Source organism: Mus caroli, unplaced genomic scaffold (genome assembly GCF_978045245.1).
Source record: "Mus caroli unplaced genomic scaffold, Mus_caroli_1 scaffold_5, whole genome shotgun sequence".
Taxonomy (NCBI): domain Eukaryota; kingdom Metazoa; phylum Chordata; class Mammalia; order Rodentia; family Muridae; genus Mus; species Mus caroli.
The window spans coordinates 2500160-3653592 of record NW_028227260.1 but is presented as its reverse complement, the minus strand read 5'-3'; the positions used below and the strand labels follow the sequence as shown (position 1 = coordinate 3653592).

Genomic DNA, 1153433 nt, shown 5'->3' with positions numbered 1-1153433 from the left:
GACATTTATGAATATGTCTAGGGCATTTCCAGAGACCTTAACTGAGAATAAAAGACCCATGTTGGAAGGTAGGAAGCACTATGCCATGGACTGAAGTAGTGAACTGAATAAAAAAGGGTAAAGTAGCAAGGCAGCGGAGCAGCAGGACTAAATGCTTTCTGCTTCCTGATTAATGGTACATTGTAACCAGTTGCGTCAAACTCCTGCTGTCCTTACCCCATGATGATCTCTATCCCTTATTAAACCTTGAGTCAAAATAACCCCTTCCTTCCTTCCTTAAATTGTTCTACGTAGGTATTTTTTCACAGTAACAAGAAAAAAATAATTAATACCTTGCACAAGAGTGTGGACTTCATTTGAAGTGCAACTGGAAAAGCCATACCCAAGCGTACTGTTAGGAGAAGTGGCAAATTCAGTAAGAAGCATACTAGGGATCCACAGCTTTGCTACCTTGAACTTCCAGGACCAATGAGAAGCCATGCAGAAATTTCAAAAAGGAGATAGTACTGGAAATGAGATCTCCTAAATTCAGAGCTCACTAATTATAGACTTAATGTGTAGGGTTGAATATGACTGGTCCCTATAGATTCATGGTTAGTGGCACTATTAGGAGGTGTAACCTTATTGGAGGAGGTGTGACCTTGTTGAAGGAACTGTATTACTGGGAGAATGTATTATGCTCAAGATACCACCCAGTATGGAATTCCAGGCTCCTCTTAGCTGCCTTCAAATCAAGAAGTAGAATGTTTGCTCCTCCAATACCTGCCTGCATGCTGCCATGCTTCCTGCCAAAATGATAATGGACTATACTTCTAAATGTATAAGTCATTCCCAATTAAATATATACCTTTAAAGAGTTGTTTTTCTCATGTTGTCTCTTCACAGCAATAAAATCCTAACACAGAAGTTGGTTCCAGGAGTGGAGTAATGTTATGAGAGGCCTGACCATGCTTCTCTATGGAGTAATGTGGATTTGGGGACTTTGGATTAAGACTGCAGTGAAATGCTTTAAGTGGGGCTTAATGGATCATAATAGTAGAAGCATGGACAAGAGTAGTGCTGGTGGTGATTTGAACTGTGAGGGTTTGGCTCAAGAGGTTTTAGAGGAGATTTAGAGGAGAAAATCTTAGTATGTTACCTTGAGATCGTTCTTGTAGTATTTTGGTGAAGAATGTGGCTGATTTTTGCTTTTGTCTGAGAGTCTGCCTGTAGCTAAGGTGAAGAGATTTAGATTAATTGCATTGGAAAAGAAAATCTCAAAATAGCCTAATATAGACAATGTCTCGTGGTTCACTCTTCTGAAGAGCATTTTGATTAAACATAGCAAGATGGAAAGGGAAAAATAGAATATGTATGGTTCAGGGATTAAAGGGGCATCACAAAGTGGAATGGAGGTAAATCCTGTGTTCAAGGAGATAAACAGATTAAAGATTTCAAATGGAACTAAGGGAGTAGTGACCTCAGGGGAAGATTCCACCCAGCTAAGGTTAGATCCTGCGAAAATGAATTAAAGAAAAGCTTTTTTTCTAGGAATGGTGGCACACACCTTTAATCATAGTGGATGGAGTCTTTAATCCTAGCACTCAGGAGACAGAGGCATGCAGTTCAATGTCAGAGTACAGAATATGTTCTAGGACAGCCAAACTTAGGTAGTGAAAACAACCATCAAAATCAGAAAGCTGGTCAAGATGTAACTGAACAAGGGGCCATTTTCCAGCCTCAGAAAACACCAGAAGTTGACAGTTTTTGTCTACGTGGCTCTGTTTTTAGAGACAAGTATAGAAGAGGTTATGAAATCTCTCTCTTTGATGAAAGGAAAGTCACTGAGTCCAGGGATGTGCAGCAGGGGTGTCCCTTCATGTAGGTACATGAGACCATTGTGTGAAGCTCTGTTAGATTGACTTGGAGAATCCAAGATTTTGGAGATGCCAGACTGAAATAATACTTGTCAAAGAAAGATGCTAACTGGGAGCAGAACCAACTCAAATGAAAGAAGTGTATTGCAGTCAACAAAGCTGAAAGGAGTTGGAGATCTAAATAGAATTTTGACATGAGACATGAAGATGCCAATTTGATGATATGCCCACCAGTAGGTATAGGGATCTTATAGAGCCCACCTCCAGCAGAAAAACAGGACATGAAGTGAGGGATGGGGTTGCCATCCCACAGTCACACCTCTGACCCATAATTGTTTCTTTCTGAAAGAATTACAGGGATGGAAATGTAGAGGAGCCTGAGGAAAAGAAGATCCAGTGACAGGCCCAAAGTGGGATCCAGCTCAAAAGGAGGTCCCAAGGCCTGACACTATTACTGAGACTATGGAACGCTCACAAAAATGAATCTATCATGACTGCCCTCTGGAAGCCCAACAAGCAGCTGAAATAGTCAGATGCACATATTTGCCCCCAACCAATGGACAGAAGCAGCTGACCCCTGTTGTTGAATTAGGGAAGGCTGAAAGAAGCTGGGGAGAAAGGTGATTCTGTAGGAGGACCAGCAGGCTTAATTAATCTGGTTCCCTGAGATCATTCAAACACTGGACCACAAAACAGACAGCATACACCAGCTGATATGAGGCCCCCAACACACATACAGTAGAGGGGTTCTGGGCCTGTGTTCATTCAGAGATGATGCACCTAACCGTCAAGAGACTGGAGGCCCCAGGGAGTTTAGAGGTCAGGTGGGGAAGGGGTGGGTGGAGAGGAGATGTGGGATGTGGAGCAGTCAGAAGGTGAATGGGGATAGGTAAGAATGGAATATGGAATGTAAAAAAAGAATTACAAATAAAATTAAATTTAAAAAAATGAATGGCTAAGATTAAAACCTCAACTGACAGCACATACTGGCAAGGATGCAGAGCAAGGGGAACACTCCTCCATTGCTGGTGGGAGTGCAAACTTGTACAATCAATTTGGAAATCCATTTGGTGGTTTCTCAGAAAATTGAGAATCAATCTACTCCGAGACCCAGCTATATCACCCTTGTGCATATACCCAAAAGATGCTCCACTATACAACAGGGATACTTGTTCATCTATGTTCATAGCAGCTTTATTGATAATAGCCAGAAACTTAAAACAACCAAGATGTCCCTCAACCAAAGAGTGGATAACAAAAATGTGGTATATTTACATAAAGGAATACTATTCAGCTATTAAAAACAAAGACATCATGACATTTTCAGGTAAATGGATGCAACTAAAAAAGATCATCATGACTGAGGTAACCCAGACCCAGATAGACACACATGATATGTACTAACTTATAAGTGGATATTAGTCATAATGTATAGAATAAACATGCTACAATCCACACACCCAAAGAAACTATGTATTAAGGAGAACCCAAGGGAGGATTCATGAATCTCACTTGGAAGTGGAAATAAAATAGAAATCAGAAGTGGAGGGAGGGAGGGAATGGGGCTGGAGATGGAGTGAGAAGGGAACAGTGATGGTAATCAGATGTGGGGAAAAGAAGGGTGGAAGAGAGTTGGGAGAGAGAATGGAAATAGGTTGGGGACACCTCTGGGACTAACTGGAGATCTATGATGGGGGAGGCTATGGAGGTGATCCTATCTGAGACTCCTAGTAGCTGGAGATATGAAGACTAGAGTGGCCACACCGTATATCCAAGTAGTACTTCCAGTGGAGGGATGGGGATATCAACATCCCCACAAAACCTTGGACCAAAAATTGTCCTGCCTATAAGATGCCAAGGGGTAAAGATGTAACAAAGATTGGGGGAAGGGACAACCAATGATAGGCCAATTTGAGCCCCATACCATGGGAGAGGCACATCCCTTGACACTATTAATGATACCCTTTTATTCTTGAAGACAGGAGCATAACTGTCTCCTGAGAGGCCTCATCCACCAGCTGATGGAAACAGAGACCCAAAGCCAAACATCAGGTAGAGCTTAGAGAGTCTTATGGAAGAGTCAGGGATAGGATTTAGGGAGCCGAAGGTGCCAAGGACGCCAGAAGAAAACAGAGTCAACTAACCTGGGACCAAGGGGGGTCACAGAGTCTGAACCACCAACCAAAGAGCATGCAGGGGCTGGAACTAGGCCACCTACACATTTGTAACTGATGCGCAACTTGGTGCTCATATGGATCTCCTAAGAATTGAAGTGGGGGCTGTCTCTGACTCTGTTGCCTGCCATTAGATTTGCTTATTCTTGCTGGACTGCCTTCCTGGGTTTCAGTGCAAGAGGATGTGCCTAGTCTTGCTACAGCTTAATGTCCCAGGGCAGGTGGTACCCAAGGGGGATTCCTTCTCTAAGGAGAGATATCATTAACTTGATTCCAGAAGTTCCCTTGACCTGTGATTAATCTGATTTTTGTTTGGTTAGGTTTGATTTTTGAGACACGGTCATATCAAATCCAGGTTGGCCTCTAAATGTTATATATTGAGGATGATTTTGAAATCCTACTATACCTTACCAATGCTGGGTTAATGTTTGATATTTCTTACTTTTTTACTTTTTTTGTTTTTTGTTTTTCAAGACAGGGTTTCTCTGTGTAGCCCTGGCTGTCCTGGAACTCATGATATTTCTTAAGATCACAATTTAGTGTTGGGGCAGGTATACAATGGACATGCCACTGTATTCTTCAAGGTATATTACACTAGAAGGCCATATGTTCTGTAACTAGAGAGTAACAGAGCATTTTTTTTTATATCTGAGCTTCAATGAAGCTTAGATCTTCTTCAAGGGAGTGGTAACTGATGATGTACAAAAACAGACTATCCTATAAGTTATTGTGATCCTCCACAGCACTCTGTAGAGGTAATAGCTTAATTACTCTGAGGGGGTAATGGCGGTGGGGATTGTGAGCGTGCGACTAGGAGGAGGGAGCTGCAATTGAGATGTAAAGTGAATAAATAATAAAATAAATTCATGAAAATAATGTAGTACTCTTGGATTCTCCAGCATCATGTCTGTTTGGCACATTGTCATGCTTCCTGCCTCGATGATAATAGACTACTCTCTGAAACTGTAAGCCTGTCCCAATTAAATATTTGCTTTTTTATGAGCATTGCCATGGTCATGATGTCCTTCCATGGCAGTAAAGTCCCTGAGACAGCCAGCAAGTCTCAGGGACCCTTGAATCTCTCCCTCCCAATGCTAAAATCACCAGATGATTTTCTACATGTACAGATGATTTAAACTCACACTTTTATGGCAGGCATCTTATCCACAGAGCCAACTTCCATGCCTTGCTCTGTGTCTTGGTTACAATGATGGTTGCACAGCTGTCTACAGTCATTGAATAGCACTGGAACTAAATAAATGAACAAGTAACTACATAGAGGGAAAGCAACTTAGAATTGCAATGCTTATGAAAAAAAAAAAAAAACACCACTGGTAGAGGAGATCCTCATATATATGTCTGAGCTGAGAACACTGGAAAACTACCTGGAAATTCCATGAGTGAGTGCTTTGCCTCTGTGAGATGAAGGCACATATATTTTTAGTAGAGTTTCAGTGGTCAGCTGAGGGCCATAATCTGTAGCTGCTCACTAAATGTTTATATTACCCAATAGACAGAAAAATGGACTCTAACAAAGGTACTTAGTCAAGCTCAGATCTTCTTCAGTGGAGTAATAACTGGTGGTGCATGAAAACAGAGAATCTTTAAGTTAACGTGACTCTCCACATGATTCTGTCAGTGGTGACCAGATGATTGTCAGAGACTCATACAGCAGAACTGCAAAATCAATAAACAAATAAGCATCCTTTAAAATAATCAGATATAAAGGAGAAAGGGCCTCTTAAGGATTAAAACAGCTAGATAAAAACCACAAAAAGTCTACCCAAATGTTAACTATTTTTCCTAAGTAGAGAAAACAACTCTGAGGTTAGACAGTGACTGTGCTGAACCAAGGTTTGTAATAAACTTCTTTCATTTTACACAGGCAGCATGTATTATTTTAGTGACATTTTAAAATAATGAAGCAAACTCAAAAGGTTCCTGCAATTTTTTCTTGACTCAGATCTAGATTATTAAGAAAATAACTTCTGAATCTGTTCATATTATCTCTTTTTTAAAATGCCAAATTCTCAAATTTTTGCACAGATGTTGACTTATTTCAATTTTCAATTTTTCATTTTGCAAATTTTCCCATTAATATTCATTAGGGGAGATAGAGGTGAGATGAGTGGAGAGAAGGGAAACTGTGGTCAGGATACACTGTATGAGAAAAGAATATTAAAAATTATCCATTAAGATTGTTTTCTTTCTCTGATTCATATATAATACATGCATTTACTTGTCTACTCTCTTCAAATCCTGTTCATTTGCCACAGGTCCTCTCACTTTCTGTCTTTTGTGACCTGCTTATTAAGGGTGTCATTGATTTGTTTGGTTGCAGAAGGTCCTTAAGCCTGGAGTTTATCTACTTTTGTTTTGGTTTGGTTTTTTTGAGACAGGGTCCCTTAAAATCCAGGTTAGCCTCTAAGATGCTAGGTGTTGAGGATGTCTTTGAACTCCTAATCTTCCTAAACTCCCTAAACTTCCTAAACTTACTAAACTACCACCTTACTGATGCTGAGTTGATATGTGATGTTTCTTAAGATCATGATTTTGTGTTGGGGCAGCTATACTACAGACATGCCACTCTATTCTTCAAGATACATAACTTCAGAAGCCCATGTATTCAGTTACTATAAGATCGAACCTGGATTATTTGGTTTTTAACTTTTTTCTGTATGAGTGTTTTGTCTACATATATATTTGTATAACATGTGAGTGACTAGTACTGGTGACGGCCAGAAGAATATATAAGATTCCCCTGAAATTGACCTTTCAGATAGTTGAGAGTTGCCATGTAGGTGTTGGGTATTAATTAAACCTGGGTCTTCTAGAAGAGCAACAATTGCTCTTAAGTAGTGAGCTAACTCTTCAGCCCCTTTTCAGATTTTTTTTATAGTAAAGAAGATTTTTATTTATTTATTTGGAGATAGCATTTCATATATCGCAGACTGACCTCAAACTTATTATATAACCAACGGTGATATCCACTACTGCTTCTATGTCTTGAGTCCTGGGATTCCTTGCATGCACTATCATGCCCAATTGATGTTGTACACAATATCCAAATCAGAGATTCCTGAAATGCTTAACAACTGAGCTACTTTGTCAGCAGCTACAGGAAAACTCTCACTTTTTGTAATCAATAAATAACCCATAAAATATTTTGATAGCTCTTAATTTTACTCTGCTATACAACCTAATATTAAAACATTATCACATTGTGGAATAGTGTATCTTTGAAAATGAACACACTTAATCATTAATACTTCATTAGAAATAGTTTAGGGATAGAGAGATATATGTAATTACTCTGCAGGCTTTCATAGAGTATAGCATTATGAGAGTGTTTCTTTTTTAAGACAGACTCTTGCTGTCCCTAGCTTCCATGGAACTGACTATTTAGACCAGACTGGCTTTAAACTGGCAGGGCTCTGTGTGCCTCAGCCTTTTGAGTGCTGGATTACAGATGGATGCTACCACACCCAGCCCTAATGCCAGTAAGTTTAAGAAATAGCTTTAAGTGGAAGTCAATAGAGGGGCTCTTCAGAAATTGCCCATTTTTTTCTGTGCCAACATGAGGCTCTGTGCCCAGGAGTGCTGTTGAACCATTTCTTGTTTAAAATTCAAGAGCAGTGCTCTTCACTCTAGACGAAACAGAATGCTTTTCCAACAAATGCCCCATCTCACCAAATATCAAGAAACCCAAGAGGCCAGACTAGATCAATAAATAAATGTCTAACTTCTGGCCTGAGCACCAATGATTTAGTTCCATTTCTAAAGCGTTAACCTTGAAATACAGCCTGAGATCAAGTTGAACACACTTTATTATGGCACAAAGTGGAAGTGCACAGGAAACTTCATTTGCTCGGGGTTAGCATGTTATGACAGAAGGATCCCTCGAGTTTCAGACAACCAGTGATTTTAGCTTAACTTTATCACTTAAACTGGCCATTCTGAAAATCCCTTTATTCACCTTTAAGTCGAGTCTCAGAGAATAAACTCTGTGGGGTAGTAGGAACAACAAATCATATTATACATGAAAGAGTTCTGGAAACCATAAAACACTTACAAATGTCATCCAAACATGGGGAACAGCATTCTCGAACCCAATTGTGCTAGTATTTCATACATGAATGACCATTCAGCTTGGGACTGACTGCAAATAAAAAATCCTGTTGTTAAAGACACATCAACATTTTGGGTGTCTGAAAATGGAGCATTTGGGTTGCATGAATGAAGAGAACACAATTTAAATGATGCTGAAGACCAGATACAGTGCTTCTTCCTGTGCTTTGACTTCACAAAGCAAGGTATCATTTGAAGAGAGTAGCTGTCATTTTGCATGTGATGTCACTACATCCTTCTCCAGTGGGTTTAGAGTTGCTTCCACACAAGGCTGTGGGAAAAACTCAAATTTTTGCTGCTCTGATTAGTTCCATGTAAATATACACACTATCATTCAGGCAAAGAAACCAATCCATTTACCTGAGTGCTACACCCACCAAGTAAGGCCTTGGTGCTGCTTAATGAGTTCACTGAGTCAAATTAATGAATGATGAGATGACAGGGAGGATGGCTGAATGTGCTTTCCCAGTGTTAGAATCAAATGCACTGGAGACAAATAATCTGTCTGTACTGTTATGGCTATGGGACTCTCAAGAGCTGAAATAAGTTATGGGAAAGCCAGAGATTTCCCCTGAAAGCTTCTTGTAAAACAAGAGTTATGCTCCAGATGAAAATCTTTTCAGCTACATTGACTCCCAGCTGAAGGGAAGCTGCAGGAAGCAAGAACAAGACAGATTAGGGCTCAGCTCAGAAGGATGGATCAGCAGGAAGAATTCTGCCAAAATCGGCGGATTCAGGTGATTATGGCAAAGTATCAGCAACTGGAGCCAGAGAAAAGGTAATCCAGTCACCATCTGCATGTTCTTCTGGCTTCTATCCAGCTTCCTCTCCATCCTGACAATCATAGTTCTCAACCAACGATTGCATTCCTTTGCATCAGAGCTGTCACCCAACTCAGACCAATTCTTTGCCCATCTGCAGTACAATCTTCTTAAATGTTTTGGCTGCGGTTACTCAGGATTCTGAAATCATGGCTCATTTCTCTCCTCTCCCACGCACTCTCCTAAGTCCTCTTGGGTGAAGTTTGCTGTCTCTTTATTTTATATATTAAGACTGGATGACAGAGTCTCCTCTCTTTACAAAGCTCCTTGTGCAGGTCTTCATTCTCAAGCCTTGGTTCAAAATACCATTACTACTTGGAGCAGATTTAATTTCAGCATTACTACAGGGTTGAACCCAGGTTCTCAGATATGGTATGAAAGTACTTTACCAGTAAGTTAACATCCTAAGCTACACTTCCTTTCCATTGTTTCCCAAATGGATTGGATTGTTTGACAAGGGCACACTTTAATGGATCTTAGGATTCTTTTGATAAATTACTCTCATTTCAAAAAATATTCATTTTTATTTGTAAAAGTCTTTTTGCCTACATAAATGTATATGGTGTGTGTGTGTGTGTGCCTGGTGCCTGTAGAAAGAAACCACAAGATGTGATCAGATCCTCTGGGACTAGAGTCACAAACTGTTACAAGCTACTACATTGAGACTGGAAACTGAACCTGTGTCCTCTGCAAGAACAGCAAGTGCTCTTAACCACAGAGTCAGCTCTGCACAATGAAATTGCCCTCTTTATGACTTTAATAATACTTCTTTTCCAATTTCATACAATAGGATTTAAAGCTTGCCTTAAATTCCTCAAAATTCTTACATTAACCCCACATTTCTAGGTAAACTTGTCTTCAGTTTCCTAGAGAGAAACTCTCCTGAACTTGTCTACTTGCCACTAAGAAAGTCCTAGACTCACTAACAACCTCCATCATGCCTTCAGTGACACTACTCGCTCTTGCTTCTTTCATTTGGGCTTTAGAAATGGCTTCCTCCTCTTCATCCTGGACTTCCAAACTTTCAACTAGTACCAACATTTGACACTCTAATACACTGTATTTCTTAATATCTACTGAAAAAATTTCAAGAGGATATAACACTACAGATCTGGTATGCTAGTATTTAAGAGGTACCATAACAATAACAAGGAATGTGTATTTGAAGCTAGCCTGAACTAAATACTCAAACACTGGCTCCAAAAAGGCAACCAAACAAACATTTGCTTCGGCACTGGGAGCCCTGAACCAGTGTATTTCATTATTAACATTATAGGCAACCATGCATGGTGGTACACACCATAAATCCCCCAGCACAGGGGAGGCAGAGGTAGGTGGATCTTGACATGTACCAGTTGAATAATGGTCTCCAACAGGCCCCACCCCTCACAGTTCCATCATCAACTATTGCCATTCTTAGGATCATCTTTCACTATATGAACCCCTGAAGGAAAAAAAAAATACATGCAAGCCTATAATACATGAAGTCTCTCTAGTTTTTGTTTCTATTGTTCTCTCTTTTAATGTTAAATCAGTCATTGGAATTATTGCATCTGTTAGCATGAATGAAAATCTTATTTCTAAGTCATTGAATATATCCAGCTAGATATCAATTACTGGCATTGACTCCTACCTTTGAAACATAGTCATAGAAGCATATTATGTAATATTTTAGTACACATGCAGGAACTCCCTTATTCTTTTTGGATGTTTCTCTGGTCTACTCATCTTTGGCTTTAGTTGCTGTATGATGGATGTAACTCCTAAGTACATGCCCTTTCATAGGTTCATGTAGTTGAACACCTTGTACACAGTTGGTGGCACAGTTTTCAGGGGTTATAGAACCCTTAGAATGTATAGTCTCACTAGAGGAATTACATCACTGTGGGCAGACTTTAAGGGCTCATCCTCTCACTGTTCTTCCTGTTCTCTTGTTTCTCGTCCTATATGTGGTTGATATGTGATTGCTTAGCTTCCTGCTACTTGCTCCTATGCCTCCCTACCAGATGGACACTTCTCCCTTTGGAACCATAAGCTAAAATAAACTCTTTTGTTCTGTAAGTTGCTGTGGGTCAGTGGATTTCACAAGGGAAAAATACTAATAAGACTAGTCAATATTTCAGACCTACTTGGCTACCATGTTCTCCATGATAATACTCCTGAACTACTAGGCTTGTGTCATTACATCTTTGAGGATACAGAGAATATAGGACCTGGGGAATATATGTATCTCAATTTGGAAAAAAAAAGACTATGTTAATATTTTTTTCAGTAGAATCTCTAGAAATCACTGCTGTGTCTGACACACCAAACATAAATGTAATGCAAAAGCACATGGATATATATCATCAAGAATGATCATCCCACAGTATATGTAAAAGGAATCCATATCACTTACATTAAGAATGATTAAAACCTTTCTTTGATTGCCTATAAGAAAGTCCTATCTGACAAAATAGTCCTGTAAAATGAAAATTATAAACAAAGGAAACAAAGATTTAACACTTAGGGCTATTATGTTAAAATGTTCAAAAATGATGACTGAGTTCCCAAATGTCACCTCAAATTTCCTGTCTGCTTCGAGGATAAAAGGGGAAAAAGGACTATTATTATTGATTTTACAGAATATGTACTGAAAATCTTGAGCTAAGTGAGAAAATGATGGTTAACTACGTCACAAGGGTGTGCATATTTTCATTATGACACTAGTGCTGCCTCTTGACAAAAGGAAAAGGAAAACACTGTGTAGTAACTTTGGGACTCTCCCTAGCAGTAATCAACAGACAGCATGGATGAGTCATATGCTATACACCAGCTCCATCTTCATCCACTCATAGACCAGAAATGTCCAGAGCAGGGAGGGATTCACAGCCTTGGCATTATGATATTTGGGGTCAGATAATTCTTTGCCAATGGGCTGTCATGTTCATTATAGGATGCATTACAGTTCAGTGGTCCCTGTGTAACAGATACACATAGCACTGCCTCTCCTTCCCCAAGTTGTGATAACAGAAAATGCCTGTAAAAACTTATAAATGTCCCTTAAGGAGCAATTTCACTCCTGGTTGTAAACCACTGACCTCTCAAGTGATAAAAAGCAAACCACCGCTCTCAGCATTCCATCAATCTGATTATGGCTAGCTTACATTGGAAAAGGAAAAAAAAAAAACACTAAAAGAAGCACAGCTGCAGACATCATCCCGTCCCACACCCTGACCTTTGGCATTCCTCTAACTCTCCAAATTTCACATGCCCCAGACTGCAAACAGATTTACTTTTTTTCTATTTTTTTATTGGAAATTTTCTTTATTTACATTTCAAATGTTATCCCCTGTGCCTGTTTCCCCCTTGGAAATCCCCTATCCAATCCTTGTCCTCGTGCTTCTATGAGGGTGTTCCCTTACCCACCCACCCATGCCTGCTTCGTGGCCCCAACATTCCCCTACACTGAGGCATTAAGCCTTCACAGGAACAAGGACCTCTCCTCCCATTGATGCCAGACAAGGACACCCTCTGCTACATATGTGGCTGGAGCTATGGGGCTCTCCATGTGTACTCTTTGGTTGGTGGTTTAGTCCCTGGGAGCTCTAGGGGGTCTGGTTGGTTGACATTGTTGTTCTTCCTATGGGGTTGCAAACCCCTTCAGTTCCTTCAGTCCTTTCTCTTAAATCCTCCACTGGGGACCTCAAGCTCAGTCCAATGTTTGGCTGCAAGCATCCTCCTCTGTATTTGTCAGGCTCTGGAAGAGTCTCTCAGGAGACAGCTATATCAGGCTCCTCTCAGAATGTACTTCTTAGCATCCACAATAATGTCTGGGTTTGGTGACTGTATATGGGATGGATCCCCAGGTGGGGCTGTCTCTGGATGGCCTTTTCTTCAGTCTCTGCTCCACATTTTGTCTCCATATTTGCTCCCATGAGTATTTTGTTCCCCTTTTTCAAGGAGGACCAGAGCACCCATACTTTGGTCTTCCTTCTTCTTGAGCTTCATGTGTTCTGTGAATTGTATCTTGGGTATTCTGAGCTTTTGGGCTAATATTCACTTATCAGTGAGTGCATACTATGTATGTTTTTTGTTTTGTTTTTTTTTGTTTTGTTTTGTTTTTTTGTTTTTGTAATTGGGTTACCTCATTCAGGACGATATTTTCTAGTTCCATTCATCTGCCTAAGAATTTAATGAATTCATTGTTTTTAATAGCTGAGTAGTTCTCCATTGTGTGAATTTACCACATTTTCTGTATTCTTTTAATCTGTTGAAGGACATTGGGTTTCTTTCCAGCTTTTGGCTATTATAAATAAGGCTGCTATGGGCATAGTGGAGTATGTGTTCTTGTTACATGTTGGAACATATTTTGTGTATATGCTCAGGACTGGTATAGCTGAGTCCTCAGGTAATACTATGTTTAATTTTCTGAGGAACTGCCATACTGATTTCCAGAGTGGTTGTACCAGCTTGCAATCCCACCATCAATGGTAGAGTGTTCCTCTATCTCCATATCCTCACCAGTATCTGCTGTAACCAGAGTTTTTTTTTTTATTTCTAAATTTTTTAATTAGGTATTTTCTTCATTTACATTTCAAATGCTATCCCAAAAGTCCCCCATACCCTCTTCCCCAACTCCACTACCCACCCACTCCCACTTCTTGACCTTGATGTTCCCCTGTACTGAGGCATATAAAGTTTGCAAGATCTAGGGGCCTCTCTTCCCAATGATGGCCGACTAGGCCATCTTCTGCTACATATGCAGCTAGAGACATGAGCTCCGGGGGTACTGGTTACTTCATATTGTTGTTCCACCTATAAGGTTGCAGACCCCTTTAGCTCCTTGGGTACTTTCTCTAGCTCCTCCATTGGGGGCCCTGTGTTCCATCCAATAGCTGACTGTGATCTTAGCATTCTGGCTGGTATGAAGTGGAATCTCAGAGTTGTTTTGATTTGCATTTCCCAGATGACTAAGAATGTTGAACATTTCTTTAGGTGTTTCCCAGCCATTTAAGTTTCCTCAGTTAAGAATTCTCTGTTCAGCTTTGATCCCCATTTATAACAGGGTTTTTGTGATCTCTGGAGTTTAACTTTTTGAGTTCTTGGCATATATTGGATATTAGCCCACTATTGGATGTAGGATTGGTAAAGATCTTTTCCCAATCTGTTGGTTGCCATTTTGTACTACTGACAGTGTTCTTGGCAATTTTATGAGGTCCCATTTGTCAATTCTTGATCTTACAGCATAAGCTATTAGTGTTCTGTTCAGGAAATTTTTCCCTGTGCTCATGTATTCAAGGTTCTTCCCCAATTTCTCTTCTATTAGTTTCAGTGTATCTGGTTTTATGTTGAGGTACTTGATCCACTTAAACTTGAGCTTTGTACAAGGAAATAAGAATGGATCTATTTGCATTCATCTACATGCTGACCTCCATTTGAACCAGCACCATTTGTTGAAAATGCTGTCTTTTTTTTCCCCCCCACTGGATGGTTTTAGCTACTTTGTCGAAGATCAAGTGACCATAGGTGTGTGGGTTCATTTCTGGATCTTCAATTCTATTCCATTGATCTTCCTGCCTGTCTCTATACCAATACCATAAAGATTTTATCACTATTGCTCTGTAATACGGCTTGAGATCAGGGATGGTGATTCCACCAGAAGTTCTTCTATTGTTGAGAATAGTTTTTGCTATCCTGGGCTTTTTGTTATTCTAAATGAATTTGCAATTTTCTCCTTCTATCTCTATGAAGAATTGAGTTGGAATCTTGATGGGGATTGCACTGAATCTGTAGATTGATTTCAGCAAGATGGCCATTATTACTATATTAATCTTTCAAATCAATGAGTATGGGAGGTCTTTTGATCTTCTGAGATCTTTGATTTCTTTCTTCAGAAACTTGAAGTTCTTGACATAAAGATCTTTCACTTGCCTGAGTAGAGTTACACCAAGGTATTTTATATTATGTGTGACTATTGTGAAGGGTGTTGTTTCCCTAATTTCTTTCTCTGCCTGTTTATCCTTTGAGTAGAGGAAGGCTACTGATTTGTTGGTAGATACTGCTGAGAATAGATATGTATCATTGGTGGTGTGTGATGAGTGCTGCTGACAACAAACAGTAGTTTTTTAGATGGCTGGACCTGATGGTACATGTTTATAACCTCAGCTATTTGGGAGCTGCAGCAGGAGGACTTGAGGTACAAATGTAGCTTGGGCAATGTGGTATGAGATACTGTAGTGAAATAAATGTAGAAAAGGTGCAACAAGTCTTGACAAGGAGGTATAGGAACTCTCATTCTGTGATTGGCATTTCCTTAATGCTATGCAGACCTTTCCTAAATTGCACTGATAACTCACTAAGGAGTAAAAAGAGGCTTCCTCTTGAGTTAATTTGACCAAGGGTGGGCCCAAGTTTGAATTATTCACTTCTATCCCTGTGTCTACTGTCTGGCTCTAAGAAAGCGCTTTGGTCTGTATTATTATCCTAAAAACATGATATGGGAAAGAATAAGGGAGACCTTATAGAAATCTTTAACAAAAACTTTCATAGATTTATTTAGATTGTTTCAATTGACCCAGAATGGTACACAATACTGTAAACAGATGTTATTGAGTTATGCCTGTATATTGCTTCCAAGAGTTATGGGATATTTGGTGTCATTGTTTGCAACTTGTTAGCCGCTTTTAGCAAATGTTTACCACAACACATATTAATGACAATCTGGATAAGGAGCATGGAAGAGTATATAAGCGTGAAGTTATGCATTTAGCTTGGTTTATAAAAGTCAAGTTTATGGTAAATACAAGGCACAGTAAAATTTGTTATGTTGTTCTCTTAAAGGTAGGTTAACGAGCCAGAGAGGGTGGAGGACACCAAAGGAAGGAGGCCCTCTAAACCAACATGATTAAGGTGCATATGAACTCAGAGTCTGAGGCAGCATGCCTATGTCTTTCATGGGTCTCTATCAGATCTTCTGTGCATATATTATAACTTGTAAATTTTTGTGGAACTGCTCAGTGTGTGAATGAGTGGGTTTTTCATTTTTGAGCCTTCTCAAGGGATCTTTTCCTTCTGTTTGTTCATCTTTTTTGTACTCCTGTTTGTACTCTGATGTGACAGTTCTTGTTTTATTTATCTTATTTTATTTTGTTATGTTTTATTTTATCTGTTAGATCATTGGTTCTCAACCTTCATTATACTGTGATACTTTAATACAATTTGTCATGTTGTAGTGACCCTCAAACATAAATTTATTTTCACTATACCATAACCATAATTTTATTACTGTCATTAATTGAAATATAAATATCTGCTATGTAACCCCTGTACAAGGGTCATTCAACTCTAAAAGGAGTCACAACCTATAGTATAGATTGACAACCACTACCTTAGAAGCTTGTTTGTTTTCTAATGAGAGACAAAAAGAAAGTGGATCCAAGTGGGATGGGAGGTGGGAAGACTTGGAGAAATGGAGGAAAGAGAAACTGCACTCAGGATGAAATATATGAGAAAAAAAAAGTATTTCTCCAATTGAAAAAAAAGGGGGGGGGAGAAAGATTTGTAGTGTAGGGCTGGAGAGGTGGCTGAATCTCTATCACTGTACTTTATATAAATGGAAATAACTGACTTGTAGTCTTGGGTTGGAGAGGGTTTCAGTGTTTCAGTTCCTAGCTCCCACATCAGGTAACTCAGATCCACATGCTCTTCTTGCCTCTGTGGCCACCCATACAGACCTGGCATACATTCACACGGACAAGGACATAATACAAACACACCCACATAAAAGAAAATCTTTTTTGAAATCATTGTAGCATATGAGAGATTACACCCTGTTAGAAGAGATGCATCAACAGTTGCAAATGAACCACTATAATAAGAGATGTTGGTTTGAGGAGTTGCTGTGTGAGGGGTAAGTATAAAAATTTATGGAAAATTTTTCCTGGTTTTGTTATGAACCTTAGATAGTAGCACAGTCATGTTTATTGCTGCTGTTTTCACAACATCAAGGAAATAGAATCAGCCTAGTTGTCCATCAAGTGATGAAAAGATAATTAAAATGTGGCACATGTACACAAAGGAATTTTATTCAGCCATAAACAAAATTAAGTTATGAAAGTTGCAAGAATATTGATAACCCGGACTCAGAATGACAAACATTGCACATTCTTTCTCATATGCAGATTCAAGATTTTAATATATGTGCATGTATGTGGGGGTGAGTGTGGGCATAAATGAGAAATTAAATGGGAGCTCATGAAAGAGGAAAAAGAGGAGGGAAATAAGTCTTGAAGAAGGAAAGTTGAAAGAGTAATACAGAAGAATACTGGGGGTGGAAGAGTAAAACAGGGTGGGGTGTGTGTACGGTGGAATGAGGGTGTGGAGCAGGGGAAGAAGAGCAACCAAAGAGAATATGTATGAAAACACAATACAGAAGCTTGATGTGTTTGTAGGCTGATTAGAAATCAAATATAATAATAAAGATAAATTAAATAAACAGAAAAAACATAGTAAGGAAAACACAAACATACACACACACACACACACAGAGAGAGAGAGAGAGAGAGAGAGAGAGAGAGAGAGAGAGAGAGAGAGAGAGGATCCTTTCACATTGTTTTTCAGAACGGTCTAGCTTTCAGTGTGATTCTCCTGCTGGCTCTGAAGCAATCATCTGCTGTGTCCTGAGAAGGTCAAGAGGTACAGAACTACAGAGCAGGTAGGAGCTGAAAGCAGCTCTCTGCTGACATCCAATAGGAAAGCTATCCTCTCAATCTCACAACTGCAAAGGAATTCTGAAATCTGCTAATAACCATATCACATCCACTTGCTTAAACGACACTCAGCCTAGCTGACATCTTGTTTTGCAGCTTCTACAACTCTGAGCACAGAAGCCAACTAAGCTATGTATATATTCCTGCCCCGTGTAAACTGTATATGTTTACATCAGTCTATGATGTAAAAACCCATCAGTCTATGGTGATTGATTTTGAAACAAATAAAAACTCACATACCCTGAATGTTGATACATAATGTCCAGGGGTTGACAACAGAATGAGGCTAATTACCTACTTAATGTATGTGTTTCTTTCATTATGAAGGAACCTCAAAGACGTGGGCACAATTTAAACACCAGCAAGAGGATTTTCAATGGCTCATAAGCAAGTAAGCTCTTTATATTCAATACTTCATTGGCCATTTATCAGGAACAATTTTATTGGCACAGATATTAATATTCTTAGTATTTATTTTTTAAGAAGACATGGATTAGGTCAGAATAGTTCATTTGATAGCAATACATACATAATGAATCTGGGCATGGTGACACACACACCTGTAATCCCAGCATTCAAAAAGCTGAGGCGTGAGGATCACTGCAAATTGAAGGAGAGTTTGGGCTACCTACTCATTTCCATTTTTTGAAAAAGAAGAAGAAGACACCAGATGCCAGCTTCTGGTCTCACATAGGAACACATACCACACACACACACACACACACACACACACATTACACACATGCACATATATCACACATATTTCATACATGCACATATCACACACACACTAAGATGGGAAAGCAGAGGTGGTGGCACAATTTCGCATTTGAGCAGTGGAAGAAGGAATAAGGAAGATCAAGAGCTAATTAAGAATCTGTCTCAAAGAAAGAAAGAGGGAGAGAGAGAGAGAGAGAGAGAGAGAGAGAGAGAGAGAGAGAGAGAGAGAGATCCATTTCCAGGTGGATCTAGGATACAGGCAGGCATGATGACACCCTTTCATTCTTTAAAAAATAATCTAAGACCAACTGTATTTATTTGTCACTTTTTTCTTTTCTTTTACATTTTTAAATTTTACTTTGAGTGTATTGAGTTTTGTGTTTTGCCTACATGAATGGATATGCACCATTGGCATGCAGTGTCTGAGGAGGCCAGAAGAGGGCATCACATTTCCTAGAATTGGGATTATGGATTGTTGTAGGCACTACATGGATGCTGGGAATGGAACTGGGGTCCTCTGTAAAATAAGCAAGTATTGTTGACTGCAGAGCAAACTTTCTAGCCTCTTGTTGCCTATTTTTCTATATATACTCAGCAACTTGGTCTTGTTAAAACAAAGACCAATGATGAGGGTTGAGTATGTGACCAGTTTGGGCTAGTTATTTGGTTATATTCCATGGAGCAGGAATTCAAGCTGATTCCAGATTTCCTCACTTATGTTGATCATTCACATCACACGATTGCACCAATTATTTATGTGCTAAGGAAATTGCCACTTTTCATAATTCAAGAATTGAAGGCTGTTTCTTGCCAGAAAGAATCTACTAGACTCAAGTATAAACAAATTAGGTTAACTTTAAACATCAAAGTACAACAAAAATTCTAAAAAGCCTACATCCTAAGTCTTTTATCTCCATATAAATTCACAAAGGAAATGAAATATTGGTTACTATTACCCAGATTTGACAGGGTAATAGACAGGCTCCATAGACAGAAGTCAAAAGGAAGCAGAGGACTCCAGTGAGAAAAGCCAGTTCCCACAAAAGTCTGGTGACCCACATTCAAGACCCATCACCCATGAAAGATGAGCTGAGAGAACCTACTCTACAAAGTTGCCCTCTCACCTCAGCATGTATACATGGAATATAATCACACATACACAAACACAAACACACACACACCAAACAACAATCATTGTTATTATTATTTTAAAAATCAGAATTCCAGAAAGTCACAGCAACTTTACCCTTGTAACAGTTCCATGAGCTTCCTTGTGAGTCTGTAGATTGACAGTTGCTCAGAATGACTCTGCAGAGGTTCTAGGATCACTAGCTTTGAAATTTGTAGAGCAAATTCTACACACTTCAGGGACAATGAACCCAAAGAAAGAGAAGTCTTTAGTTTAGTTCTAAAAGTCAAAAACTAAAATGTGAGGTTACAGAACCTCTTACAACATCATTTGCTTGTAGGAGAGCAGAATTTATGATATATATATATATATATATATATATATATATATATATATACACATATATTACATTATTATATATACCATTATATTTTTGAAATATACAATTAAATATACTATATATAATTATATGTTTATAACTTATCTGGAGGATATCATCCTTAGTGAGGTAACCCAATCACAAAAGAAGTCATTAGATATGCACTCACTGATAAGTGGATACTAGCCCAGAAACATAGAACACCCAAGACACAATTTGCAAAACACAAGAAAATCAAGAAGAGGGAAGACCAATGGTTGGATACTTCATTCCTCCTTAGAATAAGGAACAAAATACCCATGAAAGGAGTTACAGAGACAAAGTTTGGAGCTAAGACAAAAGGATGGACCATCCAGAGACTACCCCACCCAGGGATCCATCCCATAGTCAGCCACCAAACACAGACACTATTGCATATGCCAGCAAGATTTTGCTGAAGGGACCCTGGTATAGCTGTCTCGTATGAGGCTATGCCAGTGCCTGGCAAATACAGAAGTGGATGCTCACAGTCATCTATAAGATGGAACACAGGGCCCCCAGTGGAGAAGCTGGAGAAAGCACCCAAGGAGCTGAAGGGATCTGCAACCCTATAGGTGGAACAACAATATGAACTAACCAGTACGCCCAGAGCTCATATCTCTAGCTGCACATGTAGCAGAAGATGGTCTAGTCGGCCATTACTGGGAAGAGAGGCCCCTTTGTACTGCAAACTTTATATTCCCCAGTACAGGGGAATGCCAGGGCCAAGAAGTGGGAGTGAGTGGGTAGGGGATCAGGGCAGAGGGAGGGTATAGGGAACTTTTGGAATAGCATTTCAAATGTATATAAAAAATCTAATAAAAAAATATATAATTAAATATATTATATATAATTATATGTTTATAACTTATAAACATATAATACAAATTATTGTTGATTAAAATTAATTATTAATAATTAATGGTTGATAATAATTAAATTAGTGATTAGCAATTATTTAGAAATTATGTTAGCGAATAATAGCAAATATATAAATATATAATATTTAAACATAATACATAATTATGTATTATATTAAATTAATAGATTATATTATAGCTTCTTATTATATACAATTCACCCATTTTCTGAGGGGAAAAATTACTTATCTCCTTATGTATAATACAGTCTTTCTGGTGGAGAAGCTGAATACCCCGACAATGTTTTCGGTATTAGAGACAGCAGTCTCAACCATTCACACATGAGAAGGTAAGAAAAGAGATGATGATGATGATGGAATGGAATGTTATTTTGAACAACTTCCACAGCATAGCTTTCTGAACGTTTGTATTAGATAGCAATGGATAGCAATGTAGTCCACCACAGTAAGGAAGTCATGGCAGTTGGCCTGCGCTATAGCTGGTCACATTGCCTCTCAAGGAAGTAGAAATCTATGAAAGCTGGTTTTCAGTTCACTTTTTCCTTTCCATACTTCCTAGGAACCTAACCAATGGAATCATGTCACCCACATTTAGAGTGAGCCTTTGCACTATAATTAACCTAATATAGATAATTTCTTACAAACATGTCCTGAGGCTTATCTCTTTGCTGATACTACTTAGGTCCTATCAAATTGATAATAAATTTTAACCTTCACATATATGTATTTGTTTAATGTTTCACTTTGACACACTAGAGGATAACAAGCTAGTTTAGGACTAAGTCAAAGATTTACTTAATTTCTTATAAAAGTAGTTATCAATTGAGCCTTTTCTTACATATTAATTATATAAGACATATATATATATATATATATTAAGTAAGAGTTCAGACTTCTAAAATTCTCAGGTTTTTTTAGAGATAGAAGAAAAACTACCACCATTTTCAATAGGCCATTTGAACATTATGGTAACAAATCTCATTTAAGAAAGGAAAAGAAATAGGTTAAAATGATAAATCAATTATTATGTCCAGTTCACTAGTTATTGGACAGGTTTGAGACTAGGAAAATAAAAAGACTCACCCAAATAGCTTCCCACTGCATAAACCAATCAAGGAGAAGGGCAATTTAAGTAAACAGATGCATTGACTCATGAGTGTGTGATTATTTTTAAATGGACGAAATCTCTTAGTGTCAGCCATGAAAAGGCTAATGAGATCAAAGCATTCCTGAATGGCACATGTCCCTAGGAGCTGCCTCTCTGTAAACCTCCTTATGTCAATACTGATTCTAACACTGATTAAATACAGTACATATTTGTAGGTAAACAAGAGAAATACACGGTGTGACCTGATTTTACTGGGATTTTTAACACAAATTTTCCCAGTGTCCTGAAGCCAAGGTAGAGGGCATGGTTTGTTCAGTAAGAGAGTAGCCTCCAGTGGGTTGATAAAGTAAGGGCAATGCCACTGTGATGGCTACAGGACTGGGGCATGGTGAGCTCCAATGGATCCATTGTCTGTGTCTACTTATCCTCCCTGATACATACACACTCAACTCTTCGATATTTCTCCACAGCACTTGCAGCACAATGTGGACCAATGGCTCTACTCTGATATGTGAAAAAAAAAAAAAAAGGTTCTCATTTCCAAGCCTAGCCCACAAAAACCCTTCATCCCCACTTTTTTATAAGTGCCTTAATTTCCAAAAAGCTAGAAGAAAGACAACCCTGGGAAATAGAACAAAGACCATGAATTGGGGGTTGCAATATAGGTATCAGGTAGGAGAGTGCTTTTCCAGCGTGCACAAAGGCCTGGGTTTGATTCCCAGCATTGCATAAAAAGAGGCACAGTGGCACATGCTTGTAATGCCAGTACTTGAGAAGTAGAAGCTACAGAAGTCAAGGGTCTTTGTAGACAGTCCAAGTTACATGGGCCCACTCTCTAGGGGGGAAAAACAAAAGGAAAGAAATAAGAAAGGGAACAAAGAGTGATGGAGGAGAGAGAGAGAGAGGGAGAGAGAGAGAGAGAGAGAGAGAGAGAGAGAGAGAGAGAGAGAGAGAGAGAGAGAGAGAGAGAGAGAGAGAGAGAGAGAGACACCCTGGGAGATGACTCATCTGGGTAAAACTACCTACAGTGACTGTATTATCAAGAAACAAACTTTACTGTTGCAAACTACTATAATTTCAGGGTTGATTTGTTACCATAGATTGCATCACCTGTCACAGTAAGGAAATTCTTGCTATGAACTAAGCATAATGTTAAGTATTATTATGGTAGGTTCAAAGAAAAACACCCAGAAATTTTAAAGATTTAGATAGGGAGATATGTTTTAAGATCTATAACTCAAGAGACAATGAAACACTAATACAGTAATACAATAAAACTGCAATGATATAGTAACAGAAATATTAGCAGGGTCCTGAAGTTAAGTGCCATGTGTTCGAATTACAGATCTACCTATAACCATGTTGCAAGATTTTGAGAAAGTTGTTTATCTTTTCTCACCCTCAGTCTCTTCATGTGGAAAATGGAGCTGCATCTATGACTCCCTTTCCAGACCACAGACATGACAAAGCCAGCAATTACAAAGTGCTGTACACAATGCCTTATAGGTGACTAAGTGCTTGAAAGATTTTCTTCCTTGTTGTCATGATGTGAAAAGATAAAATGATGTTCGATCCCATGGATCAAATAGGACTCTCTGAGGATGTGATCTGAACTTGGCCTTAGTAAGTAGAACCAGGATTTAGAAACCATGGCTTCTATTATACTGTGAGTGCACATGCATAGCAAGATCACCATGGAATCAAACTAATGAACAGTGGGGTTGGATTCTATAGAGAAGACGGTGGCCTATATGACAGAAGCACTGAGAGGTCTCCAGTGGACTTGATTCTGTAGGCAATGAGGAATGTCTCAGGGAATAGCTTTGTCCAGCTACAGAAGAGGAAGTTGGTGCAGAGCACTGGGTAAGCACTGTTTAAAGATGACTGGGGAAACCACTGGACAGGCTAGGAAGTTATACATGTTAAAATAGACAACTTAGCACCTAGGAATTAGGTGGAATTAGGGCAGAATTACTAGAAAGAGTTTCAGAAGTATGAAATTCATATATTGGATAATAGTGCATAATCCATTATGCAGTATTCTAATATGGGGATAAAAAGTCACTAAACTGAAAGTCATAATTCCCGTGGCAGTAAAGTGTGACTTGATGTGATGAGGTTGTATCAGTGGTCTTTGCCTCACTTAGTGTGAATCTAGTTGATATTTCTGTAACTAAAATGTAGTATTTGTATCCCTGGGACTGCTTGAAGTGTAACATAACAGATGGTACATGCCTTGTGCTACTTTTCTACAATCTGAACAGCTCTGGGTGAACTGCCCAAAGTGACTCCATTTTTGTCCTCATTTTAGCTAACTTATCTCCTACTTCACCCGACTGTTCCCCCCTGCTAACCATATCCTGCTGAGCAGAATATTCTCACATACTCATGCAGCAGCACCTGCAGCTTCGGGGGTCCATTGTTTTACAGCATAAAACAAATGGTTTTAATCAACAGAACTGAAACTTTCAGAACTTCTGTGATTTTACCTTATTCTGGTATGATGTAAACTGGGAGTTTAGTCTATAAAGCCTTCTCTGGCTCACCACTTTAAGGTCAACAGTTCTTTCTGAAGGTGACCCTGCTCTTGTTCACCAGCAAAGGACTCTTAATCCGACTTTCATTAAGTGGCATTCTTAGGTTTACTGGATTGTAAAATTTCTCTGGTCAAAGGATTTTAGATTAGAGATTGATGCGTATTCTGGGGTTGAATTATTTTTCTGAACAGATATGTTGAAGTCAACTCCACTCACTCTACCCCCACAATACCTGTGATAGGGACTTTGTTTGGAAATGGTGTCTTTTGCAGATATGATCATTAGGATGAACGACTAGGGTAGGCTATCATCTAGTATGACAAGAGCATTAGTTCTTGTCAAGAACATTACTGAAAAGGGGACATCTGAGTTTTTGCCTCCTCATAAAATCAAATTCCAGGAGCATTTCTGTTCCTGTCTTGCTGAGAGACAGATGCTACAAACATAGCATAGGCAGGACCTTCTGTTGTATGGTTGAGAAACACAAGAGTTACATACAGGCTTCTAAAAACTCTCTGCCATACAGCCCTGGTTCTGCCTGCTTCTCTAGTTTTAACTCTATAGAAGAACCCAATACACTGCAAGGGATGAGCACAGAAATCCAAGAAGCAGCAGTGGGAAAATCAGTTGTTGACAGAGGATGCTCTAGAGGAGAGAACAGGAATGGATGAGAGGGAGTGGATGGGAATCATCAAGACAAACCTGTAAAGAAGCAAGTACAACTACCAAAGATCAGGGCAAGTAAGGATTCCTAAGCTAGGTCAATCAGAAAGAAGCAGGAGGATATAAATAGTCGTGGTATATGGGGCAAGCACTATTCTAGGGCCAACAATAGCCTAGTGAATGGAGAAAATAGAGGAATAGTGTAAAAGCTCAGGAGGTCAGACGCCAGCCTTGGAGAAGAGAGATCAAAGTTGGCTGTGGCCTGCTCTGTGGGAAGGCTGTGTACAGTAAAGGATCTGAGGCCAGACCTGAAATCCTTAAAAGAAAAATTCCCTTGAGGAAGGCATAGAGTGGAGAGTGCAAAGAAAGTTGCTCCCTTTGTTTGGCACTTGAGCAGTTATTTGACCTACAAACCTCACCCTCCAAAAACAGAACTCCCCTTTATCAGCATGGAAAACAAAATCAATGAGCCTAAGTACTGGATTTCAGAAGAACATTGTACACTATTAGTACTCTTCTTTTGCTACTGTTTCCTTCCTTCTTAGGCAGATGGTCAGTTCTCAAGGTCAAGTGAGCATGCTACATAATCTATACCACGGATGAGAAGGGATTAGGTCAAATAACTCTTCCCCAACACAACAGCCCTTCCGGAGAAGCACATTTGCAGACATGCATTAGTCATGATTTTCCAAAAGGATGGCAGCAGACAGTTGCATAAAATCAATTCACTCTGTATTTAATGCACTCTGGTCTGCTTAATGCACATAATGAGTATACTAACCACATTGAGCCTCTCTCCTCCAACTCAACCGCATTTAATACAAGAGCATTAGACAGCCCACCAACTCTCATCATTTCCCTCCCATTTCCTGCAGCTTCATTCCCTCAATATGCAACATTCCCATTACTCTCTAGTCATCTCCTGACCTCTGGCTCAACTTTCTTCTTTCCCTCTGACTTCTTCACTCCTACAGTCTCAGGAAGGAGGACAAAACTCTCTGACATCACTCCAGAGAGTAATATTATACAGTCTAATGACATAATTCTCTTCTTCAGGTAAAACACTTATAACCCCATTCTTCCTTTGTTTATTATTCTTGCCACTGCAAGTAAGAAGCCTGAGTGCGAAAACAGCAATGAAGATCAGCTAGGTTTGGGGAGTTGTTTTATTTGTTTCTTTGAGGCAGGGTCTCCCTATGTATCCTTGGTTTGCCTGGAACTCACTCTACAGACCAAGCTGATCTCAAACTCATAGAAATCTGCCTCCCTGCTTCCCAAGTGCTGGGATTAAGGGCTGGTGCTACAATAACAGACTATTTATTTTTCTTAATGTTAACATTAAGTCCCAAGAAGCATGTGGTTCTGTGTACTGCTGAAGAACTCATTTGTTGCCTGTTTACTCAGCCTTAATGTAGAGTGAGGTTCTTGCCTTATACTTGTTACCATCTCATGTGGATGCTTCTCTTTAATATCGTGACTGTGGCCAAGCAGAAAAGGAATAAGGCCTATAGGGAAAAGATGCAAACCAACTACGTTCTGTGTTATTTCAAAGAGCATGCCCTAAAGCTTTATCATATTGCTATTCACTGTCTCTCCTATACCACCCTCTCTCTCTTCCCATTTTCTTTATTTCTCCCTCCTCTCTCCCTCCCTCCCTTCCTCCATCCTGTCTCACCTCCTTATCTCTCAACAGGCCTTGAACCCTAAGTACACAAAAATTACCCGGATTTATGATGTCCCTGCCTCTATCTCACATATGTTGTGATTATAGGAATATAACATGATGCCTACTTTATGGATGCTATGAACTGAATCTAGGAGTTCTTGGTCTACAGGATTCTAGAGATGGATCCCAGAAGTTTAAATATACTAGACAAACAATTGACCACTGAGCTATATGCCCTGCGATTTTCATGTTCATATTAATTGTCAGAATTGTGTCCTGTGGCCCACTAAACATGTATAGGAGTCCAGGAAATGTAGAATTTAGGTAAGTATATCTCTAACACAAACAAAATCAGGGTTACTTTAGGTAAAATAAAAGGGCCATAAATATCAGCCATCTAATAGTGGATATGAAAAGATATTTATAAAAGTATACAATGGCAAGACTTGGTCTATGGCAAAATGAAACAGTATAGGCTGATACAATATTGAAGCATACAGGGAGGCAATGTGATGTGAAGAAGGGAAGAGGAGGTGATCTTGAATTTCCTTTCTGGTAATGGAACTAGATAAATACATAAGAACTAATTCATGAAGGTGTGACCTGTTCTATACTTTTCAACTGGGGAAATGGCCACCAAGACTGATGGAGAAACCAACCTTGTAAAATATGCTAAGAAAGAAACTATAATATAGGTCAGAGAGAAGTATATTATTAAAATTCTTGAACTTATGGAAGTCTCTCTCTCTCTCTCTCTCTCTCTCTCTCTCTCTCTCTTTCTCTCTCTCTCTCTCCCTTTCTCTGTCTGTCACTCTGTTTCTTTCTGTTTCTCTCTTTCTGTGTGTGTGTGTGTTTGTGTGTGTGTGTGTGTATGTTGTGTGGTGTGTGTTGCTAGGAACAAAACTCAGGGCAAAGGCAAGTAAGTGCTCTGGCATTATCCTATAGCTCAATAATCATATGAAAACCAAGCTACCTAAATAGAAATTATTTTCAATTTTGAAAAACAAAGGTATTTTTTTCTTTTGCTCAAGCGTCAACTACAGTGCTGCCATATGGGAAAAATGAACAAACAAACAAATACAACCAAACCTTGCTCACTCTTGCTGCTTCTTACACCTTTGAGCCCAATCACAGAGTCTTTCACTAAGCTAGCTAATGTATAATTTACTATCTAGAATCTCACTTTATGTTGTTAGCCATTGGAAAATGGAGGATCATGTAGAGTCCACAAGAAGGTGTCAGATCTACTTGAGAACTGAGTTATGGGTGGTTTTGTGCTCCCTGTGCAAGGGTGTGAGGAACTGAACTTGTATCCTTGAGCAAAGCAGTGGGAAGTCTTAGATACTGAGCCATCTCACTAGTCTGCAATACTGCAAAATTTATTAGTTTGCTTCATTTTGATGCTGTGAATAAAACCCAGAACCTTACACATGCTTATACATCCATGTATGGCTTACACATAGAACATCCCCAAAGGGCTGAGCACAGTAGCACTTACTTTTTTTCCCCAGTACTCAGAAGGCAGAGCAGGTGGATACATAAATAAATAAATAAATAAATAAATAAATAAATAAATAAATTCTCCATATTCTCCTGTTTAGGGGTTTAATGCACAGCTGGAGTTGCTACTGAGAGATGACTGGATCATAAGCTTGCAGTACATCTATTAATGACAATAACAGTTATTAGGAATTAGTTGGAAGAACAACATCATGGGGAGCATGACTTTGGGAGTGATTCATTATCTTGTCCTGGCTCCTTCTCTTCCCATATCCTTTCCTAGTTATCATTAAGTGAGAGGCTTACCATTCTCTTCCATCACGATTCTTCTGTCTTGCCAAAGGACAAACAGCAGTGGAACCAGCTGATGATTGACAAACAGCCCTGAAACTATGAGCTGAAATAAAGTTTTCTCCCTTTGCATTATTTTCCTCATGTATTATATCACATTAACATATCTAACACACTACTGAAATGAAGGAAAAAAGATGGAGAAATGGCACAGTGGGTATGAGCACTTGTAGCTATAGCAGAGGACCTGGGTTCAGTTCCTAGAACCTACACAGCAGCTACCTGGGAGTTCAAAACCAGCTTGGTCATAAGGAGTTTCAGGATAGCCAGAGCCACTTGGGAAGACTCTGTCACAATAAACAATGGAAGGAGGCAAACAAAAGGAGGAAGCAATGAAGACTTGTGGAGAGAGCTATAAAATGCTAAATGTCTCAGAAAGAAGAAATTGGCAATGAATCAAAGCTCCTTGCCAGCCTCAGGCACAGGGTTTAAGTGGTTGGGATCAGCATTACCAGAGTTTAAGAAAATTATCTGATCCAGCAAATTGACATGCCAGCTAACTCAAAGTAAGCATGAAGCTCCCTAGGTACAGAGAGCCATAATATATACAGGCTCTGTGGAGAAGGTTACTACGTATTCTGCAAGAATAAATAGAATCTCTAGCAGACACTTAAGTTTGTCCTTGGCCTTAGATGGCAAGAGATTGATGTTTTCTCAGATTAATAAGCAGAAAGTGATGTGAGGCTGTAAATACAACAGGGGACTGCACTGGATTGCACACTCAACTGTAGCTTTTGAAGGAACAGAGAGTAAAATTTTGGTTGTGTCCATGGACAGTTTCATTAGAATGGAGCAGACTATTTAATGTCCCCTTCTTAACCACAAGGCAACTCTGAACAATGAGATTACATGTCTTGGTTCAGTAACTCTTGTAACCACTGGAAGTGCTAATGGAAGATTGCTACGAGCTATGCACTTCTCCAGCTAGAAAAGATGCTATACTCATTTGTATATACCAACTCAAGTCACTATTCACTAGTTGATAGTCAATGATTTCATGATCATTTCTACTGCTGTGTCTTTGTTCATACTATTTCCTAAGGTAGAAACCCTACCTTTTCTGTTCTTCACCTTCTCTTCTTCCTTCTGGTCTTTCTGTCTTCCTCCATATAGCAGGCTACTACATCATTTTAAAACTATGTATTCTCTGAACCCTGGAGAGAGAGATGGCTCAACAATTATGAACTCATATTGTTCTTTAGAAGTACCTGAATTCAATTTCAGTCCCTACAATAGGCAGCTCATATCTACCTAGAATGCTAATACCCTTCTGACCTCCTCATCCACAGTCATGTATACATAAGTAAATAATAATTCAAATATTAAAAATTCCATATAGTCCTATGTCAAAGTAATGTTATGAAGACCAATGGATATAAGGTCTTTCCCCCAAGAAATAACATGATTATCTGCAATAATATGTGAGTTTTGCATTGCTTCTTTAGTAGTAGCTTTAATGTGGATATCATAATGGCTGTGTCACATATATAAAGTACTGTGTCTGACCTTTCTGACTGCCAGGTAATGGCGGGTACTGCTGTGTTTTATAAAAAGAGAAAAGGAAGCCAAGGTTATGTTTGGTAGAGTAAGGTATGATGAAGTAGAAGGGGGTGCCTCTGTGGACCCCTGTTGAGGCATCTGTTCCTGAGGTACCAGCCATAGGACAGGTAGGGTACTGAATAGAGTATATTTAGGGCATGTGGAGGGGAGTTGTGGGAGTAGAGACAGAGAAAGGCAGAGAGAGAGAGAGAGAGAGAGAGAGAGAGAGAGAGAGAGAGAGAGAGAGAGAGAGAGAGAGAGAAGAGGCTGACCATGAACACTTGAAGAGAGAAGCAGGGAAGGGAATGGGGAGAGAGAGGTCAGAGAGGGAAACAGCAGATAAGAGAGTAAGAGAGCAAGAGAGAGGAGGGGGCTAGCAGCCCTTTCATACTGAGTCAGGCATACCTGGCTGTTGCCAGGTAACTGTGGGTCAGAGCCTAGAAGAAATGCTAACAGGTACAACCAATAGCATAGCTTGTTTTCAACAAAATAAGAAGGTTAGAGTCAAATAAATACATAAGAAAAAGTGATTACAAAACTTAACAAAGCAAGGAGAAAGAGAGTATACTTCCATGGCTAAGCAGTCACATCAACATATTCCATACAGAGCAACACCTGTCCACAAACTAATAAAAGGCAGTGAGGACCTGCAGCTACTACTAGAATTAATAGTGAAAGACTGACAGCTTTCCACACCAGACCAGAAGCAAAACAGTTTTTGGCTTCAACATATGTATTCACCACTGTACCAGAAGTACTAGGCAGGGCTATTTGGCAAGAAAATAAGATAAAGGACATTCTGATGGGAAAAAATGGTGCAAAATGATTGCCATTTGCAACTGGTGGGATTTTGTGCATGGAAGTAAGCATGGAAAATGCCCCAAGGCCCAGAATGGTACCAATAAAATGAAAGCAATGTTTTATCTCTATGTGTTGCTCTCCAGCTTCCCCCAGAACAATGCATCACTTTATCCTTATGACCACCTGCTGGATGTGTCCTGCTTTTCAGCACATTACAGATGACAAAAGCAATACTTCAACAGTAAAGCACATATTACTGGATGCATGGTTAGTAAATATCTCAACTGTTTCCCAAATCTCCAGCCCCAGACTTGGAGCTAGTGCTTTCAGATTCTGTGCCTTCTTATCTCATAAGAGCACCATAGTCCAAGAGAACATTGTGTGTGTGTGTGTGAAAACTGAAAGTTTCTGTGTTTGTACTGCTCAGTACCCACTGAAACTGGAGAAGTGGTTAGTGCGTCATCAAAATCTGTGATGCAGTAAATGTGATTTAAGTGTACATTGTCACAAGAGGATATTGACGACAGGGGTTGAATAGTGTAGTTTCAGAGCATCTGCTCCCTATTGGATCAGACATATCTCCTCAAGGTTCTATAGGTTGAGTATTCCACTAATGTGCTCTTCATTCTTTGGTAAGTTATCATCTGCTGTATCACAAAGGAAAACAAAACAACCTTGAGAAGCCTATAACACAGAAAGATGTTCCAACCAACCTACAAAAAAAAAAAAAATGCTTTCCTGGCAATTTCAGCTTAGTGCTCAGTATGAGGGTGGGCAAGAACAGAGGAAATGTTGAAATGACCATATATTGTTTTCCTTGCTTCTGACTCTTTCCTCACATTTTCCCAACTAATTGTTCTTCCTTCAAACTGCTTGTCCTTATTTCCATCTCGGTACCTGTTCATGTTAGATTGGAAAATAGTCATGTCCATAATTTTAAATATTGTCATAGTAGCTGCTTTTATTTTACAGTGTCAGTGCTGAATGGAAGCAATGGACACAAACTGATCCTCAAAGTTAATATATTTCTTAGCTATGTCTGCATAGAAAATATTTGTTGAGCCTGTATTACCATGAGCTTCCGGAATATGTTATAAAAACTGTATCTGATTTATTTATTCATTTACTTTGCTTTTCTGGGGATGAAAGCCAGGAGCTTGCACATGCTAAGCAAGAACTCCACCACTCAGCCACATGCATTTCCCTGATTTATTCTTTTAAATCTTCAGAAAAGCCTAGAATATTGCCCTACATATGACAGTAGCATCATAAATATTTTAATTGGATCTTACACTTATTGAGACTTAATCTTAATATCTGCCCATGCTTGTCAGTTTTCTGTCTGTAAATAGAATTACAACCAATGTCTTATTTATTTATCAAGTTAATTCCTAACAGAATTATCAGGTACTTCCATCCACATCTTTTACCCTTAGAAACTATAATGAATGTGACAGCTTCTTGGGCAAAGAATTATCTGACCCCAAATATCATAATGCCAATGCTGTGAATCCCTCTCTGCTCTGGACATTTCTGGTCTGTGAGTGGATGAAGATGGAGCTGGTGTATAACATATGATTCATCCATACTGTCTGTTGATTACTGCCAGAGAGAGTTCCAAAGTCACTACACAGTGTTTCCCTTTTCCTTTTATTAAAAGACAGCACTAGTGTCATAATGAAAATATGCACATCTTTGTGAGGTAGTTAACCATCACTTCCTCACTGGCAAAAGAGTATACACTTAGCTCAAGATTTTTAGTGCATGTTCTGTAAAATCCATAATAGTAGATTTTTTTTTTCTCTTCTGCCTGAAGCAGACAGAAAAGTTGGGGTGACATTTGGAAGCTCAGTCATCATTTTTGAGCATTTTAACATAATAGCTCCAAGTTTTAAATCTTTGTTTCCTTTGGTCATACTACTAATAAGAAGGTACAAAATTGTGTCATCAATCTTCTGGTTTCCAGCCAGTGCTTCCTCACTCTGCCTCTCCATGAGGGTAAGGAAAGGACAGAAGAAGTGTTTACATGGCCATTTATTGTTTTCCTTGCTTCGGTCCACTGCAGAAAATCCTTGTTTCCAAGTCTGTCCTTACATTTGCCCAACTAATTATTCTTCCTTCAACACCTTGCCTATTTTTCCACTGCTGTACCTTTTGTTGTTTAACTGGAAAATAGTCATGTACATAATTTTACATATTGTCATATTGGCTGCTTTTATTTTACAGTGGCAGAACTATGTTATATTATTTCACTTGAGCTAAGATATCAATGATATATATCTGTAAATGGTAAATTAGTATTCATTACCCAGACAGGAGACGTTAAATGGCAATCCAACTATTTTTATAAGAATCAGGCACTAAATACACTTTTAACTTGGGTCTAGCAAAATGATTATTTGGCAAATAAAAATACTTACTACACCTATAGAGGGCCATGGTTGGGTTGTCCGAATCTACACGTGGCTTACAATGGTCTATAACTCCAGTTTCAGAGGAATTTGCTACCATATTCTGGCCTCAGTGGTCACTATACTCATGTGCACTTACCCATACACACACAAACACACACACACACACACACACACACATATGTGCACGCACATGCACAGGCACACACAAATGCCTAAAACTTCAAATAATATGTCTTTTTTAAAAGATAAAAAATATATCTCTAAATTAAAAAAGGATGCAAGAATCATTTTCAAATTTAACTAAGAATTACAAAGATTTATCAAAAACATCCCTCTACTAAATTGGAAGGACTTTATTGAAACATACCCCAACTTCAAGTAATAGCTACAAGGTAAATTGCTCACATTTCTCATACCAATTGGCTTGTGTTTATTTTTCCTACAAAGAGAGGTCTTTTCTCCTTTGTTTAAAAGTGTTGCCTTTCAGATAAGAGCCATCAGATTAAATCATAAGAAACAATAGCATGCCTCAATATTGAATTCAGTCTATTCAGAACAACTTAATCTAACCGAAGTCTGCTTAGGGACATCCCTTTACTAGTCTTTATTGATTGTTTACACAGCTGATATAAAATACTGGGGAAAGACAGACTAAGAGAATATAGACACCTGTTTAATGAAGTACAAGATATCTGACTTTGATCTGAATATATTAAATACTATGCTCATAAATTTTTAAACAATACTTGAAATATTTTTGCATTAATATTTTGTAACTACATGTTCTTGACACACAAATGAGATTTTACTCAAAATACTGTTTCTCTGAAATGGGTTAGATTTGTTTTATTTGTTTTGGGGGTGTTTGGTTTTGGTTTTCTGTTATTGATTTTTTTTGGGGGGGGGTTACTGAACAGTGAATGACAAGTAAAAAGTAGTCTATATTTAAGGCATAAAACTTGATGTTTGCACTGTGAAATAATCACCATAAGCAAACTAATTAGCACAGCCATCCCCTCGCCTGGTTACTATTTTCATTTCTGTGTATGTGAGAACACTTAAGATCTACTGAAATGGGTCACATCCTTTACAATTACAGAGGGGCTACTTATTTCTGCCCAGTGAGAAGGAATAGATTCATTTTCAAGGCTCTTTAAGGTGTTACAGTCAGTTTAAATTATGCATGCAATTTAAAGCAAATGAGAAGTTTCCGCAGAAGCAGGTGCTTCTCTGAGCTGGAGGCTAGTCTATTGGCCAAGCAAATCCCATGAAGTATGCATCCCGCTCACTGTAGGAACCCAGGAAATGTTTATGAGAAAAAACTGCATCTAAGTATTTTAAAGCAAAAATTTAGTGTCTTTTCAAGCTAGGAAAGGGCTATTAGAATTTCAGTAGTGTAACACATATCTAATATAGATGTGACCTAATTTCCTGCCTCATCACAATAAATTGGATATTAACTACAATCATCTACTTTGCCATGCAAGGCTCTGGATTTCTGTTGAGGACAAGGTACTGAAAATGAGTAATACCTTAAATCAATCTTCCCTCTCTCCTGTATTACTTCCTTCTATCCTTCCTTTTTTTCTGTGTTCAGATCGCTGCATTATTTGCTGCCAGACCACTTTACATGCATCTTATCTATAGAACAATACATTGCCCTAGACTTTCTTTTGCAGTTTAACTTTTGTGTTCGTTTGGCAATGCTGTATATTATTCTGAGAACTTTGAGCAGTCTGCAAAAGCACATGTGATCTATTGAAGATGACATTGTACTTAAAATAGGACAAACACACCATTTCGTAGTGCAATCCCTCTGATGCTTGAAGTGTGACAAAGATTAAAAGTATGTTGGGGGCTGGAGATACTGCTCAAGTTGGGAGAGTGTTTGGCTATCATGGGCTAAGCTCTGAGTTCAATACTGAGCACCACATGAACTAAGCATAATACCTCACAGCTGTAATCTTAGCGTTCAGAAGATGAAGGCAGAAAGATCCAAAGATGTTTAAGACAATTCTTCACTGCACAGTGAGCTCAGTGCCAGCCTGGGGTAGAGGAGATTTTGTCTAAAAAAAAAAAAAAAAAAAAAAAAAAAAAACAAGAAAAGAAACAAGAAAAGAAACAAGTCTGCTGTGAAATCAAACTGGACTCCCTGAGGCTTTGTGCCTAGAGTCTTGACATCAGCCAAAGCTGGGTCAAACAATGCAGGCAGCATCCCTGGTTTGAATCCCACTTCTTAGTTCTGTTAACATCATAACTTGAACAATGTTCCTTTCTTCTCTATGCCATCAGTTTTTTAAGGTATAAGTTGGTATATGAATATATATTAATAACAAACATTCACCTTAAAAAATATTCACCTTAATTCATAGACAGTACCACAACCCTACATAATAAAGGCCCACTGTATCAGCAAATAGAAGGAATGTCATGGCTACTAGCTGTAGCCATGATTCAGCATTATCCCAGCCAGTTAAAGATAAACCATCTAAATGTATTTCTGATATCCTCCTCGTTTCCTGTTTCCCTCTGCATAGCAGTTTCTTTTTCCCTCCAAGAATTCCTGTAGGTAGAGTTTCGATCCTTTGGTCACTGACAGGTCAATCCTTACTCAGAATTTAACAATAGCATAGGCCAGGCATGGTAGCACAAGCTAGTCCCTCACTAGGGCAGCAACGACAAAAGGATCAAGACCAAGGTTGGCCTGAGCTACATAATAAGTCCTAGAGACATTCAGCCAGACCTTAATGGAAGCAAATACTATCACAGATTATAGCTGTATCTTCAAAATATACTTATGTCTCTTAAAGGAAAAATTAAAGTGAAAGACCCCCAGAGGGCAGACCCTCACTCAAGCCTCGGGACAGCCGCGTACCCAAGAAGACACTGAGACCGAACTTAAGATGTAGAGAGTAAGATTTACTAAAGCAACAACAAGAAAGCACATAAAAAGCACATAAACCAGAGCTCTGGGGTCGAAACTCATACACCAGGCATGGTGTAGAGGAGAATCGACCACGACCCAAATTTTTCACAGGCTTATATAGGAAAAAGCCAAGTGGAGGAGTGGGGCAGGGAAAAGTACAAGTTTGCTTAACTGAGGGGTTTTGCCAAGGGTTTTACGTAACCAAGGGGTTGTGTCTTATATTTTGGCAATGTACCCGATCTATTGGAACATTCTGGGGTTGTTCCAGGAGGCCCTTATCTCAAAAATGTTCTTGGAACAGTCCTCAGTTAGGAGGGGTAGGACTCTGGGGCGAAGAGTTCAGGTCTTCAGTTGGGAGGGGTTGGACTCTGGGGTGAAGAGTTCAGGTGGCCAGTAATTTTCCTCCTTCAAAAGTACTAAGCTTTTAGTACTGATGAACACACTTGCTGTTTACATGATGACTGAATAGCACAGTAGAATTCCCAAGCTATCTACTGCTTTTGACTTAAAACATACCATCTGGTTAATCAGTGAGATCTGAGGCATGAGTGTATTGGCATTGCCCTATAATCCAAAGGATGAGGCAAGATGATTCTTATAAATTTGATACAGGAACAAGCTGGGCTGTATAGTAAGTTCTAAGCCAGCCAGAACAAGACTCTGTCTTAATGAAAATGATGAATGAAATAAGAGCTATAGTGGAAGGCAAGGACTGGGGGAGTTTGGATGATGCTTTCTGTGAAGGCAAAGTACTGACAGTCACATCCAAAGTCATTCTGGCTGGGGAAATTCTGCCAGGTCATTGTCTGCAAGGCTATGGCAGTGGAGTTCCCACCTAGGCCTAGTCCATCTAGTATGGACTAGAAACAGTGGGGTGTTAATTCTCCATATTCTTGCCACATGAAGATTGACTTCCAACTTTAAATGAGCAGTCATCATTAGTGTTTCTTCTCCAACTGCAAGGTGGACAGGGCCAGTGTCAACAGGATACGAATTTCCTACACAGCTTATTCCCAGGCTGTCAGGTTGGTGCTACTTGTTATCTGACTTCCGTTTGTCCTGATATGGGTCTTCTCAGATAGCTGCCGAGGCTTCCTCACAACATGGAGTTTAGGTGCAAAGAATGAGTGCTCCTAGGAACAGGAGTTTCTAAAGCAGGGTTCTCTGACCTTTTAAAGTCTACAAAATCAATGTATTCTTAGTTTTGTTTGATTGTTTGTTTATTGTTGTTGTTGGTTTTTTTGTTGTTGTTGGTGGTGGTGGTGGTGGAGGTGGTGGTAGAGTATGTGTATATGTGTGTGTGTGTGTGTGTGTGTGTGTGTGTGTATGTGTGTGTGTGTGATGAGCTTCAAACTGCAATTGTCCTGCTCCAGACTACCAAATAACCAGGATTGCAGGTGTCCATTTCCCTTGACTCAATATCTTTTGTCATTTCTAACATGTGTGCCATTCCAAACAAAACTCAGATTCAATGAAAGAATACAAGGACATTCATTTCCTTCTAATGAGAGGTATGAACAAAGGTCTTCGTTTGTATCATTTTAACACTGATATATGCATTATATACAGTCTTTTCTCTGTCTCCTTGGTCACCTCATTGCAGCAGAGATAGTGTACTGTCTTAGATTCAAGACCACTGAAAAACCTTTTAGACTACAGGTGGGCTATATTTTAGAATTTCTTCCCTTTGGCTTTATTGTATACTTTCCTAAAAATCTAACTTCTGCTTCTTCCTGAGGTTGATGATCTCAGTCTCCAGGGTTCAATTATAAAATTATAAGGCTACAGATGGGGCAGGGTGGATGGATGTAGTGAAATGTGCTGTCTGTCCCAGGGGATGGCTGTGCCTTCTCAGCCACCAGGTGATGATGAATTTTTGATGAGCTTCTAAATAATGACATTTCCCACCACACATTTACAAATACAATTTAATTAAAGGCAAAATTTGGCAACTTTTGGTGGCTTGTCTAGCCATGAAACCATTTACTACCCCATGTATTTAGCTCAAGGTGATACAAGCATCTTTAAAAACAAAACAAAACAAACAAAATCTCTTATAACTTGGGGTTTAAAGATATCAGAGAAATCTTGTTTTCTGGTATTTCTTTAGTATCAAATGTCACATACACACACACACACACACACACACACACACCCATATATATATATATATATATATATATACATACATACATACATAATATACTATTTTTCTATACCTAAGCTAGAGGGCTGTTTTGCTAAGAGTCAATTTCCAGTATAAGATTTTTGTAATCAGCTTAAAGGGCAAATGTTTAGTGTATTATAAAATTAGGTTTTGAATTCTAAGTTTGAGGAAGCCAGAAAAAAAAAATAAAAGGAATCAGAGAATTCTCTAATAAGCTGTGAAAGATAAAGTTAATTTAGATGTGAGGACCAGGAGCTTGAGGTAAGTATTACTATGGAAAATTTGCCTTTGTCTGTAAAGGAGGCTTCATTGTACAAAGGCTATAATCATTTTACCATTTATTCTAACAGCCTGAAATTTTTCTTATAAAGAATCAGGTTCTTAAATTTTACCCAAGGGGTGGGGGAAAGAAGCTTGGGGGAGACTAATGACTAATGATTTCTTCTCTAAAAATAAATCATTACTTTTGTATGTGGCAGCCTGAGAGGAGACAGGATCACAGGCCCACCTTTCCAGTAGTCGGCACCAGGGACAGGGTTTTCTGTCACATTCCTGGAAACCCTCCCAAGTCAGAGTCACTGCATGAGGGACACATGGAGCCATCAGCTCTTGTGGGATCCAAAGGCATATCAGTTGTCTCCACAAAGCTCAGAGGGATGACATAATGCATTTGCTAAAGGCTCACATGTCTGTGGAGAGATGATTCATCAGGGTAAAAACTAGGGCAATAGAATTCTACAGAGTGCCTGCCATCTCCAGGTTTTTAGGGATTAAAGGCAACATTGAAAATGAAATGGACTTGGTCTAGACTGGAGAGAAAAAAGTCAAATGGATATAAGCAAATGATGCTTCCCTCTCAGTTCCCGGTCACAGAGTCATTATGATGGAGTTCCTAAGTAATGGTAAAGCTGATGTTCAAAGGGAACCATGCAGCCAAAATAAAATATCTGCAATTACGCTACCACTATTGCAAGGTATGGCCTATGGATTGGGAGCATCAGCATGTGTGGGAAGAACATATGAAATGGTTCTTGGGTACCATCTCAAAACTACTAAATCTGAATGAGGGGTCAAAATTGTGAAGTTTTGAGTGTTGTTAACTTATGTAAATGGGTGTTTGACCTCAATGTATCCCTGTGTTCCATGTTCATGTAGTACTCACAGAGGCTGAAAAAAGGCATCAGATCCCCTGGACATGGAGTTACAAAAGGTTATGAACTGCCATGTGGGTACTGGAAACTGAACCTGGGTCCTCTGCAAGAACATCCAGTGCTTTTAACCACTGAGATTTGAAGAGTGTGAGTATTGTGTGAATGTGTGTGTGTGTGTGTGTTGTCTTCTGATTACTTTTTCCCTACTCTTTTGTATCTCCTTCCCATCCCTATCATAACCCTACACACACAAACATACACCTCATTCCTATCAGTTTCATTCCCAGGTTCATGACTTTTGGTTTTGTTCTACAAACCATTTATTTCATTTAACTTAACCACTAGGAGATTGATGTGGTTATTGGTGGGTACATAGCTGAAGGCAATGTGTTTCCCAGCTTGGTGAATCTATAAGTAACAAATAGTTCAGCAGTGAGGGGTAGAGTCCTCTGAGTCCCTCCTCCATTCACACCTGAATGTTGATGGGTTCAGTGTCTTGAAGACCCACTGCATGCATCCAAAGATGCTAGGATACTGGTCCTCAACCCTCCTAATGTAGTGACTTTAATACAGTACTTCAAGTTGTGGTGAAACCTAACCATAAAATTATTTGTGTTGTTATATCATAACTGTAATTTGGAACTGTTATGAATCATAATGTAAATAACTGTTTTGCCATGGTCTTAGGTAACTCATAAAAAGGGGGTTTTGATTCCAAAATGGTCACAAATTCACAGGTTAAGAACAATTGCACTAGCACAAGATTTTTTGGTAATATCTGCCTAGAAGATTACATTTCTAGCCATTCTATGTACTGGTTCTTATATTCTTTCTGCCCTTGTTCTCCCCTGTATTCTGAACCTTATAGAGTAAGGGTTTTACCAGCTATACGGATGATTACTGAATACACTAGATTGAGAAAAGCCCCCAGTTAGAGTGGATCGAAGACAATGAGCAAAGTAGGAAGAGATTTATTTTCCTCCATACTGACTTTGAAAATAAAAATGAACTGGGTGTGGTGAAAATGATCAAGTGACTGTACTTGGAAGGCTGATGCAGGAAGATCTCTGTGAATTTGAGAACATGTTGGTCAACATAATATGTTTCAGTCCAGCTAGAGCTATATGACGAGAAAATTAAATGTAAATAAATAAATAAATAAAATGGGGGAGATTTCATGTATCATTTAGGTATTTATACAATTGTCCAGTGCCAAATTCTAATCATGAAAACTTGATTAGTTAACAGATTTGTTACAAAATTCACTCTTGCCCAAGTAGTTGATGGTATATTTCAGATTTCAGAAAGTGGTCATAATCTGGGTATGGTGGTATATACCTGAAGTTCCAGATACTCAGAACTCTGAGACAGGAGGATGAGATCAGCTCAGGCAACATAGTAAGATCCACTTTCATCACCCAACCTATCTGCCAACCAAATAAGGAAAATAGTAAAGATTATATGTGATATAATAAAAATCCAAACCAGCCAGTGGAGGTAACCCATAAGTTCAGAGTGCATACATACTCCTCTTAGAGAGGACCAAGGTCAGTTTTCAGCATCCATGTTGAGTGGCTGACAACTGCCTGTAACTCAAGCTTCAAAGGAATCCATCTCCCCGAGGTGAACACTGCAGTCATTCATACACACATAGAGAGACACAAATAGACATACAAAATGTAAACAAAATCTACTCTATTCCTGCTTGTTCCATTTGTTATAGACCAATATCAAGCAGATAACCACTATAAGGATTGGAGGGACCTAACTTCATTAGGTGTTAAACACTTGTGCTTGAGATAGATTAAGTCTAAAGGTTAATATAGCCACACAAGTGCTATGTAGGCTGCATGGAGATTAATGCAGCATTGTTATTCAGAAGCCATGTTATAAATTGTTATGTATACTATATTTGTCTATTCTACAACAATAATTGATCAAGCCCCAAACACCAACTCAATCAGACTAATCAGAATTCTTTTTGTTGTTGCTGTTTTATTTTTTTGGTTTTGTTTGTTTGTTTGTTTGTTTTCTGACATGGTTTCTCGGAGTAACTGCCCTGAATGTCCTGGAACTCCCTCTGTAGAAAAGGCTGGTCTTGAATTTAGAGAACTACCTGCCTCTGCATCTTGAGTACTGGGATTAAAGGTGTGCACCACCATTCCCAGTTTCAATCAGAATTCTAGAGCTAAAGGTGAGCAGTAATATGTACTTGAAATAGATGGATGAACACTAACTCAAAGTTGGCTGACACCTAAATATAATGCTGTTTTAGAACAAGAGTGTTTCAATCTCTGGAATCTCTTTAAAATATTTTTATTATTTCTTTGAGAATTTCATAAATGCTCTTCCTTGTCTTTTGACTATTTCCAGATTTCCTTCCCTAATTTGTGTCCTTCTTTTTTCTTTTTAAAACGTTTAAGACCAATTTCTGCTTTCAAGTGTTCTTGAAGGTGAGGTCTTCCACTAGAATGTAGTCAGCTTGACCATGGGCTAAGTTTACTTAGAGAAAATTGGCTCCCTCTACAAGCAGTTAACAATTGCTAATACCCACAGCCAGAGGTGCTGTTGAATTTTAACTCCCCTTTGAGAAAGGGTCTCCTGATATACTCAAGGCTTACCTGGAATTCATGGTCTTCTTGTTCTAGCCTTCCATGTGCTGTGATTGCAACACCACACACAGCAATCAAAATGCATGGAGAATATTCTCAGACCATGCAGCAAGTGATCATATGATACAATCTGTATTACAAATGAAGATCAGGTGAAGGAAGGATAGAGAAAGTCTTTCCTGGCTTGGCTTGCCCTTGAGAAGTTAGCGACAAGGGAGGAGGGGGCAGATTCATGACTGAAAGCTCCACTGAGCTAATTATGTTAGGAACCTGTGTGGCTGCAATACCCCCACTCACCTACCCCATGCAATCAGTTGTCTGCAACCTGAGATAAAGTGCAATGAAAAAAAAGGATGGTGCATTTCACATTAATGATGTCCATTTGGGTGAATGATGTGTAGATTTTTTAAAGGTACAATGAAAGAGCTAGTGAAAGAAACTGGGTGACAAATGGGAATGGAAAATAGCAGATTTCCTACAGAACCCTAATATATACTTACCAAAGCGAATTAAATTAATGGGTGCTTCCAAGCAAGGAGCATAGTAAGGTGTAATGCGTCACTCTGCCTAGTCCTGTAATTGTCCCTATTAATCCTATTACATCCTATTTTACAGATAAAGAGATCAAGATGTAACACAGATAAAGAGCTTCACAGTGATAGTGCTTCAAGCCCATCCTCTGGAGTCTCCCACTGTTCCATTACTCGAGACTGTGACAGCAGGAGGAGCATGGTTGTCTCCATGCTCTGCTGCTTCTGGACTGTTAAAGTTTGGGTGGAGACTAAGTTTCTGGAGTGGGCAGTGCTGATTGCCAAAGCAGCTTCTAGAACATTTGGGGACCACTTCCTCTGTGTCTTCTCATTTGACCGAAGCCCCACTTGATAGTTTCCCAAGGCCCAGGGCTATGAAGAAGAAATCCCACCGTGAGTGCAATGCAGGTCTACTAAAACAGATCTGGTAAATGTGTATTAATGGGTCTCCAAGCTTACCAAACCCCAGCTCCCAGGGTTGGACAAATTTAGGAAGGGAGGACTTAATTTCATCCTCTCCATTCCCTCTATTATGAGGCATTTAATCACTACTTAACAATGGCCTGATATATGAATGAGCAGTGACAGGGAAGGGCATGCACAACCCCTTCCCCAATTTCCACAGGGCAGGCACATCTTGTTTCACATTGAGTATCTAAAGGGAGTCATGACCCTTCTGGGAAATGGGACAATGAACATAAGTTCAGATGAAAAAGTTATCAACTCCACTCTAGTAAGATTTAAAGGCTTAAATATTAGGCAAAAGATACAGCAAACAAAGAAAAAGCGTAGCTGCACTTGACTTGGCTTCTCCTTCATATACTTGTTTTAAACTCCTCCCTGGCATCACCCTGTGGTTAGAAACACATCTCTAGGAATAATGCCCCCTCATTTCTTGGAGTTGCTGACCTGACATGCAATCAAAATTGCCTGCCTCTGAACATGCCTTGGAAAATAACTGATTCCCCATAGCTCTGCAAGCAGAAGCCAACAGACTATTGTTCCTGTAGATCATCCTAGCTGTATGAACGGAAGTGAAGGGTCCAAGAACTCACTGGAGAGACAGAAAGTTAATTAAAACGCATCTTTCATTGTCTCAAGTTTGGATAATAAATGCTCAACGGAGCACAGTGAAAAGGAAGTCCAATGCTCTGCAGTCACATTTCGTGCCTTCCTTTTTGGCCATATGAGAATGAACCTCGGACAAAACATCCATTTCTGTGTTTAAGACAAAGCTTTGCTCATGGGAACACTGTAGGCAGACCCTCCGGAAGAGGAAGAGCCACAGTTATTATTAGTTGCTTCTTAGACTGGTTACATAGAGATTTCATTACATTCATGCCCCACCTGAACTCATCCTTTCTGAAAGCCCGGGCCTGGGTTGTAGTTTATGAATGATGGCAAGTCAATCTTTATTTAAAACCAATAATCTGAGAAAAAAAATGATGAGCTTAATAATTCAATGACCATTCTAACGATTTCATTTACAGGGACACATTCCAAAAGTTTCATTCCATTACAACAATTAAAAACCTGTCAGTATTGTGAATCAAGTAATTCTAGCAAACCTCTTAAGAGTCAAAAAAATTCCAAATAGAAAAATGTACCAAGAACAAAGACTTTAGTAGCTCAAGAGTCTTGGACTTTGATTTGCCACCCCTCCCCCCATTGCCTGTTTGTTTCAGGTACTCTGGTTGGTAGACGTATCTTTGTTTTCCTAAATCAATATTGATCAATTCTCATAAAGTATCTAAGCAGTATATGGTCATTTATATAGTCTCTTCTTTCACTACTAGACTTCTACCTTAATTTAAACTATCTACCATCTATCACTTTTCTGTATTTCCAATTAATCTTCTGTGTGACTGTCAAGTAAATCATCAGAAAAGGCAGAAACTCCATAACTCACAACTCATCCCACCTCTAAAAGGATGCTAGGGAGCAAATGATTGTAATGATTCAGGCTTTGTCAGAGCTGCTAGCACTCCAACCTTAGCTAATATAAATACCTGCTTACCCAGTGCTAAGTACTGTGCCCAGGAGTGTGGTGGATACAATGAGATCCATCTACCTGCCTGTTCTTGGGAATGGAACTCGTTTTTTCTTTCCTGCTTTCAGACAGGTGAAATGTGCATTCACTACGTATTACATGATCAATTGGCAAAGACACAAATAGCTCCTTCTAATCAGGCACACTGATATCTCTAAAGGTAGTTGTATGAATATTCATACACACTGGACAGAATAAAGACTATAAATAGATTCCCATCAACTGTTAAAATGTACCCAATGAGTAGACAGATTATATCTATCTAAGGGTAGATCTATTGGTATAAGTCAGTCTATAGATTTTATATTGCTTCTAATCCCATTTCTGGGAAGGCTGACATGGGAAGGAGCTCACAGGTGAGTCGCATAGAGTGACAGGATAGAGGAACCAGCCAGAGAGTGCCATAGTCACATTGGAAAAAAAAAGATGCAGAATTTTGTATGAGGAATTTAGAAGCTTGTCTGTGAAAAGGTGATACTTTAATTGCATTCTCAATAGCAGAAACCAATTTCTGAAGAGGAGGAAGAATGTCTGGGCAAGGACAACATAGTTTAGGCAGCTACTGTGATCAGGAGGGATGGGCAGGGATGGTTCAGCATGCAAAGCACTAATTTCCATTCTATTATCATATTGGCATGCCTCTGTTAAGCACGGCTGCAAGCTCATATGCAAGCTGACTTTTATTAGACTCACACTAGACATTATCTTCATTTCTCTTACATAAATCTAGTCACTAGTCTAATCTAAAAGTGACCATTGGGATCCAGATCCACTTCTTTGCCTTTTGTACTGCCTCATCTTATAACTCTTTTTGCAGCCCTATAATCTCTGCCAAAATAAATAAGGGAAACATAATCCAAATGTGTACCAAAATCTAAAGTAAAGGCTTCATGTGTAGGATCAGAGCGAGGAGTAATAGAGACAGCAAAATGCATTCAGTAGATATGAATCCAATAATATATGTTGGTTTATTTATCACTAGAATGCCTGATGGGCAGAACTTGTAGCTCAGTTGTAGAGTGCTTACTTAGCTTTCATGAAAGCAGGGATTTCATCTCCAGCATCACACAAACTGGGAGTGGTAGTACCTGTCTGTAATCTCAGCACTCAGAAGGTTAGAAGCAGGAAGATGAGAAATTCAGGGACATCCTCAACTACATATTGAGCTTGAAATCAGACTAGGCCTTTCTGAAGAACAAAATAAAATAAAAACAAAAACTGAGCCAAAAAAAAAAAAAAAAAGCACAGCAAGAAAAGTGCTTGCCTGGCAGGCCTGACAATCTGACCTTGATCTCTGGAACCCATGGTTAAAAGAAAACAACTACAATGACTTCTGCAAGTTGTTCTCTGCCTTCCTCAGGTGATGTGTGCACCATCCTCTGCCCCTTTCTCACACACATAATAAGTTAATTAAAGGTTTAAAGATCTGAATGTAATTTAAAAAATGAATCACAGGTAGTATGTTAGCTTATCCCTGAGAACTCGTTTCTAAAGCGTGAGCCTGTTAAATGTCAAGTTGAGTTCTTTTTTTGTCAGAGGAGAGTGCAAAGCATGGAAACACTCTCTGTTTCTCTCTGTCTGTCTGTCTGTCTGTCTCTGTCTCTCTGTCTCTGTCTGTCTCTGTCTGTCTCTGTCTGTCTGTCTCTGTCTGTCTCTGTCTGTCTCTGTCTCTGTCTCTGTCTCTGTCTCTGTCTGTCTCTGTCTCTGTCTCTGTCTCTCTGTCTCTCTGTCTCTCTCTCTCTCTCTCCCCCTTTGTGTGTGTTTTGAGAAAGGAAAGTTCATCTTTGTCATTCTGAATAAAGCTGATGTGCTCCTAAATTCAGACCCACTGAGCCCCAGCCTGTACAGATGGCCTCATCGTTGCATGAAGAGGTGTTCATTGGGAAGCTGGTGTGCTCCACTTGCAAATTGCTTCCTGTGCCTATTTCTCTGTAATCTCCCATTCAGTCTTGCCTTCTGCCTTACAGGAAGCTCTAATGTGATCAGAATTAGGAGAAGCAAATCCAGCCTTGGTGAGATTCTTACAGGTGCAGGCAATGCTTTTCGGTGCTAACTTTCTAGCCCTGGTGAAATTGTCAAGAAGTGCTGTAACTTCCTCAACTAACTTCCAAACCTCCTTAAAGTCTTTGTATGAAAAGCTGTAGCCCACCCAGTGGTATTCTAGTATTCATCCTCAAAACTGCACTTTTGACATAGTTGCTAAAAATCCATGTATTCAACTTGCAACTTTTTCTGATCCAGGATGCTTAGCATTCCTATTTCATTATTAAAACTATATTAATCTGGAGCATATGGGATTGAAGATGTAGTCCAGGCAGCAGAGTGCTCAATAGGCATGCTAGATAGAGCCTAGGCTTCATCCCCAGCACCACGTAAATCATGAGTCAGTGCCTTGGGCTATTAAACCCTGTAATTAGGAGGTGGAGGCAGAAAATTGGTCTTAAAGGATTGTTTAAAAGACACCAAGTTCCATGGGTAGGGGCAAGTGGCATGGGTTTTGGAAGAGTTAGGAGAGAGAGATAAATATGATCAAAATGCACTGTGTGAAACACTCAAAGAATTAATTTTTAAATAGTTAAAATTATTCCTATTGATTAGTACACCACCCCTCAGCAGAGAAGCTTCGTAGTGATGTGGATAGCAGTCAACATAAAGAGTCACACCGAGTCAAAGAGCAGAGAATGAGTGCCAGTGGTGTGCTAAGCTCCAAGTGGAACATCTCTCTCAGTGTCTCCTCCCCAAAGCTCAGGGAACATGGAGGTAGAGGGGATTAAAGATTGTGTGATACAGAGGTAGGGAAAACTGTTGGGAAGTGGTATCTTCTGGCTGTGAAAGAGTTGTTCTGCTCATGAAGTTACAGCAGTTGTAACTGCCTGCACAAGACCCACAAAAGATCAAGCCAATGAGCTTTCCAACAAAGAAGCAGGAGGGGCTCTGGAAACTTCAGCCCTAGCTGAATGCTATTAGTAATTAATGGATTCTAAGGCAGAGAGAGCTAGCTTAATTGGGTGTATGGTTTCTTTATACATTGCCAATCCTCCAGTGGATGGTCCTACAGCCTTGTCACATGGACAGTACCAATTGGAGGAAGAGGAGGGGGGAGGTAATTATCACTAAGTTGAGAAGGAGATGTAGAGGGTCAGGGCTGGGAACAGTTGGAAGAGGAAGGTGTATTGTAAATGATCAAAGTATATTGTATGCATATATGAAATTCTCAAAGACTAAAATATATAAATATAATAAATTAATATACTTGGAGGATCACATGTTGGATTTCTTTGAAACTGAAATATTTCATTTGGGTGGCATAGTGCTTACAATGCTTTTGTTCCTTCTAGATTAAGTGGTATGTACTATACAAATATGACAATTGTCAAGGGAGTACAGTAGATGTGAGCAGAGTCAGAAAATGCATTTCTGGGATAAAGTCAGATGGTAGAGGAAGCAGCCTCTCTGGGAGGTAGCATGTGAAAGAGCTTTCTGACATCTGGATCTGACAGTAGTCAGATGAACAACTATGGTTTGCTGTGTGCCACAGAGACGTATGAAATCCTCCAAAAGCCAAATAGCTCATTCAGAAAGGGCTCCTGAGCAATTCCTGCAGACGTCATCTTTCTTATTAAGTGAAGGAAAAACATCTTCCCATTCAAACTGAAAAGCACTTAGTCAACTTGTTTACGTGACTTTGCAGCTGTTCCTGATGTAAGCTATTAGGAAAGACAAGTTGTTTTCTAAGACAGCATTCAAAGTTTTTCTAACTTTTTTCAACATTAAGAAATGAAACTTTTGATGCTGGGTTGCATAAAGTGATGGAACAATGATTTCTCTTTGAATATGATCAATGGCACATTTCTTATATTTCATATGTGACTTGTAAATTGAATAGAAAAAGAGTACTTAATGCCCCACCCTTACTGTTTTTGTTCATTTTAGAGATAGGGTCTCAACTGTGTAGCCCAGTTTGTCCTTGAATTCACAGAGATCCGAATTCTGCCTCCTGAGTGCTAGGATTAAAGAACATGTGCCACGCAGGGTCAGCTGACACCCGCCAGCTACCCACGACACCCACCACAGGATCTTGAGACTTCTGGTGAGTGGAACACAGCTTCTGCTCCAGTCCAATCATGCGGGACATGAGACTGCTTTGGTTGGGGAGGCAGGAAACCGGCCTGAGTAGGGCCACAAGCCTCTTCCTGTCTGACCAGCACCGGGGTAGCTAGGGCACAGGGTCAGCTGACAACCGCCAGCTACCCACGACACCCGCCACAGGATCTTAAGACTTCTGGTGAGTAGAACACAGCGTCTGCTCAAATCTTTAAACAGAGACAATGATAACAACTAACCCCTGAGATTACCAGATGGCGAAAGGTAAACGTAATAATCTTACTAACAGAAACCAAGACCACTCACCATCATCAGAACCCAGCACTCCCACTTCGCCCAGTCCAGGGCACCCCAACACACCAGAGAAGCTAGACCCGGATCTAAAAGCATATCTCATGATGATGGTAGAGGACATCAAGAAGGACTTTAATAACACACTAAAAGAAATACAGGAGAACACTGCTAAACGGGTAGAAGACATTAAAGAGGAAGCACAAAAATCCCTTAAAGAATTGCAGGAAAACCAGACCAAACAGGTGATGGAATTGAATAAAACCATCCAAGACCTAAAAAGGGAAGTAGAGACAATGAAGAAAACCCAAATTGAGGCAACTCTGGAGATAGAAACCCTAGGAAAGAAACCTGGAACCATAGATGCGAGCATCAGCAACAGAATACAAGAGATGGAAGAGGGAATCTCAGGTGCAGAAGACTCCATAGAGAACATCGGCACGACAATCAAAGAAAATACAAAATCCAAAAAGATCCTAACTCAAAACATCAAGGAAATCCAGGACAAAATGAGAAGACCAAACCTATGGATAATAGGAGTAGATGAGAATGAAGATTTTCAACTCAAAGGACCAGCAAATATCTTCAACAAAATTATAGAAGAAAACTTCCCAAACTTAAAGAAAGAGATGCCCATGAACATACAAGAAGCTTACAGAACTCCAAATAGACTGGACCAGAAAAGAAATTCCTTCCGACACATAATAATCAGAACAACAAATGCACTAAATAAAGATAGAATAATAAAAGCAGTAAGGAAAAAAGGTCAAGTAACATATAAAGGCAAGCCTATCAGAATTACACCAGATTTTTCACCAGAGACTATGAAATCCAGAAGGGTCTGGACAGATGTTATATAGAAACTAAGAGAATACAATTTCCAGCCCAGGCTACTATACCCAGCCAAACTCTCAGTTACCATAGATGGAGAAACCAAAGTATTCCATGACAAAACCAAATTCACACATTATCTTTCCACGAATCCAGCCCTTCAAAGGATAATAACAGAAAAAACCAATACAAGGACAGAAACCACGTCCTAGAAAAAGCAAGAAGGTAATCCCTCAACAAACCTAAAAGAAGGCAGCCACAAGAACAGAACACCAACTCTAACAACACAAATAAAAGGAAGCAACAATTACTTCTCTCTAATATCTCTCAATATCAATGGACTCAACTCCCCAATAAAAAGACATAGATTAACAGACTGGCTACAGAAACAGGACCCATCATTTTGCTGCTTAAAGGAAAATCATTTCAGAAAAAAAGATAGACACTACCTCAGAATGAAAGGCTGGAAAACAATTTTCCAAGCAAATGGTAGGAAGAAACAAGCTGGAGTAGCCATTATAATATCTGATAAGATTGACTTCCAACCCAAAGTCATCAAAAAAGACAAGGAAGGGCACTTCATTCTCATCAAAGGTAAAATCCTCCAAGAGGAACTATCAATTCTGAATATCTATGCTCCAAATACAAGGGCAGCCACATTCATTAAAGATACTTTAGTAAAGCTAAAATCACACATTGCACCTCACACAATAATAGTGGGAGACTTCAACACACCACTTTCACCAATGGACAGATCATGGAAGCAGAAAATAAACAGGGACACAGTGAAACTAACAGAGGTTATGAAACAAATGGATCTGACAGATATCTACAGAACATTTTTTCCTAAAACAAAAGGATATACCTTCTTCTCAGCACCTCATGGTACCTTCTCCAAAATTGACCACATAATTGGTCACAAAACAAGCCTCAACATATACAAAAATATTGAAATTGTCCCATGCATCCTATCAGATCACCATGGACTAAGACTGATCTTCAATAACAAAATAAATAATAGAAAGCCAACACACACGTGGAAACTAAACAACACTCTTCTCAATGATACCTTGGTCAAGGAAGGAATAAAGAAAGAAATTAAGGACTTTCTGGAGTTTAATGAAAATGAAGCCACAACATACCCAAACTTATGGGACACATTGAAAGCATTTCTAAGAGGAAAACTCATAGCTCTGAGTGCCTCCAAAAAGAACCTAGAGAGAGCAAACATTAGCAGCTTGACAACACACCTAAAAGCTCTAGAACGAAAGGAAGCAAATTCACCCAAGAGGAGTAGACTGCAAGAAATAACCAAACTCAGGGGTGAAATCAACCAAGCGGAAACAAGAAGAACAATTCAAAGAATCAACCAATCGAGGAGCTGGTTCTTTGAGAAAATCAACAAGATAGATAAACCCTTAGCCAGACTCACTAGAGGGCATAGGGAAAGTATTCTAATTAACAAAATCAGAAATGAAAAGGGAGACATAACAACAGACCCTGAAGAAATCCAAAACACCATCAGATCCTTCTACCAAAGGCTATACTCAACAAAACTGGAGAACCTGGATGAAATGGAGAAGTTCCTAGACAGATACCAGGTACCAAAGTTAAATCAAGATCAGGTTAATGATCTAAAAAGTCCCATATCCCCTAAAGAAATAGAAGCAGTCATTAATAGTCTCCCAACCAAAAAAAGCCCAGGACCAGATGGGTTTAGTGCAGAGTTCTATCAAACCTTCAAAGAAGATCTAATCCCAGTTCTTCACAAACTATTCCACAAAATAGAATCAGAAGGTACTCTACCCAACTCATTCTATGAAGCCACAATTACTCTGATACCTAAACCACATAAAGACCCAACAAAGATAGAGAACTTCAGACCAATTTCCCTTATGAATATTGATGCAAAAATCCTCAATAAAGTTCTCGATAACCGAATTCAAGAACACATCAAAACAATCATCCATCCTGACCAAGTAGGTTTCATCCCAGGGATGCAAGGATGGTTCAATATACGAAAATCCATCAATGTAATCCATTATATAAACAAACTCAAAGACAAAAACCACATGATCATCTCGTTAGATGCTGAAAATGCATTTGACAAAATCCAACACCCATTCATGATAAAAGTCTTGGAAAGATCAGGAATTCAAGGCCCATACCTAACCATGATAAAAGCAATATACAGCGAACCAGTAGCCAACATCAAAGTAAATGGTGAGAAGCTGTAAGAAATCCCACTAAAATCAGGGACTAGACAAGGCTGTCCACTCTCTCCCTACCTATTCAACATTGTACTTGAAGTCCTCGCCAGAGCAATTAGACAACAAAAGGAGATCAAGGGGATACAAATTGGAAAAGAAGAAGTCAAAATATCACTTTTTGCAGATGATATGATAGTATACATAAGTGACCCTAAAAATTCCACCAGAGAACTCCTAAGCCTGATAAATAGCTTCGGTGAAGTAGCTGGATATAAAATTAACTCAAGCAAGTCAATGGCCTTTCTGTACACAAAGGATAAACAGGCAGAGAAGGAAATTAGGCAAACAACACCCTTCTCAATAGTCACAAACAATATAAAATACTTTGGCATGACTCTAACTAAGGAAGTGAAAGATCTGTATGACAAGAACTTCAAGTCCCTGAAGAAAGAAATTAAAGAAGATCTCAGAAGATGGAAAGACCTCCCATGCTCATGGATTGGCAGGATCAACATTGTAAAAATGGCTATCTTACCAAAAGCAATCTACAGATTCAATGCAATCCCCATCAAAATTCCAACTCAATTCTTCAACGAATTAGAAAGGGAAATCTGCAAACTCATCTGGAACAACAAAAAACCTAGGATAGCAAAAACTCTTCTCAAGGATAAAAGAACCTCTGGTGGAATCACCATGCCTGACCTAAAGCTGTACTACAGAGCAATTGTGATAAAAACTGCATGGTACTGGTATAACGACAGACAAGTAGACCAATGGAACAGAATTGAAGACCCTGAGAACCCACATACCTATGGTCACTTGATCTTTGACAAGGGAGCAAAAACCATCCAGTGGAAAAAATACAGCATTTTCAACAAATGGTCCTGGCACAACTGGCAGTTATCATGTAGAAGAATGTGAATTGATCCATTCCTATCTCCTTGTACTAAGGTCAAATCTAAGTGGATTAAGGAACTCCACATAAAACCAGAGACACTGAAACTTATAGAGGAGAAAGTAGGGAAAAGCCTCGAAGATATGGGTACAGGGGAAAAATTCCTGTATAGAACAGCAAAGGCTTTTGCTGTAAGATCGAGAATCCATAAATGGGACCTCATAAAGTTGCAAAGTTTCTGCAAGGCAAAAGACACCGTCAATAAGACAAAAAGACCACCAACAGATTGGAAAAGGATCTTTACCTATCCTAAATCAGATAGGGGACTAATATCCAATATATATATAAAGAACTCAAGAAGGTGGACTCCAGAAAATCAAATAACCCCGTTAAAAAATGGGGCTCAGAACTGAAGAAAGAATTCTCACCTGAGGAATACCGAATGGCAGAGAAGCACCTGAAAAAATGTTCAACATCCTTAATCATCAGGGAAATGCAACTCAAAACAACCCTGAGATTCCACCTCACACCAGTCAGAATGGCTAAGATCAAAAATTCAGGTGACAGCAGATGCTGGCAAGGATGTGGAGAAAGAGGAACACTCCTTCATTGTTGGTGGGATTGCAAGCTGGTACAACCACTCTGGAAATCAGTTTGGCGGTTCCTCAGAAAATTGGACATAATACTACCAGAGGATCCAGCAATACCTCTCCTGGGCATATATCCAGAAGATGTTCCAACCGGTAAGAAGGACACATGCTCCACTATGTTCATAGCAGCCTTATTTATAATAGCCAGAAGCTGGAACAAACCCAGATGCCCCTCAACAGAGAAATGGATACAGAAAATGTGGTACATTTACACAATGGAGTACTACTCAGCTATTAAAAGGAATGAATTTATGAAATTCCTAGGCAAATGGATGGATCTGGAGGGCATCATCCTGAGTGAGATAACATATTCACAAAGTAACTCACACAATATGTACTCACTGATAAGTGGATATTAGCCCAAAAACTTAGGATACCCAAGATATAAGATACAATTTGTTAAATGCATGAAACTGAAGAAGAACAAAGACCAAAGTGTGGACACTGTGCCCCTTCTTGGAATTGGGAACAAAACACCCATGGAAAGAGTTACAGAGATATAGTTTGGAGCTGTGAAGAAAGGATGGACCATCTAAAGACTGCCATATCCAGGGATCCACCCCATAATCAGCTTCCAAACGCTGACACCATTCCATACACTAGCAAGATTTTGCTGAAAGGACCCTGATATAGCTGTCTCTTATGAGACAATGCCGGGGCCTAGCAAACACAGAAGTGGATGCTCACAGTCAGCTATTGGATGGATCACAGGGCCCCCAATGGAGGAGCTAGAGAAAGTACCCAAGGAGCTAAAGGGAACTGCAACCCCATAGGTGGAACATTATTATGAACTAACCAGTACCCCAGAGCTCTTGACTCTAGCTGCATTTGTATCAAAAGATGGCCATAGTCGGCCATCACTGGAAAGAGAGGCCCATTGGACTTGCCAACTTTATATGCCCCAGTACAGGGGAACGCCAGGGCCAAAAAGTGGGAGTGAGTGGGTAGGGGACTGGGGGGGGAGTGTATTGGGGACTTTTTGGTTAGCATTGGAAATGTAATTGAGGAAAATACCTAATAAAAAAATTAAAAAAAAAAAAAAAGAACATGTGCCACAATCCCTTTGTGTCAGGTAACTTGTCTTTTTGCTGCAACAGAATATCTGACAAAACAACTTAGAAGGAAGAAAGAGTTTATTCTGGTTTACCAAGCTAGGAGGAGCATGGCAGGAAAGCATGGTGATGGGAACAGAAGACTAGTTAGTCATATTTCAACTGCATACAAGAAATAGAGAGAGAACAGGAAGTGGCACTGGGCCCTTCCTCCAGTGACTCACTTTCTCCAGCAAAGCTCCACCCTCCTAAAGGTTCCATGGCCTTCCCAATCAGTACCACAAGCTAGGGCTCAAGTGTTAAATCATTTGAGCCTATGGGAGGGCATAGCACATTCAAACTACACATGTAGTACATTCAAAGAACCCCTTGTACGGTAAAATTCTCAAAAGCAATATTTTAAACAGCCACAAGACAGGAAAGATGATTATAGCCATGGTCAAGATTTCAATATGGGTTTAATACAGATGGTTTTATAAGACTGGACTTTCTGGCCCAGAACTCTGAGAAGTCTTAAGGTAGATGATCTGTGCAGGTGCACTTCAAGAAAAAAAAAACGTCATACCAGTTATTTGTACATGGATGTTTGCTCCAAAAATCTTCGCCTAATTTCTCCTCTTGAAATAAACTAATTTCCCTGTCCAATTAAGCCAGGCTTTGCTGTAATAACTTATGCTGACTAAAGAAACAGAATTTACTTGTGCAAATTGACTTGGCCTTTGACCCACTCACTATAACAAAGAGAATAACAATCTTAGTTAACCCTCATCCCTTCAGCCTAGGCCCTATAAATGAGATATAGGTTAATGGGAAACATGGAGTTTAACACCTAGAACCAAGCCTTGCCATGTCATAGAGAGGATTGGAGCCACTCCATATAATCAATGGCTTATGAACAATGAAAGAAAATGCTTTGTTTTATAAACCATTGGGCATAAAGGCAATCTGCCCCAAAGCCTTACAATAGCAATAACAGACTAAAGCATAAATGTTAGGAAATATGACAATTCCTGGCTCTTCTGCTTTCAAAATCAAGCTATCCAAAGGGATCTTTTTTCAGTCCTTTATTGGAGTTCGATTGATGGAACAGATTTCTAACCAGTACTCCCAAGCCAGCTTTTGCTCAGCTCCCTTCCACCATGGAGTATATGTAGGTTCCTCTTAAATACTATGTTCAGACCCTATGTCACCCCACATTCCCATGTGCCATTTCTGATTCAAATGGCCTTGTTTCCAAACAATATAGTTTCATCACTTCACTGTACCCCTAATTTCTCACACCATACACTCTGTTCAGGCAGAACACCCTCCTCCAACATGTCTGGAATTTCTTCTCTTGTTGCTATGAAAGATAAAAATAACTTAACAAAAGCCATTCAAGGTATAAAGGATTTGTTCCATCTCATCATGGTGGAGAAGTTGGGGCTCTAGCACCTTGAGACAGCTGGTTACATCATATCCACATCAGGAAGAAGAGCTTGGATAAATACTATGCTGGTACTCAACTTGCTTCTTCCATTTTGCACAGTTCAGGATCCCAGTCAGAGAATGGTGTCACCCACAGTGAGTGGGTCTTCTTACCCCGCACTTACCTTAACATTAATGATGAGGAACTTAATTCCCCAGGAACATGCCCTGAAGCTAACTTAACTTGTACCAGTTTTTGATGGAATGCCCAAGCTTGTCTCTTAGATAATTCTAGATCTTGGCTGATTCATAGCACTAACCATCAGAAAGCTTCAATGATAATATTCACTCTCTTCTTCAGGCCTTCTATAAGATTTCATTGTGAGTCATCTTTCACATAGTAATTACTGTTCTCAGATTTCTTAGAGCTCAAAGCCAAATATTTCTAAGATATTTTCGGTCTACATCCTAAGGATATCTGATTAACCATTAAAGGCTTATATATACAGGTCTATATATCTTTCCAACGCATTTATAATTTCTTTGGCAGACCATAGTATATCAACCTGTATTATATTCTCTCACCCCTCCTTGAAGTTCATAGCAGAATGACTTCCCATGATAAATAATGGATATTTACTTGATAGCTTAAATGGGCTTTCCTCAGTGTATACAGATGGGATACCCACTGCATGCCATATTTATACTAAGATGGGAAAAAGTGGTCTTTAAGCGTGTCTTAGTTAGGATTTCCATTGCTATGAAGAGACACCATAACCAAGGCACCTCTAATAAAGGACATTTAATTGGGGTTGGTTTACAGGTTCTGAGGTTCAGTCTGTTATCATCATGGTGGGAAGCATGGCAGCATTCAGGTAGGCATGGCACTGGATAAGCTGAGAGTTCTACATCTTGTTTCAAAGGCAAACAGGAGAAGGCTGTTTTCAGGCAGCTAGGAGTAAGGTATCCAAGCCTAAACCTGCAGTGACACACTCCCTCCAAGAAGGCCACAATTCGTAATAGTGCCATCCCCTGGGCTAAGTATATTCAAACCACCATAAAGCATATTTCACTTTGGCAGGGGGTGAGGGTCTTTGTGTGATATTTTTGTGTATTATAGAGATGTGGTTATGTGTATATGCATGTAATATGTGGCAGTGTATGTAGATGTGGAGGCCAGAGATCAAAACATTGGGAGTCTTCATCTATCATTCTTCACCTTAGTTATTTGAGGAAAGGTTTCTCACTAAACTTGGAGTTTCAGAGCAGAGAGACTGGCTGAGCCCTGCAATAAGACCCTGGGGTTTGAGGTTACTGATATTCCCAAACATGCCAAGCTTTTGCCCACCTATCTGCCGAAATTACCTCCCTAGCACAGATTTTATAGATCCACACTGCCACACCCAAACTTTAAAGAGGTACTGGGTATCCAAACACAAAGTCCCCATGCTCGAACAGCAATCAATCCACTCCCTAGCCATCTCCCTAGATCCAATTTCATGTTTTTACATTTTTCTTGAAGTGGACTCGTAGCCACATTTCAGACTCATTTGGCAATGCTAATGTAAAATTCTGTTCATGTGTTCTGTTTCATTACATCTTGTGATATATATTAGCTTTTAAAAAAAATCAAAGAAAGAAGAGAGAAAAACAAAAGGAAATGAACTACTGCCTATTTCCTAAACGGGCTTGACAATTAATAGCAACAACAACTGAATATACAAACGGAAGCGAGGGCTTTTGGGAGAAGGAATTTCATTTCTTTTGTTGCATGTGTTTTCAATGTTTATTTGACGGGCAGACTTAAGAGCCACAAGGCAAGCATGAGAAATGCAGTTTCTACCATCACAATCATATCTTATACAGTGAATTTTCTTAACCTAATTGCTGCTGCTCTGGGAACACAACTGCCATTACTCATTTATTTATTTTCTCTGCAGAGGCAGTGAAGAGGGGCCAAAGGGCTCCTGGAAAAGCAATGCTCTGCTAAAGCACACCAATTTTATTTTTCATACTTTACCAAAAGTGGATATTTAAATGTATTTTCTTGATTTCACCCTTGTCTTAGGTTAGACATGTAGTTCAAGTAGCATATGCATGTAGACACATATGTAGCAAAGTGTATCATGTATCAATATGTTATAAAGCCTCAGGATCCAGATTCTTATTTCTAAGTGCAGTGCCTCCTGATTTTTCTATCTTTTCTATGCAAAATCATTTTTTATTTTATCTTTCTTTTTTTTTAATTTGAGGAAAGGGTATTGGATGCTTAGCACAGGGCCTTACACATGCTGGGCATGCACTCTATCACTGAGCTGCATCCACAGGCTCAAATATTTTTGGACCTTTCTTATACCTCTCTGTCTCTGTCTCTCTGTCTCTGTGTCTCTGTCTCTCTCTCTGTGTGGGAAGGTGCACATGTGTATGTAGGTGGGTGTATATGTGTGTTCATGCATGCAGAGGCAAATGGACAACTTTAGGCATCAGTCTCAGAAATACCATCATCCACTTGCTGTGAAACAGTGTCTGTCAGTGAGCCTGAGTCTCGCTAGTTCAGCCACTGCTAGGGGTCCTTCTGCCTCTGTGTCATCCAGTGCTGGGATTACCAGTGTGTTCCACCACACGCAGAATTTTGACTTGGGTTCTTGGAATTGAAGTCCTCACATTTGTGTGGCAATCACTTTTACTGACTGAGCCACAGTCCTGACCCCAGCCCTCAAGACCTGTTCTTAATTAGGAAACAGAAGGCACTAACAGAATTTTACAATTCCATTGCCAGAAGAGTCTGCAAAGCAGGCCTGGTACATGTAAGGCAATGTGAAATGCACTTGAAGACTACATTCCCCTCCAAGAATGTTTATTTTAAGTACACATAAAGCTGGAGTTATGGAAATTTCTAATGCAATGTCATACTCAGTATGGCACTGGACATTCATTCACATACAGAAATCCTGTTCGCCAGACTAAAATCTAAGGCAAAGATGGTACAAAAGAAAGAGTGATGCCTGATGAGAAGTGCATATTCCTACTGGATCAAGTCTTTCATTGACCAGGATACTAAGGTAATGGTTAATATTGATAGATATATTGATATTTTGGCAATTTCAATGAGTTTAATGTTAACACTGTGACCATGTGTTTAAAGATTTAACAACTGTGAGCTGAGGATGTAGCTTGCTTGGTAGAATGCTTGCCTGGCATGTTTGGGGGCTCATATTAATAAATCCTCAGTTCTGAAAAATGAAATAATTAATGATCTAACTAATGAAAGTCTATTAAAATATATTGATCATTGGATATTACACAGTGGTTAAAGCTCTCACCTTGCAAACATTAGGTCGTGAGTTCAGTGCTCCAGAATCCACATATAATTCTGGGTGGTCTTGGTGGTGCATCTTTAATTGTAGCTATTTAAGGTGGGAGATAGCAGATCCTCAGAGAAGATTGTCAAGTGAGACTAGACATATCTATGACCTCTGGGTTTAACTGAGAGGGCCTGCCTAAGTGAGTAGGTCAAAGAGCAATGGATGATGATTCCAGACATCAACCCTCGGGTCTTCAAATGCACATGCATATATGTGAAAACATCCATATATGTACATGCTACACAGATATGAAAAAGAAAGAAAGAAAGAAAAGAAAAAGAAACCTTACCATATTTGATTTTAGTTTTCAATTTGAAATGGTATCTTTCAGACAGAGTAAACCCTTTGCTGTGTGTGTTATTAAGGAAGAGAAACCTGAAATGTGGAGAATTCAAGAATATTCACAGTTTAGTTGCAACCAAAATGGGAACTACTAAGAAAATAAAGATAGCAGGGCCCAACCAAGAGTTGGGAAAGATTGGGATGACAAAATTACATTTCTCTGGGACTTTTTCCAGACTGATCTGTGACTGGAAGGAGAAAAAAAAAGTTACAGTATGCCACTGTGAAGGAACAGATGTCAGGAAACCCCAATTTTAGGGGTTGCTGTGCCTGGAAGAACATTCTGGGTGGCATTCTCAGGAATTGACTGTGTTCTTCAGTTCACTTTGCAAAGTTTCTGCTAAACTTTAAACCTGGCTTTCACTATGATGAACTACAATTAAGAATTAAGAAACATACAAGAACACAGGCAAAATATGTATTCTGGAAAATGGAAAGATCCAAAGTCCACATGTTTTAGCTGTTCTGGGAGGGGGGGGAGATAAGTAACAGGATGCTCTATAATACTTGGGAGTCTTCAGTGAAAATGTGAGGAGGAAAGAATAGAGAACAAAATACCCATGGAAGGAGTTACAGAGACAAAGTTTGGAGATGAGACAGAAGGATGGACCATCCCATAATCAGCCACCAAATGCAGACACTAATATGCCAGCAAGATTTTGCTGACAGGTCCCTGATATAGCTTTCTCTTGTGAGGCTATGCCAGTGTCTAGCAAATACAGAAGTGGATGCTCATAGTCATCTATTGGATGGAACACAGGGCCCCTAATGAAGGAGCTAGAGAAAGTACCCAAGGAGCTGAAGGGGTCTGCATCCTATAGGAAGAACAACAATATGAACTAAGCAGTACCCTCAGAGCTTGTGTCTCTAGCTGTATATATAGCAGAAGATGGCCTAGTTGGCCATTATTGGGAAAAGAGGCCCCTTGGTCTTGCAAACTTTATATGCCCCAGTACAGGGAAACACCAGGGCCAAGAGGAGGGAGGGTGTGGGTTGGGGAGCAAGGCAGGGGGAGGGTATAGGGGACTTTCATGATAGCATTTGAAATGTAAATGAAGAAAATATCTAATAAAAATTGTTTAAAAATATGTAATAGTATTCCACAAGGTACTGAACTGACTTTAGCACAGCCCTGATAGCCAGTAAGCAAAGATAAAAGGAAAATCACGGATGGAGCTAAAGTGATGGCTCAGCCATTTAAAGCCTTGTGTCTGTCCAGAGGACCCATACTCAATACCTAGCACCCACAGCTCATGACAGGTCATGACTATCTATAGCTCCAATTCTAGAGAACTGAACACCTTTTCTGGCCTTTACAGGCACCAAGCATAGATGTGATATACAGGCATACATGTAGACAAATAGTGATGCACATATATTTTTAAAAGAAAAACCAGTAAAGGAAAAACACAGAAACAGAACTAGAATGAAAGACATATGACTTCCTACAAAACTATTTGTTTTCTAGAAGTCCATGTATTAACTCCAAACCATGGGCTGCTTCACTTACTGTCTCCCCTTCTTCCTCTCTCTCTCAAACACACATGCACTCATGCACATAGACATGCACACATACAGGCACGCATATATTCTCCCATGCCTACCATAGTTTGCCATCTTGTGTGTATGTAAGCCTTAGAGAGATACTGAAAGCACCAAACATGAGGAAGAGAAGCAAACAGTAGATTACATTGCCCCACAACCCCATTTTAGCAAATTCTTCTTTAACTCAAAAGAGTAATTTTTAAAAGTTAAGGTGCCACATATTTAAGGGTAGCTGCTAAACAACTATGTACTTGAAGAGGACCCTGAACTTCTAATCTTTCTGCATTTACCTCCTCAATATTGGGATTGCATGTGTATACCTACCATACTAGGTTTAATATGGTGCTAAAGATTAGACTCAGGGCTTCCTGCATGCTAAGAATTCTACCAACTGAGCTATAGCCCCAGCACATGCAAATAGTCTTCTTTCACCCTCCAATATGCCCCAAAGTTGCTCTGTTCTAGAATCTTTTCATAAGAGCTAATGCTCTGGAAGGTCCTGACTATCTGTTATCTAAGTCCAATTTTTACCTACACCATCCTGCTTTTTAAAAGAATGGAATGAATGATCTGTGCTAGACCCAGAGAAACTTCCATGAGCCAGTAGAAGAGTAATATTTTTTCTTGCCAAAAATAATTTTCCTCTGACTCCAGATCTTTTTATGTAAAGGCCTAATTCCTCCTTTCTCACACATCTCTGTTAGGGGGTTTCACCTTTGATGTCTGGGGACAGATGATTTTTTTTTCCTATTAGGGACAGTCCCATGTGTTGTGGCATATCCAGCAGTTCACCAGGTAAAAATGAAGCCCCTCACCCAGTTTTGATAATCAAAATTGTACAGACATTGCCAAATGTCTACTGGTCAGCAAAATCAGCAAGCCAAGACCCACTGGACTATGGGAAGACAAGTCTTATTGCAAGCACCAACTACTCTTAAATGCCTGGTCTCTTATTTTGTTTTTACTATTTTTCAGTTGTTATTAGTACAGAAGTCTCTCTTCAGGTGTGGACAGAAAACCTGTTCACCACAAAATAATTAGCAGAATTGGACTTTTGTCAAGAGCTTTTGTCATTGTTTCATGAAATAAAATGTTACACATAAATAATATTCTGAAGAAAAAAACTCAGGCACCTTCATATTCTCTGCCCTCTGCCTTATTTATAACTCTTAGAGATGTACTAATGAAACCACTTAATGCATTCCTTCAAATTCACTGTATCCATTGGGATTAATGTCTAAGGACACCCAATGAAGAAGGTAAATGGAAGCAAAGCTTTCTTTCACACATCATAATATTGGATGCTTGTTTTTTGAAATACAGGTCTTAGTCTCAGGAAAAATGTAGTACTCTGTGCAAAATATTGATCTGAAATCCCTCCTCCTCTTCTTTGTATTTCCCAATCCCTGTGCCTGCACGCATTGTTCTATGAAAAATCTAATTTGGGGAGGAACAAACTTTCTCTTTGCTTAAATTTTTTGCAGAAATAAAAATTTTAATAAAGTCTTTTAAAAAATAGATGAATTATATTATTTGCAAGAATAAAGATCAAAACCAAACCCCCAAACAATTACTACTACAAGGATCAGGAAATCCAGACCCTGGACAGCAGTATTGTTCTGTAAGCATTTGAGCCTGTAGGGGGAGCCCAAGCCCCTCCTCCTCAGGAACTTTCCCTCTCCTTTCATCTTCCACCAAGAAGGTAAGCTGAGGAGGAATAACCTAAGAGCCTAGGCAAGTCACCAGGAACTGACTATTGCTACCAGATAGAAGTTGTAGGCTTTAAGCAGAAATGGCAGCTGTGAAGGGGAACTTGAATTTTCATCTCCCTTTAAGCCAATGTTCGAACTATGCTACCTCTTTTCTCTTTTGTTTTTCTTTTCTGGACTAGCTAACTAAAGTTTCTAGCTGAAAATTCAGCCTAGAGAGTTTTCAGGATCTACATAATCATGTGACTTTGCCCTAAGTTCAAATAGATATAATGAAAAATGGCTAGACAGACAAAATATTAAAGGTTCAAGTTGTGGGTCCTGGTGAAGTAGCCAAGGGAATGCAGATATCTACCTCTTGAAGTACCAAATGAGGTACACTATATTCCTTTCCCAAGTCAGTAAAATAGTCACAAATAACATGTGAGTTTTCTTAATAGTCTTAGAAAATGTATAAATAAACCAAATTGCTGTAAATAGAAATCTTATGAGATCTTCTTGTGATTAAGAATTTAAAGCAATCTTCTCTTGGGCTTGAAGACTTCAAGAACAAAAAGTTTTAAATGGAACTGGAAAACGGTTAGACATTACCAATGCGCCCATATTGCTCATGGAATATTTATGAGTCATGGAATGATCACTCTGATTATTCCCAGCTGATTTTAACAAGGGATTTTTTTCCCTCTCTTAATTACGTGCCCGCGTGCAAACAAAAACCTATTATAGGACTCAGAAAGAACACGCTGAATAAAATTAGAGCAAATCCATCTTTGAAATCTTTGGATAGGAGTCGAGATATAAAAATACAATAGTCCCCTTTGATCTGGATATAGTCACGCTTGTAATAAAATTTCAATACAAGCCAAAACTCAACTCTTCTGTGTTCTTGTAATGCTTCTCAATGAAAACAAAGGTTTCATTGCCATCAGAGGCATTTCTATCTCCTGCTTTACTTAAGAAAGGAGATAATTTTATATGTTCTTATGGGAATATAAAGTCAATAACTCCGATTTACAGGTAATTACTTTTTGTCATTGCCCAAGAACAAAAGAAAAATTAAGTGTCATGAAAGAAAGGAAAGAAAGGAAAGAAAGAAAGAAGGGTGGGGCTTTTAGATAGACTTAATGTCCTTGAGCTTGATGTTAAATGTCTGTTTGATGGGTCTGGGACTACAGGTCACTGGACCAGGAAGTTTTAGTGAAGGTTGCCTACCATATGTTCCATCCCTAGCACCATATAAACCTAGGCAATGGTTTACACCTGTAGTACCAGCCCTTGACAGGTGGAGACAGGTGGATCAATAGGTCACGGTCACCTTTGACTACATAGTAAGTTTAAAGCCAAGCTGGGCTACAGAAGACTCTGCCACTTTAATTTAGTTTTATGTTTTAAAAGTCTATCAACTGCCATCAGGATCTAAATTTAAAATCTCTGCTATTGGAACAGAAGCAGAGGACTAGAATTCTGTGGTACTATACATGTGAGGCATCTGCTCACCAAATTTTGTGTTTCAAAAATATCAAAAATGGAATATATTTAGAGGTATGTCTCCTCTGTGGGCAATAATGTGGGATAGGTTCTTTGTTTCACATGATAAGTAGTCTATGGAATCATAACTGAAAATCTATTATATCAGAAACAGTGAAGGATTGGACCCTGCAGCAAACATTCTCTACAGTGATTCATCCTGATGATTCCTACCTCTTGGCATATTCAGGCAAATCAGTATGAACAGAAATAAGGAGTTGCCATTGAAAACGAGAAGTGGGCTGGGAGAAAGCTCAGTGCATGTAGCATTTGCCTGTTAAGTTTAAGGACTTGAGTTGCAAACACACAAAAATTCAGTCAAGGTAGCACACATTTGTAGTCCAATCCCTCAAAGGGGGAACAGAAACTGGAGAAGGGGAACAGAAAGCTCACATACTAGTTAGTTTGGTTCATCTACTAGTAAACTGGAGACCACAAAGTAGAGAGGCCTAACACCTGATATTGTACTTTTACTCCACATGTGCCATAGCATCATGTGCCTATATGGAAGTGAACACACACACAAAAAAAATAAAGGTCACTTCCAAGATTGCCATTTTATATAGGTTTCCATCACAACAACTAGAGTGAGGCTCTCTCCTCATGAGATTAACTTATTCCCATTAGGTGTGACAGGAGACACCCCATATAGCAAGATAGAAGATAGCCACCAGGGCACCAAGCCAGTGTCTTGTTGAGTGTGTCTTCTATCCAATAGCAAACACAAAACCAGGACCCACCGACCTGCAGTCTTAAGGAAGTAAATTCAGCCCATAAAGGCAGTTCTTCACTAGGCATGCTTTCAGATGAGAATCCACACAGCTAGTACATTTGCTACAATCTGCAAAGGTGGGGGAAGTGAGGATGTCAAGCCTTCAATCTCAGACAATAGGCCCATGGAAACTGGAGTTAGACATATATCCTGTGTTAAGCAACTCAGTGGCAGTTGTTTTACTCCACGAGAGGAAATTAATACAGACACCCAGATCATCATGAAATAGGATAGTCATATTCTATGGGCCAAGATTTAAAATTTAGGTTTGTAGTTTCCTAAATGTGTACATGCGGAAAGATAATAAAGAAATGAAGAGGAGGACGAATGAGCCTATGCTTCTTTTTTTTTTTTTTTTTTTTTGTAGATTTATTGATTCATTTGGGGTGGGTGGGTAGGTACACAGGCCACCATATATGTGTCGACATCAGAGGATAACATGTAATCCTCAGTTCTCATTTTCAACCTTGTGGATTCTGGGGATCAAATTCAGGTCATCAAGTTTGGCAACAATCCCCCTTAGCTACTCTGCAATCCCACGAGTCTCTGGTTTTCTAGTATGGTGCAAATGTTTAGGCAATTGGGAAGGTTCCACATTTTAAGGATATTTCATTAGTTTTTTTTTTTTTAAGTTCTTTAAAATTTGCCCAAGATATAAGATACAATTTGCTAAACGCATGAAACTCAAGAAGAATGAAGACCAAAGTGTGGACAATATGCCCCTTCTTAGAATTGGGAACAAAACACCCATGGAAGGAGTTACAGAGACAAAGTTTCGAGCTGTGATGAAAGGATGGACCATCTAGAGACTGCCATATCCAGGGATCCATCCCATAATCAGGTTCCAAACGCTGACACCATTGCATACACTAGCAAGATTTTGCTGAAAGGACCCAAAGATAGCTGTCTCTTGTGAGACTATGCCGGGGCCTAGCAAACACAGGAGTGGATGCTCACAGTCAGCTATTGGATGTATCACAGGGCTCCCAATGGAGAAGCTAGAGAAAGTACCCAAGGAGCTAAAGGGGTCTGCAACCCTATAGGTGGAACAACAATATGAACTAACCAGTACCCCGGAGCTCTTGTCTCTAGCTGCATATGTATCGAAAGATGGCCTAGTCGGCCATCACTGGAAAGAGAGGCCCATTGGACTTGCAAACTTTATATGCCCCAATATAGGGGAATGCCAAGGCCAAAAGAATGGGAATGGGTGGGTAGGGAAGTGGGGGGCGGTATGGGGGACTTTTGGGATAGCATTGGAAATGTAATTGAGGAAAATATGTAATAAAAAATATTAAAAAAAAGAACATTTCACCCTAAAAAAAAATTTGAGGTGTGGTTCACATACATTAATCATTTTAAAGTAACCAATTCAGTAGTATTCATTACATTTGCAATATTGCACATCCAGAACCTCTAACTAGCTCCAAAAGATTCTCATCATTCTCAAAAGGAATCTGTACCCACAGAACAACCAATTCTCATTTCCTACCCCAGAGCTCCTGAAAATTACTAATCTACACTATCTCTGCGAACCTACTCATTCTTAATATTTCACAATGTCTCTTGTGAGACTATGCTGGTCCCTGGCAAACACAGAAGTGGATGCTCACAGTCAGATATTGGATGGATCACAGGGCCCCCAATGGAGGAGCTAGAGAAAATACCCAAGGAGCTAAAGGGATCTGCAACCATATGGGTGGAACAACATTATGAACTAACCAGTACCCCCTGGAGCTTGTCTCTCTAGCTGCATATGTGTCAGAAGATGGCCTAGTCGGCCATCATTGGAAAGAGAGGCCCATTGGTCTTGCAAACTTTATATGCCCCAGTACAGGGGAACGCCAGGGCCAAAAAAATGGGAATGGGTGGGTAGGGAAGTGGGGGAGAGGGTATGGGAGACTTTGGGATAGCACTGGAAATGTAATTGAGGAAAATATGTAATAAAAAATATTTAAAAAAAAAGAAATTAAGTCATGTAATCCAATGTGATTTTGTGTGTGTGTGTGTCTGGCTGGCTGGCTTCTTTCACTTATTAAGATTGGCTTTTGGGTTGGTTTGGTGTTTGAGACAGGGTTTTTCTGTATACTCCTGGCTGCCCTGGAACTAACTATGTATCAGGCTGTCCTCAAACTTATAGATTCATCTACTCTACTTCCCGAGTGCTGGGAGTACAGGCATGTGCCACCACCACCTGGCTAATTAGAAATGATTATACTGGTCTATTTATTGTGGTATCCAGGTGCTCTTGTCTTTGGTGACTGAGTAACAATCCACTTTATTGGTAATCACCAGTATTTAGCAAATGTCAATATTTCCTTAACTAGTCATCCTCTGATCCATCCATCCTCTGTCTGCCCTGATGCACATTTGATATACTTTCTACCTTTTGGGGCTATTACATATACTGTTACTTTGAACATGTTTACACATATTTGAGTATGTTTCCACAGTACACACTTAGGAATTATTGCATAATTTTATAATTCTTAGTTTTTAAAGAACCCCTGCCGTCTTTTCTATGGTGATGAAATATATTTCTACTATCAACAGACAATATTTTATTTTTCTGTATATCTTCACCAAATTTATTATTTGTTTTCATAAATTATACAGTAGCCATGCTAATATGAATAGGTGCCTCTATTTAATTTTTTAGAGTATATGTGTGTTTGTGTATGTATACATGTGTATGTGTAGTGTGGTGTATATATAGGACAGGGCACTCTTGTAGAAGTCTTAGGGGGATGTTGGTTGATCTTTTGCACTATAGCTCTCCATCTTATTTCCTTTGGGCAGGGTCTCTCACTGAGCCTGAAACTTAGCTGGCATCTGGCAAAGATCCAGGAATGCTCCTGCCTGTACTTCTTCCCTCCACAGCTCTAAAGTTATAGGCAAAGCCATAACTAATAATTTGTGTGTTTTCATGGGACTGTTGGCCAGTTGTATATCTTTGGGAGATTGTACATTCAAGGTTGTCATTTTTATTGCTGAGTTGTAAGAGTTCTTTTCATAAGTTATTTTGTATTATAAGGTTATTAGACTCTTAACATATCTGTGATTTATAAATGTCTTCTCTTATTATGTAGACTCTGTTCTTACTTTCTTGATAACAACCTGTGATCCAGAATATTTTAATTGTGATGAAGTATAATTTCCATATTCTTGTTCTTTCTGCATGTAATTTAGGTTTCATATCTAAGAATCCATTGGCAAGTCCAAGGTCATGAGGATTAATATTCATCGATTTAGCTCCTTTATGGCTTTTGCTCCTGTGTCTTTGTGATTAATTAAACGTGAACCAAGGTTTGCCAGTGGTATTTAGCAAGACTTTAAGAAACTTGTAGTAGAAACTGAGATATCATCAACTTATTTTAAGTTTTGTAGACACAAACTTTCCCCTAGGTTAACTATTTCCATAGAGACTTGGAAGACAACAGATATGTGGAACAAACTTAATTTTTTAAATTTATATGTTTATGTAAGTATGTCTATATATGGTATATACATGTGTGTTTAAGCATCTGTTTAAATGCCCATGCCCACCCAAAAATGTAGAGGCCAGATCTCTTATCTCCACTCACACATCCACAAAGCTGGAATTACAAGCATACATGGTCACACTCAGCTTTTTATGTTGCTTCTAGGGACCCAATCTCCTGTCCCTAGTCTACTGAGTCATGTTCTTAATCCTGATTACACACAAATATAATTCTTAGAGATTTTTCCCCATAAAACTATATTTTGTTGTATTCCTATTTTAAGGTTTCATCACTGACATTCAATGTTTGGTTTTTCTCCTCTCTCTCTCTCTCTCTCTGTCTCTCTCTCTCTCTGTCTCTTTGTCTCTTCAAACTTCGCCTTATATCTTTAAAGTAAATCCAAATCAAAGAAAAGTCAAGGGACTGATCCAACAGACTTGGTCTTATCACAGGTCCAAAAAAAAAAAACAAAAAACAAAAAAAAACAGATGAATCTTGTGACTGCAGGGGGTCGGGCCTGCAGATTGGAAGGGTTGGGCTTCTTCAATGGTTTGCCCACAATACTTCTTTTTTTTAAAAGATTTATTTATTTATTATATGTAAGTACACTGTAGCTGTCTTCAGACACTCCAGAAGAGGGCGCCAGATCTCGTTACGGATGGTTGTGAGCCACCATGTAGTTGCTGGGATTTGAACTCTGGACCTTCCAAAGAGCAGTCGGGTGCTCTTACCCACTGAGCCATCTCACCAGCCCCCACAATACTTCTTACCAAGCTTTATTATTCAGCAAACATGGCAGGAACTGGTTAAATGTTTCTTGCACAGATACCTGAGTTAAAAATAACTTTCCTTTTGATTACATCTAGAACACAGGTAATGAAGATTCTGTTATACCAAGAAAATTATCCACATGCTTGCTTGTGATTCATCCCAAGGATTTTCCTGAGACTGGCAGTGGAAAAGTTAGAGCTGGCCCTGTCCTTACCTAGCTAAAAATGCAGAGTAGTAAGGGAAGAATTAAAAGTATGCAGCTTTATCCTCAGGAGTCTTTGCTGGGAAAAAAAGGATTCTGAGATCCCACCAAAGTACAGTAAAAACAAAGATAAGAGCCCTTCAGAAATTGACAATACACAGAGTAGACAGGCCATTATTACCCTAAGTGGCTAACTCATTGTATATATTGGTGGTTGTCAACCTGTGGGTTGCGACCCCTTCAGGCATCAGCTGATCTTTCCACAGAGGTTAGCTAAGCCCATTAAAAACCACAGATATTTACTTTATGATTCATAATAGTAGCAAAATTGCAGTTATGGAGTTGCAGCAAAAAAAAAATGTTTATGGTTGTGTGTCACCACAACATGAGGAATTGCATTAATGGGTCACAGCATTAGAAAAGTTGAGAACTACTAGTGCATATGAATATAGATAACTCAGTTCATGAAGTGTTTGCTGCATAATCATGGAGATCAGAGTTTGATCTTCAGCGCACACACACACAGAAAAAGCAAAGCATGGTGGAACAGGTTTGTATTCGCAGAGTCAATGAGGTGGAGACAGGCAGATTCTTAATCTAGCTGACAAGCTAGTCTATCTACTTGATGAGCCTGAAGTCAATGAAGGAGACTGTCTCAAATGTGTGGACAGTGCAAAGAACTGATACCTGAGATTTTCCTGTGACTAACATATGTGGAAACACACACACACACACACACACACACACACACACACACACACTTCTATCATAAAAAGTCATTAAATAAGTGTTTTGACTTCAGTGTTAGATAAAAAACAATTCCCCTGAGCGTGTTCCATACAGTTGGCAAACACCACCTGAGGTGAAAGAATTAGGTTGGAAATTGAATTAAGAATGACCCTGGGTTGGTGGTATTGCTAGGTGACTGACAAGAGCAAACACAGATATTTTCTGAAGGACCTTCACTCACCCAGATATCAAAGAATAAGCACAAATAAACTTCCGAAGAACATAAGCTCTAGTGAAAACAATAAAATTGACAAAACATGAGCCAGAGTCCACAACAGGCTCAGGCTCACAAATACATCAGATGGGAGAATTAGTATACCCAAAATAAAAAGTAACACATTTTTATTTTACACACACACACACACACACCCCAGGATCTCATGCAGCCCAGGTTAACTCCCAACTTACTAAGGATGGCCTTGAACTCCTGAGCCTCCTGCTTTTACTACTCAAGTGCTAAGGAGGAGTCTTTCCTCATTCAGAAGGCTCTTTTTTTTTTTCAGAAGGCTCTTTGGAATGGATTAAAATTACCCACTACATAAAATAGCTAATTTGGGATGGTCAGTAACTACTTATCTAGAAGATATTGGAGAAATTGTGCAGAAAACAAGGAGCTGAAAAAGTGAAAGTGACAGGATAGAATTAAGATGTTTCATTCATCTGATTGAGTTAAATAGAAATAACCTGGAAGAAATTGGTGGAGATGACTAAGGGCTGGGAATTTCATAGAACTGTTTAAAGACATCACAATCTTGAGGCTGTTGAGATGTCTCAGCAAATAAAGGTGCTGACCATCAAGCCTGATGACCTGAGCACAGGCCTGTGAACTCAGCAATCATATGAGAGAAGGAGAAAAGAGACTCCTGCAAGTTGTTCTCTGAGCTCCACACATGTGCCATGGCAAATGAGGTCCCTTCCAACAAACAGATACGTGCATACAGAAACAAACAAAAATGCAAAAGGAGATCTCAATTGTAAAGTGCAGTAATTAGAATGAATTCCAAGGAGAATAAATAAAAGGGAATGCATTACAATAAAACCATTGTAGAAATGTATAATAGCAAATAAAGAACAGCTAAAAGAAAACAGAAAACATAGCTCACTTACTAATAACTGCAGTTTGACTGATGGATGTTTCATCAACTACAACAGAATCCAAATGAAGCTAAGAAAACAATGTTTGCACTTAGAATGTATACTTAGCAAAACTTCTTTTCAGCAATACTGTAAAATACATGTACATGCATGCAAACAAAAAATAAAGAGGATATGCTCACATCAAATATTCCCCCAAAGATTCTATAAAGCAGAGATACTATGGAAAAAGGAAGGGGTGGAAAGTTTGAACCACAGAAATAAGTAGTATGAAGAAATTTAATGAAACATTGAATATATTGAAAAGTAACTTCTACTCTGGAGAGTTTAGAAGACAGATTAAAATGCTGCACACTGTGACATAGAAGATGCATGAAACGATTGAAAAATAAGATTTCTAAATTCCATTGTTTTCAACACTTTTCCAAGACATTGATAAACTTTGCAGTGTTAACATGGCTAAGGCATTGGAATCAGCAATAAAAATAGAAAAACATAGAACTTCAAATTTCAAGGAATGGAAAAAATATTTAAAACTGAAAGAACAAAAGATCTTTCTTTTTCCACTCTAGGAGAAGAAAATGTGTGGCAAGGTGGGGAAACACACTCCAGAACAAATGCATGCATTTAAAGAAGGGTCCAAATAGAGCAGTGATTCAAATACACATAAAGGAAGTATAGGCTTGTTTGCTAAGAAGCGAACTATGTCGGGATGCATCCAAATCAATCTCATGCATTTTTAAAAGCACATCTAATGGGGTAGAGCATGGCAGATGACACCTATCCACAGACCAGTAAACTAGCCAGAGAATAAATAAATAGAGGTTAGGGGAAGAAGAGCCATTCCAGGGCTGACTGTGAAAAAAATAATCGTTTCACTAACAAACAAAGGAAACTTGGAAAGCAGAGTCAGTTCTAGAGTGTCGAAACCTCATTATGGACGGTTGTGTTCTTGGAGTTAAGTGCAACTGCAAAGGATTAGCTCCAAGGAGCAAAACAAAGATATCAGAGAGGAAAGGAGGTGTTGCTATAAATCTGCAACCCAAATATGCCCCAGCAATGAAAGTACAACTCAATTAATATGAATACATGCTGTGCTCCTAGATTGGGCAGATCTACTGCTACACTACCGGTCTTCCACATCTATGAAACCCCTTAGAACTGGAGGTTTCTCCAGGCCATTCTGCTCCACTTTTCTTCTTCTTCCTCCTCTTCTGCTGTTCTCTCCCTCTTCCATTTTCTCCTTCTCTCTCTCCACCTTCCCTTTTATCTGCCCAATTATCAGCTCTCTTTTATTTCACAAATTAAGGTGGGGAGCAGGTTTACAGGAAATCACCTGAGTGCTGACTCATTCCTTGTTCACAGCCACACATAGCAGAACAGAATTAATATCAAATATAATTAGCCCCAGGGCTATCCACAACAAGGAAGTAATAAGGAGAGAGGTGGAAAGAGGGAGGGGAGGGGAGGAGGGAGAGAAGACAGGAAAGAGGAAGGAAGGAAGGAAGGAAGGAAGGAAGGAAGGAAGGAAGGAAGGAAGAATAAAAGTGTGCACTGTGACATGTAATGGCAGAGGGATGTGGATACATACAGCTACTAGGGAGGGAGAAACAGGAGGCTATCTTGATGTAGGAGTTTGAGGCTAGCCAGAGCATCAAAACACGGAAAGCAAATTTGGCAAAAAGTTAAGGAGATTGTATTATATTGAGAGATACTCATCTCTTAATTACAGATCAAGCAGACAGAAGAATCAGCATTACAAGTCATTTGAATACCATTATTAGTAATGTTATTTAAAAAGGAATATGTAATGGATCACAGGGCCTCCAATGGAGGAGCTAGAGAAAGTACCCAAGGAGCTAAAGGGAACTGCAACCCCATAGGTGGAACATTATCATGAACTAACCAGTACCCCAGAGCTCTTGACTCTAGCTGCATTTGTATCAAAAGATGGCCTAGTCGGCCATCACTGGAAAGAGAGGCCCATTGGACTTGCCAACTTTATATGCCCCAGTACAGGGGAATGCCAGGGCCAAGGGGTGGGGGTGGGTGGGTGGGTGGGGGACTGGGGGGGGAGTGTATTGGGGACTTTTTGGATAGCATTGGAAATGTAATTGAGGAAAATACCTAATTAAAAAAAAAAAGAAAGAATCATCATACATGTAGAACATTTGCAAGTAATGTAAAAGCCCTAAGTTTAACACCCAGCAGCAAAAGAACAATGAATAAATAAATATTATTATAATTGAAAAAAATAAAATAAATAAAATAAAATGAAAAAAGGAATATGTAGATGAATTAACTTAAAATAAAATTTGTAAAAATTTTAAAAGTTTCATTAAAAAATCAAAATATTTCAAATGGTATGAAAATGTCAATCCTACAAAATAAAATTTTGAGATGGATTTTGGATGATACTGAAATGGGTGCGTTCAGCTATGAAATAATTCATAACAGTATGAGGCCTTCATCATCTTATGTGTATGTGTCAATAAAAATAATTATTCAGCATATTTAGCAAATACACAGTAAAATTTTAAAGGAAGAAATAATGATTTTATGAAATAGAAAATAAACCAAAAATAATACCAACAGTGCTTTAAGTTAGTTCCTTAGTGGGACTGTAAAATTGACAAGATGAATGAAGAATCCTCATGGTCCAAATCTATAAAAGAAGTAAGATCTCCTCACATGGTCCAGGCTGACCTTGAGCTATCAATCATTCTTCTTCAACCTCCAGACTTCTGGAAGTCTGGTATTATGCTCATCAAGATTTCACACATAAAATCTAAAACTACAAAGGAATATTTGTATGTATTTAGATGAATTCACTTGTATTAAAGACATTATGAATTCTAATTTGCCAATCACTGGAAGGACAGTGAAAATACATATTATAAGACAGACTGGAGATGTGTAATATATAGAAGACACAGGTTTGTTATCTAGAATAAGATCCCAAAAATCAGTAACACAATTGATACCTACATAGAAAAATATAAAAGACATATGAAGAGGCTTTTCTAAAAGAAGCAAGTTGTACTGAAAAATGAACTCTAGAAGATGGTTACCTCAACAGCCATCATTGGGGGTCGGGGCGCAAATCATCTTGAAATAGTCTGTGCTCTCAGACTAGCAAAACCAAAAATGGCATATGTATGGGATTTAAGTAAGGCCATTACAAAGAAGAAAGGCTTAGGAAACAGTGTGGAAAGTAATTAGCATTGATACTTTGTAATATATTCTGGCCTTAGGTTGTATATGTACCCACTCTATGAACTAGCAAGTCCAACACTGGAGTATATAAGCTAGAAAAGTTTGCAACTGTACTCTAGAAGATGAACAGAAGTGCTCAGAGACATGTTATTAGTTTAAAAAAATTAAAACAAGGGACAAATGCATATCTACTGGGGCTGAAGAGAGGGCTCAGTGTCTGTTCTCAGTAGCCACATGAGCTGGCTCACAAATGCTTGTAACAACCATCCAATAAAATCAAACACTCTTTTGTGGAACACACACACACACACACACTACACATCAACTTTTTAAAAGTGTGTCAACTTTAGAGTGGACAAATGTGCCCCATATTTTACATTATTCTGTTCATTCTTTTTAACATTTGGCTTACTATACCATAATTAATTTAAAAAGACAAAAGACAATAATGACAAGAAACATATTGCTACAAAAAAATGGTGTTGAGTACTATGGATGTAAAAATGGACAATGCTAAGAAGAGTTGTTGCTGGGAACAGTGGTTAGAAAGGAAAAACAGACTGTTCCATTTCTACATAAAATGAATCGTGAGTACTTACATACACGCACGCACACACACACACACACACACACACGCACACGCACACGCACATGCACAGTGACCCTAATGTGAATTACGATCTTAAAGATGCTCTTTTCTTCTATCCTCTAATTTCCTAATTGCTTGAAAATAAAATGTTGTGTTTGTAAGGTGTGATTTATTTTGTACCAAGTGTCTACTCATTAAAATTCCATTTTCTTAGCAGCCCTGACTTATAGTGCTCATAATAACCATTTCATTACTTTAGTGATTCAGTTTAGACTTCTCCTTCAGTAATTACCAGAAGGATTTCTTTTTATTCTTCACCCCAAGTCAACAAGGAGCATATATTCTTTGAATTGGTTTCCAAATGTAGTTTTCTTTGTTTCTTTTGTTTTTCTTTAAACAGGCTGAATGCACTAACAGTTTCAACCTTGCCAAAGCAGATATACTGCGATATTCTTGGCTTTGGTTCTCTTCTCACATTTCCAGTTCAGAGTCTGAAAAGAAGTAGCTAATTCCTTCAGAATCCCAGGGAAAGACAGCTACTTTGGGACTTTTGAGGATACACAACCAATGTGAAGGCCCAGTCAATCAAGTCTTTTCAAGTGTGCATGGGAGCATTAGAGTATCAAAACATGTCCCCTGATGGATGTCATTCAGGAATGTTGCACACATTCTGTTTCCAAGACCCAGAACCACAACAGATTCATTGTAAAAAGAAAATGTACACAAATACAGATATTTGCTCTGAGTCTGTGTGCAATAGTTCCAGCTATTATTTCTTAATAAGAAACAGCAAGCAACTCACATGAACCAGAATGCGTTTACAAGAGTTTTTCATTTTACATGAGAAAAAGCACCCCTTTGGCACCATTTCCATGAAGCAAATGTCATACTCTTTGTTTTGATTCTCACAAGAAAAGCTTTTTTGCAATAAATATTATCTGGTACAAGGGGAAGATTAAAATAAAACAACTAATGCAATTTTTTTTCAAAGGGCAAAAAGTGAAAGTGATCACATACCTGGGTGCATCAAAGCTGATGAAGACCTGATATGGCAGGAAAGGATGAAGGATCAGGTCTAATGAAGACCTGAATCACAGCCATGCCAAGCAAAGTTCCTCTCTTCAATTGGCCAGTCACCAAGAATTTGTAAAGCATTAACTTCCTATAAAGCCATAGCCTAAATAAGAGTGAGTTTGTTAGTTATAAAACAAAACTGTGTGATCTGTAGAATGGTATTATGACGGATCAACTAATGTATTATTAAAATCATGGCTTCCTGTTTATTTGGCAGTTGGCACTATCATGTTGAATGGTCCAATCAGATGAATGCCCTTGTAGGAAAATGGAGTCTTTCCCATTTAAATAAAAATCAGTCTATTGCCTAAAGCCCACAGGTTACCTGAAAATAGATGTGCAGTCAAGAATGCTATATTTAAAAGGGGGAGGGGTTGGACAATAGAAGATACTGCCAGAACATCAAAGCTGCATTACTTTTTTTTTTTTTTTTTTTTTGTATTTTAAAGAAAAAGAAAAGCTTTTAGCAAAGCACTTTTATCTATTGTAGCATTTGCTCTCAAAGGGACAGTGGAGCCTTCTCATCCTTTTATGAGAATTTTGTCTTTCACTTGTGTGTGTGTGTGTGAAAGAGAGAGAGAGAGAGAGAGAGAGAGAGAGAGAGAGAGAGAGAGAGCGAGAGAGCAGACCAATCCCCTTTCCAGACTCTATAGCTGAAAAGGACAGGAGTAACTAGGTAGAAAGGGGCCAGAGCATGACTGTCAAGTGCCTAGAAAGATTATTATGAAAAGATATTATAAAACCTCCCTATCCCCAAACTGCCCTACCATGGACCTACCACAGCATCATATAATGCTATTAAAGGAGAATCACAGTTTTCAAACAATAGTCCTTTTCTCTGAAGAGTCCAGTTAAAATGCTAACATCTTCTCTGGATCAGGTTGGCTACTAACCTTGTCCCCACCCATTATCTTTGATAGCAACCGGCCTTGTATATAATTTACTGAATAAGTAACAGGTCTTTGATTTCAGCTGAGATGTTTGTCCTCACTTGGAAGACAGATTTCTCAGGGCCACAGTGAAAAAAGTTGTGCTTATTGGTGGCATGAGGTCTTTCCACTAACAGGGACGTGAACAGGAAAAGAGCTCTTCTAGTGCATATGCTGTGTGTGTGGAGCTTCTATAGAGGGTTTCTCTTCAGAAATGATGTGCTTAACAAACGAAAGAATCTATCCTTCTTTGTTACTCATTATAGAGTGAGGATCTTCATACAATAAATGGAAAAGGAATTTCCATAATGAGCCCATCATAAGGAAAATGAGGGATTGGGCAGTAAGTATGATTTGTTTGTTTTTTTTTTCTCTCTCTCTTTATTTACTTAGTTGTATCTCACCAACTCCCTGTTATGTGCTTGGAGCTACTATGATAAATTTTCTACACGTTTTAAACCTTGCCAACAACAGTTTTCTGGAAACCGTGAAGTGAGCAGAGGACGCCTTGAATGAGTGAAGTCCTGAGCAAGTGTGTGCTGTTAATATGGCACTTCTACCGAGATTAGCTAAACCCATCTCTTGATCTAGCTGTACACCATAAACCCTGCCTGCTTATCTCTATGTAATACCTCTGCCTCTCCTTGTTCAGATGTATGCAGTAATCCTCCTTCTCTGTTCAACTCTATTTAATAAACATGCCGAGCTTCCAGAATACTGAGATTTCTCCCTCAGACAGACCCATCTGCCTGAATACAAGATTTCTGTGTCCATGAGTCTCTCTGTTTATTTCTTCATTTCCTGGCCATAACCACTTGGATCCAAGTCCATGAAGCTGTGCATCTAGCTCACTGACCTTGCTATAGTATAGAAGTCAAGGCACTCTATCATGAACTCTTCTCACTCTAGTTTCTCTAAGATGTTTTTTCTGAGTCAACAGCTCCTGACAGTCATTTCATAATTTCTTCAGATTCTCAATGAACCACATGCAAGGCACTCACTAAAAGAACATCACTGACTGAGAAAGGAGACATTCTCGTCAGCAAGGATGGTCTGGGAATGATGACCTGTGTGTCTCCCTTTTCTTCGGAATGTTCTCTTTCTCATAATTGTTTTGGACTTTTACTAACCTTTTGAAAGCTCTTCTTGACTTTGGCCTTTTCTTTGCAAATTCCAAACCTCAGTGCTAAGTAGTGAGCTGCATACAGCTCTGTAGCTCAAGCTTGACTTGCAGGTTTAGCCCTTCCTAGGAGCCACTCTGCCAAGTCCTGAGCTTTGCCCTGCATCTGTCATCCTTGGCTCTATTTCATCCCAGAGCCCAGGGGAGTCTTTGATCACTGGCAGTAGCAGCTGAATCTAATCCTGGTTCTCCTCAAGATCGAAAAGAATTAATCACCTGCCATCTATACAGCCGTTGAGCTTCTGTGGCAGAAGCTATCTTTTCCTACCTGTTCCTAGAGTTGCAATCCCTTATCAGTGTTGGCTCTCTTTCTACTTTTTCTCTTAATAAATGGTTGCTTTGTCTCCCAGTGACTAAAGGAATACAAAAGATAGACAAAAGGAGAATGAACACTTATCAGCCTAAAATCAAAGTCAGAAGAAGAGCTTTACAGTTACTTCTTCACCTTTGTCCAAATGAGGGACAGGCTTATGCAACTTGTACAGCTATTCAAATGGCCTGGTAAAATCATATCTGGCTTCCATAGATGAAGGAGAAAGCTGATGAGATTTTGCATTCCCAGCATACTTTGCAATATCAGTGAGATCTATTGTATCAGTTAACTTTATTTTGCTGTGATAAAACACGATGTTTAAAGCAACTTACAGAAGGAAGGGGATTTGGGGCTTATAGTCCTAGAGGGATGAATACATCTCTCTTGTGGTAGGGAGGCAAGGTAGCAGGTAGGCTTGGTGGCTAGAGGAACAATCTGAGAGCTCACATCTCAAACAGCAAGCATGAGGTATAGATAACAGACATGGAATGGTGTAAAGCTTTGAAAACTCCAAGCCAACCTCCAGTGACATACTTACGTGGACAAGACCAAACCTCTTAAACCTAACCCAATAGCACCACAAACTGAGGACCAAGTATTAAAATATTTAAGCACATTAAAATCACCATATCTATGCAGGGTATGGTGGCATATGCCTTTAATCCCAGAACTTTGGAGGCAGAGGCAGGGGGATTCTATGGGTCTAAGGACAACCTTATCTACATGGTGAGTTCAGGACATCCAAAGCTATATAGTGAGACTGTGTCTCAAAATAATAAAAGAATATCAAAACAAAACAAACAAATAACACCTCAATATATGCAAACTAAGTAAAAAAAAGTCCTAGATCTGGGGCAACCTAGACATAAATTTATACATGGTGTGGTGGCTTAAATGAGAATGGCCTCATAGGCTCATAAATTTGAATTCTTCATCACCAGTTGGTGAAACGGTTTGGGAAGAATTAGGAGTTGTCTCCTTACTAGAGGAGGTTTGTCACTGTGATGGGCTTTAAGGTTTCAAAAGACTCAAACTGTTTCCAGTATGTCTCACTCTTTGCCTCTTGATTATAGATTAGGATGTGAGATCTCAACTGTTCTTGCTGCAATGTTTTTACTTTACCATCATGGACTCTAACCCTCTGAAACCATAAGCCCAAATTAAACACTTTCTTGGTCATGATATCTTACCCAAAACAGTAGAAATTTATTTAAATGTTTCTTCCACCCCAGGATGTATGTGTGTGTCTGTGTGTGTGTGTGTGTGTGTGTGTGTGTTCATGAGAAAGAGAGAGAGAAGAGAGAACACATGCAGAGGCCAGAAATTTACATTAGATAACTTCCTAAATTACTCTTCACCTTGTAGTTTAAAACAAGTCTCTCATCTTCCTGATGTAGAGCTCACTAAGTAGGATAAAACTGACTGGCCAGCAAACCTGTTATTGCCTTTTCTGTACTGAGATTACAGAAGTGCATCACCACATTGAACTTTTTACCTAGATGCTGAAGATCTGAACTCATGTTTGTGTGACTAGTATTTTACTAAACTGAGCCATCTCATCGACCCTCCTAGCTTCTGTCTCAAGCAAACCAACCAAGATTAGATAGCCTTGGTCTCTATTCAGTATAGAACCATTTTTTGGAATCAATTCATTTTATAGTACTTTAAAGCAAAACCAAATGTTGTGAACATAACAATGAGTTATTTATTCCTAGCTCTGGAAGAGAGCCCAAATTAATAGAAGCAAGTTGCTTCTATTAGCTAAAGAAAGAGAAAGGACACAGTGTGGGTTAGAAAGAAGTGCTAATATAGAGGTTACTGGGCAACCAGCCCCCCCCCCCCAAAAAAAAGCAGTTACTTAATTCTGCTGCTAAAGAACAGAAGAGCTTGCTGGAGAGGGAGGCAAAGACAAGACTTCAATTTCAGAATGATGGCCTGAACAAACTCTCAACTCTAGAAGTAATTTTAAACCACCTGGACAATAGAATCTGACTGGTCTACTATCTTCTTTTCTAGCTCCTTCTGTTGATAGTGGAGGCTTTCTTCTCATTAACCTCCATAACTGAGACTTTGCACAACTGATCTTTTTCTCTGTGCTGGCATGACTAAGGTCACCTAATGACTTATCTTCTAGGTATGGCGTACACTTGAAAAGGAATTCAAAATCCTCCCAGTACTGTGAACATTTATAAGACATTCACCATGTGTTTTGCATATTTTGAGCTCATTTAACTGTCTGAACAAGGCAAAGGTCAGATACTCTGTGAGACTCATGGGACAGAAGAAGAAAAAGGTGCGTCAGGTAACTGAGGTGTTAGTATCAGAGGCAAGGAGGAACTCAGGCATCTGACTTCAGACATGAGATCTTCAAACACTCTACTATATACAGTCTCAACATTTTTGGTTTGTGTCTAAACTGAACAATTCTAATTTATCTTCTTGTAAAGTTTTGTAGATGACTCCTCTATGATTCTAATGCAAATTCCAAATAAACTAAGAAATGAGAATGAGCAAATGTCTTTGAATCTAGCCAGAGAGAACAATGAAAAAGGTATGTTTTCCACTTACCTGCAAAGCTTCCACTTTGGGTCTATACTAGATGATGATTTGGATCCTGCCACAATTATTTCTCCTGCTCAGTAGACTGCCTATCTTTACTGAGATCAGTATCCAATATGAAGTCATATTTGAATAACCTGGGCAAGGTGACTTACTCCCGTAGTCCCATTTTTTGGGGGATGTAGAGGCAGGAGGATGATAGTAAGTTCCAGGTCAACCTGGTCCACATAGCAAGTTCCAGGACAGACAGAGCTACATAAAGAGACTCCAGATCAAAAATATTTTTAATAGTCATATTTGAGTCACTATGCTTTAGACACCAAATCTTAAAATAAACTGGTCTGAAGGAAAAAGTAAACATATTAACTCACATACCTAGAGAAATCTATACTGTGTTGAGAAACTAATTCCTTTTTGACATTTTTCATTGTGCTGAAAGTCTTGACCACATGACCAGCCTGGCTCAGAGTTGGAGGGGTTTGACAGCCAGGGATTCTTGGAGCTAGGAGCTTCCTTGGTACTGCCTAAGAATAGAAGTATCTCTACTTATCCCAACTTATTTAAACCAAAGTCCTAAGTTCACTATTATTGAATCTGCTCTCCATTTCCTATCCATTGTAAAATGCTACTTTTCACAATAATGATAGCTGTGGAGGTTGTTTGTTTGAACTTATTGTGTAACTCCAGACCAGCCTCGAATGTGTACCACATCTCCTGTATCAGTTTCCAAAGCACTTCAATAACAGGAGCAACCAATTACATACAACTTTCATTGTTACTGTTCTTTCTTCTTTTTCTTTCTTCCTTTTCTGGTTCCTTTGTACTTGTTTAGTTTTGAGGCACTATGTAATGCTGTCTGGTTTCAAACTCATGGCAATCCACCTGCTCACTTCACCCTTCCCATGTGCTGGGGTTTACAAACCTGAGACACTGTGTCAAGATTGGATTTTCCTCACTTATTCTTACTGCACAAAGAGTATGGTGTCCCCTTTGTGATATCTCCTCATAGGATCACTAACTTAAACCAGTCAGGAACTCTCTCAAGAGCTGGAGTGACCCCAATTCTGGTACCAAATGACATATTGTTATTTCCCACAGAGGAGGTTAGACATTAGGAAAACAGTAGAGTTGTTCTTTACATTATTGACTATAGACCAACGGGGGGAGATCTAATAGTAAAAAGCCATTCTTTTATTCATTCACTAAAATGAAAGCAGTTGAGGGTTGGCAGCTGTGAGCACTTTTCAAGGCCCTATAACATAAATGATTGATGAGACACAACTCCCAATTTTCAATGGCTCATATGGTCCTTATATTTAAATTGGTAAATTTCTATAAACACATGCTTTGATATAGGTAAATATATATATATATATATATATATATATATATATATATATAAATGTTGGTGTTCTTCTGAGTAATGTTCTACAAATAATATTCAAATGATAATCAAACCAGGTCATGGCAAGGCCATACAAAATACATAGAGGTAACCTTTAAAAAGCCTTGTTTCTCTGACACTGACAAAATCTGGTGCATATAAGGCAGAGAGCAAGCCCTCAACTACAGAATAAGGCTAGCAGGCCAGCCTACAACTTGGAAACACTCAATGACTAACAGATCCCAAGAAGACAGGAAATAGAGGAAGCCTGGAGATCAGATCATGACCCACAGAAATCTGAAACATCCAATAGAAAAACTCACATCGAATGGGGATACCTTACAGCAGGTGACACTCAAAAATGATCTGAAGAGAGGAAAATCGACTCCCCAACTTCATAGTTCACCCACCGTACTAATACTTTATTTCTCTGGAGGTGGCTTAAAGTGGGGAACAACCTAATAAAACTGGGTTGCCATTAAAAGGCAATTGACTTCTGTGAGATTTTTGGGTGTGAAACATGTCTCTATCTCAGCTGTGTGTTGTAGCAGCTAAAGGACAGGCATTTGTATCAGAACCTGAGGTCAAACTAACTCCATTAGTAAAACCAGTAAGTGCTACAGGCAATCACTGAAAGCTTCCAGGAAAATTCATTGCACATAGTGGAAGGGATTTGTCAAGATTCCTAGTCAGCACATGTGTGATACCTGACCTGGCTTCACCACCTACTTTTCAGCAAGTGGCGCCTCTTCCTCTTCTTTCTCCTCTTTCTTCCTCTACCTTGGGTATGGGTACATGTGTGAAGTGTACCCATATGCATGCCATGGGGGTGTAAGGGGATTTCTTCAGGTATCAGCTCTGACCTTTTACTTTGTTGGAAGCAGGATCTCTTGTTATTTGTCAATTGGGCTAAAAGGCCCAAGAGATTCCAGAAAATCTCCTGTCCCTGCCTCTCATCTCACTATCAGAGCACTTGGAGTACAGGCATGCTCTACTTTGCCCAGTTTTACAAGAGTTCAGGGGTTCTGAACTCTGATACTCACATTGTACAGAGAATAATTTATCCACTCTGCAAATTTGCCAGCTCCTCTGGAGCTTCTTACATAACATATATCTATGAAAGACACTGATGACCTTAATTTCATTTGGTCATGAAGCATTGTGAGTTGATTTATGTGGTTCAGACATAAGTTTGCTAGTGATAGGAACAAATCGTTCCATCTGTTTCTCTAGTTAGAGTCAGTTCGACACGTTAGGCCAACCATGATGCATAGATGCTGGACAATAGAGAAGGGAAAGTGTAACCCAAAAGTTTGCCAAAAGCATGACAACTCACTGATTCCATTTGGGAATATAGTTAATGGCTACCATCATCTATTGCAAAATTCAAAGTGCTACGAGATGGTCACAGTATGGGCCCCACAAAGAGAAGCATGTGTTACTACTAAAAAATTCCCCATTGGTCTCTCTGGACAACTACTGATTGTTGTTGGATGGAGATTGTTGTAGTGGCAAGGAAATATGCAAGTTTCTAGGTTCAAGAGGAAATGTCTGAGAGGCTTAATAGTATACACCTCAGCAAAGTGTGTTTCTTTGACCTGGGCAGGAGACACAAACTGCCACTAAATTAGCAGCTTCCAAACAGAAAGTACACTGTCTCTGTTTCTGATAGTATCCTAGTACCCACCCACCCCCCAAAAATCACATCTACTCAAGCTGAGGAGTCACAAAGTGTTGGAGAGGGTAGGGGTGGGGGTTATAAGGGAGTGGGGAGAAGCAAGCTAAAGGTGTTCATCATAGTCTAAGAAGCAAATTATTTTGCATAATATAAAGTGAATTAACAGCCTGGGGCTGTAGCTCAGGTTTAAAGTCCTATCTCCCATGTGAACGGCACTGAGTTCAATCCCTAACATCACAAATAAAAGACAACTTTGTAACACTTTTTAAAGATTTTACTTATTTTAGTTTGTGTGTATGAGAGTTTGCCTCCATGTATGCATGCATGTGCTTATCTTATGTGCCCAGCCCCAAATGGAGGACAGAAGAGTGTGTCAGATACCATGAAACTGGAATTTGGAATGGTTGCTAGTTACCATGTCTGGGCTGGGAACTGAACCTGGGTCATGTGGAAGAGTAACCTGTGCTCTTAAAGACTAAACCCATCTCTCCATCCCCAACATAACATATTTAAAAAAAACCCACAAAAACAAAGGCAACTTGTAAGGTTATAGGGATCTCAGCTTTCCTGTGTTCCTAGACTCACCAACCCTGTCACACATCTCATTATTCAAATGGGAATTTCTTAGTGGGCCAAGAGTAGGATGACATGCTCCTAAGTGATCTTGTTGCCTGCTGCAATTTGTCAGGGCAAATTTAGATCTGAACTGTGTCCATGCCATAGGACAACACCAACCCATTGACTTAGAGGCTGTTAGAAATGGTAATACCTGGTCCCTTCATTCTGTTACCAGTGTCGATGAGGAAACTCTATTTTCAAATCTCAGACCATACCCCATGGAAAGTTACTGATGACTTCATACACAACACAGCTTTGTCCTGTCAGCTATGTGCTTGTAATATATATCTCCAGGGTGGAACTCACAAAAATTAACTAGAATATTCAGAAACGTGGCCTGATTTCAGGGCAGGGATTAAAGGCTTTCCTAGGGGTTACCCAAGAAGAATTTTTCAAGGCATACAGCCATAAAAAGAGAGGTGAGAAGGGACTCTGCTTAGTGAGACTGTTTCAGAGAGAACAGCAAGCATGATCAGCCTCTGTACTCTATCAAGGTGCCAGGGACAGTGGACAAGAGGAGATAAAAATACATCACCTAGACTGTTAAGGCCAAAGCCTTAACACCCAATGGCTTGCCTAGGATGGAGCATGGTCTATTTGTCAGACTTCATCTGGGTCCAAGTAGTACGAATAGACAGCTTTACTACTTCCTCTCACTGGGAAGGATGGATGGCATAGGTGTATAGCATAGTTGAGTAACCCTATAGCTTATTAGATAAGAACACAGGTGCTAGAGCCAGGGTAAGTGTCCTAGAATTATCTCTTAGACAACTATAACCCATGTTTAATTTGAAACAATGCATTTAACTTGTCAGTGCCTGGGCTGCCTTATCTTAGAGAAAAGGGAAGAGGGGAAAACACTAGCGTCCTCCCAGTGGGCAGCTCAGAGCCTGAAACAGCCAGTGGTGGAGGAAGCATGTACTTCATCCCTTGACATTTCCATATCTTTTGCTTCATTTTCTCCTTCTACAAACAGGTTCTATCTAGGCTTCAGCCTCCACCCTTCTCTGAGTCCCAGTTGCTATTTGTTCCTGCTGTTAGAAGTGAAATATTTCCCCAACTGGTCATAGAAAGGAGTGTAAGTCCAAGTGATGATAGAATGGAAAGGATGGGTGGGCCTCTAGGGTCAAATCATTAAGTTGCTAGTTAGATAACAGCAAGCCTGGATGCCATAGGGGATGGATTCTTCTATAATCAACAGCTTGTAAAAGAGAATGGTGCCTCCCAGACTCTAATTACAGGTCAAAGAATGGGATCCAAGTACTATCTCTGGTCATGGATAGAGACTTGCCATATTATACTGCCTGTAAGTCTATTAATAGATAATTATCTAAGCCTTATAGAGGGAGACATCATGATAAAGAAAAAAAAGACACATCATAAAAGTAAATTCAAATGGACTGGTCAGTCACCTGGCACTAAAATATAGATGGGCACAATGATCTCTCTGGTGATTGTCCACTGTCACCTTTTAAAGAACTATACATTACTCTGTAATGAACTCTACCTACTTCTTTACTGTGCTGAGTATGACATCTGATTGTTTTCCACAGAGAGCATAAAGGAACAAAGAGTCAAAGTGAATCCAGAATGAGATCCCAGTGTCAAATATTGCTCATCACCCTATCAGACCTTCCTAGCAGTCTCCCATTTGAAATTGCTCAAAGCATCTGGAAGGAACAAACATCCACTTACCTCTGCTTAACTTCCTTTTAAAATTTCATCCTTTGTACCTCTCCACTGTACATTTCTTGGTGTTTCCAAGATCCCATTTAAGTGTAGTTCTGCAAGCTGAAGGAAGCTGCTGAGATTCTCCTCTGCTCTAGAGTCAGGGCAGGATCCTCCAAGAGGAATGTGAGCTCAGATAATCATTGTAAAATGTGAATGATCAGGCCCCTGAAGTAAGGGCTCCCAGCAGCAAATATTTACAAATTCAAAAGCACAGTGTGCTGAATGCATTGTGCAAATCAAAGCAATTCAGGGATACCAGAGGCACATTTTCTAATTGAAGGCAATACATGGTAACTCTGATACTTAACAATATTAATTTTTAAAGCATTGGTCACGACCTCACACCGTGTATTACCTTAGAACCATTTTATCCATTCAGAAGAGTTCAGCATAGTCTATACTCTCAGTAATAACATGTGGAGGAGCTAGTTTGAGACCTAAATTCCAGCATGCCTAGTATATATTTACATCTAAAGTATATGTACAATCCAATCTCAGAGATTTTTTCCAGTTACTTGTTGCCAGGAGTTTGATCAAAATTCAGAAGGATTAAAAATCATATCCAAACCACTCAATTGCTCATGAATTGAGGGTGGGGTGGGGTGAAATCCAAAATCAGCACATTTCAAAGAATATGTTCCAATTTTATCTACATATATATGACCAAAATACTTTAAAAAGTCAGTTGCATTCATACAGAATAGTTTCTTAAAAATAAAAGAAACTGTATATTTAAGGGAAGAAGCATTCAGGAGAATTTGGGATCAAAGCAAGAATCTGTATGAATGGAAAAACAAAAGCAAAAACAAAACCCTGAAACTGGGCATGGTGGCTCAAACTGGGCATGGTGTCTCAAGCCTTTACTTCCAGTACTTGGGAGGCAGCTGCGGGTTTACCTCTGTGAATATGAATCTAGTCTGATCTACAGAGTGACCTGCACTACACAAAGAAACCCTGTCTCAGGAAAAAGAAGAAAGAAAGAGAGAGAGAGAGAGAGAGAGAGAGAGAGAGAGAGAGAGAGAGAGAGAGAGAGAAGAAAGAAAGAAAGAAAGAAAGAAAGAAAGAAAGAAAGAAAGAAAGAAAGAAAGAAAGAAAGAAAGAAAGAAAGAAAGATCCTGTTAATTGGCATTAGCAGAAAGCTTAAATAGAGGTGGGGAGTGATTGTCAATGAAACTGAACTTACTTATAGATTTGCATTAAAATTTGTTATACTGGAAAGAAATTTTATTTATTTATTTATTTATTTATTTATTTATTTATTTATTTTTATTAGATATTTTCTTTGTATACATTTCAAGTGCTATCCTTTGGATAAAAAGCCATTTTGAAATCCCTGATGAGTTTTACATGACTGTGCCCCCTCTTCAAACATTGTTGTCACAAGTTATAGATCATAACCAAGGTTATATAACATTATTACATTTAGCTTATAAATATGTCTCTCCAAAAACATATGGCTGGAAACGTAATCCTTTGCAGGAGTGTTGGAAGGTGGAGCCTAACAGGAAGTGCTCAGGTCTTGAGACTGAGTTCTGTCTCTTGCTCCTTCACATGTGCCTAGACTTTTGTTTGCTTGTTTGCTTGCTTGCTTGTTTTTGCCTTTCATGTGGAATGATGGGCACCTAGACTTTAGACTTCCTAGCATCCATAATTATGGGAAATAAATCTGTTTTTCATATATCACCTGGTCCAGGTAGTCCATTATAGTGATACAAAATGGATCTTGACAATATCTCAATCCTCTGGGCTCTTACAACAGAGTACCTGAGAGAGCAGCTTACGTAGAAGTGTCAGAGATTTAGTATTTATAGTTGTGAATACTATGAAGTCCAGGATCAAGGCACCAGCTGATTCAGTGTCTACTGAGGGCTCCTTCTTTGCTTCGAAGATTTTTTTTTTTTGCTTTGTTCCGCTGTTTCCTCAGGATTTTATTATAAGAACGCTAATACTGTTCATAAGGTCAGAGCCCTCCCCGACCTAATCCTTGACCAAAGGCTGTACTTCTTAACATCACCACAATGGATATTGAATATTAACATATGAATAAGGGGATGGAAATATTCCAACTACAGTATATTGTTAGTTGAAAGTGGTTTCTATGGCACAGAGAAAGCCCAATCAATTCTACACTTTGTATACTTGTCCTTGCATTCCAATATCTCTGGAGAACAGCTTAACATGACTGAATCCCAGTTGTACATATATTTGCATATTTTTTAAGATTTTAAGCCTTATCTAGGCAAGGCTTATTTTTTAGATGCCTTTTTATCAAGTCTAGTGCTTAATAAATACGCTCTGACTGAGTCACTAGTAGAGTTCAGCAAGCATTTGTAACGCTGGGAGAAATGCAGGAAAGCCATTATGTCCTCCATTATGGAGGGAAAAGAAGTTCTCGCCTCACAAGATTCTGGAATATAGTCTTGAGAGCAATCAAATCAAGATACTATTCAAATCTCATACTTGGATAGAAATAACTGATGCCAGTTTCTTTTGCATCCATGTGTTGTTTTGCTTTTCTTCTTTTTTTTCTATTTAAGGGGCAAAGTCAATGGAATGCAGCAAGCAGGAAACACATCCTACTGACAAAAGAATGCTGATGTCTATTCCCAGGAAGAGTGATGAAGTGAAATAGGAAGATGATCATCCTGGATTCTATTCTGTAAGAAATTGCAGGGACTGTGGGAGTAGTGACTCATTTACAAACAAGGCAACAAACACTGCAATGGCTATGACTGTGAGCATGGATCTAAATAAACAGAAAGAATGGCTTTTTATACACTAAGATAATTGAAAGCCAATTTGTGTGTCAACCTTATAATTAAAATGACTTTGAAGTATGAAGCAAGTAAAATGCAGGAGTCTTTGTAGAAAGCTATGAAATCAAGGTGTTTTCAATTTCATCCAGCATTTTGCCCAGAGTCACTCATTTGACAGTTCAATTCAGCAATTAATTATTGAATGATTGGTACAATCAACCACATTTTTAGTCAAGAGAGAGAGAGAGAGAGAGAGAGAGAGAGAGAGAGAGAGAGAGAGAGAAAGGAAGGAAGGAAGGAAGGAAGGAAGGAAGGAAGGAAGGAAGAAAGAAAGAAAGAAAGAAAGAAAGAAAGAAAGAAAGAAAGAAAGAAAGAAAGAAAGAAAGAAAGAAAGAATAAAACACAAACAAACAAACAAACAAACAAACAAAACACCCAGGCTGTTCTGTCATCATCCATCATCGTGGAAATCAAAATTTGGAAAACAGGTCATACAGTATATCTACTGATGGCATGATCTCCTGAATCTGTGATGAATGTGTTACAACAAAGCATGGGAGAGATAAAGATGTTCACAGTTTAAACTTGCTAATCGTCCCATACAACAGGAAGGTTATTACCAGTTATATGAGTGGGCCCAGTATATTGTAACATTCCCAGGAAGCAAAAGTGAGAGACAGAAAAGAGTCAAAGAAATACTAATAGGAGAGGGGCTGATCTTCCTGTTGATAGATCCAAGCCTGAAAAAGGAAGCCCAAACTGAGGAATGTGGGCTATTCAGAAGAAGATGAAAAGAACAGGAAAGAGAGCTCTTCTTCCTGACCTACAGGAATAATGAAAGTTGAGAATCCTAGAGAGTGGCTACATTTCTCACCTTTTGGTCTGCAAGAATCCCACTAAACTTCTAGTAGCTTGCTGCAACATCACTAGAAAAGAAACGCATGCACGAGTCCTTAGCTTGGTAACTGTCTAGAGTCAGGTAGATAGGACCATCCATTTCATAGCCCATTAGAATTGAATGAAATGCCTCATTTCCTTTAAGGTCTTGGGGATGGTGTGGGAATCCTACTGTATTTGTTGTGCAGTAAGGGCTACATGTTGTACAGTAAGGGCTACAAATCCACCAAGATTATTGAACATCCTTGGGGAGCATGTTAATACTGAATGCCAATTCCACAGCCAAATTATGGACATATGCATCAATCCTATCCAAGAGGGAATATGAAGAGGCAAGTAGATGTCATCAGAGAGAAGCTGGGAGCATTTCTACATCCCTTGGGTCCCAAGAAGAACGAAATGGCCAACAGAAATAAGTGAAAATGCTAGTGTGCTATAGGATCACTTTTTGTTCTTGCCAAGTGAAAACACTTGGCCTAACCCACAGCACCCATACTACTCAAGGAAGTTTTCTCCTCTGTATACTCAACCCTTTAAACACTTGGTCCCTAGCTGGTGTCACTGTTTTAAAAGTTGTGGAAACATTAGGAACTTCACTAGAGTAAATAGATTACTAGAGGTAGGGCTTCTGTTTTTATGGTATGGCCCCACTGCCTCTACTCTCTGTTCCTGCTCTGCCATGGTATGAAAAGGTGAGAGGTCTCAGCTGCCACCAGGGAGCTGCCTATTACCTTGTCTTCTCCTCCATGATAGACGTCTTTTTTAGGATTTTACTTCTGTGAACAGATACTATGACCAAGGCAACTCTTAAAGGACAACAATTAATTGGGGCTGGCTTACGGGTTCAAAGGTTCAGTCCATTATCATCAAGGTGAGAAAATGGCAGCGTTCAGGCAGGCATGGTTCAGGCAGAGCTGAGAGTTTTACATCTTCATCTGAAGGCTGCTATGAAAAGACTGATTTTTCAGCATTGGGCAGAGCTTCAATGTCCACCACAGTGAAATCCTCCAAAAAGGCCACATCTACTCCAACAAGGCCGAACCTCCCAGGCCAAGCATATTCAAACCACCATAATAGAATAATGCACCACCCCCCCATACACACACAGACACACATACAGAGAGACATACACTGAGCCAGAGTAAATTCTTCCTCTCTTAAAGTGTTCCTTGTCAGGTATTTTGTCACACCAATGAGAAAAGTAACTCACATAGAAGAAGCTCCATAAGAGAAAAGGAAAGAAAAGCTATTCAGTTATTGCATTAGGTACTTGCCTGTTGCTATGATAAAATTGCATGACCATGGCAACTTACAGAAAGAATAGTTTATCTGGGCTTACAGTTCCAGAGAGATAAGAATCCATCACCATCAATGCAGGGAGGCATGGCAGCAAACAGCAGACATCACATCAGGAGCAGGAAGTTGAGGTCACATCTTCAACCACAAGCACAAACTGAGAGAGTGAACTGGAAGTAGAGGGAGGCTATAAACTCTCAAAGCCCATCTCTATGATGCACTTCCTCTAGTGGACACACATTACCTCCCCAAACAGCATGACAGACTGGGGACCAAGTATTCAAATATGTAACCCTATGGAGGATATTTCTCATTTAAACCACCACAGGCACTCCTACTCTGCCTTCACTGTCCCCCCGCCCCCCTATCATCAGCATAGGCTTTTGCAACATAACACCTAACAATTAACTCAGTTCAGTTAGTTACTGAACTGAGACTGTATGATGAGTCTGGACTCTTCCATTAGGGAGAAAGGAGTGAATCCAATCTAAGTGAAGTATGTACCAAGGCTTGTGCAAGGGAGTGAAGATATCAAAATAAAAAGAATGCAGTGGTAGGAAGGAGGCAGCAGAGCCATACAGAGTTGAAGTCACCACACTGTGATGAGTGTGAAGATCAAGATGTACACTGAGTGCTGAGCTGACAGTATGCACCAGACAGGGTTCAGAGAGAGAAAACTGGGCTAGCATTCAGTTGCTAGAGGTTTCACCTAGCATGGAAAATCCTGGGTTGCTTCCCAGCACTGTGTACATGAGGTATTGTGGTATATGTCTATGATCTCAGAATTTAGAAGACAGAAGCAAATGGATTCAAAGGTCGAGGTCATCCTTGGTTATATACCAAGTCTGAAGCAAGCCTGGGCTACATAAAACCTGTCTCAAAAGAGAATAAAATAAAGTTACAAGTATAAAATAAATTAAAACAAACTGCAGGGTTAAAATAGAGAATAAAGGCATGTAAATCCAGGAGAGATATCACATCTCTCTTTATATTAGAATTATTTTACATTATAATTTAGAGCTTCAGATAGATAGATAGATAGATAGATAGATAGATAGATAGATATAGATATAGATATTGAACTTCTTAATTTCACTTTAAGCAAAGGAGTGTCTAGAAAGTTGTTCCAGGAAAGGGGACAACTGACAATCATCTTAAAATATCAGACTCTGATATGAATCCAGTGCCTCTGGGCTTCAGGCTGCTTCTCAGGCTCTTTTTGGCAGCAATGCCTGACCTTCCCAAGGACAGACAGACTGCAAGGACACCCAGAAGAAAGAAGCAGCTGGCAACTGAACAACAGCAGGTGAGAGAGACTTATTTTTCAGCCTTTAAAAGCCAAACAGTCCCTGACAACCCACATGCTCGTGTGCACATGCATGCACACACAAACACACACACACACACACACACACACACACACACACACACACACACACACACACACACACACACAGGTAAGGGAAGCCAGAGGAAAAATGGGAAGGAAGCCAGAGGAAAAAAATGGAAGGGAAACCCAGGAAAGCCTGAATGCTTTGCATGAGCAAAGCTCACTATTGACATATAAGTCCCTAACTGTGTAGTCATTAGCACAGTAATCTGCTAGGCCTATTCTGGGATACACACCCCAGCTGCTGGAAAGGCTAACACACCTGCTGCTCACTGGACATGCTGTTACTTGTCAGTTCTTATGGATGAGAAGATCCTGAATTCATCTACTGATGTCCTATCATCTAAGACACTTGAACCACCAGTAGGGCTCACTTTGGCATCATTGATTACTGTTTGCTGCCTTTGTATTTTGTTTTCACTTTTGAGAAACCTTATGCCAAATACAGGCTTTTATAACCTTTGTAGAAAGCAGTAGTGTTGGGAACATGGCACATCAGCTTCATTTATAAAATAGTTTTAAGAAATATAAACCTCAATAATATATGGCTTGGGCTTTCCTTTAAATATTTCTGCCTAGGAAAAAACAGGATTGTGACATGGGGATTTTATAGGAGTTTTTCATTGTTCCTTAGATTTTAGTATTATTTGTTGTCGTAATTGTTGTTGCTGTTGTTTTGAAACCGTCTCCTGAGGCTCCACCTGACCTCCAATTCACCATGAAGACAAGGATATACTTGACTTCCAGGCCTCCTGTCTCTGCTTCTGCTGGAACTACAGCTGTGTACCACCACATATTTATACTGAACTGCATTTTTAAAAATCTTCCATTAATTTCCTTAATGGAATCCAAACCTAACTATCACACATAATCCTACATTTGCATATTGGATTTTACTACAAAGCAAACTGTGATCCTCTATGTACCAGTCACTCTTTTCTTGCTATGATGAAATATTATGACCAAAGGCAATTCAAGAAACAAACTTAAGATTCCAGAGGGTTAGAGCTCATGAGGGTGGGAAAGGTGTAACATGTCACCAGGCATGGCAGTAGGAGTAGGAAGCTGGATGACCACCTTTGAAATGTCACAAATAAAACCCAAAGTATTCTTCCAGATTTTAATAAATACCTTTTAACACTCTCATGTCTGGAAGTCATCTTCAAAGTGTGAGAATATATTTGGCCCCACAATACTCAGTTTGTTACCGAGTCACGACACTTTCTGCCTCGATGTCTCCTACAGCCTGACTTTCCACTCCATCCAATTTGCCATTTTCTCCCTCCATGCCCCTTTGTCTTGACCTGAAGTGTTCCTTCTTGGAAGAGGCTCTGACCCTCCTGCTTCCAGTTCCCAGATGCTGAGATTATAGTCATGCCTAACAAGTCTGATCTTAGGTGCTACTGGTACTCAAACCCAGGGCTTCATGTATGTGAACAAGCTATTGGAGTATATATCCACAGATCAAACTTGGGAGTATGTTCTGTTAGAATTCAGGCCTGGCCCCATTTAATCCATGTAATTTCTCTCTCCCATCACTGGTCCTTTGAAGAGCTAACCTTTGACACCAAGTTCCTAAAGTCTTTTGCCTTATGCAACTCTTAGGAAGACCCAAGTCCTCCCACCCACACTGACTGAATGAGAAGCAGCCTGACTTTGGTAACACAGAACAGGTCACATATTAGTAAAGATTATCCCTCCAGAGGCTAGTAAAGTGTGTGTGTGTGTGTGTGTGTGTGTGTGTGTGTGTGTGTGTGTGTGTTTTAAATGTTTTCCAGAGGGAGCCATCTTGGGTCCAGGGGACCTCAGAAACCAGTCTGCTCAGGTCAGCTCACAGACTGTGAAGAGTGAGCGAGCAGACTGCAGAAGCAACACAGCTTCTGGGACAGACCCCATTTCGGGCTCCAGATATCCAGGCACCTTCCCCGCCAGAGGAAAGGTGTCCACCTGGGAGGGCTGGGCCAGAGCAGGTAAGGTAGCCATCTAGGTTCCCAGATCCCTCAGAGACTAGTCTGCTCAGGTGAGAGTGCTGACTACAGAAGCAACACAACTTCTGGGACAGACCCCATTTCTGCCTTCAGACATCTGGGCACCTTCACCACCAGAGGAGAAGTATCTGCCCGAGAGGGCTCTGACCACCAGAGCAGGTGAGAGAGCCATCTTGTGTCCTGTGTCACTCGGAGACCAGTCCGGGAAGTTGAGCATGCAGACTGAAAAGGCAACACATCTTTCAGGACAGGCCCTGTTTCAGGCCTTCATCTTCAGCCAGGAGACAGGTCTGAATGCCAGATATCTGTGCACCTTTCCTGCAAGAGAAGAGCTTGCCTACAGAGGGTACTCTTGACCACTCAGAATCAGGAGAGAGCTAGACTCCCAGGTCTGCTGACAGAGGCTAACAAAATCATAGGAGGAACAAGCTCCAACCAGAGACAACTATAACAACTAACTCCAGAGATTATTAGATGGTAAAAGGCAAACTTAAGAATCTTACTAACAGAAACCATGACCACTCACCATCATCAGAACCCAGCACTCAGACCTCAGCCAGTCCTGGATACCAAAACATACCAGAAAATCAGGACTCTGATTTAAAATCATATCTCATGATGCTGGTAGAGGACATCAAGAAGGGCTTTAATAACTCAATTAAAGAAATACAGGCGAACACTGCTAAAGAGGTAGAAGTACTTAAAGAATTACAGGAAAACACAACTAAACTGGTGATGGAATTGAACAAAACCATCCAAGATCTAAAAAGGGAAGAAGAAACAATAAAGAAAACCCAAAGTGAGAGAACACTGGAGATGGAAAACCTAGGAAAGAGATCTGGAAACATAGATGTGAGCATCAGCAATAGAATATAAGAGATGGAAGAGAGAATCTCAGGTGCAGAAGATTCCATAGAGAACATGGGAACAACAATCAAAGAAAATGAAAAATGCAAAAAGATCCTAACTCAAAACATCCAGAAAATCCAGGACACAATGAGAAGACCAAACCTACGGATCATAGGAGTAGATGAGAATGAAGATTTTCTTTTTTTTTTTTTTTCTGTTGACTATGTTTATTTTTTTTTGAATTTTTTTATTACGTATTTTCCTCAATTACATTTCCAGTACTATCCCAAAAGTCCCCCATACGCTCCCCCCAACTTCCCTACCCACCCATTCCCACTTTTTGGCCCTGGCGTTCCCCTGTACTGGGGCATATAAAGTTTGCATGTCCAATGGGCCTCTCTTTCCAGTGATGGCCTACTAGGCCATCTTTTGATACATATGCAGCTAGAGTCAAGAGCTCCGGGGTACTGGTTAGTTCATAATGTTGTTGCACCTACAGGGTTGCAGATCTCTATAGTTCCTTGGATACTTTCTCTAGCTCCTCCATTGGGGCCCCTGTGATCCATCCAATAGCTGACTGTGAGCATCCACTTCTGTGTTTGCTAGGCCCCGGCCTAGTCTCACAAGAGACAGCTATATCAGGGTCCTTTCAGCAAAATCTTGCTAGTGTATGCAATGGTATCATTGTTTGGAGGCTAATTATGGGATGGATCCCTGGATATGGCAGTCTCTAGATGTTCCATCCTTTTGTCTCAGTTCCAAACTTTGTCTCTGTAACTCCTTCCATGGGTGATTGTTTCCAATTATAAGAAGGGGCAAAGTGTCCACAGTTTGGCCTTTGTTCTTCTTCAGTTTCATGTGGTTTACAAATTGTCTCTTATATCTCGGGTATACTAAGTTTCTGGGCTAATATCCACTTATTAGTAAGTACATATCATTTGAGTTCTTTTGTGATTGTGTTACCTCACTCAGGATGATGCCCTCCATGGAGAAAGAAGATTTTCAATTTAAAGGGCCAGCAAATATCTTCAACAAAATTATAGAAGAAAACTTCCCAAACCTAAAGAAAGAGATGCTCATGAACGTACAAGAAGCCTACAGAACTCCAAATAGACTGGACCAGAAAAGAAATTCCTCCTGACACATAATAATCAGAACAACAAATGCACTAAATAAAGACAGAATATTAAAAGCAGTAAGGGGAAAATGTCAAGTAATATATAAAGGTGGGCCTATTAGAGTTACTCCAGATTTCTCACCAGAGACTATGAGCCAGAAAAAGATCCTGGACCATTGTTATGCAGACCCTAAGAAAACACCAATGCCAGCACAGGCCACTATACACAGCAAAACTCTCAATTACCATTGATGGAGAAACCAAAGTATTCCATGATAAAACCAAATTCACACAATATATTTCCACAAATCCAGCCCTTCGAAGGATAGTAAAGGGAAAACACCAACACAAGGAGAGAAACTACACCCTAGAAAAGGCAAGAAAGTAATCCTTCAACAAACCTAAAAGAAGATAGCCACAAGAACAGAATTCCAACTTTAACATCAAAAATGACAGTAAGCAACAATTAATTTTCTTTAATTTCTCTTAACAACAATGGACTCAATTCCCCAATTAAAAGACATAGAATAATAGATAGACTGGCTACACAAACAGGACCCAACATTTTGTTGCTTACAGGAAACCCACCTCAGGGAAAAGGACAGACACTACCTCAGAGTGAAAGGCTAGAAAGCAAATTTCCAAACAAATGGTCCGAAGAAACAAGCTGGAGTATCCATTCTAATATCGAATAAAATTGATTTCCAACCCAAAGTTATAAAAAAGACAAGGAGGGGCACTTCATACTCATTACAGGTAAAATCTACCAAGATGAACTCTCAATTCTGAATATCTATGCTCCAAATATAACACAGCCACATTCATTAAAGAAACTTTAGTAAAGCTCAAAGCACACATTGCAACTCACACAATAATAGTGGGAGACTTTAACACCCCACTCTCAAGAATGGACAGATCCTGGAAACAGAAATTAAACAGAGACACATGGACAATAACAGAAGTTATGAAAAAATGAATTTAATAGATATCTACAGAATATTTTATCCTAAAACAAAAGGAAATACCTTCTTCTCAGTGCCACATGGTATACCTCCTCCAAAATTAACCATATAATTGGTCACAAAACAGGACTCAACAGATACAAAAATATTGAAATTGTCCTATGCATCCTATCTGATCACCATGGACTGAGGCTGATCTTCAATAACAACATAAATAATAGAAAGCCAACATTCACGTGGAAACAGAACAACACTCTACTCAATGATTCCTTGGTCAAGGATGAAACAAAGAAAGAAATTAAAGACTTTTTATAGTTTAATGAAAATGAAGCCACAACATACCCAAACTTATGGGACACAATGAAGGCAGTCCTAAGAGGAAAACTCATAGTTCTGAGTGCCTCCAAAAAGAAACTAGAGAGACTAGAGAGACAGCACACCTAGAAGCTCTAGAACCAAAGGAAGCAAATTTACCCAAGAGGAGAAGATGGCAAGAAATAATCAAAGTCAGGGCTGAAATCAACCAAGTGGAAACAAAAAGATCTATTCAAAGAATCAACCAAACCAGGAGCTGGTTCTTTGAGGAACTCAACAAGATAGATAAACCCTTAGCCAGACTATCTGGAGTGCACAGAGCCATTATCCTAATTAACAAAGAATGAAAAAGGAAACATAACAACAGAACCTGAGGAAATCCAAAACATCATCAGATCCTACTTCAGAAGGCTATACTCAACAAAACTAGAACACCTGAATAAAATGGACAACTTTGTAGGCAGATACCAGGTACCAAAACTAAATCAGGATCAGATTAACAATTTAAGCTATCCCATTTCCCCTAAAGAAATTGAAGCACTCATGAATAGTCTCCCAACAACAACAACAACAAAAAGCCCAGGACCATATAAGTTTAATGCAGAGTTCTATCAGACCTTCAAAGAATACCTAATTCCAACTCTCCCCAAACTATTCCACAAAATAGAAACAGAAGGTTACTCTACCCAATTCATTCTATGAAGCCACAAATACTGTGATACCTAAACCACACAAAGAACCAACAAAGAAAGAGAACTTCAGACCAATTTCACTTATGAGTATCAATGCAAAAATATTCAATAAAATCCTCACATACCAAGTCCAAGAACACATCAAAATGATCATCCGTCATGACCAAGTAGGCTTCATCCCAAGGATGCAGGGATGGTTTAATATATGGAAATGCATCAACATAATCCACTATATAAACAAAGTCAAAAATAAAAAACACATGATCATCTAGTTAGATGCTGAGAAAGCATTTGAAAAAAAATCCAGCACCCCTTCATGATAAAAGTCTTGGAAAGATCAGGAATTTAAGGCCCATACCTAAACATAATAAAAGCAATGTACAGCAAACCAGTAGCCAACAAACAACAAACTAAATGGAGAGAAACTCAAAGCAATCCCAATAAAATCAGGGACTAGACAAGACTGCCCACTTTCTCCCTACATATTCAATATAGTACTTGAAGATCTGGACAGATAAACTCAACAACAAAAGGACATCAAGGGGATACAATTTGGAAAGGAAGAATTCAAAATATCACTATTTGCAGATGATATGATACTATATATAAGTGACCCCAAAATTCCACCAGAGGACTCCTAAATCTGATAAACAACTTCAGTACAGTAGCTGGATGTGAAATTAACTCAAACAAATCAATGGCCTTTGTCTACACAAAGGGATAAATGGACTGACAAAGAAATTAGGAAAACAACACCCTTCAAAATAGTCACAAATAATATAAAATACCATGGTGTGACTCTAACTAAGGAAGTGAAAGATCTGTATGATAAGAACTTCAAGTCTCTGAAGAAAGAAATTGAAGATCTCAGAAGATGGAAAGATCTCACATGCTCATGGATTGGCAGGATTAATATAGTAAAAATGGCTATCGACAGATTTAATGCAATACCCATCAAATTTCCAACTCAATTCATCACTGAGATAGAAAGGACAGTTTGCAAATTCATCTGGAATAATAAAAAACCTAGGATAGCAAAAACTATTCTCAACAATAAAAGAACCTCTGGTGGAATCACAATGCTTGACATTAAGCTGTACTACAGAGTAATTTTGATAAAAACTGCATAGTATTGGTAGAGTGACAGACAGGTACATCAATGGAATAGAATTGGAGACCCAGAAATGAATCCACACACCTATGGTCACTTGATCTTTAACAAGGGGGCTAAAACCATCCAGTGGAAAACAGACAACATTTTCAACAAATGGTGCTGGCACAAATGGTGGTTATCCTACAAAAGAATGTGAATTAATCCATTCTTATCTCCTTGTACAAAGCTCAAGTCTAAGTGGATCAAAGACCTCCACATAAAACCAGACACACTGAGTTTAATAGATGAGAATGTGGGGGAAAGCCTTGAAGATATGGCACAGGGGAAAATTTCCTAATCAGAAGAGCAATGGCTTGTGCTGTAAGATCAAGAATTGACAAATGGGACCTCATAGAAAAGCTTCTGTAAGGCAAAAGACACTGTCAATAAGACAAAAAGGCCACCAAAAGATTGTGAAAGGATTTTTACCAATCCTAAATCTGATAGGGGACTAATATCCAAAGAGCTCAAGAAGCTCTATTCTAGAGATTCAAATAACCCCATTAAAAATGGGGTACAGAGCTAAACAAAGAATTCTCACCTGAGGAATACCCAATGACTGAGAAGCACCTGAAAAAATGTTCAACATCCTTAATCATCAGGGAAATAAAAATCAAAATAACCTTTATATTCTACCTCACACCAGTCAGAATGGCTAAGATAAAAAATTCAGGTGACAGCAGATGCTGGTGAGGATGTGGAGAAAGAGGAACACTTCTCCACTGCTGGTGGGACTGCAAGCTTGTGCAACCACTCTGGAAGTCAGTCTGGAGATTCCTCAGAAAATTGTACATAATATTACCAGAAGATCCAGTAATACCTCTCCTGGGCATATACCCAGAAGAAATTCCAACTGGTAATAAGAACATATGCTCCACTATGTTCATAGCAACCTTATTTATAATGGCCAGAAGCTGGAAAGAGCACAGAAGAAAGGATACAGAAAATGTGGTACATTTACACAATGGAGTACTACTCAGCTATTAAAAACAATGAATTTATGAAATTCTTGGGCAAGTGGATGTATCTGGAGGATATCATCCTTAGTGAGGTAACCCAATCACAAAAGAAGTCATTAGATATGCACTCACTGATAAGTGGATATTAGCCCAGAAATATAGAACACCCAAGATACAATTTGCAAAACACAAGAAAATCAAGAAGAGGGAAGACCAATGGGTGGATACTTCATTCCTCCTTAGAATCGGGAACAAAATACCCATGAAAGGAGTTACAGAAACAAAGTTTGGAGCTAAAATGCAAGAATGGACTATCTAGAGACTATCCCACCCAGGTATCCATCCCATAATCAGCCTCCAGACCCAGACACTATTGCATATGCCAGCAATTTTTTGATGATGGGACCCTTCATTTGTCTCGTATGAGGCTATGCCAGTGCCTGGCAAATACAGAAGTGGATGCTCACAGTCATCTATAATATGGAACACAGGTACTCCAATGGAGAATCTAGAGAAAGCACCCAAGGAGCTGAAGGGGTCTGCAATGCTATATGTGGAACAACAATATGAACTAAACACTACCCTCACCACTCGTATCTCTAGATGCATATGTAGCAGAAGATGGCCTAGTTGGCCATCACTGGGAAGAGAGGCCCGGTGGTATTGCAAACTTTATATGCCCCAGTACAGGGGAACGCCAGGGCCAAGAAGCAGGAATGGGTGGGTAGAGTAGCAGATCAGGGTGTGGGTATAGGCAACATTTGGGATAGCATTTGATATGTATATATAGAAAACGTCTAAGAAAAGAAATGTTTCTCAAAGATAGGAGAAATCAGTTTAGTAATGTCTTTTAAGAGAATTACTGCCAATTACAAAAGGATACCTTGCCAACCAGGGTGGCACACTCTAATCCCAGCACTTAGGAGACAGAGGCAGATAATCTCTGACTAGGAGGCCAGCCTGGTCTACTTAGCATGTTCCAGACCTGCCAGAATGACATAGTGAGACCCTGTTTAAAAACAGAGTGGGAAAGAGAAAATACCTTATATAACCTGTACCTCTGCTGATAGGGTAGGAATAGTGAGTCAATATGTGTTTATTTCTAATTAATTTGGCTGGGATGTTATATTCAAACATGGCCTTCCTTGTTCTAATAAATATTGACTTTGTTTTTTTTTAAATAAATTATTCCTAAACATAAAGGCATTCTTCATATTGTCACCATTTCTTGTTAACTACAAAAGGCTCTCTCACTCAATAATGTAAAACTACCTGAATAAATAACATCAGCATATTTGGTGAACATAAGACATGATTTATAATGTCAATTATAAGGACTGTATGGCAATAGGCCTATGCCTAGACTATTATGTGTCCATTAAATCACATCGGCATGAATGGGGGGTGCTCAGACAAGTTTGTATAAAAATCTGGAGGAAGCAAAAATGACTATTAAGTATCTAGAATGGGAAGAGCATACACTGGGAAGGACATGACATTCGGGGTCCTTTGGTGCCACTCCTCATTTTGTCTGTACTGTTACACCTCTCTAATTTGCCATAGCTCACAATGGTATAGAATAAGTTTTCCTTATAGATAACTAACTACGACTATAACAGGCACATAGAAGCTGACTTTGCTTAAACAAACAAACAAACAAACAAACCAATGAACAAACATTCACCACTTACTTCACCTGTGCCCACAGCGTAATAAAAGCTGGATGGAAAGCCAGAACCTCTGCATTCATTTAGGGTCTATCTCCTTTACTCTGTGTCACATTCCTGCTGACTGCTGCAGACATAATAAGAACTCAAAGACAGTCTTCTGTCTATTCCATCTCATCAAAAATAAGACATGGTCATAAACCTGTAGCACCTGAGATGCCAAGAACAATGAGAACCTGGCAGGCAGGACCACACTCCCACACAAGGGCAATTATCTATGATGGGAGGTTGCACCCTGGAGCAGGAGTTGATCATCTCATAAGAACCAGATCAATCCCCTGCAGCTATGACTGTGATAATGTCTTAGATCACCTTGCAGAACGAGTGCTAACACAATGATTAACCAGACCACACTTTGAGCAAGGCGGCTTAATTATGCAGTCAGTCCTCTTGTTTCTTGCATCAGTTCTTCTATTTAAACCTAAAGCTCTGTCAGTACCCTGAAGACAGACTTGGGAATCATTGAACCCCTTTATTTGTTCTCCCTTACTGTGGCCACATTGAATAAATCTCCACTCTGCTTTTTGCCATTACTCATCTCTTTTAACTGGCAGATTGAGACCCTTGGCTGAGCCTCCCTTGTTGGGAACAGAAGAAACTGGGGCTTTTACATTCTACCTCTGTCTACAAAATCTGCCCCGTAGCATTTCAATTGATCTTTCAACCATACCTCTGTGGAGCAGGGGCATATCCAGTTTATGTCCACTTGTAAATTCACCTCAATAATCTTTACTCCACAAAAGTCAATGGTTCATTAACTCTACTTAAACTGGCTGGAGTATGGTTTGATTAATGAGTTGCATCAAATATTTTATGGGCTCATTTTAGGTTTGCATCAGGTGCATGGATTTAGCCTTTGTTCAAAGTTTTCTTTTAGGGGTGGAAATACAGTTCAGTCAGCAGACTGCTTGCCCAGCTTACACAAATCCTTCAGTTCAATCTTGTGCACTACATAAACGGATGCGATGAAGCACCCTTGTAATCTCAGCATGAGAGGGGTAGAGGAAGGAGGCTTAGGGGCTCAAGATCACCCTTGGCTCCATATTGAGTCCAAAACCAGCCTGGACTACATGATACCCAGGGGACAGGAGTGGTGAGGGAGACAAAGAAGAGAAGAAACTTTAAGTTCTACCCAGGATGCTGTGAATATTCAAGATATCCACAGGCAGAAGACCAGAAACACAGGATTCACCTAGATCTTTCCTGTGACTCACCAAATCTCGAAATCCGAAAGCTTTTCTAGAAGGAAGGATGTGCTATGCCATTAAAGCAAGTATTCAAGTGTTCTTGAAAGTCAAATGTGTCAGTGTAAACAAACAAACTGCTGCTGTGTTCATAGAGCACCCTCTTGGGAGTGGGATCAGGCTTCTCATATGGGCTGACTGGCACAGAACACCACACAGTCAGGATTTCTGACACTACAAACCTGTGGATGAGATCCTGCAGCATATGTTAGAAGCTAGCTTGCTTCCTTCTGTGAAATTCTATCTCGGTTCTAACTTTAAGGTGAAAAAAAAATCCTAATTCTCTGAAAATGTTCTAAGTTTATTTAGTGAAAGGCCAAGGATGAAAATGAGAAAGAATAAAGATGCTATTTAAAACCAGTGCAGAGGCATGTTGCAAAGAATTCTCCAAGCCAGGGGAAATAAGAAGGCATGTGAATTTCCCACAAACATAAAATATTAGGCAGTTCTAAACGCTTGTTTTAGTTATCCATTCATGCACTCATTTATTCACTTTTTCTCAAGGCTAGCCATCAACCCCAGGTCCTCCTTTCTCCCTTCCCTTGTACTGGGAATACAGGCATATGCTACCATGCCTGTTTTTTGCTGTGTGCTTGTAAAGGAACCCAGGGCCTCATTCATGCTAGGTAAGCACTCTGCCAACTGAGGTACACCTTCAGTTCTAGAGGCTATTTTTTAAAGGGCATAAGTTTATCATGGACTTATAGCACCCAAAATCCCACGAAGGGGTAACCTAGTTATACGATGATTGTGGTTAGCGCTTTCATTATTGTACTGGTGTCCTTTATGTCTGGATTCATGTTCTGTAAAGAAGTTGTCTCTTTGCCAATCCTCAGCCACATTGGTAATTGAATTGATCATGATGCTTCCTCTTTCTTTCTTTCTTTCTTTCTTTCTTTCTTTCTTTCTTTCTTTCTTCCTTTCTTCTTTCTTTCTTTCTTTCTCTCTCTCTTTCTTTCTTTTTTCTTTATTAAAAATTTTTATTTTTTATTTGATGTTTTCTTTATTTACATTTCAAATTTTATCCCCTTTCCTTATTTCCCCTCTGACAACCCATCCCCTACCCCCTACCCCTGCTTACTAACCCCCCCCACTCCCACTTCCCTGTACTGGCATTCCCCTACACTGGGGCATTGAGCCATCACAAGACCAAGGGCCTCTCCTCTCATTGATATCCAACAAAGGCATCCTATCCTCCATATTCTTAGAAGGGGGATCAAAATATCCACGGGAGGAGATACAGAGACAAAGTTTGTAGCAGAAACTGAAGGAAAGACCATCCAGTGACTGTCCCACCTGGGGATCCATCCCATATACAATTACCAAACCCAGACACTATTGTGGATGCCACAAGTGCTTGCTGACAGAAGCCTGATATAATTGTCTCCTGAGAAGTTCTGCCTTTTGGAAAGCAAGAACACAGTAGAGAGAATCATGGTAACTTCCAGTCAGGCCCAAGAAAATAGAGGCCTGCAATGGGGAAAGAGAAGATACAAACACCCAGTCAGACCCATGTGGATATCTGGGGCTTATGAACAGCTCCATTGTAATGGACATACGTGCCAGAAATCAATCACATGGGAGTGAGAAATTTAGACCTGTATCCAAGGACTGTTCTGCCTCCCTGCCTGCCTATGCCAGATCTGACTCTACAACTTCACAGAGATGAGCCATTCCCAAGAGATGCTGGAATAAGGAAATTTGTCTGTGCAAGAAGGAACTCCATTGTTCACTGTGCTTTTTAGACATTTCCTAAAATGATTGGATTTAACCTTAAATAAAGTCGTCTTAATAAAGTGCCTAGGAACTAGAGAGATGGCTCAGTGGGTAAGATTGCTTGCTACACAGACATTAGTACCTGAGTTCAAAGCCTCAACACCTGCATAAAATCTGGGCACAGCAACACATGCCTGTAATACAAGCATTGGATGGGTGAAGACAGGTAGGTCCTGAGAACATGATTGCTAGCTTGCATTGTTTAACTGATGAACTTCAGGTTCAGTGAGAGACCTTATCTCAAAGCAATAAGGCAAGACCAACAGAGAAGGACTCTCAATGTCTTCCTCATATGTGGGGCTGGGGATGTAGGGGAAGAGCAGGGAGGGAGATAGCCTGAGTCCAGCCAGAGTTCCTGTGCTCTGGGCAGGCAGATGTGGGAGGACTGCCAGATGCTTTCCACTCTGCCCCAGATGGGCATCTGGCTGTGTGAAGCCACTGACCTCATACATCAGGGGGGGGACAAGGGGCAGCCCCCCCATACAGGGGCCATGGGGCAGCTCTCTTGGTCCCGGAGTTATGGGAGAGAGGGCAGAGGAAGAGAGGTTCCCACGCAGGTGAGAGTCCTTAGTCCGGGCTATGGCTGGAGCACAGGAAGGCCTTCTGATGGAAGATTAGGCATGGCTCATTAGGAGAAAGCCTATCCCATTGCCAAGCACAGCAGGCCTTGATGAACAGAGATAGTCTATGGTTTTAAAGCTTTATTGTAGAAAGGCAGGGAGAAAGGAGAGAAGGTAAAAAGAGAGAGAGAGAAAGACTGGCCATGGCCAAGAGGACGGTAGGGGGAAAGAGAGAGAAGGAGGAAAGGCTAGAGAGTAAGAGGTTAGAGAGAAAGAGCAAGGAGTGAGGTAGGGCCAAGCAGCCTCTTTTATAGTGGGCTTGTTACCTTGTTGTTGCTAGGTAACTGGGGAGGAGTTTAGCCTGAGGGTCAGAAGGTTGGGACATTGTGGACATGACTACTAGCCACAGCTTCTCTTGTGGGGGCTGTGGGTGCAGTAACTTCGACAGGATCCAGGGGCCCAGGAGAAATGAGGGAACGCCTTCTGTCCCATGTAGGTGGGAATTATCATCCATGGGTTTCACCATAGTTCACACCTCAGCTCAACTGGACACCAAGCTGTCTGTGCATAGCCCATTGTCCAACACTCGTATACACACAGGTACACAAATCTGCACACACACACACATACACAAGGAGACATGCATATAACATACACACACACACACACACACACACACACACAAAGTACTCAAGGCAGTGCCTGGGTAATGTTTTGCTTACTTTTAAAGATTTTTATAATTTTTAATTATTCATTTTTATTTTTAATTTATTATTTTAATATCTATTTTAGTCTATGTTTGTGGCCCTGAATATGTGTATATGCATCATGTGCATGTGTGAGTCTAAGGGGGTCAGGAGAGGGATTGGATTGCCTGGAACTTGTGTTACAGATGGTTATGAGCCACCATGTAGGTGCTGGGAACCGAACTCTTCAAGACTTAAAAAAAAAAAAAAAAAGCTGAGTCATCTCTCCAGTTCTGTCTTTTCTGGATAAATCTTAATAGTCTTCTATCCCATAGTTTAAATTATTGTGTCCTCACAAAATTCCTATGTTGAAATTCTAACCCCATGCCCCCCCCCACACACACACAGTAATAGTACTAAGAGGAAGTGATGAAGACAAAGGCCTCATGAATGCTAAGTAACTGAGTAGCACTGGTGACTGGACCTTCATGTAATAGACCCAAGGGAACTTGTTCCTGTCACCATGAGAGGACACAGCAAAAAGGTTCAATCTATCCATGGTCCCTCACTAAAATTTAAGTCTGCCATGCCCTTTGAACTTTTAGCTTTTAGTATTCAAAGTAATAAACACATGTTCTTTATAAGCTACTTCTTTTATGGTAACTTACTACAGCAGCTTAAACAGCCTAAGATACCTATTCTTGTTTGTTTGTTTGTTGTTTCTCAAGACATGGTTTCTCTGTATAGCAGACCTAGCTAGTCTGGAATGAACTCTGTAAACCAGGCTCGCCTCAAACTCAGAGATCCATCCACCTGCCTGTTTCCCAAGTTTTAGGCAAGCACTATCAGCACCCAACAAGATTCCTATTCTTATTGGGGTCTTTTTGGAAGGGTTTTGAAAATAATTTAATATTATTATTAGTGTGAGTGCATGAAGACCCACGTGTGCCATGGCACTCGAGTGGAGGTTGAAGGAAAATTTTGGGAAGTTGGTTCTCTCCTGCACCATTCACTCTAGGGATTGAACTCTGGTCAGCAAGGTTTTGAAGCCAGATGGGCTATTTCATCAGTTCAATTTGGAAGGGTTTTACAGTTATACATGCCAATAAGATGTTCCAGTTCTTCCAAATAGTTCCCAACATCATACATACCAAGATCAGAAACAATTCTCAAAGAAGAATTTGCAGTTTGTATAACCAAGTTATGGTCCTATAATATAGGACACAATGATATTGAATAACAATGCAAATATATATAATGCTATAGCAAGAGCTCAGGATAATATTAGGATACATTTATTTGTTATGTGTGGGGGTATTTTGCCTGCATGTATGTATGCACACTACATGTATAGCTGGTATCCAAAGAAGCCAAAAGAGGACATTGCATCTCCTAGAACTGGTATTAGTGGTGGTGCCAAGCTGCAAAGTGGATGCTGGAGATCAAACCTTGGTCCAGTAGAATAGCCAGTGCTCTTAATCTCAGAGCATCTCCCCAGCCCCTAGCAAACATTTATATTACTATATAGATATATAGTCTTCTGTTGTTCACAGAGGACCACCGCACTAAACATTTTTATATTTAAAAAAGAAAATTGAGGCAAGGAAATTGACTTAGCAGTAAAGAGCACTTACAGAGGACACAGGTTCAGTTCTCATCACACACACACACACACACACACGGTAGCTTAAAAGCATCTTTAACTCTGAATAAGTCAGGGTTCTCTAGACTTACAGAGCTTATGTAACGAATCCCTCTAAAGGGAATTTATTGGGATGACTTAGAGGCTGCAGTTCAACTAATCCAACAGTGGCTACCTGTTAATGGAAAGTACAAGAGTCTACCAATTGCTCAGTCCCACAAGGCTGGGTATCTGATCTCCTTTATATGCTGGTAATCTGAAGAAGTGGGCTCCTATGTCAGTGAAGGCAAGGCAAGGGCAAGCAGGCTGAGAGCAAAATTTGCCTCATTCCATGTCCTTAAAATAGGCTTTCACAGCTAGGTGTGGTCCAGATTGAAGGTGTGTCTTCCTGCCTCAAGATTCAGATCAGTGGTGTGTCGTTCTACCTTAAATGTTTAGACTAGAAGTGAATTCACCCTCTTCAAATCAAGCAGAAAGTCTCTCCAGAAATGGTGTCCCCTCCAATTCTGAATTTTAGTTCACTACTGATACAATCTAGTTAACAACAAAGAATAGCTATCACACTCCCCTCTTCCAGAGGACAAGACACCCTCTTCTGACCTCTACAAACACCAGGCATGCACATGGTGCACATACATACATGGATGCAAAACACTTGCTCACATAAAATAAAATAGTTCTATAAAGAATTAATTAAACTTATTGCTCCCTATCCTCTACATAGTTTCCCTACCCATAGTAGCTTTTTTTCCCACTATATTTTCAATACAGGAAAGTAGAAAATATTATAGCCATGGTGAATCTCTATAGAATGTGCTAACATTACTGTATGTAAGGGGATGCAGTAAAGAAACATGACCACTCCATAATAAGGTTAGGAATTTTATTGTACATAAGACAGAACACAGAGAAAAGGCAGCATACTGGACATGGCCAACAGAGTGGACATGACCAGGGCTATCTGTGAGAGAAAGGAGAGCGAGTAAGAGATAGAAAGTAGAGAAAGTATGGTAAGGAAGAGTAAGGGAATAACAAAGGAAGTAAGAGAGAGTAAGAGCAGGGATAGTAGAGAATAGTGGGTTATATGTAGGATGAGTAGCTGGGGGAAGGGAAGGGGCAGGAGACTGGTGTGGGGGGCATTGCAATGTCTAATAAGTACTTGCGAATAGAGACTGAGGGAGCCTGGGGTCTGTCAGGGGCTTTGACATACAGAATGACTCAATAGAGCTATGTATATGTTCATTCTGCCAGAAGGTAAGGAAATGACTTCTTTCAGCAGATGGGAAAGAGTTTCACCAGTTCCTGAGGAATACTGGCTTTCACCTAAGCACCAGAAAAACTCCTATAGTCCAGTTTTAGCTTATTTCTGGGTATTTAGACAGTGTGATGCCTAACAATAACAATTTATTCCCTTATTAGTTCAACATATTGTGTATACCAGATTTACAATCACAGGGAAAACAAAATACTTATCTGTCTCAGGTGGAACTCCTGTACTCAGTTTTAATCAGTTTTCCTATTTCAATCCTCAAAGTATATTTATAATAATAATACTAATAATAACAGTAGTAGTAGTTGTAGTAGTAGTAGTAGTAGTAGTAACAATTTTTAAAGATCTGGGGGCTCAAGTAATAGCTCAGAGTACCTGTTGCACAATCATGATTTCAAATTCCAGCACCCACATAACAAGTCATATATCTTGCAAACATCTATTAAGTTCAGCTATGAAGTATCCAATACTCTTTTCTGGTCTCTGCACATGCACAGATATGTGTACCTGGACACATGGATGCACATATGTACACAAATTAATAAGTAATTTTCTTTTAAAATCTGTTACACATTTGTATGTGCTTAATGCTAAGCATGGCCATGATTTACCTAAATGAGAGGTTTAGCAATTATCTAATGAAGCCAATTCTCTTTAATTACACAACAGATAGGATAATCAAATTAAAGTCAACAACTATGTTTTGTAATTATAGAGAATTGCTTTAATAGAGAAATGCTGAGAAATTTGTGTTTGAAAACTGACTATGGCCTGGAGTAATTCACACCTATTTTGAAGGTTCTGCAGAATAACTGATGAAGTAGGACTTCCTGATTGTGGACTGTTAGAATGTTTCTGAATGACAGCTAACTTATCTTGTGCTATCTTTATTTCCCTTAGGAATCATTTAGACTGCACCTTTGTGTCTTACATAACAAAACCTTTTTACCTGTCAGGTGAAATTTTTGGAATGTATTAACCTAGCAGATTGTTAACTCAAAAGATAATGTCATTAGATAGCATATGCATTCATGCATGTAAACACACACACACACACACACACACACACACACACACAGAGCCCTTGTTCACGTAGGTCAAGGCCAGATACAGAATTTTCCAATTTTCATTTGTGATTTCATTTGCAAGATGTTTGTGATTTTAAATGCTGAACTGAAATGTCAGTCCATCATCACTGACCAATTTGAACATATGGACAAATATCTATTAACACCACCAAAGTACCTAGCAAGCAACTCCTTGGGTGGCCATCTGAAGAACTATCAATCAATCATCTATCATGTATCAATAAGCAAGGCCATTTCCTTTTCACCCTGCCCTGCAGAATCTTTTCTTTCTTTCTACTCTTGGTAACTCAAACAAAATTCCTACAAAGGAGCTAAATCTGGAATGAATATTCTTCAAAGGATGATTGACTGATTAGAACTTCAGTGATTATCCAGTCTTGGTGATGCATGCTTTTGATCCAAGCACTTGGGGAGCAGAGGCAGACAGATCTCTGAGTTTGAAGCCAGCCTGGTCTACAAAGCAAGTACCAGTACAGCCAGGGCTACACAGAGAAACCTTGTCTCAAAACAAAACAAAACAAAAAGAGCAAAACAACAACAACAAAAACCAAACCAAAGCAAACCATAACTTCAATTGAGAGGTTAAAATGCTGCAGATCTGAGCCTGAGTTGTTTTGGGATATCTTTAGCCCCATAAATAGTCATTCATTACCTACCTCTGCAACTGACCTAACATGATGACTAGTCCATGAACTCTTTTGGGATATCAATCTAACAGATGCTTAGCAACCACCAATCTCAAAGCAAAGAATGTCATCAGATAACATCTGAGGCCCATAGCAGAGATTGTCCTGACTTCCTGTAACTTTACTAACTTATACTTTTACCAATATCTTGGAAAAACTTGCTGATTTCTGACATTATCTGTTCTGTTACAAAGAAGAAAAACTTCATAAAACTGCTACCATGTTACAACATGGAATTTGGGGTAACCTAAACCTGTATTCCCAGGCCATAGTCATGCATATTTGGTTCAAGAACAAATTCTTATTTCCTTTGGAGGTGAAAGCTGTGTTTTGCTACATGGTCACTAACTTCTTACAAAAGAAACTTTCCATCTGCTTGTGGCTCATATGGTCTGACTTGTCTCACTATCATAAACTTCCCTCCTTCACCGCAGTTGCCTCCCCCTTACTACATTAAGCCTTTGAAGAAAGGTTTCTTTGCCTTTTTTTTCTAACCCTGGTTTTGCTTTCTTATTCCACAGTAGGAATCTGTGCCAGAGTTTCAAATAACACTATAATCAGGAATGCTAACCTTCTCTGCTCCATTGTCAGAAAATCCCACCCCTGATGTGGAACATATTTAATGAGATTTTTCATCAAATTAGAGTTGTACCTCTAGGTCAACTTGCAGGGTTAAAGATATTCTCTTCACTCTCTCCCCGATAGTTCTTTTAATCTTTTCTTCATTGAATATATTTGCAGTGAAATATACACAGAATTTCTTAAAGGGAGGGGGATATTATCCAAACATAAAACAGCTGCAGGTTCTTGAATACAGGAGGCAGTCATTTGAGTCTTGATGAGGGTGGCACAGGGTAGAATCTCAGGCCAGATGAGCTTCAGGGGTTCTGTTTGTTCTGATTACCTTTCTCTGTTGGCTCATCACTAGAACTCAGAGGTCTCATTACAGCAACCTAACTACTCTAGGTAGGAAGAAATGTATTCTACAGAGACACTTGCCCCTAATGGACCTCACGAAAGTGGCATTTTCCCAAGAACTTCATGCTGAAAAGTGTAGAAGGCAGGAAGCTTGGTATCAGAGTAAAAATGCCTCTCCTAAAGAGAGATAAGACACAGTGATACAATATGTCAGACCATCTTGCTATAGGGAGTGAAGACCACTCAATGATGGATCAGAGATGAATGGGACCACACCCAGACCATGAATGCTTAGTTTATACAAACTTTTTGCACTCTGTTTAAACCCAAACCTCTTGTCAGGACCCCAACAATGGACTTGGACATTTACTCACCAGACTTCTTTTGTTTCTCATGTGGTCATATTGAATAAATCTCCTCTCTCTGCTCTTTGCTATTCCTTGTCTCTGTTATAGGTCTGTTGAGGGTGGGTTGAGAAGCCTAGCTTATTAGGATTCACAGGACTCAGGCTCTGACTCTAACCTCTGCAGTATCAGCCCTACTTGATCAGGAATCTTCTCAAATCATAACCACAGTCACATACCCTGGAGTACCTTTCAAACTCCTGGGTTCTCCTGATTTGGGTGATAGCTGGTGGGTGCATTTCTAACAAGATACTAGGTGAGCTAGGTGTTGCTGAACATCTGAGCTGGAAATGTCTGCTCATTATCCAGCCATAGCTGGCCAGGGCAAGACAATCCCCCAAGGAGATGTTTGAAGAGATATATAAGAAGGGGATGAGTGATTGCTGAAAATGCATCCCCAGGGTGACCTTTGTCATTTCTATCATCTCTAAGAAAGGAAGAAATCTTTTAAGACAAATAATGGAATTTACTGTTCCCAGTCTCAAACATGCACTTGCTGAGAGGGGAGGGAATGAGAGGCACTGGCTGCCAGCTGCCAGGTCCCACCATCTCTCACTACTACAACTGGGCTCTGAGGAAGACAGAATTGATTCTGTTCCCCTGAGATGTAAACTGCAGCATTGTAGATAAACTGAATGAAGAGGTTACCCTGATATTCATGACAACCTGAGACAACTGCAGAGATTCCAGATTCCTCACTTTGCCATGTCAAGAAATGAAAGTGTGGGTCTTGTCTGGGACTCACTTTGTAACCCTGTACTAAGCAATTGCATGCTATTAAAGTGGATGGATTTTATGCTCTTTGAATCACACCTTGGAATTTTGTTGGTATTTCTTCTGTTTACTGGCAACAGGGTCTTCCTGTCTCTGCTTCTTGAGAACTGGAATTACAAGCATATACCACTACATCCAGCATTCTTAAAACAAGAACCAGGAGAGACCAGTCTGCACAAATCAGCTCACAGACTGTGAAGGGTGAGTGAGCAGACTGCAGAAGCAAAACAGCTTATGGGACAGGCAGAAGCAACACAGCTTCTGGGACAGACACCGTTTTGGGCTCCAGACATCTGGGCATTGTCCCTGCCAGAGAAGAGGTGTCCACACAGGAGGGGTCAGCCATAGCAGGTGAGGGAGCCATCTTGGGTCCTGGCTCACTCAGAGTCTAGTCAGCCCAGGTAAGAGTGCAGTCTACAGAAGCTACACAGCTTCTGGGACAGGCAGATGCAACATAGCTACTGGAACAGACCCCGTTTCGGACTCCAGACATCCAGGCACTTTCTCTGCCAGTGGAGAGGTGTATGCCCAGAAGGGCCCTGATCACCGGAGCAGGTGAGAGAGCCATCTTGTGTCCCATGTCCCTCAGAGAAAAGTCTGTGGAGGTGAACTTGCAGATGGCAGAGGCAACACATCTTCTGGAACAGGCCCTGTTATGGGCCTTCATCTTCAGCCAGGAGGCAGGTCTGAATGCCAGATATCTGTGAACTTTCCCTGCAAGAGGAGAGCTTGCCTGAAGACTACTCTGACCACTAAGACTCAGGAGAGAGCTAGTCTCCCAGGTCTGCTGATAGAGGCTAACAGAATCACAGGAGGAACAAGCTCCAACCAGAGACAACTATAACAAATAACTCTAGAGATTACCAGATGGCAAAAGGCAAACGTAAAAATCTTACTAACAGAAACCAAGACCACTCACCATCATCAGAACCCAGCACTCTGACCTCAGCCAGTCCTGGATACCCCAACACACCTGAAAATCAGGACTCTGATTTAAAATCATATTTCATAATGCTGGTAGAGGACATCAAGAAGGGCTTTAATAACTCACTTAAAGAAATACAGGAGAACACTGCAAAAGAGATAGAAGTCCTTAAAGAATTATTGGAAAACACAACCAAACTGGTGATAGAATTGAACAAAACCATCCAAGACCTAAAAAGGGAAGTAGAAACAATAAAGAAAACCCAAAGTGAGACAACACTGGAGAAAGAAATCCTAGGAAAGAAATCTGGAACCATAGATGCGAGCATCAGCAACAGAATACAAGAGATGGAAGAGAGAATCTCAGGTGCAGAAGATTCCATAGAGAACATGGGAACAACAATCAAAGGAAATGCAAAATGCAAAAAGATCCTAACTCAAAACATCCAGGATATCCAGGACACAATGAGAAGACCAAACCTATGGATAATAGGAGTAGATAAGAATGAAGATTTTCAACTTCAAGGACCAGCAAATATATTCAACAAAATTATAGAAGAAAACTTCCCAAACCTAAAGAAAGAGATGCCCATGAACATACAAGAAGCATATAGAACTCCAAATAGACTAGACCAGAAAATAAATTCTTCTGTACACATATTAATCAAAACAAGAAATGCACTAAATAAAGACAGAATATTAAAAGCAGAAAGGGGAAAAGGTCTAGTACTATATAAAGGCAGGCCTATTAGAGTTATTCCAGACTTCTCACCAGAGAATATGAAAGCCAGAAGATCCTGGACCGATGCTATGCAGACCCTAAGAAAACACAAATGCCAGCACAGGCCACTATACACAGCAAAACTCTCATTTACCATTGATGGAGAAAGCAAAGTATTCCATGATAAAACCAAATTCACACAATATATTTCCACAAATCCAGCCCTTCAAAAGATTATAAAGGGAAAACACCAACACAAGGACAGAAACTACACCCTAGAAAAAGCAAGAAAGTAATCCTTCAACAAATCTAAATGAAGACAGCCACAAGAACAGAATGCCCACATTAAAAACAAAAATGACAGGAAGCAACAATTACTTTTCTTAATTTCTCTTAACATCAATGGACTCAATTCCCCAATCAAAAAACATAGACCAGTAGAATGGCTACAAAAACAGAACCCATCATTTTGTTGCTTACAGGAAACCCACCTCAGGGGAAAGGACAGACACTACCTCAGAGTGAAAGGCAGGAAAACAAATTTCCAAGCAAATGGTCTGAAGAAACAAGCTGGAGTGGCCATTCTAATATTGAATAAAATTGATTTCCAACCCAAAGTTATCAAAAAAGATAAGGAGGGGCACTTCATACTCATCAAAGATAAAATCTACCAAGATGAACTCTCAATTCTGAATATGTATGCTCCAAATATAACACAGCCACATTCATTAAGGAAACTTTAGTAAAGCTCAAAGCACACATTGCACCTCACACAATAATAGTGGGAGACTTCAATACCCCACTCTCACCAATTGACAAATTGTAGAAACAGAAATTAAACAGAGACACATGGACACTAACAGAAGTTATGAAATAAATGGATTTAATAGATATCTACAGAACATTTTATCCTAAAACAGAAGGATATACCTTTTTCTCAGCACCTCATGGTACCTTCTCAAAAATTGACCATATAATTGGTCACAAAACAGGCCTACTCTGATACAAAAATATTGAAATTATCCAATGCATTCTATCTGATCGCAACAGACTATGGCTGATCTTCAATAATAACATAAATAATAAAAACTCAATATTCACGTGGAAACTGAACAACCCTCTATTCTATGATTCCTTGGTCAAGTATGAAATAAAGAAAGAAATTAAAGACTTTTTATAGTTTAATGAAAATTAAGCCAAAACATACCCAAAGTTATGGGACACGATGAAGGCAGTACTCAGAGAAAAACTCATAGCCCTGAGTTCCTCCAAAAAGAAACTAGAGAGAACTTACACTAGCAGCCTGACAGCACACCTAGAAGCTCTAGATGTAAAGGAGGCAAATTCATCCAAGACGAGTAGATGTCAGGAAATAATCAAACTCAGGGCTGAAATCAACCAAGTAGAAACAAACAAACAAACAAACAAACAAAATTAAAAGAATCAACCAAACCAGTAGCTGGTTCTTTGAGAAAATCAACAAGATAGATAAAGTCTTAGCCAGACTAACTAGAGGGAATAGGGACATTATCCTAATTAACAAAATAAAAAATGAAAAAGGAGACATAACAACAGAACCTGAGAAAATCCAAAACATCATCAGATCTGACTACAAAAGGCTATACTCAATAAAACTAGAAAACCTGGATGAAATGGACTACTTCCTAGACAGATACAAGGGAACCAAAATTAAATCAGGATCAGATTAAAGATCTAAACAGTCCCATTTCCTCTAAAGAAATAGAATCAGTCATCAATATTCTCCCAACCTAAAAAAGCCCCGGACCAGATAGGTTTAGTGCAGAGTTCTATCAGACCTTCAAAGAAGACCTAATTCCAACTCTTCTCAACCTATTCCACAAAATAGAAACAGAAGGTACTCTACCCAATTCATTCTATAAAGCCACAATTACTCTGATACCTAAACCACACAAAGATCCAACAAAGAAAGAGAACTTCAGAATAATTTCCGTTATGAATATCAGTGAAAAAATACTAAATAAAATCCTCACAAAACAAATCCAAGAACACATCAAAACGATCATCCATCATGAACAAGTAGGCTTAATCTCAGGGATGCAAAGATGGTTTAATATATGGAAATCCATCAACGTAATCCACTATATAAACACACTCAAAGACAAAAATCACATGATCATCTCATTAGATGCTGAGAAATTGTTTGACAAAATCCAACACCCCTTCATGGTAAAAGTCTTGGAAAGGTCAAGAATTCAAGGCTGGTCCATACCTAAACATAATAAAAGCAATATACATCAAACCTGTAGCCAACAACCAACAAACTAAATGGAGAGAAAATCGAAGCAATCCCACTAAAATCAGGGAATAGACAAGGATTCCCACTTTCTCCCTACCTATTCAATATAGTAATTGAAGTTCTAGCCAGAGCAATTTGATAACAAATAGAGATCAGGGGGATACAAATTGGAAAGGAAGAAGTCAAAATATCACTATTTGCAGATGATATGATACTATATATAAGTGACCCCAAAATTCCACCAGAGGACTCCTAAACCTGATAAATAGCTTCAGTGCAGTAGCGGGATAAAAAATTAAACAAATCAATGGTCTTTCTCTACACACAGGAAAAATGGGCTGAGAAAGAAATTAGGGAAACAACACCTTTCACAATAGTCACAAATAATATAAAATACCTTGGTGTGACTCTAACTAAGGAAGTGAAATATCTGTATGATGAGAACTTCAAGTCTCTGAAGAAGGAAATCAAAGAAGATCTCAGAAGATGGAAAGATCTCCCATGCTCATGGATTGGCAGGATTAATATAGTAAAAATGGCTATCCTGCCGAAAGCAATCGACAGATTTAATGCAATACCCATCAAAATTCCAACTCAATTCTTCACTGAGATAGAAAGGGCAATTTGCAACTTCATCTGGAATAATAAAAAACCTAGGATAGCAAAAACTATTGTCAACAATAAAAGAACCTCTGGTGGAATCACCATGCCTGACATTAAGCTGTACTACAGAGTAATTTTTATTGGTACTGAATGGTACTGGTACAATGACAGACAGATACATCAATGGCATAGAATTGAAGACCCAAAAATGAATCCATACACCTATGGTCACTTGATCTTTGACAAGGGGGCTAAAACTATCCGGTGGAAAAAAGACAGCATTTTCAATAAATGGTGCTAGCACAAATGGTGGTTATCATGTAAAAAAATGTGAACTGATCCATTCTTATCTCCTTGTACAAATCTCAAGTCTAAGTGGATCAAAGACCTCCACATAAAACCAAAGACACTTAATTTAATAGATGAGAAAGTGGGGGAAAGCCTCTAGGATATATATGCGCACAGGGGAAAAATTCCTAATCAGAACAGCAATGGTTTGTGCTGTAAGATCAAGAATTGACAAATGGGACCTCATAAAACTGAAAAGCTTCTGTAAGGCAAAAGACACTGTCAATAAGACAAAAAGGCCACCAACAGATTGGGAAAGGATTTTTACCAATCCTAAATCTGATAGGGGACTAATATCCAATATGTACAAAGAGCTCAAGAAGCTGGATTCTAGAGATTCAAATAACCCCATTAAAAATGGGGTACAGAGCTAAACAAAGAATTCTCACCTGAGGAATACCCAATGACTGAGAAGCACCTGAAAAAATGTTCAACATCCTTAATTATCAGGGAAATGCAAATCAAAATAACCTTTAGATTCCACCTCACACTAGTCAGAATGGCTAAGATAAAAATTCAGGAAACAGAAGATGCTGGCGAGGATGTGGAGAAAGAGGAACACTCCTCCACTGCTGGTGGGATTGCAAGCTTGTGCAACCACTCTGGAAATCAGTCTGGAGGTTCCTCAGAAAATTGGACATAATACTACCAGAAGATCCAGCATTACATCTCCTGAGCATATACCCAGAAGAAATTCCAACTGGCAATAAGAACATATGCTCCACTATGTTCATAGCAACCTTATTTATAATGGCCAGAAGCTGGAAAGAGCACAGATGTCCCTTAACAGAAGAAAGGATACAGAAAATGTGGTACATTTACACAATGGAGTACTACTCAGCTATTAAAAACAATGAATTTATGAAATTCTTGAGCAAATGGGTGTATCTGGAGGATATCATCCTTAGTGAGGTAACCCAATCACAAAAGAAGTCATTAGATATGCACTCGATAAGTGGATATTAGTCCGGAAACATAGAACACCCAAGATACAATTTGCAAAACACAAGAAAATCAAGAAGAGGGAAGAACAATGGATGGATACTTTATTCCTCCTTAGAATAAGGAACAAAATACCCATGAAAGGAGTTACAGAGAAACTCCTGTAGTTTGGAGCTAAAAAGAAAAGATGGACTCTCTAGAGGCTACCCCACCCAGGGATCCATCCCGTAATCACCCTCCAAACCCAGACACTATTGAATATGCCAGCAAGATTTTGATGATGAGACCCTTCATCTGTCTCGTATGAGGCTATGCCAGTGCCTGGCAAATACAGAAGTGGATGCTCACAGTCATCTATAATATGGAACACAGGGACCCAAATGGAGAATCTAGAGAAAACACCCAAGTTGCTGAAGGGGTCTGCAACCCTATAAGGTGGAACAACAATATGAACTAACCAGTACCCCCTGAGCTCATATCTGTAGCTGCATATGTAGCAGAAGATGGCCTAGTTGGCTATCACTGGGAAGAGGGGCCCCTCGGTATATTAAACTTTATATGTCCCAGTACAGGGGAATCCCAGGGGCAAGAATTGGGAGTGTGTGGCTAGGGAAGCAGGGTGGGGGCAGGGTGTAGGGAACTTTGGGGATAGCATTTGAATAGGAATCTGTTAAGGTGGTTGACCCCAAGTTTCTGAGGAACATGTGCTTTGTCAAGAAGCACAACAAGAAAGGCCTGAAGAAGATGCAGGTCAACAATGCAAAGGCAGTGTATGTGTGCGCTGAGGCCATCAAGGCACTGGTGAAGCCTCAGGCCATCAAGCCCAAGATGCCAAAAGGCCCCAAACTCAAGAGACTGGCTTTCATAGCTCACCCTAAGCTTGGGAAGTAGATTTGAAGCTACATGGTCAAGGGTCAGAGGCTCTGCCAACTGAAGCCTAAGGTTCAAACCAAGGCAGGGGCCAAAGCTCCAGCTAAGGCCCAGGCTTCAGCTCCAGCCCAGGCTCCCAAAGGTGCTCAGGCCCCCAAAGGTGCCCATGCCCCTGTGAAGGCCCCATAGAAAAGGCTCCTACCAGTGTGAAGACAGACAGACTGCTGTGACAGACCTCCCCACACACTATTTGTAGATGACCAGTGTCCTATGCTGTTCTTACAAATAAACTCAGGCAAGATCTGTTTAAAAATAAAAGAAAAAAGAAACATATATGAAGAAAATATCTAAAAAAAAAAAAAAAGAAATAACACTCTCTTGTTGCCTTTACAAATGAAAATTTAAAAATGATATTTACAAATAAATTAAAAAAAACAAGAAACAGTCCATAGTAATTAAAAGAAGAAAAGAAAATCAAGGCTGAGATGGCTCAGTGGTTAAAGGCACTTATTGTTCTTGTGGAAAACCCAGGTTCAGTTTCCAGATCCCACATGGCAGCTCACAATGATCTGTAACTCCAGTTCCAGGAGATCCAGTGTCCTCTTCTTTTTTCTTCTTGCACAGGCACACATATGGTACTCAGACCACACTTACGCTGACTAGTTTTATGTTAATTTGATACAAGCTAGTCCCATCAGAGAAAAGGGAGACTCAGTTGAGAAAAAAAAATCTCCATAAGATCAGCTCTAAGTAATCCTATGTGACATTTTCTTAATTAATGATTGATGAGAGAGGGTACCCTACTTTGGGTAGGACCATGCCTGGGCTGGTAATCTTGAGTTCTACATGAAAGCAGGCTGAGTAAACCAAAGAGAGCAAGCAAGTAAGTAGCACCCCTCCACAGCCTCTGCATCAGCTTCTGTCTCAGGTTGGTGCCATATTTGAATTCTTATCCTGACTTCCTTCAATGATGGAGTAACAAGTGGAAGCACAAAGGAAATATACCAATTGTGTTTTTGGTGACTGTAGAGGATAGAAAAAGCACTGTATGTGTCATCACCAGAGTGAATAGTATTGAGTGGGTGAATGTTTTCATTTGTGCTTGATCAAGCAAATGTTTTCTATCATGGTTTAAGGAAAAGATATCTGCTAACCTGACCTCTGATATTTTGAATTTATTTTATTACTACCACCAGCACCACCACCAACCATCATCATCTTGTGTGTCCACTCTCCTGGCTTGGCATGTGGAGGTCAGAGGATAAGTTTTGGGAGTCAGTACTCTCCCATTTTGTGGGTTCTGAAGCTCAACCTCTGATCATCAGGCTTGATGACCCATTGCTTGCCCAGCATATCTTGATTTTTAGCTCTTGGTGCTGAGAGTCTCTCTACAATATATTATTCCAGTGCCTTTCAATGTTTTTGTTGTTTTTATCAAAAGAACCCTTTCCTCAAACCAAATCCTAAATGGAAAGTTTCAAGTTACATCAGGTAACGATGATACAGGCTTTGCAATTGACATTTTATTTTCAAAAGCTCTGACCTCTACCCAAAGAATTCTACAGAGGTACTTTAGAATCCATGGTTGTTGGTCAGTCAGGACTGTAATAACTGCTAGATAGCAATACAGACATTAGCCAGAGTGGAGTTCACTGAGGATAGACCTCTGCTTCAAATGTACTTTGGACCCCACTTCCCATTTCCCTGGTAACACTAAAGAGGAAAGTGTGACCATGGCTTCTCCTTAAGACAAAAAAGGCCAGATGAAAAGGTGGAAGTTTCAGAACTTTGCTGAGGCCCATTAATGAAGAGTTACTTGTTCCTGGTCAAAAGAACAGAATCCAAGTTCTACCTCTGGCCCTGGAAGAAGATATGGCATTCTGATTTGCTGCAACGATTAGAATATTACATACAATTGTCCTCTACCTTCAGAGCTAATCCAACTGAGACTGTCAATCACCTAGTCAAGAGACAACTCTTCAGGAAGGGATTTCCTTGTACACTTATTAAGTAGATGAGAGGAATTATTCCCTTGAGGAAATAATGAACATGCTCCCCAGAATCTTCAGTGATAAGCCTACCTGGTTTCTTAAGTTCTAACACAAAAAACATAGCTTTTCTTTTCTCTTTCTCATCTTTTCATTGATTACCAGCCAAAAATCCTAAGATGATTGCCCTTGTGCTTTCTCATTGTTCTTCTAAAGATATCCCCACCTCCCTTTCCATATAGCTACAAGCTAGCCAAAAGCAGAGATCTCAAGACTAGAAACATGGCTCTGTGACTAAGAGCATGTGTTGCTCTTGGAGAGGATCAGAGTTTCTTACCCATCTCAGAGAGCCCACAACTACCTGTAAGAACAGTTCCAGGGCATCTGAAATCTTCAATATGCACGTGCACTAACTAACATACACATTCATTCATTCTCTCGCTCTGTTTCTCTCTCTGTTTCTTTCTGTTTCTCTCTCTGTCTGTCTCTCTCTCTCTCTGTCTGTCTCTTTCTCCCTGTCTCTGTCTCTCTCTGTCTCTGTCTCCCCCCACACACACACATAAACGCTTTAAGGTAAAAAAATATATATATATATATATTTTTAAACATGACTTTCTCTTCTTTTCTCTATCACCCTTACCCCCTGCTGGGATTAAGAGTTTGCCTGCCTTGTATATTTTCTTTCAAGTTCTGATGATGAAATGTTCCTTGAGGTTTTTCTTTCTCAGTTCATTTTTAAATTCTTTTATCAACAAGACTAAAACTCCCAAAAGGGAAACCCAGTTACCAGGTAACATAACAATATGCAGTTGACAGCATGGCTACAAAACCACCGCTATTTATTTATTTACTTATCCTTTTCATTCAGCTACTGAGTTCAAGTGTTGCTCTCTTCTGGAAACACCCTTGTAGACACACTCAGAGATGCTTTGCCAGCTAGTAGGACATCCATGCCATGTTGACACATAAAATTAGCCATCACACAAAACAAGCACCATCAGGGGCATTTCAAGCCAACATTCAAGGGGGAAAGAGACCTCAAGTTAATTGCAAACATTAACAAATGATTTAAAATAATATGGATCATATGTGCTGACATTAGACAAATCAGTTATTGCATGATCATTTGTAACTTCAAAGGAGAAGTGAAATGTAACCTGACAAGACAGAAATATTTTATGTACAGCCCTTCAGATGTCCACAGCCCCCTGTCTTAAACACAGTAAGTTAATTTTTATAATCTAAGAGAAAAGACAATTGCAGTGGCCATACTTTGGTTCCATTTACGTTTTGTGGTTCAATGAATTTAGAGACCAAGTTTATAAGGGTGTTTCTTTCAAGCCCGTTTAGTTTGTATGCATGTTTGTTGAAACAGTGTCTCACTCTGTAACCCAGGCTAGCCTAGAACTTCCTATATAGCCAATACTGGTTTATATTCAAAAACCTCTTAGCTCACCTTCCTTGATTGTAGATAGATACCATTATTCCTGGCTGGGTTTGAGATTCTAGAATTGCAGGGAAAGATCATATGCTTGAGGTGTGTTCAGAGACTTACGTTTTTTACTCTATATTTTATTGAAATTTAATTCTTTTCTACTAAGTCACCAGCCATCTGCAAAATTAAATGAAGAAGCAATATAGCCATGACTTGAACCCCTGGGGATGAATGGTCTGCTGACTCTGCAACTTAGTTCCTTTTTCCCATTTTAGAAATTAATTTCTTAGGGGCTAGAGAGATACCTCTGCTCTTCCAGAGGACCCAGGTCCAATTCCCAACAGCCATATGGGAGCTCACAACTGTCTATAACTCTGGTTCCAGAGATCTGGCTTCCTCACACACCCATGTGTGTGCAAAAAAAAACCCCAGCAATGCACAAATAAAAAATTAAAAAAGAACAAAAAATTAACCTCCTCATACCTTTCAGTTTTAGTAAAAATATTTAAAAAATTAAAAAATAATACTTCCCTTATAAGGACTGGTTATCAGGATTAAATGAGATAATATATGAAAATATATAAAATATTTTCTGAATTGGAGCTATTAAATGATATAATTCTCATATGATTGTATTTTTACCTCTAATGTTCTAGAACCATATTTATACTTTATGATTTTCAAAGTTTCTCTCTCAAGTGAAGATATACTTGTTAGTGGCTATAGCTTGGCATCAATCACTATTTCTAAGGAAAGTAATCTGTCAACAGAAAATCAGCCTAAGGCTTTGCTTCCAAATGGGAAGGGTCATCTTGATCATATATGCAAATAAATCACTTGGTAGTTCAATAATGCTGCCTGGGCAATGTGTTGGCATAGTCCTTTGTCCACGGACTAAATTATGGCCTGGACACCCAGAATTTTCAAACCTTCAGGTCCTCTCAGAAAGATATGGCATTTCTTTCAGTATCAGAACCACTTTTGCTAGTTGAAAACAAATGAAATAAAGCTGCCTTGTCAGTTGTTTATCTGTTGCTTTGATAAAAATATCACAAAGAAACTTATAGGAGAAAAAGTGTTTGTGGGACTGCAGTCTCAAAGGGTTAGCTTTCATTGTGGTATGAGAATTACTACAGGGGCAGCCATCATGATGGCAGGAATGGCTAAGAATTCATATCTTGAGCCACTAGTAAAGAAAGCACTTGGGGAGTGGTTGTAGCTTTGAAACTTCAAATCCATCCCCCCAATGACATAGTTCTTCCAACTAGGTCATACCTACTAAGCTACCTGAAACAATGTTGCCTCCTGGAGCATTCAAATACCAGAGCCTATGGGGAACATTGTCATTCAAACCATCACACAGGGCTTTATATCCCAGCCATTATGCACCAAGCCAGGAAGGGAGGGAGGTTGGGAGCACATCATATTTTAGAATGGTACATGCTACTGCCAGTGTGCTAAATGTCCAGGATGTGAGGATTAGCAATTGCTCTTGAGGACCTCAGTTCCTGTTGTGTGTCAGCAAAACAGCATTTCTAGATGATCAAAACTGCAAACCTCTGATGGTCAGACTGCTTTTCTTCCCAGCCTCTTCCAAGTTAGAATAAAAATCTGATCACATGGTCTAAAATATGTGCCTTGTTAATTTGACATGGCATCACTACTAGTAACTCCCAGGAAAAAGCTCCTCTTGTCTTAGATATTCTACATGCATGCTGGGTGTGGTGCTACACACCTCTAATCCTAATATGAATGACAGAAGCAGATGGACCTTTGTGTGTCCAAGGGAAGCCTGGTCTATATTATAAATTCTGAGTCAAATGGGTCCACATAGTGAGACTCTGTTTAAAACACACACACACATACACACACACACATACACACACACGGTTTTACAAGGTTGACTGATTAATTTTATTTATTGATTTATTATTTATTATTCTTTATTTATGGTAGAGGCACATGTGTTACATAATGCATGTATGGAAGTCTGAGGATAATATAAAAATTGGCTCTTTCCCTCCACCATTGGGGTCCTATGGACAGAACTCAGGTTAACAGGCTTGATGGCCAATGCCTTTACCTACTGAGCCATCTTGCCAGCCCCAGGGTGTTTAAAACTTCTGTGATTATGGAAAATGGAAATTTATAGGTTTAGAGTAAATTATTATGGGATAATTTTGCTCCCCTTAACAGCCATTTACTGCCCATCTTTGTATATGACCTAATATCCTTGCGATTATCATATGAAACTGTTGAACTATACAAACATAATCCCAGCTTCTATCAACACAAAGGCTAGGAATGTCATCAGAGAACATCTAAAACTTCTGCTGGTTTGAAGAGTAAAAGGTTACTCTTCAAAACAAGTTTACAACGAGAGGGATTAGTACGTATTTTATATTCATCAAATAACAACCTAGCTGAGTGTGGTGACTACATTCTTCTGGTCATAGCACTGGGCTGCTGAAGCAGAAGACTGATAAAAGGGTTGGAGAGACAACTCAGTGCTTAAGAGCACTTGTTGCTCTTCCACAGGACCTGGATTGGGTTTCCATTACCCACATGGCAGCTCACAACCATCCATCCCATTCATCACTTCAGCTCCAGGGGATCCAATGATCCTGACCTTTGTAGGCATCAGGCATAAATGTGATGTATACATATATGTGCAGGCAAAACACTCATACACATTAAAGAAATCCTTTTTACAATGTTTTAAAAGAAGATTATTGCTGAAGCGTCAAGGCCAACCTGAATGGCATAGCAAGATTCCATCTCAACAAACACAGAACAGATAAAACTGAATTCAATTTGCAGTCACATTCAAACATTGCTCATCTTCAAAGCAGTAAAATTCAAATGCATATGGTTAGTTAAGTCTCTTCCTGTCTCCATGGCACAGGCCCTACCTGGAAGCCCCTGGTCACATCTGATGAATAACAATGGATAAGATTTCTACTAGGGTCCCAACCCCTGGCTTAGATAGCTATGACAATTTAGGAAAAAAATGAAAATGACCTGCTGTTTTGTTGTTGTTATTGTTGTATTTTGTTGTTGTTGTTTGTTTGTTTTTTGTTTTGTTTGTTTGTTGTTTGTTTGTTTTGTTTTGCTGTTTTAAGCACCACAGAAAAAGCTTTTCCACTTATGGATCAAGAAAACATGCCCCTCCATGATTTCAGAAACACACAAAAAATTATTTCCATGCTTTGGTCTCCCTTGTCTAAATCTCTTAAACTACAAGATAAATCTACATGCTTGCTTGAAGCCAAACGGATTTCTTCAAACCTTGAACAAGGGATTTAGCACAGCAAAACCACTGCTTTCCCTAAGCTTTTAAATTCTTTAGAAGGAAATACTTTTTTTTTAAACAAATGAAACTTTATCCATGCCACCCCATTTTAGAATGAGCCATTATATATGAGAGCTGGTTTCCTTCTCCAAGGCAAAGTGATTTGTAAGAAGCCTGCAGGTATTAAATGACATATGGCTAACTGTGGGGAATAAGGGACAGAATGGAACCATAGTCCACCAAACACTGGCTGCAAATAGCACAATGACCTACAGATAAAGGTATGTCATTTCTTAAAAGCCCTCAATAGTATTATGAGAAAAAAAAATCACCAATAGTTTATGGTATTGGTAGAAATTCAGTGTCTACAATAGCCAAGTTAATAGACAAACGACTATACAGCATTAAATCTCTATATATTATTGGATATGATGCATTTATCCATCATTCGATCTCTATACTATTTGATATCCTTTACTTGTTAGCATTTAATCTACATTTATTATTGAAGGTCTCAGAGATACAACCATGGGAGAGATAGACACTGATCATCACAGGGTTTCTAATCTCAACTCAACAGGGACAGCTAAGTAATTACAAGCAGGTGATTGTTTTAAAAAGAGACAGGGATTCCTGATCAAAGAATCATCTCAAAAGATAAAGCTCCTCCCAACTGTCATCAGTAAAAACAAAGGTCACTCTTTGTAAGGACAGAGTACACTGCCCCATGTGCTATCTTTATATTTAGCAAGGAATTACATGTTCATGAATGAGTTCAGTAGAGTGCCCTCACCAGAGAGACATTCCAGGCAATAGCATATGCTAGGACTTACTGCCCAAAGCTGCCAATAGAAAGTCCTCTGTTTTCTTTTTTTTTTTAATTAGATATTTTCTTTATTTACATTTCAAATTTTATCCCTTTCTGCTTTTCCCCTCCAACCCCCCAATCCCATCCCCTCTCCCCCTGCTCACTGAACCACCCACTCCCCCTTCCTTCACAGGGCCAAGGGCCTCTCCTCTCACTGATGTTCAACCCTGCCATCCTCTGCTACATAGGCGGTTCAAGTCTTGAGTCCCTACTTGTATACTCTTTGGTTGGTGGTTTAGTCCCTGAGCACTCTGGGGGTATTGGTTGGTTTATATTGTTGATCCTCCTATGGAGCTGCAAAACCCTTCAGCTATTTGAGTCTTTTCTCTAGCTCCTCCATTGGGGATCCTGTGCTCAGTCCAATGGATGGCTGTGAGCCTCCACTTCTGTATTTGTCAGGCACTGGCAGAGCCTCTCAGGAACCATCTATATCAGGCTCCTTTCAGCAAGTACTTGCTGGCATCCACAATAGTCACCGGGTTTGGTAACTATATATGGGATGGATCCCCAGGTGGGACAGTCACTAGATGACCTTTCTTCATTTTCTGCTCCACACTTTGTCTCTGTATCTCCTCCCATGGGTATTTTGATCCCCATTCTAAGAAGGACCGAAGTATCCACACTGTGGTCTTCCTTCTTCCTGAGATGGTGTAGAAGGCAGGAAATAATCAAACTTAGGGCTGAAATCAACCAAGTAGAAACAAAAAGAACTATATAAAGAATCAACCAAACCAGGAGTTGGTTCTTTGAGAAAATCAACAAGATAGATAAACCCTTAACCAAACTAACTAGAGGGCACAGAGACGGTATCCAAATCAACAAAATCAGAAGTGAAAAGGGAGAGAAAACAACAGAAACTGAGGAAATTCAAAACATCATCAGATCCTGCTACAAAAGCCTATACTCAACAAAACTGGAAAATCTGAATGAAATGGACAATTTTCTAGACAGATACCACGTACCAAAGTTAAGTCAGGATCAGATAAATGATGTAAACAGTCCCATTTCTCCTAAAGAAATAGAAGCAGTCATTAATAGTCTCCCAACCAAAAAAAGCCCAGGACCAGATGGTTTTAGTGCAGAGTTCTATCAGACCTTCATAGAAGACTTAATACTAATACTCTTCAAATTTTTCCACAAAATAGAAACAGAAGGAACACTACCCAATTCATTCTATGAAGTCACAATTACTCTGATAACTAAATCACACAAAGACCCAACAAAGAAAGAAAACCAGACCAATTTCCCTTATGAATATGTATGCAAAAATATTCAATAAAATTCTTGCAAACTGAATCCAGGAAGACATCAAAACAATCATCCATCATGATCAAGTAGAAATGCAGGGATGGTTAAATATTTGGAAATCCATCAATGTAATCTACTATATAAACAAACTCAAAGAAAAAAATCACATGATCATTTCATTAGATGCTGAGAAAGCATTTGACAAAATCTGATACCCCTTCATGATAAAAGTCTTGGAAAGATCAAGAATTCAAGGTGTATACCTAAATATAGTAAAAGCAATATACAGCACATCAGTAGCCAACATCAAACTAAATAGAGATAAACTTGAAGCAATCCCAGTAAAATCAGGGACTAGACAAGTCTGTCCACTCTTTACCTACCTGTTCGATATAGTATTCAAAGTCCTAACCAGAGCAATTAGATAAGAAAAGGAGGTCAAAGGGATACAAATTGGAAAGGAACATGTCCTCTGTTTTCTAATGTCCTCCACATTCATGCTCTACTTGGGGAAAATAGAAGCCAAATGCCCCTTCCAACCCTCACATTCTATTTTGATTTCTGGGGAGAGAAACTATTTGTGAAAGAGCTGCTTATACAAGGGACTCAAGCACATTTCCAGCTTTAGGTAAGAAAGGACCCAGGTATGATAAAAATGGTGATAAATTATTAATAGCTTTGAGACTTGGCACCCAGTGGGTTGACCTAAAAGGCACAGAGGGTTCCTCTCATCTACCTACCCAGAACAGTAGACCCACACTCCTCACTAGAAAGTCTTTCAACCTGAGATTATGGGGTAGTAGCCTGGTAGCCTGGTCCTCACTATCAAACCTTCTTGATAAATACATCAAATCTTTAAGAATGAAGAGACAGAAAAGCCTGAGCCAGGAGAGCTGGGCCAAATCCCATGAAGGAGTGAAGATTGCTTAACTGAAGTCAAAATTCCACACCTTCAGCTCTTATCTGAAGAGTTTAATTTAGAAAGGAAATTAGCACAGAGGCAAACATAAATGAAGGGGTAAGGTTATTGCATACCCATACAAGATTTATCAACTGAGTCATAATTAGCAGCCCCACCACTGAAATAATGGAATTTGATGCTACATTTACTCCAGTGAGAAGTTAGTTGTCCCCCCCCCCAAAAAAAAGGTATCTTGAAAAATACCACCAGCCCATAAAGTTATCACTGACTCTTTTTATTCTTTTTCTAAGGATTTTCTTATATGTAAGTACACTGTAGCTGTCTTCAGACACATGTCAGATCCCATTACGGATGGTTGTGAGCCGCAGTGTGGTTGCTGGGATTTGAACTCAGGACCTTCAGTGCTCTCTCTTAACCACTGAGCCATTTGTCCAGACCCTAAATACTCAATTTCTAAATGGTATCTTAAGTTAGAAGTTTGTAAATTTCAGAGTTGCTATCATAAGACAGACAGAAGAACAAATGTGAGGAAGTATTAAGCAAAGAAAATAAGATAATGTATGAGTAAAGAACTCTCCACTAAAATGGACTGAAAATATTGATTTAAAACCTTTTAACTGAAGGGGATTTGTTCATGCTTATCTCATCTTCATTTATGCCCACTTTACCTGTTTTGTTATAACTCATAAGAACAAAACAGGAGGATTCAGAGGTGTAAATAGGGCTCAGCAGGTAAAGATAAATGTCCCCAAACTTAAGGACCTAAGTTTGATCTGATCACTGGGACCCACATGGTAGAAGAGAATGGAATCTGTCTTCTAATTTCCACATGTACACCGTGGTGCACATGCATGCACACACACATATACACACACACACATATGCACACACACACACACACACACACACACACACACATACATACACCCCATGGATACAGATATACAAAATAATTTTCCAACAGAAAATATAGTGGCCACATATTTTGCTTACTACAAACATATTCTCTTTGTAAAGGGTCTTAGCAGTTCGAAAACATGAACATCTCTTGATCATATTGGCCTGCCTGCATTCATTCAATCCATTCATCAAATGTTTATTGAATTCCTGTAATGTTTTCTCTCCTTAAAGAACAATGTCAGAAATGCAGCTTTTCAAAAACTAGTCTCAAAATGGAGTAAATATGGATGTTAAGTCTTTGTCCTTCCCATTCAGAAACTGAAGAGATTTCTTCTACCCCAAGTTTGTTTGGTTTGACTTCTTTACCCAATGGAATGCAGCAATGGAAGGCTGTCCTCCCACTGATGAAGTTTTTAAGAATACTAGCTGATTTGCCTTGTTTTCTTGTGTGTTGCTCACATTTAAGGCTCAAGTAAAGAGTTCTACTGCCTTCTTTAGTGACAGCATGAAAAATACCCAGGGAGAGGGGGAAAACTGGGACTACATGGAAAAGGGGAGAGCCATCCTCACCCCGTTGTCCCAAGGAGCTTCTAAAATATGCTGGAACCATTTATTATCAGACTACAACTATGCAAAACTCCCAAGAAGGCCAACTGAGCAGAGTAGCCTTGCTAAAGTACAAAACAAGCCATATCAATTCCATGTGTGTGGTGTGTGTGCATGGTTATTGTATGCAGGTACAATTATGACTAGTGTGAGGTCAGAGAATGCGATGAAATACAATGGATACCACACCTAAGCAGAATAGAAGCTTTAGAAGCCTTCAGTCAGCTCAGCCACATCCTGACTTACACCCTAATCCCCAAGCACGGCTATTTTCTATAGATCTCATTTATTTATTCTTTCTTTCTTTAACTTTGTAATCTGCTTTGTTCCATGATTTTTGGTTACAAGAATTGTATCTGAGTCTGTATCTCTTGCCCTGGGTGATGACATGACCTTCTGACCTGCCAGGAAATTATACAATTACTATCTAGAAGAAAAGTATATTGCAAAGGACAAAAACATAGTACTGTCCCCTCCCCTAAGAGTCCATTCAAATGGCCTTATCAATCGATCACCTGGGCAGGAAAACTCCCCTCGAGAAATCTGTTTCTGTTGGACAACTTTTTTCATTTACATTTAATTAATTATTTAGTGTGTGTGTGTGTGTGTGTGTGTGTGTGTGTGTGTGTGTGCTTTTGGAAGTAAGAGGACAACTTGTGGGAGTAGGTTCTTTCCTTCTGCTGTGGGATTCCTGCAGAGAATTCTGATCCTCAGGCTCTGCAGTAAGTGGCATCATGCTGACCCTGTTCTTGAGACTTTTAAAAATAATCTAAAGCTTACTGAACTGTCTGTCTAGTTCAGGGTTATGTTTTGGGGGAAGGAAGAAAAGAAGAGAGCAAAGAAAAACTTGAAGACTGATGTTCTTTATCAGACAAAATATCCTTAATAATGCCAGCTGCCCAGAAAGTCTCTGCACCAGAGTTTTAGGCCTACAAAACAAAGCAACTCTCTTAACCTCAACGTTTTCACCTGAAGACAATGTCCTGTCTTACAAGAAAGCAGGCTTGGCTAAGACATGCTAGCTGACAAAGTGCTGTGGGAATATTAGGCAATTTTTGAGAATGAATGTCTTTGAGAATGACTGCTTTTCAAGTTCTTGTCTCTCAAATTTGATTCACAGATGACAGAAGGTGAGTTTTGGAGAAGTATACTACAGACTGGGAGGTGGGAGCTTAAGGTCATGCTGTTTGAGTTAGGCACATAGATCAACCACATGGCAGATAAGTAGCCACACAGTCAGGAAGAGAGCTGCAGATAAAGAGCAAAATTCCCCAAACTATCATAGAAAGTATATGTAAGCTTTGATCACCATCCAAAACACAAGACAGAAGAGATGGAAAAGAAAAAGTTCACCTGTCTCAGAAAAGCTGCTAGACCTACCAGAATCCTGTGATAGCTCACAGGGACTGCACTGGAGGGGCTGACAATTCTGGGAAGAAAAAGTATTTTTTTTTTTAAGATTTCACTAATTTTTTTATTGGTAATACTTGTTGAACTGCCTAGCATGATATCTAATCTGAAAATACACAATGTATATTGAACAAGAATTGTGATTCCACCAGAGGTTCTTTTATTATTGAGAATAGTTTTTGTTATCCTAGTTTTTTTTGTTTGTTTGTTTTTTATCTTGAGATGTGAGCTTTCTCTTTTTCTTTCTTTTTTTTTGACATTTTTTAATTAGGTATTTTCCTCATTTACATTTCCAATGCTATCCCAAAAGTCCCCCCTACCCCCCCACTCCCCTACCCCCCACTCCCACTTTTTGGCCCTAGCGTTCCTCTGTACTGGGGCATATAAAGTTTGCAAGTCCATTGGGCCTCTCTTTCCAGTGATGGCCAACTAGGCCATCTTTTGATACATATGCAGCTAGAGTCAAGAGCTCCGGGGTACTGGCTAGTTCATAATGTTGTTCCACCTATAGGGTTGCAGATCCCTTTAGCTCTATCAGTGAAATGGTAAGGGATAAATATTCCTCCTACCCTTTTAACATACCATAAGGTGAATCTACATTCTTAGGGGTGGTTCCGTGCCCTCCAATCTGGATTAACTCATGAGAGAGGAAACAATGGAATATCTCTACCTAGAGCTACATTCCTTTCTTTACTACAATAAAACCAACAGGGTATTAGGTTACAGAGACATTAAATAGACTTGGTTAATGTCTGACCACAGTCAAGCTTCCCAGCATGCCCATAGCCCTATCTGCTTAGTGCCTGGTTACCTGGAAGGCATCAGTGCTTTAACATCTGGCACAAAGGTGTCTCTAGCTATTGTCCATTCTCTGTACTAGTGGTTCTCAACCTTCCTAATGCTGTGACCCTTTAATACAGGTCCCCATGCTATGGTGACCCTCTTCCATAAAAGTATTTTATTGCTACTTCATAACTGGAATTTTGCTACTATCATGAATCATAATGTAAATATATGACCTGCAGAATATCTGATAGGTGACACCTCTGAAAGCATTGTTCAATCCTCCACCCCTGAAAAGGGGTCTTGCACCACAGGTTGAGAACCTCTGCTCTATAAGAACATTTTTCTACACTATGGCTTCTCTTAGCATTGAATATTCTCACCCTATGGGAATGCTGTCCTCAGCTGAATATGGTGTCACACACCTTTAACACTTGCCTTCTAAAAGCAGAGGAATGCAGTGCCAGCAACGGGTCACCTTCGGCGCAGAGTCAGCAGACAACCCCAAGGTCCCTAGAGGACTCTCCACGTGATCATAGGACCACTGACCATACAGCTTCACACTCCTCAAAAGATACAACACTTCCAGGCACTGTAGCATGCCCAAGATCCTTAAAAACAGGATCCCAGGATAAAAGGAGCTTGGTCACACCAGTATTTCAGGGTCTCAGAAGAACTTGACTGCCAAAAACTCTGACACACCCAGAATCTCAGGTTCACAGGAGCCCAAAAGCAAAGGATCACAGAGAAAGCTGGACTCTGAGGAGCCCTGAATCAACTGGGATTATAGGTAGAACAGGCTCCAATCAGATATATTGAGATCAGCAAATACTTAAGATAATCAGATGGAAGGAGGCAAGCATAAGAACAGAAGCAACAGAAACCAAGGTTACTTGGAATCATCAGAACCAAACTCTCCCACCATAACAAGGCATGGATACACCATCACACCAGAAAAGCAAGACATGGATCTAAATTCACTTCTAATGATGATGATGGAGGACCTTAAGAAGGAAATACAGTAAAACACAGGTAAACTGCTAGAAGCCCTTAAAGAGGAAACACAAAACTGATTTAGAGAGTTACAGGAAAACAGTGCCAAACCGGAGATGGAAGTGAACAAAACCATGCAGGACCTAAAAAGGGAAATAAAAACAATAAATAAAACCCAAAGGGAGACAATTCTGGAGATAGAAACCCTAGAAAAGAAATCAGGAACCATAGATGCGAGTATCAGTAACAAAATACAAGAGATGGAAGAGAGAATCTCTGGTGCAGAAGATTCTATAGGGAACATGTATATAATAATCAAAGAAAATGCAAAATGCAAAAAGATCCTAACTAAAAACATCCAGGAAATCCAGGACACAATGAGAAGTCCAAACCTGACAAATAATAATCAGAACAACAAATGCACTAAATAAACACAAAATATTAAAAGCAGCAAGGGAAAAAGGTCAAGTAACATATAAAGGCAGGCCTATAAGAATTATTCCAGACTTCTCACCAGAGACTATGAAAGCCAGAAGATCCTGACAGATGTTATATAGACACTAAGAGAACACAAATGCCAGCCCAAGCTATTACACCCAACCAAATTCTCAATTACCATAGATGGAGAAACCAAAGTATTCCATGACAAAACCAAATTTATACAATATCTTTCCACAAATCCAGCCATTCAAAGGATAATAACAGAAAAAAAAAACAATACAAGGATGGAAACTACACCCTAGAAAAAGCAAGAAAATAATCCTTCAACAAACCAAAAATAAGATAGCCACAAGAACAGAATGCCAACTCTAACAACAAAAATTACAGGAAGCAACAATTACTTTTCTATAATATCTCTTAATATCAATGGACTCAATTCCCCAATAAAAAGACATAGACTAACAGACTGACTACACAAACAGGACCCAACATTTTGCTGCTTACAGGAAACTCATCTCAGGGAAAAAGACAGACACTACCTCAGAGTGAAAGGCTGGAAACAAGAACTATTCAAAGAATCAACAAAGGAGCTGGATCTTTGAGAAAATCAAAAAGATAGATAAACCCTTAGCCAGATTCACTAGAGGGCACAGGGACAGCATCCTAATTAACAAAATCAGAAATGAAAAGGGAGACATAACAACAGATCCTGAAGAAATTCAAAACACCATCAGATCCTTCTACAAAAGGCTATACTCAACAAAACAGGAAAACCTGGATGAAATGGACAACTTCCTAGACAGATACCATGTACCAAAGTTAAATCAGGATCAGATTAATGACCTAAACAGTCCTATATCCTCTAAAGAAATAGAAGCAGTCATTAAGAGTCTCCCAACCAAAAAAAGCCCAGGACCAGATGGGTTTAGTGCAGAGTTCTATCAGACCTTCAAAGAAGATCTAATTCCAGTTCTTCACAAACTATTCCACAAAATAGAAACAGAAGGTACTCTACCCAATTCATTCTATGAAGCCACAATTACTTTGATACCTAAACCACAGAAAGACCCAACAAAGATAGAGAACTTCAGACCAATTTGCCTTATGAATTTTGATGCAAAAATAATCAATACAATTCTCACTAATCGAATCCAAGAACACATCAAAACAATCATCCATCCTGACCAAGTAGGTAACATTCCAGGGATGGAGGGATGGTTTAATATACAGAAATCCATCAAGGTAATCCACTATATAAACAAATTCAAAGACAAAAAACACATGATAATCTCATTAGATGCGGAGAAAGCATTTGATAAAATCCAACACCCATTCGCGATAAAAGTCTTGGAAAAATCAGGAAATAAAGGCCTATACCTAAACATGATAAAATGCAATCTAAAGCAAACCAGTAGCCAACATCAAAGTAAATAGTGAGAAGCTGGAAGCAATCCCACTAAAATCAGGGACTAGACAAGGCTGCCCACTTTCTCCCTACCTATTCAACATAGTACTTGAAGTCCTAGCCAGAGCAATTCGACAATAAAAGGAGATCAAGGGGATGCAAATTGGAAAGGAAGAAGTCAAAATATCACTTTTTGCAGATTATATGATATATAAATGACCCTAAAAATTCCACAAGAGAACTCTTGATAAACAGCTTCAGTGCAGTAACTGGATATAAAATTAACTCAAACAAATCAATGGCCTTTCTCTACACAAATGATAAACAGGCTGAGAAAGAAATTAGGGAAACAAAATATACCTTGGTGTAACTCTAACTAAGGAAGTGAAAGATCTGTATGATAAGAACTTCAAGTCTCTGAAGAAAGAAATCAAAGGAGATTGAAGAAAATGGAAAGATCTCCCATGCTCATGGACTGGCAGGATCAATATAGTAAAAATGGCTATCTTGCCAAAAGCAATCTACAGATTCAGTACAATTCCCATCAAAATTCCAACTCAATTCTTCAACGAATTAGAAAGGGCAATTTGCAAATTCATCTGGAATAACAAAAAACTTAGGCTAGCAAAAACTCTTCTCAAGGATAAAAGAACCTCTGGTGGAATCACCATGCCTGACCTAAAGCTGTACTACAGAGCAATTGTGATAAAAACTGCATGGTATGGCAATCTCTAGATTGTCCATCCTTTTGTCTCAGCTCCAAACTTTGTCTCTGTAACTCATTCCATGGATGTTTGTTCCCAGTTCTAAAAAGGGGCAAAGTGTCCACACTTTGCTCGTTGTTGTTCTTAAGTTTCATGTGTTTTGTACCCCCCGGAGCTGGTGTCTCTAGCTGCATATGTATCAGAAGATGGCCTAGTTGGCCATCAGCGGAAAGATAGGCCCATTGGTCTTGCAAACTTTATGTGCCTTAGTACAGGGGAATGCTAAGGTCAAGAAGTGGATGTGGGTGGGTAAGGGAGTGAGGGGGAGGGCATGGGGGACTTTTGGGATAGCATTGCAAATGTGAATGAAGAAAATACCTAATTTTAAAAAAATGAAAAAAAAATCCTGCATGTTACTGATATAGCAACAGACAAGTAGACCAATGGAAAAAATTGAAAACCCAGAAATGAACCCACATACATATGGTCACTTGATCTTTGACAAGGGAGCTAAAACCATCCAGTGGAAAAAAGACAGCATTTTCAACAAATGGTGCTGGCACAACTGGTTGTTAACATGTAGAAGAATGCGAATTGATCCATTCCTATCTCCTTGTACTAAGGTCAAGTCTAAGTGGATCAAGGAACTTCACATAAAACCAGAGACACTGAAACTTATAGAGGAGAAAGTGGGGAAAAGCCTTGAAGATATGGGCACAGGGGAAAAATTCCTGAATAGAACAGTAATGGCTTGTGCTCTAAGATCGAGAATTGACAAGTGGGACCTCATGAAACTACAAAGCTTCTGCAAGGCTAAAGACACCATCAATAAGACAAAAAAACCACCAACAGATTGGGAAAGGATCTTCACCTATCCTAAATCAGATAAGGGACTAATATCCAATATATATAAAGAACTCAAGAAGGTGGATTCCAGAAAGTCAAATAACCCCATTAAAAAATGGGGCTCAGAACTGAACAAAGAATTCTCACCTGAGGAATACCGAATGGCAGAGAAACACCTGAAAAAATGTTCAACATCCTTAATCATCAGGGAAATGCAAATCAAAACAACCCTGAGATTCCACCTCACACCAGTCAGAATGGCTAAGATCAAAAATTCAGGTGACAGCAGATGCTGGCGAGGATGTGGAGAAAGAGGAACACTCCTCCATTGTTGGTGGGATTGCAAGCTTGTACAACCACTCTGGAAATCAGTCTGGCGGTTCCTCAGAAAATTGGACATAGTACTACCGGAGGATCCAGCAATACCTCTCCTGGGCATATATCCAGAAGATGTCCCAACCGGTAAAAAGGACACATGCTCCACTATGTTCATAGCAGCCCTATTTATAATAGCCAGAAGCTGGAAAGAACCCAGATGTCCCTCAACAGAGGAATGGATACAGAAATTATGGTACATTTACACAATGGAGTACTACTCAGCTATTAAAAAGAATGAATTTATGAAATTCCTAGCCAAATGGATGGACCTGGAGGGCATCATCTTGAGTGAAGTAACACAATCACAAAAGAACTCACACAATATGTATTCACTGATAAGTGGATATTAGCCCAAAACTTAGGATACCCAAGATATAAGATACAATTTGCTAAACGCTTGAAACTCAAGAAGAATGAAGACCAAAGTGTGGACACTGTGCACCTTCTTAGAATTGGGAACAAAACACCCAGGGAAGGAGTTACAGAGACAAAGTTCATAGCTGTGATGAAAGGATGGACCATTTAGAGACTGCCGTATCCAGGGATCCATCCCATAATCAGCTTCTAAATGCTGACACCATTGCACACACTAGCAAGATTTTGCTGAAAGGACCCAAATATAGCTGTCTCTTGTGAGACGATGCCGGGGCCTAGCAAACACAGGAGTGGATGTTCACAGTCAGCTATTGGATGTATCACAGGGCTCCCAATGGAGAAACTAGAGAAAGTACCCAAGGAGCTAAAGGGATCTGCAACCCTATTGTTGGAACAACATGATGTACTAACCAGAACCCCGGAGCTCTTGTCTCTAGCTGCATATGTATCGAAAGATGGCCTAGTCGGCCATCAATGGAAAGAGAGGCCCATTGGACTTGCAAACTTTATATGCCCCAATATAGGGGAATGCCAGGGCCAAAAGAATGGGAATGGGTGGGTAGGGAAGAGGGGCGCGCTATGGGGGACTTTTGGGATAGCATTGGAAATGTAATTGAGGAAAATATGTAATAAAAATATTAAAAATCAAAAAAAAAAGAAAATTGCACATAGTACTACTGGAGAATCCCACAATACCTCTCCTGGGCATATATCCGGAAGATGTTCCAACTGGTAATAAGAACACATGCTCCACTATATTCATAGCAGCCTTATTTATAATAGCCAGAAGCTGGAAAGAACCCAGATGTCCCTCAACAGAAGAATGGATACAGAAAATGTGGGACATTTACACAATGGAGTACTACTCAGCTATTAAAAACAATGAATTTATGAAATTCCTAGGCAAATGGATGGACCTAGAGGGCATCATCCTGAGTGAGGTAACCCAATCAGAAAAGAACTCACATGATATATACTCACTAATAAGTGGATATTAATCCCAAAACTTAGAATACCCAAGTTACAAGTTTTAAAACACATGAAATTCAAGAAGAACGAAGACCAAAGTGTGGCCACTTTGCCCTTTCTTAGAACTGGGAACAAAACACCCATGGAAGGAGTTACAGAGACAAAGTTTGCAGTTGAGACAAAAGGATGGACCATCTAGAGACTACCCCACTCAGGGATCCATCCCATAATCAGCCTCCAAACACAGACAGCAACGCACATGCCAGCAAGATTTTGCTGAAAGGACCCTGATATAGCTGTCTCTTGTGAGCCAATGCCAGTGCCTGGTAAACACAGAAGTGGATGCTCACAGTCAGTTATTGGATGGAATACAGGGCCGCCAATGGAGGAGCTAGAGAAAGTACTCAAGGAGCTAAAGTGGTCTGCAACCCTATAGGTGAAACAACAATATGAACTAACCAGTACCCCCAGAGCTCATGTCTCTAGCTCCATATGTTGGAGAAGATGGCCTAGTCAGCCATCATTGGGAAGAGAGGCCCCTTGGTATTGCAAACCCACCCACTCCCACTTCTTGGCCCTGGCATTCCCCTGTACTGAAGCATATAAAGTTTGCAAGACCAATGAGCCTCTCTTTCCAATGATGGCCGACTAGGCCATCTTCTGATACATATGCAGCTAGAGACACGAGCTCTGGGGGTACTGGTTAGTTCATATTGTTGTTCCACATATAGGGTTGCGGATCCCTTCAGCTCCTTGGGTACTTTCTCTAAATCCTCCATTAGGGGCCCTGTGATCCATCCAATAGCTGACTGTGAGCATCCACTTCTGTGTTTTCTAGGCTCTGGCATAGCCTCCCAAGAGACAGCTATATCAGGGTCCTTTCAGCAAAATCTTATTTACCTCTGAGAGTCTCCAGCAGATGACTCAGACAGATGCAGAGACCTACATGCCAAACATTGGATAGAGCTTGAAGACTCTTATGGAAGAGTTGGAGGAAATATTGAGGGCTCCAAAGGGGATAGAAACTCCATAGGAAGACAAACAGAGTCAACTAACATGTACTTTTAGGGGCTTCCAGAGACTGAACCACCAAACAAAGATCATACATAGGCTGGACCTACCTACCCTCTCCACTGTGCCTCCACACATGTGTAGCAGATGTGCAGCTCATCCTTCATGTGATTTCTGAGCAATTGGAGCAGATGTTATCCCTAAAGATGTAGCCTGTCTATGGAATCCATTCTCATAACTCAGTTGTCTTGTCTGGCTTCAGTGGGAGAAGCATCTGGCCCTGTAGAGACTTGATATGCCAGGGTATAGGGATACCAGGAGGGGGGTCCCATTCTCTCAGAGGAGAAGGAGAGGGGGAGGTGAACCAGGATGGGGGAGAACAATGTGGATGTAAAGTGCATGAATGAATGAATGAATGAATGAATAAATAAACAGACAATAAAAACTTGGCATTTAAACAAAGATATTAGTGCTAATTGTCCACAGTTCCTGTAAAAGCTAAAGATATACTGAACATATTTTTCCTTCTCTTTCTCCTATTTCCCACTGTCCTTAGTATTATAGAATCTCTTTTACTAATTTTCAAATAAATTTTTACTTTTCACAATTATTACTTTGTACAAAGGGGGGGGGGAGATGTGGGCAGGGATTAGAACATGTATACCACAGAAGGTCTGATGTGGAGGTTAGAAAACAACTTTTGGGAGTCAGTTTGCTCCTTCTAAAATGGCACTCAGAGATTGAACCCCAGTTGTCAGGCTTGAGGAGCAAGCGCCATTACCCACTGAGCCATTTCACTGGCCCTACGATTTTGGGGGTTCAGAATAAAAAATGTCTGTGTTTACTAGAAACAAAAGGCAGGTAGATCAATCTTGGAACTTATTTCAAGAATTTAGAGAGTTGTAGGGAAGAAAATTTAGTGTCCTTGTCTAGTGTTTCATAAAAGGATACCAGCTGTGTCATTTTTTATTCAGGAATTGTAGGGCTAAAAAGAGATTTACTCACTAATAAATATCCATTCCCTTATTCTTTGATGCTATATTGTCCTTCAGCAATTCATTACTAATTCCAGAATAGTTTAATACATAGCCAGCAGACAGCAAGCCATGCTGCCCCAGATTCTGTGCTCTTTGCCATATGTAAACTGACACTTTGAAGAACAAGGAGGGGAGGAGGGGGAGGAGGTTTTGTAGACTCTAATATGAAAGGAAAAATGGATTTCTTGATATGATTACTGCACATTGATCAATAAATGAACAGAGATTGCCATTGGACCTGCAAAGCTAATCACCAAATGTGACTTCTGTTCCCTGCACTCCTGGTGAAAGTTTCTGGGAGTAGTTTCACAAGATTAGTCCTCTTCCACATCCTTCATGACCCTTGTATGCATGATCATCTCCCACACAACCAGTCCTCCATCCATCCAGTCTGTAAGGCTACAGTTGAGATTCCAAAAGACTTGATCACTAATGAGTCCTAGCAGATATTTTTATGATGTACGTAATTTATGAAAAAGCCTTCTCTAAAAATATTGTTGTTTGTTTTGTCTCTTTGTTTAGAAATAGGGTCTTCTACAACCAAGAGGTGGCTTCAAACTCACTATGTGGACTCACTATGCTTCCATTCTTCCTGTCTCCACATTCTAAGAACTAGGATTATAGATATGTACCATGACAGACAATATAAACAGTGCTGGGAATGAAACTTTGGACTTATTGCGTACAAGGACTCTACTAATTGAGTTATAGCCCCAGACCCAAAACATTGTTCTTAACTGAGGGAGCTTTACCTCCTTGGTAGTATTAAGCAATGTCTACATATATTTGGGGTTGTAAAATATCTGGATGCAGGCATGAATGCAGCTAAGCACTCCACCATGCACAAAGTGTCTAAAATGCCAACAATACCTATCCTGGGAAACCCTGTTGATGATGGCTAGTAGGGTCTCATAGCAGATAACAGAAATATTGTTTCCTACTAAACCAGCTTTGTAAAAAAGGAACAGAAGTTCAAGAAGAAAAAAAGGTCACTGGGAAAGAATCACTAGGAAAACATCCATGGTCACTATGTGGAAGGGGAGGAATCCTTCTAGGTTTTACACATCACCCTCCCATTCTGCAAATATCATCTTCCCAGCAGCTCCCATCTTTTTCAGAGTGATTCGCTCATGACTAATGTCATATTGATTTTAATACTATCTGCCTTCACTCTTTTGTAAAAATACAAACTCTATGACCAATCTCTTTAAAATCTGCATGACTATGTACTACATAGATCACTTTATTTGCATCCCCTCATACTGCGATGTTGATTTGCATATATTGTGGGAGTGTCTAGAACATGCAAAGTTGTAAATTCAGTTGCTTTTTCTTTAAAGTCACATTGAATTCATTTATGTGTCACAGACATAATGAACCAGTCAAAACAAAGCCTTTTACTCCAAGCACACAGAGCTTCTAATTAATAACCCTATTTTTACAAGTGAAGTTGGATAAGCATCTCAAATCAAGAGAATATGATTGCAGAGGTGCAAGCCCTATATACATGATCCTTTTCATTTGTTAAGGTGACCTTAACTGAGGTAAGAGAACACAGAGCTAAGGGGTGGGGTGGGGTGCCTAGTGAAGGAGGAGACATATGAGACAAAGGACGGATCCTCTTTTGGTCCTGAGCCTCAAGAGCATCAGAACTGAATCACCTTCCTGGACTTCATCAGTTTGCTTCATTAGTCACAAGATGGCATCCACCTCTCAACTGACACATTCTCCCAGAACAGTCTCTTAAGGCAGAAAGGGTAGGAAGCTTCCTTTTACTGCTCTTCATCTGTGAGGGAATTAGGTCTATGCCCAGCTCTGGCCCCACTAGTTCCTCAGTTCACATAAGCCAAGAAGACCCATGTGTCCATTCTGCACATGAAAGGAAGGCTGGAAATACAGGTGCTTGCATTTTGATGCCAGCAGAGGACTGTTTACAAGAAAGAGAATATGATGATGGCATTGTCCTGTTTCCTGCCATTTGTGTTTACACTAACAGACAATGTTACTTTTAGCCTTAATCATAAAATCTTTGTCTTTGCATTCCATGATGATGAATGCAGAGACCTGTGGCTGTGGAGACCAAAGGATGATTGGGTGCTCATCCTAGGAAGGACAATTACTACTAAACTCAACTGCCAAGCAAGATGTGGCAGAAAGAATGTAAGAACCAGAAGTTAGGGAGAAAGGCTGTGAAATACTATCTACTGGGCAAGACAGTGACATTGAATGCACAGTAGCTACATTTGGCTGTACATGACTTATCACAGACAGTCATGAATGGCTTGCTCATGGATCTCTCCTCCTCTCTGCTAAATGACTGGCTACTGACAGATTTAATTAACAGATAGAAAATAAAAGAGAAAGATGGCAGAGGGGAGAGAAGGAGGGGGAAAAGGAGCTGGAGAGGTTGATTGGTTAAGAGTACTGTTTGCTCTTTCAGAAGACCTGGGTTTGGTTATCAGCACCTGCATGGCTACATGTGTTACATGTAAACTCGCATAGGCACACATACACATAAATTTAAAAACAATAAATTGTTTTTTGTTAAAGAAATGAATGTGAACAGGGCTATAAGAAGTCACATGAATGTGTTGCCATGGCATAGTCTGTTCTTCATAGTATACAGACTGTCAGGTCCTCTCCTCATGGAACCTACAGCATACCAGAGAGACTCACATTAGTATTAAAGGTTGGTAGCCATTTCCATATGGAGCTATGGGGTAAGACAAGGATCTATCAACAATGTATAGTGATGTCAAGGAGCCTTCTTAAGTCTTCACCAAGTAAAGCCCAAGGTTTTGTTTTCAAAATCCCTCTTTCCACCCCCTCATATGTAATCCGTGCATCTTCATATCTTACTAATACTCCTCTCTTCTCCCACCTCCTTGTGAATGCTTGACACCACTTTAGTCCATCTTCCACCATACCACCATGGCTCTCCTTCTGAAACTTGCGGAAACTTTTACTAGGTCTTTGTATTTATAAAAACAAAAACAAACAATGAGCAAAAACCAAAACCATCCTCCCTAGGCTGGCACACAAGATACTACATGCTTTTTCTTAAGCTGCCTTTTTAAATCTCCTCTCCTGCAGTTTCCCTTAACACAGACCAATCAAGTGACTTGGCATTTCCTAGATGTGCCCCATAATTTCCTATCTCTATGTTTGTGCTCAGGCCATGCTCCATATCTGAAATACCTTCTCTCCTGCATCCATATTCCTTCTTATTAAAATTCGTCAGGCTATGCCCACCATTTCTATGAATCTTACTTTACCTCATGGGGTCAGAGGTAATCTGAGTGTTCAAGTTCTACAGAACAACAATTCCACTGAACCTATTGTATCTTTACTATGGGCCAGGCATTTTCAAAAATGCATCATGTAGGGGCAGGAGAAATAGCACAATGGTTAACAGTACTCGCTGCTCTTGTAGAAGGCTGAAGTTCAATTCCTAGCACCCAGGTCAAACAGGTCACAACTGTATATAACTCCAGCTTCAGAGAACCCAACCCACTTGACTAGCCCATTAGACCAATGTGACTAAGAAACAAGAATTGTATTTTCTATTATGATTGGTTTTGTTTGTGTGGGTGGTAGTAGTGAGTTGGCTTGTTTTCGAGATAAGCTCAGGCTGCTCTCAAAAGCCTATACAATGTTCAAACCAGTGCAGGAATTATAATCCTGAACCACCATACCCAGGTAAAAACTGGATTTTAAACCCTACTTCACTGATTTTTAATCTAACCCATTAATTAAAATTTAATCTAATTGACCACATGTGGCTTGTAACTATCACACTTGGCAAATGTATTTCAATGCAATACAATTCTGTGTGTGTGGACAGTAACTTCTTTGACAACCAATTATCTCCAGGACACAGGCTACATGTTGGTTCAATTAAAATAGCCAGTTTTATTTACTTTCCAACCACTTTAACAGAGGGAAAACATTATTTTGCTGAATCATCACTTTGTTGCACATGCTGAACCATAGTTATTTTTAGAAATTTGGCTTAAAAACACTCTACTTGAAAATGCTTTTCAAAAATAAAAATTACTCATCAGTAAGATAGGGGAATGTCTGAAGAGAACTGGGGAAAAGGAAAGAAAATGATCAAAATATACTGTATGAAATGTTTCCCCACACCAGATAGAACCGGTTTCTGTGTATAGTATTATCTGTCCTCAAACTAGCTCTGTAAGCCAGGTTGGCCTCAAACTCACATAGATCTGCCTGCCTCTTCCTACCAAGTGCTGGGATTAGTGGTGTGTACCACCACTGCCCAGCTTGAAAATCTTAAAGAATAAATACAAACATTGCTTTTTAATTTTTTATGTTACTAAGACAATTCACCACATTCTGAAGCACAATTTCACTTACTGATGATTACTCTTCATAGTCACAGGATTAACATCCAGCAATCTTTCCAAGGTTAGAGGATTTAGCAAAGGGATAGGGAAAAAAGGCAACTCCAGTCAAGGGAAGCACATCTACAAAGTTCTTTGCTTCCTTTTAGGTTACTAGAAAATTTTCTTTTTTCTTTTAACTGTAAAGAGTATACTTCCTATGGAGATTTATCCCTAGAAACTTTGGCAGATATCTGTATCAAAAAGTTACATTAATTTAAATTTCTGAACTGGATTCAAAACTCAATACAAAAATGTAGAAGTGACAAAGACAGCATATGTTGTGTCTACAGCATGTTATTTAATGTATACATGAAAAAAAATGTTTCTTTTCTTCCCACCCGGGATAGTACACAGAGAATGGTAATGGCCATAGAAATAATTTTCCCCATATGTTCAGCTACAGCTGTGACAGTTTAAAGGGCTGTTTGTTTGTTTTCTTTCTCAGGGGGCAAAATGAGCCTGGGAACAAAGCAGCATTAAAGAAAAAGCAATGAAGAATTACCAAATAATTCAATGGTCTGTAGCCTTAAAGTTAAATAATACAGGCATACAACAGGATGCCAGAAGATCTTAGTGGCCCTTGAATGTGTTTTTTATTCCTGAACAGCACTTTTTTAAAGATATAGGTGTGAGGCCTGGTTGTAATTCAGTGGTAGAGTGCTTGACTAGCATTCAAAAGGCCCTGGGTTCAATACCCAGTACCAGAGAAAAATAAAACCAATAAAATAAAATGTATGTTTCAATAGTTTCTAACAAGGCTCTCTCATGCCAAGAATTTTCATAGAGCAGAAACAACAGTAAATAGCTTTGTAACTTGTTCATTTTAAGAGGGGAAAGAGAGAGATCTGTGTTAGAATGAGCTAGGATTCATTGCTAAGTTCTGATTGGGTATTTTAATTAAGAGGATCCAAATAACAAATTGTCATTGCTAGAACTTAATGTTTTGATAGTTGGATGTTGGTGACCAGCCTCAGGAATGAATCAGGTATAACAAAGTAGCCAAATTAGGGCATAGAACTTGGTGGCTGGCTTTAGGAATGTAATCTAAAAGTTTAGCAAGGGAGACAGAAGGGGAATAGGCAAAATCTGCAGGTGCCATGTTTGTGACGGTCAGGCCTGCTAGAGCCCTTAAGTAACCATTCAAACGATATATTTGTTTAAGGACACTGTGCTAATACTAATCAGATGGATGCAACCAACATGCCTTGTGCTTTCCATTGAGTCTTTGCATAAGAAAGACACATTTATTCCCCACCTCTATCATGCTTCCATTCATCTGGAATTAATTCATCCACGAGGTATTTGTGGAATACAGGCTTATAAGCTCTAGACGATGTACATTCTTCAAGTTACAGAATTCTCACTACATGACAATTCTGGGACATACTTGGCAACCTTCACTGTCTATCTTTGTTCAAATGACTACTATAACCATTATATATAAAACCACAAATATTCTCTTTCTGGTATGTAACTGAAACAGAAAGCTTGAGGAGGGGCAGAATCCATTCCTCAAGGCACCCTGCCTCCCTTACCTCATGCTTTTTCCCTATTTGCCCTCCTAGTTTCAAGAAAAATCATTGTTTGGTTGTTTTGTTTTTGTGATGGAAGAGATGGCATCCAAAGCTTCACACCTGCTAAGCAGGTACATCACTGCCAAACTACACACTCGACCCAGCTTCAGAGACATTCTGAATCACTTTAAAGTAAACACTAAAGCAAACTCAGATTCTATGAATGTTGCATTGTTTCATTGCTACTTGCCAAAGAGACAATGGTATTTCAAATTCCAATTCTAGAGGGGAACAGGTGACCATCCTATCACTCAGTAATGACATGAAAACTAAAACCAGTGGGGCCAGAGACTCACAGCATCCACTGTCCATCATCAGACTGACTGTGATAGAGGAGACAAGATTTCAGATTTAAATACTGGTGCCCGAGCTCCACTGCACAAAATCTGGGGCCAAGAGATCAAATATTAGAAATGGGCAACCTTGTAGGTGAGATGCAGTGTAGATACCTTTAAGTTCAGACTAGCACTCCTGTGCAAGAGAAGGCATCAAACCCAGAAAGTATGCCTGAAACACTGGGAATTAATCACCTAGCTCACTTAAAAGCAGCTGCAATAGGTTTTTAAGGATTTGAGGCCTATATATTACTCAGCCCTCTCGTAAATCAGTGAGTGCTCTAAACACTACCATGCATTAGATAGAGAAAAGGCAGATGTCTTTGAAGTGAGATGAGCATGGGAATCTCAATCAGGCCACTTGGAAACTGTAGAATCCTTTTAAAAGTCACTTTTCTGGGTGGAGCTGGTAAAAGGGCTCAGAGGTAAAAACTATTTACTGTGAAATCTAGAGGACTCAAGTTTGGATCCTAGTACCCACAAAATCAGCTAGGTGTCCCATGAATGACTATAGCCCTAGCTCTGATGGAGTGAAAACAAGAGGATCCCTGGGTTTGTAGAATTGCAGCATAGCTTAAAGGAAAAAACAAACCAAACAAGCCAAACAACTGTGAGTTCCAAGTTCAGGGAGAGACCTTGCCTCAAATAAATCGGTGGAGAGTGAGAGGAGGACAGCCTACAACACCCACCTATACATGTGCACGCGTGCACACACTTACACATACACACACACACACACCAGGAAAGCTCGTTTTAAGCCAATATATTCATTTCCTTTCATCTGCCTTCCTTTTCTTCAATCCTTTCTTCTCTTACTCTCCCTTGCCTTCCTCATCTCTCTCACCATCTTTACTCATTTATTTTTCTAAAAGACTTATTTGTGTTTAACTATATTGGTGTTTGGCCTGCATGTATGCCTACGAAGCCTGTGTATACAATACCCACAGAAACAAAAAGTGGGCATCAGATTCCTTGGACCTGAAACTCCTCCAGCTCCTCCAGCTCCTCCAGCTCCTCCAGCTCCTCCAGCTCCTCCAGCTCCTCCAGCTCCTCCAGCTCCTCCTCCTCCTCCTCCTTTTGTAAGAATTTTTTTTTTCCAGGAAGAGCTCTTGGTGGCCTGGAACTCACTATGTATGCTTCCGACTCACTGTATCCTGCCTCTGCTGCCCCTATACTAGGGTTAGAGGAGTCTGCCACCACACCCAGATTAAGTTTTAAAATAATCCTGGGGAGACAGACCTCATCATAATAAAGACAACTTACAGGAAGCCCACAGTCAACATCAACCTAAATGGAGAAGAAAAGCATTTCTGCTAAAATTAGGAAGAAGACAAAGATGTCTATTATTTCCACACTGTCTTAGTGAGAGTTTCTATTCCTGCACAAACATCGTGACCAAGAAGCAAGTTGGGGAGGAAAGGGTTTATTCGGCTTACACTTCCATACTGCTGTTCATCACCAAGGAAGTCAGGACTGGAACTCAAGCAGGTCAGAAAGCAGGAGCTGATGCAGAGGCCATGGAGGGGTGTTCCTTACTGGCTTGCTTCCCCTGGCTTGCTCAGCCTGCTCTCTTATAGAACAAAGACTACCAGCCCAGAGATGGTCCCACCCACAAGGGGCCTTTCCCCCTTGATCACTAATTGAGAAAATGCCTTACAGCTGGATCTCATGGAGGCATTTCCTCAACTGAAGCTCCTTTCTCTGTGATAACTCCAGCTGTGTCAAGTTGACACAAAACTAGCCAGTGCATATACCTAGTCAAAATAGCCCTTGACCTCTTAGCTAGAGCAATAAGCAAGTGAAGGAGATAAACAGTGTACAAATTGGATAGAAAGAAGTAAAAGTAGCTTTACTTGCAGATGATATAATACCTAAGTGATAAGATGGCGTACATGTGAGACGATAGTATACATAAACACAAAAAATAGTTTACAGGTGATAAACACTTTCAGAAAAGTAGCTGGGTACAAAATGAACACACAAATACTCAGTAGCTTTCTAATATACAAATGACAAACGGACTGAGAAAGAAATCAAGGAAACAACACCTTTCACAGTAGCCTCAAAGAAGGAGGCAGAGAAAAATATAATAATATCTTGGGATAATTCTACCCAAGCAAGTGAAATATTTATATAACAAAAACTTTAAAACATTGGAAAATAAAATTGAAGAAGGCATCAGAAGATGGAAAAATCTGCCATGTTCATGGATGGGAGGATTAATATAGTGAACATGCCCATCTTACCAAAGCTATCTACAAATACAAGGCAATCCTGAATAAATTGAATTTTTCACAGAAATTCAAAGAGAAATTTTAAAGTTTATATGGAAGCAGAGTAAGAGAGAGGGGAAGGGAGAATAGGTAAAACAATACTAGCAGTGATGGTACATATCTTTAATTTCAGCACTTGAGATGCAGAGGCAGATGGATCTCTGTGAGTCTGAGGCCAGCCTGGTATACAGTGAGTTCAAGGACATCTAAGGCCACGTAGAGAAACCCTGGCTCAAAAAGACAAAAAAAAAATGTGAATAATAAAAGAAAAGCTGGAGGTATCGCCATCTCTGATCTCAAATTGTACTACAGAGCTACCATAGTAAAAAACAGTATGTTATTGGCATGAAAACAGACAAATTGAATAGAAAACCCAGAAACAAATCCATAAATGTCTGGATACCTGATTTTTAAAAGAAAACAGAAATACACAGTAGAAAAAAAGACATCTTCAACAAATGGTGCTGGTCAAACTGGATGGCTGCACATAGGAGAATCCAAATAGATCTATAATTATCTCTCTGTACAAAACTCAACTCCAAAAGATCTCAATGTAAGGCCAAACATACTGAATCTGATAGAAGAGAAGGTGGGGAATAGCTTTGATCTCATTGGCACAGGAGAAGACTTTCTGAACAGAACAGATCTTAGTACAGGCACTAAGATCAACAATTAATAAATGGGACCTCATGAATCTGAAATTCTTCTTTAAGGCAAAGGCCACTGTCAATCAGAGAAAACAGCAGCCTAGAGAATGGCTACATATCAAATAGAGGACTAATATTAAAAATATATTAAGAATTCAAGAAACTAGATATCAACTCCCCAAATAACTCAATTGAAAATGGAGTATATAACTAAAGAGAATTCTCCATAGATGAAACAAAAATGGCTAATTAACATTTAAGAAATGCTCAACACTTGAGAATAGGACCCATGCCCAGCAGTAGACTGTCAACACAAAATTAACTCAGAAGTATTTTTGTCTACTCTTTGTCTCATATTGCTTTGCTTGGGCATTTTCCATCTTCTTGGGGTTATTTTTTTATTTGTTTTTGGTTTTATTTTGGCTTGTGTATTATTATTTATAACTTCTGTTTCTATGGGGTTTTGTGTGTATTTGTGTGTGCCTGTGTATGAGTGTGTGCAGTTCTTCTTTTTTTCCCTGTTCTTTTTTTTTCAAAAAGAAATTAAGGGCATTGTGTAGTTGGATGTTGGTTGGGTGGAGATGATCTGGAAAGAAGTGGAGGAGGGGAAACTATGATCAGAATATATCATATGAAAAAAATTGTTAATTGAAACATTTTTAACTTTAGTTAAACAGTTAACTTAAGGGTGAGTGCATGAGTATGTGTGGGTGTATGTATGGCTGCATGATGTAAGTGTAAACATATACATGCCACAGTGCATATGGAGGTCAGAGGGCAACTTTGGAGGTGGTGTTCTATCCTTCTACCTTTATTTGAGTTCAGATTATTGAATTAAGGTCCTTAAGCTTGTGCAAAAAGCTTCTTAACTCAGTAAGCCATTTTGCCACCCCTTTTGTTTAGATATTTATTTTATTATTATATGTGTGCATACAAACACACACATACGCACACACACACACACACAAAAAAAAAAAAAACATTTTTTGACACAGTGTCTCCTGTACACCAAGGTGGCATCAAAAGTACTATGTAGGTTGACCCTGAAGGCTGGACTTTTAGTACTCACACACACACACACACACACACACACTGGATGCCCCTGGCAGGGTTATGGTAGTTCATGACCATGCCCAGTTTAATTGTACCTCCTTGGTGTCTATACTGGGAATAGTCAGCATTGCTCTCAGAATTAAAAGAAATAAATTTATAAAACTGTAACTCTCTATTCCATTCTGTGGTGAAGAACTGTCAATCTATACATTCCGGTTCATATTTGCTATTGTCTGTAAAAAGCTACCACTGCATTCCCCACCATAATCTTATTTATTCTTCTATAAATATCAAAGGTAGCCATTAGTTCTCATGTCCTACAATTGTGGTCAGACAGCAAAGTGCTTCTGCATATTTTTAAAAATTGAAAGTATTGATGGGACTTCTAAAAGTTGTCTGTTTTAAGAAAAAGGTCACCCACAGGCAAATCTCCGAATCTTGTTTTGTCACCATGTACAAGTAGGATATTTTTTTCTCCCCAGGATGAGAGAAGTTCAGTAGCTTTTGAGACCAGCAGACTCATCTGTCAGAGGCATTTTTGTCCAGGGAGAGATTTGAGCCTCTATGTTTCTTTTATGTGTTTATTATTCCAACAAACTATTTGCTAGCTAACTTATGAAAGCAGTAGTGTGCTAAAACTGTCTGTTCATTGTGTTGATCACTTAGATAGAAGCCAGGGAGCTAAATATATTTCCTGTAAATGATCTCATTTTGATCACTAAGGAGGATAAAAGCATCAGTTGCTATTTTGAAGGGTCACTTCCCAAAGCTGAGCGACAGATAAAGCAGAGAGACTAACCCAACATCACTAAAACTTTCAAAGTAAAGGCCAAAAGAAATATAAGAATATTTAAAATTTTTTATTATGTTTATGTGTATGGGTATCTTGACTGCATAAATGCCTGTGTACCACATCCATACCTAATAATCACCAAAAGGCTAAAGAGGGGGTCAGATTCCCTTTAACCTGAGCCATCAGACAACCCCAGAAATAATGTTTCTTAAAATTACAACCCATAGGCCAAAATAGAGCCACCATCTGTTTTCATAAAGTTTTATTGACACAAAGTTGTATTTATTGTATCACATACTGTCTATGGTTGCTTTTGCAGTACAATAGTTGAAATACAGACTGCATGTTCGACCTTATTGATCATTTATCTCTGCATAGAAAGTGCTTGATGACCTCTGGACTAGACTAACAAAGAGCCCAAAATAAGCTGTCAGGACTCTTAAGCATAATAGACAATCTCTCTGTTGGGGACTCTGGTAACAAAGTAATAAGACAAATTATATACAAAGTTTTCCAGAAAACCTAAGAGCCAATTAATTTTATTAAATAAGCACTACTCAGATATCAAAACAAAAATGTGGGAAAACTCTGCTAATTAAGGTCGAAGATCACCTTGACCAAATAACCTCTGGAATAGGTGAAATATGGGAGATTCCCTTCATATCAGGGCTTCTCCCTCTTTGACCTTGTCTGGGGAATTTTAAGCCCCCACGGTTGCCTCTACCTGAGTGAGGCATGTCAAATAGCCTTAGTTAGATTACAGGTTCAATTTCTTTTCTCCTGATAAAACCTGTTCAGCAAGCACCTGAGATTCCCGAAATGATTCCCCAGGCTAATGAGGCATTTCAGGTACCCTAGGCCCCCAGCCAATGACCTTTGCCCATCTTGGATATTACTACCCTCAGTCCCCCAATAATTTATAAGCCTTCAATCACCCTAAGTAAAGTTGATCTGCCTCCTGATAGCTAGTTCCAGTTTGGTTATTTGCATACATACTCATAGAGCTTCCAACCCCTACATTTGACATCTCTGCTCCTATTGCCCTTGTGGACCAAATTGGCCAATGATCCATGAGAGAAGGGAGACCAACTCAAAGATATACGAAAATAAAACTACAATACAGTACCATGTATGGACACATACAGGGAAATCCTTGTTGAAACATCACAAGATGAAGTAGGAAAATATACTGGCTGTGATGGAACATGACTGTAATCCCAGTACTGGGATGATGTAGTAATCTTTCAATTACTTCAAGTTTAGTTACGCTTCCTGGTCTACCCAGTGAGGTCAAGGCTAGCAAACCAGGATCTCATAGGATGACATTGTCAGTAAAGAAATCAATTAATCAGTGAAGTTATAATGCTGTGATTTAGTGGTATAGGTCTGTACGTTATACTACTTAGGAAGTAGAAATGTAAAGGTCGGGTATTCCAGGGCAGCATGGTCTAGGTAGGTGTTCCATACTGACCTTTACTTCTTGAGACCTTGCCTCAAAAAATAAAATAAAATAAAAATAATTAATTTAATTAAACATGGCAATTTATAAAAGGACTATGTGTCATAACCAAGCAGAATTATTCTAGTAATGAAGTATTTAATAGCAAAAGATAGTATTAGCTGTAAAATTAAGACTGTCAAAAACAACAGAATAAAGCAGTCAGGAAATCCCTTCCCCCCAAAATTATAAAAACTAGACAAAATTTCCAATAATAGTCATTTTAAGACTCGCAAAACAAAGTAGGGATAGACAACTTTAGATATACTTACTCATGAAGAACTAGTAAACCTGAGTGAAATAGTGATGTTAGGGGCCTTATTGAAACACAGACACACAGAGAGACACACAGAAACACACACACACACACACACACACACACACACACACACACACACAGAGAGAGAGAGAGAGAGAGAGAGAGAGAGAGAGAGAGAGAGTCCTATCCACCCACCTGGCTTATCAGGAAAGTGGTACTGCTTTTTAGTCTAGTGAGCTAACAGTGTAAAATCAAATTTGCCGCTAGATGGAGCTATATTGATTAGGAGCAGAGGCAAAAGGCCTCTGTGAGACTTGTGCTGCCAGTAAAAATAACAGATTCCACCGGAAGCAAAAGGGGACTACCCTCAGCTCTGTAGTGCACTTGGATTTGTATACCAGCTGGAAAACCAGAAAAGTAACGGGAAGAATTTGGAATTGGAGATCCGGGGAAGTGGGAGCCCTAAGGAGACTTGCAAATGGGAAGATAACCTATGAGAAATAATTCAATACTGACAACTGCTCCAAAGTAGAGGGTAAGCCTATGCTCACACCCTAATCTGTCAGCAGAGGGTAAAAGCCTTCTGAAAGAGCAGAGAGCAAAGGTTAATTAAGTCGAAGGAACTCAAGTTAACGACAAAACAAGAAGATAAACAAAAATGAAACAGCAGTTATCCCAGTCCACAACCTGGGGACTGAAGCAAGAGTAGAACTAATTATATATGGATGGAGAGCAGGTCAAAAAACAAAACCAAAAGAAAAAAAAATCATCACATACAACCTTTATGGAGAATTGCTCAGAGTCCACAGTTTGTACAATATTTTACAATGGACAAAATGTTTGTATCCCCCCACCAAATCCGTATGTTCAAATCCAAACTGCCAATATATTCGTATTTGGAGGTAGATTGGGGCTTTCAGCAGATAATTATAACTTGGAGGTAATGTTCTCATGAATAGAACAAAGCCCTTATAAAACAGGCTTCAGAAAGTTCTTTCATGAAGTTACTCTCCCCTCTCCTCCCTCTCCTTCTCCCTCTCCCTCTTCCTCTCCTTTCCCTCCTTCCTCCCATAAAGACTGGAAAGTCATTAGTCTATAGCCCTCACCAGTACCCACTTGTACTAGAACACCCATCCAGCAGAAAACCCAAAATGAAAATATTCACCTTTCAAAGTCGATTTTAACAAGAAAATAGCAGGACAGTGTAATTCTTAGTCAACAGAACAAAGGGGGTTTTAAGATCACCAAATTAGTGGCCCTGAACAGATCTAATACCTGGATTCAGCAGCTTTCAAGACAGTTATTTTCAAGGTGTTTTAAAATTCAAAGGGAAAGCTGGAGAGAAGGGTTCAGTGGTCAAGAGCCTTCTCTTGCACAGAACTCCCTTTCAATTTCCGGTACCCATATAGTTCCAGGGAATCCAACACCCTCTTCTGGCCTCCTCAGGCACCAGACATGCTGGTGTTGCTCAGACATACATGCAAGCAAAACACTCACAAATGGAAAATAAAATAACCAATCAATAAATAAAAATTAAGAGAAGCTAGGTTTCTCTGAGACTTTTTAACTATAATGACTATCAGTGATTGAGCACTATGAATATAATAACAGAAATGGTACTAAAAATGAGCAAATGAAAATGATGTTGAAAAGTGCAAAAGCAAAAACTCACTGGTTCTCAACCTGTGCATTGTGATCCCTTTGGCAAACCTCTATCTCTAAAAATATTTACACTGTGACCCATAACAGGAGCAAAATTACAGCTATGAAGTCGAAACAAAAACTCATTTTATAGTCAGCTCACCACAACATGAAGAACTATATTAAAGGGCTGAAGCATTAGGAAGGCTGAGAATGACTGGTAGCAGAATTGGTACAGGAAATAAGTCTGCAAACTTGAACTAGATAACTGAATTATACAATCTGAACAAATGGAAAAAAATACCAGAAACTGGGATACCTAAGGCAGACCAAAAGTAAATAAATGCATTTCCAGGCTGTTCTGTCAAAGTCCTACCCTCTCGTTGGTCAAGAATCATGAGGCTACCTACTTTGTAAGAAGGGCTAAAAAAGGAACCTATTTGTCAAAGGAAATGGAATTGTCACACATTGACTTAATATATCAGTTTAGAGCATTGATTTAGACTCATACCCTGGGGATGCACATATTACTGCCTAGATAAAATTGAGCTTTGTCTGGTGCCAAAAGAGAATCAGAAATGTTACCCTGGATTCAACCAAGTAAGCCTACTATAGAAAGTAATACAAAGGCATAACCTTGTTATTTGAAGAGTGATTTCTGTTATCACCAAAATAATATTTATTTTCTACAAGACAATGATACTATTGTCTCATTAAAAAGGAAACCCAGCCAGGCCTGGACATCTGCCAGCACTTGGGAAACAGAGATCGGTGGATCTCTGTGAATTTAAGGCCAGCCTGATCTGTGCAATGAGTTCGAGGTTATCTAGGGCTATATAGCGAGACTGTGTCTCAAAAATATAATTAATTAATTGAATGAGAAAATAAAATGTAAATGCAAGGTGGACGGTCAACATGTCCAAGTCCTAACATAAAAATGAGAAAAGCTATCCAAAGATCAGTAATGACTTTGTCCTTGGATTGTCTCTGTTGATCCTGAAGGATAGCTGATGAATATTGGCCTCCCATGGGATGCTGAGGTCCAGGCTGATGCACAATCAATTCTGGTTTGCTTCCTGAGAACGGTGAAAGACATGAAACTCGATATTTTTCAGAGTTAATTGTGTAAAACCACTTGACTCCATGGAGGCAGGACAAGATAGAATGACAACTTAAAACCCACGTCAGGCTCTTGTCTACTTATGGCTAAGCTCCTAATAATATTCCTTGCCCTTCAAGCCAACTTGGATCAAGATCAAATGGGCAGTTGCAATGAAAGAGATAGTGATCCTCCCAGTAAGGCGGCACTTAATGAAGTTTACCTTCACCAGGGAAGGCTCTTGACATAGACACTGGTCCTGGAAAGATGGATCAGTGTGTAGAGTGTTTCCCATGTCAGCATGGGAACCTCAGTTCAGATCCTTCAGCATCCATATAATAGTTGAGTGTAGTAACCCCAACAACTGGAGAGGTCAAGACAAGTAGATCTCTGGAACTCACTACCCAGCCAGTATATGTAAATTGATAAGCTCTGCATTCAGTGAGAGACCCCTCCTCAAAAATATTAAGGTGATACCTAGTGGCTCCCGCCTTTAATTCCAAAACTTAGGCGATGAATCTCTGTGAGTTCAAGGCCAGCCTGTTCTACAGAGCATGTTACAGAACAACCAGAGATACACAGAGAGACCTTGTCTTGAAAAACAAACAAACATATAAGTAAGGTATAGAGTAATAGAGGAAGATGCCTAGGATCAACCTATGCTTTTACCCTCACATACATGGGTGAGTGCACTTATACACATACATATCGAGAGAGAGAGACAGAGAGACAGAGAGACAGACAGAGAGACAGAGAGACAGACAGAGAGCAAAAAAGTAAAAATGGAAATGCTTTCACTAGATGGGAAGCACTTGCATTGTCTGTTGAAAGCAAAGGATGCAAAAGGTGGGGGGTCTTTCATAGTAAATTGGAAATCCTTTCATAATATCCTGAAATTTTACACAATATTCTCAAAATCAGACATGGACTGTGTTAAAATGCAGTAGCACAGATTTTAAAATAACAGTCACTAAAGAAGAGAGGGAGAGGAGAGGAGATAAAGGAGGAGATAGAGCCATTTTATAGCTAAAGAGTAAGGTTTGGATTGTAGGTGTAAATTTTGATTATACATTACATTTGTAATAACTCAGTGACTTTAATTTTTTAATTAAATGCCTTGACTGCAAACAAGAGAGGATGGAATTTAAAAGACAGAATTTGAGAGAACTAGATTTGTTATTTTGGCTTAAATTGGGAAAGAGAAAACGGGGCTAGAAAGAGCTGAAAATGGGATTCCTTGTACTTCATTAGTATTGCACAGCTGCAATGGCTATTTTGATCATCTGGCTCAAGAACTTTGCATTGTATGCAAATTCAAGCTGCTTTAATTCACTTTGAAACCAAAATTTTACTCAATTTTATCTTCACTAAAGGTATATTAGCATACATATTGAACTGAAAATACTATCATTTAAGAAAGTTCAACAGCATAGTCTGAGTGGTAGTTATAATCTATGTTTGATACGGACACATAAACACATGTGGCTTCATCTTTCCAGCATTTCTCATTTAATAGAAAGATGTAGAAAGTGTTCAGTAGTCATTGCTGGTGGCCAGTTTCTTCTGCCATGCTTTCTTCCAATGTTTTACAAAAAAAAACCCAAAAATCCTTTCAGTTACCTGTGATCTATATCATACAGTTATTAAACTAGTTACATTTCTAGTTGATGTGAGAACATACATAACAATTTCAACTTGAGCTAGAAAGGGTTTATTCTGGCTCATTGTGTGAGGAAAGATATACTCTGCTATGATAGGAAAGTCATGACCAGAAAGCCATGAGTGGAAATAGAGAAAAATGAATGCTCATCTGATTTTCTCCTTTTGCTCTTTTTATTTACTCAAGAATCCAACCAGGAAGGTTCTTCTCTCCTGGATAGACTGCCTCTGGAAATACACACCTAGACATATGTGTCCTATGTGATTTCAAGTCCAGCCAAGTTGACAGTGAAGATTAAGATATCATAGTTATTCAGCAGTGCTGTGGTTTGAATGTGAAAGATCTTCCATAAGCTGCGGTGTTTGAAAACTAGGTCCCCAGCTGGATAATGATGGTATTTTCAAAGTCTATGAAAGTTTTAGGAGGAAGAGTGTTATCTGAGGATACGAGCTCCTGGGATCAGCTCTCATCTTCCTAATTGCAGATATAGTATGAGCACCTACCCTTTCTCTCCATGATAGATTGGGATGACAAACTTCCTTCCTTCAGGTTTTGTTTTATTGTTATTGGTTTTGTTGGTTGTTTGTTTGTTAGAGGTGGGTCACAAATTTTGTTGCAGAAACAAGAAAAGTCACTCATAAAATCCACCAATTGTATGAGGACTCTATTTAAAACAGATCCAGAATCCTCATACTTCCTAAAACCCACAGGCAGCTCAAATGTCTCAGCCTCCGTTTTCAGTCTTCTGGCTTCTTGTCTTCTAGGTCTTCTATCTCATGGTGAATGAGAAGACAATAAGAAGCCATTGCTATTGAAATTCTAATTTAATCCTAAGAGAGTGATTCCTGTTCCTAATGACAATAGCCACAAAGGAGATTTTTAAATGAGAATTATGTAACAAAGATCACTGAAATATGATTGTTAATGGCTGAATAACAATCTTCCCAAGCCATGGGACAGTGTTCTTTTTTTCCCTTTTCTTCTTTTTAGTCATATTTGATGGGACAGTGTTCTTATGATGGAGTTGGCCACATGATGCTTTAGTGAGTAGGTGGCTGTCTGAGATTCAGGACAGATGTTCTCAATGTTAACCAAATATGTTGTTATATTGACCCATTGACTTACAAACTTTAGAACTGTGAGAAATGCATGCCATTTAAGCCACACAGTCTATGATCTTTTATTATACTGGTCCAAGATGAATAAAATAGCAACTTAATGTCTGTCAAATTCATATCTTTCATATAGAATTACTTATAATTGGATGAAAACACAAAAGAGGAACAAAGAACTCACCTCCTGATAGACCCAAAAGAAACTACAGAAAATTGTTTAGAAGCCTGGACCTCTGAATCACTAATACAGTATTTTTTTTTCAAAGACATTTGGATAATTTGTTAATACCCAATACTTTTGTATTGCTGTGGGGCTGTGATAATAGCAGAAAATGACTGAAAGAAGTATAATGGGACAGTGATAGTGAATAATAAAATTATTGAAAAAATGAACTACTGATTATTTGAAATTATTCTCTATGCTGTTGGCACAAAATAACCTGGTAGATGACCACAGAAACTATTACACACTGATAGCCAAAGTAACTGAACACGTACTTTTATTCAGAACTTTTATAAATATCAAAGTATTTTTGGATAACTCAGTGGCTACATCATTATCATACATCTTTCATTTAAATCACAACCCTTATTTCTCATGAGAAGATGGGGAGAAAGAAGCCAATGAAATGACAGTGAAAGAGAAAAGCAAATAAATAAGATTCGAACCTGGTGGTGCAAAGTGTCAGCTAGGAAGAAAGTCAACATCACTCCTAAGTCACGGCAAGAGAAAATTAGATTAGGATGGATGCCAGAGTTTGGGTCACAATAAACTCTTCTGCCATTTTATGCTAAAATAACAAATTACACTGCAATACCCCCCTTGCTACAGCCACCAGCCATGACAGGAAAAGAACCAAATCCATTCTAAGTCACCCAGGCATGAAAGATTAGGATGCCATGGAGAAGAACAGGTAGCATATTGCCATTACCTGCTAACATTGTACAAAAATGCCCTAAAAAATTTACAGGTGTGACTTCCTATCCTCCTCAATACCTTTTCAAATTTGATCTGATGGAAAAGCCATTTTGTGTTTTTTTTAGAAAGCTATGGTATAGTCATAATGCCCAGATTTAAGGACGTCGATGTTATTATTCACCGCAACATGATTTATGAACTAGGCTTTAAATTCCAGCCTGGGTACCCTTAGCTGTCTTTCCATGTCAAAAGCAACTCTGACTTTCCATTTCCTAAGGCCCAAAGTTTTGGATCGCCAAGTCTTAGTCACTTCCTTAGCCTACATTCAATTAGACAGAAATCCTTCTAATTAGACTTTCAAAATGATTAGACTTGTCGCCCTACCTCTACAAATTCTACATGTTTTCGCACAGTCTCACATTAACTTTTCTTTTAGTTAATACATTTTTAGTTGACAAATAATAATTATGTATATTCATGGGATGCTATTAGGTGAGTATGGTGGTATACACCTTTAAGCCCAGCCCTCAGGAGGCAGAAACAGGTGGGTCTCTGGGAAAGTTCCAGACTAGCCTGGTCCACATAGTGAGATGTTGTTTCTAAACAAATAAACATGAAAGAAAGAAAGAAAGAAAGAAAGAAAGAAAGAAAGAAAGAAAGAAAGAAAGAAAGAGATACAGCAAGTTATTGAGCTCATCCATTACCTACCTTACCTACTTTACCTGCCATTTCTTAAAAGCTAGCATGGATAGTGATGGAGAAGACCTGAGGTTCCTCCCAGTTGACAATGATGATGTCTATAGTTACTATTGCTGTAATGAAACACAGTAATCAAAAGCAACATTGAGAGGAAGGAGTTCGTTTAGCTTACATATCCAGAGTCACTGTCCATTGAGGAAAGGCAAGAGAGAAAGTCAAGCAGTAGGAACCTGGAGGCAGGCTCTGATGCAGAGGCCATGGAAGAGTGATGGTTATTCCTTTCCTTACAGTTTCAAAGGCTTAGTCTATGAACATCATGGTAAGGAGCATGATAGCAGGCAGTCAGGCAGGTCACTGGAACAGTGCCTGAGAGCGCATGTCTGATCCACAAGTTGCAGGCAGAGAGTAAGCAAGCCAGGGCCTGGTGTGTCCTTTTATAACCTCAAAGCCCTCCAGCAGTGACACACCTCCTCTAACAAGGCCATGCCACCTAATCCTTTCTACACAGTACATTACCTAGGAGTCAAACATTCAAATATATGAGTCTATGAGGACAACTCTTATTCAAACTACCACATGGTCCAAGAACTGCACTTGGGTGGCAGGACTTTAAACTGTATTTCAAAGTGAAGATGTTTTGAGAGGAGGAGGGGAAGCTAGAAATGAGGAGGGGATCTCTGACTACCAAGAAAAGGGCATTGTGTAATGCATATGTATCACATGAGAGGAAAACACAAGGGGCTGGTGAAATGAACACAGTAATCAGTCCACATGTTCCCCTTCCCTCTAACCCCACCCTCCAGAGTCTGTTTTCAGCCAATAGGAAGGCTACACCACACCGATCAATATAAATGCCAAAGTCATTGCAGTAGCAAAGACTGCAGTTTACTTTTTTGCTCATTCTCCCCAACTACCACGTGTACAGCACTACCTCACAGAGAACAATACCTTCTCCCCTCTGGTTGGAACTTTGGATTGCTGCTTTTTAACTTTTTATTTTATTTATTTATTTTTTTTTTTGGTCTAAAATGCTATAATGCTATAAGCTTGACAGGATTTAGAATCATGTATGAGACACATTTTGTGCATGTCTGTGATGGCATTTCCAGATAGGAAATGAAGAGGAAAGACCCCCTCCCCAAATGTTAGTGGCCCCATCCCATTAGCAGGAGTCTAGACTGAATAAAAGGAGAAAGTGAGCTGGGCAGCATCATTCATCTTTCTCACTACTATTCATCCACAGACACAATGTGAGCAGCCACCTTCTATGTCTATCCCTATGCCTTTCCCATCAGGATGGGTTGAAGTCTGTAGAACAGTATGCCAAAATAAACGCTTCCTACATTCAGTTTCTTTTCACCCGGTATGATGGTTTGTGCTTAGCCCAGGGAGTGGCACTATTAGGAGACATGGCCTTGTTGGAGTAGGTGTGTCACTGTGATCCTAGTCCTAGCTGCCTGGAAGCCAGTCTTCTCCTAGCTGCCTTCAGATGAAGAGGTAGAACTCTCATCTCCTCCTGAAGCATGCCTGCCTGGATGCTGCCATGCTCCCACTTTGATGATAATGGACTGAACCTTTTAACCTGAAAGTCAGCCCCAATTAAATATTCTCCTTATAAGAGTTGCCTTGGTCAGAGTGTCTGTTCACAGCAATGGACACCCTAAGATACCAGGTATGTGGTCATTGAGACAAGTAACTAATACAAATGTTCAGTGCCAGTTAACTATCTGCAGTAAGGACATCCTTCACTTTTCTTGGGAGCAGGAAGAAGCTGGTCCCATTGTTTCTGGAATAAAGAATTACACAGAAAATGTATGTCAGTGCTCAGCCATCTTTCTACATGTATTCAGTCTAGAAACCCAGAGAATGGATGGTGTTGCTCACATTCGGACTTTTCATCTCAACTAAACCAATATGGAAACTTGCTCAAAGTCCTGCCCAGAAGTATGTCTTCTATGTGATTCTAGGTCACATTAAGTTGGCAGTCAATCTTAATTTTCACTAAGATCCACTTAAAGTCCTCCAGTCCTCTAGAAGCTTCCCTGAATCTTAACTCCGCCACTGCCAATTCCCTTTGGCATTTCTGTCAAATACTGCATGGTATATTGACTTGTTATGGTAATCTGTCTTCTAACCTTACAAAGCAAGTATCATAACTATAGGGCTGTTTGTAACCTTTATTCCTTGTTGCATAACCATTATGAAAAATTAATCTATATTATGTTAATGAAAGAAAGAGTCTTTGATCACGCTAGCTCCTCTGACACCCACTTAAACCTTTTACAAGAATCATTAATGTGAACTTTCTCTCTTATTGATTTCCTTGCAGTTTGGGCCAAGAATTATTCATTCATATGCAGAAGTGAAGAATGGCATGTTTAGGCCACACAGTCAGTATCCAGCTTCAATAATCACTAATTTACAGTTTTGTTTAGGTATATTCACATCTCCTTGGAGATTTTTTTTGAAGTGAGTTACAAGATTCAAGTCAATTACTTGTAAATTTATCCACACTAAATCTAAGCAAAAAGGACCATTATCACTCCTAACAAGTTTGGACATCTCCATAATAACATAAACCCCAACCCAAGTCACCCACTGATCTGACTTCTATAACTCTATTTCTAGCCAATTTTAGCATTTTACAAACTAAGGCTAAGGACATGGACCAGTTCGTAATGTTCTTGCCTTAGAATTACAATAACCCGAGTTCAATTGCCAGAACCCACATAAACACAAAAAACAAACAGCAGCAGCAGTAACAACAACTAAATAGACACAGTATGAATGTTTTTAATCTAGTCCTGTAGGGGCAGAGACATGCAAAATTCCAGAGGTTGCTAGGAGCCAGCCTCCAGATCTTACTACCCAGCCAGTCTAGCCTACTTGGCAAGTTCCAGGTGAGAGATTTTGTATCAAAAGGCATGATGAATGGTTCCTAAGGATTAATATCTCAGGTTGACCTAGACATTAACAAACACATGCATGTACTCTAGAAGACATATATGAACCCTCCCCCCCACACACACACAGGGAGAGAGGGAGAAGAGGGAGGGACAAAAATTTAACATAAATAGAATCATTCAATATATATATATTTGTGTGTGTGCTTAGCTTCTCTAGCTCAGCATAATGTTTTTTGCAATTAACCTATGCTTCTGGCCAGAATTGAGAAGTAGAAAAGTTGAACAGTAATTATCCAGGTTTTCCAGGAAAGCAGGGTATGCTGGTTTGAATCAGAAAGGCTCTTGTGTGGTTCATGTGTTTGAATACTTGGTTCCCAGTTGGTGGAACTGTTTGGAAAGGATTAGGATGTGTGGCTTCGTTGGAGGAGGTATGTCACTGGAGGCAAGCATTGAAGTTTTAAAAGCTCACACTATTCCCACTTAGCTCTTCCTGTCTCCTACTTGAAGATCAAGATGTAAGCTCTCAGCACACTTTATTAGAGCCATGCCTGCCTGTCTGTTGCCATACTCCCTGCCATGCTAATCATGGATTCTGCATATCTAAATAACAGAAATTCATGTTTCAGAGTTTTGGAGTCTTGGGAATTCTAAGATAAAGATAAGGGTCCCACTTCCTGGCTCAGCCTGTGCTCTCACCTGATAAATAGCACAAGGCAGGTCTCTGAGATTCCTTTTCTAAGGGCTCTAGTCCCATGCACAGGAACCAAACCTCAAGCCCACATCACCTGTACAAACCTCACCTTCTCATGCCAGCGGTGAATAGGTTTTCAATGCCTGGATTTGGAGGGATACAAACATTCAGAGCATGGAAGCTTGATACCTTTGTAAATACTGGAGTTTGGCCTACAGGCAAAAACAACAGGGAACCCCAAGGAGGAAGCTACTAACGGGGTCATGTTTGAATTCCCTTCTTTAAAATACTTCACTATGCCTCTCAGATTGAGGAAAGCTAATTGGATTTCCTGAAACTACAACAGCCTGAAGAGCTTAAGGGTGTCTGTGCAATTACACAGGGGAAATCACTCAGAACTCATAGCTGGAAGCCTGAAATGGAGATGCCTCATGCAATACATCAGTATCGGTATTGGATAGTTCTTTTAAAGCAAAGAATCCTTGAGCTCGCCTGTATTCATCAAAATCCAAAAGTGCAACCTGATTAGAGAGGATTAAAAGTACAGTACAAAAGATTTGGTGTGTGTGCGTGTGTGTGGGGGGACCAGAAACTGCTAAAATGACTCCTCTCAGAGGTGTAAGCACTAACCCAGCTGCTGGAGGAAAACAACTTCTATGAGGTGGGGCTCTGCCTATTACATGGTTGACAGGTTTCTAGAACAAGGCACATAGGCCCTGGGTAGGCAGCTAATGGAAGACTAAAGGCAGGGGGCTCCCTGGGTCTTAACCCAATGTAAAGTGAATATACACACTGAAAGTCAGGCTTCCTACCCCTCTCAGTGAGGCTACCATCTCAGCAGAACAGGCCTGCTTCATCTCCTTCCGCAGAAAATGGAGGGAGCTTTTGGCTGACTTAGAAGCTTGTTAAATTTGGATGAACCCAAGGCCTATTCTCATTTCCTTTCCTACTTTTAAAATTTTTAAGTCTATCTGTGTTTTGCCTACATGTATGTATGCAAACCATGCATGTGTATCTTGTGCCTGAGGAAGTCATAACAGGGTCACTACCATGTTGGTGCTAGGAAGTAAACCTAGGTCAGGTCATCTGCAAGAGGATCCAGTTCCACAAATGCTGAGCCAAAGTCTCCACCTCCAATTGCTCTCATGTCATTCTGCCTGTTAAGCATGTGCTACTGTTCTGCAGTATAGGGACTACATCTGTTATTCACTCTACCAACTGTCTGCATGAACGCTTTGTCTAGAACTCAGCACAACAGCCCCATGTTAACATGAAGCTTCCTTCCTTTAGACATTCTCAAGTGGAGGCAGTTTTGCCCCACCCAGGCACTGCACGTGCTAAGCAAGTGCTCTACACCCAGGAAATACAGCAGAACAATACAGTGATATGCAGCCCCGCGACAATGGAAATGAACCTATTAACAAATAAAAATAACCCTCTTCTCTCTCTCTGTCTTTCTGTCTCTCTATATCTCTGTCTCTCTCTGTCTCTCTCTGTGTCTCTCTCTGTGTCTCTCTCTCTGTCTCTCCCTCGGTCTCTGTCTCTCTCTGTCTCTCTCTCTCTCTGTGTCTCTCTGTCTCTCTCTCAGTCTCTCTCTGTCTCTCTGTCTCTCTCTGTCGCTGTCTCTCTGTCTCTGTCTCTCTGTCTCTCTCTGTCTCTCAAAAGAAAGCAAGCCCCAAGCTCACCTCATCAAGCCCTTGGTTATTTTTTAGATACTCTTGCTGTGTAGCTCAGGTTCAATCCTGCCTCTCAAATGCATCTTTGTTTTCTTTAACTGTGAAAAATCCGATGCCACCATTTCAAAACTTGGTAACAAAGCAAAATTAAATCCACTGCCATTCACTAGATTTTTATATATGGATTCTCAAGTCTTGCTGCTCAGCCCGTCTTCCCACAACACACGAAAGCAAAGGCTCTCATGGCTATCAGACATCAAGGTCTTGATAGAACTGAGATGAGAAAGGATAATGCATACCTTTAACCCAGCACTTGGTAGGTCGGTGCAGGAAGATCTGAGTTTGAAGCCAGCCTGGTCTTAACACATCCAGTTCCAGAACAGCTAGGACTACAAAGAGAGAGCGTCTCTCAAAAATTTAAATAAATTTAAATTTAAAATCATTAAAAAGGAATACTGCTCTTTCACCCAGTGAAGACTGTGGCACAATTGCCCTGGTACTCAATCTATACACAAATGCTCGTAATAACTGCATCCATAGAACAAGCCTAGAGATAAAGAGATGGTCCAGAGTTTAAGAGTAATTGTTGTTCTTGCAAATGACTCAGGTTCAGTTCCCAGCACCCACATGGTGGACTGCAATCATCCGTAAATCTGGTGGGATCTGAATCCTTCTTGTGAACTCCACATGAATACATGTGGTCTACAACAAACATGCAAGCAATACACAAATAAACATAAAATAAAATCAATACATTTTAATTACAAAAAGACCATTCTACTCTGAGTCAGGAAAGGATCTATTTAGATAAACTTTGAAACACAATCTTGAAAAGGAATACAAGATAAGAAACTAGAAAAAAAAGAGAGGGTCTAGAGGAAAATGATTTATCATTTGTGACTAGCTAAGCGATGCTGAACAAATTTTTATTTTTGTCTTTTTTTAAAGATTTATTTTTATTTGTATTTGTCTGTGGTATGCCTACATGAATATATGTGCACATCTAGCTCTCTTTTCTCTCTCATCTCCTCTCTCTCTTTCTCTCTTTCTCTCTCTTCCTCATATATATATATATATATATATATATATATAATGTGTGTGTGTGTGTGTGTATGTGTATCTGTGTGCATGTCAAGCCTGAAGAGGATATCTGAGTCTCTGAAACTGCACTTACAGGCACTCAAGAATTGCTTGATGTGGGTTCTAGGAACAGAACCCATGTCCTCTGCAAGACCAGTAAGCACTCCTAACTGCTAATCTCTTCACCCTTTGAACCAATCTTTCTAGGCCCCTCCCCACATACACGTTCTATTTATACTTAAACATTTGTACAAATTACCTACATGCTCAGCTCTTCCTCCATCAATTCTCAGGAGAAGATCAAGAATAACTATTATAGAACTTGTTCACTGATTTCCTCACTCATTCATTCATTCGCAAAACACTTGGGTCTTAGGAACTGGTTTTCGAGAGGACAAGACAAAGTTGCTGCCCTCACAAAAGCTTTAACATCAGTAGCTAACATTTGATCAAATATATACTGAATGCCAGCACTAGGCTAGGTAATCCTTTTACATATATTATTCCATTTATTCCTCATAGCAGCCCTATAAGGAGATAAACGTACTTTCATTTTCCAGATGAAAACCCTAGGGCTTAGCAAGCTCAAGTCACTTACCAAAGGAAGTGATAAACAAGGTTTTAATCCAGAGAGAGTAACAATAGTACCTGAGCTGCTGTTACTGCATATTCAGTGCAAGATGTCAACTGTCCATGGTTACTGTGCTGGCTGGATGTGCGGATTGGACAGAAACAAACATAAACACTGCTTTATTTCTTTCCAATGCAAAAGAATTCTTTCTTGCTGGGCCCTCTCTACGAATAGCGTCTGGGTCTGGGAAGACAAATGTCCTTGCCTTATTCTTGGTCCTCATTCCTCATTTATTCTTCTGTCATCCCTGGACAGTGAACAGCAAGGAGGAAATTGCCTTTCCAGCCCCCGCACAGCTGGTCAGAAGGAAATCCTCGTGGATGTTCCCATGCTCCTTCCTTTGGCTCCCTCATTTTTTCAAAGTGCTGCATGCACATCACACCTGTTATGAGCAATTCAAGGTTTGGCATTGGCTTCCTGTCATAGTGAAAACAGGGCTCTCTGGCCCAGGTGAAGACCTGGGAAGCTGAGTGAAGATTTTTGTCAAAGGGGAAGCAGGGAAAATGTTGGACTGAATTCTCTGAGCAATGGCCTTTGGAGACACCCCAAAAGGCAGCTGCCCAATTGGCAAGGACTGTGTCAGGCAGCTGTGCACCCAGGAACAGGGAGCGGCGTGCATACGGCAGAGTAGGGCTGTGCCATCTGTCGCACACTCTTGCCAACCTCTTCACTTGAGGCAAGTTGGGAGTGGGAGGCTTCAGGCAGGTAGTGACAGCTCACCAAGGCAGCCACATGCCACAGCTTCCCACTGATGGTCTCTTCCTCCAAACATTCAGACTCTTTGGCCAGTGGCAGTTGCCAATGGCTACCATAGAGTAACTATGAACAGAGTTTGGAATTAGAAACTCCAGGTTCTGAGTCTCTGTGCAAGTTTTGGTGACCACAGTAAAGAACTTGACCTGTATCTGAGAAACAGTTACCTGTTTTGGAAAATGAAAGGCATGGTGGCTCATGCATGTAATCTCAGCATTCAGGAGACCAAAGTAGGAAGACTGTGAGAAATTCAAGACCAGACTGGGCTACCTACTGAGTTCCCAGAAAATCAGATGTGTACTATTGAAATTACTATCCATAAATAAAGGGAAGGAAGGAAGGAAGGAAGGAAGGAAGGAAGGAAGGAAGGAAGGAAGGAAGGAAGGAAAGAAGGAAGGAAGGAAAGAAGGAAGGAAAATGAAGAGTCAAAAAAGTCCAGGACAGGTGATGTGGCTCCGTTGGAGTGCTTACCCAACATGCAAATGGTTTTGTGTTGGATTCCCAACACTGCACATACTGGGACCATGTTGGTACACATTTATCTATAATCACAGCAAATGGGAGATGGAGGCACAAGCATCAGTAAATTAATATCATCCATAGCTATGTAACAAGTATCAGGTGACCTAAGCTACATCAAGCCTTATCTCCAAGAACAAAAATACACAAATAAAGAAGAAAAGCAAAGAGAATTGTTAAATAATGACTATTCACAGTTGTTATGAAGATTATATTCCATAGCATTTGTAAATTAAGATTAGGTCTTTTAAAAACTGCAATAAGCCATAAGGAAAGTAAAGCCCTTTTCTTGTTAACTTGAGTCTCTAGCTGCAGCATGACCTCTTTTGGTTGGCAGTAGGGTTTCTCCCATAGTTTCGGGAGTAAGATTAGCAGTGGAGTTTCCATCACACCTTAATGTGCATTCCTGAGTCCTTGGGGCTGTCAAGTTGGGCAGATTCTGATTCAGGGGCTCTTGTAATTGAGCTCTCACTGGTGTGGATCTTGCTGGTCTGGGGACTGTGTAAACATGTTAGGAAACCAGCTATGACATACTGAGAAAGCCATTTCACATTTCTAAGTTTCTGTTTTCTCTAAAGCAAGTTTTTTTCAATTCACCTAAATCATTTCACATCCTCTTCGTGCTTTCATGTTGTGATAGATTATCTGACAAATATAATGGCTGCCAATCCCTCCATTCCAATGTCCTTGTTCAAAGTAAAGCTATAGTTTCTCCAGCAGAGAGAGGACAGCTCTCTAGTTGTCCTATGGCTTGTTTCGATCAGGAGGCTATGGCAGACATCCAGCTGTATGGCTTCCAGGTTCAGTACTTAGGAAACCTGGCAGCTTTTCCGTAATCTTTTCCCTTCTTGGGATTCAGCTACCCTAGTCTACTTAAAGGAATAAAGAGAGTGAGTGATCCAGTCAGGCCACAGCTCTGCCAGACACTAAAACTTAGGTGCCAGATGTGTAAGCATAGCTATCATAGACACTGCAAATCAAAGGAGCACCTAGCTTCATGTAGCGATACACAAGAATTCAGCTAGGATCCCGTGAAATCGATGAGCCATTCTGCTGAGTCCAATCCACAGATTTATGAGAAGAAATAAATCACTTTTTTTTAAGTTATGGTGTTTGGGAGTAGTTTTTAACATAGTAATGGATAGCTAGTATGCATACAATGAGGGAGTGGACATGATCAATTTATATAAGGATGAAACATTACAATGAAAATCACTATGTCAAATAATGCTAATATAAAATATAAAAATTAATATAAAATAGTAAAGCCAGAATATGTAGAGGACCCATTAAGAAATGTATCTACAGGATGGAGACAAGAGAGATAAACCAGCAGATAATAGCACTGACTGCTTTTCCAGAGGACCCTGCTTTGATTCCTAGCACCAACTTGGCAGTTCACAATCATCTCTAATTCCAGTCTAAATGGTACCAATGCCCTCTTCTGGTCTCTGCAGGCATTGCACCCATGTGGTGTATATATAAACCCTACATGTAGGCAAGTCACCCATACACAAAGAATAAAATAAAATAAAATAAAATAAAATAAAATAAATAATTTTAAAAATATACCTATCAACTGGAGAGCTGACTTTTCTATCTATAGAAATCTTTATTGAAGAATTTCCTTTTTTACTCAGTTCAACTTGATAAAAGTTCATTTAAGATTAATGTGAATGTTTATAAGATGGGGGCACAATTCTAAGAAACTTGGAGTATATTTTAGAATATTAGTTTGCTACTAAGAAAGCAGAAAGACAATACAATGCATTCATTTATACTAGTGCATTAAATATATATTTGAGCCTTAAAATATTTTAGCATCAACAATGAAATTCTCTAGACACCTAGCAGGAGAACAGTAAGGTTTGTTTGTGTTATTAGAGGATATTTCAGTATAGCAGGTACAACTTCAATATACATTTGTGGAGTGATATAAAGAAGCATGCATTGGTTGAGTAATGGTGTTATAATTTTCTATGCAAAAAAAAAGAAAAAAGAAAGAAAGCCCAATTGGCATATATATTCTAAAATGTCTAATGATGCAGAGAGACTTTTAAAATTCTTATTTACTGTGGCACATGTTAATTGTGGGAATGGAAAGACACTGTGAAATATACGCAATAAAAAAGTAGAATTTCAGAAACAATACAGGTAACACTTGTGTAGTATCAAAGCAAAACATACAGAGTGGAAAGATAAATATACACATCATTGAATTAGAAGATAAATGTAAAGGACTTGATATAGGCAGTGATCATCTTTAGCCATCTCACATACATTTCAACTTTAAAGTTCTTCATTTGGAAAAAATATCTACTTACTGATTGTTCTTGGTAATATGAAATCTTAGAATTAATCATTTCCATCAGTACCTCAATAAAATATCACAATGGTTAAGAATGGGTTATAAAATATAAACAAAGTTAGACTTGTTTTATGGCATTTTCTTGAAGCATGTTGTAAAAAGGAAACTATGTACTTACAAACCATGTTTGAACTATCCTTTCTCAAAGGGTACCCTCAGTATAGAAAATCAGAATGTTCAGCCTTCTCTAGTTTCTTATAGTTAAATCTTCCTTCGAACATCCTTTCATTCATTTATATAACAACAAAGCTACAACACCTTCAATTTTGAGTAAAAGAATATTCCTAGAGAAAAGCAGACAATAAACAAATGTATGCCTAAGGACACTGGTGGTGTGTGAGTCTTTTGAGAACAATAGAGCCTTACTAGGCTTATCCACAAATGCCAGAGGATCAACAGTCTCTAAAGCCATGCCAATCTTGTGGTTTCCAGAATTTTGTCTCCTGATGAAGAATAAGGAACATAGACAAGACATAAGCAAGTGAAAATAGATTTTATTAAGGAAAAAGGTGAGAAGCACTTACTTGTACAGGGAAACTTCTCAAAGAGCCCTTTTAGGAATTTATGATGGAAACTAGATAGAGACTGAGGTCATCTTTTTATTGAGATTATTTGTTCTTCAAGCATATTCTATGGCAAAGCAGTGAAGGACCTAAACACAGTCTCCACATGCCCCTCAACCAAGCACCGGAACCAATCACAATTTGTTTCTCCCATTGTAGGAGTGCTCATATTGTAGTCAACTTTGTAGGCCATTTCTCTTAACTTATTTTACTCATGCTGAAGGTTACTTTTGTACTCATTAGTAATTTTTGTTCTCTGGATATGGAGCTGGCCTACAATTTACCAAGGATCCTTGCCCTAACTTCTAGAAGGAGTGAACTCCTGTCTCACTAGGTGATTAGAAGGCTGAAGAGACATACCTGCCTCAGAAGGGCAGTAATCACACCAGATATCAGTGTGATCAAGAAAATTCCCTCCTAGAAAAAGACATTGCAGCAGATACTGAGTGAGGGAACATTCCAGGGGAAGGTTACTAAGATGTAATTACCAGATAAATCAGTTACCCAATAAAGGAAAAAGTGGAGCATGAAATATAGTTAAGTGAAAAATTAGAGCTGAGCTTATAGCTCAGTTGGCAGATTGTTTGCCTAGCACACAGGAAGCCCTGAGTTCAATTCCAAAAACCACATAAGTGAGGAATGATGACCCATTACTGTAATCTCAGCACCTGAAAGGTGAAGACAATATTGGAAGTTTAAATCGTCTGTAGATAGGGAGTGTGAGGCCAGGCTGTGCCCCAAAAGGTTCTTAAACTTTAAATTTATTTACCATTGTGATACCTGGGATGGTTTTGTGTATATGAATATGTGTGCATATTCCTTGCACTGGGGGTTTGAACTCCAAAGTGGGGAAGGGAAGATGGTACTCCACAGCAATATATTAAAACAAAGACTTTCTAATCCATTCATTTCTATCCCCTACGAGGATTGTGTTCAGTCCCATCAGCAATTATCTACAACATAAGGTGTCACTCTGTAGCTGGGAATGGGTTAGAGTCAAAGGAGTGACTTGAGTTGCTATCAAATTACCTAGGGAAAGACTTCATGCCATATAGGTTTAGTCTGTCAAAGAACCACATTTGTTTGGGCTTTAAAACATGAGAAAAGCATCTGTCTATATGGATCTCAATGTCTTCTCCAAAATGCCATTATATTTCCTAGTTATTTCCCACAAAATATACTGTTTTTATTTTAGATTTTACTTGTGTGTGTGTGTGTGAGTGTGCATGCACACACGTGTGTGTACCCACACATGAGCAGCAACAAAATGGGTACTGGGAACCAAACACTAGTACTCTACTCCTCAGAATACAGACCAAGAATGGAGTCATGCAAAGGAAATTCTGAGTGCAGTGAGAAAACTCCAAGAAAATAAGACAAGACTTTTGTGATCTCAGTTCCTCCAAAACCACAAAACTTTTTCTTAGAATGTGCTTCTGTGCCCATGCTGGGCGTAGTGAATTGGAGTAATTTTATTTTAGATTACTCATTACAACTGGACATTATCATTTGTTTATGTGTCTCTATGAACAAAAACCATATTTTTGTCACAGCTTGAACTCTTAAGTCTTTACTTTCTTCACTCTCAGGGTATAAATGTCTGATGCTCCAAAACAGTTGTCTGTGCCCTGAGACCTTAGTCTGAACCATGCTGGGATTCTGTTCTCAAAAGTTCCAAACACCTTTATAGCAGTAAGTACTCTACAAATGTAGCAAGTACTCTTAACAACCGAGCCATCTTTCCAGCATCTAAAGTTATTTATTATACCACCAGAAACTTCCTCAATCACTACTATGGTAGTTTGAATAAGAATGGCCTCCAAGGGACAATATATTTAAATGCTTAGTCAGCAGAGAGTAGCATCATTTGAAAAAATTAGAAGTATTAGGAGTTGTGGCCTTGACGGAGTGGGTGTGGCTTTATTGGAGAAAGCATGTCACTGTGGGTGGGCTTTGAGGTTTTTAAAGACCATGACAGGCCCAGACTCACTCTCTGTGCATGGGGAACAGGATGTAGCTCTCAGCTACTTCTCTAACACCCTATGGCCATGTTCCCTGCCAAAAATGATTGTAGACTGAGTCTATTCAAGTATAAGAACCCCCCTTATTTCTTCTATAAGAGTTGCTGGAGTTATGGTGTGTCTTCATAGCAGTAAAACAGTAACTAAGATAACTACCTGAAAAGTCTCCTGAAAACTGTGGTACTTATCGTGGAAAACTGATGAGTAATAGTGGCAGGTTGGTTTGAGGTATCAATTACCATTGGTACAGCTTCTTAGTTTGTGTGGGAAAAGCTGAGAAACTAATAAATAGTGTTACTCTGGGGTATGCACAGCCCTGCAGGATTAAGGCATAATCTAACATGGGTATCTCCCAAAGCTGCCTTGCTTTTGAAAGGATTTTCCCATGAAATAATAACCACTTCTGAAAATACAGATGGGATAATAGATATCATTAATGAGCCTTAATAAGATTTTTCTTTATTTGGTTATGCCTTCAGCTCAAACCTTGGAAATAATAGCTTTTATGTGCATTTAATTTAATAAGGTCTATATGCACATTTAACTTAATATGGTCTATTGAATAGAAAGAATCTATTAGGCAATGCTTCTAAGCCTATTTTTATGGCGTCAGGCAAGAGGGATCACATGGTTCTTTGAGAAACTGAAGTGGTACTGAAGTGATGAGCTTTCCACCAGAAAAAGAAAAAAATGCTTAAGCAGATAAGAATTTGTATTAAGGAGGCTAAAGGGATGACCCAAAGGTGAAGAACACTGATTGCTTTTGCAGAGGACCCAGAGTTCTATACCCAGCACTCACCTGGCACCTCATAACCATCTTTAAGTCCAATTTCAAGGGTTCTAATGCCCTCTTCTGGCCTCAGTGGGCATGGTATGCACATCATTCTCAGAAATACATGTAGGCAAAACACCCACACTCATGAAAAAAAAAACTAATAGGAAAAAATTTTTCCTTTAAAGAATTTGCATTTCATTTTGTCCCAGTTAGCATTAAATGGCTGTGAAGAAACACTATGACTGTGGCAACTTGCATAAAAGAAAACATTAAATTGGAGCTGGCTCACAATTTCAAAGGTTGAGATTGAGATAGGGGAGCATGATATGGCATGCAGGTAGACATGGTGCTGGGAAGTAGTTGAGAGTTCTACATCTGGATCTGCAGGCAGCAGGAATACAGAGAATCTGGGCTTGGAATAAACTTTTTAAAACCTCAAAGGCCACCAACAGTGTCATACTTTCTCAAAGAAGGTCATACTTCCTAATCCTCTCAAATAGTGCCATTCCCTGGTGACAAAGCCTATGGGATGTACATTCTTATTCAAGGATTTCACGTATACCTTCAATCTACTGTTGAACTCCCTGATTTAGAGAATGCAAAGAATATGACAATAGCAACACCTCCAGTCTTTATATACAAGCAGGACAAGTTAGTACATTGGCTTTCTCTGAAAACATTTAAAATATATATTGTGGTAGAGGCTTAAGATAATGTTCAACGACTAAGAGCACTTACTGCTGTTGAAGAGGATCAGAGTTAGGTTCCCAACAGCCACACAACAGTTTACAACTGCCTGTAATTCCAGATTCAGGAGATCTGATGCCCTCTTCTGGCTCCCAAGACACCAGGCACATATATGGTGCAAATACATACATGCAAGCAAATATACATGCATGCAAGCAAAATACACAGAATAAAATAAAGATAAATTAAGACATTATAAAAGTAAGTGTATTGTGTATATATTTATCACAAAATAGGTCTTAGCCATTTTTATAGTGAGAAGTTCAGTACTGTTAAGTATATTCACATTGTTGTGAAACTAATTTCAATAACACTTTTATTAATCAAAATTGAAACACTACATTGAAATGAAAATTACAGTAAGTAATTTCCTACTTCCCTTTCCACAGCCTCTGGCAAACACTATTTTCCTTCTATTAAACTAACTGCATTAAATACCTCATATAAGTAGAGTTGTACAGCAGTTGGCTTCTTGTGATTGGCCTCTTTCACTTAACTTAATGCCCACAAGATTGATACATTGTGTGTGTGTTTTGTCATGTTTCATTATCGATCTGTTGATGGACACTTAGGTTGCTTTCACCTTTTGGCTGCTTTTGAATAATGCTGCTAAGAATATTCATGTCTAAGTATCATTTGAGACTCCCTTATCCATGATCTCTTTCAAGTTTCAGCTACTTAACAATTCTGAGTTACGTCCCTAGTCAAAGAGCCTCACAAAAAATGTGAAATTGGTATCTCACAGTCAAGCTGTGTATACAAAAGCTACCCTTGATCTTTATTCTATACTCAACTTCTCAATTACACAGATTTTACTTTCTCCTTTAGTCACTACAGCATTTTTTTGAATTTTTTACAAGTATGAATTAATTTTATAATAAAAGGCAGTAAAGATTTTTTAATGTCTATTATAACTAAACTTCAAAGTGTATCTCAGCTATCTCTTAAAACCACCAATGCAAAGCAATTTCCAATACGAATATTGTTGAATGAATATTTTCTAGTAAGGAAGTGATAAGAGAATTATCTGAAGAACAGTATTCCTATGCAGTGTGAATCTGAAAATGAGGACAAAAAAGCTCCGGAGTCTCGTGTAAGGCTGACCAATGAGAGTGAGTGTAACTAAGAAGCCTTGAAAACAGCAGAAAGAGCTGTAACTTCCATTGTTGCATGCAATGGAGCTATTGGTGTTACTCTCTAACTCTGCCTAATTCACAATTATACATTACTCTAAAAGACATACACATTGTCAATGCACAAATAAAGATCTTACATCCATGGAAATGATAAATAGTTGATTCTGGAGCCAAATATGAGTAAAAATGGCTGAAAACATATATTCAGGTTTCCCAAAATACTTTGTCCCACCATGGAAGTAGTTACGTGAGGTTTCATTAGTGACAGGATGCACAACTTCATGGATAAAATTATTTATAAAATACATTGCTGATGGCAATGGCTAGTTGGCTCATAGCAAAACAGAAACAGCTCTGCTATAAGTTTTGGATAGTATCTGATGGCAGTTTTAAGTCTTGGGTGGATGAAAGCTATTGATCTATTAAGGTAACATTGTAAGATTTTGATAGCAGATGGTAGGGCAGACACAGATGTGGGCAATAGATGGCTTTTAAAGAGAGTAAAATTAGATAAGACAATTTGGTTGTGGTCTGCAACATTATAACCCTCCACAATGTTGAAATTCAATCACTTGGACTTATAGATTTTTTAACACAGATGCATTCCCTCCCTCTCTTCCTCTCTTCCTCCTTTTGGGAACTTCAGTTATAGCAGATATTTATAAGTGTATACATATGCACACAGACATATACATGGTACTTTTGATACTATCTGAGGACTTGAGCATTAAATATTTAAGTGATATTTAAGTAATTGTTTACTGAATATAAACAAGTAGATCTGTGGTAATTTTAAAGGTAAAATTAATCAACATGATGTATAAACTATTCATTTAAGATGTCTGTGACTTTGTAAAGGATAAACAATTACTCAGCTTAGAATAACTCTTTATGGGTGGAACGTAACGGTTAGCATGTTACTGCCATGGCATGCATGCTACTACAGTTAGTAGTTGGCTTAGCAGCTGCTTCCTGGATTGTATTCTGTATCAGCACTTCTCAATTTCATCTTGTTCCCATCCCATTATGAAGTCCATGAGGTCTTGGGTTGTAGAAAACACACTAAATTTAGATTTTCTTATTATCAGAAAAATTGGAATGTATTTTAAAATTTTTTATTGTGTATACACGTACATGCTATATGTATGTGTCAAGGTATGTGGCAGCAAAGGTGCCAGTTCTTCAGGTGTCAGTTCTCCTTTCACCTTGTTGAGGTAGGGATTCTCTTGTTGTGAATGCTAACCATGTACTCCAGGCTATATGACCCCATGGCTTCCAGGTGATCCTCCTAAATCTGCTTCCCCTCTCCCTGTAAGAATGCTATGGTTGTCTAACCACAGTCACATATGATTTCAATCCCAGCACTTCAGAAATAGAGGCAAATGAGGTTGAGGCAACCTAGTCTGCATACCAAGTTCCAGGCCAGAGGTGGCTACATAGTAAGACCCTATCTCAAACAAACAAACAAACAACAACAAAAAGAATGCTGGGATAATAAATGTATGCCACTACAGCTAGATTTTACTGATGTCTTAACATACATTCCAGGGATTGAACTTAATATGTTAGGCTTAAACGGCAAGTGCTTTTACCCAGTGGGCCATTTTGCTGACCATGTTTTTTTGATAGCTTGCTTGCTTGCTTGCTTGCTTGCTTGCTTGCTTGCTTGCTTGTAGTGCTGAAGATTAAACACAGGGCAAGTGCTCTATCACTGAGTTACACCTCCAATCCGAAAGGCAGAATTTTAATTATTTCTGTTTTGGGTTACCTCAAAATGGTGCTAACAATAGTTACTTAATGATAGCTGAGTCTAAGCCTTAAACAAGATATATATGTTATCCCCTCACAGAAGAGTGAGTTGGAAAGAATGTGAAAGTCAGATTCTAGGAGGAAAGCTGACAAAATGTCATGTTCTGGCAATACAGGGCCATTGTAATTATGAATTCACAGTTGCTAGGGTTACCTGCAGTGTGCATGCACAAGAATACCTAGATAACCATCAGTCATGGATGGTGGAGGATCTTAGGAGAGGGGGCCCTACCACTTCCTGCTGAACTACTGGGTACTAGAAAAGGAAGAATTTTCAGTTGTGTACTCTCTAATGAGCCCAACAGGCTCCATTGCAAACTTCTAAACCCATGATCACACAAACAACCTTGGTTGAATTCAATAGGTCACAAAACAAAACAAAAATAAATGAATGTGGAAAAGAGATGGGGGTGAGAGAAGATTGATAGGGGTAGTAAGGAAATAAGAGTAATTAGGATGCATTATATACATGTGTGAATGGTCAAAGAACAAATTTAATTAATAAAAATAATATTTAAGTCACAGTATATCTAACAACCCAGTAGTTCAAAATTTTTCATTGAAAAAAAATATATCTTCAAAACAGCAAAGGTTCATCTCTATTGGTCAAAGTCAAACTCAAAGTTTTCATGTCGGTGGTAGTGGTTGTGGAATCCCATTACCTAGAACTGGGTCAGAACATGCTCCTTTGGATAGTGTCCCTGTCCATTGTTTTACAGCACTGTCTATGCATGCATGCTGCAAGGTGGTGTTTTCTAAAATCCTAGAATTTCTGATAGTTTCCTTTTGGTTATTCTCAAGCACCAAGGGCATTCATAAAATATTTATACTTATCTTTTCTTGTAGATTCTTTACATGTTTTTAGAATAGGGACCAAGTCTACCATATATTTCTCACTTGCATTAAAGCTTAGAAAATGGTCTGCACGTCGGAGACATTTGTTAATTTGAGACAATCTCTGTTAAAAAGAGAAAGATGATCATTAACATCATGTCATTTTTAAAAGGAGAAGGGTCTGAAGAAATGTTTCAGAGATTAAGAATGCTTACTTCTTTTGCTTAAGACCTGGCTTTCATTTCCAGCACCTATATCAGGATCACAAACAGCTGTAAATTCAGTTCTGGCAGGTCCAATACCTTTTTTGACTTCTATGGTGTTCATAAACTCATGTAGGTACACATAAATATTCACATGGACACATGGATACAAACACCCCCCACACACACACACAAAGAGTAAATAAATAATGAATGAATCTTTAAGAGAAAAAACAGAAGGTGGATAGATGAACTCCCCTGACATGGCATAAATTTGATCCATCTCTTCTCTCACACAAGGACCAGCTCAGTTGACAAATTCTTTTCTGGAGACAGGATCGACATTAACTTATTTAATCAAGTTCTAAGGCTTAGATTTCTAACCCTGAGCCAGTCTCTCTTAATCTGTATTTTCAGCACAGACTGCCGAGTTTCACAGCTGCCATCTACCAAGTGCTGTTAACATGGATGTTTCTGAGGCTGTTCACACTCTAAATTTCCCCAAAGCTAAATTTCTCACTTAGCCCTGAAAATATCAGCTCTGTAAGGCTCTGTATTGGGTTCCTGGGTCAAGAGAATAGTGATCTTTTCAATGAACAATAACGGATAAATGAAGAAAGACGGGCAAAGTCTTTAATTTGTGTCATACAAGTTGCAAAAGAGTTCTGTAGCATTTGCCATGTGTGGCAGTTTGAATAATGATGGCCCCATAGGCATATATATATATATATATATTTGAGATCAGGGAGTGGCACTACTTGAAAAGGATTAGGAGGTGTGTCCTTGTTAAAGCAGATTTGGCCTGTTGGAGAAAGTGTGTCACTGAGTGCTAGGGTTTCTCTCCTCCTCTCTCCTCCTCTCTCCTCCTCTCCTCTCTCTCTCTCTCTCTCTCTCTCTCTCTCTCTCTCTCTCTCTCTCTCTCTCTCTCTCTCCCTCCCTACTGCTTGTGAATTCAGATGTAGAACCATCAACTACTTCTCTAGCACCATGCCTGCCTGCATGCTGCTGAGCTTCCCAACAAGAGAATAATGGACTAAACCTCTAAACTGTAAACCAGCCCCAATTAAATGCTTTGTTTTATAAGAATACTCATGGCTACAGTGCCTCTTCACAGCAATAGAACACTGACTAAGATGCCAGGTAAGACCAAATCCCATTATCTCTTCCTTCCAACATCCTCTCTCTTTGGTCAAATGTCTGTCTCTGGTGCCTCATCTCCACTCCTCTATTTGCTTGGAATCAATGATCACACAGTAAGATGTTCCTAGATGTACCTTCATCTGGAAGTCTGTCCACAATTTCACTTTGTACTCTTGTATTTTTGTTGTTGTTGTTGTTTTACAGATTCATTTAGAGTGAAAAAAAGTGATAGAAAGAAATAGATATAGAGATGGAGATAGACAGAGACAAAGACAGGGAGTGAAGGAGAATAGAGCAAGGAGGTTCTTGCTGTGCTGAACTGTGGAGGGCTGAGGTCAGTTTCTAGAGAGTCAGTTCTCTCCATCCACTAGGATCGCTCTCTCTCTCTCTCTCTCTCTCTCTCTCTCTCTCTCTCTCTCTCTCTCTCTCTCTCTCTCTTGTGCTTTATGTCTTGTGCTGAGGATGAGCTTCCAGTGGACTCTCCTGTCTCCAATTTCTATCTTGCTATGATTACAAATATGGAGATACCATATCACACCTTTTTATGTGGGTTCCAAGTCTCTAAATGAGGTCATCAGTACTATCCTGCAAATGTATTTACCTACTGAACTATTTCACAGGAGTGTTTCGGGTTATTTTGATTTTGTTTCATCTTTTGTGTGGTAGGATTTCATATGTTCCATACTTGTCTTGAAATCTGCTATATAGCTGAGGCAGCACTGGATTATTCATCCTTCTGCATCCACTTACAAGTTTCTGTGACCTTGAATAACCTCTAGTTCCAACTTACATACCACCCTTTTTCTCCTCTGTGCCTTTCTCATAAGATAAGTTACTGAAATATGTTCCCTGGAGACTTTTTATGTTTATTTATTTATCACACACCTATGTACTTATTTGGTGTAAGCCAAGGAAATCACTTAGAAGAATACTTACTGCTAGGATCTTGAATGGTGGTGCACCCCTTTAATCCCAGCTCTTGGGAGGCAGAGGCAGGTAGATTGCTATGAGTTAAAGTCCAGCCAGGTCTACATAGCTTATTCCAAGACAGCCAGGGCTACACTGTTATAATTTGTCTCAAAAAAGGACACAGATTTGTTACTAATACCTGTGCAATAACAATAACTCACACCTATCTATATCTCCAGTTCCAGGGTTTCCAATGCCCCCCTCTTTTGGCCTCTGCTTGTATTTCATTAACACACACACACACATGAAGGCAAAACATTCATTCACATCTAAATAAATAAATAAATAAATAAATAAATAAAATATATATTTACTTTATTTTATGTGTAGAAGTGTTTTGCCTGCACATATATGTATGTAAGGCATGTGCATGACTAGTAACTGTGAATATCAAAAGAGGATGTCAGATCCCCTGGAGCTAGAATTGTAAATGTTTGTGAGCTACTATGTGGGTTCTGTGATCCTCTGCAAGAGCAACAAGTCAAGCTTTCTTTACTATAGCTCCCTTCTTCTCTTCCTTATCCTTTAACTTCTAAGACATGTGTTGCCTCCACAATGAAGTCTTTCCTCCATACCCTGGACAACCATGTATGCATCTCCTCTCAAATGAAAACATGCTGAATGAATGAAGAAAGTGCTTAAATGATGTCATTTAAGTCAGCTTTTCCCAAACAATTCAGGTCTTAGAAAACAGACAAAAGTGTAGTCAAATTTAGTAAGTGTTGTCACATCATTCTTGACAGAGTTTTGTTATGCTTCATATTGTCACCTTGATAGGATCTTGAATCACCCAGGGATAAGTATATGGGTATTTCTATTAGTAATGATCTAGATTGGTGACATTGGGGTGACACCATTTCATGGGGTGAGATAATAAAGTGAAGAAAAGGGAGCAGAGCCAAGCACCAGTATTCCTTTCTGTGCTTCCTGACTATGGATACAATGTGAGCAGTCGCCTCAAGCTCCTGCTGGTGCTCCTCCATGCTGGGATACTGTGAGCCTTTCTTGCTTTAATTTGCATTAGTCTCTTATCAGATATTTTGTCACAGTAGCAGGAAAAGTAACCAATGTTATATTTGATGGTTACTCCAGTAGATTTACATAAGAAAAAAAACATGCTATGTTGGGGTTTTTTTTTATGTTTTTGTTTTGTTTTGTTTTGTTTTTTCTTTCTTTTTTTTAATTGGGTATTTTCTTCAATTACATTTCCAATGCTATCTCAAAAGTCCCCCATACCCTCCTCCCCCCACTCTGCTACCCACCCACTCCCACTTCTTGGCCCTGGCATTCCCCTGTTGAGACACCATCTCACTGTGTAGCCAGGATGATCTGAAACTTAACCATATAAACCAGGTTGACCTAGAATTCACTGTGTAGCCCACAAAGATCCACCTGCTTCTGTATTCCTGGTGCAGAGAATATAGATGTGAGTGAGCTAACACATCCAACAAGAGACCATTTGGACCATCCAGAAAATGTATGTTTAACATTATGAGAAACTGCTAGCCCCCAAAGTGGCTACACTACTTACCCAGCAAATTATACTGGCACTCTATGAAAGTTCCAATATAACCAGAACTCCCAGAATTCCCTGGGACTAAACCACCAGTCAAAGAGTACACATGGTGGGACTCATGTCTCTAGCTACATATGTAGCAGAGGATAGCCTAGTTGGTCATCATTGGGAAGAGAGGCCCCTTGGTCTTGCAAACTTTATATGACACCAGTACAGGGGAATGCCGAGGCCAGGAAGCAGAAGTGAGTGGGTTGGGGAGCAGGGAGAGAGGGAAGGGGATGGGAGGGTTTTCGGAGGGGAAACTGGGAAGGGGGATAACATTTGAAATGTAAATAAAGAAAATATCTAATTTTAAAAGTTAAACATAAAAAAAAGAAAGTTCCAATCCTTGTCAGCAGTCAACAACGGTATATTTTTAATTTAGCCATCCAAATAGGTATGGTCTATACCACAGTACCATGGTACAGTCTAACTGAATATTTGCTAAGCTGAAATAAACTCATCCCATTTTTATTTCTGTTCTCTTTTTATTTTTTATTCATGGTAGCAGTATTGAGAATTGAAATTAGGTCTTTGCACATGTTAGTCAGACACTCTACCATTGTATGCATCCCTGGCACCTACTTCTACTTCAAAATCCACTGTAATGGGATAAGTTATTATTCTTTCAGTAAGGTTTGCATGTAAGAAAAAAACAACACAAAGAACCCACAAAGCACAGAAGTGTTTAAGTCCCTCTTATGCTCTGGTTCTAAATGAAATCAGTCACCCTATTAGAATAGCATTATAGCAATATAACCTCTAAGTTTCATGCCAACAAATTGAATGAACTTGAAGACTGTCAAAAAATACCCTACTCTTAATGTTACTGAAAGTACCAAGAATCGTTATCAGTAGTCACAACATTGAGTAAACTAAGCTCTGTGTCAGGAACTGTGCCTATAGCTCACTCATCCCTCCAAACTCACTGCAAATGCAAGCCTGACATTTAATGATGCTGGCAATTTTACCCAAAGCCATACAGCCAATATGTGAAGGCCAGTCAGGGTGATACTGGGAACCTAGCTCCTATCCATTCCATGTATCTTATTGACTGGGTAAAGGGGCTAGCTGCTTTCTTTAATCAATACCAACACCGTGAATCATTTTAATTCTGGAGAGGTATAAAGTTTCAGGAAATCTAGCCATGCCCCTCTCCTCAGTGCTGGGGCTGCTTCTTCAAATGAGCCAAGAGGAATGTGGATGGAGGAGGGTGAGGACATTTGGTCTAAGAAACTTGAAGTGCCTGACGGGAAAACTTCAGGTTTTAGTTCAGGTCTTAGTCTCAAGAAGCCAGAAGCACAAATGACACTCAAATGAGCAATCTGACAGTCCTTAAGAACATCTTCCCCTGAAGCCTGAGCTACAGTTATGTTACCAGGAACTTTCTGTGTCACTTCATAACATTTTACATGCGAAAGACAAAACAAAGCACAGTGATGTGTTTTGCATACCTATAATCTTAATATGCAGGAGATAGAGCTAGGAAGATCAGCTGATCAAAGTCACCCTTCCCCACTATATAAAGTTCAAGGTTAGCCTGGGCTACATGGGACCCTGGAAGCAAAAATATATAACCTGCATCATCTAATGACTCCGGAGTGGTAAGACACATCCAGGGTTAACAAAAAACTGAGTCTTAAGAGACAAATCTAGTTCTAACACAATACAAAGAAATAAGATATTTCAGTAGATACATGTTACCTATGTTCTTCCAAAAGTATTAAAACTACACTTTGGTAAGCCTACAGCTTGATCTTTATTATTATTATTATTATTATTAGGTGAGCAAGATAAGTATACATGCCAAGCTCCCATGTTTTAAGTGTTTATTTTCCATAGCCCATATATCGAATTATTTTACCCTTCAACTCTGAAATTAGTAAGAAATAGGGTGCACTAGAAAGAAAAGTTAGCCAATAAAAATATGTTAACAGCAAACAATCATTTCAGGGGATCCCCCAAACAAGTTTCAAAATGTCAAGTTCACATGTTTTATTCTCACAGAAAGACACCATCTGTTTCTAAATTTTCTATACAAGAAACCACATAGCAGAAAGAGGCTTCACTTCCTCACATCTTAAAACCATTCTAAACAAATATTACTACCACGTAATGATTGTCATAAAAAATTATGGCAACTTTGAAGGACATTTGGCTCAAGCTGGCAAGTATGAAAAGTGAAGAGAAATTATTTTTATGAACATGGAAAGCTTCTCTTAGGCTGGGCAAGTCTGGGTGCCCTTGGACCTGCACACAATGTTCTTAGTATAACGTTTAACAACTCAGTAGTCATAGAACACACTGACGGATTCTCACTTAAATTCATAACTGACTTACAATGCACAGTGCCGGTGATTAATGAGAAAACATTAAGTAGCAGAGTGACTGGCAACCTTGCAGTCAGCATCCCCAAGTGGGCACATTACTGATGAGTGTCTCTCACACTTGAAATTTATACAACTCTAAGGAGGAAAATAAAGCCACATTTTTAAAAATCAGAAGCTGCTGAACAATCATCTGGACTTTCTACACAGATTTCTATTTTCTCCTTCCAAAGAGAAAACGTACTTAACAAGCCCACCAAACAGAAAGAAGCAATTAAATACAAATGAGAGTTTCCATAGCCAGAACCTTACTGCTTGTTCAAAGATCAAAACTTTTCATCCTGACAGGTACATTTGTCCTTGAGAAGACACCATTTTTAAACCAAAATAAAGAGAGCAAGCCAATTTCCCCAGTAAAAAGTGCTGTCAAAAGTTTACTGTGAATTATACCCTATTAGTATACCATATATAAGAACAAGCAGCTAAATTTCTCTTCTCCCAAAAGTGCCTCTAGATATTTATTTTTATGGAAATAAAACAGTCAGAACAGTTTTGAGGTTTGTCTTTTTGTTTTGCTTGCTATTTCCGGCCACACCGCCAATTTTTTCTCTTTGTGAGCCAAATTCTGAAGGACCCCAGCCTATTTCTATCCAAGGCATCATTCACATAGAATTTAGAGACATGGCTTTTAAGTCTTTTTCATATAAACTCATCGTAGAAAAACATTATCAGAAGACAGAGACAAGATCTCAGATAGTCCCACCTTAACACCATTACTCACCGGCAAACATGTTCTCTGTTATCCTCTGCTGCCTTGCCAAAACCCCAAGGAATGGAGAAGGTCGACCAATTTTCTCCTTCAAGATCCTCCTCCATGGTAGAAAGCCAAAACAGCCCACTTTTCCTGAGGATGGAAAGAAAGAGTCCTCTTCTTTATTCTTTCATAAGAAGAATGAGTGTTTCATAAGAAACAATTGCTATGAGAGAGAGAGAGAGAGAGAGAGAGAGAGAGAGAGAGAGAGAGAAGCAATCAATACTAGCTGGCCAATCATATTTCATCACTTGGCTACTTGGAAACTAGATATGCATAAACAATCACATGTTCCAGGAGGGTTGAGGATACAAAAAAGGAACAGCTCTCTGCCTTTTGTAAATTATTAACAGGAATTTTTCCCCCTCTGATCATGATCAAAGATGCAGAGGCCACTCCTTTCAGAAAGAAGCCATCAGGGTTGGCAATGGACAAGCTCAAGAAAAACGCTCTCTGATGGTTGCTCTGCCGCTGACCTCCCTGAATCAGGACAACTCCATGTAGTTGAAATCAAAGTGATATAACACTCAGAGTGAAATGGCAGCTTCTGGAGGTCTGAAGAGGCCAATCTGCAATTTCAGCATTTGCCTCAGATGAAAATGAATACTTGCTCTTTCCCATGGGAGAATTCACTATGGGGTATTTGGCACTCCACGATGGAATGAAGCCACCTGCACACACTTCTCACATCCTTCCTCGATTTCCAAGTGATGCTGCACATCTCTGCTGGCATTCTTGAGCATCATCCAAATTTGAGATTTAACACATCTACCTTGGAGCAATTTGAAAGCTGCCAATTTTAATACTAGACCCTTCTCAGTAATTTCAATTCTGTAGGAAAGTGCTGATCCATAAAGTATTTAGAAAGTACCAGCTTCCCATAAGAGGAAACATTTGGGTAATGCTCTGATGGGTGACAGGCAATGGTTCCTTTCCTCCAGACCTAGAACTCTTACCCTTTGTGACATTAACAGTGTAGGCTGGAGACTTGATTTTACATAGAGAGGCTGTCCTATGCATTGGCTGTTCAGCAGCATTCCTGGACACTTTTCATGGCATGAACATAGCATTTCTTCTCTTGTGAAACCAAAATTATTGTAGTCATTGTCAAGCTACTCTTCTGACCCCTGAGAAGCAAAATTAACTCCAAATGAAGCCACTGGGCCAGACTGCTTTCTGTCCTGCAGTTTATTCCAAGGAGGAAGAATGTCCCTGTGAGAGCTAGAGGCTGGGATAGCGTTGTGTCTAAGGCAGATGGTAGGCAAACAGTCGAAGCTCGGGGTGAAACACGCACCTCATCTGTCCAAGTGCAGGTGGCTAATTAGACTTGTCAAAATAGAGACACATTTAACATGAGGGGGAAAATTCCATTCTCCAATGACATTTGCCAACTTTCTTGCTATCACAGTGTACTAAAACAGATCTGGAATATGCTCATTTCTCCTTGGTTCTCCAGTCATTATTTTACCTTGGTTGCATTCATTTCACTGAAAAGCTGGCTTGTTCCAGAGAACTCTTTCTAGCTGATCTTTGACAGCAAAGCAAATGAAGGCACAGATAATGAGGAAGTAAATCCTTGGATTAGTTATGTAACCCTTAACCAACCCTAGTTGGAATGTTTCCTTGAGAACCTTATATTTCTGCACAAAAGGATTTGGGGGAAATTTTTTTTTCAGTTAAATACACTATCAGCAGTCTATCTCCACTGGGAAAATGAAGTGGATGGTGTCACAAGCAAAAGCACATTTCAGAGAACACACACAGTGATAGCACCTCATTAAAAAGAACGGTATGCCTGAGGGAGAACCACAGCAGAGGGGAAGTTTTCTTGAGACTGGGGGTGATCAAATTAAAGACAAGTTCCTCAGATGGTCAGCTGTGTCAGCACAGCTCTCTGCTCACTTTGGAGGTCACTGTGGAACTCAGTCAAGGCTTTCTTTCTACTCTAAATGTTTGTAAGTTTTCCTCCCTTTGCCCAATAGACCTACATTTTCCTTCTGCCTGATTGAGAGTTCACTTCCTATGTCATCTTCCACTTCCTCTAAATGAACAAAGCATCCTTTCTCAGTGCCCCTGAAAGACTTTGAGACCTCAGTAAAAGCCTCCATCCATAGCTACCTGCACTCCCTGTTTCTGAGAGAGGACAAGCCTGATGGGAATAACAAGTTTTAGTTGTTAGGTTTTGTTTTGTGTGTGTGTGTGTGTTTTTCTTTTAAGGGGTCAAGTTGTTGATGTTCTTATCCATATACGAAGTATTGGGTTTCATTATGGCATTGTTCAAAATATTTCTTTTTGATGATTCTCCTCCCTGTCTCTTCTCCTCCCATGCCCCTGCCACTTCTACCAGCAATAGCCTCCTTCCTATTTTCAGGTCACATGTGTCCTTTTGTCTCCCCCTTCACAGCCTATTCCCAACTTCACACCAACTTATATATATATATAAACATGAAAATTTAAGACCGAAAAATAAGAGATGTGTAATTTTTCTTGTTCTGAGTCTGGCTCACTTTGCTTATTAAAATTCTCTTTAAGTATGTCCCACAAATTATATAATTTCATTTGTCTTAACTGCTGAGTAAAATTTCATCTGTTATCTGTATTGTATTTCTTTATACCAGTAGTTCTTAACCTGTGAGTTGCTATGTCTTTGAGTGTTGAATGACTGTTTCATGGGGTGTTATCAAAGACCATGAGAAAACATAGATATCTATATAATGATTCATAGCAGTAGCAAAAATTACACTTGTGAAGTAGCAAAAAACAAATAATTTTATGGTTGAAGTTCACCAAAACATGAGGAACTCTATATTAAAGGATTGCAACATTAGGAAGTTTGTTAACCACTGTGTTATACAATCGTCTGTTCGTGAATACACTAACTTGTTGCATTACCCTAATGGTTCTTGTTTTTCCTTTAGTTTTGGGGGCTGTTATTTTGTTTATTTTTTGGTTTGGGTAAGTGTGAGTACGCTCATGCATGCACATATGTGTATTTATGTTATGCACACACGTGCACATGGAGACCAGAGTTTCTCTACCACTTTCCACCTTTGAAAGAGTCTCTCACTGAACTTGAGACTCATCATTTTGTCTAGATGTGATGGCCAGAAAATCTCCAGGATCCTCCTATCTGTGCTACCCCATTACTAAGATTATAAGCATGTACCAACATATCCAGCTGTTTCCACCCTGCTAAGGGTTCAATCTCAGATTCCAGTGACTATATGACAAGCACTTTACCAACTGAGCCATCTCTCTGGACCATCCTTGATATTATTGTGAATACTGCAACAATAAGTAAGCATGAACATGAAACTATCTCCATAGTAGGGTATACAATCTTTGGAGTATGTGCCCAGGGAGGGTACCACATTTTGTCTACTTTGTTCATGAAGTCCTGAACAGTGAACTTCCCCATAGCAAGCTTTCAGTTATAAAATCCAAAGTAAGTAAATTGTTATCTTCCTTGTTAGAGTATGGAGTTTTGAATGCCAAAAGAAACGAAACAACAAAATCATAAAGCATGGGACGTATCTCAACCCTTGAAGACATGAACTTGAGTCAAATAACCCATGTAAAAGTCAGGTGGTTTGCTTGTAACCTGATGCTTTTAGTTTATGCAGTACTAGAGATCTAAGCTAGAGCTTCCGAAACTCTGGGCAATGACTCTAACTGAGCTGCATCCCCAGGCCCACTGATGGTTATTTGTCCCTCAACTTTGACCAAAAGTAGTAGTTACTTTTTTCTAACAGAGAAAGCAATGAAAGTGCATTTCAGAAAAAGCAAGAGCCATAGTCTACAGGCTCACTGGCTCTATGGCCAAATGTCATTAAACTGGGAAGCATCCTTCTTTACCTCAAAGGACAATTATGGAGTGTTATGTCCCTCAGGTAAGTTTACCATACCACTTGGGTTTTAATCAAATTATTATAGGCATTGTCTTAACTCACGAAACCTTCCTAATGCTTTGACACTTTAATAAAGATTCTCAGAGCTGATCCTGTGCTACAGCTCTCCATACACAAATACCACCAGGAGAGAGCTTGTCACCCAGGAGTGCTCACATGCCTGTGAGTACAGGTAAGACCACCACTTCTGCTCAAATTCTTGGCCCAAGAGGGACCCACAAAGAGCCATCAGGACACAGGAACCAAGGAACTGCTGGGGACAGGATCCTTCCAGTTTCTGTCTGCACCCCTGAGCTGACCATGTGCCACACCTCTCCATATCCAAATTCCTCCCAGAGAGAGATTTGGTCTCCCAGGACTACTGACACACAGACTTGCAGTAGGGATAAGATGAAGTCAGAGGCATCAAGACCAGCTAACACCAGGGATAACCAGATGGCAAGAGGCAAGGGCAAGAACATAAGAATCAGTTCAACAATCACAGTGAGCCCTGGATACTCCAACACTCCAGAAAAGTAAGACTATGATTTAAAATCATATATCATGATGATGAGAGAAGATTTTAAGAAAGACATAAATAACTCCCATAAAGGAATACAGGAGAACACAGGTAAACAGGTAGAATCCCTTTAAGATGAAACACAAAAATCCCTTAAAGAATTACAGGAAAACACAAACAAACAGGTGAAGGAATTAACAAAACATCTAAGATCTAAAAGTGGAAAAAGAAACAATAAGGAACTCACAAAGGGAGACAACCCTGAAGATATAAAACCTAGGAAAGAGATCGGGAGTTATAGATGCAAGCATCACCAACAGAATACAAGAGATATAAGAGAGAATCTCAGGTGCAGAAGATACCATAGAAAACATGGACACAACAGTCAAAGAAATGGAAAATGTGAAAAGGTCCTAACCCAGAACATCCAGGAAATCCAGGACAAAATGAGAAGGCCAAACCTAAGGATAATATGTATAGAAGAAAGTGAAGATTCCCAACCCAAAGGGCCAGTAAATGTCTTCAACAAAATTATAGAATAAAACTTCTCTAAACCTAAAAGAAAGAGATGCTCATAAACATACAAGAAGCCTACAGAACTCTCAATAGTTTGGACTAGAAAATAAATTCCTCCCATCACGTAATAATCAAAACACCAAGGGTACAAAACAAAGAAAGAATATTAAAAGCAGTAAGGGCAAAGGGTCAAGTAACATATAAAGGCAGGCCTATCAGAATTACACCAGACTTCTCACCAGAGACTATGAAAGCCAGAAGATCCTGGGCAGATGTCATACAGACCCTAAGAAAATACAAATGCTAGCCCAGGCTACTATAGCCAACAAAACTCTCAATTACCATAGATGGAGAAACCAAGATATTCCAGGACAAAACCAAATTTACACAATACCTTTCCTCAAATCTAGTTATACAAAGGATAATAGAAAACTCCAACACAAGGAGGGAAACTACACTCTAGAAAAAGCAAGAAAATAATCTCCTTTCAACAAACCCAAAAGAAGATAGCCATGCAAACATAATTCCACCTCTAACAACAAAAATAACAGGAAGCAACAATCACTATTCCTTAATATCTCTTATCATTAATGGACTCAATTCCCCAATAAAAAGACATAGCCTAACAGACTGGATTTGCAAATATGACCCAGTATTTTGCTGCAAACAGAAAATGCACCTCAGTGTCAAATATAGACACCACCTCAGAGTAAAGGACTGAAAAACAATTTTCCAGGCAAATGGTGCAAGAAGCAAGCTGGAGTAGTCATTCTAATATCGAATAAAATTGACTTTCAACCAAAGTTATCAAAAAATATAACCAACCATTGGACTGAGTGTGTGGGTCCCTGATGGAGGAGTTGGCGAATGGACTGAAGGAGCTGAGGGGGTTTGTAGCCCCATGGGGGTAGCAATAGTTTCAACTGGCCAGAATCCCTGGAACTCCCGGGAACTGGACCACCAACCAAAAAGTACATATGGAGGGACCCATGTCTCTGGCAGAATATGTGGCAGAGGATGGCCTTGTTGGACATCAGTGGGAGGAGTGGCCCTTGGGCCTGAGGACCTTCAATGCCCCAGTGTAAAGGAATGCCAGGGCTAGAAGGCAGGAGTGGGTGCATGGGGGAGCATCCTCATAGAGGCAGGGGCAGGGGGATGGGATAGGGGGTTTCCGGAGGGAAGATCTGGAAACAGGATAACATTTGAAATGCAAATATAGAAAATATCCAATAAAAAAAAAGAAAAAAAAGTTCCTCATGTTGGGATGTACCACAACCATAAAATTGTTTTCATTGCTGTGTTGTAACTGTAATTTTGCTCCTATTATGAATCATAACATAAATATCTTTTAAGACAGAGGTTTGCAAAAGGAGTCATGACCCACAGGTTGAAAACCACTGCTTTGGAGCATCCTTGTAATTTGTTCTTGTCCCTTGTACAACTGAATCCTCTGTTCTGTTTATCTTACTACTTCTTTTATTCTTCGTGGATGTATTTGCCCTCCATAGATTTTTTGTTCACAAAGCATATTTTTTCCATTGCATCATGCTCATGTCAACTGAATTACAAAAATCCTTTATATAATCAAGATCCAATTCTTTTGTTGAGTACATGTTTTGCAAATATTATCCTCCCATCTTTTGAAGCACCTCAATGGAACTGTTGATCAAAACTGATTTTACCTGGTTTTCCTCTTCAATAATTTCTTAGTAGCAACAACCAAACAAAACCAGAAAGAAAAAAACAAGTACCAAATCCAAGTCCATGAGAGTTTCTGTTATGTTTGCTTCTTTTCTTCCTTCTCTTCTTCCTTTTGGTGTATGTGTGTGTGTGTGTGGGGGGGGATATAGAGAAGTAGATAGGAACTTTCTATGCAGACCTAGCTGACATGAACTTGTTGTATAAACCAAAACAGTCCTCAAAATTTCAGAAATCTTGTAGTTATAAGACCTACATTTCAGCCTATGTTTCTTTTTGTGTTTTGTTTTGTTTTGTTTTAGTTTTTCGCTTTCCATCCCCCCTCTCTCTCTCTGTGTGTGTGTGTGTGTGTGTGTGTGTGTGTGTGTGTGTGTGTGTATGTATGTATGTGTGTTTGGTATTTGGTGCATGTTCATACATACATTCATGAAAATCCATTTTCTCCAATATGGCTATCCAGTTGTATCAGCCTCATTTACAAAGAGATTGTCTTCCTCACATTGAATTTCCCTGGCCATTTTTGTGCATCAAAAATTAATTAAGCATGTATATGTGAGTTTATATTGCCACTTTATTTCATTCTATTAACCCAATATGCCTACCTTTCCACCAGTTACCCTATTATAGGGAAACTGGGGTCTTTTCTTTGGATTCTTGACATTGTTGATAAAAGAATTTAAGATTGAAGTTATTTTGCTAAAATTTAAAAGAAAAAAAAAAGAACACTGGGCAGACAAGCTGCCAGGAGAAGAGACATAAAGAGGAAGCAGTGTGTGTGTGTGTGTGTGTGTGTGTGTGTTGGGGGACGTGATGGGGGTCAGGCTAGTCACATTTTTTTGTTTTGTTTTGTTTTGTTTTGTTTTGTTTTGTTTTGTTTTGTTTTGTTTTGTTTTGTGACAGGACTTCACTATGTAGCCCTAGCTGTCCTGGAACTCACCATGTAGATCATACTAGCCTTGAACTCACAGAGAACTGTATCCCTCTCTCTCTTGACTCCTGAGTGCTGAGATTAAAGGCATATTGCAATTTAAGGAACATGATAGTTTTAAGTTTGGCAAGCAGCAGCATAGCAAACAGGAGGCATTCAGAGAAAGACTGAAGAGGGGGCCAGATTACCAGAGGAAGCACACTTAGACTCTTCCTTACTTCCAAAAGAAATAAAATGAAAAGAAGAAAATGAGAAGGTTATGCCTTTGAGTCTCAGAAAGCCGGGCTAACTTAACAAAAACCACCTCATGGTAACTCCATAGCACCTGCACACAGAGCAGGGATTCTAGGAAGTTAAAGTACACTATTCCATTAAGGAGATAATTAATTCTTCCCATCTCATTAGCATGGCATTAGGTCAATCTGCTTTTTTGAAGAGTGATCCTTTAGCCAGGATAAGAGACTGGTATAACTTATGAATTCTTATAATTGGGATAGTTTGGAATGTTAGGTCTCTACACAGGTCAAAGGCAACAGCTTTCCCTCAATGGTCCCCAATAGTGCCACATGGAAGCTACTGTAAATAATACAATATCTTAGTAACTATAGTACAGAAATCCATTTTGTTCTCTTAAAATTGTTTTGACTCTTACACATCCTTCATAGTTGCATATGAAATTTACAACTAACTTCTGTAAAATAGCCTGATGGATTATAGCTGGGATTGTGCCGAGTCTATAACTAGTTAAGGGTAATTGACATCCAAACAATAAAGCCTTCTGATTCATGGGTATAGTATATCTGCTTGAATATGCAGGTCTTTAGTTTCCCTCCATAATATTTTATAGGGTTCAATGTAGAGATGTGGTACACTTTTATTAAATTGATCCTCAGTGTTTCATATTTCATTATGATACTGTCACACGTAATTCTTTTAATTTGATTTTTGACTGCTCATCACTATAGTAACTGTAATTTTGAGAAGCTCATTTTTCTTCTACAGAAGTCATCCAGTCAAGTCTAAATGAAATCTACATTGCTTTATTTTATTCCAGTCCATTTCTTTTCTTGCCTTAGATACAAGGGTCAGAACTAACAAGAGAATGATACCCAGAAGCCTTATAGAAAGGCTACAAAATTAGCATTTGAATGCATATCACCTCCACCCTACCCCATGTAACACATAAAGTGACCACATTCCAAAATGCTTTACTTCTGAACAATTGGCGTCCTCATTTAAAACGTAGCTTTTTCTAACAAGCTGCCCCCTGTTTCTACTACCATACATATGTCTGCCTACTTCTTTGTTTGGGAACACAAGAACCTATCCATCTTGGTGGGTTTCCACTGAACCCCACTAAGGGTACAAGTCCCAAAATCCTAAATCCATCAACTTAAAGGAGAAGCATTCTTAAATAAACCAGAGTCGTGTTAAGCTGAATTTAAAGGAAAAAATTTTAAAATGTGTGGCATTGAGGCTGTTTTAAAGCATATACCTACATGCACAGATACTCTTTCAGGAAATATTTTTATTAGATATTTTCTCATTTACATTTCAAATGCTATCTGCTTTCCTAGTTTCCTCACCAAAAATCCCCTATACCCTCCCATATTCCCCTGCTCAACAAACCCACCCACTCTTGCTTCCTGGCCCTGGCATTCCCCTATATTGGGGGCATATAATCTTCACAAGACCAAGGGCCTCTCCTCCCATTGATGGCTAACCAGTCCATCTTCTGCTACATATGCAGCTAGATATATGAGCTCTGGGTGTACTGGTTAGTTCATATTGTTGTTCCTCCTATAGGGTTGCAGACTCCTTCACCTCCTTGGGTATTTTCTCTAGCTCCTTTATTGGGAATCCTGCATTTCATCCAATAGATGACTGAGCATCAATTTCTGTATTTGCCAGGCACTGGCATAGCCTCACAGAAGACAGCTATATCAGGGTCCTGTCAGCAAAATTTTGTTGGCATATGCAATAGTGTCTGGGTTTAGGTGGTTGTTTATGGAATGGATCCTCAGGTGGTGCAATCTCTGGATGGTCCTTTCTTCAGGCTCAGCTCAAAACTTTGTCTCAACTCCTTCTCAAAAGGATCAAGTATCTACAGTTTGGGCTTTCTTCTTCTTGAGTTTCATGTGTTTCTTGGCTAATATCCACTTATCAGTGAGTGCATATCTAATGACTTCTTTTGTGATTGGGTTACCTCACTCGGGATGATATCCTCCAGATCCACCTATTTGCCTAAGAATTTCATAAATTCATCATTTTTAATAGTTGAGTAGTACTCCATTGGGTAAATGTACCACATTTTCTTTATCCACTCTTCTGTTGAGAGACATCTGGGTTCTTTCCAGCTTCTGGCTATTATAAATAATGCTGCTATGAACATAGTGGAGCATGTGTCCTTATTACAATTTGGGAAATCTTCTGGGTATATGCCCAGGAGTGGTACTGCTGGATCTTCTGGTAGTATTATGTTCAATTTTCTGAGGAACTTCCAAACTGATTTCCAGAGTGGTTATACCAGCTTACAATCCCACCAGCAATGGAGCAGTGTTCCTCTTTCTCCACATCCTCGCCAGCATCTGCTGTCACCTGAAGTTTTGATCTTAGCCATTCTGACTGGTGTGAGATGGAATCTCAGGGTTGTTTTGATTTGCATTTCTCTGATGATTAAGGATGTTGAACATTTTTCAGCTGCTTCTCAGCCATTCGGTATTCCTCAGTTGATAATTCTTTGTTTAGCTCTGTACCCCATTTTTAAATAGGGTTATTTCATTTTCTGGAGTCCAACTTCTTGATATATATATATATATATATATATATATATATATCTCAAGATATATTTTTGTTTTGTTTTTCAATATATATATATTGGATATTAGTCCCTTACTAGATTTAGGATTGGTAAACATCTTTTCCCAAACTGCTGGTGTCCTTTTTGTCTTATTGACAGTGTCTTTTGCCTTACAGAAGCTTTACAATTTTATGAGGTCCCATTTGTCGATTTCTTGATCTTACAGCACAAGCCATTGCTCTTCTGTTCAGGAATTTTTCTCCATTTTAGGAAATTTTAATTGTTGATATTTTGAAGAATCATCAAACTGCTCATTGCTATGGTTGCACATTTCTCCACAGCCTCACCAAGCCATATTGTTTTACTTTTTTGTGCACTTTGGTGTTTTATTCAGTCATCACATATTTACTAAAGAACTGAATAAAGTATATATGTATGTGTATATCTCACAAGATTTGGACTTAATAACAAGACCCTGCCCTGATGCAGATTGTTGCCCTTGTCTTTTCTTTTTCTTTTTGTTTTGTTTTGTTTGTTTGGTTGGGTTTTGTTTTGTTTTGTTTTTTGTTTTTCAAGACAACAGGCTTTCTCTGAGCAGCTCTGGCTGTCCTGGAACTGACTCTGTACACCAGGCTGGCCTCAAGCTCAGAAATCAGCCTGCCTCTGCCTCCCAAGTGCTAGGATTAAAGGCATGCACCATCACTGCCTGGCTCAATTGTTGCCCTTTTCAAGGGCTAACATATGGCACTGATCCAGGTAAATGTGTGAACTTTACCATCATCCATAGAATAAATCATCCTACACTATCTTTGGGGTAACAGTAGTCTTGTTTTAGCAAAAGTCATGGAATGTGAACACTGTGGTTGTGTTATCTACCTACTGTCATCTACTTTTCAATGTCCCTTAGTTTTTACTCTAAAAGGGTAAGGAAAATATCATATAACTTGCTGAGAATAAAACCAATCTTTGTTACTTTGAACTTACAGTTAGAATTAATGGACATAAGATAAGACGTTATCCCTCTTGCCCTTCTGGAAGAGAGAAAAGGGCATGCCATTAAAAATATAAAGTTGATTACAGTCTTCTGAAATTGAACTAAACTGATTCTCTCTAAGTGCTTCAGAATTTTTTGTTCAAAGTTCAGATAAGTTGGCTATTAAATAAATTAGCTTTGAACATACAAGTGGCATTCAAAAACCAAAATTCTTAAATCAAAAGATTTAAATTTTATTTTACCTGCAATGAAAAATGAGGAAAGTATTAGTAAAGTTTATTGCTTAAAATTCATATACCAATTCCCACCTTTCTATGTGTCTATAATCAGATGCTAGTTGTTCAGAAAGGCCCTGTGAATTTCCAAGGAGCGCCATTTTCCATAAAACCCAAATGGCATAGTTTGTATCTCAATCAATCTTCCCTTCCTGTGGTTCACTTGGTGTTTATTGGAAACCAAAATTACATCAGGCACTGTGATTGACAGTATGGTTAGGGAAGTGAATGATAGCTGTTCAAGGTTTATGACTGTAGCATCTCCATCCTAACATGCTGCACATAGCTGCTTATAGCTTGGTTTCCTCCCTAACTGATCTCTTTAAATTGATGTAGCTGGACAGTGAGGTCAAATTAGCATAGAGAAGGAACAAGTATGGAAACTCTTACCCACCATGGTGGACATGTAACAAACATCAAGTACAGAAGGATCCACTGTACAAATGTCTCTATCTGATGGACACAAACTCCACTGAGTGATCTTTCCCTGCTTCTGACCCACACCAACACCCTATAAATACCTATCTTCTTTAATAAATTCTATCTATTTGCATGCTTCTGTTGAAACCTTGGTCAGAGATTCAATAACCTAGAAATCACAGTGGGTATCCACTGAAGTGCAATGTCTACATGAATACTTCCTTATCTTCCAACATATCTGTTTGTTCCCTTTGTTTTTGTAAAGGGTTACATGAAGCTCAGGCATGTCTTTAATTTGCTGTGCATATAGGATGACCTCAAACTTCTTATACTCCTGCCTCTACTTAGAGGAAGTTGTAGGATCCACTGAAACTGGACTTGCCATCTGTGGTGAGCCACCATGTAAGGTCTAGAACCTGGGCACTCTGCATTTAACCATTTGGCAATTTCTCTTGTCCCTACAATTTGGTTCGTGATGTAGCTCTATCCTGGGACTTTGTCATTTAGAAATGATTCGCTTGGCCCACACTACACCTTCTAACTCAGACCCAGATCATCCTTCCTCCCCCCAATTGTGGGATTCAGCCACACTACAAGACCCACTGCTCTCAAAAGCAATTGGGACTAAAAAAACAACAACAAACTAAATGCAGGACTATCAACATATTTTGTTTTGCTTTAGTATTTCTTATTTTATCATGAGACAGGGCTTCACAATATAGCCTAGGTCAATCTCTCAATCCTCCTGCCTCAGTCTATAGTATTAGGAAAACATGAGGGTGCCATTATGTCCTTTCTATTACATTTAAAATTTCAAGTAATGATTTTTTTTTCTTTTTAGGATTTCTCATACAATAAGAGTGATAGGGCATGTTGAGTAGCAAGCTAGAAATTAGCAGCTACAAGATCATTGATGTACTCCTCCCTCACAGGCAGATTCAGGCCCCCACTTTCAGTGTCCATAATAATGTACTCCTTGCAAGGAAGAAGGAAAATGTCACAACTACCCCTCCTTACAACTAGAAATGCAAAGTAGAAAGGCAGACATGATCTCAATTACTTCTCCTTAGATTTGAAAACATTAGGGCTTGGGACATCACTCAGTTGATAGAGTATTTGCATAGCACAATGAAAGTCTTGAGATCATGGAATGACCCCAGGTGTGTCTGTATGACAGGTAGACTAGAAGCAGGAGGATCAACAGTTCAAAGCTATTCTTGGCTAGCTCCAAGCCAGCCTGGCACACAGGACATTTGGGGAGCAGGATTTGGGGTTGGGATGGGGATGTGTGTGTAAGTCTACCTGAAAAAAATAGCTACAGATCACAACAAAGGGTGTGGCAGGGCTTGTTGTCATATGTCAGAGCTTTGTTGAGACTTATATTAAGGGAAGACAATTTCTGCCTCCTAATATATGACTATGACTATTTAATAGAATTATTTTCATTTTTTAATTCTGCTTTTTATCTTGTCTGTGTGTGCATTCAGTGTGTGTGTGTGTGTGTGTGTGTGTGTAAGTTTGTATGCTCTTGTGTGTGAGTGTAAATACATGAGTACCACAGAATAAATATGGAGGTCAGAGAACAACTGTCTTAGTTACTGTTCTAGTGCTAGCAATGGGAACTATGCCCAAGGTGACACTTATAAGAAAAATCATTTAATTGGAGACTTGCCTAGAATTTTAGAGGTTTAGTCCATGATTACCAAAGCAAGAAACAGACAGGCATGGTGTTGACACAATAGAAAGCATTATATCCTGATCCACTGGCAGCAGGCAGAGACTTGATTTGGCATGAGCTTTTAAAACCCCAGAGGCTTCCTACACAAACACACTTCCTCCAACAAGGCCATATCTCCTAATCCTTCTCCAACAGTTCCACTAGCAAGAGTCCAAGCATTCAGACATATGAACCTATGCAGTCCATTCTCACTCAAACCACTATAATATCCATGTGTGGCTATCCTCACCTTGCACATCATTTGGAAGAGTCTCTTGCTTTGCTCCTATCTAAACCAAACTACCTGGCTCACAAAGCTTACAGGGACTTTTTCTGTTACTGCCTCCGACCCCGTGGTAAGAAGATGGAATTACAAATATGTGAGACCATTCTCAAACAGATGAGATATGGAATGTTGAAATCTAAACCTCATGCTTTCACAACAAGAGATTGGCCCACGAGTCACCTCTCCAGACCTTTAACACATCCCTGGATATTAGTGGGTTCTAAGGATTTGAACTGAGGTCTTTTACTTGCACTTTACCCACTGAGACACCATTTTAACCCATTATTTCTTTTTAATCTACTCTATTACCTGATCTTTTTCTCCTCACTTAAGAGGTAATACAAATGGAGTCCAGAGATATGGCTCAGTGATTGCTCTTCCAGAGGACCACAATTCAATTTCCAGCATCAATCTAGTGGCTCACAGTTGTTTATAACTCCAGTTCTGGAAATAAGATGCCATATTCTAACCTTCATGAACACTGTGTACACATGGTACACACACATATGAAGACAACACACACACACACGCACACACACACACAGGAGGGGAAAATTAATCCAACTCTGTTTAGTCACCTAAACATGAAGGAAACAATCATCTGGAAAGCTGTTTCTTCTAAAGATTTTAAGGAAGAAAAAACCATAAAGCCTAATTTAAAATGTAGGTTGGAACAATGGTCCCTCTGGACACTGTCCTTTCTTACTCGCCCTTGAGAGTGTTTTCTCCACAAAACTCTCTTGTACCACTTCTCACCCTCTTGCCTCAAGAGTGTGCCCTATAGATAGTCTTTCTGGCCATTGTTTATTAATTCCCCAGGAAAGTGTTTTCCCCTGCAGTGGTTCCAGTGCCCACTCTCTTTTTTTTTAATTTATTTATTTTTTATTAGATATTTTCTTTATATACATTTCAAATGCTATCCCAAAAGTTCCCTATACCCTCCCTCCACCCTGCTCCCCTACGAACCCACTCCCACTTCTTGGCCCTGACATTCCCCTGTATTGGGGCATATAAAGTTTGCAAGACCAAGGGGCCAGTGCCCACTCTTAACACTTTGCTCTAGAATAAACTCTGCACTATGCCTGCATACCTGTGTGACTCATCTGAGACCATGCAGACAGGATACATCCATGGGTGCTTCACAAAGTTATAAATAGGGGAACCCAAAGCAAGATCTCAGTACCAGGACATACACCTAATGAGGAAGGAATTAGGTAGAGTGCTTTCATTCTTGTTATTGCTAAATCTGGAAACACTCCTAAGGACATGCAAAACAAGTTCCTAAGAAACTGGCTCCTGGGGATTAATGCAAACTCTACTAAATGAATCTGAATAGAATTTGCTTGGGCCTGGTCTTCTATTGAATTCCCTGTTTGTAAGCCTGAGAAAAAGATGTGAGTGCAAATGGGTGATTTATAAGCTGACATGAGGGGAGGAAGGAAAGAGAGCCAACAAGCGGCAGAAACAAACAAGTTATTGCTGTGGGTGGGTGAGAAGAAGCTAGAGAAGTGTGTCTCCCAAAGGACAGCATGCTGTGTTTCTTCCTTCAACTCACGTTGTGTTATTATTTAAAGATTGCTCTCAGGGATTTGGGCTCCTGCATTTCCAGCCAAGCATGGTTTGGAAACAGATGAAGGCCCCTGGCCCAGTCATACATCCTTGCAGTGAGCCAGAAGAGATGATGAGTGCCAGGATGACAGGAGAAGGTACTGCCGTGACAGCATCTGCAACCAAGAAATCTCTAGAGCATGAGCCTTGTATAAACTGATATCATCTGGGAGTCACAAAGAAGTCTAAAAATATGACAAGGGATAACTGTGTACAACTTCTAAGATACGGGGCTAGAGAGTAGTCTCAGCAGCTAAGAGCACTGGCTGCTCTTCCTGAGGACAGGGTCTGACTCTTAGCATCCACATTATGCACACAACTGAAACTCTACTTACAGGGGAGCCAGTGCTTTCTTCTGGCCTCCGTGGACATCAGGCAAGCAAGTGCTTCACCGACATATATGCAGACGGGAACACCTATGCACAGAATATAAAAATAAATCTATCTTAACAACAGAAGCCTTCAAAGATAATTTGATCCAGTTCCCTCATATCATACATCAGAACCTTAGAGATCAGGAGAATTTCTGTTGTAATGACAAATATTCACCTACTGCAAATCAAAGATTCTATTTTTGCTTCTTTCAGGATACCAGGAAACAATGATAGTTAATTGTACTTGAAAATTTGATTCCATATGGTATCAACTACTGGGCAGGTCTGCAGGGGTATGTCCTAGATGAACTAACTAGGGTTAAAGAGAAGATAGTACCTTAGAGATGAGATTTATTTTTTTTAAATTATTTTTAATAGGTCTGTTTTGTATTTTAATATTTTTTACATAATTTTGGTGGGTGGTGGGCTAGAAGGGAGGTTAAAATGTTTAAGAACCATTATTAAAAGTAGGGTTCTGGTAGGCCAGATATAAGGAAGTTCAAGGGAAATTCTATTACTTTCTGCCTGCCTTCTTTCTCTCTCTGCTGGTGACTACATCTACCTTATTGCTGCTACTGCTACCATCCAGCCTTTACTAACAAGAGAACCCAGATTCTTTGAGCTTCCAAAGTGAACTGAAGATTTACAGCTCTCCATTAATGCTCAGGCCTCCATCACCAGACTGGGACTGCTGAAGTACCCAACCTTGTAGAGTGAGCAGCTACAATACTCACAGTTCCTCCCAGGTAGAGATGGCCACTGATGCACTCCATAGCCCAGATCATTTAAGTCCCTCTAATAAATTCCCTTTGTAAGATATTTTTATTCCATCATTTCTCTTTCTCTGGCACACTCTGTATGAATATTTACATTTCACAGGTCCCTGGTCTTTCTACCATTCCACATTCTCAAGGTGACATATGTGTGAGTTTGGTTGTGAGTAGGGTATTGAACTAGCGATAGGTCAAACTGGCACTGTCTATGTCCACAGGAACCTCTTTGACTGTGGGAAGAAAACCTAATATCCTGCATGCATCTGTGATGGTCAGAGCAGTGTTGGTACTGGGAATCCAGCCTCTAGCATTCAGAGGCTATTTTGTCACAATGCCTTATCAGTCTCATTCCCACTCTCTCTGTCTTTCTGTCTCTCTGTCTGTGTGTGTGTGTGTCTATCTGTCTCCATCCATCTCTCCATGTCTCTCCCATCTCTCCCTGTCTCTCCCCATCTCTCTGTCTCTCTGTAATTGTCTCTCTATGCCTCTGTGTCTGTCTGTCTATGTCTCTGTCTGTCTCTCTTCTTCTCGCTCCCTCCAACTTGTGGAACAAGATGTGAGCTTTCAGCTCTTTGCACAGCCTTGCCTTTGTTCCACCATCGTGTATGTACTCTAACAATCTGACACCATAAACCCAGTTAAATACATCTTTTTTAAGTTGCCTTGGTTATGGTATTTTGTGACAGTAATAGAGAACTAAGTAAGACAACAAAGTATGTGACTTCTTATTTTTTTAATTAGGTATTATCTTCATTTACATTTCCAATGCTACCCCAAAAGTCCCCCAAACCCTCCCCCCCCACTCCCCTACCCCCCTACTCCCACTTCTTGGCTCTGGCGTTCCCCTGTACTGAGGCATAGAAAGTTTGCAATACCAATGGGCCTCTCTTTCCACTGATGACCGACTAGGCCATCTTCTGATACATATGCAGCTAGAGACACAAGCTCCGGGGTACTGGTGAGTTCATATTGTTGTTCCAGCTATAGGGTTGCAGACCCCTTTAGCTCCTTGGGTACTTCCTCTAGCTCCTCCATTGGGGACCCTGTGATCCATCCTATAGATAACTTTGAGCATCCACTTCTGTGTTTGGCAGGCCCCAGCATAGTCTCACAAGAGACAGCTATATCTGGGTCCTTTCAGCAAAATCTTGCTAGTGTATGCAATGGTATCAGCGTTTGGAGGCTGATTATGGGAGGAATCCCCGGATATGACAGTCTCTAGATGGTCCATCCTTTCATCTCAGCTCCATTGTCTCTGTAACTCCCTCCATGGGAGATTTGTTCCCATTTCTAAGAAGGAGCACAGTGTCCACATTTTCGTCTTCGTTCTTCTTGAGTTTCATGTGTTTTGCAAATTGTATCTTGTATCTTGGGTATTCTAAGTTTCTGGGCTAATATCCACTTATCAGTGAGTACATATCATGGGAGTTCTCTTGCGATTAAGTTACCTCACTCAGGATGATGCCCTCCAGGTCCATCCATTAGCCTAGGAATTTCATAAATTTATTCTTTTTTTTAATTTTTAATATTTTTATTACATATTTTCCTCAATTACATTTCCAATGCTATCCCAAAAGTCCCCCATAGCGCCCCCCACTTCCCTACCCACCCATTCCCATTCTTTTGGCCCTGGCATTCCCCTATATTGGGGCATATAAAGATTGCAAGTCCAATGGGCCTCTCTTTCCAGTGATGGCCGACTAGGCCATCTTTCGATACATATGCAGCTAGAGACAAGAGCTCCGGGGTTCTGGTTAGTACATCATGTTGTTCCAACAATAGGGTTGCAGATCCCTTTAGCTCCTTGGGTACTTTCTCTAGCTTCTCCATTGGGAGCCCTGTGATACATCCAATAGCTGACTGTGAACATCCACTCCTGTGTTTGCTAGGCCCCGGCATCGTCTCACAAGAGACAGCTATATTTGGGTCCTTTCAGCAAAATCTTGCTAGTGTATGCAATGGTGTCAGCGTTTAGAAGCTGATTATGGGATGGATCCCTGGATACGGCAGTCTCTAAATGGTCCATCCTTTCATCACAGCTACGAACTTTGTCTCTGTAACTCCTTCCCTGGGTGTTTTGTTCCCAATTCTAAGAAGGTGCACAGTGTCCACACTTTGGTCTTCATTCTTCTTGAGTTTCATGCGTTTAGCAAATTGTATCTTATATCTTGGGTATCCTAAGTTTTGGGCTAATATCCACTTATCAGTGAATACATATTGTGTGAGTTCTTTTGTGATTGTGTTACTTCACTCAAGATGATGCCCTCCAGGTCCATCCATTTGGCTAGGAATTTCATAAATTCATTCTTTTTAATAGCTGAGTGGTACTCCATTGTGTAAATGTACCACATTTTCTGTATCCATTCCTCTGTTGAGGGACATCTGGGTTCTTCCAGCTTCTAGCTATTACAAATAAGGCTGCTATGAACATAGTTGAGCATGTGTCTTTCTTACTGGTTGGAACATCTTCTGGATATATGCCCAGGAGAGGTATTGCAGGATTCTACAGTAGTACTATGTCCAATTTTCTGAGGAACCGCCAAACTGACTTCCAGAGTGGTTGTACAAGTTTACAATTCCACCAACAATGGAGGAGTCTTCTTCTTTCTCCACATCCTCACCAGCATCTGCTGTCACCTGAATTTTTGATCTTAGCCATTCTGACTGGTGTGAGGTGGAATCTCAGGGATGTTTTGATTTGCATTTCTCTGATGATTAAGGATGCTGGACATTTTTTCAGGTGTTTCTCAGCCATTCCGTATTCCTCAGCTGAGAATTCTTTGTTTAGCTCTGAGCCCCATTTTTTAATTGGGTTATTTGATTTTCTGGAGTCCACCTTCTTGAGTTCTTTATATATATTGGATATTAGTCCCCTATCTGATTTAGGATAGGTAAAAATCCTTTCCCAGTCTGTTGGTGGCCTTTTTGTCTTATTGACTGTGTCTTTTGCCTTACAGAAGCTTTGCAATTTTATGAGATCCCATTTGTCAATTCTCGATCTTACAGCACAAGCCATTGCTGTTCTATTCAGAAAAATTTCCCCTGTACCCATATCTTCGAGTCTTTTCCCCATTTTTTCCTCTATAAGTTTCACTGTCTCTGGTTTTATGTGGAGTTTCTTGATCAACTTAGATTTGACCTTAGTGCAAGCAGATAGGAATGGATCAATTCGCATTCTTCTACATGATAACCTCCAGTTGGGCCAGCACCATTTATTGAAAATGCCGTCTTTTATCCACTGAATGGTTTTTGCTCCCTTGTCAAATATCAAGTGACCATAGGTGTGTGACTCATTTCTGGGTCTTCAATTCTATTCCATTGATCTACTTGTCTGTCGCTATACCAGGACGATGCAGTTTATTTTATCACAATTGCTCTGTAGTAGTCCAGCTTTAGGTCAGGCATGGTGATTCCACCAGAGGTTCTTTTATCCCCGAGGAGAGTTTTTGCTATCCTAGGTTTTTTGTTATTCCAGATGAATTTGCAGATTGACCTCTCTAATTCGTTGAAGAATTGAGTTGGTATTTTGATGGGGATTGCATTGAATCTGTAGATTGCTTTTGGCAAGATAGTCATTTTTACTATATTGATCCTGCCCATCCATGAGCATGGGAGATCTTTCCATCTTCTGAGATCTTCTATAATTTCTTTCTTCAGAGACTTGAAGTTTTTATCATAGAGGTCTTTCTCTTCCTTAGTTAGAGTCACGCCAAGATATTATATATTATTTGTGACTATTGAGAAGGGTGTGGTTTCCCTAATTTCTCTCTCAGCCTGTTTATCCTTTGTGTACAGAAAAGCAATTGACTTCCTTGAGTTAATTTTATATCCAGCTAATTCACTGAAGCTGTTTATCAGGTTTAGGAGTTCTCTGGTGGAATTTTTAGGGTCATTTATATATACTATCATATCATCTGCAAAACATGATATTTTGACTTCTTCCTTTCCAATTTGTATCCCCCTTATCTCCTTTTGTTGTTGAATTGCTCTGGCTAGGACTTCAAGTACAATGTTGAATAGGTAGGGAGAGAGTGGACAGCCTTGCCTAGTCCCTGATTTTAGTGGGATTGCTTTCAGCTTCTCACCATTTACTTTGATGTTGGCTACTGGTTTGCTGTATATTGCTTTTATCATGGTTAGGTATGGGTCTTGAATTCCTGATCTTTCCAAGACTTTTATCATGAATGGGTGTTGGGTTTTGTCAAATGCTTTCTCCACATCAAAGGAGATGATCATGTGGTTTTTGTCTTTGAGTTTATATAATGCATTACATTGATGAATTTCCGTATTTTAAACCATCCCTGCATCCCTGGAATGAAACCTACCTGGTCAGGATGGAAGATTGTTTATATGTGTTTTGGATATGTTTAGCGAGAATTTTATTGAATATTTTTGCATCGATATCCATAAGGGAATTTGGTCTGAAGTCCTCTTTCTTTGTTGGGTCTTTCTGTGCTTTAGGTATCAGAGTAATTGTGGCTTCATAGAATGAATTGGGTAGAGTACCATCTGCTTCTATTTTGTGAAATAGTTTGTGAAGAACTGGAATTAGATCTTCTTTGAAGGTCTGATAGAACTCTGCACTAAACCCATCTGGTCCTGGGCTTTTTTTTTTTTTTTTTTTTTTTTTTTTTTTTTTTTTTGGTTGGGAGGCTATTAATGACTACTACTATTTCTTTAGGGTATATAGGACGGTTTAGATAATTGACCTGATCCTGATTTAACTTTGTTACCTGTTATCTGTCAAGAAATTTGTCCATTTCATCAAGGTTTTCCAGTTTTGTTGAGTATAGCCTTTTGGAGAAGGATCTGATGGTGTTTTGGATTTCTTTAGAATTTGTTGTTATGTCTCCCTTTTCATTTCTGATTTTGTTAATTAGGATGTTGTCCCTGTGCCCTCTAGTGAGTCTGGCTAAGGGTCTTATCTATCTTGTTGATTTTCTCAAAGAACCAGCTCCTCATTTGGTTGATTCTTTGAATAGTTCTTGTTTCCACTTGGTTTATTTTGCCCCTGAGTTTGATTATTTCCTGCCATTTACTCCTCTGGGTAAATTTGCTTCCTTTTGTTCTAGAGCTTTTAGATGTGTTGTCAAGCTGCTAGAGTGTGCTCTCTCTAGTTTCTTTTTGGAGGCACTCAGAGCTATGAGTTTTCATCTTAGAAATGCTTTCATTGTGTCCCATAAGTTTGGGTATGTTGTGGCTTCATTTTCATTAAACTCTTAAAAAAGTCTTTAATTTCTTTCTTTATTCCTTCCTTGACCAAGGTATCATTGAGAAAAGTGTTTTTCCATTTCCATGTGAATGTTGGCTTTCCATTATTTATGTTGTTATTGAAGATCAGCCTTAGTCCATGGTGATCTGATAGGATGCATGGGAAATTTTCAATATTTTTGTATCTGTTGAAGCCTCTTTTGTGACAAATTATATGGTCAATTTTGGAGAAGGTACCATGAGGTGCTGAGAAGAAGGTATATCCTTTTGTTTTAGGATAAAATATTCTGTAGATATCTGATGAATCTATTTGTTTGATAACTTCTGTTAGTTTCACTGTCTCCCTGTTTACTTTCTGTTTCCATGATCTGCCCCTTTATGAGAGTGGTGTGTTGAAGTCTCCCACTATTATTGTGTGAGGTGCAATGTGTGGTTTGAGCTTTACTAAAGTCTCTTTAATGAATGTGGCTGCCCTTGCATTTGGAACATAGATACTCAGAATTTAGAGTTCCTCTTGGAAAATTTTACCTTTGATGAGTATGAAGTGCCCCTCCTTGTCTTTTTTGATAACTGTGGATTGGAAGTCGATTCTATTCGATATTAGAATGGCTACTCCAGCTTGTTTCTTCAGACCATTTGCTTGGAAAATTATTTTCCAGCCTTTCACTCTGAGGTAGTGTCCGTCTTTTTCCCTGAAATGGGTTTCCTGTAAGCAGCAAAATGTTGGGTCTTGTTTGTGTAGCCAGTCTGTTATTCTATGTCTTTTTATTGGGGAATTGAGTCCATTGATATTAAGAGATATTAAGGAAAATTAATTGTTGCTTCCTATTATTTTTGTTGTTAGAGTTGGCATTCTGTTCTTGTGGCTGTCTTCTTTTAGTTTTGTTGAAGGATTACTTTCTTGCTTTTTCTAGGACTTGGTTTCTATCCTTGTATTAGGTTTTTTTTTTTTTCTGTTATCCTTTGAAGGGCTGGATTTGTGGAAGGATAATGTGTTAATTTGGTTTTGTGGTGGAATACTTTGGTTTCTCCATCTATGGTAATTGAGAGTTTAGCTGGGTATAGTAGCCTGGGCTGGCATTTGTGTTCTCTTAGTGTCTGTATAACATCAGTCCAGGCTCTTCTGGCTTTCATACTCTCTGTTGAAAAGTCTGATGTAATTCTGATAGGCCTGCCTTTATATGTTACTTGACCTTTTTCCCTTACGGCTTTTAATATTCTATGTTTATCTAGAGCATTTGTTGTTCTGATTATTATGTGTCAGGAGAAATTTCTTTTCTGGTCCAGTCCATTTGGAGTTCTGTAGGCTTCTTGTATGTTCATGGGCATCTCTTTCTTTAGGTTTGGGAAGTTTTCTTCTATAGTTTTGTTGAAGATATTTGCTGGCCCTTTAAGTTGAAAATCTTCATTCTCATCTACTCCTATTATCCGTAGGTTTGTTCTTCTCATTGTGTCCTGGATTTCCTGGGTGTTTTGAGTTAGGATCTTTTTGGATTTTGTATTTTCTTTGATTGTTGTACCGATGTTCTCTATGGAATCTTCTGCACCTGAGATTCTCTCTTCCATCTCTTGTATTCTGTTCCCGATCTATGGTTCCAGATTTCTTTCCTAGGGTTTTTATCTCTAGTGTTGCCTCTGTTTGGGTTTTCTTTATTGTGTCTACTTCCCTTTTTAGGTCTAGTATTGTTTTGTTCATTTACATCACCTGTTTGGATGTGTTTTCCTGTTTTTCTTTAAGGACTTGTAACTCTTTAGCAGTGTTCTCCTGTATTTCTTTAATTGAGTTATTAAAGTTCTTCTTGATGTCCTCTACCATCATCACGAGATATGCTTTTAAATCTGGGTCTAGCTTTTCAGGTGTGTTGGCGTACCCAGGTGTGGCTGAGGTGGGAGTGCTGGGTTCTGATGATGGTGAGTGGTCTTGGTTTCTGTTAGTAAGATTCTTAACTTTGCCTTTCTCCATCTGGTAATCTCTGGAGTTAGTTGTTATAGTTGTCTCTGGTTAGAGCTTGTTCCTCTAGTGATTCTGTTAGCCTCTATCAGCAGATCTGGAAGACCAGCTCTCTCCTGAGTTTCAGTGGTTAGATCACTCTCTGCAGGCAAGCTCTCCTCTTGCAGGGAAGGTAGACAGATGTCTGGCATTCTGACCTGCCTCCTGGCAGAAGATGAAGGCCTGAAACAGGGCTTGTCCCAGAATCTGTGTAGCTTCTGTTGTCCACACTCTCACCTGTGCAGAGTAGTCTCGGCAGGATACGGGAACCAAGATGTCTCCCCCAGATGCTATGGCAAAACCCTCCTGGGCAGGCCGGACACCTCTCCTCTGGCAGGGAAGGAGCCCAGATATCTGGAGCCTGAAACACAGTCTTCCCCAGAAGCCCTGTGGCTTCTGCTTGTCCCAGAAGCTATTAGCTTCTGTAGTCCACACTCTCCCCTGTGCAGACTAGTCTCAGAGGAATCCTGGAACCAAGATGGCTTCCCCAGATGCTGTGGCAAAGCCCTCCTGGGCAGGCCGCACACCTCTCCTCTGGCAGGGAAGGTGCCTGGGTGTCTGGAGCCTGAAATGACGCTTGCCCCAGAAGCTCTGTGGCTTCCACCTGACCCAGAAGCTGTTAGCCTCTGCAGTCCACACTCTCACATGAGCAGACCAGTCTTGGAGGAATCCGGAAACCCCAGTATGTGACTTCTAACTTAGTATTTATCCCCACATAAAAATGTAATGTATTCTACCTCTTTTCATGCAGTTCCTAAACACCCCCCTTTTCTACATGACTTTATGGGAATAATCACACAAGGACAGTAAATAAAGGAAATGACAAGTACAGAAAAATATCCAATACAAATTTCATAAACTGATCAAAATTTTTGCATATCTAATCATCTTTGAAACACATCCATGAGGATTTTATTTACTTTGACATTTCTAACAGAAAACCCAAATAAGAAAACCAATCAACACTGTATTATTGATTGACACTTGATAGAGATATTTTATCATAAGTTAGTTTATCTCCCCATGTTAACTAATATTTTTTCTCATATGTCCCATAATCGACCTCCTAGAAAGTCAACAACATTCATTTGGAACTTTAAGGGCATATTATATTAACATTTTTTTCACTCAATATGCCCACCCAAACACAAAGAATTACAAGTTGTAGGAGAAGCCATTTATTAGAGTCCTCAGGATGCTTTACTATTAGCAAGACCTCTGAGAACCACAAGCAGAAGATATGAAACAGTATGATGATTTGATCAGTTCACACACTTAAATACCAAACTACAGAAATACCCACAATCTGGAATGCCCAGTGTCTTTGAGATCTATGTGATAAAATCTTTAGGCCTGTTTAATGGGAACATAATTTCTCCAAATCATATTTTCTGAAAAGTGAATATAACCTAATGCTGGTATCATCTTTAATTTGGTTATGGATATGGTGTCTCAGACTCTAGACAGTGGTCCTCAACTTTCCTAATGTTGAGACCCTGTAGTACAATTCATCATTTGTGGTGACCCCCAACCATTAAAGGATGTGGAGAAAGAGGAATACTCCTCCATTTCTGGTGGGGTTGCAAACTGGGACAACCACTCTAGAAATCAATCTGGAGGTTCCTCCAAAAATTGGAAATAGATCTACCTGAAGACCCAGCTATACCACTCGGGAATATACCCAAAAGATGCCCCACCATGCCACAGGGGCACAAGTTCCATTATGTTCATACCAGCCTTATTTGTGATAGCCAGAAGCTGGAAACCAACTAGATGTCCCACAACACAAGAATGGATATAGAAAATGTGATTCATTTACACAATGGAATACTACTCAGCTATTAAGAATGAGGACATCCTGAGTTTTGCAGGCAAATGGATGGAGCTAGAAAATATCATCCAGTGTGTGGTAACTCAGACAAAAATGGACATGCACGATATCTATTCACTAATAAGTGTATATTAGTCAAAAAAAAAAGTACAGAATACCCAACCAAGATACAGTTCACAGAACTGAAAAATCTCAACAAGCTGAAGTGCCCAAGTGAGGATGCCTCAGTTCCACTTGGGAGAAAAAAGAAAGCAATCACAAGTGGGAAGGGAGGGAGGGACCTGGGAGGGAAAGTGAATGGCAGGTCTGGAGGGGGGAAAGGAGGGGAGAGGAAAACCTGATCTTGTATTGGGTGGAAGAAAAGGACTGAAGCCCTGAGGGCCAGCAGAAAGCATGGAATCAGGCAATCTCAGGAAATAGGAAGTTGGTGGGAACCCCCACCCCCAGAATTCACCAGAGACTTCGGAGGTGAGAGACTCCCAGGACTCAAAGGGGGGGACCTTAGATGAAATCCCTGACAGTAGGGAGAGGGAACTTATAGAGCCCACCTCCAGCAGGCTCTATACAGGACATCAAGTGAGGGATGGGGTTGCCATCTCACAGACACATCTCTGACCCATAATTGTTCCAGTCTGAAAGAATTACAGGGATGGAAATGAAGAGGAGCCTGAGGAAAAGAAGGTCCAGCAACAGGCCCAAAGTGGGATCCAGCTCAAGGGGAGGTCCCAATGCCTGACACTGTTATTGAGGCTATGGAGCACTCACAAAAAGGGATCTATCATGATTGCCCTCTGAAAGACCCAACAAGCAGCTGAAAGAGTCAGATGCAGATATTTGCACCAAACCAATGGCCAGAAGCAGCTGACCCCTATTGTTAAATTAGGGAAAGCTGAAAGAAGCTGAGAAGGGTGATCCTGTAGGAGAATCAGCAGTCTCAATTAATCTGAACCCCCTAGATCTCTCAAACACGGGACCACCAAACAAACAGCATACACCAGCTGATATAAGACCTCCAATATACACACAGTAGAGGAATTTGGGTTCTGTGTTCATTCACAGATGTTGTACCTAACCCTCAAGAGACTGGAGGCCCCAGGAAGTTTCAAGGTCAGGTGGAATGGGGAGTAGGGGCATTCACCTGGAGACATGGTGGGGTGGGGAGTAGACAGAGTTTGGATGGGAGGGTGGGGAATGGAATGTGGAGTGTAAAAAACAAATTAAAAATAAAATAAAATTTTAAAAAATTAAAATTTTTAAAAAAGATATAATAAAGATGGGGTAAAAAAAGATATATTTATGCAATTGTGGGAAAATGTTATGGGTATAAGCAGCTACTTTTTGTTAGGATGTAAGGTTTTCTTCATTAGATGGAACCCATACCTCATACTGCAAACGTGAATACAGCTGAGATTTAACTGGTTATGGACCTAGGGGAAAAGCTTTCTTAATACTCTGCTAAAAGAATATGGCAATAAAATGACTCCTGATTGTATACTGAAAAAGAGTTTCACAACCAAAAATAAATAAATACATTAACTAACTAATTAATTAATTAAAAAAAAAAAAAAAACGAAGCCCAGGCTTTTAGTGCAGGATTCTACCAAACTTTCAAAGAAGTGCTAATGCCAGTACTCCTCCAACTATTCCACAAAATAGAAACAGAAGCAACATTACCTAAATCATTCTATGATGCCAGAGTTACCTTTATACCTAAACCACACAAAGACTCAACATAGAAGGAGAAATTCAGACCAATTTTACTACTTATGAACATTGACACATAAATACTCAAAAAATTCTTCCAAACCAAATCCAAGAACATATCAAAAACATCACCACTGTCAGGTAGTCTTCAACCCAGTGATGCAGGTATAGTTCAATTAGGTCATACTTCAAAAGCCTATACTCCACAAGACTAGAAACTGTAAACAAAATTAACCAACATAATCCACTATATAAGCAAAGTTGAAGAAAAAAGTCACATAATCATTTCATTAGATGATGAAAAAGTCTTTGACACAATTCAACACCCCTTCATGTTGAAAGTCTTGGAGAGGTCAGGGATTCAAGGAGCATATCTAAACAAAATAAAAGCAAGCCAATAGCCAACATCAAATTAAATGGAAACTTAAAGCAATTCCATTAAAATCAGGAACAAGACAAGACTGTATACTCTTTCCCCTAGTTATTCAATATAGTTCTTGAAGTTCTGGCTAGAGCAATAGACAACAAAAGTAGATCAGGGAATACAAATTGGAAAGGGAGAATTCAAGGTATTGCTATAGTATACATAATCAATCCCCAAAATTCTACCAGAGAACTCTCTAGAGCAGATAAACAACTTCAACAAAGTGGCTGGACATAAAACAAACCCTACTTTATACGTAGGATAAAAGAGCAGATAAAGAAATTAGGGAAGCAATACCCTTCGTGATAGCCCTAAATAATTTAAAGTATCTAGGTGTAACTCTAACCAAGCAAGTAAGATATTTGTATGACAAGAACTTCAAGATCCTGAAGAAAGAAATTAAAAAAGCATCAAAAAATGGAAATTTCCTCCCATGCTCATGGATAGGACTAACATAGTGAAACTGGCCATCTTACCAAAAGCAATCTTCAGATTTACTGCAATCCCCATCAAAACCCAAAACAATGTTTTATAGACCTTGAAAGAACAATTTTCAACTTCATATGGGAAAAACAAAAAACCCAGGAAAGCCAAAACAACAAAAGAACCTTTGGAGGAATCACCATCCCAGACCTCAAGTTGTACTATAGAGCAATAGTGATAATAATAATAATAATAATAATAATAATAATAATAATAATAAAAACCTGGATGGCATTAGTACAGAAAAAGACAGGTTGTTCAATGGAATAGAATCAAAGACATAGAAATAAACCCACACCCCTATGGACACTTAATTTTTGACACAAAATCCAAAACCATAATGGAAAAAAGAAAGAATCTTCAACAAATCATGCTGGTCTGATTGGATATCTGCATATAGAATAATGCAAGTATATCCATATTTATCACCCTGCACAAAATTCAAGTCCAAGTGGATAAGAACCTCAGCATAAAACCAGATATATTAAACCTAACAGAAGAGAAAGTGGTTAAGAGCCTTGAATGCATTGGTACAGGAGACAATTTCCTGAACAGACCACCCATGGCTCAGGCCCTAAGATCAAGAATTGATAAATGGGACCTCATGAAACTGCAAAGCTTCTGTAAGACAAAGGACCCTAACAATAGGACAAAACAGCAGCCTACAGATTAGGAAATGATCTTTACTAACTCTACATCTGACACAGAGCTAATATCCAAAATATATAAAGAAGTAAGGATGTTATGCTCCAACAAACCAAGTAACCCAATTAAATAAGTGGAGCACAGAACGAAACAATTTTCAACAGAGGAATTTCAAGTGGCTGAGAAGCACTTAAGGAAGTGCTCAACATCTATAGTCATCAGGAAAATACAAATAAAAACAATCCTGATATTCTACCCCACACCAATCAGAATGGCTAATATCAAAAACTCAACATACAACACATGCTGGAGAGGGTGTGGCGAAAAGGAAACATTCCTCCATTGCTGGTGGGAATGCAAACTTGTATAACCATTCTGGAAATAAGTCTGGCAGTTTGTCAAAAAAATTGAAAACAGTTTTACCTGAAGACACGGCTATATCACTCCTGGGCATATATCCACAAGATGCCCTACCATACCCCAAAGATGCTATGTACATAGCAGCTTTATTCATAATAGACAGAAACTAGATATGAAAGGCAGCCTGTTTTGGTTAAGTGAGGCTTGCTCCAGAGACCCAGTAGAAAACTCTACAAGAGACAGAACAGTGAGCCACATTCCCAGAGACAGGTGCCTGATACCACAGAGTCACCAACTCCATAATTCTGTGAGCATCAGTCACTCAGACAAAGCCCCAAGCTCCTGGCATTCTAGCTACACTCCATCCTCACAGTTACCTGACAATAGCCAGATATGCTACTCCCCACAGCTACCCTGCAACTGCAGGGTAGCCCAGCCCACTATAAATGGGACTGCTTTGCCCTTCCTCTCTCTCTCTCTTAAGCTCTCACTTTTCTTACTCTCATCTTTAGCTCTCCTTCTCTCCCTTCCTTCCCCCCGTTCTTTCCACGTGGCCATGGCTGCCCCTCTCTTTCCTTTATCTTCTCTCTTTCTCTTTGCCTTTCTATAATAAAGCTCTAAAACCATAGAGCTCATCAAGGTCCACCGTGAATGAAAGATGGGAGAGGCTTTCCCCTGAAGAGCCGTGTCTAACCTCCCAATGTAAGGCCTTCCTGTGCTCCAGCCACGGACCGAACCAAGTGACTTAATCCAGACCCAAAAGGATCCAGTGATATATACTCATTGATAAGTGGATATTAGCCATAAAGTACAGAATACCCATGATACACGCCACAGACCCAAAGAATTTAAAAAGAAGGAAGGTCCAAGTGAGAATTCTGAATCACAATTCGAAGTGGAAACACAATCGCTATAGGAGGCAGATGGAGGGAAGGGACTAGAAGTAGAGGAGAAGGAAGGGGAATGGGGAGACAGGATCAGGTATGGGGAAAAATAATAAGAGAGGGGCTCAGTGGACCAGGATAATGAATGGGAATCTGTAGCTGCTTGGAGTTGGGGTGAGGGAGGAATTTCTAGGAAGTCCCAGAGACTGGAATAGGGAAGACTCCCAGGAGTCAATGCTGGTGTCCTTAGAGGGGATGCCTAACAGTAGGAACATGGAACCTGCAGAGACAACCTCCTGTAACCCCAGTGGAAGGATATGGGACACCAACCTACCCACTAAACTTTCCACCCAAAGTTTGTACAATCTAAAATAAATGCTGGGATGAAGCAGAGACTGAATGAAAAGCCAATCAATAACCAGTCCAACTCAAAACCCATATCACCAGTAAACATCAATCCCTGACATTATTAATGACATTATGTTATACTTGCAGACAGGAGCCTAGAATTAACTGTCTTCTGAGCAGCTACACACAATAGTGGATGGAAACAGAAGCAGATACCCACAGCCAAACATTAGAGGGAGGTCAGGGACAATTATGGAAGTGCTGTGGGGAGGATCAAAGGCCTAGAAGTAGATAAGAAATCCACACAAAGACCAACAGAGTCATCAAACCTGGATCCCTGAGAGACAGAATCTGAGCCACCAACCAAATAGCATATATAGGCTGCCACAATGCCCCCTGGCACATAAGTAGCAGATAGTAGTCCAGTTTTCATGGCTGCCTTGTCTGACCTCCGTGGGAAAGGATGTGTCTAATATGACTAATGTTGATGTGCCAGGATAGGGGGACACCCAAGGATCTCACCCCTCCTCAGAGGAGTAGGAGAGAGGGGATAGAGCGAAGGTACTCCATGATAGAGGGACCAGGAGGGGAAGCAGAGTTTGTGATGTAAACAAATAACTAAATTTTCAAAATATCAATGTCCAGAGAAGTTTAGTAAGTTTCTCTAGTACAATGGCTAAGGCACTTTTCCTGTAAGGGCCAGAGAAGAAACATCTTGGGTTTTGTAGCTATTTATTATCCAGTTCACCTATTCAGTCCAGCTCTTGTGCTCGGAAAGATAGTATTTAGACAAATAGGCTTGACTGTGTTCTAAAAAGCTTCAGTAATCTGGATGGAAAACCCTGGTGAGAAAGCTGTCTGTTCTAGAAAAGCTAAGAAAAAATAGAGTTTACAGCTTACTTAAAACTTTGGGTTGACACAGTAGTCTTTTTGCCTATCTATCCACTGTCACTCCTTAAGATTTTTTTTTCTGCCACAATGGTCTATCTGGCCGTTGTCTACTTTCATTCCAGGACTGCTTTTCTTACCAGTGGCCCCTTTAGCCATTCTCACTCTCATCTTTTGAGGGCATCTCATTTTCCTCTGTAATAAACTCTGTTTTATTCACCATGCTCTGTGTGTCTCATGTGAATTTACTCTATGAGAATCATGGGAACTAAATTATAGATCAGAAAGAGCCTAAAGGGATTAGGCTGATCATGGTGGGGCACAACTTTAATCAGGAGGCAGAGACAAGCAGATCTCTATAAATCTGAGGTCAGCCTGTACTACATAGTGTTATCCTGTCTCAAAAAAGCTAGGTTTAGAATATGTGGCAAAGGCAAGAGATGGCAATAATTTCGGGGGGCGGGGGGGTGGGTGGGAGATAAATCAACAAAAGAGAGTAATGTCAGCTAGGAAAGGTGCATAATGCCTCAGGAACTGTAGGGTAGGAGGAAGAGAATAAGAAGTTTAAGGGCACATTAGATACATAGCAAGTGTGAGAAAAGCCTGAGCTACATGAGAGCATGCCTCAAACTCAAATGATCAGATCACAGACACTGTTGACAGGAGCACTGCCTATTCTATAAGAACACATTTGCCCTTCATTATGTTGAAAGGACTCTCCATGCACACTGCTAATAGCTATTCTCTGGGTATCATCCAAATGATAGCCTCAGTGGCCTTGGTGTTTTGGGATCCTCCTGCTACACAGAGAGAGGGGCAATGATAAGGAGAAAAATCAACAACACAACAAATCTCTGGACAAAACTGACCACCTGACCAGAAAGGAGAGACTAAATCTCCAAATGATTGATTGCCTTTGTTCTCCCTTCCCATATATCTGCAGGCTGATGATAATAGGCAGGTCTTTAGAATGCTAATCTACTGTCTTCTCAGACTGCTGACTCTCTGCATAAAAGACTTAAGCATTCAGTTTCTGGTGTTGCCTGTGAGACAGACAGCATGAGCTGCTTAACACTATCTATCGCCTTACAGAACTGGCTACATCCCATGTAACTTTCTAGTCTCTAACCTGCTGCAGAGAACTGACTGCTGTGACTGTGCAAAGGACCAGACTCTTTCCCCCTTCCCCTGACACCCAACAATTAGAGGTAACCTGACTGTGGTATGAGTGAGTTATCAAGAACACCTGCAACTTGAAAGCATATGACCTCCCCTTTCCCCAAGATTCCACTTTGAGGGAGGGAACCTTGCTTTGTCTCATGGGGAGACTGAATTCTGTTGTTTCTGAACCCCACTATAATGTATGCAGGATTTATAACATCCCTGATAGGTCCAGTGAGATGGTTCAGGAAGTAAAGGCACTTGTCATCAAATCTGAGTTTAATCTCCAGAACGAACAAAGTTGAAGGAGAGATCCAACTCCCAGGAACATAAACACATATACAGGCACACTCACTAACTAGATATTAAAAAAAAAAAGAAATTATAAGAACAAAAGAATTTCTCTAATAAATGCTCTCTCCTGAAAGGCAATTCATCTTAGTACCTCTCTTTAGACTCTTTGGTACTGTTTTGTTTTTGTTAAATAAACTGGGAAAGGGTTGAGAGCAGTCAAATATTTATTGTGAAACTGTAGACAGGGGAAGGGGTTCCAATCTCCACTGGACATCACTGTTCCCTTTGCACTTGTGGACTGAATTAGCTGATGATCCACGAGGGCTGGGAGACCCATGGGAAGGAATGGCCTTGAGTCTGCATGACAATGTTATTAGATATTTAGAGAAAAACTACTAAGAAAGAAAACTCAGAGCAGTTTATAATGGGGGGGTGCATAGGAGGAGGAAAGCTATGCCTACAGTAATGGTTGTTGGCAAATGGAAATGTGGTAGAAGGTAAGTTCAGGAGAATGTCATCAAAAATGACCCACTAAGAAGAAAGATGAAAATATTGATACTACTTTAAAAATGAACAAATGAACTTTATTAAATCACAACTTCAGCCCTTGCATTGATTTAATTTTTGTTTTAATATCAGTTTAGAATAGTATTGAAAATGGATATGTACAATAAAGAGAAAATGGGCTGCCAGTGCTGGAGGCATATTAACTAACTTACTTATCTGTTGCCTACAGTGACAGACAAAATTTTGACATGCAATTAGCACTTGGAAAGTACAGGCAAAACACCTGAAAGGAAGTCTCAAATGTTTAGAAAATTAGCTCAGAGCTCTGGACCACTCATCAAAACCACAAGCAAAACAAAAATCCCCCCATTCAGTGTATATGAGACAAACTTCCCAATAACAGTGAATATTGATACTTTTAAATGCATTTTTGCCTAGCAAAGAAATGAGAGAAGAAAGAGATTCAGCTTTCCCAATGAAGTCATAGAGTGTCACTGCATGTTCTGCCATTTAGGATATCCGAAGGTCATGAAACATGTATGTTATCAGAAGTATGGGGAAAGAGTATTGCAAAATGTTTATTCTGTCATAGGTAACATGTGCCTTGGGGAATTAGTTTGCAGATTGTATTTTCTAGGTGTCACAATGGTGACCCTTGTACAATAATCATATGGCTCAAGAAACTTTGTGAAAGTGATACTGAAGGCTCAGTCAGTATGAGCTGAAGAAGCATGAGTTTGGGTCTCCATAACCACAGAAAAGCTAGGCATATCTCAAAAGATACATAGGAATGCATTAGGCCCCATATCTACTTCTGTCCTCCATCCTCTATGAAACACAAACACATGTGAACATGCACACACAAGCACACACGCATATGTACATACACAGCAATTCTGTACAAAGAAATCAAAGATTGGATTGCTAATGAATTGCTAATTAATATCAAGTACAAAGAAAAACAAAAAAATTTAGCAAATTTCTATTTCTTATCAACAACAACTATAGGTCCTGACCAAAAAGCCAAAATCCTACTTTACAATTTCAAAAGAGGTTTTTGCTGGTGGTAGTAGTGGTTATGTTTTGAGTAAGGCTCTTGCTATACAACTTTGACTGTCCTGGAACTCACAATGCAGACCAGAGTGGCTTCAAATTTACCAAGACCTTCTTGCCTCTACCACATGAGAGTCAGTTAGTCTTACAAGTGTGTGCTACAACACCTAGCTCTTTTCAGTATTCCTTGTATTTGACAATAAAATGTAAAATATGAATATATACAGAGATAAAGGTCTGTTACTGAAATAAAATTTGTCAAAGCAATAATCCCTAGGTATATACTACAATTTATCTTTTACTTTATTTTAAAATATTAATTATTGACCCATAATTCAGGAAAACCCTCCCACTCTCCACTCTGGTGGAGAACACACCAGTAGTAGGAAGCCCAGGTACCTGGAATCGCAGAGGCTACATCTGTACCTAGAACCCCAGAGGTAACACTAGTTCCTAGAACCCCAAAATCCAAGAGGCAACATAAGAACTCCAAACCTCAGAGGTCACACAGGCTGCCAAAATCCCAGTGGAAACATATTACTAGATCTGAAGACTTCTTTGTCACTAGAACCACAGGCCACTTAGGCCAGAAGACCAGAGAGGAAACGGAAAGCAAGAGATAAAACATCCATCCAACAAAGCTCAGACATCAGTACCTAAACCTACAATAATTTAATCTAGATATTAAAGGCTAGTATAAGAACACAATCAACCACAATCAAGGCAATATGACACCACCAGAGCCCAGCTATCCTTACTATAATGAGCCCTGGATTTTCCAACAGAGTTGAAGCACAAGAAAATGATTTTAAAGCCAATCTTATGAAGATAAAGGTAAACGTATATTTTTTAAAACCTACTATAGCCAGCAAAATATTCAATCACCATACATGAAGCAAACAAGATATTCCATGAAAATAAAACAAATTTAAACAATATCTATTCACACATATAGCCATACATAAGCTAATAGAAGAAAATCCAACCCAAAGAGGTTAACTACACACACATACAAGATAATAAATAATATCACACTAGCAAAACCTAAAGATGGGAAGCATGTACACACATATGATCACTACCACCACCAACAAGCACAGGTCAGAAAACAGGATCCATCCTTCTGCTGCAGTCAAGAAACACACCTCAACATCAAAGATAGACATTACCTTAGTGTAAAGATTTGCAAAAAGATTTCCCAAGCAAATGAATTCAGGAAGCAGGTTGATGTATCTATTCTAATACTTAACAAAATAAACTTCAAATCAAAATTAACTGAAAGAGATGGGGAAGGACATTTGAAACTCAAAGAAAACAATTCCACCAAGATAACATTTCAGTTCTAAAATTTATTGCCCAAATGCAAGGGAACCTACATTTGGAAAGGAAACATTACTGAAACTGAAAACACATCAACCCACACACACACATATATAGTGGGAGATATCAAGACCTCACTCTCTTGAATGGACAATTCATCCATACACAACTAAACAGAGTAATACTGAAACTAACAGACTTTTTAACTCCAATAAACTTAACAGATATCTACAGAACATTTCATCCAAACACAAAAGAATATAACTCCTCCTCAGCACTTCATGGAGTGCTAAAACTTAACTAGGTCACAAATCAAATCTCACAGATACAAGAAATTTGAAATAATTTGATAGGCTATAGAAGATTCCAGCTCCAAGACCCAGAGAATATTTTCACCAAAATCATAGAAGAAAATTTCCTAATCTAATTTTTTTTCTAACATACAGGAAACCTATAAGCATACATTCATATTTTATCAAACCAGCATGAACTAAAGCTGGAATTCAACAATAGATGGGAAAAAACCAGAAAGCCTACAAATTCATAGAAACTGAACAACTCTCTACTGAATGACAAATGAGTAAAGAGAAATATGAAGACAGAAATTAAAGACTTCCTAGAATTCAATGGAAATGAAGGTACAACATACACAAACTAATGGGAGACAATGAAAGCAATGCTAAGAGGAAAGTTCATTGCACTAAATGCCTTCTTAAAGAAATTGGAGCAGTCGGAGGACAGAGACCTGCCCTGCAGGGAGCGCCATCTTGGCTCCGGGACTCCGCCGAGCTTAGTCTCTACAGGTCAGAGTGGGGACCACGGGGGCAGACGGCTTCTGGGACAGGCAGGAGCCACAGAGCCGCTGAGGCAGCACCCTTTTGGGGCCGCAGACTTCCGGCACCCTCCCAGCCGGAGGACAGAGACCTGCCCTGCAGAGAGTGCCATCTTGGCTCCGGGACTCCTCCGAACTTAGTCTACAGGTTAGAGTGAGGACCACAGAGGCAGACAGCTTCTGGGACAGGCGGGAGCCACAGAGCCGCTGAGGCAGCACCCTTTTGGGGCCGCAGACATCCGGCACCCTCCCAGTCGGAGGACAGTGACCTGCCCTGCAGGGAACGCCATCTTGGCTCCGGGACTCCGCCGAGCTTAGTCTCTACAGGTCAGAGTGGGGACCACGGGGGCAGACGGCTTCTGGGACAGGCGGGAGCCACAGAGCTGCTGAGGCAGCACCCTTTAGGGGCCGCAGACATCCGGCACCCTCCCAGTCGGAGGACAGTGACCTGCCCTGCAGGGAGCGCCATCTTGGCTCCGGGACTCCGCCGAGCTTAGTCTCTACAGGTCAGAGTGGGGACCACGGGGGCAGACGGCTTCTGGGACAGGCAGGAGCCACAGAGCCGCTGAGGCAGCACCCTTTTGGGGCCGCAGACTTCCGGCACCCTCCCAGCCGGAGGACAGAGACCTGCCCTGCAGAGAGTGCCATCTTGGCTCCGGGACTCCGCCGAACTTAGTCTACAGGTTAGAGTGAGGACCACAGAGGCAGACAGCTTCTGGGACAGGCGGGAGCCACAGAGCCGCTGAGGCAGCACCCTTTTGGGGCCGCAGACATCCGGCACCCTCCCAGTCGGAGGACAGTGACCTGCCCTGCAGGGAACGCCATCTTGGCTCCGGGACTCCGCCGAGCTTAGTCTCTACAGGTCAGAGTGGGGACCACGGGGGCAGACGGCTTCTGGGACAGGCGGGAGCCACAGAGCTGCTGAGGCAGCACCCTTTAGGGGCCGCAGACATCCGGCACCCTCCCAGTCGGAGGACAGTGACCTGCCCTGCAGGGAGCGCCATCTTGGCTCCGGGACTCCGCCGAACTTAGTCTGTACAGGTCAGAGTGAGGACCACAGAGGCAGACAGCTTCTGGGACAGGCGGGAGCCACAGAACTGCTGAGGCAGCACCCTTTAGGGGCCGCAGACATCCGGCACCCTCCCAGTCGGAGGACAGTGACCTGCCCTGCAGGGAACGCCATCTTGGCTCCGGGACTCCGCCGAGCTTAGTCTCTACAGGTCAGAGTGGGGACCACGGGGGCAGACGGCTTCTGGGACAGGCGGGAGCCACAGAGCTGCTGAGGCAGCACCCTTTAGGGGCCGCAGACATCCGGCACCCTCCCAGTCGGAGGACAGTGACCTGCCCTGCAGGGAGCGCCATCTTGGCTCCGGGACTCCGCCGAACTTAGTCTGTACAGGTCAGAGTGAGGACCACAGAGGCAGACAGCTTCTGGGACAGGCGGGAGCCACAGAACTGCTGAGGCAGCACCCTTTTGGGGCCGCAGACATCCGACACCCTCCCAGCCGGAGAACAGTGACCTGCCCTGCAGGGAGCGCCATCTTGGCTCCGGGACTCCGCCGAACTTAGTCTGTACAGGTCTGCTGACAGAGGATACTCAGAATCCCCAGAAGAACAACCTCTGAACAGAGACAACTATAACAACTCCAGAGATTACCAGATGGCGAGAGGTAAAGGTAAGAATCTTACTAACAGAAACCAAGACCACTCACCATCATCAGGACCCAGCACTCCCACTTCGCCCAGTCCAGGGCACCCCAACACACCTGAAAAACTAGACCTGGATTTAAAAGCATATCTCATGATGATGGTAGAGGACATCAAGAAGGACTTTAAAGAACTACAGGAGAACATGGCTAAAGAGTTACAAGTCCTTAAAGAAAAACAGGAAAACACAACCAAACTGGTAGAAGTCCTTAAAGAGAAACAGGAAAACACATCCAATCAGATGATGGAAATGAACAAAACCATACTAGACCTAAAAAGGGAAGTAGACACAATAAAGAAAACCCAAAATGAGGCAACACTGGAGATAGAAACCCTAGGAAAGAAATCTGGAACCATAGATGCAAGCATCAGCAACAGAATACAAGAGATGGAAGAGAGAATCTCAGGTGCAGAAGATTCCATAGAGAACATGGGCACAACAATCAAGGAAAATGGAAAATGCAAAAAGATCCTAACTCAAAACATCCAGGAAATACAGGACACAATGAGAAGACCAAACCTACGGATAATAGGAGTGGATGAGAATGAAGATTTTCAACTCAAAGGACCAGCAAACATCTTCAACAAAATTATAGAAGAAAACTTCCCAAATCTAAAGAAAGAGATGCCCATGAACATACAAGAAGCCTACAGAACTCCAAATAGGCTGGACCAGAAAAGAAATACCTCCCGACACATAATAATCAGAACAACAAATGCACTAAATAAAGATAGAATACTAAAAGCAGTAAGAGAAAAAGGCCAAGTAACATATAAAGGCAAGCCTATCAGAATTACACCAGATTTTTCACCAGAGACTATGAAAGCTAGAAGATCCTGGACAGATGTTATACAGACACTAAAAGAACACAAATTCCAGCCCAAGCTACTATACCCAGCCAAACTCTCAATTAACATAGATGGAGAAACCAAAGTATTCCACGACAAAGCCAAATTCACACATTATCTCTCCACGAATCCAGCCCTTCAAAGGATAATAACAGAAAAAAACCAATACAAGGACAGGAACCACGCCCTAGAAACAACAAGAAGGTAATCCCTCAACAAACCTAAAAGAAGACAGCCACAAGAACAGAATGCCAACTTTAACAACAAAAATAACAGGAAACAACAATTACTTTTCCTTAATATCTCTTAATATCAATGGACTCAACTCCCCGATAAAAAGACATAGACTAACAAACTGGCTACACAAACAAGACTCAACATTTTGCTGCTTACAAGAAACTCATCTCAGAGAAAAAGATAGACACTACCTCAGAATGAAAGGCTGGAAAACAATTTTCCAAGCAAATGGTCTGAAGAAACAAGCTGGAGTAGCCATTCTAATATCAGATAAGATTGACTTCCAACCCAAAGTCATCAAAAAAGACAGGGAGGGGCACTTCATACTCATCAAAGGTAAAATCCTCCAAGAGGAACTATCAATCCTGAATATCTATGCTCCAAATACAAAGGCAGCCTCATTCATTAAAGAAACTTTAGTAAATCTCAAAGCACACATTGCACCTCATACAATAATAGTGGGAGACTTCAACACACCACTTTCACCAATGGACAGATCATGGAAACAGAAACTAAACAGGGACACAGTGAAACTAACAGAAGTTATGGATCAAATGGATCTGGCAGATATCTACAGAACATTTTACCCTAAAACAAAAGGATACACCTTCTTCTCAGCACCTCATGGTACCTTCTCCAAAATTGACCACGTAATTGGGCACAAAACAGGACTCAACAGATACAAAAACATTGAAGTTGTCCCATGCATCCTATCAGATCACCATGGACTAAGGCTGATCTTCAATAACAAAATAAATAATAGAAAGCCAACCTTCACGTGGAAACTGAACAACACTCTTCTCAATGATACCTTGGTCAAGGAAGGAATAAAGAAAGAAATTAAGGACTTTTTAGAGTTCAATGAAAATGAAGCCACAACATACCCAAACTTATGGGACGCAATGAAAGCATTTCTAAGAGGAAAACTCATAGCTCTGAGTGCCTCCAAAAGGAAACTAGAAAGAGCACACATTAGCAGCTTGACAACACACCTAAAAGCACTAGAACAAAAGGAAGCAAATTCACCCAAGAGGAGTAGACGGCAGGAAATAATCAAACTCAGGGGTGAAATCAACCAAGTGGAAACAAGAAAAACTATTCAAATAATCAACCAATCAAGGAGCTGGTTCTTTGAGAAAATCAACAAGATAGATAAACCCTTAGCCAGACTCACTAGAGGGCACAGGGAAAGCATCCTAATTAACAAAATCAGAAATGAAAAAGGAGACATAACAACAGATCCTGAAGACATCCAAAACACCATCAGATCCTTCTACCAAAGGCTATACTCAACAAAACTGGAGAACCTGGATGAAATGGAGAAGTTCCTAGACAGATACCAGGTACCAAAGTTGAATCAAGATCAGGTTAATGATCTAAACAGCCCTATATCCCCCAAAGAAATAGAAGCAGTCATTAATAGTCTCCCAACCAAAAAAAGCCCAGGACCAGATGGGTTTAGTGCAGAGTTCTATCAGACCTTCAAAGAAGATCTAATCCCAGTTCTTCACAAACTATTCCACAAAATAGAAACAGAAGGTACTCTACCCAACTCATTCTATGAAGCCACAATTACTCTGATACCTAAACCACAAAAAGACCCAACAAAGATAGAAAACTTCAGACCAATATCCCTTATGAATATTGATGCAAAAATCCTCAATAAAATTCTTGCTAACCGAATCCAAGAACACATCAAAACAATCATCCATCCTGACCAAGTAGGTTTCATCCCAGGGATGCAGGGATGGTTCAATATACGGAAATCCATCAACGTAATCCAGTATATAAACAAACTCAAAGACAAAAACCACATGGTCATCTCGTTAGATGCGGAAAAAGCATTTGACAAGATCCAACACCCATTCATGATAAAAGTCTTGGAAAGATCAGGAATTCAAGGCCCATACCTAACCATGATAAAAGCAATCTACAGCAAACCAGTAGCCAACATCAAAGTAAATGGTGAGAAGCTTGAAGCAATCCCTCTAAAATCAGGGACTAGACAAGGCTGTCCACTTTCTCCATACCTATTCAACATTGTACTTGAAGTCCTAGCCAGAGCAATTCGACAACAAAAGGAGATCAAAGGGATACAAATTGGAAAAGATGAAGTCAAAATATCACTTTTTGCAGATGATATGATAGTATATATAAGTGACCCTAAAAATTCCACCAGAGAACTCCTAAGCCTGATAAACAGCTTCGGTGAAGTAGCTGGATATAAAATTAACTCAAACAAATCAATGGCCTTTCTCTACACAAAGAATAAACAGGCTGAGAAAGAAATTAGGGAAACAACACCCTTCTCAATAGTCACAAATAATATAAAATATCTTGGCGTGACTCTAACTAAGGAAGTGAAAGATCTGTATAATAAAAACTTCAAGTCTCTGAAGAAAGAAATTATAGAAGATCTCAGAAGATGGAAAGATCTCCCATGCTCATGGATTGGCAGGATCAACATTGTAAAAATGGCTATCTTGCCAAAAGCAATCTACAGATTCAATGCAATCCCCATCAAAATTCCAACTCAATTCTTCAACGAATTAGAAAGTGCAATCTGCAAATTCATCTGGAATAACAAAAAACCTAGGATAGCAAAAACTCTTCTCAAGGATAAAAGAACCTCTGGTGGAATCACCATGCCGGACCTAAAGCTCTACTACAGAGCAATTGTGATAAAAACTGCATGGTACTGGTATAGTGACAGACAAATAGACCAATGGAATAGAATTGAAGACCCAGAAATGAACCCACACACCTACGGTCACTTGATCTTCGACAAGGGAGCTAAAAACATCCAGTGGAAGAAAGACAGCATTTTCAACAAATGGTGCTGGCACAACTGGTTGTTAACATGTAGAAGAATGCGAATCGATCCATTCCTATCTCCTTGTACTAAGGTCAAGTCTAAGTGGATCAAGGAACTTCACATAAAACCAGAGACACTGAAACTTATAGAGGAGAAAGTGGGGAAAAGCCTTGAAGATATGGGCACAGGGGAAAAATTCCTGAATAGAACAGTAATGGCTTGTGCTGTAAGATCGAGAATTGACAAGTGGGACCTCATGAAACTACAAAGCTTCTGCAAGGCTAAAGACACCATCAATAAGACAAAAAAACCACCAACAGATTGGGAAAGGATCTTCACCTATCCTAAATCAGATAAGGGACTAATATCCAATATATATAAAGAACTCAAGAAGGTGGACTCCAGAAAGTCAAATAACCCCATTAAAAAATGGGGCTCAGAACTGAACAAAGAATTCTCGCCTGAGGAATACCGAATGGCAGAGAAACACCTGAAAAAATGTTCAACATCCTTAATCATCAGGGAAATGCAAATCAAAACAACCCTGAGATTCCACCTCACACCAGTCAGAATGGCTAAGATCAAAAATTCAGGTGACAGCAGTTGCTGGCGAGGATGTGGAGAAAGAGGAACACTCCTCCATTGTTGGTGGGATTGCAAGCTTGTACAACCACTCTGGAAATCAGTCTGGCGGTTCCTCAGAAAATTGGACATAGTACTACCGGAGGATCCAGCAATACCTCTCCTGGGCATATATCCAGAAGATGTCCCAACCGGTAAAAAGGACACATGTTCCACTATGTTCATAGCAGCCCTATTTATAATAGCCAGAAGCTGGAAAGAACCCAGATGTCCCTCAACAGAGGAATGGATACAGAAATTATGGTACATTTACACAATGGAGTACTACTCAGCTATTAAAAAGAATGAATTTATGAAATTCCTAGCCAAATGGATGGACCTGGAGGGCATCATCTTGAGTGAAGTAACACAATCACAAAAGAACTCACACAATATGTATTCACTGATAAGTGGATATTAGCCCAAAACTTAGGATACCCAAGATATAAGATACAATTTGCTAAACGCATGAAACTCAAGAAGAATGAAGACCAAAGTGTGGACACTGTGCACCTTCTCAGAATTGGGAACAAAACACCCAGGGAAGGAGTTACAGAGACAAAGTTCGTAGCGGTGATGAAAGGATGAACCATTTAGAGACTGCCGTATCCAGGGATCCATCCCATAATCAACTTCTAAACGCTGACACCATTGCATACACTAGCAAGATTTTGCTGAAAGGACCCAAATATAGCTGTCTCTTGTGAGACGATGCTGGGGCCTAGCAAACACAGGAGTGGATGTTCACAGTCAGCTATTGGATGTATCACAGGGCTCCCAATGGAGAAGCTAGAGTAAGTACCCAAGGAGCTAAAGGGATCTGCAACCCTATTGTTGGAACAACATGATGTACAAACTAGAACCCCGGAGCTCTTGTCTCTAGCTGCATATGTATCGAAAGATGGCCTAGTCAGCCATCAATGGAAAGAGAGGCCCATTGGACTTGCAAACTTTATATGCCCCAATATAGGGGAATGCCAGGGCCAAAAGAATGGGAATGGGTGGGTAGGGAAGTGGGGGGCGCTATGGGGGACTTTTGGGATAGTATTGGAAATGTAATTGAGGAAAATATGTAATAAAAATATAAAAAAAAAATATAAAAAAAAAAAAAAACTTAAAGGAGAAAAAAAAAAAAAAAAGAAATTGGAGAGATCCCATAACTAGCAACTTAACAGCATACCTGAAACACCTAGAACAAAAGGAAGCAAACACACCCAAGAGGAGTAGATGGTGGGAAATTGTCAAACTCATTGCTGAAATCAATTAATCAGGAGCTGCTACATCCACTCCAGTAGTGACAAGAGCGACAGGCCCTCAAAACCTGAGCATTGTCCCGAGGCGAAAAGTTCATGGAAACTTAGTCTCCTGGGATCATGGCATCCTGTATAAAGAATGCTCCAATGTCCTTGCTTTAGTTGGTAAACGGATCTGTGTGCTTTCCCTTAATATTGCTTTATTATACTCCTAAGGATTGATATTTTGACATAACTAAGTTAGATTCTAGGAAGTCCTTGATCCGAAGTCCTTGATCCGACCCTGGGCATGGATAGCTAAGTCACTGCCCTACACAGAAATTTACCATTATCTAGGAAGAAGGAAGTTTGTGACCCAAAGAGGAACCAGAGTAGATACTTAGAAGTATAGGTAGCTGAGTTACACCCATACACAAGTATTTACAATGGCCTAGGGGGAAGGTAGATGATACAATAGACTAGAGTAGGAACTATGGCAAGGGCACGAAGCCCTTGCCCCTGGCTTCTAAGGTTAAGTGGACCTTAGGTGGAGCTGTTTTTGATCCCAGTTGTTAACACTGAATTTTATCCCAGTTGGTTCCTGCCAGTTCTTCCATGTTTGCATTCTGCTGTTTTGTGTAAGAATCTAGTAACCTCTTTGTACCTTGCAGGTGTGTCACCCAACTTCTCTATTTTCTTCTGTATAAAAAGTTTGATGCTCGATTTGACAAATTACATTCAGATCCACACTCCCTTGTGTCGAGTCTGTCTGTCAGTTCCCACCAACTCCTTGCCCACCTGTGACCAGAGACCCTTTCCACGCAGACAAGGGACCAAGAGGGTCTGCAGCAAGGAGCAAAGAGAACAAAACAAAGAATCAAGAAAATGAAGAGCTCATTCTTTGAGAAAAATCAACAAAATAAACAAACCCTTATCCAAATTAACACAGAGAGAGATAGTACTCAAATAAACAGAATCAGAAATGAAAATGTAGACATAACAACAGACACTGAGGTAATCCAAAGAATCATTTCGTCATACTCAAAAACATGTACTCCACATAATTAGAAAATCTAGAAGAAAGTTTCTTTGAGCTGGTGGTGGTGGTGCACACCTTTAATCCCAGCACTTGGGAGGCAGAGGCAGGCACATTTCTGAGTTTGAGGCCAGCCTGGTCTACAAAGTGAGTTTCAGGACAGCCAGAGATAAGAGGAAAATCCATAGCTCTGAGTGCCTCCGAAAAGAAACTAGAGAGAGCACACACTAGCAGCTTGACAACACACCTAAAAGCTCCAGAACAAAAGGAAGCAAATTCACCCAAAAGGAGTAGATGGCAGGAAATAGATTGTGGCATGGGAGGACTTTGAGACTTTGGATTTACCTTCACATTTCCCTAGTAACAGAAGAAAGGTAAAGTATCAGCTTTGTCCAGCCATAAAATTTAGATTATTATATGAAAAAGTGGAGTTGCTTTGTTGGGCCCTATTAAAGCAAATCTACTTCATCATGGTAAAAAGAATGGAATTTGGCTCAACTTCTAGCCTGACGTTCCAAACTAGCCCAAATACTGCCTAGCATTGTCTCTTCCTTTTGAATTAATCCAGCTATGCCTGTCAATCACTGGGGATCCCTTCTGCCCCACTCCTCCAGGAAACACGCTATGGAAAGGAAAGATCCAACTTTCTATCCGGGGCTACTGTGATTTACAGTGATCATTCTTTGTTGATTTCTCTCACATCCTAATAAAATTATCCTGGAAACTCCTTTGAACTCAGCTTCTAGATTCTTTCTTTAAATGAGACTAAGCACCAGAAAAAGGGAATCCTTATGTCCCCCAGCAACATCAGCACCCATATCAAGATACATACATACAATAAATAAATAACTTAAATATTTGAAACAGGTTTCGTGTATCCCAGGCCTGCCTGGAACTATGTAGCTTAGTATGATCTTGAATGGCTGAGCCTGCTGCCTATACTTCCTAAGTAGATTACAGAACCTCATCACCATGCTTTGCTTCCCACTTAGCATTGTTTTTAATTTTTAAAAACTATTATTGTGATCAGATGACAGGCATGTGCCACCATGTAGTGACTATTGCATATGCCAGCAAGATTTTGCTGACAGGACCCTGATATAATTGTCTCTCGTGAGGCTATGCCAGTGCCTGGCAAATACAGAAGTGGATGCTCACAGTCAGCTATTGGATGGAACACAGATCCCTCAATGGAGGAGCTAGAGAAAGTACCCAAGGAGCTGAAGGGGTATGAAACCCTATAGGTGGAACAACAATATGAACTAAGCAGTACTCCCAGAGCTTGCATCTCTAGCTGCATATGTAGCAGAGGATGGACTAGTTGGCCATCACTGGGAGGAGAAGCCTTTGGTCTTGCAAAAATTATATGCCCCAGTACAAGGGAATGCCAGGGCCAGGAGGCATGAGTGTGCAGGTTGGAGAGCAGGGCGGGGGGCAGGGGGGAGGTTATAGAGGACCTTCGGGATAGCATTTGAAATGTAAATAAAGAAAATATCTAATAAAAAAAAGGGGGGAAAACTATTATTGTGATCATTTGACAGGCATGTGCCACCACAGTTTATTGTAGTCTTGGGAATGGCAAACACTCTACTCAATTAGCGGCTGCCCTGCTGTTAAGTTTGAAATCTGACTTTACCAGAAAGCCCTGAGCTCAGGGAAACTGCCATTTTATACTGAGCTCAGGGCTTTCTGGGATCCCAGACCCCATACTCTATACCTGAGGCATGTTACATAGCCTTAGTTAGATTACAGGTTCAGTTTCCTTTCTCCCAACAAACACAGAAGTGGATGCTCACTGTCAGCTATTGGATGTATCACAGGGCTCCCAATGGAGAAGCTAGTGAAAGTACCCAAGCAGCTAAAGGGATCTGCAACCCTATAGTTGGAACAACATGATGAACTAACCAGCACCCCGGAGCTCTTGTCTCTAGCTGCATATGTATTGAAAGATGGCCTAGTCGGCCATCACTGGAAAGAGAGGCCCATTGGACTTGCAAACTTTATATGCCCCAATACAGGGGAATGCCAAGGCCAAAAGAATGGGAATGGGTGGGTAGGGAAGTGTGTGGGGGGGTATGGGGGACTTTTGGGATAGCATTGGAAATGTAATTGAGGAAAATACGTAATAAAAAAATAAATAAATAAAAAGAAAGAAAAAAGCTGCATTGAGAAACTGTAATTCTAACAAAATAGGAAGGTTCCATAGATGTCCCTTTTGTGGATAAGCACTCTTCAGACACCTTTCTCCCAATAATGATCTGTTCAGCTAGCACTTGGGATTCTGTGAATGCCTCCCTATGCTAATGAGGTATGCCAGTACCTTAGCTTTCAGGCAAGGACACATGCCCACCACGGATTTTCTTGGGTCCCAGCCCAACGCCAGAACTATATAACCCTTGATTCACCAGAAGTAAAGTTGATCTTTCTCCCAAAGCTGGTCCTGGTGTTATAATTACCATTCTTACTCATGGGTTGTCCTAAACCCTCTTGGTTGACTCTGCTCCCTTCATCCTCAATGACCAGTGGCCAACAACTCTGGGGAGAAAGAAGACCCACACTTGATCACAGGCCCAGTACCTAATTAATCATTGAAAAATAAGTTCAAAGTTATCCTCAGCTACATAGCAACTTTGAGGCCAGCCTGTAATTCCTGAGATCTTTTCTCAAAAAGAAACTGATAGTTTCCTGCTGAAAGACTATACAGTTCCCAGCTTCCCTTGCATACTATGTTTGTTATTTCTGCCCCTTAAGATGCCACAGCTCATCTTCTGTAGGCATTTTGGCATAGGAGAAAGATGTCCCTTACAGTAGATAACATGCTCCCGGCTAAGGCCAGATCAAGCCTTTCTTTCTTTTTGCCTTCTGCCTGTCTATAGTTGCCCTTAAATAATCTAACCTAATAACACCAAAACTCAGAAAAGCATCTGAAACCTTGTTCCTAGCATACTCTAGAGCCTGAGGGCTTGGCAGTGCCACCCATTTTCTTGGGAAATCTTTTCTTTTCACTCTCTGTCCCTACCTTTTCTCTCTCACTTTACCATTTCCTGCTGAAACAGTCTGACCTGAGAGACCTAATCAAAAAACTCATAAGTTTAAGCAGAGGACTAGGTCCCAGGGTGAAGCACACCCAACTGCATCTGCTGGGAGTCACTGGTGGTCCTACAACATTCCTTTCGGCCCCCAAGAGATAACGTTTCCTAGCAACCCTGGGAATCACTAGTCCTACTGCATTCTTTTCTGCACTTAGAAGATACCATCCTATTCCCTAGCAACTATTAATTAAAGGCCAGATGTTCTCCAGATAGCCAGCCAGAGCTGTTAGCAGCTTTGGCGCCTAAAATGGGCCAATCACTTGAAAAGTCAACTTGTCTACAAACCTCTTACCCAATCATGTAATTCCAAGGCTCAGAAACCCCTCACCCCCACCCCTGCACCCCACTTACTTTTTTTTTTTTCCTTTTAAAAACCTCTTCCCATAGACCACGAGGTCACTTTTCCCATCCTGTTGTATCAGGAAGGTTTGTGGCTCAAGCTCTCGAGCTTGAATAAAGACTCTCACGTGCTGGCATCAGAGTTGCAGTTCCTGGTGGTCTCTTTGGGGATTTTGAAATCTGGGCAAAGCAGACATCAGTGAGAGGTCATACTGAATTTGACCAGAACATGAATGTTGTATAGCAAAATGAAGTGACAAGGTAATACATTGGACCTAACTCAGAGATGTTTTGGTTAGGCCTGGGAGCTCCCTGGAGCTTTCTTCTGTAAGAGCTACTTGATCAAAGGAACTGGAGACCTTCTTCTTGCTACAAATACACTCAAAGGCTCTGAAAACATATGACTAGCCCTGTGGTAGTTTCATGCTCCACATTAGCAGTTGGGAATGCTTCATTACTTTCCAGAGACATATGGCTATTTTAAGAGAATACTTTAGGCAACTGGATATTGACCTCTGATTTTTCCTTTGTCCCTCATCCACTCCAAATTTTCTGTAGAGACTTGTTTAGTCAAGGATTTTAAGAGCTTTTTACTTACTGAAATTGGCCAAAAATTCCTGGAATTCTTCACTGATCCATAGCCCAAAACTCAGAGAACCATCCATTGTCCCTCTGATCTTAGATCTGTGATTCACTGGAGCTCCATAATTGAAACATACACTGCTAGCCCAAATTCAGACCTTTTGGCTATTTTTAATATTTAGACTGATTCAAATAACCTCCTAAGACAAAATGGCAGCATATTCTGAATCCACTTCCCCCATAATACTCTCAGCTAAATTAAATCTTTCTCAAGACTCTGGCTAACAACCATCCTCAAAGACAATGAACACCTGGACCTCTGCTGGATCTCTAAACTTGTATCTGTTCCTAAGTAAGATAACAGAACTCTTATGCTTTTCATCTACCTGTGCTTAGGCTTCTTCGGGCCAAAAAAGTCCTGCATGTATCTTTACCAGCTAAGTACTAAAGCATTTCAGGCTCTCGCTCCCATCCATAGACACGCACAAACTGGTTATTGGTATCAAGATTGCTGAATTCAGACTTACAGAGATGTAAATGTATTTTGGATATAGATAATATTTAAAAACTTGTTTCATGCAGTCTGTGAATTTTATCTTGGGTATTCCAAGTTTTGGGCTAATTATCCACTTATCAGTGATTACTATGTGCGTTCTTTTGTAACTGGGTTACCTCATTCAAGGTGACATTTTCTAGTTCCATCCCTTTGCCTAAGAATTTCATGAAGTCATTGTTTTTAATGGCTGAATAGTACTCTATTGTGTAAATGTATGACATATTCTGTATCCATTCCTCTGCTGTAGGACATCCGGGTTCTTTCCAGCTTCTGGCTATTATAAATAAGGCTGCTATGAACATAGTGGAGCAAGTGTCCTTGTTATATGTTGGAGTATCTTTTAGGTATATGCCCAGGAGTGGTATTACTGGGTCCTCAGGTAGTACTATGTCTAAATTTCTGAGGAACTGCCAGACTGATTTCCAGAGTGGTTGTACCACTTTGCAATCCCACCAGCAATGGAGGAGTGCTCTTCTTTTTCCACATCCTCACCAGCATCTGAGGTCAGCTTTTCCCTTATGACTAAGTATGTTGAACATTTCTGTAGATGCTTCTTGGCCATTTGGTATTCCACAGTAGAGAATTTTGCCCTGTACCCCATTTTTTGTTGTTGTTGTTTTTTTAATTAGGTATTTTCTTCATTTACATTTCCAATGCCATCCCAAAAGTCCCCCATACCCCCCACTCCCCTACCATCCCACTCCCACTTCTTGGCCCTGGTGTTCCCCTGTACTGAGGCATATAAAGTTTGCAAGACCAATGGGACTCTCTTTCCACTGATGGCCGACTAGGCCATCTTCTGATACATATGCAGTTAGAGACATAAGCTCCGGGGGGTGTGGGGGGGTACTGGTTAGTTCATATTGTTCCATCTATAGGGTTGCAGATTCCTTTAGCTTCTTGGGTACTTTCTCTAGCTCCTCCATTGGGGGCCCTGTGATCCATCCAATAGCTGACTGTGAGCCTCCACTTTTATGTTTGCTAGGCCCTGGCATAGCCTCACAAGAGACAGCTATACCATTTTTAACAGGGTTATTTTGTTCTCTGGAGTCTAACCTCTTGAGTTCTTTGTGTATATTGGATATTAGCCCTCTATTGGATGTAGAACTGGTAAAGACCTTTTTCCAATCTGTTGGTTGCACTTTTGTCCTATTGACAGTGTCCTTTGCCTTACAGAAGCTTTGCAATTTTATGAGGTCTCATTTGTATATTCTTGATCTTAGAGCATAAGCCATTGGTGTTCTGCTCAGGAACTTTTCCCCTGTGCCCATGTGTTCAAGGCTTTTCCCCAATTTCTTGTCTATTAGATTCAGTGTACCTGGTGTTATGCGGAGTTCCTTGATCCACTTGGACTTGAGCTTTGTACAAGGAGATAAGAATGGATCAATTTGCATTGGTCTACTTGTTGACTGCCAGTTGAAGCAGCACCATTTGTTGAAAATGCTTTCTTTTTTTACACTGGATGGTTTTAGCTTCTTTGTCAAAGATCACATGGACATAGGAGTGTGGGTTCACTTCTGGGTCTTCAGTTCTATTCCATTGATCGACCTCTCTGTCAACTGTATCAATACTATGCAGTTTTTTTTTTGTTGTTTTGTTTTGTTTTTTATCATATTGCTCTGTAGTATCACGGTCTTAGATGCTGACTCCCCGAGATGTTCTTGTATTTTTGAGAATAGTTTTCACTATCCTGGGTTTTTTTTTTTTTTTTTTTGTGTGTGTGTGTTTTTTTTTGTTGTTGTTGTTGGTTTTTTTTGTTGTTGTTATTCCAAATGAATTTGCAAATTGCTCTTTCTAACTCTATGAAGAGTTAAGTTAGAATTTTGATGGGGATTGCATTGAATCTGTAGAATGCTTTCTGCAAGATAGCCACTTCTGAGGTCTTTGATTTCTTTCTCCAGAGACTTAAAGTTCTTGTTTACAGATCTTTCACTTGTTTCATTAGAGTCACACCAAGATATTTCATATTGTGACTATTATGAAGGGTGTTGTTTCCTTAATTTCTTCCTCAGCCTGTTTATCCTTTGAGTAGAGGAAGACCGCTGATTTGTTTGAGTTAATTTTATATCCAGCTACTTTGCTGAATTTGTTTATCAGATTTAGGGGAATTCTCTGGTGGAATTTTTTTATTAGATATTTTCTTTATGTACATTTCAAATGCTATCCCGAAAGTTCCCTATACCCTCCCCCCACCCTGTTCCCCTACCCACCCACTCCCACTTCTTGGCCCTAGCATTCCCCTGTATTGTATAAAGTTTGCAATGCCAACGGGCCTCTCTTCCCAATAATGACCGACTAGGCCATCTTCTGCTACATATGCAGCTAGAGACACGAGCTCTGGGGGTACTGGTTAGTTCATATTGTTGTTCCACCCTTAGGGTTGCAGACTCCTTCAGCTCCTTGGGTGCTTTCCCTAGCTTCTCCATTGGGGGCCCTATGTTCCATCTGGTCTACAGAGCAAGTTCCAGGGCATCTAGGGCTACACAAAGAATGCTGTCCCAAACAAACAGGAAAAAAATATGAATTGTCATGTTTTCAAATACTAGAAATGGTAACTAAAGGTCCCAATTTTTAAAATTTTACTTTATCAAATTATTTCTAACTGAAGTTGTGTTTTGTTTGAGTTACTCTGGTTTTGTTCATTAAATAATATGAGTTATTGTTAATATTTGAAACAAATATACAAAGTTCATCATATGTGGAAGTAAGGAATATCGGTTAAATGTTTCCTGTTCAGATTGATCCCTTGGATGCTGACTTTAACTGACTTCTTTTACAAAGCTTTCAGGTGCCTGTTCCTTCTGCAGGAGTCTGATGTAAACGAACAGATAATTACAGTTACCCCATCTCTCTACAGAACTCTGCTACACTCTTCAGACAGTTGTACAATTGCCTTTAACATATGTTCTATTGACTCTTGATGAAACAGTTTTCCTCATGTAGCTTTGTCTCTGAGTGTTCCCCATAACGTTGTACAGTTATTATCTCCTGACTTATGTTCTGGATCGTTGCCAGCTGTTCAGTTTTATCATGGCCTCTTTTTTTTTCCACAGATCAATTAATTTTAATATTTTATAGTCCCATATAATTATGAATTCTTCTTGTATATATTTATGTAAAGTGTATCAAAAATTAATAATGGATTATACATCAGCACTATGGAAAATGACATGTCTTTTATTTTTTAATTGGATATTTTCTTTTTTTACATTTCAGATGTTGTTCCCCTTTCCCAGTTACCCCCCTCCCCAGAAATCCCCTATCACTTCCCCCCCTCCCCCTGCTTCTATGAGGGTGTCCCCCAACCCACCTACTCCCTTATCATGGCCTCTTGGATAGAACCTCTTCTGAGGTGCTCTAACCTCTGCCCATCCATTGCTCTTTCATCAACTATGAAGGCATTACACTGAAGATTAACACCCAAAACTCCAAGAGCACTTCGGGTGAGAACTGAAAGGAGACTAATAGACAGGTCATGGGCCATCCACCGCATCCCTCTTTTTGCCACTCTAGATAGTTTGAGGGACTCAGAGCTAAAACAGCTGGATTGAAACCTTCTTTGCATCCATTACTTTCTCTATTACCAGCTTTGATCAGCCTGCACCCAATGGCTGGAGTGGTCCTTAGCTGCTTCAATACTCCAGAGGTAAAAAGGACTAGTTCTGACTGCTGCTAAGGATGTGACTTCCTCAAACAATGATAACTTCTATACCACCAACAAATCCTAGCTGGTTAGAAAAGAGGCCCAAGGACAGAGGGATGAAACAAAACTTTCTGGGCTCCCTCCCACTCTGGCTCTACCCTCTTGATCATGCTTTCCTCATTATTCTCATAATTAGGTTCTTATGCTATTTTTAAATGTTTTACTTACTGAATTTCACCCTATACCCAAACAAAAGGTTCCACACAAGCTCTCCCAATAGTTTCCACCCTATAACAGCTCTATTTGTTCCCAACACAGCTATAAAAAGATCCTTTAGAGGCAGTGGAGAAAATGGCTAAAAGGGACCTTCATCCATTTCACCCTGAGCCAAACACAATTCTTCTGTTTTCTTCTGTTCCCTTCCTTTGATGCTCTGTATCTTCTTGCTACTTCTGTTGGCTCATTTTGGTGCAATAGTTCTGACAGTGGGACTAGTTACTGTTCCCTTGTGTCAACTCTATGCCCACTTCCTCTCACTGGCCCACTCCATTTTTCCTGCCTCTGTCCCTTCCTAGTTCTCAACCTTCCCAGAGAATCTCCATTTTACTCGGTAACCTAATCATCTGCTTGCAGACCTCTAATAATTAGTTTCCAAATCTCTTCAGGAAGACAGGATGGTGATTGCCTGATCCATCAGAGCCAATCAAGTTAAGACCCTCTGCCTACTACATGACTGGAGGATCCCCTACTTCAATGGGTCCTGGACAAAAACCCTCCTCATCAGAAAACAACTTTAACCACCCAGCACTGCATTTTCTTTTAAACTTCCTCTCAGAGTTAGGAATGAGTTTCCTGCTGAAGACTACACATCCCAGCTTCCCTTGTGGACTATATAAGTAATTTCTACCCCTATAAGAGGCCACAGCTCATAGACTTTTGTAGGCATTTTGGCTATCCACACATCTGGGTGAGAAAGATATCCCTAGGAAGTGAATAAACATGTAAACATGTTAGTGCCTAAGACCAGAGCAAGCCTTTCTTTCTTTCAGACTTCAGTGTGTGTGTGTCTTTGTGTATACACACATGTGGAGGTCAAAGGAGTAGGGTCACTAGGATCTGGGCTTAAAGGTAGCTGGGAGCCACTAGTAGCCTGCAAATAGTCTAACAGAAACAAAGTAACCAATGTAGTTTTTATTCTTTGGTTTTGCTTTCTCCTCAGCCTTTCCTGTCATCAAAACCTGCCTCTGCTCAGTTCACCAATTCCTGCCTATTTTTCAGAATGGATGTTGTACAGTTCATAAATTGTTAATTAAAAAAATAGATCTTTTAAAACTCAATGACTTGACATTTTACTTATTTTTTTTAAGATTTATTTTTATGAGCTAGAGAATTGGCTCAGCAGTTAAGAGTACTTACTGCACTAGTAGAAGGCCCAGATTCAGTCTTTTAATTCCCAACTGCCTGTAAGTCCAGTTCTATGGGATCCAATGTCTTTTTCTGTCCTCTGAGGGCCTGCATGCACACAATCCACCCACATACACTCAGGTACACAGACAAATGAAATAAAGTGAAATACATAAATACATAGTTTTTAAATAATTCTTTTTATTATTTGTGTGTGTGTTGTGTATGTGTGTGCTGCACATGCTTGTCAAAGTCAAATGAGTAGGGTCACTAGGATCTGGCATTGCAGGTAGCTTCGGGCCACTAGATAGGGGTACCAGTAACTGAACTCTGGTAGCCTGAAGAGTACTATGTGGTCTTAACTGTTAAACCACCTTTCTAGACCTCTATTTATTTATTTGAGACAGAGTCTCAGGTAGCCCAACTTGGCCTTAAATGCATTTTATAGCTTAGGATATCCTTGACCTTTTGGTTATCCCATCTCTACCTCCATTCTAGGCATGAACAATCCCATCTGGATTATATAGTACTTGGAATCAGACCAAGGGTTCTGTGCAGAGTAGGGAAGCACTACCATAGATATAGACATCCAGTTTCTCATGCTTTAGCACTCTAGTTCACACATGTGTTCATAAGAAAATAATATGAATTTACTTATATTTTGTGAGACAACTCCCAACATTTTTTTAAGTCAAAGTGGCACTGCTGCCTTGGCTACGGTCTGGTCATAGTCAAGTTGCAAGATGAATAAAAACACTCACCTGTATTTTCACAAATGCTGATGAAATAGAATATCGGGTTTGGGATTTTTTATTTGATTTCACTCTGTAACTTATAGCCGGGTCATTAAATTACAGCTTTTTTTCCTCTTCATTTCTTTTCCATGTTTCTGTAAAATAAGTAATACTTAGTTTTCATCATCTCTTTGCACAATACAGTACACATTTGTAAGTCACACTCTCGTTTATGTACTCATTGCGAGACTTACTCCACAAGATCACCATAAGTGGATGTTCTTCTAATTTCTCGATCTCTGCTATCCTCCATTTAAATAATGACTAACTTTATGAAACTCCTGACAAAGATGAGTTATATGGACTTTTCTTTCATATCTACGAGGGAAAAAAAGCTCATTCTTTTGCTGCAGAAGAAAACATGCTTTACCATAATCAGAATTCAAGAATTGCCAACAAATCAAAGAGGTAGAATGTCAGTGGAATGTGTCCATTACACTTCTATTTTGAAATACAGCTTCGTTCTTAGTGGATAAGCAGCTGAGTGGAAGACATAAGGGTTGGGGGGCTGGTGCGGGTGTGGACAGAAGCCTAATTCTCTAAAACACTTCCAGAACACCTTTCAGGTTACTTATACCACTAAGGACTTGAATATTCATTCATTTGCTAAATGCTGAGTCTCTCAGTAGAGAGTGAACAATTCCCCTTCCATTTCTGCTCACTGCTGTCTTTCTCCACTTTCTCAGTGTGCTGATGCCCCTCGGGTTCTTTCCTCTGACTTTACCCTTCCCCATGTCTAACCACACTCTTCTATCGTTGCCAACATGATGCCTTTCTGTGCCCTGAGTCTGCAACAAGGCTCTAGTATGCTGTATCCCCATTCCTTCACTCCTGCTAATGTTCCAAATATTCTCTTCCTTTTTAGCAGTTACTTCCCTGGATGTTGTTTCCATAGACCTATCAATGTAAGTCATTTGCCAAGGCCGCAGCCTATATGGAAATCCATCTTCCTTCCCCTTCCTCTGTCTGTCAGCCTATTGTCTCTTGTTCACAGCTGCACAAAGTCATAGCTTAAGGTTCTGACATTACGCTGATATCCCAGGAACCAAATTGCAAGGCCTTACATACAGGTTGACCTCAACAGGAACCACAAAAGCTTAATAAAAGGATAATTAAGATGTGTGTTTCAATAAACATCTTTATTCATAGCAAACTAAGTAGAAGACAGGGAGAGCTGTCAAGAGTTGTCTCACAAATGAAGATGGGTTCTTTCTTAATTCACATGGGGAAAAAAAAAAACGAGTATTGTGAGTAAAATTAGAAAGCTTTGCCATACATAATTCTTGAAAAAATATAATCAAAGGGTACTGAAAGAAGAGAAAAATGGAGAAAAGGATCCCCCCTTTAAAAAAAAATCACTTAACAAGGCTTAAGCAGTGGTTCTCAACTTCCCTAATGCTGCCACCCCTTAATACAGTTCCTGAAGTTGTGGTAACCCCCAACCATAAATTATTCTGTTGCTACCTCATAGCTAATTTTTCCCACAAAAGTCAGAACCCACAGTTTGAGAACTGCTTAAACACTTGAAGCAGCAGGGAGAAGATGAGGATGCGGACCCTAAAATTCCACCAGAGAACTCCTAAACCTGATAAACAGCTTCACTTCAGTAGCTGGATATAAAATTAACTCAAACAAATCAATGGCCTTTATCTACACAAAGGATAAACGGGATGAGAAAGAAATTAGGAAGACAACACTCTTCACAATAGTCACAAATAATATAAAATACCTTGGTTTGACTCTAAGGAAGTGAAAGATCTGTATGACAAGAACTTCAAGTCTCTGAAGAAAGAACTTGAAGAAGAACTCAGAAGATGGAAAGATCTCCCATGATCATGGATTGGCAGGACTAATATAGTAAAAATGGCTATCCTGCCGAAAGCAATCTACAAACTCAATGCAATAACCATCAAAATTCCAACTCAATTCTTCAACGAATTAGAAATGGAAATTTGCATATTCATCTAGAATAAGGAAAAAAACCTAGAATAGCAAAAACTATTCTCAACAATAAAAGAACATATGGTGAAATCACCATGCCTGACCTCAAGCTGTACTACAGAGCAATTGTGATAAAAACTGCATGGTACTGGTACAGTGACAGACAGGTAGATCAATGGAATAGAATTGAAGACACAGAAATGAACCCACACACCTATGGTCACTTGATCTTTGACAAGGGAGTTAAAACCATCCAGTAGAAAAAAAAGAAAACATTTTCAACATATGGTGCTGCACAACTGGCAGGTATCATGTAAAAGAATGAGAATTGATTCATTCTTATCTCCTTGTACAAAGCTCAAGTCCAAGTGAATCAAAGAACTCCACATAAAACCAGAGACACTGAAATCTATAGAGGAATAAGTGGGGAAAACCCTTGAAGATATGGTCACAGGTGAAAAATTCCTAAACAGAAAAGCAATGGCCTGTACTGTAAGATCAAGTGTCAACAAATCGGACCTCATAAAATTGCAAAGCTTCTGTAGGGCAATAGATACTGTCAATAAGACAAAACGGCCACCAATAGATTGGGAAAGAATTTTTACCAATCCTAAATCTGATATGGGAGTAATATCCAATATATATAAAAAGCTCAAGAAGCTGAACTCCAGAAATTCAAATAAACCCATTAAAAAAATGGGGTACAAAGCTAAACAAAGAAATGTCAACTGAGGAATACCAAAGGGCTGAGAAGCACTTGAAAAAATGTTCAACATCCTTAATCATCAGGGAAATGCAAATCAAAACAACCCTGAGATTCCACCTCACACTAGTCAGAATGGCTAAGATAAAAAATTCAGGTGACAGCAGATGCTGGCTAGGATATGGAGAAAGAGGAACACTCCTCCATTGCTAGTGGGATTGCAAGCTTGTACAACTACTCTGGAAATCAGTCTGGCGGTTCCTCAGAAAACTGGACATAGTACTACCAGAAGATCCAGCAATACCTCTCCTGGGCATATACCCAGAAGATTTTCCAAGTGGTAATAAGGACACATGCTCCACTATGTTCATAGCAGCCCTATTTATAATAGCCAGAAGCTGGAAAGAACCCAGATGTCCCTCAACAGAGGAATGGATACAGAAAATGTGGTACATTTACACAATGGAGTACTACTCAGCTATTAAAACAATGAATTTATGAAACTCTTAGGCAAATGGATATATCTGGAAGATGTATTATCCTGAGTGAGGTAACCCAATCACAAAAGAAGTCACTTGATACGCACTCACTAATAAGTTGATATTAGCCCAGAAACCTAGAATACCCAAGATACAACTTCCAAAACACAAGAAAATCAAGAAGAAGGAAGACCAATGTGTGGGTACTTCATTCCTCCCTAGAATAGGGAATAAAATATCTATGGAAGGAGTTACAGAGACAAAGTTTGGAGCTAAGATGAAAGGATGGACCATCCAGGGACTGCGCAACCCGGGGGTCCATCCCATAATCCAAACCACCAAACGCAGACACTACTGCATAAGCCAGCAAGATTTTGCTGAAGGGACCCTGATATAGCTGTCTCCTGTGAGGCTTTGTCAGTGCCTGGCCAATACAGAAGTAGATGCTCACAGTCATCTATAGGATGGAACACAGGTTCCCCCAATATAGGAGCTAGAGAAAGTACCCAAGAGATGAAGGGGTCTGCAACCCTATCGGTGGAACAACAATATGAACTAATCAGTACTCCCAGAGCTCGTGTCTCTAGCTGCATATGTAGCAGAAGATGGTCTAGTTGACCATCATTGGGAAGAGAGGCCCTTTGATCTAGCAAACTTTATATGCCCCAGTACAGGGGAAATCCAGGGCCAAGAAGTGTGAGTGAGTGGGTAGGGGAGCAGGGCGGGGGGAGGGTATAGAGGACTTTTGGGATAGCATTTGAAATGTAAATGAAGAAAATATCCATTTAAAAAAATGTGGGGGAAAAAAAAGAATTGCTGTGGTCATGGTGCCTCTTCACAGCAATAGAAACCCTTATTAAAACACCAGTTTTCCCCAAATCAATAAATTAATTAAAAGCAGAAATTATTTTAAGTTAATTTTTGAATTAACTAGCCTTGAAATTATCTGTTTTCTGTAGTCATATATAACATAATTCTGACTGATTCTTGTAATAAGTTAAAAAAAAATGGCTTCCAGTTGGGTCATTAGGAACTGGGTCAGGCTGTACTGGGCAATATCTCCTAGTCATAAAGAATGGCTTAGCCACAACCTTACATATTATGTAAAATTAATATGCCTGAATGTTGAAAACAACCTGCTGGGTATTACGAGTTTTTGGGCTAATATCCACTTATCAGTCAGTGCCATACCATGTGTGTTCTTTTGTGTATGGATTACCTCACTCAGGATGATATTTTCTAGTTTCATCCATTTGCCTAAGAATTTCATGAAGTCATTGTTTTTAATAGCTGTATAGTACTCCATTGTGTAAATGTACCACACTTTCATAGACCACATGAAGCTCAAGAAGAAGGAAGACCAAAGTGTGGATGCTTCAGTCCTTCTTAGAAAGGGGAACAAAATGTTCTCAGGAGGAAATATGGAGACAAAGTGTGGAGCATAGACTGAAGAAAGGCCATCCAGAGACTGCCATATCTGGGGATCCATCCCATATACAGACACCAAACCTAGAAAGTATTGTGGATGCCAAGAAGTGATTGTTGACAAGAGCCTGATATAGCTGTCTCCTGAGAGGCTCTGCCAGAGCCTGACAAATACAGAGGTGAATGCTCCCAGCCAACTGATCATGGGGTCTGCAATAGAAGGAGTTAGAGAACGGTCTGAAGAAGCTGAAGGAGCTTGCAACCCCATAGGAAGAACAACTATATCAACCAACCAGATCGCCCAGAGCTCCCAGGGACTAAACCACCAACCAAAGAGAACACATGGAGAGGCCCCTGCCTCCAATCACATATGTAGCAGAGGATGAGCTTGTCTGGCATCAATGGGAGGGGAGGCCCTTGGTCCTGTGAAGGCTCAATGCCCCAGTGTAGGGGAATGCTAGGGCGGGAACAGGAGCACCCTCATAGTATTGGGGGTAGCAGTGGGATAGAGGATGTCTCTTAGTCAGGGTTTCTATTTCTGCACAAACATCATGATTCAGAAGCAAGTTGGGGAGGAAAGGCTTTATTTAGCTTACACTTTCCACATTGTTGTTGACCACCAAAGGAAGTCAGGACAGGAACTCAAGCAGGTGAGGAAGCAGGAGCTGGTGCAGAGGCCATGGAGGGATGTTACTTATTGGCTTGCTTCCCCTGGCTTGCTCAGCTTGCTTTCCTATAGAACCCAAGACTACCAACTCAGGGATATCAGGACCCACAATGGGCCCTCCCCACTTGATCAGTAATTGAGAAAATGCCTTACAGCTGGATCTCATGAAGGCATTTTCTCACCTGAAGCTCCTTTCTTTGTGATAACTCCAGCTTGGGTTAAGTTGACACACAACCAGCCAGTACAGGGGGTTTTCAGAGAGGAAATGGGAAAGGGGATAACATTTGAAATGTAAACAAATAAAATATCCAATAAAAAGAAAGAAAGAAAACAACCTGCTGCACTTCCAGCCAAGGCACAAAAGTAGTTTTAACTTTCTGGTAGGTTTCCCACTTTCTACATGCACTCAGCCTTCATTCCAAGGAAATCTTGGGGCTCACTGTTCCAATAAAGCAGTCTCAGCTTCTTGAAATATATTCTGTTTGCTTATATGCCTTATGCCTCCCACAACCAACACCCAGAGTTACCTAACAGGTGCTATAACCCTCCAAACCTCGACAGTCATTGCTTACCCCTACAGGTCTTTTCCAGTGACCATGTGATCCAATTTAAAGTAATGTGCCAAGTTTTCCCATAGCCCCATGCCTCCACCTTCTATGTAGGGCATTGCAATTGGTTACCCTGCATAACTAGGGTAAGGTCATACATTTCTCTATCCTGTGCCTCCAGCCACATTGCTATCTATAATAATTAGTGATGATTACAAATTTAACAGGATCTTGAATCACCCAAGAGACAAACCTCTAGGCATATCTACGAAGGAGTTTCTAGATTGGGTTAACTGAGGTAGGAAGGTCTTCACTAAAATTGCATTATACCATTTCATGGGCTGAGGTCCTTGACTGGAGTTTTAAAAACAGAAACCAAACTGAGCTCTAACATTCATTTCCATCTGCTTCCTGACTGTAAAAGCAATGTGAGCAGCCTCAGGATCCTACCACCAGGGCACTTGGTGCCATGATCAGCTATGCCTTCAAACTGAGAGCCATAATAAACCTTTTCCCTCTTAAGTTGCTGCTTCTCAGATACTTGGTCACACTGTAAGAACAAGAAGAAATGCACTAATTTAAATGTCTTGCTGAGTCCTGGTCCACTAAGACACAAATGTTATTATCATAAATGTAAGTGTACACGGATTAAAAAATAGAACTATCTGTACAAAAGAAAGTACGGATGGAGTAGCCAAAGCTAAATGAGAGGAAAGTCACACTGTCCCTTTGGTGGCAGCATCCTAGGTTAGTTTATCTTTAAGGGATATACTGAAAAGCTGTAGGGAAGTTTTTGAATAAAGGTAAACTAGTAGGAGAGACTGTCTTCCAGTAAGCTATACTTGGCATCACCACTATACTGACTCAATGGTGGCCAGGTTTTGGGGGTGTGAGAACATGATCCACAGTGATTCCAGAATGTAGCATCTGCTGCTCTGGGACAACTGTTATCTACCTTAGAAAGTCAATTTGGAGCATTTCTGAAGCTAAAGTACTCTTGCTGGGTGGTGAAGGAGAAGGTATTATCAGTATAGTATTGACCTTGGTATGTAAGACCAATCTTAAAGTGAAGATAGATATATATGAGAGAGAGAGATTTAGTTTATATGTATGAGTGTTTGCCTGTATGTATATACTTAATGTGCAAGTAGCTCTCCAGGAGGCCAAAAGAGGGTGTTCTCTAGAACTGGATTTAAAAGATGCTTTTAGCTGCTATATGGGTGCTAGGAACAAAATTCAGATCCTCTGAAAGAATATCAAGGGCTTTTAACTACTGACATATCATTTCAGTCCTGTGTAGAGACTCTATTCTAATAACTTGTGCTTGTTGAGTCTATGTGTCTTTCTGAAATGTTCTGTGTGTGAGCACAAGAATCAAGGAGCCGCCAGGGAATGGTGATGAACACCTTTAATCCCAGCACTTGGGAGGCAGAGGCAGGTAGATTTCTGAGTTCGAGGCCAGCCTGGTCTACAGAGTGAGTTCCAGGGCAGCCAGGGCTATACAGAGAATCACTGTCTTGAAAAAAAAAAAAAAAAAAAAAAAACAAGGATCCCTGATTACAGTTATCTCCATAGAAAACCTAGGCCTGGAACACACTATATACTAGAGACTAAAAGGAAAGCCTTACTTCTTATTCATTTATTTTTGGAATTGTACTTATTTTTTTCATGAGATAAACAGTAGCTATTAAATCCAAAGTAATATTGAACTTAACATTCCAGGAAAAAAAAAAAAAAGACAAACAGATTGGGTAAGAGACATGGCCACTGCTGCAGTCATAAAGAATGTCACACAGTATAATTAGCTGACACAGCAAACTGACCCAATAAATGACTATTTTTAGAGGAATTTAAACATTAAGTCCTAAGAATAACTCTTTGGCTCTCTACTTGCTTTTTCTCAGATATCACTTATCTCAGATCTCAGGGGCAACTTCTTCTGAGAGCATTTGACTCTTGCTCACTCTTGACCACTATATTAGATATAAAGAAATACATAGACAAAATACCTTTAAGTTATTTGAGTCCCATTACAGAGAGTAACTCTTTCATTTTTATATAGGATGTATTTTTATATTGCATGCATGGGCATGGTGAGTGTATATGTGCAGGGCTGGGGTGACAGGGAATTGGAAACTGCCTAATGTGAGTGCTGGGAATTGAGCTTTGGTCCTGCAAGGACAATGCATGCTCTTAACTACTGAGCACTCTCTCCAGCCTATTTATTCATTCACTCATTTATTCATTTACTCATCTACTCATTTATTTATTTAATTTTGGTTTGACCTCAAACTGAGATCCACAGTCTCTGCCTCCTGAGTGCTAGGATTAACGGCATGCAGCACCACTGCCCAGCTAAGCCCATTTATTTAAATAAATACTTCGCAAACAGATTCCAAATAAATCCAAGAGGATATACTAAAAAGCAAATAGCAAAATCAATTTGATTCTTAGATGAACAGAAAGATCTTGTCAACTTTTCAATAAAAGAACAGCCAGTGGCAAATGAAGAGTAAGCAAGCTTTATATTCTACCACAAGACAGAATTTGGATCTTACAGAAAGCCCTTAAAACACACCTCACATCAATTTCAGCAATGAAGCACCCATCTAGTCTTACTTTTGTGCAATAAAAATCCAAACTGGCTTCTATAACTTTTGTCTCTTTCTTGAATTCATTTATAATCAGGTTTCAGTAACTTCATAAATTGCTTCCAAGACAGAAACATTTTTCCTCAAGACAATTCAGTCCCTTCAAATATCATTAAAGTGTGATTGGCACAGGGCCCTATGCCAGAGGAGCTGACACCCAGAGGGAGAAGCACACAACACTAATAGGGAAACAGGTGCCAACTGACTCTGAGTTGGCAACTCCATTGCCTAGAAAAACAGTCTATCTAGGCAAAGGGAACTTTGATGAGAACCAATAGAAATTTTTCAGCAGCTCCATTCTTCTTGGCAAGGGATAAATCAGGACTGCAAATGTCACCTTAGTCATCACATAGCACAGATGCACCCTGGAAGAAGCTGAACTTAAGGCCAACATCTCACATAAATACCTCAAGCAAGCTGCTACTAAGCTTGTACACCACTCACAAAGGTGGTGACTCCCTCCTGGGGATTGTAACTATATGTAATTAACATGCTTGAACTAAAATACCAGGAAGCACAGCAAACCATTTGAAGAAAACAATCTAGAGAAATTATTCATTCCTAAATATATACCTCAGAGCATCTAGTATAAACACTCTAGCAAATATTTCATGAATTGGGGATATTGTCCCAAGGAGTACTGACACTTGCTACATGTCATGACTACTTAGAGCTTCTGCAAATGGCACCTTAGTCATCACATGGGATTGATCTTATATGATAAGCACCATGATCAAAAGTAACTTGTGTAAGAAAGGGTTTATTTTACTTACATTTCCACATCACCATACATCATAGAAAGATGTCAGGACAAGAACTTAAACAGGGCAGGAACCTAGAAGCAGGAGCTAATAGAGAGGCCATGGATGGCTGCTGCTTACTGGCTTGCTCCTCATAGCTTTCTCAGACTACTTTCTTCTACCATTTGGAACAATGTGCCCAGGAGTGGCACAACCCATTGTGGTCTGGGTCCTCTCACATCAATCACTAATTTAAGAAAATGCCCTATAGATACAGGCTTTCCTACAGGCAAACTGATAAAGGCATTTTTATGTTTCCAGGTTCCTCTTCTCAACCATGCTAGCTTGTGTCAAGTTTACAGAGAGAGAGAAAGAGAGAGAGAGAGAGAGAGAGAGAGAGAGAGAGAGAGAGAGAGAACTCATTTGGGTCAAGGACAATGCAACAATGCTTGGGAGTATAAATATGTGTGCATCACACAGAAAAAGTTAAGTAAAGTTAGTAAAAAATGATACTCCAAATCATAAAGCACAAAGGGAAAGACATGTACATCCAGTAATAGGAAGATAGTCAGATCCAAAGGAAACTCCAATTCCTCACATCCCAAAAGGCAGCCCAAATAGCCAGAAATGAGCTCAACCTGGATGATTCAAGGATTTTCTGGTAATCAGATAAAAACCAGCCTTCTACCAAGTATACACTCCTTTAATCCCAGCACTTGGGAGGTAGAGACAAGTGGATCTCTGAGGCCAGCCTGGTCTACATAGTGAGTTCCAGGACTGCCACTGCTACATAGAGAAATACTGTCTCAAAACAAAATAAAACAAAACAGAGTAGGCATTTGTGAGGAACTTGGGAAAGATAGTTCTCCTCTACCAAATAAGTAATTTCCCTTACCTCTGGAAGAAAGGGCATATGGCTACCTGTGCCACAGGCTCCTTCAGTAACACAAGAACCTGTTACACATATCCAAGTCCACCCATGTATCCTAGCCTTTCTCACCTCCTCTACCCTAACCTCCTTCCAGTTCACAGGCTTCCTTCCCACACAGTTACTCATTCTCCTTATAATCCTGCTAATGTTGATATGTTCTCTCTTCCTCTCTATCCTCTGCTCACCGTTCTCTCACTATGTACTCTCTGGTCTCCATCCCCTGCTATTCCACCTCTCTTTCAGATAGCCCTGGCCATGTCCAGTCTGCTGGTCATTTTAAGTATATTTCTTTCTCTCTTTGTTCTGGATTCTTCAGAAGCTTCTGACTGTTTCCTTTCTTAAATGTATAAACAAACAAACAAACAAACAAACCTTCCCCTTAATTATAATATGGAGCTATCATATCATCAGTTTATACAAAGATAACTCCAAAGAGAGAATGATCAAAGTGTGGAAGAAAAAGAAAGTGCCTATGAAGTGACAAGAGCAGCCAATATAGGGTATGGATGGTGCAACAAGTTAGGGGAAACTATGAGGGGTCTTTCAGGTCAACTATGTGAGAAATCAATTAGTTTAACTGGAGAGACAGAAGTAGAATCATACAACTAAAATGAACAGCAAGAAGCTTACAATGTATGGGCAAAACATTTCAGCAATGCCTTCCTTGAACTTTAATAATTTTTTAAAGATGATGTCATGGTTTATATATGCATGGCCCAGGGAATGGCACTATTAGAAGCTGTGGTATTGTTGGAGTAAGTATGCCAGTCTTCCACTAGCAGTCTTCAGATGAAGATGTAGAACTCTCAGCTCCAGCTGTGCCATGCCTGCCTGGATGCTGCCATGTTCTTGCCTTGATGATAACAGACTGAAACTCTGAACCTGTAAGCCAGCCCCAGTTAAATGTTGTCCTTATAAGAGTTGCCTTAGTCATGATGTCTGTTCACGGCAGTAAAATCCTAACTAAGACAAATGGGGCCCCTGCATGTAGCTCTGGCTTTTCTATGTAGACCAGGCTATTCTCAAATTGACAGAGGTACCTCTCTTCCTCTGTCTCTTGCGTGCTGGGACTCAAGTTGTGCACCACCATGTTGGGCCTGATTTCTTTCATTAAGTCAATAGAAATTTCTGGGTCAGTTAGACATCTCAGCAAGTAAAGATAATTGCCATCAAGCCTGATGACTTGAATTTGAGCTCCATGAAAAACAACTCCCAGGTGGTGTCTTCTTATGTCTACATTTGTGCTATGAGTTAAAAGCCCCACCCCCAAGTGTGACTTTTTAAAACAGAAAAGAGAAATAAAAAGCCAAATAAAGCAATCATAATTGTATTATTTTTATAACATGAAAGGCAAGAACAACACATTTTGGGAAAAAGGCTTTCTTTACTTTTTATATTAAAGGAGAAACTCTATGGCTCTAGCATATTTCTCATATTTATTTTTTAATTATCATAGAAAATATCCCTTCTATTGTAAGAGTCTATCTCAAAATGATCAATTTGAAATTGAAAAATACAAAGGTGGGTCCTGGAAATATAGATCTGCTAGTAGAGTGTTTTCCTACCAGACAGAACTACCCTGAATTCAATGGTGAGCACAGGAATGAGACAAAGGCGTGTAATCCTAACACTCAGGAGGCAGAGTCAAGAGAACCAGGGACTCAAAGTCATCCTTATCTAAAGATTGAGTTTCAAGGTCAACTCATGATCTCTCCCTCTCCTCTCCCTCCCCTATCTCTCTCCCTCTCCCTCTCTCTTCTTCTCTCCCTCCCTCTCCCTCCCCCATCCCTCTCTCTCTCTCTCTGTCTATCTCTCTGTCTCTCTCTCACACACATACATATATATATATATATATATGTGTATATATATATATACATACACACACATACATATACACATAAATAATGAATGTAATTTTTAAATTATAAATGTGGGAAGCTAGGAAGATAGCTTAGTGGGTAAGACTTTGTAAAGAAGCAAGAGCATCTGAGTTCAAATCCTTGGACTCATATCTCTTGAATCTTGGCACTGTACATTGGGAGGTAGAGATAGGTGGATTCCAGAGTTCACTGGCCAACCAATCTAGCTGAAATGTCAAGCTTGTCTTTAAGTAAGAGACCCTGTCTCACAATATAAGGCAAGGAACAGTAGCAGAAGATATCTGACTATTCCTCTATTCTCTACATGCACATAGATGGTTACACATAACAGAACACACATGCATGCACAACACACACACACACGCACGCACTACTATTAGAACTAGTAAGTGACTTTAGCAATTTTGCAAAATACAAGGCCAATTTAAAAAAAACAAACAACTATATATGGTCAGTATCAAAGATGGTGTACAACTCTATGCTGTCACCACTAATATCCTGAAAAGTTCCCTAAATCTTATAGGGACCATAAAATAAGATAACATAACTGCAAAGCAACAACAACAACAACAACAATAATAATAATAATAATAACAACACCCTTTAGGACTAGCAAATACAAAGCAGAGTTGGAGTTTGTTAAAGATATTTTAATATGAAGTTTAAGTTTGAGGGTTGAGAGAAAGAGAGACACTCTGGAAGTAAGACCTACCTGAGAATATGGGTGTGGGTTTCCTGACAGGATTACAGTCAGGGGAAGTAAGAACTTAGAGTGTCTTCACTGTAAACAGAATTAGTAGTCTTTTTTTTTTTTTAAGATTTATTAGTATATCTAAGTACACTGTAGCTGTTTTCAGATACACTGTAAGAGGGCTTCAGATCTCATTATGAATGGTTGTTAGCCACCATGTGGTTGCTGGGATTTGAACTCAGGACCTTCGGAAGAGCAGTCAGAACTAACCACTGAGCAATCTCACCAGCCCTCAGAATTAGTAGTCTTGTTTGACTGAAGCTTTCAGAGAATGTCCTGGATAAGGTGAATTCATATGCATTCAGGCCTTAAAGCTGGCTTATTGCTATACTAACATTAAGTATCTGCATAAGAAGGAAGAATTAGTTCAGTGTCTTTGGGCTTCACAGCAAATGTTAATTATGCTGGAATTTTTGATTCTCAACTTCTTCCCCTTCTCCATAAATCCCCCTGTCTTTCTACTCTACGCCATTACTAGTGGTGAATTAGGAGACTGTAATGGCTGATCTTGATTGTCAAGTTAACAGGATTTAGAATCAACTATGGATACAAATCTCTGGACATGTCTTTAAGGAAATTTCTAAATTAGATTAATTGAGGAGGGAGTCTCCACCCTGAATGTGGACAGCACTAGCCCATGAGCCAAGATCCCAGATTGGATAAAAAGAAGAAAGGAAGCTGAGCACCAGGACAAACTTCTGTCTCCTGACTACGGCTGCAATGTGAGCAGTTGCCTTCTGCTCTTAACTCTCAGCCTTATCTACCATGATGAAACTGTGTGTTCCAACTGTGAGCCAAAATCAACCCTTCCCTCTTTAAATGGATTTTGTCACATATTTTTGTCACAGCAATGAGATAAGTTAAGGAATACAGGAACCTTTATATTCTGTAAAAATCAGCAAATATACATGTTGTAAATAAACCAGTACCTACACAGTGATAATGGTTTGCTTATTCAGAGTTCATCTTTACCCTAGATGTAATCCAAATGGTGACTTGGGAGAAATGCAAATCTCAGCATTCTTGGCAAATGTGCCAATGCCCCCATATACATGCAAAGATAGTGATGAAATGATCACCTAGCCAGAAAAACAAGTGTAACCTTTGAAATAACTGTCTCTTTTGCCCATTTCTTATTTTATCTGCTGGCTGAAAATGAGATGTAAGCTAGAATATTAGGATATTATTTTTTCAGATTACTTTCTTTCTGAAAAAATTGAAATTTGAAGATCAACTCCAGTCTACTTATGGAGTTCATAGTGACAGGCACCATGCTCTAGTTTTCCAGTTATACTATGTATTAACAATAAACTATATGAAAATAACAATTAAAACTCTACCTCCTCCAGCGTTCTAGCCTTCAGAGGAAAATGTAGAACTTGTCCTGCAGCTGATACTGTGCTGCAGTGCACCATACCCAAATACCACTGGGAGAGAGCTGGCATTCCAGGAGTGCTGACACACCTGTGAGCACAGGTAAGACCACCACTTTTTCTCTGAGGGACCTGTCTAGATCTCTCAAAACACAGGAACCTAGGAACAGCCTAGGACAGGAGCCTCCCAGTTTCCATCTGCACCCAGAGCTAGGCATGTACCACAGCACCCGGAGCTGATCTGAACAGTGAACCATGGATACCCCAACTCACCAGGAAAGCAAGAATCTGATATAAAATCACATCTCCTGATGATGATAGAGGAAGTTAAGGAGTACGTAAATAATTCCCTTAAAGAAATACAGAACAGAAATAAACCGGTAGAAGACCTTAAAGAGGAAACACAAAAATCCCTTAAAGAATTACAGGAAAACACAACCAAACAGGTGAAGGAATTGAACAAAACCATTCATGATCTAAAAATGGAAATAGAAACAATAAAGAAATCACAAAGGGAGACAACCCTGGAGATAGAAAACCTAGGAAAGTGATCAGGAGTCACAGATAATATAAGAGATAGAAGAGAGAGTCTCAGGTGCAGAAGATGCCATAGAAAACATCGACACAATAAAGAAATGCAAAATGCAAAAAGCTCCTAACCCAAAATATACAGAAATTCCAGGACACAATGAGAAGACTAAACCTAAGAATAATATATATAGAAGAGAGGGAAGATTTCCAACTTAAAGGGCCAGTGAATATCTTCAACAAAATTATAGAAGAAAACTTCCATAACCTAAAGAAAGAGATGCTCATGAACATACAAGAACCCTACAGAACTCCAAATAGATTGGGGCAGAAAAGAAATTCTTCCTGTCACATAATAGTCAAAACAACAAGTGCACAAAACAAAGCAAGAATATTAAAAACAGTAAGGGAAAAATGTCAAGTAACATATAAAGGCAGACTTATCAGAATTACACCACACTTCTCTTCAGAGACTATGAAAGCCAGAAGATCTTGTGCAGATGTCATACAGAGCCTAAGAGAACACAAATGTCAGCTCAAGCTACTTTACCCAGCAAAATTCTCACTTAACATAGATGGATAGACCAAGATATGCCATGAGAAAAACAAAGGTACACAATATCTTTCCACAAATCCAGCACTATTAAAGATAGTAGATGGAAAATGCCAACACAAGGAGGGAAACTATACCTTAGAAAAAGCAAGAAAGTAATGTTCTTAATGTTCTTTCAACAAACCCAAAAGAAGATACCCAAACAAACATAATTCCACCTCTAACAAAAAAGAATAATAGGAAGCAACAATCACTATTGCTTAATATCTCTTAACATCAATAGACTCTTCCTCAATAAAAGGTCATATACTAATACACTGGGTACATAAAGAAGACCCAGCATTTTACTGTATACAGGAAACGCTCCTCAGTGTCAAAGACAGACACTATCTCAGAGTTAAGGACTGGAAAACAATTTTCCAAGCAAAAGGTCCTAAAAGAAAGGCTGGAATAGCCATTCTAATATCAAATAAAATCAACTTTCAACCAAAATTTAACATAAAGGATAAGGAAGGACACTTCATACTCATCAAAGGAAAAATATACCAAGAAGCACTCTCAATTCTGAACATTTATGCTCTAAATGCAAGAACATCCACATTCATAAAAAAAATTTAATAAAACTCAAAGCATACAATGCACCTCACACAATCACAGTGGAAGTCATTAACATCCCAATGGACAAATCATAGACACACAAACTAAACAGAGAAACAGTGAAACTAACAGAAGTTATGGACCAAATGGGTTTAACAGATATCTATAAAACAGTTCATCCTAAAACAAAAGAATATACCATCTTCTCAGCATCTCATTGTACCTTCTCAAAACTGACCATATAATTGGTCACAAAATAGGCCTCAACAGATACAAGAAGATTGAAATAATCCCATACATCCTATCAGATTACCATGATATAATGCTGATATTCTATAACACCAAAAGCAACAGAAAGCCCACATACACATGGAAGCTGAACAATGCCCTATTCAATGATATCTTGGTCATGGAAGGAAGAAAGAAAGAGAGAGAGAGAGAGAGAGAGAGAGAGAGAGAGAGAGAGAAGACGTTTTAAAATTTAATGAAAAATGAAGGTACAACATAACCAAACTTAAGGGACACAATGAAAGCAGTGGTAAGAGGAAAACTCATAGCTCTGAGTGCCTCCAAAAAGAAACTGGAGAGAGATTGCACTAGCAGTTTAACAGCACACTTGAAAGCTCAAGAACAAAAAGAAGCAAATATGCTCAAGAGGAATAGACAGCAGGAAACAATCAAACTCAGGGCTGAAATCAACCAAGTCAAAACAAGCAAACAAACAAACAAAAACCTATAAAACCAGGAGCTTGTTCTTTGAGAATAATCAACAAAGATAGATAAACCCTTAGCCAGACTAACCAGAGGGCATAGAGACAGTATCCAAATTAACAAAATCAGAAATGAAAAGGGAAAAAACAAAACAAAACAAAACAAAAAAAAAAAACAGAGGAAATTTAAAGAGTCATCAGATCCTACTAAAAATGCCTATACTCAACAAAAACAGAAAATCTGGATGAAGATTCTCTAGACAGAATCCAGATCAGGTAAGCCATCTAAACAGTCCCAAAACCACTAAAGAAATAGAAGCAGTCATTAAAAGTCTCCCAACCAAAACTTCCCAGAACCAGATGGGTTTAGTGCAGAATTCTATCAGACCTTCAAAGAGGACCTAATACCAATACACTTCAAACTATTCCACAAAACAAACAAACAAACAAAAACAGAAGGTACACTACCAAATTCATTTTATGAAGCCACAGTTATGCTGATACCAAATCCACACAAAGACTCAACAAAGAAAGAGAAATCAGATCAATTTCCTTTATGAATATCGATACAAAAATATTCAATAAAATTCCCACAAACCAAATTGAAGAACATATCAAAATAATCATTTCATCATGACCAGGGATGCAGGGATGGTTCAATATACAGAAATCCATCAACGTAATCCACTACATAAACAAACTCAAAGGGAAAAAAAAACACACACGATCATTTCATCAGATGCTGAAAAAACATTTGAGAAAATTCAACATGCCTTCATGTTAAAAGTCTTGGAAAGGCCCATACCTAAACATAGTAAAAGCAATATACATCAAACCAGTATCCAACATCAAACTAAATGGAGAGAAATTTAAAGCAATTCCACTAAAATAGGGGCAAGGCCACCCACTCTCTCCCTATCTATTCAATATAGTACTTGAAGTTATAGTTAGAGTAATTAGACAACAAAGGAGGTCAATGGGATACAAACTGGGAAGGAAAAAGTCAAAATATCACTGTTTGCAAATGATATGATAGTATGTTTAAGTGACCCCAAAAATTGCACCAGAGAACTCCTACAGCTAATAAACAACTTCAGCAAAGTGTCCAGATATACAATTAACTCAAACAAATCAGTAGCCTTTCTGCACTCAAAGGATAAATGGGCAGAGAAAGAAATTATAGAAATGACACCTTTTACAATAGTCACAAACAATATAAAATATCTTAGTGTGACTCTAACCAAATAAGTTCTAAGAAGGGGGAACGAAATACCCACAAGAGAAAATTTGGAAACAAAGACTGGAGCAGAGACTGAAGGAAAGGCCATCCAGAGATTGCCCCACCTGGGAATCCATCCTATATACAGTCACCAAAACTGGATGCTATTGAGGATTCCAGGGAGTGCTTGCTGAAAGAAGCCTGATATTGCTGTCTCCTGAGAGGCTCTGCCAGAGCCTGATAAACAGAGGCAGATGTTCACAACCAACCATTGGACTGAGCGTGGGGTCCCTGATGGAGGAGTTGGAGAAGACATTGAAGGAGTTGAGGGGGTTTGCAACTCCATGGGGGAACAACAGTGTCAACCAGCCAGACCCCCTGGAGCTCCCAGGGACTCGACCACCAACCAAAGAGTACACATGAAGGGACCCATGGCTCTGGATGCATATGGGGAAGAGGATGGCCTTGTTGGACATCAGTGGGAGGAGTGGTCCTTGGGCCTGATGGTATTTGATGCCCCAGTTTTGGGAAATACCAGGGCAGGAAGACAGGAGTGGGGGGGTGGATGGGTGAGCATCCTCATAGGGGCAGGGGGAGACAGGATGGGATAGGGGGGTTGAGAAGAGGAGACCTGGAAAGGAAAAAACATTTGAAATGTAAATAAAGAAAATATCCAGTTTAAAAAAAATTAAATCTATCTCCTGTATCACCTAAATAACTATATTGCTCAGGAGCAAATTTAACAAGAATGTCTAATATCTTACATATTGAAAACTGTAAAATACTGCTGAGAAAATTGGAGAGTAGTGTGGAGCGCCGCTATCTCGTAAACATCCTGTGCTGAGTCATTTCCTCAATAACAACTCGTAAACATCCTGTGCTGAGTCATTTCCTCAATAACAACTCGTAAACATCCTGTGCTGGAAATCCCCGCCCCGGGCAGCTCCGCCTCAGGGATGGGGCAATCAGTGTTGAGCCAATCATGGCTTGCCACGTCCGAGGCAGGGAGAATTTCATATAAAAGGGAGGGGCTCGGATTGCCTGGGGTCTCCGGTTGTGAAGCTTATGCTCTCCCTCTCAAGACGCATAAAGCTTGCTGCAGAAGAACCCTATTGTGTGTGGTGTCCTTATTCGCGGGCGAATTAGAGAACACTCACATCTGGTGCCGAAATCCCGGGAAAACAAAGAACATCGTGAGCACTGTCGGAGATCCCTCGGTGACGGGGAGGGTCCAGAACTGCAGGAACTACGTCTCGGAAAGGTATGCCTGAATTTTACCTGACCCTTTCGCACTCCCTTCAACTAACTGGGCCGTGGGAGGGATTGCCCGAGGCTTTAATTATCGTCTTCGTGGCTTTGGTTGTATGGTTCCTAGCCCGAAAGAAAGGGCAAAAGGTTTTAGAAGCTATGCAGGAAGGTATGTCAGAATCCGAGCGTAGTGAGAGGATGGGTGTGCGCACAAAAACCGTAAAAAAGGCAAAAAAGGGAAGTGAAAAAGGACCTCCCGGGAGAAATAGAAAGGGAGAGAAGGGGAGCAGCAGGCCCGGGTTATATCCGACCCGAGAACTGGCTGCCCTCCACCTATGAGATACCTCGGATTCTTCTGAAACCGAGGATAGTAAGCTGACCTCGGAGGAAGAGGGCGAGTTAGAAGAAGAAGCAGTTAGATATAAAGGAGAAAGGTATCACCCAGATGAAGGCGGGCGACCTGAGTCAAGTAAGCCCGCGTCCGGTGTCTTCTCTAAGGATAGGAGATTGTTGGCTGCCGCCATTCCCTCCGCTCCCCCACCTTATGAGGCCCGGTCATCCACAACTTCCTTTTTTCCCCAAAGGATCCTCCGCAAGCTACACTTAGCGTTTCCTGTTTATGAACAGGAAGGGGAGAGAATCTACGCTCCTGTAGACTATAGTCAGATAAAAGATCTTGCAGAATCAGTAAGAAAATATGGTCCCAATGCTAATTTTACTATTATGATTCTTGAAAGAATGGCACAAACTGCCATGACACCTAGTGATTGGCAAATGGTGGTTAAGGCCGCCTTGCCTACCATGGGACAATACATAGAATGGAAAGCCTTGTGGCATGAGGCAGCCCAGTCCCAGGCCAGGGCCAACGCAATAGCCCTTACGCAAGAGCAGCGGGATTGGACATTTGACCTTTTAACAGGCCAAGGCCCGTGGGCCGCAGATCAAATTAATTACCATTGGGGGGCGTACGCCCAGATTTCCAGCACAGCCATACGGGCCTGGAAGTCACTTAATCACAAGGGAGAAACCACCAATCAGCTTACAAAAATTGTTCAAGGGCCCCAGGAGCCCTTTGCCGACTTCGTCGCACGCATGGTGGAGGCGGCAGGAAAAATCTTTGGGGACCCAGAGGGGATAGGACCCTTTATTGAGCAACTGATTTTTGAACAAGCCACCCAGGAATGCAGGAATGCCATTGCTCCTAGAAAATCAAAAGGGTTGCAAGAATGGCTAAGAGTGTGTAGAGAGCTTGGAGGTCCACTTAGCAATACTGGCCTCGCGGCCGCCATCATGTTAGCACAAAAGCATCCTCCACAAAAGAAGACCGGTGAACGGACCTGTTTTAATTGTGGTAAGCCTGGACATTTCAAAAGAGATTGCAAAGCCCCAGACAAGAAAGGGGGGGTCTTGACCCTCTGCACGAGGTGTGGTAAAGGGTACCACAGAGCAGATCAATGTCGCTCAGTGCGAGATATACAGGGAAGGCTTTTGCCTCCATTAAATGTTCCTGCTCCCAATGTGTCAAAAAACGGGTCACTGGGCCCACGGTCCCAGGGCCCTCAAAGATATGGGAACCGGTTTGTCAGAACATCCGGGATGGCGGAAGAAGCGACCCAGGAAGACCCACAAGGGTGGACCTGCGCGCCGCCTCCGACCTCCTACTAATGCCCCAAATGAGTATCCAACCAGTACCTATAGAGCCAATGTCACCTTTGCCCCCTGGGACCATGGGCCTTATCCTCGGACGAGGATCACTCACCTTACGGGGCCTAGTGGTCCATCCTGGGGTTGTTGACCATCTACACTCCCCCGAAATACAGGTCTTATGTTCCAGCCCCAGGGGTGTGTTTTCCATCAGTGCAGGAGATAGGATAGCTCAATTGCTGCTCCTCCCCGACACCCTCTGGGAGGACTCCCCAGGCCCCAGTCCCAAAACGATGGGGTCGTCAGGAACTGATTCAGCCTACCTTGTTGTATCCCTGAATGAAAGGCCCAAACTCTGCCTCGAAGTAAATGGAAAAAGGTTTGAAGGTATTCTTGATACCGGGGCAGACAAAAGCATTATATCCACGCACTGGTGGCCAAAAGCTTGGCCCACTACAAAATCGTCCCACTCTCTACAAGGTCTGGGATATCATTCATGCCCTGCCATAAGCTCAATGAGTTTGACCTGGAAGGCTCCTGAGGGACAAAAGGGTAAATTCGAACCTTATGTGCTCCCGCTCCCAGTAAACCTTTGGGGGAGAGACATTATGCAACATTTGGGCCTAACCCTGTCCAATGAAAAAATCGTGTCGGAGGAAGGGTTGAACAAGGCAAAAAACATGATGCTATAATTTCACATATGCCGCTAATCTTTCTAAGAGTTTGTCCCAACAGCTGCTATATAATTGGACGTCTGATTTTGATCAAACCCTCCAGAAACTTAGATTGGCCATCGTCCAAATCAATTCCACCAGACTTGACCTCTCCTTGACCGAAGGCTTTTCGTCATGGATTTCTTCTGCTGTTTCTTATTTTAAGGAATGGGTGGGGGTGGGTTTGTTTGGAATTCTCCTTTGCTTCGGATCGGTATCTAGCTTATGGTTAATTTGCAAATTATATAAGAAAAATAATAGAGACAAAATCATGATATCCCAGGCGCTTGCTGCCTTGGAGCAGGGGCAATCTGCACAGGTATGGTTGGCGGCGCTTAAACAAAATTGATTTGCACCACTGGTCGCTGGCTGCCCGCACTTTAGCGGGTGAGCTTCAGCAGCCCTAGAGGATTGTAGAGCAATGCATCGCACAGGTGGTCCCCCCGTCCCACCTGGGGAATATGCCGTCTAGTGGGGGTTTCCTGCCCTAGTCTTCCCCTCCTCGAAAAAATGGCAGAGGGACAGGTCGGAGCAACTTCGGGTCCCACTCAAGCCTAGTTGTTGCTTGCGGACATAGTTCTTACATCTCTGAGTAAGAGGATTCGGCCAATGTTCCCGTCCTCTCATACTGGGTGTCCAGTTGGTTTTATTAGACAAAAAAGGGGGAGATGTGGAGCGCCGCTATCTCGTAAACATCCTGTGCTGAGTCATTTCCTCAATAACAACTCGTAAACATCCTGTGCTGAGTCATTTCCTCAATAACAACTCGTAAACATCCTGTGCTGGAAATCCCCGCCCCGGGCAGCTCCGCCTCAGGGATGGGGCAATCAGTGTTGAGCCAATCATGGCTTGCCACGTCCGAGGCAGGGAGAATTTCTTATAAAAGGGAGGGGCTCGGATTGCCTGGGGTCTCCGGTTGTGAAGCTTATGCTCTCCCTCTCAAGACGCATAAAGCTTGCTGCAGAAGAACCCTATTGTGTGTGGTGTCCTTATTCGCGGGCGAATTAGAGAACACTCACAGAGTAGGGCAGAAATCTAGCAGATAAGGAACATTTCATAACTCTAAACTGGAAAACTCTGCATTATTAAAATGCCATTTCTCTCCCAAACTGATCTATAAATTCAGTGTGATCTGTATAAAAATCCAAGCAGACTATTTTACACAAATTGAACAGATTATAAAAGTTGTACAGAAATGCAAAAGACCTAGAAAAGGTTTTCTAAAGTATGTTCCAACAAATATTGGAATATTTGCAGTATTTACTGTAAAGCCACAGGAGTTAGACAATGTGAGATCAATGAGAGGCCAGGAATAAATCCTCTCATTTATGGTCAATTTACTTTCAACAAAAGTACCAAGACGATTCAATGAGAAAATGAACAGCCCTTTTACTACATGGTTTGGGGACAATCAGAAATCCATTTGCAAAAGAAAAAAATAAAATGTTTACTTAATGCTGCATACAAAAATTAATTTGTAATGTATCCTATACTGCAATAGAAGAATTAAAACTATATAAGTTCTAAAATAAACTAGGAAAAATATGAGCTTTATGATTTAAGTTGTAAAAATCAGAATTTATTAAAATTAATTGTTTTGCTTCAACAGGAATGGTTAAAAAATTAAAGACAAGCTAAAGACTATGATAAGATATTACAAATCATCTATGGGAAGACAAAAACAACTGTTAAAATTCAGTAAGTAAAAGACTACCAAAAGTTTTAAATGGTTTGATGGCTATTCTTGGTTCTCCACTTGACTACATCTGGAATAAACTAAAATCCAAAAATGGCGAGCATATCTGTGGGATTGAGGGATTGTCTACATTGGGTTGGCTTGTGGGCTTGTCTTAGGAGGAACATTGTGGTGGTTTGAATATACTTGGCTCAGGGAGTGGCACTATTTGGAGGTGTGGCCTTGTTGGAGTAGGTGTAATCTTGTTGGATGAGGTGTGTCTCTGTGGTTGTAGGCTTTGAGAGCTTCCTCCTAACTGCCTGAGGATGCCAGTCTTCTCCTGTTTGCCTTCTGAAAAAGATGTACAACTCTGAGCTCCTCCAGCCATGCCTTGATGATAATGGAATTGAACCTCTTAACCTGTAAGCCAGATCCAATTAAATGTTGTCCTTATAAGAGTTGCCTTCGCTCTTCTCCCTGACTGATCAGCTCCTGAATTCGCCTGAAGATTCAGGCAGCCCTGGAAGTCACTGCTCAATACTGCAGCCAGGAGCTGGATCAGTATGTCCAATGTGTAGCAGCCAAGCCAGAGTTGTGGCATCGAGATTGTCACCCCCTTAATATGAGCATTGCTTGCTGCACGTCCTCCCACCCCATCATCCACCAGATCTGACAGGCCTGTGTTGAGCCGTTTGAAGCCTTTGAGGAGTGTCTTCGCTTGAATGAGGCAGCAGTTGGTAACTGTGTTAAACACGTAGGCCACTTCCTACAGTGTGCTGATCAGGTGCAGTCACCAAGTTCACCCACAACTGGAGAGGCACAGCCCCTGCCTGCCTCCTAACAACCCCCTTGAACTTATAGAAAATGGACATGAGCTCGCCTAGAATGACAAGAGTTTTGAAGTCTTAAGGGCCCTGCTGTGGGTCTGGCTCTCCTGGACTTCAGGATGTTACATAAATAAAGAGTTACCTTTGTCATGGTTTCTGTTCACAGTAGTAAAAACCTAAGATTTTTAAGTGAGAAGACCCACTCCTCTGTGTCCTGTATCATTTCCTGGATTTGGGAAATGTATCATACAAGAATGGAGAATGTGAGTTACATAGTAAGCATGAATTTATGCATTTCTTTTTATGTATGAATTTCTTTCTACTTTTAACTGCCTTGAATTCTCCACAATGATAGATGATAAACTCCCAATTGTACGCTAAACAAACCCCTTCTTCCCTAAACTGCTTTTCTTCTGGGTAATTATCAGAATAAATAATACATACTATGTTATGAGTGAATCACAAAAGAATTTTGATATCTAAAAGCCAGAGGCAATAACTGTGTATTGTATCATTCCACATATATGACATTCTTTACATTCTTTTTAGATTTATTTATTTGATGTATACGAATGTATTGTCTGCAAAGATATTTGTTTACTTTGTGCATACTTGGTGCCCCTGAACGTCAGAAGATGTCAGTTCCCCTAGAACTGGAGTTACACATTGTTGTTAGCCACAATGTGGAAGATGAAAAATGAACAATTACCTTATTTATTTATCATTTTATTTTTTGTCATATATCCCAGCTGAAGTTCAATAAATACTCTTATACACTGAACCATCTCTTCTGTCCTTTATGGATCTGACATATTCAAGTAGCAAATTTATATCTATAGAAAGTAGATCAGACTGGGTATGGTGGTGGACACCTTTAATACCAGCATTTGAGAGGGAGAGAGAGACAGATCTCTGAGTTTGAGGCTAGGCTGATCTACAGAATGAGTTCCAGGACATAAGGCTGCATACACAGAGAAGCCTTGTCTTGCAAAATAAACCAAAACAAAATAACCTCCCTAGTTCTTTTCTTCAGCACACACACACACACACACACACACACAAAACCATGTAAATTCTTCATAGCACCATTATCCATATCTCAAATTTCAGATCTCATGTTTCTTTCAAATTTTTCACGTTTGTAATGTGGAAGGGGGTTCTGTTCTCCACTGAATGAAGAGAACCTAGGAATACAGATCAGGAATACAAACTAGAGTCTTTGTTTGGACTTGCAAACTTTATATGCCCCAATATAGGGGAATGCCAGGGCCAAAAGAATGGGAATGGGTGGGTAGGGAAGTGGGGGGCGCTATGGGGGACTTTTGGGATAGTATTGGAAATGTAATTGAGGAAAATATGTAATAAAAATATATATAAAAAAAACAAAACAAAAACATATTCAAATAAAAAAAAAAGTATGTATGTAGTTTGCAAAAGGATAGGTAGATAGATAGATAGATAGATAGATAGATAGATAGATAGATAGACAGATAGACAGATAGACTGATATATACATATATACATACATACATACATACACATACATACATACATACTACATACATACATAGTGTGCATGCGCATGCATGTGCGCGTGTGCGTGTGTGTGTGTGTATGTGTATGTTTATGCATGCCATGCTGTGCCTGTGGAGGTCATAGGACAATTTCCATCTGTTAGTTCTCTGCTCCTATTGTTTCAGTCCTGGAGATCAAACCTGTTCATCAGACTTTGTGGCAAGCACCTTCCCTGTTGAGCCAACTTGCCAGAACTTTGCTACATTTGTGCTAATTTTAATTCAACAGAACTTCTTAGATTTAAATTCATAGGAATAAGGTTGTCGATACTAAGCCACTTTCTCCTCTCCTGATTGATAGCTTTTCAATTCATTTATTACTTAGCCGTGGCTGCTGTAAAAAATATATATATATATTTTTGTTGTACTATCCTTTTAGTACATCCTTAGGAAAATAAAACTTTGGAATTAAGTGGAGCAAAATACAAAATATCAGACTTAAAATATGTGGATCTAAGATCATTCTAAAGTAATTTTCTCAAAGTCCAATGGCATAATTATTTGTGACTCCTAAGTCAATAAATTGACTTAGTAGTGTGTGTGTGTGTGTGTGTGTGTGTGTGTGTGTGAGAGAGAGAGAGAGAGAGAGAGAGAGAGAGAGAGAGAGAGAGAGAGAGAAGCAGGAAAGGATGCTCAACAGGTAAAGTCCATGCAATGTAAGCCTGATGAATGAACCCATATACCCATATAAAGGTAGAAGGAGCAATAAAACAGACTTTGCAAAGTTGTTCTCTCACCTCCATATTCAAGCCATGGCACAATATACACTCTTTATACAACACACACACACACACACACACACACAGTAATTGTAATGATGATAGTGATGATGATGGTGATGATGATGATGATGGAAACATACTGCAGTATAGCTCTTCTTAAGCCAAAATGCAAACTAAAATGTAAGTTATAATCAGAATTGCAAATTGAATCTTCCATGACCCATAGTTATTAAGTTTAGTCTCTGCACAGAAAGGCCATAAGGAAAATCATTACTTTAAAGATTAACAATAGATAATGTTGAGCTCATACCTGCTTTTTGGTTAATTCCTAGCATTGGGGAGTAAGGGAGAGAATAAAAAAAAAATGGCAAGCAATTCACACTGGGAACTGCTCCACAGAACAGATACACACCTGTTCTGTTTAACCTGTTTCCCCCCATTCAACACCTAGAAGATAGCAGAAGTAACAGGGACTAATAATAATTGGAGTAGGGGAAACAGCTGACAGCAAAGAAGGAAAGACCAAATATATATATTTAAAGTACATAGCCAAAAGAAAAAGCAGTTATCTGGTTGAACCAGTCACTAAACTTTAGCTTCTCACAAGGCCACCTAACCCTATAACACATTTAATGCCACCCTCCCCACTCCATGCCCCATGACCCATGGCCCACGCCCCACCTCGTGATGAAAATTTGCCTTCATTTAAACACCTGTGAAAGATGCCTCTGGAAGGGTCTATGTGTGGGAGTGGGTAGGAATGGGGCCGGAATATTCCAGAGAATTTTAACTGAGACAGGGAAACCACAATGAATGTGGGAGCCAAAATACCAGTGGACTGAAGTCCCCATATGAATAAATAGGGAGGGGGAATGGAGGGGAAGGAGGGAAGGAGAAAGGAACACTGAGAGAAACATCTGTCTCTCTGTCTCTGTCTCTGTTTCTCTGTCCCTCTCTCTCTCTCTCTCTCTCTCTCTCTCTGTCTATCTCTCTCTCTGTCTTTCTCTGTCTGTTTTTCTGAGGTAAAGACACCTCACACTCCCCTTCATATTCAGCTATGCTGGATGCCTGGTTTTAGCTCTCTCCTCTAAACCAACATGCCCCTCAACACACATACACACTGAAGCCAGGATTAACTTCTTACTTCCACACTGGTTATCTAACCTGATGAGTTTCTACAGTCCTACACTTGATCTTAGCCAAAAGGCCGAGAAGCGATGAGTTTCTACAGTCCTTAGGTTCCCTCCTATTGCTCAGCTCTCTTCTCTACAACCAGTTGACTCTTTGGCCCTGATTACTTGGTGTTGTCTGGCTGCTTTGATAAATAAAAAGTGAAACAAGAGGAAGGAAAAGTCCTAGAGGAATAAGACTAAGGGGCTTTCAAAGCAGGTGGCGTAACAGGCTCACAGATCGTCTCTGAAAGTTGAAAGAAATACATAGTTCTGCTGGCTTTAGAAGGCAACAGACAGTGGGGAAATATGGCAGAAAGAGCCCTTATGAACATATCTGTAAACTAAAGTGGCCTCCTTGACTTCTGGGAGGTCAATGGTTAGTTATCTCACTTAGCTATGTAGAGCAAGGTTTTCTAGGTTTTGTTTTGTTTTGATTTTTAGGGTTTTTATTGTTGTTGTGGGGTTTTCTTTGGCTAAAAAGTGTGTTTTCTTCTAACCCTTCCCTCTTTGACTTCCTGGATTCATGAAAAGAAAAGGGAAGTAATGGAGCTGTTCCGTGCCCTGGGCTTTTGTAATTGAGAAACATGACAGGTCTTTTTCTCCTTTTCACACATTCTATATTTTAAAAACTGCTGTCAGACTAAGACGTTGCCAAGATTCAACCCCGAGTGAAATCATACCAAGAAAACTAAAAGTTATATGAAAAGCAGATGGATTATAGATCAAATCATATAGCCTCCACATGTCTTGTGGTTTAAAAGCTATGTCATTCCTCTTAGGTCAAATGTACAATATTAGCCATAATTAGTGTATAATAAAATCTGTATCCTTTTGTTATTCTACTTTCTTACCATCAACCTGTATTCCCCAGGTCCAAAGCAATTGGGGAAAAATGAAAAATTTCTGTTGTCAGTTACCTATAAGTGTATCCCATGGAAGAAAACAAATATATTTTCCCAACTCTAGAAAATGGAAATAGAGTAATAAATATTACATAGTTTTCATTACATAGTTTCATAATTATCATTACCTTCACTTAAGAAAAAAATTTCTTAGTCAGACCTTTCTAAAGCAAAAAAGACCCTATTTATATGTAGTTGTGTCAACTGGGAGTATGAAAAAACAATTGTCTTCTCATCGCAGATAGGGCACCATGCAGAGAGCAAAATAAACACTCCATCAAAGTTTGGCTTGGAAAATTGGCAAACGGGCTTATTAGGCTTACTTACTATGGTGGTTTATATATGCTTGAAGTAGGTGTGGCCTTGTTGGAGGGAGTGTGTCACTGTAGGTGTGGGATTTAAGACCTTCATCCTAGCTGCCTGGAAGCCAGTCTTCTAGCAGCCTTCAAATGAAGATGTAGAACTCTCAGTTCCTTCTGCACCATACCTGCCTGGATGCTGCCATGTTCCCACCTTGATGATAATGGACTGAACCACTGAACCTGTATGTCAGTCCCAATTAAATGTTGCCTTTATATGAGTTGCCTTGGTCATAGTGTCTGTTCACAGCAATAAAACTCTAACTAAGACAGTTATAGAATCTTTCTCTCCCAGCCCTCTTTGTTTTTGTTGTTGTTGTTTGTTTGTTTTTCAGTTTTTAAACTCTTTTTGGAACAATAAACATGATAGAAGTAGAAAAATCTCTTACTAAGTCCTCTGTGAAAGGAATTTGTGACGAGTTCCTGATTAGTCCAAAACCATTCAATCTCCAAGGAAGAATATGCAGAGTAACTGTGGCTTCATACAATGAATTGGGTAGTGTTCCTTCTGCTTCTCTTTTGTGGAATAGTTTGAAGAGTATTGGTATTAGGTCTTCTCTGAAGGTCTGATAGATTTCTGCACTAAGCCTATCTTGTCCTGCAATTTTGGGTTGTTTTTTTTTTTTTCTTTCTTTCTTTTTTGGTTGGGAGACTTTTAATGACTGCTTCTATCTCTTTAGGGGTTATGGGACTGTTTAGATGGTTTATCTGATCCAGATTTAACTTTGGTAGCTGGTATCTGTCTAGAAAATTGCCCAACTCATCCAGATTTTCTAGTTATGTTGAGTATAGGCATCTTTAGTAAGATCTGATGATTTTTTTTTATTTCCTCAGTTTCTATTGTTATATCTTCCTTTTAATTTCTGATTTTGTTAATTTGGATACTGTCTCTGTGCCCTCTGGATAGTCTGGCTAAGGGCTTATCTATCTTGTTGATTTTCTCAAAGAACCAGCTACTGGTTTTGTTGATTCTTTTTATACTTCTTTTTGTTTCTATTTGGTTGATTTCAGCCCTGAGTTTGATTACTTCCTGCCATCTACTCCTCTTGGGTGAATTTGCTTTTTTTGTTCTAGAGCTTCCAGATGTGTTGTTAAGCTGCTAGTGTATGCTCTCTCCAGTTTCTTTATGGAGGCACTCAGAACTATGAGTTTTCCTCTCGGCACTGCTTTCAATGTGTCCCATAAGTTTTGATATGCTGTATCTTCATTCTCATTGAATTCTAAAAAGTCTTTTATTTCTTTATTTATTCCTTGACCAAGTTATCATTAAGTAGGGATTCCATGTGTATGTGAGCTTTTTGTTGTTTTTGTTGCTATTGAATACCAGCCTTAGTCCATCGTGATCTGATAAGGTGCATGGGATTATTTCAATCTTTTTGTATCTGTTGAGGCCTGTTTTATACGGTCAGTTTTGGAGAAGGCACCATGAGGTGCTGAGAAGAAATTATATCCTTTTGTTTTAGGAGGAACTGTTCCATAGATATCTGTTAAATCCGTTTGGCCCATAACTTCTGTTAGTTTTAATATGTCTCTGTCTAGTTTGTGTTTCCATGATTTGTCCATTGCTGAGAGTGGGGTGGTAAAGTCTCCCACTATTATTGTTTGAGGTGCAGTGTGTGGTTTCTTCAAGAAAGGTTTTCTCTGAATGGGTGTGGATGTCCTAGAACTAGTTCTGTAGACCAGGATGGACTTGAACTCACAGAGATCTGACTGCCTCTGCCTCCTGGGATTAAAAGTGAGCACCACAGCCTGACTGCCAAACTTTTGTAAAACTCAGATTGTTTTGGGGGTGGGGTGGGGGGATTTCCCAGAAATCTCACCTGTCTAGACCTCAACACATCATGCTGTCCATGATAGCTACCTAGGTTACTCTTATTTTAAGCTATCATGCTTAATGAGGATCCTCTTCAGGTTTTAAAGGAGCATCTTTCCTTTCTTTTAAGGCTCTGTCATGTTGTCTCTAAAACAATTTATTGTTTCTCATAATGCTCTTCTACCTCAAGGCCCACCTAGGGTTACAAGTTTCTCTCTCCCAATAAAGTTCCTTTCTAAAGGGCAATTTTGTTATCTCTGTCCATGAACCTGCCCATCTCTATTCTCTAATTATATATATATATATATATATGATTATATATAATAATAAATACAAATATTTTTAAAGCATATGAAAAGGAGGAAAGTGGAAGTAGCAGGACTTCATGTAGACTATAGGGTTGTCCGAGGTGAAACAGGAAAAGGAAGAAGCACACAGAACTTTGAATGTCTCAGACCTACACTAAGATCTCACTATTTGTATTTGTATTTGTATTTGTATTTGTATTTGTATTTGTATTTGTATTTGTATTTGTATTTGTATTTGTATTTGTATTTGTATTTGTATTTGTATTTGTATTTGTATTTGTATTTGTATATTTGCCAGAGCTCAGTCACAATGATAGGTAGCTAAGCAGGCTTGCAGGCCATTGAGGATGGACCATTCCCTTCATGATCAGCTTTAGATCTCACCTCAAGTTTCCATAGTAACATCAATTCCAATAAAGAGAAGTATCAAAAGTGCCCCTCCTCAGAACTTAAAATACCTTATGAAGGTCTGAAGGGAATGGGTCAGCATTTAAGAGTGCTGGATCCTCTTCTGAAGGACCTAGATTCAATTCCCAGCACTCACATGTCAGCTCACAACCCTCTATAACTCCAGATCCTGGGGTTTCCCCACTTTCTTCTGCCCTTCTCAGGCACAAGGCATGTGTGTGTTACACAGACATACATGTAGGCAAAACATACACACATACATTTTTTTTTAATTTAAAAGAATATAAAGGAGAAGAGCTTTGCTGAGGCCCCAGGGAAAACCATTTCTTCTTGATAAAGGACAACTCTTGTATTGTTTTGTTTTAAGGATTTGTTTGGTTTTATTTCATGTGTATGAATGGCTTGCCTTTATGTATGTATGTTCAAGTCAAGTATGCCTGGTACTCAAAGAAGTGAGAAAAGGATGTCAGATCTCCCAGAACTAGAGTTACAGACAATTGCGAGCTGCCCTATGTGTGTAGAAAAACAAACTCAAGTCCTCTGCAAGAGCAGCAAGTGATTTTTAACTGGTATACTAGCTCCCCTGTCCTCTAGTGCCCACTTTCTTAAAAGCTGATGCAACTAGGACTATAATAATGGCTATTCTTGGTTGTCAACTTGACTACATCTGGAATTAACTAAAACCCAAGTACTTGGATACACCTGTGAGGGATTTTTCTTAATTAAATCATTTGAAATGTGAAGGTTCACCTTTCATCTGAAACTTTTGATGAGGGAAAATATAGGCTTCTGTTGGAAGCCTATATAAAGGACATGGAAGAAGAAAAACTTACTCTTTGTCTGTTTGCCTTCATTCTTGCTAGCAAGTCCGTTCCTTCACTGCATTATTAGAGCTTATTTCTTCAGAATTCTGGCATATATTGAAAACCAGATAAGGCATCCAGCTTCATGTACTAAGCAACTACTGGACACTGGAACTTTCTGTTGCTATTGTTGGACTAGGTGGATCACATCCTGTAGGTCATTCTAATAAATAATAAATAATATATGTATGGATATATAATGAATATATTAATAAATCTCTATATGTTAGCATTGTGTGTATATGCATATATATGTATATATACGTATATATATATGTACATATATATATATATATATATATATATATATATCCTTTATATATTTATATATTTGGGCCAATATCTGAAACAAAGAAAGAAGAAAAAGAAAAGTTCCAGTTTTTGAGTTAGAACTCAGAAGTGTGGGGCTTAGTAGTAAAGATATGTAGCAATGGTTCTTAACTTTTCTGATGCTGTGAAACTTTAAGATAGTTCCTCGTAAAGGGACTCTTTAATATAGCTCTCAAACATAAAGTTATTTTTGTTGCTATGGCATAATTGCAATTTTGATAGTTGTGAGTTGTAATGTACATATTTTGGAGATAGAAGTATTCCAAGGGAGTTGTGACCAACAGGTTGAGAACCACTGCTCTGAGAACTCCAACTAATACAGGGTAATACAGACTAATACTTCTAGCTAAGAGACCAACCTTCAGGAATGCTGATAAGACAGAAAACATACTAGTGGCTGCTTGGCACTAACAGGAATAAATGCATGAACAGGCAGAACACAGAATTTTCAAGGCAGTGAAACTATTCTGTCACAAAACTATTCTACAATGGTGTATACATGTCATTTAACATTTGTCAAAATCCATGGAGTGTACAACAGTAAGAGTGAAACCCTAGTGTCAGTTATGGACTCTGGGTGATAATGATGTGTCAAAGTAGGTTCACCAGTTGTGATAAATTGGCCACTCAAGTGTGTAGTGTTGACTGTGGAGGAAACTGTGCCTATGGGCATGGGTCAAGGGTGTATGGGAATTCTATACTGTCCATTCAATGTTTCTAGGAACTTAAAATGTTCCCAAACATAAACTTTTTAAACATCACCAATAAAAAGAATCTGGGAATGTTCTTTTTCCATAAGGTGATAAAACAGACATATTTCTTTGGAAGAAAGCTAAGCAAATGATCTCTTAAGGTCCCTTTTCAACCTGATGTCCCTGATTTCTATGCTCTGTTGGGCATTGAAAAACCACTGGCTCTTAAGGCAGGAAGGAATTTTAAGGGTCAACTAATGGATGTATTATTTCCTCTGCAGTAAAATCACTGAAAGGTTATCTGCTCTTCAAAGAAAAGACACCAATTGTAGCTTTCATTAATTATTTCAAAGCCTGCTTGCTTGAATAACTTTATCTGAAACATGTGCCCTCATTGAACCATCTGTGTCTCCATAGTTCCTTCACATTGGCCTGATACAAAGTACTCAGGAAGACATATGTAAATCTTCAGATGAATCTGTTAGCTGTTTTACAGAGAATCCCACCAATTTGACAGCCTAGTCAGAGTTGGAGAGACTGGAAGAAATTAGGTATGTATCAGTAACAACCTGACCGATCCACAGAAGTCTACAAGTAGTGCCGAGAGTGATGTTGAGGTTCTGGAGAAAGGACCAAAGGAGGGCCTAAGTTAAAGGATGTACAGTATGACCATGAGCAAGTATGGATAAAGACCATGTTCATTTGTTTGTACCAGGGTCGTTATCATATTCATGGGTGCTAATTATGTCCACTCAACTTCCTTAAACATCATCACCAAACTGCTATAGGTTGCTAGCAGTCAAAAATGTTCTATCTTCCTGAGGAGCTCTGAGCCTTGCCTAGAAGTTCATGGCACTTGTAATTCCTTCAGTATTTCTCACTGCTAATGTCCTTTGCTGTGATATTGATTCCTTTTTTAATTTAGCCTCCTTATATTCACCTGTTTTCCACCAGAACATTCTCTCTCTCTCTCTCTCTCTCTCTCTCTCTCTCTCTCTCTCTCTCTCTCCTCTCTCTCTCTCTCTCTCTCTCTCTCTCTCTCTCTCCCTCCCTCCCTCCCTCTCTCTCTCTCTCTCTCTCTCTCTCTCTCTCTCTCTCTCTCTCCCTCTCTCTCTCTCTCTCTCTCTCTCTCTCTTCTCTCTCTCTCTCTCTCTCTCTCTCTCTCTCTCTCTCTCTCTCTCTCTCTCCCCTCAGTTCTAATAATGATGATATTGCTAAAGCCCAAACCCAGGGATGGAGAGATGGATCAATAGTTAGGAGAAATCACTGTTCTTTCAGGGGTCTTGGTTCAGTTCCAAGTACCCACATGGAAGCATGCAATGATCCTTAACTCTAGTTCCAGTGGACCCAACACCTTCTTCTGGTCTCTGTGGTGCACATGTATACATGCAGGCAAAACACTCATACATATAAAATAAAAGTACATGTGCCTTTCCTTGTAATTAAACATTTATTATTATGGAAAAGTAAAAAAAAAACTATAATAAAATGATGTGTACATAGAAATCAAAGTATATAGTTTAAAATGTTACCTAAGAATATCAAATATGGCTGATTGCTGGTTGAAGCAACATAATGGTTTAAATACAACATTTTATTTGTTCTCCATGTCCTCTTGGGTGCGTTTATAATTTTCCTTTTCTTTTGCTTTTTCTTCTTCTCTCATATATTACATCCCACCTACATTTGCCCCTCCCCAAGTCTCTTCCCCCCTTCCCTCTTCCTCGGGTCCACCTCCCCTCTACCTCCCCTCCTAAAAGAGAAGGCCTGCCAGGGAAGTCAACCAAACAGAATAACAAGCTACAATAGAACAAGGCATGTAAGTTAAGACAGAATGAGGCAACTCAAGCAGAGAAATGGGATCTTGTGGAAGCAGGCAAAGTGTCAGATAGCCCTTGATCCCACTGTTAAGAATCCTACAAAATTACCAAGCTACTCCACTATACCATTTATGTGAGGACTTTGCTGTGATATTGATTCCTTTAGGCCCCTGATCTCTGCCAGGCCCCAATATCCCTGGTCAGTTCAGTTAATTTGAATTAGGGTTTGTCTATCTTGTTGATTTTCTCAAAGAACCAACTCCTCATTTCATTGATTCTTTGAATCGTTCTCTTTGTTTCCATTTTTATTGAATTCAACCCTCAGTTTGATTATTCCCTGTGCTGTCTACTTGTATACTCCTTTAGGGTGAGTTTGCTTTGTGTGTGTGTGTGTGTGTGTGTGTGTGTGTGTGTGTGTGTGTGTGTGTGCTACAGATATTTCATAGAGATTTCAGGTGTGCTATTAAGTCACCAGTAAGATCTCTCTAATTTCTTTAGGAAGATACTTAGTACTATGAATATTTTTCTTATTATCACTTTCATTGTGTGCTTTGGTTGTGTTATGCATTCATTTTAACTGAATTCTAGGAAGTCTTTCTTTCTATTTTTGCCTCAACCCAGTGGTCATTCAGCAGGGAGTTGTTCAGTTTCTATGAGTCTGTAGGCTTTTTGTTGTTTCTTTTGTTGTTGAAATCCAGTTTTAATCCTTGGTTTTCTGAGAGAATACAGAGTTATTTCAATTTACTTGTATCTGTTGAGACTTGCTTTATGACTGTGGTCTATTTTGGAGAAGGTTCTGTGAGGTGCTGAGAAGAAGGTATACTCTTTTGTGTTTGGGTAAAATGTACTATAGATGTCTGTTAGGTCCATTAGGTTCATAACATCTGTTAGCTCCATTATTTCTCTGTTTAGTTTTTGTCTGAATGACCTGTCAATTGATGAAAGTAGGGTATTAAAGTCCCCTTCTATTAATTTGTGTGGTTCAATGTATGAATTAAACTTTACTAATGTTTCTTTTACAGAAGGGGATGCCCTTGTGTTTGTAGGATAGATGTTCAGAATTGAGATATCATCTTGCTAAATTTTTTTTCATTTGATGAATATAAAGTCCTTCCTTATCGCTTTTCATTAATTTTGGTTGAAAATCTATTTTATTAAATAGTAGAATTACTACACCAAGTTGCTTCTTGTATTCATTTGCTTGGAAAAGCTTTTTTGAACCCTTTATTCTGAGGTAATGCCTATCTTTCATGTTGTTATGTGTTTCTTGTATGCAGCAGAAGGATGGATACTGTTTTCACATTCATTCTGCTAGCCTGTGAGTTTTTATTCGGAAATTGACTCCATTGATATTGAGAGATATTAACGAGCAATGATGATTGTTAACTCCTATTATTTTATTGTTGGTATTGGTAGTGGTAGTAGTGTGTGTGTGTGTGTGTGTGTGTGTGTGTGTGTGTGTGTGTGTGTGTGTGTGTGTGTGAGTGTGTGTGTGTGCTTCCTTTATTCAGGTTTTGCTCGTGTGATATTATTTATTGCCTGTGGGTTGTTTTTTTTTTGGGGGGGGAAGATGTGGTTAACTGTCTTGGGTTGGAATTTTCATTAGAGTACATTCTGTAGAACCGTATATGTGTATTGATATTGTTTACATATCATGGAATATCTTGTTTTCTTCGTCTAAGGTGATTCAAAGTTTTGCTGGGTATAGTAGTCTAGGCTAGCATCCATGGTCTCTTAGAATCTGCAAGACAACTGTCCAGGTCTTTCTGGCTTTTAGAGTCTCCAGGGGAAAGCCAGGGCCAAGGAGCAGGAGTGGGTGGGTAGGGGAGGAGGGCGGAGAGAGGTTATAGGGAACTTTCAGGATAGCATTTGAAATGTATATAAAGAAAATATCTAATAAAAAATAAATAAAATAAGAAAAAAGAAGAAGAAGAAGAAGAAGAAGAAGAAGAAGAAGAAGAAGAAGAAGAAGAAGAAGAAGAAGAAGAAGAAGAAGAAGAAGAAGAAGCCAGGCCTAATTCTAATAGGTGTAATTCCAGCTCTTTTTATGTTATTATCCTTTTTTCCTTGTAGCTTTTAATATTCTTTCTTTGATCTGTATGATCAGTGTTCTGATTATTAGGTAGTTGAGGAAATTTCTTTTCTTCTCCCATCTATTTGGTGTTCTCTAAGCTTCTTGTACCTTTATAGGCATGTTCTTCTTTAAGTTAGAAATTTTTTTCATCTATGATTTTGTTTAAAAAATATTTTCTGACCCTTTGAGCTGGAATTCTTTTCCTTATAATCTTATTATTTTTGATTTAGTCTTTTTATAGTGTCTCAGATTTCTGAGATGTTTTGTGTTAGGAAGTCTTTACATTTAACATTTTCTTTAACATTTGATTTCTTCAGTATCATCTCCCATCTCTAGTATTCTGTTGTATTGTTGGTGTTGCTTGTATCTGTAGTTCCTATTCATTTACCCAGATTTTCTGTTTAACTGAGTTCTCTTTGTTTGTGTTTTCTTTATGGCTACTATTTCCATTTTCAGGTCTTGAATAGTTTCCCTTACCTACTTTTTTGTTTGTTATTTATTGGCTTTCTTGGCATTATGTAAGTCATTTATTTATTTGTTTATTTACTTACTTGTTGATTTATTTATTTGGTTTGCCTTATCCCTTTCTTTAAGGGATTTTATTTTCATTCCTCATAGGCCCTCTATTCTCTGTATACAGTTGGTTTTAAGGTCTTTTTTCTTGTGCTTCAGCTGTGTTGGAATAGTCAGGTCTTGCTGTCAAAGGATAGCTGGACTTTGGTGGTGCTATATTGCCGTGGTTGTTATTGTGCTTTTACACTGGGATTTAGGCATCTGGGTTTGGAATGACCACTGGTCTAGGTGCTAATTTCTGAGTTTGTCTCTGCTGGACGGGTGCTTTCTTCCTTGGTTTCTGTTTCCTCTTTGGTCTTCTGGTCTTTGTGAACTGGATTTCTGGTGGCTGATTTTGATGTGTTTATAAACAGATAAAGAGATAATAAGATATGTTCTATGGGGGTGTGGTGAGGTGTGGGGGAAAGGGGTGCCTCAGTGGACCCATACCAAGGCATCCCTTCCCCCTGAGGGAACAGCCACACATCAGTATAGTATAGAAGAGAGTTTATTCAGGGCATGGGGAGGGGATTTAAGAGGGTAGTAGAGGCAGAGAAAGGTAGAGAGACGGAAAGAGTAGAGAAGTAGAGGCTGGTCATGAACACATGGAGAGATGGGGGAAGCGAATGGGGAGAGAGAGGGAGAAAGAGAGCAAGAGGCAAGAGAGAGGGGCGAGAGAGAGAGAGGGAGAGAGAGAGAGAGAGAGAGAGAGAGAGAGAGAGAGAGAGAGAGAGAGAGAGAGAGAGAGAGAGAGAGAGAGGAAGGAGGGGACAAGCAGCCTACCTGGCTGTTGCCAGGTAACTGTGGGGTGGAGTTTAGACAGAATGCTAATAGGGAACCTGTAGGGAACCTCTTTCCAAGTTGGAACCTGGACTTCTAGCAGCTAGCTTGGCCTTTGATGTAGTAGGGAGTTTCTGCCCATGTTGGGGGATAGGATATGGTGATGAGGAAGGGAGTGGAAATTGTGGGCACTGAGTAAATGGGAATATTCACTGGTGGGCAGCCTATCTGTTCTTGTATGACTGCTGGTCTAGCAGGAGTCTCTGCCCGAGTTTGCCTAGCTGAATTTCTGGCTTGTTTGACCTGCATCTATTCTTCAAACTGTAGTGGCCTGCTCTACTTCTTTGTCTTGGCTAGCCTACACATGGACAGCTGTACTTCTTACTGGCATACCTTGCTCCTGGGCTGCTGAAGTTTGGGGGTTTGTTTTGTTTTGTTTTGTTTTGTTTTTTGTTTGTTTGGGTTTTTTGTTTTGTTTTGCTTTGGCTGGCATGGCCTATACCTGGGCAACAGAAGTCCACTGCAGTTGGGGGCAGGGGTAGGGGCATGGCTACCAGGCAGGCAATGAGCGGGGTGTGTGTGTGTGTGTGTGTGTGTGTGTGTGTTTATGTGTGTGTGGCTATGGAAGTGGGGGGGGATTGTGGAATGGGTCTTTAGGAACTGAATCTACATAGTGGGGCAGTTCAGCTAGCAGGCAGGTGTTATCCTGACTCAAAAACATAAATTTTTGAAAGAGAAGCCCTCTTTTGTGTGCTAGAGCAATGGTTCAGCAGTTAAGAGCACTTACTGCTCTTGCAGAGAACCTGGTTTTAGTCTGCATGGTAGCCCACAACCTTGCCTGTAACTTCATCTTCATACACATACATGCTTGCTCTCTCTCTCTCTCTCTCTCTCTCTCTCTCTCTCTCTCTCTCTCTCTCTGTCTCTCTTTCTCTCTCTCTCTCTCTCATACACACACACAAACACACACACACACACAGACAGACACACTCACAAAAATAAAATAAATAAATATTTAGAACCCAAATCCAGACTTGTTACTTTATACAAAACATCCATGGTTTGAAATCTGCTCATTCCCACAGCTGTGGGTATTAGCACTGGGAGATATTTATGAATTTCAATTGTGTTTTCTGACCCTCTTTCTTCATCTCCAGATTCTTCCTACCTGAACAAGCCACAGAGAGCAAGAATATGCGTGCTCACAATAGGTCTTGCTGTGGTTTATACTTGTGTATGTGAAATAAAACATTGTTTTTATTCTCCCAAACTAGGCAGACAGAAGCTATCCTGCATATGCCCATCTCCTGGCACCCTCATAATAGAGACAAAAAATTCCTCTATCACCTCAAACTCCAAGCAATTCTAAATTTGTCTCTTCCTTCTGTACTGACGACCCATGATATGGTTCTTCATCTCTCATTTGGATAATTTCCATATTGTGGACTTTTTATATTAGAGACAGTGTCACATGTAGCCCAAGATACAATCAAACTCTCTAAGTAGCTTTCTGAATATCTCTGCATGGTATGCCTTACGTCATAGTTTCTTGTTTTATCACAATCAAATGTTTTTCCTTAAATTTATGTTAATATAAATTTAGACAACACTTCGTTCCAAAATTTAGTTAGTTAGTTACTTAGTTACTTAGTTTTGTTTTTGAGACAGGGTTTGTTTGTGTAGTCCTGGCTATCCTGGAATTTGCTCTGTAGATTAGGCTGGCCTAGATCTCAATGATCTGCCTCTCGAGTGCTGGAATTAAAGGTGTGCATCACCACCACCCAGCTCTATCCCCAAATTTTTAATAACTTCTTTCCTCCAAATTCTCCTTGTACCCAAATATAAGAGAAAGGTTTTTTTTTTCCTCAGAATTATCCAATCAAAAATAAATTCCTTATTATGGTTGCCATATTAAAGACAGCTTCTCAATTACTTCATTTTGAACAACAAATCACTATTTGGAAAAGATACATTAACCTGAAATTACCTCAATCACAGCTGGATTTGAATGTTTAGAGAGGTCACTTAGCATGATGGAGGAAGGAAAAAAATCAACTTGAACACAGATTATGCCATTATTTCTGGAAAAATTATTTCAAACTGCAGTTCTAGGTACCACTGAATACAAGCCTTAAAAAAATAAGCTTTATTAACATTCGTTAAACACTTAGGTTGAGCTGGATAGATGGCTCGGGAGTAAAAACACCTATCTCCAAAATGAGGACTCGAGTTCACTTTGAGAGAACCAGGCCCAGTAAGTTGTCACCTGACCTCCACATGTACACCATAGCATGCCCCTCACTGACAAATAAATATAAGATAAGAGTATAGGTGCTGCTGTCCTGGTGCTCCTCACTGTTAATAAGAAGATGAGAATAGGGAAACAATTCTAATGCTGCAATGGTACACGTATTCAAAAGGCAGAGCAGTCAAGGAAGGGCATATAGTGCCATGTTTTAAAGTGGCTCTAGGTGAAGTGAATGTCAAAATGCATGTGTGGCATTTGAAACATTGCAGCATGAAATATGAGAGCAAACCCAAGCAGTTTGTGTAGCAGTGCAGTTCCTATACCATGTGCTCTAAACCACACATGCATAACTAAAGTTTAAATTAAAATATTATAAGTAGACATTTGGCCACTGCAACTCTTGTCCTAAATGACGTCTTCTCAAGTTGAAAAAGGAAAAGATATTCTCAACCTTCAAATTTAGCCAAATTACCATTTAACTTTTATTTCAGGGCCACTTATATTCAAGCAGATACTCTGCTCATATCTCTAGGAAAAGACAGTCTATGTTTCCATTAGGAGTATTCCTCGGCACTCTAAGGACACTTCTGCTGATCCCCTTTGTGTTCTACCTGGTATAGACAATGGCTCTTGCCCTCCATTTTGAAAGGGAAAGGAATAATTACTTCTTTTCCCTCCAACCATCTGTCCCAGTCCACATTAGCCTTATTCTGGAACTGTTATAGCATCAGTAGGAAATGTCCTCTACAGGCTCATATATGTGGAAGGCTTGCTTACCAGCTGGCAACACCTTTTTTAGAGAGATGTAGATTCTTTTCTGGGGTTCAGTTGGAGAATTTAGGTCATTTGGATGTACCCTTGGGGGCATTCTTTGCTGCAGTTTTTCACTGTCTTGCTTTTTCTATGTCTTGCCCACCCACTCCTTCCACCATGTTGCTTTGCTTCACAACAGACCCATAGAAATCGATCAAACTGACAACAGACTGATACCTTTTAAACTGTGATACAAAATAAATCCTTTCTTTGCAGCACAAAGATTTACTTTATTTGCGTGTATACACGTGTGCATGCTGTGCGCGCGCGTGCACACATACACACACACACACACACACACACACACACGGGAGAGAAAGAGAGGGAGGGAGACAGAGACAGAGAGAGAGAGAGAGAGAGAGAGAGAGAGAGAGAGAGAGAGAGAGAGAGATGTGGGTGCCCTTGGAGGCCAGAAGAGAATATCATATCCCTCATAGTTGGAGTTAGAAACGTTTCTGAACCATGTAGCATGGTTATTGGGATCCAACCTCTGAGTCTTAACAATAGAACAAAAAGCATCCTTAACCACTGAAGAATCTCTTCACCACCAGCCATTGCTTCTCTTCACTAAGTATTTTGTTATATAGCTCTGGCTGTCCTGAAACTCGCCATATAGATCAGGCTGGCCTCCAATTGCCAGTTATTCACCCTTCTTTATCTTCCTGCTGAGATTACAGGTAGGAACCACCACCCCTGGCTTATTCTTCTTTCTTTTCAAGTTGTTTCTTTCAGCTCTTTGTCACAGCATCAGGACAGAGCATAAAACTTGGCTGTGTTTTGTTCACTAAGGGACATAAAATGAAACAAAAAAATTCTATGGATGTATTTGGTATGATTTAAACACAAATTTATAAATTCAGCTTATTTTTAAGAGTTTTCACCTATGACAAGGTTTCTTAAGTTTTTAAAGACATGTTTTGCTTTTAATTATGTGTATGCACCTATCTATGTGTGGAGGCAAATGCATGTGAGTGCAGATGCTCAGGAGGCCAGAGACATCATATCCCTTAGGAGCTGGAGTTACAGGCAGTTTGAGCTGCCTGATGTGGGTGCTAGGAAGCAAACTCAAGTCCTTTGCATGAGTAGTATGTGTTCTTAGCTGCTGAACCATCTCACCAGCCCCAAGGTTTTGTTTTCTCAATATCTCGATTGTGTTTTCTGATTTCTCTATGATCTTACGTTTGCCATAGAATGCTCATTCCAGTCAACTGTCTGGAGAAACACTAGAAGTCATTAGAGAGAAAACTGAAAACAAGATCATGACACGGTGGTGCATGCCTTTAATTCTAGCACTTCAAAAGAGGAGCAGGGGAATCTCCGTGATCAAAAGGATAAAAAGAAGTTAGAGACAAGCCTCTTCCGGTCAGAAAAGCACCTGGGTAGCTAGGGCGCAGGGTCGGCTGACACTTGCCAGCTACCCACAACACCCGCCACAGGATCTTAAGACTTCTGGTGAGTGGAACACAGCTTCTGCTCCAATCCAATTGCACGCGGGACCTGAGACTGCATTAGTTGGGAAGCAGAAACCGGCCTGAGTAGGGCCACAGGCCTCATCCGGCCGGATCAGCACCGGTGTAGCTAGAGCACAGGGTCAGCTGACACCCGCCAGCTACCCATGACCCCCGCCACAGGATTTTGAGACTGCTGGTGAGTGGAACACAGCTTCTGCTCCAGTCCAATCACGCGGGACCTGAGACTGCTTCGGTTGGGGAGGCAGAAATCCGGCCTACGTAGGGCCACAAGCCTCTTCCGGTCAGAAAAGCACCTGGGTAGCTAGGGCACAGGGTTGGCTGACACTCCCCAGCTACCCACAACACCCTCCACAGGATCTTAAGACTTCTGGAGAGTGGAACACAGCTTCTGCTCCAATCCAATTGCACGCAGGACCAGAGACTGCATTTGTTAGGGAAGCAGAAAACCAGCCTGAGTAGGACCACAGGCCTCTTCTGGCTGGACCAGCACCTGGGTACCGCCAGCTACCCATGACCCCCGCCACAGGATTTAGAGACTGCTGGTGAGTGGAACACAGCTTCTGCTCCAATCTTTAAACAATGACAATGACAAAAACTAACCCCAGAGATTACCAGATGGCGAAAGGTAAACGTAATAATCTTACTAACAGAAACCAAGACCACTCACCATCATCAGAACCCAGCACTCCCACTTCGCCCAGTCCAGGGCACCCCAACACACCGGAAAAGCTAGACACGGATCTAAAAGCATATCTCCTGATGATGGTAGAGGACTTCAAGAAGGACTTTAATAACACACTTAAAGAAATACAAAGGAACACTGGTAAACAGGTAGAAGACAGTAAAGAGGAAGCACAAAAATCCCTTAAAGAATTCCAGGAGAACACTGCTAAAGAGTTACAAATCCTTAAAGAAAAACAGGATAACATAATCAAACAGGTAGAAGTCCTTAATGAAAAACAGGAAAACACATCCAAACAGATGATGGAAATGAAGAAAACCATACTAGACCTAAAAAGGGAAGTAGACACAATAAAGAAAACCCAAAATGAGGCAACACTGGAGATAGAAACCCTAGGAAAGAAATCTGGAACCATAGATACCAGCATCAGCAACAGAATACAAGAGATGGAAGAGAGAATCTCAGGTGCAGAAGATTCCATAGAGAACATCGGCACAACAATCAAGGAAAATGTAAAATGCAAAAAGATCCTAACTCAAAACATCCAAGAAATACAGGACACAATGACAAGACCGAACCTACGGATAATAGGAGTGGATGAGAATGAAGATTTTCAACTCAAAGGACCAGCAAACATCTTCAACAAAATTATAGAAGAAAACTTCCCAAATCTAAAGAAAGAGATGCCCATGAACATACAAGAAGCCTACAGAACTCCAAATAGACTGGACCAGAAAAGAAATACCTCCCGACACATAATAATCAGAACAACAAATGCTCTAAATAAAGATAGAATACTAAAAGCAGTAAGAGAAAAAGGCCAAGTAACATATAAAGGCAAGCCTATCAGAATTACACCAGATTTTTCACCAGAGACTATGAAAGCCAGAAGATCCTGGACGGATGTTATACAGACACTAAAAGAACACAAACTCCAGCCCAGGCTACTATACCCAGCCAAACTCTCAATTAACATAGATGGAGAAACCAAATTATTCCACGACAAAACCAAATTCACACATTATCTCTCCACGAATCCAGCCCTTCAAAGGATAATAACAGAAAAAAACCAATACAAGGACAGGAAGCACGCCCTAGAAACAACAAGAAGGTAATCCCTCAACAAACCTAAAAGAAGACAGCCACAAGAACAGAATGCCAACTTTAACAACAAAAATAACAGGAAACAACAATTACTTTTCCTTAATATCTCTTAATATCAATGGACTCAACTCCCCGATAAAAAGACATAGACTAACAAACTGGCTACACAAACAAGACCCAACATTTTGCTGCTTACAGGAAACTCATCTCAGAGAAAAAGATAGACACTACCTCAGAATGAAAGGCTGGAAAACAATTTTCCAAGCAAATGGTATGAAGAAACAAGCTGGAGTAGCCATTCTAATATCTGATAAGATTGACTTCCAACCCAAAGTCACTAAAAAAGACAGGGAGGGACACTTCATACTCATCAAAGGTAAAATCCTCCAAGAGGAACTATCAATCCTGAATATCTATGCTCCAAATACAAAGGCAGCCACATTCATTAAAGAAACTTTAGTAAATCTCAAAGCACACATTGCACCTCATACAATAATAGTGGGAGACTTCAACACACCACTTTCACCAATGGACAGATCATGGAAACAGAAACTAAACAGGGACACAGAGAAACTAAGAGAAATTACGAATCAAATGGATCTGGCAGATATCTACAGAACATTCTATCCTAAAACAAAAGGATATACCTTCTTCTCAGCACCTCATGGTACCTTCTCCAAAATTGACCACATAATTGGTCACAAAACAAGCCTCAACAGATACAAATATATTGAAATTGTCCCATGCATCCTATCAGATCACCATGGACTAAGGCTGATCTTCAATAACAAAATAAATAATAGAAAGCCAACCTTCACGTGGAAACTGAACAGCACTCTTCTCAATGATACCTTGGTCAAGGAAGGAATAAAGAAAGAAATTAAGGACTTTTTAGAGTTCAATGAAAATGAAGCCACAACATACCCAAACTTATGGGACGCAATGAAAGCATTTCTAAGAGGAAAACTCATAGCTCTGAGTGCCTCCAAAAAGAAACTAGAGAGAGCACACATTAGCAACTTGACAACACACTTAAAAGCACTAGAACAAAAGGAAGCAAACTCACCCAAGAGGAGTAGACAGCAGGAAATAATCAAACTCAGGGGCGAAATCAACCAAGTGGAAACAAGAAGAACTATTCACAGAATCAACCAATCAAGGAGCTGGTTCTTTGAGAAAATCAACAAGATAGATAAACACTTAGCAAGCCTCACTAGAGGGCACAGGGAAAGCATCCTAATTAACAAAATCAGAAATGAGAAAGGAGACATAACAACAGATCCTGAAGACATCCAAAACACCATCAGATCCTTCTACCAAAGGCTATACTCAACAAAACTGGAGAACCTGGATGAAATGGAGAAGTTCCTAGACAGATACCAGGTACCAAAGTTGAATCAAGATCAGGTTAATGATCTAAACAGCCCTATATCCCCCAAAGAAATAGAAGCAGCCATTAATAGTCTCCCAACTAAAAAAAGCCCAGGACGAGATGGGTTTAGTGCAGAGTTCTATCAGACCTTCAAAGAAGATCTAATCCCAGTTCTTCACAAACTATTCCACAAAATAGAAACAGAAGGTACTCTACCCAACACATTCTATGAAGCCACAATTACTCTGATACCTAAACCACAAAAAGACCCAACAAAGATAGAAAACTTCAGACCAATATCCCTTATGAATATTGATGCAAAAATCATCAATAAAGTTCTTGCTAACCGAATCCAAGAACACATCAAAACAATCATCCATCCTGACCAAGTAGGTTTCATCCCAGGGATGCAGGGATGGTTCAATATACGGAAATCCATCAACGTAATCTAGTATATAAACAAACTCAAAGACAAAAACCACATGGTCATCTCGTTAGATGCGGAAAAAGCATTTGACAAGATCCAACACCCATTCATGATAAAAGTCTTGGAAAGATCAGGAATTCAAGGCCCATACCTAAACATGATAAAAGCAATCTACAGCAAACCAGTAGCCAACATCAAAGTAAATGGTGAAAAGCTTGAAGCAATCCCTCTAAAATCAGGGACTAGACAAGGCTGTCCACTTTCTCCATACCTATTCAACATTGTACTTGAAGTCCTAGCCAGAGCAATTCGACAACAAAAGGAGATCAAAGGGATACAAATTGGAAAAGATGAAGTCAAAATATCACTTTTTGCAGATGATATGATAGTATATATAAGTGACCCTAAAAATTCCACCAGAGAACTCCTAAGCCTGATAAACAGCTTCGGTGAAGTAGCTGGATATAAAATTAACTCAAACAAATCAATGGCCTTTCTCTACACGAAGAATAAACAGGCTGAGAAAGTAATTAGGGAAACAACACCCTTCTCAATAGTCACAAATAATATAAAATATCTTGGCGTGACTCTAACTAAGGAAGTGAAAGATCTGTATAATAAAAACTTCAAGTCTCTGAAGAAAGAAATTCTAGAAGATCTCAGAAGATGGAAAGATCTCCCATGCTCATGGATTGGCAGGATCAACATTGTAAAAATGGCTATCTTGCCAAAAGCAATCTACAGATTCAATGCAATCCCCATCAAAATTCCAAATCAATTCTTCAACGAATTAGAAAGTGCAATCTGCAAATTCATCTGGAATAACAAAAAACCTAGGATAGCAAAAACTCTTCTCAAGGATAAAAGAACCTCTGGTGGAATCACCATGCCGGACCTAAAGCTCTACTACAGAGCAATTGTGATAAAAACTGCATGGTACTGGTATAGTGACAGACAAATAGACCAATGGAATAGAATTGAAGACCCAGAAATGAACCCACACACCTACGGTCACTTGATCTTCGACAAGGGAGCTAAAAACATCCAGTGGAAGAAAGACAGCATTTTCAACAAATGGTGCTGGCACAACTGGTTGTTAACATGTAGAAGAATGCGAATCGATCCATTCCTATCTCCTTGTACTAAGGTCAAGTCTAAGTGGATCAAGGAACTTCACATAAAACCAGAGACACTGAAACTTATAGAGGAGAAAGTGGGGAAAAGCCTTGAAGATATGGGCACAGGGGAAAAATTCCTGAATAGAACAGTAATGGCTTGTGCTGTAAGATCGAGAATTGACAAGTGGGACCTCATGAAACTACAAAGCTTCTGCAAGGCTAAAGACACCATCAATAAGACAAAAAAACCACCAACAGATTGGGAAAGGATCTTCACCTATCCTAAATCAGATAAGGGACTAATATCCAATATATATAAAGAACTCAAGAAGGTGGACTCCAGAAAGTCAAATAACCCCATTAAAAAATGGGGCTCAGAACTGAACAAAGAATTCTCACCTGAGGAATACGGAATGGCAGAGAAACACCTGAAAAAAATGTTCAACATCCTTAATCATCAGGGAAATGCAAATCAAAACAACCCTGAGATTCCACCTCACACCAGTCAGAATGGCTAAGATCAAAAATTCAGGTGACAGCAGATGCTGGTGAGGATGTGGAGAAAGAGGAACACTCCTCCATTGTTGGTGGGATTGCAAGCTTGTACAATCACTCTGGAAATCAGTCAGGCGGTTCCTCAGAAAATTGGACATAGTACTACCGGAGGATCCAGCAATACCTCTCCTGGGCATATATCCAGAAGATGTCCCAACCGGTAAAAAGGACACATGCTCCACTATGTTCATAGCAGCCCTATTTATAATAGCCAGAAGCTGGAAAGAACCCAGATGTCCCTCAACAGAGGAATGGATACAGAAATTATGGTACATTTACACAATGGAGTACTACTCAGCTATTAAAAAGAATGAATTTATGAAATTCCTAGCCAAATGGATGGACCTGGAGGGCATCATCTTGAGTGAAGTAACACAATCACAAAAGAACTCACACAATATGTATTCACTGATAAGTGGATATTAGCCCAAAACTTAGGATACCCAAGATATAAGATACAATTTGATAAACGCATGAAACTCAAGAAGAATGAAGACCAAAGTGTGGACACTGTGCACCTTCTTAGAATTGGGAACAAAACACGCAGGGAAGGAGTTACAGAGACAAAGTTCGTAGCTGTGATGAAAGGATGGACCATTTAGAGACTGCAGTATCCAGGGATCCATCCCATAATCAGCTTCTAAACGCTGACACCATTGCATACACTAGCAAGATTTTGCTGAAAGTTCCCAAATATAGCTGTCTCTTGTGAGACGATGCCGGGGCCTAGCAAACACAGGAGTGGATGTTCACAGTCAGCTATTGGATGTATCACAGGGCTCCCAATGGAGAAGCTAGAGAAAGTACCCAAGGAGCTAAAGGGATCTGCAACCCTATTGTTGGAACATGATGTACTAACCAGAACCCCGGAGCTCTTGTCTCTAGCTGCATATGTATCGAAAGATGGCCTAGTCGGCCATCAATGGAAAGAGAGGCCCATTGGACTTGCAAACTTTATATGCCCCAATATAGGGGAATGCCAGGGCCAAAAGAATGGGAATGGGTGGGTAGGGAAGTGGGGGGCGCTATGGGGGACTTTTGGGATAGCATTGGAAATGTAATTGAGGAAAATATGTAATAAAAATATTAAAAATTAAAAAAAAAAGAAGTTAGAGACATTGCTAAGTAGTAGAATACCAGCCTAGATTGAGCACAGACCTAGGCCTGATTCCTCACACTTCAAAAAAATAGTCTAACAATCACAGCAAGACTGGAAAGGTACTGGAGAAGTCAGAGCCTCAGATTCTGCTGACAGAGATTGGAAGTGGTGTGCTAACTTTGGAAAATAATCTGCCAGTTCCTCAGAAACCTCAACAGAGTTCTCCTAAGAACCAGCAATTTTGCTCCTTGTTCTATACTTCATGGAAAGGAAACATGTTTATACAAAGCCTTGTGAGGAGATGTGCACAGTAGTGTTGTTGGCAAAAACTCAAAAACAACTCCTGTCCCTCAAGGAATGAAATATATAATAAACAAAAGGTGATCAAGTCACATTAAAAGTATTATTCAGCCACAAAAAGGATTGAATTCTGATACATTTTATATAGATCTACCTTAAACACATTTCCTTCTTTTTGAGATAGAGTCCCTTATAATCTGGTTTGGTCTTCATCTTGTAGCCCAAGATGACATTGAACTTTTGATTCGTCTGTCTCCATCATCTGAGTGTTGAGTAAATATGTATGTGCCACCACACTGGTGCAAGTTCAAGCATGTTAGTCAAGCAACATTACCCACCCCACCATTCTTTTGTTGTCATTTGCTTTTTTGAGGCAGGGTCACAGTCCTGGCTGTCCTGGAACTAACTATGTAGATCAGCCTGGCCTCAAATTCACAGATACCCTCTTGCCTCTGGCTCCCAAGTGGTGGGATTAAAAGTGGACACCATCACTGTCCAGGTCAACAGTTCTTGAAATAAAATAAAATAAAATAAAATAAAATAAAATAAAATAAAATAAAATAAAATAAAATAAAATAAGGCAAATACATATAACCCCTTGTTGTATAGTGCATTTTATTAATTAGTTTTTCTTAAAGTAATGTGATGCTTTTCTTCATATCTACAATATAATGTGATAAGAATGTTGTGACTATTCTATAAGCAATAAAGTTACAATCTTCCCATTCTCTCAAATTTTTTGTAGCTGGTAACAATGGGCTAACAACTGCATAAGAAAACCTTGACTCCTTTCAGTAGGCAACCACTGACCAACTTTTAAAGATTTTTTTTCAAGTGTGTGTGTGTGTGTGTGTGTGTGTGTGTGTGTGTACAGGTATCCATAAGGCTGAATCACATAGACACTTCATCCCTCTGAAGACAATACTACAAACAGTAATACCTTCTCTGGATGCTGGGAACCAAATTGGGGCCCTCTAGAAGAACAATATGTGCTCTTCATCACAGAAGCAATTTTCTAGTCTCCATCTGTCCATTTCCAAAGGGGACATGTTTGTCCTTGTTCCAGCACCCTCATTCCCACCCAGCATCACTCATATATCATACCCATTTCTGGATATATTTGAATTTCTGATGCCTGGTCAATGAATCAATTCATATCCATACATATAGTATGTTTCTTCTTTGTCTCATGCAGTATTTGTTTAACAACAAATAGTAAAAACTTTAGTATTATCTTTGACAAACAGCAGTTCCTTTTTCTCACACATAAAAAATGTGAATATAGGCAGGGGCTACAATTTCATCAAATGTTCAATGAAATCTCAATGTGGCAGAGAGTCTACTAGGTGTCTGTCAAATATCTGTCTTCTTACACATGAGATTTGAAGTCTCAAATATAATGATATCTCTCTCTTATACCTGGGAGTACGTGAGACACTATTAATCACTGACACTCAGAGGAGGACCAGGAATTGAGGTGCAAAGGTATAGTTCAGGTGTTAGGGGTGGGGAAGATCACAATATATTTGAGGCAAGGCTGATCTTCATAATAAGTTTCAGGCCAGTCAGGGGGCTACCAAGTAAGACCCTGTCTCAAATCACCACACACATACATACATACACACACACACACACACACACACACGAGTGTATGCACTGCAGGAGGACTTTCATGATGGCAATTTCAGAGTGGGTATCCACAGTGAATATAATTATCTTTCCATTTGCTTTTCCCCTTCTATATATCTGGGACAAAAATCTGATGGATAGGACATAGGATATAGTGCTTTGATAAATCAGTGCTTACCTTGCATGCATGAAGCCTGGGGGTCCATTCTCAACATCACATAAAACAGGTACATTAGTTACTTGTTTTATTGCTATGATAAAATACCTGACAAAACAGCTTAAGGAAAGAAAGTTTTTATCTTGGCTCACAGTTTGAAGTTATAGTCTATCATGGTGGGGAGTAGGGAAGACTTGATGGCAGAAACTTGAGGCAGCTTGTATCCACCGTCAGGAAGCAGAAGGAGAGGAATGCTTGTCTTTGTTTCTCTTACTAAGTTTATTTATTTATTTATTTATTTATTTATTTATTTATTTATTTATTTATTTATTTATTTCATCCATTCATTCATGCATTCATTCAGTACAGGGTCCTTCATTGTGAGATGGAGCCAACCACACTAATTTTGAATCTTCCCACCTCAATTAACCTAATCTACAAACCCCTTCACAGACATACACAGAAGTTTGCCTCCTAGGTGACTCAAGATCCTGTTAAACTGATAGTCAATATTACTGTCACATACTGACTATAGTGGTGAGTCCCTGCATTCCCAGCCTTGAAGAAGTGGAGACAGGAGAAGTTCAAGGTAATTCTCATCTACATAGTGAGTTCAAGATAAGCAATCTTTCAAAATGAAGGGAGGGAGAAAGGGAAGAAGGATTGGAGTGAGTGAGGGAGATAGGGAGAGAGAGAAGAGCGGGGGAGCAAATATAGCCAGAACTCTAGCAGCACCTTGAAAACAGACAGAATTAGGTCAGACCAAATGGTGCCAAAGAAGAACAGAATCATAAGGAACAGAAGTCTCTATTCATACCATGTAATCACACTGACAATTCTGAACTCCCCACTGTGGACTAAATAAAGCTATACTGTAAGGCTGGGTTTTTGCTACCTGCAATTTAATACAAGTCCTGATAGATTATCTGTAGTTGTTCTGCTCTACTCACTGAAGTTTAAAACATGGTACTGCATTCCTCATGGCAGAGAACAGCGGACAGCATTTGTCACAAGCCATAGGTTTCTAGTTCCATAAAAGGTACAGTAATACAAGGGTATTATTCTAGAAACATATGTTTATCTCATATAAGTTATAGTTGGAAGTAAAAGTAAATTTTTCATTAAAGATGTGTTTGTCTAGCATGTACAAATCTCTGGGTTTGATGCCTAGCACCAAATGAATAGGGAACAGTGGAGAAACCCTGCAATCCCAGTACTTGAGAGGCAGAGTTGGTGGGCAGGAAATTCAAGGTCATCTTCAGTTACTTAACAAGTCAGAAGCCAATCTGGGCTTTGTTAGACCCTAAGAATAACAGTAATAAGAGTAAACTTTTAAGATGGCAGTCAAACACTCATTGGACCTCTTACAGATACACTAAAATCATGTGATAACGAGTATCCAACAAGATATAGATTCCTTCAGATTATTGAGAGGAAAGGTAAATGTAGCCATGCACATACACACACATACACACAATGCACACACACACATTCACACATCTAATTTCCATATAAATTTTAAAAACAAGGATTTTGTGCAGCACAAGCTAGCTTGAAAGTCAGTTTGTACCCACGCTGTCCTCAAAGTTGCAAGACCACTCCTTCTCTGGTCTCTAGAGTGCTGGGGTGACAGGTGTGAGCCACCACATCTAGGAAAAGCATATGAATTTAAAAGTTTTGCGCCAAGCTCAATACCTTCCAAGAATATATCCTTCTGCAAAAGCCTTACGGTCTTAAATAGTTAATGGCACTCCTTCCCACCTCAACCCAATTCTATGAGCTGTTTATCTACCTCTCTCCATGTCCTTGGCATTTTGAAAGACAATTCTATTTTCTGTCCCTTTCTGCTTTGTCTAGGAGAGGCTTTTGAGGTTAGCAACTGCTCTTCTCTATTTTCTTACAGATTAATCTAATTACTTAACAATGGATACATGCACTGCAAATACTAATTGATTTGAATAAAGCTCTAGAATAAAGCTCATCACACTTTGAAGGAGACATATCTGAAATATCCTGTAGTTACAAATTGTACAATACACAAAAAGGGAAAAATCCATTAGAAGTACTCAAGTCCTTAAGAACTCGACTTTGACGACCTGCAAAGAAAACCAAGGAGAACATTGAGTTCTCTTTGACAGGTATTCATTATTTGTCCTTCCTGTCAGAAATCATAGATTTTTGTTTATCCTTCCTGTTTAATCAGCACCAAGAGGCATAATGGCTGCGAAAGGACCCAATGTCTCCGCATCCCCATCCAACCTCCCACTTTAGGGCACAGCCGATGAGCTCATTTGCAGAGAGGCTTGCCAGGCTCTGCATATGCTTTGTAATATAAATAGATCACATCTTAGGCATATCAGCAAGATAGAGGCAGTCTGCCCTACCCAAAGTCTGCTGAAGTAGAAATTCTCACCTTAAAAAAAACGAAGACAGACAAACCACTTCCGATTTCTACTTCTCCAGGAATTTAAGGATGTGTTGTGTGAAAATCACAATCTTTAGCAAATTTAGTTGAGTTCTATACTACCACAATTTTTTGAAAGCCTAATCCAAAGAGTAAACGGCAGTCTTATTTAGTTCCAGACTTCCAACTATCATTAGACTTCATGGTTACATTTTTTAAAGGTTTCTAAATTTGTTATGTATTTGCCTACATGTATGTATATATACCACATGCATGTCTTCTGTCCATAGAGGTCAGAAGAAGGTGTCAGAACTCCTGGAATGGGAGTTACAAATGGCTTATTAAGAATGACTCTGGTTCATGATCACGATTATAGTCAATTGCATTTGCTTAAGCATAAATGGATAAGATTCTCTATGTTGCCTTTAAATCAAACCTGATATCATGGTTTATTTATAATACAAGTGTCCATTTAGACAAAAATACAGACGAAGTTGACCCTAACACCAAATGATTCTGGGCTGTACAACCATCATTATACATTTCATGTGAAATAGTTCTCCACATGCTGGGGATCTTGACAGTTGGTAGTGTTCCCCTCGCATTCAGGAAGTCCTGCATTTGATCTCCAGTGGCACATGAAATTGGCATGGTGACACATGTACTCAGGAGGTAGAAGCAGGAGAATCAGAACTTCAAGGTCATCAGTTTCACAGTTAGGAGGCACTAAGACAGCCTAGTATACATGAGACCCTGCCTTAAAACCAAACAAAAATAATTCCCCAGAAGAAGTCAAAACATAACCGAGTTCCATGTAGCCCTTATTCAGCTGCCCCAAAGAAGAACACTTTTGTAAGTCAGTGCTGATGCAATAATGGAAACTCCGATAATAAACTCACTTGAGCTTCACTATTTCTACCTATTTTTGTGTGTGTGTGTGTGTGTGAGAGCATGGAGTGAAGTATATAGTTCTGTGAATTTTTTTTCTACTTGCTTGGAGTTGTGTAACTATCACCACAGAAAAGTAAAAATAAATATTTTAACCATTTATGGAATTCTACTTATGCATTACAATCCGACTAGTGAGATAGTAATTTCAATCATCAACTTGATTGGATTAAGAACTGTGTCATGTGGATGGGGAGATGACTCAGTGGCAAAGTGCTTGCTATGCAAGCATTAGGGTGTCAGTTAAGATCCCCAGGATCCATGCACATGCCCAACATGGTGGCATTTGTCTGTAAGCCTGACATTGGGCAGGGATGGAGGGCATAGGTAAAAACAGAAGGCTCCCAAGGCTTATTTATTAGCTAGTCTAACCAAATTGATGTGGTCCAGGTTCCGTGGAGGACCCTGAACCATAAAGCAAGGTAGAGACTGAGAAACACTCCCTAGGTCAAACTCTGGCACATGCATAGACACACTATAGAGAAAGAACACACCCACACCCACAAATATCCATTGCATTTATGAGCAACAGCTTTGGATGTGTCAGTGAGGGCATTTCCAGTGAGGATTAAATTGAAGGATAAGAAGCACCCTCTGTATAGGCTGCCCCAGCCCATGAGTTGGTGTCCTAATGGAAAGAAACTTTGTGAGAGAAAAAGCCAGCTGAGCTCACTGCAGATGCAATGTGACCATCAGCCTCAGGCTCCTGCTGCTGTGCTTTCCCTGCCAAGAAGAACTGTATCTTCCCAAACTGTAAGCTGAAAATAGATGCTTCCTTCTTTAGGTTGCTTTTGTCAGGTATTGGGTCCTAGCAATGAGAGAAGTAACTGCTACTACTAGACATTTCCACATGACAACTTATGAAGTAAGTTTATTGTCTTCACTTTGGGCCTAGAAAGCTGAAATGAATGGGACACAGCACACCCTTCCTCTTTGTGTGGTCATTTATTTCTTTGCACAAGACTAAGAGGTATTTTGATCTAATAATATTGATTTTAACATGAAGGATGAAATTTTTAACCATTATGTCATTTTTTAATCAAACCTTAACTCAATTTAAAACTATAGAGAGGTAAGCCACAACATCTTCTCATTCTTTAACATTTATTTTTATATTATGTATATGAGTGTTTTTCCTGCCCAATGAGGCCAGAAGATGCTGGATGGATGAAGATGCTGTTGGATGCTGAATTCCCTGATACTAGAGTTACAGATATTTGTAAACCAAATGCTAGGAATGGAACCTGGGTTTTCCTTGAGAACAAAAGCAAGAGGTCTTAAGTGCTGAGCCACCATCTCTCCAGGCCCTCACTTTATTTTTTTAAGTATAAGTAAGCATGAAATAAGGCCTTTAAAAAATTACTAAGTACATGAGATTAACAAAACTCAAGAAGCAAGACAATAAGTGTCTATGTGACACAGCCCCCTACGACAAAGCCTCAGTTCAATTTGCTGTTCCTCAAAACTGCCAGTCTCTTTCTGCTCTTTTTTTTTTCTTTCCTTTTATGCCCAGACTGTAACAGTTTTATCCTCTGAGGATTATTTCTAAAAATAAAATGGGAAAGAAACACATCAAGGTCTCTATCTTTGGTTCCTAAATGTTATTTTTAACCTCTTTATTTTCAACATCACTCCCTCTTGGGAAACACTCTGTCCACTGCACCACCTGCAGGGCCCATGCAGTGAGAAAGGATTTGATCTTTGAGCTTCACTTCATGGACTCCTGTCTTCTCAGTCACCACTGGAGACCCCACACAGGATACAAGGGAATGCTCGGTGGAGCATAGCTCTGAGCACCAAGGTGCTACTTCTTGTCCTGTCTCCGTGTTTCCCCTTTAGCAACTATCAAAACAACTCTGACCTAAGCATTCAGCATTCACCTGTAAGTCATGCTCTTACTTTGGCCACATCCCCTCGGTTTCTCCACACTTCTCTCTCTTTCTGACTTTCAAAGTTGGAATCATTGAATATTACGCTCAGTCTTCCCCCTAAAACACTTTTTCTTTTCAACAGAGGGTAACTTCACTGCAGGGGACATATGACAATGTTGAGAAACCTTTTTGGTTGTCATAATTATAGTGTTGGGTCCTCATGCGTAAAGACCAAGGCTTTTGCTAAAATGTCTAGATTGCAGTCCCCACAATAGAGAACTACCCTCCCCTAATGGCAATAACTCTAAAATTAGGCCGGAAAGATTTTATTCAAGTCAGGAGATGCTAAGATTCAGAGGATGTTCTCATGACTCCTAAATTGGATTCTGTAGTCTTGTCTTCTCTCCCAATCTCACATTACTCGACTTCTATGTAATTTGCTCTACTTACATCTCTTAGATGCTTCAAACTTTGCATGTCATAAGTCAGCTCCTGAAAATGTCTATAAACCAACTCTTCAGTCTCCATCCTATGTTTGATGACACCATCCAATTAGATTTCCCTGTTTGCCCATGTTCATGTATACATGTGTACATGTGTGCACATACCTGTTGATAGTGGAAGTCTTCAATCACTCTCCCACTTATTGTTGTTTTCTTGATTTTAGTGTATTTTTAAAGACAAGTTCTCTCAGGTAACCTGGAGCTCATTGATTTGATTAGATTAGCTCTCCAAGGAGCCTCAGAGATCTGCACGTATGCTGTCTAGTTTATGTCAATTTGACACATGCTAGAATTTTCTGAAATGACAGAACCTCCTCAGTTGTGAAAATGCCTCCATAAGATCAGGCTATAGGCAAGCCTGTAAACCTTTTTTTTTTTTTTACATTTTTATTAGATATTTTCTTCATTTACATTTCAAATGCTATCCCAAAAGTCCCCTATACCCCCCCCCGCCATGCTCCCCTACCCACTCACTCCCACTTCTTGGCCCTGGTGTTCCCCTGTACTGAGGCATATAAAGTTTCCTAAACCAAGGATCCTCTCTTCTGCTACATATGCAGCTAGAGACACCATCTCTGGGGGTACTGATCAGTTCATATTGTTGTTCCACCTATAGGGTTGCAGACCCCTTCAGCTCTTGGGTACTTTCTCTAGCTTCTATATTGGGGGCCCTGTGTTCAATCCTAGAGATCACTGTGAGCATCCACTTCTGCATTTGCCAGGCATTGACATAGCCTCAGAAGAGACAGCTATATCAGGGTCCTTTCAGCAAAATCTCTCTGGCGTATGCAATAGTGTCTGCGTTTGGTGGTTGATTATGGGATGGACCCCTGGATGGGGCAGTCTCTGGATGGTCCATCATTTTGTCTTAGCTCCAAACTTTGTCTCTGCAACTGCTTCCATGGATATTTTATTCCCTATTCTAGGGAGGAATGAAGTATCCACGCGTTGGTCTTCCTTCTTGATTTTCTTGTGTTTTGGAAGTTGTATCTTGGGTATTCTAGGTTTCTGGGCTAATATCCACTTATCAGTGAGTGCATATCAAGTGAGTCCTCCAGATACATCCATTTGCCCAAGAATTTCATAAATTCATTGTTTTTAATAGCTGAGTGGTACTCCATTGTGTAAATGTACCACATTTTCTGTATCCATTCCTCTGTTGAGGGACATCTAGGTTCTTTCCAGCTTCTGGCTATTATAAATAAGGCTGCTATGAACATAGTGGAGCATGTCTCCTTCTTACCAGTTGGAACATCTTCTGGGTATATGCCCAGGAAAGGTATTGCTGGATCTTCCGGTAGTACTATGTTCAATTTTCTGAGTTATCGCCAGACTGACTTCCAGAGTGGTTGTACAAGCTTGCAATCCCACCAGCAATAGAGGAGTGTTCCTCTTTCTCCACATCCTCACCAGCATCTGCTGTCACCTGAATTTTTTATCTTAGCCATTCTGACTGGTGTGAGGTGGAATCTCAGGGTCGTTTTGATTTGCATGTAAACCATTTTCTTAATTAGCTATTTATTCAGAAGGGCCAAGCCCATTGTGAGCAGTGCCATCCCTGGGCTGGAAGTCCTGAGTTCTATAAGAAAGCAGGGTGAGCAAGCCATAACAAGCAAGCCAGTATGCAGCAGTCCTCTGTGGCCTCTGCATCAGCTTCTGCCTCTAGATTCCTCCCCTCCTCTTCTTCCTGCCTGCCTGCACTGCTTTTGATGGTGAATTGTTATAGGGAATTGTGAGCGAAATAAACCCTTTCCTCCCCAAATTGCTTTTGGTTATGGTGTTTTATCACAGCAATAGTAACCCTAACTGGGACAAAGTGTCTCTACCTCCCCAGCATAGGAATTTCAGTGTGCTGGGGATCAGAACTCAGGTCCTCATGCTTCCATGACAAGCATTGTATAGGGTGAGCCTTCTCCCCAGCCTCTAGTGAGCTGTCTGACATTCACATTTCAAGTTTATGGAAACCATTTATACAAACGTTATAATGATTAGAATTAAACAATAATGGAACTGTTAGAAACTTTATTTGGGAAGTAAGGATAACATCAAGACTAAAAAATTCTTGGGATGAAACAAAATCTATACATTGATTCTGACCTGAGAACTCTGGTCTTATGCTGATTCCCTTACAGCAATTTTTCCACAGCTGACATGGCTCCCTTAGGTGAAACACATATCACAGTTGCCTTCAGCTCATTATTTTTCTAAGTTGTTGTCAGAAAGGCAGTTTTGGACAGTGCTGGAATCAGCAAACAATAGCCTGTGGATCAAACATGGGCTGCCATTTGATTTCACATGCCCTATTAACAGAATGATTTTACAATTTCTACATAATTGGGAGGAAGCAAATAATTCATGATACATGGAAATCAATCAATTTGTATTTCAGTATCTGTAAATTAAGCATTATTTGTGTAAGTCACATTCATTTATAGAGGTACTCTCTTTGTCTACCCTAGATTGTAGTAGCCCCCTTCAGTAGTGGTTACACACACTGTAAGGCTGACAAAGACACACACACACACACACACACATACACACACAGGCACACACATGTGCACGTGCATGCACACATGCTCAAAAGGACATGGGGGCTAAAGAGATGGCGGAGTGACTAAGAGCACTTGCTGCTCTTACAGAGAATCCAGGTTCTGTTCCTAGTAACCATACAGTAGCTCACAATTGTCTGCAATTCCAGTTTCAGGGGATCCAATCCCTCTTGTGGATTTTGAGGCTACAAGGCACACATGAGGGGCACATACATACACACAAACATAATACTCATACACATAAAATAAGAATAAATACTAAAATAATTAAAGTACCCTGGAGAAATTTAATGAGTCTATAACTTATAAGACAGAGAGAGGCAGGAGGAATATGAGTTACAGGCCAACAAGTGCTACATAGACAAGATCCTGTCTCAGAAAAACACAAAATGGGCTAGTGGTATTGCACAGGTAGTAAAATGTTTGCCTAGTATGCAGAAAACCCTAATTTCAGTCCCTAGTGCCACATAAATTGGGTATGACTAGCAGAGGCAGGAGTAGAGGAAGTTTGAGGATAGCCTGGAGTACAGAGTTAAATCAAAGATAAACTGAGATACATATGAAAGGTAAAGGAAAAAAGGATTGTAGATATGTCTCAGCGTCAGAAACATATTTATCACATGTAAGGCCCCAGACTCAACCCCTAGCACTAAAATCATCATCATCATCAAAAAAAGGACTACTGAAAGACAGATTTAAGTTTTGTGTCAGTTAGCAGTATGGTCTTTGAGTGTGACCCAATGTCTGTAAACTTCTGGTTAAATAGAAATGATACTATTTTCCTAAAGAGATTGTTAGACAGACCAGAAGAAAACCTAGTTCAATAATACTTATTATTAGAGCAAGCTTCCATATACTGTAAGAATGTTTAAGTACAATGCCCTTTCTATAACTCAAATTTTAAGATGACTATCTAGTCTATTATGTCCATTAGCTCAATGATGTTTGAACATCCTTTACAATATGAGCTGATAGCAAATAGGAGAGTGTTAGTATCTTTGTTATTCACATAGCTTCCCACCTAATCATGAATTCCTGTTGTGAGTCATTTCCTGTAAAACTCTCTCTTAAGTGATATAGGTGGAAAATATATGAAATAGGAAACAGTCATGATCCATCTGATCTTCTGCTTAACTTTCTGGTACCAAGAATGTCAGAAAATAAGTTTTCTTAATAGAAAGTGGAAGGAAAGTGAACATGACGTTGGCACAAAATAACAACCACAAGCTATCTAGACACCCTGTCTTTCAGATTCCCTAGAGCAGTGGCTCTCAAACTTCCTAATGTTGTGTCCCTTAAAAACAGTTCCTTATGTTTTGGTGATTCCCCAACCATAAAACTATTTCGTTGCTACTTCATAACTGTAATTTTGCTACTGTTACAAATCGTAAGGTAAAGATCAGATATGTAGGATATCTGATATGCAACTCCTGTGCAAGGATCAATTGACCTTCAAAGGGGTCGTGACCTTCAGGTTGAAAACCACTGCCCTAGGTAGTGCTCACAGTGTCCAAAGAAGCAGAGACCACTGCTTTCTTTTGATGTTTGATTGACCTTCCACAAATTTCCAAGGTTAAGAAATTATGGACATGCCTCACACTTACCTTGCCTGTACCCTCCTTTGGGATCTTGACCTCAGCCTTGGCCACCAACTCCAATCCTTCAGGAGATTCTGCCATTCCTAGTAGATCCCCAGACTCAGGCTTGCCTTCTGACTTACAGCTCATTCCCGGAGTCAAAAAGAGGTCAACTTTAGCTCTTTTTCTTGGTACGACCCCATCCTTTCCCCCGTTTGCATACAACCATTTTCTCTTGATCCTTAAAGCAATTTTTGCTGCACAAAGAGTCACTGCCAGCCACTTTATGTTTCCTCTTCTCACTGAACTCTCCTTTCTGAGGCACTTTCTGGGATGATCCACATCAATCATGAGTGACAAGGCACAAGGCGTCATCCTGCTAATTAACATATGGCCTAATTATGGCTGTGTTACATTTTAGAAGACAGAATTAAAGTCTGAAGTGACCTAAGTAATTAGGAAGGGATAGACGAAAGAGAGAGAAAATAAAAGGAAAAAAAAAAAACCAGAAGGAAGCAGCAGTAATAAGGTTGAGATGGGCAGTGGCCCTGCCATGATAGGTGAGGTTATAAAGGACCAAAGGCAAATTAAAAAAAAAAAAAATGGCTGGGACTCCTGGGCTTAGATATGTTAGGGTTGGATACAGGCTCCACAAGCTCTTCGTTTGTTGGTTTGTTTGCTTGCTTTTTGATGCATCAAATGCAGATCTAGATGAGGTTTTGTGTGTGTGAGAGAGATAAATGACTCAGAAAAATTCACACCCATGAAGTTGAACTTTCACATAGAGTCTCTGTCTTGGTTAAGATTTACTGCTGTGAACAGATACCATGTCCAAGGCAAGTCTTATAGAAAAACAACTTTTAATTGGGGCTGGCTACAGGTTCAGAGGTTCAGTCCATTATCATCAAGGTGGGAGCATGGCAGCATCTAAGCATTTATGGTACAGACAGAGCTGAGAGTTCTATGTTTTCATCCAAAGGCTGCTAGTGGAAGAATGACTTCCAGGCAACTAGGGTGGGGGTCTTAAGCCCACACCCACAGTGACACATCTCCTCCAACCAGGTCACACCTATTCCAACAAGGCCATACCTCCAAATGGTGCCACTCCACGGTCCAAGAATATACAAACCATCACATTCCACTCTCTGGTTCCCATAGACTTGTTCAAACACATAAGTCTATGGGGGGGGGCATACTTAAACATAGCATAATACAAAATGCATTTAGCCCAACTTTCAAAGTCTTCATAGTCTATAGCAATCTCAACAATGTTAAAAGTCCAATGTTCAAGATCTCTTCTGAGATTCATCCAATCACTTAACTGTAATCCCCAAAGCAAGACAGGCTGGGCAAACTCCAAACTCTGCATCTCCATGGCTGCTGTGAGCTTATGGGGATATATTCATTCAAACCACCACACTACTTCTGTTATCCCTCATGAGTGTTGGGATTACAGGTGTGTGCTACTCACTATACCTAGTTTTATGTGATGTAAGGAATGGAATCCAGAGCTTCACGAATTCTAGACAAGCATTCTACCAACTGAGCTATAGCCCTAGCCCTTGAAGAACAAGTTTTTAAAAAATGTCAGCCTGATGATGGTGGTGCATGCCTTTGATTCCTGGAACTCTGGAAGCAGAGAAAGGCTGGTCTCTGAGTTGGAGGCCAGCCTGGTCTGCAGAGAGAGCTCCAGGAAAGCCAGAACTACACAGACAAATACTGTTGTGAAAACAAACAAGCAAAAAATGACCCTGGGAATTGGGAGCTGAGGTACTGGGCAGCTAGTTTGTCACTCGGTGGTTGCATCTCCATCTTATTCCACCAATTTCCCATCCCCATATTGACTCAGCTACTTGAAGATTGATGCCATGGCCTCTGGCTAGAAGAAGCAGAGGACTGGAGGTTTGAACTTGGGCTAGTCATGATAGGAAGAAGAATAAGAAGTGGTGGAAACCAGAAGAATCAGAGGGCTTAACCATAGTCACCGAGTCCTACAGGACCTGACATAACTGTTGCCCTGAGCCAGATGCTGCAACTGGAGGCCCTGGAGCTATGGGTGCAGGTGCCATGGAGGAGTGGCTTTGAAGTGATGATCCTGGGCCCCATGATAGTAATACAGAACTCGGGGCTGGTGTTAAGAAAGGTCTGTCCTGAAAACTCAAATTTCCTAAGCCTCCATAGGTGGGAAAAGAACTGAAGATTTGGTCAGGAGTCCCCATTATTGGTTTGTTTGTCGTGTTAGGAAACAAATTCAGACACATGTATACTAGACAAATAGTTAAGCAAAGCTATACTCCCAGCCCAATTCTAGTGTAGTCTATTCCACAGCAACATGAATATATAATGATAATAGACTGGATGTTTCTTCTCCTAATTTTTTTTTTTTTGCTATATACTTCAAAAGGCCAGATAATGATTTGAAATATTCTCATTTCAAAGAAAGTCTGGATTCTTTAGGAGATGAATATGCTTACTGCATTTTGAACATTATACAGTGCATACTTCAAAACACCACATGGGTACCCCATAAACACATATTTTTATACACCAGTTCACAAAATAAAATATAAAATCAAAGTCCTCTTAAAATGATTAAATCAAAAGACACTGAATCATTCTATTCCATTCCATTCCTAGAAGTTTTTAAGTAACATCTTTAGAATTCTACACATACCACATTCCAGATGAATAGAGACCTTCACCCCATTCATCCATCATCACTGTTTAAAGCTCCAGGTTCCCTTTACCAGGTGAGAAGGCTAGGGCATTTAGCCACTGACACTCACCCATCATTGTCAATGGTATTTCTAGGGATATTGACATCTGGTCCTATGGCCTCTCTGGAACTTGGACCAAATACACATCTACAGTTTAAGAGGTGCAGGTGTTCATGGGATTTTTATGGAAGGAAGCTAGACATGAACAGGAAAGAGCGAACAGATACACTGTGTGGAAAGCATTAGCAATTTCACTTCAGGGTCATAAGGACAAAAGATATATATGTTGGAGGCAAGGAAATTGGAAGAGAAGTCCGGGCCCCACCATTTAATTTCTTTGTTTCTCCATTTTTTTAAAATGTAAGTAAGGTTTTTACTTCCCCATTTATTTATTTGAAATGTGAGCATGCTATGAGCCATCCCTCCCAACCAGAGTAGCTATTCAAAGTTGATGGCTGCTAAGGAAGGGTCAGTCTCCTTTTCATTTTCCTTTGAAAAATACATATGGAGTGCTCCAAAGATTCGCATGTCATCCTTGCATAGGAACCATGACATGCTAATTTTCTGTGCTTTGCTCCAATTTTAGTATATGTGGTGAGGAAGTGAGCCTCAGTTGGTTTTCTTTAAGAATGCAGTCACTATAGGTTGTCCATACTTCCATCCATGCACATATGGGAGCAATAATTGGACTCAGTTGGTTATTGTTTTTAAAAAGGAAAAGAAAAAGATCAAAAGGACATAAAGTAAGGGGGGGGGTATGTTGGGGGTGGATCCAGAAAAAATTGGAAGGTTGAAGGCGGACTGTATATGGTAGAAATACGTTGCATACAGGTATGAAATTCTCAAAGAATAAATAAAAATCATCATTTTAAAAATGAGTATAATGCAACTACATCCAGCACTTAAGCACTGTTATACCTCAGGCTTCATAGGACATATATTAAGAATAACACATCCTTATTTTTAAAGATTTTATGGCTTAATGAGTGTAGGAGAGCACAGTAATGAGAGTACTGTGACATTTATTGGGGGTATTTCCTACTAAGTAAAGGGATCTTGCTAGATTCTGCCTCTAAATTAACTGTCACCCAATTGACACCCCTGCAAGGACATTACAGCTGACTTCATCTTAAGGATGAAAGTGATGAATTCAAGGCCACAGAGCTAGTGAAAAACAGCTGGGATTCATTCTAATATGCTACATGAACCAAGCTGCTGGGGAAAAGCTTGAAAGACAAATCATGGCTGGGTGCGATCTGGGCTGTGGTAAGAATGAGCAAACCCCATAAAACAGAAGATAGTACGTTGATCATTCGACAGTGGGTGTGCCACACCTGAAGACGAGTCCATGCTTATCACGAAGTTGGAGGTTAGGGAAGGTGGAGGAGCATCTGGGATGAATTAAAAAGAGGAGTTGGGGGTGAATACAATCAAAATATATTGGGTGAAATTCTGGAAGAATTAAGAAATATATATTAAAATCAGAATAAAGTCCATAAGTAAGGCAGCATAAATATATACCCTAAAACTATTGCAAGGGTTATTAAAAAAGAAATAGGAAAAATGGGATCACATGACTTAGATTTAGGGCTTTCATAGGCCACGCTAAGGGTTTTCCAAGTGTTTGTTAAGACATTGGGCATTTTGCATGCCCAATGGAATTTTTCTGGGAGCCAGAAGGAAAACTTTAGCATGCAGATAGGATGGATCAATTTTAAAATTTTAACAAAAGTATAATTAGAGAGAAGACTAGGCCTCAAAGGGATATATCACATTGCAAAAATTCAAAATATACTTACTGACTTGAGAACAGGCAAAAATCAATTAATGGAAGAGAATTGGTGGCTAAGAAAATGAGCTTGTTTTTGTACAAGACTGAATATTTAATAAGGAAAGTATTGTAAAACAAGAGAAAAGAGGGGGAAAGGTTATTTAGCATATGTTGTTGAAAAACAAACTAGTTTTATTTTTAAAGTACATTCTCACATGACAGAGTCAAATTCTGAGATGGTTAAACATTCTTCCATAAGATGAATGTAGGAAAAAAAAAAGGGAAGAAACTCAAAGCCCAAATTTAATTTCTGGTAGTTTTTTTTTTTTTTTTTTTTTTAGAAACAATCAAATTTATATACAAAATAAAACGCAAATTATGCACATTCTTAAAAAACATGATTAAGGCAAACCCTTACTCCTTCAACTGCATAGATCAATATGATCATATCTGACCAAAATAATTATTAAAAAACTACAGGAATGTAAAAACTATACAAGATATACTATAACTGTGAAAAATTATATGTTAGTTTTTTATTGTTAGTGTAACAAAATGCTACAAACCTAACTTGTTAAATAACCCAAATGTATTATCTTACAATTCTGGAGGTCTCAATGGGTTCAAACTCAAGTGCTTCTCAGGAGGCACTAAAATGAGTCTCCTCCAGGCTCTTGTCAACACTTTGTCTCCGTATTTGCTCCTGTGAGTATTTTGTTACTCCTTCTAAGGACCCAAGGACAGAGACTGCCTCACTTGGGGATCCATCCCATATACAATCACCAAACACAGACACTATTGTGGATGCTAACAAGTGCTTGCTGACAGGAGCCTGATATACCTGTCTCCTGAGAGGCTCTGCCAGAGCCTGACATGTACAGAGGAGGAAGCTCACAGCCCACCATTGAACTGATCACAGGGTCCCCAATGGAGTAGTTAGAGAAAGGACTGAAGGAGCTGCAGGGGTTTGCAACCCCATAAGAACAACAACAATATTAACCAATCAGAGCTCTCAGTGTCTAAACTACCAACCAAAGAGTACACATGGAGGGACCCATGATTCCAGCCTCCTGTGTAGCAGAGGATGACGTTTTCTGGCATCAATGGGAGGAGAGGCCCTTGGTCCTATCAAGGCTTGATTCCCCAGTGTAGGGGAATACTAGGGCAGGTAGGGTGTGGGTGTGGGTGGAGTACACCCTCATAAAAGCAGGAGGAGCAGGGATGAGATGGGGGTTTCTGGGGGGCAGGAAATCGGGAAAGGGGATAACATTTGAAATGTAAATAAATAAATACCCAATAAAAAATGTTTTTCAAAAAAATGAGTTTCCTTGACCTTTCCAGCCTCTAGAGGGAGCACACACTACTTGGTTGTTGGCCCTTTCCACCAGCAACTTCTGGTGGACTCCTAAATCTGACCACCCTCCCTATATAGCCAGCTTTTCCTTTTGAGCTTTTTGTTTGTTTTGCTCCCATCTTCCACTTTCAAGGACCCTTCTGCATACATTGGGTTTACCCAGTGTGATGGCTAATTTGACAGAATCTTAAAGTATCAAGCACACAAATCTCTGGGCTTGTGTGTGAGGGATTTTCTAAATTGAGTTAATTGGGGTGGGAAGACACACACTAAACGTGGGTGTCCCCATCCTATGTCCTGGAGTAGCAGATTGAATGAAAGGAAAGGAAGAAAGGGAGCTGAGCACTGGTGTTCCTCTCTGTCTCTCTCTGTGTCTCTGTCTCTGTCTCTGTCTCTGTCTCTGTCTCTCTCTCTCTCTCTCTCTCTCTCTCTCACTCTCTCTCTCTCTCCTTCCTAACTATGGATGCAATGTAACCAGCTGCCTCAGGCTACTGGCAGCATGTCCTTCCCCACCCCACCCCCGACAATGATGGACCATATCCTCAAATTGTGACTGAATACACATCCTTAACTTGATTCTACCAGGTAGTGTCTCATAGCCTGATACACTCTGATAATCCAGCGTGGTGTGGTCTCCCTCAGATGAAGCCAATGGCTAAGAATGCTTCCTTCCATCTATAACATTTACATGAAACTTTAACAGCTTTCAAGAACTAGGCCACTGCCATCTTTGAGGGGCACGGATGAAAAATTAGATAGATAGATAGATAGATAGATAGATAGATAGATAGATAGATAGATAGATAGACAGACAGACAGACAGACAGATAGATAGATAGATCATCCCTGAAATTCTAGTACTCATGACCCTGGGACAGGAAGATCACATATCCAAGGACAGGGATACACCTCCACACAAATCACATCACTACCAACATCGAAAAAACAAAGAAACAAAAAATAAACAGTCTATTGGCAAACAAGTGTTGTAATCTATTTTCCAACTCTTTCATTATGCCATATTATTTTCACCATCTTTTACAGACAAAGGACTGGTGGCAGATGGGGGCAAATGTGAGAAATCTTTTCTTAATTTCAGCCCCAGGAGTACTGGGTTAGCAGGTGAAGTTCTGCTGCATTCCTAGCATTCTTGGAGTTCTTTTGTTTGTTTCTTTTCTTTTTCTTTCCTGAACATTTTTTAGATTCTCCCTAGCCTAAGACCTCACCAAGGTACTGTACTGACCCAGTTATAGTCAAACAGTCCTCAATCCTATGTGGCACAGACATACCACAACCACTCATTGTCCTGGCCATTTAGATACATACCCGGAGCCTCCCTGCAACAGTACTGAGTAAAACCAAGGGCATTTTCTTACTGGATACTGCGAACAAGGAGTCAGAAATAACACAGTGAAGAGTTGACTGGATGAATTGTATTGATAAGCATATCCATTCCAGAATACAGAGATGCAGGAAGCTGGACAGATGGTAATGCTTCTAGGGGCTGGGAAGATGACTTGGTAGGCAAGCATATTTGCTGTGTAAGACTTAAGTTCAACTACCAAACACCCACAGTTTAGAAATAGGCTAAGGGGATGGCTCAGTATGTAAGACTGTTTGCTGGAAAAGCAAGAAAACATGAGTTCCCAGAACCCATTAAAAACATGCCCCTGTCACTCTAGAGTTGCAGGTGAAGATGGACAGAAACCAGATGCTCAATGACCAGCTAGCCCAGCCAAAGTGGTGAACTTCAGGTTCAGTAAGATATCCGCTCTCAAAAAATGAAGTAGAAAATGATAGAAGACTCAAGATTTTCTCCTCTGGCCTCTGTACACACTGACACATGGACACAGACATACACAAACAAACACACACACCTGCATATACACTTTTAAAAAAAATGACATTCATTCTCTTTACACATTCTGAAACACTATTTTATGTGCTGGGAATGTAGCTTAGTTGAAAGAGCTCTTGCCAGGCATGCACAAAGCCCTGGGTTTGATTGTTAGGTTCATGCAAAAGCAGGTATAAGGTTCATGCCTGTAACAGCAGCATTTGAAAAATTGAGATAGGAGGATCAAAAGTTCAGGGTCAGCAGGATGGCTCAGCTGGTAACAGGAGTTTACACCAAGACGGATGACTTGCAATGGATCTCCAGAACACAAACATGGTGGAAAAAAAGAATAGATTGTCCCAAAATTGTCCTCTGTCATCCATGGTCCATGCCATGGTATGCATGAATACTCTCTCTCTCTCTCTCTCTCTCTCTCTCTCTCTCTCTCTCTCTCTCTCTCTCTCTCTCTCTCTCTCTCTCTCGCTCTCTCTCTCTCTCTCTCTCTCTCTCGCTCTCTCTCTCTCACACACACACACACACACACACACAAATAAATACATAAATACTTTTCAAAAAGAAGTTCAGGGCTAGGTGTGATGGTATATACCTCTAATCCCAACACCAGTGAGAAAGAAGTAGATGGATCTCTGTGAGTTTGCGACCAACCTGGTCTACATAGAGATTTTTCAGGCCAGTGAGGGCTACACACAAAAGAGAAAACAATAAGAAAACAATACTCTACAGTTTAGTATTATTTTTCCTTGGGGTGTATGGAAATGTGGTCAAGGGCAAGTGTGTCATTCATAACAAGGCTTGGACAGGATAGAGAATGTTGGAGAACAGCAGGCACAATGCAGAACAAAATAGAGAGCCAAAAAGAGAAACTAGCTTTAAAGGGAGCCATCACGTCCAACAAATTAGACAAAACTTCTCAGGGCTGTGGTTGTAGCTTAGTTGACAGAATGCTTACCTAGTATGCACCAAGCCCTGGACTCAATCCCCAGAAATCTGTAAACTGAACTTGGTGGCAAGATCACTTGCAATCCTATCACTTAGGAGATGGGAGCAAGGAGATAAAAATTCAGTGTTATACTTGGCTACACAGTGAGTTCCAGAACAGCCTGGGCTACAAGAAACACTGTAGAGTAAATAAACATCTCCCAGATGTCTAACTCTTGCTACAGACAGCTTATAGGCTATAAAACAACAGTACATATATTTCCCATCATCTAGCATCATGTTTGAATGCCAACGGTGATGGGTCTTTGAGAGTCAGCATTTTTTAGTAAGCTCCACAAGCATTATATTGTTGTTGCTGGACTGCTATTGACAATTCGCTCAGCAGCACAGATTAAATGAGAACTTGCATTCCCACCTCCAATCTAGAGAACAGGGAACCATGGGAGCAGGATCTTCAAACTGCTTTCTTACAAACTCTCTAGTGACTCTGATGCTCAAAGTTTCAGAATAGGTGGAGAGGTCTTCGGTGCTTTTCCATAGATCCTACTCTCTACCTATGCCCCTACGGAGCACTTACAAGCAGAATTTGGACCAGATACAACCCAGGATATCCTCTCACTGGGCCCATGAGCAGAAGGTAAACATGGAACAGCAAAGACACCCAAGACTTCATTCTCCTTCTAAGAGCAGCCTATGGCTAGAGCTAGAGTTTCTTTTTTCAGAAGTTCTCTGCCAGAGTGTCCTTCTTTACTGCCATGGTGAAAGCAGTTAAGATATCAAAGCTTAGGATGTTTCATGCTGACAAATATAAGAGTAGTTTCAAGGTCACTGATTCAAAGTTCACTCTTCTAGTTTTTATGTGATTCGTGTGTGTGCATGTGTGCGTGTGTATATGTGCATGCTGAGGGCAGAGGTGAGCCTTGGGTGATATTTCTCAGATGCCATCCACCTTGTTATTTGATACTGAGTCTGATGCTGACTTGGAGTTTACCAAGTAGTCTAGTGGATGGCCATCAAGTCCCATGAATTCTGTTTCAATTACTTTAGCACTGGTATTTCAAGTGTATGTTATCACTCCTAGCTTTCTGTATGGATTCCAGGTAGTGAACTCTGGTCTGCATGCTTCTATTGAACGTACTTTACATACTGATTTATTTCCCCTATTTCTTCACCTGCACACTTCTGCAGAGTTTGAGGTGTATCCATGGGATCAAAAGGAGTTGGGAGCCCCTGATCCAAAGTGGTTCTTGAGCAGCTTCTTTGGCTTTGATGTTGATAAATTACCTGGGGATCTTGTGGAAATGGACAGGTTCACTTCAGTAGGTTGGACACAGGGTCAGGAACTGAATTTCAAGGAGGTTTCCAGAGATGTTACCACTCCTGCTATTGCTGCTTCATAGATGACATTTGAGCATCAAAGTGATATTAAATACCTAATTTCTAGTCTTCTTTGCTCCCATATACCCTGATATACAATACCCAACATTTTTCCAGTTCGCCTGAGGTTTAAGGGGGTACCTATCTGTTTTCTATAAATATTCCAGACAAAGTGGGATGAGCTGATTTTCCCACACAGGTACCTGGTTATAGCACTATGAACACTTATTAATGAAAAAAAATCATAGGGAACTGTACTCTATTCCAAACTAAGCTCTTTTTAATCACAACCTTTTTCTAACTAAGCCTAGATTTGGCCTCAGCCTCCTTCTTAATATTCAGTTCCAGAAACCACTACCAATCAATTATCATTGGCACAGGAAATGAAACCTATTTCCAACCATGTTAGGAGCCAAAAAACCATTCTGCATCACTTACTGGTCTCTCTATGGAAAATAATAATCATGATGATAACAATGACAAATAATTTAGCCAAACTTGGTGTGCGCTAGGGATAAATTTTTATACTTGGCAATAATAGTTGTAAGTGGGAATAAATAACCCACACATAGCACAATGATAAATCATGAAGTAGAAGAACTGTGTCTTAGAAAATGTAACTTAGGAGACAAACAAGTGACTTCACTGTGAAAGCCTGCTTCCTCCTCCATAAAATGGGAAATTTATACTGGCCTTCCACTTATGATTGATGCATGAGTCAATACATTAGCAAGCTTGTATCAAATTTCCTTTTGTCCAGTCTTTCTTTCCCAAAAGTCTCAGTTCCTTAGTTACAGACTTACCTAAATGAGTATTTAGTCACACTAGGAAGAATGAAGCCCGAGTGTTGGTGACAGACAATTTCTCCAGAATCATTAGGTAGCTAGAATTCCCTGCTAGGGACTTGTCTATCCCGCTGGAGATCAAAGCACAGATATCTCTGGATGGCCTTTCCTTCAGTCTCTGCTCTACACTTTGTCTCCATAGTTCCTGCTGTATTTTGTTCCCCCTTCTAAGAAGGTCTGAAGCATGCACACTTTGGTCTTCCTTCTTGAGCTTCATGTGGTCTGTGAATTATATCCTGGGTACTCTGAGATTTGGGGCTAATACCCACTTATCAGTGAGTGCATACCACGTATGTTCTTCTGTGGTTGGGTTACCTCACTTAGGATGATATTTTCTAGCTCCATCCCTTTTCTTAAGAATTTCATGAAGTCATTGTTTTTAACAGCTGAGTAGTGTTCTATTGTATACCACATTTCCTGTATCCATTCCTCTGCTGAAGGATATCTGTGTTATTTCCAGTTTCTGGCTATTATAAATAAGGCTGGTATGAACATGGTGGAGCATGTGTCTTTATTGCATGTTGCATCATCTTTTGGATATATGCCCAGGAGTGGTATGGTTGAGTCCTTGGGTAGTACTCTGTCCAATTTTCTGAGGAACCACCAGACTGATTTCCAGAGTGGTTGTACAAGCTTGCAATTCCAACAATGAAGGAGTGTTCCTCTTTCTCTACATCCTCACCAGCAAAGGACAAAATGGCAACCAACAGATTGGGAAAAGATCATTACCAATCCTACATCTGATAGAGGGCTAATATTCAATATATAAAAAGAACTAAAGGAATTAGACTTCAGAGAATCAAATAACCCTATTAAAAATGATGTACAGAGCTAAAAAAAGAGTTTTCAACTGAAGAATATTGAATGGCCAATAAGCACCTAAAGAAACGTTCAACATCCTTAGTCATCAGGGAAACTCAAATCAAAACAACCCTGAGATTCCACTTCATGCCAGTCAGAATGGCTAAGATCAAAAACTCAGGTGGCAGCAGATGCTGGATCCATCCCATATACAGTCACCAAACCCAGACACTATTGCAGATGCCAAGAAGTGCTTGCTGACAGGGGCCTGATAAAGCTGTCTTCTGACAAATACAGAGCCTGACAAATACAGAGGTGGATGTTCACTGCTAGCCATTGGACTGAGCATGGGGTTTCTAATAGAAGAGTTAGAGAAAAGACTGAAGAAGCTGAAATAGGAAGAACAAGAGTATCAACCAACCAGACCCTCACCCAGAGCTCCCAGGGACTAAAACATCAACCAAAGAATCCACATGGAGAGACCCATGGCTCCAGTCATATATTAGCAGAGGCATCAATGGGAGGGAAGGCCCTTGGTCATGGGAAGGCTCGATGCCCCATTGTATGGGAATGCCAGGGCAGGGATGTGGGAGTAGGTGGGTGTGTGAGTGGGGAAGCATCTTCATAGAAGCAGGGGGTGTAGGGGTTTTGTGGAGGGGATAACGTTTGAAATGTAAATAAAGAATATATCCAATAAGGAAAAGAATAAGAGGTAGAAAGAGCACATAAATCTTTGTAATAAATCTCTGTATGGATGAGCCATGTAGAAAATCAGCTGATAGGCTTAGTTACATGGAGCTCTGAGTCTCAAGGGGAGCATACTGATAGACAATTCCTTTGCAGTGTTTCTGCTCCTTGTAGTTATATCTTGCTGCCTGTATGTATTAGTGACATATGAGGCTGAGATCAAAGGTAAGTGTCATCTGGAGGCTTGTGAGGAATGATCCACTTTAAAGTTCAGGCAGTGATCACTAGCAAGATCTACTTCCTCAAAGTTTGGGTGGCCAGGATCGTGGCTGGCACCTGCCAAGTGGCCATGCTCAATTTCTTGCTATGCTGACTTCCCTAGTTTCCTTTGTTGAGTGAGATGTAAGATAAGTCAGAAAGAAGTAGGTACTTTACAAGTAATAATTTTTAAATTTTTACTTAATTTTATTTTCTGTGTATGGATGTTTTGCCTATATGGATGTCTATGAACCACATGAATACTGTGTTAGATCCTTTGTATCAGGAGTTACAGACAGTTGTAAGCATGGATGCTAGGAACAGTTGCCAGATATTCTGCAATAGTAGCAAGTGTTCTTAAGGGTTGAGCTGCCTCTCCATAAATAATAATTTTTATAATTTAACCCTAATGAGCACTTTTGTCATATTCTACTGATGAAATAACAAAGATCACCTTACCCCAAACTCCTTTTATTGAAATATGATTTCAAAGTACCTTGAGCTGAAGTGAAAACTTAAGGGTTCTTTGGAAAGTCAGTTGAGTTGGATGGTGTTTTGCTAAGGCAAACTCGTGAGGAAATGTTTAGCCAAAGCAGACACAAGTGAAAGGATATTCTGCTAAAGCAAGCACATGAAAGGACACATGATGAAGGATTCTTCATTAATGACATGAATGCATTGGTCCACCTTACATTGCATAGTTGAGCTGCATTTTCTGGACTCCATAGAGAGAAACCCGCCAAAAAAGTTCTGGTGGCATGCTGCAGTTTCTTGCCCCTTTCAAGGACTCAGGCTGATTGTCAGAGTGATGTCACCTGAGACAGATACATGTGCTAAGGCAAGACAGGTGAAGGACACATGTTTGGAGGGAGTATAAAAAGGACTCAACAGACAATGATAGAGGCTGAACTTGGCTCACATATAGAATTAGCTATACAGTGCTTGTTGGTCTCTGGTCTTCACTGATCTTCACTCTACTGAGAGAAGCACAGCTGAGAACTTCTCCTAGCATCCTTCCTGGTCCTTTGTGCTAACTTGAGCCAAGACTGAGGCCTGGCTGTCTCTGCTAGGTAGGGCCATCACTGCTGATCCCTGCTTGCTATCCGAATTCTACCAAAGTGGAGTGCTGGTATATCTATAAAGTGTTTGCAAATAGACTGAGCTGCAGCTGCTGGTGACTCCTATTAACTGAACTGCTGATTTCCTAACAATGCAGATAGGGGTTGCTTCAAAAAAACATTTCTAAACAGATCCACTTCCTTCTATCCTTTCTTTCTCACTACTTCTAGAGGATGGTGGGCTAAAAAAGAAGTTAAAGTGTTTAAAATAGAATTTAGAAAAATTTAAAGTGACATTGAACTAAACAAAAAACAAACCCACAGCATTTTTTCCATTACTGCTTCCAGAAATGCGAACACAGCTAATTGCTCCTCCACCATATCATTTAGGGAATAAAATTTTAAAATGATATTATATAGTACAGCATCAAGACAATAAGGTCATTAGAAAGGCAGCTATGGAAAAATCATAGTCAATGTCAAGCTTCAGAAAAATGAGGTCAGCAGTCTATGATCATGTACAACCCATAAAACTAACTGTCAGAAAATGTTCCCAGTTGCTCTGTCATCCTTTCTGACCTCCTAACTCTATGAAAAACTCATCTGTTCCAACTGTAACCCTTCCATTCCAATACTTCATTTCATTAAATGACTTCAGGGAACTCAAGAATAAGGATCTATCTGTGTCAAGTATCAATTGTGTTGTTTAAGAATTATTTCTCCCTGTAAATATAAAATGTGTTAATACCATGGTTTGTGTCAACTCAAATCACAATTATTCAAAACAAGAACAGAGCTGGCAAGGAGCTTAGCAATGATCTGTTTATTAGTATTCAATCTTGATTGCATGTTAAGAATCAGCAAGAGGGTGCTTTTCAAAATCCTAATGTCCTGAGAGCACCCCCAAGACAATTTCACTAGACTGAGAAAGTGGATAGAAGGAAGATTCGGGATTTTTAAGGCTCCTTAGTACCTTAGCCAAGGTGTCAAATCACTGTTGTAGTTTAGAAAATGTGTCCAGAGAGATAAAGTGACTCTAGAATACAACAGAGCTCAATTGCAGAATTACCCAGCACCATACCTTCCTATTAGCAGGTACTATAGTGACTTTTTTCATTGGTGGTATCCAAAAACAGTGGCAATTAGCCGGTCCCTAGACAACAAGCTGATTAATAAAGGTACATGTAGACCTCTAAACTGTACAGATTCCCGTCTCTCCTGAAACAGACCACTGTTCTGTGTTTTGTTTTGTAAAGCTGACCAGGCAGTTCTAAATGTGTACCACTGCTGATGTGAGGCTGGAGAAATGGCTCAATGGTTTAAGAGCACTGTCTGCTTTTTCAGAGGACCTGAATTCAATTTCCAGTACTCACAACCATTTGTAACTCCAATTATGGCATCCATGGGCAACAGACGTTCAACTGCAGGAAAAAGCCCCATACACATAAAAGTTAGTTTTTTAAAAAATATTTTTTTTAAAACTGTTAAAAAACTGAAAATAAACTTTAGATTTTTTTCCTTTTCTGTTTTCATGCAGTGTGTTTATACATGGTGTGCATGTACATGTATACATATTTTGTGTGTGTGTGCCCTTGTGCATGCACATGTGAGGCTTATGGGTGACTTCAGGACTCATACCTGATTACTCATTCAGCGTATTCATCGAGGAAGGGTCTCCCATTGAGAAGCAGAGCTTGCGGATATCCCAAATCTTACTGGCCAGTTTACGCTAAAGAGCCACTATCTCCAACTTCTGTGACTGCAATGATAGGTGTGCTACCCCAGTGGTCCAGCTTTTTTCATGTGTTTCTTGGGACCCAAATCCCAGTCCCTCAAAATTGTGAGGTAAATGCTCTAAATACTGAACCATGCTCTGAGCCCCCTACTGATTTAAATTTTAGGGTTAACATATAATGTATGAGATCATATTTCTTAACTACAGGTCACAGAATACAAGAGTGTGTCTTCTTCATGCACAAGTGGATTTATCAGGGGAAGCCAGAACTGTAAGCACTTTCAGAAGGACAATGTACAATAGACATAATATGTTAAAATTAGCCCTAAAAGGATAAAAAAATTTTTCTATAGGGTAAAGTTTTCTACAATATCCTTCATTGTGTAAAGTTTTGATATTGAAAGGAAATACAGGGCTGACAGTACAATTAACCTAAGACATAAGAGAGTTTGAGATGTTCAAAGTGTTAGATTTAGGGTGAAAGAAAGGAAGGGGTGTAGGTTCCAAAGAAAGGCATGGAGTCAAATTGTCCTTCAGGCAATAGCTCTGTTATCCTGCTGACAGGCAGCCCAGCATGATGAATCTGAAGAAAGTGGCTGAAATCCTGCCAGAAAAAGGGAGGTGTCTACTTGTAACCATTTCTGCAGGAAGGGTGGGGGATGGGGATCCTACTTCATAAGAATGATTAATATGCAATCTGCACAATAAGCAAATGTGTTCCTTAGACTACCTGACAAGTCTCACAGAGTGAATGGTCTCACAGAGAGGCATACAAGAGGTGAATGGGGCTTCTTCAGTCAAAATCACTACAGTAGTTGGCAGAGTGGCTGGGTTTGTTTCCCACCCTGCTTTCAACTAAGAAATTTATACTAGGTACTTATTAATATAAATATCCTTGAAGGTTGTGAATAGTGGCACATACCTTTAATCTCAGCACTTGGGAGGAAGAGAAAGGCATATCTCTGAGATTGAAGCCAGCCTGGTTTACATAGTGCATTCCAGGACAGCCAGGGCTACATAGAGAGACCCTGTCTCAGAAACAAAACAAAACAAAACAAACAAAAGACTCAAAATATCCCTGCAAGTAAGCAACTTAAAACATTAATTTATAGATCTAATGGGCTAGAAATTGGAAGCCACTTGGCTGAGTGAATCTAGCCCAGGGTCTCAGGAGATTTTTCTGGGCAACAGTCATTAACTGCCTGTGGCCCAAAGATATGCTTCCAAGACAGATTGTGTGGCAGACAACATGCTGGCTACTGATAGCAGGGTTGGATCCATTGCCATGTGGACCTTTTCCCTAACTGCCCATAAAACAAGGCAGCTGGCTTCTTCCAAAGCAAAGAAGCAGCTTCAAGCCTTTTATTGACATAGTCCCAAAAGCAGTGTATCACCGTTTCTACGTAATTTACTTATTGCAAGCAAGTCCTTCAGTGTGATGTACACGGAAGGAGAGAAACAGGAGCAGTGCTTTTGACTACTGTCAAGGAATCCAGGAGGAGATCTTTAGAGCTGGCGGCAACAGCCTCAGGGGAAAAAAGCCAAATGATAAGATTTTACTTTAGGAACACTATCTGCCGTTTCTCGAAGACTGTTATTATCTTAACACTGAAGGCAAAAGTACAACTCCTTTAAGAAGAGGTTAAGAAAGCAGAGCTCCCTTTTGGCATTCCTAGCCCCCTACACTATGCATATTTCTGGAACTTCTGCTTTTACGGTCTCTGTCCTAAGTCTGCCTGATCAGTTTCTAGCCCCTGTTTCTCATCATTATGTTGTGCGAGCCTAGCAACAGGGGTTTGAGCTGTGGGACACACACACACACACACAAAAAAAAAAAAAAAATGGTGGAAAGACAAAACTGACTGCTCTTCCCTGACCTCCACACCTACACCATGGTGTACACCATTGGCTTACACACACACACACACACACACACAAACACACACACACACCACTGAAAATGAATTTCTAAGAAATAAGAGATAAGAAATTAGAATGCATAAACAGATTTCCATTGAATAATTACTTTTCCTTTTAAAATTGAGAATAGATTTGTTTTCATACAATATATTCTATTCATGGTCATTTCCCCTCCAATAAAGCCTCCCAGATCCTCCCATCTCTCCATTCGCCGCTATAAAAAAACAAATAAGAATCTGAAAACAAAATAAACAAAAAGCTCACAAAATCAGAATAGGACAAAGAAAACTAACAAATAGAAAGAAAAAAAAGAGTCAAAGAAAAAGAACAAGAAACACATACAGAAGCACAGACATACACATTCACATCCACAAAAATCCCTTAAAAACACAAATTCAGAAACCATAGTATATGAAGAAAAGTCCTGTAAGATTTTTAGAATGTCCAAACAAAGCATTATGAGATCAGAAACCTCCCAAAATACCATTGAGTTTGTTTTATGTTGGCCATCTACTACTGGGCATGGGGCCTGCCTTTAAATTTGATCTGTTTCTCCAGTGAGACTCTATTGAAGAAAACCATTTTTTCTTTACAAGCAGTTGTCAAATGGAGATAACTTCTTTGGGGTTAGGGATGGGGGCATGTGTTCAGTCTTCCTCTCAGCATTGGGAACCCCATCTGGCTAAGACCTGTGCAGGTCCTGTGTTCGCGGCCACAGTTTCTGTGAGTTCTTATGTATTTACAAGGCCTTACTTTCTTCATATCCTGCATCCTCTCTGGCTCTTACACTTTTTCTGCCTCCTCTTCTGCAGGGTTCCCTAAGCTCTGGGAGGGATTTGAAGGAGAATATTATTTAGGACTGAGTGTTTTAATGATTTTCCTGCCAAACACACAAACTTAATTTATTTCACTATATTTCTTTCTTTTTCCTTTCCTTTCCTTTCCTTTCCTTTCCTTTCCTTTCCTTTCCTTTCCTTTCCTTTCCTTTCCTTTCCTTTCCTTTCCTTTCCTTTCCTTTCCTTTCCTTTCCTTTCCTTTCCTTTCCTTTCCTTTCCTTCCCTTTTGTTTCTTTCTTTCATTCTTTCCTTCCTTCCTTTTCTTCCTTCCTTTCTTTCTTTTTTGTCTTGCTTGCTTGCTTGCTTGCTTGCTTGCTCTGACCAGCTTGATTGTGGCAAGTGTGGCTCTAGCCAGTCTTTCCCTTCTCCCCCATTCCCTCTGCCTTGTTAAAAACCATTAGCTTACATTCCTAAAGCTACCCACCAAAGTCTATTCCCTTATGTGGTCACTACTTTCTCCTGAGGCCAACTACCAGGGTCCAGCTATCAAAGTATTGAAGTCCAGCAATTAAAAGTCCCCTTTGGCTCACTTCATTAACATGCCCAATTAAAATCAAATACCTCATCCTAGCATAGGCTTTTCTCTTGTACCTTTATAAACTGCCATCTGCCTATGGTAAATGTCTGTCTCCTCTCTATCTAGAGGCAGTCCTTTATCATCCACTCCCCATCCCAGGGCAAATACTCCTTCCCTTCTCCTTTGTTCCCTTCTCATTTACCTTCAGCATCTTATCCCCTCTTATTCCCTGCTTTCTGTCCCTCTGGGACATCTCTCCTTTGTGCTGACAACTTGGTCTTGCGAGGCCTGAGCCAATACTTTTCTTTTCAGCTATATTTCTTGATATTATGCCAGAACATGTGTGCTACTGTATAAGACTGGGCAGTTTTTGGTTTTGTTTTGGTGTGTGTGTGTGTGTGTGTGTGTTTGTGTGTTGTTTTGGTGAGTTTTCATTTTCCTGTCTTAGATTTTAATATTTTTAAATTAGCATATGTAATATTAGGCTTTATTGTGGCATTTTCAAAATTTGATTCTCTTCTTCAGCCTTCTTTCTCATCTTCTCAATCCTCTTTGTCCCCTCCCGCTCACTCCCAACTCCCAGCCCACTCCTATCTAGACTGTGATACCAGAAAGTAGACCACTAGAGGAGAGAAAGAAGTGCTGAGGGAAAGCAGGGAAGGAAAGAGGGCACATAAACATGAAGCCTCTGAAGTTTTGAATATTTGCTGATTAGAAGCATAACTGAACTTTACAAAATGGCTTTCCCAACTGATGGAGTTATTGTCCTGCCAATCAATTCTGTTGTGTGGAGAGTCTAATCATCATCGGGGGCAGCTCTTGATTACTCAAAAACAGGAAGGCTTGATATGAAATGCCACCGTGTGTTTTCTGTCTCTTTTGTTATCTCTTTTTGTACTTTAAAAGATTTGGTTACTTTTGCTATTTAAAAAATAAAAGATTCATAAAAATTTACAGCTCTGAAATTAGTTCTTTGGAAGTTTCTAAATTCAAATCACTAATCATGCTGTATTTGTAATTCCACCAAAATTTTATAATCACTCTTGAGGGATCATTACTCCCATTCCCAGTGTAGTTGATTAGACTCTCTGATAAACTAAACACCATTTAAAAGTTTAATTGATTCTATTACTTTTTTGTTACAGGTTTGAATTATGTAATAAATATTCCCTAAGTATTTAAATAGTATTTACAAATCTTAGGCATTGCATTAGTAAATTGTTGTTAAACGTAACTTTCATTGAATTTTCTTATGTTTCTTTTCTTTTTCTCTTTTTCTTCTCTGTTTGTTTGGCTGGTTGTTTGGTTGGTTGGTTGGTTTTTGTTTTTTTTTTTTTGAGATAGGGTTTCTCTGTGTAGTCCTGGCTGTCCTGGAACTCTCTTTGTAAACCAGCCCAGTCTCAAACTCATAAAGATGTGCCTGCTTCTGCATCTCGAGGTCTGAGATTAAAGGCATGCTGAATTTTCTTATATTTTAGATAGCATTCATAATACTTTAAGTTAAAATGAAAAGTGTTAATCAGCAAGTCAAATATTCAATTTGAGGAGTGGGAACATAGCATCTGCCCAATGTGCACCAAGGTCTAGGTTCCCGAGACTTCAGAAAACTGGGCGTGGAAGTGAACACCTGTAATCCCGATACTCGAGGCGCTGAAGGCAGGGATACTAGTTCACGGCTCTCCTAATCTATACAGTGAGTTTAAGGTCAGATTAAGCTACCTGAGACCACATCTTAAACACACATAAACACATACACACAGACACAGACACTTTGGAACTTATCAGTTTTTGGTTTTGGGAAGGGGGAGGTGTTTTCATTTGTTTGTTTGTTTGGTTGATTGATCAGTGTGGTTGTGTATATATATATATATATATATATATATATATATATATATATGTTTGTTTGTTTTGGTTTGTTTTTGTATGGTTTTTCGAGACAGAGTCTCTTGGCGTATTACCTCTGGCTATCCTGAAACTCACTCTATAAACTAGGCTGGCCTCAAACTTACAGAAATTCCCCTGCCTCTGCTTCCTCTGAGTGTTGGGATTAAAGGCGTGTTCCACTACCACCTGGCTGTGATCAATTATTGTAACGAGCCAAAATCTCTTACATGTGGTCCTTTAACTCCTACAAAATTCTTCTAGACAATCCTGAAGGGATACATGAGCTATCATTTTAGCTGATACACTAATACTTTCTGAAGTGTGATTCTCAAGTGTACTAATGGATGTCTGGACCCCTCTCCAAATGTCAAAGATAAACTCTTTTAAGTTGTTCGGCTCCTGAAGTGAGTGACCTTTTTCTTCTCTAGTCCTAGAAACTCAAGTTGATGCTGTTGTCTTTTTATAGCCTTACTATCTAGGAAATTCACAGCTTCATCATATTAAAATAACAGGTAACTAGAAAATGAATTGTGGGAGTACTATGGCTTGAATGTGTGTCCCATAAACTTATGTTGGCAACTTAATGTCTGATGTGACAATATAGAGAGGTGGAGCCAAATTCAAAGTGCTCAGATAATGATGATTTGACCTTCGTGAATGCATTAATATGAATCATAAAGTAGCTTGAGTCTTCAATTGTTCAGTCTTTCTCACTATCTTTTTACCACTCCACTATAGGTCAACGCATCAAGAAAGGCTCTTGTCAAGTACTGACTCCTCAATCTTAGACTTTTCAGCTTCCAGAATGATGAGCTGATGAACCGCATATGATTATAAATTACTGTTTTGTACATCCTGATTGTTTTCTTTAGGATTTCCATTACTGTGAAGAGCCACCATGACCAAGGCAGCTCTTATAAAGGAACACATTTAATTGGGGCTGGCTTACAGATTCAGAGGTTTCATCCATTATCATCATGGTTGTGTACATGCATGGCAGCATGCAGGCAAATATGATTCAGGAGAGGTAGCTGAAAGTTCCACATCAGGATTGGCAGGCAACAGGGAGAGAGAGTGAGTCACTGGGCCTGGTTTCAGCTTCTAGAGTCTCAAAGCCTACTCCCAATGACACACCACCTCCAACAAGGCCACACAAATTCAATAAGACAAGTTTTCCTAATCCTTTCAAATAATTCCTATGGGCCAATAGGGGGGGTGCTTTTTTTTTTTCTCAAACCACCACACTGTTACAGCATAATAAAAGAACCCAAGGAGGCAAAAACAGAAGCAGGAAACTAAGCCAGAATAGTACTTCAGTAATCCCTGTGGCACACACTAGGAGGTAAAGCCAGGGTGATGGTAACTGGAGATGAAATGGGGACAGATTAGGGTATGTTGCAAAAATACAGGCAGGACTTGAGGGAAGATTGCCTAGATTGGGAGGTGCAGTGGTTTGAATGAGATGTCCCCCATAGTCTCAGGCACTGGAATACTTGGTCCCTAGTCTCTAGTGCTGTTTGGGAAGGCTTAAGGGGTGTGGCCCTTGTTGAAGGAAGTATAACACTGGGCTAGGCTTTGAGAGTTTAAGAACTTATTCCATTTCTACTTTGCCCTGTCTACTTGTGCTTGCAGTTTGAAGATGAGAGGTCTCAGCTTCCTAATACAGGCTCCATCTCTCCAATCTGCTATCAGGGTCTCATTTCCCTCTGGATTTGTAAGCTCAAATACAACCTTCCTTTCATAAGTTGCCTTGGCCATGCTGTTTTATCACAGTAACAGAAAAGTAACAGAGGAAGGATCGTAGTTATTTTTCTCATTGTTGTGACAAAATATCAGGTAAAAGCACCTTGAGTATGATAAGCCTATTTTGGCTCAAAGTGTGAAGGTAGCATCCATCATCACAAAGATTTCATCATTGCAGAAGCTTGGGGCAGCTGGTCACATTGTATCTGCATTCAGGAAGCAGAGTGAAATGAAAGCTAGTACTCAGTTTTCTACCTTTGATTCAGTCGAGTATATGGGGACTGAGATGGTACCTACATTCATCATGGGTCTTCTTATATCACTTATCCTACTATAGAGGATTTCTTGCTATTCAAATTTCATTTTTGTTGTTGTGATAAAATACATGGACAAAAAAGCAACTTAGGGCTTAGTTGGCATACAACTCCAGATTACAACCCATTACTGTTAGGAAGTCAAGGCAGAAATTAAGGAATCATAGCCATGATCTATAACATAGAGAGGAGAAATGCATGATCCTTGATTGCTCTCAAGTAGCTATACTCTTTAGGACCCTGTGCCTAAGGATTAGTGCTGCTCACAAAGTGCTAGGTCTCCCTACTTCAATAACTATCAAGACAATTCCCCAAAGATAAACCTACAGAGCAACCTGAACTGACCAATTACTCATTAAGACTCTTATCCCAGGTGATTCTAAGGCGTTTGAAGCTATTAAAAACTAACTAGCATACTCATATACATGCCCAGAATTTGTCTCATAGGTGATTCTAGATCTGGTCAAGTTGGCACTAATTATAACTACATAATAAGGGGAGGGGAAATGTAACCAGGGATGATGTGAGAATATTTGCCTCAGCAATGAGGTAGCTAAACATACTGTTTACCTGACTAAAGAAAACTGCAGTAAATTGAAGTTTAGAGGGAAATTCTGATAATTTTCTTTTAGGCACATTAAGCTCGAAAATCCCATCAAACAATGAACTAGCAATATCATAATGCAAATTTGAGTCTGCCAGGCTGGCGAAAAGTCTGTATGAGAATGATAAATTTGCAGGTTGTCAACATATAGAGATGAGATGAAACTTTGAACATAAGCAATGTCCCTAGAGAGGAAGTACAGGTACAGGCATTCAGGACAGAGCCATCATGTGTCTAGCCATCCAATAGGGTTGTGGCTATTTTTAGGGAAATTTATTTTTTAAGAGGATGATTTTGTGGTCTCACACATACACATCAAAAGAGAAAGAAAGGAGAGAGAGAGAGAGAGAGATGGAGGGGAAGGAAGGAAGGAAGGAAGGAAGGAAGGAAGGAAGGAAGGAAGGAAGGAAGGAAGGAAGGGAGACTTAAGGTACTCTGGGACTGAGGAAAGATGCAAGGGGAAAATAAGCTGGAAGTGCGGCTCTTCCACTAGCAATTCAACCTTTAATTCTAACTCCAGAAGAATAAACAAGTCTGGGTACTATGAAACTTAACACACACACACACACACACACACACACACACACACACACAAATGGATTCACATATGCTAGACCCCAATAAGGGTCCCTTGTAGGAAGGGCCTTCCTTTATATTTGTCTGATAACATAAATCATCACAAGAGTCTGTGATAAATGCCAATATAGCAGTTAAGGATACCTTACCACAATGATGTAGCCTCTGGCAAGACACCCAGGCTCAAGTAAATAATCCTTACTCACACTCCTGAGGCAATCCTAACTAAATGCAGTGGGGGCTCAAAAGCAAAAGCATACGATCAATAGGAGAATTTGGGGGAAAGTAGCCGGAGTTTAACAGGAAAGGAATAAACAGGTGATGGGAGGTTTATGATCAAAGTATAATATATGTGAAATTGTGAAAGAATCAATTTTAAAAGGATACCTTGCTAACCAGTAGTTCAGGCATATTCTTTGAAGACTCTCTTAACAACAACCTGTACCCACAATCACTGCCTGAGATAAGTATCTAGAACCAACAAATCATTTCAGATCAACCAGAATGCACTTCTCCATACTGTCTTTAAAAGTTTCTCCTTCAAGACCACTACAGAAAACCACAGCCAGCCATTCAAAATGCAGAGTTGTGGAACCCAATTGACCAATAGCTACCTATATAAGATAACACAGGGAACATTATGGAAAGTGAGGCAGAAAGACTGTAAGAGGCAAAGAATCAGGGAGTGTTCTTTGGGACCATATTCTAGTAATGTCAGAAATCTACACTCATAAAATGTAACTGCCTTAACATAATCTGAACAAAGGCAACACCAATAGACATGTAAAAGTAGGCAAGGGAAGGACCATGGGGTCTCAGCCCATGCTGAAAAAGGGAGAACTAAGCTTCCCCAGGGGAAAGAAAACCAATTGGTTATCAAATGCCAAATGGTCAGCCATATATATATATATATATATATATATATATATATATATATATATACACATACATACATACACACAGGTATGTAACAGTAATTAATAAAAATAGAAGCCATAAATTTAAAAGAGAGCAAGAAAAGGGATATGGAAGGGTTTACAGGGTGGAAAGTAAAGAGAGAAATAGTGTGATTGTAACCTCAAGAAAAAAAAAAACAATTCTCCTTCAGGAAGATCACCAAGAGTTCAAGGTTAGGCTGGGCGACATATGTTTCTACCAGTTTCCTGGGTCAGGGCCAAGTTCATGGTCTTATGATTGAGGGGGGAATAACAAGAGCAGACATCAGAAGAAGGGGAACAAAGTTTATTGAGAGGTAAAGAAACAATTCCCTATAACCAGAAGTGGTCTTTAAAATGAGTTTTGTAGGGATGATTCAATTGACTCAAGAGATAATGGTGCCTGTTGTCTTGCATGATCACCTGAGTTTGAGCCACATGATAGAAGGAAAGAACCGATCCCTCCAAGTTGTCCACTGATTGCCATGTGTGCCCACAAGTACTATCATACATAAATTTGATTAGAAAATAAGTTGCTGAGTAGCACTCTGGACTGGAAGTTCTTTTAAATCCTGCTCAATTGCCATCTATTTGGGATGAACCAGGTTGGGTAATTTGAACATATGAGGGGAATTTTTGACTAGCTGAGGAGTGGGAGAAAGTACAGGCTCTGGCAAGTCTTCCAATAGAAAAAAAAATCCTACCTCAAAGTTTCAAGTGAGGAAAAAGAACCAGGAAGAAGAAGGAGGAGGAGGAAAATATCTCTCTCAAACAAGAGCAAAACAAAACAAACAAACACCAAAGGCTGGTGGTTAGCCTACATCTGGACAAGTCAGACTTTTGGGATGCTGTCCCACTGATTAAATGGAGTTTATTGGGACACAGTGAGGTTCTCAGAGCTTATTGTCAGTTCCACCAGGACATCAGGCATATTCTTTTCCTTGGACCTATTACCCTGGATCTGACTGACTATCCACAAAAGCAGGGGGCTACCTTGTCCTAACTCCTATTAATGTTACCCTGCCTTAAAATTTGAAATTAATAAAATTCAAGTTTTTCCTTACTTCAACTTCCCCAGTAGGCCTATATTCTATCATAGTTCATGCATCTCAGATTATAATGCTCTACTCATTTCCAAGCAGACTCATTCTTTAGAGCAGTGGTTCTCAATCTGGAGGTCACAAGGCTTTTGAGGATCAAATGTGCTACATCCACTCCAGTAGTGACATGCATGAGAGGCCAAAAGCCTGGATGCAGTCCCTAGGCGAAAAGTTCACGGAAACTTAGTCTCCTGGAACTGTGGCATCCCATAGCACGTATGCTCCAAACTTGTCCTTTCAAATGGATCTGTGTGCTTTCTTTCAGTATTGTTTTATTATAGGTGCCTCCAAGCAATGACTTGCCAAATACCTAAGCAAAATCAAACTTTGCTTCCTGGCCTTCACCAATGCCCTAGGTAGTCCTTGAGCCAACCCTGGGCTTGGAATTCAGTAAGAATGCTGCCTATTCAGTGACATTCAGAATTGCCTTTGTATTGTAAGAGAAATAGTGAAAGAAATCAGGATTTACTATCTACTACATAGAGTTAGAAATCTCAGGGCAAGCTTAGCAGTGTAAGTTTAGAATTCTTATTATAGTTATGTATGGAAGACTACATTACTTATTAGTAGAGAAGTCCCCCACACTATCACTTAGAATAAAAGCCAAGTTGCTCCCATATACAGGAATTTACAATGGTTTAGGAAATAGATGGGGCTGTGGTTTTAGAGTATTGCAATATTCATGAGATGGTTAGCTAGATTGGAACTCCCTAATTAGAACCGTGACTTGGGTGTGAATGCCCTTGTCCCAGGAGTGTAAAGACCTCACACTTCTTTATTTTTAATATTTTTTATTAGGTATTTTCCTCAATTACATTTCCAATGCTATCCCAAAAGTCCCCCCATACCCTCCCCCCCACTTCCCTACCCACCCATTCCCACATTTTGGCCCTGGCATTCCCCTGTACTGGAGCATATAAAGGTTGCATGTCCAAAGGGCCTCTCTTTCCAGTGATGGCCGACTAGGCCTTAGATAGAGCTGACTTTGTCTCAATTGTTTAATTTCCCAGTTCCTGCCAGTCTTTGTGTTTGCATTCCTCTGTTTTGTGTTAGAGTCATTAAGCATCTGGTAACCTCATTGTACCTTGCTGATGTGTCACTTAACTTTCCAATTTTCTTCTGTATAAAAGTTTCATGCTTCACATGATCATCTCCTTAGACATGGAGAAAGCATTTGACGAAATCCAACACCCATTCATGATAAAAGTCTTGGAAAGATCAGGAATTCAAGGCCCATACCTAAACATGATAAAAGCAATCTACACTAAACCAGTAGCCAACATCAAAGTAAATGGTGAGAAGCTAGAAGCAATCCCACTAAAATCAGAGACTAGAAAAGGCTGCCCACTTTCTCCCTACCTATTCAACATTGTACTTGAAGTCCTAGCCAGAGCAATTCAACAACAAAAGGAGATCAAGGGGATACAAATTGGAAAGGAAGAAGTCAAAATATCACGTTTTGCAGATGATATGATAGTATATATAAGTGACCCTAAAAATTCCACCAGAGAACTCCTAAACCTGCTAAACAGCTTCGGTGAAGTAGCTGGATATAAAATTAACTCAAACAAGTCAATGGCCTTTCTCTACACAAAGAATAAACAGGCTGAGAAAGAACTTAGGGAAACAACACCCTTCTCAATAGTCACAAATAATATAAAATATCTTGGCATGACTCTAACTAACTAAGGAAGTGAAAGATCTGTATGATAAGAACTTCAAGTTTCTGAAGAAAGAAATTAAAGAAGATCTCAGAAGATGGAAAAATCTCTCATGCTCATGGATTGGCAGGATCAACATTGTAAAAATGGATATCTTGCCAAAAGCAATCTACAGATTCAATGCAATCTCCATCAAAATTCCAACTCAATTCTTCAACAAATTAGAAAGAGCAATCTGCAAATTCATCTGGAATAACAAAAAACCTAGGATAGCAAAAACTCTTCTCAAGGATAAAAGAACCTCTGGTGGAATCACCATGCCAGACCTAAAGCTGTACTACAGAGCAATTGTGATAAAAATAAATAAATAAATAAATAAATAAAACAAAAACAACAACAAAACAACAACAACAACAACAAAACTGCATAGTACTGATATAGCAATAGACAAGTAGACCAATGGAATAGAATTGAAGACCCAGAAATGAACCCACACACCTATGGTCACTTGATCTTTGACAAGGGAGCTAAAAACATCCAGTGGAAAAAAGACAGCATTTTCAACAAATGGTGCTGGCACAACTACTGGTGGTTATCATGAAGAAGAATGCAAATTGATCCATTCCTATGTCCTTGTAATAAAGTCAAATCTAAGTGGATCAAGGAACTCCACATAAAACCAGAGACACTGAAACTTATAGAGGAGAAAGTGGGTAAAAGCCTCGAAGATATGGGCACAGGAGAAAAATTCCTGAATAGAACAGCAATGGCTTGTGCTGTAAGATAGATTGAGAATAGACAAATGGGACCTCATAACATTGCAAAGCTTCTCTAAGGCAAAAGACCCTGTCAATAAGACACAAAGGCCACCACCAGATTGGGAAAGGATCTTTACCTATCCTAAATCAGATAGGGGACTAATATCCAATATATATATAAAGAACTCAAGAAGGTGGACTTCAGAAAATCAAATAACCCCATTAAAAATGGGGCTCAGAGCTAAACAAAGAATTCTCAGCTGAGGAATACGGAATGGCTGAGAAGCACCTGAAAAAATATTCAGCATCCTTAATCATCAGAGAAATGCAAATCAAAACAACCCTGAGATTCCATCTTACACCAGTCAGAATGGCTAAGATCAAAAATTCAGGTGACAGCAGATGCTGGTGAGGATGTGGAGAAAGAGGAACACTCTTCCATTGTTGGTGGGATTGCAAGCTTGTACAACCACTCTGGAGATCAGTCTGATGGTTCCTCAGAAAATTGGACATAGTACTACCGGAGGATCCCACAATACCTCTCATGGGCATATACCCAGAGGATGTTCTGACCCGTAAGAAGGACACATGCTCCACTATGTTCATAGCAGCCTTATTTATAATAGCCAGAAGCTGGAAAGAACCCAGATGCCCCTCAACAGAGGAATGGATACAAAATTGTGGTACATATACACAATGGAGTACTACTCGGCTGTTAAAAAGAATGAATTTATGAAATTCCTAGGCAAATGGTTGGACCTGGACGGCATCATCCTGAGTGAGGTAACCCAATCACAAAAGAACTCAAATGATATGTACTCACTGATAAGTGGATATTAGCCCAGAAACTTAGAATACCAAAGATACAAGATACAATTACAAAACACATGAAACTCAAGAAGAACGAAGACCAAAATGTGGACACTTTGCCCCTTCATAGATTTGGGAACAAAACACCCATAGAAGGAATTACAGAGACAAAGTTTGGAGCAGAGACAAAAGAATGGACCATCTAGAGACTGCCATTTCCAGGGATCCATCCCATAATCAGCCTCCAAACGCTGACACCATTGCATACACTAGCAAGATTTTGCTGAAAGGACCCTGATATAGAGGTCTCCTGTGAGGCTATGCTGGGGCCTAGCAAACACATAAGTGGATGCTCACAGTCAGCTATTGGATGGATCACAGGGCCCCCAATGGAGGAGCTAGAGAAAGTACTCAAGGAGCTAAAGGGATCTGCAACCCTATAGGTGGAACAACTTTATGAACTAACCAGTACCCCGGAGCTCTTGTCTCTAGCTGCATATGTATTAAAAGATGGCCTATAAGGCCATCAGTGCAAAGAAAGGCCCATTGGTTCTGCAAACTTTATATGCCTCAGTACAGGGGAACGGCAGGGCCAAAAATTTAGAGTTGGGTGGGTAGGGAAGTTGGGGTGGAATGGGGGGCTTTGGGGATAGCATTGGAAATGTAAATGAGGAAAATACCTAATAAATATAAAAAAAAAGAGTTTGACGCTCAATTTGACATTACATTCAGATACAGCACACTCCCTTGTGTCCTGTCTGTTTGTCACCCCATTCTTGCTGACCCTTGCTCATCTGCAACCTCCGTTCCCTACAGATCGGAGACCCAATAGAGAGGCTTGTCTGTAGCACAAATGACCCTCTCACAAAGGTTGCCTAAGACCATCTGAAATCCAAGTATTTTTGTTACTACTCATAACTAGCAAAACTATAGTTATAAAGTAGCAATGAAATAATTTTATGGCTGGGGTCACTATACCATGAGGAATTGTATTAAAGGGTCACAGCATTAGGAAGAGTAAGAACCCCTGCTTTAGAATTCCTTTCTATGTATATTATTTAACTTGATTGTGATGGGGGGAAAGGCTAGAAAATGATCATGTAGAGCAGGGACCACAAAGCAGCAAGCAGCAGTTCTATGAATGTCTCTGCTGGATTGGGAATGCGCGAAGAGAGTTGAGGTTCCTGGTGCTGTATTACCCCTTCTAAACAAGCTGATGTCTTTCCTTATATCTTACTTCTGCCATAAGTAAGTCCTTTGATGGCAGCTTAATTGTACCCTATTTCCCAGGACCCTCCGGCTATACAGGAGTTTTACATGCACTTGCTTTCTCTTCCCCTTACGCACCTACCTATGTCTCTACATTAATTTTCTAAAACTCACTTTCTCTAATCTGTGGATTTTATTCTTCAAATTGGAGAGACAAAAACCTGAAAGGCAGTGGGCTGAGGCAACTTTGGTAGGATCTTAGCCCCAAAGCCAAGCACACCAAGAGCTGAGAAATGTTCCGTGGTTCCCAGAAACTGTCAATATTCTCATATCAACAGGTTTTGTTGTTGTTGTTGTTGTTTTAGAGGCTTTGTTGTTGTTGCTTGCTTGTTTGTTTGTTTTTTCTGTCAGGACTAAAAAAAATATCTACTTGATTCTCCTTATTATTTTTCCTGAAATCAACAACTTTGTTCCTGTGATACATATTTTTTACCTTCAAGTAGCACTAACATTGCATTATACAAAGCATTTGGATTGCTTTGAGAAAAAAAAAAACTGAACCTTGAGAGTTCCATTGCTAAAGTATTGTTTGTGCTAACATGGGGACCTGAATTCCAATCCTCAGCCCCCACCCAAAAAAGATGGGCCTATAATCACACTGCTAGGGGTTAGAAAACAGAGGATGCTCTGGGCTAGGTAGCCAACCATTACAGCCAATCAGTAAACTCCAGGTTCAATGAGAGATCCTGTCTTATGAAATAAGTTGGAGAGTAGCAGAGGAAGTCAGTCAATGTTGAAGTTTGTTTGCTATGCATGTATACAAATACAGACACATCAACCTATACATGATCACAAACATATATGCCATAGCAAGTGCTGTTTATCATCTCTCTGCCTGGAGAGAGGGTACAGGGACGCCTGGCCTGATTGGGGAAGAGAAGTGATATCTAGATGGTTTGTATGTCTGTAACCTATCACTCACAGTCATGTAAATAATCTGTTAAATAATCCTGTCTACACACATAGCTATCATATTCATTCAGTTTCCCTTGAAAAATCCCTGCCGATAGCCATTCATATATTGAATATAGGTAGAAACAGCAATATGAAAAGCTATGCATAATGATCAAGATAGCTAGCTGAAAGAAAACCTAGATTTGATCCCCAGAACTACATAAATTAGGTGGGTGGTATATACCTGTAATCCCAGCTGTGGTAAGGAAGCAGCAGAAAGATCAGAAGTTCAAGGTCATCCTCAGCTATATATCAAGTTCAAGGCTAACCTAGGCGATATAAGACTATGACTGAAGCAATAGACAATATAAAATTCAAAAGGATGTATTATCCACAGTACACTATGTGTAGTACTCTGGGTGCACCAGAAGTGTTTCATAAACCTTTGATGATGGCAGGCATTTCCATATGTAAACAGCTTGCCTAGAGCTCCTGTTTGGCTCTAAAAGAGGGAGGTGATCTGTAACAGCTGCCCTTGCTGCCACTGAAGACCCCTGCTCAGCACCTCTTGCAGGGTTTGCCATGTGCCACTCAGAAAAGAAAAGGGCTGATGAGCTGTTCTGCATAGTAGCTGAGGAAAGAGATTTCCAAAAACGGGAACTATTTCGAGAGACAATACGCCATTGGCAAGAAATAATTTCGAATTACGAGATGCATCTGTGAGGAAGAGATGTATGTGGAAACCTGCTCAGTCTTTTGTTAGCAAGACTGCATTCTGCTAGATAATTTTCGCCATATTATTACAAAGCGAGTTGCACATTCACTAGCAAGCTCTCTCAATGGAAAGAAAGGCAGCCCGATTTCTAAATCACTTGCTGACTAATGCATGGCTGTGATTTAATGGACCACGATGAATGTCTCATTTTTAGGACACGTGTTTCGCATGCCATTGCTCTCACAAAGAGCTGTTATATTTTGCAAATTGTTTTTCCTGCCCTTAATGAACTTTTATATAAAGGACAAAGAAGAACTTCTCTCATAGACCTAACCACAAAACCCCAAAACTGTAAAGTTCTCTGAGGAAATCAGAGAAAAATATCTTGACCTTGCTGCTAGCAGAGACAGGAATCAAACAGCATAGACCATAAAATAGACAACCTTAGGTATGGCTGCTCAGGCGCTGTCTACATTTGTTGTTACTTTTTGTTTTCAGTTTTGAGATGGGGTCAACTATCTGAACTATTGTTAAACAGTAGGCTGGCTTGTCAGCAAGCCCCAGAAATTTGCCTGTCTCTACCTTCCCAATCCTGGCATCACAAACAAATGCATACTACTCTCCTACCCCCTCACTGCCACCGGGCTGTAGAGACTTTACTCATTTCTTCATTCCTACAAGGCAAGAACTTCACACCTGAACTATTTCCACAGCCATGACTATGCCTGTTCACCTTCCACTAAAGAAGTAGACTATGATATTGGGAACCTGAGGTTTCAGACTATGTTTATGTGGGCTGTCATAGAATGGAGTGCGGCAAAATATATGAGGGCATGAGGGAGGGCAAAGAGTGCCCTTGACAGTAGGAAGGCAAACAGCACATGAACAGCCCACCTACATGTTCCAGGAATTCACACTTATGGTGATTTCACAGGCCCCACCTCTCATGGCTTCTCTATCTATGTTCAATCTTCAAAACTGGTTTCCTGGGGCCTTTGCAGATGATCCTCCTCTAAAAGTCTTTCCAGCTCTGTGGCTCCCTTTCAGCCAATCCCGACATGCCTTCTTGGCACATGCAGAGGATCTCTGTTCTCAGTCTTCTCTGTTCTCAAATCTTCAGTCCATTCTCTAGAGATCAGAGAACAACACGAGAACATTCAAATGCCCCCCCCTTTTTTTTCCTGAGACAGGATCTTACCATGTAGCCCTGGCTGGCCTGGAAGTTGCTATGTAGATCAAGATGGTCTTAAACTCACAGTGGTTAACCTGCCTTTGTCTTCCAAGGGCTAGGCTTACACAAGTGTGCCACTGCATTCAGCTTCAAGAAAGCTATTGTTAACATGGTTCCTTCAGTTTTTCCTGTTTTAAATCCTAGTCTTAACACCTACATGAGCCTTGGCTTATCAATCTTCTCTTTTTTAAGATTTATTTGTTTTATGTATGAATACACAGCAGTTGTCAGACACACCAGAAGAGGGCATCAGATCCCATTACAGATGGTTATGAGCCACCATGTGGCTTCTGGGAATTGAACTCAGAACCTCAGTGCTCTTAACGTCTGAACCATCTCTCCAGCCCGGCCTATCAGTCTTTAAGATGTTGACACTGCTATTTTAAAGGAAACACCCTAAGTGCTAGAACATCTGAACTTTGGCTTGAAATTAACAGATAACATGATTTCATCCTCCAGTGCAAATACTGAGCTGTCACCCTAAGAGACAAGTCCTGTCCTTCTTTCTCCTCTCACTCTCATCCTCTCTTGTAGTACTAAGAATAAAACTCAGGGCCTCATATACACCAGGCAAGCATTCCATCACTGAGCTCTAGCCCAGCTTGTTTAACACCATCATTCATTGACTAAGGCTGTGGCTGCTTCCCATAGAGATTGAGAAATTATACTCAGTAATATCACAGTGATAGGAAGAGTTAAATATTTAAATAACACAGAGATTCACAGGTCCACATTAGTTCAAGTTTATAAAGCATTTGTTGTATTTTATAAACATATGTGAAAAATTCTTACCTTACAACTTTGGACAAACAGATCATAATGAAATTTTGATGCATTAAAATCATATTTCATCATTTTGGTATTTTGAAATATAAGCATGAATCAAAAATTTCTGTGAATTGCTATTAAAACACTCATGCTGAGATTTATGGGATATTAACAGATTTTCATAAATGAAAGTATAAATCATAAAAATGGTAAGTTTTTCAGTTACCTAAGGGGTAAAAGTGTTTTATTACACACACACAAGTGTATATATATATATATATATATATATATATATATATATATATATTCATACATACATACACACACACATACCCTGAACTAAAATACTTTCTGAAAATAATGAAGCCATGAGGGCTATGGATGTAGCTCAGAGTACTTGCCTAGTATACACAAAGTTAGGCTTGATCCCAGCAGTGCATAAAATCTGGCCATAGAAGTGTACATCTGTAATCCTAGCACTCAAGAGATCTGAAAAATGGGAATAAAATAAAATAAAATAAAATAAAGACGTCATAGTTCAGTCTCCTACTTATTTGAATTAAAGAACCAATTTTAATGTGCAGTGAAACACAAGTAGTGCAGCTTAATAGAATTATTCTCTATCCTTTCTGTTTCTCTGTGTTTTTGCCTGTCTCTGTCTCTGTCTCTGTTTCTTCCCCACCACCTCTCTCAAAGTGCATCATATTTGCAAATTCTGGTCAAAGAGAAACTTAGGCACTCAATTCTTTTGTCCCAGACTGAAATGGAACAGACTAAAGTTCAGTTAAGAAGACTGCAAGCCTAATCTATTATATTTCACCCTCTCCCCACACTGTTAGAGTGGATGACGTGGCTAATCAATTACTGCAGCTGAGGTGGAATAGTGCAAAGCTTGTAGTCTCTGAAGCTTAAAATAAAATCCGTTTACAAAAATTCAGAGATACATCAAAATGACAAGGGGAATAAAAGTTCCTTCATTTTCAATTAACACCAGTCTGAGTCTTAGAAAGCACTAACATCCTTATTCTGTCTCTTCTGGCCTCTTCTGGCATCTTCCAATTTGACAATAACCATGCCTTAGAAACAAAATTGATGGGATGTTTACAAAACAGATGTTTTCAAGTGATGCTAATAATATATTTATAGCCAAAGATCTACCTTTCCAAAGGGACATAAATTACAAGTGACAGAATACAAGATACACATTAAAATCTAGGCCACAGAGCAGACAAAAATCATGGGAGACAGTGTCTAGTCAGTACTTATTGAACACCTAGTGTGTGATAGAAAGTTTCTAAAATTGTTGTGGAGAATTAATATCCTCTCTTACTTTGTCAAATTATATATTATCTGTTTATTGGCTGATTAGAAAGAAAAGTGTAATATTTCACACTACCCAGAGTCAACTGGAAAATAATCAGTTTTGTTCAGGAAGCAATCTTCTTATAAATGAATAAATGTTAGAAATTTATATTATTAACTTACATGCATACATATATATATTTATCCATACTCCCACATCCACATCGGTATGCTTTTTCTATGTTAGAGCTATTCCTGGTATTATGGGTATGTGCCACCATACCTAGTTATTATATCCTCCTTGCATTGTTGAATTGTGGGTACCGATCCATGCTTGCCACTGTGCACACTGGGAACTCAGAGGATGATATTTGGGTGTCAGTTCTTACCCTTTCAGCTGATTTGAAATGGGATCTCTTTGCTCCTGCTTGTGCTAACCTAGCTAGCCCTCTAGTTGATGGAGATTCTTTCCTGTCTCAACTTCCTATTTCCCTATGTGGGCGGATAGAAATACATACATACGTGTGGGCTACTGTATCAGACTTTTGTGTGGGCTCTGAGACTTGGGACTCAGGTTGGACTTGTACAGCAAGCTCTCTTTCCACTGAGCCGTTTCCATAACCCCTATTATTACACATACTTCTTCTTATTGTTTTTGTCGTTGTGTTGTTTTGCACTGATAAGCTTTTTCTTTTTTTAAAATGTTTCTCAACATAATCTTCTCTTGGTAATTCAGAAAATATGAACATTTTGGTGAATGTTATCTAAATAGATACATTTTGTATCAGTTTTTAAATCTGTTGACAATTTTTTTCTATTTTTTTCTCACATAGTACATCCTGACTGCCCTTTTCGCTTCCTCTACTCCTCCCAGTTCCTCATCACCTCCTCTCCCATTTGGATTGACTTCCTTTCTGGCTCTCATTAGAAAACAAATGTGGTTCTAAAGATTAATAATAAGATAAAACAAATGTAATAAGATAAAGCCAACACGTAGAAATTGGACAAAACATCCAGAAGAAAAAGAGGCCAAAAGAAGGCACAAAAAACATATGAACTCAAATGTAAATACATGCTTTCAAACACCATGAAAACAGTAAACTAGAAGCCATAATACAGGTGCAGACCCATGCAGACCCTGTACTTGCTGTTTCAGTGTCTGGGAGTTGACATGAACCTTGATCATGCTGGTTTAGAGGACTTTCTTCGAGTCTTCCACTCCCCGTGGCTCTTACAGACTTTCTACCTCCTCTTCTGTGGAGTTCCCTGAGGCTTGAGGGTGAGTGTTTCAAGGTCTTTCCCTCTGCATACTGTCTGGCTGTGAGTTTCTGTTCCTAACTGCAGCAGGAGGAAGCGTCTCTGATAATGGCTGAGCAAGGCACTGATTTACAAGTGAGCAGAATGTCATTAGAAGTCTTTTTTTTTTTTTAAAGAATGGTAGTATTTGGTTTACTGTAGGTACTTGGAGTAGTCACAGGTTCTTGGTCACCCAAGTAGTGTCAAGTTTCATCTCGTGTAGTGAGCCTTAAGTCAAATCAGATATTGGTTAGTTACTTTCACACGTTTTGTGCCACCAGAGCCCTAGTATATCTTGAAACACAGGACACCACTATAGGTCAAAGGGTTTGTAGCTGGGTTTATGTTTACATTCACCCCTTGGTCTCAAGCAAAGTACCTTCCTGTACCAAAAGCCCTAGAATATAGTGATAAAGGGTCCATGAAGACAGCAGCCTGAATTCTTGACATTCAAGAAGTTGCCTAGGTGCTATTCAGCAATAGGGCCTTGCTGCTAGTTTGTGGAGAACAAACTATAATCTCAGTAACAGGCTGTGTTGTTTGGGGATTTCCATGGGACCCTTTTGTCCAACAATTCAATTGCATTTACTTAGTCCTGGTGCTTGAAGCATTATTTGGTGACAAGAGATGGTGAGTGGGGGCTCTGTCTCCCCTGTTATTTGATCACCTTCATATATGTAAATATTTGACAAAGTTTCTACTGTACTAGGTTTCCGTGCTACCCTTCAATGGCCATTAATTTTATCTTTCGCTCCCCTATAGTCCCTCACTTGTTCACCTTTTCCCTGCACTTGATCCTCCAGTTTATCACTGCACCCATCCATAACTCTATGTTCTATTCCCTTTTCTAGGGATATCTATCTGACTCCCACCCCAGTCCCTACTCTATACCTAACCTCTGTATTTCTATGGTTTGTAGCTTGGTTATCATTGAGTTAACAGCTAATATCCACATGTAAGCAAATGCATGTGATATTTGTCTCTCATTCTTTCTAGATTTCTTTTTAGATTCATTTATTCATTCATCTGTGATTTTCATAATTTTATTTTTAACAGCTAAGTAATATCCCATTTTGTAAATAGACATTTTTTTAATAATCCATTCTAGGTTGTTTCCAATGTCTGTCTATTATGACTAGAACATGGTTGGGCAAGTGTTGTAGTGGAAAGATGGAACATCATTTGAGTATATGGCCAAGAGTAGTATAGCTGGATTAAGAGTTAGAGCATGCATATGTATCAGAAGATGGCCTGGTCGGCCATCAGTGGAAAGAGAGACCCATTAGTCGTGCAGACTTTATATGCCTCAGTACAGGGGAATGCCAAGGCCAAGAGGTGGAAGTGGGTGGGTGGGGGAGTGGGTGTGGGAGGATGTGGGGGACTTTTGGGATAGCATTGGAAATGTAAATGAAATAAATACCCAATAATAAAAAAAAATTTAAAAAGAGTTAGAGCATTTACCAATTTCTGGAGCAACCACTATACCAATTTCCATACTGGCACTCCCACCAGCAATGGATGTGTGTTTCACTTACTCCACATCCTTGCCAGCATGAACTGTCACTTGTTTTATTGAACTTAACAACTCTGATGGGTGTAACATGAAATCTAAGAGTAATTTTGATATACATTTCTTTGATGACTAAGGATGCTGAACATTTCTTTGTGTTTCTCAGCCATTTGAATTTCCTCTTTTGAGAATATTCTGTTTGGAACTGTATACTATTTTTTAACTAGGTTACTTATTTTCTTGATGTGTAGAGGACTTTATATTATTATTATTATTATTATTATTATTATTATTTATATATTCTTTATATATTTCTAATATTTGCCTTCTATCAGATATGCAGTTAAGAAAAAACTTTACCCACTTTCTAGGTCTCCACTGTGTCCCATTGATAGTGTTCTTTGCCTTACAGTAGCTTTTCAAGTTCATGAGGTCCCATTTATTAGTTGTTGATCTTAGGGTCTGAGCTATTGGTGTTCTGTTTAGAAAGTCATTTCCTGTGCCAATTAGTTCAAGGGTATCCTCTACTTTATTTTCTATCAGGTTAAGTGTATCTGGCTTTCTGTTGAGGCCTTCGATTAATTTGGAGTTGAGTTTTGTTCAGGGTGAGAAGTAGGGCTCTCTTTGCACGTGTAGACATCCAGTTTGACCATCATCATTTGTTAAAGATACTGTATTTTTTTTCTAGTGTGTTTTTCTGACCTCTTATTCAAAAAAAAATCAGGTGTCCATAGATGTATGAATTTACGTCTGGGTCTTCAATTTTATTCCATTGATCAATATGTCTGGTTTTGTGCCAATACCATGCTGCTTTTATTACTATTCATCTGTAATACAACAAGAAATTGGCAGTGGTGACACCTACAGTGGTTCTATTATTATTAAGGATTGTTTCAGCTATCCTCAGATTTTTGTGTTTCCATACAAACTTATCTTCAATTTCTGTGAAAAAAAATGTGTTGGAATTTTGATGGGGTTTGCATTAAACTAGTAGATTTCTTTTGGTAGTATGGCCATTTTTACTATATTAATCTTACTGATCCATGAGAATGAGAGATCATCCCATCTTCTGATATCTTTCTCAGTTTCTTTACTCAAAGACTTGAAATTTTTATCATATAAGCCTTTCACTTGATTGTTTATAGTTACCCCAAGATATTTTATATTATTTGAGGCTATTGTGAAAGGTGTTGTTTCCTAATTTCTCAGTCCATTTGTCATTTCTGTATTGGAAGGATACTGATTTTTGTGAGTTAATTTTTTATCCAGCCACTTTGTTCAAAGTGTTTATTAGGTGTAGGACTTCCCTGTAGAATCTTTCTGGTCACTTATGTGTACTAAAATATTATTTGCAAATTAAGGTACTTTGACTTCTTCTTTCTAATTTGTATTCCCTTGATCTCCTTCAGTTGTCTTATTGCTCTAGCTAAGACACTAAGTACTATATTAAATACGTATGGAGAGAATGGACAATCTTCTTGTTCCAGATTTTAGTGGAATTGGTTTGAGTTACTTCCCATTTATGTGTGTGTCGGCTATGGGTTTGCTGTAAACTGCCTTTACTACATTAATCTAAGTCCCTTGTATCCCTCATTTCTCCAGGACTCTTATCATGAAGGGGTGTTGAATTTTTTTTCAAAGGCCTTTTCTACATCTATTAGAGGATCATGTGGTTTTTGCCTTTCAGTTTGTTTACATTGTGGATTATATTTTTCCATGTATATATGTTGAACCATCCCGAAATCTCTGGGTAAATGATGATATTGATGTGTTCTTGTATTCAGTTTGTGAGTATTTTATTGACCAGTTTTGCATCTATGAACATAAGGGAAATTGGTCTGCAATTCTCTTTTTTGTCAGATCTTTTAGTGATTTGGGAGCCAGCATAACAGTGGCCTGATAAAGTGATTTAGGCCATGTTTCTTCTGTTTCTATTTTGTAGAATAATTTGACAAGTATACTTCTTTGAATGCCTGGTAGAATTCTGTGCTAAAACCATCTGGTCCTGGGCTTTTTTTTTTTTTTTTTTTTTTTTTTGAGAGAGAGAGAGAGAGAGTTTTAATGTCTGCCTATATTTGAGTAGGGAATATAGGTCTATTTTAATTATTTATCTGATTTTGATTTAAATTTGTGTATTAGTGTTTTACGGCTGTGCACAGTCATCAGCAACCAAGGCTGTGGGAAGCCACATGTGCCGTTGCAGGGTAGCGCTGGCTTCCGCTGGCCACCACGCATACATAGGCAGTAAAGTTCTTTTGCCAAGATGAGGTTTTGAGAATTAACCAAAATTAACCAATCAGATGAGAGACAAGTTAACCAATCAGATGAGAGACAAGTTAACCAGTCAGATGAGAGAGAAGTTAACCAATCAGATGTAGGCATGCAAATGAGGTGGTAAGCATAACCCAAGCACAACCAATCCGGGTGTGAGACACGCCTCTCCTAGGCCTATATAAGCAGCACCAGTTCTGGGCTTGGGGGTCTCTTCCCCTCTGCAATCAAGCTCTCCCAATAAACGTGTGCAGAAGGATCCTGTTGCAGCGTCGTTCTTGCTGGCGAGTCAGGGCACGCGCAAGACAAGGCAACTCTTGTAAGAACAATATTTAATTGGGACTGGCTTACAGGTTCAGAGGTTCAGTCCATTATTATCAGGGTGGGAGCATGGCAGCATCCAGGCAGGCATGGTGCAGGAGGAGTTGCTGAGAGTTTTAATCTTCATCTGAATGATCCTAGCAGAAGACTGGCTTCCAGGCAGCTAGTATGAGGATCCTAAAACCCATACCCAGTTACACAACTACTCCAACAGGGTTACACCTTCTAATAATGTCACTCCCTGGGCATCTACACACTATAACATTCCACTCTCTGGCCCTCATAAGTGAGTTCAAACATATGAGTCAAGGGGGCTATACATTAACATACCATAATGCAAAATACATTTAGTCATTCAAAATAACTTCAAAAGTCCCCATAGTCTATAGCAGTCTCAACAATGTTAAAAGCCCAAAGTTCAAAGCCTGTTCTGACATTCATCCAATCACTTAACTGTAATCCCCAAAACAAGGCAGGAAACCAGCTAGGCAAACTCCAAACTCTGCATATCCATGTCTGATGTAAAAGTGGTCTTCAGATCTCCAACTCCTTTTTCATGGTTGTTGGCTGCAACAACTTCTTTCTCCTGGGCTGGTTCCACTCCCTGTTAGCAGCTTTCCTCAGCAGCGTGTGCAATAAATAAATAAATAAATAAATAAATAAATAAATAAATAAAATACATCTTAAAAGAGAGAGAGAGAATAAAATGTTCTTGACAACTGTATCTATTTCTTCAATCATGTCTTCAGTGCCTGAGATTCTCTCTTTTATCTCCTGTATTCTGTTGGCAAAACTTACCTCTGTGGTTCCGTTTGAGTTACTAAATTTTTCATTTCCAGATTTCGCTCAGTTTGGGCTTTTCTTTTATGATTATATATCCACTTTCAGGTCTTGAACTGTTTCCATTTCCTTCCACTGTATGTTTATATTTTTATAGATTTCTTTAAAGGATTTATTTCTTCTTTAATGACCTTTATCATGTGCATAAAGGCTGTTTCAAATTTAAGGTCTTTTTTTTTTTCACTTTTTTTTAAAATTGGGTATTTACTTCATTTACATTTCCAATGCTATCCCAAAAGTCCCCCACATGCTCCCCCACCCACTCCCTCCCCCCACCCACTCCCACTTCTTGGCCCTGGCATTCCCCTACACTGAAGCATATAAAGTTTGCACGACCAATGGGCCTCTCTTTCCACTGATGGCTGACTAGGCCATCTTCTGATACATATGCAGCTAGAGACATGAGCTCCAGGAGGGTACTGGTTAGTTCATATTGTTGTTCCACCTATAGGGTTGCAGATCCCTTTAACTCCTTGTGTACTTTCTCTAGCTCCTCCATTGGGGGCCCTGTGATTCAACCAATAGCTAACTGTGAGCATCCTCTTCTGTGTTTGCTAGGCCCCAGCATAGTCTCACAAGAGACAGCTATACCAGGGTCCTTTCAGCAAAATCTTGCTAGTGTATGCAATGGTGTCAGCGTTTGGAGGCTGATTATGGGATGGATCCCTGGATATGGCAGTCTCTAGATGGTCCATCCTTTCGTCTCAGCTCCAAACTTTGTCTCTGTAACTCCTTCCATTGGGTGTTTTGTTCCCAATTCCAAGAAGGGGCAAAGTGTCCACACTTTTATCTTCGTTCTTCTTGAGTTTCATGTGTCTAGCAAATTGTATCTTATATCTTGGGTATTCTAAGTTTCTGGGCTAATATCCACTTAACAGTGAGTACATATCATGTGAGTTCTTTTGTGATTGGGTTATCTCATGTGTGATTCAGCTGTGTTTTAACAGTCAGAGCCTGCTGTGGTAGAGTTGCTTGGCTCTAGTGCAGACATATTGTTCTGGCTGTTTTGTTGATTTTGTTTTTACGCTGGTCTCTCCAAATATGTGTTTGGGAAGACTTAATTCTAGGTGTTGATACTTTTCATTTATGGGTAGATGTTTTGCTACTTGGTTTCTGTTTCCTCTCTGGTTCTTAGAAGAGTGTGGTGGCTGTGTGTGTCACTACAAAAGAAAGTCTTCTGAGTTGCTGATAGGTGTGGCCCCTGAGGGTTCCAGGGAAAAATGTGTTTGTAGGTATTTAGAGCCACACTTAGGAATTCTGTTGTGCTAGGAGTCCTGTCACTGAAGAGTCCATAGGAGGAAAGAAAGCAAGGGGTTTCACTAGGATGAACTTAGTCCACTGGGAATGGGGACTGAGAGCAAGGAAAAGACACAGCAGAAGATCTGTTTTGGAGCTGAGAATGAAACTAGGGGATTGGAATTGGAAGAATGGAGGAAGAGATGAAGATCTGCTATTAGCCTACCTGATTGGCTGGCTGGAGTGACCTGGGGGTGGGGGCTGGGGGTAGGGAGTTAGAGCCCAGGATAAAACAAGGAGTTGGAGAAGGGAAGTTAGGAAGGTAAGGTCTGTGTAATGCATTGGAGATGGAGGTGGGTGGGGGAGAGCCCGCAGCAGCTGCGCAGCTGGACAACTAGGAATGAAATTGGGGGAATGGATTTGGAAGAGTGAAGGGCCAGGTGTAGGTTTGCAGTTAGCCTATCTGCTTCTCCAGCTGGAGGAGTCTACAGGTTCCTAGAGAAACATTTTGTTCAATTGCTAAAAAGATTTTAGGATTGACAAGATTGCACAGTGAATGAAGGCATTTTACCCCAAGCCTGCCAATCTGAGTTTAATGCTTAAATCCTGTGTAAAGATAGAAGGAAAGAACTACCTCCTCTACACATAAACAGTGACACACATAGCCTCCATTTTCTCCATAAATAAAGAAAACTTTGAAAAAGTAAATTTTTAATAATTTTCTATGAGGAAATAAATATGCAAATTGATCAATGTGGTACTTTTAAATGTGTGTGTGTGTGTGTGTTGGTGTGTTGGTGTGTTGGTATGTTTACCATAGCACATGTTTGGAGGCCAGAGGACAATTTGTGAGTGCTGGTTCTCTCCTTTCCAGTGAGAGGGGACCTGTACTGAAGCTGCCTATCAGTGCCATGGATCCTTTCCTTAGACAGAGTGACATTTAGACTCTGAGATCCTGAAGTTCCAAGTTGGCTGCATTTCTGGGCAGCTTTGCAAATATCCAGAACACAAATCCAAACTCTCTGTGATGGTTTGAATAAAACAACCCCAATAGGTTAAGAGAGTGGGACTTGTATATTTGAACACTTAGTCTCTAAAGAGAGTGTTACTTGTTGACAGGTTTAGGAACTGTGGCTTTGTTGGAGTAGATGTGGACTTGTTAAAGAAAGTGTGTCACTGGGGGTAGGCTGTGAAGTTTTGAATGCTCGATCCAGCACTCCCCTCTCTCCCTACTGCCAATAGATCCAAAAGAAAGACTTTCAGCTCCAGCACCATATCTACATACATGCTGCCATACTTCCCACCATGATGATAATGGAATAAACCTTTGAGCTTGTAAGCCAACCCGAATTAAATGTTTTCCTTTATAAGAGTTGTTGTGATCATAGTGTCTTTTCAAAACAATAGAACACTAAGACACTATTCAAATCCAACTTCTGCCTGCTTTCTCCTTGGACACAACAGTACTGATGAGGTCCTAAAAACAAAAATGCCAAAGGTGATGACACTGAATCCTGCATCTAAGATGCATATCCAGCAAAAAACCTTGGATTTACCATCCCCTTTATGGGAATTTGAGGGTGATGGGGTGACTACACTTTTCATCTATTGCCAACCCTGGGTATAAATAAAGTCTACCACTTCCTTATAGGGATTTCTTCTTCCTCCTTACTACATAACACAAAACTGATTCCAATTTAAAAGAATGATCCATAGACAATTGAAGAAACCATTTGTATGAGAGATGAGGTCATTATGTATGCTGGTGGTAACCATGCCTGGATAGAGCTACTAAAGGCCCAGGCAACTTTTTTTTTTTTTTATGAACTTCTTAATGTTCTATCTGACCCTTAGGATGAAGGAAGAGAGCAGTGGTCTTAGTTTCTTTTCCTGATACTGTTATGATGCTTGGCCAAAAGCAACTCAAAAGCGTCCTCATGGGACCTGTTCTGGCTCATAGTTCAAGGATACATTCTGTCTTAGTCACTTTTCTGCTGCCATGAAAAAAAAAATAGACAAAACACTATCTCCTAGGCAACTTACAAAGAAATCATTTAGTTTGGGGTTCATGGTTCCATAACCATCATTGTGGGAAGCATGACAGCAGCTAAGCAGTCATGGTTTAGAAGAGTAGCTGAGAGCTCATATCTGTTCCATAAGCAAGAGGCACGGAGAGGAGGAGGAGGAGGAAGAGGACTAGGATGAGGACAAGGACGAGGAGGAGGAGGAGAGGGAGGAGGGAAGAAGATGAGGAGGAAGGAGAGAGAGAGAGTTTTGAAGTGCCATGGGCCTTTGAAACCGGAAAACAAGTCCCAGTGACACATCTCCAATGAAGCCACACCTTCTAATCCTTGCCAAATGGTTCCACCAAATGGGACCCAAGCATTTGAATATACGTGCATATGGGACCATTTTCATTCAAACTACCACACAGTCTATCAAGGTAGCAAGAGTTGGAAGCATCTGGTCACATCTTTCCCCAAATCAGGAAATGGTGGTGAATGCATGTTGCTGCTCAGCTTTCCTCCTCTACTTTGCAGTCCAAAACCTTCTCCACAATTGGGATGGGTCTTTCCACATCAATTAATATAACTGAGATAATCTCTTCAGACAGACCCTGAGGCTCATCTCCCAGGTGATTCTAGATCTTATCAAGCTGACAACTGAGATTAACCATCACAGATATTATGTAAAATGAAGTTGAGCCCCCCAAACTGGGGCCTCTCAAGAGAAAGGCATCTACTTGCCAGTTTGATAGCAAATCAGTCACTGTTTCCTTTAGCAATAGAATCTATGAGATACTTATTTTTAAATAAATCTAATCCCTGGCACCAATTTATCATCCTAAAAGTTGTTGTTACCTCAGTTTAGAAGACAACAGATTCCACTAGAAAGATTAGTTCTTAGAAAATGTCTTGTTATATCCTTAAAAGGTTCCTTTCCCTTCAGGACTTCCAGAGAAATCTCTTCGTGAGAGAAATGATAAATCAAGTTAAATAAAATATGGCCTAAAAAGGGATTTATACTTCCATTTACAAGAATGGATAGCAGCAGTAGATGAATCAAAGTCATGTTATTTAATTCATGCTCCTAACAAGCATGGTTATCTGGCTTCACAATCTGTGGGGAATGAAAGACATGAAATTGGAAAAGGATGGAGAGAGAATGTTCAGATGAGACTGCAAGGCTCGTGGCAGTGAGTGACCAGAATAAATGTCTGCCTGCCTAATAGGGGAGTGGAGTGGGGAAGCGTGATGATGTTCTTCTATGAGAATCTTAACAATTTAAAAATGCTAAAGAATTGTAAATTTTTATTAGGTCAGACAAAACAAGTAGAGTTTTGTCTTTTGTTTTATAAATGGTATATGCTGTGCAGTTAACATCTTACAAATGTTTGTTGAATAGTTATTGAATAGATAAAGCACATAGAGTTAGGACAAGGAGTAAAGGCCACACATACATCAATGGTGCAGCCAAAAAGGATTTCATGTTTAGAATGTAATTTAGTAAAGTGTTTCAGGCTTAAAAAATGGGCCTGTGAGATGGCTCAGCGGGTAAAAGCACCTGCCCTCAAGGCTAATGATCTGACTTGGATCCCAGCGACTTACATTCGAAAGATAAAACTGACTCCAGAATGCCATCCTCTGACTTTCAAACATATTTTATGGCATTGAATGTACACACACACACACACACATGAACACACACACACAATAAACAAAATGCAAAAAAATGTGAAATCCAATAAGTAACTGGGTTTAGTGAGTCCTGCTTGTAATCTAAGCCTTCCAAAGGATGAAGCAACGGGGTTACTACAAATTCAAGGCCAACCTGACCTACAGCATATAACTTGGACTTAGAGTTTTCTAAAAAAATAATTTGACATTTTAAGACATTAATATATTTTAATCAATTGACTATTAACAATAAAACTGAAAACATGTCAAATTTCTAACAAAGTATAATGGCTTATTAAACTCAGTAGTATACTATAACCAGGAATACTCATTGTTCAGGACAATTCATAAAAATCCATATAAGAAAATGCATTAAATTCTTTAGACTTATCTCTAATTACCCACATTTCTATACTTATATACTTATGCACACATATAAACAAATATGTACATGTTTATATGTATATATCTATGCATGCACGTATAAACACATGTTTATATGTGTACAATATGAACACAAATCTACGTAAATTATGTACTACTTCCCATATGAAGTAGAATGAAGTAGATTATAATATACACCTATACTAAATAATAATCACATAGTTGTTGGGGCTGGGTATAGGCTTACATTTTTTGAAACCTACTTTTAATAAGGGTTCAATCTCTCCTCTAGCCCACTGCCCTGTAGAAGTACTGGAACATAAAACTTATTAGGATATGGGGAGAGTGGACCTGTTCAGCAATAGTTCTTTGGGGGCAAGCTTGATCTTCTTTGGCAGGAATTCAGTCTCATAGCAAACACCAAATACAATTCAGCAGCTGCAGACCAGTCTTCTATGTAGGCAGACAACAGGCATAAACCAGCAGCTACAGTCCATACCTTTCAGCAAGCAGACACCAGGCAGCTGTAGTTCAATCCTGAAGAAAATGGCCAGGCTCACCAACCAGCCAGAGGTGAAGCCGCAGAACCTGTAAGTGGTCACCTCATGAGCAGTTCTTGGGTGAGATTCTCTCAATAGTGGTATTATCACAGTTGAGCTCAACAATGCTATGTAAGGCAAACCAATACACGCATGTCTTTAGTGAAGAAAAGCAAGACAGAACAAACCAAACCAAAATTCAGTGCTCCCACTGTCTTTAGGATCATATTTATATTCCTTTATCAAGAGTCCTTTCACATGTCTGCTATATCCTAATATCTTTCACTTGTGTCTACTTCAGGAAAACTGTCTTTCACATGTTTGCTTCAGCAAGGCATCCTTTCACCTTTGTGCCCCACCTAACATCATTTGATATAACTAACTTTTCAAAGAACTAGAAGTTTCCACTTCAGCTGGGGATGTAGCTTAGTTGGTAGAATACATGTTCTGCATGCACAAATCTTTGGCTTGGGTCCCAGCACCACTAAACTTGAAGGTGTAACCATATTATATCAACACTTGTGAGAAGGGGAGGGAGACAATCAGAAGCTGAAGCTATATAGTGAATTGGAGGCCATTTTGGAAAGGAAAATTTGTCATTAGAGATGTATTCTCACAAATAGATGAGAAAGGCACACATTAGAATAATACTGGATGAGTATCTTCAGTAGGTAATATATCACCCCAGGACAAAGAAAGGTCCAATGACATAGTTTGTGTAATTGAAGAATTTAGCAGAGGTTAAGCTGCAGATCTTTCTATAAATATAATGGAGATGGTGACAGCACCTGGAGCCATAACCATATGGAAAGTTAACATACACCCCATACCATGGATGCTGGCTTGAACCAGAGGGGTCCTATAAAGAGGAGGGAAGAGGCCACACAACCTTTTATGATCTGATTTCACATATAGTTCTTTCATGACCTTTTTTTATTTTGGTGTTTGTTGCTTGGTTGTTTGACTGGTTGTCTTTTCAAGACAGGGCTTCTTCTGTGTAGCCCTGGTTGCCCTGGAACTCATTCTGAAGACCAGGCTGGCCTCAAACTAAGAAATCCACTTGCCTCTGTCTCCTGAATGCTGGGAATAAAGCATGTGCCACTACAGCCCAGCTCTTTAAAGATCTATTGATCATTCACACCTGAAGCAAGGTAAGAGGGCATTACATGAGCCAATTAATGACAGGAATCAAGGAGCTCTAGGGGGGTGGGGCCATCTTTGCAGCTAACCACAACAAATACCAGTTTTTCATTCAACGGCCAATGAATGCATCTGTGCCATAATCGTTAGTGGCTGTTGACACCACAAGAGAAACAATTGGATACGAAATGCTACTTTCCTAAACAGTAGAAGCCTCGAAACAATCTTGGGAAGAAAAACCTTGAATCTGGTTAAGTCTCCTCATTCTCTATATTAATGCACAGGTGTTAGAAAGAGCAAAGGACTATGAGATACAATTTCATGTAGATGTAATTATTATGAAAATGTCATACCATGTAAATGCCAATCAGTATGGCAAGAATTTTACAAGAGAAATAATTAATTTCTTCAAGAACTCAGGTGTACGGAGATTTTAAAGAGACAATGGAGGGTAAAACGTATCCTCAAAAGAGACCAAAGGACAAATCGACATCTCAATCCCAAGCTGAAAAAGCCTATTGTGAAAAGCAGATGGGTATGCACATGGAATCAGTGCCGTTCCCTTCATGGACAAATGCTATCCTCATGTGACCACCATTCACATCATTTCTACTATTTGGTTATTGTCACAAATGTGTCTAGGGACATTTATAAACAGATTTTGTGATGGACATTATTTAGTTCTCTTGGGTGTATATCCAGGAATACAATTTCTGAGTTATATGATGACTCTAGGTAAAAAAGTTTTCATAATTATGATTAGGTCATGGCATTTATTATTTACAAAATGACTACCATGTTCCTCCATACTGAAAGAGTTATGTACTGAAAGAGTTAATGTCATTAGAAAATATACTTAAGGATTGCGTTCACAGCCATCTGCTCTGTTATAACAGTGCAGCTTCATACTCCAGCCAAAAGAGAGAAGGGGTTGGAAAGAGTTAAAATGTGTCTAGATCATGGCTATGCAAAGCTACTTTCTGAAAAAATGTACAGGTTATAAAGCACTCAGGAAACAATTGGTTGAATTTCTGGTGCCTGGTTCGAGAAATTGCTCAGGATTTTAAAATAGAGCTGTGCTTCTCAAGTGTAAGTGTTGGTGCTTTACATGAGACATGTGAGGTCTATCTGCTGGATATGTTTGAGGATACCAATCTGTGTGCTGTCCATGCCAAATGGGTAAGAATCATGTCTGATTATGTCCATCTCTCAGAATGCATACATAGAGAACAAAATCTAGTATGAGGGGCTGGTTAGATGGCTCAGTGGTTAAAAGCACTGACTGCTCTTTCAAAGGTCATGAGTTCAAATCCCAGCAACCACATGGTGGCTCACAACCATCTGTAATGAGGAACCAAAAAAAAACCCCAAAAAACAAAAAACAAACAAACAAACAAACAAAAAAAACTATGGGCCCTTCTGGTCAGTGCCAACACCGGGTCACCTTGGGTGTGGAGTTGCCTGACACCCCCAAGGTCCCCTAAAGGACTCTCCACGTGATCTTAGGACCACTGGTGAGTGGAACACAATTTCTGTTCCAATCCAAACTCTCGAGACCTGACACAGCATTAGAGAAGCAGGAAACCCGGCCTGACCAGGGTCACAAGTCCACTCAGCACGGGGTCACCTGGGCGTAGAGTCAGTGGACACCCCCAAGGTCCCTAGAGGACAACTTCTGAGACAGACCCCATTTCGGGCTCCAGACATCCAGGCACCTTCCCTGACAGAGAACTGGTGTCTGACCTGCCTGGGAGGGCTTTGCCAGAGCACCTGGGGGAGGCATCTTGGTTCCCGGATCATTCCAAGACTATTCTGTGCATGTGAGAGTGTGGACAGCTTCTGTGACAAGCCAGAGCAACACAGCTTCTGGAACAGGTTCTGTTTCTGGCCTTCATCTTCTGCCAGGAGGGAGGTCTGAATGCCCCATATCTGTGCACGTTCCCTGTAAGAGGAGAGCTTGCTTGCAGAGAGTGCTCTGACAACTGAAACACAGAGGGCAGAGCTAGTTTCCCAGGTCTGCTGATAGAGGGTAACAGAATCACCAGAGGAACAATCTCTAAACAGAGACAACTATAACAACTAATTCCAGAGATTACCAGATGGCGAAAGGCAAACATAAAAATCTTACTAACAGAAACCAAGACCACTCACCATCATCAGAACGCAGCACTCCCACCTCGCCCAGTCCTGGACACCCCAACACACCCGAAAAGCTAGACACGAATTTAAAAGCTTGTCTCATGATGATGGTAGAGGACATCAAGAAGGACTTTAAGCTCACTTAAAGAAATACAGGAGAACATTGCTAAAGAGTTACATGTCCTTAAAGAAAAACAGGACAACACAACCAAACAGGTAGACGTCCTTAAAGAAAAACAGGAAAACACATCAAACACGTGATGGAAATTAACAAAACAATACTAGACTTAAAAAGGGAAGTAGACACAATAAAGAAAACCCAAAGTGAAGCAAAGCTGGAGATAGAAACCTTAGGAAAGAAATCAGGAACCATAAATGCGAGCATCAGCAACAGAATACAAGAGATGGAAGAGAGAATATCAGGTGCAGAAGATTCCATAGAGAGCATGGGAACAACAATCAGAGAAAATGCAAAATGCAAAAAGATCTTAACTCAAAGCATCCAGGAAATCCAGGACACAATGAAAAGACCAAACATACGGATAATAGGAGTAGATGAGAATGAAGGTTTTCAACTTAAAGGGCCAGCAAATATCTTCAACAAAATTATAGAAGAAAACTTCCCAAACCTAATGAAAGAGATGCCCATGAACATACAAGAAGCCTACAGAATTCCAAATAGACTAGACCAGAAAAGAAATTCCTCCCGACAAATAATAAGAACAACAAATGCACTAAATAAAGGTAGAATATTAAGAGCAGTAAGGGAAAAGGGTCAAGTAACATATAAAGGCAGGCCTATCAGAATTACACCAGACCTTTCACCAGAGACTATGAAAGAAAGAAGATCCTGGACAGATGTTATACAGACACTAAGAGAACACAAATGCCAACCCAGGCTACTATACCCAGCCAAACTTTCAATTACCATAGATGGAGAAACCAAAATATTCCATGACAAAAACAAATTCAAACATTATCTTTCCAGAAATCCAGCCCTTCAAAGGATAATAACAACAACAACAACAAAAAATACAAGGACTGAAACCATGCCCTAGAAAAAGCAAGAAATTAATCCTTCACCAAACCTAAAAGAAGACAGCCACTAGAACAGAATGCCAACTCTAACAACAAAAATAATAGGAAGCAAAAATTAATTTTCCTTAATATCTCTTAATATCAATGGACTCAATTCCCCCATAAAAAGACATAGACTAACAGACTGGCTACACAAACAGGACTCAACATTTTGCTGTTTACAGCAAACCCATATCAGGGAAAAAGACAGACACTACCTCAGAATGAAAGGATGGAAAACAATTTTGCAAGCAAATGGTCTGAAGAAACAAGCTGGAGTAGCCATGATAATATCGAATAAATTGGACTTCCAACCCAAAGTTATCAAAAAAGACAAGGAGGGACACTTCATACTCATCAAAGGTAAAATCCTCCAAGAGGAACTCTCAATTCTGAATATCTAAGTTCCAAATGCAAGGGCAGTCACATTCATTAAAGGAACTTTAGTATAGCTCAAAGCACACAATGCACCTCAAACAATAATAGTGGGAGACTCAACATACCACTTTCACCAATGGACAGATCATGGAAACAGAAACAAAAACAGAGACACAGTGAAACTAACAGAAGTTATGAAACAAATGGATTTAACAGATAACTACAGAACATTTTATCCTAAAACAAAAGGATATACCTTCTTCTCAGCACCTCATGGTACCTTCTCCAAAATTGACTATATAATTGGTCACAAAACAGGCCTCAACAGATACAAAAATATTGAAATTGTCCAATGCATCCTATCAGATCACCATGGACTAAGGCTGATCTTCAATAACAACATAAATAATTGAAAGCCAACATTCACATGGAAACTGAACAACACCCTTCTCAATGATACCTTGGTCAAGGAAGGAATAAAGAAAGAAATTAAAGACTTTTTAGAGATCAATGAAAATGAAGCCACAACATACCCAAACTTATGGACCACAATGAAAGCATTTCTAAGAGGAAAACTCATAGCTCTGAGTGCCTCCAAAAAGAAACTAGAGAGAGCACACACTAGCAGCTTGACAACACACCTAAAAGCTCTAGAATAAAAGGAAGCAAATTTACCCAAGAGGAGTAGAAGTCAGGAAATAACCAAACTCAGGGGCAAAATAAACCAACAAGAAGAACTATTCAAAGAATCAACCAAATGAGCAGCTGGTTCTTTGAGAAAATCAACAAGATAGAGAAACCCTTAGCCAGACTCACTAGAGGGCACAGGGACAGCATCCTAATAAACAAAATCAGAAATGAAAAAAGAGACATAACATCAGATCCTTAAGTAATACAAAACACCATCAGATCCTTCTACAAAAGTCTATACTCAACAAAATTGGAAAACCTAGATGAAATGGACAAATTTCTAGACAGATACCAGGTACTAAAGTTAAATCAGGATGACATTAATGATCTAAACAGTCCTATATCCCCTGAAGAAATAGAAGCAGTCATTAATAGTCTTCCAAAAAAAAAAAGAACAGGACCAGATGGGTTTAGTGCAGAGTTCTACCAGACCTTCAAAGAAGATTTAATTCCAGTTCTGCACAAACTATTCGACAAAATAGAAGCAGAAGGTACTCTACCCAACTCATTGTATGAAACCACAATTACTCTGATACCTAAACCACAGAAAGACCCAACAAAGTTAGAGAACTTCAGACCAATTTCCCTTATAAATATCATTGCAAAAATCCTCAATAAAATTCTAGCTAACCAAATCCAAGAACACATCAAAACCATCATCCATCCTGACCAAGTAGGTTTCATCCCAGGGATGCAGGGATGGTTTAATATATGGAAATCCATCAACGTAATCCACTATATAAACAAACTCAAAGACAAAAACCACATGATCATCTCATTAGATGTGGAGAAAGCATTTGACAAAATCCAACACCCATTCATGATAAAAGTCTTGGAAAGATCAGGAATTCAAGGCCCATACCTAAACATGATAAAAAGCAATCTACAGCAAACCAATAGCCAATATCAAAGTAAATGTCGAGTAGCTGGAAGCATTCCCACTAAAATCAGGGACTAGACAAAGCTGCCGACTTTCTCCCTACCTGTTCTACATAGTACTTCAAGTCCTTGCCAGAGCAATTACACAACAAAAGGAGATCAAGGGAATGCAAATTGGAAAGGAATAAGTCAAAATATCACTTTTTGCAGGTGATATACTATCATAAGTGACCCTAAAAAAATCCACCAGAGAACTCCTAAACGTGATAAACAGCTTCAGTGAAGTAGCTGGACATAAAATTAACTCAAACAAGTCACTGGCCTTTCTCTACACAAAGGATATAATCAGGCTGAGAAAGAAATTAGGAAAACAACACCCTTCTCAATAGTCACAAATGATATAAAATACCTTGGCATGACTTTAACTAAGGAAGTGAAAGATCTGTATGATAAGAACTTCAAGTCTCTGAAGAAAGAAATTAAAGAAGATCTCAGAAGATGGAAAGATCTCCCATGCTCATGGATTGGTAGGATCAACATTGTAAAAATGCATATCTTGCCAAAAGCAATCTACAGATTCAATGCAATCCCCATCAAAATTCCAACTCAATTCTTCAACCAATTAGAAAGGGCAATCTGCAAATTCATCTGGAATAACAAAAAACCTAGGATAGCAAAAGCTCTTTTCAAGGATAAAAGAATCTCTGAAGGAATCACCATGCCTGACCTAAAGCTGTACTACAGAGCAATTGTAATAAAAACTGCATGGTACTGGTATAGCGGCAGACAAGTAGACCAATGGAATAGAATAGAAGACCCAGAAATGAACCCACACACCTATGGTCACTTGATCTTTGACAAGGGAGCAAAAACTATCCATTGGAAAAAAGAGAGCATTTTCAACAAATGGTGCTGGCACAACTGGCGGTTATAATGTAGAAGAATGTGTATTGATCCATTCCTATATCTTTGTACTAAGGTCAAATCTAAGTGGATTAAGGAACTCCACATAAAACCAGAGACACTGAAACTTATAGAGGAGAAAGTGGGTAAAAGCCTCGAAGATATGGGCACAGGAGAAAAATTCCTGAATAGAACAGCAATGGCTTGTGCTGTAAGATAGATTGAGAATAGACAAATGGGACCTCATAACATTGCAAAGCTTCTCTAAGGCAAAAGACCCTGTCAATAAGACACAAAGGCCACCACCAGATTGGGAAAGAATCTTGACCTATCCTAAATCAGATAGGGGGCTAATATCCAATATATATAAACAACTCAAGAAGGTGGACTCCAGAAAATCAAATAACCCCATTAAAAAATGGGGCTTAGAGCTAAATAAAGAATTCTCAGCTGAAGAATACCTAGTGGCTGAGAAGCACCTGAAAAAATGTTCAGCATCCTTAATCATCAGGGAAATGCAAATCAAAACAACCCTGAGATTCCACCTCACACCAGTTATAATGGCTAAGATCAAAAATTCAGGTGACAGCAGATGCTGGTGAGGATGTGGAGAAAGAGGGACACTCCACCATTGTTGGTGGGATTGCAAGCTTGTACAACCACTCTGGAAATCAGTCTGGCAGTTCCTCATAAAATTGGACATAGTACTACCAGAGGATCCCGCAATACCTCTCCTGGGCATATACCCAGAGGATGTTCTGACCTGTAAGAAGGACACATGCTCCACTATGTTCATAGCAGCCTTATTTATAATAGCCAGAAGCTGGAAAGAACCCAGATGTCCCTCATCAGAGGAATGGATATAGAAAATGTGGTACATTTACACAATGTAGTACTATTCAGCTATTAAAAAGAATGAATTTATGAAATTCCTAGGCAAATGGATGGACCTGGAGGGCATCATCCTGAGTGAGGTAACCCAATCACAAAAGAACTCACATGATATGTATTCACTGATAAGTGGATATTAGCCCAGATACTTAGAATACCCAAGATATAAGATACAATTTGTGAAGCTCATGAAACTCAAGAAGAATGAAGACCAAAGTGTGGACACTTTGCCTCTTCTTGGAATTGGGAACAAAACACCTATGGAAGGAGTTACATAGACACAGTTTGGAGGTGAGACAAAAGGATGGACCATCTAGAGACTGCCATTTCCAGGAATCCATCCCATAATCAGCCTCCAAACGCTGACACCATTGCATACACCAGCAAGATTTTGCTGAAAGGACCCTGATAGAGCTGTCTCTTATGAGACTACGCCGGGGCCTAGCAAACACAGAAGAGGATGCTCACAGTTAGCTATTGGATGAATCACAGGGCCCCCAATGGAGGAGCTAGAGAAAGTACCCAAGGAGTTAAAGGAATCTGCAACCCTATAGGTGGAACAACAATATGAACTAACCAGTACCCCCCAGAGCTCGTATCTCTAGCTGCATATGTATCAGAAGATGGCCTAATCGGCTATCAGTGGAAAGAGGGGCCCATTGGTCATGCAAACTTTATATGCCTCAGTATAGGAGAATGCCAGGGCCAAGAATTTGGAGTGGGTGAGTAGGGGAGTGGGTGGGTAGGGCATGGGGGACTTTTGGGATAGCACTGGAAATGTAAATGTAGAAAATACCTAATAAAAAATTTAAAAACCAAAAACAACAACAACAACAAAAAATAAACTATGAGCCTGAGTGAGCAAGAGGGAAAAGTGGGAGGGGGGAGAATCCACTATTTTTTGTTTTTATTATTTTTTATTAGATATTTTCTTCATTTACATTTCAAATGCTATCCCCTTTCCCAGTTTCCTCTCCAAAAGTCCCCTATACCCTACCCCCGGCCTGCTCCCCTACCACCCACTCCTGCTTCCTGGCCCTGGCATTCCCCTGTACTGGGGCATATAATCTTCGCAGGACCAAGGGCCACTCCTCCCATTGATGTCTGACTAGGCCATCCTCTGCTACACATGCAACTAGAGACACAAGCTCTGGGGGTAAGTGGATGCTCACAGTCATCTATTGGATGGAACATAGGGCCTCTAATGAAGGAGCTAGAGAAAGTACCCAAGAAGCTAAAGAGATCTGCAACCCTATAGGAGGAATCCACTGTTCTTCATACATTTTATACTATAAAAAGCATTTCCCACTTTAGTTATTATCAGTAGTAATGAATGTTAGATATTTCCCACAATGCGATCAGAAGATACATAAGTATATGATTGCTATTGGAAAACTTGGAAAAGAACAAGGTATTAACAGTTTTTCTATTTTCTTTCTTTTGGGATTTCTGTTTGTTTTGCTCTTTGAGACAAAATCTCAATAAGTAGCTCTGGTTGTCCTAGAACTTGCTATGCACACTGAGCTGTCCTGAAACTCCCAGAGATCCATTTGCCTCTGTCTCCCAAGTGCTGAGATTAAAGGTGTATAACACCATTCCCTATAGCAGCGACTCTCAACCTTCCTAATGCTGTGACTCTTTAATACAATTCCTCATTTTGTGGTGACCCCAACGATAAAATTATTTTCATTGCTACTTAATAACTGTAATTTTGCTACTGTTACAAATCATAAAATCGAAACATGTTTTCCAATGGTCTTTAGTGACCCCTGTGAAAGGATTCATGACCCATAGGTAGAGACTCACTGCACTACAGGTTTTCATTTTTCAGGTTTTTATGTGTTTTTATTGGATATTTTATTTATTAACATTTCAAATGTTATCTCCTTTCCTGGTTTTCCCTCAGCAACCCCCCTATCTTATCCCCCTTCTCCTGCTCTACTGAGGGACCTCCCCCACTCACCCACCCACTCCCACCTCCCCACCCTGGCATTCCCCTACACTGAGGAACCCAGACTTCACAGGACCAAGGTCCTTTCCTCCCACTGATGCCTGACAAGACCATCCTCTGCAGCATATATGGCTGGAGCGATGGGTCCCTCCATGTGTACTCTTTGATTGGTGTTTTAGTCCCTAGGAGCTCGGGGGGGGGGGGGGGGTTGGTGGCATCTGGTTGGTTGACATTGTTGTTCTTCCTATGGGGTTCCAAACCCCTTCAGCTCCTACAGTCTTTCCTCTAACTCCTCCATCTGGGTCACCATGCTCAGTCCAATGGTTGGCTGCAAGGATCAGAATCTGTATTTGTTGGGCTCTGGTAGAGCCTCTCAGGAGACAGCTATATCAGGCTCTTGTCAGTAAGCACTTCTTGGCATCAGCAATTGTGTCTGGGTTTGGTGTCTGCATATGGGATGGATCCACAGATGGGGCAGTCTCTGGATGGACTTTCCTTCAGTCTCTGCTCCACTCCCATTTTCAGTTTTGTGTGAATGTTTAAGTATATGTTCAGGATATAAAGTGTTAATGTAAGTTAAAATGTTCCAGTGGACATGTATAAACAGTTCAACTTTATTACAATTATAAGTAGTCAGGTCAAAATTTTCATTTGGACTTTTGAAAAAAAGTAAGGAAATGTCTTGTTGATTACAACTCAATGGTGTTTGTAGCATTTTTATCATACAGTGGATTCTATCCATTCACTATACTGTGTTACCCTACGTGCAAGTTGTTGTTTGTCTTCTGTATTGTTCCTGTAATTTCCTATTAAAATACATTAAATTATAAAAAAGAAAAGGAAATGTATTTAGTACATACCTCAGTTTAGCAACCCAAACTATCATAGAGTCAGTAGTTTCCCTTGTGATCATTGCTTTGAATGGGAGCTGTATTGTCTGGCATCATAAGGGAGGACTGCATGGCAATAGCCTAAGGAGGAAAACTCCAAATCCAAACCCTAAGGAGAGCTTCCAGTAAATGGGTATTATTTTGGCACCATGGTGAAGTCAAAAATTTCAAAGTTGAACCATTGCAGCACCAAGGCAATTTGTACTTATCAAACACTTACAGTATTTTGCTTTAAGTAGCCCTCCATTTATATCTAATTTATAACTATATGTCACAAGGTTGACATTTGACTTCATGCCCTTTTCTTTTTTTCTTTATTACTATCTTATTTGTTTACATTTCAGATGCTATTTCAGGCCGGGCGGTGGTGGCGCATGCCTTTAATCCTAGCACTTGGGAGGCAGAGGCAGGTGGATTTCTGAGTTCGAGGCCAGCCTGGTCTACAGAGTGAGTTCCAGGACAGCTAGGGCTACACAGAGAAACCCTGTCTCAAAAAAACAAAACAAACAAAAAAAAAATCAAATGCTATCTCAGTTTTCTTATACCATGTGGACATCTATGATGTTACCTAATACTCTATGTGCTATTACCTAATACTCTAGCGATGCATCTTTTTGTCCAAGTTTTGAAAAGACTACTGTCTGTAGAGGGAGTTTTATATAAGATGCCATTTGAAAATTACTTCAAAATCTGAGTTGGAGGCTTAGTGAGTAATAGCATAGATAAGCAATGAAATAAAATTTGCTGAGATATAATACAAAGTAATCATTAAATATAAGCTCTCGATATCTTATTGGGCCAACTTGTATTTAAGTTTACCATTTCTCAAGGGGAAAAAAGCCGTTTGTTTTTTAAATGTTTGTTTATCATTTGTCTTTATCTTATTTTTGAGATGGGGTCTCTTGTAACCCACACCACACTGGCCTTGAACACACAACATAGACAAGGATGTCCATGAACTGCTGATGTTCCTGCTTCTATCCCCCAAATCCAAGGAGTTCAGGCATGAGCTACCTGGTGAGTGAGATGCTAGAGAAGGAACCCAGGTCTTCCTGCATGCTAGGAATGGACTCTACCAACGGAGATGTATTCATAGCTTAAAAGGTTTCAAAGAAATGTTTTTATATTACTTGGATAGATTTAAGTCATGTTTTTAAAGAGAAAAACCACTGAATCTTTATATTTTTATATGAGAAAAAATTCATTGTCTCTTTTTCTGTTACTAAACACGGACACTCTTTTATTTGGACTGACATGTTCTTTCTTTTTCATTGTCTATACATATTTGGATACATAATTTCATGTTGTTTTATATTGTGGGTTTAGAGTCCATGTAGTGAGGATCACCTTTTCCCACCAATGTGTACTATTAGGTTTTATGAATGGAGAGGAGGAGAGAAGGGGAAAGAGGACAGGTGTACTGAGTCACGTGTCTGTCAGGCAAAAGTTTATTAAACTAACAACATGGTGACAAGGTCTGGAGGTCAGGAAGGCTGAAGCAAAGTTTTAGGCTTTCTTAGAGAAAGAGATCAGAATTGTATTTTTTACAGTTTCTTGGGAAAATGGCCTAGTTAATATGACCTATACTTCCTGATAGGTCATACTACCTTATAGGTAGGGGAGACTGATTTAAGTAACTTATATGACAGAAGTCACTCTTTCTCTGGGTAGGGGACTGAGGCTCGGTTAATGTGTGACTGAGAGATGAAGTAATAGTAAATATGCCTTCTACTGCTGGCTGCATGATAGCTAGATGTGTTCTTATCCTGTTTGTCAACCTCTGTGTGTAGGATCTGGTTACCCAAAAGAGCCTGTGTTCTCTAATGCATATTACAGAGTCATATAACACTGCTGGAGTTAAATCACTTAATAATGCAACTTGCAGTAGACTCTGTCTTGACAAATTGGCTACAGAAAAGACACCTATGAAAAATGGTGCTGCAGTCACAGGGTCCTGGCATGGACTATTTGTCAACCTGGCCATCATAAAGTCAGCCCATCAGGAACAGCAAATGGGCTTTGGAAGCATGTCCTCCAGTTGACTAGGAGCCAAGCCATGATGCTAGTAAGCCCCCAGCAAAGCAATGCAACTGCCACTAATTACTACATATCATCTCTGGACCACAGACTTAAATCACGTCATAGCCCAAGATGACAAATAGATATGCTCAGAGGCTCTTTGCTTAATCTGAGTGAAATACACAACACAGTCTTCAACATTGAAAACGCAGTTTGAATACATCATTCTTGGTGCATGGCCTGTGAGCAAAGTCAATTTTGCAGTATATCACAGTGAAAGATGTTAAAGTTAGCCCTCTGTCTAATGCTGAAAGACTGGGAAAGAGAAAACTATCCTTAGGGGGAAAAGTGTCCTTCTCAATACGATCATTTACAATGAGATATTCATGATAAAAATGCAATCCATAAGGTCTAATGGAAGGATGAGTTTTCAAAAATATTTACTGTGAAACGATCAAGGTTAGGATATATGTGATTTGATGAAGGCAAGCAGGTTGAAAAGTGAATGGCATGTTTTAAGCTGTTCACTTTATAGCTGCCAAGGCCTGGATCTTTCAGAACAGGCAATTTACACAGTAATCTAGCAAATCGAAATGAAATCACTGTCGTTTTTAAGTCTTCAACAAACTCATTATTGGTACTTTGAAATCACTCTGTGCATTTTAGAAACCATAGGAAAAGGGGTGTTCAGTCTCATAACCCATCCGTGACAGCCGTCTCAAGCTTGGCTTGCCAGTATCAGCTAGCATAATTAATATTGTAATTTGGCTTTCAGCAAAACACAAAGTTTGAAGAGACGGTGGAGGAAGTTAGGACTATAGCTCTGTTGGCAGAGTGCCTTCCTAATACACACAAAGCCTTCACTTCAGTATTCAGTAGCACATTAACTGGGTATGGTGCTGAATGCCTGGAACCCCAGCATTAGAAAGTAGAGGCAAGGTGGATCAGGAGTTCAAGGTCATCCTCAGCCACATAGTTTAAATCTATCAGAGACCATAGAGTACAGAGTCCCAGCCCACCTACCCTCCCCACCACACCCCCTGATGTCCAAAACAACAACAACAACAAAAAAGAATAATAAATAAAAAGAAAAGATCCCAAGTCTTATGTGGTAGGACTAGCCCATTTATAATCCTAGCACTTGACAGGTAGAGACAGGAGAATCAGAAATTTAAGCTCATTTTTGGCTATATAGCAAAGTTTGATCTAGCCTGGGATACATGAGGCTCTGTCTCAATGAACAACCAAAACCAAAATAAGTTTTTTCAAAATATACAATGAGATGAGGAAAACTGAACTAAGCTAAGAATCCAAGGAAATGGTTCTAGAAGGAAGCTTAAAAACTAAACCAAAGGCCTGGGAAAATGGTTCAGCAGTTGAAATGATGTCTGTCCAAGTAAAATGACTGTACTTTGGGTTTTCAGAACCCTGGAAAATGGCAGTAAATGATGGGTGGACCATGGTACCTGCTTGTCTAGAAAGGCGCCATAGCTGACTTAGGAAGATGCCGTAGTTACTTTTCCATTCCTGTAAGGAGACACCATGACTAAGACACCATGACTAAGACACCTTATAAAAGAAAATACTTAATTGTGGGACTTGCTTACAGTTCCAGACGGTGAGCCCATGACCACCATGTGAAGGAACATAGCAGCAAGCAGGCTCTGCAAGTATAGCACTGGAGCAGTAGCTGAGAGCTTACATTTTGAGGTACATGTTGGAGGTGGGTGGGGGGAGGGAGGGAAGGAGAGAAAGAGACAGAGACAGAGAAACACACACACCAGAAGAGAAAGAGAGAGAGAGAGAGAGCGAGCACCTAGCAGTCAGCTCTTGAAACCTACACCTTTTCCAACAAAAAACCCTGCATATCCTAATCCTTTCCAAACAATTCTACCAACTACTGTCGAAGCACATGCAAATATATGAGCCTATGGGGCTGAGTCTTGTTTTAACCACCATGGAAGACTAGCTGTACTGTTGATTGCTGAAGACAGCTACAGTGTACTCATATACATTAAATAAATAAATCTTTTTTTTAAAGAAAAAAAAAGACCCTGCCCCCAAACAATAACGTGCAAGAGTGATCAAGGAAAATTCCAGATGCTCACTTAAACATTTAAAATAACCCAACACATGATAAGTTCATACTATAAAATTGTTGAGGAAGCATAAAAGTCAGCAAGTAGTTGGGGATGTTCTTGAAAGAAATATAAAAAGAAAATGGTGCCTACCAGGAAACCAACTTCTATGCTGGGTTCTGGAAGGCTGGTCCCAGGCAGGTTGAAGAGGCGGAGCCAACCTTCAAGTGGCATATTCCCTTTCACACAATGAAAGTACTGAAGAGTCATCTATTTCAAAGAATCTAAGAGAGCAAAACTCACTTTCAACAGCTGTTAGAAATGAATTCTATTTCTTTTTCTTTTTGGTTTTGAGCCAATTCCTGGACAGACTTTCACATCAGGCCCAGGAGAGAACATTGTGAGGCAGCAGGGGGAGGAGCCTAGGCAACCATGGCTATTGAATGAAGCAGAATTTTCCTGTCTTCAGATCACAGTTGTTTGCTCGAGACCCTGAATGCCCAGTGTTATTTTAATCCTGCATGAGCTTTGTGGACCAAAATCCACAAGGGAAGAGAACGAAATCCCTTCACACATGTGCAACAAACACTTTGTAAAATGCTGTGCTCCTGGGAGACCAGAGCCTGAGGCTCGAAGTCCCTCCCTCTCTAGGTTGGAGGTGACAGCCTGGCCGCTGAGGCAGCAGGCTGAAAATACAATGACATTACCACCAAAGGTAGCATTTTCACCTTTGTTCTGACACACTGTTAGTACCTGTCATTTAACACCTAAGAAGAATGAAGCAGCAAGATGAAAGAGAATTTCTATTCTGGTGTCTCATTTGCAAGGGAAAAATGATTTCATACAGTGCTAAAGTTTCAGGGATGAAATATGAGATATTACAACTTCAAAAAAGCGCAGAGGTCAAAAAAAGAAAAAAGAAAAGTAAAGTAATAACTACCAAAAGTGGTCAAGAAGGGTTTGAAATTGTGACTTTCTCTTTGATTCCTTATTCAGAACTCAAGAGAGCAAATATTTGGAGTCGGGGAAGATAAAGCTAGTAAATGCATTTTGCAAATATCAACCACCCCACTATCTGCCTTTGCTTCCCAAATAGGATTTTATATTATTAGCTATCCTTTCTCCCTGGACAGTAAGTGATTTTATAGCCTCTAAAAAGGCAATGGTACTTAAACAAACACAGAGATAGAATGCTGGCTGCCTACTGCTATTAGTATGGCATGATGAGTATACACACACACACACACACACACACACACACACACACACAGACAAGCTCAGTATATGTCCACTACCATCTTAACCTTGGTTTTGGATAGCTTATGGAAGTATTATTAGAATCTGAAATCTCCATCCTACATAATCAATTTTCAATACATTTAGAACACAGTCAAAACACTATTGTTTTTTTCTAGAGCAGATGTCTGTAAAACACAATTCACAGGACATACCTTGCCTGACACCTGCTGTTATAAATAAAATTTTATTTGTTTATTTATTTTGAGCCAGCATCTCACACAGTTCATTCAAGTTGTCTATGGCCATGCCATGTAACCGAGGATGAACTCGGTTTCATGCCAGGCGTTTGAATAACAAGTGTGAACCAGCATGTTTAGTTTATTCAGTCCTTGGGGTGGAACCCAAAGCTTGGAGCATGCTAGGTAAGGATTGTTCCACCTGAGCAACAGATTCAGCTGAGCTTCATAGTATATCTATTTGCTTATCTACTCTCCACATCTGCTGTCATACAATGGCAGAGGTTGACTAGTTGGGAGAGGGACTGTATGGCTCAAAATACTTATTACCAGCTCTTTCCAGAAGACAATTGCTGACTGAGTAGACATTTTATTTTATCCTATTACTGTGGCACAAATGAATAATCACCTATAAATTTCAGTATCTATTGCGTTGTTTTTGTGAATTAAATTACATTTTGGTAGATTCTAAGAAATCCATTCTCATTATCAATTTATTTTCTGTCTCTTGAATCTAGTGTGGTCTTTTGACTTGCTTTGGCATGAGAAGGTGCTAGAAGATGCCTGGAGACTTTTAGTTCTCTTACAGCAATGGTTCTTTCTACTGCTATGACCCTTTAATACAGTTCCTCATGTTGTGGTGACCTCCAACCATAACATCATTTTCAGTGCTACTTCATAACTGTAATTTTGCTACTGTTTTGAATTGTAAATGTAAATGTCTGATATGCAGGCTATCTGATTCTCCATCCCCCAAATGGGTCATGACCCACACATTGAGAACCTCTGTCTTAGATCCTCAAATCACCCTGTGGAAAGGTTATCTCCTGATAGTAGCTTCACAAGGCCTGCATACCCCAGGCCTGATTCCAGTCTTTGATAAAGTCATCTTTGAAGTCCTAGATCCATATAAGGTCTCAGGTAGGATGCAGCCATAGGAGTGTCTAGGGCCTGAACACTCTAGGTGGAACTTTCTGGCTTAGTGCAATTGACAGAGTTAGGAGCATCAATCACTGCTGTTTTAAATCACTGAGTATGTCACTGCATAGCCATAAAGGAATTCACCTTAAGGTTTTTGTGTTCCATTTAATATTTTGCAACTTTCAAAAAGGTATTTAAAAGTAGTCCTAGGAAAACACAATTTCATCATTTTATAACATAAAATCAAGAAACTTCACCATGTTTGGATGGCAGTGTGAGCCACTGGAGGAAAGCTGTCCCTCCTAGACCAGACATAAAATATGGAAAATAATCTCAGAAAGGGCCAACGCATTGAGCAACAACAACATGCACAATATAAACTAAATGCTGGGCTAGATTCTTTTTAACTTGCCGTCTCAGTGGTCAAGGGTTTCAACATTTTTCCTTTGAAGAAAGCATTTTTTTCTCCAATAAACTTGTCTTATTACATAGTAAACAAACCAGGAAATGACTTAGAAAACCAAAAATGGCTGGCCTACTACTACTACTACCACCTAGTCAAAAGGATCTCAACAGATATTTGCATATTAATGTTTATTGCAGTATTTCTCTTAATAATAATAGCCAAGAAGCAGAAACAACCTAAATATCAACCGGCAAGTGAGTGAAAAACAATATGGTCTTCCATTTTTTTTCATAATTTTTTATTAGATATTTTCTTTATATACTTTTCAAATTTCAAATGCTATCCCGAAAGTTCCCTATATCCTCCCCCACCCCACCCTGCTCCCCTACCCACCTACTCTCACTTCTTGTCCCTGGCATTCCCCTGTACTGGGGCATATAAAGTTTGCAATACCAAGGGGCCTCTCTTCCCAGTGATGGCTGACTAGGCCATCTTCTGCTACATATGCAGCTAGAGACACGAGCTCTGGGGGTACTGGTTAGTTCATATTGTTGTTCCACCTATAGGGTTGCAGACCCCTTTAGCTCCTTGGGTGCTTTCTCTAGCTCCTCCATTGGGGGCCCTGTGTTCCATCCAATAGATGACTGTGAGCATCCACTTCAGTATTTGCCAGACACTGGCATAGCCTCATACGAGACAGCTATACCAGGGTCACTTCATCAAAAACTTGCTGGCATATGCAATAGTGTCTGGGTTTGGTGGCTGATTATGGGATGGATCCCCGGGTGAGTTAGTCTCTGGATAGTCCATCTGTCTTAGTCAGGGTTTCTATTCCTGCACAAACATCATGACCAAGAAGCAAGTTGGGGAGGAAAGGGTTTATTCGGCTTACACTTCCATACTGCTGTTCATCACCAAAGGAAGTCAGGACTGGAACTCAAGCAGGTCAGAAAGCAGGAGCTGATGCAGAGGCCATGGAGGGATGTTCTTTACTGGCTTGCCTCCCCTGGCTTGCTCAGCCTACTCTCTTATAGAACCCAAGACTACCAGCCCAGGGATGGTCCCACCCACAAGGGGCCTTTCCCCCTTGATCACTAATTGAGAAAATGCCTTACAGTTGGATCTCATGGAGGCATTTCCTCAACTGAAGCTCCTTTCTCTGTGATAACTCAGCTGTGTCAAGTTGACACAAAAATAGCCAGTACACCATCCTTTGGTCTTAGCTCCAAACTTTATCTCTGAACTCCTTTCATGGGTATTTTGTTCCTTTTAAGAGAGGAAGAAATTCCGACACATGCTACAGCATATATACTCTTAAAGACATTATGCTAAGAGAAATAATTGAGACACAAAAAGACAAACGCTGCAGAGTTCCACTTACTGGAGGTCCATAGTATAGCCACATTGATAGAGATAAAGTGCAATAGTGTTTGACAAATGCTAGGAAGTATAGAAAATGAAAAGGTTTGTTTCTATGAAAAAACTTTGAGGTGTTCTAGAGGGAAAAGTTCTAATGATTTGCTCCATATATTTAACTATACACTTAAAATGCTAATTGGGGAGGCCAGTTAGATGGCTCACTGGGTAAAGACACTTGCAGAGATGCAAGCCTGATAACTTCTATTTGTTTCTTAGAACTCACACTCAGTGGAAGGAGAGACCCAGCACCATTGCCAAGTTGTCCTCTGATCAACACACAGGCCTTATGGTTTGTACCCCTTCCTGCCCCCACATACACACAGTAATAATTTTTTAAAAATCAAATGATAATGGGAAACCAGGCATGATGAGGCAGACCTATAATTCACCTTCAAGGGAGAATCAAGAAAATCAGAAGTTCAAAGTCATTTTCCAATATGTAATAAGTTCAAGGTCAGCATAGGATTCTTGGGACTATCTTATACAAAACAGATAAACATGCAGAAGACCTGGGATTCTTCTCACTGCATGAGGTTCACAATCATGTCTAATTCCAGGGAATCTAGCTAGCATGCAGGCAAAACATTCATACATAGAAAGTAAAGTATTTAGATCTAAAAATTAAAAAAGGAAAAAGTTAATCCGGTAAATTTTATGTAATAAATTTTTACAGCAGAGAACTTAATTTTAATTTGCTTTTGAAATTGGAAACTATAAGGAAAAGTGCCAGATTCCAGTGGCCAGCTATAGCAATTGGATAATGGATGGCTTTGACTCTCTTTTTATTTGTGCTTTGATATGTCTGCCTTTTAGTTTGCCTTTGTATTTTTGAATCACAACGCTGGTTGCCTGTTATTTTAAGAGAAAGAGAGAATGGTTACTTAAAAGGATATTAATTATCTTTGCATCTTTAGAAAAATGTCTGCCTCTGTAGGATGAAGGGAATAATTAAAGCATAAAAATAAATGTTAGAAAACAGAAAAAGCGTTATTTCTAAACCCAAGAGCTAATTTCTTGAGGGAAAGAAGAGACATAACAAAAGGCTGGGGGTGACTGCCCAAACCTGTACTCCCAGCAGTGAGAAGTAAAAGATTTTTGAAATCCCATAATCTTCCAGGGAACTGAAAAAAAAAAATCATAAAACTTCAAAAAGGACCAAGGGTCTGGATTTCAAAGTCGATCTGCTTCAAACTTTTAGCTTCTGAATGATCCCAAGCCAACCCACCCGGAAGTAGGGAAATAAAAACATTAAAAGTTTTGCAGTTCGTTTTAGAAAACTTAAACAGAAACAGAATTTCTAGAGGTCATGTCCGCAGAATGATTCTGGCACAACCTGTGTGAATCTAGTATTTAAAGAGGAGGCATTCCTGAGTCAGCGTCAAAATCAGTAAAGACTACGGGTAGTTAATACAGGAGTTTTTGAAAGAAGGCTGAATGAAAATGTGTGCAGAAAGCAATCTGGCTTGCAAACCAGTTCTTCCTGTTAAGCCTATGGAGAGGGCGTGCGGGCCAGCTGCTAGACCAGGAGTTGAGGAGAGAGACTCAAGCCCCGGACTCATATTAGAGGAGAAGTTATTGCTGCTTTTTCCTGCCTACTAAGGAGATAGTCCAGGAAGTGTTAAAAATTGTCGACTGCAATCGCCAGAGACTGGGCAAGCAAGCAAGCCGATCATGATGAGCCCCCGCCTCCTGTCCCGCCTTCCTTCCCTACTGCCCCCTACTGGCAAATCAAAACCAAAAGTGGAGGCAGATGTCTGCAAAGAGAAAATGGGCTTTGAAGAGTTCTGTTCTGGGCTAGAGGGGTAGCTCAGCCATTAAATGCTAGGCTAGCAACTAAAAAGACAAGAGTGCTATTCTCAGAAAAGCCAGAGTGCTGCAGAAAAAAGGTGGATTGTTAGCCCTTTGATCATCACTGAAAGAAGGGCAACATCTGAAATCTCTTTATAAAATTTCCCTCCAGAGGGCCAGCGAGATGGCTGTGCAGGAAATAAGGAACCTTCTGCCAAGCCCGTGAAAGAAGAGAACAGATGTCAGAAAGTTGTCCTTTGACCTCACATCTGCAGTGCTGTCTGTTTGTGTGTACATGTGCATACATACAATAAATAAATGTAGACTTTAAAATAAATACTCCCTCAAGTGCACAAAATATATCAGATGTTTAAAAATCTAGAGCTTCACTACCCAAAACTCAAGCGCAAAGAAACTACCATCAGATATTCCTTTAAGAGTGACTTCTGGAAGCAAAAAAGAATTTACTTCAGTAATACAAACTTTATTTATTTATTATTGGTTATCATTGTTATTAGGGATGATTTGAGCTAAAGTATTACCATGTAATGCTGTCTGACCCAGAATTACTTATGTAGGCCAGGATGGCCTTGCACTAATAGAGGTGTTCACATCCTGGCCACCCTAGTACTGGGATTAAAGGCATACACTATCAAGCCCAACCTTGATGTATGTTTGTTTGCTTGCTTTCATTTTATTTCTTTTTCAAATCTGTGAACTATACACTACCCCTCCCCACTTCTGTCACTTACTACCCTCTCTACTTTCCCATTCCTTTCTATCCTAGGCAGTTATAAGGACAATGTGTAGTTTTTTTTTTAATTTTTAATATTTTTATTACATATTTTCCTCAATTACATTTCCAATGCTATCCCAAAAGTCCCCCATAGCGCCCCCCACTTCCCTACCCACCCATTCCCATTCTTTTGGCCCTGGCATTCCCCTATATTGGGGCATATAAAGTTTGCAAGTCCAATGGGCCTCTCTTTCCATTGATGGCCGACTAGGCCATCTTTCGATACATATGCAGCTAGAGACAAGAGCTCCGGGGTTCTGGTTAGTTCATCATGTTGTTCCAACTATAGGGTTGCAGATCCCTTTAGCTCCTTGGTTACTTTCTCTAGCTTCTCCATTGGGAGCCCTGTGATACATCCAATAGCTGACTGTGAACATCCACTCCTGTGTTTGCTAGGCCCCGGCATCGTCTCACAAGAGACAGCTATATTTGGGTCCTTTCAGCAAAATCTTGCTAGTGTATGCAATGGTGTCAGCGTTTAGAAGCTGCTTATGGGATGGATCCCTGGATACGGCAGTCTCTAAATGGTCCATCCTTTCATCACAGCTACAAACTTTGTCTCTGTAACTTCTTCCCTGGGTGTTTTGTTCCCAATTCTAAGAAGGGGCACAGTGTCCACACTTTGGTCTTCATTCTTTAATAGCTTAATTTCTCTGCCTTTTTCTTTACAAAATATGTGCTGTATTATTCTGCAAACCAGCAGAGATAGTTATAAGTGTTGAAAACTAAGAGGAGCTGTAATGTAACCTGGCATAAATGCAAAAGTAGAGGGTGGCTCTCAGATGTGTTTACAAATTGAAAGCAAAGGGGAGGCCCTTCTGGGCTCAGCCTCGGGAGCAGAGCAGAGGCTACATACACTTTGTTGAAAAGAACATTTGTGAGGACAGGCTTCTTATGTGCTAGTTCACTTTTGAGAAGGGGCATATATAATGTAAGGTCATTTAGCTACTTGTTGCTCAGTCTGCAAGAGTAATTTGCTCATTTCTAAGAGGGAAATCTGTTTTTTTGTTTTTGGGGGTATTTTTTTTTTTTTTTTGCCAAAGTATACCATGGTATGTTTCTATACGATATCTCAGCACAGTAAAAGTCAGGTTTCTTGCTGTTTGTGGATATTTTTAAGATTATTATTTTATGTATATGAATGTTGTCCTTGCATGTATCTGGTGTGTGCAGAGGACAGAAGAAGGCTTTAACACTACTAGAACTGGAGCTACAGATGCTTATTAGTCACTGTGTAGGTGCCAGGAACTAAACCTGGGTTTTCTGCAAGGACAAGTGTTCTTAACTGTGGAGCCATCTCTCGAGCCCCTAACGTACAGGTTTTCAATTTTGACCTTTCCACTCAGGAATCCAAGGGGGAAAGAACTTCTTCGCCTCACTGACTAGCAAATCTAAGACCCCCCTCAGAAATGATCCAATGTGGTGTTTCCTCTACTCAGCACACTATTGGTAGTATTCCTTGGATGACCGCTCAGTTCCTCTCTCCTGAAGCCATAAATCATTGCCCTGGGAACCAGTTGGTGAGCAAAGTAGCAGTTTCTTTTTTTTTTTTTTTTTTTTTTTTTTTTGGTTTTTAGAGACAGGGTTTCTCTGTGTAGCCCTGGCTGTCCTGGCACTCACTTTGTAGACCAGGCTGGCCTCGAACTCAGAAATCCGCCTGCCTCTGCCTCCCGAGTCAAAGTAGCAGTTTCTTGCTGCTAATCTTTACTCATGGGAAGTTACAGTTGTACTCGTTTCTTAGCGTTACCTCTGATTTGCAGATGACCGCCAAATAGGCACAGGTAATTGTTCCTAAAACACCAGGAGTAAGATGGAAAAGATGAAGAAACTTGGTGAATGTTTCAAAGAAAGGTCAAGTTTTTAATCTAAATATTTTCCTAGTATCTTCCTGTGTTATAAACATGTCTCAGGGCTGGAGAGATGGTTCAGTGGTTAAGAGCACTGACTGCTCTTCCAGAGGTCCTGAGTTCAATTCCCAGGAACCACATGGTGGCTCACATCCATCTGTAATGGGATCTGATGCCCTCTTCTGGTGTGTTTGAAGACAGCTACAGTGTACTCATATACATAAACTAACTAAATAAATCTTTTTATTAAAAAAAAAATCTCACAAGAAAATCAGCCTTAAACAAAATACCAAGGAATTCCTAAAGCCAGGCCTTTGAAGAAACTCTAGAAAGTCAAACAGGCATTTGTCTAGCCATTCCAGTTTCTGAGTTTGTTTGAATACAAAGGACTCTGTAAACGTGATGAACAGCTGAATTAGTGAAAGAGACGGGCAAAAGGATTAGTAGAGGGTATTATATCCATGATAGGCTATCCTATAATAGCTATCAGGATAATTAAATGCATGTATGTAAAATCGTGTATATGTGTATATATGACACATACATATATACATTCAGATGTCTGTAGAAAAACACAGCTACATGTATGTCAAAAGTATGATGAGTTCGAGTAACATGTTCCATGTGTACAAGCTGAGCTTACAATACTGCAGACTCAGGCTAATATCAACTCTGAGACAAGGGCAGGTAGGGGATGAAATAGAGATGAAAGAGAATGTTAGCTCAACACAAAAGTGTTTCTTTCTATTTCAAACTGAGTGGAAACAAATATTACAGAGCAGTAACAGCTCATCTGATGGTGCAAATATATTTTCTGTTCTCTTTCATGGCTATTATGTCTGAATAGGAAAGGTCCCCCAAAGGCTCTTATGCTCACTGCTGGACTGTTTGAGAGGTAGCAGGACCTACCTGGGGGAAGCAGGTATTTAGGGATCAGCCTTTTAAGATTTGGTCAGCTTCCTTGTGTGTCTACTACTGGTCTACAGGGAGATGAACACTCCCTGCTACTGGCTTCTGCCGTTGTGGTTTAATATACTCTACTCAGCCAGCCCTCTCTGCCAGGAGAGATGAAACTCTGTGAAATTTGAAGCTAAAATAAAGTTTTTCTCCTTTTACAGTCTTTATATCAGGCATTTTGTCATAGTGATGAGAAAGCTAGTCTACAATTTTCTGGAAATTACCAAAACAAAAACAAAAACAACCCCTCCCCCCAAAAAAAAACTCTTAATGCCTCTCTCTACCAGATCCCATGCTAACTACAAAATCATGTGATGTATAATCCGCCTTTATCCTCATTAACTGAGCAATGGCAATAGCTAACTTATGTTCCTAGAATCCATAATAGGTTCTGAATATGCCAAAATTTCATCCACTTTGGCCAAGGCAATGAAATCTGAGCTGTACCATAGATGACAGATCAGAAAACATAAGCAGAACAGAGGCACAAGGTGAAGTTAGCTACTGATGCTTAAGTAACCACTCCAAATCTCAGTGGCTTAAACCAATATTAACTTACTATTGTCCTACAGCTTACAGTTACCTGAAGAGTTTTGCTCATGTCCAGATCTAGCCTTGAGGCCAGGCTGATCTAGAATGGTTTCCTTCACATGGTGAGCAGTTAGCTGAACACTGGTTGGGGTGATGCAAATAGCCAAGGCATTTGGTTTGCATCACTTGGCAGATTCCCCTGGACTTGTTCATATCTCAGCAAGGTTTGAAGGGAGGTGATGAAAGCCAAGTTCCTTCTGTCATATTTTCTTGGCCACAGCAATTCACAAAGCCAGACAGATGTAAAGAAAATAGATATTACTTCTTTATGAGACTTCAAAGTCACAAAGATTAGGGATAAAAGAGTGTGGTGAGAATATTGCCAGTGTAAAAGTTTTAGAAAAGTTTTGCAATTTGTCTACCACACCATGGCTTTGTGTTGAGTTTTAATAAAATGCTTCAATATATAATAGATAAAATGTATACTAAAAAGAACTTTACTAGGCATTTCCTCCAACAGTGTTTAGATTATGATTCATTTTTTTCATGTGTGTCTTAGTCAGGGTTTCTATTCCTGAACAAACATCATGATCAAGAAGCAAGTTGGGGAGAAAAGGATTTATTCAGCTTACACTTCCATACTGCTGGTCATCACCAAGGAAGTCAGGACTGGAACTCAAGCAGGTCAGGAAGCAGGAGCTGATGCAGAGGCCATGGAGAGATGTTCTTTACTGGCTTGCCTCCCCTGGCTTGCTCAGCCTGCTCTCTTATAGAACCCAAGACTACCAGCCCAGAGGTGATCCCACCCACAAGGTGCCTTTCCCCCTTGATCACTAATTGAGAATATACCTTACAGCTGGATCTCATGGAGGTACTTTCCCAATTGAAACCCCTTTCTCTGTGATAACTCCAGCTGTGTCAAGTTGACACAAAACTAGCCAGTACAACATGTAATTTATTTTTAAAATGACATTTATTTATTTATTTAGTGTGATGGTTTGTATATACTTTGCCCAGGGAGTGGCACTGTTAAAAGTTGTGGCCTTGTTAGAGTGGGTGTGGCCCTGTTGGACTACGTGAATCACTGTGGGCATGGACTTTAAGACTCTCATCCTAGCTGCTTAGAAGCCATTCTTCACCTGTTTGTCTACAGAAGAAGATGTAGAACTCTCGGCATCTCCTGCTACACCATGCCTGCCTAAATGCTGCCATGCACCCACCTTGATGATAATGGACTGAACCTCTGAACCTGTAAGCCAGCTCCAATTAAATGTTGTCCTTTATAAGAGTTGCCTTGGCCATGGTGTCTGTTCACAGCAGTAAAACCCTAACTAAGAAAATGTGTGTTCGTGTTTTGCTTGTATGCATGTCTGTGTCAGATCCCTTGGAGCTAGAATTACAATTGTAAGCTACCATGTGGGTTCTGGGATTTGAATTTGGTTCCTTTGGAAGAGCAGTCAGTGAACCATCTTTCCAGCCCCTATCTTACCTATTTCACTTTATAGAGAGGATCTTCCTTTTAGGCTGGCCTAAAAAGGTTGACCTTGAACTCCTGATCCTGCTGTCTGGGATTACAGGTGTACATTGCCATGCCTGGCTTCAGACTTTCTTTTATGTAGTGCCAATCACATTTAAATAGCCTTTGTCCCCCTTGAGAAAGCTGTATTTTCATACAGCTCACAAATGATTCCACTCCAAATGATTTTCTGGACACTAATGAACAACTAATAGAGGCTAGTGACCTGAAATTCCTCCCGAAGTCCCCTTAGTAACACTGAAGACTGAACTGTAAATACAGTCTGCAGACTGCTGTAATTTACCCTGCACCAAAGCATAGCTCCACAACGACTTATTAAATAATCCCAAGGAAAGTTGTAAATCTAAGTGTGGAAAGTACAAATCAATAGGGAAACGCAGTGGAGCAGTGTCCTCCCTGCCATTTTGGCAAGCTTCTGCAAGGGTGAAGATTGATGCTGCAAAGAAATCCCCAACATGAAGGGTTGGAAAGATGAACTGGCTTATAGTATTCCTAACAATTCATTTTATTTTGGATGTCACTAACCTCTATCTCCATTAAATTTTCTTGTTTGGCTTATATTATACTATCAGCTTACATCCTGTCTGCCCAGCAGAGGATCGTGGAAGCCAAGGAAGTGTGAAGATATGTCTAGTAGGCATATGTTTATAGAAAAATTGCAGAAAGACATAGTATTCACCCATCTTCCCTTCAGATGCCTTGTGAACTCTGAAAAGGGAAGAACAGAACCCTGGTCTTCCTTAGAAAGTGATGCCTGGAAGAAATGCCCAAGATTGCTGGAGAAATGGGGGTTCATAGCACATGTTCTGTAAATTTGTTGCAGAGCAAAAAGGCCAAGCTTACATTTAAAAAAGAGACATAATCCACATAGCACAATAGCCACTGCCTGGGGAGATGGTTAGTGGGTAAACTGCTTGCCACACAGCATGAAGACCTGTGTTCAAATCTCCTGAGCCCACATGAAAGCTGTGTAGAGCGGCATGTCTGCAATCCCAGTGCTCCTCTGAAGGTAACGACAAGACAAGCCCTGTAAGTTCACTGGCCAGCTAACCTAGTGTATGCAGCTGTACAACAAAGAGAACATCCTGTCCCAAACAGAATAAAAGACGAGGACACCTGAGGGTGTCCTCTGACCTTCACATGTGTACCATGCAAAACGAATCCCTGTCTCCCTCCACAAAATAAGCAATAAAACAAAACAACAAAACCAAAACAACTTCCCCCAAGAGCAACACAATTGTCAGCACTATCACATTACAGACATTTCTATCATACTAAAGAAACTGGATACCTCTTAATCTCAATTCCTTCCTTCCCCACATGCTAACAATCACTAGCTCACTTGTTATGTATGCTTCATATAACTGGTATTATACAATGTAATGTGTGGCTTTTTGTTCGGTTTTGGAGGAGTGAAAGAAGCAGAGTCCGATGTCACCAGTTATTCATGAAGGATACAGGAATATCAACAAGGAGAGTTCTTTCTTCATCCACCTGATGCCACTTTGAACCTAGTAACTACTGCCACAGCAGTTTGGCACAAATCAAGAGTGCTGAACTAGGGGCAGACAGAGGCAGAAGTAAAGGTGTCTCTTGAGGTAGCTGATCCAGCACTGTGAGCTGAGAAGCAGAGACAGGGGACTTACAGGAACCTGGAGGATCATATAACCTAGCATATGGAGCAGTAAACAAGAGCCTTGTTTTCAAGGAGCAAAGCATAGACCAACACTAGAGGCTGTTCTCTGACCACCATCATGGCAAGTGGACACCTATACCCTTATGCATGAATATGCACACATGCACACACACACACCACAATTTAAATAAATGGAACATTGGGCCTGCTGAGGGCCACATTCCACACCTCACTTCTCCTTAAAATCCTTCTCAGAGTTTCCCAAGGAAAGAATCATACTACACATACTGTTAGCCCAGGAAAAGATCAAACTTTGAAGTACAGTTTTACCTAAATACAAAAGACTTTCTGGGGATGAGAAAGCTGAGAAATTATGAGCTAAACGGGAACTGTACATACTGACATCTTATAGAAGATGCAGCATTTAATCTTTTTCTTTTGTTTTTCTTTTCCCTGACTCAAACAGTGAATATCATCCCCCCCCCCACTTTCATGGTGTTTTATAGTCAAATCTGTCTCCTGCTTGCTGGAAAGGAAGTAGAGAATGATTTAAAGAAAATCCCGCAGCATCAAACCCAGAAGTGATACAGAAGCTCAGCTCGGGAGAGTTTTTGTGGAGCATTATAGAACTTGTCTCTCATGCAGGCTGCTATCATCCTTGGCTTTGTGGCATGGAATAAAACACTCCTAGCATTGCCCTACACTGGAAGGTTGCTTTGATTGGCAGATTTTGAAGTTAATGATTTGGAAGGTGACCAATGGCCCAGAATAGCTCTTGAGGGCTGTGGTCAAGCCTAAAGTGCTGAGATAGCTCCTTCCTCTTGACCCACAGCTTGAGAATGAAGTTTAAGTCCAAAGTTGCTGACATCATTGTTATTATTTTTGGTGCTGAGCATTGAGCTCAGGTTCTCAATCGTGTCTTCTCACAGAGCTGAAGCCACAGCTCCATCTCGCCAACTTAAAATCAAAGAAATCAGCCCTCCATTCTGCAACTAACAGACTCCGATTAGCCACTCTCTGAGTTTGTTGAAGGGTAATGTGGACTCTAACTCAAATACTGTTCTGGGGATGGAAGAAAGAGAGAATATGGTGACATTGGAAGAAAAAAAATCTAAAAGTAGTAAGGTCATGTTGATTGTTGATAGACAGAAATCAGGAAGCATGGGGCTGGAAATGTGCCTCAGTTAGTTGGTAGGGTGTTCATTTTGCAAGCACATTGTTCTGGGTTTGATCCCCAGCACCACACAAACCAGGTGTGGTGGTAAATGCCTATGGTCTAAGCATTCAGGATATGGATGAAAGAGAATTGGAAGCCCAAGTCATCCATGGCTGCATAGTAAGTTTGAAGCCAGCCTGTGCTATACAAGACCCTGACTCAAACAAACAAACAAAAAAAGAAAACAACAAAAACAACAACAAAATCCAGAACTAGTAAGATATCAGCTTAAAGGATTTCCTAACAGTGACTTGAGTTCCATCTGCTGGCCTGAGGCATCTACTTCCCAACACCCTTAAGTGTACCTATAACAACGCTGTTCATTTAGCACTTATGTCATAGTTTTTATTAAAGCCCATCTAACAAAGGACTTGGATGCCCAAACAGAGATATTCTGGTACTTTCTAGGAAAGAAAACATTAATAAAACTCTTGAATACATAGGCTGGTGAGATTGCGTGCGTGTGTGTGTGTGTGTGTGTGTGTGTGTGTGTGTTTGTGTGTGTTGGGGTGGGGGGTAAAAAGCAATTGCTATCAGACCTGATGACTTCAATTCAGTGCCTGGAGTGTGCATAGTAGAAAGAGAACAGACTCCCAGAAGTTGTCCTGTGACATCCACCCCATACACACACATACACCCATGCATGCACATACACAGAGAAATGTAACATTAAAAAAAAAAAATCTTGAGGGCTGGAGAGATGGCTCAGCGGTTAAGAGCGCCGACTGCTGTTCCAGAGGTCCTGAGTTCAAATCTCAGCACCCACATGGTGGCTCACAACCATCCATAATGAGATCTGATGCTCTTCTGGTGTGTCTGAAGACAGCTGCAGTGTACTTACATATAATAATAAATAAATGTTAAAAATAAATAAATAAATACATCTCGAGAATGTGGTTAAATCCTAGATAAATGAATTTCTTTTGCAATCAGCCCTCTGATTTTAGAATTGAAAAAGGGATACTGTGCTTTTTAACTGTGCAAACAATAAAGACTTAAAGTTAAAAAAAAAAAAAAGGCCTATTTTTTTTTAAAGAGCAGAATGAACCAAATGGCCAAACAGATGGCAGTTTCAAACAGTAAGAACCCTGGAGGACTCGTAGGAAGGATGGAGAAGATGGGGAAAATGAAAAGACTGCAGAAATTGGCTCTGAATCAGCCTCTCTGCTACCCTCTGACCAATAGAACTTAGTTATTGTGTTCTCTCAACTTGGAAAGCATTAAGGGAATGTAGTTTTAGCATCAAGACAGATCTTGGTTTGCTTTTGACTTTGGCTTCTAACTAATCTATTTCCTTGATTATGTAAAATATATCTTCCTTATGCAGCTGTCCTGAGAGGGAAAAAATACCTACAGAAAGTTTGTGCTTGAGCCTATCTTCATCTGTATCTCATTCCCAGTCTTATTTCTAATAGTTGACACCCTATTCCCCACTCCCAAACCCAGTATTTGATAACTTCCCTGTACAAGGTGTGGGCTGGGAACCAGCAGTGTCAGCAGCCCTGACACTCCTTAAAAGTACAGACTCTAGGGTCCCACCCCTTACCTGCTGAGTCTGAACTCACATTCTAACACAAGGAAGTGTGAGCATTGTCTAAGAAAATTAGACAATGGGATGGACTGCTTTCTCTGCCTGCGCCCTTTCTCTCCTTTCCTTTGCAGTGTGTACACATTTGTGCATGTATGTGCAGAAGTCAGGTTTCTTTCTGCATTGCTCTCCATCTTATGTTTTGAGGCACTGAATGCCTTGCTTGCTAACTGGCTGGACTGGCTGATCAGAGAGCTCCAGGCTCTACTTGTCTTATGGTTAAAAACACCTGCCTCTTAACTATACTCAGCTTTTATAGGAGTTTTTAACAGATCTGAACTAACTTCATCAGGCTTGTGCAGCATAAACTTTATTGACAGAGCCATGTTCCCATCCCTTCCCCTCCATCTCTCCTCTCCCTTTCATTCTTTTTCATTTTCCCTGTGAAGAAAGATGTCATAAGTAGGTTTTCCGAGTGATGCATATTGATCATGTGTGTGATCTGGATAAAATTACCTGGGACACCCTCTCCATTGATGCCCTGTCACTGATCAGAGGGAGTGGGGCTAGCTAGGCATCATATTCCAGACCCGAGAGGTAGGTAATTCACTAAGAGACTGCACATATATGCACGGTAGGCAAGCATTCAAGCACTGCACTATGTCCCTAGCCCTCGTCTTACATTTTAAAAAATGTTACCTGATCTAACGTGCATAGCCAGTTTCTTCCCTGCCCTCACATTGCCTCTTTACTCCCTTGAGACAGAATTTCATGTAACTCAGGCTGTGCTTGAATTTGCTTTGTACCTGAAGGTAATCTTGAACTTCTGCTTCACCTCCTGGGTCCATGACTGCACCTTTTTAAAAAAACAATTTTGTAGTCTGACAATTGCATACATGAGTATAATATATTCTAATTACCCTCTACCACACACCTCTTATCCCTGTTCCATCCATGTTACACCACACCACACACACACACACACACTTCCTTTCCCAGGTTCATGACCTTTGGTTTTGTTTTGTGGCCTATTTAGTTTAATAAGAGCCATCTGTGTGACAACTGAATTGGTGCTACCCACTGGAGAGCAGTGTAGTCATCAGTGGGTACTCAACTGATTTCCCCCTCCCTGGATCTACCAGTAGCGAATATTTCAGCACTGAAAACAGTGAGGATACTGCAGGTGCACAAGCATTAAGGCAGCACCACATAAGTCAAATGGAGAGGAATCCTAACGACTACTCCCCCAACCTCCATCTCCCCATCCCCACCAATTCCTGTAACAAAATACCCGACCAAAACAGCTTAAGGAAGGAAACATTTATTTTGGCTTACAGTTTGAAGAGAAGCATTCCATTATAGTAGGGGAAGTCATGGCAGCAAGACTGACAGTTAGGAAGCAAAGAGAGATGAATTTTGATTTTCAGCTCACTTTGTCCTTTTCATTCAGTTTAAGACGCCAAGTCCTAAAATAGTGTCATCCACATTTAGGGTGGGTCTTCGCTCTTCAGTTAAACTTCATAGAGACATATCCAAAGGCATGTTTCCAGGGTGATTCTGATTCCACCCAAGTTAATAATCAAAATCAAGCATCTCTCGTCTACCCCAGCCAACCTGACACCCAAACATATCACTACATCATAGCATTCCACCTCTGGCCCCCAAATTCTCATTTTCATCTCACAATTCAAAATACATTTAATCCCTTCTCTAAAACTCTCCATAGTCTTTAGCAGTCCCAGCAGTGTTAAGCAGTCCAATGTCTTCTCAGAGACTCAAGGCAATCTCTTATTTGTGAACATCTATAAAATCAAAAACAACTAACAAAGTCTCAATAAACAATGGCAAAGAAGAAACATTCCCATTCCCAATAGGAAGAGTGGGAATTACAACAAGAAAAGATATGTCCAAAGAAAGACCAACACCCAGCAGGGCAAACATCAGATCCTGCAGATCTATGTCCCGCATCTGGAGCTCATGGACTCATATGGATTTCCAAGGGCTTGGGTAGTCCCAGATCTCCAGCGCTGCCATTTGCAGCAACTTCTCTCTGGGGCTGGCATGGCTCCATGCATGGGGCTTTCCTCAGGCGATGACCCACAGTTCTGGTACCTCCAACATCCTGGGGTCCATACTGCAACTTAGACTTCACTTTAACATCTTCACATAGTAGCCTCTCAGGGCTAGTTTACAGAGACTCCAACCAAGCGACACATTGCCTGGTCTCAGTGCTTTCTGGAACTCTAGTGCAAGTCTCCATGACTCCTCCACACCTACATCTTTCACACCTGTATGCCAGTACCATGGGAGTGATACTACAAAGTTCTGCTGTGACCTGGGTCCCTTAGCCTACAAGTATATTGGCCTGTGTGCCAACCATGGGGAAAGGCTTTCCTAGGTAACTGCTTTCAAGAAGCAGAAAACACCATCGGCAGTTTACAATTTCTCCTTTCAAATGAATTCATATTTTGACAAAATGGGGGGTTTATTGGGTGAGGTCTTATCTTTAAGGAACCTTCGCTAATATCTAATACAGAGCACAAGGTTTCTCTTTAATGTTGCTAATGTCTTTTAACAAGTACTGCTGCTTTCTCTGGATCTGCCTTGCCTACACCTTTAAATCCATCCCTTCCCCTGCCAAACTGACACATCTGTCTTCTTTTGCCTCATTTGTGCTATTTCTCACTGGAGACCTAGATGACAGCAGTAGTCAGTAAATATTATACAGCCTCAACGCTAAGCTTACTTCAGATTTCTTCCACCAAGTGAATGAGTCCATTGCTTTAGAATCTAGCCTCACTCCAGTTCCTAGGACATGGCACTTATGGCATGGCCTGATACCAGATTTTTTGCCAGGTTATCACACAAATGGCCTGTAGCTCAATTTTCAATAGTCTCTTTTTCTCTCCAAACCCCTGTGAGCCAGATCTCCACTGTCCACGTTTGTCTTGGCATTCTAGTTTTCCAAAACACCAGCAGAATAGCCTTTTAAACTCTATTTATAGCACTCTAAGGCTTCTCTAGCTCAAAGTTCCAAACTCTCAGCTATAAACCAGTTCCAAATGCCTATGTCCCACATGGTCCGGCTTAGCCACAACAGCCCCACTTCTCAATACCAATGTTCCATTATGAATCACTTTTGTGGTTGCTGTGAGAAAATACCTGAGAAAAGGGTTTATTTTGCCTCCCAGTTTGATGGTCCAGTCCCTCATGGCAGAGAAGCACGGCAGCAGGAACATGAACCCATTGGTAATGTTGTCAGGAAGCAGAGAAAGGTGAATTCTGGGATACCAATTAATTTCTTCTTTTCAGTGGGTCTGAGACCCCAGTCCACAGAATGGTGGTGGCCATGGTCAAGACGGGTCTTTCCTCTTCAGTTCAAACTTTTCTGAAACAGTATCATAGACACACCCAGAAGTGTGTTTCCACAGTGATTCTGAATCCATTACATTGACAATTAAAATTAAAAATCACACCTACCAAGAACTTGAAGGCTGTTCCAATCAGTTGCCACCAACGTGAGTCTGTGTTAGCAACTAACTAAATGCAGAGGGGAAGATGCCTTCCTTAGGTGATCTGGAGGTAGTGAATCTTAGTAGTCAGTGATGCACAAGGCACTTTAATGGGACAATTTGAGTCAAAAGTCCTTGAGGCTCCTGTTGTTCATGACCAGTGGCCTTTGGAAATTAAAGTCAACTAAGCTAAACCGTAAGAGAAGTGCTTTATTTAATGCTTTCATGGCTTCGGTATCCTTTCCAGGCCTTTAGAGCTCTCTAAACCAGAGAGAGAGAGAGAGAGAGAGAGAGAGAGAGAGAGGGAGAGGGAGAGGGAGAGGGAGAGGGAGAGGGAGAGGGAGAGGGAGAGGGAGAGGGAGAAATGGAGAGGAGGATTAAAAGGATGACTACAGATCACATCAGCTGGCCAACTTGGGGAAGGATAGATCTGCATTTGACCTATCAGGACCCAGAGACCAGCCACAAGTTGGCACAGAGTCACAGTGACTTCTCATAACTACTAATAGTCACGATGCACAGAGGGGCCAAACCAAAAAGGGAAGGACAAAAACGTACAAGGGGCAAACAAATGGAAACAAGAGTTGGGAGTGAAGAGGTTACCCGACTAGTTGCCCTGAAGTAAAAAGAACCAGGGAAGGCCAGAGCAAAACTCCTCTTGCTTCTTTCAAACAAAACTGGCAAAGCTTTATTTAGATCACCCAAAATAACATTTCATAGAAAAGGAACTATAACATTACATAGCAGAGTATGGCTGTAAAATCTCAAACAAGACAGGCAATGCTTTATTTAGAGCAACAAAAATAATGTTTCTGAGAAAGGGAACTGCTACAAGCAATGCATAGCTGTAAGTTCTCTTTTGCCACCCATATCAATTCCCTCAGAAGTACTTTGAGAGTGCTTTGCGGCTTCCAAGCACTGACTAAGATCTGGTGAACAGAAAACAGTTTTCAAAACCATTTTTGTTTAACATTAACAAGTAATCAAACAGTATGGTCCTTGCTAACAACCACCTGCGCTGTCTACCAGAACAATGTTTAACCTAAGCATACGTTCGTGAACACATCCCTATGAAGACGGCGATGGCTGTTTTTATCCTGCTAGCACACACAGCTTGTGTAGCAGTGCTACTTTGGAATATGTTCAGGCACCCAGGAAGTAATCAGTACATTTTTTTTAAAAAAATGATGAATTAATTAATTAAATCGACTCCCTCCCCATAGGCATGGACCACCATGGTGAGCGCAGAAAATAATTCTTAACAGAAATAATAGAATGTGACGAACTCAAAAAAACATAGCCTGTTTCTGTCAGAGTACCCCCAGGATAGGTCTAGCATCTCATTAACACTTCACCTGGGACCTAAAGTATAAAGCCACATAGTGCAGTTGTTTTTACAGAACCATCAAAAGTTTAATAAATTGCCCTGGGGTTCTTGGTGCTGTAGTGTGCCTCACAGGCAGCGACATAAGCCGACTCCGGGAAGAAGTCATCATGGTATTCTGCTAAAAACCTAGAGAAAGAATAATTAAAAAGGCACCAATGAACATCATATTAAGAACCGAACACCCTGAAGCTAAATATTAGCTGTCAGCCAATGAAATGTGAAAACATTTCAACATTTTTTGTACTAGAAAGAAAACATGATTCTATTGATTACTTCCACAACACTCATTAAAGTGGCTTCTGTCAATCACTATTCATCTGAATCTCTTCATCATCAGTGTTACAGAACTGACTATGTGCATGCATTTGTGAAAAATAACCTCAATAAATCCTTTCCTGTTTTCCAAACTATAAAAACAATACATGACAAACTCAACGTCACTCAAGAAATTCACAAGGCTAATTATACAGACTAAGTTACAGCAAAGCTGAACAAAATAACCAATACCAGTACTTTGCATACTAAAGGTTAATTACAAGACTGGATGACAGTATCACTGTGGAAAGACCAGTATGTCTGAAAATGGCTGTTATCATGTGATGAGTCGCTAAAGATCCTGCAATACACTGATGAAGGGACTTCAGGCCAGAGTCAGGCAGAGTAGCTTATGCCTGTGGTTCAAGCATTTGGGAAGCTGAGGTGGGAAGACCACTATTTATGGCTATCTGGAAGTATGTTATGATACTCTAACCCCCCCCCCCAAAAAAAAGCCAAAACAACAAAACAAAGCAAACAGATCCACAAGACAGAAAGCAAAACAAAGTCCAAGTGGATTTGGACTAGGAGAAGCATGCTGTAAAATCTACCATGAATCACCCTGCTACCTCCAACCTGTCCAAATCTCTTAAATTGTCACATCTCTCTAAATAAGAAACCATGTCAGAAATCACTTGACAGCTAAGTACTTTCTTAAAGGTCACTGTTGAGTTCCTTGATTCTAATTGCTGCCATTGCCTACTTTTTTATATAAAAAGGGTATTTTTATTTACTCTGAGTTTTATTTATAAAACCTATGTTATTTCCTACAGTCCTAACTTCTGCTTTGTATAAGGAATACTTCAAAGTCTGTAGGCTTCCCTACACTAACCTGCAGTCTCTTCACACATGCTTAGTGCTATTTGCTTTTAGTACACAAAATGTTAAGTTAAACACAATTGTGAGTTTGTCTGAAGGGGGCATATGGGAGGGAAGAGAATATTTATAAAACCAGTTTTCAGTGACATGCTGAAAGTGTAATTATATTCAAGGACATCTCATTCAAAATTCTGATGGAAAAACACCGTTTCAAACGTAAGACTGATTATTTCTGGGTAGAGTACTCTACTCTCGAGACTCCTCAATCAGTCAGAATGGGGCCCAGTAGAAAGAAAACGGCTCCCTTTCAGGTCAAGTAGCTAGGCTGACCTGAGTGGGGCAAGGTGAAGACCAGCCTTGAAGGATAAGGTAAGGATGTAATTAACAGACATTTGGATAGCAGAGAGGGACTAAGTGACCAAAGGCATTAAGATGGGCATTAGAACCATGGGTCAAATATTCTATTAGATAAAAAAATGACTAGCTATATCAAGAGAAGAATTCAACACCTTTCTCTGAAATCATAAATGCCAGCACATACTCAGAGTTGTTGATTATCATTCTAGGCTAATATTTAAGTTAATTTATGTACGCATGTCATAAGAGGCCAATGTTTACAGTTCTCCTGATAAATATAAAATTAATGTCAGTATATTTCTATGTCAGAAAATTCATTTTCTGCTTACTGGATTATCCAGCTGGATTATTGGAGTGACACCTCAATATTCTTGACCCAGAAACTGGAGAAATGAAGGATAAAACAGACATAAAACCAACAAACAAACCAAAAAAAAAAAAAAAAGAAATCCCTTTATATCATATCTTACTCTATTCAGTCAGAACATATCATGTACTGCCTATATGGAAAATACCACCTTCCATTGTGCTAACCTTAAGCCTCAGAAAGTCACAAGTTTGCCTGTGGAGGTAGGTGTGACAAGGTAATAAAAATACCTCAGAAAGAGATCAAAGTGCTTCAGTAAAGCCTTCAGATTCTTCTCAGAGAAGGACATCTTCCCAAGGATTTCTGGAAGTTTCACTAGATTAAAAACAAAAGTGTTTGCAATCAGCAGGATGCCACATTGGGCAGGACTCATTGTGGGATCACCTGGATTACTCTTCCTACTTTGGGGACTAAAATTAGCATCTACTCTAGGAAACAATCAGTTACCGAACAAACATAGAGTGTTAAGTCTATGAAACTAAAGTATATCCAATGCTTTTTCTTTAAAGAGGAAACCAGGTTTCCAAATTAGTTACACACTTACAAGATGTCCATAAACTAGCAAACTGGTTTTATAAAAAAAAAAAAAAAAAGAACCAAGCAATATGAGGCTGCTATAACTGAGGGCACCATGAGCCCCCATTTCCCTTTGACCATCCATGGATATGAATGAATGGTTGCTAGGAGGGAGAGACATTTCTTCAGTGGTGAACCCACTGGTAAATTGCCCTTGTTTCCTTTCTTAACCATGGACCTATCAGCAACTCTAATAACACACACACACACACACACACACCACATGGAAATAGAAAGATGAATAGTTGGACAAGAGGTAAGGGGGGGGGTGACTATTCTATGATCACCATGCATTCTACAAACACATGAAAATATCAGTGTGTGATGGTTTCTATATGCCCAGCCCAGGGAGTGGCACTATTAGAAGATATGGCCCTGTTGGAGTAGATGTGTCACTGTGGGTTGTTGGCTTTAAGACCCTCATCCTAGCTTCCTGGAAGCCAGTATTCTGCTAGCAGCCTTCAGATGAAGATGTAGGATTCTCAGCTCCTCCTACACCATGCCTGACTGGTTGCTGCCATGTTCCTGCCTTGATGATAATGGACTGAACCTCTGAACCTGTAAGCCAGCCCCAATTAAATTTTGTTTTTTATAAGACTTACCTTGGTCATGGTGTCTGTTCACATCAGTAAAACCCTAAGACAGAACTTGGTACCAGGGACTGAGGTATTGCTGTGACCATGCTTTTGTTTGGAAGAATGTGGATTTTGGGACTTTGGATTTGGAAAGTGGTGGAGTGCTTTAAGTTGGGCTTAATGGGCTCTCCTGGTAGAAATATGGGAGACTTTGCTGCTAAGAGTAATTTGAACTGTGCAGACCTAAGCCAAAAAGGTCCAGAAGAGAAGAATTTCAGTATGTGGCCTAGAGACTGTTTTATGGTATTTTGGTGAAGAATGTGGCTGCTTATGCCCTTGTCTGAAGAGTCTACCTGAGGCTAAGGTAAAGAGACTTATATTAATTGCACTGACAAAGAAAGTCTCAAAAGAGCCCAGCAGAAACTTTGTTCTCTGGTTAAGTCTCATTAAGAGCATTTTGAACAAGTATAGCAAGCTTAGAAGGAAAAATATAAAATATATGGCTTGAGTATAAAAGGGATCCCAGGAAGTGAAATGGAGGTAAGCCCTGTGTTCTTGGAGATAACAGATTAAGGGAGTAGGACTTTGGGGCAAGATCCTACCCAGATAAATTTAGACCCAGGTATGATGGTACACACCTTTAATCCCAGAAGATAAAACCAAGCAGATCTCTGAGTTCAAGGCCAGCCTGGGACAAAGCAAGTTCTAGGTGAAGGAAAGCTTAAATCCAGGCATGGTGGTACACACCTCTAATCCCAAGAGACAGGCATGCAGATCTCTGCATTCAAGGTCAATCTACAGAGCAAGATCCAGGTCAGCCAAGCTTAGGAGGAAAGGAGTTAGCAAACAGAAAGCTAATGATAATGTAATAGAAAAAGGGGGACATGTTCCAGCTCCTGCAAACAGCAGAATTGGACAGCTTAAACCATGTGGCTCTGGCTTTAGAGTGAAAAATAGAAGGGACTACTGACACAACTGATGCTAGTTAGCTAGATCTCTTGTGAGACTAGGCCGGGGCCTAGCAAACACAGAAGTGGATGCTCACAGTCAGCTATTGGATGGAACACAGAGCCCCCAATGAAGGAGCTAGAGAAAGTAACCAAGGAGCTAAAGGGATCCGCAACCCTATAGCTGGAACAACAATATGAACTAACCAGTACCCTGGAGCTCTTGTCTCTAGCTGCATATGTATCAAAAGATGGCCTAGTTGGCCATCAGTGGAAAGAGAGGCCCATTGGTCTTGCAAACTTTATATGCCTCAGTATAGGGGAATGCCAGGGCCAAGAAGTGGGAGTGGGTGGGTGGGGGAGTGGGTGTGGGTGGGTGTGAGGGACTTTTGGGATAGCATTGGAAATGTAAATGAAATAAATACCTAATTAAAAAAAAAAAAAGAAAAGAAGAGACCAGCATTGCTGAGGTAAAATCTTCTGGGAAGTGTTTTCTGAGAGCACAAAAAAGCTGTGTTCCAGAGACAGCCAAGGTTGCACCTTGTGCTGCAGCTGGACTTGGTAATGCATAAGAGTCACCCATTTGGTACTGGTTTTGAAGGCATGAAGAACAGCTGAGGCTCAGCACTGTGAGAGAGATAGAAGGCCATTGGTGAAGGTGCAGCTTCAGTTGCAGTTGATGGCCCAGGATTGAAGGGATCATGCAAAGAATCTGAGGCTTGGTACTAGGAAGAGAGCCTATGAGAGTCTATTGGTGAAGCCTAGTTGCAGCAGAAGACCCCAGTGCATTGGAGATGCCAGTACCATGGTATAGTCACCAAGAATAGCAGCAGCAGTGGAGTGGATCAACCTGAGCTTAGAGTGCTACAGAGGGCAGAGCTGGAGAAGTACTGCCAGCCCTTTGGAGGAGGCCAGATCATGTGTGGATCCCAGATATTAAAACAAGAAGCTGTAACACTGAAGTTGCCTTGGAGACCCCATGATGTTTGAGATGCCAGAGTCCTGGACTATCTGCTGAGGAAAGCTGCTAACAGGGAGTGGAACCAGCCCAGGAGAAAGCAGTTGTTGCAGTCAACAAAGATGAAAAAGGAGTTGGAGATCTGATGATGATGTTGACATCAGACATAGAGATGCAGAACGTGGGGTTTCCCCAGCTGGTTTCCTGTCTTGCTTTGGGGATTACAATTAAGATACTGGATGAATCTCAGAAGAGACTTTGAACTTTAGACTTTTAACATTGTTGCAACTGCTATAGACTGTGGAGACTTTTGAAGTTCGATAAAATGTACTTTGCATTATGCTGTGTTTAGGTATCCCCCCGCCCCATAGACTCATGTGTTTGAAAAGCCTATGGGGACCAAGGAGTGGAATGTGGTGGTTTGTATATGCTTGGCCTAGGAAGTGACACTATTAGAAGGTGTGACACTGTTTGAGTAAGTGCTTCTCTGTGGGTGTGGGCTTTAAGATCCTCATCCTAGCTGCCTGGAAGCTAGTATTCTGCTAGCAGCCTATGAAGATGTAGAACTCGGTTCTGCTGCCTGGACCATGCCTGCCTGGACACTGCCTTGCTCCCACCTTGATGATAATGGACTGAATCTCTGAACCTGTAAGCCAGCCCCAATTAAATGTTGTCCTTATAAGAGTTGCCCTGGTCATAGTGACCGTTAACAGCAGTAAGATCCTAACTAATACACAGTGAAAGCTACTATTATATGTAATTAATACATGCTAATGAGAAAATCAAAACTGGAAAAACAAAGAATAGAGATTCTTACCAAATAACCGGAGCAAATGCTGTGCACCATAAATGTACGAAGGGGGAGGTGGCTGGTCTCCTGGCGGATAATTGTCAGGCACAAGTTTCCAAGACAGGACCTAGAAAAAAACATCACTTAAAGGCTTCCTTTATTCCAAATAGAGGCTCTCCTAAATAGACTTCTAAATCTATGACAGTAAATAATATGGAAAAGATGAAACTATATTGCTACATAGTGAGCACAGGCCTCTGAAAATAAATGTGAGGGTCAGAACGACTTAAAATTAGATTAATGAGATACTGGATTTTAAACTTTTCGACAGTGCTCATCTTCTGGGGATACATTCCATCTTGGTGGGCAAGGCATGCTGGCAGGATTGGGAGACTGGCTGCTCACACTACATCAAGTCAGGAAGCTGAAAGTGGGCAGGAAATCTGGCCAGTCTATAAAAACTAAAGGCTCAGTTCCAGTGACCCACTTCCTCCAGCAAGCTCCACCTTCTAAAGGTTCCACGATCTTCCCTAACAGTACCACCAGCTAGGGACCTAGTGTTCAAAAACGTGTCACATTCACACTATCACAGCCACTGAGCCCTCCTCCCTCAAACAGGAAATATTATCAAGAATATATCAATTCCTAGCTCTTTGAGTCATTTTGGAAACTAAGTTGAATCATATCAGAGTTAGTTTATCTACTTTTACTCTGATTTTCAGACTGCTAGATAGACTGGGAATTTTGAAAAAATTGAGAGCTATCTTTCAGAACTCTGTGGTGAATTTCTCTAGAAATACCTTAGTCCATCAGCAAACCAAAGCCTAGTCCGTTTTTGTTATGTCTCAGCTCTATTACCACAGAAGAACCTATGATGCAGGAAATCCTCTGAGAAAAAGCAGAAGGGTGCCCAACCACAAAACATCACAAATGCTGGCACCGTCAACCTGAATACAACAAACTAGAAGTTCACAAGTGCTCTGGGATGCCAGGAGGAAGGCCTCAGCCTCGTTTAAGCTTCTGCAGCCTTCATGTAGATTTCCCATCTCATCCTTGGCAGCTAGTTCTAACTTCTTCACACCAACTTAGCATCGAACCCGGTGCCACAAACACAGGAAGCTTAGAATTGCTTCTGAATCGAATGTTGCTCAGAGGGAAGAGATGGGCATTTGTAATTAGTACAGAGATTCTCCATGAGAACCAAAGTGCATCTTAGCCAGCCATGTGACCATCCAGACCCTTCCCAAATTCCATCAGCAATTGGTATTCGAAGAAAGGGCCACGAGTGCTTTGGATAAATAGCCCTGGCTAAAACCCATCGTGGAAGAGGTTCTGAAAGGTCCTTAAAGTCACTATAGATTCCTGAGTCCCAAAAGCCTGCTGAATTTCACTGTTTACCACAAAGCATCCTGCTCTACCATTAACCACTAGATGGCAGCACTGACCTGAGTGGAAGTGGTCTTTGCCTGACTGTTCAGAAGCCCTTTAAGAAAGAAAGAAAGAAGGAAGGAAGGAAGGAAGGAAGGAAGGAAGGAAGGAAGGAAGGAAGGAAGGAAGGAAGGAAGGAAGGAAAGAAAGAAAGAAAGAAAGAAAGAAAGAAAGAAAGAAAGAAAGAAAGAAAGAAAGAAAGAAAGAAAGAAAAGAGAGAGAGAGAGAGAAATACCATTTCCCATAAATACAAAGCCTGTAGTGGCAAAGCATCCAAGTTAATGGGCTTAACGGCTAGCCTAATGCTGGCATTTAGCATGCTTTCAAAGGGATGGCTATTAGGGTTACTCTTCCTGGAGGAGAATCAGATGTTAAAAAAAAAAAAAAAAAAAAATAGCTTCAGATCCTGCGAAGCCATCATTTTCCACCAGGGGGATTATGGTTATCAGTCTCAAGGCTGCTGTGTGTTTGGTCTGTAATGCTCCTGAGATACCCAGTGCTCCCTTCGTGCAACACTAATTAAATTCCCTCTAACTTAGTCCATCGAACAAGAGTTTCTGCTGACTCTGTCCCAATTTAGTTCTTAATAAACTTGCTTGGCATAACAAATAAACCGTGAAAGAAAATTTGATCCTAAACTTTCTTTTCTCTATATTATGCTCTCTTCATCTTCTGATCTCCTGCTCCTCTCTCTTAGGACCCCATCACTAGAGAACAAACAACGTGCTGGTTTAGGTCACCTATAAATGATTTATTAAAGCTAAAAGAATATTTTTAGCTCATGCATATCATATAGTGTTTATATTCCAGTGTTCACAATAATGGTATATTGAAACACAGTACGTATTTCGTTTATATATTGTTTGAAGCTGCTTTGTAGTTGATTCATCTTAATTGACATCATATGGCCCACAGAACCTAAAATGTGGCTCTTAAGAATAAAAGTTTTAATACATTATACAAAATGCAAATACAAATATTTTAATAACTGTATGATCTTTAGGGTAAAAGATCCTTATAAGTGTAGAACAAGAGTTCTGGCAGTTTTCTCAGATTTGAAAACAGGAACACAATAGCAAGCTCAAACCTTACTATCGTTTTGCTGCTATTTCTTGTAAAGTAACATGATACTCGGAGAGCTTAGGATTTGAAGCAACCACAAAGGGTAAAAGAACCCTTGGAGCCAAACATCAAGCACCCTACCTCATTGATTTCATTGGGTCTTCTCCCTTCAAAGCCAGCAAATACAGCACTCCCATCCTTACTTGGAGTCAGAGGAATGGGGGAAGAGGATCTGCTGTGCACGGGTGTCTCTGACAAAGAGAGAGGTGCAATCATTTACCCATAAAGCTACAGAGAGACCGAACCAGAGACACGCTCAGGACCCTGATAAACACCAGACCACAAATCTAAATCAATGCTCCAAAGCTACAACCTGTTAACAATACGACCTTCATCTTATAAAAGGTAGCAGCTGGAGTGGTATTTTTAGCCTGGTACTGATATATGTTACCAAAGTCAACCTTGAGAAGGTGATGCTAAGCTGAAAGGGATCCAACACAGAGCTACATATTGTGTCCATTCCTACATAATATGCAGAATAGGCAAACCAGAGAAAAGAAACAAGATCCATGGGCTCTAAAAGGGTGGGTGGGGGTGGGGGGTGACTGCTTTTTGTGGGGAGGAATTAATGCCATTGGATTGGATACTTTAAATAGGAAAACTGCATGGTGTGTGGATTATAGCTCAACAAATTAAAAAGTAGGGCCACTAAATTAGTCACTTTAAAATGGTTAACTTGGACTGGGTAGACAGCTCAGAGGTTAAGACCACTGGGTCCTCTTCAATTCCCAGCACCCACATGACAGATCACAACTTTCTGTAATTACAGTTCCAGGGGATCTGACACTCTTTTGTCTTCTGAGGGCACTAGACACTGCCATGGCGTATATGAAGGCAAAGCATCTATACACATAAAATAAAATTACATCTTAAAATTGATGAACTGTACATGTGATTTTTACCTAAATAACTAATGTCAAGAAAACATACCAGGGGCTAGAGTGGGAGTCATGGAGATACATGTTTTAGAATTGGTTTTTAAAAGTGTTTTATTTCCTAATGAAACCTTCCCAGTTTTCATTCCATCAACTCATCAATTGTGTACATACATGCTACATTATTCCATTAATATAAAATATCCCAAATTGGTAGCTTCTAAGGGAGGTGGGGAAGGGCAGATAAAGGTAGGACAGATTCCTTTCATTCTGTGATGAAAATATATGAACTGATAGTGGAGGCAGATGCACAGTTCTAACTATCCTAAAAATTACTTTGAATGGGGGGTTTCACAGCATACTCTGTTGAATCCAGCATCTCATTTAAACACTTTATTCAAACAGAAGTCTTCAAGGTAAGTTTTAAAAACAGGCATGGAAATGTAGCAATCACACTTCATCTTGAATATGTATAGAAAACACGGGATTCCAATAACTCCACTAGCTCACAAAAGTAGCAAAGAGGGAGGATAACAAATCAACCTTAAACACAGAGTCTTGCCTCCCTAGTTCTCACTGAGCCACCCAAACCAGTTGCTTTTCCATCTTTCTGTGGCTGTTTTCCTCTTCTTCAAAGAAGTAGCTTTATAGCAACCTGGGTGAGATCTGGAGAATAACACACACTTTATACATACTCAGGGAGGCTAACAATAAAGAAAAAAGTGGTTTTCCCTGACCTGGCGCTCATAGGGCAAACTCACTCTTTTCCAAGTGCAGAAACAGCTTCGGCATGCTGGCAGATGTGTCCTGTTGCCGGCGCTTCGGCTGAGGGGAGGAGCTGCTCTCAGACAGCCTGTCACAATTGGTGCTGTGCCTTGTGGATCGCCTGAGAGACTGCAGTGCTTCTGGCTCGGCTTTGCGCCTCTTGGGGGTGGCTGGTTCACCAGTAGGTGGCTGACTCTCTGTAGACTGTGGTGTGGATGGGTTCAACAAAGGCGGGCTAGGAGACAGCTCTTCCTGGCTCCTGGGCAAGAAGGAGAGTGTCACTGGCAGTCTCTACAGATCTGGGGGCTTCTACAAGGCCTCCCAAAGGGAGGTTCACCAATCAACTTGGGAGGGAGGAGGTGACACATAGGTATCTCCAAATATACTCAAACACACATTTTTCCTTAAGTAGTTCCTAGATAAATGAGGTCCCCATAACTCCACAAGACATGCTGTCATTGGAGACTGAAACATTCTCTTCTCCATGCGTCAGAACAAGGGCTCGGAGGGGAGAGGCAGAATTTGGCCCCAGCCCAGAAAGCAGTTGCCAATGTTTGGTGACAACAGTTCCAGCCTGGTGAGGGCCTATCACAACTGAGGGCAGATATGCTGTTTCCTAGTGGATAGAGACCAGACATACTGCTAAGTGTCCTACGTCACACAGGACAGGACCCAGGACAGAGAAACTCTGCTCTACTGAATAAGATGACCACACGATGTCTTCAAAATGTAAAAATTGCCAGGACTTGAGGATGGCACAAGTATGTCTAAGTTTATGCCAGACTCTGGGAATCAAGTGTGAAGCAAGTCATTTGTGGGGACTTCAACACAGGTCCTTGGGTGAGTTTTGCCGACCTCTTGCCTGGGGCAAAAGTGACATGGAGAAGGGAAATAGAGAAACTACCAAAGAGATGTTAGAGAGGCAGAGAACCATACAAGAGAGGAAGAAGAAAGGCAGCTAGCTAATGTAGGGCACAGAAAGTTATTTGTGACAAAGGAGGTAGAGCCTAGCAAAAGAGCAGTAGATAAGAGCAGATGCTGGTTTACACCAAAAGATGCTACTATTAATGCTGGAAAACTTGGTCATCTGGACATGACCTGACTACTGCCATCTTGGAATGGGAGCAGCTGTGATGACCACATGAGATCTTCATAACCACTAACAGTGCCTTGTGAAAAGTGGCAGGGCTCCTAAGACGCAAGAGAGCCACCCCCTTATGAGTATACTTAAAGGCTCAATGCCAGAGAGAGGAAGGCTCTTCTGCAGTGGTGTGGCTACTGGTAGCCTATGTTCCCCTAACTAGCCCCAGTTAAATTCATTCCCTTACCAAGCTAGACTTGATGCACACCACTCAGGAAGAGAAGAGAGAGGACATGGCAGAGTGCCTTAGGAAAATTAGGGGGAAAGACTTTAGGGAAGGATGGATCCATCCTTGCAACCCCTACCAGAACAGAGAACAAAGCATGCATAGGCACAGGAGGAAGCAAAGCAGTAATAAAAGAGAAGTAGGGAACTAACCAGACACTGAGAGTCAAAGACTGCTGACCCCTTGTGAATGACGTCATGAATTACTACCCACCAGGGAGACAGCCATTCATTCTATACTATGTATGTAGAGACAAGAGAGTCAGAAGCTGACCCAGATCACATAGCATCAAGCAAAGGATGTCACTTGTACTTCCACTTTCTTTTTATTTTCATTTATTTTTTATTAGATATTTTCTTTATATACATTTCAAATGCTATCCCTCCACCGTGCTCCCCTACCCACCCACTCCTGATTCCCCTGTACTGGGGCATATACAGTTTGCAATACCAAGGGGCCTCTCTTCCCAATAATGGCCAAGCCATCTTCTGGTAAATATGCAGCTAGAGACACGAGCTCTGGAGGTACTGGTTAGTTCATATTGCTGTTCCTCCTATAGGATGCAGACCCCTTTACCTCCTTGAGTGCTTTCTCTAGCTCCTCCATTGGGGGCCCTGTGTTCCATCCAATAGATGACTGTGAGCATCCACTTCTGTGTTTGCCAGGCACTGGCATAGCCTCATAAGAGGCAGCTATAACAGGGTCCCTTCAGCAAAATCCTTCTGGCATTGTGCAATAATGTCTGGGTTGGGTGGCTGATTATGGGATGGATCCCCGGGTGGGGTAGTCGCTGGATAGTCCATCCTTTCATCTTAGCTCCAAGCTTTGTCTCTGTAACTCCTTTCATGGGTATTTTGTTCCCTATTCTAAGAAGGAATGAAGTATTCACCCATTGGTCTTCCCTCTTCTTGATTTTCTTGTGTTTTGCAAATTGTATCTAGGGTGTTCCATGTTTCTGGGCTAATATCCACTTATCAGTGCGTTCATATCTAATGACTTCTTTTGTGATTGGGTTACCTCACTAAGGATGATATCCTTCCACTTTCTATCCTTCTGGTTCATGTTGCCTTGTAACTACTGTCTTCTGAAAGATGGTACAGCTGCTCAGAATCCATTGATAATGCTGTTTACTTGGGAATCTTATGTCCACCCACCCTTCTCTTGCTATGTAGTCCTGGCTAGCCTAGAACTCCCTCTAGAGAGCTCCTGTCCTCATAGAAGCCTTCCTTCTTCAGCCCCTTGGATGCTAGGATAATACCAGCCATCATGCCTGGCTACATTGGAATGCTTACATACAACCATGAGAATGTGAATGATGATCTAGCTAACAGGGGGAGCAGGTCGTTGGGGGAGACACCAGTAAGGACACCCTACAGTGTTTCCCTTCCTTTAGACATTCAGGCCACCATAACAGCAGATCAGGTACTTCCACAAAGAAGTGAGTCAGGTCAGTGCTGACACTTGAGGGTTCAGATGCACTTTCATGTTGTCTAACTCACCTATTAGTTGTTGTGGTACTTTCCTTAATAGGAAGAAAAAATTTTGACGATGTCACCCTTTTATATTGAGTTTGTTCATATGGGTAGAGCAAAACCAATGGGAGAGTATAATCAAACGTTATTCGTAATCCATCCACCATTTCCTTACAAAGGTCAACACTAGGAAGATTGAGAGAAAAAAGATTAGAGACCAAGTAAAGTCATAGATATTTTCCAAACTTCATGAGAAAGGCATATATCTTAAACAGAGCAGATTTATCTTTATTTTTATTTTGTTTTGTTTTGTTTTATTTTATTTTGAGACAGGGTCTCATTATATAGCCCTGGATAGTGTAGAACTCACTATGCCAACTGACTAGGTAATGCCAAATTCACAGAGATCCATCTGCCTCTACCTCCTTGAGTTCTGGAATTAAAGGTGGATGCTATCCACCTGAGGGCAGACTTTTAAAACCAATAATCACTTACATATAAAAAGAACAAACAAACATATCAATGATAATAATAAAGAAATAGGGGAATATAGACCATAATATAAACTGCAGGCATTATGCTATTAACTTAAATGTATCCATATAACACAAATGCACAGGTTCAATGCAACCTGAGACATCCCAGCAGCAGGAGCATCCCAGAAGCTCCTGGCTTCTGTTGCAACTGCAATACTCTACCTCCCTGACACTGGTCCTGTCAAATCATGAGGATAGCAGGATTCTGACTAGAATAAAGTGTTGTTTCGGGGTGGAGAGGAGGTAGATCAATGGGTAAAAGTGATTGCTGTACAAGTCTGGCAATCTGAATTAGGATCCCCAAAATCCACTTAAAAGTTAGATAAAGGGCTGGAGAGATGGCTCAGCATTTAAGAGCACTGACTGCTCTTTCTGAGATCCTGAGTTCAATTCCCAGGAACCATATGGCGGCTCACAACCACTTGTAATGGGATCCGATGCCCTCTTCTGGTGTGTCTGAAGACAGCGACAGTGTACTCTCACATACATAAAATAAATAAATATTCTTTTTAAAAAGCTAGATATAGTAGTGCACTAATCTTTAATCCCAGAGTTCCTGTGGGGAAACAAGATACCAACATGGGCAAATCTCTGGAAACTCAGAGGCTAGCCAGGATGGTGAACCTAGCAATGAACAACACGATAGGGACTGTTTCAAACAAGGTGGAAGGTGAGAACTTATAGCAGAGGTTGACCTTTGACCTTCAAATATGTGCCATGGCACACATGTACTCACATGCATACATTGATTAATTTCTTAAAAGACCAGTCAGAAGCCACCTTTGATCCAGTTCTCATTGCCCATTTCTGTTTCCTCAAGTAGATAGTTCTCCTACGTGGTATCCCTGAAAATGGTGGTCTTGGCAGCAGGGTAATGCACAATCAAGCTAGGTCTCGTGTGGAATTACCAAACACTTCAGCAAAGGCCCAAGAGTTTCCTATTAGACTGATAACTGACCCAAAAATCCACAAATCAGCTTTGAGTTAAGATGAGTTCAACAGAACTGAACAGAGAAAAGGATCCCTGGTTCTAAACTGGGACATAGAAAGGAAAATCTTTAGGGTACAGTCAAATGGAAGAGCACTTGCTTAGCATGCATGAGGGCTGAATTCGATCCCCAGTAGCACCAAAAAAGCTAACAATGATAACACATAACCAAAACCCAAAGACAGAATTCAAAGATTAAGCACTCCAGTTACTCACTTCTTTTCTGCTGGGACATAGTGCACATTCATGTGCGTGTGCATCATGGCATGATGGTGACGAGGCCTCTCATTGGCCGAAAAGGCTGCATTAATAGCAAAATGTTTCACATAGGATTCCAAAATTGTTATGATGTTGGTCTGGCATGGAAGTTTCACTAACTGTTAAGAAAAATAGAAACATCTGATATACTCATCCTATTATAATCAGACACATATTCCAAGAAAGAATCGCTATAACTTTACCAGTTTAACTCTGTCAATGTTGCTCAAGAACTTTTTAATAAGTATGTCTTGAAGATCTTTGATAACCTTCCCTTCCACAGATCATACTCTCATACTACTATAGTCTTATTGTTTTGAATACAAAGAAGTAATAATCTTAGTGTTCTATTAAAAAAAAAAAAAGCTTCTCAAAGCATATGCAAGAGAAGTGCACCTAACCCACTAATTACATCCTAATCTATTTATCCTTTCAACTTTCTGAGATCAGCTGTCCCGGAACTCTCTATGTAAAGCAGGGGGGTCTTGGACTCACTGGGCCTCAGCCACCCAAGTGCTGGAATTAAAGTGATCACATGAGCTATCAACCTGGCTTAAATCGTAACTGTAGTTGAAATCCAGGTATCAGGATTCTGGAAAACTCACTGAAGGGCTCAAAGGGACATCATATGGTATATAAGTCTTAAGTTCCTGCTTAAGTTAAGCAAGAACCCAGGACTACTGTAAGTCAACTTACAGTATGGAAAGGAAACTACCACCCATCCCTCCACCCTGTCATCACCCTATGTGTATGACACATTGACCATGAAAGCATGCAAGCAGCAGCATCCTGGACAGTCCATTCCTCTTGCATACCCGTTTCCTCCTGTTGATATAGTAACAGTCATCCTCTAGCTGCTTCTTGAGAACATCAGGGATATCTATAGTGATTGTTCTTTCATCCATTTCCTTTCTTGAACGCAGCGACAAAACCTTTTTTTTCTGCAATATCACAATTCCATTTTGAATTATTGAGAACAGTGAGAGAAGCTACGAAATAAGAATAAGCTACGAAATAAGAATAAGCTATGCAACCAAGCTAGTTTATTCACAACAGTCACATCATGCCACATGTCCGCTATTAAAAAACAAAAGCAGCGATATTCTGCCACATAACAAAGTGTTTTTCCACAGCATTAACTACATTGAAGATTCACTTTTGTTCCTTCCTCATTTAGGCTTACCATTGGGGATTATGTTCAATTTGGGGGCAGGCAAAAGCCAATCTCTGTTATGTACCATTAAAAATTAGTCACTATGAAGTATAGTTCACAATCTTACTTAAAAAAAAAATACATAGCTTGTGGAAACACTCTGTGGGCATAAAGAGTCAACTATAGTCATACAAGGACCATAAACGGATGTCTTTTCTTGAAATGGCACAGGAAAATTGGCAACATTGGTTTGAAAAGTATACTTTTGAAAAGAATTCCTAACCTGAAAAAGTTGCCACTACTATATGTCTATATCTATATCTATGTCTATATCTATATCTATATCTATGTCTATATCTATATAATTGTGAGTGTGTGTATGTGTGTGTGTATCAAAGACAAAGTTTCTACAATAAAAACGTTTTTTTTTTGTACCGCTTTAGCCTTTACTTTAATACGACGCTGACGGTGTTCTTTTATCCCTCCATTCTTTTCTCCGCAGCTCTCATGACAGGTGCTGCTTACTGCTACATAAAACAAAAATATCAGGCAAACTCATATTATACACTTTGACAATCCTTACAGTTACAAAGTTTTTAGGTGGCACATGCACTTGATTGAGAAGAATGGTCTGTAGTTCTGCATCCATTTTAAATCCTAAACACAAATACTGTACCTTTCGGAACAGAAACTTATTTTGATAAATATAACTCCAAATTCAATGGATACAAAAATCACACAAGCTAATGATCTGAACGTGTTTCACCAGCTAGGATCCTATGGTTCACTGTTGGATTCATAAGTGGTGGCAAGGCCCTGGAGGTCTCAAGAAGAAAATGATCTACGAGAAACGATCTGTGCAGGTTTGCTAGCAGAGATGAAGGCGGTGACTGGGAAGACTCTGGTCGAGTCTTATACCCACATGCTGACTGATCACAGTGACTGCAATTTGACCTGTCTAAAGCAAACTGAGTGCATATCACAAATACGCTCCTTCACCTAGGATGCAGTTATACCTAGACTGATGAAAATCACCTAGCTTACTCAATTATCATGGCTGGCTGCTTTAAATGTACCCAGAGCACTTAGAGGAGCTGACAATTGAGGAAACTCATGGAAATAAAGCTAACCTTGTGGGAGTACTAATAGCACATGTATTTTATTGCCGAGTATACTGAAAGTGGAACAAGACACTTTCATACCATCATATAAAGTCAATAAAAATCTTAAATGAGAACCGCTGGATGGGATGAGTTTGTTTCCCTGTCTAGAATTTCAATGACTCTTTCTCTCAGTCCTAAGATATGAGAGGATGACATGAAGTTGGTTTCAACTGAGGAAAAGTAAAGTCAAAGCACTCACAGTTTTCGTCATTTTTAGATTTTTCTTTAACTGGCACACTTTTTAATACAGAGTCCACACCAGGCAACCTACAGCGCCTCTTCTTTTTTCCTGTCCCTCTCCTGAAAATGACAAACAAATCCAAATAAAACTTCAAACTGGGACTTGGCATCCACAGAGAACATAATAAGCAATAATTCTTAAATATGTAGAAGATTAAACGTTAAAAACATAATGCTGTCACCAGGCGGTGGTGGCGCATGCCTTTAATCCCAGCACTTGGGATGCAGAGGGGGATTTCTGAATTCGAGGCCAGCCTGGTCTACAAAGTGAGTTCCAGGACAGCCAGAGATACACAAAGAAACCCTGTCTCGAAACAAAACAAAAAAAAAAAACAAAAAAAAAACAAAAACATAACAAACAAACAAAAAAACAAAAACAAACCATAATGGTGATTCCCCACTACCAAGTGGAAAACAGTTATTCTGAAAATGTCTGTGATTCTTTAGAGTACTTTAGAAATGCTTCATTTATTTTAAATATGTAAGATTGCTGAAATGTCATATTACTTTTATATCATTAAAGAAAATCCAAACCAGGAAAAAAAAAAGCCACACTAAATATAGCACTTCCATTAAAGTTTTTGTATACTTACAGACGAGCTATTGCTTTTTTGGCCAATTTGCGCTGTAATCTCCGGTTTTCATCTGTATCGTGTAGCACATGTTCTTCGGCTGCCCATCTATCCCAACTGGTTGAAAAAGAAGAAGAGGATGTGAAAGTCATTATTTTGAAACAAATGAAACGGATGCTAAAAAGCATCATGGAGAAGTGCCCCAGACTTGCTGACATTTTAGAAAGCTATATAAAAAAAAAACTTCAAAACCACCAAGAGGATACCAATAAAGCACAAAGGGAACTCAGCTACAGCAACCAAGATTTCTAGAGATTACTCATAGGTCATCCAAACATAACAGACTTTAAAATAATCATGCCTCAAACCAGGCAAGCTTTCCAAACAAAGCAGAAGCAGGAAATTAAACTTTTCTACAAGTGTTTCTAAAACTTAAAGTTACAAAATTATCTTGCTACAAAGGCGATTAAGTCTAACTGTAACAAGTTCACTGACCTTCTGTTCCAACCATTAAAATGTATCAGATATTCTGGGATCTTTCTGCCCTTTTCGTCTTTCCCGATAATAACATCGATGATCTGAAACCAGGAAATACTACTCACGCGTGGCACAGCAAACCGAAAATTACTATAAGTTTGGTAAAAAGAACTAGATCACAGTCCCTTCTTAAAGAAATAAGAAAGTATTCATCCCCCCCTTTAGATCTAGAGCTGGGTTGTAACATTCTTTAACATTTTTTTTTTCCTCTTCTGCCGGAGTGGTTGCCTCAAAATAGGAAACATCCTTCCAACCAACCCAGGATTGGTCTCTTGAGTTTGAGAACGGGTGAAGCTTCTGAAGTCATTGGTCGGTAGATTTGTCATTAGCTAGGGCCCAGACTAGAGAACAGCCCTGAGACCTCTGGGAGTTGTAGTCACCTGGGCCTTGCCTTGTCCAGTGTCTTGCCTAGCTAGCCAGAGACTTCCACAACCCTTCCCCTCCCCTTAATAGCCATGCATTCCCTAAGGTGATATCTGGTACAAATGAAACGGTATATCCTTCCATCTCCTAGCGATGTAGCAAGCTGGAGGGATAGCAATAGGAGGTAAACAGAGTTAAGGGTTTCAGGAAGAACCAAAGGTACATAATCCAGCACAGACCTTGGGGTGTCCCACTGGACAGCACTGCTTAAACATGGCTAAAAACGCACCTGGTGCTGCTCCGAGTTGTCTCTGCCACCAAGGACTTTGCCTTGGTGGCTGGAGACACCGATGCTTGCCCCAACCCCCAGCGCGCTGAATTTTTACCTTCTCTGGGCTCTGGAGCACTTTGGTGTCCAGTCCTGCCCTCCACTTAAAAACTGACAACCGCAAGATATAGCTCAGCCTGGGCTGACCAAGCTGGATACAGGCGAGACGCGATTCTTTCCTAGCTCTGTTCGCCTCCCACCAATCCTTTAGAAAGCAACAGAGCAATCTTGAGCCCCTCCCTTCCCCCCCAGCATGACTACAATCCTAAATTCGATCAGGGTTCGGGACTGACAGCTGGGAATAATTGAGGACCAGGTTGAAGATGTGGGTGGGGAAATTGGTCAAGGTGTCCTCTACGGAGCCCATGTGGCGAGAAGCCGCGTGGGACAAGGACAGATTCGTCACAAAAGCAGAGGCCTCAGGCGACAGTCCTCCTACACCGGTCGCCCGGATTGGCGCCCAGCGCTCAAACCGCCACCCTGGCCTAGCAACCGCGCGTAAGCGACGCGACACGGCCGGAAGCGGAAGCATCATGGGTCCTTTCTAGTTAGGGAAGTCGCGCGCCCAGCACGTCTCGCCAGCGTCCCCTGTAGTCCCGGGCCGCTCCACGCAGGCCAAGGCGCGCCCTGGTGGCTGTCCGGGACTCCGGGCCACTTGTCCTCCGCTGGCCCCTTTGCCTCCCATCCCTGGAACCCAGTCCCGCATCTCCTCCCTGTTCCCCCCGCGGCGGCACCTTGGCATCGTACAGCACTCGCGCCTTGGTAGGGTCAGGCTCGAAGCACAGCACTTTCTCCCCAGAGTGGAATTGAAATTTCATGCCCTCGCTCGCGCTCATTTGCTCATCGTGGCGGAGGGCGAGGCTCCGGGGCGGGCAGAGTGCGCGCGGTGGGGGAGGACGGCCGGGGAGGCGGCGCTCCGCCACCGGGGGGGCCCGGGAGTGGTGGAGGCTACGACCGCCCCGCCCTCGGCCCCTCCTCCGGCCACCCCGCGCCACAGCGAGGACCTTGGCAGTGGCGATGGAAGCGCGCGGCCCCGCCAGGGCTTGTCCCCGCCCGTCCCCTCTGGGGCTCAGGGAGGGGTGCGGACGGGGAGCAAGATCCCTCGACCGAGGTCTTCCAGCAGACCGTTCCCTCTGGTCCCCATGGGTTAGGATTCCCGCGGTTTCCAGGCTGCGCCCACGTGTGTGCCGGGCTGTCACCCCGGGCGTGCGCTCTCTGGCCGGAGTGTGGGGATCTCTTAGGGAGAGGATTGCTCTAGGGTAGTCACCAGGCGCCGAGGAGGCTGGATGGCGTCTGCCCCCAGGAGCTGCCTGGCCGCGCGCGCGCGCGTCAGCCCCCTCGGCGGAGCTGCGCGCAGATGAGTGTGGCCACGCGAGAAGGACGCGGTGTTGGAGCTGGCCGGAGACGGGCAGTGGCCTTGAGCGAGGGGAGGAGACATTCCCGGCAGTTAATAGAACACTGGGTCATCCTTCCGAGAGGACCAGCAGGTAGGGCCTGGAGGCCCCAGTGAGCAGCAGACAGCAAAGCTTATGGGTCTTTAAAGGGTCGTTAACACCTTACGTGTCAGCTTGCAGCACTCCTGAATTGCTCCCCCATGGTCTATCTTTAGTGGCTCAAAACCTCCTGAAGAGTGGAAGCACCATTGAGACCGCTGTTAACAGTGTGCCTGCAAAGATCGGGCGATCATAAATACTCCCTGAATGACCGACCAGAAGACAGGAGACTTGAAGGGCAGACCTTCAGTGACAGAGAGGGCAGTGCTGGCCTGTTTCTTCTTGAGTGCAAAGCCACTAGGCAGTGTGATTACTAGATTAAGACCTGGCTGGAAAGTGGAGCAAATGGGCTGGGAGGTTTTTAGTGGACTGTCAGATTTCCCACAACTACTCTGTTCTTGCTTCCAGAAATTTGCATCTCCCCACCCCCACCTCCCTTCACCTGGTACAAGTCCAAATCTCTCACACCTCCACTTGGGCACTTCCAAGAGAAAAGTCCCGCAGGAGCCTAGAGGAACCAACCATGCCTCTGTCCAGTATTCCCTCCCAGAACTCGACTTACCCTTTTCTTACCATTTTCTTGCTCTGTTGTAGAATGGGTTGTTCATTTGCAAGATGGCCCCACTAAGAGGATAAACTTCTTGAACCTGAGGGTTGGGGGTGTTTAATCCAGTGTGTCATTGTATACTCCCAGCACACAATAAATATTTAATGAATGAATGATCGCAGATTTATGAAATCGAATCCATAAAACTCAATGGCCAACTGGATATAACTGAGGGAAGGGAAGGAGGCATCTTGGGAGCCCTCCAGGTATTCTAGCATTAAGAGCTGAGTGAGGAATAGCTCCACTGGCCAGATAGGGCGAAGAGGAGGGCAGGTGTGAGGAAAATGGCCAGATTAATGACTTGGATCTAAGACAATGAAGTCCATAAGCCAGAACTGGAACCCCGATTCTCCAGGAATGTGGATAGTAGATGGTAGTGTTCCCTGCAAATGGCAGAGGCAGCTCTGAAGCACATACCACACCTTATCACATGCAGCCATAGCTGGAGTAGTTTGGTGTTTCCGGTTCATGAATGGAAAATTCCACTCCATGCTCTAACCTTTGAGGAGAGGTGGAATCCTTTTTTTTCCTATTCATGTCCATCCTTGTGTCATGGGTGGCTCTCCTTCTCTGCCCTCCTCTATAAAATCTAAGAGTGATACCTATATACAGCTATTATATACATATAAGTCTGATCTCTCTCTCTCTCTCTCTCTCTCTCTCTCTCTCTCTCTCTCTCTGTGTGTGTGTGTGTGTGTGTGTGATACTGGACGAGTAATTAGTCTCTGTGAGATGGTGTGTGTGTGTGTGTGTGTGTGTGTGATACTGGACGAGTAATTAGTCTCTGTGAGATGGTGTGTGTGTGTGTGTGTGTGTGTGGTATTGGATGAGTAATTAGTCTCTGTGAGATGGTTTTGTTATAATTAAGCAAAGAAGTGGCTCCTTCTTTATAAGGAGTAATTAAAGCATTCGGTGCATTCTGTGTGCATGGCTTCGTTTATTACCTTGCAAATAATGCTGGAGAAATGCTTAATGATCATTTCCTACTCGTTCACCTGGCTCCTTATCCATTCATGCAATAAATATTGATTGAGTTTCCTGAGTACTCGAAGTTAGACACACTAAGCAGACTATTTACGTAACTCCTGTCTTTCAGGATGGCATATTTCAGGATGGAAGAGTACCAAGCAAGTTGGAGCCTACTGCACACCATGATAAAACTGGTGTGGTGGAATAAAGGTGGCACACATCCTCATTTTTTCCCTAGAAGGGCACGGTCACAGAAATTCTGGAAACTGAAATGTGTCTGTTGACTAGGCCGGTCTGGAACTCTTGAACTCAAGAGATCAGATCATCTTGCCTCCGTTTGCACAGTAACTGTGGCTGCAGACTCTGCTCTGAGTGCTCCGTGTCTCTTTTTCGGTTTTGTCCTTGTGTTTGCTCTTCCTGCAGCACAGAATGTGCCTCCGCTTCCGAGGCAGTGGTGAAATGTAACTAAGTTGATACAGTAGCATTCACTTAGGGATACATTTGGCACAACTGGGGAATATCGCGGACACATTGTTGCCAGGCATTGTAATTTTCTTTCTAAGGCTTCCAGGTGAAAGCAAGGCAAAGGCAAGACTGAGAAATACAGATCCAAACCAACTGTGCAATTCCCTTTCCTCTTGTAGTCATTGGGTTAGGCATAACCATATGATCCGCTCGCTCTTAGCCAATAAGAAGTTAATGTGGAGCCAGAGCTAGTTAAAGAGGTTATTTCTGGAGCAGGACTCCAGAAGACTTAGATGCGGTTTGAAGTCACCCCTTCCTCTCTAGGCCTTATTTAGTCTGCTTAGGAATGCTGGTAAATGTCACAGACATATTGATATGGGGGAGTTCATCATGGTCACCGACACTGAGTACGAGATGGCCCATTGGCTTCTTGCTTTGTGGCATAATAAACCCTGATGCAGCTAAAAGTTTCCTGACCACAATTCTTCTGCAGTTTTAGAGTGACATTCTTTACGTTTAGCCTATCTGCACTGCCAATAACGTTAATGTGAAGCAGGTCTTCAATAATATGAAATGTGTTTTCCCGTGGCTCTGCAGACAACATTGGTGGAGTGGAATGAAGAGGAAAGCTAATGACTCATTTATGTTGTGCTTTCAATAAGAATGCCCAGTTTATTCTGAAAACAAGTTTCTAGGGGCTGAGGATTTAACTCAGATTTTAAAATGCTTGCATAGCCTGTGGAAAACCCTGGGTTTTCCTCAGCACTGCATAAACCAGGTATGGTGGCTCTCACATGTAAGCCCAGTATTTGAGAGGTAGAAGCAAGATCAGGTCAACATCACCCTTGGCTACACTTCATGTCAGAAGTCAGCCTGGACTACATGACATGGGCAGCCGTGTGGGGGAGGGGCATACAAAAAAAAAAAAAAAGGATCCCTGGGCCAATCCGTTTATAAAACTAAGAGCAATGGAAAGCCCTTTCAATTAGACATTTGGGCAGGGGCAGTACTAGGCAGAACTATACTCTTAAATTGTGTTTTGTACTTAATAAATATCCTGGTAAAGTTTTGTCAATCTTTTACAATGGATTCAATATTTCTTGGTTTTTGTAGATGCTTCTCAAGTCAGGAGGTATGCTAGGTAATTTTTGTCAACTTCACACCAACTAGAGTCACATGAGTAGAAGGAATCTTGAGAATGAAACCTCAGTGAAACTCCCTCACCCGCCCCCCACACCTATCTTCCACCCCCAGTCTCATGTAGGCTAAGCTGACCTGTAACGTGCTATATTAGATGATTGCCAAGGATTATTGCCCTAGTCAGGATGGTCTATGGACGTGTCTGAGGGCCCAGGCATTTGGGGGCACTGCCATCCATGGACAAGTGGATTTGGTATGTATAAAACAGGTAACTGAGTGGCAAAGCAGTAAGCAGCATTCCTTCATGGTCTCTGCGTCAATTCTTGCCCTTAGCTTCCCTAGATTATGGGCCTTTTCTTCTCAAGTTGCTTTCAGTCATGCTGTTTATCACAGCCAAAAGAAATAGAACAAAAGTCAGTACCAGGAATAGGTAGTATCTCTCTGATGAGCCCAACAATAGTGGCTTTGCGAAGGATTAGGAAAGGATTTTAGACTGTTGCGCTCAAAAACACTGTTGAGTGCACAGAACTCAATGATGTTGGAAGATGGGAATGTTGAGAGAAATGCAAACAATTGGGGGCTTGCCTTGTGACGTCCCAAAGAGAAGCAAAAACCCTCTCAGGACCATTTGTGTCATATTTTAGATTAGGAGTCTGTCAAAGTAAAGTCTTTGCTTTACCAAGACAATTGAAGCTGGTTAGTGGAGGTTGAAAAATCAGCTGTGATTAACAAGAGACCAATCTCACTCAGCACTCACCCGGCTTGCCCAGCTTCAAGCCAAAAAAGGCCCAAGCGATGAGAGGAGGAAGTAGACATGGCTCCCAGTCCTACCAAGAGGCTCTCTGCAGTTGACATTGACTTGCAAACAAAAACAAAAACAAAACAAAACAAAAACAAAAAACAAAACAAAACAACAACAACAAACCAAACCAAGACAAAAGCAAAAAACAACAACAACAACAAAACCTTAGTGTTTGCCAAAGGCATTTAATTGGGTATATTGCTTTGTTTAAGTATTTTTTCGTTTGCTTGTATATTATGGTTCCCAGTTTGTGTTTGTGAGTGTGTTGTATTTTTAAACATTTGTTTGTTTATTGTTCATTTGCCTGTTAGAAAGAGAGAGACAGGCAGAGAGAGACAGGGCTTGGAGTTGAGTAGGTGAGGAGGAGCTGGTAGAAATTGAGGGAGGGGAAACTGTAATCAGAATTTCTTGTGTGTTTTTTTTTTCAAATATTAAAAACAAACTTTCCCCCAAGGTGTGTGGGGGTGGGGTTAGGGAAGAACTCATTAAGACAAACTCTTCAGAGGAGTATTTCCCCGGGGTCAGCACACTTGAGCTGTGCTCCAAAGGAGTCAAGGCAGCAGCTCAAACTGGTAGGTTCTATAAGAAAGCAGACCCAGCAACCCACAAGGGAGCATTCCAGTAACCAGCACTCCTTCATGGCCTCTGCACCAGGGGGCCACCTACAGGTCCCTGCCCGATTTTTCATCAGTGATGGACTGTGGCACGGAATTGTAAAGATTAACCAATACCTCTCCAAGATGCCTTTGGATCACAGCAATAGAATACCTAAAACAGTGGTTGATGTAGCCAGTATCTCCCCCCCCCGCCCCCGCCCCAAGCTTGTGTTTCTAGCTGCATATGTAGCAGAGGATGGCCTAGTCGGTCATCAATGGGAGGATAGGCCCTTAGTCCTGTGAAGGCTCTAGGCCCTTAGTCCTGTGAAAGCTCTATGCCCCAGTACAGGGGAATGCCAGGGCCAGGGAGCAGGGCAGGTGGAGCGTATAGGGGACTTTCAGGATAGCATTTGAAATGAAAATGAAGAAAATAGCTAATATAAAAAAAAAAAAAAAAAAAGGACAGCCGGGCGTGGTGGCGCACGCCTTTAATCCCAGCACTCGGGAGGCAGAGGCAGGCGGATTTCTGAGTTCGAGGCCAGCCTGGTCTACAAAGTGAGTGCCAGGACAGCCAGGGCTACACAGAGAAACCCTGTCTCGAAAAACCAAAAAAAAAAAAAAAAAGAAAGAAAGAAAAGAAAGGATTACTTCGATGTTGAAAAAAAAAAAAAAAAAAGGAAGGCCTGACACACTGTGGCTGGGCCATCCATGGCCAGGTGGGCCTGCGCTGTATAAGAAAGGTAGCTGAAGTCAGCATGATGCTTGGCAGACATAGGAGAATCTCTTGGCACTTTGAGGCCTGCCTGGTCTACATGGTGAGTTCTAGGCCAGCCAGGTCTACATTGTGAAAATCTGTCTCATGTAAACAAGCAAACAAATAACCCAACTGAACATTTGCTGAACTAACACTTTCAAGTGTGTCACTACAGAAATCTATATGGAAACAACAACAACAACAACAAAAACCCATAGCACAAACAGTATAGTAATGGCATCAGGTCTTTGGGGGATACAGGCCCTTCCTTGGTGTCAACGGAGGAGAATGCTCTGGTGCCTTAGTCTGGTATACCGGGAACAACTTAACTGCAACTTCAAGAATGTTTAACCACAGAGGACTATTCTATCAGCAGACAGACATACCAAGATGCAGCTGTGGTGTTTCTTGCTTACCTCATATCTAACTCCTTACCTGTCTGCTATCAGTATTACATTCATCCTCATCAGATATGGAAACGGAGACTAACTTATCCCAAGTTGGGACGTGAGTTCAGACTGACTGTGCAATTCCCAATCACTCTGCATGTGCTTTGGAAGCAAGGGTCAAATAGCTATCACTTTATAAATAGCAACAGTATGCATATATGCAATGGCTGTCTTGGACTAGAAGCCAATCATAAATCTGAAAAAATTCTCACAGCATGACTACATTATGAAACCATTCAGGCAGTGCTGTAGAAAAGTTTCCCATTAACCCTTGGGAAGACAACTCTTTAATAGCAATAGCAAAAAACTAAGTTTGGTCACCTAAGGCAGTGGTTCCCAACCTCCCTAATGCTGTGACCCTTTAATATAGTTACTCATGTTGTGGTGACTCCCAACCATAAAATTATTTTCGTTGCTACTTCATAACTGTAATTTTTGCTAAGGTTATGAATCATACTGTCAATATCTTTTGTGTTTTGTGATAGTCTTAGGCAACACCTGTGAAAGGGTCATTTGACACCCTCCCAAGGGGCCTTGATTCACAGATTGAGAACCTCTGGCCTAAGAAGTTCTGTGAATCTGCCTAGACCCACTGAATGGAAGTTTCTGGGTGAGGTCCAATGTTTATATATCCCCAAATGGGAAGCGTTATCTCTAAGTTTAGCCTACTTTTCTCTTGGTAGGGTGCTTGTCAGGTGTTTCTGTTTAAAGACCATGAACACCAATGCCAATGCTTGAGTATAATTGATTCTGATGGATTGAGTGCTGGGGCATGTAGTTAACATTGTCTTGCAACACTCTACATTATTAAGGTCAGTTGGTGCTTTAAGAAGGTGGTGCTAATGATTATTTTACATCCATTGTTAAGTTTAAGTAAAGCTCGTTTTGTCCCTGGTGATAAGTTTTTAAAAGTTAATAGTCTTCAATCTTATGTATTCATGTTGAGGACCTACTCTGAGCTACCACTCTGAGCGAGTGGCTCCAGGCCGGGCTTTACATTCATTCTTTCACTTGCTCTATAAATACTCCGCAAAGCAGATTGTTTTCTTTTGTTTTGATATAGGGTTTCATGTGTCTTAGGCTGGCCTATGTAGCCAAAGATGACTTTGAACTCCTGATCCCCCTGCCTCTACCCCACCCCTACTCAATAATGAGATTACAGATGTATGCCACCACAACCAGCCTGAAGTTCGATCTTGTCTTCATTTAAAACTAGGGAACCTATGTGTCAGAGCTGTTAAGGGGTTTTCTCAAAGTGACTCATGAATGTACATCAAAACAATAAGGTGTTTTTTGTAAGCTACTCAAATTCCCATGTGCTTCTTTCTCAGTATACTCGTGAGCATTCCAACAAGTTTTACCAGCTTTGAAAAAGGCTTGTTAAACTCTGAAGAGGTTTCAAATATCAGTGTCTTTTGACAGCTCTATAATCTGTGCCCTTTGCACCTGGGTCATATCAAATTAGCACTGGCATGGGACATATTATTTGCACAAAAAGGACACTAACGTTGCAGTCATGATATCACTTTAGTCTTCTTGATATTGAGAGTTTTATCAACTACAAAAGACAAATTAGAGGAGTGTCCTTACAGTTAGAGCTCCAGAAAACTTTACAGGACATAATTTTCTGAAGCTACAAAATCTCAAATCTATTTTTTAAATGATTGAAATAACCGAGACATCTCCAAATACCAAAGGCTAGGAGTTCTTATAATTTACTGGAGGCGACTTAAAGGGATCATTGAATCTGGTATTTGCAGGCACTTTGCTTCATTCAAGGCAGTAATGCCCCACAACCTGAATCTGTCAGTAAGAAATCATTCAACTGTGATGGATAGGGCCCCCTGATGCCCTCCTCCATCTATGCTTGGCTGTTGATGGCCCTATTCTTGTATAGGTCCAGTGCAGCCCCTTTTCCCTATCTTGTGGCTCATATGTTCTTTTCTCCCTTGCTTCAGTAATGTTCCCCAAGCCTCATAGAGACCCCAAATCTCTTGAAACAATTTTTAGGTGATCACAAAACTATGAACTCAGTCATTAAAAGAATTACTGACCTGTTTAACTCTTTGTTATACCTGGACAACACATAATTAAACCTAGAACAAAAATGACAGCAAAGAACTTCAAATGAGCCTGGAGAGACGACTTAGTTGGCAAAGTACTTATCTACAAGCAGAGGACCTCAGTTCAATCCCCAGCACCCACATTGATATCCAAGGCACAAGACAAAGTGTGGGGTTGAGACAGAAGCTGTGATGGTTGGTATATTCTTGGACCAGGGAGTGGCACCATTTGGAGGTGTGGCCTTGTTGGAATAGGTGTGACCTGGTTGGAGTAGGTGTGTCACTGTGAGTGTGGGCTTAAGACTCTCACCCCAGTTGCCTGGAAGTCAGTCTTCCACTAGCAGCCTATGGATGAAGACATAGAACTCTCAGCTCTGCCTGAGCCATGCGTGCTTGGATGCTGCCATGCTCCCACCTTGATGATAATGGACTGAACCTCTGAACCTGTAAGCCAGCCCCAAGTAAATGTTGTTTTTTATAAGACTTGCCTTGGTCATGGTATCTGTTCACAGCAGTAAAACCCTAACTAATACAGAAGCATTCCTTGGTGTTTGCTGGCCAGGTATCCTAACCAAACCATTGAGCTCTAGGTTCAGCAAGAGTCTCAAAATATGAAGTGAACAGCAATAGAACAAGATACCCACAATTGACATCTGGCCTCCACATACACACATACATCTGTAAACACACTCACAGTCACATTCACAGGCATGGTTGTACCCACCCACACATTCATCCACCCACATGTGCACCCACAGGAAGAGAGAGACAGAGAGAGAGAGAGAGAGAGAGAGAGAGAGAGAGAGAGAGAGAGAGAGAGAGAGATATCTTCGGTCTTTTATTCAATGATTAATAGGTCCCACAAAAATGACACTTTCAAAAACCTCCAAACTTCCAGAGTATGTCATTGAGAGAATTCAGTCTCCATCCCAAGTATTAGATTTTAACCATCACTGCTATGTGGACTAGATTGGATATGATAATTACATCTACTGTCTTAATTTAATTTTTCTTGCTATGAAAAAACACCATGGCCAAAAACAACTTGGGGGAGGAACGGGTTTATGTTAACTTATAGATTAAGGGAAACTGTCCTGGATATTTTTTGATTATTTGTTTTGTCAACTTGAGGCAAGCTAGAGTCACCCAAGAAGAGGAAACTTCAATTGAGAAAATGCCTCCATAAAATCAGGATGCAGGCAAGTTTATAGGATAGTTTTTCTCACTTAGTGATTTATGGAAGAAGGCTCAATTTCAGTTCCTGCTTCCAGGTCCCTACTTTGAGTTCCTGCCTTCACTTCCCTAGGTGGTGGACTACAAGCTATGAGATGAAATAAACCTTTTCCTTCCAAGTTCCTTTTGGACCTGGACTTTTACCATAGTAATAGAAACCCTAACTAAAAGAGAAGCCGATCTTCATTCCCGGATCCTGCCAAGACTAGTCTGCACAGGCGAGAGTGTGGACTACAGAAGCTAACAGCTTCTGGGTCAGGCGGGAGCCACAGAGCTTTTGTGGCAGGCCCCATTTCGGACTCCAGACATCCGGGCACCTTCCCTGCCAGAGGAGAGGTATCCACCCCGCCTGGGAGGGTTTTGCTGGAGCATCTGCGGGAGCCATCTTCATTCCTGGATCATGCCAAGACTAGTCTGCACAGGTGAGAGTGTGGACAAGAGAAGCTAACAGCTTCTGGGACAGGCCCTGTTTTGGGCCTTCATCTTCTGCCAGGAGGCAAGTCCAAACAACAGTTATCTGTGCACCTTCTCTGCAAGAGGAGAGCTTGCCTGCAGAGAGTGCTCTAACCACTAAAACTCAGGAGAGAGTTAGCCTCCCAGGTCTGCTGATAGAGGCTAACAAAATCATGAAAGGAACAAGCTCTAAGCAGAGACAACTATACAAATCACTCCAGAGATTACCAGATGGCAAAAGGCAGATGTAAGAATCTTACTAACAGAAACCAAGACCACTCACCATCATCAGAATCCAGCCCTCCCACCTCAGCCAGTCCTGAGAACTGTGGGAAGCCACATGTGCCATTGCAGGGTGGTGCTGGCTACCGCTGGCCACCACGCATACATAGGCAGTAAAGTTTTTTGCCAAGATGAGGTTTTGAGAATTAACCAATCAGATGAGAGACATATTAACCAATCAGATGAGAGACATGTTAAACAATCAGATGTGAGACATGCAAATGAGGTGGTAAGCATAACCAATCCGGGTGTGAGACACGCCTCTCCTAGGCCTATATAAGCAGCACCAGTTCTGGGCTTGGGGTCTTTTCGCCTCTACAATCAAGCTCTCCCAATAAACGTGTGCAGAAGGATCCTGTTGTGGCATCTGCTTTGCTGGTGAGTCAGGAGCTCACAAGAGAGTACCCCAACACACCCGGAAAGCTAGACTCAGATTTAAAAGCATATCTCATGATGATGATAGAGGACATCAAGAAGGAATTCAATAACTCACTTAAATAAATACAGGAGAACACTGCTAAAGGGTTGCAAGTCCTTATAGAAAAACAGGAAAACACAACCAAACAGATGATGGAAATGAACAAAACCATACTAGACCTAAAAAGGGAAGTAGACACAATAAAGAAAACCCAAAGTGAGGCAACACTGGAGATAGAAACCCTAGGAAAGAAATCTGGAACCATAGATGCGAGCATCAGCAACAGAATACAAGAGATGGAAGAGAGAATATCAGGTGCAGAAGATTCCATAGAGAACATCATCACAACAATCAAAGAAAGTGAAAAATGCAAAAAGATCCTACCTCAAAACATCCAGGAAATCCAGGACACAATGAGAAAACCAAACCCACTGATAATAGGAATACATGAGAATGAAGATTTTCAACTCAAAGAGCCAGCAAATATCTTCAACAAAATTATAGAAGAAAACCTCCCAAACCTAAAGAAAGAGATGCCCATGAACATACAAGAAGCCTACAGAACTCCAAATAGACTGAACCAGAAAAGAAATTCCTCCCGTCACATAATAATCAGAACAACATATGCACTAAATAAAGATAGAATATTAAAAGCAGTAACGGAAAAAGGTCAAGTAACATATAAAGGCAGGCCTATCAGAATTATACCAGACTTTACATCAGAGACTATGAAAACCAGAAGATCCTGGACAGATGTTATACAGACACTTAAGAGAACACAAATGCCAGCCCAGGCTACTATACCCAGCCAAACTTTCAATTACCATAGATGGAGAAACCAAAATATTCCACAACAAAATCAAATTCATACATTATCTTTCCACGAATCCAGCCCTTCAATGGATAATAACAGAAAAAAACCAATACAAGGACGGAAACCACGTCCTAGAAAAAGCAAGAAAGTAATCCTTCAACAAACCTAAAAAAAGACAGCCACAAGAACAGAATACCACCTTTAACAACAAAAGTAATAGGAAGCAACAATTACTTTTCCTTAATATCTCTTAATATCAATGCACTCAACTCCCCGATAAAGAGACATAGACTAATGACTGGCTACACAAACAGGACTCAATATTCTGCTGTTAACAGGAAACCCATCTCAGGGAAAAAGACAGACACTACCTCAGAATTAAAGGCAGGAAAACAATTTTCCAAGCAAATGGTCTGAAGAAACAAGCTGGAGTCGCCATTCTAATATTGAATAAAATCGACTTCCAACCTAAAGTCATGAAAAAAGACGAGGAGCACTTCATACTCATCAAAGGTAAAATCTTCCAAGAGGAACTCTCAATTCTGAATATCTATGCTCCAAATGCAAGGGCAGCCACATTCATTAAAGAAACTTTAGTAAAGCTCAAAGCACACATTTTACCTCCCACAATAATATTGGGAGACTTCAACATATCACTTTCATCAATGGACATGAGTTCTGAGGTTTGAACTCAACTCCTCATGCTTCTGCAGCATATGTTTTTACTCACTAAACCATCTTCCAAGCTCATGTATTTGTTTTATTTTAGCTCTGAAGACTGGACATGGGGTCTCTCATGTGCTAGGTTAACATTCTATCAATGAGAAATGTTCCCAACTATCAGGCTGCTTCTCTGGGTACTGCCCATTCACTTTCCTTCCTCATCTACAACATCCAATTAATCCTATTTACATTGCTCTGAGAGTTTGGGTTCATTCATCACATCCCCTAACCTCTAGTTAAATCCCATTAATAGCTCATTAATACATTTACCTTTTAATCTATCTCTATTGGCACCACCATGTGAGTCAAAGCTTAGTATTGTAGCCGGATACCTTGCATGCATTTGGATTCCACATTATTATTATCATTTTTTTTTTTTGCATAGTGCAGTTGGGATGGCACCACCATGTGAGTCAAAGCTTAGTATTCTAGCCGGATACCTTGCATGCATTTGGATTCCACATTATTATTATCATTTTTTTTTTTTTTTTTGCATAGTGCAGGTGGGATGGCACCACCATGTGAGTCAAAGCTTAGTATTCTAGCCGGATACCTTGCATGCATTTGGATTCCACATTATTATTATCATTTTTTTTTTTTGCATAGTGCAGGTGGGATGGACTGTTTCGGTGGGTAAATCTGTGATGTTCCATAGGGTTAAATCTCCCAGGGCCTTACTTTTGCTTTTACACAGAAAGGTGGGGCTCATAAGGCTTTGTTTAGTCTAGATGTGGTTTTTCTCATACTGCTTTTCTCTCTTTTCTTGTCTGCCACAGTGTTGACTATGCTATATCCTTAGTGTGATGTCATATGCCTGCAAAGCCAGAATTTGGGAGTCGGGGCAGGGAGATCCTAATTTCAAGGTCATCCTTAGTTACATGACAAATTTATGTAACCTGGATTACATAGAACCTGTCTAAACAAATAAATACTCAAATTATGGGCAGCCTTCCCTTGATGAATTCCTTTACTTGAGTGCCTGACTTTCTGTGACTCTTCTTTGAGAAGCCCAAATTCATGTTCTGGGGTGTGTGTTAACTTTCTTCTGAATGTCTTTCTTAATCATAAGCCTCATGCTTAAACCTATATTAAAGTATCTTTATTAAACTTTAACTCTGCTTCATAAAAAGGGGTTTAGACAGGGTTCTGCTATTGAGAGTCTTAAAGAGTATGCACTTTTTCTATCCAAAAGTACTTTCACACTAAGGATAAAAGTTTACATCACAATGAATTAGTGTTATAAATTTTGTATTTCAAAAGATTTATGTGTCCCAGGAGAAAAACTGTGATTGGAAGACATCAAGGGTAATATAATAGAATGTGACCATTTGAGTCATGAATGCATGCAAAAGGAGGGAGTAAGTGCTACAGTGCTACACCCTGGAGGAGAAATGCAGAGTTGACAGCACAAAGTTGAGTTGCCAGATGTTAGGAATTAAGTCTAGTTGGCTAGATAGATGAATTTCCAACAACAACGATATGTAATGAAAAAGATAGTATGGAATGTTGGAGAAACATGCACAAGAAACGTACCCCTTCATGGCCAAGGCCAATGGAAGATTTCTCAGAGAAGATGTGAGTGGAAAGGAAAAAGTTACTTATAAAGTTAAATGGGAAAAGCAAGTGTAAAGACTTAGAAACCTGGCATGAAGGCTGCTTTGGCTGAAATTTAGAAACCTGACCAAGGTTCAGGACTTGCTTAATGCTTGGCATGGCAATTTTGACCACAGTCCACAAGAGAAAAATGCACTCGGGGATGTCACATCTACTGGTCATGTTTCATAAATAGTTACTGAGATAGGTGCATTTCTTTATATTTAACGTACCTTAGAACTTTACACTGAGATTGCTAGATTGAATTTGGTAACTTTATAGTTTTCTACACCAACCTTCCTTCCTCCCCTGCCTTGTTTATATCCCCAATGGAAAAATACAAATAATATTGGATTAATTATATAAATAAAAAGCAATGAGATGCTGTATAATGACTGTTGTTTCCAACTAGATACCATCAAATTTTAACTAGTACTATCAAATTTCCCTTTTTAGGAAATCTGTCAAATTTTTTCATCCAATTGTTTACAAGGCAATTTTTAGGATTATAGTTGGGGGAAGACAAGCATTCCTAACTTTCTGTTTAAACTGTGTCACTTCAACTAGACATAAACATTAAAACAACATTTTCAGGCAATGAAATAATAAAATGAGGACTGGTTATTTTGAAAATGGACTCGCAGATACTCAGGACAGACATCTCCCAAACTAAAAATATATACTCTGACTTTTATATGCTCTCTCATAATCCTGGTCCTGGATGAAAAGTCTTATAGAATTTATATATATATATATATATATATATATCCAACTTGAATAGTAATTTAAAATTTAGATTTACCCATTTAAATAATTCAAATTATATATATTTCAACTCAAATACTAATTAAAATTTTATTATATCTTTTATTTTCACGTGTATTTATGCGTGTATGTGTGTGTGTGTGTTTGTGTATATGTGTGTGTAACAACAATGAAGAAGATGCCATGAATTTGACAGAGGGGAGGTGACAAAGGAGGGGTTGAATCGGGGAAGAGAACAATGGAAGTCATAGCTCTCTCTTGTGAGGCTATGCCAATGCCTGGCAAATACAGAAGTGGATGCTCACAGTCATCTATTGGATGGAACACAGGCCCCTAATGAAGGAAATAGAGAAAATACCTAAGGAGCTAAAGGGATCTGTAACTCTATAGGAGGAACAACAATATGAACTAACCAGTACCCCTCACCCCCAGAGCTGTGTCTCTAGTTGCATATGTAGCAGGAGATGGCCTAATCGGCCATCATTGGGAGGAGAGGCCCTTGGTATTGCAAAGATCATATGCCCCAGTACAGGGGAATGCCAGGGCTAGGAAGCAGGAGTGGGCGGGTTGGGGAGCAGAGCAGGGGGAGGTAATAGGGGGCTTTGGGAATAGCATTTGAAATGTAAATGAAAAAAATCTAATAAAAATGCCAAAAAATAAAATAAAATGAAATTTAAAAACTAGAAAAAAAGAGAAATAGTCAAAAATAAAATTAAACTTAGAAATAATTATATATTCTCTATACATGTTTATATCAAGGATAATGTTATTCATACCAGATTTTTAAGTTCTAGGAAAAATGTAGCTAATGGATTATTCTGTGTTATTTAATTTTTCTAGAGAACAAATGAATAGGACAGTCCTTCTCATTAATTCAGTGATAGATATTAAAATTGAATAAATGCAAAACACATGACACTTTAATCTTCTTAATGATACTTCCTTTAACCTTGAGAGCATGTTAATCTGTAAGCCTTCATTTTTTTCCATATGTAATGCCTGTCACCTTCCAAACCATTGGTATTGATCAACCATTAAAATATGTAGATATAATCTTCATCTTTACTACTTTTATAATTTGCCATTAAAAGGCTAAATCCTTCTGGGTAACTATTTCCTGGGAAATAATACTAGTTGATGCCTGGTGACCAAATTTTGTTTCAAAACAATATAAGGACTTTTCATCATAACATTTTATTAGGGTAAGCCATCAATATGTAGGAGTCTCAAGATTAACTTGAGGATTAAAAGTTCATATGAGTTGACTTGGAGCATTTTTTCAAGTAGTACAACCTTTCCCCTAAAGAAGATGTGTCCACTCTGTCAGCCCAATGAACCTAAAGATGGTAATCTTATGCTCTTTTGAAGGCTGCACTATGAAATCTAATAATCTCCTTTCCCCCAAGAACTCTGATGCCACAGAGCTAAACTAAGCAAGACTGGAACTTTCTATGTCTTTGTAGCCCTCCCCTAGCATATGCTCACACTTTCCTCCCCACACACTATGCTCCCTTGGCTACTGTTAACCAGGGCTCTTTGTTGGGTTCCTTTGTACACACTTCTTCCTTTAAATGTTGATGCTCCCTAGGGCTTTTATTTCAGGTTTTTCCCTTTCTCAATTCTACATCAGAACTTGTTTTAGATGTTCTCTATATGCTTTGTGTTGTTGTTGCTGTAATATATTCTGTTGGTAAAATCTGCCAAAGTATAAAGGGGTCAAATAAAAAGTCTCCTTTGCAATCAACTTTTAGCCACCTACTTTCTTTTTGTGGGATTTCTCTGTTATGATATTCTTATATATCACTGAAGAGATATCCTATACACATAGATACCAGATGCTCTATAAAACCATATGTGCATATAATCATTTTATTGCTTAATAATGTGTTATGACTTGTTCCATAGACATACATCTAGGACTGAATCTTTTCTGTGCGTGTGGATGAAAAATATGCCTACTCCAGGATGTATCCTAATTTCAAAACAGAAAGTAGAAATGCATTTGATTTTCTCCATAAAAAGCTTAAGAAAATTAGATGTAAGGAGCAATTCAAAGAGATAAAGGCATAAAAAGAGTGGGGTTGCTGATTTCAAAGTAGTATAACTATAGCTGTCATACAGAGATCCAGAGGCTATGGTTGCCATGACTACAAGAGCCACTATGTGTCATACTCACAAAGCTGATATCTAGATGTTGGATGATGGAAATCAACAGCTACATACACCCACATCTACCTGTCTAACTTGGTATGCACCCTGCACAATGTCAGATTTACCTGTCTTACAGCATTCTCGGATACTTTGCAGATGGATTTATTTTTTCTTTTTAAGAGCAGCTAACTCATGACAGAACCCACATAACGTAGGCAAAAGAGTGGAAAAGGTTATTGATAGCCAATTAAACAATTTTGTCCTCTCCTTTGGCTAATTAACATAAGTTCCTGAGTCTTAAACGTCCCTGAAGTAGCAACAAAATGTCAAACCTTATGGAATATAAGTAAATTTTATACAGAAAGAAAAACTTTCCCCATGATGAAATCAGTACTATCAATTGCATGACCATATCTGGGTATTTTGTTTATTATTATTTGAGACATGGCCTTATGCAACCTAGGTGGCTCTTGGCCTAGCCAAGGACAGTCTTGGACTTCTGATCTTCCTGCCTTCACTCCTCAACTCCCAAGTGCAGAGATTACAGGCATATACCACCATGCCTAGCTTTTTCTGGGTAACTTTTGTTATTTATTTAAATTAATCACAATTTAAAGTTTATGCCCCATATCCCAAGGAGTACCTGTTAATAACCATTATTTACACAATGTGGTATGAAGTAGAGAAGGAGAGAGAGAAGGAAAGAGAGAGAGAGAAGGAATTCTATTGATATATGAGGAGATCTATAAAATGGCAAGGAATGTATATGCAGTTGCTATATTCCCCAATTTCAAAGCTAGTCATGAGGTTGTAGTCAGTGTTTATGATTATATGGTAGGATAATATAAACAAGTATAGTGTTAAGGTCATCACCGTCATTGAACCAAGTAGGTTTGATAATACCAGTTATCCATCTTACCACCAAATACTGCCTCCTGCACGATTATTTACAGAAAGCAATCTAAGTATTTAAAACAAGAAAGTGAAGTAATTCATGAACAGAAGGCAGGGGTTGCCACTGGGTAATAGTTTAAAAGTCATACCGTAATTGCTGTGACAGGGTAATCTAGTAGTATATGACAGATGTATTCTAGTAGTATTGTCCTTACTGCCACAACAGTTGTGTCTCATGCTCACCCGTGGAATGCAGAACTTTGTTGCTGCAAATGTTCTTGTCTCTTTCATTTTCCTCTCCAGACTCCAAAGTGTCAGAATGAGATCTCTTTTCTAGTGTGTTTCATGCATGTGTTGCTTAGTGTGAAAACTAAACCATGTCACAGGTCCTAGATGCATGAAGAAAATCTGTCATAATTGTAGCAGTTTTGTCTTGCCACTATGGTTATTATAACTAAAACTAGCAGCCCACATGTTACCATATCCAAGCTCATCTTAAATCATAAAAACTAAAATCAAGCAGGTAATCAAACAGCTCATCTATACATCATCTCCTACCACCTGAAATATATCTCAACAAGTGGCTGGATCATTTGGCAACATTTTTTGATAATTTTGTATATATTTATGCTTTACTTTGACCATCTCCCCCTTCGTTATATTCCTTTATCTGCATCCAATGGAACCCCTTCTTCTTCCATTTTTATATCTTGGTGTCCCACTACATTTAATGAGGATTCCTTCATGAGCATGGGTTGAGAGTTGTTTGCTTGAGTGGGAACAATGTACCAATAGCTACACCATCGAGTGACATGATGTGTTAGAGTTTTACTGATGTGAACAGTCACCATGACCAAGACAACTCTTATAAGGACAACATTTAACTGGGGCTGGCTTACAGGTTTAGAGATTCACTCTAATATCATCAGGGTGGGAACCAGACATCTTCATCTAAAGGCTGCTAGCAGAATACTGACTTCTAGGCAGCTAGGATGAGGGTCTTAAAGCCCCTGCCTACACTGACACACCTACCCCAACAAGACCACACCTGCTAAGCATGTACAAACCATCACATTCCACTCCCTGGCCCCTATAGGCTTGTTCAAACATATGAGTTCATGGGGGTCATACCTAAACTTCGCATAATGCAAAATACATTTAGTCCAACTTCCAAAGCCCCCATAGTCTATAGCAGTCTCAACAATGTTAAAAGCCCAAAGTTCATAGTCTCTTCTGAGATTCATCCACTCACTTTATGTAATCCCCAAAGCAGGAAACCAGCTGGGCAATCTCCAAACTGTGCATCTCCAGTTCTGATGTTAAAGCAATCTTCAGATCTCCAACTCCATTTTCATCATTGTTGACTACAACAAACTTCTTTCTCCTGGGATGGTTCCCTTAATAGCAGCTTTTCCCAGCAGATGGCCCATGGCTCTGGCATATTGAATATCTTAGGGTCTCCAAGGCAACTTCAATGTTACAGCTTCTTGTTTCAATGTCCACACATGATCTTCTGGGATCTTCCAAAGGGCTTAGGTCACTTCTCCAGCTCTGCCCTCTGTAGCACTCTAAGCTCAGGTTGATTCACTCCACTGCCCTCCTGTTCTTGATGATCATCTTATGATACTGGTATCTTCAATACACCGCAGTCTTCTGCTGCATCTAGACTTCACCAATAGCCTCTCATAGGCACTCTTCATGGTGCCAAACCTCAACTCCTTTGCATGACCCCTTCAGTCCTGGACCATCAAATGCAACTGAGGCTGCACCTTCACCAATGGCCTTCCCTAGCCTCTCACAGTGCCAAGCCTCAGCTTTTCTTCTTGAGGCCTTCATGCCTTCAAAACCGGTACCACCTCGGTGATTCTTACACATTACTAAGTATAGCTACTGCAGGAGGTACAACCTTGGTTATCTCTGGAACATAGTTTTTTGGTGCTCTCAGAAAACACTTCCCAGAAGATTTCACCTCAGTGATGCTGATCTCTTCCTAATCACCACTAATTTCTTTGATCCAGCTAACCAGCATCAATTGTCCCAGTAGTCCCTTCTATTCAAAACACTAAAGCCAGAGTCACATGGTCAAAGCAGTTCTGCTACTTGCTGAGGCTGGAACCTGCCCCTCTTGTTCTATTAAGTTATCACCAGCTTTCTGTTTTCCTACTCCTTCACTGCCTAAGTTTGGCTGTCCTGGAACTTGCTCTGTAGACTGACTTTGAACTCTGCATGCCTATCCCCTAAGCACTGAGATAAAAGATGTGGTCTACCAAGCCTAGATTTAAATTTTTCTTCACCTAGAACTTGCTCCAGGCTGGCCTTGAACTCAGAGATCTGCTTGGCTTTGCCTCCTGGGATTAAAGGCTTTTACAAACATGCCTGGACCTAAATTTAGCTGGGTGGGATCTTGCCTCAAGGTCACCACTCCCTGAATTCAAATTAATATCCTCAAACACAGGATTCAGCTCCATTTCACTTCCTGGTGCTCCTTTAATAGTCAAACCATATATTTTATATTTTCCCTTGCTTGTTTAAAATGTTCTGCATGAGACTTACCTAGAGAGCAAAGTCTATAATGGGTGTGTCTGAGACTTCATTTGTCAGTTCAATTAATCTGAGTCTCTTCACCTTAGCCTCAGGCAGACTTTTCAGACAAGGGCAAAAAGTAGCCACATTCTTCACCAAAATACCACAAAAACAGTCTCTAGGCTACATACTGAAATTCTCCACTGAAACCTGTTGGGCCAGGTCCACACAATTTAAATCACTCTCAGCAACAAAGTCTTCCATATTCCTACTAGGACATCCCCATTAAGCTCCATTTAAAGCATTCCACTGCTTTCCAAATCCAGAGTCCCAAAATCCACATTCTTTCAAACAAAAGCATGGCCTGGCCTATCACAGCAATAAATGAATCCCTGGTACCATCTTCTGTCTTAGTTAGGGTTTTACTGTTGTGAACAGTCACCATGACCAAGGCAGTTCTTATAAGAACAATATTTAATTGGGGCTGGTTTACAGGCTCAGAGGTTCAGTCCATTATTATCAAGGCATGAAGACAGCAACATACAGGCAGGCATGATGTAGGAGTTGTTGAGAGTTCTTCATCTTCATCTTGAGGCTGCTAGCAGAATACTGACTTCCAGGCACATAGGATGAGGGTCTTAAAGCACATATGCAGTGACACACCTACTCCAACAGGGCCACACTGTCTAATCGTGCCACTCCCTGGGCTGAGCATATACAAACCATCACACACGACTTTTCCTTCCTTAAGTGTTTTAGTTTGTGTTTCATTGCTGTGAAAAGACACCACACAACTCTTATAAAGGACAACATCTAATTGGGTCTGGCTTACAGTTTCACAGGTTCAGTCCATTATCATCATGGCAGGAAGCATGGCAGCATGCTGGCCAATATGATGCTGTAGAAGGAGCTGAGATTTCTATCTATGTCTCAATCTGAAGGCAGCGAAGAAGACTGTCTCTTCTGCACTGGACAGATCTTGAACATAAGACACCAAAGCCCACCCTGACAGTGACATACTTCCTACAACAAAATCACACCTATTCCATCAAAGAAATACTTCCTAATAGTGTTACTCCCTGTGGGCCAAGCATTCAAACACAAGAGTCTATGATGAGGGCCAAACTTATTCAACTCACTACATCAAGCAATGGTTAACAACCTCTAACTCCTCAGGGGGGGTTGGGGTCTCATGAGTCTCTTCCCAGTCAGTGATGGAATGTTGATCATCCAGCCCAATCTTGTGCAGGGATCCAAGGTTGCTATGAGTCCATGGGTGCAAGAACCATGTCATATCCAGAAGACAGTATTTGACAACATTCCTTCCCATTCTTTTGTTCTTTCTGTCCCCCTCTTCGATGACATTCCCTGAGCCTTGGAGGAGGTGATATAAATGCCCCATTTAGGAATGAGTATACAACAGTAACCTATTGTCAGCATCTTGACTATTTAGTAATCTCTGCCTTGACTACTACTGCCCACTGGCAAAAGAAGTTTTCTTGACCAAGGCTGAGAGCACCATAGATTTATAGGGTAAGTATTTAGGATGGAACATTCCATTATTATTATTGTTGTTGTTGTTGTTCTCTAATACAATACATTTTGAACTCACAGATCCACCTGCTTCTGCTTCCCAAGTGTGTGTGTGTGGGGGTGGGTGGGGGGGGTGGATTAAAGACATATGCCACCACAACTGGCTTTACTAGTATATTTCTTAAATACAGAGGGGAAAAAGAAGAGATATTCTCAAAGGAAAAATAAAAGGCCAAACACTATATATAAAGGTAAGGAAGCTTGAAACACACCCAAGACTGTATCATACTTGGAGAATTGTAACTGAGTTCAACAAAGTAAAGTGTGCTGTTTACTCATATCTGCACTTAAATACATGCAAAGAATCTTGTTTCTGTTGAGGCTGAGTTTTGAAGAACTTTGATAAAAGCCAGGAACCAAAATGTTGCTGTTCACTAACCAAAACGGAACAAAAGAAGGAAATGATCTTTGCATGGATGTTCATGATAAGCTGAGATGTGGCTTAGAAAGAGAAAGGAAGCCATGAGGTAGCCAGATGATGAAGGAAGAATGTGGAACAGAATTAGAGAAGATCATGAATTTCCAGTAGGAAGCAGCTCTCTGACTCATCTATGTTCTCCTGGTCCTAGTTGTCCCTTATAGATGACACAATCCTGAATGATAGGTTAAGTGGATGGGCAAATGGGAAGTGAATGTTTCAATTCTCACATATCTCCAGTGGAAAGAGTTACTGAGTTAGTCCATTTCCCACTGCAATAATGGAATACATGCCCATGTAAATGACAATAGAAGTCTGCTTGACACCTAGTTAAAGAGGCTGGTGTGTTGAAGACTAGAGGACAGGAACTGGCAGAGGGTGTCTTGCTGCATCTGGATATGGTGATGGGCTTGAGACAAAGAAACTTTTAAACTAACTCTCCCCAAATAGTGGCCTTAATCCATTCCGGAGGTCAGGAGGGAAAGGTTCTCATGGCTCAGTCTTCTCAGGCTGGAATGATGGAGTTCAGCAGTTAAAACACTTGCTGTGAAAAGTGTAAGGAGCAGATTTTGGATTCCCAGAACCAATATGCCCTAATTTGCTTTCTGTTGCTGTGGTAAAACACTGTGTTCCAAAAATAACTTGGAGAGGGAAGGGTTTATTTTATCGTATAGCTTGTAGTGCCTCAATCCAAAGAAGTCAGGAGAAGTCAAGGCAAGTACTGAAGTAAAGACCACAAAGAGACAACGTTTCTGGGTTTGTTTGTTTGTTTGTTTGTTTGTTTTTTAAATAGAACCCAGAAGCTTCTGTGCAGTGGTGGCACCACCTACAGTGGTTGGAACTGCTCACATCAATGATTATATAAGCAAATGGCCCATGGATATGCTTAAAGTCTAATCTTTTTTTAAAATATTTTTTTATTACGTATTTTCCTCAATTACATTTCCAATGCTATCCCAAAAGTCCCCCATACCCTCCCCCCCCACTTCCCTACCCACCCATTCCTATTTTTTAGCTCTGGCGCTCCCCTGTACTGGGGCATATAAAGTTTGCGTGTCCAATGGGCCTCTCTTTCCAGTGATGGCCGACCAGGCCATCTTTAAAGTCTAATCTAATGGAGGGAGTTTCTTGAGATTCTCTCTTCCCACATGACTCTATTTTGTATTAAACTGACAAAACCAATCAGTGTGATATGTAAATGCCGGTTATATTATAATGTGGCTGGCCTAAAATTCCAGCTTTGGAAGGCAGGGGTGAAAGAGTGAAGCCCCAGCATATTCTGCCTGGTGATACTAGCCATATTGGTAAGTTCTGGGTTTAAATAACCAACTTTGTCTCAATGAATAAGATGGAAGAGAAATCAAGGATGATCCCCAACATAACCTTCGGCCTCCACATCATACACATATATTTGTGGCCACACACATGCAAACGTGCACACATGAGCACACAGTAAGTGAAAAAAGGAAAAGTCCCACCTCTTAACACTGTGCCATTGGGAGTTAAGCATCGCATAGAAGAATTTGAAACTCAAAATATTGCAAATGTATAAATATTACAATGGTCTTAAAGGCTCACACCATGGCTTCTGTGTATATATTGCATATTGATGGACTAGTATAGACTCAACAGTCTCAAGAAATCTGTTGTTTTCACAAAGACCTACCTTAAAAGAATCACTTTCAGGAACTGAAGTTGGAGTTTAGTTGTAAGCATACTTACTGATCTTGATCCCCAGCACAGCCTAAAATAGGAATGGTGATATCTTTGGTATAGTGGAAACAGGGGGATCAGAAGTGAACATGCATCCTTGCCTATATAGAGAGTTTAAGGCCACTATGTGGTACATGAGATCCTGTCCCAGAATTCAGGGAGACAGAGAGGGGGAGAGGGAGAGGCAGAAGGAAAGGGAGAGATAGATTCATTCAGTCATCCTAATCCCACTGCTAAATTAAACATGTATGGAAATAAGTTAAAAGGTACCATTTATAAGTAAGGTATAAGTGAGGTTAACTAACTAATTCAGAGTCTTAATCAAAGTGGAAAAATAAATGCTGACAGCATTCTCCAGAAATGTGAGCTGTAATTACAGTCATTCAATGCTATGTGGCTTGCTCTTACCTTTCACACCCGTGTTTTAGTTGCTGTGAGACTTGTGGAGGGACCACTCTGGAAATGATACACTTGTCACACATATAGGTCTAGTCATCCCTTTAGTGCCTTTAAGTGGATCTTGCTTCTCTTTGGTGGTATTGGTGGACAGGAACTCATCTGACATATCTTGCACAAAGAAGCTTTTGCTGCTAATATCTGCACATTTACAAAATGATAGAGACTTATGTGGCCACTAGTGCATTGCAATCTTAACCATTTTAAATAGGATGGGAAAATGACAATAAGTCAAATTTCTGATTCAGTTTGATGTTCTAATAATAATTTCTGCTGTAGTCTTCTCAAAAGTTTTAATTTATTTATTCATTGAGTGGAGGAGGGCAGTGCAAAAGTGTGCATGTCAAGGTTCACACTACAGTACAAGTATTGAGGCCAGAGGGCAAGATTGGGGTCTTGAGTCTTGTTTCCCATCTTTTTATTGTTGCTCCTGCTGCTTTGTTACATACTCCAGGCTAGCTGGCCCATGTGGTTCAGGCCAATTGTCTTATCTCTACTTTTTATTTTTCCATAGAAGTGCTGAGATTGCAGGTGTGAGTACTGCACCTAGCTATTTACATGGGTTTTATGGTTGGAACTTGGGTTTTTAGGCTTACATGGCAGGCACTTTTACCTGCTGAGCCATCTCCCTCTCCCCTCACAGAGTTAAATGGCCTTATCACAACATATAGTTACTTCAGATTTCTAAAATTTTCTTTAGTACAGTTCAAGCATCTGTCAGATTTTTCTCATCACATTTTCTCTCTTTTTTTCTTTTTTCTTTTTCTTTTTCCTTTTCTCTTTCTTTCTTTCTTTCTTTCTTTTTCTTTTTTCTTTCATTTTTTTTTTTTTTTGGTTTTTTGAGACAGGGTTTCTCTGTATATCCCTGGCTGTCCTGGAACTCACTTTGTAGACCAGGCTGGCTTCGAACTCAGAAATCTGCCTGCCTCTGCCTCCCAAGTGCTGGGATTCATCACATTTTCTATCCAGTTGTTGACTTATGTTGGTATCAAGAGAGTGTAGGTGCAGAGACAGAAAACGAATGCCTAGTATAAGAATGGTAATACACACTTCCCTTTCTGCTCTAAGTCATGGCAGAGGTCAGACTCTTTAAAGTGTAGGCCAAGCAAAGCCTCAAAATCCTCAGCTCAATGCCCTAGAGAATCACTGTGGATTTATCAGTTTGGTCAAATACGTTGAAATAGCTATCATCTGTCTTTTTTGACCTCTAATGAGGAAAAATGTCAAAGATGTAGTTGATCAGGCTGTATAACAGTGGAGGAGGGTCAAACAGGGGCAAAAGGAAGAGGCCATAGCACAGTGACCAGTAGAACAGTCCTTATGTATACAAGCTAACAGCAAGCACTATATGTAGGAATGAACAGTTATCTTGTTGGAATGTGTAGTTCTGACTCATCATATCTTGGGAAGGACTCGGGATGCTGCATTGCTCAGGGTGGTTTGAAAGAGAATGTCTCCATAGTCTCAGGCACTTCAGTACATATTACCCAGATAGTGGTGTTGTTTGGGGAGGTTTAGGAGGACGCTTTGCTGAAGGATGTATGTCACTGGGGCCTGCTTAAGGTTTTGCCCTCCTTGCAGTTTTCTTTCTTTGCTTTTAGCTTGTGGTTTGAGATGCAAGCTATCAATTTTCTCCTCCAGCCATCATGCCTAGTATCACACTACCTTGCCATGACCAACCTTTATTCCTCTGCATGAGTCCAAATAAGCTGTATCTTCTATACCTTACCTTGATCATGGTGTTTTATCACAGCAAGGGAAGAATAACTAATCAAGGCGTAAACTGAAGTTAGTAGTCCAAGACCATCTTTTGAGCGGGGAGGATGGTGTTAGGTAATGAGACATTCATGCCTCAACCTCAGAACTCTTTGTTCTTCCTGTTATTGTACAGGAGAGAGAACAAAGTAGAAGTCAGAATACCCAAATTTAATGTTGAGTATGCCACTTATTTTATGACCCCAGCCTTTGAGACCAATTTTATATTATCTTTAAAGGGGAAGAAACTTATCCCACATACCTCATGCAGTGCTCGTAAAGATCAAATAGATACCATGTTCATGCAATAGCTCAATAAACTATAGTTAACTCTGAACTAGCGATAGCCAACAGTATAGGGAGAATACACAAGCTATGGCTACAAATATACATTATATCCAGAAGAATGATTTTTCAGCTTTCCAGATAGGGGTGGACATGATGCTAAACATGTAAATATTTGGAATGCATTAAAAACACATTCAACAAGTATCTCTCCCTTTCAGATGGGTCTTTGGCTTAAAGAAATATAAGAGCAAGGGGGGGTTTATGCAAAAAGATGCTATCTATCTGACTTCACTGGTTCTTTTGTATACTTTGGAGCAGTTTACAGACATGTTGGAGAATGGTAATGCATGAAACATGGATAATCTCAATTTTCAGGAAGCCTTTGATACCGTTCCATATAATAGGCTGCTTAAACCAAAGACAGCAGGGGTTCTTGATAAAACCCTGGGAAAAAAAGAGATTGGCTAAAGAACAAAACAAAAACTTGAGAATGAAACAGAATGGAAAATAGAAGATGGGGTTATTTTCAAAGAATAAGGGTGGAAATATAGATGCTGCAACTGTGATTAGGACACAGGTTGGAACTCTGGATAGAAAACAGAAGTGGGGATGGAGTTATGGCCCAATTGTGCATGGGCATCAAGTTGGGTAGTAACATGCCATTTGTATGACAACAACTTTATGTTATAAGAACGAAGTATTGACATGACTAGAAGAATGTCAAGAGCACTTAAAATGATATCAAACCAGTTACAACTAAGACTATCCAGCTTCAGGCCCGATGAAATTTTATATTTAAATTAATTATAGTCATTGCAACCCCAGGGTACTAAAAATATATGTTGTTACAAATCAGTAGGCCTGAAATAGGAAGTGGATTTTGCATGGAAAATTTATTAATGCCTGAAGAGGTTTTTTTTTCTTTTTCCTTTTTTTCTTTTCTTTTTTCCTTTTTTTCTTTCTTTTCTTTTCTCTTCTTTTCTTTTTTGAAGGAAGTTGTCATATTTTGGAAGAAGGCATTTCTTGAGTGGAGCTGAAGGGTACTAAGAAACATCCTAAATATGAGCTACAGAAAAGGTACTTCAAAGGGAGCATTCTGATCCCCAAAAGTCGTAAATACCAAAGTTGAGAACCCTGATTTAAGCCATCATATCTTGATGTATACACCGGAGGGAAATGGTTATAAGGTAAAAATCTTCTCTGCAACCATTTGGAAAAGAAAAGTGTCAGTCTGGTGGCATTACTTATCACCAAACTATAATAGGGTGCTTGAAACTCAAATGAGGAGCAAGGACATAGGACAACAAGGAGATACAATGAAAAGTAAATTACAGGAGACAACAACACTTTCAACCTTGCTGGAACTCCAGTTTCTCTCTTGCCTCCACACTCTTCCTTGTGGATCTTCTGCTCAATTCACTTCAAATAGGTCAGTCTGGAGTTTGCTACAACAGAATCCAATAAAGAAAAAAAAAAAAAAAAAGAAAGAAAAAAGAGTTCGAATCTGGCCCCCAGATGTTTGAGTCTGCATATGTCTTTTAGAAGTCATCTCTTTTAGATTAAAAACAAACACTTTTTAAATTAGAATTTAATTAGAGAATGAGGAAGGTAATTGGGGAGAACTTGTAATTGTGTGTGTGTGTGTGTGAATGATTGCTTATTTTTCTATTATTTTCTTATATATAACTCAGAAAGGAAAGCAATTCTTTTAACTAGATTTTCCTATAAGTATACTAACAATCAAATAAGTCCAGCCTTCAATGAGGGATTTCTAGGAAAAGGGAAATGGGGTCAACATAGAATGCATAAGGTAGGTTTACATGTTAGGTAGAAGAACTCAGGCATCACTGTTAACCCTATGTCTGGTCATTCCCAGTTACTGATTCTTTCCCCACAAAGTTTTGTCTCCCATTGTGACATGAATATTTTATGCAAGGATCCTCCTTAAGCAGCTTACTCTTCTAACTGCACTGATTAATTAACCTTACATGGACCTGAACAAAGCAGAGCCTGAGAGCTATAGAGAAGCCAGAGGAAAAAATTCTCACTGGTTTAGACAGCAGAGAGAGTGTCTGGTTTCCACGTTCCTTAAAAGTTAGTCTTACTTGTAGAAAGGAAGTGCCCTAGTCATTCAACAATCCACTTTATACTTTAGGTGGGCACAACTACTTATATTTATTAAAGAATAAAGTAAAATGTTGTTTTAAAATTTTCTACATATATTTATTTGTGTACATATGCATTTGTGTACATATGGCTCCTGAACCATAGCACGTGTATGGAGATCATAGTACAACTGTTCTAAATCAGTTCTTCTTATCACGTAGCTTCTGAGGATCACACAAAGGTTGCCAGACTTGGTGACAAGATTCTTTACTTGATGAGCCACTTCAGTAGAGCCATTTTGGGGCATTTTTTCACCTAAGAATCATCTCATATAGTCAAAGTTAGCTTCAAATCCATTGTGGAGCAAAGGATGACCTTGAGTGCTGTGGAGAACCAAACCCAGGGCTTTGTGCATCCTTTATAAGTACTCTACCGCTGAATTAGATCCATAACCTCAATTTAACTTTAAAAAGGAAAGGATATTATTTATTTATTTATTATTAGATATTTTCTTTATATACATTTCAAATGCTATCCCGAATTTCCCTATACCCTCCCTCTGCCCTGCTCCCCTACCCACCCACTCCTGCTTCTTGGCCCTGGCATTCCCCTGTATTGGGGCATATAAAGTTTGCAATACCAATGGGCCTCTCTTTCCAGTGATGGCCGACTAGGCCATCTTCTGCTACATATGCAGCTAGAGACATGAGCTCTGGGGGTACTGGTTAGTTCATATTGTTGTTCCACCTATAGGGTTGCAGACCCCTTCAGCTCCTTGGATATAGCTTCTCCATTGGGGACCCTGTGTTCCATCTTATAAATGACTGTGAGCATCCACTTCTGTATTTGCCAGGCACTGACATAGCCTCATACAGAATCCCTTCAGCAAAATCTTTCTAGCATTGTGCAATAATGTCTGGGTTTGGTGGCTGATTATGGGATGGATCCCCGGGTGGGGTAGACTCTAGAAGTCAGTCTGGAGGTTCCTCAGAAAATTGGACATAATACTACTGGAAGATCCAACAATACCTCTCCTGGGCATATACCCAAAAAAATTCCAACTGGTAATAAGAACACATGCTCCACTATGTTCATAGCAGCCTTATTTATAATATCCAGAAGCTGGAAAGAACCCAGATGTCCCTCAACAGAAGAAGGATACAGAAAATATGGTACATTTACACAATGGAGTACTACTCAGCAATTAAAAACAATGGATTTATGAAATTCTTGGACAAATGGATGTATCTGGAGGATATCATCCTGAGTGAGGTAACCCAATCACAAAGAAGTCATTAGATATGCACTCACTGATAAGTGGATATTAGCTCAGATACATAGAACACCCAAGATACAATTTGCAAAACACAAGAAAATCAAGAAGAGGGAAGACCAATGGGTGGATACTTCATTTCTCCTTAGAATAGGGAACAAAATACCCATGAAAGGAGTTACAGAGACAAAGTTTGGAGTTAAGATGAAAGGATGGACTATCCAGAATATATTTTTTAAAGTAATGTGTGTGGCAGTTTGAATGAGAAATAATCCTCATATGTATTTGAACACGTGGTGGTCCCCAGTATTTGGCATGTTTTTGAAACCTTTAAGAGGTGGAGTTTTCCTAGGGTCATGAGAGCAGGTTAGCCATCCTTGACCCTGGGTGGCTGCAGCACTCAGGAAAGCTCAACTAAAATGGAGTTGTTGCACTCACTTTATTTTAGGTAATTGCAATAATATGGTATGTGTTCTACTTTCCCATACATTCTGAATATTCATCAATTCAAAGCACTCATGTTACATGAGCTCTTTGATACAAACAGCATACACCCCTATAAGTTCAACTTCTACAGATCTCACATATAATTGAGGTCATATGCTTTTTGATTTTCTCTACTTGGCTTATTTCATTTAGCATTGATTCCTCCAAGGTTAGTTGTGCTGTTCCTTACGACAGGAATTTCTGCTATAGTTTCAAGACTGGGTAGCATGAGTAGATGCCACTTAGTTTGGATGTGTAAGTGACTGTAGCTAGTCCTTTAGTGAATGTAGAAGTGCAGTTGTTTCTTTACCGTGCTGATGTCAAGACTTTTGGATATATAGATCTTAGTGGGGTTGATGGGTCTCTTTTGTTAAAGTACTGTTTGAAATCATTGTCTTATTTATTTACATTTCTTCCAACAGATTACCAAGGTTTCCTTTTATCCACTTCATCAACACTTCTTTCATCTTTAATTATAGCCATCCATACAGCTGTGAAGTGAGACCTAATTATGTTCTTAATTTCTCTAATGGCTAGCAATACTGAGCATTTTGTTGGTATACTTGCTGACCACTCATTTGTCTTCTCTTGAGCAAGGTCTTACCAGGTGTGGTGGCAGATACCTTTGATCCCAGTACCCAGAGGAGGCAGAGGTAGGTGGATTTCTGTGAGTTTCGTGGATAGACTACTCTACACAGCAAGTTCCAGAACAGCCAGTGTTTCATAGCAAAACCCTATCTCAACCTCATTCTTCCCCAACCCCTAAAAGAAATGCCTATTCAGGTCCTCTACCCATGTACTAATAGTGTTGTTTCCTTGCTATTAAGTTTCCTATGTATTTTGCATATGAACTTTTTTAAAATATCAGATAAATTCTATCTAAATATTTTGCTCTGTGGCTTGTATTTTCATGCTGTTGATTCTTTTTTTCATTTGGCATGCAGAGGAACCCTAGTTTGCTATAAAATGTATTTTTTTATGCTTTTCAAGATGCTGATGTATGGCACGTTCCTCTGATTTGCAACAGTCCCTCCTAATGGAAACATTTGCTGAAGAAAGGAGGATAAGGAGTAGGAGCTTCAGGTGATAAACAAAAGGCATACAAAAGGTCACACATCCGGGAAGAACGGCATCTTACAAGAATCTTGAAGGCACCTATCTACATTGCTAACTGGAGTAAACTATCAGTTTCTAGGGCTGGAGACAATGGCCAGAGAGATTTGGGGCAGTGGAGCTGCCTGTAAGATGCTGTGTAAAGAGTCTCCTCCGGTTGCAGTTTTATGGAGTCTTCACCCATGTTGGGGTGAGCTTTCTACAGTGATGCAGCTACTTTTGAGTTTTCCCTGTTCCTTGTAAGTAACCTCTCACCCACATTCCTGTTAGTAACTACAATAAAAGCAAACAAACAAAAAACAAAACAAAACAAAAAAATTGGTTCAACAAATGAGACATTAATACAGTCATTATTATTGTCTCTTCTGGGTCTGCTGTGAATAGATGTGTGTGTCACATCTCCCAGAAAAAGTCTATCATGCAACAGATACATATGTTTTCAAGAACACACACACACACACACCATCTGACATACCTTAATATCTGGATTTGATGATTAATTTCATTTCTTTTTTCCTATTTTATTTCCAACTTATTATGGTGTTAAGTTAACCTAAATGTCCACATTTGCTATATCAAGCCCTGCATTCTTTACCTGACAATCCTGGTTCATTCTGGAAAAAAAAAATCATACTACAGTTTGCAAGTTGGTAGGACCAAGAAGACTATGATGAATCACTTATTTTTAGTTAATACCTTGGTGATAGGGATTGACCAAAGCATCTCTTTAGAAAAATGCAATGCCCTCTTATAATATCGAACAGACCGTAAATGGATTCCTAAGAAAATATCCAGTAGGCCAGACATCAAGATCAAGAAGATTCCCATAGTAGCCAATTACCCTGACAGTCTAAAGCTAGCTGTTCTCTTTCCATTACCTGCAAGGCTGACTGACTAAGACTTCCTTTACTATGGAGAGTTGGAATATTTTAAATCCTGAACCAACATATCTTAAGCTATTTGTCCCATCAAACAGTTGCCTTGGCCAGAGACTTTTCACTGTAAAGGAAAAGGAATACCTTCTATATGATGTGGAAAGCAACACTCCTTCTTTTGTATATTGATGAGTGTTAGCAGGTCAGTGTCCATCCAGGCAGCCTTGAGGCCACACTAGCATACTGCTCTAGTCAGAGTTCTCAGCTGCCTCTGAATCACTCATTCAGCTGCCATTGCCACAAGCATTGGGGGAAAACACGTCCATGAGAAAAATAGTATTACTTGCTTTTCTGTTGTTATGATAAAATGCCATGTTAAAAAGCAACTTAGAGCACAGGGTCCCCAATGGAGGAACTAGAGAAAGGACCCAAGGAGCTGAAGGGGTTTACAGCCCCATAGGAGGAACAACAATATGAACTAACCAGAACCCCCAGAGCTACCTGGGACTAAACCACCAAGCAAAGAGTATACATGGAGGGACCCATGGCTCCCACGGCATATGGAGCAGAGAATGACCTTGTTGGACATCATTGGGAGGAAAGACCAGTGGTCCTGTAAAGGCTTAATGCTCCAGGGGAATGCCAGGAAGGGGAAGTGGGGAGTGAGTGGGTGGGGGAGCAGGGAGGGGGAATGGGGTAGGGGATTTTTGGAGGGGAAACAAGGAAAGGGGATAACATTTGAAATGTGAATAAAGAAAGTATTTAATTTAAAAAGTGGGAGGGGGAAGCAACTTAGAGGAGAAAGGGGTTAATTTTTTTTTACAGTTCCCGAGGGATAGAATCAAATCTAGCAGAGAAGCCACATCGGCAGGAGTATGAAGCCAGCATAACAGGAAGCAGAAAGATCAGATTTCCTCTGCTCATGGGGACAAGGTGAGTACAGGAAGATGAACATGGGTAGATGGAATTATGAGTTTTTCAAGGCCTATCCTCAGTGACACACTCGCAAGGGTTAGCAAGGTTCCTTCCTAACCCTTCCCAAAGTTGCCATAACTTTCACAGACCCTGCCCCTGATTGGAGGCCACCTGTTCAAACACATGAGCTTATATGGGACACTTCTCTTTCAAACCACCACAGAAAGAAACAGATAAAGAGAGAATTCATTGAGATATACTTGAAGACAGCAAAATCAAGTTTCCATGAAGAAAACTTTGAACTGAAGTCCCTGGCTATATAAAAGGGACTCACCTTTGTTAAAGAATCTACAAGGCTGACTGATTATAGAGAGCTGGAATATTCCATGTCTTGAGCCAAATTATCTTGGACTATCTTTTTCCCCTCAACAGCCATTCATTTTCTATCTCTCTGTTTGACCTAGCAACCTTTTGACTATCAGGTGACGTCTTTCTGCTGGTCTTAACAAACTATCAGCTTCCACCAACCCAAAGGCCACCTCATAGCATCCAAAACCTTGAGCAAGATTTCCCCAGTTTTCTGTAACCCAGGTACCTGAAATTCCTACCAATGAATTTTAAAAGTACTTGTTTTATGACTTTCTCACTATGAAACTTGGGAAATTGGGTGCTGGTAACTGAACTCTGGTCCTCTCCCTTAACTAGCGTTTTCCTTAGCCCCTGAGCTTTTACATTTTCAAGTGGTTGAAACAAATATGAACATTCTGTGACATGTGACAATGACGTGAAATAAAAACTTCACTATCTATAAACAAAGATTTCTTGGAGAACACCATGTCGTATTGTATACATGTAACTCTAGTCCTCCAGAAGCAGTGTTTAGTAATTCAACAAAGACCATATGGCTCACGAAGTCTAAAGTGTTTAACTATCTGGCCTTTAAAGAAATATTTTGCTGGATCATTTCATTGCAATCATTACTGGTTTGAAGATGAGAGTACGCTCCTTAGATGTCTGTTAAAATTCTCTGCTGGTATAAGAATCAGAATGTGAAAGATCAAACTGAACACTGTGAATATTGTCAACCCTTTGAAATATCACAAGGACTTAAAAACCCCCTGTCCTCCCAGAAAAATATGCCATTTCCCAGCATGACCACCAGATGGAGACTCCCCTGTCTGTTTAATGGTATCAGCATTCTACTTAGGGAAATACATTGTGAGTAATTAAAATAAAAACAAAAACAAAAAAACCTCTCAGGAAAATGCATGTGGAGATGAGCTAGATAATACCAAACTCAGAAGAGCTTTTGTGAGAAAACAGGGTAAGGCTGAAAGTTTAGCTTTGGTGGGACTGAAACCTTCCCTGGTGTAAGCAATCTATGCTTAGTCTCAAAATATAACATGCAAAGAAGAATATACTTCCCCGCAGGAAGATACTAAACTGTAGTGTTAGAGAACTATTTTTTAAATATCTCCTTGACAGTTAGTTTTTAAATTAAATTTAATTTTTTATTTTGTTTCTACATTTTGTATGGGGGCTGTCTGTGTATGACACAACATCTTATGTGGGGTCAGAGAATGACTTGGGAGGAGGCAGCAGTTGGTTCTTTCTTTCCAACATGTAGGTCCACAGGATCAAACTGAGGTCTTCAGGCTTGGCAGCAAGTGCCTTTATCCACGGATCTATCTCCTTGTTCCAATACTTCATCACATAAAAGCAACACTCTATTTGGCTCTGTTGTAGGTTCCATAGTTTCAATATGAGATGAGCATATTCATCAAAGAAACATGTGCTAGGAGCTTGGTGGACAGGGTGCCACCTTCTCAGGGAATGATGTGGTTATTTCAGAACTGAGTTTCTTCCCATGAGGATGGGTTAGTGTAAAGCTAGTTCAGTTATCTCACTTCCTGCCTAATTCACCGCTCAATCTGGGCCTCTCAGGTATGTTCCCATCTTTGTGATGACATCTGCATGAGGTTCTCACTGGAGCCAAGACACATCCCTATAACACTTTAGAGCAGTGGTTCTCAACCTCACTAATGCTGCGACAATTTAATAAAGTTTCCCATGTTCTAGTGGCCCTCAGCAATACAGTTATTTTGTTGCTACTTCATAACTGTAATTTTTGCTACTTTTAGGAATCATAATGTAAATATCAGATATGCAACTCCCAAAGGGATTGTGACCTGCAGGTTGCAACTGTTGCTCTATTTATTTTTATTTTATGTGCATTAGTGTTTTGCTTGCATGTATATTGTGTAAGAGTGTTAGATCTCCTGAAACTGGAATTACAGACAGTTGGGACCTGCCACTGGGTATTAGAAACTGAACTCTGGTCCCTTGGAAGAACATCCAGTGCTTTTAACTGCTGAACCATCTCTCCAGCCCTTTTACAAATTATCTTTATTTTAGAGAACAGCTCCTCTAGGTCCTTAAGAAATAGGCTAAACATCTTTCCTTTATGCAGTATTCAACTGGAGGTATTTATTTATTTATTTTTATTAGATATTTTCTTTATATACATTTCAAATGCTATCCTGAAAGTTTCCTATACCCTCCCTACTCCCTGCTCTCCAACCCACCCACTCCTGCTTCTTGGCCCTGGCATTCCCCTGTACTGGGGCATATACAGTTTTGCAATACCAAGGGGCCTCTCTTCCCAGTAATGGCTGACCAGGCCATCTTCTGCTACATATGCAGCTATAGACATGAGCTCTGGGGGTACTGGTTAGTTCATATTGTTGCTCCACCTATAGGGTTTCAGACCCCTTCAGCTTCTTGGGTGCTTTCTCTAGCGTCTCCATTGGGGGCCCTGTGTTCCATCTTATAGATGACTGTGAGCATCCACTTCTGTATTTGCCAGGCACTGGCATAGCCTCATACGAGACAGCTATAACAGGGTCCCTTCAGCAAAATCTTTCTGGCATATGAAATAGTGTCTGGGTTTGGTGGCTTATTATGGGATGGATCCCCGGGTGGGGTAGTCTCTGGATAGTCCATCCTTTCATCTTCCTCCCAATTCTAAGGAGGAATGAAGTATCCACCCATTGGTTTTGCAAACTTTATCTTGGGTGTTATAAGTTTCTGGAATAATATCCACTTATCAGTGAGTGCATATCTAATGACTTCTTTTGTGATTGGGTTACCTCACTAAGGATGATATCCTCCAGATACATCCATTTGTCCAGGAGTTTCATAAATCCATTGTTTTTAATAGCTGAGTAGTACTCCATTGTGTAAATGTACCACATTTTCTGTATCCATTCTTCTGTTGAGGGACATCTGGGTTCTTTCCAGCTTCTGGCTATTATAAATAAGGCTGCTATGAACATAGTGGAGCATGTGTCCTTATTACCCAACTGGAGGTATTTTTGTTATAGCATCTTAAAATAAATTAAAAGGACAGATATTCTGAAGATACAAACTTTCAATTATTGATGTTAGGTGATGTCTTGTGTCTGGGACTGACTGGAAGGAGAGCTGATTGATCAAATTACCAAGTCTAATTAGATCCAAGGAAATTGGGGGCCTACTTCATGGGCATCTGCTCCGATATGTGGGTAAGAGTGCAGTAAGCCCTGTCTCCAATTCCAGAAAGTGCACTCAAGGCTCCATGCAAATGAAATGAGCCTCAGACAGAACTCTCTCAGGAATGTGGTGGCTAGAACATAGTTTGGAGAAGTGTTAGATGTAATGAAGGGCTCTGTGATGAGATGACAAGTGCAAAAGAAACAGGAGCCATCCTAAAGATGCTAGACTTAAAAGTAGAATTGGCTTAGGTTTAGACATGCCGGGCTAATCTAGAGCCTGAGAGTTGAAATGTCTTTTAATTTTTCATTATAACAAAGGATCTTGTAATGGGCCTGTTCCTTAATTCACTGACTTAAAAAGATGCATTTTCCAAAAGCTACATAACCCGTCATGATATAGGTAAGTGTAGAGATTTCCATCCAAGCACCTTCTCCATTCTTAGCATAACATTTGTTTTCTTCTGCAGTACTGAAAATAGAAGCCAGGACTTTGTGCATGCTAGGCAAGCACTCTACCACTGAACGATATCCCCAGCTTCTCAGTAAAATATTCAAAGACACCTCCAAAACATATCCAAGGACTGGTGCAAAATGCTTTAAAATGAGTGGTTGTAAGACTCTAGAATTTCAATCATAGTTTCATATGATGAGCTTGTGCAAGTATTTTAAAAATCCGTTTCTTGTAAGAATCAAACAAAGAATAAAGTTTCCTTTGATTTTTTAATTAGGTATTTATTTCATTTACATTTCCAATGCTATCCCAAAAGTCCCCCACAAGCTTCCCCACCCACTCCCCCAACCACCCACTCCCACTTCTTGGCCCTGGCGTTCCCCTGTACTGAGGCATATAAAGTTTGCACGACCAATGGGCCTCTCTTTCCACTGATGGCCGACTAGGCCATCTTCTGATACATATGCAGCTAGAGACACAAGCTCCAGGGGGTACTGGTTAGTTCATATTGTTGTCCCACCTATAGGGTTGCAGATCCCTTCAGCTCCTTGGTTACTTTCTCTAGCTCCTCCATTGGGGGCCCTGTGATCCATCCAATAGCTGACTATGAGCATCCACTTCTATGTTTCCTAGGCCCCGGCATAGCCTCATAAGAGACAGCTATATCTGGGTCCTTTCAGCAAAATCTTGCTAGTGTATGCAATGGTGTCAGCCTTTGGAAGCTGATTATGGGATGGATCCCCGGATATGGCAGTCTCTAGATGGTCCATCCTTTCATCTCAGCTCCAAACTTTGTCTCTGTAACTCCTTCCATGAGTGTTTTGTTTTGAGACAGCTTCTCATGTTGCCTAGCTGGACCTTGAACTCTGTGTACTGGTAAACATGACCTTGAATGCCTTGTTGTTCTGCTTCTACCTCCTGAATATCAATATATGCCACTATGTCCGATGTATGCAGTGCAAAGAATTGAACCCAGGATCTTGTGTATGCTAAGTAAGTACTCTATCAACTGAGGTATACGCCCAGCCTCAAAGTTCTTTTTAAAAGAAATGAAATCAATTTCAAGAGTATAAAGGAGGTCTTCTTAAAACACAAAGGTACTAGAAGAACAGAATGAATAGACTGAGAGGGCTTACTGGCTCACACAATGACAGGCTAGATAGTGTCATAATACCCATTTGTACACCAGAGAGACTGGTAGCTTCCCAGAACAAGAAAGACCAACGATGTAGTCCCTGCTGTAGGCTTAGAACCTTCCTGCAGCTTCTCTGGTGTATGATCACATTCAAAGATTGAAAGATACCATTCAATGTTCATGAGTAAAGGCAGCAGCAATAGACACAGTGGCTCAAAAGAAATAAAGAGACAAGATGTGTGAGGTGGTTGTAATGCCAGAACATGAGAGGCTGAGGCAGAAGGATTAACAGGAGCCTAGCATAGCTGTCCTTTGAGAGGCTCCACCAGCAGCTGACTCAGATAGATGCAGACACCCACAACCAAAGAGTGGATGGAGCTTGGGCACTCTCATGGAAGAATAAGAGGAAGGATTGCAGGTCCAGAAGGAAGACCAACAGGGTCAACTAACCTGGACCCTTGGGGATCTCATAGTCTGTACCACCAACCAAAGAACATACATGGGCTCTACCTAGGCATCCCCAGACATATGTAGCAGATGTTTAACTTGGTCTTCATATGGGTCCTGACCAACTGGAGTGTGTGTATGTGGGGCTATCTTCAAAGGTGTTCCCTATATGTGGGTGGGGTATGTTCTTCTAGTTGGGTTGCCTTGTCTAGCCTTTGTGAGAGAGGAAGTGCCTGGCCCCACAGAGACGTGAAGAGCCAGGATGGGGGGATACATAGGGGACCCTCACCTCCTCAGAGTGGGAGGAGGAAGGAATGTGGAAGGATGTGACTGAGGGGGGGGGTAGTGAATGGGATGTAAAGTAAATAAAAAGTAAAATGAAATGAAATTATTTTTTTCAGTTTAGCCTAAGCTGTGTAGTAAGACCCTGTCTGAGAGAGAGAGAGAGAGAGAGAGAGAGAGAGAGAGAGAGAGAGAGAGAGAGAGAGAGAGAGAGAGAGAGAGAGAGAGAGAGAGAATTGAGCTTACATGCTGGTAGCTGTCTTCCTCCATCAGCCCTCTGCCTATGGCACTGTGCTGTCAATATTGAGGGCAGGTCTTCCTCCCCATCAGTTGTGTGCCTCCTCTGATAATCATGAGGATTGCCTAGTCCTACAGCGACTGATGTGAGGAGGTAGGGGGTGATACCAGTGAGGAATCTCACCCTTCTCAGAGAAGAAGGGCAAGGAGAAATGGGGAGGAGCTGTAAGAGAAAGTACTGGGAGGAGAGCAGGGGTGATATTGGGGTGTAAGGTGAATAAATTAATTAATTCAAAAAATTAAAATAAAACAATGAGCTGTAAAAAATGTCTGGTATGTACCTTCAGCTAATATGGGGTGATCTCTAAATTGATACATTATCCTGCCGAACAAGAGGAAGTTTTTTTGATTAGAGGATTTGGACACAGTGGTTCCTTATGGGAGTTTGGGATATCTGTAGCAACTTCATACTCCAGAGGCAGTGGATATTGGAGGTATTAACTGTGTGGCTTGGGTATAAAGATTAGCCTTGTTGCCAGCATGCTGCAATCAAGAACTTCATGGATTGACAATGTTGTGCACATATCCTAAATTGGTTTCAATTGAGCACTGCATCATGAAGGATAAAGAAGTTTTGTATTTGGACAAATCTTAGGCATTGGTCCATGCATCTCTCCCTTTATATCTTTTTTTCGGCCCTTTTGCTATAATAAAAAATGTTCTTATATATAAAAAAAAAGACACTGCCATTTTGAAGGAACTTGGTATGAAAACAAGATCATCATTGAAGGATTCGTTTGTTAAACTGCTTCCCTTCACATAGATCCCATCATCAGCCTCATATCCTTTGGCCAGTGTTACTCAAGGATGGGAAATGAGGCCCAGGAAGCATTAGGAAGTTGTTTGGTACTCTTCATATTTGTGTCTGACTACTGTTTCACTTTCTAGGGGCAGGCACAAAGCAGTGCCAGGTACCAGATGGCTTTCAGTAGAAAATATTTATCATGTCACACCTTTCAAGCTCAGATGTCTAAAGTGGAAGTGTTAGAAGGGCCATGCTTCACCTAATGTCTCTAGAGGCGGACCTTTTCATGTGTACCTTGGTTATCGATAGATCATTTAGATCTAAGCTGTGCTCTGCTGTCCCATGCCTGTTTCCACTCATGATCTCTCTGCATTTTTATAAATATTAGTCAGAGTGAAGGAAAAGCCAACCCCACTCCACTGTAAGTTTAATTCTAATTCTAGTATACTATTTCCCAATAAGTTTAGATCCTGTCTTAGAACTCCCAATCTGTGTTGTAGAGAGATGAAATTGTAATCTAAAGTAATTCCTTTGATTTTTCTAGACAAGCTACTTTGGGCACACCCATACTCACACAAAATACATAACATACATGTAATTTTAAAAGCAACTGATGCTATTTTTTTTAACTCAGTTAAAGGAAACTGTTCATTATGGCTGCATATAATCCGTCTACTTTCTCTTCCAGCAATACACTTTCCAGATATCCTTGATTACAGGCAGGCCCACAATGCTGCTTCTCACCTACTACATGTGGATAGAATGGAGCTTTGTCATGTTAGCTTGGATCTTCAAAGAAACTGATTCTGGAACAATGAGATAGTTCAGCTCGCCCAGACACTTACCACCAGTTCTGATGACCTGTTTCTCAGGACCCACACAATAGGAGAGAACTTCCATGCTCAAGCTACTTTGGGCACACCCATACTCACACAAAATACATAACATACATGTAATTTTAAAAGCAACTGATGCTATTTTTTTCCCTGAGTAGAAGAGTCAGGAGCTTAAGAGTAGCAAATATCAATGGAGGGAAGCTGCTTGCCTAGTGACTATAAACTATCCCCATTGAGTTATTGCGGAAGCATTGAACTTCTGTCCTCTTACGGTTAATCGCTGTGACATAGCCCTCATGAAAGCATTCAAACGACAAAATGAATTTTCTGCTTATTATAATCATAGTGAGTTGATATTCTGCTAAATGCACCTTTAAATTCTAATGTGAGTTTAAGGTCATAATTGAAAGAGAGGAAGAAACAAAAGACTGTAATCTCCAAAACTTTGGCAGGCCTTAGGGGTAGTTATCCTATACTGGGTTTTCTTCAAAACCAATTGTCCTTAGGTGCTTCAAATATTTCCATTATATTATCAACTTGTTTATTTCCTTTTCTTTTTTCTTTTCTTTTCTTTCCTTTCCTTTCCTTTCTTTTTCTTTTTCTTTTTCTTTTTCTTTTTCTTTTTCTTTTTCTTTTTCTTTTTCTTTTTCTTTTTCTTTTTCTTTTTCTTTTTCTTTTTCTTTTCCCTTGAGAGGTAGGATGTCAGGTCTCATGAATACCAGACTAGGCTCCAAGGATAACCATGAACCTCTGACCCTTCTGCTTGTACCACTCTGGATTTTATGTAAGGTTGATGGTCATATCCAGGGCTTCATGCTGGGTAGACAAGCATTCCAACAATTGAGCAACGTATCCACCTTAGCAACTTAAGTTTTGAAACACGTTTTTTGTTGTTGTTTAACTGCTATTAATAATAGAGTATCACATGAGCTTTATATCACATATAAGGTAGGATTAAGGAGGTGGAGGTGACCGTGTGTACTTCATAATTCATTTTATTTTCATGCATCATTTCATTGTCTCATGCTGTTATCCAGTTTCTAGATGCAAATGGAAAGATGTTTTAATTTTCAGAAGCCAAATAGCTTACTCCAGTGGGTGGCTTTTAATGAATTTCCCTGGATCAGATATCTGATACAGCTAATTCTAGCCATTTCGGGGATCCTAAGAAGCACATGGTGACTTTTAAGATACCTTAGGAGACAATGTCACTTGATCCTACATAGAAGTTTTAGACAGGAATGTCTTTCGAAAGGACCGTTCTTACAGGTTTTGACATACTTACCAGGTTGAATTTCTGCCCCCGTAAGACATCGTCGGCAACAATAAGGGATATGATTGACTGTCACCATGTGTAGGGCTTCTACTGGCATCTGCCAGCAGAGGACAAGGATTACCATCTCATAGTAAAAAGGTTAATCTGTTAACTAAACGGATTCAGTCTGAATGTCAAATGTCTTCCACATGCCCATGTATTTTAATACGTTGATCTCCAGTGAGAGGCACTATCTGGGGAGACTGTGGAACTCTTTTTTTTTTTTTTTAATTAGGTATTTTCTTCATTTACATTTCAAATGCTATCCCGAAAGTCCCCTATACCCTCATCCCACCCTTATCCCCAACCCATCCACTCCCACTTCTTGGCCCTGGCATTCCCCTGTACCAGGGCATATAAAGTTTGCAAGACCTAGGGGCCTCTCTTCCCATTGATAGCTGACTAGGCCATCTTCTGATACATATGCAGCTAGAGACACGAGCTCTGGGATACTGGTTAGTTCATATTGTTGTTCCACCTATAGGTTGCAGACCCCTTTAGCTCCTTGGGTACTTTCTCTAGCTTCTCCATTGGGGGCTCTGTGTTCCATCCTAGGAGGTGAGATCTAGCTGGCAGAAGTGCATTTCTGGGGAATAGGCCCTGAAGTTTCTGGCTTGGCTTCACTTCCTGTCTGTGTCTGCTTGTTGTTCCACAGCATCATAACAAAGTGTGCTGTCTAGTCTGTGTTGCAGCTGCTACCACCCGGCTGACCCCATCAGAAATCTATCAACTAAAATGTAACTTTCTTCCCCAAAGTGCTTCTTGTCAGGTCTTGGGTAGTAGAAATGAGAAAACAATACATCGTCCTCTAAAGAGTTTCACAGTTCACAGTGCATAAGAAACCATGGCCCAAAGAGACCCATGAAAAGAATCCAACCGAAGGACTCTGATGAAGTTTCCCCAGAGTCGAAGCTGAAGTGTCAAAGAGTAACTATAAGAATTGTAAGAATAATCTGGACTAATTTTTCCTGAAAACTGTTGGTGTGCCAGCCACTGTAATAGCTACTTTCCATGGGTTGGGGTTCTTTGCATCAGTGATAATGTAGTAAGGAATGATCACTTCTCTTTTGCAGAATATTTAAATGTAGGAGCTAATGTGCATGGTGCAACAATTGATTGAAAAAGTCAACTGTCAAACCTGTAATATGATTCTGATTCATTGCATTTAAATAAGCACACAGACAAGAATATTAGATATGGAACTACAGGATGAAATGTACTCAGTGTTTCTTGGTATTAAAGTTATCTTTTTTACCATTAAGGTCATTGTGTACATTTTCTACATTGAGTGTGTATCATGAACTACAAAATTGGGCAAGGAGAGTAGGGAAGCAGAGAAGGGAGACCCAATCTCTTTGGGTTACTATTACTTTCACTAGAGAACTGAAGAATGATCTGCCTATAGTTCAACTGTTTATATATGCCTATTCATCTTGGCTTTGTTCATGGATTCTATGGTACAGATATAGGGATCTAAATGACCCTCCATATCTGAGAAAATCTAAGCAAAATATGATTAATTAGTTCACCTGACCAAATGTATTTTGGAAAACATAACTTTGTTCTCTTTTGATTACTGTTGTATTTTCTTTTGAGTTTACAAAAGACATAATTAAATATTAGCCACAAGTATGCAGAACATTGTTAGGTCATTAGGGGGCACATAGAGAAAAAAATTAACCTTTTTTAGTGTTTGTACTAAATGCTTCCTTTACTAACAAATCCAAATACTAATTTTTGACGGCTTGTAATCTACCATTTCCCAAAATTCAAGTTTGAGAAATCTCCCACCTTAGTCATATTGGAATATTGGCTTCTGACTACCACAGAACTAAGATTAATAGTATAAGATTCATGTGTTTTGCAAATAGTATCTTATATCTTCGGTATTCTAAGTTTCTGGGCTAATATCCACTTATCAGGGAGTACATATCATTTGAGTTCTTTTGTGATTGGGTTACTTCACTCAGGATAATGCCCTCCAGGTCCAACCATTTGCCTAGGAATTTCATAAATTCATTCTTTTTAATAGCTGAGTAGTACTCCATTGTGTAAATGTACCACATTTTTTGTATCCATTCCTCTGTTGAGGGGCATCTGGGTTGTTTCCAGCTTCTGGCTATTTTAAATAAGGCTGCTATGAACATAGTGGAGCATGTTTCTTTCTTACTAGTTGGAACATCTTCTGGATATATGCCCAGGAGAGATATTGCGGGATTCTCTGGTAGTACCATGTCAAATTTTCTGAGAAACTGCCAGACTGATTTCCAGAGTGGTTGTACAAGCTTGCAATCACACCAACAATGGAGGAGTGTTCCTCTTTCTCCACATCCTCACCAGCATCTGCTGTCACTTGAATTTTTGATCTTAGCCATTTTGACTGGTGTGAGATGGAATCTCAGGGTTGTTTCGATTTGCATTTCCCTGATGATTAAGGATGCTGAACATTTTTTCAGGTGTTTCTCAGCCATTCGGTATTCCTCAGGTGAGAATTCTTTGTTTAGCTCTGAGCCCCATTTTTTAATGGCGTTATTTGATTTTCTGGAGTCCACCTTCTTGAGTTCTTTATATATATTGGATATTAGTCCCCTATCTGATTTAGGATAGGTAAAGATCCTTTCCCAATCTGTTGGTGGCCTTTTTGTCTTATTGACGGTGTCTTTTGCCTTACAGAAGCTTTGCAGTTTCATGAGGTCCCATTTGTCAATTCTCGATCTTACAGCACAAGCCATTGCTGTTCTATTCAGGAATTTTTCCCCTGTGCCAATATCTTCGAGGCTATTCCCCACTTTCTCCTCTATAAGTTTCACTGTCTCTGGTTTTATGTGGAGCTCCTTGATCCACTTAGATTTGACCTTAGTACAAGGAGATAGGAATGGATCAATTCGCATTCTTCTACATGATAACCGCCAGTTGTGCCAGCACCATTTGTTGAAAATGTTGTCTTTTTTCCACTGGATGGTTTTAGCTCCCTTGTCGAAGATCAAGTGACCATAGGTGTGTGGGCTCATTTCTGGGTCTTCAATTCTATTCCATTGGTCTACTTTTCTGTCATTATACCAGTACCATGCCTTATTTATCACAATTGCTCTGTTGCCCCTTCTTATAATTGGGAACAAAACACCCATGGAAGGAGTTACAGAGACAAAATTTGGAGCTGAGACAAAAAGATGGACCATCTAGAGACTGCCATATCCAGGGATCCATCCCATAATCAGCCTCCAAATGCTGAGACCATTGCATACACTAGCAAGATTGTGCTGATAGGACCCTGATATAGCTGTCTCTAGTGAGACTAAGCCGGGGCCTAGCAAATACATAAGTGGATGCTAACAGTCAGCTATTGGATGGATCACAGGGCCCCCAATGGAGGAGCCAGAGAAAATACCCAAGGAGCTAAAGGGATCTGCAACCCTATAGGTGGAACAACATTATGAACTAACCAGTACCCCAGAGCTCTTGACTCTAGCTGCATATGTATCAAAAGATGGCCTAATTGGCCATCTCTGGAAAGAGAGGCCCATTGGACTTGCAAACTTTATATGCCCCAGTACAGGGGAACACCAGGGCCAAAAAGTGGGAGTGGGTGGGTAGGGGAGTGGGGGGGAGGGGATGGGGTACTTTTGGGATAGCATTGGAAATGTAAATGAGGAAAATACCTAATTAAAAAAAAGATTAATAGTATGGAACAATTGAAAAAAAAATCCTCCCACCAGTTTTATCTTTTTAGTTAGACTACTGACAGATACAGTAGGATTCAGGAATCTTCTTCATTTATTTCTAATAGCAGTTTTAAAGATTTCAGAAAAAAAAATCTAATAACGTTCTTCCCAAAGACAAGAAATCAACTTTTCCAAAATGAAGCTAACAGGGTTTTAGAAACTAGTTATACATTTTATACTGAGTAGTCAAATGCACATTCTGATTAACAATGCTAAGAGAGTCTAATTTCTTATTTCCCTGTATTATTATTAAAACACCAAATCAATACCTGTTCACATGTGGTGGTAGTCTAATATTCATTACCTGCTTAATATCTTTTATCAAAAAAGTTTATACAATATATTCTAATCAGAGTTTCCCTCTCCCACCTCCTCCTCCCAGATGCTACCAACCTAACTCTATATTGTTTTTTCTGTCTTTAGAAAATGGATAAACAAAAACAAATCAGAATTTAAATACACACATAATAAACACAAGATTTACATGCACACATACAAAAAATAAAATTGCAAAAACACAAAAGCAGAAGCTATAATATACAAACAAAAGACTAGTAAGACAAAAAATACCAAAGTGATGTGAGACAAGTGTGTAAAAATATCAGTGAGTTTGTTCTGTGTTGGCCATCTACTGCTAGGTCTGGGACCTACCCCTTAAGTTCCATTAGGGTAATTTTGACCTCAGTTGACATGTGAAGATGTATAGAGGCAATTTTTGCTTATCACAACTTGGAGGTATGGTTACTACTGGCATCTTGGGTAGATGTCACAAACACTAGCTTTGAAGTACATTTTCATTAGATACACATCTCACCTACTCCAATCCTATTCAAAAATTGGATTAGACATTTTAAGACATGTATTACTGCAAATTAACTATTAGAAGTATCCAGTCCATAAATCTAGGAATTTTACACACAATCCCTGTGATTTGTGAATAATTAGTAAATGTAAAAACGAATAGCTTTGTGTAGCTTAAGTTAGTAAGTATTCTGATGTAGACATTTTTCTTGGCTCTTGGAGCTTTGGGTCTATAAATTTTACTTCACTTGTTCACTCTTTAGTAGGTCTGAAAGGAGTGGGGAATGCAGGGAGACTTTGAGGCAGAAGGGGTCTGGTCTTTACTGTCTGTTTCTTGTTCCTGCCATCACTTAGTAGTAGTAGTTAGCACAAATTTCCTGGTCATTCTTTCCTTCAATTTTCCAGAACCAGCTACATTGCAACTCTCAGAGCTACCAGCACCAGTCAACCAATGTTCCTTTTGGAGGTCTGAGTCTCAGTTCCAGATGGCCCTCACTCAGCTCTCTTAGGCTGTGATTACTCCAAACTCCCATCCTTATTCCCTCACCTCTATGTACTAATGCTTCTTTATATTACCCTATCTTTCTTAAGCCCAGTGGGCCCTTCATGTCCCTTAAGTACCTTCATATTCATTCAACTCATTTCTCATGCTAAACTCTTTCTTCTCAAACATGATATGGCTTTCATTCTCCTGAATGGATTCTGATTAACAGTATATGCCTCTTTTTAAATAAAAAAAAACATATGTATATGGATTTTTGTCTACATGTATGTCAGCATAGCATATGCATGCAGTGTCTGCAGAGGCTAGAAGAGGGCATCTGATTCTTTGCGACTGGAGCTACAGATGGTTGCAAACTACCATGTCCATGCTGGGAATAGAAGATGGGTCATCTAGAAGAACAATCCAGTGCTCTTAAGGACTGAGCCACCACTCTAACCCCAGTATAAACTGTTTAATACAAGTTTATCACAGTAGCTATTTGTCCTGAACCGAAAATATAAAGAAGTATGAAAAACATAATTTTTCCCAACAAAGTATTTGTATTGATTCTTTGGGAATTTCACATCATACACCCTTATCACATTCACTTCCCAGTTCTTCCCTGTCACCTCCTCATTCTTGTTACCTCTTCCCCAGGGGGAAAGAGTCCAATTTCTGTTATCTTAATACTCACTAAGGTGTGGTCAAACTCTCATGAGTTGAGTTTAGTAAGAACAAAGAATATTGAATGCTACAGGAGATGAGCACTAAGTAACATATCAAGATGGAATCACCAGATCTAGTAGATTTCCCGTACAGGTTATTCCTTACTTGGCAGTTTTTAAAATCCTATTTGAGGTCATGGAGAAAGGTGGTAGATTAGAGGCACCCAGCATACCTGCATCTCTGAGTCTGGAGCATGATATCAGGAGCATGGCTGTGGGATGGTGTGGGTGTTGTTGGAAGGCACAGGAGTGCAACTATCAACAGTAGATAGCATCAGGTGACATCTAAAAATCATGAACTTCAGATTTGTTAAACAAACAAGGGAATCTGTGCAAAATCACAGAAATGGGAACAATCCCACTCCATGAAGCTTTAAGCAGAAGAAAAAGGCAATGTATCATAGGCTTACCAGTGATACAGTCTAGAACTCTGAAAAATCATACTTTAAAATAGGAGATGACATATTTATAACCTTGTACAAAGCTCAAGTCCAAGTGGATCAAGGACCTCCACATTAAACCAGATACACTGAATCTAATAGAACATAAAGTGGGGGAGAGCCTTGAGTTCATTGGCATAGGGGAAAATTTCCTGAACAGATGACCAATGGCTCAGGCCTAAGATCAACAATTAACAAATGTGACCTCATGAAACTGAAAAGCTTCTGTAAGGCAAAGGACACTGTTAATAAGTCAAAATGGCAACCCTCAGATCAGGAGAAGATCTTCACTAACCTTACATCTGACAGAGGGCTAATATCCAAAATATAAAAAGAACTATAGAAGATAGACTCCAAAAAAACCAAATAATCCAATTTAAAAATGGGCTACAGAGTTAAATAGAGAATTCTCAACTGAGGAATCTTGAATGGCCGAGAAGCACATAAAGAACTTTCAACATCATTAGTCATCAGGGAAATGGCAAATCAAAGCAACTCTGAGATTCCACCTCACATCAATCAGAATGGCTAAGATCAAAAACTCAGGTGACAGCGGATGCTGCTGAGGATGTGGAGAAAGAGGAACACTTGTCCATTGCTGTTGGGATGGCAAACTGGTACAAACACGCTGGAAATAAATCTGGCAGTTCCTCAGAATCTTGGAATTAATTTTACCTGAAAATGGAGCTATACACTCCTAGGCATATACCCAAAAGATGTTACATCATCTTACAAGGACATGCACTTCATTATGTATATAGAAGTATTATTTGTAGTAGCCAGAATCTGGAAACAACCTAGATATCCCTCAACCGAAGAATGGATACAGAAAATGTAGTACATTTACACAATGGAATACTACTCAGCTATTATAAACGAGGACATCATGAATTTTGCAAGCAAATGGATGGAACTAGAAAATATCATCCTGAGTGAGGTACCCTAGACCCAAAAGGACATATATTTTATATACTTACTGATAAGTGGATATTAGCCAAAAAGTTCAGAATACACATGATACAACTTACAGACTGTATAATGTTTAACAGAAGAAAGGCCCAAGTGAGAATGATTCAATTCCACTTAGAGGGGGGAACAAAATAATCATGGGAGGCAGAGGGAAGGAGGGACCTGTGTGGGAGAAAAAGGGGAGCAGAATCAATTATGGAGGAGACAGGAGAGAAGTCCAAAGGGCCAGGAGAATGAATAGAAATATGCAGGTGGGGAACAGGGGGTATCTCTAGAAAGTCCCAGACATCAGGGATGTGAGAGACTCCCAGGACCCAATGGAGATGGCATTAGCCAAAATGCCCAACGGTGGGGAGATGGAACATGAAAAGACCACCTCCAGTAGATTGGCATGGCCCCCAATTGAAGGATGGAGCTACCCACTCATCCCAAAAATTTTGACCCAGAATTGTTCCTGTCTAAAGGAAATGCAAGGACAAAAATGGAGCAGAAACTGAAGAAAAGGCCATTCAGAGATTGCCTCAACTAGGGATCCATTCTATGCACAGGTACCAAACCCCTACACTATTCCTGATAACATGTTGTGCTCACAGACATGAGCCTGGCATGGCTGTCCTCTGAGAGGCTCTACCAGCAGCTGACTGAGACAGATGCATATACTTACAGCCAACCATTGGACTGAGCTCAGGGACCCATATAGAAGAGTTGGGAGAAGTACTGAAGGAGCTAAAAGGGATTGCAACCCCATAGGAAGACCAACAGTATTAACTAACCATACCCTCAGAGCTCTCAGAGACTAAGCCACCAACCAAAGTGCATACATGGGCTGGATCATGGCCCCCACTACATATGTAGAAGTCTGTCTTGTCTGGCCTCAGTGGGAGCAGTGTGCTTGGTTCTGCAGAGGCATGATATCCCAGAGAAGGTGGATGATAGAGGGGTGAGGTGGGAGTGGGTGGGTGGATGGGTAGAGGAGTACCCTTTTAGAGGTGAAGGGGAGTTGGGGTGGAGTGGGAGGCTCATAGAGGGGGTCTGGGATGGGGGATAACATTTTAAATGTAAATAAATAGAATAATATCATTGATCAAGATGATACAAAGGAACCAATGCAAGATCATTGTAGGCCCTGAAAACTAGCTGTGACTAGGATGCTGACCTAGTGACTTAGGTCTTCATGATGGGAAGAGCAGGTCATCTTCAAGAAGGAACTGTGGTCTAATTCCTGGAAGAAAGAGAAAGTCTGTGGTAGGGGTATAGGCAGGGACAGAGCCTAGCATCACCTAGAGAAGCAGGATCCTTCAGGGCCTACACTTCACCCTAAAGTGCAGATTGCTTTGGTATGACTGTACACTTCCAGAGATCTATAGATAGTGTATGGAAATTCAACTGCTGCTGGATGTTTCCTAGTCCCAAGTAGGTACGAGGATTATCCACCTGGGCAATCCACAGCTGCAGCTGACAGGACAGCCTTGCTGATCAGTCCCATCCTCACTACATTGCCAATCTAGCACATGAAGAATGCTAACAGGAATTCAAGCCAGCAGCAGCCAGAGTTGCTATCTCTTTCCAGAGGAAAACAGGGTGGGGCCCAGTCTCCAAACAGCCTGTTCCGGTCTGTCCTGTTTGGACTTTACAGAGAAAAGAACTCAATACCTCTGCCCTCTTTCAAAATAAACTGCAAAGGGCAAGCCTGGGGTGGGTTGGGGAAGCAAAATATTCCCATCCTCAGCAAGGAGTAACTATTGATTTTTTTCTAATTGTTTGCCTTGCTCTGTATTTGTTTTTGTTTTCATTCTTTATCGTTTCTCATAACTTTATCTCATGCATTTCTTCTCTTCTCTACATTATTAATTCTCTCCTTTTCTCACTCTTCCATATAATTAATTATTTATACTATAACATTCACTAATTTTCTAAATTAAGAATACATTTTTCATACAATACATTCTGATAGCATTTCCCCCTATCTTCTCCAATATCTTATGCATAATCCAACTGTATGCTGTCTTTCTCTCTCTTTTTAGAAAAAGGGCAGCAAACAAACAAATCAGAATAGAACAAAATAAACAAAAGAAAAAAGTATGAAAACACACACACACAGAGAGAGAGAGAGAGAGAGAGAGAGAGATTAATTCTATAAGTTCTGTTCCTGTAAATAATAACCCTGACTAAGACACTTGGCCATGGTGTTTTATCATAGTAACATAAAGGTAACTAATATTTACATGAATATAAATGCTTTTGCAAGTTGAACATGATTTTTCACATAATAGTCCTTTAAGAAATACTGATTAATTAGCTAACTACTATTTAGAAAGAACACTAATAAGGAAATTCCCTCTGATGTAAACAAAGTTAAAAGATCAACTGTACAAAACACTATTTGCCTATCATAACTGCCATTACGATCCTCATCAAAGATGCTAGGATTACCAGCAAGAAACCCGTAGAAGCTCCAGCCTGTTGACATTCATAAGAGAAAAGAATAAGGAGGATCATTAGACCCTCTTCTGAGATTATAACCCTCCCTCCTGTGCCCCTCTACCAAATGGATTTAATTCTGTCTCAGCAACAGATGGTTTTCAAATTACAAGAAAGTAGGTATACAGAATGTAAAGGAGTTACTCCATTTACACAGTCACATTCCTGTAAGTATCCTCTAACCCAGTGGTTCTCAATTTGTGGGGCACAAGCCCTGTGGTGATCAAACTCTCCTCTCACAGGGGTTGCATATCAGATATCCTGCATACAAAATATTTACATTACAGTTCATAACAGTAGCAAACTTACAGTTATGAATTAGCAATGAAAATAATTTTATGGTTGGGGGTCACCACAACATGAGGAACTGCATTAAAGGGTCACAGTATTAGGAAGGTTGAGAACCACTGTCTTAACTCCTACTACAGTAATTAAAATTAATAAATTCATCCTCTTCCCAGTTGTGTGCTCTCTTCTGTGACTAGATGCCTATTTACATCTTTGCAGGAAAACTATTCTATATAGTGTGACTCGAAAATGCTGTTTATACATAATTAACAATTAAAACTCAATATAAAATATGACGGTCAGATCAACCTCTCTGCAGTGAATAAGTTTTGTTCACAGGAAACAAAGGAGAAAAGTTTTTACAAGAAAAATGAAAAGTAATTGTCAGGGGCTGGAGAGATGGCTCAGTGGTTAAGAGCACTGACTGCTCTTCCAGAGGTCCTGAGTTCAAATCCCTGCAACCACATGGTGGCTCACAACCATCCATAATGAGATCTGATACCCTCTTCTGGGGTGTGTGAAGTCAGCTACAGTGTACTTACATATAATAAACAAACAAATAAATAAATAAATTTTTAAAAAGTAATTGTCTTGTCAATGATATTATACTGCATATTGGGAAAGAGAATGGACTTATTTTCAAAGGACATACAAAAAAAGTCATTTCCCCAAAAAAACAACTCCCAGGTCAAAATGAAATAGAAGCATTAGTAATTACATGTAAAAGGTATGCCCCTGGGCTGAAGAGATGATTCCCTGTTAAGGATGCTGATGTTCTTTCAGAGGACTGGAGTTTGGGTCCCAGTCCCCACTCCAGGTGGATCACAATCACCTGTAACTCCAGCCCTAGGGCATATGATTTCTCCAGAGGATCTGTTGCCATCTTCTGGCCTCCATGGTCATCCATAGGTATGTGCACACTTACACACATATAGAGAAAGAAGCCATGACTGATTTTTATTTTTTGTTTAACAGATTTTGCCTGAGTTTATTTGTAAGAACAGCATAGGACACCAGTCACCTGTAAATAGTGTGTGGGTAGGTGTGTCACAGCAGTCCATCTGTCTTCACACTGGCAGGAGCCTTTTCTTTGGAGCCTTCACAGGGACCTGGGTACCTTACCAGATTATTTTAGAGACTAGGAGATAGAGTCATACATAAAAGTCACACGTGCTGTCTTTGAGCCTTGACTCTTCCCAATGTATGTTAAATGAGCCACACTCAGGTAGGCTGTAGTAGGCTCACCTGCAATCATGTCCCCCAACTGATTCATTGGATAATGGAAGTTATTACAGATTATACTCTCAAAACCCAATTTTAACTTGGAAAGAAATAAATAATAGTTGCCTAACAAATATTTGAACTGGTTATCGCTCCTGCCACCTCATCTAATGTACATTGTTCCTCACATTTTTTCTTTCCTGCACAGTGGGATATAATTTCTCAGTGTGCAAGTGAGATTAAGGCAGTAATGTCTAAAAGATTTGTAGAACAGAAATCTGCTTACCCATACAATTTCTTGGCTCATTTTTCAAAGGTTAATGTTTGTATTACAACTTTGCTCAAGTCTATGAGTTCATATAAACTGCTCCCTTCTTTTGAAAACTTTGGATCTTCAAATCTAGGTTTAATCAGATTCATTTGAAGAAGAACCTGGGCTTTTGTTTGTCAATCAATAGTGGAAGTAAAAAATAATTAACTTCTTTCCTATGTGTTAAACTTTATTATGATGCTTACATTACCAGGTTGCTGTGGCCTATGAAAATATCTTGCTCCTGTTTCCAAAACATTCACACAAATCCTGTATGGCTGTGAGTAAATTTTCTATCACAAAAATGGTTTTTTTGTTAGTTTACTATTCAACATACAATTGCAGAATAAGATTGACGACACAGTTTAACTTTTAACATACTTTTATAAGAAATAAATCTTCATTTAATATATTAAGAAAATAATTTCTTGTGCATATATTAATTACTGCTAAGGAGTTTGATGCAAAATGACTCTTCTATATATTTTCTATAATTATTTAAGATTCTATACAAAATGTCTTTGCCCCATTCATTCTACAAGTAGTAATAATTCAACCCATATAAATATGTGAGTTGTGTGGTTTTATTGATATTTATAAATCTGTTTAGCTACATTCTCATCTTAAACATCAGTTGGTGCAGAAGACTTACTAAATAAGGCAATTATAGAAAGACAAGTTTAAAGGCAGTGCCTATTCATCCCCTACATTCCAATGGGAGACATTTAAGGTGCATCATTAAATGAAAAATGTGAGGCACTTAAGAGTATTAATAGAATGTTATCTTATAGGGCAGGGGGAGGAGAGAGGCAAAGATGGAAATCAATCAGTTTGCATATCTTTTGTTATTATAATGTTTACTATTATTGGAAATTTCATGCATGCATACAATGACACATGATCATATATACCTCATATCCTCAAAACATTTTCCACTCCAACATTTTTACACAACCGAATAGGTCTATGATGCCTACATGTACATGGGGGTGGGACTAACCACTGCAGCATGGGAAAGCTAGCATTGACAACACCTTCCCTCACCTAGCTACTATCAAGTCACAAGGAGCTCTTCTCAGTTGATAGTAGGGAGGGGAGGAAGAATCATCCTCTTTCTATTCTGACCGAAATGAGATAATCTTTACCAACGCTCTCCACCCCCATCAAGTCTCGGAACATCTTGAAATAAGAGACAAAAAAAGGAAAAGCCAGAGGATGGGAAGAGTGCTGTGAAATGCTGTATTCAAGACATGGCATAGCTATTGCACTCATGAATTCAGTCTGCATGTTTTAATCGGAACACTAGAAATGTTTACATTTAGCATTATAATCAGGAGGTGTGTGGTGCTTATTCTAGTTATTTTGTTGCCCCCCTTACCCCGTGATAGTTTTAAGTAAACTTTGGTTTCTTTGTTTTTTTGTTTTTTTTTTTTCTTTCTTTCTGCTTTATTCATCTTAGAGGTTTACTGGTTTAGTGGCTTAAAAATATTGGGTTCATTCTCAATTCTCATTTGTTCCTCTATTCTTCTTGGGAGATTTACTTATTTATTTATTATTTTTATATTGTGTTTGAAGATGGAGTCTCACTTGGTGGCCCTGGCTGGCCTGGAACTCAGCCTGAAGATTGGGCTGACTCACAGAGATCCACCCACCTCTGTCTCCCAAGTGGTGGAATCAAAAGAGTGCTGCCACACCCAACACTTTCTTGAGCTCTTGTGATTGTAATTATCTTTCTTTCTCATATATGTGTAAAATAACTTTGTTTGATATAATAATGATATTGATTGGTAAGGTTTTTCTCTCTCTTTCATTTTTGGTTTGAAACATGTCATTCAGTGCTATCCTGACTTTTAGGATTTTTGTGAAGTTTGCCTGGCTGTAACTTAGCCCTTTTCTCTCAGTGCATTCAGTTCTCAATCATTATCTTGTATCCTTACCACTTTAACTATAACATGATGTAGAGTGATTTATTTAGAATTCCCAAAGCTTCACATCCTTAGATGTTTCCATCTTTCTCTAGATTTGCCAAAGTTCTGCAGAAATTGGAATGGGTTCCAAAGGATTCTTAGTTTTGGGCTCTTGATCATGTACTAGAGTTCTTGAAAATCATAGTCATTATGGGTGATTCCTTTTATTGTCCCTTACTGCTATAATTCTCCAGCTTTGTCTTTGTTCCCTGTTATTATTTCTTATACTTGATCAAGTATAGGATAAAGGGTCCAAGTCACTTCTGGGTGAAAAAAGTTACCAAACCCCACTAATCCGTAAGAATGAAAACCCACCAATACCTTGGCATAAAATCCCTTCACTCCCTGGCCTTAGCTTGAAATCCCACCAATTCCTACCCTGAAAATTCTCACCCTAGCAAACTCTGCCACAAAGACATCCTATATAACCCTTCCTCCTGCTCAGTTCCCTGCTGCCTCTCACCTGAGTAGGGGCAGCCCTCTTCTTGTGTCTTTCCCAACAGATCTTTTGTGTGAGGTTTGTAGCTCAATGTGACTTCATGGTATTCCTTGGCTCCCAACTGCAAAGATACCTTTCCCTTCAGAGTTGTAACATTTATATCAAGTATTCTTCATGGTTTTTTTGGTGCTTTTTCAGTTTAATTTATTGATATTTTCATTACCAAGATTTCTACTTGCATTCCCCCAACAAGGTTTACTGAATTTCCCATCTAAGTCAATGAATTTCTTGTCTGAGCCTTCAGTTGAATTCTCTATTTCCATCACCTGTTCATTTTAATACTCTCTTACATCTCTGGTAATTTTTTATTAGATATTTTCTTTATTTACATTTCAAATTGTATCCTGAAAGTTCCCTATACCCTTCTTCTGCCCTGCTCCCCTACCCACTCACTCCTACTTCTTGGCCCTGGCGTTCTCCTGTACTCGGGCATATACAGTTTGCTCTACCTAGGAGCCTCTTTTGCCAATGATGGCCAACTAGGCTATCTTCTGCTACATATGCAGCTAGAGACATGTGCTCTGGGGGTATTGGTTAGTTCATATTGTTGTTCCACCTATAGGGCTGTAGAGCCTTTGAGAGGCTATTGTTGAAGCCAAGTTACATTGGAAGACAGCAGCATATTGCAGATGCCAGTACCTTGAGATGACTACCAAGAAGAACAGCAGTGGAGTACAGGTGACTGGAGCCTAGAAGACAACATGTGTGATACAAAGGGAATTGCTGGAGAAGTGACTCAAGCCCTTGGAGGAGCCAAGAAGATCATGAGTTGGATCCCAGACATTGGACGGTTGGAGATTGATTTTTGCTTTGGATTGTGACTGTGCCCTGATATTTTTCCCTCTTGAAGGAAGTTTTTTAGTGAAACCCACAGTTAAGAGACTTTGAAATTTAAAGTCCTTTGAATTTTAAAAGATACTGGATAGTTTGAAAGGATTGAACTTTTAATATGTAAAGACTGTGGGACTTTTAAAGTTATTTAAGATCTTCGGGATGAATAAGAACTAAGGATTGAGGCTTACTAGTGATGTATTTGTGTGCCAAGTTGACACGAGGTCAATTGTACTGGCTAGTTTTGTGTCAACTTGACCCAGCTGGAGTTATCACTGAGAAAGGAGCTGCAGTTGATGAAATGCCTCCATGAGATCCAACTGTAAGGCATTTTCTCAATTAGTGATCAAGGGGGAAAGGCCCCTTGTGGGTGGGACCATCTCTTGGCTGGTAGTCTTGGTTCTATAAGAGAGCAGGCTGAGCAAGCCAGGGGAGGCAAGCCAGTAAAGAACATCCCTCCATGGCTTCTGTATCAGCTCCTGCTCCCTGACTTGTCTGAGTTCCAGTCCTGACTTCCTTGGTGATGAACAGCAATATGGAAGTGTAAGTTGAATAAACCCTTTCCTCCCTAGCTTGCTTCTTTGTCATGATGTTTGTGCAGGAATAGAAACCCTGACTAAGACATTCACTAAGGATGATATCCTCCAGATCCATTCATTTGCCCAAGAATTTCATAAATTCATTGTTTTTAATAGCTGAGTAGTACTCCATTGTGTAAATGTACTACATTTTCTGTACCCATTCCTCTGTTGAGAGACATCTAGGTTCTTTCCAGCTTCTGGCTATTATAAATAAGACTGCTATGAACACAGGGGAGCATGTGTTCTTATTACCAGTTGGAAAATCTTCTGGGTATATGCCCAGGAGAGGTATTGCTGCATCTTCCAGTAATCCTATATCCGATTTTCTGAGGAACCGCCAGACTAACTTCCAGAGTAGTTGTACAAGCTTGCAATCCCACCAGCAATGGAGGAGTGTCCCTCTTTCTCCACATCCTAACCAGCATCTGCTGCCACATGAATTTTTGATCTTAGCCATTCTGACTGGTGTGAGATGGAATCTCAGGGTTGTTTTGATTTGCATTTCCCTGATGATTAAGGATGCTGAACAGTTTTTCAGGTGCTTCTCAGCTATTCAGTATTCCTCAGTTGAGAATTCTTTATTTAGCTCTGTACCCTATTTTTTAATGGGGCTTTTGAATTTCTGGAGTGCAGCTTCTTGAGCTCTTTGTATATATTGGCTATTATCCCCTATCAGATTTAGGATTGGTAAAAATCCTTTCCCAATCTGTTGGTGGCCTTTTTGTCTTATTGACAGTGTCTTTGGCCTTACAGAAGCTTTGGAATTTTATGAGGTCCTATTTGTCAATTCTTGATCATACAGCACAAGCCATTGTTGTTCTGTTTAGGAATTTTTCCCCTGTGCCCATATCTTTGAGGCTTTTCCCCACTTTCTCCTCTATTAATTTCAGTGTCTCTGGTTTTATGTGGAGGTCTTTGATCCACTTAGACTTGAGCTTTGTACAAGGAGATGAGAATGGATCAATTTGCATTCTTCTACATGATAACCGCCAGTTGTGCCAGCATCATTTGTTGAAAATGTTGTCTTTTTTCCACTGGATGGTTTTAGCTCCCTTGTCAAAGATCAAGTGACCATAGGTGTGTGGGTTCATTTCTAGGTCTATTCCATTGATCTACCTGTCTGTTGCTGTACCAGTACCATGAAGTTTTTTTTTGTTTGTTTGTTTTTTGTTTTTTTGTTTTATCACAATTGCTCTGTAGTACAGCTTTAGGTCAGGCATGGTGATTCCACCAGAGGTTCTTTTATTGTTGAGAATAGTTTTTACTATCCTAGGTTTTTTGTTGTTGTTGTTGTTGTTATTCCAGATGAATTTGAAAATTGCCTGTTCTAACTCAGTGAAGAATTGAGTTGGAATTTTGATGGGTATTGCATTGAATCTGTAGATTGCTTTTGGCAAGATAGACATTTTTACTATATTAATCTTGCCAATCCATGAGCATGGGAGATCTTTCCATCTTCTGAGATCTTCTTTAATTTCTTTTTTCAGAGACTTGAAGTTCTTATCATACAGATCTTTCACTTCCTTAGTTAGAGTCACACCAAGGTATTTTATATTATTTGTGACTATTGAGAAGTTAGTTGTTTCCCTAATTTCTTTCTCAGCCTGTTTATCCTTTGTGTAAAGAAAGGTCATTGATTTGTTTGAGTTAATTTTATATCCAGCTACTTCCCTGAAGCTGTTTATCAGGTTAAGGAGTTCTCTGGTGGAATTTTTAGTGTCACTTATATATACTATCATATCATCTGCAAATAGTGATATTTTGACTTCTTCCTTTCCAAATTGTATCCCCTTGATCTCCATTTGTTGTCGAATTGCTCTGGCTAGGACTTCAAGTACTATATTGAATAGGTAGGGAGAAAGTGATCAGCCTTGTCTAGTCCCTGATTTTAGTGGGATGGCTTCGAGCTTCTCTCCATTTAGTTTGATGTTGGCTACTGGTTTGCTGTAGATTGCTTTCATTATGTTTAGTTATGGGCCTTGAATTCCTGATCTTTCCAAGACTTTTATCATGAATGGGTGTTGGATTTTGTCAAATGCTTTCTCTGCATCTAACGAGGTGATCATGTGGTTTTCGTTTTTTAGTTTGTTTTTATAGTGGATTACATTGATGGATTTCTGTATATTAAACCATCCCTGCATCCCTGGCATGAAGCCTACTTTGTCATGATGGATGATCGTTTTGATGTGTTCTTGGGTTCGCTTTGCAAAGATTTTATTGAGTATTTTTGCATTGATATTCATAAGGGAAATGGGTCTGAAGTTCTCTTTCTTTGTTGGATCTTTGTGTGCTTTAGGTATCAGAGTAATTGTGGCTTCATAGAATGAATTGGGTAGAGTACCTTCTCTTTCTATTTTGTGGAATAGTTTGAGGAGAGTTGGAATTAGATCTTCTTTGAAGGTCTGATAGAACTCTGCACTAAACCCATCTGGTCCTGGGCATTTTTTGGTTGGGAGACTATTGATGACTGCTTCTATTTCTTTAGGGGAAATGGGACTGTTTAGATCGGTAATCTGATCCTGATTTAACTTTGGTTCTTGGAATCTGTCTAGGAAGTTGTCCATTTCATCCAGGTTTTCTAGTTTTGTTGAGTATAGCCTTTTGTAGTAGGATCTGATGACGTTTTGGGTTTCCTCATGTCCTGTTTTTATGTCTTCTGGTAATTTTTTAAACTAAACATTTAAATTTCTTATTTGCTATTTCAACCATTTCAATACCTTTGGTTTTAGTTCTTAAAGTTTTAAAACTTTTAGAAGAATTATATTGCCTTGAATTTTTGCATGTTTGTATTTCTGCATTGAGATGTATAAATCTATTTGAACAGATATCTCTTTCAGCTTTCTATGGGAGTTTTGCCACTATCTATCCCCACTTTCACTCAATGGGAAAAAAAGTGGATTCTATGCAGTAATTGCAACAACTAAAAACAAGAATCCAGGTATTTAAGAGCAATAGGAAACTGTTAGAAAGGATATTTTCCCATATTGACAGAAAAAGAAAGACTCTAGAATACTGGTAGCAGAAACTGGGTATTTAAAAACTATTGACCATTGACTCTTACTGGCATGGAGAACACATCAGTGTCTTGCTCAGCCATCATCAAAGAAACTTCCACCTGCAGTAGATGGAAACAAATACTGAGACCCACAACTAGACAACATGCAGAAAGTGAGAGTCCTTGGAACATCCAGTTCTAGACATGATGTGTCCATCAAATAGCTCTTGCAGTGCCCAGGAAACTCTATAGAAGAGGAGAGAGAACGATCTTAAGAGTCAGTGATGACAGAACATACCAAGGAGACAAGACCTACTAGACACAACAGAATTGATGTGCATATGAACTCACAAAGATGGTAGCAGCAGACCTAAGCTTGATAGGGTCCCAGCATTGGGAGAGGAAATAGGCAGATGTGCCCATCCCTCTCTCCAATTGGCAATCACATTTAATGGAAAACTGAATTTTCTTCACCGGTGTCTCACTGGGAAAACAAACCACATTTAAGGGCAGATCCCACTCCAAATAGTAGAAGATCAACTAAAAAAAAAAAACAAAACAAAAACAAACTCAATGGTCTTTTTGGAGCTTTTTGTCTCATAATTCTTTACCTGTGCATTCTTAAAATCGTACTGTATGTATATATATATATATATATATATATATATATATATATATATATATAATGTGTTTTCTTCCAGTGTGCACCTTTCTCTCTTTCTCTCCCCCCTCTCCCCCCCCCTCCCCTCCCCCCTCTCTCTCAGTCTTTCTGCACTTTGAAGTAAGTAAAAACTCTTCTCAGGTACACCCTCCATTTTTTTGTGTTTTAGTTAATTCCAGATTTAGTCAAGTTGACAACCAAAAATAGTTATCACATGGCCACCATTTTTCAACTTGACACACAATTATATTTCTTTATATTGTGATTAATTTCCAAATGAAAACAATAACCAGGCCATAATAATGCCCAAACATAATATAACTGCCCCACATATGATCACAAATACATTATGTATTTAACCAAGTCATGATTATACCTAACTATTCCTCATACAACTGAAAACACATGATAAGTTTAGAATAAGTGGCAAAGTCCCTCAAGGGACACTGTTTAGTATGTCAAAATTAAATGTGATAATCACTGATACTCTCTTAACTGATGTTACAACACATTACAAAGAAATTCATGGGAAGAAAACACAAGTATCCGTGTAAATAAATTCTCAATAAAATATAACAGAAATACTCATGTCAATTATAATCCATATTTCTGCAACATGCCATGTGGTCTTGACTGGTATTTACAACTACCTTCCTCTACTACCCATTCTGTACTTCCTCCACCAGCAGCAAACATATCAGCAGCTCTTGGTTCTTCAACTGGAGGAGCTAGCTACCCATACATTCAGTATTGAAGGATCTGTGCCCTTAGTCATCCTGCCTGGATTGGGTTGTTCCTGTTTCCCTTTGACTTTAATCACAGGACATGGAAGCACCAAGACAAGCCTGAAAGTATCTCCTGAACTGCAGACATAAATGTTCTTACCTCCATTGTGGAGAAACAATCCAATTTCTCCAATCACCTGCTTCTAACATTCTTATTCTTTTCTTTGCCTGTTGACTTAAGGGCATCAGAAGCCCAAAGTGGCCACTGGAAAAGTGTCAGCTTCTTGTTCAATGGGATGTTTGTTCTAGTTCCTGATATGAGTTCATTCTCCTCTGTCACCAAATTATCTACTCCAGTAGAACTTAAGGTGGCAGTAACAGGTTGTAAATTTTTTTTTCCCTAATGGGTCAACAGAGGTGATAATGAATGGAACTAGTCCCTTTCGACCCTTTGATTCATGGACCTGTGGATCCTGGATATGGGAAAAACTATCCCATTTATTGGATACTGATTCAAACCATATACCTGCATTCTGGAAAAGCCTGCCCCAATTCCCAGGCTGCTGCCACCAAATTGGTACTGTAACTTGTAACTGTGTCTTCAAAGGGCCATTCCTTCTGTCCAGCTGCTTTAGGATGGTGAAAAACATGGTAAGGCCAGTGAATTACATGATCATGAGTCCATTGTCACACTTCCTTAACTGTGAAGTGACTTCCTTGGTCAGAAGCAATACTTTGTGGAATAAAGGACTGTGGATAAGGCATTCTGTAAGTTCAAAGATGGTGGTTTTGGCAGAAGCATTATGTGCAGGAAAGGTAATTCCATGACCAGAATAAGCATCTACTCTAATAAGGACAAAGCATTGTCCTTTCTATGGAGGAAGTAGTCAACCTGTCACCAAGTTGCTAGACAATTCCCCTGGGCAATGGTGCATATCTGGGGCCCAGTGTTGGTCTCTGATGTTGGCAGATCCAGCACTCAGCAGCAGCTGTATCCAGGTCAGCCTTGGTGAGTGGAAGTCTATTGTCAAGCCCATGCATAACCCCCACCTCTGACAACAAGATGCTTTCTTTGTAGGCCCATTGGATAACAACAAGAATGGCTGGGGAAAGAGGCTGAATGCCCACAGAATGGGTCATCATATCTACTTTATTATTGAACTTCTCACCTGAAGTCACCTTTTGATGAACATTTACATAGGACACAATTATCTTCACATCCTTTATGTGTTTGGAGAGATCTATACAAATATTTCTTCACCAGATGTCTTTTCCACCAATTTTCCAATCATGCTCTTTCCAAGCCCTTGATCACCAGGCAGTTCACTGGATATAGCCCATGAATCAATGAACAATCACACATTTCGCCATTCATCCCTCCAAACAAACTGTAATACCGTATGTGCTGCCCAAAGTTCTGCCCACTGTAAAGATTTCACTTCACTGGTGTCTTTCAGGGTTGTCCCAGAAAGGGTATGTAATATGCAGCTGTCCACTTCTGGGTTGTGCCTGCATAATATGCAGAAATATCAGTAAACTAGGTCCTAGTTTTCTTTCTCAATCAACTGATCGTAGGTGATGTACCATGAAGTTATCCGTATACAACTCTCAGCAGACAGCATTGTAGCAGAAGTAGAAACCACAGCCATTTGGGCAACTTCTTCATGAAACTTGCTGTATCTTCAGGACCTTCTCAGGCTCAATCAAATATATATACCACTCCCATTTACTAATAGAATTAACTTTATGACTTGGCAGATCAGATAACACGAAACTCTTGATGGATAGCTCATGTCACACTGTAACTAGGTGGCCCATTGTCAAGTGGTCAGTTTCCAGTAAGGCCCAATAGCAAGCCAAGAAATACCTTCCAAAGGGAGAGTTGTCTGCAGATGATGGTAGAGCTTTGCTCAAAAATCTCAACGGTCTCTTCTGTGATTACCCTATCGGGGACCAAAAGTTCCAAGCAACATACCTATCTGCCACTTAAACCTCCAGCATCATGGGGTCTGCCAGATCATGTTTCAAGTGGTAGTGTAGCCCACACTGCAACCTAGACCTATTGAAGAGCCTTCTCCTGTTTCAGGCCCCACACAAAGCTACCAGCTATCTGTATCAATTGGCATATAGGCCTAAGTAACATGCACAAGTGAAGAATGTGCTGTCTCCAGAATCCAAATAGGCCCACTAAATATTCTTCTCCTTTCTTATGGTGGGAGAGGCCAGGTGCAATAATTTCTCCTTGACCTTAGAATGAATTCTTCTGCATGCCCCCATACTACTGGAACTCCTAAGAATTTCCCTGAGGCAGAAGGCCCTCAGTTTTTGGTTAAATTTATTTCTTATCCTCTACTGCATATATGTGTCACCAATAAGTTCAAAATGGTTGCTACCTCCTGCTCACTTAGTCCAATCAGTATAATTCGATCAATATAGTACACCAGGATGATATTTTGTGGAAGAGACAGGATTGGAATCCCATCTAAATTATGACATAGGGCTGGAGAGTTGTATCCTTGAGGTAAAATTGAAAGGATATACTCTTGGCCTTGTCAATTGAAAGCCAATCGCTTCTGGTGGTCCTTATGGACAGCTACCAAGAAAAGGGTATTTGCTAGATCAATAGCTTCATAACTATATGTTAATTTGCTCAAGTAAAAACACTACATTTTGTACAGCAGTCGCAATCATAGTCACTATGTAATTGAGTTTTTGATAGTCAATTGTCATTCTACATGATCCGTCTGTCTTCTTCAATAGCCAGATAGGGGAGTTAAGGGGAGATGTGTTAGGTACCATCAACCCTGCATCTTTCAAGTATGGTGTTACTAATTTCTGCCATTCCTCGAGGGATGTGATACTGGTTTTGGTTCATTATTTTCCTTGGCTGAGGCAACTCTAAATGTGTTCATTTAGCTTTTCCAACCATAATAGCTCTCACTCCACAGGTCAGGGAACCAATGTGAGAATTCTGCCAACTTCTAAGTATATCTATTCCAATTTTACATTCTGGGACTGCAGAAATAACCACAGAATGAGTTCAGAGACCCACTGGACCTACTGTGAGTCAGACTTCAGCTAAAACTACATTAATTAACTGGACAGCCACGGTTTTTCTTGAGATCTCTCACTATCAGCATCAATTTAGAACCAGTATCCGAAAGACTCCAGAAAGTCTGATTGTTTCCTTTCTTTCAGTGCACAGTAACCCTTGTAAAAGGCCTTTGGCCCATCTCTGGGAACACTAGAACACAGGTAACAGTAAGACTTTTAGGTATTTTATCAAGGTCCTTCTCAGGGAAATCTGGCTGCCCCTTCATTCAAAGGGTTGAGTCTCCAAACTGGCTCAAATCTGGCAATTGAGTCATGAGCTGAGATTGACTTTTACCATGATTACCTTTCTTTCATTTATTTGACATTTTTCCCCTGTATGTGTGTGTGTGTGTGTGTGTGTGTGTGTGTATACATATATATATATGGGTTCCAGGACCCAGCCTATTCTACACAGGCCCCAGACATCTGGCCACTTTCCCGGCCAGAGGAAAGGGGTGCACCCAGCCTGTGATCACTTTGCCTGAGCATCAGCAGCAGACATCTTGGTTCCGGGACCCAGCGGAGAGTATTCTCTACAGGTGAGAGTACTTTGCCTGAGCATTGGCAGCAGACTTCTTGGTTCCGGGACCCCACCCAGTGTATTCTGCACAGCTCCAGAGATTACCAGATGGCGAAAGGCAAACGTAAGAATCCTACTAACAGAAATCAAGACCACTCACCATCATCAGAACGCAGCACTCCCACCCCACCTAGTCCTGGGCACCCTAACACAACCGAAAAGCTAGACCAGGATTTAAAAGCATATCTCATGATGATGGTAGAGGACATCAAGAAGGGCTTTAATAACTCACTTAAAGAAATACAGGAGAACACTGCTAAAGAGTTACAAATCCTTAAAGAAAAACAGGAAAACATAACCAAACAGCTAGAAGTCCTTAAAGAAAAACAGGAAAACACATCCAAACAGGTGATGGAAATGAACAAAACCATACTAGACCTAAAATGGGAAGTAGACACAATAAAGAAAACCCAAAATGAGGCAACACTGGAGATAGAAACCCTAGGAAAGAAATCTGGAACCATAGATGCGAACATCAGCAACAGAATACAAGAGATGGAAGAGAGAATCTCAGGTGCAGAAGATTCCATAGAGAACATCGGCACAACAATCAAAGAAAATACAAAACGTAAAAGGATCCTAACTCAAAACATCCAGGAAATAGAGGACACAATGAGAAGACCAAACATATGGATAATAGGAGTTGATGAGCATGAAGATTTTCAACTTAAAGGGCCAGCAAATATCTTCAACAAAATTATAGAAGAAAACTTCCCAAACCTAAAGAGATGCCCATGAACATACAAGAAGCCTACAGAACTCCAAATAGACTGGACCAGAAAAGAAATTCCTCCCTCTAAATTCCTCCCTCTCACGTGCGCTATTGTCTCGCCAGCAAGAACACATGCGTGAGAAACCGGATCCTTCTGCAGCAACTTTATTACACCAGTTTCAACATGAAGAGGAAGACCCCAAGCACCAAAAAGGCACTGCTTATATACACCTTAGTGTGGCATGTCCATACCTGATTGGCTGCTCTCCCAGAGCCTCATCACCACGCCCTGGGATGGGCCGTGACTTGGCACGAAAACACTCTCGCACATGCTCACATTGCTTGTTTACCAATTAGGCCACACAGGCACAGCGGAAACCACTTCCCACATCTCCCCCTTTTTGTATTATTAAAACGAGGCTGGTCTAGGCCTCTGCAGTTACGCCCATCTGCTGTGGCCCCTATTTTAGGTCATTCCTCTAATGTCACAGCCTTACCTATACACCTGCCAGCTCTCCTGTCTGCATGCAGCAGGTGCATCAAAAGGCCAGGATGTTGATTAATCTATGGCCAGATTTTGATTGCTGCAAACAAGCCTCATGGGTGAAGGTAGAGGTCTGATCCCCAGTGTGCAAGCATAGGGGTCCTACACAAAACCATCCCTTGGGCTCATCACCCAGAGAGGTCTTGGCCAGCTCCCGTGTCGTTTTTCCTGGGGGAAGGAAACTAGGGCACTGAACCTTCATGCAATCAGACGTGCCTTCTACAGGATGCCAACAGCAAGCTATCCTCTGTGCAGTGCTTAGCCTCGCAACCCATGGCATAACGCAGCATTATAGGTTGGTCTGTGCACGAGGAAAGTTGCCCGTCTCTGGATACCACAGTACTGTGTGACAATAACTGCTAGATGGCCTAGGGTGAACTCTACAAGCAAGGCCAGCCAGGTTTTAAGGAAAAATTATAGTGGAGAAATCATGATCACCCTGTCACGTGCAATGAGGAAACCTCAACAATGTGCAAGGGCTGATCAATGATCATTGAGTCTCTCTCATCCCAGTGCAATGAATCCGCAGATCCATGGGGTGCAAGAGCAGAGAACTCAGATGCCGAACCAAATTTCAGGGGAGGCCCCTTGTTCAATGGCCACAAGTGCTTGAGTGATAATGACTTTGTCACGTTTCTGTTGAGATCTGAGTTTGCAAACCAACCATAGCATAAACACTATCCCACAACATAAGGCTGTGCCAAACAATATAACCCCCACCCACTCCTTAAAATAATAAAATACAGAGACAAGCCAAGAGGTAAAATCTCCAAGGGTCACTGGTTCCACTCTTGTCCCATTGAGGTTCAGGATCTGTATCTGCAGCCATGTCTGCAACCTTTCCACCTCCTGAGACCAGTTCCCCTTCAGGTGATTCGATAGGTCTGTACTCTTAATAAAAGAATCATTAATATACTTAACGGGAGTAATGCTGCCCAATTAAAAATAATCTACTCTTATACACCCATGGCTCTTGAGGAGTTTGTTGTGCATAAGGCACATCCAAAAAATATTCCTTTGCAAAAAATAAAGGCAAGGTAAAAGAATTGGAATGTACCGGTAAAGGTACTGGCCATGATCTTACTATGGCCCACAAAGGTGTACTTATCCTGGTCTCAATCATCAGGAGCAGGAGGATCATCTTGGGGTTCATCCTGCTCTTTCATGGTCCTTGTCAGTCGCCTAGGGACACAAAGTGGATTTTCTTCACCCTGTGGAAAAACACAAATAGCTCCCCGGGATCTGATTAAGATAGGATCCAGGCCATACCATTTATTATCAAGGACATTTTTCCATTTGACCATTTCCTTTGGTCTATCAGGCTCCGAACTATGATGATCAGCCGCAGAGTGACCATGCTCATCAAGATTTAAAAAATTAATAGTAAAGAGTGCCATGGAAACAGCTACTCTTGGTACTGGAGATATCGTGTCTTCCACAATTCCCATTCTTTGTTTTATTAAATAAGCTTTTATAGTGCAATGAGCATGTTCCACAATGCCTTGTCCTTGTGGATTGTAAGGAAGGCCAGTCAGATGTGAAACATTCATTTGATGGCAAAATTGTTGAAACATATTAGAGACATATGCTAGCCCATTGTCAGTTTTTAGAATTTTAGGTTTACCCCAAGCACTCCATGCCTCTAGGCAGTGCTGTATTACATGTGAGGCTTTTTCACCTGTCAAAGGTGTAGCAAACATGATGCCAGAACAAGTGTCAATTGACACATGTAAGTATTGACTTCTTCCAAAAGAAGGAACATGTGTGACATCCATTTGCCAGACCTGTAATGGTCTTATACCACGTGGGTTTATTCCCACATGAGGAGTAGGCAAAAATCCAGAGCAATTTTGGCATTGAATGACAATTTCCCTAGCTTCCTTTCTAGTCAAATTAAATCAGTGGCGTAAAGTTTCAGCCGTCACATGAAAGCGTTTATGAAATTCTGTTGCTGTTTCTAACTGTGAAGACAATGCTGCGACTATAAGCTTTGTTGCTTTATCAGCCAAATCATTTCCATAGGACATTGGACCTGGGAGGCCCGAATGTGCCCTAATATGGGTTATGTAGACAGGATGTCTTCTATTAATTAAGGCAGAATGTATTTTTTGGAAAATGTTAGCAACTCTCTCTGCTAGAGGATTTTATTAATCCTGCTGCTTCAAGAATATTAACTGCATTCACCACATAAGCAGAATCAGACACAATATTAAGAGGTCCTGGGAAAACCCCAAGGACTTCTAAGACTACCAAACATTCCACAACTTGAGGTGATGTTTCATTATATTGCTTAGACACTACTTCGCCATCAACCACATAAGCGCCTATGCCTGTTTTTGACCCATCAGTATAGACTACAGTCCCATCCCTAAGTGGACTTGAGGCTGTTACTTGTGGAAATACTATGGCTTGATTTAAGGCAAATCGTAAAGTAGGGTGTTTTTGATAATGGTTATCAATTTGTCCTGAAAAGGTAGAAACTAAAACTGCCCAATCACTAGATGTGGCAGCTAAAATTTGAACCTGTGCAGAGGTATACGGCACAATCAAAAGATAAGGTTCTCTTCCAAAATGAGTAATTGTCAGATGTCCTCCTGCCTCTCCTTTCCTTGAAAGTGCTTTCCACGCCTTAATGGCAGCAGCTGAAACCTGAACATATGCTCCCCAATTATAATTTGTCTGATTGGCTGCATATGGTCCCTGACCTGTCAGCAGATCAAACGTCCAATTTCTCTGATCACCTTCAGCTGCAGCATTAGCCCTTGCTTGCGTTTGAGAGGCATCATACCATAAGGCTTTCCATTCTAAATACTGCTCCATATTGGTGAACACAGCCTTTTGCCACCATTTGCCAGTCTCCCGGAGTCATGGCCAAAGTAGCAAATCTTTCGACTTGAAATAAAGTAAAATTGGCACTAACTCCATAATTACAGACCGACTCAGCAAGTTCTTTGATCTGTATGTGCTCCACAGACGTGTGAACGCGTCCTCCAGCTGCTGCCTCAAAGATAGGAAACATCTGTTGTAATTTTTGCTGCTCGTCTCGAGGGATAAAAGAATCTGAGCAAAAATTTTCTGCATAAGGTGGAGGGGCGCTAGGGCCCGGAGACTGAACCATGCCCTGACTTAAATCACCATTTCCTTTTAACTTCCTCCTTGGCTCACTATTTCTACACTCATCAGGGTGGTATCTTTCTTCCCCATAGCAGGCTGCTTCTTCCTCTAAGTCTTCTTCCTCTGAGGGACTAAGTTCTTCACTTGAGCTTGAGCTATCAAGTCCTAAACCCTCAAGTTCTTTTTACGAATAAAGGTTCTAGCTCTCGGGGGACTCCTTCCCCTTCTGTTTTATCTTCTCCCCTTTATCTTTCCTCCTTTTCCTCTCTCCCTTCTCCTTTTTCTCTCCCAGGGCGTCCTTTCCCTTTTCTCTCTCTTCCTCGGATCCAGAATCATTGGAAGGGCCTTGTTTCTTAGGTATACCTTTTTTTCTTTGAGCTCCCAATCTTTTACCCCGCTCTGTTTCTGACATGCTGTCTTGAACCTCCTCCAGCACTCCCAGTCTTGCTTTCACTATATGGAAAAGGATAAGTGCTGCAAAAAACAATTAAAAAGGCTTCCATTGCCCCTTCTAATTGTAGAGAAAGACCAGAACCAAACATGCCTCTTAGAACCTTAAAAAAACCAACCTGACTGCAGTTCTGAATCCGCCCCTCGAATGGAGGGTCTCCTCAGCACCAGCCATGGTAAGGCAGTTCCCGGGTTTCAGGGCCAATTCTCACACGCACTATTGTCTTGCCAGCAAGAACACACCCGTGAGAAACCTGATCCTTCTGCAGCAACTTTATTACACCAGTTTCAACATAAAGAGGAAGACCCCAAGCACCAAAAAGGCGCTGCTTATACACACCTTAGTGTGGTGTGTCCACACCTGATTGGCTGCTCTCCCAGAGCCTCATCACCACGCCCTGGGATGGGCCGTGACTTGGCACTAAAACACTCTCACACATGCGCACATTGCTTGTTTACCAATTAGGCCACGCAGGCACAGCGGAAACCGCTTCCCACACCTCCCGACACATAATAATCAGAACAACAAATGCACTAAATAAAGATAGAATATTAAAAGCAGTAAGGGAGAAAGGTAAAGTAACATATAAAGGCAGGCATATCAGAATTACACCAGACTTTTCACCAGAGACTATGAAAGCCAGAAGAGCCTGGACAGATGTTATACAGACACTAAGAGAACACAAATGCCAGCCCAGGCTACTATACCCGGTCAAACTCTCAATTACCATAGATGGAGAAACCAAAGTATTCCACAACAAAACCAAATTCACACATTATCTTTCCACGAATCCAGCCCTTCAAAGGATAATAACAGAAAAAAACCAATACAAGGACAGAAATCACACCCTAGAAAAACCAAGAAAGTTATCCCTAAACAAACCAAAAAGAAGACAACCACAAGAACAGAATGCCAACTCTAACAACAAAAATAAAAGGAAGCAACAATTACTTTTCCTTAATATCTCTTAATATCAATGGACTCAATTCCCCAATAAAAAGACATAGACTAACAGACTGGCTACACAAACAGGACCCAACATTCTGCTGCTTACAGGAAACCCATCTCAGGGAAAAAGACAGACACTACCTCAGAGTGAAAGGCTGGAAAACAATTTTCCAAGCAAATGGTCTGAAGAAACCAGCTGGAGTAGCCATTCTAATATCGAATAAAATCGACTTCCAACCCAAAGTTTTCAAAAAAGACAAGGAGGGAAACTTCATACTCATCAAAGTTAAAATCCTCCAAGAGGAACTCTCAATTCTGAATATCTATGCTCCAAATGCAAGGGCAGCCACATTCATTAAAGACACTTTAGTAAAGCTCAAAGCACACATTGCACCTCACACAATAATAGTGGGAGACTTCAACACACCACTTTCATCAATGGACAGATTGTGGAAACAGAAACTAAACAGGGACACAGTGAAACTAACAGAAGTTATGAAACAAATGGACTTAACAGATATCTACAGAACATTTTATCCTAAAACAAAAGCATATACCTTCTTCTCAGCACCTCATGGGACCTTCTCCAAAATTGACCATATAATTGGTCACAAAACAGGCCTCAACAGATACAAAAATATTGAAATTGTCCCATGCATCCTATCAAACCACCATGGACTAAGGCTGATCTTCAATAACAACACAAATAATGGAAAGCCAACATTCACGAGGAACTGAACAACACTTCTCAATGATACCTTGGTCAAGGAAGGAATAAAGAAAGAAATTAAAGACTTTTTAGAGTTTAATGAAAAGGAAGCCACAAAATACCCAAACATATGGGACACAATGAAAGCATTTCTAAGAGGGAAACTCATAGCTCTGACTGCCTCCAAAAAGAAACTGGAGAAAGCACATACTAGCAGCTTGACAACGCATCTAAAAGCTCTAGAAAAAAAGGAAGAAAATTCACCTAAGAGGAGTAGATGGCAGTAAATAATCAAACTCAGGGGTGAAATCAACCAAGTGTAAACAAGAAGAACTATTCAAAGAATTAACCAACCGCAGAGTTGATTCTTTGAGAAAATCAACAAGATAGATAAACACTTAGCTAGACTCACTAGAGGGCACAGGGAAAACATTCTATTTAACAAAATCAGAAATTAAAAGGGAGACATAACAACAGATCATGAAGAAATCCAAAACACCATCAGATCCTTCTACAAAAGGCTATACTCAACAAAACTGGAAAACCTGGACGAAATGGACAAATTTCTAGACAGATACCAGGTAACAAAGTTAAGTCAGGATCAAGTTAACGATCTAAACAGTCCCATATCCCCTAAAGAAATAGAAGCAGTCATTAATAGTCTCCCAGCCATAAAAAGCCCAGGACCAGATGGGTTTAGTGCAGAGTTCTACCAGACCTTCAAAGAAAATCTGATTCAAGTTCTGCACAAACTGTTCCACAAAATAGAAGTAAAAAGAACTCTACCCAACTCATTTTATGAAGCCACAATTACTCTAATACCTAAACCACAGAAAGACCCAAAAAAGATATAGAACTTCAGACCAATTTCCCTTATGAATATAGATGCAAAAATCCTCAATAAAATTCTCCCTAACCGAATCCAAGAACACATTAAATCAATCATCTATCCTGATCAAGTAGGTTTTATTCCAGGGATGCAGGGATGGTTTAATATACGGAAATCCATCAACGTAATCCATTATATAAACAAACTCAAAGACAAAAACCACATGATCATCTCATTAGATGCAGAAAAAGCATTTGACAAGATCCAACACCCATTCATGATAAAAGTCTTGGAAAGATCAGGAATTCAAGGCCCATACCTAAACATGATAAAAGCAATCTACAGCAAACCAGTAGCCAACATCAAAGTAAATGGTGAGAAGCTTGAAGCAATCCCACTAAAATCAGGGACTAGACAAGGCTGTTCACTCTCTCCATACCTATTCAACATTGTACTTGAAGTCCTAGCCAGAGCAATTCGACAACAAAAGGAGATCAAGGAGATACAAATTGGAAAAGATAAAGTCAAAATATCACTTTTTGCAGATGATATGATAGTATATATAAGTGACCCTAAAAATTCCATCAGAGAACTCCTAAGCCTGATAAACAGCTTCTGTGAAGTAGGTGGATATAAAATTAACTCAAACAAGTCAATGGCCTTTCTCTACACAAAGAATAAAAAGGCTGAGAAAGAAATTGGGGGAAACAACACCCTTCTCAATAGTCACAAATAATATAAAATATCTTGGCATGACTCTAACTAAGGAACTGAAAGATCTGTATGATAAAAACTGCATGCCTCTGAAGAAAGAAATTAAAGAAGATCTCAGAAGATGGAAAGATCTCCCAAGCACATGGATTGGCAGGATCAACATTGTAAAAATGGCTGTCTTGCCAAAAGCAATCTACAGACTCAATGCAATCCCCATCAAAATTCCAACTCAGTTCTTCAACGAATTAGAAAGAGCAATCTGCAAATTCATCTGGAATAACAAAAAACCTAGGATAGCAAAAATTCTTCTCAAGGATAAAAGAACCTCTGGTAGAATCACCATGCCTGACTTAAAGCTTTACTACAGAGCAATTGTGATAAAAACTGCATGGAACTGATATAGTGACAGACAAGTAGACCAATGGAATAGAATTGAAGACCCAAAAATGAACCCACACACCTATAGTCACTTGATCTTTGACAAGGGAGCTAAAACCATCCAGTGGAAGAAAGACAGCATTTTCAACAAATGGTGCTGGCACAACTGGTTGTTATCATGTAGAAGAATGTGAATTGATCCATTCCTATCTCCTTGTACTAAGGTCAAATCTAAGTGGATCAAGGAACTTCACATAAAACCAGAGACAGTGAAACTTATAGAGGAGAAAGTGGGGAAAATCCTTGAAGATATGGGCACAGGAGAAAAATTCCTGAATAGAACAGCAATGGCTTGTGCTGAAAGATCGAGAATCGACAAATGGGACCTCATAAAATTGCAAAGTTTCTGCAAGGCAAAAGACACTGTCAATAAGACAAAAAGACCACCAACAGATTGGGAAAAGATCTTTACCTATCCTAAATCAGATAGGGGACTAATATCCAATATATATAAAGAACTCAAGAAGGTGGACTCCAGAAAATCAAATAACCCCATTAAAAAATGGGGCTCAGAACTGAACAAAGAATTCTCACCTGAGGAATACCGAATGGCTGAGAAGCACCTGAAAAAAATTTCAACATCCTTAATCATCATGGAAATGCAAATCAAAATAGCCCTGAGATTCTACCTCACAACAGTCAGAATGGCTAAGTTCAAAAATTCAGGTGACAGCAGATGCTGGCGAAGATGTGGAGAAAGAGGAACACTCCTCCATTGTTGGTGGGATTGCAAGCTTGTACAACCACTCTGGAAATCAGTCTGGCGGTTCCTTAGAAAATTGGACATAGTACTACCGGAGGATCCAACAATACCTCTCCTGGGCATATATCCAGAAGATGTCCTAACCGGTAAGAAGGACACATGCTCCACTATGTTCATAGCAGCCCTATTTATAATAGCCAGAAGCTGGAAAGAACCCAGATGTCCCTCAACAGAGGAATGGATACAGAAATTATGGTACATTTACACAATGGAGTACTACTCAGCTATTAAAAACAATGAATTTATGAAATTCCTAGCCAAATGGATGGACCTGGAGGGCATCATCTTGAGTGAAGTAACACAATCACAAAGGAACTCACACAATATGTACTCACTTATAAGTGGATATTAGCCCAAAACTTAGGATACCCACGATATAAGATACAATTTTCTTAACGCAGGAAACTCAAGAAGAATGAAGACCAAAGTGTGGACACTTTGCCTCTTCTTAGAATTGGGAACAAAACACCCATGGAAGGAGTTACAGAGACAAAGTTTGGAGCTGTGACGAAAGGATGGACCATCTAGAGACTGTCATATCCAGGGATCCACCCCATAGTCAGCTTCCAAACGCTGACACCATTGCATACACTAGCAAGATTTTGCTGAAAGGACCCAGATATAGCTGTCTCTTGTGACACAATCACAATCTATGCTGGGGCCTAGCAAACACAGAAGTGGATGCTCACAGTCAGCTATTGGATGGATCACAGGGCTTCCAATGGAGGAGCTAGAGAAAGTACCCAAGGAGCTAAAGGGATCTGCAACCCTGTAGGTGCAACAACATTATGAACTAACCAGTACCCTGGAGCTCTTGACTCTAGCTGCATACGTATCAAAAGATGGCCTAGTCAGCCATCACTGGAAAGAGAGCCCATTGGACACACAAACTTTATATGCCCCAGTACAGGGGAATGCCAGGGCCAAAAAAATGTGAATGGGTGTTTAGGGAAGTGGTGGGAGGGTATGGAGGACTTTTGGGATAGCATTGGAAATGTAATTGAGGAAAATAGGTAATAAAAATATTAAAAATTATATATATATATATATATATTCTCAAAAAAATGCAGCAGACTTCTTACCTAGTTCATGCCTGGAAACACCATTGTTAGCCAGTACCAAAGGTCCATTTGAGATATGCCACCATAAAATCCACATTTCCTTTGCTGACAATTACAGTTTGGTCATTATAGATATTGCATTGCCTATACTGCCCATGACCATACGTACAATCACATTGCTTTTGACAATTCAATACTGCCACCTGGCCCCTTCTACCTTAGTGCCTAATTAAACTCATTGCATTTAATCCATCCACCTGAGCAGTAGAGTCTCTAACCCACACATCTGTCACAAGAAAAAGGAAGACAACAAACCATTCAAGTGTGCTGGTATCCCTCTCACCATTTTGTGTCATATAAGATTAGTGAAGGGCGTGCGATTTGGGCCTTGCCATTGCAGAGAATTAGATTTTACACAGTGTACCCTACTCTTGCATGCAATTTTCTTTAGTCTTAAAATCCCTTCATCTACCCTAAACTAAGGCATATCAGGCATCTCCATCTCCTTTTTAATATACAAGCTTTAGATAAATGCTACAGCCAAGCCATTCAAGCAAACTTGTGACAACTTTTTTAAAAATTGTGCGAGTTTATCTATTAAATACAGAATCTCTACTCAGGTATCCCACATCATATATATGAATCTATCCAGGACATTCTTGTTGATAGTCATCATATACGTATTGGGGTTGTATAACAAACACATACAGTATAACAAAATAGTAAGACATGAAAATACAAATTTAAAAATAATATTTGAGAAAAGAAAAAGAATATGTACCAGGTAGACTATTCCTGATACTTAGCATATAGGGTAACTATTCACCAGGGGCATGGAGACAGCATGGTTTCATCAAGAGGGAAACATCAACAGGCCATGTAGGGCATAAAGGGTGGTGGATAGCCAGAGAGGAAGTAGCAATCAGGCATGGAGGTACTCAATAAGAAACTCTGGCAATGGTGAGGTGGTCAACCCTATTTGGAAGGCAATGATAGAGCAGGTGGACACATAAGGGAGGGGGCTAGAAAGCCTGGAAAAATATGGTTGGGATCAGTCCATTCAATTTAATCAATCTGAGAATAAGGAAAAAATTGGAATTTCCTTTCTTCACACTAAAGAATCTGTTCATTCACTATGTGTTTATGGGTCTACCTCCAAAGAATCTGTTGCTTTTAATGATTTTGGTGTCACAAAAGAAGTTTTATGCTACACAACACATTATTCAAAGTATTAACCAGTACTTCGTGACTACACAATATATAATTGTCATTTAATAGAGTCAGCTTTCAATTCCCTAATAAAATGTTTGCATTCATAGTAAATACAATTCACATAGCTTGATATAAGTAATTCAGTCTCCTAAATTAAATACTTTAATTTATATTTAAATTATACCTCAGTGAAGGAATAAGATGTCAAGCATAGTAGGTCATAGGGAACATGGGAATGCTAATCCCCTGGCTATAAATAGAAGATCAGTGATACACAGTAAACACAGATCAAAATTAAGTTCAAAAGCCAGGCCTAAAATAGACTTTTGAAATGGGCATTCTAAGAAGGAATTATTTTAGCGAAAATAACTCTAGTTTCTATTTTAAGAATTCATGCATCTTACACAATATATTTAAGTAATAGCAAGTAAATGAAATGTTTGTTGCACAAGTAATTCTTGAATGGAAACAGATAGACCTGTTTCCCTGTAAGAAAGTTGGATACACTTTGTGGAAATGGGAGAGAGAAACAAAATTCATACTGCATAGAGTCATATTAGTGTTCAAGAATCAAATCAGGTTTCAGTTATTTGAGAATATATTTGCATTTTTGCTCTAGGTTGGAGAGACTTCTGAAATTTATGTTCTGGTAACTTGGTTCCCAGTAAGCAGGTTTGATAGGTGGGACTTTTTACAGGTGACTAGGCTATGAGGGATCTGATCTTATTAGTAGGGTAAGCCATTTTGTATTTGTGTATAGGTGATTACAGCAGTAGCTTTGCTACCAATGTGGATTCCTTCTGGCATGATTGTCTTATCTCATCTTATGATGTATTCTTTTATATTATGATGTGATCAAGTGGGTCAACAGCAAATCCCAAGCAGGTGCCAACAACCTCTTCCTAAATAGATTGGTTTCTAGAGCCTTTAGTAAAACAAAAAATAACACAAACAAACAAAAAACACCCTCTCCAAAAAACCAACTTCTATTCTTAAGAAGAATAGGGTCTCAAATATTTTGTTATGGCAACAGAAAACAGTCTAAGCTGAGGATGGTGGTGCACACCTTTAATCCCATCACCGGCAGAGGCAGGTGAATCTCTGTGAGTTTGAGGCCAGCCAGGTCCACGTAGTGAGTTCCAGGCCATCTGGGACTCTGGCCTAAAGGGTGCTATTCTGTCTCTAAAGAAAATCAAAACAGTTGTACTGCTGCATGCCTATATTCCACAAAATGAGAAATACCTTTATGCTTGCTGTTATGGACTCAAAATAGTACATTCTCTTGTATAATACATATAGCCTCCTTGCTGATTGTTCTTAACATATGTTATAGACTCAAAATAACATATTCTCTATTAAAAATTACTGTTGGTTGATTTCTTCCTGTGTAATATAGATAGTCTCCTTGCTGACTGTTCCCAACCTTAAAAAATATATATATAAGGATTGGTTAATTCTCAAAGCAAGATTTGAAGGGGAAAAGTAGGGTATGGTCAATTAATTCATTAAGCACAGTCAATTTCTGATCAAGGCTTTTCATGGTCATAAAAATAATTGAGATTTGAAATGAAATTTATGGATCTAGAAATACAAAGTAAGATGTGTAGAATAGAAATAAGTAAGTGTTTAATTAAATTCCCAACGTTGTCAGTTTCCATAATTAATACATTTAGTATCTGTAAACATTTCATTACATTTAAAAAATTTTTAATTGTATTTTCTCAGTCTATTAATGAGGATGTGCATGCATGGTGGCTGCTGAGAAATTGTAACCAATTCATAAATCAAAAGTTACTTGTTGCCAAATATCATAAACTATAATTACAAAATCTTGGCCATGTGTTGTTCATTAATGAATTATGTTTCCTGAGGGATGTAGGATTATTTTACTTTTTTAACATAATGTAAAAGAGAGGCTCTCCAAGTGAAAACTATTTGGGCTACACTATATTTAAATCACCCCTGGAAGCAAAGACCTGTCTATATATAATATATGTTGAGTGAATGAGCTCATGTCTTATAGAAATACTGTAACTGAGAGTAGTAGCAACTGAAAGGTAATTATTTTAGTTTTTTCAAAAAAAAGTCTCCAGGTTTTATGTTTAAATTAAAAAAAAATCTTTGAAATTCATTGTCATGTCTGATCTTTTATCCAAGTTCCCATATTTCATGACTCCAATAGAAAATTCTAGAGTTGACTCTCATGGAATTTACTTCTCACAAATTTACTTTTCTAGATCTGCCAAACTAACAATTTGTTCTTCCTTAAGACATCGGTTTAACCCTTTCCTGTTGCCCCTTTTTTTAATTGGATATTTTATTGATTTACATTTCAAATGTTATTCCCTTTCCTGCTTTCCCCTCTGGAAACCCCCTATCCCATCCTCCCTAACCCTGCTTCTGTGAGGGTGCTCTCCCACACACCTACCCACTCCTGCCTCCCCATCCTGGCATTCCCATATATTGGGGCATCGAGCCTTCACAGGGCCCAGGATCTCTCCTCCTATTGGTGTCCAACAAGGCCATCCTCTGCTACATCTGCTGCTGGAGACCTGGGTCCCTCCATATGTACTCTTTGGTTGGTGGTTTAGTCCCTGGGAGCTCTGGAGGGTCTGGTTGGTTGATGTTGTTCTTCCTATGGGGCTACAAGCCCCTTCAGCCCCTTCAGTCCTTTCTCTAACTCCTCTGTTGGGGACCCCATGCTCAGTACAATGGTTGGTTGCTAGCATCCTGCTCTGTATTTGTCAGGCTCTGCCAGAGCTTCTTAGGAGACAGCTATATCAGGCTCCTGTCAGCAAGCACTTCTTGGTATCCACAATAATGTCTGGGTTTGGTGTCTGTGTAAGGGATGGATCCCCAAGCGGAGCTGTCTCTGGATGACCTTTCCTTCAGTCTCTGCTCTATAATTTGACTCTGTATTTCCTCCCTTGAGCATTTTGTTCCCCCTTCTAAGAAGGACTGAAGCATACACACTTTGGTCTTCCTTTTTATTGAGCTTCATGTGGTCTGTGAATTGTATCTTGGGTATTCTGAGCTTTTGGGCTAATATCCACTTATCAGTGACTGCTTAGCATGTGTGTTCTTTTGTAATTGGGTTACCTCACTCAGGATGATATCTTCTAATTCCATTCATTTGCCTAAGAATTTCATTAACTCACTGTTTTTGATGACTGAAGTAGTACTTTATTGTGTAAATGTACCATATTTTCTGTACCCATTCCTCTGTTGAAGGAGATTTGGGTTCGTTCCAACTTTTAGATATTATAAATAAGGCATCTGTGAACATTGAGGATCATGTAGAATTGTTATATGTTGGAGCATTTTTTGGGTATATGCCCCAGAGTAGTATAGCTTAGTCCTCAGGTAGTACTATGTCCAATTTTCTGAGGAACCTCCAGATTGATTTCTAGAAGGTTATACCAGCTTGAAATCCCATCAACATTGGAGGAGTGTTCCTCTTTCTTCACATCCTTGGCAGAATCTTCTTTCACATGAGTTTTTATCTTGGCGATTCTGACTGGTTGAAGGTGGAATCTCAGATTTTTTATATTTGAACTTCCCTGATGATTAAGGATGTTGAACATTTCTTTAGGTGCTTCTCAGACATTTGATATTCCTCAGTTAAGAATTCCTTGTTTTTAGCTCTGTATGCCATTTTAATAGGGTTGTTTGGTTCTCTGGAGTCTAACTTCTGGAGTTCTTTGTATATATTGAATATTAGCCTCCATTGGATGTGGAAATGGTAATGATCTTTTCCCAAGCTGTTGGTTGCCATTTTGTAGTATTGACAGTGTTCTTTGTCTTACAGAACCTTGGCAATTTTATGAGGTCCCATTTGTCAATTCTTGATCTTACAGCATATGCCACTGGTGTTCTGTTCAGGAACTTTTCCCCTGTTCTCATGTGTTCGAGGCTTTCCCACACTTTCTCTTCTAAGAGTTTCAGTGTATATGTTTTTTTTTTCCAATTTTTTATTAGGTATTTACTTCATTATCATTTCAAATACTATCCCAAAAGTCCCCTATACCCTCCCCCCACAAGCTCCCCTACAGACTCACTCCCACTTCTTGGCCCTGGTGTTTCCCCTGAACTGAGGCATAAAAGTTTACAAGACCAAGGAGCCTCTCTTCCCAAAGATGGCCGACTAGGCCATCTTCTGCTACAAATGCAGCTAGAGACACGAGTTCTAGGGATACTGGTTAGTTCATATTGTTGTTCCACCTCTAGGGTTGCAGACCACTTCAGCTCCTTGGGTACTTTCTCTAGCTCGTACATTGGGGCCCCTGTGTTCCATCCAATAGCTGACTGTGAGCATCCACTTCTGTGTTTGCCAAGCACTGGCAAAGCCTCACAAGAGACAGCTATATCAGGGTCTCTTCAGCAAAATCTTTCTAACATATGCGATGGTGTCAGTGTTTGGAGGCTGATTATGGAATGGTGGGGCAGTGTCTGGATGATCCATACTTTCGTCTTAGCTCCAAACTTTGTCTCTGTAACTCCTTCCATGGGTGTTTTGTTCCCAATTCTGAGAAGGGGCAAATTGTCCACACTTTACTCTTCCTTCTTCTTGAGTTTCACACCTTTTGCAAATTGTATCTTGTGTATTCTAAGATTCTGGGCTAAAATCCACTTATCAGTGAGTGCATATCATGTGAGTTCTTTTGTGATTGGGCTACATCACTCAGGATGATACCCTCCAGGTCCATCCATTTGCCTAGGAATTTCATAAATTCATTGTTTTTAATAGCTGAGTAGTAGTACTCCATTGTATAAATGTATCACATTTTCTGTATCCATTCCTCTGTTGAGGGACATCTGGGTTCTTTCCAGCTCTGGCAATTATAAGTAAGGCTGCTATGAACATAGTGGAGCATATGTTCTTATTACCAGTTGGAACATCTTCTGGATATATGCTCAGGAAAGGTATTTCTGGATCCTCCAGTAGTACTATGTCCAATTTTCTGAGGAACCATCAGACTGATTTCCAGAGTGGTTGTACCAGCTTGCAATCCCACCAACAATGGAGGAGTGTTCCTCTTTCTCCACATCTTCGCCAGCATCTGCTGTCACATGAATTTTTGATGTTAGCCATTCTGACTGGTGTGAGGTGTAATCTGAGGGTTGTTTTGATTGGTATTTCCCTGATGATTAAGGATGCTGAACATTTTTTCAGGTGTTTCTCAGCCATTAGATATTCCTCAGTTGAGAATTCTTTGTTTAGCTCTGTGCCCCATTTTTTAATGGGGTTATTTGTTTTTTGGAGTCCATCTTCTTGAGTTCTTTATATATAGTGGATATTAGTTCGCTATCTGATTTAGGATTGGTAAAGATCTTTTCCAATCTGTTGGTGACCTTTTTGTCTTATTGACAGTGTCTTTTGCCTTACAGAAGCTTTGGAATTTTATGAGGCCCCATTTGTCAATTCTTGATCTTACAGCACAAGCCATTGCGGTTCTGTTTAGGAATTTTCCCCCTGTGCCCATATCTTCAAGGCTTTTCCCCACTTTCTCCTCTGTAAGTTTCAGTGTCTCTGGTTTTATGTGGACTTCCTTGATCCACTTAGACTTGAGTTTTGTACAAGGAGATAAGAATGGACCAATTCTCATTCTTCTACATGATAACCACCTGTTGTGCCAGCACCATTTGTTGAAAATGCTGACTTTTTTCCACTGGATGGTTTTAGCTCCCTTGTCAAAGATCAAGTGACCATAGGTGTGTGGGCTCATTTCTGGGTCTTCAATTCTATTCCATTGGTCTACTTGTCTGTCGCTTTACCAGTACCACGCAGTTTTTATCACAATTGCTCTGTAGTACAGCTTTAGGTCTGGCATGGTGATTCCACCAGAGATTCTTTTATCATTGAGAAGAGTTTTTGCTATCCTAGGTTTTTTTTTTTTTATTCCAGATGAATTTGCAAATTGTCCTTTCTAACTCAGTGAAGAATTGAGTTGCAATTTTGATGGGGATTGCATTGAATCTGTAGATTGCTTTCAGCAAGATAGCCATTTTCACTATATTGATCCTGCCAATCCATGAGCAGGGGATATCTTTCCATCTTCTGAGATCTTCTTTGATTTCCTTCTTCAGAGACTTGAAGTTCTTCTCATATATATCTTTCACTTCCTTAGTAAGAGTCACAGCAAGGTATATTATATTATATGTGACTAATGAGAAGGGTGTTGTTTCCCTAATTTCTTTCTCAGCCTGTTTATCCTTTGTGTAGAGAAAGGCCATTGACTTGTTTGAGTTAATTTTATATCCAGCTATTTCACAGAAGCTGTTTATCAGGTTTAGGTGTTCCCTGGTGGAATGTTTAGGGTCACTTATATATAAAATATCATATCATCTGCAAATAGTGATATTTTGACTTCTTCCTTTCCAATTTGTATCCCCTTGACCTCCTTTTGTTGTTTAATTGCTCTGGCTAGGACTTCAAGTACTATGTTGAATAGGTAGGGAGAAAGTGAGCAGCCTTGTCTAGACCCTGATTTTAGTCGGATTGCTTCCAGCTTCTCTCCATTTAGTTTGATGTTGGCTACTGGTTTGCTGTAGATTGCTTTAATTATGTTTAGCTATGGGCCTTGGATTCCTGATCTTTCCAAGACTTTTATCATGAATGGGTGTTGGATTTTGTCAAATGCTTTCTCTGCATCTAACGAGATGATCATGTGGTTTTCGTTTTTGAGTTTGTTTATATAGTGGATTACATTGATGGATTTCTATATATTAAACCATCCCTGCATCCCTGGGATTAAGTATACTTGTTCAAGAAGGATGATCATTTTGATGTGTTCTTGGATTCGGTTTGCGAGGATTTTGTTGAGTATTTTTGCATTGATATTAATAAGGGAAATTGGTCTGAAGTTCTCTATCTTTGTTGGGTCTTTGTGTGGTTTAGGTATCAAGTAATTGTGGCATTTACTCAGGATATTCTAGCTTTCATAGTATCTGGTGAGAAGTATGGTGTATTTATGATAAGTCTACCTTTATATGTTATTTTTTTGGTAAAATTTTTTTTAATTTTTAATATTTTTTATTACATATTTTCCTCAATTACATTTCCAATGCTATCCCAAAAGTCCCCCATACCCCCCCCCCTTCCCTACTCACCCATTCCCATATTTTGGCCCTGGCGTTCCCCTGTACTGGGGCATATAAAGTTTGTGTGTCCAATGGGCCTCCCTTTCCAGTGATGGCCGACTAAGCCATCTTTTGATACATATGCAACTAGAGTCAAGAGCTCCGAGGTACTGGTTAGTTCATATTGTTGTTCCACCTATAGGGTTGCAGATCCCTTTAGCTCCTTGGGTACTTTCTTTAGCTCCTCCATTGGGAGCCCTGTGATCCATCCAATAGCTGACTGTGAGCATCCACTTCTGTGTTTACCTTACTGCTTTTAATGTTGTTTTGTGCACTTGGTGTTTTGACTATTATGTGATGGGAGGAATTTCTTTTCTGGTCCAATCTAATTGGAGTTTTGTAGGGTTCTTGTATGTTCATGGGCATCTCTTTCTTTAGGTTATGGAAGATTTCTTCTATAATTTTGTTGAAGATATTTACTGACCCTTTAAGTTGGGAATCTTCAGTCTCTTTTATATCTGTTATCCTTAGGTTTGGTTTTCTCATTGTGTCCTGAATTTTCTGGATGTTTTGGGTTAGTAGCTTTTTGCATTTTGCAGTTTCTTTGACTGTTGTGTCAGTGTTTTCTATGGTTTTCTTCTGCACCTGAGATTTTCTCTTCTATCTCTTGTATTCTGTTGGTGATGTTTCCATCTATGACTCCTGATCTCTTTCCTAGGTTTTCTATCTCCAGGGTTATCTCCCTTTGTGATTTCTTTATTGTTTCTATTTCCATTTTGGATACTGTACTGGCTATTTTTGTGTCAACTTGGCACAGCTGAGTTATCACAGAGAAAGGAGCTTCAGTTGAGGAAATGCCTCCATGAGACCCAACTGTAAGGCATTTTCTTAATTAGTGATCAAGGGGGAAAGGCCCCTGTGGGTGGGACCATCCCTGGGGTGGTAGTCTTGGGTTCTATAAGAGAGTAGGCTGAGCAAGCCAGGGGAGGCAAGCCAGTAAAGAACATCCCTCCATGGCCTCTGCATCAGCTTCTGCTCCCTGTCCTGTCTGAGTTCCAGTCCTGACTTCCTTTGGTGATGAACAGCAGCATGGAAGTGTAAGCCGAATAAACCCTTTCCTCCCCAACTTGCTTCTTGGTCATGATGTTTGTGCAGGAATAGAAACCCTGACTAAGACAAATTGGTACCAGCAGAGTGGGGTATTCCTGTGACAACCTGACCATGTTTTGGGAGGACTGTGGAAGGACTTTGGAACTTTGGGCTTGAAGATCCATTCGTTGTTAAGAGCTCTGTCAGATGTTGTGTAGGAGCTTGGAAGATAATGTTGAGAACAGTGCAGAAGATGGAGGTCTGGTTTGTGAAATTTCAGAGGGAAAATTAAAGACTCTTTTCAGGGCCGTTGCTGTTTTGTGAAGATTTTGTAGTTCTGGTTAGCTGGGGCTGAAGAATCAGCTGTGATTAACAAGATACCAGAACTACTAAAGCAAAAACTTTGCATTACTGGGACTATTGATGCTGGTTAGCTGGAGCTAAGAAATTAGCGGTGATTAAGAAGAGACCAGCATCGTTGAGGTGACATCTTCTGGGAAGTGTTTTCTGAAAGCACAAAGAAGCTGTGTTCCAGAGATAGGCAAGGTTGTACTCCTTCTGCAGCGGGACTTGGTAATGTGTAAGGGTCACCCAGGTGGTACTGGTTTTGAAGGCATGAAGGGGGTCATGCAGAGCAGCTGAGGCTAAGCACTGTGAGAGGCCATGGAAGGCCATTGGTGAAGGTGCAGCCTCAGTTGTAATTGAAGGCCCAGGACTGAAGGGGTCATGCAGTGTTTTGGAGATGCCAGTACCATGAGATGACCACCAAGAGCAGCAGCAGCAGTGGAGTACAGGCATCTGGAGCCCAGAGGACGACGTGTGTGCTACAAAGGGCATGGCTGGAGAAGTGACCCAAGCCCTTGGAGGAGCCCAGAAGATCGTGAGTTGGATCCCAGACGTTGGACAGTTGGAGATTGATTTTTGCTTTGATTGTGACTGTGCCCTGATATTTTCCCTCTTGAAGGAAGAAACTGTTTTAGTGGAGCCCACAGTTAAGAGACTTTTAATTGTAAAAAGACTTTGGATTTTAAAAGAGATGGATATTTTGAAGAGATTCAAATCTTAAGAATATATAAAGACTGTGGGACTTTTAAAGTTATTTAGATCTTGGGGATGAATAAGAATGTAAGGGTTGAGGCTTACTAGTGATGTGTTTGTGTGTCAAGTTGACAAGGGGTCAATTGTACTGGCTATTTTTGTGTCAACTTGGCACAGCTGAGTTATCACAGAGAAAGGAGCTTCAGTTGAGGAAATGCCTCCATGAGACCCAACTGTAAGGCATTTTCTTAATTAGTGATCAAGGGGGAAAGGCCCCTGTGGGTGGGACCATCCCTGGGGTGGTAGTCTTGGGTTCTATAAGAGAGTAGGCTGAGCAAGCCAGGGGAGGCAAGCCAGTAAAGAACATCCCTCCATGGCCTCTGCATCAGCTTCTGCTCCCTGTCCTGTCTGAGTTCCAGTCCTGACTTCCTTTGGTGATGAACAGCAGCATGGAAGTGTAAGCCGAATAAACCCTTTCCTCCCCAACTTGCTTCTTGGTCATGATGTTTGTGCAGGAATAGAAACCCTGACTAAGACAGATACTGAATGGTTTTGTCCAATTCCTTCACTCATTTGGTTGTGTTTTCCTGTAATTCTTTAAGAGATTTTTGTGTTTCATATTTTAGAGCTTCTACCTATTTACTTCTGTTCTCTTGTATTTATTAAAGGGAGTTATTTGTGTCCTCCTTAAAGTCCTTTATCATCATTATGAGATGTGATTTTTAAATATGAATCTTGATTTTCTGGTGGATTGGGGTATCCAGGACTTGCTGTAGTAGGAGAACTGCATTCTGATAATGCCAAGCAGCTTTGGTTTCTGTTGCTTAGGTTCTTGTGGTTGCCTCTTACCATCTAGTTATCTCTTGTGTTAGTTGGTCTTCATTTCTCTGAATGGAGCCTGTCCCTCCTCTGAGTCTGTGTGCCTGTGATCTTAGGTGTGTCAGCACTCCAGAGAGACCAGATCTCTCTGGATAGGATTTTGGTATAGATAGCTGTGCCAGAGTGTTAATTCTGGGGCACAGATAGAGACTGAATTCTCCTGTTGCCCTTCGGAAAAGATCCTTCAGGATCTGGAGAGAGCTATTCATGGGTAAAATGCTTGCAACACAAGCAGCAGGACCCAAGTTTACTCTCCTGCACTTATATAAAATGCCAGGCACAGTGACAGGTGCAGGTAACATTACTGCTGGGGCAGAAAGATCCCCAGATTTTACTGACCATCTAGGCTAGCTTAATCAGTGAACTCTAGGTCTCAGTGAGGGACTCTGTCTCAAAAAACCAAGGAACAACCCCTGGCCATCATACACAGCCACACACAAATGAATATATATCCACAAATATAGACACATACCCACACACATACACACCCACACATGGATAAGTAACAATTAAAAAGTAGCAAACATATGCAGAGAACCATAGCCAAACAGTAGGTGGAGCTTGGAGAATCTTTTGGAAGAGGGAGAGAAAAGAGTCTAGGAGCCAGCATGGTCAAGGACACCCACAGATTAAACTAAGCTGGGTCCATAGGGTCTTATAGAGCATGAACCAGAGAGGATGCATGGGGCTGACCTAGGTCTACAACTGATGTGTAGCTTGGTTTTCATGTGAGACCCTTAACAGCAGGAGCAGGGACTGTTGCTGAGTCTGTTGCTCGCCTTTGGATCCCTTTCCCCTAACTGAGCTGTTTTATCTAGCTTCAATAGGAGATATACCTAGTCTCACTGCAACTTAATATGCCAAAGGTGGATGATATCCAAAGGAGGCTGCCCCTTTTCTAAATAGAAAGGGAGGAAGAGGGGAGGGGAGAGAGGAGGGGAGGGGGAAGAAGGACTGGGAGAAGAAAATAGGAGTGGTGGAAACTGTTTCAGTTGTAAATAACTAGATACATGCATACATACATACATACATACATACATACATACATACATACATAAATACATAAATACATACATACATACATACATACATACTATAAAAAGAATGCAGGTAATATGTAGCAAACAAATCCTTCATCTGGGTCTTCCCTTTTCTTTTTTCTTTATTTAGAACAAACTTACTATGTGCCATGCAGAATGCTAGATTTAGGAAGTTACAGGTGACTGCAACATGGTTCCTGTCTCAGAGAACTAAGATGTATCACACCATTACTTAAAATGTTCCTTGCCCACCAGCAATAATAGCAGAACTATCTCTTGATGGGAATGACAACTCTTAGATCTCTCTCAGATCCAGAGAACTAGGATTTTCCCTTTAACTACAATCAAAGGTGACTCATATGTATGTCAAGGCCTGAGCATCATTGGAGTGAGATGTTAGCCAGGTAGATAGATTGTTACTTTATGCAGTGAATGAAATGCGGTTCATGTGCTCCTCAGGGGTCTCAACTTCTATATCCCTCTTGAATTCTTTCTCCACCCTTTACCTGTGATAGTATTAATTGTTGACTTTGTGGGAGTACCTGGGGATTGGGCTTATCTGTGGGGGATTGTCTTGATTAGGTTCATTGATATGGGAAGACCCATCCTAAATGTAGGCAGAGGATTCTTGATTGTATAAAGTGGAGAACGAAATGTGAGCAGCAGAAAGCACTTATTCTCTTTGACTATTGATTATGGATTTGATGTGTCCAGCTGCTTGAAGTCTCTGCTGCCTTGATTCCCCTACCATGGTGGATTATACCTTTGAACTGTGAGGCTAAACCTTTCTTCCTCAAGTTGCTTTTGTCATTATATTTTATGACAGCACTAGAAGAAGAAATGAAGAAAATAGCCATTTCTGAATACATATAGAACAGTCTTCTACCAGCCTCAGAGCCTTTAAGTACAGAGCTGCTTGCTCTTGTTCACTGTTTTATGCATGGAGAGCACCTCTTCCTCACTAGCCTTTCCACTGGTTAAGTGCAGAATGCTTTTGTAGCCCATGAAACAGCTAACATTTTCCAAACCTATATAATTAAATTAAATATTTCATTAGCATATATTAATTATGCACAAAGGGCTTCATTATGGCATTTCCATACACATATCTAATGTACTTTGATCACATATTTACTCCCTCCACAACCCTTTATTTTCCACTGTGTAATTTCAATTGATCCCCTTCTTCTTTACAACTAGTCTACCTTCTACTTTCATGCCTGTTTTGGTTTGTTTGTTTGTTTGTTTGTTTTATTTTGGTGAAACAGTGTCTGTTTCATTAGGATTGCTTACAGGAGCAAGGGTAAAAGGTTATTTATAGAAACACACACACAGCTTACTTGTGATTAAAACACCGAAGAAAATGTCTCTCAATCTCATTCTCAGGGAGGTGTGGGATATGATGAGCCCTTCCCTACTCCATGACAGGATGTTGACAGACTGATTTTTGCAATATCCTCACATGAAACGCTGATTTGGGAATGCTTATCCTTCTGAATGAATGTAGATGAATCAATGCCAGATACTTCCTCTATTTCCGAAAGTTGATGCAAATAATGAGCCACAGTGCGAGCAGACATAACTCATGCCGGCTGGTAGTATTTGATGGGATGAAACAGAGGCAGTAACCAGCATGTGGGCCTGCAAATACCCAGTTACACATCAGGGCAGTGTTCAGATAGGGAAATGTAGAAATGAATCTTAAAACATGTAAAAGACAGTAGCAGTAGAGCAAAAAGAAATTCCCAAACTGGGCCAATGGCAAAAAATCACAGTGAAAGAAATGAACCTAATTAGTTGTGTGATTATAATTTTTCCTTAACTTGTCTAGATTTTAAAAACAAACAAATAAACAGACACCAGTGACTCAGCCTAGTATGAATGTAATCTGAGCGCTCAAGAAGCCGATGCAAGAGGTTGGTGTGATATTTGCTTAACTACATGATTCTAGCCTGAACTACAATGTGAGACACTGTTTGGAGGAATAAATAAACAAATAAAAGTTAAAAGGTAATGATGAGCTGACCCTAAATTTTTTAAAACTGTACATAATATTTATTGATTAATCTACACATATGTAAAATAAAACACCACTGAAATGTTGAAAATCACACAATTAAGTCATATCACATAAATATCGATCAAAAACAGTTTGTAGTATCTATAGTATTGTAAAGAAGTAGACTAGAAGGTAAGTTTTCTCCAATGGAGACCCACTAGGCATATAAAGCAAATTTAAGGGTAGGCCCATGCCCAACAGCAAAATGCCAACAAAGAATGAATTCAATGGTAGTTTTGTAGATTTACGTTCCATATCTATTTGCTTGGGAAGTTTTTATTTTACTGCTCTTTTGCTTATATGTGATGACTTCTTATTTTGTATTTTCATGGGTTTTCTTTATGTGTGTATCTGTAATTTTTCTTTTTAAAAGATTCTGTCTTTTTAAAAAATTGCTCATTTTTTTCTCTAAAGAGAGAAAAGAAAAGCATAACAATGGATGGACAGAGAGGCAAAAAGGATCTGGGAGGAGTTGGGGTAAGGGCAACTGGGATCAGAGCATATTGTATGAAGAAAAAGTATGTTCAAAAGATAATAAATGAATACAGAGAAATATATCAAACCAAAAATAAGTACATACTATAAAGTTACCAATAAAAATGTACAGCTCAGGATAACTTATATTACTGAGACACACATGTAAATACTCACATTACACAAAATGACTAATGCACATGCTGAATGGCTGAAGAACAACTTTTCAAAATTTGACTATATTTTAGAAGCTAAAATAATCTAATGCATATATAAAAATCCATTATCAAATATCTCATTCTTTCTGACCACAACTACATTCAAAATTAAGAATAAGTGAAAGAATAGAAACTAAACATACTGTATGCTTTTAAATGGTTACAAAATATCATTGTACAGGTACTATTAGATAGTAAAAGAAGCTTACAGTTTAGCGCAATTACATAGTACCCATCAATGTGGAGGGACTGTGAAAGTGTTATTTGACTGAGGCCTATTGAACCAAATGCTTATGTTAGGAGACTAAAGAGAACCTAACATCTGTATTAAGGAGTCAGAAAAGAAACAGAACAAGTTCAAAGCATTAGCTGGATGAGAATAATCAATAGCATAAAAATATGATAGTGTATTAAAATAAAAGCTAATTTCTTTACTTTATAGGATTAACAATAGGACCAACGAGATGTCTCAGTTGGTAAAAGCACTATCTGTACAAGACAAGGATGTGAGTTCAAATCTCCAGCACCCATGTCAAAAACTGGACATGGCTCTGCACATGTGCCTATAACCCCAGAACTGTGGCAGGTAGAAATAGGAGGGTCACTGGGGCTTGTAGGTTGCTAGCCTAACTGCAGGTTTAATGATAGTCGCATTTCAAGGAATAAGATAGACAGTGATAGAATAGGACACCAGATGTCCTCTTCTGGCTTTAGTATGAGTGCACAGGTACATGAACCCACATACGCACGTGCACTTATAGCACATACACACACACACACATTGAAAAAAGGAAACAACTACAATAGTAACAAACAACTGTTGAAACACCCAAAACAGAGTAGAAAACCAAAACAAACCAAGTGAAATACCAGCATTTGTAGGAAGATAAAACACACAGCCACAGATGCCACAGAAATTTCCAAGATGAGAAACACTGGAGAGAATGTAGACAGCTCTTACAGAAAGCTGCTCAGAATTGAGGGGCCTGGCATAGAATTAGTGCTGAGAAAACACAGGCCAATCCTTGAAATTTCGTCAATGAGAATAAGGAGCATAAGGACCTCAGAGGAAGAGGCAAGGGCCTGGGCTGCCGAGTGCTGGGATTCATGGCTTATGTGCAGTCTTGCCAGACTTCCCTACTGCACGAGAAGTACAAGTATTCCTTTGACAAAGATTTGTGGGTAATTTCAGTTTCCAGAGAAGATACTTTAGCAGAATACATGGGAACTCTTCTTCTGCAACAGTGCTTAGTACAGCAGAGCTGGCTTTAAAGAATGAAGTTTACTAAAATAAATACCATAGAAAGATGATTAGCGATGGAAAAAAATCGTGCAATTTGAACAAAAGTATGTGACTTCCAAGTAAATAAAAGATGTTTCATTGTAAACTGGCAAAGGAGGTCCTTTGTATAAAAGAGCTGGAAATATGGCTTAGGTTTTAAGAGTACTGGCTGCTCTTCTAAAGGACCCGAGTTCAAATCCCAGCATCCACATGATGGCTCACAACCTTCAGCAACTTCATTTCAAGGGGGAATCAATTCCCTATTTAGTCTGCTGCAAACACACACACACACACACACACACACACACACACACACAAAACACACACATACACACACACAGTATAATAAAATATAAAAGACATAGGAGTGGTCTAGACCATTCACAATTACTTCTATCTTAGTAATCTACAAGAGATTTTAAAGAAAGCATACCTACCTCAGGTAGCCACTAAAGGGTCATCCATGTTGCCATAAAATGACTAATCCATTTCTTCTTTATGCTCAAGTCTTTTTCCTGGCATTTATTTTCCCAGATTATGGAAACATCTTGTGAATGGATTGAACTGACCAGACTGGGAATGGGAAGGTTAGTTTTCTTCATACTGGCAATCAGCAAAGAAAGATGTCATCGCTATCAGATTTATCTAGCAACATTTATGTCACCATTGTTCCATTCCTGAAGCATTACAAGAGCGTTTATACTGTCGGCATGCAATCATATAATATGAGTAAAAGGAAACTGACATTACTGACTTGAAATTTACAGTTTGTTGAGACCTGTGCACATAAAGAATAAACAGAGGTACAGTCTACATAGATCTGCACCAGATGGTACCTTGGAACTGAAAGGAGAAGTAGGCACATGTTCCCATCCCTAATCCAGAAGCAATCTCCAATTGATACCCACTTGCAAATGAAAACTTAGTTTCCTCCAAGGGAAACTAACCACTCTTAAGTGTAGGCCCAATGCCCAGTACTAGATGGCTAACAGAAAACAAACTCAGGGGCATCTGTGCAGCTTCCTTGTCTCCTAATGTTGTGTTAGGACTTTTCATGTTTTAAATTTTTATCTTATTACTTTAAATTTTATTTTTTTCATAATTTTTCCTTTCTCCTTTCACCCTACAGGTCCTATGATATATATTATGGCTTCCAGTTTAGTGTCTTAGTGGGATTCCTAAGTATGAAAATGAATGAGTCTCTGTTTCTTGTGCCTTCCCTTGGGCTTCTTTTTGTTTGTTTTGTCCAATTCTGATGTGTTAGTTTTTATTTATTGTATCATATCATACCATATCATATCATGTAACCTTTAGAAACCTTTTGTTTTCCAATGAAAGTCAAAAAGATAATAGATATAGATGGGAGCAGGGATGGGGAGAAACTTCTAGGAGTAGAGGAAGGCGATATTGTAATGATGTACTGCATGAGAAAAGAACCTATTTTCAATATAAAGGGAAAGAATGGGCAAAGAACATCACATAATCATTCATTCAGTCTAGAAATTGGTCTGCCTTAACACTATATGCATAGTGGTAGGACAATAATTTGTATCCTGTATTCCTTTTGACACAGCTAATAGCTCCCAGAATAGTGTTTTTCTTTTTCTTCTCATGAAAAAAAAATTAAAGTTGTATTTACTTAGTATTTTACTTATTTACTTATGTCTATGTGAGATCATGCTGTGTTATAGGGTGCAAGTAGGGCAGAGGACAGCTTGAAGGAGTAGGTTGTGTTCTTCCACCTTGTGGACTGTAGAGGGATTTAAATCCAGCTGCATGGCTGCTCTGGCAAGGGATCACATCCAAAGAACAAGCTAGGTCTGTGTGATCTGGCTGGAATGAAGACATACCCCACACCTTTAATCCCTCCAGGTGGAATACAGACATGCCCTTAGTACATACCTTTAATCTCAAACATGAAGGGTTAGTTTGTAGAAGGGAGCAGCCATGTCTGAAAATGACATCTAATTGAGGGGCAGACAAAGTGACAAAATCAGAGAAAGATTTGACAGAATGAGTCAGAGATAGGGTACATCCAACTCTTATACTGGAAAGAGAGGTAACTTAAGAGAGTAGCACAGAGGCAAAGACACACACACAGGGTGGGGGGGAAGGAAGGCAGTTTTATCAGTTTTATTATGATAGTTTTACAGAGACAAGTCAAGACAGAAGGAGCCAGAGAATAAGAAGGATCCAGAAGATTAGAACAATTTGCCAGAGTTAGTTTGAGGCCAAGCAGAGGCAGGCAGAAGCTGAGAAGCCAGACCGAATCAATCAGTTTGTAGAGGAGTTTGGGACACAAAAGTTGAGTTGAACCAGCCAGCCAGAGTTCAGAAAGAACTGTAAAGGGTGAGTATATTCATCAGTAAGCCTCCAACATGACGATTACATATGGGGAATAAAAGCAACTTTTACAATGGGTCCTTGGAGAAGCCAGCTCATAGTGTCAGGAAAAGCAGCAGGTATTCTTACTCAGTGAGCCATCTGCTGGTTTTAATGTTTTTCCATATGGATTCTATCATGGATTGTGTTTCTCACATACTCACCTTTTGCCATGGGACAAATCTCAACTTGTGATTCAGGCTTCAGGAAGTTACACAATAAGTCTAAGATCGAGTGTAGTTTCCCCTTTCACTACCCCCTTTTCCTTGCTTGTCTTGTGTTCACAGGAACATCATGTCATAAAATGCACAAATCCCCACAAGACCTTTTTGTACTAGATCTTTTGCAACATGTTCCTCCATCTGTTAACACTAAGAGCATCATCACTTTAAATTTTGAGTCAGGAATGTTTGTATTGGGGAAATAGAACTTTGTCTTCATTGCTCTTGAGTAGAAAAATGGCTATCACAAAACATGAAGACTAATTCAGGTTTCTAACATCTATTCAGAAGCTTGGGTTCTAAGATCTACTCTACTGATTAAGTCTTATTTTAATCTAAGTTTGATTTGGTGTTCAATATTCTTTTTCCTGAGGCTATCCCTGATATGGTTTGTATTTTACATTTTAAGTCAATGGGAGAGAAATTTTTCAAAAGTCCCTGTTTTAGTTAGGGTTTTACTGCTGTAAATAGACACCATGACCAAGGCAAGTCTTATAAAGGACAACGTTTAATTGGGGCTAGCTTACAGGTTCAGAGGTTCAGTCCATTATCATCAAGGTGGGTGCATGGCAGCATTTAGGTAGGCATGGTGTAGCAGGAGCTGAGATTTCCAAAGGCAAACAAGAAGTTGGCTTCCAGACAGCTAACAAACAAGAAGTTGGCTTCTAGGCAGCTAGGAAGAGGGTCTTAAAACCCATGCCCACAGTGATACATCTACTCCAACAAGGCTACATCTCCTACTAGTACTACTCCCTGGATCAAGCATATTCATTCATACTAATCACAGTCTCTATATGACAAACCTAAGTATATATAAGGATAGACACATTAATAAACTTAAAAAACCCAGATGCCCCTCAACAGAGGAATGGATACAGAAAATGTGGTACATTTACACAATGGAGTACTACTCAGCTATTAAAAAGAATGGATTTATGAAATTCCTAGGCAAATGGATGGACCTGAAGGGCATCATCTGAGTGAGGTAACCCAATCACAAAAGAACTCACATGATATGTACTCACTGATAAGTGGATATTAGCCCAGAAACTTAGAATACCCATGATATAAGATACAATTTGGAAAACACATGAAACTCAAGAAGAACAAAGACCAAAGTGTGGACACTTTGCCCCTTCTTAGAATTGGGAACAAAACACCCATGGAAGGAGTTACAGAGACAAAGTTTGGAGTTGAGATGAAAGGATGGACCATCTAGAGACTGCCATACCTGGGGATCCATCCCATAATCAGCCTCCAAACACTGACACCATTGCACACTAGCAAGATTTTGCTGAAAGGACCCAAATATAGCTGTCTCTTGTGAGGCTATGCCGGGGCCTAGCAAACACAGAAGTGGATGCTCTCAGTCAGCTATTGGATGAGTCACAGGGCTCCCAATAGAGAAGCTAGAGAAAATACCCAAGGAGCTAAAGGGATCTGCAACCCTATAGGTGGAACAACAATATGAACTAACCAGTACACCCCGGAGCTCATGTCTCTAGCTGCATATGTATCAGAAGATGGACTAGTCGGCCATCATTGGAAAGAGGCCCATTGGACATGCAAACTTTATATGCCTCAGTACAGGGGAACACCAGGGCCAAGAAGTGGGAGGATGTGGGTAGGGGAGTGAGGGGGAAGGGTATGGGGGACTTTTGGGATAGCATTGGAAATATAAATGAAGAAAATACCCAATTAAATAAAAAGGAAAAACAGATTTACCCATTCTGTTAATAAATCATAACACCACTTTGTATCCTATAAGTGTATACAATTTACAATGAAAATCTAAAAAAAAATCAATCATATGGTTTGAGAAGACTGCTAAATTTTTAAGAATAAAACTCATGAATGAAACTAATAGCAGTAATAACCCAGGAAAGCACTTAGTATAAGAGGGTAATTTTGCAAGTATTCATGTTCTTAATGTAGCAGATCAAACTACTAATGGCTAATTAACAATTACTGTTCTCTTTTATCTGGATACAAGTAACTTTGGAGTTCTTTTAAAAAACTAATTTCCCATATTTTACAAATATTTACCTTCAGTATAAACTGTAGGTTATACTCACTATAAATTGTGTCAGAATAGCAATAATATTTGACAAACCCAGCTGAACTATTTCATAGAAAAGAAAAGAATATGGGTTTTTCTTGTTTATGTTGGCAGATGGTAGAGGCAGGTGAATCTTCCATTTGGTCTCAGCAAAGCAGTTAAGAGTTTCTCATCAAAGAGAGAAATTTCGAGAGACCCTCTCTTGTGAAGAGACTATCTTGCCATAAATCTCTTGGACTGTTATTTGGTGGCAATCCAGCATCATTCTCCAGAGATGAAGTGGGAGTCATGAAATGTTCATGCTATGATGGTCAGAGAGCCAGGAAATCAGATGAACATCTAAGTGTACATAAATAGCTAAGTGAGCTTCAACAGATCAAGCTGACAGATTAATGTGGATTCAAGCATTTCTCTTCCTTCCTTCTTCTTTTTCTAACTCCTATGTAATGGCTGTGAACTTCTGATAATAGGTAGCAAGTACCTGTGTTCTGTGGTGAACTGGAATCCTCCCCTCATCTCTCTCTCTCTCTCTCTCTCTCTCTCTCTCTCTCTCTCTCTCTCTCTCTCTGTGTGTGTGTGTGTGTGTGTGTGTGAAGAATTTACCATTGGAATGGAAAGAAGTGATCTCTACAGTGCAGGCTCTTTTGCCAGCTCCCCTCACTCCCACACCCTTCCTTAGTGATATGTTATCAGTCATGTTCTGATAAGGAAGCCAGGCCTAGTAGAGTGGCTGTCCTGCTGAGATCACACAGGGATTTCCAGACAGAGCAGGCATTGCTGTGTTCTGTCCACCCTTTGGCCTGCTCTCCATCATTGACTTTACAAGAGACCCTCCCGGTGAATTTCACATACCAGAATGAGATGTTACACACTAAAACCAGACTCCTGCTGCCCTGAGGGTCCCACTGACTTATTATACTGAACATGGACTACTGTCTGGCATTTTCTAAGCTTTTGAATTTCATCATTTAAATCTTAGATCCACAATTGATTTTACATACTGTTACCTATGGTATCCAATTAACACTGTTCAAATGATTTTCCCTTTTATTTTTTCCTCACACTACAAAGCCTTAAATTTAATATATTTTTACATTTTAATGTGCACTTGAAAAATCCTGTTTCAAAGTACACTATAATCAACAATTCAAACTATATAATAAAGTAGAGAACATATGTATTTCGTATTCAGAAAAAAATTTAAGGTCCAAATCAATCCACTTGCACTCTAAAAGTGTGCAATTTGGAATATTTTAATGAATTCCATAAACATAAAATCAAAGAAAATGAAGCGCCCCATGGGGAATAATTCTTGGAATGTTTTGCACAAGGCAGGTGTGGAAAACTATTTGTCATGGTCATGGAAGAACATCCCAGGGTGCTAGGTGTTCCAGGCCCTGTATGACTTGCTTAGGTTTCCTGCACCAGGCTATTGGCCATGAGCACCAAGCAGACTGTCTGGACAATAGTCAACCTTTAACATGAGTACATTTGTAGCTGCAGGAGGCAAGCAAATGTGCTTTCCTTATGAGGAAGGGCACTTAGCTAATGGTGATGCCACAGCTTTCTTCCTCTGCAGTGTTCATATCAACCTTCCAAGAAGACTTTATATTTTCTGAAAACATCAAAACCTGTTCCCCTGTCTTACGGACTTTAGATAGGATCACTTGATAGTCTTTCTTCATCCTGAGAATCCAAAGGCAAAATTATTCTTCAAGGTCTGATAATTCATTTGTTACTTTTTTTGTTTTGTTTGGTTTGGTTTGGTTTGGTTTTCCAGATAGGGTTTCTCTATATAGCTCTGGCTGTCCTGGAATTTGTTATATAGACCAGACTTGACTAGAACTTAGAGTTCTACCTGCCTCTGCTTCCAGAAGGCTGGGATTACAGTCATGCTCCACCATCTGTCTCCTATTTGGTACTCTTATTTTGACTGAACTCAGACTTAGAAGTAGAAGCTCCTAGCAAAGACAGCCTTCCAGTCTTGTCAATCTGTCCCTGGTGTTTTCTCTTTGGCTTCCTTCATTCTCTTGGCCAAAAGTTCAGCATATTCTGAAGCCTCCTTACCTTTATTCTTAGTGTTTTGTTTCTTCAGAGCAACAGCACAGCAATTGTATTACAGGACGTGGAATAACAAGAAGCTGAATTTTGAGGGCCTTGGTCCTGAGGGGACCTTTTTACCTTCTTTGCTTAAGGACTTTCTGAAAATGTATTGGAAGATATCATCCTCTTTAGAGAGGTTGAAAAGCTTTCAGATTCTAATATCTCTTTTGGGTACCAACTGCAGAGGCACAATGGTATCTGTCAATTCAGGAATATCCATCCATCCTCCCTTCCTTTCTTCCTTCCTTCTTTTCTTCCTTTCTTCCTCTCTTCATTTATTCCAATAATCAAGTTAAGAGCATTCCAACTGGCACTCACAATATATTCCAAATAGACTCATGTATCTTCACTCCCTTTTTCCATGCTCTATAACAAGCATGTCTCTACTCAACAGCAAGCACACTGCCCAGGGTAAAGACCCCTCTTGCTTCCTGGGAAGACTTTGTTTTTCATCACTGATTTGAACCACACAGTCCTTCCATTATTGACCCAAAACAGCAGCAGCTAATTCTGTTAGAAAGTACAAAATTTGCATGCATCTTCTATTTCAATGAATTTCTGAAAGATGTCAGGCTGGGAAGGGGGTATTCAGCTTCATCTTAACACAGCCAACTTCTCAGGATGTCCCTCTACAAAGAACCCAAGGGTGAACTTGACGGGCTCCTATGCTTACTTTATTTGTTCTTGTTGATTGATATGGAGGACTTTTGGGATAGCATTGGAAATGTAAACTAGGAAAATACCTAATTAAAAAAAAGAATTCTGAGATACAAAAAAAAAAAAAAGAAATTATTTACCTTAAACAACCACTATTAAGGGGCTGAAGAGATGGCTCAGTGGTTAAGAACATTTGCTGCTCTTCTAGAGGACCTAAGTTTGATTTCCACCATACAACATGGTTTACAACCATATCTAACTGCAGCTCCAGGGGAATCTGATGCCTCTGCCCTTCCCAGTCTCGAGTGCACATTTCCACAAGCAGAAACACCTACTCCCATTTAAAATAATAAAATCAAATCCTAAAATTTTTAAAACATTACATAAAGTAAAATCGCTATGGGCTGGATGTGGTGGCATGTGTCGATAGGCTTAGCACTCTGAAAAATCAGGAGTCTTGACAGAGGGTTGAAAACAGCTTGGCCTAGAGTATGAAAGATGGCTCACATGTTAAAGGCTAGGCTCACAACCAAAATACCAGAAATTCTAGGACAGCTAAAAGTACAAAATGATTTGTTACATGTATGTATACACATACATATATTTTTATGTATATATTCAGATATATGTATGTTTTGAAAAGCAATTGGAGCACATTAGGATGACGATTTAGCAAAGAAATATACTTTTTCTTTAAGGTATCAAGATATAAGAAATTAATAAAAGAATAATTTTGTTGCATCCTTTTGTCAAAAATTAGTATGATCCCATTCAAAACACCTTCTCTGGGGGAAAATACTGACTTTAAAATATCTTTGAGGAAACAAAACTTATCAAATGTAATTCACTTATAGGCTGTTCTAATTGGAGTTGTAAGTGGATCATGCAAACTAGCATTAGAGACAGAATAAATGGAAAGAAGACCATTAATTTGAAAGTCTCTTTTCCAAAATACAGGGAGCAGTAAAACAGCTATTTTATATTTTGTAGAAGCAGTTTTTAGTTAACAAAGGAAGTCTGGCTCCAGCAAAGACCACCAGACTCGAGGCTAAAGAAAATCCCAAGGACAAAGTTAGTTCACCCAACTCACATTCTTGTGGTAGCCCAGTAACAAAGGAAAAGTTTAATGGCATCTTTATATTGTTCTTGAGAAGGGTAGGTCTGACTGAGTATTAACGGCAAAGCTCGTTTTCCTTTACATCCTAAAACCATTGGTGTACATCTTTTGTGGAAAGATATCTAAATATTTTGGCTTATGTTTGAAAATTTTCCTGTTCTTTTCTGGACCACATTTATCCAAAGTCGAAGTGGATGTCACTTAAAAAACCAGCATCATGCCTTAGAAAAGTTCTCATAAAATTACAAATAGCTTCTTTGAAAGCTCTGGTATGAAAGAAAGAAGAGTTCTGTATGGAGAAAAGCAACCCCAATTCCTATATTATACATGTGCTATGCAGGTAAATGTTGTTATATGACCTTCATGGGACCAGTCTACATAAGTAATCAACTAAAAATGTATTTCAGAAAAATGTGGCAGTGGAAATGTCTATTAAAGTATTTTCCTGAAATTAAAAAAAAATCAAATGGAGTTGATTATTTTAATCATAAAGAGTATAAAAATTTGAGGTACGATTTATGAACTCTCACAATGTTTTCTGTCATCGACTAAAACTGCTGGAACATGGGATAATGCATGCTAGGTACAAATTGCTCTTTTTTTTTTTAATTGAACAAAAACTCAAATGGTATTGGTTGGATGTCCAGCATAGCAGTAAACATTTTCCAAGTGTGGACTCAATGAATTCTCATACTAAGCAGAAGCAAAGACTGCTGTTGTTCCATTTTACAGCATATAAAACAGAGGCCTAGAGTTGGTGAGAACTAGAGGCTGAATCCAACCCAACTCTGACTCTGGCATCCATGGTCTTCAACTTTATTGAAGTTGAAGACCTTCATACCTTTAGGTTATGGCTTGAGTCCTCAAAGACAAAAGCACCAGAATATAGTGCTATTTGTGCGGGTAGAACCTTCTGGAGGTCAGGCTAAATGTTGGGAAGTTAGGTCATTGGGGGGGGTGCCTATAAAGGGGCTATTAAGGATCCTGACCTGCCCATTTGTCTCCACCCCCTCACTTCCCTTCTGGATCCCATGAGTTAGATGAAAGACTTTTAAAAATCATACCTTATCTGGCATATTATGCTCCCAAAAGCAGTGGGACCAAGGGATATGACTGGTGTTTCTGAAATCATAAGGCAAAAATCAATCTTGCCTCCCTTTGAGTTGGCTATCTCAGTGTTTTGTCACAGCAAGGGAAAAGCAGATTAACACACTTTGTTATTTATATTTATTTGGTGAATAAGGATCTTTATAGAAGGAAAACAGAAGTATCAAGTAAGTACTCAACAGCAACCAGTGTCTCAGTCCATTTCCTTCCTGAAGGGTACCATCCCTTTGCAATCTTCCAGCTGTAGATTTCTGACTTCCTTTTGCCTTATTTCCTCTCCCCCTCCCCCTCTCCCCTCCCCCTCCCTCTCCCTCTCCCCACTTTCTCATATCTGTTGCCTGATTAAGTAAAGAGAAAACCTTTTAGATTGATACAGTTTCTCTTTTTACCTCTCAGCTCTCAGTCTGTATACAAAACAGTTACATTTCTAGAGCTATGGGTTTAGTTACTATTGAGTCTCATAGATGACTGGGCCGAAAAATCTACTATGCACATAAATGTTTATACATTAAATTATTATTAATATTTCTTGGTTCAGCCCCATTTTTATGTGTATGGGTGTTTTGCCTGAATGTAAGTATGTGTACCACATGCGTTCCTGGTGCCCATGGAGGCCAAAACAGGGCATAGGATCCTCTGTAACTGGAATTAAAGATGATTGTGATCTAACTCAGGGTTCTCTGGAGGAGCAAGTGCTTTTAATCACTGAACTATCACTCCATTTCCCAGTCCCATTTTTAAAGAGAATTCTTCTACCCTCTATCCAGTGCTATGATACACAGGACATTTTTTTTTTTTGAAAAGCTGTAGTGTTTCCATGTAGATTAGTCATATAACTAACTGCTCATCTCTCCTATGTAATTCGCCCTGTGGTTTCTTTGGAAATAATGAGGTAAAAGCCTGAAAAATTGTGTTCTACAAATTATCCTTCAAAGCTTAACAAGTAAAGCAATTTCTAGGTTTAAGTCTCACTGCATAAGACAGATGTTTATTTATTTTATTTTATTTTTTAAAGTTGCAGTCAACCAATTGGGAGGCTAAGGCTTATGACATTTGCATAATGCTCATACCCTCTGGGCTAGGAAGTGAGCAGGAATGCCTGCTGTGCTTCTCTGGGCTTTTTATCACCACCAGACTAGAAAGCTAAGGGGCTGCAATCGCTTAGAGATAGGACCAAGGGAATCGTCTGTTAGTTGGGGTCAAGAATAGTTCCTTGAATTTTGGAGTCATATTTAATTAGCCCATTTACTCCTGATAACTTGAGTTTGCTTGGATGTTTATGACCATGAAATCATCACCTTGAGACTGAACTTCATAGCCTAAGGTAAAATAGACTCCAGAATATAGAACAAAGGACTGGGAGGTAACTCTTATAGAGTTCTCTGTCATCAACACCCCTCCACACACACACACACACACACACCCCGCAAATAGATCCTCCTCTTAAATGTTTGTTTACTTTCCCTCCCTAAAATAGAACATTTTATTTGACCCTTGAGTTGTAGAGCTCTGCTGACCTGGCCTCTGCAAACTGGAGAGGATCCTGACTTGTGTTTCATCACCAGATCCTGGGTCTTGTCAAATCTTGTATTTATGTAAAAGATGATATATTGCGAGGTCAAATTAGTCTCAGCACCAAATATAGGATTTTGTGGAAGAAGAAAATGTGCACAAGGGCAAAGATTTGCAAAACCCAATATGAAGAGAAATATTTGTGTAACGTTTTTAAGAATTAATGAAAACACGAAGGGTCATTTGAACACTGCCCCGGCAGGCCTGTGAACTCAACTGGCTGAAGTGGCTGCACGCATGAGAGCCAGAACGCAAACATTCTCTGAAAGGCGAACGCAGTGTGGGAAGTCAGCCAGAGACATTTGTGCCAAAACTAAATTTAGTTCTGGAAACTATATTTTGAGCGTAAGTGGAGTGGTTTTTTGTTTTGTTTTGTTTTTTGTTGTTGTTGTTGGGTTTATTTTTGTTGTTGTTTTTAACAGAGTTTTTCTTTTGTTTTAATCGCAGGAATACTCTCTTTGCTGAGTGATTGAAGATCTGTGGGTTCAATCAGAATACCTGGCTTCCTAAAGAGAGTAGCCATGCATGACCTCAAGGCAGCTGGCCATTTAAAGCTCTGGCCAGCTCTCCAAAGAGAAGGCTGATTTGGCTTTGTGCAGCATAGGGAAGCTAGCCTTTGAAAGAGGTTCAGGGTCAGTAGAACTTTCACTTTCGGTTTTCCTTGATTGCTCAGGCTATTTCAGGTTCCCTTCAACAGGCTTTGCCACTGGGAGTTTTCTGTAGTCAAACAGAAACCAAATGGACTACTACTATCTCAGAGAGGTCCTTCTCCAGTGCTGTAGCTACAGCATCCAACCAACCCCTCCTCTTACTTTTCTCAGCATCCATTCTCTTCTTGAACTGGTGTACTAACTCCTGTTTGTATTTGGTATGCATCTACCTGCCTTCACTGCCCTAAGAGGTTGCTGAAGGCCAATGTGTCTTCTCTGCTTGCCATTGTATTCCAGGACTTCAGAGAATTCCTGTTGAAAGTGCTTACTGCCTACATATATTGATGACTGTCTGACTAATGTCATAAAACTGGAATATCTCCTCTGGAGAATGAAATATCTCGAGAGACACTTGGTATGAATCAGTCTCAAACTCACTAAAACCGGACTTGAATCAGGTTATCTAGAACACTTGTGCTAAATTATCTCGTTCTCATGAAAATCGAAGGTGTCTCAGTATTGACACATAAAGTAGGGAAGGGGGCACTATGCAATAGTTCAATTGTCTTGAAATATCTGATGAAAAATAAAAACTGATGACCTTGCCAACCCTTTCATCTCTTTTGAGTTGGACACTTATAAAATGAAGGTCTCATCATGTTCATGCATTCCTTTAAAAATTTGATGATGTGCATTTGACTAGTAATCTGAGCTCTTGAAATAGAAAAAAGGCAAACAAACAAACAAAACAAAAACAAACAAACAAAAAAAACGCCAAACAGTTGAGGGTTGTTAAGGTGGCTCAATGGGTAAAGGACCTTAGTCGTATGTCTGAGTTTGTTTCCTGGAACCCAAATAATAGGAGAGAGTACAAATTTGTCCTCAGACCTACACATAGGTGCTGTGGGGCAAGCAATGCATTTACACACACACACACACACACACACACACACACACACACACTGTAATACAAAAAAAAAAAAGATAGGTGACTGTGAATTAAATCTTTTAAATGACAGGACTGATACACATGTGAACTTACAAGAGACTTGGCAGCATGTACAAGAACTGTACAGCTTCAAGCCCAACCTGGCCCCAACACTGAGAGCAGGAAGTGAATACTGGGTCCACTTAGGTCTACTCCTAATCAAGAAGCTATTTGCAGTTGATAACCCTTGGCAAAGAGAAAATCAGGCTTTTTCCAATGAGTGTCACTGTATATATTAAATACATTTCAGAGCAGGTCCACATGCCTAGAAGTTGTCGGCCAACACAAAATGAATTCTCTCTCTCTCTCTCTCTCTCTCTCTCTCTCTCTCTCTCTCTCTCTCTCTCTGTGTGTGTGTGTGTGTGTGTGTGTGTGTGTGTGTGTGTGTTGGGGGGCTTATTGTTTCAGTTTGACATCTTTTATCAACAAGCTTTTTGTTTGCATTGATTTTTGTTTTGTGTGGGTTTTTTTTTCTTTCTTTTTTTTTCTTTCTTTTTTTTTGAGAAAGAAAGAGAACATAAAATAGGTGGGTAGGGCAGGGACAAGGATCTGAGAGGGGAAATAATTATATATATATGTGTGTGTGTGTGTATATATATATATATATATATATATATATATATTCTTTTCTTTCAGAGCTGAGGACTGAACCCAGGGCTTGCTAGGCAAGCGCTCTACAACCGAGCTAAATCCCCAACCCCCAATATATATATATATATATATTTTTTTTTAAATAAAGAAACAAACAAAAGAATACCATTACATGAGGAAGGTGGGGCCTGAGTGAGAGAGGTAATATGCCAGGGAAAGATAGGAACAGGCACTTAACACTTGCCTTGTCTGATTCTAGGCCTTTTTCTTTTACTAGAGTTTTAGACTGAACTTCCCAAGAGAACCTAGTTTGTTAAGTTTATAGGCAGGAAAGTTTGGCTAGATCTGCCACAGCAGTGTGCATACATATTATACACGGATCTATAACCAACACTTCAAATTAAACACGTATAAAGGATTAAATAAAAATGTCCTATTTGTGAAAAGAAAATCTTTCAAAGGAAGAAAGCACAAAAATAGCCTTTGGAACTTTGGTGAGTCTAGGGCTGCAGAAGAGCCTGGAGGTCACCATTATCAATTCCTCTATCCCTCCAGGGCACATTGGAGTTATGTTTTCTCTGGCCCTTTCATTTCCAATGTTTTTAATTTGCCTTTTAAAACAACAGCAAATGTCAAACCAGGACACTGAAGCAATCTGTGAAAACAAATGCTTTATCTTGTTCAGAATCGGTAATAATAAATCCATCTGGTGTCTCCTTAGAAGTCTGCATCTGGTCACTCATTTCAGCATCCCGTGACTTTCTTCTGGAAGCCTTTCTTTAGAGCAAGATGCTGACTCAAACAGCAGTGAGCTTCCCACAATGAGTTGTAGCCAATATATATTTTGGAAAGCCCTCAGTTATCAGTTTTGTGGTCTTAAGGGATGCATTAAACAAATAAATCAAGAGATGAAACCTCAAATTTGTTTGAGCTGTGCACATTAACCTAGTCTCACAGCACATCAGTAAGCAACTTATTGTATAACCCAGCACTATTCAGCCTCACCAAGTGAAAATAAACTGAGCTGGAAATGGAGTGATTAAAGATATTAAAGATGTTCAGAACAATGAATGAAGATGCGGGAGTTGTCACAGGTACAATTCAGAGTAGCGCTGTGGAGACTGTCAAGTGATAATATTCCTTGTTCTAGAAATTGACCTGTGATGCTATTCTGCATTGTATCTGTGACATTAACTAATTCCACTCCATTTGAAATTTTCTCACCTTTTCTGGGCCATAGCTCTGTTATGCTCATATGAGTTTCATTGCTTGTGGAGATGCCAGCAATGAGGTCAGAGAGACACTGTTTCCGGAACATACAGAATGCAGAAAAGCTTGCCTTGTCAGTTGCTAAGATGTAACTACTTCTTGTCAAGAAAGGATCTTTTCCACTTAAACTGTGGACTTGTGAATAAAAGATTGTTAGAATCAAGAGATATGTAGAGCAGGCTGTGGTGGCTCACACCTTTAATCCCAGCACTCAGAAGGCAGAGGCAAGTAGATCCCTTAGTTTGAGGCCAGCGTGGTCTATGGAAAAACTTCTAGGGCATCCGGGAATACACAAAGAATCCCTGTCTTGTGTGTGTGTGTGTGTGTGTGTGTGTGTGTTATAGAATCAAATCAAAGTTGCTTAGGTATTTCCTAAATTCATGCTATCAAGTAGCTTAAACATCGTTTTATAATCTTAATGATCATGATTATGTCATATGCTTGGGCCAAACACATCTTTGTTGATCCTCTCTGCTTTATCTTGCCAATCTGTTTAGAGACACCATTTGCTCCAGCAGACAGTTTGGAAGGGCTCTGGCTCCAGGTGTCATTTGATATAAGCACACTGACTTCCCATTGACTGCAATTCATTTGGGCAAAATGCACTTGTGTCAACAATAAAAGGGAACTTGGGAACAGCAACTTCTCATAACCTTGGAGCTCAGTCTTTTAGGATTGGCCCCCTTCTACTTATTATTGATAACAACTGTTTGATGGACACACAGCTCTCTTGATGTAAGAGTTCTGCATCAGTAGACTTGAGCAACTGCGGATTGCGGTCTGTGAGGAGTTTGTTCCTGTCATTACTTTATAAACAGTACAACTATTTGCATAGTACTTACATTACAATAGGTGTAATAGGTCATCTAGAGAGAATTTGAAGTATATGACATGGTGTAAATATTATGGTATTTTATGTAAGGGACTTGGGTTTTGATATCCTTGGGGGTTGTAGAAGTAATTTCCCATGGATACCAAGAGACAGCTGTAGAATTATTTACCATCACTCTAAGGATAGAGACATCAGACAAATTTATAAAGGGTGAATAAAAGCACTTCACAATTTCTTATTTGATGCACACAAACTAAATAAAATCTGAATATGTCACATTTAAGAGCATTGGGTCCAATATGAGGCTTTGCAATGAAGAAAGAATACACAGTGCTATAAAAATACTCCCAAATAATATTTTTAAAGCACTAAGCAGAGACACCTGGGATAAAACCAAGCCATATCTTACAGAAAAAAGTTGAATTTCTTTAATAAGTGAGAATATGTACTGTAGTTGATTCCCATTTTCAATAAAAATGCAATAGGGCCAGTTAGGGTGTGACATTCCTGTTCATGGCCATGGTTTATTATGACCTTGATATTGCACACTCGAGGAGTGTAATTGGTAGCAGATGGGCTTCTGACATTCACTATATATGGGTATGAACCACCAATGTATCAAACTGGAATATTAATATTTATCTTAAAATAATGCTATGTTAAAAATGTATGGAAAGTTCCTAGTACAGAATAAATAATTGGGCAACAATAACATTTTCTTCCTCTCTCCATCCATATTCACAGCCAGTCTTGTAGCTCACACTCTCAATCCTTAATGTGGAAAGATTATTATGGATTTTCTATTTATCACACAGTTTGTATAGAAAGCATCTTCTTAAAATCTGGTTCTTTCATTGGTTCCATCCTCTATCTCAGCTTAAATGAAGCATATCCCAACTAGACAATTTTTTACTTCACTTAAGAAAGTTATCTGACTCAGTTTCCTTCTTTGGACAAGGATGATAATAAGAAATACTTCATGGAATTATGAGGAGTAAATAGTATAAATCACCTATGCACTTGGCATGTAGTCTGATAAATATTAAGGCCCTGTTAGCATTTATTATTAGAAATTTAATACTATCATAATATGTACTCATAAAGAAATTAAGACAAGTCACAGCACACATCCTATTTCTTTAATACATGCTAATTTTCTTTCTTTCTTTCTTTCTTTTTGCTAATTTTTATTTTATACTTATTAGCCGTATACATCAAAGGAAGAACTGAACCTCTGAAAAACTAAATAATTTTATCCAAGGTCAGCTGGTTGGTCTGTCACTTTCCTACTTTGTCTTTATTTCCCACACCTCTCCTCCTCATTTAGAACTCAAATTTGATGATGCCCAACCAAGTGGGATAGACATCCAGTGTTCTAGTGAACTATCAACAGTTTAATATGTGGCTGTCAATATTGTTATTGCTGGTTTTTGTTTTGCTCTAACAGAAGTCCTTCACACTGATGCCTGAGGATAATTCCACAGATGGGGTCTGTATACTCAAATTCCAACTGGGGAGACTGGGCTGGAAGGTTAATTTATGGTTATTGATGGGAGCACCGTTTTTACATGACATCACTTTCTGAAGCCATTCCTATTTAAAAGGAGGGGATCCCTTGAGTTTAGCTTTGACTCACACCTTGCCTGTTTCTGGAGCACCTTATTTGCATTCTCTGGCCTTTAAAAGGAGTTGGGGGAGGAGCCCATCGGTATGTCTGCAATCTGTGTCACACAACAGAGCAGAGAAATGTGAGAAATACCTGAGGAATTCCACATAAACCATAAAGGAGGCAATTGAAGAGTGGGCAGCTATGAACTTACACCACTTGGCTGTTTCAACTATAACCTTGGAAGTTTCTCCTGAGAGAAAGAAAGCCTCATGCTGTTTGAGTACTCCTTAAGTGCTGAGGAGTTCGCGCAGCAACTAGTTGTCTATTCAAAGGTTTTCTAGTCCTTTCCTGCCTGATCTAGTATTTGACTTCAATTATGCCCTCGGCACTTTACATGTGGAGTGGAGCAAACACCACAAAAAAGGCAAACTAAAGCATCCTCACAGACCTCTGCATTTAAACTTGTATTCTGTGTGTGTTGGGGTTTATGTGTAGGTGAATACGTGCCACAGCATGACTGTGGGGGTCAAGCTACCTTCAGGGGTTAGTTCTCTTCTATCTCGGGTGCTGGGGATAGAAATCAGACCATCGGTCCTGCAAGCGTGTTCCCAGGGCTGGACCTTCTTGAGGCTGTTTCTGGTTAGAGCTGGAATATACTTTTGCAGAATGCTGATCAATCCCCACCCCACCTCCCAAAAAAAACACCTTTTTTTTGTAACAACTTTCTGAAAACAAATGCTTAAAAAGGCATAGAGATTCCCCACGGGAAAGGAGGACTCCACTCTACAGGGAACTAAGTCTGTTAAGCACAGCTCAGAAGCACAGCATAATACCATGCTTAGCACTGAGCACGGCGTCCAATGCATCATGTTTCTTTCTTTGAAAATGAAACACCAATGAGCTTTCATTCGTTACCCATGCTCCTGCCTAATTGAAAAATTCTTTGGAATTGCCTTTTTGTTCAATGAATTCCTTGGCTCTGGGTTTCATTAAATTGTTTGAAAGAAGGCAAACCAAGCTGTGGTTTGCCGTGCTTTAGAAATGGGTAATTTTCCTAAGGGTTGTCTTAACAAATTACTACAAAGTGGGTGGCTTAAAACAACAGACATTTGTTTGATCACAGTTCTGGATGCATAAGTCCGAACTCAAGGTGTCAGCAGAGTGGATTTCTCCTTAAGGCTCTGAGGGAGGATGTGTTTAGATTCTCTCTCAGCTTCTGGGGTTGTTAGCAGTTCTTGCTTCTTGGCTGATATCTATATCATTTTAATTTCTGCCTCCATCTTCAGACTCCCCTCCTCCCCACCAAGCATGTGTCTTTATCCACATTGCCTTCTCTATTCTTTCAGAAATACACTTGATTTAGAGTACATCCTAGAATACTTTCTCTCTGCTCCTCTCCCCAATGCTGAGGTTACAGTAACATGCTACCATTCTTTTCTTTAAAAAAGATTTTATTTTCAATTATGTATTAATTATGTGCATTCATGTAAGTGCATATGTAGGTACATGCACATGTAAATGTAGGTACCCTCAAAGTCCAGAAGAGTGTACTGGATTCCCTAGAGGTGGATTACGTGTGAATGTGAGTTGCCTAATATATATGGTATCAACCAAACTTGAGCACTTTGCAAAAGCAGTACATGCTCCTAACCCCTGAGCCATCTCCTCAGTTCTGTGTCTGGCTGTTTATGTGGATGCAAATCTGAATTCTCATGCTTGGAAAGCAAGCACTTTTAAATATTGTGCCATCTCTCTAGCATGAATGTTGCTTCTCCACACGATGTTTCATTCTGCAGTCCTGAACCCTGCATGTCACTAGGTAGTCCAGGCTCATTTCAAAATCGCAATAATCTTCCTGGCTCCATTCTTCCAGTGGTGGGATTATAAGAGTGAGACACCATGTCTGTCAGCTTGCTCTGTGTTTTACCTTATCTGTCCTTACCTTCTCTTCTTCCTTCTATTCTCCCCTTGCCCCTTTCTAAATTGATTGGAATAATATAACCAGTAAACTGTAGAAAAAGTAAGCTGTCAATGTTCATCAAACATTACTAAGAGGAGATGGAGTGTTCTGTATCTTAACTGATTGTGACAATGGCTTCATAGACATGGGCAGCTGTCAAAATTCAACTACAGAGTTTGTTATATACAAACATAAATGTTTTCTCACTTAAGTTGATGAGTTCATACAGACAGACACAGACACTGGTATGCACACATGCACTCACTAACTCACTCATGAAGACAGGATTGCTTATATCATCCCATTTCCATGCAGTGTTAGAGATTTGGAAGAAAACATTTAAAAAATCAGAGAGAAAACTTCCATATTATTTCCATATTATTTTCAAAAGTTGGACATATTAACAATGTTTATGTTACGAACATTGTAGAATAATGAACAAAATATTACCATTTTTTATATTGCCACACAGTTATTCATCCTCCAAAGCACTCCTAAAATATCCTATGGAAAGTTGTCCTCTAGAATCTTCTTAAATGCTTAAATTTACTTTAATCAACGTATTTGTACATATTTAATATTTTAATTATATACACTTGTTTAAAAATATTTAAATTAATTTTCCATACAATATAGAATTATCATGATTTTTCCCTTCCTCAACTCCTCCCAGATCCTTCCTACTTCACTACCCACCCAGTTTTATGCCCTTTCTTTCTCTTTCTTTCTTTCTTTCTTTCTTTCTTTCTTTCTTTCTTTCTTTCTTTCTTTCTTTCTTTCTTTCTTCTTCTTTCTTTCTTTCTTTCTTTCTTTCTTTCTTTCGTTCTCTCTTTCTTTCTTTCTTTCTTTCTCTTTCTCTCTCTCTTTCTCTCTTTCTTTCTTTCTTTCTTTCTTTCTTTCTTTCTTTCTTTCTTTCTTTCTTTCTTTCTTTCTTTCTTTCTCCCTTTCTTTCCTTTCTTTAGAAAACAGAAAAACGAAACAAACCATAATTAGAAACAAAAAACAGCAAGACACACACACACACACATAAAACAAAACCCATAAAAACATAAAATCAGAAATCATAATATACAAGCAAAGACCACTAAGACAAAAAAAATGACTAAACAATGCAATATGAGACAAAAAAGTATTCAAAAAATATCATTGAGTTCATTTTGTATTGGCCATCTATCTCTCACTGGTCATGAGACTTACCCTCAAGTCTCCTTAAAATAGCCAATGAGACTACTTTGGAGAAAACTACTTTTTATCACAAGAGGGTGTGAATTGCAAATAGCTTTTTGATTAGGAATGATAGCCCATGTCTATATCATCTCTCAGCACTGGGACCTTGTCTGCCTTCAACTTCTATAGGCCCTGTGCATGCTGCAATAGTCTCTGTGAGTTCATGTGTCTGTCAGTCCTGCTGTGTCTGGACCTCCTTGGTCTCATTCCACTTCTGCATAGCTCTCTGAGCCCTGACTGGAGACCTTTGTTGAAGACATACCATTTAGAACTGAGAGTTCCAAATTCTCTCATTCTCTGCACGTTGTCCATAGTCCTGTCTTTGTATCAGTTCCCATCTTCTGTAAGAGCAAGTCTCTCTGATGATGCAATGAAACAATAATATAGGAGTATGAATGTTGGAGAAATATAGAGCAGAATGTTGTTAGGAGTCATTTTGCTGTTACTTTGGTCTTCCCTAGGCCCATGCTCTATCTGGTCTCAGATTCTTGGCCAACTGAGCAGTGTCTTATTTCCTATCAGAGTGGGCCTGATTTCCCATCAGAGCATGGTTGGTTACTCCCACAAAGTTTGTGCCACTATTGCACCAGCAATTCTTTCAGGCAGGTCATTGTTATAGATCACAGGGTTTGTAGCTTGGTTGGTGATAAAAATATTTAAAATTTTATTTATGTGTATGGGTACTTTTTCTGTGTGAATATATCTGCACCACTTGAGTGCTTTGTACTCAAGAATGCCAAGAGAGGGTGTTAAATCTTCTGGAAGTACAGTTACAGTTGTGAACTACCTACCATGTGGGTACGGTGAATTGAACCTGTGTCCTCTGAAGGAACAGTCAGTGCTCTTAACCACCAAGTTATCTCTCTAGACTTTAAGATTTTTATTTTTACTTATTTTCTGTAGTGTATGTGTGTGTGTACATGTGGAGGGAGTGTTGGTTCCTCTTGTGGTTAGTTTTTTTGCTGTACTGCTCTGGATCTGTGATGGAAAACACACACACTCTCTCTTTCTCTTTCTCTTTCTCTTTCTCTTTCTCTTTCTCTTTCTCTTTCTCTTTCTCTTTCTCTTTCTCTTTGTCTCTCTGTCGGTGGTCTCTCTCTCTCTCTCTCTGTGTGTCTGTCTGTCTGTCTGTATGTCTGTCTCTCTCTCTCTCTCTCTCTCTCTCTCTCTCACACACACACACACACACACACACACACACACACACACACACACACACACACACACACACCAGTTAATTCTAAAATGCTTTGGCTAATTCAAAGGCTGGGTACTCCTAAACCTTCACCTGCTATCCCAGGCTCAAAGTCTCACATGGTTGGGTGGTTTTATCTCTTGCTGCTACTGCATCCTATTCTTCTTCCTGAGTCCTGCCAAAAATCTCTCTGCGTCTTACCTGCTCAACTCTAAGTATACTGTCCATGCCCAGGCACTGGCAGCTGGCATCTTTATTGATAGATCAAATACCAACTTGGGACAAGGACCTCCAAAATCTGGACACACAGATTCAAAGCGTTAGCACCAATCTCCAACAAGTTCTTTCCATTCTTTGTATGGGTTCTGGAGATCAAACTCAGATTATCAGGCTTTATGGCAAACACCTTAAGGCCTGCTGAATCATTTTGCCACTCCTAAAATGTTTTAAATATATTTTCATTCACAAAACTGGAAGAAAGAAAAATAGCAAAGAAAAACATGCCTTTGACAAGTAGTCTGTGATCAAAAATGTTTCCCAATCAATATTTGCATTAGGTTGTTTGTCAATTTATTTTCCTCAGTCTTCTTAAGCTCAGGCTTTAAAACCACAAACAAAAATTGCTATCAGTATACACTTACAATTTGAAGTTTGAATGTCACAACAAGCAAAATGTGGTTCATTTATGAGTGGTCTGGGTTTTAGCCAAGCACATCCACATTGAAACTTGATATAAGTCTCATAAACAAACTTGTTTGTCACCTTCCCTGCTATCTATGGTAGCATGAAATTGGAATGGTTGATATTCAGAAAATTGTGTTTATGAATGCAGATGTACACTCATATACTTGACACAGACGGAGAATCTGGTCATCAGCTTGATTTGAGACTCTCATGTTTGCTTTCTCCTCTCTGTTCCAGGTGTCCTTTGTGGAAGGCAAGGAGAGGAGTGGGCTTCCAGGATGGTTGCTCATATGATGAAGACTATGTTGTTCTGATGCTTTTGTAGCTGGGGAAGTTCCTGGAAGCCGAGCTGCACTACAGATTAGTAGGAGTCAGGTGACGGGTAGTGCCTAGGATTGTGAGTTTAAAGATAGGCTCTGCTTATTGATGGAAATTTTATTGATTTTCTACATGACACCTAAAACTTTCAATAAAAACAAATATGTGTTTTGATATATATGAAGAAACTTTTTGTTCATGCCAGAACAATACTGTGAATCAAAGTATGCCTATTGTTTTCTAATTTCTAAAAGAAAATGAAGCACAAGTAAACATAGAACGGATTGCTAATGTTTACACAGAAAATGGCTTCCTGTTTTGCATTGCTGATAGTCAGGTGTTGAGACCGGCCAGTGGCTTACATGTCCGGGTTCGAGCCTGGAAGGCATCTTGGAATCTGGAAGTAAAGAGGGAAACTAGGCGGCGCGAGAAAGGATGGAGCTAAGACAATATCCTGATCAAAGCTCAATTTTACTATTCGGAACACCCGGTTATAAAGAAGAGGGGAGGGACCCATTCCCACCAAATCATCTTCGGAGTCCAGTTGCAGGTGACCACGTGCAGGTAGTAGCAGTGGGAATGGCAGAATCATAGGGTGGCAGACTCTACCCCCGATGATCTCCTGGTGATAACAGTCAAACTGATCAGCCAGCTTTCAGGCTGGGGGGGCGCGGCGGGGAGAGGTTACAGTCAGGAATTGTTTTTTCTCTTTCTTAAAATTAAAAAAATAATAATAACTAATTTTATGTATATATGTGATTTGATTGTATGTATGTCTGTGTACTACTGGATGCCTGGTACCCAGGTAGGTCAAAAGAGGGTGTCAAGTCCCCTGAGACTAGAGTTACAGAGGGCTGTGATCCATCATTTGAATGCTCAGAATCAAATTCCAGACCTCTAGGAGAGCCACTAGTACTTTTGTTGAAAAATTTAAGATCACAGATGAGAAAAGAGGGAGGGATGGTGAAACTAGGATGTGTGTGTATGTTTAGGGGTTAAGCTGAATGAGATGGATTAAAATAATCATTTGTATTTTTAAAATGTAATTTCAGAAAAAAATTAATAGGCAGGTATCCTACTCTGAATGTATTTGTTTCTACCTGATTCTAGAAGCTACACAGGCTTCCACCTGGTTTGAAACTGGATTGTCACACCTAGGTCTTTCTTTTCCTTTGTTTCCTCAGCTTTATCTTTCTCCTCTTTTGCTCCTTCCATGCCTTTCCTCTATTCCTGCTCCTCTCCTAGTGCATTGTACAAGCTAATTGCATAATTTACCACTGAGCTATGGACTTTAGCCCTCCCTTTCGTGTGTCTCTTTATTGTCACAGATCTCCATGTCAACTAGATGACTATAAGAACCACAACTGGGTGCCTGGAGGATTTATTATTCCAACGTTGGGGCAATATGAAATTGATCCGAATACTGAGCCCAAATGCTTTTGTGTTGATATATAAATGTAATACATAACAAAATATCTCCTGTATTAAACGACTATAGAATTATCATCACAAACACTGATCATTTATAATTTCAATTCCTCAATAATTATGTTCTTTCAAAGGTATTCTTAAATAAGAAACTAAAGAGTAGTCTGAAGGGATGATTTGGTGGGTGATGTGCTTGCTTCACAAGCATGTTAGCCTGAGTTTGAATGCCTAGTACCCAGGAGGAAAAAAAAAAAAAACAGGCATGGTGATGCACATCTGAGATGCCAACACACAGCCAGATGGATCATGGAGTTGGCTGAGTAGCCTGATCATTGGTGGGTTTGAAATTCAGTGAGAGGCCCTAGCTCCTGTAATAAGATGGAGTGTGATAGAGGAAAGTATCTGACATTGACCTTTACCTTCCATGCATATCTGCACACATAGGAGCACACACACAGAAAAAGGTACATGTATATAGGATGAGCACATTCACAAACAAGCACAGTAGTCTAAATAAGCATTCTTAGTTTTGGCACAAATATTCCTAGCTTCCAATAAAACAGGTTAGGCATAGGGCCGTCTGGCTTCTGAGGACAACTGGCATTCTCACGTTCTGTCAAAATTATCCATACACTTCTCATATATTTCACAACACACAGATTAAAATCATGTTCCTTCTTTCTGTTTCAGGAGCTTAGATGCAGAACCCTTGATTTCTATGGATGAATGAGATACCATGAACTTTTTACTCACTGAGAACATGTAAATGATATCAGAGGGATCATAATCAGTTTGGGAGACATGGGCAAGATGAAACAAAATCAGCAATGCTGACTAAGAGTTGGAAGCCAATCAGATACACATTTGAAATATTATATGATGCTCAATCTAAAAGTTTAGTTTGATTTGGGTCTCTTTAATAAATGGGATTATATAACAAACAAGGGCAAAATAGGATGCTCTAACTGGGAATATCAGACTAGGGAACTAAAAGAAATAAGTGACTGGAAGGAACCCAAAGAAGATCATCAATGGTGATGGTTTTCAAATAAAATATTAACTTTTTAGTGTAGCCAAACCACACAATCAGACCCAAGGGGCCTGATACAAATCTACAAATAGCTCAAGGGGCTAAACAGCAAGGGTAAAGAGGAATTTTGACTGGAGGAATGAAACGTTTCAAGGGATAAAGTTAGAATAAAGAAAAGGAAATTTAGGTTAAATGTGAGAAGATGTCCTTAGATAATAAAATGTGTTTATACAACAATTTTTAAGGGAATAAAAAATACTGATAATTTTTCTGAGATCCTTGATAAGAGCATACCTTGATGTCAGACCAAGGATTCTAGAACTTTCACTATAATAGTCTTGTGCCATGACCAGATGAAATAGCAATTCTTTAAACCTCAAATTTCTTTCATAATTGTAATAAGAATGAATAATGAACAGACTGTTCTCCTTTTAAATAAAATGTATATTAAGATTTTAGTTAAGGCTATGTGAAAAGAAAAGAAACAAACAAGCATGGTGCCACTTTCAATACCAATTACTGGTATGGAACAACGTCTTAGATCTGCTTTTGAAAGTAAATATACATTGAAAACCATTTTTTTCTACTGTCTTTTTTTTTCCTTAATAGTTAGCTGATGAATTAGTTCTAAGGGGGAGTCTGGTGGTTAGAGAGATGCTTGAGTAGTTTGAAAGCTGCTCTTCCACAGGACCAGGATTTGGTTCCCAGCACCCACAGGGCAGTTCACACTCTAACTTCAGTTCTAGGTCATTTGTCTCCCTCTTCTGTCCCATTTAGTCACTGCTTATATGAAGTGCACAGACATAGATGTAGGCAAAACATTCAAAAAAAGAAGAGAAAAAATTTTAAAAAGAGTCTGAGGATTCATTTAATATATCCACTTCTTTATGAAATTGGTCAATGGTCAGCATTATGTTCTTCATCAAATATAGAATAAATGGGCATTTAACCAGAGTGGGCAATAGGACTTGAGACTGTATGAGCAAACAGAGTAAGAAGAGTAAAATAGTATGCTCTGAGTAGGAATGATGATACCATACTTTATGAGGACTGCAACAGAAACTTAATACTCAGGTAGAAAAGAATATATTTAAAAATACTCTTTTAATAAATGTATTATTACTAGTTATTGTTGTTAAGACAGGGTCTCACTGTGTCTCCCTAGCAGGTCTGGAACCCAAAAAGATCCATCTGCCTCTGCCTCCTGAGTGCTGGAAGTAAAGATATAGAATACCATAGCAATCACACTTACCATACTGAACTAACAAAAACACCACACACTAGATTAAGGTTCCGGCGAACTCTGTACACTCAGAATGACCATTCTAAAGGTAGGAATCTTCCCTTAGGGTTATTTATTTATTTATTTATTTACATCCATTACAACTGCTGCCTCCTCCCTGCCAACCCTCGAAGAGTTCCTTCCCTATTCCCTCTCACTTTCACCTCTGAGAGGGCAGATCCGCACCCCCCTGCACCCACCCACCCCTGTATTCCCCCACCATGGTGTATCAAATCTCTACAGGATTAGTCGCATCCTCTCCCACTGAGGTCAGACATGGCAGCCCTCTGTCTGCTACCTATGTGCTGGGACCTTGAACCAGCTGGTGTGTGTGCTCTTCAGTTGGAGCTTAGTCTTTGAGAGCCCCCAGGAATCCAGGTTAGTTGGCACTGTTGGTTCAATCCTTCCCCTAATTTTTCCATAGGGATCCCCGACCTCTGACAAATGTTTGACCGTGTATATCTACATCTCTCAGAGGGCTGCTATGCTAAGTTCCTGTCTCTGCCTGCTGTCCTGTGCACACCAGCTTGTTAGTTGGGGCCCTTGAAGGTTTCCATGGGTAGGTGGACAGGAGGATCTTGGAGTCCAGCATGGCTGCTCCAGACTAAGGAGCCAGGCCAGAGCTAGACAATCAGATTTTCTACTTTTATTATTAATTATATTTTTCTTATTGAGTTATGTGCCAATGAAAATGTGTGCATATGGGCTGGTGAGATGGCTCAGTGGGTAAGAGCACCCGACTGCTCTTCCGAAGGTCTGGAGTTCAAATCCCAGCAACCACATGGTGGCTCACAACCATCCGTAGCAAGATCTGACTCCCTCTTCTGGTGTGTCTGAAGACAGCTACAGTGAACTTACATATAATCAATAAATAAATCTTTAAAAAAAAAAACAAAATGTGTGCATATAAAAATGGCCTAATATACTGTTAAGTAAAATGAAATAATAATATTTATAAGAAAATGAATTGGCTTAGAATGTATAATCTTAATTTAGGTGACCTAAGCTCAGAAGAAAAAAAATGCATGTTCCCCTTCATGCAGATCCTAGCCTAGAAACTATACATGTTTCTATGTTAAGAACTAAGTGCATATAGTAATAACATGTAGGAAAGAGACCGCAGACGGTAACAGATGACAGAGATGGTTCAAATACTGGCAAAAAGTCAGAGTCATAGAAGAGGGTATAATGCTAATGGCTTGTCTAATGTCTTGCCAACTCTGTTATAGTCTCCCCCTCCTCCTGCTCTTGCTCCTCCTCCTCCTCCTCCTCCTTCTTAGGGGTAAGTACCACCACAAAATATTTTTAATATCAAAAAATCTAAATGGTTATCTTACAAAAATATTTCGTTATAGAACCATTGCATTTGTTCCTGTGTTTTGAAAGCACAAATAAACACACTAGCTAACTTTCCCCAAGGAGCTCCACATTAGTGAATATAGCTACTCACCAAACAAAAACATTTTGGCCAAAGATGGATCCTATGTATAACATTCTATAAGATGTTAATGGAGCTGAAAACATTGATTACTACATTGATGCTACTGTGAAATTCATCATTTAATTGTGTATGGTCATATGTGATATATTTCAGCACTTGGGAGGCAAAGAGCAGAGGACTGAAGATTAGAGACTAGCCTGGGCTACACACGACCTTGCCCTCCAATAAAAACAAAACCAACAATCCCCAGTAGAACATACCAAATTATGTTCACTACCTTTATATACCATACTTTCCAATGATAAGGAATTGTGCATTTACTACATTATTCTTTAATTAAATAAAAATAAAATGTTTACTATAAATCAAAATGTCATGTTATATATCAAGATGTCGTTACATTGGCAGCAGCCTCAGACATTACAAATTTATCACATTTCTAGGTTGCTCCAAGATGCCATTTCAATTAACCAATTTATACCATTCATGTTTGCATACACTCTATGGTGTCCACACAATTACAAACCACTAATAATATACTTCTTAACCCATGTCCACTGGTAAGCCACCCGTGAATATATTTAAAAGAACTTACTGTTCCCAAGTGTGAAGCAACTTCCAGGTTAACAGTAGGTCAGGACCTGTTGTCTGCTCTAAGCCCTAGGAGTGGTGATAGAAAAAGAGTCGTTCTACTTGTTGGCTCTCCATCCATGATGAGAAATGCCATTGCACCTATATGACACTTCTATTCAGCCAGCAGTCCTGGTGGGGTACATTTTCAACCTCACAGTCATCACAGGAGCTTAGACAATTAGATCATATATATATGAATTAGACATTACATTCACAGCTGCCTGGAGTCACAAGGGGTCCCATAAAGTGTGACTCTGTTAACCATCTACTCTGAATGCCAAGACTCAATGAGGCATAACCATGCAATGAGGCATAACTATGCAGTGGTATCTTAATGCTGGGGACTATTTCAGGTAGGTGTTTTCAGCCTAAGTGAAATGTTATGAGACATTGTTACCAAAGAAAGGGCATGCAAGACCCACCCACATTTACTTGTACTGAAATTCTTTAAGGAGGCTGAAGATAGTTAATCTTACCAACTCCCAAAGGTGATTCGGTATACTGTTGTTAGTAGGCCATCAAGTGATTTTAAGTGCTGTGGCCTCTTTCAGAATAGCTCATTGACGACTGCAGAAAATGCTTGAGATATGCCAAGGAACCAGAAGAGGCAACAGCCTAGAGATAGGAACTTATAATCTCACATCTATTTTCAGGCAGCAGAGCCAGTCATGATGGCCTACACCTTAAATTCCAAGATGGGGGAGACAGAGGAAGGAAGAGCCCTAAGGAATTCAGCAAATTTCAGGGCAGCTGGGGCCTGACCAAATTTAAAATAACAATAGGCACTGTCTTAGTTAGGATTATTATTGCTGTGATGAAACACCATGACCCAAAGCAAGATAGGTCCATTATCAAAGGAAGTCTGGGCAGGAACTCAAGTAGGGCAGCAAACAGGAGGTAGAGGTAGGAGCTGATTCAGAAGCCATGAAAGGGTGCTGTTTACTAGCTTGCTCCACAAGGCTTGCTCAGCCTGCTTGCTTATAGCACCCAGAACTACCAGCCTAGGGATGTCCCTGACCACAATCAGCGGGCAGAAGGAGGGAGGGTGGAGCAGGGGGTGGGGGTGGGGCGTGGTGCTCCAGAATCAATCACTAAATAAAAAAATGCCTCACAGTCTTGCCTACAGCCCAATCTTATGGGGGCATTTTCTCATTTGCTCTCAATTGAGGATCTTTCCTCTCTGATGACTCTAGCTTATATCAAATTAACATAAAACTAGCCAGGACAGTCACCCCTTACTGCCCCCCCCACCACAAAACACCCAACGAAACAAACAAACCCTTAAACAAACCATCTTTACCCAGAAGGTTATTCCCATTCAAGCTAACACAGGAGTGCTGCCTCCTGCATTGGCAAAGAGAAATACAGGCTACAGGAGGAACCAGGGGAGGATGTCCCATGCTTTTGTGTAGGTGATAGATTTTCCTGCTAATTAGATTCCATGACCTGCCTGCCTTCTCCTAATTAATAAATACAAACTATTGAGTAGTGGATCGTAAAGCATCTAGGAAGTTCAAGGTGGCATTGTCAAAAGGCACAGTAAAGTAATCCACCTCTGTATCCAGCATCACAGGTATAAGCTCTTCTATAAATAAAACTTGAACAGTTGCTGGTATTTACACAAGGCTTGTGTCAAACACTCATATTAATAACTTCGTTATACGCTTTTAAAAGAAACGACTTTTCATTTTTTATTTGTAGTCAGTTATCATCACCCCCAGGTATTTTGTTTTGTTTTGAACAAACAGAACCACAAGAAGTAGCAGTCACTTGTTTCCAACATTCGGACCAATCCCTGCAGTCCCTGCAGAGATGATTTTAAGATGCCTAGAAAAATTTAAGTGTGACATCAGAAAGCCCCAGGAGAGGCAGGCAAGGCTTTATAGATTTATAGATTCCATGAGTGGGCAAGTGAGAGAAACTGCTTCAGGTCCGTTTCCAAGCCTGGACTGCTATGACTTCTGTGTTTATCAGTTACCCAAGATTTGGCAGCTGAGCCCTGTGCTCAGGAGCTTTCTGGAGCGACCCGGAGGCCAGTTAACTTTAGTTGGTGTCAGTCTCCACCCGGACTAAGTTCTGTTCACCTCTCCTAAATAGAACATATCTACACACGTGCTCAGGACCCTGACACGAGAGGACTCTCCACCAAAAAATAAAAAATAAAAAGGCGGGGTTGTGGGTAGGAGAAGAGAAGGCAGGGGATTTAAGTGCAGAAAAACCGTCCAGGGCTGCGGGTCGGACACCAGTGGGTGGGGTGCAATCTGACACTCCCCTTTCTTTTGCAGAAACGTGTGTGGAGACCGCGAGCCCCTGGCTTGGGGGGAGGGGAGTTAGGGCAGGGGGGAGTAGGTCCGCACTTCCGTCCTCAAGACTTTCTCCCTAGAGACCGGGTATCAGAGACCAGCTGCTGGCTCTCTGAGCTACTTCCCAGGTTTGGCGCCTGGAAAAGTTCACGTTCTGCATTCTCCTGCTTCTGGCTCCGCCCCGGCTCCAGACCCTGCGTTCTTCTGGCCTTACCCGGGACGGGCCACCCCTTTCCCCGCTGCCTCTGGCGCGAGGGTGCTGGGACATCTCTGAGCCAGCTCTGGGCCCAACCAAGGTTGGCAGCAAATATCAAGTGTCGCTCTTCTAGAGGAACAAGGATACTCGCTTCAGAGGCTGTCTTCTGAGCGCAGACCTTTCTGAGTAGTGCTGAGCGCAGCGGGGGAGTTGTCGCTCAGTGCTTGGAAGGCCCTGGACGCAGCACATATGGTGTCCCACTGAGTCAACATCGGGACTGCGCGGGAACGTGAACTTGGAGACACTTTTGAGCCTCGTCAATCAGAAAGGGGGACTTAGCAACCCAGCTGATCCCCCAAAGCACAGCCGTGGTCCCCAAGTTACCAAGAAGGTGCACTGGGGGCGCAGCCGGACAGCTGAGCTGGGGTGCTCCAGAGGACTTTTCACTCGCTGGGAGCACCAAGGATCCGCTCAGGGCGGACTCTCAGGCAGCCTCCTCCCTAGCCCTCGCGATTGTCCTCAGGCCACGAGGAGGAGCTTGCTGGAGATTTCGAGGCTGTCCAGAGCCAGAGAGCCGGAGCGCAGCGTCTCCCGCCTTCAGCTGGGAAGGGGGAGTGGCGCTGGCGAGTTGGAGCTGAGATCTCAGCTAGTCACTGACCTCCTTCCTCCTCTTCCTTAGCCTCTTTGAGACTTGGACTCCTGAGGAAGATTCTAGAGACGGTAAAGGGACCTGGACCTCTTGTTTCCCAAAAGGCTGGGGATGGAGCTCCTGTTTCTGCCTCAGCAGGGACGCTTGGAGTGCGCTGGTGGCGCGTGAACGGGGCACTGCTTTCTACCGTCCTCGGCGAGCCCCGCCTGGCAGTTTTTTCCTACTCTACTTGGGACTAGAGTGTTTTCTCAGGTCACAGTCTCCCGCTATCTAGGAGGGAAGACAAGAAGGTGGCCTTCAGACCTAGCCCCGCCGAGATGTCCGCGCAGAGCCTGCTGCACAGTGTCTTCTCCTGCTCCTCGCCCGCGTCGGGCGGCACGGCCTCGGCCAAGGGATTCTCCAAAAGGAAGCTGCGCCAGACGCGCAGCCTGGACCCAGCCCTGATCGGTGGCTGCGGGAGCGAGATGGGCGCCGAGGGCGGCCTGCGGGGCTCCACAGTAAGCCGCCTCCATTCTCCACAGCTCTTAGCAGAGGGTCTCGGTTCCCGCTTAGCTTCTTCTCCCCGGAGTCAGCACCTTCGGGCTACCCGGTTCCAGACTCCAAGACCTCTGTGCTCATCTTTTTCCACACCAAGTACCCCGCAAGAAAAGTCACCTTCTGGCAGCTTCCACTTTGACTACGAGGTCCCACTGAATCGCAGTGGTCTCAAGAAGAGCATGGCCTGGGACTTGCCTTCTGTCCTGGCTGGGTCTGCCAGTAGCCGCAGTCCCACAAGCATCCTCAGTTCCTCCGGGGGAGGCCCCAATGGCATCTTCTCTTCTCCTAGGAGATGGCTCCAGCAGAGGAAGTTCCAGCCTCCACATAACAGTCGCAGTCACCCTTACATCGTGTGGAGGTCCGAGGTAGGGACCAGCGCCATGTGTCTCACAGTCCCAAAGCTGCCCCAGGCAGTTCCAGGTCTTTAAGTCCGTCCCACGTACAGAGTGAGGCGCCAGCCTTAGATGCTTGACTCTGGTTGTTTAGATGGTGCCAGAATGTGACCATTCTAAGGGGCCACCGTATGAGTGTGTCTGAAGGAGTACTAGGGTTCACTTTGGAATGGCCCCAGGACTTGAGGGAAGAGATGGTGTTCTGATTTCTTTTTGATGCTTCAATCAAAGGGTCATCTAATCTCTTCACTAAACCTGATTTGATGAAATATTACATGATATACATCTACCACTAGATTGAGAGTTCAGAAACAATTCTGAAGGATGTTGACTGTGTGTGTGTGTTTGTGTGTATGTATTCGGGTGGCAGGATAGAATAACTATTATAATTCTCTAGTTTTGATTTCTTTTCCCTAAAGGTGTAATTTCAGAAATCTATGGTACTGACTACTTTTGGTGCTTAAGGGTCTGCAATATCATGGAAATCCGCCCGAATTCCACTAAGGACAATTCGTAGTTACTAGACTAGGCATGGAGCAGGAATCAATAATAAAGAGGAAACTCAGAGGGAGCTATCTGATTTCCTTTAAATGTTTGCTCTCTGCTTCTGAATGGGGAAGAGAGCCATTGGGACACTGTGGTTGATGGGGACTTGGAAAGCAGCACACTTTGAAAGAATAAATAGTAGTTGGTTAAAAAATGGCCAACTCCTTCCCAGTTTACTCCACAGGTTCTATAGGATTGCCTGGGATTTGTTTCCATAAAGGAAGGGAGATCTCATCAATTGTAATTAAATATCTTAAAGCACAGTTAGCATTACAGAAATGAAATGAAATACTATGTAATTGCTGGAGATTTAGGTTAAATAAAGGAAACGCAACCAAGCCAAACAGTTTGAAAATAGCCTCTCAGCTCTGTTAGCATAACTGCTAGATTTCAGTTTTAGTATATTACCCTACAAAATTAGCATTATTGATCATAATAATATTACATATTGTTAATGTTAGTGACTGATTTAAAGTAACTGTTGCCGTTGCATGATCTATAGATTGTAAAAAATGAACAAAAACATTGCTGACTGGATCATGGAGATAGTCGGTGGAAAGAAAAGTTGAGGCACATTATACCCAAAACAACTGGCTTGGCATTTGGGAAGAAGAGAGGCTAAATTCCTTTTCAGGTGCAGAAGCACACATTAGCAGATTAATCTATAGAAGGAACAGAAAGGAGATTAGAGAATTTGAACTTCAGTGATACTAGATGGCTTCTGTCCATTTCAGAGTGTGTGGGCAGTCTGCACAGAACTCATCTACCATAACTTTCACCCCGTTGTAATGGTTAAAACAGTACATTACCATATAGCAAAGAACAAACTTTTCTAATAAGAGGTTTAAATATGTAAGAGGGTAGGTAAGGGTGGGGATCCCTTTATGTTTGAGGCATGTATGGGGTGATTGGGTAGAATCCTGGCATGTAAGTCCAATGCTGGTTTGGCTCAGGAGGGGTCAAGCCTAATGTAAGCCCTAAATCTGGAATTTAACTGTCTGGATTACCTTTCAACGGTTGAATGTCCTGGAACCCTTTCAAACCCCAGGAAAATTCATCCCATTGGGTGCCGCTGCCTGTCTTTCTTGCTTGTAAGCAAGCTGTGTCCTTTATCCTAAGAGAGAAACTTTACTAATAATGGCAAAAATCCAGCAAGTGAGCACCCTGCATGATTACCCAGAGGCTTCAGAAGTGAGCTTTGGTTCACACATATTTGGTTCTTGCACTATTCCTGGTTGTTCTCCCTCAGGGTTTCTCAGCCTTAGCACTATTGTTATCTGAGGTTCAGAGGTTCTCTGCTATGAATGCTGCAGTGTTGTATAGTATCCCTATCCTCTGCCCACTCTGTGCCCTGGAGCACCTGTCTTAGTTTGGGGACACTATTGCTGTGATGAAACACCATGACCAAAAAGCAAGTTGAGGAGAAGAGGGTTTATTTTAGCATATACTTCTGCATTGTAGTCTATCACTGAGAAGTCAGGACAAGAACGCAAACAGTGCAGTAACCTTGAGACAGGAGCTGACGCAGAAGCTATGGAAGGCTGATGCTTATTACCTTGCTCCACATGGTGTGTGTGGCTAAAGTGATTTTCTTTTATAGAACCCTGTACCAGCAGCCCAAGGATGGCACGACTTACAAAGGGCTGGTTTCTCCCTCATCAATCACTAATTAAGAAAATGCTATGGAGGCATTTTCTAAATTGATGTTCTCTCCTTTGAGATAACTCTGGCTTGTGTCAACTTGACATAAAACTAGCCATCCCAGCACCTCTTTATTCCAAACTGACAACAAAAACTGTTGATCATGCCAAATACTTATAGGGGCAGACGCACCGTAGCTGATAACCATTGCATTTGTGATGTTGAGTGTTGCACAGGAGGCTGGGTGGGTATCTATTAACTACCTACAGAAGGGTTGTGAACTAATCTAATGTATCACTGGGGCCTTCCTCTGCCTCTTAATCCACAAAGATCTCCCTGGAGCCCTGTTTGCAGACTCCACATCCTCTTATGGTTTCTTCATATATATGTATCTATTCCTCTAAGGCCACATGAATATCTGAGAATTTATTTTCAGGTTTAGTAAGTGATGGATCACATCCATTTGCAAAAGATTTTGTGATTTTAAACCAAATTGGGCACACAACAGTTTCCACTCTCAAGATTCTCATAAACGCCCACAATTCTATTACGTGTGGTCACTCAATGTTTACTACTAATGGCTGTGTTTTGTTTGTTTGTTTGTTTGTTTGGTGTAAACTTTGCTCCTGCCTCTGATAGGAGACTACCACCTGTTCCTTCAAACTTGGAATCCCCTTGATTCTTGTGAACCGGACTTGAAATTGTGCCCATATGCTACTGGGCATTTGCCAGCTTGTGTAACTCGGAATCCCAATAATTTCTGTAGCTGTGTCTTCTATTCTTTTCTTCACTCCTGTTGAAAACGTTTATTTCTCTACATACCATGAGTGCAGACAACTCCCAATATGGGGTCAGTTCTTAATGAGGGCATGGCATAAAAAGATTAGCATTATGATGGACCAGAATTGATTCACTGTCTTTTGAACAGGGTCTTGGAGGTTTTCACTGTTCTGAGTACACTTGAATTTGACCTTTAAGTATGACTTAAAGATAACATGCAAGGAGATATAAAGTCATTTCTTGCATGTATTTGTGTGTCTATGTGAAGGGTATGTGTGTGGAGTTCACAAAACAACCTTATGTGTCAGTTTTTGCCTCCCACCTTGTTTGAAACAGGGTCTTTTTGTTGTTTGTAGTCCATAGGCCAGTCTGGATGACCTAAGAGCTTTGAATTCTCCTCTCTCTACCTCCTATTTTAAAGCATGAGACTACTGATGCACATACTGTGACCAGACTTATCTTATGTATGTTTTGGGGATTCAGACTGAGGTTCTCATACTCAAATGGTAAGCCATCTCATCAGCACCAACCCCCCCACCCCCCTCGCGCCATGGTGGGGGTGGATTTTCCTGCAGAATAAAACAGTGAGAATGCATTGGGATGGAACACCAGAGTTACAGAAAGAAGAATGACAGGGAGTTAAACACAATAATATGTTTGAGATGGGGTGGTTAGGATACCTCCAACCTAGTACATGTACCAACCACAAGACTTTTGATATGCTAATGTGTTGAAAACAGCAATCAGGCACATTGTGGAGGAATATCTATAAACATAGATAGAAATGACGTGAGAGTCAAAGCATGGTCTCTGTCCTCTCCCAGGAGCCTGTTGGTGAAATGCACAGTAAGGTGGGGTAGTAATATCTGATTTTCTCTTGGGTGATCTTGTTCAGGAGACAGGGTAGTGTTTATTATTAAGAGCCCTACAATGTGAGTCTGAGGAATTTGGACCCCATTATTTAGAACCAAGTGATAGATTATTTCTTCATCACCGGTGAAATGAGCCAATTCAAGCCAGATGACATTACATTAAAGGCAGGTTTATTGGGAAGCTGCTCTCAGACTGGTGAGTTCGCTGGCCCCAAGGACTGAGGCCAGGGAAGTCACCATGGGGAAAGCATAGGGGAGGGAGAGAGAAAGAGAGAGGGGAAGAGAGAGAGAGAGAGAGAGAGAGAGAGAGAGAGAGAGAGAGAGAGAGAGAGAGAGAGAGAGAGAGAGAGAGAGAGAGAGAGAAGCAAAATATCTTGATTATATAGGGAAGAGCCTCTGGGGGAAGGGCAGCACAGCCCCTGGTCTGGAAAGTTCAGAGGTGGGGGCAGGGAATGCCAGGTAAGAACTGAGGGATACTGGAAGAACCTGTAGGCCAGGTTTGCCTTGATATGTAATATATACATCTCAGTTCCTTGTCCTGGGGTCCAAAACTAAAAGCCAGGGACTCTTTAATCCTGGCAGTGGATTTGTCTTTAAGAGACTTTTGGAAAATCATGAAAATGTTTGGGATGTTATATCTAGGTAGTGCTGCTCTATCAGTTTTCTGATCACAAATTTAGTGGCTTAAAGTAATATAAATTCTCTTTCTGGAGATCAGTTCCTGTGAATCTTACTACACTTAAGATGCCTGAGGATCTGTGTTCTTTCTAAAGCCTGCTAAGATCTGCAGTCTTTCCTTTTCCAACAGCACTTTCCCCTTTATCTTCAAAGCTAGCCATGTTATTATCTTTTTGATCCTTCTTCTCTAGTCATTTCTCCATCTGACTTTCTTCAAAACACTTATGCTTACATTAGGATCATCTAGGTAATCCAGTGTAATCTCACTATTTTAAGGACATCTGATCAGCAAACTTTAATTGCTTTTGAAACTCGAATTCCCCTTTTCTATGATGTACTAAGAGGTTCCAGGAATTTAGGCATGGGCATCTTTGACAGGACATTATGATGTCTACTCCAGGGTGGTTTCTGCTAGGGACAACTATTTGGGAAGCCAGGGAAGTGGCTAAACACCCTGCAGTGTTCAGGGAAGTCATATGAATACGAATCATCACACAAAGATAGCTGAAGAACTCTGCTGCCAAGAATGGGAGAACTTGGGAGTTTTGAAGCCTGAGGGTATAACACAAATAAATAAGTATTTTAGAGACATGACTCTGATATCTAGAGAAGCATGTATAGAATCACAGGAACACAGGTACACATGGGTCTATCATGCTAAGCATCCTGTAAACAAATGAAAGTTGATATAGGCCCATTACTGTAAAAACTTCTGTATTTCTTACCCTCCATTTTAGCCAGTTGTTTTCTTGCAGCTGTTGAAATGCCTGAAAACAGAACTCCCACTCGTCTTTATATTCCTAAAACTTGCCTATGTTCCAGAGTTTTAGATCACCCAAGGGTGCTCATCACTGCAAGCATGTAGACATATATTTTCTGATTTCCCAAGAGAAATCTTCTCAGGATGGCCACTGAACAGCTCAGGTTCTAAAAACCTGGAGCACAATGATAAATTCTCTTTCCTCTGAACACAGTGTTAGCTCTGTCAGTTATTTTGGTTGCCATTAACACTTTCCTGCTTGCTTATAGTTATGTGGCCAGGAGGTTTTTAGTACCTACCCAATTTTCTCTTCCTCTCTCCTCCCTCCTTTACTCTTTGCACTCTCCCCTCTTCTCCCCTCTTCTCCCCTCCTTTCTCCTCCTTTTCTCTCTGCTTTGCCCCTTCCCCCCTCCCCTCTCCTCTTGAGATGTTTACTTCTCCCATTGTAGAAAGGATCTGAGGGATGTGTGTGAGGATATCTAAAGAGAATCCTTACATCTTTCTCAGGCTTTTTCTTCTTATTGTCACTGCCTCTTTTCTGTCTTCCTCCTCTCCCTCCATTACCATTGTGTTCTCCTGCTTGCTCATCTTGCCGTCAGTTGAATCTGTTCTTATATTGGTTTCATATTCCAATAATGCCATTATAATCATGTTTGCCTCTTATGAGGCACATATGACAGCTCAGTGTGTATGAAATGGAGCTTTCGAGACAGTCTCTCACTGTGTAGCCTGGCTGGCTTGGAACTCACAGAGCTCTATTGCCTCTGCCTCCATAGTGCTGGAATTAAAAACAAAACAAAACAAAACACCAAAACAAAAACAAAAACAAAAACAAAAAAGTGTGTCATTACTCCTGGTAATAATAATTGCTCAGCTAGTCATTTCAGTGCCTTTTTTTTACAATTTAATCTTAGTTCTCTTCCTCTCCTTCAGCAACTATGTTCTAGCAAAACCAATCTGGCAACTTAGTTAGGGCCTCATTAAATATTTATTCGGTGTCAGCTTTGTAGTGAACCCTATATGTGGAACACACAGTCTCGCTCTTGCCTCTTAAGCACCTGGACCTGAGTTTGAATCCACAGAACACAAATGGAAATGCTAAATGGAGTGGTGTGTACCTCTAATCCAAACACTGGGAAGGTGGAGACGGACCATGACTGGGTTCCCTGGCTCCAGTCTACTTGGTGAGCTGTAGGCCAGTGAGAATCCCTGTGTTAAAGGTGAATGCCATTCCTGATGCTGACACGGAGGTCCTTCTCTGACTTCCACATGGCTGGCTGTGCATCTGTATACACAAGAATTAGCACACAGGAACATTAAAAGAGGGGATATAGTATGTTTGGGAGACTTAGAGAAATCTGTCTGTAGTAGAATGATGGATAGGTCTGACTGGACTTTGAGCTCTGTGATGTTGATTTCATCATTTAAGTGTCGTGATTTGAATATGCTTGGCCCAGGGAGTGGTGCTATCAGGAGGTATGGCCATGTTAGAGTAGGTGTGTACTTATTGGAGGAAGTATGTCGCTGTAGGGGTGGGCTTTGATATGTTCCTCCTAGCTGCCTGAAAGACAGCAGTCTTTTCCTATTTGCCTTTGGCAAAAGATGTAGAACTTTTGGCTTCTTCTCCAGCACCATGCCTACCTGTATGCTGCCATGCTTCTGGTCATGATGATAATGGACTGAACTTCTGAGCCTGTAAACCAGCCATAATTAAATTCTGTCCCTTATTAGAGCTTCCTTGGTCATAGTGTTTCTTTTTAGCATTGGAAACCCTAATTAAGACAAATTGATAGTTCCTTGAAGATGTTATGTCTATCTTAATCCCCTTTGATTTTTGGTAACTTAGTTCCAGGTCTATCTGAAAAGTATATATCTATGCTGTAGGACTCAACTAGTTAATAGTTACTTTGTTCATGTGAATAAACATAGACTCTGGTGTATTTCCTAATATAATCAGAATTTGTAAAACTAAGAACTTATTTTTCCATGGTGAACTCCTGATTCTTATGGTCCATAGCAAAATATGCTCAAGAACTGAGAAAGTCTGTGTTGACAGTGAATCTCCTAGATCCTGGAGGCATGCTTTTGGGAACATTACATCCTGTTCTAAAGTTTACTGCGTCTGTGCTAAACCATTACTTAAACAGAGTGGGGTTACGATTACAACCAGGTCATAATATGGAAGAAACACCTGTAATGTAGTATGTAAAAATTGAAATTAGTTATTATGTTATCTGGTAAAGAATGATGTTTTCATTAGCCATTAGGGTGATGCAAATCAAGACTATTCTAAGACTATACCACTAGGACAGCTAGAATTGAAATAAGCAATAACAGGAAGTGTTGACAAGATGTGAAAAAATTAGCATGCTTCTGTGCCACTAGTAGAAATGTAGAATGACGCAGTAGTTTTAAAAGTCATTTGACAGTTGTTTAACATGTCAGAGAACATTACCCTATGACTCAGCAATTCTGCTCCTGGTTGTGTACCCAAGAGAAATGAAAACATGTCCCATCCAAACCTTGAGTGTCAGAGCAGTATTATTCATATGAGTAGAATGGTGGAACCATCCCAACCATTTATCAGCTGGTTGACGAATGGAAAACAAAACATGACCTAGCCACACAGAGGGAGATTATTCAGTAACAAAGTACATGAAGTACTGATGCATGCTACATAGGAGTGAGTCTTGAAAACATCATGAGAAATAGAAGGAGTCCACTGCAAAAGCCCACTGGTTTTGGATATCCATCTATATGATTGTATATAGATGAATATCCAAAATAGGCAAATACAGATAGAAAGTAGATTAGTAGTGGTTATAAGTTGTTGGGGGCCGGGGCGAGAGGAGGCAGGCAATGAGGATATATTGTTAATGGGTATCTTCTTTTAGGATAAAGAATGTGATCTCAAACTAGATATAGGTGATGGCTATACAACCTTGTTGATGAAATAAAAATCATCCAATGTACACTTCATAAAGTCTAATGGTATGATCTGTGAATTGAACTACAGTCGAAGAAAAAGGAAGGTGCTCATTATTTCCAGAAAACACACTAAGTTTTGCTGCTATGTCATGTTTGCAATAGGAATAAGCACAAATGTAGGAGAAGAGTGTTTTGCATGCTTTCTTTGAAGATGCCATAAGGGAAGTAGTAACAGCTTTGAAAGATTCAGTACAGGAGTCAGCAGCTACCTCTGGGATTTTCTGAGACTGGTTACCATGGAAATTCTACACAGTTCTTATTAACTTTGGAACCAAGCACAAAGAAGCTATTAAAATGATTGCTTTTCAGAAATGGCAGCTATTTTTTTTAAAGCATCACAACTACATACAACTGTGAAAAATATCCTGGCCATATCTCATCAGAGCCATTAAACAGTCAAAGACCTTCAGGAAGTATTAGAACTAAAAGGAATTTGAGAAGCAGCTACTTCTTAAGTAATCATGTTGATGGACCCAAGAGCAGAACACTGAGCCCAGGAAGTCTTTGGAGAGGTGGAGTGAACTGAGTTATGTTGCCTTATGGAACAACACAGTAATGTGGTTTTTTTTTTCCATAGCTCTGGATCACTGATGGAAATAAGAGCTGAAGTACGAATTGGATCAATTCTCACGTTGCAACTCTGATAAGTTCATCGTTCAGTTTTACTAGCAAGTATTCTGAGAACAAGATAGAGAGGAGAAGGGAAAAGAGGAGCCTTAGGTGACAATAGCTATGACAACTTAAGCTTTATTACAGTAAGACATCTGCTTTAGCCAATCTTTTGAGCCAGGGGAATCTTGGTCTTGGTTGCCTGGTATTTTGGGTTTTGAACACAGTCCAATTCTTCTCCAGTTAAAACTTTACATTGGTGCCTTGTTTCCTGCAGTTGAATGGAAGTTGATGGTGAATGATAATAATGGTAAGTAAAAGGGAAATTAGTATTTGTAGTGTTGGAGGGTGAGCACCAGTAACTCTTGGGGACGGTGATGGTATCGGCATGAATGTTCCAGATGATAGTTCTGAGGCTCAGATTAAGAGGAAACCAGATTTAGTTGGAGAAGGGATGAAGTGGATAGATCCAAAAGGCTTGTATTCTAATCCAGTGATCAGGACACAAAAAGGAAAACAAGTCAAAATAGAATAAGATTGAAGACATACGTGCCCACCCAGTTAGGAAGCAAAGCAATAACAATAACAACACATTCACCCTCCCCAAAATAAAGAACAAACTGTAGAACAAACTCTAAGGAGTTTAGTTAAAAAAATTTCATGTCCACTTCATGCACTGAGAATTTGGTCTTGCTATCATGACTGTAGAAGAAGTGGTAATCAACAAATGAATGAGTAGGTACAGCCGCATAGGGAAATGGCAGAAGTTGATTGGAAATTTATTTTATGAGTTGGTAAGTAAGGTACAGTTTTCATGGTCAGCACTGGAGCAACAACAAGCTGTCACCCCAGGCATTTTGGCTTAGTGGGTTGGAACACAGGAATGTGACACACTTGCACTGTGGATTTGGTGTAACCCAACACATGCCAATAGGCCAAGGGGCAGCCTTCATTCCAACACACAGAAACCTTATCTCATTGGACATTTGTTTGCATGTACTATACTTCAAAGGTTTGAAAGTGGAGAATCGTCAGAGAAGCTCTAGTTAGAAATGGCAGTGTGTTTTTGTCTTCAGGGCTACTGTGTTTTCATTTCCTCATGTTATTATGATCACATGAGATGCAGCTCTCTGTTTTGTAGCTCATCTTACCAACATCTCTAGAATAAAAGGCAGGCAGATTCACTCAGCTGAGACACTGTTGCTTAAAGTCCTCCTACTGGGTTGCCTCATACAGCCCTGATATGAGGGCTAGTCTTATTGTAGCTTATGTCCTGTCCAGTTGATATCCCTGGGAGGTCTGATCTTTTCCGAAGGGGAACAAAGGAAAAGGGATGGATCTGGGGAGGAGTGGAAGTGAGAGGGTGCTGAGAGAAGTAGAGGGAGGGGAAACTGCATTCAGGATGTATTGTATAACAATAAATAATAATTTATAATAATAACAATGATAAAAGATGGTTGTATCTAGGCCAATTGGGTGCTCATATAAAGTGTTAGAAGGTCCTGAGAGTAAAGTTCTTAATATACTCTAGCAGAAAGCCTTGATTTTGAGACTATGAGTCAGGTGTGTGTATGCTGACAGGTCCTCAATGTTTGATTACCAGGTGCTTTTGTCTAAAAAAATAAGTCTTGGAAGAAATTAGACGATATATGCCAAGACAGTTGTTCATAAAATATCTGACTGTGATTCCTACTAGCATTTCTAGACAGAGTTTCGTATTCTCTACTTGAAGGGAAATTTGGTAAAGGTCTTCTCTCCTGTCCAGATATCTATGTGGTACTGAAATTCTGTCTATGGTACTTTAACTTTATGCCTTCTAATCTCGAGCCAAGATGAAGGACTTTGTGTTTGCGCTGGCATTTTAGATGGTAACGTAGCCAGATCCACCTCCTGGTATTGTGTTAAAAGGATAGTTATATTAGTTATTTGTGGCTATGATAGAACACTCGAACCAAGAGTAATTTAAAGAAGGAAGGGAGAGTTTATATAGGCTCACAAGAAGGATAAAAGTTAATCATGGCAGGAGGCATGACAAGCAGGTAGGCAGTGCAGAATTGATCACATCTTCATCCATAAACAAACCAGAGGGAATGGACTGGAAGTGGGGTAAGGCTTTAAGCTCTCAAACCCTGCTTCCAAATATGTACATCTTCAAGCAAGACTGCACTTTGCCATAACCTCCCAAAACAGCACCATCCAGTGGGAGACCAAGTTTTCAAAGGCCCAAGCCTATGGGCGTTATTTCTCTTTCAAGCTACCAGAACAGTTTTCCTGTGACATTCATCATGCTATGAACAAATTCTCTCTCTCCTATTATACAACTAATCACTAATCTAGTGTTATTATTAGGAATACAGATGGGTGAGCATCAACACAAAGGCTTTTTCATAGTTTCCTTTTGTGAATTTATTAAAACTAGAATTGAAGAAAACTTGAAACTGAAAAATACTGATCCAAAGATATTTTGCAAAGTATTTATAGAAATATAAGATCAAAACTGAGTATCTTGAAGATCTTGGAGTCAACACCATGAGTCAGACTTCTTTCAATTAATTGTATCAAAGCTCAGTGAAAAAATACAGCATTCACAGTCTATGAGAAGACTGCTCTTAGTCTTAGAAAACCTATAAAGAGGTGTGCAGAGTCTGGTCTTAACACTAATATACTTGCTCAATAAACATGTGTTTATTTGTCAAAATACTGAAAGAATAGGCACAAAAGGTGGCATAGAGATGGTCCTTGGACTTGAAGGTGAACATTGGTTCTAGAAGTTCTGAGGCTTACACTCAGCAAATATACTTACTATTCTCCTGGAATAATTGTTCTTTGATTGGTTTATTGATTTATTATTTGCAGTGCTTGCAACTGTACCCAGGGCTTCATGCATACTAGGAAAGAAGACTGTATATCCCAGTCCTAAACTTTTACCTTATAATTAAATTGGAAAAACATTGTTCCTCCCATTCTCTACATATAACTTCCCATATCATAGACTGCCCTTGAACTTGCTACATGGCCAAGGATGACATTGAGCATCTGACCTTAAATTTCTGATTCTCTGATGTCTACTTCTCAAGTCCTGGAATTACAGGCATGAGCTACCAGCTACCATAACTGACTTGTATAGGGCTGGGGATGGAACCTAAATTCTACCAACTGAGAAACATCCCTAGACCTAGATTACATTTTCTCATGTGGTGAAAAGTGTTAGAGAAATGATCAAGTGTTGGGCTTCATGATCAGAGTTTTCCAAGTTGAAATTACGCATTCAGAGTTATGAGTTTTAAAAAGGCGAATCGTTTGTTTCTCTTTTTTTTTTGAATTAATTTTTTATTAGGTATTTTCCTCATTTACATTTCCAATGCTATCCAAAAAGTCCCCAATACACTCCACCCCCCACTTCCCTATCCACCCACTCCCACATTTTGGCCCTGGCATTCCCCTGTATTGGGGCATATAAAGTTTGCAAGTCCAATGGGCCTCTCTTTCCAGTGATGACCTACTAGGCCATCTTTTGATACATATGCAGCTAGAGTCAAGAGCTCTGGGGTACTGGTTAGTTCATAATGTTGTTCCACCTATAGGGTTGCAGTTCCCATTAGCTCCTTGGGTACTTTCTCTAGCTCCTCCATTGGGGGCCTTGTGATCCATTCAATAGCTGACTGTGAGCATCCACTTCTGTGTTTGCTAGGCCCCGGCATTGTCTCGAAAGAGACAGCTATATCAGGGTCCTTTCAGCAAAATCTTGCTAGTGTATGCAATGATGTCAGCGTTTGGAAGCTGATTATGGGATGGATCCCTGGATATGGCAGTCTTTAGATGGTCCATCCTTTCGTCACAGCTCCAAACTTTATCTCTGTAACTCTTTCCATGGGTGTTTTGTTCCCAATTCTAAGAAGGGGCACAGTGTCCACACTTTGGTCTTCATTCTTCTTGAGTTTCATGTGTTTAACTTTTAAATATTAACGTGAATTTGGTTCTCTCTGGCGGCAGCTGAATGCAGGGGAGTTAATAAGTCATGACGGTTTTAGTTTTTTCTCATGTAAAAGTGCCCTTTTATAGAAATATATTTAAAGTTCTGCTCTGTATCTCTTTCTCCTCATTAGCTTTCTAAGTTATGTAAAGCTATCATAGATTATAGCTCATTTGAATGTTCACTGACTCGACTAAAACCATTCTATAAAGTGAATTTATAGACAAATTCATTGAACAAGAAAGTTGGATAATTAAAGAGAAAATTAACCCAGTACACAAAGATTCATTTCAGTTAATTAGTTGAATGTGCCCATGAGATATTTTTATAGCACAAAAGTTTAATATTTTCACTGTACTCAAAAAAAACTCTGCAGAATTTGTTGTTTTGCTACTGTTATGACAATTCCCAGTGTCATTTTAAGATATATGTGCTGCTTTAAGATATATGTACAACTTTTTAAAATTATGTTTTGTTTAATATATGTACAGTTTTAACCTTCACAGTTACATCATAGTTTAGAAATAAAAATGAAAGTTTGGTTATATTGGAAGCAATTGGGATAACCTATTCCATGAAGATGGATATTTTTTAAAAATTGTGCAAAAATATAGAAGAGGCCAAAGTTCTGTGTCTTCATTTGAATTTCCTCAAAGACAGGATGTGGGTGGATACAGTGGAGTTGGAAGGTGACATCAGGAAGCAGGAAGGAAGAAGACAGACTGAAACAGAAAGGAAGGAAATGCCATCATGAAGCTATGTCACAACAGGTGTAGCTGTGGCCAGGGGGATGGCTAAAGTTCTGCCAGAACCACTGGGAAGTACAGACTCCCTCTCAGGATGATCCACCTGTGTTTCAGTTAGCTATTTTCATAGACTAGCAGTTCTCAACCTGTGGCTTGTGACCCCTTTAGGAATTGAATGAACCTTTCACAGGGGTCATATATCAGATATCCTGACATTATGATGCATAACAGTAACAAAATTCGACTTGTGAAGTAGCAACAGAAACAATTATGTGGTTGGGAGCCACCACAATTTAAGGAACTGCACGAACGGGTTGCAGCATTAGCAAGGTTGAGAACCACTGCCATGGACTATTGCGTTACAAATCAGCCTAGACCTGAGTAGTGTGGATGTATTTATGTCAGGAATTTGATTATGGCTTAGCTGGGGGGTTCTGTTTTCAGTGGTGTGAGCTAGGCTCATCTACTTGTCTACTTTCTTCTTGGATCTGGGAGGTATGGAAAGTTTACTGTGGCTTGGTTTACTGTCTGGTATCTGAATGTTTCTCCATATACCTTGGGTTTTCCTACTGTATGACTAATCCCAGATATTTGGTCAAAGAGTGACAGGATTAGGCAACAAAAAGGCAAGAGAAATAGATTCTACCTTATGATAGGGGAAATGAGAAATAAGGTTTTGTTGTTGTTGTTGTTGTTGTTGTTATTTGCTGTAAGCTAAAGAACATGACACTGGAGAATATCTGCAGTGGTTTCTACCTGCTGTGGATTAAGATTGACTAGCCTGAATTTTGGGGGCACGTGAGAGAAAGTGCATTACAGATGGATCACCAGCAGCACAAGATCTGCCTGAGCTTGTACAAAGCTGCCCTGCACAGTTATAGCAGACCCGTGAAACATGTTAACATAGGTTCACAAAGAACATTTAGAGAAGCAGCTCCTCAAAATCCTCACTAACCAAAAGCATAGCAAATAGACAAAATAACTAGAGCCTTTAGAGATTTCTGGCTTGGGATCAAACTCCAGTATCACTATGTATAATTTCTAAGTTTCAATTCCCTCAACCTATTAACAGTGCAAGGGGAATAGAACAGCACTGACTTTATAGACAGCCATTAAATCAGCTGGATAATGTAGTTGGGAAACATGAAGTATGAGAAGTTGTGCACAAGTGTCTGTTTTAATTACTTAATATAATCTATTCTGAATTGTTTTTGTAAGGAGACGCAAGTAGATTTTATCATATTTCTGGAGTGAAAAAGCCACAGTGCTATGGTAAATGTAAATAACTACTGCAAGATACAATTTTGGTTTTGTAAATTGTTGGAAAAGATGTAGTCATTAAGGAACTACAATGCAGTGCAGTTTTTCCTCTATATTTAAAATTTAAAGCTCAAGTTCTGGATTTGTAGTTTTATTAAAATGAATACTATCTGATTTTTTTTCAGATGTGAATAAATTGAAAAATGAGACATTCTTTAGCGATAGAATTAGAACAAAGAAATAATTAGGACTCAGCATCTTGGGACTATTCTGTTAGAGGACATAATTTCACTTCCCAGCACCATACCGAGTGACTCACAACTGCCCAGAACTACAGGTATATGTGATCTGTCGCTCTCTTCTGGCTTCCAAAAGCATTACACACACACACACACACACACACACACACACACACACACACACACACAGACACAGACACAGACACACACACACACAGACACACACACACACACACACACAGACACACACACACACACACACACACAGAGAGAAAGAGAGAGAGAGAGAGAGATATTTTCATACATCCATAAATAAAAAATAAAACTAATATTTAAAAAGAAGACTATATACCCCCATTCTGGAGAAGTTGCTCACTGAATGAGAGTTTTTATTTATTTATCTTGTCTTTTTCAGAATTTAAGCATATCCTTCAGTTGTACCTATACCTCAGGCAGAGCTCATTTACCATAAAAGTATCATTGTGCAAAGCTGCTTATCCTTAGAACTTTTCCATCTCCTTCCAAAAGATGCTTCCAGAAGGCTGGAGATGAACCAAACAAAGCAACAAAACCAATCATGTTTCCTTCAAATTGGCATGCCAAAACTACATGGCAGGGGTGACAAAAGAATAAGTTATGTTTGTACTATCATTAGTTGGTATTGATAACCCATCATTCTGACTGATTAATTCACTCACTCATTCATTAAAGAATGCAACATAAAAGTCCCAACTCTAAGGTTTGCCAAGTAGTCATGATAATGACTAATATTTATTGACTACTTGCCTTGCACCAGTCACTCTACAATATGTTTCTAAAAGGCTAGGGATCATTAAATCTCCATAACTATCCAAGTGTGCTAATATCAAGAAAGGGAAAAGCTAAGATTTGAATTCAGATGTGGGAATTTTTGTCCAGAAAAGTAATTATGCATGGTGTTTGGTTCTGCCATCCTCAGTCTAAAGACATCTGACTACTATACTAATATCTAATAATTGTTGATCACTTATAGCAGCCAAGGCTTTCTTAGAATTGCTTTATTTGCAAGAATTTGCTTAGTTTTCATAACAGTGTCTTAAGTTCTCATTAGTTCTATTTTCTGAAGGAGGGAAATTTGAGATTTAAATAATTTGCTCAAGATTACACAGCTGATAAGAGTTGGGTCTGAGATGTCAACTATGATAGCCTAGTTTTAGACCTCTTGCTTGGAATCACCACTCTGCACAGATTGTCTTCAGTACCTTTTCAAATTCAGGGATTTGCAGAAGGGAATCTAAGAATTGGGTACAGGGAATGACTCATTTTGCCTTGGGAAGCAAGGAGAAATTGTGGACAGTACTAAAATGATGAATATGGGTAGCTAGTGAGCAAGGGAGATACAGAGGAGCAAAATGAGCAAAGGTTCTTAGGCATCAGTTAGCCAGACACGTTGTCTGGTACAAGTGGAAGGTTGAGCCATACAGTTTGGAATGGATTTGCATGAGGTAATGTACTACCTAAGCAACTATCAAAATTTTAACATCTTTTAAGCTCTTCATTTTGAAATAATTTTCAGTGAATGAAAGACCAGCAAAGACAGTACAGAAAGTATTCTTTACTTCACATCTCCAGATGTTACATAACCATCATACATTCCTAGAAACAGCTTCCTATATTGCTGAGGTTGCTCTGGGCATATTTTAACTTTTTTTTTTTTTTTTTTTTTTTTTATTGTTGACCCTTGCATGCTGGTGGTTTCTGCAAAATAAACACTCTTTTGTCTTTTCCTACCAACTGAGCCTCGGGTCTTCAGTGATTTTGGGGCCCTTATACAAGGAACCACCATTAATCTTTCAGGAACCTCCCGTAATCTTCCCCAGCAGGTCAATTATCTCTAGCAAAGGGACCTAGTATCTATCCAATCCAGGCAACCAGTGACAGGCCAGATCACCACTTGCTTGCTTTCTGCCATTTTACCCTTGTCTGCTCTGCCCTCCATGGAAAGGTAGCCTTAACAGTTAGATCCTTAATAAATCTACCTTTCATATATATGTGTGTGTGTTTCATTTTCTTTTTTTTTTTTTCTTTTTTTATTTTTTATAATTCATTTTTCTTTTTTTTTTTTTAAATATTTTTATTACATATTTTCCTCAATTACATTTCCAATACTATCCCAAAAGTCCCCCATAGCGCCCCCCACTTCCCTACCCACCCATTCCCATTCTTTTGGCCCTGGCATTCCCCTATATTGGGGCATATAAAGTTTGCAAGTCCAATGGGCCTCTCTTTCCAGTGATGGCCGACTAGGCCATCTTTCGATACATATGCAGCTAGAGACAAGAGCTCCAGGGTTCTGGTTAGTACATCATGTTGTTCCAACAATAGGGTTGCAGATCCCTTTAGCTCCTTGGGTACTTTCTCTAGCTTCTCCATTGGGAGCCCTGTGATACATCCAATAGCTGACTGTGAACATCCACTCCTGTGTTTGCTAGGCCCCAGCATCTTCTCACAAGAGACAGCTATATTTGGGTCCTTTCAGCAAGATCTTACTAGTGTATGCAATGGTGCCAGCGTTTAGAAGCTGATTATGGGACGGATCCCTGGATACAGCAGTCTCTAAATGGTCCATCCTTTCATCACAGCTACGAACTTTGTCTCTGTAACTCCTTCCCTGGGTGTTTTGTTCCCCATTCTAAGAAGGTGCACAATGTCCACACTTTGGTCTTCATTCTTCTTGAGTTTCATGCGTTTATCAAATTGTATCTTATATCTTGGGTATCCTAAGTTTTGGGCTAATATCCACTTATCAATGAATACATATTGTGTGAGATCTTTTGTGATTGTGTTACTTCACTCAAGATGATGCCCTCCAGGTCCATCCATTTGGCTAGGAATTTCATAAATTCATTCTTTTTAATAGCTGAGTAGTACTCCATTGTGTAAATGTACCATAATTTCTGTATCCATTCCTCTGTTGAGGGACATCTGGGTTCTTTCCAGCTTCTGGCTATTATAAATAGGGCTGCTATGAACATAGTGGAGCATGTGTCCTTTTTACCGGTTGGGACATCTTCTGGATATATGCCCAGGAGAGGTATTGCTGGATCCTCCGGTAGTACTATGTCCAATTTTCTGAGGAACAACCAGACTGATTTCCAGAGTGGTTGTACAAGCTTGCAATCCCACCAACAATGGAGGAGTGTTCCACTTTCTCCACATCCTCGCCAGCATCTGCTGTCACCTGAATTTTTGATCTTAGCCATTCTGACTGGTGTGAGGTGGAATCTCAGGGTTGTTTTGATTTGCATTTCCCTGATGATTAAGGATGTTGAACATTTTTTCAGGTGCTTCTCTGCCATTCGGTATTCCTCAGGTGAGAATTCTTTGTTCAGTTCTGAGCCCCATTTTTTAATGGGGTTATTTGACTTTCTGGAGTCCACCTTCTTGAGTTCTTTATATATATTGGATATTAGTCCCTTATCTGATTTAGGATAGGTGAAGATCCTTTCCCAATCTGTTGGTGGTTTTTTTGTCTTATTGATGGTGTCTTTAGCCTTGCAGAAGCTTTGTAGTTTCATGAGGTCCCACTTGTCAATTCTCGATCTTACAGCACAAGCCATCACTGTTCTATTCAGGAATTTTTCCCCTGTGCCCATATCTTCAAGGCTTTTCCCCACTTTCTCCTCTATAAGTTTCAGTGTCTCTGGTTTTATGTGAAGTTCCTTGATCCACTTAGACTTGACCTTAGTACAAGGAGATAGGAATGGATCGATTCGCATTCTTCTACATGTTAACAACCAGTTGTGCCAGCACCATTTGTTGAAAATGCTGTCTTTCTTCCACTGGATGTTTTTAGCTCCCTTGTCGAAGATCAAGTGACCATAGGTGTGTGGATTCATTTCTGGGTCTTCAATTCTATTCCATTGGTCTATTTGTCTGTCACTATACCAGTACCATGCAGTTTTTATCACAATTGCTCTGTAGTAGAGCTTTAGGTCCGGCATGGTGATTCCACCAGAGGTTCTTTTATCCTTGAGGAGAGTTTTTGCTATCCTAGGTTTTTTGTTATTCCAGATGAATTTGCAGATTGCACTTTCTAATTCGTTGAAGAATTGATTTGGAATTTTGATGGGGATTGCATTGAATCTGTAGATTGCTTTTGGCAAGATAGCCATTTTTACAATGTTGATCCTGCCAATCCATGAGCATGGGAGATCTTTCCATCTTCTGAGATCTTCTAGAATTTCTTTCTTCAGAGACTTGAAGTTTTTATTATACAGATCTTTCACTTCCTTAGTTAGAGTCACGCCAAGATATTTTATATTATTTGTGACTATTGAGAAGGGTGTTGTTTCCCTAATTTCTTTCTCAGCCTGTTTATTCTTTGTGTAGAGAAAGGCCATTGATTTGTTTGAGTTAATTTTATATCCAGCTACTTCACCGAAGCTGTTTATCAGGCTTAGGAGTTCTCTGGTGGAATTTTTAGGGTCACTTATATATACTATCATATCATCTGCAAAAAGTGATATTTTGACTTCATCTTTTCCAATTTGTATCCCTTTGATCTCCTTTTGTTGTCGAATTGCTCTGGCTAGGACTTCAAGTACAATGTTGAATAGGTATGGAGAAAGTGGACAGCCTTGTCTAGTCCCTGATTTTAGAGGGATTGCTTCAAGCTTCTCACCATTTACTTTGATGTTGGCTACTGGTTTGCTGTAGATTGCTTTTATCATGTTTAGGTATGGGCCTTGAATTCCTGATCTTTCCAAGACTTTTATCATGAATGGGTGTTGGATCTTGTCAAATGCTTTTTCCGCATCTAACGAGATGACCATGTGGTTTTTGTCTTTGAGTTTGTTTATATAGTGGATTACGTTGATGGATTTCCGTATATTGAACCATCCCTGCATCCCTGGGATGAAACCTACTTGGTCAGGATGGATGATTGTTTTGATGTGTTCTTGGATTCGGTTAGCAAGAACTTTATTGAGGATTTTTGCATCAATATTCATAAGGGATATTGGTCTGAAGTTTTCTATCTTTGTTGGGTCTTTTTGTGGTTTAGGTATCAGAGTAATTGTGGCTTCATAGAATGAGTTGGGTAGAGTACCTTCTGTTTCTATTTTGTGGAATAGTTTGTGAAGAACTGGGATTAGATCTTCTTTGAAGGTCTGATAGAACTCTGCACTAAACCCATCTGGTCCTGGGCTTTTTTTAGTTGGGAGACTATTAATGACTGCTTCTATTTCTTTGGGGGATATAGGGCTGTTTAGATCATTAACCTGATCTTGATTCAGCTTTGGTACCTGGTATCTGTCTAGGAACTTGTCCATTTCATCCAGGTTCTCCAGTTTTGTTGAGTATATCCTTTGGTAGAAGGATCTGATGGTGTTTTGGATGTCTTCAGGATCTGTTGTTATGTCTCCTTTTTCATTTCTGATTTTGTTAATTAGGATGCTTTCCCTGTGCCCTCTAGTGAGTCTGGCTAAGGGTTTATCTATCTTGTTGATTTTCTCAAAGAACCAGCTCCTTGATTGGTTGATTCTTTGAATAGTTTTTCTTGTTTCCACTTGGTTGATTTCACCCCTGAGTTTGATTATTTCCTGCCGTCTACTCCTCTTGGGTGAATTTGCTTCCTTTTGTTCTAGTGCTTTTAGGTGTGTTGTCAAGCTGCTAATGTGTGCTCTCTCTAGTTTCCTTTTGGAGGCACTCCGAGCTATGAGTTTTCCTCTTAAAAATGCTTTCATTGCGTCCCATAAGTTTGGGTATGTTGTGGCTTCATTTTCATTGAACTCTAAAAAGTCCTTAATTTCTTTCTTTATTCCTTCCTTGACCAAGGTATCATTGAGAAGAGTGTTGTTCAGTTTCCACGTGAAGGTTGGCTTTCTATTATTTATTTTGTTATTGAAGATCAGCCTTAGTCCATGGTGATCTGATAGGATGCATGGGACAATTTCAATATTTTTATATCTGTTGAGGCCTGTTTTGTGACCAATTATGTGGTCAATTTTGGAGAAGGTACCATGAGGTGCTGAGAAGAAGGTATATCCTTTTGTTTTAGGATAGAATGTTCTGTAGATATCTGCCAGATCCATTTGATTCATAATTTCTGTTAGTTTCACTGTGTCCCTGTTTAGTTTCTGTTTCCATGATCTGTCCATTGGTGAAAGTGGTGTGTTGAAGTCTCCCACTATTATTGTATGAGGTGCAATGTGTGCTTTGAGCTTTACTAAAGTTTCTTTAATGAATGTGGCTGCCTTTGTATTTGGAGCATAGATATTCAGGATTGATAGTTCCTCTTGGAGGATTTTACCTTTGATGAGTATGAAGTGTCCCTCCCTGTCTTTTTTAATGACTTTGGGTTGGAAGTCAATCTTATCAGATATTAGAATGGCTACTCCAGCTTGTTTCTTCATGCCATTTGCTTGGAAAATTGTTTTCCAGCCTTTCATTCTGAGGTAGTGTCTATCCTTTTCTCTGAGATGAGTTTCCTGTAAGCAGCAAAATGTTGGGTCTTGTTTGTGTATCCAGTTTGTTAGTCTATGTCTTTTTATCGGGGAGTTGAGTCCATTGATATTAAGAGATATTAAGGAAAAGTAATTGTTGTTTCCTGTTATTTTTGATGTTAAAGTTGGCATTTTGTTCTTGTGGCTGTCTTCTTTTAGGTTTGTTGAGGGATTACCTTCTTGTTGTTTCTAGGGCGTGGTTCCTGTCCTTGTATTGGTTTTTTTCTGTTATTATCCTTTGAAGGGCTGGATTCGTGGAGAGATAATGTGTGAATTTGGTTTTGTCGTGGAATACTTTGGTTTCTCCATCTATGTTAATTGAGAGTTTGGCTGGGTATAGTAGCCTGGGCTGGAATTTGTGTTCTTTTAGTGTCTGTATAACATCCGTCCAGGATCTTCTGGCTTTCATAGTCTCTGGTGAAAAGTCTGGTGTAATTCTGATAGGCTTGCCTTTATATGTTACTTGGCCTTTTTCTCTTACTGCTTTTAGTATTCTATCTTTATTTAGAGCATTTGTTGCTCTGATTATTATGTGTCGGGAGGTATTTCTTTTCTGGTCCAGTCTATTTGGAGTTCTGTAGGCTTCTTGTATGTTCATGGGCATCTCTTTCTTTAGATTTGGGAAGTTTTCTTCTATAATTTTGTTGAAGATGTTTGCTGGTCCTTTGAGTTGAAAATCTTCATTCTCATCCACTCCTATTATCCGTAGGTTTGGTCTTCTCATTATGTCCTGTATTTCTTGGATGTTTTGAGTTAGGATCTTTTTGCATTTTACATTTTCCTTGATTGTTGTGCCGATGTTCTCTATGGAATCTTCTGCACCTGAGATTCTCTCTTCCATCTCTTGTATTCTGTTGCTGATGCTGGTATCTATGGTTCCAGATTTCTTTCCTAGGGTTTCTATCTCCAGTGTTGCTTCATTTTGGGTTTTCTTTATTGTGTCTACTTCCCTTTTTAGGTCTAGTATGGTTTTGTTCATTTCCATCATCTGTTTGGATGTGTTTTCCTGTTTTTCTGTAAGGACTTCTACCTGTTTGATTATGTTATCATGTTTTTCTTTAAGGATTTGTAACTCTTTAGCAGTGTTCTCCTGCAATTCTTTAAGGGATTTTTGTGCTTCCTCTTTATTGTCTTCTGCCTTTTTATCAGTGTTCTCCTGCATTTCTTTAAGTGTGTTATTAAAGTCCTTCTTGAAGTCCTCTATCATCATCAGGAGATATGCTTTTAAATCCGTGTCTAGCTTTTCCGGTTTGTTGGGGTGCCCTGGACTGGGCGAAGTGGGGGTGCTGGGTTCTGATGATGGTGAGTGGTCTTGGTTCCTGTTAGTAAGATTATTACGTTTACCTTTCGCCATCTGGTAATCTCTGGGGTTAGTTGTTATCGTTGTCACTATTTAAAGATTGGAGCAGAAGCTGTGTTCCACTCACCAGCAGTCTCTAAATCCTGCGGCGGGGGTCGTGGGTAGCTGATGGTACCCCGGTGCTGGTCCAGCCGGAAGAGGCCTGTGGTCCTACTCAGGCCGTTTTTCTGCTTCCCTAACTAATGCAGTCTCTGGTCCCGCACAATTGGATTGGAGCAGAAGCTGTGTTCCACTCACCAGCAGTCCCAAAATCCTGCGGCGGGGGTCGTGGGTAGCTGGCGGGTGTCAGGCAACCCTGCGCTCCCGCTACCCAGGCGCTGATCCGGCCGGGTGAGGCCTGTGGCCCTACTCAGGCCGGTTTCTGCTTCCCTAACTAATGCAGTCTCAGGTCCCGCGCAATTGGATTGGAGCAGAAGCTGTGTTCCACTCACCAGCAGTCCCAAAATCCTGCGGCGGGGGTCGTGGGTAGCTGGCGGGTGTCAGGCAACCCTGCGCTCCCGCTACCCAGGCGCTGATCCAGCCGGATGAGGGCTGTGGTCCTACTCAGGCCGGTTTCTGCTTCCCTAACTAATGCAGTCTCAGGTCCCGCGCAATTGGATTGGAGCAGAAGCTGTGCTCCCCTCACCAGAAGTCTTAAGATCCTGTGGCGGGTGTTGTGGGTAGCTGGCGAGTGTCAGCAGACCCTGCGCCCCAGCTGCCCAGGTGCTTTTCTGACCGGAAGAGGGTTGTGGCCCTATGTAGGCCGGATTTCTCTCTCCCCAACCAGAGCAGTCTCAGGTCCCGCGTGATTGGACTGGAGCAGAAGCTGTGTTCCACTCACCGGCAGTCCCAAAATCCTGCGGCGGGGGTCGTGGGTAGCTGGCGGGTGTCAGGCAACCCTGCGCTCCCGCTACCCTGGCGCTGATCCGGCCGGGTGAGGCCTGTGGCCCTACTCAGGCCGGTTTCTGCTTCCCTAACTAATGCAGTCTCAGGTCCAGCGCAATTGGATTGGAGCAGAAGCTGTGTTCCACTCACCAGCAGTCCCAAAATCCTGCGGCGGGGGTCGTGGGTAGCTGGTGGGTGTCAGGCAACCCTGTGCTCCCGCTACCCTGGCGCTGATCCAGCCGGCATATTTTAACTTTTTTTTCCATTTTCTCTCTCTCTCTCTCTCTCTCTCTCTCTCTCTCTCTCTCTCTCTGTGTGTGTGTGTGTGTGTGTGTGTGTGATATTACTCAAATGCAGAATTTACTTGGATTTTGTTGGTCATCCCATTATTGTTCCTTTTCTGCTCCAGGATATTCTGTTCTTTTTCTAATCCTGGATCTCAACTTGCATTTGATTCACATGGCTTCTGTGTCTTTTATGATTTTGGCATCCTTGAAAAGCATTTGGTTGGTTGGTTAGAAGAATTTCCTTCCATTCTGTTTTTTTTTTTTTTTTTTTTTCTGATTTTCTGTTCCATGATTAGACTAGGATGATGGGAAGAATACACAAAGACACAATATGAATACCAGTGTCACTGTTTACTGAGTTTAGTGAAAAGTTATGCTTCTGCTAATGGTGACTTTTTTAGTGCAGATAAGGTGAGATTAGATGAGAGTCATCTTGCCCTTTATGCCAGGTAGCATAACCATATGCTTGTTGGGAAGGTGTCATATTGAAGGCATAGAAATGTAGCTAAAGGAATAAAATTAGTTTATAGCTGTGCAACTTGTAACCATCTGACTTCAGCAACTATTTGACAATATTCTTTTTTGTTGTTGTTGTTGTCCAATCTGAATTTGCATGCCCTTCTCTCTGTTTCAATGAAAAGAATTATTTTTTTCCTTTTTAATCCATCACTTTGTCTTTTCTTGCTCCCAACAACATGTGTTGGTTTATTAAGCTGGTAGAATCTAAGATCAGAATGCTTTTTGTCATTTCCCTATTGGAAAGAAGAAAGGACTGAATATTGAATAAATATTCATTTATATCAGCAGCATTCCTCTGTGTTCGTGGGATGCTTATTTCTCTCTTGTTAACAGTGCTAGAATAAACACATAATTCTACCAAAATATTAGCAGTGTGTGCTGCTTTCTTTCATTTCCCAGGATTGTTTCATAATAAGTACCACTTGGGGGGAAAATACCACTGGCCAGCATTATCAGCAGTTAGTTAATATCTCTACTGAACAAACTATGGAGTTTAGGATGTACTTTGCAAACAGAAGGAAAAATGGGTCTGGCTTCTGTTGTATTCCAAGACTATTCTGATGCTGCCACCAATAAGCTCAATTTTAACTTAAATATTTCTCTTGGTCGATCAATGTTGGTGTCATTATTTTGTATAATGTTCATGAACTAAATACCTTGTAGAAAGGTACATCTAACATAACGTCTCTTTTAAGATGGAGGGATACCAAAACAGATGTTTATAATGTAGTTTCCGAGCAGGAATTTGTGGATTGAATCAGATACTCATGTTTGTCAAAATACTTTTAGTTAAATGGAACAAATGGATTTTCTCAACAAATTTGTTCATCTGGCTTCCATCTTTATATCACGTTTTACTTTCCTTCAACTATCATTTCTGTCCTTGAGAGGTACAAATTGTTATGTCCCATCTCAGTTGCATCCTATCTTTATATGTGTCCACACAATACCTACAGATTCCACCATCGCTTCAAACTAACTGTTAGAAATGACCAGTGAATCTTTCTTCCAATAACAGGAAACTAAATCATTGAATAAACTTTCCTGTGATAATCATTTTCACAGTCTCAGAACTCTAAAATGATATTTGATAATTGATCCTCAATTGGCCCTCCTAATGTGAGTCCCCTTCAACGGTAGGTTCCTATTCAGCCTTTTCTTACTAGTTCCCTGCACTTACCTTCAACTTTCAACCTGGGATTCCTAAATAGTTTCCTGGCTGATGCTTTGTTGTCATCCATGCTTCCTTTCCCCAAAGCACAAATCCCATCGTTTGATTTCCTGTTGTAAAGTCCCTTTGTTTTGGCTGTCAGTCAGGCCTCTCCTCTCCATCCTGCCCATCCTTTCTTAGTGGATCTTCTTGATTGCACACCTTGCCTGGTCTTGTCACTATCGCCAGATTTCTTCCTTGCACTTCTCAGATATCACCTTTGATTTTCAGAATTATGCTCCAAGCTTTGAAAATAAATGGAAGTTTGAGGAAGACCAAGTTCTTCACAATCACCAGCTCACAGGCAAGATGTGCTTTGGGGAGGCTTGGTTTTGAGCTTCTCCGTGATGCTGTTAGCTGTTCAATATTGTCTCAACTTTTTTGTTTTCGTTAGTTGGAGCCAATTTCTAGTAACCTAGACAACAACATCAAAGTATATACTGATCAGTTACCTTTGGCCTTGATAAAGCTGTCAGACATAACCACAAAGCTTGACTTCATTGTAGCTTCTATTTAGATACACAGATTTGTAGGTTGGAGTACTTCAGTTGGTGTCAGCAGAATGCCTATTCTCTTCTATGCTTTCTCGTGGTGCACATGTTCTCACCTGGCACCTTGGTTTCATGTGGTCCTTCATTCTCCAACAAGTAAGCTCAGGCTTCTACTAATGGTGGATGGAAGTTTGAAACAGTGGAAGAAGATGTTCTAAGTCTTTTTAGACACTGGCTGGGATATATACAAATATCTCTGGTGTCATCTATTGATCAAACCATGGGGCTAATCCAAATTTGAAGAGGATAAGGAATAGTCTTATTTACTAGTAGAAATTTCCACCACATTTCTAGGGACCAATTCCATAATCCATTTTCTTCATATGTAAGTGACTTGAAGGCTCAAAGTGTGTGTATATCAAAGGAAATACAGAAAGAATTATATTCACTCATTAAATTATGGTGTCTTTAGGTTAACTTCAACTCTCTTTTGCATTTTTACATTTTTACTTCTTTCACAATAAACATGTATTAGTTGTGTAAATTAATAAATGGTTGCAAAAATTAATAAAGTATCTTACATGCTTGAAAAGACGTTGGCTCTTTTCCTGTGTATGGAAGGCACTGACATTTCTTCCCAAATAGCAAGAATTGTGCATTTTAATACATTAGGAGGTTAACTTGTCTGGACTTTTGAGATTATAAATTGTAAAATGTACTATTTGGGGACGGAGTTTATAACTTTTTACCAATGCACGCATACCACAATAGGGATGTGGAGATTAGGGTCTAATTTGCAGGAGTCAGTTCTTCCATTTCACCACATGGGTTTGTGAGGGACTGAAATCAGGCAGGCAGACTTGACATTAAGTGCCTTTTCCAATGCAGCCATTTGCTGGCCCCACATTTTTTATAACTCAAAAACAAACAAAAACCCCAAAACAAATAAACAAACAAAAAACAAAAATGAAAACAAAGAAGCAAATAAGCAAAACACTCAACCACATACCTAGTCTGCATTAATGGTTTACACATGCCTACCATTTCATACAAATGGAATAACAGAATATGTGACCTTCTGTATCTACCTTTTTAAAATTTGGCATCACTATTTTGTTATAACACAAATGGATTTAACACACCATATTCGTTTTTAAAATATTTATTAGTTTATTTATTTATTTATTTATTTATTTTATGTATGTGCTTTTAACCTCTTAGCCATATCTCCATCCATCTCTCTACAATATTCTTATGGAGGGAATACATTTTTTTTGTAAAATACTATAATAAAGATGCTGCCTGTAATGATTCTATAACTCAACATATTCCATTTTAATTTATTTTGGAATGCATAAGCCAATCTTAATATTGAGATACAATATAGATTAAAAATGTGAAAAATGACTAATCCAATTTAGGATAAAATGGAAATTGCGACATCCTTGAGGATACTCACATAAGCAAACATAGTTAGTTAACTCATATGGGCCCTTGCATACCCAGTTGCTGTTCTGCTACCCATGAACTTGTGAGAGGGCTAATTTGAACATTGACAAAATCATCAAAATTAGCTATTATTCTTTTTCATTAAAAATATTTCATTTTTGAGATAATATAGTTATTTTATTTCCCTTTTCCCTATCCTTTCTCTAAACCCTCCCATATACCACTCCCTGTTTTCTTTCAAATTCAAATTCATTGTCTCTTTTTAAAAATCAAACACACACACATTTCTTTTCTCAAATATATAAGTACAACTTGCTCAGTTTACATGTTATTTGCATGTACAATTTCAGGGCTGGCCATTTCTTATTAGATAACCAATTACTGTGCTCTTTCTTCCCTGTGGAAGTCTATTTTTCTCACCCTCAGTGTGCCTTAGCTGCATCTAGTTCTTTGTGAATTGTCGTGGCCTCATGGGCTCCACCCTCCCCAGTCCATTGTTGTTCTGGTTCAGCTCATGTTTAGGCAGTCACTTGGTGATACATTACTTAGGGACACTGTCTGACAGCAAACTCTCTATTCTTCTGTCTCTTATAACCTTTCTGTCTCTGCTTCTGAATCAGAGTTATATTGTAGAAGTATGTGTTAAGACTGGACTGCACAACGCTGCATTTTGATTGGTTAGAGTTTTCTGTAGCAGTCTCTCTCTGTTGTAAAAACAAGTTTCCTTGTTAAGGGGTAAGGACTACACTTATTTGTGGATATGAGGACAGCTATTTAAAATGTAGTCAGGGATTATGTTCTCTCTAAACCCTCCCTAGAGATAGTTCTTATGGAGGCTTTCAGGTCAGTTCCAGTTCAGGGGCCTGTGGGCCTTGTGTCTGAAGTGCACAGTGTCTTCACCAATAGGGATTCCACTGGGTGGAAAGGGGCCACAAGGGCAAATAGCAGTCACCTGTAATGTCTCGGGGAGTGTCTTGAACAACTCTGACCACAAACTTAAAAGAGAATTTCTTACTCATGGTGTTGGAGTTTCTGTTAGATGGTCCTCAGCTATTGGAGGGAGCATTGTCAGTCCATATAGAAAAGTTTCATTTAAACTCTGTTTACACACAGAGTTAGGTGTATTATAGGGTAGCTTTAGCTTGATAGTTAAGAGAATGACTCCTAATGACTCTTCTGACATCCTGTTATTTTCTACTCTGTCCTCCTTCTGTCTTTATCTTCCTCCCCATTCCAAGAGCACCACCCCATTTTCCCATTTCCACTATCAAATCATCTGTACTATGACTCACTCAGGCAATGTTCTCTTTTTAAATTTCCTGATGTCTGCAGTTAGTCCTGGTTATGTACCCACATCTGAAGTTTTGTCGCTAGGGGCCTCAAATGAGAGACAACATGTGATATTTGTCTTTCTGGGTCTGGGTTTCTTTCCTCAATATGATATTTTCTAGTTCCATCCATTGTTGATAATTTCATTTTTCCTTATAGTTGAATAGTATACCACAGTATATGTGCACCACATTTTCATTATCCCTTCATTAGAAGAATGATATCGAGGTTGTTTCAATTACCTAGCTATTGTGAATATAGCAGCAATGCATGTGGTTGAGCAAACATCTGTAGAGTGTTATGTCAAGTCCTTTGGGAATATGCCAAAGAGTGATATAGATAGGTATTATGGTATATTTATTTTTAGCTTTTAGAGAATGTTCACATCCACTTCCACCGTGGCTGGACCAGTTTGCAATCCCACCAACAATGAATGAGGGTTCCCTTGTTCCCACATACCTTCCAGCATTTCTTTTTTTGGTTGTTTTTTGATCATGCGATTTTGACTGAGGTAGGATGAAATCTTAAATATTTTTTTTTGATTTGTACTTCTATAATGACTACAAATGGTGAACATTTTTGACAAATTGCTTAGCCATTTTAAAAACTATTTTGAGAACTCTTTGTTTGGGTCCAAACCCCATTTGTTTTAAATGGGCCCTTTGTTTTGTTGTTTGTTTACTTTTTTAGTTCTTTACATATTCTGGATATTAATCTTCTATGAGATAATACAGCAGTAAAAGATTCTTTCCCATTCTGTGGACTTCGTCACCTGATTGATCGTTTCTTTAGCTGTGAGGAAGCCTTTTTAGTTTTAAGAAATCTTACTTGTCTGTTATGAGCCTTAATTCTTAGGCAAATGAAGTCCTATTCAATAAGCCCCTTTCTATGCCTATAGTCTGTAGGGTACCACCTATGTTTTCTTCCAGTAGTTTCAGTGTTTTCACTTTCATGCTTAGGTCTTTGATTGATTTGAGATTAATTTTGTGCAAGCAGATAGATACTGTTCTAAATTCATTATTCTGTAGGTGCATAGTCAGTTTTTTTCAGCATTTTGTTGAAGATACTTTCTTTTCTCAAGCTTAAATTTTTGACATATTTGTCAAATGTTAAATGACTGAAAATACATGAACTCATGTTTAGGTGTTTGATTTTGTTCCATTAGTCTGCATATCTATTTACATGTCCATAGCATACAGTTTTAATACAATGGCTCTGAAGTCTGGAATGATAATCTCTCTAGCACTCTTCTTTTGGCTCGGGGTTGTTTTGGCTATGAGGGGCCTTTGTAGTTCCATATGAATTTTAAGGATTTTTTTTCTATTTCTGTGAAGAATGAGCTGGGGTGGGATTTGAATGTGATTGAATTGAATCTGTAAATAGATTTCAGTTAAAAAACAAACAAACAAACAAACAAAAAAAAACCACAAGATGGCTGAGTCGGCCATCATTGGGAAGAGAGGCCCCTTGGTCTTGCAAACTTTATATGCCTCCAACATTTGGAGGCAGAGGCAGGCAGATATCTGTAAGTTAGAGCCATCCTGGTTTATATAGTGAATTCCAGGACAGCCAGAGCTACATAGTGAAACCTTGTCTAAAAAGAAAGGAGGGAAGGAAGGAAGGAAAGAAGGAAGGAAGGAAGGAAGGAAGGAAGGAAGGAAGGAAGGAAGGAAGGAAGAAAGGAGGGAGGGAGGGAGGGAGGGAGGGAGGGAGAGAGAGAGAGAGAGAGAGAGAGAGAGAGAGAGAGAGAGAGAGAGGTCATGAATTGATGACATAAAAAATAAGTCAATAGAAAAGGTGAAGTCTTGGTATTGCAAAGTTTATATGCCCCAGTAGTACAGGGGAATGCCAGGGCCAAGAAGTGGGAGTGGGTGGGTAGGGGAGCAGGGCAGGGGGAGGATATAGGGAACTTTCGGGATAGCATTTGAAGTGTATATAAAGAAAATATCTAATAAAGAAAGGTGAAGTCATAGACTGGTGTTGTTTGGGCAAACAGTGTAGAGAATCTGGGTGTTATTTCTCAGGATGCTATGTTTTATAGGAGAGAACACACGATGTCAAAAGATGAGGTAGCAAGAGATATTACCAACCCTTCTTCAGAACGACAGGATTGATAACTATCTCCAGCTGAGCAGAAGCAATGTGGATGTGTTTAGATGGCCTTCAACAAAGCCTATGCTTTCTTCCCCTGGAACAATTCTGCTGTTTCAGCAGAAGGGCTTTGCGGCAAGGAGAATATTGCAGCCTCCCAATTCTGGATCCATACAAACACGGTGGAGGCCATTGTGGTATTATTTAGCCTGTGCATACCAATTTGTTCACATAATGCATGTTTTGGGAAGTTTTATTTTTCAGTGTCTGTATGACCGAATTTATTCTATCATCTGTTAGCTTGGGATGTTGCATGTGGTGTGACCTTCTTCAGGCTGAAAATGACAGCTCAGCAGTTTGTAATGAAAAGGTTTTCCTCTTTCTGAAATTTTGAGGCTTTGAGTTCTTTCACAATTGACGTTCCAAGTCACAAGCTACTTGCTGCTTCTGTCGAATGACAAGATAAATGTGATTGGGAAACATTTTCTTTGATTCACACAATCTTTTTTAGCACGTGGCTTATTCCTAGAATTCCGAAAGCTCTGGGTTTCATCCTAGAGAAATGAGATGTCACTGGAGACTGGGAGATATGGACTTCAATGTCATTCTGGGCTATGCAGAGTTTCAAGACTTTGTCCCCAAAACAGAACAAAACAAAACATAACACGACACAGTACTACATTCTACACAACAAACTAAAACTTTGCTCTTCTGTGAAAGGAAGTAGACTTCATTCTACTCAGTAGACCGAGTAGTGCATATCATCTCAGCAAGTCCTTCCCAATAGTAAGTAACTCAGGATGCAACACAAGACTAACTGAGAGACACATTTGGTATAAGTTTTCCCTAAGGCAAAAGGTAATGTTCATGCTATGAACCTTTGTAAATGATGTAATTAAAAGACCACCCTCAAGTCTTCTTCCTATAGTTTTTCCCATTACTAGCCAGGAAAGTTAGTGACTTCTCAAACCGTGTACTAGAACTACCACGTACTACAACCCCCTCTCTTTCTCCTTCTCTCTTGCTCCTCCCTCCCCTTCTCCCCTCTCCCTGTCTCTGCCTTCTTCTGTCTCTCTTTCTGTCTCCATCTTTCCCACCCTCTTTCTGTGTGTAGGTCGGAAAAGAACCACCTGTCTTTCTACCACATGAGTTCTGAGGATTGAACTCAGGTTGTCAGGCCTAGTAACAAGCACCTTTACTCATTGAGCCATCTCACTAACCCATACCAGTATGGATTTTAAAAGATTGTTTTAGATAGGGTCTCATGGAGCACTGACTGTCCTGGAATGCCCTAGGTAATCCAGGATAGCCTCGAACTCACAGAGATCTTCTTGCCTCTGCCTTCAGAGTGCTGGGATTAGAGGTGTGTGATACCATACTCTGTACCAGTTTTTTTCTTTTTTTTAATTTCATGGGGGAGGCAAAATGTAGACCAAGCCTAGAAAATAGTGCAAATGCCAAAATTATGTGTTCTACAGTGAAAAGCAGACACCTTGACTAGAGGAAAATTTAGCGATGATGGTAAAATGTTCATCTCCCTCTTTTCTCAAAGATATTGCTCTTACATACCCATTGCAATGTTCTTGATTTCAGGAATTGAAACTGATGTAGATGTGACTGTGAGCAAACACACTGAAGCAGATAGTAGAGAGCAGACTCTTTCCTTTATCTGCACCAGCAGTCATTCCAACACTTACTATTTCTGGCATGACATCACAGCTGTGGAATGACCTGCTTGCTTACTAAGAATCACTTATCATTTTAATAAAAATTGGCTCAAACTTAAAAGAAGGCTTTAAAAATGTTAATTGTTTTTTGTTTATTTATTTTTTAAAAAGTTCAACATGGACAGGGTCCTGGAGGTAAGGAGTTGATGGGAATTTAAAATGAGGTTGGTATAATGATTTCTCTAAATCAATCTTTGATTTCCTCTCTTTTTTCTTGAGACAGAGGTGCAATATTTAGCTCTTGCTGACCTGGAACTTACTCTATCAACTAGACTGACATTGAACTCCCAGAGACCTACCTGCATCTCCTTCCCAAGTGCCAGGATTAAAGCTGTGTGACCCCATGTTTGGTTCTCTGTTGCTTATCTCTTACACACACACACACACACACACACACATACACACACACACACACACACACACACACACACACACACACAAACACACACACAAACATACACATACACACACACACACCATGAAAATCTATTAGGAAGTCATAGTATAGTACCATTGTTTAATCTTAAAGGACAATTTAACCAAAGTTTTTAAAGTTCTTTCATAATCTGTCGCAAATGTCCTGTGTATCCAATTTAGATTCTTTCTTCTTCCCACTTATTTAGGATGGCTTCTTTTTCTCTTAGCCATTCATATTCCTTAGACTCTGGGTTTCCTTTTTTTTTTTTTTTTTACTTTTGCCTGCCACATATCCCTTCAGATATGTGACTCAATTCATGCTTCCTGAAACCTCTAATTTTCTGATTAGCTAAATCATCAACTTTCCTATTTACAAGTGTGGCAACCTCTGCAGCCTAACATTTATTTCATCCAATGGCTCTTACTTACTCGAAGATACAACTTGGACCACCCTTTCTCAATAGCTAATAAACGTTTAATTGTCCTAATCTGGGAACTTTAAATTAATACATTACCTTGAGCTTTCTGTGGTTCCTTCTTATCTGCTAGAGATGAATGTTTTCTTCTTTTAGGTTGGAGAGTATAGTTTAAATCTAACCTGTTTCAATTTAGCTGCTTTCTCTTGTGTTAACTCCTTGTTCTCATGACAAACACCAGGATGAACTACTGTTAGAACTGGAAACAAATGGAGCCTTTACAAAACTTGAGGCAGGACCTCATGCTTCCCAGGATGTCTGCAATCATGGCTACGTACCCAAGGATGATTATGACCGTTTGACTCCCCTGCCTCCTCTTCTGGAATATTGGGATTATAGCAGTGTGCCACGTGACCAGTTTATATAGTTCTGGGCATGGAGCCCAGGGTATGCTAAGCAAGTACTCTAGCAGCTGAGGTACATGGCAGGCCCTTAACAGAAATGTTAATAAAGGGCCTAGAGTGAATTATAGACAATAGTCCCCATGTGTAAAGCATTCCGTCAAATTAGTTGTATATCCTGTAGACAACTCATCCCAATGCCTGAGTTTACATAAGACTCTCTTTTTAAAATTACTTTTCAAAAATCATAATTAAAATATAATTATATAATCTCCCTACTTCCCCTTTCTCCTTTTAACCCCTCTCTTGTCCTTTTCCTTCAACCCCTTCCATGCCCTGACTCCCTGTCAGAAATATGGCCTCTATTTCTGTGGTTACACACACACACACACACACACACACACACACACACACACACACACACACACACACTACAACCTCCTGAGTCCATTTACTCTTATTCCTATGTACATGACCCATGGCTGAGCACTTGGTATTAGATAACCAATTAGGTAGCTCGTCCCTGGGGAAGATTAATCCTGCCTTTCTCAGCAGTCAGTAGACCGCTCTGGTTTTTTAATGTGTGCCAACATCCTGGCAACTTTCAAAGCTATAGGTCATTCAGATTGATCTGAACTAAATCTGCATTGATTCTGTTTTTTTTTTTTTTTCCTTCACCATTACCATTACCCTTACTCATTCTTTTAAAAGTAATTCCATTTGTCTTAGCCAACAAATACATCTGGACTGGCATCACATATTATATGACTGTAATTATATTTTGCATTTCAAACTATGCCCATTTAGCAATGTAATCGTACATACTTAGCTAAGGCTTATGATGTGTGTAGCCATATATTCCTGGCTGGAAAATGGTGCCAGGTATGGGTTTCTTCACTTCTTTTTGTTTTGACTCATTGAGCCAGAGTCTTCTCTAGCTCAGCCTTGAAATCGCTGTGTAGCTGAAGTTAGGCTTGAACTCCTGATCCTAATGCCTCCCCCTCCTCAAGTGCTGGGACTATAGACATGCACAGACCTGTCTGGATCCTTGCTTTTTCTTGAATTTTCCATTTCTTTCAGTACAAATGTAAACAATTGTCAGAATTGATTTTACAGTGAAGTGTGTCTCCCTAGATACCAAACTGCTAAGAAAAATCTCTTTTCCCACGTTTGTTTCTTCTCCTGGTACTTGTTTGCATTCTGCTATCAAATTGTCTCCCACCACCTCATGCTGCAGAGATGATTAGCACTTCTAGCTGCCTAAGCCTCTGCTTTGATTCCTAATGGACTTATTGTAAGAATAGTTTCTTCAGAAAATTTGTCATTATTTTGGCTCTGGGCATGTTGTTTCGAAAAGAAAACAGCCTGAACACATCTTTTCCTCCAAAGAACATTTTTCTTTCTCTGCAAGGAGAAGCCCATCATTAGTCTTATTAACTGAACACCTACCGAACCACTTAGAAACTAATTTCAGAGAATCCCACGAGAATTATTTTCATTTAAGCCACCTAATCACTGGTAATTTAACAAAAGATTTTTAAAATGTCAACAGAAGATTATCAAAATTTGCATTTATTTCTGTCTGCTGACTCTTCAGAGGAAAGAAAAAAAACAATTACTGAAAAATTTAATTAGTGTTGGAAAGAAATTGAGGTGTAAAACTTTTACCCACTGGAGAGACTCCTTGGGCATTTCACTGAGAGACACTTGTGTTCAGTCTCTACTGTTTATAGCAGGTCTTACTTTTCTTTTCTAGTAGTATGATAGGATAGAATGGGAGGGTCAATAATTAGGCTGAGAGTTTTTGCTTCTGTTGGTTGTCAGAGGAACAATCCACATAGAAACCAAGTAAAGCAAATTTTCAAAGAGAACATTGTTTTGGAGCCATTGTCTAATGTGGCTCAGAGTGACCTAGACCTAGATTTGTACCTAAAGGATGACCTTGAACTTCTGATCCTTCAGATTCTACCTTCAGAGAGTTGGAACTACCAGCACGCATCTGTAGATAAGACAGTGCTTTATGGAAGTTGGGGAATGGTTACAGTCAGTTGATATGATGCCAGCACAACCCTGGGCATGGCAAGGGCTTGTTTGTGAACTGGATGAATTTCCTGTTGCCAGATTCTAGTGGACTTGCCCTAAATATTAACTTGATCATTTATGTATTTATTAATCATTTTGTTTATTTACATTTCAAATGCTATCCCCCTTCCTGGTCTCTCCTTCATGAACCCCCTTCTCTCTCCCCCTCCCCTTTGCCTCTAAGAGGGTACTCCTGCACCCACCCACCCACTCCCTCCTCACCCCTTTAGCATCCCCCTTCTCTGGGGGCATTAAGCCTCCACATAACCATGGCATAGGACTTGCTACATGTTTGATCAACTGAAGTTGTTAAATTTTGGCCCGACCAAAATTTGGTTTTCATATTCTGTGGTTCCCAGAAAATTCCCTTTGACAAGTTGTGCTTTTCTTGTCATGGCAAGAATTCTGAAAGACTGTGGCTTTTATCTAGTGCCAGCCATTTTATATGATTTAATAGTTCCCGTTTCAGATTGTACTGAGAAGTGAACATGCCCAGCTGATGTCTGACCTGCTGACCGTGGAGATGGCAGCTTTTGCCAGAGCCCCAGTTGACTACTGACAAGCAAGTCACTTCATTTTTTGAGTCTTGAGCTTTGTTTCCTAGGAGAAATCTGGAGAAGATGCCCCATTTCCATTTCTGTTCTGGAGAATTCTAGGAAAGTTACACAACCTCATTTCATAAGTCATTGGGGGACTTCATTCAGTCTAGAGAATCTAAATATACCTGTTACTATGCTTTTAGCATTCTTTCTGGTACCAGCTCTAGTATCCAGATGGCTGTATAATAGAAAAAGATGGGCAGACCATAAGGTTCAGAGAGTTAAAAACAATTACTGTATAAGCCTGACAACCTGAATTTGATTTCCCGAATGCACATGATCAGCTATCCTTTGACCATTTGTACCCACACTCACAACTCAAATGCACTCATTAACACACATACACATACACACACACACACAGAGAGAGAGAGAGAGAGAGAGAGAGAGAGAGAGAGAGAGAGAGAGAGAGAGAGAGAGAGAGGTTAAAAAAGACCAACAAAAAACCATGCTTTTTAAACACACTCCAAGTATTCCAGATGCTATCATTGGCTTTCTTCTCTATTACCCAAGACATGCTAACAATTTACCATTCCAAGTTAAAATCACATTAAATAAGGGAACAGATATTCAAAATGGACAAATGGGTTTTGCTTATGCTGACAGGAGTTATTACTTACTGAGCAGGCTGCTTCCTCTGAGTGAACATGAATGCCCACTACTTAAGGTGTTACTATGTATTATCATCAAAATTGTAAGACTTTGGAAAGTGAAAAGGGATACTGTTAGTAATCCTAACAGAATAACTGTCATAACGTGGCTTGTCCCTGTACAACTACACCTAAGATGTCTTGTTCTCTTCTCTGCCACATATAGTTGTGGAGTGCCATCTATTCTATAGTGAGAAAAAAAATCATGTATCCTTGAAGAACTATGTCTGGGCTACTTAGCAATCTTATACCTGAATTATTAAGACATCAGTAGTACAAGCATATTAAACTGTGCTTTATGCCTTAAGCATTTGAGTGATGTTATTTGAAGTGTATTTGCACCCTCTTACCAATGAGAATGTAAACTGTCTTAGTCACAGGGAATCTGTCTTAGACTGTTCTGCCTTCTTAATGCTCTAAGAACACTGCAATGCCCAAAGTGAACAGAGAATATAGATTGCTGCCAAGTGGTTCATAGTAATCTTTCTCTTTGTGATTATAAGTATGTGAGTATCAATTGATGCCAAAAGCTGGTATTTTTTAACTTATTTATTTATTTGTTTGCTTGTTTCTTTACCTGTATGTATAGCTGTGCACACATGTGCATGTTTCATGGCCCATATGTAGAGGTCATAGGAAAACCTGCTGGATTCAGTCATCTCCTTCCACTGTGTGAGTTTCAAAGATCAGCTCAGGTCACTAGGCTTGCTTTGACCCACTGAGTGATCTCAGCAGCCCCCAGACTGGTCATTTGAATGTGAATCTCCTGAGTTTGTAATCTTATGAGATAAGAAGGGGCAAGAATCAAGCCAAATATAGTTAATCATGGCCTAAGTACCCTTTTAGTTTCCAGATGTTTGAAAGTATTGAATTTAGGTATTTAGTCAAACCAGGCCTTTTCACAAAAAAGGATTATTGAGAACATCAAAACTGTATCAGTTCTGTACAAAAATTATAATTAAATTTACCAAGTGTTTATTACCACAAGATAAAATGAATGCTTTTTCTAACCATAAAAGTAATATATATTCATTGCAAAAATCTCATTACAATGTAGGCACACATTGATATTATCCATAATTTTTCATTTTTAAAAACCAGTATTTGGAATATTCGGGCATATGTCCTTGTTATAGTTAACCCTTCTCATTTATATATTATACAGACATTTAAATGCATGGAAGGCAATTTCTAAGATAGGCTCTATGATCACTATGTTCTGGGCACCATACATATACGTTACCACCTATCTGTGAATAACTTGCTTGCACCCAACAGAAGATAGCAACTTTGAGAGGCTGCCACTCTGATGATTAGGTTACCAAACATTATCAGTTTGCTCTTGGTAGCTGAATATCTTTTGCATATTTTGATAGAAAAGCAGAGAGTCCTCATGGCAAAGAAGTGAGGGTTGACTCTTGTCAACAGCCAGCAAGAACGTATAGCTATAAGTCTTACAACCTTCGAGGAACTGAATGCTGCCAGTGACCTTGAGGGTGAAGTTGAAGGGAAATCCTTCTCTAGTTTAGCCTCTAGAAGATACCCAGCTTCAGTGATGCTTTGATCATTGACTGTGAGAGCTTGAACAGAACACAGAACTAAGCTGAGCCTGATTCCTCACCCACAAAGCCAGGGAGATAACTAGTGTGCTGTTCAAGCTGCCAAGTTTCAAGTATTTTATCACAGAGCACTAGGGAACTAACACTGTTTAAGAATATCTCATTTATGGTTTTCTAATATTTTTACTTAATATTCTCCATTGAAAACACATGATGTCAATAATTTTTGAAAATATGATATTTTTTGGTGGGAAAAAAATCACAAGTAAGTAAAGGCCTTTTTCCCCCCTAAATGTTCTAATTGTTTTGCCCTATGATTTATTTTCATTGCATATGGTACTGGGTTGCTTAAGGACATTTTTTCCAGTACAGCACATTTTCTATTCTTATTTTCATTTCAATTTTGCCATTATATTTTAAATTATTTTTACTAATTAATTATTTTATTTATTTACATCCCAGATGCTGCCTCCCCTTGCAGAGTTTTTCTCCCCTTTTTCTTCACCTCTGAGAGGGTGACACCCTGGGTATCCACCCCACCCCCCCCACCCCAGGGTATCAAGTCTCTATAGGATTAGGTGCATCCTCTCCCACTGGGGCTCAACAAAGCAGTCTTCTGCTACATATGTGCCAGGTACCTCAGAGAAGCCATGAATGCTCTACAGTTGATAGCTCAGTCTCTGGGAGCTCCCAGGAGTCCAGGCGAGTTGACACTGCTGGTCTTCCTTCCTATGGGGTTGCTATTTTCCACACTTCCTGCTTCCTTCCTCTTTTTAGCCTCTCTTTCCTGTTAGCCTGCCTTGTTTTCCTAGGCAATTTCATTTTCACTTTTGTTCCTTTAAAAATATTTATTTATACATTTGTTTGTGGGTGTTTTGAATGCACGTAAGTGTACCATATGCACACACTTCTCTTAAAGACCAAAAGAGGGGATCAGATCACCCTAAAACTGGAGTTTCAGACAGACATGAGCTCTCATATGTGTGCTAGGAATAAAACCTATGTTTTTTTAGAAGAGCATCCAGTGCTCTTAACTGCTGAGACACCACTTCAGCCCCATTGCTTCAACTTTCATGTCATATGTACATATAGATTTTTATGGATCTGTATAACATATTGGAATCACAATTTATAGTAAGCACACAATCTTGTTATGGAAATCAGTATGTAGGTTTCTTTAAAAAACCTAAAACTATATCTTCCATACGATGAAACTATGTCACTATTGAGTATTTAGCAGAAGCTGAAGCCAAGTATAACAGGGAGAGCTGTAGACATTTTTTTTTCAATTCTATTCACAATAGCTAAATTATAGAATTAACCAAAGTAATAGGTCAACCAGAAAACAGATGAGGAAATGTAGTTTATATACACAATGTAATTTTTTCAGGATTAAAAGAATGAAGTTATGTCATTTATTGGCAAATGGATGAAACTGTAGATAATCATATTAATGGAATCAAGCCATATCTTATTCTTTTTTGTTGTGGTTGTTGTTTTGTTTTTTGTTTTTTTTATTAGATATTTTCTTCATTTACATTTCAAATGCTATCCCTAAAGCCCCCTTTTCCCTCCCCCTGCCCTGCTCCCCAACCCACCCACTCCTGCTTCCTGGCCCTGGCATTCCCCTGTACTGGGCTCTATGATCTTCACAATACCAAGGGCCTCTCCTCCCATTGATGGCTGACTGTTACATATGCAACTAGAGACACAGCTCTCAAAGGGTGGGTACTGGTTAGTTCATATAGTTGTTCCTCCTATAGGGTTGCAGACCCCTTTAATTCCTTGGGTACTTTCTCTAGCTCTTTCATTAGGGGCCCTGTGTTCCATCCAATAGATAGCTGTGAGCATCCACTTCTGTATTTGCCAGGCATTGGCATAGCTTCACAAGAGAGATCTATATCAGGGTCCTGTCAGCAAAATCTTTCTGGCATATGCAATAGGTCTGGGTTTGGTGGTTGTATATGGGATGGACCCCCTGGTGGGGCAGTCTCTGGATGGTCTTTCCTTCCATCCCAGATCTGAATTTTGTCTCTGTAACTCCTTCCATGAGTATTTTGTTCCCCATTCTAAGAAGGAGAGAAGTATCCACACTTCGATCTTCCTTCTTCTTGAGTTTCATGTGTTTTGCAAATTGTATCTTGGATATTCTAAGTTTCTGGGGGTAATATCCACTTATCAGTGAGTGCATATCATGAGTGTTCTTTTGTGATTGGGTTACCTTACTCAGGATGCATCCATTGGCCTAAGAATTTCATAAATTCATTGTTTTTATTAGCTGAGTAATACTCCATTGTGTAAATGTACCATATTTTCTGTATCCATTCCTCTGTTGAGGGACATCTGGGTTCTTTCCAGCTTCTATTATAAATAAGGCTGCTATGAACATAATGGAGCATGAGTCCTTCTTACCAGTTGGAACATCTTCTGGATATATGCCCAGGGGAGGAATTGCTGGATCTTCCAGTAGTACTATGTCTAATTTTCTGAGGAAAAACCAGACTGATTTCCAGAGTGGTTGTACCAGCTTGCAATCCCAACAATGGAGGAGTGTCACTCTTCCTCCACATCCTTGCCAGCATCTGCTGTCACCTGAATTTTCCATCTTAGCCATTCTGACTGGTGTGAGGTAGAATCTCAGGGTTGTCTTGATTTGCATTCCCCTGATGACTCTGATGATTAAGGATGTTGAACATTTTTTCAGGTGCTTCTCAGCCATTCGGTATTCCTCAGTTGAGAATTCTTTGTTCAGCTCTGTACCCCATTTTTAATAGGGTTATTTGATTTTCTGGAGTCCAGCTTCTTGAGTTATTTATATATATTGGATATTATTTCCCTATCTGACTTAGGATTGGTAAAGAGCCTTTCAAATCTGTTGGTGGTCCTTTTGTCTTATTGACAGTGTCTTTTGCCTTACAGAAGCCTTAGAATTTTATGAGGTCCTATTTGTCAATTCTCAATCTTACAGCACAAGCCATTGCTGTTCTGTTCAGGAATTTCTCCCCTATGTCCATATCTTCGAGGCTTTCTCCCACTTTCTCCTCTATAAGTTTCAGTGTCTCTGGTTTTATGTGGAGTTCCTTGATCCACTTAGACTTGACCTTAGTAAAAGGAGATAAGAATGGATCAATTCTCATTCTTCTACATGATAACCGCCAGTTGTACCAGCACTGAAAATGCTGTCTTTTTTCCACTGGATGTTTTTAGCTTCCTTGTCAAAGATCAAGTGACCATAGGTGTGTGGGTTCATTTCTGGGTCTTCAATTCTATTCAATTGGTCTACCTGTCTGACACTGTACCAGTACCATGCAGTTTTTATCACAATTGCTCTGTAGTGTAGCTTTAGGTCAGGCATGGTGATTCCACCAGAGGTTCTTTTATCCTTGAGAAGAGTTTTTGCTCTCCTAGTTTTTTTTGTTATTCCTGATGAATATGCCCTTTCTAATTTGTTGAAGAATTGAGTTGGAATTTTGATGGGGATTGCATTGAATCTGTAGATTGCTTTCGCCAGGATAGCCATTTTTACTATATTGATCCTGCCAATGCATGAGCATTGGAGATCTTGCCATCTTCTGAGATCTTCTTTGATTTCTTTCTTTCTTTTTTTTTTATATGTTCATAAAAAGATTTAATATTTTCTTTTTTCATTTCCAAATTTTTAAAATTAGGTATTTTCTTCATTTACATTCCAAATGCTATCCCAAAATTCCCCCACCCCACCCCCATTCCCCTACCCACCCACTCCCACTTCTTGGCCCTGGCAGTCCCCTGTACTGAGGCATATAAAGTTTGCAAGACCAAGGGGTCTCTCTTCCCAATGATGGCCGACTAGACCATCTTCTGCTACATATGTAGCTAGAGACATGAGCTCTGGAGACTTGAAGTTTTTATCATACAGATCTTTCACTTTCTTAGCTAGGGTCCCACCAAGGTATTTTATATTTGTGACTATTGTGAAGGGTGTTGTTTCCCTAATTTCTTTCTCAGCCTGTTTATCCTTTGTGTAGAGAAAGGCCACTGGTTTGTTTGAGTTAATTTTATATCCAGCTACTTCACTGAAGCTGTTTATCAGGTTTAGGAGTTCTCTGGTGGAATTTTTAGTATCACTTATACATCTATTGTATCATCTGCAAATAGTGTTATATTGACTTTTTCCTTTCCAATTTGTATCCTCTTTACCTCCTTTTGTTGTTTAATTGCTCTGGCTAGGACTTCATGTACTATATTGAATAGGGCCATATCTTATTCTTATCTCATGTTGCTTAGATTATTTCTAATTACTGGCTGCTATAAGGAGTTTTACAGTGAATATCTTCATAGCCTATTGTTTGCTGTGTGCATCTTATTCCAAGAAGATTTGTTACTGTACGAGGAATAAATGAAGCAAAGGGCATGATTAATTCCAAAGATTTAAGAATCTCATTAATTCAGTTTTCAGAAAGTTTAGGCCATTGTGCTTCTAAGTGTTTCACAGGATCCTTGACAACAGTACATAGTTAAGACATTAGCCAATTTTAGAAATGGTTACCCTTTGTTATTGCAACTTGTTAATTTTTAATATATTTTGCATGACAATTGGCTTAAGTTTAAAAATATTTAAATAAAATAATTAGGGCAGTACAAAGCTCAAACCACTAGCTCTATAGATAAATATGTATGTTAGCAAGTGCTAATCAGTAGCATTGATCAACTGTCTCATATTCATTTTGTAAATATTAACTAATTTTCTCCCAAGGCAGCTTCATGACAAGCACTGCATAGTCACCATTTTGCTGAAGTGGCAAAAAGCAAGTTGTGCAGACTATAGCTAGCCCATGACTGAGTGGAAAGGTAAAGACATGCTCTTGGCTACTCATTTAGTAGTTGGCATCACAAGCAAGACACATCACTCAATGAACACTAAAGGTCTTGTCACTCCTTCCTTATGAATCATGAGAATGACATCCAGTGCATCATCTCTATCAAGTAGCTGGAGGTCACACAACTGCTTCATAGTGTGATTTAGAGCCAAAGATGCTGGTCAGCCCCAGTTTTATTTTCCATTTCGCATATCCTGTAAGGACTGGATACACAAAGTAGATGCTTAGTAAATGGAACTTGGGTGAATTCCAAGTCATTGCAACGTGCAATTTGAGTTTGTACCAGAATGTCTGTGAATTGGCAGGAATACATATGGTAGGGTGAAACTAAGAATGACCTACCTTGAAGGGTCACAAGAAGCCTCCCAGTAACCCACACGAAGAAGATTTGAAGACTGCTTTGAGGACAACAGAGAGAGCATGGACAAGTTTAAATAGAACATATTCATTGGTGAGCTGATATTTGTCTCTGTGAAAAATATTCATGGGATTTGGTTAGGGAAGGGGTCTGTACATGGCCAGTATTATGAAGGAATCCATTCTACTTCCCAAAAGAGCCAGATGTATTTGTTGAAGTAACTGTAGTTGTCACTGGTATGGTTGAAAAAGATACACTTATCATAAGTTAAGGTTTCCAGAAAACCAAGGATTCAGATGTCAATGATTTACTGGGGAAGAGCCTCAGAATGATGCCAGAACAGGGGTAGGGCCAGGAAAGAAGGCAAAGATACAATTTTGTTGGACACTTGTGATAGAAACTGTTAATTGTTAATGGAATCTAGAAACACCTGGGAGACAGGCCTGAAAGGCATTCCTGTAGGAAATTATCTTGGTTGTGTTAACTCAGGTGGATGGAGACAGGCCAGCTGCAGGTGTCCACCCTCCCTTTCTTGGAATCCTGGACTGTATAGATAAACAAGGGGACTTGCTTAGCAGAACGCATGTATTGTTCCATGCTTTTTGACTGGCTGCTTCAAGCTGTTGCCCTGACTTCCCCTTGAACTCTGAACTAAAGTAATATTTTTGCCAGAGCATTTCATCACAGCAACAGGGAAAGAAAGAAAGATCTACGTCCCAGGCAAAGCTAGATTTCACTGGTGCTCAGGTGGGCAAAATACATTTCAGAGTTTGCCCTGCCTTGAGATTCAGACTCTGGATGTTAGCACACCATCACCAGAGTGTCAATGGCTGTGTGTCCCAGGAATTTCTGGATGGGATGAACTAGTGTCAACAACCAAGAGCATAGGTGCCAATTGTTGGTAGCAGAGCACACCAAAACTGGGATAGGGATCATGGTAGGCATCGGCAATGGCCACTGTAGTATGATCCAGACTATAGACAATACATTTAAAAACAAAACATATCCCTTCAAAACTGGAGATTTGGTTGCAATGTTTTAGTGAAGTCCAGAGAATACTAAGTTCTTTGTACTATAATCACATATAAGAATTCATGGCCATTAGAATTAGGACTCTTTAAAGAATGCAATTTTCTAAGAGGAAATAAAAAATATTTCTTTTTTTTTTTAAATATTTTTTTATTCCGTATTTTCCTCAATTACATTTCCAATGCTATCCCAAAAGTCTCCCATACCCTCCCCCCCAACTCCCCTACCCACCCATTCCCACTTTTTGGCCCCGGCGTTCCCCTGAACTGGGGCATATAAAGTTTGCATGTCCAATGGGCCTCTCTTTCCAGTGATGGCCGACTTTTGATACATATGCAGCTAGAGTCAGGAGCTCCAGGGTACTGGTTAGTTCATAATGTTGTTGCACCTACAGGGTTGCAGATCTCTTTAGCTCCTTGGATACTTTCTCTAGCTCCTCCATTGGGGGCCCTGTGATCCATCCAATAGCTGACTGTGAGCATCCACTTATGTGTTTATTAGGCCCCGGCCTAGTCTCACAAGAGACAGCTATATCAGGGTCCTTTCAGCAAACTCTTGCTAGTGTATGCAATGGTGTCATCATTTGGAGGCTGATTATGGGATGGATCCCTGGATGGTCACTTGATCTTCGACAAGGGAGCTAAAACCATCCAGTGGAAGAAAGACAGCATTTTCAACAAATGGTACTGTCACAACTGGTGGTTATCATGTAGAAGAATGCGAATCGATCCATTCCTATCTCCTTGTACTAAGGTCAAGTCTAAGTGGATCAAGGAACTCCACATAAAACCAGAGACACTGAAACTTATAGAGGAGAAAGTGGGGAAAAGCCTCGAAGATATGGGCACGGGGGAAAATTCCTGAATGGAACAGCAATGGCTTGTGCTGTAAAATCGAGAATTGACAAATGGGACCTCATCAAACTGCAAAGCTTCTGCAAGGCAAAAGACACCATCAAGAAGACAAAAAGGCCACCAACAGATTAGGAAAGGATCTTGACCTATCCTAAATCAGATAGGGGACTAATATCCAATATATATAAAGAACTCAAGAAGGTGGACTGCAGAAAATAAAAAATATTTCTAAGTCTCCAATTCACAGTATTAGTTTTCAAGTCAAATTGTAGCCCTACAAATGGAATTGGCTAAGTTCTGGGGATGACATTTCAATTCTCTGTCCCCATAATGAAGTCACAGAAATAGAAATGTCAAACTTTTTGTAGCAGCAGGATAGCAAGTAGTTAGTTATTTTTTATTAGTAAATGAAACATGCCTTTCCAGTCATCATCTCTCAATGCTCTTCACAACCAATTAAATCAGAACCAGAAGCAAATCTGTTTCTTTACATTCGCAAATAAATGTCTTTGCTAGAAATTGTAGATAAGGCCTCATCTGTCCCCTATTCTAAGTACTTCCGAACTTTGTAAACACAGCAGCTTCTCATAGCACTTCTTCATTTCTCAGTAAAACATTACAGATCTTCTTAACTGTTGCCATTGATCAGCAGGAAAACATATATACCATCCATATTTAAGGCAAACACTTCTGAATCATACTATTATTAGCATGTGCAACAGGTATTGAAACAACTAGCTTCAGGTTGAGGGTGGTAACTCCAACCTTGGGCTTCTTCTTACCTTTCATTCATTTTTATCTGTCCCATGATGTAGAAATGTATGTCTTATATTTTTAAGTACTTAAATGCAACAAAATGAAGGATTCCTTATGATATGTGGAATTACACTAAATTCAGATTTCAAAATAAAGTTTTGTCAGAGTACAGTCCTACCCATTTATTAATTATCTGACTGCTTTAGTGCATACAGCCAGAGTTGAGTAGGGGTGACAGAAATTGTATGGCCTTAAAATCCTAATATGATTAACCAGTTGATCCTTCACAGAATGTTTGCTGTCCCCTGTATTGAAATTTTGTGCTTGTTATTGTGCATATTTTGAGATTCTTTTTAAAATTCAGTTTTATTTATTACTCTTAAGTGTCTGAATGTGGATGTGTGAGTGCTGTTTCATGTCAGGAAAGTACAACTGTCAAAAGTCAGTTCTCTCCTTCCACCCTGAGACCTGGGGATTAAACTGAGATTGTCAGCTTTGCACACCAAATGCCCTTACCTGCTGAGCCATCTCACCAGCCCAATTCTCTGATCTTTTAAGATACCATTAATTCCACTTTACATTGTGGGAGAAGAGTGGATTAAGGTTTGCTTTACTTTAACTTTTGGGAGAAGTTGATTAAGGTTTATTTTGCTTCAAATTGAAAAAAAAAACTGTTTAAGACTGGGTTTCCTTGGAAAGGAAGAAGTCAAATTATCACTTTTTGCAGATGATATGATAGTATATATAAGTGACCCTAAAAATCCCACCAGAGAACTCCTAAACCTGATAAACAGCTTCAATGAAGTAGCTGGATATAAAAATTAACTCAAACAAGTCAATGGCCTTTCTGTACAAAAGGATAAACAGGCTGAGAAAGAAATTAGGGAAACAATACCCTTCTCAATAGTCAAAATATTATACAATACCTTGGCATGACTCTAAGGAAGTGAAAGATCTGTATGATAAGAGCTTCAAGTCTCTGAAGAAAGAAATTAAAGAAGATCTCAGAAGTTGGAAAGATCCCCCATGCTCATGGATTGGCAGGATCAATATAGTAAAAATGGCTATCTTGCCAAAAAAAAAATCTACAGATTCAATACAATTCCCATCAAAATCTCAACTCAATTATTCAACAAATTAGAAAGGGCAATCTACAAATTCATCTGGAATAACAAAAAACCTAGGATAGCAAAAACTCTGCTCAAGGAGGATAAAAAAACCTCCAGTGGAATCACCATGCCTGACCTAAAGCTTTACTACAGAGCAATTGTGATAAAAACTGCATGGTACTGGTATAGTGACAGACAAGTACACCAATGGAATAGAAGTACAGACAAGTACACCAATGGAATAGAATTGAAGACCCAGAAGTGAACCCACACAGCTATGGTCACTTGATCTTTGACAAGGGAGCTAAAAACATCCAGTGGGAAAAAAGACAGCATTTTCAACAAATGGTGCTGGCACAACTGGCGGTTATCATGTAGAAGAATGCAAATTGATCCATTCCTATCTCCTTGTACTAAGGTCAAATCTAAGTTGATTAGGGAACTCCACATAAAACCAGAGACACTGAAACTTAAAGAGGAGAAAGTAGGGAAAAGCCTCAAAGATATGGGCACAGGGGAAAAATTCCTGAATAGAACAGCAATGGCTTGTGCTGTAAGATCGAGAATCAACAAATGGGACCTCATAAAATTGCAAAGCTTCTGCAAGGCAAAAGACACCGTCAAGAAGACAAAAAGGCCACCAACAGATTAGGAAAGGATCTTGACCTATCCTAAATCAGATAGGGGACTATTATCCAGTATATATAAAGAACTCAAAAAGGTGAACTCCAGAAAATCAAATAACCCCATTAAAAAATGGGGCTTAGAGCTAAACAAAGAATTCTCAGCTGAGGAATACCAAATGGCTGAGAAGCACCTGAAAAGATGTTCAGCATCCTTAATCATCAGGGAAATGTAAATTAAAACAACCCTGAGATTCCACCTCACACCAGTCAGAATGGCTAAGATCAAATATTCAGGTGACAGCAGATGCTGGTGAGGATGTGGAGAAAGAGGAACACTCCTCCATTGTTGGTGGGATTGCAACCTGGTACAACCACTCTGGAAATCAGTCTGGTTGTTCCTCAGAAAATTGGACATAGTACTACCGGAGGATCCAGCAATACCTCTACTGGGCACATATCCAGAAGATGTTCCAACTGGTAAGAAGGACACATGCTCCACTATGTTCATAGCAGCCTTATTTATAATAGCCAGAAGCTTGAAAGGACCCAGATGTCCCTCAACAGAGGAATAGATACAGAAAATGTGGTACATTTACACAATGGAGTACAACTCAGCTATTAAAAGAATGAATTTATGAAATTCCTAGGCAAATGGATGGACCTGGAGGGCATCATCCTGAGTGAGGTAACCCAATCATAAAAGAACTCACACAATATGTACTCACTGATAAGTGGATATTAGCCCAGAAACTTAGAATACCCAAGATATAAGATACAATTTACTAAACACATGAAACTCAAGAAGAACGAAGACCAAAGTGTGGACACTTTGCCCCTTCTTAGAATTGGGAACAAAATACTCATGGAAGGAGGTACAGAGACAAAATTTGGAGCTGTGACGAAAGGATGGGCCATCTAGAGACTGCCATATCCAGGGATCCATCCCATAATCAGCTTCCTAATGCTGACACCATTGCATACACTAGCAAGATTTTGCTGAAAGGACCCAAATATAGCTGTCTCTTGTGAGACTATGCCAGGGCCTAGCAAACACAGAAGTGGATGCTCTCAGTCAGCTATTGGATGGATCACAGGGTCCCCAATGGAGGAGCTAGAGAAAGTACCCAAGGAGCTAAAGGGATCTGCAATCCTATAGGTGGAACAACAATATGAACTAACCAATTCTGCCCCCCTACCCCCCCACGGAGCTTGTGTCTCTAGCTGCATATGTATCAGAAGATGGCCTAGTCGGCCATCAGTGGAAAGAGAGGCCCATTGGTTGTGCAAACTTCATATGCCTCAGTACAGGGGAACGCCAGAGCCAAGAAGTGGGAGTGGGTGGTTGGGGGAGTGGGTGGGGGAGCGTGCGGGGGACCTTTGCGATAGCATTGGAAATGTAAATGGAATAAATACCTAATTAAAAAAAAAAGACTGGGTTTCGCACACTTACACTGGCCTTAAACTTGCAAAGATCCTTCTGCCTCAGCTCCCTCAGGGCTGAGGTTACAGGTGAGTGCCAACACACCTGACTTGGATTGCACTGTAGTTCAGGGCACACTGCTTTGTCACGGAACTCATAGGAGGTCAGCCTGCCAATTTGAAGGGATTAGTTACTTCCAGGACCTTGTATGATCTGAAGTACTGTTTCCATCACGTGTAAGTGACAGTCCTTTAATGAAGAAACAGTCATCAACTTGGGCCAAATGAATTCCTTCTCATGTTTTGAAAAACAATATTAAAAGTTGCTCCTTTGTCTGCTCTTCTCATTGTTACCTCATCCAACCTGTGACTGATTCCTAAAAATGCATTTTATTTTTCAACTTTAGTGAGAAGGAAATGGCCTCTAAAGGTAGAATGTTTTACATTTAACATTACATTTGCAATCAGAGGTGATCTATACTTTTATTCATCTAACTTTAAGCCTTAGCTTAAAGCATTGTGACTTATTGGCAAAGGAAGGGGGTTAGGCATGGCTCAGTAATAGGTTCCTAGGTAACTTACTGTTCTCTGCCAACCTTGACACTACTCTACTCATTCAGATAAAGAAAAACATCAGCACATCTATCTGTCCATCTAATTGTTCACCTACCATCTATCCATCCGTCTCTCTTGCCTTCTTTTTCTACATTGATTTAAACAAACATAGGGTGTTTATTGAACATTTTATCATGCTAACAGTATAAGCAACAGGCATATAGTTGATAGCAGAAGAGACATGGCCCTTGCTTCAATAGATGATTGTATACTTTTTCCCCTGACAGAGAAAAACAGAGCCTTAATTTTATGTGCCTATGGGTTTGTGGCCATCAATCACTATTATATAGGAGGCGGGTGTTGATGTCGACAAGGTTTGCATTTTTTCCTATGGAAACCCTCTTGGCTTGGACATCTTGAACACTTTGTTTTTACAAATAGTTTGAATATTAGAATGAAGATGCTAGAATTCAAGTGTTTAATTGAATGATAAAAATATGCAAGGCAGCAACTTTCAAAAGTGGAATCTCACATTTATAAATATGACTTTCAGTGCCACTAAGCACATATCAAATCTCATTAACAATCACATATGAATACATATGTATATAAGCTGTGTGCTTACATGGTAAACTCTTCTCCATTGATCCAGTCCCAGAATATTTTTACCTCCTACTTACTGCTTTGAGAGAACAGAAGCTGACTAGGGGGTAATTAATAGACTTGACCTTTAGGGTGAACAGATGCACATGCTAGCTGCAGAACTTTGGATTCTTTTTTGACGACTCTGTTGGAAAAACTTGGAAGTGCCATGTGCCTACTGGGAGAAGCTTTATTTTGCTAGTAGTTACTCATTAGGCTTTGTAAATTTGTCTTTCAGATATCTGGCCAGTTCTCAAAACTTGCCTTTAAGAATTGTATTTTGTAAGTTAAGAGCTGAAGTTATTATTAGCTGTGTGCTTGCGGTTGAAACATGAGGTCAGGTTTGGCAGAGAGCCCTTCAGGGTGTTCGAAGACGAGTCTCAGCCCAGCTCTCCTGTAGTCATGAGGTACCTTACAGAACAGCTGATTCCTGGGTATGGGAGGAATGCCTTTGCCATCCAGATTGTGCATATGGGTGCTATCAAAATGTTCTGCTGCTCTAAGGTATTTGGTGTAGCTCGCAAAACTTTTAAAAGCAGGATTTAGTTTCACATTGCAAATAGAATTTATATGTACCTGTACCAAGAATACATACACATAATGGTTTTGTTATTGGTCTTGACAATTATTTTTCTCAGTTTCAAGTTTGGCATAAATAAAAATAGGTTTTTTAAATGAATGAATTAAATGTGGCAAACAAACCAGATTTGTGAAGATCCAGGACATATGTTACATTGAAAACTAGAACTTAGTGGTCAAAGAGTACTTCTCGGTCAAGCACTTCCTAATGATGATAAATATCTAAAATGAAGTTACCAAACTCATTCACAGCAGCATTGAAATAAGTACAAAGTTGTCCCGGGCCTGAGGAAGTTGTGGAGCTTGGAGTTTATGAGATTTTCTGGCATTGAATCCCACAAAGATCACAGCAGAAGGACCTTAAAACAGGGCAAGGTAGGAAAGCATCCACCTTTTCTAGCACTTTCTGGAAACAAAATAGGTAATTTAGTATAGATGTATAAAGTTAGAACACTTGCAGGACTTGACCTTCAATCTATACAGGTAAATCTAAAACATTTGGACAATTACATGACAATAGTGATTAAGCACTTCTTTTAGAAGGATGAACAACGTTAAGTAGGAATGGAAACAATGGATCAGCCAGTATACATAATTATTTCCCAGTGGTATCAAACAAGCAAATATTTATACTCACTAGAAATATGAAGAAAAATTTGCCAAGGCATTCTTTTATTTTTAAAAATATTATATTTGTTGTGGTTTGAATGAGAAATGTGCCCCCTATAGTATTTGAACTCTTGCTCCACAGTTGGTACTGTTTTGGGGAGGCTGTGGAATTTTAGGTAGGTGGAGTCTAATTGGAGAGAATATGTTACTGGGGTTGGGCTGTAATTTTGATAGTTTGGGTCAATTCCTGCCTGCTCTCTGCTTCGTGCTTTTGTTGGAAGTTGTGAGCTCTCAGCTTTCTGCTCCTATTGCCATGCCTACCCCTCGTAGCCATGTTTTGCTTCCATGATGGCAACCATGATCCAAAATAAATCTCATCTTCTGTAGTTTACTTCGGTCAAGGTAAAAAGAAGCAAAAGAAGCTAATATACATTTTACTCGTTTGTGTGTGGAGGCACATACCATATTTTATGGAGATCCACACACGTGGAGATCAATGAACACATTGTGGAATTAGTTTCTCTGCTTCTGCCATGGGAATTCCTACAGTAGAACTCAGTGAGACAAGTCTTTCACCAGCTGAGCTATGTCACTGATTGCCAACTGTCCTTTATTTAAAATTAATGTGTGTGTGTGTGTGTGTGTGTGTGTGTGTGTGTGTGTGTGTGTGTGTAGGTCAGAGGTTGACTTTGGGTATCTTGATCAATCACTCTCTACCTTATTTCTGAAGCAGGGTCTCCTAAAGTCTCAGACAGCATTGTATCTCCCACTGTCTGAGTCAGGGTTTCTATTCCTGCACAAGCATCATGACCAAGAAGCAAGTTGGGGAGGAAAGGGTTTATTCGGCTTACACTTCCATACTGCTGTTCATCACCAAGGAAGTCAGGACTGGAACTCAAGCAGGTCAGGAAGCAGGAGCTGATGCAGAGGGATGTTCCTTACTGGCTTGCCTCCCCTGGATACCTCAGCCTACTCTCTTAAAGAACCAAGACTGCCAGCCCAGAGATGGTCCCACCCACAATGGGCCTCCCCACTTGATCACTAATTGAGAAAATGCCTTACAGTTGGATATCATGGAGGCGTTTCCTCAACTGAAGCTCCTTTCTCTGTGATAATTCCAGCTGTGTCAAGTTGACACACAAAACCAGCCAGTACACCCACTGAGCCCAGAATTCACTATTGGGTGAGGTTGGGTGGATGTTAATCTCTAGAGATTGACCTGTCCCTGCCTCCTCAGCACTGGAATTCCAGGTGTGTGCTGCCATGGTTGGCTTTTTATGTGAATGTTGGGAATTTGAACTCAGGTCTTCATGCTTGTTTCTTAAGTACTTTATCAAATGAGCCATCTCTCAATGCTTGTGTGGAAGTCAGTGAACAATTTTTCAGGAACCAGTTCTCTCTTCCCTCTCTTCCTACTTGCTTTGAGGAAGGATGCCTTCAAGTTTTACTGCTGTGAACAGAAACCATGACCAATGAAACTCGTAAGAGAATAAAATTTAATTGGGACTGGTATACAGTTTCAGAGGTTCAGTCCATTATCATCAAGGCTAGAGCATGGCAGTGTCCAGAGATATGTGGGGCCAGAGTTGCTGAGAGTTCCACCTCTTCTTCTGAAGGCAGCTAGCAGAAACTGACTTCCAGGCAACTAGGATGAGCCCACACCCAAAGCGGCACACCTACTCCAACAAGGCTGCATCTCCTAATAGTGCCACTCCCTGGGCCAATCATATACAAACTATCACACAGGGTTTCTCTTGTTATCTTTGCCATTGCACTGTGTGTTCCAGGCTAATTGGTCTAGGATCTTCAGCTGAGTTTCCTGTCTCTCTTTCCCATCTCTCTGAAAGAGAGCTGAGATTACAGATGCATGCCACCACCTCTAGCTTTTACATGCATTCCAGGTGATCAATACAGGTTTTCAGGTCATACAGCACTTTTATCCACCTGAGCCAGATTCTACCTTTATATTCTTTATATTCATGTTATGAAAAAGGCCACATAGTAAGAAAGAAGAGTTGATCTGTTCATTGCCATCTTGCTTTGGTGGAGCAATTTTGGCTATTTTGGTTGTAGGGAAGCCCTGGATGAAGTTTTTGTTTGTTTTATTTTGTTTTCGTTTTTATCACCCCAGATCACAGCAGTGCCTAAAGTTATATGGTTAGACTTTTGATCTGTCCTCACATTCAAACTTGTAACAGCTATTCTCAACCTGTGGGTCAGGACCCCTTTGGGGATAGAATAACCATCTCACAGGGGTCACATTTCAGGTATCATGCATATTAGATATTTACATAATTGTTCATAACAGTAGTAAAATTACAGTCGTGAAGTTGCAACAAAAATAATTTTATGGGTGGGAGGTCATCACAACATGAATAACTATATTAAAGGGTCCCAGCATAAGGAAGTTTGAGTACCACTGGTCTAGGAAGTATCAGAGAAGAATATACTCTTGTTTCTACTAGCAAAGATGCAAAGGTACAGAGAATATAGCTATTTAAAAGTGAAGTTTTGGTTAAAGGAGACTACTAGGTTTTGAATAAGAAACACTTCAAATCTTCAGGCAGGGATAATGCAATCCTTTTTTTGCAGGCTCTTTTCTATTTTTACCAAATCAGAATTTGATGTTGGGCATCAGTTGCTTTTCAAGTATAAGAGCAATACAGTTTTTCCCTGTAGCTTCCAAACAACCTTCTGTGAAATCATTTTATGATTTCTATTTCAGAGGCTTAGTCCTGACACCATGATCATAAATATTTTCCCTCTGTCAAACATTTTACATGACAGTTGGTTCCACCTAGTACATTTTGTTTTCCTCTGAAATATCAAATATTACACAAAACAGGCCCTTTAAAAAGTTGTAGCTCAGAAAGCACTTGGCCAAGTGAAGTAAAGTGATTTGTTGAGAATAAAATATCCCATGTATGCTTCTTCCAATGTAGAGTGATGCTAAATATATACTTTCCTATGATTTTGCTAATGGAAGCTCTCCCACAGCTCTAAACACAGAGACAAAAACAACAAGTTGACTGGTAAAGTAGTCATGGGGTTATGAGTTTTGTGGAAACAATATGATTCTGGATGTTGCATGGAGGTTTCAAATGCCATAGCCTCTGAACGCTACAAGGGAAGTGGTTCCTATGAAAAGCCTCAAATGGTCAATTAATGAGAGGTTACCACTTCCCAGGCCAGGCACTGAGTGATTTATAAAACTAAAGGCATTTTGTCCCTTTTCTAGTTTCGTTTCTATGGCTGAGATAGAACACTCTCAACAAAAAACACCTTAAGGGAGAAAGGGGGCTTATTTTAGCTCACAACACCAGGTCACAGTTCATCACTAAGGAGAGATAGGCTAACCTTGAAGGCATGACTTTCTGTCTTTGAATTAGTGTTGTGGTATACTATAGTTTTAGATTTTTTTCTTTGAAAAAAAATGATATATTTCCATATTGAATTTTTAAAGCTTTAAGTGTATTTGTCAATTTCATTCATGTATATTATGCATTCCAATCCACTTGCTCAGCCTCTTTTTTCACTCCAATCCCTTCCCAGACTTAGTACGTTGGAGTACTTGCATTGATATACATAGTATGGGGGGGGGAAATCTGTGTTTTCTTTCAGACTTTGATGGCTGTGTTCATTGTCGGGTAGATCTCTATTTTTAAATTTTCCTACTTATGAAATTGATATAAAGAATGTTCTAGATTTGTACAGGACTTTCACCCTCATCTTCTGAAATAGTTTGTGCAAACTGTCAAACCCTGTGGGCCTGACCATCAGTATGCGAACTACCAACTATAATTCTCTGATACTAATTGGTGTCTTCTGGTCTTATGTTTCCTTATGAGCAGTATCATTTACATGTTTTTTGGGAAATGATATATCATACTTAAAATTTAAATGTCACTGCATTATGTTTGTATTTTCTTTTGTGAATAATTGACTGCAAATATTGTACATATGTTCTCCTGGCATATCTTGTATACATTTCGCCATTATTTTTAGTTCAATTGTTTGAAAAAAGTTAGCTGTTGAGTCAACATACCACTAATAAGTCTTGTTTTTTATTTCATTAGTTTTTTTTCTCTCTTTTTTTTTTTTTTACATTTTTTTATTTTATTTATTCATGAAAATATGTTGAGGATATGCTGTAAACCAGGCACTGTTTAAAGTCTGGCATAGAGCTAATCTCAAACTTTAAAAATTGCAGGATTAACAATTCAATGATTCTTTTGCAATTTTATCAACAAATGTTAAAGGTAATGTACAACAGGCTTCTCTGGTTTATAAATATTAAGATTTTGCCTGGATTGTTGATAACTTTCCGATTTTGTTTTCACAGTTTTGTTGAACATCTACTCTGAGGATTTTGAACTTGAGCCATTGAGCAATGCAAAATATTTTCTGAGAAAACTTTAACGTGTAATACACGTTCCATATTTTAGGGCTAAGATTTTACAGCTACAACTGCTAGATAAGTATACTTCAGCCATCTTTTAGAGTAAGTAAAATCTTCCTCCAAGAATAAAAGGCATCACTGGGTGTGGTGGCGCACGCCTTTAATCCTAGCACTCGGGAGGCAGAGGCAGGCGAATTTCTGAGTTTAAGGCCAGCCTGGTCTACAAAGTGAGTTCCAGGACAGCCAGGGCTACACAGAGAAGCCCTGTTTCAAACAAACAAAGAAACAAAAAAACCAAACCAAACAAACAAACAAAAAACCAACCAAACAAAAGAAAGAATAAAAGGCATCAATTCCTCTAACTCCTTATTTTATAGATTAAATGGTTAAGGCAACCCTAGTCTTTTGGTGACATAACAAGTCTAGATATAATGGGCCTTCTCAGTGCATGATAATTCTAACCTCTTTTCTCATCTAAGTCATTTCCCTTGTGTTTTGGTAACTCTTTCTTGGCATGATCTCTCTGTTTCTTTGGTACACTGTTTTTCACTGTGTGGGGGTGATTTTTTTCTTGTAACTTAATGTTTCTGTGAGTCTCTAATCCTTTATCCTTGTTCCTTTTAAAGAAACATTTTTGCTAGTTCTTTGCAAATTTTATGCACTGTGTTTGGATTGTTCCCCTAATTCTTCCCAGATCTCCTCCTTTCCCCTTTCACCTAATCCTGTGTCATTTTTCCCCAATCAAGGCCAGTTTTTGCTGCCTCACTATTCTTGGACTTGTGGTCTTCCATTAGAGTCTGATTTACTCCTCAGGGCCTACAGTGTTGGAGAACACTGGCCCTTCCTCTCCTAGCTGCTGTCAATTGTCACTAGTTCCTGGCTTAGGGGTTGGATGTCCTGCCTAATTCCCTTCTCCATCCTAGAATCTGAGCCAGTTTAGGCTTGCACAGGTTCTCCAGTGAGCCCTTAATCTTTTCAGGGTGGGGTATATGTTCTAAACAGGGCTGAGCATTCTGAAGTCTCTTACTCTCTTATTTCTCAGTTGTGGAAATCGGTATTGATTATTATCTACCTGTTTGCTACTTTAAAAAAATCAGGGGTGTGAAAATAAACTTTTCTCCCATAATAAAACTAAAAGCAGAATATTATGCTGAGCAGGGTGGTAAATAATTATAATACCAGTTTGTGGAATGTTTCACTAAAAAGATCTTGAGATTGTATAAACTATCAGGGCCTCAGTACAGGAGAAAACACACTCTTCCATTCTTAGTAGCCTTTGATAGACAGTAACTTTTCATCTAGGGGTATGACCTTGTGAAATTTCTTCCATCCATATTGGTATTTCAGTTGCTGTTGGGGTTGATCTTATGTATGTCTACTAGCAATGCTAAATGGATTCAGTAGTGTGTATGTGTGTGTATAACAATACTAGTCAGAGAAGTGGTCATGCATCTGAGATGGAGGTAACACAGGATGAGTTGAAGAGTCAGTGAAGGGTATCAATGATGTGAATTTACTACTTATCTATGAAAATTTCAAACACTAAGTTGTATTTTGATCATATTGGTCCCTTCCCTCAAGTCTTTTCAGATCCCTTCCCCCTCTCTTTCCACCCAATTTTAGTTTGTTTCTTAAACCAACCAATTAAAAAAAGAAGAAGAAAAAAAATATAACAACCTCCCAAACCAAGACAACAAAATCAAACAGCATTCAAACAGAAAATCAAAACAAAACAAAAATATTAAAAAACAAATGACTAAACTATAACCAAAGAAAAGCATACATTAAAAAAATAACCCTGCAGTCTATTATATATTGGTCAGCTACTCCTGAGCATGAGGCCTGACTTGAAGTAGTTGATATACCCAATGACACTCCATTGGAGAAACTGATTCTCCCTCTCTCATAAGATGTAAATGACAGTTAGGTTGTTACTCTTTACCCTAGTGGTTAGGTATTCATTCATTAGTTCATTTCCTTCATTCCTTCATTCATTTATTAAAAATATAACAAAATAAAAAGTAATAAGATAAGACAAAAACTATCATATCAAAGTTGGACAAGGAAAACAAATAGAAGGAAAAGACCTAAGAAAAGGCACAAGAATCAGTCTATCTTGTTCACATACTCAGGTATCCCATAAAAACACTAAATGGGAAGCCATAAGATATATGCAGTGGACCTGATGCAGACCCGTGCAGGTCCTGTGCATTCTACTTCAGTCTCTGTGAGATCTTAAGAGCTTTGATCATGTTGGTTTAGAGGGCCTTATTCTCCTGGTGTCCTCCATCCCCTCTGGCTCTTACACTCTTTCTGCCTCCTCCTTCACAGAGAAAGATTTGATGAAGGCATTCTGTTTAGGGCTGAGTGAAAGTCTCCCACTTTCTATGTGAAATCTGTCTGTGGCTCTCTATATTAGTGCCCATCCGGTGCAAGCTGAAGCTTCTCTGATGAAGTCTGAGAAAGGCACTGATCTATATGAGCAAAGCAGAATGTCATTACGGGTCATTTTATTGCTACATTCTTTTCTTAGAGCAGTAGTATTTGGTTTTACTATGGGTTACTGGGCTATCTAGTTTCTGGTTGAACAACGGTCTCTGTGGTAGGGTGAAGTGTCTTTTGGGTGTAAGCCCAAGAGTGGCATAGCCAGATCTTGAGGTAGATCGATTCCCATCACCCTGAGGAATGACCACACTAATTTTCATAATAGCTTCCCTCCCACCATCAATGAAGGAATGTTTCCCTTGTTCTACATCCTTACCAGCATGAGCTGTCACTTATGTTACTGATCTTAGCCACTCTTGATATAAGATGGAATCTCAACATAATTTTGATTTTCATTTCTTTGATAACTAGCAATGTTGATCATTTCATTAGCTGTATCTCAGCCATTTGCATTTCCACTATTGAGAATTCTCATTTTTAAATTTGATTGTTTTCTTGAAATAAGTTTCATAAATTCTTTACATAATTTCGGTATTTGTCCCCAATCAAGTACATAGTTGACAAAAATCTTTCCTCATTCTGTAGGCTACTTTGTCTGATTGATGGAGTTCTTTGATGTGCAGAAGTTTTTCAGCTTCACAGGGTTGCATTTCTTGTATGCAGCAGAAGGATGGATCCTGTTACCATGGCCATTCTGTTAGCCTGTGTCTTTTTATGGGTAAATTGAGTCCATTAATATTTAAATATATGAATCGGGCATTGACGACACACACCTTTAATCCCAGCACTTGGGAGGCAGAGGCAGGCGGATTTCTGTGTTTGGGGCCAGCCTGGTCTACAAAGTGAGTTGCCAGGGCTATACAGAGAAACCCTGTCTCGAAAAACCTCCCTCCCTCCCTCTCTCTCCCTCTCCCTCCTCTGTGTGTGTGTTTGTTTCCCTTCTTTTGGTTTTGTTGGTGTGAGATTATTTACTGACTGTGTTTTTGTAGGTGTAGTTAACTTCCTTAGGTTGAAGTTTTCCTTCTAGTACCTTCTATAGGGCTGGATTTGTGGGTAGATATTTTTAAACTTTGATTTTTGTCATGGAATATCTTGTTTGCTTCTTCTATGGTGATTGAAGGTTTTCCTGTGTACAGTATTCTGGGTTAGTATCTTGTGGTCTCTTAGAGTCTACAGGACATCTGCCCAAGCTCTTCTGGCTTTTACAATCTCCACTGAGAAGTTGGGTATAATTCTGACAGGTCCATCTTTATATGTTACTTGCTTTTGTTTTTTGTTTGTTTTTTTTTTTTCCTCTTGCAGCTATTAGTAGACTTTCTTTGTTCTGAATGTGTAGTGTTTTGATTATTAAGTGGTGAGGGGACCTTTCTGGTCCAATCTAGTTGGTGTTTTATATGTTTCTTGTACTTTTATAGGTATCTCATTCTTTAGGTTAGGAAAATTTTCTCTCATGATTTCTTTGAAATTATTTTCTGGGCCTTTGAGCTTGGAATCTTCTCCTTCTATTGCTATTTGCTTCAGTTTGGTCTTTTTATACTGTCCCACAATGCCTAGATGTTTTATGTCAAGAACTTTTTAGCTTTAACATTTCTTTGACTGATTTATCTATTTTTTTCTATTGTTTCTTGAACACCTAAGATTCTCTCTTATTTCTCTTATATCTGATGATGAAGCTTATCTCTGTAATGTTGGTTGGAATTCCTAAATTTTTCATTTCTGGAATTTCCTCGGTTTCTACTTTAAGGTCTTCAACAATTTTATTAATTTATTCTTTAAGGTCCTCTCTCATATGCATAAGGATGATTTAAAGTTTTTTTCTTGTGCTTCAGCTATGTTGCCATACTCAGGGCCTGCTGTGGGAGGGTTGCTGGGCTCTAGTAGAGACACACTGTCCTGGCTGATATTGACTGTGTTTTATGCATCTAGTCATCTGGGTTTGGGAAGATTGTAATTTTAGGTGCTGGTATCTCTTCTTGTCTTCGTTGAGTGGGTGTTTTGTTCCTTGGCTTCTGTTTTCTTTCTGGTTACTAGAAGAGTGTGGTGGCTGTGTGTTGCTTAGTAGGAAAAATTTCTGGTGTCCTGATAGGTGTGGGAACTGGAACCTCTAAGTAAATGTGTTTCTGAGTATTTGGACCTGGCACTAAGGACTAGGGATGGGCTGGGGCAGTGGAGGGGATTCACAAGAGTGGGATCAGGATGTTTCACCAGAATCTGGTTAGTTAGTCCCCTCGGAATGGGGCTGAGAATGAGGAGAGGCCACAGGTGAAGGTCTGCTAAAAAACTGGGAATGAGACTGAGGGGATTGGATTTGGAAGAAGAAGTAAAAATCTGCAGTTAACCTATATGCTTCCCTGACCAGAGTGGTCTATGGAGTTCCAGGGAGTGCCTGCTTTGGGTACTTGGACACAGAAATTGATGGGGACAAGGAGGTTTGGAGGGGAAAATCTGTGTGATCCACTGGATATGGGGGTTGGGCAAGAAGGTCAGCTGCAAAGCTGGGGATGAGACTAGAGGATTTGATTTGGAGAATAAGGGGAAGTAAACTTCTGCAGTTAGCCCCCATGCTTCCATGGCCATAGTGGTGTGTGAGTTCCCTTGGGGTTGAAGGCTAGGATAAAGCAAGGAGTGGGGGAGGAAGCTTAGGAGGGGAACATCTGTGGCCTTCACTAGAGATGAAGTAGAGGAAGCTTCTACAGGTGATTTGCTGCAAATCAGAGGAATTGGGCTTGGAGGAATGTAGTGAAAGGTGAACATCTGCAGCAAGTGTAGGCTAATTTTAAGTAGATTGTGTGTGTGTGTGTGTGTGTGTGTGTGTGGTTTTCTTTCCTTTTTCAAACTTTGTATGTGTGATGTATATGTAGTATATATATGCTTACAGTGTATAAGCATATGTGTGTATATTAGCTGTGTGTGCATGATGTATATGTATACATGTATGTGTGTAAAGTGTGTGTATTTATGTATGATGTTTCCTTATGTGTGAAGTATATTTACATATGTGTATATTGTATATGTATGTGTGATGTATATGTATTTATGTATGTGTTTGTATAGTGTATGATTTTTATGTACATGCATAAGTGTATATGATATATATGCATGTGAATATGTTTATTATATGTGTACATGGTATATATATGTATATGTGTGTACAGGGTATATGTGTCTATAATGCATATATGTATGTCTATATAATATATATTGTGTGTATGGTGTATGAGTATGTATATGATGCATATATAAATGCATATGTGATGTATGGAGGGCCATAGAATTTCAACAACAATCCTAGGCTTTGATCCTTGTCTTCCATTGCTTTATTGGTCATTGTTGCATATACTAGTCTTCCTGGCCCATGAGATTTAGGAAAATCAGTCTCCATCAAGCACTGAGATTATAAATATACCCTTCAGGACCCAGTCTTACATAGATTCTGGAGATTCAGTTCAGCCAGTTTGTTTTTCTACCTCACCCTGTTCTTTTCTTTTGATTCATTTTCATTCTGTTTCCCTCTTGCTCTCTTCCCATCTACCCCCTTCTCTTCTACCCTTCCTGCTTCCTTCCCTCCCTCTTAACATCTCTTTACATCTAGAATTTTTCAGCTTACTTCTACACCAACATATCTAGTGTGATATTTGGGGTGACTTCCCTGTAGTTAATTGGAAGCAATGTATAGCCAGTAGAACCTGGGCTCATATTTTTGTCTAGAAAAATGTTGTACTGAAACCTCCTCCTTCAGTAAGGACTCAGTCACACATAACTCAGGGTTTCTCAATAGTGGTACTAGTATCCTATAGGGTATTTAGTTGCATCCCTGGCATACTCACTAGATATGAGTGCCATTAGCTTACCTATAGTTATGAAAACCAATGATATTTCTAGAATTGTAAGACATTCTTTGGAAAATAATGATATTCTGCCTTTTATTAAACAATGGTAAAAGCTGGAAATCCTGCAATCAGTTGACAATACCAGGTTTTAGCTTCCTTTTCCAAGTATAATGTCATAACTCTAGTCTAAATTGAAAATTAGGTCTTGGTTTCCATCCTTGATATTAGGCATAAAACAAAACAAAATATAACAAACAGCAACAAAAACCCCAAATGACTGGAAATTACCCAATGGAAAAGAAAAGTTGAGGCACACTGCCTTCTGTGACCTCTAGACTCAGCACACATTGGATCTGCCTGTCCCTATAAATCCATAAGAATATATAGATCAATTTTTATTTTGTTAGCAGTGTGATATTTTTGGTATTCCTATATTAGATCATAGCTACAACTCCATGTTTAGAGCAGAATGGACAAGACCCATGAGATTAAAACTCTTTATGAATCACACGTTTTACAGAAAATGAACTTGTCATTATTCTTGACTCTTAAATGCCTCCTTGATATTTTTTAACTTGACACTGGTAAGTCCCCCTCCCACACTTCTGTGTCCCTACACCCACACTTGTCCTTCTGCTCTCTTTCTCTTCTCTACCTCCTATTACCTGTCCCTACTCCCCCTCCTCTTCTCATTATTTCTCCCCTTCCCTTCTTTTCTTCCTTCTTTTACCTCTTCCTTGTTTGTCTCATTCTTTTCTCCTTTTTCTCTTATGCTGTCTATTCTCATTCTTTTCATCTCTTCCTTTGCCTCCTAATTTGCATTCTATCTTCTCCTTTCTTCCTCCTCCTTCCCTTTGCTCCTTATAGCCTCTCCTCCCCATCTTCTACTGCATTCTCCTCTCCTCTTCATTATCTTCTTCATCTTTTCTCCTCTTCTTCCTCTTCCTCCTTACCCTCTCTGTCTTCTTGTATTTATATAACAAAAGTCTCTACAAACCTGTTTTGATCCTAGTGAAACTGTTTATTTGAAAGACCGATCACACTCAAAGCTCTAGGTACATTTGACTGCTGTTTAGAGATACCTCTTTATGACTCTAGCAACTTGAGGCACCAAGAATAGGCATGTGGCAATTGAAAATAGTGAGGGAACTGTCTGAAATGAAAGCAAAGGAAGGTGCTGCCTGTAGCTACATTGTGAAGGATGGTGAATACTGAGAAGAGGAGAGCAGCTAGAGGCTTAGACCTTGCTGGATAATCTTCAGGCATAAAGTGAAATGCAGCCAAGCTGGAACTTACCCCAGTCCTTTCCCACTATGTTAAAGTCAATTCCAGTGCCTATTTATAGTTAAGCCTGGCTTTTGATTAATGCTGTTGGACAGAGGTAGGAAAGAGAGAGGGGACTGCAGGAGGGTAGTGGGGTGGAGGGCAAAGCAGCAGAAGCCGACATGTCTGTTGTTTGAACCTTGCTCTTTGCTACACACACGTTTCTTGCCAAACACAATAAAAATTAGTTTTATTGGGGAGCCAATAATCCATGTCAACATTTTCATTACCAGCCAAGTGAAGACATCAAATCCCTAAATGCTGACTAAACTATTCGACAAATCATTCTGCCCTTTTTCGTCTTGTCTTCTCTACTTGTTAAAGACATAACCAAAAATTTAAATGTTTTTATGAGTTAGATTTTTATTGTTACCAACATGAGATTAATAAAACAGACTTGAGTTCATACTTAAGCATAGACTGTTTTTGAGCTGTAAAAAGCCTTAGATTTCCCTAGTGACTTCAATGTTTTAGCATTACAGAGGATAAAATGAATATCAGAGGATGTAATGAACTTGCTTAAGGCCATACAATACCTCCACTTAGATTGGGAACTAAATCTTTGCCTTTACTACTTCTGCCTGCAAGACAGTTCACTTTAATGTGAGTACCTAGCCATAAATACATTAATCTGCTTAAAGTATTATATTCTTAACATGTAAATTTGAAACAGATCAAAATTTATAGTTCTCATAAATTAACTTCAGTTATTAGGCTGATTAATGTATTATTAATTACCCTACTTTGTAACATTTTTTTTTAAAAAATGGAAATGCACTGTTTTGAAGGGTGATATTTTTCTAAAGGATTAACTTGCCAGCTATGCACTCAAAACACAGAAGGCAAAGGAGAGCAATGTCTGATGTATATGGAAGCTGGATAAAACCTTTTCTCCTCTACACATGACCATTAACACATGTCAACATGCTTCTGTAACATCACAATAACATAAACTGGACAACATTTATGTATTTATTTATCTTTTTTTGTATTTATTTATGTATCTGTGGGACATGATATTGTGTGTGATGGAACTCTGTTACATCAGGACCGTATTTTACTTCTTAGCTTCTTGTCTTTCTCTTTAATGATTCTATTTGTTCAATTCAGTGTGGTACAAATGAGTCCAATTTTCACTGGATAAAATATTTTAGGGAAGATATTATATTTTGTCTACTCTTGGGAACTTTTTAGTTATACTACGTTGCATCATCCAGCTTTGATATGATGGGTTTTGGTTAGTCTTACTGGAACTTGTTATGCTGTGTTCTGTTGATATGCCTGTTCATTTCTGTAGGGAAAAGAAGGAGGCGTGGATCTGGGAGGTGGCGGCAGGGGGCACTAGGAGGAGTAGTGGGAGGAGAATCTGTGGGGTGTAAAGCATGAGAAAAAAATGTGGAGATGATTTGACCCCAGCACATAACAGTTATCACTGAATATCTTTTATTATGATTATTTCCATTTCTACTTGCTAAAATGGAATCATATGCATTTTGATAGTCTCCAATCTTGATGAATAAATGGTGTATGCCATAACTGATATGTACATATGTATTAATTCCCTATTGCTATGGCAACAAACTATTGTGTGCTTAGTAGATTTGGAAAATACCATCCTTAAATGGGACTTGTGTATCACCACTTCCACCCCCACCAAGGCACAGGGTACATCACAGAAGCTATGGTGGAAATAAGAGAGTGAGGATGGGAGAAGAATGTCACAAAACATTGCCATTGCAACTATGAGCACATAGCATCTATGGATGCCTGTACTAGACTGGGCCCTTCAACTTTCCATCTTGGATAGAGGAGCTGCCCCCACGAGTTGCTATGTTTTTGTGCACAGCTACTTACGGTTAGCAGGTGCTGGAGGAGAAGGTTCTATTTTCTCTAACAGTTTAGTTATGGGAACTAGGTGGAAAGAAAGAGTTTAGAGGGAAAGTAAAGGGGCACAATAGGATAACGCAGGGCAACTATAATCATAATATGTTGTATACATGTATGACATTTTCTATAATAAAGTACTGACTGTGGTCACTAGACAACTAATGGGGAAGACCACCTCTCACACTCCCAGCTTTCCTCAATTGCCTATAGTTGCTTGTGTAGAGCTGAAGCCTCGTAATCTTTCATCCATCATCTTTAGCATGTTCATTGGTGTCATCATTATCCAGGCCATATTTGGGAAGACATGTTGCTAAAACTTTACGGGTGCAACTTCTAATGGCACTGGGAGACACAAACTCACAGCAAACTCTCCAATCCTCTGGCTCTCACAATCTTTCCACACAAATTTATTACCTAACAGTTCTGGAAGTCTGATGTATGCAAAAGGTTTTACCAGGCTATAGTTTAGGTGCCAGCACTACTGTGTTTCTTCTGGAGAGTCCAGAGAATTTGTTCCTTTGCCTACTGCTATTTCTAGAATCTGCTTCCCTTCTGTGGATTGTGGCTCTTTTACTTTCAGAGCCCTCAGCATACCATCCTCTACTTTCTTTTCAACATTGCTCTTGTCATCTCGGTTCAGTTCCTCTGGCACTCCTGTTCCTGTTTTCCATTAATGATCTTATTGTTATGTTATTATGCCTGCATAGATAATCAAGATTCATCGCTCCTTCCCAAAGTATACAACTAATCACATGAGCATCACCCTTTAGGAGGCCAAAACTGTTTTAAATGTAGCCTCTCCTCATGTGAAGAAAGTGAGAGACTTTAGAGTACTCAGTCCTAAATGAGAGTCTGCATCACACACACACACACACACACACACACACACACACACACACACACACACACACACCCTCAAGGCCTAGGGATCTATGCAAAAGAGGAAATGGAAAAAGTGTCAGACTCAGAGGGGGTGGATTTCTCCATGGAAACAGCATCTTCAAGGCACAATAGGACTGATGTACATGCAAACCCACAGAAACTGTGGCAGCATGCAAAAAAACTTGTACAGATTCAAGCCAGACAGGGTCCTAGCACTGAGAGGGGGACATGGGAACAAGGTTCCATCACTGACCAAGGGGTTACATGTAATTGTTACCTGCTAGCAAATTGGACTTCAGTTCTCTCCAATGAAGTACCACTGGATATATCAACCACATTCCAGAATAGGCCCCATGCCCAGAAGTGTATAATCAACACAGAAAAAAAAAATCAATGCTATGTTTCAGGAAGTTTGTTTCCTTTCTCTTTGTTTTGGCAGTTCCTTTACTGTTCTGGTTTTTGTTTTGTTTGTTTGTTTGTTTGTTTTTTGTCTTATTTGGTTTTTGCCTCTTTGTTTTGAGTTTCATTTTTGTGTGTTTATTCTTGGTTCTTTGTTGATGTTTTTGAGATGAGGGGAGAAATAGAACATAAGGCCATAAGGCAGGTGGGTGAGGAAGTTGAAAGGATCCAGAAAACGTGAGTGAGGGGAAACACATAATCACAGCATGTATGATACATTAAAACTATAACCTGTATTTATTTTAGTTTGTGTAATGGATAGGATATATGTTACTTAAGTATTTGTATATTATTATTATGACTACTATTATTAGAGATAGGGTTTCTCTGTGTATCAGCCCTAGCTTTCCTGGAACTTGCTGTCTACACTAGACTGGTCTTGAACTCAGAGATCTTCCTACATCTGCCTTCAGAGTACTGAGACTAAAGGCATTCACCATTATGCCCTGGTGACTATCATTATAGTATGTGTGCATGTACATATGCACATGATGTGTGTGGGGTGAGTGCATGCCATGACAAGCATGTGAGTGTTAAGAACAGAATTGTGGAGTTGTAATTTCCCTTTCACCTTTTCATTTGTTCTGGGGATTGAACCTAGGTTAGCAGTCTAGCATATCAAATGCCATCTTGTTGGCCCTAAACATAGCAGAAATCTCTATAGTATCTATGGCCATAGAAATATAATGCTAACCATAACTTTGAGCCATACTGAACCTTTAAATTTTCTACTAGCCACATTTTCTTAGCAAAAGGAGTCAGATAAAATTGACTTTAATTCTCTAATTCACTCCAATTTTGTGGATATAAAATAACATCTGGTTAGCATGTAGTCGATGTAAAATGTTAGTCAGATGTTCACCTGCTTTATTTTGTACTATGTTTTAGTCAGGACGTCTCCTACATTTGTAGCATAACCCAATATTTCAGTGCCATAGCTAGTTGCTCAGCATCAGTTACTAAAGTGGTTTTCATTTCTTTCTTTCTTTTTCTTTCTTTCTTTCTTTCTTTCTTTCTTTCTTTCTTTCTTTCTTTCTTTCTTTCTTCCTTCCTTCCTTCCTTCCTTCCTTCCTTCCTTCCTTGCTTTCTTTCTTTCTTTCTTTCTTTCTTTCTTTCTTTCTTTCTTTCTTTCTTTCTTTCTTTCTTTTTTTGAGACAAGACATCAGGTATTTCAGGCTAACCTAGACTTGCTATGTAATTGAAGATGAATGACATTAAACTTCATGATTTCTTGCCTCAACCACCTGAGTGCTGGTATCATAAACCTGTGCTTCCATGCCCAGTTATGAGTAACTTGGGCTTCATACCAGGGCTACAAGCATGCTAGGCAAGTACTGTAACAACTGAGTTTTATTATGAGTTAGTCTGTTCATTCAGTGATATGTTGGCTGACACATTGGGTCAGAGTGGGGCTTGTGAACCTCAGTTTCATTGCCATTCGATACCAGATAGTTCTGGATGGTTGAGGGGTGTTCTCTGCACTGTAGGATGTTTGACAGGATCTCTGATGCCTGTAACAGCTCTTTCATCTGACTGCCCCCCAACCCCATTATGACAACCAAAATGGTTTTAGGTTTTATTCCATGTCCTTTGTGGGGACAAAACTGTACATGACTGAGGACCACACTAGAGACAAAAGGCTTTGTTTTGTAGTCTGTTCTTTATACATTCTAGTTGTGAACTTCAAGAAGCCATTTAAACTTTAAAAATATTTTTTTAATCCTCTTTAAAATGGGTCAGTTATTGCTTTGGTACCTTGAGGCCCAACAGAAACAATACAGATAAAAACCTGTGTAAACTAAAGATATGTTGCAAGAGGGGCTTAGCATTGTTTATAATTTATTTATCATAGTACTCAAATTAAAGTATTGCTATTTCAGTACTAGTATATTGTCTCATAACATTGAACTTCTTGTTTAAAATGTACGACTTATGACAATTAGATGATAGGATGGGTAATGTATTTTAGGTGTTTGGGTTTCTTAGCTGCTCATGCCCATGGTGGTAGATGCAAAAATAAAAAGAAGCAATTTTTTTCCATCTGGGTAGGATAAATCTGAAACAACTTGGACTTGTTTTGTGGCCTTCTCTTCTTTAACAGTTGGCTCTGAAATATTATCTTATGTCACAGGTAAAATTGTGCCAGCACTTTAAGAGCATATAGAGAGCCTACATAGAACAGATCATCTGTGTATATGTGGTGGCAAGGAAGACTGATAGATTGACCAGAATGGGTTCTAACAGGTGTCTGAACTTTGGGGTGTTCAGCTTTTGTCCTTGGACATGTTTGTTGTCATTGATGTTGTTGTCATGTCATTGTTGTTATTTGTTGGGTTCCTGTTATGGACAAGGTGATTTACCATCTTTCTGACAGTCAAAATCTCCTGGAAAGATGAATAGTGCTGCCCTGAGTGTAGCAGATCCTGCTGACACCATTCCTGCATTTTGCTATGTAAGAGTGATGCTGGAACATTCCATCTTGAACAGCCTGACATCACGTCTTTGAGATAGCAAGTGTCACACCACAATTGTCTCCCCCTTTCTACACATATTGTCCTTCTCTTCCCTCTGATTTTCTTCCTCCTTAAAATCTATCCCAGAAACAGAGTGTAATGGTCCACATATGTAACCTCAGTACCCTGGAGACTACAGCAGAGGGATCACTAAGAAACTCAAGATACATGGGATACATGGGAATAAATTCAACGCTAGCCTAGGCTACATAGTGAAGCCTTATCTCAAGAAAAAAAAAAGCGTGACACTAACTCTGTGCAAGGGCTTTCTCTTGCAACTGTGGAGCTATCTTTATTTCCTGGACATGTCATGGAATTGACACCTCAGAAGTGAGACCCCTATCAATACCAGAGGGAAGGAGAAAAATACCACAGTTTTTACCTCTTCTAATGAGTGATTCTGAGTTGTGTTTGTTGTGGTTTCTCTGAGTTCTAGAAAGGAATGATCCCACCTGTCCATACCTGGAATCTACTGACTGATGCAGTTTTTGTTAAGTTATCTTCTCTGCTTCATTTTCCTAGTCTTTCTTTTGAACTTCTAAATAATCTCTATCACATATATTTTCCATATCTTCCACCTTTCCAGGCACTTTCTTTTGATAGAACCCAAATTAAGTCAGATCATTTCTCATGGAAAATCAAGGATTGGGTGAATGTGGAGAACTTGATCTTGGCCCACAGACATACGGGGGAGCTAGGATTGCATGTTGGTTCTGTAGGGCCACAAAATATTCTGTCTTCTATATTGCATAGCCTGATATTACCAGCTAGTTGATAGTTTCTTAAGTATGATATACTCTCTCATTCACGGTATTATGCAGTTTCCTAGCCTGTCTAAGTTGGGTCAATGCTACTGCTATGGTAGGAATGAAAAATGCTCCCTTCATGTTTGCATGTTTGAACACTTTAGTTCCCAGTTGGTGGAGCTGTTTGGGAATGTTGTAGAACTTGGTCACTGGGGGGAGGGACTTTTTTACTTATACCCCGGTCCCATTTCCTGTTTATGCTCTGCTTACTGAACATAGATACAGTGGGGTCAGCTAGGTTTTTGCTCCTGCCACCTTACTTTCCATCCCATAATAAACTGTATTCCTCTAGGAGTTAGAGCCAAAATAAACCTTTTCTCCATTAAGTTTCTTTGATCATAGTATTATATCATAGGGTCAGGAAAATCAACAAAGATGGTCACATAGCTAAAAGGACACATTCTGGTGTCACAGAGCCAGACTTCTCCCACATCAAAGGGTGAATCCTATATCTTCAAACTTCCAGCTTATCTCTGGTGGTTCTGATGTTGATGATGAGAATATCCTTCTTGTGGATGGTTGTGGTTTTGAAGATCAAAGTTTTTTGATGTTTATCTTAAGCCTAGGAATGTGCAATGTATCCTGGCCTCATACTCAGATTGGACACATGACATAATCCAATTTTACAAAAAAGATCAAATATTTCCCCATCTTTCAGAATCATTAATTTCTCCCTGATTGTATTACTGATACTTTACTTGTATTTGAAGGTTGAATATCATTCCAGCCTCTGTCCTCACAAAATCCTACTGAGGGTTTTTTTTTTTTGAGTTGAGAATTATTTAATCATTTTATATATGTCATCTCTAGTGCCAGAACAACAGACAAAAGCAGCTACCTTACTAGATTCAAACACTGAAGATCTATGAGGTACTGTGATTTGTTTAAGTCTGTCCCAATAATACATAAGTCATCAGAAGAAAATGACTTCTGATTTCAAAATCTCTGATATTTTATCCTCTTTTTTAATTAGGTATTTTAATCATTTACATTTCCAATGCTATCCCAAAAGTCCCCCATTCCCTCACCCCTCCTCTACCCACTCACTCCCACTCCTTGGCCCTGGCATTCCCCTGTACTGAGGCATATAAAGTTTGCAAGACCAATGGGCCTCTCTTTCCAATGATAGCCGACTAGGCCATCTTCTGCTACATATGCAGCTAGAGACAAGAGCTCCGGGGTACCGTTTAGTTCATCATGTTGTTCCACCCATAGGGTTGCAGACCCCTTCAGCTCCTTGGGTACTTTCTCTAGCTCCTCCATTGGGGGCACTGTGATCCATCCAATAGCTGACTGTGAGCATCCACTTCTGTGTTTGCTAGGCCCCGGCACAGCCTCACAAGAGACAGCTATATCTGGGTCCTTTCACCAAAATCTTGCTTGTGTATGCAATGGTGTCAGCATTTGGAGGCTAATTATGGGATGGATCCCAGGGTATGGCAGTCTCTAGATGGTCCATCCTTTCGTCTCAGCTCCAAATTTTGTCTCTGTAATTTCTTCCATGGGTGTTTGTTCCCAATTCTAAGAAGGGGCAAAGTGTCAACACTTTGGTCTTCGTTCTTCTCGAGTTTCCTGTGTTTTGCAAATTCTGTATTGGATCTTGGGTATTCTAAGTATCTGGGCTAATATCCACTTATCAGTGAGTACATATCATGTGAGTCCTTTAGTGATTGGGTTACCTCACTCAGAATGATGCCCTCCAGGTCCATCCATTTGGCTAGGAATTTCATAAATTCATTCTTTTTAATAGCTGAGTAGTACTCCATTGTGTAAATGTACCATAATTTCTGTATCCATTCCTCTGGTGAGGGACATCTGGGTTCTTTCCAGCTTCTGGCTATTATAAATAAGGCTGCTATGAACATAGTGGAGCATGTGTCCTTCTTAGCAGTTGGAACATCTTCTGGATATATACCCAGTAGAGGTATTGCTGGATCCTCCTGTAGTACTATGTCCAATTTTCTGAGGAACAGCCAGACTGATTTCCAGAGTGGTTGTACAAGATTGCAATCCCACCAATAATGGAGGAGTGTTCCTCTTTCTCCACATCCTCACCAGCATCTGCTGTCACCTGAATATTTGATCTTAGCCATTCTGACTGGTGTGAGGTGGAATCTCAGGGTTGTTTTGATTTGCATTTCCCTGATGATTAAGGATACTGAACATTTTTTCAGGTGTTTCTCAGCCATTCTATATTCCTCAGCTGAGAATTCTTTGTTTAGCTCTGAGCCCCATTTTTTAATGGGGTTATTTGATTTTCTGGAGTCCACCTTTTTGAGTTCTTTATATATACTGGATATTAGTCCCCTATCTGATTTAGGACAGGTAAAGGTCCTGTCCCATTCTGTTGGTGGCCTTTTTGTCTTATTGACAGTGTCTTTTGCCTTACAGAAACTTTTGCAATTTTATGAGGTCCCATTTGTTGATTCTCAACCTTACAGCACAAGCCATTGCTGTTCTATTCAGGAATTTTTCCCCTGTGCCCATATCTTCAAGGCTTTTCCCCAATTTCTCCTCTATAAGTCTCACTGTCTCTGGTTTTATGTGGAGTTCTTTGATCCACTTAGATTTGACCTTAGTACAAGGAGATAGGAATGGATCAATTTGCATTCATCTACATGATAACAGCCAGTTGTGCCAGCATCATTTGTTGAAAATGCTGTCTTTTTTCCACTGGATGGTTTTAGTTCCCTTGTCAAAGATCAAGTGACCATAGGTGTGTGGGCTCATTTCTGGGTCTTCAATTTTATTCCATTGGTCTACTTGTCTGTCACTATACCAGTACGATGCAGTTTTTAACACAATTGCTCTGTAATATAGCTTTGGGTAGGGCATGGTTATTCCACCAAAGGTTCATTTATCATTGAGAAGAGTTTTTGATATCTGAGGTTTTTTGTTATTCCAGAAGAATTTGAAAATTGCCCTTTCTAATTTGTTGAAGAATTGTGTTGGGATTTTGATGGGGATTGCATTGAATCTGTAGATTGCTTTTGGCAAGATAGCCATTTTTAGTATATTGATCCTGCCAATCCATGAGCATGGGAGATCTTTCCAACTTCTGAGATCTTCTTTAATTTCTTTCTTCAGAGACTTTAAGTTCTAATCATACAGGTCTTTCACTTCCTTAGTTAGAGTCACGCCAAGGTATTTTATATTATTTGTGATTATTGAGAAGGGTGTTGTTTCCCTAATTTCTTTCTCAGCCTGTTTAATCTTTGTGTAGAGAAAAGGCATTGACTTGTTTGAGTTAATTTTATATCCAGCTACTTCACTGAAGCTGTTTATCAGGTTTAGGAGTTCTCTGGTGGAATTTTTAGTATCACTTATATATACTATCATATCATGTGCAAAAAGTGATATTTTGACTTCTTCCTTTCCATTTTGTATTCCCTTGATCCCCTTTTGTTGTCGAATTGCTCTGGCTAGGACTTCAAATACTATGTTGAATAAGTATGGAGAAAGTGGGCAGCCTTGTCTAGTCCCTGATTTTAGTGGGATTGCTTCCAGCTTCTCACCATTTACCTTCTGTTGGCTACTGCTTTGCTGTAGATTGCTTTTATCATGTTTAGGTATGGGCCTTGAATTCCTGATCTTTCCAAGAAGTTTATCATGAATGGGTGTTGGATTTTGTCAAATGCTTTCTCCACATCTAACAAGATGATCCTGTGGTTTTTTTTTGTGTTTGAGTTTGTTTATGTAGTGGATTATGTTGATGGATTTCCATATATTATACCATCCCTGCATCCTTGGAATAAAACCTACTTGGTCAGGAAGGATGATTGTTTTGATGTGTTCTTGGATTCCGTTAGAGAGAATTTTTTTGAGTATTTTTGCATCAATATTCATAAGGGAAATTGGTCTGAAGTTCTCTATTTTTGTTGGGTCTTTCTGTGGTTTAGGTATCAGAGTAATTGTGGCTTCATAGAATAAATTGGTTAGAGTACCTTCTGCTTCTATTTTGTGGAATAGTTTGTGAAGAACTCGAATTAGATCTTCTTTGAAGTTCTGATAGAACTCTGCACTAAACCCATCTGGTCCTGGGCTTTTTTTGGTTGGGAGACTATTAATGACTGCTTCTATTTCTTTAGTGGATATAGGAGTGTTTAGATCATTAACCTAGTCCTGATTTAACTTTGGTACCTGGTATCTGTCTAGAAATGTGTCCATTTCATCCAGGTTTTCCAGTTTTGTTGAGTATAGCCTTTTGTAGAAGGATCTAATGGTGTTTTGGATTTCTTCAGGATCGGTTGTTATGTCTTCCTTTTCATTTCTGATTTTGTTAATTGGGATATTGTCCCTGTGCCCTCTAGTGAGTCTAGATAAGGGTTTATCTATCTTGTTGATTTTCTCAAAGAACCAGCTCCTCCTTTGGTTGATTCTTTTAATAGTTCTTCTTCTTTCCACTTGGTTGATTTCACCCCTGAGTTTGATTATGTCCTGCCTTCTACTCCTCTTGGGTGAATTTGCTTCCTTTTTTTCTAGTGCTTTTAGGTGTGTTTTCAAGCTGCTACTGTGTGCTCTCTCTAGTTTCTTTTTGGAGGCACTCAGAGCTATGAGTTTTCCTCTTAGAAATGCTTTCATTGTGTCCCATAAGTTTGGGTATGTTGTGGCTTTATTTTCATTAAACTCTAAAAAGTCTTTAATTTCTTTCTTTATTCCTTCCTTCACCATTGTAACATTGAGAAGAGTATTGTTCAGTTTCCACGTGAATGTTGGCTTTCTATTATTTATGTTGTTATTGAAGATCAGCCTTAGTCCATGGTGATCTGATAGGATGCATGGGACAATTTCAATATTTTTGTATCTGTTGAGGCCTGTTTTGTGACCAATTATATGGTCAGTTTTGGAGAAGGTACCATGAGGTGCTGAGAAGAAGGTATATCCTTTTGTTTTAGGATAAAATGTTCTGTAGATATCTGTCAAATCCATTTGTTTCATAACTTCTGTTAGTTTCACTGTTTCCCTGTTTAGTTTGTGTTTCCATGACCTCTCCATTGATGAAAGTGGTGTATTGAAGTCTCCCACTATTTTTGTGTGAGTTGCAATGTGTGCTTTGAGCTTTAGTAAAGTTTCTTTAATATATGTGGCTGCCCTTGCATTTGGAGCATAGATATTCAGAATCAACAGTTCCTCTTGGAAGATTTTATGTTTGATGAGTACGAAGTGTCACTCCTTGTCTTTTTTGATAACTTTGGGTTGGAAGTCGATTTTATTAGATATTAGAATGGCTACTCCAGCTTGTTTCTTCAGAGCATTTGCTTGGAAAATTGTTTTCCAGCCTTTTATTCTGAGGTAGTGTCTGTCTTTTTCCCTGAGTTGGGTTTCCTATAGGCAGCAAAAGTTTGGGTCCTGTTTGTGTAGCCAGTCTGTTAGTCTATGTCTTTTTATTGAGGAAATGAGTGAATTGATATTAAGAGATATTAAAGAAAAGTAATTGTTGCTTCCTACTATTTTTGTTTTTATAGTTGGCATTCTGTTTTTGTGGCTGTCTTCTTTTAGGTTTGTTGAAGGATTACTTTCTTGATTTTTCTAGGATGTGGTTTCTGTCCTTGTATTGTTTTTTTCTTAATATTTTTATTACATATTTTCCTCAATTACATTTCCAATGCTATCCCAAAAGTCCCCCATAGTGCCCCCAACTTCCCTTCCCAAAATCAGGGACTAGACAAGGCTGTCCACTTTCTCCATACCTATTTAACATTGTACTTGAAGTCCTAGCCAGAGCAATTCGACAACAAAAGGAGATCAAAGGGATACAAATTGGAAAAGATGAAGTCAAAATATCACTTTTTGCAGATGATATGATAGTATATATAAGTGACCCTAAAAATTCCATCAGAGAACTCCTAAGCCTGATAAACAGCTTCGGTGAAGTAGCTGGATATAAAATTAACCCAAACAAATCAATGGCCTTTCTCTACACAAAGAATAAACATGCTGAGAAAGAAATTAGGGAAACAACACCCTTCTCAATAGTCACAAATAATATAAAATATCTTGGCGTGACTCTAACTAAGGAAGTGAAAGATCTGTATAATAAAAACTTCAAGTCTCTGAAGAAAGAAATTATAGAAGATCTCAGAAGATGGAAAGATCTCCCATGCTCATGGATTGGCAGGATCAACATTGTAAAAATGGCTATCTTGCCAAAAGCAATCTACAGATTCAATGCAATCCCCATCAAAATTCCAAATCAATTCTTCAACGAATTAGAAAGTGCAATCTGCAAATTCATCTGGAATAACAAAAAACCTAGGATAGCAAAAACTCTTCTCAAGGATAAAAGAACCTCTGGTGGAATCACCATGCCGGACCTAAAGCTCTACTACAGAGCAATTGTGATAAAAACTGCATGGTACTGGTATAGTGACAGACAAATAGACCAATGGAATAGAATTGAAGACCCAGAAATGAACCCACACACCTACGGTCACTTGATCTTCGACAAGGGAGCTAAAAGCATCCAGTGGAAGAAAGACAGCATTTTCAACAAATGGTGCTGGTACAACTGGTTGTTAACATGTAGAAGAATGCGAATTGATCCATTCCTATCTCCTTGTACTAAGGTCAAGTCTAAGTGGATCAAGGAACTTCACATAAAACCAGAGACACTGAAACTTATAGAGGAGAAAGTGGGGAAAAGCCTTGAAGATATGGGCACAGGGGAAAAATTCCAAAAAAAAAAAAAACAAAAAAACACCACCAACAGATTGGGAAAGGATCTTCACCTATCCTAAATCAGATAAGGGACTAATATCCAATATATATAAAGAACTCAAGAAGGTGGACTCCAGAAAGTCAAATAACCCCATTAAAAAATGGGGCTCAGAACTGAACAAAGAATTCTCACCTGAGGAATACCGAATGACAGAGAAGCACCTGAAAAAATGTTCAACATCCTTAATCATCAGGGAAATGCAAATCAAAACAACCCTGAGATTCCACCTCACACCAGTCAGAATGGCTAAGATCAAAAATTCAGGTGACAGCAGATGCTGGCGAGGATGTGGAGAAAGAGGAACACTCCTCCATTGTTGGTGGGATTGCAAGCTTGTACAACCACTCTGGAAATCAGTCTGGCGGTTCCTCAGAAAATTGGACATAGTACTACCGGAGGATCCAGCAATACCTCTCCTGGGCATATATCCAGAAGATGTCCCAACCGGTAAAAAGGACACATGCTCCACTATGTTCATAGCAGCCCTTTTTATAATAGCCAGAAGCTGGAAAGAACCCAGATGTCCCTCAACAGAGGAATGGATACAGAAATTATGGTACATTTACACAATGGAGTACTACTCAGCTATTAAAAAGAATGAATTTATGAAATTCCTAGCCAAATGGATGGACCTGGAGGGCATCATCTTGAGTGAAGTAACACAATCACAAAAGAACTCACACAATATGTATTCACTGATAAGTGGATATTAGCCCAAAACTTAGGATACCCAAGATATAAGATACAATTTGCTAAACGCATGAAACTCAAGAAGAATGAAGACCAAAGTGTTGACACTGTGCCCCTTCTTAGAATTGGGAACAAAACACCAAGGGAAGGAGTTACAGAGACAAAGTTCGTAGCTGTGATGAAAGGATGGACCATTTAGAGACTGCCGTATCCAGGGATCCATCCCATAATCAGCTTCTAAACGCTGACACCATTGCATACACTAGCAAGATTTTGCTGAAAGGACCCAAATATAGCTGTCTCTTGTGAGACGATGCCGGGGCCTAGCAAACACAGGAGTGGATGTTCACAGACAGCTATTGGATGTATCACAGGGCTCCCAATGGAGAAGCTAGAGAAAGTACCCAAGGAGCTAAAGGGATCTGCAACCCTATTGTTGGAACAACATGATGTACTAACCAGAACCCCGGAGCTCTTATCTCTAGCTGCATATGTATCGAAAGATGGCCTAGTCGGCCATCAATGGAAAGAGAGGCCCATTGGACTTGCAAACTTTATATGCCCCAATATAGGGGAATGCCAGGGTCAAAAGAATGGGAATGGGTGGGTAGGGAAGTGGGGGGCGCTATGGGGGACTTTTGGGATAGCATTGGAAATGTAATTGAGGAAAATATGTAATAAAATATTAAAAATTAAAAAAAAGGGAAGTGCAAATAGTGCCAATATTTAACAGTGAATCGACTTATCTTTAGGATCCTGGTAGAGAATTTCAGACTGACCAAAATAAATCCGAGCCTCAAGAGATAGTTCCTAGAGGCTTGATTCCCTGGAGGCTTGCCATTGATTTAACTCTCCCTAATCATAGGATACCGTCAGATTTTTTTTCATATTTAAAAAGTTATTCTCTCATACATCATTTCCCAGACACAGTTTCTTCCCCCACTTCCAATCCTCGCAGCCTCGACTGGCCTCTGCTCTCTCCCAGATTCACTCCTCCTCCTATCCCCTTCTGAAAACAGTAGGTCTTTCAGGGGCCTGAGCCAAAAGGGGCCTAACAAGATGCAATGAGAGTAGGCACATTCCTATCATCAAGGCCACACAAGGCAACTCAGCAGGAGGAAAAGGGTCCCAGGAACAGGAAGCTCAGACACATAAAGGCTCTGTAATTGCTGCTTCCATCTCTCTGAGCACCTATGAGCTTTGCTTAGTTGATTCTCTGAGCTGTGTTCTCCTGGCTCCTACAATCCTTCCTCCCCTTCATCTATGGGCCTAAATGTTTGGTTGTGGGTTTCTGCATCTGCTCTCAGTATTTACTCTTATTCTCAAAGGCTTCATTCACTGATCTTGTACTTTGTATGAACTGGTAAGGCCCTAGTCTCTCCATAGATAGCTCTTACATTTAAAGATGTTTTAAGTCATGTATACAATATGAACAAATGCCACTGAAAGTAAAAAAAAAAAGCCTTTGGGTTTTACACACACACACACACACACACTAAATACAGCATGGAGCTTAATTTTGGGACAGCTAACTAGTCTGGACAAAGTGAATGCCAAAGCTAAATAAACACAAATTCAGTAACCTTCAAAAGTTGAAAGGCAAATGAAATCTTTGTTTCATATGTCTTTAAAGCAAGGTCAGATTACACAATACACAGAAAGTCGCCCTGCAAGTCTTCTATGATCTGAATTTGCAAAGGTTTCTTTCTTCTCTCTTGCTCCTTCCTTCTCTCTCTCTTCAGTTCCTTTCCTCTCCTTAATCAGTCCACTCAGGATCTTGTCTATCTCAGCACTTGTCCCCAGCTTCCTTTCTAGATCAGGTCTTTTTTTCCCCCAAGGTACAGTTGCTCTTGGCTTCATAACAGTGATTCTATCTTCTCTGGGCTTTTCCAGGTCACCTTTTCAGTCAATAGTTGATAATATCAATAAAGGCAAGACTGTGTACTCTGCAATCAAAAGAGACCCCCGCCAGCCTGTAGTTATAACATGGTATCAGGACACTGATCTGTCTGGTTTTAATTGTCAGCACTGGAGGGAGAGAGGGAAAGATACACAGAAAGAGGTAGACAGAGACTATTTTCTTGGAGACTGGTAGGGGGTAACTGCAATTATTTGAATGTTATTATTATGTCTACCCTGTCATATTAGTTTTATGGAGATGTCTGGAAGATATAACCTTAGATTTCTCAAGATGGCATATCTGGATTCAAGGATATACACTTGAACTTCAAGGTTACCTTACCTTATGTCATTTAATAGAAAGTATCTGATGCCCAGGTGCCTACATACCTGTGATTTCTGCATATAAACAGACTTTTCACAGTGTTCTTGCCATTTGAAGAGTGAGCAGAGACATGCTGCATGAGGCACACAGAGGAGAAAGTGTTTCTGCTAGCTCATAATTCCAGATTACTGTCCATCATGGTAGGGAAGTCAAGGAAGGGATTCCAAGAATGGAGACAAAGTATGCACACATGTATCTAGTGCTCATCTCACTGTCTCTCCTTTTGTATAGTCCAGGCCCACAGCAGAGAATGGTGGTGACCAATTTCAACTGATGCAATCTCTGACAATGTGTCCACTGGCCAACTTGCTCTAGACAGTCTCTCACTGGTACTTACTTCACATGTCATTTTAGTTTTGTTGAGTTGACAAACTAACCATAATGTCAAGTACTCAAAGCTACTGCATCCTAAGCTCTGCACTTCAGGAGAATACTGGCATCTCTGTCACCAGGTGTAACCAAATTCCTGGTCTTCTACAAGGTGTTGGCTTCCTTATATAAGTTGGCAAAGGTGAACAGCTGTTCAGCTTTGTCACTTCAAGTCTGCTTATGTGCTTGCATCTCTCATAGAAATCCAGATGCTTAAGCAATGAACTCAAACCAAACCTTATGGATGTGTACTTAAGTACCAAGGACATGAGGAGGCAGGTGTGTGTGTGTGTGTGTGTGTGTGTGTGTGTGTGTGTGTGTGTGTGTGTGTGTGTGATAAAATGCTTCCCGACTCCGACTATGTGGTATAGTTTCTCAAGCAAATGCATAGATGTTATGAAATTTAGTCCAGGCCCTTCTTTAAGGGCAAACAACTGAATTCTCACTACTGGGACTGGTATCTTCTGATTGTTTGTTGGAACTGTCCTTAGCATCATGGAACTGATGATCTTAAGGTTAGATTTCCCTTGAAGAGGACTGGCTGGTTCCTTCATTGCCATTGACTGGCTGATTTAGGAATATTTGTCTTGAAATTGCTTTCAAAGCCCTAGAGCTACCTGATGAAACAGCTGCACCTCCCTTATAATTGAGAATTAATCAATTCTTCTTTGTGCGTATCATGCCCCGTTCATTGCCTCATAGATTACTTCTCTTGAAAGTTTTCCAAAAACCTTCCATATGTACCTCAGTGGCTCAATCAGTTTCCCAAGAATCAAATTTAAGATCGTATTTGAGGAGATGGTAGTCTTAGAAGAAGCTCCAAATAGGCTAGGCTTTGAGTTTAGTATCATAATAATCATAATAATAAAAGAACAAAACAGGTATTTGTTGCAAAGAATATATGTCTGTTAGATCTTTTCAGAAATTGGAAGAACATAGCCTCTTAACCCTCACAAGAAATGTGGGCTTGCTTTGTGGTTTAGTTCAGCAACATAGGAACCATGTCTATCTTCTACACAAAGATATTCCTCATCAAATGTACTTTGGGTCCTTGAGCTGTGCTTTTTTGGGGCCATAGTAATGAGCTCCTTGTACAGTGTGATGGGTTGTTTTTTGTCCTCAGTTCTTCACCCTCCATTGTAAAAGTATCTTCTATTACTCTAGATTGTTTAGGATATTCCCAGGGAGCCATCAGTGTTGGTTTTGGCCATGTGACTTTCCATAACCAATAGAAAGTTAGCATCTCTGATACAAGTACAGGTGTTCTTCATGCTTGTATAGTGAAGCTTAGGCCCTGGTTTTCTACAATTAAGGATTAGAGCATACCCCAGTTGTCTCTTCTCCTTTCATCTCAGATATATGAAACAAAACAGGGACTATACTGAGGCCTGGAAAAAAACACAGCTTAGTGCAGCCTGAAAAAAAAAAAGAGCCACTAAATAGATTTGAGTGGGGCTAGCCACTACTGGTTGTACATAGTCAATAACTAGGGTTAATATTTGTAGTAGGTTCACATACCAAAAAAATTTGTGAACTCTTTCATTTCCATATTGATTGATTATATTCTCTTCTTATATTAAACTGGAAGTCCATATGTACAGATTAGAAAAGTACACATTTTTCTCTCTATGGGAGTATGTATATGTGCATGTATGTGTATGTGTGCACACATGGCCACACACCTTGGGAGGCCACAGTCAATGCCAGATGTTTCTCATAAGGTGCTATTCATCTTGGGACATGAGTCTCACCAGTTTGCCTAGGTTGGCCATCCAGCAAGCCCCCCGACTCTCAGATTTTTTTACCTTCTTACACTGGGGTTACAAATGTGTGCCACCCTGATTGGCATTTCACATGAGTGTAGGAGACTAAACTCAAGTCCCTATACTTGTGTGGCGAGTAATTACTAGCTGAACTATCTTTTTTAGCTAAAAAGGAGAACTTTTAAGATTTTGTTCTTCATATGTAAACCTAAGCCTTTTCTCTCCACAGTCCTGTTTTCTTCTTGAAGTGTAAGGTTGCTTCATTTTTCTTGGTAAACCATATTCAGAAATATAATCCTTTTCCCATTACATGAATAAAGCAAAAATTCCCATTAACAACTCACCAACAATGAAATAATGAAATAATAAAGTCTATATAAAGTAATAAAGTCAAGAAGCCACAGACACTTTGATCTCTCTAAGCTGTTTTAGAAAACATTACCTGCCACCCCCAACTCCTGCACACACCCCATGTTTATAAATATCACACACACATTTACTCATAGATCTTTAAGCCAAAGCAGAAAGTGACGGGAAGCACGCTCACTCTAGAACATTATTTTGTACCTTGTTTTATGTTTGGAGCAAAGAGACGTTTCTATTAAAGCACTGTTGGTTGAAAACAACTTAAAAAATAAGACCTGAATGTTCCCATCTATTCACTCTCTTCATCTGAATAGCATTTGCTATTTCTAAAGACAAAAATTATATTCTGAGGAGACCAACATGTCTGAGAATTTCTTTTGAAGATTTGTAGTTTCACCCTTCTTGGGGTTATTTTCCAGGGTAGAAATTCAACCACCTATTTCAGAAGCAAGATAATGTTCCTAGCAATGCCTCACAGGGAACCAGTCTCCCCTCCATTGTGAGTTGGGATGCATACAAAAACCCATCTTCCTCTGTAGGACATTATTGTGGAAGGTGAGGGGGTGAGGGATGCTTTCTCTCCAGTCCTCAGATGGACAAAGCCAGGACATGTGGCCTAACTTCACTCAATCAGATATATCCATTGAGTTTGATCTCTTGAGTGTGTGAAAGAGAATCAGATGTCTGGGAATCTATGGCAAGGGAGAGTTGACCTCTGTGATCCATGATGCAGTGGCAGTGCCAAGTATCCAGGAAGCACACTTTTATTACCTATTGCCTTTGACCCTTGTGGGGTTTCCAAGTATGACTGCTAGAAAATGTTGGTATCTCTCCAATACACTCCAATTATTTTAACTTAGAATCAGATTTCTGTTACTTTTAACCAAGTAACCTGGCAGGTTCCCAGAGATACATCTTATGTGGTAAACTTGAAAGCACTTTTCTTACTGAGATATCAGAATCAAGGGAACAAGCAAGGAATATTCATGAAGGATCCAAGTTGAGCCTTATATTTTATTGTCTAGATGTAGGGAATATTTAGGATGCCTACATGATAAAACAACTTTTGTTCCTATACATTTTTAATCTTTTTCTAGAATACAGTACATTTACATGGCTGTTAACTGGCCCCTTCTACTTCAATTCATGTAACAGCGACTATAAAAGCACCCAGTTCTTCTAATTACTTTGAGTCTTAAAAGAGCTCTTGCAATTTTTTCTTAGTTCTTTATAAAATGTTTTCTTCTTCTGGTTGCCCATGAAACAATGGGATGGCTTGAAGCTTCTCTGTTTTCAAGATTTATTCTCTCCTAGACCACGTGTATTGTCAGTTACCATGGTTCTGCCAACATTTATGGTTGGTGGAAACTGTACGGTAATGAGCCATGGAATCTGGCATACAGAAGACATAAAAAAACCCTTTAAATCGGTTTTGCTTCATATATCTGTTTATTGCAGGTCAGATTTTGGCACCTGTTGCTTCTGGATTCTCCACTAGCAATGTGTACAATATATTTCGTCTTGGATACCCATCCTTGTGATGGTTAATCTTCACTGTCAACCAGGAGACAAACCTTTGAGTATGTCTGAGAGGGCAATTCCAGAGAGAATTAAATGAGGAGGGGGAGGCCCAAACTGCATGTAAGTGGTACCATGCCATGGTCTAAGATCTTGGACTGAATAAAAAGGGAAGAGAGAGAGAGAGCCAGCTGAGTACCAACAATTCTTATCTCTGATTCTCAGTTCACCAAGCTCCAGCTGCTGCAACCACCTCACGCTCCAACCCCTGAGTGTTTCCAATCACAATGGGCTGCATTTCTCTGAACTGGGAAGCAACATAAAGCTTCCTTCCTTCCCTTAATCGGTTTCTTCTCAGGTATTTTGTCAAAGTGATGAAAAAGAGACTAATGCTTCCTCAGAGGCATGAATGATACATCTGTCTGAGTCCCTAGCACAATGAATAGTACAATTACATGGTCTCTTGAGGTAGATCTCACCCTCTTTGCCATGATTATTTACTTCATATCACTCTTTAGGTCCCCTTACCAACTCTTCTTTTCCATGGCGTTATACCCGTGCCTTCTTGAATAGGTCCAACAACCTTCTGTGTAGTAAATCAACTCTTTTTCCCATCTACTGCTCTGGGCTCTCTTTCACAGCCTTTTCCTGAATTCCACTAACTCTTATTTGTCTTTCAAAACTTCTACCAGTTGCTAGGAGCCACAAGCTGCCAGTCCCTTCAGTATTTGTGCGTCTCTGCAGTGGATTCTGTTGGGAGCCTTTGGCATTCACCATTCCTCTGCAGCCTAGCACAGGATCCTCTCTGGATTTGCTTTCGCAGACGGTAAGGTGGCCTAGCCAAGCAGTCTTCATTTGTCAGGATCAATCCACAACCCATGCCCAACAGGCATGGGTGCATAAATAAACTGACTTCCCTAATTCTGTTCAGAGAACTGAGGCATATTCTACATAGTTTCTCAAGGTGCCCAGCAGGCTTAAAGCCCAGTTGCCCATAGTGGTAATCGGTGCTACTGGCTCTCTTCCCTTCTCCATTTCAGTTCACATTCCTCTACTAGTGTTTCCTGGGAACACCACCAAACTACACTGCATGCATTCATAGCCTTGCCCAGTACTGATGACTGGGATCCATTCTGCCGGCGGAGAGATTATAAAACATGGCTTCTGAAATATCCCAGCCAGGGGAGGGAAGGCTGATATCCCACCCTACCCCACCTCTACCCCATTTTTTTTTTTTTGTCACAGGTAAGGGAGCATTGACTTTCTGGTACTTTCAGGTAGCCCTTCATAAAGATGTCTTGTTCTTTCAGCCAGAAAAGAAAAAGGCCCTAGGCAGAGATTTACAGGTGTTTGCAGCATGCAAGCTTCAACGGGCAGAAGTGAGGGTCAAGGGTGAAGCTTCAACAATACGTGCTGTACATAGTTTCATTTTATAAAAGATGTTGATACATCACAGTAACTGAACTGCCCCCACCCCCACCACATCCCCACCCCCACTTCTAAGTTTGGAGTTTTGAAGTAGAATTCCAGCACTGTCCACCCCTCCCCCGACTCCCCATTTGGATCTGGATAATCTGGTCGAGCTAGTGTGTTATCTCCCAAATAGACCCTGAAAGTACTGTATAGGCTGAGTTACCACACTCTTCCTGGAAAACAATTTCTTTGAGGTTGCTTTGGCTTCCCAGGAATCTGTGCACCCTGGGCTCATTTTCTGAAGGCATCTTGATCCTCTATGTAGATTTTAGAGCCCAATTTCCTCTCCATTAGCCTGCTTCCTGTGACCAAATGCCTCAAGCCCCTGCCACTGTGCCTTTTCCCACACCCTCAAAGTATGAGTCAAAATAAACTATTTATTTATTTATTTATTTATTTATTTATTTATTTATTTATTTATTTTTGAGACAGGGTCTCATGTTGTATCTCAGACTGTATATACCAGCCTGGCTTTGAACTCACAGAGATACACCTGCCTTTGCCTCCTGAGTTCTTAGATTAAAGGTGTGTACCATCCACCCAGCTATAAACTCTTTTTTTTTTTTTAAAGTTGCCTTTTGTCAGATATTTGGTCACAGCAATGAGACATATGAGCAGTATACTAGACCATTGGGTGGTTTATAATAGAACGTCCAGTTTTATTACAAATCGATGACGGTTCCACTTTGTGTTCTTTATGTTGTATATCTGGTGCCCTTTGTTTTGAAATGATTCATTTGATTACTCTGCTCAGTTTCATTTCTTGTTTTTTATTTGATAGACACAGATATTTTGCAATCATCATTATAGTATGGATGATTATCATATCCATACCTCACATGTGTTTGCATATATGTTCATGTGTTTTGTCTATAACCATCATAGTCTTTCTGTATCTGAATTAATTATATATAGCCCATTCGATGTGGTTATTCCTCAAAAAATTGAAATTAAACTTACTATCCTAACCAACAATCTCACTTCCAGATATTTACTCAAATGAAATGAAATCATGCTTTCAATGAGTTACCTGTTCTCTTATATTTGGTGTATTATTGTTCACATTAGCTAATACATAGAAATGTCTATAGGCAAATGAATAGATAAAGACAGCATGGCCTATACATACCATGAAGTATTTCTTAACCTGAAGGAAGGACATTGGGAGCTATATGAATTACAGACATGACAATGTAAGCCAGTGCTTTTTGTAAACTTTAGATTTTTGTCAATTTGTGGGTCAGGGTATGAGATGGTTGAATTGTTTTTCTCCCCTAAAGCCTACTCATCCCTCATCTAGAGTTCCCATAGTTGTAGAGCAGGCACACTACTTCCACTAAGTACTGAATTTATCGGAGTTTCAGTTGTAGCATTTGTCTCTCCACACTTTAACTCTACTAACTAATCACGTGAGCTGTCTTCCATTTCAGATAAACTTGTAGGGTTACTTATTAGAAACCACTGTCACTTATTGTAGGCTTAAGACTTGCTTCTTTGCATTCAATTTCACCTATAAAGAATGTATACTTTCCTGTTGTCGATGAGGAGATATGTGGAAAATGAAACTCTAACATCTACTTTTACATGAAATATTTGATGGTTGTGTACTGCTGAGCATTTAGTCTAGTCTAACTGCTTGGTCTTGTTTGTAGGATCCTATGGGATCTTACTCTACCTCTCTTTCTTTAACACTGGCCCCAGTTATCTTTCATTTCAAATTCTTTCAAATGGAAAATAAACTCAACTCCTCAAATACACCCTTTGGTCTTTCTTTTGTGTCTTTGCTCATACTCTTCCCTCTGTTTAGAACATTATTGAAATCTTGATTGCTTGTGTTTCTCAAGAGCCAAGTTCAAGCCCTGACCTGCTGTCAGTTTTTGATTAAAAATGTTGATTTTGGCTTTGCTTTTTATATTAACAATGATAAACTCCATAATTCCTCACAGCTTACAGAATGATATTTGCTTCCCTCATAGGGATTCAACAAAAATTTTAAGGCAGCACATTTAACAAAGAAGAAAAGAGAGATTCCGTACCTGATCATCTCTTCCAAGAATCAAAAGGTGTTAGTGTAGATGTTAGTGTTCATTTCCATTCCTCTGCTCATAAACTCCATACTACTTCCTCCATGGTTACAGACAGATATACACTCATCCCTTGAGGATGGTTCTAGCTCTACTGTATTTTATAAAAGCTATTAACATTTTGCCTTTGAATACTTTTTATTTTTCTTTTCATGTATAGGTTGCCAGGAACAAGTAGACCATTTTGTCTAATTATAACAGTGTCTGGACTTTATGATAAATACACAGAAAACTGTGATTAAGAAATGGCTTAAAAGTTCAGTGACCAAAAATAAATGCATATAATTGAAATTAATCAAAACAATTCTGAGTGAATGTTAGTCTTAAAGCCCCGTGTTAAGCCCGTGAAGGACATAGATAAGCCATCATTTGTGTCCAAGTAGAAAGGGGGAGCAGTCCTCCCACTGTGCTTCCAACGGAAGATGGGGATGAGGAGAAGAGTCATAAGATACAAGACTTTCAATGGAAAGGCCAGAAGCTAGACTGAGGAAAATCAGGACTAGTTGATCACAGTAGTTAGATAATAATTTAATAACATGAATTGCTTTATGAAAACTGCCATAGACCCATTTTTAAATAAAAGTCATTTATTAAGTGCTTTCATTAGATGAATAAAGAAGAGATGTCAAAACAATTATAAGCTAGGAAAATGGCATGATCAAGGATGCTTTGTCAACAGATTACCTAGACTTAAACATGGCCAAAATCTATGAGAAATCTAAACTTGAACCCCATTCAAATGTCAACCTTGTGGGTAGGCTTTATTTTCTAATGGATTTGCTACTAAATTGGCATAAGTTTAGACATGTTTAATAAAAATTGCAAGATCATAATAATGACGTTTTTAGGGCTAGACAGATGGCCCAGCAGTTAAGAGCGGTTGTTACTTAGAGAGGACTCAAGTTTAGTTCCTAGCACCAATATGTTAACAACTGGTTTTAACTCCAGTCCCTGAGGATCTGGCACTGCCATCTGACCCCTGAAAATAGCACATGTATATGGTGTATGGCTACACAAACAGGCAAAATGTTCATACACATAAAATAAAAATAAATAAACCTTTTTTTCAAAATATTTTCATTATAGAAGTTGTATCTTTTCTTATATCTTTTATTTTTAAGATAACAGGAATCTGCCTGAAACTGCTCATTTAATCAGCATCACTGAAACTAGAACATAACAGTTAAGAGCATGGGCTCCGCTTAGAGAGGACCCACTTTCAGTTCCCATGGCTGCTTGTGGCTATCTGTAACTCCAATTCCAGGAGATTCAACACCTTTTTCAGGCCTCCTCAAGCATCAGATAGACAAGTGGTGCACAAGTACGTATTAAGGTATATACCCACACCCATTACAAAAGAAAATAAAAGTTAAGAAAGACAGCACCGCCCCAGTACAGGGGAATGCCAGGGCCAAGGGATGGGGGTGAGTGGGTGGGGGACTGGGGGGGGAGGGTATTGGGGACTTTTTGGATAGCATTGGAAATGTAATTGAGGAAAATACCTAATTAAAAAAAAAGTAGGAAAAAAATACAGGGGAAAAAAAAAAGAAAGACAGCACCATCTCTCAGGCTTTAAAATAAAGATATAAAAAAAACAATATTATGGGCATGGGTTAGTGAGATGGCTCACTGGGTAAGAGTTCTTATTTTTGAGGTAGAAGGAGAGAACCAATTCCACAACGTTGTACTCAGACCTCCACATGCATAAATTGACATGTATACACATAGACATACATAAAGAGAGAGAGAGAGAGAGAGAGAGAGAGAGAGAGAGAGAGAGAGAGAGAGAGAGAGAGAGAGAGAGAGAGGAGAGAGAGAGAGAGAGAGAGAGAGAGAGAGAGAGAGAGAGAGAGAGAGAGAGGGAGAGAGAGGAGAGAGAGAGAGACGATGATGATGATGATTTGGACAAAATTATCACCTTTTGCATTAAAATGTATTTTTCTTTTCTAAATTAAATAGTATTTTGAATAACATTAAACTATTTTCCTCAAGTGGACTGAAACCTGCAGCATGCTGTGTTGCTAAGCTGCAATGTTAGCTAGGTTAGGCGGATAAAATACATGCATATCTTGGGATTATTTTCAGTTTATTATGGGCTTGTTAGAAAAAAAGTTTCCATAACTCATAGAGTATATGTAAAGGCTCTGAGACAAGGACAGTGTGGAAAATACTAGAAACTTAATGGGTGTTCTAAGATGGTAGAGCATGGCATCAGGGATCATCTGTGAGAACTGAAGCAGAAGTGAGCTGACTGGATGATGATGTTAGTGAGCTTGCCATTTTGGTTATGAAGTAGCAAAGGTTGTTAGCTTTCTGAAGGCTATTTGGATAACCATATTGTTACCTTGTAATGCAAATGCAAATTTTCTAAAGGTTTATTTAGCTTGGAGTTTTGGAAAAGGATATGGTACTTACGTTGGTTCAATTCTGGTGTTGTATATCGTATGTGTTTGGAAAAAGGAACAATACTGTGTATCCTCCATTATAGTGTCAAATACTATAAACCATTGACTTAACAATTCATTGTCTGTGTTCTACCTATTTATTTATTCATTTTCTCCTAGGTATTGACAATGAATGATCTGTTTCTGCCTTTTAGAATGCTGTCTGCTGAGAGATACATGATACACAGGATTTTTAGGATGGTTCCTCATTGACTTGTTTTCAACTTCCTAGATTTGTATGATCCTAGAGGCCACAGGGTGAGAGCCAGGGTCACTTGTCTTTTTTTGAAATAATGACAAGAACAGGAGAGTTGCAGCGCCATCATTTTTAGAAGGTTAGAAGACAAACATGCCACTGTTAGTGATATTTTTCAGCCATGACAAGAAACAGGCATGGAATAATGATTTTTGGGACCGTATGTTGCTGTTCCACTTTGTAGCTTTTACTGGCCTACAAGTTGCTATATAGACAAAACTGACCATGAACTCTGAGAGATCTGTCTGCCTTTGCCTCCATACTGCTAGAATTAAAAGCATGTGCATCACAAGATCTGGTTGAGATTTTTAATTCTCATATCTCTTGGTTATATTGCATTTTCTAATTAGTTCAAGGCACCTACTGGTTTGCTAGATCTTATCAACTGACTGGTTGTTCCTTCCAAATCCTAAAGAGACAACTTCTCAGAAAACTGCTAGCTGAATAGATATAGGCAGTATACATTCTTTCATCCAGACAGTTACTTTCTGTGTGGTAAAATATCCGGTTTATTTGCATCATTTCTGAAGTCTTCCAAAAATGAAAGGTACATCTATTTTCAAAAAGAATGGTGGTCAACATATACAGTGCCCTGCCCTTCAATAAATAAATAAACAAAAATATTAAAACAAATCCAGTTGGATTTATATTTTCTCTTCTCTTCTCTTCTCTTCTCTTCTCTTCTCTTCTCTTCTCTTCTCTTCTCTTCTCTTCTCTTCTCTTCTCTTCTCTTCTCTTCTCTTCTCTTCTCTTCTCTTCTCTCTCTCTCTCTCTCTCTCTCTCTCTCTCTCTCTCTCTCTCTCTCTCTCTCTCCCTCTCTTTCTCTCCTGTTATTCTCATTCTTTTTCTTTCTCAACTGCTCTGTTTTTTTTTTTTTTTTGAATAGAAAGCTGATGTTTGAAAACATGGCTAATTAGTTGACGTTTTTGTTTTGTTTAGTTTTCCTGCCCAACAGCAGCTGCCTAATTGCTGGTTGGAGTCAAACAAGAGCATTCATGGATGTGTGACATTGCTGTGTTTCTGGGCTCTTCTGGGCTACTGATAAGCTCACTCAGATGAAGGGAGACTTGGGAAGTGTGGGCAAACGTTTTTGCAATGAGGTCAATTTTCTTCCACAAGTCTCTTAAGGAAACATCAGCACATGAGTGACCTGGTCTGGATTTTGTCACTCTTCTCTATCAGCCTTGCCCTTCAAACCAGCCTATCAGTTTCTCCACTAGATAATTTTCTTCAACTCAGCATTTCAGCAGATAGTAGCTGAACACCTTCTTTCCTCCACTCAGAAAAGCGCCTTGTTTTTATAGAAAACATTAAGAGCTTGCTGAAGGGCTTCTGAAAGGCACACTTTCAAGTGAGTTCATTTTCTCAGGCTTTTTATAGCTTAATCTCAATTCCACAAACTTCTAGCAGCTCAGTGTGTCTCTTGGTATGCAGTCTTCGTCTTCTACCTCCTTTGTACGAGAACATACAACAATGGTTACATTTGATTGGTGAGTGTTCTTCACTATTAAAATGTGTTGTTGACCACTTAATTTAAATGCTATTGTTCTAGACAAATGTATTTCATTATCTAGTATTAAAATAGTGACTGTAGATTTACAGACAAACCTCTAGAATAGAGAATTTTAGAATAAGATTTATTTGTTTTGATTTTATGTGTATGAGTGTTGTGATTACATGTATGCCTGAGCACCAGATGTCTGTGTGGTGCCTGTAGAAGTCAGAAGAGGGTATTGGTGCTCCTAAAACTGGTTGTGAGCTCCTATGTGCTGGGAGAACCGTATCCTGTCTTCCACAAGAGTGGAAAGCACAATAAACCAACAAGTCATCTCTTCATAACTAAGAATTATTTTCAATAACAGTCTTTTTAGTTTTATAATTTACACACACTAGTTGAGCCTCTTCAACTTTGTAATCTATGTTTTAGAGTATTTATGACTTCATTAAACTAATATCATGATCTAGTTTGGAATGTTTCCTCTATAATCATATCATAGTGAATATGGCTGATCTTGTATGAGTTGGAATACTGTCATTGTTCCTTATAAATCCTGTGTCCTTTAGCACCCACTCATCCTTCTTTCAATATTTCTCAACCTTCTCAAATTGGCTAAGGTATTTTCTGTGTCTTCACATTTGCCCATTTGCCTATTCTGGAAACAAATGAAAACTTGAAACCCATGGTCTTCTGTGACTGGTTTCTTTTATTTACTTTAATGTCTTAAGAATTAGTAGAATCCGTACTTCATTTCCTTTTGTTGCAAAATAATCAGATCTATGGCCACTCCACAGTGTGTTTATGCTTTCATCCACTGATATTGTTTCTACCATTTTGGCTCATATAAATAATATTGTTATGACATTTATGTGCAAGTTTTGCTATAGACAAGGCTGTTACCAAGGCTATAAGTTTCTCTTCACAAATTCAAAGCAAGGCATTGTTGCTGAAGACCATACCTACACATCGCTTTGAATATGGGGATGCCAAGCTGGTACATACATAGAGCCTCCGCCCCTACATTCCAGTGTCTTTGGTACAGGGAAGTACTCTGCATCCAACAGAAACAAAAATGTAAACACCATGCCAGCCACACAACCTATAATCTACAATAATGTACTGCCTGCATGATATGCTACTACAATTGTGACACAAACCTTGTAGGAGTAACCAATCAATAACTGACTTAACTGAAGGCCTATTCCACAAGATGGAACCCATACCTTACACTGTCCACATGACCAAGAACCATAGACTAGGTAGTCAAGGAAGCTAGGGTAAAACCAACTACTGTTCAAAAAAAAAAAAAAAAAAGAAAGAAAAAGAAAAAGAAAAGTGAAAGATAGGAAAGAAAGGAGAGGAAAAATACAGTAAAATGTACTCCTAATGTTTCCTATACTCATAGATCAGTGTTCTGTTTATTCATGATCAGAGCAGCTTCCTCCTGCATCAAATAGTAACAAATATAGAGACCCACCACCAGACATTACATAGACTGAGAGACCTTAGAACACTAAGCCCCAATTGGGATGTGTCCATCAAATCTGTCCTGTCAGAGCTCAGGGAACCCTACAGAAAAGGAGACAGAAAGAGTGTAAGAGCCATAGGTGATGGAGGACGCCAAGAAAACAAGGCCCTCTAAATCAACATGATCAAAGCTCGCATGAACTCATAGAAGATGAAGCAACATACACAGAGCCTGCATAATTCTTCACCAGGTCTTCTGTGTATGTATTATGGCTTCCAGTTTAGAATCTGTATGGGATTCCTGAGTGTGTGAATGAGTGGGCTCTGATTCTTGTGCCTTCTCTTGAGGGGATCTTTTTCTTCTGTTGGTTTGCCCTCTTTAACTCCAATGTAGTAGTTTTTGTTTTACTTTATTATGTTGTGTGTATTTTAAAACGAATGAATAAATGAATGATCGAAAACCTAGCCACTAAGATAACTGTTCTTTATGCCTGCTGGGAGAGGGAAAATCAGTTTTCTCCAGTGAAGTGACACTGAGCGTATTAACCACTCCAGGCGTGACCTCATGTTCAGGACTAGTCAACCAATATATGATGGTGTATTAGTCAGGGTTCTCTAGAGTCACAGAATTTATGGGTAGTCTCTATATAGTAAAGGAATTTATTGATGACTTACAGTCTGTAGTCCAACTCCCAACAATGGTCAGTAACAGCTGTGAATGGAAGTCCAAAGATCTAGCAGTTGCTCAGTCCCACACAGCAAGCAGGCAAAGGAGAGGGGGAGAGAGGGAGAGAGGGAGAGAGGGAGAGAGGGGGAGGGGGAGGGGGAGGGGGAGGGGGAGGGGGAGGGGGAGGGGGAGGGGGAGGGGGAGGGGGAGGGGGAGGGGGAGGGGGAGGGGGAGAGGGAGAGGGAGAGGGAGAGGGAGAGGGAGAGGGAGAGGGAGAGGGAGAGGGAGAGGGAGAGGGAGAGGGAGAGGGAGAGGGAGAGGGAGAGGGAGGGGGAGAGGGCAAGCAAGAGAGCCTTCCTTCTTCCAATGTCCTTATATAGTCTCCAGCAGAAGTTGTAGCCCAGATTAAAGGTGTGTGACACCATACCTGGTGAGCCTTCCAATTCTGTATTGTAGTTCATTCCAGATATAGTCAAGTTGACAACCAGGATTAGCCACTACAGATGGGCTGCACATTTTTTTGCATGCTTTCATTTGTTTATACTTTGAAGATTTTTTCTTTCATGTTTGTTGTTTCATTTTCTTGGTTTAGGGGGTATTGGGCTTTTGTTTGTTTTTAAAGAAAGAACTTAAATTTGGGTGGATAGAGAGGATAAAAGGACCAGAAATACTTGAGGAGTGGGAAGAAGGTCTGTAAAATGTATTTAAATTAAAATTGTAAATAATAAAAATATAATAAAAAAGAAAAGGAAGTTTTGTTATAGACGTATGTTTTCATCTCTCCTGGACTCAGTCATATGATAACTACCATTTTAAGTTTCTGAGAAACCTTCGAGCAATTTTTCATGCAGTGATTTCTTGCATTTGTATGTTAGAAGTGTGGCCAAAAGGCTACACTGTTCTCTGAGCTCATAAGCTAAACAGTTCTCATCTAGAAGTGAAGCTCTCTTGGATCCTTTTAAGAATTTCCAGTGAAAGGGTTTGAACCTCAGTGAGGAGTGTATCTATGTCAAACTCCTCAAACCTAAGAGCAAACCTATAACTAGAAAAAACATATTTAAGCATAAGTCTTAACAATAGAAAATATCAGTTCATTTTACAGTAGTCACACATTACTCTAGAAATCAGAGCAAAAGCTTCAATGTATAGAAAATATCACACTGGTGCTAGAGATGTTATAGATTTCTTGGTCGAGTCCTTTCTTAGCATGCTGTATGTTCCATCCATGGCACCTCAAGCAAAGAAACAATGAAACCAACAAAACCAGAAAATATTATGCTAAGAGGAGTACTTATTCTACTAACTAAGGTCAACTCTTCCCTGTGTGAACCTTTTGTGTATCAGGTGAAGAATCCTTTGTGTCACAGATTTTTTTTTTTTTTTTACAATGGTGTTCATCTTGCAGCAAATTAGGTAATTCTTTCCCTGAAATTTTGTCGAGAACCTCACATTTCTTATCCCTCAATAGCAGAGCACACCTGCTGTCATTATTTCTAGCAATCTTTTTTCCAAGAGCCAATCCTGTGACAGCATCATGGCTTAATCTTTAGAGTTTAAACTTTCTTGATGTCCCATTTTCTGTATTTTTTTTTTACTTTAAACTATTGATTGTTGATTTGTGTGTGCACGTGCATAGAGAACATACTATGGTGCTTGTATTGTGGTAGTGGTTAGAGAATAACTTTGTAGAGTTGGTTTTCTCTTTTCATCTTTGTGTGGGTCTTGGGAATCAAACTCATGTCTTCAGGCTTGCATAGCAAGCACTTTACTTGCTGAGTCTTCTCTCTAGATGTCACCCTTTTATCATACAGATTTATATAGGTCCACTTTCATGCAACTATGCACTGTACTTTGAGCATATTGCTCCCAAACCCTACTACCCTTCCCCTTTCCCATTCATCCTTCCCATTAGTCCCCCCTTTCCCATAGACAATTTTGTTTCTACTTTGAATTCATCTGTACATATATTAATTCATGTAGCTTTATAAAAGTCCTAGACTCCAAAAATGGAGCATTTATCTTTCTGAGATTGACTTAATTTAACTAACGTGGTAATCTCCAAATGCATCCATTTTTCTGCAAATGACATAACTTCACTTTTCTTTACAGCTGAATATACTCTATTCTTTATCCACTTCTGTGTTGCTGGACACCTAACCTTGTTTGCTTGCTTTTTGTTTGTTTGTTTTATTTTTGAGACAAGGTTTCTCTGCGTAGCCATACCCTGGGCAGTCCTAGAACATGATTTATAGACCAGGCTGGCCTTGAACTCAGAAACCTCTCAGAACTCAGAACTCACCTGCCTCTGCCTCGTGAGTTCTGGGATTTAAGGCATGTGTCACCACTCCTGGAACTATGTTGGTTCTAAAACTTACCTACTATGTGTCTATCTCTATCATCTATATCTATATCATATCTATGTATCTATGTATCTATGTATCTATGTATCTATGTATCTATCTATCTATCTATCTATCTATCTATCTATCTATCTATCTATCTATCTAAAAGTTGCAGTAAACATTGATGTGCTATGATAGGTTGAAGAGTCGTTTGTGAATTATATATTTGGATCATATGGTAGATCTGCTTAGTTTTTGATGAGCCTTTTTACTTATTTCTTGAGTGGATGGCTTATATTTCAATCTGCAGAGAATAAGGGTTTCTTTTGACCACATTCTGGGCACTATTTGCAATTATTTGTTTTCTTTGTGATAGCTATTCTGAGCACAGACATCTGAGGATCTTAACCTGCTTTAAATTACTGAGAATGCACAGTCATATAAATGCTTTCATCCTATACCAATCCTATTCTTATCTCTTGAAACCCTTAAACCAGTCTGAACTTGGGGATCTTCTCCAAGATTAGCTCTGTGATCCAACTTAAGTTGAGGTTTTTTTTTTCCTTTTAAACTTATTCATTCTTCATATGGATAAGTAAAAACATTAGTTTATAATTTATGTAAAACGTTATGCTTTGATGTTGCATCAGCACTTGTTACAATCAAGAGATAAACAACTGAATACACGCATTTGTCACCTTAAGGGCATTTTGGTAGCAAAATGGTTTGAACAGATACCATTGGAATAAAAGAAGGTGCTTATATTGTTTCAATCAGTAGGTCAGTTTATAATACCCAACTGCTAATGGGCTGGTAATTGTTCCCCAGTACAGTACAGGTTTTGTTGGTTTCCTCTGTGTGTGTGTTTTCTTAGCTATATGTAATACAGTTCTTCAATATGTATTACATATGGTTATTGATGGCCTATAACTATTACCTTGTATATTTTGGTCTTGCATTGGTCCTATTCCAGTGACCTTATTACTTTTGTATTAGTTTTAAAAAACTGAAAAGGTTAAATTTGTAGACAGGATTTCATTTATCTACTATTCATGGTTTGACATTATCCTTTTCTATGTTTAGGGATCTTTTGCATTTTCTCATCTTGCATGTCATTGGAAACTTCAAGCATGATACTAAATGTAGGCATCATTTAAAACCTAAATTGACCATGATAAATTAGCCACCTTCTATTGTGTCTTTCACATCCTTTTGAAACTTTGTAAAACCTATCTTAGCATTTGTTGAGATGACTGATCATTTTCCCTTTCCCTTTAGTATAAAGGGAATTCCATTCATATCTTTCCTAATGTTGAACTTCCTTGAATTCCTGGGATTAAACCTACTTGATCATGATTTATTATTACGAGGTTCTTTATTTACTTAGCTTATAATCATTCTCCATAAAAAAATTATTGGCTGAGTATACCAAAATGTCTAATGAACCCTCAAGTCTTTTGAAGTTACAAATTGTCAGTTTTCTAAATAATTCCATTTTATGTTGACATGAGCAACAGAATTTAATATGAGAAGGAGGCGGTTCCTAGTTGTGAAGGCAGTATCTATTTTGGTAATTCAGCAGGTATGTAATGTTGTATAGTACTGTGGCTTATTTTGTACACTTAAAGAACCTGTTCAAGAGTCCCTAAGAGAAAACACACATTAGTACTGTGGAACTTCTATTGGGGATCTGTGGGAATAATTGTATCTGTGAAGTGGACTTGATATAAATATCCTAACCTTTGCCAGATAGTCTCTAGTCCCAGAGGCAATAGTAGCCTTTTCTCCTGTTGATCATCCTAGAAAGTGGTTACTAAGTTGTTGTGGTTGAGAATAGAAACTATGTGACTTACTTTCTGAGCACAGATGATAGCTATCCATGAACCCTAGAATTTCACTTTGCCATTAAGAAATGATACTATTTAAAGTTTCTCATGCATTGTTATGAACATTATATGAGAAAATATACATCAAAGTTGTGCTCAATAATGGCCTGGAGAGTTGGCTCAGTAGTTTAGAGCACTTGTTCTTGCGAAGGACCTGGGTTTGATTCTTAGTGCCCTCAGGGAGTCTTACCACCTCTTTAAGTACCCAGAATATATATGACACACAGATATACATGCAGACAAAATATGCATATACTCAAAATTATAAAATAAATTTTAAAAAGTTTAAGCATAGTAATAAATTACATCTTATATGTGATAGGTGTGTAAATTATTTATATTCTTACTTGAATGTAGTTTGTTCATTTTATACTTCTTTCTATATATAAAACTCACCAGTGACATGGTACATGGTAGAATGCCTCACATGGTAGATAGACTAGGAACAGAGTATGAATGAAGAAGAGAAGCAGATGTAATCTTTGGATCTTTCTTCTACTGTCTGGCCTTTCATCAGCTAGGTCCCATGTCCCAGAGATCTCACAGTTTCCCAAAACTGCATCACCAAGGGGGAAATGAGTATTGAAATGCATTCAAATCAAAGATCTTGGATTTCATCCCCACATAGGCTCATGACCATCTCCATGCAAAATGCATTCAGCCCAATTTCACAACTCCTCTCCTCAGCACAACAGTGTCATCTCAGAACTCATGGCAGACACTTACCCATAAACTCCTTGTAAAACTAAAGGAATCAAGTCACATTCCTCCAGTGTACAATGGTACAGACTAAACACTGTTATTCCAAAAGGAAGGAATGATAGCATAGCAAGGAAAGATTAGGTTAAAGCTGGACCAAAACCTAGCAGGTTTATCTTGGAATTCCATGTCTTACATACAACATAATCTGAGCTCTAGTGTGCTTGAGAATCCCTTCCCCTAGGACTCTGCACACAGCCTTTTTGATTGTCTCCACTTAGTGCTTGCAGTTTCCATTGGCAAGTATTCTGTGTCTGACATTATGGAGTTGCTGTGGCAACCTAGGCTTCACCTTCACAGTTACATGCATCTGTTCTCTGGGGCTTCCCTGAAGGGGCATCTGACACCATTACATATTGCATCAACTCACAGGTTTTATTCTCTAGAACCTTGAGGAAAGCCATTGGTATCCCATAACTCTTGAAATCTGTATTCCTCATTACTCCACGACACCAAATTATGTTGCCAGCTTGCAATATTCTTGGGCCCTCTTGTACATCCAAGTGCCTGTGATGCTAGCATTAGGAAACTATTTTCTTAGGCTGCTGTTTCTCAGAAGGGACCCCAGGCAGCACTCTTTTCAAATGTATTAAGTCCCTCAAATTTACAGCCTGTTTCTTCCAGTTCTCCTTTCCTGTTTCTCCCAGCTTTTCTTGAATTGTGTTAATCTCTTTGCCAGTTACAGCCATTTCATCCAACTTGCCTTGTTCTTGATTGTACCTGTTCTCCTTCCCTTTGTCAAAGTGGACATTTCCTATGTATGTGCTCATCTTTTGGCTCTGTATTCTACTATGAATGTGACTAGCCATGCCCATCAATAACCTTGCCACAGCCGAAGTGGGATGATGATAGCTTGGCTTTCTCTCTACTGAGTTCATTAGTTCATTGGGTATGGATTCAGCTTCATTCAAAATTTCAGGACGTGGGCAGAATGTCACCTGACATTCATTGCCAGAGTATAACATGATATTTAGGCTAGTTCTTAATAGGGTTCTAATCAATTCCTGAAATTTCATGGTCACAGTCCCTACTGTGTTGTGTGCTGTTAGCATTGTAGTCTATAAGTTTCTACCAGAACAAACCATTACAGGATTCTTTGGCCATAGCTTTGGTAAAGCCTTCTAAATTTCTGTCACGACTCAGTTTTTCATGCCTGTGAGCCATTGTGATCAGGTTTATCTGAACAACAGGCCCATTTCTCTGGTACCAATCTAAAGATTATTCTCATTGCCATGACAACATACTGGCAAGTGATTTAAAGGCAGATGAGTTTATTTGGCTCATGGTTTCACAAGGATTTGGTCCATGATTCAGGGGGAGGCTTGCCAGAGTAGCTTTGTGACAGTGGGGACATGTGCCTTATCCCCTAACATGGCAGCTGGATTTGGAAGAAGGAAGAACGGACTTCATTTAAAAGCAGACCTAAATTACAAAGCGTACTCCTACTGACTGTATGTATGCCAAACAGGCCACTTTTACAAAAGATTCCAGAGCCGCCCAAGATATGACCACTCTTTGGAAGACCAAATATCCAAATATATGTACCTTTAGTTAATAAATAGCAAAATATATTGTAGCGTATCTCCATCGCCTTTCCTTTACTGTGACAGAATGCTCCACATACACAATTCATAAAGAGGGGAGATTTGTTTGATCACATGGTTTACAATAGCTCAGGCCAGGGTCAGCTGGTCATGTTGATTTCAGGCTTATGGCAAGATAGAAACACCATGGCAAGTGCATGTATTACAAGAGGACTGACATGTAATTGTAGCCAGGAAATATGTGTGTGCTGGGGGAGGGGGTGGGGGAGGGTTATAGTTGTAAGGTACAACTTCTCATGACCTGTTCCCAGTAAACAAGTTCTTTGACATAGACATCATCTTCTGTAATTTCTACCACCTCCCAGGAGCTCAGTCATCTATGAGCTCATCAGCACACTAACCAAGTGATGCAACTACCACTAAACAGAACTTCCTGAAGGCTGAGGTGTAAACCGTGAACACATGGGATGTTTGAGGAAGCATTCATATCCAAATTTCAACACAAGAGGACTCTGGGGATGGAGATTGCATACAGGTTGTTCTTAGAAGCCTTAGACCCATTCCTTTACCACTGTTCATGAGGTACGTGGACCTTGGGTATATTTCCAACCTCCTACTATCATAATCTATAAAATGACATAAGACTATGAATCATCTCACCATTTATCGGGATAATTATTAGGGCTAATTCTGGGCAGAATTGATATAGAACCCTGAACCATAAAATAGCTGCCTATCAGTAAAGTGGCATTCAGTAAAAATCACAGGTTGCCAGTAAATTTCTAAGCCTTCATAACACAAGCAAGGCCACAAGCATGTTACAGCTGCAAGCGTTGGAGGCAAGGGATTTATTATGTCTATATGTTTTTCTTTTCTTTTCTTTCATTTTTTTAAAATTTTTTTATTACATCTTTTCCTCAATTACATTTCCAATGCTATCCCAAAAGTCCCCCATACCCTCCTCCCTAATTCCCTAGCCACCCATTCCCATTTTTTTGGCCCTGGCGTTCCCCTGTACTGGGGCATATAAAGTTTGCAAGTCCAATGGGCCTCTTTTTCCAGTGATGGCCGACTAGGCCATCTTTTGATACATATGCAGCTAGAGACAAGAGCTCCGGGGTACTGGTTAGTTCATAATGTTGTTCCACCCATAGGGTTGCGGATCCCTTCAGCTCCTTCAGTACTTTCTCCAGCTCCTCCATTGGGGGCCCTGTGATCCATCCAATAGCTGACTGTGAGCATCCACTTCTGTGTTTGCCAGGCCCCGGCATAGTCTCACAAGAGACAGCTATATCTGGGTCCTTTAAGCAAAATCTTGCTAGTGAATGCAATGGTGTCAGCGTTTGGATGCTGATCATGGGATGGATCTCTGGATATGGCAGTCTCTAGATGGTCCATCCTTTAGTCACAGATCCAAACTTTGTCTCTGTAACTCCTTCCATGGGTGTTCTGTTCCCAATTCTAAGGAGGGGCATAGTGTCCACACTTCAGTCTTCATTCTTCTTGAGTTTCATGTGTTTAGCAAACTGTATCTTATATCTTGGGTATCCTAAGTTTTGGGCTAATATCCACTTATCAGTGAGTACATATTGTGTGAGTTCCTTCGTGATTGTGTTACCTCACTCAGGATGATGCCCTCCAGGTCCATCCATTTGGCTATGAATTTCATAAATTCATTCTTTTTAGTAGCTGAGTAGTACTCCATTGTGTAAATGTACCACATTTTCTGTATTCATTCCTCTGTTGAGGGGCATCTGGGTTCTAGACAGGGTTTATCTATGTAGCCCTGGCTGTCCTGGAACTCACTTTGTACACCAGGCTGGCCTCAAACTCAGAAATCCACCTGCCTCTGCCTCCAGAGTGCTGGGAATAAAGGCAGGCACCACCACTGCCCGCTATGTTTTTCTTTTTTAACAATTTAGTAAGTTTTTGGATAGACACACACATAATCACAATAATAATTGGTACCTCAGTAAGGAAGCTTATACATTTTCCCCTTTCTTCCTCCTATCCCCCTAGCTTACCCTAACTCATCAAGAGTTTATTGTCTGTATCTGTAGATTTTTCACCCAGTTCTGGAAGTTACATGGGTATATGGTTTTACTATACTTGACCATTTGTAATTAGCTTCTTTCATGTGTTAAGGGTTTATCCCTGTATTTCATGTACCAATACTTCATGTATGACTAGTACTCTGCAATGTGAATATATTTTTTCTTTATCCAGTCATCCTTTAGAGTATACATTTTAATTATCTATCTCAAAATATAGATATATATACAGATAGATAATATTTATATAGATCTATAGATATATATTTATACCATCACAAAAGATGATTGCTATCTTTTTAGTAATCAGGGAAATACATATTATAGCATCAATGAAAATCACATCATACCTCATATGATGGTGTGTGTGTGTGTGTGTGTGTGTGTGTATGTGTTGTCTTTTCCAAAACATAAACCAAAGGAAAACTTTTCTCTCAGTCAAAGAGCAGCTTTCCATCAAAATTAGTATATTTTTCTTGAAGGTACTTTCAGGGGCACATACAGTGAAGTGAGCCAGGTAGAAATGGGACAAGACTACACAGTGAGGTAACTAGAAGTGGAGAAGCTGCAGCTAGCCTATATGTCATAAATGTATGTGACTGAGGCCCCAACAATAGCCCGATAAAATCTAATGCTATGAGTTCCAGAGACTGTTTTATAGTCAAGGGAATTTTTTTGACAATTAATGAGATAGCAGTAGTTTATGCTACTTGCACTGGGTGGTGATATAATTCTTAGATGCTTTCAAGTCTGTTGTTGAGACCTTAAAATGGAAAATATGCACCCAGAAATGATTTCTCCTCTGATGCACATACATGGTTACAGCTCACTGTGGGCCTGTCAACATCTCCCCTCCTCTTCCTAATGGAGATTTTGTCTCCTGGCAGAGTTTTAAATGAGACTTTCAGAAGTGCTGAGTCCTGTACCTTTTACAGTAAAATATTTGCCCTGGTGAAATCATCCCTTTTGGAATTTGATATTTCCTTTAGAAAATACAGTGAACTCCCAAGCTGTGAAGAATCATCATAATTCACTTAGATAATTTTCAGGCATCTAAGCCCCGTGGACTTTTCTGGATTATGCATTTTTGGAAGTTAGACAGGATGAAAGAGCTTTGTCTGCAAATTAATGACCCTTGAAAAATCTCACCATAAGAGGGAAATGGATTTATTGACATTTTATCAAGATCCTATTTCTTAGACCTTTTAATAGTCCACATTTATCATACAGCCACTGATAAATTGAAAGAAGTTACTTTGAAGCAAATGATGGTGATTTTATTTTTGCTTAAATAGTAGTAGTTATTATTTATAACATTATAGTGCAATAATGCTATAGTAATCGACACAGGAAATACTGTAGGTAACATTTGTTACCTTCTGTATCCCTCTTAAAGTAGGCAAGTAGAAATGTTCTTTAATCTGCCCTTGAAACTGTTCACTTTTATTCAACGGGTTAATTATGACCTAAATTTAAGGAAAATTCCCTTGAATAGACAAAAGTAGCCTCTTTGATCTTAAAAGCAAAAAGAAATGGCCCAGCCTATTAGGAAACAATATTCCATTAGTCTAGCTGGGTACCACTGCTTTGTGCCTTAGGAAGTCAAATTGGATGTGCTCATGTAACTGGCTGCTGGGAACCTAGGACTCTGTCTTTCCTGAGAGCATCCTTAATGTACTTCTGCATTAATGCTCCTTTTGCACTTGAGTGAGGTGATGGCTACATGTTGTTATGGATAGCCTTGGTGCTAATCATATTTGATATTAATTCCGTTCTCCTGTGAGTGGTTGTGAACTAGGAATGAGACAGTACTCAGGTGATTTCCTGTAAACCTGCTTCCCACCTTAATTTGTAAAATAAAGGAGAGCTGGTGATTGGGCAGATAAAAGGGAAGGTGGAGCAGGAGGTGGGGGAGAGAAGAAGAAGAAAATGGAAGAGGGAGAGGATGCAGAGGAGGAAGAAGGAGAAAAGCAGAGCAGAAGCACATGGCCTGGAGAAACTGCAAGTTCTAAGGAGTCTCATAAGCTGTGGAAGATGGTAGTGTAGTGGTAGATCTGCCCAATCTAGGAGCTCAGCATGCAATCATGTTAACTGTGTTGTGTTTTCATGGCTGGGGCATATTTGGAGGAGATTTACTGCAACAACTTGTAATTTTAGCACTCAAAAGTCTGAAGCAAGAGAATTATGAGTTTATGTCCAGCTTGGGCTACGTAGTGAATTTCAGACTAGCCTGGGCTACAAAGTAAGACCCTGTAATAGGTTTCTCACAGCAGTAACCACAGCAACAGCAGCAACAACAGCAAATGTAGAAGTGATCCCTTTGGCTCATTCCTGGTTTTCTCCTTCTTTTATTAATTGCTGCATTCAATCATGCTGGATACCTTGGGATGTAGCAGTGATAGGGTGCTTGTTTAAAAAATTCATCAGGTATTGGAACACTACTCTCTTGAGATGAGGACTATAACATGAATCCTTAAACTGGAGACCACAAAGGGAGGCTAATTCAGAGATGGAGGTAAAATGACAGAAACAGAAAGAGCCTTGTAGATGCTACTTTGCTAAGCTTGAAGATCGAAGAACGGGCCACAAGCCCTGCTATGCAGGTTCTTCTAAAAGCTGGGAAACTCTAAGACAGAGATTCTTTCTTAGACATTCTGGAAGGAACGCATCCTTGTCCACAATTTTATTTTAGCATGGTGAAACCCATATGGATTTTCAATTCCTTTTTTTTTCTTACACTCAATTTGTGGCATTTATTACACACCAGTAGGGAATTGCTACTTGTAAAGAAACAATGTATCCACAAAACTTTACTTCAATATCTGCTTCTGAGGGAACCCAAATTAAGATACTCCCCATTCTGATGTGTACACTTATTTCCATCTCAACTAAAATGTCAGTGTTTTCCAAAGGATCAAAAGGAATTAATTATCGTACATATTCTCTAAAGATAGTCAGAAAGAGTAAATGCATTCAGCCCTTTCCTGCATGAAGAGAATTAATGTTACAAACCTTATAGCATGTGCATTATAATATCTGGCTCTGTAGTCTCAGTAGAAATTGTCTTAGTCTAGTATCTATTGTGAACTGTGATGAGAGTATCATCTTCACAAATATAGAAGGAACAAAGATGTCAAAAATGGTGTTATTTATCATAAATAACACAGAAGTCACAAATTTAGTTTTTAATAAATAACATCACCCTTTAGAAAGCTAGTTTCATTTTTGTTAGTGAGAAAAATGGATAATAAGGAGTTTGAAGAGAACTCAATTAAGGATCCCTTTTTAGGGAACTGCAGAACTGATTTTTACCTTCTAGAGTCCCATAAAAAGCGTGGAAAGTTTATTTTGTTCCCAAGGAAATTCTCTGTTGTTTAGGCCCTGAACCATTAGTGAATTTGAAAAACTGGCAATGTGATGCAGACTTTTGGCTGTGAACTATACTAAGAGAAAATTGAGGTCAGATTCATAAGATATGAGTTCAGTTCTCAGGTTTGTCACCTCATAAAATTATGTTCCTTCAGACAAAAATTTTACTGTTCTGGACTGCCACTGCCACTGGTACATGACAATAGTTACAGGAGCTTCAAAGATCAATCAGCTGCTGGAGGTCAGGACATACTCCAGTCTCATGCTTTTCTTTGTTTTGTTTCATTGGGCATCTAGGAGAGGAAGTTCTGCCAAGCTTTTAGGCTCAAATTCTGGAATCTGTGCCTTTCACTTCCAACTGCAAAATGGCCAAATTGTCTTCAATCTTCCCTCCCCTTCCTTGCAATCCCTTGCTAAATATGGTCAAGAGCAGCCAATACATGCCACCTCTTTGATTCTAAAGGCACTTGTTTCTAGATTGTCAGAGATGAATGTTTTAGCAAGGGCTTCATTGCTGCATAAAGTAAACCATCTAGGTACCTAGCCTCTAATCGTCTCTGCGTGTTACATGATGGCTTAATCAGTTCTGAATCTATTATTCAGTCTTGATGACTACAATGTCTCACTTTAAGTTTCAAATTTCTCTATGGTGGTAGGCAAATGTCCATAATAAATAACCTGAATACTTCTGAAGTTTAATATGATACAAGTTGAGTTGTCTTTGCACTGGAATTGTGCAAGGTGTTTGTAGAGTACACTGAGGAACTCAAGGACTCAGGTTTCTTCCATTTTAAGGAGCCTCTAGGTTCAATATATATGTTCAATGGAACGGCACTAGAAATGCAGATCCCGTGAGCCTGACCTGGATATGTTACACAACTCTCCTGCCTTTGACCAGAATGTTGACTATTACATTGGCTAGAATTCAAACTTCTGACCCCCATCCTAGCTGCAAGGGAATCAGGGGAAAGTGGATCTTGCCTTAGAACCATTTCTTGGGTCTCAGCAGTTGGCTTTCCTCTTCATGCTTATTCAAAACACTACTTTGTGGGATAAAAATGCAAATTAAATGCAAGAGTTCCCTTTACCTTAAAATGTGTGGTTATATGGAAGTAATTATTTTCTTCAAAGAAAGTTTGTTGTCCACTGCCATTGTCTTCCTGTGATAGTTCATATAAGCACTTGATTTACTGGACTTAACTATTACTAACCTTGTCCTTTCTGGTGGTAATGGGGATCAAAACCAGAGTCTTGCATAAACTGGGCAAGTACTCCATAAGTGAGCTATATCCCCAGATCTCTTTTTACTTTCTCTTTTGAGATGGAATCTTATTAATTTAGCCCAGGTTAGCCATCAACTCATTAGTTCAGTCAGACCTTGAACATGCAATCTCCCTGCTGTGGCCTCTTGAGTATCTGTAATGACAGGCCTGCATGCACTACCAGTCCCAGAATCATTTGATCTTAGCATTGCTCATATAGAACTATGTCTCTATAACTCTATAGCTTAAAATCAGTATTTGGAACTTTTTCAAAATCTTGGTGTAATACATGTTTATTTTGATTTTATTTCTACTTTATTATAGCCCATATTTAAACTATAAATCAGATTTATATTTGGCTCTTGAGTTAATGTTAACTTCATGTCTATATTGAAGATATAATCAAATTCTCCTCAACGTTGTTTCCAAAGTTCTTAATGACATGTATGGACATTATTCTCTGTGTTAAACCAATATACTATAGGGATTTTTAATTAATCATCTTCACCTTAAACCTTTGTTAACTCTTTAAAAGTTTCACAGTTAGCCCCTGGTATGCATTAAAGACTGACCCAAGATTTCAAAAGATACCAAATCCTTAGATGCTAAAGTCCTTTATATAAAGTGAAATAGTATTTACATATGCTTTAGATCAAGTGTAGACCTCTTATAATAATTAAGAGAATGTAAATACTATGTAAGTACTCAGTATACTATATTGCTTAAGCAATAATGCCAGAAAGAAAAAGTGTATACATATTTTGAAGCCACTACTTTTAAATACAAATATGTGTTTGTGTGTTATATGCATGTGTGCATATGTGAAGGCCAGAAACTGATATTCATAAATTGATATCAGGTGTCCTTTTTATTGCACCCCACTTTTGCTTGGAGACAGAATCTCTCATTGAACCTGGAACTCACTGCTTGGATGTACAAGCTGGACAGTATACCCCAGGGATCCTTTTGTTTCCAACTATCATCACTGGGATTCCAGGTGTACTGTACCATGGTCAACGTTTTCTATTGGTGATAGGATTCAAACTCAGGTCTTCATGCCTTAACCACTCCACAGCCCTGGGATATATACCACTTAAAAATAGCTTTGGTTCATGCTTGGTTAGATCTTCAGGCATAGAAGAGATCAATATAGAGGGATAGAATGTTCTGCTTGCTTATTTAGTAACAAACATAAAGAGGATAAATATGTTTGGTTTTGATTGCTAATTTGCTAATGTAAAATAATCACAAGTATAAAGTACATGTTCTGTGATGGAGGCACTTGGCAGTGGTACTGAGAGGTCTGCTTCCAAATGCACTCAGATTGGCAGCATGACTGAATTACTTATGGCTGTACAAATGTGGTCCTGTTCCCTTGTTGGCAATTGGCTGCAGGCTTTTCTCAGTTTTGAGGGGCTACCAACATTTTTTTGGCTCATAGCCTTGCCATATTCAAAGACAGCCCTGCTGGGTCAAATCATTCTCATTCTTTCAATTTGTCTGATGTCTTCTTCCTTTTAAAAGGCCAAGTGATTACAATAGGTCTAACTAGATACTCTTCATAGTCTGAAGCTTAACAGCAGCATCTTGATCAGCACTTCTTTGCTTTAGTAATTATGGGATGGGAAGCTTTGGAGGCTACCTTAAGAGTTTTGCTGCTACAGTAACTTGGCTAATTGAATGCGTGTAGCTATAGAGAAACAAAGTCTACATTTAACAGGCATCACAATCTATGTTTTCTATCTAGCAGGTTATTAATCTACCAAAAAAGTGAGTACTTGAGCTTACCTCAAGAGAACGTCCTGCAACAAAAAGATCAACCCTAGTTCCAAACCTAGAAGCATACATTAGCACATTTGTAATATTATAGGAGAATGCCACAGACTAAGTAGTTTATAAACAATAGAAATATGTATTCCTCAAGCTTCAGAGATCAAGAGCATAAAGTTCCTTCTGTGAAGTGTAGACAGGGCTAGCATCTCCTAAGGAGCAGTTTCTGGTCTATCCTTTCATAGTAACAGGGACTTAAGGAACCAAAAAGGGGCCTAAGCAATTCCCTCAAACCCATGACTCTGTCCTTCTGACTTCACTTTTTTTCCAAAGAGCTCCTTCTCTGAGTTTTAACCTGAACTCTAAAGGCAGCACACATTCAACATCTAACAAGACATACAATTTAAATAACTGCTACATTAAAATTATAGGCTTAATATTTTAAAATTATGGATCAAAATCATGCAAGCCCTTTCTAAAATGCCACCACCAGAATATGAGTGTGGTCTATGAAGACAAATTCTGATTTATCAAATATCAGTTTCTGCACTGTATTAGAGTTTAATTGGGAGAGCAAAATAATAACATTTATACAGTCACTATCATAATTTCTGAGCATTACGATCATACACTATTTCTATGTCCAGCCACTTATCTATCCATCCATCCATGCATCCATCTACCCATCCATCTCTGTATGAATCTATCTTGGAATATATTTATCAATTGATCTAGCAATTGATTATCTATTTATCTATCATTGTATCAATTATATGCATGTAGCCCAGGTGCTTAGCCTAGATTTGAGCTTGTGACGATATTCATGTTTCAGCTTTCCTAGTGCTGAAATTCCAAGCATGTGCAGTACTGGAAGTTCTCAGTAGTTACTAATAGGTCCTATTGCTATCATTAGCAACATGTTGTCACCATCTCTGACTACTAGCTCAGGCAGATGTTATCTACTAACATAGAATCAAACATTTTGAAGATTTATATTTATAACATAAAGATAAATCATGTTAATTTATCAAGTGAACACATAACTTTCCTCTGATATTGTTTTAGCTTGTATCAGCCTCTAAAATCTCACTGTGCTTTAGTAAATATACTTTTCAGAAGACTCAGAAATAAATAAGGAGGGTACATTTTTTTATTTGCTCATCCTGTAATATAAAGATTGTGTATTTGATTCTAATTCAGTCAGTACAGTAGGTGTTTTCCTGTGTTGTTCATGACACTCAACATCACCTTTAGTGCATTCCTCTCTAGTTCCTCTCCTTCCTTTTTATTAAGATTCATTATTAGAAAGTCTCTAACACATGTTTCATTTCCCTCTAGACTTAAGTATGATGCTAACCAGAAATTTATTTTTAGGTGATTTTTTTTTTGCCTCTGCATTTTATTTATAACTTTTCTCTTTTTGCATTTCACCACATTCCTATGCTTCTACTAAGCCAACTTTTTAAGTGTGAGAAAAAAGAAATGCCACAGCAGGAAGGCTTTGTGGAAGCCAACCAAAATGCCTGCTGGGTCCTCTATGGAGGGAAGCAGAAAAGCCCTAGGTTAGTTAAGCAGAAACTTGAATGAAGATATATGAAGGACAGGTACCAAGGACATTCTTCATGTCTGCCTTCAGTGTATTGTCAAGAAACTCTGGGCCTCCCCAGAGCTAAATTAGGATAAAGAATGTACTTAGAAGTAGCTATCATGCTGCTTATCTGTATCCATCCCACCTTCTGTAGAAGTCAGGGATAAATGCTTTGTGGATATGTTCTAATGCTATTTGTATTAATTCCGCTCTCAAAATCACACAGGAACCTACACATCTACTCCAGTTGGCTCTAATTGATAAATAAAGTTGCTGGTGGCTAATGGCTGGGCAGGACTTTAATTTCCTGGGCAAGGGAATGATGGGAAGGTGGGGGGATTACCATTGCCAGGAAAGGAGAAGGTTCAAGACTGAGAAGTGTAGGTGAGAGAGACAGAGACACTGCCAACATGTAAGAGTTGAGATCATCGCCCATAAGAACTATAAGCCTGTGTCCATGGTGGTCAAGATGGAATATAGATTTTAATAAGTAATAATTCAGGAATAACAGAGAGGAGAATGTGTTAGCCACAGGGAGATTTGGAAGTGCCCAACCAGTGTGCTGTTTAAGGCGTATTAAAATAGAAGGCGGAGTTGTATGTGTCATTGATTTGTAAATCCAAAACATTTGGGTGGGTAGGGAGGAACTTGTACAGTGTGTGTGCGCGCATACCCATGGGAAGTTTAGAGCAGATTAATGAACTATTGCTTCATAAATGCTCATTTGACATTAGAGTTGCAAGTTTTATTTTTGCTTTTGAAAATTACCTTATACAAATCATATATGTTATTAAATAATAAACTAGAGAGAAGAGTATAATCTTAGCATGTATTCACTGTATATAGTATTGGGTTTTATGAGGAAAGTTTTTCAAATGACTTTGATGATGTCCAAGAAAACCTTCTGACATTAAAGTCTACATTAGTTATTGTATGTGTTGTTTTAGCAAAATACTTCACAATAATAATGAATTAAAAGTTTATTTTGTCTTATGGTTTGAGTGTATAGTTCATTATGACAGAGAAGTTATAGCAGCAACTATACCATTCTGTATGAGGTCAGAAGTAGAGAAATAAATGTTGGTATTCAGCTCACTTTCTTTTTTATATAGTTCAGGACTCCAGCCATAGACGGCACTGCCCATAGTTAGGGTGGGCTTTCCCACCTCAATTAACCCAGCATACAAACTACTGCATAGACATACCCAGAGCCTTCTATCTTCAGTGATTCCAGATCAGTGGTTTTCAATCTGTGGCTTTCAACACCTTTGAGAGTCAAAAGATCCTTTCACAGAGGTTGCCTAGGACCATCTACATTATCAGATATTTACATTACAATTCATAACACCAGCAAAATTACAATTATAAAGTAGCAATGAAAATACTTTTCTGGTTGTGGGTCACTACAAAATAAGGAACTGTATTAAAGGATTGCAGCATTAGGAGGGTTGAGAGCCATTATTCTAGATCCAACTAGATGACCACTGAGCTGAGTTATAAAATAAAAGTAATTAAAAAAGAAGTACAGAGCAGGGTGTCCCCAGACAATGTTCGACTTATACTCCAAACCTGGTATTTGGTAGAGTAGGCTAATTCAAGAGAGTTTACGTGATTTAATCAATTTGAGAATAAATGTAGTGCGAGAGAGAGAGAGAGAGAGAGAGAGAGAGAGAGAGAGAGAGAGAGAGAGAGAGAGAGAGGAAATAGTGGAGTATAGGACAGAAGTGATCTAAAATCAGAAGTTCTCAAGTACAGACAGTTCTGACTCTCAAAAAGCAGGCTAAAATGCCTGAAGATATTTCTTTGTTGTTAATCCAGATAAGATAAACATTCTTACACCTAGTTGGAAGAGAAAATGAGGCTACTAACCTACAATAAACAGAGGCAAACTCAACATGAAGAATTTTTTGGTCCCTGTGATAATAAATATTGCCAACGTAAAAAAGATCAGTAAGCAGTTTACTGACTGAGCCAAGCACACATCTCTACTGAATAGATTTCTGTATTAAATATCTCAAACACATGCTTTGGACTACAATAGCTGTTAAGAGACCCAGACATATTGAACCTGACTGCATGTTTTACACCATGTCATAGACTCAAGTTATTTTGCCTAATATTGATAGAGTGTTTCTGAGCCCTTCTTGGAATTTAATTTCTAATATATATGCATAAGAGGCATACCCAGTGTCTCTCCAGTGTTCCCTTAGCATCCTCTGTCCTCTAGGAAACTCCACCTCTTAGGAGGTTCTTCTCCTCTGACAATGGGAAGTCCCAGTTGGGCAGCATAAATAATGGCCATGAAGCCTCCAATCACTGATAAAGGCATCTTGGTAACTAGCTGTCCCATTTTCCTAGTCTCTTTATTTTAGTGACTCTGGGGTAAGCCTGTATGTGCTGTATAGTTTTAAGAGATACAGACACATTGCACACACACACACACACACACACACACACACACACACACACATGTGCATGAGAGAGAGAGGGGTGTGTGTGTGTGTGTGTGTGTGTGTGTGTGTGTGTGTGTTTAGACAGTTCCTTGGTCTAGCCTCAATCTTGAGAGTTGGAATTACAGGTATTATATCATTACATCCACCATGTCCAGTTTCTGGATAATTTTAAAGAAGTTTCTCTTTGGCACATTCATCATGCTATTGATTAAAAGAAATTGAACACAAGTCTTATTAAGGTGATCAAGTGTTTGCAAAGGAACAGAAGTGGATGCTCACAGTCATCTATTGGATGGAACACAGGGCCTCTAATGGAGGAGCTAGAGAAAGTATCTAAGGAGCTGAAGGGGTCTGCAACCCTATAGGTGGAACAATAATATGAACTAACCAGTACCCCCAGAGCTCGTGTCTCTGGCTGCATATGTAGCAGAAGATGGGCTAGTTGGCCATCGCTGGGAAGAGAGGCCCCTTGGTATTGCAAACTTTATATGCCCCAGAACAGGGGAATGCCAGGGCCAAGAAGTGGGAGTGGATGGGTTGGGGAGCAGGGCGGGGGGTGGGAAGGGTATAGGGGACTTTTGGGATAGCATTTGAAATGTAAATGAAGAAAATATCTAATAAAAACTTGAAAAATAAAAAAAAAAAAGAATTTGCAAAGGAACAAAAAGGAAGAGTGGGATTTCCAAGGGAAGCATGTGGTGTAGATTAACAAAGCTCTAAGGTGCTTGAGAATCAATGCTACAGATCCCAGATATGGTTTGAATCAAGGTCTGTTGACTCACGATATCCTTATGAAATAAAGGGTAATATACGCAGTCTAGTTGCTATCACTGTCATAAACACTTGTGAGTCAGAGATGAAAACAGCATTTTCTTCATGTTTTCTTTCTAGGTGCTCTCCTATACTCCTGCTGGCACTCTCCAGTGGAAGATCATTCCCCATAAAGCAGTGCAATTAGGCTGGCCTGAAACTCACTATGTAGCCCAGGCTGGCCTGAAACTCACTATGTAGCCCAGGCTGGTCTGGAACTCATGAACTTCTTACCTCAGGTACTGGGATTGTAGGTGTGTACCAGCATGCCTGCTTTTCTTGCCTTTAATACACCGAGTCAGTGTCCCTTTTGACAGCTGCCATCCCTGATATTGAACTCAATCTCTCTGCCTTTGGCAACTGAGTGGCTTCTGTTGATGCCAGATGATTGTCTTTGGTTCTTCCACCAATAGGAAGCCTGAATTAGGACTAAGGTATTCTATACAAAGAATGATTTGAGAATACAAAACAGTGGGCATATTTCAAGAAGAAGATTTAGTAGAGGAGATTTACTGAGGAATTGCAAAGGAGAGAAATTGGTATTCACAAAGTGAGGAAGACAGCAGGACAGCACAGCAGGATCCCTCAGCTGTGTGCTGTATTTAATGCCACTGAAATACACCTCCCACTAGCCATCTGCCAAAACACTTGCACCTGCTTTGCATCCTCATTTGCCTGTGAATGTATCTTTTTTGTATGATCTTATCTTGAATTGTAATGAGAAACAGTATGAAAAATGTAGTTCCCTAGATCCTGGGGTACATGGCCATGAGTACTTAGTTCAGGTTATCATCTATCTCTAATATGTTTGTGCTGGTTTGACTGAGAATGGACACACAAGTTCAAATGTTTGAATGCTTGGTCCCTAATAGGTGAATCTATTTGGGAAGGTTGAGAGGCCATGTGGAAAGAGGTTTGTCATTAGAGGTGAGCTTTGAAGTTTCAAAAAGACTCAGACAATTCCCAATGCCTCTTCCTCTACTTTGTACTTTTGGATCTTAGCTGTTAACAGCCATGATATTCATGGACTAATTCTCTGAATCCATAAGCACCACATTAAACACTTTCCTTTATAAGTTGTATTGGTCTTAATGATTTATTACAACAATAGAGAAATAACTAAGACATTGTCTGAAACTGGAGTACTCAAGGAAACTGAAAACCAAAAGACATTAGGTTTGTTAAGAGGACATTGCTGATACTAATCAGGGAAAATAGCAACTGAGGGTGGATAAAATTAAGATGAAACCTAGACTATTTCTATTACAGTGATAGATAGGTGTGATAATTCCTATTAATAGTTTAAGTTGTTGATATTAAATAGGAGGAGATGGGGACCTTTGCTATATACTGAGAATAGGCTGACTCCATGACAGACTTCAAATTGGCAGTTCAGGAGACAAAGCCTAAACTCTCTTTCCCAGACCTAGGCAAGTCCAGGCAAGTCCAGGCCTCAGAAGTTGCCCTGCCACCTGATCTGAGGCAAGGACAACGGGTCAGCAGCAATTTCCAGACATCCTCAGCTACTTCCTTAGCAACAGTTTCCATACCTTCCCAGCAACAGTTTCCAGTACCCCTTCCCATAATGAAATGTTCCTAGAGATGGAACAAGATAAAGGTCACCTATCCCAGAATCTGCTAATGTCCTTTAAATCAGGCTTGTGAGCTCACTTGTTTCTCTCTATATCTTGGTAATGGGCGACCCCAGCATGCTGTAGTTCTGCAGAATAAAACACTTTGTGGGTTTACATACTGTTTGGGTCTGTGGTGTCATTCTTTGGTGAATCCTCAAATCATGGACCCTTTGGGCAACCCTGATTTTACTACACTGTAGTAAACATTTCTCATCAGTGAGACAAAATAGGTGGCATAAATTAAAGAAGAAAATCTTTGTTGTGAGGTTCAATGAATAGTTTATGACCTCATGGTGGTAGGAGCTTGTAGTAGCAGCTACTTATGGCAGATAGGTAGGAGAGAGAGAGGGAGAGAGAGAGAGAGAGAGAGAGAGAGAGAGAGAGAGAGAGAGAGAGAGAGAGAGAGAGAGAGAGAGAGAGAGAGAAGCACACTGGGGTGATAGACCCCATGAGCCCCTTCCATGTGATATATTCTTGTCCCCCAAACATTCTGAAACTTCAAATAACTACCACCATCTGGGTACAAGGCTTCTAACACATGAGCCTTTTGGAGGTCCCATCTAAAGCATAATAATAGCACATTTCTGCTCTGAGATCATTCTTATAAAATAAAACTAGTAAGTGTCTGAGTTGATTGGCTGAGTGTTTTCTCTACTCCTGTAGGCCAAGGGGTAAGGCTACTCCTCTAAAGACAGTCTTGTAAGCAACCCTTGGGAGGCATTCAGGATTGCCCACAAAGTTATCTTTGGATGTCTGCTCTACCAAACTAGGCATGGGAGCTGGCCAGGAATGATAGAACTATTGTTAGGGTTGTTTGCAGTGGCATCTTCTACTTGTCATCTGATTGACAATGTTTAATTTCAGAAGCTTGTGCTTTTGGCTGGAGTACAAGACTGGACTCTTAAAGCATATACAAAATCGACTTCATAAGGGTAGAAACCATCACTGCAAGAAAGTCAAAGTTGCAGGAGCTTGGAGCAACAGGTCACATTGCATTCACTATTAGACAGCAGAGAACTATGAGTGTGTACTGAAGCACTGCTCCCCCTTTTCGTGCATACAGTCCAGAATCCCACTGAGGAAATGGTACCACTGATAGTCAGTGGGTCTTCTTACCTCAATCCCAAGATAATACCACAGAAGGATGCTCAGAGAAGAGGCTCATCTTCCAGTTGATTCTAGATTCCAAGTTGACAACACCACTGACCATATCCTGTGAATCTCTCATCATTGCTATGAATACATAATATATTCTGGCTATCACGACATGTTCAATTGTTCTCTTAGAATATTGGTACTTTTAAAACTTTATATGCATTTTAATGTTTCCAATGTGTTTTATAAGAGAATAAACTTGTTGGGTGCATCTAACCCTTTATGACCTTTAACCCACAATGCTGCAGGCCTCTGGGCCAATAAAAATATGACAATTCCAAAAAATAAAGACTACTACAAAAGATCTATTATGGAAAGCAAAGCCAACATGAGATCACTCTGTTAATCAACAACATCTTATCAAAGGGATTATGTTTCACATTCTAGGAGAGACCAGGAATATCAGTGTGTGTTCCAGAATTGAACTTTGACTTGATTTAAAATGTAAACAGAAACACAAATCCATGCCAGTTCCTTGTATAACTCAGTTGAGAAGCGAATTTAGGAACTGTTAGTAATGATGAAATCTTAACTACTATTAATATTTCTTGTCTTTTCATAAATGTGCTCTTCTGGCTTGTGTTTTGACTCCTGGTAGAATCTTTTTGACTAGTCAGAAGATATGGCCTTGTAGTTGTGTAGATGTGTGTGTGTGGTGGTGAGGGGTGGATTTCATACAACTTGAAATTATCAAGGAAGAATAACATACTCAGTTTTTTTTTCTTTTTCAGGATGTTTCCATTATGGCTGCTGTCTGGTCTAAGTTATTTATGGATATGAACTTGAAAAAAATCATTATTAAATTGTGCTCCTTTATGTTCTTTTATAAGTAGGTATTCCAACATGTAACTCAATAATTATAGCTGATAGTTTATGCCTTCAAGGAGTTTTAATATTGAAAATATTACTTATTTCAAATTTATTCTATATAAATTTTGGTTTTATTATGAGTGTTCAAACAAGTATATTTTTCTTTTAATTTTCCTACAACTCAAAGCTTTTAAACACTGGTATTAATCTGTGACCATAATTATGCATTTATCTCAAGTGCTCAATGTTCTTTTACACTATAACTTTTATTTCTTGGGGATTTTCTCCTCAAAGCCGAAGTAAGTCCAACCCACATGGCATGGGATTTTTCACAACTACGTGATTAAATTAGAAATATAACAGCTGGCACATGTTCAAAATAATAAAATGCCAAAAATAGAAAGTGATTAGAATTAACATAAAGGTATTAACTTGTCCTGGGCTTCGTGAGTTTGCAAAAGTCTTGGGTAATTAGATTTGCTTATTCTCAAAATAGCCAGTGAACCTTGAGTGACATTGTATTTCAAAGGTGGGAGCCAGAGGGAAGGTCGCTCTCGGTATTGGAATGACAACAAAGAAGGGATTTCACTTTGAAATCAGTTTGGGTTAGTGCTTGCTACTCTGTTTTGAGATTTCTACTTTATGATGCCATAAAGTAATCATTTCTTTTGTGGGAATATGAATGTGAAACGACCTTCGATTTGGAAGTTTGCTTTATAAGAACAAAACAAAACAAAACAAAAACAAAACACCCCTCACTCTCTTAACCTTTCTGTATTAAGGATTTTAATGCTACTTATGTCTTCCTAACATTCCAGAAATTATGTTTTCATTTTGAAAAGAAATGATTCCTGTTAGTGACAGGACTTGGTTGGTGTGAGATCGTTGCCTTTTGGATGTCAGTGATAACATAACAGGATCTTAGAAATCTCTCTTCTGATCAGGGGGTGATTTAGGAAAAAAGAAGGACCCAAGATTGGGTGAGGTTAGAGAGGTGGTGGTAAACTTAGGAGGAATTAGGGATGACTATAACCAACAATGCATTTGTATAATCTTAAAGGATTAATAAAAATACCTTTTTAACTCTCCATGGATTGATAATGCCACTTTTGTTAAAAGCTATTGGACTCAAGCTTCATTGACTACTAATGCAGATCTGAGATCATTCCCCAAAGGACTATGCCATATGGATAGCTTTGAAAGCCCATTTTCATTTTAAACAATTAGTGTCATACACACACACCCACCCACCCACACACACACACACACACACACATACACTCACTCACTCACACAGAGTTTTCCAAATGTGGCTGGTATTCATTTTGTTGTTATTTATCCTTGTTCTTTGTGTCCAGGTCAGCCTTGGGATGAAGTAATGCCTCTGTTTTAACCTTGCTTTCTTCTCCTAAGCACTTAGAATAGAGGCATGATTTTCCTGTGGCTGATGGACAGAGTCAGCACCTCTTTCAAGAGCTCCTGGACTTCCTGTGTTGCTAGTTGCAGTAACTTCAGTGCTAGACCTACATTACTTTCCCTTCAAGGATGTGCCACTGTCCTTCACTCAAATCTGTTTACTGAATGACCATGTATGATTGTCAGGATGTTTGTCAATTTCTGAAATCCTGCAGCTTTTCCTCTTTGACATGAAAAATTATGATGGATTGAGAAGTTTCTAGTCTATTCGTGTTCAGAGGTGGCAGAAAGCTTCAGTTGGCCAACAGAGTTTTATTTCCTTTGAAGCAAAAATCAAACTTAATTTTATTTAATATGTGGATTTTAAAATTATTATATAATAACTAGTATGGAATAGATTCATCATAGATCATAGATCATGATATATGCACATCAAAGATTCCATTGGTACAAAGAATGACGATTTCGTTAAAGCTATTTCTCACATCTGAGTCCTCAGGGTTCAAATTTACTTACCCAGAGAGAACAAGTAATACTAATATCTTGTATACATTTCCATTTTTGTGATGTCATCTGCATTTAAACACATTTATGACTTTATGTCTGTACCTACTGTCTTATGATGGATATGGCATTGGCCTTCTATGTATATTTATTAAATGTAGCATACAATTTACATATAATTTCTTTTTAAAATATTTTACATTTGAAATTAAAATGTAATTACATCATTTTCCCTTTCTGTCTTCTCTCAACCTCTCCTACGTACCTCTTTTGCTCTTGCTCAAGTTCATAGTCTTTATTTCTTTGTTTTCATACACACACACACACACACACACACACACATACCACAAGCACACACACCACATATATTCTTAATATATAAGTACAACTTAGCAACCTTCTCAGTCTGCATAATGTTACTTATATGTGTAATTTCTGAGTTTATCATTTGGTATTATGTAAACAATTGACGTTTCTTCCCTAGGAAAGACGATTTCTTCCATGTTGAGCAGTCTTTAGTCATCTATAGTTCTTTGTATGGTGTTGGAGCCCCACTAGATTTCCCTCTTCCATGTTAACCAGTCTATTGATGTCACCCTTGTCCCGGTCTTATTTAGCTAGGCAAGATGATGAGACTTCATAGTGTAGCTTCTCTGACATTTCCAGGAGGTGAAATCCTACCCCAAACTTCCTGCTTCTCTGGCGTTTATAAACCTTTTGCCCCCCTCTTCCTTTATGATCCCTGAGCCATAGGTGTAGGAGTTATGTTATGGATGGGTCAGTTGTGCTGGGTAACATATGATCACTTATTCTCTGTATTTTGATCAGTTATGTGTATACAATTTTTTACACTTAGCATATGCTGAAGATAGTTTCATATCTTTGGGTATGTATATCCATCCCCTCCCTTTCTTTGGTCAGGGCTTCATAGTAATCTTTTTTTAGTGGAAATCAGTTGTACAGTAGTGATTCCTTAATTAATCTAAGCTGCCCCCCCCCAATTGATCAGCATGTATATTGTTTGGAGTTCTTTGCTTTGATCAAACATTGACAAACATTTCTGTAGTGTGTATTGGCATTCTGTCTAAGCTCCACCCCACAGTAGCTCCAGCCAGGTAGGCCTGGAGCACTATGAAAGGGGCTGCTTAACCCCTCCTCACTTTCTCTTGCCAATTGCTCTATTGCTCCCTCTTGCTCCCCCCTCCCCATTCCCTTCCCCCTTCTCTCCATGTGGTCATGGCCAGCCTCTATTTGTCTACTCTCTTCCTCTCTCTGCCTTTCTTTGCCTTTACTACTCTCTTAACTCCCCTCCCCATGCCCCAAATAAACATTATTCTATACTATACCATCATGTGGCTGGTCCCTCAGGAGAAAGATGCCTTGGCATGGGCCTCCTTAGGCATCCTCTTTCCCCATACCTCACCACACCCTTATAAAACATATCTCTACCTCTTTATCGTTGTTTAAACACATCAGTGTGCACTATTGGATTCTCTGCAGGCTATGAAAAGCAGCCACATATAATACATAATTGGATTGATATGGCTGTGTGCCAACAAAATGTTATTTACACAAATAGGCAGCAGTCCAGAGGTGGCCACTCTTTGGATGATCAAACAATTTTGAGAAGCATTGTCACAGCTCCTAGCACAGTGGCTGGCTTGCAGGAAATGCTTAATAGATACTTGTTGAGTGATTGATGGGCTATTTTCTGAGAAAAGAATGCCAAAGAACAAAAAGCTTTGAAAAGACAGTGATATGAAAGCATGTGGTAGATGGAAAATGAGTGAATTTAAGTGTGATCTACGTTTTACTGTTAATTTTTTTCCGGAGATGGTTCTTTGAGTTCATTTTTAAGTGCAGAGAACATTGAAGAAAGTTATACAATGGAACAAGGATGAGTGTTGCTACTAACATGTTCTTCTCAAGTATCACTCTGACAATTTCCAAGCTGTCCTATGACCCACCTGTTTTTACCAGGAAAGCCGATTTCTCCCAGCAAACTGGGTAGTGCTAATGCTATTTGGTTTTGAATAACTGGCAGTTTTCTGAAGTTTGAACATTTCCTCCTGCATATCCACTGAAAAGTGTCCCACACAAGCTTTAACCTCTGTGTGACTCTAATTATGAGTCCTAGATTTCAGTGTACAAGACAACCATTTTCATTAGACACTAAGGGAAACTATTTTAAATTGTTTGAAGTTTTTGATTAGGGATCAGGGACTGAATCCATCTCATTGCTTGTTTTGGGAAATTATATGAGTGCCTCTGTTGTTTTGTTTTGTTTTGTTTTGTTTGCAACATCATCATGTCCTTTGTTGTTGTACTATCGAAGTACAGCAGTAGAGTTAAACAGTTGAATAGACAGAACTTGTAAAACACTAGATATCTCCTGCCTTACCTTTTACAGAATAGTCTGCACAGCCCTTCTTTACAGATTATAGTGCTTCATCTCCTACTTTGGGGATTTGGTGTCTTCCTTTCTGAAGTTGTGGAGGGGTTTGTATTATTACTTTCCAGAATGTAGACTCTAAAATTAGCCAACTCTTAGCATTTTAAGAACACATATGGTTGTTGGATGGATTTGACCTTCTAATACAGATTGTTCATTGAGCAGACAGTAAATGAACACCAGTCCTGTTTAAGCCTAGAACTACAAAAGCAAAAGCATTTTCTGCTGTTAAAAAAAGATGAACAAAAACAAAACAATGAATGTGTCAGCCAGTGGTTGACACAGATAAATAAATCAATGATTACAAAAAAAGAAGGCGTAAGAGAGACTGTTGTGGGAGAACATTATGTTGAGGGACAAGAAAGTCTTGCCAGCATAGGGAAAATAAAGTTTCGAAAAAGTTGGATCAAAAGAAAGTATTCTGGGTAGGCAGAGGGTACGCTTAGCAGGTATTATGGTGTTAAGCTCTTAAGTCCCTTTAAACAGACTGTAGCAATACAAATATGGACAACAGAGAACAATGGGCTTCTTCATGAGGAATCAAGAGGACTTAAAAGGTACAAGTAGTATCACCTCATCCTTCCTTACAAATAGAGAGCACCGAGTGTCCATAAGCTAGAGACTGCTAGGGCAGTATGTGAGACTCTGATGTTCTAAAGTAGCTGTTGCTGGAGTAGCTGCTGTTGGAGGAACTAATACTATCTGTGATCTTCTGCCATATAGGCTGAAATGATCTTTGGGGTCAGCAGACAAGTTGCCAGATCAAGAATAACAGGTCCTCGTAAATCCCCAAAATAGGTGGAGAGATTTGTGTTATTTTCCCCCAGAAATCTCTATAGTAGTAAGTGGGGGAACATCTTCATAAGAGTGGAGAAAACTTCTGCTTTTCAAACTCAAGTGAAATGCCTTTATCTTAGAAGGGTAACAAGATTTGATAGTGTCTTCCTGATCCTCTGCAGCCAGATAGAGTTCAAACCAAGAGAAAAGAAAACAAAAAGCAAATTCTGCCCATTCCTTTGCCAAAGAGAAGTGTTATATGATTTTTATTTGCATCCTGAATGTTCCTTGGAAAAGAACATGACATTTGGCAATGTCTGAATGCCTGTTGACAATCTTCCGACATCCTTTGCTGTTTCCATTGCCTCACTCAGCACTAAGACGCTCATGCTTTCCAGTCAATGATGAAGCCCAGATGTTATGGATAAACCACAGGCTTGGGGGTGGGGAGTAAGCAAACACCAATAATAAATAATGCCTCAAGGTCAAGCTGGAGCCCCCTCCAAAGTGCCATGACGGTCAGGTTTCATCATTTCCCAAGCAGATTGCTTGGATTTTCATTTTGGCACTGAATGCTACAGAGCATGGGGCCTTGTGAATGGTAGCTCCATCCAGATTCTAACCTGGTCATTCAGCATTTCTTGTGTTGGGTCTACCCTCCTCTTCTGTCTGGGGGAATTTAGAGAGTCTAGCCTTAGTCTAGGTTCTTTTCCATCTATATAAGTAATTAGAAGGTCGGTTAATTAGCCTTCATCATAAATTGGAGATTAGGATATGTTCCAAAGGTAGCCTAGGTTTTGTTGACGGGTTGTAGGTGAGAAGCTGTCTTTCTTGAGATTTGATTCCAAAGTCCCAATTCATGTTGTGGCGTCTGTAATATTTATTCTATGTAGAACTGGCATGATGTTCCTTACCATGGGAATAGTTGCTTGATCAAGTTGCTTGTACTTTCAGGGTTTTTCATGATAACTAAAACTGAAATGACTCAGGAGGCTCATCACTGGAGAGAGGCAGTGCCCCTCCTGTTATATTTCAAAAGGGTTGGTCTTGAAATGATACTGTTTATGAGTCAGCTCCCATAATACCTCTTTTCATGGAATTTTTCATTGTGCCTTTTAAAAAAACCTTTTCAGTAAAAATAAAAAGAAACTTGCAATTTGAGAGATTTTGTTAATCATGCAGGCTTTTGGAGCCATTTGCAACCCATATAAACTCTTGGCATATTATTTCTGTTGCCGTGTTGGGACTGCTATCTTTTCTCATCATGAGTAATGGTACATTCATGCTGCGTTCTATTCATAGCTGTCATACTGTCTGGAAAACTTTGATCAGCTTCCAGAAAGGACTTTGACATGGGTGGAAGGATTTATAGAGAGGTATTACCTTCTTGGAAGGAGCCATTTTTCAGTTACCAATCTCTCCTCTTCCTTGTTTGTTAAAGATCAAGAACTCCATTTTCAGCACCTTTATGTTGCCTTAGGATCACAGTGTCTTTGTACCCTTCCTTACCAATGCCTGATGGTAGGCAATATATTTACTGTAGGAGAGAGAAAACGAAAATATCAACTTCTTTCAGTGAGAATTGAATTTACTGAGCAAAATATGAGCGTACAGATATGGATGAGACGTCGTCTCTATGTGAATTTCAGAACCCAGTGAATAGGGAGACAGTCACATAAGAAACAATAAACAGGATGCTCTAAAGTGCCAAAGACAAGGAAGTGAAATTATTTATATATCAGAACAGGAATTTCAGATTTTAAGATTAAAATTTGCCAAAATGAGGACAACCTAATAATCAGATCGTAACATAATTAACTCCAATACCTTGACCCAATAGGAAGCTGTCTATAGTTCTGGGAAGGAACTCCTTTCATAGGTCAAGTTGCCTTGCAAGCCCTGGCAACTGCACAGAAATCAGATGTTCTCCCGACTCTGACTGTATACACCCAGTTCTCCCTCAGAAGAAAATGATTTTGGATTATGGCTTACTCCTCAAGAGGCTTCTTTGAATATTGGTCATGTTGAAAATAGCAACATTTTGAAAATGGTCATGGTGATGATAATGATGATGGTCATAACGGTATTGAAGATTGTGGTAGTGGTCATGATGTTTATAATGATATTTTCATAGCTGCTAATGATCTTTTAAAAGTAATTTTAAAAAATTTATTCAATTTTTATTTTATGGTAATGAATGTGAATGTTCTGCCTGTATGTATGTCTGTGCACCACATTGCATCCATGGCCTATGGAGGCCAGAAGAAGGTGTCAGATTTCCTGCAACTGGAGATGAAAATATTTGAGTGTGTGTACTGGGAATTAAACCCTGGCCCTTTGGGAGGGAAGCCAGTCCTCTTAACCACTGAGAAATCTCTCTAGTCCCAGGTACCAGTGATCTTAATTATAATAACAATAATAATGAAACAGAGCCTGCGTCTTACTTTTGTGTAATTAGTATTTAGCACAGAAGTGAGGATTTTAAAAGGCATATTGACAATGCAGTGAATACTCAGTTTCCCACTTAAATGTGACATAGGGGACACTGACCCTCTTCTTCATCACTCCACAGCTGGCTTTTGCTTCCTCAACATAGCACCCATATTTCTTGCTTTGGTGGGTGTACTCCGCCCCTCCTCTAATAACATCTCTCTTTGCTGACTTGCTGTTCTTGCAATGCTTCTTCCCTCACATTCCAACCTCAGAGTTTCTGCATGCATTCTTCAATCTCCCTGGAGTGTTTCCCCAAGAGCATCAATGAGACTCACATCTTTTTTCTTCCTTTAACCTACACTTAAATCTTGATTCACTTCTCTCTCAGAGGAGCACCTTTTCCTTTCCTTTCCCCTTTGCCTCCTTCCCTTTCCTGTAACTTATTTTCATGCCTTGCCTTAAATGTATGTGTCCATTGTGGACCCTTGACTCACTGTTGCTAAGGGATCACTTCCTGAGGTTAATGCCTTTATTTTCTTCAGTTATTCTTCAAGATCAGAGAACACTATATGGTGCAAAGATGCAACTTTGAATGGGATCAATGAATTGTTTCTACCTCTAGAAGACATGTTTCCAGTTCTGGCTTGTATTTCCAGGTCATTCCTTCCAATCTATCGTGTCTTCTCATCACCCTGTGAATTGTATAGACCAATGTAGGACATACATTTTATCAGCTCCTTATGACAAGTGGAGACCAGCCAGACTCACGCACATTGTGGCTGCTCAATGGATGCCTGTTTGTTGCTATCTTACCTAAAAGGCACAGTATAATGGGATGGCTCTTCTTCCTAGCTTTGCCTCACCAGATTCCAGCCTCTTTCTTTCCCATCTTGCTTTGTTGGAATGTCATCACACAGAGGGCTTTCTTGTGCATTACACATCTTTGGAAAGAATAGACAAAAGCAATTCTTTCTCCACTCAGAGAATGCAAGTTAACCTTGTATTATTCATACTAATAACACCAAAGACCAAGTACCAAAACGGCTATAAAAGCCCGAGTATTTTTTTTCCTATTTTTGATGAAATGCAGGTTCTCTATAAAAAGAAACAAATCCTGAACTTCAAAAGATCAAACAGAATAATTCTTACAAGCAACTTTTTGCTGATTACATTCAAGCTATTCTGGTTAGATTATGGTTTGGTGTGTTTGTAGGAGTGTTTGAATATGGTGCATGTTATGAACTTGATGCTCTTGATCCTTTCTGAAATAGTTAAATCAATGTTGCTATTCACCTTTGGCTCAGTGTCACTGCCTCCCTTAACCAGAGGATGGAGGCAAGTTCCTTGCCAGTTGCAGCTGGCCCGTGACTTGCTGACACATTTTTTTTCAGGAACTAGTTGCACAATACATGTTGATCTTCTTGTTCTTCCTTTCCTTATTCATCCATTTGGATCCTTTTTTCTTTCTCCCACCCGACACTGACTCTCCCTTTATTCCCCCTCCCCCACCCTTGGAATTTGGGAAGCCATTCTAGGCTCTAGTAACTTAGTGCTGAATTGCTTCAGGCTTGTAAAGGGTCTGCATTTCTAATGAGAAAGGATTGTTACTATTGGTTCTGAGATCTCACTCCTAGCCAACCGTTTTCTTTACAAAGATTCAAGATCTATGAATGTAACTCAGTTGGCAGAGTGATTGTCTAGCATTCAGGAGGCCCTGGGTTCAGTCCCCAGCAACCTGCAAAACCATGCAGGACTCTGCTATAACTTTAATCTCAAACTGCAGAGGTAGAGACAGGAGGATCATTTAAGGTCCTAGTGACTTCAAGGCTAGTGGGGGATGTTCCTTCAGACTTTGTCTTAAAGACTAAACAAACAGCTCTCCCAACCAAAGCCATCACCAAGAGAAAAATATTTGAAGCAAGTATTTTCTTTCTTATTCATTTAATATTGAATTTTCTACCTTTCAATCCTTCCTTCTGGTTAAACTTTAAACAAACATGTACTTAAAGCTTTCTTCACAGAATATATTCTTAACTAATCACCACTATCTTAAATGTATAGCAAATATTCCTTTTATACCTGAAATTCCAAATATACAGTGAAATGAATAAATCAAGCTAAATACTCTACAGTACTTCAAATAGTCAATTTTTCCTTTTTTATATGACAATATTTAAAATCTATTCAGTTCAAGATCTTCAAACACATAACACATTGCTCTTAACTATAGTCACTGCATGCACCATAAATATCTTAAAATTATTGTTCTTTCTGACATTGTATATGCTTTGATTATCATTTCCCAAATATTCTTCCTGTATTCTTAGCCCCTCAAAATTACAGTTCTACTCCTTGTGTGAAATAGCCCTTTTGAATTATATATATGCATATATATATATATATATATATATATATATATATATATATTCCTTGCCCTGTCTCCTATTACCTCTTACTTAGCATACTAACATCCTGATAATAACTGATGCTAGGGGTTCAGTGGGTATGGCTGGAGAGTTCCAGGGTTTCTTATCTTGGAACAAAGAATGGAGCAGAGATACACAGCCTCAAAAGAAGTCAGTTTACTTGCAAAAGATACATTTCAAAAGGAAGAAGAAACCTGGAACAAAGAGAGAATGGTCAGTAGCTCCAGGGATCCTATTATGCAAAGAGCAGGGTTGTTATGTTACATAACTCAAGCTTTGTGGCTCATTTGCTTAGGAACAGCTTTTTTGAAAATGCTATGTTGTGTAGTTCCACGTATAACTTCAGGTATTGTATGTCATCTTAGTATTTAAATTTCTAGCCAGGAGTGTATGTTTTAGTATATAATGACCTATAAGTTATCTTCAGGTACTCTGGAATATCTCTGCATCTGTGCCAGTTGCTTCAGAAGGTTCTATCTAGAGAACTTTGTGCTGGAGTGTTTATGTATGACGTACACAGATGTGTGTGTGTGTGTGTGTGTGTGTGTGTGTGTGTGTGTGTGTGTGTGTGTGTTTCAGCCTTCCTACTTGCCAACTTGGTTTATTTACTATGCTAATGTTGTATCTTGTGGAAGAGCTTTCTGGACCACTGTTTTACTCTCTTTCTTTATTTTGAGATGTATTGTTTTCAACTCATGGAGGCTTCCTTTGGTTTCATATGTTGACTCTTGTGAGTAGTACTGTAACAAGCATACTGATTTCATTTTCCTTGGGCATATTATGAGCCACAGGATTACTGAATTATATAGCACTTAATTTTTTGAGGGTCCCCATCTATACTATTTTCTGTAATGACTATACTAACTCGCCTTTCCACCAGTGGATTAGAAGTCTGTTTTGTGATCCAAATCTTCACTAGCATTGACTGTCTTTTCTCTCTTTTTTGGTGGATGATGGTAAGCCAGCTTATAGATCTAACTCCCTAAACAATTCCTTCATTTTCATATGTCATCTTCCTTATATCCTTGGCGGTTTTTGTGTTCAAGTTTATATATTTTATAAGGATTCCATAATATTAGGTTAAGATCCACCTTAATGCTTTCTTTGTATAGACCCTACTTCCAAGTGAGGTCAGATTTTGAATTTCTGGAACTTGATGGGGGAACATGATTTACCCACAATGCTCATATTCAGAACTGTGGAATGTGGTAATAAGATGGTATTTCATTATAATGTTATTGACATGGGTTAACGATAAGTTCTCTTTCCTCCACATGTTTTACTTTGACTCTTTAGATAAAGCGATGCTTCTTCTGATTAGGTTAAAAATCCCTAACATTTTTTTTTCATTTACCAACAGTTAGAATGAAGATGGCATTGTGAGACATTCACTAGGAATCTTCCAGTAAAATATACATATTAAAACACTGTTAGTTTTGTTTTTCTTTTGACTTTGATACTGTCATCTGGATCCTCATGTGTTTCATATACCTGCCTGTGTATAATGGCAAAATCACAAAACTGTGATGTTGTCTAAGACACTTGTCTGGGTCTCTCTAGTTCCAGAAACGTTGTTTCTCCCACCCACTTTTGGACATTTGTATTTGTCTTCTGTATTTATCTATTTAGTTCTGCAAAAGAATTTGTTTAAAATTTAGATAAACTATACTGGCTCCCTCTGGTTCAAATTTTAGGCAACTCTTGGACATCAGTTGCCAGTGCCAATAATTCTCTACACCAGCTTTCATCATTTCACAAAGTGGACAAATTCACCAAAAGAAGTGAATTCTGGTGATCAGTATTGTGATGGCCTCCTAAGTATCTCTTTCCTTGGCTAGTCTCTATCCTATGTAATGGATATGTAGTTCTTCTGATCATCTTTCCAGTGAATAATTCTGATACTGCAGTTTGTTGCTCAGTATTTTCCAAGATCTTCCTTCTACTGCCTGTTTAATGAGAGCCTGTGTATACCCGTTAGATCCACCAATCTAGTTTTCTCAGCTTTGCATGCTCATTGAATGAGCCAGAGAGAGATACACACTGCTACTACCCTGGTCTTACTTTAGGAGGTGGCATTCAGTTGGAATTGAGAGCCATTTATTCGGATCGAAATGGGAACACCAATCCCATTCTCCCAGAGCAGATTCTTTTTTAAAACTGTTGGGTTTTCACTTTTTTAAATTTTATGTGCATTGGTGCTTTGTCTGCATGTATGCATGGGTGAGGGTATCAGATCTTGGAGTTATAGACAATGTGGGTGCCATATGGGTGCTGGTAATTGAACCCAAGTCCTCTGGAAGAGCAGTGAAGAGTAGATTGTGTTTCAGTAGGTGTGAACCAGGACAAGATGCTGAGTTACTGACAACTGGTGATACATTTGGTCTGTCTTTTGTATATCAGGGTGATAAATTTGTAGCCTAGGCTGGCCTTGAACTCATTATGTGGCCAAACTGCCTTCGAACCATGGCAATCATCCTACTTCAATTTTGGTTAATATTTCAGGCATGTCTAACTCATGACGTGAGGATACAACCCAACATAAAAAATATACTTAAAACATGAAATTTTTGTGTGTAAAATGATCATGTAGTTCTTGATCATGAACTTTGTAGATGACAACATTGTGTTTCAATGTCAAATTGGCCTTTTAGACATTCAGTCACTCAACCAACATTTCCTCAGCATGCTTTCATCACAGAACTGGACATTGACTAGTTAATATGTGCTTCCTTAATTTTGCATGTCTGTGTCAAGAATGTTCTTACATACAAGTTATTTATAAGTTATCTGTATTGATAAATTTTATTCTAATCTTTTATTTATTTTATACACAAAACTCCATATGTAGGCATCCTAGCAATGTCAAAGTGCATCAAAATCTTCCAACTAAGTGTTGCAGTTTCTTGTGTTGTTGTTTTTTGCGACATTAGGTAGCTTTGAAACCATATTGGTCCCTGAACAATAAATACTTTGAGCACCTCTCTTTCAGATCCTTGGCATAGAAAGTAGGATTTGGAAACCAGAAGCATTGGCATACCAAGCAAAATTTGAAAAAAATCAGGAACTCAGACCCTACCAGCTCTATTGGATCATGATTAGCAATTTTAATTAGATCCCTAGATGTTTTGTGTGTATATTATAGTTCAAGAAACATCACTTTATGGCACTGCCCTTATCCTTTCTCTCCTATTGGAGTTAATGTGAGAGTTTTAATAATTCTGCCATTTTTACTGGCAAAGTGATAACTCACAACTAGTTAAAATTCTGAGCAAAAGTGAACATTGCGAGGTCATCCTTAAATAGAACACCCATGCCACCCTATCCAAGTCCCAGAGATCATTTCAGAATAGGGAGTGGAAGGACTGTGGGAGCTAGAGAGTTAGGGAGGAGTGGTATGAAGCACTGTCTTCTGTCTATGATGTGGGTGATGCAATCATGAACACATAGCAGCAGAGATTACCTGAACAAGGCAAAATAGCAAAGAAGCAGGGAAAGATGGCAGGAGAGACAGAGGAGTAGAGGGCATGAAAAAAGGAAGGAGGGAAGGAAGGAAGGAAGGAAGGAGAAAGAGAAGTGGGGAGATATGAGATTTGAATGGAACTAGTTTGGAAAGAATAAGAGAGTTTGCAGAAATTGGAAGGGGATGAGAGAGATTGGGGGTGTAAAACAGACTAATTATTACTTACATACATGAAACTGTCAAAAAGCTAACCTTTAAAGAATTACATTCCCATGAAAATATTCAGCCTTAAAAAAAAAAGGCAGTCTTTCCACTGTGGATAAGAAAGATAAATCAGGTCATTGAGCTAAGGAAATTAAGTCAGATACAAAAAGACAAATGCTACACGATTTCACTTATATGTAGTCTTCAAAAACTCAACTCACTGGTGCATAGAGGAGAATGGCTGTTGCTAGGGGTGAGGGTTGGGAAACAGGGAGAGGTGTGTGAAAAGAAGGACTTCCAGTTATGACAGATGGATAATTTCTGGGGATCAAAATACAGAGCCTGGTGGCTATGGTAAGAAATATAGAGTTGTATATTTTAAATTTGCTGTGAAGAGAGATCTTTGGGGTTCTTAACTCCCCTGTAACAACTGCATGAAAGGACGGAAGTGTTACTAAGCTTGATTGTATTAATTATTTCAAAATGTTTACTTTTTTGAACAACTTTTTCCTCTTTTCTTATCTATCTATCTATCTATCTATCTATCTATCTATCTATCTATCTATCTACCTATCTATCTATCTATCTGAGAAAAGGTCTCTTGTATAGATCATACTGTCTCCAAACTTTTTATACACTTGCATTAGTCTGAAAACTACAGGGATTCTAGGCAAGTACTCTCCATGTTTGGCTTACCTTTTTTTTTTTCTAATCTTAAAAGTGGTTTGAAAACCAGATGAGATTACTTAAGAGGAAGCGGTGTATGAAAATAGAAGTTTCTAGTTAAAAATAATCTTAGGCCCAAACTGTAGCCCAAAACACTAAAGTAAAAATCCCTGGGGAGATGGTGCCCAGGCGTCATTGTTGTTGTTCACAAAGCCCTTAGAAATAGCCAGCGCATCCATGGCTCTAACACTCATGTCAGGTGCTCAGATAGATGCTCACTTAGCATTTCTTTATGATCATTTCTTAGCTGTAACTTGCTGGGCACTTTCAGCTTTCCACTTCTGGTTGTATGGCAGTTTATGAAATTGAATGGTGCGTCTCCATGGTACTGTTTTAATACTTGAGTTGTACAATCAGGGAAGTATAGCAAGGGGAGATGGCTATCATTGCTCACTAACCAGCTGCTGCTTGTTAGCCATTTCTTCTGCTCTCTCTCTCTCTCTCTCTCTTCCCCCCGGGGAAAAAAGGTGCCTGCAAACACTCTTTGCCAGCCTGTCTTAAAATGGCCCTGGCAAATTCATCTTGTGAGGATGAGGAACTTGTACTGGGTAGCTCCCCCCTCCCCCCCAGACAATAGAGGAATATAGCTGTAGGAGGACTATCAGTAAGAGAGGTCTCTCCTTGTATTTACTCTCCTGTAAATACTCATTAGTGTCACTCATTAGTGTCTCAATTTCTGCTGGTGTGAATTGATTGCTCAGTCAGCCAACTGACTAATCAAAGAATGATTGGCTACCAGACCTCATTTAGAAATACTCCATTGTTGGGATTGGTGAAATGATCATCAGGCCAAAGTACTTGCTGCACGACTCTGTGACCTGAGATCAATCTCTGGTAATCCATGTGAAGATGGAGAGAACTAATAGCAAAAAGTTAAATTCTGGTCCAGCATGTGAGCTTAAGCACACACAAATAATGATGGTTTTTTTTTTTTAAAGAAAATGCTCCACTATCTTGCTCCAAGTGTGAGTCATGGGCCAGCTACTACATCAAAAAGCTACCTAAATAATTAGAAATGCAGAAAGTAGGGTACTAGACGGAGTGTGGAGAAGCATTAGTGTGTGCAGGCAATTGCTATGCACGCTGAAGTTTGAGAAGCAATAGTTTGAGATAAGCAGGGGTTTCTTTGATAATTTTAAGACCCATGATTTTCTTTTGCTGCCACAAAAGGTAAATTTGCCACAAAGGGAATCCATGAAGAGTCTGGAAATATTCTTCACTTGGTCATTCAAACACCATTTTGGCATTACAGTGGAAGTGTTGGGACATGTTTTATCTGAAACCTAGTACCTGCATGCCATCATGTGAAGCCATAAAACTAATTTTTGTTTTTCTGCACATGCCAAAATTCCACTTTCCAAATGACTTGAAAAAATGTGCATCTGATGCATCTCAAATTTCCTCATAACTCTTGCTTTTCTAAAATGTGCATTAGGCATCTACTGTTGAGGTCAGCTGTTCTTTTACTAGCTGATGAAAATCATGTATCTCCTATCCCATGTAGTAGTAGGTTGTGATTTTTCTCTTCTCCTTTGCAAAGAAACATCACATTTCCTAACACTGTTTTATCAAAGGAATAGACTACAAAATTGATTCAACACATATAACATGGTCATTTCCAACTCTAGAAATTTGAGGTGAGGAAGACTATGGAATATACACCTATAAAAGGGTTACATGATTGAGATTGACATATGTATGTGTAAAATGTATATGGGAGGAAATATGAATACGAAGAAATACATATGAATATGTTTATGAAGAATACACACATATGAGTGTTGAGTGTGTTTGTACTGGCAGGACTGGGGATTGAACGTAGGGCATCATGCATGTGAGGCAAGAAATCTACCACTAAGATACAACCTAAACTCCAAGTTTCTTCATTTTTGTTAGAGGAATTAGGAATAAACTAGAAAGTGCTTACCAATTTGGCAGGCAGTCGTCAAAGACAGTCCATTGAGCTCGAAAGAGAAAATGTAAAAACTAAACAGCAACATACATGTGTTTCTTCAATGAACAAAGCAGTACTGAGAAGGAAATTACTTAAACCCATGAGAATTAACTGAAAGTGCATTTCAAATATGTGTCCTTACCACTTGCTTCACAAAAATCTAATGAAATATGAGGAAGAGTAGCTATGAGTTTAGGGTTAATACTTCCCTAATCTTTTCCTCTATTATAATATTTGTACTACTCTAAAGATGTAGACTATAAAGAGTCCATAATTAAATTATCTTCAGTATAATGATTAAAGATGGCTTATGGGATAAAAATGTTTATGTACACAATTATCCATCCTTTCTTGCAAATCCAGTAAGTGACAGGAATTATGGCTATAAACATAAATATGATAATTCCCCAGTTTAGAAGAGCTAAAATATTCTGAACAGCAAATGAGGAAACAACCCTTAGAAAACAAGAAAGCAACATTAAATTGTACTTGGTTTCTTAATTCTTCCAGTAGGAGAAAGCTCCCTTTGCATATTTTTAAAATGATTTTTAAGGCAGAACATTGAGAAAGAGAAAAAGAAGGAAGAAAGAATGAGAGAAAGAAAGAAGGAAGAGAAGGAAGAAAAAAAGGAAGGAAACTAGAATGTCAGGGGTTGCACAAAACACAACAGCCTCATTCTCATGTATCCACAAGTGTTATCAGCATTCACCTTCCTACATGGGGGAAGTTTTACATCCTTTCACAAAAATGCCATTCATACTCATTTTGTTTCAGTTCAGTCTTTAGCTGGTAGAAAATGTGCTGCTACTGAATGGATATTGGACTGTGTGAGTAGGATAATACATATTTCATGGTTCAATGTGGAGGTATTTCATAGTCCTCTTTAAACACACTAGTGCTTTCTGTCTTTTTTGTGTGTGTGTGTGTGTGTGTGTGTGAAGGCAGATACCATCAGCTGTAATATTTAGTCCCTGTTGTATAAAAACTTTGAAGGAAATATTCTCTAGATTGTGGTAGTTCTCAACCTTCCTAATGCTGTGACCCTTTAATACATTTCTTCATGTTGTGGTGACCCACGACCATAAAATTATTTTCATTGCTACTTCATAACAGTAGTTTTGCTGCTCTTATGAGTCATAATGAAAATATTTGATATGCAGGATATATGATGTGTGACCCCTGTGAAAAGTTGTTGGATTCATTGCAAAGGGGTCATGACTAACATGCTGAGAATCACTGCTCTTGAGCTACCTCAAGTTTTGTGATTTTAAATCCAGGGTGATCAGAATTTGTACATTTGTACTTCAAAGAAATGCAACATCACTTTAATAGTTAAACATTAAATCTTTAAAATATTGTTTTGTCAAGAATGTTTCCCCTTATATTTTGGAGAACTTTCTCAGAACCATTTCTGCTTAGAGGAAGAACAAGGCCAAACACCTTCATTTTATAGCCAAGGTATTTAGATAAAGAAAGGGCTGGTTTTGACTCACAAGCACACTCCCTGTCTGATGAATTCTACCAGAGTTGTGGTCAAACCGTGATAGATCTCCACCTGAACCTTAAGCAAAATTCCTATCTAGCTACATATTTGGAGGGGGGAGATTTAGAGGGATGAGATCATTGCCTCAAGATTTTGTTTGTTGAGAATTATGTTTTAATTTCTTCCAAATAGCATCAAATCTGTTGGGATAGTCATGATTTGTGAGCTTAGTATATTTATAATATCCTTTCTTTGCTGGGTTGTCTGATCACCTAACCTCTGAATAAGACCAGACTGGGTTCTGAAAGTCTAATAGAGAAGCAATTTATTTATAATCCAGAAACCAAAATATTTGAGTGATCAAGATGTCAGGGTGTCTACCAGTGAACCCACAATGCCAGGATTGACCCCACGTGAAACAAATAAACTCTGTTCCACATATGATGCTAATAAACATAACAATGATGCAAAAGGTATCACATTTTTTTCAGCCTCAAAAATGAAATTATTATACAACTAATTTCAAAATGGTAGTCATAACCCTACACTCTTGACAATTGATTGGACTTTTGGCTTTGTTCCTAAAGCCACTCAGATTTCTGGTACAGTTTAACCATTTGCCATCTTACTGCATACACAATAAATATGCACTTTGTCACTAAGGAATTACAAGTGAATCTGTTTTCATATGTGGATATTGTGGTTCAAATGAGAAATGTCCCCCATTGTTTCATGTGTTTGAACCCTTGACCCCAGCTGGTGACATTGTTTGAGACGGTTATGAAGCCAGTAAGAGGAGGAGCTTGGCTGGAAAAAATACATAACTGGAGGTCAGCTTTGAAAGCTTATAGAATTGGCCATTTTGGGTTCTTTCTTCCTGCTTCCTGGTTGTGGTTGCAGTGTGATCAGTGGTCTCAGGTTCCTGACACTCCATCTCTTATGCAATGATGAACCATACACCCTAAAACCATAAGCCAAAACAAACCTTTTAGTCTTTAAGCTGCTTCTTGTAAAACCGTTTTGTAGCAGAAAGGCAAAAACAAAACAAAACAAAAAACAAACAAACAAAAAAACCAACAACCCTCCCCCCCCAACAAACACCCCCCCCAATACCATGCATTTTAATCTTTCAAACATACTATGTAGGCTAAATACATATTAGGTCCATAGACACCAATTATTTGTTTAGATTTTGTAGACATGTACTGATTTTTGTTTTACTTCTGTTTTGTTTGTGTTTATCTCTTGTAAAGTATTAACTACCTTGCCAACATCCCTTGAAACAGCCTAGGAATTAGAAAAATACTCTTGGAGTCAAGGTGTGGTGGCACATGTCTATAATCCCAGCACTAGTGAAACTGGGGCAGGAGGATCTTGAGTTCAAGGTCAGTCCATGTCTCAAACAAAGAAACAAATGAAAAACAGAGAGAAAACATTAAAGAAAGGGAGAGAGAGAGAGAGAGAGATAGAGAGAGAGAGAAAGAAAGGGCAGAAATAAGAGCCAGAAGATAATGTGTTGCAGGAATTCTTAAGGGAAAAAATACCATCTAAATAGCCAAAGATTGAATGACACTAAGTATAATGTTAATATTAAGGAGATTATTTTTTCTATTTGTGATCTTTGAGAGTAAAATAATGCATCTGTATAGGAAGTATACACTGTATAGGAAGTACCTGCACTTCGCTGTTGCCCACACATTTGATAATTAGAGCTAGCATTTTAAAAATCTCTCCACTCTTTCCCTACATACACACTCATTGTCACATGGAAGGTAATTTACAGAATATCTGGGCCATAGATAGAGCGTACTGTGTGGAACTACGAGCTATGGAATCAATGTCAGGTCTAGACTCTGGGGTTGTTGCATCCTCTAAACTCAAGTTAGTATTAAGAGGGGAACTACTCTGGATTTATTACAATTTCAGTGAGATAATGTGAGAAAATGTTTTTGCATATTCTAAACCAGTCTTTCTTAACTTTGGTAGTACTGATTAATATACAGAGCTGGGCCATTCTTTGTTGTAAGGAGGGCATGTTCTCTTCACTGTAGGATTTTTAGCACCATTCCTAGATGAAACCCACTGACATTGCCTCCCCACACCCAAGTTAATACAACCAAACTAACTAATGTATGTCCTAAAAAGTGTTCCCTGTGGTTTAGTCTCCCCAAACTGAAGGCTGCCATTCTAAAATCACAGATAATAGACTCTGATGTTGTTTAATGAAGGGGCTACACTAAGAAAAACATCATTAGATGATCCCGTCATTCTGTATGCAGTCCCATAATGACAGATGGTGGCTATTCAGAGGACAACTGTAACCACCTTTATTTGATAAAGCCCAGAGTTTGATAGGCAACTTAAGACTCGGAAGAGAAGGTGAAAAGCAAGTCAGCCCTATAGGACATTTAAGCTGAGCAGTTGTAGACAGCTGACAGAGAATTCCCCTGAGGGTCTCCTGTCTATGTTTATTGTTCTCCAAAAGTTGTTAGTGTCTAAGAGAAATCATCCTTATGTAAACCCTCCCAACTCTGTTTCTCAGATCATTGCTCCAGCTCTCATTTGAAATTTCCAGTTGTGAAAGTCATTCTTTTGTTTATTCCCACCAGCGAAATTCCTTTTCTAACCTGGAGATGCTCTTCCTCCCCTGTATCCTTATTTGTCTGTGTGTTGATTGACTTCTGTGTTGAAGCTGCTGGCTAAGAAGATTAATGTGTGACAGGAGATCTGTAGCTTTACCCTGTGTAACTTATCAAGCCTGGAGGGGTTTCTCACTTCACATCTCAGTTCCCAGACTCATGCTGTGGATAGCTCTGGGGCTAATCATATTTGATAATCCCATTCTCCTGTGAGAGGCTGTGAACAAGAAATGAGTCAGCACTCAGGTGATTTCCTGTAAACCTGCTTCCCACCTTAATTTGTAAAATAAAGGAGAGCTGGTGATTGGGCAGATAAAAGGGGAGATGGAATGGAAGGTGGGAAAGAGAAGAAGGAGAAAAAGGAAGAGGGGGAGGACACTGAGGAAGAGAAGGAGGAAGAAGAAAACCCTGGAGAAACTGCAAGTTCTAAGGGGTCTCATAGATGTGGAAGATGGTAGTGTAGCTGTAGGTCTGCCCAATCTTGATGCACACCATATATTCATATTAATTGAGTTCTGTTTTCATTGCCGGGGCATTTTTGGGTTGGAGATTTACTGTAACAGACTCTGACTCTCAAAGGGGCCTGTCACATCAGCAGATGCAAGAAATGACAGACTAGGCTGGGCGTGCTGGCGCACGCCTTTAATCCCAGCACTCGGGAGGCAGAGGCAGGTGGATTTCTGAGTTCCAGGCCAGCCTGGTCTACAGAGTGAGTTCCAGGACAGCCAGGGCTATCAGAGAAACCCTGTCTCGAAAAACCAAAAAAAAAAAAAAAAAAAAAAAAAAAAAGAAATGACAGACTACTTGTATGTACTTGGGGTAGGGGGGTGAGAAGATAAGGAAGTGAGAAAACTCATTGTTAGTAACTGGGGATAGTTTTCTTACTCATACAGCATACTTTTCTGAATCACTCCTAAATTCAGACTTGAAGTTAGGCTGATGGCTTTCACTAGAGGATTAGGGACACAGTCATAGGCATGGTCTTTCCATAAACCATCAAACGTTTTTCCACTCATATCTTTCCCATTATTTTCTTTCTGATTCCAAGGCCTCAAAGCTCTTTGTAGTGGTGAATTTTTAATCTACTTTTGAGTTCCCAGTGGGTGATCACAGTTCTACCCACCTGCCCAAGTTCTCTGGGTTCATGAATGAAAACACACACACACACACACCCACACACCCTTTATATTTTAATATGCTTAACTAGCTCAATGGTTGGGCACTTCCAAATCTTCCTGCAGCTAAATTTATATTTTATCTCTGCTACCCCAGACCCAATGGGGGAGTGACCCCTGGGGCCACTTTGCTGGATTCTTACATGTCAGTAGACCTTTAAGTCTGATCTTTCTGCTTCCCAGTCATGGAGATTCTCTCCTTCCTCTTCCCTTCATCCTTTGTCTGGGAAATCAAAAAGTCCCACCTCTGTCTCCCTGTCCAGCCATTGGCTGTTGGCAACTTTATTCTCCAATCAGAGCCAATTGGGAGCAGGCTTCCTTTAGCCTATGTGCGGGATGCTGCTAACAGGGTTTTGGGGTAACACAATTATGAGAAATGAGAACCCAAGCTGTTACATTTCCCCCCTTTTGTCCACTAAAAAGGCCTTTTGTTTCTAATATACATTGAAGGTAATTATAATAGTCATGTAAACTAAGAGGTACGAAATATATTAAAAACATCCAGTTGATCAACTTTGTCCATTTAGATAAAGTACTCTACCATCTCCCATAATGTAAAGAATTTACAATTCTATATCTGAATTAGGTTTTGATTTTAACTTGTGTTACCATCTGAAAAAGATCATTTTAAATCAACAACATCTTCCTTAATGTTAAACAACTTAAAATTGTTTATAAGACTATAACTAGTCTTCAACCCTGTCAGAAATTCACGATATATATTACCTAAATATACAGGAAGTACAAAAACATAGCTTCTAAAACTTAACCAAATTGTATAGACATCTGACTTCCTGGGCTGACCCCTATTCTTCAAAATGTTGAAGCATCTGTCTTCAGCCTTCTGGCCCAGGATGATCTGACAGATCTTAAATGAAGCAGGAACTATGAAGGACTAGTCTACTCTGTCTTGGAAGAGCTAAGCTGTTGACTATTCAGCACTGCGTGTCCTTTCTTGGACACTATTTTTTGTCTGTAGATGAACTAGGGCAATTTAGTCCTTGCCATGCATAACTGGAACAACTTCATATGGAGATTTTGATGCTCAATTTCTTCATTGAATCATTATGTCATTACTGTCCAGAGCAGACATGTCTCTAGTCAAATGATATTTAATGATATATTAATATTAAATGTCATATTCTGTATATTTCTGATTTTTGAAGAATATCTATATAAAGTATATCTGAACTGTTGAACTTTGACCATTCTTAGCTATTTTTACTTGAATAGTATTGAAAGCATTTTTAATATAATTATATAAGAATATAATATAACCATGAGTTTATTATCTGGTCCTTACCTTGTGTTACTTAATCATCTTAAACAGCTTGTAATAGTAGCTACTAGAAGGATTGAGTCTAAGCCTTGTATTTTTAAATGAGTTGTGTAGGAACAATGTCTATCTAAGAGTGACAATACTAATTTTAAATTTTGTATTAATATACAAAGATTTATAACAATGTAAGCCTTAAACTTGTATCAATACATAAATTCTGCACCAATGCAAGGAATTATAACTTCAAATTTGTATCAAATGTAAAGATTTCTGCCAATGTAAGTTTATGGCTATACAGTGCTTTGTTTAAGAATATATTTAGTAATCCATTCTATCTATTTCCTCCATGTTCAAAATCATGATCATTTCCAAGTCAGTCCTAAAAATGACAACCTATCTTTAATTTATAAAATAACCAAAACCAGACACCCAAACCTAAGGGATCAGGATGATGACTCTCCATAACTTTTGCTTACTGAATATGGGCGATGAACATTTTTAAAGATGTGGGAAGGGGTAGGAAAATTAGAAAATTTGGTCAGATATATGAAAACAAGCTTTTTTTTTTATTTTTGTGAATCATTTATTTTATTGGGATTGATTTTTACACATTAGGAATTGCTTGTTTAAGTACTGAAAATTATGTGGAGGCTTTAGGCTCACCAGCCTTTCAGTATTGCCCACCCAGTTTCTGTGCTTGAGCACAATAATTCTAACACCTTGAATTTCAAGGAACAAATGTAACTTATTGTCTTGGGGAACTTTTTGCCTACTCCTCGAACGATCAGGCATATGAATTATTCCTGTCGTCTGTCCTTTACTTTCTTAAAATTTCTTCTGTTGCAACACTTTTGGCCTACTTCATTTGGTGTTATTTTTCTTGGATTTGTTTGCATCTTCATTTTCTTTTTTTTTAATTTTTAATATTTTATTACATATTTTCCTCAATTACATTTCCAATGCTATCCCAAAAGTCCCCCATAGCGCCCCCTACTTCCCTACCCACCCATTCCCATTCTTTTGGCCCTGGCATTCCCCTATATTGGGGCATATAAAGTTTGCAAGTCCAATGGGCCTCTCTTTCCAGTGATGGCCGACTAGGCCATCTTTCAATACATATGCAGCTAGAGACAAGAGCTCCGGGGTTCTGGTTAGTACATCATGTTGTTCCAACAATAGGGTTGCAGATCCCTTTAGCTCCTTGGGTACTTTCTCTAGCTTCTCCATTGGGAGCCCTGTGATATATCCAATAGCTGACTGTGAACGTCCACTCCTGTGTTTGCTAGGCCCCGGCATCGTCTCACAAGAGACAGCTATATTTGGGTCCTTTCAGCAAAATCTTGCTAGTGTATGCAATGGTGTCAGCGTTTAGAAGCTGATTATGGGATGGATCCCTGGATACGGCAGTCTCTAAATGGTCCATCCTTTCATCACAGCTACGAACTTTGTCTCTGTAACTCCTTCCCTGGGTGTTTTGTTCCCAATTCTAAGAAGGGGCACAGTGTCCACACTTTGGTCTTCATTCTTCTTGAGTTTCATGCGTTTAGCAAATTGTATCTTATATCTTGGGTTTCCTAAGTTTTGGGCTAATATCCACTTATCAGTGAATACATATTGTGTGAGTTCTTTTGTGATTGTGTTACTTCACTCAAGATGATGCCCTCCAGGTCCATCCATTTGGCTAGGAATTTCATAAATTCATTCTTTTTAATAGCTGAGTAATACTCCATTGTGTAAATGTACCATAATTTCTGTATCCATTCCTCTGTTGAGGGACATCTGGGTTCTTTCCAGCTTCTGGCTATTATAAATAGGGCTGCTATGAACATAGTGGAGCATGTGTCCTTTTTACCGGTTGGGACATCTTCTGGATATATGCCCAGGAGAGGTATTGCTGGATCCTCCGGTAGTACTATGTCCAATTTTCTGAGGAACCGCCAGACTGATTTCCAGAGTGGTTGTACAAGCTTGCAATCCCACCAACAATGGAGGAGTGTTCCTCTTTCTCCACATCCTCGCCAGCATCTGCTGTCACCTGAATTTTTGATCTTAGCCATTCTGACTGGTGTGAGGTGGAATCTCAGGGTTGTTTTGATTTGCATTTCCCTGATGATTAAGGATGTTGAACATTTTTTTCAGGTGCTTCTCTGCCATTCGGTATTCCTCAGGTGAGAATTCTTTGTTCAGTTCTGAGCCCCATTTTTTAATGGGGTTATTTGACTTTCTGGAGTCCACCTTCTTGAGTTCTTTATATATATTGGATATTAGTCCCTTATCTGATTTAGGATAGGTGAAGATCCTTTACCAATCTGTTGGTGGTTTTTTTGTCTTATTGATGGTGTCTTTAGCCTTGCAGAATCTTTGCAGTTTCATGAGGTCCCACTTGTCAATTCTCGATCTTACAGCACAAGCCATTTCTGTTCTATTCAGGAATTTTTCCCCTGTGCCCATATCTTCAAGGCTTTTCCCCACTTTCTCCTCTATAAGTTTCAGTGTCTCTGATTTTATGTGAAGTTCCTTGATCCACTTAGACTTGACCTTAGTACAAGGAGATAGGAATGGATCGATTCGCATTCTTCTACATGTTAACAACCAGTTGTGCCAGCACCATTTGTTGAAAATGCTGTCTTTCTTCCACTGGATGTTTTTAGCTCCCTTGTCGAAGATCAAGTGACCATAGGTGTGTGGGTTCATTTCTGGGTCTTCAATTCTGTTCCATTGGTCTATTTGTCTGTCACTATACCAGTACCATGCAGTTTTTATCACAATTGCTCTGTAGTAGAGCTTTAGGTCAGGCATTGTGATTCCACCAGAGGTTCTTTTATCCTTGAGAAGAGTTTTTGCTATACTAGGTTTTTTGTTATTCCAGATGAATTTGCAGATTGCACTTTCTAATTAGTTGAAGAATTGATTTGGAATTTTGATGGGGATTGCATTGAATCTGTAGATTGCTTTTGGCAAGATAGCCATTTTTACAATGTTGATCCTGCCAATCCATGAGCATGGGAGATCTTTCCATCTTCTGAGATCTTCTATAATTTCTTTCTTCAGAGACTTGAAGTTTTTATTATACAGATCTTTCACTTCCTTAGTTAGAGTCACGCCAAGATATTTTATATTATTTGTGACTATTGAGAAGGGTGTTGTTTCCCTAATTTCTTTCTCAGCCTGTTTATTCTTTGGGTAGAGAGAGGCCATTGATTTGTTTGAGTTAATTTTATATCCAGCTACTTCACCGAAGCTGTTTATCAGGCTTAGGAGTTCTCTGGTGGAATTTTTAGGGTCACTTATATATACTATCATATCATCTGCAAAAAGTGATATTTTGACTTCATCTTTTCCAATTTGTATCCCTTTGATCTCCTTTTGTTGTCGAATTGCTCTGGCTAGGACTTCAAGTACAATGTTAAATAGGTATGGAGAAAGTGGACAGCCTTGTCTAGTCCCTGATTTTAGAGGGATTGCTTCAAGCTTCTCACCATTTACTTTGATGTTGGCTACTGGTTTGCTGTAGATTGCTTTTATCATGTTTAGGTATGGGCCTTGAATTCCTGATCTTTCCAAGACTTTTATCATGAATGGGTGTTGGATCTTGTCAAATGCTTTTTCCGCATCTAACGAGATGACCATGTGGTTTTTGTCTTTGAGTTTGTTTATATACTGGATTACGTTGATGGATTTCCGTATATTGAACCATCCCTGCATCCCTGGGATGAAACCTACTTGGTCAGGATGGATGATTGTTTTGATGTGTTCTTGGATTCGGTTAGCAAGAACTTTATTGAGGATTTTTGCATCAATATTCATAAGGGATATTGGTCTGAAGTTTTCTATCTTTGTTGGGTCTTTTTGTGGTTTAGGTATCAGAGTAATTGTGGCTTCATAGAATGAGTTGGGTAGAGTACCTTCTGTTTCTATTTTGTGGAATAGTTTGTGAAGAACTGGGATTAGATCTTCTTTGAAGGTCTGATAGAACTCTGCACTAAACCCATCTGGTCCTGGGCTTTTTTTAGTTGGGAGACTATTAATGACTGCTTCTATTTCTTTGGGGGATATAGGGCTGTTTAGATCATTAACCTGATCTTGATTCAACTTTGGTACCTGGTATCTGTCTAGGAACTTCTCCATTTCATCCAGGTTCTCCAGTTTTGTTGAGTATAGCCTTTGGTAGAAGGATCTGATGGTGTTTTGGATGTCTTCAGGATCTGTTGTTATGTCTCCTTTTTCATTTCTGATTTTGTTATTTAGGATGCTTTCCCTGTGCCATCTAGTGAGTCTGGCTAAGGGTTTATCTATCTTGTTGATTTTCTCAAAGAACCAGCTCCTTGATTGGTTGATTCTTTGAATAGTTCTTCTTGTTTCCACTTGGTTGATTTCGCCCCTGAGTTTGATTATTTCCTGCCGTCTACTCCTCTTGGGTGAATTTGCTTCCTTTTGTTCTAGTGCTTTTAGGTATGTTGTCAAGCTGCTAATGTGTGCTCTCTCTAGTTTCCTTTTGGAGGCACTCAGAGCTATGAGTTTTCCTCTTAGAAATGCTTTCATTGCATCCCATAAGTTTGGGTATGTTGTGGCTTCATTTTCATTGAACTCTAAAAAGTTCTTAATTTCTTTCTTTATTCCTTCCTTGACCAAGGTATCATTGAGAAGAGTGTTGTTCAGTTTCCACGTGAAGGTTGGCTTTCTATTATTTATTTTGTTATTGAAGATCAGCCTTAGTCCATGGTGATCTGATAGGATGCATGGGACAATTTCAATATTTTTGTATCTGTTGAGGCCTGTTTTGTGACCAATTATGTGGTCAATTTTGGAGAAGGTACCATGAGGTGCTGAAAAGAAGGTATATCCTTTTGTTTTAGGATAGAATGTTCTGTAGATATCTGCCAGATCCATTTGATTCATAATTTCTCTTAGTTTCTCTGTGTCCCTGTTTAGTTTCTGTTTCCATGATCTGTCCATTGGTGAAAGTGGTGTGTTGAAGTCTCCCACTATTATTGTATGAGGTGCAATGTGTGCTTTGAGATTTACTAAAGTTCCTTTAATGAATGTGGCTGCCTTTGTATTTGGAGCATAGATATTCAGGATTGATAGTTCCTCTTGGAAGATTTTACCTTTGATGAGTATGAAGTGTCCCTCCCTGTCTTTTTTAATGACTTTGGGTTGGAAGTCAATCTTATCAGATATTAGAATGGCTACTCCAGCTTGTTTCTTCATGCCATTTGCTTGGAAAATTGTTTTCCAGCCTTTCATTCTGAGGTAGTGTCTATCTTTTTCTCTGAGATGAGTTTCCTGTAAGCAGCAAAATGTTGGGTCTTGTTTGTGTAGCCAGTTTGTTAGTCTATGTCTTTTTATCGGGGAGTTGAGTCCATTGATATTAAGAGATATTAAGGAAAAGTAATTGTTGTTTCCTGTTATTTTTGTTGTTAAATTTGGCATTCTGTTCTTGTGGCTGTCTTCTTTTAGGTTTGTTGAGGGATTACCTTCTTGTTGTTTCTAGGGTGTGGTTCCTGTCCTTGTATTGGTTTTTTTCTGTTATTATCCTTTGAAGGGCTGGATTTGTGGAGAGATAATGTGTGAATTTGGTTTTGTGGTGGAATACTTTGGTTTCTCCATCTATGTTAATTGAGAGTTTGGCTGGGTATAGTAGCCTGGGCTGGAATTTGTGTTCTTTTAGTGTCTGTATAACATCCGTCCAGGATCTTCTGGCTTTCATAGTCTCTGGTGAAAAATCTGGTGTAATTCTGATAGGCTTGCCTTTATATGTTACTTGGCCTTTTTCTCTTACTGCTTTTAGTATTCTATCTTTATTTAGAGCATTTGTTGTTCTGATTATTATGTGTCGGGAGGTATTTCTTTTCTGGTCCAGTCTATTTGGAGTTCTGTAGGCTTCTTGTATGTTCATGGGCTTCTCTTTCTTTAGATTTGGGAAGTTTTCTTCTATAATTTTGTTGAAGATGTTTGCTGGTCCTTTGAGTTGAAAATCTTCATTCTCATCCACTCCTATTATCCGTAGGTTTGGTCTTCTCATTGTGTCCTGTATTTCTTGGATGTTTTGAGTTAGGATCTTTTTGCATTTTACATTTTCCTTGATTGTTGTGCCGATGTTCTCTATGGAATCTTCTGCACCTGAGATTCTCTCTTCCATCTCTTGTATTCTGTTGCTGATGCTGGTATCTATGGTTCCAGATTTCTTTCCTAGGGTTTCTATCTCCAGTGTTGCCTCATTTTGGGTTTTCTTTATTGTGTCTACTTCCCTTTTTAGGTCTAGTATGGTTTTGTTCATTTCCATCATCTGTTTGGATGTGTTTTCCTGTTTTTCATTAAGGACTTCTACCTGTTTGATTATGTTATCCTGTTTTTCTTTAAGGATTTGTAACTCTTTAGCAGTGTTCTCCTGCAATTCTTTAAGGGATTTTTGTGCTTCCTCTTTACTGTCTTCTACCTGTTTACCAGTGTTCCTTTGTATTTCTTTAAGTGTGTTATTAAAGTCCTTCTTGAAGTCCTCTACCATCATCAGGAGATATGCTTTTAGATCTGTGTCTAGCTTTTCCGGTGTGTTGGGGTGCCCTGGACTGGGCGAAGTGGGAGTGCTGGGTTCTGATGATGGTGAGTGGTCTTGGTTTCTGTTAGTATGTTTATTACGTTTACCTTTCGCCATCTGGTAATCTCTGGGGTTAGTTGTTGTCATTGTCACTGTTTAAAGATTGGAGCAGAAGCTGTGTTCCACTCACCAGCAGTCTCAAAATCCTGTGGCGGGGGTCGTGGGTAGCTGGCAGTACGCTGGAAGAGGCCTGTGGTCCTACTCAGGCCGGTTTTCTGCTTCCCTAACTAATGCAGTCTCAGGTCCCGCACGCAATTGGATTGGAGCAGAAGCTGTGTTCCACTCACCAGAAGTCTTAAGATCCTGTGGTGGGTGTTGTGGGTAGCTGGCGAGTGTCACCGGACCCTGCGCCCTAGCTACCCTGGTGCTTTTCTGACCGGAAGAGCAAAAACAAGCTTTAGCATTTGTTATCCAGTCTCTGTATGCTTAGAAGGCTCAGGGCTTGCCTGAAGTTCTGATTGGATCTGTCTGAAAGGCCAGATAAACAGTCCATCCAGAACCATCAGCAATTCCTGTACCTCTTCTGGAAGCAAGTCTCTGGAAAGCATCAGGAAGCAGGGTTTTGAAACAGCAGGTCATTTCAGCATCCAGGAGGGTGAATATTGCCAGAGCTCTACATTCTGCAATATATAAATCTCACAACCAAAAGTTTAATATTCTTATTTCTATGTATTGTGCAAAGTACACAGATCAGTTAAGGACGAATTTTTGCTCCTTGTTTGAGCAGGTGAAAGAAAATTATTCTTTTATGAGTTAATTTGATCAGTAACTAATTGTAATAAATCTTCATTCATGCCATGTGAAGGATGATACAATGATTCTTAAGGATTCCACAACCAACAAGATTTATTTTCTAATTTTAGTTGAGGTTTTAGCTACAGACATTTTTATGTCTAAGCCAGTTATAGGGCTGTTCCCATGTCGAGAAATCAGCATATCAAGCTATCTGTCCTGTTGGATTTTCTCTAATTTTTCTTTTTGTAGACAAGATCTTCACAGGATCTTCCTCTGTCAACTCTGATCCACATCACACTGGAAGGAGTCCAAAGCCTTTTCTCCTTTCCTGTCAATATAAATACAGAGTCTTTCTCCCAAAATAGCATGTCCTTGGTCCAGTAACCAGAAATCATTAAAGGTATAGATTGGATTAATTTAAAAGCTTGATTTCTCTCCCAGATGATTTTTAATATCATAAGTATCAACAAATTTATAATCATCTTAATTTTGATAATTAAAACAACTCAAAGCAATTAAAACAATCTAAACAAATATTATCTGTTGAGATAGTGATCCCCTACCATCTCCTGCCCTGATCTACATGAGATCAAGGCATAAGTTATTTATCTATCTTTATGCTTAAATTGTCCCTTCTAAGGAGATTAATATCTCTGGATACATGTGTCCCCTTTCTCTTTATATAAAATGAATTAACATAAGCTTCTATTATCTGTCTGAGATAAGGTTTTTCCACTCATCCCCTGCTCTTTGACGTATAATTTAAGATCAAAAGCCCCAATTATTTATTCATCTATGAATACTTAAATCCTCCCTTCTATTTATTGTATAAGCCTGTTCTTGGGCTTCTAATTTGTAGTACCAGGTAAAACAAACCCATAGTTCTCATAGACCTCACAGTGAAAGAATTTGAGTATTTTCCCTGGCACAAACTTTTAGGGGATAGCATTTGAAATGTAAATGAAGAAAATATCTAATAAAAATTTTACTTTAAAGTATTTTTTTCATTCAATCTTCCTTCTATCTGTGTGCCTTTGTTTCCTACAGTTGAGATCAAAGACTTGCATTTCTTTCTGCCATGTATACTTAAAACCACTTAAACAAGAATCATTATATTTCCTTCTATCCTTAAAAACAATTCAATCAAATTTCATTTTACTCAATTCTTTATTTATCTGGTTGCAGGAGGCAGGCAGCTTCTACAATTTAAAAAAAGAAAAATTATTAGATATTTTCTTCATTTACATTTGAAATGCTATCCCAAAAGTCCCCTATACCCTCCCCCTGCCCTGCTCTCCTACCCACTCACCCCTACTTCTTGGCCCTGGAGTTCCCCTGCACTGGGGGGCATATAAAGTTTGCAAGACCAAGGGGCCTCTTTTCCCAATGATGGCTGACTAGGCCATCATCTGCTACATATGCAGCTAGAGACACAAACAAGCTCTGGGGGTACTGGTTAGTTCATATTGTTGTTCCACCTATAGGACTGCAGACCCCTTCAGCTCCTTGGGTACTTCTCTAGCTCCTACATTGGTGGCCCTGTGTCCATCCTATAGATGAATGTGAGCATCCACTTCTGTATTTGCCAGGCACTGGCAAAGCCTCACAGGAGACAGCTATATCAGGGTCCTTTCGGCAAAATCTTGCTGGCATATGCAATAGTGTCTGCATTTGGTGGCTGATTATGGGATGGAGCCCTGGGTGGGACAGTCTCTGGATGGTCCATCTTTTCCTCTTAGCTCCAACCTTTGTCTCTGCAACTCCTTCCATGGATATTTTATTCCCTATTCTAGCGAGGAATAAAGTATCCACGCGTTGGTCTTCCATCTTGATTTTCTTGACACACACAACTTTTATATTTTAATATGCTTAACTAGCTCAATACCCAGGCACTTCCAAACCTCTGAACAGCTAAATCTATATTTTATTTCTGTTACCCCAGACCCAATGGGGGGCTGGCCCCTGGGGCTACTTTCCTGGATTTAAGTCTGATCTTTGTGCTTCCCAGTCACAGAGATTCTTTCCTTCCTCTTCCCTTCATCCCTTGTCTGGGAAATCTAAAAGTCTCACCTCTGACTCCCTGCCCAGCCATTATCTGGTGACAACTTTATTTCCCAATCAGAGCCCACTGGGCACAGGCTTCCTTTAGCCTATGTGCTGTGGGGATGCTACAAACAGGTGTTTTGGATAACACAATTAGGATGGGAACACAAGTCACTATAGCTCTTTATTCCCAATCCAGGGGGTAATTATGCCCCCTTCAGTTCAGCTGACATTTGGAAAACCAAATGTTCACATGGTGTTTACAATGTATTTTCCAAATATTAACTACATCAATTCCCTGTATCAACTGCATGCGGCTTGTAAACTAAAAGAATTGTTTTCTGTTATTCCCCTCCACTGATAAAGAAATTGAAGCATAGTGGGGTTAAATGAGGGGTCTAAGTCATGTTGCTAGTATGTGGTAAGAGAGAAATAAACTGAGCAACCACAAAGGTACATTAAGTTCTAGGTAAAAATGACAGTTTTGAGGGATGGATGTCTAAAATACTAGCTAAATGGTTAATGGCGTATGTGATGAACAAGGGATTTCTTGTTATCACACATGAAGCTTTGCTGACACTGGAGGGACTGCTTCTTTAGGGCTAGCTAATTCCTAGAGATAGACAATGACTCCTAATGGCATGTCTTTTGCATACCTGGTACTGACCCATATATATTCAAGGACTAGCCAAACCCTAATCACTTCTTTTACAGGTTCTCAGAGAGCTTTCAAATACTAAGCCACTGTTCCCTATGCCTAACCTACCCCAGGACACAGACCAGACAATAGATACATCTCCTCCACTCCAGGCCCCTCTGCAATGTCCAACAACACACTCTTAAACCTGTTTATCCATTCCAGATCCAGGCCCATTCCTTTCCAGGGAAATCTCAACAGTCCTCTTGCTCTTGGTTTTCTCTTGCACCTCCTTTTGGCCTTACTTGATATGGCATGCCTCCTCCCGCTGGAAATTAGGAGCAACAAGTTCTGTTTTCAGAGTCAGTTGGCTGCGGATCTGTTGTTAGCCTGATCAAACATGAATAACAGCAACAGCTATATTTAGAAACAGTTGCATTGCTATAGTTTCACACAGGTGCTCAGCAGAGGACCCAAGGTACACACGGTTTTAAGCAGATTAGAGCTTTGCTGCACTGTGCCACAAAATACAAGTCTTTTGCCACAGTTCCGAAAGAGTCTGTTTTTCTCTCTTGTGACCTGGTGTGTGTGATGACTTGTAAGCTGTTCTTAAATTGTGGCTCAGAGGAATAAGAGTGCTCAAAGAATATTTCTTATAAACCACTTGCAATACCACAATTTCTCTCTCCTTTCTTTGAGAAACATTATTGACCCCTTCACCCCCACTTAACAACAACAACAACAACAACAACAACAACAACAACATCATCATCAACAACAAAAAACCCAAAGGGGTATATGTAGTCCAGGCTAGTTTTCCACTCACTATATAGCCAAAGACAACCTTGAGTTTCTGATTCTCCTGCATATACAGGAGTACTGATATCCCAATATCCCAAGTGCTGATATTGTAAGTGTTGGCCACCATATCTGGGTTATTTGGTGCTGGTGATTGAATCTGGGGGTTTTTGGCATGTTATGCAGGAACTTTACCATGAGAGCTGCAGCTCCAGCCCCTGTGCTGTTCCTAAAAAAAGACATTTTTCTACAGTATTTCCTATGAATTCTCTCAAGGTCAGAGGCGTGATAATGGGCTATCTCATGCCACAAAGTCATTGGTAGTGGATGAGATTCAGTCAATTTTTGAAGACTCCTTTAAGCATACAGACATTAGGATGATTAGTGTTTGGCCAAGGAAAGATAGTCATTTGTCCAGTGGGTAATTTAGCTTGTAAGTTTTCCTCCCAAAGGTGATAGTTTGCCATGATTCTTGAAAAGAAGATTCTAGAATGAAGAATGGGAGGACATTTGAGAATTCTTTATGTAGACCCTGCTCCTCTTCCCACTAGCTGCTCACTGAAGCTACAGTATCAATCCTTGTGACGACTTTTAAAAGGTAATTATTTTAAATATTGCAGTTGTGTTACTCAAGTAAGCTTACAGATAATTGATCTATCCTGGTCAGTTATGTCCACTAAGTTTAATGAGGCTCATTCTACATAATTGCAAAGGGGCCTACATAGGGCTATATACCTGACAATAGAATGGGGGTGGGGAGAGGGAGTAGCATCACTGGGATTTAGAGATCTGTGTTCTCCACATCCAGGAAAAAAGTTACCTTTATTTTTCCATCCCCAGAATCCCGAAAATAGTGTGAGGCTGTGGTTAGGCCCTCTGCTAAAACATTTTTGGTGTGGACACTTTTTGACATTACGTTGCTTAGTCTGGTTAATAAGTGGGAATTCTCAGCTGGGAGCTCAGGGATGAATTTGCTGAGAGGATGGGGAGACTTATTTACCCCAAGTGTCTGAGCTGATGCCACTAAGGATGGCTAAGGGGTTAGCATCTGTCCCTGATGGGCAGCTCTGCACAGTCAAGGGATTTTCCTTTCCCTGTATATTTTTTCTAACAGTGTTAAATCTGATTCCTAATAATGAAAGAAGCTGCCATGAGGCTCTGGCCAAAAAGCAGAGAGTGTGTGTGTGTTTCCCAAGCTAGGTGCCTCAATAATCAATTTTTCAAAAAGTTGAATCATAATTGGATGGAGCTATCAGTGAGTTTCAAGCAAGGCTAATTTTGCAAAGCCTAGAGACTATTTTGATTGTTACAACTCAGAACAAACCACTTTAGTATAAATATGGTACTGAGTGACAGAAGACTCCCCAAGGGAAAATAAAGTGACCTCACATTCCTTTCTGACCCTGCCACACATGCTCTGGACCAGAAAGCAGAGAGCTGGAGCCATAAAGTGGAGCAGTCTATAACACTCACACGAGCAATCCTCTTGACCAATCTCCATCAGTTGTGCCTTCCCTCTCAAAGATTCCACCTACAGGAGACTCCTTGTTCAACCATGTGAGCCTGTGCAGGACAGTGTACTCAGATGTTTACTCAGGAACCAAATGACAGACGAAAGAAACAATTCCACTCAAGTTCAGCTCAGTGAACCTCTGAGTTTATTGGGCTCACTTACAAGAACATGGCTGAGGGGTTACTTACAGGAATGTAGATTAGCTGTTACTTCCAAAAGCTTGGGGAAGGGTTACTTATAGGAGTGTGGCTAACAGCAATACAGATGCGTCACTACCAAGTATCACCTCAGCATAAGTAACAGCTTCTCCATACCTGCATAGATGGATTTCCGCCCCCCCCTTAAATAAATCTCCCACATTTTATATGCTTTAGCACTGCTCCGAGCACTTACAGTCTAAGCCAAATTAAATAGAACCATCAGGGAGGTGGGGAAGGGATGGGCTGAAATCTCAGCTGAGAGTCAAACGACCTCCTTCTTCCCTCCTTTTGTGTCGGAACATCAAGAAGGAACATCTTGAGGCTCTCTTGTGAGCAAGAGCAGCTGCTTTGATGTAAAAGACAATGGCTGTCATGCTTGGAGAGTGGTAGTCTATACTAGTACCTACTTTTATATATGAGAGATTTGATATTTGGGTATTATTATACACATTTTGGGATTTAATTTATTTGGGTTTTGGATTTTGATTTTTAAAAATCAAATATAGGATAAATTACAAAAACTACAGAAACACTGGAAACACTGAATTGCTCCGAAATTACTAGGAAAGAAAAAAAAAAAAGAGCATTTTGATGTTGTTCCTCACTGGACAACTGGTTTTTAGGAGGAGAGCATGGATTGCTCTTCTCTCAGATGGAAATTTTATTGGCAAGTGTCCAACTGTGAAGAGTGAAGGAAAGCAATGAGAGAAAGACAATTTAAGATGTCAATGACACTTTTTTCCTGCCAGACTTACTAGGGTTTGTGCTCATGAGACACCAAATCAATATCTTCTGGTAGCTATGAAGGACTCAGATAAGAGGAAAAAGAAAATGAGCACTTTACAAAAATGATCTGCAGGATCAATATGCTGATTCAGCTCATGTATTCAATATTGAAAAAAATTAAAAAGTCACTGCTATCATAAGAGAAAATTTTCTTTTTCTTACTTGTATGATTTTTGTGCTGTAGAAAAGCTAGTAGAGAGAACACTGGTACATTATTTTATAAATTGTGTGTGTGTGTGTGTGTGTGTGTGTGTGTGTGTGTGTGTGTGTGTGTGTGTGTGTTTGAGACAGGTACCCCAGACTGGGGCCTTAAACCTTGAATTCATGTCCTCCTGCCTCAGCCTCAGCATTCCAGGTACTGAGACAGTACAAGAGCTACTATACCCTGCAATGAATACATGCTTACATGAACAAGAGACATACACACCCCTTTTATTTAATCACAAAGAGGACTAGAATATCCTCTAATAGCTGGGCCTTTAACCTGATAGCATTAGTACTGCAGTTCTCAAATTGTGGTCTGAGGAACACTTGAGGATTTGTTGGTTCTAGAAATTTCTTGAAGTAAAAGTGTTTTTAGTTGGGCATAGCAACACATCCTCGTAACCCTAGCTCTTGGGAAGCTAGTCCAATATGGCCTTGAACTCAAAATTCTGGTGACTCAGAGTCATGGCTCTCTTCGTACCTAATGTCAATAACAATCCCTAGTTGCAACAAGAGAAAATGTATCAAGGTATTGCTAAAAATCTGGTTGGTGGTAAACAGCCTAATTGAGACTATCTCTTAAATCAGATTATGTTGCTCGTAACAGGCCATAGTCCTGGCTTTTGTCACATAGTCATTTGTAACTATAAACAGGCTGGGCAACTATAATATTTATTCGAGGTAGGTTGATGCCAGCCAAATTATAATGTCCTGCTTTTGTGGCAGAAGAGAACAGGTATTTGAGGGCAGTTCCTTTGGGAAAAGAGAATCTATGTCTGAAATATTTGTGGTGGTGATAGCACATTTTATCTGCTCCAGAAGAACAGAAACAAGTCATTGGATTTTACTGACGTGTTTGGGTATGGACATTTGGAGGCTCTTCCGTTGTTTTGTTTTGTTTTTTTCGAGACAGGGTTTCTCTGTATAGCCCTGGCTGTCCTAGAACTCACTCTGTAGACCAGGCTGGCCTCGAACTCAGAAATTCGCCTGCCTCTGCCTCTCGAGTGCTGGGATTAAAGGCATGTGCCATCATGCCCAGCTCCAAAAGCCTTTAACCAGGACTTCCCCTCTCCTCACACGCACATGTGCTTGTGTGTGTGTGTGTGTGTGTGTGTGTGTGTGCACATACGTGCAGTAGAATGGCATTGGAATTCACTAGCTCTGATTACTGAGAAGATTAGAGGGCTGTTGACTGTGACCCTTTCACTTTATATGCCTGTGGTTGGCTCACTTCACTCACTACACTGTATCCCACCAAGATCCATTACCTTATGGGATGATAAAATGTACATAGGAAAAGGAAAAGCAGCTGAAGCAGGGCCTGAAAAGGATGTGGGCAAAATCCGTGCATGAATACACAATGAAGAAAGCTCGATTTCTACATGTCTAGGAAGACTTTCATGCTGACAAAAACATGGAGCTATTTTTCTTGATCCATAGCCACCTGATGGCAATCCTAGCTCAAAAGAGATCTTCAGAAAGACAGTGAGGAATTGAAGTTTTGACTGTTTAGCTTGAGTGTATCACATATTTAAATACACGACAGACAGCTGATTTCTGAGCCAGTGATAAGTTTTACTCATCACAGAGACAGGGGTTGTCATCCTCATGCCTCCTGAGTCCATTCCTTCTGAACCAGGCTTTGTTTTCCTCACTGCTTTCATCACTTCAATCCTCCAGTTCTTTGTTCACACCACACCAATCTTTCCAAGTCACCCAAACCCTTCATATTTCTTTCCTAACTACAGAATACCTTCCTCACTCTCTGATTCACAGTTAGTGCATTTTTGTTATGGATGTCTGATTTATATACTCAAAGTAGGGTAAGAATCACAAAAGGACTCTAAGGTGATCTATCAGTGACTGTTAAGTAGGAAAGTTGTGTGAGGCCTTGACAGAAGTGCTGATCTGTCAATATGTCTGTCAATATCAAGAGTTTTAGGGCCTTATTTTGTCTGAGTAGAGCAGGACATGATTATATGGGTAGAACCCATTTTCTATGGTTTAAATAATGAACAAGAGCTGGCAAGAGAGAGCTTAGAGGTTAAAGGTTAAGGCTCACATTTCTCAAACTTGAAATGATTATCAAACCAACATTATGTTTATTGAAATAAGAAGATTTAATTTGGAGGTTAGACAAGAGTAGTTATGTTATTTTAGCTTTAAATATACAAATGGCCAATTCTTTGGAGGGCCTCTAATTTATATCTCTTGGGTATTTTCATACAGTGAGTCTGGGTGGTTCCAGTTTAATGAGCCAGCATTTTGTCGCCACCTGTTGGTTAAAAGCTGATTTTTCGCACAGTGTATTTTTTTTTTTTAACTCTAACATATATTTATTCTGTAAATGTACAAGAACAGCTTGAGATGAGAAATGGACAAAATACATACCTTGAACTTTGCATTCACTGATTAAAACTTTGCTCACTACTGTTATTAAGTACAATGGGACCAGAGAGCACTGTTTTCCTTGAACATCTCGATTTCACACTTACATATAATTAAGCAAACTGAAGCGCTGACACTGTTCCTTGTATTTCTAGTCCTTGTTTTAATGTCTGTCACAGTTGAAAACTCGCACAGTGTATTTTAAAACATGGGATTTCTTAAAAAACTGTGAATGCAAAGCACCAAATGATGTTTTTAAAAATATATATTTCCTCACATCTTCTTTACTTAGTTTACCATTTCCCCATTACTCTGAACAGCATATAATAATAAGACTGTTGGTATTAGTTGGGTAACTCAAACCTGGAAGGAGGAGACTAGGAATAACATACTCTCCCTTCCAAGTATTAACCAAGGTGGACCCTACTTATCTTTCTAGGTCAGGTGTGCTCTGAGAGGTATGACCATAGGCAAAATGCTTCTGTTTCTACATAAGTTCTCAACGAGTGAGTCTCTTTGGTAGAAGCTCTTTTTAGTGACCCAGCTACCCAGGCTTCTCCCAGCTTACTGACAGCCAAGAGTGAGGGCAAGGGCCATCTCACTTTTTTTTTTTTTTCATGGCTAGATTAAAAACATTTCAGCATTTGTTGCCTATCCGGTCTCTATCTGAACTATTTCATCTATGCTGGTATAGTGTGAAAAACAATTGTAGACAATATGTAAATGAGTAAGTGTGGTTGTGTGCCAGTAAAACTTGAATTTCAAATGCTAAGACCTGAGTTTCATATGATTTCCATGAAATTTCCTTCCCTTCAGTGTTCTTCAACTATTTAATTGTAAAAATCGTGTGTGTGTGTGTGTGTGTGTGTGTGTGTGTGTGTGTGTGTTCAGGTTAGAGTTTACTCCTACTCTTGAGGTCTGGCACCCTTTCCTTACTGCAATGGGTTGAATAACAAATCAGGAGAAATTTCTTAGATAGCTTGGAAAAGACACTCCACTGGCCAGAACTCTGTAGCATGCCTAGAGTCAGGAGGGAGAAGGAAAGGTTGGTAATCATAGTCCCCAGTAAGTTATACACTGTGACTCTCAAAGCACAGCTTCTGTTGAGAATGGTGCCATAGGTCAGGAGTCCTAGCTATTGGGAGGCTGAGGTAGGAGGATGACCATGGTCAAGTTCAGCCTGAGCTGCATAATGAGCTCCAGGTCATGCTAAACCACCAAACAAGCAAGCAAACATCCTTTGCCACGCTCCACAATATAACTGAATTTACTTATTCATGATTAGTTGATGCCATTTTGTGAATACTGTACTCTTCATAATCTTTTTTTATAGGTATTGCGTTTTTAAACTCAAAGTTTTCAAGTTCAGTAAGATGTTTAGGTTGTAAATAACAAAGGCACATGACTAAGAAATGACAATTACAGGGAACACATTAGTGAACAAAAAGAAATGGATTTTTGATGAAATCATGTAAACTGTATGAGAGATTGTATCTTTGGATGGATTAGTTTAGGGATCTTATTGCCCCAGTGATGTTCTTGGTTGGAACTAACTTTCTTAAGGGAGAGCATGGGTACAGTCCTGGAGGGGTACGTAGTATTAGATTCTGCCTTTGCTGCTTAAGGGAGCACACAAGGAGGATTAAGTGTTAGAATACTATACCCAGCAGGTCAAGGTAGGGGATTTTTGTAAGTGTCAGGTCATCCTGACCCACAGAGGGGACTCTGTCCAATACACACACACACACACACACACACACACACACACACACATATGTGTGTCAATTAGAGCAAGATCAAGTTTTTCCGTCTCTCATTTTAGATGCACCTGGCTTTTGTTCTTTTTCTTTTATTTATTCACTTTATATTTTGATTGCTGTAGTCCATCCCAGTTGCCTCTCCCACAGTCCCTCCCTCCATCCCCTTTCCCCTTCTCCTCTGAGAGGGTGGAGCCCCACCCTGGGTATCCCTGACCCTGACACATCAAGTCTCTGTAGGGCTAGGCACATTATCTTCCACTGAGGCCAGACAAGGCAGCCCTGTTGGGGAATGGATTATGAAGTCAGGTAACAGTTTTAGGGACAGTCCCCACTCTAGTTGTGCAGGACCTACATGAAGACCAAGCTGCACATCTGCTAATATGTGCAGGGGACCTAGGTCCAGACTGTGTAGATGCACCTGGCTTTAATGATTGCAATGCCAGGATAAAGCTCAATGCTTAATATAGTATGAACCAAAAATTATTTTGTTTATAGTGTATATGTGCGTGCACGCACACCAATGTGTATGTGGGTGCATATGAACACTAGTTCATATGTAGAGGTCAGAAGACAACTAACAGGTGAGGTCCACAGTGTGGAGTCATGGAGGCTGAACTCAGGTTGTTAGGCTCTACAGCAAATACCTTTTATCTGTTGAGTCATCTCTCTGGCCGTTGTAATGAATTTTAAAGAAGCAAATTTCAAATATTGATATTTAGTATGTGATGCAGTTCAGGATTAAGAAATATTAGAGGTAAAAATACACGAACCCTTGAAATGAAGTGAAACTGAGGAAAGTTCATCCAGAGATTTTGACAACTACAAAAACCCTCCCCACCCCCACCCCCACCCTTTTTTTTTTTTTTTTTTTTTTTTGCTTCTTATTCCACTCACCTTGCCAGCAGAGGGCAGCAAGGGCTCATACAAGAAATGGCATGTTTGCACTTTGTTTTAAAAACAAATAACCTACCTGCCTACCTACCTATGTACTTGTTGACCAAAATGAAAGCTTCCTGTATACAAAAGAGGGTGAAACCAGGCGTTAAAGAAATCCTGAATTTAGAATGTCCTTGCAAATTCACTCTGCAGGCAAATTGATAGATCTGTGATATTGATGCAATACCACTAGACCTTCCTCTTTTAAACATGACAAAGGACTAATGTAGAAAAATGTTTGGGAAAGTTGTGGATTCATTCATTCATTAGGCATCCATTCACTAATATTTTCTAGTACTTGATTCAGAGACTCAGGGATGAATGTCACATACTCATTTTTCCAATAACCTATTGCAGATTGACTAAATATAGCATAGCTGGGCTGTAATTGACATTCGAACAGCATGGTAGGTAGTAAGGCTTGACTTGAATCTCCAGAGGATAGTCCTGCCCTGTTGTCCTCTCCTCCCCCACTGTCCCTTTACTTATTCTCTTTCTAACTACCCAAAACTCTCAAGTTTTCTTTATATTCAACAAATTCTCTACTTCTTTGGGAATTTGTTTTGCTTATCCAAGCCTAGAACAAATTTTCATACCTGTCTGCATGGGCCACATTGTGCTTTCACAAAGTCATTTTCTCTCTCTCTCTCTCTCTCTCTCTCTCTCTCTCTGTGTGTGTGTGTGTGTGTGATATTCATGCATGAGTTTTTGGGTGCACATTCATGTGCCCACATGCAGAGGCTAGAGAGACATGTCAATTATAGCTTTATGCCTTGCTGCCCGAAGACAGGGTCTCTCGTTGAATCTGAAGCTTACAAGTTAGGCTATGCTGGTTAGCTAGAGCCATCGGGATCCACACAGTGCTGGGATTGCAGCATTCATATCCATGCTCAGCTTTTCCTGTGGGCATTTGAGAATTTGCACTTTGTCTTAAAAACAAATAACCTACCTACCTACCTACCTACCTACCTACCTACCTACCTACCTACCGACTGACTGACCGACCTACCAACCTACTGACCTACCGACCTACCTACCTGCTGACCAAAATGGAAGCTTCCTGTATACAAAAGAGGGCTAAACCAGGCGTTAAAGAAATTCTGAATTTAGAATGGCCTAAATTCAGATTCTTATGCTTGCCCATAAAGGGCTTCTACCTACCAAGTCATCACTGCTAGGCCCCTTACAATGGTATTTACAACACAAGTACATTGTATTTCTTTATCAGACAAGTCTATTTGTTGACAATCTGTGTCCTGTGGAAAATATAGGTTTGAACATTTGCCTAAATACTTGAGGGGTCCTCCTGAGGAAAATATTGCTAGATAAATTTTCAAATTTTGGCTTACCAGAGAATTATTTCATTAAGAAAAGAGCCAGATATTGTCAACACTTTGATTAAATTAATTATATTCTAGTGTAAATGTCTCTATTTTCTTTTTTGAAAGATTTATTGGGACAGTCTTAAAGGTTCTCCAATGTCTGAAATCCAGGAGACACTTCACTTGAAACCATACTTCAGATGGCAATCTCTGTTGATAGTGTTTACAGCTGACATTGATTGAGTGCTTATGTTCCAAACATTATGCTAAATACTTGGCAGTTTTCCTCTAGAGCAAGGAGCTGGGAAAAGCACAAGCCACTGGGGTATGGAGATGGTGGTTTTGCCACACTTCTTTCAGGCATAGTTCTCTTTGGGCTGGCACAATGCCAGACATTCCATTGCTAATTTGCTGATTTGAATAGTTACTCTCTTTCATTACTGGATTAATTTTTGTAATGTTTTGATAACTGAAACTATCTGGATCAGACTTGGATGGATATAGGGAAGATGAAGAGTTCCAAGGGATTTGTTCACTAACTTGTCCACCATCCTAAATAGAAGCTTTGGCTTTAAGAGACCTGGCATGCTTGACTGGTGTATAGGCAGAAATCCATGAAGGGCTCCATACTTGGGTTCTGTTGCATGAAGATCTGGCTAGAGTGATTCTGTATTAGGGAAGCTTGGTAAAGATGTTTGCTAAAAGCCTTCAAAGCATCTGAAGAATCTGCCTTCATAACATTCTAGAGATTAAAAGGACAGACAACCTGTCCTAGTAAGGGTTGCTATTTCTCTGATGAAACTCCATGACCAAAGCCACTTGGGGAGAGAAGGGTTTACTTGGCTTACATTTCCACATCACTGTTCATCACAGAGGGTAGTCAGGATAGGAACTGGAACAGGGCAGGAACCTGGAAACAGGAACTGATGCAGAGACCATGGAGGAGTGCTGCTTACTGGGTTGTTCCATATGGTTTGCTAAGCCTGCTTTTTTTTTTTTATAGAACCCAGAACCACCAGCCCATGAGTGGCCCCACCCACAATGAGCTGGGCCCTGCCCCACAGATAACTAATTAAGAAAATGCCCTATAAGCTTGTCTATATACTGAAACAATTCCTCCGTTGAGATTCCTTCCTTTCAGTGACTTAAAACTAGACAGCACACAACTTCTCTAGTTTTTCTAAGAAACTCAGTGAGCCCTGCTAGGTAGCCCTCTTTCTAAAACCTATCCAGTGAGACATGAGGGTCAGCATATGCTTTCATAATAATGAGGACCTGTGTGTGACTGAATGACCTTGGAAGTGTACTCTACTTAGATTGCACCTCTCTAAAAAGAATTCATTTCCCTCTGTGCTGAAGGGGTAATGAGTATAATACTTTATATAAATAAGCCTCAGAAGAAACTATATTCTTAGTCTATTAGGAACATAGTTTGCTTAATAAATAGCTAAATATAGTCCATATGGCATTTCAGAATGCTTTAGAAGCAGATGGACTACAGGAAACACACACACACACACACACACTTGTGTAAAATTATTTTTAGGATAAATTTTCTTTTGTGTTTTACAACAGTTGTCTTTGGGTTTCTATTGCTGATAAGACACCAGGACCAAAAGTAACTTGTGGAGATTTAGTTCATCCTTCAGCTTTCAATTCTTACTACATCATTGAGGCATGTCAGGGCATATATGTGAGCCATGGAGCCGGAGGCAGAAGCTGACACAGAAGCCATGGAGGAGTGCTACTTACTGATTTGCTCCCCATGGCTTGTTCAGCGTGTCTTCTTACAGCACCTAGGACAATCAGCCCAGGGTGGCACTGAGCAAAGTAAACTGGGCTGTCCCATATCAAGCATCAGTCAAGAAAATATCCCACGGATTTATACATAGGACAGTCAGGAGGGTTTCCTCACTGGAGGTTCCCTTTTTTAAAGTGACTCCAGCCTGTGTCATGTTGACATGAAAACTAACCAGCACAAAAGTTGTATTAATGGTCTCCAAACTTTTTGTTAAGGAAGCTGACATTCTAATCTCTCAGGAGTCAATTTCCTAGGTGTAGTCTATTGTCAAAAATCTACACAATGGTGGGAATTATTAATACATTACATGATTTTCAAATGAGTTAAAATTATTTTACACAATAGTATCAAAGTATCACATGAGAGACAGTAAAATATGTATATTGAGATAAATAATTGAAATCATGGTTCCTGATATCAGCTCACCCACCTGCTCTGATGAGCTTATTTTCCATGTATTAGATATCAAAAGAAGAATATAGTGTGCATATTTTCAGGTACTGGAACCTATAGTAAGGTTCAGAATATAAAAACTTGTCTGACCATTGAGTTCTTCCAGAAGGAGTTTGTCTGATGAGAATTCATGTAAAAAGGATTGAATTGGAGGAGACCCCAAGCAACAGTGATCTCTAATATCTGTATATACCATTTGTGGTGACCCTCTATACTAAAGCAGTCAACTTCCAGGGATAGACTCAAGATAAAACATTTCCTTTCTCTGAATACAGAAAGGAGCTTAAAAGAAAAGGAACTAGAGAGATTGAGGGAAAGTTAAGAGCAAGGGACATGGAAGACAAGTGATTCTGCTTTGGGTCATATGAGGCTCTTCTAGAGGATCTTTTCTCTTCTTCATAAATGTATTGATTGTCTGATCACCATGTGAAATCATTAAAATCTTGACTCAGAGATTTCTCTGCTGATGGTCAGCCCTTAGCAGAAAAGCAGAACAATCTGATAATGGCAGGGAGGCAGACCCAGGTAGGTGCACTTAACTCACCTAGTTTCCTTGACCCTTGGAAGATGAGTTTTAGTCTCTACCAGAAGTCACTACAGGATTGAGCCACAGTTGTCCACCTGCCTGTGGATACGCCTGACTTCCATACTTTTCTAATATGTCCCTGGGTCAGCCCTCAAAGTCTTTGCTTGCAAATTTTCCATCTTCCTTCTGCTTCTGAGAGAAGGAAATGGTAAAATATGGACTGGGAAGGCTTTTATATTTTGTGCTTCATCATAGATGCCAGTACTAGAAGCAATGAACTTTCAATTCCCTTTCTGATACTTTGTGCCTTGAGATCAGTTCAGCCTTTGGCGATTTAGCAGCTTGGTGAGCCTGAGTAATATCAGCTCTTGACAGAAGGCCCCATTTAGTTACTAACAACAGTGGTAAATAGAGCCTGACATTGATTAATTATTCTTGTGCAGATTTTTCCCTGTAAATTTTAGACATTGTAAATAAAGGATTGACAGATTTTTTTTCCTGTACAGTTTATGATGAATAACTGATGTCCTTCTCTGCTTTCTGCACAGCATTTTTGTCATTCTCCTTGACCTAAACTATGAAAGATAAATAGGATTATTTTATTTTCTGAGAAAGTTATGTAATAATTAAACAGAACAATGTATCCACTCAGTCTCAGGCCAGGAATTACAGAGTAGAAAATTAGTGGCTGGATGTCCTGATTTCTGTACAACTTCGAATAGTTCTTGTTCTTTTTTTTTCTCTCAGAATCCAGCTACCATTAAATATTTCTGATACCAATAACCAATAAAAGACCCAGGTGTTGATTGTAGAAAAGGAAGGGATAGAAGATTATGAACCCTTTTCAATATATTATGATTTCTTACTCAGTCTCCCTTACTCCTGGAAGAAGAAGAGGTCATACAGAGATCTGAATACTTCTGCATTCTGAATACCCTGCAGGACAAGGCCGGAGAAGTGGTATGTCTCACCTCTGAGGTGATAAAACTGGGTGTAGTTATTTTTGGTTGCTACAACTTGGGTTCCCTACCTTATTTTGAATGGATGACACCAGTGATATTTGGGGCTGGATAATTCTCTGTTGTTGGGAAGCTATCATCCTGAATACTGAAAGACAGTAGAAAAGACTCCTACACAATAGATGTCCTTTGCACACTCTCTGATAGCAAGAAGAATTGGTTTTTGTTATGGATAAGTGAGACAGGTAACACCTATTTTAGATTTGAAAATGATAGGATAAGACAGTGGAGGGAAGGGCTAGGTGATGTTCATCCATTGACTGCAGATATGCTTTTGGGTATTATCTTCATTTGAAGATAAGTAGATGCTTAGGATTTGTGATAATGCAAGTTATAGGAAAGGGGGTGGGAAGAAGATAAATTAATGACTTCAATTGTGCTATCAGTGTGAATTCCTCACCCTTGCTGGATCCACACCTTTGGAGACACTGAATTTCTACTCCTGATAAGAACAATACTGAATTCCTTGCCCTTTGGCTTGCTTTGGCGGGTAGATAAGAGAGATGTGGCAGCCTGCTGGTTTCAAGGCTAAGAACTAAGAGGCCTTGCCTGGAGTCTGCTTGTTCTCTTGAGACTCTGCCAAGAAAGAGTTGCCTGGACTAACTCACTTTCTTGAGTGGAGGATGAGTAATATGCAGAGGATGGCCCAGCTAGATCATCTAGCCCCAGGCGACTTGGAGACGGGTGAACTAACCTAATGCCCACTGTTTTAGTGTGATGTGTCCCTGAAATGTCATGGTTTTCTTTTGTTCATATTGTTATATGTCATGAATTTTAAATTTTGGAGAGAAAAATGCATTGAAGACCATGGCTAGGAGAATAGAAGCTGAAGCTTGAATGTGAATAGGGGACCCTGTTGGACAGTATAACCTGGAAGTGTTTACATCTGTGCTTCTGAGGAAGAGTGGAGAAGATGACAAAGAAAGCAAGCTACAGTGCAGGAAAACAAAAGGAAGCCATGATCTTTGGAACTAGAAAACCTGTGTTTAAATCTCATTTTTATTTATTACAAGCAATGTGGCTTTGAGCAAGAGGTTGATGTTTCCTCTGCCTCAGTTTTCTCATCTGCTAAATGGCAGAAAGTAGGACCTATGTTAAATATTATTTTGAGTAAAAAGTGCACTTGTTGTTGCAGTAGATGTTAATGTAGTATAGCAGAGTGCTCAATAGATGTTAGATGTTGTCTAAAAGATTCAGTATGTATGATGGCTGAAATACTGCTTGCATCCTCTGGCTCAGACACTTGGTGAGGCTTTTTAAGTACAAAAGGATGCTTCTCAAGAGAAAAAAAATTAGGCAGAAAATGACTGGAGGAGGAAGGAGTAGAGGGATGTTGATTAATGGGGACCGAATCTCATTTGTGGAAGATGAAAACATCCTAAAGATGGCACAGCAATGCGAATGCAGTTAATGCCACTGGTTTGCACACATAAAAATGGTTAAAAATAGTAGATCTCCTGTTCTAAATATGGCACTATTAATAAGGGCTTCTCAACCTGTGGGTCTCCACCTTCACATAGGTCAAATATCAGATATGCTGGGTATCACATATTTGTATTATAAGTCATAACAGGAGCACATTACACTTGTAAAGTAACAACAAAATACTTTTATGGTTGGGGGTCACCACAACATGAGGAACTGTATTAAAGGGTCACAACATTAGAATGGTTGAGAACCATTGTTCTAATTAAAGAAACACAAAGGAAAAGACAAAGAAGACGAATAATTAAATTATGTAAAATAGAACTCTTTGGAAATAAAAATACAAGACTGTTTCTCTACCAGTGAGTATTGTTTCTGAGACATACTTATAACTGTTTTTATTACTGAACATGTTAAGAACAGAGGGCTGAGAGCAGTGCCTAGGAACAGAAATAGCTACATTTCATTGACAGGAAACCCTGATGACTTATATGTACTTAACAAGAGTCAACTTCAACAAGAAAGTTGTGAGTCTCCATTGGAGATCTCTGGTTTGGCATTGCAGAGATTTCATGGGGTCTTTGGATTCCATCCTAAGATTTTAATCTTCTTTTTGTTTGTTTGTTTGTTTCTTGAAATAGCAATGCCTTTTCACAGACCAATAGGGTCTTAAGATAAAGCTCCAGGGAATTCTAGAGAGTGCTTTATGCAGATTGTTTACTGTTCTGAAAAGGACAGAATTCTTCCATTACTAATTTGTATGAATCACTTTGTAATAAACAAGATGGTTTTGTGCCCACGACAATGACACATTTGGTTCTTTTAATACAAAATATATTTGAAAAGAAAAAATAAAAGGGAAACATTTAGGAGGCAAATATCCAAAAAGCATTTTATAAGGCATAAATTTCCATGCACTGTAGTTTAAAAGCCCAGTTCAGATTTTTGGGCAAGATTATTGAAGAGAAGTTTGGTTGTTAAAAAAACGGGGGAGGATCCTTTTATGCCCCAGTTACTATTCAAACTGATAATTGAAAGAAAGCAAACATGACAGTGTAATTGACCCAGAGTCATGGGAATGACTGTGTCAGGAGGCAACATTCACGCTTGATTAGTGTATTAGTAACAGGTATTGGACTGATTTCAAAAAGTTCTCTGTGGCCTGAATGACCTATATATTAACAATTTATCTTCAGGGAGAAATACAGGTCCTGCTTTTAAAGAAATTCTAACAGACTTGGGGAAAGTTCACAGACAGCAACAAGTGAGCTAAACTGAGTCTATGATGGCTTAGATGACGTCATGATATTTCAGATTCCTAGTTGAAGTTACTTATTGATTTCAACATGGTACCACATGAGTATGTCACCTTACCTTTTCAGTGCTCCAAGCAGCCACTGTTAGTTACTTAACGGTTTTTATTCTGTCAGATGAAACCTGTTGTTCACCCCCACAGGAGGTACGTATGTAACTGTGAGTGATGACAGAAAGGAGAAATACATTGAGGGTAGTTAGTAGTTATATTGGAGAGTAATTATTAAGAACTTTGGAAAAGGTTATGTTCCATTAAGAAGATCTGAAGAATCACATATAACATTATACCACGATAAGAGCAGAGAATTGTTCCACACACTAAATAAAGAGATGCCTGGTCATACCAAATAAATTAGAAAGGTGCTAGTTATCATAGTCATCATAGGCTAGTAAAGCATCAAATGGAGGGAATTTGGCTGAGGGGACATATGGAAATGTCTGAGGATACTCTTGGTGGCTACAAGTGGGGTCAGAGGTTATTGTTAGTGTCTGGTGATGGAGGCCAGAAATGCTGCTAACTGTGCAATGATGCACAGACAAATCTCCAACAATAATGAATTATCTTGTCCAAGCTGCTTGTATTAAGGGCTATAAAGAGTAGTCACTAAATCTCTGTGACTTACCAAGACTCCATCATGTGAAAAGACACAAACAAGTGTTTCAGATGAAATTCTCATTCAAGTAGCCAAGCTGGAATTCATACAATTTCTCCATGCAAATCCACTATCTTTAATGTCTAGAGAAGAGGTTCTGATGTGACCCTTTAATACAGTTCCTCATGTTGTGGTGACCTCCAGTCATTATTTTCATTGCTACTTTATAACTGTAATTTTGCTACTGTTATGAATTGTAATGTAAATATCTGATATGCAAGATACCTGATATGTGACCCTTATGAAATGGTCATTAGACCTTCAAAGGGCTTGTGACCCTTAGGTTTGAGATCTGCTGGTCTAGACAATGTAATAAACACAGGAGGAGAAACACTGAATTTGTGAGGAAGAGTATCTCTTTTTCACTCATATTCCTTTGAGATGAATTAGTTCCAGGATTCTACCTAGATCCAATCAAATACAAGGTACTTACCTAGGAGACATGTTTTTTTTGTTTTTTTGTTTGTTTTGTTTTGTTTTGTTTTGTTTTGTTTTGTTTTTTGCATTTCCAATAATGGAATAGGTATGATACACAAAGCAACTAACAACAATCATAGAATAGTTTCTATGTGATCTTTATTATATTATTTTAGAGAAAAATTACTTTAAATCATATTGCACCCTCTGTGTTTTAAAAATATCTGTCAGATTATGATATTTTCTATATAAAGTTAAATCCTGACTTAGCTTGCCCCAGGTGTACCTTAACAAATTGCATGTCATGGCATATACAGAACATACTTGGAATCTTGACACACTAGGCTAGGAAGACAAGACTGCTGGTGGTTGAGAAGCCTGATCTTGGGCCACATGGTATGATCAAGAATGGTCTAAAAGAATGAGGACTTTCACTGGATCTCATTCCTTCATTGTAGTATCTGGGATAGAAGCCATGCCTGTAAATTTTGAATCCTAATTGCTTTCCAGAAAGTTTTTACCTTTACAAATATATTGCCAATGACCATGCATTTTCAAGTACTTTCAATTTTTCTAGAACCACATAAGACCCTTGCAGGAAATGATGAGGATATAGAAAGCATGGCCCGAATGTTGGCAGGGATTAAGGAAGGCACTTTCACCTACTGATTTCCATCTCCTCTTTGAGTGCATAATCATCCAGTTTGAAGTCAGATATAAGGACAGGAGGCAAATTCTAGTCTTCTAGGGTCACAGAAATGGCAGATATGCCTCTTCCATTTTAGTCATTGGATCCACCAAAGCACATGGAACGATTTCTTCAAGGATCCCTGACAATCAGATAAACTAGGCAGCTTGTGTTGCCCATACAGAAACCTATAGATCCTCTCTACTTTCATTTTTCTATTCTTTTAATGACTTCAGAAAATAGTGAAGAATGGGGACCATTAATGTCACCCTCAGTTCTCATGCCTTGTATTTTTAAAGTTAATTAATTAGTTAATTAACTTTAGATACCAAATTTTATTCCCTTTCCAGTGTACCCTCCGACTGACTGTTCCACATCCCATATGTCCTCCCAGTCCACCTGACTCCACAAGGATGGCCCCATCCCCCCCCCCACCAAATCTCTAAACTCCCTGGGGTCTCCAGTCTCTTGAGGACTAGGTGCATCTTTTCTGACTAAACCCAGACTCAGCAGTCCTCTGTTGAATGTGTGTTGGGGGTCTCATATCAGCTGGTGTATGCTACCTGGTTGGTGGTCCTGTGTCTGAGAGATCTCAGGGGTCCAGGTTGAGACTTCTGGTCCTCCTATAGGGTTGTCCTCCTCCTCAGCTTCTTCCAGATTTCTCCTAATTCAATTACAGGGGTCAGCAGCTTCTGTCTATTGGTTGGGTGGAAATATCTGCATCTGACTCTTTCAGGTGCTTGTGAGGTCTTTTAGAGGGCATTCATGATAGGTCCCTTTTTATGAGCACCCAATAGCCTCAGTAATAGTGTCAGGTCTTGTTCTTGTTTTCTTTATTGAAAGATATAATGATTTCAATTCTATCTTTACCCCAATATTTTAAAGAAAAGAGGGAATGGAAAGTTCATCTTGCCAGCGAAAATAACGGGTGTGATTATTACTTTCAGTCATTTGCAGGAAAAGCACTATTTCTAAGTCTGCCCTCATTCTATATGTCTGGGGTGAAAAAGTAAACCTTATATGTCTGGGCTGAACATTCCTTAAATTAATCTGATATACTCAGTATTTTCCTTGAGAGAATTTTGAGCCATCAACTGCTGCTGCCTGGGAATATTCATTGTTTGAAATCTACGGGCTCCTTGTTACTCTAGAGGCTCTCTCATTCTCATCATAGGGACGTGAAAAGAGTTATTCCTGGAAGCAAAGTCAATGAAATTACTGGACCCTATCCTGAAAATGGCTGTACTCACGTCACTGAGTGATGACTGTTTAACATAGCTTTTCTTGCCTTAAACCACATTCCTTCCATTCACTACTCGTTGATGTAACTTTTAGCAGAAGACAAAGTGTCTTATGTTTACCTAATTTCTCTCACTTTCTGGACCTCTTTTCTGAAAACCTTCTGGATTTTAGACATGTGACTTATAACCCAGGGTATTTCTTAAAACAATGCACTGTTTCTTTAAAATATGTATTTCTGGGGCAGTGGTGGCGCACACCTTTAATCCCAGCACTTGGGAGGCAGAGGAAGGTGGATTTTTGAGTTCGAGGCCAGCCTGATCTACAGAGTGAGTTCCAGGACAGTCAGGGCTACAGAGAGAAACCCTGTCTCGAAAAAACAAAAACAACCCCCCCAAAAAAAAACCCCAAAAAACAAAACCCAAAAACCCAAAAAATAAAATATATATTTCTTTAAAGCATGGTCAGTGTGTGATGGTTACTATGTGATGGCAACTGTTAATAGCTACTATATGATGGCCACTGTGTGATGGTCATTGTGTGGTAGCCATTGTGACGGTCAAATCGTTAATGACACTCTTTTATGGCTATGGTGTGATGACCATTTTGAGATGCTCATAGTGTAACTGCCTACTTTATAGTGGTCACTGTGTGATGGGCACTATGTGATTGTCACTGTATGATGGGCATGTTGTGATGGCCACAATTTGAGGAACAATGAGTAAGGGACACTATGTGATAGGCACTGAATAATGGCCTCCAAATGATGGCCACAGTATGATCACTACAAAAGGATGGTCATGCTCTTTCAAGCATGTATATAACCTTAAAGTCATCAATCAAATCAATCAGTGAACAGTCATCTTCGTACAGCAAATAGCAGGTAAGACAAAGAAGATGCAAGGTCCATCTATTAGGCATGGAGAGAAATTAGCTCTCTACAAGGCTGCAGGATGTGCACCTAAAAAGAAAAGTCAGTCCATCCTTGTAAGTGGTATGATCTTATAATTCCACAAAAACAGACAAACAAACAAAAACATAAAAGCAAATTTCAGGAGAGAAGTTGAGATTCAATTAAAATATTTCTATCATCTTTGTGTAGGATGAAACTTTTGAATCCAAGGCTATCCTCATCACTTTCTGTCCTTCCACACAAAATACTTAAATTTGATTTTCTTTACTTGGTAATAACTGAGTTTTTGAGGGTCCTTTAAATATATGATGATCTAAGAATAGGAGGGAAATTTCAGAGTATAAGTGTCGTTGCTTGACATTTTAGGGAGTGAACTGTCTTGCTTAAACTATCTTATCATTAACCTGGGATGGTGGCACATCTGGGATCCCAGCACTTCGGAGCTAAGGCAGAAGGTTCAGGAGTTTGAAGCCAGCCTGAGTTATATGGGGAGTGTCAGGTCATCTTGGGTTTGATTAGCTCAGAAATAAAGCAAAGAAGAACAAAACAAAACAACAAAACTAAACTAAACAACAAGAACAAAAACACCAGGGGTGTAGGTGTGTGTGTGTGTGTAATGTAAGTAGGCTCAGGCATTTGGTGTAACTATCGAGATTGCTACAGAGATGTTTTCTTACTTCAAGGATATGACATACACAGAAGGTACATAAAACAGATCATTAGGAAATGAGTTGAAAATATATTGTGTCATAACTTCAATACCTGAGTGACTCAAAGGATCATGGAGTCTTTGAGGAGAATGAGTTTATTGGGCTAAGGGGCTGAATAGAATGTGAATTAGAAAGAAAATGAGAGAAGAAGTGATGGTATGTGGTTGGAGTAAAGAGTTTATAAAGTAGATGGTTAGTGGTATGGAGTAAGGAGTTGGGGTTAAGACTGGGGCACATTTTTATGTCTGCAACCACAACCATTACCCTCCTTTCTAGTATAACAAAGGACAGGAGATGGGGTCAAATTTTATTCAGATAAATATTATAACTTTGTTAGCATACACTATATATATACATATATATATATATGGGTTTTATGGTAAAAATTATTTATATGAAATTCAAATTTAGCTGGATCTTCTGCCTTATATTACCAAATATGGCAAACTTACTCATCCTGCACTCATGGTCGGTAAGCACTATACTTTTTTTTTCTCTTCAAACTTTATTTCTTCTGATTATTTCTTCATTTAACAACTCACTTCCCCTAGAGCAATCATATGTGCAAAAATGTAGCTTGTGTTCAAGAACTATTTGTTGAATGAGGAAATACTGCTTTATTAACAATGGGACTACTTTCCATGAGATGGTATCTCGGAGGCTTCTGGCTAAAATTCAACTGTACAATAAAGGCTAGGATTATGTCAGTAAAGACAGTTATAAGGAAGTAGGGATCAAACGTGCCTAGACCGGAATTATATTCCTTAACTTACTATTATTCTCATAATTAAAAACAGTAGGAACTGTGTTTGGTGCGGAGTATCTTCATGATCACAATATTGGATTAGAACCAGCAGAAAATGCACTTTCCTTCCTTTTTTTTTTTGATCTAGATAATATTTACAGCCACATAAATGGATAACTCTCTTTATGTTTATTAGCAAATCATTCAGAGGTGGTTGAAAGAGCAAAGACACCCTGGCCACAGAGCCTAGGCCTAACAAATCTCTGTCTTTCTTCTGCTTGGCTGTATGACTCTGGAAAACTGCCTGATCATTCTGTGACCCAGTCTATAAACAAGTGGGAGACCATCACATGTGTCTTACTAGGTTGTTATTTGCAATGAATTACCATTTGTAAAGCATCCAGAACCCTATAACATACCCATTGAACATGAGCTTCATGTTTGATAAGTAGAATAAAAGTAAGCATGAAGGAAACTATAAGCACATGTAAACACAATTTGTCTAGGAAAAGGAAAAGGAGTTAGGCATATTTGGAGTTTCTGTGGTAATTTGTATATGTGAGCAGAGGAATTCAGTGAAAATCTCCCTGTTTCTTCCAGGAAGTTAAGAACTATCATAGGATGAGAAACCTGGGAACTTGTTAAATAGCACACATGCACTATTATGATTCACACACAGAAAGAACAAAAAACAAGAAAATATTAGTCTCTTATTATTCATATTTTACATTTGAGAAAACAAAAGCTCAGAAAAATTAGACCAGCTCAGACTTTTTGTGTAAACACCTTCCTCTTGAAGGAGGCTTTAAACATAAAATCACTTACAATTATGCATTATTCTAGAACTAGTCAAGAAAGAGATGTTCTAAAAGCAATTGGGAAATACTGTATCACTGTTTATGCTTCAATAGGAAGGTCTTCTTTAAACTGAAGACAAGAAGAAACAATGTCAAATGTTCCACAAATAAAGAGAAAGAGGAAATAGAGAGAGGTGCTAGATTAAGAAGCTTAACTCATTATTGTCCTAAGGTAGTTTCAATTAAGAGTATTGGGAAAGGGAGGAAATAATTATTAAGTCATTGAGATTTGTCTAAGGACACCTTCATGACTTTACATATTCAAAGATCCCAAGATTGGGAAATCAGTGGCCGCTCACACAGTGTGAAAGAATTTCACCTGAGGGCCTTTAAGATAATTATTGATCAAGACTCCTGTCTTTCCACAGGTTTGGAGTAGTGGCCCATGTTGGCTTAGGGTTTACACATCCTGAGAAAGTATAATCAGTTTACAACTCTTCTAAGTCACTCTTCAGGATGTGGTCACAAGGCAAAATCAGTTGTTTTATATGGAGAAGATAGATATTTCACTTTATACTCTCTCTCTCTCTCTCTCTCTCTCTCTCTCTCTCTCTCTCTCTCTCTCTGTGTGTGTGTGTGTGTTGTATAAGAGAGGTGGTTGGGGAGAGGAGAGAGAGTAAGCACACAGTCCAACATTTGCTCAACCTCATTATTCCTTATATACTTCAAGCCACGTACCTCTTCTAGCATTACCTTACATATTATGAGTTAGCAGTTTTTATTGGCTCTGCTAGTAGCACCCTCTGATGTTGCAGGATATTTAATCACAATGTTAACACCAAGACTTGTGATATTTACTGGAAAAAGAAAAACTGTTTCTAGTTGGGTAGCTCAGCTCTTAACAGACCCCTTTAATCCCTCTGGTTGGAATACAGACATGCCCTTAGTACAAACCTTCAATCCCAAACAGTGGAAGTAAACTTAATGTCTAGAAGGAAGCTCCCATGTTGGAAAGTGATGACTAATTGAGTGGCAGAAAAACTGATGAATCACAAAATATTTGACAGAATAGAATATGTTCACCCCCAGGAGAACCCAGAGAAAAGAGAGGTGACTTAAGAGAGAACAACACAGAGGGAGGGAGGAGGCAGTTTACCAGGAGAATTTTAGAGACGGAGTGAAGAGAATACACTAGCTACAGATAAAGACGGAATGAGCAAGTGAATGAGAAGGAGTCAGAAGATTAGACCCTATTTGCAAAGTTAGTATGAGGCCAAGTAGAGCAATTCAGAAGAGACCGAGAGAGAGAAGCCAAATTGAATCAGTCAGCTGGGAGAGGAGTTGGATCCAGAGCAGCTGAGTTGAAAAAGCCATTCAGAGGCCAGAAAGAACTAGGAAGGTAGGGGTTTATTCAGCAGCAAGACTCAGAGGCTAAAGACATTCTAGACCTAGATACGATTGTAGGGAGACTAGAAGTTTCCAGGACAAGACCTAGGTTAGCAGGCAGAGGCAGTAAGCTTCAGAAAAGACAATTACTTCAAGTGAATAAAAGTTACTATTTCATTCTGTCTGAACCATGCCATGTCAACCTGGGAGCCACAGTTATCCCCACATGAGAGCCACTGCACTACAATAGAATCAGATTGCCTGCTGTCATTATGTGGCAGAATGACTTCAGGAAGGTCATTCCATTATGAACCTTGAGTTCTCTCTTACAAAGTAGGGATGGAATTTCTAACATGTAGGTTAGAATTCATGCAGGGGAAAGTGTGTATGTTCCATTTATACGACACATGGGCATCTTTTCATGTCATAGAAAGAAGCAAAACTTAAGAGATAAGTCACTGTCACTTGAGCAGAGTGCCCTTGTAGAAACTTTTCATCCAGGCATGCCCTCTATTGGTTTGTTGCCAATCAGTGCTGCCATACTCATACTCTGCCTCCCAATTTAAGACCATGCCACATAATGACACAGGTCCCTGTTTGGAGTTACAGCTTCTAGACAATTTTTGGGAACTCATTTTCCCTTTAAAATGAAGACTTTACTACCTGCTTCCAGGTTCAGGACATTATCATATCATCATAGTATATGCTGTACTACACTAAAGCACTATAGAAAAGAAAGGTGATGGATGATTGATAGAGTAACTTGCAGGATTCTGGGTCATCAAGATGGGCAGCAAGTGTTTTCACCCATTGAGCCATCTTGCTGACTCCTAATATAACTTACCCTTCACCAAAAAAATAAAATCTCCCTTGTAACATTCATATTCATGATATATCACAGTTTATCTATTCTATTATTGAAGAATATACACATCCTTTCCAATTTGGGGCTATTAGAAGTCGTACTTGCATGTGCATCCTTATATATGTTTCCCTAATGACCTCATTTATATGTTCCTGTCATCTCCTTAGATATTGAAATGCTGAGACTGGGTGTACATGCTAATTAACACAAACATATACATGCAATTTTAGCCTTACTTTTCAAGCTGCTTGAACAAAATTTTCTCCTTGCTGACAGTGCATTTGAGCAGAAATTGGCAAATGATGGCACAGAAAGAGGCCTGTGTTTACAAGTGGTATCAGTGGAACACAGATTGTATTTATCCTCTGTGTCTGTTTTCCTGAGACAAAGACAGAATGGAGTAGGTGCAAAAGGATAGTGCATGGCCTACAAAGCTAAAAACATTTACCAATCTAGCCCTTCATAGAATGAGGATGCAGATTCTTGTGTTAGAATTTCTAGATATTTCACAGTCTTGTTAACATGTATACATGTTGCCTGCTGTGTCACCTCAGTTATTCTTATGGTTGTTCTCATGGATCTTCTATACATCGTGGTATGTTATCCATATACATTTCCTTAAGGAAATCTTTAGTGCATCAGAATCTGCACACATAGGAGAGAGTTGTCTTTATTATGTTTCACCTGGCATCCAACATGAAACTGGATAGCACTCCCTGACAGGGCTTGAGGTTTCTTTTTATTGGTGTTGGCAATGGAAGCCAGGGTCTTGTGCATGCTAAGAGAGTGCTCAGCCACTGAGCTACATGCCATCTCAAAGATATGATTATTTTACACACAATACTTTTTTCTATAATGTATGCATATAATAATTCTCAAGTTACAATGTTATAATTTCAACAGATCTGTCAAAAGTTGAATACAGCTTCAGTAGAATTGCATTTATTTGCTTCATAATCGATATGGCACACTGTAAAGCACCTGTTGTTTCTTCTTGTGGTCACGTGACTGCTTGGGAGTTGCTCACTATAGTGACATAGATTCTGACCACATATTACAAGGCTAGGGAAAGAGCAAAATGTGAAATTTAAAATGTTTCTGGATTCTTAGTAACATATTGCTTTTTGGAAATTAAAAAATGCCCTATGTTAAACTTTTACATGTTATATAGACAGTCTATAATAGTAACTTCATTTAGGGGAAAAAGGTTTTTTTTTTTTATTTGCCTCATGTGTTAATTGATAGGTTTTAGTAAAAAGTTTTGGAAACGTGTTTGGGAACAAGTATTTGATACTCAGTGTAGCTCAGAGTCAAGGAGAAGAAGTGCGTAGGTAGGTGATAGAATACCTTGGAAAGTATGTTCCATAGAAATGAAGGGTCTCAATGTATCTACTAACTGAATACCACACAAGACAGAGGTGGGCTAGGTTACTCAATACTTTTTCTAACTTTCTCATTTTGTAATATCACATATAGGGATTTTTTGTTTGTTTTTTGTTTTTGTTTTTCAAGACAGGGTTTCTCTGTGTAGTCCTGGCTGTCCTGGAACTCACTCTGTAGACTAGGCTGGCCTTGAACTCAGAAATCCACCTGCCTCTGCCTCCCAAGTGCTGGGATTAAAGGCGTGTGCCACCACTGCCTAGTCTAGGGAATTTTTAAAATATGCAGTTTAGCAGTTTTACCCCCTTTCTCAGATAGCCTCCAGTGCTGAAGACTGTTGGAAAATAGCAATAGACCATTAAGTAACTACACAAAGCAGTCTACAACAACTTAGGGGTCTGAATCCACACTTGGGGAGAACGTTGCTGTGACACTAACAAACCAAGTAAGACTCTGTGAGTTTTCATGCTTCAGGATGGTTTCCAGCTGTAGCCACCCTTGACGAATTGGGATTCCTCAGTAAAGATGATACTTATCTAGAAGCAGAGTTCTATGTTGTTCCTTTCTTTTCCCGTTTGAATCCAGTATTGCCTAGGAGCGAGTGGGATGGGGATCATTTAGGCAGAAGGAATGGAACAGGTGGTGAGTGAGAATATTAAAACTGGGAAGGTAACTGGCAACCTGGAGCATAGAGTAGCAAGGAAGTGTGAGACAAGTCATTTGTATAAATACCTAAAGGTGAGAGAATATTTTGCTACATAGAGACAAATTACTGAAGCACCAAAAACCTCTGTCTTAGTCAGGGTTTCTATTCCTGCACAAACATCATGACCAAGAAGCAGTTGGGGAGGAAAGAGTTTATTCAGCTTACACTTCCACATTGCTGTTCATCACCAAAGGAAGTCAGGACTGGAACTCAAGCAGGTCAGAAAGCAGGAGCTGATGCAGAGGCCATGGAGGGATGTTCCTTACTGGCTTGCTTCCCCTGGCTTGCTCAGCCTGCTCTCTTATAGAACCAAGACTACCAGCCCAGAGATGGTCCCACCCACAAGGGGCCTTTCCCCCTTGATCACTAATTGAGAAAATGCCTTACAGTTGGATCTCATGGAGGCATTTCCTCAACTGAAGCTCCTTTCTCTGTGATAACTCCAGCTGTGTCAAGTTGACACAAAACTAGCCAGTACAATTGATCCCTTGTCAACTTGACACACAAACACATCACTAGTAAGCCTCAACCCTTACATTCTTATTCATCCCCAAGGTCTAAATAACTTTAAACATCCCACATTCTTTACATATTCTTAAAATTTCAATCTCTTTAAAATATCCATCTCTTTTAAAATCCAAAGTCTTTTTACAATTAAAAGTCTCTTAACTGTGGGCTCCACTAAGATAGTTTCTTCCTTCAAGAGGGAAAATATCAGGGCACAGTCACAATCCAAAGCAAAAATCAATCTCCAACCATTCAATGTCTGGGATCCAACTCACGATCTTCTGGGCTCCTCCAAGGGCGTGGGTCACTTCTCCAGCCATGCCCTTTGTAGAACATGCATTGTCCTCTAGGCTACAGATGCCTGTACTCCACAGCTGCTGCTGCTCTTGGTGGTCATCTCATGGTACTGGCATCTCCAAAACATTGCATGACCCCTTCATGCCTGAGCCATCAATTGCAACTGAGGCTGCACCTTCACCAATGGCCTTCCATGGCCTCTCACAATGCTGAGCCTCAGCTGCTCTGTGTGACCCCTTCATGCCTTCAAAACCAGTACCACCTGGGTGACCCTTACACATTACCAAGTCCCACTGCAGCAGGAGTACAACCTTGGCTATCTCTGGAACACAGCCTCTTTGTGTTTTCAGAAAACACTTCCCAGAAGATGTCACCTCAACGATGCTGGTCTCTTCTTAATCACTGCTAATTTCTTAGCTCCAGCTAACCAGCATCAATAGTCCCAGTAATGCAAAGGTTTTGCTTTAGTAGTTCTGGTATCTTGTTCATCACTGCTGATTCTTCAGCCCCAGCTAACCAGAACCACAGAATAATCAAACTTCAAAATAGCAATGGCCCTGAAAAGAGTCTTTAATTTTCCCTTTGAAATTTCACAAGCCAGGCCTCCATCTTCTGCACTGTTCTCAACATTATCTTCCAAGCTCCTACACAAAATCTGACAGGGCTCTTAACACCGAATGGATCTTCTAGCCCAAAGTTCCAAAATCCTTCCACAGTCCTCCCCAAAACATGGTCAGGTTGTCACAGGAATACCCCACTATGCTGGTACCAATTTGTCTTAGTTAGGGTTTTACTGTTTTACTGCTGTGAACAGACACCATGACCAAGGCAAGTCTTAATAAAACAACATTTAATTGGGGCTGGCTTACAGATTCAGAGGTTCAGTCCATTATCGTCAAGGTGGGAGCATGGCAGCATCCAGGCAGGGATGGTGCAGGTAGAGCGGAGAGTTCTATGTCTTCATCCAAAGGCTGCTAGTGGAAGACTGACTTCCAGGCAACTATGGTGAGGATCTTATGCCCACACCCACAGTGACACACCCATTCCAACCAGGTCACAACTATTCCAACAAGGCCACACCTCCAGATGGTGCCACTCCCTGGTCCAAGGATATACAAACCATCACAACCTCCGAAGACCCGTGACTCTTATTAGATAGAGGCCTCTAGAAGAACATCGGGAGCAGGAATGAGGAGATGCCATTTTGTTTAAAGCATAGAGTGGAGGATCACAGGACAACTAACTATCTGGAAGATAAATGAATTCATAGAAAAAAAAAATGTCCTGTGACGTGTTTAGAAGGAAAAAAAAATACCCTGCCTGCCAAAGTGGAGAAAAACATTTTCATAAATGTAAACTTTGCAACTATCTTCAGATCAAACACATGACTGACTAAAGATGAATGACCTGCAATTCAACTATAAACACTGAAGTTGTGTCTACACACAAAAGTCAGCTTGACTCAATTAGGAGGGAGCAAAGATTAAGTCAATAAAACAACCAATTCTCAAAGTGCCAAGTACCTGTTTTGCCTGAGGATCTTTTGCTTTCACTTGTTTGGGCATTTCATAGGCACCGCCAGAAAATATTACAACAGAAACACCTAGCTCAGGGATGGCACTTTGGTGATGGAGCAGCAGGCATGAAGGGGAAGCCTGAAGTCTTTTCTTCGCTATAATTCAGTTGCATGGATGCCCCTGACTCTTATATCTTTGGAGTAAGTTACCAGAGAATTTGATCAAATAAAGCATTTTTTTTGTTGTTGTTGTTAAAATGTGGCTGAAGGGGCACCAGATAGTTCAGTGGTTAGGAGCACTTATTTCTCTTGTAGAGAACCTGGGTTGAGTTCTCAGTATTCCTATGGTGGTCCATAACTCCAGTTTCAAGGGATGTCATGCTATCTAGTCTGACTTGTGTGGACATTAGGCACAGATGTGGTTGCATATACATACATGCATAGGAAACACCTTCATGTTTTAATAGCTAATTCTTTGTACATGCTTTACAAATAATTGTACATAACATAAATAAACTTAAAAGAATTTATACTATATAAAATCCTCACAGAGATTGATCTTTTGCCAAATGGTTTGAAAGTGTGGGCAGGCAGGACAAGTTAGTTTTCTTTTTTGTATGTGGATAGAATCGCTTTAGTTCAACAAAAGTGTTACTGAAAACTTGGCCATTATTTTGTTCTTTAAAAAAGTCTTCCTCCCTACAAATGTTTCTATATAATCAAACCGTGGTTAACTTTTGACTGTTTGCCCAGGAAGATGAGTGTTAACCTGCTTTGATTATGATGAAACAAGTTCAGAAAAGTGAAATATGTGGTCTGAGGTCTTGAGGAGGGAGAGGATTCACAAATCTTCATTTAGACCTTCAAAGTCTTTTTCTCTGACACCCCTATTGATCTGAGCACACAATGGGACCCCAATTTAAGTCTACTTAGGTCTGTCTGTGGGAAATAAATGACGAGTGGAATGAGAGAGAAATGAATGTTTGAATAGTTACAATATATACTTCTCTCATTTAACAACAGCCATAGGAACATTTTGGAATAAAAGAAAGTCCATATAAATAGTATTATTTTGTACATGCAAAGGAAATATGTTGTTGTTGTTATTATTGTTGTTGTTTGGTCTTTTAGATACAAGGTTTCTCTGGCTATCTTGGAATTTGCCTTGAACTCAGAGATTCACCATCTTCTGCCTCCCAAGTGCTGTGATTAAAGGTGTATGCCACAAATCTCAGCAGCAAAAGAAATTCTTATCCACTGTATATGCATATGTATATAAATATGCATTAAATTGTTAGCACCTCTGTGTAGAATGTCTGGGAAAGTTAAAGCACTGCTTGTCTCCTGAATTCCACTTCTGTATATACAGTTGGCTCTCTGCATCCACTGATTTTCCACTTACGAATTAAACCAACTTTGGGGCAAAAACATTTGGCAAAAATTGTATCTATACAGATTTTTCTTGCTACTTCCCTATGGATACAGAATCACAATTATTTGCAAAGCATTTACAAAGTATTCACTATTATAAATAATTTGTAGATGTAGAAATGTACTTCATAGAGTGTCTGGGAAAATTAAAGCAATCCTTGTCTCTTGAATTCCACTTCTGTATATACAGTTGGCTCTCTGAGTCCACTGATTTTCCACTTATGGATTAAACCAACTTTGGGGCAAAAACATTTGGCAAAAATTGTATCTATACAGATTTTTCTTGCTACTTCCCTACTGATACAGAATCACAATTATTTGCAAAGCATTTACAAAGCATTCACTATTATAAATAATTAGAAGATGTAGAAATGTGCTTCATAGGTAATTCACGATTCCTACACCACCATATTCAAGGAATTGATTCTTCACAGATTTTGGAATCCTAGGGGAAGATGGTATTAGCACCATTTATTATCCATATTAAGGATGGACTGTCTACTTTAGAGAGACTCTCACCCACTTTCATGAGAATGTTCATTGTAGTACTATTGGAGATGGAAGAAAATAATAAAGTGCTTGCCTCATATGTGAATAGACACATTGATTATGAGATGATCTTGTTCAATTAAAAATAAATGAAGTAGGCTAAATTATATCAACATGGATAAGTCTCAAATTTTGCTCGAATTTAATATTTAAATAGAAGAACCTTCAATATTCCATGAACAATAATGATACATTAGCATATTTTGATATGTTTTCTTCCTTGAAAGATGAAAAGGTTAGAGCTGATTGTATATGACCTTGGGGATTATTCTTTCATCAGAGAATATCATGGATAAGACATCCATCACTGTTTCCTATGTGGAAAGAAAAAACGATAACAGAAGTTTGGGAGCCTGTACAATATTTTTGTTCTCCCAATATAATTGTCTCTGAAACTTACTGTCTCAGTCTGCTAACCTAGGTCTAGTCCTGGAAACTTATAACCTCCACACAATATTATCTAGGCCTAGAATGGTTTCAGTCTCTGAGAATTACTGCCAAATAAGCTCATCCTTTCTTTTGTCTTTCTGATATCTGGTTGGCTGATTCAACTCATCTATTCAAACTCCTCTCCAGGCTGACTGACTCAATCTGCCTTTTCTCTCCTGGTCTCTCCTTAATTGATCTGCTTGGCCTCATACTAACTCTAGAAATATGTACTAATCTTCTGGCTTCTTCTCATTTTCTGGATCACTCTATCTTTACCTGTGTCTAGCTTGTTCTCTCTTCAACAAACCTCCAGATCTGTATTATGTAGCTTCCTTTTTTTCTCTCTTCTCATGAGAGTTGGGCATATCCTATTCTGTCAAATCTTTCTTTGATTCACCACTTTGTCTGCCTCTCACTTAGACATCACTTTCAAACATGGGTATTTCTTTTAAAAACTAACTTTACCTTCATTGTTCGAAATTAAATATGTGTGCTAAAGGCTAAGCGACACCACATCTAGAAATAGTTTTTCCAGTAAATAATACAATATCCTGCAACAGGAACTATCACTCTAAAATTTTTTATTCAAATTGTGGCTAATGGTAAGGGAAATTTTTCATAAGCTCTGGCAAGAAAGAAAGAGAGAGAGAGAGAGAGAGAGAGAGAGAGAGAGAGAGAGAGAGAGAGAGAGAGAGAGAGAGAGAAAGAAAGAAAGAAAGAAAGAAAGAAAGAAAGAAAGAAAGAAAGAAAGAAAGAAAGAAAGAAAGAAAGGAAGGAAGGAAGAAAGAAAAGAACCCTCAAGCTGCTATAATAAGATACCACTAACCTTTTGGATTAAACAATGGAAATTTATTTCTCATCATTTTGGAGCTTAGGAGTACATGATTAAGATGTTGGCAGATTTGATTTCTGGTAAAGCTTTTCATCCTGGCTTGCACATGGACACCTTCTTGATGTAGCCTCACATAGGGTTGGGGGTAGAAAACTGTGCATTCTGGTTTATTTTCTTTTAAGCATACAGCACAAATCTTACCACACACACTTCACCCTATTGATGTTACCTAATCTTAATCATTTTTCCAAAGTCCCTGTGTGCAAATGCTATCACATGGGAGGGTATGGTAGAGCATTAACATATAAATTTGGGATAGGGACAAAAACATTAAATTTAATACAGACTCTCTATGGTGACTTACTCTAGTCTTTACTGTAGTTAATATTAAACTAAGGACAAAGTTGTTATTTTAAAAACGTTTATCTATGACCCAGCTGTTTCAGTTATAATCATACCAACACAATTGGATGGGTTAGATTACAGTTAGATATGTGGTGACCTGACTTAAAATATAGGCCTTTTGGCACACATGAATTCACTTTGGTAGCCCTTAGGGAAAGTCCTTAGGTTAATTCATCATCCTCCAGAGAAGCTGATGTAGAAGAAAGAGAAGTTTGTGATCATTCACTGTCAAGATCCATGTACCTGTAGCACAGAACACAAAAATAAGCTTTAAAGTGTGTATCCTGGAAGATAATACCCAAAGTAATCTTTTAAAATTACAGGACCTGCCAACAGTAGTCTGCACAGGTGAGAGTGTGGACTACAGAAGCTAACAGCTTCTGGGACAGGCCCTGTTTCAGGCCTTCATCTTCTGCCAGGAGGCAAATCCGAACAACATATATCTGTGCACCTTCTCTGCAAGAGGAGAGCATGCCTGCAGAGAGTGCTCTAACCATTGAAACTCAGGAGAAAGCTAGTCTCCCAGGTGTGCTGGTAGAGGCTAACAGAATCACGAAAGGAACAAGCTCTAACGAGAGACAACTATAACAACTGACTCCAGAGATTATCAGATGGCAAAAGGCAGACGTACGATCTTACAAAAAAAATAAAAATAAAAAAGAATCTTATTAACAGAAACCAAGACCACTCACCATCATCAGAACCCAGCACTCCCACCTCAGCCAGACCTGGATACCCCAACACACCAAAAAAGCTAGACCCAGATTTAAAGGCATATCTCATGATGATGGTAGAGGATATCAAGAAGGACATTAATAACTCACTTAAAGAAATACAGGAGAACACTGCTAAAGAGTTACAAGTCCTTAAAGAAAAACAGGAAAGCACATCCAAACAGGTGATGGAAATGAACAAAACCATACTAGACCTAAAAAGGGAAGTGGACACAATAAAGAAAACTCAAAGTGAGGCAACATTGGAGATAGAAACCTTAGAAAAGAAATCTGGAACCAGAGATGTGAGCATCAGCAACAGAATACAAGAGATGGAAGAGAGAATCTCAGGTGCAGAAGATTCCATAGAGAACATCAACACAACAATTAAAGAAAAAGCAAAATGCAAAAATATCCTAACTCAAAAAAACCAGGAAATCCAGGACACAATGAGAAGATCAAACCTATGGATAATAGGAGTAGATGAGAATGAAGATTTTCAACTTAAAGGGCCAGCAAATATCTTCAACAAAATTATAGAAGAAAATTTCCCAAACCTAACGAAAGAGATGCCCATGAACATACAAGAAGCCTACATAACTCCAAATAAACTGGACCAGAAAAGAAATTCCTCCCGTCACATAATAATCAGAAAAACAAATGCACTAAATAAAGATAGAATATTAAATGCAGTAAGGGAAAAAGGTCAAGTAACATATAAAGGCAGGCCTATCAGAATTACACCAGATTTCTCACCAGACACTATGAAAGCCAGAAGATCCTGGAGAGATGTTATACAGACACTAAGATAACACAAATGCCAGCCCAGGCTACTATACCCAGCCAAACTGTCAGTTACCATAGATGGAGAAACCAAAGTATTCGACGAAAAAAACCCAAAATCACACAATATTTTTCCACGAATCCAGCCCTTCAAAGGACAATAACAGAAAAAAAAATGCAAGGATGGAAACCACGTCCTAGAAAAAGCAAGAAAGTAATCCTTCAACAATCCTCAAAAAAGACAGCCACAAGAACAGAATACCAACTCTAACAACAAAAATAATAGGAAGCAACAATTACTTTTCCTTAATATCTCTTAATATCAGTGGGTTCAAATCCCCAATAAAAAGACATAGACTAACAAACTGGCTACACAAACAGGACCCAACATTCTCCTGCTTACAAGAAACCCATTGCAGGGAAAATGACAGACAGTACCTTAGAATGAAAGGCTGGAAAACAATTTTCCAAGCAAATGGTCTGAAGAAACAAGATGGAGTAGCCATTCTAATATCACATAAAATCGACTTCCAACCCAAAGTTATCAAAAAAGACAAGGAGGGACACTTCATACTCATCAAAGGTAAAATCCTCCAAGAGGAACTCTCAATTCTGAATATCTATGCTCCAAATACAAGGGCAGCCACATTCATTAAAGACACTTTAGTAAAGCTCAAAGCATACATTGCACCTCACACAATAATAGTGGGAGACTTCAACACACCACGTCCATCAATGGTCAGATCCTGGAAACAGAAACTAATCAGAGACACATGGACACTAACAGAAGTTATGAAACAAATGGATTTAACTGATATCTACAGAACATTTTATCCTAAAACAAAAGGAAATAACTTTTTCTCAGTGCCACATGGAACCTCCTCCAAAATTGGCCATATAATTGGTCACAAAACAGGCCGCAACAGATTCAAAAATATTGAAATTGTCCCATGCATTCTATCAGATCACCATGGACTAAGGCTGATCTTCAATAACAAAATAAATAATAGAAAGCCAACACTCAGGCGGAAACTGAACAGCACTCTTCTCAATGATATCTTGGTCAAGGAAGGAATAAAAAAAGAAATTAAGAACTTTTTAAAGTTTAATGAAAATCAAGCCACAACATACCCAAACTTATGGGACACAATGAAAGCATTTCTAAGAGAAAACTTATAGCTCTGAGTGCCTCCAAAAAGAAACTAGAGAGAGCACACACTAGCAGCTTGACAACACACCTAAAAGCTCTAAAACAAATGGAAGCAAATTCACCCAAAAGGAGTAGACTGCAGGAAATAATCAAACTCAGGATCAAAATCAACCAAGTGAAAACCAGAACAACTATTCAAAGAATCAAGCAAACGAGGAGCTGGTTCTTTGAGAAAATCAGTAAGACAGATAAACCCTTAGACAGACTCACTAGTGGGCACAGGGACAGCTTCCTAATTAACAAAATCAGAAATGAAAAGGGAGACATAACAACAGATCCTGAAGAAATCCAAAACACCATCAGATACTTCTACAAAAGTCTATACTCAACAAAACTGGAGAACCTGGATGAAATGGACAAATTTCTAGACAGATACCAGGTACCAAAGTTAAATCAGGATCAGGTTAATGATCTAAACAGTCCTATATGCCCTAAAGAAATAGAAGCAGTCATTAATAGTCTCCCAACCAAAAAAAGCCCAGGACCAGATGGGTTTAGTGCAGTTTTATCAGACCTTCAAAGAAGATCTAATTCCAGTTCTTCACAAACTATTCCACAAAATACAAGCAGAATGTACTCTATCCAACTCATTTTATGAAGCCACAATTACTCTGATACCTAAAGCACAGAAAGACCCAACAAAAATAGAGAACTTCAGACCAATTTCCCTTATGAATATCAGTGCAAAAATACTCAATAAAATTTTCGCTAACTGAATCCAAGAACACATCAAAATATTCATCCCTCCTGACCAAGTATGTTTCATTCCAGGGACGCAGGGATGGTTTAATATCCGGAAATCCATCAATGTAATCCATTATATAAACAAACTCAAAGACAAAAACCACATGATCATCTCCTTAGATTCTGAGAAAGCATTTGAAAAACTCCACCACCCATTCATGGTAAACGTCTTGAAAAGATCAGGAATTCAAGGCCCATACCTAAACATGATAGAAGCAATCTACAACCAACCAGTAGCCAACATCAAAGTAAATGGTGAGAAGCTCGAGGCAATCCCACTAAAATCAGGGACTAGACAAGGCTGCCCACTCTCCCCTACCTATTCAACATTGTACTTGAAGTCCTAGCCGGAGCAATTCGACAACAAAAGGAGATCAAGGGGATACAAATTGGAAAGTCAAAATATCACATTTACAAATGATTTGATAGTATATAAATGTGACCCTAAAAATTCCACCAGAGAACTCCTGAACCTGATAAACAGGTTCAATGAAGTATCTGGATATAAAATTAACTCAAAAAAGTCAATGGCCTTTCTCTACACAAAGGATAAACAGGCTGAGAAAGAAATTAGGGAAACAACACCCTTCTCAATAGTCACAAATAATATAAAATACTTTGGTGTGACTCTAACTAAGGAAGTGAAAGATCTGTATGTTAAGAACTTCAAGTCTCTGAAGAAAGAAATTAAAGAAGATCTCAGAAGATGGAAAGATCTCCCATGTTCATGGATTGGCAGGATCAATATAGTAAAAATGGCTATCTTGCCAAAAGCAATCTACAGATTCAATGCAATCCCCATCAAAATTCCAAATCAATTCTTCAACGAATTGGAAAGTGCAATCTGCAAATTCATCTGGAATAACAAAAAACCTAGGATAGCAAAAACTCTTCTCAAGGATAAAAGAACTTCTAGTGGAATCACCATGCCTGACCTACAGCTGTACTACAGAGCAATTGTTATAAAAACTGCATGGTATTGGTATAGTGACAGAGAAGTAGACCAATGGAATAGAATAGAAGACCCTGAAAGACCACACACCTATGGTCACTTGATCTTTGACAAGGGAGCTAAAACCATCCAGTGGAAAAAAGACAGCATTTTCAACAAATGGTGCTGGCTCAACTGGAGGTTATCATGCAGAAGAATGCGAATTGATCCATTCCTATCTCCTTGTACTAAGGTCAAATCTAAGTGGATTAAGGAACTCCACATAAAACCAGAGACACTGTAACTTATAGATGAGAAAGTGGGGAAAAGCCTCGATGATACAGGCACAGGGGAAAAATTCCTGAATAGAATAGCAATGGCGTGTGCTGTAAGATTGAGAATCAACAAATGGGACCTCATAAAATTGCAATGCTTCTGTAAAGCAAAAGACACCATCAATAAAACAAAAAGGCCACTAACAGATTGGGAAAGGATCTTTACCTATCCTAAATCAGATAGGGGACTAATATCCAATATATATAAAGAACTCAAAAAGGTGGACTCCAGAAAATCAAATAACCCCATTAAAAATGGGGCTCAGCGCTAAAAAAAGAATTTTCAGTTGAGGAATACCAAATGGCTGAGAAGCACCTGAAAAAATGTTCAGCATCCTTAATCATCAGGGAAATGCAAATCAAAACAAACCTGAGATTCCATCTCACACCAGTCAAAATGGCTATGATCAAAAATTCAGGTGACAGCAGATGCTGGTGAGGATGTGGGGAAAGAGGAACATTCCCCCATTGTTGGTGGGATTGCAAACTTGTACAACCACTCTGGAAATCAGTCTGGTGGTTCCTCAAAATATTGGACATAGTACTACACGAGGATCCCACAATACCTCTCCTGGGCATATATCCAGAAGATGTTCCAACCAGTAAGAAGGACACATGCTTCACTATGTTCATAGCAGCCTTATTTATAATCGCCAGAAGCTGGAAAGAACCCAGATGCCCCTCAACAGAGGAATGGATACAGAGAATATTTTAAATTTACACAATGGAATACTACTCAGCTATTAAAAGTAATGATTTTATGAAATTCCTAGGCAAATGGATGGACCTGGAGGGCATCATCCTGAGTGAGGTAACTCACTGATAAGTGGATATTAGCCCAGAAACTTAGAATACCCAAGATATAAGATACAATTTGTGAAACACATGAAGCTCGGGAAGAACGAAGACAAAGGTGTGGATACTTTGCCCCTTCTTGGAATTGGGAGCAAGGCACCCATGGAAGGAGCTACAGAGATAGAGTTTGGAGCTGAGACGAAAGGATGGACCATCTAGAGACTGCCATACCTGGGGATCCATCCCACAATCAGCCTCCAAATGCTGACACCATTGCATACACTAGCAAGATTTTGCTGAAAGGACCCTGATATAGCTGTCTCTTGTGAGACTATGCTCGGGCCTAGCAAACACAGAAGTGGATGCTCACAGTCAGCTATTGGAAGGATCACAGGGCCCCCAACGGAGGAGCTGGAAGTAGTACCCAGGGAGCTGGGGGCATCTGCAACCCTATAGGTGGAACAACAATATGAACTAACTAGTATCCCCCCAGAGCTTGTGTCTCTAGCTGCATATGTATCAGAAGATGGCCTGGTCAGCCATCAGCAGAAAGAGAGGCCCATTGGTTTTGCAGACCTTATATGCCTCAGTACAGTGGAACACCAGGGCTAAGAGGTGGGAGTTGGTGGGTAGGGGAGTGGGTGTGGGAGGGTGTTGGGGACTTTGGGGATAACATTGGAAATGTAAATGAAATAAATACCTAATAATCATAATAAAAATACTGAATAAATAAATAAATATATAAGTAAATAAATAAAATTACAGGACTAAAGTATAAGAGGACTTCTCAAACTAGGCATCTCTGTGGTGCTCTCAAATAAAGTATTACAGGATTTATTTATTAGATGATAATGGTTTTGTGTGATGTTTTTCTACATTATAATTACCAGTTGCTAAATCAAACAAGCACTATTTACAATAACCAGTGCATTAGCAAAATTAACTCAATTTGACGACTGATTTGGCTTTACTAAAATCCAGTGATAGATTTATGGTTGAAAAAGAAAGAATTTAGTCCAACTCTATGCTTTGATTTTAATGAGAAAATAAAATGAAAAAAGTCTGTTTGCATTTGAACACTGTAGAAATGTTATTAATAAGTACAATAATTCTTTTTGCTAGTCCAAGATAATTAGAATTCATTTAAGCAAAATGAATCACCCTCAAATGTCAATGCTAATGGTAATTCTGCAAAATATCTCTTGTTCTTTTGTATATAAAGTTAATACAGTAGAACTCTTTGGAATCTTATAATAGCAGGTATATAAGAAAATAAATCTTATAATAAGCAGGGGATTATTATTTTGCAAATTAAATATTGTCTGTATAAAAAGATATTATTTATACAAGAAAGCTTGCTACAATGAGCTAGAGTGCTTTTGGATGCATGTAAACAAAAAGATGAGTGCAATTCTCTCAAGCAGGAAGGAAATCTTCAGTTTCATGTAGGATTTACCTTTATTGTCTACTACCATGCAACATATTATCACTGACATGTTGTCCTTCAAGTGTATGTAGTTGTTAGCTCACAATCTCTATGTCTCAAGAGTTTCAACACATCTTAGTAGATCCCCATGTTTCAGGGTTGAGATGTGGCTGCAATCAAAGTAGAAGCCTGAGGCTAAGGTCTTATCTGAAGATTGGCCAGAGAAGGAAAGTGTTACTGAGGCACTCACTTTGGTTCCTGTTAGAATTTAATCATTCAAATGACATCTGGCAGCAGGTCTCATTTTATTGCTGAAACTTTGCTGGAATCTACTCTCAATCTCTTGCCACATGGCCTTTTCCAATACCCTAGCTTACTTTGTCAAACCCAGCAAGCTAAGGAGACAATAGGGGAGTCAGCTACTAGAGCAAAGTTTGCAATATTGGAAGGGATGTCCTACAACCTGGACTATAGTTTACTTGTTAAAAACATAAGGATAGACTAGCTCATATTCAAATGAGTAGAAAAGGCAATCAGTATCAGGGTGTGGGGATCTTTGGTGTCACTTTAGCATCAACATAGTGTGGGCTCAAACCCAGTTCAGTTTAGAGGTATAATTATACTAAGAATCCAGATGTAGTCCACCTCTCTAATCTAGATCAGGGATGTCTCCCTCAATACAAAGGGTGTCTCTGGTACTGTTGAGTGCTGTGTATGAAGACAAGGCTGAACTCATGGGAAGATAAGAGGGTATGCTTACCTGTGACATTTTAAAGAACCCCTTTTCTAAACACCCTCTTACAAATTTCTTTTTATGAGCCCTCTGTTAAAATCTGCTCATGTGGCCAGTATTAACAGTAAGCAGTATTAACAGTACTGTGAGTCTAGGAATGGAAGGGTAAGGATGTGGATTTTTTTTTAATACTCAGCAGAATGTGAGTATCTGTCCACAATGAAAAATGAGTGTGAATAGGACAGAGGTTGGGAATTTACTGTAGAGGAAAAGAAATACAACACTACCACCAATAACTAAGGGATAGGCTTTTGTTTTCCAGGAGCAATTGCCTATATAACAGCTAACTACTCTGATTTCTGTCTCTGTTCTTGCTTGAGGTGGTCACTCATATAGTCTCTTATGCTAACATTGAGTCTTTGTGTGACTTAAAAATTCCAACTTAGGTCCTGGAGCTTCTTGAATTTCTCTATCATTGTTATTATTTTCTTCCAATATTTACAACATAAAGTAAAGTTATTATGGTACTTATAAAGTGCTTATCTGTTCAGATAGGCACTAACTGGGAAGATGGACTTAGACAGGAATGGGAGTGTGATTAAGCAAGGTAGTGGGGAGTGAATGTGATCAGCATACTGTATGCAACTATGATATTGTAAAAAAGTACCCTTAGTCTAGGGCTGTGCATATAGCTTAGTGGTAGTGCTTGTCTGGCATGTATATGAACCTAGGTTTAATTTCCAATACTGAAAAAAATCTGTAAGCATTTTTATGTGTAAATCTTCATCTAATTTTATCTATCTATCTATCTATCTATCTATCTATCTATCTATCTATCTATCTATCTATCTGCTTCATCTAGTAAAAAAGACTGGCAGACTTGATCTATTGCTGGGCTGGGTCATGCCTTTAATCCTAGCATTTGAGAAACAGAGGTGGGTGAATCTCTCTGAGTTTGAGGACAGCCTGGTCTACATAGTGATTTTCAGGACACCCAGGTCTGTGTAGAGAGAATAAGTCTCAAAAATAAAAAATAAAAAACCAAAGAAAACAAAAGAGAAGAATAGAACAACAAAAACATGGGTTCTTTTATGGATCATTAACTTGTAAACATCTAAATCAATCTATTTCTTCAGACATGTAAAGATAATCAGGAAAATAAATATCAGTATGAGGGTTTTTAGAAACTGTGTCCAGGAAAATATTCAAAGGTTGGTTTAACAAAACAAAACAACACAACAAAATATCTCCCTGTAGTCAGTAAAGGAACTGTTCTCTTTGGTGCCTTGCTCTATGGTGCTTCCTGCTGTCCCCCCAAGTTATTCTAAGACTTAAAATCTGAACCTACTACCAGTCACCATAGTTTTGCCAGGCTTCAGTGTTACAGTGATCTGAGTGGACCTGTTCTTGTAAGCAGCCATATTGTGTTTTGTTACCAAAGTTCTTTCCCACTTTCAGGAGGGAAATTATTACTTTCTCATCCTATAATTTGCTGCTGGGCATCTAGTTGGAAGGGAATAAGTTGGAAAAAATATTTATTCTTTTCAAATGGATCTTACTTATTAGGTCCATTTGATGCAATGTCCGGAACCTTGTTTCTATAATCCTCTTTAATTCTGTAATGTTCTACCCTGTGTTAGCCACAAGTGCGTAAAGCCTATCTAGGCATATCCCCCAACTGAGCCAAAACAGTTTGATAACCCCAAATTTTCTGATCAATTTGTGGGATTTAAAAAGAAAATCAGTTTGAGGGAAGGTGGTGATTTTTTTTAACTTAGTTTCTTCAGTACAGTGTACGCAGTTTTGGTGAAGAATGATTTCCTACCTACCCAGGTCACCTGGCAACATCTAAAAATGGTTATGATTGTCACAGTGAAGAATGTCATGGAGTATACTACCAGCATATGGTGGATCCACTCCAAGGATGCTGAGAAATACTCTACAGTGCACAGTATATAGTCACCCCTGCAACCAAAACGATTCAACCTATAAAGTTCAGAAACACACATTGAGGAAATATTGTCTGTGAGCATAGGTGATGGTAGTATTCCTTGGTGCATGGGCAACTTGTCAGTGACTCCCCCACTGAAGAAAATGAGCAACTATAATTTAATTAAGTAGGGGGGAAATAAAATGGAGTCTATCAAAGTTGATTGGAGCTTGTTGAGAAGGATAATTTCAGTAGGATAGGGATAAAAAAAATAAAAACTTGCTATCCAGTTTTGTAAGGAAGATGAAAACTTCCCTATCAATTCTTAGGACTTTCTATGAAATTTATTTTCATTTGAATGTACATTCTAAATATTTCTAAATTTTCATATATTTGCCTTTTTTTCCACCATGCAATTCTTTTGGTTCTTGTACCTAAATCCTACAGATGAGCAGCCTTTTACCAACTCATCTGTGATCCCGAGTCTCAGGAATCTTCTCCCAACTTTCATATCCAAAGCCAATGACAGTTGAGAACCCAAGCACAACCAACCAATAGATAACTATTGACACTTGTCACCACTCTTGCTGGACTTTCACTGACATTATCACACAATGAATAATTCTAATTTCTCTGTGCTATCCTAAAGAAGCGACACTGTTTGCCATAGCCCTAGCCACTGGCAGATGGAATCTTGAATAGTCACACCCAGGGATAATTAGGTATGGACACTTGTTATAACTCCTACTTGACTCTCAGCATCACTGTAACCTTGGTGAATATATCTTACTGTCATATATCAGTTTTTGAAAAGATTTATTTCCTTTTACTTTCTATGTAGTACTGTTATACCTGCATGGATATATGGGCTCTATGGGCACACAGTACCCACAGAGGCCAAAAGATGATGTAGGATCCTCTAGAGCTTGAGTTACAGATGGTAATGACACAGTGTGGGCTCTGGGAGTCAAACATGAGTCCTCTCTAAGAGCAGCAAGGGCTTCTAATTCCTCTGCTCCTCTACACCCCCTTCTATATAATTCTGACAGACTTAAAGTGTTGTTTAGAAGCACCCAGTTAGGGAAGCCTATTTCCTATGACCAGGATGGGCTCAAGCCTACAGGATTCGTTACTATTATTCTTTGACTCTGACCAATAATTTTGACTTTTCATTGTCATGTTGGTTCTTCAGAGACAACTCTGAAAAATTTGTTGAATATCTGTACAAACATGTTCCATGAATGTACAGACATATAGATCATGAGTTGTATTTTCTCTCTAACATATCTGTAAGTTAAACTTGATAAGCTATAGAAAGAGGCCTCATTATTCAGTGACTGAAATAATAATGAGATTGTTTCTCTTTTGGACCCTGTCCTACCTTGTGACCCTGACCTGATGGCCTTCATTTCATGTCATAAAAAACATCTAACAGAACATGAAAGTGTTCATCTTGACTTAAGGGAAAGTATTGTGAAAGAATTTATGTACATATACATGTGTCTAAAGGAGGGGCTGGCAGTTAATCTATAACAACAAATTTTAATGGATAGGTATCCAATTGTCTTTTGTTTGTTTGTTTGTTTGTTTTTGTTTTTCGACATAGGGTTTCTATGTATAGCCCTGGCTGCTCTGGAACTCACTCTGTAGACCAGGCTGGCCTCAAACTCAGAAGTCCGCCTGCCTCTGCCTCCCAAGTGCTGGGATCAAAGGCGTGGGACACCACCGCCTGGTCCTGATTGTCTTATATCCCCCAAATACCTAAATAAAACTTCATTATACAAAAGTTTTCTTTGCCTTGAATATATTGCCCTTGTTACTGGATAGAAAAATGTATGGCACTTTAGAAGTAGCTATTTCAACTCTAGTGCAATCGTTGTATATTCTTCACTCTTAGAAGGCAAGTGTATAAATATTTGTAAGTTGTATTTTAGGATCCTTCATTCTGTTTAACTTCTGGCTAAATGCTCACCATATATAGGACTTGAACAATATGCATTAATGTTCTTTTATTGGATGAATGTGGCTTCTTTGTTTTAGTTATTAATTTTTCTAATATAGTAATTCAGGTCCTACTCTAGAGTGTTTGATTTTCAATTCTCCTGAATTGTCTATTAAGGACTTGTTGATTTGTTCTGTTTATTATTGCACTGTTAAGTAACGAGGGCAGTTAAAATGATCCACTGCAACTTGTGTTCTGTTTTCCAAGAACTGGAGACAAGTCTAAATTCTTCTGCTGTCTGTTACTGGCTTGCTTTTACACTGTTGACATTCCTCAGATGAGGCGAGGATGGGTGAAGAATAATATGATGCCCATTTTACTTCTGACCTCTCAACTGTTTCATTCCTATTCTTCACTGTTATCTTTGGCATTACAATGTCAACATATTTTTCTTTTTTATAAAATGGTTAGGGTTTTTTGTCTGAAGCCTTGATGCTGTTGTACTATGAGTAGATCTTATTATCCACAATAAAATCAACCTTGTGATTAAGTAACCCTTTCCACCTTTGCACACTCCTTGAAAAGCAACAAGAAAAGAGAAAAATACAGGAATAACTGAACCGTTTCAAAATTTGTGCACTTCAAAGGACAGAGATGGCTCCAACTGTAGTCTATACTGGCAAACGTCTCCACAAAATGCATCCTTCTATATCTTCTTTGTGGACAAACCATCAATGTCTTGACTTGCTTCGCTGCTGCCTCCTCGTGAAGCTCAAATGCAACATGTCAAAACAACGGTAAACCTGCTATGTCAAATGCCCCCTCCTGGCTTTTATCCTCAGCAGCACATCCATTTTTCCTGTCATCAGAAGTCAAAATCATAGAGCTAGGTTGGAATTCTCTGAAGTGAGTATTGGCAAACCCTGACCCATGGGTCACATCTGATCCACATGCCTGCTATTTCAAATCAAGTTTCTTTAGCAAACAGTCATGGATATTTAAGTGGTCTCTATAGCTTATCTTGGAAGACAGTGACAAAATTTGGTGGCTCCTATAGAAACTGTCTAATGTACAACACTGAACCTATTTAGCATCTGCTTCTTTCCACATGTCAACCTGTGCTTTCTACCAAAGAGGATCAAGTTCATTTTTTGTTCATATAAAATGCTAGGAGCCTTTATCCCCTACCTTCATTTTTTTATTTGATTGCTCTGGTTAGCATACATCTAAGATGACAGAACCACTCACTGGGATCCAACAGCGAGGCATTTTTTTCTTTTTTCTGCTTTAAAGTCCTTTGGTACTTTGCTGCTGTCTGAATGTCAGAGGCTCTTCTCCGTAGGGTTTCCTCCTGCTCTTCAATAGAAGCCAAATCTTTGCTGTACAGGCTGAAAGTAAACACTTAGCTTAAAGACTTTCCCTGGTTTGGTGTAGTTCAGATATGTGACTCATTTAGTACTTCTTATAAATTGTCTTGTTAGTACTTATCTTTTACCATGCATAAGTCCTGGATATTCTGCAGATTGCAGCACATTGAACACAGAAATTATGTGGTATACTTTGCATTGGGTTAAACTGGTCAAAGACATATGGAGAATAGAGACTGTTGATAGGGCTACATATAAAATGATTTTTCTATTAAAATGGAGCTGTTCATTAATATAACACCAACAATAATAAATGGTTTTTCAAGAGATAGTTTCTCTGTGTAGCTCTGGATGTCCTGGAACTCTATTGACCAAACTGGCTTTGAACTTGGAGATCTGTGTGTCTCTGCCTCTGCCTCTGAAGTGCTGGGATTAGTAGTAGTTGGCTGACATCATACTCCTCTAGACAATGACACCAGCACAATGGTCAATAGAAAGAACTGTTTCATTTTTAAATTTTCTTTGATTCTTATGGAATTTCATATAATATATTTTGATCATCCTTTGTCCACTTTTTCTGAATCCATGCTCAGCTCTCTATCCACCTTACTTTGTGTTTCCTTTTTTTTTTTCTTTTAAATATAGTATTGTAGTTCAAAGAATAAAACCCATTGAGTCCGTTTGAAAGGAGGCCTTACTCTGTAGTCTATACTGAATTTTTACTTGTAGAAATCCTTCTGTGTCAGCTGTTAGGGTGCTGGCATTACAGGGATAAGTCAATATATTTGGCTAAGGTTAGGAAATTAATATTAGTATATGACTATCATTTAGTCTGCGTGCCCTGCAAGGATTATCTGCTTTCTCTGTGGTATTTTCTTTTTATATGAAAATGGCATAGTCTAAGATGACAAAAATTGCATTTTGTTAGCATGTCATGTATCTTTGTTTACATTGTTTCAATCTGTTATGTCATTTAAGGCCCTTAGACTGAATTGTTCAGGAGAGGAAGGGACTCATGTATTTCTCCTCATGGGGAAATGTTGCTTAATTTATTTATTGTCTCTTTACTTTTTTTGACTTGGCTCAGTCACTCCTATATTATCAGAATAGAGCCTGCCTTACAGTAGGCACTCAGAGATCAATAAAGCATGAATGGATAAGTGAATGAACTAACAGATGGCCAGATTCATGAAAAACCTCAGGTATCTGTATTTTTGAAAGTAAATATTAACTGCTTTGTTATTTTTATCCTTTTTGCCCTTGAACTCATTCAACCTTCCATCTAAAATTGTCCCTGATAATTCAATGGCTGTTTTGCGTTCACTACCTGACCTAGCATGACATCTAGAAAAGTTTATTTTCAGGTCACTATAACCCAGTCTCTCTCTCTCTCTCTCTCTCTCTCTCTCTCTCTCTCTCTCTCTCTCTCTCTCTCTCTCTCTCTCTCTCTCTCTCTTTTTCCTTGCAAGAGAATGACCAAAGCATCATTTTTCCTTATTAGGAAGTATCTTGCGATTTTTGTGTAGAGCTTGCATTTCATGCCTTCCAGCTTCCTGCTACCACCCCCTGTGCAGATTTAATCCTATGTCTGACAGAGATTGCTATAGGCTGAGATCAAAAGCAGCTGCCTCGTCTTAGGTTATCAAATGACATATCTGCTCAGTAAAGATTCTTCCACAAATGAAAGGAAGAATTGTGGATTACTTCTGCAGTTGGCACAGATGAGTCAGAAAGAAAAAGACTGTTAGACAATCAGAAGCTTCAGGGCCCAGTGTTCTTCTCCTTTCACCATGTATTGAAAATCTTGTGAGAAAAATCTCCCTGCAAACCTGAAAACTGGGAGGATGTAGCAGCTGGGCTCATTGCCCTCTCCAGTCGTCACAAGAAAAATGAGCAATGTGTGTCAAGAGAATACAAAATTACATTCATTTAGCACTTAGTAGAATTGATTTTAAAAAAACATGGGAGATTGCAACCAAATACTGCACAGTTTTAAAGTTCATCCTAGTTATGTGTGTGGAAGTGAGACAAAAGTGGATGATAACTCTCAAAATATGTTTATTCTATGACTAAGAATTGCCATGGGGGCTGAGAAGTGAGATGAACATTATGTAGGCTCAGAATATTTTGGGAAGTTAAATGGCATTTCCTACAATTTTACTTCTAATGCATTCAGCTGTTCACCTTTCTCAAAATACCTTGTGCCTGGCACACCTTTTGGAAGCAATTCTTTTCTTTTCATCCCTGATAAATTCTCACTCATCCTGGGAAACCAGCCATGAAGAACATCTTTTCTATGATATTTGCAAGAGTTCTCCACTGAGTTTATGAAAGAACAATAGTTGCTCATTGGTTTATGTCTATGGTCTATAGGCCACCATACACTTTCAAATTGGAGTGATACATTTAATTTGCTTACACCTATGCTAAAGATATCAATTGTAAAGAATTTGGGTGATAGTACTGCTTAGATTGTGACACATACAACTACATGCTTTCATTTGAACCAGGTAGCCTACACTGGAACTTTGCAAACGGGTTACTGATTGCAGGGTTGTGTTCTTCTTAGGCATACCTTGGATGAGTTCCTGCCTACTTAGCAGGGTCATTCTGGGCAACTGATCTAATTTTTCTGAGCTTTTGTTTTCTCAAATAGAAACTAGGAGTAATAAGAGACCCTACTTAATATCCGTTTGTTTGCTTTACTGGATGTTAATCATAATACTGCATATGTGCTGTTAAATAATTTTTATGACAGTAAATAGGATATTGTAGCTATATTTCAGAAATGGAGTGGGCTTCAACAGAGAATGTAAATTCCATGATGCTTTTTGGAATTCCGATCAAATAGACCATTTTTTTTCTTTCTTTATCTTTCTGCTTTTTTTTTTTCTTTCTTCTTGAGACACAATCTTACTCTGTAGTTCAGGCTGATTCAAACTCAGTATGTAGCCCAGGCTGGCTTCAAACTTGAAAGATCTTCTGTCTCAGCTTCCAAAGTAAAGTATAGATTCTACTTTCTCTCATCTTTATCACCCTTCATTTTTCTCACAATCCTTTGTCCTTTTATGTTTTCCTTTTTTTGTTCTCCTCCTGTTTATATCTAGCAGGTTTTTGCCAGGGAAAAGACAGAGAGCATGTTAATAGTATGGTCTTTACCCACTTGTTGTTAATGTACGCACAAACCACTTCTGATATATGTTCCACAGGCCTTTCAAAATTGTCTCTGACTGAGAACTGCTAGCTCACAACACTGACCTCCTACAACTCTGGATACTAATAAGTTTTCAGCTATTCTACTGGAGAAAACACCTTCCATACTATGGAACTTACGATCTTCCTGGAAACTTATCAGATAAGCCATAATTCTTTTATTATTTGTTATTTAGTGAATGAGTTTGGCATTTATGTCTTCTCTCTGCTATGCTAGGGGAGTGAAGAGTACAGTGGCCATGTTAAGTTTCTGCTTTTTTTTCACATTTACTTGTTGTCTTAGTTACCTTTCTATTGCCATGATAAACATTGCATATTAGCAAAGCAACTTATAAAAGAAGACATTTAATTTGTCTTATGACTCTAGACTATTAAGAGTCCATGATCACAGACCAAAGGCATGGTAACAGGAACAGATGACAGCTTACATCTCACAAGCAAGAGTCAGAGAACACACTTTGAAACCTGAAAGCCAGCCCCAAGTGGCACACTTCCACCAAGGCCATACCACTTAAACCTTCCCAAAAAGTTCCACCAGTTGGGTACCAAGTATTAAATTATATGAGCCGATGGGACCCATTTTCATTCAAACCACCACATCTATTATGCCCAGCTTTCTACTTTTGAAATTAAGCTTGGAAACAAAAATGTTTGATGTCTAGTTAACTTTGAATTCCAATAAAACCCAATATTTTTTCAGTATAGATCTATCTTGTGTAATATTTAAGAAAGACAACATGAAAGTATTCCTGTTTTATCTGAAATTTAGATTTGAACTGGGTGTCATGCGGTTTGTTTGGCAACAGTGCTTGGAATGTGTTCTTTCTCTAGGGACTTCATTATGGAAATGCCTGCCATGACTAAATTCTGGAGTGTCCTGGTGTGCTCAGTTTATTCTTCAACCACAGCATACTCCCTCTGTGGCCTGATTAGCTTTTACCACTCACCACAGCCCCACAGCTTGGTGTGTTTCCATGACAGCACTCTAAACATTGCTGCTACTTCCCATGCTCCCTGTCTTTTTGGTTCTTGAGCTTTGAGTCTTTCTGTCCCTATGTTGATCATATGATTTTGGTTAAGATATGAAGCAGTTGTCTGTGGGTATGCAAGTGTATGAGAAAAAAAAAACTACTACTGTCTTTGAAGAGAAGCTCATGGAAATGGAATAACTGAGTAATCTAGCTTCAAAAGTTTCTGGGGAAGGAATTCTTCAGCATTCCACAGTAGTCCCTCTTTTGACAGCCCCCAGCCAGGATAGGCATGAAAATGTTAAAGGAAAGGGAATTTTTCTGTAAATAATAACCAATCACCCAGGGGATGTCTTAGTGGTTTGTACTTAAAATGTTATTCACTCTTTAAAAAGATTTATTTTAAGTGTATGCATGTTTTGTCTACATGGATGTATGTGAATCTTCCTTGTGCCTAGTGCCTGCAGAGGTCAGGAGAGGGCACGAGAGCCACTGGAACTGTCAAGTTATAGATAGTTGCAAGCCATTATGTTGGTGTCAGCAATCAACCCAGGTCCAATTCTTGCCAGTTAAAAGCAACAAGTACTCTTAACTTCTGAGGCATCTCTACAGCCTCTACTGTGTGTGTGTTTGTGTGTGTTTCTCTCTCTCTCTCTCTTTCTCTCTCTCTCTCTCTCTCTCTCTCTCTCTCTCTCTCTCTCTCTCTCTGTGTGTGTGTGTGTGTGTGTGTGTGTATCTTCAGAGGCCAGAAAAGGATGTCCAATATTCTGAAGCTGGAGTTTCAGGAGGTTATAAGCTTCATCACACATGTACTTGGAACTGGATTCTGAAAAAGCATTACACATTCCTAACTGGTTATCTACCTTCCCAGCCCCAGTAGTTTCTACTTAAGACTGGAACAAAAAGGTTAACCTTCAAAACACATGGTTTTCTTTTTCTTTTTTCTTTTTGAAACACATTTTCACTGTATATTCTAGGTTGGCCCTGGACACATGATTCACTTGCCTCAGCCTCCCAAGCCCTAGGATTAGAGGTCTGAGCCACATTGCTAAGCTCCAGGAGGATTTTCTAAAATATTTTGATTATTAATATGCCCTAAAAGAAAAGTTGACTTTTGAGTTGTTTGAGTAAAATGAACCCTCACATAAGAAAAACAAGAGCTTTGCTAATTGTGTGGTGGAAAGGATGTGGTTGACTGTTTGGTAACAAAGAAAATGACAACAAAGCTATGAGAGGAAGAATTATGGGAACCCAAAGCCATGCAAGGGAATCTAATAACTCTTAGAGGTATTTGGTTAGTGGCCCAGGGAAAAGGATGTGTATGTGTATGGCTGACTTTTCTTGTCATATCTTGGTTCATTTAACTAAAAAATATTGGGGATGTTAGTGGGAAACAACTAATCTAGCATATTGTAACTTTAATTATTATTATTTGCATATGTATGTGAGGGCATATGCATGTATGTGTGTGTATGTACATACATGTGTGTAGATATATATGCATGCCCAGGGGTGTGGGTATATAGGCCTGAAGTTGATGTCAGATGTTTTCCTCAATCACTCTCCACCTTATTGAGATAGGGTTTGTTGCTGAACCCAGAGCTCATCTCTTTTGGGTAGACTACTTATCTAGCTTGCTCTGGAGACTACCTGTCTCTGTCTTCTGTGAGCTGCAAACTCAAGTGGGCCACTATGTCCACCTAGCAATTCTGTGGATGCTAGGGATCTGAACTTTCTTCCTCATGTTTCTACAGCAATTAATTCAACCACTGAGCTATTTTTCCCAGTCCCCAGTTTTAATTATCGTTTCAACATTGTTTTGGCTTTATTGTGATATAATTTACCTATCTTTTAATGGCTTTTCAGTGATGGACTGTAACCTGGTTTTGTAAACTAAACAAACCCTTTCTTCTGGAAGTTGCTTTTTTTTGTCAGGACATTTTATCACAGCAACAAAAATGAAATTGGAGCAGTAGACATTCTGGTTTCCTTCCTCATTTGGAGATTGTAAGTAGTGCTGCAGTGAACCCAGATCTGTAGGCATCTCTGTGATTATACGAAGTGCATTCCTGTTGGCTATATATTTCCAATAGCGTGATAGTTGGTTTGGGTGTTTGTATTTGTGTAGGACTACAATGATTTAAGGACTATAGGACTATTAAATGATTTAAGATATGCAAAGCATTTATTTCATTGACTGTAACATGGTAGGTCCTCCAAAAATGTTAGCTTGTTAATACTGATACAACTTTTAACTCCAAGATGTTTATGGGAATTTTCTTGATCTAATCTGGGTATTTTCATAAGAAGGAAGGAAACTTTATGCCATTTAATACACATTTATAGGTGTAATACCCAATAAAATATGTACCTGTCAACCAGGTATGACATGCTATCATTAGTTTAACCTATAGTTCTCATGTCAGAGATACTGGCCTACAGATTCAGAAAGAACTTCCTAAGGCCTTAGTGATTAGTGCCTGAATCATTTCTGAAGAACAGTTGAGTAGGCTAACAAATAAGAAACTTATGGGACGAAGGATTATTTCTCTTATGCAAATGTTAAAGGATCCTTGAGAGCAGGGGGCTGGTCCCTGCACTATGAAAGCATTCAGTGTGACTGAAGTGGTAGAGACAAGAGGCTCAGAATACCAGAAGGGTATGTGCAAGAGGTCTGGTGTAGAATTTTATCAGCATTGTATCTGGGTTCAGAAGAGAATTTTGTGAGGACTTCAAATGGGAGAGGCATTCTTAAATCTGCATATTAGAAATACCATTGTGGCAGTGAGGTGGGGGATGGGTGGTTAGAGAGGCAAGAAAGGGCAGGGAAATCACTCTCAGACAAGCTGCAGGAAGCCAAGGAAGAATTAGATACTCAACTTTTAGATGTCTGTTTCCTTTTCCTTTTTTCATGCCTCTCTTTAGTCTTTCCCAGCTTCCTGTTCTTCTTTACCTTATCTAGCTACTTCCACTGTTAATGTATTTCAAAATAAAGATTTTTGTCAATACAAATTGGAAGTCTGGTTAACTGGAAGATTTGATAATGCAAAGGGGCTCTGGTACATGGATTCTTCTACCACAACATCTTGCAATGATTTAAAAACCAAATAAATATATAGATTGATTCTGTATCAAATCATTGTAACCAAAGTCCCCTTTAGTCTCAAACTATGAGTAAGTCAAACCTTCATCGTAAGGCTGACTACATAATTGGAAGGACTTGGGTGGATACAGAAAGCAGAAAACGCCTTTTGAAAAGCAGAATTCCAAGAGGATGGTAAGAACTGAGGATTCAACCAAGTGCAGATATGAGCAGGGGCTATTTGTACAGGTTTTCTGCACAGAATGGGAGCCCCAAAAAGATTTTGGCATCTGTGAATTTCAAAATTATACCCTCCACAGCATACCAAAATTGAGTCAGATTTTTATATTTTCGGATCCTTCCTAAGCAACTGAATTTATACCATGGCCCATGGACTACAGAGATGCTACTTTCCAGAAATGAATATGCCACTTGGTGTCTCCAATATTATGTTTCTTTTGGGCTGTGTTCTGATGAGTTGAATTGGGCTGTTTCCCTTGTTTGGGTGGGTCCTCCAAAACACCACTCCAAATTTTATGACTACAGCAACAATAAAATGCTATGCGAGATGTATTGCTTCTTGTGTGGCAAGCAGTGTTTGTTCAAAAGCCTATGAGAAACCTTCTGAAATATACAGCTCTCAAGCTCAGGACCCCGCAAGTCAGATTAACTGTGACCACAGGGTACATGGGTTGTTATGAGTAACTCTGGGAGAAAGCCACATTTGTTTAAAGTGGGAAATGAGTGGATTGAAATACTTCTTAGACAACTGTGATGGTCAGATTGCCATTTCAATAGCGCATTGCCTTCCTGAAGTAGTGTATGCACGAACATTTCTGCTAGCAAACAGAAAATATTTGAGTTCCCAATTTAGACTCTTGTATTTTGTGAGTTCAAAGAATCTGAGCATCTACATCTCAGCAGGCTCTGTTTTTCTTTCTTTGTGTCCTCAGAGGACTGGAGCTCCATGTTGGTAAAGGGTATTTTTGATAGTATCTTTGAAAAATCTAGGAAGATGAGAAAATAAGTACAAATGAACCCAGAAACTTATAACTCTTCATTTCACATCTTTCTTCTTTGAATTTAATTTTTGTGAGATCATGCATATGTCAGGAAATTCAACAAAGTATATAGTTTGATGAATCTTTAAAAATGCACCTGCTCGATACCCAGATTAGGATGTAAAACATTTTCATCATTCTACAAAGTTGTCTTGTATTCTCTTTTCATTAGTTACCCTACCTAGAGACTACCAACATTTTGGTTTCTAACTGTATAGAATAGTATTGCCTGTTTCTGAAATCCTCCTAAATAGAATCATACTGTCCTCTTCTATTTATTTATTTATTTATTTATTTATTTATTCACTATTCTTATATATGTGTGTGAATATAGCCAGGCATTTATCAGGGTGCATGCATGTAGGTCTGAGGACAGTTTTCTGTAGTCAATATTCTTCTATCTGATGATTGGACCCAGATTTTTAGACTTGCACCATCTCTCTGATCCTATATGTGTTCTGCTTTTTTTGTTTATTATCTTTTAAAAATCATGTTTTTCCTTATTCTTGAGAATTTCACATGTATATAAAGAAATTTGATCATAACCATCCTATAGTTTTCTCTTCTACCTTTCCCCATGTTTTAGTCATTGTTCTATTGCTTTGAAGAGACAGTATGGTCAAGACAACTCTTATAAAATAGAGCATTTATGTGGGGGGTTACTTAGAGTTTCAGAAGTTTAGTCCATCATCATTATGGTGGAGAGCATGAGGGTATGCAGACATAGAGGAGTAGCTGAGAGCTCTACTTCCTGACCTAAAGGTAGAAAAGGGGGGAGACAGAGAGAGGATCAAGTTAGACAGAGTCAGAGACAGAGAGAGACAGAGACAGAGACTCTGACCCTGGATTTTTTTTTTAAACTCCAAGCCCACTCCCAGTGCTATACTTCCTCCAATTATGTCATAAGTTCTCCAAAGCCACACCTCCAAATCCTTCTGAAACTTTTCAAATAGTACCAGTCCCTGCTGACTAAGGAAGTATATGAGCCTATGCAGACCATTCTTATTCAAACCACCACACCCCATATCCTTTTAAAGGAACACGTTTCCCTTTGAAATTCACATCTATTTTTTGAGCCATCTCTCTGGCCATATATATAGTCTCTGTGTCTTCCACTTAACACAGTATTCCTGAAACGTGTATGTGTTGTATGCATCATTAGTTTATTGCTTTGTTACGTAGGAGTTTCCCTCCTTGCATTGGTGTTTTTCATCTATTATCCTTTGTAGGGCTAGATTTGTGGAAAGATACTGTGTAAATTTGTTTTGGTCATGAAATATCTTAGTTTATCCATCTATGCTAATTGAGAATTTTGCTGGATATAGTGTCCTGGGCTGGCATTTGTGTTCTCTTAGGGTCTTTATGACATCTGCCCAGGATCTTCTAGCTTTCATAGTCTCTGGTGAGAAGTATGGTGTAATTTTGATAGGTCTGCCATCATTATATGTTACTTGACCTTTTCCTCTTACTGTCCTTAATATTCTTTCTGTTTTGTTCATTTGGTATTTTGACTATTATGTGACAGGAAGAATTTCTTTTCTGGTCCAGGCTATTTGAAGTTCTGCAGGCTTCTTGTATGTTTATGGGCATCTCTTTCTTTAGGTTAGGGGACTTTTCTTCTATAATTTTGTTGAAGATATTTACTGACAATTTAAGTTGGAAATCTTCACTCTCTTCCATACCTATTATCCTTAGGTTTGGTCTTCTCATTCTGTCCTGGAGTTCCTGGATGTTTTGGATTAAGGGCTTTTTGCATTTTGCATTTTCTTTGATTGTTTTGTCAATGTTTTCTATGGTATCTTCTGCACCTGAGATTATCTCTTCTATCTCTTTTATTCTGTTAGTGATGCTTGCATCTATGACTCCTGATCTCTTTCCTAGGTTTTCTATCTCTAGGGTTGTCTTCATTTTTTAAATTTCTTTATTGTTTCCATTTTTTAGATACTGGATTTTTTTCAGTTCCTTTACCTGTTTGGTTGTGTTTTTCTGTAATTCTTTAAGGGATTTTTGTGTTTCATCTTTAAGGTCTTCTGCCTGTTAACCTGTGTTCTCCTGTATTTCTTTAAGGGAGTTATTTATGCCCTTCTTAAAGTCCTCTATGATGAGGTGTGACTTTAAATCTGAGTCTTACTTTTCTGGTATTTTGGAGGTATCCAGGGTTCACTGTGGTGAGAGAACTGGGCTCTGATGATAACAAGTAGCCTTGGTTTCTGTTGCTTATGTTCTTGCCCTTGCCTCTCGCCATCTGGTTATCTCTGATGTTTGCTGATCTTGCTGTCTCTGACTGTGACTTGTCCCTCCTGCAAGCCTGTATGACAGTACTCTTGGAAGACCAGTTCTCTCCAGGATAAATTTGGGTATGGCCAGCTGTGGCACAGGATCAGCTCCAGGGCACAGAAAGAAACCTGAAGGATCCTGACACATGCTGTTCCTTGGTTCCTGTGCTCTAATGACTCTGGGCTGGTCCCTCTTGGGCCAGGAATTTGAGCAGAAGTGGTGGTGTTACCTGTACTGACAGGTGTGTTAGTGCTCCTGAGAGATCAGTTCTTTCCAGGATGAATTTGGGTATGGAGTGAGGTGGCACAGGATCAGCTCCAGGTGCAGAAGGAAACCAAAAGGATCCTGTCCTGGGCTGCTCATTACTTCCTGTGTCCTGAGGTCTCTGGGTGGGTCCCACGGAGCAGAAGTGGTGGTCTTACCTCTGATCACACATGTGCCTGCACTCTTGTGAGACCAGCTCTCTCCAGGCAGTATTTGGGTATGGAGCATTCAGCACCTACTCTTAACCACTGACCCATCTCTCCAGCATCATGACTTTCTCAACTCACTAAGGTACTTTTACTAGATGGTTCAGATCAGTTGACTATTACAGGATTTGGTTGATTCTCTATTGTATTTAAGTATTTCAGGTCTTTTTTTATTTAAAAAAAAGTGTGAATATGAGTGAGTGTGTGTGAATGTGAGTGAGTGAGTGAGTGTGTGTGTGTGTGTGTGTGTGTGTGTGTGTGTGTGAATGCTTGTAGACTTTTGTATACGAATTTATATTATTTCAGAAGGCAGAAGAGGGCCTAGAGTCCTCTGGAGCTGCTGTTGGATGGTTGTAAGCTGTCTGACATTGGTGCCAAGAACAAATTCAAGTTCTTTACAGGAGCAGTTGGTTCTCATAACCACTGAGCAATCTTTCCAGCTCCCATGTTCTAGGTATCTTAAAATGTAAATATTACCTTCTCTTGATTGCTTCTGCTTTATAGTAAATATTGAATTCAGACTTCTGTTCTGTTTTCTTCTAGAATTGTTAAATTTCAGCTCTTGCTGTTATGTTGATTTAAAAAGCTTTATATACTGATGTATATATAGTTTCCTTAACCCACATTATATTCACATACCTTGTTCACATTTTCATAAGTATATTTAGTAATGTTGAAAATGTACAATTTATAATTTTGCTGTTTAGATTGAGTGAGCAATAGATGTGCACTGCAGATTCCCATGGGCCCAATCTTTTGGCTTGGGTAGCAGGGAAATATAACAGTAGAAAACCAAGCAGTAGCTATTGAAAGCTTTAAAAAGAATTCTGGAAGTCCCACAGGGACACATTCAAAAAGTTATTCCATGGAAATAATATCAGTTCTGTGCCAAATTAAGCTTCAAGGGTTTGTTACCACTGCCTTCTTTTTGTCTTTTAAATAAAATAAAGGGAAGTGAAAACAGAAATAGCATGTAAGAGCCAATTGGTGAAGTTACCAATTAGCACTGACATGGAAGACTAATCACTGAAGATAACCTTGGAGAATATTCATTAGCATATTAGCATAGTATTGGTTAATATTTTAAAAGGGGATTTATAAAGTTAAATTTCTTAGTTGATTGTCTTTTGATCTCTCTCCAGAAACAAAATGGGTATAATTTATCCTACGTAAGTGAGTTTTTCTGTCTAGTTTCATACAATGAACATGTTTTTCAAGATGCAAAATGTAAGATTTTTGACATTAGAAGAATGAGTATGAGAAACAGGAAATCTTGAGGAAAATTACCAATAGATGTGACCTTTATACCCTTGCAGATGACAGAAGACATGCAAATATGCCATAAAAATTTTTTAAAAATCATAGTATCTTTATACTCAATATTTTCACTTTAATTTCACAAGTCTATTTTACTGTCTAAGAAAATTAGTATGTAGTTACTTACATAAACATTAAAATACTGAGCTGATTTGGATATTGGTTCCCTATAAATCTGTAATCCCAACACTGAGATGTAAAAGGAGGGTCAGGAGTTCAAGGTTAGTCTCAACTACATACCTGGTTAAAGGCTAACCTCAGCTTTATGTGATACCACCTCAAAGGGGGTAAAAAAAGAAATTAGGAGTTGGAAGACTATTAGAAGACTATTCTGCTACCATGCAGAATAGTTTTCTCACTATTCAGCATTCTATTATTGGAGCATCAATGATTTGGGTCATTTATTCATATTCATACATTCAGATGGATAACATTCATTGGCTCTCAAGGAGCTATGTAGACTTAGAGAAGCACCCATAGACAAGACTCCAGTTGAACTAGAAGATTCAAACATTGTATACTTCGTGGCATTTTGCTGAAGCAGACTGTAGTGGGGAAAAACTTTTCCAAGTCTTTTTGAGCAGTGCATACCTGCCACTCATAGGGAAGCATCATCAGAACCTGCAACAATTCTGTCAGCTATTCCTGTACCTCCAAAACTACTGTCCTTGGGATTGAAGACCTAGAGAGTACATGTCGATCTTCATTGAGCTAAGAACCACACAAAAGAGTCTATGTCCCAGAAACTTTAATCTGTTGGATCAGTTGAATAGCAACAGGGAGTGCTGAGAAGGCAGCATAGTTAGGGCTGATATTCATGGAATCAAATTAATTCTGAAGGTCAAACTGCTGATATTCTCCCTCTCATTAAACTGTATCATTCAAGTTCTCTGTGTTATAGTTTTTAGCTGAACATTCATAAAAAGTAACATTCTCTCTCTCTCTCTCTCTCTCTCTCTCTCTCTCTGGCTAAACTGCCCAAATGAGTATTATATTAGTTTTCTAGGGATCAAAAAACAAATGACCACAAACTGGGTAATTTAAAACAAGAAAATATTATGCTCTTTGATTATAGTGGTCAAATATTCAAAATGATGGTCTGTGTTGGATTATGCTCCTTCTGAAGCCCAGAGGAGCAGCTCCTTCCTATCGCCTCCTAGCTTTTACTAGCTCTTTCACATCCATGATAATCCTTGGCTACTCTAATCTCTGTCTCCATTGCCACACATGCTTTTTTTTCCTGGTTGCATTTGAGCCTATTTGTATTTGTGTTCACTTCAGAATTTTTTTGAAGGTCTCTGCTCTTATGCGAGTTTTTTTTTTTTTTCTAGAGCACACAAAATCACAAACTCTGTAATTTGCCTCCTTCTACATTTTAGTCCAAAAGCCTTTGAGTTGAGGACAATGCTATTAACTACCCTGAAATGGCAGCACAGCTAATTCTAAAATAATATCCACATTAGCTCATACAGGCTGATATTTTCTTTGCTGAAGATCAGGCAAACAGAGTGTTTGTTTTGAGCATCTTCCAGTAATACTTATAACTAGCCAAGAATGCTTGAGCTCTTGGGATCTGTACCTTATTCCCAAAAGGCTTTTGGTGACTATACTTTCTTAACCAGGTTTACCCATTTAACTTGTCCAAATGGGGCACTTACACAAGAGAACTCATCAGCTGGTCATTTTTGTTGAAATTGTAAAAGGATTTATGAAGTAACCCTCTGTGATAAATCATAGTTAATTGGGACTTTGGAAGTATCTGAAAAATACACAACTGGGAAATGATTTACCTTCATTCACCACTTACTTATCAACAGACTGAATTTTGAAATTTGATGGCACAATGTCCAATCAGTATTTGCTTAGCTGTGCTAGTCATATAACTATGCATTTATGGTCTATGATGTATACAGAGCTTCCCTTCCCTTCTGTACTGGATCTGAAAATGCTTCTTTCTATATATACAAAATAGATACTGGCTCTACTATAGGACAGTGACAGATAAGGTAAAAGAGATGTGCTTATCTGCCTCTTTTGAGTCACAGGTGGTTTTTCCACTGGCTTCTAGGAGCTGAATTCCACTAACAGAAAATGTCACCGGGTCAGCCTTGTTCTGCATTTATTTTATTCCATCTATAACAGCATTGTGTGCAATTACATAGATACCTAATACTTTACACCCACAACTCTTGACCTTAGTTTCTGAGTTGCAAAGAAGTAATTATACTTGGAGTTAAAGGCTGTATTTTACTGGCTTCAAGTTGCTACATGTTTGCAATACATTTGAGTTGAGTAACCCTGGAGATGATTATTTCAACATTTCATGGATGGGTAATACAGATATATGCAGGTATAAATGCATTTCAAAACATTGTGATGTTTGTATTTTTCATCAAATTGGTTTGGATTTGCATAGAAAACATTAGAAGAGAAAAAAATTGAAAGTTTAAAATATAGAGATAGAATTGAATTGTTTATCCTTAACATCATCACATTTTAATCTTTTTTCCTACTGAAGAATAAAATGCTAAGTTTTGCAGACATCCAGATCCTATTCAAAGAATGATGATACAGTCATATAAAAGATATCACCTCTAGAAGCTTAGTTGTCTCTTGTTTGTCTCTTCTTCCAAAGGTTGCAATCCTATCCATAAGGCTGCATTCACATGATCCAGCTACCTCCCAAAAGCCCCACATTCAAATATCATGTTGTGTATTGGTGCTTTAACACATGCATTTTGAAGGGACAGAAATATTCATTTTATAATAGCACTATGATATATTTAGCATCAGTTCCGGATTTTGTTAGGGGTAGAAAAATGATCTCAAATTGCAAAATAAATGATAATTTGAAAATGTTTACTATAGATCATTTCAGATTTTTCAATATTTCTGCTAGTAAATATGGACAGTTTGCTTAGTTTTTATTTTAAACTAAACCTGTTTATCTCAGATAATTATCTTTCAAACTACCACTATTAGTAAATACTCACCAGTTACCAAGTGAAATTCATGGTTAAGAGAGGGAGAAGGCATGAGCAGGGCATGAGAAGAAATAAGATTCAAGGAACAGATGGATTGGAAGTCAATGAAAGAAGGTTACAGAATTTTGGATGACTAATGCAAAATACAGTAATAGAAACAGAGTTGCATTTTGGATAATTTTTTCAAGTCATCCTTCAGATGCTTGATTTAACTATACTTAATTTGTTTTCAAAGTTGTTTATTAGGTTTTTGCCTATTTTTTATAGTATTACTACAATGCATCATCTATACAAAGGCATAAAAGTTATGTGTTCAGCTTAAAGAATTTTCACCAAATAACAACATACATGTGACTACCATCCTGATGATTACATTCTGGTACCCTGTAAATTTCTTGAGAGCCTAATCCTGAAAACCTATACCCTCCCTGTCTAAGACAAGTTGATATGGTAACATCATCTATCACTATAGATTAGCTTTGCTCATTTTTGTACTTTATATAACTGGAGAGTAATGTGTTTGCTTCTTTTGTTTACCCTGCTAAGGGAATTTCAATCCACTGCTGCACTTAAATGCATTGCTTTTTGTTGCGTTGTGGCATTGGTCACTGTGTATCCCACACTATGTTCATTCTGCTGTGGATGAACTTTAGAGTTGTTTTCCCAGTTGGTGTTGAGGTAGGAAATTTTCCAGAATTTGGTTTCCTTACTATAGAATATATATTCTTGGAATATATATTAGGAGAAAATGTCCTATTCATCTTGCCACTTTGGATAAACTTGAAATTTGAATTTTGTCTTTACTAGTCCTGTTATGCCAAGAAAGCTCAACACTAGGTTCAGTAGATTCAATAGTAGATGCAGTAGCTCTAATAGCTGTAGAGCTGCAATGTGCTTTCTGAATATTCTGAAACCTAAGTGTTTCTTAATGCTCTCACTCCCTCATGTGTACCTTCAATAGAGTTATAAAATATCCTATCTAGCATTCTTAGTTGTTTTCCATTGAAGATTAGTCAGGTTATTTATTCTGTCTCACTGCAAGAAACATTGTAGTTTGTATGGTATTTCATTTTATTTAGATGAAAGTAAGCCTCTTATAAACATTTTCCATCATTAAACTTAAATCTTTAAAATAACACATGTGTTTTCTTTCTTTCTTTATTTTTTTATTGGGTATTTATTTCATTTACATTTCCAATGCTATCCCAAAAGTCCCCCACACGGTCTCCCACCCCACTCCCCTACCCACCCACTCCCACTTCTTGGCCCTGGCATTAACATTGTAGTTTTAATAAAATGTTCATTCATCTGTGAGATCAATTCGTCTCATATACAACAATATCAAAAGAAGCACACTAATGTTTATTCCTCTGTATTCTTTCTTTAATTTTATGTTTTTAGAATTTTGTTACAACATACTGAGGCAATGTAGTGTTGCTTGTATGTACATGTGTACTGAGCAAGTGTACTGACTACTGGGACTGGGATGGTCTACCATGTGGCTATTCAGTCCTAGGGAGAACTGATTCACTTTCCTTGAAATCAGTGACTGCCTATTGCTTTTCATTTTCACAATCCACATTGGTATGTTATTATACAGGTCTTGTTTAAATAATCAAATTGTTGAGATTTCACTCTGTTTTCAATTTTCTATAAGAGATAGTAATTTTTATGAAAGTAGTTTTCTTATGGTTTTGTTTATGGAGAGTCAATATTTTATTCCAAAAGCTTGAACTTGACTGTTTTTGTTTTTTTTTTTTTTTAATTCTTCTCCCAGAAATCATCTTGGCTGATTCATATAAACTCTTTTTGAGGAGCTACTTTTCCTACAGGGTTAAGGTAGGCCTTTAGAGCTTTCCAACAATGTAAGAGCAGGAGAAAAGGGATGGAGTGATATGTCAATGAAAAGAAATGCCTATTATACCAAGTGAAATACAATTGTTAGAATTTGAGAGGCTCAGTGAAAGCATTCTTCAAGTTCAGAGCTAGAGAAGCTGACTTACTTTCGCATGGAGAAGGAAAAGCTCTAAACTGCAAAAGACATCTGAGCTGGTTCTTGGCAAATGGACGGTGACCAGCTGTTTTTATGGAGAATGAAGAGGAGCCATGCTTTTTGCATGAATTCATAGAAGTGGTTGAGCTTGTTTGGAAGCTCCATTTATAGATACAGACTTTTAATGTCAAATATGGCAGTCACTGACTCCATGTGACCGTTGAGTATGTGGTTCCTCAATTACAACTATTGTATTGATTTTAATCATATGTAAGTGTAATAAGGAAAACTTTAAACCAGGAAACTGATACTATATTCCCTTTTGAGAACACATTGTCTGTGGGAATCTGTGTTTCTAAGTATACATTTTGTGAATCAAAATCAAAGACACATATTTCTGCATATTTTATTAGCCAAAAGGCCAAGAAAGATGAAATGAAGTATTTTCAATAAAAATTGATTATCTCAATTGAAATATGCTATAGCAATTAAAATACATTTTCAGTGAGTAGTTTTCTTACACTGATTTTATATCAAAATGATAATATTTGGGATATTTGAATTAAATGAAGTAAACACTTACCTATTTTATGCTTTCATGTTGGCTGTGGAAACATTTTAAACATTTTAAATTATATATTTTATATATATTTATCATACTTCTATTGGACAGTGCTACCCTAGAGACAAATCCGGATCCTATAGTGAGTCTGTCTTGGGAAAATTTTGCAAGCGACTTAATTTCTTTCAGCTAAAAATTGATTATTTCCTATGTATCTTACTTCATCCTGGCACTGACAGGACAATTTTGGAATTTCATGCAAAGATCATGTTATCTCAGTAACAAATAGCTTAATAACTACATTTTGATACTTATATTTAAAGACATAGAGACAACTGTGTATAAAAGAGGCAGAGACCCTATATTTGGTTGACTTATACAATAGTTAGCAAAGATGGTTATAAGAATGACAGTTCTGAACATTGGTAAACTCTAAAGATTTTTATGTGATGCACTGGCAAACAAGATTGAGAAAGAAGACAGGTGAATGGTAGGAGTACTGAAGCCAAGAAACTGTTCTAGGCTTGGCAGGCTGTTCTAACTGTGCTGTATTTTCATAGACTAGCTTCAGATGTGAATGCCTCTTTTCAGCATCTGCAGAATTACATATCTGTAAGAGATGGCTGCTCCAGTTCTTTTCAGCCAAGTTTTTTTTTTTTTTGTTTTTTTTTTTTTTGTTTTTTTTGAAGAGAGATTGGTAGGAAGAAGTGAAAGGGAAATTACCCATAAATGTTGGTGTTTTTCTGTACACAATCCTTTCTGTGGTTAAAGAAAAGGGCCAATTTTCTAAAGTGAAGTCTAAGGAACTCCTAAGTCTTCTTCATATTAAAGAAAATGAACAGTAAATAAAAGGAGAAAGAGAATTGAAAAAGAGACTAGAAGATTCTTTGGCTTTTCAGTCGAACTTGTTTGGCAATTACTGAAGATAAGAAATGAGGAGGCTTTGGCCAAGAGTTGTTCATTTTATAAACAGGTAGGAACATCCTGTGCCTTTTCCTCTCTAATTAGAGTTTGTGGGTATTTGTTTGAGGTTTAGGACATCTGTTTCTTTGCCTTTTGATATGTTGTGATGTGTACATTTTGTTTTTACTTGTGATTTAAGTTTCCATTTTTATGCCTGTGTGCTTTAGACTCACAGTAAAATTAATCCCATGATCTTAATGTGCTGAACAAGGAAAGCTCAGCAAGATGCGTTAGTATTGGCTACATAGCAATTTGTTTTAAAATAAAGAGAAGTTGATACTTCCTGCTGACTTGGAGCTTTGCAAATATCTGCTTTGGAATGAAATTTGCTTCTTTTCCTGGAACATACCTTTCACATCCAGGGCATTTTATGGTCCAAGATGGCTGTTGCTATGACAGCCATCACAGCCGTATTAGAGGCAATGGAGAAAATGACCGTTCTGATGGGTTTCTGAGAAGCTCCCTTAAAGGTTCAGCATAGGAGCTTTTTCAGAAACCCACTCACATCATTGCTCATGATTTACTGGCCAGAACCATTAGCTGGGTATGTTGAATAGTTTTCTGTCAACTCAAAACAATTAAAGTCATCTGACAGGAGGGAACCTTAATTAAGAAGAAAGATGCCTCCAGCCCTCTCTCATCCCTGCACAAGCTTTTCTTTCTTTTCTCCCTCCCCATGCTGTCTTCCCTGGAACCAGTAAACAATGCCCTCTACCAAGAGCAACTTCCCAATATATATATGCCTCCAGAAGATCATTCAGGAGGCAAACCCGTAAAGCATTTTCTTAATTAGCAATTGATTCAGGAGGGCCCACCCCATTGTAGGTGGTGCCATCCCTGGACTGGTGGTTCTGTATTCTATAAGAAAGTAGGCTGAGCAAGCCATGAGGAACAAGTTAGTAAGCAGCACTCCTCAATGGCCATGCATCAGCCTCTTCCTCCAGGTCCCTGCACTGTTTGAGTTCCTGTCCTGATTTCCTTCAATAACAGACCATCATGTAGAAAGCAAACCAAATAAACACTTTCCTCCCCAAATTGCTTTGATCATGGTTTTTAATCAAAATGAATATACTTTGGTTAAACATGTTGTCTTCCCCAAATAACACCAGGATTCTCTGACCAAAAAAAAAAAAAAAAAAAAAAAAAAAACCAGGTTCTTTGAACAAGCAATCATCCTATATAAATGCTCATATTGCTGATCACCCTGAGCCCATACTCTGCCCACATGGCTGACTCTCATTTTATTTTTCTGAGCAACCACTAAACAGCAATTTGATGTTCACAATTTTGGTACTGGAAGCTTCTTTTGGAGACAAGAAATGGCCAGTTGGGACTCTGTCTGCTTTATTAGTGATTTCATTTAGATTGCCTTCATATATGTATATATTGTAGTATGTTTCTACTGTATTAGGTTTCCATACTATTCCACAAATGTCTCAATTTTATGTCTCTCTCTGTATTCCCTCGCACAAGCCTTTCTCCTCTCACAACTTTATCCTCCCATTCCAGCCTCTGTGGTACATCCATAGCTATCTATTTCATATCCCTTTCTTAAGACCGGTGGTCTTCTTCCTCTAGTCCCTCACTCTATATCTACCCTCTGTGGTACTATGGATTGTAGCTTGGTTATCACTGACTTGGTAGCTAATATCAACATGTAAGTCAATGCATACCATATTTTTAATTCAGAGTCTGGAATGCCTCATGGCCATGAGCACATGGAAAGAGAGTGGGGAAGGGAATGGGGAGAAGACGAGAGCAGGAAGACAAGAGCCTTATTTTTGATATCTAGTTTCTTGAGTTCTTTATACATTTTGCAGATTAGCTCTCTGTCAGATGGGTAGTGGTGAAAATCTTTTCCCTTTCTGTAGATTGCTGTTTTATCCTATTGACAGTGCCCTTTGCCTTACAGAAGCTCTTCAGTTTCATGAAGTCCCACTTATTAATTGCTAGTCTTAGGGCCTGCATTAATGCTGAGGACAAAGCAGAGGAAAGCAGTGGGAGAGCCATCACATACATTGCCATGGACTTCACTTCTGCACTGTGTAAGTTGTTTTAGTCATCCATGACTTTTCTGGAAGTACATATCTAGGAAAGTCTAGCAAAGCACTCAGGAGTTGAACTTTGGCTGGTGATAGTCACGTTGGCAAAAAATATTTTGTTGAAAAATGGAAGCAAACCTATCTCTCATACTGTACAAAAATCAATTCAAATCTATCAAAAAAAACTTAATTTAGGTCCTGAAATACAGGAATGATTTAAGCACTGTGTAAGGGAAACACTGCAAGATGTAGGCACAAAGGCTTTCTGAAAAAACACTCCAGTAGCTAAAGAAACAATACCAGGAATTTATAAGTGATATTACATAAAGTTAAAATGTTTCTGCACAGCAAGTGAAACAATAAACAAGTGAACTGAAAGCTTACAGAAGTAGAGGCAATCTTTATATATGATGCAGGTTAATATCTATAATATAGAAAGTAAAACTATCCTAATTACCGAAAACAAATAATACTGTCAATAAGTTTGGTAATGAAATGAACAAACACATTTGTAAAAGATAAAGTTCTAACAGACAAGAAACATGAAAAATGTGTAACATCCTTAACTATCTGAGGAGTGCAAATTAAAACTATTTTGTGATTTAGTCTTAGCTGTAATCAGAATGCCTATCATTGTGTAAATAAATAACAAATTCTAGTGAAGGGAAAGAGGAACACTTATTTACAGTTGGAAGGAATGTAAATTACTTCAGACAGTGTGGATATCAACATGGAGTTTTCTCCAAACAATGGAAACTAGAGCTATCATATGAACCATGTATATCATTCTTGGCCTGAAGGACTTCAGATCAGCACACCATAGCGATACTTGTATATCCGTGCCTAATATAACACTCTTAACAATTGTCAAGATTCAGTGCCACCTTACATGCCATCAGCAGAAGAATGGATAGAGAAAATGTATTACCTATGCACAGTGGCATTTTATGCAGACATACAGAAGAAGGAAATTATGCCATTTTCTGGTAAATGGGTAAAACTGGGCATTATGGACATTATTAGATTAATCAAAGTCAGACTCAGAAAGACAAACAGTACATATTTTCTTTCACTTATGAGTCCTTGGTATGTGTGTGTGTGTGTTAGAATCAGAAGTGAGATTGTCTAGAGAGAAGAAAGAAACCAAGTAGAAGGGAGAGAAAGGGAGAGTATAAAATGGTAAATATGGTCAAAGTACACGCATTTGAATAAAAAAATGTCTTCATGAAATCCATTGCTATATACAGTGAATATGCATCAGTCAAAATGTAAAACTTGGAAGTAAATGAATTATACAGCTCTTACTGCACAGCTTGCAAACACGAATCCTGTATAATTACAAACTGTATTTCATTTGAGACCTGGGCAATCAGAATGTCACATCTCATTAGAAAAACACAATTGTACCAAATCATCAAGCAACATAGCTGTAGCGTTTTCTTCTTGATTGATTCACTACATGAAAAAAAAATCACTGCTACATTCTCCTTTATCATTGCTGAAATAAATTTGGAAAGTGAAAGTGATTTCAGATGGTTGGGAAGGAGGAAACACAAGGGTGCCATTACTACTCCGAACAAATAAAGCAAAGGTCATTTTCGCACATCATCCCGAGGCTTGATGTTAATCTGGGACAAACACAGTTGGAGATATATATATATATATATATATATATATATATATATATATATATATATATATGAAGAAAGCACTGCTGTTTCTGGTGGAGAGATGCAGCAGCTCCCTTTGACCCGGACATGACTCAGCTCAGGTCACATATCTTGGCCTCAAATCTCAGAACGAATTAAATGTGTGCAATTTTACACACCGGGGTGTCTTTAAAAACAGCAACAACAACCTTTTTCTAAAAGCCCAAGAAGGAAATGTTCCATCTGCTAAAAGGCCAGGAGACTTTCTGTATGACCCTAGTTTCTTTTGTGTGTCATAAATAATAGATTTTAAAGAAAATATGGAAAATGGTCACCCTAAATTAAGAAAGCAGCTTTGTGTTAATTTCCTTCCTTGCAAGTTAGCAACTGAATAGAGAAAATATTTTGACACCTAGAGATATTACTGTCCCACCTCCAGCCTCCCTTCTGGTCCTGAGTTGTGCTCTCTCTTTAAAAGGTGGCTTTTCTGGCACTTTCTGGTTAGACCTGATCTATTTCTCTTAGACAGGGGTTTCTGGTTCTTGTCCAACAGAGCCTGCATTAAGGAGACTTTGGTGGCTGCAGGGATCTAAACTACAATCACATCTTTCAGCGTCATCCCTCACCTATAAGACAGGAATGTTGTTTTCTTGATAAGGTTCTGCTGAGCTGTCCTGTACACAAGATAATTTATTTATTTCATCATCCTTCAAATGTACTTTCAAAGCCTGGCTGTGATATTAAAGAAGCACAGTACTTTGGAAAGGTCTAGGGAAAGAGCAAGTTTGTCCACCCTATCACCTCTTTAGTATTTGGTAAGCAAGACATCTTTGAGCTGCTGCTATGTGCCTAGAAAATGTGCTATTCATTTAGGATATAGATATAAAAAGCACATGTATGCCCTGCATTCACCAAGGTAATATGCAGAGAGCAGTCTAGATTGTACTTTCTATCTCTCTCATTTCATGACCACATCCACTATTTTTCCAATGTTTTTTTTTTCCCTGCAACTCTTATACTTACTCATCCCCAACAATTTCACTTGAGTTTTTACTCTTCCTAAAAGTCTGATGACTAGTAACTGGGAAGATTTCCACATGGCAATCTCCTCTCTGTGTGTTTCCTGACCCACGCACACTAGATTGAATCATTTGTTCAGTTTTGCAGCTCAGTGTCTAAAAAGCAGCTATGTATATTACTTCTTGGCCAAGGTAGTAAATGATGCTCCAGCTTTATTTAAGTGTTCTATGAGACATCTCAATTTGGATGTGCTCTCCATCAGTGACAGTACATGGGCAACTAAAAGAAGCAGAACCCTCTCCCCAAAGCTAGTTAAAATCTGCAGCAACACTAAAAAGATACTTTTGTTGTATGAAGCAGCCAAAGTTTCATGGCCAAGGATCTATCACCACAGTTGAACTTAACTGACTCTGATTAAACAATCCAATAATAGTAGAAACTTTGATTACCTCCATTTTAGAAATGAAGTCACTGTGACCTATTGAAGTAATGACTTACTGTTACCAATGTAACATGTAACTATGTAACTATGGTGAGAAGCAGCATTGAGAGTCAAGCTCAGATAACCTAGCTCTTATGATTGTGTTCTAATCACCATGGTAAGTTGCATGGGAAACACAAATGGGAAGCATGTATAATAATTAGATTAATACAACAGAAGTACAGTGAAAACTTTCAGCATGGGGAATCTTCGCTGTGGTGATAAATACAGCATAATATCATAGTAGTGTATTCAGTTTCCATGGTTAAACAGCAGAGTACCACAGTAAGTGGATTAAAATGGCATGCATGCATTTTTCCATAGTTTCTTGGTCAGAAATTCAGGGACACCTAACTGTATTCCCACTCAGGATTTTACAAGGCCACAAAGATGGCAACATTGAGGACTTAAGCTCAGCATCCTTTTGCAAGAATAATAACGATGGCTAAATTTAGCTCTTTACCATTGTAGAACTTAAGTTTGTGCTCCTTTTCCTAAGTCCCCCTTCCTTACAAGCTGTGAGCTATGGGTTTGCTAAACCTCTAGAGGAACTCAACATTCATTGCCATCTGGCCATGTCACAGTTTCTCTTAGAATATGGAAATTTACTTCTCCAAATCTAATAGGAGATTCTCTCAGGTCATCTGCCGATTTTGTATAATATGACATCATTATGGGAATAGCATTCCATAACTTTGGCCATATAAGGTATCTCAGTTAAGGAAGAGTCTGTCCTCTTTATTCCATGATCTATCAAAATTGTAGAAAAGAGATAATAACAGGGTACTAAAAGGTGGGCATCTTGTGGGTCAATTTATAATTCTGCTCACCACAACCAGTGAACTGTTATACCTTATCCTTAGTCAAATTCATTGGATACTCACTCAATCAATGTAGAACAGATTTGAAGTCTCTGGAGGGAATAATTGAATATTCTATGTAAGTTACATGTCAAGGAAAAACGAGGAACTAAAGACAAATCACAAAAATTGTGGTTACCATGAATTGGGAATGTGGTTAAACATAAACATATGTGCAGGTCGGAATTAGGTATTATGACAATTCCTGATTGTTCTATTTGGGGTTATTTTGTATATTTGAGGTCATTTGTACTTCCATCTGAAATTTAGTATTCTTTTCCTACTTCTGTGAGGATTGTTACTGAATTTTTTTTATGGGGGAATCAGTTTGAATATGTAGATCACTTTAGATAATATTGACATTTCCATAATATTAATTCTGCCCATTTATGAACATGTGAAATCTCCATATTGTAGTGTCTCTTTTGGTGTCTATTGTATAGGTCTTTGGTTCTTTGGTTAGGTTTATTCTTATGGGTTTTACTGGGTTTTTGAAGCTCTTGGGAATGTGATTGTTTACCTGACTACTTTTTCACCATTTTCATTATTAGTACGTAGAAAAGTTGCTGAGTTTTGTTATAATACTTCAAGAAAAGACACTAGGAGAAAAGATTCAAAAAGTAACACACACCTGTAGAGCCATTTGATTTTATGAAGGTATGAACAATGTATATTAGCGAAAGGACAACCTCTTTTAAAAAATGGTGTTGAGAAAACTGAATACACACAAGTTAAAGAATGAAAGTAAATACCCAGTTCTTACTTTATATAAAAAAAACATATCAAAATGAATCAATGACTTTGGCATTAGGTCTGAAACTTTAAAATTGCTCCAGGAAGACATATAGAAACACTTCAAGACAAAGGTACAGGCAAGTGATCTCTGGAAATATTTCTAATGGCTAGGGAAATAAGAATTGATAGATGCAGTTGCATGAAACTAAAAGGTTTTGAACAGTAAATGAAGCAGAGAGTAAAGAGGCAGTCTACAAAAAGGAAGAAAAATTTATTAGGTATATGTCTGACAAGGGACGAATATGTAGTATATATGAATAATCCAATCCACAAAATATAAATAATTCAATCAATAAATAAGCAAAGGAAATGAACAGAGGCCACTATATAAAAATGTGTTCAATATCATCAGCTATCAGGGAAATATAACCCAAAACTTCTTTAAGATTCCCTCTCATTGTATCATATTATTAACAAATCAACCAAGCAATCAATCAAGCAAGCAAAGAAACAAACAAACAATCACATCAAAACAAAATGTTAGCAAAGATGGGAATAGAGGAAGAATTCTACATAGTCTTGGTGGGAATGAAACATTCTATGACCACTAGTATGAAGGCTTCTCAGAAAACTAAAACTAGGTAGGAAGTAGAGCAAAATCCTGTCACTTATAGGGAAATAGAAGGAACTGAAGATAACCATTTTAAGGAAAATATGTCATATCTAGGAAGAAAAATGTCATTTTTCTTTTGTATGGAGAATCTAGATTTAAATATAAAAATATATTACATGAAAATAGAAGGGGGAATCTGAAGGAAGAGGTCAAATCGAGGTGACAGAGGATACTTGGAAGAAGAAGACAAAATACAAAGTTTTATCCTATTTTTAGAATTTAGATGATTTATACAAGCATGCATGAGTGTACACATATATGTGACATGAAATCAGAAGAGAAATGATTTATTGAAGAGAGTGGAGACCAGTGAGGTGAGATTGGAGAGTGTACAATGATGAGTGTGAAAAAAAATCTTACAATAGAACTAATTATTTTGCATGCTAACATCCCCCCAATAATCGATAATTAAACAGGAAGACAAATTTAGCATGTAATTTCATTACACACATAAGGCAAACAAAATAATGGGTGGATCATTTACTAATTTTACTTTACTTGCATTTTATCTTTTAAAAAAACAAGCTAGTACATATCAAAAAAGTCATTGATATTCAATTGCATTAGCATTCAATAAACTTAGGGTCTGAAGAGATAGATCCATAGTTAGGAGAGTATGTTGCTTTTACAGATAACCCAAGTTCAGTTCCCAACACACAAGTTAACTGGCTCACAACAATCTAGAACTTCAGCTCCAGATCCAGGGGATATGACAGCTCTGGCCTTCACAGGCACCTGCACTCATGTGTACATATACACATGCAGACACATTCACCTACACACAACTTAAATTAATAAAAATATATCTTAACAAAATAAACTTAAGTGCTACTTGGCACATATTCTTCTTTTTATCAACAGTACAATTTACTCAAATTCTAAAGCAAATTTTCAGATGGCTAGTTGTAAATAATGTGTGTGGAATTATATTGGTATCTCTTTCTGTAGCACTCTCCACCCCCTCCTGCCACATTCCAATGTCCTTCTCTGTGAGTTGATTTTTTGGTACATCTTATGCCATATGTTTTATTTGATCTTGCTTTGCAGATAATGTTTTCCTGTCTTTTCAAATTGAAGGACTATGGTAATCTGGTGTTGAACAAGTATCATTTCTCCCTCAGCTCAGACAGCTTGCTTGCTTGCTTTATTTATTTATTTATTTATTTATTTATTTATTTATTTATTTATACCAATAATGCCTTTTAAAATTAGGTATTTATTTACGTTTTTGTTTCATCCATAATGCTATTGACCCATAATAGACTATACTACACTATATCTTGAAGTTCTATGTGCACTGGGAAATTAAAGATATCATAATTGACTTTACCATTATATTTACTTTATCGCAATGGCAACAAATGAAACCCATAATTACTGTCAGATATGTCTACATCCCTTTCAATCTCAACCTCATGGAGATCTACTCTGGTTACTTCATTTGACGCTACTTGACCTGATTCTTCATCCCACTTCCTCCTGGTGCTTCAACATCCTGCTCTGCTTTTTTTTCCCCCTTAGTATTTATCACTGCCTGACATCCAAAATATTTACATATCATTTACCCATATCTGTTTCCTTTTTTCATCATGTAACCTCCATGGGACTATGAATTGTTATGTAATATTGTTTTGGTTGTATCTTGAACTCTTTTTTTTTTTTTTTGGTTTTTTGAGACAGGGTTTCTCTGTGTAGCCCTGGCTGTCCTGGAACTCACTCTGTAGACCAGGCTGGCCTCGAACTCAGAAATCTGCCTGCCTCTGCCTCCCGAGTGCTGGGATTAAAGGCATGCGCCACCACGCCCGGCTGTATCTTGAACTCTTAAAACAAAGTATAAGGCATAATCAATGTTCACTAAATACTTGCTTAAAGAAACACACCTCCACCTATAGCATAGTATTTTTATATATACACCCATACAGAACCCTTACAATAAAAAACTGAGATGTAGATAGATAGCATCACTGTCATTTAATGAAGAAAGCAAATATTAAGAAATGTTGTAGCTTTCCAAAAGACACAGTTGTGTCTATAGGTTGTTATATGGGGCCTTCCAAAGGCAGATGTGCTGAATCAGGCATTATTGCCCAGCACTAGTAACCCACAAGCAATTTGTATGTTTACCCATATTGGGTTTTTGATTCATTGGCTTATGGCAAACCAATTCCTTATTTTTGCCCTGTTGCATTTTAAAGTATGAGAGTGGCAGGCTGCTGAAGCATATTTCTGAAGAATGAGCTCATTTTCTGGCCTGCAGCCTTGCTAAACTCTTCAGTAAATCTATTAAATCTATTGCAGAAGATTGGACACCATCACGTTTATGGTTATCTTGTTTTAAGCCAAGTAGGAAACCAGAAGAGTCAAGATTTGAGTTATTGAAATAACACTGAATCAGGAACCATTTTGCAAGAGAAAAGATTGTGTTTAATTTTTGTTAACATTTTAAAATTCAATTTTACTTATTTATCTGTGTGTATGTGTGTGCATGTCTATGTATGTCTGGAGGTATGCACATGCATTAAGTCAGTTCTTTTCACCACATCTGTCCTGGGGATTGAATTCAAATCTTCAGATGCAGCAGCAAGCTTTTAACCTTTTCATCTATCTTTCCAGCCCAAGATTATGTTTTCCTACTATGATATCTCATATCAAATATGATTTCTTCCATTTTTGAAGCCAATTCTACCTTCATATCATAAAATTTCCAGTCATGGACACTGGAAATTCAACATGGATTCCTCTCTTTATTTGTCTTGTTACAGGTTTTCCACAAATATACATAACAACAAAATTTAAATGCAGGCATCTTGTTTGGGAGACAGTACTAGTGGCACTCTGGGGGAATGTGGGAATGAGAAAGACAAAGGAAAAAAGCCAATAAAGTTATTAGTGAGCCAGTGGTCTGTGAGTAACTGAGTCTCAGTTCTACTGAGTCTTCAGAAAATGTATGCTGATCATGTATCTTTGAGAAATGGTGAGGCAGGGGCATTTATGCCACCATCTGTAATCTTTCCTGTGCTCTGCACTTCTAACCTACTCTGTCCAGGGGATCCAGCCCACTCCTTTGGCCAGACACTGAACTAAAGATGACTTAAGGTAGGTTTGTTTGCTATCCAGTTTAATAAAAGTGAATGCCTCCCTTGGGGACAAAGGTTAGGCAGGGCTACCACCTGTTATAAGATTTCAGTTCCATAACGTCAGGATTCATCACTTGTAATGAAATCCATGAGCATGTGAGCAGCTCTTGCCAGATCTTTAGGTCACCTTGTAGAAAATGGAGAAAATGATAAAACTCAGGCTGCTGGGCATTGCTGTGAGTAATTGTCCTTTTATCTCTGAGTCAGGTGTATCATGTCTTTTCTCATTATCTGTGAAACTGTGACAGGATAACATGTTGCCTTGCAAGGAGGGTAAAATGTCAGACCCTTCACATTTTTGGGAGATGTACAGCAGACCCAGGGGCTGTGGAAGAGTTTTCTAGCAGTGCTTCCTATAGCCATTGTTTCTCCCTGTTAATAATAATATCACCCTGCTATTGTCAAATCTCTATTTTATCTTATATGTTTGGATGAACATCAAAGCTTATTACTGCATTCTGCTAACCTCATCTTAAGAATAAGAACAAAATATTTGGTAAGGGGAGTCTATGTGCACATACACATTTATTGTTCACTTAATATTCATTATGCCTTTCATTTTTCAACCCCAAGAAAGCTTTTCCATTTTGAGACGTAACATTGTATGTAATATATGTAGTGTAATAATTGGACATAAGGAGCACAACAATTATTTTTATTAAATTATGCCAAATAGGAAATGTTCAGGTTTGGAATTTGTGATAGGAGTTTGAGGTTTGTGATTTCATACTAAAATGTTTCATACCAAATACTGTTTCATGCTATCATTGGTGCAAACTCTATCACATAGTAAAAATGTCAGTCATGAGCACTAGAAATGTAGCCCAGATCTATTTCTTTATCTTGGTATAGATTTTCCAAACCATGCCATGACAATAGGCAAGTTTCCATTTTCAATCATTGCCTTTATGCTTTGTGGCAGGCAAGAGATGGTCATTTGGGTATAGGTTTCTGGACTATTTCCTCTGCCACTAGTCAACTTGACAGAGTAGTTGACGTTCTTCATTCCAAGATGTCAAGGTCTGTAAGTCAATTCTGACTTGCTTTGTCTTTTCCATTATCTTTGTCACAGTTTCTAGGTAGTACAAATTCTAATCAACCTATTTTTGCTTTCTTTCAAGAAAATCTTGGCCATTCTTGATCTTTTCTAATTTACTTCGATGACCAAACATTAATTGGAAATTTGATTAAATTTTACCAAATATTAAAAAAACTAAGGAGAATTGATTGACATCCTTACTATTTTTGTACTATTCATATGCAGGAACAAAGTATACTTCTTATTTCATTTCCTGGGTGTCTTTTAACAGTCAAAATGTCTGAATTCCCTACTTAAAAGTCTTGACTATTTTGATATTTTAATAAACACATCACACATGATTCCTCAATTACAAATGGCATAATTTCTGATATTATATTTTATTACTGGCATTTGAAAGTTTATACAAATTGTGGCTTTTGTAAATTGAAATGACTGCACTTGAGTGTTAACTCCTGTACTGTCTGTAAATCATGACTACATGTTAGAACTTTTAAAGAGTTTCACATATATCACTTCATTTCATTCTTCCAAAACAAGAGATATGAATATTTTAGAAGTTAGAAAATACAGCCAAAAATTTTAAGTGACCTCTCATACATACCATTCATATATACATACATCCATGTAGAAGAATTTAGGCTTCTATACTCTTAATTTGCACAACCTGCTGCCTCCAAGAACCACCATCCTTAAAAAGGAGGTGAAAACTACAATCAGAGAGATGATAGTATTAGGAAGGTAGGTGGAAAAGAGGAAAATAATTTCAGTTGCCATGTGATCATCAAAATAGCACAAATCTGCCAAGTCTTGATTTATTAGCCATAGGGACTTTTAAATGCATTTTTCATTTTTTCCAAGTTGCAAATCTCTCCATCACTGCTCTGTTTATAAACTTTACCATCTCAGTTTTGTCCCATTGCTACTGAGGTAAGGAAGTCATTGGCAATATTTGTATGAGTGTGATCACATTACCTGCTACTGTTTTGGATAGTCATTTTGTAAGAAGCAGGAACTCATATCAGTAATCATCCTATGTCTCACAATATTTTTGTAGGATGACAAATAGGTTACCAAAGAGTCTAGTCCTGTTTATAGCAGCCATTATTTCCAGTGGAAGAGCACAATTTCTTTTGTTTTCATTCTGCAGATTCTGCTAAAGTACTTTAGATTTTGGATCTGGTAAGAATGTATCCCATTTCTTTCTGTGGTTATTTTCAAAAGATGACCTGGAAAGCAAAAAATGGAATTTCCATTTGGTAAACATAGGAATTTCTTCCACCACCTTGGTGAGTGGGGTTCATCTTCAATGTCCAGTCAATATATTGGATTTTGTCCAGTGGGCAATCAGGGAATATAGTCCAGGAAAACTCATGGGAGAGCAAGTATTGTTTTCCACATTTATAATAATGATCTGATGAATCTCTATATTGTGTTTTAAAAACAATGTGTATAAGTCAATCAGTTTCTATTCCAAACAAGGTTAATTCACTATTGACCCATAACATGAGATGGTTCCAGCAATAAAAAAAAATGGGTTGAGGGCTATATACTGACATACATAACAAACATTTTACATAATTTCTGACCTGTGCCTTGAAGTCCTTCCCATGTCAAGGTAGACTAAGAAGAGCTCTCTTCCTAAGTTACTCCAACATAGAACCATCTGTTTCACATGGAAATGGAGATTGAGGCTTTACAAGTAGGACTTCCAGCTGTGAGTGGCTATCCCATCAGTAAATGAAACAGCATCAGCCTAATCAACTCCAAAAACTGAAAAACCACATTCTGTGATTCTTGCCAGCACAAGCCCATGTGGAAATTCACTATAGGAAAGCCTCTAAGGAAATAAAATGCCAGATTGTTGGAAAGCCTCCTCAAGGGGGAAAAAAATCAGGTAGTTATTGTCTTTAGGAAATATTATATTCTTTACTTATTTGAAGACAAGTGTATTAGATGCCCCTTGTCTTTTTTCTTTACTACTGCTTCTCTGAAGAAAATGTTTTATCGCTTCTAGTTCACAAGTGCTTTTATAGAAAATGAGCTTCATTTTGGAAAGCTACATGTGAGACTGTCAATTTCTGAAATGAACCTTCAAGAAATGGCTCTTTTGGTTTCTGGAACTGTGTGGGACAGAGCCAAGGAAAGAAGATGAAATAATACCTGGGGTGCAAGCACCATAAGAGATTTGTCAGGAAGACATACAATTAACCTGTCTTGAAATATAAACATTACCAAAACTAAGAGCTGACATATAACTTTGCTTACTTTTCTTAGAAATACACAAAACAAGTAGATTTCTGGGCCATATACTTTTAAGGCTTGGGAGTATATCATGTAACTCATGTAGCTTAGTTTTGAAGAGTTGAAAGCTACTGATTCCGCCACAAGCAGTTTTGAATAAAGTCAAGTCCTCTATATAAATTTCTACAGGACATCAAAATGTTAACCCAAAAAAATACTGCACACTGTTATTTTCCTTTCCCATCTACCACCACCCTCAGCCTCTGTGACCAAATCCCAAGCATCTCTCAAGTGCTTAGAAATCTTAAACAGTTTTGCATGGCTGAGTTCCCCATGAAAGCAAGAGCATACTGAAGCTGATCCAGCCAAAAGACATTCACTAATTTGAAAAGGGGAGTATCTAGAAACATCCTTAAATTTTGTAAAACACATGTGTATGTTCATTTGTTCCTGCCTGAGTGTGCTTTCCTGGTACCTACATAGAAGTGTCTCTAACATTAACTTTGGTCTGTACCAGTGAGGAGTAACTTTAGAGATCTTCTATGTGGTTTGGTTTGCTATTTCAACAGCTTAACAACTCAGAATGCTTCTTGCCTTGGACAGTCCCCAAAGAACTAGTCATCAGGGGGAGGTTCTTTATGTGGAAATGCCTGCTTCCATGACAAAAATCTCCCTGGAGTAAAACTCTGATTCACCAGCATGCTTCTTGAGTGAGTGCAACACTGAACATTTAAAAACTGGAATTTTAAATGGTTTGTTTAGAGGCATGTGCTCTTCTCAGGTATCTTTCTAAATGGAAGTGGTTGTAAAATATCCATAAATAATCTATATCAGAAATGAAAGTCAGATCCGTCACTTTTATGTTTTAAGACATTTAACACCAGAACACATTTCTGGATATTTCTTTGATTAGGTTATGCATACAAAATTTTTTTGTAGACTGTCTAACATAGAAAAATGGTGTGCTGTTATAACCTGCTATATACCTACCTGCACAGAGTAGACAATATTATTTTAGTGAATGAATTCCATAGGCATAGCCGTATCAATAGGACATGTAGGACGTCAGATTGTGTATATACTAAACTTCAAACTCCACCCAGAAAGTCTGGATTTGGTGATAATTTGTATTTTCTTGCTTTTCTAAATTTTTGTGTGAGTTTCTTCATTTATACTTTGATTTTGCTCCTTTAAACTGTCAACTGACAAAAATCCTCTCAAGTCAACTGGAAGTGGTTTTCTCACTTCCATTGCCTGGAATCTCCAGTCAGTCAACACACTTAGATACATAAAGGAATGTCACTGCATTGGAGGAAATTATTAACAAGCTGATACGGGATCTTGGAGAAAGGGAATCAGAGAGGTAACATGGGCACAAAATGTGGAAGACACTGCAAACAGAGGCTGAGGAAGACAGAGCTGAGGCTCCAGATGAGTGGATTTGTGACATCCCTGCATTTCACTTTTTGATGACCTTTACTTGTATTACTAGATCCACTTTCATCACAAAAATGACTTGGGCAATCTACAAAGAGCCCCCAGGGTTAGTGCACCACTCTGCCGCCTCGTGTACGATGTTCTTTAAATACAAATCCCCCTTTAGCATGAAGAGTCTGTTTGTATTTAAATGCTTATCATTTATAGTGATCAAGAATTTCTTTCCTTAACTTCAGTGCTTGGACGCTTGGATTCCTCTGTTCAAGCAATTAGAAAATCAAGTCAGGTGGCACTAGGAGCCTGCACTGTGAACTCAGAAGGGTAGAGGAAATGCACTCTGGCTCTGTTGCTATGGCAACAAGTGGTTCTGCGTTTTGGTTCCAGGATAGTTATGCTTTCCATTTGGATAATTGCGAACAAAAAGAAGAAAGAAATGAAGGAAGTGCCATGGTATTTGGCCTACTGTTTGACAGTCTCTTGTAAAGGGATTTACTGGGATAAATCTTCCTTGAGACTTCATGTCACCTTTGTTTTAGGACTACATTTAATGTGTGTGGAAGGCAAAGTGTGTGTTATGTGGGTTAGGTGATTTTATTGAATGAACTCTGTTGTATATACAATTCCACTAGTGAGAATGTATGACTCTCTTGACTGGGCTTCCAGTGAAATGCCAACCTTTGGACCAATGTTTCTCAGTGTGTGGTAAAAAGGTGGAGGAGAATTTTTGTCTCCCTATGGGGCATTTGTAATTCTTTTAGACATCTTTGCTGTCACAAATGTTGTAGGAGTACTAATAATATAGAGAAAGTGGAGGCCAGATTTGCCACTAACCTTGTAATGTTTAGAATGAGCCCTACCACTCCACTTAGTTATTGAGACCCAAATATTCATAGTGCTAAAAATGAGAAAAAAATCCTTAGACCATGATCTTTATGTTTAGGAACAACTAGAACTCAGAAAGTAATAGCAGAGTTGTATATGATATGATGCTGTAAAAGAGATTTCTTTAGGCTAAGTTTTCTGTGATTTTTGAGGCATTTCATAGTCCATCTTGGAAGAATGTAGTTTACAAATGACTCATGGGACAAGCAAGATCTTGGCCAGGAAAGGATAAATTTTGCACATTAACCTTGACAGGATGAGGTGCTTAATTTCAAGAAGAAAAACCTTTTGCTCCACTTTATAGTACTTGTTTAGAATTTAGTCTAGGTTAGTAGAGCACATCTAAATGGTACATGTGTACTTAGTTTGAGCATCATATGTAAATGTGACTTCCAGACAAGTAAGTTTTTTTTTTTAAAGTAGAATCCTACCCTTTTCATCAACTTGGGATCAAACACACAAGAGATAGCAAAATAAAATATACCACACACACACACACACAAACACACACACACACACACACACACAATTTGTTCTACCAAGGGTACTTTAAGCATAAATCATCATTTTCTATGCAAATCTCACCTACATATTGGTACTTTCTTTTATTATTCTAGAAAGATATACACAAAGGAACAAGAACAAACTGCCTTCTTGGTATCTGGAGGACATTCTGATGACAATTCTGAAACTACACAGGTCTAGAATATGCTCATTCATCACCTATTGTTGTCAGTGTGAATTCCTCACCTGCCATAAGGAAATGATATTAAAATTGTGTATGTGTCTTCCAGTGCTTCCCAGTGACACTGTGGAACTTGACAACCTGTCTGTTTTTTTTTTCTTTCTTTAAGCCAAGGCTTCATGTCATGTTGGCCCAGAATTATTTTGTCACAGATCTTCCCAAAGCACAAGTGCTCACTCAAGTCAACCAGTGATAAACCATGCTGAAATTCTGAACTCCTGGACTTCCATTCTCCTATCATGAAGACATGTTCTCCATAACTCCTGATGAATGCTACATGTGGCAATAGCTGTAGCTCTGCAGTTTAGGGAGTAGTTTTCCCTGTTTTCAGAAGAAAGGGAGGAATACACATGAAAAAAAAAAAACAATAACAGTTTAACCAAGAACCTACATATCCAGCAACTTCTCAGGGCTGGAAGTACACACAGGATTCTATGTATTAGGGGAGGCTTCACCAGATGAGATGTGATTTAGTACTTACCCATAAAGGCAAATATGACAAAGGAAGTAAAAAAGAAGAGCGAATTACATATCTAAAAATTGACTACTGTGGAGGTACTCAAAGGGCTCATAAAAAAAACATATCCAGTGGGTGTTAGAATGTCATCATTCCACTTCTGATAAGATGTATTTAATTGAAACATCCTTTGAGATAGGCTGGTTTTATTAATGGAGAGAGAATTCATTGATTGTGCTTGGGGAAGGTAGAGTTTGGAGGGCAGGATGACTAGTGAAGAAACTACTGGTAACAATTAAAGGGAAGTAATAAATTTGGGAGACTTCTGACATAGACACATTGATGTTGAGCCTTTATAGATAAGGTCATGATACCGATATGGTGGTTGACAGAAGCAAAGGAAGACTGGTGGAGGATAAAATTTCTCAAATTTTTCATAAGCATCTTGTTTCTTATCACCCAAGATAATCATATAAGCTAACAAACTAATCTGTTCGCTAGTTTCCAATAGGCTATATTTCAAATTTTGAGTCGTCAACTGGCTTGTGGATTAGAAAATTGGATAAAGGTTAGATGTCTCAGTGGAAAAGGCATGGCAGACAGTAAAATGTTGGTATAGGCAGTGTTTGGTATTTCACATGAAAGTTTGAGATACTCATAGACTGCCTTTAAGCGTTAAATTCCCAGATCATCCCTAGACCCATGCTGACTGATAAAAATGCATCCTCACTAAACTCTATGGTAGATTTCCCTATGGGAGATGAGGTAGCATCAATTGGTGCAGATTGAACACAGGATTTAGGAAGAAGAATGGAGCCTAAACCAAAAGTGGAAGTTCCTGAAGTCTCTCTGTGCTTATGTCCAGTATGCATATTCGTGCATTCTATGCCAATGTCTTCACATCTATCATGAGGAAAGGGAGTGTGGTTTGATATTGATTGGCAATAGTCATTGCCATCAAACAACAGATGGCTAGAATTGTTTCTGTGAGCTAACCTTAGCATCCAGGCTAGATAGAAAGTCATAAGATTCAAGACAGAGCTTGAGTATCTGCTAGATAATTAAGACAGGAATGGTTGAAGGTTAAATTCATAGACCAGAATATTTGAATTGAAGATTAAATGTTGCAATGAAAGAGTAGACATATGGGAGAGACTGGCCAAATTAGCATGGAGATCAAAGGCATTCCAATTGATTTGAAATAATAAATGTAGAGAAGTATATATTCCTTCTCTATGTATTACTTTGTTCTGGTAATCTACTTTGGTTATAGACAAAATTTTTGACATGGAGGCTGTCGAACAGTGATTACAAGTACTTTAGCTCAGCATATTATTTTATCTCCAGTGTTTACAAACACTCATCATAGCAAATCAAAACACCTTTGCTTCAAGAAATGTACATACCATCTAAACTCTTCATAGCAAATGAGGTTGTTTATGCACATAGCAGTGTATTAAGTTAAGGATTTGTAGAGTCAGCATGTTTGCTAAAATTGTGAGATTTTGCTTTTTGATTGTTTGCATATTTTGTTGCTACATCTGAAAAACATTTATGATTTTGTGGGAAAATCAAGTCTATATTTTAATAAATTTGCCTGTTTAATTTTTGGCTTTAACACACACACACACACACACACACACATACACACACACACACACACACACACACACACACACACACACACACAAATGTTCCTGTATAAAAATGTCTATTAAAAGAGGTCCAGAGATCTAAGGCAAGGGTCAGTAAAGTACTTCTATAAATGTTCAAAGAATAAATAGTTTCAGCTTTTCAGAAGAGAGAATCTGTCATATTTACTCAACTCTACTTTTAGGTTAAAAGCTGATAAACAATACACAAATGAGTTGTAACTGTGTGCCAAAAAAATTTTGTTTGTCAAAACAGGCAATGGGATTTGTTTGATCCGGAAGGGTGCAGACAATACCCAAATGAGTTGTGGCTGTGTGTTAATAAAACTTTGTCAAAACAGTCAGTAGGCTATGCTTGATCCAAAAGGGTACAGAGTTTTGAATGCTAAGATAATAAAATACTCTAGTGGATTGTATGATTTTGTGGGAAAATCAAGTCTATATTTTAATAAATTTGCCTGTTTAATTTTGGCTTTAAAATATATATGTTGTAATTTGTTATAGTAAAGAAGTAACATGTAAATGGTGATGACACATGGATATTTCTAATTCCTGATGAGTTTGTGTAAATTGAAGAGGTCCCAATGGTCTAAAGTCATAGGCATCAGCTTGCCTACTAACTTACTTCCCTGATGATCTACATAGTTCCTCTTTAATCTCTGATCAAGGGAGAGTATCTTATACTGAAGTATCATTGTTTTTCTTCAGCTGTGTAATTGATAGACAAAAGAGCATCTTGTTGAAAATTCAGGGTACTCTAGAAAACTACTGACACCGATCTGAAAGCTCTGTTCCCAGCTTTTAATTAATATTTATCTTTTTATGGTAAAAATATGCCCTGACCAAAATAATCTCTGACAACATGTCAAGAATCAATGTCGTTCTTATGATTTATATGAAATACTGAAGTGGGAAGATACTTATCCACAAATAAAATATCTAATCAATTTTAATTTTAATGTACCCTGATTTATGTATTTAATATTAGGGCTTATTTAATATATACCTTCTCAGTTGCCACTCTGATGTGGTTTATTGCTTCAGTCAGGACTGGGAGAGGATTTTGAAGTCACCAGTCACCTTTTGGAGTTAAATTTCTGTGTAGGCTGGTCAACCAGGAATGGAATGGAATGTTAGCTTTCCGCCAACAACTTTTCTGGCTGCAAGAAGTCTCTCTCTCTCTCTCTCTCTCTCTCTCTCTCTCTCTCTCTCTCTCTCTCTCTCTCTCTCTCTCTTTCTCTCTCTTCTCTTCAACATGAGTCACATAGACAATTTATCTGAAGAAAATATTAATTAAAAAGCAATTGTTGAGGATAAACAAAGCTTCTTGCATCCATGTCTGTGCATATTTACAGGTGGGCTGTATATAGAATCACCAACCATCTTTTTGTACACCAGAGAGACAAGTTCCTAAACTTTTCATTTGAAAATGTGTCTGAATGGAATGGACTACATTAAAGTCCCCTTTTAAATGAAGATACCAGAAGTGATGTGTTTCTTTTCTCACTTCGCATGTAGAAATGCTCATCAGAGTAGACAGATAGTGTAACAGTAAGAAGTAATGTCCAAAGGTTCCTTCTTTTCCACATTTACATCAATAACTCAGCTAGCTGAGAGTAATAAGCCGCAGAAGGAAATCTTCCAAACCATTTAGAGATGTAATTTGAACACATACAGCTATAAGAGTCTGATACTGATGTCTGTGTCCAGTAGCAACTAGGGTTCAATGGCACATTCAGTTTGCCCAACTTGTGAGACTGAGTCTCTTTGGCTTCACTCATCAGGAATACCTATCATCAGGAATCAGAATCATCACTCATCAGGAATCAGAGTACCTACTCTGCAAATGTACTTTGGCATGGGTATAAGCCCCATCCTACCTACTGTTATAGCTTCTGCTTGTTCTCATTCCGGGTTTCCAAGCCTTAGAATTGCTGATTTTTGTGGCCGGGTGATTCTTAGTTGTAAGGACTGTCCTCACAGTAAGATGTTTAGCAGCATCCCTGAGTTTTACCCGCTAGATGCCAATCGTGTCTCCTTCCTTAACTCAAGTAAATCACAACAACCAAATGTCTCCAGATTCTGTTCAGTGTCATTGAACAGAATCACCTTAGTTGAAGCTAGTTTTCTAGATACTTCAGTATTGGGTTTGATGTCATTTAATTCATATCCTGATAAACAAAACAAAACACTGGCAGCCATATGGATCCCCTCTAGATTCTCTCTGCATACTTGATCTCAACTTTATATACAGTATAAGGAGAAAGAGGCAACAGGTGTATAGTACCCACCCTTCTAGTTTTGTCTAGGACAATCATGTTTGTGCCTGTCATCCTAATGTAATTATGAAGTAGAACAACCCTGAAGGATGTCCAGGGAAAGATAAAAATTATCTGGTCTCCTTTTGGCTTTTGGAAATAGGGAAGAATATTAAGAAATTATACAACCTCTTTCATTCTACAGAAATTTTTGGCATCTTCCTCTCTTGCAATGGAAGCCTGAAAATGTCACCATTCCATGCTGTGTGGACTACAAACACAAATTCTGAGCCTTAACACTTTGTTGGAGGGTTTAGTTTTTGTTCAAATTTGGCAGCATGAACTTAGACAATAAGGGAAAGAACAGTGTTTTAAAATAAATGATCTTTGCCCAATTAAAAAAAAGATTCTAAAGTTCTAAGTAAGAAGAAATTGCTGAAGAGTTTGTGATGGCTCTTATATTTTCTTTTACAATTATGTTATTACTGGACTCAGGCTTCCTGCTGGAAAAATTTAAACGTTTAGAACAGACTAGGCTGCCTGACAAGAGAGCTGAGGAAAGCAGGTGGTAATTTGAAAAAACAATCATTTTCTTTTGGTGTTAAGAATAGGAGAAAAATGGTTTCCTTTCTCATTAAATCCTGTCATGTGTTGTAGAGACTGTTCATTAAAGCTGGAAGTGGACATTTGCATTGTGTTGCTTACTGGCATGTGTCTTTTTGAAAATCTGCAAACAAAAATATCCTCCAGGTAGAAATGTGCACTTGGACCTGTAATCAGAATCAGCCTGTCACTTAGAAATGTGAAGACAAGATGCTGTTCAGCCTTGAGAAAAACTAAGATAATGTAAGGGTCAACCATGTGCAAAGAGCTAGAATTAATTTACAAAATCTACAGCTCGGTGACTGTCTCATATTTGCCTTTTAAAGTGAGAGGAGTTCATGGAATCCATTTCAAAAATGTTGCACATACAATTTACCATCTTCTCCACCATTTTCTTTGTCAGCAGCTGAGGACCTTTCTTTGATCTTTGAACCAAAGCCCTGGCTTGGAGAACTGAGGTTGAAGATCTCGTTCAGAAAAATCAAGGCTGACTGGTTGCCACAACTGATAAAGTTTTGCCCCAATCTCTTTCCCTTCATATTGCAATATGTTCTACCTGTGTTCACATGGAATGACAGTTATCATGGATGCTATCTCTAAAACCTTCCTCAAACACATGCCTTTACCTTCACATTGTTTTTTGGGTTTCCGTTCTTTACTCATATTCATCTCCCATCAATTTTGGAACCCCTTTCCTCCTTTCACTGTCTCATCAAATGCTTCATTTGAAATGAAAGCATTTATTTTTATGTCATATGCATTTAAATCTAGATTTTGTATATGAGAGAAAATATATGATACATATCTCTATGAGTCTGGCTTATCTCACTTAACTTAAAATATCCAGTATTATCCATTTTCCAGCAAAAGATATAATTATGCTCTCCTTTATAGTCAACAAACAGTCTCTGTGTCTTTATCTCTCTGTGTATCCTCTCTTTCTCTCTCTCTCTGTCTCTCTCTCTCTGTCTCTCTCTCTCTCTCTCTCTCTCTCTCTCTGTACATGCATCTGTTGTTGGACATTTTGGTTGGTTCCATTTTCTGGCTATTGATAATAGTGCAGCAATGTACATGAATGTGTAAGAATCTCTGTGGCCTGCTGCCATAGATTTCTTTAGGCATATATTTAATACTGAATATTGGCTGGATCATATTATTATAGCTTTAGTTTTAGCTTTTTTTAATAACCTCCATACTAAGTTCCATAGTGCCTGAGTAATTTACATTCCTTCCAATAGGAATAGGCTTTCCTACCCCCAGCCCCACATCCTTACCAGGGCCTGTCATCATCTATTTTCTTATCGATAGCCATTCTGATAGATATCAGATGGAATGACAGTGAAATATGACTTGGATCACACTCACTGATGGTTAAAAATGATGAACTTGTTTCTCATATCTTCAATTACAATTAAATTTCTAATATTGAGAACCTGTTGGATTACTTGGGGCAGTTACGTTTATGTGCTCTTTCTGTATTCTGGAATTTTTTCTTTTATTTTATGTGCTTTGGTGATTTGCCTGCATTATGTATGTGAGAGGGTAATGGATCCCCAATATTTGGAGTTACAAAGAGTTGTGAACTGCCATATGGGTGCTAGGAATTGAACCCAGGTTCTCTGGAAGAGCACCCAATGCTCTTTACCACAAAGCCATCTCTTCAGCCCATGCATCTGTATCTTAATACCTATTCAGATGTTGTTCTGGCTAGGTTTATGTCAAATTGGCATTAGCTATAATCATCTGAAAGGAGGGAACTTTGATTGAGAAAATGCCTCTATAAGATTCAGCTATTGGGTATTTTCTTAATTAGTGATTATTAGGAGAGGGCTCAGCCATTGTAGATGGTACCATCCCTGGGCTGATGGCTCTGTGTTCTATAAGAAAGTAGGCTGAGCAAGCCATGTTGAACAAATCAGTAAGCAACATTCCTCCATGGCCTTTCCATCAGCTCTTGCCTCTAGGTTTCTGCCCTGTTAAAATTCTTGTCCTGACTTCCACGGATGATGAACTGTAATAATCTCTGCATGTTGATTTTATCATAGTGTTTCATCATAGCAATAAAAACCCAAACTAGGACAGGTGACTACCCAGCAAAGTGTCCTCACATTCAGCCTGATGTCAATCATCTACATTCTGTTAATTTTATTATTAATCTTTTAATTAATCATCTAAGAATTTCATATAATTTTTATCTTATTTACCCTGTACCTCTTCCCAGGTACATCCCCCACTTGACCCAATTTTGTGTCTTCCTTTTTAAAAACCCATCAATCTAATTTGTGCTACCCATATACTTATAGATGTCTGGGCATCTACTAGAGTGTGATCATTAGGTCTCATACTCTTGAGGAAAATGTACTCTCCCTCTTCCTGGTGCTGGTAATTGCTAATAGTAGACTATTTTAATTTCATGAGATTCTATTGTTGAATTCTTGCTACTATTTTCTTAGCTATTTGGAATTTCCTTACTTATGCCTGTATCATGAAGCATTTCTTTGTTTCATCCTCATTTCTTGTTGCCCTTCCATCTGGCTTTGCAATAAAATTCAGCAGATGTACTATTTCCTGATGGTCCCTGTCCATTTTTTCTCAAATGAAATAATTGACTGCAGTATTGTCATTGGCTCAAAAAACTAGCAGGCAGGCTATGGATAATATTCAAGAAGTGGCTGTTTTAAAATTGCTGAGTTGGATTCTACTTTGGGAAGAATATTTTCTAGTTTTCTCTTATCTAGAATAGTATCTTAGGAAGCAGCATTTACAGGAAGTGAAGGTCCAGTTCTATATGGCTTCAAGGATAGCAATCAAGAAACATTATCCCTTTATTCTGGTTTGTAAGAGATAGCAGTCTACTTTCACCTAAACCTTTATTATAAACGTACTGAAAATGTCAGATCAATCAGTCTCTCACTAGTATGTCAAAGACACAAAGATGCTATGTAGGCCTGGAGGCATTGGTATCCATTTTCAAATTTTAAAGTACTGGTTTTGCAGTACTCTACTGAAGATGGTGCCCAGTTTCATCCTTTGCCTATAGAACCTACCCTACTGTTTACATGCTTTAACTGTCTTTCTAATCTAAAACATGATGCCACTTTTACCCAAAGAATGATGGTCTTCATTATTTATGTATGTATTTATTTGTGTTTTCTTATGATCTGTATGTATGTTGGTAGCTGCATAGGTTGGTATGAAGATTTAGAAAATTGTAGTACAATACCTCTAAAAAGGTGCATGTGTATTTTCTCTGAAGGAACAGCTCCACTTTCAGCCATACACCCAAACAGAACTACGAGGAAATGTTCACCAAAGGGCATTTGCTAGAATGTTCTTCCCAACTGATATCAACCTGATATCTATTGACAGGCATGCTTTGTTCATACAATGAAATACCTCTCAACAGAAAATATGAAGTATGATTATATGCCACAGCATGTAGTATGGGCAAAAAACACCTAATTAAGGAAACTGTCTACTGTATACTGTATGATTCTAAATGAACTAAAGCTCAGAGCCAGACTAGCTAGCCAACAGGACTGAGAATCAGTATATGGTGACATTTAGGGGTTGAGATTGGGAAGAGACTAGGAAAATGTACTGATATATGTGCTTACTTCATCACTCATCTGCTTGTATATCAGATTGCAATAAAACTCCAAATACAGAACTAAAGATAAGAAAAAGAACGGGCATCTTTTTAATGTTGGAGTGCTGGTAGCACTGTACTCAGCCAGTTTACTACAAATGTGACTTATGGAGTATACCTCATAAAATAATCATGTGGGTCTATACAACAAGCCTATACCTGTGGTTAGGACTGGGTTTTGACTCTACTCCCAGTCACAAATAGAATATTTATTGTTTCCAGATCTTTTCATTAGATTGTCTCCACCACTTAAGTATGGCAGACCCAGTGTTCCCAGCTCTATGTATCCTATGGCAAACCTAAAAAGGTGGAGTTTCAAACATGTGTGATGAAATCTCTAAGCACATCTCATGTTTGCAGTCTTGCTCCCCCAAAGGAGACAGTGAAGGCTCCAAGAGAGCTGCATGTTGGGATTTATGGAGCCTGAGAAGGAAATTTGTAAAGATAGTGTCTTTCCACTTCTGTTTAGTCTTAACTTGTTGAAACTTTAAAGCGATACTGGAGACTGGGGGAGCTGTTTGTATGCAAAATGTTGTCTGCCTCAATTGCACTCTTAAATTCTGGCAGAATGCCCAGTCTTTTGTGGGAGTCAGGATAGAATGTGTGCACTTCTCAAAGAAATCAATTTTAGATTTTACAAAAGGATTTAAGTGTTATTGCTCCCCAAGGAGAAATTGAAACAGTTTTTTTTTTTAAAGGAGGAAGGCCAGAAGAAATAACTTGGTGCTTAAAAAGAGTCACTCAAATAATTGACTGACATATTGAGTTAAATTCATCCCACCCCATGGATGCCAGTAAGGAGTTATTAAAAAAAAAAGAAAGAAAAACATTAAATTCTAAAAATGAATGATATGGATGTTATAACCCAGGCATTAGAGTGATTAATTGCCATTCTTAAAAATAACACATCCATAAACTAAAATAAAGTAACTGTAAATAAATATAGATACTCAATATAAAAGCTTATGTATATATGTGTATATATATAATATATAGTAACTTTTGATAATTCGAAATCTTTTACTTAAAAATGTAATACTTTTCTTACTGAGACTATCTGTACATTTACAGAAGTGTTCATATACACACTATGTATACTTATAGTTTATAAAATATACACATACTGTATATATTATATACATTATATACAATGTAGAATATATTATGCATGTACATGCATGTATTATTTATAAATTATTGCACATGTACAGTACATGTAACATATTCATATAATATATATAAATGCATATAAATATGTAAATATAGTTTATATATAATATAACTATAAATGTATATAAATATATGTATAAATATATACACATATAAACTATAATTATAGAAATATATTTTATATTATATAATACATGCTATAGATTATACAATATGTACATTATATAAATATAAGTATTTTATATACATATAGTATACATTATATAATATTTTATATTTTATAATTATAAAATATATTTATATTATGTTTCATAATATAATCATAATATTTATGTGTATAATTATATATTGTAAATATGAACACATGTATAAATGTACAGCTAATACACACACATACATACACAGAGAAATGCATACGGTTTCTAGAACTGGTATATTCTTTTTTTATTAGATATTTTCTTCATTTACATTTCAAATGCTATCCTGAAAGTCCCCTATACTCTCCCCCTACCCTGCTCCCCAACCCACCCACTCCCAATTTTTGTCCCTGGCGTTCCCCTGTACTGGGGCATATAAAGTTTGCAAGTCCAATGGGCCTCTCTTTCCACTGATGGCCGACTAGGCCATCTTCTGATACATATGCAGCTAGAGACACAAGCTCCAGGGGTACTGGTTAGTTCATATTGTTGTTCCTCCTATAGGGTTGCAGATCCCTTTAGCTCCTTCAGTGCTTTCTCTAGCTCCTCCATTGGGGGCCCTGTGTTCCATCCAATAGCTGACTGTGAGCATCCACTTCTGTATTTGCCAGGTACTGGCATAGCCTCACAAGAGATATATTCTAACAGCTACCTAAAAAGTGATGAGTAGAAACTGAAGCTATTATTTCTTAGACTCTCAGAATATTTAGATAATCTATGAATAGCCTCTCAATTCAGTTGCAGCACCTCAAGAACTATGTATTCAGAGAAATACAATTATTTTAGGAGAATACTGTATGATTAACGTTTTTATGAATATTGAGATCTAGTAGTAAGGAATGAAGTGATAGCCATTCAGATGTTTGAGTGAATTAAGGCTATTGGAATATCAATCCTGTTGCAAAATTCCTATGTTCTGAGGCTAAGAAGAATTCTTGGTTTATGAACCAAAGCATTTGGATAATGTTATATTATGTTACTCTACACCATGGTGACCCCTCAGAGTGGAATTGAAGGGAGTCAGAGCTTCATTTCTGATGACAGAGTTGCACAGGGCTAAATATACCACTCACAAATACCAAAGTCCTGACGTCAGAGTTATCAAGTGCCCTTTGGAAAGGGGTTTCATCGATTGTACTGAGTCAGTATACTGTGGGTAGTAAAATCACAGAGTCTTGGTTACTAAATTCTATATACATTAGCATGTGAGTGGGAAGCTAGACCCTTTACCTCCTAGACACATTGACTTCCTTTGTCAGTGACCCTTTAATACATTTACTCCATAACCAGAAATGGCAGCTCTACGATAACTAAGGTCCTGGGATTTCCTTTTTTGAATAAATACTTTATTATTTCCAAAGGAACATAATTCTGAGTTTAGAAGGTTTTTCCTTTGAAACACCGCATCACAGTGTCTGAAAGAGAGTTGCTAGCTATCTGCAATGATCAAACCATATGTGTATCTATGAAGTGTGGGCCCAAGGAATGCTTCTGTTGTAATCATCACCAGGCCACTCCAAAGGAACAAGTGCTGCAATTGCAGTTAAATCTGGCCCAGATTCGTTCTAGATTTGTTGGAGCTGTAAACAGTCATGGTATTCTCGTCTCCTGCAGTCAGTCATAGTTAAAGAAAAGTTCTCAACAAATATTCTTCAAGTTATTATTATACAGTAAGAAGGGGATCAGGCTCCTGAATTTAACTAACAAACAAAAAAAGATTAATGTGACATCTCTGAGTTGAGGAGAATGGTGTTTTGGAATATATAACAAACAAAATAAGTAAGATCCTATCAAAGGTGCCAGTACAATGCCTTCAGAGATTCCTATAGCAGCCTGATGATGTGAATCAGGAATTGTCCCTCCAGAAACCCCAGAGAAGCTATTCAGAGCCTTAGTAGCCAAGGGGAAATGGAAAAAGTGGAAGGGAAAGGAGGTGATGGATGTTATGGTGGAAGAGGGATATAATAAACTGAGAGAAATTTCCTTTTATATGCAAGGAGTCCTATTTAACATGTGACCTTGACTTGCAGAGTATGAAAAGACAAGAAGGTGCATGGCCACATTGTAGAATATTCACAGCAAGGGAGGATACCATGTGCACTGAGTTAGTTATGGAAAGTGAGTTGGATTTTGGGATACCTTTCAGAATCTTGACTAGTTTGAAATACATACACACAATGTATAATTTATCTAAACAGCATGACCTTCTTCTAAAGTCACTGCCTGCCTATTAAAATTATTTATCCCGTGAAAATAAATGTTAAAAAATGAGATCCTGGGAGTGTCCTAGGGTTTAAAGGACAAGGTGAAACCATAGGACTCCAAGGACTAAGTAAGGCATGTGTGCACTCAAACCTTCTGCTATTTTAGTCTCAAAACATAGCTTGTTGTACAGTTCAGTCCAACACAGGTAAGTAACAAGCCTGGTTCAGCACCAAGGGACCAGTATGTGTTCAAAAGCAGAATGGGAGTTTCAAGGTGAACAAAGGCACAACCAAAGCTTCACACAGGAACTAATGAGAAGCCTTTGTCAAATGCTTTAGATTAGAAACAGAAATGCGGCAAAAAAGCATTTAAACATTTGTTTTGTGTGGTTGATTTTCATGTGTGTTGTTCTAGAAGATATGAGGCTGGAAGTTCTTTCTTTGATTAAGTCTGATATAAACAATTGGGATGCTCATAGAAATGAATATGACCCTCTTCTTGGGACTTGTAAAGCCCAGAACAGAGAAAATGAAAGCCTAAAGTAGGAAAAAGAGAGAAAAGGAAAAAAAGTGTCATTTTGCTTTTTACATCTGAGGGTCAGTGAACATTTTCAGTAAAGGACCAGATCCAGTCGGCCATTTCATGAATCCCCTTAACAGCTGCTCAGCACCCCCAGTTTAAGGAGTAAGTAGCATAGATAAATGCTTAACTCAATGGGCAAGTTTGCACTCTAAGAAGTCTTTATTTACAGGGCAAGAATTTGAATTTCAAATAATTTTTACACGTCATGTAATAACAGTCCTTTGATTTTTTCCAAACCATCTGAAAAATGAACTCACTCCTGTGCTAAATTTGAGACAAACATCTCCCCACAAGCCTGCTCTTTCTGAGACTCCTGGTTAAAAAGCAACATCCTTGCCCTTTTAAGTTTGGGAGAATTTATTGAATGATGATTCCCCCTCCCCCCAATTTGGTATTTTCCTAGGTTTCTCTCGCATGCTTTTTGTGCCTGTGACACTTTCCAACACCAGTCGTCATACATTTATTAAGCACTCACTGTGAACTGAAATGCTGAGGACAGACGTCAGAGGAAAAGAAAATATTAGCAATAGGACGTGGTACAGAAGCTCCTCTATTTATGGAATTTCAACTCGTGCACTTTCATAGATACAAACAAAACCAGACTCTGGAGCAAAGCCCTCTGGCTCCCTCCTTACCGCCCAAATATGCATCAAGAGTTTCTGGGAGCTCTTTTTATTTCTGCTCCCTTAGGTCTTTTATTTCTCATTTATTCAGTCCATTAGGTAGTTAGTGCATTTTTGGTTAAACCTCATCTCCTGTGATAACCTCATGGGGCATAAGGAGAAAGAGTGCAGTAAGGACTAACAGGAGGTAGAAACAACTTGTAAAAATTGAGATATCTCAGAAAACCTGTCATGCTCTGTTGACAAAACAATTTTCAGGGCAAAGATGCTCTCATGCAGCTTGTGAGAAGGTACATGCCTCTAATTAGAAAGACTTCTAGAGAGAACGTTCATGTACTCGGCAGTGTTTTAGTGTATATTTAAATTTATGTGTGCTCCTTGAGCTATTATTTATATCTTAATAAACCCATTGTGCATTGAAAACACCAGTCAAACATACATTGAACCTGGTAGCCCCTCTTGCTAGGCAGCATGCTACACTGTGCAGTTTTGCTCCTTTTATCTCATGACCTAAGAATGACCAGAAGCTGTTGCTTGCTGCTGCTAGCTGACCTTAAGTAAGAGTTTACTGTACTACATATTGCTAGCCAAAGAAAAGACTTTGAAACTGAATGGATTATTTCTATTTAATGAGTATTGTTTTTTATTTTGAGATTTTATAATATAATTATCCCACTTATTCTTCCCTTTCCTCCATCCATATATCTCCCTCTTTTCCTCCCTCCATTTGCTCTCTTGCAAATTCAAAGCCTCTTTTCCATTAATTGTTATTACATGCACAATATTTCACGCACACACACACACCTCTAAATACAACCTGCTCATTCTATATAAGGTTACTTGTAATATATATATATATATATATATATATATATATATATATATATATATGGAGGGAGATGAAGATTTGGCACTGGACAACCAATCTATGTCCTCGGCTCTGAGAAAGACTATTTTCCCCACTACCAGCATCACTTAGTTGCCTGCAATTCTTTGTGTAGGGTTTAGGTCTCATAAGCTTTCCCTTGTCTACTTTGGCATGGCTATGCAATATATACCACATACCTTCACAGCCACCACCATACACAGCAATTTTACATCTGTGCATTGTGTTGCTTCTAGTGAATAGGATTTGAGCTTTTGCAAAGAATGACTTATGGTGTTTTAGAGTAGTTTTCCTATACACAGAAGGCACAGGAAATATTTGAGATTTTTTATATATACATACCGAAAACATTATAATAATCACCACCAAAATAATGTTAGGCTTGGAATATTGCTCACTGGTGGAGTGCTTGACTAGCATGTATAAGACTCTGGGCTAAATTTTCAGTAACACCTTTAACATGATGACTGACAAAATGATGAAACAGACAGACTTTGAGTATGTGGTGACATGGTCAGTATCTTAGGCCTATTTTGTGTTAATTCAAGAGAACTCAAGTCAGGCATACATGTTTCTATGGGTTTGCAGCTTTGGAATCTGTCTGACCTCAAACTAAGTGGTGAAATGGTAAATAAGGCTGCTGAAGCTGCTCAGAAATGCCTGAGGTATAAGCCAGCAGCTCTGTCTGCTACTTCAGAAGACTTCCAGTCTCTGAAATGGAACAAGTACGATGTGGGCAAAGATGCTAGATAAAGCATTCATTAGCAAGGATGGAAGAAGTACAGAGTCCAAGCCTGGGAAGCTTGAGCCACATAATCTGGAAATGCATATAGATGCTCCCAGCTCCTACCATGTTCAGGGCCTCCTATAGATTCAGAATAATAAACAGCTTGTATAGTTTACTTTTTAAAACATCTTAAATATTTAAGGCACACATGTACTGATCCTTTTTGGAGTTCTGCTCAGAACATGTCAGATCTTTTTATTTGAACCAATTCCTACCTTTCTAGGGAGAACCTAGGAAGATGCTTCTATTGGCAAAAGTGCTTGCTGTAGAAGCATGAATGCATGAGTTCAGACCCCCCAGCACCCGTATAAAGAGCCAGGTTTGACTATATATGCCTGTAATTCTGGTGCTGGGCAGAGAGAGAAAAGGAGATCATTAGAGCTCTATGTCCAGCCAGCCTAGCTGAACTGGAGAGTTATAGTTTCAGCAAAATAACCTGTGTCAAAAACCAAGGCAAAAGATGATTCAGGAAGACACCTGATACTGTTGACCTGCAGCTTCTACATGTGCATGCACATATGTACCTATTTCCCCACATGATATATATGTGTGTGTGTGTGTGTGTGTGTGTGTGTGTGTGTATCTGAAACATACACCTGTGTTTATTATTATTATGTGTTATTCTGTAGTTTCTAGTGAACAATACTTGAATGTCTCCAGAGGATTTCCTGTGAGGTTCTGGAGCAGTTTTCCTGTACCCACTAGGAACAGGAAATTCCTGGGAGTTTTCTGTCATCCTGGGACATCCCATAGACCATGGCTGATGAGAGGGAAACTATGAAGTCAGAGGTCCCTTGGCATGAAGGAGAACAAACTCTGGGATTTCTTTATACTCCAAATCTCTCTGATCAGGATCAGACTGAAGCTTGGATATCCCTAGAAATTGTTCCAGTAATTTACTTCTTTCATTTCCCAGCCCTGTTTCTATCCTTGCAAGTTTCTTTTGGGAGCACAGTCTTTGAAAATCACCCCCATGTCAGTCCTTGTCCAATTATGACTTCACCTCAGGCAATAAATAATAGTATTACTATGCTAAAGAAATAACTCAGTACCTTGCCTTCAGTTATCATGAAAAGAACATATAAATAATGTCCTCTGTGCATAATAGAAGCCAGTTTTAGCCTTGGGCCACTCAGGCTGGGCTAGGGAAACAGCAAAGGGAGAAAACACTGAGAGATCTTATAGCTGTTAGTCCTCTAGGGTATAGTGCAGCATCTCCATTTGTAGGTCTTCTAAGCTCAATGTAAATATTACCAGGGAAAAAGAACAGTACATCTTATCTTCTTTCCCTCTCTCCACCTTTCTTCTGTAGACTCCATATGTCATGCAATTCACTCACTTAAACTGAATGATCATGTATATAGCCCATTTTAGAAAATTATCATGTACACTAAGAGAAACACAGTATTCTTCAGTTTACTAACTTACTAACCACACAACTACTTATTGACTACTCAGTGGACAAGTTCTAGGCAGCAACAAATGAACTCTTAGTCTGCTTAGATTTACTTGCTCTGCATATTTCATGTAAATAGAATCATACATCATGTGATCTTTTCTGATGGACTTCTTTCCATCGCCGTCAATATCTCAAGATGTATTTAGATTGTAGCATGTTACAGCACCTCATCCCTTTTATGGCCTTCAATCAAATTGACAGTTTCTTATGTATTCACCAGCCGATAAACATCTGAGTATTATGAATAATTTTGCTTTGACCACTTATATACAAGATGTTTTGAAGATGTGTGCTTTCATTTCTCTTGGTTATATAATTATAATTGATGGCAGTGGCTACACAGATCTTGTTCCTACCTGCAGCCAAAAGCCAAGTCTTCATAGCTTCCACCCTTGATTTTTGTCCAAGCTTCTTTAGAAAAATGAACAAAGACTTTTCTTTCTTGCATATGACATCCCTTCAAATCATTCATCATTGCCTTCATGTCTATCCTTAACTTTTGCAGGTTGACTCTCTTCTGTTCTAATCATTGCAAGTACAGAGATGGTACTTACAGGGATGAAAACAAAAAGCTTTGAAGTTGTTCTAATATCTGTTATGATGTACAAAACAGCTTGCATTTGTTCCAAAGGTAATGCTTTCCCATCAACAACAGTCAATCAGTAGCAGATAATTTTTCATCTTCCCAGATTAGAGAGAAAAAAAAAACATTTTCTGGGTAGGAAGACTTTACAATGGATGTGAAAGGGGTTTTCCCTTGGGAAAATCACAAGAACTGTTCAGTCTCATGTGCAGATTTGTCATTTAACATGTTAATGTGAAAAAATTCTTTGTTTCTTAAAAAAAATAAACCACTCTCTTAAGAACTTTGAAAGAAATCATGTGGCCTGAAGACAATAGGAAGAGAACTTGATGATGTTAAGGGGTGGGGGGAGAAAGCAAGTTATTGTGTAGACTCAGAGATCTATAGAATAGGCTTAATTGCAAGGTTCATTGCTTTTCATTAGTTTCTGATTCTTGCTGGTTAGTCATATACCTAGGCATATTTTTACATCTTTTGAAATATGAAGTCCAGTGCTTAAGATAGCTTCAAGTATTGTCTCATATTACCGGCTTGACCTTGCATAAGTCTCTTGACCAAGGACAAGCCTTTGTAAGCATCAGTTTCTGCATCTCATTACCATTTCTGCAGTTCTCAAGTCGTGTTGTACATAGAGATCTTGTTTAAAATGTCAGCCCTGAGCTGGTGGATAAAGTAATTCTGATCAGTGTGTTTTGAGGACTTTCTTCACAATAATAATTTAAAGCCTACATCCAAGTGTATACTGATGCCTGTCACCCTGAGGACCATTCTTTTGATTACTAATTAGCTATTTCTGTTTGGCTTCTTCCCTTTTGTACCATCTTCTGCTAAAGGGGAAGAAAAATCTTATATCCTCATGTATTTTTTTTTCATTTGTACTGCATGAGAATGCAAAAAAAAAAAAAGACAACCAAAATAAAAACAAAGAAAAAGTTCTAGTCTAGATCCTGATTTATTAGAGTTTCTTTCACCAGAAGAATTTCTATATAAACTAGAATCTCTCAATTTATGTACTCTGGATATTTTCAGCCAGGCCAAATTTTTCTATGTGTGTGATACTGTTTTCTGTATTTATTATAGGATACTAGACAGTATTTCTCCCCTGTGCATACAAGATGCCAGTAGCAGCTCTCCTTGCTTCCAGTTTGCAAACATGCTAGCTGCTTCATATTACCAAAAGTGTCCAGGGCAGTGTACACATTAAATGATAATGTGGTGGGAACCACCCTTCTAAAATGTAGTCGTTCAGAAAAGAATTCAAGAAATTATGTTGGGGACAATTTCCTTTGTTTCATTTTTGTTATACTGCAAGGCAAGAAGCTGCTAAACTGTTAGTGCTCTGACCCTGTGCATTAGGCATCGCTCAGGATTGAGGAACACTCTGGCTTATCATATTTGTTGGATTAAGAGCTCCAGATAGGTTAAGTGTCTTGGCAGGAGAAGGACATTTTGTTTTATTGTCCTCATTTTATTGAATGCTTGACAACAAAAAATTTTAAGGTTGGCCTCATATATTATCCTCTTTATCATGAAGATAGATTTATCACAAGATAGATTTATTGGGGGAGTCCTGCTACATGTGAAAATGTTTTGAAAACTACAGTCACCACAGCAACACAGTGTCACCATTTACACTACTGTTGAGCCTCGAAAGTAAGGAGATTTTGAGCTTCCAAAATTGGTTTGTTTAGATTAATAGTCAAGTGCTTTCAAATGCTTCCACAAATGGCCAGCCAATCTGCTGGAATTCCACCAACCTGCCATGTTGCTTGGTTCCCAGAAGTCAGCTCATTTCTTCCCTTCTGAAGTACTGAGCTTTATCATCAGGTGGTACAAAATATACTGTACTGAGAAGAACGATGTTCTTGGTGTAAGCACTCTATGTAGGCATTCTTGAAGACCAATTTCCTTATGGCTATGAAAGGGTTCACAACCTGGCATACTTGGTATTAGAGGCCAGATCATTCTTTGTGATGGTAGTTATCCTTCTAACAGTTGGAAAATATTTAGTACCATTTCTGTTGTCCACTTACTAGATTCAAGGGCCAGTTTTCCCAAGTTATAACAGGATATGGCAACTCTAGGTATTGCTAAATTTCTCCCTAGGAGTAAAATCATCTTCAGTAGGGAATCAATGACCAAAGAGATATGGATAGAGATTCTGGTAATTCAATGGAGGAGCATGAATAATAACAAGAAGGAGCCTTTACTCTGAAACCTGATTGATTACTGTGTAAATTCTTTTGTGTCCAACTTTCTATTTATATTTCATATGTATCATATATTATGTATGTACAACAAGAAAACTCTCCTTTTAAATAAAATGAAAATGATCATACTTTCCTCATATCAATGTAATAGAGATACTGTTTTTTTTATTTCCACAGAGCCCCCCGACTTACGTGCTCAATCAACAGTGGAAACAATATAATTTAGAATATTCCTCCTACCACTTGTAGTAGTGTCACAGTCTTGGACACTCTGCAAAGTATGGGTACTCGAGCTGTTATACAGATAAAGGTAGGGTGGAATTAGAGAAAGGAATACCACTTTATTCTGGCTATAAATGTGAAGTCATTTCCTTTTCATCAGTCCATATTAATTATATATAATAATGGTTTCACTATGACTTTCATACAAGTACATACAGTGTTTTAATCACATTCACTCCTGATAATCTCCTTTCTATTTCTATTTGTACTTACACATCTTTCTTTCTGCTTTTGTTTTTCTTTCTTCCCTCCTCCTCATATTTTTGTTGTTCCTGTTCCTCCTCTTCCTCCTCTTCTTCTTCTGTAAACCAATAGGTGAATGGATATTTTAAAGAACATATTAACACAGTAAGGAGAAAGCTCATAAGGCCTCAACCATAGACAAAGGACTATAGTCAACAAGGACTGTTGAGAGTAGGAGAAATAATCTTCTACAGTGAAAGGCACAACAATTGGTAATCTAGTACTAAATGATATCAGCTATGGAAACATACATACAAGAAATATTATGCAGACTGAGTTGATTTTGTTGATGTATTTAGGAATATATATATTATATTTAAAATAATTTATCATTTACATGTTTTATTATATATATTTAATATATATTAAAGAGAAGAGAGAGATGTACACTCAGGAGGCAGAGGCAGGCAGATTTCTGAGTTCGAGGCCAGCCTGGTCTACAAAGTAAGTTCCAGGACAGCCAGGGCTATACAGAGAAACCCTGTCTCAAAAAACCAGAGAGAGAGAGGGAGAGAGAGAGAGAGAGAGAGAGAGAGAGAGAGAGAGAGAGAGAGAGAGAGAGAGAGAGAGAGAGAGAGAGAGAATGTCCTGAATTTAAGAGAGCTAGGTGAACTATGAAGGCGGGTTTGAATGGAAGAAAGGGAAGAAATAAGTGAAGAAATTCTATTATAATTTCAAAAAGTAACATTAGACAAGAAGAAAAATAAATAAAAAGGCATGGGCAATTTATCAGTTGCTTTACCATTAATTAGATTGTTTTTCCCTCTCCCAGGAACCATTAATTACCTATAGATCTCCAGGGAGAGGTTGAACTTCATGAGTCCCTTCCCTCTCCTTGATAGTGTGCCCACAGACACAGTCTTGTGCAGATTATGGGCAGGTAACTGAAGTTGCTGTTAGTTCAAGAGTTCAATAGCCATGTTATTTCTTAATTCTCAAGCTGGAGTTTGGAAAGGCACAGCTGGAGGGATTATAGCCTCTCCTTTTTTGATTAATGACCCTTGAATAGAACATTTATTTTAGAACCATCTCTCTTTTTAAGGGCACTCTCCTGGGATCCTTGGCACAGGGTACTAATTCTTCAGTGAACATATCAGATGACAAGAACAGTAAAACCAATGGGACCTTAATGGGACCTATTGTAATGGTTGCTTTACCCCAACTCTCCCTTGCTTCCTTTCTCCCCTGCATTCTCAGGTCATCATGTTCCTATCCATAATTGACACATAACTCTGTGACAGTCTTTGTGCTGAAGATTAGAATCATAGTCAGTACCATGAGGCTGTGTCAAAGCCATGTCCCTCTCTTCTAATCTCTCCTGTGTGATTGCAGCTCCAAGCGATACTCTTGGGACCACCAGAGATTCTTCAGGCACTAATCTTGGCCTTAGATCTGCTTTCAGGCTGAGGGTTGTATCATTTACTTAGTTGGACAAAGGAACAAGGGCCTTTTGTTCTTCTTTGGATCCCTCCTAGGGATTTAAGAAGGGAAGTAAGGAATTGTGACTATAGAGTAAACTGATCATTCCTGAAGTGCCACACATGTTTACAATTTGCTCTTTGAGATTGCCACCCCTCCAAGCAAATTGAACTTATACCAAATGAAATGTCCTCCTTCTAAAGAGCACCATGTGTATCATTTATTCCTGCCTGTGAGTATGTGAAATCAGCAATGGTATTATTGACACCAGGGTCAGCTGGGGGGCCCTCCTTTAATTCCAGAAGACATGATTTGGGGAAAGGGGGTCATGGAGCTACTTCCTAGTGATCCTTCCTTATTCTGGCATTTGGTTTCTTTAATTTCATTTTTGTAGCTTTGTGAGAAAACCTAAAAGAGAGTCAACTCTAAACTATGTTCAGCCTTTATATAAACTATGTTCAGTCTATTTATATGGTAGGGTAAATAAAGATTTTAATTAATACAATCCATTTGGGAAACTGTGGAGCACTATCCAGTAACACTAAACTCAGGCATGCCTATAGTCCAGCAACTCTATTTGCAGTTTCTTACCCTGTAAAAAGGCATTAACAAGTGCATATGTGGATATGCATAAAGATGCTCAAACTATGTGGGTTTCACCAGTTCTAAATCTGAACTACCATAAATGTTCATTAGCAGTTAAAAATATAAACAATGGTAACCACAAACAATGGAATGCCACACAGCAATGGCAGTAATAGGCTACAGTGACATTTCCAATATGGGTGAACCTTCAAACAAAACCAGCTAGATGCAATAAAATATATCTATGCATTAATATGTGTAAAGTTAGGAAAAGGCTCTAATATTTTTAGGTACTTTACTTACTAAAATACAGTTGTTTTCCACCAGGTGTGATTTTGCTTCCTACTAAACCAAGGAACTTTGGCAATATTTGAAGGCAGTTTGAGGTTGTCATAATTGGAGGAGAACAAATAATACTGGTATCTAGTAGTAAAGATCAAGGTGCTGCTAAACATGCTATAGGCCACAAGGCTGCTCCACAACAAAGAATATGAGTCCCCCAAAGGCAGTGACACTGTACTTGAGAAACCATGTGGGAAGCCAGAAAATAAACCCAAACAAACAAACAAACAAAAAAGGATAATGTTGGAGAAATAGATCAATGGTTAAGAACACATGTTCCCAGCACCCACATGACAGTTAACAGCTGTCTATAACTTCAGTTCCAGGGTATGGTAGATCCTCTTCTGGCTCCTGTCAACACTGTACATACATGTTATACAGAGATCCATGCAGGTAAAACACCTATGCACATCATAAAATGAAAATAAACCAGTCATAAAAAATAGGAGGATATCTTCCACTTCAGGAAGAAGATGACTATGAATCCAAAAGACTGGGTTTCTGGGGTGTTTTTAGCACTCCATTCTTTGACTTGGATGAAGGGTAGATGGGGGAATGTTCTGTAAAAGTTAGTGAGTTGCTCATTATACAATGTTTGTTTCAAAACTGTTCAACTATTTTAAGGGACTGAGTAGTTATGATAATAGGATGGAAGAGTGGAAATACTGAATTTGGGGGCAGGAGTTCCCTGCCCGAGCAGATCCCATAGCCACCAACAACAGGGATGGAGTGAAGCACAGTCAGGGGTGTTGTTTGTGCCTTCAAAACTCTGCAGTTAATTTTCTTTCACAAATGTAACTGAAGCTTTCCTGAGCAAAGGCAACCATCTTTGAGTTTTCAGCAAATATGGGAATGTGTACCTTAAACTATAGGCATGCAGACTCCATTTTAAGTTAAATTGTCTAGGAGATGAAGTTCAGTCTTAGCAGTACCATGAAGTTTAGAGACAGAAATGCACAGGCACTCTACTATTAGCATGGCACACGCAGTTTCTCTCAGAGATGATGCTGTTAGAGTAACTCAGAGATTATTTTTGAGTGCCCTCTGGAAAGAATTATAAATATAGAGAACTTTATTTTTAAATGGAACCAGGCCTGAGGATAAAGCACAGGGAAAAATTCTTGCCTACTATGCACAGAGCCCTGAGTTCCATTCCAGTGCCACAATAAAAGAAGAAAAGGGAGTCTTAGCCTAACATCCCTTAACTAAGTAGTGGATTGAAGTTTGAGCCCAGCAGAAAGGTTTCTTCTTTCCTCCTGTCTCACCCCCACCCCATTATTCTAAATGATCAAATCTGAACTTTGAAGCTTCATGACACAATAAAATACAGTTCAGCTCACCCAGAGCAATAGCAAGGCATAAGGGTTAATTCATTGAATACACAAAATAATCTATCACATCTGAAAAAGTGAACAATGGGAAAAATACTCATCATGAGTAGAGATTAAAAAATAGACCTTAAAATGTACTTAAGTAGAAATAATTCATGAATCTAAATTATTTCATACTGAACAGACCTCTAAGTGTTCTGGACAATCTTTTAAGGTCCCTCTTTGTGACTTGAACCTTGAACACATGAGCTGAGATTTGAATGAGCAAGATATTTTATTTTTATGAGTTTTTTTTTCCCTGGGGTATAAACCATTAATTTTCTTAAATGTTTTTCCTATATCACTAAACTCATCTACTATGGGGTTGGGGAGCCATCATATTTGAAAACTTCATGGCAACTTAATAAGAGCACTTTAGCAAGGAATATTCTAGAAGACAGAAATCATGAATAAAATGTAAGTGCACAGATTGGCAAGCACTGGCTCTTTTATGGCTACTTTTTAAAGGTCATAATTAAAGCAAATTCTGGGGCAGCTCAGTTTTAAAAAGTATCTTGCTCAGAAGTAATAATCAAAACACTGTGTTGAAGAAGTTTTATAAAAACAGTAACTTACTCCTTGCTTGTATGTATTGATAATGTAACATTCCTCATAAAAATAGGGGCTTAACTGAAACTCCAAGCTTATATGACAAAAGAGAAATTTGTGAAACCATAGAGTTCATGTTTGTTTGTATGAAGGAGCTAGAGAAAGTACCCAAGGAGCTGAAGGGGTTTGCAGCCCCATAGGAGGAGCAACAATATGAACTAACCAGTACCCTCAGAGCTCCCTGGGACTAAACCACCAATCAAAAAAAAACACATGGTGGAACTCATGGTTCTAGCTGCATATGTGGCAGAGGATGGCCTAGTTGGTCATCAATGGGAGGAGAGGCCCTTGGTCCTGTGAAGGCTCTATGCCCCAGAATAGGGAATGCCAGGCCCAGGAAGCAGGAGTGAGTGGGTTGGTGAGCAGAGAGAGGGGGGATGAGATAGGGGATTTTCTGAGGGGAAACTAGGAAAGGGGATAACATTTGAAATGTAAATAAAGAAAATATCTAATTAAAAGAAGAAAGAAACAGAGCCCTGCTGTATTTCTGAGGATAGCCTCAAGTTTATGGCAATCCTCCTGCCTCAGCCTCCCCAAAGCTGAGATTACAAGCACGGCCTATCATGTCCTGCTTTAGAGGTCATCTGGGTAGACAGTAGTGCAGCAAAGGTTTCTAAACCAGGCATGTCATGGTCAGTCCATCATATCTCATTTTTATGTACCTATCCTCCCCAGGCTCTGGCCATTGCAAGTCTCAGAAGGGTATAAGCTTGTCAAGTGGGCAGTAGTTCTCCATTTTCTTTGAAGACTTCCTTCTCAGGGTTATTTTTCAGCAGCAGAGGAGAATGAAAGTAAAAGGAGAAAACTTGAATGCATCCTTTTCCCAGACCTGCCTGGTCATGCTTGAACAGTGAAGTCTCTAAAGTGAATGGGGTTGACTCTGTCCTCCCTCATAGCAAGGGATAGGGGACTTGAGCAAAGTAGACTGCAGGGAGAATGAGAAATCCAGACGAATATCTGGGTCTTGTTCATAAGACAGGCAACATTCTGGCTGCAAATTTATGTTTGAGGAGGTTTGACCTATAAGTTTATTTGTTATATTTTATGACAGTGTAAAATACACATAGAAAAGAGTATAAGCGGCACCAATCAGCTAAACTCTTGATGCAATGGATTTTTACATATAAATATACAGACCATCTATAGCACCCTAGTACATGAATTCCTATAGGCTACCTTCCTCGTCTAGATCACATTCCCAACCTTGCTAACTGTCATTGTGACCTCTGTCACCATGCATCACATATGTCTATTCCAGTTCAATATTTGCATTTCAGTTGCAGAATAAATAATTGGAATGTTATAATATGGATTCCCGTGACTTCCTCCTCCCATATAAAGTTTGAGGAATGGATTCACACTGTACACTTTGGTAGCATTGTGCATTGTCCCTTTTTTTTTTTTTTTATCTCCACCGAGTAGTAGTCTACTGTGTACAAAGCCCACAGATGATTTATATGCATCGGTTTACATATGTTTGGACTGTTTCTATTATGTGTAACTATGTTTGAAGGCATTATGAGTACTGTTGTATCTGATGTGGTCATTTAAATTATTCTATGTATAATAGCAAATGGAATTGTTAGATGAGAAGGCAGACATGCAGTTAGCTTCAATATATAGAAGTATGCAGTTTTCCAGGTAATTGGACCACTGTCAAATTATCCAGGTAGCTATCTCCAGAATTCCTGAACTTTGTGCTCACACTTACACTGTTTGTGATATGTAGGCTGCCGATTGTTTTCAAATAATTAGATGTCTGTTGGTGGATGAGCTTGTCCAAATGGATTTCACAGGGGTCACATCCTACTCTCCTCTCCTTGCCTCCAAAAAGAATGTCACAGGGTATTTCTGCAGTTTAATATAATGAAGCACTGAAGAACCAGAATAAGTAATCCCCAAATCCACTTTCCATGTCATAGCTACCCATCTGGGGCCTGAATAGGTTGACTGCATGGTTCTCAATCTCCAGATTCTTCTGCCACCCTACCCCATGCCCTATACCTCTTCTGCATTCCTTTCTGAGGAAACTTGGTGACATTTTCTTTTTTAATGAGGTGTTTTAAAGGACAGGTTTCCATGGAGGGATTTTAGAGCAGAAGCCAATTGTATGAGTTATTGTGAAGCTCCAGTGTGTGCTAAAAACGAGTTGGTTTACCTGGCAGTGTTTGCCATTAGTTATCCACTTTATAGCTCCTTGTTCAATGTGGCCGCTTACCTACCCTATAGTGTATGCCCAGATCCAGTCAGGGTGTGAACTCACTTCTGTTGTAACAAATTCTCTAGGACTAGCCCTTCAGCGGGTTTCCCTACCCTGCTTGGCTAGTGTAAACTCCCTTAGCCACTCTGTCCGGATCTCCTAGCTTCAACAGGTCCTGGGGAGACAGTAATACTTAGATCCTTCTCACACACCTGAGATCTCTAAGGGTCTCAGCACTTTGAGATTCAGATCAAGACTTTCCAAAACCTTCAACTCCACCCTCCCTTGAGACGGGTGGGAATCGCCTTCCAGTGACAGGAACCCAGCTTCTTCAAAGTTACTCAAAATTATCTCTCGGAAAACTCTTCTCTCTACAGGTATTGAAGCCCCAGTGTTGATTTTCAGGGCCAGCGGGAGGAACTGAGTGCTAGGTGGCGGGACATTGGCCAGCCTGACACCTGTCTTGGGCGACCTCTGTGGCTGCAGCCTCCAACAGCTGGCAGCGGCCACTGCCTCAGCAGGGGCCCGCCAGGAGCGGAAGGAATTAAACGCCCGCCCATCTCATCAGACTTGGCCGCTCCCTCCTCCTCCTCTCCCTCCCCCCTGCTCGCTGCCTCCTCCTCCCGGTCCCCACAGGCTCTGCCGCAGGACTCAGTGCCAGCTACGCTAGGAGCCAAGCTCGGGCTCAGAGCGCTCAGAGCACAGCAGGGCTGACGCCCAGGGCTTTCTCTGAGATGGCAGTGAAGTAAGGGGACAACTTGATAGACGCCAGGACCCTCTTCTGAGCTGGAGAGCCTGCTGCTCCTCCAGTCAGGGACATGGGGGACCCGTCCTACAGCGAGAAGCCCCGTCTGCACTACGCGGTAAGTGAGTGTCCCGACTGGCGAGGAGACGAAAGGGGGCGCCACTTGGCTGGCAAAAAGGATACTGTGTGGAGGTGATGGGATTCTTGGTTCTCAGAGGTCTTTTGGCTTGGGAATAGGGTTCGGGAATTGGGTGTGCCGGGTACCTCATCCAGGAGTGCCACCTGCTCCAGAACTAAGTCAACCATGCTTCTCAAAATCCCTGAGTAAGAGTCTGTGTGCTGAGTGTCCCTGTTCCTGTGACTTGAGCAGTGGTCACTTAGTCCACTACATGGGCCTGGACCTCATTACTACCTCGCTGTTTAGGACTAAAATGTAGGTCTTCTGGGGCGTGGCTAGCCTTCGGTCAGATTTAATGGAAGGACTAGAATCGAGCTAAAAAAAAAAAGTAAAGGCTGCCCACTGATCTGAACACAGTGGAGTTGCTGAAGAGATGTCGCAGGGAGCTTTGAGTGTACCGAGTTTACTCCTTGGAAGGAGTCTGTGCATTTCCCTAGGAGTTTGCAAAGGGACAGAAGGTTGCCAACTATCTGCTTAATACCAGAGAGTCCTCTGTTGGAGTCTTCTTTTATCTCACGGTGATCTCTCTTCCCTCTGTTGACTTAAGTGTCCCACAAATATTTACTGGAGACTTATTTTGTGCTGAACATTGTTCTAGGCGCTGTAGGTACCTACCCCAGCATATGTGCTAGACAGAAATCTCATTGAACGTGTGTCCTTTGAAGGAGTCAAGGTTTCACGTTAATGGCTAACCAAACAAGATTCTAGATTAAGCTTAATTTTTTTTTTTTTTGAGACGAAGGAAAGCAAGCAAGAGGGAATTACAAAGGTATTTGACCAATGAGCACTACTTCTGAAGATTGCCAGGAGGGGGACAGGCAGCAGGTTTTGGATATTTTATTTTCAATTTTGAAAATCAGTAGTTTTGAGGTGAAACCTCACTGTTGTTCTGCTCTCTGCTAGTTTACTGAGCTTTCCCTGACATGCGTTTCACTGTTGAGATCGAACATTTGACTGCCAATTAAAAAAAAAAAAACCTGGAGAGATACAGACAAGACAGAGAGCTGACAAGTAAAAAAAAAAAATCAATATTTATAGTAAGGCAAAGGCAGTTAGCTGTCTAGAATTCACATCTTCCCAATCCACTTTCTATATTAAAACTAAATCTATTTTTGATTTAAAGGAAGGATTTGATGTGGGTCTGAGTGGTCCAGAAGCTTCCTCAGCTGGTCCTGGATCAGCCACCAGGGCAAATCGAGTATGTCTTGAATGCCACTTTCCTCCAATGGAAAGGTGAGGCTCTGAGCTAGGAAATTGTTAAGTTTCTTTCCAAAGCCAAGGTTCAAGGAACAAGAAACAGTTCTTTCTCTGGTTTAGCCGTAGTTGTTTGTCTGGAAAAGTCAAGTGAGACTCTTGTTCAGTTACTGATGCTTGTTTATTTCTGCAGAGACACTGGCCGCTCCAAGATTGACCTTTTAAAGTGGTCATAAGGATAATCAGGTTTCTGCGATCGTTATTTGTGCTCTCTCGTCGTCTGGCTTCCCCATAGTTTTCATATTTTGAGTTGTATCCTGGTGCCTTTTGATTTGTGATTACAGGTTGTTTTGAGGCCCTACTTAGAGAGCTGGGGGGGGGGGCGAGGAAAGGTGACAACTGGCTCCTTACTTAACAACCTATATAACCATTCAATGAATGGTTTTTCCCTCTATATACAAATATATTAACACAACTCAAGAATTTTATATTGTTATTTTAATTCATCTCTCTCCTAAAATAATAAACTCATGCTCAACCTCCTAGTAATACGTTTTCTCTGAGGCTCTGAGTATTTGCTAGTAAACAGCCCTTTGGACTAGCATAAGTCACCGTGCACATGTATTTTGTATTAAGACAAGAAAGGGGAACATTTTAGAAAGAATTTACTGAGAGAAATCAACTGGGCTCTAAATATTTCTATATATCCTTTATAATGATAAAGCAGTTGTATTCAGCAGCCTCAAAAGCATCATAGGTGGAAAAATGTTCTTTATAAAGTACAACCTGTGGCTTTTCATACTAGCAAGACCATTAATGGCTTAAGAGTCAGTGCTGGACTCTATGTACCTTACTAATTTGAATTTCTAATAATTCTAGGCTTGGTTTTGTCCTTCAGCTCAAATACTCTTGCTTTGCTTTATGTGGTTTGGCTGCACTATGGCTTTTCTGGAAAATAATTCCTTTCTATCTGTCTTTAGTACCCCTTCACTCACACTCCCCTGAAATAAAGCACAGGAGATAAATAGTTAATATACTTTCTTCAGAGCTTTTTATTTTCTGTCCAAAGTAGACTCCATATACTAAACAAGTGTTTACCATTTATTCACTCAGGGAAAAAAATATGTGGAGTGTCTATTGTGTGATAGGTATTTGAGCAATTTCCCAGACACAGGACACTTCATTTGCCTCTTAAAATTCACTTTTAAGCATCACTGAGAAAAATGCCTAATTAATAAGAACATCGAACATGTATAGTATCATTTTCAAAGTATGGTACCACAATGTTTTTCTTTATCTTCACAGTAGAAGGTGATAGCAGTTTATGTTTTTATTCAAACTGTTCCTTCTGTGGTTTTTCCACATTCAGTTTTTGGCTATCCCATAATTCCACCTGCATGTTGTCCTTGATACCTCTTGGTGACTTGATCAGATTTTGAGATGCTTGCTCTGGCTCCAAATTGAAGTCCGAACTAGGTATATCTTAAATGCATAGTTTATTCTAACGTAGATGGGAGAGATGAGCTGTATTGTCCGTAGCTAGGAAGGATGTAGCAAACAGTTGATGTATTGCAGAGAGGCTTAGGAAATCAGACCTATCAGACTTAGTTTGGGTGGGGTTTGTAGGAAATAGAGTATAAGTAACAAGGATATAATTAATGAACCAACATTTTTTGGTCACAATTCTGAAGAAACTACAGGCTATCATAGAATCATCATACCTGGCTGGAGAGATGGCTCAGTGGTTAAGAGCACTGTCTGTTCTTCCGAAGGTCCTAAGTTCAATTCCCAGCTACCACATGGTGGCTCACAGCCATCTGTAACAGAACAGATGCCCTCTTCTAGTATCTGAAAAAAAAAAAAAGGATCATCATACCTTCATATCTTATTCAAATTTCAATGTGATTGGCGATAATTTGAGTCAGACTTAAATCTGACTGGTGGACTAACTAGGCAAAGTTTTTCCCTATCTCCTGATTAAAGAAATCCAAAGGACAGGCAGGAAAATTGAAGGTGGTACAGAAATAGTGACAGAACCAAGACATTACCCAGGTGCCCTTAATTGACAAAATTCTTTTGTGTCATTTATATAGTTGGAACAGTTAACCCCAATTATTCCTCTTTCCATCTCCATCTGTTCAGGTAATGATCTAACAATGAAATATGAGGCTTTTAGTAATTTGCTATGTTCACCCGTATTGGGAAACGACATGGCCAAATACCGCCATAATCTGACTAGTATAGACAAAATTCCAAATTTTACATATCCCCCAAAAAACATTAGAAAAAGATATGATTGAAAATTACTTCTCTGACTTTTCAGAGCTTTCTCCATGTTTATTCTTCTTTGTTGACCCCTCATCCTGTGTTCCCCTTGAGCAGGACAAAGAAAGACAGATAAAATTCTCAGTATAGTCAACATGAAAGGCCCTGAACTGAGAACATTCTTTTCTGTTTCACTGGTAAGTAAAGCTCTGTGGAGGATTGGGTGTATCTCATCCCTGCTGTCATATCAGTAGCAAGCACAGTGCTTGGGGTTCAGTAAGTGCTTGTTGAACATGCTGGGCTGCATGAATCCAGTAGGTGAGACCTAATTGTAGTCATTCCAAGCCTCTCATTCTCTTCCATTTCACTCAGTAGACTTCTTAGCAGGTTTGCTGCTGACCTCACTTCCTGTTTGGTATGCTTGCTCTGCCATCTGTTTTTGACTACAACCTTGTAATCAAATGTTGACTATAACCAGTTCCACTTAACCCTGTCCTAAGGAGCCCACCCAAAGGATTAAGCCTTTTACTTCATAATGAGCCTTCTCTTCACACAGAATGGTGGAGTTCTCAGTACAAAATGTTCCATTTGTTCCCTCCAGAAACATTCACGTTCCATAGACTTAGAAGGTTGTTTCATGATTTAGTAATGTTGAATACAGGATACTCTTTGGTAATTTGGTAATTCCAAAGATGTCAGAACCTGAGCTTCTTTACAGACAGGAATCAGTTATTATCCATCAATGCTGCCAGTGAAGTCAGCTAAGAAATTGAGCAGATATTACCATTTGGTTTTCATCTATATCCCAATAGAAGCAAAAATTAAATCCAACCAACCAATCAACCAACCATACAAATAAAATTTCTTCAACTTAGAAATAAATAAGTGCTCACTAAATCCTCTCAATGAACACTCCTCTAATTATAAACATCCTTTCTAATCTCATGTCTTCCCAAATTGAGTTTTTCTGTGATATTCTTTCTTGGATGGGGCCTATTTAGTTTGGAAAAACTACTTTTTAAAGAAGTCACACCTTTCATTTTTCTAATTTCTTATTAAGCATCACTGTTATTGGACAACCAGGTTCCCATTGGGTGCTGTATAGTAAAGATATCAACCAATCATTTTGAAACAGTTACCACGTGTTGCTTAATTTTAATTTGCATTTTTTGGGGGCATACTTCTTCCCTCATAATGTGATAAGCCTGTACTGAATGGGTTTTATTTTCAAATTGGTTGTAAGTGTATGATCCAATCATAACAATTATTTGCTGTATTCTTGGTTCCTAATTTCCCCCTAGATAGTTTCCAGACTCTGCCATTGCATTGCCATGTATTGAGAAGAATCAAAATGGTACAGTGAAATTTCAGTGCTTGAAGTTCTATCATTTGTCTCTATTACATGTAGAGTAATATTCATACTTGACTTCAACCATCTAAGTCCTCTTTCATGGTCTTTTCTGACTCTTATCACCCTTTCCCAGTCTAGCTGTAATCTTTTATCATCTACGAAGATCTACAAAACTGACCATTTTATTTCTGCAGAGGCATTTTGTTTGTCATTTATGTCTAGTATGTTCTTCATATAGCACATGTAGCACATTAGTCTGCATCGTAGGGGAGAGTCACCTTCTCTGATGACTCTCTTCAAAGTGTTTTTGACTGTACTCAGTTACCATTGATAATATCACAAGAGCTTTAATTGAACTTATATTATATTTTATATTCAGCGCCCATTTTCCTAAGCTGATGTGTAAACTTGTTCAGGACAGGCATCCAAAAATACATTTCCCATCATATCTTTACTGCCTAGAGTAGACAGTGGCACAAGTTGAATTCTGTTTTTACATAGACTATAACAGGACTTTCCAAAGTTAACTCTTTGTTGGTTATTTAGTGGATTAGGGATAGAGAGAATACTGGAAAAAATGTTCCCTTCATCTTTTTGCCCAATTCCTACTAAATGAGTTTCGCCAAGTACCAGACTTGAAATTAATACTCAGAAAATATTTAGGGGTGACTCTGGTATCAGCCATGTTTGGAAACTATTGGTACTGACTCACTTAGCTCACCACTTACTCCTGAAGCAAACAAAAATTCAAATCTGTTAAAAGCTAGGACTCAAGATCTAGGCAGCTCTAGACAGTACAGTATTATTATTAATGTGACTTCAAAGTACTAGAGTACAGCTTTCCAGAGAGGTACCTGGTTTTAGAGCCTAGTATTCATTTCAGCCAAACTCTCTAAAGATATTGGGGACATAGAAATGTGCCTTTCTCTACAAATTGCAGAATTCTAATATATCCCTCAGGTTTCATTTTAATTTATGTCAGTAGTTCTCTAAGAGGGACCTGATAATGTCTCAAGGCATTTTTTGCTCACTACTAGCAGGAGTTTCTCTTGGTATGTAATATATAGAGATATGAGGTACAGGTATGTATCCTAATGATGCATAGCCCAGTTCCAAGTGTCAATTCTGCTGAGTACCTGGAGCCCCAGCTAAGATGTTCTTATAGAGAAATCAAAGTCTTTAATGTGTTTGGAGAAACATTTTGTATGACATACCTCAAAATATCTGCAGGTTTCTCTGCTTTTTAATAGTCAGTATTGACAAAATGAAAGATAAGAGTTGACTGGCTAGATTCAGTAACCACTATAAACAGCATATTTTTATGCCATAAAGTGCTGATACTGAAAAGAGTATTGTCATAATAGATATCTTGATACCTTGGGACTTTTACTTATTGATTTCTCAGTACCAATGTTCTTTCAGATTCTGAGATTAAAACATATTTTCTGTAGCTATCTTCTTTATGCATTAACATCTATCAGCCTTACCTGGTATGTTGCCTTTGTCTGGACTTAGAAGAGTGTAAATTGCTCAAATTTTGTAAGTCTGTGCCTAAAATTTGAAGGTATAATTGTGAAAAGATGTGAAGTGTTCTCAGAAAACCTTTATTGGTGGACAACAGACCTGCAACAGTCTGACAACAAGACATGAGGCTGTGGTTTTTTTTTTGTTGTTGTTTTTTTTTGTTTTTTTTTTTGTCCAGTGGCTGGGGTTGTGATGGTAGACCCTTTGCTATGAACTAAAAAGCAAGAGGCACTGAAAGGAAGAAAAGGATGGAGGGGGTAGACTGTGGCTTCCAAATCTTCTTCCTCTATCTCATCTGAACAACCACTGGCTACCCCATGGTTGGTGATTTATCTTTTCTGCCATTGAGATGATTCTAGGGAACTTTTCTAAACCTCTGGCCATATCACTTAATGATAATTAGCACAACTTGTTTCATACTGTAAGCTCCTAAATGATTGGGCAAGTAACAAATCAAATTACTATCAACTTGTTGAATTTTGCACTGCAGTCACCAGTTGTCCCAAGCACACATTTTCTCTTTTTAAACAAATAGGACAAAAAGAACAAGTATTGTTATCACTATAAATATATGGTAGTTCTTTCTCTATGAAGGTTGAGGCAGGTTGCTTTGCTGTGAATGTGGTATGGTAGGTAGGCTGCCACTCCACCCATTGAGTTATATCCATATTACTTTATATGAATAAGGGATATGGCATACTACCAGGAATTTGACCAGTTCAAATAAGATCTTTGTTCACTTAAATATGGCTTAACTTCTTTGCTTTTCTTAAAAGGTGTCATGACCCTTTGAAATAAAAATCCTTCAGGATTTCCTTTCCTTCTTCACTGATATATTCTTAGAACTTTCTAATTAACAATTTATAATAAAATGTGATCATTTGTGGTGTCAAATAAACTAGATTTCTAGCATGAATTTTCAGAATTTGAAGGAAAGTTGCTATGGGAACACCAACAGAACTCTTGAAGATTAACTCTAACAATATTTTTTAATGACCCCTTTACACAGTTGACTGAAATATCGGGTGAAGAAATTGCCTAAGTACAAGTAATAAAGGCATCTTGTTAGCATGGAGAGTGTCTGGCTCTGTGTTTCCTGAACAACTTTGTGTTAGGTGGGCATTGCCTCATATAGGCACAAAGCCCTGTATAATGCAAGAGATCCCTATTATGGTGTTACCACTTTAGCTACACTCACCAAGTAATAGAACTGTAGCAAAGAGATGGAATGTTGAGTTTGCGGAATGATTTGAAACAGTGACACTCAGTGTTATTTCTGTATGTATGCATACGACTTTCAGATGTCTACTAGGTGCTATGATCTTGGCGTTGATGGTCTGAAGAAAATGTCAAATGATGGTCTGAACAAAAAAGCCTTGACTTACATTTCAAAAGAAATGACACTTTTCCTCTTACTTTAAGCTATTGAATCATAAAGGAAATCATAGTGTTAACATCCAAACAGAAAGGAACTCAGAATGCTCAACTTGAGGAGTGAACTATTTTTGACATGTTGGCAGAAGTGAGGCAGGCAATGAAGGGTGGCAAGGCACTCAGGAATAAGCTCTGTGGAACTCTTGTCCTGGAAGGAGCAACAGTATGAGAACCCAGTGACTTTTAGCACTGATTGGAAGAGATACTACCAATGTGTTCACAAGGCAAAATCTGGAGAAGCAAAAGCAGAGGGAAATAATCCATCCAACCCCTGACATCTTGGTTTTTTATTTTCCTATCTCCTTCTTGAAGCAGCCCAAATATCCTACTGAGATAAGTGTGTAAGAAAGAACACCACCCCCCCCCCCAACAGAGAGTAGATGGGTGTTTTTTCTTTTGTTGTTGTATGTGGAGGGGAACTTGTTGGCAAACAGAGATAACCAACTTGAGTGCATGATGCCTTAGGAGTTACTTATTCATGATAGATCCTATATTCTTTCGGAGGGCTTCAAAATTTCTTAAAGTGTTAATTAGAATGTTTAAACTATTCATGTATTATGCAAACTCCACTGACCTACACTATATATCCCAGTAAGTATTCATTTAAGGATCTAATATTCACTTATGTTATGAAATTTTATATATATACACATACATATATATATATATATATAAAACAGAAGAACACTATCAAGAGTGCTCTGAACTAATTTTATTAATAAAAACAAAACTAAAATGGACCATTTTCCCTCTAAGCTCATGACACTAGTCTAATGTATTGTGTTTTCTAAACAGTGGAAAACAAAGAATTAATTTAGTCTTTTCCAATTGAGAAGTATAGTTTTAGTTTTTAGCTTTAAAGTATTGTTACTTATGTCTTTCAGTTATGGACTAGTTGCAGCCAAAGACTGCAGTTGGGCCCCCTTGTAACCTAGTTAATTTGGCAAAGGGAAAATTACAATTTTTGAGATCTTTTACCTCATTCTGTGAGCTGGCCTTTTCATTTTGTAATGATTTTCTTTACCGTGCAAGATACATACATATATATATATATATATATATATATATATATATATCTTGCCAATTATATATTAGACAGAGAGTTGACACTTAGTTTATATGAAGACTGCAAAATTAAACACAAAATGATCCAGTTAGTAAATGGGCTAATGAACTCAATAGTTCTAAGAAGAAAAAAATACAAATGGCCAATAAATGCTCAAAGGGAGAGACAGAGACAAGAGCTTTAGCTATCATGGAAATAAAAACTAAAATTGCTTTGAGACTCCATTTTACTGTGTTCAGAATAGCTTATCATAACAACAACAAGCAACAGAAAAGACAAAGGCCAACAAATGTTCGTGAGATTGTAGGGAAGGAACAACCATTATGAACTTACAGTGGGAAAATAAACTGATACAGCCACTGTGGGAATGTGTATGGAGCCTTCTTAAAAAAGAAAAAAGTCAAAACTAGAATTACTATGTGATGTTGACATAGCAAGTAGACATTTGAATATCTATGCTTCTTGTTGCACCATTCACAATAGCCAGAAATGGCTAACAAAAATGAGGCACACATATTTAATGGAATTTTATGCAGCTTCCAAAAGGCACAGTAATAACAATTGCAGGAAAATGGCTATGTAAGTTTGTGTCAGATCAAATTAGGAAAACAAATAGCTTAAAACACACACACACATATTTATGATATCTTTCTTGCTTCTAATTGTTTCTTTGAATATAACATACAAAAAACATTGGAACATATGAAAGAAGATGCAGAGGCCAGAACCATGGACCATATCCTGACTCTGCTTACTTGACCACTTGTAGCATGTGCCTGATATATGCTTGATACATGCATTACTGTCAAAGAAATTAATCAATAGTTTTATGTTTTTATCTTTTAGAAATATTTAGTTTGACCGTAGTCATGATGATAGACAATATTTGTTGAATACTTTCCTTTAAAAATTAATAGCCTACCTATATCATTTCACTTAATCCTTTAAAAGATGCCTCTATAATCTATGTACTGAACTACTCCCTATAAAATGGCATCTCTTAAATTATTCTCTCTATCCTTCCCATATTGGCAACATTCCTGATCCCATTGCTCATTGATCAGGAATAACAGGGAAAAGAAAGTAAATTGATAAGAGGTAAGCAGTATTTTGTTATTCTGGTTAACAACCACCACAACTACCACCACTACCACCGCCACCACAACCAGAAATGAACGACATTCTTTTTGATATATCTGGCTAACTGTTGTGATATTATAATTCTCACCAGAAAAGTAATTTTGATTGAAATATGACAGAATTGAACCCTGCCTGAAGCTTCTCTTGTTTTCTTTATGTGACTGCTCTAACGGAACCTCCGTTTCAGGAAAGACACCACAGGGCATGGTTGAACTCCCTGTCACCTAGAAAAGGTGCATGGGAACTGGCAGCTGTTCTTCATCAGGTTTCCAAAAGTGAACAAGGACAACCTCGAGCTCCTCGTGTATTTGCAGTGGCTCTGGGCAGCACAGTCGTCATGTAAACACTGGCACTCATGGCGCACATGCATTCTTACTCACTTGGTTTAAAGGGAGTGGCAGTTCACAGACCTCTCTTGGGGAAAAGATTGTCCCTTATCAAGATTAACTGGCTTAAAAACCCTGTAATTGCTGTTTTTTCTTTCAGGATGGCTGCAGAGTGAAACCTTATCATTAGGACACAGCCATAAAGACTTCCTGCATTTATTTGGTTCTCACCATTTTTTTAAAAAGGTGTCACAAGTGCTGATGCTGTCTGATTCTGCAAACATAGCACACTTTTACTTCAGTTAGGGATGTTTCACTATATGATTATGCTTTGATGCATATTGGGAAGGGAGATTATTTTTACAACCTAGACATATGGGAACTAGCCTCCTACTTTCAGTAAGGTAGGCAACTAACACTACATTACCCGAACTCCTTAACATCATGCATTACAAATATTTGTAAAAGAATAATAGGCTCTTCTTGAGATTCTAAGGATAGCTTAGATTTGAAGAACTATGGGATCTTCTAGGACAGTGGTTCTCAACCTTCCTAAAGCTTTAATACAGTTCCTCATGTTGTGGTGACCCCAAAGTTATTTTCATTGCTACTTAATAACTCTAACTTTTCTACTGTTGTAATTCATAATGTAAATATCTGTGTTTTCTAACGGTCTTAGGTGACACTTATGAAAAGATCATTGGAATCTCAAAGGGGTCATGACCCACAGGTTGAGAACTGCTGTACTCTCTGTACTTTTCTATTAAATGCAGTATCAATATAAAGGATTGGTGGTAATAGCACTTACTTTATAGTGTGTTATATGAATGTAGAATTGTGTTTGTATCAGTTAACTATTGTCATACTAATGTTGTTTGACAGACTACTCAGACATTCAGTGGTATCAAATACCACCATCAATCTTCATGGATCAGTGGGTCACCTGGGCTGGCTTATATAGGTGGAGCTCAGCTATTTAACTGGAGGTCCTTAAGTCAGTCCCAGAAATCATTGCTCTATTGAGAGTTCTTGCTCCATGTGTATCTGTTCTGGAGTTCAGGATTGTAAGATGATGTTTACCTAGGAGAGCCACAGAAGTATAAGCACAAGAAGACAAGTAGAATCAATTTAATACTCTCAAGGCATATGCAGGTTAGCACATTGCTATTTTCGCTTACTTCCCATTCATTGGTCAGAGCAAAACACATTTACAAAGCTACTGTTATCTTGGGTGAGGAATATGCTTTCCTTTCAGGATGGAGCTGACAAAAAGGTGAGGGAGGAAAGTTAAGAAATGTAGGAATGTACTCACTATACACACACACACACATACACACACTCACAGAGAGAGAGAGAGAGAGAGAGACAGAGAGAGAGAGAGACAGAGACAGAGACAGAGACAAAGAGACAGAAAGAGAGAGACAGAGAGAAAGAGAGAGACAGAGACACAGAGACAGAGATACAGAGACAGTGAGATGTTTAATCAAATATCTGAGAGCACTAATATTTTTAAGAAGATAGAAATAAATCTATCCCATTTTTCTTTCAATTTTGTCAGTTAATTCTTTCAGGAGAGGTAGAATTTGGTTTTCCTTACATTTCCTTACAGTTACCCCAAGCCCACAGCAATAGTATAGAAATATATTTAAAAAGAATATTATAGAAACATGTTCATGTTTAAGCAGAATTGCTACAGTTTTCCCTGGTTTCTTTGTTTTTAGTAACTCTGGTTCCTCAGACTAGCAAAATGGACGGACGTATTCATAATTACTTCCTTGGAGAGTTAACAAATTCTTTTTATTGTTTCTATCTATTTATCTTCATAATCATCATTTATCTATACATACATATATATATCATCTATTCATCCTTCCATCTATAATTTCACTATGAGCAATGAGATGGAGACTCACTTTGTAGCCTTCACTGCTCTGGAAATCACTATCTGGTTTAGTCTCCTCTCAGACTCATGGCACTCTTCTGCCTCTGCCCCTTGAGTACTAGAATTATAGATGTGTACCAACACAGCTGGTTAAAGTTTTCTTCTTTTTAATATATAGGCTTATTCTTATTTGATCTGTATGGGTGTTTTGCTTGCATGCATGTCTATGAACCATGTGTGTAATACCCATGGAGGCCAAGAGAGGGTGTCAGATCCTTTGGAACTGGAGTTAGAAACAGTTAGGTGAAAATATATGGGTGCTGTAAATTGAACCTGGATCCTACAGAAGTGTTCTTAACCACTGAGCCAGTTCTCCACTCCCTCAAAATTTATTCTTAATTGGCAAAAAAAATACGGTTATGATATACAATATATCTTTAAGTATGTCTGCATTCTAGAATGGATACATAAAGCTATCAGAGCTATGACCTACACTTGTTTTGTCGCAAGAACACTGCATCTTATCTGTTAGCAGTTTCCAAATACAAAATATTTTTTTCTTCACTTAGTACTAACAATAAAAATTTTAAATGCTTCTCTTGTTTAGCTGAAAATTTGTGTCCTTTGACCAACAACTCCCAGGAGATATTTCTATTTACTTCTATTTATTAGTGTCATGTAGCAGTTTTTATAACCTTAGTGTCTGTTTTAAAATCTAGAAGCAATTACAAATGAGGTGATTTACAATTGGAAAAAGGTATTATTTTAAAATGACTATTTACTATCCAGCCTGACATGTAAAACGAATAAAGTAAATTAAAAGTAAAACAGATACATAAAAATCTCTTGTCTCCTAAGTATAAGAAAATTTGTCTTGTCTTCCTTCATTAAATCAACTTAAATTGCACTGCTGCCAGCTCATGCCTTTTCTCTTAGTTCGCTCTTTCGAATGCTACTACAGTATCAGTTTTTAAATCAAGCAAACTATGGCTCTGGACTGGTCCAGACCGTTGCCTCCTTCATATATGTCTTGTGAACTAAGACTAAGTTTTACAGTTTTATTTATTTACCATTTCATATGTATGTGTGTTTTGACTGCATATATGTCTATGTACTGTGTGTGTGCCTGGTATTCGAGGAAGACAGATTCCCTGGAACTGGAGTTACAGATGGTTGTGAGAGGCTATGTGAATGCCGAGAAGTAAACCAGGGTCCTCTATATAGGACCAGCCAATGCTCTTTTTTGATATTATTAATGATATATTGTGTAATACAACAATAATAATGGACTTTTAATCATTAAATTTTGAAATTTTTATGTTGTATAAAATTTGAAATGTTTCATTTTTTTATGAAAATATAACTGCTTGAAGTGTTCAAACATGTATTATCTAAGCAGTCCATTGAATGTCCTCTACATTAGATTAGATCAGTGGTATTGATACGTATCAAGTGAGAACACATGCATTTTCTTTGACATGACAATAACATTTTTCTTTAAAGCCAACAAGTATAAATCAGTGTCAATTGTATGCAATGGCTTTTCATGAAAACATGGACCATGATTTCTCTCATAAAACCATTAAAATAAAAACGATGAAAAGTTAATATTCTTATATAAACCTATATGTTGTACAAATCAAATAATTTGAAATTGTATACAAATCAAATATGTTGAAACTGTATACAAAAATATCCTGAAAACTGGATTCAGATAAAGTGAAATGATTATATCATTGATAATTTCTGCATAGTTTCATTAGCTTATAAACATCATTATAAAATTTTGATACTAATTTTTTTCAAAAACAACTTTTTAAACAATTTTATTAGATATTTTCTTCATTTACATTTCAAAGGTTATCCCGAAAGTCCACTGTACCCTCCCCCTGCCCTGCTCCCCAACCCACCCACTCCCGCTTCCTGGTCCCAGCGTTCTCCTGTACGGGGGCATATACTCTTCACAAGACCAAAGGCCTCTCCTCCCAATGATGACCGACTAGGCCATCTTCTGCTACATATGCAACTAGAGGCTCTGAGGGGTACTGGTTAGTTCATATTGCTGTTCCTCCTATAGGGTTACAGACCCCTTCAGCTCCTTGGGTACTTTCTCTAGCTCCTCCATTAGGGGCCCTGTGATCCATCCAATAGATGACTGTGAGCATCCACTTCTGTATTTGCCAGGCACTGGCATAGCCTCACAAGAGATAGCTATATCAGGGTCCTGTCAACAAAATCTTGCTGGCATATGGTGTCTGGGTTTAGAGGTTGTTTATGGGATGGATCCCCGGGTGGTGCAGTTTCTGGATGGTCCTTTCTTCTGTCTCAGCTCCAAACTTTGTCTCTGTAACACCTTCTATGGGTATTTTGGTTTCCATTCTAAGGAGGAACGAAGTATCCACACTTTGCTCTTCCTTATTCTTGAGTTTCATGTGCTTTGCAAATTTTATTTTCGGTATTCTAAGTTTCTGGGCTAATATCCACTTATCAGTGAGTGCATATCATGTGAGTTCTTTAGTGATTGGGTTACCTCACTCAGGATGATATCCTCCAGATCCATCCATTTGCCAAAGAATTTCATACATTCATTGTTTTTAATAGCTGAGTAGTATTCCTGTGTGTAAATGTACCACATTTTCTGTATCCATTCCTCTGTTGAGGGACATCTGGGTTCTTTCCAACTTCTGGCTATTATAAATAACAGCCAATGCTCTTAGCTATCAATTCATTTCGCCAGACCAAGTTTTACATTTTTACATGGTTGAAAAAGAAATCAGAATATTTAGGGTAATGTGAGAATTATACCGTATAATATTTTGGGGTCCATAAATAAGGTTTTATTAGGACTCAGCCCCATCCATGCATTTACATATTGTCTGTGCCTGCAAAAGCAGACTTGAATATTTGCTATCTGACTCTTTAGCACAAAAGTTTATTTCTAGTCTAAATTACCATAGATTCCATAGACAGGTCTAATCTTATGTAAGTACAAAGTAAAAAATAAAGTCATACTTGCATTAAAAATAATGCACATATATACATAGGTTGAAGTATGAAAATCTAACTTTCTTTTTTTTTTTTTTTTTTTTTGGCTTTTTGGCCTTTTGGCTTTTAGAGACAGGGTTTCTTTGTGTAGTTCTGGCTGACGTGGAACTCACTTTGTAGACCAGGCTGGCCTTGACCTCAGAAATCCGCCTGCCTCTGCTTCTGCCTCTGCCTCTGCCTCTGCCTCTGCCTCTGCCTCTGCCTCTGCCTCTGCCTCTGCCTCTGCCTCTGCCTCTGCCTCTGCCTCTGCCTCTGCCTCTGCCTCTGCCTCTGCCTCTGCCTCTGCCTCTGCCTCTGCCTCTGCCTCTGCCTCTGCCTCTGCCTCTGCCTCTGCCTCTGCCTCTGCCTCTGCCTCTGCCTCTGCCTCTGCCTCTGCCTCTGCCTCTGCCTCTGCCTCTGCCTCTGCCTCTGCCTCTGCCTCTGCCTCTGCCTCTGCCTCTGCCTCTGCCTCTGCCTCTGCCTCTGCCTCTGCCTCTGCCTCTGCCTCTGCCTCTGCCTCTGCCTCTGCCTCTGCCTCTGCCTCTGCCTCTGCCTCTGCCTCTGCCTCTGCCTCTGCCTCTGCCTCTGCCTCTGCCTCTGCCTCTGCCTCTGCCTCTGCCTCTGCCTCTGCCTCTGCCTCTGCCTCTGCCTCTGCCTCTGCCTCTGCCTCTGCCTCTGCCTCTGCCTCTGCCTCTGCCTCTGCCTCTGCCTCTGCCTCTGCCTCTGCCTCTGCCTCTGCCTCTGCCTCTGCCTCTGCCTCTGCCTCTGCCTCTGCCTCTGCCTCTGCCTCTGCCTCTGCCTCTGCCTCTGCCTCTGCCTCTGCCTCTGCCTCTGCCTCTGCCTCTGCCTCTGCCTCTGCCTCTGCCTCTGCCTCTGCCTCTGCCTCTGCCTCTGCCTCTGCCTCTGCCTCTGCCTCTGCCTCTGCCTCTGCCTCTGCCTCTGCCTCTGCCTCTGCCTCTGCCTCTGCCTCTGCCTCTGCCTCTGCCTCTGCCTCTGCCTCTGCCTCTGCCTCTGCCTCTGCCTCTGCCTCTGCCTCTGCCTCTGCCTCTGCCTCTGCCTCTGCCTCTGCCTCTGCCTCTGCCTCTGCCTCTGCCTCTGCCTCTGCCTCTGCCTCTGCCTCTGCCTCTGCCTCTGCCTCTGCCTCTGCCTCTGCCTCTGCCTCTGCCTCTGCCTCTGCCTCTGCCTCTGCCTCTGCCTCTGCCTCTGCCTCTGCCTCTGCCTCTGCCTCTGCCTCTGCCTCTGCCTCTGCCTCTGCCTCTGCCTCTGCCTCTGCCTCTGCCTCTGCCTCTGCCTCTGCCTCTGCCTCTGCCTCTGCCTCTGCCTCTGCCTCTGCCTCTGCCTCTGCCTCTGCCTCCCAAGTGCTGGGATTAAAGGCATGCGCCACCACCGCCTGGCCCGTCCTTAATTTCTATATCACTGGAAAATCCTTTGGATTTAAGATAAAAAAAAAAAAACAAACAGTAATTTTAAAAATTAGAATCAAGGCTTGCCGTGGTACTACACACATTTCATCTCAGCATTTAGAAAGTTGAAGCAGGCAAATGTCTATGAGTTTCAAGACCAGCCTGATCTACACAGACAGTTCCAAGTTAGTCATGGTTACACGGGGAGATCTTGTCTCAACAAACAAACAAATAAACCGAAAAACAAACCAAAAACAAAACAAAACAACAACAAAAACACCCTAACTTTGGGGCACAGGCCGATTGCTCAGTGGTTAGGAGTCCATTTGTTCTCCTGGAGGACCTGAGTTCCTTGCAGACAAATTGGCTCACAACTGCCAGTAATCCAGGAGCTCCAATGCCTTCTGTGTGTACTTCTCCAATGGCCCTGTGTGTACTGCATTCATATGCAAACTGGAACACAGAAACACACATATGCATACAATTAAAAATAAGAATTGTAAAAGATACATTGTAATATTAAAACTACATAAAACTTTATATAAACTTTTTAGGTACTATAAAGGGTAATTCTTTTGAGCTGAAATCCTAAAGACACAGAATTTTATAAATACCATATTAGAATTATACATATTATAGCTATGATTGTTTGTTTATAATAGTATACTAAAGGACTCCTTAAGCAGTGAGATTTCTAAAAGTTTAAATCAGATTTGACTCATAAAGAAACTGACCAGCAGGTAAATGTGTTTGCTGAACTTAAGATACTTTCACTATCTATTTTGTATAAAAAAAATCTGTTACATTAACAATTGGTACATTTAAAAAAAAGAGTACCACTTCACATAAATAAAATTGATGTTAAAAATAAATGTGAGTATGAAATAACACGGTAGGGATTTTTCATGGCTAACTAGGTAAATATTCTAGGCAAAATAATTTTTAAGGGTTGCTGTTTTTCATCTTGTCAAAGAGGAGAATTAATCTCTGAGAACTGTCATTCTTTTGTTGATTTAGAAGGTCAGTCTTCTTGTTTACACATTTGAGAGTTAACATCAATATATCCAGAGCTTCTCTAAGAGAGCGATTATAAAGAGCTTCTAAATGCTCACTATAAACACAGCAAATGTTCTGTGCTTTTAACTCTGCATAGCTAGCTTACAGAGCAGCTTTGCCCCAGAGCTGGATGTGTGTGTAAGTGAGCTCATGGTTTTGCCAGTGCAGCCTGTGTTTTGCCAAGGGATGTGGCCTGCTCTTCTACTCTGTGCTGTTTCTTTTGGCTGACTTTTTCACATTCCTGTGACCCTTTGAATGGAGGCGTCTTAACAGCGTTTGCTCTACAACATGGCCCCCTGCTATCATTTCCTGCAGGTCTTGCCTTAGATCTCAGCAGCTTCCTGAGTAAATTTCACCTTGGTACCTCCTAAGAGGATCTCCATAGGCTCACGGTTTTAGTTCCCCCAAGTGTTAAAGCGTAATGACCATGAGTCTTCACATTGGATTGCACTGGACTCTAAGCTTGGAATTCTCTTGGATTCCAAGCAAGGGGCTAGGTGGGGCGGGAACAGGGAACTAGAAAAAATGCCCCTGAGGGCGGGAATCAAATGACCCTAGAGGAGGAAATTCCAGTTGAAAATAGAAACCAGGTCAGCACCCTTGTGAGAACCATAGCATGCTCCACTTGAAACTGGCAACCTGTGGTTTGAAGGTTGCTCTCAGAAGTCTGTGGATTATTCTAGAAAGGGTTTTTTTTTTTTTTTTTTAGCATGGTAATTGGGTGGTGCAAACCCGAACTGAAAGACATTTATCTCCTTTCACAGTTGTGCCATTCTGCATAGTAATGTGGAAATGACTCAATTTCATGTAGTGTCATGCTGACCATGGTTATTTCTTTAAGATAGAATACAATTGGAGAATAGCATTTTCTTTAGAAATATGATGCATCTTATACTACTTTAAGTATAAACTCTTCTAGAAAATGTACTAGAAATGAAGTGTTGGAGTTGATCTTACGCAATCAAATACATTAATAACAATATATCCCTTTCCACTCTTGAACACTCTCTTAGGAAAATAAAAATGTAATAAATGAGGGAAACATGTTGTGATAATTATTCAGGTTTTGCAGTGATCTGAGCAAGCACCCATCTGTGGTTAACACAGAAACATTGCACTGAAATAGACACCAGCCTTCTAAAAAGTTCAGCTTTGTAAAATCCAATTCAGAGAGACATCTGAGCAACCATAAGGATAGTCTACATGATTTGACAAAAATGTTTTAAAACGGAATTATACTTATGCTTTTCACAATTTGACGAACTTTCTAAAAAGCATGGAACTGTAAACTTAAGATAAATTAACTTGTAAATTCAAGTGTTTGTATATGTATTTTTACATTTATGTATGTTGTGCAGATATGCATATATACACAGACACTTGGGAACTTCTCTTATATGTATATAGCCTGTTTGTGACACAGGCCAATATCCATATTCTACAAAATGAAGTCATAGATACAGAGCCACGATTCTCTCTTACTGACTTTATGTGGCACGTTTTGGCTTTGATCTTATGACATTAACATTTTCTTAGGCCTGTTAATATCTTCCTGTATATTTAAAAGGATTCTTCTGAAAACAGACTTAAACACATTTTTTTCCTTTTCTTCTTTCACAGTGATAAAAATTCATTCTAACGTTCTTTTTTCTTGCTTCCTTTCTTCCTTTTCTTTTCTAATTTCCATTTCCCATTTCCTTTACCATGACCAAGGTGATTCAGCTCTGTCCTTCCATTCATATGGATTTGTACTTTCATAACAATTAGTAAGACTGCCTTCTGGTAATTAGAACTGTGTGCTCAGTAATCCATCATCAACAAACAAAATAATATTGAGATATCTTCATCTGTCAATCCAAGGATGAATCACCTTTTAACAGCTGTATTGAGAGATAATTCCCAACAATACAGTTCATTTCTTTCATGTACAATACAGTAATTTTTAGAATATATATTTAGTGCTATGAAACTATATCAACTGACAAACTTTAGTGTACTTTTGCCTTCCTCAAGCTAACTCCATATTATTAGCAATTATTATTCATCTCCATGATGACTAGCACTTCAGGCAATTGAAAGATAATAATTTGCTTTTTGTCTCTCATCTGCTTAATTTTATATAATGGGCCAATATGTTACATGATCCTTTCCCAGTGACTCCTTTCTGTTAGCATGATATGTGCTGGACCATGCTATTAGCCAGTAATTTCTTTTTATGGCCAGGTAATATATATATATATATATATATATATATATATATATATATATTCTTATCCTCCTGCCTCCGTGTCCTGAGAATTGGGATCACAGGTATGTGCCATCATGCCTGGTTTTCTGTGATTCTGAGGAAGGAATCCGGGGCTTTAAGTGCATGCTAGGCAAGTACTCTAGAGACTGAGCCACACCCCTAACCCTGATCTTCCATTTTATAGATATGACACATCTTTTAATACTTTCATGAAGTGACAGGCAATTGTCTTGCTTCCACTTTCCTTCTTTCTGCTATGAACATTTATGTGTTTTGTGTAGAAGCATGGTTTAATTTCTTTAAGAGTGGACTGACTGTCTGGGTCATCATGGTGACTCCGCTCACCCATTTGAGAAGCTGTCAGACTGCTTTCCCTAACTGACTACATCATTTTACACTTCCTCAACAGGTCCAGTTTTTCCACATTCTCAACAACAAATGCTGACACTTTGTCTTTTTGATCCTAGCCATCCTAGTTGTTTGTGAACTTCTAGCTTATCTTTTTTTTTTTTTTCTCATTGGAGGAAATAAAACACATTAGAAGGAGATCATTTGCTTTACAACCCCATTTCCTGTGATTCTCTTTTTTAAAAAAAATGCTAAAATATTCTACCAGTAACCATTTCACGAAGTAAATAGATCCCCTTTCCTCCTATTCAAATTCTTGAATATATATACCTGAACATGGATTCCCTGCTGTACCTTTGTATCACTTATGGGGTAATGGCAAGAATTCTGTTTCAGTGTAGCCTTAACACTCTGAGAGGTCAGAGGGCATATGGCCACAGGCTCCGACTTGTGCTCCTTTGTGAACACTTGGCATAGATAGCCACTGAATCATGGGACATATTTTAAGGCAAGATCTACCTACTTCACTGCAGACCATAGAGTCACTTAAACTTTACTGTGGTTCTTACCGTGCCTTTTATGCTTATAAAAGTGATTTTTCCACCTGAGCCCTCTGCTAGGGCACAGTAGACAAGGAAGACAAAAGAATGCTCTCTAGGAAGAAATTTGTGAAAAGAACTCAAGGAGCCAAAAGGCATAGAAGATGGAAGAAAGTAAGTAGGAAAAACAATGAGTAAAGGACTAGGCCTTTGGAAAGATGTGTTAGAGTGGGTAAAAAGAACAAGAGTCTTGAATGCTTCAGAGGAGGAAGACTGTATTGGGACCTAGGAACAAAGGGAAGATGTGAAATATCTAACTGGCTTGAAGTGTGTTTGTGTGTATTGATCGGTTTTCTCATATTATTAAAAGACCTAATGAAATTGAAGGCACTCAGTATAGGATGTCTTTATATTGCTGGGATATCCACGCAATCTCCAAATTTGGTTATCATCTCAACCATCATCAGAAAAATTAATGGATGCCTGTTGTGAGGTGCTACTTTCTATAAACCTGCTTGCCTCTCTGCTCTTGGCTGCCTCTGTTCATTGAACAGCAATTCCTTGTTGTAGTTTTTTATTTTGTTTTATTTATTTATTCACTTTATATCCCAACCACAACCCCTTCCTCCTCTCTCCCAAATCTCACTCTTCCATCCCTTCTAACATCCCCTCCCCCTCAGAGAAGCAGACTCCCCCATCCCTACCCACAAATCAACCTGCTCTGACACATCAAGTCTCATCGGGACTTAGTGCATCTTCTCCTATTAAGGCCAGACTAGGCATGCCAGCTGGGGAAAGGGATTTACATGCAGGCAACAGAGGTTAAGTTAGAAATTGTTTTACCTCTCAGTTAACTATCCAAAAGAGAATACTATTATTTCAATTTGAACAACAGCAAGCCTGTTGCATGGGGACCATTGGATTACTTATGAAACATCCCTAGGACAATTAGCCAATGCTAGAGATGGTTCTATAATCTTTGGGTGAAGTTTTATGCTTAAGAAATCTTAGCCGGGCGTGGTGGTGCACACCTTTAATCTCAGCACTTGGGAGGCAGAGGTAGGCGGATTTCTGAGTTCAAGGCCAGCCTGGTCTACAAAGTGAGTTCCAGGACAGCCAGGGCTATACAGAGAAACCCTGTCTCAAAAAACCAAAAAACCAAAAAAAAAAAAAAAAAAAAAAAAAAGAAATCTCTGTGGCTGCTAACTATAGCATGAAGTGACCATGGTTGTGGAAAGGTCTTTGTTTCTTTTCTCTGTTACAGAAAAACAAACTTTCATTAAGAACAATAATTAAAAGGATGACCCTTGCAGAATTATGAAGAGAATTGTTAGCCAAATGTTATATAGTTCTTGCACCAATACTTATAAGATATCATGCTTTAAGAACTTGGTTGCCATTTCTGTTATTAAACCATTCTATTTCCCCTGATCCTAGTCACCTATAAACATGCACACATCCTTTGCTGCTTAATAGGCTACCAGAATGAGTTCTTAATTTTTGACTCAGAAGCCAGTGATAAGAACTTTGAACAATGAACACATAGCTTATAGTTCCATTTTCAGTGTTCTGTTGAATATAATTCCATCATATTTCAGTTAAGAGGTTGATAGCTCACAAAGTCCACTCTCAAGATGAAAACTATTCAAACATCCCTTAGGGTGTTCATTGTGCTAGCAGAACAAAATATTTTGATCTGTACAACGCCATTCCTATAACTGATTCCTTGGCTACTCTGTTGAATTTCATAATAGGTCCTCCACATTCACTTCTAAAATGGACAATAAGCTCATATAAACATACAACTCACCAAGAGAACATATAAACACTCACAAAATCAAATAATTATTCATCAGAGAAGTATAAATGAAAATTACAAGAAATACTAGTTTATAACCACTAGGCTGGTGACAATGAAAAAGATAATAAAAAGTGGCTAGGGTGTGAAGAAATTAGAACCCTCCTAAGCTGCTGCTAAGAATTTCAATGAGGCAGCCAGTTTGGAAAATAGTCTCTCAGTTCCACAATAACTTAAGCATAGAGTGACTATATGAGATTGTGTATGTCCTAGGGACACGTACAAGAGAAATATGCACATGAATATAAATACATTACTGATAGCAGTAAAAAAAAAAAAAAGAAAACAGCCTAAGTCTTCATCAACTGATGAATAGAAAAAGTATAGTTTAATCTTAAAAGAGAACATTATTCATCAATAAGAGAGTTGAAGTACTAATATATTCTATGACATAGATTATCCTTGAAAATACTATGCTAAGTGAAAGAAGCCCATTATGAAAAGTCACATGATATAAAATTCTGTTTTGAAAATACATCTAGATCAAACAAACTGATACAAGGTGCTTCCCTAGGGCTGGGGCTAGGTGTGAGGTAGGAAAAAAAATGACTGTTAATAGATGGATTTTGGTTTTTAGAGTTTCTTTTCAAGTTGAAAAATATATTCTGAAATTTGTTGTTGTGAAGGTTGTACAACCCTGAATATATAAACAACCAGTGAACTGACACTTGGAATGTGTGAATTTTATATAGGTGACTTATATATCAATATAATCGTTGTAAAATAAGGTTAAATATTTTGTAATATTTTGTAAAAATAAAGGCAACCAATGATAGGGTTAAATGGTCTCTTTTCTGTAAGGTCTTCTTATTCACAATTACTTATGAAACAAAAGCTCCCCAGTTATCCTGTTATGTGATACTTTGCCGTATATGTACCTAAGGTTTACTTACAATATGGATTTGACAGCCAGTTTATTTTATGTCCTGGGAAACCAAAACAGAATGAGTGATGGTTGTTTAAGTGAGTATAGTCTAGCCTTTTGCTGGAGTCTGGGGCATATTTTAAGGCTCCTGAACCCACAAATCCCACACATTAATCAAGACTAGCATGCTGGGAACAACCACAGCTGCCAACCACAGGAAGTAAGGATGCATTTTGCACGTGCATTTGTAAGCAAGTGTACTGTGATCTATTTAACTAGCTAGTAGTCATGGTGGCTGCTGTGGTGATTTTAGTCCTAGTAGTGGTGGTTGTGGGAGATCTCTCTCTCTCTCTCTCTCTCTCTCTCTCTCTCTCTCTCTCTCTCTCTCTCTCTCTCTCGTGTGTGTGTGTGTGTGTGTGTGTGTGTGTGTGTGTGTGTGTGTGTGTGCGTGTGTGTGTGGGCTGGGCAGTGGGGATTGGGGTGTGTGGGGGGTGGGTGGGTGTTTGCAGCAAGCTCAGTCAGACTGCTTTAGGCAAAAATCATACTACGAACTTCAAAGGGGGAAAAGATCAATATCTTGGAGAATAAATTCTTGAATGCTTTCAATTATTCAAACATTGCCTTACCTAGACAAAGCTCAATGTAATTTTCTGTTGCCAGAATATCAGAAATTCTGGTAAACGGAGTCCTATTTTCACTGTCCCTAGACTCAGTATATATCAAACATTTCATTCAATGCCTTGCATGCATACCAGCTAAGCCTTACAGCAATTTTCTAGTGAATCCAATCATTTTATTTTCCTGTTCATGAAACTGAGTCTCATAGAGGCTAAGCAACTTTCCTAAGTTCCTAAAGTTCCTATCTTTCTTATGTGATGGAATTGAACTTATGTTTGGAACTCATATGTGAGTCTAAGACTGTCTTCAGGCTCTACCGCTTTACATTGTGTTTTTTTGTTTGTTTGTTTTGTTTTGTTTGTTTGTTTGTTTTGTTTGTTTTTGGTCAACTTCCCAAGGAGAAATTACTAACTTTACTCTTTGGTATGACTTAAGTTTAATCGTTAATGAAAGAGAAGGAGACTTTTTTTTTTTGTTTGTTTGTTTTTGTTTTTTTCGAGACAGGGTTTCTCTGTGTAGCCCTGGCTGTCCTGGCACTCACTTTGTAGACCAGGCTGGCCTCGAACTCAGAAATCCGCCTGCCTCTGCCTCCTGAGTGCTGGGATTAAAGGCGTGCGCCACCACGCCCGGCGCCAGAAGGAGACATTTTTAATTGACCAGAATTTGGTTGCAAAATAGATCAGTGTTTAGTTTACTAACATAGGGTTGCTGATTTCTGTGTCAGTGATTCAGCATTTAAAATTTAAAAGCATTATTTGTACTTTTGTGAGACTATAATAACCATATGGTAGACCCTTAGATCATCTATAGATTTTCTATCTATAGACCATCTAAACCATAGATTGGAGTCATTTCCCCTCCTCTATCCCAAAGGGATTCAGAGAAAGCAAACAGGGGATATGTGTGACTAGAATTAGGATCCAGATATGCTTCGCATCCAGGGCTTTCATCACAGATGTGTCTTATAGGAGACAGGTGGTAGATACATGAGCTCATTTTGAAAAGGAGAACATGTATCAAAAGCGTAAAAGAGCGGAGTGTTGATGGAGACAGCATTTAGGAATTCTGGGACTCTGGGAAAGGAACCCATGACCATTTGGTTCTAGAAGTTATAATCTACTGAGGAATAATGATATGCCCGCACTGTTGGCATGACAGAAGAACATTGAGGACAGGAACTCCTTTAACCTTTTCTGGAGAGGTAGCTAGAGATTCCTCACATCTAGATCATCAGCACACCAAGGCATATCAATGCTAATGAATTGTCAATGTTGCTGGGTGGAGACATATTCACTTCATATGGTATTGCTTTTAAGAATTCACTCAGCCATTCATCTGATCTGCATTTCAACTACAATTACAACTATAAAACTAATTGGTTCAGCACTTTCAAAAAGCCATGGATGGATCTCTATTAAAAATGAAAACTCTTATAGAAGATGGTTAGAGTATTAACCCTGGGCTGAGCAGGATGTGTGCTTATCTCGAGTGACTCATTCCCAAATGGTTGAGGATTTACTGTTCTGGGTCTGCCTTAAGAAGTATGACATGCTCTTTTCTTTTTAATATTTTTGTAGACATTTTTTATTCCTGTGGTTACCCACAGCAGTATTCTTTGACCTCATTTTCTTTGAGCTCTAGATCATAAAAAGTCCATAACCACCCACAAACACAACACTTCTTAAGATGCGGCTTAGGAGGGCACAAAACTTATGAACTGAAAAGAAAACTTGGTCTCTGTGGGCAGAGATTCTTACTTCCCCTGAGTTCTAAGGACAAGGAATAATTTTTAGATGGATTAAGCAAAGGCAATGGAAGAGGTTAGCTTTATACTTTCTTGTTTTATTTTAATTTACTTGTCTTTTTTACAAACTGTATTGGCTTCTACTTTTAAATTTTACTTTGTATATTCCAATATGAGGACTGAGGGTTGACTTCATTAGCTTCTATTAGTGTTATCATTCTCATTATGAACTTCATGGATTAATAGTCATAGGTGGAGTTTAATTTTAAAACTTTATGCAAGACTGGCATTAATGTAAATCTGAAGGTTGTTTACTACCATGGCATATTTTCAGTCAAATGTTCAGAATGGATTTCATCAGTAAGGTTCATGACTAATTAGATTTTGGTGATGCAAAGACTGTAGACCGAGAGGTGGGAAGGATGGCTTTAGCCTTGTGACCCAGATGTGAATCACCAGGTGAAAGTAGTGAAGATGGAGAAGAAATATAAAAACTAAAAACAAAACAAATATGAGCCTCAGGAAAGTTTTGAGTGTTTGAACTTAGGTGTTGGCAATGTGTGTGCTCTTATAAGTAACATTTCCTCTCGAATTTTGTGCAGTCCTGGCCTTTCTCCATCCATGTGTCTCTTTATGTCATTACAGGATTCTAGACACCACACCTAATTATCACATTATTTTTAATACTATAGTTGGTTTCATCTTGAGGTTAACATGGTTTAAGTAAATCTGCAAAGGGGAAAAATATAGTTGCTTTTTCATGTCTCAGAAGCATAAAAGATTTGTTTATCTAACAGATTTTGCCACAATGTCAGTGAATGAAATTTTAGTTTTCAAGTATGTTTAAAGTTAATATTTGTAGTGCAGGAGCCAAATTCAATCAAGCAACACTTTTGCATGGAAATGCCTTCAAATTCCACATAAATCAGGCCTTAAAGTGACTTTCAGTCTTCAGACCAGCATTGTCTAATAGATATGTGAACTAAACCACATAGAGAATTTGAAATTTTCTAATAGTCATGTTTAAATAATATTAAAATTGTAAAATAAAATATGTTTTATTTTACCTGATTTATCTGAAATATTACTTTGTTATGTAAGTATTAGAAAATTTAGTAATAAAATACATTATATATATTTCTTGTTTGCCAAGTATTGAAGTATGAGTGTGTATTTTGCTTTTATAGTATGTCTCAATTTCAACTAGCTACATGTCTGGAACTCAATAGCCATGTAATATTTGACACCATGGCTAGAGAGGAGTAAATTAGAAATAAAACAAAGAACATATTTTATATGTTAGGGGAATTTTCATATAAGTTAATGAAATGGTTGCCTGTCTATATGATTCCCACTCCTAGCCCTGCTTTTTTTGACTCCTAAACTAAGTTGCTACATTTTCATACGTGGGTTAAGTGTGTAGCCACATGTTCACATTGTAGTTCACTTGCTATTTTCTGTGGCTATGTTCTGCTCAGCTTTAACTTTTAACCCATTGCCTGTCCTACACTTAGCAGCCAACACAAACCATTGTTTGCAATGCTATCTGTTCTTTTATAAGAAGATGAATGTACTAATCAGATTTGTACTCAGTACAAGGTGTTCAAATGAAATTATCCACTTGTTTTGGTGCTCTCCCCCTCCCAAATTGCTGGGGTGTATCTTGATCTGAGGTGATATAAATAGAAATTGCCCACCTCCTAAATAAAGTGTGTAATAATGGAGGTAACTAAGTATCCTCCCACACCCTGCCATACTTGATGCCCAATTATTCCCCAGAACACCTAAACCTTTATGTAACAGGGCTCAGGGAAAAAAGAAGTGGAAGACAAATGTGGAGTAGAAATTTCAAATGTCGTTCTTGTGCATTTAGGGACAGGGTTCTTTTTTTGCTTCTATATACAAAGTTTGTTGCATTGCAAACATGCTTTGATGCTGTCAGCACAGTATCTTGCTCAGCTGCAAGAAGTAAAGATTTGTAGATTTCTCTATACAATCAAAATTATAGCCAAAGCCAGTCTTGAAGATAAGTGAATCTTACATGACAAAGCTTGTCAACATGAGCTACTATGCTGTTCTGCATGTGAAGCACAGAGCAACCTTGTACTTCGTTAATTAGCCTGTGATGCAAAATCTTGCTTAAATTAGGCATGGGCTTGAGGAGTGGCTTAGTCACAGTCTTTCATGTTTTGAAAATATCCAGTGAAGGTGGATCCAAAATGGATGAAAAAATTCATGTGTATTTGAGTTGTTCTCATTCATATTTATAATTCCTTAAGATGCCACAGACATGGGCTAATTGTATACAATATACTCTTTTGACCAAGGGCTTGGTGAACAAATCCAAAATTTCAAGGCACTGCTCATTTCCTTTTGTAATTGTGCAGGGTCTCTGGACTTGGCTACTGATTAACAGAGAAGCTTTCAATCAGTTCTTTGTGAACCCTAGCATTATCAACTCATGATCGCATCAGCAAACCTCCCTTCTGAACTGAGGTCAAAATGAAGTAGGACAGTGTAGATAAAGTACTTGCAATAAAGGAAAGCCTGACTAAAGAGCATTACAGTTTTAATCTTTAACATGTTATCAGATACCTTTCAATTATATGTCATTGTATTATATATTTTCACTATATATAATATATTCATCATATATACTGAAAATATATAATGCTGTAACTGTTAAACTTAATTATTCTCATTCTAAAATAGGAAATAGGTACTGCCATTTTTCATTCAAGTTGACAAACATTTTCTAAATTTAGATAATGACAATGAACTTGTTATTGGAGTATGAAGAATACATTTCTGTCAATTTATGATTAAATTATGATTAAATGATACATTTGTTGCGCTTCACATTTTATGCCTCTATTGGAGGTTCTTTTACCCTCCCAAATATACATTCCCCAGGCACATTGGGAACTATCTGGAGACAATTTTGCTCAACACAACTGAAATACAGTGCTAGTGATATCTAGTGGATAAAAGCCAGGAATATTACACATCCCACAGTGCACAAGATATCCCCTTTAGCAGGAAGTTATCCAGCCTCAGATGTTTATAGTGTTAGGGTGAGAAGCATGCTCTTGATAGTATGCATTTTTTAGGGTTTATGATATCTGTTTTTATTTGTGGTTTTGGCCAAGCCATAAGGACTGTCAAGATAAAAACTGTACAGTCATAAGTTGATTGGGCATGAAGCTGTGCTAAAATCCTGAAGAGGAGCATTTCAGGGAATCTGGTTGATGGGCAGTGAATAGATGGATTACTCACTCTTAAGATGTCCTTCTAATTCCAGGAAGCCTATGCTTTCCTTTTATTTCCTTAGCACTGTGTATCAGCAAAAATATCCTCAAAATATTTACCACTGCTAGCTTTTCCTCAGATCCTATCACCAGAGCCAAGCAGAGTGTTCTTTGAATGCTAATGAATGTGCTGAGAACATTATTTTAAAATCACAGTCTGATGTGCAACACCATGAAACCTTCTCCTGAATGAAGCTGGTTCCAAATTGAGATAGGATGTATAACACCTCATATAGTAAGCTATGGAAACCTTATCAAGAGAAATGTCACTAATGATTTCCATAAAAGATAGGGCTAGAAACTCCTATGATTATTCCATATTCTTCTAGATACATAGGTGACCCCCTTCTTGAAATTCATAGTATCAAATAAAATAATTGATGATCATGGGATAAGCATCACCTGCTGAATGTTCAGTAGAGATCACGTCTCTGGGATTTCTTTCAGTGAAGTCTGGTGGGCTGGAAATCAGGAAACTGTTACTTTATGAATTGTTGTTGGTAATTAATGGAATCTGGGATAATTTGCAGTTTGGTTACTTGCTCTTTCACTGTGAGTTCAACATGAAGTAGAGGCAGACAACCATGCTTGTAAGCATTGGAGAGTGAAAATTCATTGGCAGTTTCAGTTTAGGTGGTCCTCTATGTGATGGGAACTATGATCCTGCTCACTTTGTCATTTTTTCTCACAGTTGAAATACTTAAGCCCAGGACACCCTTCAAAACCTATTTCAGGTCTCACCATTTTGTGGAAATCTCTAAATGCCTCCTAAATTTGTTAATAATTAATTGACCATCCTCTTTCTACTGACCTCCTGAAGTAACTACTCCTTAGTATGTGACTTTAATTGAGATGCAATTCACATACATTAAACTTCCCATTTGAAAGTGTACAATTTAGTGGTTTGTTTTAGCATACTCACAGAGTTATTATAGCCATTGCCAGATAATCTAGAGGAAAGCCATCTCTGTCTGCTTCCACAGCTTTACCTTTAATGGACAGTTAATTTGATTTGTGACATTTTGTGTCTATTTTTATTTTTCACTTTGCACCCCCGAGAACATATTTCAGGTCTCACCTCTTTGTGGAAGTCTCTAAATGCCTCCTAAATGGATTAATAATTTATCATCCTCTTTCTACTGAACCCCTGAAGTAACTACTCTTTGGTATGTTACTTTTATTGAGAGGCAATTCGCAAACATTAAATTTTCCATTTTAAAGTGTACAATTCAGTGGTTTCTTCAGGTTCATCCACATTATGGCTATAACTATTGGGGCTTCATTGTTCCGCTTTCTTTGGTGACATAATAATTTTCCATTGTATAGATATGTCATATTTGATTGATGTACTCATTAGTTATAAGACATAGGCTGCTATCCATGTTTGAGCCACTTGAGTAATGCTGCTGTGAACATTCATGTCTGAATTTTTCCATTACTTTATTCATTTGTTCACTTTACATCCAGCTTGCATGCCCCCTTACTCCCATTGCCACCTCACACAGCCCCTTTCCATTCCTGCCTCCCCTCTCCTCTGAGAAGGCAGAGCACTCCCTGGTTACCAACCTACCCTGACACATCAAGGCACTGCAGGACCAGGCATATACTCTCCCATTGAGACCAGAAAAAGCAGCCCAGCCAGGGGAACAGAATCCACAGGCAGGCAACAAGGACAGGGACATCCCCTAATGCAGTGGTTCGGGGACCCACACGAAGACTGAACTGCTCTGATCTTTGTCTCTGTAACTCCTTCCATGGGTAATTTGTTCCCCCTTCTAAGAAGAATTGAAGTATCCACACTGGGGCCTTCCATCTTCTTGAGTTACGTGTGTTTTGCAAATTGTATCTTGGGTATTCTGAGCTTCTGGGCTAATATCCACTTATCAGCAAGTGCATATCAAGTGACTTCTTTTGTGATTGGGTTGCCTCACTCAGGATCCATCTATTTGTCTAAGAATTTTATAAATTCATTGTTTTTAATAGCTGCATAGTACTCCATTGTGTAAATGTACCGCATTTTCTGTATCCATTCCTCTGTTGAGGGACATCTGGGTTCTTTCCAGCTTCTGGCTATTATAAATAAAGCTGCTATGAACATAGTGGAGCATGTGTCCTTATTACCAGTTGGAACATCTTCTGGATATATGCCCAGGAGTGTTATATCTGGGTCCTCAGGTAGTACTATTTCCAATCTTCTGAGGAATCACCAAACTGGTTTCCAGAGTGGTTGTACAAGCTTGCAATCCCACCAGCAATGGATGAGTGTTCCTCTTTCTCCACATCCTCAACAGCATCCTCAATGCTGTCCCCTGAGTTTTTGATCTTAGCCATTCTGAATGGTGTGAAGTGGAATCTCAGGGTTGTTTTGATTTGCATTTCCCTGATGATTGAGGATGTTGAACATGTTTACAGGTGCTTCTCAGACATTCAGTATTCCTCAGTTGAGAATTTTTTGTTTTCCTCACTTGAGAATTCTTTGTTTAGCTCTGTACCTCATTTTTTAAATAGGGTTATTTGGTTTTCTGGAGTGGGTTATTTGGTTTTCTGGAGTGGACCTATCCCATATACAACCACCAAACCCAGATACTACTGCAGATGCCAACAAAAGCTTGCTGACAGGAGCCTGATATAGCTGTCTCCTGAGAGGCTCTGCCAGTGCCTGACAAATACAGAAGTGGATGCTCATAACCATCCATGGGACTGAGCACAGGGTCCCCAATGAAGGAGCTAGAGAAAGGACCCAAGGAGCTGAAGGGGTTTGCAGCCCCATAGGAGGAACCACAATATGAACTAACCAGTGTTCCCAGAGCTCCCTGGGACTAAACCACAATCAAAGAAAACATATGGTGGTTCTAGTTGCATATGTAACAGAGGATGGCCTAGTCAGTCATTAGTGGGAGGAGAGGCCCTTGGTCCTGTGAAGGTTCTATGCCTCAGTATAGGGGAATGCCAGGGTTAGGAAGCAGGAATTCGTGGGTTGGGGAGTAGGGGGAGTGGGGAGGGGATAAGGGATTTTCAGAGGGAAAACTAGGAAAGGGGATAATATTTGAAATGTAAATAAAGAAAATATTTAATAAAAAAAGGAAAAAAAGAAAAAAGACTGAACTGCACATCTGTGATGTGATGTGTGTGTGGTGGGGGGGGGGGCGGGGGTAGGTCCAGCCCATGTATGCTCTTTGGTTTTTGGTTCAATCTCTGGGAACCCCCAAGGGTTCAGGTTAGTTGACTCTGTTGGTCTTTTTGTGGAGTCCCTGTCCTCTTTCAGCCCACCAGTCATTTCCCCAACTCTTCCACAGAGTCTTTGAGCTCCAGATAATGTTTGGCTGTGGGTCTCTGTATCTATTTTGGTTAGATGCTGAGTAGAGCATCTCAGAGGATAGTTATACTAGGCTCCTGTCTGCAAGGATAAAAAATTTGAATTTTTATTTTTCATGTAATAAAGTGTAGTTAGGACTAGAATTGTTGGCTCACACAGCAACCCAACTTTAACATTTTTTTTGAGGACTCTGTAGACTCTTTTTCCAAAGTGGTGCTGCCATTTTACATTTCTCGAAGTGGTATACAAAGGTTTCAATTTTTCTACATCCTCTTTGACATTTTGTTCTGCACGAGACTCTTGATGTCACTATTGTCCTAAAGATTAATTATACCACATATATTAGTCTTACCACTCAATTTAGACTGTAAGTAACTTAGGACAATGGGGAATTTATTTGCTCTTTATTTTACCATGTTTCTTGATCGCCTACTCTATGGTAAGACTTACAAAGTGTCAAAGCTATGAATATGAAAACAGTCCATTAAGCGGGGGAGGCACATGCAGTTCGCAGCAGCCTATTTGTTAGTGGCAGGTGCAATAATGACAGCCTATTCAAGGTACAGCCGTGGCTTCCCAGAATTCATATTGATTGTCTCCCTCCCACAATGCTGTACTTACAAACATCACTCTAGCCTACTATTTAATAAATCCTACTTTAGAGAAAGAACAGATCTCTGTGTGTGTCCTCTTTTAAGTCCAAATGTAGAAGCTCAGATTTTTCTTGAGCTTTTGTGTTTCAATACCACTTAGCAAATATTCTTAAGGAAATAAACGGTAGCAATATTTTGAACAGTGACTTTGGAGTTCCAGTGGGAATTACTCTAAAGCAGTGAGTCATCAAGGGTGCTAATCTGTTGATCTGTGGATTGAAAACCTGTTTGAAGCGCTAGGTTAACAGAGAACAGGCACCTCTTAGAACGTTCATCTCAAGGATTCAAAACCACACTGTCCATATGTTGTATTTATCTTCAGGTAACATCATTTTGTATTTGTATTTCTGCAACTCTCACTTGGTATTTTTGAAACCCAAAGTCATGTTAATAATAGCCTGCATTGGGTTACAAACATAAAATGAAAGCCCAGCTATACCACCCGAAGGTATAATTCTGTAAACATAGGAATATGATTATTAACACACTTCATATTCTTCTGTTTAAGTGATATAACAACAGCATTAAATTGTTTTCCTCTGAGTGCTTAACTGTTCAACATAAAATTGCAACAACTTTCATCCCAGACCAGGTGTGTGTTTAGGGAAGTAACTCATTGATACCTTATACAATCACCAGAATGGCATTTGTTATTCCACGGTGTAAGTCACATGAGTTTTAATGATTAAAAGTTCTACAGCTAGGTCGAACTTTGAAAGAAGTTTATGTTAAAGAAAAAGCTGAGAATGAGTTGTGTTCATATTACGTAAGAGGAAGGAAAGTCTTATTGCTTCTGTGACCACCACAGAACAACACACTGTTCCCCTGTGATTGCTTTTACAGCACTTATGCAGAGCTTGAAGCTTGCCCAGCACTGGGTTTAGAATGGGACCAATCCTGACTTCTTGAAGGTTCAACCCTAGGGGACATGGGTAACAGCTGTCTTCATTTTGAAGATTAAGGTCCTAAGTGCTTTAGTTATTTGCCTGAGATTAACCAGAATGTTAATGTAACTACTTGCCATTTGGTGTCACGATGACTGCTCTTATCTCTCCCAAAGAGAGGTGTCTTTGAATTTAGACCAATTTGGAGTTTGAAGGGCTGCTATTATTCCAGATTTCAGAAGAAACTTTTCTGCAGGGTTTTCACATAGCTTAGGACAGTAATGAAATTAAGTGTGAGTAGTGAAAGTACACATTGTAACTTACATGGTCTATGCTCCATATCAGTGGTTCTCAATCTTCCTCATGCTGCAACCCTTTAATGAAGTCTCTCATGTTTTGGTGACCCCAATCATAAAATTATTCTTATTGTTATTTAAAACCTATAAGTTTGCTACTGCTATGAATCATAATGTAAATAAATATCTTATATACAGGATATTTGATATGTGATCCCTGTGAAAGGGTCACTCAACTCCCAAAGGTTTTACAACTCATAAGTTGAGAACTGTTGGTCTATATAATGGATTGTCTATAACCTAATATTATGAATGATGGGTCATATCTTTACAGAATATTTTTATATTATGAGAGTACTGTATAGCATGCACCTATCCACTTATATGCACGTATTGTACATGAATGCTTTATTGTTTTTATGCTTTTTCATAGCTTGGGTAATGTGTGCACACCATCCCTGCTTCTCTCTCTTAGATTTCCAGGAACTGCAAAGCTATTAGCTTTCCAGGAAGTTATTATCCTTTCTTCTTCATGAGGCAGCTACTGAAAGGCTAACCATATAATGCTGTATTCAAATACCATAGATGGCCCATGGAAGGAAAACTTAAAGTCTACAGACATATCCATGGCTTTGCATCTTGACACTGTACTGACAGCAGCTTCAGCCAAATGGAGTTTCCTATGCACATTGTTATAGGGATGGATATCCCATAGTATTTTTCGTTTTTCTCTTCTCTTCTCTTCTCTTCTCTTCTCTTCTCTTCTCTTCTCTTCTCTTCTCTTCTCTTCTCTTCTCTTCTCTTCTCTTCTCTTCTCTCCTCTCCTCTCCTCTCCTCTCCTCTCCTCTCCTCTCCTCTCCTCTCCTCTCCTCTCCTCTCCTCTCCTCTCCTCTCCTCTCCTCTCCTCTCCTCTTCTCTTCTTTTCTCTCCTTGTGAATCTGTATGCCACGTGTGTCTGTCGAGGCCAGGCATTAATGTTGGATATATTCCTCATTTTCTCTCAAAAAGGTCTCTCACTGAGTCTAGGGCTTTGAAATTCTCAAGTAACTTCAGCCATTTGCTTGTCTCATTTCCTCAGCACTGGTTCCAGATTCGCACAGCACCTGGTGTGTATGCTTTTCTGTAGGTGCTGGGAATCAAACTCACATCCTTATGTCTGCACAGTAAGCACAGTAGCAATGAAGCAATCTTACAAATCCATTCTAGCAGTGTCAGTTTATTATAATAATAGTGTGTGTGCATGTGTGTGTGTATGTGTGTGTGTGTAAAATATGTGTTTAATTGTATAAAGTAGTGGATCCTAATAAATTTTTAGACTTCCTTTACTATTTTAAATTTAGTAGAGCATTACACGTGCTTGTACCAGCAAGGTATAAAGTCAGAAAATATACTGTCTTAAAACTAAACATCTCCAAATTGGCTCTGAAATATTGTTTTAAAACAATAACCTTATATCAAGCAAATGTAACAAGAATAATACATAGTATATAGGCTTTAGTTAATTTAAAATAATGCATCTTATCTTGGAATTTATTTTAGAACTTATTTATAAATAGGCTATGTTGTAGTCACAGCATAAAGTACTAGGTCAGCATTAGGTTTCCTATTTAAGAAGAATAATAAAATACTCTTGGATATTGTAAGCACTCAGTAAATACCTTTGGGAAAATAAAGTGCTTGAATACAGTTTTAAAAGTACACAGTTTTTATAGTGCAAAAAGGTAACTTTACCTTTTACCTATTTGAGAGTAGGGAGTGAGTACACACAGTCATCTCAAATTCTTTATTTTGTCTCTAGGTAATAGAAGGATAATTGAAGAGGAGTTTTGAAATCCATACCATACTGAGTAAACAAGATGTCTGCTACTTTAGAAAACACTAGGAAGGCCCTTCCGTAGTGCCATGATGATAGCTAGAATCTGGCTGACTGCTTCACTTTTGAGAGGTTTGAAAATGAGAGCTATTGTTGGGGTTAGGGTTTCTCAGACTGTACTGTGATGATCTGAACAGATTACATTTCCACATGTATGTTCCTTTCTAGGGAAAGCAATAGAATTCCTAGTGAAGTCTTGTACTTTTACTATAAAGAATAAGGATTCCAGTTTTCTGGAATGACAACACACCTACAGGGCATGTGGGTATGAGAAGAGAAAGGAAATATTTTCTACTTGGACATGCCTTCCCTTTTAAAAACAATATATATATATATATCTATATATATATATATATATATATATATCATGTAGTCATGAATAGTGAAATTAGTCATATAATTATTTTTGGAAGAAAATGACAAGGTAAATAGTCATGTACTCAGTTTTTGATTATCCAAGATGATTTTGCCACTGGAATTAATATCTTATTTTAGCACATAGCAACAGTTACCTTCTGTCTTTGTGAATCCTTGGAACAAAATGTTTTATAAGGGAAATTTATTTCTCCTCCTGGGCCTCAGGCCTGCCTTGTATTTCCTGTAACAACTAATGTTTTCCTCATTTCAGCTTGCAGTGCCTGGAAAACCAATTGTGTAAATCTCTTCAAAGGCCCATGGTCCATGTCCTATCTTGGTGCCTTGAAATCGGCCATAAAGTATCATGAAAATTGACAAATGCTCCAAACTGTACTTTTTCTATAGAGAACCACAGTTAAAACAATTTATCAGCATATGACTACCTCTTGTAGAGAATAAGGTTTTTACATACAGCTCATGGTCATGGTTTGAACTTTTGTGGCAGATACTTCAGTTGCCAGTTTTGCAGACAGTTGTCCTGTGCAGTTGCTTAGATGTGGCTATCCTGAACTTCTTGGTGTTTGTTGGGCCCGAGATCCTGCTTATTCCTTTTGCTTAGGAATTCAACCCCAAGTTCAGTTGCCAATTCTGATTGTTATTCAGATGTCTATTTTTTTCCTTCTGATTTTAGAGAGTTGAATGTTTTAGAAGTCCGTTTTTTAGATCAGTGAGATGTTGCTGTATTAACCACAGATGGATACTTTCTTAGATCGCAGAGAATTTTGAATAACGACTTGAAAGACGATGTCTTTTCCCATTTATTATATTTTTATTTCTTCAAGGAATCAGTGCAAGAAAAAAAGTTATAATATTAGGCACTAAGTTTGAATGTAGCTTAATTCTACATTTACGGGTCAGGACTCTTTTATTGTCTTATGAATGTGAATTCATACTTTGTTTAGTATTTTTATGGTGCTGGGGACTGAACTCAGGACCTTAAACATTAAGCAAGCACTCTACCAATGAGTTATATTCGCAGTTTGATATGGGACTTAAAAGTATTACAATCCAATATGTGGAGTCTTCAGCAACAGGTCAGGTCAAGTCATTCTCCTTAGCAACTCAAAGTAATTGTAAGAGTCTGAATTGGTTTGGGGGACCTCTGCGGCCTCCTAAGTAATAACTTCTATGGTGTTATTTCTCACTTGGCATTGGAGATTTTGTTTAGGGAACCATTGTTTTTAGAACTAGCTTTGTCTAGTTATTAAGGCTGAGAGATAGTTTAAAAAAAAGAGACAGAAAGAATGTAAGAGTCTGAAGACAGAGAGAAAGGCTGTGGCATGCCATCTTCCACGTAAGCTGTGGTCATAGCTCACAATAATTGTGCCTCCTGGCACTGGACCTATACAAGACTGGCCTGGTCAAGAGTCATCTGTGTTTAGAGGATGCATTCATGAGGCCCTATTGTGTACTGTTTAACTATGGCCAACTAATAGATTCTAGTAGAGGGGGAGGTGTAGTGTTGCATCCTGTAGCTGCTGGTGAGCCACCAGGCTCCAATCGATAGTTCCAAGCCAATGGTCATGCAGATGGCTAGGGTCAACCTCAGTGTGACATTAAACAGAACAACAAACAGTCATTAATGTGGGAAATATATTTGTAGGGAAGAGGTTTCAGATAATAGGGATGGAAGGGAAATAAGAGCAGGTCAGGTGAATAGCCAGAATGAATTATATAAATGTATAAAAATATAGAGTTTTAATAGCATATATTAATTCTTTGAAAATTTCACAAAAATTTTTTGATCATACTCCTCCCCCATCACTTACCCTAATTCTTCTGAGATCTAGCCCCGCATTCCCATGTTCTCCTTTTGTTTAAATAGCTCACTAAGTACAATCTGTGCTGCCCTTTTACTCACAGGTATATGGTCCATCCAGTGGAGTGTTCAATCTACCAGGGCTACAACCTTAAAGAAAATCATTTCTACCTTCTTTAAATGCCATCATATATCAATAGCACCTTGGTTACCTGTGGGGGCTTATGAACCTTTCTTCTTCCTTGCAAGAATATTGACAGGGTTGAACTTTTGCAGGCAACCACAACAGCAGCTGAGTTCAATAGTCCTGTCATGTCCAGAAGATGCTGTATCTCTACATACCTCTCTGATCTCTGGTCCTTACATTTTTTTTTTCTGTCAACTCCTTTTCCTCAATGATACCCAAGCCTTGGGAGGTGTGATAGAGATGTCTCATTTGTGGCTGAGTACTCCTCACAAGTATACTCTGCATTTTGATGAGTTGTGAGTTTCTACTGCCCACTGCACAAAGAAATGTTTTTGATGAAGGCAAAATTTTTAAATAGAAATTATATAATATAAAATAACATCCATGCCAAGACTGCACCAGTGTGCAGGTCCTGACAGGCAGGTCATTATTACATAGTTGGCAGGATACGCAGCTGAGTATGATTGGCAATTATTTTTTCTTCCCCAGGAATATGCATAGTACCTTCCAGCACTGTGAAATCTAGCCAGTAAAAATGAAGCTCACAGCTCAATACCAGCTTGATTTTTCTATGAAAATTTTTCTTTTTAAAATTTTTTATTAGATATTTTCTTCATTTACATTTCAAATGCCATTCCAAAAGTCCCGTATACCCTCCCACTACGCTGCTCCCCAACCCAACCACTCCTGCTTCTTGGCCGTGGCGTTCCCCTGTACTGGGGCATATAAAGTTTGCAAGACCAAGGGGCCTCTCTTTCCAATGAATCAAGTATCTGATACTGTCTGAAATCAGGTCTTGTCGCCAAATTCTGGTGGGTAACCAAGAGTAGTTAGTGGCAATAGATTGATGTATTTAGGGGTTCTATGAGACCTAACTGGCATACAACTCCAAAGGAGGTAACCAATTCCCAACTTGGGAATTTTTTTTTTTTGATAGGCTGTTGTTTTTAGTAAGGACATTGTTGTCCAATTACAGGGACAATTAATTTAAAGTCCTTTTATATATGTAGGTGCTATATTCTCAGAAGCATCTGCATTAGTGGGTTTTCACAAGGTCTTTTTTACTGATTCCTCCTTTACCATGTATCCCAACCCTCCACCTCATTTAACTTTCTCATTCCATAATTTCTTCTTTCCATCTTTATATCCCAGTGTTCTCTCTCCCATCTCTTAAAAGCCTTGTCTGCCCATTGCTCCATAGTCATTTCCTGACCTATGTGAGTATTGCAAATAAAACACACTTATCTAATGATTCAAAGCTAACTTTTTGAGTCTGTATCATATCACCCAAAATGATGGATTCTAGCTTTATCCATAAACCTGCAACTTTCATAATTTTCTTTTTCCTAAGAGCTGTTTGATATTTTGTTGTGTAAATGTTACAATATTGTTATTATCCATTCACTCATCTAGGCTATTTTCATTTCCTGGTTCTATCCATTTTTCTAAAAATAGCATAATTTCATTTTTCATGCTGAAGACAAATCCACCGTGGATATATGCCACATTTTCTATGTAAAATATCTTATTTGGAAGTAATAAGTATATAATTACATCATCTTCCCTGATCTCCATTCCCTGTCTCTAATCCTTCTTTTCACCCTCATCATGCTCCATCCCCAATGGAGATGACTTTGTGCAGAGGAAGAAGTAAGGATTTAGGTTCCTTCTCCAGCATGTCGATATCCAGCTTTCCCAGTACTGGCTGAAGTGGTGAAAAAGACACATTTTATCTTTTGTATGTCTTTAGAATTTGCCAAATATCAGTTGGCTGGAACTGTGTGGTTTTATTTCTGAGTACTGTGTTCTATTCCATTAGCCTATGTGTCTGTTTTGCTATTTTAAACTATCTCTGCAGTATAATGTGAAATAGGATATTGTGATGCCTCCAGCATTTTTTGCTTCTTTGTGAAAGATTCCTTTGATTATTTGGAGTCTTTTGTGTTTTTACATGAATTTAAGGATTAAGTTTTCAAGTCCTGTGAGGAATTTCATTAGAATTTGAATGGAGATTGCATTATTCAAGATCTTAATTCTTTTGGGTAATATTATCACCATCACCATATTAATTGCCAATCCTTGAAAGTGGAGATCTTTCAAAAGTTTTCTTTAGATTTCTCCTTCATTGTCCTGTAGTTTTCACTATGAAGTCATTATTTTATTAACTTTTAAATGATATTGTGAATGAGATTGTTGTTCTGATTGCTGTCTTAGTAAATTTAATGTATGTTGTTTGAAGTCTGATTCTTCACTGATAGTATTTCTTTGAGTCTTTTGGTCAGGAATGGTGAGTTTTCTAGGCATAAGATCAGATAATCAATAACCAGGGAGAATTAGGACCACTTGTATCTGGTTTATTTCTTTTTCTTCCAATATAGTACTTCTAATTTTAACTCAGTAGATTTGTAATCATTATTAAGTAACCTCATATATTAATATTGATAATTCTTAGAATTAATAAAAAATTAACTTATTTCCCTGTAATAAAAAATCTCTTTATCAACCACACATGATATAAATTGATTAATTCTTAAATTTGGCTGTGTTTACTTAAGGATTTCCATTGAGCTGCCTATCTGTATAATGACAAAGGAACCACCCTAAAAACCACAGAGAGAAACTTAGAAATACAACTGAAACCAACATACCAAAAGCTGTAAACCTTTACTATCCCATTGTAGACTGTGATGTGTTAAGCTTTCTCTCAGAATATCAAGGTTTTATATATATATATATATATATATATATATATATATATATATATATATATTCATATATATATATTCATATATATATTCATATATATATATATATTCATATATATATATATATTCTAGGGATTTGGGTTTTTTTGGTTTTTTGTTTGTTTGTTTTGTTGTTTTGTTTTATTTTTGTTTCTAAGATTACATTGTAAAAACAAAGGAAACTATTAGAAGAACTTGAGAGACATTAGACTTTGCATCCAGAGATTTGCCTTCTATTTTACTTGTATTAAATTTGTACTTTAAAAACTCATTTTTTTTAAAGACAGGGCTTCTCTGTATAGCCCTGGCTGCCCTGGAACTCACTTTTTATACCAGGCTGGCCTCAAACTCAGAAATCCGCCTGCCTCTGCCTCCTGAGTGCTGGGATTAAAGGCATGCGCCACCACACCTGGCTCACTTTTAAATTTTAAAAACTCATTTTCTTTTTCTGTCTTAAGAATGGGGACATTTTCCACTGTGCTTTATTAATTTTACCTAGAGTGGCAAACGAGATAATTGGTGTGAGATTAGTCTCAGAATGTAAAGAGTCTACTAAATGTCAGCCAGTATAATTTTTATTACAATAATTTGCCACAACTCATCCCTTCTGATTTTTCTCCTGAGAGTCTGGCTAGGTTTTGATGAGCTCAGTATTCAATCACTGTTATCAATAAATTAAGTCATGATAAAATGAAAAAAAAAACTTTAAGCTATGGAAATGGAAGTAGAAGGTGGATGTTGTGAGTAGTAATACAGGAAGAGCCCCGAATGACCAGAAAGAAAATCTTACAGAAAAAAGAACAGTAAAGGCTAAGGACAGGCTATGTTGTCCTCACTGATGAAAGAGCAAACTGAAGATCAATCGATGTCTGCTTCTAAAAGAGTAACCAGGCTAAAATTTGTTCCTATTAAAAAAACCTGACCTTTTCATTTTCTTGTGGACGTTAACCAAAGATATGCGTACTGCATGGCAGTGTTTTAGGGTTGTATAATATTTTCTTTGAGGACATTTTCTATATTGTTTCTATGCTCATATATCCCGTAACCCCCAAATAGGTGCTTGGACACTGCTATTTCTCAGTGCTAACTGCATGTTTGAATCATCCATTTTCATACCTCACTATTCAAAGTATGGTCTTTAGACCATCACTGCTGACATCCAGTGATGTAGAGTGCAGGCTAATCCCAGAACTGTTCAATCTGAATCCAAATTTCAGAAAACACCCCAAGGTAGCTCACCTGCAATGTGCTATATAGTACTGGGGCAAAGATCAGGCTAATTTCTAGAAACTTTGAGTTATTTGGTCTGGGAAAGAGGCTGAGGCATAATGTTGTGATGCTGTTGATTATTAATTGATCAGAATATGCAACCAGGTTTCTTGGTCAGTAGCTTGCTTCTTCCTACACTTAGGTCCCCAATCACTGATAACTATCAAAACATAGAAAATAGTTGTCTAAATTGTTTGTCTAAAATGTTTTAGAATCTGGACTCATATTTAACTGTTGCCTGGCTTAGAATTAATAGTCTCAATAATGTGTAAATATTTCTTTAAAATTGTTCTCTAGTACCCATTTAACATGGCTCCCCACAGATCGAGTATTTAGATGATTAGTTTTCTTTGTTTTTCTAAACTAGATAAGAGTCTTGGGGGAACCCTACCTCACCCATGTCGTCATACTGAGAGTCCTATTATTGCTTGCATACATGTGCATGACAACTTTGAAAAAATCTTAATATCCCAGGTTTAATTTGATTTCCATAAAGCATGAAAATATAAGTAGCTTGGAAGCAATGAATATAATTGGATAATTTGCAAAGCATGTGGTTTTTTTCTACAAATATATGATTAAGGATTTTAAAGATATATCAAATGGCTATTTTACTATGACATTATTAGTTTAATATTGGTGATAAAGTACTCTATTTAGACATCATTTAAAGAATTCTCAATTTATCTGAGATGAGCTTAGTTTCAATAATTTAATTGAATTTCATATGTAATTTTTACTGCCTTATGTTGGCAGCCCAAGGTCCTAATTCTGAAGTTCTCAATTTTGAATTTTTGTAAACCCACAAGAAAATGTTCTTAGCAATTTTGTTTTCAGCGAGAGGCATTTTCATTTTTCCTGAAATCAGAATACAAATTGTACACAGAGAAGCTTATTTTATTCATATTCCAATTGAAAGGCAGGGAGTATCTATTATTATCTGCAAAAACATTAACCATATTATCTAGAGCAGGGTTTATCATCCAAGGTACCATTAACATTTGAGCTAGATAATTATTTGTTTTGAGGCATAGCTGATGTATTATAGAATGTTTATTTAATATGTCCCTGGATTCTACCCATTAGGCGCCAGTCCAAACCCCTATTTATAACAATAGAAAATGTCTGAGATGTTGTCAAATGTCCTTTGAGAGAACAAAATTGCCTCCAGTTGATTGCTCCTGATCTTGAGACTAGATGGAAACAGAAAACAAATCTGTCCATGTGTTCCTGTCTAAGCAAGGCACTCTTCATTTTGGTGGCATTCTTTGTCACAATGGTCACCTGACAGAACAACTCATTTGAGGAAAGATGTACTTCGGATGATGATTTTATAGGGATTTCATTTTATCTTGGCTGGGAAGATATACTGGCAAGGTAGCTCCATCATGGGCAGTGGGAGCATAAGGCTCTTCACATCACTAATACAGTCTTCAAGGCCCTTCTTAGTGGCCTACTTTGGCCAGACAGAGTCCCAGCAACCAGATGTCCTGCATCCTCCCCAAACAACTGTGGACCTAGTCTGAGGCTCTAGGTGACATTTCACATCCAAACTGTCACAGCTTCTATTGTCACTAATTCTTGTGCCTGTGTGAATTGCAGTAAGCTTGAAAAGCATGGTACATTGGATTTCTATTTAAAGATGGTTTCGAATGTTTAAAATAATTGCCTCTTTACAAAGTACACAAACATATTCCCTCCCCCCTTTCTTTCTGAGTTAAGAAAGTATTTTCTTTCTGCATTTTAAAGCTCTTTAAGCAAGGTGGAAAATGAGTCATTTATCTACCAAGGTCAAATAAGAAAATTACTGGCTGCAGTGATTGGAGACTCTTCATATGCAAGCAGCTGCTTGGGCCTACTATTCTACTGATGCGTGATTTTAAGTTTTCCTTCTGGATGTACAAAACAGTAGGTTACGGGAGACTAGGTTATACATTGAAATCATGTGGGATTATAAGTGACCTAATTCTCCAATCCAAGCCCCAGAAAGGCCAGCTTTATTTGTGCAGGGTGGGGAACAGGTAAATATTGAGCTTCAGGGTACTGTGGGAGGTATGACTAGTTGTAATGTCTTACCCTTTGTTGATATCTTCCCCCATTCACCTACAGGCTGCTTTCTTCAGACCATGCTCATCAGACTCCAGCCTATTCTTTCAGGTTATTTTTCATTTTTTTGAACCAAATGTTTTTGACAAATATATTTCTTTTAGTTATATCCAAGCCTTTAAGAAAGCTGCTGGTTTTAAAATATATGCCTGTATTTGGCTTGCATGCATTTTCCCCTTTAATTCTCAACATCGTGTAAAAAGTTCAGGCAATGTAGTTGCAGTAGACATCTCCAAACATAGGGCTGATGGAGCCGGGTGTCAAGTGGAGATACAAAGATCCAGGGAGTCAAGGGATGTCCTGAGATATTCAGTGATGGAATTTGTTTCAAAACTCAGTAGGGAGCTCAGCTTGTTTGCACATGCCTTTCATCCTAGCATGGGCACAGCAGAAGCAGTCAGATCTCTGTGAGTTTGAGGCCAGCCAGCTTGGTTGACTAATTGAGTTCCAGGATAGCCAGAGCTGTTACACAGAGAAACTCTCAATTGAAAAACAGAACAAAGAAGCAAACAAAACAAAACAAAACAAAACCAGAGTGCATTTGACAAAGACACCTGACATAGACATCTGACTTCTAGTGCACAAGCATTCATGGGCCCACCACACCAACACATGCATACATATCCCTTGTGCAATCACCATAAAGAAAAACTGATGATGTAGGAAGTGAAATACTATCTCTCCATTTTGATCTCAGTCTACAAGATTTTGAAGTGATTTTTAATTCACTGAAGTCTTTACCCAGAATTTAGTCTTGTCTGGTATTAAGGTCATGGTACATTTCTTTTAAATTTACTTGTCTGTTTCTGCATTTTTAATATTTCATTTTTCTGGCAGATTTTTCTTTTAAAATACTTTCATTATATATTACAGAACACACACACATACACACACACACACACACACACACGGCTTTCTTCTGCATGAATGGCTGTGCACTACGAGCATGCAGTTCCTGAGCAGTCCAGAGGAGGGTTGAGGATTCCCTGGGACTGGAGTCACAGATGATTGTGAGCTACCATGTGCTAGGTGTGTGTTGCCTGAGTTTTCTGTTCTCCTTCTGTTGGTTTGATTGTTTACTTTTCATATGATGGTGCTTGTTCTATTGCAATATATGTATACATTTGTTATGTTTTGTTCTTATCTCTTAGAAGCCTGTTCTTTCCTCAGAGACAAAACAGGATTAGACCAGGATGGAAGGGGAAGAGGGAGGTTCTGGAAGGAGTGGAGGGAAGGGTAGGGAAACTGTAATCAGGATACATTGTATGAAAAAAAACCCTATTTTTAATAAAAAGAGGGGAAACGAGAAAAGAGGACAAAAGTACTCTCCTGTAACATACACTAGCAAAAAAAAAGAAAGAAAGAAAGAAAGGAAGAAAGAAAGAAAGAAAGAAAGAAAGAAAGAAAGAAAGAAAGAAAGAAAGAAAGAAAGAAAGAAAGAAAGAAAGAAAGAAAGAAAGCTGCTGGTGCAAGCTAGTCCACTTCATTCTTGGCCTTATTTTGCTTGTTACCTACTTACAATCCTACATGGCAACTGTTAACCTCATTCCACCTGGAAAAACACCTTGATTGTTTTTGAATAGGTCTTTATTCCTCTGCCAGCAGATTATTATCCTCACTTCCCATCACCACTCATGTCTATTTTTTCCTTATTGCTATTTATAGATTTTCTTTTTCTTTGTGCTTCCTCCTATTGATTTTTTCCATCCTTACATGACATGCTCACATTTTGTGAATCCTTAAGTGTGCTTCAAGATTGTCAGAAGAGAGTCCGGCAGAGTCTATTTTATTTCCTTGACCATGATCTGTTTGCTCTTTTGGTCCCCATCTGCCTGTTATTTTTCTCTTCAGAATTGCAAACTTGGTTTGTGTGTTATTTAAAAGGGCCCTGTGGCCAAACCTGAGTATTAACATGTGACACCTCATGTCTGCAGGGCTCCAAGGTTCCTATTATGGTCAGTAGATCTGGGCGTGGCAAACCCTCCCAGGCCTTAGGCATCTCATCATGTCTGGATTCACCTTTCACCATCCTGCAAGATGAGCTACTCACCTGCCCTCTAACTACCTTGCTGGCCTTTCCCCAAGCCCTGTGTACCCTTTGACCCTTTGGCATCCTTGTGTGTATGTCTGTGATGCTGCACCAGAAAAAGGTTTCTTCTGGCAATTTATCAGAGGAAAAATAATAAATTATCTCATTACTAAAACTCATGGCATTTTCTCCAATATTGTCTATCACAATCATTGCAAAATGATTATGATTTGTGGAAATTCCTTGTTATTCTCTCTCTCTCTCTCTCTCTCTCTCTCTGAGTTTTTCAGGACAGGGTTTCTCTGTGTAGTGCTGGCTGTCCTGGAACTTTCTCTGTCTATAGACCAGGCTGGCCTCGACCTCAGACAGATCCTCCGGCATCTGCCTCTTACATGCTGGGATATAGGAATAAGGCATGTACCATCACCACCACCACTACCCCACCACTACCCAGGTGCAATATTCTTTTTTATTTTAATTTTTTTGACAAAGTATCATTTATCCCAGGCTAGCTTACTCATTGTGTAGCCCCAAATGACCTTGAAATTCTGCATAGTGAGATGATTGATAGCCATGGTGGCACATCCCGGATTTCTGTGGTGCTGGGGATAAAACCCAGGATGTTGTGCATGTCACACAAGCAGTCTAGTAACTGAGCACTGCCCACAGCCTCTTCTCCTCTTTATTAGAAAAAGTTCTATTTATATCCATATGTTTTGGCTGTGTATATGACTAGAGACATATCAGGTTATTGGTAGAAGGAGAACTTGGACTCCTAATCTTGACTGGAACTGAAGTTTAGAGTTCATTTACATAATTTTATGCATCTCTTTGTCCTTCTAAGAGATTTTTATCCTTTAAACTGAATTTTTTTCTATTGAACTAGTCTTTGCATTTTTCTAATCATTAAATTTCCAAGATCTCTTTACTTACTCTTAGTCCCATTCTGAGCTGTGAACTAGGATAACTATGTATCTACAGTTTATGTTTTAATAGTTTTTCTAGTTTATGCTCAAAAGCAAGTGGAAAGATCCTATTCTCTTTCTCAGGTTCCACCTCTATCTCCTTTTGTTGTTGCATCATTTTGCCATTCTCACATTTCTGACTTGTCCTCACTCCTTAGCCTACTGCTTCATAGGCCAAAAACCAACTGCATTTTATACCCAAAGTGAAAAAAGAATTAAGTGATGCTTGATGTCATTTTCAAAGGGGCAGAGCAGTATGAGAAGAACCACTTTCCCCACAATTATAGTGGTTGAAAATTAGTGTGTAAAATTCAGTGTCTGGATCTGATATTCATATCCAAACAAGAAAGCTACTTATGGCAAGTAGCACAGGTCAAGACTCAAACTAAAAACTGGGTAATAACTATTACTCTTTGTAAGGTTTGTGTTTCTCCTCAACTGGTGTGCAGAGACAGGTAATGGATGAAACAGACAAGGTAACCCAGCTAATCAGCTTGATCTTAGATCTCTCTCTTCTTAGTTGGAGCATCCAATTTAAGAAGGCACCAGGCAAGCCCTTGCAATCCCAGGATTACTCCTCTTTGGGATCCTTCGATTTTGCTGTTGTTTTTAAATCATATATAATTATTGTGTGTGTTGCATGCATTCAGTCATGCATGTTGGAGGACAACATTTGGGGACTGATTCTCTGCTTTGACTGTGGGTCATGAGGATGGAAGTCAAGTTGTCAGGCTTGCATGGCAAATGCCTTTACCCATGGAGCCGTTGCCCATACTGAGCCAGTCCTGGGCCTATTAACTCACTTTAGATCAAGAATACCATTGCCATGAGAGTTTTCAGATTTTTTTTCTCCACAGGGAACTGTGAAGCCTGATGCTTTCTTGTGGGACTTCCGTTCCTGCTCCTTAGAAATTCATTGGCTGATCTAAAGATATCCTGCAATAAGGCTCTTAAAATGACAAGCCTTATTGATTTTGGAATGTTCTGGTGAATGCTATCCCAATTGATGCCATTTGTGTAGAGGAGACTTTGGCTAAAGGCTCAGAGTGATGTTTGCCAAGAGAAACCATGATATCTAATAAACAACATCAAGTTTACATATATAGACACAAACATAATTATCATTGGTAGTAATGTGACTGAAGGCTCTGTATACACTCCTCCATTCAGGTATATTTCTAGCCAGTGAATCTAAGGCAAATGTGATATCAACATAACCTGCTTTGGTCTTGCTAGGTTTGACATTCAGTATAGGTGAATTTTCTTTTTTCGTTTTTTGTTGGTGATGGTTTGATTTGTATTTTGACTTGTTTGGGTGAGATTTCAGTGACTCCTGTGATTTAATAGTTTAGCAAATACAGATTCTATGTTTTGAACTTGTAGGTGTGGATAGTATTTATTCTGGGCGTGTCCTGAGCAGCCACATCTTTAGTTCTACCATGTCAAAGCTAGGTGGTTGACAGTGAGAAGGTCTCCAATTATAGAAAGAATTATACATAGTGAGTGATAATAAATATACCCTAGTGTATGACATGAAGCCATCCATATAGTATATGTATTCTTGGCTTATTCTTTCCAGATGTCAGTGAAAATGGACCAAAACTCATCAAATGTAGAAGCAGCTTTCATCAATATAGCTCTTTGGAGGTGTGTCTGAACATAAAAGCATTTTCTATGAAATAAGCATTAATATGTTGTTAACAACATCATTCCTACATCTTTGCTTATCTTTGCTATGACACACATTGAGAGGCTTTTGATCCCAATTGTAACATTTAAAAATACATCTAGAATGAAGTTAAGATAATCTCTATAATTTTAACAGTGAAGATGATAATTTTTATTAGCTACTACTGCAAATAGCATAGCCTATGATCCATTTTATTATAGGAAAGTTTGATTAAGCCACCTCGACGTCCTCCTCCTCATCTTCATTATTGCCATAACAACACCAACCAACTCCCTTGTTTCATCAACGATTATTGTCATTACCATTGTTTTCATTTTCCTTGTCATTATTTAATATTTGGTTTGAAGAAGCTAAATGGATACTTATTTCTATTTTGTCAAGTCACACTAGTTTGTCCTCTTCCTTGCAACAAACACCTGTTGGTTACTGATGATATAGTTTTGTGCTGTCCAAATTTCAGACCTTTATCTTACACAACAATTTTTACTTGTTTCATCTTACAACAGGAAGACAGAAAACCAAGACAGTTAACTTTGTCATCTGTTGTCTTCCAGGATCAAAAATAGCTGTTGCGCAGTGTTTGGAATAAAAAAAACTTTAAAAAACTTTGTATACAGAAGTGATCGGTACAGCCTTTGCTCCTGAATTTATGCCAGCAGCTATTTTTATCCTGTTAGGAAGTAACTAAACGATTTATTCAACTCTAGTCAGTCTCTTTAATTCCCATCTGATAAGTGTTCCGTGCCTGTGTGAGAGCGTTCTGTGCTCCCCCTGGTGGCCAAGTGTCAAATTGACAGTGGTGCTCTTTGGTGGAGGCTATTGATAAGGTTTGGGGTGAATGTTGCCTTAACCTTTTGGCCAGGTTTCGCAAAATTTCATGGCTCCTTGGCTCGTTGGCTTTTGTTCTTTGAATAGCAGATGACTCTTATCATCTAGTGTGGTTTTGATAAATGATATTAGAAAAAATGGCATAGCACATGGTTTTACAGACAACTAGAAAAATGTATCTATGTCTTAAAATCAAAAGTTTCAGGATAATCACATGTTCTACATTTTAGCCATGAAACTGGGTTTTAGAATTTTTGATAACAGAAGTATATACTGGGTTTATCTTATTGCCACTGATAGAAATTATAAATCCTAGAGACATACTTAAGTTTCGTGTTGTTTTACTTCTAACCAATGGCTAGAAGATTATCTGTCTATGGTCACAACATCTAGAGAGTAGAGTCATTCAAGGACTGTTTTTGACTCAACATTCACAAATTCTGATCTAATGCTGGTTTGGGAAATCCAAGCATCTAAATGAGGAAAGTCACCCACACTCAGATAAGAAATGAATAAAACTTGGTGCGTGGGCCACATACAAAAAGAAGATATGAAAGTAGAAGGAGATTAGTTAGGGAAATTTCAATATATGAGTGAGTGAAGTGGTCAGCAATGAATACGTTAAAACCTGTACAAATACAGAAAATACACAGTTTCTCTCCAAGCATCCAAGAGGGAAAAGTCTGGCATCTAAAGTCCAAGCCACATGATTAAATATATCCCATTTAATCTGTGCTTCTACTAGTTCTATGGGAAATGAACAATAACACCCTTACCTTAACAGAAGGTATCCTGCTATACAGAACTACAGTGGCAGCATAATGGTGAGAATACATTCTTCTTTAGATTATCCTCCCTCTTTTTTGGAGTCTGTACTCTAAGTCACTGAGCCAGAAACTCTCAGCAAAAACAGTTTGGTTCCCAGAGGGCATTGGAATAAGTGTGGAAGCATTTTAAAGGGTGATGGCTGGAGCATCTAGTGCTCGGCAATAATGGGATGTTACTGAATTAATGCTACTATAATGAAGACTTTCCTGAGTGCAAAAGATTGTAGTGTTAAGGCTGAGAGGCCAATGCTGTTGCAAACATGGTTGGTCTAGGAAGCAGCAGCATCTGCAACACATATTGAATCACAAGCCCCATCAAACCCCCAGTGAACCCACAACTCTTAAGGAATGGCCCCCAGGAACACATGATTTACAAGTCCCTTAGGTCCTTTCCATACATGCACACCAAAGAATCTCTACTCTAAAATGCCAGGCTGCCTTGTGTCTGTGTGTCTGCTTGAGCTGGACACTCTTGATGGTTTCCTCATCACTACGCAGTGTTCCATTATTACATAGAAGTTTCTCTTCAAGCATCCAAGAGAGGAAAGTCTGGCATATATTAGGAACAAGTGTGACTCATGGGGAAATCAGTGTAATTACAAATCCAAGAACCATGCCCAGCTGAAAATCTAGGAAGGGAAAATCTTTTTCTTCTTGTTTTCTCTACAGCAGTAGAGAAGTCTTAGAAACTCAATCTAGGCTCACAAATTTCAAAACATACACAAGTTTGGTTTGAATTTTACTGACAATTAACCTTAATATTGAATTTTATAAAGTCCCAGAGGAGGACAGGGCTACTGAATATTAAATTTGAAAATCACATTGATTTTCTGATTTACGAAAAACACCCAAATAGATCTCATACATATCTTCTCTATTTGTGCAGCTTTTGAACTTTTATATTGTTAAATTTTAGTCCATTTGTATAGTGAAATTTAGTTATTTCACCCTCCATTCACCTCTGTCATCCTCCTCCTATCTTTCATGTAATCTCTTTAATGTAGCCCACTCGCTGAGTTTAATTCATTTCCTATCTGAGCATGGAAGATTGTTTACTGGAGCAAGGACAATTTATCTATGCTATATCACTGAAGAGAATGACAATCTCCCTCCACAACAACTATTAATATACAATCATCTTTCAAGGAGAGATAGGCCCAATGAATGGCCTTTTATACTGGGATCCCAAATTGCTGGGATGCACAGTAATGCTGGTTTTCAAAAATGCCAAGTTTAGCCCAGTATTTGTAACTTTTTAATATAAAAAATTAAATGGATTCATCTTAATTATGATTTAATCGTTTTATGGCAGAAATTTTATGTAAATATTTCATTCTGCTAAGTAATCAGAAGTATGAGTAACGTATGCAGAAATGCGACAAGAACTTAAGCAGTCTGCTTATTCACCTCTGTGCATGGTGCTACGATTCAACTAGATGAAATTAGAAGAGTCAAATCACTTCCCTAGCTGAGAATTTGAAGATATGAGTAATGAAGTAAATGTGATTCGGAATGAGTCTTCAGTGAGAAGAGACTACCAGGGAAATGGCTGTAACAGTTTTCATGATAATTAAAATTCTTTTCTTTAAGGCTGCATTCCATTTTCCTCAAAATTATTAGCATAGAAATCCAAAAGAATATTTCACAGGAAGTGAAGTACCTATTTAAGAAATACAAGTTACACATCTATCTCAGGGTTGACTACAGCCAAGACTGAAACCTACTTGTAGCATTTGAGTTGCCCACATTCTGCCAATAAGCTGATCCAGAAGCTCTGCAGACTGTGGGGCAGGACTCAGTCTGGATGAGTTTGAGGGCTCAGGATTCACACCAGTTTTGCTCCTTCTGAATCAAGATGGAGATGGAGCCTCCTTTATGTACATGAGCCTTACCTGTGGAGGAAGTTACTTAGGAAAACTCTGCTGAATAGAGGGAGTCTTTCGGAGAGCATGAACATGTGTATGGATATTGGCTGAGTCCCAATTACGTACATTCTTCTTTTTACTATCCCAGCTCCCAGATTCCTGCTCTTGGCTCTAACTGAAGGCAAAATTGAAGGCTACCGCAGGAAACTAGATAACCAGCTCATTAAATAACCTTAGTTATAAACACAACTTGAAACCCATCAACTGTGGCCCTGGGGGGGTGGTTGTCCCAGAACTTCCCTATCTTGGGAGGAAAGTTCATGAGAAAACTTCAGTGTTACTTCCGGTTTTAAAATCATATTCTGGATACTTAAAGTCACTAAATAGCAGGCAATTGAATTAAATGGAGGCATTTTTGACCCAACTTTTACAGAGCTTGAAAATATAAATATTGCCATTTGTTGCTAAAGGATTTTATTTGTGAAATCTCATGGCACATATTTTTATAGCTGGTGTGAGTTCATAGAATTCCACCCTCTCAAGAACATAATTTGTTTGCAGATTCCTTCTTGTCATCTTTGAAGGGTAGATTCCAGCTTCTGGAACGCTTTACCCTTTCCAATGCCAAGTGCAACAGTGACCAAGAAACAATGGAAGGGAACCCAAATGGCAAAATAGAGAAAAATACAGAGTATTTCGGTGCTTAAATAGCACATTGAATGGAAGAAATTGTGGTAATGAAATGGGACTTCTCTGAAGCTTTTTAATACCTCTTGTGTTCACCTTTAGAGGCAAAGTCTGTTTGCCATGCAGAATGGAATTTGTAATGAGCACTGTGATGGAACCATTGTTTTCATGTCATTTCTACTCACACGGCGCATGTGTTAAGAATGATAATTCATAGCAATGCATATTTTAAGAGAAAAATAGCTGGGTGTTTTCTTATTTTTATAAAAATCATCATTGCCTTTATTTTTTAAGGGAATATTTTTTTCCACAAGTAATTCACTGGATATCAGCAACTCCTTTTGTACTTTAAGGGGCCAGAAATGCAGTGCTTACTCATAAGTAATGATTATTGATCTATAGTAAAGGTCTGTCTACAGTGCCTCTGGATAATACAATTTAAAACAGCCGAGTCTAACAACTGGCTTACTCATTTCTTAATGGGAGGGGTTCAAAGTCACGCATCACAGCTCTGGTTTTATTATTTCAGCAGCAGGAAATTTTATTTAGTTAAGTGAGTAGAAGACCAGTGAGAGACTTAGACACAATGACTAGTGGCAAGCTTATTTTGTGGATGGAAGGACTATATGCACTATATACTCGTATAACACACAACTACTCCTATTTGGTGAAATGGAGAAAAGGGCAGTTGTAACACCAGTTAGTAGAAAAGATATTAGGAGAAGATAGGGGGGTTGCACCATCTTGTAACCTCAGAAAAATAACAGAAGAAAGAAGGCCTTTGATTCATTTTTGCCCTCACTTTCTGAAACCATAAAATAAAGTAGGCTTCAATGTTCTTTTAATTTTATTGACAAATGTTAATCCTCTCTCTCTGACTCTCTGTCTGTCTGTCTCTGTCTCTCTCTGTGTGCATGTGTGTGTGTGTGAGATGAACATACATTTCTGTGTGAGGAGGCCAATGGTTGGCATGTCTTCTTTGTCTCATTTCTCTCCACCTTAATTTTGAGACAGATTCTCACGAAACATTGAACTCAACAATTCAGTAGGACTAGCTGGCCCCAAAGGTTCCAATATTCTATTGTTGATTTCTCAATCCTAGCATTGCAGATGTTTGCCTCCATGTTTGGATTTTTACATGGGTTCTGGGGATCCAAACTCAGATTCCCATGCTTCATAACTATATCCTTTTAAAGAACAAAAAGAATTTATTGACATTCATATGCACAAACACAGACGTGGACATGCCCATCCACACAGAACTTAAAGATAAAGCTTTTTTTGAAAGGATGAAAATGCCTTCATTATTCAATGTGAAGAATGTGCTTTTTAAATGGATTTGATTTTCTGAAGCATTGTGTTTTGCTGTTTTTATCCTTTTATTAACTATAGATGGTTTTCCCATAGAATGTAATCTGAATCCAGGTTTCCCTCCTTCTACTCTTCCCAGTTCCTCCCCACTTCCTTTCTCACCCACCCCCTTTCTGTCTCTCATTAGGAAGTACACGCTTCTAAGACATAACAAGAAAACATAACAAAATAGAATATAATAAAATGAAAATCATCATATTGAAGTTGGACAAGCTGGTCCAATGGAAAAATAAGCCCCAAGAGAAACACAAGAATCAGAGACCCACTTGTTAACATACTCAGGAGCCTGATAAAAGTACTAACTAAAAGCTATATATGCAGTATATATGCAGAGGACCTACCTGGTGTAGGCCCATGCCCTGTGATTTCTGCTTCAGTCTCTGTGAGTGTCTATGAGCTTTTCTCAGTTGTTTTAGAGGGCCTTATTCTGCCCAGCTCCTTCTGTCTCCTATTCCACAGGTTTCTCTGGACTCTGACTGGTGGGATTTGACAAAGACATCTCATTTCGAACTGTATGTTCCAAGGACTCTCCTTGTCTCTGTCTCTGTTTCTCTGCTCTCTTTTTTCCTCTTTGCCTCCCCTCTGTGTGTATTTGTGTGTGTGTGTGTGTGTGTGTGTGTGTGTGTGTGTGTGTGTGTGAGAGAGAGAGAGAGAGAGAGAGAGAGAGAGAGAGAGAGAGAGAGAGAGAGAGAACATGTCTGTATTATGTCTGGCTGTGGATCTCTGTATTCCATCTGCTGCACAAGGAAGCCTCTCTGATGATGGCTGAATAAGGTGCCAATGTATAAGGTGCCAATGTATGAATATAACAATATCATTAGGAGTCTTTTTATTGTTACTTTTTTTTAGACCAGTAGTATTTGGGTTTGCTCTAAGCTTTGGTGCTTGGTAACCCAAGCAGTGTCAGGTATGGGTTAGAGCTCATGGGCCTAAGTAAAATAGAACAACAGTTAGCAACTTCCACAGGGTTTGTGCCACTATTGCCCTGGCATATTTTGCAGGTAAGATAACTTGTTGATCAAAGGGTTAATGGTTGGATTGATGTCTACTTTTCACTTTGGGTAAACTACAGAGTACCTTTCCATGTCATAGACACTAGAACATTAGGGTAAAGATTCTATGTAGGCACCCACTGACCTACCCATGTTCAATGAGTTGAATAGGTGTTGTCTTCAGCAGTGGGCCTTGCTGTCAGTTTGTAGAGAGCTACCTATTGTCTCAGTAACAGTCTGACATCCATATCTTTTAATGAAGATTCCAATGCCCACATTCAATAAGCCAAGAGTTTTAGTTTCACAGAAGTGCTAATACTGCTAGTTTTTTTGTATACACAGGAGAGTGTTGAGCAGGACATACAAGAAACTCAGCTCTTCTGTATATTATTCATTCAGAACTCTTCCAATTGCTCCAGGTCCATGTCTTGCCTTAGTGTTAAACACATATATCACTGAAATCTCTTTGTATCTTCCCCTTTGAAACCTAGTGAACCTCTCAGGAGTCTTTGGCTTCATCAGTAAATGTTCTGTCTTCTTGGAATTCCTGCTCTTCTGATTTCACCCTTCCTGAAAATGTTTTTGATTGATTGTATACAGAAAAGAAGGAAGGTAGATACATGTATCTAATCTGACATCTTGACTTAAAAATACTGATTTTCATAACTTTTTCACATTATAAAAATTAATTGCTCATCTTAATCAACTGATTTAGTTATCATCTTCATGATACTAGTAGCATTAATAAAACTGTATTAACATTTCTTTAAAATTATTTTCCTCATCATCTTTATCCTTTAATTTTAATGTTGTATATTAATTAGAAAAACAATTTCTTTTAATATTTAAAGAGAATAACAATACAATTGCACATAAATATTCACTCTAAGAATTTAAAACACATTTTTTAACAGAATCATCTGTTTAGATATTTGGGTCTAGGAAGCAAGTTTAAGAGAGAGAAAGGACACAGTGGTGGGAGGAGAGAGATAAGGCAATGAGTTTTTCTTGGGAAAAATAATGCCAAATATGTGACAAATTTTGAAAGAAACACACTAAGAGTTTTTTGTTCCCATGAGAACTGTGGAGTTGAAATTTTGTAGATGAATTCTCATCCAAAGGAAATCAAAGAAGGCTGAGTTCTATCAATGTTATCTTTGAATAACAAGTTTATTTAGCAATAAAAGTCTCTTTGTGTGTGTGTGTGTGTGTGTGTGTGTGTGTGTGTGTATTCAGCCATTGAGCTGCATGGTCTGTCAGCCTTTGTGCATTTATTTTTATCTCTCTGGAAGATTCCAATGGGACAATTTTTCTCCTTTAAAGACCCATTGGATTAGAGTGGCCCCAACTGGATAGTCCTGAACACCTGCCCTTTAGGGTCCATGCATTAAGTTACACAGGCAAAGCCCCTATTTTTTACATTACAATCCATAACAGTTACAGTCATGAAGTAGCACTGAAAACAAATTTCTGGTTTGGGTCACCACAGCATGAGGGACTGTACTAAAGGGCCTCAACATTAGGAAGGCTGAGAACTATTACAGCCATTACAATACAGGGCAATATTTTTCTGGGCTTTAGGGATTGGTATATTGATATCTTTGGGAACCTTTATTGTGACCGCCACACCATGGTTGCCAAAACACAAGTTTGAGGTATTTCTCTCCTGCACTGTACCCCACTCTGTTTGTGACTATATGATCAAGTCTATTTTTCTCTTCTATATTTATACCCCATTTTATTTTATGTTTTCATGCTATTGTATGGTTTAATACCTTTTTATTTTACTTTTTTTTTCTCTCTCTCTTTCACATTTTCTTTGTAATCCACATAAGTTGGCATTTGGGACCTGTTTTGAACTTCTTTTTTATCATCTTGTTCTTTTTTTTTCTGCAATTATTTATTTCTCTTTAATTTTTTTATAACACTTTGTAACACAATTTCTTTCCCTAACACATATCTTTCTTTTTAATTTATTTTTTATTAGGTATTTTCCTCGTTTACATTTTCAATGCTATCCCAAAAGTCCCCCATACCCACCCCCCCAATCCCCTACCCACCCACTCCCCCTTTTTGGCCCTGGGGTTCCCCTGTACTGGGGCATATAAAGTTTGCAAGTCCAATGGGCCTCTCTTTGCAGTGATGGCCGACTAGGCCATCTTTTGATACATATGCAGATAGAGACAAGAGCTCCAGGGTACTGGTTAGTTCATATTGTTGTTCCACCTATAGGCTTGCAGTTCCCTTTAGCTCCTTGGGTAATTTCTCTAGCTCCTCCATTGGGGGCCGTGTGATCCATCCAATAGCTGACTGTGATCATCCACTTCTGTGTTTGCTAGGCCCCGGCATAGCCTCACAAGAGACAGCTATATCTGGGTCCTTTCAGCAAAATCTTGCTAGTATATGCAATGGTGTCAGCGTTTGGAAGCTGATTATGGGATGGATCCCTGCATATGGCAATCACTAGATGGTCCATCCTTTCATCACAGCTCCAAATTTTGTCTCTGTAACTCCTTCCATGGGTGTTTTGTTCCCATTTCTAAAAAGGGGCAAAGTGTCCACACTTTGGTCTTCATTCTTCTTGAATTTCATGCGTTTAGCAAATTGTATCTTATATCTTGGGTATCCTAAGTTTCTGGGCTAATATCCACTTATCAGTGAGTACATATTGTGTGAGTTCCTTTGTGATTGGGTTACCTCACTCAGGATGATGCCCTCCAGGTCCATCCATTTGCCTAGGGATTTCATAAATTCATTCCTTTTAATAGCTGTGTAGTACTCCATTGTGTAAATGTACCACATTTTCTGTATCCATTCCTCTGTTGAGGGGCATTTGGGTTCTTTCTAGCTTCTGGCTATTATAAATAAGGCTGCTATGAACATAGTAGAGCATGTGTCCTTCTTACCTGTTGGGACATCTTCTGGATATATGCCCAGGAGTGGTAATGCTGGATCCTCAGGTAGTACTATGTCCAATTTTCTGAGGAACCGCCAGACTGATTTCCAGAGGTGTTGTACAAGCTTGCAATCCCACCAACAATGGAGGAGTGTTTCTCTTTCTCCACATCCTCGCCAGCATCTGCTGTCACCTGAATTTTTTATCTTAGCCATTCTGACTGGAGTGAAGTGGAATCTCAGGGTTGTTTTGATTTGCATTTCCCTGATGATTAAGGATGTTGAACATTTTCTCAGGTGTTTCTCAGCCATTCGGTATTCTTCAGGTGAGAATTCTTTGTTCAGATCTGAGCCCCATTTTTAATGGGGTTATTTGATTTTCTGGAGTCCACCTTCTTGAGTTCTTTATATATATTGGATATTAGTCCCCTATCCGATTTGGGATAGGTAAAGATCCTTTCCCAATCTGTTGGTGGCCTTTTTGTCTTATTGACGGTGTCTTTTGCCTTGCAGAAGCTTTGCAATTTTATGAGGTCCCATTTATCGATTCTCAATCTTACAGCACAAGCCTTTGCTGTTCTATTCAGGAATTTTTCCCCTGTGCCCATATCTTCGAGGCTTTTCCCTACTTTCTCCTCAATTAATTTCAGTGTCTCTGGTTTTATGTGGATATCTTTGATCCACTTACACTTGAGCTTTGTACAAGGAGATAGAAATGGATCAATTCTCATTTTTCTACATGATAACCGCCAGTTGTGCCAGCACCATTCGTTGAAAATGCTGTCTTATTTCCACTGGATGGTTTTAGCTCCTTTGTCAAAGATCAAGTGACCATAGGTGTGTGGGTTCATCTCTGGGTCTTCAATTTTGTTCCATTGCTCTACTTGTCTGTCACTATACCAATACCATGGAGTTTTTATCACAATTGCTCTGTAGTACAGCTTTAGGTCCGGCATGGTGATTCCACCAGAGGTTCTTTTATCCTTGAGAAGAGTTTTTTCTATCCTAGGTTTTTTGTTATTCCAGATGAATCTGCAGATTGCCCTTTCTAATTCGTTGAAGAATTGAGTTGGAATTTTGATGGGGATTGCATTGAATCTGTAGATTGCTTTTGGCAAGATAGTCATTTTTACAATGTTGATCCTGCCAATCCATGAGCATGGGGGATCTTTCCATCTTCTGAGATCTTCTTTAATTTCTTTCTTCAGAGACTTGAAGTTCTTATCATACAGATCTTTCACTTCCTTAGTTAGAGTCATGCCAAGGTATTTTATTTTATTTGTGACTTTTGAGAAGGGTTTTGTTTCCCTAATTTCTTTCTCAGCCTGTTTATCCTTTGTGTAGTGAAAGGCCATTGACTTGTTTGAGTTAATTTTATATCCAGTTACTTCATTGAAGCTGTTTATCACGCTTAGGAGTTCTCTGGTGGAATTTTTAGGGTCACTTATATATACTGTCATATCATCTGCTGTAATTGAATTTGTTTAATCACTTTCCTTTGAGGCAATTTGAACTTTTTTTTTTTAACCCAGAATTAACCAATGTCTTTTTCTGTCTTTTCCCAGCTTCCCCTTTTAACCCTCATTCGCACCCAGAATTCTTATCTCTCCAGGCAGACATTGTTTAACTTTTGTGGTTATTTCAGCCTTCACTGTGCAGTTAATAGTTTGGTGCGCAGAGAAGCCATGATATTATATGTAGTAGAACAAACTATTGGTGCTGAGAATCACAGCCATTCTTGTTGAGGTGCACCTGAGAAGCCTCTGCACTCCACAACCAAACTTTACATCGTTTGAACCTCCACTAACATCTCATCAGGAAGCCTTGAAACCAGAAAGGTACACACTCATTAATCATACCTAGATAAACTCAAAGACGCCTTAAATAACAATTCTTCAAAACAAATCTGAAATAATATAAATGATCCAATATGAATGGAGTCTTTTTGTGTCAATTTTCTGACAAAAAAAATCAGTTACTAATAACTAAGTATTCAAAGTCTAAGTACTCTAAATCATCGCTGTCTCATATTACGTATATATTCTCTGATTCTAACAAAAGGCATGTTTTATCAAAATTTTAATGAACATTTTTTCAGAATTTTCATTTAGCAACTTTGCAGGAAATAAACTTATTGATAATGGGAAGATAATGAGATTGATAATGGGTTATATTTGTGTGTAACTCGAATTCTTCAACTTTTTAGGCCACAGACCTAATAATGTGTTCACAATATAATCTAGTACATTTTCTTCTCAAAGAATGTGTGTGTGTGTGTGTGTGTAAAATATGGCATTTAGCTTTTGGATTTTTCTTTATAAATTCATTCAAAAGCATTTATTAAGCATACATAAAGTTAATAAAAATATAGACATTGTTCTTGACATGCTAGATACATCGGTAAAATAATTAGTTCTTCTGAAAAAAACCACACTGTAAAATTGGGAGTATCACACACTGATGGATATGTAGTATTTCAGCTGGCAATAAAGAAGATAGGCTAGAATGATGCAGGGGAGTTGTTTGAATTGTTAAGAAGCTTTCTCAGAGGTGACATTTCATCAGAGATATGACTTAAGCAGGAAGCTGATATTTAAAGGATGAGTCAACTGCTGTTAACAGCTTGCTATCACTTAGGTTCCTGTGTGGGAAGTCAATTTAGATAGTCAGACAAAGCCCTTTTGTCAGTTAATGTGAAGAACTGGTTTGGTTTTAGTGTAAGGTTTTGTGCAGAGCCAGAAGTAACTAGAAATTAGCACATTGTAGGGAACACAAACGTTCAGATTTGTTTGTTTTTCCAATTGGACTAAACAAACATACAATTATCTATTAAATTAGAAGCTCTAAAAGTGGTATTAGATTGCCCATGCCTAAGGAGTTAAGGGAATAAATGATTGCAGACCTACTTTAAAAAAAGAAGCTCTTGTAAAATGCTAACTCCTTACAGTTTAATGGGTTCTCACTAAGACACCACTGTCTAACTATAACGTTTCATGGTGCTAGAGATACTTAATGAGCACCTTGCCCTTATTAACCCTCCTTTGAAATTTTTCTGAAATGCTAATATTCATTTTTATTGTGTTGAAAATAGAGTTTTTTCATATTCTATATCATGTTTATGGCTCCCCTTCCCTCTATTTCTCCCAGTTCCTCCAGACTTCCTTCTCATCTAGATCTATCCCCTTTCTGTCCCTCATTAGAAAATAATGTCTTCTAAGGGATAATTATATTATGATATATGATAAAATTAAAGCTAACACATTGGAACAGGACTAAACAGAAGGAAAATAGCAGCATGGAGCATCTTATTTGCATACTCAGGAATCCCATAAAAACATGAAACTTGAAGCCATAATATATACACAAAAACTTATAGGGTAAATAGAAACATAAATAAAGGTAAAATTAAATTAAATTAAAATAACTAAAAATTCATGATCATGATGATGATAAAGGATCCCCAACGTTATGAGACAAGGAAACTCCATAGATGCTATTAAGTTTGTTTTCTGTTGTCCATTTACTGATGAGCATGCAGCCTAACCTTATGAGTAGTTTGTTTTCCTGGTGAGACTCCATTGGAGACATATAAATTCTATTTGCAAGTGGATATCAACTGGAGACATCTCTCAGTTAGGGACAGGGGCATGTGCCCACTTCTCCTTTCAGCTCTAGAACACCATGTGCTGCTGACCCTTGCAGGCCTTTTGCATGTTGCCTCAGCCTCTGTGAGTTCATGTGTCACAATCTTATTGATTTATAGGGCCTTGTCTTCTTGGTGCCCTCCATCCCCTCTGCATCTTATACTCTTCTGTGGGGTTTGCTAAGCCCTTGAGGGTAGGAATTTAATAGAGATATCCATATTAGGGCTGAGTGTTCTATGATCTCGTATTCTCTGCATAATGTCTGGCTGGGGGCCTCACTCTTTGTTCACGTCAGCTAAAGGAGGAACCTCTGTGATGATAGCTGAGTATGGCTCTGACCTGCTTCTCTGGAAAGAGTCAAGATTTTCCTTTATGACCACCCAGCCTCTGTTTCTTGACTGTTCCAAGGACCAAAGACTGACTCACTACCCTAAATAAAGGCTACCACGAGTGAAGGAATGACTATCTAAGACTTCCTTACAATCCACATTACAGTGGGACTATGACTCAGAATCAGTGGGTTTACCTAGCATAAGCTAGGCCTCCGTTTTATTCCCAGAAGCTAAAACCTTCCATGTACCTGTAAGAGTAAGTTATAGCCTTGCTGAATATTCTTATGAATTTTCAAAACACGGCATTCTTACGACCACTACATGCCTACTCTCACAAAGAGCACAACTGTATGTCAGTTTGCTTAAGAATTATAGTCCTTTGAATCAGCAGACCTAATGATACAGTCTTTTTAGGTTGTGTTTGCATCTTTACATTAGATAAGTTTTTAGTTGTAACACTATTGTTATATGTTATATAGCCAAAAGTATGATAATTTCTTGATCTCAATAAGAAACAGCTTCCAAATTGGGATGTTAATATTTGTGTAGAGCAATGATAGATTAAATTGAATTTTGAACACATTTGATTATAAACAATGTTTTATATTTTTTTAGCACCTAGTGTCCCAAGGAAAATAAAATCACAAGCAGGCTGACTTCTCTAACCCTTGCTATGCCCATGTTACCTAGTTGTTCACACTTGTTCAATCCTTACAGTCCAATGAAGCCCAGGTAAGGAAATATGTGTAATCTTTATGCTTTGCTCAACTTCCATCCTGAAAGTAGGTCCTTTAGAATGTTACCATTTTGGGTTTGAGTCATTTTGCAAACTGAAGATGATTCCCGTGTAGTATTTTCATGGTTGAAACTCAAACCTTCCATTTTCCAAGTCCATATAGGCAAGATAAGTTAGGTAGCTCTTCAGTAAAACTAGCTGGGTAAATCTCAACCTCCTGTTTCCTCCCCTCTTTCCCCTACCCTTCCCTCTTCTCCCTTCACTTCTTTTCTACTTATTCACTTTATATCCCCATCACTGCTCCCCTCTTGCACACTCCCTTATCCCATCCCCCACCCCATCCCCTCTTCCCTTTCTCCTCTGTGCAGGTGAGACCCTCCTGGGTATCCCCCAACCCTGGCACATCAAGTCTTTGTGAGGCTAGGCACTTCCTCTCCCACTGAGGCCAGAAAAGGCAGCCCAGCTAGAACCTATCCCAGGGACAGGCAACAGCTTTTGGGATAGTCCCCACTCCAGTTGTTAGGGATCCACATGAATCTTTGTGTTTGCTATCAAATTTAGAAGGTTATTTTTCCCCAAAGTGGAGAAAACAAGCTTTCTTATTTCATATTTTACTTTTCATTGTACTCAGCACACAGGAATTTGCTGGGCTGTTATGTCACCTACTTCCATCTGTGTATTTTTGGATTGAGTATTGGCAATCATAAGCTTTTTAAAAGACTAATGAAGACAGGCAGAGTTTTAAATCCTAATTTTTATTAAGAACTGTTAAAAAAAAACCCTAAATAGAACATTTAATCCACCTCCTGTAAGGTTCGGGAAGATTGCAGAAGAGGTTGTGGAAAGAATCTAAGAGCCAGAAGACAGGAAGAAGGGTTATATGACTTCGGGGAAGGGCACAGCACTGTAGTCATGATGTCATAACAACTGCACTAGGGCTGGAAAGAACTGCGACTATTATAGGCAAGTATGGATCTGGAAGGGGCTCAAGGGGCCCTACTTCTTCTTCTTGAGTTATTGGTTACTGATGTATCATGAGGGAGGAACAGTAGTTCTTTGCAGGAACCCCCTTGGCTCCAGTGTATAGTTCAAAACCCCATGATCATACTGACAGCTCTGGTTAAATATCAGTGGGTCACAGAACAAAATAACAAAAGACGAATATAGAAAATGTGACCTAAAGGAACGGGAGGTACTAAGGGGTGGAGAGAAGGTGAGAAAGGGTGGGAGTGAGGGTAATAACACATTATATACATGTATGAGATTGTCAAAAACATTTTTCAGTAAAAAAAGGGATATCAAAATTAGAGATTTGGAGCTAAAGGGATTGCTTACTGGTTAAAAGCACTTACTGCTCTTGCAAAGGACTTGTGTTCAATTCCCAGCACTAACATGGCAGCCTCACAATTCTCTGTAACTCCAATTCCCAGGAGATCCGACTTTTCTGGTCTCTGTGTTAAAAGACAGATAAGCAGAACACATCCATACATGTAAAATAAAGTTGAACATTTTAAGAATGTTAATGTTAAACATTTCAGGATTATTAGAGTCTCTACACTTTATAGCATTTATATAAACATTTTCAAAATTTACGTGGTAAGTGGTCCTTTACTAATATTTTGGCTTTTGAATTTCCAAAATAATTTTTGCCATTTTAACATAGCAGCAATGGTAAACTATTGTCCCAATTAATTACTAATTAATTGTCACTAATTACTTTGAGCTATTAATTTAAAAATACAGGAAATGAGAAATGTAAGCTCAAAGTACTAAATATAATGTGAATTTGAAATTTTCTTAGAATGTAATTATTCCTTATCCACTTGATATATAGTAAATCACTTGATCAGAAATATTTGTAAAAAAGAAATGTCAACTTTTGCATGTTAATACAAAGTGGGGAAAATATAAGCATATATATTCATCAGTACTTTGCTAATTATGGAAAATATTATTGAATTTGTCATTTGATTATAATTATATATGTCAATACTTTGTAGTAATAAAACCAAAGCTGATACCTAAAAAACTCTGAAGGAGAAGAGAGATTCTATGATAGAATGTAGTATGGAGAGAAGTTGCACAACTTTTCACGGCAGATGGCTTTTTTTCTCCTTTTGTTTTAATGTAAATATTCACATCTTATAATCAACTAGAGCAGAACACAAAGACGAGTCCCTTCTCAGATTAAATATAATTTTCTTTATCTGTTTTAGGTCTTCAAAATATTACCTATTTTTTTATTGCTTAACATATACAATGAGGTACATTAAGTCTAAGTCAAGGTTATAATATACTTTTATGGAGACAATTCTTGTGGTACTTACAGGAAAGACTTTTGGTTCAGTTCACTTGCTCCTAATTATTATGTAGGTACTTCAGAGTTGAACAAAAGCAGAAGTACTAATATTTCCTTTATGATATACTAGTGGAGATAAGAAACATTGTTTTTCTATGTACATTTATTATACCATACATGCAAATGTGCAAAACTAAGAATTCTGTTTCTGATAGATAATATTTCATTTATTTTTCAGTGACTAACCATGCATTAAAGAGATTTTGAATAAATATATCTAGTAATAACCTCTTTGTGTCATCTCCATATGTCACTATTAAGGTTTCTATAATTCTAAGTTATTAAAATGTCAAAATGGATTAGTTAAATTTCAAGGCAAGTATATTTTCTTATGGTTGTTATTGTGGGGTGGATTTTTGTGTGTGTTTATGATGTACATTTTAGTTTGTTTAGATTGGTTGTAAAACATTTTATGCTTTTCCAATTATATAGTCTTTGTCAAAACACCAACATCTTTGCACATAGATGATATATGAATGAATGTATTTTGGTGACTCCATTAACACTTTATGTACACTAACAAGATATGGGCTTGATCTGTGGGTTATAGTGTGCTGACCTTTGGCTTAGAGGATAAATGGCTGTTTACTTGTTGAACCAATTTGATGAAAGATACACATGATGGAGCAGGTTCATTTTAATGCTACTAATGTCCTGGATGCATATTTTCTAGAAAACAAGAACCACTCCAATCAGGTAATGGAATTTGCTTGTTATTTTTCTCCTTTGCTAAAGAATTTTGAGATTTATCTACCAAATGAGATGTGTCAGTGTAAGATGCAAACTTAGCAGAATAAAAATGTTTGTTATATTTTCTATATAAATAGTCTCTTTCCTCTATCAGATGACAGTATGGCCAATCTTTATTCCTAACACATTTTAGGCATACTTTGTGAATGATCAGATATCAGTTGACAAGTATTGCCATATTTAATGCATGGTGGAGCCATGTCCTATAGCTCATGATAAACATGGGGAAACACTCTCCAATAGAGTTCCATGATCTCTCATCTAAGTGATTCATCTCCTCATATTCATTGCTGAATAATATAATAATATAATATAATATAACCACAGGGATTCTCCTGTCTTGCGTTCCCAGAACTGAGATAACAAGTGTGTGTACACTCAGGTATTTTTTCTGAGTGCTGGGCGTCTGAACTCAGGTCCTCGTGCTTATGAAGCAAGAACTTTGTCAACTGAGTCATGTCCCTGTGATTAATGCCCCCCTTTCTTCCAATTCGCACTTATTTTTGGCTCTTGGGACAGTGCCATCTTTTCAATGTGAATAACAACAACAAAACAAGTTCAACACAAAATAGAAAGGTAGGGAATGAACAAACCAAGGGTAGGGGGAAAGTGGAAGAGGCAAGGATGTAACCTGCCCTCTGTGGAGTAGTCCAAACACCCAGGTGGAAGCACATCTTTCCAAGTTTGGAGGCTGAGTGGGAATTGGGACTGTTTTTGGACATTCAGAGACGAAGGCTCTACCCCTTCCTCCCCCATGCACCATGTCTTGGAACAAGGAGGAATAATACAGGGATGACACCTCCAATGGCAGATTTGGCTCAGGACAGCTGGGAGGCTAGAAATGGAGATAATACAGTTAATACCTCTCCTGAGGCTGAGAGATGAAGCAGGTGGAAAAAAAAACCTGTTGATTGGCATCCTCAGTGTAGTCCCATGTCTAAATGGCCTTGACTCAAAAACCTCACCCCTCTCTTCCTAGCATCCCTCAACCAACCTTTCCCCAATCCACCACTTTGTTTTCAGATGGTGGCTACTATCTGGGTTCTTAGAGCTGGGCTGATTCTAGACAGGATCAGGTTCCTGGAGGTAATGTTGGAAGAATATTAACTGGACAGTTATAAAAAATGGGTATCAGAAGGAAATACAGGCTAAGAAGATTAATTTTCTGGTAAGAAAAATGTTCCAAGTTTCTAATTTTACTTTTCCTCTTCTATTAACTATACTGGGGAAAAAACTCAGGTCTGACATAAAAACTGACATCACAAGAAAGAGAAATATTATAGCTTGAAATTTCCTTTAACATGAGGAAGAAGATTACAATAATGATAACAATAGTAATGATTTTGATCCCGCATACTTAGTTCTCACTACATTTTATAAGATGCTCTTTGAATACTGTTATTTTATGTAAGTTGAAACAAAGGTCCTTCTGAGAGGTTGAAGGAAAAAAGGAAGTAAAGTTGAAATTGATTTTGCTACATGACACTCAATTAGGAAAAGAGGAGACACTTTTCAATATACCTATTTTCCTAATAGTTATCCTGATTTTTTTCTGCAGGTAGCACTGTGGTTTCTAATGGTAGATGCAGTTAAGTTGCTTTTAGCAACTGTGACTGTCACATGTAATGTATGAGAGGCAGCCTTGGCCCAGGGAATTGAATCTAGCTAAGAGATAAACATAGATAAACTATGAACAGTCAATAGTTTGCCAGCAACCCTCAGGCAAGAGGCTTGCCCTTGTTTTACCTGCGAATCTGCCTCAACCTTGACTGGTATTTGTATATGTACCTAACACATTACAATTTAGCACATTCACTCTTTTGAGGTACTTGTCATAATGTGCTTCTGCTCACTACTCTGTGATGTTTATCTAAATAACATTTCATGCTTTAAAGAAAATGGGGGAAATGGCAGGGATGCACTGAATCAAATGGAAAAGAGAAGAAATCAAAATGCACTCTAGAGATTACATTGATAGCAATTTCAACTACCATCATTTTAAAAATATTTATAGTGGATAAGGAAAGTAGTATTTTATATTTGGTATCTCATTTAATCCTTACATCATGAATTTTAGATAGTTGTTACTTCTATACCTTAAATTGCACTGAAAATAACTGATGAGATTGAGATTTGACCTCAGTGCTGAGGCTTCTACTTGGTGTTTGAGTGGTAGTATATCATCATACTTGGGTTCTAAGTAGGAAAACTTACAGACACTATTCAATGTTTTGCTCTGAGACCCGCTGTACCAGTATCTTTCTTCCAGACATGATGAACAGAAAATGATTTCTTGGCATCATAAGCACACTGGTATTTACAAAGCACAGTTCTATGCTCTTCTAAATGTCCTGATCAGTGGCCTGAAGAGTCATAGAAACAGTTGAGCATCAAAAAAGGGGACTGGGAGGCAAGATAAACAGGAACTGCCACAATGCTCTGTAGACAGGGACTTCTCTACTCCTGAAATCTATATTTTGATCTCAGTAAAGAGACTTGAGCAGGAAGTGATAATACATTCCTATTTGGTGAGAAGTTATCAAAGAACAGGATTCAGGAGTCTATAAAACACCTGAAAACAAGTAGATGGGAAATTGAAAGTATATAGAAATTAGAGGGTGACAATTACATTTTGCTATTTTTTAAAACATAATTTTCATTGACACTTTGGAAATTTTACATCGTGCACTTCAATCCCACTCAGTTTCCAGTCCTTCCATATCTACTCTTCTTCCTTGTAACCTCATCCCAAAACTTTTTAAAAAAAAAATTAAAAAGCAACAACAAAATTCCTATCTCACTGACCCTTCTGGGCAATGACCAGCTCCTCTATCAACCATAGCCTTTTCTAACCCCCATCACAGGAATCTCTTCTTCTGTTGTACATGTATCATTCTCCTCCACTTCCCTCACCCCCTTCTATCACATTGTTTGTCATGCTGGCATGGGAAGCTGCAATGTGTCAAGCCCTATATCCTTTTTTTGCATGAACAAGTCATTGATACTTTGGGAATTTTTCATTCATTGCATAGCTTCCCATTTTAAAATGCACACACTTTTTAAAGCCAAGAATTCTATGTATATATCTTTGTATCAAATTTGATCATCTAAGACTCTGATAAAAATCATTTGCTTTAAAATGTGCATGCTTGAATTAAGAGATGGTTATCCAGTTATTATTTTAAATTATGGAAATAGCACCATGATCTGTGGACAGTACAACATTAATAAAAGCAAGAAAAAATTAAAAGACCTTATGGTTAATTTAAATTATTGTAGGCAATTTACTTCTTGTGCTTTCTACCTGTTTCTAAAATCTGTGTGCTTTGTTGCTTTTGATATAACACATTTATAATTGATATAACACAATTTTAATACTGGATCCTCCCCAGTACTCCTCTCTGATATCCTGCTGTCAGACTGAGTAATGGAGATCCTGCAGCTTTGGTTCAGCAGCATCAGCCCCTTCACGTGCTCCTGCAGCTCATAAATGGGGTAGATGTTGGGGTAGGACAGTTCAAAGCCTGGATCTGGGCCTGGGCGGTAGCTGAGTTGGCCAGCCCACCAGCTCTCTCTCATCCATATGTTGGAGACATTTTGTTATTTTTCTATGCAAATATTTACTAAAGGCCTTCCTCCTTTACTATTTATTTTAGAAGGTACGAGAATAGAGAAGTATACAGGATAGAATATGGGAGTATAAGTTTGACTATAGCAATGCACACTATGTATGTCTTCTTTGATGGTATATATTTGAGAGGTTTCCATATTAGGGAGTATTTGTATAGACTTTTAAAAGTTCAGAATATTTTGTGATTTGAGATTTTCTGAATAGGGATGTCCAATGTGTGTTAGAAAACATTACTAGAAAATAATAGTTAACATAATGGAAGCCATGCCTTATGTGAACATCTGGATTGTATTTGTATCCTGTATCTTTGGAAGTGATATAATATATAAATTTAAAATGCACACACTTTTTAAAGTCAAGAATTCTATCTATATATCTTTGTATCAAATTTGATCATCTAAAACTCTGATAAAAATCATTTGCTTTAAAATGTGTATGCTTGAATTAAGAGAAGGTTATCCAGTTATTATTTTAAATTATGGAAATAGCACCATGATCTGTGGACAGTACAACATTAATAAAAGCAAGAAAAAAAATTAAAAGACCTTATGGTTAATTTAAATTATTGTAAGCAATTTACTTCTTGTGCTTTCTACCTGTTTCTAAAATCTGTGTGCTTTGTTGCTTTTGATATAACACATTTAAAAAATAAGGCAAAATACCTGTACATGCAAGTTAGAAAATACCTGTTCAATCCACATGCTTTGGAGTTTTTTAAAACTAGCACAGAGACATCTAAATGGGTAAAATCTTATAAAGTAAAAAAAAGCAATTCTCTACAATACTTGTAAAGCATTCTAGAATTCATGATTTCAATTCAATAGATAAAATATTAACATGCTTTGTTTTATCAATGTAGTTAGCTTAAGATCAGAAATGTCAAAGGCAGTGTTAATTACCATGTTTTCTGGGTGATAGCCTAATTACACTTCAAGTCAAATGTACAAACTTGAAGACAACTTTAAATGAATTCCTGAAAGACAAATCCAAATATGGTAACAAGACAGATTGGAAAGGTAATAAAGGAGGCGTGAGAATGCAATTCGAGGTAATGTCACAATAAAATTACTCTCCCTTATCTGAATGGGCATAATAAAAATTATAACACTTGTCAGTTTCGGTGCTCATCATCCTCTGTGGATTTTAGAAAGAAGGATTTTTTTCTGGGGCTTTGTTTTCTCTGAGCTGTACCTTGTAAATGAAAAGTACAACATGTGTATCTTCCATGCTGAGAAGTAAACAGCAAGCTCACCCTCTGTAAACAGTAATCCAATATGCTGCACAAGGGTTACAGATGCATCCATTTAGATAAACAGTAAGAGGCCTTATTAATAATTAGTCCCTGTGCAAGAACTGTGGCGATCAATACTACACAGAAACGTTTTTCTGTAAGCACTATCCTTTTTTTCTGAGCCTAGGGCAGTGTCTGACACATAGGATGAGGCCGGCTGAGGTTTGTGAGTAAGTGAATCAGAGGATATTCTGCAAGTTTGGAAAGAGGAACTTACAGTGGCTCCTGATTCAGTTCTTTTGCAGTGTGCAGAGTTGCTACAAGGCAGGTCATGTAGCTTGGTCCAGGTCAATGCGGGAAGTCAGGAAGGAGAGGCCAAGGCTTGACCTTGTGGCTTTGCCAGCTAACCCTCTATTCTAGCTTTGTTTCCTTCTTGTGGAGAAGCAGATGTGCCTGCCTGATAGGGCAGATGCCTGAAAGCCCCACGGTCTGGAGGAGGTAACATCCTGGCCTCTCGTGCTTCCTGGGTGATTCATTAACCAGCTATGAGCACAAGATCTGTCAGTCACTTCCAGAAGCTCAGCCACATCAATGCTCTTGTGATAATGGGTTCAAGATCCAGAAAGTGCAACAACTCATGGCAAATTATTAAAAGCTATAACCATGATGTATTACATGCTTTGTAACGTTAAAACAAGTTTTTTTTGACAGCCTTACTATTCTATTCCTTTTAGTTGCAGATGAACGTACTGGGTCAACTTGTCATTATAATAAAAGAGTTATCATATATGAATCAAACACAGGCACTACAGATCTCAATTCCTCTGATCTCAGAAGAAAATGTATGTCATTTTATTCAAATTCTATATAGTCCTGCTTCCTATCATCCAATTGTACCTGTAGCTTCAAAATTGTTTTTCTTTACTGTTCTCTCATGTTAAGTCTCTGCCTTGGCAAAATCCAAACAAACAAAATACCAAAAATCAGCCAACCAACCAACCAAACAAACAAACAAAAAACCTCTTCTAAAACCCGTTCCCTTTTACAGCTGAATATCTATTTAGGATGGCTTATATATGATCCTTGTCTTTTCTTCAGCCCTCTGCCAAGGTATCTTCTGTAGCTTCATTCTTTTGTGTCTCTTTTTCTCCAGTTTGTGGGAGCCATCACCTCCAAAGTCATAAGCTGACTTCTTACTGCATTTAAACTCTGTAGCCTTTCAAGCCAAATGCCTCTGCTGCTGCTCCTTCTTCTGCTTCTTCAAAATGATTTTTTTGACAAATGTATTTTTTTTTTATGAGCACTGATGTTTTGCCTGAATGTCTGTCTCTGGGCAAGAGTGCCAGATCTTCTGTAAGTGGAGTTACAGTTATAAGCTGCAATGTGGGTGTTGGGAATTGAACCCAGGTTCTTTAGGAAGACGAGCCAGTGCTCTTAACCATTGAGCCATCTCTCCAACCTGCAAATGCTTCTTTCTGTCAAACTTTGTTCCTTTTTATCCCCACAGTTCCCTTTTATTTCTACTCTTATCTTTCTAAATACTATGTTGTGGTCTTCCCTGCAAGCATTGAATTTCTCATCTGCTTCTTAAGCACATTTCCATCACAGATCCCCTATCCTGTCATAGTAGATGCATTTATTTCACCCTGTCAGTGACTGCAGTTTCAATGCTACAGTCAGGCTTCACTATTTCAAGCATGACAACACCATTGTAAAAATACAAGGGAAAGAATGTAAGAGAAAAATCACATTTTAGCCTTTGTGAAAAATGAAATAGCATTGCACACAGTCCTCCAAGGCATAGCTCACTGCTAAACTCTCTCACTTCCTACTTCACTCTAGTCTTCTTTCCCCGCAACCCCCTCTATCCTGGTTTCTGTATATTTGTATCATCTCTTGTGTGCTAGTTTCTACTTTATTATTCTTTGGCATGTACCCTTTATTCTTCAGCTTAGAAGACTGTTATAAACTTCATTTTGCCTTTAGTGTTTTTGAAATTTGGAGGCTTATCTATATATCTGAATGGAGTGATGAATGAACATTTCAATTATATACTTTGACTTCTCTATGTCCTCAATGGTTGCTAGTGACACAACCAGTGCCACTTATTAAGTAAAATGTTATAACACTTATGATTACCCTTTATGTTGCCTTTAACCTTGACATACACCTTAGAAAAGATGGTGTAAGGAACTGAATACTTGTGCACCTTCCTGAATTTCTGTAATTCTGTCTCTGAGTGGGGTGAGATTTTAGATGGAGCATATAACAGGTGATTTGGTTTAGATTGTGGTAAGGAGGGTGTGATCATGATGAGCTGAGTGTTCTTAGAATAATGCAGAGTTTTTCTGCCATGTTTAGACACAGAGGACAGGCAGCAGCTGTCTGCACATCAGAAAATATCTTCACTAAAACTTGACTATACTAATACCTTGATCTCAGGATTTCCGTTCAGAGAACTGTGAGAAATCTATGGCTTATCATTTAAACCAAGCAAGCCACTCAATGTTATTTGTTGTGGCAGCCTAAGAAGCTAAGGAAAAAAGTATCCCTCCTCCTTCTTACATTTCTACCTTTTCAAATTGTATTTTTAATTCTGTGTAGGTCTTTGTATCTGTGTATTTGTATCTACACAGGTCTTTGTACCTGTGTAGGTATGTATACATGAGTGAATGTGCCCACAGAGAACAGAGGCATCAGGTCCTTTGAATGGGGCAATATAGGTAATTTTGAATCGCCCATTATGGGTCCTTGAATTAATCTTGAGTCTTTTACAACAGCAGTATGTATCCTTAACTCCTGAGTAATCTATCCAGCTTATTGCCCCTAATATAAAAAGAAGCTCATCTTTCAGTGTGAATTGTTTGCTGTATATCACAGTTCCAGTAAGTGACAAAAACAATAATCAAAACCATTGTAATTGTTTATTTTGACTACCTAATGGAGAAAATCAATGTGACTTTCTACACTCGATATAAATGAACAAAGGTCTTTTAATGATTGGGAATCCGATATATGCAATGAATTTTGTAATTGTTTTACTACTTTTTATTTTGGGACCAAAGATAACAATACATCATTCTAGTAATCCCCATTGCTTAATATTCTAAAGACAGTCATTGAGATATGTATCGACTAAAGTGATTAAATAGCAATTGGGGGGTGGGGTGAGATGGTTCCATAGATAAGCCTAGCCAAGCCTGAATTTTTATATCTCAGTTTTATCCCTGGAATTCACAGTGGAAGAAAAGAACTGATTCCAAATGCTGTCTTATTACCTCCAAGAGTGTACTGTAGCTGGCATGTATGCTGCACATGTGAACACACACATCATATATATACATATACAATTTGTTCATTCACAATTCTAAAAATTTTAACTTGTAGCATCATATAACAAGGGTGGTAGTGGAATTTACTGTCTTTAAAATTGGAAGCTTGATTAGATGGGCCACATGAATTAGGAGCTATTCATCTGCAAGTAAGAGAACATTCCACCCTCTCAGGAGATTAATCAGCCTCAAAATTGTAATGTAACAGAAGCCAAAGTAGAGCATGTAAGAGAATCTATATATAGGCTGTGGGGATCTATCCTTCTGTGTGTGCTTTTCATGCTATGCTCAGGCTGGTGGCGTGAGGGGTTGGATTAGTTTTAGACAACCACATTGAGATGTGACAATGAACACAGGAAGATGTGCAAGTCATTCCTTCCTATTTTTATTTTCTTGAAAGGAAAATTCAGAAAGTTTGCTCATATTTCTTTGGCTGCATCTGGGTAATGAAGAAATCTTTATAAACCAAGCTTAGTCAACATTTGATTGATAAAATGCTTTGTGTCTCTGTGATAATAAACCAACTGCCACACATGCATCACTTTATTAATTCCTTCATCCAAACATGCAAATGGCCAGTAGCTTTTTGTATTTGGTAAGAATCCTTTAAGTAAATATTATCCTCACTTTGAATAAAGAGTGTTGAGAACGCCATCTGAAAGTTATATATTTGGCTGTGGGTAATGGTGTGAGAAAATTTGCTTGTCTGAGCTAAAAATTGAAATAGCATGTAATCGTCACAACAGAATCCAATCTAATAAACAAGCTCTAGTGCAGAATGTATGTGGGTTTTCTTGTTAACATCAAATGAGTGATGACCCAAGAAGTTTCACTTCCCTTAACTTACTTTAGAAGATAGTGTTCAGCATTTTGATTTCAAAGTGCTTTGGTTCAAGCATTTTGATTGGCCTTATTATTGTAGCATGGAGTAGACATCTTAGAAAAGCAAACAGTGAGCTTCAGAGGCAGCTCATTAATTAGTAGGACACACTGCTCTTCCAGAGGACATGAGTTCATCTCCCACTACCCACATAAGGTAGTTTAACTGCCCATAACTCTAGCTCCAAGGAGTCTAGCAGCCACTTCTAACCTTCATGGCCACTCACATTCACACACAGAAGGCTGCACATACAGATGGCATGCATTTTTTCTTGTTTCAATAGCTATTCAAAGTGAGATATTGAAGGAAAACAGTTATCATTACATACATATAAGTACATAGAATTCAATGGCAAATAGTATCCATGTAACTGAGTAGTAAATAGATAACTGGATTTAGTGAAACCGTTTCCTAGGTGCTGAAGGAAGCAAGAGAGGGAAAACAAATCTGGAACCTGTAAGATCAGTGGAAGGCCTTGTTAAAGACAAAAGTGCAGATGTATTTTTAAGGGTGAAGCCAAAACAATACTACACTGTCTAACATAAGTTATGCTAATTTAATCATAACCAATGAATTGCAATATAGTGACAAGAGACTTGGTACTGATATACATGTTAATAAATCTTATTATAGATTAAATGAATTATTGACAAAATGTATAAACAAAGTGAAATTGTTTGGGTTACCTTCAATTTTTATAGAATTATAATATAACTTATAGGATTAATATGTCAAGTAAATATAATTTCCCCTTTCCCTTATGGTTTAATGAAATCTCTTCTCATGGGTGAACTGAGTAATTATGCATTCCTGAATGGAAAAAAAGGTTTTCACAGAAATATTATTTTTTTCAGACTGTCTTAATTAGGGTTTACATTGCTTTGAAGAGACGCCATGACCATGGCAACTCTTAGAAGGAGGAAAACAATTAATTGGAGCTGGTTTACAGGTTCAGAGTTTAGTAAATTACTGTCATGTTGGGAAGAATGGCAGATGTGGTGCTGGAGAAGTAGCTGAGAGTCCCTCATCATGATCTGAAGGCTGCAGAAAGGGACTATGTGACATAAAAGGCTAGCTTGTGAATATCAAACCTCAAAGACCTCCGAACAGTGGCCCACTTCCTCCAGCAAGGCCACACCTACTCCACCAAGGCCATACCTCCTAGGAGTGTCATTTCCTATGGGCCAAGCATTCAAACACTTGAGTCTGTGAGGACCATTCCTATTCAAACCACGACACTAACATCACCAATTTAGTCAGTTTCTTTGATCTATAGAACATGGAGTTTAAACTACCATATTCTAACAAGTATTTATAGATGATATAGTCTTCCTATGAGTGAGTATATTTTATAGGCCAATTGAAAGATCATTCTCAGGCATTTATTTTAAGGAACCCACTCAAATCTTCTATTACTTGATTTCAGATTTCCCGTGGGTCCTGGACTATTTTATACTTGGGAATGATTAACTAGGGAAACTAGAGTGCCAAGCTGATATATTATTCATTCAGTACTCTTGTCTGCACTTCTTTTTGTGCTGTCTTTAAATTAATTTGGAAGAATTTGTCCTGGTCCTGCTGAATGCACTGATGCTTTCCTCCATGGGATAGATTCACTATGACCATTGCTTTATTTGCCTTTGTTAACAGTGCTGTTTTCAGTTTCCTAGGCAGCGGATATCTCCTACCAAATTACAATCTGCTATCCTAACATCAGTATTGTCTCTGTTTCATTATTATTATTGTTTGTGTGGGAAAACTATTGGAATCTATAGATCACCAAGTTGTACCAAATGATTTATTTGTTATTGATGAGAACAGCATCCTTTGTAGACATTTGTCCCATACATTTAGGAAGACTTTTATATTATTAGTGAATCTCTTGGTTGATTTAAATATGATGATCCTAAGGCCCAAGGCTATTTATTGCTAGTTACAACTTTTTCACCCAGATTTTATCGAGTTATTGTACTGATGTCATTTTTGTCTGAACCAATTGAGACTTGAGAATGAGTTTAAATCAACACCCAGATGCGAACAGAAGTTATAGCATAGAAGTGGGACCTGAGTCATAGTTGAATCTTTTTTACAATAAAGATACCAATTCTGCATTAAGGACAATACTTTTGCATCATATGATGAAATGTACAGTTGTGCATTGTGTGTGTTTGTGTGTATGTGTGTGCATGTGTGTGTGCATGTGCATGAGTGTGTGTGTGTGTGTGTGTGTGTGTGTGTGTGTGTGTGTGTGTAGAGCTGATATATTTCTACATTAGCATTGTCAGTAAAATATATCCATTCTTTACCATGGAGCATATTGTGTGTTCAGTTTTGAATTTACTTTACACTTGTCTGTGTTATTTTACTGCAATGCTTATCCAAACATTTCCAGAAAAAGAAAGGTGTGGATTGATTTGTCAATGCCTGAGGCCCTTCCCAACTTGTAGCTGAAACCCATGTTTGACAGTGAGTTGTTTAGGCCTCGAAAGGAATTTTCCCACAGAAAGGATGTTCTAACTGGCAGGCTCCCAGGACCGCCCACAAATCCATTTAACCATAACAGAGCTGACCAGCAGCACTGTCAGGGCTAGCATTAGTTTCCAAATGGGAAGTCAGCCTAGTATTAATAGCACAGTTCCAGCTGAACTGCAGGCCCAGTGGACTTCTGATGGGCCGGCCTGGGAACCAAGGCAGTCTTTGTAACACTTATGGGAAATGGATTCCTTGGTGAGAATGGTGGGAAGAGTGTCCAGCAGTGGCAGAGGAATATGACTTCCTATTTAATGTTTTCACTCTAATCATTACCAACTTCAGTATCCAGTGAGAAGAGACCAGGGTGACTCCTAGGGGACCACATCCCTCAACTTGCAATCTAGAGAGAGCCTGCTCTGTTGCTGATCTGATTGTGTCGGATTGACTGGTCCCATGTACAAAATATTTGTAAGTTTGGTGTTTCTAGGTCACCTGTATTGAATTATGTGTTGTGGATATTTATAATATTGTCTCTTTGTTTAGGTAATAAAATATTAGAATTTAAGTCTGATGTTTTAGATTTTTAAAATCTATTTTTAATCATTTCAGCTTAAATTGCTCATGTGCTTCTTTAATGGTTTAAAACTATTATTTTATGCAAATAGAATGGGTGTGCACAGTTGCAGCAAAAGGTTCTATTCTCTTTATAGGGGAGGTACTTAGGCAAGTGGGTGGAGTTTTCTCTCTCTAAAACACACATTCTCTCTCTCTCTCTCTCTCTCTCTCTCTCTCCCTCCCTCCCTCCCTTCCTCTCCCCCCTCTCTCGCCCCTCTCTCTGAAGTGTGTTGTTTATTTACATCAAGATATGATTTTAGAAATTAAAAACTATGTTGGCAATTGGAAGATATTTTTCACCTATTTGTTTAGAAATATTTAAGTGAAGTATGAAGGAATATGAGAATGAAAACACTTTTCTTCTCAAGAAGCTCTTCATTTTAAATTTGACCTTAGAGTTCCTGGGGACTCACATATGCTAGGCAAGTACTCTGCCACTATGCCATATCCCCAACCTCAGTAGTTAGTTGACTTATACTTAAAATTCTATAAAATTAATTTGTAAATTGGAAACTAGTAAATAATTTTGATACTAAATCCCCTCTGTTAGGTAAGAGCTGCATTAAACTTGTCTTACAGGGTGTAAAATAATTAAATATTTTTCCTTTTTTTTATGAGTTATGCACTGTGAAGTTCATGCCGTCTGTGGAAATAAAATGCAGAAATTTAGAAAAGAATGATGAATTAAAATTATACATCACCTTAAGTGCTGAATTGTTGAGAGATCTCTTCGTGTTTCTAAAATACACATTTCTTTTTCTAGGATTCTATTTTAGGACATAGTCATAAACACAAAAGGATGATTTCAACATGAAATTAAAATTGTCTTTCAACTATTTCATCTTTACAGCTCTGCCTCCCACACCATTCTTTTGAAGCCCATGTCATCCTTATTATACAAAAGAAAACATGACTACTAGGAGTTCTACATGGATCTAAGGCCAATAATGTTGGACCAAAAAAAAAAAAAAAAACAAACCCAACCAATCATGTCACTTGGCCTGGTCTTCTTTCAACTAGAGGAGGTGATGGAGGGTCTGAAGTACTGAAATCACTACCCAGACTTCATAGGCTTTATTGTTTCATTGGTTCAGCAAATGATGAATTTTGTTCCCACGCTGAGTCAGGCTACTGAGCTTGATCAAAAACAGACTCTACGGAGCCTCCTATGAAATGATTTCTGGCCAAGAAGCTTCCAGAAGAAACTGATACAGAATCTTTGATTCCAACCCAGCATTTATTCCTCTATCCCATGACTTGGTGTCTCCATTCTTTCCATGATCTCAAAAAAGTAAAAAGGTAGTTCTCATTTACATTCATATTTATACTCTTTGTCTTTTAAATACATCATGGTTGAAATGGTTCTACATGAGATGGCCTGTGAAACCACCATGTGTCATTTCTGTTGGGAAAATGAAGGTAGATTCTCCATTATTAAACCATATTGAAGGAGTAACTGAGTTAGAAAATCTGAGCAAAAATCATGTATGGCTCAATATGACTACCTCTTCTGGCCATCTCTAAGATATTGGAAAACCTTTGGGAGTAAAACTCCTGTCAGTCCCAAGGGCAACATGAAATAGGATACAAGTTAATGATGGCAGTATCTTCAAACATGTATGAAAAATGGTATGTTTCTTTAGAAGGAAGACAAACTAATCGTCATAAACATGAGCCATTTTAGCATAAAAATGTTAGTTCATAGAATGCCCATACCACATTATTTTTTTTTTTTACATATTCTGAGGGTGAGGTCTGTTTTAGAGGATTGCAGTTCACTTAACCTGTGTTTACTGCATCAACTCTGAGTAAAACTCAGAGTTTAATGTTAGAATCAACACAGTTCCATATAGGTGAGTATCAATTTCTTTTTGGAGCTTCTAGGCCAAGTGAAGTAGAAGTGGAGGAACTGTTTTCTTTTATATACATCATATACATCATATATGTACATATATATACATATATATATATATGTGTGTGTGTGTGTGTGTGTGTATTGCATTTTTATTAGATATTTTCATGGCATCTCAAATTTTAGCAAGTATTATTTCCTATTTATCTTTAATAATCTGAATGTTGTGAGTATTTCTGTTTCACTCCCATTTTCACCTGTTTGGTTGGAGTAATACTGTTGTGTACAACAAGTACTTGAACATATATAAGCTTACGAAGAAAACATGAACTTAAATTGAACTGCAGTAGCTGCTCTACCACAGTTTAAGAAAATAGGATTATGGTTACCTTAGCAACTATAGCTCTGCACTTGCTTTGTTTTATTGCTTACTGTTTTCTTATTTTAGTATCATTTGGAGGAGAAGCAAAGGGGAAATATCATTAAAATATCACTTTCAAAATATGATGTATTGAGGCAGCTGGGAATGATACAATTTTATATAGCTATAAAATCATCTTCTTTTCTTAATTTTTCCTGAAATGCTGAAACATTCAGATATAAGAAGCAATGTAAAAATAGGCTATTACTGAATCAAATTTAAATATTTGGGCTCTCTGTAGAGCTAATTAGTTTTAAAAGAGTAAAAAACCATTTTTTGATATTTTTCTTATGCATAAAATATGGATTTTGGCTTTCTTTAAAGGGGAAGATTTGGGGTTAGTAATTTTTAAAGTATTTTTGTTTGAAATACAGTTATTCAGTACAAATATGTATACCAAAAAATGGGTTTATTCTGGGAAATGACCAGATTGATAGATTCTCTGCAGTATTTAATTTTTATTTTCTATGTTAGTTGCTTTTCTCACCACTGGGACCAAAATACCTGACAGAAGCAACTTTAGGCCAGAAAGGGTTATTTTTGCTCATGGCTTCAGAGGTTCATAGTTCATCAGACCAAGGAGGGTATGTAGTGGAAGGCACGCTCTCTAGAGCCATGGGAGTGTAAGACAGCTGAATAGCATGCTAAGAAACCAGGAGTTGATGCAACTTTCAAGGTCTTTCTCTACTGACCTATATCTATCATCCAGGTTCCAACTCTTGAAGGGTTCACAGCCTTCAAAGGGGATAAAAAAGACAAAATGAAAAATCAGGATCAACTCTCTGTCTGTTTCTCATTATAGCAAAAAACAGTTTTCTAAGAAATGATAATCAAATATAATATAGTGTATATTGATATATACAATAGGATATATCAAAAGCTAGTACATTGGAATTGGACAAAACAAACAGAAGAGAAAGTGCCCAAAAGGCACAAGGCACAGAGATACTTTCATTGGTTTGCCCACTCAGGAATCCCTTAAAAAACTGAATTGGAAAGCTGTCACAGACACACACACACACACACACACACACCCCAGAGATAAGCTGGAGTAGAACCATGCAGGCCCTACATATTCACAGGCTTTTGTCTCTGCGAGTTAAAAAATATGCATTGCTCATGTTGACTCAGAGGACCTTGTTTTCTTAATGTCCTCCATCACCTCTTGCTCTTAATTTCTGCCTCAACTTCTGCAGACTTCTCAGAAGAGTTGTGAGGGGAGGGATTCAATGGAGATATCCCATTTAGGACTGAGTGTTCCAAGGTCTCTCACTCTCTGCATAATATCTGACTATGGGTCTCTGTATTTTTATCTGCTATAGGAGGAAGCAAAGCACTGATCTCAGTATAGCAGAATGTCATTAGGAGTCATTTTATTACTGCATTTTTGGTCTTGTTTTTAAAGAACAATAGTAGTTTGTTTGACTTTAGATCCCTGGGATATCTAATCTCAGGTTCTTGGTCACCAAAGCAATGTTGTGTATGGCTGTTATCTTGTGGAGTGGGCATTAAGTCAAATCACTTTCATTGGTTACCCACAAGTTCTGTGCCGCCTTTGACGGAGGATATCTTGCAGACAGGACACCATTGTAGATCCATGTGTTTGTAGTTGGGTTGGTCTTTACATTTCTCTTTTGGTAGTGTGCAGAGTACTTTTCTGTACCAAAGACATTGGAACATAAGGTGAAGGCTCTATGTAGGCATCAGCTTGACTTCTCCATTTTCAATGAGTCCTGTAGATGTTGTCTTCAGCAATGGGTCCTTGTTGTCACTTGGCAGAGAGCAACCTACAGTCTTGGCAACAGCCTTGGCTGGTTGGGTATTCTCATGGGATTCCTTTGACCAACAACTCAATTAGATATAATCCAATCTTTGGATTAGAAGCTTTATTTGATGGCAAAAGATGGCTAATTGGTGCTCAGTCTGCCCAATTATTTGATAGTTTCATTTCTATCATCTCCAGATATGCATATATTTTAGGAATACATACTGTATTAGGTTTCTGTTTTACCCCTCAAATGGCCCTTAATTGATTCCCCTGTTCCATCCTCACCCTATGCATATATAACTATCTTTTCTATTTTTCTTTTCTTTCTCGTTTCTGTCTCCCCTAGTCTCATCCTCTATACCCAACCTTTGTGGTTCTATGAATTGTAGCTTTTTTATCATTATCGTAACAGCTAATATCCACATATACCTGAATTCATACCATGTTTCTCTTTCTCGATCAGAGCTACCTTACTTGGGATTTTTTTTTTGTTTTGTTTTGTTTTGTTTTGTTTTGTTTTGTTTTGTTTTGTTTTGTTTTGTTGGGTTTTTTTTTGTTTTTTTTTTTTATTTCTAGATCCATCCATTTGCCTGTGAATTTTATGATTACAATTTTTTAAATAGCTGAATAATACTCAATTATATAAGTAAATATACCACATTTTTATCTATTCTGTAGAGGAACATCTAAGTTCTTTGCAATTTCTGGCTATTATGAATATGGCAGGAATAAACCTGACTGAGTGTTTCTGTGGTAGGATAAAGCATCCTTTGGGTATATGATCAAGAGTGGAATAGATGGACATTTCTGATTCACAGCATGATGTTCAAATATTGATAACACATGCTATATTAGGGTTTCTTCTAGATCACATCTGCTTCCATGGGATCAAAGGTATATTAATTGGGTCTTATACTTTTTTATATTAAAAGCAAAATATAGTATGTATTTCACTTTGAATTGTTATGACAAAACCCTAAAAGCCTTTGTCTCATTACCAAAAATGTCCCGTAGCTCTTCTTACATATTAATGCATCAAACCTTCCAAATAGAATCTTCATAATAAGTTCTTGGGAAGAATAGTTTTTGACAACTTTATGTAACATGGGCATATGATTATGACCAGAATGTATTAAATTGGTCACAGAAACAGATACTGAGTCAGTGGGCTATAGTGGACGAGCTCCTAATCTGGAAGAAAAGTATTTTGGTGTGTTTAATCTGCTTACACCTCCCCTCAATCCCCAAAAAGTGTAGGGCTTCAGGCAAATGCATTATTTGAAAACAAGTGCCTGAAAACTATCCACTCATAATGTCTGTTTTGAAAAGGTCCTATTTGATACCATATTGCTTTCTATTGAAAGAAAATGCAGAGGTTACATACATTTCTTGACTCATTAACTAGAAAGACAGATACTTCAGAATTAAGTTTCTTTATTTAAAAGCTGGTAGAATATCTGAGAAATCTAATTCTAAGATTTCATTTAAGAAGAGAAAATTATGAGCCAGGAGTGGTGGCGCACACCTTTAATCCCAGCACTCGGGAGGCAGAGGCAGGCGGATTTCTGAGTTCAAGGCCAGCCTGGTCTACAAAGTGAGTTCCAGGACAGTCAGGGCTATACAGAGAAACCCTGTCTCAAAAAAACCACACACACACCCCCAAAAAGAAGAGAAAATTAGAGCAACTTTTGGGTGTCCAAGTTCTAATGCTATTTTTACATAAACCCAGAGTATAAATAAGACACTATGGGATGGAAGAACTTTGCCCCTACTAACTCTTCATTCATATAGGGACCTATACTCACTTCAAACTAAAGAGTAAATGCTTCTTTCTTCCTGGGACATATTCTCTTGTGTTTTGTCCAAGTGGACTTCAATATCCTAAGTATAATCATATAGTACAAACGGAAGTATAGAAAAGTACAAAAAGAAAAATATAGAAAAACTAATGTTTGTGTGTGTGTGTGTATTAGTTAATTAGTTAGTCAGATTGAATAATGATTAGCCTTTGCTATTGTTTACCTTCTTTATTTTCATACTTTTTAAAAAGTACATTATAGATATAGATGAAACCTTTGCCATATAAAAATTTTTCCAATTGTAATAATATATTCAGGCTCTACTTTTGTTTTCCACTTATTAACATGAATTGTTGAGATCAAGATATAATAATTAATTATATTTTATATTTGCTGTATCTAGGGTATTTTTTGTTGTTCATTGTAACTGATTTGGTATTATCTATGTGACTTTCTTTCACTGAGGTTTAAATATTACCATGAGCCCACACTCAGAAGAGCCTTTGACAATGCCCTATATCTTCTCCATATTGGGAATGGCATGTTCTTTTATGGCACAATGAATACAAATCATCCTAATTCATAATCAAGGGCTAAATGCAGCTTTTTAAAGATTTCCATGGTAACTTTAAAAAATGCATTCTTTTCTCTGCCGCCTCTAACACAGTCATTAGTTTGTTGTTCAGATGCTTTCCAGAATGCTGTATCTACTCATCCTGAGTGGTGGTTAGAATAAGTGGTATTATAATATCTCCCACATAAAGAAATTAAGGCATTTTGTTGTCTGTAATAGATTCACCTTAGCACCTCCCAACAAGATTTATAAAAGTACCATTCCTGAGCCCCACAAAGAGTTGATACAAACAGTGTTGAAATAGACCATTAGCAACAGTATATTTAAATGATTCTACTGTGAGATTGAGGTTGAAAACCCCAATGAATCAGCAGACCTTGTCTAAACCATTGAACCCCATTGTTCTCAACTGAAGGCTATTCATCTCCCAGAAAACATTTGAACATTGGAAAATTTGATTTCCCCAAATGGTGAAGGGAATTACAAACATATACTGAAAAGAAGCCATGGATGCTGCTAAGTACTCTACAGCATCATTGAATTAAATGGCCACCAGACTCAAGGATGCTGCAACTGAGGAACTTGGATTTGGCTGACAAATAATGAACTGAAGTTTTTCTAACTCTAAATTCAAATAAGTCAATGTCTTATTGAAGCCTCACTATTAAAATTAATTTTAAACAGCTTACTCGTCAAATCTAAAATGTTGAAAATGGCTTTTCATTTTACCAAAACTTGTGTTATGTATTATAACCATGTAAGGATTACCAGACATTTATATATTAAATATTTTCATTACCCTCCTACAAATATCAAATGTAACACAAAACAACAAAACAGACAAAGGCAGCAATATTGAGAAGAAAGGTTTTCATTTCTCAACTTAAATATATGGAGCTTTTTAAATATGTAGATAGTTCTTAAAAGATACCCACTGAAAGGTCCAGCAGAACTTGTAGAAACCATGGACCTCATCCTTATCCATGAGCCTGAATTAGATTTCAAACACTTGTACTTCTACAATTTCCAGATAAGCATACATGTCTAGCTTAGAGACCACAATTTGATAATCAGTGATATAAAGAATGTATCCCAATTAGATTTTCAGTGAAATATTAACCCTAGGAAGCATTTGTGAATACTTCAAGTTAATAGGATACAAAATGTACTTTATCATAATACAGGAACAACTTGAAATATGATTCTTAAAAAAAGGAGCACAGAGGGCCCTGAAGTGATGCAACTGTAATCAGAAGACGCCTATGATATCAAGCCCTTTGGTCTAACTTCTAAGACCAACTGTTAAAAACTTTATGTAAAAACAAGTATAGAATTGAAAATGGACAGCTTTCCATCTGATCAAAAATGGAACAATGCTAGTTATAATGAGACATTCCCATTCAGTAAGAAAAGTTGTTATTTTCTATAGTACTGAAAAGGTATGATCCATATTTGTAAGTAGATGCTTAATAGAGAAATGGTCCACACAAAACTCCTCTTAGATTTGAATTGATTAACATATGGCTATCAAAGGATAAATGATATACTTAAATTTCAGTGAAATGTTTTCCCTCTTTAAAACATGTCACGTATTATATTTCCAATGTCCGAAATGTTGGCTAAGGTGGAAGAACAATAGTAAAATATGAAGTCTGAAACTTGCATCCGTCATTTCAAAATCAAGTCAGTTGGCCATTGACAACAGACAACAGTGACTGAGATGATGTTTTGTGAAAGCAAGTTAGTATACTCAGATTTTGGTGTGTGTATCAGTTAACTTTCCTCAATGCTGTGACAATACATTGCAACAAAAGGTAGTCTAGAAAAGACTGGTTTCCTTGGGCTCATAGTGTGAGGGACTGTCATTCATAGTGGAGAGGACATGGTAGTGAGAATAGCTCTAGGTGAGGTGGCAGGAGCATGAAGTAACTGATCACATTCCATCTGAAGGCATGAATGCTGTACTTGGCCTGTGTTCTTCTATCTTACTATTTGTTCAATCTGAGACTCTGAAATATGGGATGCAACAACATGTATCTATGGTTGCTCTTCCCTCCTCAGTCAAAACTTTCTTGAAACACTCTTTAGACATAACTAGAGGTATCTTCTACATGATTATCTGGTAATTTAGTACTTACCCCATTATTCTTAAGGCAAGAAGAGTATGGAGAAAAATATAGTTTATTTTTATCTCTGACATTTAAATGTGTTCAGAAATCTGAATAATGACAATTTGTCACTTCTTTCTACAACTTTGCTGTATTTCTTACTCAGTGTCAAGTAATACTTATATTTTATCAGAATTTTACTTAAATAACTGCTATGGTTTGAGTTCTATAAGTTTGTATATTAGAAATTTAATTCCCAAATTTGTGTATCAATGATATTTGAAGCTAGAGTACCAGTGATAACATTAATGATTTTGCAAGAAAAGAGAATTCAGCTAAACAGAAACTCTTGCAGTGATAACCACTAGTGAAATAACAATAATTTTTATAAATTACCCTGACTCAGGTGTTGTATCATAGCAACAAAAAAAAAGATTCTAACTATAGGTAAATAAGAAATGTATGTATTTCTATAGTCCATGATACTAAAGTCATATATTAAAATCAAATTTAATTTAGAATTAGGAGCTAGAGAGATAGCTCAGGGGTTAAGAGCACTTGATCTTGTTGAGGACCTGGTCTTAATTCTCAGTACCTATATGTTAGCTCACAATCATCTCAAGGTATCCTGTTACAGCATACCTTGCACCATTTTGACCTTCATAGTTATCAGGCACACACACACACACACACACACACACACACACACATATATACACATATGCAGACAAAACATTTATATACATAAAATAAATCAAAGACCACTAAATGTCAACCTTACATAAAGAACTCCAGTCCACTAAGAAATACCACAGTGGGAGAAATAGTATTCCCTTGAAAAGAGCACACCAGATGCCCATCCAATACTAAGTGCTCAGCCCTGGAAAAAAAAAAGTGTGTGTGTGTGTGTGTGTGTGTGTTGGCATATAAATATGCAATACATACAGACCAAGTATATATACATATATGTGTATAAATATACAACAATTAATCAAGAAAGAGGCCATGAATTTGAAAGAGAGCAAGGAAGAGTGTATGAGAGGGTTGAAAGGGAGGAAAGGTAAGAAATATAATTATACAATCTTCTCAAAAAATAAAAGAAGTAACAAAAAAGAAAAAAACACACAGAAAAATTTAAAGTTATTAAAAATAAACTTAGCATCATTATAGAGATCATCCAAACTGTGCTGCCAATGTTCAAATTTTCAGCTATGAGTTTACAGGTTGAGAATAAAGAAGTGAGCTACCAGAAGAATTTTACATCTAACTAAGCCTTTCAGTTGCAGTGATGCTGATACAAATGGTGGTCAGCAAGAAGACTCTCAAAGAGGAACTAAATGATCCTATAGTATAGAATATGGTATAAAATTTAAACTTCTCAAAGAATTTAAATCTTAGATTTAAAAAAAGTGCCTGTGAATGTGGTTCTACTGTTGTGTGTTTAAGAGCAAGCCCAGAGGTTGCTATGACATTCCTTGTGCGTGCATGGCAACAGAGTGAACTGAGTGATTCAGCTTGATAAAAGAGGAAATTAGCTCACCATTTCCCTTTCCCTAAATCAGAGTCAGATATCCAAATATTTCATTTTGAAATGGTATATCCATCAACATGTTCTAATGGATGAAAGTCAGCTGTGGGGGCGGGTGGGGGGAAATCATAAGATGCAATGTGTATATCATGTGCTTGCCAGAGACAATGCAACTTGTGTTTAAAGAATCTAATAATATCCCCACATCCTTCTCTCCCCTGATAGGATGGGGTTTTTCAGTGGCATATGCTGGGCGAATATACAGTGATGAGTAATACTTTGGCAAAAGACAGCAATTTATCAGCCCATATAACTTTGTTCTAATGAAGTTGATCGTGATGCATTTTGAGAAAGAAACATTGTTCAGCTATGAAACTCCCTATGAATTCCCTGTGTGTAACAGCCCTCCAGGGAAGGGGTAGATATTGCCAGCATAATATGTGCAGTTTAGTCATTACCAACCACACAAAACAGAGGTCAACTGTGGGTGTATCTGTGGGAGGTACTGTTATGAAATCAACCATCAGCCACTGCAGCAGTGAGGTGATCCAAAACAAACAGAGCCAAATGTCACAAATAAATGCTGACATTTTATCACATGACGATTTTCAATATTATTTTACCACCATGTCTCTTCTTACATTGTTTATCTTTCACATCTTTATTTTGTTTCCCATTTCCTTTCTTTTAACTGATAAATGGAAAATGGGGAAGTAAGTTTTGAGTCAGTACTTGACCATGAATACAGGAAGTTAACTGACTCCAACCCATTCTCCCCACCACCTGCCCAAAATATACAAAAGCAAAACCTGTGAACCATAGATTCTAGGTTTGGGGTTGACATGAGTTAGAGAATTGTAACAATTTTATTTACTTGTTCTTAAAACTGAACTTTTTTGAAGGACACAATCCCATGATTTTTAAAGAAATTTTTACTACATTCACTTGTGTGTGTGCGTGTGAGCATATGTATACATGTTTGTGTACACACCATGGTAGATGTGCAAAATTTAAAAACAACTTGTAGGCTATGGGTGTCTCCTACCATACAGGTTCCGTGGATCCACCTCAGCTCATTTCATCTGGCTTGGCAGCAATTGCTAAGCCAACTCACTGACCCCATTCAATGATTTTTGATAAGTACATAGAACTGATACTATACACCACTGGTCAGGATCCAGAAGAGTTTTATCATAGACTCCATATTTCCTCATGATGCCTCTTTATTGTCATCCCCCATCCGCTTTGGCTGCTGGCAATCATTTGAGCTGTTAAAAATGATCTTAATATAACTTTTACTCTTTCCTGTGTTTTCCACTAAACTCATTCATGAAAAAGCTGTTCACTAAGATTCCTATATGCAAATCTACTGATGAAATGGCAAACAAAATGAAATGAGGCAAGATACAATTCACAAACCACATGAAACTCAAGAAGGACAACCAAAGTGTGGATACGTATCCATCTTAGAAGGGTGGTGGGGGGATCCAATGGAAGGAGTTTCAGAGAAAAACTATGGAGCAGAGACTGAATAAATGACCATCTAGAGACTGACTCACCTGGGGATCCATCCCATTTACAGTCACCAAACCCAAACACTGTTGTGGATGCCAACAAGTGCTTGCCGACAGGAGCCTGATATAGCTGTCTCCTGAAAGGCTCTGCCAGTGCCTCACAAATACAGAGGTGGATGCTCACAGCCATCCATTGGACTGATCATAGGATTGCCAATGAAGGAGCTAGAGAAAGTACTCAAGGAGTCGAAGGGGTTTGCAGCCCCATAGGAGGAACAGCAATATGAACTAGACAGTAACCCAGAGCTCCCAGGCGCTAAACCACCAACCAAAGAGCACACATGGTGGGACTCATGGCTCCAGCTGTATATGCAGCAGAGGATGGCCTAATCGGCCATCAATTGTAGGATAGGCCCTTTGTACTATGAAGGTTCTATGACCCAGTGTGGGGGAATGCCAGGGCCAGGAAGCAGGGGTGAGCAGGGGGAGACAGAAAGGGATGGGGGAGGGTGTTCTTCAGAGGGGAAACCAAGAAAGAGGATAACATTTGAAATGTAAATAAAGAAAATATCCAATAAAACAAAATAAAGAAATAAGATAATAAACCAAATTAATTGGGTAATTCCAAATTGTAGTAATAGTTGAATAAAGATTAGGCAGATTGATATGATAACAGATATTAGAAGGCAAACTCTGATTTAGATGGCATTAGATGTAGTTGCTCTAGAGCATCCTTTAAATTGGAGAAGCAGAGGATGGTAAGAAGCCAACTATGTAAAGTTAACAACAGGAGAAAATTGCTGCATGTAGAGGAAACAGAAGACCAAGTAGAGACAGAATTCTCTTGAGAGATTAGAACAATGCATGAGGTGTTGAGGGCAGACAGGTACAGAATACTTAAGGTTTGTACATAATTCTAGTTTTTACAGGAACATCATTACATTGAAGTGGGATGAGCATTGAACTCAGAGGGAGACAAATGTGAATCCAAGTCTTTTCTTGCCTCAACAATTTTGTGGCTATCAATTTACCAATATGAAAAACATATTAAGATAGAATCAAGATTGTTCAGTATCATACATAAAGATTTCGAAGAACAGGTTAAAACAGAAAACTCTTTAGATAGTCAGATAGAGGTGCAACACTTCTAAATAGACTTGTATTTACAATTCGGAAGGTAGATTGCAGCTAAAGAAAAATCTGTAGTATCATTTAGTTTTAATTATTTGTGATATCATTTGTATAATGCATATATGTGTTAATACATTTTGATCTGTTAACATAGCATTATTGATATAAGTCATATTATCAATCTGTTCCATTCTAGAAGGCAGAGTATGGCATAGTAAAGAAATGGGATGTGATTGAGGAAACACGTACAAGACTAGAAGCATATCTTCCTGAAACTGCTAGATTTGTGGGAAATGAGAGTTGCATGGCATGCACAAAGGAAAGGTTCGATAAACTAATCTGAGTGATAGCAAGCAGGAAAGCTTTCCTCACATATGAGGGCAGTGAAGAGGGTATTAGGTAAATAGAATAACAGAAAAAGAGGGTTGTGTTGCAGAAGACCAGGACTTTGACATTCAGATGGGCAGTGATTCTGATTTAGAACTTCAGCATGCATTTTAACAACCATTCCAGTCAATGTATTTTATTGATGAATACATATTAAACACATTGAGGATTAGACTTCTAGAAATAGGAATTCAGTGGTTTATATGGAAAAGTGCTTCCCTTCATGGGTCTGCTTTAAGAGATTCAAAGATCCTTGAAAGTCACATCATGAGAAAGAATGATGAAGAGATGGTGACCTGATATTGGGTTGTCCTGATATTGGGAACACTTGGAAGTCTAAGTGTCGAAGGAGAGTGACAAAGACCCTATAGAAAATGGCTAGTAAAGTTCAAAGAAATGAAGTTTAAGCAAATAGTAAAAACTGTGATGTAGCAGAGTGAAGATAGCAAACTGAATAGTGAACTCAATTTAATGGTGCTTCAGGAATTGAGTAGAAAACAAATGTGACAGTTTTAGCGATTTTAACCAATCTGAATATTGAAATTAGAAAACAGATTGGGTTATGGTAAAAAGGTGGCTATGAAGTAGAAAATCACATAGATAGGGCATTAGCAATTGGAAAGTGAGAAATTTTCAACTGGAAAATTTTACCATCAGCATGGGACCTAGTTATTTTTCTGAATGTAGCTGTTTTGTAGCAAAGAGTCTTCTGGAAGTGGTGAGATTAGCTTCTTATAGCCTAATGTATTCATCAAAAAGGAGAAAATGATAATACCATACAAGATCAAAATTGCTCACAGTACAATGAAGTATAAGAACAAAAGGAGCAATCACTAAATGTGTGTTATTGATCATTTCAAATTTGACAGTCATGTTCATTCTGACATATAATTTTCAATATGCATCTCATCATGGCAAGTGCAAACAAAAGTCAGATCAGAAATATTATTAACTCATTTTCAAAAGGGAGTAAAATGGGGACAGTTAAGTAACTGATTGCCTTGCAATGTTACTGGCCTATGTTACCTTGATTTTGAATTCATATCTTTACAATAGGTTTGCCCCACTTAGTTCCATAGCTTTATTCCTCTATAGTATTACGATGTGCTTGTATAGAGATGGGGGTTTTAGTCTATGCATTATTCCTTTCACTGCCATTATAGTTAGCCTGAAACTGACACAGGCAAAATTCTCTTTCATGAGTGTTCTTATATGAAATTCTGCCCCTGTCTCACTGTCTCTCTGTCTCTGTCTCTCTGTATGTACGTATGTATGTGCACATGGATGTTAATTCCTCCAAAAAAAGTATTTTACTCTCATACTTTCCCAACATAAAGATTCCCAAATGTTTAGTGATCAGAAAGGATTCTCAGAACACATTGAATAATTTGGGGACAAGTGGACCCTAGCAGTCCTGTAAAGATTTGTCTGTTACCTCTTGAAAAAAAAAGGATTACACAAGTTTTCCATGTACATCTTTCCAGGATGTTGTTTAACAATGCAGTACAATTACTGATGGCAAGCGCATGAGAAATATCCTTGGATTGGTAATCTTGCTTGATTGCATAATTTTTCACCATGCAGTGACAAAAGTGACTTGCAGAAGTGGGTCATTTTTGTCAAAATTCCTCCCCAAAGAAGTGACACAGGCACCGTCTATTCCTTCTCCTAAGGTCCCAATGACAAATGGAAGCATGATTTCACCATAGTTCACTCTAGAGAAACAATTATTTTATTAGATTTCTTTAGTGAGAATTGGGAAAGGGTGTGGGCAATCCTCCAATCAGCCACACCAGGAAAGCTTTACCCAGCAGGGATAAGAGCTCCTCAATAGCAGCCTAAGTGGAGTACCTGCTAGAGTCTTCACAAACCTATATGTATCTTAGCCCCTCCCCCATGGGAGGTGCAGATTTGCAAGATGGTCAGGAATAACTAGATATTCAGATGAGAAAATCATACCCTACTCTATCCCTCTATGTAAGGAATAAACTTACAAAAAACTCATCTAGGGTGATCTTTTGAAAGGGGGCACAATCCTAAAATGGCTTGGCTCAGAGGAGTTTCGTCACTCATTGTTTTAGCTCAGATGAATGTTGCCTGGTTGGAAACTGAATTTGGGGAATGAAAGCAGACTATTCCAATTTTCCTCCTCAAATCTCTTAGTTGGAATCATTTGAGATTGCCATTTTTATTAGCCCAAATCTGTCATAGTAGCCATTTCACTCAGTTCAATAATTAAAAAAAAAAAAGGATGATTTCCTACCCACGTTCTACAGGAAAATGACTGGTGGAAGAGCTTCCCGGTAGATGGGTCTGCAACCTGAACAGTCTGCAAAGTGTAGGGATATCCCTTAAGCCCTCTTAATTTTGTGACAAATCAAAAATATTCTTATTTCTGTCTCTGTCTGAATAGTGTCTTGGACAAGATAGTGACATCATCATCTAATTTTCACCTCCTATGCAGTAACTGTGGAAAGAGAAAGGAAAGGACCTTTCAAGCTGGGGTAGTTGTCTAGACAGTCCTAAAATATCTACACCCAGGTGCAAAGGAAGCTGTAAAATGCAGACAAAGCATTAGGGCCCCTTGCCAAAAATACAGTTTGTTTGAATTCTTATACTGATTTTTAAGGAGGGTAATATTCAGAAGATAAAAGTCTCATAATTATGATCAGTGATAACATTCAATTTCCACCAATTTCTTCACAGGGAGGTAGTCTGTGTCTAAAAAACAGCATTTTTTTTAAATTGTAGGGTTAATTTGGAATTTAAATAGTCCAGGTTGAGTACTTAACTGGTTAACACACTCATAAGTAGGTACAAGAATGATAGACATCACCAGTTTTGCCACAAGTCCAGTCACATAGAGTTTCAGTGGCTTTCTGTTATTTGTCCACCTTGTGCTCTTGAGCTACTTACAGCTTAATTCCAAATTATCTACATTTTGTGTTCTTGCCTTATGTTTGTTACCAGGAGAAAAATATTGCAAATGAAGATGAATAAATATAACCCCACATCTAAGATTCATCTGTACTAAAATAAATGTCTTGGGAAGCTGTGAATGAAGTATACAAAAAAGGGAACTAGATAATTTGAATTTATTCTAAGAAGGCATGTTTCTAAGAGATGGATCTGAGAGGAACATTTTTCTTGAGAATGAAAGTAGCATAAAAAGGGTCACTGAGTATGAACATGGAGTTTCATTCTTGAAAAGCACTGTAGCTAAGTCTTTAAAATTTAATAAAGGAAGTGAAGAGATTAGTGTATGATAGTAAATGTATCACTTGAAAATATTCTCATTCTTAGGTACTTCACTTTCATCAGTTGAGCAATTTGCTCAGTTTTGTTGGTTGTTTACACATAGATTCATGGTTAATTATTAAATATGCAGAGGAAGATAAGGCTATGATTTCTCTATTCACTTTCACTTATCTAGGGAAGCCCAGTCAACAAATAGTTATGAGTTATCTTACTCATGCAGCATTGCATGAACTGAGATGCCAGCACTAGACTGAAAGAACCTCTTTGGGCTGTCTTCAAACTCTTCCTAGATAACATATCAGAAGGGTAACATGTAGTAACAATACTGACTTCATATGAAGGACTTTAGTGAATCCTTGTGCCATATGCCATCATTGTAACAAAATGCTGGACAAGAAACAACTTTCTTTTTAAGACAAGGAGAATTTGTTTTGGTTCATGATTTGAAGGGATATGGTCCTTTATGGATGGGAAGCCCATGGTAGCTGGAGAGACTTGCAGCTATGGTAGCAGCAGTATGTAGCTACTTACACCTAGGTGGATTGGAAACCAAAGCAGAGAGATGGTGTGTGCTCATTAGCTTTCTTCTTTCCTTTATATTATTCATTTGAGGATCTCAGCTCATTCAATGTTGCCCCTCTCCCCTCAGCCAATGCTCTCTAGAAACACTAACACACACATTGACAGACAGACAGATAGATGATAGATAGATATAGATGGAAGTGTGATAGATAGATAGATAGATAGATAGATAGATAGATAGATAGATAGATGATATAGATACAGACAGATAGATAGGGATCGACCTCAATCCAATCAAGCTAGGAATGAAAATTCACCATCCCAGTACCTGAATGAATGCTTTCAGTTTTGCAGCTTATAGAGTTATGGGTTTTGTTTGCATATCTTAGGCATGAATTTACTCAATTATTCTGTGAAGTCAGTTCATTTCTTTAAATTCTTTTATTTAACAAACTTAAACATCCAGAACAAATGCCATGATTATTTATTCTAAGAGTTGCATATGGGATATTTTTTGTTAGCTCATTTTTATCCTCAAAACAAACCTGTATTGGTTTTACTTTGAAAGACCCACAGCGTGAGGACTCCCCCACGTTCTGACTCAGGAGAGGTGACACCCCAAATCACTAAAAAAAAAAAAAACTCAGTATTGATGCAAACTACAAGAGGTTTATTCGGGGAAGATCAGTGCACTGGGGACGACTCATATCCCACGAAGGAGTAGAGGAGTCGAGAACGATGAGCTCAAGGGGTAAAGGGTATATAAAGACACAAAAACCACAAACACTTGGCATTAGGCTATAGAAAAGCAAAACACACAACCACCTGGCAAAAAACACAAACATCTGGCATCCTGGAACAATGGGGCGATTTTGGACACAGGTCTAGGGGCTTAAATAATTTTTTACTCTCTGTCAGGATCTTTTATTCCCCACTTCTTCTAGTTACTAGTTCTAATCTTAGAACTGCACTTCAATCTCCTCTTCAAGGTTCTGCAGAGACTGGCACTATTGTCTCAGCACCAACAGCTGGACCGCACTAATCCTTTCTCTTACAAAGGTCACTAACCTATTAAGAATCAGCGGGCCAAACGTTAGTAGCAAAAAGATTCCATCAAAGCGGAAATGAGGGTGGTTATTAAAGAGGCCTTCAGCCACCACGCCCCCGGGGGTTCCGTTTTTGAAGGGGCAAAAATTATTTTCCCTAATAGGGATAGTACCTGCCAAGTGAGAGTCATGGGCTGATGCAGGTTGTCACTCTTGGCACCATCAAATGTCCTGGTTCATAAGACTCTTTAAGCTATTCCCAGGCCGTATTTCTGACCACTTCTAGGACTTCTAGGGCTTTCATATGTGCAAACAATGAAGGACTAGAGTTAAATTCTAACACTCCCCCGCCTCGATGAGTGGGGAAGGCCCTCCATAAAGGATTTCATAGGGAGTGAGCTTAAACTTTCCTGGGGTGTTCCTAACATGGAACAAGGTGAAGGGAAGGAGAGCTATCCAGTCTTTCCCACCGGTCTCTATGGTCAATTCGGTTAAGGTCTCTTTTAAGGTTCTATTCATCCTCTCTAGCTGTCCTGAACTCTGGGGTCTATAAGCACAATGTAATTTCCAATTAATTCCCAGTTGGGTTGCCAGTCCTTGACTTACCTGGGCAACAAAGTCGGGTACGTTGTCACACCCTACTACCTTGGGAATCCCAAATCGTGGAAAAATTTCCTCCAGGATCTTCTTGACCATGACATTGGCGGTTTCTTTTTTTTTTTTTTTTTTTTCCCAATAGGCTCCAGGATGGTCTCTCATAGTCATCTTCCTGGAGGGTATCTTGAATGTCCTGCATTAGTCATGGCACATGGTACACAATTTCTGAGTACAGCCTCCGCCACATTGGAGAGTCCTAAAACATAATAGTTGGAAGACTTAACCAAAGCCTGTAGATGCTTGGCCCCTAGATGGGTTAATTGATGTCCTTATTTTTGGGGCAAAATCACTTTTCCATCTTTAGCTTCTCTCAGGCCATATGGATTTTCAAACGTGAAGCCTAATTTATTCACTTGTTGATAGTCTTCTGGGGTGTAGTTGAAGCTAACCTCTAAAGAACAATAGTGGTAGGGGTAGCATCCATCTTCAGTCCCACAACCACGGAGGGGGGGTACTTTGACAGCCATCCCCATACCCCCAGTCTCTGCCCATGCCCTAGGGAAGGCATTCAGCCAGTCTCTTAGGTCTGGCCCCTCTGCTTGCTTCGTACATTTATGCAGGCGCTACTCTTCCTCAAGTTGTAGGGCCAGGATCATGGAGCCAGGAGATTTCCAACTTATTCTTGGCCCTTTTTGAGTGAATCTGATCTGGGCCTTCAGTTGAGTCAAAAGGTCTCTCCCCAGAATCGGTGTCCAAGAAAGAGTGACTCACTTGTCCTTTGCCTAAGTCTACAGTACATGCAGTGGTCTAAGGGTATTGTGCCTGGCCTGTGGCTCCAATTACTTTGTTTTTGTTGTTGTGTTGTGTTGTTGTTTTTGAGTTTTCCCAATGGTTGTTTCAACACGGAGTGTTCTGCCCCGGTGTCTACTAGAAAGTCCATAGGGGTCCCCTCCACAGTAAGGGTTACCCTAGGCTCGGGATGGGGGGTCTGAGCCCCATCTCCCCTAATCATCATCCTCTAGAGCCAGGACTTTAGGGGCCTTCCCCTTCTTTTTAGGGCATTCTCGTGCCCAGTGTCCTTTCTCTTTGCAGTATGCACATAGATCTTTTTCCAAAGTTTTCTGAATGGGTCTTCTTCCACCAGGTTTAGATTCCCTGTTGCCCAGGTACCCTGTCCATCTATTTTCAGATCTACCTCTTCCCTCATGCTCTCCTACTACTGCAGCCAGAATCCTGCTTAAGTTTCTCTCCTGCCTTCGATCTCTCCTATTTTCCCTTTCTTCTTCCTTGTGCTTTTCCCTCTCTTTCTTTTGTTCCTCAGTCTCTCTCCAGTTAAACACTTTCTCTGACTCTTTAACTAAGTCCTGTAAAGCCATGGCATGTAGCCCTTCCAGTCTCTGTAACTTTCTTTTAATATCTGGTGCTGACTGCCCTATAAAAGCCATAGCTACCGCGGCTTATTGACGCTCAGAGGTCAGGTCAAAGGGAGTGTAGCATCTGTAAGCCTCCATTAACCTCTCTAGGAAAACAGACGGGGGCTCAGTTGGCCCTTGCATTACTTTTCTTACCTTTGCCAAATTGGTGGGGCATCTTGCCACTCCCTTGAAACCTGCCATCAGAGCCTGTCGGTAAACCTCTCCCTACCTTGAGCTGTGTTGTAGTCCCAGTCAGGTCTGTTGAGAGGGAACCCTGCATTTATCTCATTGGGCTAATTGGCCGAAGCCTCATTAATCCCTGGGACGTTCTTCCAGGCCTCTAAGAGAGTTCTTTCCTTCTCTTCTGTGGTGAAAAGAACATGCAGAAGCTGTTAGCAATCATTCCAAGTGAGCTGATGAGAGAACATCCAGTTATAGAGATCAGCTGACGAGAATGGCCAGCACTGAAAAGTCTGTAGAGAGTGAGAGTCCACAGGTGCCCCCACTATTCACAAAGGAAAGGCAGATGTGGTGTTGAGAACCTCATCTTCGAATGAACGCTGTGCGCTTGATGGCTTCTGGTCCCAGTTGCCAGTCCTCCAACTGTGCCACCACCAGCCCCAGGGGTGGCCTCTAGATGTCTTGGAGGCACAGGAACCGGAGGGGGCAAGGGATACGGAGGAGGAGGAGGTTCTGGCCACTCAGGAGGCCCCTCAATCTCAAGATAGATCTTGGGGGTAGCTGAGGGCCAAGGCGAAGTCTCCATTTTGGGAGGAACCTTCGGTTTCACTTTTGGTCCTTGGAGAGCCAGGGCTTGGGAGCCTGGCTTCTGCTACAGGATCCACAGTTTGATCCATGGGGGTGGATTCTGGATGAGGTCTTGCCACACAGTTATGTAGGGCTGCTGGTCCAGGTAGGACCCAGGTTCGTCCTGAAAGACAAAGGCTTTAACTTCAAAGATTACAGTCAAGTCAAAGGCCCCCCTCCCCCACCCCGTGGCCAGCTCACGTCAAATGTTGGCCACTCAGAAGCACAAAATGTCTGCCAAGGTCCCTTCTTAATTTCCACTGAAAGGTTGTGGGCCCTCGACCTAACTTCAGTCCATTGATCTAATGTCAAACTTAGAGGGGTTGTCACAGTCTGTCCCATCATCCAAGTCATAAAAAACATAAAACAGACACAAGAGATACCCACACAAAGACTGACAAATATACAAAACCAATCCAAAGATGCAGAAGGTCGGACTGGTCCTCACCCCTGTCCCAGTTGCACTCCTGGAGTCCTTCCCCTGGCTCCAAGGCGATCCCCCAGAGTGGCAGTTGGTGATCCTAGCATGTCTGCTGATCACACTCTGGGTTTCTTCTCGAGACTCGGCTCTCCATCTCCTGTGAGATGTCGTGACTGCAAACAGAAACTTCCACTTTGTCAGCACACAGAAACAGTTTCAGACAAGAAATCTCACCTCCAAGTGGGTCTTCAGAGACGAGGGTGGTCGCGCTATCCTGGAAGAAACACAGATAAATAAACCAACACAATAAGTGCATGTTCAGAAAACAGAAAACAGACACTCAGAACAGAAACACCGGCTGGCACAGCACACATTCCAGAGGGGATCCCATACCTCCAAGTCAATTCTCGGGTGTGAGGGGTAATCGAGGTTCCCAGCCAACGCACCAAATGAAAGTCCCACAACGTGAGGACTCCCCCACGTTCTGACTCAGGAGAGGCAACACCCCAAATCACTCATGAGAATCGGTATTGATGCAAACTGCAAGAGGTTTATTCGGGGAAGATCAGTGCACTGGGGACAACTCGTATCCCATGATGGAGTAGAGGAGTGGAGGACAACGAGCTCAAGGGGTAAGGGGTTTATAAAGACACAAAAACAGCAAACACCTGGCATTGGGCTATAGAAAGGCAAAAATCACAAACACCTGGCAAAAACGCAAACACCTGGCATCCTGGAACAATGGGGCTATTTTGGACATAGGTCTACAGGCTTAAATAATTTTTTACTCTTTGTCGGGATCTTTTAACTTTACAGGTCAGGAAGCTGAGGCTAAGAAAGGATGGGCTCCTTTCCCAAAGCTTTTCAAGATCAGTTTGCAGTCAGCAGTTTTTCTGATCAGATATTCCTGTGTTTGGCTAGGGTCCTAAGGCAGACCTAATTGATGAAGCTGAGTCACAAAACAAAGAAGATGCACCTGACATAATGGCAATGTATCAACTGGCTTCATGCCTTCCCTGAGTCCTTTTAGCAAACATTCTTTAAGTGGAAACCATGTTTGTTTAAAACATCATGACAGAAGATTCAAACACTCAAGAAAGGAAGGATCATGATATGAGGAAAATGAGAACTGTACACAAAGAAGGAAAATGTGCCCAAAGTGGCACAGATGAAATATCTAGGTAAGAGCAGACACAGGGGGGCTTTCTCTCCAGTTAGGGAAAGGATAGGAGTATTGAGAAATGCTGCCTTTAAGGGATGGTATTGGAAGAGATCTCATAGATGTATCAGGACGTCATAGCTAGTTGGTCTAATTGGTTCCTATTCATGAAAGAGTGTATGCCATCCAATGTAAGAAAGTAGGAAAGAAGATGTGGGAGAGCGGGAGAAGAAATCTCAGAATATATATAAATATATATTACATTAAATCTACGGAGCTCTGTGAAACCCTGTAGAGATTTTTGAGTGTCCCTGTGCACACTGAGGAACTACTACAAATATATTACTAGGGAATGGCATTGTGAAAATTCTGATTATGAAAGATGATCTTGTCAGGGAACAGGAATGAATAGAGAAGGGGAGACTTGGGGCAAGAAAATCATCTTATCACACAAGTCTTTGCAAAACCTTACAAAGACTTTCTCAGAAAACTACGTATGTGTCTAGTGGTGTGGATCAACAATTGAGTACCTGCCTAGTGTGCATGAGGTCTGAGATTTCATGTATCAGCTCACATAAAAAAGTGAAGCATAAACTTGTTGCATGACCCAATAATCTCATTCCTCAGCATATTCTCAAAAAGAAGCAATTCTCCTAGCTACATGTTTTGAAAGCAAGTAATCAGAAAGTGCTTCTATGGGAATGCTACTTCTGGCTTTTGTTGGTTATAAGCTAGAAACTGAAAGCAGCCTACATGCCCATTAATGAAATAATGCCTAATATAAGCACTGTACATTATATAACTTGCACAGATCCAAGAACACATTCTGCTAAGTGAAAGTCATGAAAGTTCACATATCACATGTGTAAGAAATATCCAGAATAGGAAAATGGAGACAAAAAGTAAGTCAGTGGTTACCAAGGACTGAAAGCAGAGAGAATGAATGGTTAAAGACTGATTAATGGTATCCAGCATCCATTTTAATATGATAGACTATTCTGCAACTAGATAGAAGCAGAGGTTGCTTAACAGTGTGATTGAACTAAATGCCACTCATTTGTACATCTTCAAATGGTTAGTTTTATGTTAAGTGAATTTGATACGTGCAATGTATTTTTAAAGTATATATGGGCCTTGGCCAAGGTAAGACTATGAGAACAGAGAAAAATAAGGGAAAATATCCTTCAAGAAAATTGGACAGGAATACAGAGGCGCCCAGAGAGGAGATAGGCTTTTGAAGCATGTGATGCCTGTATGATGCGAGTTTTCTTTGCATGAGTCAGAATGATTTCCTAAGTTTTAAGTCTCCATTTTTATTTTGCTATCTTACTATGGGTCTCTAGGCAAAATTTTCCACCTTCTTTGTTATAGATGGAAATTAAAGTGCTGCTGTGAAGATATAATGAGTGGGTACATATAGAGCACAGACAGAGCCTTGTGCCTGATACCAAAAGACCTTTTTGTTAATATTTAGAGATTACATAAAGGAATGAGTTTATTTGGCTTCCAATTTGAGATCACTGTCTTCAGAGATGTCAAGAGGGCAAGCATTTTATGACTCACAAGTGTCTCATTAATCATTAAGAAATGTGGTAGTTGCTCTGTGGCACTTAATTTTCATTATCATCTGGAATGGATTTAGGATCACCTAGGAGATTGAGGAATACCTCTCAGGATGTTATGTGGATGCTTCAGAAAGAATTTACTTAGAAAAAAGACCATGGCATGGCACTTACATGAAATGAAAGATGAAAATTGAGGAAATGAGCCTAGAGTTAACATTCATCTCTCTCTGCATCCTGGTCCACCAAAATGTGAGCAAGGCACCATGCGGTCATGAATTCATTTAGTGCAATATCTTCCCTACTATGATAGGCTTTATTTATTTAAACTGAGATGGAAAATAAATCTCTCCCACCTTCAAATTGTTTCTTCTTAGATATTTCAATCATAGAGGTGATATAAGTATTTAATACACCCAATGGGGTATTTTCTAAAACTCACACATTGGCAATTGTAATTTGATACATGCATAATGCACAAGTTGATATAACAAGTTTGAATACAATCGGGGAATGATGGACTTAAGGTAGGAAACATACTGATCATGTCAACTATTTATCTTTTGTGATAAAAACACTCAAATTTACTCTTACGCATTTTGAAATGTACACTACTTGATTGTTAGCTATATTTACTGTCTTGTGCAACAGATCTCTATAAAACACTGAGGCTCTGATGTTTGACTGTGCTGGCCCAATCCTCCAAGCTTACTTTAATCAGAGTGATAAAACATTATGGTATGTGTGTAGAACAATAGCTGTTGCTTAAGAAGTTCTAAATAATGGTCAGTTTTCATTTTGTAAGTTGTGGCTGAGTTTGTACTAATGTTATCATAAAATGATGATCAGGGTGTGCTTGTGAATACATTTTAACAGAAAAAATATGTTTCTTGATCAATTTGTTGGAAGTATATGGATGTTGATGACAGAAATTAGAGTTGGCTAGTTTAATTTAATTAGATAACTTACTGAAACAGTTACCATCTTTTTATTTCTTAATTTTATCTAGCTTATGGAAAAACTGACTTAAATTTTTCTGGTTTTCTCTCTTATTAGTTATCCTGTGCTAAACAAGTGGTTCCTGCTACTTATAATGTTTAGTTATGGAATACTACAATCAGACATTCAAAATATCAGTAGATGATTGTTTCAGGGTGGGCCTGTTAATCTTTACCATCTCATTGAAAGCCAAAGAATCACTTCCCATCATCAAATCCAGAAACTTCCCATAATCATCTCATAATTCTGAGGCTCTTATGTCCCAGGCTTCTCAGCCTCCATGAAGTTCATTACATAGTAAAGTTTGGAATCTGTTCCCAAGTAGGTGTAATGGTTTCAGAAGAATTGTGAAGATGATGAAGCTGGCATTTAGAGGGAAAGCTCATTTCAAATTATTGCCCCTTCTAATGAGTCACTGGAATGCCTGTATGATTGTAAAATTAGCTATTTCATAACATGACAAATTTTAAATCTTTACACTTAGTTTCAAAATACTCAGCCTGTGGGGAATAATATTCTTAGGATTGAACACACTGAAAATTGAACTGAGTTAGAATTTCATATCCCAATGTCTCTGGTGTCTTTTAGTAACATTGAGGCAATAATATAGACCAGAGGCTCTCACCTGGTGGTTCCTAACCTTTGGGGGTTGAATGGTCCTTTCACATATAAGATATCCTTCATAATATATATCCACATTATGATTTATAACAGTAGAAACATTATGGTTGTGAAGTAGCAATGAAAATATCTTTATGGTTGAGGCAGCACCACAACATAAGGGATTACATCTTAGGGTTGCAGCATTAGGGAGGTTGAAAACCACTGCTCTAAACATAGAAATGAGTTTCTCAAAAATCTTTATTGATAAAGAAATAAAATATCACAAAACTATAAAAATGAACATTTTCTCATAAATACTCAAGAACAGAGAAGAGGGACTAGAATTTCTATGGGTTAGGCACTTGCTTATCATTAGACCTTGACTGAAATGTTGAGCATCCCTTAGATTTTAGCCAATAAGGCAGAATATACTGACTCTTGATAGAGGAGAGTGGTGCTCAGACACAAATATTCAGTTACCTGTTGTTATTTGTTTCTAAGTACTATGCATGCATTCGCATAGAACTTATTCTTCATACAAATGAAAACCATAGCAAACAGATAACTTTTTCTCACATTATTTAATAAATGATGTAACAAGATTAGAATCCAAGTTCTGGTCAGATGTGCATGCATTTAATCCCAGAACTCAGGAGGCAGGATCAGGCAGATCTTTGAGAGTTCCTGGTTAGTCAGGACTACATATTAAGGCCCTTTCAAAATAAAAAAATAGTAAAGAAGCAGAATCTGGTTATCCCACTAGCACGTCTGTAAATGTGCTCCACTCTAGAATCTTGACATTTCTGAAATGTTAATAATATATAATGTAAACAAAATCATGAGTACAAACATGGAGAATTATATACACAGAAAATAGGTTTTTTCCCCCTCTAACGTGACGTTTTCAACTTTATTTTATGGTTTAGTAAATCACAAATAATTTGCACAATGCTAGAACCTAATAAAAATTATAAGGCAATTTATATTGAGTAATGTGGGATTTGTCTGATGTATGATTACCATGTGATCCATGTATTATTTGTGTCAAACATGTTACCTGAATACAATAATAATAAATAAATGAATGAATAAATAAATAAATAAATAAATAAAGTGATCTACTTTGGCTTTATTTAATGAAATATTTAAAAAGTCCTATTTGGAAATGATACTGTAAGTCACTAAAGAGAAATCTGATCCAAATTTAATAACTCTGTTAATTCAGAATAAGGCATTCACAGTATAAATGTTCATTACTCTGCCTTGACTTAGTTTTATGGAAAATAAATGTGTAAATAAATAATTCCTTTTTAAAACTCTGTTTTCCTAGTACCTCCCAAGAAAAAGAGACTATCTTTGTTTTTGACATCAAATGAAAAAAAAAAAAAAAAAAGAATTAGTCAACCTTGTTGCTCTAGATTTAGCTGTATTGATTTGTATGATGGATTTTTCATAGCATGTCAAGTGATTGCTATTTTGCAGTAAGGGTGTTACTTTGAGTCAATATCAAAGCAATGTGTTATGCTTCAGCCATCCATTGCATTTTTCCCCTGAACTGCCAAGAAGGAGTGCTTTTAAATTCAACTAGCAATGGAAGAATAAATATCCCTCTGATAAAATATGTATCTAAATGGATGCTTTTGATGTACTAACCGGAATTGGATGGTTCATGGCTTGTTGTACATGTTTAACTGGGGCACTATTTTTTTTTAGCATAAAAGAGATCTCTATGTCATCTCAATTGACATTTGAATCCTAATCATTCTTTTCTGTCCTAGATATTACAGGACCATTAGCCATGGTTCTAGTTGTCATCAACTCAGTGTCAATGACACCCTCCCTCCAGCTGTAACAAAGGAAAATACTTCCAGGCATCTCTAAGCTCCCTAGTAGGTGCAAAGTCATCCCTAGTTGAGAACAAATAATCTATCAAGAAAACCATAACTATTTTCCAAAAGACTTTGATGTAGAATACATTTCTCTTTTAGATGATGCATATTTGAGATAATTATAATTTTAATTATAAATAAATAATTTGCAGAAGCCAAAAACATTAGATTTCACATAGTTATCTGCAAAGGAGTATAAATAACACAATGACATTATTTTTGAAATAATAATTTCTATAATTTAAAGATTAAAAATCTGTTTTATGATTTGTGCATTTATTTCTATGAAATATGTTCTTTTGGTATGATAATATGATTACATTTAATGATAAATGAATCATCTTTATTAGACAACTATACAAAGGAATGATCAATTGAGAAAAATAATAATAGTTTTCATATTTGATTCTGCATTATTTAAGTAAGCTTGTTGCTCCCATTTGACTTGCTCAATAATTAGACTTAAAAATTTCCAACATTTCTTGGGTAATTTGAATAATTCCTCTGTGTTGTCTGTAAATGCACTGTAATTTTCAGAGTTCCATTATCATTAAACAATGTAATCACATTTCAAAACAGACAACAAATTGTGCCTATTTTCCTGGTTTGTAGTATTAATATTTTAGATTTTAAAATTGTCAGTTTTCCCACCTGAAGGTGTACACTTATTATGCCAGCAGTACAGATGCTAAGTTAGCTAGACACTGATTTTTTCTTTTATTTATTATGTATTTTCTTCATTTGCATTTTCAGTGCTATCCCAAAAGTCCCCCATACCCTCCCCTCACTCCCCTACCCACCCACTCCCACTTCTTGGCCCTGGCGTTCCCCTGTACTGGGGCATAGAAAGTTTGCAAGTCCAATGGGCCTCTCTTTCCAGTGATGGCCGACTAGGCTATCTTTTGATACATATGCAGCTAGAGACAAGAGCTCTGGGGTTCTGGTTAGTACATCATGTTGTTCCAACTATAGGGTTGCAGATCCCTTTAGCTCCTTGGGTACTTTCTCTAGCTCCTCCATTGGGAGCCCTGTGATACATCCAATAGCTGACTGTGAGCATCCACTTCTGTGTTTGCTAGTCCCCGGCATCGTCTCACAAGAGACAGCTATATCTGGGTCCTTTCAGCAAAATCTTGCTAGTGTATGCAATGGTGTCAGTGTTTGGAGGCTGGTTATGGAATGGATCCCCGGATATGACAGTCTCTAGGTGGTCCATCCTTTCATCTCAGCTCCAAAGTTTGTCTCTGTAACTCCTTCCACGGGTGTTTTGTTCCCAATTCTAAGAAGGGGCAAAGTGTCCACACTTTGGTCCTCGTTCTTCTTGAGTTTCATGTGTTTTGCAAATTGTATCTTATATCTTGGGTATTCTAAGTCAAGCTGGGCTACACAAAGGACTATTGTCTCAAAAATCCAATATTGTAAGTTCGGCTATCTACCTATTGTTTTTCACACGTTATTTCGTTCTGTTTGCTTGAAAGTCCTACTAAGTTCTAAAAGTAACAAATCTTACTTAACACTAATTCCTGGGTTGGATCCTGGGTTGGATCCTAAATGGTGGAAGAATGGAAAATGTGAAGTCAGTAGTAGTAGGCCTGGCTTTGACTTCTCATCAATGATGGATTTGAGAGGTAAAATAAACTCTTTTCCCAAAAGTATCCCTTTGTCAAGGTATTCTATCACAGCAACAGATTAAAAGCTAGAATATCCTACAAAGAAGTTTTCCAGTTAATTCTTGAGTGGTTAATAGAAAATACCAATATTTATCTAGATTATTCAGATAGCTAATATCATACGTCAGAATTCTGTGGCCTACTATGCTTAGCAATGTTACCCCAATATTATATTTAAATGACATGAATAGGTTGTTTGTAAACATCTCATTTATAATGTATGTAATATCATGGAAAGCAGTGATAGGAGTTTAAGGTGTCAATAATAAATTACATAAAGAGAGGACCGATGGAGTTCTGTGCCCTTTTAATGTGTTTCTTGCAGTCTGACCTCACGCTAGTCTCTTTTTCTCTGTGCCTTAGTGCCTTCCTTTCAATAAGAACTTCTAAAACCAGACAACACAGAGGAAAATTATGTTGAAACTTCTGCAGAACCTTTCCTCTCACTGAAGGAAACATTGCATGCCAGTGATGTGTATAATGAATACACTTGGTAGGATTTTACTGTATTTTAGAATACTGTGCAGGGACTTTGGGACATTTTGTTTTTTAATTAAAATTTACTCTTTATTCTTCTGTTCTTGAGATGTTCTTGGAACCTAAGACAATTTGTAATGATCATATCTCCAACGCTATTTCAGTGGTATGTCAACCATCATACTAAATAATGCATATGTCTTATTATAGCACACAAAAACGTATGATTTATTTTTTAAAATACATTTATTTATTCACTTTACATCCCAATTTGTTCTTGTGGTGTCCCTCACCCCTATGGTTCTTGAAATCCTTCCTCCCCATCCTCCATAGGACTCCCCAAGCTTCCCCTACTGTTTGGCTGTGGGACTCTGCATCAGCTCCCATCAGTTGCTGGATGAAGGCTCTCTGGTGTTTCCCCAAGCTTCCCCTAATGTTTGGCTGTGGGACTCTGCATCAGCTCCCATCAGTTGCTGGATGAAGGCTCTCTGGTGTTTCCGATGACTAGTATGCTTGCCTCTGTTCTCAGCACATCCTGCAGGCATGACAAACTATAGGTCAGAAGTTTTCTTTCTGGGTTGGTGTCCCAATCCCTCTACTTGTGGCCTTGCCTGGTTACGGAGGAATGGCTGGTTTAGGGTCTGTCCATGTCCCACATTACTAGGAGTCTTTGCTAGTGCCACCCTCATATATTCTATAAAATTTCCATTGGACTAGATTTCTACCTTGCCCTTGAAATCCTCCCCCCACCCCAATTCTGGTGTTCTCCCCCCCACACCCCTACCTGCTACCTGATTACTCCTGTTCCCATCCCTACCCACCACCAATCCACCATCAAAATCTATTCTATTTCCCCTTCCCAGGGAGGTCCTTAAGGCCTTCTTGCTTCTCTGCTTACCCGAGTCTATGGATTGTAGCATGGCTATCTTTTACTTAAAAGTAAGTGCATAGAATTTTTGTCTTCCTGGGTCTGGGTTACCCCTGTCAGGGTGATTTTTTTTTCTAGTTCCATTCATTTGCCAGCAATTTTTATGATGTCATTTATTTTAACATCTGAGTAATACTCCATTGTGTAAATATACAACATTTTTTAAATAAATGTATTCTTCAGTTAAGGGACATCTAGGTTGTTTCCAGTTTCTGATATCATGAATAAAGCTGCTATGAACATGGGTGAACAAGTGTCCTGTTGGAAGGATGAAGCGTCCTTTGTGTTTATGCCCAGGAGTGGTATGGCTAGATCTTTATGTAGATAAATTGTCAATTTTCTAAGTTAAACCTCCATATTTATTTCCAAAGTGGCTGTATAAGTTTGCATTCCCAGCAGCAATGGAGGAGTGTTTCCCTTGCTCCTCATCCTCGCCAGCAGGAGTTTGTGTCTTAGCCATTCTGATGTGTACAAGATGGAACTTCCAAGGTGTTTTATCTGTGTTTCCCTGATGGCTAAGGATGTAGAACATTTCTCTAAGTGTTTCCAAACCATTTCAGATTCCTCTATTGAGAATTCTCTGTTTATATTTGCACCTAGATTTTAATTGGGCTATTTTGTTTGGTTGGTGTCCAGTTTCTCTACCATATCCCAGCCCACACCTTCAGCAGAAGCCTCTTATCCCACCAGAGGCCAAGCCAGCAGTCTGGTACTTTTCTTTGTGTCTAGCATATAATTGAAAACAAAAAATATTCATTCTGAGTTCACATTTTCTGTATTTATAATACTTTATATCAGATTTCACTTCTGCAATAAAATTTGTGTTCAGTTGAACATTTTCCTGTTGTTTGTCTCTCCTCATCATCTTCCTCTTCCACCTCTGTCTTACCCTCTTCCTCCTCAACTACCTACTCCTCCTCACCCTATTACTCTCCCTCCTCTTCACCCTCCTTCCCACTCTCCTCCTCCTCCTCACTCCTCTCCTTCCCACTCTCCTCCTCCTCCTCCTCACTCCCCTCCTTCTCACTCTCCTCCTCCTTACTTTCATCCTCCTCACCCTCCTCCTCACTCTCTTCTTCCTCACTCTCCTCCTCCTTACTTTCCTCCTCTGCAACCACCTCCTCTCACCCCCCCCCCCCCCGTCTTTAGACACAGCCTCACACATAATCCCAGATTGACTTGGAAATTGCTATGTAGCTCAACTGGCCTGAAACTTGACAGGGATCCCAATGTCTTTGCTTCCCCATGTTTGGGATTACTATTTTGAGCCACCAAACCTGGGGCTAATTAAATAAAACCATTAACTGCATAGAATCACAGACCACAGTGCTCAGTTATCCTATTATATTGCTTTACAATAAGTTACCATTGGGGCACAATTTGAAAAATATATTGATCATGTTAGATGTATACTTATCACCCAAATCAAATAAAATAAATTTATATTTAAGTGCAGGTCTTTTTAAATGGTGGCAACATTTTTTTTTGTTCTGTGAATCTTTAAAAGGAAAGCTTTATCTCAATATTTTTGACTATATCATTCATTCAATGTCCATTAGTTGAAATATTTGCACTTAGTGGTAATGTTGCTATGAACAAAGAGACCTTATATATAAATTGGAATTATTTCATATTCTCTGTGAATGTAGTGTACATAGTAAACGAGGAAGGAGACATTTTCTTTGATTTGGCCAAAATATACAGTTTTTCTTTCTCCAGTAGGGAATGAGCAGGGTTTGTTTCTTTTGTCTTGTCTTGTCTTGTTTGTGTTCTTTTCCTTGTCCTCCCTGTTCTGCTCTGATGCCATGAAAACAATTTGCTCTGTAATGGGTTTTAAGAAGCTGCAGTTTATAATCATCTAAGTAGTGCTTTTGTTCCTCCATGAACACCATTCCTCTGCTAGTCACACATTAACTCCTAGGTCCAAGTAGTCTTTGTTTTCACTCCATTTGTAAAAATGTATCTTTGATTTCGGTGTCTGCTCTTTGCTTTCTAGAGAAATTACTTCAGTTATTCAAGATTTGAAAAATGTAATATAAAGTTTTCTCCATCACACGGTGAAAACTGATCCCCTTTACCCTCCCCAGTCAGCACTCTAGCTTTTCATTCATTAAAATCATTGATAGCATCCCTTTGTGTTCATGTCTTCTCTCTCACTGATTAGAACTCACTGTGGTCTGAGACAGTACAGTTCACATTTTTAAATTGACTCTCGCCTTTATTTAGGTTAGTGTTGCCATCTGTTAAATAGTGTTCCTCTACACACTGCAAATATGAACCAGCACAGTCTTTAAACCAAGCGCTGTCAAACTAACATGAGAAAACAAGATGCAGAGCTGTCTCTATAAAGCTTTGTTCTCTGGCCTAGGTCCCCCATATGGGTAATGTGGTTGAAATCTAGAAAAACTAACATTCACACTAAGTGATGCAGCGAATACAGTGCTGTAGACAATGATTGTAGACCCCTAAACAGCAAAGTTAGAAGACTAACATATGCTTTTCTGTGTGATATCCCCACAGCTGTTTAGAGAATCATAAATTGCTCTGTCAAAAGCATGTTTACAAAATTCTAGCCAATTTCAAAATGAAGCTTCCTTTGAGTCGTCCCTGTTTCATGTTAGTGTTTGTAAAATATATCTCAATGCGGTTAAGACATAAATGCATCAACCTAAAAGCAAATGGTAATGAAACCAAGTACAATCAAAAGATGGCCCCAAATTTCACTATTGTCCTGAATGGAAAATACATGGTTATATTTTTTCATCTTTTAGTTTTTATTATTAAGAGAGGAGAAATCTCTCTTTTTTGTAGGTTGTACATTTTAATTTCTTAACTTATTCACTTTACATCTCACTCACTGACCCCTCTCAGTCACCCCCTCCCACAATCCTTCCCTACATCTCCCTCCCCTTCTCCTCTGAGCAGCTGGGGACCTCCCTGAGTTGCCCTCACCCTGGTACAGCAAGTCTCTGTAAGGCTAGGTGCATTCCAGAGAGGAGAAATTTCAAAAAGCTATGATATTGACTTTGTGTACTATGTGACACTATTGTGCATACTATATAAATGATCTGCTGGAAGATAGAAAATAGTACTTAGTGATAAAGTTACAGGTTACATGCTTATACTTGTACCTATAGACAGAATCAAAAATTCTGAAACAGGTCTTGGATTGTAAGCCCTCTAGAGGATTTGGTTTCACATTCCTATTTGAGAACCACTTCAACATGAGTGAATAGATAAGCAGATGAATAGGTGAGGCATGGGTCAGCTCCAAGTGTATATTTAGGAGGAGTTATATGGATCAATACACATGTGACTTAAAATACAGGTATAGGTACATAACTACATGGATATTTAGAATTATTATTTCAGGATTTTTGTGGAGGACAAACTATTTTGAACTTATTGTATGACTAGATAAAACCTATTATTTTCTCAGTCAATGGGTTTATGACTTATAAACTGAGAACTTATAAACAGGTTTAGGGTTTATTTGTTAACTGCCTCCCAATTAAGGTCACTTAACTGTTTCTCCATCAAGTTTGCTGCCGGGACAGTTTTGTCTCTGTAGCACTGGTCTCATCTTCTTTTGAGTCCCAGTCAGTGGTGCTGCTCTGTGTCCTTGCTCCATTGGTTGATAGGTCTGGCAATTTTGATAACTGGATATACAGGCTAGAATACTATATATTGGTTCATGTTGTTTGAATACCATCATGTTGGTTTCCCCACCACTGCTTTATTTTTGTTTTTAAACATGTATAATTTACTTTCAGCCTACCATTCATATCAAGCACTATTTATAATGGAGATGACTGAGCCACCACTAAATACATGAGACACACAATTAAATACATCATAAAGTAGTAAGTTAATAATTTGGAAGGAAATTTCAAAATTAAAATAAAAACATTCACTGGGCTTTTGATTCTTAAATAAGGGCTGGTCTTGATATTGACCATATTGCTTGCATTGCTCTTACAATGACCAAAGTCAGTACAAATTAAGAACTATGAAATGATAGAGATAATAAAAATCAATGGATTATAAATTTTTATTTTCTCAGTTTTCATACTAAAGTCTGAATTTACTAGTCTACATGTTAGGCTGGCACCCTTTTCACTAGTTTTTACATTAAAAACAGCATTTCGTGGTGATAGTATAATTAAATGGTGACTACCATTTGGAAAGAGAGAGAGCCTGCTGAAAATAGATGATTGCTATTAAACCACACAGAGTTTCCATTTAAGGAGGAGGCACTGTTTAAGGTTTATAGCTTTAAGGAAATGTTTGTCTTTATTTTAACCCAAGATTATGGTAATTGGTCATGCTCAGGAAGTGTTTAGTGGTGGATAATGGCAGTTTCCCTAATATTCAGAGGCATGAGGCTTGAAACTATTTTGAAGGCCTCTTTATTTCTGAAGATAAAAAACAGCCAATTGTGTTACCTTCTCTTTTCCCCCCATACAATTCTGTCTGGCTCTAAGATTCTGAAAATCCTAAATAAGCATGGATGATCAATAATTATCAAGTGAAAATTGATCTACTTTATTTGGCATCTCTCGCATAAAACTTTCCCTGTAATGGTCTGCCTTGATCATTTCTCTCTAAGCTATGAAATGTTCATAAACCCTGAGTTGGGATGGTATGTCCTGGATCACTCAAATGCCCCTAGCTGGTAACAGAGGAATAAATGAAACTGGCTGAATTCGGGATTGAGACCTATGTGCTATTGAGAACTCTTAGCTTGACCCAATTTTTTTCACTTCTTCAAATATTCTTCTAAATTTTGTCTCTAGGCTAATATCAAGAAAAGGTGAGACAGTTTGAAGAAAACTATGTCAATGTCCTGATCAGCAATTATGGGGGTAACTCTAACATGTTATATCTAGCAAATATTTGGAGAATTTTTCAATCCACAACTAATAAAGATATTAATGTAATTTGTTGTCTGAGAACACAAATGCTTGTAAATATTCTACAATGCTTAAGATAACACCCACAAAGAAATAACCATCAAAGTGTAAGCATGCATATATTCGTGAGACTGAAGAATTCTGGCATAGAGAAAGAAATGTGACATTTTCTGAATTGATTGCTTAGGGTTAAGGAAACATTTTCTAGAAACCTCCAACCATCATTCTCCTATGGGCTGTGGGCTCCAGGTGACAAGAGAGGTCTGATGGCCTTAAACCATGATTTGGGGGTTAATTGTGGACAGAAAAGGCAATATTTACAAGATTAGCTTTCTTAGTTCCCAAGTGCCTGGGATTTAGCTGTTCTATACTCTGTCAATAAGAACAGCAATAGACCAATATATACTCATACTACTTCCTTTATGAGTGAGAAAGGAGAATTTGGGTATCATTAACAGCATTGTTAACCACCAAAGAATAAACACTCTTTTAATTAGCATTTCAAGTTCTTCCTGTGGGATTCTGTGTAACTTTTCTGCTCCTGTATTTTTCTGTCTTATCTGCCTCAAGACCTTTGTAGAATAAACGGTGACTCAAGTTGTTTATCGAGATAATTTCTTCATGACAAATCATATTCAAGTAGGAGAAATGGCAACTTTTAAACCAAAGATTTTTGCAGCTTCTGCATATATTGAGTCATTCCTTCCTTGGGGTGAGGAATAGCAGGATAGACCATGCTGCAACTAAAGAGAAGAGCGAGATGAGAAAAGGTCAGATGTAGGTATGGTTTGAAGGCAGCACAATGGAATTTATTGGCAGATTACCTGTATAAGATGATTAGAAACATGATGACACGAGGAGGTTTGAGTTGCCACTTATTTAGGTAAAGGAAAATCTAAAGACATGAAAAAATTCTAGCACTATACTACATTCAGGGACTTTAAGGTGGCAGGATAGCAGAAGGAGAGTGAGTCTCACTGAGTGACCACTCAGAAAGCCAGCTGATGACAACATTTTAAATGGAGTGAATAATTACCTATGATTCCAGTGGGTAGGTGGAAGTATGCTTCAGTTGACCAAATATAGTCCAAGATAATGCATAGTTACAAATTAATATAATTATCAGTAACATTTATTTTCATGCTTTGAAGAATTCTGATTTGCAAAAATTATGTAGTTACCCTGATTTTGGGTAAAGTAGGTGGCAGCTTGATAATGGCTTGGAGTTAGTAATGTGGAGGTTACTGGATAACATTAATAAGGTAAGGGTATGGCTGAGGTTGTGGTTCAGTGGTAAAAAGTTTGCCTGCATGCATGAGTACCAAATTTAAATTCCTCTGTAATGTGAAAGAAAGAAAGAAAGAGAGAGAGAGAGAGAGAGAGAGAGAGAGAGAGAGAGAGAGAGAGAGAGAGAGAGAGAGAGGGGGAGGAAGGAAGGAAGGAAGGAAGGAAGGAAGGAAGGAAGGAAGGAAGGAAGGAAGGAAGGAAGAGAAAAACAGAGAGAAACAGAGAGAGAGACATGGAAAGAGAAGGAAAGAAAGAAAGGAATGAGTGGTGGAGGTAAAAGAATCAGAAGAATGGATGTGGAAGGTGTGTGTGTGTGTGTGTGTGTGTGTGAGAGAGAGAGAGAGAGAGAGAGAGAGAGAGAGAGAGAGAGAGAGAGAGAGAGAGAGAATGTTTAAAAGGACTTTAATTGTGTAAAAGAGTAAAATGGGGTGGCAGGTCTGAAAGTGAACAATAGCTTTTGAAGAGATTTTGTATGATAGAGTATTGCACAACATATCTTAATGCTGATAAGACAGTTAATTTGAAGTGAGAATATGTATGGTGCAGAACAAAACAGCTTGAGAGATGGATGTCCCTGAGTAATTAAAGTGGAAGAGAAGGCATTGGGAGTTCAACATCTAATATTAGACAAGCTGTTCTATGTTAATGAGGGAATCGAGGGGAAACTTCCAGATCCATGCATTTGCCTAAAAATTTCATAAATTCATTGTTTTTAGTAGTACTCCATTGTGAAAATGTACCACATTTTCTGTATCCATTCCTCTGTTGAGGGACATCTGGGTTCTTTCCAGCTTTGGGCTATTATAAATAAGGCTGTTATGAACATAATGGAGCATGTGTTCTTATTATGAGTTGGAATATCTTCTGGGTATAAGCTCAAGAGAGGTGCTGCTGGATCCTCCGGTAGTACTATGTCCAAGTTTCTGAGGAACTGACTGATTTCCAGAGTGGTTGTACAAGCTTGAAATCCCACTAGCAATTTTAGGAGCATTCTTCTTTCTCCACATCCTTGCCAGCATCTGCTGTCACCTGAATTTTTTATCTTAGACATTCTGACTGATGTGAGGTGGAATCTCAGGGTTGTTTTGATTTGTATTTCCCTGATGATTAATGATGTTGAACATTTTTTCAGGTGCTTCTCAGCCATTTGGTATTCCTCAGTTGAGAATTCTTTGTTTAGCTCTGAGCCCCATTTTTAATGGGGTTATTTGATTTTCTGGAATCCAGCTTCTTGAGTTATTTGTATATATTGGATATTAGTCCCCTATCAGATTTAGGATGGGTGAAAATCCTTTCCCAATCTGTTGATGGCCTTTTTGTCTTATTGACAGTGTCCTTTGCCTTATAGAAGCTTTGCAATTTTATGAGGTCGATCTTACAGCACAAGCCATTGCTGTTCTGTTCAGGAATTTTTCCTTCTGTGCCCATATCTTTGAGGCTTTTCCCCACTTTCTTCTCTATAAGTTTTAGTGTCTCTGGTTTTATGTGGAGTTATTTGATCCACTTAGACTTGAGCTTTGTACAAGGAGATAAGAATGGATCAATTTGCATTCTTCTATGTGATAACCACCAGTTAAGCCAGCACCATTTGTTGAAAATGCTGTCTTTTTTCCACCGGATGGTTTAGGCACAGGAATACTACTCAGCTATTAAAAACAATGAATGTATGAAATTCTTTGGCAAATGGATGGATCTGGAGGATATCATCCTGAGTGAGGTAACCCAATCACAAAAGAACTCACATGATATGAACTCACTGATAAGTGGATATTAGCCCAGAAACTTAGAATATCCAAGATACAATTTGCAAAACACATGAAACTCAAGAAGAAGGAAGAACAGAGTGTGGATACTTTGTCCCTCCTTAGAATGGGAAACAAAATACCCATGGAAGGAGTTACAGAGACAAAGTTTGGAGCTGAGACGGAAGGACAGACTATCCAGAGACTGCCCCCACCCAGGGATTCATACCACAACCAGCCACCAAACACAGACACTATTGCATATACCAGCAAGATTTGCTGACATGACCCTGATATAGCTGTCTCTTCTGAGGCTATGCCAGTGCCTGGCAAATACAGAAGTAGATGCTCACAGTCATCTATTGGATGGAACACAGGGCCCCCAATGGAGCAGCTAGAGAAAGTACCCAAGGAATTGAAAGTATCTGTAACCATATAGGAGGAACAGCAATATGAACTAACCAATACCTCCAGGGCTCATGTTTCTAGCTGTAGGCTCAGAAGATAGCCTAGTCGGCCATCATTGGGAGGAGAGGCTCTTGGTCTTGCAAAGATTATATTCCCTAGTACAGGGGAACACCAGGGCCAGGAAGCAGGAGTGGGTGGGTAGGGGAACAGGGCAGGGGGAGGGTATAGGTATTCTAAGAAAATATCTAATAAAATTGTTTTTTAAAAGAAGAGGAGAATCTTCCTAGATGGGTGATAAAGAGAGGGAAATTCACAGTTGGACAAGAAAGAAAAGTGAAATGAGAATCTACAGAATGTAAACTTCTGTTTGGCTGGAATGTAGGTTTCCTGGAGGAAGATCACTAAATACAGATTGAATGGTGGTTTGGGTTCAAGACATAGAAAGTCTGCAATATTTTACTGAGAGGCATGATAGACCTGCCAAGTGCTGAGCAGTTATGGAAGTTACTTGATGGCATGAACATCACCAAAAATGACAGAAGAACAGTTCTCAAGCTTGTGTTAGTGTTAAATGAGTTTCGGGTTGAAAGATCTGCAGGTTTGGGGGAAGATAAGGGAACATATAGAAAAATGGAAACAGCAAGTTCTCATGAGATAGCTTTGTTCTTTGAACATGTAAGTGATACTTTTGTGACTTCAAAAAGATGACTATTTGTTCCCTTGTTCTTTTACTTCTAGCTTAAGCTCTTATCTCATATATTTTGGAATGTGAGTTACTTCCCTAAAAGAGAAAGCAAAGCTGGGCATGGTGGCACATGCCTTTAATTCCAGCCCTTGGAAGGCAGAGGTAGGCGGATTTCTGAATTCGAGGCCAGCCTGGTCTACAAAGTGAGTTCCAGGACAGCCAGGGCTATACAGAGAAACCCTCTCTCGAAAAACAGAGAGAGAGAGAGAGAGAGAGAGAGAGAGAGAGAGAGAGAGAGAGAGAGAGAGAGGAGAGAGGAAGCAAAACCAAAACATTGTCTTCTTCGTAAAGCTGGGAGGATACTTCCTGTCTTCTTTTTTAATTAATGTAAATGTATACCTGCATATATATATCAGTGTCACTATTACTAGTATTTTCAAAATAGCATATTTGTGGAATATAATAGTGTACATTCTGTTCCATTAGCCAGTAATCCTGTACACACATAATGTCTACTTAAAAACTATGACCAATCTAGAATCCAATAAATTAATTGTTGCCGAATCATCTTCAAACCAAGATTGTACAAATTTTTGGAGAGACAAAGTGATGGCTTCTAAAGTAAGTGCTTAGCTTAGGGATGTAGACCTTAACCAGGTTAATTGTGTCCAACCTCTGTCTACCTTTGGAGAACCTTGAGTCTATGTAGATATTTCCTATCACCAAAATATTCTTCTGCTCATTGAGTTATTTCTCAAAATTCTCAATACCAATTATTTATAAAACAGAATGTTACAGGGTAAACATACAGTGAGGTGAGACTCTTTTTCATTGTGAAGCTTTCAATCCAATGGGAAATCAATAAATTAATGGACAATCACCAAAAGCAATTATACGTTGAGATAAGTGCTAATAAGAAATGAACAAAAGGTTGAGATTGAAAAACTTGGGAGCATTGACTTCAGATTGGGAAGGTCAGAGAATGCTTTCTTGAACCAATGAGATTTAAGCAGAGATGTAATGAAAGAGGAACCAGCCATGGGAAAATGTCATGAAAAGGCAGCCTAGACATAGGAAGCAAGGAAAAGAGGAAATCCCTAAGCAGGCCAGAACTTGTGTTGGCCCTAACCAAGTGCTTTAAGAATGGATACAGAAAATGTGGTTCATTTACACAATGGAATACTATTCAGCCATTAAAAACAAGGACATCATGAGTTTTTTAGGCAAGTGGATAGAACTAGAAAATATCATCCTGAGTGAGGTGACCCAGACCCAAAAGGACATGTAGGTATGTACTCACTGATAAGTTGATATTAGCAAAAAAGTACAGAATATCCATGATATACCTCACAGACTCTTGAAGTTAAACAAGAAGGAATCCCACTTAGAAAAGGGAAAAAAAATGGTCTTGGGAGGCAATGGGTGGGAGGGAAATGGGTGGGAGAGAGGAGGAGGGGGGGGATGGGTGGGAGGGAAATGGGTGGGAGAGAGGAGGAGGGGGGATGGGGAAGGGTAATATGATCTATTTGGCAGGTTGGGGAGACAGGAGAGAAGCCCAGAGGGCCAGGAGAATGAATGGAAATATGCAGCTACCTGGGGTTAGGGGAACCTCTAGAAAGTCTTAGAAACCAGGACTCAATGTGGGTGACCTTATCTGAAATGCCCAACAGTAGGGATATGGAAACTGAAGAGACCACCTCCAGTAGTTAGACAGGCCCCCCAGTTTAGGTGTAAGGATACCAACCCACCTTCAAATTTTTTGACCAAAAATTGTTCCTGCCTAAAAGAAATTCAGGGTCAAAAATGGAAAAGTGACTGAAAAAGGCACACCAGTGACTGGCCCACCTTGGGATCCATCCCATGTGTGCACACCAAACTCTTACACTTATTACAATGTTATTACAGATGCTATGTTATGCTTCCATACAGGAGCCTAACATAGCTGTCTTCTGAGAGGCTTTACCAACACCTGACTGAGAGATGCAAATACTCACAAACCAAGATGTCAGGGTCAGATGTCAGGGACCCCTACGGAAGGGTTAGGGGAAGGATTGAATGAACTGGAGGAGATGGCAACCCCATAGGAAGACCAACAGTGTCAATTAGCCTCAATCCCTGGAAGCTCCCAGAGACTGAGCCAACAACCAAAGAACATGCATGGGCTATTCCGAGGCCCCTGGCACATATGTAGCACAGGGATTCCTTGTTTGGCCTCAGGGGGAGAGGACATGCCTAATCCTGTAGAGACTTAATGCTCCAGGGGAAGAGGGATACCTGGGGGGAGACCCTATCAGAGGAGATGGGGAAGGTGGAAAGAACTCTGAGATGGGGGACCAGGAGGGAAGGCGACAGTTGAGATGTAAATAAATAAAATAATTAATTAATAAAGAAAAAGGATAAGGGGAAAGATAAGCAACAGACAAAAGGGTGAAGAAGGTAGCCAGATGTTTTTGTACAGGGAGGCTCTGTATGGATGAATTTTGTTCTAAATGCAATAGAAACCCATTGATTCTTTCCCTCCTTGCCTGTTGTTATGTTGTAAAACTTGAGAATCATCATCATTTTATCTTCAGTGATAGTCATTACCATCAACAACTGTAACTATTCTTGATAAGGCACTACAAACCAGGAATAGTGATAAATGCTTCATCAACAATCAACACTTCTCAAGATGTGGGAGGGTGGGATATAAAGAAATTTGCCAGAAAGCAAAGAAAGGAGTTTGATATGACCTGAGATACCAGGCCAGGTGGGAGGGTCAAGAATGCAGTTGGATAGACAATTCCATTAAAAAAAAAAAGAGATGATTGACTTAGAGGTGATAATATTTAAGAGTCATGAACTTTGCAGTGGAATTCATCATCATGTTCTTTTATATAATGGTTCGGGAAGTTACAACAATATTTTTTATCTCTTTTGATTTCATCTTTTCTTGTTAGTTCACGACCTAACAACCTAAGTATCAATGGAATTTCCAGTTAAAATTCTCCACAATGTAAAATAAAGTACTCTATCAACACTTTTGACTTTGACGTGAACTCTTTTGAACTAGATTGATCCATGTCTGTGGAGTCTGTGAAATACTATCTCCTAATCTAAGTTCAAAGAAGCTTAGTTCAAGTTACGCTTTGAAATAAACAGAATTTCATTAATTTTTACAGATAAAGAAAATTGTTTATTGATGGTGTTTAAATGGACATTTAAACAATATTTTCCAATCCCACACAGTTAGTGGCATAAGGTCTTGAGAAAGCATGAAACATTTTTATCAATCTCATATTTCGTGAAGCTTGCCAAACACAGCTCATTTTCCATAGAAAATTTCAAACTTGAGTACTGGCCAAATTTTCTGACTCACTGAATATATGCCAATGAATAAAATTATTAAACTCTTTGATTTTCCCCTATTTTGCCCTAAAAAGTAAGATAGCATGTGCCTCAGAGTTTTGTTATTCAGCATCTACTATATATACAACACTTTGGTTTGCTTGAGAAAAAGCTTGTATGGTTGCTTCAGTGAAAACAGGGACACAGAGGAACTGTCTCGGCAACACTGTTTTTTATAGCCTTCCTCAAGGAAAGTGTACTTTTTCCATCCAACAATATCTTTTCTAAGGCAGTGGAATCATCTTTCAAAAGACAGATAATATCAAGGGCCATTATGGTGGAAACATTGAAGACTGATCCAGAATAGGTAACAGTTACATATCTGTGCTATTGCACAGATGTGATAAATTCCTGAAGCCATGCCTTATGGTTAACTGCAGTGACTAGGAAGCTGCTCCCTTGAGGTGTTAACCCTATTAGTAGAAGATACTTTTAAGCAAAATCTGCACTGCAAGTTAGAATGGACAAGGTAGCACTAGTAAACTCATATTTATAAGCAGTAATCCTGTATGCCCAAGAATCACTTGAAGAGATAAAGACTAAAAAGCAAACAAATAATACTAATAAATATAATGGAAATAAATGTAATTTTAATAAATGTTTCATAAGCTCAGCTGTAGTTCCAGTGAATGATAGACTTAAATAAGGATGTCAGGGTTTTTCTGAACTCAGTGACTGCTCCCTTCATTGTTACCTTTTGCTAGTTTCTTTGCAATTTAAAATTGTTAACATAGACACTGGCTCCTGGAGGCAATGCTCTAACTTAAAAAAAATGAAAGAGTAGATTCATGGGGTTTGTTAGATGGATCAGAAGATAAAGGTGCTTGATGCCTAGCCTGATGATTGAGTTGACCAAAGGGGATATATGTAGTGGAAAAAAAAATGACAACCAGAGATGCCTTCTCACCTAAACAAATACACACACACACACACACACACACACATGCAAACATACACAAAATCAATTTAAACAATGTTTAAAAAGTAGATTCTTTCCTTGCTAATAAGTAAATATAACTTAAGGCAAAATAATAAGTTGCTCAATTTCAACACTGAGCTGTTCCACTGGAACTAAATGTCATTCAATCCACAACTTAAAAAAATCATGAATAACTGTGTGTTCTAAAGGACTCTCATCGATGAAGCTGTGTGCATGCAGAATGGGAGATGATGTTCCTGGTTGGAGGCATCAGGAAGAGGCAGAGATGAACTATGGAGCTGAAGCAGAATCCTTACTCTCAGTGACTGAGAAGAAGGCCTCCAATTCCTACTTCTCAGTGCAAGTTGTTGTACTTCTCTATCATCAAATAGAAGCCTGCTTTTGTGGCCCTTGAATTTGCAGGAGCAATGGAAATTTCTGAATAGCCTCACATCATTAGGCAAGGGTTGTTGTGAGGGAATAAGAAAGCATTTCATTCTTTGTTTTTTAAATGAAATAGCTTTACCAAAATAAAATTGACATATCATACAACTTATCCATTTAAACTGAATAACTCATTGTTATATCCACAGGATCACTGCCACACTCTATTGTAGAACAATTTCATCACTCCTAAAAAATAGCTGCATCTGTTCATCATCCCTGTCTTCTGCCCATTCCTTGAATCCCTAGCAACCATTGACCTGTCACTATAAATGTACCTGTTTTGAAAATTTCTTGGAAATGGAATCACACAATCTGATGTTTTGGGCCTGACACTTTTCAATCAACATTATGTTGTCAAGGCTGGTCTACATTGTAGCCTGTTTCAGCCCTAATTTCCCATAATGGCCTAATGATACTGCATTATATATACATAGATCATATACATATATATGTATAATATGTGCCACGATTTATCTATCCATTCATTAGTTGATGAATATTTTGATTGTTTCCCTGTAGGGCTATTATGCATGATGCTACTCTACTGTTCACACACATACTTGTTTTGATACAAATCTACATCCTCAGCTCTGTTGAGTTTATACGCTAGAGCTGAACTGTTGAGTCACAGAATTCTGTTGAATATTTTGAGAAGCCACCAAACTGTTTTCTAAAGCATTTTACATTCCCACTAGCAGTGCAGTCTAAGAGTGTCACATCCTCACCAATTCTTTTGTAAATAATTTCAGTGTGTGTGTGAGTTATCTCTAATGATTTTGATAGCTCCTGATGCTGAACACCTTTTCCTGAGCTTATTGGCTACCTGTGCATTTTTTCAGAGGAATACCAGTTTAGATCCTTCTCCCATTTTCTTTAAGCCCTTTTACTCTTTCTCAGTCGCAAGAGTGATTTTATGTGTTCTGAATGGGAATCCCTTATGTATGTGTGCAAGCATTTCATCTAAATGCTTTGTTCTTCTTCCAACATTCATATTGCGTTTCTAGGGTCTCCTCTAAATGACCATATGTTTATTAAATCACTTGCTTCAAGATTTTAACATTTAGATGTTCTTCTGGATCTATTGGCTTTATATGCCTAGGAAGGCCTTTCAGAGCAGAGAGATCCCCAGGGTTTCTGACTCAGAGGATCACAGTGACCCAAGGCCTTCTCTCTCCCAGGGCCTCTTGCCATGCATTCCAGCCTGGGAGCCTGGCTGGCTGGCTCCTTTAGCACTGAGCTAATACCCTTGCCTCCTGTTTCCTTCTCTGCCCCACACTGGACAGGAACTCTGTGTGGAGAGTATGGGGGGGGGGTTCATTTCTGTCTGGAGCTGCTGTTGCTGCTGAGATGTAAAGGCCCCAAAGAGGTAAGAAGATATGGCATGTGTGTTTCAGAGTCTTTGTGTTGTACCTCCTGTGAAAAACAAAGTCCATAGCCAGCATTATATGGAAGTCTTCATGAAGTAAGGATCCCATAGAAGAAAGGGGATAAAGTGGGAAAAGAGAGATGCAATTATACTGGAAGGATTATCTTGAATTAGCTCACTCCAGCATTTGCATCTCCTCTAAGTTCTAGGTTCAGAAGGTTTTGATGACTGTTCAGATTTCTCTCTTCCTGTTGCTCTAGAACAGTGGAACTCAACCTTTCTTTCTTCCTTCCTTCCTTCCTTCCTTCCTTCCTTCCTTCCTTTCTTTCTTTCTTTCTTTCTTTCTTTCTTTCTTTCTTTCTTTCTTTCTTTCTTTCTTTCTTATTAGATATTTTCTTTATATACATTTCAAATGCTATCCCAAAAATTCCCTATACCCTCCCTCTGCCCTGCTCCCCTACCCACTCACTCCCACTTCTTGGCCCTGGCGTTCCCCTGTACTGGGGCATACAAAGTTTGCAAGACCAAGGGGCCTCTCTTCCCAATGGCCAACTAGGCCATCTTCTGCTACATATGCAACTAGAGATATGAGCTCTGGGGGTACTGGTTAGTTCATATTGTTGTTCCACCTATAGGGTTGCAGACCCCTTCAGCTCCTTGGGTGCTTTCTCTAGCTTCTACATTGGAGGCCCTGTGTTCCATCTTACACATGACTGTGAACATTCACTTCTGTATTTGCCAGGCATGTACTCACTGATAAGTGGATATTAGCCCAGAAACATAGAACACCCAAGATACAATTTGCAAAACACAAGAAAATCAAGAAGAGGGAAGACCAATGAGTGGATACTTCATTCCTCCTTAGAATAGGGAACAAAATAGCCATGAAAAGAGTTACAGAGACAAAGTTTGGAAGACAATAGGATGGACTCATAATCAGCCACCAAACCCAGACACTATTACCCAATGCCAGAAAGATTTTGCTGAAGGGACCCTGTTATAGCTGTCTCATATGATGAACTCAACGTTTCTAATGCTGCAACAATTTAATACAATTCCCCATGTTGTGGTGACCCACAACCATAAAAATATTTTTACTGCTACTTCATAATTGTAATCTTGTTACTGTTACAAATCATAATGTAGATATGTGATATGCAGGATATCTGATATGTGAGTCCTCTGAAAGGATCGTTTGACCAAGGGGCTGCTACCCACAGGTTCAGAACTGCTGCTCTAAACTAAGGTCTGGGGTTTTCAAGCAAGGCTAACTGGAATGGAATGTCAACAAATCTTAAGAAGGATTCTTCATTTCTCTTCTGAGTTATTTCTTCAGCATTTCAAACTTGTCCATATTTGACTTTCAAATACATAGTGTTTCACTATATTGTGAATGCCCCAATGGTCTTCTAGTTTAATAGTTTTCAGTCACAAATAAGTAAACAGAGTCCTAATGATCAGATTTGGCAGTGTCAACCTGAACAGTCCATAACAGAAATGACACTAAGTACCATGGCTGCTGAGAACTTTTGAGTTTCTGTGTTTGACTACTGAATAATAATGATAATAGATGACAAGAGAAAGTGTTGCCACAGGTGCTGCTGATTTTGTGACATCATAAACTTACACTGTATTCTGACGCTAACCATAAAATGTGGCCTGTCACCTTCCTTGTGGCCACTTCATGAAGAAAAGCAGGTGGTTGATTCAGAAAACCTTGTGTATGTGATAGAGGCAGCCTTTGGAACATACCTTACTGTTTCTCATTTACATATGCCCTATTTTCTGACTTCAGAGAAAATCTAAAAACGTAATACTTTCTTAGATAGTTTAGAACATTACCAAAATGTTCAATAAGCTAAAAGTCCTTGCTTTTATCACACACACACACACACACACACACACACACACACACACACACACGTTTCTATGACTCCTGAAGTAACAGCAAATATTTGTTTGTTGGATTTTTTAAACACCTGAAAAAATGTTCAACATCCTTAATCATCAGGGAAATACAAATCAAAACAACCCTGAGATTCCACCTCACACCAGTCAGAATGGCTAAGATCAAAATTCAGGTGACAGCAGATGCTGGCAAGGATGTGGAGAAAGAGGAACACTCCTCCATTGTTGGTGGGATTGCAAGCTTGTACAACCACTCTGGAAATCAGTCTGGCGGTTCCTCAGAAAATTGGACATAGTACTACCGGAGGATCCAGCAATACCTCTCATGGGCATATATCCAGAAGATGTCCCAACCGGTAAGAAGGACACATGTTCCACTATGTTCATAGCAGCCTTATTTATAATAGCCAGAAGCTGGAAAGAACCCAGATGCCCCTCAACAGAGGAATGGATACAGAAAATATGGTACATTTACACAATGGAGTACTACTCAGCTATTAAAAAGAATGAATTTATGAAATTCCTAGCCAAATGGATGGACCTGGAGGGCATCATCTTGAGTGAGGTAACAAATCACAAAGGAACTCACACAATATGTAGTCACTGATAAGTGGATATTAGCCCAAAACGTAGGATACCCAAGATATAAGATACAATTTGCTAAACGCATGAAACTCAAGAAGAATGAAGACCAAAGTGTGGACACTGTGCCCCTTCTTAGAATTGGGAACAAAACACCCATGGAAGGAGTTACAGAGACAAAGTTTGGAGCTGAGACGGAAGGATGGACCATCTAGAGACCTTCCATATCCGGGGATCCATCCCATAATCAGCTTCCAAATGCAGACACCATTGCATACACTATCAAGATTTTGCTGAAAGGACCCAGATATAGCTGTCTCTTGTGAGACTATGCCGGGGTCTAGCAAACACAGAAGTGGATGCTCACAGTCAGCTATTGGATGGATCACAGGGCTCCCAATGGAGAAGCTAGAGAAAGTACCCAAGGAGCTAAAGGGATCTGCAACCCTATAGTTGGAACAACAATATGAACTAAACGGTACCCCGGAGCTCTTGTCTCTAGCTGCATATATATCGAAAGATGGCCTAGTTGGCCATCACTGGAAAGAGAGGCCCATTGGACTTGCAAACTTTATATGCCCCAATACAGGGGAATGCCAGGGCCAAAAGAATGGGAATGGGTGGGTAGGGAAGTGGGGGGGGGTATGGGGGACTTTTGGGATAGCATTGGAAATGTAATTGAGGAAAATACGTAATAAAAAAATAAATAAAATAAAAAAAATCAGAAGCTTTTCTAACGATCGGTTATGTATGATATCAAACAATATGAGCATTTCATTTCAATTCATTCACATATAGTTTTGTTTTTCTTAACATGTGCACAGACCACTATACTATATGTATACTTTACATATGTACACTGTAGGTTATTAAATGACAAGTTGTTTCTGAAAAAAATTCTCTGCTCTTACAAGTCTGATATTGTTTGCATGTTGTTGAATGATTCCATTTGGCAGGAAAGATTTTATATTCTGTTTCTGATTACTGATAATAACAGTCATCAATTGACTCACCTTGTGAACTTGATTTCCTGCTTTCTGATTATTCTTTGTTGGAAATATTTGTTTTCTACCTGAATGAGCCACAAAGGCAGAAAAACGTTTTTGATTTCTAACTATCTCTGCAAATCCTGTGGACAGAAACTGCACCTTTTAGTAGCAATATAAGTATTTGAAAACTTAGTGCTGTCTTAAGGGAAAAAAAGGAAGTAGGTTTTGAAGTTTTCTGATGTACCTATTTTTGGATGTAAAAAAAAAAAATCATTGGTGGAAACCAGGTTGAGGCCAAGTTCCTCATCATAGGCAGAAAATGAGATTTTGTAAACCTGTAGAGCCTGAGTTTGTTATTGCATGCAGCTGTGCAAACTTGCACACATTTCCTCCTTTCCTTCTTCAGTCAGAACCCTGTGGAAGGAGCCAGTTTGGACCATTGCCGCACTAGCTAACATTTGTGGAGGCTACAAATCAGGAACCAAAGTCAAAGCCTCTCTCTCTCTCTCTCTCTCTCTCTCTCTCTCTCTCTCTCTCTCTCTCTCTCTCTCTCTCTCTCTCTCATTCCCCCCTTTCTGTGTGTGCTAACTAGATATTTGAACTTTTTCTTATATTCCTTTCTGAGCATTTAACTTTCAAGTAGAGAGAATATATTAGCCAATTAGTTCTGATTCACTGTCATGCTAGGAACATTTCAATGGCATTTTCATTATGCACATCCTGGTGCATTTCTTAGAATCACTTAAAAGCCTTTAAGTATGTGCTGTACATGACTGCAGAAGGAAGACTGGAAAGTGGCAATGATATATTTTCAAAAAGACATACTTATTTCACACTGTAGTGTTCTCAGAACTAACCAATGAAAGATGGTTCCTTTTATTTCCTTTGAGACTGGCCTTGCATAAGTTTACAGTTTATCCAGTGGAATCAAGAAAGACAAGGGCCTATGCATAACTCAAGATACTCCTGAAAATGAAATTAACATCCTTTCTACTTGTCTCCACGTACCATGTATCAGGAGAGCATTCATCCTTGTGCATCACTGGGAGCTTTAATTCTCAGCAGAGATCTTTCACAAGATGTGTTGTGAATACTTCTATATCAAACAAATACCATGGTTTCCCCATTCAATGATAAGCTTGGGGTCCACATAGAAAAATAATCAGAAATTGATCTATGTACACATGATGAAATTATACCATACCCTAGGGTGGGGAATCGAAAGTGAGGTTGGCATTGGGGGTAGACAAAACAGCATCTGGAAGATCAGATGTGGTGGAGATCATGAAAGGTCACAGTGAGTAAGGAAAATGTATAAATATAAATATATTCATATAAATGTGCACACATTTGCACATGCACATACACACGTTACATATACAGACACACTCATACACACACACACACACACCTAAATTAATTGCATCCAGCAGGGATTGAATTTAGTGGACATTATAGCTGTTAGCTTTCTGGTTATATGAGACTTCTCTAATAGTGAGATGCAGTGTGCTGCTGACTCTTTTGCCTGCTCTTAGGATTCTTTTCCTCTATTGGGCTGCCTTGTCTAGCCTCAATATGAGGGATTTCACCTTGTCTTATTGTATTTTATTTAGTTATGTTTAGTTGTTGTTTCTTGAAGGCCTGCTCTTTTCTAAAGGGAAAGAGAAGGGAAGTAGATCTGGGGGAGAGAGGAGGTTGCATGAGCTAGGAGAAGTGGAGTGAGGGGAAACTGTGGTCAGGATGTATTGTATGAGAGAAGATTCTATTCCCCTCCACCCAAAAAAGACTAAAAGAAAGATATGAGTACATTTTATAGGTGAAGAAATTGAGACACAGGGACAAGAGATTTATCCAACTTTCCACAGCTATGGTCATAGTTATGAATCAGAAGCTCTGCTTGTAAAGTCACTACACTGGAAACCATCATTGAATTTGGGTGGACACTTGAATAGCCCCAGTATACTCACATTCCACACCCAAATACAGGATAATGGATTAGGATTATGGATGTTTTATGGTGTTGAAGTAAGGTATTTTTAACTCATAAAAAAAGGATACATACTTAACCCCACAGTGGTTTCTTCCCTCTCTTCCTTCCCTCTTTCCTTTCACTTTTCCATTAAAGGACAGGGATGTCGGTAGGAGCGCTTTACTGATTTTGGTTTTGTAAACAAAGGAGGTGGATATTATTTAGCCTTTACCCTTTCTCTCCTATAAGCCTCAATTGTTATTTATCTTTTGTAAGTTTCAGGTGTGTTACACGAATCTCCTGTGGACTCTTCACAGCTAGCTTTTTGAATAACTAAATTTCAGCCAATAACCCCTATTGATAAGGTTACAGTTTGTTTTCTTGTTTTGTTTTTGTTTCTTTTTTTTTTTTGAACAGACATGGGTTAGAAACTAAATCTCCCCAAAAGAAATCCTCCAAGTAATAAGAAATCCACAACAAATGTAAGCCGATGAGAATTTTATTAAGGCAATATTGAACACTACTACATGCCATTATGTTCTGGGAGGATAGGAGAGTGGTTGGAATCATTTTTCTGTTGTGCTTTCCATGTTAAGCTGTTAAGATAAGTAGAACATCATATTACTTTTATAATCAACACAAGTATTTAATATTTCACATACCTTTTAAAGTTTTGTATTTGCATTCAAACTTGGTGTTTTCTGCTATTGTGTCCTACCAAGGGGCAGACATCAGGTTTATGGTGAGAGTCTATAGATACATTTTGTATGGAGTTACAAAAGTAGATATAAACATGTTTCATGGGGGAAAATGAGCATCTTGATTTATTTCCCAAAATTTTATTAGATAAACTGTAATATGTCTTGTTAGTAATAGATAATGTCATCCCTATATATTCTCTAAGTGGTTGGAATGAGGAAAAGACATTTAAAATTTCAAGTTGCTCAAATATTACCTGTCTCCACACATGTGCTTTTTTCTATAGGTAAACCCAATGGACATGTGTATGTGCAAACCTGTGTGTGCCCTAATAATGCTGTAATTTTTGAACAATGAAACAAAAGAGAATGCAAATTTTTCTAGCAGTTACAGCCAATAAATCTCTCTCAGAAATGAGTAAAAAAAAAAAATTGTGGTGTTTCAGTTTTTTTAATTAGCTTAAACTTCACCTCTTGCCAGTAAAGCTGCAGGTCAAGGTCAGACCTAACCTACCTCCAGTCCAGATGTGGCTGGTTCAAAGTCTGAAACACCATTCATTTGGTGCTAAACAATTCTATTACAAACAGGGAAATGAATTTATTTCAATTCCAGATTTGCCTGTTTTGGAAGGGAACTAGAGGAAAAACCATCATAGTGTATATGGTTTGACAATAGAAAGAAAAAGAATACTCTAGTTCTTAGGAAAATCCTCTTTCATGACAATGATTACTGACATGCTTAGGAAATAACGTCTTATGGAGAACTGAAAAGTTTCACATTTAACCAATCTGTTAATCTGTTTTGTGTCATCTTTGGTTTCAAATCTTGGAATTAATAAATTGCTTTGTCTGACTCAGAAAGTAATGTATAGAGAAACAGTGATAAAACTCTCAGTTCTATTAGCAGTGTTGTCCAATATGGCAGTTATTTGCCTAGTGTGGGTCCTGAGCACTTAGAATATATCAACTATAGTCAAAAAACTAAGTTTTACATTTTATTCCTTTTTAGTTCATTAAGATATAAATGCCCACACATGACTAATGTGTTGGACATCACTGGTATAAAACCTAATTACCACTTAATGTATAGCTCTGGTTTAAACATTCTATTGCATTTTGAACCTATGTATCTCCATTTTGAGTATAGTAGTATGGCAACCACTACCATCTTTGATAAATGATAGTTACTTCCAGAATTTTTAAAAATATCCATCCCTGATTTTTGCTAAAAAGATGAATATTTATAGAAATATCAGTTGAAATTAGATTATTAGGTTATATCTTCCATTTTATTTTCTAATATATGAGCTATGCACAATTCTATCAATTAGAATCATTTATAGAAGTTGAACTCTTCAGTATGGTACAAACCCAATATTATAAAGCTTACAAAAAAGTACATAGAAGCCTAAAAGCAAAGTTTGGATGGTTAATGTGAGCAATGATTTAGGCATTATTGAAGGTGGATGTTCATTAATATCAAAAGTTATTGTAAACCCTCAAGTTTTGCAGGTTTACCACATAGATATTATAATATGCCTGTGAATTCTATGGCCTTTGAAACCATTTCACCTCCAACAGAATATAAGCAGTGTTACTCTTAAGTGTATACATTGGAATAAAAGTATTTGAATTAATACGGATATTTGAAATGCATGCTTGTTAACTTAAAGTAAAAAAAAAAGAAAATTGTCTACATACCGGTTGCCTTGTCATGCCCTGGTACCACTTCATAGGAGAAAACGCCTTAAGAGAAAGAGACATTAGAATGCAGTTGATTTAGTTTTGTTTCATATGAACTAAATACTAAACTCACTAATGCAGTATGAAATATATACTCACTAATGCAGTCCTGTCAGTACTGATAGCCTGAGAATGTGAGTTCTACAAAAGAAAGCAGCTAAATACAAGTCCAAGGCTCCTATGTCAAGTATTATGTCACTAATAATGCAGCACATTCCATAAGTTGTCCATGATCTGAGGCAAGTACCAATACCCTCATCTTTTAGAAAGAGTCATGAAGAGTTAGAGTCACATTATGCAACAGGGCTACAAAAATGGGAATTCTTTTTAAGTTCCACAGTTCATGCTTCTCATTGAAATAGGAAAGCATGGAGCTCTAAGTGGTCCCAGGGATGGGGAATTTCAGGACACAATGATTCCACCAAGATCCCAACGAGTTTGTATTTTTCTACTTCCAGCTTTTGATCACAAGACAGCAGACACAGCTTCATGAATCACAACTTCAAACAAATGATCAAAAGAACATCAGTTTTTTCTCTAGGGTGTATCCATACATCCTTTAAGAAAAGGGAAGACTAATCCCTAAGATTTTTTTTCTTTCCCAGAAAACTTGTCCTTTGCCCTCATTCTATATTCATGGTCGACCACAACCTATCCCTCAACTAATAACAGAAAAGAAGTATAGAAACTGATGTTATAGTTAGTGTGGATGAATGGACCTCCACTCTCTGGGTAGTAGAGATTGCACATCTCAATCCTAAGTAGGTGAAAGGCCACATGCTGGGATCAGTTCCAGCTCTACCAGTGAGTAATGAGTTCTGAGCAAGCTGATGAACAGCTACTAATAGTGACTGCTATGTGCCATAGAGTTTTGACTTTACTTATGCCACAGGATTAATGCCATTTGAACATCCTTTACTATTGATGGCCTAGGTTATTGCATCCCTTTGGTGGATTCTAGAACCCTAAGGATAAGGAATTACTGTTTTCACTATCACATACAGTAATACCCAGTCTAGTGAGTGCTTGAGAAATATTTATTCAGTTGATTAGAAGTGGCCTATGCTAATTCATTAAATGCTTTTTTTGACCTTTATTACTGCATTTTAGTTCTTTAAAATCAACTAATTTGTTTGCATATTGACATCTTCTCAGAGAAAGCTATGTTTATTCATTCCAGAAAATGATTAAGAGAGACCTTAATCATGAAGGTACTGGAATAAAGTTACTGTGGGTGCTGTGTAACATAAATCCTGCAAAGACTGTTTACAATTTTGTGTGGGTGTAAGAGGAAAAATGATTCAAATATAAATATGAGTGGGAAAGAAAACTTGTTTTGAGTCCATTTTACGCATCTGTTAACGTTTTGAAGACCATGTGGTAGACTTAATCAGCTTAAAGATTATGAAGTGAAAGAAATGACTTGTGTATAAAATCACTGCAATTCTCTGTTTGAGGCTCCGTTATTAATTTTCTTAGGAAAAATAATTATTTTAATAATTTCAATTTCAGTGAATTACCATATATATCACATAATTTCACTCAAAATATTTTTCTATAGAATGAGATCAAAAGACCAGATTTTGGTTACTGATGTGGTGTGAAGAATAAAGCTAAAGTTCCAAGTCTTAATTTGATTTAGAATATAAACATTCCTTAAAGTTTAGCTTTTTCAATGTAAAGAATATTTCTTCTAAACTTGCCTTCATTTGGTTCAGGTTCAGTGCCTATCCATGCTTAACTATTTCTGTTAACTTTCTCAGCTATTGTTAATGATGTACAAATTTCTATTTTAAGAAAACATTACAGATAATATAAAAGTTCTCTAAGAAGACATAGTCATGATTTGCCTGCTAAATGGTCAATTTGTAGGAGCAAATGACCAGTCCCTATATTATTCACAAATATTCACTTATAAGTTCTTCTCTCAAGTGATAGGAAAATTTAAATTTAATTCAACACAAAGACATGAATGATTTTTCAAATATTTTATTATCTGCTAATGATACTTATTTTTAGTTACAGAATTTACTAAGTGATTGTAGGCACAAATCATTGTGTTCTTGAGTTATTCCTAAAAACAACCAAAGTATCCACTTCGGTTCTCTCATTTTCTGATTTTTTTAATCCTGAAAAAATATAGCAAAAGGAACAATTAACATAATTTACAAACATTCCTAGTGAATACCATTTACAATAATAAGTTATGGCTTCAGTTTTTTCAAAACAATGTACAACCATTAACTTGATTTTGTAATTTCTGAAGTTTCTTGTCTTGTCATTAAATAGAAGTTCTCTATGTTGAAATCACTAAGGCATATTAATAATATATTAGTAGCTGCCACCTTGCATCAATTGTTGCCTGCTATAATGTCATTACTTTATTTTATTTTCCATAGGGCAACTCTAGGCAATCATCAATAATTTTACTCTAATTTTAAACAGGAGGATACTGAGTTTAAAATGGTCAAACTACCTACCCAAATTCACTTTTACACAAATATGTTTGGCAAGATAAAACCCATGATCAAATCTACAGTGTTAATCATTAGTAAAGACACAAATAAACCCACTTTGCATGCAAACATAGAGCATGTACCTTAGTCTAGGATAATCTGTGCTAGCTACCAAGTCATTCAATTCTAGTCAATTCTCAAAAGTTTTGCATCATTTCCATAGACAGGCTTACAATTGTGAAGACATTCATGATAGTGTATAAGGAAATGTTGGCATTAATTCTAAGTTTTAGAAGTTATCTGTTTTTTTTTCCTTTTCTTACCTTAAAGAGGGAAAACACCCTCAAAATGGAAGTAACATGGCACTTTATCATCTCTCTTTTTTTATTTTTTATTTTTTATTTTTGAGGGAAAAGCTAGGGCTAGAACCTAGATGTCCTGGTTCTAAGGACAAGCTAGGCCATGCCTCCCTCACTCCTTTCTGATTCTGAGTAGCAAATCATTAATAGCACCTAAAATATTGGAATCAGATTTGGGTACATGTGCATAGTATAATCAAATTATTTCTTATATGTTACTTGTGTGTGTGTGTGTGTGTGTGTGTGTGAGTGTGTGTATAAGGATCATTTTATTAACTACTTTTTCCTTGTTTAATAAGAGCTTTCTGTAACATAGGAGTATTTAATGCTAAATTCTGAGAAACTCTTGTCAAATGCTTAGTCTATGGAATCCTAGTACGGAAAAGGAACCTAACAGCATTGCCTATAGCCACTTTCAAGTTGAATGATCACTTTAGACAGGCAATCTCCCTTTATGTCTTGAAAGATAGTTTCCATCTACCTCTTTCAGCTTGTTCAAATATCTGTCCTCCTTGCTCTCAAAACTACTCCTTTTATATTCCTCTTGCAGTTTTAGCAACTACTCAAGCCTTTGATGTGTTTGTGTGTGTGTGTGTGTGTGTGTGTGTGTGTGTGTGTAACATGATTTTAACATCTTCTGTTACTCTTAAAATGGATGCATTTCAGTAATGCATACACTGGTAAGAATTCTATAATTAGAATTTAAATATACCATAAGACCCATAGTGTTAATTATGAAGCCATGTCACCAAATTCATTTGTAAAAACAAAACCGATATAATGTATACTTGGATTAAGAAAGGCAAAAATCTATGGTTTCTGCAACTCTGGGCTCCGATTCATTTTGAAACTTAGAACTCTGGGACCAATTCTGTTAAGTCACTTTCCAAGGGTTTGTCTTTTGCTGGTTTCAAGGTATACTCACCACTTCTTCCCGCTTGGTCTTGTCTGTCGCTGGCCAAGCTTCCAGAGGCAGCTCAGGAAGAATGGGGGACAGGGGCTGCATGGAGAACAGTGGAGGCAGAGGTGGCTGTGGTGCCAGGGGCTGCATGGGATGCAGAGGTGACTGGGGCTGCATGGGCTGATGAGACTGGGGTGGAATGGCCTGGGGCTGGAAGGGCTGCTGGAAGGGCTGCTGGGCGGATGGAGGGATGTTTGGCTGATGGTGTTGGGTTGGAGTCATGGAGTGGTGGCCAGGAACTGGCATCATTGGTTGCTGGGGGGCCACGGGCTGTTGAGCTGGCACCACGGGAAGGTGGTGATGAGGCTGAAGGGTGTGACTCGGGGGATGCTGTTGAGACAGCACAGGGATGATTTGGTGGTGCAGCCATCCACCCATGGGTTCGTAACCATAGGAAGGATACTGGTGAGAAACAAAGAGTCAGGTTTACCATTGGCTCAGTTGATTTCTAACTGGAGAAGTAGCAGTAGTGTTTGTTATTATGACCTTATGAATATTTTAGTCATTTTTCCTTTGCAAGAATTTCTAACAGTGTACACAGATATGACCTTTTACAAACTAAAATTCCCATTAGTGTTTGAAAGTGGAGTAGATATGATATTTCAGTTAAAAAGGGACTTAAAACACATTTCTATTCTCTTAAGGGAAGGAAGAACAAAATGTTTACATACCGGCTGCCTTATCATGCTCTGGTACCACTTCAAAGGGGTAAGCACCTTAAGAGAAAGAGACATTAGAATGCATTTGATTCAGTTTAATTACATATGAACTAAATACTAAACTCACTAATGCAGTATGAAATATAGACTCACTAATGCAGTCCTGTCAGTATTGATAGCCTGAGAATGTGACTTCTACAAAAGAAAGAAGAAGGTAAACATTTGTAGGATGCTTTCTATGTGTCAGGCACTGTCCATCCCATACACTTTTCATGCTTTCTCGCATGATTGGAGGCAGGTATCACCTTCACTTTTATAGGTAATGTTATGAAAACTCAGGTAGGTTCATTCACTCAGCTGAAGTAACAAAAGCAGTAATTCAATTTAATCCTCTTCATTGCAAGAGCAAAACAATTGAAAACTTATAATAATGTGATATAATAATCATTACTTGTTTATTTGATATCAATGGAAAAGTGAGGTAGAAACATTGTCTTTCATCCTTCAGACATAGATTTCTTGGTCAAATATATCAATCAACCTTTTCAGATAAAACACTAAAATTTGCTTCATATCCTTATGACATTTTTCTTCTGCATACATTAGTTAACAGACTTAGGTTTTTTATCTGATCCCATGAGATAAGTAAAGAGTTTCATTCCTTCTGGACAGTATAGTCTTATTAATTAGTCTCAGATAGCTCTTTCATATAATGCATCATTTAACCAATACAACAAAAAGCTATTAACCTTACTCAAGTTATGAGTGACATAGCACTTTTCAAGCTCTTCTGGATGATATATTTTTTTTTTGGAAATGTACTTATTGTTTCCCTTGTTTAGGTGAGGAAGCCAAAGTTACAGAGTGGGGAACTGATTTTCCCAGGGTCATATAGTTTGCAGGCAGTTTAGGAGAACCCCGAATCCTGTTTCTAGAACATTTCTGCTTTCCATCACTCCGTAGAGACTTTGGTAAACCACTTTTCATTGATCACTTAGCATAGCCAATGAGAAACACACACAGTGTGTGTGGATGTCTTTGAATCAGCATTTTTTTCCAGCTAGAAAAGATTTTAACATCTTACTTACTCCTTGAATTTTATAGGCTGGCATAGAACAAGACTGTTGAAGCTGAGTTCACTCTCTGCCCTATCATGGAGCCTTCCTGAGTGGTAGTTCATGGTGGATACATTTATAGCTAGGTTTAAAAGTAGAGGCTGAGTCAGAGTGACCAGGTAGGAAGGTGCGGAGAAATGCAGGTTTGAGGACATCAGTCAGGGCTTAAAGCTGCTGGTGGGAACTGAAAAAGTGTGACCATTTGAAGACATCTTGAATGAAGAATCAATACACCACTCTTTACAGAACTCATGGAATCTTTAACTCAAATAATAGTCAAAATTAGTAAATAGAAAAATTACCTCATAGCTTAAGTTGATATAACCAGGGCTTCCAGGATGAGGTGGTAGCTTTTTTTAGAAAGGAGAGAAGGCAAAGTGAAAGAGAAAGGGAGGGAGAAGGAGAAAGAGGAAGAAAAAGAAAGAGGTTAAGTCAATATGCAATTGTTCATATTAAGGTGTCTAAAGCTATTTTAATATATATATGTATATATATGCATATATATACACACACACAAAGTTTGCAGAATGTATTTGAGGTCTACTTTTAGTCTGAGCATGTATGCTGTGAAGGAGGAACCTTCTCATTTTAAAGGGTATGAATAACTAATTTCCCCATGGTCCATAGTCTTCTAGGGAGACCTAGATGCAGAAAGCATCATACATTTCACCTCCAGAGATCACTGGGTTAAACCCATCAACTATCGAAGGACCCCTCCCTGTTGTGCCCACCCATTTACTTGTTGATCAAACTCTGTGTTAAGAAAAGAGGTCTGTTTCTGTGGCACAATTTAAAATGAACAATAAGCCAGGAATTGTTTCACAGAAGGTTCTTTTATAGATCAGCTGGTTAAATGTTCAAGAATCAAAGGGATTCCTAGTAATTAACATGCAGAGTAAATAAATAACACACTAACTCCATTGTTCAATGTGAGAACAAGACAAGACTAATAAAATATAAATATTCTAAATCCATCCCTTGGACAATAAAATAATTGATTTATTGAAGTTCAAAGCCAACCCTTTTTATTATTGTCAATTATTTATGGCAGAAATTTAGAAGTCCCAAATAAAAATCAACCTCAACAATTTTCTAAACCAGGACTCTCTGTGCTTCCCAAAGTAGAGGCCTGACTAGTGCTTGTTTTATGGAGTTTCTTATGCCCTCACCTGGTGATGGGGGCAGGAAACAGAAAGCTGTGAGCATAAAGCTGAAAACCTCCCTCAGACACAAAGCTGCTTAAGGGTTACTTCAACTTTACTGTTTCAAAATGCTCATGTTTTGCAAACTAATTTATTCACTCTCATCTGAATGTTAATTCCATCAGTTGGGTAACTGTTTTCCCTAAACTGTATTGATATAAGTTCTCTGAGAGTTTTGTGTTGAGAGAGTCGAGTTTGTAAATGCAGGAGCACCTTGGAGGACTAGGATTTCAGGAATGCAGAGCACAAAATCTTGGTTTTATGTGTGAGAAAAGTGTGGCTAATACACAAGCTTACTGGTATACAAGAGTAGTTTCAATTGCTCTTTATACCATTGAAGAGTATTGCTGGCATGTGATCTAAGCCTTCTGCCATTATGTACTTGTGTCTAGAGAATGGACCAGACTTCTTGGTCTTTGGTACAGATCTGGTACTGTATTTGCATGCTGTCAATGTGTATTTGGCACAGGCAGGCAGGATTCCAGTATCTTGCTAATGCCAAATCCTATATAAGGAGTATCCAGATCCACCAAAGGTAGAGAGCTTCATTGAACTGGCACAAGAAGAGAATTTTTAATGTATAAATATTACCCCCTTAAGACAACAGCAGTGGCATCTGTAGGGCAAGAAGAAATTTTGGAACTTCTGAGTAATTAAGCCTTAGAGATTTTTTTTTTTTGGCTGTTATATTTGCCTAAAACAAGTAAACACTCTCTGGAAGCCTTTCAAGGGTCCCTTCAAATAGATAACTCTTTGTAGAGATGGGCAGTGTTATTTACAAGCTAATCGTTACAGGAAAATCTCCTGGGGCTCAAATGCTTGTTAAAATCTTGAGTGCTTGGTCCCACTTCAGTTGTACTGAATCACAGTCTAAGGTGGAGACATTCCTGATTTTCTTTTTAACAAACTCAAAAATGATTTCTTCAACACTTAGATACCTGGGGATATAAGATCCTGCACTGTGTTACATAGTGAAAATTACCAACTATGGGAGCAGATTTCTAGTTCCAAGCTTATTTAATTGGATGCAATTAGTAAATGGAGTGTTTTACTCACGGGCATAGCAAAAGCTGCTCCCAGGAGGCAGGCAAACAAAATCCAGGTCCCCATTTCTTGATGGTTCTGAAATGTAAATCAATACCAACCATTTAAAAACGTTTAAAAACATGAATATAATTATGCTTCATACATGTATATAATCCACATTAATGTCTTGCTAATCAAAAAGAAGGTGCGGTCCTTATTGGTAAAGTGACATTCATATGGAAGTTCCAATTGTCAATATGTATCATTGCTTCTGGAGTCCTAATATTGCAATGTGTTTATTTGTTTAAAAACTAAGCTGAAACTGAAGGTTAACGGGTTAGAGGACCAAAAGTGATCTACAATAATGATGTTGCAAACCATTTTCTATGCTATACAGCCTAAGGATGCCTAGAAGATAGATGGAATCAATAAAAAAATGATTAAAAGAATTGGGTTGAGTATAAAAGTTGGAGAGATAATCAAATGAACATGGTTTTTATACTTTTGTAACAGGAAAAGATAGAAATGTTGTTTTTCTTTTTGGTGGCATATCCCACTTGAGCATTGCTACTGTTAAATACATAGAGTAATTATTTGAGAAAAATATTGAATAATTTTACAGAATGGATTAATGGTAGAGTGGGTTTAGGTCCACTTGTAGAATTTTAGGCAAGAATCTCTCATAATGCCTTTAAACTCCAGGTTTGAAGCAGAAGACATGCTTCATCCAAAGAAAGAGAACAGTGCTACCGTTCTAAGCTTCTTTAAGGGTTGTGGAATGATTTCTACCTAAAGAGTTCTGTCTTAAGCCAGTATCACCCTCTTCTTGCTTGTCAACTATACTGTATTTCTTCTACATATTAAGGCCCTTGAAACATGAAGCAAAAACTACCTATCCTGAAATATGACATTGGTTTTTGACAACACCTTGAAAGTAAATTTAGGATATGAATGTAAAATGCATTGGTGTTAGCTATGAAAAGTACATTGAGGATTTCTAACATCTAAACCTTTTCCCCCCAAAGGTTGAGTTAATAAGAAAAAGGATTCACAGGATTTAACAAGATTTTGTAAAGAAGTAGCCCTCAGCCTGTTAAAACAGTATCTTAACTAAAAAGCAAATACACTTTTTTGTATCAAATCTGGCTACCAAAAGGCTTTGGAATGCTTGACCTAAAATTTACAGAAGTACATACAAACACATTACTGTACTATAAAGTTAAAACTTCATTTCAATGATTTAAGTCTATAATTTAATTATAGTAAAACTAAAAAAGTACATATGGTGTGGATGGCACAAAGAATTAGAAATGTGCAATTCATTCACACATTTGAAACATGAAATTCAGAGAAAGAAATGACCACAGTGGAGATGGTAAATTATGAATGAAATCCACATACCTTTGAGTGTATGCTCAGTGAGTTTCTGTCTGAAGCTCAGGGATGCTTGATCCGATGGTTTCTTCCAACTCTGTGCCCCAATTTATATCATGCAGGGCACTTCGAACAGCCAATCAGGTTTCTAAATGAAAAATGTGTTGAGTCTAAAGAAAAATCCCTGTATCATGATTTTTTTAGATGCCGTGAGCACTGTTAAGACTGCATGTTGTGATTAGTGCATATAGTCGTTCATTACAGGCAATAATAGGTTTGGGAAGCTGTCTTCAAGTCAGCAAATTAGTTGACTGCATATGCTGATATATTTAAATTCATTTTTAAGAAAGTGCTATGCCATTGTCTACGTCTCAGTTCTAGCAATTAACGTTACTTTTTTTTTTTTTTTAAATGAATGGTCAAGTTTCTCCAGTGTACTCAAAACAGTTAGTTAAGGTTCTCCAGATTTTTCATATCAAGATGCATGGATTGAATCCCCATTCTTGTAAAAATCCAAAGTTCGCCCAAAATTCCACAATCGATGGTGTTCTTTCTCTGCTTCTGTCACAGATATTTTCTCTGTCCCTTCTGTCCTCTATCACCACTCCAGTCTAGAAAACCACCTGTCATGCAAACAGCCACGACCTCAAGACTATTACAGTAGCAACACTTACTCTAATGCCACAAAAGACAAAGTTAACAAATGTCACAAACCATACAATGTGCTTGAAAATCTACTTGAATACTTACAAGCGTGCTACAGAAAATATCACCCTGATTTTACTACAGAACCATTTGGCTTCTTTCTAATCCAGTCGTTCCCAAACTGTCAGTCATGACCCCTTGGGGGAAGGGGGGTCAAATGACCCTTTGACATGGGTCGCCTAAGACCATTGGAAAACACAGATATTTACATTACATTTCATATCAGTAGCAAAATTATTGTTGTGACATAACAACAAAAATAATTTTATGGTTGGGGGTTACCACAGCATGGGGAACCATATTAAAGGCTCTCAGCATTAGAAAGACTGAGAACCACTGCTCAAGTATTTTCTAGACCATACCAATCCCAGTTTCTTATATTGCAAACTGAAATTCCCTTCACATTTCAGAGAAATGCCTCATGTTTTCAGCAGTCTCTGCTTTGTTTAAGCAACATTGACCAAGTCAGATCACCTGCAGGGACTGCTGATTGAGCTAAGTTTACAAGTATTTTTACTTCTTTACTGTAATAAAGCATGGGTTGGTTTTACTATATTCTGCAATTTTATCATTTAAGAAATAAATGTATAATTAGTGACAGGAACTATTAGGTTTTGCATCAATACTGAATCACTGCAGAAAATGTTCATGTAACTGGTGATAGAGTTGGATCTTTTGAATAACTGAGTTTATACATTTATATAAATATGCACACTTTTCTGTAGCTACATATATACATACTTTCTACAGATTCTTCAATTGATAATACAGGAACATTATTAAATTGTGTAATGTATACTTTTCATGACAATATTGAACTTAAGCAATGTTAATTCTGACTCCGGATTCACCACAATTTCCTTATCTGTAGGACAGGGATAATAATACAATCTACCTAAGAAGATGGGTATAAAAATTAGGTCAGAGATGTATGCAGGGTAATTGAAAGCTCTTCACTGACCATTCCACACCTCTATGACCCTGAAAGTGACAAGTATTTAAAGGATGCTAATAGTAAGATCTAATGTGGTCTAAGTTCTAATATTATCTTTGAGAATAAATTAGTAAGGACAGCTGAACATCATTATGAAAGGTACATCATTCAGTCTGGAAGAGTAGTAGTATAAGGACATAATAAGTCAAATGTACGCAGGAAAGTGAACACAGAATATGTCTCTAAAAATTCAATGTGTCCAAGGTATGTATTTATTTGTGAACATGTTTATTGCTGAAACATATATATCAGAAGCAAAGTTGAAAGGGGATAAGAAGCAGCAAAGTCTGTCAAGGGTGGAAAGAACACTGAAAATGGACCTTTTCTGTGATCCATATTTACACACCTATGCATACATCCAAAGAAAATGAATTCATTAATTCAAAGATACAACTGCACTTCCAGGTGTTTTTGTGGCACTATTTATAATGCTCATGATATAGAGGCAGCATAGATATTTATCAACAGATGAATGGATTAATAAAGTATATGTACAAAATGCTGTATCATAATGAAGAGTGAAATCATGCCATTTACAGCAGAAAAAGAGAGTGGAACTAAAAGGCAGTCACCTGGTGATCCATCCCATAATCAGTCACCAAACACAGACACTATTGTATATGCCAGCAAGATTTTGCTGAAGAGACCCTGGTTTAGCTGTCTCATATGAGGCTATGCCAGTGCCTGGCAAATAGAGCATAGTAATCTATAAGATGGAACAAAGGGTCCACAATGGAGAAGCTAGAGAAAGTACCCAAGGAGATGAAGGGGTCTGCAACACTATAGGTCGAACAACAATATGAACTAACCAGTACCCCCAGAGCTTGTGTCTCTAGCTACATATGTAGCAGAAGATGGGCTAGTCGGCCATCACTGGGAAGAGAGGCCCCTTGGTATTGCAAACTTTATATGCCCCAGTACAGGGGAATGTCAGGGCCAAGAAGTGGCAGTGGGTGGGTAGGGGAGCAGGGCAGGGGTAGGGTAAAGGGAACTTTCGGGATAGCATTTGAAATGTATATAGAGAAAATATCTAATAAAATTTTTTTAAAAAGTGAAATCTGAGGGCATCATCCTGAGTGAGGTAACCCAATCACAAAGGAACTCACACAATATGTACTCACTGATAAGTGAATATTAGCCCAGAAACTTACAATACCCAAGATATAAGATACAATTTGCTAAATGCATTAAACTCAAGAAGAACCAAGACCAAAGTGTGGACACTTTGCCCCTTCTTAGAATTGGGAACAAAATACCCATGGAAGAAGTTACAGAGACAAAGTTTGGAGCTGAGACGGAAGGATGGACCATCTAGAGATCTTCCATATCCGGGGATCCATCCCATAATCAGCTTCCAAATGCTGACACCATTGCATACACTATCAAGATTTTGCTGAAAGGACCCAGATATAGCTGTCTCTTGTGAGACTATGCCGGGGTCTAGCAAACACAGAAGTGGATGCTCACAGTCAGCTATTGGATGGATCACAGGGCCACCAATGGAGGAGCTAGAGAAAGTACCCAAGGAGCTACAGGGGTCTGCAACCCTATAGGTGGAACAATAATATGAACTAACCAGTACCCCCCCCGGAGCTCTTGTCTCTAGCTGCATATGAATCAGAAGATGGCCTAGTCAGCCATCAGTGGAAACTTTATATGCCTCAGTACAGGGGAATGCCAGGGCCAAGAAGTAGGAGTGGGTGGGTGGGGAAGTGGGTGGGGGACTTTTGGGACAGCATTGGAAATGTAAATTAAATAAATACCCAATAAAAAAATAGTGGGGAAAAAAGTGAAATCATGTTAAGTGAAAAAAGTCAAGTATAGAAGAAGCTATAAATATTAATTTGAATGCAGAATACTGATTCCTAGAAGCTAGGCAGGAATGGGAATGTTAGATAGCATATAACAAAACACAGTTAGATAGAGGAAATAAAATTTTGGTTCATCACAGAACAATAGGATAATAATAATTCACATCACCTATATATGTTTTATGTACTTGGAGAGAGGACCTCAAAGGCTTAAACCATAAATACATTATTAGGAAAAGAAAATGCTAATTACTGATCAGTGCATACTGGTCATGTAGTGCTTCATACCACACTGTACTCCAATAATATGCTTACTGATGCATTCTACTCTCAATACACAAAGATTACCAAGTGTTTTAAGAAAAAGAATATTTCAATTAATATTGTGTCAACAAGTAATTATTTAATTTTTATAAGTTGGCTTTGGAAAACACAAATTATTTATTTAATAAATTAATAAATTATTTATTTTGTTACAGAATCTATAACATTTCCAGAATATTCTTTTTACTCTTGCCTTTTGATGTTAAGTATATCTTTGTTCTTTTTAAGTCACTATTTTAAGCATAAATTATTTTTCTGTATTGTGATATCTCTGAGACATGTGTAAGGATATGAAATCCAAATATGTCTTTATTTGGTTATACATTCATTCCAAATATCTGTTTGTGCATATATATGTGTTGAATACAAGAAATGCAGGCTGTTCTTGTTATAATAGAGAACAAATAATACATAAATTTATTACCACTTCTAAGCACTCTCTTTGGAAGGGATCAGTGAATAAATACCCTTCTAAATTATAATAATTCCTTTGCCCTTTTTAGTTGTTGTTATTCCTTTCTTTGATTGCAACTTATCAAGTTTTGCTTATGCTAGCAAGTTTCCCCCTTTTAATTAGCTGATTCTGATTTAGGGTCTGCTAAGAAACCGTAGGCTCAAGTTAGTTAGAGATATCTGTCAACTGCAAGCAAGGAAATATTCTCAACAAGCATGGCCTGCTCATGAGGGATGAGGGGGTGACCTGTGAGAAATGCTGAAGAATATAACATTGAATGGTGACTTCTGGGAGGGTGTTTTCTATTGTCACTTTAGGATTCTGTCTTCTGGCTTACTTTCTGAGTCTCAACAGCTTTTGATATATGAGAATGGTCGTTGGAGAAATAGGTATTGTGAATACTGCAGACCTTTTATGTCAGCTGTATAACACCTCAAATCTCAAACTTTCTCTTAAAGAAGACATGTGATTGATTGTCAAATATTATAGAATTGTTCCAAGATTAACTATTTTTAGGTAATTGGAACCAAAGTGAGCTTTTAAATGCCTACTTTGTAGACATCCACTCATAAGAAAATGCAATGTCCCCATGGATAGAAGAAAATTCAAAAGACCCCATCACTAGGTAAAGAGCTACAGACAATGACAATGGATACAAAAGGAGAGAGAGCCATGTTCTTTTTTTTCCTTCTTTTAAAGGTATGACCCAATTCTAAGAAGCCATCTCATATATAACCACCAAACCCAGACACTATTGCATATGCCAGAAAGATTTTGCTGAAAGGACCCTGATATAGCTATCTCTTGTGAGGCTATGCCAATGTCTGGCAAATACAGAAGTGGATGCTCACAGTCATCTATTGGATGGAACACAGGGCCCCTAAAGGAGGAACTAGAGGAAGTACCCAAAGAACTGAAGGGGTCTGCAACCCTATAGGTGGAACAACAATATGAACTAACCAGTAACCCCTCCCCCCCCCCCCGAGCTAGTGTCTCTAGCTGCATATGTAGCAGAGGATGGCCTAGTCGGCCATCAATTGGAGGAGAGGCCCTTGGTATTTCGAGGATCATATGCCCCAGTACAGGAGAATGCCAGGTCCAGGATGCGAGAGTGGGTATGTTGGGGAGCAGGGAAGGGGGATGGTATAGGGGAATTTGGGGATAGCATTTGAAATGTAAATGAAGAAAATATCTAAGAAAAATAAAGAAAAAAAAGTCAGCCCTAAGCTCATGCAAATACTGGACTAGCTCAAGAATTAGAGAGCACATGGTTTGGGAAACACAAGACTTGGGAGGATAGGTGGTGGGAAATTCAGATATAATATACTCATGTGAGAAATTCTCAAAACTCTAATTTCCAAAAAATAGAAAATATAATTTTCATGGAAGGATATTTTCTGGGATATAATTGAAGTTGTACCCTTGTCAGCATTTAGGTACATCACCACTTACTGATTCTGGCAAACATTGGCTACTTTTCCTCCATTGCAACCCTTGGAGTGTACTGTGTCTTATACTTCCTTGGAGGACTTTTGATAACTTATATAAAGTAGATACAAGATAGTAGATACTGGTTAAAGAAAATGTCAAAGCTATCCATGAAATTGTGAAAATCTAGAAAATAATGTGGCTTAGTGTGAATTCTTCATAGGCAAATGCTACAGTAATTTAAGCAAGGTACTTGACTAGCTAGGAAAGATCGCCTATCTTCATAGACCTTCCTACCTCAAACCTTCCTCCCTTCCTTCTTATCTCAATTTTTGCAGATGTTTACTAAAAAAATTAACAGTAGTTATGTAAGGAACTCATTTCTGAACACCTCGGCTTCCCGGGATTCCATTTCATCCTTTAAAGTGATCTGTGTATTCTATAAACCACAAAAGAATAAAAGACATTTGGGGCATAGCATTTTTTCATTCCTGTTCAGCAGGATTGATGAGAACATAATATATCCAATATTTCATAGACTCTGTGTTCTTTAATGCTCCTTGGGAGTGGGGAAAGGTTAAATAAAAAATCAGATAAAAACACAGTACCTTTAAAATGAGGAAACCCTTTTTGATTACATGTAGATAATACCTTAATAATATAAATACCCACAGAAAGAATTCATATAGCTTGTAATTTGGAAAGTCTGCAGGCATTTATTTGCTAAGTATCTGGTGGAATAACGTTCAATGAAGGAAATTATATGCAGATAGGAGGATGTTGTTTGGGTTATAATTAGCTGGTAATTGTCAGGCGTGAAAATGTTATACCTGAGTTAACAGAGGTAAAATAATAGTGTAAAAATAAGCTTTGTATAACACAATACAACAAAATACATTTTACTTTTCTATTTCTGCCCAATGCACACATACATTGACCAGTAGTTTCTATGATGTCAAGGGCAGGGACAAACTTGCTGTTTGGCAGAGAATAGACTAGGTCAGAATTATGACTGGGCCATGGATCCATTGTGCCTGACCTTGGCCTGTGTACCTGAGTCCTTTGAACATTTGCCATAGTGATTGGAAAGTGAGAATTACTAAATAAGAGGTTGCTTATATTATTCAATCTCAAATATGCTTTTTTAAATTTTTAAATAATTCTATTTAATCTTTTTTTCTTCACTCCTAATTTTATCTCCCTCCCTTTCCACCCTCTTACTGTTCCACATCCCATACCTCCTCTGCCCCACTCCCCAGTCTCCACAAGCATGTCCCCAACCCCCAATCCCCACCCCACCAGACCTCCTCACTCCCTTGGGCCTCTAGTCTCTTGAGGGTTAGGTCCATCTTCTCTGACTAAGCCCAGATCCAGCAGTCCTCTGCTGTATATGTGTCAGGGGCCTCATATTAGCTGCTGTATGCTGCCTGGTTGGTGGCCCATTGTCTTAGTGATCTCAGGGGTCCTGGTTAGTTGGGACTGCTGTTCCTCCTACAGGGTTGCCCTCCTCCTCAGCTTCTTCCAGCTAAAAAGGGACAATTTGTTTTGTTTTGTTTTCTCAAGTCAAGGTCTTACTTTGTAGTAGTACTGGTGAGATTGGAACTTGATACCTAGTTCAAGTTGCCATCAGAGTCTTCCCTCTAGTACTAGAATGAAAAGACCTCTGCCCTCTTCTAGAGTAACAATTTTAATAATTCTAGGAAAATTAAAAGTAGAAAATTGAATGAAAGAAAAGGAAAAATACAGTCAAAAGGTTGGAAATTTCCATCCATATTTTAATATATAGAGTTTTTTCCTATTGTTCTTGGACAAAAATGGCATAGCATATACACTTTGCATATCTAAGGGTCTTGGACAAAGTGATAACACATGTGTATAAAAAGTAAAGAACGTACCTAATAACTTTCATAGAAAATATCAGGCTGCAAATAAGATCTGTTGCTAGAGATTACTGTCCAGAGCAAACTAGATATTACTGCATGAAATGAGTTCTGGTGTAGTAAAGAACAAAAACAAATGAAACGTGAAAAGGATGAAAATCATTTTATTGTTATATAATTTACATAGCATGAAATTGACTTCAGAATCTGCAATTGAATGATTTCTAATAGTCTTAGTATCTTGATGGACTTTTTTAAAAAATAAATCTAGCACATAGGAAGTACTCAGTAAAATATTATTGGAGTAATTCATAATTTAAAAAAATATTTATTTATTTTTATTAGATATTTTCTTTATATACATTTCAAATGCTATCCCTATACCCTCCCTCCACCCTGCTCCCCTACCCACTCACTCCCACTTCCTGGCCCTGGCATTCCCCTGTACTGAGGCATATAAAGATGACAATACCAAGTGGTCTCTCTTCCCAGTGATGGCTGACTAGGCCATCTTCTGCTACATTTGCAGCTAGAGGCACAAGCTCTGGGGGTACTGGTTAGTTCATATTGTTGTTCCACCTATAGAGTTGCAGACCACTTTCTAACCATCGACATAATCTAATTTTCAAATATTTTCATTATCTGCAAACAGTCATTTACCTTTTGCCTTGACTCCTGATTCCCAGGAAACCTCCTACTTTCATTCTCTATGGATTTTCAGCCTCTATGGATTTTTCTGCTTTTAATATTTAATGTATGGAGTCATACAACGTATGCTTGAAAACCAGATCTCTGAAAATTTCTGGCACACTTAATATTTGGGGTTAGCCAATCATTCACTGTGGTATATTTGGCAGCATCTGTGACCTCTTCTCCCCATATTCCTGTAGCAACACCTCACATCATCTCAATCCCATCCACCAAAATATGACAAGCTAAAACTGTCTCCAGACATGACACATGTCCAAAAGAGACCAATTGTCCTGAGTGAAGAATTGTAGTTCTAAGATGAACTGAGCTATATATTGGGTGGTATGTAGACGACTGGGGTCCTAGACCTCTGTGTTACTACAAAGGGTCTCTGAAACTCCACAGTTCCTGTCTTCATTTCTAATGTTCTGATTCATTTAAAAGGAAATAATCAATCAATGGTTTTCATGTATGAAATTATCAAAAAAGTAAATAACAGATACTCTATCATTTAAAATAAGACTAGACGGATAAATGGGGAAAACAAAGAATTATTCAAATGAAAATTATCTGGGAGATGAAAGTTCATGAAATAACTTGAAGATTAAATTATGTAATTTTCAGTTTGCTGAAAAAAAAAACAGGTCAATTTTTGTGAGGAGGGTTTGGGTATTGGTAGAGGATGGGAAAGCATAAGAAAGAGTGAGACATGAATGTGATCAGATTGCATTATATACATGGATGAAATAGTCAACTAATAAGTTTTTTCTTTAAAAAAATTACATATAGGAAACAAGTTAAAAGGACAAGTAAATTCTGGCTGATGAGATGGCTGATCAGGTAAAGGCACTTTACCAAGTCTGATGATCTCAGTCCTATCCCTATGAACCCACATGTTGGAAAGCAGAACTACCTCCAACAAGTTGTTCTCTGACCTACCAATGTACACTGACACATAATTCATCCATGGACACACAAAGTAAAACAATAAACAAAAAGTCTAATGCAATTTTAAATGAATAAATTATACAAATATTGCTATTTTAAAATAAAGTGAAGTAGCAATCTATGCCAGTGGTTTTTATCTTCACTTAAAAGGCTGGAACTATGGTATGAACAGTATGTAAAATGTCTAAATTTAAATGTGAGCTTTCCCATGCTACAGCCATAAGAATATGTTAATAGTTCTCTAGGAGTTTAACGTAAGTCAGCTTTAAAATCATTCTGCGGGCTATAAACACTCCTTGAACAGCAAAAGGAAGCATGAGATTTGATTTATACCGTGGCTAATGAAAACAAGTAGGCAATCACTGTTTGATCATACCCTGCTAATCTAACAGTCTCGGGAGTGGAAGACAGAGAGGGAGTACTGGGCCTTAGAAATTCTGTAAAGTCAGTGCGTGAACATGACATTAATTCTTTGTCATTGTCCTCTCCTCCCCTTCCTCTTCTCTCCCCTCTTCACCTCACCCACTTTAATAGTATTCCTTTATCCTCTTTCCTTTCTTTCTCCTTTCTTTCTCTCCTTTTCCCTCCCTTCCTCTCCTCTTTCTTTTTCTGTAATGTCACTAACAGATAGAACCTAGGGCATCAAGCATGCTGTATAAGAGCTCTACTACTGAACAACCTAAGGAGTCATATCCTTAAAATCATGCACAAAAAAAAGCAAAATGAGCCAGTCGGCTTCAGCTGGAGATAGTATTTAAAACATTCTTAAGGTATGGTGGGCAAGGATATTGTACAGATTATGTGCATCAATTCTTTTGACTTATGATGCTTTTACATTACAATAAACTCATGAGAATATAACCACATTTTATGTTGAACATTTGTATGTAACTTGCATAATACATGAAGGCATAACATGATTGAATATCTACTGAAACTGGACACAAAGGAATGTCGGGTAGCACTGAATATCTACAGAGCACTGCTTGAAAGGTTACCCTCAACTTCTATTTAGAAGCAGTGATATTTAGTGCTCATTACCTTTAAGAATCATTTGGGGAGCTTTTGAAGACATTTATGTCTGGGTTACTTTCCACCCACCCAGTTTCTCATTTAATTAGACCAAGCAAGGTTTTCATCTGTTCTGTGATTTTCAGTGACCAGAGGAGTTTGGAAAAGTATTGATGACTAGGTGCTATTTCTAGAACTTTTCTTTCTGTTGAATATAATGTGTAGTCAGAGTTGAGATGACTTATTATGAACAAGCTGTTCTACTTGTCTGTTAAATTTTTACTTCATAAGGAAAACTATGTTTTAATCAGTTCTGCCCAAGTCAATGTTTTATTTTTCTCCTTTGGAGATTGTTATTCAGTGTCATGGGTTATAGTAAGAGTAACCAACAAAACATCATTACTGATTATGAAAGTAATATCATATCTTCAGACCTCTAACACATGGCAGATCCACAACAAACACTCAGAGAACATTTGCTGACGATGGGTAAAATGTGTCTTTCATAGCCTCTTGGTTTATTTACAAACATTTCTTTGAAACTGTGTTTCTCAGAGTCCATGTGAGGCTGCTAACATGTTGATTCAATGAAATGGTGCATTTTGTGAACACCCATCTGACTGGGTTACTTTGGGTGTAGCTGTTTTGATTTTTGTTCCCTCTCTCTGAGTATATGGTTTTGCTCATTTAATCAAACAAATCCAGTTGTTTTGCCATTTTGTAGACACATTCTTTGTGTGGCCAAGAATCTTGTTTGCGGTGACCACACCACAACTAGATTTGAATGTGGAGCACACAAGTGCTAATTTGAATCAATTGCTAAGATTGCCAGCAACCAACCAATGTGACCTCCATCCGTGGGTTCACTTAGTAACCCTGAAGGCAAGGCACTATGTTTATTCCATTATCATTTCCTTCATCCATCAAAAGCTCCAATCCTCACAAATAAGACAATAAGAATCTCAAACTTAGGACATTTTTGTTCTTCAAAATTGGGGGGTTCTTTTATTTCTTAGTACAAACATAACTCATGTTTTTAAATAGACTTTCCATAACATAGATATATATGTGGCAGAATGCCCTTAAGAATCTCACCATCAAGTCAAAGCCATTATTTATATCTAGGAAGATAATTTCTGATCTTTGTGAGAAATAAGACACCTTATACCATTCTGCAACTTTATTAGCTTTATGTATAGTTGGCAACTCTTCAAGTTTATACCAGAAAACCTGCATCCTTTTTCCTTCATGCCTATACAGAATTAGATTGAATAGATATCCCAGAATTCACATAGTCAATTGCACATTGATAGACACCTAGGTTATTAATATCACTCATCATATAATTAAATATGATATGGTTATTGATAACATGTTTTAATGTTATATTTAGATATTGGTAACACTTAATATGTCTGTAATAAAGTACATATGTTATGCAATTTTACAACTAAATAATATCTACAAAATGAAACTATGTGTGCCAAAAGCAGAGGCAACCTAAGACCCTGAAGTTTATCTAGTTGCTTCTCCCCTCAAAATACCACCTATTCTGACTTTTCACCCTTAAGACCGATTTATCTTGTTTTGCGAATTTGCATTGATGAGATGATATGCTGGCTTTTGTGTCAATGTGATATCAGTGGGATTCATATGTGTTGATTTAAGTGGTTGGAGGAGTTTATCTTTTTTCATCCTCATTGTCCTGTAGCTTTCCATTATGTGAGTAAGCAACAATATATCCTTTCTGTTTCAATGAACATTTTACTATTTATGGTTTGTGGACATTGAGAATAATGATGCTATGAACATTTTGCCATATATCTTCTGGTGAATATATGCATATATTTCTGTTTCTTTAGAAGGGTTTTCTATTTTGTTGTTGGTTTTGTTCGAATATCTCACTAGATATCTGGCTCTGATATCAAATTAATGATGATTTTAGGACTGTCTTTTGCATATTATGATTGGAAGTGGGTACCACACCTAGCCTATTGTTGATATTTTGACAATTGAAGATGATGTTGAAGATAGAATCTTATTTTTTCTTTCATATGTGTGTGTGTGTGTGTGTGTGTGTGTGTGTGTGTGTGAGAGAGAGAGAGAGAGAGAGAGAGAGAGAGAGAGAGAGAGAGAGAGAGAGAGAGAGAGAGATGCATGTCTGTTAGTTTTGTACATGTTTGGTACAGCCCATGTGAGGGTATCAGAAGATAACTTTTAGGAGTAAGTTCTATCTTTACTCTATAGAGTATGGACATCAAACTCAGGGTATCAGACCTAAACCTCAACTCATTTTATACTCTGGACCATCTTGCTGGCTCTCAAGTGAATACTTTTGTAAATATAACTTGGATATTTTATAAATAGTCTTATAACTGGAATGTTTAGAATTGGTACATGTGGTGGTGCACACATGAAATTTCAGCCACATTTTATTTTATTTTATTACATATTTTCTTTATTTACATTTCAAATGCTATCCCGAAAGTTCCCTATACCCTCCCCCCTCCCTGCCCCCCTACCCACCCACTCCCACTTCTTGGCCCTGGCATTCCCCTGTACTGGGGCATATAAAGTTTGCAATACCTCTTCCCAATAATGGCCATCTTCTGCTACATATGTAGCTAGAGACACAAGCTCTGGGGGTACTGGTTAGTTCATATTGTTGTTCCACCTATAGGGTTGCAGACCCCTTCAGCTCCTTGGGTACTTTCTCTAGCTTCTCTATTGGGGGCCCTGTGTTCCATCCTATAGTTGACTGTGAGCATTCACTTCTGTATTTGCCAGGCACTGGCTTAGCCTCACTGGAGACTGCTATATCAGGGTCCTTTTGGCAAAATCTTGCTGGCATATCCAGTGGAAAAAAGACAGCGTTTTCAATGAAGCCACTCTTACTTGGCATCAGTAGGGTGTTGAGAGGCCCTGCTTGGACTCTACAGGACAGAGATTGATTAGTTATGTCTTTCTTGGCATGGAAGGTGGTACAGTTGCGTTTTTATGGGATCTAGCTGGAAGCTTGGTTTAAGCCTCAACCGGGTCTATGGACACAGAGTGCCCAGTGCTCGGGAGGCTGAAGCTGTTCAGAGTTACATTTTGAGTAAGTACACCAAAACTGCTACCTGAAATATCGTAAATTTTAAGGTAGGCCTGCAGCTCTAACAATTTATTGTAGCTATGTCTCTTTACTATTAAAATAGTCTGTGGCATGAGTGTGGTGCCATGTGACTTCTGAAGTAATGGCCAAAGCTAAAGAAAACCATAGTCTTCTTTCTGTGACATTTCAGACAGATTCCAATGAAATAGTGCCTCTCTGAAGTGTCCTAAAACACAAAAATCAAGAACAGCCTAATGATTCATCTAGGATGCTAGGGCATAGGAGGAAAGTGCCAGCCTATTTTTCCTTTTATTAAATTAAACATAATTACATCATTTCCCTATCCCTTCCTTCTCTCCTACCCCTCCCAAACATGCCTCCCTCTCTGTCCTAAATTTGTGTCCCCCTCTTCTTTAGCAACTATTGTTACATATACTTATAAAAATAAAAATATACAACCTGCTGAATCTATTCAGTGATGATCATACATACATACTTTTAGGGCCAACTACTTGGTATTGGATAACCAGTTGAAGGGGCAGTGCTCACCCTGAGGGGGGAGAATTAATACTCCTTCTATAGACAGTTATTACTTGTGCTTGTAGTCATTCATCTAAGTGTAGGACATAAGATTGCCCCTATCTACATTTGGATGGCAAATGGGGTTGGACATGGAGTTATATGTAGTTGTGTGCCACCATGTAGGTGGCTGAACTAAACCAGGCCCTGTGCTCCAGCCAATAAATGAGTTTCTTTTTTAAAAATATCATTTCTTTTTTAAAAACTTCATTACCTTCCCTGATTTGTAGACTTCCTTTGAGATTATTATTTAATTATATTTTTTCTTCCTTTTCATCCCTCCAAACCCTCTCCTATATATTCATTGCTGTCTTTCTAATCAATAGCCTTTCTCAAAATTAATTGCTGTTTTATATATATATATATATATATATATATATATATATATATATATACATATATATTCCTAAATACCTGCGTGAGACTTTTAACATGAAGTACTTAGCATGGGATGGCATGAGATAAGCATTCAAAACTCTTAGCTTTGTTAGTTGTAACCTTATCCTTATTAAAAGACTGAAGAGTTAAATATATTCATGTATTAGAGAAATGATTTGAAAATGTGTGTTTAAAAATGTCCATAGGATAATGTGATCAGAGCTTTGAAATTTCCAGTGTGGGATATAAATAAAACATTATTATTCAGTATTATTTTCAGACAGACAGCAGTATTTAGTTGCATTTTTTTCTCACAATAGAACGTATAGAAACAGGAAGTAATAGAAAATGCTATTCAATAGCAAACTTAGGTGGTACCTGGAAGAGTCTCAATCACTGTAGAAAATATTTTTATTGTATTACTCTTTCTAGTAATAGAAAGCTAATAAACAGCCAAATACTTTTACTGTGAAAGATAATGTATATTCAATGCTGAAGAAACCATACTTTTATGTTACCTTTAGGAGTTGTATTGGGATGTAGTGTACCTGATACCTTAGTCTCCCACTAGAGGTGTAACTTTTATAAGATCAGGTACTAGGAATCCAAGTAATGTAGATTGCTTCTGGAACATCCTTTCCCTGACTTATAAACTTCTTTCCTCTTCAAAGCCAATACCACATCTCTCTGACCCTTCTTCAGTGGTACCATTTTCCTCTCTCTGTTCTGCTGGAAAAGGTTTACTCATGTAGTTAGAGTGAGTACATCTGGATAAACTAGCAGATTTGCCACATGTCAAAGTTGCATATGTAAAGAAATACATATAAAGTTCCCTTTGTTAGGCAAGGTAACATATTCCTATATTCATAGATTTCTAGTTTCTAGGAATCCATGCATGGGTATCTTCTGCACTATTTGTCTCATTGGTTTTTCATTATTTCTCAACATTTGTGATATTACACAAAGCCAGAAAGACATCCCATGGTCATCCTTTTTGCTTGACTCTGTTTCTAACAGCACACAATCTATAGAATAATTATCTTGTAAGTGATATTAAGTTCTTCTGAATTCATTCAAAGAGCAATACATTTAAAGGGCATGAGAGTAATTAAAACAAGGCTTCTGAGCCATTCTGTGCAGTACTTTGTTTCTAGATTATTTCACCATGTAGGGAACAATATCTCAGCTAAAGATGAACTGTATTTTAACATATAAATCTCTGTGCTAAATATTAACAACTTATTGATATTAAAATATAGTTTACCTGCTTTTGGTTGTACCTAGGATAAGGCTCATTTTTTTAAAGAAATTAGCCCTAGAAATCTTTTAAAATTTCAAGTCATTCATGATCATTAGTATATGAAATCAAATGGAAACATTAGTATTTTGTACATTTTCTTAGCTTGGCCATAGCTCTAGTGGCCAATGTATATGAAGCCTAGATATTATGGATTTTTCCATACTTGATGATATCTCTATTTTAAGAAATGCTATAGAAATTTTATTTCTTACCAGGACCAGGAAACAGGAGTGGGTAGGTGGGGAGCAGGGGGGTGGGGGGGTATAGGGGACTTTCAGGATAGCATTTGAAATGTAAGTGAAGAAAATATCTAAATAAATAAATAAATAAATAAATAAATAAATAAATGAATAAAATTGTGACATGAAATACTAAAAAAAAAAAAAGTAAGAAAGAAAGAAAATGTATTTCCAATTCTTAATGTTTGGAGTCATGTTGGTTAAATTTTTTTTCATTTTGTTTTTGCATGTAGATATAGTTAATATGTGATCCAACAATGACACCCTTATATATTTAAAACACACCCAGAGAGAGAGAGAGAGAGAGAGAGAGAGAGAGAGAGAGAGAGAGAGAGAGAGAATCAAAATGATGTTCACACAAGAACTTGTTTGTGAGTATTCACAAGAGCTTTATTCATAATGGCTAAAGAGTAGAAATAACAAAGAAACATATAAATGTACTCTATATTATTTTACTATAAGAATTAGGGGATGATAAATGCTGGAACACTGAGACATCTCAAAATCATGTAATCTTTAAGAAACCAGACATAAATTGGCCACTCATTGTATGACTTCACATATAGTCAATGCCAGGTTACTACTACTGCTTTTCAAGTATTGGGGTGATAGAAACATAAGTTGTAAGTAATATTGGGTAATATTAGGCACTTTGTCCCTAAGGTGATGAGGGGGCTATAGAATTTAAATATTCCCAACAATGCAGTAAATTTCACACTTAAAAATGTTCAATTTACCTCAAAAAGTTACTTCCATTTGTTTCATTACAATCCATCAAGTCTCTCTATTATTTTTACAATTTGCTTTTTAAAACCTAGGTTTCTATGTATTGCATTGCTCAGAGGACACATATGCATCAAAACATAAGTTCCTAGGGAGCTCTATGAAACACCTTTTGATGTATTATTTTAAAAATAGTATATTGAGTAAAAACACCCCCCTAAAAAGCAGCAACTAGAAGAACAAGACAGCTTGTTTTTATGTCTTACCTGGTGTGACTCTGTAAATTGCTTTCTCCCATTTCAATTTCCCCCTTTACATGTTTGCCACTTAATAAGAGAAGCTGAGAAGCAAGATTTTTTTTTCATTTTTTACTGGAAGTGGTTTTAGCTACTTTAAAACAAATGTCCTCAATATAAATATTCCCTGCTGCTCTTGTTTCCACGTAACAGGAACAAATAGCGTTCTGGGTAGATGTAGAATCGCTGTTTTCCTCCAAACTACCTTTCAACCAACAAATATACAAAGGCACAAAATGTAAAAGCTGTTCTCTACTAGGCTTTATCTCTGGCCTTGGAAGTCTACATTCTGACCAGATAGCAAAGGCACAAATTAGGAGAGTCAAATAGCATTCCAGTGTTTAAAAAGCAAATAGCTGAAATGTGAGAGATGGAGAGTGAATGTGATGGTTACATAGGAGGTGGTATCTATGACGTTAGACTTTTCTGGGAAATGAGCTGACATTTAAACATCCCTACCCCTCCTCTCCCCTCCCTAAGTTAGACATCCCCTGTGATTATCTACGTATGTCAAGTGTCTAGGTTACTCGAGACCTTCAAAAAACCAGTTTATTTTCTTTAACACAAAATAGATTTCTCAAGGTCATGTTTAAGCTCATTCCATATAGCACCCATAGGATACATATAATTTTATTTTAGAAGGTTTTACTTACTTGTTTATTTGATGCTCTGTTCTGTTTCATTAGTAATGTCCCTATATAGGGATATTGCATGACTTTTCCTGGGGAGACATGAACAAATATCTTTTTATCTTAGATAAGGCACTAACAATATACCAATGAATTTGTTCTTCCCTAGATGAGCATGGTGAACCACTCTGTTTATTGGGATTAATTATAGTAACTCAAAAGCATCTATATTGCTGAAATGCCCACTCCAGCATAGGTGGCCACTCATGAAACCTGCTGATTCTTAATGAGTATAATATGAAATACCCAAGCCTGTGATGTTATGAATCTGTCTACTTTTATGTGCATAGATGTTTTAAAATAAAATTTTAGGAAGAATAACAATTTGAACCAATCATATCCCTCAAAGCCCCTAGGATCTAAAACACCAATCAAAGAGTACACATGGGGGAACCCATATCTCCAGCTGGATATGTAGCAGAGGATTGGCTTTTCTGGCACAAATAGTAGGGAATCCTCTTGGTCCTGAGGATGATCGATGATCCAGAGTAGGGGAATGCTAGGGCACTGAGACAGGAGTGAGTGGGGGGAGCACCCTCATTGAGGCAGGGGTTGGAGGAAGGGGATAGGGAGTTTGTGGAGGGGAAAATTGGGAAGGAATAACATTTGAAATGTAAGTAAATAATATAACTAATTAAAAAAGATAACTTTATTTTGCTTTTAGAATAGTAAAACACTCCATGAAACATTAGTATCCATCTTCTCTGTCATATGTCTGGTGATTGTTTTAGATAGTTTTTCAGCAAAAAAGTAAGCAAAATTTTGCAAATCATTCAGGCTTTATTGTGAACTGAACAATGTCATTATATTAGGAAAACAGTCAAGGAAATACAGACATGACTGGATATGTCTGTATTCCAATAAAACTTGATTTACAAACAAACAAAGAGATAAACAAGCAAACAAAATTTGGGATGAATATGGCCAGGATTGTAGTTTGCTAAACTGTGGAACAGTTGCCATCCCAAATCCAAGGAATGCCACTGTATATGTGCTGGACATACTTCTCATCATAGGTAAGTTACAAACTTTAAAACTAGACTTTACAAGAAAATTGAAGAAGAGAGGCTTGAGAAGGAGCGTAAAGCTGCCTTGCACTTGTAGTCATTCTGAAAACTGTCTTGATTAGGAAAGAAATGTGGAAAGGCAGCACAGAATAGTAGCATAAGATCCCTACATTTGAATCCAAGCCCCTTTCAGTCTATCAGGGGACAAGTTTCTTTTTCTTCCTTTGCCCCAATTTCTTCATCTGTAAACACACACACACACACACACACACACACACACGAGCAAGAGATGGGGGAGATAATGTTAATATATTCCTTGTTAAAAAAAAAAAAAGACTTGGGGTCAAAGCTGTAAAGGCTAGGGATAATAGTAGGTACAAGTTCTATCCACAAGATATTTCTTATTGCCCCAGAAATCTTGACCCCTGGAAATACACACAGCTCTCTGCTTGTTTTATCCTTGCTGTGAGCTACTGATGAAAACGACTCACTGTGTACTATGAATAGCTGTGCTGCCTTTAAACTCTCATGGTGCTAATGGCTGGTCATTTTATAGTTCTTTACATGAAAAAGATTGTACCTGTAGATGAATTGTTAACAAGGGAAAAGGCATCAAACATCACTAAAGAGAAGATACAAGTGCACAAATCAGTGGTGATCATGGGGACATATTAGGTGGCAACAGTTGTAATTATCAGTAAGTCAATAGAAAAATGGTATGCCTAAATGTAGACCATTATGGATGCTTCTAGATTCTGAGTCTTACTAATTTTTTTATTCTAAGATAGTGTTAATTTATTAATTTATTTACTTACTTTTTGCACATATGTGTGAGAGACATAAAAATCTGGGCTGAGGAGAATATGTGGCTCCATTTCACTTACGATAAAATTATGTTCATTTTTACATTTTCATCTCATTTTATGTAGCAAGTAAGTGACACTTAGAATGGTGGGTAAATCAGAAAAGACAAAGTTAGAATTCAAAGCTGATCACTGAGGCCTCACAGCCCTCTTTGAAACTACAATTCTACAAATCAGTTCAATTCAAGTAACAAGCACAGAAGGAGCAGATGAGGGATAGCATACACTCTGCTATGCAGTACCAATCCAGCAACATTTTGAAGAAGAAATAAAAGGGAATTAAAAGGCGCAGATTGTCAGCTGCTTAACTTTTACCATTAGAAATGGTCTCCACCTTAAGGCAGCTGGAGCAATCCTGTGGATGTGAAAAAGAATTTTAAATTAAGAGTAGATAAGTTTAGAGACTTGTCTTAATCAGTAGCATTATTAGATTATTTCTGCTGCCTGTGGCAGAGATAAAAGAGTATCTGGCTTTCAAGTTCAAAATGAGGTCAGTCATATTATGCCTGCAGCATGGGGGAAATTTGCCAAGATCAGTCAGTGAAAGCATAAAGACAGGTCATGCATCACGTGAGAATGGGCAGGCGCAAGAAACTAGTAGTAGAGGCTGGACACAGAGAATCCAAAGTTCAGAAAAAATGTTTGATGAAATCTGGGAAAAAAGTTACCACCTCCTAGAAAAAATTTATGGAATTCATGTCACTTGGTCATATCATTGTGTCCCTAAGCCTTTACAGTGGTTCTCAACTTGGATTGCCAACTACAAGAGAGCTCTGTATATCTATTATTGCCTGATTTCCCAACTCCAAGGAGTCTGGTTGATTTTATATATATCTGTGTTGTTCATCACAAGAGCTATTTCAATTAGAAAGCAATTAAGTTTAAGCAAAAGTTTAAATTTAGTTAATCATTTCTACTGGCCACATCTCAAATGCACATCAGCCATGTGTGAGCAATGATCACCTTGTCAGACAGTAGGCATAACCAATATTTCCATATTGGTTATAGAACATATAAAGTTCTATTGGGCCACAATATTCTGGAGGATGGGGCAGGGGAGTGCAGATATAAGCCCAACAATAGGAAAAATACCTGTGAAAGGTGATTTTTTTTTTTGGCCAAAATTCAGACATTGTAATTGTAAGTTAATAATAACTGTAGATGTGTGCACTGGTCTTACACACAACTTGGAACAGCAGCAGCCAGACATGGATGAAAGATGAGCTCAAGGTGCCCTACTCTTCGCTGCTGAATTATTTCCTACTGAAAGGCTAAGGGAGAGAGGGAGTTACTGCCTTCAGTGGTATACCTACTAATGACCCCACCAGGCTCCATTAGTCACACAGATGGCTTTGGTTAAATCAAATAGATCACACAAGAAAATCAAAAGTCATGAATCTAGGAAAGGGATAGGCAAAGAGGAGAAGGGTATTGGACAGAGATGAAAGAGGGAAGAAAGATGAGAAGAAGAAAGTAATGGATGTATAATATACATTTTTGAAACTGTTAAAGAACTAATTTAACTAATAAAGAAAAAAGCTTATTCGATCAATTATTCTACAAGTGGAAGTTTAGATAAATTGTCAACCTTTGACTGAAAATGCATATGTTGCCTTTCCTTACTTCAAATAAAGTGTTATGATTTATGCTTTTTGCGAGTTAATTATTAATACTGCTTAATAAGATAAATGATCCTAAACAGTAGCTATGAGACCTATTGTCCAGCATATCTCAGGCAACAAATTAGAACAAATAGAAGTTCATATTTCTGGTGATACTTGTAATTAACTTGTTAATGGAGTAAGTCCATCAAATCTTCTGTAAATTTGAAAAAATGGTTTAGTTTTTATTACAGAAGAAATCTTTTTGGGAAGAGCAGCTTTGCAAAGCAGTAAGGGCAGTTGAGGAAGCAAAATACCATAAATGAGAGGAATGAAATTGCTCAGTTCAGAATAAGTGCCCTGCCCTGTAGAGAGTTCATGTGACATTTTACTCTTAATGGGGGTCCTTTCATTGAGTATCATCACCCCCCCCCAAAAAAAAACCCAGCAGCAACCAATCTTATAATCTAGTGTTCTTCATTTTGGAAGTAATGATCAAAAAGAACAGCTGCAGAAAAATAAAATAGTGTTCTTTTCTACACCTTATCAAAACTAATGATAGCACATTCCAGTTTCTCTGTGAAAACCAGGAGACAATGACCTTATTTAGATATAACCCCCCCCATATACATAAGATAAAGCATGCATTTCTTATTTCTTCTGAAAAATTGTGTCATTATTTCTGACCTAACTAATTTTGCTTTGGAGAGTTCTTTTGAGAACATTCTTAAAGTTAAACATTAGGGCTAAAGAGATGTCTCAGTGGTTAAGAGCATCCAAAGGGTCAGTGTTCCATCTCTCACTCCAGCCTTATGGCATCTAATACTCTCTTTTGTCCTCTGTGGGAACCCAGGCACACACATGGTGCACAGATATACATGCAGACAAAATTCCCACCCACATAAAATACACAAGTAAAGTTTTAAGAAGTTACACTGCTCTGCTGTTTAGAAATATAGTGGCTTTATATTTTCACTTGTTCATTTGGTCTGCCAAGAAAGGTTTTACTAAATTAACTATTAGTCTTTTACTAAAAATAAATAATTATTTTTTCTTTTTCTTTTTTTTAATATTTTTATTAGGTATTTTCCTCATTTACATTTCCAATGCTATCCCAAAAGTCCCCCATACCCTCCCCCCCACTCCCTACCCACCCACTCCCACTTTTTGGCCCTGGCGTTCCCCTGTACTGGGGCATATAAAGTTTGCATGTCCAATGGGCCTCTCTTTCCATTGATGGCCGACTAGGCCATCTTCTGATACATATGCAGCTAGAGACACGAGCTCCAGGGAGTACTGGTTAGTTCATATTGTTGTTCCACCTATAGGGTTGCAGACCCCTTTAGCTCCTTGGGAACTTTCTCTAGCCCCTCCATTGGGGGCCCTGTGATCCATCCAATAGCTGAACCAATATAACAAGCCATTCTGGCTTTCGCGGATGACAATCTATTTGGGCAAAAAACTGCCTTCCTAAGATGAGATGACCCCCACCGCTTGCTCTAACTGCAAAATCACTGCCTCCAGTACAGAATATTCATGAATGTGGTAAACCGTCATTAATGTTAGTGTTTGTTTACTGTGGTTTTGACTTTCAGCTTCATGATCTTGAATAGTATTCTAGTTACCTAATGGTTTACATTAATGGCATATTTTGTATCTGAAACATCTAACCACTCTTCTTCCTGAACACACATCACGTCACAAATTGCCACAGGAGGATACTAGTAAGATGATGAAGGCCAGGGTGCCTAGAATGCAAAGAGGAGTAGCAGGTATACAGTTGAAAAAACAAGCGGTGGCTATGAGAGAAAGCAGAATCTTCCCATGCTTTTGCTGGTCACAAAGTCTCGTGACTGCTTAGCAATCCGAGGATTAACCGAAAAGATGTCACATTTGCACTGAGCTCCTTAAAGGAATAGATGAATGGAAATATCCTTCACAATTTGTAACTTTATGTATAGTCTTATTAATTCAGGTCTAAATGGAAACTCAGTGATACCTGTCAAAGGAGGTTAAGCAGACCAAAAAAAAAAAAAAAATCTATCAGTAATGATAGGGATCTAAGTGAATTTTCCTCATACTATCTTGGGATGCAGTTCTAGTGTTGAAAAATAACAGCATTATCTATTTCTAATATTTGGGTTTATACTATTTAAAATGTGAAGGATGCCAAAATACATTTATCTGCTCTGTCACTGAAGGACTTCCCACATGCTCAGTGAATCAATACATAAAGATCATTTTTTATTTTACTATCCACTTGATCACCTTCCTCTCTTTCCAAGGAAACATGAAAAGAGAAGGAATGAGCTATGCCATAGTCCCATGGGGGAGATAAATAAGAAGGCTGGGTCTACCACTTTTAACACAAGAGATTGTTGTGACTTAGTTACATAGGAATGTATAACAAACCATTCCAAAGCTTAGTGGATTTAAAGCAATCGTGACTGGACCTCTAACATGGGATAAATTCAACTAGTTAGTGCTTCTGAACTTGATAGTGTTCAATTAGAAGACTTCATTCATCTGGGAGATTAGTTAAGGAAGAGTTTAGTTGAGACATTGGGACAAGCAAGCCTTTGCTATTTTCCATGTGAACTGTTCATGGCTCTTTCTATAGACAATCTCTCCAACAGAGTAGTTAGATTTCTTTGAGGAGGGGGCAAGGGACATTAGAAAGAAAAAGTAGTCGTCAAGAATTCTATGTCTTAGGCTCAGATTTGTCACAACACCACCTCCTACCGTATCCAGGTAGTTAAAGAAAAATCTCAAAGCCAACCAGGACTAAAGGGCAAAAGTGTAAGCACAAATACTTCAGGGTGTGGCCCATACCTGGGAATACAACACATGCCATTGTGTTCTGCCCAGGTTTTATGGACAAGGCTGGTCTAAAAATAAAATCTATCACATTCCAGTGGCTCAAGCCCATTCATCCAACTAACCATTAACCACAAGGGAGCCTGGGAAGTGAAGTCTAATGCAATGCCCATGAATTCAAGGCTATAGACTTTCTGAGCAGTCACTCTTTTCCTGATTGTAGACTTCATGTCACTTCCGCCAAATGAAATTGTGTAAGGGAATCTGTGGTACATATAAATTGGTTAGCACATAATGTACACTTGGTTAATTTCCATTATCATGACACTTACTTACTATTATGTAGTGACTATTTGGTTTTATTCTATTTAAGTCAGCACACATTGATTTGGCTGTCATAATAAGGATCTTAGTTTAAGCAAAGAGCAACACAATCAGAAACACATTCACTCAAAAACTTGAGAAAGTTGTTCTACAGTATTTTTCATAAATGTGTAAAATATCACATTTATAAATGAAAGCAAAGTCTAGAAGGTAGTATGAATGCTAATACTTTTGCTACCCTTCATGATTAAGGATTGGGTATTTGGAAGAAGACCATTGTATCCACAGCATATTTTTTTTTTTGTTTGTTATCAAAAGTCTCTCCAATAAAGCTTTTTGTTCCAGTGTTGTTTGGAGGGCTTTTGGGTCCCTTAGTGGTTCTACTCCAATGGCTGATATTTAAATCTTAACGAGGCTTCCTTATCTTCACCCTTTTTCTGGCTTAAATGTATTTTCCAAAGTACACCAAGTACCCAACTTTCCCATCATTTCTCTATTTCCTTTGAAGGCTTGATTTGATTTTACTCATAAACTTTTGAGTTTCAAGACATTGTTTCTTGAGGTTGAGATTATTCAATTCAAGAAGTAGTGACTTTATTATGACATTTTTACTGACATTACATATACATATTTCAAAATAACTTCTTGTTAGGTCATGAAACTGGGCTTGGAAGGAGGATATGATTGGGTATCTTTGTCCTATGTCCCAATATATCCACACTGAATAAATTGAATTTTCTGATTTCATTATTAAAATAATAATAATAATTGGCCAGGCATGGTGGTGAATGGCTTTAAGACCAGCAGTTAGGAGGCATAGGCAGATAGATATCTATGAGTTTGAAGTCAGTCTAATCTATATGGTGACTTCAGCACTAGGGAGATTGTTCAGTGGCTAAGAACACTTGCTACTCTTGCTAATGATGATCTGGGTTTAGTTCTCAGCACCCACATGGAGTCACAACTGCCGGTAATTCCAGCTCAAGAGGATCAGATGCCCCTTTCTGGACTCTATGGATGCTGCATAAATGTAGTGCACACAAATGCATTTGTGTATAGACTCATACATATAAAGTTATAATAAGAGATTAAAAGAGCAATCCCGCCTTAAGTACTGGATATTACTTAATATGATCTCTTTCATACTGAACATTGATAAAACAGCTTCTACTAGTAATGATTGTGGACTGTGAGTTTCTTCTGATTAATTTGTAAGTTCTATGGGGATTGTGATCACAGCTGCACCACTCAAGAGTTGTGAATCTTTGGGCCAGTTACTTAATGTCTCAGAGATCCTATTTCTTGTTTGTCTGTAGTGGAGAGATGAAAGTATCACTAACTTATTACTTAAAAATCTTTTCACAAGTAAATGAGTCAGTACCCATAACACACTTAGAAAAAGGTATGACACCATATGAATTAAATATTACCATGTATTTCTAAAGTAACTAATTGTGAAAAATATAATTACATTTATTGGTTTTATGTGAAGTAACAATATCAAATAACTTTAAATGTGCATCTCACATCTATGGATGATTATCTAGCATTATTTGAGCCATATTGGTTATCTTCCCAAGCACTTTCAACATTGGGGATTTGAGGTTGATATAGGTAGATATATGTACAGTAGCGGGTAACTTTTACTCTGGTTTTCTCTTTCATCACTCTAGTAACACCATGTGGCATTTTGTTGTTTTTAAGTTTTTTTTTTCCTCGTGTTAAACACATATCACAAACAGAGACTGTGTACCTTTCATGACTAATCCCACAGAATTCCTGTAAAATTAAACTGAATCCCAACATTAGAAATCAGTATGAGTTTCCATAAAAATCATTCCTCAGTCAATTATAACCACAGCAATTATTTTGTCTAAATTCACTTGAGATCCATGAGAGAATTATAACATCATATTGACAGTGAAACAAATATGTGTTTTTGAATTGTATTTGTCCTATTGCCATATGTAATTCACAGAAATAATGATACTGAATGACAAGGACAATATTTTCTTTTTTGCTCTTCTTTTTGAGATTAGAAAATAATTATATAATCCTTCCTATTTCTCTCTCCATGTACCCCTTCATGTTCTTTTAAACTTATGGCCTCTTTTCCAATGACTGCTGTTATATGCATTAAATGTTTTAATTTTTATTTTCTTGCTGCCCTCCATCGATTTTACACCACACCTCTACGTGCTTTTGAACTCTCTTAAACATAGTCACGTGGCTATTCACTTGGACTCCAATCCCTTTGCTCAGAAAATGAACCACTTCTCAGGGAGTGTTGTTTCCACAAAGAATAAAATGAAGAAGCATGCAGTATGGTTTATCATAAAGAAGAATAAATCTGTTTTCTGGATTTTTAATGCAATGTTTTTTTTTTTAAAGAAATCAGTAGTTTCATAATACAGCTTAAAAACTGTGAAGCTTTTCTAAGTGGAGAAAGTATCCTATGGGCTTTATTGTACTATATCATGCTCCCACGGGTTTACCAGAGGCATCCAACATTCTTTGATGGATTCCTAATAAGGACACATTGCAGTTACGATTCAATTCAATTACTATTTGTAGATCCCTGTGGACATGAGATTGTTTAAAAGTAGAATCCTTTCTTAATTCCAGTATATATATATTTTAAAAGTCTTATTAAATATGAAGCAGAAAAAATCTAGTTTCAATTTCTCTTTTTGTTCTGCTCTCTCACTTCCCACTTCCTCTCCAGCCTGTTCTCTCTCTGTCTCTCTCTGTCTCTCTGTCTCTGTCTGTCTGTCTGTCTGTCTGTCTGTCTGTCTGTCTCTCTCTCTCCCTCCCTCTTTCCCTCCTCATTTCTTTCTTAAATTCACCCACTCACTCAATGACATATTTTGCCAGTGTTCAAAAGGGACAGGAACTAACTTCTCATTGGTCTGGTGAAAAGATTGCAGCAAAAAGTATCCTGGAGTCATAGTTGAGCCATCTGGGACATTTCTCTCACACCTGATAAGATTTTCTGTTTCAAGATTCATTTTTCACCAATTTTTTTTAAAAAGCAGAGTCAAGTTCCTAGTCCAAGCTAAATTCAGTTAGATTAGAGAAGACAGCAAAGAGGCCGAGAATAGAAGTCATGGGTAAGCACCGTGTCTATATACCTATACTCCCATTTCTTTTACAGAAGGTGGTTGTGATAAGAAATGTAATTCTGTAATACCTAGCTTGTGATTTAGGGAGAAAAGTGAACAATCAGCATGTGGGATGTGTGGCTGCTAAAACTGCTTGCGCCGATAGAGATTTATGAGCACAGCTCGTTTCCAGACTGATTGATGATGCTGAAGCAGCGGGAAATGTGCAAACCACAGCAGGAAGGCGTGCTCTGCAATTAACGGGAGCAACATTATTCGTTTGATTGCTGCAAGACTAAGGAACCGGTTGATTGGAGGTCTCAGAGTCAAAGGTTTTACCTTCCTCTCTCAACTTCTTACATGTGCTGCAACATGTTGCCTGTGGTTTCAAGAACAGATACAGGATTTGGAAAGCAACTTATACAGGAGACAAGGCTAATGCTAACATGTTACATTACCAAAAGGAAAGGTCTTAAGCTACTATGTTTAGAAACACATTCTGGCTTACCTAACTGTAAAGAATCTGCTGTTGCCATGGCTTAGTGGTGAAAAGAAATGCAATTTCACTCTCATGTTCAGGGTCCTCCTTTGCTGCTGTAAGGGCGACTTTACTAATAGCTGTTGCTTTACTTATTTGTAAGGTGAGGGATTTGGGCTTGTATCTCCTGAGAGATGTTCGCATGTGTGTATAGTAGTGGTTATGAGATTAAATTCTAGAGCCCAAAGCCTGATTTCAAATCCCAACTCTAATGTTCACTCATTTTATAATCTGGGAAAGTTACATAAAGTTTGTGTCTCAGTTTCTCCATCTGCAAATACGAAGATAATAATGATGTCATTATCCTCAAGGATATGGCAACCATTGTATGAGATAATATAAATAATGATCATAGGGTGTTAACTAGTTGACACTGAACAATTTATAATGTGAGAAGAATTTTCAAGGCCTCATCCATTACTAAGAGCCAATTCTTCTAATTTTAGTGAACAGATTTAATTATAGAAAGGCACACAGATTAACCCTGTCACTGAGACTTTTCTTTTTTCTTTTAAGATTTTTTTCTTTGATTGGATATTTTCTTTATTTACATTTCAAGTATTATCCCCTTTCTAGGTCTCCCCTCCAGAAACTCCCCATCCCATTTATCCATGCAAGTTTTTTTTTCAACTTTATACATCATGGGATCCATGCAGGCTATTTTGCGTCCATAATTTGAGCATAGCTTAAAACTAAGAATTGAATCTAAGGGTACTAGAAAAGCTCCATGGCTCAACTGGAGAAGTTCAGAAAAGAAAATGGCCTTTCAGTCTCACATCTTTTTCATTTAAAGACATTGAACATGTGGATGTGTCCTCTCTGTGATAACCATTAGCAAGGACTTTCCTGTAAGAAAATATGTACTGTACATGTCATTTATTTTCCCAGATGGTGTTAGCAGGTTTCCAGGTTTGACAATATTCTTTTTTTCTTTTAGGTCTATCAATAATTCACACATAAATGAGCCATTCTCACATGACCATTTCTTTTAACATTTTTCATATTTTTATTTATATATGTGGGCACCTTCGTGTTCTTGTATGTGGCATGGTATGCCTGAGATCAGAGGTCAAGCAGTCAGAGTTAGTTCTCTTCTTATACCATATGAATTCAGAATGACTGAGCTTAGCTCTTCAAGCTTGGAAACAAATCCCCTTGGCAACTGAGATATTTCATCAGCTCAAGGTCCCTAGAAAACAATCTGTATTTCACCCTACCATCTATGTTTCCAAAGTCCCAATGATCACATTGCCATCTTATACAGGTTCTTTATGGGCTCTTCAGGATATATTCCAAAGAAGCACAACCTTGGAGACAAGAAAAGTTACTCTAAAGGGTTAATTGTAAATATAAGTTTGCCTTAGTACTTTTAAACTGGTGCAAAGCTCAGAAAATATTTTCTGCAAGAGCCAGATACTAAAATGGTTCCACTCTGTGGGCCAGGCAGACTTTGTTGCAAACTGTGTAGCTTTACTGCTGACGTGTGAACACAGCCACAGGCAGTGTCCACACGAGTGATTGTAACTGTGCTCCAATAAAACTTCAAGGTTTGGCTTATGGGCAGCAGCTTGTTGATTCCTGTTCTAGTCAAGATATTATAAGAAAAATACTCATTGTTCCCATTTCACAGATGATGAAAATGAAGTATTAGCTTGTTCAAAACCCAACTGGCTGACAAATAGTGGTGCCAGGACCCAAATCCAGGAAGTTGTTGCTTTTAGCAACTACTCCATGTCAGCCAGTGGGATCCTTGGCTCTTGAATTCTGCATGGTTTGTCATACATTTCTGTAAGGGCTGTCCACAAAGCTCCCACAGTAATCTTTCTTCCTCTGCCCTGTCCTATATGCTTTGCCAGTGCTTGTCATCTTGTAACTTCCCGTGAGATACTTGGCCATCCTGTGTCTTTATCTGCTTTCTCTTTTGTTCACTAATGAGTCTTAAGTACTTTGAAGAGCTCCTGGCCTGTAGAACACGCTCATCCAATACTTGTTGAATAAACAAGATAGGCCTTTGCATGTTTGGATTTGGACACTCTTCAAGTAGCAATTCTATATGAAGGTGAAAGTTCAAAGTAGGCTAACATTCCTAGAAACTATGTCTAATCTTCTGAAATTCATGCTCAAGATAAAATAGAACTACTCTTTTAAAATTATAAAGTCCAGAGTCAATGGATTTCTGAAAGTATATGACATAGAAGAGGTATTAAATCCTCATAAAGTATACTGAGGAGTAAGGAGTCAAAAGAGGACAATTGAAAACTGGTTTCCTGTTGAGTGCAGAAAGGAACTGTCTCTTTGATGAGTCCAGCCAGTGAGTGGTGTGACAGCCACATAGACACTCAGCTTTCCCCAGAAGCTCGCAAAGAAGGAAGTTTCCTGTGATTGTCACATGTTTATTTTGGAGTGAGAAAGACCAAGGCAGAAATGTTTATTGTGTGGCTTGGTATTTCAATTTATACTATGCTTCAGTAGTGCATATGACTATATGGGAAGCATGCCTTTACTAATTATTATTATATGGCACTAGTACTTGTGACATTTATGATCTAAATGACAGATCATTCTTTAGTGTCTAAGCTATTTACCTTGTGCTTCTTGCCTTCAAAAAACCCTGATCCAACTGGCACCTAGAAAAAAGGAAATCCACTCCAACAATAGTGGAACTATTTATTCAAAAATTCAGCACACGTTTCTTTAAGAGTTTTACATGTCACTGAAAGTGCCATGCTTCAGAAGGAGATGCAAATTTAGAGTGATGATTAATATTAATTATAACTTAAATTATCACTTATTCACAGCCTGTCAGGAGCTAATAAGCCCTCCACAAGAAATTCATTTTCATTGTCGTGGGTGATCCACACATGCCTGAGAGTTAATTCTTCCTCTTTCTGCATGTACTACTGAGGAATCTGAGACTCAAAGATGTTCAGAATCTTGTCAAAAAGTTCGCATATAATTGGACCTGAGGTGCGGTACTTTAAATTTTGAAGTCCATGTTAAATCAAAAATGAGCATGTTTGACAGTAATAATTTCCCCACCATGATTCTGACATACTGAGTTGACAGAAAATAGTTTGACAAGAACTATATCAATCCCTTCCTGGCCCTCTTGGATTGGCCAGTTTATTATTGGGTGTGGTTAAAGAGATACTCCAATTATAGAGGAGCCCTAAACACATAATAAACAGTTTGCTGTACACTCAACCCAAATTATTTCAATCAATTTTATTTCATGGGAAACTCAAACTTGTTTGTAAAGATTCGCAGATCAGCCCAAAAGAATTAACTTTCTGAATAAAACATAGACATTGAGTTTTGGGTTTGCCTTTTAATTCTTTTAACTAACTGTGGATACATAGACTTTTGATGGGAAAGAAATCTCTTTAGTTAATGTTGTTGGTGAGGTCCTCTCCAGTTAAACAAAACTCTATTTTATTGAGGCTTTTGTTTGTTTTTTATGTATTATTTTGTAGTATTTGTGTTTCTTGAAGCTGGTTCAAAAATAGCTGCTAGGATTTTTCTTATATGCATAACATAAAGAATCCTAAATGATATTCATAAAATACATAGTTCATGCCTCTGATAACAAAATGTATAAATGATAAGATTTCCTGGCACCAACATTTTAAGGGGATTCTCTATATTCAAGCTTAACAGCAGATCTAATATATACCCTGTCAGGGTTCCTCATCCTCTGAAATATTAGTAGTTTGAATCAGATAGACATTTATAGTGCAGAAATGCTTCATGCATTATATGACAGTTCATTGGGTCCAGCCCCCTCTCTCCAGATTTCTGTCTCTGTTTCTGTCTTCCTCTGTATATCTTGCTCTCTCTTCCTTTCTCATTGAAATATCTTTCCAAGTTTGAGTCAAAATGATTAGTCCCTGTCTCTCTGTCTCTCTTTATCTCTCTGTCTCTCTGTCTCTCTGTCTCTCTGTCTCTCTGTCTCTGTCTCTCTGTCTCTGTCTCTCTCTCTCTGTGTGTGTGTGTGTGTGTGTGTTTGTGTGTGTGTGTGTGTGTGTATGTGTGTGGGTGTTGGCTTTTTCAGATAGAGTTTACATAGCGCAGAGTATCCTCAAATCCAAGATCCTCTAGGCTCTGGGTCTCCAGTACTGAGCTCACATATATACACCATCATGCCCTGCTGTCCAATATTTCTGCACTTCTTATCTCTTTTTTTCAATGTGTTCTCCCCCTGAGTGTTTTAAGACATTTCTTAGCACTCATCTTTCCTTTTCAGATCTGATTGTGTTCCTCTTTTAGTCAGTGTTCCTCATATACTGGTATTTATTGAGAAAAAATGAAAATCTACTTTGCATTGCTTACACAGAAAGCTTTAAGGAGTCTGGCTTAGACTTGTGCTTTGTTTTGCTCACTGCTATTTCTATCTTTCCAGATGTATAGAATAAGTCTGTTTCCTCATTTGTGCTGGGAAAACCCTCATCTTTCTTAGTCAATTTTCAAGTCTCCATCAAAACATTACCTTCTCTACAATGCCTTCATTGATCTACAGACAGATGGTAACGCTCTGTGTTCTAGGCAGCCATTGCATTTGACACTTATTTCTAAGACCATAATATGTCTAGTTTCTAGATTGTGTTCTTGCTACCTGAAAGGTAACACTTTAAGGACAGAGGCTATGCTGTTATCTGAATAATCTCAGGCCTACTACAGTGCTTACTATGAGGTATGTACTATTGAATATTGTTTGAATTAGCCACGAGGATAGAATAAATAAAAACATGGTAGGAATGTTATGAATCAGTTAATTTCATTCATAAACTATAGTTTTGAGATTGGGAGAATGTATGTAGACCACTAGCCAAATGTAGCCTGCTATATAGTTTTGTAAATCAAGTTTTATCAAATAAGCCACAACATAATTCTTTTATAAATTATCTATGGCTACTTGAATGTTCCAGAGGCAGTTAGGTTATTGAAACAGGATCAAGAGGGCCCACAAGGAATGAAATATTACTCTATGACCCTTGGTAAACACAGAGGCTGCCAATATCAGCTAAAAGGTAGTAGAATTCTCTATAGAACAGCTTTTTGAACACTTTTTCAAAGGGATATATAATTTTATTTTTACACTTAGATAACAAAAAAGAGCTTCCTTAAATATTCAAATTTCATATCTAAAAAATGAAAACAGGCTAGCAAGATGGATCAGTGAGTAAACTAGTGTCAGGGATATGAGTTTAATTCCAGGAATTCCAGAACACATGAAAAAAAACTTATTGTGTCAAGTTGTCTTCTGATCTCCATAAGTGTACTGTGACACACCTGTGCCTGCACACATACCCCCAAATAAACAAACAAAAATGAAACAAAATTTAAAGTTACAAACATATTTAGTGTTTCTTATCTGGGGAAAAATGCAAATCACAAAGTCTTGAGCACATATATATTTTAATATCTGCTGGGACTCCTAAAATAGATCCCCTAGGATACTAAATAAATCATATTGTTATATAGTATAAATTTGCAATATAATTTATTCAATGCTACAATTATGATATTGGTAATGTAAAAAATGCTGATCACCTCAACGAGTTGGTAGTTGAATAAAAAAGCATACAGCACAAACAATGATACACCATACTCTTGCAAAAAAACCCATTTGTTCCCTCTATGAAATGCACATAATAGAAAGTACTAGCGCAGTTTTTCCTGTTATGAAAATACACACAAAAATATATTTCCTATATATCCATAAGAGGAAGTAGGTTCCTCACAACCACATGGTTTTCCTTAAGCTATGCATGCACCATCAAATGAGAACTGTTGACCCAGAAGCCAGGTTATGTTTTGATTTTTTGCAACGGACTAAGAAAATGCATCCTAAACTAAGACAGGATTTGGTTTGAGGACTAGAGAGCCAACTATGGAACACAAATGTGAAATTTGTTTGCCTCTGTTTCTGCCTAAGAGAGAAGGAAGTTTGTGACAAATGAGTGAACTGTGTAACGCTTCTTGTTTTTCTCTTGGCCGGCAGGGTGACTTCACCTGGAACAGCATGTCTGGTCGTAGTGTGCGCCTGAGGTCAGTCCCCATCCAGAGCCTCTCAGAGCTGGAGCGGGCAAGACTGCAGGAAGTGGCTTTTTATCAGTTGCAGCAGGACTGTGACCTGGGCTGTCAGATCACCATCCCCAAAGGTAAGGCCCTGTTTGCATGATCTGCCTTTCTGTGGGGGGTCTGCCAGCCACCTGTTCTGCCAAAGCCACAGGCTGCACATTATTCTCACGGCTAGCATTAACACAGAATGGAAACTACAGCTTCTTAGTGGATAGCTGGCATCCCAGCCCATTTTGAAAGACATGCCCAAACAAGACAATGTACATGCTGGCTAAATATTTTTAAAAAGAAGGTTAACTGGGGGCTGGGGGAGGAAAGCCAGGCATATCTCAAAAGTTTTCATGGTTTCACATCAACCAAGAAGAATGCTTATAGAAAGGTCAACTAAAAAGGTTGGAAGAAAACTGAGACAACTTGATTTCAACATAACTATCTAGGAAGACTGTCTCAGATCTGTTAAGCTTGCAGGTTTGATCCCTTACACACTGAGAATCTGAGACATTATTGCCATGAACTTTATTTGTAGCCAGTCTTGGTAGTATTTTGTTACTGTGACACTTGAGTCCAGGCATACTGCTTTCCTGGTACTTTAACACAAGGCCTGATTCCCACAGGACTGAGAAGAAGGGACCTGAATTCATTTAGTCCATAGAAAGCTGTCTCTGAATGATTACTGTCATCTGCAAAGGCAGTTTTTATAATTGCATGACACAGAAAACTAACTTGAGGCAGAATGAAAAAAATCGTACTTTATTATCGAAACTATAGTAAACTTGTTCATAAAGAGTTTTGACCAGTGGGCTTAAAACAAAAAATGAAAGCAGAAGAATGTAGGCAAGTGTCTGGAAGGTAGACATGTTATTAATATTTATTCATCAGATAAGTACATGAATACATGTATATTCTACTTCATCTCAAAATTCCTCAGAGGTTCCTGTGTTGAAGGCTTTATCTGTATTGCTGAGGTAAGGCTTTAGGGATGCCACTGGATTCCAGGGGCTCTGACAAAATGCATGAATGACTGGATTGTCTGGAGGTGATGGTACTTAGTGGGAAGAAGTAGGTTACTAGGGCATGCATCTGGAAACTGAGTCTAGTCCAAGCAAGGCTTCCTCTCTGACAGTCTGCCTACTTGCCATCATGCACCATGCAGTTTTGTTCTACCACAATGTGCCTCAAAATAAGCCCAGAAACAGGGGATCCAAGTGACCATGGACTAAAACTTGTAACACCATATATATTTATGCCTTTTAAACTGTTTATCTCGGATATTTAGTTGTAGCCATGCATTAACAGAAAAACAACTACCATAATATATAACGTGTATGTGTATATGTATGTGTATGTGTGTGTATGCGTGCACATGCACAGGTGCACATGCATGCATGTACAATGTGGTTCTCGAGTAGAACTGATCTTGCCTTTCATCTCCCAAAGGACATCTGCGAATTTCTGGCCATCCATTTGGCTGTCATACTTTGGGAGAAGGTTCTACTGTCATCAAGTGGGTTCAAGTCAGAAATATTGATAAATCACTTATAATACATATGACAACCTTCCTTCATCGTCATTATCAGGTCCCAAATATTCAGGACCAAGGCTAAGCCGTTTCACCTTACATACAAGCATATGCTCAACATTCTTTCATTCATGGTGGCGATGGGTCTGGGCTTTGTTTTTGTTTTATTTTGTTTTGCTTTTTGACTTGGGTGTACTAGTTTAGGAGTCTAAAGACTAGAACCTAAGTACCCATCTTATCATCCCTCCATTCCCACACTAGCCATTTGAACTTAGGCAATTACCTTTGCAATAGAAAAGTTGGTTATTGACGCTACAAATGGGACAAATTTTGGAATACAGAGTTTGCCATTGGATAGTGAGTCTCTGAGCCATGCTTTGCTTTTTCTTTAGGCTGAAATCTCTGATACTCTGTTGGAGGATGTGACAGAGTTCATAATCAATCTAGAGGGTGTCTACTGATGGGCAGAATGTAGATGTCAGTAACAGAAGTCATGGTTGTTTTGCTTTTTTCTTCTCCCCCATTGCCACGACAGTTGTAGTTATCATTCCCATTCTTTGTCACTCCATTTCACATGAATCTCACACATAGATACCCTCCACACTGATGAGAAGTTCTCCTGTACTTGCAGAAACTGTACTAGAGATGACAATGTCAGCTACTGTTTCATTTACAGCCAGGCTTTCTTCTCTTTCCTGGCCTTGCTTTGGGAGGGTACAGGAGAAGTTTGTCTTTCCCACCCACTTAGCTCACAAGGGTCCTGTGTAATCATCACCAATCGGACTATCTCCTTTTCATGAACACAAACATTCTTTGCATTCCTAAGAAAGTGGAAATTTTAGCAAACAGAGTTTATACTGAAGGACATGATAACTTTGAAAAGGCTTTGAATTTAATGCATATGAGATAAGCTATCAGGAAAGAGATTATTCTTTATAGCATTAGTTTAAAATCTAGTTAATTTGATGTGTCTCCTTGTTCCTGATTTTGAAAGAGGCCATTAAAGTAAATACCATTACCAAATAGAACTGCTATAAAACTTGTCGGCTAGAGGCTTTGTCTATAACTATGTGGTTCCAAATCCCCTCAAGGAATGATTCATAATACTGAGCTGTTACAAAATTTTGCCAGGCCATGTGGGATATTTCCATACTTTCTATCAAAATAGGAATTAACAGTTTACAAATAAGTTTTATTATTTATGGAAGAGGGGAAAAGTTGTGATCAAGTGTAAAGGGTTAGAATTTCTGGAAACATTGTTTGGGGTAGGTGATTTATAGATGTGGAATATCGGCTGAGCTTGTTTGAATGTGTGACAAGTGCCACACGCTATGATAGCAGCTTTAGACTGATGTGGCCACTTAATCCCCATGCAAACCCCAAAGTAGACATTCTAAACAGCGTTATATTCACTGGGAAAGTAATTTCCCTGAGGGAGATAAGCACAACATCCAGGGTCTAGAACCTAAAGAAATGATACTATTCCTGATAAGATAGGAGACTCACTGGAAATGAAAACAATCAAACGAACATTTGCATTTCCCATCACTTGGAGATGATTGTGTAGGCTGATTTGTGGAGACTGGGGCTTCCTGGATTTAGATAAAGATACTCTGGCATACTCCACAGCTTCAAAATTCATCAGAGAGAGGGAAGAATTGAAGTTCAGGGAAGTCACTGAGATAATTCCCTAGAATAGATGATCGTGGAGAATTTTCCCTTGCCTGGAGTGATAACAACTAGAAATTGGTTATTTGGGCAAGGGTTCAGGTGAGGTAGATTAGAGGGGACCATATGGAATTTCAGTTCATATTGTTTCTGAATTCCCCATGATGTCAGATGCAGTTTTATTTGGGAATAAAGGTCTAAGAAGACATCTTAGAAGATGTCTTAGCTGTCTGAGAAGAAAAATGGAAGAAGAGATCTAATGTACTAGCAGTAATGTTGTATTTCATGGCAATTGACTATCCATCTGGAAATTGTAGATGAGAGTTTAGAATGTAAAATAAGCTTCCTGGCAGTTAAGCACTGTTAGGAAAAAAAAAAAAAACACTTAATTTTTACTTTAAATTCCTTAGTCCTGGTTAATCAAAGTCCCCTTCAATTAATATTAGAATGGAGTTTAATGAAAGGAGAGAGGTCCATAACTAATTTAATATGTGTCCTTTGTCTGCAGAATGACACTACAAGATCTTAACCCTTTGATTAACACATTAGCTGACAGAACAGAAGAATCTTGCAAATGTGATACACCAATATCTTTGAGATAGAGCAATTATTCTACATTGTCTGAAAGGGCCCAGACTAATCACACAAGTGATTGTAACTGTAAGGATGGCCAGAGAGATACAATGCTGCTGGATTTGAAGATGGAACAAAAGGGCTGTAAAAAAAAGAATACATGTGGCCCTGGGAGAGTAAAAAAAAAAAAAGTCAATGGAATAGATTCTTTCATGAAGTGCCTCTAAAGTACCCATCTCTGACACCTTCATTTTAGCCCACTGAGATCCATTTCAGGCATTTACTTCCAGCATTGCAAAGTAAAAAGGTAGAGCTGTTCATTTCTAAGTTTGCAATACTTTGTTACAGCAGTATTAGCAAACCAAAATAGTATGCAAGGTAATAATTAAAATGAAAAACAACAGAGTTTAAGTTGGATCTGAATAGTCTTGGCTATGGTTGGAAATCTCAACACTGAGGGAGGAAGATTGTGAGTTCAAGGCCAGCTTAGGCTATGTAGCAAAGGTTGCTGTCCTGTGTTTGTGCTATCCTTACTGGAAAAGTCCAGGTGTAATGTGATAGATCTCTTTGTAGATTTTTTGGTAAACATCACAATCAAACTGTAATGTGGAGCAGAATCCACAGTCTGCTGGAAATGCCAGAAGGAATCAAGTAATGCTAAATATGTATGATCTCTAGGCTTGTAAGGCCTCAAAGAGGGACTCTAGTGTAGGAGCTCTGAAACTAATGTCACCTTCTTTGTGTCCACCACCATTTCCTTGGTCCTCCCACAGAGGATCATGACTTTCCATGGGACAGGGTTATGTATCATTTGTCTCTGGAACTAGAACACCAGGTACAAGGCACAGTTCACCAGTAAGTCTGTCAGAAATGAATGAATGCATGAGTATACTTCTTTAAAGTTAAACTTCCCCTTTGCTCTTTCCTAACCTTGCAAAAAGTATTGATCATCTTTCTCACATCTTCCCCAGTATCTCCAGGATTGGGTTTTAAGTTACCTTAATGATTTCCTCTAGCTTCACCCTGTACTCATTTTCCAGCTTTAATTGATGGTCTTATGGGTTAATGTGAGGTTGAAGTGTAGTAACAACCATAATGAGTTTAAAGCATCTACTGACATCTCATACATTCTCCATAAAAGCTATCCATCTCCAGCAACATGATAATTATCATTGTCATCATTGCTATATCACTTGTTCATGCGTCTTCCCTCAACTCTTTATCTCATCTTAATTATAAACCATGAGCCTCCTTTTGCTGTCTTCAATTCAGGACTTCTTCACTGTTCTATCATACCTAAAACCACCAGAGTAATCATAAGCCACAGAGCTTACTCCTATATTGGAGAAAAAAAAATCTGAAAGTTTCCTGCAGCTTACCTTTATCACTGTTGAAATATTTCATACTATATAAAATATAAAAGAACAAATCCATTTACTTAATAGTCTGTAATAATGTACCAATGTAAACCAATGCACCACTTATTTAAGTCTATGTTCTTGGAACAGTAGATTTTAAAATATATCTAAAATCTATACTGAGAAATAAATTATACCTTACATCTCAGCCTGGGAAACATGTGAACCAAATGGTATTCTCTTGTCAGAGTTAAACTTAAATACTTTCTACAGCACTCTCAAATACCCACTTCTGTTTAATTCTGTGTTTTTTTTTCTAAAACACTTTTCCATGACCTACTATATCTTCCTGGTTCAATAGTAGATGTATGCCCTACAATTTTACCATCACACATTCTTGGAAGACAATCAAGAGGAAAATAACAAAAAATCATTATGAATAACTTTTAAATGTTCTTTGCTGAGGCTCTAGGGGACTTTGTAAGTGAAAAGGAACATTTGTTTTTCCTGTATGTTTAGAGAGATGATGCTAGGGCTACAGCTATCCCCTCAGTGAGAGGCACACCTGGGAGGATTCTATATAGCTGTCCTGCTCATTAGTAAGAACAAGTTTGATGCACCACCCAATGAAGATAGATATGTAATGCACTGAAGATATCAGAGAGAAAAGGTGGAAATCCACTGAATAAAAGAGCCATACAACTACCCTACTTCTTCTATATTACTGATAAAGTAAGATGAAGAGTTTTTATATCAGCCATTTGTATTAAATGTTCATAGTTTTCAGTCAAATGTATCTTAACAATGAGTAATACAAACGCTGCTCTACAATGTGTTTTTCTACTTCTAGATCCATCAGACATGTCAGGTAATGCCAGATGTATATGTATCTGGCATTACATAGAAGTTCTGGATTGGTATGTGCTCAGTATTTGAAGGTGTGCTTGTGTGTGTGCATGTGTGTGTGTTTAAGATAGGGAGGGTAAAAGACATCTTTGCATGTGTGTTTTACCTAGCTTCTGCAGACAGTGTATGCACCTTGATATTGCTAAAGAGAGCAGTGAAGCAGAATATGTTAAATGGCGACTCAAAGAGATTGACCCTAGATGTTTAAGGTATAGTTCTAGCCTTAGGTTCATTTTTATATTCCTATATGTCTAGCCATATCAAAAGCTATCCATATCCTCTACTTGTCCCAGGTCACTCAACAGACAAAAATACAAATATATAAATTGTAGTCAAAGATGAAATCATTCCAGTTGCCCTTTAGGAAGAACACACCTCATCCATCTTCTCCAGTAAAAGGCAAGAATGACAGATGCTTTATTACAGTTGCTTTTGTAACTTTCTTCTTGGATGCTTCCTCTAGGAGCTGATGACTTGTATAGTGTATAGTTCTCAAGTGTGTGCTTCGGCATGATTCAGTCCTAGTACAGAGCAGATGCCCAATTCTTTCTGTCACATGCTTTGTGATTCAATGTCCACAAATAGTATTTCATGTTCTGAGGCAGTATAGTTTTCCATCCAAGGTCTTGTCTTTACTTGTGACAGTGACACACATTTATATATGTGTGTTGGAACACTGGCCACTACCATACAAGGCTTTGAAATATTGAGCAAAGTTCTCATCACTGCAGTTTCTAAAATATTCTGGCATCTTTCAAATATTTTACGACTACCTGTGCTCCCCATTGGGATTACTGCCTAAAGTAAATTTAATAACTGCAATTTTTGTAGTTGGGTTTTTTGAATGATCAGAAGTTTATAACCCTCAGGTTTTAGTGCTTATACATGTGAATAAATATTTTTTCCATATGAAAGTCAATTCTGTGTGAGAATTAAACAAGAAAGATAAATAACATTTTATGAAGTTCTTAACAACTAACCTCACAATATATAGTCATTAATATATAATAAGTAGTATCTATAAAGCAATATACCATATATTTATAGATATATAAATAGTGCATTTAATGAATGATTTTAATAATAAAATAATCTCCAGTATAGGTTAAGTATAACTTTATTATTACTATCTAGTTTGATGACTGACAAATTAGCAACATTTATCTTCAAAGACCTATTTATTAATGGATTATACAGTTCTTGGCAATTTGACATCTTTCCCTCTACCCATCCAATCTTAAACACATAGATTCAAAATGTCTATGGATATCGTTTCTTAAGAATACCTAGTATAACATGTCTGGTGGACCTAAAATTAAAAAATCACTCAGCAGTTTTAGATCATCCACTATTAATACACATTTACTACAAGTCACAAAAATTCAAATAAAATTACTTCGTGTAGAGTCCAGGTATAAACAATTTCCCTGATTTCAGTCGATTTCTATCTGACTTTGCTATTATATCAATATAGTCTCTTGCTGTTGGCTGGCTTTCTTCTTCATCATGGAATGGCTGCAGCAACCCTTGGCATTGTTAAGCTTATAGGAGCATCAAGAGACAGGGAAGAGTACTAATTTTCCAGCAAGTAGTTTTGTAAGAAAAGAGATGACTTTGGGTTGGAAGTCGATTTTATTAGGCTACTCCAGCTTGTTTCTTCAGACCATTTGCTTGGAAAATTGTTTTCCAGCCTTTCACTCTGAGGTAGTATCTGTCTTTTTCCCTGAGATGGGTTTCCTGTAAGCAGCAAAATGTTGGGTCCTGTTTGTGTAGCCAGTCTGTTAGTCTATATCTTTTTATTGGGGAATTGATACCCAGCGATCCATCCCATAATCAGCCTCCAAAGGCTGACACCATTGCATACACTAGCAAGATTTTGCTGAAAGGTCCCAGATATAGCTGTCTCTTGTGAGGCTATGCCGGGGCCTAGCAAACACAGAAGTGGATGCTCACAGTCAGCTATTGGATGGATCACAAGGCCCCAATAGAGGAGCTAGAGAAAGTACTCAAGGAGCTAAAGGGGTCTGCAACCCTATAGGTGGAACAACAATATGAACTAACCAGTACCCCCCCCCCAGAGCTCATGTCTCTAGCTGCATATGTATCAGAAGATGGCCTGGTTGGCCATCATTGGAAAGAGAGGCCCATTGGTCTTGCAAACTTTATATGCCTCAGTACAGGGGAACACCAGGGCCAAGAAGTGGGAATGGGTGGGTAGGGGAGTGGGGGGGAGGGTATCCGGGACTTTTGGGATAGCATTGGAAATGTAAATGAAGAAAATACCTAGTTAAAAAAAAGAGAGAGAGGGGGCTGGTGAGATGGCTCAGTGGGTAAGAGCACCCGACTGCTCTTCCGAACGTCCGGAGTTCAAATCCCAGCAACCACATGGTGGCTCACAACCATCCATAACGAGATCTGACTCCCTCTTCTGGAGTGTCTGAAGACAGCTACAGTGTACTTACATATAATCAATAAATAAATCTTTAAAAAAAAAAAAGAGAGAGAGAGAAGCATTTCCACTACTCTCTCCTAGTACACTTATCTCCGTTTTCATTCTCTAGAATTAGAATGCCTACCAGTGCCTAAGTGGGTACTGGCAACCAAGAATAAATCACAGGGATTAGCATAGAGTACTTTGCCAAAGCTGGGGTGAAAAATCATCCCAGGGGGCATAAAGTAACAAAATCGGGCCAGGGTGAATTAGAGTGAGTGGGTGGAACATAGAAGGTAGAGTTGGCTTTGTCGATGGCACCATGTAGTTCTGCACACAGGTAATAGGGAAGAATGTATTCTAAGTTTTCATCCACTTGTGTCATCTTCCTAGTCACTGTGTGTAAGAGAGCTATTTTTATGTGAGCAACTGACAGAAATTTTTACAAGTTGCCAGGATTTAAAGTTCATGTCTTATGGATATCTATTTGGCTTGTTCATTATAAAACAAAAAGCAATGTAGATAGAAATCAGTCTCTTCTATAGGTCAAAAAAAATCACACTCCACAGGGACACAACTGTCAGGCTGTATCTTTTTAGTATGAACTATAGGCTTTGTAACAAGTAGTGATGAAATTCTATAATTTGGGTACATATTTTTTCCTTTTAGAGTTTTGTCTTTTTTCCTTTTATTCTCTCTCCTTCCTTCCTTCCTTCCTTCCTTTCTTATTTTCTTTCTTTCTTTCTTTCTTTCTTTCTTTTTTTCTCTCTTTCTTTTTTCCTTTGGAAACAAAGAGTCTCATGTAGCTCAGGCTTTCCTCTCTCCCTCCATAGCCAAAGATGACATTGAATTTCTGATCATCCATTCACAAGTACTCATATTGCAGGGTATGTGTCAACACCTCTGGTTTTATACCTGCTAGAGATCAAACCCAGAGCTCCCTGAATGCAAGCCAGACACTTCAGCAACTAAGATACTTCTCCAAACCCTATGCCTGGATATGATTCTCTCAAGTTAACAATACAAGGCGTTTTTGAGATGAGTGTGGTATTTCTGATTTATGTTCTCCTGCCTACTTCTTTTCTTTTAAAATCCAGCAGAGAAGTAAAGCCAAAAGAAATGATTTTATAAAAGCTCCTCTTTCTGGTTTAATGTTTATAAACTTCTCTATCTGAAAACTGTCTACTTAGGCGAAGTAATAGGTATCATCCTCCCTGTAAGGGTCAGGAGATGAAAGCAGCAAATAAAGAAGCCTATAAGAATAGGCTAGACCCCAGATTTAGAAAGGACAGCAGCAAGCCAACTCCCTTAGGATATGTGCTCGTGATATATTAGCTGTTGCTGCTGTTGTTGTTTTTAAATTCCCAATTTTTTAACTCATACAACCTAAATGTGGAAAAATGTCAGCTAGTAAAATATCCTTCAAGGGTGATCACAACCACTTGTTGAAGCAAGAATTGATTACATTGTGACTGAATGAGGAGACATGATTAATAAATCAAATATCCTAATGATTTTTCTGAAATAGGAAAACACTTGCTTTGAGACTCAAGAATCCATAAATAAATAAATAAATAAATAAATAAATAAATAAAAGAATCCGTGGGAGTTATTTGTCTCTCTTGAATATCACAAAGAAAATTTTTAGAACTAATTGCCCTGAGAAAGTAATTTGCACAAAGCAGAAGAGGATTTCTTTTCTTCGTGTTTAATTGAACTACCAGGATGGTAACCTCCAATAGCTGAGTCTCATTACAGCAGTGAGAAACTAACAGAATGTTCTAATGTTGTGACCACAGTTTTGTTAATTTTACCACCACTTCAGCCTGTAAACTATCAGGATTAGTACATTTCACAAGTACTTTGGGGATCGTGCACTCTAAGAAGAGGCATCTTTATTGCTTAAGAATACCATAAAACATTTCCTTTTCCAGAGAAATGGAGATACTATGAAAACAGATTCTGGAAATCTGAGTCCACATGGTGTCATAAGAATGAAGAAACACAGATTAATTCAATGGGATTGGTGCCCAGAGAAATGACAGGATGCCCACATCCTACACAACTTCTTCTGTGTAAATTATAATTAGGGGAAGAAATTCTGGAAATATGATGATATTAAAAATAGATATCTTGTGAATTGGGTGAAATATTCAACAATCAATAATACAAAACATGATGACATATCTGTGCATATATAAACACGCTCAATTAATTGACAGCCAATGGTGAATAAATGATAGGGCTATGTTGGGCTTGAATAATTTTTTTTCATATTTTTAGTGTAGGCTGTTTTTATTTTCCAGAATTTTTATTTTCGCTTTCTGAAACTCTGCTTCCCACTGACGAAGCAATTACTCCACTCTGGAATCTGCCATGTTTGTTCACCAATAGAGTTTTTACCCAATAAAGCAGCAGCTCTCAACCTGTGGGTCATGTTCCTTTGTAGGAATTGAACAACCCTTTCACAGGGATTGCATATCAGATATCCCGCATATCAGATACTCACACTATAACAGTAGCAAGCTTAGAGTTATGAAATAGCAATGAATATAATTTTATGGTTGTGGGTCACCACAACATGAGGAAGCGAATTAAAGGGCTATAGCACTAGGAAGCTTGAGAACCACTACAATAAAGTGTTTTACCAAAACTAAAACATTCAGGGGTGGGAGAGTCAGGAAGAAAGGATTTCCTAAATCCTGTAGTCACCATATGAATTACTGAGGAAAACACCAACATAATTCTAATTGTCCTAAGAAGAACAACTTTATCCCCTGAAGCCTCTACTAAACATTAGCTTTTAAAAGCATAGTTGGGGTCATTCTTCGCTCATCTCTGCTAACACCTAGTAAAATGGTCACAAAGACATTTCTTTGTTTGCTTTTAATCAGCTTTTCCTAGATCTAACTGTAACACTGATCTCATGAGTCCCTCTGAGTTAACAGATAGTGCCTGCTCATCTAGGCTTAAAACTCGTCACTTACTTTCCCCAACAATGTGTGATTAATCACTGTTGGGTAGACAGATGGATAAATGGATAGGCAACTGGAAAAATGGGTGATGAATCCACTTTCTAGAAAGAAGATGATATGTAAACAGATAAGTGTTATAATATAAATAATACTCCCAAGCCAAGGAGAATAGTCATGCTCTATGATAGAATAAGCCTGGAGAAAATAAAATAAATCCTTGTGTTAGAATAGAAAAGATACCTCTATGCTAGTTCTTTTCCTAAATATCTAGACTTTACCCCATTCCATCTCTGGTGCCATAGAGTTGCAATGGTCCCATGGACCTCCCATCCATAGGCAGATACTTCCTTTTGCTGCTAGGGATGCTCTCCTTCCGTTTCTTTAGATGGACTTTAAATACAGAGCAGGAAACTCAAAGAACAAGGGCCAGCTTGGAATTCATTATACTGTCTCATTTTTCTGGTTTTGATTGGGGTTTTGGCTGTCCAGCTCTTATTAGACACTCTCTGTTTTCCAGGGTGAACTTACCAGGCAAATTTAACTTGCATGGATAAGGTTAATCATTGGAAAGTAGCAGATGTTAAGCGAGGATACAATGAATAGTTCCCTAATGGCAGAGACCATTAGTAATATAATTACATCTCTAGCAATACTCCAGCTCAAAACTAGAAATAAAATACAGAATTTAGCCTTGTCCTTACCTTAGTTTTTAGAGAGTGACAGCCTACAAAGAAGAAATAATGAATTTTCATTTCACCTTAGTAAGAAATAAAATAGTGTAAAAAAAATATTTTGAGACAGATCTTATTTTGTCTACCAGGCTGGCCTCAAACTCATAGATCTATACTTGCCTCAGCCTCACTAGTCCTGTAACTAAAGGTGTGCAGCACCACACCCTGCCTGTATTGTGCATTTTATAATATATTCATAGATTTTAACTTGCTTGATATGTAATTATACTTATGCATGTATACATGATTATATGTTATCTATATTTAAGGAAATGCTTTAGTTTATCAGCATAGATGTGAGATGCTTACAAATAAAGTTGTGTAGAAATTTGTGTTCTCAGATACAGGTAAAAATATGAGATTTGAATAATTTGTGCAGAAAAGGATTTAGAGACACCACAACTCTAAGATGATTTAATTACCCACCTATGAAACCATCACCATGGTGGTAAAAATAAAACTGACTGAGATTCTTAGTTGGCTACTCCCTCTTTAATAAGTATGTTCCACCAAAACAGCAGGCACAACAAATGTTTTGTGTCAGTTTGAACATGTGTTTTTCTTCAGATGAGGGAGATGGCAATAGTAGATTATTTCCATTGTTTCAACCAGGTCCGAAACTATGATTCTGTGAGTCATCTCCCTTCATGCCACAAATTTGAGTTTCAGATTCTGTGAAACACCTCAAGAAGCAGCCCATTTTCTTATACTTAACAGATGAATTTTCAACATTTATTCAAATAGAGTTGGTACAATGGAAAAGCAGCTTTTAAAGGTCATTTTCAATTTTTGAATAATTTTAGATTTACTATAAAGTTACGGGAATGATGCACCATTTCCTTATAAGGTTCCCCATGTTTCCCCCAATTACATGTATTGCCATCAACAAAATGATAGACTTGATTCATATTTGCATCGATTTCCTACTAATGTCCTCACATTGTTTTAGGTGATAATCCAGGACAGTGTGTTTTGTTGAGTTGGACATCTTTTCCTTTCTTTTTCTGAAAAAAAATTTTCTCAGTCCACTTTGGTTCTGTAGATAGAATTCCTTGTTTAAAAGAAATAACCTTGGTATCTTCCATGGGCGATCACCATCCATTCATTCTGCCACTCATCACAATGTGTTTCACACGTTGTTGTCATCTTACCACCCAAGTACGGAAGAAAACCTTCCATGGGGGCGGGGAGGAGACAGAAAGCTGTTTCCTCCAGAAACAGCTCCTGAAATCTATAGTGTTGAACATTTGTTACGAGGATTACTAACTATAGACAGACCCTCATTCCTTTAAAAATTGAAGGAAATTGTTCTTCTTCCTAAAATCAAATGCAGTATTTAAAATCTTAATAACTTGTAAACATTTTGATACTGTTCTGTCTAAAACACAAGTGGTTACTGAGTATAAATTGGATGGAAAGATGTCAAGGTTGTGTTCTCTACATAGAGTTATGCAGAAAGCAGTGCTTCTCATCCACAGAAATTTTGTTTCCTGCGGATATTTGGTAATGCCCAGAAACATCATTGGTAGTGGCAACAGAATAATATAAGTGGATGCTCTGGCACCTCGGAAATTAAGGCAAGGGATGTGGTTATGTGGCCTAAAGCACACAGGGCAATCGACCATAATAAAGAATTCCTTAGCTTTATATATCACTAGCGCCCAGATTGAGAACTCATGGTATAAAGTGTGTGTAGTTTGTAAAGGGCTAATTCCTATTCTACCACACAGAAGTCTCTTTATATATTTTTCCTCACTTTTTTCACTAAGTTCTCCACATTTCCTATGAATTCCTTTGGTTTGCCTTCTCTGAGAGTCTATTTTTTCTGGTTCTACTAAATAGTAAGGCAGCTGTGGCTAGGAAACAGAGGAGGTGGTGCCAAAATCATTCTGCCAAATTTTTCTCAGCAGGATACTTTTTTAAAGGATTGAACAAGTTAGAACCTCCCTTTCAGGCTCAGATGGGTTTACAAACTCTAATGTCTGTCAGATCTTATTAGTGGGTGAGGCAGTGCAGGATCCAGTGCCTCTGCTGACTTGAGATGAATGTGACAAAGATGAGATTTCTGACGTTCAGCTCTTCTGTGTTTCTTGAGAAGCTCACACTCAAGATCTGTGTGTGAAATAAGCAAGACTTGACATCAGTTCTCAACTGTTATAAATCATTGTACATTGATCTTTACCTGAGCAGGAGTGGACTGGAGATGACTGTTTTGTTCTTCCTTGGGCTCTATTCATGCCCATGTCTGTGGTACAACCAAATGAGAGCTTCGGCCCAGCAAGCCGGCAACTACTAATTCTTTCTTTGTGTTAATTTCAGCATTAAGTGTATGGAATCTCTTCTCTTGTGTTAGTAAATATCGAAGTGGGGCAGGAAGATGGCTCAGAAGTTTAGAGAAGCTGTTACTATGCACAGGACCCAGAGTTAGTTACCACACTTGCATATGTGGTTCAAAACTACATATAACCCCAAAGGATCATAACGCTCTTCTGTAGGTGGACATCAGGAATGTACACAGTACATATACATGCATTTTATCTCTGATATACATGATCTGATCAATAACGTACATAGATTCATGAATAATCAGTACCTACTGAACATATATCATAATCTAAGTACATGGCATCTGCAGCTTTGTTCTACCCACACAGCATTACTTACATTCAAACCTATTATGTCTCCCATTTTATAGGTAAGGAAATTGACGTTTAGAGAGATTACATAACTTCTCTGTGGGAGGTGGTAAATTCAGAACCTGTATACAGAACTCTCTAGTGTCAAAGCTAGTATTCTCCATCTTTGCCTACGTGGTAGGGGAAGAAAATATAGTGCCCAGCTGCAGATGTTCCAGTGAGACTAGACATATATCTTGCCATACCCAAGGTAATACAAAGTTAGAGAAAGAGGTGCATGTAGGGGCGGGGGGAGTTACACAGCAATATTAACCTCTAAGTATTCATGAAGAGTAGCATAAGTAATTGTTGATATGACACTAAACTTTGTATTTTTAATATAATCTAATATGCATCCACATGCAATCCACAGAAAATCTATTCATCTTACAGTTTCCAGAACTAAAAATCCAAAAGTTAAAGCACAAAACTCCCCAGACAAGAGAATGTAAAGGACTTAGATTTGAAGTCAAATTTCTGCACTTTCCAAGTAAGGCTAATTTTAAGGCATATGCTTAAGAATATATTCTCTTATGGGTGCCCATAATGAGAAAAGAAGACAACCAGCTAGAAGGGTCATGTTCATGAGATAGAGCAGTGGAAGAAGAGAATGGTGGAAAACAAACTATAATGAAACATATGTATATGAACTTCATAGTGAAATCCATTAGTCTATATACTAACCTAAAAACACTATAAAAATTAAAAGTAAAAAGAAGAAACTTGTGACTTCTCGTCCTGAGCTCAGTGATAAAATACTAGGTTGGCATGTACAAGATCCTGGGCTCCAACCTTAGCACCACAGAACAATCTCCTAGGCTTTAATAGGTGGACAGTATAGTTACTCTCTTTAGTCAATTGTGTAAACTGAGGAATTAAAGGATTTTTAGAAAGAAATTTTATTACTGGACCAAAAAAAATTGGTGATGTGAACCAGCATTAAAGAAAGCATTACAAAGTAAAACAACCAGCAATCCTATTTGGAGAACAAGTTAAAATCTTGTGTAGTAAGTGCATTTTATTATCTGTCACAATTATTATAAGCACAATAGTTCATAGTAGCTAGATCAACTCTTAGATATTAGAATAAGAACACACCAGGGATAAAAGTGATCAATGGCTCTTGGCCACAGTACAACTGATTTACATGCCCCCCCCCTTATACAAATCTTATGACTCCAGAGATCAAAAGTCCTACTATTTTCTTTTTGTGGGAAGAAAATATTTGGGGTATATTTTGGAAGGGAAAAGGTCTTAAATTTGCCTATTAGCTATATTGTGGTCTTCCTTCACTTTTAAAAACTCACAGAGGGGAAGGAATTGGGACCATCTGTAACCCCAAGAGGATCCCAGGAAAGCTCATTACAATCAGAGTGCTTATTCTGTTATTTCCTGCTTTCAGAGGCTTGTTTTATAAATTTTATTAGGTGGTATCACTTTTTACTACATGTTTTAGTATGTCCTGCAAGACAAAATTCTTAATCCACTTTTAAACAGTACCCTTGGGTATGAACTCCATCTTTATTATTTGAGCCCAGTGTGGACTCCTGAGCCATACTTCTTGTGTGGTAAGCTGAATAATCACAAAACATGTTCTGGCAACAATAAATCCCAGTATTTTACGATGATATCCCAGGAATTCAACTGCAGCTGCCAACCAATGTGAGTTGTCTCTTTACTATTTGGTGCGATAAGGAGAATATTAAGTACATTTGTTAAAAGTATCATATGCTAAAAGGGACTATTCACTTACTTACAGTAACACATTTGAAACATCAACATTCATCAATGAATGAATAATTAAATTATGGGATAGGCACATACTGTAGAATAACATGAAAGCTCCAGACAGAAAGTATATCTAAATTTATGGACATGCATCAGGATTCACATTAAGCATTTTATACATATTGATTCATTAAATTCTTACAACAGAACCATGCAATTCTTGCCATTTAGGTATGAGCATTGAGACTTATGCAAAATTCGGCAGGTTGTAAATAGGATGGTAATAGTAAGGCCTGAATTCTGTCAGCCAACAAATTGATTTCCTTTTCCAAATCACACTGTAGTAGCTTTAAAAAGTCAATGCTGTATGCTTGTATAGTTGATTCTGTTGTGGAGATTTTATTCAAGATGAACAGTGACTTGCATAAACATGGAGAAAAGGAAAAGCCTTACATAATAGTAAAAACAAACACATCTGGATGTCAAAGTTGAATTACATATGAAAGAGAACTGTTTGTAGCTCAACCCATGATGAAAAGAACATTTAAGAGCATATTTCCAGACTGGTTACATGGGCTACAAATTGAGGATTTTTCAGGTATTCTCAGTTATTCCCATTTACAGTGTTGAATTCTATGAGCGAAGTAAAATGTCAACTCTACTTGTAACATGAAAATCAAATGAATACTTCTTTTTTCAATTTCTTGTTCTTTTTCTATTCACAGATGGACAAAAGAGAAAGAAATCTTTGAGAAAGAAACTGGATTCACTAGGGAAGGAAAAGAACAAAGACAAAGGTAAAGGACCAAATAACTAAAGCAAATGCATTTTGTAGGGAGCATGCTGGTTGGGTTGGGTTGAGATTTTGAATTGCATATATTTATGTGCTTGGGCTCTATTATGTCAACTACATTTCTATAACAGAATGTCATTGAGAGGCCTTTGTGTCTACTTTTCTGGGTTTGAGTATCCCTGTGCTGAACTGATGAGTTCAGCTGTTTTGAGCAGTTGGTGACCACAGCCAAGGTTGTGGTTCCAATTAATCTGTCCAATCAGCTATGCCTAAAGAGGACCTGCATTGAGTAGCCGTGGATAGCATGCCTAATACTAACCAGCTGTTTGGCAAATACAGACAATTAAGCAGGAATAATTAAATGAGAAAGTTTGGATTCACCTACTATAACTACAGAAAAGAAACAGTCTCCATCTCATGGATTATTAAAGGTAGGCCATTCTCAGCAATTTTGTTAGATCACAGGATGCTTGTTTGGGGCCCCATATGTTTTCAGCAATTACTGACTTTCATCATACTGATTTGTGTCCATTTCCATAGCTATTTAGGGAAATGACACTTGAACCGTTCTTTCAGACATATTTGTGGTCAATTTGAATTTTCACTCTAGTTGTAAAGGTCACCTAGACCCCATTACTATAGTGTATTTCTTTATGACTTGTTCTTATAGTCTTATATGAACTGGTTGTTAAAGGGTATAATTGTGTAAACATATGTTCAATTTATGTACCACAATGAATGAATGTTAAATGAAGAAAGGCATATGTCTCACTTTGAAGTTCTCATCTATAATAATTGCATTTATACTCATAGTGGAAAGCAATGTTTTTTAAAAAAATAAATGCATTACAAATTGCATTTGATGAGCCTTATTTCTAAAATGCATACCATTCCATACACACATATCTTAAACTGTACTGTAAGGGTTGGATATTTGGTTCATGACATTTTGATACAAAGTATGCTAAAGAATAGAAATCACTGTTTTGCTTCCCTTAGAGTGTAGTCTCTCTTCCTTGGTGCTAGGAACAATGTAGACTGGAAAAATGTTGTGGCAAATGTTGTACTATGCAGTGTGAGATGTTTAGCCGTGTACCATTGGTCTCTTCTAACTAAGAGCTAGCAACACTTCCTGTAGACAGATTGTGCTCAGGCTTCTAAATGTGAACCTCAAGCTAGACAAAATGAGATAAAAAAATATTAGTAATCCATAGCTGTAACTGAAAGATAAAATCATGTCTATAACAAATATTCTATGGCCCAAGGCATAGGGATGAAGCTCAATAGTAGATACTTGTCCAGCATGCACAAGACCAATTGTCCTCTGCCTAGAATCCCCCCAAATACAAACCAAAGAACACTTCATGGCCAGATCCAGCAGCAGTAAATCTAAATGCATTGATATGCAAGGATGTCTCAGGCAAGAGCTTATTTTTTCCTTATTACAAACTTCCAATGTATAAATTCTAGCATGAGAACTGTGATCATACTCACCAGAATACTCAGTGGGATGTAAACTAATTCAACAGAATTTGCTACTAGAATGATGAAGACAAAGGTTGGTCTAGGTAAATAGCCATTGTCTGATAAATTTTTACTATATTTTTTATATATTTGATGATTTATTGCCCTTATTTTTATATTTTATCTTTTATAATTTCACAAGTATATATTATATTATATTATATTATATTATATTATATTATATTATATTATGATAATATTCATTGCCCTTACCTTCTCTCATCTTCTCCAGCTGATCTCTCCTTCTTCCTAACTGATCCTCTTCCTATGTTCATGTCTTTTATTTGTGCAAGTCTTATACAGGTAGGCCCAGATGCTATGTGTTCATGAGTGCAATGAACATGCTATATGAAAAAGACAGCATCTCACATAATTATTTCCCACCCTGTAGATCATACACTCTTTACATTCCATCTTCCTCAATGTCCACTAAGCTTTAGAGGAACAATATAGATGACTTATAATTGCTTTAGCAATTACCTACAATAGAACCATCCCCATTCATGAGGGGACATATTCCAAAGACATTCTATCAATGACACAAATTGTGGCTAATATCAAACCTATGTGCATACTTCCCTGTCTATACATGCATACCTATGGTAAAGTATACTTTATTAATTAGGCAGAGTAGAAGATTAACAAAATTAACCATTAATAACCCAATTATTATAATATTGAAAAGTGAATAGAACTATATGAACAATTGATTATTTTTGACTTTGCTTTAGATAAAGTTACTGATGTTGAAATTGACACACAATGAAGATGTTAGGTGGTTCTTTAGAAAGTACCCTTTCAAACTTTTCTAGGAAGGATAAGATTGGGGAGGGAGCATGGAGAGATTGATGGTTGCATTCTCTAAGTATGTATATGTATGTGTGTGTTTGTGTGTTGGTGTGTGTGTGTGTGTGTGTGTGTGTGTGTGTGTGTAGACTCACTAAAAGCTTGACGGTATTCTGTATTGACATACAAGAAGCTGAATAGAGATAGCTCTTGGTGGTTCCAAAGAAAGGGCCCATCATCCATCTAGCTAAGGAGAAGAGTATCAAGTTTAACTGTAAGAAGTTTGCTCTATGAGTTAGCTTTGGTGTTTAAAAACAAGGAATTCTAGAATTAACCGAAGAATTACTCCATGACAGCTCTTCAAAACATAAAGCCTTGTCCATGTTGACCCTGGAAGCCATTGCCTGGCTATCTTGGGAAACATAACCTTGGGATGACTGTGTGTGTGCTGATGTGGCATATTTGTAATCAGTTCACGTTATTTCCTTCCCTTTGAGTATTAGTGTTTGGGTTAATAACAGATGCACATGTGAAAAATGATCATCACTGAAATTCAAGAGGGAAAGAAGGAAAACAGGAAGCTCTGAATGACCTCTTGGGTTAAGCCATCTAAAAATAAAAAGGAGCAGCTCTTCACAGATGACCTGCTCTTCCAATAAAAAAAGAAGTGATTCACAAATATTTGATATGCTACTATATTAATCGATTCCATCAGCATGAATCATGTCCTGTGTGATATTTAATTGCTTTATATAAAAATATACAATAAATCATATGACATTCCAGCATCAACACTGCAACTTATAAAAAAGTCCATCTAACTTTTGGTTTCTATATGGAAACTAATTTAAGGTTGACATTGATTTGCAAAACATAATTTTATACAGAAGATTTCCAAATACCTAATGTCTTATAGTTTAATTATTTGGCAAACAAACGAAATTCCAGAAATTCAGACTATTTCTTTCTTGTCTCAAGAAAAACCCAGATTTTGAGAGAGCTAAATAAATAAGTAAATAATTTTTATAGAAAAAAAAAACGTACTTTAATCCAGTTTCTAAGTTTGCCTAATCAAGGCACATGGGGGCTAGGTATTACTATGGCATAATTGCCCATGGGGCACTGAGTATCAACACAAAAAGATCTTGTGGTATCTTTTTTTTCTTGTACCAAAACAAAATTCTGTAATACCTTATGGTTACTCACTGTCTGGGTCACTATACGTGCACTGTGAAACAAAACTTATAAAAGATTATTTGCTGCAGTTTCTATTTTTGCTTCACATTAAGTATTAATACAAAATGTAAGACTTAATTACATGTAGACATTCTCCAAGTATCCTGTAAAGTATCAGTGCCCCAGCATATGGAAATGCTAGGGTGTGCAGGCAGGAGAGGGTGGGTGGGTGGGTGAGCACCCTCATAGAAGCAGGAGCGATGGGGGGATGGGATAGAGGGTTTCAGAAGTGAAACCAGGAAGGGGATAACATTTGAAGTGTAAACAAATAAAATAACCAATAATAAAAAAAGAAATTCTCCAAGGAAATGAATGCAATACTGTCATTAAAAGCCATCTGTATAGGCTATTAACATCACTCAATAGGTAAAGTGGTTGCCACACAGGGGTGAGAGTCTGAATCAGAATCTCAGAACCTACATTATAAAAGTCAGATTAGGCATTGCATGCCTATAACCCCAGGAAGTATGAGATAGGAGGTGGGATAGATTCCCTAGAAACTTACTACCCCCAAAAAAAACTTAGCAAATTTCCAAGCCAGACAGACATCAAGTCTCAAATGAAAGAGGCTAAGAACCAGAAGAGGGAAATCAACATTTTCTGATCTCCTCATGTGCATATGCAAATTGAAAACCACAAGAACATGGACACAAAATGTACACAGACACACTGACACAGACACATGCATGCACACAGACACACACACACACAATCATGCACACACACAATCACACACACAAGCAATTACTAGAGATGACAATGAAAAGGATGTATGTAGTTCCAGAGAAAGAAAGGAAGCAGCTCAGGCTAGCTCAGAGAACTTTCTGAACTACAGCACTTCTTTTGGTCTACATGATAACAACATTGTAACATCATCAAATCTACTAAAGAAGAAGTGACTTCATGGCACTTTAAATTAGACTCCTTTCATGAGTATTTTGTTCCCCCTTATAAGAAGGATCAAAGTATCCACACTTTGGTCTTCCTTCTTCTTGAGTTTCATGTGGATAGTCAAGTGTATCTTGGGTATTCTGAGCTTCTGGGCTAATATCCACTTATCAGTGAGTGCATATCATGTGTGTTTTTTTGTGATTGGGTTACCTCACTCAGGATGATATCATCCATTTGCCTAAGAATTTCATAAATTCATTATTTTTGATAGCTGAGTAGTACTCTATTGTGTAAATGTACTATGTTTTCTGTATCCATTCCTCTGTTGAGGGACATCTGGGTTCTTTCCAGCTTCTGGCTATTATAAATAAGGCTGCTATGAACATAGTGGAGCATGTGTTCTTAATACCAGTTGGAACATCTTCTGAGTATATGCCCAGGAGAGGTATTGCTGGATCTTCCAGTAGTACTATATCCAATTTACTAAGGAACTGCCAAACTGATTTTAAGATTAGTTATAGCAGCTTGCAATCCCACCAGCAATGGAGGAGTTTCCATCTTTCTCCACATCCTTGCCAGTATCTGCTGTCACCTGAGTTTTGATCTTAGCCATTTTAACTGGTGTGAGGTGGAATCTCAGGGTTGTTTTGATTTACATTTCCCTGATGACTAAGGTTGTTGAACATTTTTTAGGTGCTTCTCAGCCATTCGGCATTCCTCAGATGAGAATTCTTTATCTCTGTACCCCATTTTTAATAGGGTTATTTGTTTCTCTGGAGTCTAATTTCTTGAATTCTTTGTATATATTGGATATTAGCTCTCTATCGGATGTAGAATTGATGAAGATCTTTTTCCAATCTATTGGTTGCCTTTTTGTTTTATTGACAGTGTTCTTTGCCTCATAGAAATTTTGCAATTTTATGAGGTCCCATTTGTTGATTCTTGATCTTACAGCACAAGTCATTTGTGTTCTGTTCAGGAACTTTTCCCCTGTGCCCATATGTTTAAGGCTCTTCTCCACTTCCTCCTCTATAAGTTTCAGTGTATCTGGTTTTATGTGGAGGTCCTTGATCCACTGGGACTTGAGCTTCGTACAAGGAGATAAGAATGGATCGATTTGCATTCTTCTACATGCTAACAGACAGTTGAGCCAGCACCGATTGTTGACAATGCTGTCTTTTTTCCATTGAATGGTTTTAGATCCTTTGTGAAAGATCAAGTGACCATAGGTGTGTGGGTTCATTTCTGGGTCTTCAATTCTATTCCATTGGTCTACCTGCCTGTCACTGTACCAATACCATATAGTTTTTATCACAATTGCTCTGTAGTACAGCTTGAGGTCAGGGATGGTGATTCCCTCAGAAGTTCTTTTATTGTTGAGAATTGTTTTTGCTATCCTGGGTTTTTTGTTATTCCAAATGAATTTCCAAATTGCTGTTTCTAAGTCTATGAAAAATTGAGTTGGAATTTTGATGGGGATTGCACTGAATCTGTAGATTGCTTTCTGCAAGATGGCCATTTTTACTATATTAATCCTGCCAATCCATGAGCATGGGAGATCTTTCCATCTTTTGAGATCTTCTTTGACTTATTTCTTCAGAGACTTGAATTTTTTATCATACAGATCTCTACTTGCTTATTTAGAGTCAGACCAAGGTATTTTATATTATTTGTGACTATTTTGAAGGGTGTTGTTTCACTAGTTTATTCCTCAGCATGTTTATCCTTTGTGTAGAGGAAGGCCACTGATTTGTTTGAGTTAATTTTATATCCAGCTACTTTGCTGAAGTTGTTTATCAAGTTTAGGAGTTCTCTGATGGAGTTTTTGGGGTCAGTTAATGCTATATCTTTCAAATGAGATCAAGGGAAGAGTAAATATCAGGAGAAAATGACATGAATTGTTTCTTGTTTAATTTGTATTCAATTATTACAATTTACAAACACAGTGATATACTTTTAGATACTAAAAACATTAGATTAGTGGAGCTGGAGAGATAGCTCAGTGGTTAAGAGCATGAACTGCTCTTTCAGAAGATTCAATTCCAGTTTCCATAGCCCACATGGTGGCTCACAACTACATGTAAATCCAGCTCCACATGATCCAATTCTCTCTTCTGGCCTCTTTGAACACCGGCATGCACATGCACACACCTACAAGTAGACAAACTGTAGGCTCCAAAGTAAAATGCCTTTTTTTACAAAGATACTAAAAATCACTAAGTAAGTCTGATTTGGTTTCCTTATATGGAAAAAATGTTTATGAGAGCTCCCATTGTAGAACAAGTCTCTGTCATGCCTACATTAACAGACCCATGTCACATGATCTATTTCAAAGTCCTCTTTGTTGTTTCTATTCCCAAGTCATACCTGCATCTTCTATGTGGCTGTCCAAACTTTGTGAAGAATATCTGCTTATTATATGAAACCCTCCAAGTGCACACTAATCTTTGCCTCTAGTTTTGCTGGTGATAGTTATGTAGTAATAGTCTTACCTCAAAAAAGAAAGGCATAACACTTTTAATTGGCATATGCCCCATAGTTCACTGATAGAGCAAGCTCTTCAGAAAAAAAAAAAACCAGATGAACTTAGGATATTTTACTTCAAAACAAGTTGCACCTTTTGATGGGATCAGAGGTATATGCCTTTAAAGTACCATTTCTGTACTTAATGGAGACTTGGCTATTAGCCTAGTTTAAAATGTTACCATGGATCAAGCAGGAAAACCTTTTAAAGGCTCTTTCCACCTGGTTTAATGTTAGCTGTTTGCTAAAAGAACAAATAACCTTAGAGTTATTTTCCCTTGATCATTGCAGTTTTGATTGCAGGGCTTATAAAAAACAAAAAACAAAAAAAAAACAAAAACAAAAACAGGGCTCTCCTAGGTTCCAATTTGCTGAGGCTACTAAGAGATATAATTTTGAGTCTAACAAGAATAATGTACTTAATTGAATATTAATACTTTCCATATAAATCTAAAATGCTACTAATAAAATGTTTATCTCTGGGTACTTAATATACATGAATACACATGGATTGATAGACAGTAACTGTATATATATTGCCAAATGAAGCCAAAGAGTTCTCTACTGTGCCTCTTTCCCAAATGATCCCTAGTAAAGAATTCCAAATGTATTCTGGGACTCCTACAAGCTATATTATGGACAAGTCCTCTTCTGCATGTTATCATCATTAAGTTTGAGTATAGATCATAAAGGGACTGCTGTAACCCAGTAGGTAAAAGTTGGAGGTAGGGACACAGGATTAAAAGGGAGAAAAAGCAAACTTCTTAAAGTGTTCCGAAATTGCTTTTCTAATCCTTAGGCCATTATTTCCTACATTGCCTTATGGTATACCTTAATATCGACTGATTTTCAACTGTGAATTCATTCATTTCTCATGAGAGTTAATATCTTATAATTATTTAAATGTCTGATTCTGCACATCTCCTTTCAACCTCAGAAGCCCTCCTGAAAAAGTACCTGAGATCCTTTACAGCACACACCCATCCACTCACCCCCCGAATTGTGAAACTTGACATAGCAAATAGTAGGTGTCAATCAGTGTTTGTTGTGGTTTTCTTATGACTTCAAAAACTTCTATAGCATATCAATTGAAGAGTAACAGTTTATATAGTTGTATGCTCATGAGCATGAAGCACTGTTTATATCCTGCTCAAATTTCACACTTCTTAGTAAAATTATTTCCTTTCAAACAGACTTGAGTACCTGAAGAATATTAGAGACCTATATTTCTAAAATGTGCATTTGTACTTACTCACATCTTTCACTGAAATGGAAACTTTACCCATTTTGCTCAACAATACAGTCATTCCAGTATGCTGATTGATGAATCAATTGTTTGGAAAGCAATAATTTCACTAGGTCTGTCTGCTTTTTTGGATGATCTATGAATGAACATGCTCTCCTGTCTGGATAGACCTTCCATAAACATAAATATTTGATTTTTTTTCCTTGCAGAATTCATCCCACAGGCATTTGGAATGCCCTTATCCCAAGTCATTGCTAATGACCGGGCATATAAACTGAAGCAAGACTTGCAGAGGGAGGAGCAGAAGGATGCATCATCGGATTTTGTGTCTTCCCTCCTCCCATTTGGAAATAAAAAACAAAACAAGGAACTCTCAAGCAGTAACTCATCTCTCAGCTCAACCTCAGAAACACCAAATGAGTCTACATCACCGAATACTCCGGAACCAGCTCCTCGGGCCAGGAGAAGGGTGAGTTGGTCAGGATCTCCTCTGATTCTGAAAAAACCTGAAAATGAATAAGGTTGCCCTTTGAATCTCTACCACCATGAAAACTGGACACATTAGAGATATCTCTTGCACTAGGGAATAACCAGTAGTGTCCATGTGGCATCTAACACTCTCCTTCCCTCCTGGTTAACTTTGTACCCAAATATTCAGCACTACTGCTATTGATGGTGGTAATTTGTTATCTCCTACTATCTTGCTAGACTTTCTGCTCAATCAGACAAGTATACCTGCAATCTTGGGACACATGCATACAAGGTTAGCTATGAATATGCCAAAACACAAATCCATAAAATTATTTAAAACATTATGAAAATGGCTTTGATCATTTTGTTCTGTACCTCAGGTATGTAGTTCTTGAACATAAACTTTATAAGGTATTTATATGGTGTTATACTATCACAATGCCATTTGAGCTGCAGACTACACCACCTCTATGCTAAATTCAGAGTCTTGAGGCCAGGGTCCAGTGTTTCTGTTAATTTTTTCAATATTATTGTTAGGATGTACCTGGATCAATGAATTAGCTACAAAAGTTCAAAAATCAGAGAGATATTTAGATTTTTCTCATCAATAGAATTTGTCTTCCCTTAAATACAGCTGTACAATTCTATGCAGTCTTGTTGAAATCCATGATGAATCAATATGGTGCCAGTGACACAGTGTGCACTAGGTTCTAGGCTCTGGGCTCCTAGCCTGTTAATTGCAAACCTACAAGTCTGAGTTTACCAAGCCACATGGGTGGTAATCAGCATAGTTACTACATATATACATAACTACTACATAGTTACTACCATATCCCTGAGAGGTCTTTCCCTTTCCCTTAAGCGTTGGGCTGGGAGTATTTCCTACCTCCCATCATTGAAGACTGCCCTAGTTAAATATACAAGCAGACTTCCATTTATAATTCACATTTTTTAATCAGCTACTAACATTTAAGAGCTGTCCCAAAGTATAGGAAGGCCCAAGGCCCTGCTATTTTTTTTTATGGTATTGACTGATTCATAGAGGAAAAACTGACAAAATTATGGAATATTTAAATTTTCCAGATGAATTTGTTCTTCTAAGCCTGCAATTGTCTTGGACTGTTTATAAATCCAAATAACAGTAGCACCAAAAACTCTAAAATAGAGATGTTGGGGAACCTATGACCTAGGCAGTGGACTTCCTAAATGTCCCTTTCTCTGTACAGGCCCTATCAGGACTCTAATAGCTAACTCCTTTTTATAACACTCTTCATCCAGGATGGATAGCTGTACTCTCCTACATGCTGGGGTTACAGGCATATACCACAATAACCAGTTTGAATCTTCTTATGTTTAAAATGTACTTCCTAGAGGCATAGTTAAGGATTTTTTTTTAATTCATAAGACTTCTATAACTTTACCTCATTCATTGAGTATGTATTTAATGTTTCAAAAAATGAAGTGGTTGAATCAAAATATTTTAATTATATGTTTCCCATCTCTTGTCTTCCACTTGGAAAAGTCTGAACTGAAATCCTAACTAACAATACTTACCCTGTGTTGTAGAGATTTCCTAACTCATTCAAAATGCATTTCGTTTTTCCTCTTAATATGTCAGCAATAAGCAAGTATATCAGCAATAAAAAAATAACTACATCAAGCAGAATTATCTTTTGAGAGATATGGTCCTCCATGAAATTTTATAGGGTGGTAGCTGTTTTTTCTTCTGTTGCCTTTCCTCTTTTTCAAGTCTGTGCATCACTTCCAGGGCGCCATGTCCGTGGATTCCATCACTGATCTGGATGACAACCAGTCTCGACTCCTAGAAGCTTTACAACTCTCCTTGCCTGCTGAGGCTCAGAGTAAAAAAGAAAAGGCCAGAGATAAGAAGCTGAGTCTGAATCCTATTTACAGGCAGGTCCCCAGGCTGGTGGACAGCTGCTGTCAACATCTGGAAAAACATGGTAAGACTTGTCATCAGCCATCAGTGATCCAAGCATCATTCCTATATTCAATTTTGTGTTCCTTTGAGCAAGTGCTAGACAAACCTTTGATAAATAAAGTGTACCAATGTAAGTGTTGGCTTATGAAGTTACTGGGACCAACAAGACTAGGAGGTGTGATGCTATTTGAAATCCTCCAACCCTAAGAGTCCTCACAAAAGTCTCTAAGTAATCATTTTTGTGAAAGGATCACTTGTGCTGGACTAAGACATGCTTCAAAGAGAGCAAAGTCACATGCATGTTCTTAGACATTAAGTTTATTTATGTTTCTTTTGGCAAAGACAATGTTTTGCCTTTTATAAATATCTATTTTTATGGTCTCCAGACATCCCTTTGCAAATTAATTCCCATTAACAGGATGACTTTAATAGGATGAATGGTTCTTTAATTGGTTTTTAAAATTTAGATATTTAGCTCATATCCATCACATGATTATTTGCTATAGATTTACCACACACCATGGACCTGGAAAAATGTCCTTATTTGCTTATTTATTTTAAAGATAATGTATTATAATTTTGTAAAGCAAAATGAACAAGTGCTTCCTTGGCCTCTTGGTATAGACATCCAATCCCAGATACATAGGAGGCTGGGGCAGGAAAATTTCAAGTTCAAGATCTTCCTGTGTCTTCCTGTGTTATAGCGTGAGTTCAAGGCTTTCCTGGGAAACCTTGTGAAATTCTATCTCAAAATGAAAGCTAAAAAGAGAATTGTGGATGTTTCTCAGTGGTGTAGCACTTGCCTAGAATGCATAGTGCCCTAGGTTAAATTCTCAGTCCTACAAGAAAGAAAGAAAAAGAGGAAAAGAAGGAAGTATAAAACAAAGTGTGAACATTGTCATTTATTTCCTAATTATAAAAACAGATTATCATAGAAAACTATTAAAGAGGTATTTAAATTGCTTAATCAAGTCAGTATGTGTAAAAATCACTGGATAAAGAAATGACTTTGTCTTAGTCAGGGTTTCTATTCCTGCACAAACATCATGACCAAGAAGCAAGTTGGGGAGGAAAGGGTTTATTCGGCTTACACTTCCATGCTGCTGTTCATCACCAAAGGAAGTCAGGACTGGAACTCAGACAGGTCAGGGAGCAGAAGCTGATGCAGAGGCCATGGAGGGATGTTCTTCACTGGCTTGCCTCCCCTGGCTTGCTCAGCCTGCTCTCTTATAGAACCCAAGACTACCAGCCCAGGGATGGTCCCACCCACAAGGGGCCTTTCCCCCTTGATCACTAATTGAGAAAATGCCTTACAGTTGGATCTCATGGAGGCATTTCCTCAACTGAAGCTCCTTTCTCTGTGATAACTCCAGCTGTGTCAAGTTGACACAAAAATAGCCAGTACAGACTTAAATAAATATATTTAAACATTAGGTTTTGTTTACAGAAGAGAATATTTGATATATAGTTTGGACCTAAAGGTAAGACTTAAAATGATCAACTATGCAAGGTTCTATCTGTATTCCAGGTGCTCATAATATTTATATCAGATGAATATAGAATAATAGGATACACATTCAAATTCAAATAGATATTGACTTGAATACTCCAAAGAAATAGCAAAAATATCAAACTTTAAAACTTAAAAAAGGCCGGGTCGTGGTGGCACACACCTTTAATCCTAGCACTTGGAAGTCAGAGGCAGGCGGATTTCTGAGTTCGAGGCCAGCCTGGTCTACAAAGTGAGTTCCAGGACAGCCAGGGCTACACAGAGAAACCCTGTCTCAACAAACAAACAAAAAACCCTTCAAAAAGTAAAGGGCTTTGTATAGAATTTTAGATGTTGTTGTTGTCTTACTATATGACCCTGTCTCAAAACAAAATAAGACAAACACCATTTTAAAAATAATTTCTTCCATAAGACTTTATTTGCTTGATTTTGAAATACCTAGTAGAGGACATGTGCCACTTTAGTCTTTTAATTATTGATCAAAGACCATTTTCCCAACCTCTCCAAAATTGTTCTTAACAATTTTTATTAGCTCCATCTACATTTATGTACCCAACCATTCTTCACTTATTCATTTCAAATGGCTTATCTATCCTTAATTCAAATTTCCTTAAGCATCTCTATTTTCTAGAAGCTTCCAAAGGACAGCCAAAAGATTAATTGGGAGTTAAGAGATGATTTTGGGATTTAGACTGACTTTGGGGTGAGACCCACTGTTTATTGTGCCTGTCCTCATTTCATGACATCTTTAAGCCTGAGATTCAGGTACTTCTGGGTCTAGTTTCCATTTCAGTTTCTAATGAAAACAAAAGAAAGATGGTCACATCAGTTCCTGGGACAGGAATCAGCAAAGTTACAGTTCTTTGTGAAATCAATATCTTCTTCAGTGTCTACCCTTTTCTTTTTCAGTTACTGACTTAAGTCCTGGTTATGCAATAGCTAAACTATTCTTGTGTCTGTGAGGAAAATCATTGTAAGTTTATGTCAGAAAAAAAGCATTATCTATCCAAAGGCAGTCATTTGTTCTACCTTTAAAAATTAAATGCAATTCAAAAACCAAAACATATTAGAATTGATTAAGGCACACAAGAATTATTACCCAGTAGGAAATTGCTATGGTTGAAGGAATAATCTCAGAAATAGGCACTTCTGAATAGTTTTGCGAAATCTACCTAGATGAACAGTCCTACCTGTATGACAGCTCCCCCCTGATATCTTGATTTTATAGAAATTCAGGTATTCAGAAGCCATCAAAGAATAAGAAATATAAACTTAGCTGAAGACAATATTTATAAATTGACATGTTATGTTTTCTATTTTGCATAGAGAAGAGTCATCGAGTCAATTCATAACTTGTCTTTCTATAAATAAAAGCACATACCAGATTATTATAAGTATTCTGTATGCACTAATTAAATCAGTACAAACATCATTTTACCGAGGAAAAAAATATGGTCCTCTATCCTACTCTGAATTGAGTCTCATTTCTAGGTTTCCCAAAGAAGCAAGAAATATAAATTAGGTTGGGTGTTGGTCTCAGTTAGGAAGCAAATTAGTAACAGTAATAAGGAAATGGAGTAGACTCCTTACCCCCAAGCAAAGTGTCCTTAGTACACATGTAAATCAGCAATAACCAGCCACATGATACAATTCTCTCAAATCATCTGGAAATTCAGAATGACACTTTTAGGAAACAGAACTGATAAATGAGATGTTTATGCTATATTGTATTTCCAAACTAAAAACTAAAAAGCAAAATCCCCTTGGAAATCCAACTAAAAAGGGTTAATACTTAGGGTTGGAGAGATGGCTCAGTAGTTAAGATCATATGCTGCTATAACAGAGAATCTGGGATCAATTGCCAGTTCTCACAATGTAGCTCACAGCCATCCTAAACTCCAGGTTCATAAGATGTGACTACCTCTTCTGGTCTTTCCAGATACCAAGGAAGTGGTGCCACATATGTATGGAGGCAAAATAAGCACATAAAATAAAGGTGGTAATACTTAATATCAAAACGCAAAGGAAAATTATTATTTTTGAGATAAATCAAGAATCATTGATACCATGTAATAATAAAATAATTAATATTAATGTAAATGATAGATACAGAATGCCTATGACAGACATAAAGGCCCTATGAAGAGACCTACCAAACATTTACTTTATTGTTTCTGGCCAGAAAGAAGTAAGGCTATAACATTTTAAATTTTTCCATTTAAGGATATATTGTACTAGTGATAATTCTTTCAGTCACAGATGAAAGAAACCAAGGTGAAAGTAGATTAAGAAGAATGTCCCCCTGCCTGATCCAATACCCTGCAAGCCTTATTTATATGCTGAGAGTCTGAATGCAAGATTCAAGTAATACTATGAGGGCTCCCTATTTACTGACTTTACTCTTAGATCAACTATTTTCATATGATTTCAAATGACCACTAGCACTTGCAATCTAGCACCACTGTCATACCTGATTATGAAGAGAAAATGGACTAACAGTAAAAATCAAAAAAATTAGATGATACTCCTCAATAGTGATGATGAAGTCAAACACTGACACCATTGCATACACTAGCAAGATTTTGCTGAAAGGACCCAGATATAGCTGTCTCTTGTGAGACTATGCCGGGGCCTAGCAAACACAGAAGTGGATGCTCACCGTCAGCTATTGGATGGATCACAGGGCCCCCAATGGAGGAGCTAGAGAAAGTACCCAAGGAGCTAAAGGATCTGCAACCCTATAGGTGGAACAACATTATGAACTAACCAGTACCCCGGAGCTCTTGACTATAGCTGCATATATATCAGAAGATGGCCTAGTCGGCCATCACTGGAAAGAGAGGCCCATTGGACTTGCAAACTTTATATGTCCCAGTACAGGGGAACACCAGGACCAAAAAGTGGGAGTGGGTGGGTAGGGGAGTGGGGGGGAGGGTATGGGGGAGTTTTGGGATAGCATTGGAAATGTAAATGAGGAAAATACCTAATAAAAATATCCCTGATGTGGATATTGCCTGAAAATTCAATTCCATTAAATTACTATTGCTGAAATTTCCAATTGGTGCTATTGAGATTGTTGGATTATTTGAAGATCAAATTTTTAAAAAGATTTTATTATACTTTATTTTATATCTTTGTGTGGGTCTGAGGTTATCCTTGTATAACATGTGCATGCAGGTATATGTAGAGGATACCTACAGATAGGTATAGATAGATGATATACAGATGATATAGGTAGATAGATACATAGATATATACAGAGAATGCCACTGCTCTCCTTTAATGGTAAGACAGAGTTTTCATGTATATACAATTTTCTTGTAAATGTCATTTAAAATGGATACAGGATAGTACATCCCAAATTAGATAGATAACTCCAAATTCATAAGCTTGCTTTCTCTTATAGTCCTATTCTGAACCACCCTGTGTGCGTATCTTTGTTTATATATTTTATCATTTTAGACTCTTGTTATATATGCATAATTTTAGGGCTGTTGCCAATAAAGAAGATCTCTCTGACCTATAACATCAATAATCACACAGGGAAAAATATCATCTCATTTAGTGGAAAATAACTCTGATGTTTAAAGGTATGTATGTATCTGGAGAAGATGAATAGGATGTCACTGAATACTGTGCAGTCACTGCTGGTCTGCAGGTCACAGCTCTGTACAAACATTCAGCACTGTTTCTACATTGATTTTATTTAGAATCTCAAGCAGAAAAAGAAAAGAATTTTGATTTTATTTGCTTATTTTATAGGCCTCCAGACAGTGGGGATATTCCGAGTTGGAAGCTCAAAGAAGAGAGTAAGACAAGTAAGTGAACACTGAATGTTGTCTGTTTTAGCTGACATTTAATGGAATTACTAGATAGAAAGTTCAAGTTTATATAGATTCTCTTCTGACTATCTTTTCCTTACCCTCTTGCCAACTATAATATAATTAAGACCCAGGAGATGAAATACCACTCAGAAGCTTGGAAAGATGGAGTTGGGATGAAAAAACTGAAAGAAAATGTCTGGATATGTCCATTCTGTGCTTAACTAAAGGAAACTATTTGATAAAAATGTCTCTGAAGCAGGAGAATGGGAGACTCAAAACATGCCTAACTAATCAGGAAGTGATAATAAATAGAAAATAACATGGTATTGGCCAATTTTACCAAAATATGATAGGAAAATGCCTTACACTTTCTTATCCACTCTGATGCTACATTTATGCCATGACTTTTGCAGAAATAAATGCTTTGTAACACTCTATGGAAGCATTGGTCCATGGTTCATTTTTTATGATAAGACTATTCCTTATTTTTTCCAGTCTCACACTACATTCTTGTGGTGGAAATTTGATATTAGATTGTTAAAGAAATATTCTTTTGATCAGATAGGTATTTGGGGTTGTGATGGCTTTATAAAAGGCAAGCCATTCTTTAGCAGAACTCATTTGCTGGCAAAAGGCAGTTATAATTCTGTTTTCTCCTATTGATTGCAAGAGAAGGAAATAAGGAACTCAACAATTTAAAAGCTAAGCCAAGTAAAAATTTCAGTTGGATGAAGTTAAAAATTATTTATTCATATGTTGAAGTAAATACCCTATCATGTACCTTTTCATTGTTAAGATAAAGGTTTTTCTTTTTTCCTGACTGGTTTATTTGTATTTTTAATAATCACACAAGATGAATGAACATATTTAACCCCCGCACTTGTAAAATGGAAAATTGTTCAGCAACATCTTCTAGGCCTTACACCTATGTATAATTAAGGAATACCTTTATTAATAATATCTCATTGAATAACCTATCCAGCTATAGTCCTCTTCACCCTTTCTTTGTAGTCTTATAGAGATTTAGAAATTTGATTCAAGATAACATGATTTACTAAATTCTTTCTATTGCCCACCTTTCTGCCATCTCTCATACTCTCTCTCCTGGGGTTTGGGTTGGTGTGTGTGTGTGTGTGTGTGTGTGTGTGTGTGTGTGTATGATATGTGTGTGTTCAGACAGTATCATGGTGTACCTCAACTCTCTTAATTGCAGTAGTGCTATAGGCATCCTCTTCATTCTGGCTGTCTTGTAAATGCTGATGTAAAGTTGTCTCGAATAAATGAGCAGTTGAGGACAGTGATGAGTATTTTTACCAGGTAGACAGATGATGATTGCCAGAAATTATTCTTTAACAATTTTGGATCCATAAAAATGGTGAAAAATTTTTGTGCAGGGATTTACTTAAGAATTACTCATTCAATGAGATGCAATTAGTGGTAACTTAGGACTATATTTGAGTATGACATATGCTTTAAGTCACTATTTTATGTTTTTATGCTACTTCTCTATACCCTGAACTTTTTCTTCAAAAAGTAAGAGCAAGGGCTTGGGAAATAGCTCTTGGTGTGTAAGCAGGAAAGCTGGAGTTCAGATCCCCAGCACCCACATAAAAATCATGGTATGGCCATATGTGTATAACCTCAGCACTAGGGGTAAAGGAGCATAAGCACAGACAGAGGATCCCTTGAGCTCAGTGGCCTCCTAACTTATTGCAACAAAATGCCAAAGTCTACAGGTTCAGTTCAGTGAATGAGTTTGTCTAAAGGGAGTAAGAATTTCAGTGATAAAGGAAAATACCCAACATCATTCCTTGACCTCTATATCTCCTGTACCCACAATGGGAAGACAGGGCATATGAATGTTTAAAGTAAGAACTTGTCATTTGTGCTGTTACCAGCTTACCTTGTATCTCTACTAGTCTACCAAATCAAGGAGGCATAAGGACTTTGTCTCTTTATTTACAAATGTACCTTGAAGACCTATAATAGGGCTTGAAATCCAGCAAAATGTAATGAATCCTAGATGGATGAATGAATGAGTGAATGAATGAAGGAATGAAGGAATGAACGACAGAGAACAATGCATAAGGGACATCAAGCTGTCAGAGATGAAAAGCAGAGCATGATATTATTATCATTTCTTTCACATTGTTACCATGTTTTTGTGCTGCTATCCATGTTAAGGGGCTTTGTATAGTGATTGAGGCAAAAAATCTTTCTGGTAATTGCTCATAAGGCTATGCTAATAAACTAGAGATAAGTTTTATTTCAATGTGCGATCTATTAAGCCTTCATCATTCATATCTCATCTACATTATTAGTTTTATGACTTGTCAAATAATCTTGAACTTTTTGTTGGTATTCTAGTAAACTATCCAAATTCCAATATGATCTGTTTGGTGACATGCCCAAGTGTTGTGTAATAGTTCTCTCACATTTACACTTGACCAAAATTCTCTTCTAACCCTCAGCCCTTACTTACAACTTCCTGATTATTATTACCTACTTCCCTGAAAACATCATTAACAACACATACACAATGACTTTTGTAATAACACATTCATACTTATAAAGAGATATGTAGATAGGTATTCATAACTAATATGAATAAAGTCTATAGCTTACTTTCTTTTTCCTTTTTTTTTTTTTTTTTTTGTCCTATGGAGACTTAATGCCAGACACTGTCCATGAAAATACTTCTCTTTGGCAAACACTGAACACTGAGATTAGATGGTTTTAAGATATCATTGCTACATGACTCTTCTTGTTAAATTAGACTTATGAATCTTATATAACTGTCTCTTGAACCATTGATTTTTCAGTTGCGTGAAGAATTTGACCGTGGGGTTGATGTCTGTCTGGAAGAGGAGCATAGTGTTCATGATGTGGCAGCCTTGTTAAAGGAGTTCCTCAGAGACATGCCTGACCCCCTTCTCACAAGGGAGCTATACACTGCATTTATCAACACTCTCCGTACGTAATAGAACCAGATTTGCGGGAAAGTATTCTGGAATACCAGGGTGTCCAGCTCTCTCATGAAAATCTTCTTCATGTGTTTTCCGATAACTGGTTTTGCCTTTATTGGTCTCTAATGATTGGGCTATTTGGGGGATTTTCTGAGATAAACCCTAGGGAGAACTACTAAGAAGAAAGCTGGACTAAAACAAATGGGAAAAGCCAAGAAGAATTTCAGATGTTTTCAAATGACCCCAGGAAAGTAGAAAGTACTATAAGTTGATGCTTTGAAGTACTGGCAAGAGTTTGCATTGAGTCAGTGCCTAAAAATGAATCATGGCTTCTGGTATGAGGAAGGAGGGAGCCAAAGAATTCAGAGTAAGACAGCAGTGAGCATTTCAGTGGAAGCAAAATGGCACAGTTCAGTCACTACCCCTGCTTTCAAAATAGCTGTATCTGGCTATACACACAGACCCCAGATAAGGAGAAAGGATAGGGAGGAAAATGGCAGTACCAGAGATGTGTTATCCTTCATACATCCCTTCTTGCAAGACAGCAGTTCTGATGAGATTGTGGCTGACAAAGAAGACGTAAATGTCTTGGGTATGGCCAAAAATGTCTGTTTCTTGTATATTGTTCCTTGTATAAGAAGAACAAAGACCCTTAAATTCTATAAAAGATTTTGGAACATTCATCAATTCCCAACCACTCTTACTAGGTATTTATCTGTATGCACTAAAATCCACTAAGTTAGTCTGAGTAATGAATAGGGAAAAGTTTGGTAATGGAAATAAGGCAAATGGTATTAACTTTCTCACGATTTGCCTAGATGTCAATCTTGTCTCTATATTTTTCATAGGGTTTTGTAGCTCAGCTGCTAAAGTAGTGGGGAAAAAATTGTGAAGACACTGAGTGGGGCTGGCCTAGGTAACCTCTTTCTTAATGTAGCAGAAAGGAAAACTGTCCTCAGTGCCCAAACAGTGTCAGCTCCTCTTGGTCTTACTTAGAGTACCTCTCTCTTCCTTCTGTAGTGTTGGAGCCTGAGGAACAACTGGGCACCTTGCAACTCCTCATTTACCTTCTACCTCCCTGCAACTGCGACACCCTCCACCGCCTCCTACAGTTCCTCTCCATTGTGGCCAGGCATGCCGATGATAATGTCAACAAAGATGGACAAGAGGTATGCTACTATAAAGAGAGTGACTTTCTTTGGATTGTTCACCCATTCTTCTGTTACTGTTCCAGCGCAAACCATCAATATGACCATACATTTCAACTGGGAATCGGGCCAACCCACCATTTGCATTAATTACTTGTCTCCTAAATTCAACCAAAAACCCAACATAAGCAACTTAAGAAAGGAGGGGTTTGTTCATCATACAAGCAAGACATGGTTACAGGAAAAAGAAGCAGGTAGTCACAGGGTGTCTATAGTAAGAAGGAGGGGACAGGTGACTGCTGACAGTCAGCTTCTTTCCTGCATTTTATTCAGTGGGGACGGAATGATACCAACCACACTTAGAGTGAGTTGTCCCACCTCCATCTTATGTAGATTACACATCACTAACATGCCAAAAGATTTGTTTTTGTGGTCATTATAAATACAATCACAAGTTCTCTGATATTTATTTAATAGTGCTGTCCAGTGCCTTCACCCAGGGGACAGTATCTGAAAACACATAAATTGCCAAACTCCTTACTGTTTCAATGATATCTCCAGATGAGGCTGCCCTTTTCCTTAAAGATGCTTTACTCAATACTAAACTTCCGTTTGTGATGCGAACATAAACAATTAGCTATATAAGAGTTGGAAATGTGTGAAATTAGGATGTGGGAGTGAGAAAAATTCCATTTTTGTAACTGGCTTGACCTGTTCAGCTGACTTGGAATCAAAGCAAGGCATCCCCTCTTATCTCAACAACATTACTACAGAGAAGACCTTTCACTCCTTAAACCAGGCCTCCAAAACTGGCATTTGCTGAATGAGATGGGCCTTCTATTCTGCTTTTAAATGGGATATGGAGAGGCGTGGAGGTTCTGGTCTTGGCACTTTTTTTTGGGGGGGGGGATCCTTAGTTCTTTTTTTTTCACTTCTTTTTTTATTAGATATTCTCTTCTTTTACATTTCAAATGTTATCCCCAAAGTCCCCTATACCCTCCCCCCGCCCTGCTCCCCAACCCACCCACTCCTGCTTCCTGGCCCTGGCATTCCTCTGTATTGGGACATATGATCTTCGCAAGACCAAGGGCCTCTCCTACCTCTGCTACATATGCAAGTAGAGACACAGTTCTGTGGGGAACTGGTTAGTTAGTTCGTATTGTTGATCCTCCTATAGGTTTGCCGACCCCTTTAGCTCCTTGGTTACTTTCTTTAGGGTGGTCTTGGCACTTTTATGGCAGTGCCACATGAAGTCAACTATTAATGGCACATTTGCAAAAGTCCTATGGATGATTTAGGCATATTCTAGTGGGAACTGGTCGCTATTCAGGACTAGTATGGTCCCTCCTTCCATATGAAATTTTTGGGGTTGTGCTTCTCTTTGGTTACACGTATACTTTCAAGAGTTTTATAGTTTCACCATTGGTCTAAAGGCACGTTGCCTGCTGACTGAAACCCTATTAAATCCTCACCCTCATAGGAGAGCCTGCTTCCTTCTTTGTTTTCACACAGTCACACATCTCTCTAACTTTGGTTTTCCCTTGAGGCCTCAAACCCATTTATAGGTTAACATGGACTGTAAATCAATAAAAGGGAGCCAGGGGCATTCCAATCTTAACCATATGTGCTGTTGTTTATGTCCTTATTAAGCAGATCTCAGCCATATTAAGAACTCAGATCCATGCTTGCCAGATTTTGTTCCCATGGGGCATGGACACGTGAATTTTTTTTCACCATAATTCAGTAAATCAATCCTTCATTTCTCCTCCTCCTTCCCACCAGGAGTATGAGAACAGAACTTGAACTTTCCAGAGGTAGCCACTTTTCTCTGTAAAAGTTGTAATTAGTGAAACCCCCACTGGCTTCAGGTTTCATCATATGGTCCTGACACCTTATTTCAGCATACACAGCTCTTCCATGGCTATACTATAATTCTCATAATTGTTGCATAGTTACATTATCCGTCTGGGTGTCAGCCTTTATGGACTACAGAGATAATGGAAGCCATAGAGTCTACAGGCTGAGTGGAAACAGAACCCTAATTGGAAGGTATGCCAATTGCCTCTCCGGTGTTCCTTAAGTACTATGTGAGAAGAAAAAAGCTGGGTCTTGGGTGATTGAGAAGGCATGGAGGAAAGCAAAAAGTCAAGTCCAACTTGCTACTATATTCCCTTTTAAAAATAATTTTCAGTCACACAGTTTTCAGTTCAAAGCTCAACAAGACTCCATTACTCATGCCACAAAGAAGACAATATAGATTGAAATATAGATTATTATAGATTAGAATATAAATGAAAATATAGATTAATTTTAACCTGCTAGGATCCTAGTTACTATTTATGACTCCCCCATAATATTTTGGTTTTGTGCCAAAGTACTTAATCCTTCTAATAGGCAAGATAAATACCACTGTGCCCACTTTTCAGGGGTGGAAACTGAGAGACAGTGGCTAGGTAACTTAGCCCATGTCCTTCAGGGAACTTCCACTTATGGTAATATAAGTGGCACATTTGTATAGTTTACATCTCTGTAGATGCGCCATATACCCTGTAGATTTGCAGAGTTTTTAAGACAATACCCCAGTAAGTAACAGAAAAAAGCTCTTGCAGAAGGATCTCTTTCAGTCATCTATATGAAGTAATAGTGCCTGATGATCAGATGGATTTTGCAACTAGTGAATGTCCAGCTGTCTTTAACTATAGCCAGTCTAAGTTACTGAATTTTTAAAAAGCAGGAAAAACTGAAGGGCAACATCACTTCCTTGGACAGGTTTAGCAGATTAGTTCTGAATGCTTCTGTGGGCAGATTCTCCATTTTGCTAAGATATGAACTTTGGGAGCATTATGAAATAGATGATATAATTTATACTGTAGATTAACGTCACACACAGAGAGAGGGGAAGAGGAAAGAGAGAGAGAGAGAGGAGAGACAGAGAGACAGAGACAGAGAGACAGACAGATAGGAGAGGAAAGATGAGTTTTTGGAAACTTCTATAGCAAAGGCAATAGAGAAAACAGGAGTCTCAAAGGTGGAGGACAGAGGACAGAAGAGAAACAGAATCAAGGAATGTAGTATCAAATCTCTTCAGACACTGAGCACAGGTATCCTCATGACCTAGAAGAACTGCGAATGGCTTCTTGGAAAAGGCTGTGTAAAAGCCACATTTTAAATAGCTTATGGGAAATTGAGAAGTTGGGCCATGTAAGCATAGCATAGGAATAAAAGTTAGTAAGGGTAGGGGGTAAAGGAACATAGGATAAGTTCTTTGCTTAGACTATTGTAGTTGAATGAACAGGTAGGGAACCAGAATGGGCAGAAGCAAATAGGAGGGCAAACTACCACACTGTAAATTGGGGTCAAAGAACAGAGCATTTGTCTATCTCTTCTACCTATTTGTTAGTTTGTGTTAGCCATTTTAAAAAAAAAGTCTGGAGGCTCACAACACTTTGTCATAGCCCCATCTTTGTGAAAGAGGAAGAGGAAAAGCAGAGACAAGGCTGGGGAAGGCCAACACTTCCTCATCTGCAATGTGAAACATCATGTCCTTTCTAAGATGTGCTTAAAATTCAATGTACTCTTAGTTGGTAGGATCATGAAGATAATATACTAAAATGTACGTGTATATATTGAGGAAAATTGCTGGTTGACCCACTGATGGTATGTTGGGGAAAATGGCGGTATTTTATTTAATTTGTTCTCTTGTGTTAATTTTGTTTTATTCCATTCTGTTGGGCTTGGTATTTTCTTTGCCACTTAGGGGAAAAAAAGAAATTTTCAGGATTAAGAAACATTTAGTTTCCCTTTAAAAAATATTATAGTAGGAATAAAATGTGGTATAACTAGGCATTTGTTTGGTGAGAGAGTGATAGGTGGCATCAGGTTCTTACAGGAACTGTATAAGAAGCAACAAGAACCAATGTAGAGCTATACTTATTGATCGTTGAGGAGGTGTTTGCTTCTAGAACATGAAAAGTTGGCTTTGGAACTTCAGCAAGATTCTGCCTCCCTTGCCTCAACCTCCTCTAGTGTTGCCTTAAAGCTCATTTTCCCTTCTGCCCATGATATCACAGAGTCTGTCACAGAAATTGGATAGGACAAAGTACACTTATGATGTACAAAAGGCTGGCACCAGCACAGCTGTGTGGTTTCACTCCCTATAGTTCCACCTACTCCTGACTCTCAGATTTGCTGTCCCACTATCTACAAAATAATGACCACAGCACAGCTGCTTTACACATAAGCTTATCTAGAGAAAGAGCTGAGTATGTCTGTAGAAAGCCCCTAGATATGATGTCTGGACGCACTGGACTTTTAATACATGTGAGCTATTTATATGGTGCTTAGAAATGATCTGGGATGCTTACTTAGTGAAGATAGAAGATTTCCTGGAATTGGCTAACTAACTAAATCATGCAATAATGACCTATTTTTTAGTGTTCCTATTACCAACAGAGACCATATATATTTTAATTAAGTAAGTAAGTAATGTGCATATGAGTACATATTAAAATATGGGGAGCAAAGATTGGAGATAACCAAAAGCAAGTCTCCCTCACAGTTTCAAAAACAGCAAAACAAAACATAAAATGGGGAGAACAAACCACAGCAGCTGGGGCTGCAGCTGGAATCCATGTGCAGTTTTACAGATGGATAGTATTGCATTCCCAGAATAGCAACCAGAGAAGGAGAGAGCGGAAACAGAGCTCTGGATTGTCCTTGGACTAAACATTCTTTCAACTGAAAACAAAATCTTCAGTTTCTTCATGTTGAGAGAGAGAGAGAGAGAGAGAGAGAGAGAGAGAGAGAGAGAGAGAGAGAGAGAGAGAGAGAAGAGAAACCCCAGATTTTACTTTTAAGGGGGATGGGAAAACTTTCCTGATGCCTCCACGTTCTGAAAGGAGGAACTGGAAAATGACATGTATTTTATTTTCTCCTTAACCATGAATTTCCAAGAAGAGGATTGAAAACTAGAATGAACACTTATGAGGCTTCATGCCAGTGAAATAAAACAAAGACCAAGAAGCTAAAGGTCCCAGAGAAAAGGCATTGTCTCTTTGATTTTGTGAAGTTTCCCACAGGGAATACTTTTCCTTGGTGGTGACTTGTTTACCTGAAGACCTGACCTTCTAAAAATAAAGCCCTCTGAGTTCTGTGGTGAACAGTACTCCCACCAGTTCAGTGTTTCACATGGGAAGACCCAGGGGCTTCCAGGAGGATTCCTGATTCCTATGCAGGGCAACCGCATTGGTACAGTATGGATCTTCCTGGGGTTGGGGTTGCATCTTTATCCTGACAATAATCAGCATTTTCAGCCAATGTTAACGAGAGAAATGAACATTCAGAGACTAATAGTTCTCACTAGGGGAAATTTGCCTAGTGAGACAGGTACACAAATCCCCATGAGGAAACACCTGTGGTTGGCACAACTGAAGGTGAAGGGAAGCTACTAGGATTTAATGTTCTAACTCTACTTAATAGCCTACCATGCATAGGACAGTACCCAAAGCAAAGAACAGTCTTTCAGTAAATTTCACTACTGCCATGATGGATAAACACTCGATTAGAGATATTTAGACTTTCCTTCCCATTTAGAAAAAAAAAAAAAAAGGCAAGAAAGTAAAAGGATTACCAAGCTTTTAAAAATGCTCATATTCCTGATTGTAATGATTTAACATAGAGAAATGACTCCCAAGACAGTGCTCAGCCAAACACATAAGATGTCTTTTTTGTAGATTATTTCTGTACCTTATTTATAGTAACAGAAGACTAAAAATGACACAAAGGCGTATCACTTGGCTGCGGCTAAAAGAAATCATGATCAGTTTTGTGCAATGGGATGCTTACGGTCCAGAAAAAAAAGGAAGAAGGAAAATTGTTTGAAATTGGGAGATTGATGCAACATGTTAGTAAGAGACAACAAGCCAGATACAAAATAGGCTACAGAGTGAGACTCTAGCTTTCAAGGGAAAAAACCCAATAACTACACCATAGCTGTCTGTGCAAACAGGAACTTAGGAAAGCATTTGAACAACTAGATCTGGGGATTGGTGGAATGAAGATTACTTCGTTTCTACATGCTTGCCCTAGCTCTCTACTTATCAACATATGGAACATGAATTTGTTTTATTAAAAAAAAATACTTTTGTACCTAAAGAGTAGTTTGCTGCCTTCATTCTGGGCTTCCTTGATAGTGCAACCCCTACTCACCCCGTGTCCTTCTTTTTTTGTCTCTGCTTTCGAGAGTGTTTGAAGAAGCATCTGCACTGACTGTTCCAGCTGCAACCCTGCAATGCTCTGATTTAGACCACCAGAACCACACTCAAATCTAGTCCAAAGGGACGTAAAGAGAATGTCATGGTGAACATCTGTCACAGGAGATCACACACTTGAAACTAATCTCACATTTTCACAGTGGAGCACACAGTGGACATATTTCAAGTGTGTGATCTCCTGTGACAGATGTTCACCATGACAAACCTAGGGTAGGAATATGCTGAGCAGATGGATCAGTGAAGAAAGTATGGATTGACAAAGGGACAGATAAAGAGACACATTGATAGATGATTGCTGAATATCAATATTTTTATCTTTTTACTGGTTATTTTATTTATTTACATTTCAAACTTTTGTACCTAAAGAGTAGTTTGCTGCCTTCATTCATTTTTCCTTGGTCAGACTTATTTTCAACATTTATAGCAACCATTATAGCACAGTCCTCATTTTCACACACACACACACACACACACACACACACACACACACACAGAGAGAGAGAGAGAGAGAGAGAGAGAGAGAGAGAGAGAGAGAGAGAGAGAGAGTCTGGAAAAGAGGAAAGAATTATTTCTGGTGAAAAGAAGAGTCTCTTGAGTAAGGAGCATTTTCTTATTGTCCAAATATCTAACTCAATCTTGGTTATTTTATCAGCTGCCCCTTAAGGGTGTTTAGGTCTAATGGATCCCTCCATATTCCTTGCCTATTTTCAATCTGTTTCTGTTACTCTGACAAGTGTGGAATCCTAACCTCCAGTGTGAGTAAAGGTCCCATGTGATCTCTCCCCAATGTTGTTTCTAAGGCAATAGATCGCTCTTTTAAACAGGCAAATATGTCCACTGCACTTTTGTGTGCTCCACTGTGAAAATGCTCCTTACTCAGGAGACTCTTCTTTTCACCAGAAATAATTCTTTCCTCTTTTCCAGACACTCTCTCTCTCTCTCTCTCTCTCTCTCTCTCTCTCTCTCTCTCTCTCTCTCTCTCTGTGTGTGTGTGTGTGTGTGTGTGTGTGTGTGTGTGTGTGTGAGTGAAAATGAGGACTGTGCTATAATGGTTGCTATAAATGTTGAAAATAAGTCTGACCAAGGAAAAATGTCAAACCTAGGGTAGGAATATGCTGAGCAGATGGATCAGTGAAGAACGTATGGATTGACAAAGATAAAGAGACACGTTGATAGATGATTGCTGAATATCAATATTTTTATCTTTTTACTGGTTATTTTATTTATTTACATTTCAAACGTTATCCCCTTTCCAGGTTTCACCTCCACAACCCCCCTATCATGTCCTCCCTCCTCCTGCTTCTATGAGGGTCCTCACCCACCCACCCACTCCTGCCTCACTACCTTAACATTCCCCTACACTGGGTAAGGCATAAGGACATCACAGGACCCAGGGCCTCCCTTCCCATTAATGTCAGATAAGGCCACCTCTGCTACATATGTATCTGGAGCCATGGGTCCCTCCACGTGTACTCTTTGGTTGGTGGTTTAGTTCCTGGGAGCTCTGCGGGGGAACATCAATATTTTTTAAGGACAAATTGATTGGGAATGTTGAATAGGAATAGTTTTACAATAAACACTTAAGAATTGCAACATTTTAATTAATGTGCTATTAACATGACCATTGGAATTTTATCCTCAACCCAAATTAGGAATCAAATGGAATATTATCATTCCCTTTATGATTTAGACAAAGCTGATATTTTCATGCAAGGAAAAATTACTAATGAAAATGTGTCATAGCTTATTTAACCACCCAGAATTTTAAAGGGCAACATAAAATTCGATAATCTTTGTGTTTTCTTCACCCATAGGTTACTGGGAACAAAATGACATCTCTGAACTTAGCCACCATATTTGGACCCAACCTGCTCCACAAGCAGAAGTCATCAGACAAAGAATATTCTGTTCAGAGCTCAGCCAGAGCTGAAGAGAGCACAGCCATCATAGCTGTGGTACAGAAGATGATTGAAAATTACGAAGCCCTGTTCATGGTAGGTGGCCTTTCAGTGGTGATACGACTCAGTGGTTTGATTATTAGTTGCCTCTGGTGTTATAAATGGAACTCAGGTTTTTTGCTTTCTGTTTCGCTGTGCTGGTTATGAATAAATCATTGTAGGTTAGGTAGTTTTGCTCAAACAGAAATTTCTATTACTCTGGTGTCACGACAAAAGTTTGTTTTCATGGCCTAGCCATCACATAGGAAGTATAAACTTCATTTCATTGCCCCTTATATAATAATCACATGTAAAGATTTAGCCACTGACAAAATAGTAGTTCTTGCTCAAAATATTAGTAAAACACTCCTTTTGAAGTTATGTTATCTCTGTGAATTCATCTGTCCATAACCAACCATGCTGACATGATTTCTCGAAGGTCAATCTTGACATGGCACCTCCTGTATGAAATGGTACCTTTCTTTCTATGTCACTTCCCATGCCACTTATCTGTCCCCTGAAGCCCATTTACCATTTTTATTTATGTTTCTCTTGCTCAGCATTGTGTTGCAGTCATGTATGGCCATTTCCTCTAGTAGATTATAAGTGCATTCACAGGAAGGACTGTGTCCTTGTTATCTCCTCTCTGTATCCTCTGTACACTTTTCGAAGGTCCTTCCTCTGGTAGACACTCAGTGAATAATTTTTTTTTTATTTCTATTGAATTACACGTTCCTATTTTCCTTCATAAAACTTCATTGCTTGCTCACACATCCCTTGAAACATCAGAACAAAAAGCCAATTTTCTTCTATTTCTGTTCTCTACTCAGACTGCATGACAATTTTTACAGGAATGTTCTCCATTTTTTCTTTTGCCATTTCTCTTATCATTTGTAAATGAAATAAAGCCTGCCTATTCCACTAGAAAAGTAGTTCTTAACCTGGGAGGTTGCAACCCCTTTGGGGTCGCCAAAGACCACTGGAAAACACAAATATTTACATTACAATTCATAACAGCGGCAAAATTAAAGTTATGAAGTAGCAACAGAATAATTTTATGGTTGGAGTGCACCACAGCATGAAGAGCTATACTGAAGGGTCACAGCTTGAGGAAGGTTGAGGATCACTGCAATAGGGCCTTTTGTGGTCCCTTCAACTTAGAATGCTAGCTACCTCCTTTGAATCTCCTGAAGAATTTATCTATACTTCTATGCTTAAGAGTTGCTTTATCACCATGTTTGTCTTATACCCATTTATTCTGGATATTTAAATGCCAGTGGTTTGGAATAGCTTCCCTATTTGTCTTACCTGTGTGACTGAGAGCAAGTTATTCAGTACACCATAAGCATTAACTAAACTCATGTGTAATGGGAAAAAAATCTAACTCTTAAAATTATGGCCAGAATCATTTGCTCTGAGAAAGAATTACACAGACTGTAAATATCAGTCCAATTGCTAATTAATAATTAATATTTGTTTGATAATATGAGATGGCTTAGAATCTCAGTATTTTAGCACTAGAGACATGTGTATCATAATGTTTTATCACACATTTGGTAGACTGCCTCATAGAAGGTGACTTGAGAACCCCACATCCTTGTACTGCAAGATTCTGATATATCTAGGCTTTTAAAGTATACCTAAAAGGAGTGTCCATCATATGCACTCAACTCTATTGGCCAGAACTTACCCACAGATTATATTTAACTGCAAGGGAAGTTGGGAGTTGTACTCTGGATAGAAGCACAGATGGAAGAGGAAATACATTTACCACAGTGAATAACAGTGGCATCTTACTCCCCATTGTGTCTCCGAAGCATTGTCTCTGTGTTGCATATGGAAAGCTCTCAAAAATGTTGAATTAGTCATCAACTATATAAATTTCACACTTCGGTCCAAAACCTCATAATTAATTACATATTTGGATGAATCAAATGTCTGAACTTCTCAATATTTTCATCAAGTTTTAAGTCACAGATCATCTTGCCAAGTTGTCTTGGCATTACTTCATGTTCTCTGGACTTTTTTTTTTTTAACAAAATAATATCTCTCATCAATCTTAATTCTAATCTCTAAATTCTGTATTCTAAGTGGAGTTTTCCTTTATATGAAACCACAAACCATGGAATTTTTTTCACCTCAGACACTAACCAAATACTTCCTGATCTCCTTGAAAGGCGGAGGTCATTGTAATTATGTCATCCCTCTTTTCTCTACTTCCTGCCACCTGCAAGATCAGGACATCAGCAAAACATCAGGATTCTGTCTCTTGTGATGCTTCCCAAACCTGTCGTTGTTTTTATCATTTTCTGCAGAGATTAGTGTTGACATTCTCTTGGGCATTAATGAATATTTTACATGCACAAGTTATGGTTTCTGTTTCTTAAAAAACTCATCTTGATGAGCTTGTCTAAAATCCAATCCCTCCACCCTCACTCCACTATTCCTGCTATGACTCCTCTGCCTATTGCTAATACACACACACACTGAGAGAGAGAGAGAGAGAGAGAGAGAGAGAGAGACAGACAGACAGACAGACAGACAGACAGACAGACAGAGAAAGAGACAAAGAGACAGAGAGATAGATAGAGACAGAGACAGGCAGAGACAGACAGAGATAGAAAGACATACACACACAGACCACCCTGACTTCATATTCACCCTCTTCTTTATCTCCTTAGAAGTCCCCACCAGTAATACAGAACATCGCTAATGTTTCTCTTTTGCTGTGTTTATCCTCACTAAGTTGTAATATTTTCTGGTCCATGTAGTTATTACTGCTGTGCCAATGGCATCGAAGAAATAATATAAACACTTATTAGGCTCATGTGTGACATGATAGTAGCCGTGTGGTGTATGATTTATTTCTCACAAGTCCTTACTCATACATGTGGGAAAAGTTTTGGCATGCAAGCATTAAGTATACTTTTCTTAATGTAAGTTAACCATTGGTATAATCATGTCTGATCTCCTTAGATGGACTATGGAAAATAAACTGAAAATAAAAAGGACAGTGGAAGAAACGGAAGGGGAGAAGGACATAGATCCCAAATCAGGGTCTGTAAAAATCAAATGAAAGCAGAAAACTTGAGTGCAGTTCTGTCTCTGCTCTGTTACGTGGCCTCACCTTTGGTTTCTTTTTCTTTAGTTATCATGAACTAGTGTTAAATGAATGCCAGCCACGATCCTTTTTTAGGTCTAACATCTATGTTCTTTGGTGCTCCAGAACTGACTTCTCCTTTTATATTTCTTAAAAGCCTAGAAAGAAAATTAATTTCATCACATATTTTAAATTCTCTTGCCATTCACTGTCCTTCAGAATCCTTTCAGTTATACCAAGGATCATGGAAGTTCATACATATGAGTGGATAAATATTCAACTGTATATGCATACAATTTTGTCTGGTATTTTGATTTTTAAAAAATTATTCTAGAGTAATCGCTACCCCAAATAGTGATGAAGCTACACAGACAGAAACTGTTAGCTGACTCTTCAGAGTCCCTGGCAAGGTTTATGAGCTGGAAAAAGGATAAACTGCTATCATTGACATTAGAAATGAAAGTTTATTAGCAGAGAGAGAGAGCTGTGAGCTTTTCCTTAAAAGCACAAAACACCCTGCAAGCATGCATTTCACAGAACTGGTGGAAAAGATCTAGAAACCCCAAGAAATCTACCTTCTAAATGCTGTTCTGAATGTCCTTCATTTTCTAATGCTGAGCATGTTTCCTATGTGACCCGAATATGAGTTAATGGGAAATGAGAAAAGGAAAGACCATGGCTTTGAGTCACAGTATTAAAGAGATACCTAAATTCAGAAGCTATTGTGATTCAAGAATTGACTAGCATCTAGGGTTATATCGAAGTGACAGAGTCCTTAGCCTGTATGTACGGGGTCTTGGATTCTGTCCCCTCAAGCCACAAGAATATGGGGGTTGGTTGGTTGGGTGGTTTGTTTGTTTGTTTTAGGAGTCAGATTAGCCACTTGTTTTTAAGTCTTCAGAAATAGGTCCTGCTAACAGTCTTCAAGGTCACGGGCAAAGTGTAACATAGTAGCTTATGTTTATAATATTACTGCCTAGGAGACTGAGTCAAAGACATTCTCAGGGTGCTAGCTGCCAGTCTGAGTTATAGAGTGAATTCCATGACAGCCCAGGTTACTGTTTAAGACTCTATGTCAGCAAAGATTATAATAGTAGTACTCAAACTTCACTGTCATGTAGAATTTGCAAGGAATCTTGTTAAACATTCATATTCCTAGGCTACTTTTCAGAAGATAGAATTGAATAGCACAGGGCCCAGGAATCTGTACTTTCTAGTGAATCCCTTCAAGAGAGATTCCTATCATGCCTAGGGAAACCACATATTGGGAAATACAGATTGGGTGGAAAGACCATGACCTTTGGGGTTAGTTATCAAAATTCAGATTGCCTCCAAGCTGTGTGTGTGTGTGTGTGTGTGTGTGTGTGTGTGTGTAATATAACCTCTGACCCCATAATTAACTTCTCTAAACCTTTATCTTCTGTAAAAAAAAAGAAAAATAGATTAAAGGGCTTACTTTGCATGACTGTTTTGTAGGACATGTCATTTAGAAAAGGTATGTATCACAAGACTGACATATATTGGGCTCAAAAATCAAAGTATTGCTGTTATGACAAGTAATATGGCATCTAGTTATCATGCACATTCAGATGCTGCCTTGGAAAAAAGCCAACTGGCCATTGCAAATAATACTGTCACCTGCTAGCATGTATGCATATTCCTATTCCTATTCCCTTCCCTACGCTTCTTTTATTTTTCTTTCCATACCATTGATAACTTTTTCTATTGTTTTTTGAGACCGTGTTTCTCTGTGTAGTCTTAGCTGTCTGGGAACTTCCTCTATAGACCAGACTGACCTTGAATTCGCAGAGATCCTCCTGCCTGTGCCTCCCTAGTGCTGGGATTAAAGGTGTGCACCACCACCACTTGGCCACGTTGATAGCATTTTTAGTCATTCCATAATTAGCTTATTTATGGGTTCATTGCAACCAAATAGAATACAAATCTTACAATGGCATGTATTTTGTTTCCTTATTAATACATGGTATCCCTGTATACTCCAGGCTAGCCTTAAGCTTACATTTCTTCTGCCTTATCCTTTCCAGTGCTAAGAGTTCAGGCATGCACCATTACGCCCAATGAAAAGAGAGATTTTAGGTTGTTCTGACACCCACAGCATCTAGAAAGTACTTGGCAGAAGATAGCATTCAGTAATTATGTCTTGAATACTGTGTGACTCTACTGCCAGGAAAAGAAAATGTATTTTTACTACTCTTTTGGTCCAGTGCCCTACCCCCACAATCCCTATACTTTTACATCATGAGTCTCTGTGTCTGTCAACAGCTATTTAAAAATTGGTTAACATAAAATGGCACTTTCTGAAAACACCAGAAATAGAAGATGAGAATCATTTGTTTGCAGAAAGGATTGTTGGTATCCCAAGTGAAAAACATTCACAGAGGAAACCATTGACACGCTGTCTGGTCTACAAGCTGATGCTTCTGTGAGAGATGGTGGGGATCCCAGTGAATGTAACTCCTGACTCTTGGAATTAAGGAGAGTTTCAGAGTGGAGTGGAGAAAGCTGTAGGTTTGCGCTAAGGGCTGATATTACATGGACGTTTTTAGGAAAGGGCAAGGAAGAGAAGATGCACTGGAGACATCCTAAATACAGTGGAGATGTGGAAAAGAAACATATTCTCATTGCATTGCTTGTGAGCCCAACCTGAAGAAGCTATAAGGGCACTTGGGAAATTTTAAATGCACACAACTGGAAGCAAAGGTCAGAAGACATGCAAATTTATGAAGCAATCCATATACTTAAATATATTTTATGAAAAAATTTTAGTTTAACAAAGGTCAGAAGCTATAGTGAGGTTCCCACAAGCTCAGTTAGGAGACAAATTGTGCTTTGTGTTCTTTTCATTCCTCGGTGTGGATTGCATCTCTCTAGACTCTCTTTGTGTGCCATTCAAAGACTGTCTTCTAAGTTATCAAACAAGAAACCACCCCAGGCAATGCATCCCTCTGACTGTATATGCTTTCTGTTTCCATACCAAGAGAGTAAAATTACCCACCAGTTGTATGTCCCAGGTTGAGCTATGAGTCAACACCAGCTTCTCTAGATATTACCAGCATTCCATAAGGAGTAAGGCAAGTCTGTACGCCTAAGCAATGCCATGACTAAGTAGTCTATTTCCAAAGCATAATGTCTTGCCACAGGGAAAAAGTAACACAGGAACTTTGATTCAGAATCTTGGATAACGAAGCTTATTGTTGGCAAAGAAAAAGTATAGAGCCAGGAGATCTTTAATAGTCTTCCTCAATATCTCCAAGCTAGTGAAAGCATCTTCCTACTTCATGTTTAAGCCAGCAGGTATGTCCAGTAGCCAGTCTGAGTTCCTGCTGGGGCTTTGCTCATCTGTCCTTGTCTGCAAAGACACAACACTTTTTCTGTTGACATCATATCCAGGAAGATAGAACAAACCATTACTCCTGAGCGTTTCCATTGCCTTTCACCTGTTGCCATGGAGCTAATTTTTCTTTCTTTCTTTCTTTCTTTCTTTCTTTCTTTCTTTCTTTCTTTCTTTCTTTCTTTCTTTCTTTCTTCCTTCCTTCCTTCCTTCCTTCCTCTCTCTCTCTCTCTCTCTCTCTCTCTCTCTCTCTCTCTCTCTCTCTCTCTCTCTCTCTCTTTCTTTCTTTCTTTCTTTCTTTTCATCATCCTTGAACAAACTCTTTGAATCTTTCACTATGTTTGTTCACTAAGGGTCTTCAATTACTCAGAAAAAAAAAACACCTTCTAGAAATATTCATTGATATCAGGGTGTTATAGATAATACCTTTAATGCCAACATTCAGGAGACCGAGTCAGGAGGATTCTTAGGAGTTTGAGGACACCTTGGGCGCTATGGTGAGTTCCAGGTCTGAGGTACATACAGCCTGAGAACCTGTTTTTAAAAACAAAAGCAAAGAAATAATTACAAAATTGAGTTCCTCCTTTACCTCCACCTACACTCAGATGCTTCTAAAATAATGAACCGCTTGTCACAAGAGAGTCACACAAAAGTTTTCACATTGATTTTGACCTTATTTGAACTTTTGCAATCGTTAACAGCCGAAGTGATTCCTTTCAGCTTGTTAGCTAAAATGTACCAATCATGACTTCCAGTGGCATTTACTTTTGCTGGGGAGTGTTAAGAATTTGAAATGCCAAAGCATTCTTCATGGTCAAGTGGAAAGGGCTGGATTGCTGTGGAACACCCAGTGGTGTATATGGTAGGGCTGGGTCCTGGGAACTGCTGTTCAGGGAGCACCTAATGGTTTGTTATAGAGAAAACTTTTTCCCTCTTGGTGGTTTATGGAATAAACTACCTCATAGCAGTTAGACTCTAGGCAATCATTCAAGGTTTCATTTTTAATTTGATAGGGTAGATTTTAATTGTGACAGTTTTATTCCTTCATATGTGCAGTGTTTACATTTTTTTTTTCTCTGAGGCAAGGGAGTACAAAGTTCTTCTGATTTTTGGAATAACATTATGCGTTGGTTGAAAGAACACATTAAAATCTAAGGAGTTGAGTCTCCTGATAAACACAGCCATAAATGGTACCCCTAGAAAATGGCTAAAATGACCAAATCCTTGACTAAAATCCAATTGAGATTTTGATGGCAAACAATAAATTCAGTGAAGGATCATTTTGAACGAGTTGGGTTTTTGTTTGTTTGTTTGTTTTGTTTTCATTTCGACATATGGAGTTGTTTGATGAAGAAGTCTGTTTTTTTTTTTCTTCATGTTTCCCTGTTCAATATAAAGGAAAGCCTTTTCCCATAAGTTCGGTGCCTTGGGGAGTTTAATCAGGATTACACATATGATCTTGCCCTACTGTTAAGCAAGAGTAACTAGCAAAGCCTATCACAGTCCAATTCTACATCTGATACTCTCCCTCCCTTCAGGAGATATGCCTTCTCAGGATGTCCCAGTAAGAAGGCATGAAGTCTGATGTGGTTAATTTTTTTGTCAACTTGACACAAATTATGGTCTTTGGGAAAGAAGAAACCACTTTGAGAAAACATCCTCACCAGATTAGCCTATGGGATGGCCTGTGGGGTATTTTCTTGATTAATAATTGATGTGGAAGGGCCCAGTCCAACTGGAAAAAATGCTACTTCTGGGCAGGTGGGCCTGAATTTTATACCCAGCCAGGCTAGGAAGATAGTGAGAAGCACTTCTCCATGGCTCCTGCTTCAGTCCCTGCCTCTAAGTGTCATCTGTGAATTCCTGCCTTAACTTTCTTCAGTGATGCTGTGACCTGAGTGCTGTATGCCAAAATAACCCTTTTCCTTCAAAAGTTGAATTTGTTCATAGTGTTTTATCACAGCAATGGATATATTTCTCATGAAGCTTTTTCACTACTAGCCCTCCTTTCAATAAATATGGTGTTTTCAGATGTGTTAACCTTTGTGATAACTTGTTCTAAAGGAAAATGGGATGAGTAGGGCAAGCACACCGGATTACAGATGCAAGCACGGGAAAGCACTTGACATGTCCCAGTTTGCCTTAATTATAAGCAGCACAACCAGAAACAGACCTCAAAAGCTGTGGAGTCAGATACTTCTTAGACAGCAACTCCACCCCTGTGATAGTGAGCAGAAGCATTCATTTACTATTAATTTAGGGACTTAATAAGTGAACAAAAATCCAGGTTTTTTTTTTAAATCTCTGCTAGGAAACACTTGTGCCTACCTTTCCAAGGGTGAGGCAGCTAGGTATCACACTGTTCTTTGAAGCTGTTGTTGCCTGCTAGTTTATTTCCTCAGGTTTTGCTTCCCTATGAAGTCCCTAAATTAATGGCAAATTAATGTTTATCCAATGTAATTGAGCCTGTAGTTTAAATATATTTTGATTAAGTGATAGTTAAATATATTTTTATTAAGTGAAAGGTACAAATACAGAAAACGAGAAGTCACTGGAAAGGATGGCAGTTGCAGCTTATGATGTGAGCATTTGAAAATCCATTCAGGGCATCAATTCCATCTCCTTACCTTTGTTCCCCCACTGGATCCATTTTTTTTCACCATTCATCTCAAGGAAAAACATGTTTCTTTTCTTATGAGTTCTAGAAGGTTCTTTAAATCACTCTGTAACAAAAAGAAATTGGATTTAAAGGTAATAATAGTTAATAAATTCTATGTTCTATGTACTCATTAGTTCTGCAGACTACATAAGAAAACACTGTCAGCTCTGTAAGTTGTAAAGCCACATCCTTAACTATATCACTGTATGTATATGTAAATCCTTTCTCCAAGCCAAAATACTATCTTGGGACATTCAGAGAGAACCTATATATAGATTTATAGTCCTGTCCCATTTTATGTGCATTTGTTACCAAGGAAAAGTCACGTCTACTATATAAAATAACCCTCAACAATTATAATCGCTTGGCAGTCAAGCCTAGTTGATTGAGTAAAAACTAAAAAAAAAAAAAAAAAAAAAAAAAAAAAAAAAAAAATGCAGGATAGTTCAACCAAATGACTGCACGTTATCTTTTAATAATGACACTTCCTCTATCATATTATAATAGTCCAGGTTATTCTGATTCTCCACACTGATAATTTGTCATTAGACAAACCACATAGTCTCAGGGACTCAGACTGCAGTGCTTGTGTCACTCTGAAGGCCATGCATGCACTCTTGTTCATTTTTCAGGGGGAACGGATTGGTGCTTGAACAAAACTATGTACTACATATCTAAGCATAAAACATTTTAAATTGAATTAACTATGAATATGTGAACATGTTCCTAATTTGCCCCTAGATGTATTTATAAAAATTAGTTCAAGATATACATTTTTAGCTTATATTATTTTTGCTTTGCTCATCTTTTTTTTTTTTTCCAGTGCTGGGAATCAAACTTAGGGTCTTACCCATGCAGAGCACAAACTCTTCCACTGAGAAGCTCCACCCCTTGCTCCCTTGACTTGGAGTTTTAATATGTAGCCCACATGTGGCCTCACACTTATGCCTTCTCCATCAGCCTTACAAATACATGCCACAATGCCCAGATGCGGTTTTTTTGTTTTGTTTTGTTTTGTTTTTGTTTTTGTTTTTGTTTTTGTTTTTGTTTTTTTATCTCTCTTGCGGCCAACAGGATGACTCAGTGAATAAAGTTGTTTTATAACACAAATCTCATTACCCACATAATGGAAGGAGACAACCAGCTTCCACAACTTGTCCTCTGACCTCCACGTGCACACTCACATCGAATACGTGAATATAGAAAATAATAAAAATATTTCTCAGTACCCAAGGAGCTGAAGGTGTCTGCAACCCTATAGGAGGATCAACAATATGAACTAACCAGTACCCCCAGAGCTGTGTCTCTAGTTGCATATGTAGCAGAGGATGGCCTAGTTGGCCATCACTGGGAAGAGAGGCCCTTGGTCTTGGGAAGATCATATGCCCCAGTACAGGGGAATTCCAGGGCCAGGAAGCGGGAGTGGGTGGGTTGGGGAGCAGGGCAGGGGGTGGCTATAGGGGGGTTTGGGGATAGCATAGTAAAGGAATAAATAATAAAAATATTTCTCATTCTTATGTGTTACTTTTTAAATGGACATAAATGATCTACGCACTTAAACATAAACTTGATAGGGTTTTAATTGCTTAATTTATCTAATATTGTAAGAGAATGCAATCTATCATTTGTCTAAAATACACACACTTTTTCCTCTCATTCCCTTTTAGTTCTCATATCATTGTTTTTTATCATAAAGCTTTAAATACCATCTGTATGTGTCTTTCATATTTCTATGCTCAGACGGACCTATAAACTGATTTTCAAGTCCTCGTTTCTGGCTGCCTACTAGATACTTCCACTTAGATGTCTCACAGGCCTATCAACATTATCTTATCAAAGCCAAACTCCTGAACTCCACCCAACCTTCTTCTCCCTTAGCATCTCAAATCCAGTCAATAGGTTCTCCATCTTGTCACCCAAGCTGAAAAACTTGAAACCATCTGTTCTGTCTGTCTCTCATTATCATCCTTTCCTTTCAAAAAATTAACTTAAATTGTCACCATTATTACCATCATGTTTAAGATCTTAATATTTCGCATCATCTTTTCATTCTGGTTCAGCACCACATAGTTCCTGGTTGGAACTCATCAGTTGCACCTGTTAATTTTTCTTGCTTCAACCCTGGCTTTCCATTCAATCTACTTTCCACTGAGAAACCAGACTGATAACAATTGTGTTAGTCATCATATCAAGATCTCTAATAGCTCCCACTCACTTTGAACAAAAGCAGACATCTGAATCATTATCAAAAGGACTCTGCAACATCTGGCCCTGGCTACCTGCTTCCCCCTTACCACCCACTTCTTCCTCATTCTTAGTATCTTGCTAGAGCCTCACTGTTCCAGACTCAGGACTTTTGACATTAATTTCTTCCTTCTGCCTGGTGTAATATTCTCCAACTTTACTTTTTTCCCCTAAAGTGTCATTTTCCCAAGACATGATCATCCCATTTAATTCTACATCTCTTTCAGCATTTCTTGTCACCCTTGTTTGCTGTTCTCTACAGGACTCATGTTATGCTCCCCTTGTGTATTTGCTCAATGCCCATTTCCCTAGATTTGTTGCCAGATCCATAAAGACAGTGATTCTTGTCTGTTTGGTTTGTAGCTGAACCCTTAAAATTCCATTCCTGGTATTTACTCTGTAAGCATTGACCAAATATCGATGCAATGAATGAAAAGACTGGACATGGAAGAGAGCCAGAGAGAGAACCATAGTGGTTCTGAACTAGATGATATCTGAACCACTCTTAGAGGAGAAGATAGGAACTACCTACTTAGGAGAGCAAGCCAGATGTAGTTTCAGCAAGATATAGTTTCAGCTGTAAGGATTAAAAGAGTTTTTAGTGAATATCTTCCAACCATGTGGAGGACTTTGATGCATATTTTAAGGAAACTGGGTTAAAGTTAGCAAGCTATCACTTAAAAGGCTCATCAACTGTATATATATTCCTTTTCCTCTAGAAACACAAACTAGTTTATGGAATTTGAAGGTTCAGACAACTGGAGAGTTGAAAACTGAATGTGATATCCGGCATACCTTCACCCACACTACAAATGATTTTGAGATCTATCCACTGCCCCCCCCCCGACATTATTTGTTGAAATGCCAGCACAATGCTCAGGCTACATGAAGCTGGAGACTGTCTCTTATCTGGTGGTTTTGGGTTGTCTCTAGTAGAGCCACGTGCCTATTTCCCAGGCAGATGTGCTGCTCTGGGAATGGAATGGTTGGTCAACTTAAATGAAGGTACACCTCACCCTTGAGCCAAGGTTTGGAGCGTAGCTGCTTCTCCGCGAGGACTAGGATATAACTTTTCTAAGAAGAGGGGAATGGAGGGTGCTAATGGCTAACAGATGAACACTACAAAGGAGTAATGAAAGCTTGAACTTTAGACACTGCTGTTGGAATGGAAGGGGAAGGAAGAAGTAACAAACACAGGAAGTCAAGCTGACCTCCTGGCTATGACTGGGAGTAGACAAGACATAGGCTTGGACTCACCTTGGAGATTTTGAGCTACGTGGCTAGAATTTGGCGATTTCATTCATGGGGTTTCAGGATGAAGTAGGAGGACAAGATTTATGAGAGAAGGAAGACATTCTCTTCCTTTCTCATCTCTGTTTTTGTTAATAAGATTGTTTCCAGCTTCTCTAAACTCAAGAACAATTGAGTAGTGCAAGAGGCAGAAGGCAAATTTTTCCTTCAACCACTTATTCTCAGAAGACTTGTCCCTGTGGTTTTGAAAACTCTTCTCTTGGCATTTACATGTGAGAAATGTATTTTCTCCCAGTAGTCTGAGTTGCTTCTGCTTGAGCTAGCAGGATCTATGGAGTAGAAAACTCATGTCTCTAGCTGCATATGTAGCAGAGGGTGGCCTAGTCAGTCATCAGTGGGAGGAGAGGTCCTTGGTCCTGTGAAGGTCCTATGCACCAGTATAGGGGAATGATAGGGCCAGGAAGCTGGAGTGAGTGGGTTGGGGAGCAGGGGGAGGGGTATAGGAAACTAGGAAAGGGAATAGCATTTGAAATGTAAAGGAAGAAAATATCTAATGAAGTGAAAAGAAAAGAAAAGAAAAGAAAAGAAAAGAAAAGAAAAGAAAAGAAAACTGCAAGTCAGAGCTGGGTTCAATCTTGTCCCATAGAACATTTCCACGTGACTGTCTTAAGACTGTCTTTAAATGCACTGTGGTTTAGGCTGGGAGAATGGGGTACTCGTGTATAATGTTCCTGTTGGTGCCATGAAATAGTGATGCAGGAAATATTCAATAGGAGTTGGGAACAAGAAATGAGGAAGGGCAGATGTTGAATCATCATAGCCTGTACAGAGAGGATGGTTTGGTGTTTTGGAATGTTTATCATTGACCATGTATTGTTTGTTGGAAACTGTCAATACAAAATAAGTTGTTTACATTAGAAACTATTTGGGTTATGACTGTTATTCCCACTTTACAGATGGGTAAACTGAGACAAACAGGTCCTTGTTAATGTACAATGATAAAAGTCCTACAACTAAAATGCTAGACCTAGAATTTAAGGACTGTGGCTCAAGGACATGAAAACTTAATCAGCTGACTATATGTTCCAGAACATCTCAAGACATCTCATAATTTATGCCCATTCTCTCAGCATAGTTCAACACATGAACTCTAGAAAGTGTCCTCACTTAGACATAAATCATGAACACCATTCTCTTACCTATGATGGTTTGCTTACTCAAAGCCAGGAAAATCTAGTCTGTGGGGCACAAGCATCCAAATAACTAGACAGGCTTTCCAGGTATATGGCATTTTGGATGGTGTGTGGTAACAAGATAATATTTTAGTTTTCCCTGAGAGTTAAACATGTTGTTCGAGTTAGTATAAGCTTTGCTTTAAACCAGGAAGTCAATCTGCTGTCTTTGGAACCCCAAGCCTTGGTGTGTGCTGACATAAAGTTACTGAGGTCATGCTTGGGATATTTGGCAGGTTTTTACTTATGCCTCAACATTTGGCTCTTCCAGGTTCCCCCAGATCTTCAGAATGAAGTGCTGATCAGCCTTCTAGAGACAGATCCGGATGTTGTGGACTACTTGCTCAGAAGAAAGGCTTCCCAATCCTCGTGAGTATGCACATTTCCCAGATACTTGAGCCACATTGGGGATTTTAGTTTTTCATTCTATATCTATAGAATTTAAACGGTAGCCATATTTGCGTGCAGAGTGATACAAGTAGTATTTTGACAACTTTTTTGCCATTCTGATCAAACTACCTAAACAAGTTATCTTAGTCTTATCGACTTACCAAATTCCAAGCCACTTTCCCAGATATTTCTTGTTTGTTTCCAACTTTCTCTAGCATGTTCAGAAACTTCTGATTGTATTCACAGGGGGGTGGGGTGGGGGAGTGCTGAACCACTGGCAAGAAGCTCAAAGGAAGATAATGTGCATAAATGATTCTAGCAGGCATGTCCAACTTGTGTCCTCCGGCTGTGTGTGCCTCAGTATAGCTAAGAATTTAGCCCAATAGGAAACCACAGACTTACGTCTTTGTAACTCTTTGTCAGTGACAATTTTGTGTTATAATGTCAAATATCTGGGAATGTCTATTAGGAGCCTTGATAGATGATTAATGCCCTGTTGGCTTTCTGGGGGTTGGGGGTCTTCCTTATGCAACTTTCAGGTGGGAGCAATCCATTTCCAAACCACAAGAGCAACCTTTTCTGAGACCTAAGTGCCCCTTTGCAATGAGAAGTGTATACTTTTCTAGCTCTGTCATTATGTACAGCTTGTATTGACTTCATGAAAATGTACACTATGGAGAATGCAAGGTGTGCTCTAAGTTATGGCTTGCTACCATGTTGCCTTGATAGGAGCACAGAAATGGGTTCCTTGTTCAGATTTTATGTTTAATCCCAGCACCTGCTACAGAGGCAGAGTGTTTTGGAGGTTCTAAACATCTGGGAAAGCCCAGATACAGGTACATTAACCAGAAGCACCATCACCATACAAACACCCAGCCTTAAATTTAGGACAGGAAGAGTTGACTATTTCTTGAGGATATCACTGTGCTATGCTTTTAATCCATAAGTCTAGGATACATTCACCCATGATCTATTGACTTCAAAAGTGGCCTTAATCCTAGAGCCAATGACATGCCTTAGCCTAATTTATATAAATTCTTTCTTTTTCAGTCATAGATTTCTTTTAAAGATAGGGTTTATTTGAATATAACTTAGAAATGAGACATTTCAGCTTTTTCTCAAGGCTAACTGTCAAATTTGATTACTTTTCATTTCAAATTAAGTCAGGTGATAATAAAATGATACTATTTAGGGAAATTCAATGAAAAGAAATTCTACATTGTTTAATCTCCTTCTTCCCAAGCCAATACATTAATAGCTCCGCTAAATTCAGCTTCCCTCCCATTCCAGCAGTACAGGAAAGGGCTTGTAATCAGATCACCCTTTCAAATGCACTGTAAGAAAAACTAAGTTCTGTGCCAATCAATATCAAGGAAATTTCTGGTTCAAGTAAGATGTTCTGCTTGGATTCGAGTTCCAAGAAGCACAAGTAAATATAAATCTATAAAAAGTACAAATGGTTCTGCATTTCAGGGTCTTGTTTTCATATCAGAGAATTGGAACTGCACTTAATTTTTTCCCAGATTTCTAACTCCCATCAAGGTGTAAATTCTCATTTCTAACAAACCATATGCTCCCAGCATTTTAAAAATCTTACTTGTTTCTCTACTGTGGGCAAGAAAACAAAAACAGTGATGTTTCTATTTGTAACTCCCTAGTTAATCTTCATTTTAACATTCTGTTGCTATATGGTAAGAAATCTAAAAAGCATTAACCTGAAAAAAAAAAGGACTGTTGACTGTCCAAATTTCTTTTGTGTGGCTGTATTCAGATAGGTACATTTGATTTTCAAAAGAACCGTTGACATGAATGCAATGTGGTTTTCACGAATGCTTTTGGCATATAAATGCCAAGGTAAGAACAGAATCTTTCATTCTCTGCTCTTAGGAAGGACCAAGTGCACATATTAAGCCCACACCAAGCTGTGTAATTGTTCTTCTCTCTTTTGTTTCCAATCCTTGTATGAGTGATTCTTTAGGGAGAAGAGAAGGAAGATTTTTTTCTTTCTTTTGGTTTGTTTTCCTCTCAGCACAGGCAAAGAACAGTCCAGAAGGCCACTATTAATGCCATGAAGTAAAACGTAGATATTTGTGCAAATAATATTTGATTTTAGTGGCCTTCTGAGGCTTGAGAAGTTGGTGGTCATTTTGGACCATAAACCTATGCTTCCCAAACTCCTGGTCTATATGGAGCACTTCAAACCTTGGCAAGGTGCTTCTGATTAGAGAGGAGTGAGGTTGTGCATTCCCAACAAGCTCCCCTGTTGTTCTACTTGTCCATGATTTACATCTGGGATATAGGAAGCTTAAAATGCCAAGGCATTTTCTTGACTGTATGTACATTCAGACCTGGTGGCAGAGGTATATTATTCAGTATGTAACAGAATTCCGGGTGACCAGTACTTAGACACAGTCTCAGACTTACCTGCTCATTCCAAACACCTGGAGATTGTAAAGAATGGCTCCATGATGATTGCTAAGTCTGAATTGGAATCCAGGTATTGGGATTTTCAAAGCTCCCCACATGATTCTAATAAGCAGCCCAAACTCCAAAGAAGTGACTGAGATATACAACTTTGATTCTCTATATTTAAAATACCATGGAGATTTGGGTGGCATAAGTTTTGATCTTCAATACTTCTCCTTGGCTTGATAAAGGAGTAGCACAAATATTCTGCCTTATAATCCACTTGGGGCTTGTAGGGGAAAAAAGGTATGATTTGCAGGCAGGCTCATAATGGCTTTTGGGGAAAGGAAGAACATGTAGTACGCTTGGAACCTCAGTAAAGATGTGACTGGGTCTGGGTGTTCAAATGACTAACTAGACCTGGACTTCATCAAAACTGCAAAGTTGTCATCTGTCTGGAGATACAATAATGAATGTGGGCAGGTGTGTCCTAAAATACAGGCTAAGGTAGGTGGAGTGACATTAAAATCGGAAAGTAGTGATAAAGGAATACAGAGACAAAATATCACTATAATTATGGATTTATAGTGATTATAAATTACAGTACCCCAAACTGACAGATGGTGCTGTCTACAGTGGTACTCATGTCAATTAACCACCAATCAGCTATGTCCGTGTTATTTATGAAACTGCTTGCAAGCTTCAAGTTGCGATTGAGATCTCCTTATGTCCAAATTCAACTCTATTGCTATTAGATTTGTTCTATAAGGTATGTTTATTGACGACTCTGACTTCATTTTCTCATCGAGTAACTGGAGATTAAAGTTTCTATTGGGTTACTCTGAACTTCACCATATGGTTCATTACAACTACTTGCTTGTATAAGAGGCATTGTAATAACTATGAGATAACAGATGACCACAAAATATGGCCCATGAGAAAGTGATCTCATTGGTTCTAAAAGCACAGCTCCTTATTCACTTTTGACATTCTTTCCCCGGAAGCCTCCATTCCCCAGTTCACATACGTAAGTAAAGATTGAGATCCCTTTATAGCCAAGTGGAGATGCCCCAAGATTTAATTGTGTGTGTGGGGGGGGGAATGAGTTTTAAAACGAGTATAAAGTACAAAATGAGACAATTTATTATTATTAATTCTGTTTTGAAAGCACTAATATTTTGTGATATTTGGTAATCTGGTGATTTGGGTTTTTCCCTTTTGTGTACAAAATCCGAATTGGGTGAGAGCAAAGAGAATTTATTGTCTTTTCGTGAGCTCATGCACTTTGATGTTTAGCTTCAACGAAAGTGGCATGCTAAAGGCAGATTAGAAGAGAGTTTCAGTACCAAAGTTGCTAGGCTTCCCACTTGTTAACAACTTGTCCTGTGTGTACTTGCTAGAATTATGTGCTCTTTCCTTCAGACGTTCTCTAAACAGACTCCCCTCTCTTTGATTCAGACTCTATGGTAGAACATAGGGGAGGATGATGGAGTGTTAATCTAAGAGGACCATGCAGGCTGAATGAAGACCTTTAAAGCTAAACAAAAGCGTTATAGCGGGGTCAGGACTAGGGTGAGGCAGAGGAAACACATAACTAGGCACAAAATTTAATGAAATAACCCAGGCACGAACACACCATTGTAATACAATATTTTAGAAAATCAAATTTGATTCCCTCTAGACAATGAGAAGCAAAAGCGAAAACATTGCTTTTGGGAGTGTATAGGGTATAGGGAACTTTCGGGATAGCATTTGAAAAGTATTTAAAGAAAATATCTAATAAAAAAACTTAAAAAAAAGAAATGCCTGGTATAACTGAACATAATCCAGTGTGAACATGATGCATACATCTACAGCTGGGGAGATGGAATCCAGTGGAGCTCTGGATTATCCATGGCATGGAAGCTAATTCTAATAATAGTTCTCGTAATTTTCAAATGTGGGCTTTAGAAAACCTAAGGAGTCAGGCATGTAATCTAAGCACTATGGAGATGGGAGCTTTGAGGCCAGCCCTGCCTACATAGTTAAGTTTGTCTCAAAACAATAAACAAACAAAAACACATTAAAGAAAAATTGCCTTTTTTTTCAATCAATTCTCACAGTTGCCCCAGAAATATAATAGAAATTGATCTGAACTAGACCGAGCATTCATTCCTACTCACATGTGGAAACAAATTTAACTGTATTTTGGGAGAAAATAGACAGAAATGCACCAAATCCATAGTATCTATCTTTAAGTTTTAATGTAATTAAGTTTGTTAGCGACCTTCACAACGTTTTTGCTGAAATTATAAAAGAAAAACAATAGGAACACCTCTGACCAGTGCATCAAGATTATGGATGAAGACCTCTATTTGTTCCCAAAAGCAAGTTAGGAACTATAAGATCTTTGTTCTTTATAGATAGAAATCTACCCCTATCATAAATCAACTTTCTGTACTATGAAAGGGTAACAGGTTTCTTGTAATTTAGTAGTATTTTGTTCAGCTTATCAAAGATGTACTTATTCGTTCTAATCTATCACTGCTCACAATTAAAGACATCTTTTAGCACTCTGTTGGCTGCTATATAATAGGTTGTAATTTCGGCCTACATCTTGTACTGGTTTTATCATCTGGAGCAGAGGTGAGATTCACAGAAGCACCTCTTTGGAGAGGTGTTTTATTCCTCAGAAATCTCCTAAGGGAAGCTTTGCCATCCCATGCATAATTAATGGGGGAATCTCCATAACTCCAGGGCTGCTATGACAATGGATTACTTCCTGGTGCAATTAATAGTGCAGAAGATAATGACAAACTTTGCATTCCAGTAGACTGAAGTTTATCGATTGAATGATTGAGCCAAAGACAAAGACAACACACTTTTGAAACGGTTGTCTTTCTCAGCTAGATAGCTCAGCAATGGGCTGGGCCAGAAACACTAAGAGTTGAATTGGAGTTCTTCATTTATTCACAGAACCAGTTCTGTATTTCCGGCCGCAGTGCAGGCTTGCTCACAGTACCCTGCCAGCGACTTTACACCCTGACCTGGAGAGACCAGCTAAGGGTGAGAATGCTGATTCACTCTCCATGCCCATCTCATGTTTGGTTAGCTAGGACTGGCCATGCATGCTGGGGATGGTTCTGGGGTTTAAGAATCTAACAAGTTACCCTCCCTTCTTAAAGATAACCCCATGTTGTCTGGCAGCCCATCTACTCAATGACCCACTGAACACTGAGTATGAAAAGTGCAGAAGCTAGACACATTTAGACTCAAAACACAATGACTTAGCAACCTAACCAGCTAACATTCTGTTAAGACCCCAAAATCACAGAAAGATCACATCAAGCTTTAGAGACAATGCCTCAGCTACTGCTACCCTCATCAAAGTCAAGTACTCAAATATCTTAATGCTCACGTAGAAGAGCCTTGTTAAAGGTGGGGATCCTATATGCATATCAGAAGGAACACTTGTGAGACTTATTTTAGAGATTCTGAAGAGGAGGAGATTTGTCTCCATCAGGGAATTCTTTTGAAATGAGTTCATACGCAAATTTGGCTATACCTCTCATCTCTGCTGAGAAAACAAACTGAACGGGACGTTTTAAACATTTTAAGTGGCAATTAACTATAAGTTAAAAGTATAGCCTTTTAGTGTTACCACAGCAAGTACATGTGCTTAATACATTTTACAGGGAGTCTAAACCTTACTACTTGGACTACTAGACAAATAAGGTATTTTAACCAACTACCTGTTTTTCTTGGGCATTTCTAATTTTAGGTCATGAGCAAAAATATTCCAGACTAGCTTAGTGCAAGTCCTACCATATAATGAACTTTAATAGCTGTCAGTATTATTACAGTCCAAAGCAGCATGCCACATATTTTTTAAGCTGCTTCCCATGTGTACCCATATTGTACCCATTTCCATAGCTGGAATATAGCAATGGGGGAAACCAAAAAGGGAAAGTATCACCTGTCATTAAATGACACTGTCTCTGTCCCTAGCTACCTGGAGCCCCGAACTTTAAAACAATTTGTGTGCTTCTATATCCAAAATTTATTGTCAGCCACTTCCCTAATTCTTACTTCCCCACAATCAGACTTCCTTCCATTTTCTGAGTGCTATATATGGAGGCTAGAGGAGGCTTAATTGTTGGCTGTGATGGGTATACTACTCTCCTTTCTCTAGTTGAGCCCCATCCAAGTCAAGGTCACAATCATTAAATTCACTTCTAGTTGACTCAACACTACAGCTTGATCTTCATTGGTACATTTTGGCTCTTAGCAGATCTTTAGCTCACTCCCATATATATATGGATTTGGATGGGAAGGAAAGTTTGATTATAAGAGACCCATGACTCCTTCATGTATCTGAATCTTCTATAAACACAATCTCCTGACCCTTCCCCAAGGTTTCCATTTCAATAGGCAAAGATGGCTTCCAAGGCAACATCTTGGCACTCAAAAGGATCCCTGTTTGTTGTAGCAACCTCATAATGCCACCTTGAAATCTTTCATGTTGTTTAGCATGGTGTCTCATCACACACTTAGTTTGCAGCAGGATCCATGACTGATTCAGCCAGTTCAAAGTCCAGAGTGGAGCTTGCAAATGCATATTTCCAAATGATGGAGATGTAGCACTATTAGGGAGAGTATGTTCTCTCAGCTGCTAAATGAACTTGTGCAAAGTCAACTTGGAGGAAAGAGGAAAGGGACAAGGCCCCTCTCTACTCTTGATCTGGGTGATCCAATGTGAGCAATGAGAATGGAAGAAACTAGGAGAGTGATGGGACTTCATGTTTCAATTATTCTTGATTGCCCTTGTTTTGTTTCCTTTTCACCAAACCACTAAACATGACATTGCCTGTTCTGCATTTTCCCAACAACTAATGTAAGTACATTTCCCCTTTGTACACCAGCACCATTAGAAGTTTCTGAAGCATCTTGAAAAAGTATGTGTAATGGAGCAGTGTCATGGGAAGTAATGTGAGAGGGGGGAAGAAGGAAAACAATGGTTAGAGTGGTAAGCTGAGTTTGGGGTGCAAAATATAGAGATACCACATAAGCATCTATGCAACAACTCACACAGGGCTCCATGCCCTTTGAGACTTCTAGCCCTCATAGCAGAGAGACGTGCATTATTTATTACAGAGATCTTCATAGCACTGGGTAAAAATAAAAATCTACTCCTTCTATAGAAACCTTAAATGTTCCCAATATGAAGTCTTGAGAGAAAGTTTTCTTCCCTGAAGTCTCTCATTTATGCTCATAACTCCTGGCTGAATGTACATTTAGACCATTGCCCTGGATGTTTGTCTTCTACATTTCTGGTAAGAAGAAATGTGCAACACATAAGCTAAAATTATCATGGTGTCTGTGAACCACCTCCAAACCACCATTCCACCAATAAAAGGAAGCTAAATCCAAACTACGAATTGTTTCAGATGGGCTCATGAATTGGGCAATGACTTAGACTCTTCCATACGATAAGGCTATGGTTTCCCAATACTAGACGTATAACCATGACTTAGTCTTATGGGGTAGAACTAAGACATTTCCATTAATGACTGAAAAGAAAATGTCACCTAAGAAGAGGAAACTACTAAAATCAGCCCAATAATCTGATCCGTGGCCCTTCTGTTTCTGAATCTAATACAGTCATTTCTTTTAGTGTTCATAATAAACCTCTCTCCAGAAGAGCCACATCCCACAACAATAGGCAACTACCCATTTGTATGAATTTGTGTTTCCCTACCTAGAATTAAGAAGAAGATTTTTGCCTTTAATTAGATCTGGTGGTGAGTTTCCTCACCCCTTTCCAGCAGAAGCTCTCAGCTTTTTCTTGATTTTATTTCCTTCAAATTCACTGGCAGCCTACAAGTCTGGAAAATCATCCCCATGGCTGTCCTTTGGCTCCTGCCTATAAGATTGTATGATATCAGTTCAAAGATGAGGCAAGCAAAGATCTTAGTTATTCTATGTGGGTAGGAAATATCCTCATCAAAAGAGCTAGAGTCCAGGCTGCCTCTAACAGGCATGGCATATCACAAATGCCAGGACGTTTTCCCCCTGGGTACTAATCCTTGCTGGAAACCTGAGATAAAGCTAGGGCCCCAATGAATCCACTTCCTTCATTTTGCATGCCAAAACCCATTTGGCTGGGAGAGGATTGCTCTGTGTATGTTTACCTTCTTTGAAACCACAAAGGATTTGTTTTGAAAACTGCAACAAATGGAAACCAAAGACCAGTAAAGGGAAGCAAATTGGGTAAGGGTGTGGGGAGGCAGAAGCACATTGTGAAACATTTAATCAACCTTTGATCATTTCCCTTTAAGATGTCAGGGCCACTGTTTTGAGGAAGGTAGAAAATAAAGATGTTTCCAGGTAAGACTTTGCCCAGTCCTGACATTCCTGGTATTCTCATTTTCCTGTTTCATTTACATTTTCTGTTATTTCTGTTGCTATGACAACTCATAAGTATGGATGCTAATGGTATGTGAGATAATGCTATAGTTTACACAGCAAAACTATTAATGCCTTGCAACTTCATGTTCTATATATTTACATACACTCGGATCTTTAATAAAATAATTTATTTACCAGTTTAGCCACCTCTTCATACATAGACATTTCCACTGGTAGCACCATTGTCTTCATCACAGGAAGTATAAATTAATTTGCTAAGTGTACAGAGGGAAAAGAAAAGTTTACCCTAAAGCCACAATGAACTGTAAGTTGGGATTATTATTTTTGGGGGAGACTTTTATTTTTCTTTCTTTATTAATCATTTTATTTGTTTACATTTCAAATGTTATCTGCCTTTCTGGTCTTTCCTCCACATATCTCCCACCCCTTCCCCCTCCCCTTTGCCTCTAAGAGAGTGCTCCCCACCCACACACCTACTTCTACCTCACTGCTCTAGCATCCCCCCTCTCTGGGGCATCAAGCCTCCACAGGACCAAGCGCCTCCCGGCCCACTGATGCCAGATAAGGCAGTCCTCTGCTACATACGTAGCAGGAGCCATGAACTGCCAATGTATACGTTTTAGTTGGTGGTTCAGTCCCTGGGAGCTCTGAGGGGTCTGGTTAGTTGATACTGTTGGTCTTCCTATGGAGCTCCCCTTCAGCTCCTTCAGTCCTTCCTCTAACTTTTCCACTGGGGTCTCTAGGTTCAGTGCAATGGTTGGCTGTGAGTATCTGTATGTCTTAGTCAGGTGCTGGTAGAGCCTCTCAGAGGAAAGCCACACCAGGCTCCTGTCTGCAAGCACATCTTGGCAATAGCAATAGTGTTGGGGTTTGGTGATTTCAGATGGAATGGATCACACATTAGGGCGGTCTCTGGATGACCTTTCCTTCAGCCTCTGCTCCATTTTAGTCCCCGAATTTCCTTTAACCCAGAATTGTCCCTGTCTAGTCTAGATTATTTTTAATTCAGAAGACTGAGGAAAGTTAAAAAAAAAAAAAGTCATCGTTTTCTTTTCCTTGCTTAATAGTGACCCCCAACCCCAAGGCTTTAACCGTTAAATTTAATCAGGCATCAGTCCATGAGGCACTCCATCAATACAAGGTGGTGACAGGGATCCATTTGTATTTATGTCCTGTTTTCATTAAACCTCTTAGGTTTTATTCCTCTCTGCCAGTGGGCAGCATTGTGGAACACAGGCATGTGTGGGTTCATCTCCCTTCCAGTTGAGCCATGGTTTATAACATTTGTGTGGATTTACTGCTCTCTGCTGGTTTAACACTGGCAACTACAGCAGAACTTGATTTTCTCCTGTGTCACATCCTTCACCAGCTGCCACGTCTTGTTACATTTGTTGTGTTTTCCTGCCATCTTGTGATCATTTTATGGAAAATGCTTTTGCATTATTGATGGGGATGTGTTTGTTGGACCACTGCTCAAAAGGTCTTTTTATTTCAGCCTCCATGTCCATGTCTTCGAAATATTCCATTGGCAATTGTGTAATGTCTGAATCTGATCATACTTACACACCTGTATTATCTTATGCCAGGAGCTCTGACATACTTCAGACGGAAGTTTCCTTTTCCATGGGAGGGAGGCATTCATCTACAGATTCCAACAAAGCCTCCAGTGGAGACATCTCCCCTTATGACAACAACTCCCCAGTACTGTCTGAGCGCTCCCTGCTGGCTATGCAAGAGGACAGGGCCCGGGGGGGCTCGGAGAAGCTTTATAAAGTGCCAGAGCAGTATACACTGGTGGGCCACTTGTCATCGCCAAAGTCGAAGTCAAGAGAAAGTTCTCCTGGACCAAGGCTTGGAAAAGGTAACTGAAGCCTGGCTGAGACAGCTCAATTACTTAATCACCTGCCTGCGGATGCAACATGGGTGGGCCATATTGGACCTTCTTCATCAGGCCCTTGTTTATTTTTGCTGCAATTCGAAGAACATTTACTGAGTATCTGCTAAATACAAAAGATGGGAGGAAGGGACGGGTAACCCCAAGGCATTGACTTAGAAGGTCCTTTCAACCTCTGATTCTCAAATACCTGTGAATTGAGTGTATGCCCCAAACAGCAACTCATTTTCCCATATGACCTTTTCTTTAAGGTATCCAAAGGAGCCTCTGTGTCCCTGCATGGCTTAGTTGTTAGTCTAAGATGTCACTCAATTTTTCATAAAGCAAAGGTGCTTATTCTACCATATAACAATGCAATGTACCAAAACCAGACAATGTCAGCATCCAGGGACAAAAGCACTGGCCTGGGTATCACAATGATATTATGCCAATTCCAGCTATCAGGGTGTCAAAGGAATAACTAAGTTCCACAGAGGTCCATGGACTCCTGATGGGATAACTAAGAATGGTATGAATGTTCCATGTATTGGCTCATCAGTGAATCTACAAGCAGTCATTATTGCAACACTTAGCATGGAATACATCCTGGCTAATCTGTGCCGTGTACTCTTGTCGGCACTTCTGGTCTCTTCTTACTTTGAATGTCTTAGTCTGCCTTATGATCTTCTGATACGCTCTAAGGCAGTTATTCTCTACCTGTTGGGAGAAGGGAGGAGAAAGAAACTGCTGGTGGCAGTAGGGCAGTGTCCCCGAGGGAAGTTCAGAATCCAGAAGTATTGTTTTTCTGTGTTCCTATAGCTGGAGTCCATGTGGGCATTACCAACTGTCTCCTTGTGTGAGTGTCCTACTACTGTTATCACTCACAATGGAAGCAACACACAGGTTAGCCCACTTGTGTTTTGGGAAGTCAGAAATCACATGGGTGCATAGAACTGCCTTCTGTTCTGGTGGATCTAGGGAACAAACTACATAAATACATTTCAGGGTCTTTCTGGCTTCTGCAGGCCTAGTGTCATGGCTGTTTCTTTCATGTCTGAAGCTACCAACATAACAGCATCTTTTCTTTTTGCCTCCCTCTTGCCCTTTGGATGATACCAGAACTGTCTGGGTCCTCGAGGAGAGTCCCTTAACCTCCAGAACCAAGGGCATATGCAAAGTTCATCCTTTGAAGTTCTGAATTCTAGGGGTCATGACACACATTTACTGTATATTAATTCTGTTCCTCAGAAACATGTTATAGAACGAGCACTTTTGGTCTATCCCCAATTCAACAAATTTCTTGAAGAACACATCCAAATAGTATTGTTTTGCCTCTAGTAAACCTTGAATACTATATTTTATGCCAAAGAAATGTAATGATATTTATTGGTTTCATTCTTAACTATTTCTGTTGTGAACCCCTTTATGCTGTCTTTCCTAGAAATGTCAGAGGAGCCTTTCAATATCTGGGGAACTTGGCATTCAACATTAAAAAGTGGATCCAAAGACCCAGGAATGACAGGTGAAATGCCATTTTTAAAATTATTGCCTTACCTTTAAAAATGTATTTTCCCTATCTCTTCCTTGCTGTTGTATAAGGTAGCTGCTTGTCAACCATTGTTCAGAAAAGATTGAAAAGAGAAGAAGGGGACAGCAGTTCTTTGGGCTTTCATCCTCAATATTAGACAGCAGTTCACTGCTGTTCTTTCCCTAAAGCCTAGGTTATCTTGACAGTTTATGTAGTTTGGCAGCTAAGCTAAGCCTGTGAAAATCTAGGTATGTGTCTAGAGTGGCCACATAAATGGTTCTGCTATCAGAGAGAACCTGCCATCACTGTTGCTAGGGAAATTTTCTTTTCAGGTAGTTAATAGCTGAGAGCATGCTGTACAGTTTCAGCTATAGAAGGAAGTATTAAAAAAAAGAAAGAAAGAGAGAAAAGAACAAGCAGCGAATCCCCAAGGCAGTTGTCCAAACTAACCCCAGATCTTGCCTTTCTGGTTCCAGGTTCTTATGGCGACATTTTTGAAAGCAGCTCCCTCCGACCGAGGCCTTGTTCCCTTTCTCAAGGGAACCTTTCCCTGAATTGGCCTCGGTGTCAAGGGAGCCCGACAGGGCTGGACAGTGGCACTCAGGTAATTCGGAGGACTCAGACAGCGGCCACCGTGGAGCAGTGCAGTGTCCACCTTCCGGTGTCACGTGTCTGCAGCACTCCCCACATCCAGGACGGCAACAGGGGGGCCAGGCAGCCTGCAGCCAGGTCTGAACCATTTTTGTCCCTAAACAGCACAGAAGATCTAGCCGAGGGCAAGGAGGATGTTGCCTGGCTGCAAAGCCAGGCCCAACCTGTGTATCAGAGACCTCAGGAGAGTGGAAGAGATGACAGGCGCCCCCCTCCTCCTTACCCGGGGTCAGGGAAGCCTGCCACACCCTCTGCTCAGCTGCCACTAGAGCCTCCCCTGTGGAGGCTCCAGAGGCATGAAGAAGGTTCAGAAACAGCTGTGGAAGGAGGCCAGCAGGCCTCAGGGGAGCATCAGACCAGGCCAAAAAAACTGAGCAGCGCCTACTCCCTCTCAGCCAGCGAGCAGGACAAACAGAACTTAGGGGAAGCCAGCTGGCTCGACTGGCAGCGAGAGCGGTGGCAGATCTGGGAGCTTCTATCAACTGATAACCCCGACGCCCTCCCGGAAACCCTAGTATAAGCCCGCCAGCAGCTGGAGCCCACCCTTCCAAAAAACATCTTCCGGTCCAGACCCGGAAACCTTGCCTATGGACAATTGGACACTTACTTGTTTTTCTTTTTTGTTTTTCCACACTTTGAAAAAGCAACACAAAAGAAAGTCCACTTATAGATTCACTTCTACCCCTGCCATTTATGGTAAGATTCTATTGCATAGCCAGCCTTAGGAAAAAAACAAACAAATAAACAAACAAACATGATAATTCCCAATCTCAAAACAACCCACATTGGCTTTATGTAAGAAACTCTTGCTTCGTTATAGCTTAATTGTATTTGTGTCTTCAATTTTGACTATTGTATATTCTGTAACAAATTATGTATATCAATATGATATATTCACAGAGAAGACAGAACAATTAAAAAATCACTGCACTTATATTACACACTGAGATATATTAAGCAACCAGATTCTATATGCTCTGGAATATGCACAAGCGGGTATCTGTGCTTTTTGCCATCACTTTTTAACTGGGGACAGCCCCTCCCTTCAATGCCTAAGGAAATACTAACCAAACAAGAGAGAGAATGAGAAGCCATATTTTTATATAGTATTGAGACACAAAAGTTGTAGTCACTGAATGCTTTTTCATAGCAAGTATGTTTTAAGGAAATATTAAATTTGATACATTGAAATATATTTTTAGAATCTGTTTAGAAAGGACTCAGAAAATCAAATCAGAGAAAGGTGGAACCAAAGAGTACTTAAGAGAGTTTCTATCCCACTCTAGGTCAAATTTAATTTTATATAGGTCACTAATAATATATATTTATAATGGATTACTTTTATGTATTTTTCAAAACTACCAACTGAAATCCAATTTTAAAAAGTTTTAAAATCCAAATACACATTCAAATTATAGATCATTTCCCCCATCTGCTCAGTTATCAATATTAGCCCAATTACAAGCAATTCATTGTAAAGTAAATCCTATGGGGGGAGCAAAAAAGCTACATCTTTGCGCTTACATTGTACCAAAGGCTGAGGAAATGTGTCTTCAGTAGCTTCAGTAATATTATGTGTATTGTAATGTATGTGTTACTACAGTACTTCAACAATTTGAAGTGTTACAACTGCAAAACCACATTTGACCAGCAGGTGGCAGTTTGCTTCAGTATTTTCCATTGTTTTGTTTTGTTTTGTTTTTCAAATCAGAAGGGTCAGTGTATTATATACAAAGAGTGTTACTCTTAATCTTCATGTTGGCAGTGAAAATTTTCAGTGGTGTTTCTTAAACTTCTACCTTGTGCCATGATGAATAAAATGTTAAGTAAAGATTTGTTGTCAGCTCTTAGTTTTCATGTTGGCAATGAAATTTTTCAGTGGTGTTTCTTAAAATTCTATCTTGTGCCACAATGAATAAAATGTTAAGCAAAGATTTGTTGTCCGTCTTTAAATCTAACGAAGGAAGTCACATCCCATTCTACATAGAGAATTCACTACTCCCAAGTTCAACTATATTACCTGTTTGCAATTCCATAAAGATACACATACAGTTGGAGAGCTAGATTTTAAAATAGCCAGTAGCTTGGGGCTTGGGGACCTCAAGTCAGTGCTACTGAAATATGTAGAAATCCACAATGATCTGTCACAACGAAAGGCTGGTTTTCTTGTCAGTTAGGAAGTGATTTGACGCCTAACAGAAACTCAGGGTTCATGCCTCTTGGCAGGTGTCACTCAACACAGTCGTTGACAATTGCGTCTGTTCCATAGGCTTCAAGATGCCGGCCTGGCTCTAGGTATGGACTGTAGCGCTTCTCACTTGGGAACTAGTTGGCTGATCTTTGGGTTCTCACTAGGCTCAATACTTCTGATATTGGCTCGGAATGTGGACAATTTGTCTGAAGCCCTCACTCAGTTCTGCCTTATGGACCCACAAGACTCACAGTGGTTGAGCACTCAGGTGGCTTTTCTATGCCACTCATCTTTATCCCAGTCTCTTGAATTTGACCACGGTCTGAAAAATTCTTTCTCCTCCTCTGAACCTCCTGATATTCTGGACCTCCTTCTCACCATATTTACTGTGTTATTTAAATCTTGTAAATCAAATGAATCAAATGATATATATGAATGGAAGGTATATCCGTGTTACTAGATCTAAATTGGACCGAGAAATCAGCTTGATATCCATGCCCTCTATTTCTTTTCCCGTTTAAGCTCTGGGCTCACATCTTTTACTGTGGGGAGAGTTTGTTTCTTCTCTGCCTTTATCACATTGCAAATGTAGTGCTTTTAAAACATGCATAAGCTCTCCAAAGATGCCTATGAATACTTAATCACTTCGTTTTGGGATCTCTGGCCAAAGGGCCAGAATAGTGATGATAGAAACAGCCAAATACACATTTGTCTTGATCACTCTAAGTACCTATTAGCATATGTTTGTTGTGGGTTTTGATAGAAAAAAACAACCATCATATGCCAATGGGGGGTACAAATTGAGGAAATTTATAAATAAGTCCAGCTTGCTTCTTTTCTTATGCATATTTTAATACACATCTGCTTGGCAGAGAAACGGTCCTGGGATTAAATATAAAGCGATTCTGGAACAAAGTAGAGGCCCATGCTGCCTCTTGGTCTGATAAGCAAACAGCAGGAGGTAGATTTTACTGAACTAAGAAGAAAGGAGTTGTCTGCAGAAGAGTCACACAGAGATCAAAACAGGATGTGTTGACCAGACAGAATTATAAAACAGCAGCTAATGTTCTTCAAGACAAAAAAGCAAAGCAAAAGGAAAGAAAAAGAACCAACCAACCAAACAAGAACTACCTACAAGCCAAAGGAAAGTTCTAATCAAGGATGGCAGCCTGGATATTTTGCACGGGCATTCAGGATACCTACCTAAAATAGTCCTCAATCTACCACAGGGGGAGAAGGGTCAATCAACCAATTTTCAGTCAGTTCAAGCCAGCTAACTTAGTCTACAGTGACCAAGTTATTCTAGTTTGCTGCAGCTGGGTCAGGTTTAGCACTAACCAAGCACAAGCCCTTGCTATCTCCTATCCAGATGGAGCTAGTTGGGATGAGGATATAGGACATTTGACCTTAGTATTTCTCAAGTACAAATACCAAATAAGATACAGTGCCTACTCAATCTGAAAACTTAACAACAGACCACATGTTAGTCTTACTATGCCCCATGTGAAATCTGGGATATACTTATACTAAAATTATGGTTCATCCTCTGAAGTACTGTATGAGATAGGGTTATTATTAAAAAGTTAGTCTTTGTTTATCTGGCATATATTTGCTAAATCTGGCAACCCTAATCTCTAGACTTAATATCACACTTGGCTTTCAATGCCCTGCTTGAATTTTTTACTGAAGGTCCCATAGTGCCTCAACAGTCCTGCATGGGCAAGCTCATGTGTCTACTGCTCTGCTGAAACCTGATTTCACATTATATCACCTCACATCTTTGGCTAGGGAGCTCCTGTGTTCCTGAGGTCTCCCCTGGTGTATTGGGCATGTTTCTCTTCACTGTGACAAAACACTACACAAACAAAATGTAAGGGAGAAAAACCTATTTGAGTTTCTGGTTTCAGTGGAAACACTCCATTATGGAGGGAAGGCATGGTAGAGAGTAGTCGGAAGGTTATGTGGACAGGCCTCCGTACTCCTTGCCTGCAGAACTGGGAATGCTGGGAATGCTATACTAGCTTTCTCCTTTCCCTCTTTATTCTGCCTGGCTCTCCCATTTCCTCAACTGGTGGCATTCACATTCAGGGTAGGTCTTTCCTGCTCAGTGAATCCATTCTAGTAATGCCCTCAGACATACCCAGACGTGTTACCAAGCATCTCCTAGGTGATTCTAAATCCAGTTAAACATTCCTGTTTCTCTTCAGATTCTATAAATCTTTCACCTAGTCAAATTGACCATGAAAATGCCTACTATGTATTGTAACCAAGGTTTGTTTGCCTTCGAGAGCACATGCATCCATCCATCTTCATTGTCTTACTCTGATTCTTATCCCCTGGCATCTCTACCTCTCCTCTCAGCACCAACTACTCTCTCTATAGTTCTGACAAAGGCAGTCACTGCCAGTAAGGACTTACCTTCTCCTCCAGTCTACAAACAAAAATCTACTCCATGACAACACCACCCTTCACAGTTCAGTCTTGTTCATCATTCGGCCTCTTGCCTCTTTGTAGTATAGGCATCCATACTCTGGTTATGTAGAAGAAACTCCCTCTTCTACATACAGGGCACAATGTTATTTTCTGAAAATAATTAGCTTAAATTTTCTCTTTATGCTAACACCCCAATAGAAGCTCCTTCTGGTTCTGAGGAAGATTCAGATGCCTTGATAGGCATTACTACACATTAGAGTTACTGTCTGTAGCTTTAGCTGGAGGCCTTTTATGTTAGGTTAGGGACTTTGTGAGTTTAATACCTTTTATACTGGACACAGAGAGATAGGACACCAATTTGGGATTCATTTGATAAGTGTATTCTGAATATAGGCATGTTACTTTTAATCAAGTCACTTGCCATGTGCAATACAAAACCACGCAAGGCCATCACCTCCTTGTAAATGCAGACACAAGTATACAGTTTCTAAACAAAAGGGTTGTAGAAGGGATTGCCAAGCAGAGACACTGTCTTCTAAGTACCACTGCCATACAAAGACTCTTGTCACCCCATCTCAGTGTTCTATAGCACAGTGAAAAAGAACAGCCCATGATGCCTCCTCTGTTCCTAAAATACACTAAGGTCTAGTGAGATGGCTAAGTGTGTAACTCTGCCTACACAGCTATGGGGAAGTTATCATCAATAAATGAAGTAAGTCTTTCTGGTGGTACAGCTGTTTGCGGGGGTGGGGGGGTCACCTGAATGATATAAGTAGCCCCTCATCCATGCAAGCAAGCAAGCAAGCAAGCACAAGAGAAAGGAGAGAGGAGCAAGGGAGGGATATAGTATAAGGGCGAGGGAAGAAGGAGAGGAAGAGAAATAACATACAAAGACAGGTGGTGTCCTTCTACAAGCCAAGGAATATCCAGAAACTCAAAGCAGGATATGGATCACATCTTTAGCTAAAGGGAACTTAACCATGGTGTTGGACTTTTGGCCTCCAGAATCATGAGAATAAAGTTCTGTTGTTGAAGCGATTCCATCTGTGACACTTAGTTATGGCCACCTGGCAAACTAAGATGGTGAGCAAAGGTCAATATATCAGAGATAACTCAGAGCAAAACCCTCACTCACCTGCCCAAGGGAGTGGCTACCACCAATCTACATAGAAGCAGCACAGTTTACAACAGGGACTTTCTCAGTCAATCTGGGACACTGCCTTCAACCACTGTAATCCTTCCTGCCCACCTAGAGAAGCCATGGGAAATCAACCTTCCAAGAAAAAGGTTTTGTAATTAAAACTGAACTTGGATAAATGGAGCACCATTCAGAACTGAGAAAAGAGAGGCTTTGGGGAAGAAATGAGGAATAAGCAAACTGGGAAATTTATATTTCCATTTAACCTTTGCTTTTATATCTCCTACTTGACCACAATCATGACCATAGGAATTTACAGCAATTGGGAACACTGTTGCAAAGTAGTGGGTGGATGGCCAAAAGACGCCAGGGAAAAATGAGGTCCCCATGGTGACTGGACCAATAGTATCAGTATCTCCTGGGAGCTTGTTAAAACATAAAGTCCCAGCTGTTCTAGACCTACAAGATGAAGGACCCTCCAGGGGAACCCAGTCAGCTGCATTTTACCAAGCCTTCCAGAGAAGTCTGATCTGTAAAGCAAACACAGAAGAGATGAGAGAGGCAGCAAAATCTCCAAGAATGCCCTCATACACTAATGTCCTTACACAATTCCATACCCTGCTTTACAAACCAAGCTAAAATGAAGTTGTAAAGTGATTCCATGTTAGATTTTAACTGAAAGGCCATAAAGCTCATCACTCACTAGTCGTACAAGGAGCAAAGGCCACTGGCTTTCCCAGGTGATGTGTGCCAGCGATCACTTATTCCTTATATCACCTCCACACAGGATATACCATCTTTAATTTCAGTCCATTTTTATAGCAAGAATGTTTAAGAAAACCCTAGAGAGCTGTGAAAGAACTTGAATTTCTGATTCTCTCTCCAGTCGCTGCCAGCTTCATGACAACATTCTTGATGGCTAATGGGCTTTACCTAAGTTCTATTTATGAAGCTGGTTTCTGTGTCACACATTGCTTACGTTTTAGATTAGGAAATCCAGGCACTTAATTACGTTTGTCCAGTAGGACTTGCTGATTAACTATCAATTTATGTCTACGCATCCTTTATTCCCTTTAGCCTTTTTAAAGATACCATGAGGTTGCTTAGCATCTACTGTAATACTTAAAGTACCAAGTAATACTTAAAATTGACACAAATCAGAAGAACCTCCTGATTTTTCCAGATTCATCCTGTGGAATGTCTCAGCATTTCTGACTTCTAGCCTTGCTTCAGAATCTCTCTGTGATGGCCACTGTCAATCATGTGGATGGCTGTTAAGCTTTTTCCACCCAGGATTCTGCCCCAAAAGCACACAGATCACTTCACAGAACTTGTAAACCAACTGTCTGCTTATTTTCTCATTTTACAACCATGAAATCGGAGGCCCTGAAGAAAAATGTCACTGAGCTAGTAAAGAGAAAACTGGAACAAGCCACCAGACTTCAGGGTATGCCCTCTTAATCACAAAGCGCCTCAAACCTTTAGCAATAGCAATGATTGAACATGGCTTGACAGTCAGGACAAGGACAAGAAAGGAAATAAATACAGAGCACTTCACTTTCAATCGGGAGCAATAACTCCACTAGAGGGTGAACACATCAGGGATCAAAGAAATTGGCAAATGTCAGTTTCCTTTCCTGTTGTCATATAACAGCCTGATAAAGCAACTTGAGAAAGGGTTTTGGCTCACAGTTCAAGGCCATTCATCATGGTGGGAAAGTCAAAGCAGTAAGAGCCTGAAGCAGCTTATGCCCACAATCCAGAAACAGAGAGGTGAATACTTGGTTTCTAGTGTTCAGCTCACTTTCTTCATTTTATGTAGTACAGGATACGAATGGTGCAGCCCAAGGTGGCTGAAGAGTCCCACCTCAATTAAAAGTAATCAAGATAGTCCCCCACAGGCACACCCTGAGTTTCATTTCCCATGTCATTTGAATTCTGTCAACCTGACTAATCACAGTAGTTATATTGGAATGTACTTATATGTATCCCTACCCCCCATCATTCCCTTAGAGTTTTAAAAATATGAATTCTATAGTACTATGATTTTGTGTACGGACTGAGCTCGGAAAGGTTGTGTTTCTGTAGGTAGGGGATGATCGTCTGCCATCTTCTGTCCTGAGTATGATGCAAAGTGAACATCAGCATCTCACAAATGACAGCTAATGAATTCATAGAAATACTAAGTGCTAATATGTAACTCAGTTTGCACATACTTTTACTGCCAAAACTCTGATTCTGAATGATGCCATTTCCACAGATAAAACTTAGTTTAAAATGTGGGAGGTGATCCAAAATGCATTTCAAGTTATATAAAAACCATCAGAGCAGTGAAGTTTTACTCCCTAGGTAGACTTCAGTCTAATCGAGCCACGGAGCAATTCTGAGTACTCAGTAATCTAGCCACAAAGCAACTCAGTACTCAGCAGGTATCTTTTCTAAAAGTGGTGAAAGGGCATAGGAAAAATTGTTGATCTTAATAATTGAGTTTATATGACAGTTGACTTTCACAATTCTCTGTCACTATACAGTTTAATTTACTTTCCAGTCCTAATCCAGTTGTGACCTGAGAAGGGCCAACAGTGATTACATTCTTATGCAGTTTAAAACTATGTGATTAATAGATGAGACCACTGCTGCATTTAGTAAAGATAAATTTTTATCTCAAAAATTAACTACAAAAATCACTCTAAGAAGTTTCCGAATCTTTTAACTGTTACCTTTATTTAAAAAATACAAATATTTTCACATGTTGAATTTTTAAAGCATCATACAACAAAGAAATCTACTTCAAATAGCTCAAAAACACAAATTCTGTCCACTAAATACTACAGTATTTAAGATAAATTAATTTTTTTCATATTATCAACATTTAAGAAAAAGGTATTTCTAACGTGTTGCTATAATTAAAATAAAAACAACCAGTTTTCTTTTCTTTTTCTTTTGGTTTTTAGAGAGATGATTTTTCTGGCTGTCATGGAACTCACTCTGTAGACCAGGCTGGCCTCAAACTCAGAGATCTATGGAATGCTGGGGTTAAAGGCTTGTGCCACTACTGCCCAGCAAAACAACCAGTTTTCAACAGCAAACTCAGCACATGCTTAAAACATCAAAATGATGGTGAATTGATGCAAACATTTCACATCTGAAAAAAAATGCACTTCTTGTGAATTCTAACACTTAGCCAAATATAATCTTATTTGTCAAAGAAACACTTCTGGCACTGTGATTGGAGCCAGGCTCTCAGGTTTACATTACACTACTGGTGGCAAGCACCAAGTGGGAAGAGGGAATGGGATGAGATAACATAACATAATTTGTCATCTTCTAGGGATAGTGTGATCAGCTTTTCATTGATAGTTACATATTGGGACAGAATTGAAAAAACAAGTATTTTGAAATTTTTATAAATCAAGTTGAAATTTCTATCAGGGTCAAATCTGAAATCACATTTAAACATAGACATATCAGTCTTGTAGACTTCATTCAGTATATACTTGTACATTTTGTTCAGACTAAAGGGATTTTAGAAATATTAGTTACTTTTAAAACAAGTGATTCTTATTTATAATAAATATAGTTAAATTATTTGGCAGGTAAAAGCATCACACACTTTCAGGTTTTATATCTCAAATACTCCTGAGGAAACAGTAAGAATAAAAACAAACAAGTTTTTATGCTTTTAAAACCTCTTTTTTCAGAGATTGTTAAGATGTCTAAAGAAAATAACATGAAATACTGTAGTTAGTGGGAAAACTAAGGAACTTATACCAAACAGGGAAAAAAATTAAACTGACCTATCATCTGCAATGGAAAATGTGACTCAAAATTTAACGGGGCATGGCATCTTTGTTAAATACAAGATCAAATATGATCACTCACTTGAAAAGTACCCTCAGTGACATTATGAGTGCATTTAGTTTGGGGAAAATAGTTTTAACAGCTTTCTCAGGAAAAAAGTTTCACTTTTTTCATAACAAACAAAATAATAGTTACGAAGTCCAGCGCCACCAAGCAACCTTCATTCTGTCCCATACTGCAGAGAATGAATCAAAGGCAGGACGCACATCCAGGATAGTGAACTGGTAGTCCTTGTTCACCTCACCACCATCATAGTAATCAATCACATATCTAACTTCTGTGCCACAACGATTGATGATCCAGTCATGGCGGTCAAAAGGCAATTCATACCTGTAATGAAAACAGAGTGTTAAAATGCAGGTCTGTATTCTGTCTGTCTTGGTATTAGCAGAGGAGATGAGCCTTAGTCAATCAGTCCATGGTGTTTAGAGAATATGGTGATTAAGAACTATGATGAATCCATGTCAGATCATCTGTCTATAAAGGGATAGGTTCATGGTAAAGAGACCCAGGCCAGGCCAGGCTAGGTAGAAAGCTGGAGAAATCAAATGTACTAAATAGTCCTATTACACATAAGACAAGGGAGGAATAAGGCAAGACAAAGACCACAAGAGGAGTAAAATGACAGTTCTGAAGACACCAAAAAAAGAACAATTCAATCCTTCGAGAGTGAAGCGTGAAGCCAGCAACCCAACCTTTATAATTCTGTCCATCTATGAGTAAACTCAAGGATATTAAAAAAACATAGGCTGGATACTGGAGATGTGGAAGATGGAATTGCTTTTCCTACACTGTTTTAGGTGATAGGAATGCTAACCATGGCTTAAGTAATATCAACAGCAGTTCTACACTGACACTTACCCCATCCAGGAACGAATTCTTGCTCTTGGTGAATACTCTCTTGCTTTACCTCCAAATCGGACCAATGATGGGCCACAAGGACACTCGCTGAAAATGCCCAAATAAGAATAGTCTATTAAAAACATTTTCTTTCATTTGATAGGATGATGTTTTGGTTTTTGAGTAAAGTCTTCTTTTCTATATTTATATGTTATACTATCACATTTACAGAGAATAACTTCTAACAAAGTTCAAATAAACCCTATTTGTTAGAAACCTTTTTCTTTCCTTTTGGATTATGTATGTCTCTTTGTAGGCATCTGCTTGGCTTTCTTGCCAGATTCAGGAAGCAAGACCTTCTCATTTGGGACAAGGACACAGGCATACTCTCAGAGAAAAAGTGTTATATACTGTGTATCTTCTTTCTCTTTTGCAAAAAGCACTTAGTGTTTCTGCAGAGAAACAACAGAAACTGCTATATAGTCAGCCCTCTGAGTCTATAAGCTCCATTTTCAGATTCAACCAACTGTACACTGTAAGTACTTGGACAAACACTGTAGCTGAGGACTGGGGTATATAGCTCAGTTGGTATGGTACTTTCCTACCATACATAAAGCTCTGGGTTCCATGCTTAGTACCACAAAAATCAAGTATTGTGACGTACCTATGTAGCTTTAACACTTAGAAGGTGAAGGTAGGGAAGATCACAAGTTCAAGGTTATCTTTAGGTTATATAGGGGTTGTTTTTGAGATAACACTGTATCAAAAACAAAGTGGTAACAAACATAAAACATAAAACTCTGCACTTGCACTGAGCATATCTGATTTTTATTTCTTTTCATTGTTCCTTAAATAAAACAGTATATCGAATATTCACAAAACATTTATACTGTTTTTAGTCATTATAAGTGACTGCCCAAAATATGTAGGAAGATGTACACATACTGTATGCAAATGCAATGAAATTATAATATGAGGCACTCTCAGTATCCCTGGCTTTTGTTACCCTTGGATGTCCTAGAACAATCCAAGAATATTGTGGGAAGACTTTATTGCTTCATTAGAAACAACTAAGTCTTAACTGGAAAAAATAACGGGGGCTGACTCCAAGAAACTAATTGTAAGTAGTATTGAACTTGCTTTTTTAATTAACCTGAACACTGGTAGGATCCTAATTAAAGACCTCAGGGGACTGTCTTCTACTGGCACCGGGTACATGGAGGCTACCCCTAAAGACACAATCCAATTGCTCTTATGGACTAGAAGACTGGCCCATTAAGACAGGAGCCACTATCTTGACAGCTGCTTCATAAGACAAGCTATATTCCTACCATGTAAAGGGGAAAATATTCCATATCCAAGAGTACAACAGAGACATTAGTGAGGTCTTTTAGGACCTAGCTAATTTTGCCAGAAATCTGCAAAAATAACCAGTGGTGTTGAAACTGTCAAGTTGAAAATGCCTGCTGCTCTTAATTCTTTGCTTTTAAAATCACACTACAAGTTGGCCAGCCAAGTCTTTCCTCTAGGTCAGGGATTACTGAAAGGAAAAGTACACCCATCCTATACCTACAATTCAGCTAGTGACACTCAGGTAGTTCTAATACTGAAATGTTCAATGCAAATACCAAAACCAGAAGATGAACTTAAAAATAAATCAGTATAGTTTTTCTCCAAGAAACTTACTACTCACACACTGGAAGAAATGTGAAATGTAAACCAGATGGTGATAGGACCTAGTTCTTTATAAAGATACTCCTCATTCATCCACTTCTGGAAGAGGAGATCTAAAACCAGCAGTATCATATCACTCCATAAACACCAAACCTGGGACAGACATCCCGTAAGGGAGCCTAGCATTTAGAGTTGCAACAAACCTGTCAGGTGATGTGAAGAAATGCTGCTCTTTCAACTGACCTATTCTCTTTGAGAAAAGGGACCCAATGTGAAGACAGATCTTTAAGGTCAATCCTTACAGGGATTCCAAATACTGCTGAAGGAACAAGTTTTAAAAGAGTTTAAACATACTTACTGAGCATGAAGGGCTTCCCATTTCAAAATCTCCTTCCAAGCTTGCTCATTATTCTGATTGTGAATTCTAATGATATTGTACATATCTTTTTGACTAATATCATCATCTTTCCACTTCCACCTAAAAAAGAACATGTAGTAAAACTTGACAAATATTATTGATTAAAGTCAAAAAGTTAATTCATGCATAGATATACACTTTTATAAAAGCTTGCATACACTAAAATTAAAAATTGGAGGTTCATGTTAATCTCGTTTCATGGAATCCCCAAAAGCCATCCTTATACAAACATCTATTTTTAAGGTGGTATTTAGAAGCACTGAGAAATGATTTGCCAATTCTTCCTAGTCATTTTATGTGTTTCGTTTTTCTATTTCTAAAAATAAAAATGCGGTGAGATACAGGTAAATCTCATCCAATCAGTTATAGGTCTAAGTATTAACAAAAGGGCTGCTGTCCTTTCCATAATCAAACACAATTCCTACATGTTTGCTGGAGCTATAACATTAGGCTTCACCTAATTTTCAACCGGAACTTAAACATCAGGTCTTTCTGGATTTCAAGCTTCCCAATTTTCATTCAGGCCAGGACTTCTACTGAGGTTCCTGGTTCTTGGGGTCTCAGACTGGCTACTCAAATCACTGGCCACTTGCTGGCTGCAGCTCTTGGGACTTACTGCTGACTTAAATGATAATGGGAAGCACTTCCTTATAACAAATGTTTTCCTGATCACCCCTCAACCCCATGCCCTGTTAGTTCCATTTTTTTTTTCTAGAAAATCTTTACCTTAAATACTGGTCTTGAACTTACATTCTGATTAATTAATATTCTATTATAAACTGTTTAAGTCACTAAAGAAATACTTTACATTTTGGAGGCTAAACAAAAGCTCTTTAACATTTAATTCTGAGGTAAATATGGCAAGCAAATTATCTTCTAAATAATGTTCACTCACCCTTTCCGCAACATGGCATTCCAGAACATCTGTTCAGAAGGGTAAACCCACTTTTTCTCAGAGTCAGCTCTTGGAATTGATGACTCCTCTCTTGAGGTAGACAAAGTAAATGGCTGATCTGGGGATGGTGTCTGATTAGGTGGTGGCATCTATAGAATATCAGTGGATTGTGTCTGAATGTTAGCATTATGGTCTAAACTATAAAATAGTCAGTACACCCTGGAAAGCAATTCTCCATACAAGAAGCACAAGTTCCCATTAAATCAATGACATCAGAGTTTTACACCTCTGATATTTTGGTCATACTACTTTTTTGTTGCTGCTCCAAAAAATACAATCAGCAAGAAGGGATTTAGGGGAAGATTTATTCTAGCTTATAGTCTGAGGAGACACAGTTGGCCATGGCAGAGAATGCATAGGTACATAAAATGCCCTGGGAAGACATGAGGGTATATTACCAGGTTTGAAGGATCGAGGTTCTCCTTATCCTTAGCTTCAGCACCAGTAACAGGGCATTCCACATAATCATAGGCCCGGTCTTGGTGAGCAGGCACAGTGTGTGCTTTGCTCTCACTGGTCAGGTCAGATGTTGCTGCAGTCACTGGACAGCCTGAATTTATCAAGTATTAAAACACTGTTACTGCTAAATACCATATCATGCCATACTAAGATACAGTGGAAGGGGGTCCTCTTAGTGGGGACCTTAAAGAGCTAAAGTTCGGACCAACACAACTTTCTTCTACTTAAAGATAGCATGAACTAAGCTACTTAACTTTCTAAAATCCTAAAAATAAGATGCTATAAATGGACTTTCCCTTTAAAAGAAAAAAAGAAAAAGAAAAGAGGAAAAAAAAAAAAACTCAAAGGGAGAACTGGCCATACTTCACAAGGTCTCTCTGACTTCCAGCCATTAGTTCCATACAAGTCCAGCCCCAATGAGGTAGCAGCCACTATCTAAGTAAGCATCTATCGTTAATCTATTCCTTCAAATACTAGATACAGGAGCAGAAAAGCAGGAGATTTTATATACACTCAAAGAAAAATGTAAAGCCCACTATGCTCATGGTTTTTTCCAGAACTCAAGTATGCCACCAAAAATTTACCATCTGAGGTGCTAGTCCTTGTAAGCAGATAAAGTGCACCAAGAAAAGGCAATTTTTAAAGAAAATGGCCCATGATAGTCTCCTTCAGTCAACCCCAAGTTAATGCCCAAGCTCCTAGGGTACTAATCCAGGCAGTGTGCAGACCAAGAAGCTTGTCTAAGCAGCAGGTGAATGGGAAGATCTGTATCCCAGAATAAAAAGCCACTTCTGTTATGAAATCCTTCCTTTTTCCAGGGACCAAGAGGAAATTATGAATATCATGAATACTATTATATAGAAAGACAAATTTCTATTTACTCCTTTGGCCTCTTCTACCAGGCCTTATTTCCAAAACTGCACGCAACTGTTCACTTTAGGAGTGAGAACACAGCTGCTCTATCTCCCTCTGCATCATTAAAAGCACCAATCTTCCTAGAGCATCCATCCCAGATGGCTATTCGAAAGAAAACAGTGTTACAGTTTCCACATCATATAACCAGGAAGCCCTTTAGTCTCCTACAAACACTCACATTCTTACTAATGCAAATAAACCAGGATGACAAGTCTTTAAAATAGATAAAATATAAATCATGCAGAAAACTACTTGAGGAAAGAAGCTCAGAGCAAAGACACATGTGCTTTGTCTGATTTGTCTCCACTTCTACGAGAAATACTAGGAGTCCATGGGATGTGTCCTTGTCCAAGGTCACAGAATTTTCACCAACTTTGCCACTTACTAGCTACATGACTTGAAGTACATAAATTACTCTGAGCTTTGGTTTGTTTCCTTGGCTATAAAACAGTCACACTGGTTTATAGACACGATAATGTAAACTCTCCTGGGCAAAGAATTTTTGTCTACTATATCTACTTCTCTCTCAGTGAAGAAACAAAACCCAGCAATGCTTGTCACAGGATAAGTGCTGACCTCTTGGAGAAAGTTGGCTCACGGAGAGAAAGAGGAATGGTAACACTGGAAGCATGAGGACCCAACAACATGCACATTCAGTAAGCATACAACACTGTCCCAGTCTGAACTGTCTAAAGCAGACATGCACTTATTAAAGAACTTGTTTCCAGCCTAGCACTGACATAATGGTCTATAATTCACTTGGTGAAGGCTTATTTTGACCTAGATGAAGACCATAACAGATATGGGAGTAGTTTATTTCAAACACCTACACCGAGGTTTCTTCAGCTCTGGCACCCTTACTATTTATGGACCAAAGACTCCATGTCTGAGGCTGTATGATGTCTATTTAGCACTATCTAATACCACCCCACTCTATGTCAGCAGAACCATTTCCTCTCAGTTGTGAGAACCCAAAATATGTATTCAATGCTGGCTCTTTACATGCATGGCTGAGAGCCATTGATATAGGCACAGGTAAACTTTGGAAAGTCAAGGCTGATTTAAGGAAAAAATGCATAGATGACAGACTTGAGACATAAAAAAAATTGTTTATGATAATATCTCTAATGAGCAGCAAAATTGGACCAGTCCTAGAGTAACTTAGTCCCAGCTTTGCAAGCCTCATTACCAAACACTACAGCTCTCTTCCTTTAGAACTGTGGCTCTCAGCCTGTGGGTTGACCCCTTTGGCAACCCACTATCTCCAAAAATATGTCCATGACGATTCAGAACAGTAGCAAAGTTACAGTAATGAAGTTGAAACGAAAATCATTTTGTGGTTGAGAGTCACCACAACGTGCAGAACTGTGTCAAAGGGTCCCAGCCTTAGGAAAGCTGAGAACCCCTGCTCTAGAGCCATTAGCCTTCTTTTCATTTTCCAGACAGGCAAGTTACCTTTCCTTTGCCCTTCATGCATCGGGCATCCTGAAGGTGGTGAAGCTGGCTGACCATCTGAAGCATTCGAGGCGTTTACTGCAGTAGTAGGAGAAGATGCTGAGGCACCCATGGCTGGAATCACAGGGGTCACTCCCAATCTAAAATTCCCAACTGCCAAAGCAAGGAATCAGATTAAAACGTGAAGGCTAAACAGTTGATACCCCCTTGTTATTCTGATCCTGGCTGGCCCTGGCTTTTTTTCAACATCCCATGGGAGAGTAAGAGGTAGGGCACTGGTTCGGGGGTGGGGATGGGGGGCGGTGAGGGGACACTTTGAAAACAGTGCCTCCATTGGGAAAATACCTTGAAGCCTATGCCACCATTTGGGGACCCGTCTCAGAGCCTGGAAACTTGTAAGATGCAACCACGTCGTGAAGACGGGTGTAGTCTTGCTGGTGGGGTCCAAGGGGTGGCAGCACGGGCCCTGAGGGAAAACACGCTGAACTAGCCTCGAACCCCTGTCCCCGGTAGGGCAGGCGCCTCGGGGAAAATAGGAAGGTTAAAGAGTGTCACCAAAACGGGAGGCGAGGAGCGGCGAAGGGCAGGAAGCCACCGGTCTTGCCCACCTGTCTATGCGCGTCCCACCCGCACCGCGGTCTGCACAGTGCACCGGCTCCAGCCGAACCGGGCGCCGTCCCGTCCCCGAGTCACCTCGCCGACTGTCCCGCGCCGCGCGGCCCCGAGCGCGTCAAACTGCCCAGCCGAACTCACTCGGCAGCCGCCGGCTCCAGCCCAGCCGAACCCGGACGCCTCCCTGCCCGCGAGTCTCCGCTCCGACTTGTCTCGCACGGCGCGGCCGCGAGCGCGTCGAACCGCCCAGCCGAACTCACTCGGCTGCTGCCGACTGCACCCGCGCGGTTTTTCCTCACGCGGGGTCACCGCTAACGTCCGGTCACAGCCGGCGTTCTCGTGCGCCGTTACTTCCTGTTCCGAAGGCGGGACTTCCGGAAGCACGAGGCAAGCCTCGCGCTGAGGAGAGGAACGGTCGTCAGGTCTCGTCAGGTCGGGCGGATCGCTCCCACCCCTTCCGCTCGGCGGCCTTGAGCCGCCTGAGCCTTCGCTCCGTCTCCGCCCTCTCGTGCTGGGCGGTGTGTTTAAGGGCGGGTCAGTCCACCCCTTCTCGCTCCGCGGCCTATAGGCGCCCGAGCCTTCGCTCCGTCTCCGCCCCTCCGGGCCAGGCGGTGTTTTTTAACTCCGCCGGCCGCCGGTGAGCTGCTCACGGTGAGAAATGAGGGGACGGCGGGCTGTCGCTTTCGAGGGGTTAGGCACCTAGCTGTGTTTTTCAAAGTCATCTCCTTAGGGTCTTGAAAGGTCAACTTGTATTTTGTTGTTGTTGTTTTTTCGAGACAGGGTTTCTCTGTGTAGCCCTGGCTGTCCTGGAACTCACTCCGTAGACCAGGCTGGCCTCGAACTCAGAAATCCGCCTGCCTCTGACTCCCGAGTGCTGGGATTAAAGGCGTGGGACACCACGCCCGGCTCAACCTGTATTTTTTTAATCAACAAGTGATATTTGTGCTTATTTGTGGAATAAAGTGCTATAATTAAGTAGACGCACTTAAACTTCCACCGCCTAGTCCTTTCAAGGACTCTGGCAACCGTTTTGAGTGTACTCCATGGAATTCACAGCCTTCATCTAAATATTATATTTCATATTACAGAAAGTACGTTTTTATATTACTTGTGTAGGGTAAACCAGCAGATAGGAGATGGTTATTGTATTGGTTAGATTTTTGTTAACTTGAACTGAGTCACTGTCTTCATCAGACTGCCCTGTGGGCAAGCCTATGGGGGCATTTTCTCCATAAGTGGTTGATGTGGGAGGTTGGATCCGGTACCACCGATGGGCTAGCTTATATTAAGAAAGCAAAGTGAGCCATGGGCCCAAGCAAGCCAGTATGTGGTGTACCGCCATGGCCTCCATGGCTTTTGATTCCTTGGTGGCTTCAGGTTCCTGCTTTGGGTTCCTGTTCTGTGGGACCCCATGAAAATGGCCCCCTTTCATATTAATGTGACCATTGTTTAGGTCTTGTTTATGAAGACATTTCTAGGAGCGTTGGTCCACAGCAGACTTCCTGGTACTCTGGATCTTAAAGGGTTATGCCCCCTCTTCAGTGATACTCTGGGTTTTTGCTAGTCCTTGGTTCTTGTGGAGAGAATTGTCAGCCCAAGTGGTACAACTTCTTCTAAGGCAGTGGTTCTAACCTTCTCAATGCTGCAACCCTTTAATATAGATCTTCATGTTGTGATGATCCTCACAAGCATAAAATTATTGTTACTACTACATAACTATAATTTTGTTAGTTATGAATAATAATGTAAATATCTGATTTACAGATCGTGAGCCATAGGTTGGCAATACATAAATCTAGTCTGTCAATTCTGTTTTGATGTTTCTGTGTCTACGGTTTCACAGGTAACAAAGTAATATTGCATAATATATATTATCTATTTGTGTTATAACATTTAAAAATTTGTGATATACATTTTTTTTAAAAAATGTCCTATGTGTTCTACAATTCTTTTTTTCTCTCGTTCAACATGTTCATGTTATCTCCACTTTTAAAATATTTAATTCTTTTCCCCGGCCCTTTGGCCCTTTCTAAATTCTATATCCTTCCTCAAAATTCTTTATTGTGTCATAATAATCCATTCTATCCCACAATTATTGCTTCTCTTACATTCTGCCTTCTCTCATAGAGATCCTCATAACCATTTCTGGTTATCTCCCACAGTTCTCACTTTTTAATATAATTAATTAGAAGAATCATACCTTTCTTGTTCCTGAAATTCTAAGGTTTTCCAAGATCGGAGGCAATAGGAGATCTCTCTCTCTCAGGATCATGGCCAGAGAACAGAGAATTGGTATGGCTTGGGTATAAGGACAATATCACTAATTCCACAGCAGTCAGAGAACATATAACATACCAGGTATTTTAGACACTGCTGGTAATACAAAAGTGCTGAACTAAGGCTTTGTTCTTTGGGAATCGGTATTCAAATAACTTAAAGACCAACTAACAGTACACTTTATCTAAAGAGATACTCTAAATCATGTTTGATTTTAAACATTATTTGATAGAGATTGATGAGGGGGAGGGGAGGGGTGGGGAGACTGATAGTGAAACTTTGATTTAAGAAGAAATTTCTGTTTGGAGCTATTTCTAATACATTCAGGTTTCACTACAGATTTGTACAGAAAAGGTCTTGTAACAAAGAAATATTTGGTTTTATGTGTCTGTTAGCCAATGACCATGGTACTTTGAAAAGTTCCCCCAGCTTTGTTAAATGATGGGGGTTTCCGAAACAATTGTCATTCCAGAATCGAAATAACTTTCTACAACTTGTTTTCTTAGATTCCTGACCATTGTGAAAGACCCTTGATAAGAAATATTTATTGCCCTGTGTGGTAAGAGCAAGCATTTGATCCCAGCATACAGGAGGCAGAGGTATGTGAGTTTCTGTGAGTTCAAGGCCAGCCTGGTCTAGTTTTTATAGTGAGTACCAAGCAAGCTAGGCTACATAGTGAGAACATCATCTCAGAAAGAAAAAAGAAAAAAGATGTTTATGAATCACCTAACATGCTTTAACTGACTAATCACTGGTTATTCCTAGAAGTGCCAACTGTGGACCAAAAAGAAAATTCAGCCTCCATTCTTCCTCTTTTTTTCTTCCCTAACAACTGCCCCACCTAGCAGGAAAGGTTTCTTACCAAGACTCCTCTCTTTAGACCTCACTCCCAAAGGCCTACAGCATCTTAAATCGCTAGTGCCATTGTCTGTCATTCAGTGTCTAGAGTGTCAGAGTGGAGAAACACTATTTTTAAAAGTCCATGAGCCAAATCTTGTTCTCACTGATATCTGATAGCTGTAGCATGGACCATAACAATTCGATGGGGAGAAGAGGCCGGAGAATGAAGTAGGTAACTAATTTGGGATAATTTATTTCTACCTCTTTCTACTTGAAAGCAACAGTTATTATGAAGTGGAAATGATCAATAACCAATATGTAGGTTAGTAATAGGATTATTAATACTGATGTTACTATGATTAAGTTAATGGCTCATTTGTTGCTACATGTGGGCCTTTTAGGGGTGGGTGCTTTTAATATGATAAGCAAAAAAACATGATAGGACTGGTAAAAATGGATGAGTAAGCATTGCTTGGGAAAGAACCCTAAAGAGCCACTGAAGCTCCCCTTGCCTCAAGTGCAAACTAATAGTTGTGTTTTGCCCAGAGGACTAGAGAGTCAGTCTTGTCTGAGGATACACTTAGTGATGGATCAGGTGTGATACTACTCAGGATGATAAAGGAGAATGGGTCAATGTCAGGGTTGTGAATTTCCAGTGGCTCCCTCCCAGTAGGCTTACTTATTCTTATGAAGTGAAGAAACATGGTACACTACAATTGACTGAAATTCTAGTCTTACTGAAGAGATGAGAAAGCTAAGGTGAAAGCAGGTGGAAGGAGCAAAGTAAAGGGCTGCTAGCTTTGAGAACACTATGCTTTCCATGAAGATGAATTCAGGTTTGAGTAGTACATGAAAGTTGTAATTGTAGTTGTTTCAAAAAAAAATAGCAAGAGCAGTTCAGTATATCCTTTGGAATTCAAAATTTAAAAAACCCCCAGCTGGTTGCAGATAAGGAAACATTAAGTCATTGGATATGGTTTGATGCTACAGCCACAAGAGTGGCTCCATCCACTCTTCAAGTCCATCCTTGAAGGTTTTGGTCTTCTTTGCTTTCATTTGATATAACCAAGGAACTTGTGACTTTAGTTTGCTAACCTAGATATAGTCCTTTTTCTCTGGGACTTTTATTTCTTGTTGTAAGTGTTGTCAATTAATAAACTGGAAAAACGAGATAAGAAAGAAGGAAAATTGAGAAGGTAAGGTAAAATCTGCTGTAAAGGAAAGAGGGGAAGGCGCTCCTGTGGTTTGGCGTCACTCTAAAGTGAGCTCGAAAGATTGAAGCCAGGGAAGACAAGATGACAAGTTATTCTCTGCCACCACCACATGAAATGTGGTTTCTGAAGAAATGAGCTTTGGGGGATATTGAAATTCATATTTTAAGGCTTGAATCTTAGTAGGTACAGATGTTTGTGATATTATTATATTGTGCAGGTTCTCTGTCAGATAAAACACGTTGATATATAAAATCTAAGTGAAGAGTTATTGGTACAAATATTTGGAAAGTATAATAAAAAATATAGTAAATGCCCTCTCTCTATCCCGCTTCCCATCACCTCTCTCAAACACATATACTGTAGTGATGGTAATAAAGCACTTTATACCCCAAACAATATACTACAAATTATAATATGTGAGATGACTATAAGAAATGCTAAAAACATCTTAGCTTCCCCTCTGTTCTGGAAGCTTTGTACTTTTTTGCCAAATAGTTCTTGTCTAGGTACTCCTGAAGCTGAGGTAACAATGCTATTTAAGTATGGTCCATGGAGTTATCTTAGGAACACTCTCTTATCTCCAGATCTCTGCCTTATCAACTGCTTCAGAGTTCTTTGGAACCATTTGTGTGTGAATATGTATATGTGTAAATGCATATGTGCATGCAAGTATTTTAAAATATATTTTAGGGAATTGGCTTAAGCCATTATGGGGGCTGGAAAATGTAAATATATTAGGCAGACTGGGAGACAAACCTCTTCTATTCTCTGAAGCCAGAGTATGCATGGATGATGTTCCCTGCTACCCATCAATACTCTGGGTTGCAAGACAGGCACAGCATCACATACTTTCATCTATGATAGTTGATTTATAAAGATAAGGTAGTATAGAAAAGAATTTCTGTCATTCAGTTGTGGATGAATTTGAGTTTGCATTTAAATAGATTTGTTCATGTTTATTTTATGCATTTGGGTCATTTGACTGAACACATACATGTCTGTGCACTATGTACATGCCTTTTTCATTTTTATTTTAGAGTCAGCCGGGCGTGGTGGTGCACGCCTTTAATCCCAGCACTCGGGAGGCAGAGGCAGGCAGATTTCTGAGTTCGAGGCCAGCCTGGTCTACAAAGTGAGTTCCAGGACAGCCAGGGCTACACAGGGAAACCCTGTCTCGAAAAACCAAAAAAAAAAAAAAAAGAAAAGAAAAGAAATAAAAAAATAAAAAAGAGTTTTACCATAATGAGTGAACAATTTAGTGGCTCTATTGCAGGATATTTGATCCCATTGTGAAACATGAGATTGTGAACTTTTTTTAAGTATCTCTTTCGAATTGTTCTGTAGCCTTTGATCTTACAGCTTTTGGTTTACTATAGACAATTACCTGTGGTGTGGCTCAGCCCTAGCACACACCTTTAACCCAAGAGCTAAATAAAGTCAACCGTAAGTCAAGAGGCTGAGCCAGCAACCAGCTCATAGGTAGTGAACACAGGTGAAGAGAAAGAAGGGCCATTTAGTTCAAGGGGATTTAAGACAGCATGGAGAAGGAGAAAGTTTTCTTCTTCCATGTCATCAGTAGAGTAGGAAGGTCAGGCTAGGTGATTTCTCTCCTTCTCTAAGCTATGAGGCTTTCACCACAGCATCTGGCTCCTGGATCTTTATTTGGGAAAAATTTGAACAGCTGGAGTTTTTGTTTTTAAAGCAACGTGGCTCTAAGAACAGCCACACTATTAATGTAACCACCACAATTAATTGAGATCTGCAAGCTAACTCAGGGGTTATTCCTGGATAATAAACATTTCTAGATGCTATAGAGCTACTGTCTTCCTGTAATAATTAAAGAAAGAAATCCCTGAATGACAGCATTTTAGCATTGCTGTTTTTTACTTAAAATATTTTCTAAATCTTTTATTTTAGTACATGTGCTGTTCCTTTTCATTTGTATTTAAAAAAAAATGCTGTGCCAGTGTATAATTTTAATTATTCTTTCATAGCTGGCCTCTTACTATTGAACTTCCAGTACTGTAAAATTATCTTTTATTTGCCTGATTTAATTGTCTCCAAGGCTTATTACTTCAGTTTGCTAACCTAGGACTTGTCCTGAAAGTTTCTAGCCTCCATACAACCTAATCTAGGTCTAGAATGTTTTCAGCCTCTGAGACTTGCTGCTAACTAAGCTTACTCTTTCTAGTTATTCTGATCTCTGGCTGGTTGGCCAATTCAGCTGTTCTGGCTCAAATTCCTCCCCATGCCGACTGAATCAGTCTGGTTTCTCTCTGCTTCTGAATTGCTCTGCTTGGCCTCATACTCACTTTGACAATGTGTTCTAATATTTTAGCTCCTTCTCTGACTTGTTCTGTCTTTACCTGTGTCTAGCATGTTTGTCTTTATCCTGTCTCTGTAAAACTCTCCTGGTAAGATTGCCTCTTTCAGTTTTCTCTCTCTGTTGGCACTGCTCTCTTAAGTAACTTCCCTCTCTTCTCATGAGAGTTGGGCATATCTTATTCTGTCACATCTTTCTCTAATTCCTCACTTTGTCTGCCTCTCAATTTAGACATCACTTTCTGTTTGTTTGTAGAACATGATTTTAATATTTCCAGCTGTTAATATTCAACAAATAATAATTGTTTTAAGATATATTTCCTTTTTATGTCTCCATTTTCAGTTCTTATTTTATTAATTTGGATACTGTCTCTATGCCCTCTGGTTAGTCTGGCTAAAGGTTTATCTATTTTGTTGATTTTTCTCGAAGAACCAGCTACTGGTTTTGTTGATTCTTCGTATAGTTCTTTTTGTTTCTATTTGGTTGATTTTAGCCCTGAGTTTGATTATTTCCTGCCCTCTACTCCTCCTGGGTGTACCTGCTGCCTTCAGGTGTGCAGTCAAGCTGTTAGTGTAAGCTCTCTTCAGTTTCTTTTTGGAGGCACTCATAGCTATGAGTTTTCCTCTTATCACTGAGTTCATTGTGTCCCATAAATTTTGGTATGATGTGTCTTCATTTTCATTAAATTCTAAAAAGCCTTTAAATTCTTGCTTTATTTCTTCCTTGACCAAGTTATCATTGAGTAGAGTGTTGTTCAGCTTCCACGTATATGTGTGGTTTCTGTTGCTTTTGTTAGTATTCAACACAGCCTCAGTCCATGGTGATCTGATAGGGTGCATGGGATTATCTCAAACTTCTTGTATCTGTTGAGGCCTGCTTTGCAACCAATTATATGGTCAGTTTTGGAGAAGTCAGCACCATGAGGTGCTAAGAAGGTATGCTCACTTGCTTTAGAATGAAATGTTCCACAAATATCTGTAAGATCCTATTTGATTCAGAACTTCTGCTAGTTTCACTGTGTCTCTGTTCAGTTTCTGTTTCCAGGATCTGTCTGTTGCTGAGAGTGGGGTGTTAAAGTCTCCCACTACTGTTTGGGGTGAGATGGGTGCTTTGAGTTTTAGTAAAGTTTCTTTTATGAATGTAGGTGCCCTTGCATTTGGAGCATAGATGTTCAGAATTGGGAGTTCATCTTGGTAGATTTTTCTTTTGATGAGTATAAAGTGTCCTTCCTTATTTTTTTTTTGATAACTTTTGGTTGGAAGTTGATTTTATCTGTTATTAGAATGGCTTCTCTAGTTTGTTTCTTGTGACCATTTCCTTGGAAAAATTATTTTCCAACCATTTATTCTGAGGTAGTGTCTGCTTTTGTCACTGAGGTGCATTTCCTGTATGCAGCACAATGCTGGGTCCTGTTTACGTATCCAGTCTGTTACTTTGTCTTTTTTGAGGAATTGAGTCCATTGATGTTAAGAGATATTAAGGAAAAGTGATTGCTACTTCCTGTTATTTTTGTTGTTACAGGTAGAGTTACGTTTGTGTGGCTGTCTTCTTGTGGATTTGTTGAAAGATTACCTTTTTGCTTTTTCTAGGGTGTAGTTTCCCTCCTTGTATTGGTGTTTTCCATCTATTATCCTTTGTAAGGCTGGGTTTATGGGAAGATACTGTGTAAATTTGGTTTTGTCATGGAATATCTTGGTTTCTCCATGTATGGTAATTGAGAGTTTTCCTGGGTGTAGTAATCTAGACTGGCTTTTGTGTTCTCTTAGGGTCTATATAACATCTGCCCAGGATCTTCTGGCTTTCATAGTTTCTGGTGAGTAGTCTGGTGTAATTCTAATAGGCCTGCTTTTATATGTTACTTGACCTTTTCCCCTTACTGCTTTTAATATTCTATCTTTATTTAGTGCATTTGTTGTTCTGATTATTATGTGTCGGGAGGAATTTCTTTTCTGGTCCAGTCTATTTGGAGTTCTGTAGGCTTCTTGTATGTTTTGAGGTATCTCTTTTTTTTTTTCATTAAAATCATTTTTTTCTGCTACTTTTTCCAAATCACCACCACAACTCCTTACTGAGCACATGCACTTTCAGAAAGTACAGTTCTCGTTTTAAAGAAAAGAAGACTCTTAACCAATTAACTGACTCGAAGTTTTATGCCACTAAGGTGTTTACAGCTGGCCATGCCTCAAATTTTGTTAATTAGAAATTGAGAAGTACCCTGTGCCACATCCCCTTTGAGAGACTCTCTTTATTGGTCATTAGAAACCAGTTCACACTTCTGAGTTTGGCCAGCATGTAGTATGTATTTACTCTCTTTTTTGTAGTTTATACATATGACATTTGCTCTGTTTTTAATATCTTTCCCTGCCTCTTTGCTAAGGGTAATATTTATTGAGCTAACATTTATTGAGTCCTTATTATGTTCAAGCCAGTGCCCTGAACACTTCATGTACTTGAACTCTTTTTAAAGATTCAAAAGGAACAATATTAGTATCCATTTAGCTGGGTTTTTTTATAGAGTACTTAGGACACTATCTGATGTGCCATGCATTCTGTGAAGTCACCTGTCACATACAAAAAACTACAAAAAAAAAAAAAATTAACACCACTGTTAGCTTGTGGTCTCTGAGGCTTTATGTGATCTACTTCTGCTCCCGTGGTCTTGGAAAGTAATACATGTAAGCCATCTCATAGAAGTATGTGACAGGTGACTTCACAGAGGCATCTCTTTTTTGGGGGTTAGGGAAGTTTTCTTCTATAATTTTGTTGAAGATACTTACTGGCCTTTTAAGTTGGGAATCTTCACTCTCTTCTATACCTATTATCCTTAGGTTTGGTCTTCCATTGTGTCCTGAATTTTTTTGATGTTTTGGGTTAGGAGCTTTTTGCATTTTCTTTGACTGTCAGGTCAGTGTTTTTTATGGTATTTTCTGCACCTGAGAATCTCTCTTCTATCTCTTATATTATCTGTGACTCCTAATCTCTTTCCTAGGTTTTCTATCTCCAGGGTTGTCTCCCTTTGTGATTGTTGATTTATTGTTTCTACTTCCATTTTTAGATCTTGGATGGTTTTGTTCATTTCCTTCACCTGTTTGGTTGTGTTTTCCTGTAATTCTTTAAGGGATTTTTGTGTTCCCTCTTTAAGTTCTAGCTGTCTACCTGTGTTCTCCTGTATCTCTTTAAAGGAGTTATTTATGACCTTCTTAAAGTTCTCTATCACCATCATGAGAAGTGATTTTAGATCTGAATGTTTCTTTTCTGGTGTGATGGTATATCCAGGACATGTTATGGTGAGAAAATTGGGTTCTGATGATGCCAAGCAACCTTGGTTTCTGATGGCTTATGTTCTAATGCTTGCCTCCGGCCATCTGATTATCTCTAGTGCTACCTGCCTTCCCTATATCTGACTGGGGCCTGTCCTTCCTGTGATCTTGGTTGCATCAGAACTCCTCAGAGTTCAGCTGTCTCTGTGATTCTGGGATCCTGTGATCCTGAGTTCCTGGAACTGTCAGAGCTCCTGGGAGTCAAGCTGCTTCTGGGACCCTGAGATCCTGGTGTGACCAAGTTCCTGTGATCCTGTGACCCTGAGATCCTGTGATTCTGTGGTTCTTCGCATGTTAGAACACCTGGAACTGCAGCTTCTTTTGGGTATTGTGGGGCTGGCTGCAGAGTTTGAGTCCAAGGTCTGCTCAGGGCACTGGCTCAGACCAGAAGGAAACTGCTCAGGTGGAGTGCCTAGATGCCTGGGTTCCAATGATCCCAGTTACTCCAGGTGTTGAGGCAGATGTTGTGTCCTCCTTACCTCTGATCCTATGATCCTGGGCATGTTAGAGTGCCTGGGAGTGGAGCTTCCTCTGGGTGTTGTGGGACTGGCTGCAGAGTTCATGCCCAAAGTCTGCTCAGGGCACCAGCCCTGCTAGACATCACTTTCAAACAATGGTGCTTTCGTCTGCAAACTAAATTTACCTTCATTGTTTGAGATTAAAAGTGTGCACTAGAGTGTGTTTATATTCCAGCCAGAGGGTTTAAAGGTGTGTGCTAAGGGTGAACCACACCAAAACTAGAAACTTTTTTTTTTTTACTGTAAATAACACAATCTTGAGTTTCACAGTTTGATTAAATATCCTGCAACAGAGTGCTTTTTATGAACAATAGCACAAAGACTATTGTACTATCAACACACACACACCAATGAGTGCAATACTTTGAACTGAGACGTTTGGCTCAAGGGGCACAAATATTTTTTGTTAGTAGTTTGTTATACATTAAATTTTATCTTTTCTCTTGTGACTTTCCTCTGATTAACTGAAGTCTGATTGACAGAATAGGACTATATTTGAGGGTTACAAAAGATGATTGATATGTGCATACACTGTGAGATGATTCCCATGATAATATAATTAGCATATCCATCACCTCAAGTAGTTTCTTTTCAAGTATGCCACATATTGGGATTAATTAGCCACCATACTATACATAAAATTCCCTGAATCATTTTTGTTAGGAGACAGATTTTCACTATATAGCTAATGTATGATGTGGGAGTGAGTCATTATGTGCCAAGGTAGTCTTGAATTGGAAGTATTCCTCCTGCCTCATATCTAGGGTGCTGGAATTAGAGGCACATACTACCATTCCTAGCTACTGAGTCCTCTTATAATGGAAGGTTTGTACCATTTGACGAATATCTTCCCATCTCATTTACCCTTTGACTTCAGATAATCACTCCTTTAGTCTTCCTGATTTTAGTGATTCTTCACCTAAGTGAGATCATGCAGTATTTTTTTCACAATGCCTATTTCAATTGACATAATGTCCTTCAGTTTCATCTGAATTGTCACAAATTGGAGGAATTGTTATTTTTGAAAGCTTAACAGTATTCTGATGTGTAAGTGAACCAAGAATATATGTATGTATTCATCAATGAATACATGAGTAATATCCTTATCTTGGTTGTTATGAACAGCACTTCAGTTAATATGAGGAAGTTTGCTTTGAAATATTAATTTAATTTGTTTTGATTATACATCTAGTTATGAAATAGTTTGATCATGTAACAATTCTGTTTGTTTTTCTTTAAATGTTTTGAACTTAAAATATCATTTTGAGGAGCCTCTCTTTTTCATAATGATTGAATTAATTTATTTGTATTTTCTGATAGTACACCCAGGTTTTCTTTTCTGTACATACCAATATTTGTTATCCTTTGACTTTCTACTAACATTTGTTTTTAACAGGGATTGAAGAACACTTCTGTCTTCGTTAGGATTTTACTGCTGTGAACAGATACCATGACCAAGGTAACTTTATAAGGACAACGTTTAATTGGGGCTGGCTTACAGGTTCAGAGTTTCAGTCCTTATCATCAAGGCAGGAACATGGCAGCATCCAGGCAGGCATGGTGCAGGAGGAGCTGAGAGTTCCACCTCTTGTTCTGAGGTTCCTAAAGCCTATGCGGACCTAGGCTACACCCCCAAATAGTGCCACTCCCTGGGCCAAACATATTCCAACCACTACAGTCTCTGTGATTTCTCTTTACATCTTTGTAAAAGTTGCTGATTTTAGTCATGGGAAGGTTAGTATTTTAACTAGGGGAACTACTCTTTCAAACCCATAAAATACCATAGGAAGTACTATGAGAGACATTGACTGTAGTAGGTTACATCTATTAGTTTAAGACAAATCTTGATAAAGAACTTTAGAAAATTTGGGGCATATGTTAAGGAAGAACATGAGCATTTTACTATTAGTATCTATTAGAGCATATCAGGTTCTTATAAAAACCTTTTCTTCAGCTCTTTCACTTCTGTATCACGTTTTGTATTTAATCTCTTTCTCTTTTTGTGTTCTTTCTATTTCTTTCCATCTTCCTTGGTTTGCTGGCTCTTAACCTTTCCTTTCTGTGATCTAAGATTTTTCAGGATGTAAGCTATTGTGCTGTACACACATCAGAAGAAAAAGAACTACTTTAGAACTGATATTGAGGACTCAGGTCACTGAGGTTTACAATTCTAGAACACAAGCAGTTTTAATCAATGTCATCTTCAAATATAGGCCTGGCTGTCTATGTCTGTGCTCCCAAACATTTGTGAGCCTAGGATTTTTAGACCAGCTGGGAGAGCATAGTGAGATTCCATCTCAGCAACAGTAGCAACAACAACAAAAATGATTTCCAAAGAAGAGTAGGTAGCGTCAGAAGCAGAGTGTTCTAGCAGGAAAAGTGTCAAGATTGGAATAAAGGAAGGCAAAAGACACATGCTTCCCCTTAGGATTGAGCATTGGGCAGACTACGTGGTGTGCAGGCAAATGTTTAGAGCTTGGTTAGAACTATTTCAAAGACTACAAGTTTGTTATTTAAGCAACGTGTGGGAGTAGAGCATAGCAGGTGGTGAACCAAGGGGATTTGATATAATGGAAAAAGACCCTTAAATATCAACCCTATTGTGGGCTGGATAGTGAAGACTTTTCATTTTTGTAGCTGAAGATAAGCTTTTGATTCCCGAATTGTTTTCTGTGGGTTTCTGGAATTCTACTCCTACAAAAACTCATTATTTTATTTAACATGGGTTTGCGAATTTCTTACACCATAAAAGTGTTTTCTGAGTAGATTGCACTCAAAACACTCACTTGCTCAACATGTAGTTCATGCTTTATATTCTTGGATTCCTACACAATGTATGTTTTATCTTTCAAAGAAGACACTGAATAGTTATGGCAGATGGACTTTGCACTTCTACTCTATACATGGTGTCTTTATAGGTTCCCTTCATGCTACTAATAGTTTTAAGGACTTAATTATTTGATATTTTTTGACCCTTTACTGAGGCATGAGTCTCACGATGGAGTCCAGATTAAAATGCTTTCACTTTGCAAACCGTGAAAGTAGATACTACATCGGATCCACTCATTAGTCAACAGATGGTCATCCCATTACTGACATACCTCCACACAAACACTTCATGTCTAGTGTAAAAATTAGAAAGAAAAAGAAAGGACAAGTTTAGGGAGACAGATAACCTAAATTTTATTTGTTTTTATTTTTTTTAATTTTTAATATTTTTATTACATATTTTCCTCAGTTACATTTCCAATGCTATCCCAAAAGTCCCCCATAGCGCCCCCCACTTCCCTACCCACCCATTCCCATTCTTTTGGCCCTGGCATTCCCCTATATTGGGGCATATAAAGTTTGCAAGTCCAATGGGCCTCTCTTTCCAGTGATGGCCGACTAGGCCATCTTTCGATACATATGCAGCTAGAGACAAGAGCTCCGGGGTACTGGTTAGTACATCATGTTGTTCCACCTATAGGGTTGCAGATCCCTTTAGCTCCTTGGGTACTTTCTCTAGCTTCTCCATTGGGAGCCCTGTGATCCATCCAATAGCTGACTGTGAACATCCACTCCTGTGTTTGCTAGGCCCCGGCATCGTCTCACAAGAGACAGCTATATTTGGGTCCTTTCAGCAAAATTTTAGTGGTAAGAAAATCTCCAACCAAGACACTGATGAAATTGCCACTGGGGGGCGATGGAAGTTCAGAAACTGCTCTGCAGCTTCAGGCCAGGAAGCACTTGAGCTGCTTCTTTAGTCAAAGTTGCAATTTGGATGTGTGAATCGCCCAGTCGGAGGACAGTGACCTGCCCTGCAGGGAACGCTTGGATGTGTGAATCACGAGGCACAGGGAACTTCCTGGATGAGAAGCAGAGTCCAGGGTTCAGAGGTCGGGGAGAAATGTACCAGGGCTAGAATTAGCACTTTGGTAGACCACCTTCAACACACACACACACACACACACACACACACACACACACGGAGCCCTTGCTTTACCTGAGTGTTTCCAGAATTTGCTTCTAATCCCTTCAGTCTGAAACAAGGGGACTCATGTTAAACTTCAGAGAAGTAAGTGAATACAGAAGGGTGCTGGAAAACACATGTGAATTCAGTTTAAGTGGCTTTAAGATAGCTGTTAGGCACTTGGATCAGAACTTTGGTTGCTGTGGGTGGACCTCAGTTGGTAACTTTCCTGGAAAAGCTGGGGAAGTGGCAGAGTTTATCTCAAGGAAGTCTGACTGATCGTTAACACTTCAAGGGACACTTAAAATTTCTGATAAGGGTAATTTAGACAGGTTCAGAAAAGTGTCCTGGGGAAAACAAAGAAAAATTAGGGGACTGGCAAAGTGGCTACATGGTTAAAGGAAATTGCTGCCAATCCAACAACTTGCATTCAGTCCCCAAGACCTACAGAATAGGAGCAATCCAGCTCTTGAAATTTGTCTTCTGGTCTGCATCTGTAAATCATGTGGAGCACTCAGGCTCACACACATGCATAAACAAAATGTTTTAAAATATACATCTCCACTGCAGGAATAATTTTTTGGCCACTTGACACAATCTTGAGAACTTAATTTCACCTTCCTCATTTACTCAGTGGTTCTGGGAACTGGTATCATAATTGCAGTCTAGCCCAGGCACTCAGTTTTAGCCATAATACTCAGTCAAACATCAGTGTCAGAGGCCAATTAATAACCACGCTTGGTCTTATTTTCTTTAAGATTTTCATGTAGGAAAATGTCAGCACAAGGATTTGTCCTGATTCTACTCCTAGAAGGGATGAAACAGACAGATATAGAATGAAGTCCAGAATGTACTATTGTGCATGCATAGATTCAAGCTATTATGGTGCATCCTGTGCATCCCAGGATCTCCATTTCTTAGTGTCCTGACAAAGGATGATCTAGGGATTCAAAGATGGCACCTTAGATGAAGGCCCATGGATCCTGGGCTTGGTGTTTTATGTCTTGTAGAATCTATTTTTACATATTGCTAAGGGATACTTAGATAACCTATACCATGTCATACATTCTGGGTTTAATTAAATAATTCAGCTAGAGTACCTTTAAAAAGAGAAAAGGAATGTTCCATTCATATCCTTGACCATCTATCTGTGGATAATGTCTCAGGAAAGGCTGAATCCAGAAGTTTTGCCTGTATCAGCTCAATGCCACTCTACACAGGGGCCTCTTTCCCAGCATTTTAAATATTCTGCATGCTTCACTAATCATGCTACATTTTTTTCCTCTGCCATGTCAGTTACTGTATTTATGGAACATCAAGAGCAATAGAAATGGTAAAATGTGAGCATTGTGATTGATAATGCATTAAGTGTTACATGACATAACAGAAGATGTTCCTCACAGGAACTGATGCTGGCTAGACTGAAATACCTGGAATCCGTAGGCAAATACTTTGTCTCTGTGTTACGAATTTTGTTGGTATGATAAATCGCCTTTAAAAATGACTTAAATGAAAAAGTATTTATTTTTGGCTTATGATTTTAGAGGTTTCCATTCATAATAATGGAAAAAGGCATGACAGAGAATATCAGTCACATTATAGCTGCCAGGCAGCAGAAAGAGAAGGCTTTTTGCTAGCTCTATTTTTCCTTTCTCCCATTATTTCATTTGGGCCCCAATCTATGGGATGGTGCTGTCCACAATCAGAACTACTCTTGTCCTACTAGTTACTACTGTGTGTGTGTGAAAAACACACCCAGATATTCACTTCCCTAATCTCCTCGGTGCCTCCCAATCTAAACAGGATGACAATCAAGTTTAAACACCCAGGTCTGTATGCACAGGAAGATAAACTTGCCGGCTAATGAGTAATCCATTAGTTAATAGTAAAATCGCACTTTTGCTTCCTTAGGCCTAATTAGAAGGTTCTGGGTTTTATGTAAATAATTTGAAAAATTCCTCTACTAATCTAAAAAAGGTCCTGGAAAGATTCATTTGTTAGCAATGCTTATAAATAGAAACCTTCATTGCGGCCACATGCCACTTTTATCCCTACACTAGGAAAAGTACTGTGATTTCAGTACCGAGTGCTAAGAAGGGAACATGCTATGCAATAAAGAAAAGGACCAACAGTCACATTTGGGGCTAAGAGTCTCAGGCTGATCCCTGGAAATCCCTTAAGGTCTACATAATTATTTGCAAGGCTCCCTTAATGTAAGTGCTCTGATTTCTGTGTAAATCCTAGTCATATAAAACACATGCCCTGGCATAAAACACAAAAGGAAATGAAACAAATTTTCAAGAAATTTAGGACCTATAGTAATTATAGTTCCTGCTCTGATAAAGGTGTGAATGTGATAATGTGTGAAGGTGACTGTGGGATGTGCTGGCTTGAGTGACAGTAGTTGACCTTCAAGGCTAGGATAACTGTAAGAAGCTATCATGTAGAGCAAATGCCTTCCTCAGGCTTGACAGCAGCAATCACATACAATTGGAGCCCTAGGAGAAAAGCCATAGGCCTCCGGTGGGGGCCAGGCAGGGCACCCTTTCAGATCATTATGTTGCTCTGGGTTCTCCTCCTGCTAGCTATGTGGATGTGGCTATTGCATTGTTCCATATCAGTGAAGTAACCAGGACACTGAGTTCATCACTTTATCTTCAGGATAAAAGAGACACATTGATTTACTTCCAAACTGCACCCCCACCCCCAGCCTTTGCATGCAGGGCGATTAAATCTTTTGAGCTTTGGGAATCATTGTTTCAGAAGAAGCCATCCAGTTCTCTCATTGTTGCAGATGAACAGGCACAGAGTAACATAATAAATCAATATGGTTTTGCTTTGATGAAAGCATATTTACAAATAAAAATAGCCCCTATATTTGGCAGGGAGGTTACACTATTTTTGGTCTTTATGTAGTGGTTAGCTCTTCTCAAGTTAACCTTCTTACCCCTTGTCAGAGAACTTTCCTAGAGATGACCACCCAGTGACCCCATTCCACTTTACATGACAAAGGAATAACCCCTAAGGTGACTGGATTTTGATTTGGTATTTAAGTAGTTAATTTAAGTTAAATGAGGCCATAGGATTGGTGTACTCAGAAGAGGAAGAGAAGCCAGAGTCAGCCTACACCAGAAAAAAAACTTTTCTGATACTTATACTTTGAGCTCCTACAACTCTTTGTTTTGTTTTGTTTTCAAGACAGGGTTTCTCTGTATAGCCCTGGCTGTCCTGGAACTCACTTTGTAGACCAGGCTGGCTTTGAACTCAGAAATTCTGGCTTCGAACTCAGAAATCTGCCTGCCTCTGCCTCCCAATTGCTGGGATTAAAGGCATGTGCCACCACGCCCAGCTGTTCCTACAACTCTTGAGATGATACATCTCTGTCATTAATACACTTAGTTTTAGTACCTCTTGTATTAATGCAATCCTTCAATAGCTGTATGGATTCTGAGACCACTAAGTTTTTTTTTTTCTTTTTTACGTTTTCTTCTTAAAAAAAAAAAAAAAATTTGTTTTAGCTAGTCGTAGAGATGCCTCCCCTACAGATTTCTATTCTCACTCACAGCCATTCCTCACCCCCCCCCCCCCCGCCAACTCACACCCACATCCGGATTCCCCTCCTCATCCCCCCTCCCACCTGATTCCCTTCTTCCATCCATCTCCACTGACTATTTTGTTTTCCCTTCTGAGTGAGAGTCATGTATCCTCCCTTGAACCCTTATTACTTAGTTTCTTTGGATCTCTGGATTGTAGCATGGTTATCTTGTACTATATGGCTAATATCTTCTTATAAGTAACTACACATTGTATATACGTGTCTTTCTGGGCCTGGGTTACCTCACTCAAGATGATATTTTCTAGTTCCATGAAAATTTCATGATGGCATTATTTTTAATAGCTGAATAGTATTCCATTGTGTAGATGTACTATATTTTCTTTTAACTATTCTTCAGTTGAGGGACATCTAGGTTGTTTCCAGTTTCTGGCTACTATGGAAAAAGAAACAGCTGCCCTGCCTTAATAACAAAATTCTTAGGCTTAAAATAAGTAGAAAGTATGTGGTGTGATAAAGTAGAAATAATTAGTAAGATATTTCTACTTAAACTCTATCTTGTATTTGCAGATATTATCTACGATGGTAAAAAGTAATCCTGGGTCTAAGAGTCTTTTTTATGCTAAGGCTTGTTCCTTGGTCATAGAGTGATGTATGTGCTTATTTGCTTGCTTGCTTTCTTCTATTCTTTTGAGAGGCAGGGAAACATGGAGAAGAGCAGGGGAGTAAACATATGTTACAGGTGACACAAGAAAATATTCCAGCTTTAGTGTAAATGGAGTATTTTCTCTCCGATTTTGCTGGTCATTTATGCAGTTGAGAAATTCACATAGCTTCTATGCGATGCCAGTGCTATGAGCAGTTAGGGTGGATAAAGAAATGAGAACAGCAGGGCTAGAGAGATGGCTCAGTTCTTAAGAGCACTGGTTGCCACTCCAGAGGACTATGTTCAATTCTCGGTACCCATATGGCAGCTCACGACAGTCTGTAACTCCAGTTCCAGGGGACTAGATACCCTTACACAGATATACATGTAGGCAAAGCACTAATGTACATAAAATAAAAATAAAGTCATTAAAAAAAAACAGCAAAATGGGAAGAAAGAAAGAAAAGAAAAGAAAAGAAAAGAAAAGAAAAGAAAAGAAAAGAAAAGAAAAGAAAAGACAACAAATACAGTCTCTACTGCCATGGCGCTGATATGTAACAGTAATCGCAGGAAAAGTTGGGCTTTAAACAAAGAATTCAAAATGAATAAAATCCTTACAGAACATGAACAATGCTAGAGAGGAAACTGACAGGGTCACATGACAGAAGTAAAAGGCTTGCAGGCTGCAGACAAAGTGACAGCCAACATGCCTTTGTCAACTTCCCTTCCAGACTCTTTGCTCTACTCTAAATCTGTGGCTTTCAGCTCCCAGCATCTCCTCAACATCTTGAATCAATAAATGAATATGATGTCTGTGTCATCTGTAATGTACAGTTTACAACAATCCTAACACTTGTCATTGACTTTGTAGTTCTGGGCTGGGCATTACTATTCAAAGCATTTTATTTTTGCAAAAGCTTTTGGTTGCAGAATAGTTTACAGGAAAGGTACAGAGATAAGTATAAGGGAACACAGAAAGTTCCCTTATACTTACACAATTTTGTCTATATTTTTAATTATTTGCATTACTATAGTACATGTGTTTCAAGAAATAACTAATTTTTTTTTAATTATTGCTTTGTTATTTTGCAACATGGGGATGTAACTTGGGCTTTCACATCTGCAAATCAGATGCAGTCCATGTTTCCCAGCCTGCAGTAAAGTTTTTGATATACTATCCATACTACATATGGGTTTCTATATAGTTTTTTATAATAGTCTTTTTCTATTGTAGGACAGAACATGCAGTGTTCCCCAGAGGCTAATCTGAGAACGCTTGGTCCTAGGTGATGTCACTACTTGGGGGAAGATATTTTAGGAAGTGGGGCCTAGGGGGTAAAGGACATTATTGGGACTTTCTTTCAGAGGTTGTGCCTTGTCCCTAGCTGTGTTTGCTTTCTCTGTTTCCTGGTCACCAGGAAATGACTAGAATTTGGCCCCTGCCCACTACCACGGTGTTTTGTTTTACCCTAAGACCAGATGCAATGGAGACAAGACTGTGAGCTGACAGTTATGAAGATGTGAGCCAAAGTAAACTTCTAAATCTCTGTTGTTCTCCTGAATATTTCGCTCATAACTAACAGAAATTTGATCTAATATGTCACATTATTCTTGATTATCATGTCTCTTTAGGCTTTTCTCAGTGTTGACAGATTTTTTGTTTTTTTGTTTTTAACTTTCTTTGTTTCTAATGACAATGGCAGTTTGGTCAGTTCCATTGAAGACTGTCCCTAACTAAGATTTGTCAGATGGAGTGCATTATTATTCATCCTCATGGCTACCTTTGATTGTAATTATATGAAAACATTGAGGCACAGAGAGATTAAGGAAATCTCCCAAAGTCAGGCAGCAAACAGCAGATTCAAACCCTGATTTAAACTCAGGACTAGCATAATGTGCCACATACTTAGGTTGTCTCCCTAATATCTGTTAAATTTCAGACATTGTAAACATTTCCTCTAGGATTACCAGAGCAGTCTCTTTGTTTCATTTATATAAGTGGATTGAAAGAATTTGATGATATATCTAACTAAATTAATGCACCTAGCCAGGTGCTGAACTGGTTAACCCTGTAACTTTATTGGCTATTTGTGGGAAGGACAGTTTGTTAATGTAGGAAAAACATCACTAGAAAGCATTTAGTGAGCATTATAGAGAGTGCTCCTCTGACTACTTTCAAGTATCACTTGGACTGCTTATTAGAAATTTACTTCCCTTAAATTGCATGGTACCTGTCCAATTTACAAGATTATTTTGTGCAAAAACCAAAGCAGAACAGTTAGTCACCTCACTGTGTGACTTGCTAGGGTTGAGCAATTTTCTTGTATACTAAGTGCAAAGAAGACTATTCTACATATCTAAGTAGCTGAGATCTACTGTGTCAGATAAGGAGATGTATTACTAAAGGAACTGGGACCAGTTTCTAGAGGTCAGTTTTTATCTGCTTAGGTGGTTGGGTGTGTTGGATTCTGTCTGAAGCTGAGGAAGTGTACTAACACACCAGACTCCAGCCAAATAACACTAGCCATATGCCTTTTTTAATTAAAATTTTTAATCAGTATCTCTTGATCATGCTTTTCCCTTCTCTTACTTCCCAGATCCTCCCAACCTCTCTACCCACTCTACTTCATGTTCTTTCCTCTTTCTAATTTTACATAAAACAAACAAAAATCAAAATTTGAAAATTAAAACATACTAACAAAAAACCTAGTAAGACAAACAACAACAACAAAATAAAACATAAAGCCCATAAAATCATGGGTACATTTTCTGTATGTCAACTACTCCTGGGCATGGGTCCTACTGGGAATATGATTGACGTACTAAGTGTCACTCCACTGGAGAAGATGATTTTGACTTTCCTAGTATGTATCTATTGTAAATAGCTTCTGGGTTAGGAGTTGGATCTTTGTCCTCTTTCACCTTGTCAATTCTGGGATTTTGTCTGTGTTGGACTTGTTCAAGTCTGTGCATGTTGACATAATCTGTGAGTTCACATAAGTATTCATCTTATTGTATATGGAAGACACTGTTTCCTTGGAGCCATCCATCACCTCTAATTCTTACAACTTTTCTAGCTCCTCTTCCAGATAGATACCTGAGCCTTGAGGAAAGGAGTTTAATAGAGATGTTCCAGTTAGACCTGAGCACTCTTGGGTCACTCATTCTCTGTACATTGTTGTCCAATTATGGGTCTTCGTGTTACTTGCCATCTACTGTTAGAAGCTTCTCTGAGAATAGCTTAGTAATGCACTGATCTATGGACATCACAGTATGTCATTAGGAGTCATCTTATTGCCATGATGATTGTTATTTTTTGCATGAAGAAAGGTACCATTGATTTTGGTGTGATAGTACACACCCACATTTCCCAGAACTTCGGAAGCTGAGGCAGGAAAATTCATATAAATTGGAGGCTAACCTGCACTGCAACCAGAGTTCAAGGCCAACCAGGGACTACCTAGTAAAATCTTAACTCAAAACAAAACAAACAACAAACAAAAAGCAAATACCAAAAGAGAACACTATTTCTCCAGTTCCACTAACATTGTGGTATTTCACTGAAATGTTATGTGTTGATGGCCTCTCTCTCCAAGTTATCAAATTCTAAGGAGGCCAGTATTGGCTTGTTGATTTTTACGTATTAACCTAAGGTAGTTGGCAACATTTAAGAGATCACGAAAGAGAATTTAAAATCCATAGTGCTTCAGCTCTAATTTGGCTGCACAAGATGATCAGTGGGAATGGGACCTAAGTACACATTTTGTAGTTTGATAACCATGTGTCAAAAAGTAACATTGCCCAACAAACACAGCAGAAGCCATAATTTTCTTGAAGTCTGTCACATTTTTTAAAAGTAAAGGTGAAGTACATGTTTTTAAGACATAGCCCAATATGGATAGCATTTTTATCACTTAACCTAGAGACACCATAAGTTATCAATGGTATAATTTACATAAATGTTTTAAAATCTGGTATATATTTTTACAATTACAGTACTTTGAATATTAGAATGCTAAATTTTTACCATAAATAACATATTTATATTCATACTTATATTCGTATTTCCAGATTGTTCCAAATATGTTTAAAAATGCCCTGATAGCTGAATTGAATATTAGTTTTTAAATTTAAACTTGGAATGTAAAAATGTATTTTATCTTCCTTCATGAGATTTTTAACAATGACTGAAAGCACTGATGACTTTCTTCAAAACAAAACACAACAAAGCAAAGCAAAACAAAACAAAACAAAGCAAAACAAAATAAAACAAAGCAAAACAAAAACACTGCTCTTGGCAGAAGAGATGGCTCAGTTGTTAAGAGTGTTTATTGCTCTCGCTAGAGGACCCAGAATCAGGTCCCAGAGCCAACCTGTCAGTTAACAACTGTCTCACTCAGGTCCACACACAAAATTAAATCCATATTTAAAAAAAAAAAACACACCTCCTGAAAGAAACTAAAAGATAAAAAGGAAGCGTTACCACTGTCCCTAATCTCATTAGCATTTTGGTGCTGATTATATTCTAAGTTTGTTTTATAGAAAGTAGCAAAGGAATAAAATAAGCTTTGGCACAAAGGAATCAATTGAAACAGCATTTCAGAAGCAATTTCTTTCCATACCAATGTCTGAAGGTAATTCTTTTTAAAAAGCATCCACAGGCCAGGCAGTGGTGGCGAATGCCTTTAATCCCAGCACTTGGGAGGCAGAGACAGGTGGATTTCTGAGGCCAGCCTGGTCTACAGAGTGAGTTCCAGGACAGCCAGGGCTACACAGAGAAACCCTGTCTCAAATACCAAAAAAAAAAAAAAAAAAAAAAAACATCCACAGGTAAAAAATAATACAAGTACTGGGGCTTAAAATTTACATGTACAAGAGAAGTGGAAGTTGTATTTGTTCTGCACAGTGCATAAAACCACAGAGAGCCTGGGTCATCAAATAGTTTTGAAATGTCTCAAACTTTGAAGTATACAATGCAGGAACTTACTGTACTTATTTCAAAAGGCAAACCGAAGAATGTAGGGGGTTGACCAGGCTGTGGTGGCACATGCTTCTAATCCCAGGGGAGGCAGAGGCAGGTGGATTTCTAAGTTCGAGGCCAGCCTGGTCTACAGAGTGAGTTTCAGGACAGCCAGGGAAACCCTGTCTTGAAAAACCACACACACACACACACACACACACACACACACACACACACACACAAAAGAATGTAGGGGGTTAAAATCGGGTTAAAAACATTGAGCTATTGTTCAGTCCCAACGAAATAATGAGTAAGATGAATTTTTAAAAAGCAACAAATAATATGTGTGGTTCAGAAAAGGTTTTAATGATCTCAGACATAATTATGATTCTATAAACCTCCCATGACTATAGAGAAATGTATTTACATACGCATCCAAAATTCCCATGGATTTCAAAATCTGTAGATGTTCATCTCTAATATCAAATGGAGTCACATTTGCATGTAGAAAACATACATCCTTCCCTATATTTTCAGCAATGTGTATACCTAATAATAGCTAAAACGTGCTATAATGACAAAACATCCATGTGTTTTCAGAACACATGCATTTTTTTAAACTCATAGTTAGTCAAATTTATAGATATAAAACTTCATAGATATTGGGGAAGGAGTTAAAAATATAAATATTCTACAAATACAAACTGAACACGAACACATGTCAGACATTTATCCAGGTCATTAAGGTTGAGAACTATAAACCTTATATGCTTATTCCAGGAGCGTTTTGAGGAGTTTGGTATTTTGGGCATTTTGATGAATAAAGGTTTTGGCAAAAAAGCTTTTGAAGAAGCAGTCAAAATTTATTAATATTTTTCAGAGTAATAAAATAACAGCCTTTCAGAATTTGCTTTCTACTGAGTACAATTCTGAATTTATATTGACCCAGATCATCTGAATTCTAATTACACATAAAACAGAAAGTCAAATCATTAGTATATATTCTAGATAATGAAGTAATTTTTAGATAGGCCATCTACTGCCTTGGTAAGATTTTTAAAGATCACACAGTTCTACTTTATCCCAAACAATGATAAGTGTTCTTTAAAAAGTTTTAATTATCTACATTTTACTAATGAGGAAATTGATGTTTTCAAATGGCAAATGACATAATAATGCTATCATAGAATTACAGAGAAAAAGTAGAACACAGTTATTTCTGATGCTTACTTTCAATGACTCTCTTCTACTAGTTAAAAATTCATATCTAGTTTCCCCATGACATTTTATTTGTGTGTTTGTTTGCACTGCACACTGCTTAAATGAAATCAGATCAGCATTTGAGATGGACAAAAGTTTTCACTATATAATTATTATTGTAAGATGGTATCAGAAATAGTAATTTTTTCTGATCATGAATTTCATTGTGTTTTATTTATTTTCATAAATATGCTTATACTAGAGAGCTGCTTCATTCCATGCAGTCAAACCAGACCATAAAAAGACTCGAAGTGTAGAAAGTTTTGCCAAAGATAGACTCTAAGCAAGATATGTCTTGGGCTAAAAATGAAAGAGAAAGATTGACTTTGGCAGCAGTGATTTGAAGAGGCTTGAGGGAAGAAAGCTGAGAAAGATCTAGAAATATTTGAATTTTTTTTTAGCTCCCACCTCTTAAATTCGATGATGCTATTTGTAGTGAATTCAGCCTCTTTTGAAATAGACACCAAAAGTTACGTGGCAGCTAGACTATTCATTTTGGGGATCTTGTATGTTAAATTAGTTCACTGTATCCTTTTTTATAATTGTATACATGTATAATTTTGTAGTACAAATGTATGATTTATTTATAATTGACTTGTTTTATCAAGATATTATTTCTCATTCAACATGGGCTTATATGAAGTATTAGAGTAAAACTTTACCATTGTGACTAATTAACGTAAGAACCACTCAACAATAAAAAAAAATCTGACTAATAGACATTTTAAAATGTATTTATAGGTTTTTCTTAAAGAGTACGGGTCAGTATTATGTATGTTAAAATATGATTGTGCAGTAAAGGTCCTCAAAAGATTTTCTGTGTTTATTGTTTAAAATAAAACAAGATAAGAAATGGTAGACTTGTACTTCAGACTAATGTAGGCCAGACTAATGTAGAATAGCCTGGACAAGATTTATACTCTTGTCAGAAATAATAAAAAATTCTTGCATAAAATATATCAGGCAGTGGTTTACAAGAAACTGATATCAGACAATTTAAGACAGTGGTTCTTGAGAGATGGGAAGTGACTTGTGGAAGCCTTAGGATTTTTTCAAGCTTACTGCTTTGAGAGAATTTCCAGGCCACCATTCAGGAAGGAGAAGCAAGGCACAGTGCAATTTTGTACAATGAACTGATTGGATTGAGGAAGTGGTGCTGACATTCCTGAAAAAGAAGAGCGTTTTCCAGGGAAAGAACACTGGAGATCTGTAGAATATTCAGTACTATTCCGTGTATGCAGCAGAGGAAGTTGCCCGGGTCCAAAGGAAGAATCATTTGAAAATGTACAGAAAGTAGTATGTGTCACTTACGCAAGGGTGGAACTGAGGCCTGTTTAAATCACATAACTCTGAAAACTGCATTCCTCAGAGAGTAAAAAAATGCCACTAAAATGTACTGTCTATATACCTGTTATGGAGAACTTATTGATGCTTCCAGAGAAAATAGATGTGAATGAAAATACTGGTGATAGCTTTCTTACTTCAAACAATGTGAACTATAAAATAATTAATTTTAATATGTAAAGTATTAAAGAAACAAAGAACTTATCTACTTTAAATTCTATACCCAATGAAGATTTTAAAAATACGTTTTAAATTTACAAAATCTGAAACAACTTATCTCTAGTGTCCTCACACCATAATAAAAGTTAAAGAAGGAAGCTTAGGCCAATTGGAATTACAAATTCACAAAGGAAAATGCAATTGGAAATGATCTCTGTATGGATAAATACATGTTTTTCTTACTATTTAAGTATTTTTAAAGATCATTGAGTATTTAAACAAAAGTAGTTACAATGTCAAATGTGTATTATAGAAAAAATAAATGCATCACATTGTTTGATCATCAAGAATTCAAGGGAAAATAGAAATGTACTACTGGAAGTTTTATATGCTATACAAGAAGTTATTATCTTTTAGATTAGACTGGTCACAAATGTAACATACAAATCTTAAAGCAACGTGTTTTAGTTAATGTACCAATTAAGTCAATAAAATAAAATTATAACAAATAACCAAAATGCTGGTGAAAGAAAATAAAGAATAGAAGGGACCTAACCAAATCACACTAATAATTATATCCAAGATAAACAGACTACATGGTCCAACAAAAAGCAAAACCTTTATTTTAAAGATTTCATTTTTTATTTTTATTTTTTATTTTTATCTTGATATGATTTTATTAAGTTAAATAAGTAAAACCCTAGATATATACCAATAAGTTTTGAAACAAGGGAATTAAACAGATACTTGAACACCCTGGTTCATTACACAATTCTTGAAGTATCAATAGAAAAAAGTTACTCAATATTCATGGACAGATTGCACACAAAATATAGTTTTGGTTTACAGTACCCAGCAAACAGGAATGTGGGTATGATACATGTTGAAAGAGGATGAATCAAGAAAATATGCTAATTTACATAATCTTGGAGCATAAAGAAAGATTTGATGGGATTTCATTCCTATGTACTATTTAGGTGAGATAAACTTGTAAAGACAGAAAAGAAAGTAGATTTGATGTAGGAGAGGCATGGGGTATGGGAGAATGGGAAGTTATAAAAGTTCTCCCAGTAGTTGTGGAAATCCATGAAGAGTAGCAAACACTTATAGATCCAGTACTTGGAAAGCTGAGATGAGGAACAAGTTCAATTTCAAGGCCAGCCTGGGCTACAGAGTGACTCCTATCAGCCTTATTTTTTTAAACTCTGAAACTATAGGATTTGAAGAATTAACCAGAGTTTTTAGTAAAGAAAAGGAGATACAAAGGAGAGAATAATTAAATTATCTTTTTATATTTAATCTTATCCTATACTTAAAAGCTGCTAAGGACATCACTAGAAAATTTAGATCTGGCAGAAACTTCAGCAGAGTAGGAAGAAACTAAATCAACCTAGGAAAAACAGTACATTTTCTGCTTCTATTTCTTTAGGGGTTATGGGACTGTTTAGATGGTTTATCTGGTCCTGATTTAACATTATCTGTCTAGAAAATTGTCCATTTGATCTAGATTTTCAGTTTTGTTGAATATAGGCTTTTGTAGTAGGATCTGATGACTTTGAATTTCTTCAGTTTCTGTTGTTATATCTCCCTTTCCATTTCTGATTTTGTTAATTTGGATACTATCTCTGCCCTCTGGTTAATGTGGCTAAGGGTTTATCTATCTTATTGATTTTTCTCAAAAAAACAGCTCCTGGTTTGATTGATTCTTTGTATAGTTCTTGTTTCTGCTGGGTTGGCTTCAGCTCTGAGTGTGATTATTTCCTGCCATCTACTCCTCTTAGGCATATTTGCTTCTGTTTGTTTTAGAGCTTTCAGGTGTGCGGTCAAGCTGCTAGTGTATGCTCTCTCCAGGTTTGTTTTTGTTTTTTCTTTGTTTGTTTGGTTGGTTGGTTGTTTTTTTGTTTGTTTTTTTTGTTTTGTTTTGTTTTTTGTTTTTTGGTTTTTTTTGAGGCAATCAGAGCTGAGTTTTCCTCTTAGAACTGCTTTCATTGTGTCCCATAAGTTTGTGTATGTTGTGCCATCATTTTCACTGAATTCAAAAAAGTCTTTAATTTCTTTCTTTATTTCTTCCTTGACTAAGTTATTGAGTAGGATGTTGTTCAGCTTCCATGTGTATGTGGGCTTTCTGTTGTTTTTGTTGCTATTGAAGACCAGCCTTAGTCCATGGTAATCTTATGGGATGCATCAGATTATTTCAATCTTCTTGCATCTGTTGAGACCTGTTTTGTGACCAATTATATGGTCAGTTTTGGAGAAGGTACCATGGAGAAGGTGTTGATAAGAAAGTAAATTCTTTTGTTTTAAGATGAAATGTTCTCTAGGTATCTGTTAAATCCATTTGGTTTATAACTTCTGTTAGTTTCACTGTGTCTCTGTTTAATTTCTGTTTCCAGGATCTGTCCATTGATGAGAGTTGGGTGTTGAACTCTCCCACTATTATTGTGTGAGGTGCAATGTGTGCTTTGAGCTTTAGTAAAGTTTCTTTTATGAATGTGGATGTCTATGAATTTGGAGCATAGATGTTCAGAATTGAGAATTCTTCTCAGTAGATTTTTCCTTTGATGAGTATGACGGGTCCTTCCTTAACTTTTTTGATAATTTTGGTTGAAAGTCGATTTTATCCAATATTAGAATGGCTACTCCAGCTTGTATTTTGAGACCATTTGCTTGGAAATTGTAGAAAGGTATTGTGTAGATTTGGTTTTGTCATGAAATATCTTGGTTTCTCCATCTATGGTAATTGAGAGTTTTGCTGGCCTTTGTGTTCTCTTACAGTCTGTGTGACATCTGCCCAAGATCTAGCTTTCATAGTCTCTGGTGAGAAGTCTACCTTTATATGTTACTTGACCTTTTTCTCTTACTGCTTTTAATTTTCATTTTTTATTTTTTTTCTTTTGCATTTGGTGTTTTGACTATTATGTGACAAGAGGAATTTTTTTTTTTTTGATACTTGACAGATCTGGGGACTTTTTTTTCTTTTTTTAAAATATTTTTTATTAGGTATTTTCCTCATTTACATTTCAAATGCTATCCCAAAAGTCCCCCACACCCTCCCCCCCCAACTCCCCTACCCACCCACTCCCACTTTTTGGCCCTGGCATTCCCCTGTACTAGGGCATATAAAGTTTGCAAGTCTAATGGGCCTCTCGTTCCAGTGATGGCCAATTAGGCCATCTTTTGATACATACGCAGTTAGAGTCAAGAGGTCCGGGGTACTGGTTAGTTCATAATGTTGTTCCACCTATAGGGTTGCGATCCTTTTAGCTCTTTGGGTACTTTCTCTAGCTCCTTCATTGGGGGCCCTGTGATCCATTCAATAGCTGACTGTGAGCATCCACTTCTGTGTTTGCTAGGCCCCGGCATTGTCTCACAAGAGACAGCTATAACTGGGTCCTTTCAGCAAAATCTTGCTAGTGTATGCAATGGTGTCAGCTTTTGGAAGCTGATTATGGGATGGATCCCTGAATATGGCAATCTCTAGATGGTACATTCTTTCCTGACAGCTCCAAACTTTGTCTCTGTAACTCCTTCCATGGGTGTTTTGTTCCCAATTCTAAAAAGGGGCACAGTGTCCACAATTTGGTCTTCGTTCTTCTTGAGTTTCATGCGTTTAGCAAATTGTATCTTATATCTTGGGTATTCTAAGTTTCTGGGCTAATATCCACTTATCAGTGAGTACATATTGTGTGAGTTCCTTTGTGATTGTGTTACCTCACTCAGGATGATGCCCTCCAGGTCCATCCATTTGCCTAGGAATTTCATAAATTCATTCCTTTTAATAGCTGTGTAGTACTCCATTGTGTAAATGTACCACATTTTCTGTATCCATTCCTCTGTTGAGGGGCATCTGGGTTCTTTCCAACTTCTGGCTATTATAAATAAGGCTGCTATGAACATAGTAGAGCATGTGTCCTTTTTACCGGTTGGGACATCTTCTGGGTATATGCCCAGGAGTGGTAATGCTGGATCCTCAGGTAGTACTATGTCCAATTTTCTGAGGAACCGCCAGACTGATTTCCAGAGGTGTTGTACAAGCCTGCAATCCCACCAACAATGGAGGAGTGTTCCTCTTTCTCCACATCCTCGCCAGCATCTGCTGTCACCTGAGTTTTTGATCTTAGCCATTCTGACTGGTGTGAGGTGGAATCTCAGGGTTGTTTTGAGTTGCATTTCCCTGATGATTAAGGATGTTGAACATTTTTTCAGGTGCTTCTCTGCCCTTCTGTATTTCTCAGGTGAGAATTCTTTGTTCAGTTCTGAGCCCCATTTTGTAATGGGGTTATTTGATTTTCTGGAGTCCTCCTTCTTGAGTTCTTTATATATATTGGATATTAGTCCCCTATCTGATTTAGGATAGGTAAAGATCCTTTCCCAATCTGTTGGTGGTCTTTTTGTCTTATTGACGGTGTCTTTTGCCTGCAGAAGCTTTGCAACTTTATGAGGTCCCATTTATCGATTCTCCATCTTACAGCACAAGCCATTGCTGTTCTATTCAGGAATTTTTCCCCTGTACCCATATCTTCGAGGCTTTTCCCTACATTCTCCTCTATAAGTTTCAGTGTCTCTGGTTTTATGTGGAGTTCCTTAATCCACTTAGATTTGACCTTAGTACAAGGAGATAGGAATGGATCAATTCGCATTCTTCTACATGATAACCCCCAGTTGTGCCAGCACTATTTGTTGAAAATGCTGTCTTTTTTCCACTGGATGGTTTTTCCTCCCTTGTCAAAGATCAAGTGACCATAGGTGTGTGGGTTCATCTCAGGGTCTTCAATTCTGTTCCATTGGTCTACTTGTCTGTCACTATACCAGTACCATGCAGGTTTTTCCACAATTGCTCTGTAGTACAGTTTCAGTCAGGCATGGTGATTCCACCAGAGGTTCTTTTATCCTTGAGAAGAGTTTTTGCTATCCTAGGTTTTTTGTTACTCCAGATGAATTTGAAGATTACCCTTTCTAATTCGTTGAAGAATTGAGTTGGAATTTTGATGGGGATTGCATTGAATCTGTAGATTGCTTTTGGCAAGATAGCCATTTTTACTATATTGATCCTGCCAATCCATGAACATGGGAGATCTTTCCATTTTCTGAGATCTTCTTTAATTTCTTTCTTCAGAGACTTGAAGTTCTTATCATACAGATCCTTCACTTCCTTAGTTAGAGTCACGCCAAGTTATTTTATATCATTTGTGACTATTGAGAAGGGTGTTGTTTCCCTAATTTCTTTCTCAGCCTGTTTATCCTTTGTGTAGAGAAAGGCCATTGACTTGTTTGAGTTAATTTTATATCCAGCTACTTCACTGAAGCTGTTTATCAGGTTTAGGAGTTCTCTGGTGGAATTTTTAGGGTCACTCCTTTAAACTATCATATCATCTGCAAAAAGTGATATTGTGACTTCTTTCTTTCCAATTTGTATCCCCTTGATCTCCTTTTGTTGTCTAATTGCTCTGGCTAGGACTTCAAGTACAATGTTGAATAGGTAGGGAGAGAGTGGACAGCCTTTTCTAGTACCTGATTTTAGTGGGATTTCTTCCAGCTTCTCACCATTTGCTTTGATGTTGGCTACTGGTTTGCTGTAGGTATGGGCCTTGAATTCCTGATATTTCCAAGACTTTTATCATGAATGGGTGTTGGATTTTGTCAAATGATTTCTCCGAATCTAAGGAGATGATCATGTGGTTCTTGTCTTTGAGTTTGTTTATATACTGGATTACGTTGATGGATTTCCATATATTGAACCATCCTTGCATTCCTGGGATGAAACCTACTTGGTCAGGATGGATGATTGTTTTGATGTTTTCTTAGATTCGGTTAGTGAGAACTTTATTGAGGATTTTTGCATTGATATTCATAAGGGAAATTGGTCTGAAGTTCTCTAACTTTATTGGGTCTTTTTGTGGGACAAGAGGAATTTCTTTTCTGGTCCAATTTATTTGGGGTTCTGTCGGCTTCTTGTATATGCATGGACATCTTTTTCTTTAGGTTAGGGAAGTTTTCTTCTATAATTTTGTTGAAGATATTTCCTGGCCCTTTAGGTTGTAAATCTTGATTCTCATCTATACCAATATCCTTGGTTTTGGCCTTCTCAATGTGTCCTGGATTCCCTGAATGTTTGGGGTTAGGAGCTTTGTACATTTTTCATTTTCTTTGACTGTTGTGTCAATGTTTTCTATGGTATCTTCTGTACCTGAGATTCTCTCTTCTATCTCTTATATTATCTGTGACTCCTGATCTCTTTCCTAGGTTTTCTATCTTCGGGGTTGTCTCCCTTTGTGATTTCTTTATTGTTTATATTTCCAGTTTTTGATCCTGTATGGTTTTGTTCATTTCCTTCACCTTTTTGTTTGTGTTTTCCTATAATTTTTTAAGGGATTTTTGTGTTTCCTCTTTAAGGTCTTCTAACTGTTTACCTGTGTTCTTCTGTATTTCTTTAAGGGAGTTATTTATGACCTTTTTAAAGTCCTCTATCATCATGAGATATGATTTTAAATCAGAATCTTGCTTTTCTGGTGTGTTGGGGTATCCAGGACTTGCTGGGTTTTGATGATGCCATGCAGCCTTGGTTTCTGTTGCTTATGTTCTTGCCCATGTGTCTCGCCATCTGGTTATCTCTGGTGTTTGCTGGTCTTGCTGTCTCTAACTGTGGCTTGTCCTTCCTGCAATCCTGTGTGTCAGTACTACTGGGAGACCAATTTTCTCTGGAAGGAATTTAGCTATGGAGAACGGTGGCACTGGGTCAGCTCTGGGATGCAGATGGAAATAGGAAGGATCCTGTCCTTGGCTGTTCCTTGGTTCCTGTGTCCTGATGGCTCTGGGTGGGTCCTACTTGGGCCAGGAATTTGAGCAGAAGTGGTGGTCTTACCTGTGCTCACAGGTGTGTTGGCACTCCTGGGTGACTAGCTCTCTCCTGTAGGTATTTGAGTATGGAGCACTGTGGCACAGGTTCAGTTCTTGGGCGCAGGTGGAAACCAGAGGCCTCATTTTATTTTTAATTATGTATTTGCATGTGTGCCTGTGTATGGATATACACATCTGAATAAAGTTGCCCGGAAAGGTGAGAGGAAAGTAGTATCAGGTCCCCTGTAGTCAGAGTTATAAGGAGTTGTATTACATACAGTATAGCTCCAGGGATGGATCTGACTTGGGGCTGTGAAGGCATGAAGAAATACCAGACAAAGAGACACAAAGAAAACCTGGGTTTGGGTAGACTGGGCTCTATCATGAAGAAACAGCAGCACTTGTAAGCTCTGTGTGTTCATTATATACAGGTGAGCAGAAAGTTGGGGTTATTGCAGACAGGTAAACAAGAAAAAGAGGTATATACAGCTTAACAAAGGTAGGTTTAATATAATATAGATAAACAAGACCAAGACGGCAAGTTTAGCAAATCTCTGTAGGTTAGCAGTCTTCAGGCCATTAATATTCAGGGAGAGGAAGTTAGGGTGAAGATTTTTAATAGTTTTTATTTTATTTTATTTTATTTTGCACACACAGTCAACATTCTAACACAGATCAGAGGAAGGTTTTGCCATCACTCCAAGCTTTACCATTGAGGAGTAGGAAGGCTTTGACATTTTCCCATGGATCTGATGCTAGGGTACTGGACACTACTGGCTCATGTTAACAATAAACATATTCACTCAGGACTTCACACACTTAGGAATTCTCTTGCTCTTCACAGAGCTGTGAGCCACTAGCAGGGTTAGTGGAAGAAAAACTGGAGTCCTCTGCAAGAGCAGTGTATATTCCTCAAAGCAAAGACTGAATATTGTATTTTTACCTACTTATCCATTGATGGATACTCAGGAAAACATCAGAGATTAATAGAGTGGATATAAATACAAATTTCATCTATATATGCTGCCTGCAATTGACTTGCTTGAAATCTAAAGGTTATAAGGAGTGTCACAGTGAATGGATTAAAAATAAAATTAATCAAAAGGAAGCTGGAATGACTACATTCATCTTAGAAAAACTAGATTTCATGGCAGAGTATTACCAGGGAGCAATTATGTTCTTTGTGGTAATTACAATACAAAAATGGCCTCTAAGATTCCATCACTTAATGTTAGAACATGATTAGTAACACTTTATTGAATCCTGGGTGATTTTTTAAAAGCAGATATAAAGGACAAAATTTGGATGAATATAGGCTTGTATTTAAATACTATGGCATTTAAATATTTAATATAGTATTAAATATTGTTGCTTTGTCAGTCTCAAATTTCTTGGTGTGAAAATGGTAATGAGGTGACATTCCTAAGAGATACCTGCTATACTATTTAGGACTGTGATGTCAGCCTCAGCTTACTCCAAACTATGTAAGAAAGCAAAAGAGAAGGCAGGGTTGGGGAGAAACAAAATATTAGCAAGGGGTGATTGTGGGCATATGGAATTTTATTTTGCCATTCTTGTAAAATTTCTGAAATTTGAAAAGTCAAAATAAAGTATCAAGAAAAAATGCCATGTTTATCTTTAGAAAATTGAAAATGACATCTCCAGGGGAAGTAAGTAACTGGCTAATTGGTTAAGGGAAGTGTTTGAAGCTCAAGTTGACTATTTAGATAATCCAATAGGATTATTGCCAGCTTGAAAAAGATAGGAGAGAATTTTACAAAAGGTAGAATTAATCATCCTATGTCTGACTTCAATGTTTCTCTATCATTATTTCATCGTGGGTTCATCTATTGAGAAGCACAACTTAAACTGCCTTTGTATTTGTATGACTTTTTGCTTATGAATCTTAGAGCGTAGCAACTGATCCTGAAATCTTGTTTGCTTCTGTAACTGCAAACTCTAAATCGGTTAGTTTAAATTTTTTTAATACCCGAAAGAACATTTTAGACCTACAGTCTCTTTAACCCTGTCGTAGAAAGTTGATGTGTCTGGATTGGGGTCCCAGACATCTGTTTGTTTCCCTGACGTTCTTCTATAGAAGCTCCTAATTGCTTCCTTCCCACTCAGTCAAAGATTCTCAAGAAGGCTCCTAAAATTTATACATTTTACACACACAGAGTCACTGATGTTTGTTATCAGTAAAGGAGCCTGAGGAACACTGACCCCTAAATGCTTTACTTGACATTCCAAAGATCTTGCCAACAGTATCCAGAGATTGTCATTGCATTAAGCTTAAATGTGTGTGAGTGTGTGTGTGTGCATGTGTACATGTGTGATGTGCACCTGCATACAAGATGAAAACATTTCTACAAGGTAGTTACCACTTTCTAGAATGTTTTAATAAGGCTTATATAAATTACATTAACATCTTCAGCATATTTGTCTTGTTAATAAAAAAGAGTTTAATGTTCCTTTACAAGGTAAAGACTGTCATTAAAGGAGAAATGGAATGATCATACATATTATTCTTGCCATTGACAAGCACCACACCTTGTGAACTAACTGGCTAGGAGGGGTTAGACTGATGTTCCTGAAACTAGGCTTTTCCTCAGTCCAAAACAAAATCTGTTCATGAAGACTCTAAACCCACCAACCCTAATCTGTAATCAACTAAGCTACCCAACTTAGATCAAAGAAAGTTAAGGCATGCCTTTTAGGTATAATTTGAATGAAGATTATTCCCTGTAAACTCTATTGGAGTGCGTGTAAGGTGGGGGGAAGATGGAAGGGGACAGGGAAACAGAGACAGATAGAGATATCAGTTGAAGGTAAAGTTAAATTTTATGCCCACCAGAATGCCTGAGACTTAGTTGTAAAGGTTAAAATATGGGTAGGTAGGAAATAGAAAGAAAACATAGATAAGATAGCATAACATGGATGCGTTGTGTTCACCTCTTTGCCACCATTATATCTAATCTGCTTGCCTCCTGAGTCAAAGAGGATACCAAGTAATGAGTGACTTGGAGTAGCTTTGGTCTCTGTTATGGATTCACAATATTGGAGAATCCTGAACTAAAACACTGTACAGAAGGGGTGACCTAGTAATGGTGGTAGTATATATGAGTTTGATATTCTAAATGGATGATGGCCCTGCTTGGGTATTGGGTATGTTTGTAATCTCTGTGCATACTGGACAAGGCAGTTATAAACACTAAGCATTGCCACCCAATCCATTGTCAAAATGTGGGTTGAGGTATTTATATTTTCTTCCTTGTTTGGGTAAGGACATACATATTTATATTCATAAGATTTGTTCTCCTTACTTTTTCCCATTATGCATTATAAGGGGTAAGCTAACCCAATATTTAACAGTTAAATTGAAGGATAGCAGTGGGTTATTGTGATGAACTAAAAAACAAATAAACACTAACAAGTTCTAGGAAAACTAATAGATTTTGTGATCCTGCTTGCAGTGGGGGAAGAATGAATTCTGGATGTGTGAGAAATAGTTACATCACATAGGACAGGAGTGTGATAACTATTTACTTTATAAGCAACTTTAAAATAACTGACTGCATATGGATGTAGTCTGGACAAGGGTGAACTGCTATTATGTTATCCATTGTCAATCAGTTAATCACTACTATCTACTTCTGAGAGCCCTTATGTATTAGAGAGGAGAATTGGGATACAATATGCCTTCAATCCCCTTCCCTTTATGGCCTTGAGGTTTTCAATAAGGACAATACAAACTATTCTTTTCAAGTGAGAAATGAAATCTTATGCTTACTCAGATTTAGCTACATGTGGGTTAGGAGGCCTTTTAGGGAGGTCTTGAGAAACCTCCTCTGTTTGTGCCTGCTAAAACACTTGATGAAAGCTTTGTCAGAGATGTTTGGCAACTGGAGTAGTTTTCTGTACTGCTTTTGATCATCAATCCCCATTGTTGTGCCACACAGATAGTCAGCATCTGTCTCTCCAATTATCGGTAACCCTGGTTCTTAACCTTCTACCATCTGATATTTCAATATGTATGCAACTTGAAATTATTTTATTAGACCAACCTGGGTTTTTTGGTTGGTTGGTTGGTTGGTTAGTTTGGTTTGGTTTGATTTTTTTGCCTTCTTCTTTTCCTTTGTTTATTAACAGAGCCTTAAAGCTACAAGCTTTCTGTGAGACTCAAAAGAGACTGGACTTCAGCTTTTAAACAGTGTTGTAACTGCTAAGACTTTGGGGACTCTTAGAGATAGACTAAATACATTTTGCAGAGATAGCCATGGCCTTTTAAGACCGGAGACAGAATGTTGTGGTGTGAATATAAATATTCCACGCAGCCTTATATGTTGTATGCTTGGCTCTCTACCTGTGTCATTTGCTTGGAAATTGGTGAAAATTTTGAGGGTTGAATCCTAGCAAGAAAAATGTAGTGGGGCTGGTGAGATGGCTCAGTGGGTAAGAGCACCCGACTGCTCTTCCGAAGGTCCAGAGTTCAATTCCCAGCAACCACATGGTGGCTCACAACCATCCGCAACGAGACCTGGCGCCCTCTTCTGGAGTGTCTGAAGACAGCTACAGTGTACTTACATATAATAAATAAATCTTAAAAAAAAAAGAAAAATGTAGTAAATAGAAGTATATGCCTTCAAAGTTAGACTATATTCTCAGTCTTTACACTCTCTGCATACCCTGTATAGCAGGATATTCTGTCCATGTACTGATATTAGTCATGTACTGAGTCCACTGGAACCATGAGCTGAAATAGACCTTTACTTCTTTAATGTATTTGGTCACATTGATGATAAAAGCTGTCAATGAGTACAGAATATACACAGGATAGAAAACATATTCATTAATAATATCAATCTCTGTGAACATCTCATTCATTAATTTCAGCCCATCTTCATTAATTAAAATTCGGGTCTTTATATACTTGCATCTGGTCTGTCTATCATCTATTTTTTAAGGGTGCACTTTAGTTCCTGAACTTATGAGAACAAGGTGCAAATAATGAGAAATAGAACAATATTAGAAACCTTTCGTCAGCTATGAAGAAGAAACTTGGGTGTACAAACACTTTATTTTTACTATCCAAGTGAATAACTTTAGTGGTACCCAGACATGTGTCCTCTTATACCATTTACCTTAGGCTGGTAGCCTCTTAACCTATTGTTCTCCTCACAGAGTTAACTAGAGAAACATATATGAAGATCTTTTAAAATGAAGATCGTGTGTGTATGTGAAAAGTCAACTCTGAAGTTTGTATTGGACCAAAGTTAATATGGAGCAGCAGGAAGCCACTTGCACTTCTCCTTCCAAGTCCATAGTCTGATATTTATTATTCTTGACAGGAAGATAGACTGCCAACTTTGTTTTTAATTATTTGAATAGAATCACATGCATCGTTCTCCGTATTCTCGTGCCTTCCTCTGAAATCCCATCTTCTGTGTAACTGATGCTGATGAAATTGCCGGTTTTGGCATTAGTGCTTCTGTCAGCCAAGTGAGATGGACTGAGCTAATATCCACACCCTTAAATGAAGCCAGAAATACAGATTCCTCTTTCTCTCTCTCTCCCCTAGCTCTCGACCTTCTCTCAACTCTTTACCTGCCACCTTCCAGACATACTGCTAGTCTCTGTCGCATCTAACTTGGCACCTGAATAAACAATTTCAAGTATTTTGTAATTCCCTACCTTTCCACCCCCATTTTTCTTTTCCTTTTCTTTTGCAAAATACTTGAATCTTCTTTTTATATTCTAGTATAAACATGGAACAAATGTGTAACTCATCATAATGGACATCTGTTACATGAATAGTGATATCTCCCAGATTAATCACTGTTTCTATTCATTTGGAATTAGCAACCTGTGACTTCAAGTAACTCCCTGATGAGATGGAACACACATTCTTTTAACAGATGTATAGAAATAGGAATAAATCTACAATTTGACAAATGTACCAGATGCAGAACACCATGAATGCTTATAGGAAGAAAATATAATAACTGTCTTGGACTAATATGTGGTAACTCTGACAAAGAGGAATTTATACAGTCAAAACTTCTTGAAAACTGCCTCAGCTGCATAAGTGTTTTCTAAACTCTGGCCCTAGGGCCCTGTAGTTTCCTGAGTAAGTTTTCTCATGTTACATGCTTTCCTTGGAGACTTGAAATTCCTCATCACTTAGAAGCAAGATAGGAATTTGGAATCTATGATGCATAACAGAATTATCGTCTGTAGCTGCCAGGGTCTAACTGGCTACCCTTCCTTGTTGAAGTATGTTCTCAGAAAAAGCTTGTTGCTGCTTGTGCTAGGATTTTGTATCCAAGACATCTATCATATATGAGCCGTTAAGTAATCAAGGCAGCATAATCTAATGATTCATAGTTATATCCCAGTGCACTTTTAGATACAATAGTGTGCTCAACCAGAAGGACTGTCCAGCATGAAGTCTTGGCTGAGTTCATTTAGGCTATGAAATAATGCTAACTTTTATAATGAAGTCACTCAGTAGTTGTTTGTTGAGCACCTCTGTTCTAATCTCAGCACTATTCTCATTTAGAGTGTAAAAGCATGGGATTATCCCTTAAAATGAAATAGTGTTAATGAAGGAAACAGATTTTCCTACACATGAGGTCTAAACTGTATAATGAGTCCTTTGATAAGAAGCAGTGCTGGAAAACGGTCAGTTTCTCCTCAGGGGTCTAGAGGCAGAGGAAACACAATCTAGAAAAGGCTAGAGGGAGCCAGAGGAATTTTAACAAAGCCAGAGAGTTATTAAGCAACGTCTCTGGAGAATATTAAATATAAGGTAAGCACAGAGTGAGAATGGTATTGAAAGCATCAAGGAAAATGAGTCAGATGAAAGGCCATGTTAGGTCACAGACATTGCTGTCTGAGAATCCAGAAGGTTCTCCTAAGTACAGGGCAACGTCCCTCAAGAAGACAGCCATACAATAGAGGTGTAAATCCTTGCCACTATATCTTAATGTCGAACCTTTATAAGCATACGTATGAGTCATGGTGTACTGGAACATTCTCACTGAGTAATTTGAAGAGACTCAGCTAAACCATCTATTCCCAAAGGTATATAGACCTCTAAAAGATATTACCCCAGGCTGTGGGAATAACCTAAAGGGTAGAGGGCAGAGGGCACATTCTAGGACCTAAGATGAAGAGAACTCAGTCATGATTGCCAGTTAACTGGGATAGGCCCTTTGTTCAACAATGGAGCCTGGTGGAAACAACCCTGAATCTAGGATACTGGAGACATCTCTAGTTCACTCTCATTCTCCTTAACTGCCTCTGTTGTAGAGTATATGAAGGTAGGTAGTATGCTGTCAACATAGGTACTTCAGGGGCACGAGCCAAGCCTGTGAGAGATACAGAACTGAACAAAGCCTCTCCTTGACTGAATCCTGGATCAAGTTAAAGCTGAAGTTAACAGTAGGCAGATGGGCAGAATAGGAGACAGAGAGAAAGAGGGAGGGAAAGAGAGGGGAGAAAGAGAAAGGGGGAACTATCTATCTTACACAAACAGCAACCCAGTGGGCAGGCTATGATGGCTGGAGGAAATTAGGAGAATTTTTTTCAGATGAGAGCTGAAAATACCTTGCCTGACTATACTCTACCCTACCCTGAGGTCATAGTACATCAGTGTGCCTTCTAAGCTTTCAAGATGAAACACAGGATAAAATGGAATTCTCCGGTCAAATTGAACAATTTGAATGGGTAGCAAAAGTTGGAGTGTAATGTATCCCTTGGTGTTTGCTCTGGAAATCAAGGGTGATCTTTTCATCATAGGTCACATGCTTAGGGACAGCATGCCTTTCGCTGAGACTTCTGAATCAGGATGAAAGGAATCTTTGGAATTTTAATCCTGGTTCTTAATTACAGAAATTGGTCCTGGGATACTTGATCCTTGGGAGAAAAAAAAAGACATACTAATATTGAATCACTGTGGTTTATTTTGTTGGTGCAGATAAATGTTTGAATCTGTAGCCCATGATAACACAATCTACACATCTATACAATAGGTCTTCCATATATACTAGAGATGAATCCTTAACACAGGAAGCCCTAGGCTGGGAATCAGTGATAAACTTTGATTTCCTCTTTTAAGGTTTTAGAAGAGTTTGAGTATGGGGAAGACAAGGCCCCCAAATCGTACCAGGATATATAGGTATCAGGATAGGGAGATTCAGTTCTGCAACACGGTGGCCACTATGAGGCTTTACTTTTCCTTCTACATTACAACAGTTTGGTTTTTAGTCTTCACATGGTATATAAACTATGGTTAAAATCTACCATCTGGTCATGACAGAGCTTTGTGCCATGATATCATGAGAATACCCATGTCCCAATAGGAGGTCAAACTGAAAATAGTTGTTGCAGACTGATGATAACAGTTACAAGATAGAAAAACACTTTATGACATGGCTGAAGGTAACCACAACAGTGCCAGAACCAACTTATAGAACAGTCAATGAGGTCTTTATTAGGTATATCTGGAGAGAAGGGCATACTATGGCATGGAACAGACAGAAATCTAACTGTGTAGAATGTTAAAAGTGTGTACTACCAAAAAGTAAAAGCATTTGGGGACTGGAGAGATGATTAACAGGTTATGAACATATGCTGTTCGTCTAGTGGACCCAAGTTCAATTGCCAGTACATATGTCAGGTGGCTCTCAATTGACCATTACTCCAGTTCGAGAAGTATCCAACACCTGCACACACATTTGGATATTAGTACCATGACAGGACCTGTTTCTCTAATGGGTCATTTTATCTGTTACTGGGATGGGTATGGAGATATATATAATATATATTACATATAATAATAATTACATATATATATATTGTACATGTATATATATACGTGTGTGTATATATATATACATAACACATATATATTCGTATGCATTGTGTCACACTTTTTCTGTTTAATGGGGCTAATTACTAGAAAAAATTCTTCCCTATAAAAAGTCAAGTTTTGATTTCCATAGTTGCTTTATCACTACTACATTAAAAATCTTTATTTTTTTTGAGAATTTTGTACAGTGTGCTTTGATCATACTCATCTCAGCTCACAAATTTCCTACTCATCGAACTTTGTGTACTCATTTTGTTTTTTTTTAACCCATCAATCAAGGCCAATTTATGTTTTTTTCCCTCAGATTTTTGAAGGTGTGACCTTTCACTGATCAATTGAAAACTAATGCCCCCCAGAAGTTATCAATTCTTAATAGCTCTGTGTGTTCATGTTCATCCCCCTCTCCATTCTGGGATTTGGTCTGGCTTAAGTTTACCTAGGGCTTTTGTATGGTGTCATAACCACTGTAAGTTCATATGTGGAGGTGCCTTGTTGTGTCCTGAGACTACTGTTTGTATTTACCCACTGCCACTTCTGGCTCTTACAGAAATGGTCCATGAGCCTTGGGATGGGAAAATATAAGTATCCTATTCTGCAGTTTCTTATTTTCTGTTCTTTGGCCAGTTCTAGCTATTTTTTTATTAATCACCATCTATTGAAACAGAAGATTCTCTAGTAAGGGCTGCATTAATGTATAAGTCATTAGCAGCTGATTTAATACTATGTCCACTTAACAGAATTACACTAGTAGGTTCTCTCCTTAGAGTCTATGGCTTGTCAAGCCTCGGGTTTTTGGCCTGAGAATAGTGCAAGGTATAGGTTTAATCTTGTGGAGTGGTAGTTTAAATCCAATTTGAAAAGTGGTTGGTTACTTCCATGATATTTATGCTACTGTTGCACCAGCAGATATATCTTGCTAGGCAAGATGATGTGTACCTTATAGAATTTACAGCTGGGTAAGACTAACTATTGCTGTTTTCCTTGGTAGGATGAACAGCAACTTCCAGCGCTCTGAACTCTAGCCAGAAGATTAGTACCAGGTTGATATGTTCCTGTGATTCAAGTTCATGGAGTCCTCAGCAATTGGATCTTACTGTAAAGGTATGGAGGGCATCCGAGAACATTGGAAAGACTCTGTAATGGTTAGGAGTCTATGGGACCTCATTGGACAATTACCAAAGGAGGTAATCTATTCCTAGCACTGAAATTTTACTTCTTAGCCTGTGATGTCTAGTAGGGATGTTCTCATCTCATTATAAAGTAACTTCATTGTTTATTTCTCTCTTTTTCTCTCTCCCACTTCTCTCCACTAATAGGGTAATGGCTTCTATATAGCTTTTCTTCTGTCCTCTCTTCCACACATTTTACTTCAGTTAAATATTGCTTTGCCCAGGAAGTCTCATACATGGTAGAAGCTTTGGTTTAGAATCAACACAGACATGAAAGGTTATATATGCTGAACTACTTAGAACAAATCCTTGACCTTTTTTTTGCTCTGAGGTTTGCAGTGATCCTTCTCTCCTTTCCTTCCGTGATTTCTTTCTTTTTCTTTATTTATATGTTAGCTAGGGTTTCTATTGGTGTGAAAAGACACCATGACCATAGCAACTCTTATAAGGAAAACATTTATTTGTGTCTGACTTACAGTCAGTCCATTACAGTTAGTCCATTGTCATCATGACAGTGTTCATGGCAGCAGACATGGCAGGCAGACATGGTGCTAGAAAGGTAGCTGAGAGTTCCACATCTAGATTGGTAGCCAACAGGAAGAGGAGCAAGTGATCCACTGGGCCTGGCTTGAATTTCTAAAATCTCCAAGCCCACTCCCAGTGACACACTTTCTTCAGCAAGGCCGCTCCTACTCATACCTACTAATAGTGCCAATTTCTATGAGCCTATGGGAACCATTTTCATTTTAACCACCATAATTTCTTTTGTAATGATTATTTCTGGAATGGGGATGATTAACTGTAATTATTCTTGTGAATGCTCATGTTTTTATATACTAAAGACCAGACTACCTAGTATCTTTTTTAAGTGAGTCCAGTTTGCCTTCGACATTTTGCTTTGATTTTACTCCTACATAGTATCGCAGGGCCCTGTACCAGGTCTGGAACTGGACATCTTTCCAAGAAATAGTGATTTGCAATGGAAAACGGACTTTATGCCAAAGTCTAGGAACCTAAGGATTGATTTCTGCTGAAAGTCATTGTTCCTAGGCCACTTAGTTAATAGCTATTATATATATATATATATATATATATATATATATATATATATATACATATACATATACATATGTATATGTATATATGAATGATTTATTTATTTATTACTATACATAAGTACACTGTAGCTGTCTTCACACACACCAGAAGAGGGTGTCAGGGGGGCTGGAGAGATAGCTCAGCAGGTAAGAGCACTGACTGCTCTTCCAAAGGTTCTGAGTTCAAATCTCAGCAACCACATGGTGGCTCACAACCATCCGTAATGAGATCTGCCATCCGTAATGAGATCTGATGCCCTCTTCTGGTGTGTCTGAAGACAGCTACAGTGTACTTGCATATAATAAATAAATCTTTAAAAAAAAAAAAAAAAAGAGGGTGTCAGCTAATTACAGGTGGTTGCTGGCATTTGAGCACAGGACCTTCGGAAGAACAGTCAGTGCTCTTAACCACTGAGCCATCTCTCCATTAACATAATTACTTCTTGGTTATATATTATAAAATAAAATATTTTCTATCAGCAGTGTAGGTATTGTTACAAGATTAAACAAGAATCAATGTTAATAAAAATTATACTCAACTACTGATGAAAAATACCAAACTCATAGTTGTGGTTAAGATTTAATGATTGTCTAGGTGAATATCCTGTACTGAATCCTGGAACATTGTCACAGTATTGCTATTGGGCTTGACTACCAGGCTGTATTGTATTTGCCATATTTCTCCACTCTACGGGTAATCGTTCTATACCTTTCCAGATACTATTGAGAAGTTATTATATATAAATCTCATTTAAGGAGTGAGGAATTATTCTCTATAGTATGACTGATGTATATGAATTATTTTGAATTTTCTACATGGAAGAGATTTTTGTTCTCTTACTTTTCAATCAATTGTTTGTTCATATCAATATAGAGTCACAGATATTTTTTCCTTAGAGATATAATCCAAAACTGCTTCCTGTATGTTTTTGCTTCTACAGTTTTACCTATGAATACTTGGAAGAGGTCTTTCCATTAACATCTATGTCCCTGTGACATGCTCTCATAATTATGACTGGTTTTTATTACTAGTATTTTCTTACTGAGCATTTGATAAGTATTCCAGGCTCCTTCTATAACTGTCCTATCTCATACCTAGGCTAAATCTTTTGAACAATGCTCTATGTATACAATCCTTCCCCTAACTCTTCCATAGGGGTCCCCAGCCTCACTCTAATGCTTAGCTGTGAGTATCTGCATTTGTCTCAGTCAGCTATCCTGAGTGTAAACTAACTTGGACCCCTGGGGGCTCCCAATACTAAGCCACCAGGTACCAAAGCACATACATGGGCTGATCTGAGGCCCTGACACAAATATAGCAGTGAAAGTATATGTGCCTAGTCCTGTAGAGACTTGGTTCCCTAGGGACGGGGAAAGCCCAGTAGGGCACTCTCTCAGAGGCAAGACTGAGGGAGTAGGGGGGAAAGTGTGAAAGAGGGGACCTAAAAGGGGGACAATATTTGGGATGTAAATAAATAAGATAATTAATAATAGTAGTAATAATACTAATAATAAAAATAAAAGAAACATATCTGGGTGCCAAGTGAGCTTACTGCTACTGAACTCCCTCAGTTACTAGAAAAAGGAAAGTTATGTTTGTAGATTGAACTATGTGTGTGCATCTACCTGTAGATATTTTCATACATGAACATACATATCTATATTAAGCTAAGCATAAAATAGTATTGATTTGGTCGATATCCAATTAAACATAGACATCTATATTTGTTCCTAATTTAGAGACATGTTTCTAGAGAAATAAATATGCCAGTACAAACTAGAAGAATAGTTGTTGTTGTATCATTTATAGAAGAGAATTATTAGAAATTGATAAGATACTTATGAAAGCAGAATTTTCTGTTCAAACTTTTTCTATGAGGCATTTAATCACTCATGGGCTGGTGAGGTGGCTCACAACCATCCGCAACGAGATCTGGAGCCCTCTTCTGGAGTGTCTGAAGACAGCTACAGTGTACTTACATATAATAAATAAATAAATCTTTAAAAAAAAAGTGCCATAAAAAAAAACACTGTCATGAAGTGCATAATCACTAAATATAATAATGCAACAAGAAGATTGTGTACAATTTACCAATAAATTATAAAAGTAAATTATTGAGTAATATAATCCTAGTTTCAAGTAAAAATACAATAAGTCTATAAAGACTGTATAAAAATTAGTAACAAATTGCTAGGAAAAGCTGTAGGATTTCAAAGGGATTGGAATACTTTCTATTCATATAGTTATTTTTAACATATTCTCTTTACATCCCACTTACTGTCCCCCTTCTGGTCATCTACTCCCACAGTGCTTCCATCTATCCTCTCTCCCTTTTACCTCTGAATGTATGGAGCCCCCCCAAACCCCCCACACCCTGCCACTTCAAGTCTCTGCTAGCCCCCATTCCAGTTGTTTAGGACCCACATCAAGACAAAGCTGTACATCTCCTACATATGTGTTGGGAGGCCTAGGTCCAGCCCATGTATATTCTTTGGTTGGTGATTCAGTATCTGAGAGCAACTTCTTCTACAACTTCTACAACTGAAGTTCTCTTTTCTGTTTCTTATATTATTTTGGTGTTGCTTGCATCTGTTTCTCCTGTTATCTTCACTAGGTTTTCTATCTGTAGGATTCCCTAGTTTTTGTTTCTTTTATTGCTTCTATTTCTGCTTCCAGGTATTGCACAGTTTTATTTATTTCCTTCACCTATTTAATTGTATATTTCTGTATATTTTTAAGGGATTAATTTGTTTCCTCTTTTGTAGATCTCTATGGAGAAGCGACTGCATCATTGACTGCATCCCAGAAGTGGAAAGTAGTAGCTTCCACAAAAGAAGAAATGTGGTCTGGAGGTCAATATGGCTACAGACAGTTTCAGAGAGAACGAGTACCGCCTCAAAACCATCCCAGTGATGGCTACCATACAGTACTTAATGTGCCAAAGAGACCACCTCTGCTTGACAAGATACCACCTCAAGTAATGAATGTGCCAAAGAGACCACCTCTGCTTGACAAGATACCACCTCAAGTAATGAATGTGCCAAAGAGACCACCTCTGCTCGACAAGATACCACCTCAAGTAGTTAATGTGCCAAAGAGACCACCTCTGCTCGACAAGATACCACCTCGAGTAGTTAATGTGCCAAAGAGACCACCTCTGCTGGATAAGATACCACCTCAAGTAGTTAATGTGCCAAAGAGACCACCTCTGCTTGGCAACATACCACCTCTGCTAGGCAGACCTGATGAAGGATATTACAGTCATGATGCTTTCCGAGTGTGTGATGAGGGTCAGAGTTTTTTTCGTGATCAGAGAAGATCAAGAAGAGATGATCATTCTGCAAGCTGGCAGCCTAACTACAGGAACAAGAGAGGTGGTCTTGGAAGAAAAACCTTCTACTCTTCCCATCATTCAAGAGATCGGTCTTCCCAGTATGCAAGAGATCGGTCTCCCCATTATGCAAGAGATCGGTCTCCCCAGTATGCAAGAGATCGGTCTCCCCAGTATACAAGAGATCGGTCTCCCCAGTATACAAGAGATCGGTCTCCCCAGTATACAAGAGATCGGTCTTCCCATTATGCAAGAGATCGATCTTCCCAGTATGCAAGAGATCGATCTTCTCATTATGCAAGAGATCGGTCTTCCCAGTATGCAAGAGATCGGTCTCCCCAGTATGCAAGAGATCGGTCTCCCCAGTATACAAGAGATCGGTCTTCCCAGTATGCGAGAGATCGGTCTTCCCAGTATGCAAGAGATCGGTCTTCCCAGTATGCAAGAGATCGGTCTTCCCAGTATGCAAGAGATCGGTTTTCCCAGTATGCAAGAGATCGGTCTTCCCAGTATGGGAGAGATCGGTCTTCCCAGTATGCAAGAGATCGGTCTCCCCATAAAAGGGATGCTCCTTTCGTCAGAGAATCACCTGCAGGGTGGAAGAACTCCCAACACAACAGATCTGGCTCCATTATCAGTGGTAGAAGCTATGCTCTGGAGCAAAGTAAGACACATTTATCCCCTAAGTCTCAGAATAGACTTAAAGATGGATCCAAGCAATCTTTGAAAATTTCAAGAGATAATTCATCCCCAAGATCATCCGCAGTTTCTTCATCCAAGATGTTAGAAGACAAAACCATCAGGCTAACTGAGAAGGAACTTTCTGAGGCTGAAAGCAAGTGGGCTAACGAAACACTAGAGCAGTCCAACAAAAATCACTTGGCTGAAATTTCTAAGTTTCAGGTGAGGTCCATGGCACCCGTAGTTATTGATCAGACAGAAGGACCCAAGTCAAATACAGCAAATGACATAGCAATGTATGAAGACAGCCAACTTAGCAGCCGCACTAAAGCCATCATATCGAAGAGCAAAGAGATCGAGCAGGCTTACCAACAAAATTGTGAGACTTTTGCAGTAGTGGTGAAAATGCTGCTTGACAAAGATCCCTCATTAGAAAAGTCTCTCCAGGTTGCACTGAGACAAAATTTACATGAAATAGGTGAGCGCTGTGTTGAAGAACTCAACAGTTTCATTGCTGCGTACGATAATTCTCAAGATTTTGGAGACCCTTTTAAGAAGTAGTACACAGGTCAAAAAATTTTTTTTGGTTCTTTTCTCCTTGGATTGTGTAAATCCTTACTATTTTGTGATGAAGAAAAAATACTTTGATAGCTGAACGCATTTCCAATAATAAATAAACATCTACAATAACTTTTCAAGTATCTTAATTAGAATTTTTCCCTATGTGTAGAATATTCTACTCTATCTTCATACACTTACTCCCTTCAAAAATAATGTTCAGTTATTTTAATGTCCAAAATAAAGCAGTTCTGGTGTGGACCTGTGTACTAGAGGCTCTCCAGCCCATCAGGATGCGAGGGTTCAGGCAAAGGAGAGAGATGGGAGTAGGGAGGGGAATCGCCTCTGCTGCTGCAGCTGCCTCCACCTCCATTGCTGCCTTAGATGCTCCCAAGACACTAATCCTGTTGCCCTACACTGAGTCAGGCCTGGGCTGAGTCAGTGAGAGACCAAATAGCCAGGGAAGAATGTTGAGGAGTGCGGGGGGGCTTCTGATGGCATTTCAAAAGAGCAGATCTCATTCCAAGCGTCAGTGCTACAGCTCTTATGACAGAAGCTGTCAGACAACAGAGTAATTCTCACACACCTTTATTCCTTCTAGATAGGATTCTTATATACAATTTTAGGATGAGTCAGGGTCTGACAACAGGTACTTCCTATTGGCTTGGTCTAAGGGCTTGGGGATACCTTATCTACATATGGGAGGGCTTGGGATGCTGCTCCTATGTGACTGATGGACACAGGCCTCTGTATGGGGGGTGGGGCTGTGGGGGGCTATAGCTATATAACAGGAGTCAGGGGCTCAGGAGAATGGCAAAACACCTTCGCCTTTAGTCACTTCAGGGTCACCTGTGCTCGACCAGTAACCAGGCTACCTCTCACAGTCCACTGCCCCACATTCTGGGAAGCACTTTTCTGTATTTAACTCCTATTCCATAGTTTTCCATGATGTTTTAGGATAATCTTGAATACCATGTAAAGGTTGTCTTTGTATTCAGATGTTGATTTCTGTACACCAGAGTATGGAGTGCTGTTGTGACTTTGGTATTGTTATTCTAATTGCTCAGCACCTTCATAGTTTGTAAACATTCTTCTCCATCATCTTCTGATTGGTTTAATAAAGCACTGGTGGCCTATAGGTCAGGAGAGGAAAGGAAGAACATCAGGGCAAAGGAAGGAACTATGTGAAGAATTTGTGCATAGAATTTGCCACCCAGACACAAAGGAAGTCTGACTTTCAGGGACTGAATGAGAGAGAACGGGCCACGTGACAGTACAGCTACCTGCACATCATGAATGAGCCACTAAGTGAAGGGACAGTTAGGACCTCTCACTCACTTCCTGGCCTCTTCTAGTAGTTCATTGAAGGTGGGAGGAGAGGTAGAAGTGAAATAGAGAAATAGGGTGCTCATTTATATACTTTAGTACTTCAATTATTAAGTTCTAGCTGCTGTATACATTAAAATGATAGTAAGGAGACTAAGTTCTAGCTGCTGTATACATTAAAATGATAGTAAGGAGACAAAGGGAATGGGAGTACAGTTGGGGTGGGGAACAAAGTATAATGACAAACCCATTGCTATCTGAAAAAATTTGTCTAGGAAAGCCAAACAAAACCCAAAACTAAACATATTTACTTTTTCAGAGAGTGTCTCACTCTGTAGCCCAGGCTGATATCAAACTCTTCAATCTTCCTGCCTCAGCTCCTCAGTGCTGAGAGTACAAACATATATCAAGAGGACCAGCTGGACAAAATGGATATTTGATTTAAAAACTCCAACTTCCAATGACATCTCTAATTATTATAGCTCAAATTACAAGGGAAATGTCATTATGTGGATGAGCCCTTAATCATGTCATATAGATCTGCTGTATACAATGAAGTATCCATAAGTATAGCTCATTTATTAATACCTTCTCCTCAATATTAGTCAGATTTTCTCCCATCCAATTAAGCTACAATTGTTGCCAACTTGCAGAGACTTCAGTTTGAAGAAAATGTTTATAATTTAGGAGACCATTCATTGGAATGCCATAAAAGTAGAACACAGATTCTAGAAACACTTTCCAAACCAATGTCTGGGATTTTGTTTGGAATTATCCTCAAAACCCCAACTCGAGCTTTACTGATAATATCAAATGACGTTCTGTGTCAATTATTCCTTCTCTCTTCCTCCTTTGTTTTGTGCCAAATAATTATTCCCTCTATGGTGTTATTCATTCAATTTGTGAAACATACTGAAAACCCACATGGGTGTGTGAAGTAGAAATATCAGCTCATTTTCCTGATTGTGTTACAAGGAATGGACTGTACATTATAGTCCATGTGTGTTGTCTCCTTTTGGAAGCCCTTTGATATCAATATCAGTGATCTCAGCTGTTCCTTCTCAGAACTGGAAATGTTACACAATTCAAGAAGCTCCTTGTACTAATATTTGAAATGTGAGCTCTTCTGTGTGGTGTGTCTCCACACCCTGTTATTAGTATAATGTTGCATATTTCACAATGTCTTGCTTAGGAAAATTAGGCATGAAAAGGACCCACATCAGCAATTTGAGGAAATGAAAAAGGTCTAAGCTAGATGCTGCTGAGAATCATTTATAAATGAGTGTTGAAAATGATCTTTTTCTGGGAGATCCTTAGCTTCTTTACTCCTCCACTCCTTACAGTTTTATTGAGCTATTTTAGAGCCAATCAAATGAAACATGGGGGAAGTATTTCCACTTTCATGATATGGCAGTATTCATTTCCTACCACTCAGAGGACCCATGTCAATAAACTCAGCATGCTCTAGATTTATGTTCCTTCCACCATTATCCCACACCCTTAAAATCCATTCCCACACATATTCTCCAGACGTCTGCTTGAATGAATTAGCAAACTCATTAAGCTACTTAGCCATGCAGCACATTTCCTCATGGACTACACTTTCTACCTCCGCTCTAGGGACCTGCTTTGCCTTGAGACTGGTTATAGGCCTAGAAGAAACTTGGTGAGCCTTGAGAAACATCAGTATTGTCTGGCATTTTCTTCATCAAAAGTCACTGCTGGTTTATAGACTCTGAGGAATTAATTTTCTCATGTAGGGAAGGCATTATTTCAAGGGGTGGGAGTGAGGGTACTAATTCCGCAGGTGGGGCAAACCCATGAGAATCTGAAGATCCAAAATTCTTAGCTTCAACAGGGTCTTCTCATGCATTCCCATCCCAAGTTATAGGATCCCACCATTATTTGCCAAGTAATGTCCTTACTTTAACTGCTGACACCCTCTGGGACTGAGACTTGAAATTTTGTTGTAATTCAGCCTACCTTACGAGGGCTTCAGTTTGATTTTCTGCAACTTGAGCTCTATGGCTGCTGTAGAGAAGATTTTCTTCAAGGACACACTTAGCAACTTTTAGATTGTTTGCTTGCGTCTGGAGCCATTCAGTTTTATCATACAACTCCTTTTCCTTCATCATTTTTTTTTCCGAGATGCTAAGAACAACCAGCCAGTAAAATCATTTTCTGATTTTTCCCCCAACTTTTAGAAAGTTTTGTACACCGAACCACCTAATTCATCAAGATAATTAAAGGCATTAGCTTCTTTAAGCTTGAAATATAGTTTCAACCACAGGTCTTCAATATTCTCCGAGCTCCCATGAGGGAGAGAATCTGGAGAGGTTTCAATAGTTGAAGGTGCTGGTGAATTATCAAACCAACTCCAGATTTTTAAAAGATTTATCCTTATACTTCTACTCCTCTAGAACCACTCCTGGTACCAACTTCTGTATTAGTCAGAGTTCTCTAGAGTCCACGAACTTATGGGTAGTGTCTATATAGTAAGGGAATTTGTTGATGACTTAAAGTCTGTAGTCCAGCTCCCAACAATGGTCAGCAGCAGCTGTGAATGGAAGTCCAAAGGTCTAGCAGTTGCTCAGTCCCACAAGGCAAGCAGGTGAAGAAGAGAGAGTAAATTTTCCTTCTTCCAATGTCCTTATGTAGGTCTCCAGCAGAAGGTGTGGCCCAGATTAAAGGTGTGTGCCACCATGCCTTTAACCCCAGATGACCTTGAACTCAGAGATCTTCCTGTCTTAATCTTCTCCGATTTATAGCTACTATGCCTCAAGTTCTTCATGCCAAGATCCAGGTCAGAAACTTGTATCTCCCAGCCTCCAGATTAGGCTCACAGGTGAGCCTTCCAATTCTGGATTGTACTTCATTCCAGATACAGTTAAGTTGACAACCAGGAATAGCCACTACATCTATCTAGTATACTTTTGAATTTGATCACTCTGAAAGCATTGCCCTAAGTTACCTAAGTAAACTGTAAGTGATAGTTTTTATTTTCTATTGCATTCACTCAAGACTTCTTTTTTTTAACTTGTCTTGAAGACTGCTATATTTCTTGGTTGTAATTTGGGGTTTTGCTATTGCTGTTACTGTTTTTTTGTTTGTTTTTTTGGGGGGGGTTGTTTTTGTTTTGTTTGTTTGTTTGTTTTTGTTTTTCAAGACAGGGTTTCTCCATGCAGCCCAGGATGCCATGGAACTTACTCTGTAGGCCAGGATGTTCATGAGTTCTCAGAGATCTACATGCCTCTACCTTGAGTGCTGGGATTAAAGGCATGTATCACCACCCCCTGGCTCAAGACTGCTACATCTCTCCTATTTTGTTGTCCACTACTCATATTTAAATCCTTAAGGAAATTCTACAATAAATATTTTTAAGCTTATGACTTGACTCTTTGCAAATAGACTGGATCTATATTTTGTTTCATCCTAAACCATAAACATGAGAAAGAGTATTGGCTAGTTAGCTATATGTAACATATAATTTCCAAGAAATGACTATTGGATTCAAATTATGATTGTTCTCATAAACATATTAAAAGATAAAATTGCCCATCTAACTTCACAACTCTTAAATTTTAATCTATAAATATTTTCTTTTTTTTTTTTTGCTAAATTTAGAAATGTCAAACTACAAAACTACAGAAAAATCAAAAGGGAATTCTTTTCCTTTCCTTTCTCTTTTCCCAATTCCATTAGGACCATGATAGTAAAAGGCAGATAAAAATGAAGATGACAATTATTATTTGCCTTTATTTATTTTTGTTCCACTTATTTTTTTTTAGAATTCCATATGTAAGTACTATGTTTACATCATTTCCACCCAACTCCACCCACTTTTACTCTTCTTGTGCCCCACTACTCCAATTATAGTTCATGACATCATCTTTGTTATATATCATAAGAATACAATTTACTTGGTCTATTTAGTGTTGCTCATAAGTATATGTACTTAGAGCTTACACATAGGATTGGATAACCTATTGGGGGATTGTCCCTAGAGATGATTGATTCTCTCTCTTAGCAGCCATTAATTACCTGTAGCTCATCATCTATGGATGGGGCCTCAGGAGATTTCTGCTATGTTGGTATGTCAACTAATGTTTTCATTTATTGTGGAGGGCTTGTTTAGGCAACCATATGTTGCAGGAAGTATTAAAAAATGGCACCATCTGCACTATACCCAGCTACTCTCAGCATGTGGTCTTGCTGCCTCTAGGCTAGCCCCATACAGCAACCAATCTAGGTTCTCTTGCTGTGGATTCTGCTCACATTCCCAGCCATCCACCCCCTGTGGTCAGTGGTCCCAAATTCCAGTAGCCTGGTAAAATCAAAATTCTAGAGGCTTGTAATTTATAAGTCAGATTTATATGAGTAAATTCTCACCTCACAAAATGCCCACACAATGAACTCAGAGCTAATCAATATTGATATAAACCGTCCACTATGTTAGTCAGGGTTTCTATTACTGCACAAACATCATGACCAAGAAGCAAGTTGGGGAGGAAAGGGTTTATTCGGCTTACATTTCGATACTGCTGTTCATCACCCAGGAAGTCAGGACGGGAACTCAAGCAGGTCAGGAAGCAGGAGCTAATGCAGAGGCCATGGAGGGATGTTCTTTACTGGCTTGCCTCCCCTGGCTTGCTCAGCCTGCTCCCTTATAGAACCCAAGACTCCCAGCCCAGAGATGGTCCCACCCACAAGGGGCCTTTCCCCCTTGACCACTAATTGAAAAAGTACCCCACATCTGGATCTCATGGAGGTACTTCCCCAACTGAAGCTCCTTTCTCTGTGATAACTCCAGCCTGTGTCAAGTTGACACAAAACCAGCCAGTACACCTACCTAGGTAAGACATATTATCCTGTAGTTATCCATCCCTTATAAGATATTCATAGCTACCTGTGACTATTTAAAGCCATGAGGAATCTGGATCATCTTGGTCTTTCTCCATCTCCCTCCCTTCCTCCTTTCTCCTGTCCTCCCTCTCTCCCTGTCTCTGAAACTCTTAACACTGCCTCCATTTTCCCTGTCCAATCACAGGCTTCTTATTGTATTAGTATTTAAATTAATTGGGGGGAAATTCTGCTACAACCATATTGTTAAGAATTCAGGAGCATAGCCTCACTGTAGTGTACAGAAGACACTGTGGCATGGCAGATGTCCTAGTCCTCTGGATCTTAAAACCTTTTCTCCCATCTTTTGAAATGTTGCCTAAGTGTTGTGTTGTAGATGTGTCAGTTGTAGATGGTCCTATGTTCAGTTGTCTAAATTTTGAACATTTGTGGATTTTGTGATGATATATATCTGTCAATGAAGTTTCTTTGATGAGTAATAAAAATTATATTTACCTGTAACTTTAATTTTTTCAATGCCTATTTTAAATGATTTTTTTTTCTTTGAAAAAATGCTTTAACCTCCTTTTTAGCCCACTACCCACCAGAGGTAGTGGAAAAGAAAGGATATGGGGGAAGTACACCTATTTAGAAAGGTTCTTAGGAGCAAATTCTATCTGTGTTGTCTAGAAATCAGCAGTTTAGTTCACAGGTCAGCAACAGCATTTTAATCCACTCTCAAATACTTCATAGCTATATCAGCAGTCCAGTTCTATAACCAGGATAGCAAACACAAATCAGTAGCAGTAGCACTCCCTCACAAAGACAGCTAGGCCTCAGCCTCTGCACAAGTCAGCAGGAGGGATTCAATATCAACAGGAATTCCCGGAGAAGTTCTGACTGTGCCTCTCTCGGCAAAGCGAAGATCAGCAAAGCCTGGAGACCAACAAGCATTTCACAACCAGCTGTACCAGCAAGCCAAGCTCAGCCTCTGTTACTGCTTTTTATGCCTTTTATATTTGCAAACATCACATGTCCTCCACATGCCTCAGCATGTGCATCTCTCAGCTGACATCACTCTGCCAATCAGCTCAAGTCTGTGGAAGTGGCAAGTAGGCACAGCATCAGAACTTTCTCTCTATGGAGTCCCGACATGCAAGACAGACCATTACATGAATAATGTTAGTGAAGAATGCTTCATCACATGTCCTTTCACATTCTTGCTTTAGTGTATCATCCTTTCTCCTGTATCTGCTTCAGCAAAACATTCCTTCACAAATCTGCCTTAGCCTTTCACCTGTGTCTACTTTAGAAAAACACTTCATGTGTTTGCCCCAGCAAAATCTCATCTAACACAACTGACTTTCCAAAGAATCCTTAAGATTCCCCTGGACTTACCTATATATTTAGAAAGCAGTTGGGAATTATATTGTTTATAAAAGTGGAAGTAGTTGGTTTTCTTTTATTTCATGTCTTTACCAGCTGAAGGTAGTCGGCCAGATTTACAGTAGCAAGCTTCATATTTTTTCTATTCAATGGGCCTTAGTTCAATCAGGAGATATTGGTTATGCTCAAGATATAAGTATCACTGCTACTCACTTGGGAGTATTTTGCTCTTCTGGTCATTGTGGTCCTTAGGCTTTATGGTTGTCTACATTTTCAACATTTATGGATTTTGTGATGTGTATGTCTACTGCCAATGAAGTTTCTTTGATGAGGAGTGAACATTACACTTACCTGTAACTTTAATTTTTTTCAATGCCTATTTTAAATTATGTTTTTTAAAAAATGCTTTAAACTAGAGTTTTTCACTGCCTTTTTTTCTTGTCAGCTTGCCTAACAATTTTAGATACAATGAGATCATTTCTCCCTTTATTCTCCCAAGGCATGTGCCTGAAGTGTGTAATGTCTCTAGTAATATGGCATTACCTTCAACTATTGAGAGGCAACCAAGGACAATTGCAATAGCCTTTATTGTTTTGGAAGTCTCTTTGAGACCTCTGACTAACAACTCAAAGAGATATTTTACATGTCTGACACTGTAGTATTTGCTAGACAGTCTATAACTCTCATGGAATGCAATATATATATATATATATTTTTTTTTTTTTCCTTCATTCTATCTCTTCCCCCATGTTTTTCCCTTTTTCACTTTTATAGCACCTGTATCCTAGTAGTCTCCTCTCTAGAGATCCAACCATGATAGCTTTTTACTTTTTAGGTTTCTGCAGTTATTCCAGGTTATCTAGAGGTTCTCAGGTAGGGTTGACAAATACAAAAAACAGGCAGGGTTTGTCTTTGTTCTTCTGGGTCACCTCACTCACTGTAATATTTTCTAGTTCCATCCACTTACCTGCAAATTTCATGATTTCATTTTTTTCTTTACAGCTATATAGTATTCCATATGCACCACAATTTTATTATCTCTTCATCAGTTGGCAGGTATTTAGGTTGTTTCCATTTTGTAGTTATTGCAAATAGAGTAGCAACAAACATGTATTTATTAAAAAGTAAGAAAATGGGAATTGTTGGTTCTTTTGAAAGAAATGATGAAACTTGGGAAGGATCAACATGTTCTGAATAAAGATTAGTGTTTTCAATGAGAGAATTATGTTTATCTTAGGTGTTAGGATAGTTTCTCTTACTCTTTGGTATTAGAATGAATACCACTTCTACTATCTTATCATTGTGGATTCTCTTTCACATCTATCATCTTTTACATATCACTCATTTCTTAACACAATAACATAAATCTGACAAAGTTTTGGTTAGCAAGCAGCAAAATAGACTTTAGGAATTATCCTATTCATTCAAGGTATTGATGGCTTTTACTACCCTCCTCCAGTGGATTATAATAAGATTTGATTGATTCTTTGAAAGCATTGGGGATATAGAGGGAGGGAGGGAACTGGATGGGAAAGGAGAAGAGGCAGGGGGGAAGAGGAGCATGATCCAGTATTTGGAGGGGACTAGGAGTGAAGCTCTGAGGGCCAGCAGAATGAATGGAAATATATTGGGAGGTGGCAGGGGGACCTTCTAGAATGCACCAGAGACCCTGGAGGTGAGATAATCTCAAGACCCAAAGGGAGGGACCTTAGATGGAATGCAAGAAGAAACTTGTAGAATCCACCTCCAGTAAATGGGATAGGAACAAAAACGGAGAAGAGACTAAGGAAAAGAGGTCTATCCACTGACCCATCTCAAGGTGAGGTTCCAAGGTCTAACACTATTACTGATGCTATGATATACTTCAAGACAGGAGCCTAGCATTGCCGCCTTCCAAGAGATCCAACAAGCAGCTGATTGAGATGGAAGCAGATACTTACAGCCAACCAATGGACAGAAGCCAGGGACCCCTGTAATTGAATTAGGGAAAGGCTAGAAGAAGCTAAGGAGGAGGGTGGCCCCATAGGAAGACCAGCAGTCTCAACTAACTCAGACCACTAAGATCTCTCAGCCACTGAGCCACTGTCTTAGTCAGGGTTTCTATTTCTGCACAAATATCAGGGCCAAGAAGTAAGTTGTGGAGGAAATGATTTATTGAGCTTACACGTCCACATTGCTGTTTATCACCAAAGGAAGTCAGTACTTGAACTCAAGACGATCAGGAAGCAGGAGCTGATGCAGAGGCCATGGAGGGATGTTCTTTACTGGCTTGTTTCCCCTGCCTTGCTCAGCTTGCCTTCTTATAGAACCCAAGACTACCAGCCCAAGAATGGTACCACCCACAATGGGCCCTCCTCTCTTGATCACTAATTGAAAAAATGTCTTCCAGCTGGATCTCATGGAGGCATTTCCTCAACTCAGGCTCCTTTCTCTGTGATAACTCCAGCTTGTGTCAAGTTGACACAGAAAACCAGTCAGTACAGCCACCAACCAGGCAGCATGCACTTCCTAGTCAGAGGCCCCTGACACATACTCAGCAGAGGACTGCCTGGTCTGTTCTCCATGAGAAGATGCACCTAACCCTTGAGAGACTTGAGGCCCCAGGGAATGGGGAGGCTTGGCGGAGTGTTGAGGGTGTGGGGGGTTGAGAACTTCCTCTTGGAAACTCCAGAGGAGGAATGGGATGAGGAACAGTTGGAGGGCAGAATGAGAGGGGGATAATGACTGGACTGTGAAAAAAGATTAAAGATAATTAAAAAAAATATTCATCCACACTAAAGAAGGTTCCAGTAATTTATTTCTTTATTTGATTGAACAAAAATCTATTATGTGTGTATGGTATTTTTTTTGTGAATTTGTTGATTTTTTTTTGGTGGGCATTTGTGGTTTCTATCTTTTGGCTGTTCTGGGTGTGATGGTTATTATTGGCAACAAGATTTAGATTTAGATTTCCTTAGAACAAGTCTCTTATGCCTCCAATGGCTTATCTTGACTAGGTTGAGGTAGAGAAGCCCAACCTAAATGTGGGTGGCATGATTCCCTATGGTTAGGTCCACAAATTGAATAGAAAGAATGAGTCGAGCGGTAGCATTCATTATTTTTTTCTGCTTCTTGATCATAGATGGAATGTGACTTGTTGATTCAATCTCCTGTCACCAAGATTTCATGATCATAATGTACTGTGCTTTCAAACTCTAAGCCCAAATAGACCAACTTTTCTAACCTCTCTTCAAGTCTCTCAAGAAAGAATTCGAGGCACACTTGCCCCGGAAGTGCTTGGCGCGGCGCGGCTGGACGCTAAGATGGCGGCGGCGTGAGTTGCATGTAGTACGAGGATCCTGGGGCTGCCGCATTGCTCCGGCCCCGCCATGGCCGTTACCATCACACTTAAAACGTTGCAGCAGCAGACCTTCAAGATCCGCATGGAACCCGACGAGACGGTGCGGGCCGGAGCCCGGGGGCGGGAGCGACCGGGTGCCGGGGTGGGTGGGGGCAGGGATGCCGGGATCCAACGGGAGGGGCGGAGAGGACGGCGCGGCCAGGCCCTGCCCTCCCCCAGCGGCCCGACCTCCTCGGATCCCCCGATCGGCCCTGCCCTGCCCCGGCGGCTCGGGCGCTGTTCCCGGGCCAGTTCCAGGGAGTTCCCAGGTCTGGCTCCCGTGTCAGCTGCGGGCTCCGCGTTCCCATCCTGCAAGCTGCTCAGGTGGCACAGTTTGCCGTCAGTGCCCACGAGGTGCCGACTGGTGACTACAATGATGATAATAATAAATGGTCTTGATCTTAAAAAAAAAAAAAGAAAGAAAGAATTCGAAGAAGATCTCAGAAAATGGAGAGATCTCCCATGCTCATGGATTGGCAGAATTAACATAGTAAAAATGGCCATCCTACCAAAGGCAATCTGTAGATTCAATACAATACCCATCAAAATCCCAACACAATTCTTCAAAGACATGGAAAGAGCAATTCTCAAATTCAGCTGGAAAGGCAAAAAACCCAGAATAGCGAAAACAGTTCTTAACAATAAAAGAACAACAGGAGGAATCACCATTCCTGACCTCAAGCTTTACTACAGAGCAATAGTGATAAAAACTGCATGGTATTGGTACAGAGACACACAGGTTGATCAATGGAATCGAATTGAAGACCCAGAAATAAAACCACATACTTACGGACACTTGATCTTTGACAAAGAAGCCAAAAATATACAATGGAAAAAAAGAAAGCATGTTCAGTAAATTGTGCTCATCTAACTGGATGTCTGTATGTAGAAAAATGAAAATAGACCCATATTTGTCACCATGTACACAGCTCAATTCCAAGTGGATCAAGGACCTCAACATAAAACCAGATACACTGAATCTAATAGAAGAGAAAGTGGGAAAGAACCTGGAACTCATTGGGACAAGGGGAAATTTACTAAACAGAACTCCAATGGCTCTTGCTCTAAGATCAAGAATTGAAAAATGAGACCTCATGAAACTGGAAAGCTTCTGTAAGGCAAAGGACAGCCAATAATACAAATCAGCAACCTACAGATTGGGAAAAAATCTTCACTAACCCCACATCTGATAGAGGGCTACTATCCAAAATATATAAAGAACTCAAGAAGTTAATCACCAAAAAGCCAATAAAAAATGGGTTATAGAACTAATCTGAGATTTCACAACTGAGGAATCTCAAATGGCTAAGAAGCACCTAAAGAAATGTTCAAAGTCCTTAGTGATCAGGAAAATGCAAATCAAAACAACCCTGAGATTCCCCCTTACACAAATCAGAATGGCTAAGATCAAAACCTCAGGTGACAACACATGTTGGAGAGGATGTGGAGAAAGAGGAACATTCCTCCATTGCTGGTGGCTTTGCAAACTGGTGCAACCATTCTGGAAATCAATCTTGAGGTTCCTCAGAAAATTGGAAATAGATCTACCTGAAGACCCAGATATACGACTCTTGGGAATATACACAAAAGATGCCCCACCATGCTACAGTGGCATGTGTTCCACTATGTTCATAGCGGCCTTATTTGTGATGGCCAGGAGCTGGAAACAAGCCAGATGTCCCACAACAGAAGAATGGATGGATATAGAAAATGTGGTTCATTTACACAATGGAATCCTAACTTAGCTACTAAGAATGAAGACATCCAAAAAACAAAACAAAACAAACAAACAAACAGCCGGGCGTGGTGGTGCACACCTTTAATCCCAGCACTGAGGAGGCAGAGGCAGGTGGATTTCTGAGTTCGAGGCCAGCCTGGTTTACAAAGTGAGTTCCAGGACAGCCAGGGCTACACAGAGAAACCCTGTCTCAAAAACAAAACAAAAAAACCAAAAACCAAAACAAAACAAACAAACAAACAAAACAAGAATGAAGACATCTTGACTTTTGTAGGCAAATGGATGGAACTAATAAATCATCCTGAGTGAGGTAACTCAGACCCAAAGGGACATGTAGAGTATGTCCTCACTAATAAGTGGATGTTATCCCCCACTCCAAAAAAAAAAAAAAAAAAGAAAAGAAAAGGAAGTATAGAATACCCAAGATACAGTCCACAGAACTAAAAGAGATCAACAAGCTGAAGTGCCCAAGTGAGGACACCTCAGTCCCACTTGAGAGGGAGAAGAAAGCAAAGTGGGGAGGGAGGGAGGGACCAGGGAGGAAAAGTGACTGGGGGTGGAGGCAGTAGAGGAAAGAGGGGAACCTGGTCTGGTATTGGGTGAGGGAAAAGGACTGAAGCCCCGAGGGCCAGGAGAAAGAATGGAAACAGGCAACCTTGGGAGATAGGAGGTTGGGGGACCCTCCAGAATGCACCAGAGACCTGGGGGATGAGAGACTCTCAGGACTCAAAGGGAGGGACCTTAGATGAAATGCCAGACAGTAGGGAGAGGGAACTTATAGAGCCCACCTCAGGCAGGAAGACAGGTCATCAAAGGAGGGAGAGGGGGAGCATCCCACAGTCACACGTCTGACCCATAAATGTTCCTGTCTGAAAGAATTACAGGGATGGAAATGGAGAGGAATCTGAGGAAAAGAATTTCCAGCGACAGGTCCAAAGTGGGATCCAGCTCAAGGGGAGGTCCCAAGGCCTGACACTATTAATGAGGCTATGGAGCACTCACAAAAAGGGACCTAGCATGGCTGCCCTCTGAAAGACCCAACAAGCAGCTGAAAGAGTCAGATGCAGATATTTGCAACCAACCAATGGACAGAAGCAGCTGATCCCTGTTGTTGAATTAGGGAAAGCTGAAAGAAGCTGAGGAGAAGGGAGATCCTGTAGGAGGACCAGCAGTATCATTTAATTTGGACCCCTGAGATCTCTCAAACACTGGACCACCAAACAGGCAGCATATACCAGCTGATATGAGACCCCCCCCCAACACACATACAGTAGAGGACTTGCAGGTCTATGTTCATTCAGAGATGATGTACCTAGCCCTCAAGAGCCTGGAGGCCCCAGGGAGTTTAGAGGTTAGGGGGGCTGGGTGTGGGGACATCCTCGTGGAGACAGGGTGTAGAGAGGAAGTAAGGGATCTGGAACAGTCGGAGGGTGAACAGGGGTCGGGGAAATAAAATATGGAGTGTAAATAAAGGAAAATAGATACAGTATTTCAAGAAATGGGGATGTTGGTAGGCAGAGGGATAACCACTATAGTATCATTCTATGTCTATGCCCAATTTTTATTTTTCATGTTTCTTAAGGGATGCTTGGAGGAGAGGAAACATAGAGATGGAGATTCGATGAGAATGAAAGAAAACAATTTCACACTTGCCTATTCAGAACAATAATTACTGTTCTCTGGGAAGAGCAGTTTGAGGATATCTCAAGGGCTAAAAATATGCAAATGTTAGGACTTAGGACGCCACAGAACTGTCCAAGGAAAAATCATGTCATTAATGACTCATGAAGCATGGCCATTACAGTGAGCCTGAAAAATGGAAAACATCCAAAGTCTTAATCAACTGACAAAAAGATAAATTGTAGTATTGTTTTAGAATTGTGTGTTATACCACTATCAGTATTTTAAAATTATTCTAGAACTATATGTACCTAGGTAGATAGGTTCCAAATATAATGGCTCCAAATTACCATTCAATTCCAACAATCAAACTATAGAATTGTAAGTACTTTGCAACAGTATCATGCAGTTCTTAGAGAAATATACAAGAGTATTTCTATAAGGCTTGAAGATAAAAATCATAAAATATTTGGAAGATTAAATAAAAATTAAGTAGTAAGAAACAAATGAACATAGAAAGAATTAAGGGTATTTCTATTTTGTTGTACTTATGTTTTTTAGTTTTAGTATTTGCTAATCAAAGCGACTAAATATGAAGCATTAATTTAGGCAGGCTGGGCTATATTTTCTTTACTGTTATGTTTTTAAAACTCTTTCCAGTGAACACATTAGCACATGAGTATAGTTCAGTGGGAAGTCAATTATTGTTTATTCCTTTTTGGTTTTATATTTTTATTTACTTTTTTGAGACAAATTCTCTCTATTATATAGCTCTGCTTGTCTTGGAACTCACTATGTAGCTCAGACTGCCATTAAACTCGCAGAAATTCACCTGTTTCTGACTCCTGGGTACACAGGCCACCATGCCTGGCCAGCATTCTTCATTTATTCTGACTTTTTACAGTATATATGCATACCAGAAGATAGAGATTTATAAGTCCTTTTATTTTACCTTGCTTTTGAGAAATATTAAAAATAAGTTCTTGTCAAAATGCCCAAGAAGAGCTGTGCTTCGCCATGCCATGTTCCATCATTTATATATTGGAGTGTATTTTGTCCTTGATCTTCGCTGTACTCCTAATGAAATGCCCAGTGTGTTTTCCATTAACCTCAGAATTCCTCCTAACATTTAGTCTTACAACCTTAACATGCCTCCTCTTATCTTAGTAAACACTGAGATTGCTCCTTGGCTGTTAAAAGCTGGCAAAAATAAACTAGCCAAATCAGAATTCCTGTGAGAAAAAAGTCCTGGGAAGTGAAGATAGATTTCAGAAATCCTATTCATACCAAGAGGGAAAAGTCATTAAATAGTTGTGAACTAGGCAGTTGGTGACAGCATTGTCTTTTTGGGTTTTACAAAAATGATAACAGAAATATTTGCAACATCTTGCTTGATTCTGAAGTGGTTCACATTTTATAATAGGAACTTTACAAGCCAGACAAAGAATGTTAGAAAGAGCATTGCTTGTTGAGTACTGACATCACTATATGGGAATGAGTGAGTATTGTCTTACACAATGGAATGTGTTCTATCCCTCCTCTGAGAGAGAAATTGGCTTGCTATGCAAATTAAAATATTGCTTTGAAAAAAATGTTGCATTGAATTACAGAAAAAAGTTTCCAGCCTAGTTCTTTGCTCCACTGTTGGCAAAGCAGTTGACAGCAGACCTGTCTAGCCAGTTTGTCTAGGCCATGCTCTGGATTTTGTGATAGAGACCAATCAAGGAGAATTGTCCTTTGGCAAAGAAGTAAAAGAGCTCTAAGTACTTGGGGTCTGTGTTTAAATGGTTTTATCAGGCACAGGAGAAAGGAAGGATGGTTTACTTGTAATACTTTTAAGCCTGTAAAAGCATTTCAAATGCGAATGAATGCTATTTCACTTTCCCTTTGTTGGGGCATTGGCAGGTGAGATAATGGTAACTAGTTACTTGGAGTGGCTGGTCTTTCTATTCTCTCAGGCTTACCTGTGAGGATCTACCTCTGAAGGAAGCTTGTCTGTTTGAGGCTCTGCAACCTGGAAATAATCTAAAATTTGAGAAATGCTATACATCTTACAGATCTGGACTTTGGGGTCATTTGGTTGGACTGAACCTGAGTTCACTGATGGGCATTCAGTGAGCAAATGGTGCTATCATTTAAGCCTATGGTTCATGCATTATGCTCATAGCTCATGCATCATGCTCATGGCTTATGTATTATTCTCCTGGATTATGCATTACTCTGGGGTAGTGGTTCTGGAAGAGTTATTCTGAATAATGTCCTCACTCAGCACACTACAGAGCTTTTTAGAAATGCATGCTCTTGCAGTCTACTTCTGACCTATTAGGGGTTGTCCCAAAAATCTGTGACTTGCCAAGCACTCCAGTTTCTGAAATCCACATAAAAGATTAGGAACCACTGATTCAGAAGGATCAATCTTCTTGAATAGAGAGAACTCCACATCTAAATCTCTTTCCTGTTCCTTCTAGTGTAATGATTGTTCCAGAATGAAACATGCTTGACTTATTGAAGAGAAAGATTAAAAAAAAAAAAAAAAAGGAAATTTGGTATTCATTGAACAGTTAGGGAAACCCAGTGCTTGACAATGGCGATGTCATCTTATATTGCAAGTAATTGTGAAGGCATGTCATTTTATTGTGTCTTTAGTTGATAATTACTAATTAAAGCATATTTAGCTGTTTGGAAGTTGGGTGATAATTTATTTTCCTCTTATTTTGTTAACTTGCAATCTAGCTTTTCTGTGTTGGCAGAAGGCCCAGCCTAAAAGAATGAAACATGATCAGGTGTAAATTTTCCACTTCTTTTCTAGTGACTGATTTGATAGTGGACATGTAATCTGGGTCTGGTCAAGTCAGTGTAAGAGGAAATTTGTGGAGCCTAAGGAAAATAAACCTCCTTAATGGCATGTATAAATAAAAACATCCTCATCAGTTTGGACTGCTGCCTTGTCATAATACGGTGTTTGGTTAGAATTGCAGAAGCTATCTTGCAACCAAGAGGGAAAAGCCAAGGGAGATATCTTGGTGTTACTATTATAGATTTCCAATTGTTCCAGTTAACAAAACATTTTGTTAATCATCCTGAATCTTGATAATGAAAATATACAATAAGCATACATGTGGACAAGCAACAGAATAGCGATCAGAATCCAATTTCAACCAATGTTAAAAATTCTCGAGCCATCGTGGTTCCCAGATTCTGCTGAAACTAGTCTGTGCAGGTGAGAGTGTGGACTACAGAAGCTAACAGCTTCTGGGGCAGGCAGAAGCCACAGAGCTTATGAGGCATACCATGTTTCGTGCTCCAGACATCCGGGCACCTTCCCTGCCAGAGGAGAGGTGTCCACCCTACCCCTGAGGGCTTTGCCACAGCACCAGGGGGAGCCATCTTGGTTGCCAGATCCCGCCAAGACTAGTCTGTGCAGATGAGAGTATGGACTACAGAAGCTAACAGCTTCTGGGACAGGCCCTGTTTCAGGCCTTCATCTTCTGCCAGGAGGCAGGTCAGAACACCAGATATCTGTGCACCTTCCCTGCAAAAGGAAAGCTTGAAAGCAGAGAGTGCTCTAACCAGTGAAACTCAGGAGAGAGCCTGTCTCCCAGGTCTGCTGATAGAGGCTAACAGAATCACAAGAGGAACAAGCTCTAACCAGAGACAACTATAACAACTAACTCCAGAGATTACCAAATGGTGAAAGGCAAACGTAAGAATCTTACTAACAGAAACCAAGACTATTTACCATCATCAGAACCCAGCACTCCCACCTCACCCAGTACTGGGCACCCCAACATACCCGAAAAGCTAGATCTGGATTTAAAAGTATATCTCGTGATGATGGTAGAGGACATGAGGAAGGACCTTATTAACTCACTTAAAGAAATACAGGAGAACACAGCTAAAGAGTTACAAGTCCTTAAAAAATATAGGAAAACACAAACAAACAGGTAGAAGTCCTTAAAGAAAAACAGGAAAACACATCCAAACAGGTGACAGAAATGAACAAAACCATACTAGACCTAAAAAGGGAAGTAGACACAATAAAGAAAACCCAAAGTGAGGTAACGCTGGAGATAGAAAACCTAGGAAAGAAATAAGGAACCATAGATCTGAGCATCAGCAACAGAATACAAGAGATAGAAGACAGAATCTCAAGTGCGAAGATTCCATAGAGAACATCAGCACAACAATCAAAGAAAATGCAAAATGCAAAAAGATCCTAACTCAAAACATCCAGGAAATCCAGGACACAACGAGATGATCAAACCTAGGGATAATAGGAATAGATGAGAATGAAGATTTTCAACTTAAAGGGCCAGCAAATATCTTCAACAAAATTATAGAAGAAAACTTCCCAAACCTAAAGAAAGAGATGCCCATGAACATACAAGAAGCCTACAGAACTCCAGATAGACTGGACCAGAAAAGAAATTCCTCCCGACACATAATAATCAGAACAACAAATGCACTAAATAAAGATAGAATATTAAAAGCAGTAAGGGAAAAAGGTCAAGTAACATATAAAGGCAGGCCTATCAGAATTACACCAGATTTCTCACCAGACACTATGAAAGCCAGAAGATCCTGGACAGATGTTATACAGACACTAAGAGAACACAATTTCCAGCCCAGGCTACTATACCCAGCCAAACTTTCAATTATCATAGATGGAGAAACCAAACTATTCCACGATAGAACCAAATTCACCCATTATCTTTCCACAAATCCACCCCTTCAAAGGATAATAACAGGGAAAAAAAATACAAGGACGGAAACCATGTCCTAGAAAAAGCAAGAAAGTAATCCTTCAACAATCCTAAAAGAAGACAGCCACAAAAACAGAATGCAAACTCTAACACAAAAATAATAGGAAGCAACAATTACTTTTCCATAATATCTTTTAATATCAATGGACTAAATTCACCAATAAAAAGACATAGACTAACAGACTGGCTACACAAAGAGGACCCAACATTTTGATGCTTACAGGAAACCCATCTCAGGGAAAAAGACAGACACTACTTCAGAATGAAAGGCTGGAAAACAATTTTCCAAGCAAATGCTCTGAAGAAACAAGCTGGAATAGCCATTCTAATATTGAATGAAATCTAATTCCAACCCAAAGTTATCAAAAAAAGACAAGGAAGGGCACTTCATACTCATCAAAGGTAAAATCTTCCAAGAGGAACTCTCAATTCTGAATATCTATGCTCCAAATGCAAAGGCAGCCACATTCATTTGAGCTTTAGTAAAGCTCAAAGCACACATTGCACCTCACACAATAATAGTGGGAGATTTCAACACACCACTTTTATCAATGGACAGATTGTAGAAACAGAAACTAAACAGGGACACAGTGAAACTAACAGAAGTTATGAAACAAATGGATTTAATGGATATCTATACAACATTTTATCCTAAAACAAAAGGGTATACCTTCTTCTCAGCACCTTATGGTACCTTCTCCAAAATCAACCATATAATTGGTCACAAAACAGGCCTCAACAGATACAAAAATATTGAAATTGTCCCATGCATCCTATCAGATCACCGTGGACTAAGGCTGATCTTCAACAACAACATAAATAATAGAAAGCCAACATTCACGTGGAAACTGAATAACACTCTTCTCAATGATACCTTGGTCAAGGAAGGAATAAAGAAAAAAGTTAAAGACTTTTTAGAGTTTAATGAAAATGAAGCCACAACATACCCAAACTTATGGGACACAATGAAAGCATTTCTAAGAGGAAAACTCATACCTCAGAGTGCCTCCAAAAAGAACCTAGAGAGAGCACATACTAGCAGCTTGACAACACACCTAAAAGCTCTAGAACACAGGGAAGAAAATTCACCCAAGAGGAGTAGACAGCAGGAAATAATCAAACTCAGGGGTGAAATCAACCAAGTGGGAACAAGAAGAACTATTCAAAGAATCAACCAAAGCAGGAGATGGTTCTTTAAGAAAATCAACAAGATAGATAAACCCTTAACCAGACTCACTAGAGGGCACAGGGAAAGCATCCTAATTAACAAAATCAGAAATGAAAAGGGAGACATAATAACAGATCCTGAAGAAATCTAAACAGCCATCATATCCTTCTTCAAAAGACTATACTCAACAAAACTGGAAAACCTGGATGAAATGAACAATTTTCTAGGCAGATACCAGGTACCAAAGTTAAATCAGGATCAGGTTAATGATCTAAACAGCCCTATATCCCCTAAAGAAATAGAAGCAGTCATTAATAGTCTCCCAACCAAAAAATGCCCAGGACCAGATGGGTTTAGTGCAGAGTTCTACCAGACCTTTAAAGAAGATCGAATTCCAGTTCTTCACAAACTGTTCCACAAAATAGAAGCAGAGGCACTCTACCCAATTCATTCTATGAAGCCACAATTACTCTGATACCTAAACCACATAAAGACCCAACAAAGATAGAGAACTTCAGACCACTTTCTCTTATGAATATCGATGCAAAAATACTCAATAAAGTTCTTGCTAACCAAATCCAAGAACACATCAAAACAATCACCCATCCTGACCAAGTAGGTTTCATTCTAGAAATGCAGGGATGGTTTAATATACAGAAATCCATCAACATAATCCATTATATAAACAAACTCAAAGACAAAAACCACATGATCATCTCCTTAGATGCTGAGAAAGCATTTGACAAAATCCAACACCCATTCATGATACAGAAATTCAAGGCCCATACATAAACATGATCAAAGCAATCTAAATCAAACCAGTAGCCAACATCAAAGTAAATGGTGAGAAGCTGGAAGCAATCCCACTAAAATCAGGTACTAGACAAGGCTGTCCACTTTCTCCCTACCTATTCAACAGTGTACTTGATGTCCTAGCCAGAGCAATTAGATAACAAAAGGAGATCAAGGGGATACAAATTGGAAAGGAAGAAGTCACAATATCACTTTTTGCAGATGATATCATAGTATATAGAAGTGACCAAAAAATTCCACTGGAGAACTCCTAAACCTGTTAAACAGCTTCAGTGAAGTAGCTGGATATAAAATTAACTCAAACAAATGAATGACCTTTCTCTACACAAAGGATAAACAGGCTGAGAGAGAAATTAGGGAAACAACACCCTTCTCAATGAGCCACAAATAATATAAAATACCTTGGCATGAGTCTAAATAAGGAAATGAAAGATCTGTATGATGAGAACTACAAGTTTCTGAAGAAAGAAATGAAAGAAGATCTCAGAAAATGGAAAGATCTCCCATGCTCATGGATGGGCAGGATCAATATAGTAAAAATGGCTATCTTGCCAAAAGCAATCTACAGATTCAATGCAATCCCCATCAAATTTTCAACTCAATTCTTCAGCCAATTAGAAAGGGCAATCTGCAAATTCATCTGGAATAACAAAAAACCTAGGATAGCAAAAACTCTTCTCAAGGATAAAAGAACCTCTGGTGGAATCACCATGCCTGACCTAAAGCTGCACTACAGAGCAATTGTGATAAAAACTGCATGGTACTGGTATAGTGACAGACAAATAGATCAATGGAATAGAATTGAAGACCCAGAAATGAACCCACACACCTATGGTCACTTGATCTTTGACAAGGGAGCTAAAACCATCCAGTGGAAAAAAGACAGCATTTTCAACAAATGGTGCTGGCACAACTGGCGGGTATCATGTAGAAGAATGCGAATCGATCCATTCCTATCTCCTTGTACTAAGGTCAAATCTAAGTGGATCAAGGAACTCCACATAAAACCAGAGACACTGAAACTTATAGAGGAGAAAGTGGGGAAAAGCCTCGAAGATATGGGCACAAGGGAAACAATTCCTGAATAGAACAGCAATGGCTTGTGCTGTAAGATGGAGAATCGATAAATGGGACCTCATAAAATTGCAAAGCTTCTGCAGGCAAAAGACACCATCAATAAAACAAAAAGGCCACCAACAGATTGGGAAAGGATCTTTACCTATCCTAAATCAGATAGTGGACTAATATCCAATATATATAAAGAACTCAAGAAGGTGGACTCCAGAAAATCAAATAACCCCATTACAAAATGGGGCTCAGAACTGAACAAAGAATTCTCTCCTGAGGAATACAGAAGGGCAGAGAAGCACCTGAAAAAATGTTCAACATCCTTAATCATCAGGGAAATGCAACTCAAAACAACCCTGAGATTCCACCTCACCCCAGTCAGAATGGCTAAGATCAAAAACTCAGGTGACAGCAGATGCTGGCGAGGATGTGGAGAAAGAGGAACACTCCTCCATTGATGGTGGAATTGAAAGCTTGTACAACCACTCTGGTAATCAGTCTGGCGGTTCCTCAGAAAATTGGACATAGTACTACTGGAGGATCCTGCAATACCTCTTCTGAGCATATATCCAGAAGATGTTCCAACAGGTAAGAAGGACACATGGTCAAGTATGTTCATTGCAGCCTTATTTATAATAGTCACAGCTGGAAAGAACCCAGATGCCCTTAACAGAGGAATGTATACAGAAAATGTGGTACATTTACACAATGGAGTACTACTCAGCTATTAAAAAGAATGAATTTATGAAATCCCTAGGCAAATGGATGGACCTGGATGACATCATCCTGAGTGAGGTATCTCAATCTCAAAAGAACTCACATGATATGTACTCACTGATAAGTGGATATTAGCCTAGAAACTTAGAATATCCAAGATATAAGATACAATTTGCAAAACACATGAAACTCAAGAACAACAAAGACAAAAGTGTGGACACTTTGCCCCTTCTTAGAATTGGGAACAAAACACCCTTGGAAGGAGTTTCAGAGACAAAGTTTGGAGCTGAGACGAAAGGATGGACCATCTAGAGACTGCACCACCCAGGGATCTGTCCCATAATCAGCCTCCAAATGCAGACACCATTGCATATGCCAGCAAACACAGCAGGGGCCTAGCAAACACAGAAGTGGATGCTCACAGTCAGCTATTGGATGGATCACAGGGACCCCAATGGAGGAGCTCAAGAAAGTACCCAAGGAGCTGAAGGGGTCTGCAACCCTATAGGTGGAACAACAATATGAACTAATCAGTACACCCTGAAGCTCGTGTCTCTAGCTGCATATGTATCAGAAGGTGGCCTAGTCAGCCATCAGTGGAAAGAGAGGTCCATTGTTCTTGCAAACTTTATATGCCTCAGCACAGAGGAACACCAGGGCCAAGAATTGGGAGTGGGGGCGTAGAAGAGTGGGGGGGGGTATGGGGGACTTTTGGGAAAGCATTGGAAATGTAAATGAAGAAATTACCTAATTAAAATAAAATGTAAAAAAATTCTCCTAGTACATTCTTTCACTCATTTACATGGGTTCCCATCATTTCTTCTAAGAAAATCATTTTTCATTGGTGTGTGGGAAAAATCTCTGCAACTTCTTTTTTGTGTTTCTTTGATATAAATACTGCTCAAAATGGAGTGTTTAAATTAAATTTAGTTTTCTGTGAACAAAATAAATAAACTTTTCTCAATATCAGTACGTGAAATTCAAAGTTACAGGAACGTGACCAGCAGAAATGTGAAAGTCTTTGTAAACAACATTACAGTATATATAATTTAGTGGTTTATCATCATTTCTGACTTGTGGTAGAATCGCTTAGGAAGCTCAATATTATTTGTGTTTGTGTGTGTTTGTGTGTGTGTGTGTGTGAGAGAGAGAGAGAGAGAGAGAGAGAGAGAAAGAGAGAGAGAGAGAGGGGGAGAAGAAGAAGAAAAGAGAAGAAGAAGAAGAAGAAGAAGAAGAAGAAGAAGAAGAAGAAGAAGAAGAAGAAGAAGAAGAAGAAGAAGAAGAAGAAGAAGAAGAAGAAGAAAGAGAAAGAGAGGGGCCATTTCCTGAGAAGATTAAGTGGGCAAGATCTAACCTGAATATGAATGGTATTATTCCATGGTCTTGGATCCATAACTGAATAAACAGGAAAAAAGTGAGCTGACCATAAGCAATTCTTTCTAGTTCTTTGCTTCCTGGCTGCAGAAGCCAAATGATCATTTGTCTCATGCTCCAGCCACCCTTCTTTCTCTACCATAGTGGACTGTATATTCTCAGACTGTGATTCCAAATAAACCTTCCCAGTTTAAGTTACTTCCTATCAGGATTTTTTTTTTAAGCAATGAGAAAAATTGCTACCATCTGCAAGATATTAGATTGTCACACTTTTCAGGCACTTGGTTTGTTTCCTATAAATTTATCATGAATACATTCTTCCATCAAAAATGCAAACATTCCACAAGGCCATGACTCACTCTATCCTTTTTTTTCTTCTCCAAAAAGTAATCACTCTCTATCTGTTAGTATTAGATTATTATACTATTTTTATGCTTTTATATATTTATATGATATTTTTTCTTTCCCCAAGTTTCACTGCTTAAAATAGTTGGGGTTATGAATATTCTAAATTACTTCCATTCAACAATTAAAGTGCTTTTTTCTTGAGATGAATGCCAAGAGTTTTTGCACAGAGACAGTTTTTCAGTTGCTTGATACTTTACATAAATAGTTAAGTCTTTCAAAATATTTTCCTATAAAGTATCAAATGTCACATTGTCATTATAATCTTATCATTTTTATAGTGTTATCACACAAAAGTCAGTTTAGGGAAAATGTTTATTTTCTGGTGTCTTTTAAAAGAGCAACAGTGTACCTAACAGAAATATTGGGAAATACTTTTGCCATCTGCTTATGGAAACCAATTTCAGACCATTCCGGACAGAGTCTTTGGGAGCAGCATTGTTCTTCAGCTGCCACTCAGTTTGTTTCTGCTTGCATATGTGGGCTGATGTCCAACTGCCAAGGTCTCAGAGAATTCTGAAAAGTCATTATTCAGCCCTTTATGTGTTGCTCAGTGATAATCCATAAACTGATGGACATAGAGAAGAGATAGAAACTTAGTAAACTCTAGATTGTCTTTACAAAATGCTGATTTTCGGCTTCAAATGATGGATTAATTACTTCGCTTGTTGCTTGGACTAAATGACTCACAAAAGCAACTTAAGAAAGGAAGGGTTTGTTTTGACTCATGGATTGAGGGGATATAGTTCACCATGGCGGAAAGGCATATCAGCAGCTCACATTGAATTTGTAGTCAAGATGCAAAAGTGAGGGGCTAGAGGCAAGGATACGTGGTTTGGAGTCCTTTCTACTCTTGTAAGGGGCTCAGGTTTGCTTCCAAGGACCCACATTGTGGCTTATTCCTGGTTGTAACTCCAGTTCTAGAGGATCTGGTACCCTATTTGGACCATCATGGGTAACAGGCAAGCACTTACATGCAGACCAAACACTATATATACATACACACATATATATGTATATATTATTAATATGTATATTATGTGTACACATATGTATTTATGCATATACATAAACTGTACCCTGTACCTCTCTGGAAACACCCTTAGAAACATGCAAAGTGGTAACTCCTACTTCTCTGACTCTAAATATGAAGTTGACAATGAAGATCCTTTACTCACTGCTGGAACCCCAGCTTTTATGTTTTGACTCTGAAACTGTCGACTGTCCAAACCTGGATTATAACTTTACATATGGAGAAAGGTGGTTTCTGGAGACCACATAGTCATAAAGAAAAATATCAGTTCCTTAAAACTCACAGTATGCACCAAGTAGTAGCAACTTATCATAGCTTAGGAGTCTACTAAGAACACAGAAACCTGAGCTCTACTGCAGAGTTTCTGAATCACAGTCTGCAGTTTGACAAGATTCCTTGGTGATTTGTATGCACATTAAAGAATGAGAGGTACTATTTCAATGTTAACATTTGAAGATGTGTTTTTATTTCCCCCACTTAGTCACCCATAGTGGCTTCATTAAAATTTCAAGGAATCTTACGGGACACTCTTTGCAGAGACTTTCAAAGAGACCCTAATATCAGCATTGGTAATAATGAAACCAACTGAGCAGTTCCTGGTACAGCTCTAGCAAGCCATGCACTTGATAAGCTCAGTGAATTGCATGGGGGCCTCCAATGCTTTCAGTACTGACCCTAAGCAATTATGTCTGACACTGAGAGATTATGGCAGTGACACATCGACAGGTTTGAACTAATCAGTATGAGATAACACCGTACAGACAGATGAAAGCAGAGGATCTCTTGTTGGGTGTGGAATTGTGCCTTTGTAATGCCCAGCCTTGTCATGTCTTCAGTTAACAGTTAAATTCAGTGAACTGTGATTTAATTTTTTAATATTAACACTGGGTGGCCTGCAGGACCTGGCTTCTTACTCTGTCATGACCTAAAATTAGAGCTGAGTTGTTTTCAATATTCTGACTTAGAGATATGTGATGATGTATTTTTATATTGAGGTATTATTCATCTATAAAAAAGTTACCACCTATCCTTGTTTCAAATATATTTAGACAATTCTACATGTTATCCACCCAAAATAAAATAAAATATCATTTCTATCATTTTGGAAAACTCTCTTGTACTCTATTTAGTTCAATTCAACTACTATTTTGATTTTTGTATCACCTGTGAATTTTCCCATCTCAGTACTTCCTATGAATGAATTTATGGCTATGTACCCCTTGTGTTCTTTCAATCAACATAGAGTTACTGAAAATAACCCATGCTTTTATGCCAATCATATTTTAAGGTCTGAATAGGAATTGATTATATGAACCTACACTGCTTTATTCAGTTCTATACTTCTGAGCACATATGGATGTTCTCAGTGATGAATAGGATACGGCTCTCTGATCATTTACAATTTGTTTTGTAAACATGCACTGTTCTTTTATCTTAAATGATTACATAAGAGTGACGTTTCTGACTCAGAGAAAACATGAATGTTTAACAATCAGAAAACTGTCCAACAGTTTCTGAAACTGCTTGTATTATTATGTATTTGGACTAAAATGTTTTCAAATTATAGTTACTTTTCATTTTCTAACAGTATTTGATATTTTTGTCCTTTAATATTTTGTTAAATAGCATTTCCCTTGTAACTAATGAGGTAGGAGTTTACGTTGTATACTTAAATTTGTCCCATGTAATCTATACTCGTAAAAACAGCATTAGTGCTTCTTTTTTACTGTTGACTTTAGGAGAGTTAGACAGGTTTATCTTAGCTCATGTTACAAGCTTCAGGCCTACAGTGCCTCAAAACCCAGTGTGCCTCAGTAACATTTCTCTAAGTTCTGTTCTTGGAGAACATGAACATGGGAAAGACTCCAATTAACTAAAGAGAACATCCATTTCTGCCCAAAACACACTTTGGCACAATTTCTTGTGTTCTTATTGACAATCCATGAATAATTTGTTTTGATATGTCATTGAAGGCTTGTTCTGTAGCTGAATTTCTTAGCAGTGTGTATGTATGTGTGTGTTTCTGTGTATGCACGCACACATGTATGTGTACGTGTTCATGTGCATGTACATATGGAAAACAGAGGTCAGCCTGAAGTGTCATTAATTAGCCTCTATCCATCTTGCTTTTTGAGATGGGGTCTCTCACTGTTGTGAAACCTGACAAGTAGACCAGGTTGACTATTAAGTAAGCCCCAAGGTCTATCTCAATTCTCCAGCATGCCAATTGCAAGAACATACTACCATACTCGTATTTTTTAAATGTAGGTTCTGGAGGTCAATTCAAGTCCTCACAACAAATACTTTATTGACTGAGCTATCTCTCCAATGCACAATAGTAATTTTATTGGCCATGCCACACCACATTAGACCCCATAAACAGTTATTAGAATTTCTGTACTTTCTCTTTAGGCTTAGAATTTTTCCCTTTTTTCCATTCGGCTCCGAACTGGGACAGGTGAGGCTCTTTTTCCCTCTGATGACTTGCAGCTTTAAGGAACTTAGTTCATTTAAGGTTTTTTTATATCCATTCTCAGATGGGTTTTGTAAAACTTGATTTTGTACCTTTTCAAGATTGTGTTTGTGGTTAGGTGAAAATAATGTTCTCATTTCATAGATTGTATTCTAGCAAGAAGCCGACGTCTAGTATATTCCTAGCAACTTTTTTCTTCTTTCTGAGCTTTCCTGAAGTGACGCCACCTAAGCCTACACAGAGACATCTCTTTAAATATTACAGACCAAGGACTCACAATAATCCAACATAAGACCTGAAGTTACCAGAAGAACCAAAGTGATTGTATTTTTATGATAATAACTTAAAGGGAAAAAACTGATAATAAAATAAGGTAAAATTGAAAAGAGAAAGAGCCCTGATGTGATATTATGAGAAAATAAACTTCTGAAGATGCCATTGAGTTTTTTTTTCTGTTGGCCACCTGCTGATGCATAAAAAGAAGCCACTTAACTTACATACATATACAAAAATAACTGCATGGTTGATTATAGAATTACATGCCAGTAGTTCTACTTTAGTTCAACTAAGTCCTTGAAATTCTTGACAAAAATACAAATATATTAAAAAAAAACCCTGATATATGTGACATGTGATATTAAGAGCATGACTTTAATAAACATTTAAATACTTTGCTTGTTCAAAGGCATTGTTTAGAGAATGGAAAGACAAGCTGTGAACTTTCAGAAAGTATTTTCAAATCACATTCCTGACATGGGTCAGTGATCTATATCTTGAAATATTCTATAAAAAGACAAAAAATAAAGTGGACAACAGATTCAGAGAGAAAATAATAACTTAAAGGGTGATAGAAATAAATAAACTGTGAGAACTGTTGCCTTTCAACACTTTCTAAACATCACAGTAGCTAATTTTCTTTGTCTATAAAATGGGGATAAATGGTTATTTATATCATAGTGGTGGATGATTCAATGATTAAATATATGTAAAGCATTTAGCGATGTGACTGGTAGATAACATTAACTTTTATCAGTAAAAATACATTATTATTGACTATTTCCAGCAGACAAGGTTTATGTATTAAGGGTTTATTTCTCAGCCAATTGATTATATGTCTGACTTAAAATTAAAGTCTTTTCAAGATACTGGTGAATATTGATTAATATAGATCAATATTGTAGTCAGTAGCCAAAGCTCAGAAAATTAGGGTTTTATAGTTGGTGCCAGTGAATTGTTAATACTATTTGGGACTGTCTCTTCTTTTTACAAGCAACTAAGTGGGGTTGTCTCCTGTGCTCCCTTTACAGGAAGCATGGCCATGTAACTTGCAATGTGACTATCTCTTTGAGGCAAAGCACTAAGAGTTGGTTTACATTTTGGCCAACAAAGATGGTGCCCTACAGCACCCACCACAGAGCTCTGAGGAGTCTGAGACATCCATTGAGGTTGCAAAGGGTAATGTGACAGTGGAACCAGAGACTTCAGAACCCTCAGCTCCAGAACAAGTTTAAAGAAAAAGGCAAGTCTTATGGAAAGGTACTTTTAAAGGGGGGAGGTCAATAAATCAGGAAAAAAAGATGGCAGAAGAGAAATTTCATGTGCCACCATGCCTGGCAATTCATATGTCTTATGCTGCAGGGTGGCCAGGGAACTCAGGTGTTGTGTGGAGGCCTGGAGCACCTCCAACTTGTCTTTACTGAATAAGGCCTTTCCTAGGCCCACTGGCTGGTATGTCTGAAGAGAGTGACAGTGTACTCACACATATTAAATAAATAAGTAAGTAAGTAAGAAAATAAATAAATAAATAAATAAAATTAAGATATGAGACAGGAAGCCATTGAAGATAACTTTTTTTTTTTTTTTTTTTTTTTTTAACGATTGTGATAGTGATGCTGAAGTGTAGGTCTTCATAACTGATGGCTTCTGGCAGGGATGCTGGGGAGGGGAAGGACTCACTTTTCGTTAATGAACTGGTCACTGGAAGTTTGATCTTGCTCCAGTGAGTATATGGGCAACAAAAATTGGATTTGTTTCTTTTTAGAGTGGTTCACAAGGGTAAGGGGCATACCTGGGAGAACTGGGAAGTGGATGTGATAAGAATTCATGATGTGAAATTCCCAAATAGTCAATAAAAATATTATGTTGGAAAAAAAAGAGTTAGTTTACAATGTGCCACACTTCCTTCCTCTTTCCTATCAGCCTGTGATGTCCCAAGAGTAGGAGAGCTTGTGAGAGAAGGTACTTTGGAGCAATTCAGAACATCTATTGTAGATAAGTAGAATCAGCCAAAACAAAAGCTTTGGTTTGGAGTCATTGATAAATTAAACATCCACAACTGGCATAGAGTACCTTCAGGGCACACCTTTGACCCTCAAATTTTCTACTCTGGACCAACAAGGTTAAGTCAGATGAATACACTGGCTAAGCAGAGAACTCATGGAGCCTAAAGTCTCTGTGGAGGGGCAGCCCCAAGTATGAGTACCAGAATGCATTTGAATTATACTTAGTACACAGTACAAGGTATTCAAGGAGCCAATGTATTCAAGAACAGGTATTAGACTAGAGGCAGGAGATGGGAAGTAAAGATGAGGAAAGCAAGAGATGGTACAGGAACTAAGCAATAAACTCAACAAGTGGGCCTTCCTTTGATGTTGTAGTGGATGGTAAAAGGAGAGTCAGAGTTCTGTCTTTTGGGGTATGGCACTTTGGTAGGTTATAGGCTGCCAATGGCAAGTTCTAAGGTCATTAATAGGAATGAGTAAATGTTAACCCCCAAACTTGCAAGACAACTACAGGAAAAGAAACTTTCTTCTGGAGAAACCATTATCTTTCTTATTCTTGGGATTTTTCAAGCCAGGTCTTCTAGACAGATCACTCTGAGTTGTTGGCGAATTACACATACTCTAATGGAAGAGGTCACTCCTGAACCATTGAAACACCCAGTGTGGCCCCTTTCCTTCCACTTGTCATTTAAATCACAGTCTGTTACCGCTCTGTCCATGCATGTTTTTAATTGGGTCAGTGATCCTAACAGAGCAGCAGTGTAAGCAGAGCATTTAAAAAATTCTTTCAGTCCTTTTGGAATGCAGCTCATGGGCTTAACAGACATGTATTGACATAACTAACTTGTTCAACATGTCTTTTTGTAAGTTATAAGTGAGCAGAAAGTGAAGCTTTACTTTAAACTAACAGATGAGATTTTCAAGTTAGGGATAATATACTAATATGATATGTACTAATAGGATCTATATCCCAAAGTGCACTTACATCATTTAATATAAAGTTGTCTCCTGGTGGGAACTCACGATTATTTTACAGAAAATATAAATAATGTGAGACTTTCTGGGCACTCAGTAATAGCCTGGGATATAAAATTACTTGACTTGTAGTGTTGGTTGGGCACAGTTTCTATTTGTTAAGGATGATAATCACAAATCTGTGGAGAATGGATTATAAAGCCTGGAGAATGGACAATTCTTGCTATGGTTCACCAGAGACCAAACATTGTACAGTGTATTTTTGTTCTTAGTTGTCACCTTAAGTAAACTAGAAATATAAAATATTGTCTGCTTGCATGATTGGCTTTGAGGTTATGTAATGTCATTGTCTTAAGGTTTCCATTGCTGTGAAGAAACACCATGACCACAACAACTCTTATAAAGAAAAATATTCAATTAGAGCTGGCTTACAGTTCAGATGTTTAGTCCACTATTGTCCTAGTGGGAAGCATGGTGTCACACAGACAGACATGATTCTGGAAAAATAGCTAAGAGTTCTACATCTTGATTTGTAGACAGCAGAAGTGAATGCCACACTGGGAGTACCTTAACCATATGAGACCTCAAAGCCTGCTCCCACAGTAACACACTTCCTCCAACAAGGACACACTTACTCTAGAAAATCCACACCTCCTAATAGTGTCACTCTTTGTGGGCTAAGCATTCAAATGCATGGGTCTATGGGGGCACTTCTATTCAAGGCAACAGTCATTATTTTTCCATTGTGTTATTTTTTGAAAATGTGCTCCTGCAATAATAGGCTTTGAGATGCACTAGCATGTCCACCCACAAAAGTAGCTATTTAATAAGTATCTGTCAAAGGTGATTGTGTAGGGATCTTGAATGTAGTTCAGTGCTATAGCTTTGTATGTTTAATGCCTAATTTCAAGCCTCATTACCATAAAATAAATTTATGATAAAAAAGCCTACATTGTCAAAAATTAAGGACTCTTTTGAGAGAAAACACATTTAAAATAAACCAGATATCACACAAGTTTGGTATATGCATTATATACATGATACATTATTGAAAATATTTTAGTAAATACCTCAAAAGAAACATTACCAGATAATATTTTAACATTTAGAGTGAGATTTGTGTAAGAAATGTAGATTTAGCATAAAAAAAGAAATGTAGATTTAAAGAGAAAAGTTGTCTTAATGTTTTTATTGCTGTTTTATTAATGATATTAACTCTGTACATCAGAAGTAAAACTTTAAAGTCAACTATCTAAAGGACCTTAAATACATGTGAATTAATGTGTTTAACTTGGAAAATAATATTGACAGAAATAAATGACTTTCAGAGAGAAATTCCAGGACTTGTCGTCTGTTAGGCAAGTTCTCCTGGTCCTTCAGCAAATATGTGGTTCTTTAAAGTAGTAGCCCATGAGATTCATAGGTTTAATTTTGTATGCCTCTGTTTATTTTTGGTATAAAAAAGTTTTGCTTACAGAAAAAAAAAAGGTAGTTAAATGTGGTAATCCTTTTTGCCTGTCTTAAGAGTTTGTACTTTAGGAACATAAGCTGAATTCATAGGTAATGCAGCTAATAATATAAACATATAAAGTTGTATTTGTATCTTAGTTATAAGGCAGCAAAGAGTATCATTAAATTATAGGATTGATTATTACACATAAACATATTCTTCAAGGGTTTTATGAACTGTGGGGCCATTCTTTAATTTGAGCTATTTGTCTGTCTATGGACAATTAATTGAAGTTAAAAAAAAAAAAAGTTTAGAGACTTCTGGCCCACTTCCCTACCTGGGTCAGATCAGTGGTCTGATAATTTCCCAAACACTAAATCCTGCATACTTCCCAGGAGGTCCACAGAAACCAAAGACACAGGTGAAAATCTTGCCCAAATACCCATGGCAGCTGTAACACCCACACAACCCAGCTGACTAGGGACCTACCCACCCCCACCCCTGCCATTAGCTCCACCTTCTCTGGAACCAACTTCCACAGCCTAATGTCGTCTACAGTCTACTTGGCTCCCAGGAGGTCTGCAGAAGCCAAAAACACAGGTGAGAGACTCTTGCCCAAATACCCACACCATCTGGGACAACCATAGAGCCCAGCTGATATAGGGCCCACTTCCCCTTACCCTATCCACTGAGCTACACCTTCTTTCTAGTCCACTTACCCACTCAGACAAGATCAGTGGGCCTGATACCTGCCCAAATGCTACAGCCTGTGAGCCCCCCTGGAGGTCCACAGTATCCAAGGACACATGAGGTCGGCAGTAACCAGGGACACAGGACGCCTGTCCTAACCAGAGACAACACTGCCTACCTCCAAGGACACTAGCTCTAATTCAGAACACAGAGTCATCAAGGCCAGATAACACCAGAGAGAACCATATGGCCAAAGGGAAGTGCAAGACCATAAATGACAGAACCCAATGCAATTTGGTACCATCAGAACTAGATTCTCCCACCAGACCAAGCCCTGGACACCCTATGACCTAAAATCCCATCTCATGGAGATGATAGAGACCTTTAAGGAGCATATAAAGAACTCACTTTTTAAAAATACAGGAAAGCACAGGCAAACAGGTAAAAGCCCTTAAAGAAGACACAAACAAACCCCTTAAAGAAATACAGGAAAATACAATCAAGCAGGTAAAGGAACAAAGTGGTCTAAGAACTAAAAGTGAAAATAGAAACGATAAAGAAAACACAAAGGGGGGGTCAACCCTAGAGATGAACAATTTAGGAAAGAGATCAGGAGCTACAGATACAAGCATCAGCAACAGAATAGAAGAGATTGAAGAAAGAATCTTGGCTTAGAAGATACCATAGAGGATATTAGCATATCAGTCAAAACAAAACAAAAAACAAACAAACAAAAAACCCAAAAACATAGAATAAGAAGCTCCGAGGCCAAAATATACAGGAAATTCAAGGCACTATATAATTGGACATAAAACAAGCCTCAACAGATAGAAGAAGGTCAGAATAATCTCATGCATTCTATCAGATCACCACGGACTAAGGCTAGACTTCAATAACAACAAAAATAACAGAAAGCTCACATACTCATGGAAACTGAACAATTCTCTGTTCAATGATAACTTGGTAAGAAAAGAAATAAAGAAATCAAAAATTTTATGGAATTCAGTGAAAATGAAGATACATCATACTCAAGCCTATAGGACACAATGAAAGCAGTGTTAAAAAGAAAACTCATAGCACTAAGCACCTTCTTAAAGAAATTGGAAAGATCCTATACAGGCAATTTAACAGCACGCCTGAAGCACTAGAATGAAAAGAAGCCAGCACACTCAAGAGTAGCAGAAGGCAGGAAATAATCAGTCTCATGGCTGAAATCAACCAAATAGAAACAAAGAGAACAATACCAAAAAATCAAGAAAACCAGGACCTGGTTCTTTGAGAAAATCAACAGATAGATAAACCCTTAGCCAAACTAACTAAAGGGCACAGAGACAGTATTCAAATTAACACAATCAGAAAGGAAATGGAAGACATAACAACATACACTGAGGAAATTCAAAAATCATCAAAACCTACTACATATTTAAGGGGATGTCATGGAAGCAGAACCTTGAAACATCTGTTCAAATTGCATGTACAGTCAGTGACAGGGCCAGTCATGGGAAAAAGACAGGGGTAACAGAAGAGAAGAGAAGAGAAGAGAAGAGAAGAGAAGAGAAGAGAAGAGAAGAGAAGAGAAGAGAAGAGAAGAGAAGAGAAGAGAAGAGAAGAGAAGAGAGATGCCAGAGTGCGGAGGAGGGGGTTAGATATGAGAATTACTGACTGGTCCTCAGCTCATATTATTCAGTCTGGAACCCAAAGACTGGGACTGTGGGATATTATTGCTCATATCTAAGGTGGATCTTCCTACTTTAAATAAACTAATCTAGTCAGTCCCTCATAGATATGCACAGATCCTTGCCTCTTCACCTGTTTTGCCACTTTCATAATATTCACATCTCTCATTCTGAGAAGTAAAATGAGTTCTTTATGTCTTCTTCCAACATAGACAAGTCAATCACCAAACCCCAGTTGATACTAATTCTAAAACACTTCCTCAATTTCTGCTCATCTAACCATCTTCCTAGCCATTACCCTGATTCAAGATGATAACATCTTTTTCCCTCCAAACATTATGCTAGCTTTTGTTGTGTTATCCAAGTCTCTCCATACTTTTCAGAGAAATACCTTTAATAACACCAAGAAAGATAATGAATCTTACCTTTACTTTCACATTCCAGGTTGTTCTGGTTTCACTGTTACTTTATACTATGAAAGCCTCTGTCAGTCCTCAGTGGTAATAACAGTCACATTGTGTTGTGTTCCCTTATGCAGTTTTCTGTTCCATAGATCGTAAGTTCTACGAGATTAAGTTACTCCAGAACCCTTGGATTCTAGCCCAGAGTGGACTTCCCTATTATAAAGGAATTTATCACACTGTTTAATGTTATAGGAATTCCTGAGCCAGGGCACATATCAATACTCTTATTAATATACTATTTTTATGCTAGAGCATTTATGACTCTAAATGAAAACTCCCCAAGGAAGAGTATCTCAACAGGCTTTATTTTCCTAGTAAGATTAGTGAAATTTTATAAATTTCTTCTTGAACTAAAGATATCAGCTTATATTCTCTCAATCTCAACTGAACACTAGTGGTGAGATATACAAGCATTTTAAAATAATTTTAAGGATGCCTTATGAAATGGGTATGACTTGGGTTCTCTTAGCAGATAGCATGTTAGATGAATTTCTTGTGTGTACTTTAATAGTTCTTTTCTTCACATCTTATATTTCCATTTCTCTTTGTGATAGGAAATTCCAGTTTCGTTCAGGCTGAGATAATGAGAAATAAGATGAACAATCATATGTTTCCTTTTGTGTATATTTATTTGTATATTAGTTTATATCATGATAGATTAGTGACTATTATTAGCAATGAGAAAAAAGTAACATATGTGATTCCATGGAGCAGAAGTTCATTCACAGCTCTGTTGCAAAAAAAGAGGGTCATTGTTAGTTCACATAAAATCTCATTTCTGTTGCGAATAGTAAAATTAATGACACAGGCTCTGTTATGAAAACAGTGAAGATAAATGCAAGATTCCTTGCAGAAATCAAAACAAATGTTCATTTTTAATTTTGACTACTGATACATTTAGCATAGAACCTTGTGCTAGAAATATAAACTTAAGAGTTGGGCACAGTATCGCATGGCTTTATTCCCAATATCCAGGAAGCTGGGAATATAAGTTCAAGGCAAGTCTGAGCTAAGTAGAAAGTGCCAGATTAACCTGAGCAACAGAATGATATGAGTTCTCAAAAATTAAAAAAAAAAAGAAATACAAACTTAACCACAAATATGTATATATTTTAATTATTGGTGAAACAGTACACTTTGGGTTTACTTGGAGATATGTCCTAGAGCTAGGGACAGGAGGGAAGAAAGAATGAAGATGTGGAAGAAATAAGACAAAGCCCTAGTTGATAGTTGTTGACACAAAATGAATGCACAGTGATATTTTTTATGTTCTAACACCTATATGTTAGCAAATTGCCACAATACAATGATTTTTACCAACAAAGAACACTGACATAAAAGTTGAACCTCCCTGACTGTGATGAAGCTTAAGCTTGAGAGCATGCTGTTGGACATCTCTCTTCTAGGATACTATGGAAGGACTCCTGAGATGTCTCAAATGCTTTGTATGATTTCAGAAAAAAATTAGGTAATTTGGACCAAGTTTGACCCCATTTCAATTCCTTTAGTGGTATTAGCATTTTGTGATATCCTAGACTTTGGGGAGGAGTGGATCTGGCTGAGGTCAAAGAGAGCTCAGGATATAAATAGTGTCATTTCCCTTTACTTGCAAATGAAGGATATAAGTTTAGCAAATTGTATACAAATTGTGGACACTTTGCCCCTTCTTAGAATTGGGAACAAAACACCCATGGAAGGAGTTACAGAGACAAAGTTTGGAGCTGTGTCGAAAGGATGGACCATCTAGAGACTGCCATATCCGGGGATCCATCCCATAATCAGCTTCCAAACGCTGACACCATTGCACACACTAGCAAGATTTTACTGAAAGGACCCTGATATAGCTCTCTCTGGTGAGACTATGCCAGGGACTAGCAAACACAGAAGTGGATGCTCACAGTCAGCTATTGGACTTGCAAACTTTATATGCCTCAGTACAGGGGAATGCCAGGGCCAAAAAGTAGGAGTGGGTGGGTAGAGGAGTGGGGGGGAGGGTATGGGGGACTTTTGGGATAGCATTGGAAATGTAAATGAGGAAAATACCTAATAAAAATATTTAAAAAAGAAAGATATAAGTTTAAAATTCCTAGCAAGGAGGTACATTTTGACATCCCTAAATTAATTTTTTAAAACTAGGCCCATCATATATGTTATCATTAGTTATTTTGTCCAGTGTGAGAAGTGAGAAAAATTCTGGAAATACTACCCATTTGTGATAAGATACCTTGTGTTATGATCCAAAGCATAGGACCAGAAATGCTACTGATACATAAGTATACCCCAGGATAATTGCTGCTGATGTTTGTAGATAGTAAGGGCAAACAAGATTTAAAGTGTATGAGGCCAGAATCTAGTTTATAGAGAATTTTTCTCGTTTTTAGAATTGTAGAATTATATGTACTAGATTGGTTCATAATAATACCTGTTTAAAGTCACAATCATCTCCACTAAAAACATACTTAATAATGATTCAAGTATGACAATAAACATCATATTTTTTCAGGTTCATGAAAATCAAGAGAACAGAGTTAACCTATATGCTATATTTATAGGACATACACATCTACTACCATAATTTTGAGTGTGACTGTATAGCTGCTTAAATAGTTACAGATTGCTAGCCTATCTAGTGTACTTTTGCCCTGACATGATGGAGAACTTCATACATACAAAAGGTAAATAAAGCTGTGTTTGTTGCAACAAAATGACCCAAACATACACAACACATAGTAGATTGAACTAACCATAAGTGTTAGTAGCATTCGTACATTAGTAAGTAGATGAAAAATGTTGTAGTCTAGCAAATGCTCCTATGAACTGAAAGATTTTTGGAAGCTATCTTCAAGAATGTCTGAAAATGTGTAATGTGCTCCTTGAGGATAAAATTTAAAATAAAATAAAATCAGATGCGTTACTAGGTTTGAAACCAATGTTTCTTATGACTTCAAATTTCAGCCCTTTGTGGTTTCAAAGATTTTAAAAAAATATTGTTTTCTTTTAATAGAGTTTCTCCAGAGAACTGAAGTGTAGCCAAATCCCTCAACATAGGGAAAAAAAAATCACTTAACAGCAAAAAGCAACTTCATCCTGTTTCACTTCATCACTTTCACTTCCAAATATGGAATAGAAGCATCTGGAAAGCAAGGTAATATTTAACAGGTTTGGCTTACGCTGGCCTTTATCATATATGCTTCTTAAAGTTCCTGTATGTATGTATGTATGTATGTATGTATAACTTCTCTATTTATCTAACCAGCTTTATATCTTTTGCAATTTTTTTTGCTTTCAAGTTGAAAATATTATTGTATCTTGCTTAAGTTTTCTTTCTCTCCTCCAAGACATTGTTCATCATTTTGGCCAAGCATCTGTTTACCCAGAGCATTCTGGCAGTATATTTTGTTTTTGAAACAAAATCAAAACACATTAACACATAATCAATGGTGTGTATAATGGGTAAGGGTGAATACAATTAAATGACCCATTTATAGCTTCCATAGATAAATGCACGGTGCCAGTTGTTTGTTGATTTGTAAGTGGTTATGCCTTTGATTTAAATTGTCTCTATTTGCTATGCCTATAATAGCAGAGAAATCTTTTCTTGATCCCAAATTCTCTAGGATACTGTTATATGTAGTTTCACAAAGTCAGAGTTCCTAAACTGTTTAGGAAATTGCTTATAAATCTTGTTCTTATGAGATCATTTAAATGCAGCTAGATTCAATACATTAAGGTAGGCATTAATATTTGAAATTCCAAGGGATACCAAAGACATAAGGTAAGCAAAGTCGATATAGTATAGAGCAAGGTCCTATGACATTCACACTTTCAGGCAACCTGCTCCATTCATACTGTGACTCTATACTTGATGCTTCAGAATTCAATTACATCAATTACATTTCCAAGCATAAGGAAAATATATATGAAGATATATGGGGGAGAGTGGTAAGAATTATGCATAAGAGTGCAAGATATACACATGTGGAACAAAATCAGTGATATGGCCTGCTTGCATCAAGAAGAGGTCAAGACATTTATCAAATTGTTCCCACAATGACAAGAAAACAGAATTTGATAAGATCATACATAGTACTGTTTCTGATAACATTCATTTGGGCCTGCTATGACATAGAAGTCCCTAATAACCTCAAATAGTCTCCAATCCCAAGATGATTCTTTAATCTAGATTGAATCAAGGTCAAATGAAAAACTCAATTTGGGGAGCTGGAGAGATGGTTATGAGCACTGACTGCTCTTCCAGAGGTTCTGAGTTCAATTCCAGCAACCACATGGTGGCTCACAACCATCTATAATGATATCTAATACCCTCTTCTGTTGTGTCTGAAGATAGTTACAGTGTACTCATATATCTCATATATATGTATATATATTTTTTTAATAAAATTTCAATTTGAAGGAAGGAAAATGGAGGAGCAGGTTCAGATATGGGAAGAGACAGGAGAGAAGTCCTGAGGGCCAAGAGAATGAATAGAAATATGTAGCAGTAGGGGATGGTGAACTGGGGGAACCACTAGAAAGTTCCAGATGTTAGGGATGTAAGAGGCTCCTAAGACCCAATGGGGATGACATTAGCCAAAATACCCAACAAAGGAGAGATAGAACCTACAGAGACCACTCCTAGTAGATAGGCATGGTCCCCATTTCAGGGAAGGGGGCCACTCATCCATCTCAAAAATTTTAATCCAGAATTGTTCTTGTCTAAAAGAAACAGAAGGACAAAACATGGAGCAGAGACTGAAGGAAAGGCCATCTAGACACTGCCCCACCTTGGGATTCATCCCATCCACAGACACCAAACCAGACACTATTGCTGATGCCAAGAAGTGCTTGCAGACAGGAGCCTAGTATGGCTGACCTCTGAGAGGCTCTGTCAGCACCTGACTAAGACAGATGCATATGTTCACAACCAACCATTGGGCTGAGCCCAGGAACCCCAAAGGAAGAGATAGGGAAGGACTGAAGAAGCTGAAGGGGATTACAACCCCGTAGGAACAACAACAATATCAACTAACCAGATGCTTCAAAGCTCCCAGGGACTAAACCACCAACCAAAGACTATACATGGGTATCTATGGTTCCCACTATATATTTAGCAGAGGATGGCCTTATCTTGCATTGGTGGGAGGGGAGGCACTTGATCATGTAGAGGCTTGTTTCTCCAGCAAAGGGGACTGCAAGAGGGGTGGGGTAGGAGTGGGTGGATGGGTGGGGGAATACTCTCTTAGAGGCAAAGAGAAGAGGAATGGGATGTGGGGTTTGTGGAGGGGAGACCAGGAAGGGGGACAACATTTGGAATGTAAATAAATAAAATAATCAATAAAAGAGAATTAAGATCAATTTTTAAAAAAGGAAAGAAAAAGTCCATTTCTATTAGGTAACATTTTTAAAATTTTTATAGGAATCATATAAATTACTATATGGTTAAAGACATTAGGAACAAGTCTTGTTAGAGGGTGAGTGGTGAGATGTTCCAGGGATATTAAGTAAGTTTCAGTGTGAATGTGCTGGGTGAGATACTACAAGGCAAAGTAAATGGAGGAACCCTTACTTTACCAATATGCAGTGACTTGAGCTGCCAACTGCCCAGAAGATACAGTATTTTAAAATTCCTTAACTATATCTTTCCTAAGGGCTACCAGCATGGGCTATTTTTCCCCTCTGTAGTTTCATTTCTCTAGATAAAAGATCATAAAATAGATATTTCTGTGCAAAATGTCTGTAGTGCCCAGGCACCAACTTAGGAATTATGAACTTAGTATAGGGCTTTTTGACCTGGGTACTACTGACATTTTGGACATTAAGATTCCTTGGTGAGGGGGCTGTCTGGTGCTTTGTATTTTTTTAATTAGATATTTTTTTTCATTTACCTTTCAAATGCTATCCCCAAAGCCCCCTATACCCTCCCCCCTGCCCTGCTCCCCAACCCACCCACTCCCACTTTCTGGCCCTGGCATTCCCCTGTAATTGAACATATATGATCTTCGAAAGACCAAGGGTCTCTCCTCCCATTGTTGGCTAACTAGGCCATCCTCTGCTACATATGCAACTAGAGACACAGCTCTGGGGGGAAGGGGGTACTGGTTAATTCATATAGTTGTATTCTTTTTTAAAAGAATTTTTTTTTAGCTCTACTCACTAGGTAATCCTCAAGATGTGATAGCCAAAACTACCTCTAGTCATTACTATGTTCCATGGGAATCTAAATCACCCTGAGCTAAGAAATCCTGGATGTGTCTTTTAACAGCAGGCAACACCGCCCACAACAGCAGCTTCTCTGTGAACAATGGACATTCCACAAGAACTATATATAATATTAGTGGAAGTCCAGATGCTGAGGCTCTCTCTTGGGTACAATATATTTATGGTGGGTGTTTTACTATCTATGCTAGATGGTCTGTCTACCTAACAAAATATCTCTGCAGTTGAGATCTGGTATATGGACCTAATTTCCCCCAAAATTAATAGCTCAGACTTTAAAACTGCTTCTTTTGGAGTACATGGTCATAGAATAAAAAGATCATAGTTAATAATCATTTGTTTATTATTTTTTGGAAACTCTAACCAGCAGGGAAGTATGAGGATTTCTTGAAATCACCAGGGTACAGTGGAAGTTGCCAATAAAAATGTAAAATAATATAGATGTTGTTATGAAGCAGAAACATGTTATGCCTTAAATAAATCAGTATCCTTAACTATTAGCAAGAGAACTCAAGTTTTTTTAAATAACAATGGTATTATAATTTTATTATCTTTTTCCTACACATCTGGAATTTTGAAAACTTCTTAAATAAAAAAAAAAAAAGCTATTACATTATTTAGGTTCCCCTTGAGTTCAATAGTACTTTTGAAAATATATGGTTAAGTTCTGTCTCAATATCTTTTCCTTTTATGGATTTTTCTTAATTATTTGAAATAATTTATCTCAGTTAATACTTGACAGATTTCAGCAAAAATCCAGAGAGAGAGAGAGAGAGAGAGAAATAACTTTGCTTTAAAAATCATACATTACTTTTATTATATCAATACAAAATATTTTAAAATATAAACAGGTATCAAAAAGTACTTGTGTTTTATATCATGATGCAATTTTCTAGGCCATTTATTTTGCTGTACACATGCTTATGGTGCTATCACATTGTTACCATATATTGACCAGTGAAAAGAGGGAAGAAGTTGTTGGTTTTTCTTTGTCTATTTTTAAAAAGATCCCCATCTATGTAAATATCACTCTTGCCATATGAATTAGATTCTATTTAAGATATAACATTCATTTTAGTCTTTCGGGACCCTTTGAGGTGATTTTTTTTTGTTTTTACAGAATGGTAATCATCCCATGTTTTCTTAGTTTGTGCCATATGGAACATTCAATTCAAGGATTATTCAATCCTTTCATGAATTAACATTGTCATCTGACCTCCTAGCCCCCTTGGTCTGTATTTCTCTTGGGATATATTTGTTCTGGGCATGAGGTTTGGTGGCAAGAAAAAGGAAGAATCAATCTGGAAGGACTGGATAAATGGCACAGATATAGAAGTCCTGGAGAGACCGACTGTACAGCACTTAAACTCTGTGTGATGGTGAATGAAAAGAAAATATCAGAAGAAACCTTAAGTTTTTGAACATAGGCATCTTAAGTGATATAGGTTGGGTTGGTATTTTTGGCTTAAGTCAACTAGCAAAAGGGAAACATAGTGTGCCATTTTGTGGGAAAGTGGGATTATGTGTGTACAAGGAATTTATAAATTTGAAACATTCTCAACAAGTTGGTCAAAGTTTGAAGCAGGACAAGTAGTGAAATGACTATAAAAGCATGAATAATTTAGAAGTTTGAGGAGAAAATGGAGAATAAAGCATAAATAGACCAACAGGAAGTAAAAACAAACTTGTCCTGGAAAACTTCTGAAAGGGAAAATTCATCTGTTAGAAGAAAATATGACAGAGCTGAGAAGGAAAGGCATGATAGAGAGGGTGTGGGTTAGGTAGACAGGTCTTTTTCTGTTGACAATTGACCAAAAGTCAGGTACTTGAGTAGATATAAAGTGAAAATGTGTGGGCTTAAGTTAGAATTTAAAGCTCAAGTACAAGGAGAAAAGTTGAGTCTTCCAAATTGACTTACTACGAGGATCCTTGTTTTCATCATTCTAGCTTTTACCTCTAGAGTATCTGTCTAAATGGCTCCCTCAATGATTTTTTTTTTTTTATGTAACACATTTCTCATTCTTGGTGTACCTCTGAGGTCCACATCTGTAGCTCTTTAAGCCAGTGGAGTCAATTATTTGAGTTTACAATTTGTACCCATGGCACCTGGTTACTTCCCACTGACTTTTTGATGGACTATGGCAGGGAATATAAACCAAACTGTGTACTCGTTTTACAATAATAGCAAAGTCACTCCCTTTTGTTCACCTGAAATTATAGCAAATATTAAAACTACCCAATTAAGCTTATCACATACCATTGAATTCCAAAATAAAATCAGACTTTTGGGGAAATCCACATAGGATGCACCTGATTCATTCCTTTGTGAGATTCAAGGCATATTTTAAGCATACCAACTTCTTTAGTTAGTCTTATTTATATCTCAGTTTCTATACTGGCAATAGGAACATGAACTTGTACTCAGCTGTGAAAAGCTAAGTAACTTGGACATATGGAGCGTAATTTCTGCTTTTATAGCTCCAACTCCTCAGTTTCATCATAACACATTGACATGTTATCTTTCTCTTCAATTTTTCATTTGGGTTTTTTTTTTGTATAGGTTTATAGGAAGATTATTGTTGGTTTTCTTTTTTTAATAGTTTTTATTATGTATTTTCATTGACATTCCTTGTGATATTTTCTATGGTAGATACATACAGTTGTAAAAAAAAAATAGAAAAAAACCACACAATATCAATTAATTTTGTATGAGTCAAGTGTCTGAAAATAAAACATTTCTCCTGTTACCTATTCATATTTCATGTTAACAACTAAGAATGGGTTCTACTTTCCTCATGTAACCTATGATGAGCAAGTAGAGTCATCATGAACTTTCCTTCAGTAATACATCTCTAATGCTTATTAATATTTAATATGAAGTCAGTTTGTGGAGTTAAACTTCTAAAGCTAGCTGGTGAGATCTGACAGTTGCAATGCATTTAAGGTAAAAGTTGAAAATGAGTAATTCAAATACATCATAAATTATTTCTATGTAAACTTTTATTTCAACACTGCCCTTCTAAAATAGTATAAATTATAAGGTGCTTCCCCAGATCTTTAAATTTTTTGTTATTCTGTCATACATTATACCCTAACTGCAATTGCAGTTTCCCCTTGTTTGACACCTCCATGTCCCTCCCCCAACTTTTCTTTCCCCCAGATCTAATCCACTGTTTGCAATAAACAAGCAAGCAAACAAACAAACAAATAAGGAGGCCTCCCCAGAATATCTACCAAACATGGCATTGTAAGTTGACAATAAAACTAAGTACATAATCAAGGGTGGAGAAGACGAGCCATTAGAAATAAAAGTGTTCCAAAAGCAGGCAAAAGAGTCAAAGACAGACCCTGTTCCCATGGTTAGGAGTCCCACAAGATCAAAGTACACAATTCTAACATATATGCAGAGGTCCTTGGTCAGACCCATGCAGCCCTGCTTAGTTAGTTCTGTGAGACCTTTTACAATTTTAAGGGAAGATCTAGGAGTTGCTTTTTCTAATAAATCTTCCAGGACATTTCATTAGCCAAAGTCAGATTTTAGAATTAAATTTGCCATGTTTCTTATTCCCAAGAGATGTGAGGCCATCACTAAATTACTTTATTTTCTTAAGGGAAAAAATGATCTGTTCAATTAATTGTACCAAGCTTGCTTACTTAGTTCAAATCTTCTTTGGAACAGGCAAAGCTCTCAGTCAGCCTTTCAGGAAGCCATTTTTCAAGCAACATTTGCTTGAAACTCTTTCTTGGATGCAAATGCATCATCCATGAAGTTTGGAAACTGCTCTTATACTACTTTTGACATGTACTTTACTAAATAGCTAGAATTTGCATTGGGTCATCAAATACCTGTCATATAATATCTAATGGAAGTAACGTTATTCTAAGTGTCAAGATTCTATAAGTAGAGTCCTCATCTCCTGGAGAAAAAAATGGACATGCAATTGCTAAAAGTTCATGAGCATGAATGTTTAAAGTATAATAATGATAGTAAAAAATAAAGTGCTACTACAAATATATAGCACAGTACAGCTGAGAGACAAATAGTGCTGCATCTTAATAATGGGTTTTATGTTCAGTTAAAACAGCAAATGAACTGGTCTTCAATAAATTACTTCAGTAGAGAAATAATGCAAAATGATTTATTTGAAGTGAAACCAAAATAATACTCTGTGCTGTCACTCATATGTTTATAGATTGCCCTGTTTTGTTTTGTTAGTATGTTTACCACAGGAGATGTTAATGATGTACTTTTAGTAGAGAATATGCTAATGAAAATGCCTTCACACTAGTCATTCTTTTTATTTTGGTGGTGGTAAGAAGAAGGGTTCTGGCTGATCTTGTTGGTGATTTGTAGATTTTATCCATTACCTTAAACTAAATCAAAGCTAATTGATAAATCAATGGTTTCATTAGCACTTGTCTCTCAGCTTTGAACCCATGTGGTCATCTTAGCCTGACCAAGAGATTAGCTGCTTGTTCGTTCCCTCTCCCCCTCCCCCCTCCCCCTCCCCCTCCTCATACTCTCACTTCCCCCTCTCCCTCCCCCTCTCTCCTTCTTTCCCCGCTCCCACTCCCTTTTTCTCCTCCTGGCCATTGTTGTTCTTGTCTGGGGTTTGGTTTTGTTTTTACACTCAAATAATAGAAACTTCCTCCTCCTCTTTATTATTATTATTGTTGTTGTTGTTATTGTTCTTGTTGTTGCAGTTGTGTGTTGGGGGAGAAACACAATGATATATATGTTTGAAGATCATTGAACAATTTGGATAACTTAAAGAAAAATGAATAAAATTTCTGAATACTAGGCAAATATATGAGAGTAGGAAAATATATGAGAGTTAAATGACTTAGCAGGCTGAAGAAAACTAATTATTCATTTAAACGTTGGGAAGGGGAAATATCCTATTGTACAGAATACTCCAAAAAGGAGGATTTTTTTAAAATTAGGCAGAAGAGTTTTACATATTTTAGAATATTTTAGAATTTAATCCCTCACATCTTCATTCCAAATTGAGGCATGTGAATAGACATTCATCCACCATTCTATCTGTAGACTGGAAGTCAATTCCATAAACGTTATATGAGCATCTCTAAGTATAGCAGTATTGGGTTTAGCTAAAACAAAGGCATCAAACAGAAGACATGGGGACTAATATGGATTACTTCTATA

General features: G+C 39.0%; 5 protein-coding genes, 1 long non-coding RNA gene and 1 pseudogene across 21 annotated transcripts; 3 read left to right on the top strand and 4 right to left on the bottom strand.

The window, feature by feature from the left end:
- Positions 1–267350: 267350 nt before the first annotated feature.
- On the top strand, positions 267351–267569 carry LOC110286450 (coiled-coil-helix-coiled-coil-helix domain-containing protein 5 pseudogene; annotated as a pseudogene).
- A 119760-nt stretch (positions 267570–387329) lies between these two features.
- On the bottom strand, positions 387330–407821 carry Msl3 (MSL complex subunit 3). 5 transcript variants are annotated; one of them, XM_021153584.3, is made up of 13 exons: positions 407660–407821; positions 406193–406275; positions 405719–405814; positions 405085–405185; positions 404158–404249; positions 403385–403510; positions 402528–402688; positions 400815–400973; positions 397945–398207; positions 396390–396499; positions 393786–393885; positions 390143–390227; positions 387330–388180 (listed from the first exon to the last, which is right to left on the bottom strand). In XM_021153584.3, the coding sequence occupies exons 1-13, from the start codon at positions 407759–407761 to the stop codon at positions 388081–388083; spliced, it is 1578 nt and encodes a 525-aa protein (XP_021009243.1). In that variant the 5' UTR covers positions 407762–407821; the 3' UTR covers positions 387330–388080. The 5 variants fall into 5 exon arrangements, with proteins under 5 accessions (XP_021009243.1, XP_021009244.1, XP_021009245.1 ...); XM_021153585.3 differs by having other exon boundaries at positions 404158–404246; XM_021153586.3 differs by lacking the exon at positions 406193–406275 and having other exon boundaries at positions 407660–407792.
- Positions 407822–531135: 123314 nt separating this feature from the next.
- On the top strand, positions 531136–1042452 carry Arhgap6 (Rho GTPase activating protein 6). Of its 3 annotated transcripts, none has more exons than XM_021152834.2 (13): positions 531136–532576; positions 967742–967901; positions 985111–985182; positions 993594–993853; positions 995624–995819; positions 1001070–1001125; positions 1003954–1004104; positions 1005118–1005266; positions 1013332–1013511; positions 1027564–1027661; positions 1038083–1038357; positions 1039811–1039891; positions 1040374–1042452. In XM_021152834.2, the coding sequence occupies exons 1-13, from the start codon at positions 531992–531994 to the stop codon at positions 1041066–1041068; spliced, it is 2958 nt and encodes a 985-aa protein (XP_021008493.1). In that variant the 5' UTR covers positions 531136–531991; the 3' UTR covers positions 1041069–1042452. The 3 variants fall into 3 exon arrangements, with proteins under 3 accessions (XP_021008493.1, XP_021008495.1, XP_029329106.1); XM_021152836.3 differs by lacking the exon at positions 531136–532576 and adding an exon at positions 792173–792428; XM_029473246.2 differs by lacking the exon at positions 531136–532576 and adding an exon at positions 929230–929278.
- Positions 809478–864487, bottom strand: LOC147004466 (uncharacterized). The gene is made up of 3 exons (XR_015047126.1): positions 864295–864487; positions 857399–857497; positions 809478–809550 (listed from the first exon to the last, which is right to left on the bottom strand). It is a non-coding gene; the product is annotated as an uncharacterized LOC147004466 (long non-coding RNA).
- Amelx (amelogenin X-linked) lies at positions 922800–932656 on the bottom strand. Of its 5 annotated transcripts, XM_085837901.1 has the most exons (7): positions 932603–932656; positions 930647–930694; positions 929383–929424; positions 929242–929286; positions 928535–928972; positions 924753–924797; positions 922800–922949 (listed from the first exon to the last, which is right to left on the bottom strand). In XM_085837901.1, the coding sequence occupies exons 1-7, from the start codon at positions 932654–932656 to the stop codon at positions 922920–922922; spliced, it is 702 nt and encodes a 233-aa protein (XP_085694027.1). In that variant the 3' UTR covers positions 922800–922919. The 5 variants fall into 5 exon arrangements, with proteins under 5 accessions (XP_085694027.1, XP_021008497.1, XP_021008501.1 ...); XM_021152838.2 differs by lacking the exon at positions 929383–929424; XM_021152842.2 differs by lacking the exon at positions 929383–929424 and having other exon boundaries at positions 928535–928900.
- Positions 1042453–1049021: 6569 nt separating the features above from the next.
- Positions 1049022–1057853, bottom strand: Hccs (holocytochrome c synthase). Of its 4 annotated transcripts, XM_021153376.3 has the most exons (8): positions 1057496–1057853; positions 1057233–1057353; positions 1056888–1057040; positions 1054457–1054608; positions 1053999–1054147; positions 1053044–1053163; positions 1051033–1051119; positions 1049022–1050501 (listed from the first exon to the last, which is right to left on the bottom strand). In XM_021153376.3, exons 3-8 carry the CDS (start codon positions 1056997–1056999, stop codon positions 1050303–1050305), a joined length of 819 nt encoding a protein of 272 aa, XP_021009035.1. In that variant the 5' UTR covers positions 1057000–1057040; positions 1057233–1057353; positions 1057496–1057853; the 3' UTR covers positions 1049022–1050302. The 4 variants fall into 4 exon arrangements, with proteins under 4 accessions (XP_021009035.1, XP_029329507.1, XP_029329508.1 ...); XM_029473647.2 differs by lacking the exon at positions 1057233–1057353; XM_029473648.2 differs by lacking the exon at positions 1057233–1057353 and having other exon boundaries at positions 1057641–1057853.
- Positions 1057854–1057909: 56 nt separating this feature from the next.
- Positions 1057910–1106526, top strand: LOC110286899 (periphilin-1-like). 3 transcript variants are annotated; one of them, XM_029472929.2, is made up of 7 exons: positions 1057910–1058150; positions 1059264–1059342; positions 1059724–1059857; positions 1060283–1060375; positions 1069388–1069450; positions 1100563–1100675; positions 1104607–1106526. In XM_029472929.2, exons 6-7 carry the CDS (start codon positions 1100642–1100644, stop codon positions 1106412–1106414), a joined length of 1842 nt encoding a protein of 613 aa, XP_029328789.2. In that variant the 5' UTR covers positions 1057910–1058150; positions 1059264–1059342; positions 1059724–1059857; positions 1060283–1060375; positions 1069388–1069450; positions 1100563–1100641; the 3' UTR covers positions 1106415–1106526. The 3 variants fall into 3 exon arrangements, with proteins under 3 accessions (XP_029328789.2, XP_085694026.1, XP_029328791.2); XM_085837900.1 differs by adding an exon at positions 1062868–1062962 and having other exon boundaries at positions 1059264–1059857; XM_029472931.2 differs by lacking the exon at positions 1059724–1059857.
- The last annotated feature ends 46907 nt before the right edge of the window (positions 1106527–1153433 follow it).

Coding starts and splice junctions, on each gene's coding strand:
- Msl3 (XM_021153584.3), bottom strand. CDS start 407,761: ATGAGCGCGAGCGAGGGCATGAAATTTCAATTCCACTCTGGGGAGAAA. Junction 400,974..402,527: donor TATGTCCCAGCAGAAAAGAA/GTGAGTAACTGG, acceptor CAATCTTCCTAG/TGTTGACCTTTGTAAGGAAA. Junction 393,886..396,389: donor GACCCAATGAAATCAATGAG/GTAGGGTGCTTG, acceptor GTTTTTTTCTAG/GTCCTGTCTTGGAAACTTGT.
- Arhgap6 (XM_021152834.2), top strand. CDS start 531,992: ATGTCCGCGCAGAGCCTGCTGCACAGTGTCTTCTCCTGCTCCTCGCCC. Junction 993,854..995,623: donor CTCCTCGGGCCAGGAGAAGG/GTGAGTTGGTCA, acceptor CATCACTTCCAG/GGCGCCATGTCCGTGGATTC. Junction 1,001,126..1,003,953: donor CAAAGAAGAGAGTAAGACAA/GTAAGTGAACAC, acceptor TTGATTTTTCAG/TTGCGTGAAGAATTTGACCG.
- Amelx (XM_085837901.1), bottom strand. CDS start 932,656: ATGGGGACCTGGATTTTGTTTGCCTGCCTCCTGGGAGCAGCTTTTGCT. Junction 928,973..929,241: donor AGAGCATGATAAGGCAGCCG/GTATGTAAACAT, acceptor GTTTCTCACCAG/TATCCTTCCTATGGTTACGA. Junction 924,798..928,534: donor AGACCAAGCGGGAAGAAGTG/GTGAGTATACCT, acceptor CTTTCTCTTAAG/GCGTTTTCTCCTATGAAGTG.
- Hccs (XM_021153376.3), bottom strand. CDS start 1,056,999: ATGGGTGCCTCAGCATCTTCTCCTACTACTGCAGTAAACGCCTCGAAT. Junction 1,051,120..1,053,043: donor TGGGAAGCCCTTCATGCTCA/GTAAGTATGTTT, acceptor GGGCATTTTCAG/CGAGTGTCCTTGTGGCCCAT. Junction 1,050,502..1,051,032: donor AGAATTCGTTCCTGGATGGG/GTAAGTGTCAGT, acceptor TTTTCATTACAG/GTATGAATTGCCTTTTGACC.
- LOC110286899 (XM_029472931.2), top strand. CDS start 1,100,642: ATGGAGTCCTCAGCAATTGGATCTTACTGTAAAG. Junction 1,100,676..1,104,606: donor AATTGGATCTTACTGTAAAG/GTATGGAGGGCA, acceptor CCTCTTTTGTAG/ATCTCTATGGAGAAGCGACT.